Source organism: Cetorhinus maximus, chromosome 11 (assembly GCF_964194155.1).
Source record: "Cetorhinus maximus chromosome 11, sCetMax3.hap1.1, whole genome shotgun sequence".
NCBI classification, from domain to species: Eukaryota; Metazoa; Chordata; class Chondrichthyes; order Lamniformes; family Cetorhinidae; genus Cetorhinus; species Cetorhinus maximus.
Window position 1 is genome coordinate 91,376,208 of NC_135889.1, and position 1,052,851 is coordinate 92,429,058.

The 1,052,851-nt window shown below is 41.7% G+C and overlaps 9 protein-coding genes, 1 long non-coding RNA gene and 2 other non-coding genes across 52 annotated transcripts; 6 read left to right on the top strand and 6 right to left on the bottom strand.

The window, feature by feature from the left end:
- Positions 1-2,428: 2,428 nt before the first annotated feature.
- On the bottom strand, positions 2,429-4,757 carry LOC144686769 (uncharacterized). Its single transcript, XR_013577986.1, has 3 exons — positions 4,622-4,757; positions 3,852-3,952; positions 2,429-3,411 (listed from the first exon to the last, which is right to left on the bottom strand). It is a non-coding gene; the product is annotated as an uncharacterized LOC144686769 (long non-coding RNA).
- Positions 4,758-4,887: 130 nt separating this feature from the next.
- ccnt2a (cyclin T2a) lies at positions 4,888-19,087 on the top strand. 3 transcript variants are annotated; one of them, XM_078552413.1, is made up of 10 exons: positions 4,888-5,094; positions 7,480-7,561; positions 8,906-9,034; positions 9,324-9,384; positions 13,411-13,473; positions 13,654-13,699; positions 15,157-15,320; positions 16,176-16,246; positions 16,339-17,491; positions 17,614-19,087. In XM_078552413.1, the coding sequence occupies exons 1-10, from the start codon at positions 4,940-4,942 to the stop codon at positions 17,652-17,654; spliced, it is 1,965 nt and encodes a 654-aa protein (XP_078408539.1). In that variant the 5' UTR covers positions 4,888-4,939; the 3' UTR covers positions 17,655-19,087. The 3 variants fall into 3 exon arrangements, 2 of the variants coding, with proteins under 2 accessions (XP_078408539.1, XP_078408538.1); XM_078552412.1 differs by having other exon boundaries at positions 16,339-19,087; XR_013577985.1 differs by lacking the exons at positions 16,176-16,246; positions 16,339-17,491; positions 17,614-19,087 and having other exon boundaries at positions 13,654-14,025; positions 15,157-15,295.
- A 137,517-nt stretch (positions 19,088-156,604) lies between these two features.
- Positions 156,605-233,191, top strand: rab3gap1 (RAB3 GTPase activating protein subunit 1). 8 transcript variants are annotated; one of them, XM_078552462.1, is made up of 25 exons: positions 156,605-156,657; positions 156,766-156,821; positions 159,680-159,755; positions 160,182-160,317; positions 160,669-160,747; positions 162,969-163,088; positions 171,212-171,377; positions 181,289-181,388; positions 190,832-190,913; positions 194,904-194,972; positions 195,635-195,708; positions 195,822-195,914; positions 196,029-196,204; positions 198,651-198,746; positions 201,007-201,179; positions 201,521-201,575; positions 207,007-207,384; positions 216,490-216,627; positions 217,410-217,637; positions 224,117-224,213; positions 224,455-224,558; positions 224,654-224,769; positions 227,616-227,718; positions 231,145-231,165; positions 232,418-233,191. In XM_078552462.1, exons 1-25 carry the CDS (start codon positions 156,640-156,642, stop codon positions 232,658-232,660), a joined length of 2,997 nt encoding a protein of 998 aa, XP_078408588.1. In that variant the 5' UTR covers positions 156,605-156,639; the 3' UTR covers positions 232,661-233,191. The 8 variants fall into 8 exon arrangements, with proteins under 8 accessions (XP_078408588.1, XP_078408589.1, XP_078408590.1 ...); XM_078552463.1 differs by having other exon boundaries at positions 196,032-196,204; XM_078552464.1 differs by lacking the exon at positions 231,145-231,165.
- A 1,567-nt stretch (positions 233,192-234,758) lies between these two features.
- Positions 234,759-353,700, bottom strand: zranb3 (zinc finger, RAN-binding domain containing 3). 2 transcript variants are annotated; one of them, XM_078552430.1, is made up of 21 exons: positions 353,539-353,700; positions 325,676-325,858; positions 312,266-312,284; positions 306,041-306,219; positions 299,003-299,234; positions 294,465-294,550; positions 293,330-293,501; positions 290,368-290,502; positions 288,410-288,529; positions 278,495-278,614; positions 277,057-277,236; positions 270,022-270,174; positions 264,188-264,707; positions 263,678-263,956; positions 261,266-261,363; positions 253,259-253,360; positions 248,203-248,345; positions 247,632-247,781; positions 246,322-246,727; positions 240,140-240,271; positions 234,759-234,993 (listed from the first exon to the last, which is right to left on the bottom strand). In XM_078552430.1, exons 1-21 carry the CDS (start codon positions 353,541-353,543, stop codon positions 234,895-234,897), a joined length of 3,513 nt encoding a protein of 1,170 aa, XP_078408556.1. In that variant the 5' UTR covers positions 353,544-353,700; the 3' UTR covers positions 234,759-234,894. The 2 variants fall into 2 exon arrangements, with proteins under 2 accessions (XP_078408556.1, XP_078408557.1); XM_078552431.1 differs by lacking the exons at positions 306,041-306,219; positions 353,539-353,700 and having other exon boundaries at positions 325,676-325,757.
- r3hdm1 (R3H domain containing 1) lies at positions 353,681-491,390 on the top strand. 31 transcript variants are annotated; one of them, XM_078552436.1, is made up of 30 exons: positions 354,800-354,949; positions 378,308-378,506; positions 379,673-379,862; positions 383,467-383,580; positions 384,553-384,762; positions 397,239-397,280; positions 399,074-399,163; positions 403,738-403,861; positions 403,961-404,039; positions 406,587-406,646; positions 406,729-406,869; positions 409,112-409,220; positions 410,609-410,704; positions 412,489-412,526; positions 412,615-412,668; positions 412,819-413,045; positions 414,426-414,677; positions 420,094-420,239; positions 422,547-422,648; positions 425,082-425,324; positions 432,324-432,447; positions 435,309-435,463; positions 436,819-436,970; positions 441,521-441,624; positions 471,513-471,682; positions 475,005-475,149; positions 481,044-481,157; positions 482,917-483,011; positions 484,054-484,138; positions 490,128-491,390. In XM_078552436.1, exons 5-30 carry the CDS (start codon positions 384,592-384,594, stop codon positions 490,463-490,465), a joined length of 3,456 nt encoding a protein of 1,151 aa, XP_078408562.1. In that variant the 5' UTR covers positions 354,800-354,949; positions 378,308-378,506; positions 379,673-379,862; positions 383,467-383,580; positions 384,553-384,591; the 3' UTR covers positions 490,466-491,390. The 31 variants fall into 31 exon arrangements, 27 of the variants coding, with proteins under 27 accessions (XP_078408559.1, XP_078408574.1, XP_078408569.1 ...); XM_078552451.1 differs by lacking the exon at positions 383,467-383,580 and adding an exon at positions 489,529-489,572 and having other exon boundaries at positions 490,128-490,278; XM_078552433.1 differs by lacking the exons at positions 354,800-354,949; positions 383,467-383,580 and adding an exon at positions 353,681-353,817.
- Positions 491,391-498,765: 7,375 nt separating this feature from the next.
- On the top strand, positions 498,766-534,508 carry ubxn4 (UBX domain protein 4). Its single transcript, XM_078552476.1, has 13 exons — positions 498,766-498,991; positions 505,100-505,202; positions 505,331-505,359; positions 507,932-508,050; positions 512,633-512,807; positions 516,207-516,333; positions 517,365-517,419; positions 523,111-523,275; positions 524,025-524,143; positions 526,220-526,322; positions 529,852-529,983; positions 532,478-532,692; positions 533,985-534,508. Exons 1-13 carry the CDS (start codon positions 498,910-498,912, stop codon positions 534,121-534,123), a joined length of 1,563 nt encoding a protein of 520 aa, XP_078408602.1. The 5' UTR covers positions 498,766-498,909; the 3' UTR covers positions 534,124-534,508.
- A 4,543-nt stretch (positions 534,509-539,051) lies between these two features.
- On the bottom strand, positions 539,052-589,728 carry LOC144686214 (lactase/phlorizin hydrolase-like). Its single transcript, XM_078551308.1, has 17 exons — positions 589,663-589,728; positions 588,713-588,769; positions 588,098-588,169; positions 583,647-583,761; positions 583,147-583,246; positions 573,751-575,123; positions 570,358-571,914; positions 569,578-569,846; positions 560,516-560,806; positions 559,263-559,461; positions 558,191-558,393; positions 555,964-556,073; positions 554,783-554,917; positions 552,786-553,009; positions 543,447-543,677; positions 543,017-543,072; positions 539,052-539,120 (listed from the first exon to the last, which is right to left on the bottom strand). The coding sequence occupies exons 1-17, from the start codon at positions 589,726-589,728 to the stop codon at positions 539,052-539,054; spliced, it is 5,127 nt and encodes a 1,708-aa protein (XP_078407434.1).
- A 29,672-nt stretch (positions 589,729-619,400) lies between these two features.
- LOC144686778 (DNA replication licensing factor MCM6-like) lies at positions 619,401-664,601 on the bottom strand. The gene is made up of 17 exons (XM_078552475.1): positions 664,428-664,601; positions 662,722-662,868; positions 662,257-662,367; positions 661,421-661,670; positions 660,183-660,348; positions 653,874-654,019; positions 648,419-648,569; positions 647,974-648,115; positions 640,502-640,643; positions 639,540-639,647; positions 632,931-633,086; positions 632,708-632,836; positions 632,450-632,611; positions 631,617-631,755; positions 626,691-626,843; positions 621,594-621,733; positions 619,401-620,919 (listed from the first exon to the last, which is right to left on the bottom strand). Exons 1-17 carry the CDS (start codon positions 664,523-664,525, stop codon positions 620,800-620,802), a joined length of 2,460 nt encoding a protein of 819 aa, XP_078408601.1. The 5' UTR covers positions 664,526-664,601; the 3' UTR covers positions 619,401-620,799.
- A 10,875-nt stretch (positions 664,602-675,476) lies between these two features.
- On the bottom strand, positions 675,477-741,018 carry dars1 (aspartyl-tRNA synthetase 1). Its single transcript, XM_078552477.1, has 18 exons — positions 740,871-741,018; positions 729,818-729,914; positions 728,761-728,790; positions 722,324-722,381; positions 721,348-721,440; positions 719,137-719,239; positions 709,306-709,408; positions 708,689-708,766; positions 704,976-705,035; positions 696,191-696,302; positions 687,729-687,863; positions 686,831-686,978; positions 679,046-679,192; positions 678,518-678,560; positions 677,008-677,088; positions 676,789-676,900; positions 676,173-676,244; positions 675,477-676,074 (listed from the first exon to the last, which is right to left on the bottom strand). Exons 1-18 carry the CDS (start codon positions 740,891-740,893, stop codon positions 675,983-675,985), a joined length of 1,587 nt encoding a protein of 528 aa, XP_078408603.1. The 5' UTR covers positions 740,894-741,018; the 3' UTR covers positions 675,477-675,982.
- A 52,514-nt stretch (positions 741,019-793,532) lies between these two features.
- On the bottom strand, positions 793,533-795,274 carry LOC144686782 (C-X-C chemokine receptor type 4-like). The gene has a single exon (XM_078552478.1). The coding sequence runs from the start codon at positions 794,893-794,895 to the stop codon at positions 794,005-794,007; it is 891 nt and encodes a 296-aa protein (XP_078408604.1). The 5' UTR covers positions 794,896-795,274; the 3' UTR covers positions 793,533-794,004.
- Positions 795,275-1,004,553: 209,279 nt separating this feature from the next.
- Positions 1,004,554-1,004,626, top strand: trnam-cau (transfer RNA methionine (anticodon CAU)). Its single transcript has one exon. It is a non-coding gene; the product is annotated as a tRNA-Met (tRNA).
- A 25-nt stretch (positions 1,004,627-1,004,651) lies between these two features.
- On the top strand, positions 1,004,652-1,004,723 carry trnaw-cca (transfer RNA tryptophan (anticodon CCA)). Its single transcript has one exon. It is a non-coding gene; the product is annotated as a tRNA-Trp (tRNA).
- The last annotated feature ends 48,128 nt before the right edge of the window (positions 1,004,724-1,052,851 follow it).

Genomic DNA, 1,052,851 nt, shown 5'->3' on the forward strand with positions numbered 1-1,052,851 from the left:
TGATTATTTACTGTGGACCAAGCCTCTAAACTTAAACCTCAACAAAGATCGCTAAGGTACTGCTACCTGGATGATGATGATGATGACAATGAGGAAGAGAATGTTGAGGATAATGTTGCACAGGAATCCTAGAAGCAAGATTTTGTCTCACATTCCTTTGCCATGACCTCCTTGATCTCACCCCATGCCACTTGCTTTCTAATTCCCATGTACCAGCTCAGATAGTTTCACCCCGTGGAACTTTGATCATGTAAGTGAGGGTTAGTTGATTCACAGAGCATGAGGAAGCCAGAGATCAGCAGCTTTAAGGATGTGCCATATTTCCAGAGGAGACCAAGGAGAATGCTGCTCAGGGCTTCAGAGCAGAGTGACCTAGGCTTTGTCTCAGAAATGTATTTACTTCTTCATAGTCATTTGGTAGTGCAGAGCTTGAGTATTGCCGATAAAAGATACATGCTGTTGAAGCTTTTCATCTTTCACTCATCAGGACAGACACACGAATATCAATTGTAAAGGGAAGAACAATTTATACTGCGTGAGAAGAGTGCTAAGTGGTAGGCAAGTGGACTCTGATTGGTAGAGGCATTGCCATGGAGAATGTACAAGGGAACAGTTAACTGCCAAGCTTTTGTTTAAATTCAAACCAGGCAGGTCAAATCTAATTGGTCAAGACATTGCCATGGAGAATGAACCAGAGGATGGCTGTCCCCAAGCTTTTGTTTAGTTGAAAAGGGCTCAATGCTCCTCCTGTCTGCAAAGGACAGGGCCCTGTGCTTGAATGTACGTAGCTTCTAGCATGCACGTGAGCCACACTGGAAGCCCAGTTGGTGATGCTAAATTGATTTTCAGTGTAATTCCTAGCACAATCAGAATTGTTTAGCAAGTATTGTCCAATCGCGGAATCACATCTAACGTTGGACTCTATGTTTTGAGTTTTGCAAGCACAGGCTGGTTGGGTACGCTGAGTTCCTTGCCTATTGCGAACAGCCAGAGGGACATGCTGTTTGATATAATTCACCAGTCACTGTGACATTCTGCCTATCACACAAATGAGTAATGTGGTATCTGAATTTCAGTGCTAGTGTGATGCCAGGTATGTAGGCCGTATGTCCCAATGACTGGCAGATCATATCAAACAGCATATCCCTTCAGCTGTTCGCAATAGGAAAAGTACTGACTGTACCCAACCAGCCCATGCTTGCAAAACTCAAAGCATAGGGTCCAACGTTAGATACGATTCTGCAATTGGACAACACTTGCTAAACAATTCTGATTGTGCTAAGAATTACATTGAAAATCAATTTAAGATCACCAATCTGGCTTGAAGTGTGATTTACTTATGAGATCTATAAGCTACATATATTCACACACAGGCCCTGTCCTTTCCAGACAGAAGGAGCATGTCCCTACATTGTGCCTTTTTCAACTAAACAAAAGCTTGGGGGACAGCCATTCCTTGGTTCATTCCCCATGGCAATGCTTTGACCAGTCAGAGCTGACCTGCTTGGTTTGAATTTAAAAAGCTTGGCAGTTAATGGTTCCCTGGTGCATTGTCCATGACAATGCCTCTACCAGGGCCCACTTGCCAACCAATCAGCACTCTCTTCTCATGCAGTATAAATTGTTGTTCCCTTTCCAATTGGTATTTGTGTGTCTGTCCTGATGAGTGCAAGGCGAAAAGCTTTGATACCATGTCCCTTTTTTCAGCAATGTACTTCCTTCCTTTTCCAATAGATTTTTCCCAAGATGAGGTCAGGGCAAGCAGCAACACAGGTCCTGGCATATCACAACAGCTGTCTAGATTGCACAGCAACATTTTGCTTGAACAGTCCAAACAAGCTGACCATTGCTTTAGCATCTCATGGTGTGCTCAACAGGAACTCAGGTGGTGGTATGGGCTTCATTGTGTTTCTGCATCACTTGTTGGGGTTGAGCTTTCTAACTTCAGCTGTGATGCATGGCTGTAAAGAACATCAGCCATCCATTCCCTGGACAACAACAAGATGTATACAGTTCTGCCTATCATACAAATCAGTAATGTGGTATCTGAATTTCAGTGCTGGTGTGATGCCAGGTATGTAGGCCGTCCATCCCAATGACTGGCGGATTGTATCAAACAGCATATCCCTTCAGCTGTACGCAACAGGAAAAGTACTGACTGTACCCAACCAGCCCATGCTTGCAAAACTCAAAGCATAGGGTCCGACGTTAAATGTGATTCCGCAATTGGACAACACTTGCTAAACAATTCTGATTGTGCTTGGAATTACACTGAAAATCAATTTAAGATCACCAGTCGGGCTTGCAGTGTGACTTACGAGATCTAAAAGCTATATATATTCACACACAGGGCCCTGTCCTTTCCAGGCAGAAGGGGCATATCCCTACATTGTGCCTTTTTCAACTAAGCAAAAGCTTTAATGTGGAACACCATCTCAAGATGATTCACAAAGACATAAGAATACCCTCATGGGTCATCCTTGAATAAATGACATTAACAGTTGCAGACATGAACCACTTGAGTATTTATAGAGTGGTATGCATTGGGGTTGACATGTGGAGCTCTGTTGACTAGCTCAATTCCATCTATAAAACCGTGGACTCTTGGTAAGTCTGCCAGTTTATATTTTTTTATTGACCTCTCAAGTTGATAAAGCTATTTGATATGGCTTTATTAGTCACTTGCTCTATACAGACATTAAGTATAAATTTGGCTTATCTGGCAGATGACACCTGCGATAGCCTGGAAGGATTCTGTTGCACTGAAGCTTAATATCTGTTATCCAGGTGGGACATAAGATGCTTTTTCCAAATATAGCTTGCATTATTTGAAGAAATAAATGAATGAAATTGAAAGAATGAATGAATAGCGCTTGGGAGATTGTGGTTTAAAGCTAATATCACTGGAGTAGTAATCCAGAGGCCCAGGCTAATGCTCTTGGGAGATGGGTTCAAATCCCACCTTGGCAGATGGTGGAATTTGAATCAATTAGTAAATCCACAACAAGGTGGTTGACACTTAACTGCTCTCTGAAATGGCCTAGCAAGCCGTTCAGTTCAAGGTCAATTAGGGATGGGCAACAAATGCCAGCCTTGCCACTGATGCCCACATCCCATGAAAGAATTAAAAAGACCTGGGACCAGGCACATGCCCAGCAGCACAAAAATGGCCCACCAAGGGGTTAGGCCTAATATATAACCTGTACCAATGAACACATGCTTTTATTGTGTGAATTTTCTCAATTGCTTTATAAAGAGGGACAAATGTCACACTGTAGAATATTTTCAGAGGCGGACCCTGGCATCCTCTGCCTCCGTCCCCATCGCACCACTCCCTCAATTGCAGCAACCTCGGTCTCATTTTGTGGTCTCTAGAAGTCATCCAAGATGCGCCCATTGTAGTGCAGACACCTGCCAAGATTATTAAATGAGAAACTTCCCCTTGACCCAAGAGTGAATAGCAATGAAGGTTCCTGTGGGGAAATTCTGGCACTTATGCTGGGATAAACGGCCCACAAATTGCTGCACATTGAAATGTGTGTGCCTTTGTTCATATCCATCACTATCAAAGAAATTAATTCAAAACTCAATAAACTGTCCCATGAGAAGAATTGCATTATATTTAAAATTAGGATACTTCACCATAATTTTAATGCTGGATTTCATATTTGAGTTCAGCTGACAACATTTGGTAGATTATGGTGTATCATCCTGAATCTTTCAAATAGACTGAAATCCTGTAATCATTGAATGGCCAGAAGCTGTTGGGAAGGCAGTTAGAGTTTTAGTAATATGATAATATAATATTAAAAGGAGTTTTATGAGAAGCAATATAAATAAAGTGGTACAACTTTAAAGGTATAGCAGTAACAGAGGGAGCTGGGGGTTCTCATACACAAATCTTTGAACATATGCAGATCTCTGAAGGTGGAAGGAAAAGCTGATAAGGCTGCTAAAAAAAGAAAATAGGATTCTTGCGTTATAATTATAGGCATGGAGTACAAAAGCAAAGAAGTTATAGTGAACCTAGTATATAACCTGTACCAATGAACACATGCTTTTATTGTGTGAATTTTCTCAATTGCTTTATAAAGAGGGACAAATGTCACACTGTAGAATGTTTTCAGAGAGGGACCCTGGAATCCTCTGCTTAGAATCCTTTTCCTCAGCTAGAGTATTGTGTCTAATGCTGGGCACCACACTTTAAGAAGGATGTCAAGCTCTTAGAAAAGATGCAGACAAGATTACTTGCCACTTATCAGCCCATGCCTGAATATTGTCGTCTTCGTACGTATGGACATAGACTGCTTCAGTATCTGAGTCACCGTGAATGGTGCAGAACATTATGCAATCATCAGCGAACATCCCCACTTCTGACCTTATGATGGAGGGAAGGTCATTGAGGAAGCAGCTGAAGATGGTTGGGCCTAGGACACTACTCTGAGGAACTCCTGCAGCTATGTCTCAGGACTGAGATGATTGACCTCCAACAACCACAACCATCTTCCTCCGTGCTAGGTATGACTACAAACAGCAGGGAGTTTTCCCCCTGATTCCAATGACTCTAGCTTTGCTAGGACTCCTTGATGCCACACTCGGCCTAAGGCAGTCAGTCACTCACCTCACCTCCTCTTTTGTCCATGTTTGGACTAAGGCTGTAACGAGGTCAGGAGCTGAGTGGCGCTGGCGGAATCCAAACAAAGCGTCAGTGAGCGTTTTGAAGATAATGGGGCAAAGGAAGTAATATTGAGCGATATCTTTATTTTACGCTGAGTCATTTATTTGCCTTCCGGACTACAGATCCCAGCATGCATTGCACCCGGTCTCTCGGTGACGTATCAACGGGCCGCTACCGTCATTTCCGGTGATTGTGTACGCACACGCTGGCGGGACGCATGCGCCTTGTGCGACGCTGGGAGTTGGTCGCGGTGTCGGCTCAATGGCAGCTTCAGCCGCATCGTCGAAATGGTATTTCACCCGGGAACAGCTGGAGAGTACGCCATCCCGGCGGTGCGGGATCGACACCGACAAGGAGCTGTCGTACCGGCAGCAGGCCGCCAACCTAGTCCAGGACATGGGTCAGCGGCTCAACGTGTATCCTTCCCGTGCGGGAGATGAAACAGTTTCTAGGAATGTCCGGGGAGAGGGAGCGGGAGGCCTACCCGGCTCGGCCCGGCCTGGCCTGACATGGCGGTGCCGGGCCGCGCCGGCCGGCCTGCGGGCGGGCGGGCGGGGAGGGTAGGCCTAAGGGAAGGCGGCCGCCTAAGCAGGAGCAGTCCCTTTGCTGTGTATTTAAAGATGTTAGCGATGCGCTGAGAAGCGGCTCCGGAGCCCCGAGTCCGGCCGCTTGTCTTTTGTAGTCGGCGTTTTGGCGGCGCCGCGTTTGTTGCAGTTTCCCGCTGAGAAAGCGGGACGTTTCCTGGACCCCGGGGGCCTGTGGGACTCGAATTTAGGGAAGGTGGGGTGGGGGGAGGGAATCGCCTCCCGTATGAAAAAACGGTCCGTTTTCTCGCATTTTCAGCTCGGCAATTGGAACAAACGCGTGGAGAGGCCCGCAGGATGGATCTGGAACAGGCGGTGCAACAGGGCACAAAAGACAACATGGCTGCCGGGAGCAGACCGGCAATCCTGTTAATGGCGCCACGCTTTAAAGTCACACGACCCTGATCGATAAGAAAACAAAATCCCACACGGTTTCTCACCCGTAGTTTTATCTTTGCAGGCTCGTTCATAATGCCAAATGTAAAGCGGAGATCCGTTTTGAATTGCGCCGTAAGGATTGTAGTCATATCTGATGAGGGAGGGAAATAATTATTTTCTGGGGCGTTTAGATGTGAAATGCAAGCTATCCAAGCTAATGAGTTGCCGATTCAACTGCGTCGTTCGACATAGTTTATGCTTAGCTATTTCCGAGTTGCTGACTAATCCGCCAATCGGTTTGATTTTTTTTTGTTGTTGTAATGTTCTGTGTAACTTGGAACATGAAGAAACACTGGGGTTGTAAAAAGGCCCGAAGGCCTTAGCATTAGTGACATGCAGTATTCGATTATTTTTAAATTAATTAGAATAGCGTTTAGCAGAGTAGAAAAATACTGTTCTAATCATTGTGAAAAATCTTACCTCTAGCTCTTGTATTACTAAAACCCATCTGTCCTTTTTTTTAAAAAAAAAAGTGACACTGTCTTTGCCACAGACATAGTATGAGATGGCTTAGAACCAAAGGATGATACAGCCTGTGCTAGCTCTTTGGTAGAGCTATCTAATTAATCCTGCTTCTTGCTGTTTCCCCATTGTTAGGAAAGGAATGAACCATGTTGCTGTTCATAATGTAGCCTATGACAAATGAGATTCCTATATGTTAATCTGAGTAATGTTTCATGATATTGGGTGAAGCAATCTGTGGGTAAGTAGAGAGGTGACTGGCTGGTTCTTTTGTTTTTGTTGAAAGTGACATATCTAAAAACATTAATTTTGAGTAAATTTAAATATATATATATAGTAAGGATTTTAGTGACATAGTTATGAACAGTCAGTATGATCCAAGTCATCAGGGATTGGAAATCATAATGTAATTCCTGCCAAGTTTTGATGAGGACAAGGCTGTTTTGTGTTCAGATGGCCCTTTACTTTCATAATGGGGCTAGAATTTATATACGCAAAATATCTTTTGCTTAAATTGACTTTTGAACCTTTGAGCTGACTTGCCTATTTCGCAAGACTGAACACTTAAATTAATTTCCTATTCCTGCCTTCACTCAATCCTACAGGAGTAAATTGTGAGGGTCTCCTTTATCGTAGTGCATTCTTATTGCTACACAACTGCATGTATTTTATTTAAATTTGGTGTATTCCAATTCCATAATGACGAAGATTATGAAGCAGTATCGTACAGACCCAGCTACTTTTTGATTTCTTTCTCTTTCTGTAAAAGATTTCCATCCAATCCAAAGACCTAGATCGTTTCATATCAAGACTTAATTAACACCAGTGTCTTGCTGAACGCTCCGCAGATAAGATTGAATTGTCATGTTCCATGTAGCAGTCAGTTTCCACCAGAGCTTATTTTAGTGCTGCTGAACTAACCAATTATATGTTAGAATCTTGGATGGGGGCGTGGTGCCTTAGTTGATCTATTGCAAAAACTATCGAAAAAGCTAATTTATAACGGTACTGTGGGTTGGAAACCAAGGCCTCCCAGAGTAAATTTATTGATTGCAAATATTTCTGAGGCTACCACAACTGTTTCCTTTAGGACTGGAAACAGTGCAATTCAGAATGGTGTCAATTCAAGTTCAAGAGTTAAAGAAAGACTTATTTTCTGTTGCTTTCTATGATGAAATTGATTTTTTTTCTGGTCTATAATTATTTTCCAATGAATTATATTTCATCAATACCTCATTTTGGTTATGTTTTAAGCAAAAAATTTTAACATGCTTTCTTAATGTCCGTAGGGTATACTTTCCTTGACATACATTTTAGCTCCCAATTGACCATCAACACTGCAATTGTTTATATGCACAGATTTTATATGCAACATTCTTTCACAAGGTTTCATAGAAATGTAAGTGTTTTTATTTTTTTTTGCTGTTGGCAGAATTTGGTAGCGCAATTGATTAATTGATTGTAGGCCTGATATTGGAAGAACAAGTGAAGACTATGGAAATTTGAGATTAATTGCAGTTTTAGTTTTGCAACAAGTACTTTGATTTTATAACAAAAATAGCTGGAAAAACTCAGCAGGTCTGACAGCAGCTGCGGAGAGGAATGCAGTTAACATTTCGAGTCCGTATGACTCTTCACCAGAACTAAGGAAAAATAGAGAAGAGGTGGTTTAAGGGGGGATGGGACAGGTAGATCTGTATAGAGGGCCAGTGATAAGTGGAGATTGCCAAAAGATGTCATAGACAAAAGGAAAAAGAGGTGTTAACGGTGGTGATTATTAGCTAAGAAATGTGCTAATGGTGACATTAAGCAGGACGAGCAAGTGACAGATAGCCCTCGTGGGGGTGGGTGGGGGGGAAGGGACTGAAATAGGCTAAAAGGTAGAGCTAAAACAATGGATTACATTGAAATTTAAAAATAATGGAAATAGGTCTGTCTGCAAGCATGGCCCAGACCCCCCTGTCGCTTGCCATTTCAATACACCGCCCTGCTCTGATGCCCACATTAGCTAAAGAATGTCTGTTGATGGTGGCTATATTAGCTAAGGAATGTCAACATTAGCATATTCATTAGCTATTATCACCACCATCAACACCCCTTTGTCCTTTTGTCTATGACATCTTTGGCAATCTCTTCTTTGCCTCCACCTATCACTGGCCCACTATCCAGCTCTACCTGTCCCACCCCCTCAACCAGCTTATATTTCACCTCATTTTTATATTTCCATAGTTCTGATGGAGTCATACGGACACGAAACATTAACTGTATTCCTCTCCGCAGATGCTGTCAGACCTGCTGAGTTTTTCCAGCTGTTTTTGTTTTAGATTTCCAGCATCTGCAATATTTTGCTTTTATTGAAGTTATTAGTTTGATTATTGAGACTAAATTATAATGTAATCCACAAAAGCGTGGGAATTGAAACACCTTTGCCTGTAATTCAATGGTGTTTAAAATTCATGCTCCAAAGGCAAAATGGCTTATTTTCTTTTAAATAGCACTAAGTGCTGCATAGCCAAATATAAGCTGAAAAATTGCACCACGTGAAAACAAACTACCATGTTATGTTATCTGGAATTTGGGAGCAATGCTAGTGGTATTGATTTAAGAGCAGTAACATTTTAATTAAAGTGCACAGTAATGTTTAGGTAGTTAACGTAATGAGGCTGAATCAAAATTTTGTATATGTTTTTTGTTAGGTACTAATTTTTTATTCAAGCATTTAACATTTGAAAATTCTTAACAGGTAATTTCCCCTGCTGCTTTGTTCTTGGCTGCAAAAGTAGAGGAACAGCCGCGTAAACTTGAACATGTCATAAAGGTGGTACATGCCTGCTTGAACCCTCAAGAACAGCCACTAGATGTTAAGAGTGATGTAAGTTGTAAATATGGCAACATGACATTTAGGATACATAAACCCAATTTGATTTGCAAATTTTACCTTGAGTGTAAAAGTAATTTTGCTAGTTATTCCTGAGTACAAATACAAATTTTCATTGCTATAGCTAAATGAAATCTAACACAAACTTTGCAAAACTATATTTTCGCTACTACTTGTACAAAAGGGTTGACACTTGAGGGATAATGTTTATAAAGGGATGAGATTGTTTGCTTTAGATTCCACTGTACAAATTAGTTTCTAATATATATTCTTTAAACTGCAGGCATATCTTCAACAGGCCCAAGACCTGGTCATACTTGAAAGTATAATACTGCAAACCTTGGGTAAGTTGGAATAGGGGCAAGATTACAATGACATACTGTGTTTTGAAGGGAAAAGCATTTAACTACACAGATGCTAGAGCAATGTATTCTAGACTGTCGAAATGCTTTACACAGTGCACACACATTCTCAGTCTTTGAATTTTGCATGTTGTTTCCTGTTCTCTGGTGAATTATGTCATTTCAAGTTAGGCTTCATTCAGTAATGGTTTCTACACTGAGGTTTTCTTTTTTGTTCTTGGTTTGTGGATAACTCTTAGGGCTGCATGTTTTTTGCCTATCCGTCCGGAACAGGAGTAGTCAGTGATATTAAAGATGGAGGGAAACAAGTGCTCGAAATTTCAGGAGGTCTGGCAGCACCTGGAGAGCGAAACAGTTAACTGTTCTGAAGAAGAATCATGTTTAATGCTGTTAGTCTCTCCAGAGATGCTGCCAGATCTGCTGAGTTTATCCAGCATTTGTAGTGTTTTGCTTCTGTTATAGGGATGGATGGAAATTTATTATTCTATTGGTAGCAGGTTTTTGTGATGTTCACTTAACAGGAAGTGGAATAATGTACTGTTCTACAAAAGGAGTGTCACACCATGCAGTGCTCTAATTTCTGGTAAAGTGCATTTGTGCTTATTGAGCTTTCATTATCTCAGTAAGGCTATTCAGTTTAGTTAGTGATCCTTAAACCAACTAGAGATTATTTGGTGATGGAAATTTGAAAATTTTCAGATACTTTTAATTTTCTTGCCACAAGCTGGAAGATACCAGCATGAATTGGAAAGTGTCTTTTTTCCTTTAATATTTCTGCCACTTGAAAGTGTCCTCATCTCTACCTCTTTTTCTTAATTTCTTCCTTGCTTTTGTTAGTGTTGTTGGGAAGATGATTCTCGGCTAGGTAGAGGGTGCAAATACAGCCTTGTTTGCTTCCAACCCTTCATGTTGTCTTGCCTTCCATGAAGCTTGTTGCAACCTGTAGTAATTTTCTATTATGCCACTAGCCCCTAAACCTACCACCCCATTGCTGTACGGGCTTCCTTTTAAACAGGTAGTTCAAATCCATGTATGTTGGAAGCTGTCTCCCATCCCACTTTTTGCTGAGGGTGGAAGGCAAAAGATGAAAGATACTTGACTGCCACTCTATTACTGTGAAATCCCTATTGCCTGTGCTCCCCTTCATCCTTCAGCATATTCACTCTGGTACCCTTCATTACTGGATTTCCTACAATTTGAGTATCTCCTCCCATTGCCCTGAGCCAACTATCACTGCTCCTCAGTTAGCTCCAATTTACTCCTGTAATACCCTCATCCATTGCTACTCTTCTGGTTTGAGTCCTACAAAGAATTAAAGTTTTTTTAAAAATAAATTGCAGGATATTATCCATAATGTATTTCTGGAAAAAACTTATTCAAGAAACATTGAAGTCTGTTGAACAAAGTTTGACAAGTTGACTAGTCATTGGCGTGTAGCAGCTTATAAATGATCATAACTTACTGCTGCCAGAAGTTGGCTAGGGTTACTTGAGTGAAAATATTACATATCCACTTTTGGAAAGTAAGTTATTTTCTATTTCTACTGTTGACTTTAATGAAAATTTTTACTGCTTCAATCCTCCTATTTTCCATTTTCTCATTTTGACTGCTGTCTATTTTTCTGGATCCTGTCAGTTTAGACCACAGCGCCCATTCACCCACACTATTTGCATGGAATTGATGACTTGTGGTGAATCCTTGTGCTCGTGAAGGTGTTTTGAGATCTTTCAACAGAATTTTTGGGTCGAACTAAAATTACAGTTTTTCTCTTTATAAGTTGTATTTTCCCTGCTAATCTGATCCTTCTAATACTTTTGAAAACCTTCAGTGATTTTTGCTTTGTTGCTGCTTCCAGTTTTGTAGGCAGTGATTGTATCCATTGTTATTCATGGGGTCTTTGTGTAAAATGGCTACTGTATTTCTCTGCATAAGCCAGTGTATTTTTTTTTTAAAAAACAATTCGTTGTACTTGGTGTTTATTCAATGATACAGCGTTGTATCAATGCAAAGTGCTTTCTTTCTCAGTTAACAACAGTATTGACACTCATACACAGAGGACAGCAATTTACTTAATGGTTCTGATTTTCTACACTACCATCATTGCCGCTTGTAGTATTTTCTGGATCAATCGGTTTTGAAGCTTGCAAGTACTGCCCTACTTCCAGCAGAATGGTTCTGCTAGTCTAGATTCTGGCTTCAAATATTTATGGATCCTTCTGAGTGACAGATGCCTGCATTGTCTTCACTGCACAACTTTTAGATGTACAAATTTTGTCCTGAACTCTACAAAGGGGCATACCTTTCTTTTATTTTTCTGTACTCTTCTGTCAAATGAATTGACTACTTTTGTGGGTAGCCTGCACTGACATTGATCACCAAGCAGTAATTTCCCAAGTCGCCATTATTCACAATGAGTTTCTAGCTATTCTGTTGCATTGCATGGGACATGAGTCAAATCTATTGCCCTTTTCTCATCTGAAGTTAATAAATTTTTATTATGCGTAGCTAGGTAGTGTCCAGGAACCTATCTAATCAAGGGAGCATTAAGGCCAGTTGTATCGTAGCAAGGCACCGGTCTTAAACCATTCTATTGAAAGCATGTTGGTTCATCTGGAGTTGAAATATGTATCTTGTCACTTGTACAAATGTGAAAGTGTCAGTTTCAACTTAAAAGTCACAATGTCTCTACTTATGCTGACAGGAAAGTATTCCACACTTATACAACTGATTTGCAGGTAACTGCACAATATTATGCAGATGAATATCTGTTTCTATAGGAGCTTCCACAAGGAGTTCCCAGCACTGTAACCTAGAATAGCGAAGTATTTTCTGGCAGATCAAGGCCAATCTTTGCAGTTATGGCTGATGACATCCTGGTTTATCTAAAAGCACTATAGTAAGGCTCTCATTGGAAGAATAATTGAACACAATATTGGTGTGTTGCTGGTGTTTGGAGAAGCCTGAGGGTGTACAGTGTAGATCCTAGCTCGTGTCTTGTGGATTATGGCTGCAGGCAGCATAACTTTGCCTGAAAAAGAGGCCTCATCATGAACCCTTGATGTTCATGGCTTCCCTGTCACCAAGGTAATTAGCAAAGGAAACACCAGCAGCCTGAAATGAATATGAGAAACAACCTGCTCTGGGTTATAAGAATTGTTCTTGCCACTTCTGTATATCTCTCTGCATCAACATCTGGCCAGAGTATTAATACACCTGACTACATCTTAACCACCCTTACAGAAGCAAATATGTTGTGATCTATCAATCTTTATCTCTACTCAACTTGAGTTCATATGCATGCAACTTGATGAAAGCAAGTTCCAAGACTTTGGACAAATGTCTTTGTTTCAATGATTGTTTTAATGTTAAATCATATTAAGTATTCACCTAGTACCTAGTACCCCTCACCATGGTGTTTCTGCAGTGTGTGGGGGATTACATGCCTGGTGGAGTCTTCATCCTTCAGATGCCCATTCTATGCCTATCATATTTTTCATAAATGGGATGTGTACATCTCTTGCAAGACTGGTATTTTATTGCCCATCTTTAGTTACCCTTGAGTAGTTAGTGGGCTGCCTTGAACTGCTGCAGTGGTGAAGATACACCCACCTAATAGCATTGTGGGACTATCATCCATAAACTCAATCTGGGTATAGTCGGGGAGAAAGGTCAGTGTTCAGTAGCTTTGAATGAGAATGAGCTGGTGCATTGTTGCAAGTCTTAGACAGTGCTTGAGTGGGCCTATATGCAAAATTGCCTATCTGCAAAATCTTGCTATTTTCATGTATATAGTATGTTCTCACCTAGTGCCCAACTTGGTCTGCTTTTTTCTAATTAGTTTTATTTTAATATCCTTTAACTGTAAATGTTTGAATTTAATCACTGTCTACTTTTCAGTTGAGGGCTGGTGATTTTTATTCCATACCTCTTTTAAAAGTGTATATATTCCTATTGTGATATTGTCTTTGTAAATGAATTGGGACTAATTTAACTGATTTAATTTTGCAGGTTTTGAGATTACTATAGAGCACCCTCATACTGATGTGGTGAAATGTACCCAGTTAGTGAGAGGTGAGTCTTTTGTGTTTAATAGTAAATATACATTGGACACAACTAAAGTTCTGTATAATTATTCAATGAAGCACAGTGAATAATGATTACAACCACTAAATTTGGTGAATGATGTCCAAAGATATTAAACTTTTGTCTTTGGTTTTTCCTTCAGCTAATTCTTGTTTATTTTTGTTACAGCAAGCAAGGATTTGGCACAGACATCCTATTTCATGGCTACCAACAGGTTGTTATCCTGACCCTCTTTGTTGCACAGTTTCAGGCACACTATTGCTTCCCTTACTGCAGGGCCCCCTAACAAGTGTCTCAAGCCCTTGTTGCAACAGAGAAATGTCCTTTCATCTGCAGTGATGGTATCTCTCTGTTTGCAGTGCGGTGTACTGTACAAGGGTGTTTTGGGCACTAAGGGGTTAAATGCACAATGAGAAGTGTAGTGGTGCTCTCTGGTTACATTAACTCGATTCTGAGTGCATAACTCTAAAAATTGGTAGCCTGAATAGCAACTAAAGATTACAAAGAGATAAACTTAACCTAGAATTCACAAGCATTATGGTAAGTATAAAAGCATTTAACATTTTTACACTTCTCGTTGAATTGCAAAATTTAATTTTTTCAACATTAATTTGACTTTTGCTAACAACATTTTGATGATTTCAGATTAAAACATTACAGCACATTTTAAGAACTGCAAGTTGTTGGGTTGTACTTCCAGTTTCAATGGAAATTATTCAGTGGCCTCCTAAAACTAACTGGAGGCACCAAATGTGGGTAATAGAAATGTTGATGTTGGAATTCTGTAGCCAAAATTTAATCAAATATCATTTTAATTAGTTTATAGGGTATAGCACTCAAAACATTTTGTTCAATTTGGTAATTAAGTTATTAGCTAAATTGAGATTATTGTTGATATCAAGCACACCCATATCACCAGATAGCTGCTCATTGATAGTAACAACTTATATAACATACTGAAGTTGCATAAAATATGGTTTGGAATGGAAAGAATGTAAAAACTAGAACAGATCCTGTATTTTGCTGCTGTTGTAGGGTCTGGATTTTATGCAAACCCACATTCAAAGAAAAGTATAAACAACCAATGCACATTGATTTAATTATAATTATATCTCTGTTGAATTAATGCCTGAACTTCCAAAAATATTTGACCATAACGATTTTCCTTACTAGATAGCTATTCCAAACTTCAGTGGGGATGCAGGTTGAGTGCAAGGAATTGGCACTTTTTTGCCAGGACAAACTTGCTAAAGATCACTTTATACTTCTTGAACATTGCTACTAAGAATAATATAATTTACCACCACTGTTAAATGTTGAGTTGTTCATGACCAGATTTTTTTTTTGCCTTGCAAACATTTTGAAAAGGATTTCTTAAAGCTTAAACTACCTAGTAAGGAACATGGTGGATAGTAGCTTGACAAAAATTTTCATTAAGCCAATGTACAATGGTATATATACTACCTCCATTGGGCGTGTATTTGCAACATGTTCGTCCATATGCTATCTGGAGTAAACCCATTTTCAGCTTTGTGCTGGAAGTCTGACCCACCTTCTGCAGATATTGATGTCTTATCTTTTCACTCAACAACTAAATAAGCTTCCTGTTTTTGTCTCTTTTTTTGTATTTTTTTTTCATGATCCATCGATCATCAATATTCTCCACTGCAGTTTGCACCTGACAACATTTTGCTTGCAGTACAAACCTACTGTGATAGCATGCGTGTGTATTCATCTGGCTTGCAAGTGGTCCAACTGGGAAATACCTGTATCCACAGATGGCAAACATTGGTGGGAATATGTGGATCCATCTGTAACTCTGGAATTACTTGATGGTTAGTTGTAAATTTGTAGATAAAACTAGATTTACAGTCTTTATGTTGTAAAACAAAGCTATGTAGTGAAACAGTAATGTTTTGCACTAGAAAAAGTGCAGTGAAGTAATTTTATGCTGTTATGGAAAGTGTGCTGAGCTATCACAGCCCTTGATAATGCACACTACATGTCTCCCTTTCTCACCCTAATCATTCTTAACAGTGATGAGGAAAATCTGTAACATATGTTACCAGAGTGGCTTAGGAAGAAGATCCAAAATGGCACACTTGTGGTGGAGCACAGAAAGTCTCTCCTTAGAAGTTTTGTTTTATTTTAGAGAATATAGAGTATTTTGTACAGAAAATTTACATTTCTCTAAATTATGCATTTTACTTATTTTCTAGCACTTCCACACGGGTGAAATTCATAAAGCAACCTTGTGGAATATTTCCCAGAATTGCACAAATCACGTGGTAGTCTGAGAATAGTATATTGCCTTCTTATATGTCTCCTACTAGATATTCCATAAGGATTTGATGATTAATGGCAAACTTGTAAAATGGGACAAGTTGAATCTCCTTTCAAAATTAGTCTTCAAAAATTAACATTGGATTCTGTTACTGGTATAATACTAAGTCCCCATTTAAAAGATGCAGTGGCATGTCTAATTTCCTGTTGTGTAGTCCTTATAGCTGGAAACTCTTGAAATTGTGAACATCAGTCAGTAAGCTTTTCCAAAAATAATTGTACCTAACGTAATTTACCACAATCACATTCTTAGTTTTTTTTAAAAGTATTTTATGTCTAAAGGAATATGAATTGTTGTCAGAACCATCTTTTTATGGCTTAACTTTTACTTTGAATTTTATTTGCAGAGTTAACACATGAATTTCTGCAAATACTAGAGAAAACTCCAAGCAGATTGAAGAGGATACGAAACTGGCGGGTAAAGCTTTTAATTTGTAATGTTGACTTAATTTGTATCATTTTGTTTACTGTTGTAAGTATTAGCTTCATTTTGGTTTCCTTCCTTCATAGGCTAATCAGGCTGCAAAGAAACCAAAAATAGATGGCCAGATAGCTGATAATGTTCTTCCTGGTTCGTCTGGGCCCCATGAATCTACGTGTTCTGTTGGTGGTGATCCTGCTTCAAGTGCAAATTTTCCTAAATCCAATTCCACAACTGCCCTACCTGCATCATTGAACTCTAGTAATATTTCAATTCCAGCGCATGCCCCTGAAATGATGGCTACTACATCATTCAGTTCTACCTCCCAACAAGAGTGGCCTCAGCATCCACACCAGAACATGGAACAAGCTCATTCTCACAAACAAGATTTATCAGTACCTGTCAACAAAAATGACATGATCTGCATTCAGCAGTCAACTTCTGGACAGTTAGCTCAAAGCCATCATCGATCTGAAAAAGGTTCAGGGCATTCATCAAGTAAACATGAGCATCTTAAATCTGGTAATGGCAAACATCATGGATTCCCCCTTCCATCTGTACCAGCTCCTCAAAAATTAGCTTTGGACAGATATAGAGAGAAATTTGCTGCAGAGCTTGCAGTACAGAAACGCAAACTAGAAACACTGGAGTCTGATGTGAAAGAACAATATGCCTCTGCTGCTCAAGCCCTGGTAGAACAACAGAAGAAACGTGTACCAGCACAGCAGCAAATTCAGCATAATAGTAATGCTGTGGCTTCACCAATTAAGATGAAAATCCCGATTTCATCAGAAAAATTAGAGAGACATACAGCAGATAAAAAGGAAAAGGGTTTGCTTAAATTAAGGATACCCATACCACCCACAGAAAAGGCTTCTAAGGATGAGCTAAAAATGAAAATTAAAGTTCCCTCCTCTGAAAGACATAGCTCCTCAGATGAGGGCAGTGGTAAGAGCAAGCACACAAGTCCACATGCAGGGAAGGAACATAAGGAGAAACGCAAGGACCATTCTTCTCACCATCATCATCATAGTAGCAGCCACAAGTATTCGCATAGCAGCAGCAGTAGTGGGAGTAGTAAACACGGTATTGATGGATCGAAAGGAGGAACTTTGCGGAGTCCCGTAGGTCTGAGCAGTGATGGCACTTCCACTGGCTCCAGCTCTTCACGCAAGAGGGCGCACGCCAGTGATACCTCTCACAACCACCATCCCAAAATGAGCAAAACCTCCAAGACAGCAGGTACTTCATCTAGCTCTTCTTCCTCTTCCTCTTCTTCTTCCTCCTCTGTGAAGCAGTATATATACCCTTACAACTTAATTCTTAACCTTCCCTCCTCCCCTCCTCCCACTGTCACATACCAGGTGGGCTATGGACAACTCAGCACCCTCATGAAACTGGATAGGAAACCTACAGAGGCCAACGGTCACAACACCAATCCAGAATACAATGCAAACAGCCAGCACATGGACTACAAAGATACTTACGATATGCTGGAGTCACTCTTAAGTGCCCAAGGAGTGAACATGTAGCCGTAATTCGCAGCCTGTGTTTGAAGTTGGAATTCTACTCCCTCTTAATCCAGCTGTGACAAAGGTCATTGCTGCCACTGCTTCCATCAGATCTGAACGCTGCTTCCCCATTCTCCACTTTGAAAAGGAGATTAGCGTAAGCATAATCAGAGGTGAATGTTGAAAGGGTTGTGCTCTACATAATACATATAGTATTATTGCATACTGTAACTTCTAGCATGAAATGTGCATATTTAATTTTGCCGATATTTCAGCAATTGAAAATTAAAGATGGCAGACTGCTGCTTGTGAAGGTTTAATGCCTAATGTGTTGTGCACACTGATGATGTGGCAGTTTATGTTGGTTTTGCAATCTGTCAAAGCCCATGTTCATATTGCCACATGTTCCAAAAGAGTGCAATTTTTTTCAAATTTCATTTTTGTCCTTTTATTGTATGGTGATTTTGCATGTTTCTAGGACAAAAGGGATGTAAAATGGACATTAGAGACAACTGTATTAGTTTACCAGAAAGTGGAGAAAAATGTACATACATTTTTGTATGTTTAGATGTACTATGAATACTCAGGTTTGGAGCTGCTTGTAAGTATAAAAAGTTTAAAAAAAGAGAGAGAGGTTTACATATGACTGACTTTGCTATAAAGTGCATTTAACAATTTTCATGGCTTGTTGAAGTAATTTACCCAGGCACCGTGCTGTTTCTTGATTACATTGGGTTATTAATGTAACATTTAAAAAAAATTGTCGAGACTCATGTAGGAGAGAAGTTAAGTCACAAGTATAATAGCTGTATTTTTTTAGGTTAGCTCTTTAAGTATTACTTTAAATACATCTTAATCTACAGGGATCAAAGTGTCAATCAGAATCTTAACTTTCCAGCTTCTGTATGCTTGGATTATAAAGTAAAAGGAACAAGTTACTGTTAATGATGTAATTTTTTTTCCCCAGGCATATATATAGGTTTGCAGTCAACTACACAAGTAAGGACATCTTAAAAAGGTATTATCTGACCTTTATGGCTGATAGAAGCACCAAAATAGTACTGTTGAAAATTATACCATACATCTTAATTATTGTAGTTACAGAAAACACTAACTATTTTGTGTGTGGGGACAACGCAAGAATAACCTGCGAGGCAGCCTAGTCTTAAGAACTGCACAGTGTAATTTTGGTCTTAAGTATTTGAGACTAAAGCATTCTTCGAGCCATAATAGTAATGTGAAAAATTGCTGTCACTGGTCAGATATTACCTTCTTAACATTGAAAATTTCTTAGTTGAATTCATCAATAAATGTGATAGCTATTCAAGTTGTTTCTTGGAGTCTTTTTTTTGCTCTGTCGCGATTAATGCTGCATCATTCAAATAAAACTGTATAAGCTTTGAAAAGTATTTTGAGCCTAATGTAGCAGTTAATGAAACATTAGCTTGAAATGAAGACTGCTGTTTAGCTACAAATTTTCTAATATATAACTGAAACATTTTGCTCTTATCACCATACTGCATTGAATTATTTCTAAACCAACAATTCAGGTTGGTATCTGCTCATACTGCACTTTAGATACTTGCTAATAGAAGCATAGACTGTTTGGCTGAAACATTCCTTGTGTTTTAGAGTTTCCAACTTTTATCGCATTCTATTTTTTGATATTGAAAGCCAATATCCCCCTTTCAATTTCAACTACTTTGCTGTATATTTCTCCTAATGGAATATTAACCGTTAACTGAGTATTCCATTAGTACCTGATACCAAGGATCTTACTGTACTTTTCCAAATATAATACTCGCTACAATTTTCATGAAGTCAAATTTTCTGAACGGCAAGCCCTCAAACCCATGCAAAATTTACAATGCTCGGGTCAATTGAATGAGCCAACAGTATTTATTGATCAATTGAACGTAGTATGTGACATGCAGACAAGTTTCTCAGGGCAGCAATAAATCATCTGACAGGTCCTCCATAGTTTGCTCATAGGCTTCCCTTGGGAGTATGCTTAAAATTGGAACAGTTTCCTTCCAGGAGCAAACGCATTAACGTGCAAAGTGTAGCACCTATCAAATCAGTCAGCTTAGCTGAGATTGCTTACTAAGTGTACTTTCATTAATAACAATTGCCTATCATGAACCACCTTGTATAAGACTAATAATTTGAGTTTAAAATTTTAACCGTTAACATGGCGGAGAAAGGAGAGAGCTACACAGCAGCCTTCAAACTTAAGGTGAAAGAAGTTGCTGAAAACCATGGTAACACAGCAGCAGCTATACATGCATTATTACTCACATACATCCAGAAAATATATTCTTAACTAGCTGCAAGACAACTCCTTTAGATTTGTTAACTATAATATGCACCCTAAGGAAAAATATGTATTCAGAAAGTTAGTCGTTATAACTTTTATGACTTCACAAACCATGTTACAACAAGATTTTGTTATTTTTTATTTTATTTTATTTTCCTTCCTCGTATGGGCACGTGTGAATGCTTTAGCCTGTATTGATGTATTATATTTTCAGATAGTTATGTATGGACTTCAAAACCCTGGACAAACGTGCACAAAAGCTGTTAACTGTCTTCAAACTAGAATAATATCTAAACATTACTTTTTAAATTGTTTCATATTAAATTTTACTGGCTTTGCCCTATTTATAGTCAAATAAACTTACACTTGCATTCAGGTGTTCACTTAAGATAGATTTTGTTTCTTCCTGGTTTTGACGGCAACTGATGCTTCCCAGTATTCAAACTTCTTGCCAATTTAAGATCTTTGATTGAAAGCAAATATCTTTCAACAAGAAGATGAACATTAGTGTGAAAAATACCTCTGAATATTATAGATTTGCCATCTAATCGTGAATACGCATACATACCTACAACATCCCATGGGATATTTAATACATTAATCCCTCACCTGTACAAATATCTATTCAAAGTTGTAACAAAAAGATCTTTGTCGCATGCTGCCAATTTATTTGTAATTCAGTTGGATAAAATCTTAGGTTTATAGCAGTCTACTTTCAGTTATTTGCTGCTTTAAGTTCCACTTTAATTTTGTAGATTTTTTTTGTGGTACCTAATTTAGATTATATAATCTCCAAAGTTGGTTCCTCAGTAGTGATGCAGGCAGTCGATATAGCAGAGCCCTACTTCTAAATTTGCTGTTTTGTTGCATTTGGTTCATGTTAGGTGTATCATTGTTTAAGCCAACAATAAATGCAAACGAATGGGTTCACACTGACAATATAGGTTTGTGCTGGTGGGGAAGGGTTTGTTTAAAAGCATCTTCCAATGATGACCTATTATGACATCAGAGGATTAGTGGTTACTTAGGCTGTTAATAATAGTGAGATTTGTATCTGTGAAGTTGCAAGTTTATTGCCTTCTCCAAGTGGTCTAAAGCACTTCCTATAGTGACTACATGGGACCCAGAAAATACATGGTTCAATGTGTTACTTTGTACTTAGTACTTTGCAATTCTTGTTTCTTTCCTGGATGCACAAAATACAGGTAACTGCCAGTGCTAGAATGCCAGTAATTGTCAGGCCATTTGTGTGTTTTTACACATTAGCCATCCGTAGAACATTCCATCTTATACAGCTAAATGGACTGCCATGCAGCAACACAAGTATGGCTTGTCACTCTTAGAATATTTGCTGAGCTGGCATGCTTTTTATTTAAAGATTATATCTATATATGGATTTTAGGCTGCCTTGTTTTAGATTTTCTTTTCCTTTTTAAAGTGTAAAAAATGTACTGAATCCCACTCCAAAAAAAATCTTTTGGATCAAAAATAAACCACAACCTGCAAAACAATTCTGGAAGGAGTCAATAATTTCATAATAACAGCTGCCTTTGCAAAGTATAGTACTAAAAGGAGTTGGGTGCATCATGGTTTTATGCTTGATATCACCAGTTCACTGAAGCTTTCTGCACCTCTGATGCAGGCAACTGGAGGTGAGCTTTATCAATGCTGTTGGCATGGAGAATAATGAAGTGTTTCCTTTCCCAAATCTAAATGACTGCATGGCCACACTGGATCTACACTACACTGAAATATTTTACAGTTCATCTTTTGGGGAGTAATTTTTGAGTTTAGCCTTATAAAGAAAAAGTAACATATGTTTAAATGTCAAAACAGTTGAAGCTAAGAATTGAGAATTTTCAGTTTTGTGATTATAGTGGGAAGAAAAGATGTTTTCAGGAAGCAAGGATGTTTGAGTGAGTCAGATATTTGGCATCGCCGTGGGATGATTTAGCTAGACGTCTTTTAATAATGGTTCAACAATTGACTAATTCTCATCTCAATGCAGTTGATAACCTGGTGCAGCATGCAGTCTGATTCTATCTTTGCTTAAAAGATAAAATAAGACCAGAATGCCTGAGTCTTAGAATTGCTTTCTTACTAATTTGCTGCATAGATGGTAAGGTGTGAAACTTCTGGTGAACATTTGTAACAGTGGTTTCTGCTACCATAATTTCTCACTCTGCCATTTTGTCCCAGGATCATCCTTAATTGAGCCATGAAGGAGGCAGCTCACTTGTTTCAAGATCTGGTTTTACAATAATTCATTAATTGTTCTTGCACAGAAACAATAGATTCTATTTGTAGCCTGCAAGAGGTAAATTTGGCAGTTAAAGTATCTAGTTACAGAATGAACTTTGTAACACATCCATTTTATAACAAAGAAAATGTAGTCAAAACTAAGCATTTGGAATAGCATGCCCATAACGTAACACATTTTCATTCTGCAAACATAAAACCAGTGGTCTGTCTCCCTAGAAATGAAGTGCCTTGATTTGCATTTGTAGATGTACTAATGGTTTGACCCTACAGGTAGAAACGGATCTATTATATGGTGCTTTCCGTGTAGATGTATGCATGAGTCTAAAATATCTTCAAAGCATCAGATACGTACAACAGTTTTACTGTATGATAATACAAATAAATTGTTTTGTGCAGTGTCACACTTAAGCATTTCTCTATCTAATCATTTTACTTAACCATGTTTCCCTAATTTTTTAATGCTACTCTGATTTCAATTCTGGCAACCATAGTGAGAGATCTTTTAATAATTTTGGTTTGAGATGCTTATTTTTGTCCCTTTGGAAAGAAGATGCCTCTTGTACAACCATTTTTGTTACAATTAGCCAGGCCTTGCACATCATTGTCTTAAGTGAAAAGAAAACACAAAGCTGATGAACCTTGCTCCATATATGTCTTTGAACATGTGTACATCAGTGATCAATGTGATTCACTATTGCTTAGTACATGAATTGCAATGCACTCTTTTCCATTGTCAAATGCCAAATAAAGATAAAATATTGCTCTCAACAAACCAAAGACCACCATATCTTTGCTATTTTTAGATCTTTGCTTTTGGGTGGATAAAACAGACAGCTAAAAACGGGCCTAAAACTAATTCAGTGTAAAATTGATTCAGGTACTCTATGTAGCATTAAATTCCAAATAAGATTCTGAATCATACTATTCCTAAGGGAGTAATGTTTCCAAAGGTGAATTGTGTTAAAAGAACAATCTGTAAGATTAGGATTTTTCTCAACCTTATGTCAACATCTAAAATTTGTAGCCTTCAGTGACTCAATCTCAGATCAGATGCAAGTAGCATTATGGTAAATTTGTCTATTTAACAATTTTTAAATTCGCCCATGGGTTGTGAGCGTCGCTGGCTAGGCTAGCATTTATTACCCATCCCTAATTGCCCATTTAAGTGCTGTTGGTCTGGAATCACGTGTAGGCCGATATGAATACATGAATCAGCACATTGTCAAAATCAGTCGTGCTTGCAATCTTGGAGCATCCTATCTGCCTTTAGATACTTGCATGCAATATATATTTAAAGTAGTTGAATCATTTTTGAAAAAAATCAGCATATAATCCTTGTATTTTTTAAGATATCCCCTGATCATTGTTCTAGGATTTTACCCTGTTTGTGTTCCAGAACTTAAGTTCCCTGTATAGTTACTAATCTTTTCCAAAGTGGCCCATGCTATTAGGAAAAACTAAGCAGTCTTAAATTGAGTATAACTCCTGTACATGTCTAAAATTCCTCCCAATCTCTCTTGTTCAATGACTTCTTAACTGGAAATTTTAAATAATCTTGTCAAGTTTGGGGCAGGGGATAGAAATAATCTTTGGGCATTTTTGTTCCTTTAGACTTGAGATTCAGGTGTGTACTTTAGACTATCAAGATAGATGCAGCTAGTGCCTCCTTCAGTGCTGCTCTGCAGTGTTTTTTTATGGGGGCGAGGTGGGATACTGTGCTGAAGTGCAACCAAAGGTAAAAGCACAGTTTGCAGAGCAGGACTAAGTCAAAGTTAGGAGTGGCAAAAGAAAAAATGAGAATGGAGAAGGCTGCATGCATGTTATGACTTTTTCTAGAATTTTTATATCCTGTATGTGCAGAGAAAAGTGGCAAATGTTTTCATTAGTTTTATCATATAAATGATCACTTTATTTGCAACTTAAACATCAGAATCTTAGATTTTAAAATGTGCTGGTGAAACCTATAGTTTCCCTGCATGACCAAATAAATTCTTATATCCAATGCTTGTAACGTTGCATTGGTTGTTATATAAGCAAGCAGAAGTTTGGATGGAATATAACCACTAAGTCGCTTGTCTAGACACTGAAAATTCAAAGGAAATTTTGAATTTATGCAGACTATTTTGTAAAATTACAAAAATCTTGGCTTCATTCTTAGAATTCGAGTTTTGATAAACCAACTTTCTATGAAGATCTGTAATGCCCTTGACATGCTTTGATCAAAATTGCATAGTAAGCAAATTCTCAGCCATCCGTTGAACTGCCAACAACTAGTTTGGAAAGGGGATGGTGATGGTGGCTGGAGTTTGCAAATGGTAATGCTGAACTGTGCAGACCAAATGGGCAGAAACAAGTGGTATGATTGGAAGCAAGAGGAAACTTCCAGCTTCTTCTGTCAAGAGTGCCACAAGGCACTAACTTCATTGTAGATAGTTATAATTATTAGATGCATTTTTAAAAAGAAAAATTAATGTGATTTAAGGTGTGTTGGATTCCCCTTCAATATAGTGAGAAAAGTCATTCTGAATTTAAATAAAATGTATGCTACCACTATATCAGATAATTAGATTTCATTATGTCATTGATTTTTCTCATGGTGAACTTAGTGGTCTGTATCCTCCTTCAGTCACCCCTGAGGCTATCTGTAGAAATGTATAGTTTTGTTTCATTTGTCTTCCTAATCAAATAATTGGGGATTATTTTGAGGGGTATACAAAATCTAGTGTATTAATTACATCCTGAGAAACTTTATTTCCTGAAGTTGTAGCGTATCTTAATGGATTTGGGGGAGCTTCATAAACTTACTCCTGCAATGTCGATGCTAAATTTAAGCTTAAGTGATGTTGGAGCTGTACTCGTCCAGGTAAGTGGAGAGTATTCTATCACACTCCTGACTTGTGCCTTGTAAAGGGTGAATAGAATTTGGAGAGACAGATGGTGAATCTTTTTCAGCCTCTGACCTTTGCAGCCACAGTATTTATATGGCTGATCCACTTCAGTTTCTGGTAAATGGTCAATGGAGAAAAGGTCATTGATGAAGCAGTTAAAAGATTGGGCCCAGGACACTACTATGAGGAATTCCTGCAGCAAAGCCCTGGGACTGAGATGATTGACCTCCAACAACCACAGCCATCTTCCTTTGTGCCAGGTATGATTCCAACCAGTGGAGAGTTTTCCCCCGATTCCAATTTTGCTAGGGCTCCATGATGCCACACCTAGTCGAGTGCTCTCTTGATATCAAGGGCAGTCACTCACTTCACCTCTTGAGCTCAGCTCTTTTGTGCATGTTTGTACCATTGCTACAATGAGGTCAGGAGTGGAATAAGCCAAACTGAGCATCAGTGAGCAGGTCACTGCTGAGTAAGTGTGACTTGATAGCACAGTCAACATCTTTCATCACTTTGACTGAATAGACTGCGCAGTAATTTGGATTGGATTTTTCCTGCTGCTTTGAATAGGACAAAGCTGGACAATTTTCCACGTTGTAGTTTTGTTCAATATACCCACAGCTGTACTGTTCTGCTTCTCAACCATGCCATTGCAATGTATTCACTCTGACTACCACAGAAGTCAAGTGGCTATGCCAGCCATTTCCTATTTCAAATAATCAAGACCATTTTTGTTTTTTAAATGCAGTCTTTTTGTGCTATGATGCAAACAGTAACTTGTAAGCTTTGCTCAAGAGCAGAAGCAGACAGAATCTTTGTTTTTATAAATGTGGGTGGGTGCTTGTGTTTTCAAAGGTAATATTGCCAAAAGAATATTTCCCTAATTGACCAATGGAAACAACTTAGTGCACTTTTTGTAATGAAATTTACATGAAATGTAATATACACAATCTGTATAAAATAGCTTTTCACATACAGCATATATTTATAAACTTTTTAGAATTTGTAAATATGATCCTCCATATAAAATACATAATTTAATGTATATCATTTGCTTTTCCTTGTTGCTGAAAATTTTTCTGCTGTCCAGTGGTGACACTTCATTATTGCTGCTTGAAATGGTTTCTGCTAATAATTTTGCCTTCCCGTAAAGACTGTTTTTGTTTCTTTGCAATGAATGGATGTTGAAGGAGCTGTTTTGCTGAAGGGCGTTCATGCTGGTCACTGGATTCAAGAGGATTTTTAATTAAAATTATTGATATGCCATTACACTACTTTATCAGACAAGGTATAATATTCATACTGACCATTCCATTAGCAACTTGACCAAGCAATGAAATTGTTTTACAGGGCAAGAATGACCAATTAATTGAGAAATTTGTTTCTTAATTTTAACATTTACCATAGTCACAAGATCATATTACTAAAGTTTTGTTTAAAATTTGCAGCATCAAATACTGTCAGAAGTTTGCTTACCCTGCTTTGTACAATGGACATTATTGTAATGTGCCACCCACTGACTTATTCATATTACTGCAAGAATCCATCACTTTGCATTTGAATTCAAACAGATTTTTAAAAGTTTTGTGTTTAATGTATTTCAAAATTTTCAAAACTGCAATTTGCTTTTGACATGGTTGAATCTCCTTCAGGGAGGATTACTGTCTGCCACTTGTCTCAAGTGATTTTTTTCTGATATTGTCTCTTCAGGTGTTAAACTTTGCAGGGATGTCCAGTTTTCTTAGGCAGCAGTGCAGCCTGGATATTGGGCATGACTCCACCCTGGGCTACAATGACCCCTCCCAGTAGCTTGTTGAACTCCTCATCATTGTGGATGGTGAGCTGCAGGTGGCGGGGATGATGCAGGTCTGCTTGTTGTCTCGGGGACCTTATTGTCCACTTGCTCCTGGATCTCGGCAGTCAGGTACTCGACAGTGGCCAAGCCCAACGTGCTCAGCACAGTCACCCTTGCATGACAGCCAGCGGATGTTGAGAACTGGAGACCAGCTCTAAAGGAGCAGATCTTAACGCGACCCTTTCCTCTGGTTTTACCATGACCTGACGTTTAGTTGTTGCTGGGACTGTTGAGACTCCACCAATCTCATGTTACCTGCCATTTATCAGCCCAAGCCTGTCCAAGGCCTGCTGCATCACTATCAGTGAAATGAGTGGAACTGAATCCTTCACAATCAGCAAACAACCCTAATTCCTGTTTCAAAAATGGAAGACTCTTGAAGAAGCAGTTGCAAATAGTTGGGCTGCGAATACTACCCTGAGGAACCCTTGCAATGATGTCCTGGGGCTACGCTGATTAGCCTCTAACAATAAGCTGCTGCTTCTGGTATAATGCTAGCCACTGGAAAGTTTTCCTTTTGATCATCTTTGACCATAATTTTGCTAGAGCCTTTCATGCCATACAGATTAGAATGTTGTCTTGCTATCAAGGGCATTTACTTTCTGGAATTCAGCCCTTGTGCTCACGTTTGGATCAGGGCTCTAATGACATCCATGTTCATTACCTGTCCACACTTGGCATACCTCTATGGATGTGCAAATATTTTGCTGATGTTAAATGTTTATAAATAACAGACAAAACAAACTTCAAACTGAAGTCACAATTTATCCAATACACAAAGCAATGCTTTTTTTAAAAACTGCTTTGACAGTAATCCTAATTCTGTTATGAACAAGGCACCAATTTAAAAGAAAATAAATATAACCAATAGTTTTTCTTTAAAACAATTTCATCTGCCAATTTTCCTTCAAAAGCTGGAATGTCTAGGGTTCAATATAAGCTTTCAAACCTAAGAAACGTAGCAAAATCGTGCATCACCTCAGTAGCTTAAACTTACCTATAGCATTTTCATATTTCTAAATACATTTATAATGGCTTAGATTTTGCAGTTAATGGGGGAACAAATGGCGCTTGCCATTTGTTGAATTTACAGCTGTTGCCTCTTGAGCCACAACCGAGGGTCATCATATATCTGAAACAACGCAGCGCCCTCCACAGTGTACATGGGAACAGTGAACATGGCAAGCCGCAGCTTTTTACAGCCAATTATATTTGATCCTTACTGGGGCACAAAGTACAAACCAGGAGCTGTAAGTTAAAATGTGAAATTCAATGTGAAGTCAGGTGTGGAAATCGAAATAGAGGGAAAGAAAGAGTTAGAAACAAAATCTACAACAAGTGATATCTGAGGCAGCGTGACTCCACACTTGTAGAAGTAAATTTTCAGTGTTGGCTTGGGTTGTTTAACAGTAATGAAGACTTCTCATGCCATTAAATATCCACTTACACTTGAATTGACATACAAAGAGACCCAGTGAGTTCAAAATAGTGTGAGGGGGAGCGAGAGCATGGCAGACCCAATAAATTCAAATGAGGCGTGAGGAGTAGTGAGAGTGGCAAACCCAGCGAGAAAAGAGGCTAACCAGTCTGTGGACCAACTTCTGAAAATAATGAGTGATGTCATAGGGAAGCAGTTGGTGGTTGGTGAGTATTTTGCTTGTTTGTCCTTACAGTTACTAATAAATTACATATGTTTAAGGTTTCATTAGTAATAAGGTTTGCTAGCAGTAGTAAAGCTTATTAGGAGTAGTAGGGTTTATTATAAATAAAGAAGAATAATTAGGGCAGGTGATGGTGTTGTGACTGCAGAACGTGGGAGCTCCTAGACACCAGTGTGATCCAGGTCAAACAGGTCTGCGGCTTGAGAAGATTCAGCTCTGAGGCATTGAGCTGGAAGTTGAGTTGCGGACACTGAAAATGTGACTGCAGATAGTTGTGGTTGTTGGAGATCAGTCATCTCAGTTCCAGGACGTCACTGCAGGAGTTCCTCAGTAGTGTCCTCAGCCCAACCACCTTCAACTTCTTCATCAACGACCTCCCTTCCATCGTAAGGTCAGAAGTGGGGATGTTCACTGATGATTGCACAATGTTCAGCACCATTCACGACTTATCAGATACTGAAGCAGTCCATGTCCAAATGCAGCAAGATCTGGACAATATCCAGACTTAGGCTGACAAGTGGCAAGTAACATTCACACCACACAAGTGTCAGGCAATGACCGTCTCCAACAAGAGAGAATCCAACCATCGCCCCGTGATGTTCAATGGCATTACCATCAATGAATCCCCCACTATCAACATCCTGGGGGGTTACCATTGACCAGAAACAGAACTCAACTAGCTATATAAATACTGTGGCTACAAGAGCAGGTCAGAGGCTCGGAATAGTGTGACGAGTAACTCACCTCCTGACTCAGGAGTATAATGGAATACTCCCCATTTGCCTGGATGAGTGCAGCTCCCACAACACTCAAGAAGCTTGACACTGTCCAGGACAAAGCAGCCCACTTGATTGGCATCACATCCACAAACATTCATTCCCTCCACCACTGACACACAGTAGCAGCAGTGTGTACCATCTACAAGATGCACTGCAGGAGTTCACCAAGGCTCCTTAGACAGCACCTTCCAAACCCACGACCACTACTATCTAGAAGGACAAGGCTAGCAGATAGATGGGAACGCCCCCACCTGGAAATTCTCCTCCAAGTCCTTCACTGTCGCCGGGTCAAAATTATGGAACTTCCTTACAGTGCTGTGGGTGTACCTACACCACATGGACTGCAGCGGTTCAAGAAGGCAGCTCACCACCACCTTCTCAAGGGCAACTTGGGATGGGCAATAAATGCTGGCCCAGCCAGCAAAGCCCACATCCCCTAAATGATTTTTTTTTAAAAACATTCCTTAGGATAGGAGGTGGTCACGCCCCTTAAAATAAGGTTTTCCGATTTGGTCAGGGACAGGAGGGTGTGACTGAAAATGAGGCAGGTAAGAGGATTTAGAAGGTAGAAGGGAAGGAGCCTGAGTCCATGCAATTGTCCCACAGGTGCAAGGTACTTGCAGCCTGTATGGATGAAAGTGGGTGCAACAGGATGGATGAGCAAACTGACCATGGCACTGTGGTACAGGAAGCCATTCAAGTGGAGGGGGGGAGAAAAGAGGAGTTAATAGTCTACGTTGGAGTGCCACTTTGGGCTGCATTAGAGTGTTTAAGTTGGAGCTTGGTGAGTGGGGAGTTTGGTGAAGAGGGAAGCAGGGATCCTTTCATTTTCTATCTTTCCTCAGAGGAGAGCGGTGGCCTTGGTAACTAGGACCTGGTGAGTATTTCTTCTGTCCTTAATCTCTAAACTAGAGGAAACAAAAGAAAAGGGAGTAATTTAAGTGTAAATCATGGCAGGACAGCTAAGCCAAGTGGAATGCTCCTCTTGTGTGACGTGTGAAGTCAGGGACACTTCCAGGATCCAGGGTGATCACGTGTGCAGGAAGTGTCTTCAGCCGCAGCTACTCAAAATCTGCATTTCGGAGCTGGAGCTGCTGCTGGAGTCACTGGAGCATCCACAAGGATGAGATCTTTATGGGTAGCACATAGCGAGGTGATCACATTGCAGGTAAAGGGTAAAAAGGCAGAAAGGGAATGGGTGACTGCCAGACAGAGTAAAAGCACTAGGCAGGTAGTGCAGGAGTCCCCTGGGTCCCTGTCCCTCTTTAACAGAATTTCTATTTTGGATACTGCTGGGGGAGAAGATTTCTCGGGAATGCAGCAAGAGCCAAGTCTGTGGCACCATGAGTGGCTCAGTTGCACTGGGGTGGGGGGAAGAAGAAAGAGTGGGAGGGCAACAATGATGGGGAATTCTATTGTAAGGGCAACACAGATATTTCTGCGCCCACAGACTGAACACCAGGATGATGTCTTGCCTCCCTGGTGCCAGGGTCAAGGATGTCACTGAGCGGCTGCAGGACATTCTGAAGGAGCAGGGTGAACAACCAGAGGTCATGGTCCATATCATTACCAACGACAAAGGTAAAAACAGGGATGAGGTCCTGAAAGCAGAATATAGGGAGCTGGGAAATAAAAAGCAGGACTTCAAAGGTAGTAATCTCAGGATTACTCCCAGTGCCATATGGTAGCACGATCAGGAATAGGAGAATAGACCAGATGAATGTGTGGCTGGAGAGATGGTGTATTAGGGAGAAATTTAGATTCCTGGAGCATTGGGACTGATTCTGGGGAAGATGGGACCTGTACAAGCTAGACAGATTGTACCCCAGCAGGACCAGGACCAGTATCCTTGCAGGGGTATTCACTAGTGAAGGGGGAAGTGAAAGGGGTAAAGACTGGAACAAGAGACAAAGATAAGCTTTGGTATCCACATGCAGCTCTGAGACAAGGTCAGGGCTCATGTGTACGTGCCTTGATCCTGATTGGATGGTAGCATCATGAATATGTGCCTTGAATGTAATTGGATAGCCTAATCATGTGTATGAGAGTTCAATTAGGTAGAGATATTAAAGTAAGAAGTGTGTCAATTACTGATTTGGTGCATTCAAATGTACTGTGATAAGAAAATAGTACAAAAGTAGTGGAATGTAATCAATTGGGGAGCTCTGCGCCATTTTGTTGAATGGATGCAGCTCCCCTGCATATGCTTGAATAAAGCTGGTGAAAAGAAGCTGGAGTCTGGTGTGGTAGCTGCGGGATCGGAGGGTGCTTGAACTCCCTTTCAGCTAGTATTGTGGGGGAGGGTTTAAACTAGATTGGTAGAGGGATGGGAACCTGAGCGGGGAGACATGAGATGGAAACAAAGATAGGAATGAAAGACAGAATCGTAAAAAGCAAAAGTGGAAGGCAGCGGAAACGAGGGTTAGCAACAAATAGGGCCAGAGCACAAAAAAGATGTGTAAAAATATTAAAAAGACAAGTCTAAAGGCACTATATCTGAATGCACAGAGCATTTGTGATAAGGTAGGGGAATTAACATTGCAAATAGATGTAAATTGGTACAATATGATAGTGATTATGGAGACATGGCTGCAGGGTGACCAAGGCTGGAAACTAAATATCCAAGGGTGTGTGATATTTAGGAAGGACAGGCAAAAAAGAAAAGCAGGTGGGGTGGCATTGTTAATTAAGGATGAAATCAGTGCAATAGTGAGAGAGGATATTGGCTCAGAAAATCTAGATTTAGAAACAGTCCGAGTGGAGGTAAGAAGGAAGAAGGGGCAGAAAACATTAGTGGGAGTTGTATATAGGCCTTTAAGCAGTAATGATAAAGTAGGGGATGACATTAAACAGGAAATTAGAGATACATGTAACAAGGGTGCTACAATAATCATGGGTGACTTTAATCTACATATAGACTGGGCAAACCAAATTAGCACTAATACTATGGCGGATGAATTCCTGGAGTGTGTACAAGATATTTTTTTAGACCAGTACATCAAGGAACCAATTAGGGAACCAGCTATCCTAAATTTGGTATTGTGCAATGAGAAGGGATTAATTTATAATCTTATGTGGGGTCCTTTAGGGAAGAGTGACCATAACATGATAGAATTCTTCATTAGGATGGAAAGTGAAGTAGTCCAATCTGAAACTAGGGTCCTAAATCTAAACAAAGGAAACTATGAAGGTACGAGGTGAGAGCTGGCTAAGGTAATTGAGGAACATCATTAAAAGGCATGATGGTGGATCGACGATGGCTAATATTTAAGGAACGAATGTATGCATTGCGACAGTTATACATTCCTTTCAGGTGCAAAGACACCAGGAAAAGCGGCCCAGCCATGGCAAGCAAAAGAAATTTAAGGATAGTATTAGATCCGAATGGGAATCATATAAAGTTGCTAGAAAAAGTAGCAAGCCTGGGGATTGGGAGCAGTTTAGAATTCAGCAAAGGTGGACCGAGAGATTGATTCAGGAGGGAAAAATAGAGTATGAGAGTAAATTTCCAAGGAACATAAAAGCAGACTGTAAAAGCTTCAATAAAAATGTAAAACGCAAAAGACTAGTGAAGACAAATGTAGGTCCCTTTCAATTGAAATGGGAGAATTTATAAGAGAACAAGGAAATGGCAGAGCAATTAAACAACTACTTTAGTTCTTTCTTCACGGAGGAAGACACCAATAACTTCCCAGAAGGGAACCAAGGGTCCAGTGAGAAGGAGAAATTGAAGGAAATCACTATTGCTAAAAAAAAAGTGCTGGAGAAATTAATGGGACTGAAAGCTGATAAATCCCCAGGGCCTGATCTACATCCCAGGGTATTAATGGAGGTGGCCATGGAAATAGTGGATGTATTGGTTGTCATCTTCCAAAATTCTGTAGATTCTGGAATAGCCCTGGGAAAATTGGAGGGTGGCAATGTAACCTCACTATTTAAAAGAGGAAGGAGGAGAAAAAAGGGAATTATAGACTAGTTAGCCCAACATCAGTAGTAGGGAAAATACTAGAGTCTATGAGGAAAGTATAATCATTTTCACAATATTTTTCTGTTTTATTGTCGTGAAGTAGGTTTATGGGGGTCAGTATAGTTGGGTCTGTGTGATATGTAATTACATTTGGCGTCAAGTAGATTGCAAGTTTGAAATCAAAAGAAGCTAGGTGCTTGACATGCTAAGGAGTAAACATGGATGCTGGCTTCGCATGTAAGGTGTGAAGGGGATTTGCATTTTTAGATAAATGAAAGGATATTTGGATTTCAAAGGGATCTTAGTCTGTTTAAAACTAGCCAGATAAGCAAGGCTAAGGAATGTGTTTATTTTTCCCAAAGGTTACTGACAATATATTGGCAACATGAAAGTTTTATTTAATGAGGAAGATGCAGTTTCAAAGACATAATGAACAATGGAATTTACATATTAAAAAGAGAGAAACATATATAAAGGAGAATGAAAGGCTATGTGTCAGAAGGCCATGTAAATCTAACAGGAATGTGTGCAATAGCCCTAATGAAGCCTCCAGCGTTTGTGCATAAGTCTGCTATATAACAAAACTGAAGTTGGGGAAAAGCTATTGACCCACTGTCAAGTGGGTATTGTGTTAACTTACTGATTCTGTTTAAATCTAAAATCTATTTTGGACCGCTGCCTTAAAGGGAGTGTAACTGGGAATCAGATTAATTAGGAATTTTAGGAGTTATTATCGTAGTAAGTAATTGTGGTCTTATGTATGTGCTTGAAATCTTTCATATTTTGTTAATAAATATTTTAATTTAATTTTTAAAATCTCTAAAAATCATGGTGGATTTATTACTTCTGAATTCATTGCACACATCTCGTAATAAATACAAATTGCAAAACCATCGTGATAGCGTCACCAAGTTTCCCTCGTGGATTTGGTCCACTCAGCACATACCATCTGCCACTTCATACGTCTATTAAATGATGTGATAACTGGACACTTAGAAAACATCAGTGGTATTAGACAAAATCATCATGGATATATGAAAGGGAAATCAAATTTGGCAAACCTACTGGAGCTTTTTGAGAATGTAGCTAGCAGAATAGATAAGAGAGAACCAGTGCATGTGGTGTATTTGTATTTTCAGAAAGCTTTTGTTAAAGTCCCACAGAAGAGGTTAGTGTGCAAAATTAAAGCACATGGAATTGGGGGTAATATATTGGCATGGATTAAGAATTGGTTAGCAGACAGGAAACAGTAGGAATAAATGGGTATTTTTTGGTGTAGCAGATGGTGAGTAGTGGGGTACCGCAGGGATCACTGCCTGGGCCCCAGCTATTTACAATATATATCAATGATTTGGATGAGGGAACCAAATGCAATATTTCCAAGTTTGCTGATTACACAAAACTTACTGGGAATGTGAGTGGTGAGGAGGATATTAAGAGGCTTCAAGGCAATTTAGACGGTGAGCGAGTGGGCAAATATATGGCAGATGCAGTATAACGTGGATAAGTATGAAGTTATCCACTTCGGTAGGAAAAACAGAATGGCAGAATATTATTTAAATGCTGATAAATTGTGCATCAACATTTCCGAAAGGAACTTGGGCATCCTTGTACACCAATCACTGAAAGCAAGCATGCAGGTGCAGCAAGCAGTTAAGAAGGCAAATGGTATGTTCATTGCGAGAGGACTTGAGTAGAAGAGTAAGGACGTTACGCAGCTGTACAGGGCCTTTTTGAGACCACACCTGGAGTATTGTATGCAGTTTTGGTCTCTTTACCTAAGAAAGGATATACTTGCCATACAGGGAGTGCAGCGAAGGTTCACCAGACTGATTCCTGGGATAGCAGGATGAGGAGAGATTGGGTCGACTAGGCCTGTATTCACTGAAGTTCCAAAGAATGAGAGGGGATCTCATTGAAACATATAAAATTATGACCGGGCTGGACAGACTGGATACAGCAATGATATTTCCTCTGGCTGGGGGGTGTCTAGAACAGAGGGTCACAGCCTCAGGATACGGGGTAAGCCATTTAGGACTGAGATGAGGAGAAACGTCTTCACTCAGAAGGTGGTGAACCTGTGGAATTCTCTACCCAAGAAGGCTGTGGAGGCCAAGACACTTAATATATTTAAGAAGGAAGTAGATTTTTAGACTCTAAAGGCATTAAGGAGGAGAGAGCGGGAGCATGGCATTGAGATAGAGGATCAGCCATGAAGGCGTGAAGGGCCGAGTGACCTAACCCTGCTATTTTCTATGTTTCTATGAATGTGGTAGCGGGAGGAGACAGTATAGCCAGGGGGTAGACATGGTTCTCTGCAGCTGAAAGTGAGAATCCAGAAGACTGTGTTGCCTGCCTACTGCCAGGATTTGGGACATCATCTCAGGACTGGAAAGGAACTTGCAGTGGGAGGGGGAGGATCCAGTGGCCATGGTACCAACAAAATAGTAGGAGTATTCTGCTTAGGGAATATGAGTGATGGGGGCTAAATTAAAAAGCAGGACCTCAAAGGTAATAATCTTGGATTATTATTTGAGCCACGAGCAAATTGGCGTACGGTAAATAAGATTAGAGAGATGAATGCGTGGCTCAAAGACTGGTGTGGGAGAAACAGTTTCGATTCATGGGACACAGGCACCAGTACTGGGGAAAGCGGGAGCTGTAGCGTTGGGACTGTCTTCACTTGAACCGTGCTGGGACCAATGTTCTGGTAGAGAGGATTTTAAATTAAATAGTGGGGGTAAGGGATCAAGTGTGGGAAGATGTGATAAATTAAAGAAGGCAAGAGAGCAAGATAGCAATAAGGCAAATTATAGTTAAGCATGGCAGAGAGACAGAGTGTACAAATTTGAGTAAACCAGCAGATAAGGCTAAAGGTTGCAAAAATAGTAAAAGGACAGAACTAAAGGCTCTTTATCAAAATGCCCATAGCATCCATAAAAAAACTGATGAATTGAGAGTGCAAACAGAAACAAATATCATGATCCAATAGCCATAACAGAGACATGGCTACAAGATGATAATGACTGGGACTTGAATGTTCAAGGATACATTTTGGAAGTATAGGAAGCTAGGAAAAGGTGGAGGGGTAGCTCTGTTAATTAAGGATGACATTAGTACAATAGTGAGAGATTACCTTAGTTCTAAAGATCAAGATGTAGAATCAGTTTTGTTAGCAACAAGTAATATTAAAGATAGGAAGTCACTTGTGGGAATAGTTTATAGAGCACCTAACAGTAACGACACTGTAGGATTGAGTATACAAGAAGAAATAATAGGGGCTTGTGACAAAAGAGTGGTGATAGTGGTGGTTGATTTTAATCTACATATTGACTGGATGAATCAAATTGGCATGGTTGACCTAGAAGATGAGTTCATGGAGTGTTTTCAGGATGGTTTCTTAGAGCAGCACATTCTACAGCTAACCAGAGAGCAGGCTATCCTTAATCTGGTGATGTGCAACAAGACAGGATTAATTAATGATCTCATAGTAAAGGAGTCCCTAGGTAGCAGTGATCGTAACATGCTTGAATTTTGCATTCAGTTTGAAGGAGCGAAGAGTTTGTCTAAGACTAGTGTTTTAAACTTAAATAAGGGCAATTATAAGGGCATGAGGACTGAGCTGGCTAAAGTGAAGTGGGAAACTATGTTAAAAGATAGGTCAGTAGAGATGCAGTGGCAGACATTTAAAGAGATATTTCATTGTACTCAGCAAAGACACATTCCAGTGAGAAAAAGAGACTCATTGAGAGGGATGCACCATCCATGATTGATTAAGGAAGTTAAAGATGGTATCAGACTGAAAGTAAAAGCGCACAATTCCGTGAAGCTTAGTGGCAGGTCAGAAGATTGGACAGCATATTTTTTAAAAAAAAGCAAAGTGACTAAAAAATTAATAAGGAGGGAGAAATCAGGGTATAAGAGAAAGCTGGCTAAAAATATAAAAACAGATGGTAAGAGTTTCTACAGGTATTTAACAAGAAAAAGAGTAACTCAAGTGAGCATAGGTCCTCCAGAGACTGAGTTGGAGGAATTAATAATGAAGAATATGGAGGATGAATTGAACAGATATTTTGCATTTGTCTTCACTGTAGGGGGTACAAATAACCTCCTAGAAATAATTGTGAATCAAGGTGAAAGGGAGGGAGGAACTTAAAACAATGACAATCACCCAAGGAACTGAGAAAATTATTAGAACTAAAAGCTGACAAGTCCCCAGGTTCTGATGGACTTCAATCTGGGGTCATAAAAGAAGTGGCTACTGAGATAGTAGATGTGATGGTTTTAATTTTCCAAAATTCTGTAGATTCTGGAAAGATCCAATCAGATTGGAAAATAGCAAGTTGACTCCTCTATTCAAGAAAGGAGGAAATCAGAAAGGAGGAAGTCAGAAAGCAGAAAACCACAGTCCAGTTAGCTTAACATCTGTCATAGGGAAAATGCTGCAATCTATTAAGGAAGTTATAGCTGGGCACTTAGAAACTCTCAGTGCAATCAGGATGGTGAAAGAACACTCGTGTTTGACTAATTTACTAGAGTTCTTTGAGGAAGTAAGTAGCAACATGGATAAAGGGGAACCTGTGGATGTGGTGTACTTAGATTTCCAGAAGGCATTTAACAAAATGCTACATCAAATCTTACTGTATAAAGTAAAAGCTAATGGTGTAGGGGTGGCATATTAGCACAGAGATAATTGGTTAGATAATAGGAAACAAAGTAAGCATAAATTAGTCATTTTCAGATTGTCAAGATGTTAGCAGTAGAGTGCCACAGGGATCAGTGCTGGGGCTTCAAATATTTACAATCTATTTCAATGATTTGGATATAGGGACTGAATACATAGTTGCAAGTTTGCTGATGACACAATGATAGATAGGAAAGTAAGTTGTGAAGAGAACAGAAGAGGTCTGCAAAGAGATATAGATAGGTTAAGTGATTGGGCAAAAATTTGGCAGATGGAGTATAATGTGAGAAAATGTGAACTTGTCTGCCTTGGCAGGAAGAATAGAAAAGCAGCATATTACCTAAATGGAGGGAAATTGCAGAACTCTGCAGTACAGAGGGATCTGGGTGTCCTGGCCCGTGAATCTCAAAAAGTTAGTACACAGGTACAGTAAGTGATTAGGAAGGGAAACGGAATGTTGCTGTTTATTGCAAGGAGAATGGAATATAAAGTAGGGATGTTTTGCTACAGTTATACAGGGCATTGGTGAGACCATATCTAGAGTACTGTGTACAGTTTTGGTCTCCTTATTTAAGAAAAAGGACATTTCATTAGAAGCAGTTGAAAGAAGGTTCACATGATTGATTCCTGGGATGAGGGGGTTATCTTATGAGGAGAGGTTGGACAGGTTGGGGCAGTATCCATTGATAATGTAAGGTGAACTTATTGAAACATAAGATCCTGAGGGGACTTGACAGAGTGGACGCTGAAATGATACGAACATATGAAATAGGAGCAGAAGTAGGCCATTAGGCTCCTTGAGCCTGCTCCACCATTCAATAAAATCATGGCTGACCTGTTTGTATTTCAAATTCCACATTCCCATCTACCCCCTTGTGGGAGAGATCAGAACTGAGGGACACAAAATGTCTCCCACTGAAGACAGAGATGAGGAGAATTTTTTTCTCAGCAGGTCGTGAGTCTGCTGAACTCTTCCCCAGAGACTAGTAGAGACAGGGTCATTGAATATTGTTAAGGCAGAGGTAGAAAGATTCTTGACTAACAAAGGAATCAAAGGGTAGTAGAGACAGGCAGCATTGAGGCCACAATTGAATCAATCATGATCTTATTGAATGGTGGAGCAGGCTCGAAGGGCTGAATGGGCTGCTCCTCCTAATTCATATGTTCATATGTACACCAGAAAAAGTTAGTGCAAGTACCATAACAGCAAACTCTCCTTCAGGTGTTTGAATGTTGAATCTCCTAGATATGGTGTAACAAAACCTTTGGAGAAGCAGGACAAATTGGACAGTAACTTACTGATTTTTACTTTAAAGTATGTGTGCACATTGGAAGTTGCAGTGCAATTTGCCCCTTAATACTGGTGAACAATGGTAGCTCTTGGGCCAATGAAAATTGACCGTGTAAACATGCCAGGTTGAAATTATGCCCTCTCACCAAAGGTGAAGCTCAAATCTGTTTTGCATCTCCCAGCTCTTCAAACTGTATTGCAAAAGGCGCCTCTGTGCTTCAACCAGTTCCACTTCTCTGCTTACCAAATTGTTGTAGATTTGCTATTCCATTCAACTATAATAAGTAAGCGCAGCAATATATGTTGATTCGTGAAATGGAGAATGAATTATATACGCACTCTGGCTGGGCAGGCCCCCCAACCCCATTCCAAGGAATAAAAATTTCTTCACCCAAAAGCTGATAAGAATGTGGAACGCTCTACCACAGGAAATGGTTGAAGCATATAGTATACATGCATTTAAAGGGAAACCAGCCAAGCATGAGGGTGAAGGGAATAGATGGTACATTTGGGTGAGGAAAGATGGGAGGAGGCTTCTTTATTCTTTCATGGGATGTGGGTATTGCTGGCAAAGCCAGCATTTGTTGCCCATCCCTAAATGCTCTTGAACTGAGTGGCTTGCTATGCTATTTCAGAGGGTAGTTAAGAGTCAACTCTGGAGTCACATGTAGGCTTTACCAAGTAAAGATGGCAGATTTACTTCCCTTAAAGACATTAGTGCAGAACATGGATTTTAGCCAATTTTATGGATTAATCAAAGACAGCATAGAATTGTTAAAGGAAGGACTTGTTTTGATTGATTATAATTGATTGAATTTTACAATCAATGATAGTTTCATGGTCACCATTACTGAGACTAGCTTTCAAGTCCATATTTTTTCATGGAATTTAACCCATGTCCTCAGGGCATTAGCCTGGGCTTCTGGATTACTAGTCCAGTGGCATCTCCACTATCCACTATCCACTATGCCATCATCTCCCCATAAGGCTGGAGTGGAGCATGGACTGGTTGGGCCGAATGGCCTGTTTCGGTGCTGTATGTCCTAAGCATGTAAAATTGGATAAATTCTATAATGGGCGGGCAATCCACTCTGCACATTATTGCCCAGGTGTTGAATTTATAAATTACTTCCCAATTTGTAACATCACATGAGATTGATTATTTAAAAATACACTTACCTTGTTAGACAAATCTGTACAAAATCTCTTGCATTCTCAGAGAACTCCTCAGGCAGGGTAGGCATCAGACCTCGATGTGCTCCAATATAAAACATGGCTGCCATTTTGTCCATATGAGCCAAAGGTGGTTTCCCTGATGCCATTTCAAACACGGTACAGCCTAAACTCCAAATGTCAGATTTTTTGCCATGTCCAGTCTCATTAATCACTTCAGGTGCCATCCAGTAAGGAGTTCCATGCATTGATTTTAACATTACACTGTGTGTATCACTCATATTCACACAAGTCATGCGTTTGGCACATCCAAAGTCAATAAGTTTTATCACACCATTAGGCATAAGCATGACATTGTTTCCTTTTATATCTCTGTGAATCACCCTGTTATCATGTAAATAGCCCACTCCTTTTAAAATTTGTTTAGTATATGTATAAAAAACAGGCTCTGGTAATGGCCCAAATCGACTGATGACACCAGCAATGGAACCACCAGGAACAAACTCCATGAAAATGCTGACAACATTGGCTTCTAGGTTTGTACCTAGAAAACTCACAATGTTGACATGTTTTAGGTTTTTAAGTAACTCTATTTCCTCTTCTAATTTATGATATTCCTTTTCTGCTGCAATTTGATTTGTTGCATCCAAGGAAACCTGCTTAACAGCAATTAAATGACCTTGACTGGTTAGACCACAGTACACCTAAAATTGAAAATGAAAATGTTTAGAAATACACAGAACTTATGTACTCTTGCAAGAACAGAATTGAAATAAATTTGTGTACTAAACCAACTTTATCCTAAGTAAATTCTTTAAGTTGAAGAGTAAGCATAAATGATTAAAACTGTATTTTGGTTACCAGTAGGTATCTCAAATGAGCTAAACGATTTATACATTCAAGGTGATTGAGTGGTTGTACTGCATTTTTCTTCCCTAATCATTTCTGATTTTTCATGCAAAAAGGAATAGCCTTAGTAATTACAAGCCAGTCAGCCTAGCTTCAATGGTGGAAAAATTATTGAAAGAAAAATTGACACTGTATAAAACTTAATTTAGAGACAAGGATTAATCAAAGTCAGAGCATGGAATTGTTAAAGGAAGGTGTTGTCTTGATTGGTTGTAATTGAATTTTTTGAGGAGGTAACAAGGAGGGCTGATGAGGGTAGGTTGTGGATTTTAGTGAGACTTTTGAGAAGATCCAACATGGCAAGTTGGGCAGAAAATTTAAAAGCTCATGGGATTCAAGGGAAAGGGAGAAGTTGGATCCAACATTGACTCAGAGGAAAGATGCAAAATGTTATGGTTTACAGGTGTTTCAGTGACGGGTTATTTCCAGTGGGGTTCTGCAAGGCTCAGTTCTGAGTCACTTTCTGTTTTTGTATATACTATATATCAATGATTTAGACTTAACATGCAGGGGACATGAGTAAGAAATTTGCAGATGATGCGAAAAGTGGTCATGCGGTTGATGGGACAAAAGCTGTAGACTGCAAGAAGATATCAATGGATTGGTTAGATGGGCAGAAAAGTGGCAAATGGAATTCAAATTAGAGAAGTGTGAGACATGCATTTGGGAAGGACAACAAGGGAAGGGGATGCACAATAAAAGGAAGAATTTTTAGACGTGTAGAGGAATAGAGGAACTTTGGAGTGTATATCTACAAATCCCTGAAGTTAGCAGGACAGGTAGATGAAGTGGTCAAGATACTTTATTAACAGAGGCCTAGATATAAGAGTAAGGTGGTTATGTGTATAAAACATTAGTTATACCGCTGGCGTACTGCTTACGGTTCTGTTCACTGTTACAGGAAGGATATGCTCACACTAGAGAAGGTACAAAAGACATTTACGAGGAAGTTGCCAGGAAAGGAGAATTTAAGCAATGAGTAAAATTGGATAGGCTGGCTTTTCTTTGGAACAGAGGAGGCCGACGGAGGATTTAATTGAGGTGTATTGATGGCCTAAAAGTGGATAGGAAGGACCTATTTCTGTTAGCAGAGAGGTCAATAACCAGGGGACATAAATTTAAAGTAATTAGTAGAAAGATTAGAGGAAAGTTGAAGTTTTTTTTTGCTTAGAGAGTGATGAGTGGCTGGAACTCACTGCCTGAAAGGGTTGTAGAGCTAAAAACCCTCATTGCATTTAAAAAAACACTTACAGATATGCGATGGATATGTACTTGGCATGGATAAACTACAGGGCTACAGACCAAATGCTGGAAGATGGGATTGGACTGAATAGCACTTTTCTGGCTGGGTCTGTCACAATGGACTGAATGGCCGCTTTATGTGCTGTAAATATTTCTATGTTTCTAAATAAAATACTGGAATCCCTATAGACAAGAGAGCATTTTAATGTTATAATCTCCACAGAGACTGTTAATGTTTAAAGAGAAATTCAAACACCCAGTGATTAGTTATAAGAACTATGCCATAAGATTTCACATTTTTAAACAAAATCAAAATTTACTGTATATTAAAAGAAATTAAAGTAAGCACTACCAACTTAACACCATAGTTTGTCAAGACTTGAGAGTATAAATCCACTTCTCCTTTTGCTTCCTAATTCCACCCAAGAGTTCCTTTACACATTAGGAGATCTTGAGGGTTCTTTCACTTCTCTTTTTGGAACCAAAGCAAGTATGCCACAGCTCTCCAGAATTCACTTTGATTTATCCTCAGTGTTCCATCTATTCTGAGGTATGAGATTTCATGAGGATCCTTCCATTAACTTTTGGCTAAGAACCCTCCAACTTTTCAAAAACCTCACGACTATGGACTCTCAGTTTGAGCTTGGCCCACTGCATTTGTGCTCAGTGATTTAATAAGCAGGAACACCCCGGTTCTTAATGGCCTCTATGCTCCTTGTCCTGACTTTGGACAGACACAATCTGTCTCCCAATCTATTCCCACAGTTGCTTTATGGCTCCTGGCCAAGCTGACTGCTGACTACCTTTCATTAAAAGGGCTACTGTAGATTTCTTCTTCTAGCTCCAAGCTAGGCAAATCTTCCAGCCTCTTTTTTTCCCCCCCTCATGAACTCTCTCCAAACTGAGCGCAAGCTCCCATGGCACAACCTGTGTAGTGAGCGATATAGTATTTGCTCTGCTTAAGTCGCAGGCCTAACTAACATTTATCTCTTGTTCCCTTTACTCTGTGAGATGCAAACTACTCAACTGCAACTGTCTATGTCCATGATATTCCTGGGTTTATAGGAAAGCCTGTATCTTGATCCCAAAAATGGGTTCCCCTATCCCCTTCCCATGGCAATGGGAAACCCCTTAGTCCTGTCACCAAGTTAAAATGTCAATTAGCTGAATCTGACCACAACAACCTTTCATGTTAGAAATAAAGGGACAGATTTCAGCATGACTATTTACAATCTTAATACCAATAGCATCTTTATGGGTTTCAGGAGGCTTAGTCTTTTGATCGCAGACATAGTAACAACTGTGATTGTCCTCAAATGCAAATATCGGTCACCTTCCCTTCAGTAACACAATTTTAATCTTCCCTTTGGTCCTTACAAATTACCACCCAGCTCTTACAGTCAGGTATATGCCAGCACAGATCACATGATCCTTCTCACTGACCCTAAATTTAAAGACACGGCCCCAAACTATAACCCTCTTACAAATCAAAAGATACAGTCCTAAAAATAATAATTATATAAATTTCACTGTTGTAATAACAACAAGAACATAGGAATAGACCATTTGCCATTCAATAAGATTGTGGCTGACCTGTGACCTAACTCCATATAACTGTCCCTTGATACCAACTTCTTTCTCCTGCCTGAAGGCTGGTCCTTGGTGATTATTTGCTGAACCATGACAAAGTACTGTGGGTTTTTTTACTGTCTCAGCTGGAACAGGGATCAAACCCTGTGCTGTTGGAATGAAAGTGATCCACATACTAGTCATCTAGCCAACTGAACTAGCTGCTCACTTAACTGCCAGCCTGGTTAACAAAAATCTATCACTTGGTTTTAAATTAACGATTGATTTAGCATCAGTTGCTGTTAATGGAAGTGTGCGTCAAACTTCTACCTGCCTTTGTGTAAAGAACTGTTTCCTAATTTCACTCCTGAAAGGCCTGGCTCTAGCATTTTGACTCTGCTCCCAGTTCATGAACTTCCCAAATAATGAAAATAGGGTAGATTGGGAGAAACTATCTGTTTCACCCTGAACACAGCCTTCCTAAGGTATGGTGCCCAGAATTGCTCTCAGTACTCCAGGTGTGGCCTAACGAGGACTTGATTATTTTCTGTACATTTTAATGATCTACGTACATGGACCTCCTGGTCTCTTTGGATCTCTACTGTTTCTAGCTTTTCACCATTTAGAAATTATTATTTTATCCTTTTTAGGTATCAAGTGGATGACCTCAAATTTGTTTACACCGAAATCCACTTGCTTCAGTTTTGCCCATCCACTTAATCTATTAATAACTCAATCAATTTTTGTAACAAAGATGGGGAAAATATTACAATTTACTATCTTACTGACTGTTAACATTTGATCTTTGAAATCAAAGGCAATTTACAGATACTCACTGTGCCATAGGCTCCTTTGCCAAGCACATTGCCTTTGGTCCATATAATGGCATCCTCACAACTGGAGCTACATTCAGACCTTATGGAGTTACAAAGTGAACTGTTCGGCCTGCTGGAAGTCTTGAGTAGTTTTGTAACAGTATATTCAGCACTCTGTTGGAACAAAATAACCATGCCTATGAGATTTCCTAAAAATTTTTTTCTTGATTTCCAACAGTGCAATTTAGTGCCTTGTAAGCTTGTTACTGCCATCAGCTAAAGGTCAGTGTAAAATTTTTAAAATTAAGTTACCTGAAGGTTTTTTTCATTTATCATCTTTCCATTTCTGTTTCGAAACAAACTGTCCTTACTATCATAATCTTCCTTATGTAGGATGTGTTTGGTGACTTCTATATTGTTAGCACAAGTATTTTTTTCTTCTAGCAACAATGCTGATGCTAGACAACTAAGCAACTCATCTGTAACACTGTCTTGATGATCACATTCTAAACAAGGTGCTAGGCACATTTTTTCTGTTGTCCATCTGTTAATCAGTGGTTGAACTGGAAGGCTTGTATGATTCAAATCTGGGCTTGAAGTTGTTTTTACTATAGGAGAAGTGGCGTTATCTTGGTCTTCCTCAGTAAGTAAGGCAATAGATTCTGCTTCATCCTCTATAACATCCCAGTTAAATTTATTTGACAAAGCAGTTGTAGACTCATGTGCATCAATAGTCCCTTGGCATTCTAAAAATTCACTTCTTTCACCCATATCTACATCATCTTTACTCAGATGCTGTTGCAACTCACATAAATCAGTGGCAATACAATCTGTGCTCTTAGCTTTTGAGAGCATTGAGGACTTAGACTGATCAGTTGTATGATCTTGTACATCTCCAGTAATAGAAGTACTAGATGACTCCTTACAGTTACCTTCATCACCCTCTGAAATGTCAGATTTGTCTGAAGTTTGCTTAAGTGAAACCTCCATAATGGTTGACAAATATTGGTTATCTAGGTGAGCTTCATAATCTAGTAATGAATGAAGGGATTCGGCACCACCTGAGAGATGACCGCCATCTTCCTGGCTATTTAATTCATGGAATAATTCCTCATTCCTGGAAGTTTTTATGTGCCAATCATGGTCAGAAATTATCACTACATTTTCTTGTCCTTCATCACTGTTGAACAAAGGGGGGTTTTTCTCTCCATCTTGGAATGCATCTACATTCTTTTTTTTCACATTTGTGTGACTTCTCTTATGTTTAGAATTCAGATTGTTTTTTGTCTTCTTTGCATTATTTTTTATAATTATGTGATTTGATTTTGAATTCTTGCATATTAATCGTCCTTTAGGTGGTGCAGAATGAATAACTGGATCATTAGTTTCAGATGTTGTGGACTTTCGCATGATGCAATACACTGGAGTGCCAAACATTTCATATATTCCTGGGCCTTTCTCAGTTGGATTTATTTCCTGAAACATATCACTATACTTTAATGCTGAGAAATCATTAGTGGAATTTGGTCTTGAAACCTTTAGATTTGGTGATTTGTTGAGACCATTTGAAATTCTGTTGATATGTGGAAGATCTTGTGCATTAGAAAGTGATTGATTTTTCAAGAGGTATTTAGTTCCACCTTGTACTTTTGATGAAACTTGGTGTAGATCAAGATTCTCCAGTGAAGGAAGGCCTGGACCTTTTTTGTATTTTAGTAAATGAGCGGTTGATGGCACAGGTGTGCTTTTCCTCATCCAACTTTCTATTGGAATGGAGTGGCACTGTAATGACTTGGAACTAGATTTGTTTCTTTCTGGAGCAGAGATATTCCTTTGATTGACACAATTGATATTGCTCATTTTCATTTTCTCTTCTCTTTCTTTCCATGCTAAAATATTGAAGCTGTGGTTGGCATTGTAAGACATACGAGAGCTGGTGTTTTTCATTTTAACAGGAGTCTTTTTTGGAAAATGGTATGCTTTGGTAGGTGATTGTTTTGCCACTATGGCATGCATGACAGAATTATTTTTTAAGTCAGTTTTCATATCCTTATGTACTATGTTTGTTTCTTTTATATAAGTGGTATATTTTGTCCTGACAATCTGTTTTGGTGCAGCTACACTACGTCCAAAAATCTCTGCTAAATTTTGAGTTGTATCATCATGGCTTATACTTTCTCTTGCTTCTTCTCCTTGAAGCAGATTATCACTTGGTTTGATCTCCTGTCTGCTTGGAAGAACCTCATTAGCTGATATTTTCATGTTGGGTGCATTCTGCAAATTTGTGTTTTGAATTGGTCCCACGCCTACAGAATTAAGAGTACGCGCATTCATATTTTCTTCAACAAGGGGTTTGCTAGTTGCTAAATTCAGCTTGCTGCACAGAATTGTATTCAATAATACAATATCATCATTGCAATAACTAACATTAAACATTTTGTCATTTGTTAAGTTTGTTCCTACAATTTCAGGTTTTTCGTATCTGCGTTTTTTATCTGATCCAGCAGAAGTGCACTTCATATTATTTTCTGAAGATATTATATGAGTGACATCCTCTGGACACAAACATTTAGCCATTTCTTGACCTACAAGCTCTTCTTTGTTGATTTTCGTACTAGCAGCTACACAGTCCACGTAATTATCGAGAGGCATAGGAAGAAGTAAACTTAACAATTTGTCATTATTCTCACTGTCAAATCCTGTTTCTGATGGCTGTACATCCAAGTACTGTGGTTCATGGCTCTGTGTTTTTTCAGGACCTTCATCCATATTGAAGGACCTTTGGTTGCTGGGTGTACTGGCACTAGAGAATTCATTTGAAGTTTTTTGTCTGCGAGACAATGCTAAGGATTGCCTGTTCACTCCTCCTTCCCTTGTGGTTGATTCATGTGGCAATAAAGAATAATGTGCGTATCGTTTTGAAGGCAATGTTATAGCAGTGCTATTAGAGATATCACTTTCATTTTGTTTAACTGTCACTCTTTTACCCTCTATTGGAAGAAGTCGCACAGGAACTGGAGGTCTTGCATTGCTGGTGCTTGGCTGCGGTAAAGAAATCTGCAGCTTGCAAAAGTATAAGATTTAGATTTCATCTGAAGTCATATACATTGTTTAGAGTCACAATTTATCCTGTTTTTCTTCTGCTTAAAGCAGAAGTGGCATCACATATTCAATGCTTTGTTAATGCTCTTTTAAGTTATAAAGGATCAACCAATAAAATCACATATAAAAGAATTGTTAGAATAGTTGTGTGGCGCTGTGCTTTTGTCATGGAACACTTCAATGAAAATAATAGATAAATCATAGGAATGCTAAAAGCCAAAGAAATCAGAGATTATTGCTCATGATTTTTACCATGTCTTGTGGATTGTTCTTGCTGGTGATACTTGTACAGTAGTCTTAGGGCATTGTATCTGGGTCTAAAAGGACACATGATTTTTTTTTCTAGGGTTTGTGTTCTTCACTGGATACTACATTTAAGCTTTGGCAGGCTGAGTGAATGAAGATAAAAGTAGAAAGTACTGGAAATGCTCAGCAGGCCTGGCAGCATCTGTGGAGAGAGAAACACTCCTCTTCAGAACTTCCACAGTAATTTGCTTTTATTTGAGCATATGGAGATTCTGCTGTGTGTTGGTTGATGGCAGAGAGAGTGGGTGTTGAGCCAAGAAGCTGTCCCAGTATGTAGTCTTTCAAAAAGAATTAGCATCTCTAGTTCAGCAGTCTTCTGTGAATCTTGGAGGACTGTTTTAAATGAGGAGGGGAGTAAATTACTGCTGAGGGCAAGGTCAGCAATTTTCCTGGGGTCCCAGATAGCAGTGAGTTTCAAGAATCAGAATCTCAAGGTCTACCTGCTGCCCAAAAAAAGTAAAATGGAATAAAATGAGTACGAGAAGTATGAGTGAAAACTTATGTTATCTGACTTCCTTGATGACAATAACAAAATTTAGTTGCAATAATTTACAATAACAAAACTTAGTTATGTGCAGATGATATTAAAGAAGAAAATAAATTTGGAATCTCACAGTACCTTGAGAGTGTCGCTGCTACTTTCTGAATTTGTAGACACTTGTTTTTTTAACTCTTTTAATAACAATGAAAAACAAAATTGGAAATTTAGTATCAAGTTCTGTAGTTCAAATAAGCTTCAATTTAAAAGATTTTGTAAGTAAAATTGCAAAATTGTAAATCTATTTGAATTGCCTTTGCAATTAAAAACTAGCTAGAAAAACTCTCAAGATTTTAGATCTTTATAGCTATATCACTTGTTAAGATTAGTTGCATTTTAATTCTATCAAATACGATAAACATTTTTAAAAAGCTGATAGAATATTGAATACCCATATAGTGAACACAATCTATTTTGCAGTAATTGCTTATTAATTATCACCTCAAAAATTCAATGATTACAACTGTGAATCCTGCAGTGAGTGTCATTGCACACTAATATCTCACTGATACCAAAACTGTACAAAAACATCCAAAAAAATCTTTCCAGTATACCTATCTATCCACAAGATATTGAAGTTCACATGTAGGTTTGCAGACCTTTTGAACACTCCAATAAGAACATTCAAATTGTCCATGCAGGGTACGTTTGCCTGTAACATTTCCTTGTATTACCACAAGATGGTGGTCTAACAGAATTTCTAATGCTAATGTGATTGAGGATCTGTGACAGCTCCTTGTTACACCTCCAGCTCACTTTGACTGTCCCTGTCCTTCAGCCACATTCTGTCTTGCTGATTGTTTCTGTTGTAGTATGTTGGATACCGTTCAGTAGGTCTTAATAAGGTCTTTGGAGTCTTAAGTAGGTTAAGTGTGTGTACTTATTAACTACAAGAACTAAGTACATATATAAAGAGTTCCAGGGGTGTCAGCTGTGGCTCAGTTCATAGCACCCTCGCCTCTGAATCAGAGGGTTGTGGGTTCATGTCCCACTCCCGGAAACCAAGAACTGTGATTGTACTCAAAAGAGTTGCAATCTGTGACTGTTGATAACTCTAAAGAGTTCCAGGGGTGTCAGCTGTGGCTCAGTTCATAGCACCCTCGCCTTTGAATCAGAGGGTTGTGGGTTCATGTCCCACTCCTGGAAACCAAGAACTGTGATTGTACTCGAAAGAGTTGCAATCTGTGACTGTTGATAACTCAAAAGAATTTTTTTATAAAGAGCTCCAGGGGTGTCAGCTGTGGCTCAGTTCATAGCACCCTCACCTTTGAATCAGAGGGTTGTGGGTTCATGTCCCACTCCCGGAAACCAAGAACTGTGATTGTACTCGAAAAGAGTTGCAATCTGTGACTGTTGATAACTCGAAAGAGTATAAAGAGTTCCAGGGTGTCAGCTGTGGCTCAGTTCATAGCACCCTCGCCTTTGAATCAGAGGGTTGTGGGTTCATGTCCCACTCCCGGAAACCAAGAACTGTGATTGTACTTAAAAGAGTTGCAATCTGTGACTGTTGATAACTCGAAAGAGTATAAAGAGTTCAAGCTAGGAGCTGTCTGCATGCTTGCTTGTGCACAAGGCTCTGTCTAACACTAGACTGACCCCTAGGTGTGGGTCAGGATATAGAAGCAACTTGGATAGAGATGTGGAATGATAAAGCCAAGAAGTCACTTGTGGAAGTGGTGTACAGGCACCCTAACATTAACCATAAGGTAGGATAGGTTATCAAAGAAGAAATAATGGGATAAAAGCAAAAAACTGCAGATGCTGGAAATCCAAAATAAAACTAAAAATACCTGGAAAAACTCAGCAGGTCTGGCAGCATCTGCGGAGAGGAACACAGTTAACGTTTCGAGTCCGTATGGCTCTTCAACAGAACTAAGGGAAAATAGAAGTGAGGTGAAATATAAGCTGGTTTGGTGGGGTGAGTGGGGGACAAGTAGAGCTGGATAGATGGCCAGTGATAAGTGGAGATAACCAAAATATTATCTAAGGAATGTGCTAATAGGTGACATTAAGGGTAGAAAGCAGGACGAGCAAGGTACAGATAGCCCTAGTGGAGTGGGCTGGGCTGGGCTGGGCTGGGTGGGGTGGGGGAAGGGATCGAAATAGGCTAAAAGGTAGAGATAAAACAATAGATGGAAATACATTTAAAAATAATGGAAATAGGTGGGTAAAGAAAAATCTATATAAATTATTGTAAAAAAGGGGGATCGGAAAGGGGGTGGGGATGGAGGAGAGAGTTCATGATCTAAAATTGTTGAACTCAATATTCAGTCCAGAAGGCTCTAAAGTGCCTAGTCGGAAGATGACATGCTGTTCCTCCAGTTTGCATTGAGCTTCACTGGAACATTGCAGCAGGCCAAGGACGGACATGTGGGCATGAGAGCAGGGTGGTGTGTTGAAATGGCAAGCGACAGGGAGGTCTGGGTCATGCTTGCGGACAGACCGAAGGTTTGGTCTCTCCAATGCAGAGGAAACCGCATTTGGAGCAGCAAATGCAGTAGACTAAATTGAGGGAAGTGCAAGTGAAATGCTGCTTCACTTGAAAGGAGTGTTTGGGCCCTTGGACGGTGAGGAGAGGGAAAGTAAAGGGGCAGGTGTTGCATCTTCTGCGGTTGCATGGGAAGGTGCCGTGGGAGGAGGTTGAAGTGTAGGGGATGATGGAGGAGTGGACCAAGGTGTCCCGGAGGGAACGATCCCTGCGGAATGCCGCCGGGGGGTGGGGGGGGGGGTGGGGGTGAAGGGAAGATGTGTTTGGTGGTGGCATCATGCTGGAGTTGGCGGAAATGGCGGAGGATGATCCTTTGAATGCGGAGGCTGGTGGGGTGACAAGTGAGGACAAGGGGGACCCTATCATGGTTCTGGGAGGGAGAGGAAGGTGTGAGAGCAGATGCGCGAGAGATGGGCCGGACACGGTTGAGGGCCCTGTCAACCACCGTGGGTGGAAAACCTTGGTTAAGGAAGACATGTCAGAGGAACTGTTTTTGAAAGTGGCATCATTAGAACAGATGCGATGGAGGCGAAGGAACTGAGAGAATGGGATGGAGTCCTTACAGGAAGCTGGGTGTGAGGAGCTGTAGCCGAGGTAGCTGTGGGAGTCGGTAGGCTTGTAATGAATATTGGTGGACAGTCTATCACCAGAAATTGAGACAGAGAGGTCAAGGAAGGGAAGGGAAGTGTCAGAGATGGACCATGTGAAAATGATGGAGGGGTGGAAATTGGAAGCAAAATTAATAAATTTTTACCAGGTCCAGACGAGAAATAATGGGAGCTTGTCAGAAAGGTGAGGCAATTATTATGGGGGATTTTAATCTGTGTAAAGACTGGAAAAATCAGATGGGCAAAAGTAGCCTAGATGAGGAACTCAGAATGTTTTTGGGATAGTTTCTTAAAACAGTACGTTCAGGAGCCAACCAGAGATCAGGCTCTACTAGACCTGGGACGGAGGATGAATGATCTCATCCGAGCACCCAGGGTATGGCAACCATCTCATCACCATAAACTCACACACTCAAGCCCAACACACATTCACTGACATCTCACTCACCCCCAGCTCAAGTTACATCACCACCCATTCTCAAACACACACCCTCACATGTCCATCTGGCCTCATCTCCTCTGGAGACTGCTTCCTCAGCCCTCACCATCTTGTGGCCACTTGCACAAATCAACACATGCCCCCACGCACACCCTGGGATACCCTCCTTCCCCAATACAGCCCTCGTCCTGCAGCCTCTTCCCTTGCCTGAGGCCACTTCTCCCCCTTCCCCAAGTAAGACCCTTCCCTGCAGCCATTGAAAAGTCAACCACATATGGCTGATCTGGTAGGTAGAGACCCGCCCATGAGCCCCCTAAAAATGATGTGGTGCTGTCTGTGAAGCCAACTGCTGATGCCTGCGAGTGCTGACCAAAGCAAGGTAGGCAAACAAACCTTTAAGTCCCGAGCAAAGAGCAGCCCGACAAGTGCACGCCTTATATATGCTGTTGTAAAAAACATCGGCATGTTTTCCCACCAATGTGGGTGGCGATCTAGTGAGGGGGGGGTGGGGGGACGGACAGGGGTGGAATGAGTTCGGCGGGTTGGCTTATAATAATATGCTGATGTATTGCAATGAGGTTCCCGACATCTGATGGTGGGGAATACACCCCGACATCGGCAAGTGGAGCGGATGCTTGCAAACTGGCTTCACGACATCATGAAACCAATTTTTGGCTTTCTTGCCATTTTGTCCGCTCACGCCACTGAACACACTGACGTTGGCAGGCATGGAACATCCCAGCCCTGGTATTGTGCAACAAGATATGAGGCATTAATTAATCCTAGTGAGACTCTTTCGAGTTATCAACAGTCACAGATTGCAACTCTTTCGAGTACAATCACAGTTCTTGGTTTCCGGGAGTGGGACATGAACCCACAACCCTCTGATTCAAAGGTGAGGGTGCTATGAACTGAGCCACAGCTGACACCCCTTAATCCTAGTGAAGGTGCCCCTAGATGGCAGCAATCATAGTATGATTGAAATCAGATGGGCAATGGGATAGTTTCTCAGAACAGCACATGTTACTTCCTCAAAGAAGTCCAATAAATTGATTAAACATGATTTCCCTTTTACAAAACCATGTTGACTCTGCCCAATTACCTTAAATTTATTTAAGTGCCTTGCTATAACGTCTTTAATAATAGCTTCTAATATTTTCCCTATGACAGATGTTAAGAAAATCTGTAGCTTCCTGTTTTCTGTCTCCCTCCATTTTTGAGTAAAGGAGTTACATTAGCTCTTTTCCAATCTAATGGAACCTTCCCCGAATCTAGAGAATTTTGGAAAATTAAAGCTAACGCATCAACCATCTCCCTAGCCACTTCTTTTAAGACCCTATTTCAGGAAGACCTATTTCAGAATCCTTAATTCCTACCTCTGTTTCCTTACTCACAACTACCAGTACCTCCTCCTGTTTATCCTCTCTGTTGAAGTATTTTTTGAGCTAATTTACATGGCACACTCACTGACTCTTCCTTCTATCTGGGGTACTTACTATGTAGTGTACTCAGTCTCTTTTCAATCTGGTAAGGTCCACTAAACTTTGCCTGACACTGGCAACAATAGTAACACTTTTTCCCCAGCTTCAAAACTACAAGCCTTTGCCCTCTTGACTGTATTTACCTTCATCACTTGTTGAGCTTTCTTTAAATGTTTCTTAGCTAGTTCACACACCGTACTTAATCTCTCTCTGAAGTTTGTCACATAAACCATGAGGGTTGTTTCAGAACTGTGATTCACTAATTTCTCCTGAATCAGTTTGTGTGGTCCCCTTACTTCATGACCATAAATTAACTCAAAAGGACTGAACCCTGTTGACTCATTAGGGGCATCCCTAATAGCAAACAATAAGAATGGAATCTTTTGATCCCAGTTATATGGATAATCTTGACTATATGCTCTAATAATAGTCTTTAAAGTCTGATGCCACCTCTCTAAGCACCTTGTGATTCAGGATGATAGGCTGACAACTTAAATTGCTTTACTCCTAGGCTGCTCATCACTTCCTTAAACAGTTGTGACATGAAAGTTGATCCCTGATCTGACTGTATTTCTTTTGGTAACCCCCATATCTTGTAAAGAATCTAGTTAACTCCTCTATAGTCACCTTTGTTGTAATTTTCCTTAAAGGAATTGCTTCTGGAAATCTCGTGGACACATCCATGATTGTCAGTAAGTACTGATTTTCACTTTTAGTCTTTGGGAGGGGTCCTACACAATCAATTAGGACCCAGTTAAAAGGTTCCTCAAATGGTGGAATTGGAATTAAAGGTGCAGGCTTAATCACTGCCTGAAGTTTTCCGATCACCTGACATGTGCGACGAGTTTGACAGAATTTGACTACGTCTTTACGTAGTCTAGGCCAATAGAAATGTTTTTCTATCTTAGCTTGAATTTTCCTAATTCCCAAATGTCCAGCCATTGGAATTTCATGAGCCACTTTCAAAATTTCATTCCGGTACCCAGATGGTATTGCTACTTCGTGCACTATCGCCCACTTCTCATCTGCTGGAACATGAGACAGTCTCCATTTCCTCATTAACACATTATTCTTAATGTAATAACACTCTAGAATGTATTCTGTTCTATTTCAGAATAAGTTGTCTGATACAATTTCTTCAAATCTAAATCCTTCTGCTGCAATTCCACTAACTGCACTGAACTAAACACCTCAACCTCATCCTCTTTAATCTCCTCCTAAGTCATCTTTTCAAAGACTGATCCAGCCAACTGAATTTCAATATCCTCCTGTCTTTTAGCTTCCCCCCCTTACTGTTTAAACTTGTGCGTTTGTGACCTTGTCACCACACAATCTAGAAACAATCCAGGATGCTTTCTCTGTAACACCTCTGTTCATTGTGTCTTAACTGGCTGCTCTACTACAGTAGGCATAGCCAATAGCTGTGATCCAGCAATATCATTCCCTAGAATAAATTGAACTCCTGCAATGGGCAATTTCTCTACTGCGCCAACAATCACCTCTCCAGTTTTCAAATCACTTTTTAAATTTATCTTACACAATGAAATAGGTTTGACTTTGCCAAGGATTCCTTTAATTAATATTTTGTCCTGCAATAACCCTTCTGGATAGCAGATAGCACTATCCCATAATATTAAGGACTGGCTAGCCCCAGTATCCCTTAAAATTTTGACATCCTTTCCTGCTCTTCCCTGTACACATGGATATATATTTCTCTTCGTATATAAAATCTTTAAACATCTCTGCCACCTGCCCTTCAGAACTCCCTTGGGTAAGCCATGAACACATTCCCACTTCTCTGGCTACCACTGATTCATCCTGTTCCACCTGCACAAAAACCATTGTTTTTTTTTACCTCTGATCTCATAGTCCACAATACTCTTAATTACAGAACTTTTCTGAGTCTCAATTACCTCAATCGGTTTCCTGTTTAACCTCCAACAACTTGATCTCGTGTGCCCAGCTTTACTACAATGGTAGCATATCAGATTCCTTCTTTCAACTCTACTTTCCACCTTTCCATTTTTAATAGACTGGTGTCCTTCAGCTTGATCCTAATTACTAACATTTTTACCATCACTAAGTTTTCTAAATCTCCAACTTCCTCGCTGATTTTCATATGACCCTTTTCCTATACTTAACTGTGGGAAATATCCTATGTGTCAGCTAAAACAGCAGCTATCCTGATCTTTTTGCTTTGTCTTTCATCTAAATATGTCTTAATGTTTACTGGAATGCTATTTCTAAATTCTTCCGTAATCATAACCTCTCTTACATTTTCAAAAGTCTTATCTAATTTTAATGCCCTGATGTTGATTCCAGATAAGTTCTTTTTCTCTTGCAAACTCCACATAAGTCTGATAAAGTCTTTTCAATCGAGTTCTAAATTTCAACTGATAATCTTCAGGGAGAAGCTCATAAGCATTTAATGTTGCCGCCTTTACTGGTTTGTAATCTGCAGGCTGCTCCTCTGATAAGCCTGCATACACATCCATTGCTGTACCTGAAAAAAAACATTCTGTAACATGATAGCTCAAGCATGTCTTGGCCAATTCAACTTCATATCTATCTTTTCAAATGAGGTAAAATATCTTTCAACTCCATCCTCTGTAAATTCGGACACAAACTGAAAATTTTTAGTTAAATCAATTCCTCAAAGGAATCAGATTCACCATCAGAATCACCATCTCTCCCTTCTTCCTTCATTCTAAGTTTCACTTTAGACAATTCATATTGTCTCGCTTCTTTCTCTCTCTGAAGCCCTCTATCTCTTTTGCTTTCTCTTTCCTCAATTGTCTGAAGTTCAAACTTTCATATTTCTCTCATCTTTTCCTTTTCCTGCTCCTTGCTTTCCCATTGAAGTTTTTTTTTCCTTTCTAGTTCTAAACAATCTTTCCTTTTCTTTTTCCTTCTCTTTTCTTTCTAACTCAAGTTTTTTCATTTCTCTTTCTTCCAGTTCAAGTTTTTGCCTTTCTCTATCTCTTTCTATTGCTCCATTTGCAACTGAAGTCTCACTACTTCCAGCTGTGACACACTAGTTTCAGGTATCCCTTCCCCCAACTTTAAATGCTGAGTAAGTACTTTAACCATATCAGCCTTATAAAGTTCCACTTTTTTCTCTGTCTGCACTCATTTGCTAATTCTTTCAACTGAATTTTAGTCAGAGATTTCAAATACTCCAGTTACATTTTCCACTCCCAGAAAATATACGAACAAGGAGCAGGAGTAGACCATTCAGCCCCTCGAGCCTGCTCCTCCATTTAATAAGATCATGGCTGATCTGATAGTAACCTGAAATCTGCATCCCAACTACCCCCGATTAGCTATCACCCCTTTGCTTACCAAGAAAGTATCCACCACTTCCTTAAAAATATTCAAAGACTCTGCTTCCACCACCTTTTCAGGAAGAGAGCTCCAAAGACTCACGACCCTCTGGGTGAAAAAATTTCACCTCATCTCTGTTTTAAATGAGCAACCCCTTATTTTTAAACAGTGACCCCTAGTTCTAAATTTTTCCACAAGAGGAAACATCCTCTCCACGTCCATCCTGTCAAAGCCCCTCAGTAGCTTATATGTTTCAATCAAGTCACCTCTCACTCTTCTAAACTTCAGCAGATACAAGCCTAGTCTGTCCAACCTTTCCTCATAAGACAACCTGGGAAGAGTGCCCGCAGTCAGTTCTTGTTTAAAATAACAAGAGTGACATCACAAGGCAGTGCGAGAGAGCAGCGGAGAGATCAGAACCAGCGCGAGTGCAGGGAAGTTTCAAAAAGTGACGTCAGCACAAAGGTGAGAGCTGATTGGTGAGTAGTGGGCAAGTGTTTTTCTCTAGTTTTTTTCTCCAGTTTAAAATAGATTAAGCTAAGGAAAGGTAAGGGTTCTAGTTTTTATTTAAAGTACATACATAATTTAACGTTTTTTTACTGTATTTAACTTAAAGTAAGGTTTTTTTTCAACTAGAGGCATAGCAAGGCAGCTCAGTCCCGCCTGCAACATGTGGGGAGTCCTAGATGTTCCTTGTGCTCTGACCGACTACGTGTGCAGGAACTACCACCAGCTGCAGCTACTTGTGCTCCGAGTTTTGGAGCTTGACCGGCAGCTGGAGGCACTGAGGTGTATCCGCGAGGCTGAGAGATTTGTGGATAGTACATTTTTAGACGTGGTCACCCCACAGCTTACGGAAGTGCAAATAGAGAGGGAATGGGTGACCATCAGTCAGAAGAAAGGTGTCAGGCAGGTAGTCAGGAATCCCCAGGGTGCATCTCGCTCGAGAACCATTTTTCTGTGGTGGAAAACAGTAAGAGTGACGGTTCCTCTGGACAGTGCAGCCACGCTCATGGCCCTGTGAGCAGCTCAGCTGCACGGGGGGAGGAAAAAGAGCGGAAGAGCAATAGTGGTCGGAGACTCGATAGTAAGGGGAACAGACAGGCTTTTCTGCGGCCATAGACGTGACTCCAGGATGGTATGTTGCCTCCCTGGTACCAGGGTCAAGGGTGTGACTGAATGGCTGCAGGACATTCTAAAGGGGGAGGGCAAACAGACAGAGATCGTGATACATATTGGTACCAATGACATTGGTAGAAAGAGGGATGAGCTCCTGCAAGCAGAATTTAGGGAGCTAGGAAACAGATTAACAAACTGGACCTCAAAGGTAGTAATCTTTGGATTACTTCCAGTGCCACGCGCTAGTGAGTACAGAAGCAGGAGGTTAGTTCAGATGAATGTGTGGCTGGAGAGATGGTGCAGGAGGGAAGGGTTTAGATTTCTGGGACATTGGGACTGTTTCTGGGGGCGGTGGGACCTGTACAAGGGGGACAGGTTGCACCTGAACCAGAATGGGACCAACATCCTTGCGGGAAGGTTTGCCTTTGGGGAGGGTTGAAACTAACTTGGCGGGGGATGGGATCCTGAGAGGAGGTTCAGCAGGGGGAGATGCACAGCCAAAATTAGAAGAGAGAGCAAGTGAGCCTGGAAGGCATAGAAATTATAGGCCAGTTAAGGCACAGGGGAGTTTGGCAAGGTTGGATGGTATTTACTTTAATGCAAGGAGTCTGACGATTAAGGCAGATGAGTTGAGGGCACAAATTAACACATGGAAGTATGAGGTCATTGCTGTCATGGTTGAGAGAGGGGCAAGATTGAAAGCTCAATTCCAGGATATAGGGTCTTCAGGTGAGACAGGGAAGGAGGTAAAAGAGGAGGGGGTATCGCAATATTGATTAAGGAATCAATTACAGCACTAAGGAAGGATGACATCTTAGAAGGCTCCTCAAATGAAGCCATATGGGTAGAACTGAGAAACAAAAAAGGAGCAATCACATTGCTGGGAGTGCACTATAGGCCCCCAAACAGTCAGAGAGAAATAGAAGAGCAGATATGTAGGCAAATTTCAGAGGTGTAAAAATAATAGGGCAGTAATAGTGGGGGATTTCAACTTCCCCAACATTAACTGGGTTGGTCATAGTGTGATAGGTTTAGAGGGAGTGGAATTCTTAAAATGCATCCAGGAGAGCTTTTTAAGCCAGTACGTAAAAGGTCCTACAAGGGGCGCACCTGGACTTAATTTTAGGGAATGAAGCTGGGCAAGTGGTAGAGGGATCAGTCGGGGAGCATTTTGCAGATAGTGGTCAGAGCTCTGTTAGATTCAAGATTGTTATGGAAAAGGATAAGGATGGGCCAGAAATCAGAATTCTAAATTGGGGGAAGGCTGATTTTAATAAGATCAGATATGATTTGGCCAGAGTGGACTGGGAGCGGCTACTTTTAGGTAAATCTGCGTCAGAGCAGCGGGACTCATTCAAGAAGGAAATAGGGAGTACAGGGCCAACATATTCCAGTAAAGACAAAGGGTGGGACCAATAAATCCAGGGATATACAGGATTGGATAAAGAGAAAAAGGGAGGCTTATGGCAGATACCAAAACAGTGGAAGCCCTAGAATGTGTAGGGGGAACTTAAAAAGGAAATTAAGAGAGCAAAAAAGGGCATGAAAAAACATTGGCAGGTAAAATAAAGGAAAATCCAAAGTTATTTTACAAGCAAATTAAGAGTAAGAGGATAGCTAGGAAAGAGTAGGGCCCATTAAGGACCATAGTGGCAATTTGTGTGTGGAGCCGGAAGATGTAGGTAGGGTTCTAAATGAATACTTTGTGTCAGTGTTCACAAGTGAGAGGGACAACGTGGGTGTGGGAATCAGGACTGTGATATAATTAAAGAAATTAGCATAGAAAGGGAGAAGGTTCTAAGTGGTCTGGCAGGCTTAACAGTAGATAAGTCTCTAGGCCCGGATGAAATGTATCCCAGGCTGTTGAATGAGGCAAGGGAGGAGATAGCAGGGGCGCTGGCAATAATTTACAATACCTCTCTGGCCACAGGAGAGGTGCCAGAGGACTGGAGGACAGCCAACATGTACCATTATTCAAGAAGGGAGGAAGGGATAAACCAGGGAACTACAGGCCAGTCAGTCTAACCTCAGTGGTGGGGAAACTGTTGGAAGCAATTCTGAGGGACAGAATTAATCTACACTTGGAGAGGCAGGGATTAATCAAGAACAGTCAGCATGGTTTTATTAAGGGGACGTCATGTCTGACCAATTTGATTGAATTTTTCAAAGAGGTGACCAGGTGTGTAGATGAGGGCAATGCATTTGACATAGCCTACTTGGATTTCAGCAAGGTTTTTGATAAGATCCCGCATGGGAGACTGATAACAAAGGTAAGAGCCCATGGGACCCAAGGCAATTTGGCAAATTGGATCCAGAATTGGCTAAGTGGCAAGAAGCAGAGGGTGATGGTCGAGGGGTGTTTTTGTGACTGGATGCCTGTGTCCAGTGTGTTCTACAGGGATCGGTGTTGGGTCCATTGCTGTTTGTGGTATATATAAACGATTTAGATTTGAAGGTAGGAGGGTTGATCAGTAAGTTCGCAGATGACACAAAAATTGGTGGGGTGGTAAATAGTGAGGAGGATAGCCTTAGATTACAGGAGGACATAGACGGGCTGGTCAGATGGACTGATGAGTGACAAATGGAATTTAATCCGGATAAGTGTGAGGTGATGCACTTGGGAAGGACAACCAAGACACGGTAATACACGATGAATGGTAGGTCCCTGGAAAGTACCGAGGATCGGAGGGACCTTGGTGTGCATGTCCACCAGTTCCTTAAGGCAGCAGGACAGGTAGATAAGGTGGTTAAGAAGGCATATGGCATACTTGCCTTTATTAGCCGAGGCATAGAATATAAAGCAGAGGGGTTATGCTGGAACTGTATAAAACGCTGGTTAGGCCATAGCTAGAGTATTGCATGCAGTTCTGGAATCCGTATTATAGGAAAGATGTGATTGCACTAGAGAGAATGAGGGAGATTTACCAGGATGTTGCCTGGGCTGGAGAGTTTTAGTTATGAGGGCAGATTGGATAAACTGGGGTTATTTTCCCTGGAGCAGGGGAGATTGAGGTGGTGTATAAAATTATGAGGGGCATAGATAGGGTAGACAGGAAGGAACTGTCCCCTTGGTGGAGGGATCAATAACCAGCGGGTATAGATTTAAGGTAAGGGGCAGGAGGTTTAGAGGAAATGTGAGGAAACATTTTTTCATCCAGAGGGTGGTGGGAATCTGGACCTGACTGCCTGAAAGGGTGGTAGAGGCAGAAACCCCTGTAACACTTAAGAAGTATTTGGAGGTGCACATGCAATGCTATGGCATACAAGGCTTTGGACATAGTGCTGGAAAATGGGATTAGAATAGTTAGGTACTTGTTTGACCGGTGCAGACTCAATGGTCCAAAGGGCCTTTTTCTGTGCTGTAGACTTCTATGACTCTGACTCTACTAGTCTGCTTCCCTTTAAATGGTTGCTCCAACTCATTAAACAGCTGCATTTGCACTCAGAATTTCTGAATATGTACAAGTGAGCTTCCAGAAGCAGCCCACTGAGTGGCTGAGTGGGTAGGAGATTACATTGCAAAGCAGAAATTGAAGTAGGTATTGTCATGTGCAGCAAGTTGACAGATATTCAACTGATGACAGATATTCGACTGATCATTATTCCTGCTCTGGAATTGCAAGAATCAATTTCGATAGTACAGTGATTTTTTTTTAACTTTAGGAATGGTTGGACGGTCACAATGGTACTTTCCAGCTTTGTATGTTCTCAAAATAATTACAAGTTATTCCAGCTTTGTACTCACAACTTAGACCTGTGTGGAACATTTGGAGATTAGTGCCTTATAATCACTTCCAGAGATCCATTATTCTCTACATATTTTCTAACATCTGTGCAAAATAGTACTGTACCAAGATAGAAAGAGCAAAAACATGGAAGTCTGCTTACTTTGCTGAATATGAGTTTGACAGTCTTGTGAGGAATCCAGATGTACTTCAGTATTACTGATATTTGGTTCAGATTGTGAGCCCTGCATTCCAGTGATATCTTCAATATTGAGCACATTTTTAACCTTTTTCATTCTGGTAAATAAATTTAACGAAGGTGTCTTCCTTAGCTTCATAGAATCCAGCAGCGTTTCATCTGGAAGTGATGAATGACGTAATTTTTCTCTAAGTGCTTTCCAAGGATTTGCCAATGTAGTAGCTGTGCTGTCGATGATATTATAAATTACATTACCTTTCTTGAATCTATTATCTGTGTACCTGTGTTAACTTCACACTCAGCTTTTAAATGTACCTTACGTGACTACACTAAAGCTGCAAGGAAAGCACTGATCAAAAGTATATGAACACAAGACTCATTTGTTCACTAATAATTTGTTCTTGTTTTCCACTGCATGAGTTTAACTTTTGAGCTTTTCTATGCATCATTGTGAACTTGAGATGAAAAAGATTGTTTTTTTAATAAAACTTGCAAATAACAGCATTGTGCATTTGTTTTTTAAAATTTATTTTACAGGAATTGGGCATTGCTGGCTAGGCCAGCATTTATTGCCCATCCCTAACCACTCTTGAGAAGGTGATGGTAAGCTGCCTTCTTGAACCACTGCTGTTAAGGAGGGAGTTCCAGGATTTTGACCCAGCAACAGTGAAGGAATGGCGATATATTTCCAAGTCAGGATACATATGGAACTTCAATAATATTTCAGCTCCATTAACAGTGAGAAATGAAGTTTAATTCTGTGCTATATCAGCAATTTGTAATGGCAGAGAGACAGGAAAGGTATGGGATTTGAGTAAAATCAGGGCTAACTTGTTTTGTATTGCTGCACAAACCTGATTGATGAGCCTTTATAAAGGGTAGAAATTTGTCTATACCTGTATAGCATTCAGAATTAATAAAATCAAGAAAAATATTGGGTTATGTTTTCGCTGTCATGAACAGAACAAATTTGAGATGTTTATGGTTTCAAATGAAACCTAAGCCATTTCCTTTCTATTAAAGAAAGAACTTGCACCTATATAATGCCCTGCATGACCTCAAGATTTTCCAAAGTGCTTTTCAGCCAATTAAGCACTTTTTAATGTGTAGTTACTGTTGTAAAGTGGGAAACAGAGTCTAATTTGCACACAACAAACTCCTACAAATAGCAATGTGAAAATGACCATATACAGTGTCTCAAAACTGGCAATCTCAGGACTGAGTCTGTGCAGGGTTTTGGGTCAGGCGGTTCAGGTTAGGTCAAGGGTTGCTCGGACCATTTTGCGTGTGGGAAAAGACTGGGGCGCGAAGCTGGTTGGCATGCCACTGCACCAATGCAGCACCTAACCCAACAAGCTGGTAAGTTATTTTACACACCTAATCATAAAAATTAATGCATAGCAGCTGGTTTTCAGATAGCCAGATTTGAGACACTATACCTGTAATTTATTTTAATGATGCTAATTGAAGGATAAACATTGGTCAGGACACCAGCAACAACTCCCATGCTCTGAATTCAAGATGATCTTTTACATCCAACTGAGGGGGCAGATCAGGCTTCAGATTAATGACTCATCTGAAAGACAGCTCCACCAACATTGCAGCATCCCTCAGCACTGCACTAGAATTTCAGCATAGATTTTTGTGTTCAAGTCTTTGAAATGGCTTGAAGCCACAACCTTCCGACCCAGAAGCAAAAGTACTATCAACTGAGCCCAACTGCCATTCTACATAAAAGATGACCTGCCTGTCAGTTTCTGCTGAAGTGATCTGATAAGAGAATAAGGATTGAGGGTGAACAGCCCTCACCAATATAACCTGGAAATTAAGTTCCCGTTTGTAACCACAAACCAAGTGGAACAAAATGCCTTTTTTTAAAAAAAGGGCAACAAATTAATTTGGGTATATAGTTATTTTACCATAGGTAAGCTCTTATAATTTGTTTATCATTGATTTCAACGTTACGAATATCAATACAAAATTTGTGACCATAAAACATGGAATTTCTCTGTGCGATATTAACTAATACATTAACACATTTAACCACAAATACTTGGAATTTTAACATACAAGATCATGATGGGCTAACTCTATAATTCTGTTACAGAATTACAGTACAGAAGAGGCCTTTCGGCCCATCGAGTCTGCACTGACACGTGAGAAACACCTGACCTACCTACCTAATCCCATTTACCAGCACTTGGCCCATAGCCTTGAATGTTATGACGTGCCAAGTGCTCATCCAGGTACTTTTTAAAGGATGTGAGGCAACCCGCCTCCACCACCCTCCCAGGCAGTGCATTCCAAACTGTCACCACCCTCTGGGTAAAAACGTTTTTCCTCACATCCCCCCTAAACTTCCTGCCCCTCACCTTGAACTTACGCCCCCTTGTGACTGACCCTTCAACTAAGGAGAAGAGCTGCTCCCTATCCACCCTGTCCATGCCCCTCATAATCTTGTACACCTCGATCAGGTCACCCCTCAGTCTTCTCTACTCCAACGAAAACAACCCAAGTCTATCCAAACTCTCTTGATAACTTAAATGTTTCATCCCAGGCAACATCCTGGTGAATCTCCTCTGCACCCCCTCCAGTGCAATCACATCCTTCCTATAATATGGCTACCAGAACTGCACACAGTACTCCAGCTGTGGCCTCACCAAGGTTCAATACAACTCCAACATGGCCTCCCTACTTTTGTATTCTATGCCTCGATTGATAAAGGCTAGTGTCCCATATGCCTTTTTCACCACCCCACTAACATGCCCCTCTGCCTTCAGAGATCTATGGACACACACGCCAAGGTCCCTTTATTCCTCAGAACTTCCTAGTGACATGCCGTTCATTGAATACTTCCTTGTCAAATTACTCCTTCCAAAGTGTATCACCTCACACTTTTCAGGGTAAAATTCCATCTGCCATTTATCTGCCCATTTGACCATCCCGTCCATATCTTCCTGTAGCCCAAGACACTCAACCTCACTGTTAACCACCCGGCCACTCTTTGTGTCATCCGCAAACTTACTAATCCTACCCCCCACACAGTCATCTATGTCGTTTGTATAAATGACAAATAATAGGGGACCGAGCACAGATCCCTGTGGTACACCACTGGACACTGGCTTCCAGTCACTAAAGCATCCTTCCGTCATCACCCTCTGCCTCCTACAACTAAGCCAATTTTGAATCCACCTTATCAAATTACCCTGTATCCCATGTGCCTTTGCCTTCTTTATAAGTCTCCCATGTGGGACCTTGTCAAAGGCTTTGCTGAAATCCATATAAACTATATCAACTGCACTACCCTCATCTACACACCTGGTCACCTCCTCAAAAAATTCAATCAAATTTGTTAGGCATGGCCTCCCTCTGATGAAGCCATGCTGACTATCCCTGATCAAACCTTGCCTCTTCAAGTGGAGATAGATACTCTCCTTCAGAACTTTCTCCAATAGTTTCCCTACCACTGATGTGAGACTCACTGGCCTGTAGTTCCCTGGCTTATCTCTACAACCCTTCTTAAATAGCGGAACCACATTAGCTGTTCTCCAGTCCTCTGGCACCTCCCCTGTGGCCAGAGAGGAATTAAAAATTTGGGTCAGAGCCCCTGTGATCTCCTCCCTTGCCTCCTTCAGCAGTCTGGAACACAAATCATCCGGACCTGGAGATTTGTTCACTTTTAAACCTGCCAACACCTCCAATACCTTGTCACTCCCTATATCAATTTGCTTAAAAACCTCGCAGTCTCTCTCCCCGAGTTCGATACCTTCATCCTCATTCTCTTGGGTGAAGATGGACGTGAAGTATTCATTCAACACTCTAGTGATGCCCTCTGGCTCCACCCATAGATTGCCCCCTTGGTCCTTTATGGGCCCTACTCTTTCCCTGGTTATCCTCTTCCTATTGATATACTTATAGAATATCTTGGAATTTTCCCTACTTTTACCAGCCAGAGCTTTCTCATATCCCTCTTTGCTCTCCTAATTGCTTTCTTAAGCTCCACCCTGCACTGTTTGTACTCCACTAATGCCTCTGCTGATTTGCTTCCCTTGTACCTACTAAAAGCCTCTCTTTTCCTTCTCATCGTAACCTGAATATCTCTGGTCATCCATGGTTCTCTGGGCTTGTTACTCCTTCCTATCACCCTAGAGGGAACATGTTGAGCCTGTACCCTCTCCATTTCCTTTTTGAACACCCCCACTGTTCCTCTGTAGATTTCCCCACAAGTAACTGTTCCCAGTCTACCTTGGCCAGATCCTGCCTTATTTTACAAAAATCCACTCTCCCCCAATCTAAAACATTTTTTTGCAACTTGTTGATTTGTTTGTCCATAACAAACTTAAATTGTACCATGTTGTGGTCGCTATCACTAAAATGCTTGCCCACCACCACCTCAGCCACCTGTCCGGCTTCATTCCCCAGAATTAAGTCCAGCAATGCACCACCATCCCTTGTTGGACCCTCTACATATTGACCTAAAAAGTTCTCCTGTACATATTTCAAGAAATCCACTCCATCCAAGCCCTTAACACTATGTCTAGTGTTTTTTTAGATTTATAAAGGGTAAGAGAGAGGCAAAAGTGGACATTGGGCCGCTGGAAAATGACGCTGGAGAAGTAGTGGTGGGAACAAAGAAATGGCGGAGGATCTGAATAGGTACTTTGCATCAGTCTTCACAGTGGAAGATACGAGTAACATCCCCAAAGTTCAAGAGAGTCGGGGGGCAGAGGTGAGTATGGTGGCCATTACCAAGGAGAAGGTGCTAGGAAAACTGAAAGGTCTGAACGTGGATAAATCACCTGGACCAGATGGATTACACCCCAGAGTTCTGAAGGAGATAGCTGAAGAGATAGTGGAAGCGTTAGTGGTGATCTTTCAGGAATCACTGGAGTCAGAGAGGGTCCCAGAGGACTGGAAAATCACTAATGTAACCCCCCTGTTTAAGAAGGGAGTGAGGCAAAAGACGGGAAATTACAGGCCAATTAGCCTGACCTCGGTCGTTGGTGAGATTTTAGAGTCCATTAGTAAGGATGAGATTTCAGAATACTTGGAAGTGCATGATAAAATAGGACAAAGTCAGCATGGTTTCATCAAGGGGAGGTCATGCCTGACAAATCTGTTAGAATTCTTTGAGGAGGTAATGAGTAGGTTAGACAAAGGAGAGCCAATGGATGTTATCTACTTGGACTTCCAGAAGGCCTTTGACAAGGTGCTGCACAGGAGGCTGCTCAGTAAGATAAGTGCCCATGGTGTTAGAGGCAAGGTACTAGCATGGATAGAAGATTGGCTGTCTGGCAGGAGGCAGAGAGTCAGGTTAAGGGGGTCCTTCTCAGGATGGCGGCCGGTGATTAGTGGAGTTCCGCAGGGGTCAGTGTTGGGACCACAAATTTTTTAATTTATACATTAATGATCTAGATGAAGGAACTGAGGGTATCCTGGCTAAGTTTGCAGATGATACAAAGATAGGTGGAGGGTCAGGTCGTATTGAGGAGGTGGGGAGGCTGCAGAAGGATTTGGACAGGTTAGGAGAATGGGCAAAGAAGTGGCAGATGGAATACAACGTGGGCAAGTGTGTGGTCATGCACTTTGGTAGGAAGAATAGAGTCATAGACTATTTTCTAAATGGGGAGAGAATTCAGAAATCTGGAGTGCAAAGGGACTTGGGAGTCCTAGTCCAGGATTCTCTTAAGGTTAACTTGCAAGTTGAGTCGGTAGTTAGGAAGGCAAATGCAATGTTGGCACTTATTTCGAGAGGACTAGAATATAAAAGCAGGGATGTGCTGCTGAGGCTTTATAAGGCTCTGGTCAGGCCACATTTAGAATATTGTGAGCAATTTTGGGCCCCGTATCTCAGGAAGGATGTGCTGGCCCTGGGGAGGGTCCAGAGGAGGTTCACGAGAATGATCCCAGGAATGAAAGGCTTAACATATGAGGAACGTTTGAGGACCCTGGTTCTATACTCGATGGAGTTTAGAAGGATGAGGGGGGATCTGATTGAAACTTACAGAATACTGAAAGGCCCGGATAGAGTGGACGTGGGGAAGATGTTTCCATTAGTAGGAGAGACTAGGACCCGAGGGCACAGTCTCAGAGTAAAGGGAAGACCTTTCAGAACAGAGATGAGGAGAAACTTCTTTAGCCAGAGTGTGGTGAATCTATGGAATTCATTGCCACAGAAGGCTGTGGAGGCCAGGTCATTGAGTGTATTTAAGACCGAGATAGATAGGTTCTTGATTGGTAAGGGGATCAAAGGTTACGGGGAGAAGGCGGGAGAATGGGTTTGAGAAACTTATCATTACCAAGCCAATGGCGGAGCAAACTCGATGGGCCGAATGGCCTAATTTCTGCTCCTATGTCTTATGGTCTTATAGTCTATCCCAATTAATGTTGGGAAAGTTGAAATCACCCAACATAATTACCCTATTGTTATTGTTTTTACACACCTCCACAAATTGTACATATATTTGCTCCTCAATTTCCCACTGACTATCTGGGGGTCTATAATACACACCTAATAATGTGGTTGCCCCTTTTTTATTCCTAAGCTCTACCCACAAAGCTTCATTCGATGTCCCCTCCAAGATCTCATCTCTCCTTACTGTAGTAACTGACTCCTTAACTAATAATGCAACGCCTCCTCCTCTTTTACCCCCTCTCCTGTCTCGCCTGAAGATTCTATATCCTGGAATGTTGAGCTGCCAATCCTGCCCTTCCCTCAACCACATCTCAGTGATGGCTACTATATCACAATTCCACATGTCAATCCTCACCCTTAACTCATCCGTTTTACCTGTAATACTCCTGGCATTAAAGTAGAGGCCATCCAGCCTTGCCTTACTCCCTTGAAGCTTATTGCAGCTGTACTCCCTCTGACTTGATCGTTTTACTGTATTATGATGTGTCCTTATTCTGCTAACATTAGGAGTAAACAGTGCTCTTTAGGAGTGTAAGCCCACATCTCTAGCCCTTGACCCCTCTGAGCCTGGCTCCCTCACTAAATTAGCCTATCATTGTTTTGTTATGCACAAGATTATATAATTTAAGAGCATTGGGGTAGATTATTGTCTTTGACTGGATAGTAATTTAACAGAACAGATTTTCCACCCTTTAAAGAAACATTCAATTTTCATTCCACTGCTTTTAAAGAAAATTTGTCTGTTGATATCTATTTGTCCTGTACACAAAAAGCAGGACAAATCCAACCAAGACAATTACCTCCCCATCAGTCTACTCTCCACCATCAGTAAAGTGACGGAAGGAGTCTGCAACAGTGCTATCAAGCGGCACTTGCTTAGCAATAACCTGCTCACTGAGGTAAGAGTGCCTTCCCTTGACATCAAGGCATTATTTGACCAAGTGTGGCATTAAGGAACTCAAGCAAAACTGGAGTCAATGGGAATCAGAGGTAAAACGCTCCACTGGTTGGAGTCATACCTAGCACAAAGAAAGATGGCTGTGGTTGTTGGAGGTCAATCATCTCAGTTCCAGGATATCACTGCAGGAGTTCCTCAGGGTTGTGTCCTAGGCCCAAACATCTTCAGCGGCTTCATCAATGACCTTCCTTCCATCATAAGATCAGAAGTGGGGATGTTCGTTGATGATTGCACAATGTTCACCACCATTCGCGATGACTCATACTGAAGCAGTCCATGTCCAAATGCAGCCAGACTTGGACAGTGTCCAGGCTTGGACTGAGAATTGGCAAGTAACATTCACGCCACACAAGTGTCAGGCAATAACCACCTCCAACAAGAGAGAATCTAACAATAACACCTTGATATTCAATGGCACTACAATCGCTGAATCCCCTCACTATCAACATTCTGGGGGCTACCATTGATAAGAAACTGAACTGGACTAGCCATATAAATACTGTGGCTACAAGAACAGATCAGAGGCTAGGAATCCTGTGGTGAGCAACTCACCTCCTGACTCCCCAAAGCCTGTCCACCATCTACAAAGCACATGTCAGGGGTGTGATGGAATGCTCTCCACTTACCTGGATGAGTGCAGCTCCCACAACACTCAAGAAGCTTGACACCATCCAGGACAAAGCAGCCCGCTTGATTAGCATCGCATCCATAAATATTCACTCCCTCCACCACCGATGCACAGTAGCAGTGTGTACCATCTACAAGATGCACTGCAGGAACTCATCAAGGCTCCTTAGACAGCAATTTCCAAACCATGACCACCACCATCTAGAAGGACAAGGGCAGCAGACACATGGGAACACCAGCACCTGGAAGTTCCCCTCCAAGCCACTCACCATCCTGACCTGGAAATACATTGTCGTTCCTTCACTGTTGCCGGGTCAAAATCCTGTGGTGAGCAACTCACCTCCTGACTCCCCAAAGCCTGTCCACCATCCCTAACAGCACCTTGGGTGTACCTACACCACGTGGACTGCAGTGGTTCAAGAAGGCAGCTCACTACCATCTTCTCAAGGGCAGTTAGGGATGGGCAATAAATGCTGGCCTAGCCAGCGACACCCACATCCCATAAATAAATAAGAAAAGAAAAAAATGGTGTTTCCCATGATATCTGACTCAAAAATGTCTTAATATAAGATACAGAAGACATTTTCCATTTTTTTCTACTAACTGCATGCCATTTTTCTGGCAAAGAATATGATTTCCCACAGGCTGGATTGTGAAACCTCCTCATTTATTGGGTAAAAACCATGACTATGAACTAAAGATCACGCCTGTCCAGTTGTTTTGTTTTGTTCTGGTTGCTGTGGAGTCTGTTTCACAATGTAAGCAGGGACAGATTTCACAGCACCAGAAACAGATTAGAGAGCTATGTATAATAGAAGTGGTTTGTAATAAAAGAGGGTGTTAGTTACCATGAGGCTGACAATCAAATTTCTCTATTTTCTGAGAGCCAACTATTCATTCCTGCAGCTACCAAGCAATAAAGAATCTTTTTGAATCATGTTTCAGCAGAAATTTTCCTAACTCTTTTTGGTTCCATTGCAGCTATCTCCATTATATTTTTATCAATTCAAATGAATCATATTTTTGCTTCAAGCTACAAATACACTTTAAAGACTCAAATTTTTAAAATCTACAGCATGTTTACTAAAATCATTGGTGGTATTGTACTTACCGACTTGTTTCTAACTCATTGTAAAAATAAGTCATATCTTCTAATATATTTTTTCCAGTCTTCAAATCAAGGAGAATCTGCTGACCTATTAAAGATATTTTAAAACAAGATTATCCAAAATGATATTCTAGTACAACTCAATCTACTTTCTATATAATAGGCAGTATAAGTGTCATGAAATGTTATTATTGGGCAAGCCAATAGGCCATGATTTGAATATTAATGATTAGCTATTCAATGGACTGGAGTTGCTCTCAGTGACAAACAAATGGCACCAGACTTTCTATGGGGCCTTGCATTGGAATTTACTTTAAATTACGGGTAGTATATGAGTCAAAAGGTTGTGAAATGAGCACTAAAATCTAGGCCAACTCTTCACTACAGCACTGAGGGAGGGTGCTGTACTGTCAGAGGTGCTGTCTTTTGATGAGAAGTTAAACAAAAGCTTTCTGCTTTCTCAGGTGCATGTAAAAAAATCCCATCACACTATTTTGAAGAAGAGCCGGGGAGTTTTCTCCTAGTGTCCTGGCCAATATTGATCCCTCAATCAATTCATGAAAACAGATTACTTGACCACATTGCTGTGTGCAAATTGATAGTTGCGTTTCTTATGTTGCAACAGTGGCTGCACTTCAAAAGTATTTAATTGGCTATAAAGCACTCTGGGACATCCTGAGCTTATGGACGGCACCACATAAATGCAACCTTTGCCTTTTGAAAAAGCGCACCACCCTCCACAATGTATCTGGGACCTTTGTGAACAAAATAAGCTCCAGCCTATTTCCTTACCCAATAGATTAAAAATCATCAATGAGCAATGCAAAGTCTGAACTAGGAAGTGTCACCTAGAATATTGAATAAAATGTATATCAGTTACAGAAAACCAAAAAGAAAAAGATTGGATAAAGGAAGAGAGAAAAAAAGGAGACAAAGTAGTAAACAATAACATTTTATTAAAATCTCTTGACAATAATTAAAATCTGAAAGAATGAGACTGTAATTGTAAAAGTTAATTGTAATTGTAAAAGTTAATTTTCAGTACCAGACGTTCATTGGCAAATTGTGGCACTAATTAAGATTTACCACACCATTAAAAGGGCACTAACACTGGGATGGGCAAGCCCTAACATTCTCTGGTGATTTTACTATATATTCTACAAATACAAACTTCATGCTGAACAATGTGAATGGTGATTCAAACAGCAAGATGCCATCGTTTCTGGAGACATAAGGCATTTCAGACAGCAACTTCTTGATTTCTGTGTTTAACTGTGTGTGTGAGATCATCAGATTTCTATTGTCCGATTTCCATGTAAATAACATCAATTGTTGGTCTCACTCTTACCTGTACTGCAAAGCAAATTTTTAATATTCATTTAAGTAAAGGTACCATGGGTACACAACACTTTCTAGTAATCTAGCAATTTTCTACATTTTGGGATGCCTCGAGTCATAATTCTGTTATTGTGACAAGATCTCTTCTGGAATAAATGGTCTTTCATTCAAAATACCTTTATTGACATCACTTTTGCAAGATCACAGAACATCATAGAACATCAGGACATAGTTCCAACTCCTCTCTAAGGTGTTTCATTCATCTTCTCTGTGTGACCCCTCACTATGACGCTATTGTTAGAGTTAACCCTTTACTCTTCATCTCCAAGTCTTTATCCATATATTATCCTCCTACATCTCCCCTAAAGTCTCGGCTTTTAAAGGGAAAGTCCCCTTGGTGGTTTCTCCAGTCTTCTTGAATGAGTGCAGAGTTCCTTCTGAGGTAGTTGGGAATCCATTCACTCCAAAGTCAGTTCCTGGGGGTTGTCACACCTGGTTTCCCTCATTTGTGGTTCTGTAGGTGTGCTGTTCTCTTGAGGCTCACAATATGCAGCCCATCCTGCTAATGGTTTTCTGTCCATTGAAATCAGGGCAGTGCTGTTCCTTCGAATGATGCCTGACTGTATCTGGACCAGATATGATCTTGATTGCTGTAGCTTCTCTATTATAGTACTTTCTCGCTACTGGTCTCTAGTCCATACCATGTCTCCCCTTTTGAGAGTAGGAAGGTTGCAAGTCCTGTGTCTGGTTAAAAGTACAGGCTTGACTTGCTCTGTAAGTTTCTTCCCTTTTCTAGCCCAACCATAGTCTTCCACCTTGACATTTGGTATCAATGTGTGGGGAAGGAAAGGAAGTTAGGTTCTTAGGCTGCATCCCATCAGAAGCTCACGTGGGGTGGAACCATTCTGCAAACATGTAGAGTGATAACTGAGCAGGGCAAGCTCAAAGTCGTCATTCTCCCTTAGTAGATCTTTCATAGTGTGTACCCCTCTCTCAGCCTCTCCATGAGACTGAGGGCATTTCAGCAAACTCGTGACGTGGATAAATCCATATGATACTATGAAGCATTGGAAATGTTCATTGGCAGATTGTGGCCCATTGTCAGAGGTGACAATGTCTGGAACACTGTGTTTAGAGAACATCCCCTTTGAGGAGGTAATAACAGCTTCAGCCATGTAGCTTTTTCACCTCTATCCAGTGGCAATAACGCTCTACTACTATGAGAAATACTTTCCTTTTGAATTCAAACAATTCTATCCCAAGACATTTCTGAGGCCTGGATGGGATAAAGGAGGGCAGAAGTGGCTCTTTCTGCTACTTTTTGTGAATGGCATGTGTGACGCAGTTGGAGACCATGGCGGAATCTTCCAGTCCCACCAGCAGCGGAAAGCTTTGCAGGCAGGGGAACTTAATTTGGTGTGAGGCCAAAAATCAGTTTCCCAATTGTTTCCCAAACAATGTTGGGAAACTCTGTTGCGTGCATTAGCATGTCATGCATGCTCATTAAAAGGCAACCTCGTCGGACTTAAGTTTCGCTGCCAAATTAAGTTCCCTGCCAGTCAAAAATTAGAATGTTCACATTTATGTCTGTATATAAGTGATGTGCACCTGGCAAGCTTGACTTCTTCCTCGACTTTGAGGTGAATAGATGCTGCTTTGCCTTCTTGTGGACCGCTCACAAATCTTGACTCATATCACACGCTGGTACGTGTGTGCAAAGGCTGGATATGGGAGGCAGGCTAAGGGTGGTAAGGTGGAAGGGGGGGCTAAGGTCGAAGGGTGGAGTGAAGGGTGGACAGGGAGGCAATCGAGGGGAGGGGGAAAGGGAGGGAAGGGGGAGGCAAGTAAGGAGAGGGGAAGAGTGGGGGGAGGCAAACAAGGGTGGGGGGAGAAGAAAGGGAGGGAGGCTGTCAGGGGAAGGGAGACAGACTGTCTAGGTGAGGGAAAGAGGTAACGATGTGGGAAGGGCCTTTCTTGTTGGGTCTGGGTGTCCTGTGGCTAGTGAGGAGTGGAGGTTTCCGTGGAAGGATAGTGGGAAAGATCCTAGACGGCGGGGTCGATGCTGTCGATGGTGGGGTCCTGGGGTGGAACTGAGGGTATTAGGCAGCAGAGGGAACAGTCACGGTGAGAGGGGGAAGTGGAATGTGGTAGGCTGTAGGTCTAGGGTGACAGTTGGGTAGGTTTCATTGGGAGGGGGTCACTGAAATGTATGAAACAGATGGTTAGATAACGGGAATGGTCAGGGCGGGCATAAGACAGTAATGGATGTAGGCTCAGAGGGGAGAGAAGGCATGTGGAGGGTAATAGTTAAAAGCTCAAGGGTAATGGGGGTGGGGTTCAAGGGTAACAGAGGGGACAGGAATGGTTATATCCGGTGGGTCAAGGGTGATGGGGAGAATTGGTGTGTGACAGGTAGAAGGTTGTGCAGAGAGTCTCCAATGTAGTGCGCACCATTTTTCAATTCTCATCTAGTCAACCTAGTCAATGTAAAACTGCGAGATCTCAAATTAGGGGGAGGATCATTTTGGCTGGGGGTAGAAGTTCAAGGTCAGCACAGTTAGCTGACTAAAGGGATACCCTAATAATCATGAGGCAACTGGATGAGAACCATGCTCAGTTATATTCTCCTCTCTATGGTGAAGCCCGCATGGTAGCAGGTTTGTTTCCGACTCATGGGTCCTATAACATCGAGATCCCAGCAAGATCTGGAGGTGCTGTTCATTCTGTGCCATTTGCCATTGGCTGCAGTCAGTGGCAGGGATGAAGGAAGGGAGGGAGGTGGATGCTTCCAAGGGGCACAGCTGGTGGATGGCAGAGTGAATGGTCATGCTGACAAGGGCTCATATGGTTACTCCTGCTATGCTGCCAAGGCAATGGTCTCTCTATAGGGTCTCGAGGGTACTGGAGGCAAGATGAACAGTGTCAGAGGGAAGGTTCTCATGAAGAACTGGTGGGATGGGGCAGCCAGCCAGAGGGCTTAGCACTAGCATAGTGGCCAAGATGGAGAAAAACCTGTAAAGAATATGCTCCCCACATTTATTACATCAACTCATTCACAGATCCATTGAGGCCTAGATGATGCAAGCTCCAGGCAACCCTACCTTCCTACTGACTCTCATCCAGATGAGGAAGAGAAGGCCCATCTCTCTCTCTCTCTCTCTCTCACACGCATGCACACACACACTCTCTCTCTCTCTCATGCACTCTCTCCTGTACGCATGTGCATGCACACTCTCACGCACCCAGGTTGGCACAGGCCCAGGAGGAGCCATGGTCTGAGCAGCAAGAGGCAGTTAGGCAGGGAGATGGAGGGGCGGTGGGCAGAGACTGGCTGCTGGGCGGGGGAGGTTCTGGCTACCAGACAGCAGGGGCGGGGGAGGATGGGTGGCTGCTGGGTGGTTGGGGGGTGCGGGTGGTGGGGAAGGTGGTGAGGAGCACCAGGGGGAGGCTGCCGGGCTGGGGGAGCTGTGGGGGGGGGGGGGGGGGGGGGGGGGATGTTGGGGAGGGCGGGGAAGAGGCTGGGCCTGCTGGGGGTTGCATCCGTGTGAGAGAGAGAGAGTGCATGCTTGTGAGAAAGAGAGTGTGCATGTGTGTGCGCAAAAGAGAGAGTACACATTTGTGTGCATGGCTGAGTGTGCGCATGCATGCACGTGTGAGAGAGAGAGTGCACGTGTGCGCGTATGTGCGAGATTACACATGCATACAAGACTGTGCTTGGAAGTGCATGGTAAAATCGGGCAAAGTCAGCATAGTTTCATCAAGGGGAGGTCATGCCTGACAAATCTGTTAGAATTCTTTGAGGAGGTAATGAGTAGGTTAGACAAAGGAGAGCCAATGGATGTTATCTACTTGGACTTCCAGAAGGCCTTTGACAAGGTGCCGCACAGGAGGCTGCTCAGTAAGATAAGAGCCCATGGTGTTAGAGGCAAGGTACTAGCATGGATAGAATATTGGCTGTCTGGCAGGAGGTAGAGAGTGGGGATAAGGGGGTCCTTCTCAGGATGGCGACCGGTGACTAATGGAGTTCCGCAGGGGTCAGTGTTGGGACCACAACTTTTCACTTTATACATTGATGATCTAGATGAAGGAACTGAGGGCATCCTGGCTAAGTTTGCAGATGATACAAAGATAGGTGGAGGGTCAGGTCGTATTGAGGAGGTGGGGAGGCTGCAGAAGGATTTGGACAGGTTAGGAGAATGGGCAAAGAAGTGGCAGATGGAATACAACACGGGCAAGTGTGAGGTCATGCACTTTGGTAGGAAGAATAGAGGCATAGGCTATTTTCTAAATGGGGAGAGAATTCAGAAATCTGGAGTGCAAAGAGACTTGGGAGTCCTAGTCCAGGATTCTCTTAAGGTTAACTGGCAGGTTGAGTCGGTAGTTAGGAAGGCAAATGCAATGTTGGCACTTATTTCGAGAGGACTAGAATATAAAAGCAGGGATGTGCTGCTGAGGCTTTATAAGGCTCTGGTCAGGCCACATTTAGAATATTGTGAGCAATTTTGGGCCCCATATCTCAGGAAGGATGTGCTGGCCCTGGAGAGGGTCCAGAGGAGGTTCACGAGAACGATCCCAGGAATGAAAGGCTTAACATACGAGGAATGTTTGAGGACTCTGGGTCTATACTCGATGGAGTTTAGAAGGATGAGAGGGGATCTGATTGAAACTTACAGAATACTGAAAGGCCTGGATAGAGTGGATGTGGGGAAGATGTTTCCATTAGGAAGAGAGACTAGGACCCGAGGGCACAGCCTCAGAGTATAGGGAAGACCTTTTAGAACAGAGATGAGGAGAAACTTCTTTAGCCAGAGAGTGGTGAATCTATGGAATTCATTGCCACAGAAGGCCGTGGAGGCCAGGTCATTGAGTGTATTTAAGACCTAGACAGATAGATTCTTGATTGGTAAGGGAATCAAAGGTTACGGGGAGAAAGCGGGAGAATGGGGTTGAGAAACTTATCAGCCATGATTGAATGGCGGAGCAGACTCGATGGGCCGAATGGCCTAATTTCTGCTCCTATGTCTTATAGTCCTATGGTCTTATGTGCGTGTGTGCACATGCATGCGAGGGAGAGTGTGCGAATGCGCGAGAGAGTGCGAATGCGCGTGCTTGCAAGAGAGAGTGTGCATGCACATGTGTACATGAGAGAGAGTATGCACGTGCACGAGAGTGAGTGTGGGTGCGCATGCGTGCAATAGAGTATGCATGTGCATGCGTGCATGAGAGAGAGAGAGTGTGCGTGCAAACAAGAGTATGTGCGCACCCACGTGCAAGAGAATATAGGTGCGTGCATGAGAGAAGGTGTGCATGCACATGCGTGCTTGAGAGTGTGCATGCGCATGCATGCACGAGAGAATGTGCATGCGAGACAGTGTGTGTGCATGTGTGAAAGAGTGTGCATGCGTGAGAGAGAGAGTGTGCATGCGTTTGAGAGAGAGTGTGCATGCGTTTGAGAGAGAGTGTGCGTGCAAGAGAGGGTGCGTGCGAGAGAAAGTATGCATGCGGGTGAATGAGTGAGAGTGTGCGAGTGAGTGTGAGCGAGCTTGTGAGCAAGAGTGTAGTGTGTGAGTGTGGTGGAACACAGGAGGGAAGGGGGAGGGTGGAGGCAGAAGTGGCGGGGGGGTGGTCAGGGACAAAGAACAGAGTGGTGTAGTGAAAGACTTTCCTGGCGCAAGAGTCAGAAAACTTTCCAAGGAGGAGTCAGTGAATGTCCTGGGGTTGAGGCCACGTTGTTGTGGTTGTATTGAGGAAAATAATTGCCCAGGGAGGGGTCTCAGGGCTTGTGAGAGGAGTTCAGCACAGTAAATCTTGGCTGATTGAAGGGGCACCTTATAACTGTATAACTGAAATTCTGGTGGGGGGGCAGGGCTCAGCTGAGTGCTGCACTAGAGAGTCTCATTCACAATGAATGAGCTTGGCTCCATTACTAATGGTACACATTCAGGCGAGAATCCATTAAGTTTAGGTACTGTGGTGCATATGCTCTTAATTGGCATCTGATCCTTTCAGAGGCATATCAGAATGGATGCAGTGACCAAGAATCACTAGCCATGTCTGCTGCACAGAGGTAGCATATGCCCTTCAAGCCTCCATTTGCCCATTGGTCATGGCATTCAAGGCACCATGCTTGCAGTCAGGACATATGAGCAAGGGCTGGGTAGCCATAGTTGTTGGAAAGGCCACTGGAGGACAGCCAACAAGGCTGAATGTGGCTCCTAAGACTTGGGTCTTTTGACCCTAATTAAGGCTCTCATTGTGAATGCGCAGTCATGCCTAACTGGAAAAATCAGCCACTTGTTGTCCTCTAGGATGATATCATCTTACAAGCGATGGCCTTGGTATGCGATGTACAGACAGAAGGTAAGTCTATGGTTGGCGAGTGCATTCATGCCTTGTATATATATGGAGGGAGACCAGTCAAGGAGTGCGACCATTGATTGCACGATTGTTCACAGATAGAATCCAGAGTGGAAAATGCAGGCTGCAGGCAATGCTGCCTTCCTGACTGGCTTGATTAGAATGAGGAGAAGAAGGGCCCATCGCTGATAGGCAGAGATCAGGAAGATCATTGCCCTGAAGAACAAGAGCCAGTTTGGCCCCAGGATGTCCAGATGCTGATGAAAAGGGGCTAAATCCAAATCCACGAAGATGTTTGGAGCCATCAAGGGTCTACAGAAGTCACACCTCATGCAGATGAGCAAAAGACAGTGCCGCAGGCGCCTTCACTTGTCTAAGGATGTGGTGACTCATATTTGCCACATTCTCCATGAGAAACTCACGCCACACAGACTTGGAGGGCATCGAATGCTGGTTGCTCTGAAGACTACCGCCACCCTGAACTTTTTTGCAAGCTGATCCTTTCATGGCTCCACTGGAAACCTTTGTGGAATCTTGCAATCAGCAACATACAAATGTATAAGGGAGGTGACAGATGCTGTTTTCACTATTACATGAATGAAGCAAGCCAGGCTGCCAAAGCTGTAAGTTTTGCTGCAATCTCCAGCTTCCCACAAGTGCAGGGCGAGCGCCGTTGACTGCATTCATGTGGCCTTGAGAGCTCGCTGGCAGCAGACAGTCTGATCCATTGATAGAAAAGGATTTCACTCTCTGAATGTACAGATAATCTGTCATCATAGAAAGCAGATTTAGCACATTTCTTCCAGTTTGGTGATGGCCTCTGACAACTTTACTTGATGTTTCCCTGCCTGTCTTTGCATCTCCAACATGTCTCTTGGGGCCAATTGCAGAGGCTCATCATCGGACTTGGACTCAGCAGGGGCCTGGTCTCCAGCAGTCCTCCAAGTGTCAGAGACTTTGGCTATCACTGCCTCCTCCAACTGCGGACTCATGTCTGTGAGGTGCTCACCACATAGCGAACCCAAACCTCCTCGAGAACTAGGTCCCACCGAGGTACTTGTATCTGTGCTGGCGGAGGGTGAAGATGAATGCAGTGATGATTCTTCATTAGACAGATCCTCAGAATCCTCATCGGAGGTGATGTGGGGGCTGGGGCTGAGGTGCTTGCTGGAGGTCATCCTCCGCCTTTTCTTGCTGGTACCTGGAATAGAGAGATGAGAGAATTAGTCATTGACTAGGCAAGCTCCTACAATATAGATCACTCACAGTCATGTTGTTGATGTATACAGGATGTATCCTCACTGGTTTGTTGATCTCGCCTTCCACCCAGCAATGATCTCTATCCTCAACAGCCAACTCAGTGGCCTCCTGTTCAAAGGGGGAGTGGTTCAGCAACTCTGGGGTCCTCGCTCTGGTCTTGGATCTCTCCCTTTTGTTATGGGCAAGCTTCTCCTGCATACGGACAGATGGATTGATTGTGAGCACTACGGATGAAAGAGCAGTTCAGAAGCATGCATACCTGCTGTGTATGCTGAGCCTTCCCCAGTAAGGGCTGAGGGTGCCTTTTGTGCAGGATCTTACATGCGATGGTAATCTTCAAGTGGCTGGCAGGCATGCAGTGCTGAAGACCCATCTGCTGGTAGTGTGTGACATCCCTGTGGACTCTAACCCTTAGACTGCCTGATGATGTTATAAGAGCATGAGTTTGGAGTTAGTAGAAGGCTCATTTACCCTGGTGGAGTGGAGCAGAGCATTCATTCTATTCCTGCAGTGCAGGACAGTCCTTTTCATGTTTAGCACAGGCCCTGACTTCCCTGGCAACCACCTCCCAAGCTGCCGAGGTCAGGTTGGAGGACCTCCTAATCCTATCCCAAGGAAAGAGGACCTCTTGCTTTTCTTGGACAGCCTAGAGGAGAATCTCCAGGAGGCCTTGCCGAACTGTGGGGCAGATAGTTTGCTTCATTTAGTTGCCATGGTTTGGCTCACCAGCACACATCTGGCCTGCAGTGAGTCAATATGTGTGTGACTGCTGTTTAAATATGATGCCAGGACCATTGGCTCCATGAGGTAACGGAGGGGCTGACAAATCACTGCCGCTCCACCACGAGATTCAATGAGCCCCTCCCTGATGCGTAATTAATGAGCTTAAAAGCGGAAGATTGGGTGCAAATACCCGCCCTGCTGCCCAGCGGGAATCACGTCGATTTTCCTATCCGCCACCACACTTAAGTCTCCAAAATGGAAAATTCCATCCAGTAACTCTGTTTCTCTCTCCACAGATGCTATCTGAACTAAGTATTTTCAACATTTTCTATTTTTGTTCAGGAGTAGATATTAGTATTAGTTTAGCAGAGAAAACTTGTGAAGTTGCACTTCACTTTATGTTACCAGCTTCAACTCTCAGCTGACAATTTACTCATAGAATCATTGAGTCCGGCCTGTCCTGTCCATGCTGGCTCTCTGCAAGAGAAGGGGTGATGGTGGCATAATGGTATTGTCACTTGGTTGGTAGTCCGGTGGCCCAGGCTAATGCTCTGTGGACAGGGGTTCAAATCCTACCAAAACAGCTGATGGAATTCAAATTCAATTAATTAAAAAAATCTGGAATTGAAAGCTTGACTCAGTAATGGTAACCATGAAACTATCATCAATTGTCATTAAAAACCCAATTTGTTCCTTTAGGGAACCTTACTTGGTCTGGCCTACATGTGACTCCAGACCCACAGCAATGTGGTTGACTCTTAAATGGCCTAGCAAGCCACTCAGTTCAAGGGCAATTAGGGATAGGCAACAAATTCTGGCCTTGCTAGTGATACCCACATCCCATGAAAGAATAAATTAAAAAAAGAGCAACTCAGCTGGTCCCACTCTGCCACCTTTTCTCCAAGGCCCTGCAATTTTTTTCTATTCAGATAATTATCCAATTCCCCTTTGAAAGCCACAATTAAATCTACCTCCACCACACTCTCAGGCAGTTTTTCCTCATGTCACCTTTGGTTCCTTTGGCAATCGGGTTAAATTGATGTCCTCTGGTTCTCGACCCTTAGGCGAATGGGAACACTTTCTCCCTATCTACTCCGTTTAGAACCGTCATGATTTTGAACACCTCTTTCAAATCTCCCCTCAACCTTCTCTTCTCTAAGGAGAACTACTCCAGCTTCTACAATCTATTCTTGGAACTGAAAACCATCCTCCCTGGAACCATTCTCATAAACCTTTTCTTCATCCTTTCTAAGGCTTACACATCCATCCTAAAGTTTAGTGCCCAGAATTGAACATTAACATAGTATTGCAGTTGAGGCCGAACCAGTTCACAGAATCACAGTGCAGAAGAGGCCCTTCAGCCCATCGAGTCTGCACAGGCACATGAGAAACACCTAACCTACCTACCTAGTCCCATTTACCAGCACTTGGCCCATAGCCTTGAATGTTATGACATGCCAAGTGTTCATCCAGGTACTTTTTAAAGGATGTGAGGCAACCTACCTCCACCACCCTCCCAGGCAGTGCATTCCAGACCATCACCACCCTCTGGGTAAAAAAGTTTTTCCTCACATCCCCCCTAAGCCTCCTGCCACTCACTTTGAACTTATGCCCCCTTGTGACTGACCCTTCAACTAAGGGGAAGAGCTGCTCCCTATCCACCCTGTCCATGCCCCTCATAATCTTGTACACCTCGATCAGGTCACCCCTCAGTCTTCTCTACTCCAACGAAAACAACCCAAGTCTATCCAACCTCTCTTCATAACTTAAATGTTTCATCCCAGACAACATCCTGGTGAATCTCCTCTGCACCCCCTCCAGTGCAATCACATCCTTCCTATAATGTGGCTACCAGAACTGCACACAGTACTCCAGCTGTGGCCTCACCAAGGTTCAATACAATTCCAACATGACCTCTCTACTTTTGTAATCTATGCCTCGATTGATAAAGGCAAGTGTCCCATATGCCTTTTTCACCACCCCACTAGCATGCCCCTCTGCCTTCAGAGATCTATGGACACACACCCCAAGGTCCCTTTGTTCCTCAGAACTTCCTAGTGTAATGTAATGCCGTTCATTGAATACTTCCTTGTCAAATTGCTCCTTCCAAAGTGTATCACCTCACACTTTTCAGGGTTAAATTCCATCTGCCATTTATCTGCCCATTTGACCATCCCATCTATATCTTCCTGTAGCCCAAGACATTCAACCTCACTGTAAACACCCGGCCAATCTTTGTAAAGGTGTTATAAAGGTTCACCATAATTTCCTTGCTTTTGTCTGTTTATAAAGCCCAGGATTTTGTATGCTTTATTAACCAATTTCTCAACCTTCCCTGCAACCCTCAACGGTTTGTGCATATATACATTAGGTTCCACTGTTCCTGCATCCCCTTTAGAATTGTATTCTTTATTTTATATTGCATTCCCTCATCCTTCCCACCAAAATGCATCACTTCTCTGCATTAAATTTCAGCCCATTCCACTAGCTTGTCTGTGTCTTCTTGAAGTGCATCATTATCCTCCTCACAGTTCACAATAGTTCCAAGTTCTGTATCATCCGAAAATTTTGAAATTGTTCCCTGCACACCATGGCTAGGTCATTAATATAGATCAAAAAAATTGTGTTCCTAATATCAATTCCTGGAAGCCCCACTGTATACCATGCTCCCATGCAAAAAACAGCCGTCCACAACTATAAGGCGTAGGAACAGAAGTAGACCATTCGGCCCATCGTGTCTGCTCTGCCATTCAATGAGATCATGGCTGATCTGATAATTCTCAACTCCACTTTCCTGCCTTTTGATTCCTTTACTGATAAAAAATCTGTCTGTCTATCTCAGCCTTGAATATACTTAACGACCCAGCCTCTACAGCCCCTATGGTAAAGAATTCCACAGATTAACTACCCTCAGAAAAGAAATTCCTCCTCATCTCTCTTATTCTGAGATTATGCCCTCTGGCCCTAGACTCTTCAACAAGGCAAAACAACCTCTCAGCATCTACCCTGTCAAGCCCCCTAAGAATCTTATATGTTTCAATAAGGTCACCTCTCACTTTTCTAAACTCCAATGAGTACAGGCCTCCTCATAAGAAAATCCCTCCATACCCGGGATCAACCTAGTGAACCTTCTCTGGACTGCCTCCAACGCCAGTACATCTCTCCTTAGATAAAAGGAACAAAAACCTGTTCACGGTATTCTAGATGTGGTTTAATTATTACCTTCTATAGTTTTAGCAAGACTTCCCTATTTTTATACTCCATTCCTTTTGAAATAAAGGCCAACATTTCATTTGCTTTATCTATTACCTGTTGAACTTGCATGTTAGCTTTTTGGGATTCATGTATGAGGACCCCCAAATCCCTCTGTGCTGCAGCTTTCTGCAGTCTTTCTCAATTTAAATAACATTCAGCTCTTCTATTCCTTCTGCCAAAGTGCATAACCTCACATTTTCCCACATTATATTCCATCTGCCAAATTTTTGCCCATTCACTTAATCTGTTTACATCCCTCTATTGACTTTTTGTGTCATCCTCACCACTTGCCTTCCCACCAATTTCTGTGTCATCTGCAAACTTGGCGATAGTACATTCATTTCCCTCATCCAAGTCATAAATATATATTGTAAATAATTGTGGCCCCAGCACCGCTCCCTGTGGCACTCCACTAGTTACAGGTTGCCATCCTGAAAATTCCCCCCCATCCCAACTCTCTGTCTTCTATTAGTTAGTCAATCCTCTATCCATGCTGATATACTACCCCCAACACCATGGGCTCTCATCTTATTAAGTAGCCTTATGTGCGGTACCTTATTGAACCCCTTTTGGAAATCCAAATATATTACATCTACTGGTTCCCCTTTATCTATCTTGCCTGTTACCTCCTCAAAGAATTCTAATAAATTTGTCAGGCATGATTTTCCCCTTCATGAAGCCATGCTGACTCTGCTTGATTATATTATGCATTTCTAAATGCTCTGCTATTACATCCTTTATAATAGACTCTAACATTTTCCCAATGATGGATGTCAAGCTAACTGGCCTTTAGTTACCTGTTTTTTTTCTCCCTCCCTTTTTGAATAAAGATGTTACATTGGCAACTTTCCAATCCTCTGGGACTTTTCCAGAATCTAAGGATTCTTGGAAAATTATTACCAGTGCATCCACTATCTCTGCAGCTACTTCCTTTAATATCTTAGGATGCAGCCCATCAGGTCCAGGAGACTTATTGGCCTTTAGTCCCATTAGTTTCCCTAGTACTTTTTCTCTAGTGATAGTTATTATACTTATTTCCTCCTCCACTTTTGCCCCTTGAGTATTTAGTATTTTTGGAATGCTATTAGTGTCTTCTATCGTGAAGACTGATGCAAAGTATTTATTCACCAAATCTGCCATCTCCTTGTTCCCCATTATTATTTCCCCAGCCTCATTCTATAAGGGGCCTATGTTCACTTTGGCCTCTCTCTTCATTTATTATATATTTAAAGAAGCTTTTACTGTCCATTTTTATATTACTTGCTAATTTACCTTCAAAATTTATTTTCTCCCTCTTAATTATTTTTTTGGTTATCTTCTGTTGGCTTTTAAACTTTCTCAATCCTCTGGCTGAGCACTAATCTTTGCCATGTTATTTGTTTTTTCTTTCAATTTGATACTATCCTTAACTTCCTTGGTTAACCATGGTTGGTTTATCCCCTTCCTAGAATCCTTCTTTCCTTCTTCCTCATTGAATATATCTTTGTTGTGAGTCATGAACTATCTTCTTAAATGTCTGCCATTGTTCATCAACCATCGTTTCTGCTAAACTGCTTTCCCAGTCCATTCCAGCCAACTCTGCCCTCATTCCATTATCTTTTTTTAAGTTCAGCACAGTTGTTTCTGACCCGAGTTTCTCACTCCCAAACTGAATGCTAAATTCTACAATGTTATGGTCACTGTTTTCTAGGGGATCTTTTACTCTGAGTTCATTTATTAAACCTGCCTTATTACACATTACCAGATCCAAAACAGCCTGATCCCTGGTTGGATCTACAACATATTGTTCTAGGAAACTGTCCCGAGTACACTCTATGAATTCTTGCTCATGGCTACCTCTGCCGATTTGACTTTCCCAATCTACATGAGGATTAAAGTCACCCATGATTAATGTACTGCCTTTGTAACGTGCCTTCATTATGTCCTGGTTTATTCTCTGTCCTACAGCATAGCTACTGTTAGGGGGCCTATAGGCCACTCCTGCCAGTGTCTTCCTCCTCTGTTATTACTCACCTCCACCCATATGGATTCTACATCCTCTGATCCAAGATCATTTCTTGCTATCGTACTTATTCCATCTCATACTAACAAGGCTACCCCACCACCCCTTCCTTCCTGCCTGTCCTTTCGAAAAATCACATACCCTTGAATATTTAGTTCCCAGCTTTGATCTCCTTGTAACCATGTCTCCATAATGGCTATAAGATTATACCCATTAACCTCTATTTGTGCTGTTAATTAATTTATATTGTTCTGAATACTAGTACATTTAAGTAAAGAGTCATTAATTTTGCCTCTTAATCATTTTTTCCCACTTTGACCTTATTTGCTGCTGTTTTTTTATGTTCGGACACTCTGACCATTCCTGTCACACTCTGGGTATCATTGCCTAAATAGCTACCCTGCAATGCTGCCATATCCTTTTGCTTTGTAAGCCTACGTATCCCCTCTCCAGAACCCCCCACCCCCCACCCCCCCACTGCTTTATTTAGTTTAAAGCCCTCTCTACTGTTTCCTGTAATTCATCCAACTTTGTATCCATGCTGCCACTGTCCCACCACTGAGTTTAACCTGTCTGGTCTGTAATTGCTGGACTTAATATTCACTAGTACTCTATACTAGTGCTCAAAAACTATTTTTTCATAAAAATAATTTTTCACCACTGAACTAAGAAATTTAAATTAAATATTGATTTAATGTTGTACAACAGTTTTAATAAACCTGAGGTACTCTACAGAGCCAGACAGATATAATTGGAATTATTGAGAAGAGTTGATATTGCTTTTGCAAATAAACAAAGCTTTCAGAGATAAAAAATATGGCAATCAAAAATAACAAGAATTCAAACAAATAAGATCACATTTCCTCAAACAGGTCGCTGATTTCTTGCAAACCGCTTTGTACTTTGCGAACACTGTCCGCTTAACTGGGGGCAAAAACCAGCAGCAGTTATGGTTCTTCCTCTCATCATCACTATTGGATTCTACCTCCTGCTGCACCTCCAAGAGGCTGTGAACAAGAGCTCTCATCAGATCAGGAATTGCAGCTGCAAGAATGCAATGGCATTCAATTCCCTGAAACAACAGCAGAATGTAGGAGTCGAGAGTAAAGCTGATTGGGGAACAAGGCTAGGGTTAGAAATGGAGCGCCAATGTTAATTAGATGGATGGGTTGGAGGGTGATTAAGATACCAGGTTGAACTGGACAGAAGAGGAAAAGTTCCAGTCTGAATTGGAAGGAGAAAAAGAGTATTTCTATGAACTGGGGAGAGACAAATGTCATTGTATTACTGTTGCAACTACATAAGCATTTTAGAACAATTTAAATATCCAACTTCACAAAGGTTCACAATAAAATAAGGAAATTCTCCAAAATATTTGCCATAACGTTATAGAAATGCATAAATTGTGACTACTGAACTGCAATAAACTTAAACACTTACATGAAATTGTGCAGTCTTTGCAAAGGCCTGTTGTGCACATAAAAATTATGTCGACAATGCTTGTTCAGAAACTGTGGGCACTTCAGTCTGACTAATATTGTAGAGTGGGGGTGTTCCCATTCAGACGCTCAAGTTCAAATTCTCTCTCAATGGTCATTCAAGCTCAATTTATCTCAACAGACAAGTTTCATTAACTCCTGTCTAAGCTTTAAAAGAGATCATTTAAACATAAATTTTCCCTAACATAGCATTTCTGCTATTAGCTAATAAAGGAGCAATATTTATGTTTGGGGAAAATGCTCTGGTCCAGATTACTTAACCTTCCCTGTAACAGAGGCAGTGTGAAAAGTTACAGCAAGTAGGAATCTAACAGAAATAAGAAATAAGAGTCACAAAAAGTTATTATGCAGGTACAGCAAGTGATTAGGAAGGCAAATGGAATGTTGGTGTTTATTGCAAGAGGAATGGAATAGAAAGCCTTGGTGGGACCACATCTGGAGTACTGTACACAGTTTTGAAAAAAGATATAACTATATTAGAAGCAGTTCAGCAAAGGTTCACTTGAGTCATTCCTTGGATGAGGGCTTATCTTATAGAGAAAGACTAAACAGGTTGGACCTTTACCCATTGAAGTTTAGAAGAATGAGAGCTGATTTTATTGAAACATATAAAGTCTTGAGGGAACTTGACAGGGCGGATACTGGGAGGATGTTTCCTCTTGTGGGGAAGACGAGAACTAGGGGACATAGTTTAAGAATAAGAGGTCTCCCTTTTAAAACAGAGATGAGGAGAATTTTTTTCTCTCAGAGAGTCGTTAGTATGTGGAATTCTCTTCCCTAGAAAGCAGTGGAGGCTGGGGTCATTGAATTTATTCAAGGCTAAGTTAGATAGGTTTTTGACAGACAAGGGAGTCAAGGGTTATGGGGGGCAGACAGGAAAGTGGAGTTGAAACCACAAACAGATCAGCCATGATCTTATTGAATGGCAGAGCAGGCTCAAAGGGCCAAATGGTCTACTTCTGTTCCTAAGTCCTATGTTTCTAAGGGGGAAACTTTTTAAAGATGTTCTATAAAAAATGAAAAGTTTCAATTTTCCTTAATGTTTCTTATTCTCTCCCCAGCTCACTCCAGGAAGAACTCTCACAAGAGAAGATATATTTTCTGTCCCATAAGTAACAAACTACATCTTTCTTCAGTGGGCAGTGGGAATTGCTTGTTCTGCACTTCTGCTTCTAATAAGGCACATTCATACTAAATCATAGGATCTTCATAAGAAACATGTTTGCAATAGCAAGCTTTTTCTACAGTTTGAACAGAAAACCATTTTCGTGACAAAGGAATTGGCAAACCTTTGTTTATAACACACAATGTACGACAGATTATATTTCAGCACATCACTTCACCACTTGAATATGATTTTAGCATGGATAAAATGAATTAACTCTTCTTCTTACCAAAATTTGCTGAATAACCTTCACCAAGAAAACAGTACCCCTTTAAATTCAAATAGAAAAAGATATTTATGGTCTTAAACAAGTTGTAAATTAACACCTTAAGCAATAGCAGAGTATACCTGTATTGGTCGGTGGCACCTGAATGAGGTTTGTATACTTGAGACTGGAAAGAAATTTCTTATTCTTTGCCTCTGTATATAATCTGCAGCACTGTGCTGTTTACAGCTTCTCACAAAGCTTGCACGTTAAGCAACCCTGTTCTTTATTGTGCAATCAGGCCCCCTGCAGCATAACTAGTCTGTATATACAGATATAACAGATCACAGAGTTGCTTACATGTCCAAAGCATGCTTGCCCAGATGTTATCTTGCATCTTTAGGAAGAGAACAATAATGCCCTATTCTAAAGAAGGAAATATGATATTAAGAGTGCACTATCCATTCATTCAAAGCTATTAAAATTACAGTAGCATTAGACAAAGAACCTATTATTGGGGTGCTGAAATATTTGTAAGAAGTCATTGAATGGGGGATCTTTTGTAATGAAACTCTATATCCTCTATCATCCTGGTCAAAATAATTACAATCCAAGGTATTATATAACAGTACCTTGTGTTAGTCTTTGAAATTCTGTGTTTGTTCTATCAGATTGTTTGACCAAAGTGCTTTTCTTGGAAGCTAAAGTTGTATTTCTGCTCATCAAACGGTTTGTGTTTTCTGAATTCTCAGTCGACACCTGAAGGCCAGAAAATCACATGAACATTATAAGTCTCTCAGTGTACCAGATACTGAGAGGGCTAAATTTGATAGCTCCCAAAAATAAGCTTGAGAACTGTGATGTGTGATTAACCTGGAGTATTGATTGCAATGAAGGCAACAGACTAACTTTATGCTGCCTGCTTATTTCAATAATTTTAGCCTACAGCCGGAACCAATTTATGTTAATTGGCTGGACGCATCAGCAGGGGCCCAATATCATGAATGACTAGCACCACTTAAAGCTCACCTGCTCCACTTAAAGTTAGCCTGTACCTCTTAAAGGGGGGATGCAATGTGGCAGCTGAGGTGTGAAAAATCTTGCTTCAGATACCATGAAGTAGGCTTCCAATCTGGAGTATGTTAATGCAAGTTTTTATTAACAACTCTTTACTATGTGCATACTTACAGTGGAAGCTTCATTTATGGAGCGTACACCATTCTAGGTCTTAACCCAATTGTATCCATCTCCAAACTGACCCTGGCTCTGGGTCAGGTGTCCTCTTACATCACTGCAGTTTACTGTACTCAGTCCCACATTAACCCTTTATGTACCTGTTATGACACAGCAGATAGTAAATGCTGAGCTGTTCAAATCTCAGAGGGAAACTTGAAACAACTGTCACAACTAATTTTCAATTTGTACATTTTGAGATGCATGTCTTGAATTCAGTAGTAATAGACCACCAAGTCTTATAGGTTTTTACAAAACTAAATTAAACATTTATTAATAAGAGAAACGATTTTAAATACATACATAGATCTACAAATTACCACTAAGATAACTTCTAAATCCCCTAATCAATCTAACTCCCAGCTACACTTTCATTAAGGCAACAGTAAGACACATAGATTTTAAAAGACCCAGGCAAAGAAACATGATACCCTGAACGAGTCGAATTCAAAGTGAGTTCTCTTTCAAAGTAGGCTTCCAATCTGGAGTATGTTAACTGCAAGTCTTTATTAACAACTCTTAACTATGTACATATTTACAGTAGAAGGTACAGGTATGGAGCTGACTCCATTCTACGTCTTAACCCAACTGTGTCCATCTCTAGACTAACCCAGGCTATATTTTAAAAATCTTCTCCTCCAAAGATTCCAATTGTGTGATTGATCTGGGCCATAGGTGAATCCCGGTGAAGCTGGAAGTGTGGAATTGCAATCAATTTTTGAAGATTTTAAAAAGTGTGGATACAGCTTTAAGAGATTACAGGCTTCCAAGATGGTGTCGTCAGTTGCTGCTGAACAAAGGATCTTCCTGTGCTTTCCAGTTTTTGGTGGGCTTTGCAAAATGGCCGTGGCACACTTCTGCCTGAAGAAAAAGGGACCGCAAGCGTGATGGAGGTCAGCTGTTTGCCAGCTTAAGTAATTTGGCAGTATCATGTTATGAGTCAGGGCTCTTGGAAAAGAACGATGGGCTTGCTGTTTCTGAACCTGGATGGCCATGATGTACCTGGAGCAGACAAAATTAATTATTAATAATGATTCTTTTTTTCCCCTGTCCGACTTGGAAGCCACACACCAAGACTCGGAGTTTGGAATCGGATTTAGCAACAAGTTGCTTCCAAACAACACTTCTGACTGAACAAATTAAAAGGGGTTTCTTAGAACTAGCTGGTGGGAAATTTAAAAAATTTTAGCTCACCCTTGCAGGCTGTGAGTGCTGCTTGCTGAAGCTGGATTTACAAGGGGAAGGCAATGGAGCCTTCTGCTTGAGTAAAACTTCTACCTTTCTTGTCTGCTTCCAGGCTCTTGTGTTTCTGGAGCTTTTTCTTTCTGGTCACTTTTTCTCAGTGTATGTAGCTTCAGTTGGTACTTAGGTTCCATGACGAATCCATTGAAGGTGTCCTTTTTCTTAGTTCCTCAGCATTTTTGTGACGATGGGTGTAGTAATTTAGTTTTGTTAAACGTAGGACTGGAGCTTTCAGAATAATCCAGTGTTGGAAGATCACATGATCTGTGTAAAGCAATCAGTTTGTGGCACGGGGAACCTCTAGGAGGGAGCTCTTCTTTAGTTATAGAGCTTGATGCAAGCATGTAGTTGCGGCTATTGTCTTCTAAATAAAGTTCAATGCTTCCACCAAGAAAAGTTGCCTGGAAAATCAATTCTATAACAAACTGGCAACGAGGATAAATCAGATCCAGAGCTCTCCCTCACCCAGCGATGGTGAGTATCTAAGATAATTAAAAAGAAAGGAAGATATATTCATCCGAGATGCCACAGTTTGGCAGAATCGATCCCTTTGTGCCAGCCACAGACAACTAGTCTCAATATATAGAATGTCTTGGTTTCTACTTTCAAGCCAGTGAAATCACAGCGGAGGAAAAGAGGAGAACAATTCTCTGAAGTATTTGTGGGAGCAAGACCTACAATCTAATTCGAAGCCTGAAGGCCCCAGTGCCCCAATTCAAAGACCTTCAGTGAATTAATAGACCTCTTTAAGGGACATTTTCAACCAAAACCCAGTCACAATGCAGAGGTTCAGGTTCAATTCACAGAATAGAGCCCCAGGGGAGACCATTGCTACACATGTGGCGAAATTAAAGCAACTAACGGAATATTGTAATTTCAGTGAAACTCTGAAAAAAATGCTCAGGGATCATTTGGCTTGTGGTGTACAAGATAATTCTATTCAGCCAAGATTGTTGGCTGAAGTGGATCTTGATTTTAAGAAAGTGTGAGGAATAGCGCTTGTGATGGAAAGTGCTGAAAGGGATTCACATGTGACTCAAGGTGTACCAAATGGCACCGTTTTCCTAGTGGGGTGGGAAAGGTCAGCCAAAAGTGGTGCAAAAAGCCTGGAGTCCACCGCAAAGCGGGCAACAGTCCCCACTAACCGGAAATTTAGAGGAAACAGCTCAGCAGTAAATTTGAAAACTAAGTGTTATTGATGTCAAAATAATCATACTCCTAACGATTGCCAATATAAAGAGGTGGAGTGCTATTTTTGTCACAAAAGAGGGCACATACTGAAACATTGCAAAGCAATATTAAAACAGGCTTCCGGGCAACAAACAAAGTCAAATGAAGTATATAATGTGGAAGAACCAGAAACAACCAATTCTGACATTTATTCCTTATTCAACATGAAAGTAGGGAAGACAGAGCCAATCAGTGTCACTTTACAGGTGAATGGGAAACCCTTAAAAATGGAAGTGGACACTGATGTTTCTACCACTATAGTAGGAGAACACACTTTCAGCTATTTAAATAAAGGTGCTCAACAATTAAATTTGGAACAAACTTCTGCCAAGTTGAAAAAGTATACAGATGAAGAAATCCAAGTAAAGTATTACCAGTGTACCTGTTTATTATAAACACCAAACAGCACAACTACCAGTGATGGTGGTAGAAGACAAAGGATCAAGCCTTCTAGGTCGAAATTGGTTGCGGGAAATTAACCTTGGTTGGTGGGATTTCAAAAGGAAGCAGGAAGAGTTCCTGAGTTGAAAAAGAAACAAGGTAAGGTGCTTCAGAAAGAGCCTGGAGAGTCTAAGGACACCACAGGATGAAAAAGGAGTGTGTAGTCATTCAACAACCTGAAGAAATGGAGACGGTCTTAAACAGCAACATGGAAGAACAGCAGAAGAAACCCAAGGAGACTCTGCTGAATCACAGAATTCAAGACGAAGTGAGTGAGTTTCACAAAGAAAAGGAAAACCTGTTTGTCACTCTGAACAAACTGAAGAACCAGTTGACAGAGAAGATGCAGCAATATTCAAGGTTCCAGGAGGAAACCGATACAAGAAGGAGACAGAACAGCTGAAGAATCAGCTGAATGAAGCTAAAGAGGCCTTGAAAGGAAAAGTCGTCGAACTTCCCAAGATGCGAGTCGATAATGAAGTCATGGGTAGCTCAATTACTGAACTAAGACAAGTTGAGATTTCACCTGAGAGAAGTCTGGCTGACAGTAAAGTCAAAATGAAGGACGGGACTAAACTCTGTGGTAGAAAGGAGACAAAAAGGAGGAAGAAGGTTCGGAAAAGACAATGAAAACATAAACAGGTGAATCATTGGAAACTAAACTTGCTCGTTTCCTATTTCACTACAGAACAACCCCGCCACACTACTATAGTGTAACACCTGCAGAGTTACTGATGAGGCATTGTCTTTGAACAAGACTAAGCCTGATAATTCCCAATTTGGAGGGGAAGGTGGAGAAAAATCAAGGGAACCAAAAAGCGACTCATGATTTGCATTGTCATAAGTGAGAATTTACTGTTGGTGAAACAGTCTTTGTAAGGAATTTTGGCAGAGGACCAAAGTGGTTAACTGGTAAAGTAAGCTCTGTGACGGGACCATTGTCTTACCACGTAGAAGTGGAGGGCCAGATCACCTGCAAGCACATGGATCATTAAGAAGAAGGGAGATACTCCAACAAAATGATTGTTCCACCTGTAACCATTGTTGAACCTGTGGTTCCTGTTGAAGTTGTTCAACCAAGGATGGACATGCCAGGTGTCTCTATCGGAGTGGAAGACACTGAACTGCCTGTGCCTAATGAGGTACCGATGTTAATGTGGTTCCAGAGAATGTGGTTCCTGCAAAAGTTTCAGAAGTCATAGAGCTACGATGTTCCACATGAATCAGGAAACCACCTGAAAGACTGAGCTTATAATTTCAAGACCTGTGTAAATATTGTAATGTCATGAGATAAAAATCCTTGTAACTACAAAATGTGTAGAAAAGTTAAAGGGGAAAGAATGTAATAATTATAGTTTTCATAAATGTAGGACTGTAGCTTTAAGAATAATCCAGTGTTGTAAGATCACATGATCTGTGTAAACCAATCAGTTTGTAGCATGGGGAACCTCTAGGAGAGAGTGCTTCTTTAGTTATAGAGCTTGTTGCACATGTAGTTGTTGCTGTTGTCTTATAAATAAAGTTCAATGTTTCCACCAAATTGCCTGGAAAATCAACTCTGTAACAATGGGGGGTTTTAATCCCGAGGCTGCCATCATGAAGAATCCTGCTTCAGACCCAATCAAGTAGGCTTCCAGTCTGGAGTATGTTAACAGCAAGTCTATATTAACAACTCTTACTATGTATATATTTACAGTACAAGGTACAGGTATGGAGCTGACCCCATTTTAGGTCTTAACCTAACTGTGACCATCTCCAAACTGACCCAGGCTCTGGGTCAGGTGTCTTCTTTTTTCACTGTGGGCGGTACTGTACTCATTCCCGCATTAACCCTTTATGTATCAAACCCTTCTACTACAAGGTGCTGGCAGTCATGCAGGGAGTAACTTTGACCTGGAAAACATTGAAGAATGACACAAATGGGAAACAGCATACTCTAACGTTTTCAGATGTTGCATTGGAAACCTTGGTGGAGGAGGTAGAAAGGAGGAGTGATGTCCTATAGCCGCATGGACCATGAGGTCATCCAGACACACTCAAAAGGGAATGGACAGCAGATGGCCATGGAGGTCAATGTCAGGACTCAGGTCCTGAGGGCGTATATGCAATGCCTCAGAAGTTCAATGACCTCACACGAATGGTTACAGTCAGTGAAAGCATCCTCAAATACCATATCCTACCAATTACGGCATTAGTTTCAGATATGGCTCAATTCACCACACCCATATCACTCATCTACCTACGATCTCTATCAATCAGGACTCACACCTGTCGTTCATAAACTCCATTGCAAATAGCACTGAATAAAGCCTCACATCCACATCTCACAGCTTGCACTCACTGCCAGCTAATCAAACATTACAGCCTCAACGTCTAAACAGATTGCATGACACTGATTAACACATTTCCCTCTCTCTTAGGACTAAATAACGCATAGAGGTTGGCAGGAGCTAACCAAATGAGGACTAGAGCACCTGCATGTTCTAATCTCCATGGAGGAGATGGCATTAGCCATTATTGGGATGGCCATTGCTGAGACAATGGCTAGCGACAGGACTGAATCTATCAAAGATGATGGTGTCCTCATAGTTATTCCTCCTTTTCACATCCTATCACCTCCCTTAACGAGCCCTCTCTTCCCATTTACAAGTTGCAGATAATATAGGCTTGCACCTCTTATTTTCTCTCCTCCACTTTGCACACCAGAAGCTTACTTTTGTGCTTTGCTCCTTTCAAATTCCCAGAACTACAACCTGGCCAGACAGTGGAGAAACAGCTGGAAGACGGTGTAGATGAAAAAGCACTGTCACTTTATTTCACACTTGCAACCACCAGCTCAGGTACTGACAGTGCTAGAAGATAGCATAGAGTTGGGATCTGCACGTGGTGAGATACTGGGCACAAGTGGCCTGCAGCCAGTGCAGGGATTAAGGACTGCACTGGCACCAGCTCACAGGAGAGTGAGGTCACACCCGAATTCACAGAATCACGGAATTGTAGAAGGGGTCCATTTGGCCCATCATGTCTGCACCAATTCTCGTAATGAGCAACTCACCTAGTGCCATTTCCCTACCTTTTCCTTGTAACCTTGCACATTCTTCCTTTTCAAATAACAGTCTAATTCCCTTTTGAATGCTTCAATTGAACCTTCCCCACCACACTCTCAGGTAATGCATTCCAAGCACTTGCAGTGTGAAAAGGTTCTTCGTCATATCACTTTTGCTTCTTTTAGTAATTACTTTAAATCTGTGCCCTCTTATTCTCGATCCTTTCATGTGTGGGAACAGTTTCTCCTTATCTGCTCTGCCCAGGATGGTATGTTGCCTTCCTGGTGCCAGGGTCAAGAATGTTACTGAGCGGCTGCAGGACATTCTGAAGGCAGAGGGTGAACAGCCAGAGGTTGTGGTCCATATCATTACCAACGACATAGGTAAAAAGAGGGAAGAGGTCCTGAAAGCAGAATATGGGGAGCTAGGAAATAAATTAAAAAGCAGGACCTCAAAGGGAGGAATCTCAGGATTACTCCCTGTGCCACGTGCTAGCGAGATCAGGAATAGGAGAATAGAGCAGATGAATGCGTGGCTGGAGAAATGGTGTGGGAGGGAGGGTTTTAGATTCCTGAGGCATTAGGACCAATTCAGGTGAAGATGGGACCTGTACAAGCTGGATGGGTTGCACCCCAGAGGGACCAGGACCAATATCCTCACAGGGGTATTTGCTAGTACTGTGGGGTAGGGTTTAAACTAGAGTAGCAGGGGGATGGGAACCTGAACAGGGAGACACGAGAGGGAAACAATGATAGGAATAAAAGACATAAAAGTAGAAAGCAATAGTGAAAGGCAGAGGAAACAAGGGCTAGCAACAAATAGGGCCACAGTACAACAAAAAGTGTAAAAACGTTAAAAAGACAAGTCTAAAGGCACTGTATCTGAATGCACAGAGCATTCACATTAAGGTAGACGAATAGATGTAAACGGGTACGATATGATTGTGATTACAGAGACATGGCTGCAGGGCGACAAAGGCTGGGAACTGAGTATCCAAGGGTACTCGACGTTTAGGACGGACAGGCAAAAAGGAAAAGGAGGTGGCAAGGCATTGTTAGTGAAGGATGAAATCAGTGCGATAGTGAGAGAGGATATTGGCTTAGAAAATCTAGATGTAGAATCAGTCAGGGTGGAGCTAAGAAGCAACAAGGGGCAGAAAACATTAGTGGGAGTTGTCTATAGGCCTCTAAACAGTAGTGATAATGTAGGGGACAGCATTAAATAGGAAATTAGAAATGCATGTAACAAAGGTGCTGCAGTAATCATGGGTGGCTTTAATCTACATATAAACTGGGCAAACCAAATTAGCAATAATACTGTGGCAGATGAATTCCTGCAGTATGTATGAGATGGTTTTTTAGACCAGTATGTCGAGGAACCAACTAGGGAACAGACTATCCTAAATTTGGTATTGTGCAATGAGAAGGACTTAATTAATAATTTTGATGTGTGGGGTCCTTTAGGGAATATGAGCAATGAGGAGGATGTTAAAAGGCTTCAAGGCGATTTAGACAGGTTGAGTGAGTGGGCAAATACATAGCAGATGCAGTATAATGTGGATAAGTGTGAAGTTATCCACTTTGGTAGGAAGAACAGAATGGCAGAGTATTATTTAAATAGTGACAGATGGGAAATGTTGATGTACAAAGGGTCCTGGGTGTCCTTGCACCCAATCACTGAAAGCAAGCATGCAGGTGCAGCAAGCAGTTAAGAAGGCAAATGGTATGTTGGCCTTCATTGCAAGAGGGTTTGAGTACAGGAGCAAGGATGTCTTACTGCAGTTGTACAGGATCTTGGTGAGACCACACCTGGAGTATTATGTTCAGTTTTTGTCTCCTTGCCTATGAAAGGATATACTTGCCATAGAGTGAACACAGCAAAGGTTCACCAGACTGATTCCTGGGATGGCAGGATTGTCATATGAGGAAACATTGGGCCAACTAGGCCTGTATTCACTGGAGTTCAGAAGAATGAGAGATCTCATTGAAACATATAAAATTCTGACAGGGATGGACAGACTGGATGCAGTCTAGACCTCTCTGGCTGGGGGCTCTAGAACAAGAGGTCACAGTCTCAAGATATGGGGTAGACCATTTAGGACTGAGATGAGGAGAAACTTCTTCACTCGGAGGGTGCTGAACCTATGGAATTCTCTACCACAGAGGCCAAGTCACTGAATATATTTAAGAAGGAAATAGACAGATTTCTGGACTCTAAAGGCATCAAGGGCTATGGGGAGAGCACAGGAGTACAGCATTGAGATAGATGATCAGCCATGATCATACTGAATGATGGAGTAGGCTCGAAGGGCCGAGTGACCTTTTCCTGTTTTCTATGTTTCCAGGCCCCTCATGATTTTGAATACCCCTATCAAATCTCTTCTCATCCTTCTTTTCTCTAAGGAAAACAGTCCTAGCTTCTCCAATCTATCTTCATAACTGAAACTCCTCATCCCCAGAACCATTCTTGCGAATCCTTTCTGCACCCTCACTTATGCCTTCACATCCTTCCTAAAGTGTGGTGTCCAGAACTGAACGCAAAACTCCAGCTGAGGCCGAACTAGCGACTTATACAAGTTCAACATAACCTCTTTGTTCTTGTACTCTATGCCCCTATAATAAAGCCCAGGATACTGTATGCTTTATTAACTGCTCTCGCATCCTGTCTTGCCACCTTTAATGATTTATGCATATATACCCTCAGGTCCCCTTGCTCCTGCACTCCCTTTAGAGTTGTACCCTTATTTTATCTTGTCTCTTCATGTTCTTCCTACCAAAATGAATCACTTCATATTTCTTTGCGCTGAACTTCATCTGCCACCTGTCTGCCCACTCCACTAACTTGTCTATGGCCTTTTGAAATTCTACACTATCCTCCTCACAGTTCACAATACTTCCAAGTTTTGTATCATCCGCCAACTTTGAAATTGTGCCCTGTACACCAAAGGTCTAGGTCATTAATATATGTATCAGGAAAAGCAAGGGTCCCAACACTGAGCCCTGATGTACTCCACTACAAACCTTCCTCCAGCACAAAAAACATCCATTAACCACGACTCTCTGTTTGCTGCCACACAGCCAATTCCATATCCATGTTGCTACCTTCTCTTTATTCCATGAGCTATAACTTTGCTCATAAATCTGTTGTGCGCCACTGTGTGAAATGCCTTTTGGAAGATCATGTGTAGACACAGCAACAGCACTGCCCTCATGAACCTTCTCCGTTACCTCTTCAAAAAGCTCCAGCAAGTTAGTTAAACATGATTTTCCCTTAAGAAATCCATACTGGCTTTCCTTAATGACTATTAATGTTGTCCCAATTTATTCTAGAAGTTTTCCCACCACCAAAGTTAAACTGACTGGCCTGTAGTTGCAGGACTTATCTTTACACCCTTTTTTGAACAAGGGTGTAACATTTTCAATTCTCCAGTCATCCAGGACCACCCCTGAGTCTGAGAAAAATTGAAAAATTATGGCCAGTGCCTCTGCAATTTCAATTCTCACTTCCCTCAGTGTCCTTGCATGCATCTTATTCAGTCCCGGTGCCTTATCAACTTTAAGCACAGATAACCTATCCAATACCTCTTCCTTTTCAATTTTAAACCCATCTAGTGTCTGAATTACCTCATCTTTCACCCCGGCCTGAGTAGCATCTTCTTCCATGGTAAAGACAGGTGCAAAGTATTAATTTAGTGCCTCAGCTATGTCCTCTGCCTCCATGTGTAAATCCCCTTTTTGGTCCCGAATCAACTTACTCCTCCTTATACCAACCTTTTAGGCAATCTTATAGAAATACTCAAGGTTTTAGAAGGTTTTTTTCACCAAGTCTACCATGCAGACTCCCAGATATTCATGATATTTTCAAACTTAAATGCTGTACTATACTGCCATGATTTGAACTGCAGTAAAATCAGGTTGTACTTCATTGGTAGAAGGTATCAATAGGCTATCAACTAATATTCATTATAAGCCCACTGACTCCCACATCTATGTTCACTACACTTCCTCACGCTCTGCTTCCTGTAAGGACTCAATTCTGTTCTTCCAGTTTCTCCATCACATCTGTTCTGATGATGCGATCTCCCACTCGATGCCAGCAGTTTAGCTGTGGAAATGTCCACTTGGGATGGAGTGATAGTGACTCCCACAGAGAAAGCTTACGAGAAGCCACTTGAAAAGGAGGGTGAGGAAGAGGCTACAAAAGAGGAGGAAGAAAATATGGAGCCAACAGAGGGAAGGGCTCTGCTGTGACATTAGTTAGTGGTCAGTGCCCTGTGACTGAGCAACATTCTGACACCATATACTTCAGCCTTACCACTGGATCAAACAACAGTCTGACGCTCTGAAGTTTTTGCCGTGTTTACTGTGTTTCTTTTTGTAGTTGATTCGAGTTGCAATAACGTTTTTTTTGTAAAAATAGTACTTCTGTTATGCCTTCCTTTTCCTCAACTGAAGATTCTCCCCCACTGTGGTTAAAAGGGCTCTCAACCATGTCCAACCTGTTTCCCGCACTTGTGCTCTCACCCCTTCCCCTCAATCCCAGAATTGCGAGAGGGTTCCCCTTACCCTCACCTTCCGCCCCACCAGCTTCCACACCCAACGATTATCCTCCGCTATTCCTATCACCTCCAGCACAATGCCACCAGCAACATATCTTCCCCTCCCATCCTCTGTCAGCATTCTGATGGGGCTGTTCCCTCCGTGACACTCTGGCCCACTCCCAAATCCCCCCCACCCCCAACACCTCATTCCTCTCCCACAGCACCTTCCCATGCAAATGTAGGAGACGTAATACCTGTCCTTTTACTGCCTCTCCTCACCGTCTTCCAGGTGAAGCAGCAGTGTACCTCTTTCAATATAGTCTACTGTATTCGCTGCTCACAATGTGGTCTCCTCTACATTAGGGAGACCAAATGCAGACTGGATGGCCACTTTGTGGAACACCTCCGCTCAATCTGCAAGCATGACCCTGAGCTTCCAATTGCTTGCCATTTTAAATCTCCACCCTGTTGTCAACGCCATCCTCAGCCTGCTGCACAAGTTCAAGTGAAGTTCAATGCAAACTTGAGGAACAGCACCTCATCTTTTGATTAGGCATTTTATAGCTTCTGGACTCAGCACTGAGTTCAACAATTTTAGACTGTAAACTGTGTTCTCCATCTTGTTTTTCATGTTTTGCTTTTGGATACAGCTGTTTATTATTCTGCTGTCCACACCCACTCTGGGCAAATCTTTTGTTTTTTCACTATAACCATTCCCTTTGCCTTTCCACCCTCAACCTTATTACAGACCTTTGATTTTCTTCTTTGTCCACATCTCTCCTTTCACTTGCTTAAAACCTATCACATTTCTAGCTCCCTTCAGTTCTGAAGAAGGTCCTTGACCTGAAACATTAGCTCTGTTTCTCTCACCACAGATACTACCAGACCTGCTGTGTATTTCCAGTATTTTCTGTTTATTTGTACTTCATTGCATGTTGTAGAGAAGTACCTGCACATTATAATGTTTGATATGCTCATCAAACCCTCTATTATATCTTTGTTTGCATTACCAGAAAAAATGTCCCAAAATGTTTATTTATAGGACAATTATAAATTCCAGGTAATCAACATCACTGAAGATTAGAAGAAACCCCTTATGTGAAGTAAAATGTGTTTTTGTTTCTTTTACTCAAAATTGATTCCTGTTTCAACAGGAAGATGAAACACATCCTGTTACCTGCAAACTACAGATGTTCAGATCAACGTTTATCCCGATCTTTTCTCCATATGCAAGGAAGCTGTCCACAAAAGGTGATTCTGTATTAGGAGAGCAGTCAAAAATATCCTCTGTTTGCATGGCTACAAAATCAAAGGACAATTGTTTTAAAATTGCAAATTAAAAATAAACTGAATTTGGATCTCCTTAAAATAATTTTGTTTTTATCTAAGAGCAGTGGTCCTAGTTTAATTTTTGGTAGCACCTGCAGAATTTGCTAGATGCTGCTGGTATTATTTGTTCATGGGATGTGGGCATCACTGGCTAGGCCAGCATTTGTTACCCATCCCTAATTGCCCTTGTTCAGAGGGCAATTTTAAGAGTCAACTGTGGATCTGGAGTCACATGTAGGCCAGAGCAGATAAGGATGGCAGATAAAGAACATTAGTGAACCAGATGGGTTTTTATGACAATTGTTTCACGGTCATCATCAGACTTTTAATTCCAGGTATTCATTGGTTCAAATTTCACCATTTGCCGTGGCAGGATTCAAACCCGGGGCATTCCCTGGGTCTCTGGAATACTAGTCTGCTAGTACCACGACGCCACCGCCTACCTGGTGTTAAAGCTACAAAGAATTTGCATTCAGCTATACACCTCTCAAAATATAACATTTTATTTCTGCCATTTAAGAGTCCTTATAAATTTTAAATCCGTTGTAACTGTGGTTACAACCATTGCCTGGTGAACACATAATATAGAGAAGGCCATACACAGATATGCAACCAATTTTCAGCCGTGACGATCATTATGATACTGAAATGGATATGATCTTTTGCTCAATTAGGGTATTTAGGTTGGATCCTTAACTGACTCTCAGGCCTTCTTGATTGGGCTTGAGCACTGGATTGACTATCCATGAACAGAAAAAATACAGATCCTTATTCACTTAAATAACAAGCAACAAAAAATGAATGCAGAAAATGCTGGAAAAACTCAGCAGGTCTGACAGCATCAGTGGAGGGAGAAACAGAGTTGATGTTTCGAGTTCGTATGACCCTCCTTCAGAGCTCTAAAGAAGGGTCATACGGACTTGAAACATTGGGCGGGATTTTCCACACTGCCCTCCGCCGGGATCTTCCGGTCCCGCTGCAAGTCAATGGACCTCTGGCTGGGGCACCACCTCACCTGCGGCAGGTCCAGCCCTCAATGAGGGACGGAAAATCCCGGCCATTAACTCTGTTTCTCGCTCCACAGATGCTGTCAGACCTGTTGAATTTTTCCAGCGTTTTCTGTTTTTATTTTAGGTTTCCAGCATCTGCAGTATTTTGCTTTTAACAAAAAATGAATGGTTGGACATTGCATCCAAAGTTACTCACAGCCAGCTTTTAGGATATGACAGATCATGATAAACCCTCTTTCAGATTAAAATAAATTAGAATAATCTACCACAAAGATAAAATATTTTGATTATATTGATTATTAATTATGAATTATAATTGATTGATATAAACATATTAATTATATTAAGTAAAATATATATTTTTTGTATATTCTTTATAAAGGAAGCATTGCACATCGAGTGGCATTTCTGCTTAAATTTAAACCCACTACAAATACCAGAATAAAACAATAACAGTAATCAAAATTAAAATTCTTAGAAACTGCTTATTTTCCCAAAAATTACAGAATAGTGTTATAGACATTTCTAGTTTAAATGAATTTTTGAATTAGGAGCAGGAGTAGGCCACTTGGCCCTTCGATCATTTAATAAGACTATGGCTGATCTGATTGCAATCTCAACTCCACATTCCCACCTACCCCCTATATCTTTCACCCCCTTGCTTATCAAGTATCTATACAACTCTGCCTTAAAAATATTCAAGGACTCATAGCAGGAATTTTAGGTCAGCGCGCAGGCGCGATCGGCAGGCCCATGAGTGGCTATGGAACGGAACGTCGTGTGTGATCAGTGCCCAACCACGATTTCTTGCTGGCTGGTCAATTAACAGCCAGCTAGCATGAAATGCGCTTTGAAATGCTCAGCGCCTCCATGGTGGGGGCAGGAGAAGGCCGGGCACTGACATAAGCGCAGGCGCGGGCGAGCGCTGAATGAAAGCTCCCTGAAGGCAGAGAGCTGCGTCAGGGAGCTGAAGACTTCAAAACAATTAAATAAAGATTTTGAAATCCAGAAAAAAATGTCCACACATCAGAATCAGTCACCTGAACATATGAATGATGAAAACTGTCCATACATTTTTATTTTAAAAAATTTAATAACAGAAACCTCACCCGCCTTGGATGAGGTTTCATCAAAAATGCAAAGTCCACCTGGCAGATTCGCCCGTCTGCCAACCGTAAGGTTGGATGGACCATGAAAAATTGGGGACAATTGGAACTTTAACAACTTTAATTGTCTTCCTAATTTTCGGCGGTGTGCTTCCAACACTCGCATGTGCCCGCCGACCGAAATATCATGCCAGTGCAGGATGACATCAAGACACTCGTCCAATGTCATCTCGCGTGATTTTGTGTCCAATCAGGTCGGGCACCCACGCCGACCTAAAAATTCTGCCCTCTGCTTCCACCACTTTTCAGGAAGAGAGTTCCAAAGACTCACAACCCTTTGAGAGAAAAGAAACTCTCCTCATCTCTGTCTTAAATGGACAACCCCTTATTTTTAAACAGTGACCCCTAATTCTAGATTCATCCACAAGAGGAAACATCCTCTTCACCTCCACCTTGTCAAGACCCCTCAGGGTCTTATATGTTTCAATTACTCTTCTAAATTCCAGCGGATACAAGCCTAGCCTGTCTAACCTTTCCTCATAAGACAACCCAGCCATTCCAGGTATTAATCTAGTAAACCTTCTCTGAGCCGTTTCCAATGCATTTACATCCTTCCTTAAATCAGGAGACCATTACTATACACAGAACTCCAGATGTGATCTCACCAATGCCCTATATAACTGAAGCATAATCTCTCTACTCTTGTATTCAATTCCCCTCACAATAAACAATAACATTCTATTAGCTTTCCTAATTACTTGCTGTACCTGCATCCTAACCTTTTGAGATTTATGCACTAGGGGACCAAGATCTCTCTGCATCTCAGAGCTCTGCAATCTCTCACCATTTAGATAATATGCTCTTTTTTTTTATTTTTCCTGCCAAAATGGACAATTTCACATTTTTTTCACATTATATTCTATTTGTCCGCTCACTTAACATATCTATATCACTTTGTAGCCTCCTTATGTCCTCTTCACATCTTACTTTCCTACCTATCTTTGTGTCATCAGCAAATTTAGCAACCATACCTTTGCTCCTTTCATCCAAGACATTTATATAAATTGTAAAAAGTTGAGGCCCCAGCACTGATCCCCGAGGCACACCAGTCGTTACATCTTGCCAACCTTTCATGCCTACCCCCTGTTTCCTGTTAGCTAGTCAATCTTCTATCCATGCCAATATGTTACACCCTACACCACAAGCTTTTATTTTTTACAATGACCTTTAATGTGGCACCTTATCAAATGCCTTCTGCAAATTTAAGTACAGTACAATCACCAGTTCCCCTTTATCCACAGAATATGTTACTTCTTCAAAGAACTCATGGCTTATCAGCCATGATTAAATGGCGGAGCAGACTCGATGGGCCGAATGGCCTAATTTCTGCTCCTATGTCTTATGGTCTTAACTCCAATAAATTGGTTAAACATGACTTCCTTCTCACAAAACCATGTTGACTCTGCCTGATTACCTTGAATTTTTCCAAGTGCCCTGCTATAACATTTTTAATAATAGCTTTTAGCATTTTCCCTATAACAGATGTTAAGCTAACATAGTAGTTTCTTGCTTTCCTGTAGTTTCCTGCTTTCTGTCTTCCTCCCTTTTTGAATAATGGAGTTATATTAGCTCTTTTTCAAACTAATGGAACCTTCCCTGAATCTAGGGAATTTTGGAAAATTAAAACCAATGCATCAACCATCTCACTAGCCACTTCTTTTAAGACCCTAGGATGAAGAACGTCAGGATCCGGGAACTTGTCAGCCTGCATCTCCAACAATTTGCTCAGTACCACCTCCCTGGTGATTGTAATTTTCTTTGTGTTCCTCCCTCCCTTCCATTTCCTGATTTATAGTTATTTCTGGTATGTTACTTGTATCCTCTATAGTGAAGACTGATGCAAAATACCTATTCAATTCATCTGCCATCTCCTTATTTTCCATCATTAGTTCCCCAGACTCACTTTCTATAGGGCCAAAGCTCATTTTATTAACTCTTTTCTTTTTTTAAATATCTATAGAAACTGTTCCTATCTGTCTTTATATTTTTGGCCAGCTTTCTCTCATACTTTAATTTTTCCACCTTTTAATCATTCTTTGCTTCTTTTTCTCTCATTGGAATGTATCTATTTTGTGTATTCTGAAATATCCCCTTAAATGTCTGCCACTGCATCTCTATGGACCTATCCCTTAACCTAATTTGCCAGTTCACTTTAGCTAGCTCTTCTTTCATGCCCTCATAATTTCTCATTTATATTTAAAATACTAGTCTTAGACCCACTCTTTTCTCCCTCAAACTGAATGTAAAACTCAATCATATTACGATCGCTGTTACCTGGGGGGGTGTATTCATTATGAGGTCATTAGTTATTTATTGCACAATACCAGGTGTAGTATAGCCTGTTTTCTAGTTGGCACCAGAACGTGCTATTCTAAGAAACCATCCCGTCGCCCATCTGATTTTCCCAGTCTATGGGCTGAATTTTCCGTCGGCGAGCTGGGGGCGGGGCCCGCTTGCCAACGCGAAAGTAACACGGGATGACATTGGGCGGAAGCCCCAATATCATCCCGCCCCATTTAAATATTCAGGAAGGCGGGGGGACAGCACGATCAGCTGTCCGCCTGCCGACCTGTCAATAGCCAACTGAGGCCATTGACAGGGTAGATAAAACAATTAAAGGCCCTGCCCGTCCAACCATAAGGCTGGTGGGCAGGCCAGGAGCCCCGGCGGGCTTCTAAAAAAACATGAAACCTCATCCACTGGCAGGATGAGGTTTCATGTCGGTTTTTAAAAAGTTTAATAAAGTTTCTGTGCTTTTATTAACATGTCCCATCTCGTGTGACATTGTCACATGACAGGGACATGTTAATGATTTTTTTATTTTTCTAGTTTTAAACTTTGACAACCTTTCAGTGATCTCCCCGAGGCACCACTTAGCCTCAGGGAGATGTGTGCTTTTTCGAGCGCATGCACGAAAGAGCGCACTCTCGCATTTGGGGAATCCCCCCACACCCGCACAGGAAGGCTTCCCATCAGGCGTCACGCTGGGCGGGCCTTAATTGACCCGCCCACTTAAAATGGCGGTGGGGTCTGTTTCGGCGGCGACGATTGGTTGCTGGCCGGCCACTGAGTCGGTCAGGCCCGCCTGCCTGTCAAGGGCAAAATTCAGGTTAAAATCCCCTTGGGCAGGATTTTGCCCGTGGCGGGGGTGCTCGGTGGGGGTGGTCGGAAAGCCGACCGCCGCCCCAATCAGCTCCGCGCCGCGATTTCACACGGTGAAATGTCATGTACCCTTCAATATTCAGGTGCCAATCTATGTCATCCTGTGACCATGGGGAGAATTTTCCCCCTGTTGGGGGCAGGCACAGACCCGATCGGTGTTCCGATCGGGTCCACGCCGCCATTTTACGTGGGCAGGCCAAGTAAGGCCCGCCCAGCGTGACGTGTACCCGGAAGCACTGAGCGCTCCCTGTGCAGGCGGGGGTTCCCTGAGTTGGGAGTGTGCTCTTTCGCACATGTGTGCGAAAGAGCGCAGAAATCTCCCTGAGGCACTTCTGTGCCTCAGGGAGATAAGTTTTAAGTTTGAAAAATTTCAGTAAAGAAAAAACTTTTTTAAGACATGCCCCCTCATGTGACAGTGTCACATGAGCTGGGACATGTCAATGAACTTTAATGAAAAACTTTATTTAATTTATACACCCTTCATGAAACCTCATCCTGCCTGTGGATGAGGTTCCATGAAAAATGCGAAGGCTGCCTGGGCTCTTCGCCTGCCCGCCAACCTTAAGGTTGGATAGGCAGCTTTCTCAATAGGTTTAATTAGTTAATTAATGGCCTTAACAGGCCTTTGACAGTTCGGCAGGCACACAGCCTACTGCGTGCCCGCCAAACTGAAAATCTAGATTAAGCGCGGTGACATCGGGACGTATTCCCGACGTCACCCCGCGTCATTTTACGCCTCTGCGAGCGGGCCCCACCCCGACTCGCCGAGCCACAAATTCCTCCCCATGTCTCTGTATTGGCTATCAGATCATAATTTCAATTAAGGCCTGCCCTGCGTGGATCGCAAGCAGCAGCGCTGAGCTCTGCCTGTGCGGGCGGGGGAGGTGGGAGAGCCAGGCCTAGCGCACAGTTTGCGCATGCATGAGAAAGAGTGCTTCAATCTCCCTGGGCTGCCTCAGGGAGATTGAAGCACTATGTAAAAAAAAATGAAGAGAATAAAAACTTAACAAAATATGTCCCCTCATGAGCTGGGACATGTTTTTAATTCAAAAATTAAGTTTTTATTTAATGTTTATTTGCATTAGGAAACCTCATCCTGCTCATGGATGAGGTTTCCTAAAAAATGTAAAGGCCGCTTCACCTTTCCTCTTGCCCACCAACCGTTAGGTTGGACGGACAGCGTAAATTTGAATTTAATTAATGTTAATGGCCTTAATAGGCCTTTTAATTATCAGCAGGAATGCAACCGACTCCAGCACGCGCCCGCCGAATGAAATATTGCGAGACTGTGTGATGATGTTGGGTTGCACGCTCGATGTCATCGCACATCATTTTATGCTCAGGTACGTGCCCACACGCCGAGCATAATATTCTGCCCCATGATTATCACTGTTCTTTTCTGATAAGCTCTCATTATTTCCTCCTTTATACCCTGTCCTACGGTATGGTTATTATTATGGGGCCTGGACATCACTCCCACAAGTGGCTCCTTGCCTTTTTCATTTCTCATCTCTACCCAAACCGCTTCTACATCCTGGTTTACTGAACTTAGGTCATCCCTCTCTATTGTGCTAATACCATCATTATTTAACAGAGTCACCCCTCCACCTTCTCCTAGCTTATTCCTAAATGTCATGTACCCTTCAATATTCAGGTCCCAATCTATGTCATCCTGCAACCATGTCTCTGTATTGGCTATCAGATCATAATTATTTATTTCTATTTGAGCTATCAGTTCATCTACATGCATTCCAATACAGAGCCTTTACTTTTGTCCTTTTATTATTTTTGTAACCTCTGGCATTATCCACTGATTTACTCTCAGATTTGCACACTCTGACCCTTCCTGTCATGGTCTGTTTGTCATTTCCCACATTAATAACTTTGTCTCTTGCCTTGTCTCTGCTCTTTGGTTTATCACATCTTCCCAAATTTGATCCCTTGCTCCCACTATTTCAGCCCTCTATACTTCCCTACTTAAGCAGCTCACTAGAACACCATTTTCCTAGCACGGGTTCAGGTATAGACTGTCCCAGCGGTAAAGCTCCCACTTTCCCTAGTACTGGTGCCAGTGCCCCATGAACCGGAACCCACTTCCACACGCCAGTCTTTAATGCACGCATTCATTTCTCTAATCTTATTTCCCCTATGCCAATTTGCACATGGCTCAGGTAATAATTCAGAGATTATTATTTTTGAGGTTTTGCTTTCTAATTTAGTGCCTAGCTCCTCATACTGGCTGTGCAGAATCTCTTTTCTAGTTCTACCTATGTCGTTGGTATTTATATGGACCACGAGGACTGCATCCTCCCCCTCCCACTGGAAATTCCTCTCCAGCCCTAAGCAGATGTCCCGACCCTTGGCACCAGGCAGGCAACACAGCTGTCTGGACTCTTGCTCTTTGCTGCAGAGAACAGTGTCAATCCCCCTCACCATATTGTTCCCTATTACCATTACATTCCTTTTGGCTCCCCCCAATTGAATGGCTTCCTGTACCACAGTGCCACAATCAGTCAGCTCATCCACCCTGCAGCCTCACTCTCATTCAAACAAGCTGAGAGAACCTAAAACCTATTGGACAATTGCAAAGGCCGAGGCTACTGCACCCCTGCCCTCTGGGTCCCCTTGCCTCACTCACAGTCACGCCCTCCTGTCCCTGACCACTGACCAAACCAGAAAAATCTAAACCCAGGGGTTTGACTGCCTCCTGGTACAAAGCATCCAGATAACTTTTCCCCTCCCTTATGTGTCACAGCGTCTGCAGCTCAGCTCCAGCTCAATGACCCTGAGCCAAAGCTCCTCGGTCCGCAAACATTTACTGTGGACGTGTTTGCCCTGGACCACACTGGCATCCAGGAGCTCCCACATGCTGCAGCCATGACGCATCACCTGTCCTACCATCTTAACGTGTTTTAATTAACTACTTAATTATATTATTCAATTATTTATTTTCCTTTTCTTATACATTTTATTGAACTTATCACCAGTTCCTATACTATTTTAAGCCTTAGGAATGGAAAAGATCTTAACTACTTACCAGATACTCACCAAAGAGCTAGCTTCTTTCCCTGTAGTAGAGAAAGAGCCAATTCCTACAGGGTGGCAAAATTAGAAAAAGAAAAAGCAAAAGGAGCCCCTCCTTCACCTCCTCACCTACTCCCCACTCACCAAACTTTCAGGGATACACTCAGTTCCAAACTGCACTCGTTTGCCTCTGTCTTTTTTTAATAGATTTGAAAGTTTTGCTGGTTCAGGCACTTAACTTGAAATATTCCCAGATGTAGGACCTTATATGCAATGGCTGGTTATCATTGTCTAAATTATTTCACCTTACACTCCTGTTATATATTAGAAGAAAGCAATTATGTCACATAAAATCTTTGAAAGCCATAATTCAAATGGAAGCAAGCAAGTTTACCTTGTAGTGGTAGTTGCTTTGTTATTACTTCAGCCTGATGTTTTCGTACTGTGTTTTTCACTTGGGCTGCATACTGAGTAACCGATTTCCTGTTTGAATCACAAAAATTCAAATCTCTGTAAAGCACAACATAATATTGTACTCTGTTCAATAGAAATATTGTAGGAACTTAGTTTTTTATGCATATTTATAAAAGTGGAGGAGCTTATAGATATTATAAATGTGGAGGCGGTTAAAAGGAAAATATATATTTTTAAAAGCATTATATTTTTGGGAAAAGCTTTTAAGTGCATTCATGATGTAGTGTGTTAAACTGCTGGTGTGGCAGCAGCCCCTCTTTCATCTTGCTTTACCTGCAAACTTGTTTAGTTGTCTCAATTGAAATAAGGCCCAAGGCCCAAGGCCCAATGTCAAGTTCACCTCAGGCCTCAGCATTCAGGGGCAGGGATCTATCTCTGTTCTCCCAAAAGTCAACGCGCCTGACTTTCATGTCTGGATTTCGGGCAAATACATAAGTCAATTCCAACCACTCAGTCCCATAAACCTGGACAAAAATAAACTTAGCCATGTCAATGGGTAACCCTATCCAAAATGAAAAAGCAAATAACTGTACAAGATGCTTCATGTATGAATTTGCTAATACCAAGTAATAGCATGTTTTGTGTTGTACCAGGAACTGTGTAAACATTTGTAAAACATTAAAATTAAAAACAAGTCAATTCTTGTGTGCAATAAAACTGCAAAAGCCGATAACCTGACATAAAAGTGAACTGAATTCTGACAAAATGTCTCACCATGAAACAAGAATCCATCCTTTCTCTTTTCAAATGCTGATGAACTTGTTATGTGTTTCCAGCATTTTTTAAAACACTCAATCTTTTTTTTAAACTTGTGATGATCGACTATTATGCAAGTCTTGTTAAAGTACAATTAAACAATTTAAAATGCTGATGAAGTCAATGTTGATAATGTGAGGGTGATAGAAAAAAGCTGATACAATTGGAGATGTAAATGCCTGTGGGGACTGAAAATCAATAGAAGCAAGAGGAGGAAAAATTGAAAACACGAATGCTGAGCATCTGAATTGGGATTCAATTTGCTGAGGCTTATCACTGATGGAGGAATTTGGAAGGGTACTTACTCCTAGGCTGTCAGTGACAGTGGGTCTAACAGCATGTGTGTGCTGCTTTTTCGGTCCTGGCCTTTTAGTAGAGTTGAATGCATTATTTTTAGCATATTTCAATTAATTAATTTATCTGTTGTGTAAAATTTCTCTTCCCCACTCCAACCGACTTGAAACAGTAAATATGCCACTAATTTAAATAATTAAGTTGTTAAGATCTTTCCAAACAATTACAGACGTTATGTACGTATGTTAATGTTCATATTTTGCAACTTTAATCACAGTTTTCTTTACAAAGACAACATTTGTAAAAAGAACTGAAAATGGTTATAATATCGCCCAGTTGTAGTTTTTAATGTTCCTCTAAAGATAATAAAGGCCAGTAGATTATTTTAAGTTTTTATGCATCCAACTATTCTAAAACCATAAGTAAAACAATAAAACAATATGTAACACCAAAATTTAATAAACAATACAAAAACAAATGATCAAATGCTGTAAAATGAAATAAATAAATGAATTGCTACCTAAGCAATAATTTGGTAATCAAGGTCATAATGATCAAGAATCCATTTTTTTCTCACCCTCATGTATTTAATAATTTATTTTTAGTCTGTGATAATCAATTTGGGGTTTTAAAAGGGCTGCCATATAATTGTTTTATTCAATTTGCCTTTGATGTGGCTACAGTTCATTAACTGGCAATCTGGCTTCATTGAACATTCAAAGCAATTAGTAATTTTGGCTTACTCTTAACACCTGCATGAAAGTCATCAGCAGTTTATAAGGAATTCAAGTTGATCTGGACCCAATACCAAACCAAAATAGGTTAATTTAGATGTCCCACAGTTTGAAGACAATACATTTTCCATTGCATTAAATTTAAACATACTCATTATGTCTGAGAAGTTCTTGAACAATCTCCACTGGTCTGTATTCTGCTGATGTAAGATCCCTCAGTTTTTCCAACATGTCCACATCTTGTACAGTTAACACAGGGAGAGTCAGGCCATCGAGTTTGTTGCAATTTACATCCAATGACTCTTCTCCTGACTGGAAGAAAATAAGAAAATATTACCATATATTAAAGAACTTGTTTACCCAAGGATTTTAATTGTTAGAATTATAAACAGTTTTGTTTAAACTTTCCATCTCCTGTTACCTGCGATCTTTATAAATCCCATGCTTTCCAAGCTCCCCGTTAAAAAAAAAGAGCTGCAATCGTTTGCTAATGAGCGAACTGTTTCATGTTTGGAGATCAATCACACTGTCACTTCAATATAAGTTTTCTATTTCCACAGAAGAGTAACAGGAAAAAACGGGCTGGATTTTACATCAGTAAATCGGGTGACTGCTGCCCTGTGCAAACGTAAAATAGGGCGTGATGACATTGGGTTGGCAATACGGCATCTTCACGCCAGTCTTCGAAATTATGGTCAGCAGCCTGCCTGCCATTTTGAACTTACTAATTAGCTGAGCTCGTTAACAACCCTATCGTCGGCAATTTTTCATTGCCCACTGCATTTTTTAGGCACTGGGTATGAAAATGTTTGGGAGTGTTTTACAGCAGCTATGATGAGGTGGCACAAGGGGGAAAGGAAGGGGGCCAATGGGACCATGGTAGCAGCAGATTCTGTTGGGGAAGATGGCAACATCTTTATGTTTTTTTTAAAATCTCATTTTGTATCTTTTTGAGCCTTCAATAAAAAAAAGACTGATTCTGAGAGCAGGAGGCCTTTAAACTTGTAGCCGTGACCGACTTCCGGTTCTCAGCATTACCTCTCTGCCACATGATGTCCCGGCCTACAGTGCCAAATTAGCGTGGAGCTCCCCTTTGCAACTCAAATTGGCCTCCTTCCCACCGGACGGCCACTAATTGGTCATCCAACATTGATTAGACTAGCTGAGATGTGGGGCAGGAGAGAGCAGACCACTCAGTTTCCATTCTGCCCCCTTCAATCTGCCAAAAAAAGTAGGGCGGAATTTTCCATGCCCGCTGGCGTCGGGCGTGTTAGGTGGCCTGAGCGGACAATATGGTGAGTAGGCCAAAAATCGGTTTCATGACGTCGTGAAACCAGTTTGCAATTGTCCTCTCTGCCTGTCAATGGCGGGCAGCGTTTCCCACGGTCGGACTTCGGGAAACTCATTGTAATATATCTGCAAATCATTATAAGGCCAGCCTGCCGGAATCATTCCCGCCACGCTGAATCACAACAGCATATATAAGGTGTGAACTTGGCAGGCTACACTTTGAGGGAAACTCAGAGGTGAGTGCATAGTAATGTTGCGCAGCACTCGTAAGGGTCGCCTGTTGGACTTCAAGGTTGAGGCGAGTGGGGGGTGGGTGGGCAAGGGCTGCCTGTGGTTGATGCGAGTTTGGGGGGGGGCAAGGATTACACTGAGGTTAAGGCAAGTTTGGGAGGGGGGAGCAAGGGCTGCCCTGCGGTTCAGGTGAGTTTGGTGGAGGGGCAAGAGTTACCCTGCAGTTGATGGTAGTGCACAAGCATGTGCGGGGTTGGGGGAGAAGGGGAGCGGACATGCATCAGGGAAACCTTGTATGAAGTGACCATTCCTCCACAGCTGAGACACTTTAGCCATAGCCACATTTACATGTGTGGAGTTGGGCCTCTAGTTTATCTGCCCACTCAGACAACGCAGAGGAATGAAGGTGCCATCAAGTGCTCCAGAGCTTTTTACCCCTCGGGCACAGACTGCAAACTAATGAGCATTTTAGAGGACTGCACAACAGTTAGATGACTGCTCAAGTTGTACAATCTCCCTGCAAAAGCTGGCCATGGAGCAGTCACTGGTGGAGGCGCACACAGCCTCTTGCAAAGTCATCATTCCGGTTTGGACCAATCTCCCCCATGGTTCAAACTAACAGTGCAGCCTTGCAGTGCAGGTTAGGAGAATGTCTGCGCCTGAGCTGACAGCACAGCATGCAGTCCAATGGGCAAAGCTGTTATCAGGTGGAGTGGGGCAGAGGAGGGTGGGGTTTCGGGCAGCCATGCAACGCAGTAAACTCTAACCATCCAAGTGGTGGCCAGCAATCTCCAGGATACATTAAGGGGCCTTCAGACTTAACCAAGAGAAGTTCTTAGAACACCCAAGCTAACCCACGCATTTCTCTTTTTCATCCTGCAGGAGAAGTACATCAGGAGCACGGAGCCTGGTGAACTAGCTGTATGCCTCCCACACACGCCGCTGAAGAGCCACAGTGAGCTGTCACCTGGTTTGCACATAGCTAGACCCAGGGTCTATAGATGCCGCCTTTCATTCCTGCAGATGACTGACAACCAGTGTCATTAAAGACAGCAGGTTTCTAGGGAATTGGTCAGTCACATCTGCCAGCTGCTACAGGATTTGGCACCACAGGGACATAGAGGGCATCCACTGCCAGTGGTCCTGAAAGTGACCACGGCACTCAATTTTTACGCCAGTGGCTCCTTTCAGGGCTCCACAGGTGGCTTCTGCGGGATATTGCAAGCCTCTACACACAAATGCATCCATGAGGTCATGGATGCCATCTTCGTGAAGGCACACAACTTTGTGCATTTCGCTCAGGACCAGGAGAGCCAGGATGCAAAAGCAATTGGATTTGCCCAGATCTCGGTTTTCCCACAGGTGCAGGGTGTGATGGAATGCACTCATGTGGCGCTCAGATCTCCATCGTAACAAGTGGTCAACTATGTCAACTGCAAGGGCTTCCATTTGCTGAATGTGCAGCTGGTGTGCAAAAACCACAAATGCATCCTGCAGGTCTGCGCACATTTCCAAGGAGTGTCCATGACTCCTACATTCTAGGTAGGTCTCAGATCCCTGACGCCTTCCAAGGTCCACAGAGGCTGCAGGGTTGGCTCCTTGGGGACAAGGGCTACCCGAAGTGAATGTGGCTGATGACACCTGTGCGATGGCCTCAGTCTGCAGCAGAGCGAAGGTATAATGAGGTTCATGCTGCAACTCGCATCTTGATGGAGCAAACCATTGGGATGCTAAAATGAGGCTCCGGTGCCTGGACCGGTCTGTGGAGCCGTGCAATATAGTCCATAGTGGGTGTTATGCATCGTCATCATCTACAGCAACCTTTATAACCTGGCACTGCAACGGGGAGACAAGCTGGTTGAGGAGGAGATGGGAGAGCTGGAGGTCTCCTTTGATGAGGAGAACGTCAATGGGGATGAGGGTGAGGAGACCCTCGAAGGCGACGATGACGGCGATGAGGCCATCACACCGGCCAGACGAGGCGGGCACATTTGGGAGGCCCTCATATTTGCTAGGTTCATGGAGGATGATGATGATGACTTGCAGTGAGGAGACACCATAGATCCTCACATTGCATCTGCGAACATTTGACTCCGGTCTGGCTTATGACAGCACACATGCCCTCTGTGGTAAGGCTCCGATCATGGAGACACAGCAAAGGCCCTAATAGTCACTCAATTCCAGAAGTTTGATGATGACATGCAATAAAGACACTCCATGGATCTTCACATAGCCTCTGTGAATGTCTGACCCCTGTCTGACTGAAGGCAGCTCACTTGCACTGTGGGATCAGGGTCACATCATGGAGACGCAGCAGTGAAATTTTAAATGCACCTGATCCTTTGTCAGCCTTCAGCACCTTACTCCTTCAGTAGCACAGAGTCACTGTTCACGGATGCTGACGAGACGGAGGCCAACCTCACCTTAAAGATGCTGAGAACACACAGAGAGAGAATGATGGAATCCTATGATGCCTGCCCACGACATTCTTGCAGCAGTGACAAGCACCATCCAGTGAAGAGCTGGACCATTCCTGTGCTGATGGTGAGGTCGGCGGTGCTTAAGCAAGTGAGAATCCAGCAGTGCAAAATCCATTGGATAACCATGCTGTGAGTGATGTGTCCTGTTTCATAGGCCACTGTCATGCACTAGTTATCTCTCCTTGCTTTCACAGGCACATCTGGGAAACAGCCGAGGGACTCCACAACACAAGCCCCGCAGACACCTCAGAAGAGGAATCTGCTGAAACCCTCATTGAAGACCCGTCACAGTGCTCACCCACACCCTCCACCAACGCAGAAACAGACACCTCGGTGGGACCGAGCTTTAGAGTAGCCTCGGGGTCACAATCTGGGGAGCACATTGCATTGTCTGATCCACAGCAGGCAGAGGCAGAGAATTCCCAGGTTTCCAGCACTCAGAGGACTGCTGGAGACCAGAAATCTGCTGAGTCCGAGTCAGGTGACGAGCCTCTGTACTCGGTCATAGCTCAGTTTCTGGAGCTGCAAAGGCAAACTCAGGAACATGAGGAAGGGATATCCACTGCACTCCTCAGATTGCAAGGCACAACGGAGGAGTCTGTCTGCCTTCAGTCTGAGATGATAGCACCAGCATGCCCATGCACCGAGGTCAACATTGGTAGGACGGTGGCTGCCATGGAGACCTTGGTCCAGGACATCAGCCCTGCACTGCTGCGCAGCAGAACTCCATTGCTGATGCCATAGGTGGCCTCCAACAGTGTCAATGCGAGAGGGGTGCAAATGGAGTCAGCCAGGGGCCCTGGGGCACCCATAAGGATGAGGATCAGTAAGTGCACACCCCGGGGCCATTCACCCAGGTAACTCTGGGAGTGTCCAGCCCATCCAAGTTCCCTGTTCCTGTGACCCCAGCAAATCCAGCTCCACAGGCCGAGGAGGGTGCCACTGCCACACAGCAGGACCCCAAAAGCAGACCGAGGCCCTCCAGTCTCGGCCCTCCAGAGGATGCCAGTGAAGGTCATCACAGAAAGGGTGTAGCAATCAGCAGGCTGCCTCCACCTCCGCTGTGGGGGAGCAGCAAGACGTAGCCTCAGGGTTAGGAAGGTTAAGGTGGTGTAGTTGCACAGCCTGGGCATGGGTATTAATCACTTGTACATAATGTTCACTATTGTAAATAAACTCCCAAGAATGTCTCCCAGTATATGGCTCCTTGTTCTGATGAGCAGTGTTCGTATCACTCAGATGTGTGTCATGAAAAGATATTAATATCTATAATGTTATTGGAAATTATTTTTAAATTGGACTTGTAGGGTCTGTGTCTATGTGTGTGTCTGTGTGTGTGTCTGAATTGGATTAAAGCCAGCTAGTCTGGGTGCTTTGATGTATAGTAGTTTTGAGATGTTAATTAGATAAATATGAGGAGGAGAAGGTAAAGTGTAAATTTGCATTTGTTGAATAAAGCATTCAAGGGTGGGGGTAAAATCTTGCAGCTAGCCAGGAGTCACCAAGCAATGTGTTTATAGTACTAATAAAATTGGTGGGATGAAAGGATTATTGTTAGGAAAGGTAAAAAGTAAAAGACCTAGGAATACAATGGAAAATGTACATTCAAAGGGGAAGCTAGGTATAAACAGAAAGGAGTTTTGTGTGTGCAGGGCAGAGGCATGTAAGATCTAACCAGCCTGTATGCCTACAACTGTGCAAAGGAACCAGATTGAAAGGAACCTCATTTTGAATTTGTAAGGTCAAATGTGCTTTGCCTGATGTCTGTTTAAAGTCTATGGGTTATTGTTGCCTTGGTGAAGATTTACCTGGGAGTGATTAATTTGGGGATTTGTTTAAAAGTTATTATGGTGACAATTTGTAGACATGTGTATGTGTTTAATTTGCTGTCAAATTAATAAATGTTTAATTTAGTTTTATATAAAAAAATCACTAGAGGCTTGGTGGTCTTATTCCTGAATTCAGAGCTGCATCTCAAACACACCAATTGAAAATATAGGTTATGACAATTGTTCAAGTTTCTCTCTGGGATTTAAACAACTCAGCCTTTAACAACTGTTGCGTCATGACTTGTGAAACCTTGGTTCCTGCATAGGATAAAGGCAGGTTTTTCAGTCCAGGACCTCTTCCCTGTGCTATGTGCAACTTTCCCAGCACACTGATGGTGTACCATCACTGTCACCGGTCATATGATGGGGTTTACCAGAATGTCCTGGGCTGGCAGTACAGAGTTCTGTTATTCTCTCTGTGCTCCTTTGAGGTGCAGCCCCTTCTCATAAAGATCTGTGTCTGTTGACAGTGTGGTCCTGAAGGGTTCAGCTCATGAAGAATGCCATAGGATCAGGAAAAGTTAAAGTTTCCCCGCTGCCTCTCCATGATATGACCCTGTTCTCAGAGCGCAAGCCAGACAGGAGTCAGATGTTCACATAGGCTATGTGAGGATCTATAGAATGTCCCTACTGCATGTCATCATCATCCTCCTGGAATGTAGGAACTACAGGCATCCGATACATCTCCATAACAGGAGCCTTACCACAGAGGGTATGTGCGCTCCCATCAGCCAGACATGAGTCAACTATTCACAGATGCAATGTGAGGATCTATAATGTCTCCTCACTGCATGTCACCATCATCCTCCACAAACCTAGCAGCTATGAGGGCTCCCCAAGTGTGCCTGCCTCGTCTTGCACCAGGTCGTAAAGGGTGCAGCAGGTGATGACGATGTGTGACATTCTCTGTAGGCAGTATTGCAGGGCTCCAACAGACCGGTCCAGACACTGGAACCACATTTTCAACATTCCAAATGTTTGCTCCACCAAGATGTGAGTTGCAGCATGAGCCTTGTTATATCTTCTCTCTGCTGCACCGAGGCCACCGTACGGGTGTCATCAGTCATGCCCTCTGTAGGTAGCCATTGTCCCTGAGGAGCCAATCCTGCAGTCTCTGTAGACCCTGGAAGATGTCAGGGATCTGAGACCTACTGAGAATGTAGGAGTCGTGGACACTCCCTGGGAACCGTGCACAGACCTGCAGGAAGCGTTTGTGGTGGTCACACACTGAGCATTCAGCGAGTAGAAGCCCTTGCGACCGACATAGTTGACCACTTGTTGCCACAGAGATCTGAGCGCCTCCAGTGTGCCTGTGGAAAACCTGAGCTCTGGGCAAATGCTCTTGCATCCTGGCTTTTCTGATCCCGGGTGAATGCACAAAATTGTGTGCCTTCACGAAGATGGCGTCCGTGACCTCATGAATGCATTTGTGTGTGGAGGCTTGTGATATCCCACAGAGATCACCTGTGGAGCCCTGGGAGGAGCCGCTGGCATAAAAATTGAGTGCCGCGGTCACTTTCATGGCCTCTGGCAGTGGATGCCCTCCATGTCCCCGTGGCGCCAAATCCTGCAGCAGGTGGCAGATGTGACCGACCAGATTCCTGGACATGCGCAGTCTTCAGAGACACTAGTTCTTGGTCATGTGCAGAAATGAAATGCGACGTCTAAAGACCCTGGGTCTATATAGGCGCCGACTAATGACGGCTCGCTGTGATTCTTCAGCAGTGTGTGCAGGATCCCCAGCCAGTCTTTCTTCCTGAGAGTGCTGCTCCTCCCTCTGCCCAGCCAGGCGCCTCCGTCGCTCTCTTCTCCTTCGTCTCTGTAAGCCATTAAGCATGATGCCCGATGCCAGTGGGCACAGAAAATTTCACCCTTTGTGTATTCATTGGCACCAGACATTGAGTAGCCTAACCAGCAGTCCTTAAAAGATTTGCTGGAGGCTGCTCAGAAAGCATTGTCAAGCTTCCTGACCTCAAAAAGTCTTCAGGCACGATGTTGACCACTCAGTGGTCCTCTTTCCAAATTACCTCCAACCCTCCACACCCCTTTCTGCCTCGGGGCCTGTCTTCTGGACTGGCTTCATGGAGAAGCTACTAGGTTCTGCTGCACCCACCACTCCACCAGCAAGCTGTATGTGTATGCTTGCTGAACATTAGCTTCCCAAAATACTTAGACCACCAAAGCGTGGGAGCTGCTGATCACTAATGTCAAAGGACTGAATTATGAGGAAAGACTGGAGAAACTTGAACTTTTGAGAGATGATATTATAGTGCTTTATGAGATAGTTAAGGAAACGAAAATGGCAAATTTATATTTTTATATTTGACCTGTATTTGGGAATATAGAAGAATGCATCAGAATTTGCAAATGATGCTAAGTATAAGCATCATGGTCCGTAAATTGCCTTAAATGTGTTCCCAAAATGGACTCAGACTGAGAGGTCAGGGGAGTAAATATACCACATGGCATGTCTGGATTCCACAGTTACCTTCAGGGTCATTAATATGGCTGAGGAGGTGATTGACATCAAAAAGAAGAGAAAGAGGCTCCTAAAATTGGTGGAATCTTTGTTTCTTGTTTTGTTCTAATCCTTTAGTAGTCTTTATCTGGTGCGCATTGAAGAACGTCTGCATGTGCGTTTAATGGTTGGGGCCCGTCTTGACTCATTTTCACCTCACCAGTGTTCTTCTCCTTAGGGTCTTTAAGGGTGAGCGACTTATGAGGCTGGGGGGGAAAAGGGATGAAAGGTTGAAGTGAATGAACGCTAACTGATGCACTGTCCTTGTTGTTAATTTCAGCATCACCACCAGATCAACCCACATGTCCGCACCGCAGCCCCCCTGTAGCACCTAAGTGCCACGTTTGGAAGTTCCAGGCAATGCTGTTCCTGCTGATCCATGTGTGTGGAGCTAGCTGAAGGTTCTTTGGATTAAATTGTCCCGGGTGACCCTGCCTCCTTGGTGTAAACGTGGGTTGTTGTTGTGCCCCTCATCATAGCCCTGTGCTTCCTCATCCTCTGAGGCACTGCTGGATTCATCACGTGCAGCCTCATCCAGGGCGTCAAGGTCTTCATCGTCAATTCCATTTCTCCTTTCCAGCGCAAGATTGTGCAGGGCACAGCAGACTACCACTATCAGAGAGACGCGATCTGGGGGGTACTGGAGCGCGCCCCCTGAGCGGTCAAGGCAACGGAAGTGCATCTTGAGAAGACCGATGGCTCTCTCCACCACAGCCCTTGCAGTGCCCTGGCTCCTATTGTACCACTGCTAAGCTTCTGTTCTTGGACAGCGTAGTGGCGTCATGAGCCACCTTCACAGGCGATAGCCTTTGTCACCCAGTGAGCAGGGAGGTCGAAATGGACCTCACGTCAGCGCAGCAACTGCCTGTCGTCGCTGTGAGCTCCTCTCATGGTGCTCCGGATGAGGGCAGTAGCTCCTCCGCCCCTCTGCCAGTCAACGTTTTTCCGTTGAGGCTGCGACAACTGGGGAGGTGCCAGTTCAGGAATTGGCCACTCCCTCCCAGGCGGGGCCATCATAGGCTCCACGGGCCAGAGGACGCCTGCCAAGGTTATCTAGGCCAACAGGACAGCAGGGTCAGCAGGCTGTCTCACAAGCCACTCTGAGCAATGGGGCGGCACCTAGACGTAGCACCCGGAAACATAAGCATAAGGCACCTTAAGCACTCCCCGATGATTTTGTGTTGGCCTTAGAATAGGGACCCATTTTTCTGTCATTGTGAAATAATCATGCGTGCTTTAATTTTGGACACAATAAAGTCCACATTTGTTACCATGGCTGAAGGTCTTTTCATTGTGGTGCTTTTTTCTTTTTCACATAATTATCATGAGTGCTTGAGTGGACATTGATGTTTCTGTACTAAGGCCTTATTTGTCACCCAGCAGCCAACCATCAAGCCAGGCTGGAGCACTGAAGAGCGCCGGCACCGGGAGTGTCTGAGGACGTAGGTGTCGTGGGAGCTGCCTGGGTACCTTGCACAGACTTGTAGAATCAGCATCCTGTGATCACACACTATCTGCACGTTCATGGAGTGGAAGCCCTTCCTGTTGACGAAGGCACCAGACTCACCTGCTGGCGCCTTGATGGCCACATGTGTACAGTCTATTGCACCCTGGACACGGGGGAAGCCAGCCTCTGGATCGCTGTGCCTGACTTGCCTGGTCACAGCGGAAGTGGATGAAGGTGGATACCTGTCTGAACAGAGTGTCTGTAACCTGCTTGACATAAGTGTGGACAGCTGGTTGGGAGACACCGCAAAGATCACCCACCAAGCCCTGGAAGGAGCCAGAGGCATAGAAGTGGAGGGCAACTGTGAGCTTCAGAGCCGCTGGCAAGGGGTGTCCTCCTACACAGTTAGGGGAGATCTTAGGGCCAATCATCTGACAGATATAGTTGACTGTCTCCCTTGAGAGTCAGAGCCTCCTTCGGCACTGCACCTCAGTCATATTGAGGTAGCTGCTTCACCACCTGTATACCCTGGCAGCAGGATAGTGGCGGCTTCTGCGGTCCCTTGCACCTTGGACAACCTCTTGGCCCTGCGCCCCTTGTTCCTGCGCTTGGACACCCAAAGGTGGCTCCCCTGGAGGTTGATTGTTCAGTCCTGGCCTCCTCCTTATTCTATCCCTCCCTTCCTCCTCAGGGCAGCTGCCTCCACTGGAGAGGACTCGAAACGTCAACTCTTTTCTTCTCCGCCGATGCTGCCAGACCTGCTGAGTTTTTCCAGGTAATTCTGTTTTTGTTTTGGATTTCCAGCATCCGCAGTAGTATTTTGTTTTTATCGAAAAAGAATGCTGTCTGCAAACTGGTTTCAAATTATACAAAAACCTCTTGGACATCGATGAGAACTACTAACAATCACACAGGCAACTTTTAAACACTTTCAACAATTATAACTTAATGTAAAACACGAACAACCCCTCTGAGTCCACATATCCCGACATTGCAAAAGTTTCTTAAATAATCTCCTATCCGCCTGCCCGTTGGGCCCATGCGCCGACCCGAAGTTTGCACGGGCCCCTCAAAATCCTGGACAATTGGCAAGTTAAGGGCCTTAATGAGCTTTTCAATTAATGGCAGGTGAACTGAGCGCGCCCGCCCACGAAATATCGCGATGCCACACGCTGACGTTGGCACACTCGCGCGACGTCAGCGCACAACATTTTACGTGCTGATGTGCAGGCTCCGCCACTCGCCCGTCAGCCTGAAAATTCTGCCCTATATGTAATATTGAGCAACTTCAAATGGATTCTTGCCACAATGTACAATACTTGCTAGCATATTTCTAAAATGCATCTTTGGTTGAAAGCTTTTCATTTCTTTTGTTTCTAAATGTAGTTATCAGGAATTTTAAACTCTAATTTCAAAGAATTTTTAAGTATTCATCTTGCTGTTAAAGATTACATGAATAGGGTTACAGTTTGTATGCATAGATGGTCAGTATGGAAACAATTTGTCAATTGAAACTCAAGCATATTATGCCAGCCCACAATACAATCATTTGGTAGCACTCAGACAGTTGTGGGTTCAAGCTCCTCTCTAGAGACTTGAACACATCGTCCAACTTAAATTTCTGCGTAACATTAAGAGAGTGTTGCTTTCTTGAAGATGCACTCTTTTAGATGACATTTTAAACTGTGGTACTGTCTGGTGTTACAGGTGACTTTAAAAGATCCTATAGTATTAATCGAAAAAGAGCTGGGAGTTCCTCCAGGGTCTTAGCAGCATTAACACCCTATCAATATCTTGGGGGGGTTACCATTGACCAGAAACTGGACTGGACCAGCCATATAAATACTGTGGTTACAAGAGCAGGTCAGAGGCTGGGAATTCTGCAGTGAGTAACTCACCTCCTGATTCCCCAAAGCCTGTCCACCATCTACAAGGCACAAGTCAGGATTGTGATGGAAGTCTCCACTTGCCTGGATGAGTGCAGCTCCAACAACACTCAAGAAGCTCAACACCATCCAGGGCAAAGCAGTCCACTTGATTGGCACCCCATCCATCACTTTAAACATTCACTCCCTCCACCAACGCATAGTGGCAGTTGTGTGTACCATCTACAAGATGCACTACAGCAACTCACCACACCTCCTTCGGCAGCACCTTTCAAACTCATGACCTCTACCACCTAGAAGAACAAGGGCAGCAGATGCAAGTTCCCCTCCAAGCCACTCACCATCTAGACTTGGAACTATATCGTCACTCCTTCACGGTTGCTGGGTCAAAATCCTGGAGCTTCCTTCCCAACAACACTGTGGGTGTACCTACACCACATAGAGTATAGTGGTTCAAGAAGGCGGCTCACCTTCTCTACAACACTTGGGTATGGGCAAGAAATGCTGGCCCAGCCAACGATGCCCCGTGAATGAATAAGGAAAAAAACAATTCCACTACCAACACTACTATAAAACAAATGAACTGGTCATTTGTCTCATTGCAGTCTGTAAGACCTTACCGTGTGAAAATTGGCTGCTCTATTTGCCAACAAAAGGAAACTCAACTTTGGAACTAATTAATTATCTGTGAAGTACTTAGTGATGCCTTGGAGATGAAAGGCACTTCCTACAAATTATTTTTCTAAATGTGCATGTATTTTTCAAACTTCAATAGATAGGTATGGTGGTTGTTATGTTAGTGGACTCATAATCCAGAGGCCTGGACAAATAATCCAGAGAATGTAAATCATATCCGCACTATGGCAGTTTGAGAGTTTGAATTCAATTTTTAAAACCTGGAGATAGAAAGTTGGCATCAGTAAAAGTGACCATGAAGCTGTTGGATTCACTAATATACTTAAAGGAAGGAAACCTGTTGTTCTGACCCAGTATGCCAATACGTAACTCCTGTGTTACACCATTGTGACCAGAAGAAGGCTGTTCAAGAAACAGGACCACCACCTTCTTCTCGGGGCAGCTAGGGATTTACATTAGCAGCTCACGTCCCAAGAAGCAAATTTTAAAAAACTGCAATAGACATGCAGTATTCACTCGATGTACTCACGCAAACTAAGAAGGAAGTGAATACAAAGCAACAAGCTCAACCCAAAATTGACGCTAAACTTAATTATTCCTTAATCTAATGCAGCAATCAGCAGATGGCGCTTGAGTTATGTTTATTCCACTCAAACCCCCATGACCATTTCGTCTGCCTCTTTCTAATTAAATTAACTGCAACTGGACAAGATTGTTTGCTCCCTTCACTTTCTTTCACTAACAAGCCTACCATAATACTATTATTCATCAGATTACAACACCTACCAGCAGCTGTTGGAGTTGATGAGAATGCCCAGGCAGGAAGCCTATATAGACACCTGTTGGAAAAGCTGGTTTTGGTTACAGAGGACAGCAGGTTTCCCTGGACAACAGAATTAGCCACATGTATGGCTGTCTCACCGTTGTGATTAAAAAGAGTGATGTAAACCCCTTTCTTCAAAAGCAAGCATACAACCTGTAGAACTGTGGTAAAGCTTCTCTGATCACAAAATTATTAAAGCAATCCATCTATCTTAGACCTGAGTGGGGTAAAAGCTTTGCTTTCTGTACCAGTGGAAAATCAATTTAAAGTTTTACAGGTCAATTTAACCCATTGTGAAATTAATACTAACCAACAAGCTGCTGTGATGTCTATTGATTTACTTTTAACTGAATTCTTTCTTTCATTGTGCTTTCTTCCTTTTCCTGACAATACCAGGTCAATTTCACAATATGTATTAATAAAAGAATTGTGTAAATGCATGAGCTATGTACTTGGAAAGGGTAATTTACTTGAGTATTAGAATTCAACTAGAGTTGCTATCACAACAAATACTCTCTGACTGAAGGTTTAGCTTGCATTTTCCTCAGTTGCATGATGTCAGTAAAGTGTGATGGGGTGGGTTCTCCATCAGCCAGATGACAGCAGCACTGTCACAACAATATTTTCTGGGTTCAGTTTAATTTAAATACACAAAGTAAAACCCAGACATTGGCAATGCCTCTCATCGGAAGTTACCCTATTTGTGGATGGGAAATTGCATACTGGCTCAGGGCTACAGCAGCCTCAGGAGTCGAGAATTACTGTCACAACTTTGGCTCCCAAAATTGCAATTCAAAGTATCAGAGAGGACTGTTGCAGGACATAGAATCCTCTGTTTTTTGGGGATACAGGTGTTGAAGTGCTGCCTCGGGAAGTTAGGCTTAGGAGTGAAACACACGTTATAAATAATAGAAGGGGGCTCCAAGGAGGATGCAGCAGATAACTGGAAGAAGGGCCCCAGTGCTGTCGTGCCAATTCACCATTCCGTAAATGGCTACACGATGTCAGAAAATCTGTAACGTGTAATGCATTGGATTTATTTAATCCATTTTCATCTTTCTCTATCAAAATTGTAAAAAGATCAAACTTAAAAATTAACTTGTGTAGGATCGAAATCCCCTCCAACTGGGAAATTTATGGAAGATAATTTCAAATCCACGGACGTGTTTTGACCTCATGACTGGAACAATAAATTTCAAAAGGATAAACTGCAATCAGGGCTGGGCAGCAAGGGGTTAATTCAGACATTTAACAAAAACACAGTGGGCAGAATTTTGCCCTTGATGGGCGGGCGAGCCCCACCGGCTCGGCAGCAGGTGGGCAGCCGATCGCCAGCGCTGAAACAGGCCCTGCCGCCATTTTAAGTGGGCGGGCCAGTTAAGCACTATGCACTTCCTGTGTGGGTGTGGGGGGGGGGACTAAGTGCTGTCTCAGGGAGAGCACTGAAAGTGTTATAAACTTAAAAAATAGAAAAATAAAAAAATTATTAACATGTCCCCCTCATGCGACAATGTCACGTATCACATGTTAATAAATATCACATAAACTTTATTAAAGTTTTTTAAAACCGACATGAAACCTCATCCCGCCAGTGGATGAGGTTTCATGTTTTTTCAGAAGCCCGCTGGGGCTCCTGACCTGCCTCAATTGGCCATTGACAGGTCGGCGGGTGGACAGCTGATTTCACTGTCCGCCTGCCTTCCTGAATATTTAAATGGGGTGGGATGACGTCGGGGGTTTCCCACGATGTCATCCCGCATCATTTTTGCATCGGTGAGTGGGCCCTGCCCCCAACTCGCCAACAGAAAAATTCTGGCCAGTGACTCATTAAAAGGGTTTGGACATTGAATAACACGATCAAAAAGTCTGATTACCCAATACAATGGCCCAAAATTCAAGGAATTATTCAACCACCACAGACAATAGTACTGGAACAGGGTCATTCAAGCCCCATTAACTTTGGGGCCAGGTGCTTTTACTGTGCTGTTACTGTGCCACCTGAAACAGCAGGAGAATTGCTCTACAATGAGAATTGATAATATTCATCTGGAACATCTTCCATGGAAAACCCCATATTGTTTCAACCAGCAGTAGCTGATAATATTTGTCTGGACTTTGCATGGATCAACTAAATGGACATTGGAACAACAGGAAATATGTTTTGACATGTTTGAGTGAAATTATTACAAAAGCAGAGCAGATCTGAGCATCTGGGCTGTAGCTGGAAGTGGGTTGAGTTTGGTCACCTTGACTCAGGCCTACAGTCAACATCAGACAGACCAGCCGTGTTGGGGGATTGTAAGTTTCAGCCAAATCATAGTGATATTGGTCTGAGGGCTTTGTGAACGTTTGGGGTGAAAACTTGTTTTATTTTTGCCGGTACCTTGTAACTTGTTTCAGCCATATCTTGGTGATGTTGGTCTGAGGGTTATTTTCTTAAGGTTTCAGGACAGGATGGGAAGCTTTGCCTGTGTTTTTGAAAGTTTTAACTGAGTGGTGGTGACTTTGTGTAGGGTACTGGGAATAGGTTGTTTTAAATTTTGGGTTTTGTACTGTGGGGTTGTGGGTGATTCAATAAAGCAATTGTGAATTATCAGAAGGAACTTGCCTCTGAGGGAAAAGCGGAACTCCTACACTTGTCTTACCTTGTTATTAAATGGCAATGAAATGCAATTAAACCTCATAAAATAAACCATTTTACTAATCAACTCTGCCACTTGCAATTTCCTCACTCATTGTTCTCACTTGCAAATGTTCCTGCACTCACATCCTTACTTCCGTTGACTCCACAAAAAGCCTCACATGGAATCTCATTGCTTGCTGGGATCATACACCCATTATAATCTGCATGCTGCAGCTTGTCTTTTACTCCATGTTAAGGGGACAAAAAGTTAATTTAACAGAGGGAATTTGAGTTGGCAAAGTGTGAGAGTACGTACCAACTGAAGGTTTGTTATGCCATTCTGCTTCTATTTCTATTGCACCCTATATTGATTATCAGTGAAACAGGTGGCTAAGCTATTTATTAGATAAATTTACTGGAGCTAACTCCACACTCCAGCAGTTGCAATGAGTACATTGTGGGAAATCATGAGTGCACAATTCTTGATTTTATGCCTATTAGAAAAAATATCACAACTCACATCTCAGTGATTTGCTGAAATGTGCTCTATGCAGTGCCACTTTACATAGAAGAATTGGCTCATCTGAGCCATCAAGAGAAACTTCAATCTATGCATTAGTAAGGTGCAATTTTACATAAGTTATATAGAAAGGAAAGGCTAGCTTAGGTCAGAAAAACGTGTTGGTAAAAGTATGGAACAATATGCTTCTTACCTCTGTATAACCCCTCTGAGCTGCTCCAGTGAGAGGTGTGCAGCCTACGTCAGGATGCTGTAAATTGACGTTCGTGATTTCGGTTTCATTAGTCAGCATTTGATTCTGTACTATAGTTTTCAGATTGCCTTCTGATGCAATAACCAAGAAGTCAAGCATTGGATTCATTTCGTCCATTTTCATCTTTCTCTAACAAAATTGTAAAAATATATTTAAAAATCAACTTGGCTTACCTTGTTATTAAATGACAATGAAATGCAATTCAACCTCATAGAATAATCCATTTAAAATGTTTTAGGGGACTTTGTCTATCATTCATTTTTTATTTGAAATACATACAGAAGAAAAAATGTCATTGGTATTTAAAAAACAAAATAACAGTGGCTTTAGGCTGAGGGACAAAGAGAGAGGGAAGGAGTACAGTGATCTTGGGTTGAGAGAGGGAGGGAGGGCAGTGATCTTGGGCTGAGAGAGGGAGGGAGGGCAGTGATCTTGGGCTGAGGGAGGGAGGACAGTGATTTTGGACTGAAGGAGGAAGGGAGGGAGGAATGAAGAAAGTGAAGGAGACAGGGAGGAAGAAATAAAGGGAGGGAGAAAAGTAGGAAGGGAGGGGGAAAGGAAGGAATTTATATAGTGTTTTGCACGACCACCAAATGTCTCAAAGCATTTTACAGCCAATGAAGTAATTTGTAAATGCAATCGTTGTTATAATGTAGGAAATAAGCACAGATAGGAGAACGCCTGTTTAGAATTAATTGCCTGCTAAAAAAATTGCTTATATTTATATAGCGCCTTTAAGGTAATTAAACCTTCATACTTATATTTTTTTCATTCCCAGGATGTGGGCGTCGCTGGCTAGGCCAGTATTTCTTGCCCATCCCTAGTTGCCCTTGAGATGGTGGTGGTGAGCTGCCTTCTTGAACCACTGCAATCCATGTAGAGTAGGTACCCCCACAGTGCTGTTAGGAAGGGAGTTCCAGGATTTTGACCCAGCGACAGTGAAGGAACGATGATATATTTCCAAGTCAGGATGATGACTGGCTTGGAGGTGAACTTCCAGGTGGTGGTGTTCCCATGTATCTGCTGCCCTTGTCCTTCTAGATGGTAGCGATCGTGGGTTTGAATTCCTTATATAACACCTTTAAGGTAATGAAATTTCCCAAAGCACTTCACAGGAGAATTATAAAATGGAGTATGACACCAAGCCACATAAGGACATATTCGGTCATTTGATCAAAAGCTTGGTCAAAGAGATAGGTTTTAGGGACAGTCTTAAAAGAGGAATGCAAAGTAGAGAGGTGGAGAGTTGTACGCAAGGTATTCCAGAGCTTGGGGCCTAGACAACTGAAGGCATGGCCACCAATGGTGGAGCAATTAAAATTGGAGATACACAAGAAGCCAGAATTTGAGGAGCGTAAAAATGTTGGAAGGTTGTGGGGCTGGAAGATATTACAGAGATAGGGAGGGGCAAGGGATGGAGGGATTTGAAAACAAGGATAAGTATTTTAAAATCAAGGCATTGCTTGACTGGGAGCAAATGTAAGTCAGCAAGCACAGGGGTAATAGGGAATGGGACTTGCTACAAGTTAAGACACAGGCAGCAGAGTTTTGTATGACCTCAAGTTTACAGACTAGCATGTGGCAAACCAGCCAGGAGTGTGTTGGAATGGTAGAGGAGGGTAGAGGCGAAGTTAAGCCCTTTTATTAAGCTGGAAATAAGTGGTTTTAATGATGGCACAAATATGATTTGGAAGCTCATTTCAGATTCAAATATGACACCAAGGTTGTGAATAGCCTGGCTTAATATCAGGTTGTTGCTAGTGAGAATGATTGAGTTGTTAGTTGGAAACAGGAATTAGAACGGGGAGTGAAAACAATGGGCCAAATCCTCTGGTTTCTGGATCATCAGAGATCAGACATATTACCAAAGATGCACGTCGAGGCCCTGCGGAAGTCCTAATGCAGTGACTAACGTAGGAATTGCCTGGGAAGTTTGAACTTCCGATGGGCAATTTCTCCGCGAATGTCTCTGACTCTGAGCTAGAATAAGAGACTTCAGACAGTTCTGCGGAAATTACCTGAATAGTTACCCAGGAAATGCTAGACAGGTTAAAACCTAGATTAACTCCTGGGTAACTCCAAAACTGACCCCCCAATCCCACCACCGCGGCCCCCCACCCCCTACTAAGACTCCCCCCAACTACCCTCCCGACCTACAAGAACTTCTGACTACAACCCCAAGACCCCGTGACTACCTCCCTGACCCCCAACTACTCGACTACCCTCCCCACCGACCCAAATACCCCTACCCAACTTGTCCCGCCTAGGCCCCAAACCGCCTTCCCCTCCCGACTACACCTCAACCCACTCTACCCATTTAACTCAACCTACTTCCTCGTCCCCTCCCCCATACCACTCCACCCACTCACTCCACCAACTTACCCCACCCACCCTACCCCCCTACCCATTCACTCATTCATCCACTCACCCATTCGCTCATCCATTTACTGACATTCAAAGACTAGACATTTAAACTTACCATACGGCAGCTAGTGCCATAAAAAGGGGACATGTGTCCTGACTTCCCCCAACACTACTTCGCTTCAACGGAGTTCCCTGATGGATGTTGTGCTCTGCATTTCTGGTAAAGCTGAGTTTGGAAGGTTCCAGAAGAAATGTGGAGCAGTGTTGAGTTGGGGAAATTTTTGAGTGGAGCAGCAATCAAATGATGACTGCTGCTCCTCAGAAGATCTGGGCCCATGGCTATTTAATTGAAGGAAATTTCTTCCTTCAGTATTGGATGTCAGATAAGCAGTCTGATAATTTAGCAGAGTCATGAGTGGTAGTGGTGAGGTAGACCTGTCATCAGCATACATAAGAAAACTAACTCTGTGCCTTTGGATGAAGTTGCCAAGGGGCAACATGCAGATGAGAAATCAGAGGGGGCCAAGGATAGATCCTTGGGGGACACAAGGGGTAATTGTGCAGGAGCAGGAAGAGAAGCCATTGCAAATAATTCTCTGGCTACGATTAGATAAATAAGACTGGAACCAGGTGAGAAACATTCCCACCCTGCTGGATATGTTCAACAGGATGGTGTGGTCAACTGTGTCAAAGACGGCAGGCAGGTCAAGAAGGACGAGGAGGGAAAGTTTACCTTTCTCATGCACACTTAGAATGTAATTTGTGACTTTGTTAAGCAATTAGGTAACGTGGCAGAAACCTGATTGATTGGAAGGAATTAAACATGGAGTTCCGGGAAAGATGGGAACAGATTTAGGAGATGACAACCTCTTCAAGGGCTTTGAAGAGGAATGGGAGACCAGGCATGGAATGATAGTTTGCAAGGATGGTGGGGTCAAGGGTTTATTTTTGAAGAGAGTGGTGATGATGGGCGATTTAAAGGAAAGGGACAAAACCTGAAGAGAGAGAACCATTTAAATTATCGGCTAACATTGGGGCCAGGAGGGAAAGTTGGATAATCAGCAAAATAGGATAAATGGAACAGGAAGTGGGTCTCATAGACAATATGAGAGAGGGCATGAGGGGATATAGGAAAGAAGCTACAGAAAATGAAAGTTTGGGGCTAGGGCAGGGGGAGCTGGAGTGATGTTTGCAATACTGTAAATTGCAGAGATAAAAAAAAATGTTACAATCCCAGCTGCTGTTAATATTGGACAAGTCAGATCCCAGAGTGAAGCCTGGCATGATATATCCTAACTTTTTTTTTCAGAAACCGTGGAGGAAAGCTACTTAACAAATTCACAGGAGTCTGCTGATGAACTTTTGATACAAAGAATAAAATATTTATTAAAACAAGAACAGTGAACCATATTACACCAAACAAAAAGGTTGGAAAGATCTCAATACAAACACAAGAAGACGATTTAAATTCCCACTTTTCCTTTACCCCAGCAATATCTTTACAGACATATGAACCAGTGAAGAGTTACCATTAGCTTGACACAAAGGTTTCTCACTTGGGACTGGCACAGCTGCAAATGGTTTTCTTCTGGTGAGGTCCTGAGCATTCATTTGATGCTTCTCACCGAACTCGTATCTCTCCCTGAGACATCCGAAAACCACACTCTAAATTCACTGTTTTTTCAACTGCAGAGCAAACAAATGAACTGCCTAAACTCAATCTTCCAGTAGCACCTCTGCTAAACTGATCTCTTTACTGAGTCCCATAACTGATTATTCAATTAACTACGGTCTCACTGGCTTTGCAGTTTTTCTTCTCAGAGAGCTTTAAATTCCTGTCTTCTCTCTCTGACACATGTACTACACCACTCCTCTCTCAACTCCTGTCTTTCCTGTGTCTGTGTCCCTGGATCACTGTCCCTAGGCAACAATAAGGCTTTTCTACTTTGTGTTTTGTTTTTCAGAATCACTGAACTTTCAGACCATTTTAACCCATCTTTAACTTAAGGGGTTGTAAAACCTTATTAAAAATGTATATATACAAACAAACCCAAAGGAGCTGAAGCCTTTCAGTCACAAGACTATCTAGACACCCAGGCGCCAACGTTCATAAACAAAACACAAATGAAACTGAAACCATTTTTACCTTTCTTAACACACAAATGTAGGTATACAAATTCAACTTAAAATTATATATTGTTCATAGCAAAAGAGAATTAAAGAAAAACTCTGAACACTGGAAATTGTAAAAGTGTAACAATAAATACGGGGAAATTGTTTGATTCACTAATGTTGAGGATAGAAATCTTAGTGGTGCTAAGATGAAAGGGATCTGGTTTGTTACTTAAAGATCAGTGCTGAGGAAAAAGGGATTTGATCTCTTCCATTTTGACAACAATGGGTTAGGAGTAGACTGGAGGGAAGAGGAGATAGAGATCAAAAGCTGGGGAAGGTATTTGAAACAATAATTAAGGGCAGATTGACTGAGCACTTAGAGAAATTTGAGCTGATTAGAACGAGTCACCATGGATTTCCCCACCTATTTCCATTATTTTTAAATCTAAAACTAAAACCTTTAGTCTTTCCACCCCACCCCCACTAGAGCTGTACTTTGAATATCCTGTTTTCCATTCTTAATTAGCACTTTTCTCAGACAAAGACCACCACCTTCAACACCTCTTTGACCCTTTTGTCTGTGACATCTTTTGATTATTATCTGCTCACACCACACCCTCAATGTGTCTCTTCCACCCCCCCCCACCCACCTTAAACCAATTTATATTTCTCCCTTGTTGAAACTATGCTGCAGTTCTGCCGAAGGGCCATGAAGGCTCGAAACGTTGACTGATTTCTTCTCCGCCGATGCTGCCAGACTTGCTGAGTTTTTCCAGGTAATTCTGTTTTTGTTTTACCATGGATTTGTCTGTTCACTGTATGTTACTTGTATGTAAATTTTATTTAATTGTATGTAGGCATTGACATTAACTGTGAATTCACTTGTGCGCATATAAATAGGGTAGAATTGCCCCAGATTAGTACTAAATGCGGTAGCAAACGGAAAAAAGAACCCTTTACCCGCCGGCAGCAATGGCGACTTTTAACGCCATATTGTCCCACTCCTGCCTCATTAATCATGCAGTCCCAGGAGACACGCAATTTCCCTGGCTGGCTGCATGCAGCCCCCCGATTCAGTGACGCATCCACGGAATGCCTTCTGGACACCGTTGGAACCCACTGCAATGTCCTCTACCCCCACTCTGGCTGCAGAAGACCCATCAGTCTCACCACTCCAGCTTGGGAGGCAGTGGCAATGGTGGTCAGTGCCAATGCTGCACAGAAGAAGTTCACCATTCAATGCAGAAGAGGATGAATGATCTCATCCATGCAGCCAGGGTAAGGCAACCATCTCATCAATCTAAACTCACACACTCACAAGCCCATCACACATTAACTGGCACCTCACTCACTCACACACACTATCACATCTCCATCTGGCCTCATCTCCTCTGGAGACTGCCTCCTCAGCCCTCATCCTCTTGAGGCTACTTGTAAGATCAATATGTATCCCTACACACCCTGGGATACTCTCCCATCCCCAGTAATGCCCTAGCCCTGCAGTCTCAACCCTTGCCTGAGGCCACTTCTTCCCCTTCCCCAAGCAAGCCATAGACTGTAGCCATTGAAAGCCACCCCAGCCTTACAGCTGGTCTCGTAACTAGAAACCCGCCTGTGAGCTCCACTAAAAGTGCTATGGTGCTATCTGCGAAGCCTGCCGCTCATGACTGCAAGTGCTGCCCGAAGCAAGGTTTGGCAAACAAACCTCAAAGTCCCAAGCGAAGTGCAGATCGGCAGGTGCATGTTGCTTATGTGCAGTTGTGAAACACGTCGGCATGCAATCACACCAATGTGCCTGGATGATCTAGCGTGGGAGATTCTATGGAATACAGGCCTAATTTATATAATCCATCCTCATGATCTAACCCTTTGAGCCACGGTAACGTCTTGGTGAATCTGCATTGCATTCCTTTGAAGGCCAATATGTCCTTTCTTAGGTACGATGCCCAAAACATTACACAGTATTCCAGAAGTGATCTAACCAGGGCTTTGTATTGCTGTAGCAAAAGTTCTTCCCCTTTATATTAAAGTCCTCTAGCCTGACTAATTATTTCTTTGAACCTGACTATTATATTTTAGTGACCTGTGTACATGGATCCCTAAATCTCTTTGACCTCTACCGTTCCTAGCTCTTCACTATTTCAAAAATACTTGGATCCCTTTTTGTTCCAAAATAGATAACCTCATACTTACCTGTATTAAAATCTATCTACATTGTTTTGCATAACCTATTACAGCACTGTCTCTTTTCTACTCCCTTCTACACTATGTACCATTTCAGCAATCTTTGCAACATTGGCAAACTTGGACATGTGGCCCTCTATTGCATTGTCTCAGTCATGAATAAATATAGGCCTGGATTTTGCTTTGCCATCAGCAGTGAAGCAAGGGCATTGTCTCTGACCTGGTGATCTCTGTGACGCAAACTTTAACTCTATCGATGTGCAATTGATTGTAGCATTGTTTAATAGGGATTCCTAGTGTTGAACTGCTGTGATCAAGCTGTCCAAGCAGCCAATTACATTAAAGAATTCTCACAAGACAAGTTACCAGGAAATGATAAACACTAATAAACAAATCATTTTTAAAAAATTTAAAGAGAGCAAACTAAAGATTTAGAATACACATGGGTTTAAGGCTGAAGCTGAAATATACTGAACTAACTTTTAAAAAATTTAAAACATCTAACTTTTAAAAGTTAGTAATTAATCATAATGGAAATCTTTAACAACATTCCACAAATATAAAATTAATTTTTCAGGGCCAGATTATTGTTTAGCAGTAATTATTATTCTGATGACCATTAATAGCTATCGCTTAGATCACCATTCAAAAACCCAATTACACCTCATTGAACAAGGCTTAACTTCTAGTGGGGTTTCTATCAAGGATATGAGAGCAGGAAAGAGGAAGTTCTTGCCACTTCAACTGATTTCAATGTTTGCTGGTGGAGTTGGGGGTGGGGGAAGGCAGTCCACTGTACAGCCTGTGGCAAAGCAGTTACAACAACATCAAGATTTCCATTAATATGTGGCCAAAAGAGCTAAAAGACTTTAAGATTACTTTTCCAGTTGTGGGAGAATCCAGTCTAACACCACCCATTCACTCCTCAAAACCCTTAGCAACTAGCCTCGCTTTAGCCTTACAAATCCCCTCAGCAAGGACCTTCTCTGTGCAAATCCACCTATGTGACAAGGCTGGTTGTCTCATCTAGTATCTCAGAATAAACTCCAAACACTTTCTAACCATCGAATTTCCTTTGTTTTTGTCTCCCTTATTAGTTTATCCTCAAGTATATTGGCAGCCACCAAAACTTTACGATTATGAGGACTTGTGCATCAATTCTGTTACAGGATTGTCCTGTGGACTTTTATCGTCATCTAACCTATTCAAGCTGTGGCCTCTACATCCACTTTTCTGACTATAGGTACTGCTACTGCAAGATCTCCCTCTTGTATAATTGGAGGCTCTACCAGTATTAGCACTGCTCTTACTCTCCATTCTTTCACACCATTCTGTCTCTTTTCTCCTTAAAAAATGAGGCTGAGGGGTAACCTAGTAGTGGTCTTTAAAATTATGAAAAGTTTTGATAGAGTGGATACAGAGAGAATGTTTCTACTTATGGGGAACAGCGTAACTAGAGGCCATTGACATAAGATAGTCACCAAGAAATCCAATAGGGAGTTCAGATGAAAAAGAGAATGATAGGAATGTGGAACTTGCTGTTGTAAGCTGTTGGGTATAGTTCAGTAGGTCTTATTAAGGTATTTGTAGTCTTAGGTAGTTCAACAGTAAGTATATATTAACTACTAGAAACTATATACATAGGTACAGTAAAGGTCCAAGCCAGGAGCTGTCTCCATGCTTGCTTCACATGGTCCTGTCCAACACTACACTGATCCCGAGGTGCGGGTCATGTGTTCTCTTACAGCACTGTGTGGCTGTTACTGTACTCAGTCCCATATTAACCCTTTATGTGCCAGACCCTTATACTACACCTCCTCCAAGTCTTGATCCAACATATTTACAAGTTCTCCCAGTTTACCCCATGTATTTACATCATTGCTATTATCCCATCTCCCCTCTTCAAGTCTGTGAGTTCATAGGTTCAGGTGATCTGGAGGCCTTATAACAATTCCATATCTTGTTCTCATTACTGTTGGAGGAGTAATAGACTCTGTCGCTGCAGGCAAACTTTGTTGAAATGGAGGTTGTTCTGGCATCTGGGTGTCTTTTCATCTTTGGCATTGAATCGCCAATTGTAGTGTTAGATGGCAATGGGTTTACACCATCTTTACAGGATGGACAAACTCTGGGCTCATCTCTAGCGTGTGTTTTTTCTCTTCCTCCTTCATGTGGCTTGCCATGATGCATGCGGGGATGGAAGATGGCTCTTCCTGTTGTGAGGGTGTGACTTGATAGTAAGCTCACATTTGCATTTGGCTGTGTGGTGTGCTGTCATCAATAAATGGCTACTACTTGGTTCCAGCATCGTTTGTGGCACTGTCATACTGATTGGGGATTGCAGTGTCCCTCTGTGGTCTCAGGGTTTATCTCTCCATCTGGCATCAGAGCCCAAGGTTGAGGCTCTTCTCATTGCTGATTTCTCTCTTGACTGTCATCTATTCAAGATGTTGTGGTAACCATCTGAGTGGTTGGATGGTCTGGCCAATGAGGGGCTTCTGGCACCTGTAACAAAAGTGGACAAATCTGCTCAGCAAAAAGAGAAGACAATTCAGAGCTGAAGTCCCAGTTGAGAGAATCTTTCTTGTTGGAGCTCTTGGGAACTTGCAGTTCTGTATAATTTACAACAGTGGTTCTCTTGACATCTTCTGCCATTTTGAGGAGATTCAGGGCTACACTGGTAACGCTGCTCGAGAGAGAAAAAGATTGGTTATGGACGACATACGTCAGCTTGAAAATTTGTTTGCCACTGTACCTTAGTGGTTCCAGAATCATGCTTAAGACTGGAAGTCAGATTGCTCCAGGCCCATAAAGTGGCAGTCCTAGCAAATAAAGCAGCATGTTAACTTGGCTTTTTATCCAGAGCTGGAGCAATCATGTTTCTAAGGAATCTCTTTCTCCAAAGTCCCAATTTTGTGATTGATCTGGGCCTTGCATAAATGCAAATTGATCTGGAAGAGTGGATTTCTAATCCATGACTAAATTTTTTAAATTTCAGGTACAGCTTTAAGAGGTTTCCGAAAGTCCAAGATGGCCATAAGACCATAAGACATAGGAGCAGAAATTAGGTCAATAGGCCCATTGAGTCTGCTCCGCCATTCAATCATGGCTGATATGTTTCTCAACCCCATTCTCCTGCCTTCTCCCCGTAACCTTTGATCCCCTTACCAATCAAGAACCTATCTATCTTGGTCTTAAATACACTCAATGACCTGGCCTCCACAGCCTTCTGTGGCAATGAATTCCATAGATTCACCACTCTCTGGCTAAAGAAGTTTCTCCTCATCTCTGTTCTAAAAGGTCTTCCCTTTACTCTGAGGCTGTGCCTTCGGGTCCTCGTCTCTCCTACTAATGGAAACATCTTCCCCATGTCCACTCTATCCAGGCCTTTCAGTATTCTGTAAGTTTCAATCAGATCCCCTCTCATCCTTCTAAACTCCATCGAGTGTAGACCCAGAGTCCTCAAACGTTCCTCATATGTTAAGCCTTTCATTCCTGGGATCATTCTCATGAACCTCCTCTGGACCCTCTCCAGGGCCAGCACATCCTTCCTGAGATACGGAGCCCAAAATTGCTCACAATATTCTAAATGTGATCTGACCAGAGCCTTATAAAGCTTCAGCAGCACATCCCTGCTTTTATATTCTAGTCCTCTCGAAATAAATGCCAACATGGAATTATCTTCCTAACTACCGCATCAACCTGCAAGTTAACCTTAAGACAATCCTGGACTACGACTCCCAAGTCCCTTTGCACTCCAGATTTCTGAATTCTCTCCCCATTTAGAAAATAGTCTATGCCTCTATTCTTCCTACCAAAGTACATGACCTCACACTTCCCTACGTTGTATTCCATCTGCCACTTCTTTGCCCATTCTCCTAACCTGTCAAGATCCTTCTGCAGCCTCCCCGCCTCCTCAATACTACCTGTCCCTCCACCTATCTTTGTATCATCTGCGAACTTAGCCAGGATGCCCTCAGTTCCTTCATCTAGATCATTAATGTATAAAGTGAAAAGTTGTGGTCCCAACACTGACCCCTGCGGAACTCCACTAGTCACCGGCCGCCATCCTGAGAAGGACCACATTATCCCCACTCTCTGCCTCCTGCCAGACAGCCAATCTTCTATCTATGCTAGTACCTTGCCTCTAACACCATGGGCTCTTATCTTACTGAGCAGCCTCCTGTGCGGCACCTTGTCAAAGGCCTTCTGGAAGTCCAAGTAGATAACATCCATTGGCTCTCCTTTGTCTAACCTACTCGTTATCTCCTCAAAGAATTCTAACAGATTTGTCAGGCATGACCTCCCCTTGATGAAACCATGCTGACTTTGCCCGATTTTACCATGCACTTACAAGTATTCTGAAATCTCATCCTTAATAATGGACTCTAAAATCTTACCAACGACAGAAGTCAGGCTAATTGACCTGTAATTTCCCGTCTTTTGCCTCACTCCCTTCTTAAACAGGGGGGTTACATTAGTGATTTTCCAGTCCTCTGGGACCTTCCCTGACTCCAGTGATTCCTGAAAGATCACCACTAACGCCTCCACTATTTCTTCTGCTATCTCCTTCAGAACTCTGGGATGTAATCCATCTGGTCCAGGTGATTTATCCGCCTTCAGACCTTTCAGTTTTCCTAGCACCTTCTCCTTGGTAATGGCCACCATACTCACCTCTGCCCCCCGACTCTCTTGAACTTTGGGGATGTCACTCGTGTCTTCCACTGTGAAGACTAACACAAAGTACCTATTCAGTTCCTCTGCCATTTCTTTGTTCCCCACTACTTCTTCTCCAGCGTCATTTTCCAGCGGCCCAATGTCCACTTTTGCCTCTCTCTTACCCTTTATATATCTAAAAAAACTCTTGCAATCTTCTTTTATATTACTGGCTAGTTTACCCTCATATTTAATCTTCTCCCTCCTTATTTCTTTTTTAGTTGTCCTCTGTTGGTCTTTGTAAGCTTCCCAATCCCCTGGTTTCCCACTGCTCTTCGCCGCCATATGGCACTGCCGTATGCTTCTTCATAAAGGGTTTTCTCACACTTGCCAGTTTTGGTGGGCTCCCGCAGTAATGGCGTTTGCGATATCAGCATTTATATTTTTTCAACAATGGCTGCCTGGATCGACTGGTTAGTCTTCCCCGCTTTAGCGTAATGTTCTCAGGTCTTAGAAATGTTGAATCCCGGCTTTTGCTAGGTTTTTAAAGCTGCCTACTCAGTCACATTTAATTTTTAATTAATTTTTTTTGTTCGGAGTGAGATTGGCCGCCACATGTTCAGGTGCCAACTCGGGAATTCTTTGACTGCGATTTAAATGGCAATTTCTGACCACTGCAGTATTCAACTTTTTTCAGGACTTGTGTTGTCCAGGAATTTTAAATTTTAGCTCAACCCTGCTAGGTCTGCTGACTCTGCAAGCTCTGGGTATTGAATATTGAAGCTGGACTTCCATGGGATTCAACTCAGTCTTTTGCTGCAGTGAGGAATTTTATTTCTGCTTTCAGCTTCCAAGCCTTGCTTTGGAGCTTTCCTCTGGCGATTTCCTTCTGCACCTTCACTTCTTGAGCTTTTCTTCAGGTCAAAATGCTTCTTTGATTTTTCCTTCAGTTTTCCAGGATTTTAATTTTCTTCTGCGGTCTCTGCAAGGTTTTGGTTATTCCATTCATTGCCACCATGTTGTAAGGTGTTGGGCATAGTTCAGAATGTCTTCGCGGTCTTAGGTAAGTGTTTATTAACTACTAGAAACTTAATGCATAGGTACAGGAAAGTATTTATTAATTACTAGAAATTTAATGCATAGGTACAAGAAAGTATTTATTAACTACTAGAAACTTAATGCATAGGTACAGGAAAGGTCCAAGCTAGGACCTGTCTCTATGCTTGCTTCTACACAGGGCTCTGTCCAACACTACACTGTCCTCTAGGTGCAGGTCATGTGTTCTCTTTCACCACTGTGTACTGTACTCAGTCCCACGTTAACCCTCTATGTGCCAGATTACACTTGCTGCTTCAGAGACTGGTTGAACTGAACAGTATAGATTCATTTAAATTAGGTAAGCATATGAGGGAGAAGGGGATAGATGATTAGAATGACAGATTTAAATGAGGAAATTTGGGAGGAGGCTGGAGTTGAGCATGGACTGATAGGGCAGAATGGCCCTGATTCTGTGACGTATATCCTGTGTAATGTAATAGTCACTGCTAAAACTGCCATTATACCACTGACACCTGAATAATAAACTCAGCTACCGAACCTTTACTGAGAGTACCTGCACCCCCAGCTGGTCGGAATTCGCAAGGATTACGGTTTGATCTCGACAATTTAGAATAAGACTTCCAAAGTTAGTATCACCAAAAAAGGAAAAAGCCACAACCATTAAATCTTATGAATCAACCCATATTATTCATAATTATTCATAATTTTCTGCTGTGTAGTCACCTTTGACGATCCTAACGTGTGAAAACCAAAGTGGAAGTCAAGGGATAAATAACCATGTTCTGATTCTTTGAGGAGTCCGACGAGCTCGTAAAGAGATTTAAACTATAACATCAATGACGGTATTTTCTGTACCTTTGATCTTGAGGTAATGCTGCTGAAAAGTGCAAAGGCCGATCTAATTCAGCATCTGGAAGGCGCGCTGCGGCGCTCTGTCCCAGGGACTCGGCGTTGCTCTGTCCGGAGGTTTATCGTTTACAGCTTGGTTGCCAGTAGCAACAGTTGGAGCTGAAACTACGGGTAAGCTTTCACAGAGCAACCGGACAAAAGCTTTCCAGAGAGAAAACAACACCACCAAAAAGATTAAAGAGATTAGTGCCAAAGGTTCAATTTTGGATATTGTGTGAGAATTGACTAAATCACTTACATTTGTTGTCCCTGGATTTTTTTTAAGCGAATTGACAGTATCGACACACATCGCAAGGTTTGGCTGGACTGCAAAAGGCAAATAGATTATTTGTCCCAACCGCAAATGCTGTTATCTCCAGTTTACTTTTAATATATTGGTGATAATTACACAAAATAAGGAACTTGAGTTAACTGTCTTAAAATTCCTGGTATTGCTCCTTAAAATTACCAATGTCCCAGTTGCCAGTCATTGTAAGGTGTAGTATGAAAAAGCAATAAAACGCAAAAGAACAATTCTATAAGTCTGATAAACTTGAGAGGAAATGATTGGCCAATACATGCAAGTTATACTTGTTTATTATTAAACTTCCTATTACCCATAGACAGTCGCTGTTAAATATTTTTGAAGCTGTTGTCACCGTTCAATGGCGACAATTTTCAAAAGTCGGCTGAGTGTAATCACCTGTCCATTATGAATTTGGTTGTTGTGATCAACGTTAGAAAATTTATATCAAGTACACAGTCTTAGAGCCGTTTTGGCTTATTTTCAACCATTCTTGCTCTAAATATTTCAGCTTTCCTATTAAATTATTTTCATGGGTGAGCATTGATAGAACACCTAAAAAAATCTGAACAATTTTCTTTATTTGTCTTTCGCTACTAGACAATTTCTGTGCCTTTCAAGAAGTGGTAGGACAAAGATAAACAAGCAATAAAGAAACATCAAACACTTGCAACTACACAACTCTATTAAGCCTTTAGAATGCTCCAAAGCACACCACAGCAATAAAATACGTTTGAAGTACAGTCACCGTTATTATACAGGAAAACACAGTAGTCAGTTTGGATACAGCAAATAAACAAATAATCAGATAAGCTGATTTTAGTAATGTTCATTGAGGACACTGGGATCCTGAGCAGTCAGATATTGCCTCAGTTCAATGTCTCAGCTGAGAGCCAGTTCCTCCAGTAATACAGCACTCACTCTTACTACACTGAAGTGTCAGCCTAAACTTTGTGCTCAAGTGACATTTGAACCTATAGCCATCTGACTCTCAGGCAAAAATGCTACCAACGAAGCAAAGGTGACATTACAATATAATTGATATAATGGAAGCTAGACAATACCAATTCTTTGGATAAGGAAAGTAATAAATGGTGCAGAATTTCTAGACTAAACTACATAGTTTATAATTAACAAAAACAAAAATACCTGGAAAAACTCAGCAGGTTTGGCAGCATCTGCGGAGAGGAACACAGTTAACGTTTTGAGTCCGTATGACTATTCAACAGAACTAAGTATTTTTACTTAGTTCTGTTGAAGAGTCATACAGACTCAAAACGTTAACTGTGTTCCTCTCCGCAGATGCTGCCAAACCTGCTGAGTTTTTCCAGGTATTTTTGTTTTTGTTTTGGATTTCCAGCATCCGCAGTTTTTTACTTTTATTTTAGTTTATAATTAACTTGTCTACAGTTACTTTTTAATATTCTTACCAACTATGAAGGTTAATTTGTCTTATTGTCTGCAATAGATTCAGACCAATGCTATCTCCAATTTGAATAGTCCAAACTAATTAAATACCCATAAACTGTCCTTTCAAAAAGGAAATCTGCAATCCTCACCTGGTCTGGTCCAAATGTGACTTCAGACCCACAGAAATTTGGCTGACTCTTAAATACCAGGAAATTCTAGCAATCCACTCAGTTGTACCAAATTGTTACAGAAAAGTCAAATAGGAATGAAACCAGATAGACCACCTGGTATCGACCTAAGCACCCGAAACAACAACAGTATACTAAGCCCTGTCGACCCTGCAAGGTCTGCCGTACTAACAACTGGGAGCTTGTGCCAAAATTGGGAGTGCTGTTCCACAGACTAGTTAAGCAACACCCTGGCATAGTCATATTTACGGAATCATATCTTACTGTCAGGACAGATCCACAAGAGGTGGCAACGCAGTGGTATAAAGTTAGGAAGAAATTGCCCTGTGGGTCCTCAACATTGACTCTGGACGCCATGAAGTCGCAGAGCATCAGGTCAAACAGAAACAAGACTTGTGCTGATTACCACCTACCACCTACAATTGCTAAACTCTGCAGCAGGTGGTGAAGCAGCTGACAAGAGGGAAAAACCTACTTGACCTCGTCCTCAACATTCTACCTGTTGCAGATGCATCTGTCCATGATAGTTTTGGTAGGAGTGACCATTGCACAATCCTTGTGGAGATGAAGTTCTGTCTTCACATGAAGGATGCCCTCAATTATGTTGTGTGGCACTACCACCATACTAAATGGAATAGATTTCGAACAGATCTAGCAACTAAAAACTGGAAACCCATGAGGCGCTGTGGGCCCTCAGTAGCAGCAGAATTGTATTCAAACACATTCTGTAACCTCATGGCCCAGCATATCCCCCACTCTAGCATTATCATGAAGCCAGGGGGTCAATCCTAGTTCAATGAAGAGTGCAGGAGAGCATGTGAAGAGCAGCACCAGACATACCTAAAAGTGAGGTGTTCACCTGTTGAAGCTACTTGCACACCAAACAGTGAAAGCAGAATGCGATGGACAGAGCTAATTGATCCCACAACAAACTGATTAGATCAAAGCTCTGCAGTCCTGCCATATCAGGTTGTGAATGGCGGTGGATAATTAAACAAATCACTGGAGGAGGAGGCTCCACAAATAACCCCATCCTCAATGATGGCAGAGCCTAGCACATCAGTGCAAAAAACAATGCTGAAGCATTTGCAACCATCTTCAGCCAGAAGTGCCAAATGGATCCTCCATCTCTGCCTCCTTCTGAAGTCCCTATCATCACAACTGCCAACTCTTCAGCCAATTCAATTCACTCAACATGATATCAAGAAAAGACTGAAGGCGCCGGATACAATGCCCTGACAGCATTCCACCAGTAGTACTGAAAACATGCGCTCCAGAACTATCCATGACGTTGGCCAAGCTGTTCCAGTGCACTGGTTTCTACCCAACAATGTGGAAAATTGCCCCGGTATGTCCTGTCCACAAAAAGCAGGACAAATCAACTTGGCCAATTTCTGCCCCCTCATCGATCATCAGCAAAGGGATGGAAGATGTCATGATAGTGCTATCAAGTGGCACTTACATGCTAATTATCTGCTCACTGATGTTCAGTTTGGGTTCCACCAGGGCCACTCAGCTCCTGATCTCATTAAACCTTGGTCCAAACACGGACAAAAGGGCTGAATGCAAGAGGTGAGGGTGACTGCCCTTGACATCAAGGCAGCACTTGACTGAGTGTGGCATCAAGGTACCCTAGCAAAACTGAAGTCAATGGGAATCAGGGGGAAAGGTCCCACCGGTTGGAGTCATACCTAGCACAAGAAAGATGGTTGTTGGAGGTCAATCACCTCTGTCCCAGGATATAGCTGGAGTTCCTCAGAGTAATATCCTGGCCCAGCCATCTTCAGCTGCTTCATCAATGACCTTCCCTGCATCATAAGGTCAGAAGTGGGGATCTTTGCAGATCATTGCACAATGTTCAGTACCATTTGCAACTCATCTGACACTGAAGCAGTCCATGTCCATATGCAGCAAGATCTGAACAACTTGGGTTGGGTTGGGCTGATAAGTAGCAAATAATATTTGCACCACAGAAGTGCCAACATCTCCAACAACAGAGCATCCAACCATCTTCTGTTGACATTCAATGGCATTACCTTTGCTGAATCCCCCACTATCAATATCCTGGAGATTACCATTGACCAGAAACTAAACTAGACCAGCCATATAAATGCTATAGTTACAAGAGCAGGTCAGAGGTTGGGAATCCTGCAGCAAGTTACATATCTCCTGACTCCCCAAAGCCTGTCCACCATCTCCAACACAAGTCAGGAGTATGATGGAATGCTCTTCACTTGCCTGGATCAATGCAGATCCAACAACACTCAATAAGCTCAGTACCATCCAGGACAAATTAGCCTGCTTAATTGCACCCCAATGACCAACTTAAACATTCACCTCCACCACCGGCACACCAACTGATTAGATGAGCAGTGTGTACCATCTACAAGATGTGCTGCAGCAACTTGTCAAACATCCACTGACATCACCTTCCAAACCCATGACCTCTACCACCTAAGACAAGGATAGCAGATGCATGGGAACACCACCAACTGCAAGTTCCCCTCCAAACCACACACCATCCTGACTTGAAACTATATTGCTGTTCCTTCACTGTTGCCGGGTCAAAATCCTGGAACTCCCTTCGTAACAGTACCGTGGGTGTACCTAAACCACATTGAGTACAGTGGTTCAAGAAGGCCGCTCATCACCACCATCTCAAGGGCAATTAGGGAGGGCAACAATTGCTGGCCTAGCCAGCAACACTCACATCCTGTGAAACAATAAATAAATAAAACAATATGTGGAATTTGAGACCAGGAGGACTATGCAAAGTAAAAAGTTTGCTCATGTGGGATGTGTTCAAATCCCACCTTGTCAACAATGTAGTTTGTGATGTGAGATTAACTAACACTGATGTGGCAGTTATTCCTGGCGGTCTTACGAGTACTGTCCAGCCCTTGGACATGTGCATAAAGAAACCTCTCAAGGATAGTATACAAAAGATATGGAACAATTGGACGTTGGAAAGTGAAAAAGCATTCACTAAGGGCAGAAATATGTGGGCACCCTCACAAGCATCATTGTGCCAATGTGTCACAGAAGCGTGGAATGAACTTGATCCCAATATTGTCAAAATATCATTTCTAAAATGTAGAATATCGAATGCATTCAACTGAACCAAGGACGATTATTTGTGGAATGATGATGCCAATGATGATGATGCCAATGATGACGATGATGATGATGAAGACAAGGAAGATAATGATGTTATACAACCAGTCTATTGGGACAAATTGTTCAATGATGCAGATAATGATCAGAGTGATTTCGAGGGTTCAACCAGAAATATTGTAGTTAATTCATTATAGTACATTTTATATTGTGTTGCATGAAATGTATATAATTTGTAATGTTATAAAATAAATAAATGTTGGAGAATTAATATGAATTCTTGAGTGTTGTTGGTTTTTACTTGATGTGATTTTTTTTGGCCCAAATCAAGCATGCATGTTAATCTCTCAAAAACAGTAACCGTGTAAAAGTCAACCACCTGATTTTTGGCCTAAAAAATTGGTCTCAAATTTTGACTTTTACACAAGTATATATGTTAAATAAATCTTTTGTATTGACTTGTGAACAACTAAAATCATTTTGGCAAATGTGGTTGTGAAACCTTTGCTTATGCAGTTGAATCCTGCATGCTTTTGGTAAAGGCTGGTTTCGATGGCAGTGATATGCACCTTGTGAGTGGGTCCATGGCTACAAATGACTTGAATGTCTGATCGTGGATGCCCTTGGGAACTTTGATGCTGTGCCTTGATGCTCCGATCTCTAGATTATGAACAGGAAAGTTCTTTCTGCTTATTTTTCTCCCCAGTGAGATAAAGCACTCAGCCACTGTAAAGTGCACCATCTTGTGGCCCATTTTAAAAAAAACACTAAAATTCACCTGTGAATTTCTGTTCAGCCTAACATTGAGCCTAAGCCCTCTGAGCAATAATTCAATGTTTGACTGCGAGCTACCAGTGGTCATAGATCTTTATTTTCTAATGATATCGAGAGATAGGGAACATAGTTAGGTAAATTGAGTTGAGGTGCAGATTAGCCATGATCTAATAGCATGGCAGATCAAGCTCGGAAGAAGAATGGTCTACTCTTGCTCCTCCGTTTCTATACGCTACTTAGGGTGGAATTGTCCGTGCCTACTGGCGTTGGGTGTGTTCGGTGGCATGAGTGGACAATATGGCAAGAAAGCCAAAAATCGGTTTCACGACACCGTGAAACCAGTTTGTGATTGTCCGCTCAGTCCATCGATGGCAGGCCACGTTCCCCACCATCGGATGTTGGGAACCCCATTGTAATACTCAGCATATCATTATAAGGCCAACCTGCTGGAATCATTCCCCCCCGCTGGATTGTCCACCCACTGTCAGCAGGAAAATGCACTGGTACAGAACACGTCTTGACAAGTGTGATGTGCAGAAGTCGGGACTTACAGCCAGGGCCTTGCTCATATTGCAGACATCCGAGAAGCAGAAGATGCTGGAGCCCGACACCAATGGCAAACTGGGGGAACGTCCATGGTATACTGGGGGAATTCTCATGGACATGGCTCTGCTGCGAAGCAGTTCACGGAAGTTGGAAAGTCGCCGTTCACGCTCACAATAATGATGGTCGAGGAGCTGGAAAAGGAAGGTCTCGGATCAACCGGGAGAGGAAGAGGTGTCGAGGATGAGGTTGGGAGGGGGGGGAATGAAGGTGCCGGGGGGTTGAGGTTGGGAGAGGGGAATGAAGGTGTTGGGGGGTGAGTTTGGGAGGGGGTAGGGAGTACGGGGACAGGAGAGGATAACGTGGGGAGGAGATGGCAAATGGGGAGATAGGTGTCGGGAGGGAGGAGTGGAAGGTATAAAGGAAGGAGTGTGGAGGGGGAGGGAATCCGGGGAGGAAGGAGTGCGGAGAGGGGAGGGAGTCCATGGGGAGGAAGGGGTGCACAGAGGGGAGGGGGTAAAGGTGGAGGGAGTAAGGGTGGAGAAAGAAGTCAGGAAGGGGGAAGGAGTAAAGCTGGAGGAAGAAGTAAGGGTATCTGAGGGAGTCAGGAATGGGGAAGGAGTAAGGCATGAGGAAGAAGTGAGGCGGGAGGAAAAGGTAAGGCTGGAGGAAGGTCTCGGGAAGGAGGAAGGACTAACAATGGGGGAAGAAGTAAGGGTGGCAGAGGGAGTCAGGAAGGGGGAGGGACTAAGGAGGGGCGGGTGTCTGGGGGGTGGGAGGACTAAGCGGGGAGGGAGTGGAGCAGGTGTCTGGAGGGGGCTCTGGGGGGAAGGGGTCCGGAGTGGGGAGATGTCCAGGTGAACGTGCAAGGGAGGGATCTGATGGGTCCATGAATGTCTCTTGGTGAGCGAACTGAGGGTGGGCATGGTATGAGGGAATGGTGAGAATGACCGAGGGCAGAATGAGGCGGTAGGGTGGGAGGGTGAAGGTTTGACGGTAGCAGTAGAAGGGACGGTGAGGGTGGTTGGTGGGGACTCGGAGGCAGACACAGACCCTCGAGGTGGGAAGGAGGGGGTCAGAGGTGTTAATATGGATGAGGGTGGGTTTTTCAGGAAGGAAGGGAATGTGCATGTTCACAAGGACATCCTTGAAGGAAAAAGGTTGTGGCTGGTAGGTCACGGAGGGGAGGTGGAATGTGATGCCGGAGGGGTCAACTGTGATGGGCGGAAGGAAATGGGTGATTGGGGGAGGTAAAGGACAGGGGAGTGAAAGTAAAACTGAATTAGCATCATGCTGTCCAAATCGAAAGTGAATCAAGAGTTGTGGTGGGCGAGATCAGGTGCTGCATGGGAGTGTGATCAGTGGGTGGGCGGAGATGCAGGTTAGTTCAGATGGACAACTGAAAGCTGGCACCAGCAGGCAGCATTGAAAATACCAGGGCATTGAGGTGAGTGTGAGACGGGAAGGATCCGCATGCGTGGGAGAAAGGCCCTGCCACACACACACTTCTCCCTCCAGAATCACTCGTGGGCTGGTTGCTCCCTCTGCGGTGAGAGAGGATGAGGTTGAGAGGCTCACAGGCAAACGGGACTTGGATGGAATAGACAGCCTCTGAGATTCCTGAGTGGATGACCCAGGGGTGTCCAACTGTCGTTCCTCCTCCCTTCAGGTGCCCGAGGCCCAGGCCTGACTTGTTGGGGGGAAGGAGCACCTAGGAGGGACGTCAATGTTCCCCGTTTCCTTCTCATGTTGCCACTGCAGGACCTCACCCATGGCTCCCAAAATGCAGTGCAGGTCTGCACGCATCTCTGCGTTCTACTGGACCAGGGTCTCCATGGCATCTGCTATCCTCCCCATGAGACCTCCATTGGTGTACATGTGGGTACTACTTCATCAGAGCCCAGGCAGACGCACTCCTCTGATTCGCGAGCCACTCTGTTGAGGGTTTCCAACAGCTCTGCGTGATGTTCCCCTGCATTTAGCTGACTCTCCAGGATGAACTGGAAGGCTGAATCCAGAGGTTCGTCATCTGACTCAGACTCACAGATGCCTCTTCCCCAGCAGTCCTCTGAGTGCCAGGAAGCTCAGCTGAGCAGGCCTCCTCCTGCTCTGGATCTGCGTCCATGCAGTGATCACCTGATTGTGAACCCAAGCCTGCTCTAGATCTAGGTCCCACCGAGGTGTGTGTCTCTGCGCTGGTGGAGGATGTGGGTAAGCATTGTGATGGATCTTCCAGGCTGCTTATTTCCAGCTCTTCAGTGGAGGAGGTGTCCTCTTGTTTGGAGGTGAGCACATGGATGGAGCTGAGGGACTGGCTGTCTGAGGGTGTTGGTCACTTGGCAGAGTTCCCTGTGAACCAAAGTAGAGATAATTAATACATGGCAGCAGAGTCAAAAGCAGGAGAGAGAGCACTCACAGTTGCGTTGAGAGAGGGATGATGTGGTGCAGGATCCTCAGGATCCACAGGCAGGGTCCACGTTCTCACCAGTCAGCGCGATGGCACACTCCTCAAAGTGAGCAAGGGGCCTAATGCTGATGTGAGGAGGCTTCTCCTGCATGGAAACAGGTGGAGAGAGTGTGAGCAGGATGCATGGCACTGCATGGAACGTTTGTGCACTCAGTGGAGTCATGGACAGGGTGAAGACATGAGCTTGAGAGGATATAAGCCTGATGGAGATGTGAGGGTGTGTGTGAGAGTTAGTGGTGCTGTCCCTTGAGGTGTGAGATCCCTGTAGATGTGTGATGGGTTTGTGAATGTGTGAGTTGAGAGTGATGAGAAGAGTGAGTTACCTTGGTGGAACGGATGAGACCATTCATCCTGTAGCGGCACTGAGTGGCTGTCCTCTTTTGCAGGGCATTGGTGTGACCATCACTGCCACCACCTCCTATGCTGGATTAATGATGCTGATGCCCATCCTGTAGACAGAGCCAGGGTAGAGGACATCATGGTTGGCCCCCAAAGCATTCAAAAGGCCCGAGGGATGAGTCACTAAACTTGGGGGCTGCAGTCTTCTTGCCTTTCAGGCCATATCTTCCATGCAGCAGTCGTGGGCTGGAAGCACTGAGAGGTGTGCGTGCAGCTGAACTTTAAATATGACGCCCAACGTGATGAAGCGATGAGATGATGGCATGGTGGGCAAATGAGAGCCCATCTGGCATCGAAACGGCGTGTTTCCTGGGAATGCATAATTAATGCAGCGGGTTTGGGGTGATGCAGGGTAAAAAGCCACCATTGCGGCCAGCAGGTAAAACGTCTTTTTAATGCAAATCTGGGACGATTCTGCCCTTAGATAGAAGATTGAAGTTTTCTTTCTGTTTTGAAATTGCAAACAACTGGTGCCTCTCTGAATTAATGACACCTAAAAGCATAATCTTTAATAATTTGTTAGCAAAATATTCAAAATTTTACATCTCATCAAGGTTGGAACTTGTGACTAAAGGTTGATAAGTATAAACAGATATATAAATATATATACATATATAAAACTTGTAAAAATGTCTTTAAACACAAACTTAACTTCAGCTACAACATAAATTATATGGGATCTTCCAGATTCATTTTAGAAGTTATCAGATAAATAAAACAATCATTTAACTGAAATGAAATTTTAATTGTTCCAGCAATGGATTGATGCCTTAAGGCGTATGCCACAGGATTGAGGAAGAAGATTGATTCTCTACTGAACTGCGCTGCATGGGAATGATGTGTCATTCAGAGACCAAGAAATAACAACACATAAAGAAACAAACTAAGACCATGAATGTATTCTCTCTGCTCTTTAGCTGGCTCGCACACTAGCTGATAAGGCACATTTTACATGCATTTTGTTTCAGTTTGCCAGTGCCTCTGTATATGTAGTTGGAGCATGGCTAGAGTCATTGCCTGCATTATTCTGATTTTTCTTCCCATAGAAACGGTAACTTGCCCATCAGGCACTCATTACGTTTTTGGGCACAGAGTGCAGAAAAGTGGTCAAAGATCATTTGAGTAATTGTCAGCCATAGTTTAGTGGTAGCATTCTTGCTTTTAAGTGAGAAGGTTATGGGTTCAAACCACACAAGAGATTTGAGCATATAATCCAAGCTAACACTTCATTTGGGGTGCAATCTTTTGGATGAGACATTAAACCGTGGTTCTCTCAATTCCATAGAATTATTTGAAGAACAGCAGGGTAATTCTCCTGGTATTCTGGCCAATATTTATCCTTGAACCAACATCACTAAAACGATTATCTTGTTGTGTGCCTCACTGCATTTTTGGAACATTGTTGTGTGCATACTGGCTGCCATCTTTCCCTATGTTAAAACAGTGATTACAATTTAAAAGTACTTCAATGGATAAGAATTTTGAAATGTCCTGTGGCTATGAACGGTGCCATATAAATACAAATTCTTCCCTTCCCTTTCATTGCTTATTTGGAAACAAAAGCTGTTTATCAGGATAAATATTGAAAGGCCAAAGAGGATTAGAGAAAATGTCCAAGCAGATCAGCCAGTCTGCAAGTTGAGCCTTATCAAGAGGCATACTATTTCCAGTAGTTGAGGAATCAAGAACAAGGGGCCATAGATACAAGATTAAACATAATAGATTTGGGGCAGGGGAAACTTTTCTATACAGAATTGTGAGGTGTGGAATTCACACCAGTGTTAATGGTTGAGACAGAAACTATATTAATGTTCAATATTAGATTAGATAGGTGGATAAAGGAAAAGAGGATGGATGGATATAGAACAGGGTGGACAAGTGGGACTAGAACTATTTGCACAAAGTTAAACACAAATACAGATGGGTTAGAGTGTATGTCTTGTTTCCGTGTTGTAACATCTATTTTTTCTACATAATTGTGCATAAATACTCATCAGGTATTGCGTTCTAAATCTATCCATATCCGGACGTATGTCAGAACTATAATTATTTTACTGCTAAAAGTACATGAATTATTTTTGGCCACTAATGCTACAATGGAACAATGCTACAATTAGTTATGTTAATGAACATGTTAATAATTAAAATCCAATGGATCCAATAGCTAACATGCTAATGTACTACTGTACTGTGCCATTGCTGCAGAACTCTGCCCAGAATTTTCCACAAGTTTCTTGCCTTCCCTGGGTTGTCAAGTTGGAAGTCTCAGATGGACACATGGTAGGAGGTGAAATCAAAAGCTTAGTATTTTTTATATGTGAACTAGGAAATTATATATATACCATTGCTCACAATAGGCTAGATGATACATTTTTATAATGGCAGTGTAATTTCACCAAAATAATGCTGGAATGTATAATTCTACTGGTGAATCAATGTGGACTGTGTTAGAACCATATCTTCAAGAACTATTTATTTATATTTTAAATTTGGAAGGACATTGCATTATTTGGGCACTTGAGACATGCCTTTTCCAAGAAATCACATGACTTCAGCTAAATGACCAGCATGGCAACTGAGGAGATCTATTTGTCTATTGGAACTGCAATTACTTTAATGGAATAAAAAACACTTTAAAGGCAAAAGCCCTAGTGATTTAATGGAAATCACCTGACAGAGATGAGTTATGTTTTGAACTTGTTTTTTGAACTCAGTTAGGAGTGAACTGAGAAGGGGAAAAGCTGCCCAATTCATGCTCTCCTTGCCTTTCTGGAAATACAGTGTGGTTATCAATATCCAGTTAGAAATCCTCATCTCCATGGAACTTGTCTGTATTTGGAAACCCGAGAGGCTCAGATGAGAAGAATTGATCTGTCTCTATTCTTCTCCATGCTGAAGATCTGTTGGTGAGAACCTCCAGATATCTATTCGGATAAGCAATCCATCCTTGCATGAGGGAGCACCAGATCGACACTGTCAAAACCATGCAAATTTTATCCATTTAAAAAGTTTTTTCTTTAATTGCCCATTTTTGCAGACCCTTTGTGTGTGTGTGTGTTGAGGAATTTGAAAATGAATAAATAGTACAGGCTCAACATGATAAACCTTTCCTCATAAGACAACCCTTTCATCCCAGGAATAAGCAAAGTGAACCTTCTCTAACGTGCTTCCAATGCAAGTATGTCCTTCCTCAAATAAGGAGACTAAAACTGTGCACAGTACTCCAGGTGTGATCTTACCAATGCCCTGTACAGTTGTGGTAAGACTTCCCTACTTTTATACTCCATTCCCCTTGCTAGTAAGGCCAACATTTCAATTGTCTTTCTAATTATTTCCTGTACCTGCATGCTAACTTTTTGTGATTCATGCTTATTTGGAAATAAAAGCTGTTTATCAGGATAAATATTGTAAGGCCAAAGAAGATTAGAGAAAATGTCCAAGCAGGTCAGTCAGTCTGCAAGTTGGGCCTTATCAAGAAGTATACTATTCCCAGTAGCTGAGGAATCAAGAACAAGGGCCATAGATACAAGATTAAACACCCAGGTTCCAAATGCAGAATTTTGCAGTCTCTTTATTATGATAGTTGACCAAAACCTTGGTCAAAGAGGTGGGTTTTAAGGAAACCTTAAGAGAGAAGAGAGAGGTCAAGAATTTTAAATTAGCTTAAGTTTGCAGAGTGAGAAGGATGTGAGACTAGCAATGAGAACATTGAATAGTTGAGCCTGGGAGCAACAACAGATAAAGGAGAGTTTCAGCAGCAACAGTATGGTTGCAAACAGTAGTCACCTAAGACAGTAGCAGGAATGTAGGATAGAATTGGTGGCAATTGTACAGTTTGTGGCAGGTGCTGAAGACAATGGTTTTCATAGCACTTAACTAAATATAATCTGTAGGGTGGCCAGAAGTCCAGTTTTTTTTACTGGACAGTCTGGATTTCAGCACCCCTGTTGCAGTACTGGATGCCCTTAGGTCCAGTATTTTGAAGCTAGCACTGTCCGTAATACAGCAGTCTAGCCTGAGGAACGGTCCATTTACTCATGGGCACTTGCTGACCAATCAGGTATTCATGGCCTCCACCAGTGACCACCCCAGTGATGTGGCTCATCCAACACAGCTTCATTTGCTGTGGCTGGCTTGCAAGCAGCCTCACTATTTATGTTGATATATCACACGCAGTCCTGTTATTTCAGCACTGGCAGCTGGGCCTTCAGCTGCCGAGGCTCTTAGTTCTGGAATTCCCTCCCTGAACCTCTCCATCCTCATTTAGGACAGCCCACCTCTATGACCAATCAGCAGCCCTATAGAATCTCTTCATCTGGCTAGGTGTCAAATGTTTATTTGCTATTACTCCTGTGAAGTGCCTTGGGACGTTTTATTGCGTTAAAGGCGACATATAAATGCAAGTAGCAATAACTTGTTGTTGTTCTAAGAGGGCCGCATAACCCTCACCATCCTGTCCCAGTGATGGCTGATGCCTCTCCACCAGGAAGTGGGATCCTCTACCCACAATTCACCACAGACAAACAAACAAACAGATCTCAAGATGGCGGCGGACAGTGATGTAAGTGAAGGATCTTCGCTTTCCGTGAAAATATACGGCTTGTCGTTGCAATCGGTCACTTACCGATATTTCTCACACGCTTGTCATTTTTTTTTTAAATTCCCACAGCCGGAGTCGGAAGTGTTTGAAATCACGGACTTTACGACGGCGTCGGAGTGGGAGAGGTAGGTAGGGAGTGAGAGAGGTAGGGAGGGAGGGGAAGCCGGTGCGATATCGAGCCCGTGGCCGTTGGAAGTCGTTGATGTCGCGTGTTGGAACTCGGGCTCGAATTCACCGACGAGCGTCCCTGACACACACACACAAGCACTTTTGGTGTTGACCATATCGTGATAATGTTGTGACAGCTGTCAGGCGTAGACACACACCAATACAAACAGCCGTGAATAACTATCTGTTTACTCGGATTTAAATATTTTGGAGACCCTGTTTAGTGCGCAGCCAGCAAGTTTTTACATCAATTTTAGCATGTTTGGATTCTTTCGGAATCAGAATCATTAATGACAATTTTCGGAGCTATTTGCTACTAAAGGAATCTTCAGGACACTATTTTTGAAGTTGCGAGATCAATATTCAAGGCAACTTAACTGTTGAAGTCATTTAACAATTGTGTGTTGCACATGGAATTATATTTTGCTTAATATGTTGCTATTGCAGTTATGAAGTAGCTCCTCGGACATTATGATACATTTAGAAGTTAAATAACCTATACATCATTTCTGCTACTTAACATTTAGAGGCTAAAATGAGCCTTGTAATGTATCTGTAGAAATGCTTGAAAGCCGGTGTCTGGAATTTTTCCCCTCAGTTTGAAGCAATCTCAGCCAATTCACAGTATAAGATCAGTAATTCCCACCATAATTATGGATAGTTTTGGAGTTTTAATCTTGTAATTTCCATTTTGTAATTTGTTTCTTGTCTAGAATCTATGTAACTACAGGTATGTGCCACATTGCATGGCTTGTTTTCGCCTGACTGAAGTTCAGTGATTGGGTTCCTACATTTGAAGAAACAAAAATCAATTACAATGTTACACAACTTATAAAATAATAAACAATGAATTAATAAGATTGTGCATTCTGTTGCATACTATTTGTAAATTTCATTGCATTTGAGAACTGCAATAGTTTTACAGTACTGATCTTGAGAAAAAATAGAACAGCCCATAATAGCAGAGCATGAAAACATTGAAAAATTGCGATGATATTGATACAACCCAATAACAGTGCTAGTTACAGACCCACCATAAAATCATGGAAAAAGTCAGACAGCATATTTTGTCAAGAATGTTCATTGCTTGGAAACTAGTGTGCCTCCGCCGTGGAGTCAAATTTTGTGTAAAAGCCTAAATATTTAGTTGTCAGACACATAGGCAGAATCTCCCGGTTGGCGTGCGGGGTCGGGCCCTGCTCGCTGATACGTAAAATGATGTGCAGTGACGTCGGGTGTGCATCCCAACGTCACTGCGCATCATTCAGATCTTCAGTTTGGCGGGCGCACAGCGGAGTTGGCTGTGCGCCCACCAAACTGTCAAAGGCCTATTAAGGCCATTTAAAAACTAATTAAAGTACTTAACTGACTGGCTGTCCAACCTTAAGGTTGGCGGGCAGGCAAAGAGCCCAGGCAGCCTTCACATTTATCATGAAACCTCAGGGCAGGATGAGGTTTCATGAAGGTTTTAAAAGTTTAATTAAAACTTTTAGTAAAATTCATTGACATGTCCCAGCTCATGTGACACTGTCACATGAGGGGACATGTCTTAAAAACATTTTTTTTCTTCTTTATTAAAATTTTTCAAAATCAAACTGATATTCCTGAGGCACAGATTTCTGCGCTCTTTCGGGCGCGTACCCCGACTCAGCCTGCTCCCGCCGCCTGCACAGGGAGCGCGTCATGTAAAATGGCTGCGAGCCTGCTCCTGCCCAACCCCCTTAACAGAGAAAATTCTCCCCTTAGAGTCAAAAAATACCCTAATATGGTTTAGCACGGGAGCGGGAGAAAGACAGTCCTCTAATGGCTGGTTCACAGCATCCTTGGGGAGTTGATTGTCTTACTGCCCCTTCAACTTTGGAGAAAAGATAGAGGAATTTGATGTTGTTATTTCCCTCCTCTTGGGTGTCAATCTGACCATTTTTTTTGGGGATTCATTCTTTAATTAGTAGCTCAGTTGAAAGCTAGTTAGATTCAACCCACTGTGATGGGCTAATACAAGTAATCGACCACTTTTGAACTCCAACCTTATAAGTTACTCCTTTATATCTCAGAGTTCTTTTATCAACAAAATAAATTTAAATGATCTTGGAATGCAAATTAAACAAAATATGACAGTAAAGTGGGAAGTTAATATTCAAAAAATGTGCATCATCAGATTGCTCAACTTAAGCAACCTTGAATTGAGCAAATGAGCCATGTAAAATACAGAAGGTTAAGTGCATCTGATAAAGATGAAGCAGTTAAAGGGTTCAGTTTTTTAGTTTACTGAGATGTGTGGAAGGAAGCTGTTTAGTGTAAAAGAATTCTGCTAATTCTGTTTTTATTACTGTGACTAATTGTGTTTGTATTGCAGCTTTTATTATTAGGATTTCCAGTAATATATGCAGATTTAACTTGTGTTAGAAAAGTAATTATGTCTGTGCAATTAAAATTATGCCTTTTGGAAATTATAAGCTAGTTTGTTTGTCTTTTAAGGAATAGTTACATAAATAATTTATTTTGTAAATGAAGGTTCCAAAAGTATAATGTTTCACAAGGGGCAAAAAAACACAGGCAGTGCTACTGCTTTGAATGGATTGGGAGATGCAGGAGCATCCAGTAACTTGGGACAATCTAAGAGAAATTGAAAAATGGCAGTTTCAACCATGAAGAATTGATCCTTATCCTTGGAATACAGTAAAAACACTATTCTTAATTTGTTTCTAGACTGAAATCTATATCTATAAATCATAACATCCTGAAGGCTTTATTTTAGGATTAATAACAATTATTTCAGGTATTTTAACATCATCCTGTATTTTAATATCTTTAGATTTGTGTCAAAAATTGAAGAAGTACTGAACAATTGGAAACTGATTGGAAGCACTGCAAAAAAACCTTTGGAAAAGGTTTGTCTTACTAAATGCACCTTTTATAATTAAGTAACATACAGCATTGCTTGTTCCTTAATCTCTTATCAAAAGAATTGTGTAATAAATAAAATGGCTTGGAATAAAGGCAATATACATATTTTGCAAGAGAGTTGATTGTATTCTCCACAAATATTTATATTGGATTTATTTACGGCAGTTTATAAAATATCTTCCAGCATCATTCGTATAGTGAGAAAGGATGTTTCAACATCGGAATAATTGCCACTGGCCAGTGGCTACATTACCATGTCCATTGGATAATAACTTCAACCTCTGGAATTATGGTCTTTGGCAGGGATCTAGTGTAAACTTGCTTTTAAGTTCATTTGTTTTGTTTCTTCATATAACTATTCATAATTACTGTTCTGTAAAGCTATAGTGTTGTACTTTGTGATTTTACAGGGTGAACTAACTTCTGGCGTGTGGGAGGAGAAGTCCGATGAGATTTCTTTTGCAGACTATAAATTCAGTATAACACATCATTATCTCAAACAAGAATCTTTAACTGATAAAGAAATAAAAGAAGAGTCTGAAGAAGGTATGACTGGTTACCTGTGTTGGCTTTGAGTTTTTAAACTTGCATTAAAGGAGAATTAAAGTATTTGATTGTATAATGTACTTCTGAAGGTTTTGAGTAGGAATAAATTTGATCGATTTTTGATTTTTTTTAATAAATATAAAAGTAGAGCTTTTCAGATCCAAAACTTCTTGAATGTTCATTAGGGGTGGGGTATTGCAAATTGGTCTCCTGCACAATCATATCCAGTTAATTACCAATATTTATGATTGTACATGGTTAATGGAATTAGTTTTTTCTGTTGAGGGATTTCAGTTTCGTTTTTCTTAAGAGACCTATTTTTTCTTAAAAAGGAAATTTATATTTTAACAGATGCTCTTCCTGAAGCTATGCAGGATTTACTGTCCATGAACAATGATTTTCCACCCAGAGCTCATTGTCTTGTCAGATGGTAGGCATGTTCTCAACATTACTTAACTCTTGTTATTTATAATTCATGTGCAGTTGACAATTTTGTATGAAATTGACACTGCACATACTTCAGCCCACACAAGTTTAGAATTTATGCTTCTATGGTGTGTAATAGGAAAGATCTTGTTGGCAGAATTTTACCTTTGGCATGCAGGTGTGCGCCCGACACGCACAATATGATGACGCGCAATATTTTGTTTGGTGGGCGCGCGCCGGAGTCGGCTCCGCATCCGTCGATAATTGAAAGGCCTATTAAGGCCATTAACAAGGTAATTAAGTTGAAGTTTACGCGACCTGTCCAACCTAACGGTTGGTGGGCAGGCAAAAAGGCCAAGCGGCCTTTACATTTTTTAGGAAACCGCATCCACGAGCGGGATGAGGTTTCTTAAAGCTATTACAAATTAAATAAAAACTTTCTTTTGAAATTAAAAACATGTCCCATCTCATGTGTCATTGAATTTTTATTTTATTAATTTTTTTAAAAAGCGCTTCAATCTCCCTGAGGCAGCTCAGGAGATTGAAGTGCTCATTCGCGCGCATGTGCGAACTGCGCACCAGGCCTGCTCTCCCTCCTCCCCCCGCCCGCAAAGGTAGCACTCGCTACTGCTCATGATCCATTCAGGGCAGACCTTAATTGGCTCGCCGGTGTGAAATTGCGGTGTGGAGCTGACCGTGGGCGGCAGTTGGTCCCCCGACCACCCACTCCTGCCAAGCCCCGCCCGACAAATGAAAAATTCAGACCTGTGTGTGTTTGGGAGCTAAACGCAAATACCAACCAGTTTAGAGCTCTGATGCAGTATGACAGCCCATTAATGCAACATAACTGCTGCCAATTTTTTTATCTGGAAGCAGTAGCACTTCTTAGAAATGTGAATACATTTGTGTAAATTATGCTTTTAAAGGGGAAGGGAAGGCTAGAGAATGTGTTTTCATTGTAAGTATTTTCCATCTGTCTAACCATTTAAAAGATAAACTGAATATCCATCCTGGGTGCTGTAGGAAACATCAGCTCAATTAAGTTATCCACACCAATGGAATATTGTCAGTTTGGTAATATAAGTTCTTTCTTTGAATGCCTATGGAGTGCTCACTGCCGGTGAAATTGATGGAACTGCTTTGGGATGACTCTGTCACCATGTCATTGGAGTAGCTTGAGAGCACAATTTTGAAATGATGGACCTTGTAAGGGAGGGGAAACCATGGAAAATTCACATTTGAATGGGTGGAAGATGGAAGATAGTATTGATTTAATGATTTGTTTAACCATTTGAATTGAGTAGATTACATGGAATTTGATGTAAATATTTCCAGAAATGGGTAGATTGAGCTAAGGTACAGATTGACTGCGATCTGGTTGGGTTATGGGGCAGAACCGAGGTGCTGAATGAACAACTCTGTTGCTATCTTTTTATAAAGGAACTGAGGAAAGCCATTTGGCTCAACAGACCTGTTGCTTTTCATGGATAGTCACCACCTATCTGCCTTCCTACATTTTGTTCAGTTCTTTATAGAAACTCATTAATTTTTCATTTGAACCCAATGGCCTTCATTGGTAACCCACTCCACAAGTCTTCACTTTTGGGTGAAAATGTTCTACTGCCCTCCCTTCTTACTTCTGATTTCCTAATTTTGTGTGTCCTGGCCCTTGAACCTTCCACTGTAGTGAGTAATTTTTTTTGTCTGTGAATTACTTTTGTCTGTTTTCTCTTTAATCTTGGAAATTTCAAAATTTAGTACTTTATCATCTTTTTGAAATTAAAACAAGCCCAACTTCTTTAGCATTGCTCATAATCAAGGTTTTTAATAGATATATAATCATTTTTGTTGCTTCCCTGTGTTTCTCCTCAGGGGCAATAATATTCCTACCATTTGGTGAAGAGAACTGCAAACAGTATACCAGATTGAATTTGACTAATGCCTTGTACAGCAAAATTACAACCACTTTTGCTTTACACTCGGTCATCCTGGTAATGCAACCTAGGCAGCATGGGTTTAAGAAAAACATGGCTTTCAAATGCTGCTTGGATAAGTAAGGATTTTTGATTATGAAAGAAGTCCTCTAAGAACTTAAAAGATATATGATATACTTCAGCCAAATCTGAAATGTATAGATTGATGGACTTGCATCTTGCCATTAATGCTGAAATTGATGAATAGCGATCAATAGCAAATTCATCATCTTCAGGTGTTTCTTATCCTAGGTATGGTTTACGGGAGTTTGTGGTAATTTCTCCAGCAGCAAGTAGTGATGCGGTCATCAGTGAATCAAAGTGCAACATTCTGCTCAGCTCCATCTCTATTGCATTGGGAAACACTGGTTGGTAGGTAAATATTTGAAAATGCTATATGGATTGTATCAGACGTTCACACATGGAACACTGAAGGAGAGAAACTTGAACTTGGTGATCAAATAATTTGAATTGTCGTAGACTCGAGCCCATCATTTTATTTTCTCTTTTTCTTCTTCTTTTCTCTTTACCCCCCCTAGATCCCCTCTTTTCTATTGTCACACCTCCTTTCACTTTTCTACTCTCAGGTATTCTGCCCTTCAACATCCTACATTAATACTTCAGTGCTGCTTGACCTCCCTGCTCTCTTGCCACTGTTCCAGTCTTGACTCCCTCTTGGATAAGCCTACAGTTTCCCCTCTGGCATCTTGACAACCCCTGAAGGGCTCATCGAGCCGTTCGTGCTGGCTCATTACAAGCAGCAACTCTATTTGGACCATCCCACTCTCCTGTCGATCTTCCCACCCATTGTGCCCACTGGAGGCTAATCTTGCCAAACTCCTTCCTGTCCAATTCACTTCTCCCATTGCTGACTCTGTGAACTCTTTCAGATCAGTTCTCACTACCCTTCTATATATCTCCTTGGAGAATGTCTGTTCATTTATAAAGAAGGCCCTTGTCACCCATGAAATATTGTGCATAATTGTGTCAACATTATGGCCTTGATGGAAACCTAGCTGAGGGGTGATGACATCTTTCCCCTTAATGAAGCCTCCCCATCTGGCTACATCTTCCACCACTTGTGAAGACTGGCAGTGTGGCACTTATCACTAGATCACACCTTGGCCTGACTCCCTAATCCTCTAGCACTTTCTCCTCCTTTGAGCATCTCGCCTTATTCCACCCCTCTCACCTATCATTCAAAATTTATTTCCTCTACCGCCTTCCCAAGTACGATAAAAATTTTCTCACCAAGGTAACTTCACTGCTTTACTCCCTCAGCCTCTGCACTGAACGCCCTTTCAGCCTCAATGATTTTAAACTCTGTCTCAACTCATTGCCCTCTTATCCTCCCTAAATCTTTCCCTGCATGTAAACTCCCCAATTTATAATCACAGCCACCACCTTGACCTTGCAATTCACATAATCTTGCTAGTCCCATTGTATCAATCTCTGACCACTTCCTTGTGTCACTCTCCACCCACATCTTCATTCCATGTTCCAAAACCTATTACCACCTGTATTCGCCCTTGGAAAAATCCATGCCCTTATTCAAATACAACTGAACCTTCAAATTCCAACTACCTAGCCTTTGACCCTACATTCGCCATAATGGGCTAAATTTTTCAGATGGGAAGGTGGGGAGTGTACTGCTTGCCGCCCTCCAGAAGAAAGGCTTTCATACACAGCTGTTCATGGGCCTCCTTGCAGTTCCAGCAGCACCCACTATTCTCTTCTGGTGCTGCTGGGACTGCATGAGCTGCCGACCAATCAGATTGGCCGGCAGTTCTTGAGGGCAGGGCTTCCTTCCACTAAGGGACAAAAGTCTGACCCTCAGCTTGTTAAGGCCAGCCGCAGCATATTTTGGCTGTAGGAGGTCTTGCATAAAGAAAGTCTTAACAAGCTGAGGTCAGACTTTTGTCCCTTAGTGGAAGGAAGCCCTGCCCTCAAGAACTGCCGGCCAATCTGATTGGTCGGCAGCTCATGCAGTCCCAGCAGCACCAGAAGAGAATAGTGGGTGCTGCTGGAACTGCAAGGAGGCCCATGAAGAGTTGTAATGGACACTGGACAAGGTGATTCTGGGGTTTTCTTGGGCGGGAGGGATTGGACATCGAAACGGGGTGGGTTGGGGTGGGGGGTGGTGGAGGAGGTGGGGTCGGGACCAGTTTTGGAGGCCAGGTGGGGAGGCACAAAGCGGTTTGGGGGAAAGATCCATGGGCCCCCAAAGCGCACAGGGCACCCTCCAAAGGAGATAATCCCACCCCCACCCCCCTTCCTTCCTGCTGTTTCATCAGCTTGGTGGTTAGGGAGGTGGGTGGGAAGGTATTGAGCTTCCCACCTGACCTCTTTTACGTGCTTCCCCCCGCCTAAAACATGTCTGCCGGGGGTTGTTGTACAATTGTCCCCAACATTTCTACAGCTACTGATTTGCTCAACCACACCCAATCTTCCACATTTAATACTGGGATGTCATTTGTGACTTTTATAAGAGCTGTTTTTGTACTGAAAGCAACCACTGAGGACGAAGCAGAAGTAATCTTTTTTTGATTAATGGAGCTGGATTTCCTGAACTGAAGACATGAATAGTTTAATTAAAGGAGCTAACACACCAACCTGTTGTTTCCAGAACACATACATGTACTCAAAGATAAACCCAAAAGGGATTGTGCTAACTTTTGATTGTTAGTATATCGATAAAGGGCATAAATCGTGTTTGCACACAGCATAGTTAAGTCACACCATGGAGCAGTGAAGCATGTTTTGGCATAGATTGGAAAAGTTTCACATGCTTAGCAGCCTGAAACACATCATTCAAAGGCCAGTTCAAGAAACATAGAGCAGAAGGCAAGTCTGAGGCTCTCCTGGGATGTAAGAATTGTTTTAGGTATTTGAAAATCAGAACAATTTTTTGCATTATGTCCCTCTCAGCCTGAATTGATTTTTGTTGGTGTCTTTTTAGAAGGTGTTTATAAATGAGTGGGCAGGGAACCAACATGATTTCTGAATAGACTTTAGAATTTTATTTTCTGTATAATTCAACATAATTGATGTCTGCCTCATGACTAAATAGAAATAAGTTTGTCTTTGATCCAGCTAGTTTGTCATCACTGGAAAATTTGCTTCACCTGAAATTGGAGAGATGCATCTAACTTGCAGCCTGTAAATTTTGCTTTCTCATATGTTATAGACAAGGTCAGGTGCAAAGCCTTTAAAACGCTTGTAGCCAGTAGCTGAGGTGTTTTCCACGTTTGTTTTAGAAAGGATTGCTCGATCTGTAATGCAATGACATATATATGTCTTGAAAAATTGTTGCATTCTGATTTTCATAGAACTGGTATGGATAGTTGTTTAAGATGTTTTTCTTTGAGCTGAGTGGGATAACATATGGAAGTTAGCTGCTTTTGATTGTGCTTTGTTTCTGCCAATTGCTTGCTGAGTTTTTTTTTGTCAAAGCATATAGACATTGTATGTAATATAAGTAATTAGGCTTTAAGACTATTGCAGTGAAATATGTTTTGAATTATGATGGAATGTAAAAGGGGACAAGCCACTTGTTGGGGGTGTGGTTTGGTGGGATATGCAACATTCTATAATACTTTAGAAAATTGAAATACAGCCTTTATTCAGGATGTATACTTTAGAAATCTGACCTCAGGAAGGAAAAATAATAGCAGTCCTACTCCTCTGTGGGCATACACTCGTTCGTTAATAAAGTTAAGGAGTTGTTTTCTGATCAAGAGTGCAAGTTTTAGCTGTTGTTTCGTTCAGTTTGAGCAAATGTCTATATATTACTAATGGTAGGTGTTGATTTCTTGCCCAAAGGTTTTATGCAAAACTCCTGTCAACATTTATACTGAGATAAAAGCAAAAAACTGCGGATGCTGGAAATCCAAAACAAAATCAAAAATACCTGGGAAAAACCCAGCAAGTCCGGCAGCATCTGATGCTGCCGACCATTTATACTGAAATCACCTTCAATCTAGTTAGCTGTGTGAGTTCATACTACAGGGCAATAAACATTAAATTACCCTCATCACGTACATTGGATGCTTCGTTTCTTCTAGCAACACTAGACAAACATAGAGTCAGAGCCTTTACAGCACAGAAGGAGGGCATTCAACCCAGAGTCCATGCAAGCTCTCTGCAAAGCCCTTCAGTCAGCCTCTTTTCTCTTGCTCTATCCTCTTACCCTTTCAAGTTTATTTCTCTCAACTGCCTATTCCATTTCCTTTGGAAATCATTGATCCTCTTTGCTTCCACCACCCTCGCAGGCAGCAAGTTCCCAGATCATTACCACTCGCTGCATAAAAATTGTTCTTCCTCACATCCCCATATCTCTTGCTGAAAACCTTAAAGCTGAGTCCTCTAATCCCTATACCATCAGCTAAAAGGAACAGCTTTCCTTTATCTACCTTATTGAAACTTGTGTTAATCTTGTACATCCCTATTAGATCACCCCTCAATCTCCTTTGTTCCAAGTAGAACAAACCCAACTTCCCCAACCTAACCTTGTAATTAAATTCTTTCATCCCTGGAGCCAATCTGGTAAATGTCCTCTGCACCCTCTCAAGGACTTCCATATCCTTCCTAAAGTGTGGTGACCAGAAGTGGATGCAGCGCTCTAATTGTGAGCTTGATGAAGGTTCATCATAACCTCCCTGCTTTTGTACTCAGTACCTCTATTTATGAAGCCCAAAATCCCTTATGCTAACTGCTCTCTCAATATGTTTTGCTGCTTTCAAAGATCTATGCACATGAACTTCCCCCACCCATACCTCTCTGTCCCTGCATACTTTTTAGAACTGTGCCACAAAGTGTATATACTGCCTCCTCCTATCTATTCTACCAAAATGCAGCACCTCACACTTCTTCTATGTATTAAATTCCACTTGTCACTGTCTAACCATTCAACTAGCCTATTTATGTACCGTTACAGTCAATTTGTATCATCTTCACTGTTTGCAACACATCCAAGTTTGGTTTCATTGTCAAATTTTGAAATTTGACTTTGTATTCCAAGTCATATAAAATCACTGACCCTTGGGGAACACTACCATCTTCTAGTATTAAAAAAACCCATCTGTTACAACTTAAGGCAATTGTTTTATACAACCTGACACAGAACCTCCCTATTCCACAAGCCTCAATTTTGTTGACCAGCCTTTTATGTGATACTTTGTCAAATGGTTTTTTAAAATCCATATGGTGAACGTGCACTGCATGCCCTTCATCAACCTTCTCTGTTACTGCACCATAAAGATCAATTAGATTAGTCAAACGTTATTTGCCATTTACAAATCCGTACCACTTCTTAATTAACTCAAACCTTTCCAAGAATATTGAAATTAGATGGATACCACAGGGAAATGAACTTGCAGGGCTACAGGAATAGAGCAGTGGAATGGGACTGATTAGATTGCTGGACAGAGAGCCAGCCTGGACTTGATGGACTGAATAGCCACCACCTGTGCCATGACTCTCAAGTGTCTGTTAAATTTTTTTCTAATTTATTGTTTCTAAAACCTTACCCCCCACTGATGTTAAACTGACCAGCCTGTAGTTAACTAGGAATGTCCTTGCACCCTTTCTTGAACAAGGGTGTCACATTTGCCACTTCCCAATCCTCTGGCACCTTCCCCTCATCCAGAGAAGATTAGAAGTGATAGCAACCCATCTGCTATCACCACCTACCCGTTCTTCCTTTACAAGCCATATAATCAATGCATAATGCATAAGAATCATGGTAGTGCTTCAAGCTTTGGAAGAATAAGCAGTATGCAGCTTATGACTTTACCTGGCCACTTATTCTTATTCTTTAATGGGATGTGAGTGTGGGCGGCACAAGGCCAGCATTTGTTGCCCATCCCTAATTGCCCTTGAACTGTGTGGCTTGCCGGGCCCTTTCAGAGGGCAGTTCAGAGTGATCCAAATTTCCAAGGCTCTGGAGTCACATGTAGGCCAGACCTGGAAAGGCAGATTTCTTTCCCCCAAAGGGGCATTAGTAAACCAGATCAGTTTTTGCAACAATTGATTCACCATTGCTGAGACTAACTTTTTTCAATTTGAGATTTACTTAATTGAATTTAAATTCCACCAGCTGCCGTGGTGAGATTTGAACCGTGTCCCCAGAGCATTTGCCTAGGCCTCTGGATTATGAGCTAAGTGTCACTTTGCCACCATCACCCCTTAAATGAGGCAGTGCTTTTTTTTTTTCTGACATAGACTACAGCAAGGATATCCATATTGTAGCCCATGTGAACCCTGGCCATCAGTACTTGGCCAGCTAGTTTGTTCTTTTCAGCGTTTATGAAAATTTAGTCAGGCTTGTTGCCTCCTAGTGGATAATTTTGAAATAAGAACACCAAGATGAGTTATCATCATTTTGGGATTTATGCATACTGATGGAAACACAGGTTAGGCCTAATGTCTTCTGACACTTCCCAAAATATAGATATGTGGCCTACGTGGACAAAAAAGCTTGGAGCACCAATGTACCAGACCTATATTAACTTTTCAGCTCTATGCTGATACACATTTAACTGAACCTTGGCTCTCCGTGCATCCTAAGGTCACTCACTATGTTACTGTGAAATCACGCAATTCCAGCTGTAATAATAATTTTCCTGCTGAAGATTTTGTCCAGCAAGATAACGAACGATTTGAGGAAATTGGGGAAAATAAGAATTATGTTTAGTTCAATCTTGCAGGATGCTCTCAAATCATCTTTGAGGGCCTGCTATTAACTGAACTAAATTGAAGGCAATACCCAAACTCAGTCCACTTAGTCAAGTACAAAGCACCATCTAATTAAAAATCATTAAGAGTTGGACAATTCCTATTCGATGCCTTGGTCGAGGACTCTGTTTCTATTATTACTGCCCACTTTGATGCGTAGCTTGTTTCTGACATCATTGGCATTAACAAATGTATTATAATTTTGTTATAGGGCATTGAGAGTAAAATACCAGTTTAGGGATATTGGGCTGAACTTTATTGGAGATGGGAGTGGTGTTGGGGTTGATGGTGAACTGCCAGCATTCACCAGCATACCTGCTGAAACTGACTGTAACTTCAGGATCTCAGGCCTGTGCTAATTTCTGTGAAAATCCTGAAGTTACAGCCAGTTATGCCAGGCTTCAGTACAGGCTGCATGGGCCCCCTTCAGAGCTGGCAATCAGTTTCAACTTTCCTGCTTCCACATTGTTGTTCGAAACTCCACAACATATTGCACCTTGTTCAGTCGGGCATTAATGGGTTTTTAATGACAGTGTGATTAATAACATTTTATGAGCAATGGAATCTGCCCTGAAAAAATAATTTTGTAATCATAGAGTGCTTTAAATTATTAATCAGTAGATTTTATGAGCTAACTTTAAAAAAAAATATATTTTTCAGAATGTTTTAGGTACTACTTCATGTGGATGTCCCAATCTTAAATTTGCTCTATATAAAACATTTGTAAAAGTGATTTTATTTTTTGGTGTTTTTTGTTTCCTGTATGGTGAACTGTGAAAATCCTTTAATGTGATTGGATACTTGGCCAGCTTGATGACATCAGTCCAGCTGCACACTGAGAATGCCTAGTGAAGAATGCTACTAGAGAAGAGGCTAAAAGAATTAGAGGTGCTCAAAACAATATGGGGTTTTTATTGTTGTTTTAGTAAATGGGGAATAAACTAATTCTGCCATCAGCAAGGCCCTAACCAAAATTGTAATGGTCTTTAATAGGAATTCCCAGCGTGGAGTTCCAATGATGTTGTCAAACTGTCCAAATCATATTTAAGGATTCTCACACAGTCATCCAAGAAATGAAAAGCTCTAAAATTAAATCAATTTTTTAAAAAATTGCACTGAAAAAAGGAGAGATTGGGACATACACATTGGGTGAAGGTAGAAGCTAAAATATCATGAACAAACTTATTTAGAAAATTAGTCTAAAAAAATCTCAATTAATCTTAATGGTAACATTTAACAGCAAACCATATATATAAAATTATTTTTCAAGGGCCAAATCTGTTGCTCAGCAGTAGTTATTGCTCAGATCGCCATTAACAACCAAGTTACACTTGATTGAACAAAATATAATTTTGTGTGGGCTTTCTAACAGCAATATGAGGACAGAAAAGAGGACGTTCTCGCCACATCAACTGATTTCAATGATTGCTGGCTTGGGTGAGTGGGGAGTGTAGGGGAGGTGGGCCACAACACAGTCTGTGGCAAAACAGTGAGTAACACCACATTTTCAAAATTTCCATGCTAATCTGCACTTGTGCTAAATCCTGAAGTTATGTTCAGTTTCAGAGGGACAATGATGACGAATGCTGACAGTTTGCCATTAAAAAATCCCCACAAATTCCAGGCCACTAAGCTTGAAAAGAAGAAACTTCAGCAAATGTTTCATTGTTAAATATTGATTTATGTTAGAAGTGGTAACTACATGTAACTTGTCTGTGGAGCATTGTTACTAAATCTTGAATTTGTGTATTTTAAATTAGTCAGGTGACCTTATTTGTGCAAATCCAACAAAAGACAAGAAGGATGTACGTGGGTGCATGTGAAGGCCCTGGTGTTCGAACAGATTTTGAAATGGTTCATCTTCGGAAAGTGCCAAACCAATATAATCATCTGTCTGGTCTACTGGACGTATTTAAATCGAAGATTGTAAGTACTTTTTAGAAATGCATTTTAATTGGCATCTTGAAGTATACTTTACTGAATTTAGCTGCAATCAGTGTTTCTTCTAACTTTTTTATGCTGTGTGTGACTTGCCCATCACTATGGGCGTAAACTTAAAAGGGGCAACTTGTGGGCAGTCTGTGCAATACTTTCCAGGCTACTACACATGCACACACTTTAGAGGGAACATTGATTGGAATCATAGAATTTCACAGCGGAGGAGGTGGCTATTTGGCCCATTTTGCCTGTCCTGGCTCTCAGAAAAGACAATCCGTTTGGTTCCATGCCCCAACCTTTCCACATTTCCTTTTGCCTTTTTCTATTTCCCTTCTAAAGGCTATATGGATTCTGCTTCTACTGATCCAGTTAAGATATTGTTTATACCAACAGCCTTCTGCATTTTTGTTTTTGTATGATTTTAAATATATCTTTTAGTTATACACTCGCTGATAGTTGAATTAGTTTTTCCCCATTTACTACAACAACCATTATAAAAATTCCATATCATTTTGAACACCTCTAATTCTTTTAGCCACTTTTCTAGTAAGAAGCGCTCCACTTTCTCTAGTCTTGTCTTAAATAAAGCTTTTTATTCCTGGATATTGCTAGACCTTTTCTGTGCCTTAACATGGCTTTGAGATCCTTCCTATAGCAATGCATTCAAAAATGAATATAGAAGTGACATTTCTGATTTTAGTGCCTAAAAAAATGTGTACAATGGACAGGAAAAGTGGGTGCTAGTCCTTTGGCCCGATTTGTACGTGAATGTTAATGTGGCTGAATTCCTGCATGGTTTTCCAGGTGGTTCATATGACTGCATCTGAAGAAGGTGAAGCAATATAAATTGCGTACAAGTGAATGTCGGAGATCTGTGCACTCCCATTTCTTGTTCCAATACCAGATGCAGTTAGGGGACAAACATCCCCAGCTGCAACTGGTGCTTTAGCTTCCAGAGCTACCATTTAGGTGTTATCTGCCTTAAAGAGGCAAACTGTTTTTGGATAGAAACATTTTTTTATTTTAGGCCTTTTGAATTAAAAGTTAATTTCTGCATCAGAAATGATAGTGACATTTCACTATTTCATTCAGGGATGCCATGTTTGGTATAATGATTACCTTTTGTTTTGCATGATGGCTTACTGTCACAAGCCCCCATTGATAGCTGCTGAAGATATTTGCCCGGTCCTCTCTGGAGTGACCTATCAACTGGTTCACTAGCAAGGAGAAGGATTCCTCCTATTTTTGCATACAGTAGCCAACCTGCACTTGTTTTCTATTCCCAAGCTTTCAATCAACACACAAACTTTTGATTTATCTGTTGATCTATAGCACAAAAGCATGAATAGAAAAGTGATTTAAGTTCCGGCAGTGATTTGTTATAATATGGTGTTTATGTGAATCAGCACAGTGCTTCCCTTTCCATGGGGCGTTCTGTTTATGTGGTTATCTATCATTGTCCTCTTTTGAAGTGAATCTCCACTGACAGGAGACTAGACGACTGGTCTAACTTGTGTCTTGGTACATAATGCTGGGAGTGAGGTGGCTCTTGAACTCTTCATCCGCAAGTCTTGAATAACCCCTGTAGACTATGAACTATCTACTGGTGCAGGGACAGCCTGACCCAGCCTGCCATCTGACAAGTACTGAGGGAAGGGTGGACAAGTCGTGTGGAAGTGCTGATCTCCTAATAGACAGCAACATCTTCAGCGATCACTTCCATCCCATCAGTTTGTAGTCTCTTCTGATTTATGGATGGAAACCTGTTCCCAGCTTGCACTTTATTTGAACAAGCTTAGCAGTATTCATGCCTAATGATGCGGTAGTAATGCAATTGAAGGCCTGGATAATGACTGATCTGCAGTTGTTGTCTTTCAGGCTAAAAGGCATGTTTCAGATTGTCACAGAATTGTCATTGTTTACAAATCAACTCTCAGCGTCCCATGTATGACTGCTGGATTCCTCTATATCAGCTGCCATTTGGTGGTAGCTTCTTGACCAGTAAATCCAACAATCTGGTTTGAGCAAGCAACATCCTCTCTTAAAACCTCGACCATAGAAGCTTAGTACCCTGACAATTGATGAGGAGGGAGGTGACTTTAATCTCCAGTAGGGACTACCACTTCCTTCACCTGCTCTTGCTCCCTCATGACTCACCATTTGTGCTGACTGCTGTCTCTAAATCTTCTGGAGTGCATGTATTTGAGCTGGTGATTGGATGGGTTAAGTGTGTTAATGGGGCGTACAGTGTGTTGCTGCTTCTGCAGAGGCTGTTTTCTGATGATTTCCGGGAGGAGCCAACTCTGGAAACAAAATTACAAAAAGAACAGAGTGCCAAGGAGGAACTTGGTATGGTAATACTATTGTGGCTTAGGCAAGATTTTACATGTTCTCCATCTCCTAGAAAGATTATATTACTCCTGCTGGTAGAATTTTACATTGCAACATTCTGGAATGATCATTGGGATACTAATTCCTACCTAACACTTACCCACTTCTCCAATTTCCATACCCTTTTAGATTCAATTTCCTTGCATGGAGATGGGCTGCTCCTCAAAGGAGTGGATGTCCTTTATTAAGGTTTATCTTCCTCCCATTGGTGAGCAGTGCCTTCCAATGTTGGTTGCTTTCAAGTAAGAAATAAAACAAAAGATGAAGATTATTAGATATTGAGAAGTTACATTTCCGAAGTACTTCATGCAGATGAGGAGACATTGAAACATGGAGGTTTTACTATTATGCATGTCTGTGCTTTAGCATAAGTGGCAGTGAAGGAAGATTTAGAAGAGAGAAACTGCATCTGTGTATTTTAGTTTAATATTATATCTTGGGGTTTCTCAAGCTGGGGTCCTCACTACCTCTCAGCCGTTAGTTTCAGTTACAGAACTCTGAGCTCCCACGTTCTTCTCACCTTTTGTTTATGCTTTTGCTGCATTATTTTTCATCTTCCTCTCTGACTGTTGATTGTTTCACCTTATCTCTGAAGGCCTCCTCTTCATTCCTTGTTATGATAGTTTTTTTTTCTCTCGTCTCATTCACTCTAATGTAACTAGAAAGGGCCCTTTAGTTTTGCCCGAAACAAAATAATGGTTAAAGTTGGAGGTTGTTGTTTAATTGGGAGCCAGTTGTTTGTATGATCCACTGCCCTACAGGCAACTTTACGGCTTCCTCATAACATACTGTTAGGGAGAGGAACTTTGCACTATTATAGAGACTCAGTATTACCTTTGTTCAAGCAACTACAGACTGGAGTTCATCCAAAATGCTACTGCTTGTATCTTAGCCCCTTTTTCATTCCTGTCTTCGCTGACATATATTGGCAACTGGTCCTCAACACTTTATTTAAAAGTCTCATCCTCATTTTTAAATCACTTTATGGCCTAACAACCGCCCCACCTGCCTATCTGTTTCTTTCCCCATTTGTATGAAGGGTGAGGCAAAGGGAGCAGGGTTGTGCAGAGGCCAGAGTTGGAGAAATGCGATGTAGTGGATTGTAAAGCTGGAGCATGTTACAGAGATGGGGAGGGCTGAGGCTATCAAAGGTTTTACAAAGATGAAAATGCTAAATTTGAGTTGTTAGAAAACTGTTGGCCAATGTAGATCATGGTGATGAGTGAGGAAGATATGATGTGGGATAGGACAGGGGTTCTCAACTGGGGATCTGCAAGAAGTTTCAAAGGATCAGCCAAAAATAACCAGAGAATGAGTGGATTGCAAGCTTTGCTTAATCTGCCTGCGCCCCTCTCAAATGAATTTTTACAGACGAACAACGAGCAGGAGTAGGCCATTTAGCTCCTTGAGCCTGCTTTACCATTCAATAAGATCTTGGCTGATCTGATTGTAACCTCAATTCCACATTCACACCTACCTCAGATAGTTTTTCACCCCCTAGTTTATCTAGAGTCTGTCTAGCTCTGCCTTAACAATATTCAAAGATTCTGCTTCCACCATCTTTTGAGGAAGAGAGTTCCAAAGACACAAAGAAAAAAATTCTCCTCATCTCTGTCTTAAATGGGCAACCCCTTATTTTTAAACAATGTTCTAGATTCTCCCAGAAAAGGAAACATCCTTTCCATATCCACCTTGTCAAGACCCCTCAGGATCTTATGTGTTTCAATCAAGTCACCTTTTACCCTTCTAAACTCCAGCAGATACAAGCCTAGCCTGTCCAACTTCCATCATAAGACAACCCTCCCATACCAGGTATTAGTCTAGTAAACCTTCTCTGAACTGCTTCCAATGCATTTACATCCTCCTTAAATAAGGAGACCAATATTGTACACAGTACTCCAGATGTGGTCTCACCAATGCCCTGTATAACTGAAGCATAATTTCCCCCCTCCCTCCCAACCTACTTTTGTATTCAATTCCCCTCGCAATAAACAATAACATTTTATTAGCTTTCTAATTGCTTGCTATATCTGCATACTAACCTTTTGCGATTCATGCAGTAAGACACCTAGATCCCTCTGCATCTCAGCTCTGCAATCTCTCACCATTTAGATAGTATGTTTTTTAATTTTTCCTGTTAAACTGGACAATTTTACACTTTCCCACATTATACTCCATTTGCCAAGTCTTTGCCTACTTACTTAACCCACCTATTTCCCTTTGTATCCTCCTTACGTTCTTTTCACATCTTATTATCCTACCTGTCTTTGTGTAATCAGCAAATTTAGCCATGCTACCTTCAGTCTCTTCATCCAAGTCATTTATATAAATTGTAAAAAGTTGAGGCCCCAGCACTGATCCCTGTGGCACACCACTTGTTTCATCTTTCCAACCAGAAAATAACCCATTTATGCCTGCTGTTTTCTTTTAGCTAGCCAATCTTCTATCCATGCCAGTATGTTACCCTCTACACCATGAGCTTTTATATTCTGCAGTAACATTTGATGTCTTCTGGAAATCTTAAGTATAGCACATCCACCGGTTCCCCTTCATCCACAGCACATGTTACTTCTCCAAAGAACTCCAATAAATTGGTTAAACATGATTTTCTGCTCTCAAAACCATGTTGACTCTACCTGATTACCTTGAATTTATCTAAGTGCCCTGCTCTAATGTCTTTAATAATAGCTTCTAACATTTTTCCTATGACAGCTTTTAAGCTAACTGGCCTGTAGATTCCTGCTTTCTGTCTCCCTCTCTTTTTAAACAAAGGAGTTACATTTGCTATTTCCAATCTCCGAATCTAGGGAATTTTGGAAAATTAAAACCAACGCATCAACTATCTCACTAGCTACTTCTTTTAAGACCCTAGGATGAAATCCATCAGGACCTGGGGACTTGTCAGTCCACGGCTCCAACAATTTGCTCAGTGCCACTTCCCTGGCGATTGTAATTTTCTTGAGTTCCTCCCTCCCTTCCATTTCCTGATTTACAGCTATTTCTGGAATGTTACTTGTATCCTCTATAGTGAAGACCGATGCAAAATACCTGTTCAATTCATCTACCAACTCCATATTTTCCACTATTAATTCCCCAGACTCACTAGTGCTCACTCTGTTAACTTCTCTTTTTAAATATCTACATAAACTCTTACTCTCTGATTTTTATATTTCTAGCTAGCTTTCTCTTGTACTCTAATTTTTACCTCCTTATTAATCTTCTAGTTGTTTTTTGCTGTTTTTATATTCTGTCCAATCTTCTCTATCCTTGGGCAATTGTATGTTTTTTTTTACGTTTGATACTATCTTTAACTTTTTAAGTTTACATGGATAGTGGATCCTCCCCTTGGAATTTTTCTTTTTCGTTGGAATGTATCTATTCTGTGTATTCTAAAATATCCCTTTAAATGTCTGCTACTGCGTCTCTGTTGATCTATCCCTTAACCGAATTTGCCAGTTCAGTTTAGCGAGCTCTGCTTTCATGCCCTCATAATTGCCCTTATTTAAGCTTAAAATATTAGCCTTGGATCTGCCCTTCTCTCCCTCAAACTGATTGAATTTTACAATCATATTATGATCACTGCTACCTAGGGTCGCCTTGTGGCTCAGTTCATAGCACCCTCGCCTTTGAATCAGAGGGTTGTGGGTTCATGTCCCACTCCCGGAAACCAAGAACTGTGATTGTACTCGAAAAGAGTTGCAATCTGTGACTGTTGATAACTCGAAAGAGTTTCACTGAGGTCATTAATTAATCCTATCTTGTTGCACAATACTAGATCTAGTGTGGCCTGCTCTCTGGTTGGCTCCAGAACGTGCTGTTCTAAGAAACCATCCTGAAAACATTCTGTGAACTCCTCATCTAGGCTACCTTTGCCCATCTGATTTTTCCAGTCCATATGTAGGTTAAAATCCCCCATGATTATTGCCATACCTTTCTGACAAGCACATATTATTTCTTCCTTTTTACTTAGTCCTATGATGTGGCTACTGTTAGAGGGCCTGTACACTATTCCCACAAGTGATTTCTTGTCTTTATCATTTCTCATCTCTACCCAAACCGCTTCCAAGTCTTGGTTACCTAAACTTAGGTCATCCCTCTCTATTGTGCTAATAACATCATTAATTAACAGAGCCACCCTTCCACCTTTTCCTAGTTTCCCTCCCTCCCTAAATGTTATGTACCCTTCAATATTCAGGTCCCAATTAATGTCATCCTGCAGCCATGTCTCTGTAATGGCTATCAGATTGTACTTATTTATTTCTATTTGAGCTGTCAGTTCACCTGTTTTGTTTCGAATGCTATGTGCATTCAGATACAGAATCTTGGGCTGGGATTTTGTGTGTCCGCTGGCATCGGGTGTGTTCGGTGGCATGAATGGACAATATGGTGCGATCAGTTTCATGACAGCGTGAAACCAGTTTGCCCTTGTCTGCTCAGCCTGTTGATGGCGGGCTGCGTTTCCTGCCATTGGACGTCGGGAACCTTGTTGTAGGACATCAGCATATCATTATAAGGCGAGCCTGCTGGACTCATCTGCCCACCGCTCCCAATCCCGCCCAGCTGGATTTCCTGCCAATGTTGGCAGGAAAACATACCAACATGTTTCACAGCAGCACACAAGTGACGTGCACCTGAGGGGGCTGCACTTCGCTTGGGACTTCAAGGTTTGTTTACCTTGCTTCGGTCAGCATTCTCAGTCATCAGCGCCGAGCTTCACAGACAGCACCACATCGCTTTTGGGGGCTCACGGGTAGGTCTCTACCTACAAGATCAGTCATATGTGGGTGGCTTTTCAAGGGCTGCAGGGTAAGGTCTTGCTTGGGGAAGAAGGAGAAGTGGCCTTGGGCAAGGGAAGAGGCTGCAGAACGAGAGCTGTACTGGGGAAGGAAGATATTCCAGGGTGTGTGTGGGGGGCACATGTTGATCTGTGCAAGTGGCCTCAAGATGGTGAGGACTGAGGAGGCAGTCTCCAGAGGAGATGAGGCCAGATGGACATGAGGGTATGTGTGTCAGAATGAGTGGTGTTGTCCCTTGAGCTGGCAGTGAGTGATGTGCCAGTGAATGTGTGATGGGCTTGAGTGTGTGAGTTTAGAGTGATGAGATGGTTGTCATACCCTGGATGCATGGATGAGATCATTTCATCCTCTAGCTACGTTGAACGGCCAGCCTCTGTGCAGCATTGGCACTGATCACCACAGCCATCGCCTGCCATGCTGGATTGGTAATGTCGCTGCCTGTCCTTTGGCCAGAGTGAGGGTAGAGGACATCGCGGCGGGACTCCACGGCGTCCAAATGGCACTTCAGTGACGCATCATTAAACCTGGGGGCTGCAGTCTTTTTGCCTTCTGTGGATATCTTCCCTGCAGTAGTCGTGGGCTGGAAGCACTGAGATGTGTGCACGTGGTTAGACTTTAAACATGGCGCCCAGCATGATGAAGCGGCGAGGTGATGGCGTGGCGGGCGAATGAGAGCCTGCTCCCCCCACCATGGAAACGGTGTGTTTCCTGGGAATGCATAAGTAATGCGGCGGTTTTGGGACGGTACAGCGTGATAACCTGCCATCATGACCGGCAGATAAGATGTTGTTTTGCCCGCCCACTACCGCACAATTCCACCCTTGAGTTTTGTCCTTATTTTTTAACTTCTAGCCTTATCTGCCCTTAGATTTGTACTCTCTGTCTCTTCATGTAATTGTCTGTTTATCCTTTCCTATATTTGTATCTTTCTCTCTTGCCTTGTCTCTACTCTTTGATTTATCGCATCTTTCCAAATTTGATCCCTTACCCCCACTATAGAGTTTAAAATCCTCCCTACTTCCCTAGTTATGCAGCTTACTAGAACACTGGTTCCAGCACAGTTCAGATGCAGACTATGTCCCAATGGGACAGCCCTCCCTTTCCCACGAACTGGAACCCACTTCTACTACACCAGTTTTTGAGCCATGCGTTCATCTCTTTAATTGTATTTGTCCTATGCCAATTTGGTGCCTAGCTCCTCATACTGAATGAACAGAACCTTTTTCCTTGTCCTGCCTACGTTGTTGGTACCTACATGGACATGACAATTGGATCCTCCCTTCCCACTGCAAGTTCCTCTCCTGCCCTGAGCAGATACCCCGAACCCTGGCATCGGGCAGGCTGGACTCTCACGCTTTGCTGCAGAGAACAATGTCAATGACCCTCACTATATTGTCCCATACTACTACTACATTCCTTTTTGCTCCCCCTTGCCCCACTTAAATGGCTTCCTGTACCATGGCGCCATAGCCAGTCAGCTCATCCACCCTGCAGCTCCACTCTCATCCAAACAGGCTGAAAGAACGTCAGACCTGTTGGACAATTGCAAAGGCTGAGGCTGCTGCACTCCTCCCCTCTGGGTCCTCTTACCTGCCTCACTCGCAGTCACACCCTCCTGTCCCAGGTCACTAACCAAATCAGAAGACCCTATTCTAAGGGGTGTGACCGTCTCCTGGTACAATCTGTCCAGGTATCTTGACCCCTCCCTGATGCATCGCAGTGCCTGCAGCTTGGCCTTCAGTTCAGTGACTCTGAGCTGAAGCTCCTCAAGCCGCAAACACTCATTGCAGATGTGTTTGTCCTGGATCAAAGCGCATCCAGAAGCTCCTACATGCTACAGCCATGACACATCACCTGTCTTGCCATCCTTAATGTGTTTTAATTAACTACTTAATTATTTTGTGCAATTAATTATTTTCCTTTTCTTTTATCTATTTTATTAACCTTAACACCAGTTCGTGTACTATTTTAAACCTTAGGAATAGAACAGGCCTTAACCACTTACCAGATACTCACCAAGCAGCTAGCTTCTTCCCCTGTAGTACAGTAAGAACTAATTCCTACAGGGTGAAAAGGTTAAAAAAGCAAATGGGCACCTCCTTCCCCTCTTCACTTAACTCCCTCACTCACCCAACTCCCAGCACTCTTTTAAATCTGCACTTGACCATTCGATTCAACCAACTGCCAGTAACAACTTTATTGCTTACGCAGGTGCAAGAAAGTGTACATCATCAACACAATGCTGTACCTGTCACCAAAACCTTGATCTGGTTCCCATACCCCTCACCCAAGCCTCAATCTGATGCTCATGCCCCTCACTCAAGCATCAATTTGGTGCCCAGCACCAGCAACAAAGTTTCACATTAAGTTTGAATAAAAAGCTTAAAATAAATGTATTCAATTGAGTTTTTATGCAGAAAAATGCTTGTGTTAAAGGGGATCTGTGGAATTTTTATAACACGGGAAGGAGTCTGAGAAGCAGAGGTTGACAACCCCTGTCTTATGTAATTAACATATTATTTGCACTTTATTATTTTTGCATCCGTTTTAATATCTTTTTTAACCAGTGATTTACTTGTCAAATAAAATTGCTAATGTTTTTAAAGCTCAAAGAATGAATTGAGTTCTGAATTGTAAGAAATTTAAGCCTGGTCTTTTATGTTTACTTAGCCCTATTGGAGTTAAAGCTGCTTGTATCTTTTTCTTTTCCAGGGGTGCCCTTTGACACCTTTGCCCCCAATAAATGTAGCTATTCGGTTTACATACGTCCTTCAAGACTGGCAACAGTACTCCTGGCCCCAGCAACCTCCAGGTAGGACATGCTTGGTTGTATTTAATGTTATAAGACTACATCTTTTATTTGTGCAATTTAAAGGCTGTCATTGAGCACCATAAAAATTCAAACAGCAGGCCATAGTTCTGAGTTTAGTTAATTTGTCCGTGCTCATACTTTGCTTTTTTTAAACATATTTTTAAAAAATTATTTCATGGGATGAGGGTGTTGGCAAGACCAGCATTTGTTGCCCATCCCTCATTGCCCTTGAGAAGGTGGTGAGCCATCTTCTTAAACTGCTGCAGTCCATCTGGTGCAGCTATACCCACTGTGCTTTTAGGAAGGGAGTTCCAGGATTTTGATCCAGCGACAGTGAAGGAACAGCAATATAGTTCCAAGTCGGGATGGTGTGTTGCTTGATGGGGAACTTGCAGGTGGTGGTGTTCCCATGCGCCAGCTACCTTTGTCCTAGGTGGTAGAGGTTGTGGCTTTAGATAGTGCTGCTCAAGGAGGCTTGGATGTTGCCACATTGCTGCAGTCCATTTTGTATATGATACACACTGTCACTGTGCTTCAGTGGTGGAGAGACTAAATGTTTAAGGTGGTGGATGGGGTGCCAATCAAGCGGGCTGCTTTTTCCAGGATGATGTTGTGCTTCTTGAGTGTCTTGGGAGTTCCATTCACCCAGGCAAGTGGCGAGGATTCCATCAAATTCCTGACTTGTGCCTTGTAGATGGTGGACAGGCTTTAGGGAGTCAGGAGAAGAGTTACTCGCTGCAGAATTCTCAGCCTCTGACCTGCTCCTGTTGCCACAGTATGTATATGACTGGTCCAGTTCAGTTTCTGATCAATGGTAATCTCCAGGATGTTGATAGTGTGGGATTCACTGATAGTAATGTCATTGAATGTCATGGGGAGGTGGTAAGATTCTCTTTTGTTAGAGTGAGCATTGCTTTGCACTTTTGTGGCACGACTATTACTTGCCACTTATCAGCCCAAGCCCTAAGTGTTGTTCACGTTTTTGCTATATATGGTCATGTACTGCTTCAGTATCTGAGAAGTTGTGAATGGTACTGAATATTGTGCGAACATTTCCACTTCTGACTTATGATGGAGGGAGGGTCATTTATCAAGGAGCTGAAGGTGGTTGGGTCTAGGACAGTACCCTGAGGAACTCCTGCAGCGATGTTCTGGGACTGAGGTGATTGGCCTTCAACAACCACAACAGTCTTCCTTGCTAGATATGAGTCCAACCACTGGCGGGTTCACCCTGATACCCATTGACTTCAATTTTGCCAGGGCACCTCGATGCCACACTTGGTCAAATGCTCCTTTGATGTCAAGGGCAGTCACTCAGTCACACTCACCTCACCTCTTGAGTTCAGCTCTTTTGTCTGTGTTTGGATCATGGCTAGAATGAGATCAAGAGCAGAATGGCCCTGGTGGAACCCAAACTGAGCATCAGTGAGCAGGTTATTACCATGAGTGCTGCGTGATAGCACGGTCAACGACACCTTCCATCACTTTGCTGATAATCAAAGTACAATAATAGGGCAATCATTGGTCAGATTGGCTTTTCCTGTTTTTTGTGGATAGGACAGACCTGGGCAATTTTCCACGTTGTCGGATAGATGTCAATGTTGTAGCTGTCCTGGAACAGCTTGGCTAGGAGCACAGCTAGTTCTGGAGCACAAGTGTTCATTACTACTGTCGGGATGTTGTCAGGGTTCACAGTCTTTGCAGTATCCAGTGCCTTCAACTGTTTCTTGATATCATGTGGAATTGAATTGGCTGAAGACTGGATCTGTGATGCTGTGGACCTCAGGAGACTGAGATGGATTGTCCACTCAGCACTTCTGGCTGCAGATAGTTGCAAATGCTTCAGCCTTGACTTTTGCAGTCACTGATGGGGATATTTTTGGACATACCGGGACAATTTTTCACATTGTTGGATAGATGCCAATGTTATAGCTATAGCTACTGGAACAGCTTGACTAGGGGTGAGGCTAGCTCTGGAGCACAAGTCTTCTGTGCGACTGTCGAGATATTGTCGGTGCTTATAATCTTTGCTGTATCTTCTGGTTAGTTGGTGAATTGTCCACCACCATTCGCAACTGGATGTGGCAGGACTGCAGAGCTTTCATCTGATCCATTGGTTGTGGGATCACTTAGCTCTGTCTATCATATGCTGCTGCTTGTTTGGCAAGTAGTCCAGTGTTATAACTTGACCAAGTTAACACTTCATTTTCATGTATACCTGGTGCTGCTCCTGGCATGCTCTCTTGCACTCTTCATTGAACCAGGGTTGATACCTTGGTTGATGGTAAGGTTAGAGTGAGGGATATGCTAGACCATGAGGTTACAGATTGTGGTTGAATACAATGCTGCTGCTGCTGTTGGCCCACAGCACCTTATGGGTTCCAAGTTTTGAGCTGCTAGATCTGTTCGGAATCTATCCTATTTAGCACGATAGTAGTAGTGCCACACAACACAGTGGATGGTATCCTCAATGTGAAGACTGGACTTTGTTTCTACAAGGACTGTGCAGTGGTCACTCTAACCATTGTGATGGACAGATGCACTTGAGGTCTACTAGGTTTTTCCCTCTTGTTGGTTCCCTTACCACCTGCCAGAAGCCCTGCCCTACAGGACTTGGCCAGCTCGGTAAGCAGTGGTGCTACCAAGTCACTCTTGGTGATGGACATTCTGTGCTCTTGTCACCTTCATAGCTTCTTCCAAGTAGTGTTCAACGTGGAGGAGTACTGAATCATCAGCTGAGGGAGGGCAGTAGGTAGTAATTAGCAGGAGGTTTCCTTACCCATGATGCCATGAGACTTTATGGGATCCAGAGTCGATATTGAGGACTCCCAAGGCAACTCACTCCCAACAGTATACCACTGTGCCACAATCTCTGGTGGTTTTGTTGGGCCAGGATTTTGACGGTGGTATCTGGGACATTGTCAGATAAGATTCGATGAGTATGTCTATGTCAGGCTGTTGCTTGACGAGTCTGTGGGTCAGCTCTCCCAACTTTGGCTCAAGTGCCCACATGTTAGTAATGTGCCTCAGTCGCTTTATTTCTTTTCAGCTTTTCAGTAGCGGTTTGGTACAGCTGAACAGCTTGCTAGGCCATTTCAAAGGGCAGTTAAGCATCAGCCATGTTGCTAAGCGTCTGGGGCCACATGTAGGCCAGACCAGATAAAGATGACAGATTTCCTTCCCTAAAGGAAATTAGTGAACCAGATGGGTTTTGTTGGCCAGGGGCTGCAGCTAAACTGCTGACACAGGCAAAAGCAACTTTTGACCTGAAGTAACCTGAGTCCAGTCACTGGCCTGAGCAACTTTTGAAACCTGAGTTCCAGTCACTGGGCAGAACTGACTAGAACCAGTTTTGAAATAGCTGAGTGTCTTGAAGACAAAGGAAATGTGATGAGTCCTTATTTAGAAAGGAGGAATGAAGTGATACCGCAAGTCTTTGAACAGAGCCAATGAGAATATGCCACAAATCAGGCAAGCAGGCCTAAACCAACGGGAGAGAGACAGCACAACTCGAAGAGAGAAGATTCAGTATAATACTGGAAGGATTTCAGGCGTGGAACAGCGAGACTCCGGAGACCAACCATCGCAGAAACAGAAGAACCTACATCAGCAACATAGAGACAAGAGAGAGAGAACGGAACGCCTGGCCAGCGTCAGCTCTCCTTTTCGGGTATTAGCTTTTATATTCTGTGACCGCTCAGGGAGTGTCAGAAAAACCTAGTGGGTGTGCATTTAGATCCTAGTTTTGGGTATAAAACTGTATAACCTGCTGTAAACTGCATGTCTATATTTAAGCAGACGTATAAGCTATATGTAGATGATCTAACGACGTGAATAAAGCGAATTTAGAGTTAAGAGAGAATTGACTTTTCTCCTCTTTGTACTAAGCCAACAACCGTTACTGGTGAACCTCCGGCAACAGCTTTTATGACAAATGGTAATTTCATGGTCACCTACTGAGATAAGCTATCAATTCCAGATTTATTACTTAAATATAAATTCCACCAGCTGCTGTGGTAGAATTTGAACCTGTGTCCCCAGACCATTACCTTGGACCTGTAGATTACTCGTCCAGTGACATGACCACAATGCCACTATCTCCCCTTTAAATCTGCTTGCATTTCGCCTCCTTCCTTGACTTTGTTGCTCTCCATTTGTTGATAACTTCCGAGATGAGGGAGGAGGAAAGGATGGAGTTACCATTGTATGCTGAGCGACTTTGCTATTTGCTGAGATTCTTGTAATGATCTTTATGTTGGCCCCCCCATAGAACCATAGAAAAGTTACAGCACAGAAGGAGGCCATTTGGCCCATCATGTCCATGCCAGCCCGAGGACACCCAGGCGCCCTTTCTAATCCCACCTTCCTGCACCCGGCCCATAGCCCTGCAGCTTACAGCACTTTAGGTGCAGATCCAGGTACTTTTAAAAGAGTTTAAAGTTTCTGCCTCTACCACTAACTTGGGCAGTGAATTCCAGACACCCACTACCCTCTGCGTAAAAAAAGTTCTTCCTCATGTCTCCCATACACCTCCTGCCACTTATCTTCAATCTATGTCCCCTGGTTCTAGAATTCTCCATCAAGGGAAACAATTTTATCCTGTCCACTCTATCTATTCCCCTCGTAATTTTGTACACCTCAATCAAGTCACCTCTCAGCCTTCTTTGTTCTAAGGAAAATAACCCCAACCTATCCAATCTCTCCACATAGCTACTCTTTTCTAACCCTGGCAACATTCTTGTAAACCTCCTCTGCACTCTCTCCAGAGCTATTACGTCCTTCCTGTAATGTGGTGACCAGAACTGCACACAATACTCCAGTTGTGACCTCACCAGTGTTTTATACAATTCCAACATTATATCCTTACTTTTATATTCTATACCTCTGCCAGTGAAGGAGAGCATTCCATATGCCTTCTTTACAACCTTGTCTACTTGAATTGCTGCCTTCATGGACCTGTGTACTTGTACACCAAGATCTCTCACTTCATCTACCCCTCTTAGTACATTCCCATTTATTTTGTAATCCCTGTTAATGTTTCACCTCCCTAAATGTACGACCTTACACTTCTCTATGTTAAAATCCATCTGCCACTTTACCGCCCACTCCATCAACCCATCTATATCGTTTTGGAGGTTATGGCTATCCTCTACACTATCCACTACTTGGCCAATCTTTGTGTCATCTGCAAATTTCCCAATCATGCCCCCCACGTTCACATCCAAATCGTTAATATATAACACAAACAGCAAGGGTCCCAACACTGAGCCCTGTGGAGCACCACTTGAGACAACTTTCCATTCGCAAGGGCATCCATCAACCATTACCCTTTGTTTCCTGTTACAAAGCCAACCTTTTATCCAGTTTGCTGCATTACCCTGAATCCCATGGGCTTTTACTTTCCTGACCAATCTGCCATGTGGGACCTTGTCAAATGCCTTGATAAAATCCATGTACACAACATCCACTGCACTACCTTCATCAACCCTTCTTGTCACTTCCTCAAAGAATTCAATCAAATTTGTGAGGCAAGACCTTCCTTTAACAAATCCACGCTGACCATCCCTGACTAGTCCATGTCTTTCCACATGACAGTTAATCCTATCTCTCAGGATTGATTCTACTAATTTGCTCACCACCGGTGTATGACTAACTGGCCTATAATTGTTTGGCATTTCCTTTGATCCCTTTTTAAACAATGGAACTACGTTTGCATTTCTCCAGTCCTCCGGTACCTCCCCTGTATCTAGTGAAGATTGGAAAATCTTCATTAATCTCCATTTATGTGCTTATATTCTTTTTTTTAAAATTTCTGCTCATAATACCAGTTTCCTATCAACTTGTCTAATCAACAGAGCTTTTCTTGCCCTCCACGTAATGGGCGTACCGTACCGTTCAAGCACCTGACAGCATATGCTAAGACTTATACCAGCTGTGCAGTGCCAAACCATTGAATTTTCGCTTTTTACCCAGTGAGTACTACAATAGCTCACAGTGCTGAATTTTATTTTATGATTAACTGGTTTACTTAAGTAAACCAAGCAAATGCCAATGAACATGCTACTTGATTAGCCCTTCTGTTGGGTTATGATATATGAAGCAGAAAGACAAAAGAAGGTAGAAAATAGCTTTTTATTACAAAGTAAAAGTGAATTACAAGCTGTGCTTGCAACTTATGCAAACATGAGGGAGCAGAATTAATCTTAGTGGTAGGCCTATGAGCAGTTGCATTTTAAGCACACTGAAATAATAGTTGAAGGCTTCCATTTCAGTAGATTTTGAGTGTATTTGCATGAAACTATTTTTTTTTGGATGGCCTGTAACTGTGGAGGAACTGTCATTGGCTTGGATTCAAAAATGCTTTTAACCCAATAGCTTAATGAAAACTTGATGGATTTCGATTGGATTTTTAAAATTTCAGTTGATTGAGTTCAAGCTTTTAATGAACATGAAACATTCTAATTTAGATAATTAGTCTTGAGTTAGTACGTTTAATTTTACCACATAGCTATATTGTTCAGCGAATGGTATATTGCAGCAATGGTCTTCACAGCACAATGTTCATCCACATATAGGCATAACGGATCAGGCACCATGTTTAAATTTGAGTGCATAAAATATGTTATGATAGATCATAGAAATAGTAATAGATTTGAATGTCTGCCTTGTGTTGCTGCCTTTCACCTCTTCCTAATGCACAATTTAAAATTGTTGCCTTAGTAACAGCTGTTTGCCCTCACATTTAAACAGTGTTAGAATTTAATTGCATCAGTAATAGCTGCATCACAAATGGCTGCTATCCCTCTTTAACTCCTCAGTGTTGGATTTACTGGATTAGAAATGTGCTGCTAGACCGCTTGCACAGTGTTGCAATTTATTGCATCAATAATGAAAGATCCTTCTCCTTAAAAGTTTGGCTTTTTTTTTAAATGCCTTTAAGGTTATGGATAGATGTTATATTTTCTGATCTTAAGGCAAGCATTAAGAAAAGCCAAGGCTGAAAATAATATTTGCTAATGGCTTTTAATTCAGTTTATATAGAACGTGGTTAGAATTTGGAATTCTCCGCCACAAGCTGTTGAAACAATCCATAAATTATTTTACAAGAGATTTAATTGCCTGAAAAAGAGGAATATTAAAGGGAATGCAATGCAAGCAGGGATTAGACTGGGTGGTGATGGATAAAATATTGAGGCGACTTGATGGGCTGAATTGGCTGTTCTTGTGCTTTAGCAACATGCATGATGGTAAAGCTTAATTGCTTCTTAAAACAATATGCTTAAACCTGGTAGCTCTGAACTTAAAATAAAGGCTAATTAAAATTAAATACTGACTATTGGCAAACTTTTATGACAATTTTATATTTCAGCCATTGTGAAGTTGGTATTACTCTTGCCATTGAGTCAGAAGGTTCTGGGTTCATGTCCACTCCAGGGCTGGGATTTTGTTGGGCCAACAAGGTCTCGCCCACTGGTTGGACAACCATCGCAAGATATCATCAGTTTGTGGGGAAGGCCCAATGGAATCAAGTGCCCTTCAGGCACTTAATGGGCCACCGTCAGGTCTTCCCTGCAGTTGAAGCCCCCAGTTGCGGAAGACCCGCACACTGAGAGCTGCCAACTGATAAGCGATGGGTGTCTCCTCACGCCACCAGTACTAAGGGGAGCAGTGGCTGCTGACGGCAATGCACCCACCAGAGGCCCAGGATCATTGTGAGACCCCAAACCAAAGGTGAGTTAGGCAAGAGAGGAATTGAACCACCATTCAGGGATAATGGGTGTTATTTGGCTCATTAATGAGCCTACTTAACATCCCACTGATGGCGAGGAATCCTGCGTCAGCCCTGCTGACTTTATTGAGGAGGTTTTGCTGGCACCGGGAAGCTGAAGCAGGGGCTCCCATGATTAAATGGGCCCGGCCGCTATGTTTCCTGCTGCAACAGGCTGCATTAAAACCAGCCCTAGGGCTTCAGCATAAAAGTCACGGTTCACACTTCAGTGCAATACTGAGGAAGTGGTGTAGGAGGTGCCATCTTTTGACGAAACATTAAATCGAGGCCCCGTCTGGAAGTCCCGGCAGCACCCACTACTGAGCTCTGGCGCTGCTGGGACTGCTAGAGCTGCCAGCCAGTCAGTCTTGTCAGCAACGAGGGTGTGATTTCCTGTCCACTGAGGGGTGGAGGTCCGCCCCTGAACTTGTTCTGCAAGACAGGCATTTTAAAAGTTGTTCATTCGGGACTGACTTTCCCCACCTTCACAGCACCGACGCAGAAGGAGAGCGAGAGCGAGCAGTATGCTGATTAACCCGCCACCCCACCTCCCCCCCACCAATAAAATTCAGGCCTATATTTATCTCTCAATCAACAGCACAAAAACAGATTATCTGGTCATTATTACATTGCTCATTGCTGTTTGTTGGATATTGCTGTGTACAAATTGGCTGCCACATTTCCTACACTACAATGGTGACTATATTTCAAAAATGCTTCATTGGTTCTAAAGCATTTGAAACATCGGATGAAAAGCTCTCTATAAATGTAAGTCTTTCTTTCTTTACAATTAGTAGGTCACAAGGTGATGTTTGTGGATACCAGTCAGGGGGTGGGCAGCAGAAATTTGGACTATGGGGAGCAAAATGATTGTTGTTACAAGGCTTATATTTAGTAATATATCCTCGGGTTACTGACAGATCACCTAGTCCTGGTGTGTAGGCAACTTATAACATGTCTAGGTACATTGAGTTAATTTTAAGTATCTTAATGTTTTGGGGTTACTACCATTTTTGTGAAGTTTGCATTGCTTAGTATATTATACATCTTGTGAAGTCATGTATCCCTGAATGCCTGAAGCTGGCGCTTGTAAGGTGAAGCTACTTAGTAGAACAACTGTACACAGGATTTAAAATTTCATAACAAAGTGGCTTGCACACCTTTATAGCTTCATTCTAGCCATCCAGAAAGGTGCTTAGTCAAATAACTTTGTAAAGTACTTTGCAGCAAGTCACAAAAATTACATTAAAACATATGGTCTGCAAACAACTTTATCAGGATCTCAGTGCTGGTGTGGAGGTTTCACAAGCGTGTTCATGTTATCACATTCACATCATGATTGACATTCATAACATTTTTTATGCTGTGCAATGTTTTGTGATGCAAGCTTTACTCTTAGTTGAGTACTACAGATGTCATAAAAACTGAAGACAGTCAAGAAATTGGTGTATATGGGATAAATCTTATTACTCTTGGGTGCAACAGGAAAAGTCTTGTGTTCCACTCCCTACAAAAGCAGTGGTATATGGTATTACTGTATTTTATTTAATGGCCTGCATAGTTCTAGAATTTAAAGTTAATTTATACATGTTTGTTAGCTATAAGATTTTGATGACAAGTTTCTAACATTTTATGGATGCAAAGTGCCTCATACAGAATTTTCCTTCATATGTAGATTTTGATGCATTGGTTGGAGGAGAAGTGGGTGGTCTAGAATTTGGAAAATTACCATTTGGAGCATGTGAAGACCCTATTAGGTGAGGCTGAGAGATTTCTTAATGCCAGCAGTAACAGAAAACAAGGCTATACATGTGCTTATTTTCATTTGTCTGATCCTGAAATACATCTAAGTAGAAGAAATGTTTTTCAGTTGTAAGGTTACCTGTTATTGGATCTTATTTGCTCATCTGTTACCAGCTGAATAAAGAGTTCTACCACTGGACTACATAGAGACTTAAATATACTTAAATATAAATCTTACTACCAATTACAAACAATACACTGAAACATAAATCATAACTCCATTATAAATAGTACAACCGTAGTGCCTGTGCCCAGGATGCAAAGGTGATCAATCTTTCTCCTATGAATGGCACTGGCATCACAAATCTGCAAGAGAGCTCTGCCTAAACTTGGCCCTCCTTTTATTGAGTTTTTCTATAGGTCCTGCACAAATATGCACATCTCTTGCAACCAAATGGAGCATCCTTCCCTTCCTTGATTTCTCTGTCTCCATTTCTAGCAATAGGCTATCTACTAATAATTATCACAAGCCCACTGACCCCCACAGCTACCTCGACTACACTTCTTCACACCCTACACCCTGTAAGGATTCCATTCCAGTCTCCCAGTTCCTCCATCTTTTGGTTCATCTATTCCAGTGATGCAGCGCTCCGCACCAAAGTTTCTGAGATGTCATCTTTTTTCCTCAACTGAGGATTCCCCCTCCCCACCATGGTTGACGGGGTCCTCGAGCATGTCCACCACATTTCCTGCACTTCTGTCTCACCCCTTCCCCTCCCTCCCAGAGCTACAAAAGGGTTCCCCTTGTCCTCATGTTCCACCCCACCAACTTCTGTATTCAGTGGATCATTTTCTGCCACTGTTAAATGTACCTTCCTTGCACCTCCTTTTTCAGTATTCCAAAGGGATCGTTCCCTCTGTGATACCATGGTCCACTCCTCAGTCACCCCCAACACCCCACCCCTTCCCACAGCACCTTTCCATGCAAAAGCAGGAGATATAACAAATGCCCCTTTACCTCCTGTCTCCTTGCTAACCAAGGTCCCAAACACTCCTCCCTGGTGAAGCAGCAATTTACATATACTTTCAATTTAGTCTACTGTGTTCGCTACTCACAATGTTGTCTCCTCTACACTAGAGAGACCAAACGCAGATTGGGTGACCGCTTTGCAGAACACTGCCGTTCAGTTGCAAGCATGACCTTGAGCTTCCAGTCGCCTGTCACTTTAATTCTCTATTTCGCTCTCACGCTGACATCTCTGTCCTTGACCTGCTGCATTTTCCCAATGAAACTCGAAGTAAGCTTGATCAACAGCACCTCATCTTTCAATTAGACACTTTTAGAGCCTTCTGGACTCAGCATTGAGTTCAACAATTTCAGGCCATAAACTCTGTCCCCCCATTTTGTTTCCTTTGCATTTTTCGGTTTTTCTCTTATTTTCACTTTCAGACAATAGTGCACCTGCCCGAGGCATATATTTTGTTTCTTAGTTTCTTTTCTTGCTCCATAACATTCCCTTTGGCCTTGTAAGACCAACTCTTCTGTCATTCAATCTCTCCTGTCTTCCATCCTATCACAGATCTTCCTTTTTGTCCTTTCCCTTGCTCAAAACCTATCACCACTCTAATTTTTCCCAGTTCTGATGAAAAGTCATTGACCTGAAACGTTGGGCAGAAATTTACGTTTGGCGTGCGGGCACGTGCCCAACACGCCCGAGCGTAATATGACGCATGATATTTCGTTCGGCGGGTGCGCGCCAGAGTTAGCTGCACGCCCGCCGATAATTGAAAGGCCTATTAAGGCCATTAACAAGCTAATTAAAATCAAATTAACACTGCCCGTCCAACCTTACGGATGGCAGACAGGCGAAAAGGCCAAGCGGTCTTTACAGTTTTTTAGGAAACCTCATCCATGAGCAGGATGAGGTTTCCTAAAACAAATAAACCTTAGCTGATAACTTTATTTTTGAATTAAAAACATGTCCCAGCTCATGTGACAGAGGCACATGAGGGGTCATGTTTTATTTTTAAATTTCTACTGTCTTTAATAATTTTTTTAAGAAGCACTTCAATCTCCCTCGCCTCAGGGAGATTGAAGTGCTCTTTAGCGCACATGAGCAACCTGCGCACCAGGCCCACTCTCCCTCCCCCCTGCCCGCACAGGTAGTGCTGAGCGCTGCCGCTTGTGATCTACGCAGGGCAGGCCTTAATTGGCCCGCTCGTGTGAAATCGCAGAGCAGAGCTGATTGTGGGCGGCTTCCCAACCGACGCCGTCCACTCCTGCCGAGACCACCCGACAAGAGAAAAATTCTGGCCATTAATTCTATTTCTCTCTTCACAGATGCTGCCTGACCGGCTGAGTATTTCCAGCATTTCTGTTTTTATTTATAATTGTAATAAATTTGAGTTAACACTGTGTGGCGGAGTTAGGCAATCTGAGTGCTCTCTTTTGGTGTCTTAGGAAATGGTATAGTTGGTTGCACCTCAATTAAAATTAAAATCTTCGGAAATTCCTGACCCATTGTACACCGTGTGCTATTTTAAGTAGGCCCTTAGAATCTTGGAATGTACCAAAGGCGTGCTTCTGCAGCAGTCCCAACTAAATTTGATATGAAAATGTAGATTTTATTTTGGCTCAAGAATGAAAGATATAGCAAAATTATTTTTAAAATGTCATAATGCAATAAATATTAAAATATTTATGAAAGTTCTTCTATTTTTTGGAAAATCTGGGCATTTTAAAGTTATTTAAATGGAATTTATATACTTGGTCTCTGAGCTGCCAATGCAGTTCAGCAGTTTACTCTCCCCACTGCCACTTGGTACGGTACCTGGCCAGGTGAAGTGGCTAACTGCTAAGCTTCAGTTAGATGAAATGATTAATTTTTTAAATTTTTAAATATTTTTAATGTTATTTAAGTAGGTTAATATCTCTATCGACTCCAGTGCTAGAAACCGATACTGGGTGGGCAAATAAGGTTAACCACCCCACAACATGTAACCTTATAAATGAAACACTGATTTCTACTTAGATTTACAGCAGTGTGTTTTATTCAAGAGTTAAGGTCAGTGTAACTAAATCATGCATTCACCCTTTGGTACTTTTTGAAATTATTCTTTCATGGGACATGAGCATTGCTGGTAAGTCAAGCATTTGTTGTTCATCTCTAATCACCCTTGAGAAGGTGTTCGGATGGTAATCATTACCTAGTGCACTAACACAACCTAATACATTGAATACAAATGGTGTTAGATAATGTAGACGATAGTTAGAATAGTATGCAGTTTTAGGCACTCCATTACAGTAATGATATTAACCATGATCCGATGGCCACTATGTAGTACCATTCGCTTTTCTTAAAAAAAAAAGATACGTGTATTCAAATTTCACCCTGTTGTGTAACAAAACTATAGGGCCAGTAGATTATACTAGATGGTGATTAAAAGTGACACTAGTGGTTGATCTTCCACTTCCTCGCCTTGAGATGAGCAAACTCAAAACAAGCTAGTTATTGAACGTAGACCCTTTCTATTCTGAATGAATAACATGTCGGAGCACATTTTATCCACATATTGAATTTACTTTAACATTACTAACTTCAAGCAAGGTGGCAGTTATGTATCAGCCTTGAATAATTTAAAGATGGGGCAGGCAGGAACACATTCTGAGTGACACAATGGTAGTGGTACCATATTAATTTTGCCTTGTCCCTGATCCCACCACCCCTTGGCATGAGGTGAGTTGTCTCTGTCACTGGAGGAGAGGAATAGAATATAATATACTTCATAAATGTGCATGAAAAACAATACAGTTGTATAGCAACAGTTGAATGAATTTGTCTGAGTTTTTTGAGTTGGATCTCAGAACGCCATTCAATTAGATGAATGATCCTTCTTTAACAGAAATATTCTTCCACATTTTCTTTAGAAGTTTAACAGCAGAGCTTTACTGTATTTTAATAACGATGAATAAGATTCTGACTATTACCATATTTCTATTTTAGTGAATTACATTTAGCCACCACTTGGCCTCACCTCACAGAAGGCATTATTGTTGACAATGATGTATACTCGTGAGTACTGGTTAGCTTCAATTTTACCTTTGACATTAAGGTTTTTTTTAATCAAGTTTACAAATATGTTTAAATTAAAGCTCAGAATTGTTGAAATTTCATCCTTTGGCCCTTCTGCAAAACAACAAATTTGCTATTTTGCTATTAAAAGTATTTTTTAAAAATCACATTTATAATCTGTAATATTTTGTTATCCTAAGACATTCTGTTTGTACAGAATTTTTAGGACCTTCAGCCTCTAATCCATTTAACTATTTTTTAGAAAGTATTTAATTAGCTTTTGCTGAGATTTGGGAAAAATACTGAGATAAAATTCAACATGGAAGATTGGTACCTGGTGCGTGGCAATTAATTTCATTGCACTTCAGAAGTAATTGATAATGTGTGAGGGCTTAGAAAAATAGATGTTTGTTCTTAATGAAAATAAGCAGGGAAAGGAAAAGTGAAGGTGTCTAGGAGTACTTCTGAAACTCACCTATTTTAATTCTGTAGCTGTGCGATAGAATAAATAAAGTGCGAGGTTGAGAGAATAGCATTCTTCCAAATGGCAGGGAAATTGATAGCATCTGACAATATTGTAACTATAGTGTGTTGAAGCAGAGCTATTAAACTGCTTATGAAGCTGTAAATACATTTCACAATTATTAACTTATTTTTGCCAGGGACCTTGATGCTCTACAAGCACCCCAGTGGTCTGTCAGAGTGAGGAAAGCTGATAACCCCCAGTGCTTGTTGGGTATGAATTATTCCACTATAATGTAAAAAACTGCAAGTGAAAGTGAACTCAAAAGTTTGTTTTAATAAAATTCTATTAGAAATCCTAAATGGTTTTACAATTTCTACATATAGGAGATTTTCTTACCGAGTTCTTTAAACTTTGTCGCCGGAAAGAATCGACCGATGAACTCCTTGGAAAGTCAGCTTTTGAAGATGAAAGCAAAGGTTAAAACAGCAAATTCTGAAATTCAGATTAACCAATTTTTTAGAACTTGGCTTGCGCACAAAATAGAGTTTCTGTGTACTAAGTAAGTTGATTATAGTAATGCTTCTTTTTAGTAGAGAATGCAGATATCAGCCAAGCACTGCAGAAGCTCACAGAACCAACAGCTGTTCACATGCCTAGACTATCCACGATGTCAAATATGGTTCACAGCGCTCGCAAGAGGATGCATAAACATAGACGCGTGGAAGAATCACCGATTAGCAATGAAGTTCTAAACTCAATTTTATTAGTAAGTTGCTATTTTGTTTGAAAGTACAATCTACTGATAATTTGAAGCAGTTTTTGCACTAAGATTTAATTTTTTATGGGACATGAAAAATTGCCTTCAATGTAATTAACACAACAAAAGGAAAATTTAGGGTTAAAAAGAAGTTTGAATTCTCAAGACAACATAAATTGTAGAAATTTGAATTAAGGGAAGTAGATTGTCGCATTGTAAAAATATTGGAACTTTGATTTGTGGTAGCTACTTTCATTAAGTTTGTAACATTATTTTAAAAAGCTATATTCCTTAGTGTGCTATATGTAATATATATCTTCTAGTGATGAACATTATTGCTTTATATGTAATGTCAGTCACAATTTCTTCATGGAGGCTATCATCACACATCAAGTCCATATAACATCCTTGCTGCCCTTGTGCACCTTGACCTCTGCTGTCTCTGGGTAGAGAGAAGGGGTATAAATGGCATAAAACTGCCCTAATGGTGGCATATTCTGTATTATAAAATATTAAATGATTTGAAGTCCATATACTTTCACATGTTCAAATATTGTTACAAACTGCCTAAGCATTGGTCTTGAAGATTTTAATAACAGAAACTTTGTGTAAATTTGTTTCTTGATGAATTTTGAGAAATATTGAAATTGACACAATTATTTCTAAGCACTGTTAGTTGAGTCTTTTATATTATTACTATAGATTATTTTGGCCCATATATTACATTATTGTAATGGGCAAGCCCCAAATGTTTGATAATGTTTATCTTAGCCTCAAGATTGAGATAAACTTTCAGTAATGCACCTGAGGTAATGAAATCTTGCTTATTGTTCGCTTTTAGTTACTGAACTAATCAAAGGGAAGGCAATTTAGGATGAGAGAACAGAACACTACCTCCAGATGTAACTTTAAGTTTAAATCATTAGGCGCATTCATTTATCAAAAGGCAGACAAATAATTAATGGTCATTTCTATATATTTTCAGTAGAGAATATTGGCCCAGATTTTGTGGTTATAATGACAAATGACAGCAAAACCACCTGCATTCACCATTAGTATCCTGTTGAACTTACAGCAACGTCTGATGTCTGCACATGTGCAGTTAAATGTGGAAATTCAGATGTTGCTGTCAGTGATTCCATGCTCCTCTACAGGGTGCTGTGTTGAAGTCCTGCAAATTAAATCACTGAACTGAGGAGAACTTCCTTTTTCACATTGTAATATTGCTGTTAAAAGCCCAGAAAAAGTTACACCTTGTTGATAAGGTGAAACTGGATGTTTAATGCAATATTGAGGCATTAATAACAATGCTGACTAATCTCTTTGCCTCCGGAGAACTAATTTAATATTTGAGTAATATAAGTTTTTCCATTATGAAAATTCCATAATTTTTAATATTTTAAACTTTGTTTTTTCAGCTTCTAATGTGTATGTCCCATTCTTTAATTCACTCTGTAAGTTCATATAAAAAGTGAAGGATATTCAATGCATTTTGTTTGTCTCTGAGAATTCAATGTGATTGACTGTTTACCCTACTTGATGACATCACTTTTGCTGGATGCCTGGAGATCCCTTCAACTTGGCACCAGATTCAAACTAACATTGAGAAATACACACAACAGAGATCGCTAATTCTTTGTAGGCCGCTTTCTTCGAGATTAGCAGTTTTGTTGCTGATCGCAAAATCCAGGCCATGAAATGTCTCCTTTAGTAGACAAAACAGTAAAAAGATCACAACTCTAAAGACTAAGCTAATTCCTCAAGTCACTTTCAATACAGTGTTTTTTCTTTTTGTCTCGATTGCTATGAGCGCTTTTATTAATCTAAGCTGCTTTTTGGAACTTCAAATTGTGTTTTTCTTTCCTAGAGTTCCAAACCAACTGATTCCAAGACTCCTCATTAAATAAAACATCCCTTTTACATCCAGAAGATGAGTTAGATAACAGTTACTCAATTTTGAATATCTCATTATTAAAATTTACAAAGGAACTGTCAATCAGCTGCAAACTAAACAACGGGCCTAGCATTGTTTAATTTTGTATTACCCTTCCCTCCAGCCTGTAACCGAATCTTTCAGCATTGTATTGGAATAAGCTTGGTAGAGAGATCTGACTGCAGTTGGCTTTTAAATGGCTTATGTATTGTGACTGGATTTAAAGGAGTCAGCATTGACCCAAAACATAAAGTGCCTAATTTTTAACACAAGCAGTTTTTTTTTAAAGTGTAAATATGTTTGAATCTTGAAGAAATAGGGTGTTGAGATCATTTCATTTTGCTATGAATTATTGTCTACATCTTTAGTAAAATGATAATAGAAATATTTTGTTAATTGTGATGGGAATTACACTGGTAACATAAATGTGGGTTCAAGAGTTAAATGACCAATTCAAGCACACACCACTCCATAACAAAGAAGAATTAAATGTAATCTAACTTGTTATTTTGTATGTTGTAGTTTCTGTTCCCAGATGCTGCTGCTGCTGATGCATTTAATGCTAAACGTAGTACCTCAAGAGGAAGCAATATTGCGACTTTCGAAGAAGAGGGTTATGTAGGTTCCAGAATCTTCTACCCAGTTCAACCCTAGAAAGTATTTTTAACTCTTTTAATTGTCAGAGGTTGATTTTTTTTCACCTTCTGCATGTTGCAGCAAAATATTATGTTTCAGTAATGATTGGTATAAACTTTGTTATACCTGTTCCTTTCTGCTGAGCTCAGCAGTTATGATGCTAACATAAGAACATCAAGAGGAAATGGTATGGCGACAATTGAAGATGCCAAATTTGCTGCAGAATTTGATATAGTATGCACAAATTGTTATTCAGTATTCATTATTCAATTCTTGTTCCAAACTAGCATAGTATGAGCTTCAGGCTAATGTTAGTGTTGATGCATGTGCAGTTCCTTTTGATATGCAAGTAAAAATGTTGAATCAAAAGGTCATATGCTCAAGTGCTGCTCGAGAGACTTGAGCGCATAATCTAAGATACGCTTGATAGCAATGTGGAGGGAGCACTGAAGTTTGAGGTGTTCTCATTCAGAGACCTGGGATATCCTCTTGTGTAGATGTAAAAGATCTCACTGCACTATTTGGAGAAGAGCAGGGAAGTTCTCCTGGTATCCTAGTAAACAGTTAAACTCAATCAACACCTAAAGCAGATCTGGTCATTTATTTAATTGCTGCTTGTGGGACCTTGCTGTGTGCAAAACTGGCTGCTGTGTTTCCTGTGGTACAACAGTGACTACACTTCAAAGGTACTTCATGTATAAGATGGTGGCCTGGGACATCCAGGGTCATGAAAGACCTCATATTTTTCAAGTTCTAATTTCTTTTCTAGCATTTAATACTTAAATTACACACAGTTGAGGAACTACAGTTCAGAGGATTAGATTCCATTCAATAGACAGATAATAGGGAAATGTGTGCATGTTTTGTATGTGTGTATTGTGTGTGAAAGCAGGAGAGTAGGGAAGGTCTTGTGTCCAAGAGTAAATTCTAGGAGAAAACTAAATGCGCAAATTCAACCATCTTTAATGAAACACTTGAATGAAACTGTCAGTTTATATTATTGGATATTATTATTTTTATTATTGGATATATTACAAATGTTGCTCTCAGCTATAGCCAAATATCTTTACATAACCCTTCCAGGATAAGGACAATATTTGTGGATCTGAGAAATATACTAACTTAGAATTTTTTTGAGCCATAACAAATAATTTCATACATGTGGGAATGCTCTATACTTTTTTATCTTTCTCTAATCATGATTTTAATAATGGATGCATTGATTGCATACTCAGACTATCATTGGCCAGAATTACAAGCTGATGTCTAAAATAAAATTTTGCAGCATTTTCACAAGCATGCTGAACCTGTCTCCCTCCAAAGTTTATATTATTTCCTGTAAGACTTAAAACTGAAAATGTGCTATTCTTGCTTTGTTTTTCATTCTTTCCCTCATGTTTGTCTCCTGCATTGTCAATAAAATGGACTTTCCTTGTTGATTTCTCCTATTTGATGTGCTCTGTAACCTTTTTTTTGCAATTTTACACTGTATTTCTCATGAGAAAATATTTTTTCCTCCCCATTTGGAGATCTCCATCTGCATTAATCTGCATGGCATTATAAAACTTCAAGCAGTTGGGAATTACATGTTAGTTCAGTATTCCTGATACTTAAGTACATGTAAAACCTATTTAGGCTTGGCAGCATGTTTTGTTGTCTAACACTTTTTTGAAGTTTGGATTTATATAAGTGCTACAGTTTTGTTTTGGTGACTGGCATGCGAATTTCTTTCTAAAAATTCTGTTTTTTTTAAATGTCAGCACAATCTGGCCCAGTGTGCCTGCGCCATTGCTATTTGATTTAATGTTGCAACAATCTACTTTAAACTACTCTGCATGCTTTTTCCTCTTTTGCATGTTCTTTCCCCATGCTATTTAATATTATTAAGCATTTACCAAATTCCCTTTCAGAAGTCATAGAATCATGGCAGTATAGAAATTTATGGCACAGAAGGAGGCCATTTAACCCATCATGACTGTGACTAACCTGGCTTCTGTACCAACTTGTAATTTAATCTATAAATTTATGCAAAAATTTGTTTACTGGTTAAAAGTTTTTTTATCATTTAGGCTGACGCAAGTGAGCTGGTTATTAATTTCCTCAGCCTTAATTGTTGTGCTATACTATCTGTTCAAACTATCTGACCTTTCAGTTTTTAAAATTTAATAACTCCGATATATAAATTTGGTAATCTTGTATGTACTAATCGTTTCCATTATGTTTTATGGTTTCTTTTCATCAGAGCCTTTACAGCCAATTTAAATCTGCTCCCTCAGACAGTCTGACATACAAGCTGGCTTTGTGTCTCTGTATGGTTAACTTTTATCATGGCGGAATGAGGGGTGTGGCCCATTTATGGCAGGAATTTGTGTTGGAAATGCGGTACAGATTGGAAAATAATTATCTTGTACCAGGGTAAGTTTTTTTAAACTAAGACTTCTGCCATGCATTCAAAAGCCTAGGTCAATCTTAGCATTTGTAGTTGTATTCCCAGATTGCAAACAATGCTGGGTCATTTGGTGCAGCATGGAAAATTAAGTTCCACATTCAGCACCCTCTAATGACTGATGGGAGTCTGATCCAGGTTGTGTACCTGTCCAGGTCTTGAAATTTAGGATGTGTTGTTTTGGAGTATATGAAGATTTTTTTTAAATAAAGATTTTAATGATGAATTTGATGAATGCAAGTTTGAATATATGTATTGCTATAAAATGCTATCATAAAGCAACAATCAAATAATTAGTTTTGTTTTACAGGTTAGCTACTGGACCTCCAGATTTAAAATGCTGCCTATTACATCAAAAACTGCAGGTAAGATTGAAAATTCCACCATTCATTTTTATGACGGTAGCCGTTTTAAATGTAATTCTTCAACATGTTTGCAGTTGAATTGACTGAATATCTCAATACAAGGAAAAGGATAGTCTTGCTGAGTGCTTCTCAATTTTAGGTAAGCACTATGAAAAATGGTAATATTAAACATTGGCTATCTCATTAAGCTTTTGATTGCATTGCACTGCTAAAACACCATTTCTTATCTCAGCAGAAAAAATAATTTTTGACTTCATATTCTGAAATAATGGACATCATTCTCCTAAACTGTCCTTAATTGCTAATTATCTTAACTCTTAATTCTAATAAACTGTAGAGGATATGTATTTTTGTATTGAATTTTTGCAGTGTCATTGGTTTTAAAAGTAGTTTTGCTAATAAGTTATGATATTTCACCCACATTTTAAGCATCTGGTACTTATCGGCATCTATTCTCTGAGCAGGAATCATCCCTGGCATTTTAGGTATTTTAGATTGTTAGAGATTGTACATTGAGCTTTTTCAGTTCATGTTGTGCAGTTAATTCTAGTACTTAACTGAGCAAAACATCTTGTTGGCAAATTTGTTTTTTTGGCAGTAACTTTTCATTTCACCTTGCACATCAGCGATTGGAACTACATCCTCTCCTACCTGGTTTGGATTATTGCCCTGTGAAACGTCATTTGAAGTGTACATTTCTCACTGAAAGAGAGCCTCAGCAAGAAAATGGCTGTATCTTGGCTTTAAACTAGTAAGACAGCTAGAGGAATCAACAAAATATGAAACAAGCCTGAATATAGATGAAACAGGAAAAGTGAGCACAGGACAGACTTAGCTAGGAGGGCATAAATAGCCAAGATTAAAAAGATTTATAGAACAGGTGTGTAAAAAGATGGCGAAAAAAGCGAGAAGAAACACACTTTTTTAAAAAATTGTTAAACATGCTGTACAGCAATGCACATACTGTCTGCAATAAAATATGGGAGCTGAAGGCAATAATATGTTTCGAGGAGCCAGCTATAGTAAAGATTACGGTGAAATGGCTATATGAAATGAGGACTTTGAATTAAATATTACAGTATATAACATATTTATGAAAGATAGAGAAAACGGGCAGGTGAAGTAGCTACTTACTAGAGATACCATGGTGATACATCTATCATTAAGAATGAAATAGAATCCATGTGGTTAGAGATAAAATGTAAAAAAAAGGATCAATCTCGCTAATAGGGGTAAGTCTACACACTACTTCATAGTGGAAGGAAGATGGAAGAAGATATGTGAAACAAATTAGGGAAAGAAAACATAGAAGAATAATCAAGGGAGTTTTCAACTACCTCAATTGGCCAGAAGAGATGGGTAAAAGGTATAAGGGAATGACATAAGAAGCCCAACAAGGGAATATTCACTACAGGATCTAGTAACGGGGAAGGAACCAGAGCAGATAAGGGAGGTAAATGTAGGTAAAAGCAAAATACTGTGGATGCTGGAAATCTGAAACAAAAACAAAAATAGCTGGAGAAACTCAGCAGATGATGAAGAATCATACGGACTCAAAACGTTAACTGTCTCCCTCTCCGCAGATGCTGTCAGACCTGCTGAGGTAAATGTAGGGATGTCTAGACAACAGCGATCATAATGTAATTTATTTTAAGATAGTAGTTGACAAGAACCTGAATATGACAAAGACCAGGCTTATACTTTGGGGGAAAAAAAACACTTTTGAGGTACTGCAACTAAAACTTGAGGAAATAAAATGGACTGCAATATTGGCACACTGTTTAAAAAAAAAACAATGAAAAGTATTTAAAATGCTGCTTAACAGAGTCCAGGAAACACATATTCTGCCAAAAAAAAGTAAACACTGATGTAACAGCATGGATCAATAAAGACATAAGGAAAGAAAATGCACATAATGAATGTGGCATACATTAACTACAGGGACAGCAGGGAAAAGCATGACGAGGGAAAATACAAAGGGATTAGGAGAAAAGTCAAAAAACCAATTAGGAAGGCAAAGAGGAACTATGAAATTAAATTGTCAAAGAACATATAGGAAAATGGTAAACTATTCTACAGGTGTGTAAATGAAAGAATGTCTGGAAAGGTATAGGACTACTAAGGGATGGGCAGATAAAGGCACATGTAGCAATAGCGAAATAGCCAGAAATATTCAATAATTACTTTGCTACAGAATTTGAGGGATACTCACCACTTCTCCTTTGACAGCAGCTTCCAAGCCTGCAACCTACCACCAAGAAGGACAAGGGCAGCAGATGCATGGGAACATCACCACCTGCAAGCACCCCTCCAAGCCACACACCATTCTGACTTGGAACTAAATCACCATTCCTTCACTATCGCTGGATTCAAATCCTGAAACTCCCTTCCTAACAGCACTGTGGGTGGACTGCAGCGGTTCAAGAAGGCTGCTCACCACCACCTTCTCAATGGCAATTAAGGTTGGGCAATAAATAGTGGCCTAGCCAGAGACACCCACACCCCGAGAAAGAATGAAAAAAAAAAACAGTTCAATTGGAAATCACATCAGAACATGAAATTAGAAATGGGAGAGCTGCATTTAAAATAAAAAAAGTAACATCAAATAAAATAATCAAACTCAAAGCAGATAAAATCCTTGGTCAGGATGGATTAAATCTGCACTTTTTATAAGAATCTAGGGACAAAATAGCAGAAGCCCTGTTACACATTTTTAATAATTCATTAGAAAAAGAAACAATGCCAGAGAACTGTGGTTAGATGATGTAATACCGACATTTAAGGAGGTCAGAAATGTTCAAGGAACTATTGACCAGTCATAACATTGCTGGTAGGAAAAATAATGGAATCCCTACTAAAGGGTGGGGTGTCAGTTGGCTCATTTGGTTAGATCACTAGAGTGTGATGCAGAATGACATCAGTGGCATGGCTTCAATCCCCATACCGGCTGTGGTAGTTCATGGAGGCCTGCCTCCTCGCCTGGCCCCATGTTTGCGGACTGGTTCCCCTCAAGCTATATATAATCAATTGCCTCTCTCATGGAGGGAGATGCCTATGGTCATTTGTGAACTATGGCTAATTACCTTACCATACCTACTAAAGGAGAAAATAGAAAATCCCTAGAAACCAGAAATATAATAGTGAATAGTGCAGGCCTTTTCAGACTTTAATTTGCAATGATTTGACATGGACCCATAAAGGTGACGGTGATTCAATTTTATTCAGTACAGATGAAACTTAATATATTTTAAGATTTGAGCAACAGTTTTCTGAGTACAATTGGGCCTTATGTTACCCAGTTGTGCCTTGGGTAGAAGTTGCAACTGTAGGTGTTCACATCCTCTGCTTTTTCCTGCTGATCAGGCCTCCTGGATGTCTCCTGTATTTCCCTGAAGTTTTCTACACTGATTGCCCATTGAGACCCCTTATAACTATGCTATAATTCAAAAGCCAGTGAACCTTGTTGCACCAATCACTGCTCACACCCAAATCCCCATTATCCAATTAAACAGATACCACATACACAATGTCCCTGCTTGCTCAGGTTTCAATCTTCTGATTGGCATATTGGCAAATTGTTGTTCACAATTTATATTGACAATTTAGACTTCAGAAAATCTCAATTTGTGGATGCCACCAAATTTTAGAGGGGGCTGGGGGGCAGATAGTCAATACTGTGGAGGACTGGAACAAATTAAAGAAGATATTAATAAACTTGCAGAATGGACATATGATTGACAAATGAATTTCACCACAGACAAGTTTATGGTATTGTATTTTGTTAAGAAGAATAAGGAGGTCACATATTACTTAGGAGTTGGAATCTAAAGGCGGCAGAGGAATAAAAGAATCTTGGAATAAAATTACACAAATCAATAAAAGTAGCAACACAGGCTAATAAGGCCATTTTAAAAAAAAGCAGACCAAGCATTAGGGTTTATTTCTAGAAGAATAGAATTGAAAAGTAGACCAGTCATGCTAAACTTCTTTCGAAACTTAGTTAGACCACAGATGGAGTACTATGTATAATTTTGGTTGCCATATTATTAAAAAAGATATAGAGACATTGGAGAAGATGCAAAAGCGATTTACAAAGATGATTCAACAAGTATGGACATGGACAGAGTAGATAGTCAGAAGCTTTTTCCCAGGGTGGAAGAGTCAATTACTAGGGGACATAGATATAAGGTGAGAGGAGAAAACTATAAAGGAGATGTGCGGGGCAAGTTTTTCACGCAGAGGGTAGTGAGTGTCTGGAATTCGCTGCCAGAGGAGGTGGTGGAAGCAGGTACGATAGTGGTGTTTAAGAGGCAGCTTGACAAATACATGAATAGGATGGGAATAGAGGGATACGGACCCCGGAAGTGCAAAATGTTTTAGTTGAAGGGCAATATGATCGGCGCAGGCTTGGAGGGCCGAAGGGCCTGTTCCTGTGCTGTACTTTTCTTTGTTTTTTTTTTGTTCTTTGCATTCTTCCTTTGTTCTTTGTACTGGTGGGCAAACTTTGAATAAGTTGAGTCTCTTTTCTCTTGAAAACAAAAGGCTGAGAAATGACCTGATAGAGGTCTTTAAAATTATGAAAGGATTTGATAAAACAGACACCGAGGGAATATTGTGAGAGATCATCACTATAAGATAATCACCACCAAGAAATTGAATAGGGAATTCAAAAGAAATATCTTTATCCAGCGAGTGGTGAAATTGTGTTTCATACTAGTACAGGGAATGGTTGAAGTGAATAGTATGGGTGTGTTTAGGGGTGGCTCGACAAGGGAATACGTAGAGAGTTGCCAAAATATATTTAGATGAGAAAAGACAAGAGCCTTAAATGGAACATAAACACTAACATGGACTGGTTGGGCCAAGTGGCCTGTTTCTGTGCTATATATTCTATGTAATTTTATATCTGCCTAGCCCTACACTGCTTAGCAGTCAACTTCCATTAATTCATTAAGCAGTGTTGTCTGTAACATTAATTTATATAAAAGCTCAGCTGGCTTTTGCAGAACAGAATATCATTGAATCTTGCAAATTTAGAGAGAAAGGTGTTGTTGAATGTGCGGTACTCTCAGTTCCCTTCTCTACCCTTCCTCTTCTTGCTCAACTGGCACTATTTGAAATCAGAACACCAGATAGTGTAATTTGAGTCTTTGGAAGCGATTTGATTGGAATCAGAAAACTTGTTTCAAGAAAGGAAATGAGAGGAAAATGCCAAAGAGAAATTGTGTGGCATGTGCTAGAATCAACAGTGGTTTTTGTGACCACAGAATGGTGGAACAGCATGAGCTGTGCTTTGCTAGATGCAGTTTACCTTGTATAGTGTTGTATTGGAGGCTGCATTTGAGCCCTTGAATATAAGGAGAGGGGGAGGAATGAAGTGGACAATGGTATAAACTTTTAACTTGCTGTGAAAACTTTTTTAAATTTTAAGATGCTGAATTGTTGCATTGAGAGGAAAAAAGCAAGAGATGATGGAAGGGAACGAGCAGCTGAAAATGCACTGGGTGGCTCAATGGAGCGGAAGGCGTCAAATAGTAAAGGGACACCAGAGTGTTCTGATAACAAAGGGGAACCATCTCAGCAGAAATCATGGGACTCATGGAGTGACAGCGAGGATGAATTTTTCGAATGTCTGAGTGACACAGAAGAATTGAAAGACAGCGAAGTGAAAGAAGGAACAACGAAAGGAGAGGTGAAAGACGGAGGAAAGAAAGAGAGCCAAAAGTGGAGACCAGAGGCACGTCTGCATCAGCATGGTAAACTGACTCTGCTTCGCACAGGAGATCCACTTTATATTCCAGTTACACAGGTAAGAAATGTTTTGGGTAACAAATATTACTTTCCAACTTCTACTGCATTTTAAAATAAAGTGTCTGACAAGGATACTTCCAAGTTATTTATATGTTGATTATATTAGTAACTTTTTAAAGTCATCTTTCACATGAATAAATTCAAAATATTTAATTACACTTGATGATCAAGTGGATAAATTTGTCACCAAGAAAGCAGAAAGACCGGTATCCGATTCCTGGGCAGAATTTTCTGCTTGATGTGCGGGGGGTGGGCCCCGCACGTGGGCCCCGCACGTGGGCCCCGCACGTCAACGTGTAAAATGATGCACGGTGATGTCAGGCAAGTGTCCCAACATCACCGTGCACCATCGCAATATTTCGCTGGGCGGGGGCGCGATGAAGTCCGATGCGCGCCCGCCAGTAATTAACGGGCTAGTTAAGGCCCTTAAGTCGTCGATCGATGGCGATTTTCAGGCACCTGTGTGATCTTTGGGTCGGCGCACCGGCTCAACAAGCAGGCGGGTAAGAGACTCTTAATCAAACTCATCCGTGGGCGGGATAAGAGGGCTCAGTGGGGTTGTCAATCTGGTCTGAGAGTATTTTTGCAGAAAGTTTTTTAAACTTGCCTGTGTGATCTGTAGCAGTTCAGAACAAATTCCAGCAGCTTTGTGTACTTTGAACCTTCAGGTCAGCACTCTGCAGTCAGTAATCTTTATCAGGCCTGCAGCTTTCCAGAGGCCCCTCTTTAGCCTGGGTATGGGTTCTGACATGTCCACTGGAGGCAGCTCCTCTGAGGAGGAAGCGAGGGCTAGAATAAGGAGGAGGCCGGGAGTGCACAATCAGCCTCCAGGGGAGCCACCTTTGGGAGTACAGGCCAAGAGTAGTCCAAGGTGGAAGGGGCCGCAGAAGATGCCACTATCCTGCTGCCAGGGTATACAGGCAGTGAAGCAGCTACTTCAGTGTGACTGAGGTGCAGTGCCAAAGGAGGCTCCGACTTTCAAGGGAGACAGTCAACTACATCTGTCAAATGAATGGCGCTGAGATCTCTCCTAACTGTGTAGGTGGACACCTTATGCCAGCGGCGCTGAAGGTCACAGTTGCCCTCAACTTCTATGCCTCTTGCTCCTTCCAGGGCTCGGTGGGTGACCTTTGCGGTGTTTCCCAATCAGCTGCCCACACTTGTGTCAAGCAGGTCACAGACGCTCTGTTCAGGTGTGCATTGACCTTCATCCACTTCCGCTGGGACCAGGCAAGCCAGGCACAGTGGCTTTGCGGCCATTGCTGGCTTCCCCCGTGTCCAGTGTGCAATAGACTGTACATATGTGGCCATCAAGGCACCAGCAGGTGAGCCCGGTGCCTTCGTCAACAGGAAGGGCTTCCACTCCATGAACGTGCAGATAGTGTGATCACAGGATGCAGATTCTACAAGTCTGTGCCAGATGCCCAGGCAGCACCCACGATGCTTACATCCTCAGACACTCCCAGGTACCCGGGCTCTTCAGTGCTCCAGCCCGGCTTGATGGATGGCTGTTGGCTGACCAGGGCTATGCCCTCCGAAGGTGAATCATGATGCCTCTCCGCCATCCAAGAACAGAAGCTGAGCAGCGCTACAATAGGAGCCACACCTCCACAAGGGCTGTGGTGGAGAGAGCCATCGGTTTTCTCAAGATGCGCTTCCGGTACCTGGACCGCTCAGGGGGTGCACTCCAGTAGCCCCCCCCCAGATCATGTGTCGGTGATAGTGGTTGCATGCTGCACTCGCCACAATCTTGCGCTGGAAAGGGGGGACGCAATGGACGAAGAAGACGTTGATGTAGTGGATGCGGCTGCACACGATGAGTCCAGCACTGATTCTGAGGATGAAGAAGCACAGGGGAATAATGAGGGGCTAAACGCTGACCCGGGACTACGCCAAGGAGGCAGGGACACCCGGGAGACTTCGATCCAACGAATCTTCAGCTAGCTCCAGACAAATGAATCAGCAGGACCAGCCTTACCTGGCGCATCCATACTCGGCACTTAAGTGCTAAATCTGCCAGGTCATCATCTGCAACTAAGGGCTTTGGATATAAACTTCAATGTCCACTCAAACACTCATAACATGTATGTAAAACATACATAAAACAGAACAAAGGAGCCACCCTCAGCCATGGTAACACATCTGATTTTAGGTTTCACCATCAGAAGTTCACACAAAGTCAAAACAAAAAGTTATTCAAGCAGAAACAAATAATAAGTCCCTAATCTAGGGCCAACACAAAAGCACCAGTGAGAAACCCGTGGTGTGCCTAAGGTGCCTTATGTGTACGTTTACGGGTGCTACGTCTTGGTGCCGCCCCACCGCTCAGAGCGGCAGCCTGCTGACTCTGCTGTCCTGTTGGCCTCGATGACCTTTGCGGTCGTCCTCTGGCCTGTGGAGCCTGTGCTGGGACTGCCTGGGAGGGATCTGCCAGATGCACAGCTGGCATCTCCCCAGTCGTTGCAGCCTCATCCAATGAAGCGGTCACTGGGAGAGGGGCGGAGCAGCTGTTACCTTCATCCGGAGTGCTGTGAGAGGAGCTCACAGATACGACAGGCAACTGCTCCGCCGACGTGAGGTCGCCCCGGACCTCCCTGCTCACTGTCAATGGATGGACAACGAGCTGAGAAGCTTGAAGCCCATGCCATCTGCCACACTGGCAATGACCAGCTGTGGTCACTGGTGCTGTGAGGGCTTGCAGGTCCCAGCGTAACCCCAGGAGAACCTGCTTGTTCTCTTGGAGGCTTCTGCTCATGGAGGAAGCATGACGCTCTGCCATGAGGCTCATTGCATCAGTGATGCTCCGCGTGGACTCCTCCACCATGGACACCAAGTGAAGCATAGTCTCATGCAACATTCCCAGGTGCTCCCGCACACCCAGCCGCATTTCCTGTAGCTGCTACGTTGTGGATGACTCCTGCAGCACATCATCATGCACCGACTGAGCATGTGCCTGATCCCCTGCAGTCCTCCGACTGCTGGCGCCATCAGTGCCCTGTCTCTGCCAGCTCCTCCAGCGATTGTGGTGCCCTCTCCACTGTGCCCCGGGACAGTAGCAGATGTTATAATGCCCACCGAGGTGCTAGTATCTGCGCTGGTGCCTGCCTCTCAGAAATGATGTGACGCAGGTAACACTTCAGGACCCTCAGGTGCGAGAGGGGGCATCTGGAATTCCTCCTGGTGGCCAGGCTCTGATGCTGAAATGAACAACAAGGACAGTGGATCAGTTAGCGTGCACACAGTGACACACTTCACCCCTTCTCCCCCTGGCTCATTATGCGCTCAACCTTCCAGAACCTATGGAGACGAATACTGGTGGGGTGGCAAATAGGAGGATACCCTTACATTACAAGCGGATACAGACGGGCTGGTCAGATGGCTTAAGGAATGCCAAATGGAATGTTATGTAGATAAGTGTGAGGTGATGCACTTGGGCAGGAGAAACAAGGCACGGGAATACATGAGGAATAGTAGGACCGTGGAAAGCAAGGAGGATCAGAGGGACCTTGCTGTGCATGTCGACAGGCCGGTTAAGGTAGTGGGACAGGCACATAAGGTGTTTAAATACGTAAATGCCATACTTGCCTTTATTAGCTGAGGAATAGAATATAGAAACAGGGAGGTCATGTTCCAAGTGCAGAAAACGCTGCCTAGGCCACAGTTATAGTTCTGCGCGCAGTTGTGAAATGCGCTTGACGGGAGGGATGTGATTGGAGTGGAGAGAGTGCAGAGATCATTGCTGGCTGGGCTGGAGAGTTTGACTTATGAGGAGACGTAGCATAGACTGGGGTTATTTCCCCTGGAGCAGAGGAGATTGAGGGGGACATTATTGAGGTTGAGAACATTGAGGGGCATAGATAGGGTCGACAGAAAGGAACTTTTCCTCTTGGTGGAGGGATCAGTAATCAAGTGGCATAGATTTAAGGTAAGGGACATGAGGTTGACAGGTGATGTGATGAACAACTTTTGCACACTGTGTGTTGGGAATGTGGAACGCACTGCCTGAAAGGGTGGTGGATGCAGAAACCCTCCTAACGTGTAATAAGTATTTGGATGTGCAGTTGCGATGCCATGGGGATAGTGGTGGGAAATGGGATAGGGCGATTTTGGAAGGTACTTGACATGCGTATCTTCTAAGGGCCGAGGGATCTTTGTCTATCATCCAAACCTCTGACTCTATCACTCTGTGACCAAGCAATGTTGCAACAATAACAAATCAAAGAATCATCAATGCTACGGATGTTGGGAGGACATAGCGGATCTCACTGCTGGCCTCAAATACCTGGCCGTTCCACCCCAGCCTCACCGACACCAGTTGACGCATGGCGCCTCTCAAGCTCCAGAGCCTCCTGTTCGAAATGGCTTAACATCGTGAGCTGGGCCTGGCCACCTCCAGTCCTCGAATGCTCACACACGTTGTGAGCATTCTTCTCCTGAAAAACAGAGAAGACCATTCATTGTGTAAATTTGCACATGGACTCTACATGCGCCGCTGCACCCCAACCACAGTGGCCCATATCAGGCCTCCAGTGCCTCTTCTCCCCGCTACTGCTGATCAGTCACACAAAAATAGTACGCCTGCTCCCAACACCCCCCGACGGCCACCTTGGACACATTCTCAGTCCATCACTTTAGGAAACACACGGTCTTTGCTCCTATAGCAAGGAGTCGCAACTACATGCAGCGTCGAGGGCAGCAGATGGCTCTTGGCCACGAGACCTTGAGTCTCCCCTTCCACAGTCTCATCATCGTGAACAGGACATGTGTTGGAGTTCTGAGTATGCGCCTAGCTGCATCTCCTGCGGGTTGCCCCCAGACTAGTCATGTGCAACTAAGAACAACGCATAGTTTGGGGGAGAACTCATCTCATGAACTACTCAGGCTGATGTAAGCGTGGGCACATCTCTTTTCCCGCCCAGTGTACGAGAAATGCCCAATGTGACTCAGTGCAGTCACGACAGTAAGACTTGCGGGGGGGGCCCTCAAAGGCTAAGGCTACCTGCAGGGTTAAATGCCCAATGCCAACATGGTACTCACCCTTCCAGAGTGCAACAGATCGTTGAAGCGCTTATGGCACTGGATCCAGGTATGCCGCATCACATCGCGGGAGCTCACCACCTCCGCTACCTCCTCCCAGGCACGTTTGGTCATGTGGAGGGGGACCACCTCCTCCCATCTTGGCAGACCAACACCTCCTGCTGTGCTGCCACCTCCTTGAGGAGGGCAGCAAGGCAGTTATCAGAAAAGCAAGGGGCGCATTGGCCCCCTGCTGGCCTACCCTGCAGCCTGCCCTGCTCCTCTGCCCTTCCCTCCAGTGTGCCCTGCTCAGCCGACCCCCTGCGGTGTGACCTGGAAGTGGCCATTGTGAGCAGTCTACAGGAGGTTACCAGGCCTTTCTTTAAACAGACTGCTGGGTCGCCATTGGACCCGGCGGTCTATGCACGCCCGCCACATCCCACACACTCCCACTATTCACGGGAGTTGGAAATGCGCTAGGCGGGCCTTAATTGGCCTGCCCTCGCAAAATGGTGGCTCGGGTCTGCGCCTGCCCGCGGCCGCTCCTGCTCCGCCCGCCCGATAGGCAGAAAATTCTGTCCTTGGTCCTCATTCAAAGGATTACGTCTGCCATCTCCAGCTTGATGCCACCACCAAACACATCATCTCCTCAACCCCCTGACAGCATTCCGTAGGGACCATTCCCTCTGGGACACCCTGGTCCACTCCTCCATCACCCCCAACACCTCATCCCCTTCCCACGGCACCTTCCCATGCAATTGCAGAAGGTGCAACACCTGTCCCTTTACCTCTTCCTGTCTCACCTTCCAAGGGCCGACACACCCCTTTCAGCTGAAGCAGTGCTTCTCTTGCACCTCCTTCAATTTGGTCTACTGCATTCACTGCTCCCAATGTGGTCTCTTCCACATCGGGGAGACCAAATGCAGACTATGTGACCACTTTGCGGAACACCTCCGGTCTGTTCGCAAGCATGACCCAGATCTTCCAGTCGCTTGCCATTTCAACACACCATCCTGCTATTGTGTCCATCCTTGGCCTGGTGCAATGTTCCAGTGAAGCCCAACGCAAACTGGAGGAACAGCACCTCATCTTCCGATTAGGCATTTTACAGCCTCCTGGAATTAGCATTTGAGTTCAACAATTTCAGACCATGAACTCTCTCCTCCATCCTCACCCCCTTTTTTTTTAAACACCTTTTTTGTTACATTTATTTTTTATCCACTTATTTTTATTTTTATTTCTATTCATTTATCTGTGGTTTTATCCCCCCCTTCTATCCCATTTCCTATCCTTTATTTCCACCCCCCATCCCATCCCCTATTATCACATTCTGCTTTCCTACCTTTATGCCACTACCATTAACACTCCCATTGTTCTTTAGTTCATGACATCTTTGTCAATCCCTCCTTTGTCCCCACCTATTACTGGCCTTCTAACCAGCTTCACCCCCCCGCCTCCAAACAGTATAAATTTCATCACATTTCCACTTCTCTTTAGCTCTGAAGAAGGGTCATACGGACTCGAAACATTAACTCCGTTTCTCTCTCCACAGATGCTGCTAGATCTGCTGAGTTTTTCCAGCATTTTCTGTTTGATTCCTGGTCCCTGCTAAATCTGTTGATCTTAGCTGATTTAATAGTTGGAGCTTTCCAATTAGTCTAAATATCCCTCGTCAAGAAGGAAAACAATTGGGCAGGATTTCGACTCCTAGTTGCTAAATGTGTACACATACCGGTGTTGTTACGACCTCCCCATGGGGGAACCGTAAAACAAAATAAATTTACTAAATGAACCCCAACTGAAGAACTAATGAATAAAATTTCACTTTTTGTACAAAAGATCACTTTAACATGAATCAGAGCCAATGCAAATTAAACATGAATTAACAGGCAAATAATACTTCAAATAAAAAGGTAAATTTCAATTTAAATAGTCAGTACAACAAAGATACATTTCACACAAACACAAGCATTTCCCTTCAGCAAGTATAGCTACATTGTTCCACAGTATGCTGTTCTTTATTCACACAGGTTAGGTCAGGAGTCCTATCTGACAACAGCTTTCACCCCTGAGTTTCACAGGTATGATTATTGTCAGCAAGGCACACCTCTATGAACTCTCTCCCCCTTGAGTCATGGTAGTCCTGATAGTGTAACTTTTCAGAGTTCCTTTTCAACTGACCAACCGGTAACATCCCGGTTCACGGTTGACCACTTCCGGGAAAAGGTCCACCAATGTAACACCTCCTGAGGTATTTGCACAACTTTCCGGGTTTTAGACTTTTTTTAAACCAGCTCATACATTGTCTCCAAGAGCTCCTGTCTCCTTTTCTGCCAAACAGAAAAACTGACCTCTTCCTGAAATTGATTTGCTTTTCTCCTCTCAAGAGTTCGATGTGTTCCTCTCCCTGTCTTCTCTTTGTATCTGCATCTGGTCCATCACCCTCCAACTCCTCTACTTGTAACCCTCCTTTGTGTCTGCAGCTCTCCTTAGTGTTTGCCAGCCACACAGCTTCTTTCTTAACTTCTTCCTGGTGGTACTGCTTCCAGGTCAAGAGCACCAGGTTACATAGACCAGTACATAGACCAGAGAATTGCAATTGACCTCTTTACAATTGAAGCAAACTCCTTTACTTCAATTTTGAAAGGTCTGTGGAATCTGTAATCATTTTTAAGAAATTGCAAATTTCCCTTACTGTACTGACTCCAGGTCAAAGGTCGTCACAGCATGTATGTATGTGTGTACACTCAATGTAGGAACAGGAGTAAGCTATTCGGCAAATCTAGCCTGCTTCACCATTCAATGAGATCATGGCTGATCATATACCTCAGCATCACTTGCTCGCACTATCTCCATGTCTCTTGATGTCATTAGTATCCAGAAATATAGCAATTTCTGTTTTGAACATGCTGAATGATTGAACTTCCACAGCCCTCTGGGGTCAAGTTGAGGAACCCCTAAAGGTTTGGCATAAACAGCTGAAAAGTTACAGTGGAGATCAAGAAACCATTGGCAGAATTTCCAGTCCTAGAATACTTTGGAAAGTAAACATGCAATATTTTACTTTGCGTTAAAACAACTGTGCACTGTAATAAATGTACATCGTAATAAGCAATGTCTTGAAAAGTGGGACTGGTCAACAGCAACCAGTGAAAAATAATCAAATTCATAAACATACACCTGCATGTCACCATCCCTCCAAAAAAAATCTCATTCAGAAAAAGGAGCCAATTGTATTCCTCAAAAGTGTGAGAAAACCTTTTGCTACAATCAGAATATCATATTTTCCATTCCTCCCTCCCATTCACCTCTTCCATACCAACAGTATAGAATGTTAACTTATATTTGATGATGATGGCAGTGTCTTTTTAAAAGTTAGAAATTTATTTTACCAGATGTCTTATATTTGGATAATAATGGAATAACTTTTACTCGAAGTTCACGTAAAGCAGAAGTGTTGAAGAAACCTCTCATTGTGCAAGCTATTGATGCAAGTTATTTTACATCAATGAGATGGAATGATTAAGTAGTTTTTCAGCAAACTGTAGCCACAAACTGCGCTGTGTAAATCTTCAGTCGAAAGAGTAGGAGGATTTCAGTTTTGTGATTAAAATTCCCCACATTCTCCTTTTAAGTTTCAATCTCAGCTGTGCTGTTAGTGAAGTAATCAAGTGGATGCAGTAAACCCTTTGTCATGGGGTGCAAGAAACATTGGATGGAAAAATTGTGAGAGTGCCATCTTTGTGCAAATCACAGAATCTAATCAAACCCTCATGCTTCATTCAGAGCGGCTCTGGTAGAGATTTAGGAGCAGATTATCTGGCTCTGTTGTTGATTCTTGTAACTCATGCCACCACCAGAAGGACAAATTTTGGAAAAGATTCATTGTAAAGCCAGTGGAATGACCTATTAGATTTTTCACAGTCCAGTGTTGTATAATAATCAAATTGTCAATTTAAGGAGGTGTATTTTCTTGCTGTTTCACAGGCTTTCTCCTCCCCACCCTCCCCCATCACACTTACTACAAAGCACAGGAAACAAATCTAACGCAGACATTTTAATTTACTGAAACCTTTCATCCTGTCAGGAGCCAGCACCAATGACAGAAGATTTATTAGAAGAACAGTCGGAGGTATTAGCTAAATTGGGGACATCAGCTGAAGGAGCACATCTACGTGCTAGAATGCAGAGTGCCTGTTTGCTGTCAGACATGGAATCCTTTAAGGTAAAATACATTGTCAGCATTTCAATCTTCCTAATCATCAACTATAGAGGAACACTATCTTATTAAAAATATTATTCCTGTCTTTTGAATGAATGGAAAGGGTTGGTTGTGGTACATTCAGAATTGTACTGCATCACAGAAAGAAGTTGTGCAGCTATGATATAATTCCTACAGAAGTTTGATTGCTTAGTTAAATTCATTATTTTGTGAGCTAGAATTGCGCTGGAACAGAGCTGCAATAACATCACCTGTTCAAAGTGCACTGGAAGATCAAGTGATGTGTATATGATTGGGTAATGTGCACTGTTAAGAGATTTCGTCACAGCAAATTATAGTTGTGTACAGTGGTTATAGAATTTAGTTATGTAAGCTTGAACATATTATTTTTCTAAACAAAATACACAAAATAATATTATACATTTGAGTGTGGGAACTTCAAGCATGTGCATACAATGCAGAGACAACTGTTGAAGTTGCAGAGCAAGAGAGGGACTTGAGGTTCATTGTGAATAAAACACTGAAGGTTCAGAAGCATTGTGAAGTGGCTACTCAAGCAAATTACTGGAGGGCTGATAGTGCACACACAGTTGTACAACAGCTGTGTTAGTAACCCTTTGGAGAGAAGGGCAATGGATATAAGCAAATATATGCTGGGTTTTTTTTATACAGGTTTACATGAAGTAATTTTTCTTCAATTAAAAAAAATTTGAGTGATAACACTACATCTTCAATGAAGTAATGTAACTTTACAACGAAAATAATTTTTTGATTTGTTTTTTTAGGCTGCGAACCCTGGCTGTTGTCTGGAAGATTTTGTGAGGTGGTACTCTCCTCGTGACTATATTGAGGAAGAGTTCACCGATGAAGCAGGTGACAAGGTTCTCAGAAGAGAGTTAAGTGCCAGAATGAAAATCCCTGGCAACATGTGGGTGGAGGCTTGGGAAACGGCAAAGCCAATTCCTGCTCGACGACAGAGACGTCTCTTTGATGACACAAGGGAGGCTGAGAAGGTATAACTGATTTAAATAGTTACATTAATGAGGGGAAGCAAAAAATAAGTTAGAAAGCTGGGGGGAAGGAATGGAAAATGGCTGCAGGGCAGGGAAATAATGAACGGTCTTAGGCACTTGAAAAGCAACAAAATAAAGACTAGAGAGAATTCGAAGTGAGAAAGGAACTTTGTCATGAAGGTAGACTTTGCTTCAGTTTACAGGTGATATGGTATTGGAGATGGAACAATATAAGAGCAGGAACTGCAAGAATTAGGCTAGCAATAGTTATGGAGGTAGTACTGAAAAAGTTGGTGAAATTCAAAGTGAAGAAGGCACTGTGGCCTGTTGTCCTGTATTGTACATTGCTGAGGGAAGTCGGCACAGAAATAATTGACTCTCTCAACAATCAAATATGCTTGGATATGAAAGTTTTTCCACCGGTTTGTAAAGCGGTTTTATACAAGAAAATCAAAAAGGCAATAACTGAGTAACTATAACCTAATACTGGTAGTAGAAAATCTCTGAGAGAGCATTATTGTCCAAGAAGTTAGTCACTAGCAATGTGTAGCTAATTGGGAATCCAGATGTAGTTTATTGCATTTCTGATTAGTAAATAAAAAATGATTAATAGATTCCATTATTGGGCATGTGATCTCAATAATCTCACGTGCATAGTGTGTACCTTAAGTTTTCTGTGTGTGTATTGGTGAAGTGGTAAGACAAAAAGAATAGTGAATGCTTTCTGATTGTGTGTTTTACTTCTTTGTTGACTGGTTGTAGAAGTTTAAGTAAATATATGTGTGAAGCTCATTTACCTGTATTGCTGAATATATGTAAGATGTTTTCTGCTAAAATTGGCATATGTGGCGAAAATAAAGTCCCTGCAGCCACTCTCGTGTCTAGTTAGCAGTTTTTAATTGGACAATACTATTGTAGAGGGCATAAAATTGGCTGAAATTAGGACTTTGTTAGAAAGACTTCAGTTAATTAAGGCAGCCAGTATTGTTTTGGAAAAACACAATTTGTACCTAACAAATTTATTAGAGGCCTTTAAGGAAACGATGGAATGTGTTGATAAAGGAAACACAGTGAATGGTGTATCTATGGATTTTGACTGTTACTTGACAAGTGCTGCATAGGAACTGTGTTGATATAACTGAGGTGGATTATACTAAAGGGAATATACAAAAATGGATACAAAAAATTGACTACAGGACAGAAAAGATAGTGTTGTTTAATCAATGTTTTTCAGATGAAGGAAAGGGATGTAAACAATGGTTTTCCCCAGGTGGGGATTCACAGTATCAAAATATACAGAGAGCAGAAGCAGTAAAGACTAAAATGAAACCAAAATACTGCGGATGCTGGAGATCTGAAATAAAAATAAAGTGCTGGAAAACCTCAGCTGGTCTGGCAGCATTTGTGGAGGGAGAAATGAGTTAACATTTTGTTGTACGGGTGGCCGAATTGCTACTATTGACAGAGTTGATCTGCAGACACTTCTTAGGTGGAAACATTAAGTTTATTTACAATGTACTCAGCAGCAACTATAGGTGTGCTTTCAACTCCAACTCTATCTCTACATGGACTGCCAGAGATAGCCCGTGCTACTGTCCTATTGGTTATTACAGATCATGTGATCTTCCTTAAGTATTATTCTTAAAGGTACATTACATACTAAATAAAACCCTAATTACTACATTCCTCACCCTTTAACTTGGCTATACATATTATATGTACAAATACATATTTTTCAAGACAACATAATATTTACATTGGGTAAGGGATTTACAAGTTCAGTCTATCAGGCGGTTTCCTGATGACGTGTGCAATGTTGCAGCTCCACAACTTCAGATTCTTTGTCAGGAGCCTCCTTTTTTGGAGTTGCCTGAACACTTGCAGTGGGCACTTGCAATTCTGCACCCTCAACTCTTACAGGAACATCAGATATGTCTGTCCTGGGTTGAGTATCCTCAACAGAAAACACAGATCCGGTCATGATCACTGGCGGAACCAAATCTTGGTGATTTGTCTCCCTCTTCCTTAAATGGTCCATATGTTTACAGATGATCCGGCCTTCCATCTCCACGTGGTAAGATAGAGGCCCAGTCACAGCACTTACATTTCACCTGGTGACCACTTTGGTCCTTCTCCGAAGTCCTTCATGTATACCGGCATTCCCATGTTACATTTCCTCTCATGACTATGCCAGCTGTGTCTAGTTTTCTGGCTTCCCTGACTCCTTTCCATCTTCCCCTCTAAATTTGGCATTATTAAGCCCAGTCTCATCCTGAGATGGCGTTTCAACAATAACTCCGCAGGTGTGACACCTGTTATTGTGTGAAGGATAGTCCAGTAATGAAAAAGAAAGCACACTAGCTTGGTTGCCAAGGAATTACCAGTTAGCCTTTTGCCTGCTTTGAACGTTTGAACCGCCCTTTCGGCCAGTCTGTTTGAGGAAGGGTGGTACGGTGCAGCTTTTACATGAGTGATTCCATTGAGGCTGATAAACCGTTGAAACTCAGCACTCAAATGCCATGCGCTATCGGAAACGACTACTTCTGATAGTCCGTGAATGGCAAAACTCTTGATGTAGTTTCTCAGTTATAGCGGCCGACCCTGATGACTTCACCTCATATATGTCCAACTATTTTAAATGGGCATCGACAATGAGCAGAAATATTGTTCCCAGGAAAGGTCCAACATAGTCAACATGTAACCGCACCCAGGGTCTACCTGGCTACTCCCATGAGTGTAATGGAGGTGTCACTGGCAACTTTTGCTGTTGCTGTCATTGCACACAGTGCTTTATTAAACTCTATTTTGCCATCCATACCAGGCCACCATAGGTAGCTGCCTGCTATGGTCTTCATTCGGGGAAATCCCTGGATGGACACTAATTCAATTAAAAGTGGCTCCCTTTCCTTTGGAGGAACTATCACTCGTGCTCCCCACAATAAGATGTCATCCTGGCTGGTTATTTCATGTCTCCTGTTGAAGTACGGTTTTTCATCAGATATGGGCTCCTGTGACTAACCATGCAACACTTGTTTGAGATAGGACTGGGTCCTTAATTGTCCAGTCTCTGATCTGTCGAGCACATACTGGCGAGGAACCTAAGAAATTTAAGAGTAAAACAAGTTCCTGTGAACTGGGACGTGCTGATCGTTTTCTTGTAAAGGCAACTGACTGAGGCCTTTGGAATTTGCGATTTGATTACCAGGCCTATGTATGAAAGTGTATTCGTACACTGCCAGAATTAAAGCCCTACCAGTATTTCTGTATCTTCTTTCTAGTGCAGATTTTAATTTCGGCCTTCTTTTTGACTTCACTATTGGCCAGACTTCTCTCAGATGCCAGCTCAACTTGTCTGAGCTCAGTAGCTGAGTTTCCCAAGATTTAATTATCTGATTGCTTCTTGGAAAATTCTGCGACTTTTGCTTCGAAAGCCTCTTTGGCTTCATTTAGCTGATTCTTCAGCTCCTCCGTCTCTTTGTATTTGTTTGCTGCCTCCTGGAAAATTGAGAATTGTTCTGTCTTCTCTGCCAACTCGTTCTTCAGTTTGTGCAGAGAAGTGTTGAATTCTGTCTGTTTCTCTTCATACTTTTCCAGAGATACAAACTTTGACCTGAGGGAATCTTGCAGTGTGTGAACGTCTTTTAATAGGTTTTCTTTTTTTCTGCGAAGGTTGCTCACCTCATCTCAAACTCTGTCATTAAGCAGGGTCTCTTCGAGTTTCTTCTGGTGTTTTTCCAGATTTTGGCTTAAGACAGCCTGCATTTCTTCAGGCTGTTGAGTCCTTACACACTCCTTTCTCAAAACAGGTGGCCGATCAAGGTTGATTTCCCTTGGCCAATTTCACCCTAGAGGACTTGGTCCTCCTCCTCTCAATACCAACACTGGTAGCTTTGCTGATTGGCTTCCCTAATGGACAGTTACTCTGTTTATGCCTTTTATTTGAATGTCTTCATCCATATATGTTTTGAGTTTGGTGGCTGCTTCTTCTAAACTTAATTGATGTTCACCATTATTCAGATATCTGAAGGTATATTCCCCAATTACTGTAGTGGAAGCTCCTCTGTCCACTTCCATTCTAACAGGTTTGCCATTTACTTTCACTGTGACAAATATTGGTTCTGTCTTTCCAACTTTCAGATTAAGCAATGAGTAAATGTCTGAATTTGTTGTTGTTTCAGGCTCTTCTACATTGTAGGTTTCATTGGGCTTATTCTTTTGTTTACAAGCCTCCTTGAATCTTTCCTTGCGCTGCGTCATTATGTGTCCATTTCTGTGACCATAGTAGCATTCGATTTTTTTTAAATGCCAATCGCTAAAAGACTGCTTGTTTCCACTTCAATTAAAATTATTCTTCGATTTTGCTGCTAAGTTATTTTTCTTTATTCTTTGGCTAGTGGGGGCTGTTTCCCGTTTCTCGGCAGAGTCTTGCATTTTCGTGCCCTTTTCGACTGGGGTTTCCTGCCTGATGTAGAGGACAGTGCCGTCTTGCACACCCTGTATTGCTTTTGAATCTCTTACTGTGCCTTCCATGGCCAGTGCTTTCTCAAGCGCCTTTTTGAAATCCAAATTCACTTCAGACAATAATCTTTTCAGAATAGAATCCTCATTCACACCACACACTAAACAATCTCTGAGCATGTTGTTTAGAGATGTGAATTGTTCCTTCTGAATAAGAGTCAAATTGAACTCAAAATGTGTAATTGGGATTTTATTTAGTGTAATGTACCTTGAAGTAATGCATACTTTTTGAGGAAGATCACATGATCTGTAGTAACCAATAGTAGGATAGCGCAGGCTACCTCTGGCAGTCAGTGTAGAGATAGAGTTGGAGTTGAAAGCACAAGTTGCTACTGAGTACATTGTAAATAAATTTAATGTTTCCACCCAAGAAGTGTCTGCAGATCAACTCTATCAATAGTAACAACTTGGCCACCCTTATAACAAACTGATGATGAGGATAAAACAGGATTGAACAAACGAAATCAAGTTAAAAAGAAATTGGCATTGTACCTCGCCCAGTGATTTTAAGTAGCAAGCTCCATTAGAATCAAAGAAATAATCCCCTCTTAAAATGCCACAATTTGGGAGCTCAGTTGAAAATGACCCTTCACAAAGTCCACCAATTCATCGAAATTCTTCGAATCTGGGGCACTGGGTGCCATCAAACTTCGAATCATACTGTAGGTTTTGCTCCTACAAGTACTCAGAGGATCGCTCGCCTCTTCTCTTTATCCCGTAATCTCGTTCGCTTGAAAAAAGAATGTGAGGCGTTCTATGTAATGAGCCCAATCATCTGTGGCTGGTTCAAAAGGATCAATTCTCCCAAATTGTGACATTTTGAGAGGGGATTATTTATTTGATTCTAATGGAACTTGCTACTTAAAATCACTGGGCAAGGTACAGTGCCAATTTCTTTTTAACTTGATTTCGTTTGTTCAATCCAGTTTTATCCTCATCACCAGTTTGTTGTAAGGATGGCCGAGTTGCTACTTTTGATAGAGTTGATCTGCAGACACTTCTTGGGTGGAAACATTAAGAAACATTAAGTTTGTTTATAATGTACTCAGCAGCAACTTGTGCTTTTAACTCCAACTCTATCTCTACACTGACTGCCAGAGGTAGCCCGTGCTACTCTCCTATTGGTTACTACAGATCATGTGATCTTCCTCAAAAAGTATACATTACTTCAAGGTACATTACACTAAATAAAATCCTAATTACACATTTTGAGTCCAATTTGACTCTTACTCAGAAGGAATAATTCCCAAGAAGAGACATACTGGACTCAAAACTAGAATAGATCCTTTAGTCTGATTGGCTGAATGGTAGCCTCTTGTCTTATAACATTCAGTGATTCGGAGGCAAAGTACTTGTTCTGGCAAGAGAGAGGATTCCAAACAATATCTCCAAATATAAATCAAATACCTCCCATTGTATTTGAGGGGTCAAAAATGAAGGGCCATAGATACAAGATTAAACATAAGCGATTTAGAACAGAGGGCATGAAAATGTCTTCACACACAATTGTAAATCTGTGAAATTTAGTTCCAGCGTTAGTAGTTGAGGCAGAACTAACTCGCCATGCAAAATTGGGTTATAGGTATATGATTAGAACTAATTGTTCAACTAGAGGGCAAATGTGAACACAAACTGGTTTGGTTGAATGATCTGTTTCTTTGTACTTCATGGGGCAGAGAACCACATCAAGGCATACCCAAGTACATGATGACTTGATGTTTATGGTTTTAAATTTTATTGAACTTCTTAAGATATGCAGAGGAAATTGATGTGCTTAAGGTTTTTTGTATGTAGGGTAAGACCGATGTAATTTACAACTCCAGGTTTTGAGCAATAAGGAAGTAATTCAAAATGTAATTTTATTAAGTTTTTACTGATGGATTTTTAGTCATACTTTAAATTGTATGTATCTGCAGATTTAGACCTGTGTACATGACATAATGAGACATGTTTTCTTACAGGTTCTTCACTATTTGGTTGGCTTAAAACCTGCAGATTTGACTAGGCATTTACTACCATGCATTTTGCATGCTGCATTGCTGAAGGTGAAAGAAGAAGGTAAAACAGTTTTGTTAGATAATACAACAGATGTGGTATTAACAGTTTTAAATACTTATAATTGTTTATGATTGAAAAGTTTTAGCATTTCACAATTTATATCTAATGAGTTGACTGATTAAATCTCAAGTTGTTTGTTAGGCTTGTAAAATATCCTAGTTTCTGGTCTAGTTTCTATGTTGCATTATCTTTGTGCTTTCAGTATTAATGGTACTATTAATTTATATACCACCTTTAACAGAATCTATGGAAGATATTCCCTCTGTAAGAAAAATAATTCAGCACATCATTACTCACGCTAGCAAACTTTTAAGATATTCAAACCCTGACATCAAAAAGTTGGAAGTAAGTTTTGCTGGAATTACCTCTCAAAAGATTTACAAATAGACAAAAGAGACTTTAGAAAATAGGAAAACATAACTAAATGGCCTCTTTTCCAGGAAATAATTAGTCAGATAATAGCTTCAGAAGCCATTATTGCAAGATCTCGATCACTTCAAGCCAAATTTGGAATTAAGAAATGTGAAAAGGAAGAGGAACGTGAAGAATTGGAAAGGTAAAAGATGTATTCTGTTGATTTATTAATCTGTAACTTGATCATTTTTTTTGCATTTACTTAGAAACTTTGTCAGTTTGGTAAATCTAAAATGGACAGTGAATAAGTTTGTGCAGTGTTTGGGGCTACACTAGATCGATGGAGTGTAATTTAAATAACATTTTAAGAAAGATTACATAATTCTAAAAACATCGAGAAGCTATTTACTACAGCATAAATGTAGAAAAGATCTATGAGAGGGTTAGAGTCATATCAATATACAGGGCAGAATTCGAGGACAGAATTTGATAAGAGCTGTAGGGTGACCAACATCCACCACCAAAACTGGCAGCACCCCTGCCAACCCAATTTCCAGGAACCCCTAGAGGAATTAAGCTGCTATTTGGCAATGGAAAACCTGTCACCTGGGCTCCTGACTTCATAGGGCATATTTGATTGCAGAACTTACCGCAGGCCAAGCATCTCTCCATTATCAGCAGTGACCCCAGTAACATTGGCTGTTGCTGGTAATTCACTTAGGCCTTTACTACGGATCCCTAGTGAAAGGTAAATGATGGTGGAATAGGGGTCGCCGGCGACGGGGGGATGCCAGGGGCTGGAGGAAAGGACAGGGGTGAGGCTCTCAGTGGGCACCCTACTTCCTGATATCAGGTCCTGCAATTAGGCACTGAGTGCTTTTTGAAGGAGGGACCAATCCTCTGTGCTCAACTAGACTGCAAGCATGCTGGGCAGTCTCCCCACATGGTGACTCCCCTGCCCAATGCTGATTAAATACATGGCACTTTGATGAGGCCCTTAATTGGCTTTAATTGCCAACTTAAGGGCCTCATTTGGTCTCTGGGCAGGAAGACCACTTGCAAGCCTTCCCACCCTGGACTTAATTGGAGCGAGGTGTAAGGTGGCTGGATCTTCGCCCCATACCCTCCTGCCTGATAAAACAGCAACCCTAGCCTCTGATCTAGCCCAGGGAAGGCATTAAATTCCACCCATAGTATATTTCTTGGGTCTATCTGCTTGGCTCAATTGGAGGCTGTATGATCAGCTGCCTCAGCCCCAAGCTCTGGAATTCCCGAAGCTTTTCCGCCACTCTGTCCTCTTTTAAGACACTTCTTAAAACTTACCTCTCTGACCAAGCTTTTGGCCACCTGTTCTAACGTCTCACATGGCTCATCAAATTCCATTTGATAACATTCCTTGGGGCATTTTGCTACATTGAAGACACTATACAAATGGAAGCTGCTGTTCTCCATTTAATATCAAAGCTCCATCCTTAATAGCTTGTTAGTAGTTGTTTTCTAATGCTTAGGTGACTACTCTAATTGCCTTTTGCTCAATTAATGATACTGAGCTATAAATATAATTTTCTGTTAAATGGCAGTAGCCCAAAATATTGGTGTTTTGTGGTGCTTACAAATTTAGAGCCACAGACAAGTTTATAAAACTCCAGCTTTTTTTGTAAACAATAGAAAATATTTTAGTTAACCAATTTGTTAACTTTTTAAACACTGAAGATAGATTTCAACATAAAAATAAAACTGCTTTGTCCTGAGATTGCTCTAAATATTTTTTGATGCAGTTGTTTTTTGCTTTATTATGCTGAACATTAAAGCAGAATTATTAAAAGTAATATTGCGTTTCAAAAAAAATTGCTCCTTTGTATTACATACCAACACACGCAGTAGGAGCCGGAGTATGCCATTTGATCCCTTGAGCCTACTCTGCCATTTGATAAGATCATGGGCTGATCTGATTATGGCCTCAACTCTCTTTCCTGTCTACCCTGTATACCCTTAGACTCTTGATTGACAAGGGGGTCAATCTGACTCAGCCTTAAAAATATTCAATGATCCAGCCTCCAATGCTCTGTGGGGATGAGAATTCTGTAGACCAATGACCCCGAGAGAAAAAAATTCTCATTTCCATCTTAAATGAGAGACCCCTTATTTCTAAACTGTGTCCCCTAGTTCTAATGTCCCATAACGGGGTGGATGCTGAGAGGATGTTTCCCCTTAAGTCCCCTCAGGATCTTACACGCTGGTGGCATTCTCCTTCGTTTTCCCTAGGTTCCTGTGGGCAGGAAAGCAGCTTCTGCTTGAGGTCTTGCTCTGATGGCATTGCAGAAATATGATAGGAACATTCTCGAGGGGAACTGTCACATCAAGCAGGGGCTCTCAATTACATCGGCAAATACCTTGGAGTAATCCAGTTTTACTTGTGTTTTTGTTTAATAGTGGGATTTACAAAAAAACATTGTCAGAGATTTGGATATCATATATTATTAGAATATTGCAATCTTAAGTATGTTTAGCAACAAGGGCAGCAGATACATGGGAGCACCACCGCCTGCAAGTTCCTCTCCAAGTCACTCACCATCCTGACTTGGAAATATATTGCCGTTCCTTCACTGGCGTGGGGTCAAAATCCTGGAAATCCCTTCCTAACAGCACTGTGGGTGTACCTACACCACAGGGACTGCAGCGGTTCAAGGCAACTCACACCACCTTCTCAAGGGCAATTGGGGATGGGCAATAAATGCTGGCCTAATCAGCGACGCCTACATCGCATAAATGGATTTTTAAAAATATATTGTGTAACATTTGTTTTCAGTTCATTGTTTGATTTTTTTTGCTTAGAAGTATGGATTATTAATGCAGCACTAACTAATGATATTTAATGTGCTCCATGTATGATAAAAGCTTAATATTTAATGTTTCTATTAGTCTTACATAAATCTAGCTTTGGAATTTGTTTAAAATTGAACTGAAAAGTTGGGCATGCCCTTAGAGATGCAGAAGGTTGACATGTCAGAAAACTTTGTCATTCACTGACTGATTTATTTTTATTAGGTTTGTGAGCTATCTTTTAGAGCAGCCAGAAGTACCAGTCATTGGAGCAGGACGAGGGCCTACAGGGAGCATTATTTACAAACTGTTTGTGAATGCACAGAGGGTGAGGACAAACTGAAATTAAATCTATCACTACTTGATTCTGAAATACCATTGATGAATGATCTTTGTAAAGTGGGGCAAAACACTTGACAAATGGTATGCAATACAGTTTATTTCTTCACTTAATATTCAGATAATGACATTGTGCAAGGGAATTTGCAAGTGAACACATGGTCAAGTTCTTTCATTAAAGTAAGAAAACCAAGGGTATATGAGGTTATACATTGGGAAGCAAATTACCACAGATTCCAATTCAAACACAAATACAGGCAGGGACTAACATAAATAAGAAGTGAAAGGCAGAGTAGCTAACTGGAGGGGAGAGACACATTTATGTTACAACAGAAATATTTGTTTATTGCTCTTTATACTTTCAGTTAAGTCTGTGCAACGTAATATTGCAGAACCATTCGAGATGCTGTTCCCTTTAAAATATTTCAGCTGGTATCATTTGACTGCCCTATATAGTATGTCAACAGTGAGCTCAAATGGCTTGCCGTCCTGTGTCAGTTCTGTTAGCTATGGCTCAGTTGGTAGCACTGTTACCTCTGAGTCACAAGTTATGGGTTCAAGTCCCAATACAGAGAGTTAAAGAGCACAAAAATTTCTGCTGACACTGAGGCAATACTGCACTGGTCTTTCAGATGAGATTTTAAATCATCTCAGGTGGATGTAAAGGATCCCATAGTGCGATTTTGAATAAGCTGTCCCCAACATTTATCCAGTCATTATCACATTGCTGTTTGTCAGAGCTTGCTGTGTGAAAACCAGCTGTCATAATTTCTACAATACAGCATTGCCTGAACTTAATTGGCTATCAAGTAATTTGGGATGTAATGAGGTTGTGAAAGGTACTACAAAAATGCAAATTTTCATTTAAGCCAAGGAGACAAGCTATTGAAAATATAAATCAGGAATGAATTGCTTGGTTTTGAAATAATTTTTGAACAAGGAATAGACAACTTATTGAGCAACAATCAGCGGTGTGAAGCTGTTAACACTCTATATTAGTGATATAGTTTTGTAAATGTCTATACAGGCAGGTTAAACACAGACATAGCCTATATCAAACTTAAGATAATCATCCTGACATTAAGTATTGTTGGATCTTCTGATCCTAGCTTTCTTACAAAGTCAAGATTCTTAATAGAGAGGAACTCAAGTCACAGCTGCTTTTGGAAAGGGGTGGAGTGCAGTCCATGGGATTAGTCGATCAAGTTACTGCTGTATCTGTCAGTATTATATAGATTAAGAATTAGAGCAAGCATTCTGTATTTGTCCTCAAATATTTAGGGCTGTTGGAACCAATGATGCTATTTCTGTTTTTCATGGGAAAGCTGATTTTCCATTTTCTTTAAGTTTGGATTTCATAACAATATAAAGTAGAGCAGAGCTCAGGAGCTCAAGTTCCAAGGAGCCTCAGGAGCTTTGCGCATGCACAGACTAGGAGCGGGTGGCGCATGCGCAATCCGGCATTTTTATAGTTCTTAGGGCCAAGGACGGGCCCAGTGCATCTGCGTGAAGACTTTTTTTTAAAAGGTGCAAAAACCCTAGTCCTGTGACCTAGAAGTGGGGCACCATCTTCAGGGAAGAGTCCCAGGCAGGGGACAGGGAGAGGTTCCAGTTAAGAAACAGGAGTAGAGAAAGAGGTACCAAGAAGATAAAAGGCTGTGGTTGGCAGTCTTTAAGTGGTGAGGATTCAAGAGAATCACTGGCAATCAAAGGGGGCTTGGGAGAAGTCCTGAAGATCTAAGAAGGCAACAGAAGGTTAGTGACTCCATGCTGCAGGCCGTTGGGGCCATAAGGTACCCCTTTGGAGCGGACAAAGAATGAAGTTGTGCTTGTGAGTTGGTGCTGGAGTGCAGAGACACAGGAATCCAGGGAAATGGAGTCTCCCATGAGAGGTGAGCTGTCATTGAGGCCATCTGAGTTGGAGGGACTTTGGAGAGAATTCCAAGATGAGATCTTCAGAGTGAAGACTGGAATCCCTTGTGAGAGAGACAGTGTTTCAACAAGATTGGTTGACTCAGTGTTTATTGTGTATATGGGTTGTTGAGAAATCCATGGACTCTGTCTTGGTTGGATTTGCCATTTAGGCTGTAGTGTGTGTTTGACCACAGCTTGCCTGTTAATTTATGTGTACCTCCTATTAACCCTGAATGTTAGAGTATAAGATAGATATTTTAAATTATTTTATCTTTCTGACCTTATATAGTAAAGTTTATTTTTGTTTGTTCAAAACCCATGGCTTTATTTGCTTAGCAAGTGTCTTGAATCTCAAACTTTGTTCTACTTTAAACAAAGTACTATTGGTTCCTAACTGGATCTTACCAAAAACTTGGAAGTCTGGTCTAGGATCATAACAATACATTGCAACAATAAATCCAGCTCGTCACCACTAATCACAATTATATAATGACGCTAATATGTACAGAGTATTTGTAGCTACCAACACATTTATAGAGTGGAACATATTTAATTGAATAGATCATTTTAATTGCAAAATGGTGGTAGCAAGTAAGATCCAAGGGCAGCGGTGGTAATAAGCTTGGGATACAATTGAATGATTATCTTTTCAATGAACTGTAACAGTGAAAACTGTCCCACTTTTTTAAAATAGAAAAGCAAAGTGTTAAGTTAAATTAACAAATTTCTTAGGAAAATAAACAGGACAACTATCTTTTTTTGATGATTAGTAGCCTTTTTACTTAAATGTGCTCCACTGTTAATGGCATCTACAGAAAATCTACACGCACAAGTAGTCAATGTTGTTAAAGTTGGCATTCAGAATTAGGTTCACTGCTAGAATATTTTATCATCTTCAGCATTTATTAACAGTGTGAACTATAAAATTTATTTTATGATTGAGATACTTCTAAATTTTAGGGATTTGGCATTTCATTGCTCACTTCCAATGCCTGCCACTGGCACCGCTTCCTGCCCGCGCCCCCCCCCCCCCCCCCCATCACCTCATCAAACTGACAAAACCAGCAAGTAGTACAAAATCTGATCACGTTCAGATTAAGGTACATGATATACTCACATGTAAACTGGTAAGTTCCCAAATGCCCACCCAGTTAACTTAAAATATCATGAGATCATTTTGAACAATATCTTAGTGCTTGGGAAAATTATTGCAGCTTAGTTTTTTTTCCTCGCGGTTTGACCAGCCGAGTCTCTTGATATACCTATTGCTTTAGAACATAGTTCTTAGTTGTTGATTATGTACATGTAATAAATACCAGAAAATAGTCAGTCTAAATTATTGATCATTTTAGTGTTTTATGTCAAAAGGGTATGTTCATGTTCTAAATAGTATATTTAGTTTAACTTTTGTTTAACCCCTTATTAACCATCTGATTTGACTTTCCTTTCTTCATCATTGTGTTTCTCTCCTAATACTACTTCTCTCTCAACCCTTCTCAAGCTGGCTGAATCTACTGAAGAGGTAACAACCAGCCATTCTCCTCCATTACCCTTTGTGTCATGCCTCATGTAGATGCAGTTTTTTTAAGGGCAATGTATAAATGGCAACCGTCTCACATAAAACACATTTTGATTCTCTCTGGCTTCTGTTTCATTGGACCAGAACTTCCGATCTGAGTCAGAAACCCTAATTCTGACCCAGATCAAACAAAAAGTAACCCACTTGCCTTCCTACGATTTTTTGGGCCTATCTTCCAATGGAGGACTCTTCCAAACTTACACAGTGCAGCAATCCTCACAGGGAGCAGTAGAGAGAATCAGCGTAGAAGCCATGCCCCCTTTTTACGGTACTAGCTGCTGTATTCTGGTAAGTAGAGTTTAAAGGTCCCAAAATCACTGAGTAGCTATGGAAAGATGGTAAGTGGGTGAGGTGGTAGGGTGGCAGGTGGGTGGATGAGGGCAGAGGTAGATCGTATATTTACCCATGAGTTAGAACTGGTTTTAATCCTTCTAACTTTTCCTGGGTAATTGTTCAGGTAAGTGAGTTGGAACCATGAAGTCTCCGACTGAGTTAACAGTCGGAGACTTTTTTGGAAGGTTCCAGGTGCAGGGGAATTGCCGATCGGAAGTCCAAACTTTCCAGCAGTTCCTCTTTAGTCAGTGTACGGGACCTCCGAGGGGTCCCGTAGCAAATCTTGGGGGGTATCTCTGGGGTACGACCATATGGAGTTTGGAAGTTCTGGACCAATATGTTTAAATACAAGGTTGTATTTTTATGGTCCACCTGCTTTACCAGACCAGACCATTCACAAAGAAATGTCATTAGTATTATGGAAAGTGTTTCTTTCCAAGTATATTATTTTACATATTTCAAAATATGGAATTGGCATTCATATTGTAATCAAATTGCAAATTCCAATGAAAAACATGCAATGTTCATCCAATGCAAGTTTGTTTTACATCATGAATAGCATTTGAACTTTAAAATATACATTTACATTGCATAAAAATTAATTTGTATTTTTAAAACATTTGTAATTAGCTTGTAATCTATTTGAATAATTTTAAACATAGGGCCAGTTGAATCACTAAATAGTGTATTTGTTGGCAATATCACTTTCAGCATCTACGTTTGGTCAATTTCATTTCCAGCTTCCACATTAAATTCTATACATACAATTAAATAATTGTTTTGTGTCTCATCAGTAACTAGTGAATGAATTCTAACCACTGTTCAGACATAATTGGTGTAAAATAAATCTGTTCTGTTTAAGGCTACTACTCTGACTCCAATTGAAGACGAATCTGGAAAGCCAGGTTCTTCTGATGAGCACAGGTCAAGCTCAGGAGCACTCTCGGAATTTCCCCCTCCAACTGGACGTGAAATAATTCTTCGGACAACTGTGCCACGTCCTGCACCGTACTCCAAATCTTTACCACAACGCATGTACTGTGTTATGCTAAAAGATGAATTTCGTCTAGCTGGAGCATTTTCATCAGACACATCGTTCTTCTAAGATTGGCTGAATTGATAATTAACTCATTTAATTAGTTTATATGGTTATATCTAATGTCATTCCTACATTTTGTCATATTTGAGTTACACTTAATAAAGGAATATGTTTAAGCTGTAGCTGTTAAATATATCAGTGGCCCAATCTGAAATGCTACAAAAATGTTTTTGCATAACAATAATGCATGCAATGTAGAAAACTGGCACTGATTCAGGCAGTATATTCCATGATTGCTAATATTGGGTATAAGTGCAGTTGGTGGTTTGAATGTCAATTTCAGCATTAAAGTTGAAATAAGTGAAAATAGCATAGTTATGACTGTCCAAATGTAAAATATTATGACTACTGTAAAATGATACTAGTTAGTGCATAGTGAATTTTTGATATGGTCATTACTTCAGTTGCTATCTTGCTGAATATAGGGCAGTACTTGGTTTATATAATTGTTATTACAGCCCTGGAAGGATTTTGGAACGGTCTCAAAAAATTGTTTGCCTGTACCATGTACTCCACTTCATAAAGACTTTTCTGGTTGTGGATGCTTTAAGTATTTTATTGCATCAATAAATAGTACAAATCACCTACTTTAATACTTTTAATAACATAAATAGCAGCAGGAGTAGGCCATTCGAGCTTGCTCTTTCATTCGATATCAGGGCTGCTGTACCTTACTGCATTATCCTCATATACCTTAATTCCCAAAAATCTATCGATCTCTGTTTTGAATATACTCAACTGAGTATCATAGCTCTCTGGGATCGAGAATTCCCAAGATTGACAACTCTCTGCATGAAGAAATTTCTCCTCATCTCAGTTCTAAATAGCTAACCACACCCCAGCCAGGGGAAAGATCTTATAAGAACATTAGAAATAGGAACAGGAGTCAGCTCCTCAGGCCTGCTCCACTATTCAATAAGATTGTCAGTGATCTTATCATGGCCCTAACTCCTTTCTGCCAGGTCCTGACGGTGTGTTGCTTCCATTCGATAGTCTTGGCTGGCTGCATGTGATCACTTGGCGGCTGGCCAATTAACTAATTGGAGGCACCGGGGCCTGTACAATTAAAGAGCAGGGGCAGGCAACGAAGTGCCACCTAAAACAAAGGTTGGTGCCATATTTAAAGTGCTCACCCTGCATTCACTGCTGCCTCGTTTTAAACAATTGTCTTGGCAAAATTGCAGAAGAGCCATCCAACAGAACAGACAACCCAAAGAGCCTACTGGGAGTCTGCTGCAACAATGTTGGAAGGAAGACAATGGGAGACCCCACAGTTTAGTGATGTCTTCATGCAGTTTCTCCTCCAGGCTGCAACAGCAAAGTGGGAGGTCCTCATCCCATGGAACGACAAGAGACTGCCCTGCCTGACCAAGCAAGTCTGGACAGAGATCAAAAAGGTCAGTAGCTTTGCAGTCACTCCCCTACCCCAGACCATAGCTGCAGTGCCACAAGTGGGTCAATGATCACTTTCCCTCTGCCAGTGAATTTTCCATGCCACTTTCCTCTTTGGGATTTGCCTGTGGCAACTCTGCCAGTGTGGACAGTGGCTTCTCAGCCCCTCTGCCAGTGAACCCAGCATCTCCAGTAGACGCAGCAACAGAGCTGGAATCCTCCAGACCTCAGGTAGTCAGAATACAGCCAAGATCATCCCAAACCACAGGGCATCCTGATTTGCAGCCTGCCACCACCTCAGCTGTAGGTGCAGGGGTGGCACCTCAAGGTGTGCTTTATATTAAAAAAAATCATTGCCCTCTCACCCTGAGACCCATGTTTGTATCAAGCTCAGTTGTTCTAATCTATGTCCAACATGTATGAAACATAACTGGAATTTCAACAGTTACGTTAATAGCACACTATTATCCAAAAAAATTAAGCTACGGTGTAAAGTAGTGTGACATGTGACATTAAAATTTTCTCACACAGGATACTGATTTCCCAGGGAATGGCTGAATGTTGGTTAGATGCTTTCCATTATAGTGGCCATCTTAGCTGGGTTTACTCCACAGTTCTTTGTGGTAATTATATACAGTTTGGGTCGATATCTGGAAGCCATTTATGGGATACGGAATTAGGCAGTAAGGGGTAAAAATAAATGCACACAAAGTTAAAAGGTTTTGCTGAATTTTATGATTATTACATGAAAAAGAAATCACATAGTGCATACAAAAACAAACTAGGAACCTGTTAACTGTGCTAGTTATATTTTATGTTTGCAAACATTTTATATTTGTACTTATTCTTCATTTCTTTGTAAAAAAACTTCTGATGTCTGACGCATATTTGGAAGTATCTGAAAGTCTCTTTGCCTGGCTTCTTTCTTTAGCTTGTTTTGCTGTTCTCTATAGAAGGAGAAATTTTACAATTCATTGTTACCTTTTGAGTCATTTGGACAATAATATCTCAAGTTTTATAATAAATTACAGTTTACATCATCAGAGGCATATCAAATGCAAGGTGGCAGTGCTTACTGTGAATCATCTATTTGGTTTCCAAAACACTAGCTTTTTAAAACAAAATATATACATTCAATATTGTAGCATTAAGGAAGCAATATCTGGCACCACGGTACATGAAATGGGTTCAAACTATTTGCATGTTACATATTTGCAGCTTTTATACAAGTAGACATAAATATGCATTTATACAGCTATATATATATATATAGCTCACCAACTTGTGTAAATTAATTGTCTAATGAAAAACAAATGAAGAGGACACTCAGTGGAGTGCATACCTCTGCCAGGTTGCATTAACTCAATGTTATTACAACTATGCAGCTCTTCCCGGAGGCTTTTCCCTGGGTGGTTGGTGCTCTGCAACTACAAAGCTAAAAAAAGTTATTTTTCTTAAGAGCTTCCATCTCACTGAGGTGGCTTCAGGCCAATCCACATCCAGCAACCTGCTGAAAACTCTGTTCACATTTTGACAACTATGACAAATTCCACCACAACATTTTAAAACAACACATTCTAAATAAACATAAACATTCTAAAAATAAAGTGAATTTGCCCCATCTCCCAATGTTTAAAAACTTCCAGATCTGGATCTTAGCCAAAAACTAATCACTTCTTCCTTAGATCATACCCTATGTACCACGTTTCATTGAAATCTGTCCATTAGTTTTTGAGATATTGTCTACAGACAGACAAACAAATAGGAGTGAAAACATTACCTCTGCCCACCTTCAATGTTGTCACAATCCCCATAGAGACCAATAACTTTTGAAAAGAAATTCAAACTTCAGTTAACAGCTGAAAGTATTCACATTTTAAAACTTTCACTGTAACAGATAACTAAAAAAGCACTATTGACTAAACATCTTTCTGTATGCAACTTATACTTTAAACAACAGAAAGGAACCGTCCCCTTTTATACTTATCACGCTCTCCACAGAATTAAAGTCCTTATCGCAAACAATCCACAGTTGCTCCCCCTTCCTCGTTTCACCAAGTAGCAACTTTGAATGACTGCCTCAAGCGCTTCCCTAAATCCACCATCTGCAGTAAAATCTGTCCTGATGACTTTTCCCCCTCTGGCCATGCTAGAACAAATCTCCAAGAATACTTAGATAGCTGTGGAATGTATACTTTCGACTAGAGATTGTAAAGCCAAACAGCCTCTTTCCCCTGTTAACCACACAAAACTGTTGTTTGTCTGTGATATTCATAAATTTGTAGGGAAGCCTGTAATCTGATCTCAAAAATGGCTTCCTCTGCGCTCTTCCCCATGGCAACATGAAACACCTTGCATACAATTTGAAATGCTGATTAGCTATCCTTGACCCCCAACTCTCATCTTAGAAGTAAAGAGACAGTTTACAACACAACTGTTTACAACCCGATATTTTAAACATTTTTCTGGGAATCTCTTAGTCTACCAATTCTGAACTCAGACTGCTGCCATTATCGCCAACGTGAACACCTTGCACCTTGCAGTGGGGATAAGGGGGTCCTTCTCAGGATGGCAGCCGCTGACTAGTGGAGTTCCACAGGGATCTGTGTTGGGACCACAACTTTTCACTTTATACATTAATGATCTAGATGAAGGAACTGAGGGCATTCTGGCTAAGTTTGCAGATGATACAAAGATAGGTGGAGGGTCAGGTCGTATTGAGGAGGCGGGGAGGCTGCAGAAGGATTTAGACAGGTTAGGAGAATGGGCATAGAAGTGACAGATGGAATACAACGTGGGCAAATGTGAGGTCATGCACTTTGGTAGGAAGAATAGAGGCATAGCCTATTTTCTAAATGGGGAGAGAATTCAGAAATCTGGAGTGCAAAGGGACTTGGGAGTCCTAGCCCGGGATTCTCTTAAGGTTAACTTGCAGGTTGAGTCGGTAGTTAGGAAGGCAAATACAATGTTGGCATTTATTTCGAGAGGACTAGAATATAAAAGCAGGGATGTGCTGCTGAGGCTTTATAAGGCTCTGGTCAGACCACATTTAGAATATTGTGAGCAATTTTGGGCTCCGTACCTCAGGAAGGATGTGCTGGCCCTGGAGAGGGTCCAGAGGAGGTTCACGAGAATGATCCCAGGAATGAAAGGTTTAACATATGAGGAACGTTTGATGACTCTGGGTCTATACTCGGTGGAGTTTAGAAGGATGAGGGGGGATCTGATTGAAACTTACAGAATACTGAAAGGCATGGATAAAATGGACGTGGGGAAGATGTTTCCATTAGTAGGAGAGACTAGGACCCGAGGGCACAGCCTCAGAGTAAATGGAAGACCTTTTAGAACAGAGATGAGGAGAAACTTCTTTATCCAGAGAGTGGTAAATCTATGGAATTCAATGCCACAGAAGGCTGTGGAGGCCAGGTCATTGAGTGTATTTAAGACCGAGATAGATAGGTTCTTGATTGGTAAGGGGATCAAAGGTTACGGGGAGAAGGCAGGAGAATGTGGTTGAGAAACTTATCAGCCATGATTGAATGGCACAGCAGACTCAATGGGCGAATGGCCTAACTTCTGCTCCTATGTCTTATGGTCAAGATTGGAAGTTTGGCAAGAGTAGGCCGGAGTATTTGGGTTGCTGCTTGTAAGGGACCAGCAAGAAATGACATGATGGACCCTTTGAAGAATGTCAAGAGAGGCATAGAAGAAAGCTGTAGGCTTATCCAAGAGGGTGTCGAGCCTGGGATGGCAGCAGGAGAATAAGAAGGTCGAGCATTGAAGGATTGGGGTATAAATTTGGTAATTTGTGGGCTGGTACCAGATAAAATGCTCACGAAGGCTGCTATATTGTTTTCAAAAGCTAATTCGTTCACTTATGTCCTTTAGGGAGAGGACTTCCCAACCCTACCTGACATGTGACACAGTTCTTAATCAAATTGGGATGGGCAATAAATATTGCCTTGTCAATGCTTTCCACATCCCAAGAATGAATAAAGTCATCATTTTATCCAAATGTAAGATTTCAGATTTTTCATGGGTATTTTAAAATTAAAAATTCTCTATTTTAGCCATATTTGTTATATAAAATCTATGTCCTCATCAGGACCTTCACAGAGTTGGTTAAAATACCAGGCAAAGAAATTGAATATGTACATATTAAATCCATAAGGCAATTTTTAGATCCTACACATGTTTTAATTATTTCACAAGACACACAGTGAACTTAGTTCTTTTTTAAAAAATGCAAGAAAATTAAAAGCACGTTTCAAGTTTACTAAATTCTTTTCATTCCAAAGAAAAGACTAATTAGAAGAGTTTAATCATAATACATTAACAAAATTCTTGCTACCAAGTAGCTTTAGGTCTAAACTGTGCCTCAGTGGACTTAATCTCATAAATCAGATCAATTAGGAGGATCTCTCGGAGGCTTTGGGAATCCTGACTATTGAAAGTGACATCCTGTAGACATTAAACTGAGATCCCAATGAGAGTAATTAAAAAGAGCAAGTGTTACAATTGACATAGCTCTAATTCTCTTCCAAGACTTTAACTCCAGTTTTCCCATTGTTTTTTAAGAGCTCTTACAAAGGAAACCTCTCACTGTGATATGTTGGATAAATATCTTCCCTTTTGATTTGGGAAAGGTTTTTTAAATGTTTTGGTTTATACACCTGCTCAGGAAATTAAAATTATCACTTAGGGTGGGATTTCCTGTGGAGTTTGGAGGGGGGAAGAGTTTGCAATCTGTAAATTACACCTGAAATTATGTTATTAAGCTGTGCCTATTTGCACAGAAATTTCCTGCCAATCTCATTAACGTATGCCATAACACAAATATGGACATTAACAATTGAAAATCAGTGTGAGCAGTCAGGGACCAGGGAATATGCTTAACTCACACCACAAAATATGAAAATTAAAGTTTGAAACCGTACATCGTTTATGCACATTAGTACTGTGCTGTTTTTTCTAGTTTTCAGTCGTTTTAATAGCACAATGAAAGGAGAATTTTAAATACGAGTTGCATCAAGTGTAAATTTTGAACTGTAACGTAACCAGTGCAATTTGTGCCCAATTCCACCCCCCCTGCCAAAAATACACACAAAGCTGAAACTTACCCAGCCCAAAAGCAGAATGATGTTGTTTGACCTGCTGAGTATTTCCAGCATTTTGTTTTTATTTTGGAAACATACCTTGCGTTTAAGAACATGTGATCATGGAAGAATTTCAATTTTTAGTATGACTTATATGGATCTCATAAAAACACATTCCAAAAAATGGAATTCAGAGGTCTCAGTGAGGATAAATAAAAAGAATTGCTCATAACATCCAATAAATCACCAGAAAATTTACTGCTTCTTGCTACACCTAACATTTTGATCTTATTTGAACCAGTGCTGTTGCAGGAAATTAGCCTGTACAGCTCTATAATGTTGTAGGGAGGGTGCTGGGGGAGAACCAGTACAGTGTGTTTCCTAAACTTTATGGCATCAGCAAAGCAATTAGCTTTTCAGTCCAAGAATAAAAAAAATCTTTTGCACAGTCTGTAGCAGGATCATTGATGGCACCTGATATTTCGTATTTTTATTATGTTTACTTTGGTGCCCAGAGGATAGAAATAGCAAATGTTGAGTTTTGAGTGCAGCATGGTACTGTAAACTTGTGACTTATATTACATAGCTCTCTCATGATGATATTAAGTGTAAGGCATCAAAGCCAGCTAAAGCTAATAAGAAACAAAAACAAAAAATGCTGGAAAAACTCAGCAGGTCCAGCAGCATCTGTGGAGAGAGAAACAGAGTTAACGTTTTGAGTCCGTATGACCTTTCTTCAGAGTTTTTCCAGCATTTTCTGCTTTTGTTTCAGATTTCCAGCATCCTCAGTATTTTGCTTTTATCCAAGTTAATAAGACTCTTATTTTTACACCTCAGGTGACAGCAGTACTGCATCTTATTCTTTGACTGACTCGCCCAAGCCTTTTAGTTTTCCCCATCAATTATGAGGAAGACAAAAACATGAGAAAAAATACCATTGTGGAAAAAGAATCATGTCATTTCAACCATTTGATTATAGTAATACCATTTTACTAACCTCTTTATGACAGACAGTACAAAGTGTCTGTAGGTTCTCAAGGGAGCATTGTCCTCCACCACCATATACTGGTCTCACGTGGTCCACTTGCCAGAACTGGCCCTCAGTTGGATCCCAAATAATTTCATTTAACTGAAACCAAGAGAATATAAAAAAAGGACAAATCACAGATTTTAAATAGATCTTAATGATGCCGTAATAAATTATTGAAGAATTCATTTATAAATTGCAAATAAAGCTACCTTACATGAGAGGGAGAGAATTCAATAAAATACAAAATTGCTTTATATGAGATTGTGTTGTGGGAATTTTAATTTATTACTGTAGAAAACATTACCATAGAAACTGGGTCATGATTGCGGTGTAGACTACACAGAGGCTGTGTTCTTTTTTTAGGAAGAAAATATATAAAATAACTTGTAATTATATTGTACTTTTAACATAATAAAACACCCCAAGGTGCTTCACAGGAAATTACATTTTGTTATAAAACAAAATTTGGCACTAATCCATGTAAATAAATATTGAGGCAGATGACCAAAAGCTTAGTCAAAGAGGTAGGTTTTAAAGGAAGAGAGTTGGAGAGGCAGAGAGGCTTAGGGAGTGGATTATAGAACTTAGGACCTTAGCAGCGGCAGGTACAGCCACCAATTGCAGAGTGATTAAAATCAGGATACTCAAGAAGCTAGAATTTGAGGAATACAGATATCTTGGAAGGTTGTGGGGTTAAGGAGCCTACGGAGACAGGGAGGGACAGGGTCATGGAGGGGTTTGAAAGCTAGGGTGAGAATTTTAAAATTGAGGTGTTGCTTAACCAATGCAGCTCAGGGAGCACAAAGGTGATGGATGATTGGGACTTGGTGCCATAAAGACAGTTGTCAGGGAGAAGGATGGTCATGATGGTAAAGGAATGGAGTTTGTGGTGGGGACCGAAGACGATGCTTTTGGTTTTTCCAACATTTAAATGAAGGAAATTTCTGCTCACCCAGTACTGGATGTCAAAAAATTTGTCTAATAGTTAAAAACAATGGAAGAGTCAAGAGGTCAGTGGTGAGGTAGAGCTGGGTGTTGTCAAAATGTGAAAACTGATGCAGTATATTCAGATGATGTCGCTAAGAAGCAGCATGTAGATGGGCCTCAGCCATTTATAATCTATATTAATCACATTACTCTATATCTTCATCTAAGTAAGTTTGCTGACGATACAAAGCTAGGTGGGAATGCAAGAAGTGAGGAGGACACAGAGGCTGCAAAGATATATAGACAGGTTAAGCAAGTGGGCAATTAAGATGGCAGATGGAGTATAATGTGGGGAAGTGTGAGGTTATTCACTTTGATCATTATAAAAAAGCAGAATTTTTTTTGAAAGGTGTGAAACCTGCAAATATTGACATTCAGAGACACTCGGGTGTGCTCTTACAAGGAATGCAGTAAGTTAGCGTGAAGGTATAGCCACCAATTAGGAAGGCAAATTGCATGTTGGCCTTTATTGCAAAAGGTTTGGACTACAGGAATAAAGAAATCTTGCTACCATTGCACAGAGCTTTGATGAGACCACAACTGGATTACTGTGTACAGTTTTTGTCTCCATATTTAAGGAAGAATATACTTGCATTGGAGACAATTTAGCAAAGATTTACTGGATTGGTCCCTGCAATGACAGGGTTGTCCTACGATGAGCAGCTGAGTAAACTGGGCTTATGTTCTCTGGAGTTTAGAAAAATGAGACACAATTGCATTGAAACTTATAAGATTCTGAAGGGGCTTGATAGGCTGAGAGGTTGTTTCCGCTGGTCATGGAATCTAAAACATGGGGGCACTGTCTCAGGATAAGAGGATGATCATTTAGGACTGAGACGAGGAGAAATGTCTTCACTCAAAGGGCTGTGAATTTTTGGAATTCTCTACTTGAGGGTTGTGGATGCTCCAATGTTGGATACATTTAAGGCTGGGATAGATTTTTGGTCTTAGGGAATCAAGGGATATGGGGAGCCAGCAGGAACATGGAGTTGAAGCCAGAGATCTACCACAATTGTATTGAATGATGGAACAGGCTTGATGGGCCATTTGATCAACTCCAGCTCCTATTTCTTGTGCAGATGAGAAATAGGAGGGGACCAAGGATAGATCTATCACCAGGGGGGAAGCTGTAGGAGCAGGAAGCAAAGTCATTGTGGGTGAGTCTCTGGTTATGATTAGATAGATAAGAATGGAGCCAGGTGAGTGCAGTCTCACCCAGTTGGACTACAGCGGACAGGTGTTGAAGAAGGGTGGTGTGGTCAACTGCAGAGAAATTAGTAGCACTGGAATTTACTAAGTTCACAGCTAACATTGCAGAAAATATACTGAACTCATAGAGTCTTAATGGTTTATTCACATCCCTTACTCAAACCAGGTTCACATTTAAATTCTGATGACTGAAGTGTTCTTCCCATCCTCATTGGGTTTTCACTTTCCTCCTCCATGATCTGCTACACTTTCCTGTTTTCCCCAGGCCAGTTATCTGTGCGAGCACACACCATGCTGACTTGGCTATGCATTGCTGTTCCTTCACCACCACACTCATCAAAATCTATAATTCCTGACATAATAACATCATGGAAGGCCGTCACAAGGATAGTAGTGGACAACTACCATCTTTCAAAGGCCACTAAATATCAGCAAGAAATGTGCCTTTGTCAATGTCACTGTGTCACAAGAAATTATTTTTACATAAAGAGAAAGCATGAGCAAGACAAAAAAATAGGATGTCTCAACATTTTGTATACATTGTGTGTGTGACATAATCTATGTTCAGTGGAGGAAGATTTAAACACGGTGCCCTTTTAAGAGACTTATGCCACCAGTATTGATGGACTGTAGGACACTCAGCATAACAATCATCTCATACAACCAATATTCCAAGCAAGTTGGCAAATATATCCAGGTCTCCCACTAGCCTTTCACACTGTGCTATGTAACATACCCTTAAAAGGAGATGCACTCCTTTTTGCACAATAAATGCAGCTTTACTTCTTTTGAGTTTGATTTTAAATGCTATAGAATTACAAAGCAACATCTGAGATTTGTACAATAAGTGAAGGCCACATTGTGAAAAGTAAAAGTTTCTTATCCCTCCCAAACTTTGAAAGAAAGAAAAACTAGTGCATGGAAATCTATTCTGCTGCTCTTTCCATTTGCTCTTTTTCAAATAAACAAACTGGTGAAATGGACAGACAAGGGAGAGATGCAATTTATGAATAAGTGTATAATCTAAATTGTACTTTTGTATGTAGGAATGGGGTGGATGTTAACAAAGCAGAAGGTCCAAGGGGGTGCATCTTCAGAAATCTTTAAAGGTGGCAGGACAAGTTGATAAGGCATATGGGATATTTGGCTAAGTAAATAGGGGCAATGAATACAAAAACAAGATAATCGTGCTGAACCGCCATAAAATCACTGATTAGACATCAGCTGGATTACTGTATATAATTTTGGACACCATACTTTAGACAGGATGTCAAAGCCTAGGAGAGAATACAGAGGAGGTTTACTGGGATGATACTGGGGATGAAGACTTCAGTTAGGTGGAGAGATTGGAGAATCTGGAATTGTTCTCCTTAGAGCAGAGAAGGTTAAGAGGGGAACCAAGAGGTGTTCAAAATTATGAGCGGCTTCAATAGAGAAAGTAGGAGAAACTGTTTCCTCTGGCAAGTGAGTCATTAACCAGAGGTCATAGATTTAAAATAACTGGTAAATAAACCAGGGGGAAATGAGAATTTTTTTTCCCCACACAAATGGTTTTTCACATCTGGAACACACTAGTTGAAAGGGCGGTGGAATCTCATCCAATGGAAACTTTCAAAAGACAAACGGACATGTCCTTGAAGAGAGCTAATTTGCAGAGTTATGGGGAAGATGCTGAAAGGACAAGAAAGATATATACATGAATTTTGAAAAGATTGAAGTAAAATAGAAAGGTAAACAAAAATGGACCAATAGAAAATAAATGTGAAAAAGAAAAAAAAATCAAAAAAATTATTCTTTAAATAATTTGAGTTAGCGGTTGCAGGATAGGTTTACCACAGAATTCGTGAAGGTACTCCCACAGTGCTGTTCATGAGGTAGCTCCAGGACCTTGACCCAGCAACAATGAAAGAATGGCAATACATTCCCAAGTCAGGGTGGTGTGTGACTTGGAGGGGAGTTTGGAGGTGGCGGTGCTTCCTTTTACAGTGCCCTTCTACATGGTAGAGATTAAGGGCTTGGAAGGTGCTGTCGAAGAAGCCTTGGCAAGTTACTGTGGTGCATCTTATTGATGTAACACACTGTAGCCACGGTGTGCCAGCAGTGGAAGAGTGATGGCTTAAGGTGATTGAGGAGGTGTGTCAATTAAGCAGACTGCTTTGTCCTAAATAATGTCGAGCTTGAGTATTGATGGAGTTGTATTCATCCAGTGGGGAGTATTCCATCACACTCCTAACATGTGCCTTGTAGATGTTGAACAGGTTTTGGGGAGTCAGGTGGTGAGTTAGAATTCCCAGCCTCTGACCTGTTCTTATAGCCACAGTATTTATATGGCTGCTCTAGTTAAGTTTCTGGTCAACGGTCACCCACAGAATGTTAATGGTGGGGGATTCAATGACGGTAATGTCATTGAATGTCAAGGGGAGGTGGTAGATGTTGGAGATGGTCATTACCTGGCACTTGCGTGGCCCCAAGTGTTACTTGCCACTTATCAGCCCAAAGCCTGAACGTTTTCCAGGTCTTGCTGTATATGGACATGGACTGCTTTAGCATCTGAGCAGTTGCAAACTGTATTCAACAGCATGCAATCAGCTAACATCCCACTTCTGATGAGCAGCAGGATTACTGGGAGATTTTGCTTTCTCTAGCCCTGGGATGCTAAGGTTAATTGTAGAAGTCATAGCCTAGCCATTTGTTTGAAAACCAATAAGTGATTCTTTAGACCTTGCATAATCTAAAATTCAAGTGCAACAACTGTTTTTTGAAATAACTGGAATGCCTTTGTGTATTTGTTTAAAATCTGCTGCTTAAGGTAGAATTAAATGAATGAAAGTGAAATGAGTACTTATGGTAATAACAATAAGGGTGTAATGTAAGGGTAAAAATAACTTGAAAAAGTTGAATTAAAAAGTATCAGCAATGGATGAATTAAACCATTAATTTATATTTACATAATGTATTTAATAAAGTAAAGCGAACCATAAGAGAGAGATCAGACAATAATGGATACCAAGCCAAAGAAGACATTAAGCATGATGACCAAACGCTTAGTCAAAGGTTTAAAGGGGTGTCATGGAGAGCGAGAGAGGGAGGGAGGTGGAGAGGCAGAGAAGTTATGGAGGGAATTCCAGAGCTTAGTGCCTAAATGGTTAAAGGCATGGCTGCCATGGAAGAAGGGAAAAGTGAGGCCAGGAGGGGCTTTGAAGGTGAGGATGAGAATTTTTGAAAATCGAGGCATTGATAGACCATGAGCCAATATAGATTAGCAAGCACAGCAGTGATGGGTAAATGAGATTAGGTGCAAGTTGTGAGCTCAAGATTATGGAAAATGGAAGCTAAGAGGCTACTCAAGAGAGCATGGGAGCAAATTGGTCTGTGGCTAACAAAAGCTTTGATGAGCCAAGGTTGATGAATCAAGTACAACAATAGAGCCAATAGTATTTGGCTTGTCTATGGTCTGCATCAGTGTGTTGAGTGAGAGATAAAATTACTCATCTCATTGTGGTGAAAGCCTTCTCATTTAATACTAGATCCAACCCTGAGGGAATCACAAGGGGATTATCAACTCAGAGAATGGAAGATCAAAACAGCCCCCAGAGTAAACACTTTTCTGCTCAATTTCAGAGTCCACAAACATTGCCTGGAAAGTAACAAAGCAAGGGCCGGCACTCAGACAGGTGTCATATAAGAGATGTGGGCAGCAGCAGTAACGTTGCCCAAGGATATGCCTCTCACTCTCTATCAGTATTTGGATATAAAGCAGATGAGGAGGGGCAGCTGGCATGATTTTGGCAGGGATAAGAAATGAAACTCAGTGCAGGAACATGATTGGGCCTTATTGCCTCATTTTGTGTTCTCATATATTTTATTTTACAATAAAATGTAATGCAAGTGAACATTGCAAATTCTTCATTTAAGGTTAAGCAAAACATGTTAAAATTAGTTTTTCCACTTACCTGATCCAGTGGAAGCTGCGCCAGCCATGTATTTTCAAGTAGCTCTTTCCGATGGGTCCTCAGCGTATCTCGGACGCGAAGGTACAGCTGCTGAGCATTGAGGCCACACTGCTGGCAGATTCCACGTTCAGCTTCAAAAACTTTTGATCTCATATAGCATCGATTGGACCGCACCAAAAAGTCTTCCTGACATTTTTGGGAGCAATATCGTGTGTCCCAAGCTGTAGATTCATGATGTTTGCTGACCTGGATTGTTGGCTGTTGACAATGAAGGCAAAGTGGGTTTCCTTCTTTGTTCACAGCTTGTACATAGCCAATTTTCAAGGAGATGCCAGCTATTTCATCAGCTAGAGGCAGTTCAGAAGCCCTATTGCAGATTTTATTCTCAATGATTTCACTTGTGTCACTGGAAGTAAGACAAATACAATACACATTTTTAACGATTTAACGACAAGTAGAAAATGTTACATCTTTAAAATGTGTTAGCTCTTTGTAAATATGACTGTTCTACCAAGTGTTAATCTTCTTTGCTCAAATTTAATTCACTTCAAAGCATGCTCTAACATCTATAAAGTGGATGATTATTTAGCAGCCATGGCTACATATAGAGGTCGCTACTCCATTTATACTTAATTATTAACATGGATTGCAGAATAAAAAATGAACACTAAGTTTCAAATGATCAAACATATTTTTTTTTTTTAAATACAGTCACATGATTTTAAATTTGATAATCATATTGGCGATCAGATCATAAACTAAACTAAACTGTATGAAGCATCTTGGCATATTTGTATCTCAAATTTAATAATTACACCTGGTGGATTGCAACAATGTTTAAAATTGAATATTTTCAGAAAACTGGCAGAAAGTTCTTTGCAACAGTAGCATATTTTCAGGCTCAAATACAAGGGAAAAATATTTATGGATCATTAATGCTAAATAAACTTGTAACATAAACCTCTGACAATTAATATTACTCAATTGACACAGTTGTGAAATCGGAATTTCAGACTTTTAAGGTACAAAAAGCCAGATGGTTGAGTGAACAAAAGCTTGATGTAGCACCATTATTTAATGCATGCTTATCATATAAAATTTTACAATTAGCTTTATGACATTAAAGCCACCTTATTCAGTTACTTCACTGACAATGTTAACTGTATCTGAATTGAAAGGTAGCTTTCTGACAAGCTGTTTGATTATTTATTCAGTGGTGAAATGCTATGCAAGAACTGAGCCACACAGAGAATGCATCATTTCTATCTCTCATTGGCATATTGTTTAAAGAGGAAACCATAGAAACGTACTTGTTTAATTTTTTCTCAATTGGTTGGTTGGAAGCTTTGATTTTATTTTTGTCATGAAATGTAGTCCCTCTTGCTATAACTCGTACAGTTCCTCCTTCACAGTGTGTCTTATTCAGAGACACAGCAGCGACATCCTCTTTTGTTATAAATCTAAACGAAAGAAATATTTTATACTGATTTTCAACAGGGCACAATTTTTATTATTGGAAAATAAGAACAAAGAAGCATAGAATTACTAAAGCAGGGATAAATAAAACAAAATAACTAGTCTGTATGCATGGTGCACACCAGTTTTCAAGTTTTATTTTTAAATTTCATTTGAACAATTGGAACAAATAGGAATTCGGGAATAAAAAAAAATGAAAAAATTCCAATGACCAGACTCTCTCTAAAAAATCAGCAATAATCTCTCTCTCCCTTCCAGCATTGACAAAGGACTAACATTTTAATCAAACTTGATCAGAATGTGCTACATAGTGAACAAAGCAAACAAAAGATACCATATTAAGAAAATGGGAAGTCTTAATTAACTGAGGTGGCAAACATTAGGAACATCTCAATAAAGCCTTACCTTTTCGTACAGCTCTGTACACGCTGGGCTTTCGAGATGTTTTCTAGTGCAAGAATAGGACTGCAGAAAACCTGGCCACTCTTCCTAATTATTCTTTGTTTCATAGCAGTTAAGCTGAGCCATTCTCGTACAAATCGCAGAAGCTGTAAATTCATTTTTAAAAATTATCGGAGTTAAAATACAGATTTATACAGAAGAGTAGGTAAAACAAACTGATATAGTGGCAGACCCAGTTGCTTACTTTCCTGCTATTTCTAGAACAGCAAGTGCTTTAAGATAATGTTAAGATTTTCTGGGTATAAGTTAACAATACACTCTCCTTTACTAAATTAACAATGATAATACCAACAGTACTACCAATGGTTTTATGTAGTGAATGGCTATGAATATCCAACATCTCTTGAAATTAATTTTCAAAGAAATACCATGCATTGGAGCCCGGAAGTCATCACTAGTTATTGTTCCAGTTCCCAAAGTGGGGCACGTGAACCTTTTGGAGTTCGCAAAATGTTTCAGGGGGTTCGCAGAAAAAATCCCATAATGGCCAACCTAGAAGAAGTGTCTGGGCTGGAGTAGTAATCTGTCACTGTAGACTAGAAGACCATCCCAATTGACAGACTACTTGGCCAATGATTGCTGCTGTTCTTAACAGAAGCATTCATTAGCCAGTGGAATGTATCTTATCTGGCACCTCGTGGCAGGACTTGCAGTAGGGGAGTCGTTGGTGGTCAGGTGTGCTTCGGAGTTGTTTACCTTCCCCTTGTAACCTCCTGTCTGAAATCCTGAAGGTGAGGTGAGTTTTAGAGTGCCAATGTTTTTAAACTCCCTTTTTTCAGTTATTGGAGCTGCTTCTGATCTCCGACAGCCTCGTGGTTCAAAAAGCTCACCAAAATCCTCGAGGTTCAGGGGTCAGAAACAGCAATTGAATGCACTGGATTGAAGGTTTTTTTTTGCAAGATAAGTAAGTCCCTTAATGACTTGTGGAAGCTGAGGTTTGAAGGGTTGAAGCAAGATTTAGGAGAGGGGGCTGAAAGTGGAGGCAAATACCAGTTACTGGGGGCAGGTGCACTCGCTGTTATTTAACTATCAAAAACCAGCAGCCAGACCTGTCAGGCTTTTAAAAAAAAGCCAGAAGCATTAGCTTCAGAAGCTGACACCAGTTATGTAAGTGAAATCTTGGAAAAGTGCTGGTGTTTTCATATCAAATAGATAACGTAATGATAAATAATGTAATTATTAATATTGTGCAATAGAGTGACATTAAGAAAAACAAATTTTATATTTCCAAGATCACTGCTTTGATAGTTCATACTCAGGTAACAGAGAAAATCACTGGAAAATATTTATTTTTACGAGGGGGTTCACAAGGTTTGACACTTTCATGAAAGGTGTTCACGGGATCTTAAAGTTTGGGAACTACTGTTCTAGCATGATTGAAGCACATATAATTATTAAAATTAATATTGAGACTCTGTCATCCAAAGCACCACTGTGTAAGCATAGGCACATAAACACGGTCCTGACAACTTGCATGTTTTAAAAACAATGCTTATTAAAATTAACTACTGATTCAAAGTGCAACTAGTAGCACCATTTTCAATGGAAAATGCCTTCAATTATTTTCAAATGATGAGCAATAATGAGCCTATGCTCACTGGAAGCATTCATTCCTCTGCGTCTGAAGATTGTGGATTCAAGTCTCAGCCAGACACTTGAACATATAATCCAGGCTGATATTTCAGTACAGTATAAAAAAAGTCCTTTAAATGAGACATTAAGCTGAGGCCCACTCAAAGAGATCCCATGGCACTATTTGAAGATGAAGGGAGTTCTCAATGTTCTAGCTAGTATTTATTCAGCAACTAACAGCTAAAACAGATTACTTGGTCATTATGTTATTGTTGTTTGTGAAATCTTCTTGTATGAAAATTGATTGTCTAAAGTCTACACTTCAAAAAGAACCTCATTGGCTGTAAAGCTCTTTGGACATCTTGACACTTTGAAAGATGCTGTATAATTACCCATATTATTCAGTTGCCATTGTATGAACATTTAAAGTTCTTTAGTAAACTTCTTGTAACTCAATATTTTTAATTCTTTCTTTTATTCATTCATGGGATGTGGGCTTCGCTGGATGGGCCAGCATTTATTGCCCATCCCTAGTTGCCTTTGAGAAGGTGGTAGTGAACTGCATTCTTGAACCGCTGCAGTCCGTGTGGTGTCGGTACACCCAAAGTGCTATTAGGGAGGAAGTTCCAGGATTTTGACCTAGTGACATCGAAGGAACGCCGATATATTTCCAAGTCAAGATGGTGAGTGATTTGGATGGGAACTTCCAGGTGGTGGTATTCCCATCTATCTGCTGCCCTTGTCCTTCTGGATTGTAGTGGTCGTGGGGTTGGAAGGCGCTGCCTAAGAAGTCTTGGTGAATTCCTGCAATGCATCTTGCAGATGGTACACACTGCTGCTACTCTGCGTCGGTGGTGGAGGGAGTGAATGTTTGTGGATGTGGTGCCAAACAAGTGGGCTGCTTTGTCCTAGATGGTGCAAAGCTTCTTGAGTATTGTGGGAGCTGCACTCATCGAGGCAAGTGGGGAGTATTCCATCACATTCCTGAACTGTGCCTTATAGATGATCGACAGACTTTGGGGAGCCAGGAAGTGAGTTACTCGTCGCATGATTCCCAGCCTCTGACCTGTTCTTGTAGCCACAAGTATTTATATGGCTAGTCCAGTTCAGTTTCTGGTCATTGGTGACCCCCAGGATGTTGATAGTGGGGGATTCAGTGATGGTAATGCCATTGAACATCAAGGGGTGATGGTTGGATTCTCTCTTGTTGGAGATGGTCATTGCCTGACACTTGTGTGGCACAAACATTACTTGCCACTTGTCAGCCCAAGCCTGGATATTGTCCTGCATTTGGACATGGACTGCTTCAGTATCTGAGGAGTTGTAAATGGTGCTGAGCATTGTGCAATCATCAACGAACATCTCCACTTCTGACCTTATGAGGGAAGGAAGGTCATTGATGAACTAGCTGAGGATGGTTGGGCCAAGGACACTACCCTGAGGAACGCCTGCAGTGATGTCCAGGAGCTGAGATGACTGACTTCCAACAACCACAACTATCTCCTTCGTGCTAGGTGCGACTCCAACCTGTGGAAAGTTTTCCCCGATTCCCATTGACTCCAGTTTTGCTAGGGTTCCTCGATGCCACATTCGGTCAAATGCTGCCTTGATGTCAACGACAGTCACTCTCACCTCACCTCGGGAGTTCAGCTCTTTTGTCCACGTTTGAGCCAAGGCTGTCATGAGGTCAGGAGCTGAATGGCTCTGGTGGAACCCAAACTGGGCATCAGTGAGCAGGTTATTGCTAAGCAAGTGCTGCTTGATAGCGTGTTGATGACACCTTCCATTATTTTACTGATGATCGAGAGTAGACTGATGGGGCGGTAATTGGCTGGGTTGGATTTGTCCTGCTTTTTGTGTACAGCACATATCTGGGCAATTTTCCACATAGGTGTCACTATTGTAGCTGTACTGAAACAGTTTGGCTAGGGCTGTGGCAAGTTCTGGAGAACAAGTCTTCAGTATTATTGCCGGAATATTGTCAGAGCCCATAGCGTTTGCAGTATCCAGTGCCTTCAGCTGTTTCTTGGTATCATGTGGAGTGAATAAAATTGGCTGGAGACTGGCATTTGTGATGCTGGGGACCTCCAGAGGAGGCCGAGATGGATCATCCACTCGGTACTTTTGACTGAAGATTGTAGCAAATGCTTCAGCCTTATCTTTTGCACTGATGTACTGGGCTCCCCAACATTGTGTGGGAATATTTGTGAAGCCTCCTCCTCCAGTGAGTTGTTTAATTGTCCACCACCATTCACGACTGGATGTGGTAGGATTGCAGAGCTTAGATCTGATCCATTAGTTGTGGGATCGCTTAGCTCTATTACTTGCTGCTTATGCTGTTTAGCATGCAAGTAGTCCTGTGTTATAGCCTCACCAGGTTGACAGCTCATTTTTCGGTATGCCTGGTGCTGCTCCTGGCATGTCCTCCTGCACTCATCATTGAACCAGGGTGGATTCCTTGGCTTGATGGTAATGTTAGAGTGGCGGATATGCTGGGCCATGTGGTTACAGGTTGTGTTCAAGTACAATTCTGCTGCTGCTGATGGCCCACAGCGCCTCATGGATGCCCAGTCTTGAGTTCCTAGATCTGTTCAAAATCTATCCCATTTGGCATGGTGGTAGTGCCACACAACGCGATGGAGGGTATCCTCAATGTGAAGGTGGGACTTCTTCACCACAACAACAGTGTGGTGGTCACTCCTACCGATACTGTCATGGACAGATGCATCTGCAGCAGGTAGGGTGGTGAGGATGAGGTCAAGTATGTTTTCCCCTTTTGTTGGTTCCCTCGCCACCTGCCACAGATCCAGACTAGCAACTATGTTCTTTAGGACTCGACCAGTAGTGGTACTACCGAGCCGCTCTTGGTGATGGACACTGAAGTCCCCCACCCAGAGTACGTTCTGTGCCCTTGCCACCCTCAGTGCTTCCTCCAAGTGGTGTTCAACATGGAGAAGCACTTCATCATGGGATAAATGTGTTGCTAGCAAGGTCAGCATTGACTGCCCATCTCTATTTGCCCTTGGCAAGATGATGGTGAGCTGCCTCCTTGAAACACTGCAGTCCATGTGGTGTAGGTACATCTGTGGTGCTGGTAGGTAGGTGGTTCCAGAATTTTGACTCAGCGACAATTAAGGAACGGTGATATATTTCCCAATCAGTGTGTGGCTTGGAGGGGGAGCTTGTAGGTGGCGTTATTCCCATGTGTCCACCACATACTTCATCATGCTTTAGTTGCTGCACAGTATTTGCGGCAGTTTAAGGAGGTGCATTTTGTCAAACCTAATTTTATACAATGCAAGTAGTGGTATAAGGATTGTTGCAAAATGTCTATTACAGATTAAAGGATTCCAACAATATCTGACATACGAAAGCACACATCTTAAAAATATTCCACTTAAATACACAAAATGTAACTCAAACTTACCGCTGCACGATTTTTTTTCTGATCAAAGAACGTTGGTAAATCCTCCCAGTTCTCTGACTTTATATCGAGAGGAATAAAATTGCAGTTTAAAGGCTCTCCTTCCTAATAATAAACAAATAGTGGTAATCGTTTACTTGAACTCCTCAGTCCTGCACTTCATAAAAATGATCAAGATGATGTCTGGGGTTGTCAAGGGGATCTAACACCAGGGAAAATAACACACTTTCTATTATATATAGTAGAAATAAACAAGTACATTAAGATAGCTGTATTGATAAGACTGTTCGAAATAGCTGTATTGATAAGACTGTACAAAGCAAATTGAATGAAATGTAGTCTACAATCTTAATATTTCAAACTAAAATTTATTCTAATCAATTGTTCAGAATCATCATACAAATATACAAATTAGGAGCAGAATTAGGCCATTTGGCCCTTCGAGGCTGCTCCACCATTCAATAAGATCATGTCTGATCTGACTGTAACCTCAACTCCACATTCCCCCTACCCCTGATAACCTTTCACCTCCTTGCTTATCAAGAATCTATCTAGATCTGCCTTAAAAATATTCAAAGACATTGCTTCCACCACCTTTTGAGGAAGAGAGTTCCAAAGGCTCACAACCCTCAGCGAAAAAAAATTTCCTCATCTGTCTCAAATGGACAACCCTTTATTTTTAAACAGTGGCCTCTAGTACTAGATTCTCCCACAAGAGAAAATATCCCCTCCACATCAAACCTGTTAAGACCCCTCAGGATCTTATATGTTTCAATCAAGTTGCCTCCTACTCTTCTAATTTCCTAATCTCCAGCGGATACAAGCCTAGCCTGTCCAACCTTTCTTCTTAAGATTCACCACCCACTCCATGTATTAGTTTAGTAAACCTTCTCTGAGCTGCTTCCAAAGCGCTTACATCTTTCCTGAAACAAGGAGACCAATACTGTACACAGTACTCCAGATGTGGTCTCACTAGTGCTCTGTATAACTGAAGCACAACCTCCCTATTTATGTATTTCATTTCCCTCACAATGAATGATAATATTCTATTAGCTTTCCTAATTATTTACTGTACCTGTATATTAGCCTGTTGTGATTCATGCACTAGGACACAGGGATCCCTCTGCATCTCAGCTCTGCAATTCCTCACCATTTAGATAATAAGCTTTTTTATTTTTCCTGCCAAATAGACAATTTCACACTTGCCCACATTGTACTCAATGGGTTAGGTCTTTGCCCATTCACTTAACCTACTTATGTCCCTTTGTAGCCTCTTCGTGTCCTTTTCACATTTTACAATCCTACCTATCTTTGTCTCATCAGCAAATTTAACAACCATACCTGCGTTTCCTTCATCCAAGTCATTTATATAAATTGTAAAAAGTTGATCCCCCATCACTGATCCCTGCGGCACACCACTCATTACATCTTGCCAACCAGAAAAAGACCCATTTATACCTACCTTCTGTTTCCTGTTAACTAGCCAATCTCCTATCCATGTCAATATGTTACACCCTACACCATGAGCTTTTATTTTCCTCAATATCTCTTGATGTGGCACCTTATCTTGAAAAGCAAAAAAACCCTGGCACATTTTCAAAGAGGAGTGTAGGAGAGGATGCCAGAACAGCACCTGACATACTAAAAATGAGGTGTTAATCTGGTGAAGCCACAACACAGGATTCCACGCCTCCTTTACACAGAGCTAAGCAATTCCAACCAACGGATCAGATCAAAGCTCTGCAGTCCTACCACATCCAGTCATCAATGGTGGTAGATAATTAAACAACAACTAGAGGAGGTGGCTCCACCAACATTCCCATGTTCATTGATGATGAATCACGGCATGTCAGTGCAAAGGGCAAGGCTAAAGGATTTGCAATGACCTTCAGCCAGAAGTGCCAAGGCAATTCGATGCACTCCACCAAGAAACTGCTAAAGGCACTAGATACAGCAAAGACTATGGGCCCTGACAATATCCCAGCTATTGTACTAAAGGCTTGTGCTCCAGAACTAGCTGCACTCTTAGCCTAGTTGTTCTAGTACAGGTACAAAACTGGCATCTACCAGACAATGTAGAAAATTACCCAGATTAGCCCTTTCCACAAAAAGGACAAGTCCAATCCAGCCACATACTGCCCAATTAACCTACTTTGAATCATCAGCAAAGTGATGGAAGTTGTTATCAACAGTGCTATCAAGTGGCACTTACATAGCAACAACTTGCTCACCCGTGTTCAGTTTGGGTTTCTCCAGGGCCACTTAGCTCAAGGCCTCAGTTCAGCATTAATCCAAACATGGACAAAAGACCTGAACTCAAGAGGCGAGGTGAGAGTTACTACCCTTGACATCAAAGCAGCATTTAATTGAGTGTGGCATCAAGAAGCCCTAGCAAAATTGAAGTCAATAGGAATCAGGTTGGCGTCATCCCCAGTACAAAGGAAGATGCTTGTGGTTTTTGTGAGGTTAATTATCTCAGCCTCTGGACATTGCTGCAAGAGTTCCTCAAGGTAGTATCCTAGGCTCAACCATCTTCAGCAGCTTCATCAATGACCTTCCCTCCAACTAATCAGAAGTGAGGATGTTTGCTGATGATTGCACAGTGCTTATTATGATATAAAACTTGTCAGATACTGAAGCAGTCCGCATCCATAAGCGGCAAGATCTGGGCAACGTTCAGGCTTGGGCTGTTATGTAGCAAATAACATGCGTCCCACCCAAGTGCCAGGCAATGACCATCTCCAACAAGGGAGGATTGAATCATCTTCCCTTGACATTCAATGGTATTACCATTATTGACTAGAAAATTAAATAGATAAAGCCATATAAAAGCCATAAACATACCATGGCTTCAAGAGCAGGCCAGAGGCTGGGAATTCTGCAGTGAGTAACTCACCTCTTGGCTCCTTAAAGCCTATCCACCATCTACAAGGCTCAAGTTAGGAGCGTAATGAAGTGCTCTCCACTTGCCTGGATTCATACAGCTGAATCAACACTCAAGAATCTCAACACCATCCAAGATGAAACAGCCTGCTTGACTGGCACCATATCTACCACCTTAAACATTCAGTCTCTCCACCACTGGCGCACAGTGGTAGTAGTGTACACCATTTACCAGACACACTGCAGCAACTCGCCATGCCTCCTATAACAGCATCTTCCAAATGGGCGACAACCACCATCTAGAAGGACAAGGGCAGCAGCCGCTTGGGAACACCACCACCTACAGGTTTCCCTCCAAGTCACACACCATACTGGCTTGGAACTATATCACTGTTCCTGGGTCAAAATCCTGGAGCTCCTTGCCTAACAACCTGTGGATTTACCTACACCAGATGGACTGCGGCAGTTCAAAAAGGGGGCTCCCCACCACCCTCTCGAGGACAACTGGGGATCAGCAATAAATGTTGGCCTTGCCAGCAATGCTCATATTCGAAGAACCAATGAAAAGGAAAAATACTGTGCAGGATTGTCTGGAGAGCAAAATAACTGCTGCCGTATTTTCTCCCCACTGACATGGCCCTCTGCTGTCTCTGAAAACAAGTGCAATAACTCATGGAATTCTTTTGCTCTAAGGATCTTTAAAATCTGTTCAGCTGTCTTTGTCACATCCTTTATGTTCCCCTGCTCTTCAAACCAAATCCCCCCCAAGATTTGACCTGCACCATTTAGAAAAAAAAATTATTCATGGGATGTGGGCGTCGCCGGCTAGGCCAGCATTTATTGCCAATCCTTAATTGCCCTCGAGAAGGTGGTGGTGAGCTGCCTTCTTGAACCGCACAGTCCACGTGGTGTAGGTACACCCACTGTGCTGTTGGGGTGGGAATTCCAAGACTTTGAACCAACAGCGAAGGAACGGCGATATATTGCGAAGTCAGGATGGTGAGTGGCTCGGAGAGGGGCTTTCAGATGGTGTTGTTCCCATCTGCCTGCTGCACTTGTTCTTCTAGGTGGTAGTGGTCATGGGTTTGGAAGGTGCTGCTAAGGAGCCTTGGTGAGTTCCTCAAGTGCATCTTGTAGATGGTGCACACTGCTGCCACTGTGCGTCGGTAGTGAATGTTTGTGGATGGGGTGCCAATCGAGGAGGCTGCTTCGACCTGGATGGTGTCAAGCTTCTTGAATGTTTTTGGAGCTGCACTCATCCAGGTAAGTGGAAAGTATTCCATCACACTCCTGACTTGTGCATTGTAGACGGTGGACATGCTTTGGGGAGTCAGGTGGTGAGTTACTCACCACAGAATTCTTAGCCTCTGACCTGCTCTTGCAGCCACAGTATTTATATGATTAGTCCAGTTCAATTTCTGGACAATAGTAACCCGCAGGATGTTGATATTATGGGATTCAGCGATGGTAATGCCATTGAATGTCATGAGGTGATGGTTAGATTCTCTCCTGTTGGAGATGGTCATTGCCTGGCACTTGATGGTGCGAACGTTGCTTGCCACTTGTCAGCCCAAGCCTGGATATTGTCCAGGTCTTGCTACATTTGGACATGGACTGTTTGAATACCTGAGGAGTTATGAATGGTGAACATTATGCAATCATCAGCAAACATTCCCACTTCTGACCTTATGTTGGAAGGTCATTGATGAAACAGCTGAAGATGGTTAGGCCTAGGACACTATCCTGAGGAACTCCTGAAGTGATGTCCAGGGACTGAGATGTATGACCTACAACAGCCACAATCATCTTCCTCTGTGGTTGATACCACTCCACCCAGCGGACAGTTTTCATGTGTTCATGTTTGGGCTAAGGCTGTAATGAGGTCAGGAGCCGAGTGGCCCTGGCAGAACCCATACTGAGCATCAGTGAGCAGGTTATTGCTAACCAAGTGCCGCTTGATAGCACTGTTGATGGCCCCTTCCATCACTTTACTGATGATCGACAGTAGAATGATGGGACGGTAATCGGCCGGATTGGATTTGTCCTGCTTTGTGTGTACAGGTCATACCAGAGCAATTTTCCACATTGCCGGGTAGATGCCAGTGTTGTGTGGCTTGGTGATAATGGTAGAGTGGGGGATATGCCAGGCCATGAAGTTACAGATTGTGGTTGAGTACAATTCTGCTGCTGCTGATGGCCCACAGCACCTCATGGTTGCCCAATCCTGAGTTGCTAGATCTGTTCAAAATCTGTCACATTTAGCACAGTGGTGATACCACATAACAGGAAGACAGGACTTTGTTTCCACAAGGACTGTTCAGTGGTCACTCCTACCCACACTGTCATGGACAGATGCATCTGCGGCAGGTAGGTTGGTGGATGTTTCTCCCTCTTGTTGGTTCCCACACCATCTGCCGAGGACCCAGACGAGCAGCTATGTATTTTAGGACCAGGCTAGCTTGGTCTGTACCGGTGCTACCGAGCCACTCTTGGTGATGGACATTAAAGTGCTCCATACAGAGTGCATTCTGCGCCCTTGCTACCCTCAGTGCTTCTTCCAAACGGGGTTCAACATGCAGGAGTACTGATTCAACAGGATGGTACATGGTAATCAGCAGGAGGTTTCCTTGCCCATGTTTAACCTAGTGCCATGAAACCTCACGGGGTCCGGAATTGATGTTGAGAACTCCCAGGACAACTCCCTCCCAACTGTATACCACTGTGCCACCACCTCTGCTGGGTCTATCCTACCAGTGGGACAGGACAGGCCCAGGGATACTGATGGTGGTGTCTGGGACATTATCTATAAGATTTGACTCCATGGGTAAGACTATGTCAGGCTGTGAGTCAACTCTCCCAATTTTGGCACAAGATGTTAGGAGGAATTTGCAGGGTTAACAGAGCTGAGTTTGCCGTTGTCATTTCTGGTACCTCGGTCGATGCTGGGTGATCCGTTTGGTTTCTTTTCTTTGATACAACTGAGTGGCTTGCTAGGGCATTTCAGAGGACATTTAAGAATTTACCACATTGCTGAGGGCCTGAAATCACGTGTCAGCCAGACCAGGTAAGGAAAGCAGATTTCCTTCCCTAAAGGACATCAGTGAACCAGAAGGGTTTTTACGACAAGTTTCATGGTCACCGTCAGTCTTATTAATTCCAGACTTTTTAATGAATTCAAATTTCACCATCTGCCAGGTCCCCAGAGCATTACCCGGCTGGATTACCAGCTCAGTGACAATACCACCGGCCACTGCATCCCCTTATATTGTCCAGCTCAGTGCGACTGCTCTTGCTTGCTTCCATTCTTAATGATCCAAATAGTAATTTAAAAAAGAAATCCATGTTATTTTCTTTAAAAATTGTTTAATTTGAACTGCTAGACAATTCTATTTTTCCTCAAACAAATAAAAACTGACTGAACAGAAGTAGACTATGTGGGCAATTTATTTTTGGTACACAGGCAGCATGTGCCTTCAGTAGAGGGAGATAATAATGTACATTATATTCAATTGCTAATACAATGTACTGCTGTTACATATAGGCCTGATTTTACATAGTTTTTTTTAACACATTTGCTGAAAGTATTCATGGTGAGGATAAACAATTCTGCAGTGCAAAAACTAAGATGCTTGGGAAAGCAACTTTATGTTCAGTGATGAATCAGTTTTTCCTGGGGATTTGCACCATTGCAATGATGCATTTTTGTCATAGGGAACCTTGAACAGTACAAAATAAAAAGGAAATTGCAGACTAAGTTGCATTCATTATGACACTCCATATTTTCTGAGGTGTGTAGCCCTACGCTCGCTATAAATAGTTAGAAGCTATCTTGGCACCACCACCACCCCCCATTAAAATCAGCTACTTTCCTTCATTTAAGCCAGTTTTTATGCTATTGTATTTAGACTTAAAATCAAGGCAGAAGTATCCTAGATTTATTGTTTTCCATATTGATCTTGAAGCAGAGAGCAAAAATCAAATCAAACTGTATTCCACCATGAGATTTATCATTCCTAAGTCTGAACCAGAAGGTTGTAGGTTCAAGTACCAACTTGGGGGATGATTTTAAAGTTCAGTTGCTCAATGTATACCCACTGCCTGCCACGTAACCCATCCGAGGACCAAGCCAATTTGAGGCAAAGGCCTTGCTTGCAACCAATGTACTGGATGCACCAAAATAGTAATGCTGAATAGCAGTTGGAGCCTGAGAGGAGAGGGGAGGGAGCCAATCAGAAGAAACAAATGTTTAAATTAACTAAAAAGTTAACTAAACTGTTTTTTCAGTGGTTTCCAGCTTTACCTTTAAAGACTATTGGTTAGGTTGCTCATTGCCCCTATAAATGAGCTAAGTGTCTGTGACATGGGTTCCACTTACGAATGCCACAAAATAGAAATTATATTCCTATGTATGTTATAGTACCGACTTTCATATTACAGATGGCCCCATAAATAGGGCAATGAGTTACTGACAGTTTTCAGGCTATTACAACTCCACTTTTGACAGGTGCAGACAGTTAAAATCAGCTCTCGGACTGCTGCGCATAATCCAGGCTGACTCTTCAGTGTAGTACTGAGAAAATGCTGTGTTGGTGGAGGTGCTGCCTTCTGACGAGGTGTTAACCCAAGGCTCTGTCTGCTTATCTAGGTGAATGTAAAAGATCTTATGGATTATTCAGGAACTGTGTTCCAGCTAACATTTATCTCTCAACCAGCATCACCCAACAGTTACCTCATCATTTGTCTCAATTATTTTGCTGTGCCATGTTTGCTTCTAAAACAACGGTGCTGATGCTTCAAAAATAACTAATTGGCTGTGAAAAAACATGAAATAACCATAGAATCACAACAGCATGGAAGGTACTGTAAAAATGAAAATTGTTTATTTTCAAGTAGGCAAAAAAATTCTATGCATTTAATGTATACAATATTTGTGGTCAGAAACAGAACCTATATTTTTCTAATTTACTGGTTAAAAAAGTTAGATTTGTTTCTGGTAAGTTTAATTATAAGGTTGCTGATGACCTTTGATTACGCTTATAAGTCAATCAAACAGCAATGTAAGACACATGGATGCACATTGAAACAATAGTATGCATCTATGCATGGAGTTTAAATTACTAACAATACCTTGGTGTAGAGATATATTCGATCAGTATTCTTGCTTGCGCTAAACATGAAGCCATCATAAACTGGAACACTGCTGTCACAAGGTATATCAGATTGGTCTATACCAGAAAATTTTGGAAGAAATGCCACGATTAGTTCCTCTTGAAAAAAAAAATTCTCTTTACACACATTCAAATTTGGGATGCCAGCAAAGTAGACATTTCAAAAATATCAGAAACTGCTGCAAGTAACCATATGGTGTGAAGACGGGTTTGCGATTGTTGTTAAATCTCTTGACACTCATTTGATCAAGGTAACCAGCAAGAATTCAATGCACTCAAGACAAGGAAGGGAAGAAATAGGGGGATGGGGATGGCGGTGGGGGGCAGTGGAAGCAGTGTTGGGATTCATGGGAAAGTTCTATGAAATGCTACACCTTTGAGAAATTAAATTTTTTTCACGACTGTAGAGAAGGCTCGGGAAGACCCAAGTGATGTCTTGAAGAACATAAAGGGTTGGTGAAACCGATAATAAGAGAGCATATATTTCAGATAATCACAAAATGATTAGAAAAAAAGATTCTGCATGCAGAAGTTGATTGGAATTCTTTGCTGCAGACCACCCCTGAAACAGAATATATTGTACATAACAGCAAAGGAAATTAGTTGCTCAAAGGGAGCGCTTGATGGTTGGATTAGACTAGATGGCTTATGGGATGATAATTGCCAACAGAGACTTTAAAAGCTGCAGGGATGACCCCTGTGTAGAGTATTTGATGCTTCTCTGATCTGGTGAACAGTGTGAAGTTTTGAGCTTCAAAAGGCTCAGTGTATTCTCTGAACAGGCAAAGAGGAATCTGGGGCAATTAAAAATTGATGTGAGCAAGACTATAAGGGATAATAAGCAAATGGTAGATACGTTAAATGAGAACTTGGTAACCATTTCATGGTGGAGGAAGAGGATAAAGCATTAAAGGTTTAAGGGAATCTAGAAATAAGTCAAGTTAATGGATTTAGGATATGTAAAGAAAATGGCAATGAGAAAATACCATGACGTAAGATAAACAACCTGAAGATCTGATGGGTGAGGAAATCGCAGATGCATTGGTCATTTTCAAAGCTCTTGAATGCTGGAATTATGCCTTTCATTTGGAAAATTTTAAATGTTACTCAAGAAGGGAAGAACCAAGGGAGAAACCACAGGCTCATCGGTTTAATATCACTTATGGAAAAGTTCTTGGAATTCATCACCAGACAAAACGATTAAGCACTTAGATAAGCATGAACTTAACAAAGAGTGAGCATAAGCATGAGCTTATCAAAGGGTGAACATGGATTTGTGGATGGTAGGTCATGCCTGACTATTCTAGCTGAATTTTTTAAGGAGATCACAAGACATCCACGTATACAGTTCAGTAAATATTAGTACACAGGTACAAAAAGTAATCAAAAAGGCTAATGGAATGTTGGTCATTATCTCAAAGGGATTGAAATTCAAAACCGAAGAATAGATGCTTCAGTTGTGAAGATCACTTAGTCAGACCCCGTCTGGAATACTGCCTTCAGCTTTGGGCAACAAACCTTACAAAAGACATGTATAATGCACATTCATCAGGACTGTACTCAGGTTTAAAGGGCTAATTTTGTGAATGCATTAACTTGATTTGAATTTCCTTATATTTAGAAGGTTGAGGGGTGATCTAATTGAGATGTTTTAAAAAAAAACATATTTGCTATCGTAGAAACAGAGAATCTATACCCTCCAGTGGGCGATATCCAGAACAAGGGGACACAAGCATGGCTTCAGATTTAGGCTATTTAGGAGAAAAATCAGGAAGCACTTTTTGACATATTGGGCAATAGAAATCTGGAACTGTCACCCAGAAAAGGCATTGGATACTGGGCCAATAGCAATTTTAAAGACTGCGGTTGATTTTTTGTTAGTTAAGGGTATCAAGAGATATGGAGCAAAGGTGGGTAAATGGAGTTGAGGTACAGATCATCCATGATCTGATAGAATGTTAGCCCCTGCTTCAAATGGCTAATTCTTGTTCTTACATTCTTTTTTTAAAAAATGTTGGATAAATATCTGGTTAGGAATTGAACTGAAGGTTATTGAATTACATAGACTAATATAATCAACGTACATGAAGATGATCAAATACTGCTTCCTGAGATGCTGTATAAAGTACGGTGGCATGGAAAGCAACTAATGAAAGATGAATAACCTAGGTTTAAAGATTTAGACATACTTTGGAGATTTGCTCCACGATCTCTGGGATGGTTATGAAACAACGTTGCAAAACTCGCTCTTAAGAAACAAACTAAATTGGGTACAGCCCTTACAAGAAATAATTCAAGAATGACTTGTATTTAAACACAATTAAATATATTTAAATAGTTGTAGTAATCGATGAAGGACAAACTGAATTACCTGGTTGCTGTTGATTCGTGTTATACATTCTTCCTTCGGTTATGGAAACGGCATTGCTGCTTTCGTCGATATCAACAGGTACAAAGCTTTCCTCAGATTTCGCTGTACTGTTGTGTATCTGTTCACTATTTATCTGCTCTGTAGGTGCATTTGACTCATCTTTTTCCTCATTCTCCAGGTCAGATAGGACAGTACAGTCAGTCTGAGGTTGGGTTCTCCCTTCACACTCCTTTTCATTTGAATTTGCTTGACAAGACAGATTTTCTCCTTTTTGATCACCTGTGTTAAGAAAAGCTTCAGTCTGAAATATTGCTTGGACAGCTTGAATGTTAACTACTTCTTGATAAAACCTATTTTTTCCAAAGTACCAAAAGTTCCCCCATGATTGGTTCACTGAAATAGCCAGCTATTTTCAGTTGAAGTAAAACACTAATAACTCGAGACTTTTTTCGAAGAAATATTTTTATAATAAATTTATTAATGATGGAAAATTCAAAAAAAGGATCTTACCAATATCTCTGAGGGTTTCACAAATTTCGCAGTAAGACAGTAAGGTATTATTGCTATATGTGCACACCTTGCAGTTCCACGTTTTTTCAGTTATAGGCAGCTTTCTTGAGGTAAGTTGTGTTTCACCCAGGAATCGTTGAGTATTTTGAATTTTGAATGGGGTTGGTGTCGTTCCACCTTTGGCCATTCTCTTTTTTGTACTTGCACAATTTTGGACTGGTGTACTTAAATATTTAAATCGTTTAGTCTGTGGTTCAAAATTAGTTTTTAGCGGCAGCTCATCATTGTATGTTTTGCATTTTTCTTCATTCTCATCTTCACCAGCTTCCCTTGCATTTATTTTATCCAGCTTCTCTTGTGGTTGCTGAGCTAATTTGGGTGAATCTGGAGATTTCTTCAGCTCAATTATATCAGAAAACTGGCTGGTTGGCAAATCTTGAGTGGTTCTCTTGCGCTTCTCTGAAGAGTTGGGTTTTGGCGAGAAGAACGAGCGGATGTCATGTTGTTTCTCCTTCTCAAACTAAAAGGAAAGTATAATTCACTGCTTCAAAATAAGGACAAATACTTGTGCAATCAACATACCCAGGAAATTAGAAATCTGTAAAGCTTAAAGACCCATTAAACTGGGAGCACTTAGTCTTGCATTAATACTTCAGATGAAATTTGCAAAGTTTATGAACTATTAAAGGTGCTTATTAAATTCAACAATTAATGCAAATTTAAATCTAACTTTCTAAAAGCTTTGTTATGCCTAACAAGGCAATGAAAAACTTCATGTTCATGTCACGTTAAGCTCAATAAATCTGTGACTAAAGATTGTTCTACCACTTTTAGTTATGTACAGAAAAGAGAAAAGGGATAATATCACCATGCAAGTTAGCAGCTCTAAATGTCAGTCAGCGTTGTTAACATGAATTAGATTGTAAAGTTCAGAAAAAGATTTAGCTTGCCAATATTCATGTTTGTAAGCAGCTCAATTTTTGCAATGAGGTGTTTAGACCAAGGAGGTTTTCAGGTTGCAATGTTTTGGAAGACAAAATCTAAAATCACAGCATTGACGTCAGTACAATCTGTAAAAACCGGCTGAGAAATCTTCAACCCCCACAGAAAATTTTAAATAGCTTGGAAACAGAATGTGTCACACATATTATTTTCCTTTTAAGACAAACTTTAATTATATTATAAAACTGTCTCAATTTGTGGAACATTTGACATGATTGATACCTTCTCACCACCTCTCGATGGTGCACCTCCTGGCTGATTGTAAACATCACCAACAAACCTGGTAACTGACCCAAGTGGTGAACTCCCAGGTCTCAACTTTCCACAGAAAATCTAGACAACCCTCAAGTTTTTGAAGACGGACCAGGGAAGATGTGGTCACTTGCTCTACAGTGGAACATAAGGAGCAGCTCAAATTGTGACTGTGGCCGTCCAAGTCAGATCATCACCCACATACTGACCTTCTGCCCACAACAATTCAGACCACGTCAGCTGAAGCCACAGAATAGTTTATTTAACTCAACATCGAACTATAACTGCCTTCCCAGCCACACAAAATTATTATACTACTATGTATTTTTGTTTAACTACTTTTAAGGGGTGAAGGACTAGGAATCCAGAGAACCCTCACCCCGCCACCAGGTCATAACCTCACCCACCTCTTCCCCCACCCCTCCAGCTGGGGCCTGCCAGCCAGGCCCTACAGATATTCCAACTTACAGTGTAGCACAGCCTCAATAACCTCCTTCTTTGGGGATTGGCAGTAGTCCCAGCAGTGGACACCACTTGAACCTGGCACTGCTGGGACTATAGAGCTTCCGACCAATCAGGTTGACCGACAGTTCTCTAAGGCGGAACTTCCTCTCCTGATGGGGTAGAAGTCTTGTCCTGAGCCAATTAATGCCTCGCCGAGTGTAAAATGACTGCAAGGCAATTGTCTTTTTTGTGTGTGGATTGCCAACTGACATTTTAGTTGTTGGGGGTGGTGGGGGCGGGGGGGGGGGGGTGGCATGGGGCATTAACAAGCAGTGCTATTTAGAGGGCATATCTCCTCTCATACAGGTTGGTTGCTGGGACTTTTTAAAAGCTGATTTCTTCACTTGACTTAGAGTTCTAGCAACAACTTTGTGCTGATACTTGCAAGAATTTTATTTCATTCATCGGTGGTCCTTAGAGCAGCAGCAAAGAAACACCAGTCAGCATGAGCACCTGGGAGAATGACACTGCAGAGGAGGCCATTCCTACAGCAGGTCTTCGGGGAGCACTTCTCACACTTCAACTTGATAGTGGAGCAACATATAGATACCTGTGCCTCAAATTGGAGGCAGTCATGAGGTAGGATTTACTATTTTGGTCAGGACCCCGATGTCAGGGTCAAATGCAGCTATCAATGTTGCACTGTATCGGGAGTGGTCACTCCACATAGATTTTGCCTGGATTGGCAAAATAGCGGCCGGAAGGCGCACTCACCGTCCAATTAAGGACGGTGGGTGACCTCTTGAAACTAAAGAGACATTAGGAGGCCCGCCCGCACAAAAGGAGCTGCGGCCTGCAGGTAAGGGAGAGAGGAAGAGCGTCTACACAATCTGTAATCTCATGGCCCGGCATATCCCCCACACTACCTTTACCACTAAGCCAGGCGATTAACCCTGGTTCAATGAAGACTGCAGGAGGGCATGCCAGGAGCAGCACCAAGCATACCTAAAAATGGAGGTGTCAACCTGGGGAGGCTACAACATGGGACTAACTCCGTGTCAAACAGCATAAGCAGCAAATGACAGATAGAGCTAAACCGATCCACAATCAACGGATCAAATCTAAGCTCTGCAGTCCTGCCACAACCAGTCGTGAATAGCGGTGGACAATTAAACAACTCACTGGAGGCAGAGGCTCCACAAACGTCCCCATCCTCAATGACGGGAAGCCCAGCACATCAGTGCAAAAGAAAAGGCTGAAGCATTCGCTACAATCTTCAGCCAAAAGTGCCGAGTGGATGATCCATCTCAGCCACCTCTGGAGGTCCCCAGCATCACAAATGCCAATCTCCAATTCGATTCACTCCACATGATACCAAGAAACAGCTGAAGGCACTGGATACTGCAAAAGCTATGAGCTCTTACAATATTTCAGCAATAGTACTGAAGACTTATGCTCCAGAACTTGTCGTGCCCCCAGCCAAGTTGTTCCTGTACAGCTACAACACTGGCATCTACCAGGCTATGTGGAAAATTGCCCAGGTATGTCCTGTATATAAAAAGCAGGACAAATACAACCCGGCCAATTACCGCCCCATCAGTCTACTCTCGATCATCAGTAGAGTGATGGAAGAGACCTTCAACAATGCTATCAAGTGGCACTTGCTAAGCAATAACCTGTTCACTGACGCTCAATTTGGGATCCACCAGGGCCTTTCAGCTCCTGACCTCATTACAGCCTTGGTTCTAGCATAGATAAAGGAGCTGAACTCCAGAGGTGAGGTGAGGGTGACTGCCATTGACATCAAGGCAGCGTTTGACCGAGTCTACCTTCAAGGAGCCCTAGCAAAACCGCAGTCAATGGAAATCAGGTGGAAAATTCTCCGCTGGTTGGAGTCATACCTGGTACAAAGGAAGATGATTGTGGCTGCTGGAGGTCATTCATCTCAGTTCCAAGACATCACTGCAGAGTTCCTAAGCGTATAACCATCTTCAGCTGCTTCGTTGCCATTGCCATTGCCTTCCTTCCATCATAAGGTCAGAAGTGGGAATGTTCACTGATGATTGCACAATGTTCAGCACCATTCACGACTGCACAGATGCTGAAACAGTCCATGTCCAAATGCAGCAAGATCTGGACAGTATCCAGGCTTGGACTGACAATAGCAAGTAACATTTGTGCCACACAGGTGCCAGGCAATGACCATCTCCAACAAGAGAGAATCTAACCATTGCCCCTTGACATTCAATGGCATTACCATCACTGAATCCCCTAGCATCAGCATCCTAGGGGTTACATTGACGAGCAACTGAACTGAACGAGACAATTAATTACTGCGGCTACAAGAACAGGTCAAAGGCTAGGAACCCTGTGGAGTATCTCACCTCCAGACTCCCCAAAGCCTGTCGACCATCTACAAGGCACAAGTCAGGAGTGTAATGGAATATTCTCCACTTACCTGGATGAGTGCAGCTCCAGCAAAACTTGGGAGGAAGGCAGCTGCCGAGCTTCTACTGAAGGCACTTCAGATGGCTGTGGTGATCAACCTTGAGCAGCTCTGGGGCCTTGAGCGCAGAATTGCAGAATGTAGCATCATGGCATATGCTACAGCAGTCTGACCCAGCTGTCTGTATAACTCTAACAAGGGTACTGGCAGAGTGGGTGGTGGGAAAACAGACAAGCTGTCGTCCTGAGACAACAACCCATCTTCCACAGGGCCAAGACTCATCCATCATCATCCCTGGTCATGACCTATCCCACCAGCAGAACAGACTCACCAGGGGTGGCAGCAGAGTGGTGTACAGGCCCTGGAACTCCTCAATATCAATAGTGCAGGGGTGAGAGGAAGGATTTTTACCTTGACAACTCTGGTGATGTCTGCACATTTTGTGGCAATGTAGCCATGTCCCAAGAGCTAAGATCCTTGCATTCAGCTCTTTGGATACATCTTTCTACTATTCTCTTAAGTGTTGCCTTTTGCGAATTCCGTCTGCTTGAAAGGAACAGAATACACGTCTTCCTGCCTGGGCCAGGGCTTCCAAACCTGCATTGGAGAACCTGGGAGCCTTTTCTAGAGCAGTTGCAGACATTTTATCCCTTTCAGAACATTTCGTGCTATCTACAGCCACACTGCACTCCCCTTAAAGAGGTACTGAATGCCTTTAAGTGGCATCAGACACATCAGATTGGCTGTTTGGAAGAGCAGGAAATAAGCAGCATGGATAGCACTGCTTGCACACCTGTCTCATTATAGTGAGGTCCCAGCACCAGTTTTCTGTGTTCTCTGACCACTTGAACATGCGCCTGCAGTCTGTGCCTCCACCCTCTGCATGTCCATTTGGGGCCGAATCCAATTTCTATGTCTAAGACTTTACTGATGCTACTACCATTCTCTCCGCTAGATTACTTCGATCTTTAATTCTGAAAGCACCACACCATCCCAAACAAAAGCTAAAACAGGATAGCTAAATTAAGGGGATATCTGATTTATCCCAAATTTCAGAACAGACTTAAAAATACCCAAATATATCCCATGTGAAGTGTTATGGTCTACCCGGATAACTGAATGAAACTGCTGTTATTTGCAAGCCATCTTCATATTTTTTACTGTGAAGTTCTAAAATCCTGTATTAAAGCTTTTCTCTGCAGAAACCAAAGATCTGAAGGAACACAGCTTGAGGAAATATTTTGCAAATTAAAAATAACATAGATTTATGGCAGTGAGTGCAAACACAAATCAAGTTGTTCGACTGATATCATAAATTACTGGAGATACTCTTGTGGGTTATGATCATTGATGGAACCTGTAATTTGAATTACTGCTTCATTCCTGTTTTGTTCTTTATTGCATACTGCAACTTTGAAGAGAGATTTCTTGATTTTTCTCACTACAATGCAGTAGAGAAATAGGATGTAGCAAAGAAGGTGTGGTAAATTGAAAATGTAGTGGTGGTCGAGGATATGTATAACATTACAACTGGCCCTATTGTATTAATATTAGCAAACAGGTGATATGAGACAGATGTTACTCATCATAATGCTCTATTGCAATACATGTAATCAAACAACATAGTAATTAGCAATTAAGGTTTAAAAAATAGTATTTATATTACACATAGCACAGTTCATGTTCTTACATGGGTGAAAAACGCTCCATCCTCAGTTCCTGATAAATTTTCATTTGGCACCCAGGCCAATGCAGTGTTCAAGAAATCCCATTTTTCTTTATCTCCTTCCTCTACTTCCAAGCGTTGCTTTATTCCATTTAATGTGTTAGTTGTAACACAAGTCTGTAATTGAAAAGTAAAGTAACTTATCTCCACTGACTAATCGATAAACTAATTTGGTATTTCAGCTAAACCCACAAAGCTGAAAATCAACAAACAAAACTTCAAACTCAGAAATATTCTAAATTCATTATGATTTCTGCATTTTAATTGATAATTTTCTTAAACCCAGCAGTACAGCTTCAGGCTAATGCCTCATCATTAAACTGCAATGCCAACTCCAATTTATCTTACACTTAGTTCTTAGCTATCAACTTCATGATGATGGAACACACCAGTTTCAGGAATGAATAATTAGCAAGACCCTATAGTCAACTGAACGTGGAAATACACTGATTGTAACTGTACAGAAATCTATATACCACATTATCTGACAGAGGAATTAAGGGTGAGAATGCTGAAAGTAAGAACATAATGGGAAGCAAAGGGAAATAAATAATTGATACATATACATAGTTTTAATTTCTCTACTCTCTTCCTGCTTAAATATTTCCTTCTCTCTTGAAGGCTATGACAAGCTGGAGTACAGTTCCACAGTGACTTGGCCAAGCGTCCATTCTTTAAGTTTGAGTCAGACAATAAAAGCAAGTTATTCGATTATGAGGCAAGAGGAAGTAAAACAAACAACAATATATTTAATAATTAAACCATCTTGGCTGGATTAGAGTCTTTACTTAAACAGAAATCTGAAGAGATCACAGACTCTGGTATCATTTTCCTTTATTTGTGACAAACACTCAGTATGTTCAAATTAGTTCTGGAGTATCCCAGAGATAACAAGCTTGGATTTATTTGTAAACCCAGTTGTTCTCTTTGAAGATTATGATAAATATATATATAATTTTATTCAAAATTTTGAGCTATTGCTGTCAAGGAGCTATCATAATTTTTCCTAATATTATTGTGGGATATTTTAAAGCAGGCTTGTGTGTGTGTGACTAATTTAATTAAACTAGAGACGGTTAGACTGCAATGTTTAAATTATCAAATAAGTGAGGTGTAAAACAGGTATATGAAATTGAGATGAACAATCTAGGGTAAGGTCAGGAGATATGGTGTGAATGAAATTTGCATTTTTAGATAAGTGGAGGAGTGTTTGATTTTTAAAGGGACATGGAAAATGTTTACAACTGGCAAGATAAATAAGGCAAGATTATTATGTTGATTTTCCCGAAAGTACTGGACATATAACAGAAAGATTGTTATATTCTAGGAAAACTTCTATAAAGACAGAGGGAAATAATGGGAATTACAGAACAAAAAAGAGATGAAATATATTTAAAGATGGATGGAAGGCTCTATGAGTTGTGACAGTGAGAGATCTTGGATGGTGAACCATGAGAAACAGACTTGGGGAAAATGCCTCTAGCCACCCTATAGAAATTGGCTGTTCCAGTAACCAAAGTTGTGTTAAAAGCCTTTGGAAGTCCATTGTCCAGTGGGTACTTGTGGTAATATTGCTGGATGACTTTATAAACTTGGAATCTATTTGGGCTGTTGCCTTAAAGAGTGTGTGTATTGGGAGCCTGGTTAAGTAGAAATTTTAAGAACTGTTAAAACTGTGCTACTTGTGTGTGTGTGTTTAAGTTTGTTCTTCTTTTGTTAATAAATGTTTTTATTTAACCTTTAAAATCTCTAAAGGTGGTAGTAGACTCATTACTTCTGACTTCAGTGCATAGGTCGTATCGTAATAAATACAAAATGCAAAATCGTTGTGTGGCCAAGTTTCCCTTGTGGATTTGGTCAGCCTGGCAAATATCACCTGCCATATCATAACAAAATTGGGGCTCTCTGCAGGATTTTTTATTCTTTATGTAGATTGGGAAAATTAAATTGGCAGAGGTAGCCACGAGCAAGAATTCATAGAGTGTATTAGGGGTAGCTCCCTAGAACAATATGTTGGGTATCCAACCAGGGATAGGCTATTTTGGATCTGGTAATGTTTAATGAAGCAGGTTTAATAAATGATCTCAGGGTAAAAGATCCCTAGGAAACAGTGACTATAACATGGTAGAATTTAGTATTCAGTTTGAGAGTGAGAAACTTGCTAAACTTAAATAAGGGTACTTACAACGGAATGAGGGCAGAGTTGGCTGGAGTGGATTGGGAAGAGAGTTTAGCAGAAAAGACGGCTGATGAACAATGGAAGATAATTCATGACTCGTAACAAAGATATATCCCAGTGAGGAAGAAGAATTCTAGGAAGGGGATAAACCAACCAAGGAAGTTAAGGATAGCATCAAATTGAAAGAAAAAACATACAACATGACAAAGATTAGTGTAAGCCGGAGGATTGAGAAAGTTTTAAAAACCAACAAAAGATGACCAAAATAAAATAAAGAGGGAGAAAATAAACTTTGAGGGTAAATTAGCAAGTAATATAAAAACGGACAGTAACAGCTTCTTTAAATGTATAAAAAAGGAAGGGAGAGGCTGAAGTGAACATAGGCCCCGTAGAGAACAAAGCTGGAGAAATAATAATGGGGAACCAGCAAACAGCAGAGGAGTTGAATAAATATTTTGTATCAGTCTTCATGGTAGAAGGCACTAATAACAGTCCAAAATACTAAATAGTCAACGGGCAAAATAGGGGGAGGAAATAAATACAATAACTCTCACTAGAGAAAAAGTACTAGGGAAACTAATGGGGCTAAAGGCCAATAGGTCCCCTGGACCTGATCGGTTGCATGCTAGGTTATTAAAGAAAGTAGCGACTGGAGATAGTGGGTGCACTGTAGTAATCTTCCTGAGATTCTGGAAAAGTCCCAGAGGATTGGAAAACTGCCAATGTAACACTCTTATTCAAAAAGGTAGGGAGACAAAAAACAGGTAACTATAGGCTAGTTAGCTTAACATCTGTCACTGGGAAAATGTTAGAGTCAATTATAAAGGATGTAATAGCGGAGCATTTAGAAATACATAATATAATCAAGCAGTCAGCATGGCTTCATGCCTGACAAATTCTTTGAGGAGGTAACAAGCAGGATAGATAAAGGGGAACCAGTAGATGTAATATGTTTGGATTTCCAAAAGGCATTCAATAAGGTACCGCACATAAGGTTACTTAATAAGACGAGAGCCCATGGTGTTGGGGGTAGTATATTAGCATGGATAGAGGATTGGCTAACTAATAGAAGACAGAGTTGGGATAAGGGGGGTATTTTCAGGATGGCAACTTGAAACTAGTGGTGTGCCACAGGGATCAGTGCTGGGGCCACAATTATTTACAATATATATATATATAAATGACTTGGATGAGGGAAGTGAATGTACGATCACCAATTTTGCAGATGACACAAAAAAAGGGGGAAGACAAGTGGTGAGGATGACACAGAGTTTACAGAGGGATATAGACAGGTTAAATGAGTGGGCAAAGATTTTACAAATACAAGGTGTGAAAACGTGAGGTTACGCACTTTGGCAGGAAGAATAGAGGAGCTGAATATTATTTGAATGGAGAAAGACTGCAGAAAGCTGCAGCACACAGGGATTTGGGGGTTCTCGTGTACGAATCACAAAAAGCTAGCATACAAGTTCAGCAGATAATAGGGAAGGCAAATGGAATGTTGGCCTTTATTTCAAAGGGGATGGAATATAAAAATAGGGAAGTCTTGCTAAAGCTATACCAAGGCACAAGTTAGACCACACCTAGAATATTGTGAACAGTTTTGGTCCCCTTATCTAAGGAAAGATGTACTGGGATTGGAGGCAGTCCAGAGAAGGTTCACTAGGTTGATCCCTGGGATGGAGGGATTTTCTTATGAGGAGAGGTTAAGTAGGCTGGGCCTGTACTCATTGGAGTTTAGAAGGATGAGAGGCGACCTTATTGAAACATAAAATGTTCTTAGAGGGATTGAAAGGGTAGACGCTGAGAGGTTATATCCCCTTGTGGAAGAGTCTAGGACCAGAGGGCATAATCTCAGACTAAGGGGTCGCACTTTTAAGACAGAGATAAGGAGGAATTTCTTCTCTCAAGAGGCTAGCAAATCTGTGGAATTCTTTACCGCAGAGGCTGTAGATACTGGGTCATTAAGTATATTGAAGGCTGAGATAGAGAGATTTATAATCAGTAAGAGAATCAAGGGTTATGGGGAAAAGGCAGGAAAGTGGAATTGAGGATTATCAGATCAGCCATGATCTCACTGAATGGCAGAGCATACGCAATGGGCCGAATGGCCTAATTCTGCTCCTATGTCTTATGGTCTTGGGGTTGGTGAATCTTAAGGGTATGAGTACGAGAAGAACATTGAACTCAGGAGTTGATGTTGAGGGATTTTAAAGTGGTTAGACTGCAAAAATGGCTTTAACAATTGCTTAGACGTTTCTGGGAGTAGAAGATGTAACCCTGATTGGTTTACAAAAAGTAACTAAGGCACAATTAACAGAATTAGCGGATAAGTTGCAGTTAGGCAAATAAAGCAGGCATAATTGAAGTCATAGTGCAGCATTTGAAATTGTAAGGGATACCTGAAACTAGTGAGTCACAGCTGGAGGTAGTGAGACTTCAGTTACAAATGAAGCAGCTTGAACTCGAACAAGCAATGGAAATAAAAAAACTTGAATTAGAGGAAAAGGAAAAAGAGAGAGCGTTTCAAAGAGAAATGGAAATGAGAACACTTGACCTCCAGAGGAGAAGTTAGCAATGAAGGAAAGAGAGAAGGAGAGAGAATATCAGCTCAAAAGGCTGGAAGTTAAAAAAGAGTCTTCAGATGCTGAGGAAGGTTCTGATGCGGAAACAACCACTTCCAACCCAAAACCCAGTCGGGGGGGTGGGGATGTTTAAAGTTGTGCAGGCTCTTCCGGAGTTTGAAGAAAGGGATGTTTGAGAAGATAGCTGAGCAAATGAAATGGCTATAAGAAATCTGGACATTGCTTTTACAGTCTAGGTTGGGAGGTAGAGCTCATGGGATATATGCATCTTGGTCAGAAGGGGTATCAGTGGATTATGAGGCAGTAAAAAAGGCTATTTTAGCTGCATGAGAGTTGGTCCTGAGGCATACAGGCAGAAATTTTGGAATGTGAGGAAGTAGCCTGGTCAGACTTATATTGAGTTTGAGAGAGTAAAGCAGAGTAATTTTGACTGATGCATACAGGCATTAAAGGTAGAAACAACATATGCAGCTCTTAGAGAAATAATTATTTTGGAAGAATTTAAAGATTCAATTCCTTCGGTAGTTAGAACTCATGTGGAAGATCAGAGGGTTAAAACGGCAAGGCAAGTAGCAGAGATAGCTTATGATAATGAGCTAGTTCATAGATCTAAATTTATTTTTCGTCACTCTCTTAAATCCGAGAAGGATAGAAGGTGGGAAGGTGACAGACAGAAAGGCAGGTAGTCAAGGAAGAGGCAGTTGGAAATTCTCAGGACATTTCTCCTCAGACCAGAAAAGAAGGTGCTGAGGGTAGAAGTGACACTCGAAGACTTAAATGTTTTCACTGTAATAAGGTGGGCACACAAAGTCAATGTGTTGGACGTTACAAGGAAAATCTATTGCAGTAGTTGGAATGCAGATAAGTGTTGGAAATAAGAATACTGTGAGTTCTGAGATCCAGGAGCAAGAAAAATCAGTGGTTTGTGCACAGGTGGAGCAGGAAGAATCAGTGGTAGGTAAAGAAGTGGGAATGCATTCACTTTTTCCTTTGGGGAATACTGGGAAAGTTTTGGATGAATTAGCAGGCTGATTATCAACCTGTTTGAACCTTGTCACAAACATTCCTTTAGTGGCCAACAAGTCCTGGAGTGGGTGGGACTTGAACCCAGAATTTCTGGCTCAGATGCAGGAGTGCTAGCTAATAATGTTGTGATTTGAAATATTAAGATTAAGAGCACAAAAGACCGAGAAGATTTGATTGAGATTCTGAAAATTATGTAGAGTTTGGATGGGGTAAATAGAGGAGAATTTCTTCGAGTTCGAAAAGCATTTGGGATCCCTGGATTTATAAATAGAAGCGTAGAGTACAAAAGCATGAAAATTATGCTAAATCTTCATAAATCACTGTTTAAGCCACAGGTGCCCGATACTGGACACCATACCATACGAAGGATGTCAAGGCCTTCTAGAGAGTGCAGAAAAAATTTATTAGAATGGTATCAGGGATGAGGGACTTCAATTACATTGAAAAATTGGAAAAACAGAGACTGTTGTCCTTGGAGCAGGAAAGGTTGAAGGGAGATTTAATAGAAGTGTTCAAAATGATAAAGGGCTTTGGTAGAATAAGCATGGAAGAAACTGTTTCCACTGGGAAGAGGGTTGGGAGCCAGAGGATGCTGATTTAAGATAACTGGCAAAAGAACCAGTTCGGAGGTGAGAATTCTATTTACGGTGCGAGTTAAGATGATCTAGAACCTGTCAGCTATGATGATGGAAGCAGAATCAATGTAAACTTCCAAAGTGAATTCAGTACATAGTTGAAGAGGAAACATTTTCAGGGATATGGGAAAAGAGTAGGACAGTTGAACTAATTACGAAGGATATACAACAAAGCAATAGGCTAGTCTGCTCAACCAGTCCATGCAGTCATTTCTGCTCCACTCGAGCCTTCTCTCAGCTTTCATCATTTAAATCTACCATTGTAACCCTCTCTTCCCTTCTCCCTCACATGTTTGTCTAGCTTCACCTTAAATGTATCTATACTATTTGCTTCAACCACTCCCTATGGTATTGAGCTCCACATTCTCACCACTCTTTTGCTGAAGAAGCTATTTCAGAATTCCCTACTGGAGTTCTTGGTGACCATCTTATATTGATGGCCTCTGGTTATGCCTTTCCCCACAAGAAGAAACAATCTCTCTGTAATGGGATTGTTCAATGGGTTGAATGGCCTATTTCTGTGCTGTATGACTCTGTTATGTAAATATTCATATAATATTCAGTAAAACTGTACCTTACGCTTTAACATACTCCACATGAGCGAATCCAGCGTTCCTTTGGCGATGAGGTAATGAATGTGAACTGAGCTGCACTGTCCTATACGGTGAGCTCTATCTTCAGCCTGCAACAAGTGACCAGGATCCCAGTACAGCTCAGCAAAGACAACATGTGTAGCAGCTGTAAATGTTAAACCCTATGAGGGATTTGTAAAAGGAAACAGTCACTGTTTTTAGGTTTGCTCTGGTGTAAAAATCACACATCAATATAAAAATTCTGAATTCTAGTATCATAAATATTTAATACAATAAAATTAGGTGGAAGAACATACTAGCTGCTTACATACTTTAAGACCTGCTACTATTCCAATTTGGCATGCCCAGGCTTGAAAGGAATCATTGCAACTAGTTTATAATTTCAAGTCTTAATGCATCAGGTTGCACAAAACATGCAGGATCTTGGTTCTGCACCCAGTTGAATTCTGCAACTCAGAATGCAGGATTATTACAGTGAGAAAATAGCAAATAGCAATCAGGCACATTCCCAGAAGGGAAGGGTAGAAAGGAATCAAAGAGAAAAATCTTGTTTGCGCAACTCATGGCTAGGTCACAGCAACATTGTGATCAGGTCTGTTGACAGTAGCATACAAGTGAAAATATTGCAGTTAGATTTGGGTGACTGATAAACTTGATTGAAATACTCCACGGGGAAAACTTGGGGCTAAAAGGGTTTCTTCTGTTGTAAATAATGCCTACTTCCAAGCCTCTGATAATTCCTCTTTGAAGCCTCAATGATGAGTGTAGAAGCACAGGTTGACTCATTCATGATCTTTTTTTCCCATAATCTGGGAATCAGTCCGACCACTAGATACCAATTCTACAGATAACCCAGCTGAGATAGGGATTTGTGAGCAGGGAACACACATCCTACCATCCTGCAGGACAACGCATTCATATACTAATGTACTAATGAGGCTATCACTGCACCAACAAATTGCCCCAGTCATGTAGATGATTCTGTTGAGCAATAATTAGCTGTTTAAGCAATGCATTTTAGTTTAATAGTTTTATTACTTTGTTCAATACAACAGTAGATAGAAATAAAATGACAAAAAGAGGAAAAAAGTTACTGAAAAACACCAAAAGTGCTGAAAGAGAAACAAGTTAAATATCTAAAAAAAACATGCAAAAATGAAAAACACATGGAAAGAAATAATAGTGCAAAAAAAGGCAACATGGATGAAACTGAAAACATTGCTTCATCTATTCCAATCTTGTCACAAAACAAGAGAAACACAAAAGTAAACTGGAGAAAAAAAATATAGCCTTGAGCATCAAATAACACAAACTTTATAAATAATATCCAACAGCACTTAGCAAATATATTTTCTGCTTCATAAAATTCGATGTATCTCAAACAAACACCTATAGATCTTTTTGTGATAATTACAATACCTGTCCAGCAGCCTTGATGCTGAGGATTGCAACTTGAGTCTCTGGATCGTTTTGAAACTGATGGACAAGATGAATCCTTTCTGAAGATGGAACACTACCATCTATCCTTATGTACCGTGCCTAAACAATAATCCAAGCTGTTAAATGACATTGCATTTGAACATAACGAATACTGAGCAGCAACGTGACTGTCAACAGGATGCTAAAAGATTTGATTCCTGAAATATTAGTTGCCACATTAATTCGGATATCTATAATCATTTCATGTCAACCCAATATTTTAGAGTAGGGAACAGTTTGCATCATAGATTCAGAATGATACATCACAGATTACCAATTGGTCCAACTTGCCTGTACCAGCTCTTTGGTAGAGTAATCCAAATAATCCCAATCCCATGCTCTTCCCCATAATTCTAATTTTTCCCCTTCAATTATTTATCAAATTCTCTTTTGAAAGCTATCCACCAGCTTCCACCATCCTTTCAGGCACTGCTTTTCAGGTCATAACTTGCTGTGTAAAATTGTTTCCTCATGATGCTTCTAGTTCTTTCACTGGTCACCTTAAATCTGTGTCCTCTGATTTCTGACCCTTCTGCCACAGGAAACTGTTTCTATTTACAGTACAAAAAAACATTCATGATTTTAAACACCTCTCATCGTAATCTCCTCTGCTTTAAAGGAGAACAACGCCAATTACTCCAGTCATTCCACATAACTGAAGTTCCTCACCCCGGTACCATTTTCTGGTACCATTTTAGAAAATCTCTTCCCACACCCTGCCCAAGGGCTTAACACCATTCCTAAAGCATGGTGCCCGAACTGAATACAATACTCAAAAATGTTATAAAGGTTTAGCATAACTTCCTTGCTTCAGTGCTAACACCAAGGATGCCATCTGATTTTTTTTCAAAACATCAACCTTTACAATAAAAGCAAAATACTGCGGATGCTGGAAATCTGAAACAAAATCAAAAACAAAAATTGCTGGAAAAACTCAGCAGGTCTGACAGCATCTGTGGAGAGAAAGACAGAGTTAACGTTTCGAGTCCATATGACTTTTCATCAGAACTAAAGAGAAATAGAAATGTGGTGAAATATAAGCTGTTTCAACCTTTACAACTTGTCCTTCCACCTTCAAAAGTTTGTGTGTAATCGCCACCAGGTCTCTTTGTTCCTGCACTCCCTTTAAAATTGTGCTTTTTAGTTCAAACTCTCACACCTAATTTTTCCTACCATAATGCATCACTTCGTACTTCTCTGCATTAAATTTCATGGCCATGTATTTGCCCATTTTGCCAGTTTCTCTATGTCCTCCTGAAGTCTGTTACTATCTATCTCACTGTTTACCACATTTTCGAGTTTCATGGCATCTGCAAATTTTGAAATTATGCCTTGAATACCCAGATCTAGGTCATTAATGTATATCAAAAGGACTCATGGTCCTAATACTGGCCACTGGGGAACACCACAGTATACCTCCCACCAAATTGAAAAACAATCATTCACCACTGTTCTCTGTTTTCTGTCCCTTCACCAATTTCATATCCATGCTATCACTGACCCTTCAATCCCCAATGGGCTTTAATTTTGCTAACAAGTCTATTGTTTGGTGTTTCGTTAAAATGCCTTTGCAAAATCTACATTACACAAGGTCCTCCAAACTCCTCTCATCAACCTTCCGTTACTTCATTATAAAGTTAATCAAGCACATTTGCCTTTAACAAATCTGTGCTGACTTTCATTTATTAGTTCATACTTCCAAACGTAAATTGATTTTGACCCAGAATATTTCTATAAGCTTTTCCCTACCAGCAACTTACATTGAAACATACAAAATCGGAGCAGGAGTAGGCCATTTGGCCCTTCCAGCCTGCTCCGCCATTCGACATGGTCATGGCTGATCCTCTACCTCAACGCCTTACTCTCTCTCCCCATTTCTCTTTTAACCTCTAGAGCCTAGAAATCTATCTATTTCCTTAAATATATTCAGTGACTTAGACTCCACAGCCTTCTATGGCAGAGAACTCCATAGGTTCACCACCCTCTGAGCAAAGAAGTTTCTCCCCACCTCAGTTCCAATTAGTCCATCCTGTGTCCTGAGGCTGTGAACCTTTGTTCTAGACCCCCAGAGCCAGAGGAAACACATCCCCGCATCCAGTCAGTCCATCCCTATCAGAATTTTATACGTTTTTTACGTTTCAATGAGATTCCTCCAGCGAACACAGGCCCAGCTGGCCCAATCTCACCCCCTACACAACAATCCTGCCATCCCAGGAATCGGTCCAGCAAACCCTTGCCGCACCCTCCGCCATGGCAAGTGCATCCCTTCCCAGCTAAGGAGACCAAAAGTGCACACAGGTGCGGTCCCACCAAGGCCCCGCACAGCTGCAGCAAGACATCCCCGCTCCCATACCAAATACCTCCTGCAACGAATGCCAACAAACCATTCGCCTTCCCAACTGCCTGTTTCAACTGCACACTTGCCCCCAGCAACCAGTGCACAAGGACACCCAGGTCCCCCTGCACATCAATATTTCCCAATCTATCACCATCTAAATAATACCCTGCCATTCTACCCCTCCTACCGAAAAGGACAACTCCACACCCACCCACGCCACACTGAAACTGCCATGAATCTGCCCACTCACTCAACCCGTCCAAATCGCCTTGAAGCCCCCAAAACCCTCCCCACTGCTCACGTGCCCACCAAGCTTCGTAATATCAGCAAACTTGGAAATACTACATTTGGTTCCCTCATCCAAATTATTGAAACACATTGCGCATAGTTGGGGTCCAAGCACTGGCCCTTGTGGTACCTCACTAGCCGCCACCTGCCACTTTGAAAAGGACCCATCTATTCCCACTCTCCGTTTCCTGTCCGCCAATCAAGACTCAATCTACGCCAACATATCACCCCCAATCCCATGTGCCCCAACCTTACACATTAACCTCCTATGTGGGACCCTATCCTTCTGAAAATTCAAATATACCACATCCACTGGTTCTCCCCCTCATCCGTTCTGCTAGTCACGTTCTCAAAAAACTCCAGTAGGATTTTCAGAATGCTTTTGATAGGGTGCCATATGTTGCCGTGGATTGAGAATTGGTTGGCGGACAGGAAAAGGAGAGTGAGAACAGGTGGGTCCTTTTCAGGGTGGTGGCTAGTGGGGTACCGCAGGGATCATTGCTTGGGCCCCAACTATTCGCAATGTGTCTCAATAATCTGATACTCTCTAAAAAGTGTCCTGTCAACATATCCCTCATAATAGACCCCAGTACCTCCCCTACCACCAACCCAGGCTAACTGGTCTGCAATTTGCTGCCCTCTCTCTCCCTCCCTTTCCAAACAGTGGGGCCACACTCGCCATCCCCCAATCTGCCGGGGCTGCTCCAGAATCTACATAACCCTGGAAGATGACAAACGCATCCACCGTTTGCATGGCTACATCTTCTAGTGCCCCAGGATATAGACCATCTGGCCCCAGGGGCTTAGCAGTTCTGAGTCCCATCAATTCCTCCAGTACTATTGTTTGAGTAACACGAATTTCCTTCAATTCCTCCTTCTCACTAGACCCTTGGTTCCCTAGCACTTCTGGGAAGTTATTTGTGTCTTCCTCTGTGAAGACAGAACTAAAGTAGTTGTTTAATCACTCTGCCATTTCCTTGTTCTCTATTATAAATTCCCCTGTTTCAGGCTGTAAGGGACCTACACTTATCTTCACTAATCTTTTTCTTGTTACATACTTATAGAAGCTTTTACAGTCCACTTCTATGTTCCTTACAAGTTTACTCTCATTCCTTATTTTTCCCCTGTTAATCAATCTCTTGGTCCTCCTTTGCTGAATGCTAAACTGCTCCCAATCCTCAGCCTTGCCACTTTTCCTAGCAACTTTATATGACTTCTCTTTGGATCTAATACTATCCTTAATTTCTTTTGCCAGCCATGGTTGGGCCGCTTTTCTTGTTGTGTTTTTGTACCAGAAAGGAACGTATAACTATTGCAACGCATACATTCGTTCCCTTAATATTAACCATTGCCTATCCAGCATCATGTCTTTTAATGAAGTTCCCCAATATCTCTTAGCCAACTCACACCTCATACCTTCATAGCTTCCCTTGCTTAGATTCAGAACCCTAGTTTCAGATCGGAATACTTCACTTTCGATCGTAATGAAGAATTCTATCATGTTATGGTCACTGTTCCCCAAAGGGCCCTGCACAACAAGATTACCAATTAACCCCTTCTTAGTGCACAACACCAAATCCAAGACAGCCCACTTCCTAGACGGTTCCTCAACAACACAGGTCCAAAAAAACACACCTTGCACACATGACAGGAATTCATCCGCCACATTATCGTAGCCAACATGGCCAACTGGCCTGTAAATGCCAGGTTTCCCCCTGGTCTTTTTAAACAGGTGTAACATTTGCAATCCTTTGGTCCTCTGGCTCTACCCCACATACAAACAGGATTGAAAAATTATGGCTAGAGCCCTTGCAATTTTCATCGTTACATCCCTCAGCAACACAGGATGCATCCCATTCAGACTGGTTGACCTTTCTACTTTGTGTAATGCTAAACTTTTAAGCACCTCCTCTTTATCTATTTATAGATAAATATATTTAATAGATATCATTACTGCCTATCCAATATCATTATGCCTCCTCCTTTATTATGAAACTGGCAACATTCCAGTGAAGACAGATGCAAAATACTCATTTATTACCTCCACCTCCACAAGAACATCTCCTTTTTGTTTCCTAATCAGTCCCACCCTTCATTTTACTATTTTGTGTTTATAGAAAACTTCGGGGTTCCATTTTGTTAACCGCCAATCTATTTTCATGCTTTCTATATGCCCCGCATACTCTGCTTAAGATATCCTCTGTACTCTATATTTAGTTTAGATCTCTATTGTATTATGAACCACACAATTGGCATGAGCTTGTTTCAATTTGAACTCATATCTTTAGTTATCTGGGAACGGTGGCTTTGGATGCCCTTCATTTATCCATCATGGGAATGTCTAATTTGTAAATAAACCATTTCCTTTTTGAAGGCTTCCCATTGTTCACTTACCTGTTTGCCTTCCAACTTGTGATTCCTATGCACCAGGGCCAGCTTCTTTCTCCTAGTATTTCTTCAAAGATCATTTATTATCTTGTTTCAAAGTATACAAAGTTTCCAGTTTGAAGCTACTGAATAATAAAACTCCATCCATAACGAACTCGAGTCCAAGAGGGGCAACTCTCTCTGTTTACCTCAATTCTGCATGCTCCCATCATTCCTCCCTGCCCTCCAATGTTTCCCACCCATGCAGTCCTTCTCCAACCTGGCCTGTTCTCTCCTGATGTTTCACCTGCTATTGTTACCACTGGACTCTTACTTCGCTTTTTCTAGTGTTCGTACTTTATCAATTTCCGCTTCTTCGAATCAGTCAAAATTATACAAGGCACTAGTTAGACTACGCCTAGAACACTGTGAACAGTTTTGGTCCCCTTATCTAAGGAAACATACACTAGCATTGGAGGCAGTCCAGAGAAGGTCCGCTCGGTTGATCCCGGGAATGGAGGGATTTTCTTTTGAGGAGAGTGAGTAGGTTGGGCCTATACTCATTAGAGTTTAGAAGAATGAGAGGCGACCTTATTGAAATATATAATTCTTAGGGAGCTTAACAGGATAGATACTGAGAGGTTTTTCTGCCTTGTGGGAGAGTCTAGGACCAGGGGGCATAATCTCAGAATAAGGGGTCACCCATTTAAGACAGAGATGAGGAGGAATTTCTTCTCTCAGAGGGTAGTGAATCTGTGGAATTCTTAACCGCAGAGGTGCAGAGGCTGGGTTGTTAAGTATATTCAAGGCTGAGATAGACAGGTTTTTAATCAGTAAGAGAATCAAGGGTTATGGGTAAAAGGCAGGAAAATGGAAATGAGGGTTATCAGATCAGCCATGATCTCATTGAATGGCGGAGCAGGCTCGATCGGCTGAACGGCCTACTTCTGCTCCCACATCTTATGGTCTTATTATAGATGCTGCAACTCCAATTTTCACACGGACAAATTTGTTGGTTCTGTGCTCTGTCCAGATGATTATAAGGACCCTTTGTCAGAGCTATATTTCAAAAGTTGTAATCCTCTTTTACAGAGGGTCCAGCTCTCACACCCATACAGCACACAATGCTCTATACCAGGAATTTTGCAAGTTGCTTTTCCAAGTGCAGGCCGATGTTGGATGCAGTCTGCAAAGAGTAACCACAATTCCTTGTCATTTTGCTTTATAACATACTTTACAATTATGTTGCACAACACTAGAATCTGAAGTCCCTTTGCCTGTCGTGTAACTGAACTGTTCCTCACCTATTTCTGGTATGAAGTATGAGAGCCTTTGATAATTTCAAGGAGCATTTTTGAGCTATGGCTTATCAGGCTAATCGTTATGTGCCTGAACGAGCTGTCTCTTGGGCATCATGAATTTTTGGCAACATCACCAGCCAATCCTTTGGCCAATTTACACTTCTCCACAGCCAGTCAATGATTTCTTTCATGACTTTGAATGCCGTTGCTCCTCCAGCCTTCATAAAGTCAGCAAGTACGACATCTAGGCCTGTTGCTTTGCTGTTCTCCAGCTTCTTAATTACATGTTCAACTTCACTAATCAGCAATTCTGGTTCCATCTTTTGCCAAGGTACAGGCTGTCTATTTGTTGCATTTGGATCTGGTTCATAGAGCTGGGTGAATATTTCTGCCATCTTTCCTTTAAGTGCTCAACCTCATTGATCATATTCCCATCTGCCCCTTCAACACCAATGCCAGCTACTACATTTCATTTCTTTGGCAGAGCTGTGACAACCTTATATACTTTTTGGGCTGCCCTCTACGGCCTGCATCTTCTGCTGCCTGTGCCTTTTCTTTCAGCCAGGTCCTTTTGGCTGCTCTGCAAGCAATTTTAAGACTAGCGACTCTCATTTTCCACACAGGGCACCAGAAATTATAGAACCACATTCTTTGTTCTTAGTGCTCCTTGTGCCAGCTTTTGGCTGATTATTTACACTAATATTACTGAGCTGCTTGTACTTCTGGCAAAAATCCTATTAGAAGGTTTGATATAAGATATTGGAAAGATAGAATTAAAGCAGACACCTCTGCAATGGCCAAAACTTCTCATTCAACTATCCTACAGATAAAGTCCATTCAAATCAATAAATTCCTCGTATTGATCACCACACAACTTATTGCAACAAATTGCTAATAAAAACAGGATTAAATATAGAAAGTGATTATAACAGACTAAACTCAAAACAAGCAATTGATTGGAAATGTGGATTGAGACAAATGCAGTCATTACAATTTCAACGATCAGTCATTGTGGGCACCTCAAAGTGCATCTCAAACATCATTGAGCACATCAAATTGTCAAAAAATGAATTTTCAAAAGCATAATTTTCTCAAAACACTTAAATTATTAAATTTTCATTTCTCCTGTCTCACTTTCAGTCACTCTGCAACACATTTCCCAATCCACTGCAGGAAGAATCTCCGATGAGCTGAATGAGTCGCAGATTCAACTGTTCTAGAGCTCTTCAGAAACGTTGATGGAAGAGACATGAAAGAGGGAAGTTCTCTCAACTTTAAAAATTCCACTGAGTCTTAGAACATACCAATGATGAACAAGCTGTAGATTTCTTGGCTGCTGGCGCACAAGCGGGATCATCAGGCAAGTAGGAAAAATTGGGCGTGGATATGAATGAGGAGAGAGAAACTAGAGAAGGATCTAAACAATTCTCAACCTCAAGTTTGAACACTTAATTCTAAAAATAGATTCTGTAAATAGATTGCCCTGCTAGCGCAGGGAGTTTAGAAAAATGAGAGATGATCTTATTGAAACATATAAGATTCTGTGAAAGCTTGACAGAGTAGATGTTAAGAGAATGTTTCCCCTTGTTAGGGAATCTGGAACTAGGGGACACATTTTCAGAATAAGGAATCTACCTTTTAAGATGTAGATGAGGAGGAATTTTTTCCTTCAAAGGGTTGTTAACCGTTGGAACTCTACACCAGATGGCAAGAAGCTGGGTAATTGAATATATTCAAGGTTGAGTTAGACAGATTTTTGATTGACAAGGGAGTCAGGGGTTATGGGGGGCAGACAGTAAAGTGGAGTCAAGGCCACAATCAAATCAGCCATGATCTTACTGAATGGCAGAGCAGGCTCGAGGGGCCAAATGGCCTACTCCTGCTCCTATTTCTTATGCTTTTATATTCAGTGTTCATGCAAGCAGAATATGGCTCACCATAGCTCTTGTTTGTTATACATTTGGGATATCATTGTTCCTTCCTCAGAATGTTTCTGGTGTTCCTTGTCTCAGAAAATCATGCAGCCATAAGTCCACTTGTAAAATGAATGATAAATACACAGGGCACTGAATTTTATGCAGATAAGACAAAATACTTCAGCTCATGTAAGTTGGTGTCACTCCAGGAAAACCACCAAGTAAACCCAGCTCTCTTATGTAACCCTACAAATAGCTATTGTAACTAATCTCATTCATTGTCTTTCATGAAGCAGAGGTAAATTCTTCACTCTGATGGATAGCACATGTAACAAGGATGATGCTTTACGTGTTGACTGAATTTAGAAAGAAAGCTGGCGACTGATTGGGTGCCTGAGGTGTAGGAGCATTTACAACTGCCCTCTGATACCTCAGCAGTTTATAACCAGATGTAATTCTGATGAAAGGTCATCGACCTGAAACGTTAACTCTGTGTCTCTCCACAGGTGCTGCCTGACCTGCTGAGTATTTCCAGCATTCTCTGTTTTTATCTCAGATTTCCAACATCTGCAGTATTTTGCTTTTGTATAACTGCCTGGATTTTCACAGGGGCAAGTCAAGTTAGCAATGAAGTGTTACTAGATGGCAGATGGAATACAATTTGATGAAGTGTGAAGTTAGCCACTTTGATATGAAAAATAGAACCGCAGAATATTTTTTGAATGGTGAGAGACTGGGAAATGTTTGCATGCAAACGACCTGGATATCCATGCACACAAATCACAAAGTTAACATGCAGAGGCAGCAAGGAATTAGGAAGGCAAATGGTATGTTAAACTCCAACCCCTTTGCAATAAAGGTTAAGTCTTACTACAATTATACAGATATTGGTGAGGCCACATCTCAAGTACTATGTCAAATTTGGTCTCCTCACACGAGGAAGGATATACTTACTCTAGAGGGAGAACAATGGTTTACTAAGCTAGTTTTTGGGATGAGGGAAGAAATTGAGTAGACTAGGCCTATAAACTTCCTGGAGTTTAGAAGAATAAGGTGATCTAATTGAAACATAAAACTAAGAGGTTTGACAGGATGGATGCTGAGACAACATTTCCCTTGGCTAGGGAATCTAGAACAGTATCAGTATAAAGGGCCAGATATTTAGGACTGAGATGAAGAGAAATTTCTGCACTCAAAGTGCTGTGAATCTTTGGAATTCTCTACCCCAAAGAGCTGTGGATGCTCAGTTGTTGTTGACAGAGGTCAACAGATTTTTAGGTACTAAGGGAATTAAGGGATATGGGAAGAGTCCAGGAAGGTGGAGATGAGGTAGAAGATCAGCCATGATCTTAGCAGAGCAGGCTCAAAGGGCTAAATGGCCTATTCCTGCTCCCACTCCAAATTTGAACTGCACCCTAGACTATTCATGAACAACAATGTGTGAGATTTGTAGGTAATTAAGCACTTTGGGACATTCCAAGGTTATGAAAAATACTATATACATTTCAAGTTCTTTCATTCATTTCACCATAAAAGGTTATTAAACTGGATCATGGAGTAAAATGACATCGTTTTGATTAGTAACTGCTTCAACAGTGAATGTAACTTTGGTAAAAAGGTGACAATGGTTCAAAATGTACATTACCTTACTTTCTAACGCAGCCTCTGTGCAAGCTTGCAACATGGTTAAATGATGAGCAAAAACCAAGAACTTCACTTTTGCATCACGTAGCATCATTTTCAGGTAGTCCTTTACTGCTCCTGCCTAAAACAAAATCAACTATGTAAGCTTGCTGCTCAATTGTGTCATATAGACTGATACATGAATAATTAAGTGTTTAGTACTAGGACATACTAACCATACATAAATCTTTGCTGGATCTATATTAGGGCTGGCAACTGTTCACACAATTTGAAGTCAGTTAATGAAACAAACCATTTAGATCAAAGTTTCACACACAAATAGCTGATTCACACTCAGAATTGGGTGGAGATGAATTATATTTAATATTCCACAGCATAAATAAAGAAGAAGCTCAATGGTGCTGCATGTGTGAACCAAATATTTGGTTTGAATCCCTTCTGATTTCATTCAAGATAATGTTCCAAATATTTATGGTAATCCCTAAATAAATGCCTATGACACAGATGCAAGTACCATTTTCATACAACTATAAAAGCTTACATATCACAAAGTAGAACTTAACTCATATCACAAAAATCAGCACAATAAAAGATCCATTTTGAAATGCTTAAAGTATGCATTAAACATTAAAAGCAATAAACAAAGAATAATACATCTGGACATTTATTCAATAATGAATGTACTAATTACGAAGTTTAGAATCTTAATTGAAATGCTTCTGAAATTGCAACAATTTTAAAAGTACTCCATTTTTAAATTGGCAATACTAGTTTGTGATAAAGAACTAAACATTTTGCATTTCTCCCAAAATGATTTTGCGAAATCAATAGGGGTGGTTGGGAGAATTTCTTTTTTTTTTATATAGCAAGTTGTTAAGGTCTGGAATTCACCGTTTGAAAGGATGATAGATAGCATTTAATTGTAGATTTGATAGTAATGTTCAAAAAGGAATTGGATAAATACTTGAAAAAGAAAAATTTACATTGCTATGGGGAAAGAGCAGGCGAGTGGAAGGAATTGGATAAGTCTTTAAAAGAGTCGGCACAGGCACAATGGGCCAAATGTTCCTCTACTGAGTTGTGCGATTCTATGAGGTCTCACTCTAGGACTTGAGCATATAATCTAGGCTGACACTAAGGAAGTGCTAGGTTGCGAGGGACTTTTTTTTAGGTTACATTAATTTGTGCCCCCACCTGCCTGTTCAGATGGACGTAAAGGATCCCAAGGCACTATTTGAAGCATCCTGCTAGTTATCCACAACTAGCACCACCAAAACAGATTATGTGCTCATTTATCTCACTGCTGTTTGTGGGAGCTTGCCATGTGCAAGTTGACAACGTTGGTTACAAAAAAATGACTTCAAAATTTAATTTGCCTACATTTGCTTTAGGACATACTGAGAATGTGAAAGGTGGTATAGAAATGAGAGTTCTTTTTCAACTAAGTGGTAAGAGTTTAAATCTCAGTCTATACTGCCTTTCACAATCATGTTTCCCCTAGAGGGAGATCTGGCAGGTTTAGCTGATTGAAATAGAAAATAAAATTGGTCGAGGCTTTTTTTCTGCACTGCAAAATTACACATTCTAGCATAGTGACAAGTGGCACTAACAGTATCCATGGCAATTAATTTGAATGAACTGTCTTGCCCTCCTGATAGAAGAGCTTATGTAGGAAATGGGCCATGAATATTTTTAAAAACAGTGCAACAATACATTAGGACAATAAAAAAAAATCACTTATTGGATAGTTGAGTAATTTGTGAACATAGCACAATGGACTAAAAGACCATGTTGTAAACAAGCTCAAATGGAAAAAAAGGCTCAAGTATTCAGATTTTTTTTGGAAATTGAGACTACAAATCTAGCACTAGATTGATACTTAACATAGCTTAAATTTATATTTAATTTATATTGAAATTGACAAACTGTTATAGAAAAATTAACCGATAGTGCATCTACCTTTGCAATAGCTGTTTGTTTGTACATGCGAGTGATGAGACCCATGACTTGTACAAAGGGGTTATCTGTCTCCGCAGAACTCAAATGCAGCTCTCTCATTAATTTCTCCCACTCCTCAATGCTGCCATTCATTTCCTACGTGGGCAGAAAGATAAATGTTTTGAACAAAAAAGGGCAGAGCAATTAATGGATCTGTGATGCATGCCCCAGTTTCATCCTGTACAGCAGTAGAGGAACAAGAGCAGGAAAATTCCCAAAGATACAAGATTGTTCCTGCAAAAACGTCAATGCTGGATAGGTCAGTCACATGTTCTGTTCAATTATAGAAGCTTGTGACAAGCTGGGGGTGAAGATGGAAATTCTTTACTCCGGTGCTATAAATCAAGGACCAAGAATGTTTCAAGGGGAAATTATTAAATATTTAGAAAGTCAGAATGCCAGGAATCATAAAGTACTAAATACATTTGTGTCACAGATATGAATTTAGGACAGTCTTTGCCTGATAAAAGTAAATGAACAGGTCTGTGTGTACTCGTAATAACAGTGGAAGATATTTTGGAGAAGAGCTATTTAAACGAGTCATTTGCTGCTACAATTCTTGTCTACATTAACATTATGTTTTCCGTCTTCCCTACTAGACAAATAAATCAAATATTCTACACGTAACAATTGAACGTTACAAGATAGGCAAGTTTCAATGCCAGTGTGCATTATTTTATATAGGTTACAAAATTAATTATTTTATCGTAATGTTGATAAGTCAGAGAAGTAGTAATGTGAAATCTCTTTTGGGTCTGCATATTAGAAGAAATAAAGGCAGCCTACATTAAAATGAGAAGAGACGCATGCTTTTCACAGACTTAAAGTCTTGACATACTGCAAAGTTGTAGAGATTGTGTGACTTAATGCATTTGTAAAACACAATCAAATTTCCTAACTCTTGCATATTTCCAATATGTGAATGATAAGTTTGCTACATTTAAATCCACAACTGCATGTAACAATGTCCTTACATGTCTTAATGGACTCCATCCTGCGCTCAAATTCACCTATGAAATGGAGCAGTCAAATGAACTCCCCTTCCTTGACGTACTAGTTGAGAAATCTGCCAGGGGATTCTCTACCATGGTCTATCACAAGCCTACCTTCACTGGTCAATATACACATTGGAATTCTTACAGCTTTACACACTATAAGGTTGGTCTTGTCAGCAACTTTGTAAATAGGGCCTGAGCATTTGCTCACAATGCAAACTTGATGCTGAAATAGGGCGTATCAAAGGCATCCTGCAGGATAATGGCTACCCTGATCAGAGCATTCCACACTGTATATCACGCAATCTCAAGAACATACCCAAGGCCATCACTTTTGGCCCTGAAAAGTGCCCAGTCTACCTCAGATTACTCAGGAAGGGCAAGGTATCTCAAAAATTTGAGCAACAGGTGAAGTTAGCTGTTTCACGCTGCTACTATGCAGTAGCAGCATGAGCGGTATTCGCCACTAACAGGATGCTGTTGTCAAGCTAAAAAGACGTTCTGCCTATCACTCAAATGAGTAATGTGGTATATGAATTTCAATGCCAGTGATGCCAGACATGTAGGCTGTATGTCCCAAAGACCTGAAAATTGTATCAAACAGCATGCCCCTGCCATTGTTCGCAACAGGCAGAGTAAAGAACTTACCCAACCAGTGCGTGCTTGCAATACTCAAAACACAGTGTCCAAAATTAGATGCATTCCGTGGTTGAACAACATTTGCTAAATCATCCACAATGTGCTAAGAATTACGCTGACAACCAATTTAAGATCGTCAGTCAGGCTCACAGTGTGGCACATTTGCGTGTACTGGAAACTACATATATTAATACACAGCATCAAGTCCTTTGCAGACAGAAAGAACATGTACATACATTGCGCCTGTTTCAGCAAAACAAGTGAGAGTCTTTTTCTGACTCATTCCTCAGGGCAGTGCCTTGACCAATCAGGGTCAAGCTGTCTGGTTTAAATTTCAAACAATGTTTGGTGGTTAACTGTCAGTCACCATCAGTGGTGCATTCTCCATGGCAACGCCACTTGCCAACCAGTCAGCACTCTCTTCACATACAGTATAAATTGTTGATTTCCCCCTTATATTGGTATTCTTCCGAGTGTCCTGATGAGTGCAAGACAAAAAGCTTAGACACGTCTCTTTTATCAGCAACAATCAAGTTTGCTGTCTCTAACTTCAGAAAATGCAAAATCTATTCTACCCATAAAAATGTTGAATCATAATCACGATACACAAATTGATCTGCTGCAGCATAGAGTGTAAGCTGCAGAGTGACGCTGTATGTTGAATGCACCATTTCTTTTTTTCCCTGACCTAGAATTGTCATCTAGGACCTGTAGGCAAAAGCACGGAGAAAGTTTTAACACAAAACATAATTAGGGAGGAGTTGGGATTTGAGAATGAAGTGGGGCGAGGATAGAGGTAAAGCTGGTACAAGCACACAGCAAGATGTTCTTTCTCAAGTTTAACAGAGAAAGCCAAATGTATACAAAGATCTAAAAGTATATGAATATTTTAAAATGTTTTTGACATTAAAAAATTCATTCTTAAAGCATTGAAAAGTGAAACAAATATAAAAAGTCATATTTTCATTCAATGTCTTCAATTTTAAAATTTCTCTTTAATTGAGCACCTACAAATCCATGATTTCAGAAAATACATGAGGTTACTTAGCAACCAAGCACAGCATCAGTCGCAAGAGACCTGGCATACTGGCAGTATTAGATGCTTGGAATCAGAGCAAAAGAAATGTTGGGGCAGAATTTTACAGCCCCGCCAAAGTCAACAGACGGCTCGCCGCTGTGACAGGGCTGTAAAATTCCACCCTTGGACTTTCTAAATGTTAGCTAGAAAAGTTAACAACTTATCCTCAAACCAGAAATTCATACAAGAACGGCATTATATAAACCCTCACCTTAGTAGCTTCCTTTGACAAATCAAATGGAATTTGCTGTCGAATTTTAGGAGGCAGCTGGGTCAAAACTTCATCCTTCATTCGTCGGATCATTATTTTACTCAAATATTGGTGAAGCTCATCTAAATTGGAGGCTCCTTTGCAATCCCACTGAGCTCTTTTGCCAAAATACCTGTTATTGTATGGCAATTGAAACACTAGAAACATTTTCTCATTTTTACAATGCAAACTGAGACATTTCATTTAAAATAAAAACATAAAATAAATATGAATATAAATATAAAGGAAAGTTGGTTGATACATAAATTCAATTTGACCGTATTATATCCTTCCTCCAGTTTGTTTGAGAGTTTAGCGACCAAAACTTTACTTGAACAGTCACTGCGAAGATCATTATGTTGCAGACACATTTTTAGGAAAAAGGCACTTGGATTTAATTGCAACCAACCAAGCTTTGGAACCTAACAAACAACTGATTACTGAAAAATTAAAATAAAGTTATTTTTTTCAAACATATTCGCCCAAGTTCACTTTAGATGACAGATATCAAAGATCATGCAGCTGATTCAGCTAATTAGAAACAGCAATACATTAAACAATCTAATAACAAGGGCAATTTTCTTCATAGTGGGATTTGCATTATAACAATATACTGTATGTGTCTACAGTATTGCATCAGCATACTAATCCATTTACTAACAAGTTAATTATCTACTTTATCATAGAAGTAAAGTCTCAATTCATCCTGACACAAGATCATCAACCTAATCTGTTTCTCTCTCCAATGATGCTTTTTGATCTGCTGAGTATTTCCAGCATTTTCTGTTTTTATCTCTGTTGTCAATAATCAGAAATGAAAATAGAGTATTGGCATAAGATACAAATAAAGATGGACTGATTTTTCAGTAGCCCAAACTGCCAATAAATAAAATGTCATCTGGACAATAAAGAGCAAAACCAATTGGCCAGATTATTCAAAAAGCAAACAGGAAAAAACAGCAGTTGAACAGTGCTTGCCATGAAGTACAATTTTGTTATTTCAGCGTATAACAGTATTAGAGGATCACATTCCATACAAAGGCACAGGGCTTTAAAGAAAAATATGCTGCTAAATATTCCCAATTATTTATCTTACCTAAGATGAGCATTGCAATACTTCTTGGCGTAGTCAGTCCATGTTCCAAATTTTCTTGGAAACAATGCATTAATCTGCATGAAAAGCTGTGCAAATGTGGAAACAAAATCAATGGAAATGAAATGAATATAAGCCTCTGCATTTAAGAGCTTCCAAGTTATCTTGGCCTTATTCTATGCTATACGATTCTATGATAGATTAAAAGCACCTAACACAACTTTTTTTAATTCATTTACAGGGCATGGGCATCGCTGGCTAGACCAGCATTTATTGCCCATCCCTAATTGTCCTTGAGAAGGTGGTGGTGAGCCAACTTCTTGAACCGCTGCAGTTCATGTGGTGTCAGTGCACACACACAGTGTTGCTAGGTAGGGAATGCCAGGATTTTGATCCAGTGACAGTGAAGGAACTAAGAGAGTACAAGAAACAACTGAAGAAAATTGGTCTGCTATTTGATCAGCTAAAAAACTAATGGTCATGAACATTTGTAGAAGCAATGGGAAAAGTTTCCAGTTTTGTGAAGAGTCAGCAAACTGTCAAAGACTCTATTGGGCCATTGAAGGATATTTAAAAACAGGTTGCAAAGGCAGAAACATTAAATACTTTGCACTGGTCTTCACTCTTGAAGATCATGTTTGATGATTAGAATTGAATGGTTTTAACAATAGACTAGTATTAAATTAGATGAACATATTATTTTAGAAAGAGTTAAGAGCTTGAAACTTGATAGAGCAGCTGGGGCAGATGATATCCAGCAGAGGGTCTTCATGGAGATGGAAGATGTATTGTGGAGCCTCTAACTCATTTTTAATAGCTCACTGGACTCTGGGATGCTCCCTGTAGGTTGGAAAAAGTGTAATGTAACTTCCCATCTTTAGAAATGGTGGCAAGTCAAGACCAGGTAACTGGATTTTGACATGAGTAAGATGTTCAAGGGATCATTAGAAATGTAATATATGAGTGCTTGCATAGACAGGTATATATTAGGGACACCCATATGGCTTCATAAAAAGATTATGTCTTACAAATCTAATGGTGCTTTTGAAGGACTGACTAAGCGGCAGACAAGAGAAGCTCAGTAGACGCTGAGACTTAAAAAAAGCTTTTGATAAGGCACCACACGAGAAGCTTCACCATAAAATTGAAGCCTCTGGTATTAGTGGTCATGTACTGAGCTGGATTGAGAGCTGGCTGGCAGGATGTAGGCAAACTGTTGAGAGACCAGATCAGTAGTAGGAATATTCTTCTTTCTGGATGTAGGTGTTGGGGGCATGGTCTAAAATCTAGGTGAGTGTTTGGGCTGTAGATGATGCTTGTCTGCTTCAGATGGATTGTTAATATGTTGAGAGATAGGGCCCATGACTGGAAGGCGGTTGGGGGTGGGGGGGGGGGGGGGTGGATTTGGGCATTTTAGTGTACAGTACATCTCTCAAGGTTGTGACGAATATCTAGCTCACGGTTCATGCTAATATTTTAGAGGTAATGCTTAGTTCCGGGAAGATTGTTGTGAAGATAACTAAAATGCTGAGTTGTAAAGATTTCCAGAACACCTAAAAGAAAATGGAAGTTCATAGGTAGCCCATGTTTGTTTAATAGAGTCGGGGAAAAAGAGATGGAGCCATAAAACATCAGGTGGGCTTACTTGGCTGGAGAACTGCAGACATGATCTGGAGTCAGGAAAGATGTTTTGTCCTGGGGGTTAAAGCTAAATTATTTTAAAAGCATTCAGTGAACCTTGAAAGGCTGTTTTGTCATGGTGACAGGCGAAACTTAAGGTGCTCTGGTTTCAATAGATCTGAGGGTTCTGCAGCAGGGGAAGAGGCTCTGTAATGAAGAAGGGGTTAATTGCAGTTGGGACCTCATGAGGTTTGAAGCTCATGGAGTTATTGAGGCAGTCCAAGCCAGAGCGCTTTTGAGGGAATTCAGAAGCTAGATTTTTGAAAGTGAAGAGCTGAAATCCCTTGTGAGAGAAACAGAGTTTGAAGGAGATTGAGAGGCTCAGTGATCACTGGTGTCTGGGTGGGTTGCTGAGAAATTGGTGGAATCTTGCTTGGCTGCATCCGCCCTTTAATGTGCAGAGTAGTGTTTACAACCACAGTTTGCCTGTTAAATCATATTTACCTCATGTTAATTCTGAATGTTAGAGTATAAGATAGGTATTGTAGATTGTTTTACTTTATTGACTTTGTATAGCAAAGTTTATTTTGTTCGCTTAAAACCATGGAATATTGTGGCTTTATTCTCCTAGTGGGTAACCGGGATTGCAAAATTTGTCTTCTTTAAACAAAAAGTTACTGATCCCTAACCGGATCATAGCAAGGTGCATGAGCAATGCCTTGAACTGATAGTTTGAGAAAATAGTGTGTTGGGGTGCACTCACAGGACAACCTGAGTACAGACAAGACATACTATTTTGTCCTTGTACAAGACCTTGATTCGGCCTGACTTCCAATACCGTGTCCAGTTTTGGGCTTCTCACAGGATGGGTGACATTGAGGCTATGGAAAGGGTGCAGAGAAGGGCCACTAGGCTAAATTTCGGTATAAACCATCTTAGTTATCATGGTGGTCTAAAAGAGTTGGGATTCTGCATTTTAGAGAAGGCTTAGTGATGATATGATTGAGATCTATAAGAAAATGAAGGCAGTATATTGGGTTACAAGTGACAGTTTGTTCCAATTAAATAGGTTAGGGGGGATCAGGGGTCATAATTTCAAGTTGTATAATGCCAAATGTAGTTTAGTTATCAGGAGGAGATTCTTCTTCCACAGAACAGTGAACCTCTGGTACAGGCTGCCAACTCATATGCTGAATGTTGAATCCCTTCAAGCGAGAGCCGAACCTGCATGTAATTGGGCAGCACCACCTCTTATAAAAAAGTAGGTACTTCAGGGAATTCAGAGCAGACTGATCTCGAGGACTAATTTCAATCACCTAGATGGGTCGGACAGGGAATTCCCAGGTTTATTTTCTCCCAAATTGGAAGGGGGGGGGGGGGATGGGGGTGGAATAACAGCAAGGTCTGCAATAGGATAGAAGTATAGAAGTTCTTTGTTTCCCCTCCCACCCTTTCTCTGCCTTTGTACTTGCTTTAAACCTATAAATCTCCAAATTTTCAAAGTTCTGATAAAAGCTCATCAACCAGAAACATTAACTCTGAGCAGAATTTTCTGTTCTCCCTCTAGCTGATTTGTAGGTTGGGTGGGGAGGGCTGCAAAATTTCCCAGTCAGCCTTCCTGCTGCCCTCCCATCCCCCCCTCCGACCTGTGTGTAATTTTACACGAGGCGGGAACTGGCTGCCTGAGGGCTGCCCGCCTGTCCTTGCCCCAAAGGAGGCCCTCAAGTGGCCAAACATTGACCACTCAAGGGCTACATCCATTTTCAGGCTTGTGGGAGAAATTCAGGGGCAGGAGGGAAGCCAGCAGGTCACCCTGCCCTGGCCTTGGGTGGGAAGTTGGATGGGGGGAGGCGGGGGTGGCACAACCCTCAAGAACCCCTTTCCACTCCCAAGGGTGCCTATCCATCCAGATCCCCAACCCCGTCTTCCCACTCCTCCCAGGTCTCACCTCTGCTCCCTACCTTGAGACCTCTCCTCCACACTTAGCTGGTCCTGCACAGTCCTAGTCCTGGCCATTGCTACCACTGGCACTGCTGGAGCTACAGAGCTGCCATCCAATCAGATTAGCCAGCAGATCTCTGAAGCAGAACTTCCACCTGTATGGAGGGGCATACATCCTGCTTCTAGCCAATTAATGCCCCTTGGAGTGTTAAATAGGTTTTAAGATTGACATGTGTGCCATTGAGGGCCTTCCTCAATTTGCCAACTTACCAAATTAATTGATATTCCAGTAGCTACAACTGCTCATTATTGAAGCATGCCAGGCCAATACCAAACTTCTTGTGTAGAAAATCCCTTACTGTCATAATATTGTACCTGTTAAAGAATACAGTGTACAAGAGAGAAATGGTTTGTCCTAGAGTGCTGACACTAAGACCAAACCACTTTAAGGATATGCTCTATGAAGGAATTTGGCCTTGCTAGCTGCAAGGAAAAATTGTTCTGAGCTGCTAATGTCAATTTAGAGATCCTTATGGCATGGTACCTGAAAAAAGAAAGAGAGAGAGAATATGTACTCCTACAACAAAACTGGAGGCTCATGATGAGTACCACTGATTGCAGTTTTCACAGATAATGGAGGGAATCCAAATAAGATCCTAAAAACATCGCTAAAATCACAATAACCATTACATTTAACTAATATTGTCATCATTGGGCTTAAATATAAATACAGAGTCCCCAAAGTGCTGGTATTTGTATAGATATAGTTGCCTAGTGATTAGACGGAGATTTATCAGTAATAAGAAACTGCAAATACAATGCACCAACTATTTTCAACTTTAGTCTTGAATTACACAGAAAAAGTATGTTTTCGATAGGCCTTGATCAATTAGTTGAAATAAAAACAGACAATGCTGGAAATATTCAGTTGATTGATGTACTCCTACAAAGGTTATATAAAAAAATGTTAACAGGCTCACCTCTTCAGGGCGACTAAGTGCCGGAGTTCCAGTCAACAGAATTGCCCTAGCAGCTTTCTGTACAATAGGCACCAAAATTGTGCTTCGTGCTGCATTACGTGATTTTATGTAGTGGGATTCATCAACTATAACAACTTGGAAATTTTGATCGTAAAGAGCATCTACTAAAGTCTGTGCATCAGTTGTTAAAAGGCCATAACCCACGATAGTAACTTTGCTGGTTGGAATTCTCCTGCAAGATACAAACAAAACAAATTGAGATTACTCACTATGGAAATATTTTTTATGGACAGTACTATCTTTACATAAATATGTATATTTGTAATCTGTAAACTATACCAAAATTGTTTATCCAAAAGTAGTACTGTTCTGCATAATCAGGTTTGTCAGTCCAATGTGGTACGTAAGGAAGCCACTTGGATAACAATTTCATTCCTTATTCCATCTATTTCAGAGGTGATTTATTTGTTTCAGTGTTGATCAACCCTATAATCCACATCTTTTTCACAGAATGGTTTTCGCACTTCTTAGCCCCATGAAGGAATATAAAACTATGGTGCTTTAGCTATTTTGCATTTATATCATGCAATAATGATAATGGGTTGTGAATGGCAAGGTTAGGACATTCACCAGGAAGAAATTCTTTTATAAAAGGTAATCAAAAGCTGGAACAAGTTGCTACAAGGAGGTAGTGCAGGCCAGGACACAGTTAGATACTATAATGGAAAGACGTTACTGTTGACATTTTGGAAGGCGGTCATCCACAACTCAAGGGAGGTTCTTTTAACCCATTAATGCAACATAGAAACATGAGTAGGCCATCTAGCCTCTTGGGCCTGTTCCAACTTTCAATTAGATCATGGCTGATCTGTATCAGAGACAATTCATCCTTGAGCATAGGCAATCTTGGTGTTCAAGTTTAGCTATTTTCATGTACATAGATAATTCAAGAAATCTAATTGAAGAATATCACAAGGGGCACCTAAGGCATTTAGAAACATTTCGCCCTGTATTTTACAGCATCCCCTTTTTAACTCCTTTACAGTGCCCTCAAGGAAATTATTGCCAAGTTTTCCAGCCAAGGCAGATTTATTTAATATTCAAAAAGAGTCCTAAACAAAGATTTCTCATTTTGAGTGAAAGTTATTATATCTTTACAAAATCCAAAGTAACAGCAATGAAGATGAATATTTTAATATATTTGAAAAAGTTATGAAATATTTATTCAGAAATGAACATTTAATTGGAAAATATCTTTCAAGTGAAACATTTCATGCAGTACCAAAATACTCAATCTTCCGGCTGGCTAAATGACTTGGATGAAGGGACTGAAGGAATGGTTGCTAAATTTGCTGATGACACAAAGACAAGTAGAAAAGTAAATTGTGAAGAGGACATAAGGAGGCCACAAAAGGACATAGATAGGTTAAGTGAGTGGGCAAAGATCTGGCAAATGGAGTATAATGTGGGCAAATGTGAAATTATCCATTTTGGCAGGAAGAATGAAAAAGCATATTATCTAAATGGTGCCAGATTGCAGGGCTCTGAGATTCAGAGGGATCTGGGTGTCCTAGTGCTTGCATCACAAAAGCTAGTATGCAAGCAGAGCAAGTAATTAGGAAAGCTAATAGAATGTTATCATTTATTGTGAGGGAAATTGATTACAAAAGCAGGAAGGTTATGCTTTGTTCAAGGCACTGGTGAGACCACATCTGGAGTATTGTATACAGTACAGGTCTCCTCATTTAAGGAGGGAGGTAAATGCCTTATAAGCAGTTCAGAGAAGGTTTACTAGACTAATATCAGGCATGGGCGGGTTGTCTTATGAGGAAAGGTTGGTAGGTTAGGCTTGTATCCATTGGAATTTAGAAGAGTAAGAGGTGACTTGATTGAAACCTTTAAGATCCTGAGGGGTCTTGACAGGGTGGATGTGGAGAGAATGTTTCCTTTTGTGGGAAAATCTAGAACTAGGGATCACTGCTTAAAAATAAGGGGTTGCTCATTTAGGATAGAGATGAGGGGAATTTTTCTTTCTCTCAGAGGCTGAGAGTCTTTGGAACTCTCTTCCTCAAAAGGCAGTGGAAGCAGAGGCTTTGAATATTTTTAAGGTAGATCTAGATAGATTCTTGATTAACAAGAGGGTAAAAGTTTATCGGGGAGAGGCAGGAATGTGGGGTTGAGGTTATAATCAGATCAGCCATGATTTTATTGAATGGCAGAGCACACTCTAGGGGCTGAATGGCCTACTCCTGCCACTAATTCGTATGTTCTAATAATGCAAAGTACTTCAAGCAAATTTATTTAAATAAAATCTGTTGTTCATCTCTTTCCCCATAAGAACTTACATAAGACTCCATGCACTGATCGGATAGATTGAAGAGGAAAAAGAACTCCCACCATGTAATTCCCCCCACCCTTACTTCAGGAATGTGACAACTGTAACTATCTTCAAGGGAGGTAAATCATGTTGTGGAAACCATTGAAGTATCACCCTCTTGTCCATAGCAGTGAAAATCCTGACACATATTCCCCTGAATCGCCTATTTCCTGTGTTTGAGGAAATTCTCCCACAGATACAATTTAGCTTTAGACTTTCCAGTGAAACCTCTGACGTGGGATTTGTCTGGCAACAAAGACAAGAAAAATACCGAGAACATCACCAGGAACTCTTCATTGCACTGATCGACCTGACCAAAGCATTTGACTCAGTAAATTGCAAGGTTCTACGGATTGTGTTCCAAAGATTTGGGTGCCAAGAAATTTCATCATCGTCCTGCAAATGTTTCATGACATGACTGAAACTGTCCTGAATGGGAGATCTGAAACAAATGCCTTCAAAATCTGACCAGTGTCAAGCAAGACCATGTGACAGCCCCATTGCTATTTACAATCTATCTGACAGATGCTCTTCACCTAATCAAAGATCAACTGCCATCTGGTGCAAATATTAAATACCACCTTAATAGAAACCTCTTTAACCTCAGTTTTCTCCATGCCAAAACTAAACTGACCACCATAGGCATATATGATCTACAATCTGTAGATGACTGCAGTGTTATCGCCTACTCTGCGCCAGATTTGCAAGCCACTCTCTATCTCTTCAATTCTACTTACAAGAAATTCAGCTTGTCTCTGAATGGACAAAACAAAACTTATATCAGCCCACACCTGGTCAGCCAAACATTCCACCTACTATACATGTGTTGAAGGGGACAATCTGGAAAATGTTGAGCATTTCCCATAACTTGCCAGCCACCTCTCTCAAAAGGCCACCATTGACGAGGAGATCCAACGTCAGATAATTCACAAACGACCGCAGTGAGTGTTTGACAACAAGGAACTCAAGTCAACAAAATTCCTAATGTACAGAGCAGCTGCCCATCCTCATCCTCCTGTACTATAGTGAACCCTGGTCGTGTATCAGCAGCACATAAGAGCGCTAGAGAAATTCCATCAGCAATGCCTCTGCCGCATCCTCCGATTCAATGGGAGAATCGTAACAAATGCTAGTGTCCTTCTTGAAGCCAGCTCCACAAGCACTCAGACAAAACACCTGCAAAACCAACCTTAATCGACTGGGTACTACATCCGGATGGCTGAAAAGCATCTCCCTCACCAGGTCTTGCTTTTTCAACTCTCAAATCACCAGCGTTCCAGGGGAAGACAAAGAAAATGTTTCAAAGACACTCTGCAGCTCTCCCTGAAGTGCAGCAGCATTGACATTAATGAGTGGCGGGGGCGAGCTTACTCCCAATTGTTCAAAATGGCGTCAACTTGTCCATCAAGCTGCATCAGGCTTTGAGTCGCAATGTCTCATGAATAATGAAGGCAGCGCAGCAGCACAGAAGAGAAAAGAAATCAAATCCTGCACTCTGAATCCCACTACATCGTGGGACGTCCTGCCCCACGTGCCCAAAGATCTGTAGGTCCAGAATCGGCCTGTTCAGTCACAAGAAGACCCGTGGCAGAAACTCGCAACTAAGTACGTCATCCTTGAATCAAGGGATAGCTGACGACAATGATACATAGTTTCAGAAGGGGCAGACCATATTTGACCGACCACACTGACAATCTTTGATGATGCAACATCTTAAATGAGTCATTGGAAAGTTCTACAATATATGTGTGCCTAGACTACCAGAAAGCATTTGATAAAATTCAATTTTAACGGCTGAAACTCAAGCTTAATATAGTGAGTATTAAGCCTCTCCAAGGATTTCATGAGGAGGCAAAACTTTTCAGAAGCCAGTTAGATACAATGAATGGCATTGGTGGGGGGAAATGAGGGCACAGGATTGCAGATTTCCATAAAAGAATGAGTTAGGGGAATTTATTGTCCTTCATCATTTGTACTTAGCTTCGTGAATGATGTTATTTTTCCCCAACAAGCTCCAGTCAAAAAATGGATGTTTTCATGTCTCCACAAAGATAACAGAATCACAATTGTAACAATGTGCTTCTAAATAAAAACATATGTAAGCATAAGCATGTGCAAGGCCTAATTTTAAAACATTGTTATAATGTTGGAGGGGAAAGAGATACAAGAATGATAAAAGCAAAATACTGCAGATACTGGAGATCTCAAATGAAAACAGCAAGTGCTGGAAAAACTCAGTAGGTCTAGCAGTGTCTGTGGCGAGAGAAACAGAGTTAAGGTTTCAAGTCCAACATAACTCTTCTTCGTTCCGATTTGTGCACAGCAAGCTCCCATAAACAACATAATGGCCAGATCATATGTTTTTTTTCCATGTTGTTGGAGAGATAAATATCGGCCAAGTCAGTGGGGATTAAATCTCCTGCTCCTCTTCAAAATAGTACCATTGAGTCTTTCACTTCTGCCTTACAGAGCAGACTTGGTTTTACAAGTCATCTGAGAAATGGCACTTCTGGCAGTGCAGCACTAGAATGTCAGCCTAGATTTTTGAGCACAAGTCTCCTGAATGGCGCTTGAACCCACAATCTTCTGATTCAGATAAACCTTCTGACTAAGAGATGAGAATGCTACCCAGCGGGCCACAGCTGACAGAGCTTGGAAGGGAATTCCAGAGTTTAGGGCCTCAGCTGCTGAAGGAATGGTGAAGCAATTAAAATCAGGGATGTGCAAGGGACCAGAATCAGAGATAAACTGTAAACTGAATGGTCGTACAGCTGGTTGAGTTCATTGAGTTAGAGAAGGGCGAGGCCATGGTGTGTTTTCAAAACAACGTTGAGAATTTTAGAAATCGGGCATTGTTCAACCAGGGGCCAGTGTAGGTCAGTGAGCACAGGAGTGATGGGTTGGTTGCAAGTTAGGACACGGAAGGCAGAGTTTTGGATGACCTCAAGTTTATGGAGGGTGAAAGATAAGAGGTCAGTATTGGATTAGTCAAATCTAGGGGTAACAATGGATCAGGGTTTCAGCAGCAGATGGGCTGAGGCAGTGGTGGAGTCAGGTGATGTTCTGGAAATGCAAGCAGGTGGTCTTGGTGATGATATAGATAAGTGATCAGAAGCTGACTTTGGGTCAAATAGGACGCCAAGGTTGTGAAGACAGGTTCAGCCTCACATAGCTGCCAGGAAGAGGGATAGAATCGGTAGCTAGGGAGCGGAGTTTTGTTTTATTTGTTAATGGGCATTGCTGGGAAGGCCAGCATTTATTGCCCATCCCCAATTCTCCTTGAGAAGGCCAAATTGGGGCAAGTAAAAACATTAACAAATCATTTTATTTTTTCTTTTCATTTTATTTCCATATGGTTTGAAAATATTTAACCAAGAATACAGAGATTAATTTTGATGGTAAAGAAATACTGCTACATTTTGGATACATTTGAGTCTTGACTGGCACAATTTATGCAAATGAGAAAAAAAAAGCAAGCAGATTGAGAGCCCCTGCAGTTTTGAGCTGAAAAATATGCAGCACAACTGATAAGATGACCTAGTGCCATTTATCAAACATGATGGAATCATTTTCCCTTAGGAAAGTTTATATAAGCTGCGAAAAGATGTTTGTCTTCAAGATAAGGTGACTCATTGATCAAAAAGGGACTAGTATTGAGGAGAGAGAAGCACTACCTGTGTAAAATATTCACAACAGAAAGACAGAGGGGAAAATAATATCGCATTTATCTCCTGACTGAAACAAGATTATTTTAGTGGTAATACTAAAATTTTAAGTTTGCTTTGAGTGCTGGATCAGCATTCAGAAGTTGACAGGGTGCAAAACCTACTAGGTAAATGATAGCTATGCAGTGATGATCCTATATCATTTTAGTACCTTTTATTCTTCCCAGAAAGCCCAATGTGGTGATCTCTCAAGGCTGTTTTAGAAACCAACAGCTTTAAGATTAAGACAAATGTTGTGCATAATGTGCCCAAAGCTTGCATAAAATGTGTTCCAACTTTTCTTGTTGACTTTTACTTTGCAGGGAATAACATGATGATGAATTTCACCATGATTGATTTAACCTAATGTACTTGCCTATGATCAAACTTTTCACTCTTTAACATCTCAATATCTTTCTTGCTTTTTTCTTCCAGCCACCTTCCTCAACAAAATCTCTTCCTCTCAACCACCCTCAGTTTCAGCACCAGCCGGCACCTGCATTTCAATTTACACTTGAACTCAATCTCACCAGGTCCATTGATGTACTTCTTGATCTCTCCCCAACCTCCACAATGACTCCCTCGCCAACACACAATTATATCCTTTACTGTCACCATACACGAGACCTTTGAAGTCTTCCATCAAAAGGGTTCTAAACTTTCCGATTTTCCTTCGCCAAAACTCAGCTCCTCAAGTCCCTCCATGCGTACAAAAATAAATATAGTCGCCTGGATTTCCAAATTGCTCCAGCTCTATTCAATACAAAGCTAAAACTGTGAGGTACTTCCACGCCAAGAAACAAGATGAAGTGATTCTTGATCCAAGTGAGCTAGTAGTTGTGATGTAATCTTGTTATGAAAGGACATGTTTGCATTAGCATAGCTGTTTGGATTTTACTTACGGAGATATGATTGGATCTTACATAGTGAGAAAATGGACGTTTTTCACAAGCTCACCCAATATCACTTTTAGACTCGATTAAATTGATATCATCTGGATTCAGTTCGATAATCCATTTTTCTATCTCTTCTATCCAAGGGTACTTGAGAGATGATGGGACCACAATCAGCAAGGGCCATTCCTTTTTGTAGAAGTAGGCCACTGCAATTGCTTGAATAGTTTTCCCAAGGCCCATCTGTAAAAAATGAATATCCTTAACTATTCTGTAAACAATTTATATTTTTTCATAAATGCTAAATGTAGAGCATTAGGAAAAGATCAGATTGCTGCATTAGCATGTTAGTGGAACTGCAAGTCAAAGGGCATGATGATCAGGTATACATTATTGAAACTGAGAAGAATGATATACACTTGTTTAATGGAATGGTCATTCAATGCCATCATGCAACAACACAATTCCTTTCAGCATTTAACATTAATTATTAAAAATTCCATAAGTAAAGGTACATTGAAGAGGCACAATTTTATTCAACATGATCATTTTTACAGAGCATGACTTTGATTTGTGTACAAATATTGTTGAAGTGTGAAGTTTTTAAGGATATTAGCTTTTAGTTCAAGATGATTCTTCCAAATAAACTTTCAGATTGTAAAATGATCCCTCATTTGTTAAGCCAATCTTAAAAGATACAGAACAGACTTCTAAAATCCTCTCATTTGAATCTCAAGTTTTGGTCTATGCACCTGTTAGGAAACTAGAGCAAGCATCCATTTCTAGAGTCTTTACTGCAGCACCCAAATATATGTTGAAATAACCAAATTAAAATGAAATCAAGATCTATATTTAAACCATAACATCTCACAAACAAGTTTATTTCTTCAAGTATACATTGCTTCTGGGTATCACTGATTTATTTACTGGCAGCCTGTTGATCTAGGCAAGATGGCGTCAGTCAAGATCCAACTTGGTCTTTGGAGTTAGTTCTTAGCCAATTCAGCTGCACTTTTCTTAAAGAAAGAAACTTGAAAAATAAATGAGAATTACAGTAGGCCAAATTGATTTGAAGCACTTCAAAGTTAGAGTGGAGAGAACGGGAAAGGGGAAATTGAGAGCGAGAGAGAGAGAGCGCGAGAGCTAGAGAGAACAAAAAGGTGGTGCCAGACTTGATAGATTTAGCTGATTCCATAGTAGTTACTCCAATGAACATGTTTACATTTGAAACACTTAATAACTCTCCTCATAATCAGAAGTCTACACTTAATGACTATTTTGATTCCTGCTATAGATGGAGGGAAAAGAGGTCGATAGAGATTTGGGCTCCAATGTGACTTTTAAAAAATTAAAAACTGAATGGCCATTTAATCTATTTTACAGCATATATAGCAGATGCTTTACTTGCTCATTCCTTAATTTCATTTACAAACAATGACTTTTTTATACAACTTCATTCTGTGTAATAGTTTGCATTTTGGTAGCATGGGACTGCATAAAAATGAACATCATAAAACAGGCCTAGCCAAGGAATGCAGAGTTGGCCATGCTGCACTAGCCAGCACTTTAAAGGCTGCTTGGCACCGGTATATGTAGTTGAGCTGATACGCCTGTTTCTGTGCTGTAAATACTACGTAATTTATATTGAACCTTGGTTAGATTATACTTGGGAGTGTGTTGCGCAGTTCTGGTCCCTATACTACTGAAAGAAACATTGAAGCTTGGGAAAAAGTGAATAAAATATTTACAACCACGTTGCTAGAATTGAGAGGATGAAACTATTAGGAAAGATCATGCAGGCTGCATGTATTTTCCTGGAAAAGTGAAGACCAAGAAGTAATGGGAGTTTTTAAAATTATGAAGGGGTTTGATAGGGTGAAAGTGAAGAAACTGTGCCCACTTGTGGATGATTCCAATACAATATATATCTTTAAGGGGAAGTTTGATGCAGAGGGAGAAGGGAATAGAGGAATATGGGAACAGGGTACAATGAGGTAATTAGACTAGTCAAAGCCACGTATGGAGCATAAACACATGCATAGACTGATGGGGTGATTCCATGTCCTGGATTCTGTACAATTTCATGCAGTACTTTTTGTTTTGCTCCATTATTGCCAATACTAGCAGTTCAAAGTAGATACTGCTTACTTGTGTAAAAAGTGTTGCTGAATCCCTTGCTCAGTGTGAATATTGAGTCAAGAGCATTGAATGAAATGAAACAGCATTACAGTTTGAAAGATTAGGATTGTGTAACTATGTTGGCATCTGTAGCACTGTCTGGTTCCAAGAGCTACCTCCATACAATACTCTTGCCCCTTTTATATTCTACTTTGGGAACTGATCTCGAAGTTATACTGGGTTTGCTCCATCAGCAGAATTACAAACCCACACACACAAACACATAAGCTGCAATGCTGTGAATTCCTAGAATGACGAGGGGTGGGAGGAAGCTTGTGTGCAGCATGAGAAAAAACTTCTTCACACAGCAAGTAGTTAGGGTTTAGAATGCACTGCTTGGAAGTATAGTGGAGGCAGGTTCAATTGACGCATTCAAGAGGGCATTGGATGATTATTTAAATAGAAACAATGTGCAGGGTACGGGGAAAGGGCAGGAGATAGCCACTAAGTTAAAATGCTCAGTGAGCCATTGTAGGCACAATGGGCTGAATGGCGTCCTTCTACACCGTACAATTCGGTGATTCTGTGAACACCGGCATTGCCTGGTTGGGCCCAAAGACCTGTTTCTGATTCTCATATAATTCCTATCGAGTAACTTGTTCATTTTGAATTCATTTTGGGGAAATGAAACAAAAATGACAACAGTTAATGCGAGAAATATTATCAATGGAAACAGGAGCTGTGGGATGAGAAGAATAGTTCTTACCAGGACCTCTTGGGATGCTTACTAACTAAATAGCAACACTGGAAAATATTACCCCTTTAACCATGCCATTAAATGCTGCTTTGTTACAGAGTTACCCATATTATAGGTTACTGTAGATCGTGGCGTAGAAGTTGACCTTTGAAGCCTCGGAAAACACTTCCAAAAATGGGAGTCAGCTTACACACAGTATAAAAATGTGAACCACCGGTATTGGTCTGGGTGTAGGTGGATGCCACATTGGAATGCGAATAAAACATAACACTGGCAATTCATATTAAATCAATGTGACACGTTTAATTGAATGAATTATATCTACAAGGATTCCTTTAAACAATTAAAATGCTTGAAAAATAGCCAAATTCATCATCCTCAACATCCAGTGCAAAGAGTTCATCAAAGTCATTCCGAGTCACACTGGCTATGACATTATTGTAAGGATCTCACTCTGGCTCAGATTTGTGCTTTCAGTATCAGAATTATCCTTTCACAATATATCACCTTCCTTGCCATCCTCTGAATTGGATATTCTGCATTTTTCAAACGATCAGTTAACAGTTTGTACATTAATGGCATCCCATGATTTGATGATGATACCACAAACATCAAGTAGGCAGTATACAAACTTCCACATTTTTGAAGGTTTTTTTCTTGATCAACCATCCGTTGAATAGCTTGTTGAGGTACACATCCAAAGGCTGAACTATGGACATTAGATCCCTGTTTTAACTGCAATATGAGTGTTATTTTTTCACAGGTGCCGCTTGATCTCATCGATTATATGGGATCTGAACATGCCCCACAAAAATAAGCTGCGTTCTTTGCATAGGCCGCCGGGACACCTATTCCACACATTATTGATCCAGAATTATCAGCTTCCTGCGGTTTACCATTGACCAGAAACTGAACTGGACTAGCCATGTAAATACTGTAGCTGCGAAAGGTTGGAGGCTCAGGATCCTGCAGCAAGTAACTCTTCTCCTGACTCCCCAAAGCTTGTCCACCATCTACAAGGCACAAGTCAGGAGTGTGATGGAATACTCTCCACTTGTCTGGATGATTACAGCTCCAACAACGCTCAAGAGTCTCGACATCATCGAGGACAAAACAGCCCGCTTGATTGGCAACCCATCTACAAACATTCACTCCTTCCATCACTGATGAAGAGTGGCAGCAGCGTGTGCCATCTACAAGATGCACTAACCTCATGAAACTCACCAAGGCTCCTTAGGCAGCATCTTCCAAACCCAAGACATGTACCACCGAGAAGGACAAGGGCAGCAGACACATGGGAACAGCACCACCTACAAGTTTCCCTTCAAGCTACACACCATCCTGTCATGGAAATATATTGCCATTCCTGTATCACTGTAGCTGGATCAAAATCCTGGAACTTCCTCCCTACTAGCACTGTGGGTGTACCGACACCACATGGGACTGCAGCGGTTCAAGAAGGCAGCTCACCACCACATTCTCCAGGGCAATTAGGGACGGACACTAAATGCTTGCCTAACCAATGACACTCAGCCCATCCATCCAACCATTGTCATGGACATGCACAAAAGCTCCTGCAGGGAACTTGATTTTCGGCATGGCTTTACACTTGAAAATTACCATAGGCTTTAATTTTGTCCCATCAACCATGCAGGCTAGTACCACCATCAATCTTGTCTTCTCATGTCCTGTGGTTTCCACTAAAACTGTTTTCAAACCTTTCCACTCCACAATTCAGCTGCTGGGACATATTGAAATGCATGGCCATTTCACCCATGTTGCCGATGTGACATAATCGGTACTCATGATTTTGCCAATGTCTGATGTTGAATCATTGGAAACTGGTCATTTTGGCATCAAGGTCTTTTGGTAGTTCCTCAGGTGATCTTCAACTTCTTTTGAAAAACTAGACACTTTTGTTCCATAAAGCGGCAACACCAACTAGCTATTGCTCTGAAGTCTTTGCTGGACTCAGGGTTTGATTTGGCCAACTTAATTGCATACATACTTATGCACTTATTGCATTTCTGGCGATGATATAACCATTCTGACGATTTCCAAGGACCCAGTCCTGATCTCAAGATCAGGCCCGTGGCTGGTCCCTGTTCTGACGCTGCATTTGGTCTCAGGCATCTTCTTCAGTGCAGATTCCTCCTTCTTCCATTCACACATCAGTTTTTCACTTGCACTTAATTGCCTCGCTGCAGCACAGTTATTTGATGAATTAGCAAATGCCATGACTTTTAGTTCAAAATCAGCTTCGGACTTCAATCTTTTTGCTGGAGGACCTGTTTCTTTTCACTGTCCACCATGTGGTCTGCTCTGTTTGGGCATGTCTTATAACTCCCATGCATCTTCACGGGTCCCAGGCAACCCGTGTTGCCTGCTTGATCCCAAGTGCCAATTCCCATGCTGCTTGGAAAATAATACTCCAGTCAAAACTCCTGGTAACCCAAGCTTTTAGTTGCAGAATATGCATTTGTACTTTGTGCTGTCTCAATTCAGCTTGCCAGCAAATGGCCTGACAAAACCCTGGAGGGAGAAGCAAAAGTCCAGAATTGGTAGGCATGTTTACACGCTTAAATAATCAGGGAAGGGAAAGGAAGAGAGGCAATGGGCTGTAAAACCCAGGAAAGGATTGAGCTATTCACATGGCAAACTACAGCCAAGGCTTCTGGCAGATGACCAGGCCTTTGGGGGAAGAGGATAAAAATGGAAATAGGGCATTAAAGAGAACAGCTTGGGACATTGAGTTCTAACGCAAAATTTTTTTAACATTATTTTGGCTATTTGAAATTTCAATTACTGACAAAAATGATTGCCAAAAAGACTTGGATTTTTTTGAGCAATTTCATTGTTAAAAAGTAAGCTAGCCAAGCAAATCAAATTTGTATTAAGAGTGAATCCAAATGAGTAAACTGGCACATCAGCAAGAAGAAATTTTCTGGTGGAGGTGTAAATTTTGTGTTTGATAATTATGTGCAAAGAGCCTTGAATAAATTTATAAAATTAACGGATCACTGTACTGCAGGAAATGTGATAACATATTGCACTATTATTCTTATTACCATATTTTAGTGCATCTTCCATGGTGGTGTTCACAGTGAATTGCAGGATGCATTTCCATAACAATAGGGTGTTGTGCCCTGCAATGCACAACTATTATCGGGATTACTAATGATAGTGACTGAATGTTTTATTGTATAGGGTTTTGGATTAATAATCAATACTTAGATAATTTAATTCCATTACTCTGACCATTTTTCTGTATGTTCTTTACCTGTGTATTTAATTCTTTCCTTTTTCAAAATGCTGGAGCATAGACAACGTGGAGCAAACTGGAAGCAGGTATGTGATATTCATTTACAGCATTACAATTCTGCCTAAGGACTAAAGCTTAATGAATATTCTTACCTCATCAGCAATCATGCACCTAAAAAAAGAACAAAAAACAAACAGTAACAAGTGAAAGACCAATGCAGAGAACAGCTGTGTAAATATTCACAGGTCTCAATTTAGTACTGAATTTTTGATTTAGTTATCTTAAATAATTATCTTTTTTCCTAATTAACATTTAAAACAGTTACTTTTAGACCTAAATCATATTACAAGTCATTCTGTTAGAATATGTGAATCATTTTTCTCATATAGCAAAAAAACACACAATGTAATCCAGGCAGACATACTGTACTAGACCTAATTGACTTCAGCCAAAGCAACAGAGGGGACCACAAGACCCAACTATAACATGATTCTTTGAATGATACAAAATCTCCTGTAACTGCAAAATATCCAGGCTACACCAAATTATTAGAAATACATAGCTCAAAGCAAAAAAAACAAGTAAATTGTAAGGGCCGTAGTTAACTACTACTGACATAACGTCACTAAAGGAATCAGGAATATAGCGAGAAAATATTTCTCCAATCTCAGAATTAATTAACTTACTGAAAATATCAGTTTAGAATTTTTCTTTTCAATGCTCAACATCTGCAATGTTTTAACCAATCATTCTGAACATAACAAAAGCTCATAATAATGCAATATCTCCACTGAAATAGAAACAAACATTCTAAAGGAATATTGCTACCAACATAAATTTTGGAAAGGGAAGAATAAAAGAGGTAAATAAAAGCTTTGTCAAAGAGACAGGTCTTGATGAGGTTTTTAACAAAAGATGAAGGGCGAGGTGGAGAGGTTTAGGAAGAGAATTCTGAAACAACTGGGGAAGCAGGGGTGGAGGAGACTGCAGTGGAAGCATGAGGTAAGGCCATGGAAGGATTTACAGGTGAGGGCTAGGATTTTGAATTTCGTGTTTTGGGGGCCTGGAGCCAGTGAAGAATACCAACAACAGCGTTCATAGATAAGTGAGATTCCATGTGGTACAGATTTGAGCAAGTTGGAGTTTATAGGATATGGCGGTGGATGGCAGTCAAGACAAGCACAATAAAGCTCCTGTCTCGAGGCAAAACTCCAAGAACTGATGCTATCCCAACTGTAATCTACAAGGCTGAAGGTCAATGCCTGGTCAATAACTCTTTCAGTCTATGTGGGAGTAAGGAGCCATACTGCAAGAATACAAAGATGCCTTCATTGTCCACCTGTAGAACTGGGAATAAAAACACCAGACTTACGACAATCATAGAGGAATATCACTCCTCCCCATTTCTAGCAAAATCTTCACCAGAATCCTTCTGAACTGCTTAGTGCAACATCTCAATCAAGATCTGCTACCAGAGAGTCAGTGGGGTTTCAGAAAAAGTTGAGGAACCACTGATATGGTGATTGCATTAGACACCTCCAGGAGAAATGCCAAGAACAGAACATGGACCACTACACCATGTTTACTGACCTGACAAGGCCTTTGATGCTGTCAGCCATGAAGGCATTTAAAGGGAATGGAAAAATTTGGCTGCCATGAGAAATTTATCACAATTCAACAGTACCATAATGGCGTGCTTGCACATGTCCTAGATGGTGGCGAGTCTTGTGGCCCATTCTCAGTACTAATGGAGTTAAAACAGGGCTGTATGCTGGTGCCAACCCTCTTGAACACGTTTTTTTTTCTCCGCCATAATCTCCAACATCTTCCATAATGGTGATCCTGGTATCGAAATCAGATCTCGCATGGACAGGAACCTGCTAAATTTGAGCTAGATCTAGGCAAAGATCACTGTCTCCAAGGACATTGCTCACAATCTCCTGTTTGCTGATGAATGTGCACTAGCTGCTGATTCAGAGCTGGAAGGGATGGGATTAATTAATGATCTCATAGTGAAGGTGTCCCTAGGTAGCAGTGACCATAATACGATTGAACTTTACATTCAGTTTGAGGAGCAGAGTGGGTCCAAGACCATGTTTTTAAACTTAAATAAGGGCAATTATGAGGGCATGAAAGCAGAACTGGCTAAAGTGAAATGGCAAATTAGGTTAAGGGATAGGTCTATAGAGATGCAGTGGCAAACATTTAAGGGGATATTTCAGAATACACAGGATACAGTCCAACTAATAAGAAAAAAAGTCCAAGGAACAGACACACATCCGTGGTTAACTAAAAAGGTTAATGATAGTATCAAACTTAAAGAAAAAGCATATAATTGTGCAAAAGATAGGTGGAAGATCAGAAAATTGGATAGAATATAAGTAACAGCAAAGGATGACCAAAAGATTAATAAGGAGGGAAAAATTAGAGTACGAGAGAAAGCTAGCCAGAAACATAAAGACAGGTAGTAAGAGTTTATATAAATAATTTAAAAGGAAACTAGTTATCAAAGTGGGAATTGGTCCTATGGACAGTGAGGCTGGAGAATTGATAATGGAAAACAGAGAGATGGCAGATGAATTGAACAGGTATTTTACATCAGTCTTCACTATAGAGGATACAAGTAACATCCCAAGAGCAGCTATAAATCAGGAAATGGAAGAGGGGAAACTCAGGAAAATTACAATCACCAGAGAAGTGGTACTGAGTAAATTGCTGGAGCTGCAGGCTGACAAGTGCCCAAGTTCTGATGGACTTCATCCTAGGGTCTTAAAATAAGTGGCTAGGAGATAGTTGATGTATTGGTTTTAATTCTCCAAACCTGCCTAGATTCAGGGAAGGTCTCAATAGATTGGAAGATAGCAAATGTAACTCCACTATTCAAAGAGAGAGGGAGACAGAAAGCAGGAAACTACAGGCCAGTTAGCTTAACATCTGCCACAGAGAAAATGTTAGAAGCTATTATTAAATAAGTTATAGCAGAGCATTTAGCTAAGTTTAAGGTAATCAGGCAGAGTCAACATGGTTTTGTGAAAGGGAAATCATGTTCAACCAACCTATTGGAGTTCTTTGAGGAAGTAACCTATGCTGTGGATAAAGGGGAACCAGTGGATACTTAAGATTTCCAGAAGGCATTTGATAAAGTGCCACATCAGAGGTTATTGTGCAAAATAAAAGCTCATGGTATAGGGGGTAACGTATTGGCATGGTTAGAAGATTGGCTGGCTAACAGGACGCAGAGAGTAGGCATAAATGGGTCTTTTTCAGGTTGGCAAGATGTAATGAATGGTGTGCCACAGCGATCAGTGCTGGGACCTCAACAGTTTAAATTTTATATAAATGATTTGGATGAAGGGATGGATGGGATGGTTGCCAAATCTGCTGATGACACAAAGATAGGTAGGAAAGTAAATTGTGAAGAGGACATAAGGAGGCTATAAAAAGATATAGATAGGTTAAGTGAATGGGCAAAGACCTGGCAAATGGAGTCTAATGTGGGAAATGTGAAATTGTCCATTTCGGCAAGAAGAATAAAAGAGAAGCATATTATCTAAATGGTGAGAGATTGCAGAGCTCTGAGGTGCAGAGGGGTGTGAGTGTCTTGGTGCATGAATCGCAGAAGGCTAGTATGCAGACACAGCAAGTAATTAGGAAAACTAACAGAATGTTATCATTTATTGCGAGTGAGGTTGAATACAAAAGTAGAGAGATTATGCTTCAGTTACACAGAGCACTAGTGAGACCACATTTGGAGTACTGTGTACAGTACTGGCCACCTTATTTAAGGAAGGATGTAAAATATGTTGGAAGCAGTTCACAGAAGGTTTACTAGACTAATACCTGGGGTGGGTGGGTTGTCTTATGAGGAAAAGTTGAACAGGCTGGGCTTGTATCCACTGGGGTTTAGAAGAGTAAGAGGCAACCTTGACTGAAACATCTAAGATCCTGAGGGATCATGACAGGGTGGATGTGGAGAGAATGTTTCCTCGTGGGAGAATCTAGGACTCGGGGTCACTGTTTAAAAATAAGGGGTCGCCCATTTAAAACAGAGATGAGGTGAAATGTTTTCTCTCAGAGTCTTGAGTCTTTGGAACTCTCTTCCTGAAAAGGCAGTGGAAGCAGAGTATTTCAATATTTTTAAGGCAGAGCTTTATAGACACTTGATAAGCAAGGGGTGATAGGTTACTGGGGGGTAGGCTAGATACAGATTTGAGGTTGCTATCAGATCAGCCATGATCTTATTGAATGGCGATGCAAGCTCGAGGGGCCAAATGGCCTGCTCCTGCTCCTTATTCGTATGGACATACAATGTAGCATGGACTTGTTTCTGATGCATGTGTCAACTTTGGCTTTACGATCAGTGAGAAGAAAACTGAAGTAATGAACCAGCCTGCTCCAGGAGAACGCTCTCTTGAGCCCAAGGTTTCAGTCCATGGCCAGAAGCTGTCAGTAGTGGATAAATTCACTTATCTCAGTAACACATTCTCTTGCTGTCTATATTGATGACAAGACACATATAAGTATTGCCAAAGCAAGTGCAGCTTTCAACAGACTTCAAACATCAGTCTGGGAACAAAGGGGAGTAAGTCTGCCTACCAATATGAAAATCTGTACAGCAACAGATCTGCCAACTCCGCTCTACGCATGCGAGACTTGGACTGTGTACCAGCATCATGCTAAGAAGCTCAACCACTTTCACTTGAGCTGCTTTTGGAAGCTTCTGAAGATTAGATGGTAGGACAAAATACTCATTCGAGCTAGCATGCCAAGCATCCACACCATATTGAGATAATCATAACTGAGTTGGGCAGAAAAGGCAGTGACTTAGTGGTATTGTCACTGGACTAGCATTCTGGAGACTCAAGGTAATGCTCCGGGGACCAAGGTTTGAATCCCACCAACGCAGATAGTGAAATGTGAATTCAATAAAAATCTGGAATTAAAAATCTGATGATGACCATGAAACCATTGCCGATTGTTGTAAAAACCCATCTGGTTCACTCATGTCCTTTAGGGAAGGAAATCTGCTGTCCTTATCTGGTCTGGCCTACATGTGACTCCAGACCCTCAGCAATGCAGTTGACTCTTAAATGCCCTCTAAACAAGGGCAATTAGGGATGGGCAACAACTGTTGTCTTAGCTAGCGATGCCCACTGCTGCTCTATTTCTACGTTTGATAGCAAAACATTCCAGTTTATTTCCCCTAGTTCCATTTTCATCTCCTTAAAATCCTGCCTCTGAAATACCCTCTAAAGTGACCAGCCATGTATTTGCCTATATTCTATCAAGGAGAGACATTTGAGGCTTGTTATGAATACAACATGCTCCTTATTTGATGAAAAGTCTTATTTGAAAAAACCTGAAAAGTTAACTCTCACTCGCCACAGATGCTGCCTTAACCGGCTGAGTAGTTCCAGCATTTTGTTTTTATTTTATGCTCTCTATTTGGCCTGGCTTCACTCGCTATTGCTGTTAATTCCAACGGTTTCTAATCCATTTAGATTCCCTTTACAAAGGCATGGAGGTCTATATCTGAATGTCAATCATCCAACTGTAAAACATTGACTGAACTTTGTTTGATAATGTCATGTATGCAGGGATGCAAAACATGAGAATTAAATTTTTAGAAAAATCATATTTTAAATATTTAAAATTAAAACATCATTACTGTCTTCAAAGAAATTTTCAAACAATATCACACAAGTTCAGCATTAATTATTTTAAATATGTAATGCTTGCTGCTGACTTAAAGTTTGTTCAAGAAAATAGAGAAAGCCCAATCAGTGCTTAATTTTACTCTCCTGAAGTTGCTATTCTCTCCATCTATGCAAATTGTGGGACGAATGCCTGTGTTCTACTATAAGATGTACAAATTCAATTTAAACCCAAATCCAAAGGGTTCATATAGAATTACTTTCAATAATAATACATTATTTGCTGATGGCTGTAACCTCTTTGAGTATTGTTCTTTTCCTTAAGCAAAATCAAAATAACCTAGGACCAATGACAAGATGATGAAGCTAGGATTCAAATACATTCATTGTGAACTTTCAGTTAAAATTATTATGGTGATTGGAATGCTAACCAGTGATATTTGAAATATTAATTGTAATTTTGATTGGCAGCTGATGCTATATTCAGACCACAATAACAGTACATTCAGTACATGTTCTCAATGGAACATGCTGTGTAAAATAACACTTCAAATACTTTAACTGGAAGTATATCCTAGCTTGAGCCTCCTAATTTTCAAACTACTGTGAAGACTTGGTTTTGGTTGCTGTGGTAACCTATTTTTGCAACAGCACACAAAGGATGAGTTGGGCCTAAAATTACTCTTGGGTTGGCCCACAAAAGACTAAAGATATTGTGTCAGTATTTCTCTCAATCTTTGATTTTATTTTGTGGCTATGATAATTTAAAATGCAAAATAAAGTTATTTAATGAGATCAGAATTAATTGCAAACTAATCTTGCACTTCAAGCAAAAGAAGAAGGGTTTTGATTCTGTTGAAGTGCCATTGCTATGTTATGCTTGATGGCAATGGCAGTAACTTCTCCCATCCTACAATCTTAAATACGGTACAAATTAGCCAGTGTTGAATTCTTTGAATTGTCTGAAAGCTATATTGATAGTGGATTGAAAGAAGATCTATACAATCTATCTACATCAAAAATCTCGAACTCGCATGCACTTTCTATAATTTTCTATGTCCAAATTTTAACAGTTTTGCCTGTGTAAACTTGCAATACTGTAGTTTCATTCCCTGCCCATGGCGGCATTGTGATCCTTCTGTTTCCCATTGGCATGTGCAGGTTTCAGTAATGACACTAGATGTTAAATTTTTCTGTCCTCAAAAGCTGAATTCCTAGTTTCCCTGGTGGACTTGCTGGCCTTATCTTGTCTCCAATTCACTGGTTTTCAGACCCTGCTGCAAGGAAAGCCATTTTCTTGAAAAGGCAATCTTGCTTTTGAGATTCTTGTCTGTTCTAGCCAAATTCCTTTGCAGTTTGCTGGCATTCACACATTGCAACATGGAAACACTTTGACATTTTTAACAATAAATGTGCAGACACTTATAATCTAAATAAAATTCAAAATTATAGTCAGACAACTATTCAGTTGTTAAGCATTCAAACCATTTTTAGTACATATTAAAAATGAAATTGATCAATAAAATTAGGCTAGTACTAAATATATGGTGCTCATATTTGTAATTGTGCTTGCAAATTGACAAGAGGGTATGCAAAATTCTATGAAACAAGAAAACAGCTATTATCTATTTTCTATCATAGAACACCTTTTTTTTATTTGCTCATGGGATGTAGACATTGTTGGCAAGGCCAACATTTGTTGCACATCCCTAATTGCCTTGAGAAGGTGGTGGTGAGCCACCTTACTGAACCGCTGCAGTCCATCTGGTGCAGGTACCTTTAGTGCTACTGGGAAGCAAGTTCCAGGATTTTGATCCTGCACCAGTAAAGGAACAGAAATAAAGTTCTAAGGCAGGATGATGTGTTGCTTGGAGGGGAACTTTCAGGTGGTGGTGTTCCCATGTGCCTGCAGCCCTTGTCCTTCTAGGTGGTAGAGGTCACAGGTTTGGAAGATGCTGTCAAAGGAGCTTCGGTGAGTTGCTTCAGTGCATCTTGTATACACTGCTGCAACTGTCCATCGATGACTGAGGTAGTGGATGCTGAAGTTGGTGGATGGATGCCAATCAAGTGGGCTGCTTTGTCCTGGATGGTGTCAAGCCTTTTGAGTGCTGTTGGACCTGCACTCATCCAGGCAACTGGACAGTATTCCATCATACTCCTGAATTGCACCTTCTAGATGATGGATATTAAGGCCATCTGCCTTAAATGTCTTAGTTCCCAGGAAATTAATCCTAGTCCTACCTTTATCACTTGCAAGCTGCAGCTCCACATCTTTGCTCCAGCAAGTCAGAAGAATCCACATTTGAATACTTCTAAGCTCATGATTGACTTAGTCATCAATTGCAAAATCTGGCTCGGCCATATAAAACAATACTATGCCTGACTCATTTCATCCAAAATAGCCTATTAATCAAGGATCATGCTGGAAGACAAGAACAGCGGTTCTACATGATCAACTGCCCCCTGTCTGCTCATCTCAAATACTAAAGGAAAAGTGTTCATGCACCTCTTCATCTCAGCGATCAAGGCCAGCATGCAAATGCTTTCACTGTTTCCATCCTTTCCTCTGGTCCGCTGCTGCCTGTCTCTCAACCACTCCAGCCTTGGGCCCCGATCTTTTTGCAGTTTCTCGCCCAACGTCCTCCCTCCCCAGCCCTCTCAATGCACATTTTGTTCAGCAACCCACCTCCTAGTTGTTCAGTTCTCACTTCATTTCAAAGAGCTACTCAGCTCTTTATCTCAGCTGGTACATTTCCAATAATAGCTGGCTGGCATACAGTGGTATCCTTATCTCTAGCTCTGTCATTCTCTTCGAAAGTGCCATTATCAATTCCTCAAGGAAAAATCTATTCCCACAAAATACCACTCTTCTCCAACCTCCTTTTTATTTTCTAAAGCCCTTGAATGTTTCCAACATCATGTTCATTTATCCCAGATTTTCCTGTTCAAATCAAGCCAGGCGGGCTTCTTAAAACATCAGAAACACCCTGGCCAAAGCCATGAATGATATTCTATGTTACTGTGACTATGGTGCTTTATCTTTCCTGAGTCTTTGCTCAGCATTTGATCTGTCAAACCTTCTCCAATGTCTCTTCTATGCCATCAAGAGACTGCTCTTGCTTCATTCCATTTCTACTTAATGCAGCCAATGCATCATCAACATTCGGTTTCTCTTCCCTGCTACACACAAACCAAGTCCACCCAGGATCTATCCTCTGTTCCCTTTACAAACATTTTGCAATTCCAAACAGAAAGTGCAGCCAAAATTGATGTTTCTTCTAGACCAGATGTGGCTACCTTCAAAGAGGGAACCAAGCCAAGCTGAACTTTAAACACCATATCTTATTCTTTGTCAAGACTACATGTTTCTACCTCACAACAGTGCCTATCTCCAGCTCTATCTAGATTTGTTTCAGAAATCATTTTACATAGCTTTATCACTTTTCTTGTTCATTCTTCAAGGTGAAGATAGCCATATTCATCAAACAATTGCAGACTCCACAGGCATTTTAAAACTATTACAAATTTTCCTTACTGTATTGCTTCTGGGTCAAAGGTCGTCACAACAGAAGATAAACGGATCACTGAAAATAAAGCAGCCTAAAATACCAGAGAAGATAGTTGAGACAGGGTGATCGTAATTGTAGCAAACTCTGCTCAAGAAGGTAGATAGCCTTTCAGAGGGCATGTTGTTTACCTGAATTAGAGCATTGCACATTGAAGAAAAGCTGAAGGCTAGAAATACATACAGAAGGGGGAGAGCCACACGCAACAATATACAAAGTAAGAAATGTTAGTAGAATTCCTGCTAATCTTACTTAACTCTTTCATTTGCAATTTCAGTTAATTGGGACTTGAATGAATATATGTTGATGAAAAGGGTAAGAAGAGATACTGAAAAGAAAAAAAAGCAAGAGACACTTATGTAGATAATTTGCATTTCAGAATCAGCAATATTCTATTGGGAAAAAGACTAGGTGGCTTTAAAGTGTATGCAAGTAATACAAATTAAATATATTAAATTGTAAATAGTGCAGTTCAATTTTACCAAGTCCAAGTTAATAAAATCCAAATGTCAAACAGAAGTCAAAAAACATCACAATCTTATTGCTTCTTGATACTCCTGAGATATCCCCCACTGCTGTGAGTCAGCTTTCTAGCACATCCACAATATTTCATTTCCCCACCTACATACAAAGCCCTAACACTGCAGATCAAGGATTCCTTAGTCTCCACTTCAAAATGGATCTAGTTTTTTTCTTTTGGTCATAGCTCTTAAAAATAAATTACATGTCGATACATAAAGGTGTAGGATAGAGATCATTGTCTGCAAATATATAAATATTGCAAATCATAACCAGCTGTTGACATTTACTACACTATAGTGAAACACGAAAAATATTATTTTAGAGCATAAGTATGAACTCTGCACACATCGATTTATCTTTAAAACAACTTGCATTCATATATCATTTTAAATGCAAACTGAGTCCCAAGAGGCCCCACAAATATAGCAGGCATAATGAAAATAGATGCTGAGTCTGGAAGAAATATCCAAAGACTGGGCCTAACACATGGGTTTTGAGGAAGTTTAACAAAGTGGAGAGAAGGGAAGAGAGAAGTTTACGGAGCGAGATGCAAGCAGTAGAACCAAGTTTGCTGAATGCTGTACATCCACTGGTGGGAGGATACTCAGAAGGCCAAATTTGAAGGGCTGGAGGATTCAAAAGGGAATATAGTGAAGGAAAGCACAGGGCTGCTATCAAGCAATGCCTTTGAGTTATTTATAGGTAAGAATAATGATTTGAATTTAATGCATTATAGAGCAGAGAGTAAAGGATTGATTGAAATGCAAGGCAGGGTATGTGCAGCAGAATACTGAAAAGCAGACTATTCTTTTTAGATAATTAGTGTAAAAGTATACAACGACCAAGAGTTTCTTCTTTGGGCACAACAGGCGACCCAGGCACAAATTGCACTCAAACCTTCGTTAATTTTAACAAGCTTCGTTTGCTCAAGATTCCATTCAAACTCATTTGCATATTGCTGAACATAAAATCTTCCATGAACCAGCCCGATTGTGCAGCTCTACAGAATAAAGTTTAAAAAAAGGTTTGCATTAAAAATATTCCTCGACTACACTGAAGGTGGGTAATGTGCTGTTAGCTGAAAATTAATTTATCACAAAAAAAAGAGTTTTTATTCAGACTTTCTTGTTTACCACCCGTGACTAACCAGATTTTATGTGGCAGGTAGGAAATGTGCACGAGAAGATATTGCCTAGAGACCGACAGTTCATTTTTCAGGACCAAAGATTATTTCCCAAACCAAAATCATGGAAACTTAGATTCAAGAACAATGACCAACTTGAACTGCAAATGTTTGTCTTCCCCCCCCTCCCCAAGTGCTAACTCCTTCGCCTTGTTGCACGATGTAATCTTAGTTAATGGGTTTAAGACATGATTTCTGCCACCTCATATAGCCTTTTACCACCACGCAACTCTGCTCCTACATACATCTCGTGGTTATTGCCTCAGGCTCCCTGGGAAGCACTCTCAGGTCTGTCAAAAATACACTGGTATAGCTAATATACGAAAATATATTTTTCATAACCTTTATAATGCCTTACAAAAGATCATTTCCAAGAGTGCAAGAGCTTTTGGGAGTACGAAATGCAGCAAAAGATATTATATACTTACACATTAATTGCCTGAAAAGAACAGTTTGCTCCTCTCTATATGCCCACTCGAACGCAAACATTCTCAAATGAAATCACACTATTCTGTATTATTGCTAAACCCCATTTTTACCAATGAAAATTACTGCACGCTACACAAAATTGACTTATGGCAGGAATTTGCAATTTATTTTCCACGGGTACAAAGGGTTTCAAATTGATCTTTGGGTGTCTACAGTGCAAAAAAAAAAATTAAAGGAGATGCTGGTGTAGTGGTAATGTCACTGGACTAGTAATCCAGCCCAAGCTAATGCTCTGGGGAGATGGGTTCAACTAGGAGCTGGTGGAATTTAAATTCAACTAATAAATCTGGAATTGAAAACTATACTCAGTAGTGGTGACCACGAAACTACTGATTGTCATAAAAGCCCATCTGGTTCACTAATGTCCTTTAGGGAAGGAAATCTGCTGTCCGTACCTGGTCTGGCCTACATGTAACTCCAAACCCACAGCACTGTGGTTGACTCTTAAATGCCCTCTGAAACGGCCTAGTAAGTCACTCAGTTCAAGGGCAATTAGGGGCGGCCAATAAATGCTGGCATTGCTTGTGACACCCACATCCCATGAAACAGTAAGAAAAAAACAGCGGAATTTTAGACTGGTTCTAGCATTTGCAATGTTAGCTTACAAATCAGACGGTAGTTCACCTGTGGAATTCCCTTGTTAAACACTCCACCTCCTTTAAGGCCCTGCTTAAAACCCACCTCTCCAACCCCTCCTAAAATCTTCTTTTTGGCTGAAAATGCATTTTTTCCTTGTGATTCTGCAGTGCCTGGGATCTGTTTCTCTATGTTAAATGCAAGTTGCTGCTGTGGCATAATTGTGCCTCCATTCAGATGAAGTTGTGAATTGTCAGCTATATAACGCTGTGGGCTGGGATTCTGCCATTGTAATGACAGCGAGACTGTCAGTGTTCAGCATCATTACAATTGTGAAACTGGCAGCAACTTCTGGTATCTGGGCATGCACAGTTTAATGTGGAAATCCAGAACTTACTGTCAGTGATACCCTGTTCCTCCACATGGTGCACTGTTGATGTCCCTGCAGACAGCAGTCTTTAGAGGTCACTGAATTGATGAGAGTTTCCTTTAGTGGGCATATTAAAAATTTGCAAAAAGGTTCCACCCTGGTAATGAGGTGGAACTGCATTTTTACCAGCATACAAAGTCTTAATGACTGAACAATCTCTCTGGCCCTGGAAGACTAATTTTCTGTCAATTTTTCCATTCTGATAAAAGTTCCATATTTAATACAATTATTTTTTAAGCTTATGATATTTCAGCTTTTAATGAGTATGTCCCAATTTTATTTCATAAAATTTACAAAGCAAAATACTGAAAAAATAACCAGTGCATTTTATTTCTGGTTTGCCATCCGTGAGAATTCTTTATGTGATTGGCTGCTAACCCTGCTTGATGACATCACTATTGCTGAAGACCCCCTTGACTTGGCGCCAGATTCAAATTAATGTTGGGAAATGTGAAATTCACGCCAAAGACCATAGATGTTTGTGGGCAGTTTTCTTCCTGGTCAGTGGCAAGCACTGTCGCTTTGTCGCTGACCACAAAATCTTGGCTATTAAGTAACTTCAGCTAAGAGGAAGAAAATAACATCTGGATGCCCTGGCTCCTGGCAGTTTCAGACACATGGAATTGAAAAGTATAAACTGACATGCACTCGTAGGATAGTGACCTGGAACCAAATAGCCTTGTTGGGAGTCATGTGCACTTTTCCTTCATCAACAATATTTAGAATCAATTAAACATTGTTTTGACACAATCTAGAAGAAGTCTATAATTAATTATGCAGTACTTTCAGGGTTGCCAGGTTTAAAGACGTCATCTTCCAGTATTCTCTGCCCCAGTAAAAGCAAGTGTCCTACATCTGTCACACATCAGATTCACACTTGGCTATAAAAGTGAAACAAGCTTTAAAGAATACACTCCCACTGACCTAGGGCTTTAAATTTACAAGCAAATTCCTCACCTCCATTCAATCCCAGCTATTATTACCTGAATTTCTAAAGAATGTATAAGGCATGGCCTTTAAGCGGCAGGTAACATTAGCTGATAAACATCAAGTATGATCCAAACCCCTATGTACAATACCATGGGAGATCAGCAATTAAAAGGCTTATGATCACAATTCCAAAATGAGAACGGTTTGCTTACCTGCCATTTCTCTCAATGGCAAACTTGATTCCTTCTTTTTGGAAAGGAAGCAATCTCTGATTAAGCTTTTCAGGCAGTGTCAACAGCATGGTATCAAATTCATCTTCCGAGCATTTGTCCTCAGAGAATAAAGAGGGAAGGCGTTGCTGGATCTGCTGGACTTTTTTCATGGCTTCTTCAACTCTATTTAAAAATTTTTAGAATATAGGTTAAGCCTTGCAATTGACATTTTGCTTAAAAAAAATTAATTACAGATTACAAAGAGAACTTTAACTCTTCTCATGCTGAAGATTAAACTTACTACCAAATAAAGCAGTTAGTGCAAACAAACATTAACTTCCAGAAAGTAAATTTTTAATTTATTTGCAGGACCAGATTGTAATCTCAGAACTCAAAATTAATTCAAATACTGATATTTGCCACAGTCTGACTTTTGGTATGATCCTTTTGGGCGGATCATGGCACCTTTGATTATTTTTCTGGGGAACAAAGAAACAGTTGTAAAATAAATAAAACAGAGAAAGCTGTTTTAATCTGACCTAAAAACAATAGAATATTATTCAACCCTACCTGATTACATGATATAGATAATTCAAACAGCTTTTGACTTACAGCACCATGAAGCATTTGATCATCCATTACTATACTTAGCACGAGTCCTTCACTTGCTTTCATATGAAAAAGTTAATTGATACATCAGGTGAAGATATCTGCTATGCAAAATCATAGATGCTTATTACATAAACATATTCACAATATATAATGTTTCCCTAATAAAGAGTAAATCTTCCATTGGTATCTTATAACTTTCACACAAATCTATTCCTTACTCACCAGTTTTGACAGATTTCCAGTCTACGACATTTTCCAAATAACTGGGAGATGGTGGCGTAATGGTAATGTCATTAGGCTATTAACCCAGGTGCCTATGCTAATGCTGTGGGGACATGGGTTCAAATCCCACCACGGCAGCTGGTGGAATTTAAATTAAATTAATAGAAAAACCTGGAACTGAAAACTCATCTCAGTAGTGGTATCATTGATTGTTGTAAAAACCTATCTGGTTCATTAATGTCCTTTAGAAGGAAAGCTGCCATCCATATCTGGTCTATGATGTGACTCAAACCCACACAATGTGGTTGATTCTTATCTATCCTCTGAAATGGCCTAGCAAACCACTCAGTTCAAGGGCAATTAGGGATGGGCAACAAGTGCTGACTGCATTAATGATTTGTTGATTGTTTGAGATTCAGGGTGTTAGACTCCATAGGAATTGGGAGAAATAAAGGGGGAAAGAAATGATGATGATTGTGGCTTCTCGAGAACTGGGCAGGGAGTGGGAAAAAGGGGCAGGTAATTAAATTTTCTTCCCAGCATGTTTTAAGTAAAACTGAATTGGAGATAAATTACATTACATTAAAAGCAATTCCCCCACACTTAGCTTCCCCTTTATTTAAAAATTAATTTATTTCAAATAATTATAATTCCTTTTAGGATTTTGTTCCTGTCTATAGGTCTGTTGAATATTTTTGATTAAACAGAGGTTACAAACATTTTCAATATCAAGGGAACTAGATTGGAAGACAAAATGAATGTTAAATTGCACAGGAACACAAGTTTATTTTTGCAGCGGAGAGGTCTAATAAGTTGGAAAAAAAGAACCACTTCAGTGAATCTAAACTAAAAGCCTAACAAGGATAGTGAGTAAGCTTCTATAGAACATAATGTAGACATTAATACTCATCTAGATTGATCAAGGACGGCTGGCACAGACATATACGAGTTAAATCATATCTGTTCTAGACAATGATTTTATTTATGAGATGTTCGATCTGTTCCTCAAAATCAATAGGATTCTTGAAACATTGAGGAGAAGCTTTCATAGATTTATTAAGTATAATGGTATGTACAATAGTGCTTAAGTATACACATAATTATGTAGTACTTACAGCCACACACTAGGCAATATAGTTTGAAGACTCAAACATTTTACAGTTCTAAGCTCAGAATTTAGACTGATCGGACCCTTTGAATCTGAAGTTGTGTACAATGGGATACTCAAGCTTGACAAAAGTGCTGGTTTAAGATTTAAAAGTGCTTGCAGTAAAAGGTATCACTAGTATTCCTAGTAAGAAATGTAACCTTTTGGTTAGGCTAGTATAAGTGGATGACTGAATGGAAAAGCTGATGCCTGACTTCAGGGTCAGGCTAAGATAAGTGGATGACTGGATGATGTATTAAGGCTAGATAAAGCAAGTTTGTGTTTTTGAACAAACTACTGGTGTCATTTGTGTGAAAGGTCAGGTCATTCCGTGACTCAGTCTGTAATTGCAGAATTACAGAACTAGACGTGTGAGATATGAACAATGTAAGTCAATGATGAAGTATCGTGAGGATGGTATAGATATATAGAAGAAACTGTAACCTTAGAGCAATCTGCTATCCCTGTATACATACTTATATAGAATAAACTTTCACCAGCAGCTGACTGCGTCTCATGTCTTTAGATATCCCACAACAAATCTAAATTCTTCTTGCAATTGCCACTTTCATACATTCCTCTCACCTCTAATACATGACAATCAACATGTTTTCTCATTATATGATTATACCAGAGTTAAATTATAAGGAAAAGCTAATGTGGATCAATAACTCAGTTTGCACATTTTTTTTTTCACCAAAGAGCTTATTTTGCATTGAACAATGTTATGACACAGTAGCTGGTAAAGGCTGAGTTGTTTAAATCCCAGAGGGAAACTTGAACAACTGTCATAACCTATATTTTCAATTGGTATGTTTGAGATGCAGCTCTGAATTCAGGAATAAGACCACCAAGCCTCTGGAGGTTTTTTAAATTAATTAATGTTTAATTAAGTTTTATATAAAAACAAATTAAACACATACATGTCTACAAAAAATACACTGCCATAATGACTTTAAACAAATCCCCAAATTTATCACTCCCAGATAAATCTTCAACAAGGCAACAAAAACTCATAGGCTTTAAACAGGCAAAGCACATTTGACTGCACAAATTCAAAATGAGGTCCCTTGCAATTTGGTTCCTTTCAGACAGCTGTCGGCTTACAAGCTGGTTAGATCTTAAATGCCTCTCCCTGGCTTGTACACACAAGCTCCTTTCTGTTTATACCTAGCTTCCCCTTTGAATGTAAATTTTCCATTGTAATGCTAGCTTTTTAAAAATTTTTTACCTCTCCTGACAATAATCCTTTCATTCCACCAATTTTATCAGTAATATAAACATATTGCTTGGTGTCTCCCAGCTGGGTGCAAGATTTTACCCATTCTTTTGAATGGTTTATTCAACAAATGCAAATTTACTCTTTACCTTCTACTCCTTATGTTTATCTAATTAACATCTCAAACTACTATACATCAAAGCACCCAGACTAGCTGGCTTTAATGCAATTAAGACACACACATAGACACAGACTCTACTACAATTCCAATTTAAAAATAATTTCCAACAACATTATAGACATTAATATCTCTTCATGACAACTAACATATCAGTGTGACTGACCATGCTTGGATATCTTGGCATAAAATCTCTTTTTGTTCCATTTAGTTGCTGTTTGACATGTAACTCTATGAGCTTTTCTTTGATTTTGTACCTCTAAACTAGTCTGATTCTAAACTGTAATTGAAAAAGGTAAATGGCCCAGAGTTTTCAGTTGTAAGGATGTCAACATTTTCAGCGTTGTCATTACAACATTGAAATGACAGCAAATTTTGTGAGTCCACACATGCACAGTTAAACATGGAAATCCAGAAGTTCCCATCAGGGATTCTCTTCTCTACCACACGGTACACTGCTCAAGTCCCCACAGATGGATCTATAGAAATCACTTGTGTTGTAACCAGGCGAGGAAGGATAAGCTGGTTTTCCTCTTTTCCCATTACCCGTTAGGTTGGAGCAGAGGTTTTGGATTTTAAAAAGGGTGCTGTATTGCCAATTCATAATGCACTCGACTGTGTGAAGTTTGTAAGATTTAAGCCAGACAGATATTCTTCAGTTAAACACGCACAGCATTGGTTTTATTGTACTAAAACCCATCCAGGTAAAAATATTAATGTTAAAAATGTACAAATATATCCTACTTCCCGCGAATGCACACAAACACACACTCAAATCCCAAGCATGCAGAAAAAATACAACTTTACAGAGAATCAGATGTTAAACTTGGCCAAGTTAAAGTGCAGATGGAAAAAAAAGGAGTCAATAAAGATTTACTGATTGTATCCAGAGGCATAGGCTCTTCAGCTGAGGCAGTTAGTTTAAAGTTGTGGCTGGTATGTCCCTATTCTCCAGGAAACACTGTTGTAGAAATCCAATGACTATTAGTAGAGTCTGTCTGTTGTAGGAATGTAGATACACCTTTAACTCAGCAAAACAGGGTTCAAAGCTTCGATGGAATATTGTGTAGAGAGAGAGACACAGAAGAGAGACAGCAGCTCCAGCAGCTAGAATATCTCCGCCAAATCCCAAATTCAAGCATCCACACAAAAGATCGTCTCACAATACCGCTCTCCATGGAAGCTTTATACAGTAAAGTCCCACAGTTTGTGACTTCCTGACTCGCATTTTCACTCACCTGCGCTTTGCGCACACAATCGCGCATCGCATGAGCAGTGTTTGCTCATCTGCAGTTTCTTCTCCCTCTCTCTTCTTACCCTAGGGAGGCAACAGCCATAACAGAGCAGAGACCGGAATGGTTGCAACTGAAGTGCAGCCCGAATGAAAGGATTAACACGGAAATAGCCGTCATTGCAGCGCAATTCGGACATGTTCCTTTTGAAATCTCCACCGATGTATTGCTCAGAGGCTCCCCCGTCTGTCGAATACAGATACTGCACCACAATTTAGAGCAGAGTAACCGCCCAAACCAATGTTCCCCTCACATGGCTGGAACCTATCTAATTCAGTAACATGGAAAAGCACGCTCGTTGTTTGCGATTTCGCCGTTTGCGAAGTTTTGCAGGAACGTAACCCCATGAACGGCGGGACTTAACTGTATTCTAAAAGGAAGCCGATCAGCTCATGTCTTAACCATTGTGATAGCGGAGGTGATTAATTTTTAATTTTCCTGCAATTAACTCCTGAATGGTTCATACTTCCATTTGGAGGAGATAGGAAGGAAGCTTTTCACATCTCCAGGAAGGTAACTGTCTGTTGTTGCCTCCATAGATCCTATATCTCCATGAAATGAACTACGGCTACACAGATGCAAATTGGCAGCCATTCTGTGTCAATGCCTTTATTTTTCAGTGAAATGGCCCTTTTTTAAAAGTTTAATGTGTGAAACCAGTCGATGACATATCAAATTAATTCCATATAGTATATCTTTGTGATACTTGATTTGGTGTGAACTTTAACTTTTTGCTATTAGTCACTGAAAAAACTTGAGAAAGTTCTGCCTTGTTGAAAAAGGTATAACTCGGGTTTTAACAGTGTACGAAGTAGGAATTATAAATGAACAACCTCTCTGGCCCTGAAAAACTAATGTTACATTTGTCAAATGTCAAAATTCTCCATTATGATAAAAATTCCATAGGCTTTTAATAGAATTTCTTTTAAATTACTTCATAATATTTCAAATTAAAAATTAGTGCATTCGGAAAGAATGACTGAGAAGTAGAAGATAATATGCGCATTTTATTCCTTGGTTTTCTGTCTGTAAGAATTCTTCAATGACTGCTTAGCCTACCAGGTGAGATCACTGTTGCTGATCACCTACAATTAAAACCATAATCAAGTTAACGTTGAGTATTTGTGGGCATCTTCATTCGAGGTCAGAGGTGAGGACGGTCGCTTCATTATTAACTACAAAATCCAAAAGGCCAATGTTTTATTTGTTAACAGGATACACGCCAGTTGGTGAAGTCAAAACTAAGACACAGAGCTTTCCTTGTTGAGAGAGTTTATTGACTTTGTTCAGAGTCAACACTCCTCACCTCCACCCAGTGTACCAGCTATCCCTGATTTATAGATGATCAAATGGCCATCATCTGTTCCTGTTAACAATGTAAATGGCATTAACAAACCTTAACAATATAATTGATAAGACTTTGGCTCTTTTCTTTAAATTAAGACTGTTGAAAATATATGAACAATGTCTCAAACTAATGCAAAAGAAACAAAATCATATTTTTTCATCTACTATGTCGCACATTATAGTACAACCATTAATAGATCCCATTTTTCACCTTTTTTAAACAAAAATATTTTTTCTTCTTTGCCTTATATAAATAATTACAAAACAATCTAAGAAAATATTGGTCTTCCATATTCTCCTTATAACACAGCGCATCTCTCTTCCAGTATATCTAATGCTTTCTTAGAGCAAGCACCTCTCTTTGTGAAAGAGTCTGACAATTGGTGACTTGCATCCACCCATTTTATTTTGGAATTCTCTCTTCTTTCCAACGTTTCCTTTACACTACAGCAAGGTCACTCCTCAATCTTTTTTCAGTGACACCCTTTGTCAAATGAACACTGTCCCAAAGAAAATAGTTAACCACATTGCATTTTATGGGCAAACTTTTCTCAGTATGCACCTTACATAGGATTTCCTTCAGTATATCAGATAAGTACATACCCATATCTATTACTTCTACTAACACCACTGGTTCAGCAGCTAGGTGCTAGAAACTACCCTTTTTATTTTCTTCGCTTCCCAGGCAATGGACAACATTTATTAGAATTTTTTTTTTTATTTTTAGCAGAAGTGGCCCTTCGGCCCATCAAGTCTGCATCGAGACGTGAGAAACACCTGACCTACCTACCTAATCCCATTTACCAGCACTTGGCCCATAGCCTTGAATGTTATGACGAGCCAAGTGCTCACCCAGGTACTTTTTAAAGGATGTGAGGCAACCTGCCTCCACCACCCTCCCAGGCAGCGCATTCCAGACTGTCACCACCCTCTGGGTAAAAAGGTTTTTCCTCACATCCCCCCACTAAACCTCCTGACCCTCACCTTGAACTTATGTCCCCTCGTGGCTTACCCTTCAACTAAGGGGACCAGTTGCTCCCTATCCAGCTATCCATGCCCCTCATAATCTTGTACACCTCGATCAGGTTGCCCCTCAGTCTTCTCTGCTCCAACGAAAACAACCCAAGTCAATCCAAACTCTCTACATAACTTAAATGTTTCATCCCAGGCAACATCCTGGTGAATCTCCTCTGCACCCCCTCCGGTGCAATCCTTCCTATAATGTGACGACCAGAACCGCACACTGTACTCCAGCTGTGGCCTCACCAAGGTTCTATACAACTTCAACATGACCTCCCTACTTTTGTAATCTGTGCCTCGATTGATAAAGGCAAGGGTCCCATATGCCTTTTTCATCAGCCCACTAACATGCCCCTCCGCCTTCAGAGATCTATGGAAACACACGCCAAGGTCCCTTTGTTCCTCAGAATTTCCTACTGTCATTCCGATCATTGAATACTTCCTTGTCAAATTACTCCTTCCAAAGTGTATCACCTCACACTTTTCAGGGTTAGATTCCATCTGCCACTTATCTGCTCATTTGACCATCCCATCTATATCTTCCTGTAGCCCAAGACACTCAACCTCATTGTTAACCACTCGGCCAATCTTTGTGTCATCCGCAAACTTACTAATCCTACCCCCCACATAGTCATCTATGTCGTTTATATAAATGGTGAATGATAGGGGTCCCAGCACAGATTCCTGTGGTATGCCACTGGACACTGGCTTCCAGACACTAAAGCAGCCTTCTGTCATCACCCTGTGTCTCCCACAACTAAGCCAATTTTAAATTACTCTGTAGCCCATGTATATTTGCCTTCTTTATAAGTCTCCCAGTGGGACCTTGTCAAAGGCTTTGCTGAAATCCAAATAAACTACATCAACTGCACTACCCTCATCTACACACCTGGTCACCTCCTCAAAAAATTCAATCAAATTTGTTAGGCATAACCTCTCTCTGACAAAGCCATGCTGACTATCCCTGATCAATCCTTGCCTCTCCAAGCGGAGATAGATTCTCTCCTTCAAAACTTTCTCCAATAATTTCCCTGCCACTGATGTGAGACTCACTGGTCTGTAGTTCCCTGGCTTATCTCTACAACCCTTCTTAAATAGCGGAACCACATTAGCTGCTCTCCAGTCCTCTGGCACCTCCCCCGTGGCCAGAGAGGAATTGAAAATTTGGGTCAGAGCCCCTGCGATCTCCTTCCTTCCCTCCCTCAGCAGTCTGGGACACAAATCATCCGGACCTGGAGATTTGTCCACTTTTAAGCCTGCCAATACCTCCAATACCTTGTCACTACCTATATCAATTTGCTCAGGAGCCTCGCAGTCTCTCTCCCCGAGTTCCATACCTTCATCCTCATTCTCTTGGGTAAAGACAGATGTGAAGTATTCGTTCTATGCTCTACCGATGTCCTCTGGCTCCACCCATAGATTGGTCCCTAATGGGGGGCCCTACTCTTTCCCTGGTTATCCTCTTCCCATTGATATACTTATAGAATATCTTGGGATTTTCCCTACTTTTACCAGCCAGAGCTCTCTCATATCCCCTCTTTGCTCTCCTAATTGCTTTCTTAAGCTCCACTCTGCACTTTCTGTACTCCACTAATGCCTTCGCTGATTTGCTCCCCTTGTACCTGCTAAACGCATCGCTTTTCCTTCTCTTCGTATCCTGAATATCTCTGGTCATCCATCTGGTTCTCTAGGCTTGTTACTCCTTCCTATCACTCTAGAGGGAATATGTTGAGCCTCTACCCTCCCCATTTCCTTTTTGAATGCCCCCCCACTGCTCTTCTGTAGATTTCCCCACAAGTAGCTGTTCCCAGTCTACTTTGGCCAGATCCTGCCTTGTTTTAGTAAAATCCACTCTCCCCCAATCTAAAACATTTTTTGCAACTTGTCTAATTCTTTGTCCATAACAAGCTTAAATTGTACCATGTTGTGGTCGCTATCACTAATATGCTCCCCCACCGCCACCCGAGCCACCTGTCCAGCTTCATTCCCCAGAATTAGGTCCAGCACTGCGCCGTCCCTTGTTGGACCCTCTACATATTGACCTAAAAAGTTCTCCTGCACACATTTCAGGAAATCCACTCCATCCAAGCCCTTAACACTATGTCTATCCCAATTAATGTTGGGAAAGTTGAAATCACCTAATATAATTACCCTATTGTTATTGTTTTTACACATCTCTGCAAATTGTGCACATATGTACTCCTCAATTTCCCGCTGACTCTCTGGGAGTCTATAATAAACACCTAACAATGTGGGTGCCCCTTTTTTATTCCTAAACTCTACCCACAAAGCTTCATTCGATGTCCCCTCAAGATATCATCTCTCCTTACTGCAGTAACTGACTCCTTAATTAATAATGCAACTCCTCCTCCTCTTTTACCCCCTCCCCTGTCTCGCCTGAAGACTCTATATCCCAGAATGTTGAGCTGCCAATCCTGCCCCTCCCTCAACCACATCTCAGTGATGGATACTATATCACAATTCCACGTGTCAATCCTCATTCTTAACTCATCCGTTTTAACTGTAATACTCCTGGCATTAAAGTAGAGGCCATCCAGCCTTACCTTACTCCCTTGAAACAATACAGCTGTACTCCCTCTGACTTGATTGTTTTACTGTATTATGACGTGTCCCTATTCTGCTAACATTCTGTGTCCCCTCCCCCTGCTGAATTAGTTTAAGCTCCTCCCAACAGCACAATAAACCCGCCTGTAAGGATGCTAGTCCCGATCTGGTTCAGATGTAGACCATCCCGCTTGTACAGGTCCCACCTTCCCCAGGAACGGTCCCAGTGATCCAGGAATCTAAAACCCTCCCTCCTGCACCAACTCTTAAGCCACATATTCATCTGCGCTATTCTCCTATTTCTGAGCTCATTTGCACGTGGCACTGGAAGTAATTCAGAGATTACAACCCGAGAGGTCTTGTTTTTTAGTCTACTGCCTAACTCCCTGAATTCTTGATTCAAGACCTCACCCCTCTTTCTACCTATATCATTGGTGCCAACATGTACCATGACCTCTGCCTCATCACCCTCCCCCTTCAGGATGCCCTGTGACATCTCAGACCCTGGCACCAGGGAGGCAACACGCCATCCTGGAGTCACGTTGACGGCCACAGTAACGCCTATCTGTTCCCCTGACTATAGAATCCCCAATTACTATTGCTCTTCCTCCCCTCCTGTACAGACAGGCTGCTTGTGGTACCAGAAGCTTGGCTCTGTCTGCACTCCATGGAGGAACCAGTGCCCTCATCAGCCTCCAAAATGGAATACCGATTTGCGAGCGGGACCCCAGGGGACTCCTGAGCTACCTGCCTGTTTCTCTTGGACTGCCTGGTGGTCACCCATTCCCTTCCTCCCTCGTCCCTTCATCTGCGGTGTGACCACCTCTCTAAATGTACTTTCCATGATGCTCTCAGACTCATGGATGCTCCACAGTGTCCCCAGCCGCCATTCCAGCTCTGAAACCCGAGCTTCCAGGAGCTGCAGCTGGACACACTTCCTGCACACATGCTGGTCCCCAGCACTGGAAATGTCCCCGGCTTCCGGAAATGTCCCCGGCTTCCCACATGGAGCACGAGGAGCACACCATGGCTTTGGGCTCTCCTGCCATGACTTATCCCTTTAAATTAAATCTTTTAAATCAATTATTCTAGGGTGCTTCTTTCCTGATCCTCGTTACTACAGAATATACAATTATAAACTACAAAAAGACCTTAAACTATAAGCAATAACCACCAAGAACATGATAAACTCTGCTGTACTAGAATATCCATCTGAAAGATTGGCATATGAAGCACTGCTAAAAACGATTAACCTCATATTTTCTGGAACACCCAAGATTGGAAACTTGAGTGTGCGTTTCTCTGGATGTAATTTCTTTTATGTTTTATTCGATCTCAGAACTTCCTCAACTGTAGCATGTTTCATCATAGTACTCAGTTCCAATACATCATAACTGACATCAGGGCAAGTCGGAGTGCACAACAAGTTCAACTGTCCAAACAAACTTCTTAATTGGTCTGTTTCTTCCTTGGATGCAAGATCCTCTTTCTGTGAGGACCTGCCGATTTATTGGGATGCGATTGACATTTTCTAAGATTGTTGATTCAAGGTCAATCCTGACTTATTCTGTTTAATGTTTAACCCTATATATTTAAAGGCCCTCAAAGCCTGACTTCCAATCTTAAACTCCTTTATATTATCTATCACCCATTGCTCAAATTCTGCAGAACCTCCTCACTGAAAATCATCAATATGCATTATAAAGATGCCTGCTAGTTTCTCTTTGTGATATAAAAACATTGCTGGGTCTGCCTTTGGCTGAATACAACCCATTTTCAGCAGGACCAACCTAACTGAGAAATATCATACCCTTGATACATCATTCAACCCATAAACACGTTTGTTTAACTTCCACTGTATCCCTTCTATTTCGCCAGTTTCTTTAGATCATTTCAAAAACATTTCCCTTTGAAATCTCTCACCCTGCAAAAATGCAGTTTTTAGATAAATCAATTTATATTTCCAGGAATATTTTGCTAAAAGAGCTAAGAAAATCTTCAAACTCACTTTTCCTGCAGTAGGGGAATTCACCCTGACACTTTGATCACAAAGTATTTCTTCAAAACGCAGAGCCACTATTCTAGCTTTAGCCTTATACGTGCCATCCAGAAGTACCTTTTCTATGCGCATCCACCTGAGTGATAAAGCTGGCTGTCCCCTGTCTGATATTTCAGTGTATACACCAAATACTTTCCAACTTTTTGTTTGACATCCTTTGTCAACTTATCTTCTAATTTGTTAGTAGCCACTAAAGCTTCTCGATCATAAGGGCTTCTATTTCTAGTGGCATTCCTAGCCTGTTCTATGATCCCTGTTCTTGTCAAACTATGACCTCTACTTGCCTTGTCACCTTCCAGACTACTGCTTCATGATCTCTCCCTCCTATGATCAGAGTGCTTTTTCCAAGCCCGTGGTCGCTTCCCAGTCCATTTTCAGAACTCTCATTGCGTTTTCTGGCCTTCCACATTTCTACCTCATTTTGCCACTCCTTCTTACCTTCTGTCCCACATCTTGTGCATTCAGCCAATGTTTGTATTTACCAGTGGCTTTTCCTGCTCTCTCTATAATGGTGGAACCCCTCCATTCGCTGGCCCCTACTGGCATATGTGTTACTCCAGTGGCAATTTTGAGTAGTTGTCCTTTGAAATAAATAGCCTTATCGTGTGCTTCAGTCTCACTTTGTTGACATTAATCATCCCTTGAACTGACATAATCCACACCTGGTAATTACCCAACATATGTGTAAGTAAAGTGCATAGTGCCTCTTCACTTTGTTACCCGTTCAGATTCTGTAAATGTATAATCAGTACCAATTAGCCTCAAGGAATTAACCCAAACAATTTGACTGCCATGTTATAAAATTATTGTTTTTTCCATCACTGCCCATCACTTTACCCATGCCTTTTCATTCTTTCTGCCCTTCTCTTCTGTAATATACTAGATCCCTTGGATTAAAATTTATTTCTGATGGCCTTACACAGTGCTGTAAGGCTTGCCGAATCTTCTCTGAAACCTCAGCCTTCATAAATGCCTTTCTCTCTGCATACAGGGCATTCAAGCGCTCAGAAAAAATTGAACTAATCGCACTCCCTTCTAAGGCCGGGGGATGATTGCACATCACCAAAGGTATTTTTGGATTTCCCCCATAAACTAATTGATAAGGACTGTAGCCCCCAACCATTTGAATTGAATTCTTCACATACTCTGCCCACACCAGGGCAAAGGTCAGTTTACAGCTTGGTTTGTCAGCTAAGATTTTGTGAAGTATCTCAAAAATTACTCCGTGATTTTTTCACAAACCCATTATTAAAGGGACTTTCCACTGCTGTGTTCATTTCTATATTGTTCATATTTTCACACATACTTTTAAATTCACCATTGGCAAACTTCCCCCCCACCATTGTCAGTCAGGGATTTAGCCAGTGCTTCCAGTCCAATTCCTATTCATTTTTCCATTATCTTGTCCACAATTACTTTTGTCTTTACTATATATTACTGTTGACAGACTGAACCTAGTTGCCATGTCTATGAAGTGTAAGAGAAGAATGTTTTTGCCCTTATCCCATACCTTCATGTCCATTGACCATAAGACATAGGAGCAGAAATTAGGCCATTCGGCCCATCGAGTCTGCTCCACCATTCAATCATGGCTGATAAGTTTCTCAAACCCATTCTCCCGCCTTCTCCCCGTAACCTTTGATCCCCTTACCAATCAAGAACCTATCTATCTCGGTCTTAAATATACTCAATGACCTGGCCTCCACAGCCTTCTGTGGCAATGAATTAAAATTGCTACAATTTCATTAAAGTCTCTAGCTCATGGGAGACTCACGATGGGCAGTGATTGTGTCCTCTTTTTTTTTTACATATAATTGCATTTCTCACTGATCTCTTCTATAAGTTTAGTAAAATCATCATCCATTACCCTGCAACCTTTAGCAGAATTTTTAACCTATGATGAATATAAGATGAAGGGACAAACAGCCGATGTAGTTTTAAAACAACTTGCCTTTTTTTCCTTTAAACTCCCACTCCCTGATGTCATCAGCACTTGTTTAACATCGTGATCAGAAACGTTTGCTCTTGTTAAGGGAATACAATAATGTCCCGATTGGGAAATGTGTAGTTTTACAGTTTATTCAAAAACAATTGCCTTACTGTGTTCCACATCTAATTTCATTTGAGCCTTTTTCATAGATGGCTTACTGAACAGTAAGGGTATTTCACTGGATACTACATCTGTACTAATAAAATGGTTTACCACTCTCTTTTGTGACTTTAACATGTTATCGCCCCCAAACCTGAAGTAAGTAGAATTTTCATATTCCTTAACCTTACTTCAGTCTTTACTATTTAGTTAATCCAGATCTTTTAACCAATCCACTTCACATACTGGGGGTATGCACCCACTGTCTAACAGCACAACTGAATGAGTCTGCAATTGAAACACCCATTACCAGAATAAAGCTTCTGGTGACCAGTACAGTTCCTTCTGACTGATCAGTTTTGTCAATCCTTCCTTGAATGTGTTATTTCAAAATCCTGTTATTCCGTTTTGGACAATTCATCGCATAAATGATATCCTGAGTCAGATGTGAAGCACCAGGTTACCATTCCTTAGTTATTCCCGGGGTTCATTCTCCTGCCGTAGTTACCCAAATCCTGTCATCTGTTGAAGCTACCATAAGGGTCTCTATCCATATTTCTTTTGTTCATGGTTCTTCTTTCGCATTGACGCCTGCACCCCATATCTAAATGATCTTGAAATGCTGCCAGCATCGAATCCTTCATTTTTGTGTTACCACTAAATGTTCCATTGGTGCCATTAAAGTGGTTGGAAATGAATGTTTCCCCAATGTTTTTTAAAAAAGCTTCATGCATCTGTTCCAAAAACGTACCTCTTTTTGAGAATCTAATTCCAGTCAAGACCAGGAACCTATCCATGTTCGATATTTTAGCACAATCCAACAATTTGAAAACAAGCACTGAATTAGGGATATCCAAATAGAACTTCTGCAATCTGTTTTATAACCTGTCAAATTCCATGATATATTCTTCTATGGAATAACCGTCCACTCTTTTAAATTTATCAAAATCTGACCATGCCTCGTATGCATTTAACAGGTCAATCTTTCTTATAAATTTTGTCCATAAATTTTAAGAGATTATCTAAACCTTCCTCAGGTGTCCAAATGATGAGCCTCTAGCTCCAAAAATACTTTACACCTAATCCTGCTTCTGGTGGGAAGCGAAAGTGCCAAGGCCTTACCTTGCTTTTTCTTTGGTCAGCACATAACCCATGCCCATATATCCACTTCATTCTTCCATTGGTCGTAAGGTTCAGCTTCACAGAACAATGGTGGAAAATCATACCTTAATACTTCATACTTGGTTTCAGTCATTCCTCTCCAAAATAACTCCAATTTCAATCTGTCTGAAAAGGTATCTTAGCTTCCAGTCTTCAACTTTAGGCCAACCACCCTCTGCTACCAATGTTAACAGGATCTGTACTAGTTGGTGAAGTCAAAACTAAGACACAGTGGCTTTCCTTGCTGATATAGATTATTGATTTTGTTCAGTGTTAACACTCTACCTCCACCCAATGTCCCAGCTATCCCCTAATTATATGTGTTCAAATATCCATCAGCTGTTTCCCTCAACAGTGTAATTGACATTAACAAACCATAACAATGTATTTGATAAGACATTGACATTACTGAATTGGGAACAGTGAATTGTCAGGACTAACTGTTGTTCTTACACCTATGTTCGTAATTACAACTCACTGAAACATGGGAATTAGTGTACAGTAATACATCCGCTCCTGCTTTGTATGCTCGTATCTCCAATTAACTTATTCCATTAAAGAGGTAATTACAGCACTGGTAAGTTCTAATATGAAATAAGTGTTAGTTGCTGTTTCAAAGTTCAGTGGCCACCATCTTAGTACACTTGCAACAATTTTAAAGGTATTACAATTTAAAAATCATACTTCACTGCTTAAGAAACAAAGCCTACGAGCTAACAATATAGCATCATATGATGCAGCACAGAAGGAGGCCATTCAGGCTATCATGTTTACACTGGAACTTTGAAGGAGCTATCCAAGTTTCCAGCCAACCCGCCCTTTCCACAAAACATTGCAAATTCTCCTCCTTTAGGTTGTTATTCAATTCTTTTTCAAAAGGTTTTATTGAATCTGTTTCCACCGCCCTTTCAGGTTCTGCATTTCAGATCATAACTCAGAGTTTTAAAAAAAATACAATTTCCCCATCAATTTCTTTGATAATGTCCTGTGTGAATCTGTGCCCAGATTTCTTTGTTAATGTCCTGTATGAATCTGTGCCCGTCAGTTACCTACTTTTCTCCCAGTTGAAAGTTTATCCTAATGTGCTCTAACAAAAACATTCATAATTTTAAGCACCTCTATTTAATCTCTCCTTAACCCTCTCTGCTCTAAAGAGAACAACCTTATCTTGTCTAATCTCTCCACATAACTGACATCCTGTAACCTTGGTACCTTTCTCGTTAATTACCTGTGCACCCCCTCTAAAGACTCAACATCCTTCCTAAAATGTCGTGCCCAAAATTGACACAGTACTCAAGCTGGGGCCTAACCAGTGTTTTACCCAAGGTTTAGCAAAAGGTCCTGGGTTTTGTAAATCCAAAGTTCAATGCAGAGTGCAGGAGATCATGCCAGGAGCAGCAGCAGGCATAACCAAAAATGAGATATCAACCTGATGACGCTAGGACACAAGACTGCTTGCATGTCAAACAGAAGAAGCATCATGCTATAAGAGAGCTAAGCATCCCACAACGCATAGATCAGATGTAAGCTCTGCAGTCCTCCCACATCCAGTCGTGAATGATGGTGGACAATTAAACAACGAACAGGAGAAGCTGGCTCCACAAATATCCCAATACTCAATGATGGGGGAGCCCAGCGTATCAGTGTAAAACACAAGCCTGAAGCATTTGTAGCCATCTTCAGCCACAAGTGCTGAGTGGATGACCCAGCTCAGCCACTTCCTGAGATGCCCAGCATCACAGATGCGAGTCTTCAGCTGATTTGATTGGTTCTACTTGATATCGAGAGATGGTTGAAGGCACTGGATACTGAAAAGGCTACGGGCCCTTACAACATTCCAGTAATATTACTGAAGATTTGTTCCCCAGGACTAGCCATGCCCTTAGCCAAGCTGTTCCAGTACAACTACAATACTGGCATCTATCTGACAATGTGGAAAATTGTATAGGTATGTCCTGATCACAAAAAGTAGGACAAGTCCCACCCAGCCAATTCTCAATCATCAAAGTGATGGAATGGGTCGTTGACACCACTAACTCAGCATTAATCTACTCACTGACGCCCAGTTTGGGTTTTGCCAGGGCAATTCGGCTCCTGATCTCATTACAGCCTTGGTCCAGACATGGACAAAAGAGCTGAACTCTTGATGGAAGGAGAGAGTAATTGTGCTTGACATCAAGGCTGCATTTGACCGAGTCTGACATCAAGGAGCCTGAGCAAAACTGAAATCATTGGGAATCAGGAAAAACTCTCCACTGGTTGGAGTCATATCAAAGGAAGATGGTTGTGGGAGGCCAAACAGCTCTGCCCCAGGACATTATTGCAGGACTTCTTCGGGGCAGTACCCTAGGCTCAACCTAAGCTTCAGCTGTTTCATCAATTACCTTCTTTCCAAGGTCAGAAATGGGGATGTTCACTGATGATTGCACAATATTCAGTACAATTCGCAACTCCACAGATATTGAAGCAGTCTGCACCTGTATGTGGCAAAATCTGCACATCATTCAGGTTTAGGCTGATGTGTGGCCTGAATGTTGCTTGCCACTTGAGTGCCAGGGAATGACCATCCCCTCCAATATCTCCATCTTCCCATTACATTCAATGCCATTACCATATCTGAATCTTCCACTATCAATATTCCAGGGGTTACCATTGACTAGAAACTTCACTGGACCAGCCATATAAATACTGTGTCTACAAGAACAGGTCAGAGGCTGGGAATTCTGAGGCAGGTACCCAAAGCCTGTCCACCATCTAAAAGGCACAAGTCAGGAGTCTGATGGAATACTATCCGCTTGTTTGGATGAGTGCAGGTCTAAAAACATTCAAGAAGTTTGACACCATCCCATCCAGGACAAAGCAACCCGCTTGATTGGCACCCCTTCCACTCCTTAAACATGCATTCCCTCCACCACTAACACACAGTGGCAGCAGTGTGTACCATCTACAAGATGCAGTGCAGTAACTCATCAAGCTTCCTTTGACAGCATCTTTCAAACCCATGACCTCTACCAACTAGAAGGACAAGAACAGCAGATGCATGGGAACATCACCACTTGCAAGTTCCCCTCCAAGCCACACACCATCCTGACTTGGAACTATATTCTTTCACTGTCACTGGGTCAAAATCCTGGAATTCCTTTCCTAACAGCGCTGTGGGTGTAGCTGCACCAGATGGACTGCAGTGGTTGAAGAAGTGGCTCACTTTCTAAGGGGTAATTAGGGACGTGATTCTCACATCCCATGAAAGAATAAATAAAAAAATAAGCATTTATAGGTACTTTCTCAACCTTTTCTACTGTCTTCAAAGATTTGTGTCCATCCACCCTCAGTATCACCCTGTTCCTGATGGTACCATTTCATTCATATCAGCTCTCCCCATTCTTCCTACCATGATGGATCACTTCACATTACTGTACTTTCATTTCATTTCATCAAATTTCACGCACCCATTTCACTGGTCAGTTTATGTCCACCTGAATTACCTTACTATTCTCCTTGCTGCTTTGCTACTTTATGTGTTTCATATCAATTGCAGACTTTGAAATTATGCTCTGTATCACCCAGGTCCATGTCACTAGCAAAGGAACATAGGAACAGGAGTAGGCCATTTTGCCCTTTGAACTGGTTCAATGAGACCATGGTTGGTCTGTATCCTAAGTCCATTCATCCATTTTGGCTCCATATCCCACGACCTTCTTTCAAGAAGAGTATCAGATTTCTACCACCCTTTGCACGAAAAATATTTCCTAATATCTTGTCTTAATGATCTGGCTCTTCCTACCATGCTGTAATTATCATTACACTTATTGCTACCTTGCTCTCTTGCCTCATCCTTTTCCTTTAATTTACCACATCTTCCCTCGCAGTAGCCCATGAATCAAAACCCACTCTTCCCGCACCAATCTTTGAGCCGCACATTCAACTCCCTAATCTTATTTACCCTTCAACAATTTGCTCGTGGCCAGGAAATAATACAGAGGTCATTGCCTTTGAGGTTCTGTTTTTTTTTAAATTTAACCCCTAGCTACTCATACTCCCAATGCAGAACCTCTTTCCTAATCCAATCTATGTCATTGGTGCCTATGCAGGCTACGACAACTAGATGCTCCCATTCCAAGTTCCTCTCCAGCTCCGAGCAGATGTCCCAAACCCTGGCACTGGGCAGGCAACACAGCCATCTGGACTCTTGCTCTTGGCTGAACAATGAGAAGAAATATGGGGGCTTCTAAGAAATGCACTGCAATTATATATGTTGGACAAATTAAATCGGCAAAGGTAGCCTGGAAAATGAGTTCAGAATGCTTTCAGGTCAGTTTCTTATTGTGTTAGCTAAGCCATTTATAGGCATAGTAAATAGTTGCGGTCCCAGCACAAATCTATTTTGATTTAAGTGACCCCACAAGTCACTTAATTCCAATTTGCACACATACCCATTATCACTATTACCTGTCTTCTATTGCCAAAACAACCTCCTATCCAGGTCAATTATTTTCCTTCAATTCATGAGCTTTAACATATTCTTATGTGGAACATTACAGATTGATTTCAGGAGGTTCATATAAACTACATGAATATACATTCCCATGTCTATTACTTTAGTTACTTTCTCAAAAAATTCAATTGGATTCATTATGACCTGCCCTTTACAAATCCATGATGACTCTCTCTAATCAGCTCAAATTCCCCTAAGTGCTCAGTCACTCTACTGTTAATTATAGATTCCAATAATTTCCCCACAGCAGGCATTAGACCAACAGGTCCATCATTTCCTAGTTTCTCTCATCTGTCTTAAATAATGGTGTTACATTTCCAATTCTCCAATCTAAAAAGGGACAATTCCTGAAATGAGCGCACTTTGGAAATTATAGCTAAAGCATCTTCAATTTCCTCACCTACTTGCTTTAAAACCCTGGCGTGGAAACCATCAGGCCCTAGGAGAAGGTCAGTCTTTAATACTGTGCCATTATTTTCTTTCTAAACTGTTGTCTTACTTACATTAAACTTAGTCCTTTGTTAATGATTAATTTCCTTATACTATCAGGTATATTAACCTTCTCCTCCACTGTGAAGACTGACAAAAAGTAATTATTCAACAAGTCTGCCATTTCACTATTTTCATTTGCAAAATTACCCATTTCTATTTTTGAAGGGCCCACATTTCCACTGACTATCCCTTTCCTCTAAAATAAGAGTGAAATCTGTGTGTCATATTCCCTTTTTGCAGCTCTCTTCCTTTGCTGATCTTTAAATCTCTTCCAGTCCCCATTGATCTGGGGCTCAGGTTCAAATCCCACCAACGCAAATGGTGAAATCTGAATTCAATAAAATCTGGAAAATAAGTCTGATGACCACAAAACCATTGCCGATTGTCGTAAAAACCCATCTGGTTCACTAATGTCCTTTAGGGAAGGAAATCTGCCATTCTTATCTGGTCTGGCCTACATATGACACCAGACCCACAGCAATGTGGTTGACTCTTACATGCCCTCTGAACAAGGGCAATTAGGGATGGACAATAAATGCTGGGCTAGCCAGCGACGCTCACATCCCATGAACAAATAACAAAAACCTACACTGCTCTTTGCATTTTTGCATGCTCTCTATTTTATTTTCATATTATCTCTCACCTTTTGTCAACAATGGCTGTTTTATTTGCTAAGCGGAGCTCTTGCCACTTAAGGGTACAAATTCATCCTGAATTAAGTTCAATGCTTGTTTGAATGCTTCTCACTGAACAGTTTTAATGAGCTTCAAAAACAGCAGTGGTCCTAATACGCAGACCCAGTGGTGGACACCACTGTATTCTCCTCAGCCTGAAAAACAACCATTCACCACTACTTTCTGCCCCTTAGTCAATTTTCTATCCACACTGCCACTGGCTCATGAATCCCATTGGCCTCAATTTTGCCAATAGGTTTACTATGTAATACTACTGTAGAAAGATAGTGTATCTGAATAAATGTTCATCACTATAACAAAATAAATGTTGTTATAAATCTAACATAAGTTTATCTTTAATGCTACTGACACATCTGGGAAACCACACACTTTGCAACCGCTCAGGCTGCATGACCTTCAACAAATGGTAATTTTGTACAGGGCGATGATCAAGTCGGTATCGAGGTTTTTGGAAGATTCTGTAGCTTTTGAATTAAAAATTTCAGTTAAAGCATTACAAGAATTTGAATAAAGTTAATCATGTTTTGTGAAAATGTGATTATTAAATTTTTATTATTACCTTATTGTAGGCATTATAAATTTCAGACACAGAGGGAATTGTGGAAAACTTGGGATGTATGGATGCCATATTGAAGTTTGCAGGTACAAATGGAGACCGTAATCAACAACAAAGACAAGCTTGTTCATGAGGATGTAAAAGAGATAGTAGATTCTGCAAATCGGCGTTGAATAAAAGTCAATGCGCATAAAATAAGTGAAGAATACACAGAACGTACACAAAAAATGCTGAAAATTTTGACTTTATGTTTCAAATCCATACATTTTGAAAAATGGGATGACAAACAAATCACAGATACCAGTCTGCAGCCAATTCAATTCACCCTACGTGATATCAGGAAACAGCTGAAGGCACTAGATACTGCAAAGCCTGTAGGCCCTGACAACATTCTAGCAATAGTACTGAAGACTTGTGCTCTAGAACTAGCAGCACCCCTAGCCGAGCTGTTCCAGTACAGCTACAACACTGGCACTTACCTGGCAATGTGGAAAACTGCCCAGGTAGGTCCTGTCCACAAAAAGCAGGACAAATCCAACCCGGTCAATTATCACTCCATTAATCCACTCTTGATCATCAGCAAACTGATAGACGTCGTCAACAATGCTATCAAGTGGCACTTACTCAGCAAAACCTGCTCAGTTTGGGTTCTGCCAGAGCCACCTGGCTCCTGACCTCATAACAATTGTGGTCCAAACATGGACGAAAGAGCTGAGGTGAGAGTGGCTGCCCTTGAAATCAAGGCAGCATTTCCAACTGAGAATGGCATCAAGGTGCCCTAGCAAAACTGAAGTCAATGGAAATCAGAGGGAAAACGCTCCACTGGTTGGAGTCACACCAAGCACAAAGGAAGATGGCTGTGGTTGTTGGAGGTCAATCATCTCAGTCCTAGGTCATTGCTGTAGGAGATCCTCAGGGTAGCGTCCTAAACCTAACCATCTTCAGCTGCTTCATCAATGACCTTCTCTCCAGCATAAGGACAGAGGTGGGGACGTTTGGTGGTGTTTGCACAGTGTTCAATATAGTTTTCAACTCCTCAGATACTGAAGCAGTCCGTGACCTGGACAAAATTCACGCTTCGGCTGATAAGTGGCAAGTAACATTGACACCACACAAGTGCCAGGCAATGACTATCGCCAACATGAGATAATCTAACCACGTCTCCTTAGCATTCAATGGCATTACGCTGAATCCTCCACTATCAGCATCCTGTGGGGGGGGACCATTGACCAGAAGCTGAACTGGGCCAACCATATAAATACAGTAACTACAAGAGCAGGTCAGAGGCTGAAAAGTCTCTGGCGAGTAGCTCACCTCCCTGACTCCCCGAAGCCTGTCCATCGTCTACAATGCACAAGTCAGGAGTGCGATGAATACTCTCCACTTGCATGGGCGAGTACAACTCCAACAACATTCAAGAAACTCGGCACCATCCAGGACAACGCACCCTGCTCAACTGGCACCCCATCCACCACCTTAAACATTCACTCCCTCCACCACCAACGCACAGTGGCAACGGTATGTACCATCATCAAGATGCACTGCGGAAACTCACCAAAGTTTCTTTGACGCATCTTTCAAACCCACAACCTCTACCATCAAGAAGGACAAGGCTGCAGATGCATGGGAACATAACCACCTGCAAGTTCCCCTCCAAGCCACTCACCCTCCTGCGGAGTTACTCTAAAGCCACTTGCCCTCCATGGAACTATATCGCCATTCTTTACTGATGCTGGGTCAAAAGCTTGGAACTTTCTCCATAACAGCACCGTGGGTGTACCTACAAGAATGGACTGCAGCAGCTCACCATCTTCTTCTCAAGGGCAATGGGGGATGGGCAAAAAATGCTGGCCTAGCCAATGAAAGAATATAAAAAACAAGGGATCTAGAGCCCTAGAGGTCATAAATCCAGGTATAGAGTACACGAGGAAAGGTACAATACTAAATCTATACAAATCATTGTTTAGGCTGCAACTGTAAGATTGCCTATAGTTTTGGGCAGCTGACACGAAGGATATCAATGCCACAAAAAAATACTGAAGGTATTTACAAAGATGACAACAGGAATTTGAGGCCTTCCTTATCGTGAGGTGAGAGAAACTGGAGGATTTTAAATCACACCTGAGAAGCACATGTGATATACGAGCTTCTCCTAATTTACTCAATCAAAACTATTCTTATTGATCTGTGAATTGTTAATTTGAGGCTATAAATTTAATAGCACCACAAAAAGTAGGAAAGGTTCGAAGTTATTAAACAACAGAGCTGTTTAGATATGGAATGCCCCACCATATACAGCAGTGGAAGCAGAATTTGTAACAGCTTTGAAAATGGAAGCAGGTGAAATTTTTGAAAAAATAGACAATTAAAAAAGCTTATGGGGAAAAAGACAAATTGAGTTTAGAGGTTACAATCTAATCTTAATAATTCAACATCAATAACACATATTTGTGAGAAATAAGAGAGTCTGGATTAACACAAGTAGGAATTTAGAGCTGAAAGTTCGTTATCAGATCATTTAAATTCAGCAACTTTGAAGTAAGAGTATACTGTAGCCCAGAGGTTCACCACTGGGGGTTTGTGGGCCACTCAGAGTCACAGAACTGTTACAGTGTAGGAGGAGGCCATTCGGCCCATCGTGTCTGCACCAGCTCTCTGAGCATTTTAAGTTAGTGCCAAACTCCTGCCTTTTCCCCACAATCCTGCACATTGTTTCTATTTAAATAATCAGCCAATGTCCCCTCAGTTGAACCTGCCTCCACCACTCTTCCAGGGTTTTCCACCCACGGTCGTTGACAGGGCCCTCAACCGTGTCCGGCCCATCTTCCGCGCATCTGCCCTCACGCCTTCTCCTCCCTCCCAGAAACATGATAGGGTCCCCCTTGTCCTCACTTATCACCCCACCAGCCTCCGCATTCAAAGGATCATCCTCCGCCATTTCCGCCAACTCCAGCATGATGCCACCACCAAACACATCTTCCCTTCACCCCCCCCTGGCGGCATTCCGTAGGGATCGTTCCCTCCGGGACACCCTGTTCCACTCCTCCATCACCCCCTACTCCTCAACCCCCACCTATAGCACCTCCCCATGCCCACGCAGAAGATGCAACACCTGCCCCTTCACTTCCTCTCTCCTCACCGTCCAAGGGCCCAAACACTCCTTTCAAGTGAAGCAGCATTTCACTTGCATTTCCCCTAACTTAGTCTACTGCATTCGTTGCTCCCAATGCGGTCTCCTCTACATTGGAGAGACTAAACGCAAACTGGGCGAACGCTTTGCAGAACACCTGCGGTCTGTCCGCAAGAAAGACCCAAACCTCCCTGTCGCTTGCCATTTTAACACTCCACCCTGCTCTCTTGCCCACATGTCTGTCCTTGGCTTGCTGCATTGTTCCAGTGAAGCCCAACGCAAACTGGAGGAACAGCACCTCACCTTCCGACTAGGCACTTTACAGCCTTCCGGGCTGAATATTGAATTCAACAACCTTAGATCTTAAACTCCCTCCCCCCATCCCCACCCCGTTTCTTCCCCCTCCCTTTTGTTTTTTTCAATAATTTATATAGATTTTTCTTTTCCCACCTATTTCCATTATTTTTAAATCTACAACTAATACCTTGTCAGTCTTTCCACCCCACCCCCACTAGAGCTGTACTTTGAGTGCCCTGCCATCCATTCTTAATTAGCACATTCTTTTAGATAATATCACCACCTTCAACACCTCTTTGATCCTTTTGTCTGTGACATCTTTTGATTATCTGCTCCTATCACTGCTTGCTTGTCCCTACAACCACCCCACCCTCAACTTCTCTCCCCCCCCGCCGCCCCCCACCTTAAACCAGCTTATATTTCACCCCTCTCCTAACTATACTCGGTTCTGTTGAAGGGTCATGTGGACTCGAAACGTCGACTTTTTTCTTCTCCGCCGATGCTGCCAGACCTGCTGAGTTTTTCCAGGTAATTCTGTTTTTGTTTTGGATTTCCAGCATCCGCAGTAGTTTTTTGTTTTTAACACTTCCAGGCAATGCATTCCAAACCCTAGCTACTCGCTGTGTGAAAAAGTATTTTCTCACCTTGTATTTGCTTCTTTTGCAAAACATTTTAAAACTGTGCCCTTTGGTTCTCGATCTGTTTATGTGTGGGAACAGTTTCTCCCCATCTACTCAGTCCAGACCCTTCATGATTTTGAAAACTTCTATCAAGACTCCTCTTAGCCTTCTCCTCTCAAAGAAAACAGTCCCAACTTCTCCAATCTTTCCTCATAACTGAAGAGTCTCATCCCTGGAACCAATCTCATAAACCTCTTCTGCACGCTCTGCAATGCATTCACATCCTTCCTATAGTGTGGCACCCAGAACACAATTCCCCAGCTGAGGTCTAACTAATATCTTATAAGTTCATCATAATCTCTCTGCTCTGGTACTCTATGCCCCTATTAACGAAGCCTAGAATACTGTGTGCTTTCGAAACAGTTCTCTCTACCTGTCCTGCCACCTTTAGTGACTTATGTACATATACACCCAGGTCTCTCTGCTCCTGCACACCCTTTAAAATAGTACCCTTTATGTTATACTGTCTCTCCACGTTCTTTGTACCAAACTGCATCACCTCACACACCTCTGCATTGAACTTCATCTGCCACCTATCTGTCCACTCCACCAATGTGTCAATGTCCTTTTGAAGTTCTACACTATCCTCCTCGCAATTTACAATTCTCAAGTTTTTTATCGTCCGCAAACTTTGAAATTGTCCTCTGCACACCAAGATCTAGATCATTTAAATATATTAGGAAAAGCAAGGGTCCCAATTCCGGCCCCTGGGGAATACAAATCTTCTTCCAGCCTGAAAAAGTACCCATTAACCATTACTCTGTTTCCTATCCCTCAGCCAATTTTGTATCCACGTTGCTACTGTTCCTTTTATTCCATGACCTATAACTTTCCTCACAAGTCTGTTGTGTGGCCTTTTGGAAGGCCATATACACCACATCAACGGCCTTGCCCTCATCAACCATCTGCTACTTCTTCAAAAAACTCCAGCAAATTTGTTAGACATGATTTTCCTTTAACAAATCCATGCTGACTCTTCCGAATCAATCCACATTTTTCCACGTGACTATTAATTCTATCCCAAATAATTGTTTCTAGAAGTTTCCCCACCACCAAAGCTAAACTGACTGGTCGGTAATTGCAGGGCAGATCTTTACAACCTTTTTTGAACAAGGGTGCAATTCTCCAGTCCTCTGGCACCTCCCCGAATCCAGGGAACATTGAAACATTATTGCCAATGCCTCTGCAATTTCCACCCTCACTTCCTTCAATATTCTTGGATGCATCTCATCCGGTCCTGGTGCCTTATCAACTTTAAGTACCAAGTTCGCCAGGTTTCAAGGTATCCACTAAGAATTGCGTACACGTCTCTCAAGAATTTTTAAACCCATGCTTAAGCACCATAATTTTTGACTCAGCAATAGCCAGTGACTTGAGCTTCAGCGCTCAAGCAGGCGCAAGAAAGCTTGCAGCCACAGCACATGACCACAGCTTTCATCTGAGCCACAATGACAGCATCTGCGGAGAGGAATACAGTTAATGTTTCGCGACCGTATGACTCTTCATCAGAACTTTAAGAACTTCCCTTGTTTACCAGAGGCATTTCAACCTTCCTTTGATCTGGGGAATTACAAGAATAATTTACATCTCTAACAAAGACAGAGCAATCCTTCTCAGCTTTCCTGCCTTCCAGTCCCCAGTTGCTGTTTTATGGCTCTCAGCCTTCTAACTCGGACCTTGTAAGTACACATAAATCTTCCTCTCAATAGTAATTATTTGAAGTTTGTTTACCAACCTCTCAAGCTCAGGTGTTCTTTCCCATTACATTTAACACTTAAATCCCCAATCTAAAAGTTATATTCCTAAAACACATGAATCATGATTTTAGACATTTTCATAATAACAGTTAACAAAGCAAAAAATTGACTTAATTGTCTAACTAGTTTTACATAGAAAAAATACTTGTGTTACAAGGGGTCCCTGGAATTTTTATAGCACTGGAGTTCTCCAAGTACTGTGATTGCTTTTGCAGTTTATTTTGTCAAATATGAACAGAAACAAAAATATTCTTTCCCAGCAAAAACAAATCGAATTTTAACTAAAGATAACCAGGTGGGATATCCCAATAATTTTTTTGAAGTAAACTTCCACAGTAAGCCTGTCTGGAAAATTTCACCAACACAGCAACAACATTGCAACAGGAAGAGGCATTTTGCAGCATCACATGGTTAAAGGAGCATCGCTACCTGTTTGAGTTGTTCGATGGAATAGGTTAGTGTCAGTTCTATTATCACTTCATGTGTAAGGATATTTTCCAGTGCAAAAGGCGCGATTAGTAGAATTTCCTAATAATGTAAAAACTGTATTACTATCCATATATCTTTTCAATGCATTACGAACTTAACAGCTCTCTACTACGACGTATCTCTCTCATCCCCTCCCCCGATCAGAGAAGTATAGTTTCTATACAATACCGTCTTTCAACAAATCATTTTGGTAAATGATTTAAGCAAACGTCAAAATGAAATTTAAAATACTTTACAAACAAAAAATACTGTGTAAACAGTTTTACTAAGAATCATAAAATAAAATAAAACCACTTTAAAGCACCAAATTTAAAATAAGCACACTATCTCTTATTTCGCAGACATAAAAACCCAAACTTACTGCATACAGGAACAAGTTTCCCCAAGTGAAGAACTGTTACATTGTCACATTGGTCCCTAGAACCGCGCTCAGACCCAGCCAGCAACGTCATCGCGCCGGCGTGCTCCGCCCGCCATTACGGAGTGACGCATGGCGTGATGACGCAGGGCACTGGGCGGTGATGCCGGGTCAGCGTCTGGTTGGGGGTGGGGGGTTTTTTCTATAGATTTCGGGGGGTTTAGGTTTTATTCGCGCCGGTTTCCTGTTTGGCCGCTCGATGAGTTCGCACACGGATGGTGGGTAAGGCTGACGCGTTCTTGTCTTGTTCAGTGGGAGGTTTTATTTGGGGTTCTGGTTTTTTTTTAAATGGACGAGCAGCCTTGAGAGAAGCTCCGCCGTGCGCGGACGCCGGAGCTCGAGCGAAGCGCCCGCTGCCTTAATCTGACGTGATGGCGGATTAGCCCCGCCCTCTAGCGGCGCTCATTGGCTCAGGGTCACCATTGTGTCCTGATGATTGGCAGCTGCCGGGGGGAGGGGGAAGAATAGCAGAAAGCAAGAAAAATTGTTGCTGAGCCCCCCCCCCCCCCCAAAAATAACTGCTTCAGAATCTCCTTAATAATTTAAATAAATAAGCAAATCTGATATTTAGCTGCAGAAAATTGATCCATTTGGCGTGCAAATGACATGATTTAGTGGGGTGGGGCTGCAAATAAAATTGTTGTCAGGACAACCTGTTGACATCTATCATGTGTTACAGCCCAGCATAATTGTAGATCAGTGCAAAATATAAGCGACGAAATTTCTGAACATCAGTGCCTCTGGGCAGTGTTTGTCGAAGGCACCAGCCCAGTGCCTGGTTACCATGGATAGGGGTGCTGGACAATTGGGAGCCATGGGAAGAGAAAAATCAACAGTCCAAAGAACGGGGGATCAAAGCTTAGTGCAATCTGCCATATTCCAATTTATCATATGTTTACCCGGACAGAGATGTTTCTCTACATTATAACCGACCACACGCCCATGCTCCTTAGTTGGTGTTGCAGTTCAGATGGGTGTTTTGTTCAACACCACATGTACATGTGCCATTTAATTTATTTGCACTTTACTGTCCAGTGTGTCGAACGAACGCAGAGTGACTTGTGAGCAGTGCTAACGGGAAGCTCTGGTTTTGGGTGTAGCCTCCTGAGCCTTTTAAACGTTTATATTTAGAGTAACTCCGGGTTCGGCGGCTGCTGCTGCTGCGGCCTCTATTGGTCCTTGCCAGTGTCAGTCGGCGAGCGTCACCGCTTCCTCCATTAGGCTTGGTTGGAGCTGGCTGAAGGGAAAGACAGAGAGAGAGAGAGAAAGAGGGGGGCCGTTGGGGTAAGGGGGAGGGAGCTGGGTTCAGCCATGCTCCCGACTCGATGCAACAAATTCTCTCGGTGGAAGGCTGGTAAGTTTTTTTTAAAAAAAATTAAATCCGTTTCTCCCATGGCTGATCCCTTAGTTTGAATCAGGGGTTGGTATTTCTGCTTTCACTGCAAGAAGAGAGCGAGAGAGAGAGAGAGAGGGGAGAAAAAAACCCCCCGGTGGTAAATGAGCGCCACGCACAGTGAGAAGGTCATCACCGTTTCTTGTGTCGGACGGATAAAGGGTTCGCGGAAGCGACGTATGGAAAGGTTTGACTGGGTAAAATTAGCTCGGCGGCCTAGGCCCCCACCCCCTCCCCCCTTCTAATAGGCCGAAATACTGGCCGTGTGCTGGGGGAGATGCAGTAACCACCGGGCAGCGGGGGGGGGGGGGGGGGGGGGGAAATGATTTCAAACAGACAGTACGTGTGCGTTAGTATTAGCCTGGATGTTACCCTAGCTCGTTATATCTGCTGTGTATTCAGAGATTTTTGTATGTACATTCACGCGTGTGGATAGCTATCGAGAGAGTGTACGACATGTTGTAACCAGGTGAGAGTTCGGCATGGTTCATTATTCAGCCACTGTAGTCAGACCTAAACCCGGCATTTTTTTTTTCTCTCTCTGGAGGCTGCATTTTATAGTATGGAATTGATGGGAGAGTAGCTTGTTTGAATCTGGGTAATAGATAAAACAAGGTCCAGTCATGCTACTAAAATAGCCCAGTATAAATATAGGACTTGAGTACATCAGACATAAAATCTTACCGCCTTTATACTAAAATACATTGCGATTTGTGTTTTCGACTCACCGAATAGAAAGCGATGATGAGTAATGAAATAGAATTGTGATTTTGCTAATGCGGGTATCATATTGCACCCCTAACATTAACCTCATTTTAGTCGGTAGCGATCTTGATTATTGTGTTTTTTAGAATTTGACAAGCTCTCTGATCTTGTTATCTTGTAGTTAAGTTCCTCTGTAACTGGAATTGCCCATCTTTGAATTCTGTCTTTTTTATGATTAGCTCACTGACCATTGGAATAGATGAGTTGTGGTCGGAAGACGAGCAGGAGGCGTGCCATTTTTCCCCTTAATTTTTGATACATTGTGTTGTAGCTCAATCGTTTTACTTATTGGCTTTTATAAAATAAAACAATTTAAATTTAATATGCTGGATCCTGTTAGGGCGGTATGCAATGAAACTTAATTTTCATTAGTGCATGTCATGGATATTGCCAAACACTTCATGAGAGGGATGTAAAACACTCAGACAATGGAACTGCAAAATATGTCTGAATATAGAAAGCTCTTTCAAAAAAATTGCAATAACATTTTTCAGGGTAACTGGAAATATCTGATCGGATGCGGTACAATCAAGGAGATGGTATGACCATGTAATTCGTGAGAATGAAGCAAGCGTGAGAGCTTTACAGCAATTGAAGTTGCACGAATACTAGAACATTACATTATACTGCATTGTAGAAGCTATTACAGAAAATTAAAATGTGTCGGCCTCCCAAAGTAATAGCAAATGTTTTACTGAAAGGTGATTTCCTTTTCATGGATTATGATAGTTACTCTTTGTAACTATCTCAAATACTTTTAAGTAATTGTGCATATTGGTCTTTTTTTCTCCCTGAGTATATTTTATTCATAAAGAGTCCTATTTTTCGGCATAATAACTGACAAAAATAAAATCATTTTGCATGAAGTACACCAGCTTTATTATGTAGGCTTTGTAATAATCCATTTTAGCAAGTACAGTATTCCTAAATACCTATGCTATCTTGTAGCATTTCACAAAAAGCAATCAAAGTTAGGAGCTGAGGAAATAACTGGAAAATAATGGAATGTAGCATTTGAACAAAAAAAACTTTCACACAACGATTCTTGGAATAATGTGCTAATGCAAGTAAGTTAAATTAGGAAAAAATGTATTCAAAAATTATTAGCTATCATGATGTAATAAAGAGCATGAATTCATTGTTATTTTATGTTCTATTATGTGTGAAGGTACTGCTGTATGCATTTCCTCATTTAGAAAATATTTCAGTTGCATCACGTTTTGTTCTGGTGTGCAAGTGTGATTGCATTGGGCCTGGTTTTCTGTCTGTCAATGGAACTGTTGAGAAGGGCATGAAAAAGTCTATGACAGCCACCTAACGTAACCTTCTTGCACCTTATTTTTCTGTTTAAACTCTCTTTTTGTATCCCTGGAGAAGTGATGTGGCAGAGGCCTGGCTGAGGTTAGGGATACCCCTATGTGAAGGATAATGGGTGAAAACCGATATTGAATTGTTTGGTGCAAAAATATTAGTAGAGCAATAAAGTTTTTTTTCAACATTGTATAGTCCTTGAAGACCATAGAAACAAAGAAAAATAGAAGCAGGAGTAAGTCATTCAGGCCTTTGAGCCTGCTCTGCCATTCACTATGATCATGGCTGATCCTCTATCTCAACGCCATACTCCTGCTCTCTCCCCGTACCCCTTGATGCCTTTAGGGTCTAGAAATCAATTTCCTTCTTAAATACATTCAGTGACTTGGCCTCCACAGCCTTCTGTGGTAAAGAATTCCACAGGATCACCCTCTGAGTGAAGTAATTTTTCCTCATCTCAGTCCTAAATGGCCAGCCAGAGGAAACATCATCCCTGCATCCAGCCTGTCCATCCCTGTCAGAATTTTATACGTTTCAATGAGATGCCCTCTCATTCTTCTAAATTACAGTGACTACAGGCCTAGTCAGCCCAATCTCTCCTCATATAACAGTCCTGCCATCCCAGGAATAAGTCTGGTCAACCTTCGCTGCACTCCCTCTATGGTAAGTATATCCTTTCTTGGTAAGGAGAGCAAAACTGCACACACTACTCCAGATGTGGTCTTAACAAGACCCTGTATAGCTGCATTAAGACATCCTTGCTTCTTTACTCAAGTCCCCCTCACAACGAAGGCCAACATACCATTTACCTTCTTAATTACTTGCTGCACCTGCATGCTTGCTTCCAGTGATTGGTGTACAAGGACACCCAGATCCCTTTGTACATCAACATTTCCCAATCTAGCACCATTTAAACAGTACTATGCCACTCTGTTTTTCCTACCAAAGTGGATAACTTCACACATACCCACGTTGTACTGCATCTGCCATGTATTTGCCCACTCACTCAACCTGTCTAAATTGTCTTGAAGCCTCTTAACATCCTCCTCACCACTCTCATTCCCACCTAGTTTTGTGTCATCAGCAAGCTTGGAAATATTATATTTAATTCCCTCATCTAAATCATTGATATATATTGTGAATAGCTGGGACCCAAGCACTGACCCCTGCAGTAGCCCACTAGTCACCGCCTGCCATTCCGAAAAAGACCCATTTATTCTTACGGTTTCCTGTCTGCTAACCAATTCTCAATCCATGCCAATATATTACCCCCAATCCCATGTGCTTTAATTTTGCACACTAACCTCTTATGTGGGACTTTATCAAAAGCTTTCTGAAAATCCAGATACATCACATCCACTGCTTTTCCCTTATTTATTCTGCTAGTTACATTCTCCAAAACTCCAGAAGGTTTGTCAAACATGATTTCCCTACCATGTTGACTTTGTCCAATCCCGTTGATATCTTCTAAGTGTCCTGTAACCACATCCTTTATAATAGACACTAGCATTTTCCCTGCCTCTGATGTTAGGATAACCGATCTGTAATTCCCTGTTTTTTTTTTTCCCCTCCTTTTTTAAATATTGGGGTTACATTTGCTACCCTCCAATCTGCTAGGACTGTTCCAGAATCTTCAGAATTTTGGAAGATGATGACAGCGCATTCACTATTTCCATGGCCACCTTCTTTGGTACCCTGGGATGTAGATTATCAGGCCCTGGGGATTTATTAGTTTTCAGTCCCATTAATTTCTCTAGGACTTTTTTTTAGTAATACTAATTTCCTTCAATTCCTCCTTCTCACTAAACCTTTGGTCCCCTAGTGTTTCTGGGAAGTTATTTGTGCCGCCTTCCATGAACACAGAACTAAAATAGCTGTTTAATTGCTCTGCCACATCCTTGGCCTCTATTATAAATTCTCCTGTTTCGGACTGTAAGGGACCTACGTTTGTCTTCACTAATCTTTTTCTTCTTACATACTTATAGAAGCTTTTACAGTGCGCTTCTATGTTCCTTACAAGTTTACTCTCATGCTTTATTTTTCCCCTGTTAATCAATCTCTTGGTCCTCCTTTGCTGAATGCTAAACTGCTCCCAATCCTCGGGCTTGCTACTTTTTCTAGCAACTTTATATGACTTCTCTTTGGATCTAATACTATCCTTAATTTTTTTTGTTAGCCATGGTTGGGCCACTTTTCCCATTGCGTTTTTGCACCAGAAAGAAATATATAACTGTTGTCATGCATACATTAGTTCCTTAAATATTAGCGATTGCCTAACCACTGGCATGTCTTTTCATGAAGTTCCCCAATCTATCTTAGCCAACTTATGTCACATACCTTCATAGTTTCCTTTGTTTAGATTTTAGACCCTAGTTTCGGGTTGGACTACTTCACTTTCCAACCTAATGAAGAATTCTAACATGTTATGGTCACTGTTCCCTAAAGGACCTCACACAACAAGATTATTAATTAACCCCTTCTCATTGCACATAACCAAATCTAGGAAAGCCTGTTCCCTAGCCGGTTCCTTGACGTACTTATCTAAAAAATCATCTCGTACACACTCCAGGAATTCATCCGCCACTGTATTATTGCTAATTTGGTTTGCCCAGTCTATATGTCGATTAAAGTCACCCATGATTATTGTAGCATCCTTGTTACATGCATCTCTAATTTCCTGTTTAATACTGTCCCCTACCTTACCACTACTATTTGGAGGCCTATTTACAACTCCCACTAATGTTTTCTGCCCCTTCTTTCTTCTTAGCTCCACCCAGACTGATTCTACATCTAGATTTTCTGATCCACTATCCTCTCTCCCTATTGCATTGATTTCACCCTTGACTAACAATGCTACACCATCTCCTTTTCCTTTTTGCCTGTCCTTCCTACATATCGAGTACCCTTCTTTGGTCACCCTGCTGTCTCTAATCGCAATCATATCGTACCCGTTTACATCTATTTGTTAATTCGTCTACCTTATTGCCAATGCTTTGTGCATTCAGATACAGTGCCTTTAGACTTGTCTTTTTACACATCTTTTTTGTACTATGGCCCTATCTGCTGCCATCCACTTTTGCTTTTTACTTCTCTGCCTTTCATTTCTATCTTTGTTTCCCTCTCTTGTGTCTCCCCACTCAAGTTCCCATTCCCGCCACTCTAGTTTAAACCCTCCCCCACAGCACTAGTGAATACCCCTGCAAGGATATTGGCCCTGCTGGGGTGCAACCCATCCAGCTTGTACAGGTCACATCTTCCTCAGAATTGGTCCCAATGCCTCAGGAACCTAAATCCCTCCCTCCTACACCATCTCTCCAGCCACGCATTCATGTGTTCGATTCTCCTGTTCCTAATCTCACTAGTACGTGACACTGGGAGTAATCCTGAGATTACTACTTTTGAGGTACTGCTTTTTAATTTATTTCCTAGCCCCCTATATTCTGCTTGCAGGACTTCATCCCTCTTTTTACCTATGTCGTTGGTACCGATATGGACCATGACCTCTGGTCGTGGCTGCTCACCCTCCCACTTCAGAATGTCCTGCAGCCGCTCAGTGACATCCTTGACCCTAGCACCAGGGAGGTAACATAACATCCTGGTGTCGCGTCTGCAGCCGCAGAAACGTCTGTCTTGTCCCCTTTACGATAGACTCCCCTGTCACCATCTCCCCTAGGGGGAGGCGATGATGTAGTGGTATTGTCGCTGGACTAGTAATCCAGAGACCCAGGGTAATGTTGGGGATCCGGATTCAAATTCTGCCATTGCAGATGGTGGAATTTGAATTCAATAGAAATCTGGAATTAAAAGTCTAATGATGACCATGAAACCATTGTCGATTATCGTAAAAACCCATCTGGTTCACTAATGTCCTCACAAATGATCTTACCTGGTCTGGCCTACATGTGACTCCAGACCCACCGCAATGTGGATGACTTTACATTAGTTGCCCCCTGAACTAGGGATAGGTAATAAATGCTGGCCTGGCCAGCGATGCCCATATCCCACAAAAACAAATTTTTAAAAAATTGCTCTCTCACTTTTTTTTCTCTTCTCCTCTGTGCAGCTGAGCCACTCGTGGTGCCATGGACTTGGCTCCTGCTGCATTCCCCTGAGAAACCATCTCCCCCATCAGAATCCAAAATGGAAAATCTGTTGGAGAGGGAGCTGGACCCAGTGGACTCCTGCACTACCTGTCTTGTCATCATCTATTCACTTTCTGCCTGTGCACATTTTACCTGTGGTGTGACCACCTCAATGTACGTGCTATCCACAAAGCCCTCAGCCCTGCGGATGCTCCACAGTGACTCCAGCCACTGCTCCAGATCCGAAATGTAGATTTCAAGTTGCTGCAGCTAGAGACGCTTCCTGCATATGTGGTCACTGTGGACACTGGAAGTGTCCATGACTTCCCACATCACACAGGAGGAGCATTCCACGTGACCAGGTTGCCTTGCCATGGCTTGCCCTTAAATTACGCCCTTCAATTTTACTTCCTCTAGTTTAGAGAAATTTAAGGACAGTAGAAATACTCACCTTGTCCCACTTAACAAGGCTGCTGCTCTTCTTTCTGAGGAAAGGTAGAAAATGAAAGGATCACCTCCTTCCCTCTTCACCAAACTCCCTCACTCACCAAACTCCAACTGAAGCACTCAAATGCAGCCCAAATCAGCACTCCATTCTTGACCACATAAACAATGTGACCTGGGATGTGATGCTGTCTATTGCATCAACTTACAGTTAGAACTACTTCAGACATTTGCAAAAGAGGATCAAATTTGATTGGCCGTCTGCTGGGATTTTTTCTTGCGTACTGTTTATTCATTTTGGTGACCTCCAAGGTGGTGACAAGACATTGGTATCGAGCTCTGCACTTCCACAGCTTAACATCCAAGGTCTTCAATTAAAGCTGTATTGTTGCATTCTAGTTTCCTGTCAAATTGTTTTCTCTTTGCTGTAGTATTGTCTGCGTCAATCTTTTTGTATCACTTCAATGGTTCTGTGGGTCAGTCCCTGTCTCTCTCCCCTCTATATCAATAATTACTCTCACTCATTCAACCCGCTGAACTGTTGTTACTGATTCCACTTTATATTCATTAACTTCCTTCAGACTGCCACCAACTGTTTCCAACCTTCTTGTTGTGCAGCCATTGATTTTTTTTAAATTCTTTAATGTTTTGCGAGTGTCACAGTGAAGGCCAGCATTTGTTGCCCATCCCTAACAGCCCATGAGAAGGGGAGTTGCCGCCTTGAACCACTGCAGTCCCATCTGGTAAGGGTCCCCCCCACACTGCTGTTAGGCAGGGAGTTCCAGCTGTTTGACTCAGCAACAGTGAAGGAACAATGATATTGATCCAAGTCAAGGTGGCTTGTGGCTTGGAGGGACACTTTCAGGTGATGATGTTCACATGCAACTGCTGCCCTTGTCCTCCTAAGTGGTGGAGGTTGTGTGTTTGGATGGTGGTACAAAGGGGCCTTGGTAAGTTGCTGCATGGTGTAGATGGTATGTGTGCTCGTGGTGGAAGGAGTGAATGTTGATGGTGGTCGATGGGGTGGTGATCAAGCTTTGTCCTGGATGGTGTTGAATTTCTTGTGTTATTGGAGCTGGGCTCATGCAGTCAAGTGCAGAGTATTTCATCACACTCCTGACTTGTTATATCGTAACCTGTGCCCTTCAGTGGGGCACTAAAATGTCTTTTTCAATTCGTCATAGTTTATTTGTCACCTTTCAGAAGCCTAATCAGTAACTATCATCTCTCACCTTTGACAGCTCGTCCCTGAGTCATTCTTCACCTACTGGTATTCTTAGCATTGCTTTCTAAAAAGAAAAAAAAGACTTGCATTTATAAAGCAACTTTCATGACCATTGGACGTCCCAATTCGCTTTACAGCCAATGAAGTACCTTTTGAAGTGTAATCACTGTTGTAGTTTAGGAAATGTGGCAGACAATATGTGCTCAGCAATCTCCCATGACTGCAATGTGATAATGACCAGATAATCTGTTTATGATGTTGATTGAGGAGTAAATATGGCCAGGACACCGGGATAATGCCCAGACCTCCCTGTTGCTTGCCATTTCAACATACCACCCTGCTCTCAAGCTCTCATGTCCGTCCTTGGCCTGCTGCAATGTTCCAGTGAAGCTCAACGCAAACTGGAGTAACAGCACCTCATCTTCCGACTAGGCACTCTACAGCCTCCCGGACTTATCATTGAGTTCAACAACTTCAGATCATGAACACTCTCCTCCATCCCCACCTCCTTTCTGATCCCCCTTTTTCCAATAATTTATCATTTTTAACTATATTTTTCTTTTCCCACCTATTTTTAAATCTATCGTTTTATCTCCACCTTTTAGCCCATTTCGATCCCTTCCCCCCCCCACCCCACTCCTATTAGAGCCATCTGTCACTTGTTTGTCCTGCTTTCTACCCTTAATGTCATCATTAGCACATTCCTTAGATAATATCACCACCATCAACACCCCTTTGTCCTTTTGTCTACGACATCTTTGGCAATCTCTCCTTTGCCTCCACCTATCACTGGCTCTCTATCCAGCACTACCTGTCCACTCCCCTCTACCAGCTTATATTTCACCACATTTCTATATTTCTTTAGTTCTGAAGAAGAGTCATACGGACTCGAAACGGTAACTGTATTCCTCTCCACAAATGCTGTCAGACTTGCTGAGTGTTTCCAGCTATTTTTGTTTTTGTTTCAGATTTCCAGCATCTGCAGTATTTTGCTTTTACCAGGATAACTCCCCAGCTCTTCTAAATAGTGCTATGGGATCTTTTACCCAAGCAGACAGATGGGTTCTTGGTTTAACATCTCAAATGAAAGATGGCACCTCTGACAGTGCAGTGCTTACTCAGTACTGCAATGAAATATCTCAAGTAGAACAGCTGAATTGTCAAAGCCCCCTCCTTTCCTCTTTAATAGTGTTTCCAATTCGAGGGAGGCTGTTCGGACATCTTGCTTGTAATTCAAGTCAGAATACAAGGAAAGATTTGACCTACAACCTGTGGCATTTTATGTCTCTTATTTTTAAGTGGTCATTTGCTGCTATGACCCTTTCACTTTTGTTCCTCCTAAGCTGAAATGGTTCACCCCTTCTCCTTGCATCTTTGCTAGTGTGAAAACAAGATTCATTTTTTTCTACTCACAACACATTCATTCTCATAGCCCAAACCATATTAACTCTGCTTAATTATATTATGATTTTCTCAGTGCCCTATTATTGCTTCCTTTCACTTCCTGATGACTGATGCCAGACTAACTGAAATGTAGTACCCTTTTTTTCCCTCCCCCTCTTTTTTGAATAACATTTGCCACCTATCAATCCTCAGAGCGCTCCAGAATCCAGGAAATTTTGGAAGGTGGTGGCATAGTAGTATGGTCATTGAACTAGTATTTGAGAGACCCAGAGTAATGCTCTGGGGACCCAGGTTTGAATCCCACCATGACAGATGGTGAAATTGAATCCAATAAAAATGTGGAATTTAAAAAGTCTGATGATGACCACAAAGCTATTGCCAGCTGTTGTAAAAACCCATCTGGTTCACTAATGTCCTTTAGGGAAGGAAGTCTGCTGTCCTTGCCTGGCTTGGCCTACATGTGACTACTCCAGACTCACAGCAATGTGGTTGATTCTTAACTGCCCTCTGAACAAGGGCAATTAGGCACAGGCAATAAATGCTGGCCCAGCCAGAGACGCCCATATCCCATAATCTAATTTAAAAAATCAATACATCGACTATCCCTGCAACCATCTTTTTTTAGAACCCTAGGGTGTGGGCCATCAGGTTCAAGTGTTTTGTCAGTTTTTAGTCCCATTAATTTCTATGGTGCTTTTATTAAGTAGTTTTAAGTTTCTCACTCTCCTTTGACCCTTGGTTCCCCACTGTTTTTTATATACTTATTGTGTTTTGTGCTATTATGGGCACAAAATGTTTGTTTAACATCTGTGCTATTTCCTTATACCCCATTATAATTTCTTCTGTCTCAGCCTCTCGGACTCATGTTTACTTTTAATGCTCTGGTCTTTTCTACACACTTGTAAAAGCTCTTGCGGTCTGCTTTAATATTTCTTTCTGATTTACTCGTTCTGTTTTTCTATATCCTCAGGGTGGGGAGTCAGTGCCAAGGAGCCAGCAATTTAAGTTTGTGTCTAAGAGCGAGGTCAAGAGAAATTTCTTTACACAGGATTGTTGGAACATGGAATGCTTTCCCATGGGGAGTGGTTGAGGCAGAAACTATTGCATCTTTTAGAGGACAATTGGTTCAGTCTTTGAAGTTGAGAAAGATATTAAAAATTGGGAAGAAAGCGAGGAAGTGGAATTAGATTTGGATTACCCTAGTAAAGAGCCAGCACAGACGTGCTGTCAGGTTCTGTGGTCTTGCACGAATTCTTGGATTTTCGTCTTAACTTTTCAATTTTAAAATGCTATAGCTCCAGCCTTCATTGTGGCATTCAACTAAGCACTCAAATGTTTCAGCTTCCTGATTGTGTAATATGTTGTGCAGTGGTTAACTTGGGAGTTTGAGGAGTCTCCTCTCATTTCTTCACCACCTCTCCCCCCACCCTCCCTGAAAATCCAGGTTGCATTTATTTGTATTTGCCTCTGGGTTGGAGTGCCTTCCAACTTGTTGCCACCAGCTCCTCTGTTTCTGTTGTCTGAACTAACCTGTTCATTGACATCGATGCTTTCTATTCCCTGTGATAGCAGCAAGTAAGGAAATATTATTATGATTATAGATTATTTCAGATTTCATTTTAGGAAGGTTAACTTTCCAAGGAAACGCCCAAATAATTAATAGATATGATTGGAAGGACAGATCTCAGCTTCCAACTTCAGAATTCATGATATCAAAGGTTTATATATGATGATGATAACAACTGGCCTCCAGAACGAACCTAATGTTTTCTGGATCATCGCTGCATTACCCACACCAGTGTAAATGTCAGAAAAAGTATAGAAACCAAAATAAAAACAGAAAATGCTGGAAAAACTCAGCAGGTCTGGCAGCATCTGTGGAGAGAGAAGCAGAGTTAACGTTTTGAGTCCACATGACTCTTCAGAGCAGAAAAACCAAGATTTTGGCTCCCTTTTCCTTCCTCACCTGTTAACAGATAAACAGCTTTCTTATGAAAAATACAGTAGAACATATGATGTGGTTCCCTTTTAAATAAAATATATATATTTGTAAGGTAATTTTTTTTTCAGATCTTTAGGGTACAACTTTGTTTCCTCCCCTTTGTGTGTTGTCTTAGGCAACACGCCACCTATAACTAAGGTTAATAAAGTAGCTTGCTTCCATATGTAGCCAGTATATTCCAGTTTAAATGCTGGGAAGCATGGTGATTCCTGTGACAGTGGGCATTCGTGCTCTTATTAAGTCAGCCACTGTGGACGTGGATGAGGCAAGAACATTGGTGTGATGAGATAGGAGTGTCATTCTTCAAAGTTCTCATCTTTGCTCAGTTAGTAACACTCTTACCTCTTAGAAGGAATTTGATGTAAGCCCCACTCTAGGACTTGAGAACAAAATCAAGTCTGACTCTTTAATATAACACTGAAAGAATGCTGCTTTGCTGGAAGTGACTTTCTTGCAGAAAGATCTGTTTGTTCTGGTGGATATAAAGGTGCTGTCGTTTTATTCAGAGAGGGAATTATCCTGACCAGCATTCGCCCCTTGACCAGTACTAATAAAAAGTAATAGTCATCCATTGTGTTTGTTATCTACAGAATCTTGTCATGTTTATCCACATGATAACAGTGACTGCATTTCATGAAAAAGCTAATGTGGATGTGAAGCACTGGGGTACGCTCAGAGATGAAATAAAGCACTATATAAGTGCAAATACTTTCTTCTCTATGATGCTGTTCATTGGCACTACAGCATGTGGCGTTAGACTGTCTTTTCTCTTCGGCATGGAATTTTTGTTCTCGTTCACATGCAAATGTTGGTATTGAGAAATGGAGCACCATATGTTTTAGGTGAAGGTATGAATATCAAACATTCCCAGATGAGGTGTTCACAGATCAAAGTTCCTTGTGCCCCATTGTGACAATATGCTTAAGCTTAACCTCAACCCCATTGGCAAAAGAGCACCCATTACTCCACGGTAATGTCACCTTTCTGTCTTCTGTTTTGAATGTTGCACTCTTAGGTTTTCCATCGCTGTTGATAATATGGTTGCAAAGATGTGTGCTTTTCCAGTGAATGTGTATTTGATGAGTTGTTTATTATCCGTTGTCTGAATTGCTGAACACTAAAACCACATTTAGTTCACAATATAAAAACAGGAATAGATCATTTAGCCCCTTGCACTTTTATCGCCATTCAGTAAGATCGTCACTGATTTGTGTCCTGACTCCAAATCCCCACTCTTTCTCCACATCCCTTAATACCTTTGGATAACAAAAATCTCAAATTTAATATTTGCTGTTGATCTACTATCAAGTGCCTTTTGTTGAAGTGAGTTTCTACCTTTGTAGGTAGACGTGTTTCCTTATTTCACTCCTGAAAGATCTGACTAAATTTTTTGTCTACGTTTCTTAGTTCTCATCAATCAGCAAAAATTGTTTTTCTGTATCTACCCTATTTGTTCCCCTTAATGTCTGGAAAGCTTCAATCATGTCACCCCTTAACCTTCTAAATTCCAGGCAATACAACCCCAGTTTGTATAATCTCTCAATATAACCCATGTGTTTCAGGTAATATTCTGGTAAACCTGCGCTGCTTACCTTCCAGGGCCAGTGTATCCTTGTTAAGGTGTGATGCCCAGATCTGCTCTCAGTATTGCAGGCGTAGATGAACTGGGGCTTTAGGTAGCCAAAGCATGACTTCATCCCTTTTTGTAGCTCTCTGTTTTGTCACCTTTTGCTGTTCTTTGTATCTTTTCATTTTACCAGGATCTTTCGTTTTTCAATGTTTGTAGACTTTTTCTTTCAGATTTATGTTGTTCCTTAGCAAGTAGAGCTGTTACCTCTATCAGGGTATAAGCTGCTTCTGTATCATATCAAATTTTTTTTTTTGAAAAGTATACTTTATTCATAAAAGATCTAGAAGAACATTACAAAACATTGCAAAATCGCCATCACAAAAAGTACAATCAGATTCAACTTTTACACATGGATCACAAGGTGCATCAATACAATCAGTGAATATTACAATCATTTCAATATGGTCATTAGAGATAGTCAGACAATGGTATTGGAGTTATCAACATACATCATGTTGCACTCTGAGGTGCTTCAATACAGTTATAATACAATTAGTATTCAATGCATACATTCATTGTGAGCTGTACAGCCTGAAGGGCTCTAAACAGTTCCCAGCCCTTCGGTGCATTATGGCAGACAGTCTTAGACAGCGACCTTTCCCCATTGCGCCTTTGCGGCGGCTGCCCCAAGCTTTAGGGCGTCCCTTAGCACATAGTCCTGGACCTTGGAATGTGCCAGTCTGCAACACTCGGTCGGGGACAACTCTTTGCGCTGGAAGACCAACAAGTTTCGGGCAGACCAAAGAGCGTCTTTCACTGAGTTGATGATCCTCCAGCTGCAGTTGATGTTTGTCTTGGTGTGTGTCCCTGGGAAAAGTCCGTAGAGCACAGAATCCTGTGTCACAGAACTACTAGGGATGAACCTCGACAGAAACCACTGCATCTCTCTCCAGACCTTCTTTGCAAAGGCACAATCCACAAGGAGATGAACAACGGTCTCGTCCCCACCACAGCCACCTCGAAGGCAACGTGCACAGGGGCTGAGACTCCTGGCGTGTTGGAAGGATCTGACGGGGAGGGCCTTTCTCACCACCAGCCAAGCTACATCTTGGTGCTTATTGGAAAGTTCTGGCAATGAGGCATTCTGCCAGATGACTTTGACAGTCTGCTTGGGGAACCATCCCAAAGGATCCACCCTCTCCTTTTCCCGCAGGGCCTCTTAAGACGTTACATGCCGTCCACTGCCTGATGGACTTGTGGTCAAAGGTGTTTCTCTGCATAAATTTTTCCACGAGGGACAGGTGGTACGGCACGGTCCAACTACTTGGAGCGTTCCGCAGCAGCGTGGCCAGACCCATCCTTCGCAACACCAGGGGCAAGTAGAACCTCAGCACGTAGTGACACTTGGTGTTTGCGTACCGAGGACCGACACACAGCTTGATGCAGCCGCACACAAAGATGGTCATCAGGATGAATAGATGGCCATCAGGATGAATATCAAATTCTTTTTGAACTCATCCCACTGAACTTGTCATGTTTCCGTTAGCAGACTTGTCCAGTTTACTGTGGACAGTGTGTGTCTCATATTGAAGTCAACTTTACCCAAACCTAGAATCTTAGCAGCTGTTTATTGAACTTGATCATATTGTGATCGCTATTGATAAATGTGGCTTATTAATTCTAATATGGCATTCCCCCTTGTTGGTTGTCGGACATTTTTGCAGAAAACTATCCTGGACATACTCAAGAAATTCTGGCATGCACAATCTGCTTATCCCAAACTATATGAAAAGTTAAAACCCACTGTGACTTCATTGCATGCCTTCCTAATCCCTACATTTATGCAATTGACCACTTCACAGCTGCTATCAGGAGGCTGATACATCTTTCCCGCCATAGTGTTAATTTTCTTTCTATTTCTTAATTCTAATCATAAAATCTCTACTCATGCATATGTCACATTATATTTTCTGTCCTCTTATCATTAAAGGTATTTTATTGCTAATCATTAAGGGTACTGTTTTCCCCCTTATCATTTTCCCTATCTTTCCTGTCAACCTTATATTCTGGTATAAAAACAAAAATAGCTGGAAAAACTCAGCAGGACTGACAGCATCTGCGGAGAGGAATACAGTTGACGTTTCGACTCTTGATCTGAACTAAGGGAATATGGAAATGAGGTGAAATATAAGCTATTTGAGGGGGGTGGGACAGATAGAGCTAGATAGAGGGCCAGTGATAGGTGGAGGCAAAGAAGAGATTGCCAAAGATGTCATAGACAAAAGGACAAAGGGATGTTGACGGTGGTGATATTAGCTAAGGAATGTGCTATTGGTGACATTAAGGGTAGAAAGCAGGACGAGCAAGTGACAGATGGCCCTCGTGGGGATGGGTTGGGGGAAGGGATTGAAATAGGCTAAAAGGTGGAGATAAAACAATGGATGGAAATAAATTTAAAAATAATGGAAATAGGTCTGTCCGCAAGCATGGCCCAGACCCCCTGTCGCTTGCCATTTCAACACACCGCCCTCCTCTCACGCCCACATGTCCGTCCTTGGCCTGCTGCAATGTTCCAGTGAAGCTCAACGCAAACTGGAGGAACAGCACCTCATCTTCTGACTAGGCACTTTACAGCCTTCCAGACTTAACATTGAGTTCAACAACTTTAGATCATGAACTCTCTCCTCCATTCCCACCCCCTTTCTGATCCCCCTTTTTTGCCCAATAATTTATAATTTTTTAAAATATATTTTTCTTTCCCCACCTATTTCCATTATTTAAAAATTTATTTCCATCCATTGTTTTATCTCCACCTTTTAGCCTATTTTGATCCCTTCCCCCCACCCCATCCCCACTAGGGCTATCTGTACCTTGCTTGTCCTGCTTTCGACCCTTAATGTCACCATTAGCACATTTCTTAGCTAATATCACCACCGTCAACACCCCTTTGTCCTTTTGTCTATGACAGCTTTGGCAATCTCTTCTTTGCCTCCACCTATCGCTCTCTATCCAGCTCTACCTGTCCCAGCCCCCTCAGCCAGCTTATATTTCACCTCATTTCTATATTTCCTTAGTTCTGATGAAGAGTCATACGGACTTGAAACGTTAACTGTATTCCTCTCCGCAGATGTTGTCAGACCTGCTGAGTTTTTCCAGCTATTTTTGTTTTTGTTTCAGATTTCCAACATCTGCAGTATTTTGCTTTTATATTCTGGTATATTTGGCCCCCAGTCTTGATCATCTTAAAGCCATGTCTCAGTAATGGCTACCATGTCATGCCCTCCAAGCTGAATTTACACCTGCAATTTGTTCATTTTGTTCCTTTTATACTCTGTCCCTTTTATATAAGGAATGTTTGTTCAGGCCGCACACCCAACCTGTCCTTCAGCTCTAATTTTACTCACGTGTTTCTTACATCTTTGAGTTTTCCTTTTACCTGTATGACCGAAAGCACAATTTCTGACCGTTGCTCTACTCTCATGATTTTTGTTTGGTTTGAACTATTATTGTTAGCTCCTCTTACACCTAAGCCCCCCACATCCATTTACTAGCTTAAAGTTCTTCTGACCGTCCTGTTTGTCCTTTCCATTAGGACCCTAGTCCCAGCCTAGTTCAAGTGGAGCCCGTCCCAGTGGTACAGTTCCTTCCTGTCCCAGTGAAATGGAAAACCCCCTTTCCCGTGCTACCCCTTCAGCTGTAATTTCATATTCTTAACCTGCTGAGCCCTATACCAATTTGCATGTGGCTTAGTTAATAACCTGGAGGTTATAATCCTTGAGGTCATGTTCTTTAATTTAGCTCCTTGTTTCTGGTGCTCTCCAAACTTGACCTCTTACCTACTCTTCGCTATGTTGTTGGTCCCAACATAGATCACAACAACTGGATCACTCTCCAATATCCTTTCAAGCTACTTCAAATATCCTTTACCCTTGCAGGAAACATACCATGTGCCACCCTCGATCATGCTTACAAAGGATGCTATCTGACCCCCTAATTATTGATGCCCCTGCAGCTACCAAATTAAACTTCCCCTCCTCCTTCTCCCCACTCCTTTGGACAATTTCCTGCTACCAGTTGCCATGGTCCACATTCTGGCTATCCTTCTCACAGTCCTCCTCCTTATCCTAACAGGGAGCAAGTACATTATGCCTGTTGAATAGAATCCATTTCTGAGGATCCTCATTTTCTATCTCACCTGGTTTTCTCCTTACTCTGCACATGATTGGCCAGGACTAACCCTGTTCTGAACCTGCTCTTCTCTGAGGTGACTGAAGTCTAGAGCAAGCTGCCCAGATGCTGCTCCCCCTCCTTTATGTCGGAGTGTCTCCAACCCTCACCCCAGCTCAATGGTTCTGAACTGGAGTGATTGGGAACAGAGACAGATATGTCCATCCTAGATAGTCTCACTGTCCACAAACACCCACATATTACAGCTCAGACACAAAATCTGCTCTGCCATATCTTAGTCCATATTATTTGTATCTATTTTTAGTTTGTACGTTTTTTTTCTTTTTTAAACACTAATTTTCAAGAAGCATTAAAACACTGAGCAAAAATTTTGAAAAGTTACTGTCTCAAGTTTACATGACCACTAAGTATTGGAAACAAAAAAGCAACACCACCTTCCTTGTCTGCACTGATTTCTCACTTGCACCAAATTCCCAACTTTTACACACTGCTTAGGATGCACTTTATCCTGCGACCACTCTGCATCAGCAGCTACTGTCTACTTTTCAACACTTTGTTTGGCTCGCATCCAAGTTACTACTGCTAACTCAGCTTCCTACTCGCAGTAATTAGCACCTACTCAGGCATACACCTACAGTTGATTGACAGATAACTGCCACTCACAGTTTTTGTTAAGTACCGACTTTCTTTTACGGTTTTTACAGTTTCAAGTTAAATTCAAAACGTTAAAGTAAATTTCAGTTGCACACTACTCATCGAGTAGAAACACAGTTGCATCAAGTTTCCAACTTTTGCACTCTGCTTATGATGCTCTCTGTTCTGCAACCATTCGACACCAGTTGATACTGTGAACGAAAACTGGATATTCAGGCTGTCAGATCTACAATTCTGATCAGCCCTCAATCCAACTTTAGCAGTGCCCTTATTGTAAGTATGATAATCAATGACATCCGTATTTGATCAGTTACATAAATTTGGAGAGTGATGCTCTATTCAGGTTTCTGAGTTTGATTTTTTTTAACCATTTGCCATGCCTTGAATTTGGTTCTCATTGTTCTGGTTTGTTTTGGTAATGCCTATGTATTTTTGAGTTACCCACCTCCAAAATTGTTATCTGCTTCCGACTGGCTTGGTTGTCACTCCCCTGTGACATTCCATTTAACAATGAAATTTAATTTTTGAAGACTAATTGTACTGATGTAAATTCATTAACTTTGAACAATACTGATAACTTTTCTTTAAGTCATGAAATGTTAACAACTGCATTGGCAATATATAGCCCATATACATGCAACTAAATATTTTTACTTTTGGCTACCACCATTTATTGCCCACTCCAAGTTTCCCTGGAGAAGGTGGCAGCGAGCCTTCCTCTTGATCCATTGCAATCCATGCTCTATATGTATTCCCACATTGCTAAGCCAGGGAGTTTCAGGCTTTTGGCCCAGCAACGATCAAGGAACAGTGATTATATGTCTACATGGGAATGGTGTGTAACTTGGAAGGGAATCACTGGGTGATGGCATTTCCATGGACCTTCTGGTTGGTGGGAGGTCATGGGTTTCAGAGATGCTGTTGAAGAAGCCTTGGTAATTGATGCAGTGCAGCGTGTAGATAATGCACACTGCAGCCCACAGTGGTAGAACAACTGAATGTTTGATGTAGTGAATGGGCTGCTAATCAAGTGGACTGCTTTGTCCTTGGATGGTGTCAAACTTCATGACTGTTGTTACGGCTGCACCCATCCAGGGAAGTGGAGAGCATTCTGTCATGCTACTGACTTGTGCATTGTTGGTGGTGGAGTAGTTTTGGGGATGAAGTGAGCCAGTTGCCGGAAAATACCCAGCCTCTTACCTGCTGTCTTTGCTACAACATGTAGGTAGCAAGTTCCATGTTCTAAACACTCCAGGTAAAGAAGCTTCACCTGAATTACATCTTGGATTTGTTTGTGATTATCTTGTAGTTTCCTCTAGTTTTGGAGTCCACCACAAATGGAAGCATCTTCTATATGTCTATCCTATCAAACCCCTTCACACTTTTAGAAACTCTTACGTCATCCCTTAGCCTTTGCTAGATGAAAAAGCTTCAACCTGTCCAGTCTTTCCTGATAGTTATAATGTCTCTGTTTTGATATCATCCTTGTACCTTCTCCAGTACCTCTATATTCTGTTTATAATCTAGAGGCAACAATTGTGCACAGTATTCTTGAGTATGAGCTAAGTTTCTATATATGTTTAACATAACCACTCTGCTTTTCAATTCTATTCCTTATGATTGGCCTCCCAACAGTCGCAACCACATACCTTTGTGCCAGATGTGACTCCAACTATTGGTGCATTTCACCTGCATCCATTGGCTATATCAAGGGCTTAATGTTTGGCAGTAAAATATTGACTCCTTCAATATTTAGATGCAAGCATTTCACATGAGCTATACAGTTGTTATTTATTGAACCAACTGTTCCAACTTGCAATGTAGTACTTTGAGAACTGGCTTCAGCATTCTAACTAAAGAACACAAGAGTACATCCTTTATATTGTGCCTACAGGTTTTAGATTAAGTTGATATTTGGCATTATTTGCATTTTCCATTACCTGACATGTTTTTACGCATTGGTGCTTGTGCATCTCATGATGGTAATTCATGGTAAACCACAGAGTAGTTCCAAATTCTCCAGTGAGAATTCTCTTGCCTTTTTTACTAAGAGGACATTGGATTGCCCAGGGAAGTTGTATTGGCTGCAAAAATGCTGCTGGAAATCAGCAGTTGTTAAATTTCTATATCACAAACTTTCTTTGTTTCTCAGTTATCATCCACATATTTGATCAGGATTTTTTTCCTCTGTGATAGAAGTCTTTTTCTAAGTGGCTCCTCGTCTCTAGTTCAACGATGTACTGCACTAAAATAGGGAGTGCTGCTACTGCTAGGCTGATTTATAAATTTTATTTTTATATTCCGTTTTTAAAAATATTTATATTTGCTCTTCACTAAGGACCCTTTCAAATTGGAAACCTGAATTAATCAATAATTCAGATTAAGCAAGCTTTCATTTGAGATGGCTTTTGCACAATTCGAATTTAAATTAATGGATAATTCAAATAAGCAATTGCGAAGCATGGTGTAGACTGTATATTACTGTAGCAGACCACATACTACAAAAGTCTTACTCTCCAGTGTTTTATAAACACACCACTGGACTGTCCATTCAATCAATAAAAATGTTGGCTTTAAGAGCAGTACTTTATCTGATTTGGTAATGGTACTTCACTGCAGTTTCATAATTGCTTACTCTTAGCAGCAAATCTGTTGGTCTAAAATTTATATCATGAACCACCATCAACTAGCATTTTTTTCTTCATAGGCATTTGACTCAGTGTTTTATTCTGTATGTATATTTTACAATACATTAAGTACCTAGAAGTAATTTACAAATAATTTGATTTTAAAAAAGAAACATGACTAAACCTTATGTCAAAACTCTCCACAATTTCTATGATCTCTACACCAGATACAGTACCATTGTTGGCCGGGGAGGGGCAGAAGGAACCACAGTCAAGTATGGAAAGTTCAGTTTTGTGTGCAAGGTGTTGGGGGAATAAAAGTCTCAATAGTATGTTTGTTGGGGAAAACGATGGTTTGCTGGGTAATTTACTATTTTGCAACATTATAACATATCATACCTTGGTCTTTATTTAAAAAGTGTTCAAACTGATTTATCTTTCTCACAGCCCTATCTGAAATTTGTTGTATTTAACATAGGAAATCAAATTATGATGTTTACCTCTTTATCATTAGTACTTTATAGTGATATGCTAATCAGTTAAACTGTTAATCAATTGGGCAAATATTTGTGATACACTGTTTTATGAAATTGAAACATATCCTGTTTCATCCCAGTTCCTCATTCTTGCTGATCTTTCCCCTGAATCCAATATTTTCAATACTTTTAACCTGGAACCTTTCAAAACAGTCAGGGCAAGAATGATCCTTTTTTTTTCAGTTTTTATGATCCCTTTTAGTTTTATTTCCAAATTGTGTTTTTTCTAAACAATTTTTTGTGGCCTTTTTAAGACTCCTTCATCTTGCGCCTCCTGACCTAGTACATTAATTCTGTACTGATAATCTAACTAAGATCAATAGCATGGAGAGAAATGTTACCTAGAGGGAGAACAATGACGACAGCTATGCAGTTAAAATGTAAATTAAAAAGTGACCGTAACAAAACTTAAGGATCTCACCTGTTTTCTCACCTCCCACGATAGAATTTCAATTTTCCGCTGGAAAAATGGAGTGCTCCACAGCGTCACCTTGTGAACAGAACCTTCAACTGTATGCAGCTCCAAAGCAGATCTTTAAATACTCTATAGTCGCTGGCAGGTTAATAGGAACACCCTATAAAAGCATGAGAATCGAGTGTTATCAGATAAAACATAGGCGTAAACACAATTAACATTGAAGACAATATATCTTTTGGCAGAAGGATTTACAAGGACTTTGTTTGCTCTGTCATCTTTCAAATCAATTTTAATAATTGAGATATTCAAATGTGACCAGTCCCTGGAAGGTTTCCCAAGCTAGAATTGTGCTACCACTTAAATGTGGGGACAAAGGCTTTAAACACCACATTATTCCATTCCCTGTGTGCTCTGCCTGAAGGCTGATGCTTCATCCTAAACCATTTTCCTTGGCTTTTTTTGTCGGTGGTGGATTGCCATTACCTTCCACTCTCGGGCAGAGAAAGGAGGCAGGCCCCAAATCTACCTCCGCCAGAACGGGAATTGAATCCATGCCATTGGCATGAATCTGAACTACACGCCAGCCATGTAGCTGACCATGAGCTAACCTATTCCTGTTCCCATGTTCGTACAATGGTCTAGTGAGCAATAAGCCCCTTCAACAGAGAGATTTCTTTAGCTTTTAAGTAATATTGGTAAAGCCATGCAACAAATTAGCTGATTGGTTAATAATTGGTTTGTTAGTTTGCATGCTACTTTTTCACAGTTGATTGTAACTTAGGCTGTTATTAGTAAAGTTGGAGATAACTTGTGATAATCATTGTTTCTAAACAAGTGTTTGCCTAATATTTGATTATTATCACTAACTTCTTTGAAAGAGCTGGCATAGACTTGATGGGCTGAGTGATCTTTCCCTGTCTTGTGTAATGCTATGACTCTACTTGTCAGTCAATTTCATTGACGGATAGAAAATGACCAGTTTTCTATTGGAGAGAATGAAACAGTTTTAAATTGTTGGATGTTGAGATATGTATGATGGTGACCTTTTGCATACCAACAAAATACCATTGTTCCTATCATGAAAAATCCTAGATGAACAAAAAGAGTAAAGGGAATCAAATCTTGTATATAAATGTTATCCAAAAGGAGGCTATAAAGGAAATTTGCAATTCCAGGAAAAGAATTGTGGATTTTGAACTACGGAGTATAATAGTTAAGACTGCTGACTGATTTGATGATGCCTAGCTTATGAAATTACCTATAAGCTTGTAACACAATTGCATTGTAACAAAGGACATCTGTAACTGTCTCATTCAGAGTGTATTTAACTTTTTTTTATGGCAGCATTTATCACTATATTTAAGTTGAGTCCAATATAACTGCACAAAAAGATTTGAATTGTATCACACAAGAGATTGTTTACCTTGTTGAAGATTGAAATAATGTTTACAACAAATCATAGATTAAGGTGGGATGGAACAAATTACTTCACTTGGAGAGATGACTAGTACATGTTCCAGGCTATCATGAGTTTAATTGATGAATTTCATCTACTTAATGTTATATCCAACAACTAAAAATGAAATACTGTACTCATTCTCATTTCTGTTCATTTACACTTTGTGTTAGCATTTTTACATGCATATTCTAATTGCTTGTGAAGATAGTCAACATGTTTTGAGGATCCATACATACTTTTATCTTTGTGTTCTAAAAAAGGTTAAGCATATCAGCTGTTCCCAGATGGAAAATTATTTTGAGGTTAAAATGTACTTGCGTGCTGAAGTGCTGATCAGACTACATCCCTTTTTTATTGTTGACTTGCTTATTTTCTTGTTCAGGGATTCATTGATTTAAGTTGAAGCATCTTTTTGATCTCAATGAGCAAATACTGTGGTACGTCAGAGTGTGTAGGCTTCATTTAACTGCATGTGTGGGCAGAGAAAAGAAAGGTCGATTCTGGAAGGAACATTATGTGGGTGGCTTTGAAGGGATCCAGGCTTAATATTTTATATTGAACTTGAACATTTTGAGTTGATAAGATACAGTCTTTCGGATTGTTGTTTTTAAGTTAAATATTTGTCTTCGTTCAGGTGTTTGGGAATGATTTACCTCATCAGTGGAAGGAGTATTCAGACCAGCACTCCACACTGGTGATAAGGACATGGGACTCCTCTTGTCAGCTTCCAGCAGGTTCAGTACAATTGACATCCTAATCAGCAGCACTAAGGAGGAACCTTGGTTTTGTTTATTACCTCATTACCACAGAAACATCACTGTCAAAAGCTGAAGGTAAATCCTCAACTTTGATTCAAAATGTAAATTAGTGTATTAATGCAGAACAGCAAAAATCTGAATTACTAAAGGTGAATTTTTAAACATTAGAGGATGAATCAAAAAATAAGGCACTTGCTAAAATAGTAACTAAATACCACCTCGAATGGATTATAATGCTCATTATATTGTCTGTTTCATACATTGGGATGGAAGAAAGACAAGTAGACCCATGCATGCTCACTTCTGCACAAGTTTGCCTTCATAAACTGACACATAATGACCCCACCTGGGAAAAGCAAAAAAAGCAGACCCTGTGCCAGTTGAGGAGTCCTTTGTCAGAAATCCCTCTCCAACCACTTGTGGGTTCCAGTAGGACTCAAACTCAGTCATTAATATGTAGAATGCTTTACTGTTCTTAAATATGCTGTGATCACCGCTTTTTGCAGAAGCTCATCTATCACCTTAAAGGAATCAATCCATCCTCTGGAATCCTGTTTCACAGTTTAATCATTGTCTAGATTTGGTAAAAGTGTGGATATTCAACCTAATTTCAGTCTCCGCAATTCATGTGGATCATCCTTTGTTCTGTCTATCTGCGTCACCTCGCACATTCTGTATTTTTTTGTTGCCTTTGCCCTGAGGGAATCTGATCCAGTTATTTTTGTCACAATGCTTCTAATAAATACAAACTCAAGACACCAAGGCTGTCTCCATCTTTGGTGTACACAAGCCAGGGGTCATCTTTGTTGTGTTGTTCTTTTCTCCACCTTGTCTTTCCTGAGGTGGGGAACTAAAACTGGCACACAACCACAAATGAGCTTTTATCAAAGCTTTAGATAATGCTGTTATTTGCAGTCCTATTTTTGTAATGGGTGCTTTGGGCAATAAACCCAGGACTTTGTTTGCCCTGGTTCTGGCATTGCAATGCAAATTGCACTAAGTAGTGTGTTTTTATTCACAAGTCTTTTTCCACACTTAATTTAAGTTATTTTTCATCTATATATTTCATGTTATTTTTAAGTGGGCCTAAGTTCATGACCACACTTATATCTAGCTTAAAACAAATGTTGCAATATGTTTGTGTGCTGATATGTTATGCTATGGAGCGGTAGTGTATATGTTCTCCCACATGATAGCTCATATGATAATTTCCAGATTTAAGCTATTGTCTTTCTGTTCAGGTGGACATAAACGATCACATTGCACTATTGAAAGAGCAGGGAGTTCTCTTGGTATCCTGGCCAACGTTGTTCCCTCCTCAAACATCACCAAAAACAGATTAACCGGCCATTCATCACATTTGCTGATTGTGCACAGCAACACTCCACAATGTGGATGTCACATTTGCTCTTTAGAAGTCCCGAGCGCATGGTAAGATGGAATCAACCAGTATAAATCTTGTGTATTGCAAAGCAATCAACTATAATGATCATGGAAATAATGGAAGGGAGGAAAAGGGCACAGTTAGTCGAACGAGGAAAAGCAAAACAAAGAGATAGGGAAATGGGCAAAGTTTAAAGGTGCAAGTTTAGATTTAACCAAGTGGAGCAAAGCTAGTATGACACTAGAGAATAATTCTATCAAGTGCAATTTCTGCATTTTGTTCATTTTCTCCATGTGCAAAAATAATCATTGTGAATGTTTCTTCTGTGGTGGTCGGAATTTCAATTCCGTTGACTTCAAACTAAAATTTAACTGATATATTTTGGGTTTTTAGAAAAAAGCTTTATATAGCACAGAATTAATTGATTACCTCATTATAGTGTTTGTAGTAGTGTAACAGCTCTAGCACCTTGTAAATTATATGTCTTGAGCTTTTGTAACGTAAATTCAATATTGCAATAGTGTGTAGGAACAAGAGTAAGCCCATTCAGTTGTTCAGGGCTGCTCTACCATTCAGTTAGATCTGTGCCTTGACTTATTTACCTGCGTTTTCTCAGCATCTCTTCATACCTTTACCCAACAAAAACCTATCAATCTTAGACTTAAAATTTTTAATTGACCAGCATCCACAGCTTTTTGGATGAAAGATTTACAAATTGGCACTATTATCTGTGGGGGTGGGGAGTGAGGGGGGGATTGCTTCCTGATGCTATTGTTAAATTTTAAGAATTATCATCCATGTTCTGGATTTCCACACCAAAGGAAATAGCTTACTTGCACCTGCCTTATCAAATCCCATTATCATGTAAAAGACCTTGATTAGATCACCCCTCGCCTTCTAAAGTTTATGCAAGTTGTTCCTATAATTTGAGCCCTGGTAACATTCTGGTGAATCTGTTGTACTCCCTCTAAGGCCAATGTATCTTTCCTAAGGTTTGGTGTCCAAAATTGAAGGCAGTACTACCAAATGGGGCTGCTTTAAGGCTCTGTCTAACTGAAGCATCAATTCTTTTTTTTATTCCAACCCCTGAGTTGATGATTCATTCAGCAGCAACCTCTACCATCCAAAAGAACAAAGGGAGCAGATACATGGAAACGCCATCATCTGCAAGTTCCTACCCAAGTCGCACACAATCTCGACTTGGAAATCTATTGCTACTCCTTCATTGTCATTTAGTCAAAATTCTGGAACTTCCTCCCTGACAATACTGTATACCTGCACCACATGGACCTCAGCTGTTCAAGAAGATGGCTCACCACCAACTTGTCAAGGGATGGGCAATAAATGCTGGCCTTGCCAGTGACAGCCACATGCCATGAATGAATAGATGAAATTCCATTGGTCTCCTCTTATTGTATAGCTGTACCCTAGTTTTTAGTAGTTTGTGTCCACTGTCACCTAAACCCTTTTGCTTTTTTACAGGTCCAATTTTTTGAACCCCACCCCCCCATCAAAAAAAAACTTATTCTTCTCCACATTGAAATCCATCTGCCATAATTTTTCCCGTTCATTCACTCTATTTCTATACCCCTTTGTAATTTTCTGCTTCCATAAATGCAACATAATGTGCTTCCTAATCATCTGCATACTTGAATACACATTTTTTTCCCTCTCTGGGCCATTAATATATATGGTGAGAAGCTGAGAACCCAGTGCAGATACCCTGGAGAAGACCACTTGTCAACCTCTCTCATTGACAGAATACTCCCTTTTGTCTTTTTGTCTCGTGCCTCCCATAATTACCAACCAAAGTCACGCGGTTGCCTTCGGCGAGTCCATGTACTTTTATTTTTATTCATAATCTCTTCGTTGAAACCTCATCAAATGCGTTCTGGAAGTTCATATAGTTGACATCTTTAGGCACTCCCCTATCCAGATGCTGGTGACATCAAAAAATTCATCTGGATTATCTGACCAATCACAGACCCATGCTGACGCTCTTTGGGTTATACTTTTATAAGTGTTTATTCTGTCTGGCTTTTATGAAGGATTCTCTTCCTCCATTAGCTGAGCAGATCATCTATCTCTTTTTTCTTGAATCCTCCAAAAAGCTGTAACTAGAAAAGCCACCACTAGAAAACAATACTTTCCTCCTTTTCACAGTAATTATTACAGGAAAGTGTGTAAAGTTACCTGCTCCTTATCATTCATGCAGAAAGAACTGTCAAGTATATAGAAACAGGTAACAATAAATGTGTATAACATAAGATGGTTTGATTGTCAATGGCTAAAATGGCAAATCATTTACTATGACCTGAAAACATCTGATCAATGTAAAGCATTTACCATTAAGGCAAATTTGATATTGGGATATGTATGTAATAAGTGGGATTGATGACATTTATCGGCACTTTTACATCCTCAGGACATCTCAAAACATTCAATAACCAATTAAGAATTTTTGCAGTAGTAGTATTTTTTGTATGTAAGAAGAGAATAACTTGGTATACCTTAAAACTGAGGATCAAGATGTTTAAGAATAATCATGCACAATCAGGGTAGAAAACAAGTGGTCAAAATGCCTCTTTAACTCTCTCCACCCCCCATTATGAGCATAATGAGCTAAGTCCTCTCTACTTGTATTAGAGTAGGGCTGCTGACACAGTTTCTGTGTGTGAGCACATGAATTCTTTGGTCATCAGCTCTGAAGCTAGACTGTGGTTGTAACTTTTTTTTCCATTCTGAAGATCATATTTCAGCTTGTGCAATGGAGAATGTTATTGCTAACACAGTTGAGTTTTTCCTGGGTCATGGCTGGTGTTGCAGGTGGGCATGCTAGGAAATTGAGAGTTAACAGAGCAGTTGATTTATTAGTTGCTGGTGTACTTAATACTCACCTCTTTGCATGTGAAAACTGGAGTATTGTGCTAGCTTCCTCTTGGTACATGGGTTCAATAACTGAATACTCAACATGGATGTCTGTGTGGGGAGCAAGTTCAGAGGGAGCAACAGTTTCTGCATTGAAGTTTTTTTTTCTCATGCCATTTGTATGATACAGCAGTGACTTCATTTCTTGCCATTTTTCTTTAAATTCTATAGGGGAATAATATTGTAAATGTCAACTTGATGATGAAGAGCTCCCTGATTAGGTCATGATGTCATCCAAGATCTTGTAATAAATTTTGCAACCCTCTTAAGTAGGCGTACATATGGAATTTCAATCAAATAACTTCTGAAAATCCAAGTTAATTATATCCATTAGGTAGCCTTAAAACTGCTAACTTGCAGGAAGTAATTCTCAAAGAATTCCTGCAGATGAATAAGCATTTGCTTTTTTCCCAATTTTTCCTTTCATACTTAATTCTTTTTTGATACAGTAGCTGGTGTAGAAAAGGACCCACTAATGTTACAGAAAGCTTAAATCAAATAATTAATTTTCTAAATTTTATGTTTATTTTCTCTTGTATAATCTCTCCTTTCCCAATCTGCGCTCACCTCAAGTTGGGAAGGTTCTGGAAATTATACTGAGCTTAAGTTCCATAGTCTAATCAATGAGTGTCTGCAAGCCATGTCACCATGGAGGGATCAAGTGAGCCTCATCCTGTCCTCCTCATAATATTTCTAACGATCAGGAACTGTCTGCTATTTTAGGGATACTGTCACCAATTGCACTGCCCCTCTGCGGCCATGGTTGTCATTGACTAATTCATCAGGATCAAACCTGGGATCATCCTGAGTTGTATGACTTGTCAATTCAGGCAGAAGGTAAAATGTAAAGTAACATTTGCTGTAGACCTCATAGTTTAATACATCTTTTCCATGCCCTATTTTAATTTTTATTTTGCTAGTGGAAATAAAAGCCTCCGCTTCTCTAGTCCCTCCACATATAAAGCCTCTCGTCCTTGATTTTATCTTGGCAAATCTTTCTGTACTCTCTTGATGTTCTCAGCCTTTTTCCTAAAACAGCGTATCCAAAGCTGGATATATTATCAAATGTGATGTTACCAATAATTTGCATAGTTTGTCTTCTATGCTTCCTATTTAAAAAACCTGGTGCCAAACCACTTTTCTAGCTTCATTCAGTTTCAGGCTATTTATATGAGCACCTGTGTCTCCCTGCTCTTGTACTGCTTCTAAAGTTTTGCCATTTGGGGTATGGCTTCTCATTACTCTTCCTCGCATTTCTCAACACTAAATTCCATCTGACATCCAAATGTTCAATTTACTAACCCATCTGTAGCTTCCTGAATTCCTTTGCAGTCACCTTCATGTTTAACGTAACTACATATAAATTTGCAAACCACACATGAATTACTGTGCTCTCTCCATCTAAGTACATATGCATGCTGTGTGAAGAGCAGTAGTTTACACTCTACTAGTTTGAAAAGTATCTATCATCTACACGTCAACTTCTTATCCATTCTGCCAATGTCCCTTCAATACCATCTTCATTGATCTTGTTAACAAAGCTCCATTGGCGTGGCACCTTATCAAATGCCTTTGAAAATCCTAATACACAATAGGCAATATATTTCTTGTATTGATGTGTTCTGTTGCTTCTCCAAAGAATTATATTGAGGCTCCAGATCTAAACCTAGAATGGAACACTAAATAGTAATTTTGCCATATCGGAAGCGTCTGTATCTATTTGAACAGTTAGAGAAAAATGCTGTTGTTTTAATGTATGAAGTAAGTTTGCTCTGTAATTCAAAGCTTGTATTGTGTATCTTGCTACAGGTTCCATGTTTTTGGTAGAATGCAGAGTAAACTTGTTTAATGAGGATGTCTGATACTAGTATTATAAAAGAAGAAGCTGAAGCAATGAGGGCTAAAGAGAAATCCCTTAAGCAGTCAACATTAACAGAAAGCCTGGTAAAATCAGAAAGCCATGAACCAAAGGCGGTAGAAAAGGATGAAAGCTGTATGGATAACAGAATTGACTCTCAGGTAAGAGCTGTTAAGCTTATCCACATCTTCTAGAATTTATATAGGTCTACTATTTCCTCTGTTACTATTGTGAATATGAAATAGTTTCATGTTGACATGCAATATATATTTGAAAAATCATTTTTTAATTAATTACATTTTTAAAAATTATTTGGGTGGAGTCTGTTAGCAATTTATCAATTTTGAGTAGAGTCTTAAAATTTAAATTTGGTTTCCTATCTGGCTTTCAATTACTTCAAAACAATCGGCTTCTGCTTGTGGGTAACTTATTGACGCATGCATCCAAATTTAATTTTACAATATACATATACTTGATATATTACCAAATATGAAGTTACCAACAATTTGCATATATTTTAAATTATCTCTGTTTTTGTTTTCTATACTCTGATTTGCTGTAATTAATAAAGCAGTGAAGCTACTGCATTAAGAACAGTTGGACATTTAAATTTGGAGATAACTTATTTACCACATTTACTTTACTTTCTAAGGTAGGATTTACCGTTAGTTGCACATTTAAAACACACAAATTTTTGTCATAGCCTGATTTAAAAAAAAAACAAGACACATACACGAACTTAAATGTAAGAGATTTAGAACAGAGACCAAGAGAAACTTCTTTTAAGCTTGTAGAGTTCATTTCTAAGTAGTGGTTAAGACAGATGCTTTTCAACATTCAGGATTCAATTCACAAGGCAGATGAAGGAAAGAAGTTGAAGGGATTTAAAAACAGGGCATGTAAATGTGATTGGGACTATTTGCCCATTTGGAGCATTATTCCTTTCTTTAAATGTTGACCCAGGCTGGTTGGGCCAAGTGGCTTATTTTTTTGTGTTGTACATGTAACTATGTTACATCAGAAGATGCCATTACCTGCACAATCTCTTGTTCAAAATGTGCAAGGCTTAAAATCTAACCATGAAAATTTTTCGGCTAACATTTTAAATTAAACCAGTAGCAAGTGGTATTATGTGTCCAGTAGCATCGCATGTCTGAATCATTTGAGTACTGATTTTACTACACTGCCCCTTAGTGTTTAATTCTTTATGCTTAAGATTTCAAATGTGTTTGAAAAGTTCATGTAACCTTGTGCTGTAGGTTGTTTAGTTGAGTGAGTAACATATGCAATAACATTGGTAATAATATATTGAAGTACCTTGATTATTCTAGTAAAATGTCATGAGATACTTTAAAGGAGTATAATCGGACACAAATTGATACTGAGCTAAAGAAGAAGACGCTAGGATGCATCTGAAAGTTTAATCAAAGAGATGGCTTTTAAGGAACGTCTTCAAGGAGGAGAGGTGGAAAAGTTTGAGCTGTGAATTCCAGAGCTTAGAACCTAGACAACTGAAGGCACGACAGCCTGTGGCGGGGTGAAGGGAGTGAGAGTGACACAAGAGGCCACAATTGGAAGAGTGCAGAGTTCTTAAAGGGTTTTAGGGCTGGAAGAGGTTACATAGATGGGTTGAGGCAAGACCATGAGTGATTTGAATTCATGAATGAGAATTTTAAAATTTCTTTTGGACTGGGATCCAATGCAGGTCAGCAAGCACACGAGTGATAATATAAGAACATAAGAAATAGGAGCATGAGTGGACCACATGTCCCATTGAGCCTGCTCCACCATTCAGTACAATCATGGCTGATCTTGGGCTTCAACTCCAATTTCCTTTCTGCTCCCCAAATCTCTTAATTCCCTGAGAGATCAAAAATCAGTCTGTCCCAGCCTTATATGTATTCAATCATGGAGCATCCACAGCTCTCTGGGTGAGAAAATTCCAAAGATTCACAACCCTTTGTATGAAGAAATTTCTCCTCATCACAGTTCTAAATAATCAGCCCCTTATCCTGAAACTGTACCCCCGTGTTTTAGATTCCCCGACCAATGGAAACAATCTCTCAGCATCCACCCTATCAAGCCCCTTCAGAATTTTGTAGGTTTTAATGAGATCACCTCTCATTCTTCTGAACTCCAGAGAATATAAGCCTAATTTACTCAGCCTCTCATCTTAAGACAACCCCCTCATCCCAGGGACCAATTTAGTGAACCTTTGCCATACCAGCTCCAATATCCTTTCTTAAATGTGGAGACCAAAACAGCACACAGTACTCCAGATGCAGCCTCCCCAAAACCCTGTACAACTGTAGTAAGACTTAATTATTCTTGCACTCCAACCCCTTTGCAATAAAGGCCAACATGCCATTTACCTTACTAATTGCTTGCTGCACCTGCATGCTAACTTTCTGTATTCCTTGTACCAGCATGCCCAAGTCTCTTTGAACATCAACACTTAAAAGTTTCTCACCTTTTAAAAAAATATTCTGCTTTTCTATTCTTACCACCAAAGTAAGTAACTTTACACTTCCCTATATTATACTCCTTCTGCCATTTTGTTCCCCACTCACCTAAGCTGTCTATGCCTCTTTGCAGCTTCTCTGTCCTCCCCACAGCTTACCTTTTCACCTAGTTTGGCATTATCAGCAAACTTAGACACATCATTCTCTGTCTCTTCATCTAAGTCCTCATTAATATAGATTGTAAATAGCTGACGCCCGAGCACAGATCCTTGCAGCACTCCACTATTCACAGCCTGCCAACTTGAAAAAAGCCCCGTTTATGCTCTCTCTCTTCTATCCGTTAACCAATCCTCTATCCATGCTAATATATTACCCCCAACTCCATGAGCCCTTATTTTGCCTATTAACCTTTTATACAGCACCTTTATCAAATGATTTTTGGAAATGCAGGTATGCTATATCCACTGGTTCCCCTTTATCTATCCTACTAGTTACAACCTCAAAAAAACTCTAATAACTTTGTCAAACAGCATTTCCCTTCAGTTGCCTTGTTCTAATCATACTATGCTTTTCTAAGTGCATTGTTAAGATTTCCTTAATTGTAGATTCTAACATTTTCCCAACAACTAATGTTGGACTAACTAGCCTGCAGTTCACTACTTTCTCCCTCCTTTCTTGAAAAGCAGTGTAACATTGGTCAACTTCCAATCTTGTGGGACCATTCCTTAATCTAAGGCATTTGGGAAAATCGTAGCTAGCAGTTCCACTATCTCTGCAGCTATCTCTTTTAGAACCCTAGGGTATAGGCCTGGGAATTTGTAGGATTTTAGTCCCTTAAATTTCTCCAATACTTTTTCTCTGCGGATATTAATTTCCCTAATTCCCTCACTTGTTTTTAGCCCCGAGGCTGTTGCCTATTTTTGGTATGGAACTTGTGTCTTCTACTGTGAAGACGGACACAAATATTTGTTCAATGCCTCCGCCATTTCCTTCTTCCCTGTGATAATTTCTCTTGTCTCTACTTCTAAGGGGCCAACATTTACATTAGCTACTCTCTTCCTTTTAATATACTTATAAAAGCTCTTGCAATCTGTTTTTATGTTCCCGGCTAATTTATTTCCATTCTATTTTTTCCCTTTTAATCAACTTTTTGGTGGCCCTTTGTTGGTTTCTAAAACACCCAAGTCCTCAGACTTACTAGTGTTTTTTGCAACATTGTAAGCCTCTTCTTTTAATCTAATACTATCCTTAACTTTGTGCGTGAGCCACAAATGGGTCCTACTTGCTGAGTTTTTGTTCTTCAATGGAATGTATTTTTTTTGAAGATTTTGAATTGTTTCTTTAAATGTTTCCCATTGTCCATTTACCTTCATACCTTGTAGTCTATTTACCCAATTAACCTTAGCCAGTTCCCCCCCTCATAGCTACGTAATTGGCTTTGTTTTAAGTTTAAGATTTATGCTTGCGATTGGAATATGTCACTTTCAAACTTAACATGGAATTCAATGCTACTATGATCACGATTTCCAAGTGGATCTTTTACAATGACATTACCAATTAACCCTACTTCATTACACGATATTAGATCTAAGATACCTTTATCCCTAGTTGGTTCCACGATGTACTGCTCCACGAAACTGTCATGAAAACATTCTGCAAACTCATCATCTAGACCATTCCTGCCAATTTGACTGTCTCAGTCTGTATGAAGATTAACAACCCTGCAATTATTATATTTCCTTTGTTACAGGCTCCAATAATTTCTTGTTTAATGATCTGCTTAACTTAGATCTAATGTTGTCATTGCTGTCACAGACATGGTTCAGAGAGGGGCAGAATTGGAAGTTCAATATTCCAGGATATAGGGTCTTCAGGCGAGACAGGGAAGGAGGTAAAAGAGGAGGGGGCATTGCAATATTGATCAAGGAATCAATTACAGCAATAAGGAGGAATGGCATCTTAGAAGGCTCCTCAAATGAAGACATATGGGTAAAACTGAAAAAACAAAAAAGGAGCAATCACATTGCTGGGAGTTTACTATAGGCCCCCAAACAGTCAGAGAGAAATAAAATAGCAGATATGTGGGCAAATTTCAGAGGAGTGTAAACATAATAGGGTAGTAATAGTGGGGGATTTCAACTTCCCCAACAGTTAACTGGGTTAGTCATTGTGTGATAGGCTTAGAGGGAGCAGAATTCTTAAAATGCATCCAGGAGAGCTTTTAAGCCAGTATGTAGAAGGTTCTACAGAGAGGGGGCGGTCCTGGACTTAATTTTAGGGAATGAAGCTGGGCAAGCGGTAGAGGTATCAGTGGGAGAGCATTTTGCAGATAGTGAATATAACTCCATTAGATTCAAGATTGTTATGGAAAAGGACAAGGATGGGCCAGAAAGCAGAGTTCTAATTTGGGGGAAGGCTGATTTTAATAAGATCAGATATGATTTGGCCAGAGTGGACTGGGAGCAGCTACTTTTAGGTAAATCTGTGTCAGAGCAGTGGGACTGATTCAAGAAGGAAATAGGGAGAGTATAGGGCCAACATATTCCAGTAAAGACAAAGGGTGGGACCAACAAATCCAGCGAACTCTGGATGTCAAGGAATATACAGGATTGGATAAAGAGAAAAAGGGAGGCTTATGGCAGACACCGAGGGCTCAAAACAGTGGAAGCCCTAGAAGAGTATAGAATGTGTAGGGGGGAACTTAAAAAGGAAATTAAGAGAGCAGAAAGGGAGCATGAAAATACATTGGCAGGTAAAATAAAGGAAAATCCAAAGTTATTTTACAAGTACATTAAGAGTAAGAGGTTAACTAGGGAAAGAGTAGGGCCCATTAAGGACCGTAGTGGTAATTTGTGTGTGGAGCCAGAAGACATAGGTAGGTTCTAAATGAATACTTTGTGTCGGTGTTCACAAGTGAGAGGGACGACGTGGGTATGGAAATCAGGCAGAGGAACTGTGATATAATTTTAAAAATTAGCATAGAAAGGGAGGAGGTTCTAAGTGGTCTGGCAGGCTTAAAAGTAGATAAATCTCCAGGCCCGGATGAAATGTATTCCAGGATGTTGCGTGAGGCAAGGGAGGAGATAGCAGGGGAGCTGGCAATAATTTTCAATACCTCTCTGGCCAAGGGAGAGGTACCAGAGGACTGGAGGACATCCAATGTGGTACCGTTATTCAAGAAGGGAGGAAGGGATAAACCAAGGAACTACAGGCCAGTCAGTCTAACCTCAGTGGTGGGGAAACTATTGGAAGCAATTCTGAGGGACAGAATTAATCTACACCTGGAGAGGCAGTGATTAATCAAGGACAGTCAACATGGTTTTATTAAGGGGACGTCATGTCTGACCAATTTGATTGAATTTTTCAAAGAGGTGACCAGGTGTGTAGATGAGGGCAATGCATTTGGCTTGGTCTACTTGGACTCCAGCAAGGCTTTTGATAAGGTCCCGCATGGGAGACTAATAATGAAGGGAAGAGCCCATGGGATCCAAGGCAATTTGGCAAATTGAATCCAGAATTGGATGAGTGGCAGGAAGCAGCGGGTGATGGTCGAGGGGTATTTTTGTGACTGGATGCCTGTGTCCAGTGGGGTTCCACACGGATCGGTGTTGGGTCCCTTGCTGTTTGTGGTATATATAAACGATTTGGACTTGAATGTAGGAGGGCTGGTCAGTAAGTTCACGGATGACACGAAAATTGGTGGGGTGGTAAATAGTGAGGAGGATAGCCTTAGATTACAGGAGGATATCGATATCAGTGGCAAATTGAATTTAATCCGGATAAGTATGAGGTGATGCCCTTGGGCAGGACAAACAAGGCACGAGAATATACGATGAATGGTAGGACCCTGAGAAGTACCGAGGATCAGAGGGACCTTGATGTGCATGTCCACCGGTCCCTTAAGGCTGCGGGACAGGTAGATAAGATGGTTAAGAAGGCATATGGGATACTTGCCTTTATTAGTCGAGACATAGAATATAAGAGCAGGGAGGTTATGCTGGAACTGTATAAAACGCTGGTTAGGCCACAGCCTGCGTATTGCGTGCAGTTCTGGAATCTGCATTATAGGAAGGATGTGATTGCACTAGAGAGAGTGCAGAGGAGATTTACCAAGATGTTGTCTGGGTTGGAGAGTTTTAGTTACGAGGAGAGATTGGATAGCCTGGGGTTATTTTCCCTGGAGCAGAGGAGATTGAGGGGGGACATGATTGAGGTGTATAAAATTATGAGGGGCATAGATAGGGTAGACAGGAAGGAACTTTTCCCCCTTGTTGGAGGGATCAATAACCAGGGGGCATAGATTTAAGGTAAGAGGCGGGAGGTTTAGAGGGGATGTGAGGAAGAATTTTTTCATCCAGAGGGTGGTGGGAATCTGACCTCACTGCCTGAAAGGGTGGTAGAGGCAGAAATCCTCATAACATTTAAGAAGTATTTGGATGTGCACTTGCGATGCCATGGCATACAAGGCTATGGGCCTAGTGCTGGAAAATGGGATTAGAATAATTAGGTACTTGTTTGACCAGCACAGACTCGATAGGCCGAAGGGCCTTTTTGTGTGCTGTAGACCTCTATGACTACTGTTCGGGGGCCAGTGTTTTCTGACTCTTGCTATTCCTAAATTCCACCCAGACTGATCCTACTTCATGATCTTCAGAGGCCAGATCCTTTCTCTCAATTTTCTTTGTGTCCCCCTTTACAATAAGGGCTACCCCACTTCCTTTGCCATTCTATCTGTCTTTGTGAAATATTGTGTACCCTGGAACACTTACTTCCCAACCTTGATCACCTTGTAACCATGTTTCCGTAATAGTGATTAGATCTAAATCATTTAGCTCAATTTGTGTCACGAATTCATCTATCTTATTGCAGAGTCTTAATGTATGCAGAAAATGATCCTTTAATTTCATTTTTTTACTTCCATACCCTGCAATGATGTTATTCGCTGATGTACATTTTTTGTTAAATTCCCTGTCCCTTTCTGTCCCACTCTGCTTGCCTTTACCCACATCATCATCCTGTTCCAATATATTGGCCTTTCTCGTTGGATTTCTTAGGCTCCCTTTACCCAACACCCCCCCAACCCCTCTTAGTTTAAAACCCTGTCCACAGCCCTACTTTACAATTGACCGGGACATTGGTCCCAGCCTGGTTCAAACGCAGCCCATCCCAATGGACTTGCGCACTCTTCCCTGAGTACTGATGCCAGTGCTCCATGAATCCAAACCCCTTTTTCCCGCCACTCTTTGAGCCACGCGTTTAATTCTCTAATCTGTTTAACCACATACCAATTTGCACATGGCTCAGGTAACAGTCCAGAGGTGATTACCTTTGATGTTTTACCTGTTAAACAAAGCCAGAGGCTGAGGCTCCTCCATCACTACATTCTGTGTCCCGATAGCTGTCGTCACACCCTCCTGTCCCTGACCATTGACCAGCTCTAAAGTTCTGCCTATCCTAAGGGATGTGACCGCCTCTTGGAATAAAGTGTCCAGGTAACTTTCTTCCACCCTGATGCATCACAGTGTCCACAGCTCTGCCTCCAGCTCAATGACTGAGCCAAGGTTCCTCAAGCCACAGACACTTACTGCAGTTGTGTTTTCCCTGGATTACACTGGTGTCCAGGAGCTCCCGCATTCCACAGTCATGGCACAGCACCTGCCCTGCCATCTTTATTGTGTGTTAATTGATTATTTTTCCTTAATTAATTTATAATTAAAAACCCTACTACTCCCAATAACCTTTTACTACTGCTAGTAGATCTCATTACTACCAACAAAAACCTTACAATTATGAATGAATTGCACACTTTTGAAAGATGAAGTAGCAAAATACTCACCAACCAGTCACTTACCTGTTTCCCTGTGACCTCACACTTTGATTATTACTCTCTCTTGTCGCACTGTTTTCAGAATCCTCTCACTGTTAATGGCCCTGTTCCCCTCATACCCTCTCCCTGTTAATGGCCCAGCTGCTCCTCTCACTGTATAATGGCCCCACACTAGACTTGGCCACAGGACTTGGTGCGAGTTAGGATACAGGCAGCAGTTTTAAATAAGCTTAGGTTTATGAAGGGTGATGATTTGAATAGTCGTGTATAGAGGTAACTAAAACATATATTAAGGTTTCAACACTTGAGGCAGAGGCAGAGACATGCAATGGCATGGGGTGGAAGTGAATAGTCTTTCTAGTGGAGAGAATGAGGTCTAGCTCCGCTCATGGTCAGCCAGGATGCGGTTGCCATGTCTAGTTCAGGCTGGCACAGAGGACTGGAAAGGGGGTGGAATCAGTGGTGAGAGAATAAGGTTGTAGAGGGGCCAAAGAAATTGGCTTTGGCCTGCACAATGTTTAATTGGAGGAAATTGGACTGAATGTGGGACAAGTGGTCTGCTAACAACAATGTTGATGGCGGGTCAAGATGTGATCAAAGTGATGTATGCCAAGAACACCCAGCTCTACCGCACCATGTGGAACCTGACACGTGTCTTTGAATAATGTCTGTAGCATGTAGGAAGCAGCCAAGGATTGGGAACTTCTCAAGTACTGGTGGTCGGGGGAGGAGGGGGTGTGGAAGAGAAGCCAACTGAGGAACTTCTCTGGTTATGGCTGGATAGGTAAGAGTGGAACTAAATGCAGATAGTCCCATTCAGTTGAATGAAAGGGGAAAGGAGTGGGAGGAAGATGGTGAGGTCAGTCATATCAAAAGCCACAGGCAGGCTGAGATTGATGACTCGAGATAATGCACCACTGTCGCAACCAAGAGGATGTAATTTGTCACTTTAGTTAGGAGTTAGCAACAGTAAGTTTTCTGAGCTCAAGGTGAGGGTGCCATTTCCATTTTCAGTTGAAAATGTTGTCTGAACAACTGTGTGTAAAAGTTTGCACTTCAAGCCTTTTGAAAACAAGACTTTGGCTGTTCCACATGTGGTTAATTGGGACTACTGTATTTTTCATGGCAGAGCTTAAAGAATAAGCATTTGTAATATCTGGCTTTGTTGACTGTTATATGCTCCTGAATACTGCATTCTTAAATGATGTGGGAAAAGTTACAACTTGCATAAAGCATAGTTTAGTAACATTGCTTGGTGTGGACATCAGCACCAATATATTGCAGTGCTGCCACATCTACAGTATCTTCACTGACTTAAGTGGTATGAAACCAAATGACAGCTTTAGCTTTTTGTATTTCCAGATTTTCATTTTTTTAAGATTTGCACCAAAAGTAAAAAGGATCCACATTTCTTCACTAACCTTAAAATTCTGCTATATTTAGCAGCTTACTACCCCACATTCCTCTTCACATAAAATGCGATTGCCTTTGTTACTGTAAACTGGCTGATTTCTTTTTACCCTCTTAAGCTAGTGACTTGATTGGAAAAGATATTGTATTATGCAAGTATATATTTGTAACTCAAACAACTTGTAATTTATAACTGCTAACAATGCATCATACTGAGATTGGTATCTATTGTACAATGTGACCCTTGTTTTCAGATTTTAAAAAAATTATTCAAAATTATTGAGCTATAGTAGCTTATGAAACGAGAAGTTTTTGAATGCCTTATCAATTGCTTTCAGTGAGATATTTGGTACAACTGAATTTTCTATGGTTTAACGATTGCATCTTTTCCACATGAAAAGTACGTTAACCTTACAGAAAAATAAACTCTGAACCAATAAATAATGCACTATAACATTGTGTATCATTTAGCAATAAAGGGGAAAAATAAATGTGACAGAATTGTACTATATGAAGAAGGTAATACAGGAGAGGAAAACTGGAATGATTAGACCTGAGGTCATTAATTCAATCATTTTCAAGCAATGAAAGCATCTGTATAATGACTGAAAGCAGTCAATTAGTACACAGCTATAAATTTCTTATGAATATTCAAGTTTTTAAAATTTTAATTCATATTAATATGTACAACTCTCCGGTACTTCGAATTAGAGATAAATTGTTATCCCCAGTTTCTGAAAACCGCCAATGGCAAGAGCGCAGACTTTAAAAACAATGCCAGTTTGATCGTAAGAAATAGGAGGTGGAGTAGGACATTCGGCCCATCAAACGTGCTCTGCCATTTGATAAGATCATGGCTAATCTGATTGTGGCCTTAATTCTACTTTCCTGAATCAGAAACTTGTCTAATTCAGCCTTAAATATATTCAATAACCTAGCCTCCACTACTCTCTGAGAAACAGCATTCCAAAGATTACTGTCAGTAAGTACTTGTTTATCCAAAGAGTGACCAATGTGTAGAGCAGCCACCTGGGTGAGTAGTGGGGGCAAAGCTCTGGAATCATTGAAAAGCAACAACAATTTTGTATTTATATAGTGCTTTTAACATAATAAAATGTCCCAAGACTCCTCATAGAGGCATTATCAAACAAAATCTGACACCAAGCCACAGAAGGAGATATTAGGGCAGTTGAGCAAAAGCTTGCTTAAAGAGTTAGATTTTAAGGAGTGTTTTAAAGGAAGGAAGCAAAGTGTAGATGCAGAGAAGTTTAGGGAAGTATCAGAGCTTGGGGCTTAAGCCATGGTGGAGTGATTAAAATTGGGGATGCTGAAAAGCTGGAATTGGAGGAGCGCAGATATCTGAGGGTGGTTGGGCTGGAACTACTGAAATGGGGAGGGGACAAGCCATGTAGCAATTTGGAAACAACGATGTGAACTTTAAAATCAAGGTGTCCCTTAACTGGGAGGCAGTCTTGGTCAGCAAGAACAGGGTTTCTGAGTGAATAGGATTTGGTGCGAGTTATGATATGAGAAGCAGAGTTTTCGATGGTCTCAGAAGGTAGAATACAGGAAGCCGGAGAGAAGTGCATTGGAATAGTCAAGTCTGGAGGCACTAAAGGTATGAATGAGAGTTTTGGCAGCAGAAGAGCTAAAGCAGAGACGGAGTTAGGCAGTGTTGCGGAGGTAGAAATAGGCTGCCTTGGTGACAGCATGGATATGTAGCTAAAAGTTCTCCTTGTAGCTTAAACATGACAGAGTTTACAAACAGTCTGGTTCAGTCAGTAGAGGCAGTTAGATGCTGTGATGGAGAATAAGGGAGGTTTCTGTTGTGCTAGATGTAATGAATGACTTTCTTTGTGTATTTATGCCAATAAAAATCAACTTTTATGAGCTGGGCCTGTTGGCATCATTACATTTGTTGGCATCCTTGGCTAGGATGGAAGATGTATACATCAAAGAAAAATACTGATACTTGGGAACTCATGAAGAGTGGTATCTACCTGTTAAGTCTGCTTGAGCTAAATTATGCTTAGAATTTCATGTTGAATGAATTGTAGATCAACATGGTTGTATACAAAGTATTTCTGAATATTCTTGTTAATATAATGTAAAAAATCTTCAGATTACAGCCGTAGGTTAGAGGGTATCTAACTATTGTTTAATTGAAGATGACAAATGCAAATTTATCCATCATGCCATTCAAAATTACAAATTTTAGTTGAACAAATTTTAGGAAATTGAGCAATTCCTTATGATATGTTAATAAAAATAAGATTCATCAAGCAAATTTTGTTAAATTGCTTTCCTTGTAGTTGCCCAGTTACCAAAAATAACATTAATCATACCTACTGAATTTTGCATATGAGACAGTTAATTACCTTAAACATTTTAGGTGTTAAACAGCAGCATTAATGCCAGATCTGAAGATAAGTTATGTTGAACCCAGAAGGCTATGCTTTTGTTTGTGACACCATGTGTATCAATGATAACCCTAGAACAGTAATATTTGTGGTCACTTGTAGTTGAAAAGAGAACTCTCAGCAGTGGATGCATTTATAATGAGGATGTTTTCTGCTAATTTTCTTTGTGTGTGCTGGATAGTGGACCTCTACTTAGTAAACAGCTCAGTTTTATATTTTTTGGTTTAGTTAGCCTGCTATTCTAGTCTAACACATTTATGAAAATCCAATTCTGCATTCTCATAATGGAAGGGAAGAGAAAATAGGAAATTTGGCTGAGTTACCTCATAACACAGCCCATCAAGTTGAGCTGAAGATTTCTGATTGTTGAATCACATTGCTTGGTTTGTAATTGAATATATTGATTCTGGGTTAGATGCCATTTGGCTCAGGTGGATATTGAAAGTTCAGTCCTTTGGAAATTTATTGTCATATGCATTCAATTATTTTACTGTAATGATCTCTTGTCCACCGTGCAGAGACAAATACAAAGTCTTGGACAGGCGGGGAAAAGGTCAAAGGTATAGTAGAAGTGTGTTATAGCATGCGAGAGGAAATCATTTACGCCTTGATGACTCTATTATGACTATTGTTTGCAAGAAATGTATTTTATTTAAATCGTTTTCTTTATTGCGGCACTTTATCCTCAAAGATTTGTATCCTCATGCATGTATACTTTCCCCAATTTGGGTTTTGCTGTACAAATTTTTTGCAGTGCTTTTTATAGTGCTTCACTTAGTAAAGTTCTCTATGTTCAGTTGAAAATGAATTAGGTGCTTTTAGATGTATCCATATTTTGTGATTGCTCAACTGTGTGTAGTTTTTCATTCTGCTTTTGTGAAAGCATTTTTGGACCAATAGCAATTGTGCATGGTGGTGTGCTTAGTGCTTATAGCTCAAAGCAAACTTTTCTTTGCTTTTTGGGAATTTATTGTCAAAGAGTATATATTTAATGTTTGCTCTGGGTATTATCATTGCCAGTTTTATTAGAACTTGGAAAAAGGTGCATCTCTAAGATGCTTAAAAAAAACTGTCTGGGATGAAAGACTTTATCATAAGATAGTCACCAAAAGATCAAATCACCAAAAGATCAAATCACCATTTTTTAAGAGAATGCATTTTCATTGGTTCCTAATGCATGGAAATAACTGACAACATGCCACATTATGCAAAATGTTCACCATATTGAAATGAGTCAGCTGGCTTATGGAAAAATAAATAGTATCCAGTCTGTTTCTCAAGTGTGCATGGAATTGTGCAAATTATGCACTTCTCTGTTGTGAGGTGCTTAATGACACCTTGAGATTTATGTAATGTCAAAGGTCAAATTTAACACTAGAATGCTCTGTTTATGTATTTTCATGTACTTTCCCATAATTTTTAGGTTGTATTAAATTTATATTAAACTGTCAAACATAATTTTTAATTGTGTTTTCTGAGGGTCCAAGATGTTGAGAAGCCTAGTTGACAAACATATGGGTACCTGGTGCAACATAATTTGTAATTTTCATCTGAGTTTCCATAACTTCACAACAGAACTAACTTCAACATTCCTATTCCCATGATTTTGGCAACATTGTCTAGTTCAGCCCTAATTATAGAGTATTGGTAAATGCATCTTCACATAAATATGAGACAATAAACCTATACGTACTATACCTAGCCAAGTGTACACTTCTATATTTATGGCAGGATCAGATTGAAGGAAATTGTATAACAATTGTTTTGGGTTCTGAATTTTGTATACTTAAGTGAAGTAGATAGACTATTTAGGCAATTGCTGTAGGAAAGTATATTGAAGACTATACCCTGTAACAACATAATATGGCAGTACAGGTTATTGTCATCCAGTTTCATCAAATAGTTTAGATTTAAATGGAGGGGGGCCAGTTAGCTCAGTTGGCTAGATGGCTAGCATGTGGTTGAGAATGCCAACAGCGCGGGTTTGATTCCCGTTCCGGCTGAGGTTATCTTGGGACCTACCTCCTCGCCCTGTCCCTGAAAGCAGAAGGCAATGCCAAACAACCACTGACAAAACTGCCAAGAAAATTGGCTGAGGATGAAGCATCAGCAGACAATGAGCCAAGGACTTGTCTTTGGGCAGAGTGCACATTAAGGAAGAAAGATTTGAATATCCAAACAAACAAATTAAAAATCTTATTGGATATTTTGAAACTAAAAATTAGCTTTCAAACCTCATTTTAAGCTGTTGCAGGGTATATGGTTGGAATGAGCTAACGTTTGATGAAATAAATGTAGCTAAATATATTTCTGCGTCACTGCATTTGCCCTAACAATGAATGTTTTCCTTTAGTCAAATGCAAAGTTAAAGCTAGTAAGGAGCCTGGCTGTGTGTGAAGAGTCTTCTCCTCCGCCCACAGCTGATGTTCCACGGGATAATCAGGTAAAATGCAACAGTACATGGAATAAGTAAAAACTCTAGTCCGATGGTGTAGCATTTTATTTCTTTAAATAAAGGCTTTATTTCAGAGAGAAATAATTGTCTTGTTAAGTTCTCATCATGCATTTAATGCACATTGGTTACATTGCACCAAAGTTACTTGAACTTAAATTTGGAAGAACAGGAGCTGAATTGTGGTAATGTGCGAAGAAGCACACAAGTGTACAAAACTTCTGTGATTTACGTACAAAAACAAATACTTCAGTAATAAGTCTACCAAATTTAATCCCATTTGCCATTTTTACTGCATCTTCTGGAACTCAATGGTTGCAATAAGTTATATAGTTTTACTTTTCATAATTTTAGTTTGCTTCTGTGTCAGTATTTGCACTCTTGAAGATCATGCAGTGCTAAAAAGATAGTGTGTGGCTTTCGGGCTTAATATTCACTTAAGACCATTTTCAAGTATGTCTGTTTAGAAGTGATGAACTGTACTAAGCTAGATATTTTAATATGCTGGTGAGATAACTAAAATAAATTAATTCTACCTTCATAGCTTGCATTTGTACTCAAAATAATTTGAGAATATTAACTTGTTATGGATGTTACATAGTAGAAAGTTCGTTGCTTGTACCAGAAGACTAAATTGTTAGATTTGAGCTCCTAATTACACTTTTGTTTTCCCTTCTCCATAAGTACTTTTGAATGTAGGTATGCCACATTAAATGTTTGTACATTTGTGAAATTCAATGAATTTTATATAAAAATAAATCACTTAAAAGACAAATGTAGCTAGTTTCGTAGTTGTGAATGAATAACATCATACATGTAAAACTTCAGGGCCGGGAACAAGAGAGCAGACACTGGGGGGGAAATTCCAGAATTGTGATCTTTCCTGAAATGAAGGAACATAATGAAGCTTGGTGGGTTAGCAAAAAAGTAATGATATTGGACTGCATAACTTAAAGCTCAGTTGTACAAACAGAGCAGTTGAGGTTTAACTTGAGTTTTAGGAAATTGCCTGTTGTCCAAAAAATTGGGAGCAGATGTTATGATCTAAAATTGCTGAATTCAGTCTTGATTCTACAAGGTGTTAAATGCTTAATTGAAAGATGAGATGCTGTTCCTCAAGCTTCCATTGAGTTTCATTGAAAGTATGTAGGAGGCCGAGGACAGAGAGGTCAGAGTGGGAATGGAGCAGGTACTTAAAAGTAACTTGTCATTTATCCATGGTAATAATTCACTGAGTCTGAAATGTAGTACCTTTTTATATGCCGCATAACTTTAAATCTTTTTAAATTAATTAAGTAAAATTCCTTTGGTCTTGATTAGTTGCGGATATGTAAATTTGTACACCAAGATTGTACAAATCTCATGCACCTGGTTGTTAGCTTGTGTTCATTTTTTTTTGTTATTTGAGCGTGTATGTGTGTGAGAGAGAGAGAAAGGAGTAGTCATTTGAGTATATGGTGAAGATTGCTACTTTTAAGGATGTTGTATGATTGTTAAGAGATTTTTAAAAAGCTGGGTTCAACGTCTGCAGTGTAGGTGAGACAATTAGGACCTGGAAGGAGCTGTGTATTCCTGACAAATCTTGGAGTTAACCATTGAGTCAGTAATGTGATCTATGTAGATTGAAACTGAAATAACTTGGCGATTTATTCTGTGTTGTGATTTCAAGAGTGATGAGCCATGTTTATTTTTCCCTCTTATTTTCATGTGTAAAGGCTACATAATTTAATCCAACATCTTTGAAACGATTTATATTCAGGAACATAAGGGGTTTGTGACAATTTGTGCGTTGGTTGACACAGTAGAGTAATTTAAAATGTATCTAGAATAACCAGTTGCTCAAGTATTTAATTCATATATGTAGGATATTAAATTTTGTATAATTGTGTACACAGCCTGTGTCACACTTCTATGATTTTCTCCAGACTTAAAATGCTTGATGATGCCTGGGATGTAATGCCTAAGGTAACAATCTAACTTTCAATTTTAAAACGATGATTGATTAACTTGCAAATTCAATATCCTAACCATAGGTCGCACTGTAGCTCCCTTATCTGTATTTCCCAGCGGGTTGAACACATGAAATACTAATCATCCACCCCATCTCACTTCTGTTCCTGCATTGCCATTTATATACTTCTTTGCTTGGCTATCCCTTAGTTGCCTATTTCTTTGACTGAAATGATTGTTTAAGCTGCCCAAACTTGGGTCACCTTCAAATCTTGGCTGTCTTCAGTCCCTTAAGGCCTTCTGAATTGGCTGTTTAACCTTTACAGCTTTAGCCACATCAAAAAGCCTACTTCTGTTGCCTAATTTTTGCACAATCAGCTGTTTCAAAAGTAAACTACCAGTTTTGCAGACATGTTGAAAATAATGCAGCAGAAACAAAAGCAAATTCAGGGGTGCTTGGCAACCATGGGAATAGTTAGACCTTGCCTGACAGGTGGCCTAACGAAGGATAGTCAGCAGAACCAGGCCAACACTTGCTCATCTTGTGAAGAAAGATTGAACAGGTTAGGCCATAGCACAATGAAGTTTAGAAGAATGAGAGCTGATCTTATTGAAATGCATACGACCTTGACGTGACTTGATAGGGTGGATATTGGGAAGATGTTTCCTCTTGTGTGGGAGACCAGAACTAGGGGGCACAGTTTAAGAATAAGAGATCTCCCTTTTAAGACAGAGATGAGGAGAATTTTTTTCTCTCAGTGAGTCATTTGTATGTGAAATTCTCTTCCCTAGAAAGCAGTGGAGGCTGGGCTATTGAATTTATTCAGAGCTGAGTTAAATTTTTGATAGACAAGGGCCTCTAGGGTTATAGGGGGCAGACAGGAAAGTTGAATTGAGCCCACAATCAGATCAGCCATGATCTTATTGAATGGCGGAGCAGGCTTGAAGGGCTGAATGGCCTACTCCTACTCCTGCTCTTATGTTACCGAGTCAAAATCTCTGTTGTGGTGTTCTGACCATGGAGGCAAATGTAAATTTACTGTAAAAATAATTTGCTATGGCAAAAGTGAGGCAATACCTTGAGGCTGAGGACAAAATGATGAGGGAGAATGGGAGGGAAAAGGTTGGTAACCAAGGAGGTCCAAAGGTATGTTGGGGTAAAGGGGCAACCAGTGCAAGACAAACAGTGGGGAACTGTGAGGGGTTCATGGGAGATTAAGGAGGAATGAGCCTGCAAGAAATCTGCAACAACATTGTGAATTACATAGTGCCTCAGCATGCAAATCTTAAAAGCTTTTGCACAAGACCACAAGGACCTGAAATGGGTACAAGCATGATGGGGAAATGCTGAGTAGGTGACTTTGTAAGCCAGCAAGACGAGGAACAAGAAGCATACAGGGATAAAGTAATTGACAGGTCAGGGGAAAAAAGTAAAGCAAAATCAGAGACAAGCAGTGACAGCATCAATATAGATAAGTAACAGATCAAAGAGCCTAAGAGCAAGAGGCAATACGTCTCCACCAATAATTAAAAACAGGGGAAAGACTGAGAAACATATAACAATACAGAAGATTAACACAGCCAAACACCACACAGACAATCGCACAGAAACTTGAACTGAGAGGAAACGGCAATACTACAAAGGACACAAAGTCAATACAGGCAGATAAAGCAGAGAACATACCTTGTAACTGATCAATGGCAAAGCCATGGGATTTTCAATTTGACACATCAGATGTCTTTGTTGATATGCATTTCCTCTAAGTTTTTCAAATGCTCGTCACCCTTTGTTCATGGGCTCAAAGTAAAATAAAGTAAAATTGAAGGTATAGGCAATGTATGAATCAGAAGTAAGGAAAGCAGCTAGAAACCTGCCAATAAGTTACAAGTAAGAACAGACATTCCTGAATGGTATCCTACGACTTCCTTCAGCATTGATGATAAATCCTAGCCCAATCTTTGGGCTATTCTCTGGTTTGATATCAACAGATATCAAGTTACCAGAGGTTCCTGGTACAGCTATGTTTTGTACATATGCATAAAAGCACAGGGGCTCTGATCTCCTTGCAACATGAGTTATAGTGCATGGTGAAATAATATTCTATCGTGTGCGTGTGAGGCTATTTTCTGATGACTTGGAACTGTTTGTATGCAAACTGATCTTTGAAAGGAGGCTTTACGCACTAAAATTAATAGCCTTCAAAGACCTGTAGCTTCACAATTTCATACTTCCTCTGTGACCCTTGCTTTCTGCAAATGCCTGTTCCTCTTTGTACAGTTATAATTTATTTGCTTGACAGAGGAGTGTATCTCATGGTTATACCACCTGACTTACTCAGCATTATATTTTTACTGTTCACTTAACTTTGAATAATGAGAAACAGAAAATCACCGTTCTGTAGTCTTTTGTGCAGTCTGCTGAGTGGATCAGTAGCACACTGTCCAAGACATTTGCCAAAGAAATCAGTTAGGGAAAAATTGTGTAAGTATTTTGAAAGAAACAGTATGTGAACTGCAGTAACCATTTTTGTTAAACACCCCACTCAACTATAAATATGTTAAAACTGTTCGTCACATTGAATATTGTTCTGACAATTTACCTTGTGTTTACACAGGATAAAATTCAGCTCCAGTTAACACAAGCATTTGATAAAGAAGAGCAGACCACAAAAGATGAAGCTGAAAAGGAAGAATGCACGGACAAACCAGATAAACTGCATAAAAAAATGTTATCAAGAGGTTTACACTACATTTCTTCACTAAAATACTTTCAGATTTTGGATGCTTGCCAAGTTGCTTGTAAAATGAATGGAACTTCTCAATCTCTCTCTTAACCAGATTCCAGCCAAGAGTACACAGATTCCACTGGAATAGATCTTCATGAATTTTTAGTAAATACTTTGAAAAATAATCCCAGGTATTTTTGAAATGAATTTTTGATTATATGAAGAAGATGCAACATGTTCAATTATGCAATGCTTATGATAGTGTTGTACACATTTGGAATTTATTCGTTGTACTTGAGATCAAAGATCAAACCAGCCATCATTATGAACCAAAATGACAGTTAAATGGTTAAATAGCTGAGCACTCACCTTCCTATCAGCAACTGTAACCATGGTTGCCATAACTATTTTAAGAATTCTGGACCACTACCAGCAGTTTAAAAAAAAATGCACATTCCGACCATGTGTTCATAAACATACACACACGTGCAAATATTTCAAAGGTAGGAGCAGAGAAACTACTACCAAAGGAAGCTGAAGAACTAAACCTAATATGAGAACCTCCATAACACCATTCTGCAGAACTACTATATGAATATGCAATGCACAAAAAGTTATACTGAGTCAAATTCTGCTTTTTTTTACTGTAAGCAAGCAAATTCAAACTTGCACATTGTCTAAATAAAGAATAAGAATACAGCATACATTTATGCGCAAGGCGATCTATATATTAACCACCCATCCACTCCATTCAAATAATGTTGTAAAAGTACACAGCAAATAATTTTAATGATGAGGGAATGAGCAAGGCAGTATGATTAAAATAAATGCAGTTGGAACACTAACACCCTGTAGAACTGAATAATCACATCATGTGCTATGATTTCAATGAGAAATGCTACTATTATGCATATAATAGAATCCTTCCATGTCAGCCTACAATGGAAATGGCTGAATAATGAATTAGCCTTGGTTAAATTTAACAATACTTTTATCCCCCAAAATTGTAACCTTCATGTTAGCATAGAGAATTATGTTTTCTGTATTCCTGTTGTTCAACTTTGAACGACTGTGATATTCCTCCTCACTTCAACCCAGGTTCCTGCTGGCTTTAGTTGGGACTGAAATTGAGAGGTTAAATTACCATTAATATACATTAAATGCTGGAAGTGCAACAGTAGATAGGAATACACTCATATGCTACTGCTGGATCTACCATCATTGGTGTAATGGCCAGTGGCAGTCACCATTCTCAACAGAAACCATAAGTTAAAAGAGAAACCTGAGCGGAGGTATGGCCTTTATATAAGGGTACATTTAGTAGCAACCTGACAGCAGAATGAAGAAGACAAAGGCTCCCTAGAGGAGAAGGTCTAGCTCTGTGTGCTTAAGAGGACGTTTGGGCCTTTAAACCTGATGTATGTGTTCAAATCTAGCACATCCAAAATCACTGCATAGATACTAAACATTTGTGATTGTGCTTTGGGGCAAGCATTGTACTTTGAGAACGAAATAGCAAAATAAATGCTTCTACTTGTACATAAGTATATACAGCATTGCGCATGATGATGAACATGGTATTTAGTTCTCCCCAAAGGTTTCTTTCTCTTACTGAAGGGCATGGGACAGGACTTCATACTTCATTTGAGCAATGGCAGTGAGTCTTAGAAGCACTTCAACTACTACTTCAAAGGCTACTGCAGTTATTCAGGTTCCTGTTTTGTCTTGATGTATGCACGTGCACTTTGCAGCAGTGATTGGAAGAAATATTGCAGATTGTTAGTCTTATGATTAGTGTCATCTTAGCACATGTTGGAACTCTCTGAGTCAAGCGACACCTCCAAAGCAAAACTTAACTCATCATTCATCTCAATGGAGTTTGGAGGCCCTTGTGAGCAGATGGGCTGCATGTCGCATTGCCCACAAAACAGCAATGACTGCACTTGAGCAATTCATTGCATATGGAGTGTTTTGGTTACGAAAGGCAAGTTAATATCATTTGTTGATTAAGAGGCTCCTAGCTCCTGAAAAATCCACACAGGCGAAACTTCTGTTTGTCTCAAATTGCACTCCCACAGGATACATTACACTTGCTTGAGTCAAGCAAGTTTGGGTGACAAGTTGTAAGCACGGATGCTGAGGGCATTTAACCAGATAAACCAGCACCAATTCACTGATTATATAGCCAAAACTTTTGTCGCCACAAGGACATTGGTTTGCTGGGTTTCCTGTAGCCTAATGGGAAGAATCTCTCAGGTTTCTTGAATATCGGATTCCGAGTCTGCCACAAAGGGTTAACTTTGTTCTACACTTTCGTCGCCAGAACTGACAGAGGAACAACTTGACCACCCAGAGTCCCCCACTTGTATTCCCAAAATGACAATAGACACAACTCTAATGCATTCTTTGCATGCAACTTTCTTAGTCTGCGAGCCTGGAGATGAATGTAATGCTCTAAGTTGATTTAGCTTTTATTAATTTGTAGCCTTTTTAAGAAACTTAATGTAGATCAGTTGACTGTTGCATAAATAGACAAATGCATAAATCCCTCTGTGTTTTAATTAACTGGACGTGCATACTGGGCAAAGCAATCACCATTTTGTCAATTAGCGATAGGTTCATCATTTGATTGTTGGAAGGAATTTAAAAATACATAGTTTCTGGTTGGTTTAAAGTGTTTGAACGACATGACGTATTTGGCAAATGAACACAACTGAAGATTGTTTTTTGTTCTCCAGGGATAGAATGATGTTGCTGAAGTTAGAACAAGAAATTCTGGATTTTATCAGTAATAACAAGTAAGAGCTGATATTCACACATAGGCCAAATATATTTTCACAGCTTGTGTGTTGTCACCAGTGGTTTCTCTTTCTTCTTCAGTATTCAATATAGGAAGTTTCCTCCAATGACCTCCTACCACAGGATGTTGTTGCACAGAGTAGCTGCATACTTTGGCTTGGATCACAATGTTGACCAAACAGGAAAAGCTGTGATTATAAACAAAACTAGCAACACAAGAATGTAAGTGATTTAACTTCTGAAATGTTTTGTTTATAGTCAAGTTAATAATTTGATTGTGTTTTAAATATTTGTTTGAATATTGGATTTGGTGGTGGGTATGAAGGGACGGGGGAAAAGAAACCATTTTGACTTACTAATTATAATTGCAACAGCCTGCATTTTTAAAGGACTTTGAATGCAAAGAAGTACCCTAAGGCACTTCACAGAGGCAAACTCAAAAAAAAAATTAAAGGACACTGAACCAAAGAGGGGCATATTGGGAAGAGTGACCAAAGATGCATTTTAAGGAAGATCATAAGATAGAAGAAAGGAGTTTAAAATCCGATGAGTTTTGAACGAGAATTCGAAAGCATGCAGCCTACATGACTGCAAGCCTTGTTGCCAGTAAAGGAGCCAAGGGAGAGGTGGGATACATGAGACCAGAGTCACAGCAGCAGAGACTGCGTGAAGGTAGAATTGTTGGACTGGTGAAGGTTACAGATATAAGAATAGATTTTAAATCCAAGGTAGCGAGGGTCTGAAACCAGTGTAGATCAGCAAGGACATGGGGTAATGGGTAGGTGGAAATAAAGACATGGACGCAACTGGTCTTTGTAATGAAAAGGGTTATGGGATCAGAGCGCAGCTCGGCTATTGTACCAAAGTTGCAAACAGCCTGGTTAGATATGAGACGGCAGCCACGTTACCAGATGAAATTGGTTTCCAAAGTGCACAGTTGTGACAGGGACTTCAAAGCTTTGATCTTTATAATGTTTTGACAGAGTAACTCGTGGCTTATGCAAGACTAGATGTCAGACAAGTCGTCTGAAAACCAAGGCAGTAGATAGGTTAAGAAAGGTGGCACTGGGAACCGCCTGTGTACTTATGAAAGGTTATCCCATGTCTTTGTATGATGCCACCAAGGAATAGCATATAGATAAGAAGAGGATAGGATGAGGATGGATCTCTTGGGGATTCCAGAGGTAATGGTTTGTGAACAGCAAGTTGCTATGACAATGATTAGATATGTAGAAGTGATACCAACCAAAGGCAGATCTCCTGGAGTTGGACAATGGATGACAAGCATTGGAGGAGTGTGGTGCAGTTGACCATGCCAGGCTGCAGAGTGGTAAAGCGGGGACAGTGCTCCATGGTTAAAGAGGATGTTGTTGGCTTTGGTTGGGTACATTTCAGTGTTGTGACATTAGGAAACTGATTTGATAGATTAAGACAGGAAGTTGCAGGTAAAATGGTAAAGGATTTGAAGTGACATTATTTGATGGCATTAACTGTAACAAATACTAAATGTTAACAGCATTGAAAATTTTTCAAGCAGTCAAATTATACTCAGTTTAATATTAAGCATGGTTTCCACTACTCTTGTATAAATATGTATGTAAAACTTTTCATTTATGTTTATAAACCTGGTTCTTGTGGTTTGTCAACACTTTCATTGTATATCTTTCTTGTGCAGTTACAAACATGCATAGGTCAGTATATCTGGTGTGAAATGGGTTTAAAACTTCTTTAACAAAGATTTCTTTATTCAATTCTATAGCCAAAAAAATTTCTTTGATTCTTAAATGCAAATAGAGAATAATTCTAAAATTCTTCCCTGTTTAAAGGAAGGAATCCCAAAATTTTATTTTTTGAAAGTGTACTTAAAATCTAGCCATAGTACCTATTTCAGAGGAGTAAATTGCTACACTGAAAACAAGTGCAACACAAATTAATTAAAAAAAAATAAGATCAGACAGCCACCTGCTTTTAGTTCCCTTCCAGTACTAAAAACCATAAAGAAACTCTAAATGTGAGCAGCAATTGAATCTGAGCAGTCTAAATATTGCCTAAATGCTAAAAACGGTGTTAGCAGATTGTTGCAAATATGTTTCAGAATAGACTTTTGGACTACCCCATGGGCTATCCTTAAAGGACCCAGGATTGAATCTAGCCCTAATGATAGGGTGAAAGCCTCCTTCCTCTCAAAATAAGTTGAGACATTCAGTTTAGTTCCACAGTGAGAGATTGGACATCAAATTGATGCTTTGCCCACAAAACTCACCAGGATGATTGAAGCAAGAAATGTAAAATTCACTGTGGTGAACTATGAGATAATCTCCTAAAGTTTGTGCAAAATGTTGATGTTGAATTCCAAGAATAGGAACACATTATATTCTTTGGATTTGATATCTCTTACCTTCAATCACTTGGAAATATAGAATTTGTATAATTCTGTATTAGTCATTGTTCAATTTTCTTGCAGACCTGATCAGAAGTTTTGTGAACATATAAAAGAAGATACAACTGATGATTTTCAGAAGAGGTATATCCTTAAACGAGATAACTCGAGCAATGACAAAGATGATAACCAAGTAAGTGCTCAGTTTGTCTGCAGTCTTGGATTCCACCTCTGTGTTAAAATACAAGCTGTTTTATGACTATCTAAGTTAAATAAAATTGTAAATTTCTCTGGGGCAAAGATTACATTCGAGTTTTATATTCTTGAAATACCTAATTTTTGTATCCCAAGTTTGAATGCTCTATTATAGTACAAAATGGTTGTATTAAAAAATGCCAGAGTACTGCATATAGAATTGCCATGCAGCAGGAGTAGGAATGTTTTTAATCAATTACCTGATCATAATTAGCATTTTTAAAAATATATTTTTGTGCTATCTGTACAGGCACTGCTTCTGTGGAGGTGAGGGGATGGTGGTCACAAAACAGTTGGAGGGACCCAGTTAGATTCAGATTATTGCTCTGGAATCTAGCTTAGTTCAGGTCACTTATTTATTGGGTGGTATGCAATAAGTTCTGGATTCAACTTTCATAGTATAATTCAGTTGTTGGAAGTTGGCAAACCATAATCTTTTTGTCTACATCCATTATATTTAAAAGTTCAATGGAATCATTTTAGCCAAGAGTTTATATTCCATTTTTACTCAGATAGCTAATTTTACATTGCTCACAATGCTTGTATATGTGTCTATATATGTACCACATGTCCTGTGCATCAAGTCCTATATGGTCGCTGCAGTAAGCATTATTTGACACTCTGATAAAGATAAGAACAGCAAAAGCATTTGAAGGATATTGCTGTTTGTACTGGAAAAAGTTGGGTTTAACGTGGTGGCAAATATTTGTCGATGAAACTTATTCACCTGTTTTTCATGGAGGATTCCTCATAAATGAACATATAACTTGTTTTTTTAATGATTAAGAGTGCCCAAGTTGTTCTAGGTTGTGTTTTTCATATGAGGATTTTTTTAAAGTGATTCCTAACCATTAGATTGATCAGTTTAAAATTTGGGTGCACAGTTTACTTTCAGTTCAACCCACGAATAATCACTCAAATTGTAATCATTTCTTCTAACCAAGAGATTGTTCACAGGTGTTAATGGAATATTTCATAGTAATGAAGTGTAAGAGATTATACATTAAACAGGTTATTTGTTTTGAATGAATCAGTTACAACCGCTGAATAGAAATATAAGGCAAAATCAGGAAAATATCTGGAATTAAGTCAAGGCAGTTGTGATGGAAGCATGAACTGCCTTGGGAGAATGAAAATTACATTACAGAAAACACTATTTTTTAAAGGAGAGTAGACATACTAATACAGACAAATTAAAGTCCAAAAAGCACTTTTGGAATTTGTTTTCAAAAAAAAAATATATTTTTGCTATTGTTAAAGCTTCAATTTTTTTTTACTTTGAAATATTTCAATCTCCTAAGAAGACGATGTGTTCAAAATTTCCAGATACGTATCAGATTGCGGGATGATAGAAGAAGCAAATCAATAGAGGAGAGGGAAGAGGAATATCAGCGGGTCAGAGATAGGATATTTTCTCAAGATGTAAGTATAGGGTGGGAAAGGAGAAAAGTAAATAAATGGTTTTAAATTGGATGTGCAACTTAGACTTGCTAGCTTTGTATGAGTAGTTGAAAATCTGGAAGGTATTGGATTTGACTGATTTGGTTGTGGAGAGTTCAGAGTATATGATACATTAGTAAACTGAAAGTTGGATGGTAGCCACAATCTGGAAATCTTTGTGAAGTCTGGCTGATTCATATGGAATGCTGTTCCATATACTGTTTTGGGGCAATTCTTGTAAGAAAATTGAAAACTTGCTTTCTGCGTGAGCAGGTAGTACATAAAAGAGCAGCCTGGGGTGTATTTTATCTGCAGCTAATTTATTTATCAGCATAACATTATACATTAGTTCCTGACTATTATATGGCCACAAATCGAAAATTCTCTGCAGAGCAGATTAGTGATCATGTTGAGGTTCCCCTGCAAGAGTGTTTGGCAGAGCTTTGAACTACTAGTTCAATTTGGGGTGGGTGTTTTTGAGTCGCAGCCACAATCAGGTGTTGTGCAGTGCATGCAATGATGTGTTTTGCCACCATAGCATAGGAAAAATAGTTATCAAGATCTGTTACATGATAGAAAGCTGTTGTCCTATAGCAGTGTGTTTGAATATGAAGTACAAGAAATGGGAAAGTAAATAATGCTTCTGATAGATGGCATATAGGACTGAAGCACTTCAAGCTCCTTTTAAAGATGAATTTTCCCTACATCACACTTGCATCAAAACACTTTCAGAGCACTAAACATCTTCAAGAAAGCAGTCTAAATTAAAAACAACAGAGACTTTTATAATGGTGAGAATATAATGTAGCCCAGTGCTGGTCATCAGTGCTCATTAGGAGCATCTTTACTGTTCGTGACCTTATACTGTTAAAAATTTTCACAGAACAAGAAAGTAAATGAGTTTTTTAACAAGTATTAAAATGTTTTAAGATGTGTAAGCTATTAAAAACTGGATCATTTTTCCAAGATGCTCTGCTCAGGCATTGGCAGATTTAATTTTTTCTATTTTCTGAGCTTAGTGCAGCGTATTATAGGCAGATGATTCGTCTGAGAGGGGTGGGAAGCCAACAAGTTAACAGCAGCTATAGCATGATTTTAATGCAGGTTTGTGACTATGTAGCAATGCTACTTCTGCAGTTTTAAAAAATTGCATTCTTCATTATAGCTTCTATATGAAAGTTCAGATGCTTCAAAATAGTGTTGAAGCCTTGAGATGCATTCAAACAGTGTTCTTGTACCAGATACCACTGTGTTGGATGTCTAGCCAGCAGATTTTTTATTGTATGCCAAGAATTATTGACCTGTTCAAAGAAGAATCTTTCAAAAGTTGTCTTCCAAGCACTCTAATTGCTATTATAAAATTGTAAACATTCAGTAAAGTTGCTCGCCCTATGATCATTTATAACAAAATAAAAACTTTTTTTTGTATCAACAGCTTGCATATTGTTGTTGTGGTATTAGTTGTTGATTTTGTTTAAGCCACTGCATCACTTCAAATTTTTTTTGAGGGTGGAATAAAACTAGCATAAAAGAGACTACATGATTTGCTCAAAACATTGGCTTGTGCTTCAAGGACCGTTTTTAACTTTAAATGGTCTTTCACATGCGGAAAATGGTGAAGAGTATACAGTATTTTTTATAGCATTGGCACCAAAGAATAATGTTAGCTTTAGTTTATGGTGGGGTAAAAATATAATGGATGTTTATTATTGGGTTAATTTTTTGATAGTTTTATCAGTGTAATTAAAAATTTGTTTTTGTTTCAGTTATCATTCTCCCAGGATAATTACTTTACAGATAAAAGGTAAGCGCTGATTCAAAAAAAAACTTAATTGATTAGTTTTTTATGGTATTTTGTACTAAATTCTGAAATCTCCTGTTGACACCAACAGAATTCAAGAAGAAGAAACTGCTACTAGCACACAACAAAGGCGACAAATATTTAGGTACAAGAGAGCTTTCTGTTAAATAATTTTCTGTTCAAGTCAGAAAATCTGTTTGCATGACTATATGCATCCTGCCAATTTCATTCATTATTTACTTTTTGAATTGTTGGAAAATTAAGATAACTGTTAAGTTTGTTTTGTACCTCACAGAGGAAATAAGGATGGAACGGGGAGATCCTCCAATAGTCGTCAGAGCAGTACTGAAAATGAGCTAAAGTGGTCAGAGCCACGCCCTTGGAGCAGTACAGACTCGGATAGCTCAAACCGCAACCTGAAACCAGCAATGACAAAAGCTAGCAGCTTCAGTGGAATTTCTGTACTGGCAAGAGGTGATAGCTCTGGTAGCAGCAAAAGTACAGGCAGGCTTTCAAAAACAGGTACATTCTCCTTATATGCAGCAATGCACTATCACAGTAAAGTACTAGTTTGGCAAATGCTGGCTTTCAGAGGGCCAAACCAACTTTTCTATTTCTTACCATTTTTTATGACTGATTAGCTATTGTAAGGGGTTTTTTTTGTTTCTCCTTTCCCAAAGGTGAGGGCTGTGACTGTGGGCACGATTCTTCAGATGCCAGCAGCCCTCCAGTACCTCACCAAATTGGCCATTATTCACATTTGAGCTGACACATTGAGTGGTTGCACACTAATCGACTAAGGAGAGTGCTGCAGCTGAGCCCAGTCTTGCCCTCGATGGACATCTGCATATGTACTTCGCAACCCTGGTCACTGCACAGTGATCTGTAGCAGGAATCTGATTTTTGCTTTTTTGAGCTCAGGGTTGCTAAAACCAATAGTAGTATCTCAGTGCTTTCCTGACTGAGACGAGCTCGTTCCATACTGATCAGTGGTCAAACCTGGAGCCTTCTTGTCCATGTGGCTTAGGAGTGCACCAGGCAATGTACTTAAATGCTAAATTATTGGGGAGCCAGTAAGTCATTTCTAAATAATTACTCTTTCTGACTTTTTTTGACTAATTAGTGCTATACTGTTTTAGGTTTCTTTGGTTAGCCAAAGTAATGTGGGCTGCAATTGTTTTTAGAAAAATCCCAAAAAAAGTGCACATCCCAATTTGATACTGCTGAAACAATCCAGGAATATCCGGTTCATTGAATATATCTGTAATCTACACTTTAGTTCATCCACTCACTTCTCTGAAGTTCTTTTATGCTGTTCTGCACTCAAATTTAATAATTTTTATCTTTGTCTGAGGATATATACTGGCCTACATTAATTTGAGTTAACCCTATTTTTTTTTGTATTCAAAAAAAATGTCTGCTGTTATTGCATTTTGGCCTGTGCTATGAGCTTGCTTTCTCTTTCTTACACCTGAATTGCTAATTTCATTGTAATGCTCTGAAACTTTTGCCTTATTTTGGATTTTCTTAAAACTATTTTCATTCTGTGATGTTTGCAACTAGATACAGAAACAAAATCAAGGAAAAAATGTTAGCTGCTTAACGTCTTGATCTTTCAATAGGAGCTGCTTTTGTTATTATTTGTGAAGCTTATGCTTTCATCTCTTGCTTCGTTTGCATGTTGTAGCTATACAGTTATATCGGAGATAAGAATTTGCTCTGTTAAATGGTTGTTAGTTTGTGCTTTAATACTTTAACATGTTACAGTCAATAGGGGATTTGCTGATTTTCCTAATATTGTGCATGTTTGAACTCTTAAGACAATTCATCTTAATGCATAGAAAGGAAAAAGGCATGATGTTTCTGTCTCTAGATAAAGATTTTTCATTACTCCTTTCCCAGGTTCAGAGTCTTCTAGTAGTGTAGGGTCATCCACGGGTTCCCTCTCTCGCACCCATCAACCTCTTCCAGTCACAGCTATGAGCCAGACTCATGGTGTGCCAGCCGTCTATTCAGCTGTCAACACTAGTAATTCTCTTTCCTTTGATGGTGGCATGAGTGGGCAAGTGATTCCTACTAGCACTAGCTTCTTTTTGCTTCCCTTGGAAGCTGCAGGCATACCACCTGGCAGTATTCTCGTGAACCCTCAAACAGGTTGGTATCTACTGCTGGGATTTATATGCAATATATTTGTAGATTGGAATTTACAATGAAAATCTGCACTATTTTAATATAAATGTTGTTCAGGTCATTAAATGTTCCTTGGTGCCTATGTGTTAAATGTAGCTATTTTCCTCAAATATGCATTGTAACTTAATTTTCATTTATAAATAATACAATTGTCTGTGTCATGTATGTTTTTAAAAATTGTACAATTTAAATCTTTCAAATAAGTTTTTATTTTCCTATTTAATGTTTTTCCTAAATATAATTCTTTTTAGAATATTAAATAGTTGTCATGGTTTGCACTTTGATGCTTCTACAATTCAGGGATAGCTGCTCTGCTCATTGGCTGTGATGCCCCACCACCACCACCTCTTCAATCCTGCACTATCTCTAAATCATCAGACTGCATGAACAGAAATTCCCTCCAAATATATATGTTGGGAAGACCCAAGCCATTGATTTCAGCCCCCGCCACAAACTATTTTCCCTAGCTACCAACTCCATCCCCTCTGGCAACTGCCCGAGGCTGAACCAGACTTCACAATCGTATTTGACCCCAAGATGAGCTTCCAATTATATATCGTGCCATCACTAACACTGCCTATTTCTATCTGTAATGTCGTCTGAGTCTGCCCTTGCCTCAGCTTATCTACTGCTGAAACCATCATCCATGCCCTTGTGTATCTAAACTTACACTCCCATATGGGAGGCTGGCCTCCCATATTCTACTCTCTGTAAACTTAAGGTCATCTGAAACTCTGCTACCTGTATCCTAACTTAGACTAATTCCTGTAAATCATTGCTATTGATCCTGGGTAAGCAATGCCCTAATTTTAAAATTCTTATCCTTGTTTTCAAATCCTTCCATGGTCCAACGCTCCCTATTGCTGTAGTCTCCTCTGGCCCTATGACCCTCCAAACCAAACCTAGCCTCTTGAGAATTCCTGATTTTAATAACTCCACCATTGTCGCCTGTAACTTCAGTTGCCAGGGCCCAAAGCTCTGTAATTCCCCCACTAAATCTCGCCACCTCTTTTTCTCTCCTTCCTCCTGTCAGACAGTTCTTAAAGCTTGCCTCTTTGACCAAGCTTTTTGTTATCTCCATATCTCCTTATGTGACTTGGTGACATTTTTGTTTGATAAGGCTTCTCTGACCTGCCTTGAGCTGTTTTACTACATTAAAGGCACTATATAAATACAAGTTGTTGTTGGCTTTATGCATAGATGGAACATCTGGTTATCAGAGTAATACCGAATTAAGTAACCATCAACTGTAATAATGGAACTGTTTTTGAACCATGACTGGGACAGGCCAATTGGAAGGCTAACACATAATGACAAATTAGATTCCAACCTCATTTGACATAAAATTAAAATTATTGTCTTTTGGGAAAAATGTGACTTCCCCCTCTTCTCTCCCCCCGCCCCACCATCCCACTACTTTCCATGACTGAAAGAATTAGTAGGTGCGCATCTACAATCTCAAACTATGTGCTATAACCATCCCTGCTTAGATAGCAAAAGGTACACGACTTAAGAGTCACAGGATGACCTCTTATTGGGTATGAATTAGGAAAATACAGAAAGCACAATGTTTAATTGAAAAGATAACATGACATATGCGATACAACGCTGCCTTTAAAAAAAATCAGAGGGATACTTATCAGATACTTTTAAAAGGCATAGCTGCATTGACTGTATTCTGATGCCTAGGGGGAGTTGATATTTGTCACTTACATTTTTGCTATTTAATATTGTCAATTAGTTATTGTAATTGGATATGTTCTCCTTTTTATCCATTGATTTCCAATGCACTATTTTTGTTGCCAACTTAATGATGGATCTAAAGCCCATTTACATCACATGGCAAAACTATTCAAATGGTTTCTGTTTTAGTGAAGGAAAACAATTAATTATCTAAACTGGAAAGTTTCCTGATATCTTTCCATGATTGGTATTCCAATGATTCTCTTATTAAAAGATATCAATTAAGAGACTGAAGTTTAAATTCCAGATTTCCTTTTGAGCTTCATTCTTTTCCATGGGCAAATATTAACCATCAACCTGAGTCTGCTGACATGAGTTCTTTGTGGTACCAAGAATGTCACCACGAGAAGTAAAACCTTGCAAGCAAGTTCTGCCCTTGAAAAACATATTACTCTCATCTTTTTCAGCATTGGCATTGATTATGATTGTGGAAAAGTCCTTTCTTGCCAAAAGAGAAAGAGTGGAAATATTGAAAAATTACACTGAGAAAAATGGTGAACAATGCAGTTATTCTAATATTTCTGTGAATGAACTGAAATCTTGTTTTTGTGAAGTTTTCCAGCTTTAGGTGATGTCTTATAACTGAGAATAAAGTACCAAAACCTAGCATGTTGATTTAGAGTCTTCCAAATACACATTAGCCAGACTATCAGGACGCCCTGGTGAAATATGATGCATATCAAAATGAAAATTGGTTTACTGCCTTTCTTTCACTCACCAACCAAGGACTGAGTTCAAAATGTTTGTTTTTTATCCACAATCCACTACTTGCTGAAAACATTATTAATTTCTAACTGAAATGTGTGAACACTTTTAGGTAAATTTGCAATAATTAGAGGTAAGCAAAGCGATCTACCATTTGCACTCATCAGGTATTTACAAAGTAAATGCTTCAGGAAAAAAATACTTTTGGATGCATGGATAAAATTCTCCCTTTTTAATGTAGGATATTGGGTGCAATGAATTGTAATTTAAAAGTTAGATTGTCAAAAATCACATTATTGGTTATAAAATTAATGTGTAGTAAATTGAAGGAATATCTGGATGCTTAGTTCTACATGCTACTCGGATTGCAGGAGTGGTTTGATGATTTATAAAGTTACTTTTCAAAGGACATATGGGCATCTTTCTGTTTAAAGTAAGCGAGTTTTAACTTTTACAAATATAGATGCTGACTATTCATTGAATGTTTTGTCTAATTTCACAGTTTTTTTTTAAGAGGCTTGCACAGGCCGAGTTCATGAATATAATTTTAATAAATGTTTATAATTAATAAATATTAGAAACAAACATTATGAGTCATTCTATCCATTCATGGCCCCCTGAGATGCTAAGAGTTTTAAATTATATTTGATGTAGTGACTGGTGACCTGGCTAAATCACTATCTACAAGATTCACTTTAGTTAAAATGCAAATGTAGGATGATATCAACAGATGCTTTTCGCATCAGTGATCTTGCATAGTGCATATGTGTTGGGTGTTCCGTCAAATAGTCCTTTCATGATTTTATGGTAAATTTACTTGTTTTTCATTATTTACTGTATTGAGGATATTGCAATTACTGGAAATAATTTTGATATCGAGAATTAAAATTTTTAGCTCTTTTTGAATTTTAAAATGTTATGACTTTTACATTTTGAAATATGTTTAATAGACACACATTGTGTGCTGTGATACCTTTAATCTCTTAGCTCTTATTGAATATTGACTTATGAAAGGATTTTTCCCCCAAAAAATCTTGGTCAATGTACACCAAGGTAATATTGCTGAGCAATGCCTTTTGCTTTGCCCTTTAGCTGGTAATCATGCATGTACTTTTAACATATGTGCATATTATGTATTCTGAGATAAAAGACAGTTGCTGATTTTGAATAGTCAAGACTGAAATATGTCTAATTCACTCCTGGCCTGTCTCTCACACATACTCAGGTCTTCACTTTGCCTCCATGTCTAGCCTTTTGCCTAGAGATGAGTTTTATTTCATATGATCACTGATACAACAAAGATGGCTTAATGCTAACCATCCCAGAATAATATACTGAGCAGTGTTGAAAATCAATTGCTCCAAGGAATTGTGAAAATGACCATTTTGAAATGATAGGGATTAAACGGGGCAGAACTGCCAACAACAACTTGCGTTTATATAGAACCTTTAACATAGAAAAATGTACAGCGGCATTTTACAGAAGTCTAATCAGATAGAAATATATGTCACGGCATAGGAGATAGTCAGCGGTGCCAAAGGATTAGACAAAGAGGTGGGTTTTAAGGAGGAGAGGCAGAGTATGGGTCCTGTGCAGGTGAAGGCACAGCTGACAGTGTTGAGGCTGAAGTGATGGAGGATGCACATAAGTCAGAGGAACAGGTATTTGGTAGAAGAGTGGTTGTAGGGCTGGTAGAAGTTGGAGACGGGGAATTGCAGGGCCATGGGTTTAAACACAGGGATGAAAATTGAAAATTTGAGGCATTGAAAGACTGGGAACCAGTGGAGGTTAGCAAGAGCAGTGATTAAATAGAAGTGGGATTTGTTGTGGAATTGGATGGATACAGCAGTTTTGGATGAGTTGCAGTTCATGGAGCATGTAGAGAAATAGGAATATTCGGAGTAGTATTTGGCATGCCTGAGGCTGGAATGGAAAATGGCAATATTTCAAAGAAGGAAGTAGGCGGTCTTTGAAATGGAGAGCTTATAATGTCAGAAACTCAAATGTAGGTTTCAGTGGAACGATAGATTGAGATCAGCCTTGAGACAATGGCCAGGAAGGACGGGGTGACATTAATAACAAGAATGTGGAGGTTCTGACAGGGATGCAGATGATGGTTGACAACACTGGAAATAGGGGGCTTGAAAGGGCATAGATGAGTGGAGGAGCTGGGTGAGTTGAGTGTATATGTGGAAGCTGACCCCATGTCTGTAAATTATATTGCCAAGGAACAGAATGCAAATAAAGAGGAGGTGGGCAAAGGACAAATCCCTCAGATCTCCAGAGCAATTGGCACAAGGGTGGGAAAAGAAGCCAGTGCTGGAGATGTTCTGACTACGATGGCAAAAGCGGAACCAAGCAAAGGCAGTCCCGCTGAACTGCACTAAAGAAATTGTATTAAAGCCGTTGGCTGTGTCAGGCATCAGGGAGGTTGATCAGATGAGCGGGGATGATGCACCATGATCATAATAACAGAGGATAGGTTTGGTTTGGTAGGAAAGGGTAAGTGGGGAAGGCAGCTGAACAGATTATCTCCATCTTAAAGATGAAGCAGCCCATGAATTTCTTCCACTTCTCGGTGAGAGCTGAGGGCAGTGTAGAAAGGTTAAAGGAGACAGTTGGTATTGAAGGAAGTTACGTGGGTGTTATTTTTGCTCTTCAGTATGATCCTTGAGTAGTGAGTTTGCTATTTTGACAGGAGAATGTGTTTTCTAGCCCTTGTATTCCTTGCTTACACAGAACCAAGATCTGCCGTATACTTAAAGGCATTTTCCTCGGGTTCTCTGAAGCTAAAGTATTCCTCCTTTGCTTTCCAATTTTCCTTTACTCTTCAACCTGATCACTTGAATATAGTTTAAAAATGCTTTTTTAAAATTTATTTTCTAAAACAATTTAATTGCAATTGACACATGAATCAATTTTTCCCACCCAGGGCAGCCATTCATGAATCCAGATGGTACGGCAGTAGTGTATAATCCGCCTCCAGCCCAGCAGACTGTGAGGAACCCTTTGGCTGGCCCTGCACAGCAACCACCTGTTCCACAACAGCAGCAAGTAGTAAATCACATCCTTTCTCAGGTTAGCTGATCATGGTTTAAAAGCTGAATTGTACAACAGGCAATTAAATTCCAGTGATAATTAGTCATTAGTAATGTTGAGCGGAATCTTAATCTAGTTCTTCACCTGTTGACTTTAGTTGGTAATGTTTAAGTTGAATGTTACAAATTAATATTTGAATAGAACTTTTGGAAAAATAAAAATATTAATTTATGCAGTCAGCAAAAACCAAGAAGTAATTTTGCATTTATAGATCAGAATTACACAAGGAAGATATTTAACAATAGGGAATAGACAATTAAATTGAATCCACCGCCTCTATGTGTAGCATGGCTATCACTAGCTGTGTGATAAGAAAGTGCATTGGATGCGTAAAAGAAAATTCAGCAGCACAATTGGTTCTTGTTCTCCGCTGTGTTCTATTTTAAATATTTTTTTCACTGGGGTGGTTTATCTTCAGGACAATATATTTTATTCTGTCACATCACATTTGAAAGCTGAAATTTGGCACTTTTTAATTTTGATCGAGTAGTTCTATATGTTTGAGTATATCTGGAATTAAAAATGGCACATAACCATCTGCCATAATCAGCCATGGGAGTTAGAAAATGAGCTGTATTAATTGTGAAATGAGGTAAAAAATTGACATTTGGAAAGCATAAATTAGATGAGTATGATTAAAGTGATAGGTATGTATAAAGCAGGCTGGAATTGAGGATTGACAATAAAACAAAATATCTCAATTTATATATGTCCTTCAATTGGAAACATAGAAATAAGATTGGAACATTCAGCCTGTCCCACCATTCAGTTAAATCATCACTGATCTGTATTTTAACATAGTTCCATATTGTCTACTACCCTTACCTATCAAAAATCTATTAGTCTCAGTATTGAAATTTTCAATCGAGTTAGTCTCAACACCTCTTCAAGGGAGAGTTTCAGATTGCCGCTACACTTTGTGTGAATGGCCTAGCTCTAAATTTAAGGTATGCCCCCTTGTATTGGACCTTCCCGCCAGAGAAAATATTTCCTCCACCTATCCTTTCAACTCCTTTTAATAACCTCAATTAGTTCACCCCTTAATCTTCTATACTCAAAGCAAGACAGATCTTATCAATATAACCTAGAACTCGGGGACATAGATTCAAGATAAGTGGCAGAAGGTGTAGGGGGGAACATGAGGAAGAACTTTTTTATGCAGAGGGTAGTGGTGTCTGGAATTCGCTGCCCAAGTTGCTGTTAGAAGCAGAAACTCTAAACTCTTTTAAAAAGTACCTGGATCTGCACCTTAAGTGCTGTAAGCTGCAGGGCTATGGGCTGGGTGCAGGAAGTTAGGATTAGAAAGGGCAGCTGGGTGTCCTCAGGCTGGCATGGACAAGATGGGCTGAATGGCCTCCTTCTGTGCTGTAACTTTTTTCTATGGTTCTAACCTGTACTCATAATTTAACCCTTTTTAAGCCATTACTTTGGTGAATCTGCATTGCACCCCCTCAAAGGCCAATATATCCTCCCCATGGTGCGCTGCCTCAAACTGGACACAACACCAAATGGAGTTTAACCAAAGCTTTATAGAGTTGTAAAATTAATTATATTTTGTGCATGTCCATTAGATTTTCATGATTTCTGTATTTGGACACCTAAATCTCTTTTCTCGTCCACAATTCCTAGCTTCTCGCAATCTATCCTTGGGATCAAAGTGAATGAATTCATACTTCCCCACATTGAACTTTATCTGTCATAGTTTTGCCTGATCATTTAATCTATCAGTGTTTAATTCTATCTACAATACGTGCTGAGCCACCTAATTTGGTGTTGTCAGCAAACCTGGGTGTACAGCTTTGTATTCCTTTATCTAAGTCATTTATAAATAGAATAAAAAGCTGAAGCCTTACTACAGGTCCCAGTGGGACACTACTAGTCACATGCTGCTAATTGTAGTACATACCATTATCTTCTCTCTTAGCTCCTAGCCAGTTCTCTACCAGTTGTTTGCCTAGCCTCAGTTGCAACCTACTTTCCTGTGTAAGTTAAGATGCTGTTTTCAGTACACTGAAAGTAATTACAGGAATGCATTTTATGAACCAGGTGAGCCATATCAGACAGTGTACTTAAAGGAATCATTTTAAAGTTCAAGTATTTGCTGATTTGTGGCATAGAGATTTTTGCAATAACTATAAGGATATCAAATGATGTTTCTTGACAGCTTTGTAAATTAAAGAAAATTGGAATAGTAACATCTTGATGCTTTTTTGTAATACTGCAACCTTTTTGGGTTTTATGAGGCTAACATTGCTAAATTAACTGTGCAAACTATTGCTTCTTCAGCCAATTCGGGCTCTGCAGTCTTCTTCACAGCCTATCCAGTACTCTGCGGTCTCTTACCCACCTCAACTCCTGCCAGTATCACCCACCCAGCAATACACTGTGGTATTGACACTCAATATTCTCTTCTCATCTTTCTGAAGATCTTTAGTTTGTAAACGTTTAAGTCTTTCTTTTCATTACTGCTTATTATTAATGTACTTGCTATAAGTTGCTCTTGATAGTTGGCGGATCTCCTTTCTAAATATCAACATTTATCTTTAAAACGGTAAAATCTGTGTCTGCTACTAAAATATGGTTGTGCCTAAAATGCTTAGAACAAAAACAAAGCCTTTTCTGGCCTTTTTCTAAAGAACCAATTTTGATTTACAGATAAAACTGTAGAGATCTACATTTTAATAGCAGGGTAAACATTATTTATCTTTCGTTCACTATACTACATTTGAAGACAGACGTTTAATTGCTGGATTCCATCGACATTGACATTATTTACCCTCATAATAATTTTGTCATAATATTGGATTAAACACATGGGGAGGAACACTTTTTCAAGAGCAAACTAGAAGTACCTTTTTTAAAAAAAAAATGCACCAGACATCTAGGGAAGTGATGTTAGAGGAATAATACATGCCAAAGTTCAGCATCTGGTTCAATAGTGCCTTTTAGAGCATTGATAATATTTCTATATTATTGATTTTCAATATTTTCTTAATATTCTTGTGGAAATCTATAGCTGTAGCCCCTTGATTCTGCAAGAGAGTAAGATGGGCATATTTATCAATTGTAAAGAATATACCTGAAAGTTTACAGCTTGTAAATTAGGTTAAACAGGAAGGAAAATATTGGGAAATTGCATTTTGTTCAAAGTTTACCTTTGATTATCGAGCAATGCCCTTAAATTAGGATAGTAGAATGGAAGGCAGCCCAAGGGCTTACATGCTAAAGTTGATTTTTTTTTAATGTAAAAACTCTGGTAACAGTGTCAGTATCTGTTAGAAGGGAGAATACTTTGAACAAAAGGTACTGCCCCAAAAATCTCCTTATGCCTTTTTATTACTTTTGAAAAGTACCTATAGCTATATGACAGCAGAAGCTGTTCGTTAATTCTAAATGTTTACGCTTAGAATGAGAATGTTAAAAACGTTGCCCTTGACTTACTTAATTTGCAGTAGCAATAAAGCATAGTTTGAGTATAATTCACTTAAACTCACACAAAGTAATTTATTAAAAATACTTCTGTTTGGATTTAAGCTAAAACCAACTTATATTTTTAAATTAACAAGAAGTGCGCATACACATGCATAATGTATGTAAAAAAAATTATTTGATTTCATAGATTTATTTTTTGCCTGTCTTTGCTATATTTAATATCACAACACTTAATTAAAGGGGATAATATTTATTTCAAATGCAAATTACTAGCTCTTTATGTATAATTTCAACAAAAATGAAGTAATACATTCAACTTTGTAGAAACTATCGCCTTTTGAAGAATCATTCTTCCATTGGAGCATTGTTCTATTAATGTAAATTACAGACATGTCCAAGAGTGCCTCCACAGACTAAGCGAGAAACCCGTGCTTTAAAACAACCTTGGTGCAGATCCTTGATTTCATATTTTTAACTTCAACCATTGTGCGAGCACTCTGAACATACATTTGATCCCATTCCCTTCCATTTCCTTTTGTTGTTGTTTAAATGTGAATATTAATGGAAAGACATCAAATATGAAGTGCGAAGTACAAAGAAATCTACTTTACTGACTTAGTTGTTATACAGACAACCAACAGGTTGTAATGTAAACATGCCATGTAAAATTTACATTCTTGACAAGATGTTGTTTTAATAAAAACACGATCATGATGTTTGTCAGAAAACAGGCTTGGTAAATATCTATGTCATGTGACATTATATTCAAAATCTAGTAAGTCAGTTCTATAGAATGCTGATGTTTCTTCAATAATATATGTTTCTCGGCAACGATTCCTCACTTGGTCCAGAGGTCTAGATTAATAATCTGCAGACATGAGTTCAAATTCTAGTACAGCTACTTTGAAATTTAAATTCAGTCACTTAAATAGATTGGGTAACAGCAGTAATGGTGATCAGGACACTACTAGATTGTCATTAAAATGCATCTAGTTCACTAAGTAACTAGGGAAGGAAAATCCACCATCTTTTTTCAGTCCCACAGCGATGTGGTCAACTCTTAACTACCCTTTAGATGGCCTAGCAAGCTGTTCAGTTGCCAAGAAGGTGGCTTACCACCAGCAACACTTCAAGGGCAATTAAGTGCCAACTGTAACTGCTGGCCTTGCCAGTGACACTAATGTCTTATGAATAATTTTTTTTTAAAAGTGTTTTCTCAATCTTAATTACTTTAAATGAAAAGGGTAGATGCTTTCACTACCATTGAATTAGACCTTTTTCAGAAAGGCTTCATAAACATCTGCATGCCTTTTGGTATATAGAATGAGAGGAAAAGCCCTAATTATTCATACAGTTCTATTTTAATCACAACTTTTATTTTCCATGCAGCAAGAAAGCCTTGGGGCCCAGTTTAGCCAGATGAGCCTTGGCCGTCAGCCATCTGCTGAAGCTCCAGATACCCACACTGCCATATTCCCATCATCTGTGGTACTTCAGCCACAACAGCAACCTGGATTTATCATGGCATCTCCAGGACAGCCACTCCCTACTTCTAACTATTCTGCCTCTGGTCCTTCGGTTAATCAACAGGTGCTTCAACAACAGGGATATATGCAGCAGCCTATTCAGCAGGTAAAAATAACAAAGCACAGGATATCAGTTTCTCAGTTAACATTAAAATGAGAAAAAAGGGTAATTTCTCAACTATGTTAAAAAACTTTCATACACATCTCAAAATTCATTATCGGCTTCTTGGGCATCTCTCCCAGTTCCCACTCCCTCCACCTACATAACCTTAATTGATGTCCCAACTCCTTTCTTGTTCATTTCCTCATCTCTTGCTTCAGCTCATTATACATCTATTAGCTAGTTACCTCACATATCAAGCTTGAGGATTACCAAAAGCACTTTTGAAAGCGTAAAAAACACCTTTCTCGGGGAGGAGCTCATCATTCTGCATTTCCTCAAATAATCCAACTAAAATACAGAACTGATGCTGCATGCAAGCTTTTCATCATACTGACTCGAGGTCAGATAATATTTTTATGGAAGACAGATTTTATGTTCAAGTTAAAGGATATTAGTGTCAGAGAACAGAACTTAATGTTAACATTTAAGCACTGGTATGTAAATTAAAGTACATAGTACATACAGGATAAAGTTTTTACATCACCCTGATAATGGTCCTCAGTACCATCTTATGTTGCACCCATGGAACATTTATACTCAATATATCAGCTGTTCGCCCTGTCTGTCAGCTGCTAGGTTTGTGTCAAGTTCTGATTTGTTTTGTGCAGCAACCTTGTGTACACCAGATATGAGCAAGCTCTCTTCACTTCTAAATGCATTCAGGTATCAAGGAAAGAAATTCCATTCTTTCTGCCCCATCAAATATGTTATTAACTCAGGTCCATTTCATTTTTCTTCTGTTGTTCCATTAAGCATCTAGATGAAAATGGAATTGATTTTTTTAGGCAAAATTTCTTAGAATGCTTTGTTGTTTATTGTCCACTTGATTGGGATTAAATTTGTACAATTATCGACTTAATTGAGGTCAAACTATATGTTATGGCATGGTGGATGGTAAATGCTGAGCTGCCCAAATCCCAGAGGGAAACTTGAAACAGATGCCAAAACGGTTTTTGCAATATGTGCAGTATGAGGAGCGGTTCTGAAATCAGGAAACGATTTCCTTGACTGCTTATGATGATTTTATAAAGTAAACATTTATTAAAAGAATAAAGGGGAAAAATAAAACACAATTACATTTGAACACATTTTAAAACAGTTCCACAAAACTTGACTACCCTCAAGAGCTAACCTTTCCCTTTTCTGTTCAGCAACTACCCTTATAGATTTTAAAATCTAAAGAAGTCTAGTAATTTTACCACACAGTGCTTTTTCCTTGGGGTGTCTTCTGAAGATGACAGCAATTGGGTCTTCAGGTCTGGCCTTGGTTACACTGTCTTCTGGGAGTTCTGACCAGCTACTCTCTTGGCTTCTGGGAGATCTAAGCAGCTATCCCCTCACATAGGCTTCAGTATTTCCTTAAATAGGTTCCTTCCCTTTGAGATCTCCCATTGTTTCAACCAGTCTCTTCAGAAATGCTTTCTTTACTTTAGCTCTTAGGCTTGTAAAAACAAACTTACCCTATATTGTAAAAACAAACTTACCCTATCTTTACCTCACTTCCTTATGCCTTTTTACAACCTGCATATATCCCCCTTTGAACTAAAACAACCTGATTCAAACCATTCCTGTTATTTCTTTATGTAAAACTCTGATTGAAGTTCCTCTTCATTCATTAACATATCAAAACCACTTCTTACTGTTTACTTTAGACCCTTGCCATCATTCTAGATCTCAATCCAATTACAGCCTGACTTCCAGTACATAAGAAAATATGCCATGGTTATTACCAGAAGAAAAATACCACAATTTCTTGTTTTCTTGACATAGAGCAGAGGCGGCACTTAAGGGCAGCGTGAACTTCTTGATCAGTGAGCCCATAATCATCAAACATATCTATTGCATACCATTGCCATTAATTGCTGTCAATGTCTTTGCAGCTGAAGCAGCCTCTATCTGATGCTTGTATGAAACCCGCTAATGTCAGCTTTTACATGATGAGATTTTTGAGATGCATAATTATTGTAAGAAAAGGTAGCTCTAGACTTTAAGGTCCTAATTTATTATTAAAGCTAATGGATACAAGCATTTCTGGTTTTGAGTTACTGATTTCACCATTAGCTTACTGAAGTGCTTAAACCAGTTTTTTTTTTACCATTTGTAGCCGAAATAAAATTCTAAGTCTCTAGAAACTTACTTGTGTGGCACTTGACACAGTGATCAACACTTTAATACAATCTATATTCAAGTTTGTCAATAATAGCTGTTATTATGGTTGTGCTGTTTGGTTGGCATGTATGGAAACCTGTAACCATGCTTAAGAGTCTCCAAGCTATTTAGAAATCCATATTAATTTCAGCCTTTGCCTTATAGCACATATATACTCTGTGTAGGAATGCATGCCACTCACTTAAACTCAGCAACATGAGTTCAGGTAGGCCACAACTTAGGTGGTCTTAGTGATCATAAGAGTACCATTGGAGTTCAACTCACTGAAACTGTAGTTTAGCAGCACATCAACCTGGTAAGCTGCTTGTCTACATAGGCCCACTCTCTAACAGTACTCTGAATTACAGGATTATCGAGAGATGAGTGAGAAAACATGTTCTCCTGACCCCCACCCCTCTCCCAGATTGATCTGTTCTCCTTCATGCCATGAATGAACTGGTTTGTCCAGTAAATCATTGCCAGAATAGTGGAATATTGGAGACTTGTCTGTTTAAGGTTTTGTGTTGAAGAATCTGCCACAGGAGATTGATGTGGTTCCAACCTCACATGTCAACTTGGAGCCAATTCCATCCAAAAGAATCCACGCTATCCCAAGACAAAAATTAAATATTAATTTTTGCTAGTATGCAAAATTGTAGATCTTTCTCCATTTTCTTCATAAGGCATAAACCAATATTTTTAGATCTTAAAATATTACAGTTATGTGTAGTTTTTTTTTATAATGCTGTTTGATGAATAACAACAGTCTATATTCCTGTGGACATGGATGCTATGGGATGCCCTGCATTGAACATTATAAATATTAAAATTAATAGCGCTATCAGTTTCAATAGAATAGGAAATCTCAAAATAGATAATTACTGCACGTCCAGATGGCATTCACCCAAGAGCAATTAAAGAGACAGGTTGGGTGCTCTGAGGCCTCTGCCCATAGCTTCAATAGCTCAGTAAAGTCAGGGGTAGTTCCCTTAGATTGGACGGTAGCTCATGCAATTCCAATTTTCAGAAAAGGGGATAAATCAGAGCCAGAGAACTGTAGTACCAATATGCTATTTTACGATCATTCTCACCTGATATAACCTTTTTGAGGTTCACTTTCCTGGAATAAGAAGATCAAGGGGTGATTTGATCTCACTTTTCACGATATTAAGGAGAGCAGTGAGTGTAGATTGAAAGAAACTATTTCCACTGGTTGGGTACTCACTAAGATTAGGGAGCATAATTCAAAAATTAGAGCCAACCTTTCAAGAATGAAATTAGGGAAACCCTTCTCCACACAAAGGATGGTAGAACTTTGGATCTCTCTTCTGCCAACAATAGTTGATGGTAGGCTAATTGTTAATATTAAATATGAAACTGATAGATTTTTGTTAACCGAAATTAAGGGATATGAGGAAAAGGCAGGTAGATGGAGTTAGGTCACAGATCAATGAATAGTGAAATGGGTTTGAGGGACAGAATGGCTTACTTTATGGTGTCTGTAAGTTGGGTTTTACAGGGCACTCTGGTCCCTATCCCTGGCTAAAATGTTGGGGCTAGATGGGAGGGCCCATGAACCCGATGGCTGCCCCACAGCACTTTAATGCTGGGAGCAGTGTTAATTATTTTAAGACGAGGCAATCAGATTGGCCCCAGCTCTGTAGTCCCTGCAGCACCAGCTGGAAACGATGGCCACAGCTGGGACTATAGGTAGTCCCACCAAGCTGAAGAGTCCAGGCAAGTGCAGAGTTGGGTGTCTCAGTTAGAAGGGTAGGGGAACATGGCTCAAGAGGCCAGTGGGAAAGAGGGTTCAAGGTGGGAGTGGGGGGAGCAACCCAGGACATCTGCAAATACTGGTGATGATGGGATGAGGCCTATGAATTGGCCACAAGGGCCTCAATAGACCCAAGGCCCGACATCTCTTTTCCAACAACACCCCCCCCACAACCCCCAAGGCCCAGTAAAATTTCAGGCAGGTTCTTTAAATCTGCTGACGGGAGCACATGAAATCCAGCCCTATGTTAATTCAGCAGGGCGGAAGATAGAAAATTGGTCAAAAAAAGAATCCACGATTTAAAGGGGAATGGTCGAAATGCTACTCTTGTACTGAAGTTACACAGACAACCAGTTTGAAAAGAATTTCACAACCAAATTCCATTTTGTGTTACAACAACTAGTGTAAAATGGCTTCCGGGTAATGAAAACTGGATAGAACAAGTATCCTCGTTCATTATATTGGAGAGGGACAAGTGATAGTACTTCGTAATATCATCTCTGGAGCATAGTTGCTATTTTAATCATATCAGGCAGTTTAAAATGGAGAGCTAACAATATCAGCTTAAATACCAGCCTCTGTTAAGGGTCTTGTTGCTGTGAGGCATGCTCCTTGAAGAAGTTTAAGAGCTTGGCTTTATTTCTATCTGGTTCACCGATGTTGCCAGGAGTAAAATGCTAAAAGTTCAGGATGAAATGAGTAAAGACTAAAGGAATATATTGGGAATAATTAAAAATACTAATCCGATCAATTCCTGGGGAACTGGAGTGACTCAGTGGGTACCTGTCCTGCCTCTGAGCTAGAAGGTCCCAGCAAGTCCCACTCCAGGACTTGTTGGCTACGAAAGAACCCAGCCACTGGTGCAGTGTGTACTGCTACCAGTCCCCAGCCAAGACGAATCACAGGGTTATTGGCTGGAAGGGCATCTAGCTGTAAAACTACCCAAAAAAATGTTTGATTGGAAGAAGTGATCAGTCATTATTGTGGTGACCGCACCACCCCTACACGTTACATGGGAAAAACCAACAGAGAAAGAGAAGACTGGTCAGTCATTACTGCAAGTGACAGTTTCAGATCTATCCAAGGTAGCTCTTGATGGAATAGCATGGAGCATTGCAGAGTAAGTCATGACAATAAGACAAGAGTATGGGCATTTGTTAGAAAAATTACGTTTAACATGGCAGGATATGCAAGGAACATTTTATTAGCTGTTACATCCAATGCCCTACTAAACCCAACAATAGCACTGACTTATACCCACCCCCAAATATTGGAAGACATGACAAGATAATGAGCTATTTAAAAAGATGATTGTCTCAAAATTATCCCTGCTGACATCTGAATATATAGAAACACTTTAATTTCCAGAAGCTTAATGCATGCTGCAGCAAGTGTTTAGCATGGGAAAGCCAGCTCTGTATTTAAATTTCAGACACCATCTCTCGCCCCCCCTTTCAAAACCACTGTCATCACCATATTCAAAAAAAAACTAAAACTTGCTGTCTCTGCCTTCTCCAGCTGCCACTTATCCCGAAGCTCCCTTTCCCTTTTGAAGTCCTTAAAAATGCCATCATCCTGCAGCTTTATGCTCATCTCCTACAACTGCTTGTTCGAAACCTTTCACTTCAGCTTATACCCTCTACACAGCACTAAACCAGCCCTAGGCATCTCCTGACATTAATTCTCGTTGGAGCAAAGTGTGAATCTTGTAAATGTGGATCTCTATATACTGGTGGTATTATAGATGGTGCACAATGTTCCCTCTAATTTTTCTTTGTAATGGGCAAGCTACAAACTTCTTTGAGCACTATAATCTTGTCCATGGGCAGTTTACATTTTAAAAGTAACAGAATTTTTACAAATTGCTGTTTATTCAATGCACGGTACGTTCCAGATTTCTGCATCACCGTGCACACATGAAATTGCTCTCCTCCCACTTGTCCAATTCTACCTACCCTCAAAGGCCCCATTCCACTCCCACCTTCCCTGGCCCCCAACACACTTTTCCCCTAACAGGTCACATTGTACTTCTATTCTCACACGTTCCAACCCACCTTTCTTCTCACTGTTTCCATTGGCCCTCTTCTCTCTCACATCCCATTCGCCCTCCTACCTTCTGAAGCTCAGTCTGCCATGACACACTCTGATCTTGTCAGACTCCTCACTTCCCGTTGATCTCCCTGCATGTTCCACAAGGCAGGGGACACCTCGCACTCCCCCCAGCTCAAGCTCACTACTCCTCCAATCATAGCTGCACTTTTTTCAGCACTCTCCAGGCGCTCACACTATTACTGTTGGGGTTTAATATCCCACTCAATCTTGCTGTTGTGCGCAACATGTTTATTTCAATGTGTGGTACATCACAGATAGCTGCGTAGCCATGCATGTGCCCACCTTATAGGGATCATTCATGATGTCTTATAATGACCAAATATACAATTATTGCACAATGGATTGAAGTAGAATAGTTTTTATGTTGGCCTAACCCTTCAGAGTTCTACTCTACTATTGTTTGTTTAGAAAACTGCACATTGGAATTTGCTCATCAAATTCAATTCAGGAATACCATTCTAAGATTGCTTTGCATCTATAACATTGTGATTTGTGCAGTACAGAAAAGGATCTTGCAGAGGAGATCGAGTAAAATGGATTGAAAAAAGCAAATCCTATGTTGTATCAATGAGTAACAAGCATTAATCTTGGATCATGGTAACTTTTTTGCTATATATTGATGCTTCTTAATGGTATAAGAAAAAGCCCCATGTACAAAATGATTATACCAATGTATAATCTTTTGGGGTCCTTAAAGGGGATTGATACTGTTATACAGGGTGGGTGCTTAAATACAACATTCATGATATATATGATGTGATGGTGGTGTATTTAATTGATCAGAGTTACACTGACAGCTTATTGTGCAAACTAGATCATCGTCCATTGTGTTTATTCAAAAAAAATCTTTAGCTAATGTTTCATGGCAACAATCCTCTTTAAGAACTGTTTTTCTTTTCCTTTTACAGCTGTCTAGTTGTTACTGTGCTCCAGGTCAGTATCCCCATTCCAATCAGCAGTATCGACCTGTAGCCCCTATCCATTACAACACTCAGCAGAACCAGCCATTGTCACAAACTGCCCAGCAAACAGGTTGGTTTCTGTTTGTGCACGTTTTCTTTCATATGATGGTTTCTAACCTTTGTAAAATGTGTTTTTGTATCTAAGCACTTGGTTTTCATTTAAATTATCATCTTCAAGTGCTTGGAATAATGTCTCCTTAGAGATGAGGAAGTTAAAGAATTATGATGCTCACATTTTAAATATTTTACTGAAAAGATAATCCAGGCTCATACATTTTGTGAAAATAGGAGGTGCTGAATGAACAGACCTGGAGTTTCTTTCTGTGGACTTCTCAATCTTCTGTCAATCTCAGTTCTTGCATATGTTTCAAGGATGTTGACTGTGAATTGATAATCAGCATTTCTATGAGCTGTTGAATACGGGGCCGGAGCACTGTCCGAGAGTGCTAGATTTCTCACAGTGAACCGGTCTCTTTTTCAGCTGCTTCTTAAACTACGGGGCAAAATGTCTAGATAGATGACTCATAATATCGAGATGAAATATGATGGACTGAATCTTGTAACCTATATTTATTTTAAGTGCCAGGATGGGATATGCTTAGTAGTAATACCTGAAATTCTGTGAATATGAAGATTAACAACATTTTCATTTTTATGAAGATGAGTAGGGAACTTTTCATTTGTAATAGTATTCTGATTTAGTTCATTACTGTAAAATGCATGAAATTAACCATATTTTCTGCTTAAAGTGGGATTGTGGAAAATTTCTTTCACTCCTCCTGAATTGTCTTTGGTACCAAGTACTGTGTTTGTTTCTCCATTTTTGTGACAGTAAGGTGACTAAAAACATCTAAAAATGGAATGGTGCCTGCAGCCCTGAGGATAGGTTCTGAACCATCAATTTATTTTGCCCTACTTTCCTCTCTTCAGGGGAAATTGACCGCAGTTTGCTCTGCAGTGCTGAAATAATTGAAATATATTCACAGTAGTGCTGCAGTCTCCTGCCGTTTTCAGTGAGAACTTTAGATGGTTGTCATGGATAACATCTATCATGTAATCTGGCCATTGAGTATTTTGCTAAAAATAGAGTATTCTTCTAAGGGAAGTATTTTCTCAGCATGTGGTATGGTAGGTGTTCCTGTTTAATAGAGAACATTGTGCTGTTTATCTAATACCTATTACTTTAGGATTTCACTTCATTTAAAATGCAGGCACAATTATTTGGTATTTCATCTTTCGTAACATAGTATGTAAATTTAGCCACATTAATTCATTAGTACAAGTGGTCATTTGAGTTTGTTAGATGAAATTACAATATCACCCCAAAATAGTGACATATTTATTTTTGTATAATATATAAGATAGTTTTCATAAATTACAATATACTGACGAATTATGAAACAGTAGTTCTGGAACAAACGGTCAGCTTTTAGATTAACTGTTTCATTATTGGGCACCAATAAATGTTGACTTTGTACTTTGGAGCTCACGTGACAATAAAAGATTAGAAATATCAAATTTTACACCACATAAGGAGGCAATTCAGCCCATCACACTGTGCTAGGTCCCCTGCCTCCCTTTTTAAGTTTGTTTCAAACATTTTATCCATTTCCCCTTTTAAAAACTCTTCTGGGTTCTACTTTCAGTATTGTTTCTGGTTATATATTTCAGATTCTATAAACATTCAACATTTTTTTAAAAAGCAGATTTCTTGACCTCTCGCTGCAAATTTAAATTTATGCCCTCTAGTTACTGAATATCCCTGCACCTTTATCTCCGGAGTCCCCTAAGGATCTATCCTTGAACAACCTCCTCTTCATGTTGTCCTTATACCATATGATCAGATATGGGTTCAGCTTCCATGTTTACACTGACAACATCCAAGTCTACTTCTCCACTATCTTTCCACCCATCTGTGTTGTAAGACTGCTTGTCTGATATCCAGTTTCAGATGAACCACAATTTCCTTCACTGAAATACTGGGACAGCTGAAGCCATCATTTCCAACCCAACCATAAAAGCCTTCAAAAAACAAAACTTGCATTTGCATTATATCTTTTAACAAAGAAAAATGTCCTCAGAAGCACAGGGGAGGCATAATTAGCAAGAATGGGCATCGAATCAGGGAGGAGATACTAGGGCAGGTGACCAAAAGCTCGTTCAAAGAAGCTACAATCCTGTTTAGTTACTCTAAATCCTGCTGAAACCCACAAGAATTGAGGGAAGCTTTAAACGATCAAAATTGATATTTTTACTAAAATGGCAAATTTCTTCTGTACCATATTATTTTCTAATATAAAAGTGGACAAGTTATTTTCAACAAAATGTACTCACTGAATGTAATTTGAAAAAAATGTAATTTGAAGGTGCTACTTGTAATGCAGAATCAGCTACAAAGACCCATCATTTTGAAAGCTTTTTATTATTAAGTAAGATGCTTTTCTTGAAGTGCCTTTTTTTATTTGTTCATGGGATGTGGATATCACTGGCTAGGCCAGCACTTATTGCCCATCCCTAATTGCCCTTGTTCAGAGGGAATTTAAGAATCAACTACATTGCTGTGGACCTGGAGTGACATGTAGGCACTCTATAGTCATAGGTAAGGACAGCAGATTAAAGGACGTTAGTGAACCAAATGGGTTTTTACAACAATCAGCAACGGTTTCATGGTCATCATTAGACTTCTAATTCCAGATTTTTATTGAATTCAAATTCCATCATCTGCTGTGGTGGGATTAGAACCCAGCTCCCAGAACATTACCCTGGGTGTCTCGATTACAAGTCCAGTGTGAATACCACAATGCTACTGCCATTTTACCAATGCTAATGTTCCAAGGCATTACAAGTCCTTCAAATTATTGGCCATTGCACCAATTTAGTGTTTTGAGGGGAAATAAACTAAATTATAAATCTGGAATTATTTTGTTGTAGGTTTTCAAACTGTGATGTCAAGTCAGCAGCAGAGCTATCAGGGCTTGGTTAGTGTTCAGCCTCAAAATCAAAATGTTGTGAGTGGCCAACATAACAGTATGGGCAATCAGATGCAAGGCATGATGGTCCAGTATCCTTCAATGCAGTCCTATCAGGTATGTCATCTTCAATGATTTTTTTCTTGCCTGTTTTGCCATCTAATTTGAGAAATAGTCTATATGAGTATCTATTGTTAAAAGTACCATGCCATTCTCCACACCCTGCAAATCCACCCCTGAATTTTTATATAGAAGAAAGTTAATCTTGACATTTTTTTAAATTATCAACTGTGTTACTAACATGTAGCTTCTCAGACTCTATTCCAGCTGCTCCAGTAACATGCTAGCTTAGTTCAATTGTAAATATCAGGGGCCATAACTTTGTAACAACCTGAGAGCTACTCCAGAGTTACTGCACCCTGGATAACCACATTATAGGCTGGAGAGTCTGAGTCCGCACTTCTCCTCCCCATGTCTGTATTATGTCTTCCTGGGTTTGGGTTATTCCAAAACAGTTTACTGTATACTTTGCAATCAAGCTGTTCGATACACCCTGAAATTGAAGGTTTTAAAAATTCATCCTCAGTATGCAAGTGTCACTGGCAATGCGAGCTTTTATTGCACAACCCTTGGTACCCTTGAGAAAGGTGGTAGTCAGCTGTCATTTTGAACTGCTGTGGTACATGTTGTGAAGGTGTTATCACAGTACCAGTAGGTAGAGTGCGCCAGGAATTTGAGCTGGGAATGTACATCTAAGTCAGAACGGTGTGTGACTTGGAGGTGATAGACCTTTTCTAGGAAAGTGCTGCCAAAGGTGCACTTGCAAGTTGCTGCAATACACCCTGTAGACAGTGCACATTGCAGCCATGGTACGCTGAGGTTGGAGGAAATGGATTTTTAAACAATGAAATGGAGTGCGGATCAAGCAGATTATTTTGTCCTCAAATAGTGTCAAGCTCCTTGGGTGTTGTTGAAACTACAGACATCGAACCAAGAGCATTCTATCACACTGCTGCTTTGTCTTGGTGGTGGTACGATGTCTTTAGGGAGTCAAGAGATGAGCCACTTATCACAGAATACCCAACTTCTGACCTGCACTAGTTGCCAATATATTTATGTGGCTGTTTTAGTACATTTTATGATCAATTGTGACCTTCTAGGATGTTGATTATAGCAGGCTCAGCAATGGTAACACTGCTGAATGTCATGGCGAGGTGGTTATGCTGTTCATTGTTGGAGATGGTTATTGCCTGACACTTGGTAAAATAGTATTTGCCACTTCTTGGCCCAGTCCTGGATGTTATCCAGTAGATTGTTGGCTAACATTTGAAAAGCTATAAATACTTTAATAATTCATTGCTACTCTTTAATATCTTATTTCATAATTTATTTTGGCCTTTTGGGTGTAACACAGCCTGCAAAGTGATTGGAAAGCTACATGTTATCTTTCTTTTTACGTGTTTAAAATTCAGATATCATTGACTCCAGGCTCCCAAGGAATGGGTCAGCAGTCCTATCAACAGCCAATTCTAATTCCAAGTCATTCAAACCAAGGGCCTTTACCTTCTGCAGGAATGCCAGTCTATTACAGTGTTATCCCACCAACTCAACAGAATAATATGAGGTCAGTGTCTTTGGTAAAATGTTTTAAGCTGCCCATTTTGCTCACTTCACAAAATAGGTATATTTTTCATTTCATTCCTGCTTCCATCTGACTTTGTGTTTCACCATACAGTAGTCAAGCTTCTAATCTTCACGTATTTTAGGAAAGGTCCTGTTCAATTCTCTTGATGCTTGTGTTGTCTTTGGAGGGGATGGTGGAGACATGTTGAAAATTCAATTTGATCAATTATTATATTTGATCAATCTTCTGTTCTCTTGTCGATACCCACAAATCTAAGTTTACTGTTTTCCAGACCGTAGAAAAGTTAAATTGGTGTTTGTTGGCTGTATTAGCCGGTAAGAAAATATTATCTTCCTGCTTTCATTCTATGGGCATGCAGAAGAGATGACTTTTTAAAGTTTTGCAGTCTCATTGAGTTCTTCTTTTAGTTTATTCTTTTTTTAAAATGTCACACGACTGTTTCACCATCCTTGATTATTGCCTACTCCCATCTGCCTCTAGTGATCTCAATCTTGCTGCTCCTGAATAATGCTAGAAAATTTGAATTGCATTCTGTGGATCTTTCCCAATGACATAAAAGACCTTTTTAGTTTGCTTTCACAAGGATTCATTCATATATTAAAATACGCAGCTGATTAACTTGTGCAAAATCTATTTAGAATTTGGATTGATAACCTCTCCATTGAATGCATGAGTACCAAATTTAAGTATTATACCTACTGGTTCCACTGCTTTCATTATAATTTTCTAAGGGTTTATGTGCCAGTGATTATTTCAAGCCTGTTGATAGGTGGAGAAAGGACCTTCCAGTGTGAGTCCAAGTTGCTGCTATTTCTTCCAATTACAGATAAAATGGGGAAAAAGGAGAAAAAAATGTGTTCCAACTTATCAGAACTTGGATAATGCCTTATTTTGTCCCTCATGTTTTTCCATAGATTGAAAGTTGATTTTGAGCAAGGTGTTTCTGAACTTTAAATCACTGTTATTAAAACTTCCTATTAGAACTCCTTAAGTCCCACATCCTTACTTCGCAGAGTCACAGTATTTCAATGGCACAGAAGGAAGCCATTTGGCCCATCATGTCTGCATCGGCTCTCCAAATGAGCATTATGACCTAGTGCTATTGCCCTGCCTTTTCCCCGTACCCTCTGTTGAGATAATCATCTAATGCCCTCCTTAATTCCTCGATTGAACCTGCCACCACCACACTTTCAGGCAATGCAGACCCAAACTACTTGTCATGTGAAGACTTTTTTTTCTCACGTCACATTTGCTTCTTTTGCAAATCACTTAGACATCTGCCCTCTCGTTCTTGATGCCTTTACAAGCAGTAACAGCTTCTCCCTACCTACTCTGTCCAGCCCCCTTACGAGCTTGAACATCTCTATCAAATCTTCTCTCAGCCTCTTTCTCTCCAAGGAGAACAGTCCCAACCTTTCCAATCTATCTTCGTAACTGAAGTTTCTCATCCCTGGAACCATTCTTGTAAACCTCTTCTGCACTCTCTCTAACGTGTTCACATCCCTTCCTATAATGTGCCACCCAGAACTGTACAGAATACTCCAGCTGAGGTCTAACAAGTGTCTTGTATAAATTCAGCATAACCTCCTTGCTCTTGTACTCTGTGCCCCTATTAATAAAGCCCAGGATTACTATATGCTTTATTAACTGCTCTGTCCACCTGTCCTGCCACCTTCAATAATCTATGCACATATACACCTAGGTCTTTCTGCTCCTACACCCCCTTCAAAATTTCACCCCTTATTTTATATTGTCTGTCCATGTTTTTCCTATCAAAATGCATCACCTCACACTTCTCGGAATTGAACTTCATCTGCTACCTATCTGCGCACTCCACCAGCTTGCCTGTGTCCTTCTGAAGTTCTATACTGTCCTCCTCGCAGTTTATAACACTCCCGAGCTTTGCATCATCTGCAGACTTTGAAATTTTCCCCTGCACACCAAGATCTAAATCATTAACATATATCAGGAAAAGCAAGGGTCCCAATACCAACCCCTGGGGAACCTCACTACAAACCTTCCTCCAGCCCAAAAAATATCCATTGACCATTATTCTCTGCTTCCTATTTTTCAGCCAATTTTGTATCCACATTGCTACTGTCCCTTTTATCCTATGAGCAATAACTTTTCTCACAAGTCTGTTCCGTGGCACTGTATCAAATGCCTTTTGAAAATCCATGTACACCACATCAACAGCAATACCCTCATCGACCTTTTCTGTTACCTCTTCAAAAAAAACTCCAAGTTAGTTAACCACGATTTCTCCTTTAGAAATCCATGCTGCCTTTTCCTTATCAACCCGTATTTTTCCATGTGACTACTAATTCTATCCAGAATAATTGTTTCTAGAATCTTGCCCGCCACTGCAGTTGAACTGACTGGTTTATAATTACTGGGCTTATCCTTACAACCTTTTTCGAACAAGGGCGTCGTGTTTGCAATTCTCCAGTCCTCTGGCACCTCCCCTGAGTCTAGGGAAGACTGAAAAATTATGGCCAGTGCCCCTGCAATTTTTAGTCACACTTCCTCCAATATTCTTGGATGCATTTTGTCCGGTCCTGGTGCTTTGTCAACTTTAAGTACCAACAGTCTATTCAACACTTCCTCCTTATCAATTTTAAGCCCTTCGAGTGACAGCTTCTTCATCTGTCACCATGGCCTGGGTAACATCTACCTCCTTGGTAAAGACAGATGAAAAGTATTCATCTAATATCTCAGCTATAGCTCCTTCGTCCATGTGTAAATTCCCTTTTAGGTACCTAATCGGCCCTGCTCCTCCTTATACTTCCCTTTTACTATTTATATGCCTATAGAAGACTTTGGGATTCCCCTTTATGTTGGCTGCCAGTCTTTTCTCATAATCGTTCTTCGCTTCTCTAATACGCATTTTCACCTCCCCCCTCAACCTTCTATATTTCTCTTGGTTCTCAATTGTATTTTCTACCTTACACCTGTCTTAAGCACACTTTTTCTTCTTTATTTTAATTTCTATCTCCTTTTTTCAACCAGGGCACTCTGGATTTTTTTACCCTACCTTTCCCTTTTGATGGAATATACCTTGACTACCCGAACCAATTCTTTTTTGAAGGTAGCCCATTGTTCAGCTCCAGTTTTTCCCATCAATCTTTCATTCCAGCCTACTGGCCAGCTCCTTTCTTGCCCCATTGAAGTCGGCTCTCGTCTAGTTAATTATTCTTACTTTGGATTCCCTATCGTCCTTTTCTATCATCATTCTAAAACGTACAATACAATGATCACTGCCTCCTAAGACACTTGATCTACTAGCCCACCTCATTTCCAAGAAGCAGGTCCAACAGTGTGCCTTCTCTTGGATTGGACACATACTGCAGTAGAAAATTTGGCTGAACACAATCTAGGAACTTTTGCCTTTCTGCACCCTTTACACTGCGACTGTCCCAGTCTACATTCAGGTAGTTAAAATCACCTATTATAACTACTCTATAATGCTTGCATCTCTGCAATTTCACTGCAGAATTGTTCTACATCCTTCTCACTAGTTGGCGATCTGTAGACTACACCAAGCAATGTAATTGTACCCTTTTTGTTCCTTAGCTCGAACCAAATTGATTCTGTCCTTGAACCCTCTGGGACATCCTCTTTCTCCAGCACTGCACTTCTCTCCTTAACCAATACCACCGCCCCTCCTCCTTTCCTTCCTTTCCTATCTTTTCTGAACACCTTGCATCCAGGAATATTTAACATCAGTTCTGCCCTTCCTTGAGCCAGGTCTCTGTTATCGCCACAGCATCATATTTCCACATGGTAATCTGCACCTGCAACTCCAAAGTCTTATTTACTATACTGCATGCATTCACATACATGCATAGTAAACCTGATTCAGATTTCGTGACTTTCACCCTCACCCCAACTTCACCTATTAATTTGCTATTCTCTATACTAGTGCTATCTATCCCTCCCATTATTTTGTGCACCCTGGTATTCCTCTCTAATATTTTCTCTTGGTTCCCACACCCCTGCCGAGTTAGTTTGACAAATCTTTCCAAGTGCAGTGAGATGATTTCACTAGTATGATTTCTGATTGTTTGTATAATGGATAGAATCACTTTCATGTTGCTATTTGTATAAACGTTTAGATTTGCAATGTAATGCCATACTTTGGGATTGCCTGTTAGCATCACCAAGTTTGTATTCAACTAAGTTCTTAGCAACAAGTCCCTACACATTTCTGTTGCTGTGTTGTTTTGATGCCTCTTATTTTCACTTTATCCCAGCTGCTTTTCACAGCTATGTCAATCCCAAGACCTCTATTGGCATGTCTTGTTGGCTACAATTCTAGCTTCAAGATGCTGTCTGTCTGAATATTTCATTTTATTCCTGTTAGAATAGATTGCAGCTGGTAGGAATGGTAAAAGATTAAATTGGACATTAAAAGACCAGCAGAGTGTAACAAAAAAAGATTAATTTGCTTTTGTAATAGCACAGAGTGGACTTGTCTGACCCGGATCCAGATAGTTTTGACACATAATAAGCGTTGTCTCTTTCCAAAGTTCATCAGTAGGTTATCTGCAGCCTCCAGGAACGGACCAGATGCAGTTTCCTCGGCCATCTTCCCCATGCAACTCTCAACAGCTACCAAGCCAGCAGTGTGCAGGTGAGCAAATGAACTTTGTATCTCAAATTATGCTGCTTTGTTTGGTAAATTAAATCCAGTAGTATTGAACGTTTTCACAGAATTTTCATTTAAATGCGACTAGTGGGGTACTGCAAGGATCAATGCTTGGGCCCCAAACTATTCACAATCTATATCAATGATTTGGATTTGGGGATTAAATGTAATATTTCCAAATTTGCAGATGACATAAAAATTAGGTGAAGTGTGAGTTGTGTGGAGGATGCAAAGTCGCTTCAAGGAGATTGGAGAGTTTAAGCCAGTGGGTAAAAATTTGGCAGGTGGAATACAATGTGGATACAATGGTGAAATGAGGTTATCCACTTCGGTAGAAAAAACAGAAATGCAGAGTATTTCTTAAGTGGTGAGAGGCTGGGAAGTGTTGAACTTCAAAGGGACTTGGGTGAAGTAGTTCATGAGTCACTGAATGCTAACCTGTAGATTTGTAGGTACCACAAGCAATTTAGAAGGCAAATGGTATGATGGCCTTTATTACAAGAGGATTTAAGCATAAGACTAAGAATGTCTTACTGCAGTTATATAGAGACCGCACCTGAAGTATTGTGTGCAGTTTTGCTTTCCCTACCTAAGGAAAGATATTCTTGCCATAGAGGGAGTGCAGCGAAGGTTCACTAAATTAATTCCTGGGATGGAGCGATTGTCCTATGAGGAAAGATTAAATAGACTGGGCCTTTAGTCTTTGGCATTTAGAAGAATAAGAGGTGATCTCATTCAAACATACAAAATTCTTACAGGTCTTGGCAGGGTAGTTGCAGGAAGGATGTTTCCCTTGCCTGCAAGGTCTAGAACCCGGGGGATAGCCTCAGAATAAGGGGCAGGCCGTTTAGGACTGAGATGAGGAGGAATTTCTTCACTGAGGGTGGTGAATTGTTGGAATTCTGTGTCGAGGGCTATGGGGGTTCAGTTGTTGAGTATGTTCAAGACTGAAATCTATAGATTTCTACCTATTAAAAACACCAAGGGGTGTGGGAATAGTACAGGAAAATGGTGTTGAAGTAGAAGATCTGTCATGATCTCAGTTAATGGCGGAGCGGGCTCAAGGAGCTGAATGGCCAACTCCTTTTGGTATTTCTTATGAACTTAAATCATATAAGAATGATGAATGCCTGTCTTGGACTCGAGCTCCTAGCCCCTGCTAAAATTACAAGACAAGGGCAATTAACTAGAAAATGTACTATGCCTATAGAATGTATAGAATATTTCAGAATTCACCTTTTCTTTATATGCTGTGTCTGTGTGTGTTTTGTTTTTTCAAATGCATAATACATTCAATCGGGCAAAGTCAACATGGTCATATAAGACAATCAGGCAGTCAACGTGGTTTTGTGAAAAGGAAGTAATGTGTGACAAATTTATTAGAGTTCTTTGAGGATGTAATAAGCGGAGTGGACAAATGGGAACTAGTAGATCTAGTGTATTTGGATTTCCAAAAGGCATTCAATAAGGTACCACATAAAAGGTTACCTCACAAGATCATGTTGGGAGTGATACATTATCATGGATAGAGGATTGGCTAAGTAACAGGAAACAGGAAATCAGGATAATTTAAAAACAGAATTACCTGGAAAAACTCAGCAAGTCTGGCAGCATCGGTGGAGAAGAAATCAGTCAACGTTTCGAGCCCTCATGGCCCTTCAGCAGAACTGAAGCATAGTTTCAACAAGGGAGAAATATAAATTGGTTTAAGGTGGGTGGGGGGGAAGAGACACATTGAGGGTGTGGTGTGAGCAGATAATCAAAAGATGTCAGAGACAAAAGGGTCAAAGAGGTGTTGAAGGTGGTGGTCTTTGTCTGAGAAAAGTGCTAATTAAGAATGCAAGACAGGATATTCAAAGTACAGCTCTAGTGGGGGTGGGGTGGAAAGACTAAAGGTTTTAGTTTTAGATTTAAAAATAATGGAAATAGGTGGGGAAAGAAGAATCTATATAAATTATTGAAAAAAAAGGCGGGTGGGGGGGGGAAAAGAAACGGGGTGGGGATGGGGGGAGGGGGAGTTTAAGATCTAAAGTTGTTGAATTCAATATTCAGCCCAGAAGGCTGTAAAGTGCCTAGTCGGAAGATGAGGTGCTGTTCCTCCAGTTTGCGTTGGGCTTCACTGGAACAATGCAGCAAGCCAAGGACAGACATGTGGGCAAGAGAACAGGGTGGAGTGTTAAAATGGCAAGCGACAGGGAGGTTTGGGTCTTTCTTGCGGACAGACCGCAGGTGTTCCGCAAAACGGTCGCCCAGTTTGCGTTTGGTCTCTCCAATGTAGAGGAGACCGCATTGGGAGCAACGAATGCAGTAGACTAAGTTAGGGGAAATGCAAGTGAAATGCTGCTTCACTTGAAAGGAGTGTTTGGGCCCTTGGACGGTGAGGAGAGAGGAAGTGAAGGGGCAGGTGTTGCATCTTCTGCGTGGGCATGGGGAGGTGCCATAAGTGGGGGTTGAGGAGTAGGGGGTGATGGAGGAGTGGACCAGGGTGTCCCGGAGGGAACGATCCCTACGGAATGCCGTCAAGGGGGGTGAAGGGAAGATGTGTTTGGTGGTGGCATCATGCTGGAGTTGGTGGAAATGGCGGAGGATGATCCTTTGAATGCGGAGGCTGGTGGGGTGATAAGTGAGGACAAGGGGGACCCTATCATGTTTCTGGGAAGGAGGAGAAGGCGTGAGGGAGGATGCGCGGGATATGGGCCGGACACGGTTGAGGGCCCTGTCAACGACTGTGGATGGAAAACCTCGGTTAAGGAAGAAGGAGGACATGTCAGAGGAGCTGTTTTTGAAGGTAGCGTCATCAGAACAGATGCGACGGAGGCGAAGGAACTGAGAGAATGGGATGGAGTCTTTACAGGAAGCGGGGTGTGAGGAGCTGTAGTCGAGGTAGCTGTGGGAGTCGGTAGGCTTGTAATGGATATTGGTGGACAGTCTATCATCAGAAATTGAGACAGAGAGGTCAAGGAAGGGAAGAGAAGTGTCAGAGATGGACCATGTGAAGATGATGGAGGGGTGGAGATTGGAAGCAAAATTAATAAATTTTTCCAGGTCCCGACGAGAGCATGAAGCAGCACCGAAGTAATCATCGATGTACCGGAGAAAGAGTTGTGGGAGGGGGCCGGAGTAGGACTGGAACAAGGAATGTTCCACATACCCCATAAAGAGACAGGCATAGCTGGGGCCCATGCGGGTACCCATAGCCACACCTTTTATTTGGAGGAAGTGAGAGGAGTTAAAGGAGAAATTGTTCAGTGTGAGAACAAGTTCAGCCAGACGGAGGAGAGTAGTGGTGGATGGGGATTGTTGGGGCCTCTGTTCAAGGAAGAAGCTAAGGGCCCTCAGACCATCCTGGTGGGGGATGGAGGTGTAGAGGGATTGGACATCCATGGTGAAGAGGAAGCGGTTGGGGCCAGGGAACTGGAAATTGTTGATGTGACGTAAGGTGTCAGAGGAATCACGGATGTAGGTGGGAAGGGACTGGACAAGGGGAGAGAGAAGGGAGTCAAGATAACGAGAAATGAGTTCCGTGGGGCAGGAACAGGCTGACACGATCGGTCTGCCAGGACAGTTCTGTTTGTGGATTTTGGGTAGGAGATAGAAGCGGGCCGTCCGAGATAGAGAGGCCCCAACAATCCCCATCCACCACTACTCTCCTCCGTCTGGCTGAACTTGTTCTCACACTGAACAATTTCTCCTTTAACTCCTCTCACTTCCTCCAAATAAAAGGTGTGGCTATGGGTACCCGCATGGGCCCCAGCTATGCCTGTCTCTTTATGGGGTATGTGGAACATTCCTTGTTCCAGTCCTACTCCGGCCCCCTCCCACAACTCTTTCTCCGGTACATCGATGATTACTTCGGTGCTGCTTCATGCTCTCGTCGGGACCTGGAAAAATTTATTAATTTTGCTTCCAATCTCCACCCCTCCATCATCTTCACATGGTCCATCTCTGACACTTCTCTTCCCTTCCTTGACCTCTCTGTCTCAATTTCTGATGATAGACTGTCCACCAATATCCATTACAAGCCTACCGACTCCCACAGCTACCTCGACTACAGCTCCTCACACCCCGCTTCCTGTAAAGACTCCGTCCCATTCTCTCAGTTCCTTCGCCTCCGTCGCATCTGTTCTGATGACGCTACCTTCAAAAACAGCTCCTCTGACATGTCCTCCTTCTTCCTTAACCGAGGTTTTCCATCCACAGTCGTTGACAGGGCCCTCAACCGTGTCCGGCCCATATCCCGCGCATCCTCCCTCACGCCTTCTCCTCCTTCCCAGAAACATGATAGGGTCCCCCTTGTCCTCACTTATCACCCCACCAGCCTCCGCATTCAAAGGATCATCCTCCGCCATTTCCACCAACTCCAGCATGATGCCACCACCAAACACATCTTCCCTTCACCCCCCTTGACGGCATTCCGTAGGGATCGTTCCCTCCGGGACACCCTGGTCCACTCCTCCATCACCCCCTACTCCTCAACCCCCACTTATGGCACCTCCCCATGCCCACGCAGAAGATGCAACACCTGCCCCTTCACTTCCTCTCTCCTCACCGTCCAAGGGCCCAAACACTCCTTTCAAGTGAAGCAGCATTTCACTTGCATTTCCCCTAACTTAGTCTACTGCATTCGTTGCTCCCAATGCGGTCTCCTCTACATTGGAGAGACCAAACGCAAACTGGGCGACCGTTTTGCGGAACACCTGCGGTCTGTCCGCAAGAAAGACCCAAACCTCCCTGTCGCTTGCCATTTTAACACTCCACCCTGTTCTCTTGCCCACATGTCTGTCCTTGGCTTGCTGCATTGTTCCAGTGAAGCCCAACGCAAACTGGAGGAACAGCACCTCATCTTCCGACTAGGCACTTTACAGCCTTCTGGGCTGAATATTGAATTCAACAACTTTAGATCTTAAACTCCCCCTCCCCCCATCCCCACCCCGTTTCTTTTCCCCCCCCCACCCGCCTTTTTTTTCAATAATTTATATAGATTCTTCTTTCCCCACCTATTTCCATTATTTTTAAATCTAAAACTAAAACCTTTAGTCTTTCCACCCCACCCCCACTAGAGCTGTACTTTGAATATCCTGTCTTGCATTCTTAATTAGCACTTTTCTCAGACAAAGACCACCACCTTCAACACCTCTTTGACCCTTTTGTCTCTGACATCTTTTGATTATCTGCTCACACCACACCCTCAATGTGTCTCTTCCCCCCCACCCACCTTAAACCAATTTATATTTCTCCCTTGTTGAAACTATGCTTCAGTTCTGCTGAAGGGCCATGAGGGCTCGAAACGTTGACTGATTTCTTCTCCACCGATGCTGCCAGACTTGCTGAGTTTTTCCAGGTAATTCTGTTTTTATTTTGTTTTGGATTTCCAGCATCCGCAGTAGCTTTTAGCTTTTTGTTTTAATCAGGATAATTTGGTCATTTTCAAATCCGCAAACAGTAATTAGTGGAGCATCGCAGAGATTAATGCTGGTGCCTCAACTATTTACGACCTATATTAATGATTCAGATGAAGGGACAGACTATATTGTAAGACTGTATAGTGGCCAGATTTGCTGATGATGTAAAGATGGGCAGGAAAGCAAATTTTGAGCATGGTACAAAGGGCCTGCAAAGGAATATAGGTTAGTTGAATAGGCAGAATTTAGCAGATGAAGTATGATGCAGGAAAGTGTGAGGTTGTCCATTTTCGCAGGAAGAATAGAAATGTAGAATATTATTTAAATAGAGAGAGACTGCAGAATGCTGCTTTATAGAGGGACCTGGGTGTTCTTGTACATGAATCACAAAAAGTTAGCATGCAGGTGCCTCAAGTAATTATGAAAGCAAATGGGATGTTGGCCTTTATTGCAAGCAGGTTGACATAAAAGTGGGGAAACCCTGCTACAACTGTAGAGGGCATTGGTGACAACTGGAGTACTGTGTACAGTTTTGGTCTCATTACTTAAGGAAGGATATATTTTTGTTGGAAGCAGTTCAGAGAAGGTTCAGTAGGCTAAATCCTGAGATGAAGGGGTTGTCATATGAGGAAAGGTTGAGCAAGTTGGGCTTATACTCATTGGAGTTTAGAAGAATGAGAGGTGGTCTCATAAGATTATAAGGGGGCTTGACGGGGTAGATGCCTGGAAGATGTTTCCTCTCGTGGGGGAATCTAGAACTAAGGGGCATAGTTAAAAATAAGGGGATCGACACAGTAGTTCGAGGTTAAAGGGAACAGGCAGCAAAAGTGGTGTTAAGGCCACAATCAGATCTTGATCTTATTGAACGACATAGCAAGCTTGATTGGCAGAATAGCCTACTCCTATTTCTTATGATCTTTTATAATCTCCACTGGCAAAAAAGTGTAATTACAGGCTTTCCTGGGCAGTTACGTTATAAATGTAACACATTCAAATTTATAACTTTATTGTGGTAATATAAAAAAAGGACAGATGTATGACTTTCACATGGGAACTGAATTACTTCTGTGTGCCTTGCTACAAACTTCTCCTCCCTACCACCACCAACAGCCCTCCATCCTGCCTACCTTTTCACCTGAAAATTGCACTTGATCTTAGCTCCCAGTATACAGTTCTATGGGAGATCAGTTAGATATATACACTTCATTATATTAATGAAGTTCACCCAGTCACCAACTAAATAAAAAAAAAACTGCAACTATGTGAACAAACTGCAACATTTATCTCTTGCCAGTGGTCATGCAAGGAATGGTGATACAAATCTGTATCTCTAACAATGTTTCCAAACTGTAAACAAGCAAAGCTAGTGTGGTTATCAGAATAATCACCATTAATAGTTCAGCAGCTTGGTTTCAAAACTACAGCAGTACCACAGTGGCTAAATTGAACTTCAGATGCTGTAATACAGTCAGCATTGCAGCTGTCCATCCTTAACTGAATTCGGTTTAGTGTAACATAGGTAACTCGGTTTCAGAACAGCAGTTTTAAGATTACACTGCATGTAGCCTCTTATAGGTGTATAAGTTTATCAGATGGTTTCCATATTTAAGTTCAAGACATTAGTAAAGGCGCTTGCACCCTCCTTGCAGTGCTTGCATGCTGGGTAGAATCATCTCTTACACTGTTCCAGTTGTTTATTGTTATCAGGTGCTGTCTTTTCTTATTCGTACCAAGATGATTATGTATGATTACATTGTAGTTCTTGAGAACTTAAATAATGAAATTGACAGTCAATGCCACATTGTCTCTCTCTCTGAACTGAGTTCTCTAAGCTTTTATTCACTTATTATTCTGATAACCTTTACCTGAGCCTCTACCGTTGTGTAGTTTGATCCTCAATCTATCTTCGTCTCTAACTTTTCTCTAATTAATTTAAGTGTTAAGTCACACCTTGTTATATCTGAACATCGAAGCTATCCAAAAGGATTTTCTCTATTTCACAAACTCATTTAAAAAATAGAATAAAACACACTTACAGACCTGACCTGGCTTTTACAAGTAAATCACAAAGACACTTTTTGGGCCTTGATGTACTGTTGAGTTTGACAGGAACACAAGGTTTGTGCTTCTGCTGTTAACATTGCACTTTTAAAGGCACTTGTCCAAATCTTACCAAAGACTTCTCTTACTCTCTTTGGTCTACCTGGCAGATATGAAGCCACTTGTTTTTCACTTTCCGGTCATAAACTATTAGAAACACAGGTGAAGTCAATCCTTTTGGCTCTTTCATTGATCTGGCTTGCACTTTGTAATTCACTGAAGCATCTTTTAAGAATTTCCTGGGCTCAAGCAAAGTGCAATTTAAATCCTGTCCTATTTTGTTGCTTTTGTTCCTGTTTGTCCTACTGTTCTTGGCTATACAGTGCATTTTCTTGGAGAGGTCGCAATCAACACTTTCAAGTATCCTCAGTCACACTTCAGTTAATCTGTATAAGTTTTTGATGTTTTAGAAAGAATAGTTCATCATTAATAGTTTGCCAAACTGTGAATAAAGCATAACATTAGTCCTGGGAACACCACACACTTAGCATGCAGTGAAAAGAAAGTTGGGATGAGATTGGAGATGATGCCAGGTGCAGTCTTCTACTCCTGTGTCGTATAAAGCCATAACACTTCCACCACTGAACCAGTTTATTTTCCCACAACTAAAAAGGTGTGTTCTCTGTTGCTTCAATTGCACCTTTTTAATTGAGGAGTTGAGTAAGATTCCAGTTTCTCTTTAACGTTAGTTTATACGAGGTGGTCTTTGCAGTTATAAAACTTTGTACTTTATTGCCAATATGCTAGTCTGCTGCTTTTTCAAAGATTTTCCTGGAAAATTAAGCATTGGTATCAGTTTTTGTTGGCCAACAAACAGTCCATTATGGACATCAACAAAAACGCTCATCCCCAGTAGGACAAACAAATAACATAAGAATTCTTTAATTGTTTCACAGGCCTTTAGTGTGCTGAGTGATACTGTATTCAGGACATGTGGCAACAAACCTTGACCAACCCTATTTTCTCTATACAGCTATTTTAAAGAAATTTATAAAGCATACAGAACTTAAACCAACAAACCAAAGACAAACAGAGCTCAGAATAGAGATTGTGCCCTCGCTTCTCCATTGACACTATGTCTACACTAATCTTTGCAAAAAGCTTTGAATGCTGAGCGAAATGTACTTCATCCCAATTTAACCTTGGAAACTCCCAACATTGGGCTCAATTCCAGGTTGGGAGCCTGGAAGTGGCTGTGGCAGACGTCGGTCACAATGTTCCCAGAAGTGGCCATTTAAGAAGTTGCCTCCAGCAGGCCCAATAAAAGGGCCCTCAAGATGGAGGGACCCTCTGAAGAACTAGAAGTGTGGCCACAGCTGCAAGCCATCAGGTGGAGGGGTACCACTCCACAGGATGGCCCACTGTCACAGCTGCAGGCCTTTGGCACCCAGGGCTCTAAAAGTGGGATTTCAAGGAGGCCTCGCTGAGTGTCACTCAGCAGGGGCAGGGGTTTCCTGTCTGTTGTCATCAATTTGACCCCAAGTGGGGACTGAAGTGAGCATAATTAACCACCTGCTGCTACAAGGCGGATAGCTGTTGCCAGTCAGACCCCGCCTCCAGCAAGATTGCTCGGAGGCAGGATTCTGCTGGGGAGCCGTGCTGACGTGAAAGTTTCTAGTTTTCCCCAACCCAATTTTTATGGGATTAGGAAAATTCAGTCCATTGCCTCTTCCTTATTCATTGCATAAAACTATGACATGTCTGTCTGAATTTTTTCCAAGTCTGTTTACTTTCTCCTGTGCCCATTTTGGCTGTTGCTTCTGATCGTAGCCCACTATATCTCTCTTCCTTCTGGGCCTTTTTATCCTCTGGGCCCTTCAGTCATGTCTCCTTGCCTTCCCCCAGGAACATCCTAGAAAACAAATAAAACTCATTGCTTCTTTTCTCCACCACAAGCCATTTCTTAAAACCCTCTCCCTTGCCCTTTTCCACATCATTTCCTATTAATGCACGGAGCTTCTGGATATGGACCATCTGCCTCTATTGACTCCTCCCATTCCTTCAACAAGTTCACCTTGTCTATGATATCCACCTCCTGATCTCTTGATTTTATTCCCACAGTTTATATGCCACAACATCAAAATGACCTTAATGACATTCCCCGTAACTATGATACACTATTCTTCTGCATCTCTCTCTCCCTCTCTGCAGCTTTTGACATGGTTGACCACACAATCCTCTCCCAAAGCTTTTCCTCCTTTGTCCATCTAAGTGATACTGTACTCACCTTGTTGCCATTCTTAACCTATCCACTCATAGCCAGAGAATTTTCTGCAATAACTGTTCTTCTTGTCCCCACAACATCACTTCCAAAGTCCCTCAAGGGTTTATCATTGGTCCCATCTTATTTCTCATCTCTATGTTGGTCCTTGGTGACATCAGCCAGAGACATGACATTTAGCATCATGTGTATACTGACAACACCCAGCTCTACCTCACCATCTTGTCAAATCCTCCACTGCATGTGTTGTCAGAATGCTTGTCTGATATTCACTTCTGGATGAACTGCAATTTTCTCCAATTACACATTCCTCCATTATCTTTGACCCCCAACAACAAATTCTATTCCCTCACCACCAATTCTATCCCTTCTCTGACTACTCCCTCAGGCTGAAATAAACTGTTTCAACATTCTCCTTGACCTTAATCTGAGCTTGTGACCCCCATATCTTCTCTATCACCAAGACCACCTCATTGCACCCCCATAATATTTCCCATTTTCACCTCTCCCTCAGCTTACCTGGTTCTGAAATCCTTATCAATGCTTTTATTACCTCCGATGCTCTTCTCACCCTCCTCCCCTATTCCACCCTCCATAAACTTAAGCTCATCCCAAGCTGTTATCTGCCTGCTCACCTACGCCACGTACAGGTCAGCCATAATCCCTGTACTCATTGACCTACATTTGCTTCCAGTGCATCAATGCCTCAATTTAAAAATTCTCATTGTTGCTTTCAAATCCCTCCATGCCTCCCCCCCGCCCCCCCCACCGCTTTCTTATCTCTGCAACTTCCCCCAGCCCTACAAACCTTCTAGAACTCCACACTCTTTCAACTCTGGCCTCTTGTGCATCCCTGTTCTCTTTTAAAACTGTGCCTTCATTTGTCTAGGTCCTGTTTCTGCATCTTACTCCTTTTGCCAGATCTTTCAAATTTACTTATTTAGCCAAGCCCTCTTTGGCTCAGTATCATATTTTGTCAGAGTACGTTCCTGTAAAGCGCCTTGGGATGTCATCCTCTGTTAAAGGCATTGTATAAATGCGAGTTATTGTTGTTGCCCATCAACAGCTGCTGATGGCCATAATCAATGCATTAGATATTTGTTATCAGAACATGTCAAAAGCTGCTGTATCATTATTTTTCGATTGTCCCAATTAACCAGTGAAAGAACATCTGTGCCAAATATGAGAACTAAATCTAAAATGGCAAAAAAGGTGGCCATTCTAAGATGGGAACCACCAATGTTAAAGTATCTGGCCTCTCTAAGTCAGACATTTCTGGGCATGCACTATTGCCAAATAGAACACTGTTTGGCATCAGGAATTCTCCAGCTCCAGTGAGTGCAATGAGCACTTCTTCAATCTGTATAGATGTACTACTTAAACCAAAGATAAAACACGATTGATCCTGCCAAGGAGGAAGCACTGATCAGCAATACTGAATTGCCTAATTTCAGCCAGACCAACTAAAGAGTAACAGAGTACCTTGCGCAAAGGATTTGATTCTGTAAGCAATTTCATTCATGCTGCAGCCTATTTAATGAACGGCCATGCCATTTCCACAAGGAGGCAGACTTAACCTCCACAACCAAGTAATGCAAAAGGAACCATTTAACTTGCCCCATCAGCTCAGATTGATTGGAACAAGGCTTATTGGAAGAGAAGGAGAAAAAAGATGGGCTTTGCAATCAATTGCATTCAGTACAGGTGAAGCAACCAGGTCCTGTGGCTGTATACAGTGGGAGTAGGAGACCAACTGCAGCATTGCCTATCTGCAACATCATGACAACGTTTTTTGTGTGCATGCTAGGCAGGTGATTTTCCACAGAACCACTCAAGCTAGGCTTTACTCCCATGGTGTCTGGAGGATGCAGATCATTCAAAGAATGAAAACTCTACAAGGTAGGAAATCAATTAAAATCTGGTGTATGAGTAATTGTTTAGCAAAATTTCTGTGTTCAATTTTGCAAATAGACTCAGCCAAAAAAGAGTTTTGATTCAAGCCAACTGACAAGTTCAGTGAATTAAATAGAAAAGAGTAGAACTATTTAAATTGCTATTTATATATTTTATACACTTCTTTTTATCCCTCATCCATTGATTCTCCTCTTTCGTTTTCCTGAAAGGCTGGAATGTGCTTCATGGGTGCCAGTTACATAGAATGTGCATCACAGATACAGGGCGTTCGGCCGACCTGGTCCGCGCTGGTTTTTATGCTCCGTAAAAGGCTGCTTACACCCTTCTTCATCTGACCCTCCCAGTATAACCTTCTTCCTTTCTCCCTTGTGTATTTATCTAGTTTCACCTTAAATGCATCTGCTTGCCTCAACTACTCCTTGTAGTGAGTTCCACATTCTTTGGGTGAAGGAAGTTTCCCATAATTTCTCCATTGGACTTATAAATGACTGTTTTAAAGGCCCTTGTTTTGGTCTGCCATAAAATTGAAAATATCTTCTCTATTTCTAGCCTATCAAACGCTTTTGTAATTTTAAAAACTTATTTCAGGTCATCCCTCAGTCTTCTCTTTCCTGATAAGCATAACATTTTGGTTGTGGTATACTTGTAATAATCCCGTACTCCAGTGGCCATTCTTCACCTGTGACTGAGCCAGTAAACTTTAGTAGGCTACTCAACTGAGAGGTATCACTTCTGGTCAGGATGGCGGGCTAATGATGAAGATTTGATCATTTTCCCTTTGTTACCTGAGAGGCCCTATTGAGAACTGTAGCACTTCATCCACCAAGGCTCTTAGAGCATGAACCAACCCCAGACTATTAATTTCTTATTGAGATTGTAATATTTAGTGTAATCGTGGCTGTTGTTAAAGTGTAAGCATAGTCTAAACTATTACAACATTGTAGAAATGGTGGGAAATATTTGTCCACTATTTACACAGATAATTGTTTCCGTTTTGGGATGCCTTGTAACATACTATCAATTACAGGTGTAATCATCTGACAAATTACATTATTACAATTGTCAACAACAAAAGTTGCTATTGCTGCAGATTTCTACAAATATTTATGCAACTAAACCTCAGTAGCTCTCCATGGTTAGTATGCTGCTCAGTATGATTTTTGGAATTCCTGGTACCTGCTGCTTGCCTCGCAAGGGTTCATACTGATGCTTGTCAGTTGTCTAGTGACCAACTGGTGACCATCTTCCTGATAGGATGGTAAGCAAAATGTTTTTGAAGTCCAGTTTGTTTCAAGATCATGGCTACCTTTAGAAGTTTGAAATCAACTTGTATCTCCAAATCATGAATGGAAGTTGGAAGGCAGATCTGTTCCTGAGGGCTGAGATCTTTCCCATTTGGTTTTGTTTAATCTTGAAAGTTTATGCCTATGGAGAAAGATTGTGCACTTTATAATAGGCCAGAGGGAAATTATTTTTAATTTTCATTTTTCAGTAGCTTAGATTGGAAATTGCGTGTGATGATGAACCACCTGATCCAAAAAAGCTGTTAAGTTTTATCTTAACAAACATCAGCTTCTGTTTCCAATTGTGTACCAGTAATTTGCCAATTATGTTATGGGGATTTGTTACTGTTTTCAGGGTATAAAATGTATAAAATATTAAGTATTTTTCTGTTGGATACTTGTCCATAGTGTGTCAAAGGTTCACATTTTAATTGATTTCCAAAATACTTCTGCCATTAAAGCTTAAACTGAACCCCATTTGTGTGCCTTTCTTGCTCTTTGTGTTGCATAAAATATTTGAATTCTAGCTTGGTAAAAGGAAAGGAATCACATGCAAAGGAACAAAAATTCGGAGGATAATACTCCTGGTAGTGTGGAAGCTAATGCTGCTTCTTGGCTGAATTGAATGTAACATCTTGAAATTGTATCATTCAGCCACTAAAGGCCAGGTCTCCTTTGTGAAAAGCCTTTTAGCCTCGATCGTATTTGCTTGCTGTTTTGTAAGGGAATCTCAGTTAAAAGGGTGATTGAATTGTGCAGCACAGAGTACAATACTGCATTTCAATGTAAATAGGAAACTGATTCAGAAAACAGTTTTTATAATGTAACAGTTAGTAGAAATAACATCTGCTGCAAAAATATTGTCTATGGTGTGCATTATATGAACATACGAACAATGAGTAGGAGTAGGCCTGGGAGTACTTTTTTGGACCCGAGAACACTAAATTCAAAAGAGAGAAATTAATTTTAAAGAGGGAAGTGTAGATTTGCAGCTTAAAACTTAATGAAGGAAAATGTACTGCCAACACCTCTCCAAAGTGGAAATATATTCAGTTGAAGTGCCCCATGATAACTAAATGTGACTTAGCACCTCCTTGTTTCAAAGTGTTATGCTTTAGGACTGTTGGTTACATGGATCTTGGGAGTGGCAATTTTGTGTGGAGGTCATCTGAAGTGACAGCATGGTGTCATTGAGTGGAACCCATAATCACAGATACCTCAGTTTCATCAATCGATTTTGGTGAAAAGTATGCGTTCCCAAGCTCCATTAAAGAAACCTGTTTTATTTTGGTAAATATTTGAATGGAAAGACTGCAAAATATTAAGTTTGCTTAAAGAAAAATTGTGAAGACACTTTATTTTTCTCATTTCCCTTAATCAAGTTCTGTGGTGTAGGCACAAATTATGAGTTAGAAGACGTGGCCCAAGCAATTACTCATTGTTAACCAGGAATTGCACAGGAGTTGCTCAGTCATGACTCCCTTGCTGTGTACTCCTACATCCCTCTTTGCTGCCTCTTCGGGCAACAAGCCTGATGAAAAGTCTGGTTTTGCTGGGGCTGCCACCATCATAGAGGTAGGGAACTCAATATGGTGATTGAGCCTGCATGCCTAGAGTGCTGCATTTTGAGGCTCTCGTGCTGAGGCCGTTTGGCCTCAGTTGTGCCTGTATACATTTAAAGATTAGGAAGCAGTTCAGTAGTTCAGTCAAATATACTTCCTCTTCGACCTTGTGCAAATGGCTTTCATTGATCTGTTATCAGTGTGCTTGACTACAAATATAACACTTGTTGATCTTTATCCTCTCCTCTCCTGATATTCTGGCCCTTCTTCTTTTCCCAGTAAGACAGCGGCACCAAGACCAGTTGTAACTCCTTAATCACTCTCCTAGTTGAGATCAACTATTCGGTCAGCTCATATGTTAATCCTTCAAATATCTGATTCTTTTCAGAAAGTCCATGTTGAAATATTTTTGCAACTCTTAGAAAAGATTTTCGCTTAATTAGTTTTATATGATTGTTTTTTTTTAAACTTTGTAGAAAGTAGCATTGTGTTTTCAGTTTGCAGCTTCTAACTCTAAGCGTTTCTTGATATTACCATAGTTATTGATACTTAAATTTGTGATCCTCTGTGAGGTTATTGAATCTACAGATTCCGATTCAAGTGTTCATAATTACAGTAACTACATTGATGGTGAACCTTAGTGCAAAATTAACATTACATTAAGTGTTAGACGCCTGATGAAAGATATTTTGCGCTTTGAATTCAACTGACAGCTTCCAGGTCACATGGTTTATTAATTCTGAAATTAAGTAGCATTTACAGATTATTTTTCAATATTAATAATCTGATTTTTAGTTCTCTAGTCTACAATTAACACCAGAATTGGGACCACTATTTTTTACTCAGCTATAGCCATTGTCAACATCACCATAAACACTATCTAAATCACAACAGGACCATACAATTCTGCAATCCAGCATGGCTTATCCGTCCACATCACCTAAAATGCCTGTAATATCATCCTGTATTAGTAATTCACCTAATCATTTTTAATGCAAAAGAAATGGAAAGGCATTTTTAATTGGTGATTTTATATTTGAAAAAATAATCTCCAACAGATGGTATATAATGAGCATAACTGATGCAGGTGGTGGCAATAAAAGCACAGCATCAACTACAGGGTAAATTTGTATAAAATGGTGAAAGTAGATGCACAGCATTGCTCAAAATACTTTCTGGTCATAGTTGGTTGCTACTACAGGTACAGCGGCTCAAGTCTGGCTATCCGAAAACCAGAGATGTCTGAATCTGAAAATCAGACATAGTTATGAGCTACCATCCATGAATTTTAATTTTATCAGATTAGTAAAATAATTTCTTAGCTTGTCGGGCTAGGTGCTGCATTAGCGCAGTGGCACACCGGACTAGTTATCAGCTTCACATGCCTGTCTTTTTCCGCATTCTTGAGCGGCCCAAGCAGCCCTGACCCCACCCAACTCGGCCTGATCTGACCCGGCCCAAACCCCCATTACGAAAACCAGCAAGATCCAAAATCTGGCATGGCCTCTGTCCTGAAGTTGCCAGTTTTGAGACACTGTACCTGCATTTGAAAGGAGCGAGTATTGGATTCCTTGAGTACTGTTCAACGCAACTGTAATAAAGTGCGGAGGCTGTTGTTGCATGGAGATTAGAAAGTGTCCCTTTTAAGAATTAAATCATTAATACAAATTTTTCATTTGTTGAATCTCTGAACTTCTGAATATTTCTGTTTTAAACAGTGCTGATGGCATTTGACTGGGACGAGTTTTTGAACATGAACATAAAAAGAAGCTAAAGGAACTCGAGTTTATTTTCAGGAGTGCTGATATATTAAGACTTTTGCTTTTTCCATTTTAAATCTGTCTTCTGTTATTAAAGAATGATGACTGGTGCACGATTATGCAGTCAGTTACCTATGTTTTTCTTTCTGAAACATAATTATAGGGTGGAGGACTATAGGAAAAATGAAGCATTTACTTAAGCGCAGAGGATTAAAAAATCTAATATCTGATCCCCAGTGGTCTCAGGTCATCTCCAATGGCTTCATTTATAAAATTGAAGTATTAAGAAATGAAGCACTCCAATTAGGTGCAGGCAGTTTTGATTTCAACACATTTTCTCTTGGGAATGCAATTGATTATATGTAGTTTTGCTAATGTTATAGCAAACGGAACACCATTTTATATAATTTGAAACATACTGTGGCATAGTGGTTATGTTACCAGAATAGTTTTACTGGACATGAATCCAAAATCCTGGGCCAACGATCTGGAAACATGAGTTCAAATCCAATAATGGCATCTGGGGCATTTAAATTCAATTAATTAAATAAATCTGGAATTTTTTAAAAATGTTTCTTCAGTAATGATGACCATGAAACTACTGAACTGTCATTAAAAACTCACCATGTTCACTAGTGTCCTTTTAGAAAAAGAAATCTGCTGTGTTTACCTAGCCTGGTCTATAAGTGACTCCAGACCCACAGGAGAGGTTGACTCTTAGTTATCCTCAGAAATGGCTTACCAAACCACTCAGTTGTATTTACCATCCTCTTAAGGGAATGGGCAATAATTGTCCTTGCTGGTGACACCCACATCCCATGGATGAATAAAATTTTCTCTTAAAGTTCCTTAGAGCACTGAAAAATTCTGAATTAGGTGTCCTTTGCGCTACAAGACCTGTTTCTTTCAACCTACTTTGCATTTAAGTGAAAGCACCCCCCCCCCGCCCCAACCGCACTGCATTTGTCGAGTTATTATTGCTTTTAGAAATAAATATCTGGCGAGTAATTTTGCTCAGTTTCTGACATTTTAACAAAAGATTTTTATAATTTGGTAGATAACCATTTCTGTGAAGCTTGGCACAACCTGGCTCACTTGTGTGTTGCTATGCTAGTTGCATTTCTTTTTATGGAATGTAAACTACCATATAAGGTGAAACAGTAAAAGAAGGCAAATTCCACCATGTTAGATTCTGCAGAAAGGTCCATGAGGAATGAAGTGTCACAGAGGTCAGTGACTTTGGGATGGAGTTATCTTTACTGAAAGCAGGGCTTAAGCTAAAGAGAACACACAGCTAGAGGTAATGGCATGTTGAAGGTTATAAGCACAGTCTTAGGCTATTTAACTTCTTGAGATTATTCCACCATTCAGTGAGAATAAAACATATACAGAGAAAGCCTTTATCAATGTGGCCAGGTGTTGAGTCCAGGAAGAAGATCGAGGAATGGGTGGATTGGGAATCAAGGGATCAGGAAGCATCCTCTAGGGAAGAGTTCAACTTGGAGAGGGAGGGAGAAATGGGAGAGAAGATGCAAAGTGACAAGGTTAAGATAAGTGATGGGTTTTACACACATTACAAATCTTTACAGAAATAGGCCATTTGGCCCACCGAATGTTTATTCTCCAAACGAGTTTCCTCTCACTCTTTTTCATATAACCCAACCAACATATTCTTCTATTCAAAAACAGAAATACCTGGAAAAACTCAGCAGTCTGGCAGCATCGGCGGAGAAGAACAAAGTTGACATTTCGAGTCCTCATGACCCTTCAACAGAACTAAGTAAAAATAGGAGAGGGGTGAAATATAAGCTGGTTTAAGGTGGGGGGGGGGGGGGGGGCACCCATATTTCACCCCTCTCCTATTTTTGCTTAGTTCTGTTGAAGGGTCATGAGGACTCGAAACGTCAACTTTGTTCTTCTCCGCTGATGCTGCCAGACCTGCTGAGTTTTCCCAGGTATTTATGTTTTTGTTTTGGATTTCCAGCATCCAGTTTTTTGTTTTTATATTCTTCTATTCCTTTCTCCCTTGTGTTCATCTAGTTTCCCCTTTTATGCATCTATATTTTTTGCTCAACTACTACTTGTTGTAGTAGTTTCCACATTCTAACCACTCTGAGTAAAGAAGCTGCTTCTAAATCCTCTATTGGATTTACTAATGACTGTTAAATTTATGGCCCCTAGTTATAGTCTCCCATGCAAGCAGCAACATCTCTGTATGCCTACCTCATCAAATCCTTTTATAACCATAAGGATCTCTATCAGGTCAAACCTCAGTCTTTCTCCTAGACAAAGAGCCTCAACCTGTTCAATCTTTCATGAAAGGTATGGCCTTTTAAGTTCTAGTATCATCCTTGTAATTTTTTTTGCATTCTTCTTCAGTGCCTGTGTATCATTATATGATATGGAGATCAGAACTGTTCACAGTTTTCCAAGTGTGGTCTAACCAAGCTTCTATGCAAGTTTATTATGTTACAATCAGGTGAAGAGAAGTAGAATGGCTCCCCTCTTTTTCCCACTCCTCGTTTGACCGCAACAAGGGTTTTTTTTTTAAAAAGGATGTATTAGCCAATTCAGTGAGTGTTTAAGTGCTGTAACTGTAAAAGACACACACAGGCAGGTTTTCTTGGGTTTTTAAAAAGAGAAAAGGATAGTATTTATTGCACTGAAACCAGTCTAAGTAAAATAATAAAAATGCTCCAACTTTCACGCACACAAATGCACCAGTAAGTTACTGAGTGGAAGGATAGATTAAACAGACTTTTTAGAGTCCAATTAAAGTTAAAGATAGAGAAGGGTCGACAGACGATTTATCTTTTCTTTTGGAGTTGCCAGAACACCCTCCCCTGACATGTGGTCCACCATATCAAAGTGTCCCTTAATTTTTTCCCTGAGACCTGGAGACAGCAGCTGCTGGGTTGATTTCTTTGAAAAAATATCTCTGCCTGCGGCACGTGGATAGTCAACAGCCAGGGCTCGGGGAAGAGAGAGGGAGGCACACACAGGGATCTTGCCAGTTCGACATTTTTTCTGCTTCTGTCTGTGGCCTAGAGAAGACAGTCTCTTAAAACACAAATGGGTTTGCTGGCTTATCACATGATTTTCTCTTTCTCTCTTTCTCCAACTGACCAGTAATCCAAATATGGTTATGGCTAGTGGATTCCAGGTGTGGATTATGCTGGGTGAATTCCACTCTCAGCCAGGGTCCTTTGTCTGAAGTGATTACATCTAATGCTTGGTCCCCACCCAGTTGAGTCTGGATGTCCTGCGAATGACTCTGGAGATGTGGCTCATTCACATTCTTCTCAGCTGATTATCTTTGGGTTCCTGCAAACAGGTTGGCTCCACTCAATGGCTTTGGAATTTGCCATGTACTATGATGCAAATGTTCAGCCATCTTGAAACTGCAGTTTCAAGTCACTGGAGTGGTGCCTGAATCTTTTTAAAATTCAATCAGTGGTTTTTGGCCAATAATTACATGAAGTCTTTTTTGATATAAAGCTTGGCTTCGCAGCAATTATTTCCCTGCTCTTCTATTCCATGCCTCAAGAAAGCTGCATTGCCATTTTTAGTGATTTGTGTATTTGTACACCCAGATCTCTGTTCTTCTATCCCCTTTAGTTGCTTATTTTCCAAGGAGTTTATGGCCACCTTATTCTTCCAACGAAAATTTACCAACTCATGCTTGCCTGTATTAATAAGTTAGTTCACCAATTATAGTTTGCCAATTATATGTTAACTATTTTCTGAAAATATATTTCACGCAATGTCCTTTATACAAAATTGGTTGTTGATCCATATTTGCTCCTTATGTAGTCAGTAATATATTTGTGCAACTTATTGTAAATTTAACTTTTTCCAAATAATGTTAGAATAAGAGTAATAATTAGGGGGTGCTCCTCCTATTTATGCTGTCAGAAACTTGAGCTCTCCATAAAAATCGACATTTTGTGTTCTTAAATCACAGAATTTCATCACTCTTGTCAGTCTTGCATGACCTAGTGTAGAGTGTTGTCATGCATCCCTATCCAGTCTAGTCTTGATGTTAATCAAAGGTGGCAGAGCTGGGAAAAGTTGTCATTGGCTGATTACCCAGTGCAATATATTGAAGAAGTGTTATGTCATAATTCAAATTGGAAATTTAAATATCTGTCCATAAGGTTGTGCTAATCATTTCTTATGATATTTTAAATTTATTACTGTAAGCTGGATTGAAGTAGAATGCCCACTTTGTGGATCTGGCTATAAGTTATTGTGAGGGAAAACTAAACCTATGGATGGTGGGGTTAGGTGTAGCATTGAGGTACGTCTTTTTTGTTGTTAACTTCTTAGTAGCAAACATATTGGTGTTGATCTCATCAGAAGCACTTCCTGAGAACTATCCACATTGTTACCAGGTGTTCTATATAGCTGGTTATTACTTACCAAGGTAAGCTGAAAATAGTGATCGGAGACCAACTGCATGTCCTCAAATCAACTATGAGGGATAACTGCATTTGTTTAAAGTACTTTTTGATTTATTTTGCTTCAGTTAAGTATAAACAAAGGTGATAAAAGTTTTGAAACATGTTTCCAAGGGGTAGAGCCCTGATGCTTCAAGTCCAATTGGTAGAATTATTTTGATAGTTGATAAACTGTCATGCCTTTTGTTTTTGTATATCTGTGGAAATACAAGTTAAGTGTTCTCTAATCGTGGGATATTTGTCCTGTGAGTGTAACTTCCAACTTGGCGGAGCCGTAATAAAAGGTGACAATGGATTGGCCACATGCCCAATTCTCATTTCTATTGAAGTCAGGAAAATCTGGAAGCATGTAATAGATCTTTATTTATGTTAAAACATGTTGAAATGTTTACCTGAAGTAAACCATGATTATAATTAACAGCAACACTAACCATTAACAAACCCTGTGCCACACCTACTTCACTGATGATGCAAAATTTTCTAGTTGAAAGTCAAACAAACTGCTATTCAATAAATGTCTTTTTTCTTGTTCCAGAGAGACATAGATCTCAATAGCATGTAATAAAACATAGAATTTGATTTATTCCGTCACTTTCTGTGGCATTACATGACATAACACCACTGTTATAAAATCAGAGATCCACAAATAGTAGATTAAAAATCTTGCATTTGAAATACATTTCTTCCAATTCTCTCTCTTTTTTTCTCTCTTTTTCTCCTGTTCTTGTCTCTCGTTCCTTGTCTCATTCTTGCCACATGCCTCTCTCAATAAATATCTTTCAACTGAGTTGTAGATTTATTAATTGGATTCAGTAATTTACTTTTTGGACAGCAGATTTGCAAGAGGTGAATCAATGATTACCCAGCCAATATTCCTAATTCCTTTCCTCCACTACTTTTCTTCAATTATTGAAATTTCTTATGTCCAAATAAGATTTTAAGCTCCACATAAAAAACATGAAGCATGAAAAATAGCACATTTCACTGTCCAATTAAACTGCTAAATCCTACCTCCAAGATATCCAACTGTTCTTTATTTGTATTGGCTTTGTTACTATAAATAATGGTGTACTTTTCTCAGTTCAAAGCCCTTACCCGTTTGATTTTGGCCTTAAACGTAGTTAAAAATCTTCCTTTTCAATCAAGTAAACACATCATTATCTTTCTTATCCCCAGAAACTGTCAGACTCAAGCCACTTAGTAAATGAGCCTCTGCATTGCTATCAAACCCCATGTTCTACTGTGTTATCAGAGCCCAGCTAACCCCGCCACTATTTCTAAACTCCATACACTAATCTGCCAACTGCATGTCACTGACTAACTGCCTTGCTTTTAAAAATAAAAGTCTGTAAAAAAAAAAAAATCAGGTATAATGGTAAAGGAACATATAATGAACAAGACTACTTATTTACAATTCTTGTGGAAAAAATTCTGAGTTATAAAATTCTACATTCAGGACGCTAGGGAAAAAAAGTCATGCCATACAATTAAAATTGGATTTAACTAATTCAATCACTATATATCAGTGGCTCTGACAATGTATTGCTACTTACATGATATTAAAAACATAATGCTGCTTATCCCCCAACACACCATCAGCACACCACAGAACATCTGCCATAGATTTATTGAAAAGCTACATTTGGAAGTTCAGACATTGCATTTTTCCCAAAAATATAAAATAATTTTAAAATGTTGAATGCTTCTGAGTTCAGTACTATACAATCTGCAAAACTCTTTGACAAAACAGTAATTAACCTCTGATCTGAACCTTGACCTTGGCAATCATTCTTTTTATATAAAAATTGAAAATCCGTCTGACCCGTAATTCACCAGAGCATTGATTTCAAGGTCAATTGATCATTTGATAAAGTAACACATAATAGACATGTTAGCAAAATTGAAGCCTAGGGGATTTAAAGGGGCAATGACAGCATGGAGACGGAACGAACTAAGAGACAAAAAGTAGATGTAAAAGATTGTTTCTCGAACTGGAAGGAAGTATGCAGTGGTGTCCCCCAGGTGTCTGACTACTTTTGATGCATATTGATGATCTAGACTTGAGTATACGGGGTATCATTTCAAAGTTTACAAATGACATGAAATTTGGAAGTATGGTAAACAACGAGGAGGATTGTAATAGACTTCAGGAAGACATAGATGAAATCTGAAAACGTGGCAGATGCAGAGAAGTGTGAGGTGATACATTTTGGTAGGAAGAACAAGGAGAGGCAATATAAACTAAATGATACAATCTTAAGAGGGGTACAAGAACCAAGATCTTGGGATGAATGTATACGAATCTTTGGAGGTGGCAGTACAAGTTGAGATGGTTGTTTTAAAAGCACATGGGATCTTTGGCTTTATAAACTGAGGGATAGAGTACAAAAGCCAAGAAATTATGCTAAACCTTTATAAATCACTGGTTAGGCCCCAGCTTGGGTATTGTGTGCAATTACAGATGTGACTTTGATGGGGAGCCTCCTAGAGGCACAATAGAACAGTGCTACCCAAAATGGAGAACATGACATATACAGCAAATTTAAAAATTGTCAACGTAAGAACAGAAATTTGATGAGGATATTTACTTCCAGTGCAAATCCTGACCTCTGATATGAGTGTCAAATTTTTATGATCCCAGTATTCAGCCTTTCTGTGCCCACTCAACTTTAACGGTAATGGAGAATGGTATGTTAGCCTTTATTACAAAAACATTAGATTATAAAAGTAAAAAGTCTTGCAATTGTATAGAGCCTTGGTGAAACCACACATGAAGTACTGTGTGCAGTTTTGGTCTCCTTAGCGAAGAAAGGATACACTTCCCTTAGAAGGGAATGCACCAAAGGTACACTATACTGATTCCTGGGATGAAGGGCTTGTCATATGAGGATAGATTGAGTAGACTCAGCTGTTCAACCCCTCAAGTCTATTCCGCCATTCAATTACATCATGCCTGATCTGTGTTCTAAGTCCATTTATCATTCTTGGCTTCATATCCCTCCACCTGACTCGTGGAGCCCTGGTAACCCATCTGGAGAATCTGTGCTACACTCCTTCCAGGTATCCTTTTGAAGGTGCAGTGCCTAGGATGTTTTGCAGTACTCTAACCAGGTGATCTAACCAGGGCTTTGTGTAGCTGCAGAAGAGCTAACTTTCCATTAGCCTTTTTGATTTTTTTTTTGCCTGATCACTGCATTTTAGTGATCTATGCACATGAACCCCTAAATCCCTTTGGACCTCTTCTGTTCTTAGCAGAAAATACTCAGATCTATTCTTTTTTGGCCCTGAATGGACCTCACATTTGCCTGCATTGAAATGCATCTGCCACATTTTTGCCCACTCAATCAGTCGGCATCTCTTTACAATAAAATTATTCTTATGCTATTTATCTTTGTGTTATCAGAAAACTTGAATATATGGCTCTCTTAGATTATCTAAGTCATTAATAAATATAACGAATAGTTGAGACGTCAGCGTAGATCCTTGTGGGACGCTGTTAGCCACTTCATTCCAACTGGAGTACGCACTCATTATCCTATTCTGTCTTCTGCCACTAATATCCTAACCAGGTCAATAATTTGCCTTCAATCCCATGAGCTTTAATTTGAGCGAACAGTCTCTTTCTGAAGTCCATATAAACTATATCCAAAGCCACTTGTCCGCTATTATAGTGACTTCCTAAAAAAAATTCAAATAGGTTTGTTAGATATGACCTGCCCGTTACAAATCCATATTGGTGCCCTCTCAGCTGAAATTACTTTAAGTTTTCAAAAACCTTGCCCTTCATTATATATTCCAGTAATTTTTTCAAAACAGATTTTAGACCAACAAGTGCACAATTCCTTAGTTTCAGTTGCTGTTTCTCACCTTTCCTAAATAATGGAGGTACATTTGCAATTTTCCAATCTTGAAGGAACAATTGCTGAATCAAAAGAGCTTTGAAGCATTCTGGATGCACCTACTTCCTTTGAAACCCTGGGGTGGAAACCATCAGGACATGTGCATTTGTCAGTGTTTAGTGCCATTATTTTTTTCTAATATTGTTTTCTTATGTTAACTTTCCAGTCTTTTGATACTTTTATTACTTGTCCTGAGATTTCAGGTATAATATTCTTTCTCTTCTGTGAAGACTAACAAAGTAATTCTTCAACTGGCCCTACCATTTCTGTACTTTTGTTTGCAATGTTACCCATATCTGTTTAAAGGGCTCATATTATTTTGACTATCCATTTTCTAAAACCATTTTGTGTTAGTCTTGATATCCCCTGCTGCTTTCTATCTTTTCTCTCTCTTCCATTGCTGTTCTTTAGAACTCCCCCAGTTTCCTGGATCTTCTCTGTTCTTTGAAGGAGATATCTCAGGAGATATTGTCTTTGATCTGCAGATGGAGTAGATTGAACAGTTCCTTTACTCCGAGCATCAGAGTGTTGTAATATATGTTTGGTTACATAGGACAAATGTGTGGATTAGATGTACCAAGATGTGCTTGTCTTTGATGTATTTTCTTTGCCCTAATGATTAGAAGAGATAACAATTCACTTACCTACACTTGTCAGTCAAAATTATTTCTTCACACGCTCCCCTGCTGTCTTAAGACTGTCTCTTAAAACTGTGAAGTCTTTCTCTTGATTGTCTTCTAACCTAGCTCAATATGATATTCTATATAATGCTTAATGTATGTAATAATTTATATGTGTCTATTCTTGTACAGTATGTTTTTGACTCTGCAGTTGTGTTGTTCATCCTTCTCCAGGGTAATCAGTGTTAATGTGATCAAAAGATTGGATTTTTCGTCACAAGGTTTAAACCAATTCCAGCATGGATTTTCCTTTTGGTAGCTAAGGAATGGCTTTTGCTGTTTATCTTACGTAAGCCTTTTCATGGGCAATCATCTGGCATCTGTTTTGGTACAATGCCCTTTATGGTGGACCTGTGATGCCTTTGTACAGGGCAAGTAACAGCGAGGCTCTTCAACCAATCAGATTGAAGAATCCTCATTGAACTTTGCAGTGCCTAAACCAGGAAGTAAGAAACAGGAAATGGAAATCATGCACAAGGAGGTATAATAAAAATTAGGAAATACAGATGGGATTAAGGGAGAGAGATAAGAGACACAGAAAAACTTGGGGTGGGGTAATAATTTTTGTTTTTTTAAGATCCCCATTAATTTCCTCTTAAGGGAAATGAAATTCAAACTTGCAAAATTAATTTTTTCAGCACCAGAGAGGATTGTTTAGTAGTAATTTATCACTTATTACACTGCTTTAAACTTAGTTACTCCTGAGTGCACTAGCCCTCACTTTTTCAGCTGGTTTAGCGTGGGACTCATGGGTAATTATCCCCATTTGACACCATTATAGTGATTTCAGTGCCGGTGAGGATTGCAACAATGCAACCTGTGGAGGAGCAGGGTGTCTCTGACAATAGCTTCTAGATTTTGTGTTAACTGTGCATGTGCAGGTAAAATAAGTTAATGTCAGAGCGCTGATAGCCTCACTGTCACTACATCAAATTGCAGGCTATAAAACATGTCAGTGTTCTTAAAAGCTATCCAAAGGAAAATAATGCAGACATTGAGATTTTCTTTTAAAAATGGCAGGTAGCAATTGAAATCAACTACCAGTAAACAATCACATTAAGGAAAAGCAGAATACTACGGATGTTGGAAATTTGAAATAAAAACAGAAAATGCTGGAAATGCTCAGCAAGTCGGGCAGCATCTGTGGAGAGAAACAGAGTTAATGTTTCAAGTCGATGACCTTTCATCAGACTTGGGGAAAGTTTGAGATGTAATTGGATTTGAGCAAGGGGTGGGTTGGATAAGGACAAAGGAAGGTCTGTGACAGGGTGGAAGACAGGAGAAATTGAATGACAGAAGAGTTAGTCTTACAGGGCCAAAGGGAATGGTGAGAGAACAAGAAAAGAAACAAAAGATCTGCCTGGAGCAGGTATGCTTCTGTCTGAAAGTGAAAATAAGAGAACAAGCAAAACATGCAAAGAGAAGGAAACAAAATGGTGGGACAGAGTTTATGGTCTGAAATTATTGTTGTAATATGGGTTCGTTAGATGTTGCAGCGATAAAATCTTGAGACTTGTATATTTAAACATGAACCATTTATTGTTAATCTTTAACTATTTACAGATTGCAGGTTACTGTCATACTGTACTGTCACGGTGCTGTCACCTCCGTGCAGGCTGGTTCCAGAGTGTGTTCTCTAGACTGTGTTCTCTCAGTCTATTACCATATGCCTCTATACATGATACCGTGAGCGATGCTATTCTCCAGTTCCACATTAACCCTTGCACTGCAAGCACCATTTCATTACAGTGGCATGCAGGCACATTATACAACAATTGTTGAACTCATGTTGAAGCTGGAAGACTGTACAATGCCTATTTGAAAGTTGAGGTGCTGTTCCTCAAGCTTTCATTGAGCTTCACTGGAACAGTGCAGCAGGCCAAGAACAAGAGATATTAGCATGAGAGCAAGGTGGAGAATTAAAATGACAGGCCACCAGAAGCTTGGGTCATGCTCGTGGGTTGAACGGAGGTGTTCTGCAGAGTGGTCACCCAATCTGCGTTTGGTCTCCCCAGTGCAAAGGAGATCACATTGTGAGCAGCTAATACAGTAGATTAAATTGAAATAAGTACACATAACTCACTGCTTCAATTGGGAGGAGTGCTTGGGACCTTGAACAGAGAGGAGTAAAAGGGCAGTTGATATATCTCCTGTATTTGCATGGAGAGGTGCCGGGGAAAGGGGATCGGTGGTTAGGGGTGACTGAGGAGTGCGCCAGGGTATCACAGAGGGAGCAGTCCCTTCAGAACCTGATCTTGGCAAAACTTCCCCTCCCACCCTGCCATCTTGGTTGATAGGACATTCGATCATGTCCACCACCATCATGATCTCACCCCTTCCTCTCCCTCCCAGACCACGATAGTGTTCCCCTTGTCCTTACCCCCCACCCCACCAGCCTTTGTATTTGGTGGATTATTTTCCACCAGCATGATGCCACCACCAAACACATCCTCCCCTCCCTTTAAGCATTCCTAAGCGACCATTCACTCCATGATAACCTTGTCCACACCTCAGTCACCCCCAACACCCCGTCCCATTCCCATGGCACCTTGCCATCCAAACACAGAAGATATAATACCTGTTTTATCTTTCCTCTCCTCACTTCCAATCCCCCAAATATTCCTCCTAAGTGAAGCAGCAATTTACTTGCACTTCTTTCAATTTAGTATACTGTATTCGCTGCTCACAATGTGGTGGTCTCTACACTGGGGAGACCAAACACAGATCGGGTGTTGCAGAACACTTCCGCTCAGTCACAAGCATGATCCCAAGCTTCTGGTTGCCTGTCACTTGAATTCTCCATTTTCCTCTCGTGCTGACATCTCTGTCCTTGGCCTGCCGCACTGTTCCAGTGAAGCTTAAGGAATGCTGTTCCTCAAGCTTTCAATCTTTCGATTCAGCACAATACAGCCTCTCAACACTGAGTTCAACAATTTCAGACCTTAAACTTTGTTCCCCCTGTTTTGTTTCCTTTTCTTTGCATGTTTCGGTTTTTCTCTTAATTTTGCTTGCTGTCAGCTGCACACCTGCTCTCGGCACATCTTCTGTTTCTTTGTTTCTTTTCATGCCTCATCACCATACACTTTGGCTGCTCAAATCCTATTACATCTCTAACTTTTTCCCAGCTCTAATGAAAGGTCATTGACTTGAAATGTTAACTCTGTTTCTCCACAGATGCTACCTGACCTGCTGGGTATTTCCAGTCAAATTTAGGAATCTGATGTCCTCCAAGCATTTCTCTTACGGAGGCCAGTTTGAAAACCTGTACTTCACAGGAGCGAAAAGTAGATTTTAGCCACATGCTCTGCAAAATAACAGGAATTCATGTGGATTATATCACATTCTAATCATTTTTCCTGACTCTCCCTATTGATCTGTTGAAGATGAGTTTTATGTTTGACAACAGGTTCCCTGCAATATTCAATTGCATTATTTTCTGACAATCAATACAGTATTTTTGTGCAGTACAAGCAATAACCCTAACCCAATAATGTTCGTACCTTTTTCACCTGACTTTAATTGCCACCGATCCTAGTTGTTGCCTTTATACCCCTAAATTGATTTGGGAGAGATTAAACCTACCTCGGGAAATTAATCTTTGTGTTTGATTTATTAGATATAATTTTTGGGATTTCATAAAAGCTATTTATGATTCTGTTTTTTAAAGCTAAGAAGCTCACATGAAACTTCTAGCTAGTGGCACTAAGCCATCGCATTGCAGCAGCTGATGAACAATGTAGTTCTAGTGTTGCCAGTTTATGATTGATAAAAGTATTTAGATGATTTAAATATTGTGCTGCTTTGTTTTGCAGTTTTTAGAACTGTTTTGATATTACAAACAGTAAATTTATGAAGATGGGATTTACTTTGATACAAGCTGTAATAAATTATCAATCTCAATTGTAAGAAATATTAGAATATCTTATGAAATGCATCATCATGTGGAATATGAAAAAACAAAAGGAAGTTTAATAAACTTTCAAGTATTTAATCTGAATATGGTTTTCTAGCACATCAAAACAATTTTATTTTAGATTTTGATCCTTTTGGCTCCTTTTTATTTCTGTCCACGTCCCATTATTTTTCAAGTCCCTCAAGAATCCATCCTTGCCCCCTCTTATTTTTCATCTCCATGCTATCGTTTGACTGCAACGCCCAAAGACAGTGTCAATTCCATATGTATCCTGATAACACTCGTTCTATTTCACCACCAGTCCCTCTCTTGAGCCCTCTGATGTGTCTAGTCGTCAGACACTTGTTCAACATACAGCCTTGGATGAACAGCAATTTCCTTCAATTTAAACATCAAGAAGACCAAGGCCGTTGTTTTCAGCCCCTGCCACAAGCTTTATTCTGAATGCTTACAGCTTTTTGTTTCTATCTAATGCAACTTACATGTTTGGTCCCAAAGTTTTTTTAATTGCACAGATCTGTAAACTTTGAAGTTATACTGGTGTAATTACTATCTATGATGTGTAGTGATAGGGAAAATGTAATCAAGGGCAAGATTTAATAACAGTACCTTTGTTTTTATTTTCACCATGTATGCATTCAAAGTAACACTGATGTATATTCTGTGTATTTTTTCTCAGCTGTTGTGTCACCACATGGTAGTGGAATGCTTATGATGCAGCTTAGCATACCTAACAACCCTCATCCACGGGCTCATTCTCCACCTCAGTGGAAGCAAAATAAATATTTCACCGTCGACCAGAGAGGACTCAAATCTGCAGAATTTAACAATCCAGAGATTACCACACAGGTATGCAACTCTTTCAGTTTAAAGGATATATAATGTTTAGTGATATCCTGTAACTTGTATTCATTTATTCATGTTATATACAACAGAAGGGAGAAATGTTGTGGATATCTTCTTTGTTATGATTCCCTTAGAGACCAATAACTTTTAAAAAAGAAATTCGAACTTCCGGTTTAATAGCTGAACAGATGACATGACAAGATTTCGCATTTTAAGATGTTTACTATAACAAACAGAAAAAGCACAATTGACTAAATACTGTTTTTGTTGTCAACTTATACTTCAAACTACAGAACAGAACTTTTAACACAACCAAAAACAACCATCAAGTATATGTTACACTGTTCGTTAAGTAGACATTCAATTCTCTCAGAACCAATCCAAAATGTTTCTTGGCGCCTGAGGGCTTGCTTCCAATCTTTTCCTTTCCTATTCTGGAAAGTTTTTTAACGCTAGAAATGTCTTTCACGGTGCAAGTTTTCCTGGAGACTTCTCTCTAGCTAAAGCAAGGCAAACCCTTCAGCCTTATTTTAAATCTTTACAAATTTGGTCTTTGTAATCCAAGCATGAGCTCCCACCTGCATTCCTACATGGTCTTGCTGCCTATAGCTGCTCTCCCTCATCCAGATCCTGGCAGACCTCTTAGATATTCAGTGATATTGCGTTACAGGCTTTCCTTAAATATCACAATGGGTTCCTCTGTAGCTTCCCGTCTCAGGCCACAACTGTGGCGAGGTGAATCACATGGACCTTGTGTCCAGATAGAAATGCTGACTAGCTTTCCTCGCGACCCCAACTCTCTTTTCTCTTGGAAGTAAATGGACAGTTTAAAGCAGAATTGTTTACAATCCTCAACACTTTCCTGGGACTTTGGAGACTCTAAGTCTTTCCATTGTTAGCACACAGGCTGCTGCCATTGTCTCCAAACATGTCCCCATTGCACCTCTTCCCAGTAAAACAATCTGGGCCACCTTCAATCTCTAACAATTAAACCACCCAGGCTTGCTGTCAGATAGAACAGGTCGCATGACTCCTTTCATTTTACCTTAAGCTAAAGACACAATCCCAAAACATAACTTTATAAACCTCATAATTGTAACATCTTGGACAGGTTTTGTATATCTTGATAATGTGGCATTAACCAAATAGGTGATTGCATTCTGATCCTTCAAAGGCAATTAAATCATTTAGGCCAGGATATTGAGGTCGATGAGCGGGGGACGGGGCCTGTGGGATGACATCGGGTGGCACTCCCAACATCACCCCGCGTCATTTCAATTTTCAGGTCGGCGGGGGCGCAGCCAGATCAGCTGTGCGCCCACCAACCTATCAATGGTCAATTGAGGCCATTTACAAAGTAATTCAAGTAGTTAATGGACCTGCCCGTCCAACCTTAAGGTTGGCGGGCAGGCCAGGAGCCCTAGCGGGCTTCAGAAAAAGCATGAAACCTCATCCACGGGTGGGATGAGGTTTCATGAAGGTTTTTAAAAATTTAATAAAAGTTTGAATAAAAGTGATGGACATGACCCAAACTCATGTTTGTGCATTGACCATTTTTGAATTTGGTGCCGATCTCCCTAAGGCAGCACTTAGCCTTAGCATACACGAAAGAGCACACTCCCGGCTTAGGGAATCCAATCTCCCCACTCTCTCAGGGAGTGCATAGCACTTCCTGGTGGACATAGCGCTGGGCAGGCCTTAATTGGCCCGCCCACATAAAATGGCGGCATGCCCCTGATTGGGGCCGCCGATCGGAGGCGCGCCTGCACGCACCCGCTGCTGAACTTCCTCCCCGACAGGGGGAAAATTCTTCCCTTAAAAATTGCATTAAGTTTATCACTCACTTTAAGATTATCTATTTGAAATCTTTTATCTGAATCTAAATTCCAAGCATTATCTAAATTTATTGTCCTAATCCATGTTTTTCCAAAGTTCTCCTTACATGCCAGTTCAAATTCTGACACTTAACTTGGGATCAGTGGAGATATAGAGCTCCATATCCATACATATGACTTATCAAGAAAGAGCAGTGCTATGATTTTTAAATGGGTAATTTTTTAAACATGCATTAGTAAGTCAAATGGTGTAAACCATATGACAATTTAGTCAAATAAGACAGCACGCTACCATTGGATATCTCTTTCTCAGGCAGTCCTTTGGGATCGTGGATGACTTGCTTCCACTCCTCTGGTTCAATAGGTTCTGAGATGGCTAAGTCCATGCATGATTGGCAGACTCTGCCGTATGCTGGGCAGATGATGCTTGAAGGGTCAGGCAGGTGAGGTGTTTGGAGGTTTGTGCACTCTCTCCGTGCCTCAACTTCCTCTACATGCTCCCAACAAAGTCTCTTGATGTGTTTGTTACCTTCTCGAATAAACCTCTCCATTTTGGTCAATCACAAGTCGGGGGACTCTGAGTCAGTGGGGATGTTTGATCTCTTCAGGAATGCTTTGAGGACATCCCTCAAATGTTTCCACTGTCCTCCTGGGGTGTCTCCTGCTGCAACCAAGTTCCAAGTAGAACAGTTGCTTCAGGAATCTGATGTCAGGCATACGAGTGACATGTCCCGCCCAGTGGAGCTGGTTCCAAGTGAGCACGCACAGGATCTTCCACTCGTCAAAATAAAATTTGCAACCTGGAACGTTCAGGACTTACATGGACAATCCCGATGGTGATAGACCTGAGCGCCACACCACCATTGTAACTCGGGAACTTAAGCACTTCAACATTGACATTGCCACCCTTGGTGAGACATGAAGTGCTAGAAAGGCCAACTGAAGGAACAAGGCAGTAGGTGCAGCTTTTTCTGGAAGGGTGAAGATGTTTCCATGGGTGGGCTTCGCCATCAAAAATAAGCTCGTATGACGCCTCAGCGCCTCGCCCTGTGTGATAAGCAAGCGCTTCATGACTGCCCAGTTTACCTTAATGCAGAATCAGCATGCCACTGTCATCAGCACATATGCTGCTACACTTGAGGCAACAGATGAGGGCAAGGAGGGATTCTGCACCGACCTTGAGCAATCCCTAGCTTGAGTCCCAGGCAGCAAAAAGTCCAAACAGTGCTCCTCCTCACGAAATATCTAGAACATGACCTTGTCATTTAATATATTATGATTAGAGGTTGAATGCTTGCCCCAACAACTAACTGATTTGATTTTCAATTTATGCCCATTACTTTAGCCAGGATTTAATGTTTCTTCTGTACATTGGACTTTAAATCACTTATTTTTTTGTAAATTAAGATTAAGTTCATGAAGTAAGAGAGCTAACTTTACTTTGGAGTTCATTTGATTGAATTTGATATTGACTCTTTTTTTTAAAACAGAGCAGTCCACAGATAGGTAGTCCTGCTGTATCTCCAGCCCAATCTCCAGCACCACAACCAATGACGACTATAAAAAATGTCCGCACTGGATTAGGACCCCTTCCATTATTGGCACAGTTTCCTCGACCTATGGTCCCTGGACAAGGTACTTGTTTCAGATACAAATCACTATGTACTTGACCATCTTTGATTTTAATTAAGATGCATAATGTTCCTTTGCTGTTGTGACAAAAATATAGCCTTCATTCTGTGTCAGCCACAGAAATTTCTGAGCTTGCAGATGATGGAGGTATACTAAAGCTGTATAGATGGGAGCAGGAGGTTACAAAGATTGACTGTGGCAGATGTTTGTGTTGTGATGAGGTCATCCTCTTTAGATCCAAGAGAGGTAAATCAAAATACTTAGTGGCAAGAAACCAGGGATTGTCTAGGATAAAGGGATTTTGGCATCCAGGTAAACAAATTACTAAAAGTTAGTGCACAGGTGAAAAAATAATCAAGAAGCCTAATGGAATGTTGGACTTCATTTCAAAAGGGCTAGGAGTGTTCCCTTGAGTTTCAAATGTTAGGAGGTGATCCATTTGAGGTTATTAAAATGCTATGGGCATTTGATCAGTTATACAGAATGAAACATTCCTCTGGTAAGGAATCATGACAAGGGAGAACAATCTTAAAACTGGAACCTGGACAATCAGTCGTGAAATCAGGAAGCACCTTTTACCATTAAGGCTTGAAATTTTAAAGACCAAAATCAGCAGATTTTTCTTAGGTAAGGATCAAAGGTGGGTAAATGGAGTTGATATAAAGCTCATCCATGATCTAATAAAGGCAGGAGAGGCTCAAGGTGCTGAATGGTCGACTCCGGTTCTTATGTTCGGCAGTGTGTCATCTATTTTTGTTATGGCGGTGAGTTTAAAATTGGCTTCAGATAGAGTTGTAAAAATATATAACATCTTCATTCATTCATAGTCCCAGTGCGAGTTAACTGCCTTCCTTTTCATTGTTGCAGTCTATTCAGAAATTAATTGGGTCATAATGTATTTGATATTATTTCTTTGAAATGTTAATGCATGCAATTTTGTAGGTGGGAAAGGAAACAATATTATTTGTAAAGAAAAACCCATCTGAGACACCTGCAAAGGAAGATTAATGTTCTTGAGCCAAAAGTGTTTTGCGTAAAGTTAGTACCATAGCCACTTCTCTCAGTTTAGTGTTAAGAAATTGCTGCACAAGAGAGAGCTGACAGGCTCAGGGAAATAGCAATACAATGCAAGCTTCTTAAACTAACCAAACTGAGAGGATAAAACCCCTGGTCCGAATGGATAGCAAAGGCGCTATTACATATAAAATAATTGCTTGGTAGTACAGAACTGAGTATTGCTGAAAAAAGAGACATGCTGTCGAAGCTTTTGTCTTGCACTCATCAGGACAGATGCAAGAATAACAAATCTCAAAGGGAACACAATTTATACTGCATGAGAAAAGGGTGCTGATTGGTTGGCACTTAGGCTCTGATTGGTAGAAGCATTGCAATGGAGAATGGACCAGGGAACAGTTAACTGCCATGCTTTTGTTTAAATTCAAACCAGGCAACTCAACCGATTGGTCAAGGCATTGCCATGGGGAATGAACCAGGGAATGGCAGTCCCCAAGCTTTTGTTTAGTTGAAAAAGGCACAATGTGTGGACATGTTATTTTTGTTTGCAAAGGACAGGGCCTTGTGTGTGAATATATGTAGCTTCTAGCACGTGCAAATGGGCTACACTACAAGCCTGACAATCTTAAATTGGTTGTTAGTGTAACTTTTAGCACAATCTGGATTATTTAGTAAGTGTTGTCCAATCGTGGAATCGCATCTAATGTTGGATACCATTTTTGAGCTTTGCAAGCATGGCTGCTTGAATTCAGTTACTACTTTGCCTGTTGCAAACAGCTGAAGGAGTATGATGTTTGATACAATCCACCAGTCATTGGGACATATGGCCTACATACCTTGCATCATCACTGAGATTCATATTCTACATTACTCATTTGTGTGGTAGGCAGAACATCTTTTTGGTTTGATGGCAGCATCCCATTGGTGGAGAGTACCACTCGTGTTGCTGCTGCATAGTAGCAAATCTTTGAGGCACCTTGCCCTTGGTAATCTGAGGTAGACTGGGCACTTTACAGGCCTGAAAGTGGAGGCCTTGGGTCCATTCATGAGTTTGCACAATACACAGCAAATAATCATTTAATCGGGGTAGTCATTATCCCACAGGATAGTTTTGATGCGTCCTATTTCGGCATCAAGCTTGCACAGTGAGTAAATGGTTTGGGCTCTATTTACAACCAGTTGTGAGTAATGCCCTTTAGGGAAGGAAATCTGCCATCCTTACCTGGTCTGGTCTACATATGACTCCAGGCCCATAGGAATGTGAAACAAAAACAAAAATAAAAATACCTAGAAAAACTCAGCAGGTCTAACAGCATCTGCGGAGAGGAATACAGTTAACGTTTCGAGTCTGTATGACTCTTCAACAGAACTAAGGAAAAATAGAAGAGAGGTGAAATATAAGCTGGTTTAAGGGGGGGTGGGACAGGTAGAGCTGGATAGAGGGCCAGTGATAGGTGGAGATTGCCAAAGGATGTCATAGACAAAAGGACAAAGAGGTGTTGACGGTGGTGACAGGAATGTTGTTGACTTGTAACTGCCTCTGAAATGGCCTAGCAAGTCACTCAGTTCAAGGACAATTAGGGATGGGCAACAAATATTGGCCTTGCCAGTGACCCCCACATCCCATGAAAGAATAAATCAAATAAAAAAATCAAGAGTCGACTTGCCTGGTGTGAATTTAAACAAAATTGTGTCAATTAACTGTTCCCTGGTGCATTCTCCATAACAACACCTCCATCAATCAGGGTCCACTTGCCAACTAGTTAGCACCCTGTTCTCGTACAGTATAAATTGCTGTTCCCTTTGAGATTTGGTATCCTTGCATCTGTCCTGATAGGTGCAAAAAGAAAAACTTTGACAGCGTGTCTCTCCTTTCAGCAGTATTACATCTAACAAATGTGTTAGAAAAGGGAATAGTGCCAGAAAATTAATGGTTATTTCTGTATTTAAAAAGGGAGATAGGTTATGGAACTATAGACCAGTTTGCTTAATATCGATGGTAGAAAAGATAATGGAATCTTTACTCAGATGTAATAGAACATCTAGAAATCAAAAATCTAATAAAGTGTAGTCGACACGAATTTCAAAAGGGAGGAGCTTGCTTGCCCAACCTTATTGAATTTTCTGAAGAACGAACCTCAAGAACAGACAACGTTAATGCAGCAGATATAACATATTTGGATTTTCCAGAGGTCTTTGATAAGTTATCACATTAGTGGACTTGCATTTAATGTTAGAACATGTGTTGGTCAGGAGCAGAAAAGATAGCTAGCTGGCTACACAAGGGAGCGTAGGCGTTAAAGGTGGCTACTCAGATGACAAAAGGTAAATGGTGTTCCAAAGGGTGGGGTGCTGAGACTACTGTCATTCACAATTTATATTAATGATTTAGCCAAAATTCAGTAGTACAGTTTCTAAATTTACAGACAACCCCAAATTGGGTAGTGTAGTTAAAACATGGGAACAATGCAACAAAATATGAGATATTAATAAACTTGCAGAATGGATGTTTAATTGGCAAATTAATTTCAATATAGATAAGTGATGTGATGCATTTTGACATTAAGAATGAGGAGAACACCTACTGCTTGGATAATATAAGTCTAAATGGGATAGAGGAGAAAATTAAACTAGGGTTACAGATACAAAAATCATGGAAATTAGTGATGCAGGTTATTAAGGCCATTAAAAAGCAAACCAAGGGCAAGGGTTCATTTTGAGAAGGACGGTATTGAAAAGCAGGGGAAATGTGTTAAAATTGTATAGTACCTTAGACCACACACACAATACTGTGCATGGTTTTGGTCTCCATATTATAAAAAGGAGGTAAAGGCATTGGAGAAGATGCAAAAAAGATTCACAAGGTTGGCATCAGAACTCAGAGGTTATAAACAATCAGGAAAAACTGAAAAGGTGGGGCTCCTTTCTCCAGAAAATTAAGTTAAGAAGTGGCCCGTTAGAGGCCTTTAAGATTACAAAATAGTTTGATAGATGTATGTGGAGAAGATATTTCCATTTGTGAGGGAAACCAAAACTAGTGGCCATAACTATAACATAGTCACTAATAAATCCAATAGGAATTCAGGAGAAACTTATGGATCTGAAAAATGGAAAAAAATATCGAATACATTACCCAAGGAATAGTTGAGGCAAATAGGTGCAATTAATGGAAGCTAGATAAGCACATGTGGGAGAAAAGAATAGAGGGTATGTTGGTAGAATTAGATAAAGAGGAGCAGGAGAAGACTTGTGTGAATCATAAATACCGATATATAATATATATCTATAAAGGAAGAAAGCTTCAGAGGCTCTACAGACCTTCATGTAGGCCATGCATTGGGCCTATTGATTCAACTTCTTATTCCAGCATCAATCTTTGTTGAATCAAACAGCTAATTTAGTTGCTGGAACTCTGGCAATTTGATCACCCCTATCTGCAACATCCATAAACAGTCACATCAGATGTGCTGTTGTCGATCTAGAATACTCTTCAAAACCACCTACAAGAGAATATGGCACAAACTATGGAACCAGCCAGCTCTTATTTATAATTTACTTCTCAAATCAATATGGTATTGCATATTGAATATCTGATAAAACAGATTTTTTTTTTCGGTACAAATCAGATGTAATAGTCCTTATACATTTAAAAATAATGTTTATAAACAGGCCAAATGATGATTGGTCCACTCACATTTTACAATTCTGAGCTCAGTATCTTAAGCATTTACAAATCCAAAGAGTAATTACAAACATCCCCAATTTTGCACATTTCTCTTACTCTTTCATGTGACAATCTACACAATCCTACATTGCATAATTATATAGAAGTTAAAATGGAACTCCATATAAGATAAATCTAACTGACATGCCTTTTTATCAGTAACTTTAGTTTTCCTCACTTAGTGAACTCGTTTTTTTAGATCAGTACCACTTCCTTACTTTATCGTGGCCATAGTTTCATTCTTGTTACTTTTTTTATTCATTCACTTGTCGCTGGCAAGGCCAGCATTTGTTGCCCATCCCTAATTGCCTTTGAGAAAGTGGCGGTGAGCCACCACCTTGAACCCTTGCAGTCCATATATACCCACAGTGCTGTTCGGAAGTGAGTTTCAGGTTTTTGACCCAGCGACAATGAAGGAACAGCAATAACATTCCAAGTCAGGATGGTGTGTGGCTTGGAAGGGGAACTTTCAGGTGGTGGTGTCCCCATGCATTTGCTGCCCTTGTCCTTCTAGGTGATAGAGGCTGCAGATTTAGAAGTTGCTGTTGAAGGTTTGGCAAGTTGCTGCAGTACAGGTTGCTATTCCACCAAGTGAAAATTTTAATTCTCAGTCAACTGATTCAGTACCAGTCAATCTCCTGCTTCCACATAAACTCCAATTAAAAAGGATGACATATACCCAATGTTTTCATTTCATTGCAGAACTAATTATTTTTCCTGTATTTCTTATCAACATTGAAATTCCCTGAAATATGTGAATCAGTATGCACTGGCATGCATTTTAATTAGGTTTACTGAGGCTTCTAAACAGACCAGTTTTAAGGTCAGCAGTGACTCAGATGAACAATACTTGTTAGCTTAAACTTCCTGCTTGACAGGCAAAGGCTGAAATTTACTACTGCTACATTATAAAGAGAAATTGGTAGTTGTATAACATCACCTGACTTCAGGAATAGTCTGATTAAGCCTTAAGCCACTAGTACAAGCATTCTTGCAACTGAGCAACAAGGCATCAGCTGAAGGGCCATCACCCAAATCTATTTTAAGGATTATTTTCAGTATTTTCATTCAAAAGCTGCCCTATTATAGCCCATCTCACTACCAAGAAGAGTAATCCCTGTAAAAATGAGCATTATCCCATCTTCTGTACCTTTTCCAGATGCTGCCCATCACCATCCTAGTTCCAGGACCTCCACAAGCATCATCCTAGATTCCTTTGAGCAGGGAAGTGGCCATGGATATGACTGGAGTGGCTTCACCTCACCACCAAGAGGCAGGCTATTTTTTTTATAATTTCATACATTTTTAATAGGCACCACAACTCCATGGAATCATTGCCTAGAACAGTTTCCCTGCAGAGATCTCTACTAGTGATGCACACACACGTACAAGAGGTTTTATTTTATAGCATTCCCTTCCCTATCCCAGATACAAGCCTGTGGAAATCTAAGAACATCCTTGAGTTACAAATGTTAGGGGCCTAGAGAGAAACTTCCATTGTTTTGCTATTTCCCGATCTGTCTCATGCAGCAATCTCTGAGGCTCTTTACCCATCTGATCAAGCCACGCCTTGAGTATTATGTTTGTTATTGGTGAACAAAACAAAGAAATATCCAAATCCTAGAGGCAGTGCAAAGAAAGTGAATAAGGCTGATCCCAGTATGAGAAGGCAGAGTCATATGGATAGCCTATTAAAAACTCAGATTCGTGAGTTCTGAAAGAAATCTTTAGGATGGAAGATCGATATCTATTTATATCACCCTCTCGCATGCTGTATCTTCCACTCCAACCCTTCACCTCCTTGTCATACTTTTTTTTTCTCTTTATCACCTCAAAAATGTTCAGGGGCTGTAAACTGTCACGTGACATCATTATTTTTACGTAATATGATATAGCTATGTCTATCTATCACTTTGTGTGTGTTTAGCGCTTTAATTTATTCTCTCCTTTTCCCTCCACCCCTTGCACCTTGTGCTATCTCTTGTCTTTCCCTCCTGGGTCGCTGTCTTCTCATGCATCTGTCTTTTTTACATCATCTTTCTTCTTTGACATGTCATTTTGACTGCTTCCAGTAGCAAACACTTCACTACTACAGTACTCCAAGTTAATTTGAGGATGTAAGGGCTCTACAAACCAACAAAAGTCTACATTACTTTAGTGCACCAATTGTCTACAGAGCTTAGAACAATATATTGCATTTCAAGTGATTTTTTTTGTACTCATTTTTTTTTAAGTTTCCCTCACCTGCTATGTTGCAGGTGCTGGCTCATGCTGGGATACCAGTTAATTTTGATTTACAAATTTAATACAATAGGTAACAAGAAAATGATAATTGTAAAATACAAGGATAATGTAAATATTACATTTGTAAGCACATCCCCAAAATGACAACCGTTGTTTGGGAGGGGGAGAAGAAATGGGCTTAACTTGCTCGCTGATCATTGCAGAACCAGATCGTATTACTCTCCTAAAATTATGTTGCTCTTTTACATTTAAAGATGTCAAGCATGGCAATGTGACTTGGACTACAGGATGCAGTGAAGTATGATGTAAACTACCCCAAATTTGTCATAGGTTTAATTGATGCACAACTAGCTGTAAGTTTTTTATTTGAAGAAGTGTATTAATTTTTGCTACCCATTTGGTCATGCCATGACATTAAGGAAAGTTTTAGGAAGAAGAACCCCTCTCACATCACTTGACCTGTAGTCTCTCTTACCCAGCCTGTCTCCTGCTCACACCAATTATTTATTCTCTGGTATATGGTACTTGGAAACAGTCAGTGGTCCTATTTATTATTAGTGATTGATGGCCTAATTGCTTTAAAAGTAGTTGTTATTAACACTTGGAAGCACCTCCAATAACTAACGAGAACTTTAGCCTCATTGATTTGAATTGATTTGACTTGGTATTTTGTCATAGATGCCTTGAGTTTTCTTTAAATATGCATGAGTAAAGCACTGATTTATGTAGATTGTAAATTGAAATTTTATACCAGAGTAAGTATTTTACAAACTTATTTCCTTCTAAAGGAGATGGGCGTTATCCTTTGCTTGGCCAGCCTTTGCAATACAATGCTCCAATCCGTCCTCTTCTACATGGGCCGCATATAGTCTCAACACAACAGGTTGGTTTGAGTATCACCAAAGCTATTATGTCCTGAACCAAATTGCTTTTCAAAAATTGTTGGGATTTCTGTTAACATTTTTGGGAAAAGTCATATCTGACATCATTTGGAAGTGAAATTTCTACTTTGTGTTCAATCAACAAACCTGATATAAAAACGGCTCAAAATTTTGCTACTTCTCTGAGTTGAGTATTTTGGCTCAAGTTTCCACTCAAATTTATTTGCATATCACTTAACAAAATCTCCTATGAACCAGTCCAATTGGGCAGCATTTTTAAATAGAAAAAAATTACATTTTAATATTTCTTGACATATTTAATAGCGGTAAACTGGTACCATTTTATTAATAGCTGAAAATGGGTTTATCACAAAAAATAAGTATATTTGATAGTGTCTCATACACCACCTGTGAGTGATCTGGTTTTAAATAACTAAAAATGACTTCAAAAATGCTAAAAATAACTTTTAACAGAGATTCAGAACCCATTTACCAGATCCATTGCTCTACAATAGTCAGTTTTTTGGTAATTCTTTTTAAGCTTAGAAGCATTTAAAACTATTAGTGCCCTTTCTCCTAAAATAAAAGCTTAATTTAAAGAGCCTTCTTAGAGGCCCACAACAGGTGTGTGGAAACTTGCCACGGTGGTTAATTTGATTTGGGAACCTGAGCGGTTTTCTAGGCAGGACCGGTTTCCAGGATGATTTTTTTTTTAAATCAGCACATAAGATTGCAGAAACTCAGTTTGTGCAGAGCTTAATTGCACTTGAAATTCTTCAATATTTTAAAGAAAGATCTTTTATTGATCTTTTGTGCTGGTTAGGCTGATTGTGGGCATATCTAATGGAAACTCTACCCCATGTAACTATTCTATGATGTTTTGTTATCCAGTTGTTTTGGTTACATTTGGTATTTGCTTTGCTCAGCACGTATTCTCCTTGATAATACACTATTGTACCTTTTTGTTTTGAAAGAACTATTTAGATATTTTTGGTTTAGTGTTTTGTTGAAATTTTAGGTTTAGTGTCTGTGTTGAAATTTTAGGGTCAGAATTTAAGTAGGCATGGAGGAAGAGGAAAGAAACAGACAAGGAAAGCAGCGTCAACAGACCTTGGCGCAGGAGAACCTGGTACGTAAATAAATGCAAAATCTCTACATGGAGTCAAAATGTGCTGTATTCCACGTTCATTTTACATAGTGTTGGCTAGTATTTACAGCACAGAAGGAGGTCATTTGACTCAACAGGTCCATGCCAGTGTTTATACTCCACATGAACCCCCTCCCACCCTTCTTCATCTAACCCCATCAACATATCCTTAGATCCTTTCTCTCTCGTATTTATCTATCTTCCCTTTCAGTGCATGTGTGCTAGGCGCCTCAACTACTACTTGTATTAGAAAGTTCCGCATGCTAACCACTCTCTTGCTGAAGAAGTTTCTCCTGAATTCCTGATTGGATTTATCAGTGACTAGACCTCAAGTTCTAGACTCCACTGCAAGTAGAACATCTCTACATCTACCCTATTAAACCCCTTCATAATCTTCAAGACATCTTTCAGATCATCCATCAAATCTTTTCTTTTCTAAAGAAAAAGTCCCGAGCCTGATCAATCTTCCCTAATTGGTATGACCTCTCAATTCTTGTATCATTCTAGCATATCTTTTTGTGCCTTCTCCGGTGCCTCAATCTCCTTTTTTATGATATGGAAACCAGAACTGTTCACAGTACTCCTAAGTGTGGACTAACCTGGGTTCTATTCAAGTTCTCATAACTTCTCTGCTTTTCAGTTCTATCCCCTTAGAAATGAAGGCCAGTGCTTTTCTTTGCATATGGCATTATTGACCTGTGTTGCTATTTTTAATAATCCCTCTATTCCTCTACCCCATTTAGATACTTATTTTCCAAGGAATTTTGTGGCCTCCTTATTCGCCCTTTCAAAATGTACCACCTCAAACTTATCTATATTGAAGTTCATTTGCCAATAACATGCTCATTCTGCAAACTTATTAAATGTTTTCCCAAATGTTGTCACAATCCTACTCTGTATTAACTACATCCCCATAATTTGGTGTCATGCATACATTTTAAAATTGTGCTTCTGATTCCCAGTTCCAAATCATTTTATTAAATTGGTGAACTACACTGCTCCAAGCAACGATCCTTATGGAATACTTCTTACCACCTTTTTCTTTTTTGTACTCAGCTTGGTATCTATTCTGATTCTTGTCCTCTGACTCCACATGTTCTGACCTTTAGTCATGAGTTGACTATGTGGTACCTTACTGAAAGCCTTTTGGAAATTCAAGTATATAATAGCTCCTGCATTAACCTTATCTACCCTTTCTGGTCTTCAAATGATACAATAAGGTTCATTAAGCATGACTTTCCCATTTGGAATCAATGTTGAGTACTCTTTTCAGTTTCTGGAAGTTTTTCTATTACATCTTTTGAGTAAAGAATCGCTATGTCTCCCCCCCATGATGTCAAGCTAATTGGTCTATATTTTGCAAGGATCTGCTGCAATGACATTATGAATGAAGTTGTACCTCCCAAGTTCCATCAACAACTGATTAAATAAATTTTAATATATACTATTGTGACCTATTTATTCACCAATGGAAGTCCTAACTCTCAGGTGAAGCCAGTCTCAAACCAAAAACAAGTTAACATCATACATAAGCATAAAATTATCTTATCTAAGCATTGTTCTAGTGCTTAGATACTGGCAACTTTCCAGTACCTTATGTAAGTGTTCAATCTTTACTCGCAAGCCTCAGTCCTGTATGTGAGTAGACTATTCAACTACAGCAAGCATCACAGTGGATTTAATTTTGTTGTCCTTCCTAGTCCAAGAGCATTGAAGGCAATTGCCATAACTGTTACTCAGTTATAAAAATCAGTGCTGAGAAGGAATGCTATTCAACCTATGTAGCTCTTCCCGTTTTGCTTTACCCCATTCCCTTTCCCCTTAACTATCTACAAGTGTCACAGAGGTCAGAGATAAAACTGACATTAAAAACAAAGTGTTGGAAAAACTCAGCTGGTCTGGCAGCATTTGTGGAGAGAGAATCAGTTAACGTTTTGGTCCAATATGACTGTTCTTTGGAACTGAAGAAGGGGAGTCATATTTGACTCGAAATGTTAACTCTCCTGCCAGACCAGCTGAGTTTTTCCAGCACTTTGTTTTTATTTCAGATCTCCAGCATCCACAGTATTTGGTTTTTATTTCAGAGATAAGCTAACTGAGCACAGACCCAAAATCAAGGCTAGGACTCTCTTGACAATGGCTTTATATCACTATGCAGTGCTTTTTACCAGTGTACAATGCATTTATCCTCTAAATGCCATGTGGCTAAATATTGCTTTTAAAGAAAGCATAGTAATATTTCAGAACTCTGCATTATGGCCTTTCTGAGCCAAGTGCTTATTATTTCAATCAAAATCCAAATGCTTTGCAAAGCAAAGGGTGAAAGAAAATGCAAGAGGTATATAAGTAAGTCCTGGTATCAGAGATAACGTGTCAAAGTTCTGGTTAAGTTAGCACTTGTGAGCTAACAAGTGACTCACGTTGCAGGCAAAAAGGGAGACCACAATTTCAGATTTTTTTCCCTAATTTAAGGTAATATAGAAGCAGTTGCTCGTCCCCTAGATTACAGATTGTGATCCTAATCATTGTTGTTACTTCCATTTAAATTCCTCCTTTAAGAGATCAAGTGACATTCCACTCACTATAGATAGAGCCATTACAAATTTGAATCTTGCTTTCAGTGTGCAAATCTTGCATCAAAAACTCCCTTGTGTAGTTTTTATTTCCCTTCCTCATTTTCCAAAGAGTAAAGTTTGGGGGTACTGTTGCCTTGGAGCGAAGACAGGGCACAAACCATGAACATCGAGAGTTTAGTGTAACCATTGACAAAATAGCAGCTGTACTCAAGCCCCGGTGGGGTGTCTTTGAGAATATGCCTAGTAAGTTGTAGGTGGAAGGCGGTGTGTGTGTGTGCGCGTGCGTGCACGTCAGTCACCTGGCTAGTGATACTAGGAACTTGCTAAAGGTGACCCAAGATTTGCTGTTAACTTTCTCGAAACAAAATAGATCTTCTACGATTTGCACCAACTTCAGCCTTTGGAACTTACTTTCCAGAGAGCAGTGGAGGCAGGGTCATTGAATATTTTTAAGGCAGAAATACATAGATCCTTAACTAACAAGGGGGTGAAAGGTTATCGGGGTAGATGGAATGGGAGTTGAGGCCGCAATCAGATCAGCAATGATGTTATTGATTGGCGGAGCAGACTTGAGGGGCTAAATGGCCTACTCCTAGTTCATATGTTCTATTTAAATATTTCTTAATCTATCACTTTTTTTCTGCTGATATATCTGACAGGTTGCATCAAGGAAATCACATTTTGGTAAACTGGCAGTTCACAATAAATGTTAAACCGGTTCTAATACTTAGAAAACGAAGCTGGACAACATTTTAACATGTAAATACTTTTATCACTCTTAAGAACTAGCAACATTGGAAATATTTTCCATTGTTCTGCAGATACTACAATATGATTCCTTAGTGTCACTACCTGGAATTGTCAGTTGGGCTTCTTAGCTTTGAAAAACTGAACCATCAATACCTTTTTTGAAACTCCAAAAATTGAATCTGATAAACCAAATAATTAAGGATTAATTTCCACTGGAAAGTTTTCTCTCAATCGGAATCAGGGTGGGGTGCAGTGCACGGGAGAAGGATACAGCTGGGGAGGGGCGTAAGGGGCGCTGGATGTGGTGTTGGCTGGCGGCATAGCAGCTGGGGGAGCAGGGTAGGAGTAGGCTTGGAACCCAATTGGGGGAGATGGTTCAGAAACTTGTGGGGGGGCATGGAGAGAAGAGAAGAATGGGGAGCAGCAACGTAATGCAGCCTTAACTAGTTGCAAGAGATACCACTTTCCGTCCTGTAACTCTGCAAGCCTGAGTTTGTTCCACAACATGGAAGGGCTTCTCCTCACTCCCTTCCACAGCCCCTTGTGGACGCACTGGGGCCCATGCAAGTCTCCAAACTGGCTGAAGCCCTACCGGCATGTCAAGCAGCAGAAGGAAGGGCTTCTCACCCAGGTGGATGCACTGGTGGATGATGGAAGACCTTGCCAAATGACCAAGACCAGGTCATGCTCACTGCAATGATACATCCTTGCTGCACCAGGTTGTTGAATTTTATTCTTTTTGTTTTAAAGTTGAAGCCTTGATCCTGGTCCCTTTATTCTGAATTAATGAATTGTTGTCACTTTCAGAAGAAGATAAAAGCATAAAGAAGTAACTAATCCATTCATTAGAGTATAAAATATTTTACTTTGCCAGCCAAAATTGCAGAACACTGGATAAGATGACCTTCATAAAGCTGTCTGACCCTGGATCAGATTATACATTGTGAAGTCCTTGGATTACTGTATATCAGACTGGATCAAATTACACATTCCAGAAACTGTTGGCTGTGCCTCATCCTCCAAATCAGAAATCTGGTCCAACCTACTTGAGTTGCAAATAAATGCACCCTAAACTTTAGCCTTGTCTGCCTGTTCCAGTCATTCAGCTGAATATTTAATGATCCCATGCCACTATTTGAAGAAAAGCGAGGAATTTTCCTCCAGCTGTGTACAAGTTCGCTACACCTTTTGCCTACACAGCCAGGTGCCATGTTTTGGATACCTAAAACATTTTGTTTTACAGCATCCTGTTTAGTAATCAGACATTTTCAGAATAATTCCAGTTATCTGAAACTCCAAATGCACGCTAAGCTCAACTCCATGCTCTTTTCCATTTTAAGTAACTGGAAAACTAAAAAGCAATAGTTGTTCAGGTGCTACTTCTCCAAAGGAAGGTCTGGCGCAGACAAATAAGATCAAAAAATGTTTCCACTAGATTTTCAGTATTAAGCTACTGTCTATTAAAGTACAACAAACAACTGAAACAATTGTCTCTATTCGTTGCTTACTTTTTTTGTTTTCATATACTCTTCAAAATCTCGTGATATGTTCTTCAGTGTATATTATCAATGAATAATAAAAATTATATTGTGATCTGTTCAATGTGAATATTGTACTTTCAGAAAATGTATAGATTTGATCCTGTCATGATCCCTACTTATTGTTTCACTCAAACTGCACATACTGTTGTGGGTTCCTGCTGAAAATTTCTGGGGGAAGGCTTTTTTAAATTTAAAACTGATTTGGTCATGATGTCATTGTCATTTGATGATTGAAAGGCTTACAATCAGTGATTGTGACCATAACACACTCTGTGTTACTCGTAGATCGGGCACTCTCAGTGGAGTGCCCAATTGAGAATTATCCATATTATCTTAATCCTGTTCAGAATTTGTCGTCTCAGTAACCTTAACATATTAGCACCATTACATTGTAGGAATAATTTCATTTAAGTCTAAACATGAATAATGTGACCGTGTACTTTTGTGTGATTCTTTTTAATTCATCATCACAAATTGCTTCCACCATTTTCATTACATGTCGCAGATTACAACCACCAGTACTTCATCCTAGCTTCACAAGTTTTCCAGGTACAAATAAAGTTTTGAAGTTTTTACTTTAGATCCCAACCGTAGTGTTCGGTGTTTGACACAGTTTTTGTGGACATAATGTTAAAATCTCCCTAACAACATCAAAATTGCAGTGGTGGAATAAAACCTACAACAAAGTTTCACATGCACTTCACTATAATCCTGGTGACCATGCTGTTGCATTATTGATTCTTATGGCAAGCTTTACTGGTGAATGATTAATATGTTAAATATTTTGTATTTGTTTTCTCTTCATTTAAAAAGAGAAAATGCATTGTATGCAGATATTCAAATTCAGATCTAACCATTATATGGTATGCCAAAGCTGAGCTTGCATCAGGATGTGACTTAACTCCAACTCAATTCCTGCAAATCTTTGTGCTCTCAGCAGGATTGAAGTTGTTGGCATCTGTCCTTGTTGCAGTCACCTCTGGATGTAGCCTGTTACATTTATATAACCTCATACACAGAAAATAAAGTTTTAACAAATACGATTTAAACTGTTAATGTTGCTAGTTTTCAATTTGCATAACTTGTCTTCTCTCTGTCTTTCAGTTGTCAGCAGAGTCCTGGAGGTGACTGACCTGCCAGAGGGAATTAGTCGTACAGAAGCTGATAAACTTTTAAGTGAACTCTTTAAAGCTGGTGCCAAGATTCGATGGTTGCGAGACACTCAACCACATTGTGGTGGTAGTGGCGATAGTAACACAAATACAGAACACTCAAAACCTTCCAGTGACTTGGCATCCATGTACACAATCATAGCGATATTTCCTTCAAAACCAGCTGCTCAGAATGCATTGTTGAAACAAAGTAACTCCAGCAAATTCAAACTGAGAACAAGCAAGAAGCACTACGATTTTCACATTATGGAAAGGGCTAGTTCTCAGTAGTAAATGCTGCACTGGACTTGCAGTCTCTTCCACTGTTTTTCCCTCTTCGATTGGGCTTGTATAATGGTTTCTGTTGACGTATAGACTCCTGGAACGTTGGTGTTTTATGACCTAACAATTGAAGAAAACCAGTGATCCAGCAAAAAAGGCGATGAGTTTCCTAATTTATGTTCACCGTTGTCACAACAAAGTATCTGAGCATATCACAAAGCAGCATCTTTATATGGAGAATGCTGTAGAACCACAGTACAAATTTTATAGCCTTTTTGTTTTATATTTGTGAATCTTGTATCCAATCCAGAGCTCCATTGTACAGCAACTCATGTCGATACCATCAGCCAATAATTACTCGCCTTAACAGGTTTTTACCCAGCACAACCAGCAAAATATGAATTTGCCTAAAAAATCAAATAAACTAATTTGGAGAAGCCCGAAGTAGTGGGAATGAAGTGTTTCATTATCTTTCTTGGCTGGTCACTAGTGATCTACAAAGAAGAATGTGTGAAAATAATGCCTTTAGATGAAGCCTGAAGATTTTGCAGTTTGACACCTTGGATACAATGAGTTTGAAAATTTGTCCGCAGTCCCTATTTTAAGTCAACTTCAGACTCAATAATTGGGCTCGTAAATTTATTTGTGTGGACGTTTTTTTTGTTGTTTTGAAGCCCCCCCGATTGCAATGTTTTTGTGTTATTTCTTAAATGCTGGACATTTGTTAGAAAGTTTAAGTGTTTTAAGTTCACCCAATATTGAGGATCACTGGACATCAATATAATTGTTACATTATTGACATACAAACCTATGATTTCTTTTCGGTTGTGTGTAAATCCTGCCAGGCTGTACAATGTGTGCTGATGCAAGTTTTTTTTTTCCCCCCCCTTTTTCAGTTCAAGGAAAAAAATAAATGTTTACAAATATATAAAAATACTCTTTGTACTTTATTTGGGTCAGGCAAACTTAATTACCATTTTTGGGTGCTGACCAGGGACCTCAACTACTTGGCTGCTGAGTGACTCAAATATTTGTAGATTCAATCTTTCAATTAAGTTGCCAACTTTGCTTACAGAACTGAACTGAAATTTGTAAATATTTCTTCTTTTGCTTTAAATGATGCAAAAGTACTTGTTAGGATAATGGGTCCATTTTTTTCTATTTTATAGTACATTGAAAAGCTGGCAATCTGACCTCATCTAAGAAGATTAGCATCCATCCTTTTTTGCATTTGGTATGGTTTGGGTGCCACTTGCAACACTGCATTTTCTAGTCTTTGTTCTTATTTGGTCATACTGTGGGTTGGTGAGGATAGACACGATACGGGATTGAGACTCGCATGCAAACACTTAATCGAGTTTAAACTTGCTAGCACAGAGCTTGGGGCAACTAATTACACTGCGGTGTTATTGACGTTCCTATAAATTCAAACTCCCGTCTAGCAAAGCTCTGCTTCAAAGGACAGCATTGTTGAATCAGTCATTTTTTGCTGAATGGTATGCTAAATTTAGGATGAATTGTAGTTTATGCAGGATGGTGATTGGAAGACCTGTGTGAGGGCACCATTGGAAAAGTCATGCTTGGAAGGGACTATAACCTGGATGTAGGTTTCATCAACAAAATGATGGTTTGGGATGGTGAGAAAAGGGTGGAGGCAGGTTATGTTGCAAAGATGGGGGAACATGGCCTTTGTGGTAGATAAGATTTGGGCCTTGAAGCTCAGTTTGGAATTAATCAGAGCACTGGAACTGCATAAATTCAATTGGGAGGGATAGAATTGAGCGTATGGTTTGGAGGATTTGATAGGAGTTGAATGAGATGACACTTGGACTAGAAATAGGGGACCAAGGATGAAACTGATATTCTGAGGTAACCATGTGGGACACAAGGAGATGCTATGTTGGGGTGAAAAAATGAATTGAACTAAGTGTAGCATGTGCCACAGATGATGAGGGAGAGACTGGAAGAGGATGACTAGTTGACTATGTTGAATATAGTAGTTTGAGAAAGACCAGTGATAACACACCATTGTTCCAAACACTATACTGCCATCTTGTCACAGAACAGAGCCTTTGGTATAGTGATTTACCAACATGTTGAAGATTTTAAAATATTCAACAAAATAATTAAAATTAGAATTTGAAGATTATAAGGCAAAAACTGAAAAGTTTAACTTCAACAGTGTCAGTTGAGTGCCCTGCTAATCTGTGTTTTTCTAATTTGTTTTAAATCTGCATTACAGGATGCACTTCTGGATTAAGATTTTCATACATCAACTATGAAGTCCACTGGCTACTTGCTTGCACCATGACACTTGACACTGACTGAAAGTCAGATAGAATTGCTCTGTAAATTTCCAACTAGAGTAAATTTTGTTAAGCCCTATACAGAGTGAAAGTATCATGGATGATTTTCTCAGAGTTCTTTTGTATTTATTAGATTAGGTTTTTCTCCTGAATTTATATAATTTTATGAATCTTTCACTCTGCTCACTGCCGATTAATCATTCACTGCACTTGAACAGTTGATATGTTGGTCATGGATAAGGTGACTGCTTTGCTTTCAGCATGGGTTTTCTCTTTTGCAGAATAAATGTGGTAAACATAATGAATTATAATTTAAAGGGGAGTTCAAACCATTAACAAATAATGTCAGTAGCTGATTAATAGAACTCTGCTGGCATTCAGGACAATGAGCAGTATTTTAGAGAAACTAGCTTTTAGCACTGGATTGTTTTATTACCTTTCACATACTTTAATAAATAATTCAATAGAAAAAATTGCAGGGGCATCCTTGTAAAAAGATTTTTTGTCATGTTTTTCATGTTTTGATACATTTTCTAATTTCACAGTTCATAATATTGTAATATCAGCAATGCACAGCACCCCAAAGGTTATTTGGGTATTATTCTTGAGTTGGTATGGTAAGGCTAGAGAAGTCCCATATATAAACTACAAGAACAAGTCTGAAAATGTCCAAGGAAGTAAAGTGCAGTGGGGGAACAAAATGTGGAAGTCAAGAATTTACGGAGTATCACCAAGAAGCAAGTCTTTCTTAGCTGTTATTTTTTGAAGTGATAACAAATTGTTACAAAAGTCACCTCAGACTGAAATTCACTTCCCTGACATTTAAAAACAAAAGATTTGGAATGATGAGAGTAAAGCACACTTGGCATCAAATTGGAAGGGAAAACAATATAGCAGGAGAACATAGTATATAAGGATGTATAGCCATTGAAGTAATGGTTGAATCTGGTAACATTAATTTTGTCCACTAAAACATTAGATGGAGGATATGTGTTTGTTGAGGATTGTGTTACTTGGATTCATGTAAGAAGCCAAGCCTGATGTAGGAGATTTTTTTTATTGGAAAACTCTATGTTGGGTTTTGTTTTTGGCAATAGTATGAATGTGTGCATTTTTATGTTCCAAATTGCTTTCTAACTGCCCTATGCTAAACACATCAATCTTGACAACAATTGGATTTGAGAATCCCATTCCACAAGAAATTCAGAAAGCAGGTATTGTATTTTTACATCAAAACTAAAACTTAAGTTGCAATAGCTAACTACTTAAAGTTTAAGTATGTTAAAGTAACAAAATATTTAACCATTCAGCTGCAATTACTCCTGGACAAGCCTGATCCCAGGGTGGTACCCAGCTTGATAGATCCTAACTTTTATTTGTTTGTTTAGATATGTGGAGAGTGACCACTGAACAGAGTCCAAGGAGTCAGCTGATGAACTTTTAACAAAAGTATAAAACATTTATTCAACAAGAAAAGATGAACTATATTACAATACTCCTTCACCCACAACTATATGTTTAAAGATATATACAGATTTGTAAGGATAACATAAGTTACAAAAGCTATCTTATACTTTAATGACCATAGTAAGTACACAGTCCATGTACCAATAGGCACCCTGTGGTCAGACATACCACACTCTGAAACCAAATGACAGATGCCATCTCAACCAGATGCTATGGATCTTTCCTCAGCTCCCCCCAAACGCATGTTACACCATGAGTCAACCGGTCTCACTACACTCCATCTTTCACACAAGGATTTCCAATCTCTACTCTCCATGGCCTCTCCTTGGAATCTTCTCCCAAGCCAACGCTTTCTCTCAGATGCCTTCCGCAAGGGTTCATCTCCAGGGTTTCAAATTCTCCTTCCGATGTTCCTCTCCCGGGGTCACCACGTGCATTCAAACTGTCTTCCATGCACTCGATCTCACCAACTCAGCTGTCAACAGTACACCACTGTTTCATATGCCCATAGCAAAGAGTTACAGACCGTCAGTTGTCTCTTTGGACCTTCTTGCCACTTCTCAAGCCCTTACCTCTTTAAACTTGAAGTTTGGAGCTTTTCTCTGCCCAGCATTCTTAATTTCACTTAACAGGACCTTTTCCAGGTCCCTGTCCTTCCTTTGACTAGAAGGTCTGCTTGGGGCTTTCTCCTGTTTCCATCTCACTCCTTTAGCCTTGGGACCTTTTGGTTCTTTTGGGAAATCTGCAGCTCCCTCTCCTCCTGTCCAGTCTCTCTCGAGTCCTGGCTTCAAACTGCTTAAAACTGCTGTTTCTTTAGTTTTTCTGTGTGTGTCTGTGGAAGGGATCTGCCTCATAAAAACCTCATTAGAAATGCAAACACCCTTTTAAAGTAAAACTAAAACTCAATTTGACTTTTAACCCAGATAAATACAAATCAAACTTAAACATTAAAGCTAAAACTCATTCCTAACACCCACAAATACAAATATAACTTACTTAAACTATCTCTATTTCCTAACAATGTTAAGACTGCTTTTTGTGGACAGGACATAGCTGAGCACTTTTCCACTTTGTTGCGTAGACACAAGTAACTGTACTGGTTAGGATTTGTATGGACCTCAGAGGGAGGTCAAGTTGGATCATTCACTCAGCATTCCTGGCTGAAGATGTTTGCAAGTGCTTCAGCCTTTTTTCACTCACTGGGATTTGCTATTGTTGAAGATGGGAATGTTCATGGAACCTCTAGATGTAGCAAGACTGCAGACCTTTGCAATTTCACAAGCAACGATCAGATCATTGTTCTATCTGTAGCATGTTGCTTTTGCTGTTTAGTCACAGATCACCTGGTCCAGGTGTGAGACATCTATTGCTGAGAAGCTAGGATGGAGATAAGTTATGTTCTGACCACAATCTTGAACCCTCCTTGATTAATGGAGAGATGCCAGAGCAATGAAGGATTGCAAATACATTTAAAAAAAGAGATAAACCTGGTAACAACAGGCCAGGCAGTATAACATCATTGGTGGGGAAACTAGTGAAGACCGTTGTCAAGGGCAAAATTAATTCTCACCTGGAGAAACATAGGTTAGTAAGGGGCAGCCAACACAGAATTGTCGAAAGCAAATCCTGTCTGACTGAGTTATTTGATGAAGTAATATAGAGAGCTGATGATGACACTAATGTATCTTGTATGTTGACATTCAAAAAACAGAGATTTGACAGAGGAGGTTGTGGGAAACTAATTTCTCTGGCAACTGGGTTGGTAACCAGAGGTCATAGAGTTAAAATAATTGGTAAAATAATTTGAGTGGAAATGAGAAGAAATGTCTTTATGCAAAGGATTGTTCATGTCTGGAACACATGACTTGAAAGGATGTTGGATCTTATCTGAAAGATTTCAAAAGACAATTTGACATGCACTTGAAGAGGACTATTCTGCATGGTTGTATGGAAAAGCCTGGGATGTGGGTCTTAGACAGTTCTTTTAACGAGTCAGCACATGTGTGATGGGGCCAATGGTCTCCTGTACTTTAAGATTCAGCATATATGTTGTCCTGTGTTATAGCATCACCAAGTTGACAGCTCATTTTCAGGTACACCTGGTGCTGCTACTCTTTTACCTAGATTTTATTGCAGATGGAATATAATGTGGGGAAGTGTGCAATTATCCACTTTTGCACAAAAAATAAAAAACAAAACATTTTTTAAATGATGAGAGACTGGGAAATGTTGGTACTCAGAGGGACCTGGATGTCCTTGTACACAAATCATGGAAAGTTAACAGGCATGTACAGCAAGCATTCGGAAGGCAAATTTTATGTTAACTTTTATTACAAAAGAATTAAACTGTAAGACTAAATAAATCCTATTATATAGGGCCTTGGTAAGATCATACCTGGAGTAAAGTGCATAGTTTTTATCTCCTTACCTAAAGAAGGATGTACTTGCCTTAGAGAGAGTGCAATGAATGTTCACCAGACTGATTCCTGGGATGAGAGTATTGCCCTGAGAACAAACTGAGTTTCTCTCATCTCCCCACATAGCTAAAGTCTTTGATCCATGGTACAATTCTAATAAATCTCCTCTGCACCTTCTCTAAGTCCTTAGTATCATTCCAAAAGTGTGCCTAAATTAGCGATAATACTCCAGCTGGGCCCTAACCAGTGTTATGCAAAAGTTTAGCAAAACTTGCTTCGTTTTGAACTCTATGCCTCTGTTTAGGAAGTCATGGCTCCCGAAAGCCTGTTTAACAGCCTTCTCAACTTCTCCCACCTTCAAAGGCTGGTAGGAGGTGTCAGCTGTGGCTCAGTTCATAGCACCCTCACCTTTGAATCAGAGGGTTGTGGGTTCATGTCCCACTCCCGGAAACCAAGAACTGTGATTGTACTCGAAAGAGTTGAAATCTGTGACTGTTGATAACTCGAAAGAGTTTCAAAGGCTGGTATGCACACACCTCAAGCTCACTCTGTTTGTGCACCCACTTTAAAAGTGGTCCATATAATTTATATTATCTCCTTATTCTTCCTACCAAAACTAATCTCTTCAAACTTCCTCTGTTAAATTTCACCTGTTATGAATCTGCCCATCTCACCAATCCACGTCTTCCTGGGGTCTGATAACATCCTTCTCACTGGGTACTACATTTCTGAATTTTGCATCATCAGCAAACTTTTGAGATTATGCCTTTTACACTCCAGTCCAGTTTATAAATATATGTAAAAAAAATTAGCAATGGTCCAAAAATTGACCCTTGGGAACATTTCTCTTATTCGGTCCTATCTGCCATGCAGTACCATCTTGTCCTTGTTGAATTTTAATTATTAGCCCATCCCTCATCCCAATTAATTGAAACACTTCCCCATCACCAACATTAGGTTGACTGGCCTATAGTTAATGAGTATGTCATCTCTTTTAAAATAGTGGATGATTATATTTCCAATGGTTTACTCCACACGAACGTGACCCCCATACTCTGTTTCTTTTTGCAAGATCAGGCTGAATTTGAGAAATCTCCAGCATTGGTGGTTTCACCTAATTGGAAGCTGCAAGGTTGGTTTATTGATGACAAGCAAGGGGTGTGACGTTAATGGTTGGCAATGACGACATCGGGATTGGCCGGAGCATGCGCGCGATGACGTCAGACCAGAAACCGGAAATCCGCACTTTGTCGCCGGTCGCCATCAAACTGAGGGAGCGCATGCGCGACAGGGGATTTAAATGCTTTGATCAGAGTACCCAGCAAAATTGTTCACATTATTGTTTGTAGACCTTAGCCTTTGTCAACCTAGGTAGGCATGGTTTGGTAAATGTACGCTCCCTGCTCTTTGAATATTCGCCACAAGATCTGAGAGGGCACAAAGGCAAATCTTAAAGGCCGCCTCGGGGTCTCGTTGCATGGACCAAATGCAACGGCCTCGGCTTTAATCCTGCGCTGAACATGGACCTTCTCGCTTTCCTTTCTGACAGTGACAGAGCGGGCTTTGTCTGCGGTAACAGCTGCCGCCGGATGATTGACAGCCACAAGGCCCGCCTCCCCGGGGTGATTGACGGACACAGGACCCGCCTCCCTGTGATGATTGACAATCACAGGGCCCGCCTCCCCGGGTGATTAACAGAGGGCCCGCTTCACTGGTTATTGACGGACACAGCGCCCGCTTCCCTGGGGTGATTGATGGACACAGGGCCCGCTTCCCCGGGGTGATTGATGGACACAGGGCCCGCCTCTCCGGGGTGATTGACGGACACAGGGCCCGCTTCCCCGGGGTGATTGACGGACACAGGGCCCGCCTTCCGGGGGGTGATTGACAGAGAGGGCCCGCCTTCCCGGGGTGATTGACAGAGAGGGCTCGCCTTCCCGGGGTGATTAACAGTCACAGGGCCCGCCTCCCCGGGGTGATTAACGGTCACAGGGCCCGCCTCCAAGGTGTGATTGACAGTCACATGGCCCGCCTCCTCAGGTGATTGACAGTCACAGGGCACGCCTCTCCGGGTGATTGACAGTCTCATGGCCCGCCTCCCCGGGTGATTGACGGCGCTAAGGCGAGTGTGACTGGTGCAAGGTGGGCAGTGCGTCATTGCCCTAGTGAACGGGAGAGGGACCGGCGGCGGCGGAGGAGGAGGAGGAAGAAAGCTGAGTGGCGCTGGTTCGGGCTGGGTGAAGAGAGCGAGAGTGTTAGCACAATGCGCTGGTTCAACGGCAGCATTCCCGACGCCATCGCCTTCGCTAAGCAACACAACGCGGTTTTTATAGTTTTTATTCGAGGTATGGAAGGCGGGGGGGCGGGGAGGGGGATGGTTGGAGGTGGGCTCGGCCTAGCCGGAAAGAAGCCTTGTCATTCCTGCTTCACCCTGCCCTTGGAGCCGGAGCCAGGCCGGACACGTCATCTCTAGCTTCCCCGTTTAAATTTTTAACCAGATTATAAATACTAAAAGGGTTTCCGGTTTTTATTTATAAACAAATGCGCTGCAGCAATGGTTCCTGCTGCTGTGTAAATAACGCACTGGATATTTGGAGGCAACCGTACTCCAAATTTTCAGACATTTCACATGGTTCGTGAAACTGATTGTTATTTTGACTAAAATATTGTTGTGGGCTATGTATCTGATATCCCCAAATCACAGTGGCCAGAAAGGATTTAAAAGGCAGTCTTCACAGTGTTTGATAAACTTCAGAAAACAACTTGATGGATGGAAGGGCTATGTATGTCGGTGTCCCTCATTGTTTTGCTGTGCACAAATAACACGATGTGCACCTTTCTGTGCATCACTGTGTAATGGTGCAAATAAACATTAAAGTTGTAAAGTTTCTTTCTCATGTGACTCTTTGAAGGTGTTATTATCCAACCTCACCTGTCACACATATCTCTCCCTGAATCTATATATGCACACCAAACTGTCAAAGTCAATATTTTGTTGAGTCAGTTTGTAGGCATATGTACATTAAACGTTCTTCTGTAAACCTGGAGATAAAGGACCACGTTGTACAATGTTGACCACTCTGAGCTGCTTAGTTAAAATCAAAAGTATTTTTTGAAAAAGGTGATCTTAGAACTGTAGGTAGGATTTTTGAGGATTCACTCTTGAAGCCTTCAGCTTATACAAATGCAAAATTTTCACTTTCTCATGTTGTTATGCATCCCATGGTCTCTGAAGCCTATCTTGACCCTTAATCTGGTATTTTTTTCAGTCAAAAAGGACAAATATAGCAAAGGGAGTAATATTGTTTAATGATGATAAATATTAAATATAAACATTCTGCAATGTCTGTGCAAAATGTAGATGATACTTGTTGCTTCCTGGAAGATTGTTATTTGCATTAATATTTGCATTTATAATGTTGACTTAGTAATTTTGTAAATAAGTACATTGTGTACAGTTAGAGATGATGCTAACAATCTTAAGGGATAAGAAATTTTAAAGTGGTGCACCAACATAAATAAATACTAAACTCGTGCCACAGGTTTACTCTTTATTTGCAGCTGCTCTCTCTTGTTAGCTTGTGGGGTTTTTGGAGTTTGGAAAATTAAGAAATTTCACAACATTTTTAAAAAACACTAAAGATAAACCAAGCATTCAGTGCTTCCTGGCATAATTTGAACATGTAAAAAAAAAGTCTTGAAACCAACAGAGAATATTGACAGCATCAGTCCAACGCTCTTCAAGCAAGCATATCTCTCGTCCTGATTGTCACCACAATGAGAGAGAACTAACATCCAGTCGATTAATTACACAAATAAGGAACTGAGATGTCAATAGTTTTTCTTCAACCTTTTGTACGAATTATAAGGGAGTCAATTTTTTTATCATTCTCACAAATTGATAAGGCAAATAACATGCTGTATCCCACAGAGCAATATTTAACAATTTAAGCAAAATAATCAGATTTATGTTTTGAGTGTAAGTATAGGATATTTAATGTGCACCTCAACCCTGGAAATTCAAATTTTGGACTCAAAGCATAGGGATAAATTTGCTGCACAATTGCAATGTCTACAGCTGATGTTGAAAATGTATCTAAATTTGACCTTTGAATGTTCATGATTGAAAACATGCTGTCCTATTTAACTTGCTTAATTTGTTATGCATTAAGATAAACAGATTAACAATTAAAAAATATCCGCCAATAGCTTGAGCAAAGAAAGCCATTTCACTTATGCCTCACCAGAGATCAAGAAATGAACTGTAACATAAAGTTTTATCTTTAACACAACTTAATTTTCCTAACTTGAAGCATATAAAAGGTAGCATAGTTATGAGAGTAATCACCACAGTTAATATAACTTTTCTCCAGAGTCAGCACAGCAGGTACAAGGCTTCACCTTGATATTCAACTCTCAAATTGATATTACAGTCTTAGCTGTATATCGTTAGTAATTGTACACTGTCATCTATGTTATTATTCGAAAAATGACTTGCAAATTTTGGCTCCAGAAATTGCAATACTATCAAAGTAAACTTAATCCATAATTTGGTTCTTCTTCCTACCTCCTATACCTTCTCTCATATGTGAACAACACTAACCTTTTGTTGCTGGTTCATTATGTGTCTTTGTTTTCTTCTGATTTGTCCCATGTGTGTATTTATAAATATTTGCACCTTATTTGTCATAGAGTCATTCGGTCCATCGCATGTATGCCAGCTTTCTGTAGAGCAATCCAGTCAGCCCCATTCTCCTGCACCTTCCCCATAGACCTGCAAGTTATTTCCTTCAAGTGCCCATCCAATTTGCTTTTGAAATCATTCATCGCCTCTGCTTCCATCAACCTTGTAATGGCATCCTGGCCTTTACCGCTTGCTGCGTAAAAAAAATGATTCCTCTGTACCCTCACATCCTTCCTAAAGAGTGCTGACCAGAAATGGACGCATTACTCTAGATGTGGCCGAACCAGAGCTTTATAAAGGTCCAGCATAAGCTCAATGGTCCCATATGCTTTGCTTGCCACTCTCACATTGTGTACTCTCACCTTCAAGGATCTATGCACATACACCCCAAGGTCCCTCTTCCCCTCACATTCTTTAGAACTGTGTGTTATGTCTATACTGCCTTCCCTATCCCCTCTGCCAGAAAATCTGTTTTCCTCTTGCCTACCCACTCTGCAAGCCTATCTGTGTCTGACACAGTCAATTTGTATCATCCTCATTGTTTGCCACTCCTCGAACTTTGGTATCATTGGCAAATTTTGAAATTTCACACCCTATGCCAATATCCAAGTCATTGATATGTATCAAAAAGAAGCAGAGCTTCTAACACTGATCCTTGGGGAATACCAATGTCACACTCTGCCAGTGTGAAAAATAACCACTTTCCGCGACTCCCCGCTTTCTGTCCTGAAGCTAAATTTTTTAGCCAAACTGATGCTGACTCTCCTGTTTCACGTACCTCAATTTTATTAACCAGCATTTTTGTGCTATTTTGTCGGACAACATCCATTGTATTTCCTTCATCAACCTTCTCAGTTACTTCAGCAAAAAGATCAAGCAGATCATGCTTGACTAATCTAAATTTTACAAATACATGCTGGATCTCCTTAACTCAAACCTCTCCAAGTGCCTGTTGTTTTTTTTCCCTGTGAATTTTTTAAAGATTAATTCACGGGATGTGGGCTTCGCTGGCTTGGGCCAGCACTTATTTCCCATCCCTATTTGCCCCTGAGAAGGTGGTGGTGAGCTGCCTTCTTGAACCCCTGCAGTGCATGTGGTGTAGGTACAACCATAGTGCTGTTAGGAAGGGAGTTCCAGGATTTTAACCCAGCAACAGTGAAGGGACGGCAATAATTACCAAGTCAGGATGGTGAGTGGCTTGGAGGGGAACTTCCAGGTGTTCCCATCTATCTGCTGCCCTTGTCCTTCTAGATGGTAGAGGTTGTGGTTTTGAAGGGTGCTGTCGAAGGAGCCTTGGTGAATTCCTGCAGTGGATCTTGTAGATGGTACACACTGCTGCTACCGTGCGTCGATGGTGGAGGGAATGAATGTTTGTGGATGTGGTGCCAATCAAGCAAACTGCTTTGTCCTGGATGGTGTCAAGCTCCTTGAGTGTTGATCATTGGTTCTAAAACCTTACCCACCAATAATGTTTAGAAAATTTTCAGATTAACTGCTTTTAATACTTCAGAGCTTCCTTTGAACTTAACAAAAAATGAAATTGAACTTAACAAAAAATGAAATAACACAGTTCTGAATTGTTTTAGGTGTCTTTCTTGGTGTTTTCCCAGTCTCTGTCAGATCTCCTTTAGTGTTAATCCCATTCGCCATCAATCCTGTACACACAGATCTACCTGGCTCCTGGTCCACCAGCAACTCAAATTTATAATTCTCATTCTTATTTTCAAATTTCCCCATGGCTTCACAGTTGCCAACCTCTGTAACTTCCTCCAGCCCTACAAATTTCTTAAGAACTGTGTTCCTCCTCTCTGACCTTTACACCATTAGTGGTTGTACTTTTAGCTCTTTCTAAACATCTCTGCCTCTCTCCATCCTTTAAAACTCATTAAAGTCCACTTCTTTGATCAGACTTTTACTTTCCTTTCCAACTACCATCTTCTTTGGCTCAGTGTCATTTTTCTTTGTTTAAATTCCTCTGAAGCACCTTGAGATGTATTCCTAAATTAACAGTGCTTTATAAATACAATTTCTCCTTGAGTAATACTAGTTTGGCTAGGTCTTTCACTTTTGGTTACTACTTTTTCAGCAAGTCTGGGGCAGGGGGATGGAGAAAGCAAACTAATTTGTTACATGCCCCTTTCCTGGCTACTTTCTGCCAACCAAATCCAACAGCAGACTTTTTGTACACCCATAAGATAAACTAATGAGGGAAGCACATCTTTGCAATGTTTCCCACCATTTGCTGCTAGAAAAAGGAGCCGTCTAATAGAACTTAATGACCATGTTTGAGGGGCCTGTGTAAGCACTCTTGAATATTACTATGCGCTGTTCTTCTTCTTGAGTTCTCTGCCCAAAGGCAGGTCCAACCAACATGGATACATCAAGGAGGTAGGTCTCGAACCCACCCCAGCTGGAACAGGGATCGAACCATGTGCTGTTGACAGCACTCTGATCCCACACCAGCCGTCCAGCCAACTGGACTCCCAAGTTGCTTTGGCAACATACACGTTTACATGTATGTTATAGCCTGGGGCTATGGATAGTGATGGTAGCCTCCAATTTCTTTCCATCCCATGGCAGACCAGGAATCTCTCCCACACTTGGCACCTGCGATTGGCAAGCATTAGAAAGATTTACAAATTGATACTCAACCCGTTTGGCCTTGTTATGAATGCAGCTTCCTTGGCCATCAAGTCCTGGAGTGGGACTTGAACCTGGAGCTTCTGGCTCAGAGGCAGTGCACCACAAGACCTCTGCAATGCACTGTGCCAAGTGCTTTTTAAAAATTTTTTGACAAGTCGTGGACTGACTCCCACATTCTCTAGGTCCCCAGCACGTTTCCACACCCAGACCCTGGAATATATATGAGATCAAGAGGGTTTCACTGAGACAAACAAAAATGCTAGCCAATTACAAATCCCAGGTCTGTTTCCCCTTAGATCAGAACATCAGAGTGATCTAGTGGAGCCCTATTTCAGGCTGTTAGCTATGCTTTTATTATAATTAATAAATACACTTTTTGGGGCCATCAGTATGTTTATGATAATAGTGTGTTGGTACCTCATCATTATTTGAAGGCGGCCTCTAGTTTGAGCATCTATTATCAAGATACTTGAGGTATTTAGTTTGTGTTGCCATTAATGGTATTTGGCTTCAGGATTTCTGTGTCTCTTTTAAGTTGAAAATCATAATAAGCAAGGAACGATAGCTTTTTTTTATCACTAAATAAAAACAGAAAATTCTGTAAATACTTGGGCAGCATTTTAACAAAGACAAATGTTTACATTTCAAGTATTTTTCCTTTCTTTATAGATAATTGTTCCAGCATTTTATGCTTTGTATCAGCTTTCCAGTACCTGGAGTATTTTGTTTTAAACTTTTTTTTTGTTGTTTCCATTTATCTTTAATACAATTGTTTTTCTCAGACTTTCAAACTAAAGAAATCCTGTCTTTGAAAGCATTCCCAAGTACCAAATGAAAGGATATATTGGCACTGTTCTATTTTGGATTCCCTCTTAGTTTTCCTGCAGGAGATTGTAGGCATTTTAAGTATAACTTTGAAGTAATTTTACATTTCACATCTACAGAATATATTGAAATTGATCTGATGCATCGTTCAGATATGCTGTAAATGGATAGGTGTATAAGAGCACATTAAGCATGATCAAGAGTATATATTGATCTGATTTGAAAGTGGACATGAACTGCACGTGTTGTTCAGAAAAGGCATCTCTGGTATGTTCTGAATGCTGATTATTTTTATTTTTAGGGGATGATGAACAATCAACACGGATGGCTGCAAGTTGGGAGGCTGAAGAAGTAGCAGAAGCAACTGTAAACTCTTTTGTTGCTATTAAAATAGATGCTAAAAGGCAAGTGTCTCAAATGTAGATAGTTTGCCTAATGTTGCTTTTGTTTGGATTTACTGTCATTGTGATGTTTTAAAATAAATATATAACATAATATTTGATAAAGGTGTTTATTACTTTTTTTTCTACAGTGAAACATGTGTGCAGTTTTCTCAAATCTGTATCCTTTCAATATTGTTTAATCAATCTCTTCTTGAAAGTAGAAGTGTAATATGCATAAAAGTACATTTTTTTTGAGGTACTGTAATTCAGGGATCTCCAGCTCTTTGGAGCTGAATGCCAGAACTACATGCCAAATCTAGTAAGTGGGCTGCATATGATAAGTAGAAATGCCAACTGCCTCTACACAGTGAGATACCCTCGGATTGAGAGACTCCTGTATATACAAAACAACGAGCTCCAAAAAGTGCCATCCCCTCCCACCACACACACACGCACACAAAATATGAGGCCCCCCCCACTCCATGCATGCTTTTCCCTAGAGCTTGCACAATTTTCTCTGTCACTGCTGGGCTGCTTCCCTGAAACTTAAACCTTGGAAGCTTGAAGTCTTTTAAATCCCTAGGCTCGAAGAACTGGTACAAAAAGGATGCTCCATCATTGGTCAAAGTCCATCAGTTGGGAGGCAACCTTTACCAGTCCTCTAAATCCAGGAAGTTTAAAAAAAATCAGTTTATGCATAAGCCAGAAAGAAGAACTCAGCAGCAGGTTTGCAGGCCAGAGCAAAGGATTAACAAACTGAATTTGCCTCAAAAGCCTTGTCTTGAACAGCCCTGCTGTAATTGAACCCCAAAAAACTTTGCATTTGATTGAGGAAATTTTTTGTCTGGTGCCAATATACAATTTACCAGATTTATTGATTCCACAACTTATGATGGGATTTTAACTCGAGTACAAGTTACTAGTCCAGTACCATAGCCACATATCTATTGTGCCCTAATAAATATCAGTGAAAGAAGCCTGCAATCTGAATAACAATATAGTTTTCGCTTAATTTTTTTATAAAATGATCATTTTTGTTTTAATTATCAAAGTATGGTATAAATATTGAGGAACTGTGGTGTACAGTTTCTGCCTAACTAATGGCTGTGATTGCTGTTTACATGCATTGATCATTTCAGCCCACTTGATAAATGTAAATTATGCCTTGTAATTTCTCATCATGAATCCTCTTAAGAATTTGTGTAAATAAGGAAACTGGGGAAACTTACACACTGTAATCATGTACCTCAATGTAATGCTTTCAGCCTTTGGTATTAAATCATTTATATGCCATTATTCGTAAATGGGTCTAAATTGGGCTTGTTTTAGAAATGGACACTGGGAATTTCCTTGGGCCATTGTAAAACTGACATAAACTCGCCTCCGGGATTTTCACCAAAGTTACAGCCTCCAGTCAGGAGAGGGCCTGTTGAAACTTTCATTGGTTATCAAAATACTAGGAAAAGTAACATTTTGTTTTTTTTAAAAAGGTTGAAACCACTATAATATGAACAATCTTCTGTAATAAAAAGCTTCATGGTGGAAGGAATATAGGTGTGACTAGATCATACAATGGAAGAGAAATAATGATTTCCATTCTGATCTGACAAGTTTCAAGCTTCCAAGGTTTAAGTTTCAGAGAAGCAGCCCGACGGTGACAGAGAAAATAGTGCAAGATCTAGGGAAAAGGGTGCATAGGCGGCCTCATATTTTGTGCTCGTGCATGTGTGTGTGTGGTGGGAGGGGATGGCACTTTTTGGAGCTCGTTTTGTATATATTGGAGCCTTTAGCTATTTTAGCGGAGAGGAACTTGTCCGTGGGAAAATAACACTTGGAAAAAAAAATGTTAATGCAGTAAGTTGTGGTTAATTTTTTTTTTACTGTTTAGTCTGTGGAATTTTGTGAATGCCATACCTTTTCAACAATTATGAGCAAGAAGCAGAGGACTGAATTCTAAACTGATTTACCAGATGACTAAGTTAATTCATGTAAATCACTGAATTAAAGCTGGGAAATGAAGGATGAGTCAGAATTTTATTGAGTTCTTGGGATAAGTGAAAGAGAAAAAGACAAAGGCAGGATGGTGGAAGAAGAAGAGACTAAAAAGTACAAGAAGTTAAGAGGTTTTTAAAAGAAAATGAATGATCAAATGTCAGGAATTAAAGGAAAAGGAGCAAGGAAAAATAAATTTTTAATTAAGAAATTCATTACAGGAAATGTCTTCCTGTTTTCCTCTTTGAGATGGACTTCTATGAACTAGTATTAGACCATCTTGTTTCATTGTTATAAAAGGGATCCTTGTACATTGATGATAAATAAGTAATACTTTTTCTACCATTTAAATAATTTTATTTTTCTGAGTTGTTCAAGAATTAGATAACAGATTTTTACGGAAGCTAGAATTAATTAGTAGAATTAATTCCACCAAAGGACATTTCAGGTTTGCCTTACAGCTGTCACAAAATGGCTTTTACATTCAGCTGTCTGCTTTATAAAAGCATTACGATTTACATTGCGGAGAAAATATTTGCTTTATTGGGGTCAAAATACTCAGCAGCTGTCCACCAGTAATACATCTTGATGTAAGTAATTCAGTGCAAGTACTATAATTTTGCAAACCTTTAGAATCTGAAATTTGAGTTGTTACCTTGTACTATAGACAAAATCACAAGAATAAGATCTGTAACAGCATTGTTCAACTTGTCATTACAAACTTTCTCAGTATAGTACCCTAAATTAATAACATCCAGATCCTGTGGTGTGCATTCCATCAAGTTTTTTTATAGGAGACAATGGAATCCCTTTGGAAGTTGTTGCTGGAAGTGTGACTGCATTGGAACTAGTAACTCGAATTCAGAAAGTTAAGGACGTAAGAAATTTGAAATTATCATTTTATCTAGCAATGAAGTTTATTGATACTGTATTTGTGTTTCATGTTTGAATCTTGAAGCTTAAAATAACCAAAACATTGGTAGACTACCAACCAGTCATCTAATATGTAAACGGGAGGCGATAGCGTAGTGGTATTGTTGCTGGACTGGTCAAAGAAGCCTTGATGAATTCCTGCAATGCATCTTGTAGATGGTACACACTGATACTACTGTGTATCGGTGGGGGAGGGAGTGAATATTTGTGGATGTGGTGCCAATCAAGCAGGCTGCTTTGTCCTGGATGGTGTCAAGCTTCTTGAGTGTTGTGGGAGCTGCACTCATCCAGGCGAATGGGGAGTATTCCATCACACTCCTGACATGTGCCTCGTCACACAATTCCTAGGCTCTCACCTGCTCTTGTAGTATTTATATGGCTAATCCAGTTCAGTTTCTGTCAATAGTAACCCCAGGATGTTGATAGTGGGGGATTCAGTGATGGTAATGCCATTGAACATCAAGAAGCAATGGTTGGATTCTCTCTTGTTGGAGAAGGTCATTGCCTGACACTTGTATGGTGTGAATGTTAGTTACCACTTCCCAGCCCCAGCCTGGATATTGTCCAGGTCTTGCTGCATTTGGACATGGACTGGTCAGTATCTGAGGAGTCATGAATGGCGCTGAACATTGTACAATCATCAGCAAACGTCCCCACTTCTGGCCTTATGATGGAAGTAATGTCATTGATGAAGCAGCCGAAGATGGTTGGACTGAGGACACTACCCTGAGGAGCTCCTGCAGTGATGTCCTGGAGCTGAGATGATTGACCTCCAAAAACCCCAATCATCTTTCTTTGTGCTAGATATGACTCCAACCAGCAGAGAGAGTTTTCCCCCTGATTCCCATTGACTCCAGTTTTGCTCCTTGATGCCGCACTCGGTCAAGGGCAGTCACTCACCTAACCTCGGAAGTTCTGCTCTTTGGCCCATGTTTGAACCAAAGCTGTAATGAGGTCAGGAGCTGAGTGGCCCTGGCGGAACCCAACTGGGTGTCAGTGAGCAGGTTATTGTTAAGCAAGTGCTGCTTGATAGCACTGTTGATGACCCCTTCCATTACTTTGCTGATGATCGAGAGTAGACTGATGGGGCGGTAATTGGCCAGGTTGTATTTGTCCTGCTTTTTGTGTGCAGGACACACCTGGGCAATTTTCCACATAGCTGGGTAGTTGCCAGTGTTGTAGCTGTACTGGAGCAGCTTGGCTAGGGGTGCGGCAAGTTCTGGAGCACAAGTCTTCGGTTCTGTTGCTGGAATGTTGTCAGGGCCCCATTGCCTTTGTAGTATTCAGTCCCTTCATCCATTTCTTGATATTACGTGGAGTGAATCGAATTGGCTGAAGACTGGCACCTTTGATGTTGGGCACCTCCGGAGGAGGCGGAGATGGATCACGCACTCGGCACTTCTGGCTGAAGATTGTAGCAAATGCTTCAGCCTCATCTTTTGCTCTAATACGCTGGACTCCTCCATCATTGAGGATGGGAATATTTGTGGAGCCCCCTCCTCCAGTGAGTTGTTTAATTGTCCAACAACGATCACAACTGGAGATGGCAGTACTGCAGAGCTTAGATTTGATCCATTGGATGTGGAATCACTTAGCTCTTGTCTATCATGCTGCTTATGCTGTTTGACATGCAAATAGCCCTGTATTGTAGCTTCACCAGGTTGACACCTCATTTTTAGTTATGCCTAATGCTGCTCCTGGCATGCCCTCCTGCGCTCTTCATTGAACCAGGTTTGATCCCCTGGCTTGATGGTAATGGTACAGTGTGGGATATGCCGGACCACGAGGTTACAGATTGTGTTTGAGTAGAATTCTGCTGCTGCTGATGGCCCACAGTGCCTCATGGTGACCCAGTCTTGAGTTGCTATATCTGTTCGAAATCTATCCCATTTAGCATGGTGGTAGTGCCATACAATACGATGAACGGTATCCTCAATGTGAAGGCGGGACTTTGCCTCCACAATGACTGTGCGGTGGTCACTGTTACTGATACTGTCATGGAAAGATGCATCTGTGGCAGGCAGGTTGGTGATGATGAGGTCAAGTATGTTTTTCCCTTTTGTTGGTTCCCTCACCACCTGCCGCAGGTGTAGCAGATATGGTATTTAGAACTCGGCCAGCTCAGTCAGTAGTGGTGCTATTGAGCCATTCTTGGTGATGGATATTTAAGTCCCCCACCCAGAGTACATTCTGCACCCTTGCCACCCTCGGTGCTTATTCCAAATAGTGTTCAACATGGAGGAGCACTGATTCATCAGCTGAGGGAGGGCAGTACATGGTAACCAGGAGGTTTCCTTGCCCATGTTTGACCTGATGCCATGAGACTTCATGGGGTCCGGAGTCGATGTTGAGGACTCCCAGGGCAACTCCCTCCCAACTGTATACCACTGTGCCAACACCTCTGCAGGTTTTGTCCTGCCAGTGGGACAGGACATACCTAGGAATGGTGATGGTGGTGTCTGGGATATTAACTGTAAGGTATGATTCCGTGAGAATGACTGTGTCAGGTTGTTGCATAGGAAATCTGTGGTCCTTACCTGGTCTGGCCTACATGTGACTCCAGACCAGGAATTGACTCTTAAATGCTCTCTGAAATGGCCTAGCAAGCCACTCAGTTGTAACGAACTGCTACAAAGTCACAAAAATAAATGAAATCGGATGGACCACCCCGCATCGACCTAGGCACCAGAAATGACAACAGCATTCTCAGCCCTGTCGACCCTGCAAAGTCCTCCTTACTAACATCTGGGGGCTTCTGCCAAAATCAGAAGAGCTGTCTCAGTTGTCTCAACAGCTTGAGTAGCATGTGTGTGTACCATCTACAAGATACACTGCAGGAATTCACCAAGGCTTCTTCGACAGCACCTTCCAAACCCATGACCACTTCCGTCTGGAAGGACGGGGCAGCAGATAGATGGGAACACCACCAGCTAGAAGTTCCCCTCCAAGTCACTCACCATCCTAACTTGGAAACATATCGCCATTCCTTCACTGTCACTGGGTCAAAATCCTGGAACTCCCTTCCTAACAGCATTGTGGGTGTACCTACACCACACAGACTTCAGCAGTTCAAGAAGGCAGCTCACCACCGACTTCTCAAGGGCAACTAAGGGTGGGCAATAAATGCTGGCCCAGCCAGCGAAGCCCACATCCCGTGAATGAATTAAACTAAAATGGAGTTTCAGCTATTAAGTGCTTCTTTTGCTCCATTTTAGCAATTCTCTTGGCTTTCCCAAATTTATGCTATTCTAGATTGAAGCATTTTGGATAGTTAAGTGTGTGGATGTTTTATCAAAGGCTATGTATTTCTTCCCTCGCTTAAACTGTCAGAAAATGGGCTTTGAGCATAATTATTTAGTCACTAAGCCAGCATACTAATGAAGCCCTCTCATCCCAAATGTGGCTATTTTGAAACCAAAATTTCCTTCCTGAAAATACAGCGCAGTCATTAAAAGAACTGAATTACTGACAATATGGAATGCACCATTATCTTTATTTGCTACTGCTTTGAACCATTGGATATGCATTGTTTTTGTAATGCCATTTATCAGAGCATAACTATTTGTAATTCGCCTTGTAGTAACTCACAAAACTCATAATGAATGCTCATTTATTATATGTCTAGCTGAAAGCTTGCCTGAATGTGCAAGTGATTTGTTAATTAGTTATGCTATTCCATTCATGGCTGCCTTTGGGTAGACTCTTGCCCCTTCACCCAGCAGTGTTTGCTGTGATACTATAGCTCAAATACACCACATCAGCGTGCTTATATGTGGAAAGTTAACTTGTGGTCATTTATCTTTTTGTTGCTTGTGGGACCTTGCTTCCTCCAGACACTGAAATGTGTTTAGATTTGTAATTCTTTAATGTAGTTTTACAGCAGTGAGAGTTCATTTTAGGAAAGAAGTAACTTACATTTTATATAGTGCCTTGACCTCAAAATGCCCCAAAGCACTTCGCAGCCAATGAATTATTTTTGAAAAGTGGGTCACTGTTGTAATGTAGGGAAAACGGCAGTCAATTTGTGCTCAGCAGGGTCCCACAAACAAAAAAAAGATAAATGACCAGATAATCTGATGTAATATAGGTTGCGGGCCAAATGCTTGCCAGCTTCCCTGCTTTCTTTGAAATGGAATCTTTCATGTCTGCCCGAGAGGGTAGACAGGGCCTCTTGCAAATGTCAACACCTATAACGCTGCAGCATTCTCTCAGTACAGCCCTGAATTATCAACCCAGATTATGATTCAGATTTAGGAATGTGGGTTGAACCTTCTGACTCAGATGAGTGTGACACCTACGTTATTTATAATTTATGTATTAGAAGAGGTGTACTTCATTTCTCCCAAGATGCAAAAGCATCTAACTTTACTGATTCAAATTTCACCGTTTGGGAGCTACTGAATGAAATGTACCTAATCTAGTCCATTTTTGATTGGTTTAATATGTTTCACAAGTTCCGTATCTGTTTAGGATCTCTATGGATTTGTCCCAAATTGAGTGTGTGTATTTCCCTTGCTTTTTGTTAGATGCATAGACAAAAGAATATAGCAGCGGCAGGTGACAACCAGGAAAACCATATAGGCCAAAGCCAGGCTTCAGCAAGTGAATTTCCAGAAACTGCTCAAGCTAATGAGCCACAAGTTTGTGATACTAAAACAGCAGAGACAATGGCTTCAGCAACACTTCAAGTAAGAGCCAAAGGTAAATGAATTGTACAAACCAGTAACAATAACTACAGTGTATAGGCTTTGACACTCAGTGGTAAAAAAAGCGTGCATTACAGTAGGAAAAAATTGCAAGTATTGGGATTTGAAAAATTCAACCAGCAACATGTATTGCAAAAGAATGCCTGTGGGCTGTCTGTTTATTAGTGAGACTTCCTGATCATTTTCAGGAAATGGTTTGATTGTTTTTGAGTGCTCAAGTTGAACTTAAGGAGTTGGCACCTCGATAAAAGTTTTTTTATAATTTGTCTGGAAAGCCTTTCTTGATATTTTCAGCAATTTATTTTGATAGGCTCTACTGTTTGTCAACCGTGGCTCAGTGCTAAACCACTTGCCTCAGAAATTTCTGGGTTCAAACACCACTGCAAAGATTTGAGTGCAAAATACACTTGCACTCCAGTGGAGTACTAAGGAGGTGCTGCACTGGAGGTGCCATTTCTCAAACGTGACATTAAACCGAAGCCACCTTAGGTGGACATAAAAGATTCCATGACACATCTTTGATAAAGAGTCATACCTGGTGCCCTAGCTAACATTTACCCCTCAACCAATATCACTGAAATAAGTATTACTGTTTGATTAAGGAAGCTGAAATCCTAGCTTTGAGTTTTTAAGGTCCAATGTTGTGATCCTTTCATGAAGCACTGGATTTAGTCATAGAGTTAAACAGCACAGAAACAGGCCCTTCAGCCCATCGTGTCTGCCGGCTATCAAGCACCTACCTATCTATTACCTGCGCAACATGTTCCACTGTTAGTGGAAGAGGGGAGAACATTAGGATGGGGGGACCCTTTCTTTTATTTGCTCTGCCTTTCTAATTTTCAACAAGCACGTGTTGCTTAAGATGAATCTGAGATGATGCTGTGTTGGAAGCATTCTACTTTCACCAGTTAAAGTTGGATGGAAGATTCTGCAGATGAGCAAGCATCTTTTGATTCATTCCCAGAAAATAGATAATTAGTGCTTCCATCACTGCGGCTTAGTAAATATCTAGCACATTTGTACAATGAGTTTATTTTTCAGTAAATTGTTACATGAACATCGATTATTTGAAATCTTAGTATAATGAAGTGCAGGCACTCTAATCACCCCACCCTCCATCTGTCTCATATGTCTAAGCCTGTATTTTTCTCTTTTTTACCAAATAGTTTTCTTGTAGAAATGTTTTTGAAGTAAAGCTTCACAACTCATCTTCCAGCTACTTTTCCAGTCATTTGGGGGGAAAAAATCATATCATATATAAATAATGTTAAGCCTGAGAAAGACACAGTGACTTCTTAAGTGTTTTATATTTTTATTGTTATTGGGACAGTTGACAGCAATTATCCCTAAGCCCATCAGAGTTTAGAGGTGGCTCAGGGATTAAATGCGAGAAGCACAGTTTTCCCATTCCTCCAGAAGGCCATCGGGATCTGGTATTGGCCAGGAGATGACCACTGAAAGCCATCCCCTTGTCTCCAAGCCTCCTGGCCCCCTCTCCCGATCCCCTCACCACAACCTCCATCCCGCGCCCATTTAACTGTGGCCTGGGTCCCCCTAGTGAATCCTAGGCCTCTCCCTTAATGTATTACCGGCAGCAGCCACCACCCCAGTGGCTCTTGGGGTCTGACAGGCACTTAACCCAGTCAGGCCTCCTGTCAGAAATTCCTCTCTTCGAGACATGACACAGGAGGAGGCCATTTGGCCCATTGGGTCCATACTGGAAAATGTAATTAAACTAGAATAATTTTACTTTCTGCCTCTTGCACTTGTCTCCTTTTCTTAGAAATTCAAAATAATCTTAAAATGCTGTGTTTCATCTCCTTCCAAGAACATACAGATTTCACACCATCACAAATTTAGAATATAGCCAGTAGTCATCTCCAATTGGAACGTTAAAAGATGAACTCACTTTTCATGAAGTTGCACTTTCTAGGCTTAAGGGCACATACAATTGCATTCTATTTTGTACATTATGATGTTCTGGTCCTTACAAAATAATGTCTTTTCTGATTTAGTATGGGCTGTACCATAGGAGATTCATTATTTTAAAAGCCGTATTACTGCACATTACCGACCTATTTGTTCATAACACTTCTAGTGTCACATTCATATCCAAATGTACTGTGGTGGATGGTTTAGATTTCATATTAATAAAAGAACGTTAAATCAGAACTCTAACTATGAGCAGTAATGAATCCTAACAAAAACAAACTAAATTGCTCAAAATGTTTTAAAAACTTTTGCCTGCCACTTTTCTTTCTCAAAATCGAAGGCTGCGGCTCAAAATATGATTTTTAACATTAAAATACTGCGTTTTACAGCATTATCCATTAAATACTTAAATACACCTGCACTTGTAATTGCCAGGATGCTACAGTTAAGGCATGTGAAATGTGGAGAATCACCAGAAATGCATCAATACTATTTTGTCAGTGTAATAAGTGAAGTGTGCTTTTATCAGGCTACAACACCACTTATTAACTTGTTGACAGAGAAGTAGTGAATGTGAGAGTGTGTGTGTGTAATGGATGATTGGTGCTTTGTTTGAGTGTCTCACCATTGCTCATGGTGAGTCAGAGATTACAACATGCCGAGGAAGGTGGGAAATCTTGAGATTTGGTGCAGGGAGGAGGGAATCAGATTTTGATATACCATGGAAGGTGAGATTGTGCAGTTTGGCAACATTGTCAAAATATACAACTTCTTACAATGCTGAGAAAGAAAATTCAGGACCGACGTCAGACTAGTTCTTCACACAACTCAAATAGGTTGGTAGGAATGTGGTTGAGGCCTTTGTAGCATAAACAATTAGATGTTTTCATGGGAAATTAGTAATGTTGATATTCTGGTCTATTTATGAAGCTGGAGGGACATCTGCATACAACATATTTTGTAAAATAGACTAGAAAAGCCCGCAGTTTGATCTTTATTTTGTTTGAAATTAGCTGATCTTGGTTGGAGTAGTTCTGGAGGAATTACAGTTGTCTTCCATGTCTTTGGGTTAGAGAAGGGATAACTCATGAATGTTCCTGCAGTTGATCCCTTTCCAGTATCCCTTGCTCAAAATTGCTTTTGAGAGATGTTAGGTGAGGGTAGATCTGGTTTAACAATAATGCCTACTGTTATTTGAATAGCCTGCTAACAGTTGCTATGTGAGTTCGTACATAAATGTCAATTTGTGCTAGGCACCAAAAGCAACTGATGCCCATGGAATCATATTTCAACAAAAAGACATTAACTTCACAAAAGGAAAATATTAGAATCACTTAGTGGAAAAAGTTAAATATCATTTAAAGTCATTCAAATAATGAAATTTGTGCACTTCTGTTCATGTTGTGCAATGTAATTCTGTTTGAAGATAAATTAATGCATTTTGTTTGTGCTGCTCTCTCAGAATCACCTTCTAAAATGCCTGAACATAAAGATCATTCTGATCATGCTGGTCCATCTGATAAATGCTGCGTTGATGAACCTTCTGCTCCTTCTCAAGCTTCAGAAGACCTTAACACCCGAGTTGAAAGGTATTCTCAATTAACCCTTTGTGCCTGTACTGAACAGTTACTCGAATGGTCTGCTAAAATATTTATTCTGTTAATATTTTGTTAATAGGTGCTCATTGTTAATGTTAAATAAGCAATTGGAATATTACTAGTTCCTGGCTTTTTGACTGTACAAAGGGTACTTGTTTTAGTTTGATTTTGTTTTCCATAATTTTAGAATAAATTGAACCTGAAAATTTGAAGCTCATTATTTCTAATAAAACATGTGTTTGTTACATGATGGCCCAGAACTTGTGGTTGTGATGATGGTGAAACTCAGTGTTTGCTGTTGTTAGTGTATAAAACCAACAGCAATTTCTGCCATCCACACAGCACAAATCAATGTGGAATCTGAAAATGGACATCCTGCTCCTCTACAGGTGGTGCAGTTGCAGCCTTCACAGATGGAATCATTAGAAATCACTGATTTGTCATCAACTTCAACTACTTACACACTTTTTTCTTACTGCTAATTCTTGAAAAAAATTATGCCTTGTTGAATGAAGTGTAACTGAGTTTTTAAGGATGTACGAAGTCATAGTCTATGAAAAATGAATTTTACATATGTGGAGTCTCAGTCCCTTAGAAAAACATAAAAACTGCAGATTTTAGTGAAATAATTTTGTTTTTATATTCACATTTCTCCCTTAGCTCCATGTGTGTTGCTAATCTTTATTTTGCGCTCTGTAAAATGATTTAAGTGTGATTTATATTCCTTGCTTGTTACATCGTACTTTGTTGTCTTCCACAATTCTGCGATCTGATTGGCAGATCAGCCTACTTTCTGCCTGCTCTGCTGGATGTCCCAGATCTCCCATAGATGATACCAAATTGAGATTGACATCAAAAATGAGGAAATCTAGAACTCACTAAATCTTTATGGGCAGTTTTTTGTGATCAATGGCAAGTGCCATTCCTTCTCCGCTGATTGCGAAATCCAGGCCATAGTCTGAATGGTGACACAGTTAAAAATAAATTATATATTTGCCTAGCATCTTGTTATTTGTATCTAGGCTCACTAAGAAGCTTGAAGAGCGGAGAGAGCAGAAAAAAGAGGATGAATTAACGGTAGATATTACTTTTTATGATTTTTTTCTTCCATGTGCTTTTAATTGTATGTGAAGTTGTGTTTGGGGATGTAGATGTTTATTAAATAATGTTACTAGACTAGTATTCCAGATGCTCTGACTTAAAATTTGGAAAACATGTGGCAGTTTGAGAATTTGAATTCAGTTTTAAAAAATAAATAATTGATCTAATGAGAGAGAGAGGGAGAGAGATCCTGGGTTTAGCTCTAAAAAAGAGTTGATAATATAATTTTGCTGCAAGAGTCAGGAAAGTTAGCGCTCAATGGCTTTGCTTGTTTCTTATGAATTCACCCAGGATTCCTTTCGGAGGTTTTGGAGTTATAAATTCAATTGTGAATTGCACCACTTTTGAAGCACCTTTTTTTGAATCTGCCAGACAGCAACCTGGAGAAGTTTTCACACTTTCACAAGGGGCCATTGTTTCAATCTGACAGCTCAAAATGGTGAATGCTGCATTGTTACAAGCATCCAGCTGCTTAAAAAAAATGAGACTGCTGTTGATTTTTAGGAAGGTAGTTTTCATCAGGTTATCTACCTGTTTGAAATAAATTCCATAACAGATAAGTTGTCTTGCGTTTTGGATAAATTAATTCTTAAACATTTTGATGCGATACTCATTTAGCAAGTACAGAAATACTGCAACTGAGCAATTTCAGTCTTATGTCATCTGAAACGACAAGAAAAATGTATGTAAAAGAGCTTGAAATAAATCAGTTTCACCAGACAATATAGAGAAGTGTGGTTATTGTTTATTTGCAGTCAAAATAGAATTGTTTTATAACAACCTGAGTGAATTCTACAACACCTGTTGTCATGTCATGGAATGCATAGAAATATAAATTAAACACCACTAGGGCTTGCTGTATCCAACCTAAGCACATAAGAGTATATTTTGTTACTCAACACTAGTGCGTGGTGAATAATTTTGTATTTATTAATCTCCTGTGGCATTGCTGATAGTATTCCTGAAGATGGTCTATTTCACAGAATCTTTACAGTGCAGAAGGAGGCCATTTAGTCCATCAAGTCTGCACTGGCTCGCTGAGCATACTACCTAGTCCCACTCCCCTGTATTATCCCCGTAACTTGGCACATTCTTTCTTTTCACATACAATCCAATTCCCTTTCGAATACTTCAGTCAAACCTGCCTCCACCACTCTCTCAGGAAGTTTGTTCCAGACTGCAACCACCCTCTGGGTGAAAACATTTTTCTTCGCATCACTTTTCCTCCTCTTGCCAATTATTTTGAATCTGTGCCCTCTAGCTCTTGATGTTCCCTTGAGTGGGAATAGTTTCTCACTACTTACCTTGTCCATACCCCTCACGATCTTGAATACCTCTATCATGTCTCCTCTCAGCCGTCTTTTCTCCAAGGAAAACAGTCTCAGCCTCTCCAATCTAAACTCATAGCTACAGTTCTTTATCCCTTAAATCACTGAATCTCCTCTGTTCTCTCTAATGCCTTCATATCCTTCCTCACGTATGGTGCCCAGAACTGGACGCAGTACACCAGATGAGGCCTAACTAAGCTAGTGTTTTATACAAGTTCAGCATGACCTCCTTCCTCTATTAGTAAAACCTAAGATACTTTCTGCTTTATTAACTGCTCTCAACATGCCCTGCCATCTTCGGTGATTTATGTAGATGTACACCAAGGTCCCTCTGTTCCTGCACCCCCTTTAGAGTTTCTCCCTTTATACTGTCTCTCCTTATTCTTCCTGCCAAAATGAATCACCTCACACTTCTCTGCATTGAACTTCATCTGCCACTTGTCTGCCCAATCCACCAACATGTCTATGTTCTTTTGAAGTCCAATACTGTCCTCATCACAGTTGACAACGTTTCCAATCTTTGTATCATCTGCAAATTTTGAAATCATGCTCTTGAACAGTCTTGATCAATAATAATATCAGGAAGAGCAAGGGTCCCAATACTGACCCCTGGGGAACTCCACTACAAACTTTTCTCTAATCTGAAAAACATCCATTAACCACTAGTCTCTGTTTCCTATCACTCAGCCAATTTCTTACCCAAGTGCCAACTTTCCCTTTTATTCCATGAAGTAGAATTTTGCTCACAAGTCTTGTGTGGCACTGTATCAAATGCCTTTTGAAAATCCATATACACCACATCAACAGCACTGCCCTTATCAACCTTCTCTGTCACCTCCTCAAAAAGCTCCAAGTTAGTTGAACATAATTTGCCGTAATGAATCCATGCTGGCTTTTCTTAATTATCCTGCACTTGTCTAAGTGACTACTGATTTTTGTCCTGAACTATACTAAATTCTCCTACCACTGAAGTTAAACTGACTGCTCTGTAGTTGCCGGCTTTATCCTTGCACCCCTTTTAAAACAAGGGTGTAACATTCACAGTTCTCCAATCCTCTAGTACCACCCCTGTGTCTAAGGAAGACTGGAAGATTACCACTTGTGCCTCTGCAATTTCCACTCTCACTTCCCTCAGTACCCTTGGGATGCATCTTATCCAGTTCTGGTACCTTATTGATTTTAAGTAAAGATAGCCTTTCTAACACCACCTCCTCCTCAATTGTAAATTCTTCTAGTGCATCAGTTACCTCCTCTCTCACCTCGGCCCCATCTACTTCCTTTGTAAAGACAGATGCAAAGTACTCGTTTAATACTTATGCTGCTTCTCCTGCCTCCATGTGGAAGTCCCCTTTTTATTCCTAATTGGCCCTACTCTTTCTTTAATCACCCTTTTATTATTTACATGCTTATAGAAGACCTTGCGATTCCCTTAGTTTTTTTCATGCTTTTTCTCCTTGCTTTTCTTATTAAATTTGTCACCTCCCCTCTGGTCCCTCTATATTCAGCCTGATTCTCCATTGTTTTTACTACCTGACATCTGTCATACGTGCACTTCTTCCTTTTCATCTTCACCCCTATCTCTCGTCATTCAGGGCACTCTGGATTTATTTGTCCAACCTTTCCCCTTCAAGGGAATATACCTTGACATTGCCTGCAATACATTTTCTTTGAAGGTAGCCCATTGTTCAGCCTATTTCTTTTCTGCCAGCATTTGATTCTAACTCGCATGACTCAGATGCATTCTCATCCCATCAAAGTTGGCTTTCCCCAGTTAGTTATCCCTGCTCTAGATTGTTCCTTGTTCTTTTCCATGGGCAACCTAAACCTTTTTTTCATTCCTTACTTCTAGCCGGAGGGATTCCACCCTTGACCCCCTCTGGAACATCCTGTCTCTCCAGTACTTTAATCTTTAATAAATACTGCCACTACACCCACCCCACCCCTTTTCCTCCTTTCCTATCTCTCCTAAACACTTTGCACCCAGGAATATATGATGTGCTGTCCTGCCCTCTTTAAGCCAGGTCTCTGCTATAGTAATAATATCATAATTCTATTTGTCAACCTGTGCCAATAGTTCACCAATCTTATTAACCACATTCTGTGCATTCCCATACGTGCACATTAGCCCTGATTTAAGCTTTTTTACTTTCCCCCTTCCTCTGACCCCATCCCTGACTTACTATTGCCTACTCTAATTCTGTCAAACTCTCCAAGTATTCTATCTACCTTGATACTGCTCTGCAATATATCCTCATCAGTTAATACTTCTCTATTTCCCACTGCCAATTCTTCTTCTCCCCACTCTGAATTTCCCCTCAGATTCCCATCCCCCTGCACTAGCAATCCTCCCCATGAGGACCTTAGTGCCAGTCCTGTTAAGGTGTAACCTGTCCTCCTTGTACAGGTCCCATCTGCCCCAGAACTGGTACAAATGCCTCAGAAATCTAAAGTCCTCCCTCCTACTCCATTTCTCCAGCCACGTGTTGAACTGCTCAATCTTTCTATTCTTATGCTCACTAGCACGGGGTACTGGGAGTAATCCTGAGATTACTGCTCTTGAGGTTCAGCTTTTTAATTCCCTTCCTAACTCCCTAAAACCTGCTTTCAGGATCTCGTCCCTTTTCCTACCTATGTCATTGGTCCTAATGTGGACCATGAACTCTGGCTGTTCACCCTCCCACAAAAAAATGCCCTGCTCTTTGACATCCTTGACCCTGGCACCAAGAAGGCAACATACCATCCAAGAGTCACAGAAACGCCTGTCTGCTCCCCTGACTATGGAATCCCCTATCACTATAACACTTCCACTCTTCCTCCTCCCCTCCTGTGCAGCTGAGCCACCATGGTGCCACGAACTTAGCTCTTGCCACAGTCCTCAGGGGAACCATCTCGCTCACCAGTATCCAAAATGGAAAAGCGGTTAGAGGGCGAAAAGTGCAGGAATTCCTTGAGGCTGTTGCTCTTAGATACTCTGGTGGTCACCCATTCCCTGTCTGCCTGTGTACTTCTTAACTGCAGTGTGACCACATCTCTAAACATGTTAACCACGTAACCCTCAGCCTTGCGGATACACCACCATGACTCCAGCTGCCGCTCGAGTTCCGCAACCCAGAGCTCCAGTTTCTGCAGCTGGTGACACTTCCTGCAGATGTTGCTATCATGGGCACTTTGTGCCTACATGACTTCCCACATCCCACAGGATGCACATTCCACATAGCCAAGCTGCACTGACATACCTTAAACTTTATATAGTGTTTACTACAGTATGGTATAATATAATAACTCACCTGTCACTCACCAATCATCATAGATAAGGGCTTGATGACCGGCGTGGACAAGATGCGCCATAGGGCCTCTTTCCATGTTGTAAAACTCTATGACTCTATGACCAATCATCATCTCTGTGCCGAGTCCAGAAAGACCTATATTTACCAACCAGTCAACTTACGGGACTCCTGCGACATCACTTTTAGATTTTATCTGTAAACTCCCGGCTCTCTCTCTCTCTACTGCTTTATGGGCTCTCTTATGTTGTTTAGTTAGCTTAATTTAATTACTTTCTTAATTAAAGTAGAATAATTCTTATATATACCACACCCTTTTCCCATACGCACCAAATTCCCACGAACTTAATTCACTACTCACTCGGTATTTGTCTCACTCCAGCGTAGTCGCCTGTCTCCTTGCGTGCCCCTTACTGATCATGCGGGTTGAAAAACCTGTCTCTTTTATAGACCTTCTAATGATTCACTAGCTTGTTTAACTTTTTGCTACAGTAATTAACACCAATTGAGCCAACTGCTTTCAGTTGATTGACAGTTAACTGCCACTACCAGACAGGTTCCCTGTTTAACAAACTAATCTAACTTACTTGAAGGTCGTCAGTTCTATTGTCAGTGCTTGATTCTTTATCTATACTTAAACCTGAAAAAGACTGACCAGAACTTACCACGTGAACCTAATTCACTATTCACTCGGTCTTTGTCTCACCGATCCAATATACTATGTAATGCACAATATATCATCAGGACTACTTATTTGTGAGGATTGAACAACTGAAGTTGTGATTTTTGTTGTAATGTATATCATGGAAGTGTTTTAGTACTTGCAGCTTCAAATTAGTGATTCCACCTACCATCTTGTGGAAATTGTAAAGCGGTGAGTTAAAAATAAAGCACAGCAGTGGTTATGGAGGAGTGCAACACCTGGCTGGCCTTCTAACCGAGGCAGACTTCATTGACTCTATTTGCCTTATAGAGACAAAAGGTTAAAATATACTAAATTTAAATTGTTAAATGAATTGGTCCTTAAGTGTTTCAAACATTTAACTTTTTTTTAGAATGAAATTAAAGTTGAAGTTGAACGCAGGAAAGTTGGCAAGGAAATGGTGGAATTCAAGAGAAAACAAGAGGAGGACAGAACGAAAAGAATGCTTGAGGAAAGAAGCCGAGATAAAGAAGAAGAGCGCTTAGCACGAGAAAGAATAAGACAGCAGATTGCATTGGTTTGTGCTTTGAGATTAATAATCTTGTTCAATTTCATAGTTTTAATATTTCAACCTGTGTAAAATCAAAACTGGATACTTTAGGAGAGCAGAATCAGTCTCAGTCTGTCATAAAGTTAGCTTCATTGCATCCAAAATCTCCATTTATTTAAGAAAGCAAGACGGTCCAACCAGTGGATGTATCTTAGGACAGCATCATCCCAGTGCCACAATCAGCCTATCTGAAAGTGCATGTAACTGAAGTGAGAAAGCGCTGCTCCAGTTTTCCTCTCTTTTGTAGACAGTTTTATTCATAATTGCAACACTTGCCAGTTGAGACCAGAATTCAAACCAGGAGAGTCCTGTGTTTTAAAACTGCCATATCTGCATAAAGTATACCTTTTGTAATTTATCAACTAACTTAAACTAATCATAAATGCTGTAAGAAAATGCATTTTTAAGAACAGGGCTAATGAGTCCATCCATAAAATCTGCATTTTCAGCTTACTTCTAAATCCCTTTTCCAAAAGTATACCTCGGTTTCTTTTGAAATGATACTAGTTCTTCCTCAAACTAGCCAAGACTAGAGTCAACAGATATAAAGATTAAAGGATGCACTTTTGTCAAAGATTAAATTGTTTAATGTTTAATACTTTGGCATAAAGAAGAGAAAGATCATGAGTGCTCTATTATGGTTTATGTGAACATAGATGAATCAGTGAAATGAACAGCAACATACAGTAATAACTGGCAATAATTTTCCTTATTAGGACCGTGCAGAGAGAGCTGCACGCTATGCAAAGACAAAGGAAGAAGCAGAAGCAGCCAAAAGAGCATCTGAGCTGCAAAGGAAGGCCAATGAAGAATCAAGGAACAAAGAAGAAAGAAGGTATAGTATCTGACAAAACATTTCAAAATATTTACATTTACTATCTGGTATTCATTTTTTCAGTTTCTCTGAATTCAGTCTTTGCGCAAGAGATAGTGTGATATCATTTTAGTTACGAAACTTGCATCCTAAAATGCTTTAAAATCCTTGAAATTCATTTACATACTTAATAGGATTTTTTCCTTGTTGTGCATCGGGGAAATTTATCTGGGACACTTCCTTTAAGTTCTCTTTGCTAGTGGTTAGGTGACCTCTCTTTTTTTCCCTTCTTTGCTCCCACTTCCTGTTTCATTATACAAATGTAATCCTACTCTGGACAGGTTTTCCATTTTGGATCGGGACCCTGATACAGGACTCAATGCAGGTCCCAACCCTGCACCATGTCGCGAACAGTCATCTGACATTGATTTAGGTTGGATTGACCACTTGGTGATTTCGCCCTCTGACCACTATCGATTAAGAGTGGCGGGTGGATTCTCGAAGCTGGAGAGCTGATAGAAGGCCCTCCAGCAGTGAAGGAGCTGCACCCTGCTGCAGCATGTAAGGGAGAGAGAGATGGAGGGTGCCTCCACCTTGAGGTCAATACTTCTTCTAATATTTGAAATAAAAAATGTGCAGTGCTACTGGACCACTACCGTGGAGGTGGAACCCCTCCGCAGCACAACCTGTGATCGCAGCTATGGCCAGATAGGCAGTTGGGGGGCCTCAAAAGTTCCTGCCCCCCTCCCACTGTGCCACCAGGAGGCAACCTCCAGGCTACAGCTATACTCCCAATGCCAACATGTGGGTGGCCGTTCCACACCCAATCCAGCCTTCCCAAAAATAGCTCAGGGTGGGATGGTGCTGGCAAGCTGGCCGCAGAGCGAAATTACGCACCTGCCCGTCTCAGTTCCTGCCTTCATTGGCCTTCAAAATTCCTGTCCTAGAACTCACTTTCAGTCCTTGTCACACACAAAACATTATGATGTAAGAACACAGAAAACATGAAGCATCAGTACCAAGGAAGCTCTAAGTTTTATCAAGTCAGAAGGAAAGGGTAAATGGGTTGAGAGAGGTTAAACTTCAGTGGCAGAATGTATCCATGATCAGTAATTTCATTCTTTTTCAATTATTCAACATACATATACACTTTTAAAAAATCAAATTTGGAAAGATACAAAATTTTAGATGAATTACAGATTTTGGTGCCAAAATTATTGTCATCTTACAACACCAAATCTGAAATCCAAAGAGATAAAATTTGGTATAAAAACAAGAAGTGCTGGAAAAACTCAGCAGGTTTGGCAGCATCTGTGGAGAGAGATGCTGCCAGAAGTGCTGATTCTTTCCAGAACTTTCTGTTTTTATTTCCGATCTTCAGCATCCACAGTATTTTGCATTTATTTCAGTAATAAAATATGGTCCCTGATTAGAAGCCAATTCCTTTGGTCTTTTCTGAGACATTCAGGAAGTAAGCATTATTTAGGTCAAATAGCAACAGGATTCCTGGGAAGTCAAAAGCAGCTCATACATAAAGATCTATGCCACTGTCAATACTAAGAATTAAACTGTTGGTACTGTGAAGTGTTACAGAGCTTGTTCAATGATTACTGTTTTTGAATTTGTTACAAATGAAACATTAAAAATATATTAAAACAACACATAATTGGGGACATTGTAATGGTGCTAAACTAAAATTTTTGATTTATAAATCATCGAAGAAGCTAGTTAGTTGTGTTAATATTAATTGTGTTTAATTAGACGCAGATGGTAGGCATTAACCAGGTATTAACTTGGGCTCCTGTGAAAAATACATGCTTGAATTCGGTTTAGAGTTTCGGAGGTGCACGTTTGTGATGTTTATCTTTATGAATAAATACTTATAAAGTGTGTAAAGATTGGCTCCTGCTTCATCCTTTACCACTGGACTTTCTAGACTCAGGTTCCATTTGTCCCTTTTGTAAAATACTGAGACCCTGATCAAATATGCCAGTCTTCAGATCTTTGCATTCTCAATGCAATGAGGTTGAACTTGGAGTTAGATGAACAAATGCTGTGTTTACTACAAGTTTTTAAATGCTATATTTTGTCTTGTAGTAAAATGTGCCGAATCCAGTTTAGACTCCCTGATGGATCTTCCTTTACAAACCAATTCTCAGCAGATGCCACTTTAACAGAAGCAAGGCAGTTTGCAGAATCGGTAAAAAAAAATCATTTGATCAAATAGACTTTTCGTCCTTTGAGTTGTATGGATCCTCTTTTGAAGCTGTGCCCATGTTTTATCTTAGTTTTCTCATCACACTGGCTCTTCCCACACAAGCTAACTGATAAGGTGGGGAAGTTTAATTACTTCCAAACTATAATTATTGATTTAGTTCCCAGGCACTTTGGAACAAAATAACAGCACCAGTTTTACTTAATGATTGGATAAGATCATAAGAACTAAGGAGTAGGCCATTTGACCCCTCAAGCCTGCCCTGCCATTCGTTAATATCATGGCCGATCTGATTGTGGTCTTAACTCCACTTTCCTGCCTGCCCCCAATAACCTTTTAGTCTCTTGTTTGTCAAAAATCTGTCTAACTCATCTTTGAATATGACTCAGCCTTCACTGCTCACTGGGAAGAAAATTCCAAAGTCTAATGGCCCTCTGAGAGCAAACATTTCCTCCTCATCTCCATCTTAAATGGGAGACCCTTTATTTTTAAATTGAGCCCCCTAGTTCTAGACTCCCCCACAAGGGGGAGTATCTTTCCAGCATCCACCCTAAGTCCCCTCAGAATCGTTTATGTTTTAATGATATCACCTCTCATTCTTCGAAACTACAATGAGTATAGGTCCAACTTGCTCAATCTTTCCTCATAAGACAATCCCTTCATCCCAGGAATCAGCCGAATGAACCTTCTCTGAACTGCTTCCAATGCAGTTATAGCCTTCCTTAAGTAAGAAAACCAAAACTATACACAGTATTCCAGGTGCGATCTCACTAAGGCCCTGTACAGCTGTAGCAACACTTCCCTGCTTTTATACTCACTTCCCCTTGCAATGAAGGCTAACACTCCATTTGCCTTCTTAATCACTTGCTCTCAGAGGGCCATCACTTAATCACTTGTACCTACATGCTAGTTTTTTTGTGATTCATGTACCAGGGCACCCAGATCCCTCATACCACAGATTTCTGCAGGCTCTCTCCATTTAATTAATATTTTCACAGCTTGCTTTCCTACCTATCTTTGTGTCATCAGCAAATTTAGCTACCATACACTCAGTCCTTTCATCCATGATATTGATATAGATGCAAACAGTTGAGGCCCCATCTCTGATCCCTGTGGCACTTTACTAGTTATAATTTGCCAATCCAAGAATGACCCGTTTATCCCAACTCTCTGCTTTTTATCAGCTAACTAACCCTCTATCCATGCCAATATGTTACCTCTGACACTATGGGCTGAATTTTCCCCCCGTCGGGGAAGTTGATGGGCGAGCGTGTGCGGGCGTGCTTCTGATCGGCGCCCCCGATCAGAGGCGCGGCGCCATTTTACATGGGCGGTCCAATTAAGGCCCGCCCAGCATGACATTCGCACGTAAGCACTATACGCTTCCTGTGCGGGCGGGGGGGGATACCTAAAATTGAGAGTGCACTCTTCCGCGCTTGCGCACGAAAGAGCGCACTCATCTCCCTGAGGCTAAGTGCTGCCTCAGGGAGATCGCCTCTACTTTCAAAAATACTAAAAATAGAAAAAAAAAATTCCCTTACATGTCCCTCATGTGACAATGTCACATGAGTTGGGACATGTTCATAATTTCCAAAAAGACTTATTAAAATTTTTAAAACCCTACATGAAACCTCATCCCGCCTGTGGATGAGGCTTCACGTTTTTTCTACTTCCCGCTGGGTCTCATGGCCTGCCCGCCAACCTTAAAGTTGGACGGGCGGGTCCACTAATTACTTTAATTGCTCTGTCAATGGCTTCAATTGGCCATTGACAGGTCGGCGGGCGCGCAGCTGATTTTCCTGCGCCCCCACCTTCCTGAAAATTCAAATGGGGCGCGGTGACGTCGGGAGTTCCGCCCGATGTCACCGCGTGTCATTTTACATGTTGGCGAGCGGGCCCTGCCCCCGCTCGTCGACGGTAAAATCCAGCCCTATGAGCTCTTAGTTTTGTGTAGTAACCTTTTATGAGACACTTTATCGAGCGCCTTTTGGAAATCCAAATATATTACATCTTCTGGTTCTCCATTATCTACCCTGCTTGTTACTTCCTTAAAGAACTATAATAAATTAGTCAAACATGATTTTCTTTTACAAAAACATCTTACCTCTGCCTAATTGTAGTATAATTTTCGAACTGTCCTGCTAATACCTCCTTAATAATGGAGTCAAGCGTTTTCCATATGACGGATGTTAGACTAACTGGCCTATAGTTTCCTACTTTCTGTCTCCCTCTCTTGATTAGAGGGGTTACATTTGCAGTTTTCCAACCTTCTGGGACCTTTCCGGAATCCAGGGAATTTTGGAAGATTACAACCAATGCATCCACTATATCTGCAGCCATTTCTTTTAAGACCCTAGGGTGCAGGCCATCAGGTCCAGGGGACTTATCAGCCTTAGTCCTAATTGTTTTCCCAGTACCTTTTACCTAATGATTGTGATTGTTTTAAGTTCCTTTCTTCATTTTCTGCACTTGATTTTCGGCTATTCTTGACATGCTATTTGTAGTCTTCGGTAGTGAAGACTGATCCAAGGTACCTGCTCAACACTTTCACCATTTCCCTGTTTGCCATTATTAATTCTGCAGGCTCACCCTGTCAGGGACCAACACTCACTTTAGCTACCCTTTTCGTTCTTGTGTGCTTGTAGAAACTCTTACTGTAGATTTTTATATTCCTAGCTAGCTTTTTCTCATGCTCTAATTTCTCCCTCATTTTAGTTACTCCTTGCTGGTTTCTAAAATGTGTCCAATCTTCTGACCTACCACTAACTTTTTTTCAATTTGATGCTATCCTTAACTTCCTTAGCAGCCATGATGGTGCATCCTTCCCCTGATTCTTTCTTTCTCAATGGAATATATCTTTGAGAGCAAAGAAAATACCTCCTTAAATGTCTGCCACTGCCTCTCTACCGTCCCACCTTTTAACCTATTTTCTCAGTCCACTTTACCCAACTCTGTCTTCATATCCTTGTAATCACGTTTATTTAAGCTTAAAACACTAGCCTTAGACCCATATTTCTCAGCCTCAAGCTGAATGTGAAATTCTATCATGTTATGATCATATTGCCTAGAGGCTCCTTTCTGTGTTTTATTTTGTTTTGAATATGTTTTCCCTGGGACCTAGAAGTAAAATTCAATTCCTGTCCTGCTGTCATCAATGATTTGTACACATACGTCCCCGGGTCCCTCAGCTCCTGTACCTTTTTTAAAATTGTACCCGTTACTTTATATACCTCCCCTTGTTCTTTGTACCAAAATTAATCACTTCATAATGCTCCTGTGAAGAGCCTTGGGATGTTTTATTATGTAAAAAACATTATATAAATACAAATTGTTGTAGTGTTTTTGTGATTAATTTAAATATATCTATTGGACTTAGCAAGGAAAGCACTTGTATTTTTGTTTGACTGTTATTTACAATTGATTATCTGTCTGGTGTAATATTTACCTAATTTTTGCACTACTGGGTTATCTTATGCAAAATTATCCATATCTGATTTAACTTGTTTTCTTGCAGCAAGTTGGAGGCATATACGGACACTTTGAATTGGCAATAACTTTTCCAAGGAAGCAATTTACACAGGACGATTACAACAAAACACTGACTGAGCTGGAGTTGGTACCAAGTGCCTCAATCATCCTTGTCCCAGTATGTTTTGCAAAACCTTTTTTCCCCAATTCTTGCTTTCTCCCTCCCTATAGAATGGTTTTTCTGCACCCTGAATGGAGCATGTTAAAACCAACATGGAAAGGAATATAAATACTAAGCAAAAACTCAGGACAAAAATTAAAATTGATTGATTTGGAACCGTGTTGGAAACATAGGCATCCCTTTGCAGCCATCACCAGAATAACCCATTAAATAAAACTTCATAGAAAAAACAAATAGAATTAATCTCATTAAACATAGCAAGAGGTAAGCACATGACATTAACGTTTCTCCTTCTGACCATCTATTGTCACAGTAAGACCTGAAATTTACTGAAAAGAAGTAATTTAATATTTCTGAATTTCAAAAAAGTAGCACTTTATAAATATTTGCAGCTAATGCCCAAGCACAAATGATATCAAATAGCCTTGATCACCAAAACAAAAAAAGTTGTTAATTCATTTTTAGAAGAAAAATCTATATTTTAGTACCTAATTCTACTTCATAACACTTTTGAAACAATAAGCATCTACCTTAAAATATATTTAATATTTAAAGATTTGATATTTGAGATTACTCACAAGCAGTATTTTTGTGGAATTTTGTACTTAGTTGCCTGTTGTGCTTACTGATATGTTATGTACAGGTAAAATATAATTTTGGATACAGTATTCTGCACAGTTCATGTATTTTATACATAGGTCAAATAAATTAGCAAATGGTAGAATAAAAATACTTCTAATGTGACATATCCTGTTTGTTCAATATTGGAAGGGGCAATTAATTACACAAGTAAGCCACTCCAGTGGATATTCTTTTTCAATACTGCCAATATTTATGAAAGTATTATCAATTTGTGTTATTATGAGCAGACTGAAGAATTAATTAAAATTGAATTTGGAAGCCATATTGTCACTGATGTCCATGAAAACTTATGGTAACTGTATGATACAGTACTGTACAAGAATATTGCAGTACAGAATTTGATGTTAGTTAGATCAGAATCTTATTTTTCAAATAAATAGTTGGGAATTTATAATTTAAAAACACAATGCTGGAATCACTCACTAGATCTAGGTTGCATCTGTGGAGAGAGAAACGTTTCAGATTTCAGTTAACGTTTCAGACCATGACCTTTCATCAGAACTGAAAAGTTTGAGATGTCACAGGTTTAAAGCAAGTACAAAGACAGGACAAGGCAGGTTGAAAAGAGCAAAAGGGAAGGTTTGTGATAGAATAAAAAGACTGGAGAGATGAAATGAAAAATGATGGTGCAAAGCAAAAGTGAGTGGTAATGAGATGAATAAAGAAACAAAAAATGGCCCAAAACTTCCAATCTCTGAGGGGCTCGTATACGAGAGGTACACCTGAAGTTGTGCTGGGGCACCCCTCCAGAAGTCCCTATGTAAGGATTGCAAGGCAATTGCATGGGAAGTTTAAACTTCCAATGAGCAATTACCCTGCACTGGGAACCATCCATACTCTGATTTAAATTGGAGACTTGGGTGGTTCTGACTGTCTTAGCAGAATAGCTACCCAGGAAATATTAAAAGAATTAAAACCATTTCTAACTCCTGGGTAACTATAGTACTGACCCCTCCCCAACCACCCTCCCCACCTCTCCGACGACCTTCTTGAACCCTCCGCTGACCACCTGACCCCCTGCATCCTGACTAACTACCCCCCCTCCACCCCCCATCCTACCCACTTAACCTTAAGCACTTACATTCTCCCTGGCTTCTCAAAGTGCTGGGACTTTTAAACTTAACTGCTTTACAGCATAGTGTCGTAAAAAGGGGTTGTGACTTCACTTTCCCTGATGCTGTTGCACTAGGCTGAAGGCCTCGGAAACCCGTTGCACTGCATTATTCTCAACCGGCCTGTGTTGGAAGGTCAGGTGAAAAATGTGCAGCTGCATTCTAGTGTAAGTTAAAAGGAATAGAGTGGCAATTCAACTGTGACTGCCACTCATTGGAAGTTCTGGCCTAGTGTGTCTAGGGAATGTTTAAATGGGAAAATGCAGAATCATTACCAACAGCTGCCATCCAAAAACGGAAACAAAGCAGTGATTATGATCGGAAACTGAACTCTATGTTGGGCCCAGAAAGCTGCAAAGTGCCTGATCAAGAAATGAGGTGCTCTTCCTCGAGCTTACTTTGAGCTTTACTTGAATAGCTTAGGAGGTTTAAGACAGAGAGGTCTGAATGGGAGTGGAAGATAGTTTTAAGATGTCAGGTGACTGGAGTTTAGGGTGGAAGGTAGGAATCTATCCTGGAATGGGGAGGGCTAATTTTTTTTAAGCGACCTGTGTCAATGAAGCATGCTTCCATTTGGCAGTAATTTTGCTTACCACAGCACCTGGAGATGTTTTAAAAGTCAATTCTTTTCATCTGTACAGACCAGCCACTAACTAAAATAGACTTCTAACCCCTGCACAGCTTTAATTTAGATTGATGCGTTCAATAACCCTTTGCTTATTTCTTATTTTTGTTAGGGTGGAAGATCAACTTCATCAATGGTACGATCCTCAGAAGGAGGATTGTGGACTTTCTTGAACACATTATTTTACCCAGTTATTGCAGTTTGGAGGTTTCTCAGCAGTTATTTGTTTGCCAGTAATTCCACACAAAGGTCATCCAGAGGAACTACCTCTTCATCTCAGTCAGGAAGTTCCAGAGTGGCACCTTCCAATGCATCAGATACAGACAGGTACCACAGCAATATAATTTATTTTGAAAAATGTAAAATTTAACTTAAGCTTATGTTCTGAGAATTAATATTGTCTACAAAATATTGTACTGATCTTAGGTATGTTGATTTTCAAAAATTATTATTCATTTCATAGAATGTATGCATTATGTTTAATGATGCACTAAATATATAAGGTAGTTCTAAATGTAGCCAGGGCAAAAATAAATAACTGTACAGTTTAGACCCAATATACATGTACATTTTAAAGGTTCCTTATTTAAGCCCCATTTCCCCTGGCCTATCCACCCTCACTTCCAACAACAGCGAGAAGCTCATGGCGAGGGGCTTTCCTGGTTCATAGCCATCCCAGGATCATTTTGCATTAGAGGAGGATGTCTTGATGTCCTCGCTGGCAGCCTGCACAGGACACAGCGGCTGCTGTGGGGCCGTAATGTCTCACAGATCCTGGCTAAATTTGGCAAGGGCAATGGGAGATTCATTTTCTGCAGATCCTTGTCAGGGACACCCTCCCTCTGTGTGCTGCAACTTCTGATGATTGAAGTGCTTGGACAGGTAGGGAGCACTGTGTACTGTTGGAGCAGGTTGCCAACTCTGGTTGAAGGTATTCCTGGAGGCTTGATCATGTGATGTTCTGAGCATATGGCATTTGATCATTTGACATCAACACATGTATAAATATTATTGCATTTACCTGATAAAGTATGGGTCCCCTATAGTTGAGAATCTGTATTAGTAGTTTCACACTGGCGGCTGTTGTGCAAGAAGTTACGAGAACCAGGGGACCATCTAAGAGCAGGTGAAGGGGAGAAAGTAAGAGCCGTCTCTTTCCCTCCCCCCTGGCTCCATCTCCCCCATTTCTTCAGGCCCCACACCTGCAACTTTGTCTCTCTCACCCAAAATGTCAGCTTCTGCACCCACCTGACCTAGAGTTCTTAGCTTTTGTGAAATGGAGATCTCTTTACCCAGTTTCCATTGTGGCAGAGAAATCCCTCCAGCCCTGTGATGGAGCAGTGCAAGCATTCAATCCCAGAGATAAAGCAGTATCTCTGCAGCTAGGCATGCTGGGTAAATAAATCTCTATTACACAAGAAGTCTTTTCTTTTGTCTGTTGCTGCCTCATACTTCATGTCCAGTGTTTAATGTTCTAAACAAATAAACTTGTAATATGTGAGTGCCTATGGTTTTACGGGTCACTTTGTATCAAAACATAGGCTTTTGGGGACCATCAGCAGGTGTCTATCATTTTGGGTGTCCTTTTGTACAGGTAAAGGATTTTGTTGCATTTCCAGGGAAGTAAGAAGAAGGAGATTGCTTGAAAAACGTGGAGAGGACTTCAAGAGGGAGGGAAGAATTTACAGATTGCGAACAGAGGATGATGCAGATGATGATAACAATACGTGGAATGGAAATTCTACTCAACAAATGTAGCTCATACCTTGTTAAAGTAGAAACAGTTGTACTTTATTTTGCTCTAAAGTTATACAAGTATACTTCCATTTTAAAAAAAAACTGGACAGAAGGTGCATTTTGTACTCTTAATTTCCTGCTCTGCTGCATGGATTTGTATGATTCTACTAATTCTGGGATGGGGGAGCAATAATTACTACAATGCGAATGTGCAGAAAAATCATTTTAGGCAAATTCCAAATTATGTTTTCAAACACCTTTTGCAGTAATATGTATTTGAAATCCTGTCTTTAGGTTTATTCATTCCCTGCCTGTATGACACATTAGCTGACAACTCTGGACACCATCCAGCCTCTGGCCCTATTAATTTAAAGCTGATAATAAAATGTTTAAGGTTTTCAAAAAATATGATCTTTGCATCTTTTGTAATTTCCCAATGTGTTTGTAGCTTGTCTTCCACTAGCGAAACTAAAGATTTTATTTCATTTTTCTTCTAGATCTTTTGTGGTAAACCTCCATGTTTGAATTGTAGAACTTAAATTAGAGTACTGTTGGATGTGCTGTAATTTGAAGATAACAAAGGATGGGATAAGCAAGAGAGGGATAGAGAGAAAATATCTTAGCTCCGAAAATCAAGATATAGAATCAGTTTGCATGGAGTTAAGGAGCAACAAGGGGCAGAAAACACTGGTGGGAGTAATTTATAGAGTCCGGTCCCTAAGAGAAGTTCTGTTGGGCAGAGTATAAATCAGGTAATTGGAGATGCAGGTAACAAGGGTAATATGTAATCATGGGGGACTTTAATTTTCATGTAGATTGTTAAAGCAAATTTGCAGTAATAATGGCGGATGAATTGTTGGAATGTACGTAAGAGTTTTATTGTCAGTATGTCAAGAAATCAACCAGGAATTAGGCTATTTTAGATCTAGTACTGTACAATGAGAAAGGGTTAATTAATAGCCTTGTAGTGAATGGGCCCTAGGAAAAAGTGATCATGCTATAGTAGAATTTTCTACTGAGTTAAGAGTCGTCGTCTTATCGTGTCCACGGGCAGTCTATACATGGTCCAGCCAGAACTGGACACATTTTTGCGCCTTGTTGTTGAATTCGGCAAGATCTGCAACGGTGCAGGGTTCCTCTAGCAATAGGGAGTTAAGAGTGATTTACTTAAATCCAAAAGTAGATCTTAAATCTCAACAAAGCAAACTATGTAAGTATGAGAGGCAAATTGGCATAGGTAGATTGGGAAACTGGATTGAAGGATATGGCAGTAGATGAGCCATGGCAAACATTTAAATAATTCCTAACTTAAAGAATAAAAGCACCATGGAAAAAGTGGCCTAAACATGCGTACCAAAAGAAATTAATTATAGTATTAGTTTGAAAGAGATTTATAATGTTTCCAAAAAGAGCAGTAAGCCCAAAGATTTGGAGGATTTTAGGATTCAGCAAAGGAGGGCCAAAAATTGATAGAGAAAATAGAATGAGAGTTAATTAGCAAGCAACATAAAAGCAGATTGTAACAGCTTTTATGGGTATGTAAAAAGGAACAGATAAGCAAAAGTAAATGTTGGTCTGTTAGAGGTAGACACAGGAGAAATTATAATGGGAAATATGGAAATGACAGACCTTAACAAATACCCTGTATCTGTCTTCACGGCAGAAGGCACAAAAAACATTCTGGAAATAGTGGCAAACCAAAAGTCTGGTAAAAATGAGGGACTTTGGGATATTATTAGTAAAGAAATAGTACTGTAGAAATTAATGGGACTTACAGTCGACAAATCCCCTGGATCTGATGGCCTGTATCCTAAGGTTTTGAGATAGCTACAAGGAAAGTTGAATGCATTGATTTTGAACTTTCAAGATTTCCTGGATTCTAGCAAAGGTTCCATGTATTGGAAGCAAATGTAATTCTGGAAAGGAGGGAGAGAAAACAAGGAACTATAAGTTAGTTGGCCTGACATCTGTATAAGAGGAAAATGCTAGAATCTTCTTATTAGGAATGTGGTAACAGTACACTTGGAAAATCATATTGAGAGAGTCGACGTGAATTTACGAAAGGGAATTTTTTTTCATGGAATTAAGAGTTACTGGTAAGCCCAACATTTATTGCCCATTCCTAATTGCTCTTGGGAAGGTGCTGGAGAGCCTCCTCGAACAGCTGCAGTCCGTGTAGTGCATAGCAGTCTGTTTACTGTTAGGTAGGGGATTCCAGCAGTTTGACCTGGCAAAAATGAAGGAATCGTGACATTTACAAGTCAGGATGGTGTGTGACTTGTGGGGTGGGGGTTGGGGGGCAAACTTGCAGGTAGTGGCGTTCCCACGCACCTTCTGCTTTGTTCTTCTAGGTGGTGGAGGTTGCAGGCATGGAAGATGGTGTTGAAGAAGCCTTCGCAAGTTGCTGCATTGCATCTTGTAGATGGTACACATTGCAGCCACTGCTGGCTGTCAGTGGATAAGGTGCCACTCAAGTGGGCTGCTTTGCAGTGGAAAGTATCTATCTTGGATGTTGTTGAAGCTGTGCTCATTCAGGCAAGTGGGGAGTATTTCCATCATACTTGTGACTTTGCCTGGTAGATGGTGGAACAACTTTGGGACAGTTTTTTGAGGACATAAGGGGGAAAATCATTGGATGTAGAATATTTGGATTTTCAAAGAGCATTCAAAAGGTGCCACAAAAGAAGTTGAGGCACAAAATTGGTGCTCATGGGATTGGTAATGTTAGCAAGAATTGAGGATTACTTAACAGACCGAGATAGGAATAGACAGGTCATTTTCGGAGTTGGTAGGCTGCAACTAGCTGTATGGCAAGAATCAATGCTTGGGCCTCAGCTATTTACAATCTTTATCACAACTTATATTAGGGAACCGAGTGTAATGTATCCAGGTTTGCTGACAATAGAAAGCTATATGGGAAAGTAAGCGGTGACGAGGGCGCAAAGAGGCAATAGCAGAGGGACCAACCATCTACTGAGAGGTAGCAAGCATAATTTTGACAATGTTGGTGGAAGCTCCTCTTCTGCAAGCAGACCTGAACCAGGTTACATGACAATGAGATGTGAATGCCTCTCTAACCTATATTCTGAAGCATTCCTATCACAGTATGTCATGCTTTTCAAGCTATCGAATGGAAGAAGGCATACCCGCGTGATCAGGAACAAGTATTGCTTTTATTTGTCATTTCTGCAGGCCTTGGAAATTCCAACTGCAAAGAATTGTGGGAACCTGCCCTTTCTGAATCTGAATGAGGAGAGAAGATCTGCTATCTGCTCCAAGGATATGAGGTAAATATTCATCAGAGTTTGCAAATGTACATGGACCGTAATGGTCTGCTGTGGCTGCATTGCTAACCTGGTATGGTGCAGTAGAGTGGCACACAACAAACCTCCTGGCAAGCATCTCATGCTGCAACATCTCAAACTTCAACACCCTTCAAGGAGGAAGCTAAGCTAAGCACTGCCCCGTGCTGATGCTCATGTACAGATTCATGTCTGCACCTGTGGGTCCCTTTTTCATCAACCTTTTTACTTGCTAACCCCATATTTGTCCAAGCTTAACAAATGTTATGGATGGATTGAGGTGCCACTTAATTCTCCAGAAGCTTTCTAAATTGTTGTCCCTCTTTGTGGCACTCTCCTTTAGTTGTCACCGTCATTTAATTTGACTTGTGCAAAATTTTCATCTCAGAGCAGTGGTGTCATCCCTAGAATCAGAAGAGTTTGTACCTGAAATTGTGCATCATTCTCTAAATAAAGTTAGCCAAGGAAATTACATACCTATAGCTTTTGTGATTCTGTCAGGGCTTTCAAACAGTGCAAACTAGAACAGAAATACTTTACATAAAGATGAAAATTAAGTTTAAAGTAAAATCTGAGTGTTAAGTTTGCTTGTAAATTTTTTATTAAAACAAATCATATTTCATGGACTACATTATCTAAGGGTTGCCAATCCTAGTCATGCTCCTGGAGGGCTCATCACATGATTCCCTGCTTCTAACCACACTGGCCCACAATCATGCCATTGGTCATCGTACACACCCATACTTAGAATAAGATGGAACCATAGAAACCTACAGCACAGAAGGAGGCCATTTGGTCCATTGGGCCTGTGCTGGCTCTTTGGAAGAGAGTTGTGCTTATTCTCAGATACCTACCTTTTGTCTGTAACCCTGAAAGTTCTTCATTCTCATGTACATGTCTAATTCCTTTTAAAAATTATTTATGGAATTAACTTCCACCACCTCCTCAGAAAGTGTTCCAGATCCTGACAACTGAGTAAAATATTCTCAAATCCTTCCTGATTCTTTTGCTAATGATTTTGAATCTATGACCTCTAGTAATGGACCCATTCACCAAAGGGAATAATTTTTCTGTATCAAAACCTCTCATCATCTTGAAATCCTCTATTAAATCATCTCACTTTTCTCTGTTCCAAGGAAAACAGTTCTAACTTTCTAACCTCTCCTCAGAACTGAAAACCCTCATCCCTGGTAACATCCTGTTGAACATCCTGTGTGTCCTTTCTAAGGCCTTTACATCTTTTCCTGAAGTGCAGTGTCCAGAAATGTCCACAATATTCACAGCTAAGGCTGAATAATATTTATGAAGTTCTAGCTTCATCTCTTTGATTTTCTATTTTGTTTCTTTATTTATAAACCCAAGTAACTCATATTCCTTTTTTAAATCACCAATCACCTGCCAGCTTTAACCATTTGGGTACATGGACAGCATGGTCTCTCTGCTCAGTTGTGGAGCATTACCTTCTCAAGCCACCTGGAAAGCTAATAGACCCTTCATTATATGATTGACTTGATAACCAAGAATCATCCAAACAATCTTTTCTTTATCCATGTCCCATCCATATATTTATAACTCATAAATGAAAGTCTTCACAGAAAATAAAAACAACACAATTTTTAATGGCCCTATGATTTTTTTCCTGGTTGCTCACAGCAGTACCCTGGAGATTAATCTTTTAATTCCTGGAGACTCCAACCCTAAATTGTCGAGTGTTGACTACAATAAAAAAAAACAATAACTTGAAAGTTATTGAAAATTTAGATTACATGAAACTTAACCCTGCCTGAGAGTTGTGTGAGGGTTGTTTCAATCTCCTAACACATTTCAGCAATAGCTCTAGGAAAGCAGCATAAACAACTGTTTCTTTTGGGTTTCTGCAGCTGCTTTGCAGCAAATATGCTGGGAGATTTGGAATCTCCTCCCCTCATCCCCCTTCTCCTGCAGAAGACCTAACTTCAGAAGTTAGTGTTCTGACATATTGATAATTCAGTTGTGTGAGAAGTTGATTTTAGTTGTTTGTTTTGTTTGTTTACTCTTCTCATCTTCCAAGTTTTATATGAAAAGATAGCCAACAAAGCAACAGCAATTATTAAAATAACGAACAAAGTATACAAAGCACTTGTGGCATCCACATTAGATATTTCTAATCCCAGAAAATGAACCCTTCTAGTGTCAGTTGTCGTTGTGGTTGTTTTGATAGTAGATATGGGTTTCACTGTTGTGGGTTTCACGGTGGTAGCTAGAAAATGAAGCAACTTGTAAACATTCGGTGAAAAGCTATCTCGTATACTGTCACTTGTTCATTAATACCAAAAATAATAATTGATGCATTTCTCCAACAATTATTAAAATTAAAAAGACAAAAACATACTTAATCTAATAATTTTAATTACCAGCACCTGAAATTTCCACGGTGGGACGGGTGAGTTAATTTCCTCAAACCTTCTGCTGTAACTTTGGTGGAAATTCCAGAGAAACAGCATAAGCAACTGCTTATGCTGTTTCTCTGTGTTTTCTGCTGATCTTCCATTAAGCTGGGTGACTGAGAGAGCCCTGGTCTTACTCCCAGTTTCAGAAATTCATCAGCATTTAATTCAGTAAGGTAACCAGGGCTCCAACTGAAGTGATATATGCCTCATGACAAACTGATAGAGAGATAACATACTTTATGCAGTATGCATGGGTTTGTACTCTAAAGTTTTCATGAAACATTGAATATATGCATTGCAGATAGTTATGATACCAGTGGCCAATGAAGAAAAGGATAAATATATCTGTAAACCACAAATGAAATATACATTGACTGTATATGGATATATTAATCTAATGGTTATGGTACAGGACTATCAACCCAGCCGAAGTTATCAAATTGAACTCAATATAAGTGCCCTAGCACCAGAAAAATAACTTGGAAATTTTTGGATTGTCATAAAATTCAACTGGTTCACTAATTTGGGCAATACATAACTCCAGTCCCATGCTGTTTAATTAACTTGTAATGATATCGAAATACCTTGACATAGAATGCCATCCTGTTGTAAATAATGGCTACAAAGTTTAAGGAGGACAAAATTATATGGATTTATTGACAATGAAGACCAAGACAATCCTAACCAAATCCATCCTGCAAAATCTTCCTTGTCAACTTCTGGCGTAACTGGTGTCCAAATTCAGAGAGCTGTTCCACAGACTAATCAAGCAACAGCCTGACACTGTCATACTCTCAGAACCATATCAGTCAGTCAACATCCCCCAGATAGAATGGATACACCTGTCACAGTAACCCTAATGGAAGTAATCACTTTTTTTTTAAGACAAAATCTTGTCTTGATCATGACAATGTTGTCCACCACTTAGTGTGAAATTAACACTGCGCTGGGGGACAGATTAAGGACAGATCTAGCTGCCCAAAACTGGGCATTTTTGCGATGCTATGGGCCATTGTCAGGAGCAGAATTATACCCCATCACTATCAAATCAGGAGACTAAATCTGCTTCAATGCAGAGTGAAAAAGAGGATGCCAGAAGCAGCATCTGGCAAGCATTAAAATGATGTAGAAACCCAGTGAAGCTATAACATGTGGCTATGCATATGCTAAACACCAAAATCAGCAAATTATAGACAGAGTTAAGTTGTCCTGCAGTCAACCAATCAGAGCCTTCATTGAGCTGAAGATGATGGTGAAGAATGTGACAAGTAACAGGAGGAAGAGGCTCCGTGAATGTCCTTATCCTCAACCATGGTGGAGTCCAGCAGGTGCAGGTTTCTTCAGTCAAAGTTGACAAGTAAATGATCCTACTCAGTCTCCTGAAGTTTCATTCTTATAACCAGGGTTCAGCCAGTTTGGTTCACTTCATGTGATATTAAGCAGCACTGAGTACATTGGGCATAGCACAGGGTTGTGTGTAAAGGAAATATTTTTTTCCTAATATTACTGTGAGATACTGTAGCAGGCTTATGGGGGCTGTGTGTGTGACTAATTTAATTAAACAGAAAACCGAGAGCAAGGTTTAAATCTTTAAAGGGGTTAAGTGTAAAAGCAGGCATTTTGAAATGGAAATGGACGAGCTAATATTTGCATTTGTAGATAAGTTGAGAGGTTATTTGAATTTCAAAGGGGAATTAGAAGGTGACAAGGAAAATGGTTGCATATTGCTGGAGTTCATAGGTAAACAAGTAGAGAGATATCATGCTTTATTCACCCAAAAGCAAAGGCAAGATGGAAATTTGAAAGATCTTATGTTTGAAACAGCTTGAGTTTCAAAGGAAGTTTGAAACAATGGATTTAAAGAATCAAAAGGGAGAAAATACATTTAAGGAAAGATTAAAAGCTGTATGAGGAGTGACTATGTGAGATCTTGAAAGGTGGACTGTGTGAAGAAAGGCTTGTGAGGGAGCAGCCTCTAGCCACCCCAGAGAAGTGTTTGCTTGTTCCAGAAAGCAAGGTTTTGTTAAAAGCTTTGGATTTCCAGTGTTGAGTGAGAGGGAGAGAGAAGCTTGTGAAATACCTCCCTTATAGCGACAGTGGGTGCCTTGCAGTAATATTACTGGATGTATTATAGATTAAGAATCTATTTGAACTGTTGCCTGGAAAAGGATGTTTATTTGGGAGTATAGCTAGGTAGAAATCTTCTGGAAAACGTTATAAGACTAAATTTAACTGTGTAACTGTGATCTTGTGTGTTTAAGTTTGCTTTTGTTGTTAAATGTTTTAATTTAACCTTTAAAATCTCCAAAAGTGGTAGTGGACTCTCTACTTCTGACTTCAGTGCACATACCATCACATAATAAAAGTACAAATTGCAAATTGTTGTGATAGCTTGGCCAAATTTCCCTTTGGGATTTGGTCATCCTGGCAATTACCACCTGCCCTCTCATAACATATGGGCCATGACAACATTCCAACTGTGGTGCTGATGATCTAGGAACTCCACTAGCCAACCATCATCATCCTGACAATGGGCAAGATTGCCAGGGTATGCTCTTTCTACACAACAGAATCAATCTAATTTGACGAAGGACTGCCTTATCATGTTCTTCCCATTCGTTAGTAAAATGATACACACAGCCATCAACAGTGCCATCAAGCAACACCAATTGACCAATAATCAACCCACCAATGTTTGCTTCAGGTTCTGTAAGAGCTATTAAACTCTTGAATAATAATATTGATCCAGACATGGAGCTTGAGATGAATACCAGAGGAGAGTTGAGAGTATCTGCCCCTGCTATCAAGGCAGCATTCAATTGAGCATGGAGCCAAGAAATCCTAATTAAATTTGTTAGTATAGTTAGGAGGGAAAACCTACTAATGACTGAAGCAAAGGACAATCATTGTTGTTATCAGAAGCAACTCAACACAGGCCCTAGATATCACTGCAGAAGTTCCTTAAGGGAGCATCCTTGGGCCAACCACCTTCAATTGCTTCACCAATAACTTTGCATCTGTCATAGGAGTGGCACTACCAGTGAATGACTCCATAGCAAAATTTACAAATCCTCCAATAAAGAAGCAGCCACTGCCAACCAGGACAACACCCAGGTTTAGTCTGACATGATAATATAATGACCATCATCACTAGAACTGCAGCAGTACAAGGACAAGGCTTACCACCATCTTCTCAGACAATGAAGGGCGAGCAATAAATTTATCCTTACCAGTGTCACCTACACCCCAAGCACAAAAAATAGCACAGAAAAAAGTATATATCATTTGTGTTCATTAAAAAGAATTACAGTGCTGCAAATTAACAATATTTCCTCTACCAGCTTAGGTAAAACCTGGTGCAGTTCACAGTTCTATCATACAACTTTTCCAGAAATGATGTACTCAATTCTAACTTTAGTAGAACAAACCAGTTACAGTTACCATAAGTAAAATGTTTCAGTTGGTACAATAAATACATGCTAAAATAATCTTGAGAAAAGTGTCTAACTGATGACAAAAATTATAACAGCAAAATTAAGAAAAGTCTTTGGTCAAAGCAACTAAGTATGTGCTCTTCAGATATTAACATATATACTTAAATGTGTTTGCTTACTTTCCAATTGGAGACACTTGTGGGGTCCTAAAGCTGGATCAGGGAAGCCATTACAGCGTACAATTGTAGAATAATATTTACTTGAAGCTTTAGAAATGCGAGGTAAAGAGGGGTCAGAATAATTCACGTAAAATAAACCAAATCTGTCAGCATATCCTACAGCCCATTCAAAGTTGTCCATCAATGACCATGCTGTGTAGCCACGGATATCGATTCCATCAAGTTTAATGGCTGTGTACACATACAGAAAAGAAAATAGTTAACCTGAGTTTCATCTCAATGTAAGTATTGTTTAAAAAATTGTAACCAACCGACACAACAACCAAACCTTCCAGTTACAACCATCTGTTATTAGTCACTAATTGGGACAGAGGATGCAAATGGGCATTTTATACTCAAATCAGGGAAGATGTAAAGAGGTAAACATTTGTCTGGGTCTGTTGCAGACTCAGTAAAGGTAGCTTGAGTGTTGCAAATGGCAAAAGTTGACCCACTTGCCTCACCAGCAACGGGTCTAAGCTAAGTCCTGGGAAGGGGATTAGAGAGGGTAAAGGGGGCTTGGTGATGGTGGTGCCGGGGGGGGGGGGGGGGGTGGGATGGTGGGGGGTATTTGCAATGAGTCAAGAGAGCACTCCCATTCCTCCTGTCTCCATGGAAGCTTTGAAAAAAAAATATATCAAAAGACCTGAATTCTTTAGTGTCCACTGCCAATTTTTTGAAAGGGCAGGCAGGTTAGGCACCAGCTTTGCTCACAATGAATTGATTTTACCTAGAGATCCTGCAAAGGAGCTGAGACCCTCTTTGATGTAGGCAAGGGGGCGAATGGCTGTTTTAGGCATCCACCCAGAATACCTGCAATGCTGCCTACACCAATCTAGCAATACGCAATGCACGTGATAGGGTATTTTCTGTCCCTATGTTCTGCCTGAAGAACACTGTAATGGCAACTAATTTCTACTTTAAGGAGTAGAATACAATTGTGATGGGTGGAGTTTGATTTGCTGAAGATTAATTGGGAATATTAGAGTGAATAGGAAAAGTAACTTGGTATTTCAGATCTGCCAAACGACTTAAATGGTCATGGAAACGGGAGGGAACAATACTTGACTTGCTAATACAGAATGGTCAGGAGCAACCTGTGACCAAAAATGTAGAGGAACTTTTGAAAGGCATGAAATCAAGAAATTCCTTGAGACTCTAGCTACAGCAAAGGCTGTGCGCCCCAACAACATGGCTGTAGCACTGAAGACTTCTACTTCAGAACTAGCTGCATCCTAACCAAGCCGTTCCAGTACAGCTGCAACACCGGCATCTACCCGACAATGCGGAAAATTGCTCGGGTATCTCGTCCATAAAAAGCACGTCAAATCCAACCAGCCATTGTCCCATCAGCCTACTGTCAATCATCAGCAAAGTGATGGAACGTGTCATTGACAGCACTTATACAGTTATACAATGCTCAGTTTGGATTCCACCGTGGCTCCAGATGTCATTACAATCTTGGTCCAAACATGGACAAAATAGCTGAATTCCAGAGGTGACAGAGTGACTATCCTTGGTATCAAGGCAGTATTTGACAGAGTGTGGGGCCAAAGAGCGCTAGCAAAATTAAAGTCAATTAGGAATAAGGGGGAAAACTCTCCATTGGCTGGAGTCACAATTAGCACAAAGAAAGATGGCTGTTGGGAGGCTATTCATCTCAGCCCCAGGACATCTCAGCTCCAGGACATCTTAGGCCCAACCATCTTCATCTACTTCATCAATAACCTTCCCTCCATCATAAGGTCAGAAGTAGAGATTTTCGCTGATTGCACAGTGTTCGGTATCATTTGCGATTCTTCAGATACTGAAGTAATAATACTGAAACCTTCCAGAGTCCACACAGGCTGCAGGGTTGGCTCCTTGGGGACAAGGGCTACCCACAGAGGACGTGGCTGATGATGTCAATGCAGCGGCCTCAGTCTGCAGCAGAGAGATAATACAATGAGGCTAATGCTGCAACCCGGACTTTGGTGGAGCACACAACTGGCATCTTAAAAATAAGGTTCCAGTGCCTTGACAGGTCTGGCGGCCACTGCAGTACAATCCGTGGATGGTGCCACGCATCATCATATCTTGCTGCATGATACAAACCTGGCGCTGCAATGGGGGGAGGACCTGGCTGAGGAGGAAATGGGAGAGTTGCACGTCTCCTCCGATGGGGAGGACATCGAAGGGGATGAGGGTGATGTGATCCTGGAAGACGAGGATGCTGGTGATGAGGCCATTGCAGTGGCCCGAAAAGGCAGGCATGCTCGTGAGGCCCTAACAGCTGCAAAATTTGTGGAGGATGATTACATACGGTGAGGACACTCCATAAATCTTCACATTGCCTCTGTGAACATCTGACTCCTGTCTGGCTGCAGGCAGCTCGCTTGCGCTCTGTGAACAGGGTCATATCATGAAGACGCAGCGGTGATACTTTAACAGCACCTGATCCTTTGGCAACCTTCGTCACCTGTCCCTTTCAGGACCACACATCACTGGATACAGATGCTGAAGAGATGGGGTGGTGGGGGGGGCGGGGGGGGGGGGTGTGTGCCAGTCCCATCTCAAAGGTGCTGAGAGCACACAGAGAAAATCACGGAACTCTGTGACGCTTGCCCAAGACATTCTAGAAACAAGCCACATCGAAGTGCAGGTTATCACTAATGTGCCCAGTGAATGTGAAGCTGGACCATCACTTTGCTCTGAAGGTTACACATTGCGCAGAGAAGGGACCCTTGACTGAGACACTTGTGATAAAAGCAAAATACTGCGGATGCTGGAAATCCAAAACAAAAACAGAAATGCTGGAAAAACTCAGCAGGTCTAACAGCATCTGTGGAGAGAAAAACAGAGTTAACGTTTCAAGTCCATCTGACCCTTCTTCAGAGCTCTGAAGAAGAGTCATACAGATTCGAAACGTTAACTCTATTTTTTTCTCCACAGATGCTGTTAGACCTGCTGAGTTTTTCCAGCATTTTCTGTTTTTGTCTGAGACACTTGCCTTCATCATGTGCAGGAGCCAGGGTTTCACATCTGAATGAAATGAACACTGCTCATAACAACAAGGAGCCATAGACAAGGAGACATTTTTGTGAGTTTATTTACAATTGTGAACATTATGCACAAGTGATTAGCACCAGTGTAGCTGCCTACACTGTGCAACTACATCTTATTAACCTCCCTCACCCTGCCACTACGTCTTGGTGCTCTCCCCACAACTCACAACGAAGGTGGAGCAGCCAGCTGACTGCTACCTGTGATGACCTTGATGGGCGTCCTCTGGAGGGCCAACACCTGGAGGGCCCTGGCCGACTTTCAGGGTACTCCGGTGTGGCAGTGGCACCCTCCTCGGCCTGCGGAGCTGCAGCTGTGGGCTCACAGGAAGAGGGAATCGGATGGGCCGGCCACTCCAGGAGTTACCTGGGTGGATAGCCCCGGGGTGTGCACCTGCTGACCCTCCTCCCTTTGGGTGCCTGAGGGCCCCTGGCTGACTCCTTGAGAGGAAGGAGCAGCTGCAATGAGCTTGAGATGCCCCATCCCCCCACCTCGTGTTGACACTGATGGATGCCAGCAAGTGCCTCAGTGATGGAGTGTAGCTCCTGTATTAGTGCAGGACAAATGTCCTGGACCAAGGTCTCCATGGCAGCCCCCATCCTACCAGTGTTTACCTCAGTGCATTGGCATACCAACGCGATCATCTCAGACTGAAGACGCACAGACTCTTCCATCGTGCTGTGCAATCTGAGTGCAGAAGACAGCCTCTCCTAATGTTCCTGAGCTTGTCTTTGCAGCTCCAGCAACTGAGGTAGAACCGAGTCCAGAGGCTCATCAGCTGTCTTGAGTTCACCAGATTCCTGAGCACCAGCACCCTGCCTCAACCTGCTGTGGATCAGACTGTGCAAGATGGCTGTATTTTCAAAGGCCATGAAGATCTTGATGTCGGGCATTCCTCCACCAGTCTGGAACATCTCCCTGTTGTTGTGAGCAAGCTCAACCTACGTGGAGACAGATGGAGAGAGTGTCAGCAAGATGCCTGCCACACCAGGCGAGAAGGATGCCTGGCAAAAACAAAAATACCTGGAAAAACTCAGCAGGTCTGGCAGCACCTGCGGAGAGGAGCACAGTTAACGTTTCGAGTCCGAATGACCCTTCAACAGAACTAAGTAAAAAAGGCTAAAAGGTAGAGGTAAAACAATGGATGGAAATACATTTAAAAATAATGGAAGTAGGTGGGAAAAGAAAAATCTATATAAATTATTGGAAAAAAAGTGGGGGGGGAAATCGGAAAGGGGGTGGGGATGGAGGAGAGAGTTCGTGATCTAAAATAAGCCTTTTTTGATTCCTTCACCCCACCCCACCCCTACTAGGGCTATCTGTACCTTGCTCGTCCTGCTTTCTACCCTTAATTAGCACATTCCTTAGATAAAATCACCACCTTCAACACCTCTTTGTCCTTTTGTCTGTGACATCTTTTGGTTATCTCCACCTATCACTGGCCCTCTATCCAGCTCTACTTGTCCCCCCCCCCCCCCAACTTAAACCAGCTTATATTTCACCTCTTTTCTATTTTTACTTAGTTCTGTTGAAGGGTCATTCGGACTCGAAACATTGACTGTGCTCCTCCCTGCAGATGCTGTCAGACCTGCTGAGTTTTTCCAGGTATTTTTGTTTTTGTTTTGGATTTCCAGCATCCAGCAGTTTTTTGCTTTTATCAAGGATGCCTGGCATGTGTGGAGTGAGCGGTACCATGGATGGCATGAGGAAACGATGGGCAGGGTATTTGTGAGAGAGTGAGCGGTGATGTCCCTTGAGCTTGCAGTGAGTGCCAACCCTGTGCATGTGTGATGGGTTTGTGAGAGTGTGAGTTGAGAGTGATGAGAATGACTTACTCTGGCAGAACGGAGGAGATCATTCATCCCCTTGTGGCATTGGGTGGCTGTCCTCTTTTGGAGGGCTTTACTGCTCACCCTCACCGCCACCACCTCTCAAGCTGGATTGGTGAGCTTGGTGGCTGTTCATTGCCCAAAGCAGTGGTAGGGGAGTTCGCGGCAAGCTTCCATTACTTCCAGCAGGTGCCCCAGAGAGGATTCACTAAATTTGGGGGCTGCCATCTTCTTTGCTCTTGGGGCCATCTGTTGCCTGGAGCAGTCCTCTGGTCTGAAGACACGCAGTAGGCTACGCTCTTGTACGCTTTAAATATGGTGCCCGGAGCAAGGAAGGGCTGAGGTCACGGCATGGCGGGCAATCCAAGCCCGCCTGCTAGCGATCTGGCGTGTTTCCCATACATGCATTATTAATGAGGCAGGACATGCTGGGAAGCGGACAATATGGCGCAAAAACCCGCCATTACGGCCAGCGGATAAAATGCCTTTTTTCACATCCGCTACTGCACATAGTGCAATTCAGGGAAAATTCTGCCCAAAGAGTAGTGGTGAACAGTTGTTTTTTCTGAAGGTTTATAGTGGAGTTCCCCAGGGAATGGTTTATATTATATATATATATCTATATATGACCTTGACCTTGGTTTACAGGGAACAATTTCAAGATTTGAGGATGATAGAAAACTTGGAAGCATTGTGAGCCATGAGGAGGATAATTTAGAATTTGGACAAGTGGGTATCTGAAATTTAATACAGGGAAGTGTGAAGTGATTAATTTTGGTAGGAAGAATGCAGAGAGGCAATATAAAATAAAGGGTACAATTCTAAAGGAGGTGCAGGAGCAGACAGACTTGGGTGTATATGTGCGTAAATCATTGATGGTAGCTGGACAGGTAATAAAGCACATGGCATCCTGGGCTTTATCAATAGGGACATTAAGGAAGTTATGTTAAACCTCAACTGAAGTATTGCATCCAGTTCTGGCCACCACATTTTAGGAAGGAAGTGGAGGCAATGTTGTAGTGATATTGTCGCTGGACTAGTAATCCAGAGACCCAGGGTAATGCTCTGGGGACCCGGGTGCGAATCCCACCATAGCAGATGGTGGATTTTGAATTCAATAAAAATCCGGAATTAAAAGCCTAATGATGACCACGAAACCATTGTTGATTTTTGTTAAAACCCATCTGGTTCACTAATGTCCTTTAGGGGAGGAAATCTGTTGTCCTTACCTGGTCTGGCCGACATGTGACTCCAGACCCACAGCAATGTGGTTGGCTTTTTAATTGCCCTTGTTCAGAGGGCATTTGGGGTGGGCAATAAATGTTGGCCTAGCCAACGATGCCCACATCCCATGAGTGAATAAAAAAAAGTGAAGGCATTAGAGAGAGTGCAGAAAAGATTCATGAGAATGGTTCTAGGTATGAGAAACTTCAGTTACATAGAAAGATTGGAGAAGTTGGGACTGTTCTCCTTGGAGAAAAGGTTGAAAGGAGATATGATAGAGGTATTCAAAATCATGAAGGGTCTTGACAGAGTAAATAGGGAGGAACTGTTCCCATTGGTGGAAGAATCAAGGACTAAAGGGCACAGGTTTAAAGTAATTGGCAAAAGAAGCAATGGTGACATGAAGAAAAACGTTTTACACAGCGAGTGGTTAGGATCATCAATGCATTGCCTGAGAATGTGGTGGATGCAGGGTCAATTGAGGCTTTCACAAGGGAATTGGATCACTATCTGAAAAGGAAAGGTTTGCAGGGCAGTCACACTAAATGAATTCCTCCTTCAGATAGCCAGCATGAAGACAACAGGCCCATTGGCCTCTTTCTGTGCTGTAACCATTCTATGATTCTATGGACTAGATTTTACACTCGCAAATTGGGCGGGCACCCCTCATGCGAATGGAATATATGACGCCATGTTGTTGCGTTGGCAATACAACGTCACCGGGCCAGTCTCAGAAATTACTGAAGGTGAGCAGGCGCCAAAATTGGAAGCCCGCCAGCCTTTTTAGAATTACCAAGAGCACTTATACACACATTTTCAGTGCCCATTGCATTTTTCAGGCATCAAACAGGAAAACATTTGGCAGTGCTTTACAGCAGGTATGACAATGCAGCACACAGGCAGAAGAACAGGTCTGTCGAAGGGACCATGGCTGCATGTAGCAGATTCTGCTGGTGAAGGTGGCAGTGTCTTTATGATTTCTGACTTTATTTATTGACTTTTTTGAGCCTTGCATAATAAGTGAAGGCAGATTCAGAATGTAGTTGGTGGTGGAGGGGGGAGGCCTTTAAATTTGTAGCTGTGACCGACTCCCTGTTCACGGTGTAACCCCTCTGCTGCATGACATCCTGGCCTGGACTGCCAATTGAATGTGAAGCCTCCCTTTGCAACGCTAGTTGGCTGTCTGACACTTGATTCATCAAGCTGAGACGGCGGGTGCGGGAGCAAGCGGACCACTCACTTCCCATTCCGCCTCCCTCACCCCACGGAAAACCGTTAAATCCAACCCCAAGATTCTAGGTGAGAAAAAATGTTTACATGCCAAATATTTAGAATGCAGAATTTGTTGTAAAGCAGAATTATTGGAATTTAGAAGTTCTCTTCCCAAAACTATAAACCGATTATTTTCTCATTTTTGCCACCTCCAGGAGTTCACGTTGCTAAATGTTGGCCAGGGTGTTGCATGAGTGCGAACTATCTAACAGATAGAATGAGATTTGATGGGCTTGATTTTATTTTTCACGGTTTTTAAAAATTTTTGTATAACTGCCTAGTTACTTGTGTGTTTGTGGCTCATAAGGGCCAAAGTTACAAGTGCACAGGGATAAGTGCATTACTTTTTAACAAAACAAGTGATTCAGGCAGAGCCAAAAGTTTATAACATTTATTGTAGATATAAATGGGCTGATCTTAAGAAGGTATGTTACCAGCGGAGAGTCTTCCTCATTAGCCATATATATCGGGAAATCATAGGCACAATAGCCATAATTTTCTATTGATTCAGAAGGGAAAATTGATGGAAATCTCAGACAGCATGTTCACAATTTCCTGATATCGGTGGCTGTGACCAGGTCTCCCTGCCGGAGCACATGTTTGTAACATTGCCCTATCATACCTAAGATACCTTATACTTTTCAATTTACATTCTCTTAGAGGGAAAATATGTTTGCTTTATGCAACCAATAGTAGTATCAAAGAACCAAAAACAAAAATTGCTGGAAAAACTCAGCAGGTCTGACAGCATCTGTGAAGAGAAGGACAGAGTTAACATTTCAAGTCCGTATGACTCAGAATCTGTAGAAGAGTCATACGGACTTGAAACGTTAACTCTGTCCTTCTCTTCACAGATGCTGTCAGACCTGCTGAGTTTTTCCAGTAATTTTTGTTTTTGTTTCAAATTTCCAGCATCCGCAGTATTTTGCTTTTATTGTAGTATCAAAGAAAGCAGCTTGATAATATTCCACCCCTTGTGCTACTCCTGTTGTACAATTTATCTGTAATATATTTGAAGGACAGCCCTCCACCCTTGTTTCAGCATTTCCATTACTTTCACTTGATATTTTCATCATCCATGACATTGATCAAAGTTCCACATTGAAGGATGGCATTATTCAGTAAATTAGTGTGCAATAATATGGTAGGTTTTACCCTTGCAGCACACATCATTTTGAATTGGGAAATTACACATACCCAAGTTTTACCAAGAGGGGGATATTTATGTCATATTCATGGGCGTAAAGTGTTACAGTACTGGGAAATGTAGTATTTTATTCTCTACTCAGTTGGTACTTTCATCTTAGGTGCAGGATGGGTTGCGGGCTAAAGCCTCCTGAATGCTAACCCAACCACGGATTTCCCTTTCCTGCACCAATGAGATCATTCAGGTTCTGCTGCCTACTATTCTTGTGGAAACTCTGCCCAACTTTATTTCACCAGGGTGCTGAGCAGCTGTCAGAAGTAGAATGTAATACCAATTCTGTGGGTTTGTGGATTTAAATCTGGGTCCTTATTTTGAAATTACAATATTCTAACTTACTGCACCAATAGGTTCTCTTAATTAAGAGATAGATGGCATGAATTAATATCCAGGATATTGTCCCTGTAGCCAAAAAAAATTTATTTGCCTGGAACATTGTGTGGGCTTTCATACTAGTTTGGCCAATTTGGGCTAAATTAGCTGAAAAAGAAACAGTGCAATCTGGAGAAATTTGAGGCCTCTGTGTTAGTAACTGTTTACAGTGTTAAATGAGTAAGCACTCTTTGGTTTGATGTAGTACCTGTGTAACAGTGAACCATTAGGTTATTTATTACCTAGGCTTCACTTGAGTATATTGTAGATCTGTTGCTTTTGTTGCCAATATGAACATATAAGGAGTCTACAAAACTAGCAAAAAAATAAGAATGATAGACACAAAATGTACTCTACCTTTTAAAACCTCATTTATATAACTTTTATGATAACTGATTCTCCAGGTATCATTGAGGCCTTGATCCCCATGCTCTGAAACTCCATTTTCTGTTAGGTAAATGGGCGGGTTGTTGAATTCTTTCTTAATCCAGTTAAGAATTCTCCTAAAACCCCATGGAGTTACTTTCAGCCAGAAAGATCCAGATCTAAGCCAGCTGCGGTCTACTGTAGTCCCGGTTCCTCTAGAAATAGAGAATTAATTAGTTTGCGCAACAGCTCTCCTGGGTTTAATTGGAATTGAATACATTAGAAGCAAAATATCTATCTTTCATAGTTTTTTTCACTATATTTATAATTATAGTACCACAAATTAATAGGCCTCAATTTTAACTTTTTCATCCAACTTTTCCCATTACAGGGATAAAGAGGTTGGGCCAGTTATGTCCTCGTGCAGCTTGCTTGATTCAGGCTGGTCAATTCTCAGGGAGTCCAAAGGGAACTGGACTAGCAGCAAACTCAGTACAGGGAGGCATCACAGTTACTGGGGAGAGGGGAGTTGGAGTGATAGAAACTCAGATTATAGAACCCACACAAATTATTTTAAACTTAGCTTTTCATTACTACTTTGACTGCACTGCAAGTGAAACCTGTCAGAAACTGCATGCTTCAACCAGTCTATCCCAAAATGGAAATCAAGCTGCTATGTCCGTCATAAGACCATGATTGCATATTAAAAGGGGCCCACTGCCATAAGCAGGCAGGCATTTTGATAACACTTTGGATAGTGGTTCTAAAATTGTTAGGGTGGCTGATTGCAGCTGTTAATAGGGCTGTAGGTTTGTCAACCCCATTTTGTGGCTATAACTTCCCCATTAATGCTGATTTTAGTAAATTGAAATTGATCCAATATCTTTCTAAATGTTCCTGTATTCTATTCTGAGCAAAATGTAGTAAATATTACTATAATTTGCAAATGAAGCATTATTAATCACATTGTTTCTCAAAGATACTTGCAGTTACAGCAAGAAACTGATAGAACCCCAACCCAAATTGCTGACATGTTTCCCTTATTGCTATCCCAATGGTTTAGTGAATTTATCCAATAACATGCATTTATGTAGTGCCTTTAATATGAAGAATATACTAAGGTGCTTCTTAAATAGGAGCAGGGAAAATTAACATCCAGCGGCCAAGAGGATTAGGAGATCAGTGATCAAAAGCTTGATCAAGGAGGAGTTTTGAGGATGAAAGATAGAGAAATGGAAAATCAGGGAGGTTTAGGAAGGGAGTTAAGAAAATAGATCTGGGGTGTTTGAAGGCTGTCATATAAATGAGGAATGAAGGGACCCGAAGGAGGAAAACACATAAGACCAGAGTCAGATGAATATATAGGATTGGGGAGGGGAAATAAGGCTGGAAGAGGCTGCAGAAATAGGGTGGGGCAAGGCCATAGTAGGCTTTATAGATAAGGACAAAGGTTTTGAATTTAATGCGTTGGGGAGTGGATTCAGTTACCAATGAGGGCCAACAGGACAACAAGATTGTGACTAACTTAGTTGAAGCTAAGAGAATGGCTTAGCAAGGGATGGAATCAGCGAAGTTTGCGATGGTGCTGAAGATGATGATGGTCTTTTTGATGCAGTGTTGTGGTTCATTGAGGACTTAATGTTAGAAAAACAGTCTGACAATGCAGAGATAGTTGAGGGATCAAGGTGAGTGGTGGAGGAGTAGAGGTAAGTGCCATCAGCATACGTGTGACAGCCAACCAACCTGTTGTCAGCAGATGACATGTAAATAGAGAGGAGGTGATGGATAGGGATAGATCACTGAAGCTATTGCTGACAATGCGCTGGATGGATTTGGATATGTAAGAAGGGAACAATGTAAGGAGAGTTTCACAGAGCTGGATGATGGAGGAGAGGCATCAATGAGGGTAACATTTTTCAAAACTCAATGGTCTGACCAACATTTAAGTATGATTTTTTTTCACTATTTTCCATTATTAAAACGCTTACCTGTCAGCATCATACATTGGGATAGCATTTCCAAAATTGGTATTGAATGCTAAGACTGTGGTGTAGTGATTAAATCCCATAAAGTCATATGTTCCCTTGATTCTTTGTTTTTCTGTTTCAGTAAATTCAGGGAGTCTGAAAAGATTATATGAATTGTCAAGTATGTCAAACCTTGTTTCGCTGACCAAACTCTACTAAACATATCTGACATTTGCAGATGCTTTTATTTAAAATTATTTTCGTACAAGATTTTGTAGAGAGGGTACAGTTGGAGAAGAATACATATAAAACTATCTTAGTGAATGCTAAAGGTTTAATTTATGGCCAAAGAAGAGTCCCATGTTGTTATAAGTCCTGTAAAATTTGACAAAATCTGAAAATTTCAGTAGCCCAACCTGGCTTGTAAAATGCTCAGCCTATGGGTGTCCTGACTGGTAAAGTAAACTCCAGTCTTTGTAACTCCTCAATTAATACTCCCTCCTTAACTCTCTCTCAAATAATTCCAAGGAGTAATAGTTGTGGGATTTTTATGACATTACTTGTTTTAATGTTGGCAACTTTGTTATTCCATTGCTGCTTTGATTTTTTTTTGTGAAATATATTGCAATGTATTACAAAGTTCTTAGAGCACAGAAACAGGCCATTGACAGGTCCATGCCAATGTTTATGTGCATCATGAGCCTTCCTGAAAATGTTGGGTCTGTGATACATTGAGGAAGCCCAGGAAATCCCAAGGTAATGCGGTGAGGGTGAGGGTGAGGGTGAGACTGATCGCTCTCCACTCCATTTTCCTCTTATCTGCCAAGCAAACTCAATTCCCCAGGTGCTGTGAAAGTATAGGTATCTTTGTCCTAGCGATTATTTTTTTGGCAACTATCTTTGAAATGTTACTTAGTCTTCCATCTGAACCATTTCAGCAATGTTATTAAATTATTTTATTAGATACTAAATTTTCAAGAATAAATTTAACAGCTATCACAGGTTTGCATCATTTTTCAATATCAGCATTAATTTAAAAGAAAACTCCAATTTATAACAAAAAAAGTAAAACTATGTGCTCGTGAATCAGAGAAAATTTCTATATACTTTTAAGCTAACAGACAAATCAAAGTCATTTGCTAATATCTAGTTTTGCATTGCCACTTTAAATGCTTGAACTATTGAAAAGTTTAATTTCCTACCGTGATTTAGGCAAGCCTTGAGCCAAACTCTTCTCTCTCACACGTGCTTTCATCACCTCGTTGTAGTCACCATTTTTGAAAATTGGATATGCAAACCAACCTCCATAAAACTTAAATAACAAAAAGCATAAAATTACACTTCAACAGTGTCCTGACTCTATAGCTCTTCTTCAGTCATTATACAATCCATGTCAGAAGAAATGAGTGAATATGTCATTGATTACAAATGAAATATGGGAAATCTCACTGTCCAATAATTAAATAAATACACAATGAGTATGACTCAGTATAATCATTTAAAGTGCCCTTGTTTATATTTAAATAGTTGTATAACAGAATAGACAGAGTGGATAGACACTTGAGATGTAGTGGATTCATTCCTTTCAAGCTATGAATTTTGAAGCTGGGCTGAGGAGTCATAAAGGGACCTTGCTCACATTGTGCTAACTCTGATTCTACAATAAAATGGTGGGCGACTGGATTTTATGCTCCCACCCCCACCGGGCGTGTTTTCAGCGGGGAGGACATGTAAAATACCAGGGGTGGCAAGCCCACCACATTGCTGCCCACCCCTTGTTCTGTCCCCCATAATATGGTAGGTGAGCCAGCATCGAAATCCGCAGCCCATCTGCCATTTTAAAATAAATAATTAATGGTCAATTGAACTTGTTACCAAACCAACTGAGCTAAATAACACGCTGTCCACTCTATAATGCAGTTGGCACAGGCAGGCGGGGGTGGGCAGGCCATTTTCTGAAGCAAACTGCTTAAAAGGTAGAAAGAAAGGGGGTGTACTTCCTTTGAGGGGAGCCCTGTGTGCATCAAGGGCACCCCGCCCCAAGATGATACTGCTCTCTTGGTTCCTCTTTGGCCTCCAAAACAAGCACCCCCAGCTCCCTTGCCGCCCTCTCTAGGCTCCCCCAAGTCTTTCCCGTTCAAAACCCAGGTCTTCCCTGTGTGGATCCAGAGTCTATGGCTGTCTTGATCAATGGACTTATTTGCAGTCCCAGCATCACGCACTACTGAGTTCTGGCGCTGACGGAACTGCTAGAGATTTGTCAGCAGCTCTCGAGGGCCGAACTTTCTCCCACTGAAGGGGCAGAAGTCCTAGTCTCACCTCGTTCATGCTGCTCACAGCATGTTATTGCTACGGGACAGCCTGGTCTACTTGGGTAGGTTGGGTCTGACATTTCCTCCAGGGGCACGTGCAATATGCCCCACCTGTAAAATTCAGCCTGGTATTTCTGGAATGATGAACTAAACTCAGAATGGTGTGTTCCATTACTGTTGATTCAGCTATGTGATGAAGGTCTGCAGACCATGAAAATAAGTGGCCAAGTTCTAATCACTAAGTGAATATTTAATTTTTATCAATCAAAATATTTAGTCAGTGAAGAATCTACAGTCCTGCTGATTAATGCATTGAGAGTACTGTGGTGGAAAAATCAGAAGTGTGATCCGAAAGAAAGAAAACCATTACTGTCAACAACTGTTGCAAAGAGTAACACAAAACAATAGAACATTCTTGTTGAGTTCTCAAGTCCCATTTGACCTTTAGCTGAAGTGTCGTGTGAAGCAGGGTGCTATCATACAAAAACGAGGAAACACAGGATAGTCAGCATGTTGAAAGCCTGAAAGCAGAAAGCATGTCCCCTACTTGGTTAATGAATAATAAATGCACAAGGATGAAAATAATGAAGAAATCCTTTATATACCCAAAATGTGTTTCATTAGTTCACAGCAACATAAGTACTGACAGTCATAGCATGGATGCCGGGGGGCCCTCTGTGGGTCACGGAATGCCCATAAAGGACGACACCACCACCCCCCACCAAGAACCCAGCGGGAGGCCACCTGTGAGCCCTCCCAATGCAGGCCAAATGACCATGGGTGTAGGACATGGCCTTTAATTGACCATCTAAGCAGCTCAATTGCCCTCCTTGTTCATAGGTTCCAAATGCTCTGAAGAGGACGCCACACTTTCTGGACAGTTGGCTGACAAGAACTTCCATTACAAAAGCCCATAGAAAGTCGATGAGCAAGTGCAAATGTAATGGTTCGCCAGTGACCACAAATTCTGACTCATTGTCTCGGCTTGGAGGGTGTGTGTGTGAACAATCAACAGTAATCAGGAACAGGAATGGGGATTATTCTTTTCCCGCTTTCTTAACAGAGCCCAGCTTATTTAAATAAATAAGATGTAAACAAATACTAGATTGTTTCTTACCATCAAATGCCTATTTGCAGCGTCAATATCTTCCTGTTTATATGGGTTCCTTGGCTCAACCCAGTCAGAATTGATCGTAATGGAAATCAACCCTCCCTGCTGTGATCTGTAAGTTTCATTGTACAAGTGCCAAACTTCAGCATGAGCTTTGATTAGATTGTGACCAACAATATAAGGAGCACTGCCTAATCTCATGGAAATACCTTAAAACACAAGAGGCAGTGGTTTGTTAAATAAAAAACAGTTCATACTTTTCTAGAATAAAACAGTCAAAATCATAATGTGGTTAAACTTGTGATGCATCAACACCACTTTCATGATAGAGTTCAGAGTTCTTTTGATGTTTTATCAGTATATTACTATAATTAAGGCAGTTGGTAATACCACAAACAGAAAATGAATGTTTTATAAAAGTATACTTATTGGGGATTTTGAAGGCAAATTGATCTAGCTTGCCCATGGCAAAACTTGTGGGATCAGCTACAACAATGGTTTTACGTCACCCTGATTTTACTCTTTATTGAAGTTAATGGAAAGTAGTATTGTATAAGGTGTAAAACTGGCATTCCATCCAACCCTATGAACTCCCACTTGGAGGGTTGGGTTAAATTTGATGTCATTAGTTACATCCCTAATAACCATTACATTTAGATCTTCTTTCAGTGAGATTTTATGCCCAAAATTGCATTATGAGTTTCTGCCTCCCTACAGCACCAGATATGATCGTGATCAACACAAAATAATTAATAGACATTGCATTGGTTGCTGTGTTTCCTACTGGCATCCATTTTCCTTGGAAGTAAACAGTAAAACATTTGGTTAAGTGACATGGGAGTCTGAACTGAAGTGTGATTTCAACATACTGTTAGCTTAAGGCCACTGAAGTCACTTTAGAGAAAAAAAACTGCAAGATGCAAAGAGAATTCATAAAGGAATATCTTGAGAAAATTGTTCATATTATAACCTTTGGAAAGCGTTCAATGCAATATAGGCAGTACTTGCTCCTAAAAGCTTTTACATGCACGATACACATACATGATACTGAAAAAGTACAGCAGTGCATATACAATACCTGGTGCTGCTGTGCCGTAGCCATAACCAAGAAGTGCTGCATTGTAAGGCTCATTCAAGGTTATCCAGAACTTGACCTTGTCACCCAATCTTTGAAAGCAGAAATTAGCATATTCCACAAATCGGTCAATGGTGCTACAATTTTCCCAGCCACCCACATCTTGCAGAGCTTGAGGCAGATCCCAGTGATAAAGTGTAACCTGTAGATAACCAGCAGATGATAAGCATAGAGGATTCGCCATTGTTTTTCACTTTTTTCCCAGAAAAAGTGGCCACAGTATTTTTAAGAGTACATTTGATACCGCAAACTTAATGCTCAAAATACTCCGCCAATCTTTTGACAGCAAGATACTAAAGCAAATGGCAGTCTCAGACTTTGAAAATCAACAAATGTCAAATAAAATATTGCTCCTTGGCTTGTAAAATCAATCATTTTTAATAACCAAAAGGATTGTAGGAGGCCCTACAATCTTTTAAAATTCATTAAAAATAGATTATCCTTGACAAATGCTCTTGTATCATCATGTTAGTCAATACTGGTCCACTTCATTTACTCAAAGTTAATAATCTATTGCAAATGAGAGAAAAAATGCAAAGATGCATTGTTATTTGCTAAATTTAACACCATTTCATCACAGGCTAAAATATGTTTACCTGAGAATTAACTTTTATGTCCCACTATTTTCTGTCAATGTTCTTCCTCCTACCTTCCTGAAGGGGTTTGACCCTGGATCTAAGACATCAATGTCCACTCCTACCCCAAACCAGAACCTTGTCCAATTTCTTGTGTGAGCCTAAATGGTGACAGGTGAGCTATTCCTGCATGCAGTTCATGTCAGCTGATTCTGCTGCTGCCCTTGCATGTTATCCAGACATAGGCACTCTCCAGCAGGGGTACTGATGTGGAACAGCAACCATGTGTAATTCTGCCCTCCCTAAACCACCACTGCACAAGCTTAGTCTATTCAAACTAGACTGAGATTAAACTTGGTGCCTGGTCTGAATGGTTCAATTACTGATTGCCTTAAGAAGTTGAGTCCTTAAGAAAACTCATACTTATCTTTTTTCAACTGAGTAGAAGTCTCCTTTAATATACATTTCAAATGAGAAATGCTAAAATAAAATTACCAACTGAAAATGCATGTGTACTTGTTAATGCTTTGCATGTATGTGGCTGCATTTCATGTTTAGCTCCAGTGATCCATTATGCATTATTGACCAACAAATGTATTTTTGCTAATTCGTGATATGTACCTGAGGTTTAATGTTAGCTGCAAGAAGAGCATCTATAAACTTTATGTAGTAGTTTAATCCAACTTCATTTACAAATCCTGTGGTTCCATCTGGAAGAATGCGAGACCAGGATAGGGAAAAGCGATAATGGTTGACTTTCAGTTGTTTCAGAATAGCCAAATCTTCATCAATCTTGTGATAGCTGTCACACGCTACATCTCCAGTATCATCGTTGCCTACTTTCAAGGGAGTATGAGTAAAGGTGTCCCATATACTAAGTCCTTTTCCATCAGCTCTCCAAGCTCCTTCAATCTATCGTCAATTAGATAACAGTAAATATACAATTTGCTTATGTGCTTAAACATTTTCTTGGCATTGTGACTTCTATAAAATACTGAACATCTTAACATTATTTGCCCTTTATGTGCCCTTCAGAAATATAGAGGGAGACTCATTAACATATGATCTGCCCCTTCTTCATTCTCAAATTGTGCCCTTAATAAATATAGAGGGAGACTTATTAACATATGATCTGCCCCTTCTTCATTGTCAAATTGTTTAGCAACCAGCAAATAACATCTATCAGCCATGAGGGCACAAACACTCTGAATGGTAGATATCTATACATATATTATCAACTGAACTGTATAAAAGGAAGATCCATTCAGTGGGTGAATTTGTCAATAATTGGTTTCTATTAAGAGTATAGGGCAACATTTCTCCCCCTGTTGGGGAGGGGAAGTGTGGGAGCGGGCATGGGTTGGCTTCCGACTGGGGGCACGCTGCCATTTTACATGGGTGGGCCAATTAAGGCATGTGTGTGGAAGAGCGTGCAGATCTTCCTGAGGCAAAATGCTGCCTCAGAGAGATCGGCTCACATTTTAAACTTTAAATAAAGGTGAGAAAAAAATTTCCCTGCCATGTACCCTCATGTGACAATGTCACATGAGTTGGGACATGTCCATAACTTTTATTTTAAAATATTGTGAGATTTTTAAATCCTCATGAAACCTCATCCAGCCTGTGGATGAGGTTTCATGCTTTTTCAGAATCCCACCGGGGCTCCCGGCCTGCCCGCCAACCTTAAGGTCCATTAATGAGTTCAACTACTTTGTTAATGGCCTTAATAGGCTGTTGACAGGTCAGCGGGTGCGCAGCCAACTCTGGTGCGCGCCCGCTGAACTAAAAGTCTGAATGACGTGCCGTGACATCAGGGCGCACGCCCGACATCAGCCCACATCATTTTACGCGTCGGCGAGCGGGCCCCGCCCCCACCCACCGACCGGAAGATACAGCCCATAGTGCACTAGCAACATCTTGTGGTAAATATTAAATACTGCAAACACTGCAACTCAACAGCAAAGCTGGGCACATGTATGAACAGATATTAAATATGGTAAATTTCTGCCCATAATATGTCTTCCTGGTGGGGGTTCTAAATGACACAAGAAGTTCTTACCAGAAAACTAAGGGCTCTCTATCTGAATGTACACTGTCACGAAAGTATAATAATTTTCATAATATTTTTCTGGCTTATTGTGAAGTAGGTTTATGGGGGTAAGTATAGGTGGTCCTGACTGTGTGATTTAATTAGATTTGGAGTCAAGTAGACTGCAAGTGTGAAATTATCAAAGAAGCTAGGTGTAGGAATGTGCTTGACATGCTAATGAGTAAACATGGTTGCTGGCTTAGCATGTAAGGTGTGAAGGGAATTTGCATTTTTAGATAAATGAAGGGATTGTTTGGATTTCAAAGGGATCGTAGTCTGTTTACAACTTGCCAGATAAGCATGGGTGAGGAGTGTGTTTATTTTTCCCAAAGGTTACTGACAATATTGGCAATATGAAAGATTTTATATTATGAGAAAGATACAGTTTCAAAGACATGTAGAACGATAGACTTTACATATTAAAAAGAGAGTAACATAGATAAAGGAGAATGAAAGGCTAGGTGGAGAAGGTCATGTAAGATCTAACAGGAGTGTGTGAAACAGCCTTCAAGAAGTCTCCAACCATTAGCGCTTAAGTCAGCTACATAAAGTAACTGAAGTTGGGGAAGTCTTTTGGAATTCCACTGTCAAGTGGGTACTGTGTTAACTTGATTTCATTTTAAATCTAAAATCTATTTTGGACTGTTGCCTTAAGGGGGGCGTGTAATTGGGAGTCAGGTCAATTAGGAATTTTTAGTCATGAATATGTACTCAAAATCTTTTATTCTGTTAATAAATATTTTAATTTAATTTTTAAATTTCTAAAATCTCTGAAAGTCTTGGTGAACTCATTACTTCTGAATTCAGTGCACACATCTCAAAATAAATATAAATTGTAAAACCGTTGTGATAGTGCGACCAAATTTCCCTTGTGGATTTGGTCTGCCTAGCACATGTCATCTGCCACGTTATAACAATGCAGCAGTTGAAATAAAACAGATGAACTGATAGTTCAAATAGAAATAAATAAGTACGATCTGATAGCCATGACAGAGACATGGTTGCAGGATGACATAGATTTGGGACCTTAATATTGAAGGGTACATGACATTTAGGAAAGACAGGATGCTAGGAAAAGGCGGAGGCATGGTTCTGATAATTAATGATGGTATTAGCACAATAGCATGAGTTCAGGAAACCAGGATGTAGAAGTGATTTGGGTAGAGATGACAAATGATAAAGAAGTGACATGTGGGAGTGGTGTACAGGCCCCCTAACAGTACCAACACATGATGAAGTATAAAGGAAGAAATAATGGAAGCTTGTCAGAAAGGTACAGCGATAACCTAGGGGGATTTTAATGACATATAGACTGGAAAAATCAGATGGGCAAAGGTAGTCTAGATGAGGAGTTCATAGAATGTTTTTGGGATAGCTTCTTAGAACAGCACATTCTGGAACCAACCAGAGAGCAGGCTATACTAGATCTAGTAATGTGCAATGAGATAGGATTAATTAATGACCTTATAGTGAATGCGCCCCAACGAAGCAGCAATCATAATATGATTGAATTTTATATTCAGTTTGAAGGGGTGAGAGTGGGTCTAAGACTAGCATTTTAAACTTAAACAAGGGCAATTATGAGAGTGTGAAAGCAGAGCTAGCTAAAGTGAACTGGCAAATTAGGTTGAGGGATAGGTCAACAGAGATGCAGTGTCAGACATTTAAGGGGCTATTTCAGAATACACAGAATAGATACATTCCAATGAAAAAGAAAAATTTCAAGGGGAGACCCACCATCTAAAAAGTCAAAGATATTATCAAAAGAAAGCATATAATTGTGCTAGGATGGGTAGCAGGTCAAAAGATTTGACAGAATATAAAAAGCAGTGAAGAATGACTAAAAGATTAATAAGGAGGGAAAATTAGAGTACAAGAGAAAACTAGCTAGAAATATAAAGAAAGGTAGTAAGAGTTCCTGTAGATATTTTAAAAAGTTAACAAAGTGAGCATTGGTCCTATAGAAAGTGAGTCTGTGGAATTAATTATAGAAAATAAGGAGATGGCAGATGAATTGAACAGGTATTTTGCTTCCATCTTCACTATAGAGGATACAAGTAACCAGAAATAGCTGTAAATCAGGAACTGGAAGTGGGGGGGGTGGCAGGGAGGAACTCAAGAAAATTACAATCAGCAGAGAAGTGGTACTGAGCAAATTGTTGCAGACTGACAAATCCCTGGGTCCTGATGGACTTCATCCTAGGGTCTTAAAAGAAGTCACTAGTGAGATAGTTGATGCATTGGTTTTAATTTTCCAAAATTCCCTGGATTTGAGAAGGTTCAATTCATTTGGAAAATAGCAAATGTAATTCCTTTATTCAAAAGACAGAAAGTAGGAAACTACAGGCCAATTAGCTGCAGCTTAACGTATGTCATAGGGAAAATATTAGAAGTTATTATTAAAGTCACTATAGCAGGGCACTTATAAAAATGAATGGTAATCAGGCAGAGTCAACATGGTTTGGTGAAAGGGAAGTCATGTTTATCTAACTTAAGGGAGTTCTTTGATGAAGTAACAGGTGCTGTGTATAAGGGGGAACCAGTGGATGTAATGTACTTAGATTTTCAGAAGGCATTTGATAAAGTGCCACATTAAAGGTTATTGTAGAAAATAAAAGTTCATGGTGTAGGGGTTAACATATTGGCATGAAATAAAAGATTGGCTTGCTAAAAGGAAACAAAGAGTAGGCATAAATAGGTAATTTTCTGGCAAGATGTAATGAGTGGTGTGCCACAGGGATCAGTGCTGGGGCCTCGACTTTTTACAATTTATATAATGACTTGGATGAAGGGACTGAAGGTATGGTTGCTAAATTTGCTGATGACACAAAGATTGGTAGGAAAGTAAGTTGTGAAGAGGATATAAGGAGGCTAGAGAGAGATATAGATAGGTTAAATGAGTGGGCAAAGATGTGGCAAATGGAATATAATGTGGAAAAATGTCAAATTGTCCATTTTGGAAGAATAAAAAAACAGCATATTATCTAAATGGTGAGAGATTGCAGAGCTCTGAGATGCAGAGGGATTTGGGTGTCCTAGTGCATGAATTACAAAAGGTTAGTAAGCAGGTAAAGCAAGAAATTAGGAAAGCTATTTATTTATCCTGAAGGGAATTGAATACAAAAGTGGGGAGGCTATGCTTCAGTTATACAGGGCATTGGTGAGACCACATTGGAGTACTGTGTTTAGTATTGGTCTCCTTATTTAGGGAAGGATGTGGATGCATTGGAAGCAGTTCAGAGAAGGTTTACTAGACCAATACCTGGAATGAGTGGGTTGTATTATGAGGAAAGGTTGGACAGGCTAGGCTTGTATCCCCTGGAGTTTAGAAGAGCAAAAAGTGACTTGATTGAAAGTGATAAGATCCTGGGGGGTCTTGACAGGATGGATGTGGAAAGGGTGTTTCTTCTTGTGGGAGAATCTAGAAAGAGGAGTCACAGTTTAAAAGTAAGGGGTCTCCCATTTAGACAGTGATTAGGAGAAATTTTTTCTCTCAGAGGGTCATGAATCTTTGGAACTCTCTTCCTCAAAAGAGGTGGAAGCAGAGGTTTTGAACATTTTTAAGGCAGAAGGAGATAGATTCTTGATAAGCAACGGGTGTAAGGTTACCCAGGAGAAGTTGGGAATGTGGAGTTGAGGTCAATCAGATCAGCCATGATCTTATCGAATGGCGGAGCAGCTCGAGGAGCCGAGTGGTCTATTCCTGCTCTTAATTTGTATGTTCATATGTAAAGTCATGAGGGGTCCAGACAGAATGGATAGAGAGAAACAGTTCCCATTGACAGAAGGGTCAAGAACCAGAGGAGACCAAATAAAGGTGACTGGCAATTTTTTTTTTATGCAGCAAGTGATTAGGATCTGGAGTGCTCTACCTGAGAATGTGGTGGAGACAGATTCTATTGCGTCTTTCAAAACGGAATTGGATTATTATCTGAGGAGAAAAAAAATGTATGTCTACAGAGAAAAGGATTGGGAATGGGACTAGCTGAGTTGGTCTTACAGAGAGCCAGCACAAACACAATGAGCCAAATGGCCTCCTTCTGTGCTGAAATTGTTTTATGACTGTATGATCCATTGAACTTCTGGCTGGCTTTGCACTAACAGAGCCATTCTAAATTGTATTTCAACAGGAACAGAAAATCTAACCTAATGTGTTTTGTCTTGGCACTGAAAACGTATCAAGTTCTGAACTTGTATATCCTTGAAAGTGTATTTCACCATTAATGAAGATAGACTCTAAGGGCAGAATTTTGCCCTTGATGGGTGGGCGGGCCCCACCGGCTCGGCGGCGGGTGGGCAGCTGATCGCCAGCGCTGAAACGGGCCCCGCCGCTATTTTGAGTGGGCGGGCCGCCCGACGGGAAGCGCTATGCGCTTCCTGTGCAGGGGGGTGGGGAGGGATTCCCCCTGCTGCCTCAGGGAGAGCGCTGACAGTTTTTGAAAGTTGAAAAATAAAAAAATTATTAACATGTCCCCCTCATGTGACAATGTCACACAAGATGGGACATGTTAATAAATGTCACAGAAACTTTATTAAAGTTTTTTAAAACAGGCATGAAACCTCATCCCACTGGTGGATGAGGTTTCATGTTTCTTCAGAAGCCCGCTGGGGCTCCTGGCCTGCCCGCCAGCCTTAAGGTTGGACGGGCAGGGCCTTCTATTGGCTTAATTATCCTGTCTACGGCCTCAATTGGCCATTGACAGGTCGGCAGGCGGACAGCTGATCGCGCTGTGCCCGCCTTCCTGAATATTTAAACTGGGGGGGATGACGTCGGGGGTTCCCTCCGACATCATCCCATGTCATTTTCATGTCGGCGAGTGGGCCCTGCCCCCAGCTCACTGATGGAAAAATCCTGCCCTATGAATGGATTTTCTGTTTTTTAAATAGAAACACACTATTGAGTTGTCCCTGGGCTTTAGAAAACTGAAAGGCTATTTCCTAAAATAAATTATGGCAGTAGTTCTGCCCCAGGGTGAGGGGTTATGCTGTAGTTTTTTTTTCCTTATTCTTTCATGGGATGCGGGTGTCATTAGCAAGGCCAGCATTTGTTGCCCATCCCTAATTGTCCTTGAAATTAAGGGCTTGTTATGCCATTTCAGAGGGCAGTTAAGAGTCAACCACACTGTGTGGTCTGGAGTCTCATGTAGGCCAGACCAGGTAAGGACAGCAGATTTTCTCCCCTAAAGGATATTAGTGAACCAGATGGGTTTTTAACAAAAAATCGATGATAGCTGTCATGGTCACCATTACCGAGCTTTATATTTCAGATGTTTTAATTGAAATTATATTCCACCAACTGCTAAAGTGGGATTTGAACCCATATCTCCAGGGCATGAGCCTGGGCCTCTGGATTACTAGTTCAGTGACACCATCTCCCCATTGTAGCACAATGTCAGAGCTGGCAGCCCATTTGAGCAGAGGTTGTGGTGCAGAATAGGGTAGAGTGCAGTAACTACTGTGATGGTTACTTTACCTTCAGTATTATTAAACTATTCCCGAAATCTTCCTTTTGGAAAAGTTATCTGTGCTGTCTATGATATTGGAAAGACTATAAATGTCATAAAGAAACAGTGAAATTAATGACAAGCGAAGATGGCACAAGAAAGACTTTAGATCATGATCTTCTAAAGGAAACTATACAATTATAACAGGCAAGTAGGAACTGGATTGTAGTGATCGATAATAGTATTGATCATACTATATAATAGATAATACTAGGGGCAGAGTTTCAAAATAAGATGGAGATGAAAAATTTCTCCTCTCAGAGGATCAGTTATCTTTGGAATTCTCTACCCCCAATGACTGGGTCATTGAATATATTCAAGGCTGAGTTAGACAGATCTTTGATCTAAAAGGGAGTCAAGGAGGGATTGGCAGGAAAGTAAACTTAAGGCACAATCAGATCAGCCATGATCTTCGTGAATGGTGGAGCGGGCTCAAGGGGCTGAATGGCCTACTCCGACTCATCATTCTAATGATCTTATGAACTTAAAATAACAATGGCGTGATATTTTGGGAGACAGAGCATAGAATAATTTCATATGTTGTGGCCCAGATTTTGCAATGGTAATGACAGTGAAATTGTCAGTGTTCACTGTCATTCCTCCACTGAAACTGACAGCAACTTTGGGAGTCAGCATATGCACAAACTATGCGGAAATCAGATGCTGCTATCATTGATTCTACACTTCTGCAGAGGGTGAGATTCCCACAGTATGAAATCTCAAAGCAATCAGTGAATTGACAAAAACTTCCATTCTTACACTGTTAGTCTCACCATAAAAATCTCTGCAAAAAGTTACACCTTGCTGAATGAGATGTAACTGGGTTTTAACAGCATACTAACTTCACAATTACTACTAAACATCCTTACTGGGCCTGGGAAACTAATTTATTTACTTCTCCATTATGATAAATTCCACATATTTTAAAATTGTTTTTTAAAGTTTGTTCATAACATTTTGGCTTCCATTTTAATCCAATCATAATCATCTGTTGCACTATCTGAAAGTTTCAGTTGGAAGTGGAGGGATTCAGTGCTTTTAATTTCTTGGCTGCTGCCTGTGAAAATGTTTCAATGTGATTGTCAGCAAGCAGGGTAAGCAGCCATCTCTGTTGCTGGATGCCTGGAGATTCCCTGGACATGGCGGCAGATTTAAACTGCATTAAGAAAGGGGAAGCATGCAGCACAAAGAAAGCTAGATCTTTTTTTGAGGTCACCTCTGAGAGCAAAATCCAGTCCATTTCTTTTTCACATAGGCCAGAATTTTTCCTATGGCAGGTGGGCGTGGTGCTGATTGCTGCCTGCGATTGGCTCTGCGCCGCCATTTTATGTGGGTGGGCCAATTTAGGCCCACCCAGCGTAATAAGCGACAGGTCGCTACCTGTGCGGGCAGGGGGAGGAGGGAGAGTCGGGGCCAGTGCTCTTTCACGCATGTGCGCGAAAGAGCGCAGAAATCTCCCTGAGGCAGGGAGATTTAAATAATGATTTAAACATGTCCCCTCATGTAACTGTGTCACATGAGTTGGGACATGTTTTTAAATTTATGAAAATTTATTTATTTGATAAAAATTTCAGGAAAACTCATCCCACTCGTGGATGAGGTTTCCTGAAAAACGCAAAGGCCGCTTGGTCTTTTTGCCTGCCCGCCAACCTTAAGGTTGGACGGGCAGCGTTCGCAAGTTGGCTGTTTACATTTCAGCGGCCACGCAGCCAACTCCGGCACGCGCTCACCGAACGAAATATCACGATGGTGCCCGATGACGTCAGGGCGCATGCCCGACATCATCGTGCGTCATTTTACGGGTCAGTGTGTCGGGCCTGCACCTGCACACCGACGGAAAAATCCTGCTCATAATTTTCTTCGATTTGTAGATTTACCATTGTTTAGATACTTAATTTCATAGTATGGATATACAGAAATTGTGGCCTTTTTCTGATTAAAACTCATGGCAAGCAATAAACAATGGGCATGAAAGTTTACTATTTCTGTATGTAATCACTATGATCATGATAAAACATCAATTCTGTGTTCTGGACTGCATTCTCTACTACCAAAATCTATGTAAGCGTGCACCTGGCTTAAAAGCTAACCTGATAGGCAGCAGTAGCCGCACTCCATGCAAAGTTCTTCGGAAACTCCCCATAAAGAAATTCATCATCTTTCTGAGGTGGGAAGCCATTGTCATGAATTATTTCTGCATAATAATGTGCTGACCGCTTGGGAGTTCTTTGTCTGTTGGGGTCTTTGAAGCTTACATGATGCAGCCCAAATTGCAAACTGTATCCATTGACCCATTCAAAACTGTCCAAGAGGGATGCAGCTGTGTAGCCCTTAAGATTAACATCATCCAACTTGTAAGCTGCAATTTTTTTTAAAGAGAAAAGAATGAATTCCAGGTTATTTGACTCATAATTATGTTACTTTGCATTAACTATTCAATTCTATAATAATATTTTCTTTTACTGGATTTTCAGTACACTATAATGAGGATGCAGCTACTACAGCATATAGCTGAAAACAATATTAATATTCAGAGAAAATTCTTCATGGAGCAGAGACAACTCCTATTTCTACCAATCTATAACAATTGTTTTTTCTGCCCCGACCCTTCTCATTTTTCTCTTGCTTTTCTCTCACTTTATGGTCCCATAATTTCTGTGTGTTGAAAATTCAAGAATTCGAATAACCTTTTAAATAAAATAGAAAAGATCTAAAATTAGCTTAAGCATGAAGAGAAATAACTAGAAGTCACAGCTTCCTAAAGAAATCCAGGTATTTCTATATAATTTTGTTAGACAAGGTCACTTAGATTTTTTATCTCAATAAACGCTCCCAGCACTGTTTGTAGCAGAAAAATAAAAACAAATAACCTTTTAGAGCCTCATTGATATACGTTTTGTAGTAGAATATTCTGTCTGTATCATCCACAGTGGAAGTAGGCTTTGTCGCTACCCCATTTCCAGTTATGTAAATAGGGGGATTGTTGTATTCTTCCTTGATCCAGTTCAGTAGTCTTCTCAAGCCCCAGGCTCCAGCCTTAAATTTCTTAGTAGCTGAAGTTGGCCAACTTGAGTCAAATTCTTCAGCCGTGTCTCGATCATATTTATACGAAAACAGTTTGAGTTTGGCGATATGATGACGTACAATTTTTGTGGTGTATGTACTGAGACAAAAAACATCTGCAGTACCACGGATGAGAGCTTTCTCTTCCTCTGTAAACTGGGGAAGCCTTGAAGCTGATAGACGTTGCAGTTCACTCTTGTTTCCAACCTGCCATTTCATTGCGTCAGGGTAATCCCCATTTTTAAAAATGGGGTGTGCAAACCAACCCAAAATAAACTGCAGGTAGCGATCAGCTGCAGCTATATCTCGGATGTTATTAATTACCTTTGGTTCCACCCAGTCTGCATTAAGGCTGATAGAAATTAAGCCTTTCTGTGTACTTCTGTATTTATCATCATATGTGTGAAAGGCTTTGGCGTGAGCCTTCAGCACCACATGTGCCACGGTGTATGGAAGATTGCCTGGTTTGTTTAAAGCAGGGGGAAAGGAATCTGTGCCATATCCTTCCCAGCTGAATACAGAGGGTTCATTAAATGTTATCCAGAACTTAATTCTATCACCAAAAGTTTTGAAGCAGTAATCAGCATATGCATTAAACAGGTCAACCAGTTCCTCTTTCTCCCAACCTCCAATATTTTGAAGAGCTTGAGGTAAATCCCAGTGGTAAAGTGTTACCATTGGTGTTATATTGCTTGCAAGAAGACCATCAATTAGTTTGTTATAATAATCAACACCTGCAAGATTCAGTGACTCAATTCTTCCGTTGGAGAAAATACGAGACCATGAAATAGAAAAGTGGTAGTTTTTAACTCTCAATGCTCGGAGCATGTAAAGATCTTCATCAATTTTGTTGTAACTATCACATGCAACATCTCCAGTGTCACCATTCTGGACCATATTGGGCGTGTGTGTGAAATTGTCCCAGATACTAAGTCCTTTTCCATCAGCATTCCACCCACCTTCGACTTGATAAGCCGAAGAGGATACACTCCATTCAAATCCTTCTGGGAACGTGTCATAAAAGAACTTGTCCCTTTCCATAACCTCCTGACTTGAAAACTTCTCCCACACAACTTTAGCCTTTGAGGGCACTTCAGATGCTGGCAAATTCCTCAATCTTTTAACATTGTTGTTGGGAATAAGGATCTGAATTAAATTGTTGGAAGAGCTGTTAACAAAACCATTATTCTCGATTATCTGTGTGTAAAAATATGCTGATTCCTTTGGAGTCCTGGGTCTGTTAGAATCTTCAAAATTCACATAATGAAGCCCAAATCTTTGGCTGTATCCTTGCGGTCCTTCAAAATTATCCAATAGTGACCATAGTGTAAATGCCTTCACATCAACATTATCCATAATTGAAGCTGATGGGGGTGGGAGGGGTGGAAATTAAGGCAATGTTAATTAAGTTTTGCAGTAAATATATGTAACTAATCACTGTGAGACTGGCAATCAAATAGTTTAAAAGACAACAGCCAACTTTGCAGCAAGTTTTAAACTCTTCATTAATTTTGCAGAAATAGTCCTTCACAAAATAGATTCATAAGTAAATGTGAAAATACCATCAGCTCTGTATTTCTGTTATGTAACCTATATCTATACCTTCTTTCCAAACTCACAATCTTTGCAGCGCTTGATTCATTTTTGCTAGCAAGGGCTTATGAAACCTCACAGCATTTCTGCAGTATATCTAAGAAAATGTATTGGCTGCAATTTCCCTCAAATTTGATTACAAATAGCAATTTGCCATTTGCTTGAACTTTGTGTGGAAAATATGAATATTTTACTATTTAAAATAGTTTAACGGAATTGTTATCTGGCAGGAATAACAGATTAAGTTTGTAGGAGAATAAACTCCAAATCAGCAAACCAGAATCTGGACTCCTTGAACCATTATTAATATAAAACTGATGATAGAAGCTTAAAATAGTATACTTCAATGTGCCATGTCAGATCTACCATTTTAATTGGGGGTGTGTTGAGAAGTCTGTGGCTGTTTCCTTGGCAATCCATTGCTTTTATTCCTTCATGGGATATGGGCATTGCTGGCTAGGCCAGCATTTATTGCCCTTCCCGAACTGCCCTTGGGAAAGTGAGCCACCTTCTTGAACCGCTGCAGTCCATGTGTGGTAGGTACACCCACAGTGCTCTTAGGAAGTGAGTTCCAGGATTTTGACCCAGCAAGGGTGAAGGAACGGCGACATAGTTCCAAGTCAGGATGGTATGTGGTTTGGAGGGGAACTTGCAGCTGATGGTGTTCCCATGCATCTGCTGCCCTTAACTTCTAGGTGATAGATATCTTGTGCTTGGAAAGTGCTGTCAAAGGAGCCTTGAGTTGCTGCAGTACATCTTGTAGATGGTACACACTGCTGCCACTGTGTGTCGGTGGTGGAAGGAGTGAATGTTGAAGGTGGTTGATAGGGTGCCAATCAAATGAGCTCTTTTGTCCTGTATGGTGCTGAACTTCTTGAGTGTTGTTGGAGCTGCACTCATCCAGACAAGTGGAGAGTATTCCATCACACTCCTGACTTGTGCCTTGTAGATGGTGGACAAGCCTTGGGGAGTCAGGAAATGAGTTACTCTCCACAGAATTCCCAGCCTCTGACCTGCTATTGCAACCACAATATTTATGGGGCTGGCCTAGTTCAGTTTCTGGTCAATGATGACCCCCCAGGATGTTGATAGTGGTGAATTCAGTGATGGTGATGCTATTAAATGGTCATGGGGAGATGGTTTGATATGCCATGGCATTGTGATAAGTGTACTATGATAGTTGTGACCTTGTTTGACCAGGCAACAACATACAAAGCTGGGCAGACTAGATTATAAGGTTGAAATATTGTGATCACCAGAAACAATGCATCTTACAGTGGGGGGATGTAGGTTTAATAGAAAAATAATTGAGGTTTATTGCACTTTTAAAATAAATGAGAACATTCTGTTTTAGTAGTGAATGAATAGATGAATATGTACTAGTAGAGTGTTCATAAATATCATGCATCAATACTAGACCTGTACTTGCAATACAAGGTTCACAGCTATTTGCTATATTATTATTGTTGATATCTTGTGATACAATAATTAACAATACTAAAGCTGAAGAGAGTGGCTTTGTAATCTATGGATAATTATCATTCCCTGTTACTTTCATTTTTATTTTGCCATTTTTATCTATAACTACACAAATAATATAAACTTACCCTTCAGTGCCTCATTAATATAGGCAGCAATATTCTCTATCATTATGGTGTCATTTATTGAATCAGGGCCACCATATTCTGTTGGCACACCATATCCTATTATGTAAATTGGAATGTTGGTACCTGTATATTCCTGGGTGACAAAATTTAATAACCTTCGTAATCCCCAGGGCACAATATATATCCATGGAGATGCAGTCGGGCGCCATGATGCGTCTACCTGTGGAGAAAAATCCCCAATGCGATTGTAGTTTGAAACACACGTTTTATTAGCGGTAGAATTGATTAGTCGAGAGGTGTAGTGACTGAGACCAAAAAAATCTGAAGTTCCATTTATATGTTGTTTTTCCCTTTCTGTAAATGATGGAAGTTGGACAGGAGCAGAAGGACATTCCTGATTATATTTTCTTATCTGAGTTTTTAAGGCCTCTGGATAGTCACCATTAACAAAGATAGGATGAGCAAACCAGCCCAACATAAATTGCAGGTATCGATCAGCTGTTAAAACATCTTCTGGAATATCAGGGGAGCTAGGTTCAGCCCAATCTGAATTTAATGCTATCCCTACTTGGCCACGCTGCTGAGAACGGTACTTTTTGTCATAAATGTGCCAAGCCTCAGCATGGGCCTTGATTATAGAATGGGCCACCTTGTAGGATGCAGTAGTTGGATCACTGATTCCAGGTGCATGTTCTCCTGTGCCATATCCAGCATAACTAACTACCCAAGGCTCATTAAATGTGATCCAGTACTTCACACGGTCTCCAAAGGTAGCAAAACAAAAATCTGCATAGTCACTAAATGCTTTTATTATGTCCTCATTCTGCCATCCACCAATGTCTTGCAGAGCTTGAGGAAGATCCCAGTGGTATAGAGTCACCATTGGCTGAATGTTGGACTCCAGCAGACTGTCAATTAATTTATTATAATAGTTTATTCCAGCTTGGTTCCGTTTGGCCCGATAGCCTGTAGGGAAAATTCTAGGCCATGACAAGGAGAACTTATAAGAGTTAGATTGTAAACCTCTCATTAAATAAACATCATAATCAATTTTATTGAAACTATCACAGGCAACGTCTGCGGTCTGGTTTTTTTCGATTTTTCCCTCATGAGCAAACCTGTCCCAAATACTTTCTCCTTTCCCCTGTTCTGCCCAGCCTCCCTCAATTTTAAATGAGGCGGTAGCTGTGCTCCAAAAGAAAGCACTGTGGAAAGTGCCATACAGGAAAGAGTCCCTATCCACCTCGGATTGTTGAGAAAACTTCTTCCATACAGTTTCATAAGATGAAAGGGGAGATGCTCTATGAAGGTAGATTTCGCTGTTACTTTCTTCAAATTGAAGCTTGCTTCCTTCTTCCACTGGAGAAAAGTTACTGAAAACATTAAATAAAAATGGTTAAAACAATTTAGAAATCCCATTATCTCAAAACACTGAACATAAATATTTTAGGCTGAATGTCAGTGAAGTGCTCAGATAAAATCCCATTACAAAAAAAAGACCCAAACAAGCATATGTTGTGCACTTATTGCTGGAGAATATCTCTGAGTAAAACGAAGATAGTGGTCTATACTGAAGGCACACAAAATTTAGGGACCGAAGTTTCAAGTTTGCTGCTCCTCCTTCAAATACCCGGCCACATACAAGCAGGAAATCACAGTGGGGCTAGGGCGGGATGGTGTCATTTAAATGTCTGGGTGGGCAGCTGATGGCAATACATGTACACCAGATGTCCTGCCCCAACTGCAAGTAGGAAATCAGAGCTACAACCAGCAAATCTCAAGATGGAAGCCGGAGGCCCTTAAAGAATTCTTGAAACAACAACAGCTTTCGTTTATAAATCATCTTTATTGTAGAAAAGGTCCCAAGGTTCTTTTAAAGAGGTATAACAAATAAAATGGATGCCAAGCCATTAGGATGACTAAAAGTTTGGTCAGAGCTGTTTAGAAAGAAGCTATTTAGTACAGGGAGGTAGACAGTTGATGGGGTTTTGTGAGGAAATCCCAGAGCATTGGCTTACGTAACAACGGCAACTTTATATATATATATAAAATAAAATGTCCCAAAGTGCTTCACAGGAGCATAATATGGCAAAATTTGACCTTGAGCCAAAGAGGTAGCTTTTAAAGAGTGTCTTAAAGAAGAAAAGAGAGGTAGAGAGAGGGGAAAGGTTTAGGGACGGAATTCAAGAGCTTCAGACAGCCACCCATGATGGAGTGATTAAAATCAGGGATGCTCAAGAGGCCAGAATTAGAACAAAGATATCTTTGAGAGTTGCAGAGCTGGATGAGATTAGAGTCAAAAGGGGCGTGAGACCATTGAGAGGTTTGGTAACAAGGATGAGAATTTTTAAAATTGAGGAGCTGCTTTACTAGGACCCAATGTAGGTCAGCGAACACAGTGTTGATAGGTGGTCAGGTTTTGGATAATTCAGGGTTATGAAGGTAGAAAGTGGGAAGCCAGCCAGGAGTGCATTGGAATATTCAAGGCTAGAGGTAACAAAGGCATGGATGAGGGTTTCACTAGCAGATGAGCTGAGGCAGGAGCGAAGTTGGACGATGTTATGGAGGTGGAAATAGGTTGTCATGGTGATGGTGTAGATATGTGGTTGGAAGCTCATCTCAGGGTCAAATATAGCATGAAGCTGAAGATATAGCAACCAATAGTGGTGAAGGAGAGGAAAGATATACAAGATGCCAAGATCAGACATTTGGCAGGGTGGTTGTAGGGCTGGAGGGGGCTATTGAGAAGTGAAGAATGAGGGCATGGAGGGGTTTAAACACACGGATGAGAATGTTAAATTTAAAGCACTGGTGTACCAAGGGTCAACCTAGGTCAGAGAGAACAGAGTGATGGGTGAGTGGGACTTGGTACAGTATAGGATATGGACATCATAGTTTTAGATGGGCTGAAGTTTATGGAGGCTGAAGGTTGAGAGGATGACCAGGAGGTACTGGAATGGGTAGTTCTGGAGGTTACATATGTCCTAATGAGACTTTCAGCAGCAAAAAGGCTAAAAAGTAGGGATGAAGGCACCTATTCAAGTACATACCAATTTCTATGCTGTCTGGTTTTTACATAATTTTAAAAATATATAATTTCTTTGCTTAGAATGCTGTGAATCAATCACAGAAATATTTCTCCTAAATAAACTATTTTTATTTTATTCGTTCGCAGGATTTCGGCATTGCTTTGCCCTTCCCCCAATTGCCTTTGAGACGGTGGTGGTGAGCCACCGTCTTGAACCGCTGCAATGCGTGTGGTGTAGGTACACCCACAGTGCTGTTAGGAAGGAGTTCCAAGATTTTGACCCAGCGACAGTGAAGAAATGGTGATATAGTTCCTTGTCAGGATGGTGTGCATCTTGGAGGGGAACTGCAGGTGGTGGTGTTCCCATGCATCTGCTGCCCTTGTCCTTCTAGATGGTAATGGTCGTGAGTTTAGAAGGTGTTGTCTTCAGAGGCTTGGTAAGTTCCTGCAGTGCATCTTGTACGTGGTACACACTGCTGCCATTGTGTGTTGGTGGTGGAGGGAGTGAATGTTTGGGTGGGGTACCAATCAAGCAGGCTGCTTTGACCTGGACGGTGTCAAACTTCTTGAGTGTTGCTGGAGCTGCACTCATCCAGGCAAGTGGAGAGTATTCCATCACACTCCTGACTTGTGCCTTGTAGATGGTGGACAGACTTTGGGGAGTCAGGAGATGAGTTACTCGCCGCAGGATTCCTAGCCTCTGACCTGCTCTTGTACTCACAGTTCGGTTTCTGGTCAATGGTAACCCCAAAGATGTTGATAGTGGGGTATTCAGCGATGATAATGCCGTTGAATGTCAAAGGGAGATAGTTGAATTCTTTCTTGTTGCAGATGGTCATTGCCTGGCATATGTATGGCAGGAATGTTACTTGCCACTTATCATTCCAAGCTTGAATGTTGCCCAGGTCTTGCTGCATAAGGACATGGACTGCTTCAGTATCTGAGGAGTTGCAAATGGTGCTGAACATGGTGCAATCATCAGCGAACATCCCCACTTACGTTAGAGGGAAGGTCATTGTTGAAGCAGCTGAAGATGGTTGGGCATTGGACACTACCCTGAGGAACTCCTGCAGCAATATCCTGGGACTGAGATGATTGACCACAACCATCTTCCTTTGTGCTAAGTATGATTCCAACCAGTGGAGAGTTTTCCCCCGATTCCCATTGACTCCAGTTTTGCTAGGGCCCCTTAATGCCACACTCGGTCAAATGCTGCCTTGGTGTCAAAGGCAGTCACTCTCGTCTCCATGGCTCGTGTCCATGTTCGGGCTAAGGTTGTAATGAGGTCAGGAGCTGAGTGGCCCTGACGAAACCCAAACTGAGCATCACTGAGCATCAGTGCTGAGTAAGTGCTGCTTGTCGACAACCCCTTCTATCACTTTGCTTAGGATCAAGAATAGAATGATGGGGAGTCAATTGGCCAGGTTGGATTTGTCCTAATTTTTGTGGACATGACATACCTGGGCAATTTTCCACAATGCTGGGTAGATAGGAACATTGGAGCAGGAGTAGACCATTTGGCCTTTTGCACCACCATTCAGTAAGATCGTGGCTGATCTGGTTGTGGTCTCAGCTCTACTTTTCTGTCTGCCCCCCCATAACCCTTGACTCCCTTGCCTAGCAAAAATCTGTCTAAATCTGCCTTAAATAAGTTCAAAGACCCGGCCTCCACTGCTTTCTGGGGAAGAGAATTCTACACAGCAATGACCCTTTGGGAGAAAAAGTTTCTCCTTATCTCTGTCTTAAAAGGAAGACCTCTTATTTTTAAACAATGTCCCCTAGTTCTAGTATCCCCACAAGAGGAAACATCCTGCAGGTATCCATCCTATCAAGTACTCTCAGGATCTTATATGTTTCAATAAGATCACCTCTCATTCTTCTAAACTCCAATGGGTATAGGCCCAACCTGTTGCAGACCCAGTCCAGCAGCTGTGTCCTTTAGGAATCGACAAGCTCTCCCAGTAGTGTAGTAGCATGATCTGATACATAACTGTGGGTCTGAGTACAGTACTGCAGACACAATGATGTAAGAAGGCACATGACCCAGAGCCAGGGTCAGTCTAGAGATGTACAGAGAAGGGTAAAGAGTTTGAATGAAGTCAGCTCCATACCTGAGTTGTTAATAAAGACTTAATACAAATCTGGGACAATTCGGCCCTAAGTGCGGTAGAGAGCAGGAAAAAGGACTTTACCCCGCCAGCTGTAATGGAGGCTTTTCACACCATATCGTTCTGTTCCTGCTTGATTAATTTTGCATTCCCGGGGGACATGCTGGCAGGGCATCCTCTGATTCGCCCGCCCCACTGTCATCTCAGGTCTTCAGTAAAGTGAGTGCCATATTTAAAGGGCACCCCTGCACAGAGCTAGCACTCTACAAGGGATAGGAAGCTGCTGGGAACTGATGGCTACCAAATGGAGGAAACGTGCTGCCCCCAGCCTCCCTTGTGCGCCTACTGGATGCAGTGGAGGCGTGTCGCGCAGTCCTCAACCCCCCTGCCTGGGTGAAGACCAGCAAGCAAGGTCACCAATCTAGTATGGAAGGCGGTGGCATTGGTGGTCAGTGCCAATGCCCTGCAAAAGAGGACACCCATTCAGTGCAGGAAGAGGATGAATGGTCTTATCCATTCTGCCAGGGTAAGTCACTCTTCTCATCACTCAACTCTCACTCACAAACCCATCACACATCCACAGGGATCTCACACCTCAAGGGACAACACCACTAACTCACACACACCCCCTCACATCTCCATCAGGCTCATATCCTCTAGAGCTCGTGTCCTCATCCCGTCCATGGCTCCGCTCACCACACAAACATCCCACACAGTGCCATTTGTCCTGCTCACACTCTCTCCATGTGTTTTCATGCAGGTGAAGCTGGCTCACAACAGCAGGGAGAGGTCCCAGACTGGGGGTGCAGTGGCCCACATTAGACCTTTCACTTACTTTGAGGAGCGTGTCATCGTACTGACTGGTGAGGACGTGGACCTTGCCTGCAGTGATGGTGAGGTCGGCAGTGAACACCCACGTGAGGATCCTGCACCACATTATCCCTCCCTCAACGCAACTGTGAGTGCTCTCTCTCTCCTGCTTTTAACTGTGCTGCCATTCACTAATTATCTCTACTTTGGTTCACAAGGAGCTCTGCCAAGCGACCGACGCCCTCAGCCAGCCAGACCCTCAGCTCCATCCAGGTCTGCACCTCCAGCAAAGAGGAATCCTCCACCACTGAAGAGCTGGAAATAAGCAGCCTGGAAGACCAATCACAGCGCTTACCCACACCCTCCACCAGCACAGAGATACTTTCCTTGGTGGGACCTAGATCTAGAGTAGGTTCGTGTTCACTGCACGGACATATGTCAGCAGCAGGAGGAGGCAGGTTCAGCCGAGCTCCCCAGCACTCAGAGGACCGCTGGGGAAGAAGCATCGGTGAGATCCGAGTCAAATGAAAAGCCTCTGGATTGGGCCTTCCAACTCATTGTGGAGAGTCAGCAGAAGGTGGGGGAACATCATGCAGAGCTGTTAGAAGCCCTCAACAGAGTGGTACGCGAGTCGGAGGGGTGCATCCGCCTGCTCTCTGATGCAGTGGTGCCCACATCTGGGCATATGGAGGTCTCCATGGGAAGAGTGGAGGATGCCATGGAGCCGGATCAGGAGTGATTCTGGAGGGAGAAGTGTGTGTGTGGCAGGGCCTTACAGAGCCCCGTGTAAGCACTCTCCCATGCACTTGGAGCCTTCCTTGCGTCAGAGCTGACCTGCATTTCCACCTACCCACTGATCGCACGCCCACGCAGCACTTGCACCTGCCCAACACAAGGCCCGTCTCATTTTCAATTTCAGATCGGTTGTAGTAAGATTTGTTTTCAGCTCTCCCATCCTTTTCCCTTCCCCAGTAACCCATGTCCTTTCCCCCATTACTGTTGACACCCTTAGCATCACTTTCCACCTCCCCACCAACCAGAACCCTTTTCTTTCAGGATGTCTAGGTGAACGTGCAGGTTCCCTATCTTCCCGAGAATTCCACCCCTGACTTCCTCCTTCACACCCCAGGGTCTGTGTCTGCCTCAGAATCTCCACCAACCACCCTTGCCGTCCCTTCTACCACTACCATTGCACCCTCACCCTCCTACCCTATCGGCTTACTCTGCCCTCTCTCATACTCACCATTCCCTCCTACCATGTCCACCCTCAGTTTGTTATCCAGGAAGCAGTCATCTACTCCACAGACCCCTTCCTTGCATGTTCACTTGGACATCGGCCCCACCCCACCTTACTCCCTCCTCTACCCTTATTCCCTGCTCCCCCTGAAGTCCTGCCCCGCTCCAAACTCCTTCCTGTCTCCTTCTTCCCCCCTTACACCTACCTTCCAGGATGCCGCATTCTCTCCTGTTACACCTTCCTCCCCCCATACTCCCTCCCCCGACCTCCCAACCCTTGACACCTTCATTCCCCCACTCCCAACTTCACCCACCCTTGACATCTTTCTTTCCCCCCTCCCAACCTCACCACCACCCCCCCACCCCAGTACACCCTCCTCCCCGTCAATTCTAGACCTTCCTCCCCACCCCCCTATACATCTTCCTCTCCCAGTCAAACCTAGATCTTCCTCTCCACCACCTTGACAATCATCAGCAGCCCATGGCCAAGACCCCGATGTCCCAAAGCAGACTCCTGACATCAACGGTGACCTCCCACCTTCCGTGAGCTGCTTCGCAGCAGAGCCATGACCATGAGAATCCACCCAGCACGCAATGCAGTGTTCCTCCAGGGTCCGGTAGCTGTAGGGCTCCAGCATCTTCTGCTGCTCAAATGTCCACAATGTGAGCAAGGTGCTAACGGTAAGTCCCGACTTCTGCACATCACACCTGTCAAGACGTGCTCTGGGCTGGCATGTTTGCCCGCCGATGTGCCCAGATGATCCGGTGAGCAGGGTTTATAATTATATCCAGATGTATTAAAATGATGTTCCCAGCGTGCAGCGGCCAGAAAGGTGGACCGCCATTGACAGGCAGAGCAGACGATCACAAACTGGTTTCACGACGCCATGAAACCGATTTTTGGCCTTCTCGCCATATTGTCCGCTCACGCCCACCATGACACCTGATGCCAATGGGGACAGAAAATTCTTCCCTCACTGTTAACATACTCAAGGCTACGAAGCCTACTTCATGGTATCCGAAGCAGGTTCTTCAAGTGGTGGTGCTACCAGGCCACTCTTGGTGATGGACATTGAAGTCCCCCCGACAAAGTACATTCTGTGCCCTTGCCACCCTCAGTGCCTCAGTGCTTCTTCCAATTGTTGTTCAACATGGAGGAGTACTGATCCATTAGCTAAGGAGTGGAGATAGGTGGCAATCAGCAGGAGGTTTCCTTGCCCATGTTTGACCTGATGGGATCCGGAGTCAATTTTGAGAACTCCCAGGGTAACACTCTCCTGACTGTATACCACTCTGCTACCACCTCTGGTGGGTCTGTCCTGGCAGTGAGACAGGACATACTCAGGATGGTGATGATGGTGCCTGGGACATTGTCTGCATAATATGATTTGGTGAGTATGACTTTGTCAGGCTAGTTTGTGGGGCAGCTCCCCAAATTATGGCCCAAATCCCTAGTCCTTCCAGTAAGCAGGACTCTGCAGGGTCGACAGGGCTGGGTTTGCCATTGTCATTTCCGGTTCCTAGGTTGATGCTGGGTGGTCCGTCCGGTTTCATTCCTTTTAAGCTTTGTAGCAGTTTGATACAACTGAGTAACTTGCTCGGGCATTTTAGAGGACTGTGGGTCCAGAATCATATATCTAAATCCACACCAGGTGAGGACAGCAGATTTCCTTCCCTAAAGGACATTAGTGAGCCAGATTGGTTTTTACGACAATCGACAATGGTTTCATGGTCACCATTACTGAAACTAACTTTTAATTCCAGATTTATCCATTGAGTTTAAATTCCACCAGCTGCTGTGGTGGGATATGAAACTATGTCCCCAGAGCATTAAACTGGGCCTCTGGATTACTAGTTGAGTGACAGTACTTCCATTACTGCCACCGTCTCCCCTTATATTAAGGTATGATGCACACTTAGGCTGGGATAGACAGATTCTCGGTCTCTCAGGGAACCAAGAGACATGGGGAGCAGGCAGGAAAATGGAGTTGAAGCCCAAGATCAGCCATGATTATATTGAATGGTGGAGCAGGCTCAATGGGCCATGGGGTCTAGACCTGCTCCTCTTTCTTATGTTCTTATGCTCTTAAAGATGTTTTCACTTGGCTTTTACTAGGGTACAATATCTTTCAAATTTTCATGAACTCATTTCTTAATTACAAATAAATTGCAACATGGTCATGAAGATTTTAAAATATTTTATAATTTAATTACCTGTCATTATCCGAGTTGCTTGTTTGATAATACAGTGGCAAACTGTCCAGGAAGTGACTGGCATCACAGCCAATAATGGGCACCTTATTGTTATTTACAGCTGCCAAAGAAAAAAAATAATTGTTACAAAGTGAGCACTCAACCACTATGAGCAATGAAATAAGCAATTCCTACTAACGATGTTAAGAAACAAATAAAACTCATTTGTTTAGGAGGTTTACTGTTTATTGGATTCTCGCTTGTACTAAAAAGGTTAAATTGCCCACACCAAGGGGCCCCAGTCAACTATTGTGACCTCAGTAAAACTCACCAGAATGCAGAAAACTGCATACAACCTTTTCCTAGTCCATTGTGATACAATTTGCTTTCTTACTAAAGCGATGTGTAAATGTTCTATGGATGGATTGGGGTAGTGGGGTTGGTGGTGGTCGGGTGTAGGGATTGTGCAGGGTTGCAGAGGAGACCTTTGGTGCCTGGGAAGTTGAAGAATCTTCACATACCTTTTATAATTCCAGCGAGTGCCGTTCGGTAAAGCTCTGAACTGCCTACAGCTGAAACAGTACATTGTGAAAAGTCTAAGCTAAAGATCAAAATCTGTAAAAATTTGCTGATGCTCTGCAAAGTAAAAAAAAAAACACCATTATTTTCTTTTCCATTGCTTAGCAAACTGATTGATTTTAACTTAAATTCCCAAATGTTTCCTCAGATGCCATTGGAGTAGTAATAGCGCTGTTCTTCACTCAGCATATCTGTGACACCTCAGTCTATCCATAATTCCAGTTCACAGGGTAGAAAGAAGTTTATTATTGTATACAGCAAATCCTATGCTAAGAGCTTGTGTCAAGATAAATACTTCTGACCAGACTTCGTCACAAGATATAAAGGCCTCAAAATTCGGGGGGCCTGAAGTTTATGTTATCTGGGATGTCAGGGCAGACTGTGGGATGGGACAGCAATTGCAGGCACTTACTCCTTTTTCTGCCCATTACAATTTCCATTTGAAATGAGAGTGCATTCTGCTCCTATCCACATTTGGATGGATGTATTATGGCAAAATGAACAAGGGAAATACATCCTGTGTTTTATATCCTGTCATCTATGTTGCAGCAGTGCTGGGTGCCTGGGCACCTCCCAGTCCCCAACCACCAGCACTGTTAAATGCCTTGTGTAGGGGAGTAAGGTTAAATATTAAATGGGTGATTTCCCTTCTGCAACCTATTGCAGAGTGATTGATTGCAATAGGGAAATTGCAAAATTCAGAATTGACAGTACTTTTAATTCTTTAAAAATCTTTGACTGACACAGCTGGCCAACCGATGCTGCAGCATAGGGTTAAGTTTAACTTCCCCTGGCTGAAGCAGATGTCCCAGCTGCACCATAAATAGCATGGGAACCTACCCAAAATATCCTCATCTCCCTCATCGTGTAAAGTGGGCCAGGGTCAGGGTCAGGGGTGCAAACAACAGGTGGGAGCAACCCCTGCACCACCACCACCACACTTCCACTAGCAGGCGAGGCCATAGGAAATTCAACCTTACAGATGTTTAAAAAGCAACCACAGCCAGAAATTGTCCCCAGATTTATTCTGCACAAATGTTACACAGTTTTGCCAGTGGCTGCCAAAGCTTGGGGGTGGAGCCAAGCCCTTTTGAAACACTAGTGTGCTGCTGGCTCAGTTAGGTGTTCAGATTTCTGAATAAGGCAGAGTTATTCAGATTCAAAAAGCCCCAATAACTGGTTGTGTTGAGCGAAGTTGGTTAGAACCTTCAGATCGGTGAAATTACCTGGTTCCTTGTGATGGAAAGATTATGTGAAGAAAACTACATTATTTCTATAGTTTAGAATGTAGATTGCAACCATTACTTGGTAGGTATTCTTTGTTTTACATTTGTACATTTAGAATACCTAGAGCCAGTTTTATCAAATTCCACCAATAAATTGATTTTCTTTAAGTGACGAAAAACATACTCTCCCCAATTTCAGAAGAAAGCTGCCAAAGTTTCTCTCATTTTCTGAACCAAAAGTCAGATCTGAAGATGTGTGTGCACTGTACCCATGATATGACCCATAAAATGATGAATGATGAACCTGGACCCAAATTTTGTCAAGAAAAGAATTGAAGGCGACATTACCTTTGATGCTGTGTTCCTGAAATTTATCAACAAGCGCCTTTGCAGAACCTTTAGCAAACACCTTTTGAAAATTCAAGCGTACAATATATATAGCATGTCCTTTATCAATACACACTGCCATTCGCTCAAAGTGTTGCATTAAAATTGTCAAATACAAATTTTTTTAGTTAGTCGTTCTTAATTAACCCATGGGAAAAGTTTTTACCCCGGCAGGCAGGCACGCGCCCGACCCGCTTGAGCATGAAATGACGCGCATTGACATCGGGTGAGTGTCCCATATCACATTTGCTTCTTCCGCAAATCATTTTAAATCTGTGCCCTCTCATTCTCGATCCTTTTACAAGTGAGAACAGTTTCTCCCTATCTACTGCATCCAGTCCCCTCATGATTTTGAACACCTCTATCAAATCTCCTCTTAGCCTTCTGCTCCCCAAGAAGAACAGTCCCAACCTCTCCAATATATCTTCATAACTGAAGTTTCTCATGCCTGGAACTATTCTTGTAAACCTCTCCTGTATTCTGTCCAATCCGTTCACATCCTTCCTATACTGTGGCGCCCGAACCGTACAGAATACTCCAGCTGAGGTCTAATGAGTATCTTATAAATTCAGCATAACCTCCTTGCTCTTGTACTCTATGCCCTTATTAATAAAGCCCAGGATACTATATGCTTTAATGTTTGCAATTGTCCAGCCCTCTGGCACCTCCCTTGAGTCTAGGGAAAACTGAAAGATTATGGCCAGTGCCCCTGCAATTTCCTCTCTTACATCATTTAATATTATTGGATGCATCTCATTGGGTGCCAGTGCCTTGTCAACTTTAAGTGCCAACAGTTTATCCAGCACTTCCTCGTTATCAATTTTGAACCCTTCTAGTGACAGAGTTTCCTCCTCTGTCACCGTGCCCTCAGTAGCATCTGCTTCCTTGATAAAGACAGATGCAAAGTATTCATTAACACCTCAGCTGTGGCCCCTGCCTCCATGTGTAAATTCCCTTTTTGGTCTCTAATCGGCCCCACTCCTCCTTTTACCACCCTCTTACTATATGTGTGCCAACAGAAGACATTGGGATTCCCCTTTATGTTAGCTGCCAGTCTTTTCTCATAACCCCTCTTTACTTCTCTTAGTTGCATTTTAACTTCCCCTTTGAACCTTCTGTATTCCGCTTGGTTCTCAATTGTATTTTCTACCTGACACCTGTCATAAGCAGCATTTTCTTCTTTATGTTAATTTCTATCTCCTTTTTCATCCAGGGAACTCTGGATTTGTTTCCCCTACCTTTCTCTTTTGAGGGAATATACCTTGACTGTGCCTGAACTATTTCTCCTTTGAAGGTAGCCCATTATTCAGCTACAATTTTTCCCACCAACCTTTGGTTCCAATCTATCTGGCCCAGCTCCGTTCGTGCCTCATTGAAGTCAGCTTTCCCCCAGTTAATTATTCTTACTCTGGATTGCGCATTGTTCTTTTCTACCGCCATCTTAAACCATACGCTACAATGATCACTATCTCCTAAATGTTCCCCCACTGACACTTGATTTACTTGGCCCACCTCATTTCCAAGAACCAGGTTCAACAGTGCATCCTTTCTTGTTGGACTGGACACATACTGCTGTAGAAAATTCCCCTGCCTACAATATAGGTACTCTTCCCCCTCTCTGCCCTTTACATTACCACTGTCCCAGCCTACATTCGGGTAATTAAAGTTCCCCATTGTAACTACTCTATAATGTCTGCATCTCTGTAATTTCCCTGCAGATTTGTTCCTCTACATTCTTCCCTCTAGTTGGCAGCCTATAGACAACACTGAGCAATGTAATTACACCCTTTTTGTTCCTTAGATCTAGCCAAATTGATTCTGACCTTGAATCGCCTGGGACATCCTCTTTTTCCAGCACTACAATGGTCTCCTTAACCAATACTGCCATCCCTCATCCTTTTCTTCCTCTCCTATCTTTTCTGAACACTTTGTACCCTTTGATGGGTATACAAAGGCAGGACATGGGGATGCACATTCACAAATCCTTGAAGGAGGAAGGGCAAGTTGATAAGGCAGTTAAAGTGAATGGGATACTTGGCTTTGTAAATAGGGGCACTGAATACAAAAACAAAGAAGTCATGTTAATTTTTTACAAATCACTGGTTAGATTTAGAGTATTTCATACAATTCTGGGCGCCACTGTTTGGTAAGACGTTCTTGGAGAGGGTGCAGAGGAAATTTATCAGGATGATACCAGGGATAAAGGACTTCAAATACATGGAAAGATTTGAAAGTCTGGGATTGCTGTGCCTAGAGCAGACAGAGTTAAGAGGAGACCTAATAGAGGTATTCAAAATTATGCGTGGTTTTGATAGAGCAGGAGAGAGAAACTGTTTCTCCTAGCAATTAGGTTGATAGTTGATAACCAAAGGTTATATTATTTAAAATAATTGACATGAGATCTAGGGGGGGAATGAGAAATTATTTCACACAAAGGGTTATTATGATCTGGAACATACTACCTGAAAAAATGATGGGAAAAGATTCAGTGGAACTTTCAAATGACAATTGTTTTGAAGAGAACTAATTTGCAGAGTTATGGGAAGAAAGCTGGGCTGTGGGACTAAATTGGACAACTCTTTCATAGAGCCAGCACAGGCAGGTAGGCTGAGTGCCCCCTTCTTTGCTATAAGATTCTAATAATAACCTATAATGCTCCAAGCAAATGAACAATTCAATATGAAAAATTGCAGTGTTTCTGCTGATTTCAATACCTAAAAATTGAAGAATATTTGCATTTCTTTGTACATGGGGAATAATATATTTTACTTCACTTGTACCTTGATTTTTGTCAGCTTTTCCTCTAAAGAATCTTCATTTGCTTTTGAGATTTCATTTCCTAAGGGGTCAATCTGAAAGAACAAAGATTCCTAATCAGCATGGGCCCAGAGATCTGATACAAACTCACCAATTGCTAAGGATGTATGTGATCCATGCACTGAAAATATTCTACCAATTGTGATTTGCCGTTTTTTTTTGTAGTTTTATTGACTTGAATCTCACCAGTCTTTGGCTAGGTCACTGTCAGAGGATTGAGAGAAATGCTCATCTGATTGAGCTTCATTTTGAAGAATAGAAAAACTAACAAGGCCAATGCCATCCACAGAAGCACACAATCAGTTAATTGGGGTAGTGGAACAACACTGATGACGGCCGTGACTGCCAACAATATGGGGCACCCTACATATTTAACCAAAGGAGGAAGCGTGTCATCCTGAGAAATAAAGGTAAAAGGAAATGTTATCATACTTTATATCTTGGTGAACATCCAATTATTTGTGTGTAGAAATATGTACTCGTTGAGGTTTACCTAAGAAGGTTATTGTACTTATAAGTAAATATTCAAGTATAAGTATGAATTAAGTTTTAGTACGGTATTACACTCTACATCTCACCTTACAATTTGGTGCACAATCATATGGTACAGTTACAGCAATCAAGTCCACCATTCCCTGTAAACAGAAAACAGGATTTTATAAAATAAAGAATTATCCAATTTCTAAATGTACTTAATTCTTTCGGCAGCTCCCAACTACATTTTTAATTCTTCTTCTAAATGGTTATAATGCAACAATCTTAATAAACGCCAGAGCAAGCAAAGGTCGTTTGGTTGAACTAGCTGCACCATTCACAGTCCATGTATGATTATTCTATTATAGACTTTCCCCTCTTCACCAGTGGACTTAACGATTTTCAAGATGCAAGGAAGGAGGTTCCGCTGAGCTGTACTATTTTTTTCAAGTGCAAGTTGTTTGGAATCAGCCAAATCAGCACGAAATATCAAAGAATTTTTTTAATGAAAACTACATTTAGGGCATATCAAGTTTCTGCAACATTTTGCGATAGTTTAAAGAGCATCACACTGGAAGTTGGCCCATCCACAAAATTTACCCTGGCCCCAAATCAGATTAATCACCTTGCAAATTTCTGCTAATTGCACTTGCGGGTCTTCAAGGAGGCTCTTACAATTCAGCTTTCTTTTAGGCACAAGAGTACAGATTGCAAGTTGTTGATTTTTTTTCAACATATTTTAATATTTATACTCGACATGAGTCTCCTGCCACATCTAACACCATCAATATTTCCTTTTATTTCTTTGCCCGTCATGTGTTTGTCTAGCTTTCTGTTAAATATATCTATGCCATCCGTCTCAACAACTCTTTGGGTGGCATATTCATTTTTAACAGGTACTTTTATCAAAGCCAACACTACAAACATTGGGGTTGCTCACTGAATAAAGACTAAGGTCTATTCTGTTCACCTTCTAGCAATAACTTAATCACATGATATAACAATAATGGGAATTTCTGACTAATCTCCCAATCGCAGCACTGTCATGACTCACCTTAATGAACACAGATACAAGAACAGGATTTTGCAGGTGACGGGTTAATGCATTCCCACTGATCATAGCAGCCCTACAACCACTTAATACTCACTTGGATGGAAATTCCACCTTAAAGGGCTGCTGGCCAATCTGATTGTGGCCAGGACAAAAATAAGTCTTGGAATCCAGGACTAGTTAAGTGTGGGGGCTCTCATGTTGGGGAGAGGAGGTGAAGCCTGTGGGGGGTTGATTGGGAATGTGGGCTAGGGGTCTTGATGGAGAGGCTGGGAGTAGGGAGCAACCGTGCAATGCATACCTTATGGAGGGACGCCTGATGTGGAAAGGAGGTTCTTGAGGAGGTACCCCCTTCCCACCCAAGGCCCAGGTATGGTGATCTGCTGGGCTGTCCCCACTGACACTTAACCCCTCCAGCCAGCCTCAAAATTGAGGCCTGACAGGAAGCGGCTCTTACATTTGGACACTTGAGATCCTCAATTGGGTTGAGTATGGACAGGCCACCCTAGGCCTTGCCTGTCCTCCCCTAAAATTGCAGACAGATCAGGGGTGGGTGGGAGGGTGACGGAAAGGCCACCCAGAATTTTGCGGGCGCTCCCGCCTGCAAACCTGCCAGCAGGGGACCATAAAATTCTGCCCAAATGATGCTATAGTACCCAAAAATTTCTGATGAACTGTAAAGGAAGGCAAAACCCTTTTGCTTAACTTTTAAAACTGTTCCCACCTCGATGTAGCTGTTGTAAAACCCAACAGCTGCTGAACCCTGGCCACTTTGCTGAAAATCGGAAAACTTTTCAGAGTCTGGGCTCTTAATGAGCCTGCCCCAATATAAATGTGGTTGTTATTAAGAGCGGGACTGTTTGGGGCCCACTCCCACTCCCAGCTTCGGGAAAACGGCGGGGTGGAGGAGCAGAAATGGAGGCGGGATTTCCGGATGTGCCAGCTGTCTCACCTCTGTTCCCACCCGATTCAGGGCGGGAAAATTCCAGCCAGGGTGTGTGATAATCCGGTGAACCAGCAAGCAGTTTAATGTCAGCTGTATTACTATAAACAGCTCAGTAACATTATGGGATGACAGAAAACGTTTTCAATCATTTTTTTAAACAGAATTCACTGATCAGCACAGTTTACACACAGTAAGGGAGAAGCAACATGGAAAGGCACTCCCATTCACCCAGCCCTCTGCTCACTGAACCACATTAGCTTCCAGTTAAGCAACGTCTCGTTTTGAACATTCCCATCCTTGTATTTAGATCTCTCCATGGCCTCACCCTCTTCCTATTTCTGTTCCAACTCTGCAACTGTAGTAACTGTAGATTTAAGGAATGTAGTGGCTATAGCTTTAAGACTTATTGTATTGTGTAGTATCACATGACAATATGAACGAATCAGCCCTAAGTGCGGGGAACCTTAGGGGTGGAGTTTTATGTCTAGTTGTGGATCTTAATGGAATCATCTAACTGCTGCTGAGGCCCTGTAAATAAAGTTCACTGTTTCTTATGAGAAACCTGTCTGGAAAATCAAGTCTATAACGGCAACCCTCTGAGATATCTGCGCTCCCCCAATTCTAGCCTCTTCAGCATCCCCAATTTTAACTGGTTCACCATAGGTGCCTTTGTCTTCAGCTGCCTGGGCCCTCAGCTTTTGAGTTCCCTCCCTAAACCTCTCTGCATATCTTCCTCTCTTTCTTCCTTTAGAATGTTCCTTAAAACCTACCTCTTGAACCAAGTATTTGGTCATCTGCCCTAATAGCTCCTTATGTGGCTCAGTGTCAAATTTTATTTGATATCACTGTGAAGTGCCTTGGGATGTTTTACTATTTTAAAGGCACTTTCTTCATATTGACCAGTTACTTTGACTTCTATCAAATGATTACTCTCAAACCCTGGCTCTATGTTTGTTTTGTCAGCCAGTTATTTTTTCTCCTTTACAGTTTTTGGAAAGGCTGAAATATACTTTTTAAATATCTATTGCTTCCGTAAAGTTGTTGGCTATTAAGTGCTCATATTCCTTTAAACTGCTGGCAGTACTCTTTAAGGGCTGCTGACACATGTTATTTGCCTCTCACCCCTTGAAATACCCTCGGCAGCACCAGTTGAGCCAGGTCTCTTTGTAAATTAGTCATCTGGAACATCCCATCCCGGAAGCTTAATTGGGCCAGTGAATAGTTGGCAAGCCTTATATGTGCTGTGCACTTCAGCACCATGACCAGGAAATACATCCCACCATCTTAACTCTGCTATTGTGGGGAGCTGTCAAACAGAGATGAGGTGTTTCTCAATAGTGGGCGAGGAAGCCTTAGGACGGACCTTCAATGGTTACTCTTGTTCATCTCCTGGTAGATAGCGTAAGAGCACTTTAGGCCTAGAAACCATTCAACTGTCAACCAAATTTGCCCACATTTTGTGCACTGCCTACAAAAAACAAGAAAGGAGAGAATAATTTGAGAAGGGGGGAGAAGTACTGAGAACAAGAAATAAAAACCTGCTATTTTGGGGTTTTAAAAGCTGGATTAGTTTTTTTAATATTAAAATTACCCAAATAATCCAGATTGACAGTTCATGTAGATTTGAGGGAGTGCTACACTGGCAGAGGTGCCATCTTTTAGATGAGACATTAAACCAAGGCTGCATCTGTCCTCTCAGGTAGACCGAAAAGATCCCAGGGCACTATTGAAAGAAGAGCAGGGCAGTTGATCTCAAGCCTTGGTCAACATCTATTCCTTGACCAACTCTTAAAACTAATTTATCTAGTTATTTATCCCATTGCTACTTGAGGACCTTGCTGTGTGCAAATTGGCTTTAAGGTAATCTACATTACATCTGTGGCTACATTACATAAGTGCTTAATTGGCTATGAAGTGCTTTGAGGTATTCCATGGTCATGAAAGGCATTTTCTTTTTTAATATAAGATTCTGTTGAAAAGAAGGCTGTACACATTCAGATGTTCTAGGTTAATTAAAAGATAATTTTGTTTATAATCACCTTAACTGTAACTCTTTTGGAGTTAAAATAATTAAACTAAATTAACAAAATAAGGGTCACCTTAACTGTAGGGGTACTGAGAATTTGATGTCACAAATTGTGAAAACTTATCATACTCTTATTCACTGATGAAATCATGATACAATTAATTATCTTAGTTCTTGTTATCTTTCTGTCCCATGCTTGTGTCCATCAACAAAGAATGTGCATGTTGCTGCTATATTTTGTGCTTTTTTCAATATTGGCTGTGAAATTATACCATGTGAAAAATTAACATTCTTGGACTAATCCTCACACAGTGTAATTTCAAGCCCGCTATTATTCGTTGGGAATAGGAAGGCATTGACAAATGGATGGTAATGCGGATAGTTTTTGGGATGTGCAGCTTGTAAGTGACCAGGTTTTCAAGTCTGTCAATTCACCTCATTGATAACTTGTTGAAATGGCCGGAACATAACATCTGTAGAAATCATGTCATTAATGTTCAAAACAATAGACAATCTTCCTCCTGTAAACAAAAATAACAACAGTTAACCTGGATTGAATTTTGTGAAAGATTTTACATTAGCTTATACTTTAGCATTCAGAAATTTCCACCAGATTTCCTAGGATTTACCTAGATCAAGAACTTTGAAATCATCTTTAATCATGAATTGACAATGTTAGGAATTATTGCATGGAGCTCATGTCATCTGCTTTCTCAGTACCTGTTAATGTTTTGACCATATATAATTTAAATCACATCCCGATCAAAGGCCTTGAGCAGAAGTTTCCCAAAAACATCAGTGTCCCCACAGCTGCCGGAAATGTGTGTCAGCAACACGCATAGCTAGCTGGCAGGACACCCCCTTGATTTTACGGGTGGCGGCTCAGGCATAAGCTGCTGCCGGGGTTGCTTTACCCCTAGAACTGCCGGCCCAATCAGATCCCGCCAGTTTTCAAGCCTCAGCAATGCCATCGGGGACATTGGTCACTGCTGAGGAAGGCAGGGGCCCTGCCGCCTACACCAGGTAGGTCGAAGAAAATTTTAGAAGAAATACAAATTACACTGATGGAAGAGAAATTTCTTAATCCCTGGGGCCTCAGGAACTGCCTTCCCTCCCTGCAGCCCGCCCCTTTGAATAAAAATAAAACATCCCTCTGGGCAGTCTCTGGAAGGCCGTCTGCATCTAGCTGGAATTTTAATATTTAAATTTGCTTCCTGCCTCCTTGTGGTGGGAAGCCTGTCTGAAGTTAGCCCCGCCATCAGTAAAATTCCCTGGCACGGCTCCCCCAATTTTACTGCCTCCCCCTGCCCGCCCCCGCCACCCTTGCCACCAACCACCATGATCCCACCTCATGTAGTCTGGCAAAATTCTTCCCTTTGTGTCCTGACCTATGTTCAACCTGGCCTGTTCCCATTGTTAACTTATTTCTAGGTCTTCAAGTTGAAAAATGGGGAAGGGAAAAAATTACATTTTAGCTGCAGCTTTTTCAAACCTATATGGATTTCATTTGCTAGAATAAAATATTGTTGAATCACAGGAGCTACACTGAAGTTTCATTTGATCTATTTATTAGATTATGTACTTTTAACCACTGTGAACTAAGGTGAAAGGGTTGTAACCAAGTATTATAGTGCTTACATTGCAGACACTGGAAAGGTCTTTTTGAAAATGTGTCCAAAGTTATAACCATGCTACTTGAAGCTGGAAATTTAATATAATTGGACAAATTGCAAATTGTAAGACATTATAATCTTTTGCTGACCATAATTTTGTGTTCAATCATGATGACGCATCCTAGAATAGCCTTGGAAAGAATTGTGTGTGAAGATGCATTTAGTACCAGTTGCAGCTTTTGAACAATGTGACATTGCTACTTTAGTCTCTATTTAGTAAATCATGCTACTCCCCTCTTCTACTGTCATTTGAATTTGAATGCTGTGACTTGTATTGCTGGCATTTAGATATTAATAAATTACAAATATTAAATCAAGGCAAAATTTTACAACATATAAATATCACTGTAGCTGATCATAGACACCTCTTGAGCAAAAAAAAATCAGAAATCTTGTTGGCTAGAATTGTGCAATTGATGTACTTGAAATAGCTAAATGACAACATGACTACACTTCCGAAAAAAGTACTTAACTGGTATAAAGCGCTTTGAGATGTATGGTGGTCATGAAAAGCAAATCACTCTTCAGGTCAATGACTGTTCATCGACCCGAAATGTTACCTCTGTTGCTCTCTCCACAAGTGTTGCTTGATCCACTGAGTGTTTCCAGAACTTTCTGCTTTTATTTCAGAATTCCAACATCCACATTATTCTGCTTTTTAACCAATAAACTTTTGTTGTTTCAATTCTTTTCCCTTACATGATTCAAGTTTTCAGTTGCACGACTCAAAATTTCATTCACACATTGATCATTCTTTGTGAAGTTTCTTGACATTGTAGTGTTAGCTTGGTTCAGTTGGTAGCTGTAGTAATTGAGGGCATAGTCTTTCCTACTGCCAATCAGGGGCCACAAGATTGTCCTTGGAGCTTCCGACCAATGAGCCCTAAGCTCGGGTATTCCAGGGAGGTGGGGATGAGGGGGCATGGCTTTTCTAGTCGAGGACCTGGTTCAAGCATACAACTTCTGAAAAGCTCCCTGAAATAAAGTTATCTGTTTCAAGTAGAAACCTGTCCGGTACATCAAGTCATTACATTTGGCAATGAGGGTAAAATATCTCCGAAGCTGCACCTTGCCATGTGAATGTTAGTACATCACCAGTCATGCCACTCTTCGGCAGAATTGATCCTTACGACGTGACTATGGAAGACTGAAGACAGTATGTAGAGCCCCTTGGTTTTTATTTTGTGGCAAACAAAATTACCATGGAGGAGAAGCAGAAAGCAACCCTTTTGAGTGTATATGGTAACAAGACATACAATCTCATCTGCAGTCTGATGGCCCCAAATGCGTCCAATTCTAAGTTCTTCAGTGAACTAGTAAACCTCGTGAAGATGCATTTTCAGCCGAAGCCATCCGTAATAATGCAGAGGTTTAAGTTTAACTCCAGAGTAAGGGCCCGGGAGAGTCCATCGCAACCTATATAATGAAGCTGAAGCAGTTGACTGAGCACTGCGACTTTGGAGACACACTCAATGATATTTTGCGGGACCGATTAGTTTGTGGACTTCACAAGGATGCCATTCAGCGTCGCTGACTCACAGAAGTCAAGATTGATTTGAAGCGCGCCATGGAAATAGCGCTAGCCATGAAAAGTGCCACGAGAGACTCATAGGCTTTACAGTACGTACAATATGGCGCTGTTCTTCATGTGGGGTGGGAATCTACCTCTGGGCATGGAGTAAAAACCAGAGACACAGCAGCGAAGCGAGAGACAATCTCTGCTGCTAGAAAAATGAAAAGGCCTAGTGGAAGCATTCCAGCAGTGACTCTGAGGTTAATCTGTTATAGATGTGGGGGTAACCACATACCGGACACTTGCAGATTCAAAGAGGCAGAATGCCATTACTGCTATTAGAAAGGTCACGTAATAAAGCAATGCATTGAAACAGCCCATGACGGAATTGAATAATACAGCAGAACCTGAAGCTGCCAATGCCAGTATCTATTCGCTGTACAATGTCACATAAATAAAAACTGAACCTATTACCGTCACATCCAAGGGAATGGGAAGCCACTAATAATGGAGGTAGCCTCAACCACAGCAATGGGAGATCACACATTTAAATACCTAAATGAAGGTACCGATTCGCTGAATCTGGAGTGAACAGCAGCTCAATTGAAGACATACACTGGAGAATCCATACAGGTAAAGGACATCGCCACAGTACCTGTGACTTATAAGCAACAAACAGCCCAGCTTCCAGTGATCATAGTGACAAGTGAAGGGCCTAGTCTTCTAGGCTGAGACTGGTTACAAAGAGTTAAGCTCAATTGGTCTGAAATATTTCACTTGAGGACATGAGGAGTTCCTAAACTGTTAAGGAAATATGAGTGTATTTTGGGATGAATTAGGAAAGTTAAAAGGCTTGCAAGCAAAAATATATATAGATTAGAGTCATAGAGGTCTACAGCACAGAAAAAGTCCCTTCAGCCCATCGAGTCTGCGCCGATCAAACAAGTACCTAATTATTCTAATCCCATTTTCCAGCACTAGGCCCATAGCCTTGTATGCCATAGCATCACAAGTGCACATCCAAATACTCCTTAAATGTTAAGAGGGTTTCTGCCTCTATTTCAGGCAGTGAGTTCCAGATTCCCACCACCCTCTGGGTGAAAAAATTCTTCCTCACATCCCCTCTAAACCTCCTGCCCCTTACCTTAAATCTATGACCCCTGGTTATTGATCCCTCCACTAAGGGGAAAAGTTCCTTCCTGTCTACCCTAACTTTTCCCCTCATAACTTTATACACCTCAATCATGCACCCCTCAATCTCTTCTGCTCCAGGGAAAATAACCCCAGTCAATCCAATTTCTCCTCATAACTAAAACTCTCCAGCCCAGGCAACATCCTGGTAAATCTCCTCTGCACTCTCTCTAGTGCAATCACATCCTTCCTATAATGCAGATTCCAGAACTGCACGCAATACTCTAGCTGTGGCCTAACCAGCGTTTTATACAGTTCCAGCATAACCTCCCTGCTCTTATATTCTATGCCTTGGCTAATAAAGGCAAGTATCCCATATGCCTTTTTAACCACCTTATCTACCTGCCCTGCTACCTTAAGGGACTGGTGGACATGCACACCAAGGTCCCTCTGATCCTCGGTACTTCCCAGGGTCCTGCCATTCATCATGTATTCCTGTGCCTTGTTTGTCCTGCCCCAGTGCATCATCTCATTCTCAGGCGACACCCCGTTTCTTTAAGGCCAGACCTGTGCCTTATGCCCTAAAGGAGAAGGTGGATGCAGAACTGTGCCAGTTAAAAAAGCTGGGCATCATCCAACCAGTCCAATTTTCAGAATGGGCAGTGCCTGTAGTCCCAGTGGTGAAACCTGACCAAACTATATGCATTTGTGGGGACTATAAATTGACCGTGAGCAAGGCAGTCAAACTAGATAAATATCCTATCCCGAGGATGGACGACTTATATGCAAAGCTAGCTGGAGGCAAATCCTATAACAAACTGGACATGAGTCATACATACCAACAGTTAGAGCTGGATAGCACACCTAGAGGGTGTGTAACCATCAACACGCACAAGGGCCTATGTCAATATACTTGCCTTTGGAGTATCGTCTGCATGTGCAATCTTCCCAAGAGCAATGGAGAGTCTTTTGCAAGGACTTCCCCTGGTATTAGTATACCTAGATGATGTCCTGATCACAGGGTCAACTGAAACTGAACATTTGGCCAACCTGGAAGAGGTGTTAAGAAGATTCTTGGAAGCCGGTGTATGATTAAAGAAAGAGAAATGGACATTCCAAGTGCCAGAAGTCACCTACCTGAGTCTGAGGGTGGATGACATGGGGTTGCATCCAGTAGAAGAGAAAATTAGGGCAATCAAAGAGGTGCTCTCTCCGTCCAATGTAACTGAACTCAAGGGCAGAATTTTGCCCTTGGTGGGCGTGCGGGCCCCACCGGCTCGGCGGCGGGCGGATAGCCGACCCCTGCCACCGAAACGGGGACCGCCGCCATTTTGAGTGGGCGGGCCTTAATTGGCCTGCCCGAGGGGGGGTGGGAGGGGGAATCCCCAGCTGTCAAAGTGCGCTCTTTCACGCATGCACGCGAAAGAGCGCACATCTCTCTGAGACCAAGTGCTGTCTCAGGGAGATTACTGACAGGTAAAAAATCACCAAAAATAGAGAAATATTAAAATTAACATGTCCCCCTCATGTGACAATGTCACACGAGATGGGACATGTTAATAAGAAACACGTTAACTTTATGAAACTTTTTAAAAACGGTTATGAAACCTCATCCCGCCAGTGGATGAGGTTTCATGTATTATCAGAAGCCCGCTGGGGCTCCCGGCCTGCCCACCAGCCTTAAGGTTGGACGGGCAGATCTTTAACAATCTTAATTAGCCTGTCAGTGGCCTTAATTGGCCATTGACAGGTCGGCGGGCGGACAGCTGATTTCGCTGTCCGCCTGCCTTCCTGAAAATTTAAAGGGACCGGGATCATGTCAGGGGTTCCTCCCAACGTCAGCCCGCATCACTTTCCCGTCGGCGAGCGGGCCCCGCCCCCAAATCGCCGACGGGAAAATCCTGGCCCAAGTCTTTTCTGAGCACGATCAATTATTATAGCCACTTCTTGCCAAACTTGTCAGCAGTGTTAGCACCATTACACTTGTTATTAAAAAGGAATCATCGTTGATCTTGGAATTCGCAACAAGAAGAAGCCTTTGTGAAAGTTAAGAAGCTATTACATTCATCATGTTTACTGGTACATTATGACCCATCGAAAGAATTGGTATTAACATGTGATGAGTTTCCTTATGGTGTGGGAGCTGTGTTATCACATAGGATGGAAGATGGCTCAGAAAGGCCAATTGGCTATGTCTCCAGAACTCTCTCTGCAACTGTGGAGGGTTATTCCCAACTAGAAAAGGAAGGTTTATCAGTGATATTTGGAGTGAAGAAATTCCACCGGTATCTGCATGGATGACATTTCACCATTGTGTTGGACCATAAACCATTAATGGGTTTATTCAGCAAGGATAAAGCTGTTCTGCCAATAGCCTCAGCAAGAATTCAACCTTGGGCTTTGATATTATCTGCATATGAGTATACCTTTATGCACCGTCCTGGCTTGCACATTGCAAATGCGGACGTACTCAGTCGTCTCCCATTACCAGATAGCATTGTACATGTTCCGGTGCCATAAGAAGTTGTGCTTGCACTGAATTTCTTGGATTCTTTGCCTGTGTGTGTGATGCAAATAAGGAATTGAACAGAGATCCAATTTTGTCGAAAGTCCAAGACCTTGTATTGCAAGCGTGGTTGAATTCACCAGTGTCAGAAGAATTGAGACCATTCCATGCCCGATAAACAGAGTTAAGTTGTCAAGATGGAATTTTGTTGTGGGGATCAAGAGTCGTCGTCCCTTCGCAAGGCAGAGAACCACTCTTGACAGAGCTTCAGAGTATGCATCCAGGCATATCAAAGATGAAAATGCTTGCATGAAGCTATATCTGGTGGCCAGGCTTAGACAGTGGCATTGAAAGCATGGTCAAGCACTGTCACCAGTGTCAGCAACAGCAGGAGTTCCCTGTTTCAGCTCCACTGCATCCGTGGGAGTGGCCTGTTCGACCCTGGGTTAGACTACATATAGACTATGTAGGACCATTCTAAGGTACCGTGTTTTTATTGATTGTAGATGTGCATTCTAAATGGATGAATGTGTATGAAGTCAGATCACCAACATCTAGCGCAATTATTGAAACGCTGTATCAATGTTTTAGTATACATGGCCTACTGGAAGTCATTGTTTCAGGTAACAGTACAGTCTTTACCAGTGCAGAGTTTCAGAGATTCATGAGTTTAAATTGAATCAGACATATTAAAACAGCATCTCTCATCAAATGGTTTAGCTGAAAGAGCTGCGCAAACTTTTAAATCTGGAATGAAGAGGTTATCTGAAGGCACTTTAGATCCTCAACTTCCCCGCTTTCTTCTCAATTATTGTGCGATGTCCCATTCAACTACAGGTTCAATGCCGTCTGAATTATTGATGAAACTCTGCTTGCGTACAAGATTAAGTCTGGTATTTCCAAACTTAGAGGGAAAGTTAGAGAAGAATCAGAGTAATCAAAAATTGAATCATGATATTATTAGCAAAGCTCGAAGATTTACTTTAGGAGATATCTGTTTTCTTGCGGAATTTTGGAGGTGGACCTTGTTGAGTTCCTGGTACAATTGTCTCAGGAACTGGTCCCTTGCCCTTCCAAGTGGAAGTGGAAGACTGAATTGTTTGAAAATATCTGGTTCATCTTAGGAATAGAGAGACATTGCAACAACCTATTCTGCCTGTGATTAATGTCAAACCATTATTCCCTGAGGTGAACAATTGACCTAGAATAGACATATCCGATGTCTCTGTAGAGTTGCCTAACCCTAAACTGCCACTTTCTAATGATGTATCTGATGCTGCAGTTCCTGATCATTTTGATCCAGTGGAAGAACCTCAAAAGGTAGAGCTAGGCCATTCTAACCGAATAAGGAAACCACCTCAGAGACTGAGCCCTTAACCACCTGACTTGTATATATGTGTATGTTGAGGCTTATTCAAATGTTCTCTGTAAATAGGAAGTGTAAAAAAAACTAAAGGGGGAAGAAATGTAGTAACTAAGGTATAGTCTTTCCTACTGCCTATCAGGGGTCACGTGATTGTTCTTGGAGATTCCGACCAATAGGCCCTAAGTGCGGGCATGGCTTTTCTAGTCGAGGACCTGGTTCAAGCATACAGCTTCTGAGAAGCTCTCTGTAATAAAGTTATCTGTTTCAAGTAGAAACCTGTCTAGTATGTTAAATTATTACAGTAGCACTCTCGTCTGAGTCAAAATTTTGAGGGTTCCAGCCCTACTCCAGGGACTGAATTGTACTAGCCACTAGGCCAAGAGGCGGGAAGGCTGACAAAATGGCATGGGGAGGTGTCAGGAGGTGCCGAGGTCCTCTTGGCCCCCCCAAAGCCAGTCCACCATCTACAATGCACAAGTCAGGAAGTGTGATGGAATATTGTCTGGATGAGTGCAGCTCCAACAACGTTCCAGAAGCTTGATGCCATCCAGGACAAAGCAGCCAGCTTGATCGGTATCTTACCCACCACGTTAAACATTCACTCCCTCCATCAGCGCGCAGTGACAGCAGTATGTACCACCTACAAGATGAGCTGCAACAACTCATCAAGTCTCATTCAACAGCACCTTCCAAACCCATGACCTCACTAGCTGGAAGGACAAGGACAGCAGACACATGGGAACACCACCACCTCCAATTTTCCCTCCAGGTCACGCACCATCCTGATTGGGAAGCATATCATTTGTCACTGGGTCAAAATCCTGGAATCCCCTCCCTAACTGCACTTGGGCATAACTACACCATGTGGACTGCAGTGGTTCAAGAATGCAGCTAATCTCAAGCCCATATCCCATGAATGAGTATTAAAAAACTGTAAAATTTAGCTATGGTATTTTTGAACTGCTGCAGTCCATGTGGTGTAGGTACCCACAGTGCTGTTAGGAAGGGAGTTCCAGGATTTTGAACCAGTGACATTGAAGGAACGGCGATATATTTCCAAGTCAGGATGGTGAGTGACTTGGAGGGGAACTTCCAGGTGGTGGTATTCCCATTTATCTGCTGCCCTTGTCCTTCTAGATGGTGGTGGTCATGGGTTTGGAAGGTGCTGGATAAGGAGCCTTATGTGAATTCCTGCAGTACATCTTGTAGATGGTACACACTGCTGCTACTGTGCGTTGGTGGTGGAGGGAGTGAGTCTTTGTGGATGTGGTGCCAATTAAGTGGGCTGATTCTTGAGTGTTGTGGGAGTTGCACTCATCCAGGCAAATGGGGAATATTCCATTACACTCCTGACTTGTAGATGGTGAACAGGCTTTGGGGAGGCAGGAGGAGAGTTACTCATTGCAGGATTCCTAGCCTCTGACCTGCTCTTGTAGCCACAGTACTTATATGGCTTTTCCAGTTTAGTTTCTGGTCAATGGTAACCCCCAGGATGTTGATAGTGGGGGATTCAGTGACGATAATGCCATTGAATGTTAAAGGGTGATGGTTAGATTCTCTCCTGTTGGAGATGGTCATTACCTTGCACTTGTGTGGCACGAATGTTACTTGCCACTTGTCAGCCCAAGCCTGGATATTGTCCAGGTCTTGTTGCATTTGGACATGGACTGCTTCAGTATCTGAGGAGTCACGAATTGTGCTGACCATTGTGCAATCATCAGTGAACATCCCCACTTCTGACCTTATGATGGATGGAAGATCACTGATGAAGCTGAAGATGGCTGGGCTGAGGACACTACCCTGAGGAGCTCCTGCAGTGATGTCTTGGAGCTGAGATGACTGAGCTCCAATAACCGCAACCATCTCCCTTTATGCTTGGCATGACTCCAACCAGTGGAGAGTGTTCCCCCTGATTACCATTGACTCCAGTTTTGCTAGGGCTCCTTGGTGCCACATTTGGTCAAATGCGGCCTTGATGTCAAGGGCAGTCACTCTCACCTCACCTCAGGAGTTCAGCTCTTTTGTCCATGTTTGAACCAAAGCTGTAGTAAAGTTAGGAGCTGAGCGGCCCTGGGGAACAGAAACTGAGCATCAGTGAGCAGGCTATTGCTAAGGGAGTGCCGCTTAATAGCACTGTTGATGACCCCTTCCATGACTTTTCTGATGATCGAGAGTAGACTGATTGGGCAGTAATTGGTCGGGTTGGATTTGTCCTGCTTTTCATCATCAGTAGATGTTGAGAGGTTGTTTCCCATGGTGGGAGAGTCTAGGACCAGAGGGCATAGTTTCAGGGTAAGGGGTCGTCTGTTTAAGCCAGAGTTGAGGAGAATTTCTTCTCTCAGAGGGTGGTGAAGCTGTGGTATTCTCCACCACAGAGTGCTGCAGAGGTTGGGTCGTTAAGTATATTCAAGACTGAGAGAGAGATATTTGTAATCAGTAAGGGGATCAACGGTTATGGGGAAAAGGCAGGGAAGTGGAGTTTAGGATTATCAGATCGGCCATGATATCATTGAATAGCGGAGCAGATTCGATGGGCCGAATGGCCTACTTCTGCTGCTACACCATGTGGTCTATTTATGGCCTTATGGTCTTTTTGTGTACTGGACATAGGTGGGCAATTTTCCATATAGGCTGGGTAAATGCCAGTGTTGTAGCTGTACTGGAACAGCTTGGCTAGGTGCGTGGCAAGTTCTGGAGCACAAGCCTTTAGTACTAATGCTGGAATATTGTCAGGGCCCATAGCCTTTGCAATTTCCAGTGCCTTAAGCCATTTCTTGATATCACATGGAGTGAATCAAATTGGCTGAAGACTGCCTTCTGCGATGCTGGGCACTTCCAGAGGAGGCCGAGATGGGTCATCCATTTGGCACTTCTGGTTGAAGACTGTAGCAAATGCTTCAGCCTTATCTTTTGACTGATACGCTGTGCTCCCCCATTATTGACGATGGGGATATTTGTGAAGCCTCCTCCTCCAGTGAGTTGTTTAATTGTCCACCACCATTCACGGCTGGATGTAGCAGGACAGCAGAGCACAGATCTGATTCGTTGGTTGTGGGATCGCTTAGCTCTGTCTATCACTTGCCGCTTATGCCGTTTGGGATGCAAGTAGTCTTGTGTTATAGCTTCAACAGGTTGACACCTCATTTTTAGGTATGCCTGGTGCTGCTCCTGACATGCCCTCCTGCACTCTTCATTGAACCAGGGTTAATCCCCTGGCTTGGTGGTAATGGTGGAGTGAGGGATATGCCAGGCCACGAGGGTACAGATTGTGTTCGAGTACAATTCTGCTGCTGCTAATGGCCCACATTGGCCATTAATGGATGCCCAGTCTTGAGTTGTTAGATCTGTTCGAAATCTATCCCATTTAGCACATTGGTAGTGCCACACAACACGATGGAGGGTATCCTCAGTGTGAAGGTGGGACTTTGTCTCCACAACGACTGTGCAGTGGTCACTCCTACCGATACTGTCATGGCTAGATGCATCGGCGGTAGGCAGGTTGGTGGGGATGAGGTCAGGTATGTTTTTCCCTTTTGTTGGTTCCCTCAGCACCTGCTGCAGACCCAGTCTAGCAGCTATGTCCTTTAGGACTCGGCCAATTCGGTCAGTAGTGGTGCTACTGAGCCACTCTTGGTGATGACATTGAAGTCCCCCACCCAGAGTACATTCTGCACCCTTGCCACCCTCAGTGCTTGCTCTAAGTGATGTTCAACATGGAGGAGTATTGATTCATCAGTTGAGGGAGGGCAGTACGTGGTAATCAGCAGGAAGTTTCCTTGCCCATGTTTGACCTGATGCCATGAGACTTCATGGGGTCCGGAGTCGATGTTGAGGACTCCCAGGGCGACTCCCTCCTGACTATATACCACTGTGCTCTTCTGGGTCTGTCCTACTGGTGGGACAGGACATACCCAGGGATGGTGATGGTGGTGTCTGGGACATTACTGCTGGGTGTTTGATGCCTGAACGCTCAGATATAAGCCGCCCTGATGTAAGATCTCTCGATATTCCTATTACATGTGAGAGGGAAAGAAGGCAACTTGGAAGCCAGGTGAAAGAGTTCATGCAATGGATTCCACCTAACGACTATTTTGTGCACTGCTGTCTTAGATTTCTTTTAATATATCCCTAGCCTGACACTGCTCAGAAATTCATACATCATCTATTTTTCTCACACTTGTCTATATAAAGCTTCATCTGGAAGCGCTTTTCTCACTTACATACTTTGTTCAACACAGTTTGCACTTTGATCTGCCTTCTCAGCCTTAATTGCCTCGCCTAACTTTATATCAATTTACACTGTTTTTCTAAGTCCAAGTGGTTGATGTAAATGCGAAACAGCAGTGGGTGTCGTGTACTGATTCCTGAGGCACCCAAGATGTTTAAAACACTTTAGAATTGTTTCATATAAAAAGAAGATGCCAGTTTTTTTTAATATATTCATTCTTAGGATCCTTCTTGTTAAGACCAGCATTTATTACCCATTGCTAGATCCCCATAGAATATGCTGGTGGCTCCTTTAATTGCTGCAGTCTGTGTGGTGAAAGTGCTACCACCGTACTGTTAGGTCTGGAATTCTAGGATATTGACCCAGTAACAATAAATTATATATTAAATCCTGAATGGTCTTGACAAGGTGGATGTGGAAAGAATGTTTCCTCTTGTGCATGAGTCCAGGACTAGGGGGCACTGTTTTAAAATTAGGCATCACCTTTATAGGACAGAGATGAGGAGAATTTTTTTCTGTCAGAAGGTAGTGCAACTTTAGACCTCTGTGCCTCTGAAGGCAGTGGAAGCGGGGCAGATAGATTCTTGTTAAGCAAGGGAATCAAAGGTTATTGGGTAGATGGAAATGTAGAACTCGAAACACAAGCAGATCAGTCACAATCTTATTGAATGGCGGATCGGGCTCGACAGGCCGAATGGCCTACTTCTGCCCCTATTTCGTATGTTCGAATGCTCGTGTATGCCCAAGTCAGGGTATTTGAGGTGAACTTTAAAGGTGATGGTTTTTTTCATGCACCTGTTGTCCTTGTCCACCTTGGTGATGGAGGTAACAGGTTTGAGAGGTATGAACAAAGAAGTTTTGGCAGATTACGAAGCGCATCCTGTGGATAGTACACACTGCAGCTAAGGTGCACTGTTTGGAGTAGAGGGTGGATGTCTATGTTGATGGACGTAGGGCTGATTAAGTAGAATCCTTTCTCCCGGATGAAATTCAGTATTTACAAGCTGGCAAAATGATTAATTGAAAACTTTCATTCTATGCATTATCTATTTCATGCAGAAAGCAGAAGAATATTATTTTTCTAATACTTACTTTAGAAAACCTTACCTTTGTATTGCACCTCATTGTGATAAATTTGGTAAGCCTTTTCATGGGCATGGATTATGTTCTTGATTGATGAAGATCCATTGTGCTGTAGCTTATGTTCAGATTTTATTATCTCTAAAGGATCATCAAATGTTATCCAAGTTTCAACTTTTTCTCCAAAGGCTATAAAAGCAAACCGTGCATAGTTGACAAATGAATCAACAAGTGCCTCATTCTCCCAGTCACCGTACTTTGCAATCAGTCCTCGGGGGATGTCATTATCATGTAGAACTAGCAAAGGCTTGAGATTTGCAATTATTATTTCATTTAGAAGATTTGAATAGCATTTTATTTGGTTATGATCTACCTTCTCAGGTGTACCCTCAGGCAGAATACTAGTCCAAGGAAGGACTACTTTGTAATGGGAAACTCCTTTCCTATGTAAAGTAGAAAGATGATCTTTTAGATGCCTTGGAAGAGGGTCCTGGCAAAAGTATCATATCTCTTCTTCTAGACGGAAATTGATCTTCTGTTCTTTATCTTCATCCTCTGCTAAAGTCTTCACCAGGACATTTGTTAATGGACCAGCAATTACCATAAACTCAGATGGTAATTTTAGTTCTGCAACAGACAACCCTGTGAAAAATATAAAGAAGAAAATACTGTTGCGCAGCTCCATTTTACAGATCTAGTGTGGTGAACAAGGGTAAAGTCTTTATATAATAAATAGCTGTATCTAAGTTAGTTATTTTGTGAATGCTCAACCATTAAGGGACTGCCAATTTAAATTATATAGTTTACAACACTCATCATGTAATAAAATTCCAGATCATAAATGTTACTTAACAGAAAAATAATGAACAAATGTTTATTTTTCCCAATACATTCTCTTTCTCTGCAGAAGGCATTGATTCATAATGGGCCATCGCCCTATGGATGTTTGTTCATCTCCAATACTTCACAATAGTGGCTATTTTTCTTGTCCACCTTGACAATGATTAACAACAGGCCATTTAAGTGTGGAAAGAGATATAATCAAACACAACGTGATATTGTACTTGTACTTTGCATCTTGGATTGCTGCAGTGGTCAGAAACGGAACGCAAGTGTGATTGATTTTCTCCTTGCTAAAATACAGAGAGTTCCTATTGTCACCTTGATTGATTTCAATTAATTGGCCATAGAGAGAAAATTAAACCTGGGACATTCATACAATGTAATTGAATCAATTTACCAATAACTCAAAAATGTGGCTGAGAAAATTGTGAGGGGGTTAAGACTTCACCCTGTATATTTTTTCATAAAATAGATATAGATATCCTCATGACTATTTATAAAATTTTGAAAACTAGACAAAAACCATTAAAGGGACAAAAGGAGCTATCTGGTAGTTTCGAGGAAACTTACACCTCGTTATCTCTGAAGAGACACTAACGACATATTGTGGGCTGCAAAGACCAAATTCAAAGAGAACTATACAAAGGCCATCTGCATTTTATAAGCCAGGCTGACCAACTGGAGTCTATCATCTGCTAGGACAAAGGACACCGCAACCTTCCTTTTAATTCTTAATGGTTGAAACAATTAGCTATCACAGGACCCGAATGAGGGATACATATCCCTTGTCAAAGACAATGTGGAGAGGTAGAAGTCATGTGACATGAACCTCTAGCTGGTGGAATCAGTTATATTGCCTTGCTATACTGCAAACTCAGTCTGCCATTTTTCCATCTAACTAACAGCAGCACAGAAAAGGGACTCTGCCCAAACTCAATACCTGGTCCCTTCTACACTGTTTCTGCTGGAACTTCTGTACCACCGCCTACAAGACTGATTCATCTCCGCAGGCCTGTCTCATTGTGTGAAGTCAACTCCGCTGGCAAAGTGAATTATACAGCATTGGTTTTCAGCTTGTCAACCCCCGTGAAGGAATTCCCCATTGGACTTTGATTCTGGACTCTGGCCCCATGTGAAGCAATAATTCTTTTCTCTGTAAATCTTTTTTTTCTCTCCATCTCTCCCTTACTGTATGAGTGTGCAAGTGGCTACATTGCGAGCCCCCTCCTGCCTTTTGAGTGTATGCAAATAAACTTAACGCTTTGAGTTCATCCTATCAGGATTTGCTGTGGAATTATTAATAGAAATTGGATCACACCAAAGCAAGGGTTTGGGAAATATGCCACCACTTATAAAGGGGTAAACAAATCAAACTGCCTTTCTGTTTATGGACAGGTGGTGTGAGAGGAGAAATTAGTGTTGTTTAAATTAATCCCACCCGCCCGCACTTCTGTCCATAACATAATATTGGTGAGAAAAAGTGAAGCTGCAGGAGGTCTGGATAAAAATAACAGGTGAATGCAAGTTATGGAGAGATTAATTGAAAGGTGCCAAGGGTAGTTTCAAGTCCCAATCTTCTCAACCCTCATCCTCCCTCTCCATTACATTAAAATCTCACAGCACTTAACCCTCCCATATGTTCCCCGCCCTTATTCATGGATGTAGTAATTATGGTTTTATTTAGTGTGTAATGTACTTTTAAGAATAATACTTATTAAGGAAAATCACATGATCTGTCGTAACCAATAGGAGAGTAGCACGGGCTACCTCAGCAGTCAGTATAGAAATGGAATTGGAGTTGAAAGCACACATGTAGTTGCTGCTGAGTATATTGTAAATAAACTTAATGTTTCCACCCAAGAAGTGTCTGCAGATCAACTCTATCATTAATAGCACAACTCAGCCACCCTACAACAAACAGGTGATGAGGATAACACAGGACTGAACAAAAGAAATAAAGTTAAAAATAATTGGCACTCTACTTCACCCAGTGATTGTAAGTAGCAAGCTCCGTTAGAATTGAAGAAGCTATCCCCTCTCAAAATGCCACAAATTGGGAGAATTGATCTTTTGAACCACCCACAGATGATTGGTCTCAATACATAGAACACCTTATGTTCTTTTTTCAAGCAAATGAGATTACGGGGGAAGTGAAGAGGCGAGCGATCCTCTCGAGTACTTGTGTGAGAAAAGCCTACAGCTTGATTCGAAGTTTGACGGCACCTACAGCCCCATATTCAAAGAAATTTGATGAGTTGGTGCACCTTGTGAAGGGTCACTTTCAACTAAAGCCCTCAGTCACGATGCAGAGGTTTAGGTTTAATTTGTGAAATAGAGTCCCAAGTGAGACAGTTGCATGCTATGTGCCATATTTGAAGCAGCTATGGAACATTGTGAGTTTGGTATGACTCTGAACAACATGCTCAGAGCTGTTTAGTGTATGGTGTGAAAGAGGACACTATTCAGAAAAGCAATACAGGGTAGGTAAAATGGTGCTGTCCTCCACATCGGTAGGGAAACCTCAGCCAAAAGAGGTGCGAAAAAGCAAGACTTCGCCGAGAAGCGGCAAACAGCCCCTACTAGCCGAAGAATGAAGAAAAATAACTTGATAGCGAAATCAAAGAATAATTTTAATAGAGGTAAAAACAATCAGTCCTTCAGCGATTGGCAGTTAAAAAAAATTGACTGCTGCTATTGTCATAGAAATGGAAATATAATGAGGCAATGCAGGGAAAGATTCAAGGAGGCTTGTAAATAAAAGAATAAGCCCAATGAAATTTACAATGTAGAAGAGCCTGAAACAACAAATTTAGACATTTACTCATTGTTTAATCTGAAAGTTGGAAAGACAGAACCAACCTTTGTCACGGTGAAAATAAAAGCAAACTTGTTGGAATGGAAGTGGACATGGGAGCTTCCACTACAGTAACTGGGGAACATACCTTTGGATATTTGAATAATGGTGAACATCAATTAAATTTAGAAGAAACAGATGCCAAACTCAAAACATATACGGGTGAAGACATTCAAGTAAAAGGTATAAGCAGAGTAACTGTCCATTATGGAAGCCAATTGGCAAAGCTACCCTTGATGGTGGTAGCAGGTGAAGGACCAAACCTCCTGGGGCAAAACTGGTTAAACGAGCTGAAATTAGAATGGTATGAAATTTTCTAGTTGAGAGCGAGTGGGCTACAAGAGCTACTTAGAAAGTACATCACCATCTTCAAGGATGAACTAGAGAAAATCCAGGGCCCCCAGGCCAAGATTCATGTGGATCCGGAAGCAACCCCTCACTTCATGAAGGCGAGACCGGTACCATATGCTTCGCGAGAAAAAAGCGACATTGAACTGAACAGCTTAGAGAAACCTGTTCAACCTGTTCAGTTCTCAGGATGGGCAGCACCCATAGCCCCCGTCCTTAAACCCAACCAAAGCGTCCGAATTTGTGGAGACTACAAACTGATGGTTGACATGAGTCATGCTTATTAACAACTAGAGTTGGATAATGCCTCCCGGGAATTTGTCATAATTAATACCCACAAAGGGTTGTACCAATATACACGATTGCCTTTCAGTGTCTCCTCCACTTGTGCCACCTTTCAGAGAACAGTGGAAATCTTACTGCAGGGACTGCCCCAGGTTGTAGTCTATTTAGGTGATTTATTGGTGACAGGATTCACTGAAAAAGAGAATTTGGCAAACTTAGACGTCTTAAAATGTTTCTTGCAAGCTGGAGTGTGTTTAAAAAAAGAGAAGTGCATGTTCCAAGCGAGGAAGGTAACCTATTCGGGTCACCGGGTAGATTCACAGGGCCTCCACCTGGTTGAGCAAAAAGTGAGAGCCATAAGAGAGGCACCTGCGCCAATGAACGCATCAGAGCTCAAATCATTCCTAGGAATGATCAACTATTATGGGCGGTTCTTACCCAATTTGTCTACAGTGCTGGCCCCCTCCTGCATTCTCTATTCAAAAAGAACCAACGTTGGTCTTGGGAGGCACCCCAGAAAGAAGCTTTCATAAAGCTGAAACAATTGTTGCACTCGTCCAACCTATTAGTGCATTATGACCAGATAAAAGAATTGGTGCTGACATGTATCGCATCTCCCCCCGGAGTGGGAGAAGTGCACTCTCGTCAGATGGACGACAGCATGGAATAGCCAATAGGTTACGTCTCAAGAACGCTCACCACAGTGGAAAATGGATACTCGCAGATAGGTAAAACAGGCCTGTCCATCATCTTTGGTGTCAAGGAATTTCACCAGTATGTTCATGGCCGTCATTTTACAATTGTTTCAGATCACAAACCATTGCTAGGATTGTTTAGTGAGGACAAAGTTATATCACCCACAGCCTCAGCAAGAATACAACGATGGGCTTTTATTCTGGCAGCATATGAATACACTTTCATACATAGGCCTGGCAATCAAATCACAAACGCCGATGACCTTAGTCGTTTGCCTTTACACGAAAACGATGAGCACGTCTCAGTTCCACAGGAATTTATTTTCTTGTTAAATTTCTTAGATTCCTCGCCAGTATGTGCTCGACAGGTCAGAGGCTGGACAAGTCAGGACCCAGTCCTATCTCAAGTACGAGAACAAGTGCTATGTGGTTGGTCACAGGAGCCCGTATCTGACGAAATGAAACCGTACTTCAACAAGAGACATGAAATAATCAGCCAGGATAGCACGTTAATGTGGGGAGCATGAATGATAGCTCCTCCAAAGGGTAGGGAGCCACTTTTAATTGAACTACACAGTGCCCATCCAGGAATTTCCTGAATGAAGACCATGTCATGTAGCTATCTATGGTGGCCTGGAATGGATAGCGAAATAGGGAGTTTAGTAAAGCACTATGTTCAATGTCAGCAACTGCAAAAGTTGCCAGCGACTGCTCTGTTACACCCATGGGCATGGCCAGGTTAGACCTCGGGTGCGGTCACACATTGACTATGTTGGACCTTTTCTGGGAACAATGGTTCTGTTCATTGTTGATGCCCATTCAAAATGGTTGGACGTACATGAGGTGACGTCACCAATATTGGCCGCTACAATTAAGAAACTACATCAGAGTTTTGCCATTCATGGACTACCAGAAGTAGTCGTTTCCGATAATGGCACGGCATTTACGAGTTTACCACCGTTCCTCAAACAGGCTGGCTGAAAGGGCAGTTCAACATTCAAGGCAGGCATGAAAAAACTAACTGATGTTTCCTTGGCAGCCAAGCTAGCACACTTTCTTTTTCATTACGGGACTACCCCTCACACAACAATAGGTGTCATACCTGCAGAGTTATTGTTGAAATGCCATTTCAGGAGGATGAATTTAGAGGGGAAGGTGGAAAGGAGTTAGGGAAGCCAGAACACTAGACACGACTGGCATAGTCGCCAGAGGAATTTTACTGTGGAGAGCCGGTATACATGAAAAATTCCGGGGAAGGACCAAAGTGGTTACCGGGTGAAATAAGTGCGGTGACTGGACCTCTATCTTACCACGTGGAGATGGAAGGCCAGATCATCCATAAACATGTGGACCGTTTAAGGAAGAGAGAGACAAATCATCAAGATATGGTTCTACCAGTGATTATGACCGAGTCTGCATTCCCTGTTGAGGATATTCAACCCAGGACTGACATGTCTGATGCTCCTGTAAGAGTTGAGGATACAGAACTGCAAGTGCCCACCGAAGCACCTGATGTTCAGGCAATTCTGGAAAAGGAGGTTCCTGACAAAGAATCTGAAGTTGTGGAGCTGTGACGTTCCACACGTTCCAGGAAACCACCTGAAAGACTGAATTTGTGAATTCCTTACCCAGTGTAAATATTATGTTATCTTGAAAAATATGTACTTGTAAGTATATGTATAGTCGAGTTAAAGGGGGAGAAATGTAGTAATTATGATTTTATTTAGTATGTAATGTACCTTTAAGAATAATACTTGTTAAGGAAGATCACATGATCTGTAGTAACCAATAAGAGAGTAGCACGGGCTACCTCGGCAGCCAGTGTAGCGATGGAGTTGGAGTTGAGAGCACACATGTAGTTGCTGCTGAGTATATTGTAAATAAACTTAATGCTTCCATCCAAGAGGCGTCTGCAGATCAACTCTATCACTAATAGTATAACTCGGCCACTCTCCAACAAAGGGCTGCTCATGATGCTGATATTTGGCACATTCTTGTTCTGATAAAAACTTTAACACCGTGAAGAGTATCACAGGCAATCTACCATAACAAACATAATTAAAAAGAAACATTGTATTGCAATCGGCAAATCTGGAAGAAAATAGCAAGGACATCAGAGGGGATTACTAAAACTTTGATACCTAGAGGGTGACATTGATTGGAAAAATCTATTAAGTGTCCCACATTAGCAAATGTTTGAATTTACCCCCAAGGTAACTAACAAACACAATGAATATAAATTTTGTATGTTGCAGTTATGGCATTAATTCCACATTCCAAGGGTTCTCTTGAAATCGTCTTTTTGCCACAATGCCTAAACAGACAAAAATAGCAAGAACAAAGTTCAAGCACTTTATATCTCTTCAAATTATAGATTAGATTATTTATGCACCATTCTTATTTATATGGCAGTTGTCCATTTCTGGTTTTGTGCTGATCAAGCCTCTAAAACATCTTGATGTAGCTCTGTGAATTTAAAGTTAAGCGACTGCCCGATTTATTGCAAGCTTTTTGAAACCAATATCTCATTTTGCTTACTTGGCAATTCCAGTATAGTGTAAAATAACCAATTGGAGTGAACATAAAAAGCAATAATGCAATTCTGTAAGCCTGCACATGTCAAAAAACACCCCAAGCTATTTCACTGGTGAACAATCCAATAAAAATGGGAACTGAAACAAGCCAGGTATTTAGGTGAAACCTATTATGGTTGCTTGTTGTACTACCCAGCAATGCTCCCGCTAAGTTTTTCTTGTAAAGGGGGGCTACAATCCCCACTGAGCATTACTTTCTTGTCCATGGACAAACTACATTTTAACTTCCACAAAGTTGAGAGTGTCCTGTTTATTTCAATGCACAGTACATTTCAGATTGCTGTGTGGCTAGTCATGTGGGCACCTTTGGGGCAATATTGCTACCCTTCAGTGGTCCTGTTCTCTCTCTTCTCGCAGGCTCAATTCAATCTGTACTGATTTCAGTGGTCCCAATCCATCTCACCTCTAACAGGTCACATTACATTCGACTGTTACACATCCCAATCCACCTTTTGTCTCCCTTTCCTCACAGGCATTCCCATTGTGCCTTCCCTCATGTCTCAATAAACCCATCTCCTAAAAGGCCCAATTATACTTGTTTCTCATGTTCCGTAGGGGTTCCTCTTTTCCCTCAGAGACCCTCCCCATACTCAAGTTCGTGACACCAGATTCACAAGTGTATGGCTTGAACAGAATGACAAGTAAGACAAGTTTCTTCTGATAATTCACGTTTGCTTTATTGAATCGCCCATTACCACACAGTACAAAACCCATAATGTAAAACAACCTATTCCCAGTACCCGACACAAAGTCACCACGACTCTGTTAAAACTTGCAAAAACACAGGCAAAACACCACATCCTCCCCTGAAACCTTAAGAAAAAAAACCCCTCAGACCAATATCACCAAGATTTGGCTGAAACAAGTTACAAGGTACCAGCATAAAAAGATCACGTTTTCACCCCAAACCTTCAAAAAACCCTCAGACCAATAGCACTACGATTTGGATGAAACTTACAATCCCCAACACAGCTGGTCTGTCCGGTGTTGACTGTAGGCCTGAGTCAAGGTGACCAAACTCGACCCTTCTTCCGACTGCAGCCCAAAACCTTCAGGCCAGCATCACCACGATATGGCTGAAAACACTTACAATCCCTAACACGGTTGGTCCTTCCAGTGAGAACTGTAGGTCCACAAGCCAGGTTGACCCTTCCTGACCCTCCTTCTTGACTACAGCCCAGATCTGCCCTGCTTTTATAATAATTTAACTCAGGCATGTCAAAACATATTTCCTGTTGTTCCAATGTCCATTAGTTGATTCCATGCAAAGTCCAGACAAATGTCATCAGCTCCTGCTGGTTGAAATAATACAGTATTTTTCATGGAAGATGTATGCAGACAAATATGATCAGTTCTCATTGTATGAGCACTTCTGCTGTTTGTGGTACAGTAACAGCACCTGGCTCCAAAGATAATGAGGGTTTGAGTGACCCTGTTCCAGTACTGTTGTCTGTGGTGGTTGAATAATTCCTTGAGTATTGATGATATGTCCTTTGTGCCATTGTATTGGGTAATCAGGCTTCTTGGTTGCATCAGTTGATGGCAGGTAATGGCATTTACCTGGTACCATTGTTCCCTGAAAGCAGTCAACGTCCAAACCCTTTTGATGAGTCACTATGTTTTCACTAAGTGTCTGAATTAACCCCTTGCTGCCCAGCCCTGTACTGCTGACTGCAGCTTATCTTTTTGAAATTTATAGTTCCATAAATTTCCCAGTTGGAAGGGATTTTGATCCTACAAAAACCACATCACCGCCTACTGGTCCCATTTTAACTTTCCCCTCTCTGGTCTGAATCTACCTCTCCCTTCTCCTGCCTCCCATCACCCCACCCCTTGCATGCCCTGCATCTCCTTTTGCCTCTCACGCCTGCCATTCCCCCTCCTCTCACACCCTGCATTCCGCTTTCCCTCTCATGCCTCCCATCATCTCTCTCCTCACATGTCCCATTTTACTTCTCCTTAAGCATTCCATTCTACCTCTACTCACATTGGCAAGCACAGGGATGATAGGTGAATGGGACTTAGTGTGAGTTAAGACACAGGCAGTAGTTTTGGATGACTTCTAGTTTACGGAGGGTGGAACGTGGGTGACTAGCCAGAAGTGCCCTGGAATAGTCGAGCCTAGAAGTAACGAAAGAATGAATGAGGGTTTCAACAGATGAGCTGAGGCAGCAGCAAAGTCAGCCAATGTTACTAAGGTGGAAATAAGTGAATATGAGGCACAAATATGAGGTTGGAAGCTCATTTCGGGGTCAAATATGACAAAAGTTTTGAACAGGCTACTTTAATCTCAAACTGTTGTCAGAGAGAGCGCTGGAGTTGGTAGCTAGGGAATAGAGTTTAGAAGATTATGAACAGGATTGAAAATAATAGTTCTGGCCTTCCCAATATTTAATTTTGCAGGAAATTTCTGTTCATCCGGTGCTGGATGTCAGATAAGCAGTATGATAATTTAGCAACAGCGGAGGAGTCGGGAAACATAGTGATAAGCTAGAGCTGGATGTCATCAGCATACATGTGGAAACTAATGCTGTATCTTCAGGTGATGTCACCGAGAAGAAACAGGAAGGGGCCAAGGATAGATCCTTGGGGGACACCAAAGGTAATGGTGCAGGAGAAGGAAGAAAAGCCATTGTAAGTGATTCTCTAGCTACAATTAAATGAGTAAGAATGCAACCAGGTTTCCGTCTTCTTCAGCAGTATGCAGCTCTTTTGGTGGGATTGCTGCCAGGCAATCCTGCACATCTGTATGTGTCCCTGTTCCACCCATTGTTCTTAATGACACAGTAAATGTGGAGGTGGCCAATCAATAGGTTACCTCCTATAAACATGCGGTGAGGGGCACGCTGCCACGAAGTGCAGGCTTGGGATCCCTAAATAGTGTTGGCATGGCGCTCCCAACGCTCATGAGAAAATACTACCATGCATGTTTATCCAGCCAAGATGGTGTGCGCCAACTGGATTTGTGATCTACAGTTGTGAGCCTTTCAGCTCCAGATTGAGTCCTGTGCCACTGAGTGGAATTGGGAGCACACCCAAGTCTTGCTCTAATTCAGGGCTGGCAGGCACCATCACTTTTAGTCAGATCAGTGGCTGAGAATTTTCCCAAAATTTCCCCATTCACTGCTCCTCCAAGCACAGCTGCACTTTTCCCACTCTCTCCAGCTGTTCATATTATTGCCACTGGGGTTAAAGCTCAGCACTGCTGCCACTCAGTCGCTGTTTTGAGCAGCCTGTTCATTACAGCTGCATGACATTTGGGATTGCTGCACATCTACACACGTGTAGCTTAGAAGGAATGTTAATCAGTACTTTAATCTTCATTAAAAAAAGTTTCTCTTGCACTTACAAATTAAGAACAACGAAAATAAATAGTATCTTGACACCTTGTGTCAAATTTCTGTACAAAGCTGTCCGATTCTGTCAAAAGTAAAATACGTATGTGGGTACCTGGCTGCATGCTTGGCCCTTTGAAAAGCAGCACAGAAGATATGATCGACCTGTAGAGCATGGCTCCTATATCAGATTGGGTCTGATGTACATGACTCTTTGGTTTCAATGTTATCAGGTCGTTCGTTCCTTTAAGCAGTTTGTCTTTGAGTTGATTCACACTGCATCATGTGCAATTATACAAGGGCATAACAATAGTATTCCCACGTGAACTGGACATTCATGCCTTTTAGGTGTATATTTCTTCAATGTTCTCAAAGACTGAGCAAACAATTGAGGTAAGGCTCAATTAATTGGTGAGCTCAATTTCACAACAAACGGACACAGAGCAGTTGTGAGAAAACTAATTCTCACAGTATAAGTGCACAACACTTCCTCAGTGGCCTATTTTCAAATGATAACTTGATTAGTCTCTCCTGCATTCCAATTTTCTTGCAGCCTTTGCTACCTGACTGCATCATAGAATTCAGTTTCAAAAATCATGACTGCAGTGCAGACTTTTCTGGACCTCATTGCCAGTGTTCAAGATCTGTTTTATACCTTACTGTTCACAGTTAGAAAGGGAACGCCTTCTAGAAGCACCAATGAGAAACAAAAAAAATGTGAAATGTATTATTTAGCTAATGAATTATGCATAATTTTAGTTTAAGGGAAAGATTAAAGTCAGCTCAATATTATCATAGTTACTATTATTTCAGACCCTTTTAAAATAAAGCTTTGTACAGAAATTTGATACAATGTGTCAGATACAAATTCCTAAGATCAACCATCTTCGGGAAGAGCAGTTGGAGAGGCAGACCTGTGGGAGATAATAAATACAGTCTGGGGAGCCTGGCCTACATCACTCGCTTTCAGGAAGTGCAGTCAGAGAGGTGGACCTGTCAGCTGCTGGGAACCAGCCCACGCTAAGTTCGAAAAGAGTCCAAAAACAACAAATTGTGACATTACAGGAAAGAAGCAATTTAATTGGTTGGAGAAGCTAGCTAGCTGTTTGGTGAGTATCTAGTAAGTGTTTAAGGTTTATTCTATTCCTAAGTTTTAAAATAAAATAGGAACTGTACTTTTGGTAAGATTTAATAAATAGGGCCAAGTAATATTGTTAATTTTACTTTGGTCTACTTCTATTAAGTAAACATAAAAGTAGTAAATTGAAGACATTGCAGGACAGCTCGGTCGTGTGCAATGCATGTCCTGTAATATGTGGGAAATTGTGGATGCTCCCTATGTCCCAGACGCCAACATGTGTGGCAAGTGTCACCTGCTGCAGAGGTGAGCTGGCGAGAGTGGATTGGATACAGTTATTAGAAGGGAAAAGTGTGTCAAAAGCGAGATTCTACTGCCACAGTGTAGACATGTCCCTACAAAAAAAAAGGGTGGTGCTGCGAAACCTAGAGTCCCTGGTTGTCCAAATGCTTACAGGCCAAGATAAAGTGGAAAAAGAAAGCTTATGACAGTCACAAAAGACTTAATACTATAGAAAGCCTAGAGGAGTATAGAAAGTACAGGGGTGAAGTAAAAATGGAAATTAGGAAAGCAAAGAGAGGGTACGAAAAAATATTGGCAGGTAAAATCAAAGAAAGCCCAAAGATGTTTTACCAGTACATTAAGAGCAAGAGAATAACTAAGGAAAGAGTAGGGCCCATCACAGATGTACATGGTAACTTGTGCTTTGATGAAGATGTGGGCAGGGTTCTCAATGAGTATTTTGTCTCCATCTTCACTAAGGAGAGGGATGATGCAGACATCCTAGTTAAAGAGGAGTGTGAAATATTAGATACAATAAGCACAGTGAGAGTGGAAGTACTGGAGTGACTGACATCCTTGAAGGTGGATAAGTCACCAAGGCCCAGGCTGTTAAAGGAAGCCAGGGAGAAAATAGCAGATGCACTGAGGATCATTTTCCAATCCTCACTAGATACAGCTGAGGTACTAGAGGATTAGAGGTCTGCAAATATTGTACCATTATATAAAAAGGATGCAAGGGATAGGTCAGAAAATAATACAGCCAATCTGACTTAAGTAGGGAGTTCCCTCCCTAATGTCAATGCCTCGCCTTTTTTAGAAACCTTCTGAAATCTTAACTCTTCAACTAAGCTTTTGATGATGCTTTCTAATCTCTCCTTCCATATGCTCATTGCTGAAGCTTCTTTCACATTGGTAAGTTTTTTACTATTACTCAACAGGAAATCAGTAGTCTTTAACAAAGATTTCTTGCCTTTTATTAAAAAAGCATGGCATAGATTTCATATGTAACATTTTGAACTATAATGGGTGTATGCTAAATTCAACACTTATACCTTAATCTGCAGGGTGGATTACATTTATACAATAAATTGCAAAGAACAGGTGAAGATATTCATTCAACACACTTTCAATTTCAAACCTGTCCTGGAACAGATCTCTGGGGAAAGTCAAGTAATACGATTTCCACAATCTCAATTACATCAAATCTGACAAGAGGTCATCACCCCATAAAATAATTTATTATATCAGTCAAAACAACAGTTTGTACCAGGTTTGTGCCTGGTATAATCTAATTGACCTCAAGTCAGATATCTCAAGATTTATCATCTTCTCTGATCTGCACAATATAAACCTACATTACTGTTGGTGTCCAATCTCTCTCTTCTCTTACAAAGAGATTTTATAGGCAATATTCTTCTCCCCACTATTCTCACACTTGCAATAATAGTTAAGGCCTATACAAGAGTACAACTGGTTAAATACCCCATTTCACTGTTCAGCAATATCACACGTGTGTGTGTGTGTGTGTGTGTTAGGATTAAACAACAGGAGGTGACAGCTAAAATGGAAATTGAAATATAGATAGAAGCTCAAAATTAGTAGGATGACAACACTGGGCAAATATATTTTGCTTTATATTTAATAAAGCCATCACACAATTTCAGGGCAGCTTTCTACATGAAATATATTTACAACAATTGCCTCAGATGCACAGCTAGCTTTAAATTAGCCTCATGGGTAAATTAAATTTCAAATTCCACCAAAACAAGATTTCATAAAATCTTAAACTTGCGTTGGGATCAAAATTCAACTTCATCTAGGTTGTGGCCTTTTTAAAAAACATAATGCAATCGTTGTAATCTAGTTTTAATATAAATGCAGGTTATCCAGTCATACTATCCAAAATAACATTCTTATACTTTTCCTTTTTTTTCCTCTTTAAATTCATCTTAAATCAGTAAATTGTAACTGGCAAAACGTAACAAGCAATGTGAAAGGAAACATGTCTGCATTTTAAACTATTTTATCAGCAAAAGTTGTGAATACAATTTTAAAGTACATACTATAATCTCCTTTCACCATTCAATCCAAAATGCCACTGAACTTCAAAAATAAGCATAAAAGCTCCCAAAATTAAACAGATTTAAACAAATGTGCTAGGCATCATTGGTTTTATCCTTGATGAGCATTTCAATATCTTGTTCAGAGCCAAAACCCAAAGTAATTCTGCACTGGATGAGAGCATTAGGTGATATCAAATCTTGTTTCATGCCTACAGTTAGAGAGATTTCGGTGTTTCAGTGATATTCTTAGAAGAAACTATAGATTCCAAGATGATCCAGTGTAACATTTGGCACTTAATCTTCCAAAGTATAATTGGGGTTAACCACTAGGTAGGGATCCTGCTCCAAAACTTCATCACCCTCTCCTTTTCGGCTTTTCAGACCAGTCTGTTTCAGTTCAATCAAGATGTGGTCCTATTAGAAATTCAAACACAAAGTTAAGACTCATATCTCTGAAGAACACCCCACTGTATATGAATTGATTGATTTTCTACAGCTGTCTTATTTATGGGTTGGATTCATTGTCTCCATAATTTTCAGCACCAAATTGCAATACTCTTGCTGATAAATATTTTAAAAGCAAAAAACTGCAGATGCTGGAAATCCAAAACAAAAACACCTGGAAAAACTCAGGTCTGGCAGCATCTGCGGATAGGAGCACAGTTAACGTTTCGAGTCCGAATGACCCTTTTATTATTTTATATTGTATGGAAATTTATGAAGTTATTTGGTCCCACATTGCTGTCTTGCAGTCTCCCATGACCAATGATCTGTTGATCATTCATTTTGCAGGAGTTTACTTGTTGCTATTCAACTGCCAAACTGTGCCTTCACTACACACGACAGTTGAAGGAAGTGCAAGACAAGGTATTCTGGTACAACAAACTAACCAGAAAGCATATGAGCATCTTGCACGAATTGTACCCCAGAAACCATAAAACAAATTCAACTGAGTAATACTTGTAAAGCAAGTTCAGTCATAACTTTGTAGCCATTTTTAATTTGAGTAGCAGTTATCATTTGTAGAAACCAGAATTTAATATTTATGTGATCAAACAGGTCAGACTATGTGCAAGTATTGTACTTACATAATGAATAAGTCTGTAAATAACTTTCTCAATTAATTTCTTTTTGTTAATTAGTTCTTCTTCCGATTCAATTTCAGATTCAATTTCTTTCAAATACCAGTTAATGAGTTCACTCTTCTTTGGCGAAGCATCTTCATCTTCTGCTGACAGAATGAAACAAATCAGCTTCATGACATATGAATATAATTTTTGAGTTATTTCTCATTTACTCATCATCCAAGCTGAACTAAAGTCAATGCACTGTAAAGTACAAATGAGGGAGATACTTCAGCTCACTTGACTCATTTTCCATTGAATACCACAAATCTCCCCATCACAGCATCAAATTGGCTTTTGAATGATTCGCATGTAAGTCTACCCACGCTACAATAGCATAGTCTGAGGGCTTCTGCAACCCAGACAGCAGTAGCATTTGTTCCTTTTGTGTGCTTTATCCACAAAGACTCGAGTGGCTTAAATTCTTGGGCGATTACAAAAACTGGTTCCTAACTGGTACACTTAGATCGGACAGCAGCTCCAGGCTGGAAAATTTATGAGTAAAAACATGTAGGACAGCAAAAAAAAAAAACTAGTGGAACAGGCCAATCAACTGGGAAGTCAAGTATAGTACAGAATTCCTTTTCTTCACTCACTTTGGGTATATTTTTATTCCATAGCTGGACTCGCATTTTTTTTGAATTGAGATCAAGTTGGTTTTTTTTGCACAAGGGCTTGAATTTATTTGAATGGGGGGGACTGTGTGTGTGGTTGTGTAGATTGTTATTTGTTGGTGGGATGCAAGTATCACAAGCAAGGCCAGCATCTATTGCTCCAATTGCCTTCAAGAAGGTAGTGGTGAGCCACCTTCTTGAATCGCTGCAGTCCAAGTGGTGTAAGTACACACAGTGCTTTTAAGGAAGGAGTTCCATGTTTCTCACCCAGCAACAGTAAAGGAATGGTGATATTGTTCCAAGTTATGATGATGTGTAGTTGGAGATGAGTTTGGGAAGTGCTGTCGAAAAGGGTTGGCAAGTTGTTGTAGTTCACCTTCCAGATTTTGCCACCGTGCGCCAGTGGTGGAGAGCTAGTTTTTTTTTAATATGATGGACTGGGAACTTATCAAGCGAGCTGCTTTGTCCTGGATGGTGTCGAGCTTCTCAAAATGTTATTGGAGTTGCACTCATCCAGGCAAGTGGAGTGCATTGTAGATGGTGGACAGGCTTTAGGAGGCAAGTTTTTTTAAAATTCTTTTTATGAGATGTGATCATTGCTGGCTAGGCCAGAATGTGTTGTCCATCAGATGGTGATGGTGAGCCCCCTTCTTAAATCACTACAACAAAAACAGAAAACACCAGAAAAACTCAGCAGGTCTAACTGCATCTGTGGAAAGAAAGGCAAAGACAGAGTTAATGTTTCGAGTTCATATGACTCTTTTTCAGAGCTAAAGAGAAGTAAAAATGTGATGAAATTTAAACTGTTTAAGGGGGGTGGAGCAGGTGGATAGAAAGCCAGCGACAGGTGGAGGCAAAGGAGAGATTGCCAGAAATGTCATGAACAAAAGGACAAAGGGGTGTTAATGCTAGTGGTGCTGGCTAAAGGAAGTGCTGATGGTGACATTAAGTCAGAAAGCAGAATGTGATAATAGCAGGACAAGGGTAAGCACTCTGGAAAGAACAAGTGACAGATGGCCCTTGTGGGGGTGGGAAAAAAGATCAAAAATAGGATATAAGGTCAGGATAAAACAATGAATAAAAATGAAAATAAATAAAAATAAAAATAAGTGGATAAAAAATAAAAATGAAAAAATGAAAATGAATATTGAAAAAAGGGGATAAAAAAAAGGGGTAACTCATGGTCTGAAGTTGTTGAACTCAGTGTTAAGTCCTGAAGACTTTTAAGTGCCTAATTGGAAGATGAGGTGCTGTTCCTCCAGTTTACGTTGGGCTTCACTGGAACATTGCAGCAGGCCAAGGATGGACATGTGGGCATGGGAGCAGGATGGTGTGATGAAATGGCAAGCGACAGGAAGGTCTGGGTCATGCTTGCAGACAGATCGAATGTGTTCCGCAAAGTGGTCACCTAGTCTGCGTTTGGTCTCTCCAATGTTGGGGAGATCGCATTGGGAGCAGCGAATGCAGTAGACCAAATTGAAGGAGGTACACGTGAAGCGCTGCTTCACCTGAGTGTTTGGGCCCTTGGACGGTGAAGAGGGAGGAGGTAAAGGGGCAGGTGTTGCACCTTCTGCAATTGCATGGGTAGGTGCTGTGGGAACACGGCATCTTCCCATGTAATCGCAGAAAACCCACGGCACCTTCCCATGCCTCTACCAATCACTGGCCTTCTACCCAGCTTCACCCCCTCACCTCACCCCTTCGAATTCAGCTCTTTTGTCTATGTTTGAATCATAGCTGTAATGAGATTTGGAGCCAAGTGGTCCTTGCAAAACCCAAACTGAGCATCAGTGAGCAGTTTGTCACTGATTTAAGTGCTGCTTGATAACACTGTCAATGACATCTTCCATCACTTTGCTGATTGAGAGCAAACTGATGGGAATTGGCCAGATTGGATTTGTCCTGCTTTTGGTAGTCAAGACTGCAACTGTAGATTGGTTGCCTCACCATCTACCGCAGGCCCAGTCTGGCAGATATGTCCTTCAGGACTCAGCCAGCTCAGTCAATAGCGGTACTACCAAGCCACTCGGTGATGGACATTGGTCTCCCACCCAGTATACATTCTATGTCCTTGCCACCTTCAGTGCTTCTTCCAAGTAGTGCTTATCATGGAGCTGGGGGAGAGTGACAGGTGGTAATCAACAAGAGGTTTCCTTCCCAGTGTTTGACCTGATGCCTTGATATTTCATGGGAGTCAATGTTGAGGGCTTCCAAAGAAACTCTCTCCATTCCTATATCACTTTTTTAAAAAAAAGTTTGTTCATGGGGTGTGAGCATCAGTGGTTAGACCAGCATTTAATTGCCCATCCCTAATTGCCCTTGAGGTGGTGGTGAACTGCCTTCTTGAACCACTGCTGCCCATGCTCAAGGATGGAATGTGGGACATAGGCTGTGAGGTATGAATATGGCTGTGAATATGACTGTCTGGCTGTTGCTTGACTAGTCTGTAGAACAGTTCTCCCAATTTTGGCACAAGTCCCCAGAGGTTAGTGACTGGGCAGGGTGTGCCTTATCCATTTTTAAAAATATTCTTCAACTTTTCTGTAGCAGTTTGATACAACCAAGTGACTTGCTAGACCATTGCAGAGGGCAGTTAAGAATCAATCACATTTCTGTCATACGTATGAAAGACTGGGTAAGGATGGCAGATTTCCTTCCCTGCAGGATACAGTGAACCAGGTGGGTTTTTACAACAATCCTGTAGCTTCATGGTCACTTTTACTGAGACTAACTTTTTAATTCCAGATTTATTAATTCACTGAATTTAATTTCCACAAGCTGCTGTGATGGGATTTTAACTTGTGCCTCCAGAGCTTTAAATCAAGAGTCTGAACCACTAATTCAGTAACATTACCACTATGCTACCGTTCCTGAACTGAGGTGCTGGACAGCAGAGAAGATAAAAGAGTGTGCATGGGCGCTCGGATTTATAGTTTAAGGCAGTCTTGATTTTTGAATTATCTGCTGGCCACTTAAAGGTTGCAACCATGTACAAAGAAAATTCAAAAAAGCAGTTGATCAGATAGGTTCTAGCCATTATTTTGTTTGTTACTATGCAAAACTAAAAGCAAAAATCAACTGAAAACAAACAATAATTTCTTTTGCAGATTCGCAAGTTATTCTCAGCTAGTAGAAAATATTCTTTGTCCCAAATGAAGTTCTTTATTTTATTATGCAGTTGCAAATGGATGGAAGCACAGTACTTCAGTAAAATTTTAGTAGTGTACAAACATATAGGAACAAAGAAAGGCAATGCAGCCCATTTAGGCTCATCCCTGAATACATTAGCTTTCTATGTTATATTATCTAATTCTATTTTGTTTAACTCTAATCGTGTAACCATTCTATAATTTTGTGTGTCATTACCCTGCTTGATGTATTATTACAAAATCATTTGAACTAAGAAATTCTCCATTCTAAATGCCCTGCTCATTAATTTCCACTAATGCCTAATGGTACTTCCTAGATGTTGTTAAACTGGCTTAACCTTATTCATTTAATATTTATCCCCCAGTGGGGTGTTTTCCTCTTAACTGGCTTTCTTCTAGACTTCACGGTTCACTAATATTTTGTTATAACTAGTTTTCTTCACACCTGATCAATACTTACTGCTCTTATCTGTAATCTGTCAAGGAAGAATGACTTAAAAAAAAATGTCATGGTGGCTACAAGCTAGCGGAGGATTTTAACTGTGGTCTTGTCAAAAATTTGTTGTATTTTATCATCCTAGAGGATTGTTTAATTGCTCGGAGACAAGTGTTTCTAAGACTTTCTCTTAAACCAATTCTATTCATTGTGTATTTGTGTCCCATTTTTTCACCTATGCGTAATAATTTACTCATGCTAAAATTAGCTGCTTGGTTATGTGCTCAATTGCATAGCATTGCATCTAAATCCTTCTGTTTTTGTGCCACCACAATTGTGGATATCTTATGGCTGATTTTAATGCTGGGGTAACTAATGTAAATTAGTTTTAGATCCTTGTCACTTCTAACTCCTGGGAGCACTCCACTCAATGCTTCCCACCAATGAATATACACCTATCAGCTTTTTCAAAACATCGTTTAAAGTATCAGATGTTTCAAGAACAAGCTTTTGATGTGGTATTTAATTCAAGATTGGGAGCATAGTTGCTTTTTCTTACATCCATCTCTACACAGGACTGGTTCACAGTACAATATATGAATTTTCACAACTGCCCAACTGCAAAGCAAGGCATTTGTTCTAGGTTCTAAGAATTGCTCTAAGCTGGTCAAACTTTAAAAAAAAACCTAAGGGACTTCTATGAGGCGTTTGACTTTGGTCAGTTATTTAAGAATCAAATATTTTAGCACAACAACTGTCAGAACATATTATATACCTGATAAAAGATTTGGGCACCATTTTTCCAAAGCACTATATTAAACTGTATTATGCAATGAAGCTATTGAGTAATCCGCATTCTTACCTTCTTCTAGTTTCCGGAGATGGATAACAATAAGGTTGGAAATCTTGCGATACTCCACAAAAGACAGTCTCATTGTGGATTTTGGCACTTCTTTGGTACTGTCTTCAGAATGGCCATTGACACCATTAATTCCATTTGGAATTTCAGAATGTCCTGTCGGAATTACCATTTGTTAGAACGACTGAATCCATTACTAAGCTAAGTATATATGAACTTTCAGTACACAATGGTAGAATAAAACAAAACAAAATCACCAGTACCTTTGGCATGCCCATTATTATCTAAACCATTATTTAGGGTCCATGCAATTCATCAGACCTCAGCCATGACACAATGTGAGAAAAAGGACTTCACAGCTTGTGCCTGCACAAGGATAGCTGAGAGAGATTAACAGTTCTGTTTGGCACATTTCTCACTTAAAACAACTGAATTAGGTTATTTTCTCCTTGGGTTCCCCAGTAGGAAAGGTCTGATTCTTTGCTACAAAGAATACCAACATTTGCTAAAGCAATCAACTGATGGGTTGGTGGAGTGGGCGGTAAAGTGGCAGATGGATTTTAACATAGAGAAGTGTGAGGTCATACATTTAGGGATGTCAAACAGTTACAGGGAGCATCTGTGGAAAGGAGCACAGTTAACGTTTCGAGTCCGCATGACTCTTCAACAGAACTAAGGAAAAATAGAAAAGGGGTGAAATATAAGCTGGTTTAAGGGGGGTGGTTTGGGACAAGAGCAGCTGGATAGAGGGCCAGTGATAGGTGGAGATAACTAAAAGATGTCACAGACAAAAGGACAAAGAGGTGTTGAAGGTGGTGATATTATCTAAAGGAATGTGCTAATTAAGGGTAGAAAGCAGGACAAGCAAGGTACAGACAGATAGCCCTATTGGGGGTGGGGTGAAGGAATCGAAAAAGGCTAAAAGGTAGAGATAAAACAATGGATGGAAATACATTTAAAAATAATGGAAATAGGTGGGAAAAGAAAAATCTATATAAATTATTGGAAAAAACAAAAAGGAGGGGGAAAATTCAGAAAGGGGGCAGGGATGGAGGAGAGAGTTCATGATCTAAAATTGTTGAACTCAATATTCAGTCCGGAAGGCTGTAAAGTGCCGAGTCGGAAGATGAGGTGCTTTTGCTCTGGTTTGCGTTGAGCTTCACTGGAACAATGCAGCAAGCCAAGGACGGACATGTGGGCATGAGAGCAGGGTGGTGTGTTGAAATGACAAGCGACAGGGAGGTCTGGGTAATGCTTGCGGACAGAACGAAGGTGTTCTGCATTACCCAGACCTCCCTGTCACTTGCCATTTCGACACACCACCCTGCTCTCATGCCCACATATCCGTCCTTGGCTTGCTGCATTGTTCCAGTGAAGCTCAACGCAAACCAGAGCAAAAGCACCTCATCTTCCGACTCGGCACTTTACAGCCTTCCGGACTGAATATTGAGTTCAACAATTTTAGATCATGAACTCTCTCCTCCATCCCCACCCTCTTTCTGATTTTCCCCCCATTTTTTTTGTTTTTTCCAATAATTTATATAGATTTTTCTTTTCCCATCTATTTCCATTATTTTTAAATGTATTTCCATCCATTGTTTTATCTCTACCTTTTAGCCTTTTTCGATTCCTTCACCCCACCCCACCCTACCAGGGCTGTCTGCCTGGACCTTGCTTGTCCTGCTTTCTACCCTTAATTAGCACATTCCTTTAGATAATATCACCACCTTCAACACCTCTTTGTCCTTTTGTCTGTGACATCTTCTGGCTATCTCCACCTATCACTGGACCTCTATCCAGCTCTTCTTGTCCCAAATGCCCCCCCGCCTTAAACCAGCTTTTATTTCACCCCTTTTCTATTTTTCTTTAGTTCTGTTGAAGTCATGCGGACTCGAAACGTTAACTGTGCTCCTTCCCACAGATGCTGCCAGACCTGCTGAGTTTTTCCAGGGATTTTTGTTTTTGTTTTCGATTTCCAGCATCCGCAGTTTTTTGCTTTTATCTTAGTGATATAACGTTGGAATTGTATAAAACACTGGTGAGGCCACAACTGGAGTATTGTGTGCAGTTCTGGTCACCGCATTACAGGAAGGACGTAATAGCTCTGGAGAGAGTGCAGAGGAAGTTTACAAGAATGTTGCCAGGGTTAAAAAAAGTGTAGCTATGAGGAGAGATTGATTAGGTTGAGGTTATTTTCCTTAGAACAAAGAAGACTGAGAGGTGACTTGATTGAGGTGTACAAAATTATGAGGGGAATTGATAGAGTGGACTGAATAAAATTGTTTCCCTTGATGGAGAATTCTAGAACCAGGGGATATAGATTTAAGATAAGTGGCAGAAGGTGTAGGGGGGACATGAGGAAGAACCTTTTTTACGCAGAGGGTAGTAGGTGTCTGGAATTCGTTGCCCAAGTTGGTGGTAGAGGCAGAAACTTTAAACTCTTTTAAAAAATACCTGGATCTGCACCTAAAGTGCTGTAAGCTGCAGGGCTATGGGCCAGGTGCAGGAAGGTGGGATTAGAAAGGGTGCCTGGGTGTCCTTGGGCTGGCATGACAAAATGGGCCTAATGGCCTCCTGTGCTGTAACTTTTCTATGGTTCTATGATGCTCCTCCTGCAAATTATATTTTTGTCAAATTTGAATGCCAGTAAAGTTGTTACAACTAACTCTCTTCAATTCCACAGCCAGACAACATCTCGAAGCAAACTCAAATCAATGTCACCATGATTACCAACATCCTCCATCCTTTCTAGGAAGTCAGCCACCACGTGGACAATAGCTTTGCAGTAACTGCAGGTCCAAATCTCAGAATGGGTTCCTCAATATGTGAGGATTCTGCTGGATGCCTGTTTTCTTTTGAACACACTTCAATTGCTGAAATAATGACATTTTCTTCTCTGGATGTCACTTATTAAAGATTTATTTTTGCTCTTGCTTTTTCAAGTACCTCTTCAGTGGTCTTTGGTCTGTATCTGAAATGTTTTAGCATATGTCTCAGCGTCCACAGATCTTTATTTATTGTCCAGATTTCTGAGGCATACAGGGAATTGGATAGAATGTAGCACCTTTTGTTTCTTTGCCTTGTTCCAAGCCAGAGTTTTCTTGTTGATAACATCCTTCATCTTCATAAAATGACTTCTGGCCATCTCTATCCTTCCAATTTCTGCATCACATCTGCCATCTTGTTATCATTTGTACTCAATACACAAACTTATCAATTTGTTCCACTGCCACACCATCCACTTAACCTTCATTCTAGTTTCTTCTAATGTATTCCTTCTAACTATCATTGTTTTTTGTCTTTTTGGTGTTATTACTCAATCCATATTCTAAACTTCCAGATTTTACTTGATCAATGATATTTTGTAGGGCCTCTTCTGATTCTGCAAGTTGTGCTGTCATCAGCATACAGCAAATTTGTTATGTTCAATTTTTACCTGTATAAGTCCATCTCTAATTCTGAATATTTGTGCACAGGCTGAATAATTTTAGCAACAGTGCAGAGCCTTCTCATACTCTTCTCTTCACTTAAAACATATCTGGTTGCCCCTGTTCTAGCCTGATGCTCACTATTTGGCCCCAATATGGGCTCTGGATAAATCTCACACCTTTACTGTCACATTTCAGCAACACATCTATTAACTTTTGGTGATAAACATGGTCGAATGCTTTTTCATAGTCTATGAAGCATATGTAAATGGTCTTGTTTACATCTAGATATTTATCAAAGATCTGTTCTTAGGTTAAATACTCCCTCTCGTTCTAACTCTGTCTAAATTCAGACTGTGTTTTGCCAATTTCTACTTCAAATGTATTGTTTTTATTATGATTTTCAAGATCACTTTAATGAGATGACTCATTAAGCTTAGTTCTAAAATGATTGCACTCCATTGCTTTAGGTTTTTTAGGTAGTTTAACGAATAACGAATGTCTCAAGTAATTTGGAATGTAGCCGTTGGTATATATTTGATCACAAATTTCTGTAACCACTTCTAATTCTGTTTCTCCAAGGAGTTTTAGATGTTCTGTTGTTATTTCATCTATGCCTGGAGCTTTTCCTGTACTCAATTTCAAAGCATACTTTACCTCTGATATCATAATGTTTGGTCCTTCATTTACCTCTATATCATGAGGACTCCCTCAATTTGGATCATCACATAATACAACTTAAAAGATTCTGACCATTTTTTTGCTACTGCAATCCTGTCTCTGTCTTTTATACAACCACTGTGTGTCAAAGATTTCAACTTTTGGTACATAACTCATTTTGTGATTTCTTTCCAGCTCTAATACTTCATCACGCATTCCATTGTATCATTTCTCTTTAGCCTGCCTACATGCATTCTTCATTTTCTTTTCAATTTTATCATACTCAGGTATGTTTCTTTCCTTTCCTTTTTGTATCGTCATTGTTATTACCTCATCTGTCAGCAACTTCTTGTCTCTTTCTCTTTTCTGCTTTTATAATATTTCCTCTGCAGCATGTTGTATACTCACTTTAATGTTTTTCCACTTGCTTTCTATTTCTTGTTCTGGGACCTGCTTGTCCTGAGAAACAGGATTGTTTCTCAATCCTGAGGCATTCATACTGTTTTTTTTCTTTTTAGAGTCAATGTCTAAGGAGAGAGAATTCAATCCCCAAACCACCCATTACAAAAAAGATGGAATTCCACAGCAGCAAATTTGAACGAGTGTGAAAGGATAAACTTTAAGGGGGGAGGAGGATCAAATCAATATTGTATTTAACCTAGTTACAAATAAGGGCCATCATAAAAGGCCACATACCATTCTAAAATTTAAAAAGTAAAAGCACATCAATTAATATATTCTTAGAAACTAGGGTGGAGGAAGGAACAACATCCATAGTCAGTCTAAAAACTTTACTTGTTTACAGATTTATTCCTTTCTGGTGCAATTAAAATTAGTTTACCATTGATCCCTTCATGGACCTCCTGCTCCATTTCCTCTCCTCCTTCATCATCTTGGTCAAAGTTTACATCTGGTGTCTCCACTCTAATGATTGATTTGTTCAGCAACCGGAAAGCTTCCTTGACATGCTTAGGTTGTACCTATAAAGCCACAGCAAAGATTCAGCACAGGCTTCATTTTGGTAGAGCTTTCTGTTTAAGTTACTACATACTGTATGCCATCATCACCCCCAAGCTTCTTTATTGATTTTTAGATAGTTAAATTTAATGTATTATGAAAAACATAGAATAATTCCTTGGATTTGGGGATAACAGAGCAAACTATTAGTATGGAAAATTCTACGAGTCATCCAACAGCAGCAGCAAACTGCCAAATGCAGCACCACAGGAAGTTTTCCCAGGTCTCAGCTGGACTAGTAGTTAGAAAGGCTGGGTAACAGAGCGATCCATTTCTCATAAAACTGGCAGTTCCAAGAAATTATGAAATGCAGCTTTACATCAATTGTGCAGAATTACAATCGTTTTGGTCTTGAAGTTGAAGAAGGAAAAAGGATTCCTCCAGAAAGAAATATTCAACCAGGGTATCTTTCCAGCTCTATCAATATAGCTTTGTAGAGAACTTGAGCCCTTGGTCTAAGTGTTAATTAAAAAACATAAAAAAAGGCAACTGTAGAACAGGATTGCTGGAGGATATAGATGGAGTGACAGGCATACCTCTCCAGTATGATGAAATAATGATAACACACGAGAGTTGCAAAGTAGGGACAGCACAATAAGCAACAATGCATACACTCTTAAAACAAGAGAACAAACCTCTTTAATGCTTAACAGTTACCTCATCACAGCAATGCATTCTAGCCATGGATTCAGAAAGTCGAATCATACTCTCCAGCTGACGCACTGTGATTCGCCATGCTGATTTGGTTACTCCAGATCCATCCCTCTGACGAAGTCGTCTGTACTGTTCCACTATGAAGTCTTCAGATTCCTTTGATATCTAGAAAATTAAATCCTCAGAAGTGATCTTGATTAGTAAAAGTTACACAAAAAGACCGTCCAATAAATGTCACATTGCATTCATTAAGTGACTGACCTTTGGCTTGAACTGCCTTGCAAATAACAGGTACCTCCTGATATCATCCAAGGAGTAGATCCGCTCGATGGATTCTTGAATTCGAGAATGCAAGTCCACGATACGCCTAGCAATGGCATAATCTGTTACCTAGTTTATAACAATTATATTACATTAATTTCTTCTACAAGTTGTTTAAAAATTGAAACACTATAAATGGGATATGAAAAAATGATATTCCCACCTCATTACATTCATCAACTAGAATGAAGAACAAATCAAATCGAGACATGATCGGGGCTGTGAGATTTACATTTTGTTTGAGAGATTTTGAACGATCATACCGTCCACCAACTGGGTTTGCTGCAGCCAAAATAGAAGTCCTGGCATTCAAGGTAGCCTATATCAAAACAAAGATTTTAGAGGAGTGGAATTTAGCTTTTAATCCATTTAGGGTAAAACACAATCTATACACATTTTACACACAGCATACTTTCCCATTATTTTCAGCAGCTTAACTGTTCACTTCCAAAGCATTAATAAATCAACAGAAACTAACTCGCATTTCCTTATTTAAAAAGGCAAACTTCCTAACAATTAAAAGAAAGAAAACAGGATTTCCCCAACAATGGGTGAATTTGGAATTCTTATCTTCTGCACTGAAATTTAGACATTTTTTATTAACTGAGTTTAGAAAAATCTTTCATTCTCTGCTTTTGATAAATTTTTATTGCACATACAATTTTAGTAATGCATGCTGGTTCCCCATTTTGCTTGAGCTTGAGTGCACAATATCTCCAATTCTCATTTTTGAGGAAAAAACAGATATGAGGTCTCCAGAGTTTAAAAAAAATGACAAATTGAGATTTTGCATCCAAGTGTGGGGAAGGCTCAATGACAATGGCCAGGTGCAAGAAGTGCTTAAAAAAATGATTTGGACTGGAGAAAGACAGCATAAATTGAGTTCAACAGGTACAAAAAAAAAAGCAACGGGCAGGATATTGTTGAGTTCAGCGAGCGGGGGCGGGGCCCACTTGCCGAAGTGTAAAATGACGCGGGATGACGTCGGGCAGAACTCCCGACGTTACCCCACGTCATTTCAATTTTCAGGTCGGCAGGGGCGCAGTCAAATCAGCTGTGCGCCCGCCGACCTGTCAATGGCCAATTGAGGCCATTTAAAAACTAATTGAAATAATTAAAGGGCCTGCCCGTCCAACCTTAAGGTTGGTGGGCAGGCCAGGAGCCTTGGCGGGGTTTAGAAAAAGCATGAAACCTCATCCACAGGCGGGATAAGGTTTTATGTAGGTTTTTAAACATTTAATAAAAGTTTAATTAAAAGTAATGGACATGTCCCAACTCATGTGACTGTGTCACGAGGGGACATGTCAGGGAAATTTTATTTTTCTATGTTTCACATTTTTGAATTTAGCGCCAATCTCCCCGAGGCAGCACTTAGCCTCAGGCAGATGCACGAAAGAGCGCATCCTCGGCTTAGGGAATCCCCCCCCCTGCACACGGAGTGCATAGCACATAGGACATCATGCTGGACGGGCCTTAATTGGCCCGCCCACATAAAATGGTGACACGCCCCGGATTGGGGGCGCAGATCGGAGGTGCACCCGCTCCTGAACCTCCCCCCCGACAGGGGGAAAATTCTTCCCAATGATTCATAAAGATAGTATTGAAATAAATTGAATGCAATCTGTGAACCAAGAATCAAAAACCAAGGTGAATAAAGTTCAAATTTACTGGAATGGAAACTAGAAGTACCGAAAGCAGATGAAAATTAAAACACAACAACAGATCCAGTGACAATAGTAGCAAAAGAAATTCATGGGATGGATTTGGAACTTGTGTGAAAGATCATCCAGCGGTTCTTAGGACAGAGAGTTGTATCAGTAAAATAAATTGATAGGGAAAACATTAGAACAACAAGCTGGTAAAAGTTTAATGGAAAGTGAATATGTGTCAGTAGAAAGTTGAATTTATTCCAAAAATACTTTACAGTGTTGCGCAGTGAAGAATATGGAGTAAACTAAAAGCATAATACCAAAATGTCTACAATGGGTTATATCTTCAAACTATAAATAAGTTCAAAAGCCACTCGGGTAACATACTGGAAAATGCCTGGTATGCATGAAATTCAGTTGGGGGGGGGTAAAAGGCTTAACGAGGTTCTCTGAGAAATTGGGAAGAAATTAAAACATGAGACAAATTTTTTACTTAAGGAGCCATTCATTAAATATATTCTTAAAAAGTGTGGCCAATGCATACATGTAGAATTCCCTCCTCAAAGTAAACTGGTTTTAGGGTCTTTAACTTGCTTTCACACTCCCCACCACACCACTGCCAGCCACAGGTTAATTTGAAAACTATATGCATCATAAATTGCTCCAAACCATGCTTTGGTAAGAATTTTTAATTTCCCTCCCATTCCCAGGTGTATATATTTCAAAATTAACAAAAGGTTACTGTATAATTGTGGTTCTATCTATGGGCTAGCATCCTGGAGCTAGAGTTCAAATCCCACCCAGCAAGTCATGAATAGACTGAACAGAGCTGGTAATTAGTGGGCCATTATCGGGAAATTTTGCTATGAAAGCTACTGGGTTGTTGCAAAGTCAACCAGATCACGAATATTCTGCTATCCCACATTCAATCTGGTTTACAGAGGCTTCCATGGGTCATTTGAATCAACGACAGAGTGTGGGTCAAACTTGACCAAGCAAATTACTCAGTTCTGCGCAGTTTTTGTGCCAGTCGATCAGATCAGTTCTTGAGATTGGGTCAATGGAGGAAGTTGCTAAGGCAACAGACAGTAGGCCCGGTGGTGCCAAAGACTCTGAGGTGGTAGATAGGCAGCAGGGAGTGAGGAAGGTCTCCGTTCTCCCCCATGTCAGTCTCATACTGGTGCAGGGCCAGGGGAGGGAGATGCTTGAAATACCTGCAAGGGACTCTGGTGTTCAAGAATAAAGGAGTCTTGCTACAATTGTACAGGGCTTTGATGAGATAACACCTAGAGTACTATGCATTTTTGGTCTCCATATTTAAGGAAGTATATACTTGCATTGGAGACAGTACAGGTGAAGATTCACTAGATTAGTTCTTGGAGTGAGAAAATTGACCTATCATGAAAGGTGGAGGACCTTTAAATTGGCCTTCTACTCTCTGGAGCAGTGCTTCCTCTAAGCCTGTGCAGCCACACAACAGTCCATCAAGATTATTCCAGCTGTACACATCCTGATGGTTAAATGAGGTTTACTGCCACTCTAGCCCAAGACAGAAAAATAATGGGCCAGAGTCAAGCCTGACATGGTGGAATTAACAGCAGAAATTCCCTCGTGTCAGTTCCTGGAACCTGAAGCTATCGCTCAGCACTTGTCTTCCCTGCATCCCGCTAGTTACCTCTCCACCTCCTTGACTCTCCCCTGGCCACTTCCCTCCCTGACCTTCCTGCTCACTGCTTCCCTCTTCTAGAGTGATGATTCAGGAGAGGGGGGCAGCGAGCAGGAGGGGCGGCAAGCAGGAAGGTCAGCAAGTCAGGAGGCTGGAAATGGAGAGCAGGAGGCAAGTTGAAAGAGTTTAAGAGGATTTTTGAGTCAGTTAATACCACTGATCTAGTCATTCTGCCACAGCTAGATTTGTAAAATTATTAAAGGGAGATTGACACATTAAAAACTTAAAGGTACTTCTAGGGAGTTGGTGAAAAGTTTTGGATTCCTAGACCAGAACTCCAAATAATAATGCAAAGATTCTTGTGAGGTTCTTTCATGGGACTATTTAAAATGTGCATATTCCCAAATACTACCTCTCTCCAATTTACTCTTGTATGCATTGAGATACAGCTTACTACAAAAATGGTGAATCAATTTATTACCTCACAATTCACAGGTTTTTAAACTAAAAACTGTAGGTGGAATAAATGTCATTACTTGCCTAAAAACTACTTCAACAGTCATTCTCCCTCCTAGGATTCCATTCTCTCTTCCCCACTTTCCAGATGCAGATTCCCCTTCAATATTCACTTAATTTACAGGGACACTGTCTCTCTCAGGCCTTCAGTTCGCAAGAGCCAATCTCTCCAGATTCAGAGAGACAATACCTCTGCTTCATTATGCTGGTTGATGTGACAAAATTACTGAGTTATCTTGCTCACTATTCACAGCAGTTTTTAGTAAAGAAAACATTAAGTTGAAGAAAAAAATAGCCTTTTCCATAAATTCAAAAAGCAAGCCTCCTTAGCTCTATTTTGACCTTATCAAATTGAAACAAAATATCCTCGCCTTGAGCCATCACTACCAAGTTAACTTTTCTTTTGTCATATGAATAAAATACAAACTACAATATAAAAACCAACCAAGCTTGCTGATGGTACCAAGCTAGGTGGAAAGGTAAGCTGTGGGGAGGAAACAGAGGCTGCAAAGAGATATGGACAGATGGACAATAATATAGGGAAGTGTGAAGTCATTTATTCACTTTGGTCCTAAGAATAAAAAAAGCAGAATATTTTTTGAAAGGCGAGAAACTTGTAAGTGTTGATGTTCAAAGAGACTTGGTGTGCTTGTACAAGGAAAGCAGAAAGTTAGCATGCACATGCAGCAAGCATTTAGGAAGGCAAATGGCATGTTGGTCTTTATTATAAAGGAATTGGAGTATAAGAAAAAAGAAGACTTTCTTGTATAGGATTTTGGTGAGACCACACCTGGAATGCTGTGTGCAGTTTTGGTCTCCATATTTAAGAAAGGATATGCTTGCACTGAAGGCAGTACAGCAAAGATTCATTAAATTGGTACCTGGGATGAGGGGGCTGTCCTATGATGAGAGGCTGAGTAAATTGGATTATATTCTCTACAGTTTAGAAGGATGAGAGGCTATCTCACTGCAACCAACAAAATTCTGAAAGGGCTTAATAGGGTGGACTCATATTATTTCCACTGGTTGGGGAGTCTAAAACATGGGGGCACAGTCTCCGGATAAGGGGCCAATCATTTAGGACTGAGAATGAGGAGAAATTTCTTCACTTAAAAAGGTGTGAATCTTTGGAAGTCTCTACCTGAGACAGTTGCGGATGCTCCACTGTTAAATACATCTAAGGCTAGGATAGATAGATTTTTGGTCTCTCAGGGAATTAAGGGATATGGGGAGCAGGCAGGAAAATGGAGTTGAAGCCCAAGATCAGTCACGATTGTACTGTATGGTGGTGCAGGCTCGAGGGGCCATATTTTACGTTATGTTCTTACAAGTATTATTGACATAGCTTTGCAGCCACATCCCACAAAGATAGTTAAGAAAACAGAAAAATTAAAGGTATAAAAAAATTAAGTGAAAAAATAGACAAATGGAAAAGACAGCAATGTGGAAAATTGCCCAGGTATGTTCTGTACACAAAAAGCAGGACAAGTCCAATGCAGCCAATTACCACCCCATCAGTCTACTCTCGATTATCAGTAAAGTAATGGAGGGGTCATTAACAGTGCTATCAAGTGGCATTTGCTTAGCAATAACCTGCTCACTTACGCTCAAGTTTGGGTTCCACCGGGGCCACTCAGCTCCTGACTTCATTGCAGCCTTGGTCCAAACATGGACAAAAGAGCTGAACTCCAGAGATGAGGTAAGTGTGAAAGCCCTTGACATCATGGCAGCATTTGACCAAGTATGGCATCAAGAAGCCCTAACAAAACTAAATTAGGGAAAAAAAACTGTTGGTTGGAGTCATACCTAGCACAAAGGAAGATGGTTGTGGTTGTTGGAGGTCAATCATCTCAGTTCCAGGACATCAATGCAGGAGGTCATCTTCAGCTGCTTCAATTACCTCCGTCCCATAAAGGTCAGAAGTGGGAATGTTTGCTGATGATTGCACAACGCTCAGCATAATTCATGACTCCTCAGATACTGAAGCAGTCCATGTTCAAATGCAGCAAGACCTGGACAATATCCAGGCTTGGGCTAACAAGTAACATTTGCACCACACAAACGTCAGGAAGCAGGTCAGAGGCTAGGAATCCTGCAGCGAGTAACTCACCTCCCGACTCCCTCAAAGCCTGGCACAAGGCAGGGTGTGACGGAATGCTCTCCACTTGTTTGGATGAGTGCAGCTTCAACAACATTCAAGAAGCTTGAAATTATCCAGGACAAAGCAGCCTTCTTGATTGGTACCCCATCCAAATATTCACTCCTTCCAACACCGACACAGTGGCAGCAGTGTGTATCACCTACAAGATGCACTGCAGGAATTCACCAAGCCTCCTATGACAGCACCTTCTAATCCCACGACCACTACCATTTAAAGGACAAGGGCAGCAGGCACATGGGAACACCAACACCACCTGGAAGTTCCCCTCCAAGCCATTCACCATCCTGACTTGGAAATATATTGCTATTCCTTCACTGTTGCTCGGTCAAAATCCTAGAACTCCTTCCCTAACAGCACTGAGTGTACCTAAACCACACGGACTGCAGTGGTTCAAGAAGGCAGCTCATCACCACCTTCTCAAGGGCAATTAGGGATGGGCAATAAATGCTGGCCTAGTCAGCAAAGTCCACATCCCATGAATGAAGCAAAAACTTGTAAGGAAGATAATCTGGAATCATTCATTTAGAAGGTAAGGAGGATAAGAAACACTAAGCAAAAATTAAAGAAACAAGTTGAGAAAATTGCAATTAGCAGGCACCATCCATCAGAGAATACTTGAAATGATGAAAATAAATCTTTACTCATGCTTAAGTTTCACAAGATCGCACTATGCCATCTAGTTACTACTGCCTACCGAAGGCATCAACTATAATTCATCCTTTTAGGATTCAGTTCACAGTAAACACCCAAAGAAGGTTCTGTATTATGTAAACAAATTACTTTGACTCCAGCTTTAGTGATGGAAATGGTTTGCTGTTCCATGGCTTCATGGATAGCGACTTGATCTCTTGTTTCCATTTTATCAAATTCGTCAATACAGCAAACACCCTATAAAAAGAATGGAAAATGTAGTTAAAAATTTCTAGAGTTTCTCTCAGTATAGAAATTTCCACAAATTTTTGTAATTTATGATCAGCAAATTATTTCTGACATCTATGAACACAGATGCAAATAAAAAGAAAATTCTACAGTCCAAAGCTCAGGACATGCAACAAAGTACCAGGGCCTGTTGAATGCACTGACTTATGGCGTTAACCACTTTATGCTGGTTATACCAATTAGACAACTTTTGGACAGTCTCTAGTGACTCATGGTCAACACTGTAGAGTGCCTAATGAATGACAGATGAGGTTTCCCCAATCCAGAGGCTAGAACATATATACATTATGACTTAAGTATTCTTAGCATTCAAAATCCAAAGAATTATACACTTTTACATTAGATCACAGAAATCTTAAAACTAAATGTCAAATGAACATACATACGGACAGGAGTAGACCATTTAGCTCTGAACCTGCCCTGCCAATCAACAAAATCATGGCTTATGTGCATCCCAGCTCCATACAATACCCACCCCTGACCCATATCCCTTAACAAAATTCTTATCAATCTCAAATTAAAAAGTGAATTATGTAGTAGCAATTACGATTTGCAGAAGCAATTTTTAAACCTCTACCACCATTACGTAGAGGTGTTTCCTAATTTCGCTCCTGAAAAATTTGGCTCTAATTTTTGGACCATGCCCAGTCCTAGACTCCCCAACAAACAGAAAGTGTTTCTCTTCGCCTACTCTATTCCCCTTAGAAATATCTTGAAGATTTCAATCAAATCACCTCTTAACCGTTGAAATTTCAGGGGATACAATCCTATAACAAAGAATAAATTGTGCGGAATGCCCTTACGTTATCAGCAAGCATCAATGCTCCAGCTTCAATGACAAATTCATGTGACTCTTCATCTCTCACAACTGCAGCCGTCAGACCTGCAGCAGTGCTGGCTTTGCCACTTGTGTACACAGCCCGAGGACTGAACTCCTCCACATGCCTGTTTTACACAGAAAACAAGAATTTTTAATTAAAAAAGTGTGAAACAAAATGAATAGTTATTACGCAACCGTTAACGTACCAAATGTTTAACAATTTTTTTTTACTCTCCCTGTCTTTGTGCTGGCGGAGAGGTTAGGCAGATAATCTACTCAGAGCTAGGTTTATGCCACTAGAAAAATATGCAAAGATAGGTGAATCTAAAGATGGTAAAGCTTTCAGCTCCACTCTGTACTAGCTGTGGATAAAATTAATAATATTGGATAAAGAATCAAAGCTCAAAACGATGTCACACTATGCTACTATGCAGCACTGAACCCTCAACATTTAATTTTAAAAAAGCCAAGGGTTATTAAAAACTCACTAAATCATTGCTCTCTCCTTTCCCTTACTCTCTTTAATCAAATTATGAAAACAATTATTTAATCATAACAGGGTGGAGGTGCAAGGCAAGAATTCTTCATTATAACATGCTTACATATTTTGGGACAAGGGTAAGAACATCTAATTATATTTCAAATTAACAGTACTACTATAATAATAGTTGGGTCACAGGTGGTTAAAAAAATACTGGCTTTTGCGAGTATGTGTGCTGTCAAAGATCTCATATCTCATCTTTGGTATTGGTGTGGGGCAACTATGGGTCAATAAATGATTTGTTGATTTTACAATTGTTAAAGGGCTAATTGCAATTGATTGAATTTTACAGTCCTTAATTGGGTTAGTTGAAATTATATGGTTACACTAGGGGGAAATAAATATGGCTACAGTAACCATTGATTCTTGGAGAAGGACTTAGTCCACAAAATATTTCTCTCTGCACATGCTCGAATAAATTTCAATATTCTACACATCTATGCCTCCTGCGCTTGAAATTCTCCACAACAATTGGCATAGTTGGCAGGATCTTCGGGATTGGAACAAGTACTTGTGTCTAAAAGTAGACAGGTGAGTACATTCATATACCACACTCTAAATAGGACTGTTGGAGTGACGGGCCACTCCTCCGGCCTGACGGGCATCCAAACCAAAGCAAGGTGGGCAGATCTAGAATATCGAAGTTGGTGCAGTGTGATGTTCCTTGGGTAAACAGGGGTGGGTGCAGTTCATGGGTAAACACAGACATTCTTGGCGTAAATGGAGGAGGGTGGCACTGGATAAATGTGCAAGGACCACTGGGCATACAGAAGGGAAAAGGAGGATGTCCAAACACTAAGGATAAAAGGAGGGTTCATGTGAACGAACCGTTCCTAGAGTAAACGGGGGTACACCGTTCCTTGGCTAAGTGGAGGGCACACATGTGACAGTATCTACAAGAGTAAATGGGGGACATCAGTGTCAAGACGGGTCAGACAGACTTGACCTAGAGTACTTTAGACATGATGGAGAATGGTGGTAGGTTGGGACCAAAGGGGTCACTTTAACAGAAAAGCACAAGAAAATACTACTATCTGAGATGAAAAAGGAGAGAGAGATTTTCTTTGTTTAAGAAACAGTTTTTGCACCACCCTCTTTCAGACTAGCAGAGTTAACTCTTCCTACAGCAGCTTGAGCTTCTAGATTGCTTAATGCATTCCACCTCAAGCACAATGGACCTTTGTGTTTTTATTTACAGGTAACCACAAACGTAACAAGATTTCTAGCAGCTTCAAGAATCTGAGAATTTATCAATGCCGTGGCATAGACATGGTCTAAAGGCTTTACTTTACCTTTTAAAAATGGTTTAACCCATTCAAGCCAATTGTTATCATTTGCTTGAGAACAGGAGATCTGATGTAAACAGACTGACCAATGAGTATCAGATTTTTCAAAACCACCATTTAAAACCATCAAGCCTGGGCATAACTGTTTCTGAAATTGGAATTGATGAAATAATTTGACAGGAGTTGCTATTTCAAGCATTCAACGGGAAACTTACCTGACGTTTAAGGGGATCAACAAATTCTAACTTTCAGAAAAAAAGCTAATGGAAAAACAGTCTAAGTGGCTTCTTGGAATCAAAAACAAACGTTTGTTTTGTGGAAGAAATAAACTGAACACCATGGAAACGTTTTTAAAATGATTAAGGCACATACCCCATAGACAAACTGACTTTTAAGGCAATTCAGGTGATGATGGTCAGAGGGAGTAAAATTAAAAAGTGCAAGGAATTTTGGGTTGAGACAATTGAAGGGCAAGGAGAAATAATACTTGATAAGAATTATTCACAAGATGGAAACAGGTAAAGGGAGAGCGGGGAAAGGATGGGTGGATGTATTACCAATCATGTTAATGCACCTGCGAGCTACACCCAATATGACCACAGTGTTAACATCATGGGCAGGTGGAGCTGCCAACATGAGTGAAGATACTGGCCATTGAAATATAGGATATGAAGATACATTGTAGAGTTGTGTAAACAGTTTAAGTAACTGCCAGATAAGACAGCAGCAGGCAGCAGTGGACCTGGAAAGAAGTGAGGGGGAACAGCTCCCCCGGGACATGTCAGAAGTAGGGGATAAGGTAATGATTTTGGGGGAAGGCAGGGGGGGCACCATAATGAATGAGATTTGCTCCACGATGGCAGTGACCTTACCAGATAATAATGTGTATGCTTCAACATGGCCGGTCACAGGTGAGACTGTATGATTCACAAATCTGTTTCTACCAAAAGGAAGGCCACAAGCTGATGTCTTCATTATATCATTGCAGGTATCCCAGCTAAAGAGAAGTCACACCTGAGGGTCATACATGTGCTTCTCCTGGCCACCCTGATGGGACAGTCAAGGAATCAAAGATTTTTTCCTAAGTACAACATGAAGGGGTCCTCCCAGATGGAGGTGATCAGGTTAAAAGCAAAATACTGTAGATGCTGGAAATCTGAAATAAAAACTGAAAACGCTGGAAAAGCAGGTCTGACAGCATCTGTGGAGAAACAGAGTGAAAGCTTCAAGTCTGTATGGCTCTTCTTCAGGTTCACCAGGAATGGACATGGGAGTGGAAACACAGGTCAGGAGGCAGTGGAGGTTTCTACTGGGGGGGGGGAAAACAGGTGGGAGATGGATTGACAATTTGGGACCCAACTGCAACAGTAAAATGTCTTGGGCAATGCTGGAGGGGACAAGATATCATGGAAGGTTGGGATGATAGTAATGATATAATATGGAAGCCAGGGTTTCATTCTCAGGAAATCGGGGAGTACAGGTGTTGGACCACGTGGTTTTTTATGAATAGCATTGCAAGTCCAGGAAACACTGCACATGAGCGCAAAATCAACCGAAAGCCTGCATTAAGAGTAATAGCCTTCGTGAGACAGGTTTCACCCCAGTCGAAGCGATCCGTCACCCTACTCCTCCAAGCCCAAGACTTGGCACTGCCACCCGTATGTGAAGGGCCAAGGAATGGCTTAGCGTTGACCACAACTGGAAATATATTGTATGACAATGTATGCCATGAATTGGCACCTGTAATGTTGAACCATACCAGGAAAGATCTACCAGAATGATGATCGGTAAAAACATAAAAGCTGTACCAGACTCATCCAAAGGGTAATTATGTAGGGTATAAAGGGTAGTGGGAGGCTCGTCAGTAAGCCCTGGAGGAGTAGAACACAGAGGGGCCTGGTAAATGATGTGGCTACAATATTTAATACAGACGCCTCTGTGGCCAACACTACAGACCTGGACACACTGGACAACAAGGTCAGGGATTTGAGAAATAGGATTAAGAACATTTTTAAAAAAAATAACCAGAACCAAGATGCCCAATTATCAGAGGATCACAACCTGACAGTTCGCCAGCAAGGCACTGCTACCATTTTAGAAGCTCATGCTATAAATAAATCAATCCAGGGAGATCAGAACACCTCAGAAAAGGCAGAAAGAAATCTTTGATGGGATGAGAATGCATCTGAGTCAAGTGAGTTGAAATCAAATGTTGGCAGAAAAGACAGTGGCTGAACAATGGGCCTCCTTCAAAGAAAAAGTATTAGAGGCAATATCAAGCTATATCCCCTTAAAGGAGAAAGGTTGGACAAATAAATCCAGAGCGCCCTGGATGACGAGAGAGATAGAGGTAAAGATTAAAAGGAAGAAGTGCACGTATGACAGACGTCAGGTAGAAAATACAATGGAGAATCAGGCTGAATGTAGAAGGACCAGAGAAGTGAAGAAACTAATAAGAAAAGCAAAGACAGAGCATGAAAAGAGGCTGGCAGCGAACATAAAAGGGAATCCCAAGGTCTTCCAAAAGCATGTAAATGATAAAAAGGTGGTAAAAGGAAGAGTAGAGCCGATTAGGGACAAAGAAAGGGGACTTGCATGTGGAGGCTGGAGAAATAGCAGAGGTGTTGAATGAGTACTTTGCATCTGACTTTACAAGGGAGAACTTGCTACCCAGGTCGAGGTGAGAGAGGGCATAACTAGTACACTAGAAGAGCTTACAATCGAGAGGAACAAGGCATTGGAAAGGCTATCTTTCCTTAAAATAGATAAGGTATCAGGACCAGATGAAATACATCTAAAGGTATTGAGGGAAGTGAGAGTGGAAATTGCAGAGGCACTAGTGATAATCTTCCAGTCTTCCTTAGATAGAGGGGAGGTGCCAGAGGACTGCGAATGTTCCATCCTTGTTCAAAAAATGGGTAGAAGGATAAAGCTGGCAACTACAGGCCAGTTTGACCTCAAGCCGTAGGGAAACTTTCGGAAACTATCGCACAGGATAAAATCAATAATCATTTAGACAAGTGCAGGATAATTAAGAAAAGCCAGCATGGATTCATCAAGGGAAAATCATGTTTCACTTACTTCGAGTTTTTTGAGGAAATAACTGAGAGGGTTGATAAAGGAAACACGATGTGCTGTATCTGGATTTTCAAAGGCATATCATACTGTGCCACATAGCAGACTTGTGAACAAAATTCTAGGTCATGTAATAAAAGGGAAAGTGGGCACTTGAATAAGAAGTTGGCTGAGTGACAGGGAACAGAGTAGTGATAAATGGATGTTTTTCAGATTGGAGGAAGGTTTGCAGTGGAGCTCCTCAGGTGTCAATGTTAGAACCCTTGCTGTTCCTGGTATATATTAATGACCTAGACCGTGGTGTACAGGGCATCATTTCAAAATTTGCAGCTGATACAAAGATTGGAAATGTTGTCAACTGTGATGGGGGATAGTCCTGAACTTCAAAAAAGACATAGACATGTTGCTGACAGACAAGTGCAGATAAAGTTCAAGAGTGAGGAGGTCATGTTGAACTTGTATAAGACACCAGGTAGGCCTCATCTGGAGTACTGCGTCCAGTTCTGGGCGCCATACTTGAGGAAGGATGTGAAGGCATTGGAGAGAGTCCAGAGGAGATTCACAAGAATGATTCCCAACATGAAGAATTGTAGCTATAGGATAGATTGGAGGGGTTGAGATGGTTTTCTTTGGAGAAAAGAAGGCTGAGAGCACACTTGATAGAGGTATTCAAGATCCTGAGGGGTATGGACAGGGTAAATAGTGAGAAACTGCTCCCACTCAAGAGACCACCTAGAACTAGAGGGCACAGATTCAAAATAATTGGCTAAAGGAGTAAACGTGATGTGAGCAAAATTTTTTCCACCCAGAGGGTGGTCGGAGTCTAGAACAGACTTCCTAAAAGGGTGATGGAGGCAGGTTCGATCAAGGTATTCAAAAGGGGATTGGATTACTACCTGAAAAGAGAAAATGTGCAAGGTTAAAGGGATAAGGCAGGAGAGTGGGACTAGGTGGAATGCTCTTTTAGAGAGCCAGTGCAGACTTAGATGAGTTGAATGGCCTCCTTCTGCACCTTAAAGATGCTATGAAACAACATATCTAGTTGTTACTGGATTGTTGAACAGACCAGGGAAAATATGAGGCAAATTCATAATGGGTAAGTCCCGCTCTGGGGGAGTTATGAACAGTTAACAGGATGCCAGCTCAGTGGAATGCTGCAGGTATATCCCATCTAAACAAACGGTAAAGTCACTTCTCGGGCCTTGGTGGGATTGGTGCTGGGCATACCTGTAATACCACCAGGGACCCAAGCTATACTCTTTACCAAGTTGAAAACTTCAGAATGACAAAAGGATCTGATTATGTTGCATACTATGACATACTACCATATGCAGTCCCAGGAGGAGATAGTTTAGTGGTGACTAAATTGGAGGGGTGCAACACCCACCAAGGTGTAACTTGTGGGTTTCACACAACCAAAGCAGAGGCCAATTGTAACATGGAAGTAATTGATGACAGCTACAAACTAACACTTATGCTGGTGAAGGAGAGTACTGTCTAATTACTAATCAAAGGTCTTTTAGTTACGCAGATAAAATCTGAGAGATACCCTACCCCACCTGTTGCTTCACCCCAGAAATCACAGTGCAGATTGGACACAAGCAACTGATCAACACATACAGACGAAACTTCACAGAGACACAGGTGCAGGATGAGCTTAAAAAGTGACCTAAGGGACTACGTCAACATGTTTGGTTATCAGGTACCATCTCTGCCACGGCACCTGACTGAACGCCAAACCTCAAGAAGTTTACTACAACCTGTGGAGAAGAATCGGGTCAGTAAGAAGGACATTGAGGAAATTAAAACCACCACTTGATGGCAGGACTTGTCGAACTGGGGACTTAATGTACAAATCCATCCTTGGATATGATCACCTCACGTACAATTGGCAATCGTTTTATACCTGCTTTTCAAAGCCTATAGTGGAAGGCGGCAAAGGCAGGCTGAGAGGCTGACAAAGCAGTGGCCAAGGAACAAGGAAGGGGGAGAGCATACCCCTCTGTCCACAGATCCAACCAAATGTCTACTGATGCAAATGAGAGATGCTGCTTATGGAGGGTGGAGGTGCACTTAAAGAGACTTAGCTATAGGCATCAGAAAACCCAAGCCCCACTCTATCGTTAGGATACAGGTAGAGCCATAAGAGGTGCAAGCTCAAAGCTTAGGGGTGCAACAACCACAGAGTCCAGTAGGATCCCTGGACATCCCTCGGGTAGAGTAACCAGGTGGGTGGCCTATCTAGCCCAGAAGGTTCTGGCCACAGCCAACAGGAGGGGCTGGTGTGGGGCATCTATGGGTCCATAAATTGTTTATTGACGTTACAATTGTTAAATAGGCTAATTGTAATTGATTGAATTTTACTGTTGTTAAATGAGCTAGCTGGAATAATATGGCCACAGTAGGAAATAGTATAAATATGGCTAATGTAACCGTTGATTCTTGGAGAAGGACTTTCTCCCCTGCACATGCTTGAATAAACTTTGATATTCTACATAGCTCTGCCTCTGCAGTGATGCTTGAAATTCTCCACAACAGTGCGATATTACTTACTTAAGGAATTGGCTTTTAGCTGTGCTTGGATCTCCAACAATACAAACATTAATATCACCACGTAGAGAAGTACCCTCCATTGTAGTTTTAGGAACTCCTCCAAAAAGCATCAGTAAGACTCCACGTTTTACTTCATCATTACCTATAAAATAAAGTTGCATTTGTGGTTTCTATGTACTACACCACAAAAATAACTGGGCAAAAATACTAATGAAACATCTTAAAATACACCAGTAGCAATATTTAAATTCAGCTCTAGAATGCTTATTTGATGTCAATTAGTATTATTGAGCTATGACACCACCAACTGACTTTGGCCCTTTCTGAGATCACGAACCACAGATCAGTACTCAGGACCAAAGATCTGGATCATACTAACACCAAAGGAAAAATGTATTTTTTTAAAGAAAAGACACAAATACATATTCAAGATGTTGCTTCTTACCATGAATGGTAGGGAAAAGACTTGTACAAAGATTATGGTACAAGTTCTTATCCTGACTCATTTCAAACACCTTCTCCCATTCCTGAGCGGTCATCTGATTTTTAATACTTTCTGCTGTCTGTTCTTCTTCTCTTATTTCTTTACCGCCAAACTGTTATATTTTAAAAAGAAAACAAGTAGTTACAATGCGAGACAACTACATCTCCAGAGATTTAGACAGATAAATCGACAACACTACATGAAACCATGATACAAATACAATTTAAGATACCTTTCAGAACACAGAAACAAATTCTATGAGAAGTGAACAACCAAAAAAAACAATGACCTTTGACCAAGCCAATTTTTTTGGTAAGATCTGGTTTGGGGGCCAACAGCTTTTTATTTATAGTAGACAAGGTTTGAAACTCAAGGCACGAAGTGAATAAAGCCACAGGACTCCATGGGTTTTAAACAAACAAAAATAAACTTTAATTATAAAAGGTCAGAAAAATAAAACAATTTACAATATCTCTGATAATGACATTCAGGGTAAGTATGAGATACATGTGAATTAACAAGCCAACTGTGGTTGGACATGCCACACTAAATAAATGGCAGATGCAACCAAGAGAGAGTCCAATAATCTCTCAACACCCCACCCAACAGTCAGCCAATCTCAGTGAAACTCTGCCTCTCTCGAGGGATTCCAATGTTCACACCTTTGATGATCTCGTCTTGGAATTCTCCCTAAAAGCTGCTCCCTAAAGCTGCTCCAACTCAGATAGCTTCAATAACAGCCCACCGTGCAGGGTTTAAATCTCACCTCTTGAGATTCTGTTCTCTTGGATTCCCGAGCGTGCGCTCAAACATCAACTCAAAAAGCACAACTTCAGATCTTCGGCCGCACCCACCAGGATACAACTGTTCCAAAGGGATAGCTTTGTCCAACAGTCTGCAGCACTGAGTCAACTACGGCCAGCTGCCCACTTGGAGCTTCAGGGCTTCGTCTGAGCCCTCTTCAATTGCCAGGGCTTTCATTTAGCCCTCTTCACTTAAATCTGCTACCTGCAGCATTTTTCTTATTCGCAGCCTTTCTTCTGCTCCTCTCTTTTCCTTAACTGGTACCTGTCTCTGTCCTTTACCTGGGACTTCCATTTGGTACCTCCATGTTCCCTCTCCCCTTTTTGGGACCTCTCCCTGCCCCATGCCTGGGACACTTGCTGGCAATGACGTTCCACTCCTGGTCAGCTGACCCGGGTTTTCACACCATTTTTCTTCTCTGCACCATGTTGGACCCACCCTCAGCCTGAAGGGCTTACACTGCCGAACTGCGAACATGCAGCACGCCCCCAGCCTGCGCTTGTACTGAATGTCCAAAGTCTGTCAAGAGTTAATGTTCCTGATCTGTGCTCTCAACTCCAAAGTATAGTTTTCATAACAATTTGCAATGATTCTATGTATAAAGTCAGAATTTGTAATGGAGCACGTGACATGGGCAGGCGATGGCATAGCAGTATTGTCACTGGACTAGTAATCAAGCAACCAAGGGTAATGCTCTGGGGACTTGGGTTCGAGTCCCGCCACGGCATTAAATTGAATTCAATAAGAACCTGGAATTACAAGTCTACTGATGACCATGAAACCATTGTTGATTGTTGTAAAAACTTACCTAGCTCACCAATGTCCTTTAGGGAAGGAAATCTGCTGTCCTTACCTGGTCTGGCCTGCCTGTGACTCCAGACCCACAGGAATGTGGCCGACTCTTAAATGCGCTCTGAAAACCACTCAGTTGTATCAAACTGCTACAAAGTCTCAAAAAAAGGAATGAAACAAGACCGACCACCCAGCATCAACCTAGGCACTGGAAACGACTACGGCAAACTCAGCCCTGTTGACCCTGCAAAGTCCTCTTTACTAACAACTGGGGGCTAGTGTCAAAATTGGGACAGCTATCTCAGACTAGTCAAACAATAGACTAACATATCATACTCAGGGAATCATATCTTACAGATAATGTCCCAGACATCACCATCACCTTTCCTGGGTATGTCCTGTCCCACCAGCAGGATAGACCCAGCAGGGGTGGCAGCACAGTGGTATACAGTAAGGTGGGAGTTGCCCTGGGAGTCCTCAACATCTACTCCGGACTCCATGAAATCTCATGGCATCAAGTCAAACATGGGTGAGGAAACCTCCTCTCCTTTAGCTGATGAATCAGTGCTCCTCCATGTTGAACACCATTTGGAGGAAGCACTGAGGACAGCAAGGGTGCAGAATGTACTCTGGGTGCGGGACTTCAGTGTTCATCACCAAGAGTGGCTCAGTTGCGCCACTACTGACCGAGCTGGCCGAGTCCTAAATGACAAAGCTGCTAGTCTGGGTCTGCAGCAGGTGGTGAGGGAACCAACAAGAGGGAAAAACATACTTGACCTCATCCTCACCAACCTGCCTGCCGCAGATGCATCTATCCATGACAGTATTGGTAGGAGTGACCACCCTACAGTCATTGTGGAGACCAAGTCCCACCTTCACATTGAGGATACCCTCCATTGTGTTGTGTGGCATTACCACCATGCTAAACGGGATAAATTTCGAACAGATCTAGCAACTCAAGACTAGTATTCCATGAGGCGCTGTGGGCCCTAAGCAGCAGCAGAATTGTACTCAAACACAATCTGTAACCTCATGGCCCAGCAAAACCCCCACTCTACCATTACGATGAAGCCAGGGGATCAACCCTGGTTCAATGAAGAGTGCAGGAAAGCATGCCAAGAACAGAACCAGGCATACCTAAAAATGAGGTGTCAACCTGGTGAAGCTATAACACAGGACTACTTGCATGCCAAACAGCATAAGCAACAAGTGATAGACACAGCTAAGCGATCCCACAACCAACGGATCAGATCTAAGCTCTGCAGTCCTGCCACATCCAGTCATCCAGCTTAATGGTGGTGGACAATTAAGCAACTCATTGGAGGCGGCGGCTCCACAAATATCCCCACCCTCAATGATGGGGGAGCCCAGCAAATCATTGCGCAAGATAAGGCTGAAGCATTTGCAACAATTTTCAGCCAGAAGTGCCGAGTGGATGATCCATTTCGGCCTCCTCTGGAGGTCCCCAGCATCACAGATGCTAGTCTTCAGCCAATTCAATTCACTCCATGTGATATCAAAAAACGGCTGAAGGCACTGAATAGCGCAAAGGTTATGGGCCCTGACAATATTCTGGCAATAGTACTGAGGACTTGTGCTCCAGAACTTGTCACGCCCCTAGCCAAGGTCTTCCAGTACAGCTACAACACTGGCATCTACCAGGCTATGTGGAAAATTTCCCAGGTATGTCCTGTACACAAAAAACATGACAAATCCAACCCAGTCAATTACCGCCCCATCAGTCTACTCTCGATCATCAGCAAAGTAGTGGAAGGTGTCATCAACAATGCTTTCAGCGGCACTTGCTTAGCTGTAACCTGCTCACTGACGCCCAGTTTGGGTTCTGCCAGTTGCCACTCAGCTCCTGACCTCATTACAGCCTTGTTTCAAACATGGACAAAAGAGCTGAGGCTCCCGAGGTGAGGCGAGACTGACTGCCCTTGACATCAAGGCCGCATTTGACTGAGCATAGCATAAAGGAGCCCTAGCAAAACTAGCAACAGGGGGAAAACTCTCCACTGGTTGGAATCATACCTAGCACAAAGGAAGACAGTTGTGGTTTTTGGTGGTCAGTTATCTCAGCTCCAGAACATCACTGCATGAGTTCTCGAGGGTAGTGTCCTCAGCCGCTTCATCAATGACCTTCCTTCCATCATAAGGTCAGAAGTGGAGATGTTCGCTGATGATTGCACAATGTTCAGCACCATTTGCGACTCCTCAGATACTGAAGCAGTCCATGTCCATATGCAGCAAGGCCTGGACACTATGCAGGCTTGGGTTGATAAGTGGCAAGTGCTAGGCAATGACCATCTCCAACAAGAGGGAATCTAATCATCACCCCTTGACGCTCAATGGCATTACCATCATTGAATCCACCACTAACATCATCCTGGGGGTTACCATTGACCAGAAACTGAACTGGACTAGCCATATAAATACTGTGGCTATAAGAGCAGGTCAGAGGCTAGGAATGCTGCGATGAGTAACTCACCTCCTGACTCCCCAATGCCTGTCCACCATCTACAAGGTACAAGTCAGGAGTGTGATGGAATACTCCCCACTTGCCTACAACACTCAAGGAGCTTGACACTGTCCAGAGTAAAGCAGCCTGCTTGATTGGCACCACACCCACATTCATTCGCTTCCTCCACCGCCGATGCAAAGTAGCAGCAGTGTGTACCATCTACAAGATGCACTGCAGGAATTTCACGAAGTTTTCTTAGACAGCACCTTTCAAACCCACAACCACTACCATATAGATGGACAAGGGCAGCAGATAGGTGGGAACACCACCAGCTGGAAGATCGCCTCCAAGCCACTCACCATCCTGACTTGGAAATATATCACTGTTCCTTCACTGTCGCTAGGTCAAAATCCTGTAACAGCACTGTGGGTGTACCGACACAACATGGACTGCAGTGGTTCAAGAAGGCAGCTCACCACCACCTTCTCAAGAGCAACTAGGGGTGGACAATAAACGCTGGCCCAGCCAGTGAAGCCCACATAGCATGAATGAATAAAAAAAACATAACTGGCAGGTTAATTCTTGAAACTTTATTTCTCATTTTTCTTGTTTCCCCGCTCAAAACAAGCCATTTAAGCTTTTATCCAAGCGAATAACTTCTGACTAAAGCATCAGTTTTAGTGTCAATCAGGTGTCAGCAGTGGCTCAGTTGTTAGCACTCTTGTCTTTATTGTAGAAGGTCATGGGTTAAAGTTCCACTCCAGGGCTTGAATACACACACACACAAAAAAATAAAACTGACAGTCCAGTGCAGTACTGAGGAAGTGCTGCACTGTCGGAGGTGCATTTGTTTCATATTAGACATTAAACTGAGGCCCTGCCTCCCGTCTCAGGTGGACGTAAAAGATTCCATGGTACTATGTCAAAGAGCAGGGTCCCCAGCGCCTTGACCAATTTCATGCATCCCAAATCTCATCTCAACCTTGATCCAGACAGATGGTGGCAAAAGCTGAATGTCACCAGAGGAGAGAGTAACAGACTAGACTTGTGGGGCAACATTCAAATGAAGTATTTAGTTTTGACCACCACCACAAATTGGCTATCTGGAAAGTTGAACATTTTTCACAAAGTTAGATTGACAATTCAGAATCATTTTCTACCAGAATATTGCAATCCTGAAAGATTAACAAAACACATGCGATAGATTTTACCAACAGTTAAAATATAGAGAAACTGTGATTTGATGTGGTTAGGTGCTATTGCAACCAGAACTATGCCATAGATACATGGAGAAAAAAAGTGCCTTCAGACCATCTCATGGTCTTCAATGCAACATTTAAAATAAAGTATACACACCCGTGGATTTGTCTGCGCCACATGACATGCCAGGAAGGCCAGTTTGTAGGACAGATCACGTACACCTAAAGCACGAAGACCTCGGACTCCTTCTGTTTCGTATCCAGCAGCACCACTGACACGCGACCCAGTTTCAGCACGGATACCTAAAGAAACACAAAACAACTAATTAATCATGGAGAAAAAAAGACTTTGCTCTTTAACTACAAAATTGACCCTCATTTCTTTCAGGGCACGGTGACAATAAATAACTTTTGTTGAGTGGCCAGAACTGTGGACAACATTGTAGCTGACTTTAAAGACTGATAATGTATTGTTATCCAGTTTGTGGAGAGAGAGAGAGAGAGAGATCGAGAGAGAGCGAAAGATCGATCAATATAAAAAGGTACAAATGAAGATGTCTGATAAAGTGGGGATCAATGTACAATGAACGATTCTATCACAGAAGGAGGCCAAGACCCATTACTGCATGGAAGGAAGCTATTCAGCCTGTCAAGTCCTGCCGACTCCAAGAGCGAATTCAGCTAATCCCATTCCTCGATCCCTTCCCCGTAACCCTGCAGATTTCTTTTCTTCAGGTGCTTTTCCAATTCCCTCTTGAAAGTCACAATCAGATAGCGCATTTCAGATACCAACCATTCATTGCATAAAGCAGTTTTCATTTCGCCACTGGCTCTTTTCGCAATCACTAAATGTGTCCTACGGTTCTCCACCCCTCCAAAGAAAACAGCTTCTCCCTATCTTTGTCTAAACTCATGATTTTGAATAACTTTGTCAAATCTCCTCTCAAACTTCTCCAAGGAGAACTCCCCACTTCTCCAATCTATCTTTGTAACTGAAGTCCCTCATCCCTGAAACCATTTTCATAATTATTTTCTGCACCCTCTCTAATGCCTTCATATCCTTCCTGAATTGTGGAGCCCAGAATTTGGCATGATACTCCAGTTGAGGCTGAACCAATATTTTATGAAGGTTCACTATAACTTCTTTGCTTTTGTATTTTATGCCTTTTATAAAACCCAGGACACCCTATGCTGTATTAAGAGCTTTCTCAACCTCCTCACCAGCTTCAATGATTTGTGCACAAACCACTAGATTTTTGTTCCTGCATTTCATTTAATATTGTAACCTTTAGTTTATATTGCCTCTCCTCATTCTTCTCTGCATTAAATTTCATCTGCCACTTCACAAGCCTGCCTATGTCCTCTTGAACTCTTATCACTACCCTCCACACAGATCACAATACTCTCAAGTTTTGTATCTTCTGCAAACTTCAAAACTGCACTGTGTGCACTCACGTCTAAGCCATTAATATAGAACATCAAAAGCAGTGGTCCTATCACTTGTACGGATTGAAGAACATCAACAATTCACCACTATTCTGCTTCCTGTCACTTAGCCAACTTTGTACCATGCCACCACTGAGCCTTATTATTATGTGGGCTTCAACTCTGCAGACATGTCTGTTGGATATCACTTTATCAAACTGCATTATTACTTCAACAGCACCTTCTGTTACCTCAAAAAACTCAATCAAGCTAATTAAACACAATTCGCCTTCAACACATCTGTGCTTGCTTTCCTTAATTAATTTATATTTGTCCAAGTGACTGTTAATTTTGTCTCTGATTATTGCTTCTAAAAGCTTTCCCACCACTGAGGTTAAACTAACTGGTCTGTAGATGCTGGATTTATCCTTAAATACTTCTTTGAACAAGGATGTAACAATTCCAATTATTCAGTCTTTGCGCACCACCTCCCCTCCCCTATCTAAGAGGGATTAGAAGATTCTGGCCAATACTCCAAAATTTCCACCTGTACTCAGCATCCTTGATGCATCCCATCTGGTCCTGGCGACTTATCGACTTTTAAGTATGGCCAATCTTTCTAATACCCACTCTTTATCAACTTTCAGCCCATCTAGCATCTCAGCTACCTCCTGTTTCACCAATACTTTGGCAGCATCATTTTCCTTGTAAAGACATATGCAAAGTACTCATTTAGTATCTCAGCCAAGTCCTCTGTCCCCATGCATAGATCCCCCTTACTACATTTATTATTTATATGCCCAATTACGACTTTTGGTTCCCCCTTTACATTAGTTGCCAGTCTCTTTGCCTCTCTTATTTCCTTTTGCACTTCCCCTCTGTATTTTCTATATTCAGCCAGGTTCTCATTTGTATCATCAATCTGACACGTGTCATATGCACCCTTTCTTTGCACGATCTTGCTATTTGTTTTGACATCCAGGATGCTCTAGCTTTGGTGCTGCCCCTTTTCCTCTCATGGAAATGTGCTTCGGCTACCAAAACCACCACCTTTTCAAATGCAGCCCATTGCTCTGTTACAGTTTGCCTGCCAATGTTTCATTGCAAATTTACCCAGACAGATTTATTCTCACTCCTGTAATTAGCTCTCCACCAGTTAAGTATTTTTGCTCTAGATTACTCCTTAGCTAATTTAACCTTCGGATAACAGGATCACTGTTCCCTAAATGTTCACCCATGACATATGTTACAAGGTGCAGCAAGGGAACATGCGATGATTCACAAGACCAAAACTAAAATAATTAATCCTGTACAAAAGTTTTTGATTTCTTATTATAATGATAAGCCCTGTAATTACAAACCTTCTTAACTTCTGTGGTGGGGAAACTTCTAGAGAAAATAATTTGGGACAGAATTAGTAGAAAAATACAGGTTGATTAGGAAAAGCCAGCATGGATTTCTAAGGGGGAAATCGTGTTTAACCAACTGAGATTTTTGAAAAGGTAAGAGAGAGGGTTGATGAGGGTAATGCTGTTGATGTGGTGTACATGGACTTTCAAAAAGGTATTTGACACAGTGCCACACAAAAGGCTTGAGAAAAGTTATAGCTCATGGAATAAAAGGGACAGTAGCAGCGTGGATGCAAAATTGGCCAAGTAATAGGGAACAGAGGGTAATGGTCAATGGATATTTTTTGGGCTGCGGGAAGGTTTGTAGTAGAGCTCCCCAGGGGTAGATATTGGGACCTTTGCTTTTCCTGATATATATTAATGATCTAGATCTTGATGTGCGGGGGACAATTTCTAAGCTTGCAGATGATACAGTTTACAATGCTTCCAAGTTTTGTGAGGGCAGTACAGAACTTCAATAGGACATAGACAAGTTGGTGGAGTAGGCAAATAGGTGGTAGATGAAGTTCAATGTGGAGAAGTGAGGGGCAATTCATTTTGGTAGGAAGAACATGAAGACACAATATAAAATAAGGTACCATTCTTTAGGGGTGTACAGGAGCAGAAAGACTTGGGTGTATATGAGCATAGATCATTGAAGGTAGCAGGACAGGTGGAGAGAGCAGTTAATAAGGCATACAGTATCCTGGGCTTTATTAATAGGGGCATAGAGTACAACAGCAGGGAGGTTATGCTGAGCTTCTTTAAGACACTAGTTGGACCTCAGCTGGAGTACTGTGCACAGTTCTGGGTGCCACACTATAAGAAAGATGTGAACACACTGGAGAGAGTGCATAAGAGGTTTACAAGAATGGGTTCAGGGATGAGAAACTTCAGTTGCAAAGGTAGACTGGAAAGGTTGGGACTGTTCTCAAAAAGAAGGCTAAGAGGAGATTTGATAGAGGTGTTCAAAATCATGAGGGGGTTGTATAGAGTAGATAGGGAGAAATTGTTCCCGCTCGTCAAGGGATCGAAAATGAGAGGGCACAGATTTAGTGATTTGCAAAAGAAGCAACTGTGATGTGAGAAATTTTTTTTTGACACAGCAAGTGGTTAGAGTCTGGAATGCGCAGCCTGAAAGTGTGGTGGAAGCAGGTTCAATCGAGGCATTCAAGAGGGCAATAGATAATTATTTGAATAGAAACAATGTGCAACAGTACAGGGAAAAAGCAGGATAATGGCACTAAATTATGATGCTCATCTGGGAGAGCCAGTGCAGACGTGATGCGCCGTAACAATTCAGTGATTCTAACATTACCTTGTTACGATCTCCTGAGTATTTATTTTTTGAAACAAATTACAAGCTAGGGTAAAAATTGGAATGTGTAAATCCAAATGAAGTAATTACAAATCTTATCCTCAGAAAAAAAATTGATTGCTTGTTATCAGCTGCTGCCTGTATATTAGTGATAGAATACAGGCAATACATTAGTAAAAGTTTCAATTCTTTTTTGCATTATTCAAGGGTCTATCAATAACATGCAAGTCAAAATATCAGCAATATTATAGCATTCTTCTAAAAAGCTGAACAGAAATCAGAATGTAGATCCAACATACAAGATACCACTGAGGTTAGAGAGTAAAAAAGATAAGACAAGTTGGATGTTTATTTAAAAGTTGCAATATCAAAATGGGTGGAAGACAACTGTTGAAAGGTGATGGGCTATTCTAGCTTGTTGGTACAGGCTCTTTGTAGACTTCTCTATTTGCCAGGATACATTTTGATCTTCAGTATTATTTGCACTCAAATTACACTAACCTTCATTGGCCTACAAACATTGCATTTTTAAAAAATTCTTTCATAGGACGTGGGCGTTGCTGGTTAGTCCAACATTTTTTTATGGCCCATCCCCAACTGCCCTCAAGGTGCTGCTAAACTGCCATCTTGAACCGCTGCAGTCCATGTGGTGTAGGTACACTCAGTGCTGTTAGGAAGGGAGTTCCAGGATTTTGACCCAGGAACAGTGATATTGTTCCCATGCATTTTCTGCCCTTGAATTTCTAGGTGATAGAGGTTGCGGGTTTGGCAGGTCCAGTCGAAGGAGCCTTGGTGAAGTGCAGCAGTGCATCTTGTAGATGATGCACACTGCTGTCACTGTGCATTGGTGGTGGCGGGAGTGAATGTTTAAGTTGGCAGATGAGGTGACAATCAAGTGAACTGCTTTTTCCTGGATGGTGTTGAGTTTTTTTGAGGATTGTTGGAGCTGCACTCATCCAGGCAAGTAGAGAGTATTCCATTACACTCCTGACTTGAGCTTTGTAGATGGTGGACAGGCTTCGAGGAGTTGGCAAGTGAGTTACTCATCGCAGAATTCCTAGCCTCTGACCTGCTCTTGTAATCAGGAAATTATGAAAGCAAATAGAATATTATCGTTTATTGTGAGGGGAATTGAATATAAAAGTAGAGAGGTTATGCTTCAGTTGTACAGGACACTGGTGAGAACACATGTGGAGTACTGGATACAGTATTGGTCTCTTTATTTAAGAAAGGATGTAAATGTATTAGAAACAGTTCAGAGGTTTACTAGATTAATACCAGGAATGGGCAGGTTGTCTTATGAGGAAAGGTTGGACAGGCTAAGCTTGTATCCATTGGAGTTTAGAAAAGTAAGAGGTGACTTGACTGAAACTTTAAGGTCTCGAGGGGTCTTGACAGGATGGATATGGAGAGAATGTTTCCGCTTGTGGGAGAATCTAGCACCAGGAGTCACTGTTTAAAAATAAGGGGTGGCCTTATGAGGTGAGGAGTAACTTTTTTCCTCACAGGGTAGTGTGTCTTTGGAATTCCCTCCCTCAATAGGCACTGGAAGTAGAGTCTTTGAATATTTTTAAGGCAGAGGTAGATAGATACTTGATAAGCAAGGGGGTGAAAAGTTATCAGGGGTAGGCAAGAGGTTACAATCAGATCAACCATGATCTTATTGAATGGCGGAGCAGGCTCGAGGGGCTGAGTGGCCAAATCCTGCTCCTAATTTGCATGTTCGCAGCAGAATTCCTAGCCTCTGGCCTGCTCTTGTGGCCACATTATTTATATAGCTGGTCCAGTTCATTTTCTAGTCGACAGCAACCCCCAGGATGTTGATCGTGGGGGCCTCAGTGATGGTAATGTTATTGAATGTCATGGGGAGATGGTTAGATTCTCCCTTGTTGGAGATGGTCATTGCCTGGCATTTGTGTAGCATGAATTATACTTGCCACTTATCAGCCCAAGCCTGAAAGTTGTCCAGGTCCTGCTGCATATGAACACGGGCTGCTTTAGTATCTGAGTCATCATGAATGCACAATGTTTAGCATCAATCATCCACGAACTTCCTCACTTCTGGCCCTACAATGGAGAGAAGGTCATTGATGTGGCAGCTGAAGATGGTTAGGACACTATTCTGAGGAACTCCCGCAACAGTGTCTCAGGGCTAAAATGGTCGACATCCAACAAATACAACCATCCTCCTTCGTGGAATTTTCCCTGATTCCCAGTGACTCCAGTTTTTCCAGGGCTTCGGTCAAATCTGCCTCGATGTTAAGGGCGGTTACTTCACCTCATATACTAAAAACAGCACATATTTAGACTCAAATTACTTTACTTTATTGAATACCTGGTGTAGTCAGTTGAGATACATCAGGAACAACGATAAGCATTCCTGTGAAGTCACATTTGTCACCAGCCTGTGCTGATTCCACAGCTTCCGCACGCAAGATAACTTCCACACTGCGGGGAATGCTACCACGAGGTAACTCAGCTTGGGTTTCCTGAATACGAACCTGAAAGATCAAGGCTGTACAACTTAATCAAATGACAGGACAAGAAAAACAGCCATTCTTTGAACAATATTGTTTACATTTGGCTCCTTTAAAGCTCACATGGTTCAGCCACACCTGGGAAATTTGTCTTTAAATGGTTTTAAATCTTCCATTTGAATTTCCAGAGAATACTTGAAGTACATAAGACAAAGTTATATTTTTATTGAATATCACGTATCAATTTTATGTTTTATCTGTGTAACTTCCATAACAGTGGTTCTGCATTTCTTTTAGAACATTTTTATTTTCCCAAAATGAGAACTACAGCTGCACTGTCAGCAGAATTCTGGTGTCACATTATAGACAGGTAAAGTACTGAATTAGAAGTGACTCAACACCCTACACAATTATGTAATCCTTCAAGCACCAGTGTGCTTTAGAATAAGGCAGAAATCTGACAATTGAGCTGAGTGGGACATCCAATGGAACAATATTTTAAAACAAATAATTTTTAAAATGTTGTAGTAAATACAAGGTTTTTTAAAAAAAATTGCTGCAATTATTTCTGTATTCACCAAGTATTTATCTTCTCCTACCACCTGAAATGCAATATTATTTCAGTTGTATCATTGATTAGTTAGCAAGGAAATGGGAATTTGCTCCCCTTTCTTTAGCTTAATGGTGATTAAACCACAAAGAGCTGAATTAGGGTATCCAAGATAGCTAGTCCATTATTTTCCCCCCTCACCCTGTTTGGGGAGTGGGGCGATGGAAGAGAAAACAAAGATTCTGCTCCCCCTCCCCCACTTGGTGCTTTTGCTACCATTTTGATATTTACAAGATCTTTATTGAGCAAGTCAGTTTGAAATATGGCAGATTTAACCCATATAAATTTAATTATAAAACTAATGGAAGTTTTGCTTTGAAACCTACACAACACCATCCTAAAAAAAGACCTAATGAAAAATAAATTGAAAAATTTATTAGGCATTTCTATACCAGAAAATCAAGATTTTTTCCAGAATAAAATTCCCAAGCATTTTATCATAACACAAGAGCAGAGAAAAACTTCAAATTCCAGCTGTACTCTCACCTTCTGAAAGTCAACAAATCGTGACTTGTTAGTGTCCAGCATAAATCGCCTCCTGTTGGCACACACTGGATTCCGGCAAATGTTTGGCTGTGTGTATTTGAACTGCTGCTCTACATCCTTAACCACTGTTTGGCAATCGAGGCACATAAACGTTCCACTGACCAATTCTGGGTGAACAGGGTGGGTCCGAACAACCTGTCCACTGATGCGTAGCAAGGTTCCAATCCTCGCTGCTGTTAGTTCTCGGATTCTATTTGATAATGAGAAGTCAGCTGGTTTAGCATTGGTCGTTTTGTGGCTAATTATGAATCACTAATTCCAACTGGAACTAAATCAATTATATATTACTTTTCCATCACCTTGTATTAATTTGATAATAATACAGTAAAAAAAACTTCTGGAAAAGTATTGAATTTGCAAGATTTTGAAACAGTGCTCCGTTGAATCTGTATTCCCAATTAGAAGCTGGGCATGTAATCATAAACTGGAAATCATAATGATTCAATACTTGGCAGTGTGACAGTTAGCACAGTTTAAATTCAAATCTATAGTTGGTGAACTGTCAAATATCACTCCTCTTCTGTAATTGACTGTAAACTGGATAGTTAAATCTAGCCTCAAACAAATGTCTGTCCAAAGCTAGTAAGGAAAACTGATGTGAACTGAATGGGGCACTCTTAACACATTGTTTAAAATGGTCCACAAGAGCTGGATAAGGTGTCATTGTTCTTTTGACCTAAATGTAACAGCCATCTTAAAAGAAACAAACTCATAATTCATACAATTCTAATTTCACTTTACTTGAAACAGGCAAAACCCATCAATTTATCTCTTACTTGTGTCTGGCTGGCAAATCCTGGATTGCTACATAAAATTCTTTGTTTGGCGGAATATTTCCATGGTCTCGGGCAAAATTCCTAACGGCACGGCAAAGATGCGGGTAAACTCTGGGGAAAAAAAAATCGAGTAACAAACAGAAATAGATCAGATCCTCAGGTGTTAGTATTAATATTTAACATACAGTATTAGTATTTGACATAAGTTTGCTTTAACTGAGAATTTTAAAGTTGAATTTAAAATTTATCTCCTCCACAACTAAAGGATTTAGTCAACTGATGCTTCCTCCTCCAGGCAAAGCAAACTTGTTTCCTCTTAAAAGCTTAATTTTGTAAACATTATTTTAATACAGGGTACCCACTAGTTATTTCTCATACACAAAATGTCAAAGCCTGTAACCATAAACATATTTATTGGAAGTTTCAATATAGATTAGCAGCTAAAGTTAAATATGTTTATTTCACCTATAATATTCCTCTTGAACAGTGGTAGCCAGCTGCTGGTTGTACTGCTCCAGATCCACAAAGCTTACAGCAAGTGTGTTCCTTTCAGGGCGGATCAGCTCTTCAGCATCATGTAAATATTTAACTTCACCATCACTGTTCTGGAATCTGGAAGAAAGAACAAGCGTAAAATAGATGTTTCTACAGTCAGGCCTACTGGTGATAGGAATGGCATTTCTTTGTTGCAGCACATCATTCTTAATATCTCCTGTGCCATTAATCACAGGCATTATAGAACAAAAACTAATCACAATAGGTTTAGAAAGATTTGCTATACTTGAATTATATGGAATAACATGACTCTTGCACGCATAATACCACCAAAATAAAAAGTGACAATGGTGCAAGGCCTCCTTTAAACAAAGCAATCTAGTATATAACTTTTAACTAATGTCTACAAAAAAAATCCAGATTACAATCCATTTTGGTGTCATTGGAACTTTGAGCTAAACCATATGCCCTTCCACACAGTATACAATAGTGCCACTTGAAGTTAACTATATTAAAAGTGCAAATAGTTGAAACGAAAGTAGAATTCATCCCATATATACAAACTTAATGATTTTTTTTCTGACCACTACTCCTGGACAACACCCAATTCCATTGAAACAAATTTCAGGAGAAAAAGATTTCCCTCTCCATAACATCACTTCTGGGAGGGGCGAGAGCGGAGTCTACGGTAAGCAGTAATGCAAACAAAGTGGATTGGTGGTGGGGCAGGGAGGAGTGACAGGTTCGGTTTCTAGACCCCTGCCTCAGTTTTCTGGGGCACACTTTTCCGAGAGGACCACCGGGGACCCTCAGGGCAGGAGAGCAGGCTGAGACAAAAAACAAAGGTAGGTTTCAACAATTCAGTACGGATTCTATCCTTTAAGCTGGAGGCACTGCCCACCTGTTCAGGTGGACACAGAAGAACCTGTAAGCACCACAGGAAGGGGAGTTGGGAGTTCTGCCCCTACTAACAGTTATCCCTCAGTCTAGATCACAAACAGATCAGCCACTTGTTTACTGATTAATGGTATAGAGATACCTAATGGAAAAGAAAATGAAACTTTATGAGGTGTTTTTCATGATTGTTAAACTTTTATATATAGGTTTCAAATCAAAACTTCAATGACATGACTTTATTATATATGATTATAATTACAATTCGCCGGGGCCTCTGCGATTCAGCCACTGGCACCAAGTTTAAAAAGTTGCTTCAAGAGAAAATAAACTTTTGAAACTTCATTCTGATTTCAGTAGAAGTTGGGACAGGCGCAGCCGGCACCGCTGAGGGCTCATTGTAAATGAAGCGGTTTCAGATGGCGGGCAGGCGGAGGCAATCCGCAGTATCATTCGGGGCTGTCCTCAGTGATGTTGCTGAGCGGGTACCGGGAGCCCCAGGAGGGCCACGAGTGCAACGCAGCGGCCCAGACGCCGAACATACCGGCAGCGGCTCACTGCGGGCGGGCGGTCCGAGGTTTGGAAGGAAACCTTGCCCCGAGTGTGTGAGAGGGCCTCGGGCTCCTGAGTGCAGACCCTCTCCCGGGGGAGGGGGTGAGGGGCTCGGAGCGAAGCCGCCTGCCGGTGCGCCGACAGTCCATCCCCGGGGCCTCCTCCTCCCGCCCGCTGCGCGCCCGGCCCCCGCCGCCGCCTCCCGCTCGGTCCCCGCAAACTCCACTCACTCCTCTAGGAAATCCTGGAACAGTTTCTGACATTTCTCCGCCAGCTCATCCTTGACCTGCTGCCCGGCGGCTCCTAGCGCGGCCTCCCCAACATCCATCCCGAGAAAGATTCAAACAACAACCGGCTCAGCGCGCGCACCAACGCCGGGATTTCGCGCCACTCCGGGTCACGTGCCTGGGTTCCCGCCAGGGCAGAGCCAATTCGCGAGCCGCCGGCTGGTCATGTGACCTGCCTGCAAGGGGCCGCCGGCTCTTGGGAGGAGGAGCAAAGGATCTTCGATCAGCCCGGGACTGATTGACATGCACTGTCTGATGCCCTCCTCGAAACTGTGTACAGTACAAGCCCTTGGGCTGTATAGTTCACCTTAAGCATAACCAGTAATTGTAAATATAGTGAGGCACCTGACAGTGACTATTACTATATGGAACAAAAACAATTACTATATGGAAAGTAACTTATCTATTTTGGTTTCATGTAACCTTAATGTTTAACTGGAAAAATTTATTAATTTTGCTTCCAATTTCCACCCCTCCATCATTTTCACATGGTCCATCTCCGACACTTCCCTTCCCTTCCTTGACCTCTCTGTCTCTATTTCTGGTGATAGACTGTCCACCAATATTCATTACAAACCTACCGACTCCCACAGCTACCTCGACTACAGCTCCTCACACCCCGCTTCCTGTAACGACTCCATCCCATTCTCTCAGTTTCTTTGCCTCTGTCGCATCTGTTATGATGATGCCACTTTCAAAAACAGTTCCTCTGACATGTCTTCCTTAACCGAGGTTTTCCACCCACGGTGGTTGACAGGGCCCTCAATCGTGTCCGGCCCATCTCCCGCGCATCCGCCCTCACACCTTCCTCTTCCTCCCAGAACAATGATAGGGTCCCCCTTGTCCTCACTTATCACCCCACCAGCCTCCGCATTCAAAGGATCATCCTCCGCCATTTCCGCCAACTCCAGCATGATGCCACCACCAAACACATCTTCCCTTCACCCCCCCCTTGCGGCATTCCGCAGGGATCGTTCCCTCCAGGACACCCTGGTCCACTCCTCCATCACCCCCTACACCTCAACCCCCACCCATGGCACCTTCCCATGCAACCGCAGAAGGTGCAACACCTGCCCCTTTACTTCCCCTCTCCTCACCGTCCAAGGGCCCAAACACTCCTTTCAAGTGAAGCAGCATTTCACTTGCACTTCCCTCAATTTAGACTACTGCAGTCGCTGTTCCCAATGCGGTTTCCTCTACATTGGAGAGACCAAACGCAGACTGGGTGACCGCTTTGCGGAACACCTTCGGTCTGTCCACAAGCATGACCCAGACCTCCCTGCCGCTTGCCATTTCAACACTCCACCCTGCTCTCAAGCCCACGTGTCTGTCCTTGGCCTGCTGCAATGTTCCAGTGAAGCTCAACGCAAACTGGAGGAACAGCACCTCATCTTCCAACTAGGCACTTTACAGTCTTCTGGACTGAATGAGTTCAACAATTTTAGATGATGAACCGTCTCCTCCATCCCCACCCCTTTCCGATCCCCTTTTTTCCAATAATTTATACAGATTTCTCTTTTCTCACCTATTTCCATTATTTTAAAATGTATTTCCATCCATTGTTTTATCTCTACCTTTTAGCCTATTTCAATCCCTTCCCCCCACCCCACCCCCACTAGGGCTATCTGTACCTTGCTCGTCCTGCTTTCTACCCTTAATGTCACCTATTAGCACATTCCTTAGATAATATCACCACCTTCAACACCTCTTTGTCCTTTTGTCTATGACATCTTTTGGCTATCTCTACCTATCACTGGCCCTCTATCTAGCACTACTTCTCCCACCCCCCTTAAACCAGCTTATATTTCACCTCTTTTTTACTTTTCCTTAGTTCTGTTGAAGAGTCATACGGACTCGAAATGTTAACTGTGTTCTTCTCCGCAGATGCTGTCAGACCTGCTGAGTTTTTCCAGATATTTTTATTTTTGTTTTGTAATGTTTAATTGGTTTTTTTGAATTGTTATACAGTATAAAAGTTTATGAATTTTTTTGGGAAAAAAAAACAAGCCATTCTAGTCTAGGAGTTGACAGCCACTGTTTCACTTTGTAGTCAGGCTATTGACTCTGGCTAGTTTCCTCCTCATTTGCATGCTAGGGTTGGCAACTGTGATTAAATGTATTCTTGAAGGTTTCATCACATGACTTCCCTCACGCTCCAGCCATTCGTCGACCAACACATCCATCTGTCTGACGTTCTGCCTTCCGACGCTAATTGGAAAGCAAAAAGACTCATTACCCAATTGGATTGACTGTCATCCAAACAGCGTTTTTTTCCCCATTTTCAGTTATTTTACATCTGGTAAAGACTAATGTTCAAAGGAAATGACAAAAATAACAATCTTTTTGAATGCCCTGATAATTTTTCTCCAGGCATGCACACAGCAGTGTCTTGGAGATTGATCTTCAATTCAAGGAGCCTCCAGGACGGTTGGCAACTCAATTGCACGCACCAGCATGAATTCAGTAGTTAATCTGCTGACCGGAAGGTATTTCAAGCTACAGGCCTGCCCTGATGCTGCAGAAATCATCCAATGTGTTATAAAAGATTGAAGAAAGACTCATCCCTGCTACGCTGGAGGATGAGGAACCGGACAGTAAGAGAAATGAGGCTCAAAGAATTATGTGCCACAGGAATAGACTGCGGTTAACCTGCTCACAGGGTGTATATCCTTATAAGCTACGTGAAGATGTCAGAGGAGCTGGTTATGTGCCACCTGTGCCTCACTCAGTAAGGGTACATTTGGTTGACTGATCTGGCGCCAGAAGACTTAAAGCCTGAAATCTGACATGCTGCAGGACCATCATGGTGCTACCGACAAATTGCCATCCCATTTCAAACCTCTTTTTCAACAGAAAAATTCTTGAACGTGTTGGTGTTTTCTAAATTTGTACCCATCTTTCCCACATTTTCACGTTTGAATCCCTCCAATCAGGTTTTTCACCTGGCTTCAGTATTGAAACAGCCGTTGTTAAAATCACATAACATTCTTCGTGATTGGGACCATGATAAAATATTCCTTCTTGACCTATACACAGCTTTCCACAAAGTTGACTACACCATCATCCTCCAAAGCTTCTCTGTCATTCCATTGAACTGCCCCAGCTTGATTCTGTTCTTACCTAACTAATTGTAGCCAGAGAATCTCCTCCAATGGCTTCTCTTCCCACACTTTGTTCTTCTGTTGTTCCCCAAGGATCTATTCTTTGCCTTCTTCTATTTCTCATCTACATGCTATCCCTTGGCGGTATCATCCAAAAACACATCACGTCTCAAATGTATGCTGATGACAATAGCTCTATCGCGTCACCATTTCCTTGGAACTTTTACTGTCTAATTTGCCACACTACTTGTCTGACATCCAATATTGGAGACCAAAAATTTCCTCCAACTAAATGTTGGGAAGACTGAAGCCATCGTCTTTGGTGCCTGTCAGAAACTTTGTTTCCTCTCCACTGTTTCCATTTCAGGTTACTGCCTTCAGCTGAGCAAGACCATTCACAACCTTATCATTGTGTTTGACCTTGATAAGTTTCCAACTACATATCTGCACTAAGACTCCCTACTTCCACCAATATATAATTGCACGCCTCGTCCCTTCCTTAACTCAGCTGCTGCTAAAACCCTTTGTTTCCTCTATTTCAATGATCTCTTGGCTGCTCTTCCATCTTCCACCACAGAAGCTAGTGCTCATCTAAAACTCTGCTGGTTTTATCTTAAATCCTTAGAATCCTGTTCACTTATCTCTCCTTTACTGGCTCCTTGTGCAACAATGACTCAATTTGAAAATTCATTTCTCCCCATCTGTGTAAGCTCTTCCAGCTGTACAAGCCTTTGAAATGTCCATGTTCCTTCAATTTTGGCATCTTGTGAAGTTCTGATTTTAATCATTCCATCATTAGTGGGCGTGCTTTCAACTGCCTTGGGCCTAAGTCCTGGAATTCACTCCCATATTCTCCCTACCTCTCTGCTATTTTGAGATGTTTCTTAAAACCTACATCTTTGATTAAGCTTTGGTCATCTGTCTTGATTTCTCCTGTGGCTCGGTATCTAAAATATCACTAATGTTTATCTTGCTGTCGTTAAACGCCTAGAATCATAGTCATAAAGTCAGAGTTATACAGCACAGAAACAGGCCCTTCGGCCCATCGTGTCCATGCCGGCCATCAAGCACCTATCAATTCTAATCCCATTTTCCAGCACTTGGCCCATAGCCCTGTATGCTATATCCTAAGAATATTTTACTGTGTTAAATACCCCATATAATGTTGCTATCATGAAATGAAGGTCACCACAGCCCTGAACTTCTATTGATGAGGCTATTCCAGGCATCCATGGAGTACCAGTGCAGCATATAAAGCAGCATCTGCCACATGATCAATACTCAGTGTTCACGAGTTCATTATATTTGATTAGTTACTGGCAAAAAGCACAGGCCTTCTATCATATATCTGGCTTCCCCAATGTGCTTTGAGACCTTAAAGGGATGCATATGGCACTGAAGGCACCCCTTGAAAGCCTACAGAGCTACATGAACAGGAAGGGATGCAAGACACTCAACTGCATATCATGAGAAACCAATCTGCACATCCTGTACACTAAAATAAAAGCAAAATACTGCAGATGCTGGAAATCTGAAATAAAAACAGGAAATGCTGGAAAAACTCAGCAGGTCTGGCAGCTGCTAGGCCTACTGACTTTTTCCAACATTTTCTGTTTTTATTGCACATCCTGTGTGTTAATGCTGAGCACACAGTGCATGTCTTAATGCATTAGTCATGCAGAATTCTGTAATAGCTCTCATGTCCAGTGAATGTAAAACACCCACACATGACTTATTGACAATAAAGCATACCCCCTGCTGCAATGGCGTATGAGACTGTTTTAGATGGTGCAGACCAAGGTGGAAAAGAGATACAATGAGACACATGTGCACCAGGCAGGCTACCATTATTGCAATTTGGGTGCTGAAGGGCCACTTCAGGTGTTTGGATTGATCTGCAGCTGCAGCAAGACCTGGACGATATCCAGACTTGGGCTGACAAGTGGCAAGTAACATTCGCACCACACAAGTGCCAGGCAGTGACCATTTCCAATAAGAGAGAATCTAACCATCGCCCCATGACATTCAATGGCATTACCATCGTTGAATCCCCCACTATCAACATCCTTGGAGTTACCAATGACCAGAAACTGAACTGGACTAGCCATATAAATACCGTGGCTACAAGAGCAGGTCAGAGGCTAGGAATCCTGCAACGAGTAACTCACCTCCTGACTCCTATCCATCATCTACAAGGCACAAGTCAGGAGTTTGATGGGATACTCTCCACTTGCCTGGATGAGTGCTGCTCCCACAACACTCAAGAAGCTTAACACCATCCAGGACAAAGCAGCCCGCTTGATTAGCACCCCATGCACAAACATTCACTCCCTCCACCACTGACGCACAACAGCAGCAGTGTGTAGCATCTACAAGATGCACAGCAGCGACTCACCAAGTCACCTTTGATGGTACCTTCCAAACCCATGACCACTACCATCTAGGACAAGGGCAGTAGACACATGGGAACACAACCATCTGCAAGTTCCCTCCAAACCACACACCATCCTGACTCGGAAATATATCATCCCTCCTTCACTGTCACTGGGCTAAAATCCTGGAACTCCCTCCTTAACAGCACTGTGGGTGTACCTAACACCACATGCACTGCAACAGTTCAAAAAGGCAGCTCACCACCACCTTCTCAAGGGCAGTTAGGCATGGGCAATAAATGCTGGCCTAGACAACAACGCCCATAAACTCCAGCATTTCCGCAGAGAGTACACGTTGATGTGCTAAACCCTGCACAAATTCATACTGGCAGAAGATCTTGACCTTAATATCTTGGAAGAGAAGATAAAGTCAGAAGAGGCAGAGGAGAGGGGTGCTGAACCAGAGCAGAAGACAAGCGCCGACAGGGCATTGCTCTCTAAACACAGTGTATGCAGTAGGCTTTCACCCATTGACCCCTTGCTGGACGATAAGTAGAAGAATATTTAGTCAATGATCAGTTCAAATCCAAAACAGATTTTTATTACAAGAAATTTAGATTGCCTACTGTTACCAACAAATAGAGTATGGATAGAAAATAAAGCTTTTTTTGCTGTTCTAATATTTGGTTTTAATGTTTATTTCAATTTATAAGACCAAGTGATGCAAATAACTTCTGCCAAATGTGTACTAAACTTTAATTTAAAAAATGCAAAGATTTATCAAGTTTCCAAGATTGTGCTAAAAGCTAGTTGAAGAAAATAATTTCCAGAAGTTCGAGTATTTTTGGAACAATATTTATGAAACGATATATTAAAATTACAAAAGTTACATAACCTGGCAGCTTCATCCCCTCCCCAAATTGGACGTCAAGAAGAAAGTGGAGGTACTAGAGACAGAAATTAAATTCCCCACTCTCAAGATACCTGCGGCTGTTCTACTTACAGAAGAGAAGGTTGAGAGGAGATTTGAAAGAGGTGTTCAACATCATGAGGGGTCTGGACAGCGTAGATCAGGAGAAACTGTCCCTATTGATGACAAGGTTGAGAACCAGGGGACGCTGATTTAAGGTGAATGGCAAAAGAACCATGCAGTAAGTGGTTAGCATATGGAATGTACTGCCTGGAAATGTGGTGAAGACAGATTCAACTGTGAAATTCAAAAAGGAATTGGATAATTATCTGAAGAGAAAAAAAAAATGCAGAATCACAAGGAAAAAGAGGTGTGGCGCCCACTGAGTTGCTCTTGCAGAGAGAGGGCAGGGACACGGCAGACCAAATGGCCCCATTCTTTGCTGTAACCATTCTATGGTTCTATAATTAATTCATGGTATAAAGTAGTAGGTGTAATGCTCAGATATCCTACCTTAAACCAGTACTAATCCTATAACCAGCAGATATCCATCCTAAACTGTAGTCAGAATTCCTCTACATTGGACAAGGTCTAGTTAGGCTCCCCAGTCAATGTCACTTTTGATAGGCTCCATCTCCTTGGACTCAGATTGTGTATGCAGGTGACAACTCTGAATTTGGAGCCTCAGTCAAAGCTGATCTGTACTTGGACTTCACACACAAAAAACAGCCTGCACAGACCAACCTGAACCAAACTGAAATATTGCACAAATAGAAAGTTCAGTGTTTTACATACAATATCCTAAATATAGCTCAGCACCAAAACCACTCCCAGGCCTTTGATTCAATAAAGGAGCAGTTATTGATAGTCTCCTGTAACTCCATTTGCCTCAGATTCTTTTATATTCCTCTTTCCCAAATATTTATCCCATTGCCTTTTAAATGTTCTAGTCTCCACTTAAATAGCCACTTGTGGTGAAGCATCCTAAGGTCTATTTGCTCTCTGTTCAAGAACAATCCTTTTTCTCCTTTGTTCTTCCTCAGTCTCCGTTCGTTTGTTCCTCATTCACTCACCAGTGTTCTCCCACAGGTTTCAGTCTCCCCCCAGTGGCAGCTCTTCTCACTCACCATGTTGGGCCTCTGCCCACCCCCATTCCCAATCTCTCACTCACTCTCTCCATCTCCCAACTCCTGAGCAAGCTTCTGTTTATACAAGAAACACAGTTTTTCACAACATTCATGCCAGAATTGGGTTAGACGTGTTAAAATAAAAACAAGGTTGTGGATATCACAGACTCTGTAGTGGTACTTACCTCATTTAAAAAGAAACTGAATATCCCACTAAGTATTTTGCATTATCCTGTTTTAGTTGCAAAGATTTTAGGCAACTGTGAGAATGTTATTCTTAAAATGTTTTTTTTCCCACAAGCCAGTTGGGAGCTGAGACAAAGTCTGCAATGTTCCTTGTCTTGCTACTGTATGAATCAATATAATCAGCTCTCATGCTAAGTAACCTCTCAGGTCGCAAGATTAAATAAATGATTGATCAATAAAATTTGTATGATCATCTTCCTATGGATTCGGATATGAAACCTAGAGAGCATGCATATAAAATATATAGGCAAAAGTTAGGATATGTATTACAAGTTCTTTGTTCCACCCACGTCAGAGAAAATCAGTGGTTCCTGGAACAGACTACAGAATTGTGCAGAGAGTATGAATTTCCTGCATGGAAACAGACTTGCAATTATATAGCATCTTTAATGGTCATTGGACATCCCAAAGTGCTTTAGAACCGATGAAGTAGTTTGAAGGGTAGTAGCTGTTGTAACGTAGGAAATGCGACAGCTAACTTGCACACAGCATGCTTCCATAAACACCAATGTGATAATGGCTAGATAATCTATTTTTGTGATGTTGATTGAGGCCAGTACAGTAGGGGTAACTCCCCTGCTCTTTGTAATAGTGTCTTGGGAACTAAAATTTGAAATATCCATTAATTTGTAAGTGAATAACAGTGAAGTTGTAAATTAATGCAAAAAATTATCAGATTGTTTAAAGAGCGCTTTGTAGTCTAATTCCCATGCTTCAGTAATAGCATTCCTTGGTATCAGCAGCAAATATTAATTTTTGTTCACTAGTAGAAAAATGATGAATCCTGTTTGCTAAAGTTAAATCTTTTCAATTTTTATATTTGTGTATACAAATGTGTATATATCAACACATATTTGCTGCCATCTCCTATGTCATGATTGCTTCAATTTAGATCTCACTAAACTTTGTGCTAAACTGTATAACTGATGTGGCCCCAGCTTTCTGTCTCACACAAGTCTACTCCTTCCAGATTCAACATACGAGTCTCTCTGCATCCATTTCATTTTTTTTAAAGGCAGCCGATGGCGATGTCACTGTTTTACTCATTTATACTTTCTCTGGACCCACCCTTTGTTTCTTTACTTGTCCCATTACCATCATCTTGTGCCTTGCACCAACATTCTTTTTATCATTTAATCTCTCATACTGTCCACCTAATCAAGCCTTCCCTCTTGTTCTACCCCCAATGCCTTTTCCTGCCTTTGTACCCGCATAAAACCTATTACATCTCTAACTTTTTACAGTTCTGACGAAAGGTTATTGACCTGAAACATTAATCCTGTTTCTCTCTCCACAGATGCTGCCTGACCGGAGTATTTCCAACATTTTCTGTTTTTACTTCAGGTTTCCAGCATCTACAGTATCTTGCTTTTGAATTTATCTTGCCGTTAATTTTCAAAAAGCTATATTTGCATCAATACTATTTTTAAAAAAGAAATGAATCAAAGTAGCACGAAGAACATACAAAAGGATGGAAATTTTCCTTCCATGAAACTGATCAGATTAGACTGTGTCAAAGGACGTTCCATTGAAAAATTTTCTATTGAGGATGTCCTGTTTCAAGATTTTTGCCAGTTGGCTGGAAGGGATTTTGGTTTAAAGTTACAATGGGCCTGAACTTTGAAGTGGCAATCAGTGTCGGACTGCCACTCTGATCCCAGTTGCTTACCCGAAATCCAGTCTTGCCCGACCTTCTGACTCAGGCTGAATGAGATGCAAGCAGTGTAGAGCATTCCCAGGGCCCAGCGTCGAGTGCAGTTCTGTCAAAGGGAAGTTTAAAGGTCCATGACAGGCCAGGGAGAAGGTAAATGTATAAGGTTAAGTGGGTTTGGGGGATGGGAGGTGTCAGGCCTCGAGAGGGGCAGTGTTGGGCTTCGGGGGCTTGTTGTGGTTGGTCCTTGGAGGAGGGGTGTCAGGCCTCAGGGGAAAGGGTTTCGGGGAGGGGGACGTGGGGTCAAGTCGGGTCTCAGGGAAGTGGGGCCTGTGGGCATGGGGGTCAGTCCTTGGGGAGCTGTCCAGTCTCGGGGGCGGGTTGGGTCGACATCTCTGGGAGGCGGCTCAAGGAGGGGGGAGTACACCCTGTGGGGGGAGTCCTGTGGGGTGGGGTGATGTGAGGAGACCGCTGGGGGGTCGGAGTGGTTGGGGAGTCCCATGGGGGGGGGGGAGAAAAAAGGGCTGGGGAGAGTCTCCTGGGGTTTACGAGGAGTCCTGTGGGGGTGGTCGGTGTGGGTCTGTGCAGCAGTTACCCAGAAGTTAGAAGAGGTTTTAATTGTTCTAACTTTTTCTGGGTAACTCTTGGTGTAACTCAGTCAGAACCATCCAAAGTTTGCGATTTAAATTGCATTTTTTGGATGGCTCCCAGTGCAGGGCAATTGTCCAGGGGAAGTTTGCACTTCCAGGCAATTGCTGTGCAAACCTTGCCTTGGAACCTCCGAAGGGGATACCCTAGTGTGTCTTTGGGGTACTGTGTTGCAGAGTCACCGACCCGAGACATTAATGGTTTTGCTCTCCACAGAAGTTGCCAGCTAATGAATATTTCCAGCACTTTCTGAAACAAATGGTCATTAGCAAATTTAGTTTTGCTTGAAGGAAGTGCAATAGCCATTAAAACTGTTCTGATTGAGACATGGGCCATTAACACATTCTAACACCTCTCCAGATATTTGCACGTGCTGTTGGAATGGTCACTAGTATTAGGTGCGTCTTGTCCTCCAATTGTACCAACATGCAGTATAAATACATGCAGCCTCAAATTTGCATGATCTATTTTTTGGTTACAAGGATCAGTAAAGATTAGATAAAATGTAACTTTGAAAACATTAACCTGGTCATGGATTTCTTGTTAAATAACTTACTTTACAGTTGGTCTTGTTGGAACCTCAGGATTCTACTTTTATAGCATTGGGTCAAGCCGTTATAGAACTAGATGTTGGGGACCACAAGGTCTTGCTTACAGGATGACCAGTATTGTTGAACTCAAGAAAATGCTAATGCAGATCCAAAATTTGTGCCAGTGCATTCAGTAGGGCAAATAAAATGCAGCAGTAAATGTTGAGCCCACCCTCACCCTAAGAAATTCTTCAGCGGTATTAGGCAGGCTGTTCATTTAACAGAGGGGTTATGGCAAGAATAGCAAGGGTGAAAAGCACTGGCATCTGTTCATAAATCCTGGAAATGTATCAGTTGTTAATTAGCGAATTAATACACAATAGAGTAAGATAGAAAATCACTTCACATTTTTAAGTAATTAATCAATTTATTGCAATTTGTTGAGTCTAGAAATTTATTTAAAAGTGAAAATTTGCTACCACACTAAGTTACTATCTCACCACCAACACCCTGTAATTTTCTTACTTTGATCTATCACTTCAATTTAAGGCTACTATTGCAAGCCATCCTGTAAATTCTCACATGCAAACTATAACATAATGCAGCCTGTATACAGAACTCTATGAATTACAATAAGCTCTCTATGGTCTTCAAACATTAACTTGTAAATTGTTGTTACATTAGAAATGGTCAAGTGGTGCTGTTCTTTACAGCATCTCAATGTTCAGTCTAATAAGATTTTTTAAAATTTTAAAACTGCATTATTGAATGTGAACTTAGCAACCTATCAGTGCAATGGAAAGTGTGTTATTTTGGCACTTATTAGTATTAATTACTGTTCATTTTTGGAAAAAAAAAACATACACCAGTTTATAATGATAGATCAACAGGTCTTCTTATCCTTTGGACATGTTCAAGGAGTTAGCCGCTTGGGGTCACGAGGGAACATAGATGTCTGACGTATATTATGCAAACCTAGGTACAGCATGGTGACCCGTTCCAAACCTAAATGTCAAGAAAAGGAAAAAAGGATGAATAGAATTACATGTTTAAACCTATTGGTAACCATCTGTAATTTGCCAGGAGCAGAAACAATACATTACCTATTCCGCCACCTGCATGTGGAGGAGCACCAAAACGGAAGGAATCAATGTATGATTTTATCTTTTCTACATCTGTATAAAAGTGTACAAAAAAGTTTAAATATTAAATATCAAAGATTTACTTATCTCAATTACATTACTGCACAAGATATTACGTAAAATGGCAACAGTAATACTTGTTCTATAAGTTATCAAATTTAGACTGTCAACAAGTCCAAGAAGGGAAAAATTTCCCATCTCCCAGATCAACTAGTCTCATTTGTTTTCAGTTCCCAGGAACCTCAGCCGGTGCCAAAGCCAGTCAATTTTGCTGTGCCCCTCCTCACCCACCCTTCCAAATATCCCCTTCTCCCGCATCCAGCAACCAACCCCCAATCCCAATGACTGGCCAACTGTCTCTGGGGCCACAATTGATAACTGCAGCTATCCGTTAATAAAAAAAAATCAGGCTGGAGGACGAGTAATCTACAGTCCTGCCGCTGACCTCATGAAGCACAATCTAATTTCTAGGTCATTGTGTCATGTTTACATTTTTGATCCAGTGATCCAGACAAGGAATACAAAAACCTGAAATCTTGTAAATGTTTCGATTTTTAGATAAACTGTATACACATACCTATCCCAAGTTGGAGAGCTCGGTCAGTCAGAAGCTGAGGGTCATGGATTCTCTGCGCGCCAGACAAAATCTCCTCTCCTCTCATAAACATGTCATATGAGTTTGAGTATTTCTGGATTATATGAAAAATTGTCATTAAAATATATAAATAATATTGTTTTTGCCTGAATTATGTTATATCATATGATTTCAGTTAATTCAAAATAAAGTTTTACTTACAGGGTCATGTGGATCTGGCATGGTATAGAAAGGCCTCACAGCGAGAGGATATTTGTCAAGGATATAGAAGTCTGTATCATACTGTGACAATAAAAATAGTAAAATTGATCCTATTACACCTGCATAGCAACTCAGATTTTTTGTATGCACAAATTGTTCTTTAATTAAAGCATAAAATATAACTCAAGAGCTAAACATTATTTTCATTTGGGAACCCTGACACACGAAAACGAATACATGCCAACAGTGCCCTAAGACATGCATTAAGGCAGCCGAATTTCATTATCAGAATGATTCTGTTAGTTCAAAAGTAAAAATGAGACTCACCGCCAACTCATTTCTGCAGTGTACTCAGGACACAAAGTCACCCACAATTAATTAACACAATGCAAAGTATATGGCAAAGATTTATAGGGAACGCTGGTTAAAGAGCAAAATCAGAGACCTATCCTCAATACTGCGCTACTGTACAATCATAGCTACAGTAGTTCAAACTTTCGTGGCAATATTTATTTATTGCATCACCCGCAGGGATACCTAAAACAAAAAAGCCTTCATACATTTTCCTTCTCATGGGCAATTAGGGGATTAGCAATAAATGCTGGCCTCACCAGCAATGCTCACATCCCATGAAAAACAAATTGTGGTATACACTGGCTCCACTCTGCATCTAGTTAGGAGATATTTCTGTATTATAACTGTTCATATGAAATTCAAACAGGGCAAAGTAAGGTAAATTTAAACTAATTTTTGTTAACTTCTTTCTGTTAGGGATGTGACACACAAGTACTTGTGTGCATAAAACATAACATATACATGGGTCTTTTGGATAAGACTTTAAACTGAGGCTCCATTTTCCCCCTCAATAGGGATGCAAAAGATTCCATGGCAATATTTCGAAGAGAAGCAGCGGTGTTATTCCTAATGTCCTGGCCAATATTTATGCCTCAATCATCATCAGAAAAGCAGATGATCATCACATTGCTATTCGTAGGAGCTTGCAGTATGAAATTAGCTCCCAGGTTTCCTACATTACATTACAACAGTGACTACACTTCAAAGGTACTTCATTGACCGTAAAGTAGTTTGGGATGCCTGGTGGTCATGAAAGGTGCTATATAAATGCAAGTCTGTCTTTCTTTGACATGATTATATCTGAAATTACAACATGTTAAATTGGAACAGAAATTGTTTCAATAATAGTGGGAATATACTTTCTTTTTAAAATAACAAAAACTCTTAACAAGTACATCTGAAGATTAATAGCATAATCAACTGGCGAAAATATGGATTTAATAAATCAAGGGCAACCTCACATTAATGCTACAACAATTTCTTCTGACTGTCTCACTGATTTGAGGTAACCTAGTGACCAATCAGATCATAGTGCTAAGTATAGTTGTAGCACTCAGATAATATCAAAATACCTTGATTTGGCAGAATATTTAACAATATTTGAATATAGTGCATTAATTTCATTGAAGAATAAAATGATAATCATATCTGTTACCTTTTCCTTCACCAGGCGACCCAAGAGTTTTTCATTTGGGGTGCTGAAAGGTAAATGTAATAATGTGCTCACAATCTTAATTTGCCATTGTCACTCTGTAACCAGTAGTGAAGCTAAATCAATATTTAACATCTCGTGCCAATTCTAATATCAGCTACCTTTAAGATTGTATTATTCTAGGAATTGAATTGGAAAATTTATCATGTTAACTCATGACTAACATCACCAATATCTTGTTCTCCCAATAATTTCTTGATAGATGTAATTGGGTTTTGATAGATGTAATTGGCTTATCTTTGAACTGATGGATTAACTTGGTAGTTTGCTGTCATATTGAAAAGACAGTGCCTGATCATGCTGAGTCAATTATTCATTGACTGATATGCAAAAAATTAAGTAATTGTTTTAGTTTCTGAGGTTACAAATTTTTCAGTTAAAACATTCCCCACAGCGCCACTAATACAGAATAACATGTTAAGCTTCTTCTATGAATCAAATTAAATGGCACAGTTTACTTTTTATCATTACCTCAAATCCTCTTCATCACCCATCTCCACACCAGCTTCCTTCAGCATGGCCACAGCTTCAGGAAATTCCAGCCTCAAAGTTGGTTCCAAGAATTTAAAAGGTTCACTGGGGTATTGTTTGCATATTGTTTGAATCTCAGTCTGATACCTGTTCAGTTTTAACAATACAATGCATTAATGTTTTAGATGACAATTAAAATTTATTTTTTCAATGAATTATTAGCTTTCAGTTATTGCTTCTAGTTTTATCTGCAAGACGAAGCAAAGCATAAGCTAAAAAAATTGCACGTCATATTTTATGTACTTTTAACTAATGACTGGTCAAATATCGAAAACAAACCTAGTGCAATAAAATGTCCCAATTTATTTTAGTCTAATTTTTGCTGAGCTTTGTACTTGTGTAAATTTTACATGGATCATCTGAACAATTTGTATTATCGGCATCCAGTGACAGTATCAATTACTCGCAGACCAAGTACAGCATTGATTAGTTTCAAGTTAGAGATCCTTTATAAGTAGGTACTTGTAAAGGGGACAACATTCCGGTACAAACAGGTTGTGCAAATACAGTAAGATAAAGGCAAAATACTGAAAATCTGAAACAAAAACAAAAAATGCTGGAAAAATTCAGCAGGTCTGACATAGCATCTGTGGAGAGAAAGACAGAGTTACCGTTTCGAGTCCATATGGCTCTTCTTCAGAGCCTTACGTATGAAGAAGAGTCATACGGACTTGAAACAGTAACTCTGTCTTTCTCTCCACAGATGCTGTCAGGCCTGCTGAGTTTTTCCAGCATTTTTTGTTCTTGTGCAAATACAGTATTTCAAACCATTTTTATGTCTGGCATCTAAACAAAAAAGGGGGAAGTTTTAAAATTTTATGTAACTGAATTTCTTTACAATTAAAAAAATGCCATTATTATTGTGCAAATTGGCCAGCAACTTGCAGCAAGGAAGAAATATACCACAAGTTAATGGCCGATTTGTGTTGTTCTGTTGTTCCCATTGTGAACACGGCATCTCAGTGTAAACCTTCAGTGATTTTCCGGATGTTTCTGCATTTGCACATTAATTGCCCATTAAACTTGCTGCAGAAAGTCAAATTGAGTAATGAGCAGCATAACGGTGTGATAATTATTTATAACTGTCAATCAATATTTTCCCAGAAACTGAACAATTATAAATTATGGTATCACTGTCACTCGGGTTCTCAGTTGCTTTAAGGAGATTTTAAGAATGTCAAATTTTACATTTTTTCTTATTTTTCCTTTCTGAATCTTTTTTTAATTTCTCTCCATCTTCTTTCCTTCTCTCTATTTCTTTCTCTTTCTGTACTTGATCTGACATTGAATTCAACCTCCTTCTCAGTCCTGCCTCTGTTTATTTCTCAATCTTTGGTCAAGGAAATACATTGTTCATCCCATTGTTCGTTCACCAAGATCTCAGACTTCCAGTTGCCTTCACTGAGCTATTATCAGCAATGACGTGGGCAAAAATTTCTTAAAACCTAAACATGTATAAGCAAGCCTAGTTAATGGGGCATGCCAGGAGATCCATTCTTCCAGCAAAATCTGGGCCATTACGCTGAATAATAGCAAACATAAAAGATGTCACTTCTATCCCTTGGGTTGTATTTGCAACACAATTCTAGCCATAGTAAAGAAAGTGCAAACCTGGAAGTTATATAGCACCACTCACGCCTGTAGGACACCTCGAAGTACATGCTTTAATAATTCTCTATTTCATAGCTAAAAGCAACAAAGACTAGCCTCTATATAGCACATTTCATGACCAGTGGATGTCTCAAAGTGCATCATAGCCAATGAAGTACTTTTTGAAGTGTAGTCACTGTTGTAATGTAGGAGATGTGACAACCAATTTATGTTCAGCAAACTTCCACAAGCAGCAACGTGATACTGACCACATAATCTGTTTTCTGTGAAGTTGATTGAGGGATAAATATTGGCCAGGGCACTGGGGATGACTCCCCTGCTCTTCTTCAAAATAGTGCTATGGGGTGTTTTACATCCACTAGAGCAGGCTGATGGGATCTTGGTTTAATGCCTTATGCAAAAAACAGCACCTCCAACAGTGCAATGCTCCCTCAGTAATGCACTGGGGTGTCAGCCTTGGTTTTTTTGCTTAAATCCTGGAGTAGAACTTGAATGCAGAACCTAATGAATTTTGAAACTCAGTCACTGGTTTTTTTAATAGGCAAATATGGCAACCAATTTACACATAGCGAGGTTTCACAAAAAACAATGCATGATTAATTAATCTATTTTCCAAAACATCTGTCTCTGCCTCTACCTCAGCTCAACTGCTGATGAAATCCTCATCCATGCCTTTTATTCTCTCTAGGCTTGAATATTTCAATGCTCTCCTGGCCAGCCACACATCTTACACCTAACACAAACTTGTTCTTATCCAGGATTCTGCTGTACATCTCCAAACATGCACCTAGTCCAGTACACCTATCACTGCTATGCTTCCTACTCGGCTCCCAGTTCCACAATGCCTTAATTTTAAAATCCTCATGCTTGTTTTTAAACTCATCAAATACGTTGCTCCTCCCTACGCTGAAACTTCCTCCAGTCCTTCAACCCTCAAAATATCAGTGCTTCTCCAATTGTGACCTCTTGTGCATCCTTGATATTCATTGCTCCACCATTGGTGGACATGCTCTCTGTAACCTAAGCCCTAAGAGCACTCTCCCTAAACCGCTGTTCCTCTACCTCTCTTCCCACCTTTAAGACGCTCCTTTAAACCTACTAAAGTCCTCATATCTTTTTTAGCTTGGTGTCCAATTTTGTTTGGATGTGTTGTGATATGCATTGGAACTGAGAATGGCATCAGCGATTGAGCGGCGGGGAGAAAAGTAGAGGGAGAATGGAGAGTAGAGGGAGGATAGAGAGTAGAGAGAGAGAGGCAGGGAGGGAGAACAAAAGAAATAGGAGCATGAGTAAACCACATGGCCCATAGAGCCTGCTTCGCCATTCAATATGATCATGACTGATCTTGGGCTTCAACTCCATTTTCCTGCCCGTTCCCCAAATCCCTTAATTCCCTGAGACACCAAAAAATCCATCTATCCCAGCCTTAATGTATTCAATGATGGAGCATCCACTGCCCTCTGGGATAGAAAATTCTAAAGATTCACAACCCTTGAGCAAAGAAATTTCTCCTCGTCTCAGTCCTAAATGATCAGCCCCTTATCCCAAGACTGTGCCTCCATGTTTTAGATTCCCTGACCAATGGAAACAATCTCTCAGCATCTACCCTTCAAGCCCTTTCAGTATTTTGTAGGTTTCAATGAGATTGCCTCTCATTCTTCTAAACTCCAGAAAATATAAGCCCAATTTTTTCAGCCTCTCGTTATAGGACAACTCTCTCATCCGGGGTACCAATTTAGTGAACCTACATTGCCTCCAATGCAAGAATATCCTTTCTTAAATGTAGATATCTAAACAACACACAGTACTCCAGATGTAGTCTCACCAAAACCCTGTACAACTGTAGCAAGACTCTTTATTCTTGAACTCCAATCCCCTTGCAATAAAGGCCAACATGAAATTTGCCTTCCTAATTGCTTTTTTAAAATTCATTCATAGGATGTGGGCTTCCCTGGCTAGGCCAGCAATTTATTGCCCATCCCTAGTTGCCCTTGATTGCTTGCTGTACCTGCATGCTAACTTTCTGCATTCCTTGTACAAGCACACCCAAATCTCTTTGAACATCAACAAGTTTCTCACCTTTTAAAAAATATTCTGCTTTTTTATTCTTAAGACCAAAGTGAATAACTTCACACTTCCCTATATTATAGCCCATCTGCCATCTTGTTGCCCACTCATCTAACCTGTCTATATCTCTGTGCAGCCTGTGTCCTCCCCACAGCTTATCTTTCCAACTAGCTTGGTATCATCAGCAAAATTTGATACATTACTCTCTGTCCCTTCATCTAAGTCCTGAAAATAGATTGTAAATAGTTGAGGCCCCAGCGCTGATCCTTGCGGCACTCCACTTTTCACTGCCTGCAAACTTGAGACAACCCTGTTTATGCTCACTCTCTGTTTTTTCTCCGTTAATCAATCCTCTATCCATGCTAATATATTAACCTCAACACCATGAGCCCTTATTTTGCCTAATAGCCTTTTGTGTGGCACCTTATCAAATGCCTTTTGGAAATCTAGGTATACTACATGTACTGGTTCCCTTTTATCAACCCTACTAATTGTATCCTCAAAAAACTTTAATAAATTTGTCAAAACAGGGTCTCCCTTTAGTAAAACCATGTTGACCTGTTCTAATAGAGATAGAGAGAGACCACGAGGGCAAAAGATTATAAAGGAGTAACATCACAGGTTTGGTTGGTGAGTATTACTTTCTTTGCTCTTTACGTTATGGCAGTGGTTTAAACATAGAGCTGGGAAACTGTAACTATTATTTTAATCAATAACTTAAACTAGATAAACTAAGTAGTTAATAAAATGAAAAATACTAACTGAATAAAAATCTTAACTATTAACTATATAGAAGGTTAGGCAGGAGGCAGGGCAGGCGACATGTTGCAACTGCAGCACGTGGAAGTTGGTGGAGACTAGTGAAATCCTGAGTACCCAAATCCACTAACTGCAATTCCAGGAATTTCGGATCAGAGCTGTTGAGTTGGGAGTCCAAGCAGCAAGTTTTGCGGGGCATCTGGAAGAAAGTTATCTGGACACTTTGATCCAGGAGGCGGTTAGGTTAGGTAGCAGTTTAGATTTGGTCAGTGATCAGGGACAAAGGCTGTGAGACCACAGGTCAGACAAGTATGGAGACTAGGGTGCAGTGATGGAGAAGCCTCAGTCTTTGGTCTTGTCCTACAGGTACGAGGTATTTGCTACCTGTATGGATGAGAACAAAGACTTCAGGAAAGATGGGCAACTTGGCAACAGCACTATTGCACAGAAGGTCATTTAAGTGGAGGGAATAAAAAGGGATCCGTCAGTGGTAGGATATAGTAGAGTCAGACGGATAGACACCGTTCTCCGGAGTCACAATTGGGGGTCCTGAAGACTGCGTTGCCTGCCTGTTGCCAGGGTTAAGGATCTCTCCTCACTACTGGAAAAGAACTCGGAGCATGGAGGGAAGGAAGCAGTTGTCGTGGTCCATGTGAGAACCAACGACATAGGTAGAACCACAGATGAGGTTCTGTTGAGGGAGACTATAGAACTGTTGTAGCAAAGGTAATCCAATAGTCATGGGGAGCTTTAATCTTCATTTACACTGGATATTGACTTAAGTAATTTGAAGGATGAGTTCATGGAATGCATTTGAGACAGTTCCCTTGAACAATATATCTTGGAACCAAACAAGGAACAGTTTATTTTAGGTCTCTTGTAATGAGACAGAGTTAATTAATAATAGCAAAAGATCATCCAGGGAAGAGTAATCATAAAATCATAGAATTTCAAATTGAATTCAAGAGTGACATACTAAAGTTTGTAACCCGACTATTAAACATAAATAAAGCCAATTACGTAGGTATGTGGGATGAGTTGGCTAAGATAGATTGGGAAATTAGATTAAAAGGTATTACAGTAAATAAGCAATGACAAACATTTGAAGAAATATTTCATAATTCTCTTGAATATACATTCCATTGAGAAATAAACCAGAATTCAGAGCAAAAATGATCCATTCATGGCTAGCTAAAGAGATTAAAATAGTATTAAATTAAAAGAAGAGGCTTACAATGTTGCCAAGAGTGGTAAGCCTAAGAATTGGGTGAGTTTTGGAAACTGACAAAGGTGCACCAAAAAATGATAATGTAGGAGAAAATGTACTGAAGAAATTAAAGCTGACAAATCCCCTGGGCTTGATAGCCTATATCCAAGGTTTCTAAAAAAAAAAGTGGCTGCATAGGTTGTGTGCTTCCAAAATTTCCTAGATTCTAGATGATCACAGTGCATTGAAAGATAAAAAAATGTAACATCCTTATTCAACAAAGGAGGGAAAGAGACACAGAGAGCCGCAGGCCAGTTAGCGTGATATGAGTCATCAGGAAAATGTTGGAATTTATTATTAAGTGGTAACATTTAGAAAATCATAACATAATTAGGCAATGTCAAAATTGTGTAAGGGAAATCATGTTTAACAAATTAGAATTTTTTGAGGGTGTAACTAGCAGGATAGATGAAAGGGCAACAGTGGATGTAGTATATTTGGATTTTCCAAAAAGACTCAATAAGGTGCCACACAAAAGGCTGTTTAGGGTAATATATTAGCATAGATAGGGGATTGGTTAAAGGACAGAAAAAAAGAGTAGAAATAAATAATTAATTTTCATATTGGCAGGCTGTTATTAATGGGATGGTGCAAGGATCACTCTTGGGGCCTCAGTTATTTCTAATCTATGTTAATGACTTAAATGAAGGGATCGAGTGTAATGCATCCAGGTTTGTTGACAATTCAAAGCTGTTAGGAAAAAAGCAGTGAGGAGGACACAAACAGTCTTCAAACAGACATAGAAAGGCTACGAGAGTGGGCAAGAAAGTGGCAGATGGAGCAAAATGCGGAAATTTGAGGTTATTCACTTTGGCAGTAAGGAAAGAAAACAGAAAATTGTTAAAATGATGAGAGACAATTAAATGTTGGTGTTCAAATAGATTTGGGTGTCCTTGTACATGAAACACAAAGTTAACATGCAAGTACAGCATGCAATTAGGAAAGCAAATGCTATGTTGGGTTATTGCAAGGCAGAGGGAATAGAAAATTAAGGAAGCTTTGCTGCAATTATATCAGGCTTTGGTGAGATCACATTTGGAGTACTGTGTACAGTTCTGGTCTCCTTAACCAAAAGAGGACATACTTGTCTTAGAGGGGCTGCAATGAAGAAGCTCTAGATTGGGTGAGAGGGTTGTCCTAAAAGGAAAGATTGAGTAGAATGGGCCTATTCTCTTTGAAGTTTAAAGCAATGAGGGATGATCTAATTGAAACATCTAAGATTCTTAGAGGGCTAGGGGACAGGGTAGATGCTAAGAGGTTGTTTCCCTAGCTGGAGTCTAGAACTAGGGGCATGGTCTCAGGATAAGGGGCCAGTCATTTAGCACTGAAATGAGGAGAAATTACATCACTCAGACAATTGTGAATCTTTGAAATTCTCTACCCCAGAACCCTGTTAGTGCTGAATCATTGAGTATATGCCAGGCAGAGATCAACAGACCTTTGGACTCGAAGGGAAAAATGAAGATCTGGTGGCAAAGTGGAGTTTAGGTCAACAATCAGTCATGTTTTTTTGGCTGGTGGATCGGGCTTGAGGAACTGCACGGTCCACGTCTACTCTTATCTTTATGTTCTTAAGGGGTTAAATGCAAGCTGTTGTTGATTGAGCGAAATGTTGAGCAATGATATTCCCTTGTGGTTTCTCAAATAGTGCCACCCTGAACAGGCAGCTGAGACCTTGATTTAATATCTCATCTTCAAGACAGCAGCACCTCTGACAATGTAGGACTCCCTCAGGACTGGAGAAAAGTTTTAGGATAGATTATGTGCATTGATCCTTGACATGGGCTTGAAGTGACTCAGAGACAAGGCTGCTACCGCTGAGTAATTCAATAAGATAGAATGTAACATTATTTTCAAGTATAATGCACCATGTAAGAGCATCACCAAACATTCTGACACACATTTTTCCTTGCAAACATTCAAATTATTCATTCTCCCAGGCAATAACATTAAGAAAGGCAAAATATAATGAAACCATGTGAAGAAGTAAACTAACTGAATATAGACAGAAGCTATTTTACCTATCTCTCAAACCCTTGAAAATCTGTACCAGAGTTGCGGCAATTTCTGTCACCACCTCGTGATAATGGTAATTGAATGCCATCTCAATATCCAGCCCAACAAACTCAGTCAGGTGGCGATGTGTGTTGGAGTCCTCAGCTCGGAACACTGTAAAACATGGTAAACTTAAGATTTATGTTCATTTTCTAAAGTTCAAAACTAATTGTGATATAATATCCTATATATGTAAATAAATAGTGTTACAACATAATGGACAGTTAAGCTTTGTCTAAAAAAAAGAAATTTGAACGCTGTTGTAAAATGTTAACATTAAAAGTGGGAGGCTGACAAGGATGGTGAGAATATGCTACTTCTGCATGCCTTTAAAAGATTGGGGCATTCCAATAATTTGTATCAGAACTACTGCTATGAAACATCAGTTATTTATATAATGTAAAATGAATAAGATCCTAGTTTGTAAACAGGTGTTCTTTATAACGTGTATACAATCTGAAAGTGCTGAATCAATGGATAATATATAAAGATAGCAGCCATTTTTTGACAGTGAAATGGCTCGGTTTTTAACTATTTTAATGCCATCTGGCTAGACCGTGGTGCAGAATGGTAACACCAGTATGGGTTCAATCTCAGTACCAGCCGTGGTAGTTTATGGAGGCCTCCCTCATGCCTTGCCCCAAGCTAGAGGTGGGGTGGTGTCCCTCAAGTTATTTAACCAATTGTCTCTTTCTAAGAGTGATGCCGATGGTCCTTCATGGACTACAGCAGCTAATTACCTTCATTACCCTCAATGTCATCTATAAATATATAGCACCAGTGATAAGACTCTCCTACCCAAGTTAAGTCCTCTAATAATCATAGCGTTGAAAGGATAGGAAGTTCAGAATGACAAAGACTTACCGGGTCCAATGCAAAACACTTTGTCAAAGTCAGCGCAAATACACATTTGCTTGTAAAGCTGTGGTGATTGAGCCAGGTAAGCACTGGTTTTAAAGTAGGACACAGTAAATACATTGGCCCCTCCTTCACTGGCAGCTGCAAGAAAATCCGTACTTTTTCAATTACCACAATTGATTATTTACATCTCTAAAAATATGATTAATTACTTTTTAACAAATAAAGATTTCTAACAAGTTTTGATCCTGACACATCTCCTTGGGAAGTCACTGCAGGTTCTATTTGGAAGGGCATGTCATCCAACATTGACAGAGCCACCTTCAGACGTGGTTTCTTTGGAATTCATGACTACTCACTGTTTCTAATACATTGGAGATTTTTATACATAAATAGGGAGATATTTAGATAACTCATACATACTACATAATTAAATACATTTGACTATATTGAAATAAAGAAACAGATCATGGCTCATGTTAAAGACTTAAGAGATGATTTTTATGGTGATTAACAAACAACATTAGCACTTAGAGGAAGTGGGGGTGGGAGAAGGGGTTTGTGTGAGAAGTCTTCAAGCCAATTTTGCAGACTTGTGTTGCCTGTTATCTTCTGGTCAGGCTGTTCTTCTGGTGTGATAAGGTTTCAAAAAGGGTTTAAAAATAATGCAAATGAGGCAGACCTTGCCTTTTGCACAAATTCTGAAAGGCATAAGTCATTGCTGAATGTACATTTTAAAGAGGTGCATTGCAACCTCACTTTCTGCCAAATTACACAAGTGAATAGAGTCCACAAGTATTTCAGTGGCTGCAAAAAGATAACATAGATGCATGTTTATTCTTATTTCTTTAAAAGTTTTTTTTAAAAGTTATATTCAACGGATTTAAGAGACTGTGAGCTGGTACTTGTTTTTACTTTGCGTTTGTTAATTTTCTTGTCATGTCTTTCTTGGGGTGATTTTTGCTCTTTAATTTGACATTTTCAGTTTTGTTTGAATTACTTTCATTTTACATCATCCCAACACTGAAGGGAGTTATATTCTCAATTCAAACAAACCATACTGATAAGGAGCACACTTGCACTCAAGGAGAGTGAGGATTTTCGTGGGTTCATAGAGGTGGGTGCATGTGCATCAGGGATCTTCTGATTTCTTGCCTTGACCCTGCCTTTCGGATGCGATATTAAACCTAAGTCGTATCTGCTTCGCAGGTGGATGTAAACGATCACAAGGCATTATTTTACAGAAGAAAATCAGGGGAGTTATACCTGGTGCCCTGACCAGTATTTATTCCTCAATCAAAATGACACAAACAGATTATCTAGTCATTATCACACTGTTGTTCGTGGGAGCTTGCTATGCACAATTTGGCTGCTAAGTTTCCTACATTATTATAGCGACCAAACTTCAGCAAGTATTTCATTGACGGTAAAGCGCTTAGTGATGTCATGTAGTCATGAAATGTGCTATATAAATGCAGGTCTGTCCTTTTTTTTTAAAAAGGAGATGGATCAATACGCCCATCGCACATTTACTTGGGTATGTCTGAGGAACTCTGCTTGCTCTTCATGAGGGAGCTTTGTCATCTCCTGTAAACCAACTTGCAATCTTCGTATATGACTGGAAGAGCCTGTAATGGCAAACACTGCCACAAACCTTAACACAACTGCCTTCTTTCAAAATGCTTCAGGTAATATCAGTTAATCTGCAACACACTGCTGCATAAACCAGGTATTTAAGCCCTGTCTGCCAGACCTATTGACCAGCAGTTTTCCAAAGAAAAGCAGCCAGCAACAGAAGTCTCTTCACTTGCATGCTGAGCAGAAAACTGACCCTCAAAAGAGATTTCATGTTTGAGGGGAATTGTTTACAAAAGTAGGGAGGTTATGCTTCAGTTATGCCAGACACTGGTGAGACCACAGCTGTAGTACTATATACAGTATTGGTCTCCTTATTTAAGGGAAGGTGTAAATGCGTATTAAGCAGTTCAGAAAAGGTTTATTGGACTAATAACAGGAATGGGCAGATTGTCTTCAGAGGAAAGGTTGGAGAGGTTAGGCTTGTATCCACTGAGTTTAGAAGAGTAATAATAGGTGGCTTGATTGAAACCTTTAAGATCCTGAGGGGTCTTCACAGAGTGGATGTGGAGAGGCTGTTTCCTCTTGTGGGAGAATCCAGAATGAGGGGTCATGGTTTATTGAATGGTGGAGCAGGTTCGAGAGGCCTACTCCTGCTCCTAATTCATTTGTTCATCTAGGACATATATACAGGACTGTATTCGTATATACAGGACTGGACAAAAGGGGGCAGTGTTGTACTAGCCAAAATAAACCACTGAGCAGCACTGAAGCGTGACACTAAATGCAAGCAACAAATAGGTTACTGAAACCAAGTGACATGACAAATTTGTTTTCTTTTGGCAAAGATGTTATATGATTCATATTGGATAAAAATATTCATAATAATATAATAATTTTAAATATTAGTAATGGTTATGACCTCTATAAGTTTAACATGTCAGCAATAGCCAGGTGGAAAATAAAACTGCAAGTGTGCCACTGGCAGACATCGTAACATTGATTTGGTCATATGATCATCGAGGCCAATCTTCAAATGCAGGGCTTTTTTTATACCTTATTTATTACAGATTTAGAAAAGTTAGTTTGCTTAAGTAAACCTAAGCATTAAACTGAGTGTTTGTTAAATTACAAATAATTTTGCAGGATTGATAATTGTACAGGTTTATATAATAAACGCAACAAATGGTGTCACTTGTAATCATACTGGATTAAAAGTTTCAAGGGCTACCATCTTATAACGTCACCATCATTTTTGTCAATACAGCATTTTTTATTTACTATTTTTCAATTGAAACATAGGGCAGAATTTTGCTGTCGGCGAGCGGGGGGGGCGGAACCCCCGACGTCACCCCACCCCACTTAAATTTTCAGGAAGGCGGGGCTCAGCAAAATCAGCTGCAGGCCTGCCAACCTGTCAATGGCCACTTGAGGCCATTGACAGGATCAATTAATCAATTAAAGGAAGGTTGGCGGGCAGGTCAGGAGCCCCAGGGGCAAATAGAGAAAACATGAAACCTCATCCAGCGGTGGAATGAGGTTTCATGTAGGGTTTTAAAAATTGTAATAAAGTTGTTCTGTAAATTATGAACATGTCCCAACTCATGTGACATTCTCACATGAGGGGACATGTAAGGGATTTTTCTTTTCTCTATTTTTAATAGTTTTAAAAGTCGAGGCGATCTTCCCGAGGCTGCACTTAGCCTCAGGGGAATGAGTGCGCTCTTTCGTGCGAATGTGTGAAAGAACGCACTCTCGATTTTAGGGATTCCCCCCCCGCCGCCCGCACAGGAAGCGCATAGCGGTTCCCAGCAGATGTCACGCTGGGCGGGCCTTAATTAGCCCGCCCACGTAAAATGGCGGCGATCGGCTCCGTGCCTGCCTGCGATTGGGTCAGGCCCGCACGCCCGACAGGCAGAAAATTCTGCCCATAGGTTATATTGCATACATTTTAATTTTCCTCAGTCAAAAATATAACCATAATGAACATTTTACACTGAAACCAACAGCCTTGCCATTGCTGGCAACCCATGAACAATTAAAAAGTAATGGAAAGAGATACACTTTTCACCATCTCATTATGTCCTCCATGTCACAAACCATTCACTGCCAAGAGCGCAGCCAAACAACCCAATTTGCCGCATTCTCAACATGAATTTTGTGAAAGCTTGTACTATGCTTTGTTCCCTAAAATGTATATTGGCCTAACAGGACATCCTGGATAATATCTGATTGTAAATTTTTGCATATTATTTTTTGCACAGTAGTTTGCAATCTCTCATTTCCTCACTGCAAGATAACTTTTTAAAATTATATAAATTGTTTTTTCCGAATGGCAGTTTCAATTTTGCAAATTTATGAATAACCTTTTTCAAAATCTCCAGATAAATAATGCCAGTGAGTGCCATTTGAGATTAATACTGTTGTAAAGTTGTACTAGATATACAGGCTAAAAACCTACCTCATACCTTTTAAGGGTCCTGATAATACTTTAGGCAAGCAGCTAAAAATGGTTAGTGTTACAAGCTGACTACAGCTAATACAATGAGAAAAGTACATTTTTGCATGGTGTTTTAAGCTTTATAACAATATTCCATCAGCACAGTTTTCAAATGTGTATCAAACTTTCCATACATATGTGCGTTCAAAAGGCTGATGTGACATGACTAGTGTGTGGGTGAAGAGAATTAGCATGCTTTCTGATTTTGGGTACTAGTTTGATTCTGATTTCAGCCCACACTGCTGACTATCAGCAATGCAAAAGTGAAAGTCTCTCCCTGTAAGTACATAGCCTTTCCATTGGCAAGTCCTCAGCTGTGCCTCCTCATCATGACACATGGAAACTGGGTCTCTCACGACCTGAGGCTAAAGCTTCAGAGGAACTCTGAGGTGGCTTGGCTCCCAGACATGCATTATGCAGGCCTATTAGCATGTGGGCACACCCTGGCACTCATGAGCCAATCTTGCAGCTATGGGCAAGCAGCTCCGCAGCCTCATAGCTACCTTGGGAGAGCTGAAGGCCAAGGGAGCAAACTCTGACAAAAAAATCTGTAGTGGAGCTCAAAGTAGGACTGTTACCCTTTTGGCAACTGCTGCCGGCAAGCCAATGTCAAACATAGTGCTTTGCATTCCTTTGGACTCAACCAGGAAGGTTTAGAGGGGGGAATTCCTGACATTTGTGCAGCCCAGAATCTCCATAAATTTTGCCTAGGCTTGCACCCTGGAGAGGTCACTCTAGTTTTGCCGTAGAGCATTAACACAACGTGAGAGACAGCAGTTGAGTGATAATCCCAACTTGAATGGTATAGAAAACTGGATGTCTCTGACGGTGGGAGAGACAATCGTGCACCACTGGTCAGCCACCTCAAGTTGGGCAGCATCCAACTGGTAAGGTGCTGACGCATTACAGTCCATCTGCTTCAATATGTGCTTGGAGCTCTGAGTCTAGAGGCAACAAATGGACGGAATCTATCGCACCAAGCAAACAAACGAAACAAACAAAAAGATGTTCCAACTCTTTGATTGGTAAGTTGGAATATCAGGACCACGTGCACGGGACTGACAGATGAATTGCAGCTGGTTGATAGCATGTACTAGACAGTTGCGGTCAACATGGAACTTGATGGGCTGAACATAGCATTCCTACAAGAGTCCAGGCTTGTTGAGAGCGGATCACTGAAAGAAAAACATTACATGTTTGTCTGGCAGAGTAATGCTTAGAGGAAGTGCATGAGCAAAGTGTAAGTTTCGCTGTCAGCAACTCGCTACTCTCAATGATAGAACCCCCCCTCCCATAAATGGTTCAGGACATGTTCTCTCTCTCTGCCTTTCAACTCAAAGAGCCAGTTAACCTCATGCATATCTATGCTCAAATGTCAGAACATCTTTACCTACTGAGGGATTTCAAGAATGGGCAAGACCATGAGGCATGGCCCTCCTGCGTCGAATATCATGGGCTAGGAAAGATAAATGAGAACAGATAGAGACTACTTGAGCTTAGCTGTTAACACAAGCTTTGTGTAACTAACACCTTCTTTCAGAACAAACTATGATACAAGATGTCCTAGTGATATCCAAGATCAGGTGACTGGCACCAGCTGGATCTGATCATCACCAGATGTGACTCTCTGAACAGCATTCTCAACACATGCAGTTACCGCAGCCCTGACTGTGATACAGATCACTTCCCGATGTGCACTAGGGTGAGGATACAACCACTGAAGCTTTTTCATTCAAAGCTGAAATGCCATCCTCATATCAACATCAGCCATACTGCCTCAGGTAAAAACCAACAGTTCTGAGACTCGATTAAACAGGTGCAGTGATTCCCACACAGAATGCAGAAGTGAAATGGAATATACTTTGAGGTACCATCTACGACATTGTACTCTTAACATATGGTAAGAGTGGAACAATACTGGCTGGTTCAAGGTTAACGTTACTGCGACGGAACTGTCATTGAAGGCAAGCAGTCGCTCTCATAAATTACAAGAAAGATCTGAGTGAGAAAACTCTGAATGCACCAAGAGCCACTTGAAGTAAAGTCCAACAGTGGTGCACCAATAGTTACTGGTTACAACTCTGCCAGAATATCCAGATGTCTTTCCATACAGGGCATGTCAGGGACATGCATGAACAGATCAAAGTGGCAACAAGGTCCATTAGCAAAGAAAAGGGCTCCATTGAAAACAACGGCAGGGGAGCCATCACCGATTGCAATAAACAGTTGGGAGAGATGGGTGGAACACTACCTTAAATTGTACTCTAGGAAAAACACTATCACTGAGGAAGCACTAGACACCATAGAAAGCCTGCCTGTCCCAGCAGAGCTAGATATGGTATCCACAGTAGAAGAGCTTAGCAAAGCTATTGACTCACTTGCCTTAGGCAAAGGTCCATGTACTGATGTTACACCACCTGAGCTTATCAAGCACAGGAATCTTGCAGGTTCTGCACAAATTTCTCTGTTTCTGCTGGAGGTAGGTGCCAGTGCCCGAGGATTTGGGTGATGCAAAGATAGTAACACTGTAGAAGAATAAGGTTGACCACAACAATTGCAACAACCATAAAGGCATCTTTCTGCTGAGCATCATTAGAAAAGTATTTGTCCATGATGCCCTTGTGAGAGTGTAGATCCTGGTTGAATGCATTTATCCTGAATCCCAGTGTGGTTTCAGAACTGGAAGATCTACAATTGACATGGTCTTCTCAGTCCAGCAGTTGCGAGAGAAATGTTGTGAACAATGCAGACCTCTATATATTGCCATCATCGATCTCACCAAGGCATTCGACCATGTGAGCAGAGGTAGTCTATTTAAGCTGCTGGAGAAAATTGGCTGTCCACCAAAGCTGCTCAATGTGATCTCCTCTTTCCATGACAACACAATGGGTATGGTCAGCGATGATGGGGCAACATTGGAACCCAGAGTGGGATCAAACAGGATTCTTGCTCTGACACTCTTTTGCATATTCTTGTCTTTACTGCTGTCATATGCCTTCAGGTCATATACAGCGGCTATCTACTTACATTCCAGAACTGATAGAAGGCTGTTTAGCCTTGCCCAATTAAGATCCAAGACAAAGCTATGCCAGGTTCTGATCAGAGAATTGCTCTATATTGATGATGCCGCACTAATGTTCCATACTGAGGAACACTGCAGCATCAAACGGACACACACACTCACACCTGTAAAGAGTTGACCATCACATCAGGAAGCCAATTGTCATGGTCCAGGATGTTGCCATACTGCCATTCATCATCATTTACAATGTGACACTTGAGATTGTTGATAGCTTCACATATCCCGGCTCCACAATCACCAGCAATCTGTCATTTGATGCTAAAATCAACACATGCGTTACAAAAGTTGCAGCTGTTTTGCCCAAGCCAAGTAAGTGTGTATGGAACAATAACAACCTCACGGAATATCAAACTGTGAGCCTACCAAGCCTGCATACTCAGCAGTCTCTTCTACAGTGGTGAGACCTGGACAACAGATGTCCAGAAGAAAAATAGGCTGAACAGTTTCCAACTTCCCTGCCTCAGATGTATCCTCAACATCTCTTGCCAGGGCAAGGTCACCAACTCAGAGGTCCTGAAGCATTCCAACAGCATCAACATAAACTTATTGCTAAGCCTACATCGTCTGCGCTGCCTTGGCCACGTTTATCGGATGGATGACAGCCATATACCCAAAGATTTTCTTTTAAGATTAGCTACAGGGTCACAACCTCCTGGGTGTTCTATACCATTGCTACAAGGACACCTGCAAGTGAGAAATAAAGATGGTGAACCTTGATACTAACAACTGGTGGACAGTCGCTGATGATTGTGACCTCTGGAGGCTGATTGTTTGGAAGGGCATTGGAAGGGGTAAGCAGAAACAAAAAGCTCAGCTGGTCGAGAAGAGAGCCCAGAGAAAACAAAGGCCAGCGAATCATGCACTTTCTCAGCCCACTGTTTACCTCTGCCTCATTTGTTGCATAGGCTGCCATCCAGAATGAGGCTCCTGAGCCACACCAGGCGATGCGTAACACACAGCGCAAACCATCATCTTATGTGACAGATGGCTGCCACAGATCATCGTATACATAGGGGGAAGTTAAGCTAAACATACTAAAAAGGGCTAGTAGTATATGGCAAAGAGTCTGTTTTTAATTATTACTAGATCAGGGTGTTTACTGGTATTTTGGGATTACATTCCACATATCTATCCATTCTTTTGTAAAAAGCAAATACCTCATCAATAAATTACTGACAATGCATAAACATGGTGTGTTTGCAGTTATTCTTATCCTTATATCTTTAAAGTGTAGCATGTTCTAAACTTCGAAACATATGCAGCTGAAACATTTATGACCAGATCAAAAAAGAAAAATAAAAGTTGATGTACCTGAAATAATTTTGGGAGTCTGGATTTCAACAAATTCCTTTTTGATTAGTGTTTCTCGGAACAGTTGGCATACACCAGCTTGCAGACAAAAAATAGACTGACTGGTCATCGTCTGCAATAAAGTCATTCAAGGAGGTAAGTTTGTTGTATGGGTGCTGATTATAATAATTATCACTGAGATTTAAAAAATAAATATATTAACCAAAACAGTTAGATTCATAAACAAGTTTATTTTCAATAGACTCTAATATAACTATGATCAAATATTTTATCATAACAGTTTTACTACATTAGTCAGTGTAATATTTTATCATCTGTAAGCTTGCAACCTGGTAGTTTGTCTAAAATTTGTTGACTTTTTTTTTGAAAATTAAAAGTAGCTAGTCTATTAATGCAACAGATTCTGGCCATTTAGGAAGCTACATTAAAAAGGCTCTTTAAAAAACCTTAGTTCCAACTACAACTGAAATGATAAGTTAGTCTGAGAAATGTCTTGCAAAGTTGATCATTTTTTTCACCCCATTTTTGTACCTACCATCCCTCTTCAGCCATATAAGCTAATCCCTATTCCCAATCAAAGGGTTAGCCAGGCAGTCTTACTTTCCTCTCGGCACTGACCAGTTAGGTTTGTGACACCAGAACAGTTTGAGTCAGCCATAGTTTCCCTTCCCTCCAATTCAGGTGGCAAAAACTTGGCTGCGCTCACTGCATTCCCAAAGCACCAAAAGATGTGTCATGTTTCATCTGATCACCCTCATGACATGGAGAACATTAGCTGCTGACTTAATGAGAGGTGTCTGAATGAAAAATATAATTATATTAAACATAACATTCAAATATTGGTATAAAATCATGAAAGATTCACATGTCTAATCATTGACGTACACGGTTAATATGCATGGTTTCCTTTTGTAACCACACAAACCTCAACTGTCACTGAGCTCGTGACAACACACAATTTCACTGTTCAACAATTAAGCAGAACAAATGAACACAACGAATGCCATATGATCCTGGTACAACCTATCCTACCTATATATAGACACACAATATATTTTGATTTAGTCAAGTCATACAGTGACAGTATCATCATGTACTTAATGTTAGCTATTCATTCATGTGAAGTGTCTTTTAATCCCCCTTTATTTTCTTTTGGAAAAGAATAAACCTCAGGGAGGGAGGGAGTGGTCCCAAGTTAACTGGGTAGAGGAGTCAGCAAACAAACAAATTCCTAATAGGCAAAAAAGTACAATGGAGAGAGTTCCATGGATAAATAAAACTTAAAATTTAATAAAACCAGGTAAGCGACACTAAAGAAAATTGTGATTAGAAAAAGTGTAGTGTAGAGATGAAAAGGGTTAAAAGCAATTATAAAAGGGAATGATAAGTTTGTATCTGACCATTTCAAAATTAAACACTGTTACAAATAGAGGCAGGACTACTCAGTGATGACAGAGGGAGGGTGAGATATTTTACAACAGGTTTATAAATGGTAATGGAGGTGTACTAGAGAAAAATATGGAACATTGTTAGTAATACCACTGAAAAGGAACTGATTCCAAAAAAATTAATACAACAGATTGTGGATACAGCACTTATGGTGTGCATGCCAGGCTATTGAAGGAGATCGGAGAGGAAAGTGCAAATGTACTGACCACAAATTTGCAACGCTCTTGAAACATGCAAATTATAATGAGGGGCTCAAGGGTAGCCATCATAACACCTTTCAGGAAGGAAGGGAAGAATAATCAAGGTAACCATAGACTGTTTCATCTAATATCAGTTGCGGGCAAATTATTAGACCCACAAATTTGATATTAAGTTGTTCAACAGTTGGGGATGCACTGAACAATGAAAAAACACTCAGTGCATATTTATTAAAAGCTAGAGTTAATGTTTCGAGTCGTATGACTCTTCTTCTGAAGTGTCATACGGACTCGAAACGTTAATTCTGTCTTTCTCTCCACAGATGCTGTCAGACCTGCTGAGTTTTTCCAGCAATTTTTGATTTTGTTTCAGATTTCCAGCATCCGCAATATTTTACTTTTATTAAAAGCTAGATGCATCAGGCAAATTTAATAGAATTATTTTGAAAAGGAGCTCCATTAGAGCCTACAGAGCATATGGATTTTGATAAGGTATCTCACAGGTGACTTGGTACAAAAATTCCAGTACACTATATGTAAGAAAAATGTGGGCAGAAAGTTGGTTCGCAGACAGAAAACAAAAGGTTAGAGACATTGGGGGTTGTAAGTAATATCCTTCAACTGTTATCTCCTTCCAACCTCAGCTTTACCAAGTGCAAAGAGTTCATAAAATTTACCAGTAGGAGAGGGAAGATCCATTCAGCTGCCTCTACAACTTTCCCCATCATTTTGCTCACTAAGCTAACATTAGTCCCTTCCACCCTCTAGTTTAACAAGTGTTAAGAGTTCATAAAATTTATCAGTACGAAGGGAACCATCTATTCAGTTGCTTCTGTAACTTTCCCCATCCTTTTGCTCATTAAACTCATTCCCCTCACTCCAGACTTAAAACCCCCAACCTATTTAGTCTCTCAATAATCTGTCTCCGCTCTCCTGGTTCCCCCTGGCTCCTGAGACTCTATTCCCAATAAGCACCTAACCATCCAACTTCATTACCTGGCTTCTGTGCTAGCTAAAATTGTAGATGGTTTCCTCTCCTCAGGTATTGATTGTTTCCATTTCAAAATCACTGCCATCCTCCCACTTCCAAAAAATGCAACCTCAATCAGCATTTTGAACTTCTACAGTTCTAAAGTCTGCTTCAGTGATAACCCTCCACACTTTGGGGGAAACACCTTGTTGCTGCTTGCTCTTATAAATAACCAGTTGTGATTTCAGTTCATTTACTGTTTGTTGAGTCTTTTTTCATTGAGGGAGGGGTGTTGTGATCCTGGGATCTGCGACATTGGCAGACTGCATATGGCTGCTGTAGGACCAGAGTGCACAGCAGATTCTAGCCAAATTAGGGGGATTTGTCTACAAAGTCCTGTTTAGGGACTCCTCCCTCTCATCATACTGCATGATATCAGATCACATGATTTCTACAAACTTTGCTAGATTTGCTTTATAAAAGTAGGGCAGAGCCTTCTGTAGTTGAGAAACTTTATGAGCTTATGCCAGCAGCTATTGTATGAGAAGTTGCAAGAACTAGGAGGTCACCCCTGAGCAGCTGGAGAGGGGAATCAGAGGGCGGGGAAGAGGGGAAACCATGGTACTATTCGAAGAAGAACAGGGGAATTCAACTTGGTGTCCTTGCCCATGTTTATTCTAAAACAAATTATCTAGTCATTATCTCATTGTTGTTTATGAGATCGTTTTGTGTGCAAATTGGTTGCCATGTGTCCCTACACCACAACAGTGACTACATCACAAAAAATATAGGTGATCAGTTGTAAACTGTGGTCAGCTGTGGAGCTACCAAGGTGTTAGACTAGGTTTTAATCTGTCTAATGTTGCTCGGATAACTATCCTGGTAAGTATTGCGGAACTGTCCCAAGTCTCCAACTCTAGCTCAAAGTCAGGTGACATTCGCCAAGGGTCTTGGGGAGCAGGGGAATTGCCCATTGGAAGTTTAAACTTCCTGGGCAATTCCCACATAGGTCCATGTGTCAGGGCTTCCACAGGGTCCCAATGCACATACTCAGTCATATGTCCGGTTTCCAGCAATCCAGAGGCCAAAAGGTTTGGCCCTTAATGTCTGGGGAACTGCTGCAACAAGCGTGTCAATGCCTTGATTCCTTGAATCCTATACTGAATTCCAGGAAAACAAAACAGGCAAAAATCAGATTCCAGACAGTAAGTATTTGAAATTTAAACAGCAAACAGCAATTGCAACCTGGTGCCATTGAACACTCAAATTCAGTCCACTTTGGCTAACAGCACCAGACTTAAAGTCTGACAACTCTTCTTTCCATAGGCAGCAGTCAGTTAACTTGGGGATATTTATTTATAAGCATGCTATCAAGTTAAATATTCACTAAAACTCATCAATTGATTGCAGCTGAGGAAATTGAGTGCAAACCTGAGAGTTTGGGGAGTGGTGGAGTTCGGTGAAGGGGGGGAAGGAGGTGCTCATTTATTTTGCTTCTTCTGCCTTTCTCACCCTGTACGAATTGGTTCTTACTCTACTACAGGGAAAGGAGTTAGCTGTTTGGTGAGTATCTGGTAAGTGATTAAGGTCTATTATATTCTTAATGTTTAAAATAGTATACTAACTGGTGGTAAAGTTAATAAAATATACAGAAAGAAAAATAAATAAGTGAATAATATAATTAAGTAATTAATTAAAACACACTAAGGATGGCAGGACAGATGATGTGTCAAGCCTGCAGCATGTGATAGCTCCTGGATACCATTGTGATTTAGGGCAAACACATCTGCAGTAAGTGTTTGCGGCTCAAGGAACTTCGGCTCAGTCACTGAGCTGGAGGCTGAGCTGTAGACTCTATGGCACATGAAGGAAGCAGAAAGTTACCTGGATGCTTTGCACCATAAGGCAGTCACACTACTTAGGATAGTGCCTTGTGATTTGGTCAGTGGTCAGGGACAGGAGGGTGTGACTGCGAGTGAGGCAGGTAAGGGGACCCGGAGGGCAGGAGTGTCAGCCTCTGCAATTGTCCAATAGGTTTGAGGTACGGTCAGCTTGTTTGGAAGAGAGTGGGGCTGCAGGGTGGATGAGCAAACAGATCATGGCGCCGTGGTACAGGAAGCCAAAAGGAATGTAGTGGTAGTAGGGGACAATTTGCGAGGGGGATTGACACTCTTCTCTGCAGCAAAAGACAAGAGACCAGACGGCTCTGTTGCCTGTCCGGTGCCAGGGTCCGGGACAACTGCTCAGGGCTGGAGGGGAACTTGCAGTGGTAGGGGGAAGGATCCAACTGTTGTGGTCAATGTAGGTACCAACGACATAGGTAGAAATAGGAAGGAGGTTCTGCACAGAGAGTATGAGGAGCTAGGCACTAAATTAAAAAGCAGAACTTCAAAGGTTATATTACCTATATAGGTAATAGGATTATTACCAATAATCCAGGTAATAATCTCTGGATTATTATCCAAGATGCGTGCAAATTGGCATAGGGTACATAAAATTAGAGAGATGAATACGTGGCTCAAAGACTGGCCTGGGGGAAGTGGGTTCCGGTTTGTGGGGCACTGGCACCGATACTGGGGAAAGTGGGGGCTGCATTGTTGGGACGGTCTACAGCGGAACCATGCTGGGACCAATGTTCTTGCAAACCGTATAACTGGGAAGTAGAGAGGATTCTAAACTAAATAGTGGGCACAAAGGATCAAATGTGGAAAGATGTGGTATATCAAAGAGTAGAAACAAGGTAAGAGAGGGAAATAGTAATATGGGAAATGAGGGTCAGGAACAGAGAGAAGAAAACCTAAGTATGCACCAACAATCAAGACTAGATGTTACAAAGGTAAAAAAAGAAAAAGCTAAAGGCTCTGTATCTGAATGCATGTAGCATTCATAAAGTAGACAAATTGATAGTGCACATTGAAGTAAATAAATATGATCTGGTAGCCGTTACGGAGACATGGCTGCAAGATGACAAGGATTGGGTCCTGAATATTGAGGGGTACATGACATTCAAGAAGAATAGGAAGCTATGTAAAGGTGGAGAGGTAGCACTGTTAATCAAGGATGGCGTTTGTGCAATAGTTACAGATGGCCTTGGTTCAGGAGGTCAGGATGTAAATCGGTTTGGGTGAAGATGAAGAACAGTAGAGGAAAGAAATCATTAGTGGGAGTGGTCTACAGGCCCTCTAACAGTAACCACAATGTAGGACACAGTAGACAAGAAGAAATATTACGTTCTTGTGATAAAGTGACGGCAATAAGCATCGGTGATTTTAATCTACATATAAGCTGGAAAAATCAGATTGGCAGTAGTAGCCTGGATGAGGCGTGTATAGAATGCTTTCGAGATAGTTTCTTAGAGCAGCACATTCTGGAACCAAACACAGAGCAAGTTATATTAGACTTGGTATTGTGTAATGCGACAGGATTAATTAATGAACTCAGAGTAAAGGCACCCCTAGGTAGCAGCGACCACAATGTGATTGAATTTTAAATCCAGTTTGAAAGGGAGAAGAATGGGTCTAAGACCAGTATTTAAACTTAAATAAGGGCAACTATGTGGGCATGAAAGCTGAGCTAGCTGAAATAAACTAGGATACTAGGCTAGAAGATAGATCAATAGAAAAGAAGTGGCAGACATTTAAGGGGATATTTCAGAATACTCAGAATAAGCGTATTCATACTATAAAGAAAAATTCTAGGACGACGACCACCATCCATGGTTAACCAAAGAAGTTAGGGAAAGCATCAAACTTAAGAAAAAGCATATAACTGCACAAAGATGACTGGCAGGTCAGATGATTGGTCAGAATATAAAGAATGGCAGAGAATGACAAAAAGGTTAATCAGGAGAAAGAAATTAAGAGTATGAGAGGAAGCTAGCCAGAAATGTAAAAACAGATAAGAGGTTCTACAGGAATTTAAAAAGGAAAAGAGTAAGTAAAGTGAGTATTGGTCATCTATAGAGCGAGAATGGGAAGTTAATAGTGGCTAATAAGGAAATGGCAGATGAAATTAACAAATATTTTGCTTCTGTCTTCACTATAGAGGATATAAAAAACATTCCAGTAATAGCTGTAAATCAGGAGGTGGTAGGGAATGAGGAAATTACAATCACTAGGGAAGCGGTACTGAGCAAACTGATGGAGCTGTGGGCTGACAAGTTCCTAGGTCCAGATAGACTTCATCTTACGGTCTTAAAAGAGGTGGCTAATGAGGTAGTAGATGTGTTGGTATTAATTTTCCAAAATTCCCTAGATTCTAGAAAGGTCCCATCAGATTGGAAAGTAGCAAATATAACCCCTCTATTCAAGAAGGGAGGGAGGCAGAAAACAGGAAATTATAGACCAGTTAGTTTGATGTCTGCCGTGGGGAAGGTGTTAGAATCGATCATTAAAGAGGTTATATAGCTGGGCACTTAGAAAAACTCACGGTAATTGGGAAGAGTCAGCGTGGTTTTGTGAAAGGGGAATCATGTTTAGCCAATTTATTAGAGCTCTTTGAAGGAGCAACATGTGCTGTGGATCAAGAAGAACCTGTAGACATACTCTCTTTGGGTTTCCAGAAGGCATTTGATAAGGTGCCTCATCGCAGGTTGTTGCAGATAATAAAAGCTCATAGTGTAGAGGATAATATATTAGCATGGACAGAAGATTGGCTAGCTGGCAGAAAGCAGAGAGTATGCATAAATGGGTCTTTTTCTGATTGGCAGGATGTGACAAGTGGAGTCCCACAGGGGTCTGTGCTGGGGCCTCAACTTTTTACAATTTACATCAATGACTTAGATGAGGGGAGCGAAGGCATGGTAGCTAAATTTGCAGACGACACAAAGATAGGTTGAGTGAGTAGGCAAAAATCTGGCAGATGGAATATAATGTGGGAAAATGTGAAGTTGTTTACTTTGGTAGGAAGAATAAAAAAGCAGAGTATTATTTAAACAGATAATAACTGCAGAATTCTAAGGTGCAGAGGGACCTAGGCGTTCTAATGCATGAATCACAAAAAGTTAGTATGCAGATACAGCACGTAATCAAGAAGGCTCATGGAATGCTATCTTTTATTATGAGAAGAATTGAACATAAAAGTAAGGATGTTATGCTTCAGTTATACAGAGTATTGGTAAGACTGCATCTCGAAACTGTGCGCTGTTTTGGTCTCCTTATTTAAGGAAAGATGTAGATGCGTTGGGGGCAGTTCAGAGGAGTTTACTAGATTGATACTTGGAATGAATGGGTTGTCTTATGAGGGTAGGTTGGACAGGCTGGGCTTGAAATATATAAGATCTTGAATGGTCTTGACAAGGTGGTCGTGGAAAGGATGTTTCCTCTTGTGGGTGAGTGCAGAACTAGGGGGCACTGTTTTAAAATTAAGAGATCATCCTCAGAGTGCAGGGATGGAGGAGAAATTTTTTCTCAGAGGGTTGTGTGATTTTGGAACTCTCTGCCTCAGAAAGTGTTGGAGATGGGGTCATTGCATATTTTTAAGGCAGAGGTAGATAAAATCTTGTTAGGCAAGTGAATTAAAGGTTATTGGGGGTAGATGGGACTGTGGAATTCGAAACGCAAACAGATCAGCCATGATCTTATTGAATGGCGGAGCAGGCTTGAGGGGCCGAATGGCCTACTTCTGCTCCTATTTCATATATTCATAAGTAATAGTATAGAACATCTCTACACCAAAAACATTAGTTTCCAATTAAGCTTACTGGATTGTTTCAGGACTGACTAAGTAAAATAGGAACAAAGTGAGTAGCTTCTGTTAAGGTGAAACAACCAAATATATATGTAGAAAACTGATAGTAATGCTGGTAACTTTCTAAGAGTGAAAATTATAAACTCTGGACATTTTGTGACAGCACAAGCGAGATAAGCTCAACTCAATTACAAGATCAAGGCAGTGATGGAGAAGAAGCCTGACAGTCAACTTCAGTCAAGTAGACAATTCAATATTAGATACATTAGTGAAGAGTATCCATGATTACTGTTACTAGCAGGTAGTACAAGGGATGTCAAACCGTATACAAGTTAGACAAGAGCATAGTACTGCAGATGGTGGAAATCTGAAATAAGAATCGAAAATGGAAGAAATACTTGGCACGTCTGGAGAGAAAGAGAGTTAACATTTCAGGTCAACGATGATCCATTGTCAGAACACCATATTTGATTTAGCTTACCCTTAGGTCAATTATTCGATTATCAAGTCTTGTATCTTGGTTGACAGTCGCCCTTCCTTCCTAGATATGAAAAGTGTAATATGTAAGAATATGATCATGAGGTTAAATAATTATAGTCACTGAATCTTGTTTGCAAGTTACTGTACCAGTAGCCTATTGGTATTTTGGTGGAAGGGCATACTCTGAGCAGAAATTCTAAATTGCAGGGAATTTCTCTGCTTCCTCCCCTTCCAAAATCCCAAGTGCTTGTCCTAAATCAGCAAATTAACCAATACAAAAGAAGTGTGAAAAATTGGCTTGTGATAATTGGTCAAATTACACTGGAAGGTATTGGCCTAGACTTTCCAATGGTAACCTATGAATAGTTGCCCATAAGATGAATGAGTAGTCATTAGTGCTATGATCAGTAAACCTACTCTATTATCTTGAGGTGCATTAGAAGGATAACAATGATGGCTGAGGAACCACAATGGGAGGAAGCAGCTACTATGACAAAAACAACACAATGCACTGATATGTTAAAAAATGTACAACTCTAACATTAACTGCAATGAAATACTATTTTTAGGTTTTTTGTTGTTGATCTCACAAGGCTGCAACCATCTGCTTCTAACAGTTTAACTGAGCGCCCCCCCTCTCCACTTCAGACACCTGCACCCTGTCAGACATGTTGTCCCAAAGGATTTTATTTTTGTCCTCTGTAATACGTCATGTCATTAAGCTGTCAAAAACAGTAGAACAAAGTCTTAAAAGTGCACCATTTTTGATTGTTTATGGACTGTAATATTATTTATTTTCATTATTTCTAGGCATAGAACATTCCCATGTTTTATAATCAAGGTATACTTAAAAATAACTCAAAAATTACAATTTGAAGTATTGCTAATTAAAATAGCTTTACATTCATTAATTTCAGTTGGAGCTCAAATTAATTTTCATTCATCAAGCTCTCAACGTGAAGCACTGGTACAATATTGATACAATGCTGCTGCATTTGTCCATGATAACATCCAACATCATCAGAAATTTCACAAAATCAAAGCTAACATGCCATTAGATCAGTAATCATACTCATAAATCATTATGACTGAAGTTCACAGCAAATTTAGTGGTAAGATACAGGCCGCTTCAAATAGCCAATTGTGGATACTACATATTTTAATTTGTTTCAAGTGGATCTGTCATTAGAAAACCACAGAGTTAATATAGCTGTTAATCTGAGTGAGAACAGGCAGTTAAACTGTCAGGGTGCAAGCTTCAAATGTAATTCTTGCGTTAAATAACTTGTTGGATGTAGGTTGCAAATTTACTATCAGATTATGTAATTTATAGCTGTCGGCAGATATATAATTTTTGGTCAGGGTTGAAAAGGAACATAACAGTTACGCCAACTGTCTCACATATAGCTTCTTTTATGGACTCGTGATCAATGATTAAGAAATGGCTATTAGTTAGATAATAATGTGCTTCAATTACTACATACACAATGGAAGAAACTATCTACTGCAACTTTCAATCAATCTTTACATTTGTAGATTATGAAATAAAGATTATATTACACAAAAAACACAACGGTTAGTGAAATGTATTGTGCAAAGTACTTTCCCTACTGTGATTTATTCGTAGATTATCAAGGATCTCTTCCCTATTAAGAAGAAATTATGGTTTACATTTCTACAGTGCTGCCACAGGAGATTTGACATTTTAGGCAGACTGGAATCTGATACATGTTCAGCTGAACATGGGCTCATGTCAACAAGATCCCATGCTGCAAAAATTGGGTAGGGTATGGGGAAAATCAAACTCCTTTTCATGACAAGATATCTAATTAAATCCCTAATTCAGTACTACTTGAATATTGCTTTATACTAGTTTGCAGAATAATTGCAGCTCCACTAATCCAGCTGTTCGCAGGCTGACCTCAATTAATCCCATTTCAGAACCTGTACCAGATCTGACATATTGCATTTCCTGCAAATGGGAAGAGAAGAGGATGGAACACTTCTTGTGTCAGATCATTTGAAACAGGATAAAATTTTACTCGCAAGAAGATTTGAGTACAGGAGTAGTGAAGTCTTAGTTCAATTGTATAGAATCTTGGTTAGACCGCACCTGGAGTACTGTGTGCAGTTTTGTTCCCCTTACCTTAGAAAGAATATTATTCTCATAGGAGCACAACCAAGGTTCACCAGACTTGTTGTCGGGATGTCCTATTAAAAGAGATTGGGGAATCTGGGCCTGTGTTCTTTACAGTTTCAAAGAATGGGAGGGGATCTCCTTGAAACCTAGACAGGGTAGGTGCAGGTATGATGTTTCCCCTGGTTGGGGAGTCTAGAACCAGGGGGACACAATTTCAAAATAAGGGGGAAGCCACTTAGGACTGAGGTGTGGAGAAATTTCTTTACTCAGAGGGTTGTGAATCTTTGGAATTCTCTACCCCAGAGGGCTATGGAAGCTCAATCATTGAGTATGTTTAAAGTAGAGACTGACGGATTTCTAAATACCAATGACATAAAGGGATATGGGGATAGTGTGGGAAAAAGCCATTGAAGTGGATGATCAGCTATGGTCGTATTGAACGGTGGATTAGGCTTGACGGGCTGAATGGCCTATTTCTGTTCCTATGAGTGCACTCTGTCAATACTGGGCTTGGTTGTTAGATTGATTATTATTAGAAATGACGCTGTTTGCTTCTACAAGGGTACCAAATACACCAAGGTTTTTGTATATGTAGAATCAATTATAACATATGATTCTGTTGTGTTTAAAATGAAGTATGTCTGTGAATGTTTAGAAAAGAAAGGAATCATTTACATACAGCTTGTTTGTAGGTAGGATTGCATTGAAACATTTCTTCAATTGATAACATTCTTAATTCATGAACACATGGTGGCAAAATTATTTCTGTCCATTCATTACAACATTTGAAATAGTAATGCTCTAGATAGCAAGGCATAATACTGGTGAATTTCACTGCACCTCTAATGAATTTACCAATTGTCAGTCTGCTGAGCGAAAGGATACACTTTGGGATATGAACAACTGACAAAGTTAAAACTGCAATATGATGTCAGGCAATTACAAGAGCATAATTTAAAGTTTCCCTGCCAGAATGTAGAACCAGTTCCAGTTAGGGAAAGGCCAAGCGGAAGTCAAATCTGAGATGGTAGGACTATTTACAGGGAGAAATGAATAGATGAATGAAAGTGGGGAAAACAGTCACCTTGGATGGCACTGGAGAGGAGCATGCTGCAAAGCTCTTGTAACATCAATGGCCAACCAGGTCATGAACGACTGTTCGACTGGCCATGGGTATAAACAGAATTACATAGAAATGCATATGAAATTTAGGTCAGTAAATAGTAATTTGTCTGTCAAGAGAAGGCGATGACAACACATCCTTCCATGATTTTGACATGAGTGACACTTTTACATCTATTTATTAGAAGTTCATTTGTATAGGTGTTCTACTCCACTTATTTGATCAAATCTTGCTTGTGTAGGGGTTAATTGAGTTCAAATATGTTTTGGAGTGCCAAGTAACAACCCAGTAGATACAGAAATTATTTGGTAACTTTTAGCCAAGCAGTATCCAAACAAGGCAAAGGAAAAGAAAAATTAAGTTTGGAGAATCAAGTGAAATTTAGTGCATGCTAAATGTAAGTAAAATAGAGTACTGGAATGCTCAATAAGATTTGCATTGTATTATTTACCTCATCACCTGTTTCAGGACGCATTGCATCCTCTAGCTGCAAAGGCAGGCGTGGCTCAGCTGCACTGATAACATAGATCTGAAAACAAATGATGGCATAAATAGTCAGATCGTAACAAAACAACAGTAAGCACCAAAATAACTGTAGGGACACAGTTTCCATCTAAAAACATTTCCTCAAGTACAACAGAAACTGAATTTGCATAGTAAATATGCATGTTGGCCTCTAATTGCATATTGCAGAAACCAACTGGCTTAATGTTAAGCTGTGCTGACGTTTTCTTTTAAAGCAGCACAGAAAACCAACTGGGATTGTTGGCTCTATGTAAAGCATGCTAATTAAAAGGCACCACTAACGTTTTGTGTTAAAACTTTATATGTAAAAAGTATAATGGGCACTGAAATGTAATACAGTAACTCATGATTTCAGGTAACTAGCTTGCAAAATGAGTCTTAATACACAGCTGAAAAGTCCACAAACGACTGTAATTTGAAATAGGATTCCCCACAACCACAATTGTATTTTATACTTTTTCAGGTTATACCCACGCTGAACTAATCTATTAGATTTCATTCTACTTTTAGTGCATATTTCCCAATTTAAATGGATAGACTTACTTTTTCAATGTGTAGCTCAACATCTTGTTGGGAACAGCTCTCTATTTTTTGCTCCACTTTCCTTACAATACCTTCCACATCCACTATACTCTCTTTGCTGATGCTATGTAAAAGAAAAAAAGATCAGTATTTATAATCTATAATTCCACTGCATATATTGTTGTTGCATTACATACCACCTCACTGTGCAATAGAAAAATGTTGCAAATCTTATTTTGCCAGATTAAGTTTGATCAGGCTCAACATGTAACACAAGAAATCTAACAAAATGGTGCACAATTATTTGTCATTTATGGTGCACTCACAGAATAGAAAATGAACCAAATGAATCACTCCAGAGTTTGCTTTGATTTTAGACAGCCAATCTGTGGTGGCTCCTACAAACCAAGATCTCACTTTGGCTATGAAGTTGTTGAGTCTATTACATGACCTACAAACACTAATGCCATAGTACATGCATACTGAAGAGATAGCTATGTTACCAAAGAATTGGAAAGCTTTTTTTGTATTATCCCAGCACTGACAAACAATTCCTCAGTTTTCTTTCTCTTGGAGTCTATTTCTTTCTTTGCCTTGCTGACAAAGTTCCAGATATACCTTTGCTTGATTTAGCAATTTGGATTCAGAAATGCAAAGATCAAACTTGCACTGCATCCGCCATCTTAAATTCAGGATCTGAAGTTTTATTTCCATTGTGATCCACTGTGTGATTACTGAACGTACTTTGAATTTGCACATCAACTTCAGTGTCATAATGCAGTGAAATAGGCATAAGAGTGAGTTAATCCTTAGAATGTCCACAAAAATATGCTTTGAGTCATGCAGATGACTGATAAAGACTCCTTTGATCAAATAATACAAAACTTAAAAGGTTACAAAATAAGTGATTTGTTTCTCATTGGTAAATAGGAAATAGAAACTATAAATTGAGGCAGGAATGTCCAAATTTTCTATTAATCTGGGCTAATTAACTGCATATCTCTAAACTTCTTGGAGCAAACTGCCAATGTTAGCAGTTATTGGTGTTCTGATTTACGGCATATCTCACCAATGGGGTAACAATGTCAAGGACAGCCCTTTCCAAACCTTCAGGTCCACAAAATTCAAACAGTATAAACAAACAAATAAGAAATCAAAATAGAAAAAATAGTTGCCTGGATTTGATTCCATTGTCTTGCATTCTACGGTTTTACCACAAGTAGTAACAATCAGAATTACATTTTTAGTTTGGGATGCAGGTCTTATGCTTCAGATAATAATGGAAAATAATATTTTATTGTGATTTTGTAACATTTTGAAAACAGATTATCTCTGAAGCCTACTTATCTTAGAATGTGCACACTTTGCAATAACTTATAAAATTACAAAAGAACAAGTGAAGAGGGCACTTAGAAGAGTGCATATCTCCACGATGCTGTGTTAACTCAATATTATTACAACTATGCAGCTCTTCCTTGAGGCTTTTCCCTGACTGATACTACAGAGCTGGGGAAAAAAAATTATTAAGAGCTACTAACTCTGAGGAAGCTTCAGGTCAATCCATCTCCAACAACCTGCTCTGCTCACATTTTGACAGCTGTAACAAATTCCACCAGAGAAAATGAAATAATCCATATCATTCTAAACAATCAACATTCTAAATAAAACAACCCATATCATTCTAAAAAAGTTAATTTGCCCTATCTCCAAATGTTAAAAGATCCTTTTAAAAATTCTAGGGTCTGGATCTTTGCCAAAACTAATCAGTTCTTCTATGGACAATATCCCATCTATGTACCCAATGCTGCTGAAATTTGTCCATTAATTTTTGAAATATATTGTAACAGACTAATGGGTGAAAACATTGTCTCTGCCCACCTTCAGTGTGATCATTTGGCCCATTATGCCAATGCCAGCTCTTTGGTGGAACTACACACTGAATCACGCTCCCCTGTGCTTTCCCATAGCCCTGCAATTTTTTTCCCTTCCAAATTTTTCATCATCCAATGCCATTTTGAAAACTACAATTGAATCTGCTGCCACTGCCCTTAAGGTAGCACAGATCACAACTCACTGTATAAAAATAATTTCCTATTATCACCTCTGTTACCAGGTGGCTGAAAGGCTACTGTTCACATTTACAAGATTAATAGAAATAATATTCCTCACCATCTGACTATTGAGGAATAACCGGTTTGACTTTTAATGTTGAAACATGTTACTGGGTGTCCAAGAAAACTGTTTAGAACTGCGAGTTTTGTGTGAAGATTTTAGTTCCCTACTTTGCATTGTGAAGATGACCAAGATTGGCAGGGGACCTTCATGGGGGTTCCTTACCCATGTATTGTTTCGTCTGAAGTTCAATTAATAAAACACAAAACAAACTACAATTTTGAAAATTGATTTTGGAACAGTTTAAGTATTGTTTGCTATGCTTTTCTGCCTCCGTATATTTATCCTAATGTAAATAAATATTACCATTCGCTTAACCTGAATATTGTATTCTGACCCATTTGCTGGTCTTTAGAGTGGCCAGGAGAACAAGACTCACATGAATTCATGCATAATGCCGAGGTAAAAGGAAAACTGTTACTTCAATACAATGCTATAGCATTCATAACACACACAAAGGAGCAAATTTCAGATCATAGAGACTATGGGGCACTTATTGAAAGTGCCCTTTTGTTTTGAATGAGTTAAAATTATTGGGAGGGAACACAAATAATAATCTCAATTATCACATGGAATGTGTGCATTTTGCAACAGTTGCCAAGTTAAATTAAATCATATCTAAAATAGGGCACAATTATTTGGCAGATGTTTGATTTCTATTTTATTTCAAATGGCTTGTACGCACTTCATACATTGTGACTAAAATCAGAGTATTCCTTAATAACTATTTGGAAATCCTGCCCATGTCTAGAAAATAAAACACATAAAATAAAAAATAATTTTTCTCCAGTACTGTGATTTTATTTTCTCTCTCCTTTCCTCATTCTGGTTATGGCCAAACGAGTTTTCTAATATATTACTAAAGTGATACTTTCCTTCAAGAGAAACATTTTATTTTGAAATGATTCATTAAATAGGTAAAGCTTTAGTAATTTGAAAATATTGAGAATTTTCACATCTAACACACACAAAAATTCCCGCAGCATTCACAAAATAGAATTAATGGTTCTTCAAGGCATTGTTCAGTCCATAGGCTGGGGCGGTCGCCTGGTGTTAAGCAGGGAGAATGTGTGCAGTGTCCAGAACTGTGGGGTTGTGGGGGTTGGGCTGGGGTTGGGGGAGAATGGGATAAGCAAGGGAAAGAGTGCAAGACAGGGAGACTGAGAACACAAGCAGGCTTCAATAGCAGACGTCATTCACTCTTGGGACATTAATTTATAAATGAGATTTGTTCACTTTGGTGTATAATTGATAGGTAGTGATGAAATTAAGGTGTTAAGTAATGTTCTATCGATTTAATAGCGGCAGCGTTGCAAGAATTCTCATGGTGACCATAAGAAAGAATTGTTTTTAGAAGCATATAATTGATCCTATTTCAGTTACTCTCACAGAAAAAGCTGAAGACAGCAGTTCCCATTCTTGCTCATCTATAAAGAAAATATAGCTTTCAATTACTCAAGTACAAGGATAGGTCTAATGTGAGTTTTGTACATGTATGATTTTGTCTTTTAAAAATAAGATAATTCATTAATGAAAAGTTTCATAATCACACAATCCGTTTTAGCAGAATACAGCACTATAAGGAAATGTATCTAGGCATGAAGCTAACTGCTGTTAAAAACTTCCTCTATCCCCAAACTAGCCAAGTGTTGTGGAGACTCAGACATGCACTATCCAATAAGCTTCTTTATGGACAACTCCTGAGTGTGAACTGACTTGAGGTCCAAATAAAAGTGAGTTTAACACAAGGGAGGGGGTTAAAAAAAATAAAAATAATAAATAGCTGAGTGACACTACTATTTCACATCATTTTTGTTATAAACATTGGAAAAACCAATGGGAAAATATTAGAGGAGAATTACAACCATCTCTACCCATTTATACTTTAGTATATTAAAAGTCTTGTGTATCATGCATCTTTTCTCTAAGTATACTTACTCATCATGCTTAAAACTTTTTATTATTATAGTTATAGTTTTATTATAGTTACTTTTCATTGAGTCTCTTAGCTGTGTCTCCAGTATAGGTGCGTTCTTCTCCATATTCCTCATTAAATCTACTCCTAGTGCCAAGTTTCTAACACTTGTCATCTCTCACTACCAACTCGCCCAGAGAAAAGCTCAATAATCAGGTTCCTATTCATATTTCTTGAAAAGCTTACTGCATGTTTACTAAGACCGTAAAAGTACAGTAAAAAGTTCCCTGAAAAATGGAAAACATGATACTGCTTTGTTACCGAAGAGTGGGCACACAAATTGCTTTCCCCAGCATTGAGCTTGGGACTATGTGCTCCTAATTTAAAGCAAGCAGTGTTTGAAAAATCTCACCACTAACAGACCGAGGCTAACTATAGTATTAGCACACTAAATGCTTTAAATAAAGAAATAATTTTCATTTATATAACATCTTTCAAGGCCCCACAATACCCTAAAAAAACTTTATAGTCAAATTAAGCACTTCTGAAATGTAGTCACTTTTGTAATCCAGGAAACTGAGTAGTTGAAGCTCAATGCTGGGAAACCACTCTCCTAATACTTTTTTAGTGCTAAGAGGCAAGGATTAGGACAAGTAATCTAGATAGTTTACAGCCTTCATTTTTCTTCATTCCCAAAATACTATCAGGCAACGCCTTTCTAAGGCAAACGAGGAAAAACTTTCCACTGGCTGATGATTGGATGTCTAGAAGACATAAATTATCAATGAAACAGCACATGTCCTAGTAGCAACAGTGGTGGTAGCAGAATCTATGCTTTTAAAATTACAGTGATAAATAAATGTTTTAAAATAAAACATTTAAAAGGGTGTGGGGAAAAGCTGTGGGATGGGACCACGTGGACAGCTCTTTCAGAGAGCCGCCTGAATTCAAAAACTGTCTACAGTAAAGTTCAATCACATGGGCAACCAATGGGAGAGAAGTCGCCCCTGAATGTGGCAGAGACAGATTCTGTCTCTCCCATTCTCACTGCTCCAGCTCCTCCAATCACATGTTCCCTTTCTCCCACTTTTGCTGCTCAAGAGGCAAGATCTTTGATTAGAGGAGCAGTGGAGGGGAGGGGGGTTGGTGTGGAAAGAGAGAGGGATATAGTGATTGGAGGAGCTAATCTGGCTGGTCCCGCCCCATGCAGGAGGTCTTTGGCTGTGCCATCATCAATTGTTTCTCATCGTCCTCCAGAGGCCATGGGGAAGAAACGGAAAATGAAGGAAAAGGTGAGTGTTTCTGCCCGGCAGGGGGGGGGGGGGGGGGCTGCTTGCTGGCTCCAATTCTTGGCCGGGATGTGCTGGCTGGCTTTGAGCTTTGACTGGAATGTGTTGGCTGGGTCCGAGTCTTGACTGGGAAATGGCTGGGCCTTGGGACCATGTCTCAACTGGTGGTGTGCAAGCTGGGCCTGAGTCTCATCTGAAGTTCTGCTGGTGGGGCCTGGTTCTTGACCTGGGTGTGCAGCTTTGGCCCAAGTCTTGACTCAGGGTGTGCTGGCTGGGCCCAAATCTTGATTGGGGCTATGCTGGCTGAGCCCCGAGACTTGACGCGAATGTGCTGGTTAGGTGCCAGTCTTGGCCGGGAGGGGGAGGGGCTGCTGAGTGAGTTGGTGGGGGGAGTTGGGAAGAGGAGCATGTGTCCATGCACAGTGGTGGGGGGAGCGAAGAGAGGTTGATTACAATTTGTGTGGCTGTGAAGTTGAAGAAATAATGCTTACGTGTTATTGTACATGAAAAAGTGCTCAGATTTTCAATTGTAAACCCTTGTCCTAGTTCATCATCTACTAAACTTGAATCATTCCACGTCAGCCGTCTCAGTTCAGGTCCTCAACATCTAACTCGGTCTCCTAAAATGCCAATTCTAAAATGGATCATTAGGACTCTCTGACAACAGTAGCATATTACGAAGAAAAATCCCAAGAACATGGCTCATTTTTAATACGGGTACAAAGAACCACAATTAATGCTCCTTTGGTCCATTCAATCTACGACTCATCAAAGTGCAGATGATCATGCGAAGAGATGCATTCGCTTGGAAAAATCACTGAAATATGAAGTATATGCAAATAAAACAATTTGTTATCTGATGCTTAGGCTGGGTGCTGCAGAACTAATTTGTATGTATTCCCCTTGTTGCACATTTGGACTTTTGGAAGTCAGAATCCTGACATGTTTGTCAGCAGTCTCTTTAAACAGAGTATCGAAGAGAAAGAAACTTGAAATTAGCAGAACAAAACCAAAGAAAGCTAGAGATTGCTAATAGCTTGCAATTAATCTCTAAAAGGCGCTGCAGATATGAAACCCATTCCCAATAAGTAGTTAGAACTTCATTTTGGAAACAGCATATGGGAGATTTATTCATAATAAATTAACAAAACAACTTAGTAATAGATTCCAAGTTAAAATATTCAATAATATATACACACACATATATATATGTATACAATCTTTGGTATTTGTGCTATCTTATCTAAAGAAGAAAACCCTAAAACAAATTCGACACAAATACATAAGGTAATGTTACATTACTACATCACCTAATTAATGAGTTAGGAGAATGAAAAAGGAGCCTGAGAACCAAAAAGTGTCCCTGAAGAAAATTCAAAAAGAGCCCTGGGGTAAAAAATAATTTGACCGTTGCCCGGATCTCTCTCCATTTAAATAATATTTTGTTATTCTATTTTTCCCACCAAAGTGGACAAGCTTACATCTCCCCACATTATACTCCATCTGCCAAATTTATGCCCACTCACTTAACCTATCTATATCCCTTTGCAGACACTTTGTGCCTTCCTCACAAGTGCCTTTCCTACCTATCTTTGCATTATCAGCATATTTGGGTACAATACACTCTGCCCCTTCATCCAAATCATTAATTAGATTGTAAGTAGTTGATGTCCCAGCACTGATCCCTGTGGCACCCCACTCGTTACAGTTTGCCAACCTGAAAATAAGCCATTTATCATAACCCTCTGGTTCCTGTCAGTTAGCCAATCCTCTATCCATGCTAATATACAACCCCCAACACCATGAGCTCTTAACTTGTGTAGTAACCTTATATGTTGCACCTTGTCGAATGCCTTTTCAAAATCCAAATACACTACATATAATGGTTCCCCTTTATCCATCCATCCTGTTTGCTACACTCTCAAAGAACTCTTAAATTTGTCAAACGCAATTTCCCTTTCACAAAACCATATCGATTCTGCTCGATTATATTATGATTCCCTAAATGTCCTGCTATTACTTCCTTAATAATGAGCTCCAGCATTTTCCCACTTGTGTAAACTTTTCTGCTTTCTGTCTCCCTCCTTTTGTGAGGAGAGGTGTTACGTTTGCGGTTTGCCAATCCACTAGGTCCGAAATCCAGGGAATTTTGAAAAGTCACAACCAATGCACCTTTGCAGCCACTCCTTTTAAGACCCTATTATGCAGGCCATCAGATCCAGGGGACTAGTCAAAATCACGGGAGAGCCAATAAAATATATACATACCAGCGAATAAACTTAAAATTAAGAGGCACAACTGAGAAAATACAAATTCAGATGTTTCCGTTTTTTCTCTTAAATAGTATGTTTTTTGTATGAGCAATTAATTCATATATTATGTGCACACACAGACACAATATGCATATACACCCCCCATTTGAAGCTGCAATCAGATACCCGTACAATAAAAATGCTGCATAGGCTAGCAGGGAACACTATGAACTGAAACAGGTGCAAATAAATTTCCTGTCTCAGTCTGTTAAGCCAGACTTATCAGTTTAACACAAACAAACAGAGCCATCTGTGAAAAAAGCTGCCAAAGAACTGCAGTAAGATAATCACACACACAACTATAGGTTCACAATGCCCTTTAATGACGTGACCTATAAACCCTTACAAAAACATCCGACAGGATATCTAATTAAAACTCCACAACTATACAATTACACAATGGCTGTTGGTTTTTAAGGAGAAATCCTCTAAAATTTTCTAGGAAAATTGTAAAACCACTAACAAGGGTAATTAAACTTCAAGAATTTTACTTAAAAGTAATTTGGAAAGTTTTTTGGATTGCAATATGTGGCGAAAATAGTTATATTAAAAAAGTCTGAGAATGTTGCACAGAAACAGATTATTTGATTAATCAAATTAGATACCAGTACTTTTCTCCATGAGCCACCTAACCTAATCCCATTCTCCCAAAACATTTTCAAATTCCCTTTATCAAGCAACAAGTTACCTTAAGGAATCATCAAAAATTGCAACAAAGAAGGGAACATTCGGACTGTCAAGCCTGTGGCAGTTCTTTGAAGTTGTCCATTTTAGTCCCATTACCAAGCTTTTTTCCTACAACCCTGCAGATTAACCTTCTTCAAATATATGTTCAATTGCCTTTTGAAGTTCCTACTGAATCCGATTCCATTATCCTATTAGATAGTGCGTTCTTTGAGAAGAAATTTCTCCTTATGGCATATGCAATTTAATGCAGCTAAGTGTGAAGTGATGCATGCTGGAAGAAACAACATGGAGAGGCAATCGCAAGCTGGGGTTGCATTTCAATAAATTCTTGAAGGTGGCAGGGCAAGTTGATAAAGTGCTTAAGAAAATGAATGGGATACGTTGCTTTGTAAATAGGGGTATTGAATACAAAAACAAGGAAATCATGTTAAACTTTTACAAATCACTGGTTAGGTCTCAGCTGGAATCTTGTGTACAATTTTGGGTGCTACACTTCAGGAAGGATATCAAGACATTGCAGAGGGTATAGAGGGGGTTTACCAGGATGATACCAGGGATGAAGGATTTCAAATTATGTGAAAAGATTTGGGATGTTGAGATTGTTCTCCTTAGGGCAGAAAAGGTTAAGAGGAGAACTAATAGAAGTATTCAAACTCATGAGAGGTTTTAATAGTTTCTCCCCACTTGTTCTGTTTCATTTGGCATGTGATTCAGTAACTAGGAGTTCACAGATTTAAAGTAATTGGCAAAAAATCTAGTGGGCAAATAAACTTTTCAAAATTATAAACAGAGCCTGATATTTCTTCCTATTTTCCCTGAGAATCCTTGGATGTGAACCATGATGGTTTCTCTACATTACATCTGAGTGACTTCCTTTATCTGACTACTAACCACTAATCACAATTCTGCTGTTTCTAAAATCCTGATATTCACCTCAGGTATGCAAACTAAAGCAATATACTTCATTGCTTTTTTGTTATTCTCTCACATGGTACCACAAACTTCCTCTACCACTTAGCTGGTCCAGCCTTAAGTCGCTTCTTACAAAGCATATGCTGATTGAAAGTGTTTTTGGTGCACTTAGTTAAGTTTCTCACATATTCACAATTAGCCTTTCCAATCATGTTACTTCTCATAATTCAGCCCAACTCTCATTTTTATTAACTGCAATGTAAGTAACAAATATTTTTCTAAGTTTCAAATTTGACACCCTCTCTTGTTCATCCAATGAATCCTAGCCTTGGACACAATTTTATTTATTGAAATGTATTCTATTAGATTTAGATTGAACAGACTTCCAAAACAGACAAGGTTTTGATATTTACCTGCTAACATAACAAAACACACTACATAATTTAAGTAAAGGATACTAAACAATGATACATATCTGAACTATGGCTTGAAAAGGAGCCCTGGTGTAAAGCATCGACTTTCTCATAATTGTATTTCAGACAACAGGATGTAATTCCGAACTTACTTAGCAGCAAATCTGACCATCTGCTTGCTCACATGATCTCCTACAGCCACCAGTCCTTGGACATTAAACTGCCGCTGACGCAGGACTAAAAAACACTGCTTCCCTGTAGAGATAAAAATAGTGCACATTGAGTGCTATATACGTCAGATCCCCTGATGCACTGTTTTGCTTCTTACAACTTAGTCACACTTTTTGTTATTCATACACTTTTCCTTTAGATCTATTGGAAGTTTGTGTAAATTAGAAAAACACTTCAATCCATAGATTAAAGAGAAATATTAACCCACAAAAATTCAGCCTGAAATAACTATTTAAAAAATACTTTCATCAATTTTGTATCTTGTTTTTCCTGAGAAGTTATTTCTTGCCTTTTAGGTTGCCACAATCATTTAAACAAAAATCCACTGCCAGAGAGGAATTAGCCATTTCCTTAACATACGCCATCAACCATATAAAGAGGAGGATTTCATTTACTAAATATGTTTACTTGAAACTTAAAGCACTCATTGTCTATAATTCTCTACTTGATGAGGCTGTGGATACCCAATGACTATATTCAAGACTGAGATTGATAGATTTTTGGGTAGGTACAGAATCAAAGGATATGGAGATAGTGGGAAAGCAGAGTTAATGTAGAAGTTTAGCCATGATCTTATTGAATGACGGAACAGCTTGAGGGCCCATTTGGCCTACACCTGCTCTTCCTACTTTTGTTCTTAATTGTAATATGCAAGGAGCATATAGTAAAAGTGACTGATAGCAGATTCACAATCATGCTGCAAAACCTCATGGCTGACAGGTGCCATTTTATATATACAGCACTGGACTGACTACCATACTTCAAATGCAACCAGCAGGCCTCAGTTTAAACTCTTACCAAAAGTCATCAGCTCCAGCAATGGAGCATAGCCACGGTACTGCACTGAAGTGTCAGCATGGTTCATGTCTCTGCAATGCGCCTTGATTAATTATGGACTAATTGCTTATTTCAAATATTTCCTCACCAGCTAACACTATACCATCTTTCTAAGATAAAGGCAAAATACTGTGGATGCTGGAAATCTGAAACAAAAACAAAAAGTGCTGGAAAAACTCAGCAGGTCTGACAGCATCTGTGGACAGAAAGACAGAGTTAACGTTTCGAGTCCGTATGATTCTTCTTCAGAACTAAAGAGAAGTAAAACTATGATGAAATATATACTGTTTAAGGGGGGGTGGGACAGGTGACGCTGGATAGAAGGCCAGTAATAGGTGGAGGCAAATGAGAGATTACAATTAATAAAAATGGAAACAAATTTTAAAAATAATAATAATAGGTGGGGAAAATTTCTTCTTCTAACATCTGGGTATCTATTGTAAAGAACCAGACCAACCCCACAGGACTCCTGCCTCCTCTCCCACAACCCCCCCCAGCACCGCCCACCACCACTGACAACGGCAACCCCCCTGACGCCCCGCCACAACCGACCTCGGACCCTCGCCCTCAGAAAAACCAAACCTCTCCCCTCACCCCCATCCACCTACCCAACCCGGGGGCGGCTCCCTCCTCCACCCAGCCCGGCCCCCTCCTCCACCCGGCCCCGGGGCGACCCCCTCCTCCACCTGACCTCGGGACAACTCCCCCCACACAACCTCGGGACTTCCCCAGCCCCCAAATCCTATCTACTTACTTAGACACTCACCTTCCCCTGGCCTGTCAATTTCCCTGGCTCTTTAAACTTACCTGCTTTATGGCAGCAAGTAGTGTAAAAAAAGGGGGCATGGCCTCTTTGACAACACCGGATCTACACTTTGCTGGGGCCTGCAAGGATTCTTTCGATGCAGGCCCCAAGCAGCTCCGGCGAATGGAAGTGGCAATGCAATGTTCAAAACCAGGTAAGCATGCACTTATTTCTTCTAATTGCTGCGGGCCAGTACTTTCCGATGCTGGTCGGAAGTTACGGCCCATTAACTCTGTTTCTCTCTCCACAGAGGTCTTCTTCTTAAAGAAATTGTTGGTTTTCTCAAAAAAAGTTGAAGCTTATGATACAGTTTGTTAAGAACTATATTCCCTTCTTTACTGTGCAGTCAGCACTTAATTAAGCCTTAATCTTTGGAAGGAACATTCAGTGGAAACATTTACCATGAGAAATTTCTGCCTCCAAAAAGCTGTTTCCTGTTGACCAAATATAAAGTGAAAGATGACTGAGCTCTGTAATGTGCTGTTCTTACCTTTGGCTCTGCTGGTATGGACTCTGGACCTGAGCCAGACCACCTGGTCAGCTTTTTCTTCCGTCAGATTTTTCACATGAACCAACACACGGTCTTTAAATAAAGAAGATACCTCTGTTCAGGGTTAGCTCATAAAATACAATATCATTACAACAATCAAAATATCTAGCTATTCAAATGATCAATCAAAATATCTAACACATTTTCAATACAAGGACTTCAGGTTGGATCTCCTCGTTCCAATAAAAGGAGGCCAAACTTCTACCACTTATATCAGCAAATTAGTAAGTGGGCACTTTCTTATTTTCCCTCTTCCAGGCACACACTGGTCAACTGCAGCATTCTCTGATACACCAACTAATATCAGTGCAGCAAGATAAGGAAACAATCAAGGGAGCTTTTTGCTCTGAATGGCTCAGTACCACATTAGAGCTTGATTATTTGTTCTTTTTCCTGACATTTTAACTAACAAAATAGTATCCACTTGCTTGAATGAAGCACTGGAATGTGAACTCTCTTTGGAAGATATTTAACCAGGCTTTTCCTTGCATAAGGATCATCAGGGCCTCCATGAAAGGGACCTTCTAGCTTTTTACTTTGCATAATTTGCATGTTATTTTTGATTTGCTGTCTCTTCCAAGGAAATCATAGCAACATTTACCAAGCACAATATCATAATTAGTGAGAGACACTGGGAACATGGTGCGTTTATTGGCAGAAAAGAAACATATCCTGCGGCTCATGCAACATCGATGGAAATGGAAGTTTTCACTAAGTGAAAAAGTATGAGTACTGTCTTTTTGCAATCTTACTTCACATGATGGGATGCTATGCTTGAATCTAATAGGATTGAGATTTAAAATAGACCACAACAGACTGTGTTAAAAGACACGCAGCAGCTGTTGCAACAGATCAATAGACCATCACTTTTCAGGGGGCTGAGAGGAAAGAAAATGTTATTCATAACTAAACTCACCCAGTTTTTCCTGTGATTGAATCATTGGAAGAATTCCATATCTGTCTTTAGCGAAGTCCTAAAAGGGAAACCACATTTTGTACACTGGAGATTTACATATGACCAACAAGCTTTATTACAAGGATGGAAATATGATGCCAAAAGTTCATGCTCTACAACTATAAAAATCACATTGGTGACTCTGGGATAATAATGGTCATTATAAATCCAAAATAATTAATTGAGAGACATATTCTGAAATTCTTTTTTGTGATAAACTTTATAAATGCAAGTAGTGTTTCCTCAACAGAATTTTCTGCAAAGCCATAAGTTCGTACAATCAACAGAACAAACCTACTTCTTAAAATGAAAAGAGCAACACTGTATCTATCTTATATCACTACTGTAAACATTAACTAGAAAGTTTATTGCAAAACCGATTAAAGGCTTGCCAACAATAGAATCATAAAAATCATGCAATCTCCTGGCTAAAAAAAACATTTATGGTCTTGCACACCAACTTGCTCACATATTTTTCAGCTACACTTAGGTCAACTATTGATTATAATACTGCACTAAAATACATCCTAATGCTTATTCTGTCACTGCAATATCATGAGTCTTAAAGACCAAGACTAACTCAATCTGTGATTAAAAATAGATCATAAACTATTAATAGGCACAACCCCACAACAGATGTGCTATCTCAAAATAAAACATTTAAACTCTTAGCCCCCGACCACCACCACTACCTTAATTTAGGTTTGCTACTGTTGGCATTCTGGCAGATTCTGGGCAGCTACAGTCTGAAAAGTGCTTGGGGGCATTCTTCACTACATTTCCATCTCCCTTCCCTTCTCCCTGCTGATAGATGTGTCTGCTGTTTTCTAGACTGGCATGTACAAAGCAGAAGGAAATAAGGAGAACACATTTTGCCATTTGAATTCTAGATGTCAAGGTGGTTTAGGGTTATCTCTTTAGACATACACACAAACAGAATTATAAACTTTGAAGTTACATTGAAACTAAAGACAATAGACAGCTGCATCACTTTAATTATTTAGAGATACTTCACACCTTGGAAACATTTTTCTATATTTCTAAAGGGACTGAGAGAGGTCTTTTAAAAATCTGAATAGAGGCACCAGAGGGGGAAATTAAACAGAAGGCGGCTGAGAAAGAAGTGAACCTTTCAAAGTCCGCTATGTAAGAAAGGTGAGAGAGGGAAACGATGGAATTGTAGACCAGTTCGCCTAACATCTGTTGTCAGGAAATTAAAGAATCCATAATTCACTGAATAAGTGGTAACTGAGCACCCTGAAAATATTCAGCTGATTAGAGACAGCCACCATGGATAAGTCATGCCTGATAAGCTTGGTGTAGCTTTTCGAAAAAGTGATTTAAATAACAGGAGAATGTCTATGGATTTTATTTATATGAACTTCCAGAAGGTATCTGATAAGGAATTGCTAGCTAAAATTCATGGAATTGAAGGAAATTATTGATTTGATTAAGAAATTGGCCGAGAGATAGGAAACAGAATAGGGAAAATGGACAGATATTCTAATTGGCAGGATGTGCCAGGTGGTATCCCACAGGGATCTCAGTTGGGACCTCGAGCTATTCACTGTATTCATAAGCAACTTAGATGATGGGATAGACAGCCACATATCCAAATTTGTCGATGACACGAAGAAAGGTGTCAATTCAAGCAAGTATAGATAGAAACATAACATTACAAAGAGATAGTAAGAAATTAATTGAATGGTCAAAGCTATGGTAAATGCATTTCAATGTAAGCAAGTTATAATTCATCTACTTTGGACCTAAAAAGGAAAGGTCAGAATATCTTTCAAATGGTAAAAATTCTAGAAAAAGATGGGCAAAGAGACTTTGAGCTTCATGTACATAGATTATTAAAATAGCACTAAGAGAGATAAATGTTTTGGCACAGAGATATACAGTTTGGAACTGATCACCATTACAAGAGACATGGCTACAAGGTGATAAGACTGGAAATAAATATTCCAGTGTGCACACCATTTTGAAAAGAAAGGCAGAATGGAAAAGGAGAACAATAAAGGATAACATAAAGAGATAAGTGAGGAAAGATCTTGACTCAGAAATCAGGAAGTTTAGCAATAGCAAGGATCAGAAACACTGGTGGGAGTAGTTTATGCACCCCATAATAGTAGGTGTACCGCGGGACAGAGCATTAAACAAGAAAGCATTGAAGCTCGTAACAAAGGCATTGTAATAGTTGTGGGGGACTTTAATCTTCACATAGACTGGGCCAATCAAACTGGCAAAGGTGGTCTGGAAGAATTGTAGAATGCTTTCATGACAGTTTCCTGGAGCAATATGTTGTGGAGCCACCTAGGGACAAAGCTATTTTAGATCTAGTGTTGTGCAATTATGCAGGGTTAATTAGTAATGTCATAGCAAAAGATCCACTGGGAAATACTGATCATAGTACAACTGCATTCCACATTAAGTTTGAAAACAACACACTCCAATCGGAGACAAGAATCTTAAACTTAAACAAAGGCAATTATATAGGAATGAGGGGAGAACTGCCTAAGCTTGATTAGATAAATAGACTAAAAGTATGGCAGTAAACAAACAGTTGGACACATTTAAAGAAGCAATTCAAAAAGCTCAACAAAAATACATCACATTGAAAAACAAAAACTCAGCAAGAAAGACTGATCCATGGCTTACTGAGAAGGTTAAGGTTAGAATTAGATTAAAAGAAGAGGTTTAAAATGTTGCAATAGCAGTAAATCTGAGGATTGGGAGTGTTTTAGAAACCAGCAAAGGGCACCAAAAAGTTGATAAAAAAAAGAAAAAATAGAACATGAGAGTAAACTAGCCAGGAATATAAAAACAGATTCTAAGAGCTTTTACAGGTTCATAGAAAGGGAGAGAGTAACTAAAGTAAATGTTGGTCCCTTAGAAGTAGAGACAGGATAAATTATCATGGGTAATGAGGAAATAGCAGAGACATTGAACAAGTATTGTGTCTGCCTTCACAGTAAAAGGCACAAGCTACATACCAGAAATAAGGGGTAACCAAGGGACTAATAAGAGTGAAGAAGTTAAAGTAATTAATATCAGCAGAGAGGTAGTACAGGAGAAACTGAAGGAATTAAAATCCAACAAAGCCCCAGGACCTGATGGCCTACATCCTAGGGGTCTAAAAGAGATGGCTGCCGATAAAGTGGATGTGCTGGCTCTGATTTTCTGAATTTCCCTAGATTCTGGAACGGTCCCAGCAGATTGGAAGTTAGCAAATATAACTCCACTATTCAAGAAAAGAGGGAGAGAAAAAAACGGAATGACAAGCCAGCTGGCCTGATATCTGTCATCGAGAAAGTGCTGGAATCTATTATAAAGGAAGTCTTAACAATGCACTTTGAAAAGCATAGCATGATTAGAACAAGTCAACAAGTCAAACTCCTGTTTGACAAATCTATTAGTGTCTTTTGAGGATGTAACTAGTAGGGTAGATAAAGGGGAACCTGCAGATGTAGCATACTTGGATTTCCAAAAGGCATTTAGTAAGGTGCTACACAAATGATTAATACACAAGATAAGGGCGCATAGAGTTATGAGTGATATATCAACATGAATAGAGGATTGGTTAACGGATAAGAAGCAATGAGCAGGGATAAATGGGGCATTTTCAAACTGGCAGGCTGTGACTAGTGGAATGCCACATGGATCAGTCCTAGGGCTTCAGCTATTGATTATCTATATTACTGATTTAGACAAAGAGACAGAAAGTAATGTATCTAAGTTTGTTGACAGTACAAATCTAGGCGGGAATGCAAGCTCTGAGGAGGACATAAAGAGGCTGCAAAAAGATTATAGACAGGTTAAGCGAGTGGGTCAGATGGAGTATAATGTGGGGAAATGTGAGGTTATTCACTTTGGTCATAAGATTAGAAAAGCAGAATATTTTTTAAAGTGTGTGAAACTGGTAAATGTTGATGTTCAGGGAGGTTTGGGTGAACTCGTACAAGGAATGTAGAAAGTTAGCATGCAGATATAGCAAGCAATTAGGAAAGCAAATGGCACTTTGGCCTTTATTGCAAGGGGGCAGAAGTACAAGAATAAAGAAGTCTTGCTACAATTCTGTGGGGCTTTGGTGAGACCACATCTGGAATACTGCATGCAATTTTGGTCTCCATATTTCAGAAAGGATATACGTACATTGGAGGCAGTACAATGAAGGTATGAAAGCTCACTAGACTGGTCCCTGGGAAGAAAGGCTGAGTAAAGTGGGTCTATATTCTCTGCAGTTTGGAAGAATGAGAGGCAATCTCATTGAAATATTCAAGGTTATGAAGGGGCTTGATGGGGTAGATACTGGAGCGTTGTTTCCCCCAGCTGGGGAATCTAGAACAATGGGGCACAGTTTCAGGGTAAGGTGCCAATCATTTAGGGCTGAGATGAGGAGAAATTTCTTCAGTCAAAGGGGTGTGAATCTTTGAAATTCTCTACCCTAGATGGTTATGAATGCACCATTGTTGAATAAATTTAAGTCTGAGATAGAGAGGTCTTCAGTCTCTCAGGGAATCAAAGGATATGGTCAGCGGGCAGGAAAGTGGAGTTGAAGCCCAAGATCAACGGGCTGTATGGTCTTCTCCTGCTCCTATTTCTTATGTTCATATCATGGACAGGTACAGAGATAATTAACAGACTGATGGAATACTGGCCTTTATATCTAGAGAATTAGATTACAAGAAATTAGAAGTCATGCTACAGTTATACAAAGCCTTGGTTAGACCATACCAGGATATTAATAAAATAAATCATATCACACTTGTATACTTAAATGAAATTGTCTCTAGACAGGGCACCCGTAGGCCAATGCCGTTATCTGCCGCATTTGTGATACTCACTTTATCACCCAGTCAAATTTAAGCTGGCTTCCTAACCCATCTGAGAGATGCATCATATAATCAATAGTTAAAATCCACACTAAAGGACTGCGCTAATACAATTGCAATAATATAGAATCATAGAATGGTTACAGCACAGAAAGAGGGCATTTGGCCCTACATGTCCGTGGCAGTTCTCTGCAAGAGTGGCTCAGCTAGTTCCACTTTCCTACCCTTTCCCTGTTGCGATGTAAATTTTCTCTTCAGATAATGGATCCAATTCCCCTTTGCTTTTGCACTCTATGGCTCTATTTATAAAGCCCACAATCTGTAAATTTTATTTACCACTATTTCAACCTGCCCCATCACTTTCAACATGTTGCCCACATACATTCACAGGTCTCTCTGTTCCTGCACTGCTTTTAGAACTGTATCCCATTTATGATGTCTCTCCTCGTTTTTCTTTTCAAAATGTATCACTTCACATTTCTCTGCATTAAATGTGTCTGCCCATTTAACCAGCACGCTTATGTCCTCTTGAAGTCTATCACTATCCTCCTCAAAGTCCACCATACTTCCAAGTTTTGTCATCTGTAAATTTTGAAATTGTGCCCTGTGTACACACATCTAGTCATTAATATAGATCAAGAAAAAGAGTGGTCTTGGTATCGACCCTGGGAAACCCGCTGTATACCTTCCATCGGTTGGGAAATACTTAAAAGTAAAATGAATGCCCAATTCTTAAAAATATCATTATATATCAAGTTCTACTATATACAAAAAAGATCTCTAAAGATTTATTTGTCTAAATGCCAAATGTAGAAATTAGACAACATACTTACGAACATGACATTTTAAAACAACAACTTATGTACTTCTGAAATGTAGTGTAGTGTAATAGGAAACTGGCAGCCATTTTGCTCACAGTAATCCATTGTTGTTTATGGGAGTTTAATAGCCAGATAACATACAAGCAAAATACTGTAGATGCTGGAAATCTGAAATAAAAACAGAAAAGTGCTAGAAATACTCAGCAGGTTTGGCAGCTTCTGTGGAGAATGCTCTGAGAAAAAGTCATTGATTTGAAATGCTAACTCTGTTTCTCTACCTACAGATGCTGCCAGGCCTACTGAATATTTCCAATAATTTGTTTGATTTTATATGAGAATTTAAAAATGGAGGCGTTGCTTAACCAGGAATGAATGTAGATCAGTGAGTACAATTGTGACTGAGAATTTGTACGAGTTAAGGCAAGTATTGTACATTTTTAAATGGCAGCCAATATTGCCAAATAGATAGGCAGGTGGATTTTAGAAAAACCTAACTCGCCATCCTACGCATAGCAGGAAATGAGACAAAAAGGTCACGTAGAACACATGGAAGAGTCAGTTTATAAGGAAACATATCTGAAGACTGCACATTTCATGGGGCATTCTCAAAGGAATCCTGGCAGAATCAATGTAAATCTGAACTAGAAATTGCAGGCAATTATTTTAGGTATCGTCAGGGTTAGAGTAGTTTTATCAAAGTTTATTTTAAAAATTCAAAACTTTCAATTTGACCAACACCTACCTCTTCATCGCCTACTTGATTTTCTGCTGCCTATAGGAAATAACAATAAATCAGGAGGAAAGTTAACAATTTTACAGGTAAAATAAAATTTATATCATTTGAAAATGCTGGAAACACACCAGTATTTTAAAAATATATTTCTTTTGTCACTATATCAAACATCTGAATCAACATCAGATCTAGTGTATCATTATTCATGATTGCCATAAACCCAAATCAATTTCTGCTAATTATCTCATTTAAAAATCAGAACAAATAGCATCCCCAAAATTCTTTTGTATAAAATATATCTGTTAAGGCAATTTTGTCAAAATATAGTCAAAAAAAAGTCTGATAACTTAGTAGACAAAAGCTGAGCCAAATAGACTAACCAGTCCCAAGTTCAATCTGAAATCTGTAATATGTTAGCTGATCTCAACCATTGTAGCATTTTAATGCTGCAATTCGGGCCTATGGGCCCTTGGTTAAAGATAGGAGGAGAAGCACAAGATGTGGTGAAGAAAAAGGAGACACAAACACAAATTCTTAGTCATCATCCAGTGACATGCTAGAAATTGTCTATTTGTGTGAACTTCAGACTGAGTTGCAATACTTCCCAAGGTCAAAAAGCCTGCAGGCACTCACTTATGAAAAATGTTTATTGAGCAGGACAGCAGAAGGGTACTGACAACCATGAGCATGAATATGCAACATTAACCACTTCTGGAAAGGAATAGAAAAAAACCGGAGAACAACAAATGGAAATATATTTCTTACAAATTAACATACAAATATGTTTCCTGCCCTTACTGATAAAATCTTATAATCCACAATGTAACTCCCACCTCACATGTGAACGGAAGACTGTAGTTTACAACAAAGGTTAGTGTTCCTGTAACTCTCTTGATGTTGAATGACAGGTTAAAGGCATGCCAATTGGCAAAGCCTTTGGGTTTCATTCTGTAAGTTGATTTTATTTAAGAACTGCAAAATTGACATCGATAAATCTAAATATTCTTGCCACCCATCTATCAAATTTTGAAAGAACTGTATGCATCTGAAAATGTTTCAAACTGACCAATTTGGCCTGTTTCTCTGCCTTCTTGGCAGCCTTTTCTGCTTCTTTTTGCAGTTTCTTTGCTGCCTTCTTTGACTGTGCATGGTCCTCTTGGACACTGTAATGGATAAAATAGTAACAGTCATTGATGTATTTGTCAAGTGGCAAAATTTATTAAAATCAGTTTGTTATTTCCATCTATTGCACATTTCTTACACGTCCTTGAGGATGTTAAAGGATTATTAGAAATGAGAAAATTTTATTAAATGTAAAAATGGTTTCGTAATTTCTAGATAAACTGTTTTTGTTTAAGTTTCCCATTCAGATGCTGCATTTTACAATATTGAGAATTACTGATGCTTTATTTTACATTCTCCTCGATCAAAACAGGTATACTAAATTACAGTAGACAAATGTGATTACATTCAATTGCTAAACTACTTGTTCAGGAAACAAACACATATGAAAATGTTTGTCATGGGATGCCAGCTGCAAGGAAAACAGACAAAGGGAGCAGGTGGTTAAATTTAAAATTGCTTCGTTCTTGTTAGTCATCTTTTAACTTCCACCAAATGAACTGGCTGAAATTAGAACGCCCAGTGCAGGATAACCAAACACAATGTTATTGTATTGGCCTCAGTAGGGCTTGGAGTGAAATCTCAATAGAGGGGGGTAAAGATGGCTACTTATTGACAACTGATTTTCACACACAAAAGCCTGTGCAATCAGAAAGCTGTTCTGCAATTCCATCAATGCAACACATTTACAAGGAACACAATGCTGCATAGAGAAAAGCAACAGATCCAATATCATGGTTCAACTCATTGTTGATTCAATCATTGGATAAACTTTTTTTTATATTGAAATAGAAGTGCTTCCATGGACTATCATGCTGACAAGTGACATAATTCCAGAACAATCTCTCAACCCACTCCAAAACTATAATTCTAACCTCTATTTCTAGGGGCAGTACTATTTTTTGCTGGCCAGGAACTAGAGGTGCCCACACCCTCTACCTCTACAAAACCCAACATTATTTCCCAGCCTTCCAAAATGGCATGTCAGCAGGAAAACAAGTCAATCAAGATTTTCAAACAACTGCTCATTGGTAATCCTGAGACAAAATTTATTTCAAAATAAAAAACTAGCTGCTCTGTGCAGTGCCAGCAACCAAATCCATGACAGAACCACTTCTATTTGGTATTCCCTAATATGAGGCAACATATACTATCTTTTTCACTGATAGTCAAACCTTCCAACTACAGTTCCTCAATGTATACATTGATTTAAAAGCAGCTGTTTTCTTACTTCAAATATATTTCATTACAAGTCATTATATATCGTAGATTTAAAAAAATGTTACCAATATTCTGCCTTATCCAATACCTTACATAGGATTAATGTCCATTTGGGTAGGCCTTGACAGTGAAGGTCATGTAAACAAGGAATTCCCAGGCTAGAAAAGGTCTGCATCCCTTAAATTATTCTCAACAAATGCTTGTCCAACTTTCTCTTAAAATTACTGCCTCCCTGCATAGCCCATCCTTAACATTCACTACCAAGTGTGAAATTTCTGACTTGATCCATTTATCATCCTTCTTCTGACCTTTAACCCATGTCCCTTATTGTTCTCAGGCACATGGTAAAGCTTCTCAGGTTCAACATTCTGATTCCCTTACAAAATTTAAGCACCTCAATAAGTTGTCCTTTCAGTCTTCTCTATTATAAACAAACACAGATTTCTGACTCTCCATCTAGCTCAGGTGAATGATGTGAGGTACCAGACAGGTAGCCCCTTACTGCACCACCTCCTCCCTGGAATGTAGCAAACAGAGTTGCACATGGTACTCCAGATGAACCAAACGCTCAGTATAACATCCAATGATTTGTGATCTGTGCAACCAAATGTCCTATTTATCTTATTTGCTGCTGTACAGACTGCAGTTTCAACAAACTGTCCATCAATAGCACAAATTGGGATCCTGTGCTCCATTTTGTAAATCGACAATTATTTTCTAATTCCAATTTTATTCTCCTTCCCTAGACTTATTACACTGAACTTGTTACTAATACATTTAATTTACTTTTTCTGAACCCAATTTCTCAGTTTTTCAAGGGCTGCAGCAGTTCAGGAAAGCAATTCAACATCACTTGTTCAAGCCAGCAAAGGATATGGCAATGTTGGTGTCACCCACATCATATCATCAGCAAATTTTGACAGTTTTTGTTTCTGATTCTGTGGACATTCCACTAATCACTCCTTCCACGCTCCCCTCCTGCCCCCAACTCGAGAGCAGTTCTATGCATATCTAAGCTGTATCGTTTGATGCAGTCAGTTGTCAAAGCATTTCAATAACTGTCCATCTATTTCACGTTTTTCTACATTATGGACCAACCTCCTATGTAGTATCATATCAAAAGCATTCTTGAAGTCTACATTAATATCCATGAAGTATCTTTATCCATAACCTCCCAATCGTTCCTCAAATAATTCTAACAGCTTTTTCAAGCATCACCATCTCCCTATAAGTCCTTGCAGTCTCTTCAACCAGGGAGGGGGAAACAGCGTAACTGGGCAGTGGTTCAGAGCAAGAATCTTGGTTGATTTTCTGTGAGGCAATGAGGCCAACTGTTGTGTACCGACTTTCACCCTAACTCAAATCAATTGACAGAGATTGTTTATTGAATCCCGTGCCCCGACTTGGTCCAATGATGAGGTTAAGCATAGGGGGTGGGGCTACGCAATATGTCAGAGCCAAAGGAACATTATCGGGGGTAGGGGGCTTGAATTGTAAAGCTGGAGGTGGTTACATAGATAGACGAGGTTGTGGCTATGAAAGCCAATGTAGGTCTGGAGGGGGGTGCGTGATGGGTGAACAGGATCTAGTGCAAAGTAGAATAGCAGCAGCAGTTTTAGATGAGCAGACATTTATGGAGAGTGGAGTATGGGAGGTTAGCGAAGAGAGCATTGAAAGAGCCAAGTTGGAGGCAACAAAGGCCTGGATGAAGGTTTCAGTAGTGGATGTCCTGAGGGAGGGGCAATGTTACGGAAATGAAAAATCTATGTGCTGAGAAGGAATTGTGTTGTGAAGTTCAGCTGAGGTTCAAGTAAGATGCTGAGGTTGCAAGTGGTCTAGTCAGAGTGGGAGATGAAATTCATGGCAATGGTACAGAATTTGTGGCAGGGCTGAAGCGAATAGATGGCTTCACACTTCCTAATGTCTAACTATAGGAAATTGTGCCTCATCGATAATCCAAGACCAACAAACAGTCTAACAACAGAAGCAATGGAGGGATCAAGAGAGATGCAGAGAGGTAAAGCTCGATTTAGAAGTTCACCGCACATCTATATATGATTTTTAAAATATTCGTTCATGGGGTGTGAGCGTTACTGGCTAGGTCAGCATTTATTGCTCATCCCTAATTGCCCTTGAGAAGGTGGTGGTGAGCTGTCTTCTTGAACCCCTGCAGTCCATGTGGTGTAGGTACACCCACAGTTGGGGAGGGAGTTCCAGGACTTTGACCCTGCGACAGTGAAGTCCAAGTCAGGATGGTGAGTGGCTTGAAGGGGAACTTCCAGGTGGTGGTGTTCCCATCTGTCTGCTCCCCTTGTCCTTCTAGATGGTAGCGTGGTCAGTTGCTGCAGTACATTTTGTAGATGCCACTATGCATTGGTGGTGGAGGGAGTGAATGTTTAAGGTTGTGGACGGAGTACCGATCAAGTGGGCTGCTTAGGACAATGCCGGGTGGTCGCTCCAGTTTCATTCCTTTTAGATTTTTTTGAGACAACCGAGTGGCTTGCTAGTCCATTTCAAAGGTCACTTAAGAGTCAGCCACATTGCTGTAGGTCTGGAGCCACATGTAGACCAGACCAGGTAAGGATGGCAGATTTCCTTCCCTAATGGACATCAGTGAACTAGATGTGTGTTTTTTAACAGTAATTAACAATAGTTTCATGGTCATCATCAGACTTTTAATTCTATTTTTTTTATTTCGAACCCAGGTCACCAGAGCACTACCCTGGGTCTCTGGATTACTAGTCCAGCCCACTATGCCATCACCTCCAAGATCTACACATGATGCCCTAAGGGTCATCATGTACATAAGGAAGAGAAGGAGGTCAAGGGTATATCCTTAGGGGTTCCAGGGCTAAGTGTGTGTGGCAGAAGTTCTGGCTACCATTTGATAGCAAAAAATGTAAGTAAGCGAGGGCAGTTCCACTGAGTTGGATGAGGCCTGTAGTAGGATGATGTTGTCAACGGTGTCAAGGACTGCAGGGTTGAGGAGGTAGTGAAAAAATGCACCCCTCTTTTACGCAAAATCTAGTTTTTTCTTCTACATCACACTAAACTATTTTTCCAAATTTTAGGAATAAACACAATTGCTATGAATTAGTTAATAGCTTAAAGGGACAGGAGTAGGCCATTTAGCCCCACAAGTCTGTTCATTCAATGAGATCATGGCTGAACTGCGACCTAACTATATATCCATTTTTTATTGCATATCCCTTTCTACCCTTAGTTAACAAAAATCTATCAATCTCACTTTAAAGATTTAACAATTGATCTAGCATCAATTGTCCTTTGTGGAAGAGAGTTCCAAACTCCTCCCACTCATTGCATGAAGAAGTGTTTCCTCATTTCACTCCTAAAAGGTCTGTCTCTCATTTTTAGACTATATCCTCCAGTCTTAAACAGTGAAAAGTTTATCTAGCCGATCTGTTCTCCTTAATATCCTGAAAACTTCCATCAAAGCATGCATTAATTGATTAAATTTAAGGAATTCAACCCTAGTGTGATTGATCTCTTCTCATAGAATAACCCTTACGAGTCCAGATATCATTCTAGTAAATCTATGCCGCACTCCTTCCAAGGTCAATATATCCTTCCTAAAGTCTAATCAAGCAGCACTTGCTAGCAATAACCTGCTCATTGATGCCCAGATTGGGTTCCGCCAGGGCCGCTCAGCTCCTGACCTCGTTACAGCCTTGGTTCAAGCATGGATAAAAGAGCTGAACTCCCGAGGTGAGAGTGACTGCCCTTGGCATCAAGCTTTTGACCGAGTGTGGCATCAGGGTGCCCTAGCAAAACTGGAGTCAATGGGAATCAGGGGGAAAACTCTCCGCTGGTTGGAGTCATACCTAGCACAAAAGAAGATGGTTGTGGTTGTTGGAGGTCAGTCATCTCAGCTCCAGGACAACACTGCAGGAGTTCCTCAGGGTAGTGTCTTCGGCCCAACCATCTTCAGCTGCTTCATCAATGATCTTCCTTCTGTCATAAGGTCAGAAGTAGGGACGTTCGCTGATGATTGCACAATGCTCAGCACCATTTGTGACTCCTCAGATATTGAAGCAGTCCATGTCCAAATGTAGCAAGGGCCTGGACAATATCTAGGCTTGGGCTGACAGGTAGCAAGTAACATTCGTACCACAAAAGTGTCAGGCAATGAGCATCTCCAACAACAGAGAATCCAACCATCGGCCCTTGATCTTCAATGGCATTACCATCACTGAATCCCCCACTATCCTGGGGGTTACCGTTGGCCAGAAATTGAACTGGACTAGCCATGTAAATACTGTGGCTACAAGAGCAGGTCAGAGGCTAGGAATCGTGAATGCGAATAACTCGTCTCCTGACTCCCCAAAGCCTGTCCTCCATCTACAAGGCACAAGTCAGGAGTGCGATGGAATACTCCCCACTTGCCTGGATGAGTGCAGTTCCTACAACACTGGAGAAGCTGGACACCATCCAGGACAAAGCAGTCCACTTGATTGGCACCACATCCACTCCCTCCACCACCGACACAGAGTAGCAGCAGTGTGTACCACCTACAAGATGCACTGCAGGAATTCACCAAGGCTCCTTAGACAGCACCTTCCAAACCCACAACCACTATCACCTAGAAGGACAAGGGCAGCAGATAGATGGGAACACCACCACCTGGAAGTTCCCTTCCAAGTCACTGACCATCCTGACTTGGAAATATATTGCCATTCCTTCACTGTCGCTGGGCCAAAATCCTGGAACTCCCTTCCTAACAGCACTATGGATGTACCTATACCACATGGACTGCAGCGGTTCAAGAAGGCAGCTCACCACCACCTTCTCAAGGGCAACTAGGGATGGGCAATAAATGCTGGCCCAGCCAGCGAAGCCCACATCCCGTGAATGAATAAAAAAATACCCAAAACTGCTCAAAGTACTCCAGGTGTGGTCTAACCAGGCTCTGTATAGAAGCATGGCTTCTACCCCCTTGCATTCCAGTTGTCCAGTATAAATGCCAGCATTCCATTAGCCTTTGTGATTATTTTCTGTACCTGTTTTCAACAGGTTTTAATGATCTGAAACATTACTGCCTTCACAAATGGACCACAAAGCATTGAAAAGAAACCAATTTAATATGAAGTCACACTAAAGTTATTCCATTAAAAGTTAGCGTGGGCATTTACTGGGATTTCATTCAGTATTAGACCACAATATCTGACCAAGAGAAGCTGGGTTTATTAGCTTTGACTCAATCCTGGTCTAATCAATGAGAATGCATAACAATTGACTGTTTTATTTAAAATCCAGCTGTCCAAAGCTGTAAATTGCTACACCTGCAATTTTTATGAATGGTGAGACTATAACAGAAATTTCAGTTTCAAACATTTCCTCTGGTAAACAGGAAAACCTTAGCAGTGATTTCCTTCACGTAACACTTACAGTAATGCCTGAAAAAAATCCTTTTAACAATAAAACCCAGTATTGGAAGTTGGTAAAATGCCAATAAGGGCTCCTCTCCAAAATGGATATGAGCTATATTCAGTTCTGGTGTTTATAACATTAATCTCTCACACTCTCCAAAAAAAAAATCACCTGTGAACCATATACACCTTTCAATCAAGGACGGCACAATTTGGACAACCGTCTTCTCCATGATAAGTCAGGAGATTGTGCCAGATGAAGCAAGAGTATGAGAGTTTTACTCCCTTTACCTGATTCAAATATTTCAGCTATTTCTACTATTCCATCAATCAATTTTGGTAACTTGCACATCTCTGCCAAACAAGGCAAATGAGTTGAACAGGAGATCCAAAGACTCAAATGCAAAATTGCAGCTCTGAATCAAGTGCAACAGTTTTAAAATTTCAAATACTGGACCGCCACTGTCTTATTTAAATCTAATCACATGTCTAGTGGGAAATGTATTTAACGTACAGATCATCATTCTGATTCTATTGTAAATAGATGTGGCGTTTCTTTTTGAAGATAAACAGATATTTTATGATTAAACATTTTAGGCTCGGCTTTAAACAAACTATGGACTATATGTACAACTTAAGACAGAAATAACATAAGTTGTACAGATGAGATAAACCCAGTATATCTGAGTCCCTTCATACCCTTACGCCCTCACCTCAATGAATCTCAGGCTCGGCACGATGCTGAGCTCTTCTTCCGCCGCCTTCGTCTCCATGCTCACTTCTTTGGGCAGGAGTCCTCTCCCCTTTCAACGGATCCTTTTACCCACCTCCAATATTCTCCCTCCACCTGGACCCCTCCCTCTGGATTCTTACCTTCTCTTGATCTTTTCATTAAGAATTGTTGGCGTGACATCAGTCGTCTCAATTTCTTTGCTCCTCTCACCCACTCTAACCTGTCTCTCTCAGAACTTGCTGCACTCCGTTCTCTCAGTCCAACCCTGGCATTGTCAACAAACCTGCTGACAAGAGTGATGCTGTTGTTGTCTGGCACACTGACCTCTACCTCGCAGAGGCTGAGCATCAACTCGCAGACACTTCCTCCTACCTCCGCCTGGACCATGACCCCCCCAACTGAACATCAAGCCATTGTTTCCAGGACTGTTACTGACCTCATCTCCTCTGGAGATCTTCCTTCCACAGCTTCCAACGTCATAGCCTCCCAACCTCGGACGGCCCGCTTCTACCTCCTACCCAAAATCCACAAACAGGATTGTCCCAGCAGACCGATCATGTCCGCCTGTTCCAGCCCCACGGAACTCATTTCTTGCTGTCTTGACTCCATTCTCTCTCCCCTTGTCCAGTCCCTTCCCAACTACATCATATCAACAATTTCCAGTTCCCTGGCCCCGACTGCCTCCTCTTCACCGTGGACGTCCAATCCCTCTACACCTCCATCCCCCACCGGGATGGTCTGAGGGCTCTCCGCTTCTTCCTCGAACAGAGGCCCGAACAATCCCCATCCACCACTACTCTCCACCGTCTGGCTAAACTTGTTCTCTCACTGAATAATTTCTCCTTAAACTCCTCTCACATGCTCCAAATAAAAGGTGTGGCTATGGGTACCCGCATGGGCCCCAGTTATGCCTGTCTCTTTATGGGGTATGTGGAACATTCCTTGTTCCAGTCCTACTCCGGCCCCCTCCCACAACTCTTTCTCCGGTACATCGATGACTGCTTCGGTGCTGCTTCATGCTCTCCTCTGGACCTGGAAAAATTTATTAATTTTGCTTCCAATTTCCACCCCTCCAACATTTTCACATGGTTCATCTCTGACACTTCCCTTCCCTTCCTGTCTCAATTTCTGGTGATAGACTGTCCACCAATATTCATTACAAGCCTACCGATTCCCACAGCTACCTTCACTACAGTTCCTCACGCCCCGCTTCCTGTAAGGACTCCATCCCATTCTATCAGTTCCTTCACCTCCGTCGCATCTGTTCTGATGATGCCACTTTCAAAAACAGTTCCTCTGACATGTCTTCCTTCTTCCTTAACCGAGGTTTTCCACCCACGCTGGTTGACAGGGCCCTCAACCGTGTCCGGCCCATCTCCCGTGCATCCGCCCTCACACCTTCCTCTCCCTCCCAGAACCATGATACGGTCCCCCTTGTCCTCACTTATCACCCCACCAGCCTCCTCGTTCAAAGGATCATCCTCCGCCATTTCCGCCAACTCCAGCATGATGCCACCACCAAAGACATCTTCACTTCACCCCCCCCGGTGGCATTCCGCAGGGATCGTTCCCTCCAGGGCACCCTGGTCCACTCCTCCATCACCTGCTACACCTCAACCCCCTCCTCACCGTCCAAGGGCCCAAACACTCCTTTCAAGTGAAGCAGCATTTCACTTGCACTTCCCTTAATTTAGTCTACTGCATTCACTGCTCCCAATGCGGTTTCCTCTACACTGGAGAGACCAAACGCAGACTGGGTGACCGCTTTGCAGAACACCTTTGGTCTGTCCGCAAGCATGAACCAGACCTCCCTGTCGCTTGCCATTTCAACACACCACCCTGCTCTCATGCCCACATGTCCGTCCTTATCCTGCTGCAATGTTCCAGTGAAGCTCAACGCAAACTGGAGGAACAGCACCTCATCTTCCGACTAAGCACTATACAGCCTTCCGGACTGAATATTGAGTTCAACAACTTTAGATCATGAACTCTCTCCTCCATCCCCACCCCTTTCCGATCCCCCTTTTTTCCAATAATTTATATATATTTTTCTTTTCCCACCTATTTCCATTATTTTTAAATGTATTTCCATCCATTGTTTTATCTCTACCATTTAGCCTATTTCGATCCCTTCCCCCCACCTCACCCCCACTAGTGCTATCTGTACTTTGTTCATCCTGCTTTCTACCCTTATTGTCACCTATTAGCACATTTCTTAGCTAATATCACCAGCGTCAACACCTATTTGTCCTTTTGTCTATGACATATTTTGGCAATCTCCACCTATCATTGGCCCTCTATTCAGCTCTACCTGTCCCAACCACCCCCCACCCCCACTTAAACCAGCTTATATTTCACCTCTCTTCTATTTTTCCTTAGTTCTGTTGAAGAGTCATATGGACTCGAAATGTTAACTGTATTCCTCTCTGCAGATGCTGTCAGACCTGCTGAGTTTTTCCAGGTTTTTTTTTATTGTTTTGGATCTCCAGCATCCGCAGTTTTTTGCTTTTATGTTTTTTTGAACAATACTTTTTTTTTAAACCATTTTCTCAATCTGCCCTGCCAACTGCAATGATTTATGCATATGTACCCCAAGGTCCCTGTCCCTGCAACCCCTTAGGAATTGTACCCTTTAGATTATATTGCCTCTGCTCTTTCTTCCTATGAAAACATCACTTTTCACGTGTGTGTGTGTTAAATTTCATCTGCCATGTTTCCATCCCTTCCACCAGCCTACGTCTTCATGTGGTCAATCACAATCCCCTTCACAGTTCAGAATACTTCCAAGTTTTATCATGAAAAAATTTTGAAATTGTGTGCTGTACACCCAAGTCATTAATATCTCTCAAGAAATGCAATGTTCCAAACCGAGTCATGGAGACTCTCACTCTGTATCCTCTAGTCCATAAAACAACCATTCATTACTACTTTAGCTCTGAAGAAGTCATATGGACTCAAAACGTTATCTCTGTTTCTCGCTCCACAGATGCTGCCAGGCCTGCTGAATTTTACCAGCATTTTCTGTTTTTATTTCATTCATTGCTACTTTCCGTTTCTAATCCATTCGCCGATTCTGTATTCATGCTACCCTTTTATTCCACAGGCTTCAACTGTGCTGGCAAGTTTATTATGTGGCACTTTATCAAACGCCTTTTGGAAGTCTAAATCTCTTGCTTCCTTTAAGACACATCTTAAAACCTAACTATTTCACAATTTCATCCTATGCCCTAATACATGGCACAGTGTCAAATGTTTTTTTAACGACAAGCTTGTGAAGCGGTTTAGGGCGGTTTGCTGCGTTAAGGGCGTTTTGTAAATGCCAGTTATTGTTGTTGGTAGGATGAAGTTGGAGGGAAGCCCCACGGTTCAAGAATAGCTGGGGTGGGTACCAGGGTGAATTCCCATGTTCCGGTAGTGGGGTTGGGCAGAGGGCACTCGGCCGGGGGGGAATCCCAGTGGTTCTGAAGTTGGAGAGGAGGGGGTGTCCAGAGGAAATCCCCCTGGTCCTGCAGCAGGTTGAGGGTCGGGTCACTGGGAAGGCCTGAGGTTGGTTGGGGGAGGTGGATGATGCAACATCGGTGACAGCGCAATCTCACTAATACTTTCAACCGCTCGCTTCCCTTCATCCTGACCACGAATCCAGCGCCAGCTCTTACCCTTCGGTCTCTCCCTTTGTCATCGTCTCGACTTCTGTTTCAATCAAACCAGCGTGTTAAATAAAAAAAATGTTAAACTCGTTCGCCTCTCACACCGGCCTCAGCGTCCGGCGAGCACAAACCGGAAGTGAACGCCAACCAGCGCTCCGAGTGCAACCGAAGCCCCCAGCCTTCGTTCCGGCGTCGGCCAGTTTCCCAGTCAGACTGACAGGAACAATGGGGAATTGATAGGAGTGAGCCTGAGAATTCAGCAAAGTTTCAGCAGCCGAGCCTGAATTTGTGGAATGGAGAAGAAATCAATCTTTGGAAGGGGATTCCATAACCCACTGCAAAGTAAAGTCCATCTCAGGACAAAACAGAAAGTTGTGGTTAAAAGTGTGCATTTACACTGTATGTCAAATGTTGGTGTGATGATAGATACTTAATACCCATTAAAACTGCTAATGTAAGTCCACATTGTAGGCCCAAACTCAATTTTCAGCAAAGCAGAGAGAGAGAGAGAGATGCCAGTATAAAAGCAAAATACTGTGGATGCTGGAAATCCGAAATAAAAACAGAAAATGCTGGCAAAACTCAGCAGGTCTAACAGCATCTGTGGAGAGAAAAACAGAGTTAACGTTTTGAGTCCTTATGACTCTCCTTCAGAGCTAAAGAGAAGTAAAAATATAATGAAATTTATACTGTTTAAGGGGGTGGAGCAGGAGAAGCTGGATAGAGGGCCAGTGATGTGTGGAGGCAAAGAAGAGATTGCCAGAGATGACATGGACAAAAGGACTTACTGATAGTAGTATTGGCTAAAGGAGGTGCTGATGGTGGCATTAAGGTCAGAAAGCAGATTGTGATAATAGCAGGACATGGGTAAGCACCCTGGAAAGAACAACATGAACAAGTGACAGAAGGCCCTTGTGGGGGTGGGGGGAGGGGATGGTGGTGGGAAAAAGATTGAAAATAGGATAAAGTGGGGGGGGGATAAAACAATGAATAAAAATGAAAATAAATAAAAACAAGTAGACAAAAAATGAAAATTTAAAAATTAAAATTAATATTGAAAAAAGGGGGTGAGGATGGAGGTGAGAGTTCATGATCTGAAGTTGTTGAACTCAATGTTAAGTCTGGAAGGCTGTAAAGTGCCTAATCGGAAGATGAGGTGCTGTTCCTCCAGTTTGCGTTGAGCTTCACTGGAACATTGCAGCAGGCCAAGGACAGATATGTGGGCATGAGAGTAGGATGGAATGTTGAAATGGCAAGCGACAGGAAGGTCTGGGTCATGCTTGTGGACAGACCGAAGATGTTCCGCAAAGCAGTCACTCAGTCTGCGTTTGGTCCCTCCAATGTAGAGGAGACCGCATTGGGAGCAGCGAATAGAGTAGACCAAATTGAAGGAGGTGCAAGTGAAATGCTGCTTCACCTGAAAGGAGTGTTTGGGCCCTTGGATGGTGAGGAGGGAGGAGGTAAAGGGACAGGTGTTGCACCTTCTGCGTTTGCATGGGAAGGTGCCATGGGAGGGAGATGAGGTGTTGGGGATGATGGAGGAGAGGACCAGGGTGTCCTCAAGGGAATGGGCCCTACGGAATGCTGACAGGGGGGGGGTGAAAGGAAGATGTGTTTGGTGGTGGCATCATGTTGGAGTTGGCAGAAATGGCAGAGGATGATCCTTTGAATGCGGAGGCTGATGTGGTGAAAAGTGAGGACAAGGGGGACCCTACCATGGTTCTGGGAGGGAGAGGAAGGTGTAAGGGCAGAGGCATGGGAGATGGGTCGGACACGGTTGAGGGCCCCGTCAACCACAGTGGGTGGGAAACCTCGGTTAAGGAAGAAGGAAATCATGTCAGAAGCGCCGTTTTGGAAAGTGGCATTATCGGAACAGATGCGACGGAGGCGAAGGAACTGAGAGAATGGAATGGAGTCCTTACAGGAAGCGGGGTGTGAGGAGCTGTGGGAGACGGTGGGCTTGTAGTGAATATTGGTGGACAGTCTATCACCAGAGAGGTCAAGGAAGGGAAGGGAAGTGACAGAGATGGACCATGTGAATGTGATGGAGGGGTGGAAATTGGAAGCAAAATTAATAAATTTTTCCAGGTCCAGACGAGAGCCTGAAGTGACACCGAAACAGTCATCGATGTACCGAAAAAAGAGTTGTGGGAAGGGGCCTGAATAGGACTGGAACAAGGAATATTCCACATACCCCATAAAGAGACAGGCATAACTGGGGCCCATGCGGGTACCCATAGCCACACCTTTTATTTGGAGGAAGGGGGGGTGAGATGCCAGTGACAGTTGCCTTGCTTTGATGCCTCATGCGGCGTACATGTCAAACCTCGTTCAGAAAATGCTTAGGGATTCTCTCTGAGTCCAACTCGGTAATTCGTAAACCGTCCTAACTTAAATGTGGTTGTTACAGGACTGTGGATTATCTACTTCCTGCTTTTCAATTATTTATATTTTTAACTGGTTAGAGGTAGCTGACACCGACATCAACCCATGCATCCAGGTTTCATGCACATATAACACAAGCCTCCTACAAATTCAGCCAAACAGGAGGAAGACAATATAAACATTTTGTAGCTGTTACTCAAAATGCAATTACTGACCTCAGCCATTTAGTGTGGTGTAAATGTAGCCTTGGTTCCAGCATAACTGGATGTGAAATATCCATGGATTGTTTGTGGGTTATTTGCCTATTAAATTACAGACAGTATGGTGAAAAACAGTTGAAGTAGGAGAAAATTATTGCCCGGGAAGTGGGGCCAGGGAATGATGACTGTATTGATGGCTATTTGTTTGGTGCCAGGAGGTTAATAAATCAAATTCAGATATGTAACCAGATTGTCATGGCACCAGGTCTCATGAACCATGAAAAGAAAAAAAACATTGAAAAAGTTGGAAATCTGAAAATGCTGCGAATACTCAGTAGGTTTTTTTCATTCATCGGCTGTAAGCATGCCAGCATTTATTGTCCATGCCTAATTGCCCTTGAGAAGGTGATGGTGAGCTACCTTCTTGAACCTCTGTGATCCTTGCAGTGTTGGTACTCCCAGATTGTCATTAAAAAGAGAGTTGCAGGACACTGATCTAGTGATGACAAAGGAACCGTGATATACCCAAGTCAATATGGTGTGTGACTTGGAGGGGAAATAGCGGGGGGTGGTGTTCCCATGTATCTACTGCCCTTATCCTTCTCGGCAGTAGAGGTCATAGATTAGGGAGATGCTGTTGAAGAAGCTGTGGTGAGTTGCTGCAGTACATCTTGTAGAAGGTACAAACTGCAGCCACAGTGCGCTGGTTACTGAAGGAATTAATGTATAATGTGGTGGAGGGGGTGCCAATTGAAAAATGTTGTGACCTGGTGAGGAGGAGTGAGTTGGCTCCCTTTCTATTCAGCCCCCTTGACTGGTTGCAACAAAGGTTTTAATATTTCTTTTCCCCGTGAATATCTTTTTCAATCTGAATGTATTTATCTGTTAATAAGGATCTAATGAATTCCTTTTAAATTCTCTATAACGCCCAATAAATTCAGCCAAACTATAGGCCAGTCAGCCTAACATCTGTTGTTGGGAAAATGCTAGAATCCATCATTAAGGAAGAAATAGCAGGACATAGAAATAGCAGAAAAGCTTAACACAGTCAAACAGAGTCAACATGGTTTTGCGAAAGGGAAATCATGTTTGACAAATTTGCTAGAGTTCTTTGGGGATATAACAAGCAGAATTGATAAAGTGGAACTGGTGAATGTAGTGTATTTGGATTTCCAGAAGGCATTTGACAAGGTGTCACATAAAAGGTTATTGCACATGATGGGAGCTCAATGTATTAGCATAGATTGAGGTTTGGTTAGGATACACAAGACAGAGACCAGAATCTTCGGGTCGGCGTAAAATGACGTGTGGTGATGTCGGGCGTGCGTCCCGACATCACCGCGCGTCATTCCAATTTTCAGTTCGGCGGGCTGAGTTGGCTGTGTGCCCGCCGAGCTGTCAAAGGCCTATTAAGGCCATTTAAAAACTAATTAAAATACTTAACGGAGCTGCCTGTCCAAACTTAGGGTTGGCAGCAGGCAAAGAGCCCAGGCGGCCTTAGCTTTTATCATGAAACCTCATCCAGGGGTGGGATGAGGTTTCATGAAGTGTTTATAAAATGAATAAAAATTTTTATTAAAGTTCATTGACATGTCCCAGCTCATGTGACACTGTCACATGAGGGGAACGTCTTAAAATTTTTTTTTCTTTATTAAAATTTTTGATAATCAAACTAATCTCCCTGAGGCAACTTTGTTCCTCAGGGAAATTTCTGCACTCTTTCACGCGTATGCCCCGACTCAGCCTACTCCCCCTGCCTGCACAGGGAGTGCTCAGTGCTTCTGGGTGCGTGTCACGCTGGGCGGGCCTTAATTGGCCTGCCCACATAAAATGGCGGCGCACAGCCGATTGCGGGCGGCGATTGGCTGCACGCCTGCTCCTGCTTAGCCCCCCCCAACGGGGAGAAAATTCTCCCCAGAGAGTCGGGATTAATGGGTCTTTTTCAGATTGGCAAGATATAACTAGTGGAGTGCCACAAGGATCAGTCCTAGGGCCTCAATTATTTACTATCTATATTAATGACTTGGAGGAGGGGGCAGAGTGTAATGTATCCAGATTTGCTGATGAAACAAAAATAGGTGGGAGGGCACGTTGTGATGAGGACATAAGGAACGTGCAAGGGGATATAGATAGGTTGAGTGTGTGGGCGAAAACTTGGCAGATGGAGTTTAATGTAGGAAAGTGTGAGGTCATGCACTTTGGTAGGAAGAATCAAAAGGCAGACTATTATTTAAATGGAGAGAGACTCCAAAAAAGTGCAGCACAGAGGGATCTGGGTGTTCTTGGGCATGAAACACAAAAAGTTAGCATGCAAGTGCAGCACGTAATCAAGAAGGCAAATGGAATTTTGGCCTGTATTGCTAGGGGTTGGAGTTTAAAAATAGGGAAGTCTTGTTACAACTGTACAGGGTGTTGGTGAGGCCGTACCTGGAGTACTGTGTACAGTTTTGGTCCCCATACATAAGAAAGGATATATTGGCATTGTAGGCAGTTCAAAAGAGATTCACTCGACTGATTCCTGGGATGAAGGGATTAACTGATCAAGAACGGCTAAACAGGTTAGGCCTTTATTCATTAGAGTTTAGAGGAATGAGGGGTGATCTTATTGAAGCGTACAAGATTCTGAGGGGGCTTGACAGGGTAGATGTTGAGAAGTTTCCACTAGTGGGGGAATCTTGAACTAGGGGACATAGTTACAGAATAAGGGGACACTCATTTAAAACTGAGATATGAAGGAATTTCTTCTCTGAGTGTAGTGAATGTCTGGAATTCTCTACCTCAGAGAGTTGTAAAGGCTTGATTACTGAAAGTATTTAAAGAGGAGGTGGATAGATTTTTGAAATGTCGGGGAGTTGAGGGCTATGAGGAGCTGACATGAAAGAGGAGTTGAAGCCTGGGGCTGATCAGCCATGATCTTATTGAATGGTGGGGTAGGCTTGAGGGGCCAAATAGCCTATTCTTGCTCCTATTTCTTATGTTCTTATGTTCAATCAAACCAGGTTTTCTAAAGTCAAAGAAAGAGTAAGTTTATTAATTATTAAACCCAGGAAAAAATAATAAAGATGCAATGACACACAGATATCAGAAGTAAGAAAGTTGGAGGCCAATAAAAAGTTAAAGAACTTGAAAAGTTACGTGATTAAGTCCTTGGCTTGTCTTTGAGGTGTAGATTGTTGAACGTTGTAGTGTGCGAAATTAGTTGGTTTCCTGTAGAATTCTGGAGTTGACTTGGTTCAAATCTGCACTTTGTTGAAGACACTCTTTTAGCTTCACAGAGAAAGAGAGAGAGAGAGCGAGAGAAAGAGAGAGATCTTTCCTGCTCGCTTCCAGCAGTGTTTTTAGATGACTATCATGTTTCTTTTTCCTCCTCCTTCCCCTTTCTCCTGTGTGTATACTCTGTAAGAGAATTCATTCGCATGTCTTACATTCATTGTTGGAGACCAAATAATCCCATTTTTTGATCTTTGCATCTCAGAAATTTTTGATGCATTTCAAGATATAAATCAACAGGAGATGGGGGTTATTTTGCCCTCCACAGGGGTTTTAAATTTTTGTGTGAATGATAGTATGGGTGAGTCGAATGAGGAGATGTCTTTTTTTTAACCCTTTGGGGGAAGTGTGTGATAATAAATAGCCTTCTTTATTTTTAATTTCACAAAAGGCTGCTGCTAGAATTATTTAAGTTGCAACAATCCCTGTGAGGATAGGAAAATACACACACCTCACAGAAAAAGATACATTGAACATGGACTAAGAAAACACACAAATTTACGTCTGTGACAGATGGTAGTGCTGTTGAATGCTGGGGAGGTGGTTCTACTTTTTCTTGTTGGAAATGGTCACTGATTGGTACTTGTGTGGTGTGAATGTTACTTGCCAATTATAGAATCATAGAATAGTTACAGCATAGAAGGAGGCCATCTGGCTTGCCTATCTGTGCTGGTTTTCTGCAACGGCAACTCACCTAGTTCCACTCCCCCATGCTTTCTCCTTGTTATGAGATCACAAACTTAACTTATCAGCGAGCGGGGGCCAGGAACTCCAATCCCGGATAGGCCTCGGGCGCTTTGCACATGCGCAGACCAGGAGTGGGTGGTGCATGCGCAATCTGGCATTTTAAAGTTCTTCAGGCCAAGAACAGGGCCAATGTGACTGTGCGCAAAAAGGTGCAAAGCCTGCATCATGTAACCGGGGAGTGGAGCACCATAATCAAGAAGAATCCCAATCAGGGAACAGGGAGAGGTCCGAAAAGAGGAGTCACAGATAGGGGGCAGGGAGAGGTTCCAGTTCGCCTCTCATTCTTCTAAACTCCAATGAGTACAGGCCCAACTGACTCAACCTCTCCTCATAAGAAAATTTCTCCATCCCCTGGATCAACCTAGTGAACCTCCTCTGGACTGCCTCCAATGCTGGTATATCTTTCCTTAGATAAGGGGACCAAAACTGTTCACAGTATTCTAGGTGTGGTCTAACTAGTGCCTTGTATAGTTTTAGCAAGCCATCCCTATTTTTATACTCCATTCCCTTTGAAATAAAGGCCAACATTCCATTTGCCTTCCCTATTACCTGCTGAACTTGTATACTAGCTTTTTGGGATTCTTGCACGAGGACCCCCAAATCCCTCTGTTCTGCAGCTTCCTTCAGTCTTTCTCCATTTAAATAATATTCAGCTCCTCTATTCTTCCTGTCAAAGTGCATAACCTCACCCTTTCCCACATTATATTCCATCTGCCACATTTTTGCCCACTCACTTAACCTGTCTATATCCCTCTGTAGACTCTTTGCGTCACCCTCACCACTTGCCTTCCTGTCTATTTTTCTGTCATCTGCAAACTTGGCGATAGTACACTCATTTCCCTGATCCAAGTCATTAATATATATTGTAAATAATTGTAAATAATCACACTCCTGACTTGTGCCTTGTAGGTGGTGCTGGTTATCAATCAGATATACACAGTTTCCATAGCAAACTTAAATGACCCATTGAAGGCATGCTTCCGTCAACAGAGGAGAAGAGTAAGAAAAACCCCATTTTCTTCTGTATTAAAGTTGAAAAACCTATGTGAAAGTCATCTGGATCACACAGTGTGATTAATATACATGCATATGTGAAGATGGAAGGACTGCCAGAGTATTGGTTTGTTAGTTACACCATGGTACAAAATAGAAATACAAGCTGGTCAAGATGTTTCTACAGAAAACTTTAATGTATCTTCATTACCTTTGGTTGTGCATGAATTGATTGGGGGAAACAACCATGTGATTGTTACTATTCTGTTCAGAGATTAAAGAAAGGGTGTGGGAGGAAAGGCAGGTTCTGAGTTATGATAATTCTGTGATGTTTAATTCTGGATATCTTACTTGTTACGTGTATTGGCTTTAGTTTTGGTTAAGCCTTCGTAACTTTCGAATAAGATATGTGCAATTGCGGAATAAAATTAAATGTTTATCTGTACAGTATGTGATAAGCCATTGGATAGAAGCTTATAATGTTAAGTACTTGTTGTAAAGAAATTGTAAAGCCATTATAAAGAAATCTTCACTATGGTGAAGCTTTCTTTCTATCAGGGGAATGGTGTTCGGAGATCCCAAACTTACCTTATTGATGAGCGGGGGCTGGGAACTCCAAGTCCTGACAGGCCTTGGGAGTTTTGCACATGCAAGGACTGGGAGCAGGCAGCACAAGGGCTGAGGATGGGCCTATTGTGCCTGTGTAAAAAAAGCTGTGAAACCTGGGTCGTGTGATCAGGAGCGGAGCGCCATTATCAGGAAGAGTCTCAGGCAACGGACAGGGAGAGTTCCCAGTTAAGAAGAAAGAGAGTGGATCCTCCAAGAGGCTCTAAACAGAAAAAGAGCTGCAGTTGGCAGACTTTAAGTAATGAGGGCTCGAGAGAAACCCTGGAGATTTGAGAAGGCAACAGAATGTTGATGATTCTGTGCTGCGGGCCACTAGAGCAAAGGTAACCCAACTCGGCATAGCCGAAGAGCTGAAGTTGTGTTTGTGAGTTGGTACTGGAGTGTAGACTCGGGAATCCAAGGGAAGAGTCTCAGGAGACAAGATTGAAACCCTGTGAGGTGGGCCATCATTGAGGCCCTCCAAGTTGCAGTGTCTTTTTGGACAGAATTCCAAGGTGAAGAGTTGAATCCCTCATAGGAAAGACAGAATTCCAATGACATTGGTTGACTCAATGTTTACTGACGTCTGGGTGGGTTGCTGAGAAATTTGTGGGATCTGTCTTTGTTGTATTTGCTATTTAGTGTGCAGTGTGATGTGTTCGACCACAGCTTGCCTGTTAATTCACGTGAACCTCATTTTAACCCTGAATGTTAGAGTGTAAGATAGATCTTGCAAATTATTTTATCTTTCTGACCTTGTGCAGTAAAGTTTATTTTGTTTGTTCAAAATTTGTGGAATTTTGTGGCTTTATTCTCTTAGCAGGTATCTTGAACCTCAACCAAAACAAAAATTGCTGGAAAAACTCAGCAGGTCTGACAGCATCTGTGGAGAGGAAGACAGAGTTAACGTTTTGAGTCTTTATGACTCTTCATCCTCTCCACAGATGCTGTCAGACCTGCTGAGTTTTTCCAGCAATTTTTGTTTTTGTTTCAGATTTCGAGTATCCGCAGTATTTTGCTTTTATCTTGAATCTCAAAATTTGTCTACTTTAAACAAAAAGTTTTTGTTCCCTAACCAAGAACTTGAGAACGTGATACTCCAGTATCATAACAGCAAAAGCACTGTAAATCTTTCTCTTCAGATAAAAATGTTTTCACTTCAGATAATTATCCAATTCTCTTTCAAAGGCCTTGATTGTATCTGTCTGCACCACACTTCCAGGCAATGGATTCCAGATCCTAACCATTCGCTGCATAAAAAGATTGCCCTCATGTCACTGTTTCTTTTTTTTTCCAATCACCTTAAATTGGTGTCCTTTGGTTCGCAAACCTTCCATCAACAGAAACATTTTCTTCCTATCTACGCTTTCCAAATCCCTCATGATTTTGAACACCTCTATCAAATCTCCTCTTAATTTTCTCTTCTCCAAGGAGAACCACCCTAGCTTCTCCAATCTATCCACGTAATTGAAGTTCCTCATCCATGGAACCATTCTCATGAACCTTTTCTGCTCCCTCTTTAAAGCCTTCACATCCTTCCTAAAGTGTGGTGCTCCAAACTGGACGGAATACTCCAGATGAGGTCGAATCAGTGTTTTGTACAGATTTTTCATAACTTTCTTGGTTTTGTATTCTGAGATTCTATTTATAAAGCCCAGGATCTCGTTTCCTTTATTAACTGCTTTCTTAACCTGCCTTGTCATCTTCAACAATTTGTGCACATATACTAAAGGTCAGTGATCCTAAACCCATTAACAATTGTGCCCTTTATTTTACATTGCCTCTCCTTGTTCTTCCTACCAAAATGAAACACTTTGCACTTCTTTGCATTAAATTTCATCTGCCACTTGTTCGCCCATTCTGCCAGCCTGTCCATGTCTTTTGAAGTTTAATATCATCTTCCTCATAATTCGCCCAAGTTTTGCGTCATCCACAAATTTTGAAATTGTGCCCTGCACACCCAAATCTAGGTTATTAATAAGCTGGGCTCCTCACACTGACCCCTGGGGAACCCCATTGTATACTTTCCTCCAGTCCGAAAATAACTGTCACTACTCAGCCAATTTCATTTCCCATCCTACTATTGTTCCTTTTATTTCATGATCTCTAACTTTGCTGACAAGCCTGTACAGCGGCACTTTATCAAAAGCCTTTTGGAAGTCCATGTACACCATATCAACCACATTGCCCTCATCAATGCTCTCTGTTACCTCATTAAAACTCAAGAAAGGTAGTTAAACATGATTTGTCCTTATCAAATCCATGCTAGCTCTGCTTAATTAATACACATTTGGCCAAATAACAGTTAATTTTGTCCCGAATTAACGTTTCTGAAAACTTACCCAGCACTGAGGTTAAACTGACTGGTCTGTGTTGCTGGACTTATCCTTGCACCTGTTTTTGAATAAGGATGTAACATTTGTAATTCTCCAGTCCTCTGACACCACCCCTGTATCAAAGGAGAATTGAAAAATTATGGCAAGCGCCTCTCTAAATTCCAGCCCTACTTCCCTCAGTATCCTTGGTTGCGTATCATCCAGACCTGTGACAAATCAACTTTAAGTATAACCAGCCTATCCAATACCTCCTCTGTCAAATTTTAGTCCATCCAGTGTCTCAGCTATCTCCTCTTTCACTGTGACTTGGCAGCATCTTTCTTGGTAATGAAGGATGCAAAGTACGGAGTTAGTATCTCAGTCAGTCTCCCTGCGTCCATCTGTAAATCTCATTCTAGGTTCCTAATCGACTCGAGTCCTCCTTTTACTATTACTATGTGTATAGAAGACTTTTGGATTCCTTTTTATGATGGCTTGACAGCCTTTTCTCATATACTCTAACTTTCAGTACCAGCTGAATATTGACCAGAACCTGCTGGCATAAACTGCATCATTATCTGAGGAATTGTGAATGGATCTGAACACTGTGCAATCATTAGCGAACATTCCAAATTCTGACCTTCTGATGGAGAGAATAACATTGATGAAGCAGCTAAGATAGTTAGGCTGAGAATACTGTCCTGAGCAACTCCTGCTAGGACTGAGATGATTGGCCTCCAACATCCAACACCATCTTTCTTTGTGCTAGTTATGACTCAAACTAGTAGAAAGATTTCCCCTTGATTCCCATTGACTTAATTTTACTTGAACTCCTTGATGCCACACTCGGTCAAACTCTGCCTTGATGTCAAGGGCAGTCACTTTCACCTCACCTCTTGAATTTTGCTCATGTTTGGACCAAGGCTGTATCCTGACAGAATCCAAACTGAGCATCGGTGAATATCTTATTGGTGGGAGAATGCTGCTTGATAGCGTGCAATTCTGGTCGCCACATTACCAGAAGGATATGGAGGCGTTGGAGAGGGTGCAGAGGAGGTTTACCAGGATGCTGCCTGGTCTGGAGATTATTAGCTATGAGGAGAGGTTGGAGAAACTCGGATTGTTCTCACTAGAGCGACGGAGATTGAGGGGCAACTTGATAGAAGTTTACAAAATTATGAGTGGCATGGACAGAGTAGATAGAAGCTTTTTCCAGAGTGGAAGAGTCAATTACTAGGGGACATAGATTTAAGGTGAGAGGAGAAAACTATAGAGGAGATGTGCGGGGCAAGCTTTTTACGCAGAGGGTAGTGAGTGTTTGGAATTCACTGCCAGAGGAGGTGGTGGAAGCAAGTACGATAGTGGTGTTTAAAAGGCAGCTAGACAAATACATGAATAGGATGGGAATAGAGGGATATGGATCCCAGAAGTGCAAAATGTTTTAGTTGATGGGCAATATGATCGGTGCAGGCTTGGAGGGCCGATCGGCCTGTTCCTGTGCTGTACTTTTCTTTGTTCTTTGTTCTTTGTTCTAGCAGTGTCAACAACAACTCACTGGTGAATGAGAGTAGACTGATGGGATAGTAATCGTCTGAATTGGTTTTGTCATACATTTTGTGGACAGGGCTTACCTGGGCAATATTCCATTTTGTTAGGTTGATTCCTTTATCGTGACTATACTGAAACAGCTTGGCTAGAGGTGCGATTAGTTCTGGAACACCAGCTTTCAGCACTACTGCAAGAACGTTCTTGGGGTCCATAGCAATTGCCATATCCAGTGCCCTCAGCCATTTCTTGATATCACATGGAGTGAATTGAATTGGCTGAAGATTGGCATCCAAGGTGATGGGGACCTCAGGAAGAGGCCAGGATGGATCATCCATTCACCACTTCAGGCTGAAGATAGTTTCAAATGCTTCAGCCTTATCTTTTGTACTGATGTGCTGGTCTCCCCCATTGTTGAGGATGAGGATGTTCATGGAGCCTCATGGTGACTTCATGGGGTCTTGAGTCAACGTTGAGGATTCTAGGATCACTTGCTCTTAACTGTATACCACTATACTTCATCCCCAACGGGCCTGTCCTGCTGGTAGGGCAGGACATACCCAAAGATGGTGATGGAGGTTTATGGGTTGTAGATTGAAACGTATGATTCTGTGTGTATGACTGTGTCAAGCTTTGCTTGACCAGTCTGTGGGTCTGCTCTCCCAATTTTTCCAAAGGACTCCAGATATTGGTCAGGAGAACTTTGTAGGGTAGACTGGGCTGGGTGTGCATTTACGTGTCAGGTTCTTAGGTCAATGCTGGGGGTCTATCTGGTTTTATTCTTACTGTTTTTCATAGTGGTTTGCTACAACTGGGTGACTTGCTAAGTAATTTTAGAAGGTCAATAAGTTTAAAACTACATTTCTGTGTGTTTGGAGTCACATGTAGGCCAGACTGGGTCAGGATGGAAGATTTCTTTTCCTAAAGGCCATTGGTGAACCAGATCGATTTTTACAACAATCCAACACTTTCATGGTCACTGCTTCTGATACCAGTTTTTTATTTTATCTGGATATATTTTATTTCCTGAACTTAAATTTGCCAGTTACCATAGTGGGATTTGAATTTATGTCTCATAGTCATTAGTTCAGTAAAATAATCATTTCGCTGTTGTTCCTGGCTGGCTGTTTGATAAAATGCCTACTTATGTATCATCAGCAAATTTTAAGATTGTGTTTCCTATACTTACGTACAAATCATCTACATATACAGGCGGACCCAGCATTAGATTCTGAGGGACACTACTTCCAACCCTTCTCCAATTTTATCCATTCATCCTAACTCTTTTTTCCTATTCATCAGCCAATTTTCTATCCATTCAACTTCCTTTCCTCTTAACAAATGCTTGAATTTTTGTAAAAGCTGCTTGTAATACACAAAATCTAATATCTTCTGAATATCCATGTACATTACATCTACTGCATTCCCTCTAACTATCCAATGAATCACCTCAAAATAATCTTAAATTTGTCAAACATTTCAAATTCATGCTGACTATAAATATATCTTATATCTTTATGTGTTATACATAAATAACCACGTACTTCTAAATATTCATGAATTGTACATTCTAAGAATGAATTTTAATTGACATTGAACTAACCAATCTATTGTTATCATTTTATCCTTCTCTCCCTTCTTCAACTGAAGTGTTACACTGCCCAGAGTCCAGTTGAATGGTCCATTTGTATCTGTTATGCCACCATCCTCCAGAACTACATGTCCTTCTTCATTGCTGAGTAGTCCTAGCTTCTATGCTTTTACTTTTTATATGTTAATCAAGCCCTTAATAATTTATTTTATATCTGCTAGCCATATTTCCTTCTAGTCATTATGACCTCCATTTTCATTTTGCCATTACGTTTTCTGTGATCCTCATGATTATTGGTCATATTGTTAGCTCTCATTTTATCATATTCCTTCCTTTTTAGTTTAGTTTAGTTTTAATTTCCCTCTCTCCACAAAACTCCATCCTTTTCACCTTCTAGGAATGTATTTATTTTGTACTGTATCCAGCTATTATATCTGAAATTTTCCCACTGTTAATGCACCAACCTCTGTGATAACTTTTCTGTCCAATTAATTTAATCAAAATCTCTTATTTCTGTGAAAATTGGGCGGAATGGTCCCAGATTTGCACTAAGCGCGGTACTGGGTGGGTAAAACAACATTTTACCTGCCGGCTGCAATGGCTGCTTCTCACGCCGTATCATCCCAAACTTGCTGCATTAATTATGCATTCCCGGGAAACACGCCGTTTCGATGGCAGGCAGGCTCTCATTCGCCCACCATGCCATCACCTCACCGCTTCATCACGCCAGATGCCATATTTCAATTCCAGCCGTGCGCACACCACTTAGTGCTTCCAGCCCATGACTGCTGCATGGAAGACTTGGCCCTGAAAGGCAAGAAGACTGTAGCCCCCAGGTTTAACAATGCGTCCCTCGAGCACCTTTTGAACACTATGGAGGCCTGACGTGATGGCCTCTACCCCCGTTCTGGCCGCAGGATGGGCAGTTGCATCACTAACCCAGCATGGGAGGCGGTGGCAGTGGTGGTCAGTGCCAATGCCTTGCAAAAGAGGACAGCCACCCAGTGCTGCTACAGGATGAATGGCCTCATCCATTCCACCAAGGTAACTCACTCTTCTCATCAGTTTCAACTCACACACTCACAAACCCATCACACATTCACAGGGATCTCACACCTCAAGGGACAACACCACTAACTCTCAAACACACCTTCACATCTCCAACAGGCTCATACCCTCTCGAGCTCACGTCCGCATCTCATCCGTGTCTCCACTCACCGCACAAACATTCTATACAGTGCCATGTATCCTGCTCACACTCTCTCCATCTGTTTCCATGGAGGAGAAACCTGCTCACATCAGCAGAGAGAAGTCCCAGACCGGGAGTAGAGTGGCCCATATTAGGCTCGTCACTCAATTTGAGTGTATCGTGCTGGCTGGTGAGGACATGAACCCTGCCTGTGGTGACGGTGAAGTTGGTGGTGATCACCCACGTGAGGATCCTGCACCACATCATCCCGCTCTCAACGCAACTGTGAGTGCTCTCCCTCATGCTTCTGACTCTGCTGCCATGCACTAATTATCTCCACTTCAGTTCACAGGGAGCTCTGCCAAGCAACTGACACCCTCAGCCAGCCAGTCCCTCAGCTACATCCACATCCTCACCTCCAGCCAAGAGGGCACCTCCTCCATTGAAGAGCTAGAAATAAGCAGCATGGTAGACCCGTCACAGCGCTTACCCATACCCTCCACCAGTGCAGAGGCACGTACCTCGGTAGGACCTAGATCTAGAGCAAGCTTGGGTTTACAATCTGGTGGTCACCGCATGGACATACTTCCACAGTAGGAGGAGGCAGGTTCAGCTGAGCTCCCCGGCATTCAGAGGACTGCTGGGGAAGAGGCATCTGTGAGGTCAGAGTCAGATGACGAGCCTCTGGATTTGGCCTTCCAACTCATCCTGGAGGATCAGCAGAAGGCGGGGGAACATTACGCAGAGCTGTGGAAGCCCTCAACAGAGTGGCTCGTGAGTTGGAGGAGTGCGTCCGCCTGCTCTCTGATGAAGTGATGCCCACATATGCATGTATGGAGGTCTTACGGGGAGGATGGCAGATGCCATGGAGACCCTGGTCCAGCAGATGTGTGCAGACCTGCACTCCATCGCGGGAGCCATGGGTGAGTTCCTGCAGTGGTAACGGGAGAGGGAAACAGGGCAGCTCAGCATCCCTCTGGGTGCTCCTTCCCCTCAACGAGTCAAGCTGGGGCCCTCGCGCAACCAAATGGGGGAGGAGCGGCAGCTGGACACCCCTGGGTCATCCACTCAGGAATCTCAGAGGCTGTTCACTCCTTCCGAGTTCCCTTTGCCTGTGAGCCCCTCACCCTTGTCCTCTGTCACCGCAGAGGGAGCAGCCGGCCCACGAGTGATTCTGGAGGGAGAAGTGCTTGTGTGTAGGGCAGGGCCTTTCGGAGCCTCGTGCTAGCACTCTCCCACGCACACGGATCCTTCCTGAATCACACTTATCTCAATGTCCTGAATGTTTTCAATGCTGCCTGCTGGGGTTTGCTTTCATTTGTCCATGTGAGCTGACCTGCATCTTTGCCCACTGATCACACTCCCACACAGCACCTGATCTCGCCCAACACAAGTCTCGTTTCATTTTCGATTTGGACAGCATGGCGCTAATTTGGTTTTACTTTTGCTCCTCATCCTTTACCCTCCCCCAGGCATCTTTCCTTTTCCCTCTACACAGATGACCCCCGCTGGCATCACCTTCTACCTTCCCTCCGTGACCTACCAACCACAACCCTTTTCCTTCAGGGATTTCCTGGTAAACGTGCACCTTCCCTTCCTTCCTGAAAATCCCAACTCCATCAATATTAACCTCCCTGACTTCTTCCTTTGCACCCCCAGTGTCCTTTTCTGCCTCTGAGTCCCCATCAACCATCTTTGCTGTCCCTTCTACAGCTACCATTGAACCCTCACCCTCTCACCCTACCACCTTACTCTGCCCTCGGTCATTCTCACCATTCCCTCATACTACGCCCACCTTGAGTTTGCTTCCCTGGAAGCAGTCATGTACCCATCAGATCTCTCCCTTGCACATTCACCTGGACATTCTCCCACTCCAGACCCCTTCCCCCACCCCCATCCCCTGGAACCCCTTCTCCCCTCCAGACCCCCTCCCCCCAAGAACCCCCTTCCCCCCAGAACCCCTAACCCCCCTTAGTCCTCCCAACCCCCCAGACTCTCCCACACTTAGTCCCTCCCCCTTCCTGACTCCCTCAGACACCCTTACTTCTTCCTCCAGCTTTACTCCTTCCTGCTTCCTGACTCCTTCCTTCCCCTGCACCACCTCCCCTCTCTGCACTTCTTCCTCCCCTTTCCACACTCCTTCTCACCTCCAAATTCCTTCCATTACACCTTCCACTCCGCTTACACCCACCTCCCTAGTTGCCATCTTCTTCCCTGGTACCCCCTCCTCCTGCCGTACTCCCTCCCCCCATCCCACAACCTCAAGCCCTCTGACACCTTCATTCCCACCAACTTCACCCCCCAACACCTTCATTTCCCCCTCCCAATTTCACCCTCCCCGACACCTTCATTCCCCTACCTCCCAACTTCACGCCCCCAACAAATTCATTCTCCCCTCTCAGCCTCACCCCCCAACACTTTCATGCTTTCATTCCCCCCTCCCAACCCCATCCCACCCTCCACCCCCCACACCAACACCTTTTCCTCTCCTGGTCGATCTTAGACATTCCTCTCCCACCCCCTCAGCTATCTTCCGTTGTGAGCATCAACGGTGACTTTCCAACGTCCATGAGCTGTTTCACAGCAGAGCCATGTCCATGAGAATTTACCCAGCATGCCATGGCCATTCCTCCAGTGTGACATTGCTGTCGGGCTCTAGCATCTTCTGCTCCTCGGATGTCTGCAATGTGAGGAAAACCCTGGTGGTAAGTCCTCCGACTTCTGCATGTCACACCTGTCAAGATGTGTTCTGCACTGGCGTGTTTTCCCACTGACGTGAGCGAACTTCTTTTCAACATCCAACCTTTGGCTTTTCATTATCCTTTTCTATTCTTACATTGAACCTATCTATGTTGTGATCAGCATTTCCCTGTTGTTTTTACAGCCTCACATGAATTATTTGCCCAACTTATTCCCCAGAACTAAATTAGATAATATTTTGTTCTTAATATTGGGCAGAGTGAAGCTATTGCCTTCGGTCCCTGCCACAAACTCTGTTTCCTGGGCACCAACTTCAGCATATCCCTGGCCACTGTGTGAGGCTGAATCAGACTGTTTGCACCCTTGCCATCCTATTTGACCCTGAGCTGAGCATCTGATCTCATATCCACTCCATCACCAAGACCTCCTACTTCCACCTCCACAATATCGGCTGACTCTGCCTCTGTCTCAGATCATTTGCTGCTGAAACCCTCATTCTCTAGACTCAACTATTCTAATAGTTTCCTGACCCGATTCCCAACTTGCACTCTATGTAAACTTGGGCTCATTCAAAACTTTGCTGCCCATAATCCTCACTTGCACCAAATCCCATTCATTCATCACCTCTGTGCTTGCTGATGTACATTGGCTTCCGGTCCGGCAACTCCTCACTTTTGAAATTCTGATTCCTGTTTCTCAAATCCCGCTATGGAATTGTCCCTCCAAACTCTGCCATCTTCACCAGCCCTACAACCCTCTGAGATCTCTGTGCTCCTCCAATTCTTATCCATTGTGGATCCCTGATTTTAATCGTTCCACAATTGGTGGACATGTCTGGGCCCGAGGGTATTCCCTTCCTAACTTTCTCCTCTCTACCTCTCTCTCCTCCTTTAAAATGCTCCTTGAAACCTACCTGCCTGTCCAAGCTTGATGTCACATTTTGTTTGTGAATGCCCTGGGTCATTTTACTATGTTAAAGTTGCTATATCAATACAAGTTGTTGTTACATTTATTGTTGAACCAGGAACATACGAAATTAAGAAGCAGTTTTGGATGTATTCTAAAAAATATCCCCCTCTTTGACCATATACCTTACTTTTATTCCAGTCTCTCTTGGGATAGTTAACAATCACTCAATCTTATTGTCCTGCTATCCTTGGATAGTTCTCTGAACTGCAGTAGGCTTTCACCTTTATCTAATCTCCACTATTTGCTGGCCTATGATGCATACTGAGAATTGTACCATTTGTCTACCTACTCCTATTGTACCTATCGGAGTTCTGTCTTAATGCAATCCTCCAGGACATCCTTACATTCCAGCAATGAGTGGTCAAGGATACTCCTTGTCCCCAAGTAGCCAACCTGACAACCAATGTTATATATTCATATATTGCTCATCCCCTGAGTGGTTGCTTTGCCACTTCAGAGGACAGTTAAGAGTTAACCATGTTAACATGGGACTAGAGTCGCATATAGTCCAGCTCAGGCAGGGAGAGTTAATTTTTTCTTTTCTGAAGGAATAACTTGGCAGGAATGCTTTTTTGGCTTCTGCTCAGCCGCCTCTCAATCACTTTCTCCCTTCTCCCAGGACCTACCCAAGGGCCATTGTCAACAACACAGCAATTTGAAAATGAAATTTCTTCACCAGTGAGCTTCCTGGGACATTCAATAGGCACCTACAATTCACAGGTCTCATATAACTGAAGCCTGAGGCCTAACAGCTGTGCTTCATGTGTACCCATTCAGGGATTAAGCAAAATACTGCAGATGTTATGGAGATCTGAATAAAAACAAAAAGTGTAGAAAAAGTCAGCAAGTCTGGCGGCATGTGTGGAGAGGGAAACGGAGTTAATGCTTTGAGTCCAATTTGACTCATCTTCAGAGTGTTTACTGCAGTGCAGGGTTTGTTTCCTGTATCCGATTTGTGGCCCCAATTTCAAGTCTGTTATCTGGAGCCTGTTTCACTTGGGACTTGCTTGTAGGAGCACCCCTGGTGGTGCACATGCAGCTTCAAACATTGTTCCAAACTATGCCATTAAAAAAAACTGTTCAACTTTCACAGGTTAATATGGTAACATTAATGTAACACAATTAAACATTTCATAACACAAATGTTCAAGAGAATCAGTGCTGAACTATTCCCGGCTTTAACTAGATTTCAAGAAAACTACAGTTCACTATGTAAAAAATAGAAAAATGAGGATCTTAGGTAATGCAACATTCTAACGCATTAATTGAGAAAGCATGGTAGTGATAGTTGAAGGTTATTCTATTTCTTTAAGAGGTAATGCATTTGTCATTCAGATGTATTATTGTCTTTGTCCCCAGCCTAATACGGTTTTCTATTTCACAAATGTACCACTTGCAATAGAAGAATTCCAGCTATATCCTGCTGCTGTGGCACCATCTATATATCTGCTGATCTATGATGCAATAACTGATTGGAGAAACACATTTTGAAAAGACAATGCTGCAATAGTCTTATGAAACATAACATTTCTTCATTTAATGTTTGCTTAATGCACAATATGTCATAACTTTTGCAAAATAAAAATCTCATAAATCTCCCATGATGTTGCTCACAGAAAGTCTAAGACAGGGAATTTTGCATTCTTTATCTGTTATCCATATTGATCTGATGTCTGCTGTTTCAGTTCATATTGAATTATTTTAATTGTCTCTTGAGAGGTTTGTTTATTCATTAAGTGGAGATTGCAAACATTCAAAGGTGAGCAATGGGCTGGATTTCATATCTCCATCTTGGAAGTGCTGGTATGCATAGCCATGTCAATAGTTATGTTGCCTTCTAGGAAGAGGTGCTCTGTGGGCCCCATTTGTGCTACTAATTTTCTCAGGTGTTTTGTTCTCTCTTTTCACTCTTACTGTATCTGTTATTGCTGTTTCTCTCAAATCTCTTGCCCGTTGCCTTTTTCCTGTGTCTCTTCCTCTCTGTGTGTATTTTCCACTGTCTCACTTTCTTTCAGTGTTTACCTCTGTTACGTTTTCACTGTTGTTGGTGCTATCTCAGTAATCTCTTCGAATTCTGATCCACAGTAGCCACAAAATTGTTGCTAAATTCCACACATGCAGGCACTGAACTCCTTCACCCAAGACACCATATGCAACACATTGTCTGATACAGCTGACAGTGCCTACACCAATGCTTGATGCATTATTCTTTTAAACACAGGACCACATATAATGACTAGTTTCTCCTGTTCACTCGTGCTCTGTGTATCATACAATGCATTGCCCTCTAGCATACTCTCTAGTGCCCTAGATGGATTTTCTCGAAGTGGTGCTTGAAAAAGATAGAATGAATAACAGTGCATGTATGCTGACATTGCCAGATGCTGAAGTCCCTGTGCCTTCTTGCCAGATTATCTATAGAGGAGGAAAGGAAACAGCGAGATTAGAATGGTTTCCTGAGGAGGGAAGCTCGCATGTTACTTTTAGGAGAAGGTTTGATGTGAGAGATTCAGAGGTGGCTAATGGAAAATTAATGTAGGCTACAATAGAAAGAGAAGAAACTGAAGCAGAATTTCACAATAAACCTTCCATTGGCACAATCCCTTCAACTACCCCATTTCTGACACCCAGGAGGAAATGTAGTGGCATGTATATACACAGCCTTCACCTGGATGTGTGTTTTCACCCAAGCTCTTACCTTAGAAATCTCACTTCGGTATTGTTGCAGATCACAGTAACAAAAGGTAATTCTCACATTTTGGATTATTTCTCGATGGAAAAACAGCCCATAATAATTAAAACCATATTGCAAAGACTGAAGGTCTCCAAACCTTGGACTTCTAATTCCCCAATGAGGATGAAGCTTCACAAATCCTGCCATTTTTAGATTTTAAAATGAAATTAAATTTAAAAATCCAATTGGAACATCAGGAACTAGTGTGTTGATGTCTGCTCAGTGCTTAGAAATCTGCAGCAGCATACTTCATGTTTTCCTCCCCCATTTCCCAACAGGAGAGCTCCCAAGGTGAGGTATTTATCATGCTGAGAGTTTGCAGCTAACCCTGACTATTACGTGCCTTTTCAGAAAATATTGGCAGGTACATTCTATGGCTTACCTTGAACAACACAATTGATGATTTTCTAGTTTACAGCAGTTTTTTCATAAATGTACCATGGAATACATTCATTTAAAAAGTTAATTCAAATCCCTTTGATATGGTTTGTTACTAGCTCATCAAACAAGATGGAGTAACTTTAACATTATCAGAGGTAAGGTACAACATTGGCAGCATGATCAGAGGGAATCATCAGCTGCACCAAGTCCAGTGAGACGGCTTCAATTGTATGGTATTATGGCTGATATGGTAAGAAGGCATGATAGTATTATAAAATATATCAGCCCCATAACAGATTTCCTGACCCCTTTCCTCAACAAATCTCTTTAGTATAAAGCCTCTCTATTGAAATAACCTCACTTCAACAGAATAAAACTACCGCCAAAATAAATTCACGCTAACCCTGAACTTAAATCTGAGGCAAAGCCCATCTTTAACTCTGACACTCCAACCTCACCTTAAAGCCAAAGCCAAGCTTTTCCAACCCGAAAATCTAAAAAAATTTTATTCCAGGGACAGATTACAATGTTGTCAAAAGTGGTAACAGAGCAAAAGAATAGCAGCAAGTCTGCCTAGAATGTAACAAAGTGGAGAGCAGCAGAGTAATGCAGGTGGGAGTGGCAACAAGGCTGCCAGGCATGGAAGCATCAGCAAGATCTCCAGATCAGTGGTAAAGTGGGAAGTAGCAGGGGCAAGATGGGAGGGAATGGCAACAAGGTGAGCTGACTCAGCAACAAGATTAATGGAATAAAAAGAAACTAAATAAAAGGTGAATCTATGGGCAAGTAACAGGCTGATCTAGGTGCATGTGGCAATTAGAATGCATAACAAATGCAAAAAGTATTCTCATAATCTTATGATATCTAATGATTAATAAAAATGATCAACTTTGGAAATCTTTGCAGAAATGAAAAGAACGTATTGTAAAGTGGAACATGGGGCTTGGAAGTAAATGTAGTGTCTGTGCCACCTGTGCTTTTTTTCAGATTTCTACCTTATTTCCAGATGATGGGCAACTTGTCAGTGTCAACATATATTGGCTATTGGCAGCTCAAATGGCAGCTGAACCTCTTAAAGGGGAAATATACTTTGCTTCTGTTGTGTTCTTCAGATTTCAGAATTGGAACAGACAGCAGCACATGTGATTTCTGCAAGGCCCCCTTGATTGGAAGTTAGTATTAAGAGCTCAGCAGAAGATGGATGTCCTGGATAATTAATGCGTACCCTACTCAAAATGGCATTAGGAGCACTTCTGGTGATTCCCTAGCACCCATTCATCAATGCTAAATGGACAACTAGGTGTCTAAAATCCCCATGACATTTTGCTGTCTACAAATTCTATGTATCCAAAAATCCAAACAACATTGCAGACTCTGAATCAGTTCTTATTGATGTAAATGTACAAATATCTCGAGAACAACATAACGAAAGAAGCAGATATACGCAAGTTATGAACTTGATAAGTAATCAATGACGCAAGTACAATAAGTGACATCTTCTAAACCACAATATAAGTTGTCTAAACTAAATAATGAAAGTACAATACAAAAACACATTGACACTGATTTTAACAACTTCTTGTCCACCGTGTGTAATTATGGGAGGGGTTAAGATCAGACAGAGTTCAATCATCGGTCTGATGCTGCACTGCTTCTACACGGCAACATCTTAATCTCATCAGCTTTGAAGTCAGCCAAGGCTCCCACTGTCGGCAAGCGTGGGCCGAAATATTGAGCCATTAGAGGGAAGTTGAACTCCCCTAAAACAGGCGTGTTTGGGTTGTTTGGAAATAAAAATATAAAGGAACTCAAACCTGAGCCCAACTTGTCTTAAATGCAAGCACTTCTGGTTTTAATGGATGCAAACAACGTCCTCCCAAAATGCGGGTCTTTTAAATGTTTTAATGAGTCTGTGTGCCTCATTTTCTCTCTTGCAGCTTTAATGCCAGTTGGCCAGGATTCCCAAGCTGTGGGAAACTCAGGAGCTAACCGATGCTTCTTGGTTTCCCAATTGCTGAGCAGGACACCAATTCCCTGATCTGATGAATTGTCACAGAACTAAAACGTTAACTCTGTTTATCTCATCAGAGATACTACCAGACCTCCTGAGTATTTTCAGCATGTTCTGCTTTTATTACTCCTGCTCTCTTCCCATCTTTGCTGGAACAGTGGCCCTGCTATTAACTCAGGAATACTTACAGTAAGAAGTTAAAAAGAGAAGTAAAGCGACGGAGATACATGACTGGGTAATCAGCGCCTGTACGAGAAATATAGGTTACTGTTTCTGCATGACCATTCATTAAATTCAATATGGTCTAGCTGGAGAGTATCTTTTATTGAACAAAAAGGAAGTCAGAATTTTCCCAAAACCCATAGAAGTTTAGAACACAGAAGAGAGCTATTCAACTCATTGTAAGTGCTGATTCTTTCCTAAAGCAATCTAAATCTATGCCAAGATAAAAGCAAAATACTGCGGATGCTGGAAATCTGAAACAAAAACAGAAAATGCTGGAAAAACTCAGCAAGTATAGCAGCATCTGTGGACAGAGAAACAGAGTAAACATTTTGAGTCTGTATGACTCTTCTTCAGAGCTCTGAGGAAGGGTTATACAAACTTGAAACCTAAACTCTGTTTCTAAATCTATGTCTGCTGCCCAAGTTTTCCCTATTTTCCACTACTTCAAAAATTTATCTTATTTTCCTTTAAAAGATGCAATCTTTGCTTCAATCAATTCCTACGATAAATATTCCATGCTCCAACACCCTTTTGTTTAAAGAAATTTCTCCATATTCTCTCTTCGCTCACAGTGTTAATCACAAAGTCCATCTATTTAGACCTTGTTGCCCACCTACATCTCTACTTCAGTCCATTTGTTGTTGAAACTCTCATCTGTGCCTTTGTCAACTCCAGAATTAATTACTCCATCCTCCCATCCTCCACTGTCTATAAACTTTAGTTCATCCAAAGCTCTGCTGCATGTATCTTATCTGCACCAGGTTCTGCTCACTCATCACCCCTGTCATATCTGATCTACAGTGGCTCCCAGTCCACTAATGTCTCAAATTTAAAATTCTCATCCTTGTACTTATAGCCCTCCATGAGCTCACCATTCCTATCTCTGTAACCTTCTTCAGCTGTCACTGCCCTCTGACTCCTGTCTGATATGCATTTCCCCTCCCATGCCCTTATCCCACCATTTTTTAATGGCTTTATCTACTTGAGCTAGTACTTTCAACGTATTATGAAGGCAATAAGGAGACTGGCGAGCAAGCCTCAATGTTGTATGCTTACTACTTTCAGATCTACACTACTTATCAAAAGCTTTCTGAAAATCCAAATATATCACACCCACTGGTTCTCCCTTATCTATTCTGCTAGTTACATCCTCAAAAAACTCCAGTAGGTTTGTCAAACGTGATTTCCCTTTCATAAATCCATGTTGACTTTGTCTAATCCGGTTGATATTTTCTAATTTCCTGTTATCACATCCTTTATAATAGACATCTCATTGTTACTTTCCCTTAAAAGTTTTCATTGCTTCTTGCCCTAAAGAGCCCAATATAAGTTTCTTTTTGAAATCTTCTCCCGACTGGTTACTCAGTCTTTGCACCAAGAGAGTCTTCATCCCCTGCAGCTGTAACCCATACCTGTATTTCCATGTTTCTGGATTATAAATCCATTTACATAACCACTATGCAACCATACTATTGATAAAAGCTGAACAGGATTTTGTAGATGTAAACTACAGAAGATTCAAGTCCAACAGACAAACAGTCCAATACTACAACACAACTGAGTATTAAGGGTGGTAGTAGGGAATTGGCACTGTTGACCTGGATATGAGAACTGACTGAATGTGTAAGCATAGGGGCAATATGTGGATGAAAAAAGGGATGTGTTAAAGATAGAACCTTGGAGCATATCTAAGTAACATTAAAAAAAAAATTCATTCATGGGAAGAGGGCGTCGCTGGTTAGGCCAACAGTTATTGCCCTAATTGCCGTTATTCAGAGGGCAATAAGAGTCAACCATAGTCAGGATACAGAAATGTTAATGGTGCTTATATAAATGCAAGTTATTATTTTTGCTGTTGTTGGAAGGTAAAGTAATTGCAGGAGATATATTCCAACATTAGGAAAGATAGGAGTGAACCAGGAGAAGGTAATCCAATGGAGAGAGATGGAAGTTAGAGCGAATGCTGGAAAGGATTCATATAGTACCATTCATATAGTACTTTTCATAACCAGCAAATGCCCCAAAGTGCTTCAGCCTATGAAATACTTTTGAAATCTAATCACTGTTGTTGTTGGAAGGATAAAGTAATTGCAGTAGATACCTGGACTGGTACAGTAATCCAGCTCCAATATCACCTCCCTCCCTGTTCAAACTGAACCTGTACAACCTTGGTGCTCTGCTTGACACTGAGCTTAGCTTCAAAAATACATCTATACATCTAGTTTATCAACAAAATTGCCTGCTGCCAACTCTGCCTACCTCACTCTCACTACCATTGAAACTCTTATCAATGTATTTGTCATCTCCAAACTCAACCTTTCCAAAGCCTTTCACATTGAACTCTTTAACTCCAGCTGCCCACATCCTATCCAGTTCAGCTATCAGCCTAATCAATGCTGGTCTCTGTAGGTTTTGTATCGCCAAATTTAAATCACTCCACAGCTTCATGCTTCAACATTTTTGTAACTTCCTTAAGCCTGAAGTTACTGTTGCATCCTTTGATCTTCTAGTCTTTGTCTATTGTGCACTGTGCTCCTGCCATCTACTCTAACATTGGTGTCAGAGCCTTGCAATATCTTGTTCCCACACTTTGAACTCATTTGCTAAATCCCTTTGCCCTTTTTCATCTTTCCCCAGCTTTAAATTTTCCTTTAAAACCTCACTTCCTTTAGTTCCCTTCCTGTACAGGTCTGATCCAAAAGTGTGACACCCCTTAGGGAATTGTGTTAAATTAATTGCACTATATCATGGAATGTTACAGCACAGAAGAGGCCATTCAGTCCATTGTGCCTGTTCTGGCTCTTTGAAAGTGCTATCCAATTTAATCCATATCCCAATGTTTTTCTCCATAACCCTGCAAATTAGTCCTTTTCAAGTACATTTTCAGTTTTCTTCTGAAAGTTCCAATGGAATTTGCTTTCATTGCCCTTTCAGATTGTATGTTCCAGATCATAAAAAATCTCCATGTGAAAAAAATTCTCCTCATTTCCCTACTAGTTCTCTTTGCCAATTATTTTAAATATGCAATCTCTGGTTAATAATCCAGTTGCCAGAGGAAACATTTTCTCCCTACCAGTTCTATCAAACCCCCTCATAAAATTTTGAATATTTTAAATTGATTTTTCCTTTAACTTTCTCTGTTCTAAAGGCAAACATTCCCAGAATTTGCAATTTTTTTGCATAACTGAAGGCCCTTGTGCCTGGTAATATCCTGATGCACCTTATCTGTACCCTATCCAAAACCTTGACTTGTTTCCTAAAAGGTGGTGCCCAGAATTAAGGCCTAAGCAGTGATTTGTAAAGATTTTTTTTCATCCTTCATGGGACATGGGTATCGCTGCCTACACCAGCCTTTTTATTGCCTATCTCTAATTGCCTTTGAGAAGGTGGTGATGAGCTATCTTCTTGAATCACTGCAGTCCATGTGGTGTAGCTACTCCCACAGTGCTGTTAGGGAGGGGTTTCCAGGATTTTGACGGTGAAGGACATAGTTCCAAGTCAGGATGGTTTGTGGCTTGGAGGGGAACTTGCAGGTGCTGGTTGTTCCCATATATTGGCCCTTGTCCTTCTAGGCAATAGAGGTCATGGGTTTTGGAAGGTGCTGTCAAAGAAGCCTTGGTGAGTTGCTGCAGTGCAGCTTGTGGATGATATGTACTGCTGCTACTGTGCGTCAGTGGTGCAGGAGTGGAGGTTCAAAGTGGTGGATGGGGTGCCAATCAAGTAGACTGCTTTGTTCTAGATGATGTCGAGCTTCTTGAACGTTGTTGGAGCTGCACTCATCCAGGTAAGAGGAGAGTATTCCATCATAATCCTAATTTATGTTTTGTAGATAGTAGACAGGCTTTGGGGAGTCAGGAAGTGAGTTGCTTGCCACAGAATTCCCAACCTTTTCCATGCTTTTGTAGCCACAGTATTTATATGGCTGGTCCAGTTCAGTTTCTGGTCAATGGTAACCCCCAGGAAGTTGATAGTTGGGGGATTCAATGATGGTAATGCCATTGAATGCCAAGGAGAGAAGGTTGGAGATGGTCATTGCCTGATACTTGTGTGGCGTGAATGTTAGTTGCCAATTATCAGCCCAATCTTGAATGTTGTCTAGGTCTTGCTGCATGTGGGCACGGTCTGCTTTAGTACCTGAGGAGTCGTGAATGGTGTTGAACTTTGTGCATTGATCAGCGAACATCCCCACTTCTGATGTTATGATAGAGGAAAGGTCATTGATGAAGCAGCTGAAGATGGCTGGGCCTGGTGTAACTAATTCTGGGTACTATATTTTAGTGTAACACAATCATTTTCAGGTTAATTTAAGTTATATTCATTGTAATAAGCTGACAATGTTAAACGCCATTTTGTGCTAACACTGAGATAAGAAACCATTTTGATGGTGTTAACCTTTTACAACAAACTAACCGTATTATGAAACAGTATTATGAAGCTGCCATTGTGTAGCAATAGATGATTTGATTAGGAAGAAGTACCTCAATTACTCAGGTAATTGAAGGATAAGTAATTAATAATCAGTAGTTAATTAGAAGTCACTTTATGTTATTTCTGTATTTCTCCATTAGCATTTCTTATGAAAGAATTAAAAGTGTTCTAACAGCTGGGAAAGAAATGGGATAAGCCTTGGATTCCCTCCTTATCAGGGACACACACTGACCTTGATTGCCGAGCCTGTCTTAATGAATGGGACTCCTGTGAAAACATCAAGATAAGCTTAAAGTTTAAGACAATGTGCGTAATTAGCTAGAACCAATGGAGTTAACTCTTATCATATTATTTACAAATTATAGACCAATTAACCATTTCCAACAACTTGGCTAAGGTGGGCCAACAACATCTTTTGAGTATAAAAAAAGGGGCTGCAGGAACCCCATCTTTGTGTACGTCAAGTGTGGAAGAACTGGTTTAATCTTCAGGTTAGTTGAATATTTAGTACTGGGACTGGTTCAGTGACGGATTCCCTGCCAATAGAAATTCCAGGAAGGTGTAGTCAGTTTCTCTGTCGGCATGAGGAGTTCAAGTTGTTGCCCACTTCTCTTGGATTGATCACCCATTTGAAAGCGTGGAGTTAGTAGTTTCATTGATAATTATACTTTACCTATATTTTGCCTCTGTTAGTTGATAAGTTTCTAAAACTTGTTTATAATCAACAAACTTCGATACTATCTACTGATGTGGTGTCTGAGTCTTTGCCTGATGGTTATATCTCCGTCGAATTCAAATAGTTTAAAAGAGCAATTTGGGTTCCAGTGTTAGGCAGTGCAGTTAAACTGGAACAGTTTGAAATAACAAACACCCGCCTTTTATATATGTAACTTTAGGTCATTACCCCAAAGAACTCCTGCAGTTGAGACATAGTATGTATGTATTGTCCCTACCTACAAAGCTAAGCATGCCATATGCCTTCTTAACTGCCTTATCATCTTGCCCTAAAGTTTTCACTAAAATTTCAATAGTGCAATGATGAGATTGTTACAAGACACACAAACTTAAAAAATAGGAGCAGGTGTAGACCATTTGACTTCTCAAGCCTGCTCCACCATTCAGTAAAATCATGGCTGATCAGATTGTGGCCTTAACTCCACTTTCCTGCCTGCCCCCCATAATCCTTGACTCCCTTGTCAATCAAAATCTGCCTAACTCAATTTTGAATATATTCAATGGCCTCCATTGCTTGCTGGGGAAGAGAATTCAAAATGCTAATGACACTTTGCGAGGAGAAATTCCTCCTCGACTCCATCTTAAATGGGAGACCCCTTATTTTTATTTGTGCCCTCTAGTTCTAGATTCCCCCATGAGGGAAAACAACCTCTCAACATCTACCCTGACAACCCCCGTCAGGATCTTATATGTTTCAAGATCACCTTCCATTCTTCTAAACTTCAATGAGTATAGGCCCAACCTGCTCAATCTTTCCTCATAAAACAAACCCTTCATCCCAGGAATCAGCTTAGTGAACCTTTTCTGAATTGCTTCCAATGTAAGTATATCCCTCCTGAAGTAAGGTGACCAAAAACTGTACACAGTACTCTAGGTGTGAACTCACAATGCCCTATACAGTTGTAGCAAGGCATCCCTACTGTTATACTCCATCCCCCTTGCATTCCATCACAGGGACATTACTTCCTGTACCTACATGTTGACTTTTTGTGATTCATGTGCAAGGACACCCACATCCCTCAGTACTGCAGCATTCTGTGATTTCTCTCCTTTTAAATAATACTCTGCTCTTCTATTCTTCCTGCCAAAGTGGACAGGTTCACATTTTCCCACATCCCACTCTATCTGCCAATGTTTAGCCCACTCTTTTAACCCACCTATATATGCCTTTACAGTCTCCTCACAACTTGAGGCCTGAGAACTGGACTAAGTGGCACTCCACTAGTTAGAGTTTGCCAAACTGAAAATAACCCATTTATCCTGACCCTCTGTTTCCTGTTTGTTAGCCAGCCCTGTTGGTGGTGGGCGTCATGGCAGGAGGGGGCGGGGTGGGGGGGTGGTTACAATTCGGTGTGAAGGGCAGGAATCAGTTCCAAGCCAGCATGAAAGCGTAGTGAGATCATCCGACGGTGTCTGCCATGGTGGAACACTAGCGACCGGCGTGAACCCGATTTGCGTTCCGGTCATGGGATGCAAAGTAAGGCCTGACCACCAAGCCCGATTTACTGTTATGCTGATGGGAAAGCACGCCGGCCCACAACACGTCTGGACAAGCAAGATGTGTAGAAGTTGGGACTCACCTTTAGGGCCTTGCTCAGTTCGCAGACATCCGAGGGGAAGAAGATGCTGGAGCCCTTCAGGTACCGGACCCTGGAGGAACATGTGCATCGCATGTTGGTGGATTCTCATGGACATGGCTCCACTGTGAAGCGGCTCTCAGAAGGTGGAAGGTCTCTGTTGTTGCTTCGGACCATCATGGTCTTGGCCATGGGCTGCTATGGATGATTGGCAAGAGAGGGGAGAGGAAGGTCTAACTGTGACTGGGAGAGGAAGGTGTACCGGGGAGGTGGGGTGTTGGGAGTGGAAGGTATAGATGTGACTGGGAGAAGAAGGTGCACTGGAGAGGGGTGAGATTGGGAGGGGGCCACAAAGGTACTGGGGAGGGGATGTGAGGTTGGGAGGTGGAGATAAAAGTGTTGTGGGGGGGTGAGGTTGGGAGGCAGAGGAAGGAATACGGGGGGGGGGAGGAAGGTGTAATGGGGGAGAATGCAGCAACTGGGGAGATAGGTGCAAGGAGGGAAGAAGGTGTAGTGGGGGGGGGGAGTTCAGAGGGGGCAAGATGTCCGGAGGAGGAAAGAGTTTGCAGGGGGGAAGATGTCTGGGGGGTGAGAGGAGGGAGTAAGGGTGAGAGGAGGGAGTAAGGGTGAGAGGAGGGAGTGAGGGGGATGTCCAGGTGAACTTGGATTGGGGGGACTCTGTGGAGTCAATGACTGCCTCCTGCGGAACAAACTGAGGGTGGACATGGTAGGAGGGGATGTGTAGGAGTGTGAGAGGGGGCAGAGGGAACCGTTAGGGCAGGAGGGTGCAGGTACATCGGTAGCGGTAGAAGGGGCGTCGAGGGTGGTTGCTGGGGATTTGGAGGCAGACATGGTCCCTGGGGTTGGGAAGGAGGTTGGGGAGATCAATGTGGATGGGGGTGGGATTATCAGGAAGATAGGGAACATGCATGTTCACCTGGACATCCTGGAATGACAAGGGTTCGGGTTGGTAGGTGATGGTGGGGAGGTGGAAGGTGATGCCGGGACAGTCGACAGTGATGGGGGAAAGGACATGGGTGACTGGGGGAGGGGAAAGGACAGGGGAGCTGACCCAAAACTTCACTACTACCATCGTTGTCAAAATCGAAAGTGAGCAGAGGCTTGTGTTGGATGGGCACAGTTGCTTCCTGGGAGTGCGATCAGTGGGTGGGTGGAGATGCAGATCAGCTCAGATGGACAACTGAAAGAGAACCCCAGCAGGCAGCATTGGAAATGCTCGGGACAGTAAGATGAGTGGGATGGATGAAGGCTCCGGGTGCGTGTGAGTATGCTCGCACAAGGCTCCAAAAGGCCCTGCCACACACACACTTCTCCCTCCAGAATCGCTTGTGGTCTGGCTGCGTGGAGGTGAACTGTTAGTGGGGGGGCGGTGGGAGGATGCAGGGGGAGGACTCGTGAAGCCCGTCAATGAATCTGAAAGACAACATTACACATTATTCAGTGAAAGTGAATATATTTTCAGATTATAAAGTGACAAAATGTGTTCACCCGAGCAACCACTTGTGATCAGAATTTTTGAACTTTTCTAGGCCCACCACTTTTTGTAGGTGCTGCCCGGAAATCTGCAGCAGGGGTGGAGACATCCTCTGAAATGGTTGGCCCTGCTGCCTCTGACTTCGGCATGTGTTCTCTGGGGAACCAAAGCCTTGAGGTCCCTGATTTGTTTTGGCTGTCCTCCTGTGGGCCGGCTGCTCCCTCTGTAGTGACAGAGGACGAGGTTGAGGGGGTCACAGGCAAAGGGGACTTGGATGCAGTGGACAGCCTCAGAAATGACCCAGGGGTCATCCATTCGTGGTCCAGCTGCTGCATCCAAGCTGCTCTTGGGACGCCCGAGGCCCCAGCCTGACTCATTGAGGGGAAGGAGTGCCTGGAGGGACATCGAGGCACCCCTTTTCCTTCTTGTGTTGCCACTGCAGGAAACCATCCAAGATTACCGTGATGGAATGCAGGTCTGCGCGCATTTCCATGTTCTGCTGGACTAGGGTCTCATGGAGACCTCCATGTGAGCACATGTGGGCACCACTTCATCAGAGAGCAGGCGGATGCAATCCTTTGATTCACGTGCCACTCCGCTGAGGGCTTCAACAGCTCTGTGTGATGTGTGACCTTCTGCTGACTCTCCACGATGAGTTGGAAGGCCAAATTCAGATGCTTGTCATCTGACTCGGACCCCACAGGTGCCTCTTCCCCAGCAGTCCTCCAAGTGCTGGGGAGCTCGGCTGAACCTGCCTCCTCCTGCTGCGGACACGTGTTCACGCGGTGACCACCAGATTGTGAACCTGAGCCTGAGCCTGTTCTAGATCTAGGTTCCACCGAGGTGTGTGTTTCTGTGTTGGTGCAGCATGTGAGTAGGCGCTGTGATGGGTCTTACAGGCTGCTGATTTCCAGCTCTTCAATGGAGGAGGTGTCCTCTTGGCTGGAGGTGAGGACGTGGATGGAGCTGAGGGACTGGCTGGCTGAGGGCATCGGTCGCTTGGCAGAGCTCCCTGTGAACCAAAGTAGAGATAATTAGTGCATGTCAGCAGAGTCAAAAGAAGGAGAGAGAGCACTCACAGTTGCTTTGAGAGAAGGATGATGTGGTGCAGGATCCTCACGTGGGTGTTCAACGCCGACCTCACTGTTGCTGCAGGCACAGACCACATATTCACCAGTCAGTATGATGGCACGCTCCTCAAAGTGAGTGAGGGGCCTAATGTGGGCCACTCCACCCCTGGCCTGGGACCTGCCCCTGCTGTTGTCAGCTAGCTTCTCCTGCATGAAAACAGATGGAGAGAGTGTGAGCAGGACGTATGGCACTATGTGGAATGTTTGTGTGTTGAGCGGAGCCATGGACGGGATGAGGACACGAGCTCCAGAGGATATGAGCCTGATGGAGATGCGAGGGTGTCTGTGAGAGCTAGTGGTGTTGTCCCTTGAGATGCGAGATCCCTGTGGATGTGGGATAGGTTTGGGAGTGTGTTGGTTCAGAGTGATGAGTTGGTTGGCTTACATTGGTGGAACAAACGAGAGCATTCGTCATCTTCTTGCACTGGATGGCTAACCTCCTCTGTGCTCTGGTGGTGCTGACCGCCTCCCAGGTCGGATTGGTGCTTCTGGTGGACCTCCTGGGGCCAGTGCGGGGATAGAGGACATCGTGGCGGCTTTTCCACTGCATCCAGCAGCTGCTCCAGGGAGGCACCATTAAATTTGGAGGCTTCCGTCACCTTTGCTTTCAGGGACATCTATCGCCTGGAGCTGTCCTGATCTGTAGACATGAAGTAGGCTGCGCTCTGGTGCGATTTAAATATGGCGCCTGGAGCAAGGAAGCACTGGGGTCATCCAGAGTGTTTCCCGTGAATGCATTATTAATGAAGCGGGACGTGCCGGGATGGGATGACGCTATGGTGCGAAAATGCGCCATTGTGGCTGGCAGGTAAAATGACTTTTTTCACGCCCGTTACTGCACTTAGTGTAAATTTTGGACGATTCCATCCATAATCTTTTATGTGGTACATTATTGAATGCCTTTTGAAAACCTGGAAACACTTCATCCAAAGTAAATTACTGGCTATAAAAATTTTAAATTACAATATCAGGGAACGTACAAAGTTTAAAAAAAAATCAGAGGACTTGAGCATATAATCAAGCCTCACATTCCAATGCACTACTGAGGGAGTGCTAGATGGTCAGAGATGCTATTGGTGAGATATTAAACTGAGATCCCATCTGCCTGGTTAAGTGGATATAATGATCCCTGACATAATGCTTGATGTTAAAAGCAAGAATATATTTTCTTTACCTTTCTCTTTCTTATTTTCTCACATGGAGTGTGACAAGATTTACGTTGACTTTATTTAAGTAAGCAAATTCTGGTTTGCAAAATAGAAATGTAATCTTGAAGATGTAACTAAAAAGTAATAAGAGAATGTTTCTGTTGAATTAAAGTAGTGAAACACAGCAGCCAGCCCTAACTATCAAAATAATCCCTGAATTGAAACACTTTTTTCCTACATTAGAACAGTGACTACAATTCATAAGTATTTAATTGGCTATAAAGTGCATTGGTATGTCCTTACATGGTGAAAAGGTGCTACATAAATGCAACTCTCCTTTTTTCCTTATCCCTGGATCACATTATGTTCTGGTTAATAACCTGAGGTTAAGACAAATTTAAAATGGCAGCACAGTGTTGTGTCAGATTGCAATTCCCGATATTATGTGTTCAGGCAGGTGCAAAGCATCTCGTTTGTAACAATTATAAACAGAAACAAATTTTGCAATTAGATTGACAAGTGAAAGGAAGTACATCATGTTCTGAATGGATGATGATTATCTGAAAAGTTCAGTATGTCACCATTATTCAGGAAGTAGTGGCAGGACATTTAGAAAATCAGAATATTATCAGACAGAGTCAACATGGTTCTGTGAAAGGGAAATTGTATTTGACAAAAATATTGGAGTTCTTTGTGGATGTAAGAAACAGGATGGATAAAGGGGAACTAGTAGATGCAGTGTAATTTGCACAATTGGCAAGCTCCCACATACAGCTATGTGCTTTCATGCTGTATCGTTCCAAACCCGCCGCATTAATTATGCATTGCGGGAAACACGCTGTTTCCATGGCGGGCAGGCTGTCAAATGCCCGCCATGCCATCACCTCGCCACTTCACTCTAGGTGCCACATTTAAAGCCCAGCCGCACGCACACATCTCAGTACTTCCAGCCCACAACTGCTGCAAAGAAGATATGGCCTTGAAAGGCAAAAAGACTGCAGCCCCCAGGTTCAATGATGCATCTCTTGAGTGCCTTTTGGATGCAGTGGGTGCTCGCTGTGATGCCCTCCACCCCCGCTCTGGCCCCAGGATGGGCAGCAACCTCACTAATCTGGCTTGGGAGGCGGTGGCAGCAGTGGTCAGCGACAATGACCTTCAAAAGAGGACAGCCACCCAGTGCCACAAGAAGATGAATGATCTCCTCCGTTCCGCTCAGGTAAATCAGTCTTCTCATCACTCTCAACTCACAAACCCATCCCATATCCACAGGGCTATCACTGACTGCCGTTCAAGGGGCATCACCATTCACTCTCTCACACACACCTTCGTTGTCCTCATCCCATCCATGGGACCACTCACCACCCACACATGCCTGGCATACTTATCATCAGGCCTGGCAGGGCATTCTGCTTACACTTTCTGCATCTCTATTTATGCAGATAAGGTGGCACACAGGAGGGAGAGGCCGCAGATCGGTGCAGGAATGCCTGAAATCAAGGTCCTCATGGACTTTGAAAACAGAGCCATCCAGCTGGCCAGCAAAGATCTGGACTGTTCCTGTGTTGTTGGTGTGATCAGCGCTGCTCTACCAAGTGATGATCCAGCAGTGCAACATCCATCAGACAACCATGCTGTGAGTGATGTGTCCTGTTTCACAGGCCACTGCCATGCTAACTATCTCCCCTTGCTTCCGCAGGCACATCTGGGAAACAGCCAATAGAGTCCATGACCTAGGGCCTCCAATCACGCCCCGAAGAAACCTGTGAAGAAGAATCTGGAGGCACCCTCCCTGAAGTCCCGTCACAGCGCTCACCCACACCCTCCACCAGCGCAGAGACACACACCTCAGTGGGACCTAGCTTTACTGTAGCCTTGGGATCACAATCTGATGAGCACATCGTGCTCTTGGTGGCGGCAGGGCCTCCCCAGGTGTCCGGCACTCGGAGGACTGCTGGAGGCCAGGACGATGCTGAGTCCGAGTCAGATGACGAGCCTCTGGAGTCAGGCATTCTCAGAGGCTATGTGACGATCTATGGAGTGTCCTCACTGCATGTCGTCATCATCCTCCTGCAATCAAGTGACTATTAGGGTCTCCACTGCATCTCCATGACAGGAGCATTATCAGATATGGTATGTGCACTACCATAAGCCATACTGGAGTCAAACATTAATAGATGCGATGTGAGGATCTATGGTGTCTCCTCACTGCATGTTATCATCATCCTCTACAAATCTAGCAGCTATGAGGGCCTCCTGAGTGCTTGTCTCATCTGGCCAGTGCAAGGGCCTCATCCCCGTCATTGTCACCCTTGAGGATCTCCTCACGTTCATCCCCGTCGGCTTCTTCCTCATCAGAGGAGAGCTCCATCTCGTCCTCAACCAGCTCCTCTCCCCATTGCAGTGTGAGATTGTAAAGGGCGCAGCAGGTGACGATGATACGTGACACCCTCTGTGGATTATATTGCACGGCTCCACCAGACCGGTCCAGGCACCGGAACCCCATTTTCAGCATCCCGATGGTTTGATTCAGCAAGTTATGAGTTGCAGCTTGAGCCTCATTATACCTTCACTCCACTGCAGTCTGAGGCCACTTCACAGGTGTCATCAGCCACGTCCTCTGCAGGTAGCCCTTGTCCCCGAGGAGCCAGCCTGCAGTTTCTGTGGACCCTGGAAGATGTCAGCGAACTGTGACTAACTGAAAACGTAGGAGTTGTGGACACTGGGAACCGTGCGCAGACCTGCAGGTTGCGTTTGTGGCAGTCCCACACCAGCTGCACATTCTGCGAATGGGATCTCTTGCTGTTGACATAGTTGACCGCGTGTTGCGATGGAGATCTGAACGCCACGTGAGTGCAGTCGATGGCACCCTGCATTTGTGGAAAACCCGAGATCTTGCATCCTGGCTGTCCTGGTCCTGGGCGAAATGCACAAAGTTGTGTGCCCATGTGAAGATGGCACCTGTGACCTCATGGATGCATCTGTGGGTGGAGGTTTGTGATATCCCACAGAGGTCACCTGAAAAGAGCCACTGGCATATAAATTGAGCATCGCGGTCACTTTCATGGCCACTGGCAGTGGATGCCCTCCATGTCCCTGTGACACCAAATTCTGCAGTAGCTGACAGATGTGCCCGACCAGTTTCCTAGACATGTGCAGCGTTTGGTAACATTGGTTGTTGGTCATCTGCAGGAATGAAAGGCGGCGTCTAGACCCTGGGTCTAGCTAGGCACTGACCAGCGATGGCTCGCTGTGGCTCTTCAGCATTGTGCGGGATCCCCAGCCACCCCTTTTTCCAGAGGGTGCTGTTCCTCCCTCTGTGCAGCCAGGCACCTCAGTTGCTCTCTTCTCAGTCATCTTTGTTCTCTGTATGCCATGAGGCATGCAGCTCATTCACCAGGCTCCATGATCCTGAATTACTCCTATACCTTGGGTATACTAAGAACATTTCTTGGTTAAGTGTGAAGGTCCCTTAACACATCCTGGAGAGTTTTGGCCACCACTTGGATGGCCAGAGATTAGTGCGCTGCATGGCTGCCCAAAACCCTACCTTCCTCTGCCCCACTCCCCCTGACCGATTGGCAGCAGCTTTGCCCATTGGACTGCATGCTGTGCTCTCAGCTCAGGCACAGACATTCTCCTAACCCGCACTGCAAGGCTGCACTGTTAGCTTGAACCATGGGAGAGACTGGTCCAAACAGGGATGATGACTTTGCAAGGGGCTGTAAGTGCCTCCACCAGTGACTGCTCCACGGCCAGCTTTAGCAAAGAGATTGTACAATGTGCCCATTCATCCAGCTGTTCTGCAGTCCATTAAAATGCTCATTACTTTGCAATCTGTGCCCGAGGGGTGAAAAAGCACTTGGTGGCACTTTGATGCCTCTGCATTGCTTGAGTGGGCAGAGAAGCTAGAGGCCCGACTCCAGTCATATCAATGGGGCTGCGCTGAACTGTCTCAGCTGCAGATGAATTGTCACTTTTTACAAGGTTTGCCTAATACGTGGCCACTGCCCTTGCCCACCCCGCACCCCCACCCCACACCCCCACCCCACACTACCTTCCAGAGTCCTTCACCCCCCCGCCAATGCACCTCAACTGCAGAGCAGCCCTTGCCCCCCCCCAACACGCCTCAACCACAGGGCAGCCCTTGCCCTCCCTCCACCCCCCAATGCACCTCAACCTTGAAGTCCAACAGGTGACCTTGGTGAGCGCTCCGCAACGTTACTCTGTAATCATCTCTAAGTTCCCCTCAAAGTGCAGCCCGCCAAGCGTGCGCCTTTTATATGCTGTTATAAAACATGTCAGCATGCAATCATGCCGACGTGGGTTGACGATACAGTGGGACGGTGGAGGGGTTGATTCCTATGGCCTGGGCTTATAATGATATGCGGATGTATTACAATGAGGTTTCCAATGTCTGATGGTGGAAAATGTGGCCTGCCATTGACTGCTGGAGCGGACGATCGCACACTGGGTTCACAATGTCATGAAACCGATTTTTGGCCTCCTCGCAATATTGTCCGCTGAGGCCACCGAACACGCCCAACACCAACAGGCATGGACGATTCCACCCATTGTCTTGATTGAGGGATAAATATTGACCTAAATGCCAAGGATAACTTGCATGCTCTTCTTCAGAATTATGCCAAGGGATCTTTTATGTCCACCTGAGAGAGCTGATCAGGACTTGGCTTAACGTCTCATCTAAAATAGAACACATTCAATTGTACAGCACTCCCTCAATACTGCACCAGAGTGTTAATTTAGCATTCTGCACTCTGGAGGGAGACTTAAACCCACAATATTCTATCTCAGTGGCAAGAGTGCTACCCACTGAGCCACAGATGACACATAGCTTGTAAGGTGCAAGCCGTCTAGCAGACAAGAAACATCACTTTAAGCCCAAAGTCAGATAATATCTCTAATCTCACTATGTTTTTGTAGTTTTTAAAAATCCATGTCCTGAGGCATTTCTTTATGGTGTTATCTCTGTACTTATTGTATTGTTTACAGGAAGTACATCATGTTCTTAATGGATGGTGATTTTCAAAAAAAAAGTCTTGTGACAATTTCATCATTGCAAGGTTAAAGTTTTATTGCAGCTTTTTAAAAGTTGTATGCAAACTGAAATCTTGATATAAAGCATAAGTTTTGAGAGCTTTGAAATCTGAACTAAAACAAAGATAGATGGAAAGAATATGTTCCATAATCAAGCACATTGCAAATTGTCATCCACAAACAGGTTTCAAAAACACAGAGAGACATCTGACAAGATACTAACCATGCAGTCAACAACCTTTCAAGGTATGGAAAACTATGTGAGCCTTTTTTGTAGGACCCCCCCCCCCCCCCACCCAAGACCCCATGCAGTTTCTCTTCTCTCTCTCAGCCCCTGTTTAAACAAAATATCCCACCTGTGATGGATCAGGACATTTCCCTAACCTGGCTCCTTAGTAGGACACAAGTTTTTGCCCTTCTGGAGGCAAACGTGCCTCATTTCATTTGATGCAATGCCCTCCAATCTTACATAGGGCAAGTAGGAACTCGCAGTCTAGGGATCTGACTACTGGCCCTGCTCCCTTTGATATGGTTGATCCGGTTAAGTCGCCATCTGAATGACACATAGCATTCTCACTTTGTCTTCAAGCTACTCGAGGAAAGGAAATATTGTACAATTTATAAAGGATGAAACAAATAATCCAAGCTCTTGTCATGTAAAGCTGAATCACAGAAGTAAAATATTTGGTATTTCTTGATATTGTGTGAAGTTCCAATACAAACTAATCCTACCTCCTATGTCGTGAATTCTGAGTAATTCTTTTTATGACAATATGTCCATGGTATCAACATTTTTGATACCCTTTCAATGTTATTCTGTATACTAATATTTGGCTGTTACACTGTAACATGCAACCTTAGCCATGTCAGTTGTGTCTCTGTTGGTAACACTTTTGCCTCTGACTTGTAAGGTTCTGTGTTCAAGTCCTACTCCAGCTTGAGCAGAAATATCAAGGCTAACACTCCGTGTGACACTGTGGGAATGCTGCACTGTTTTAGGTGATGTCTTTTGGATGAGGCATTGAGCCAAGCCCACATCTGCCTGCTTGGGTGGATGTGAAAGGTCCCATGGCATTTTTTCGAAGAAGAGCAATGTCCTGGCCAATGTTTATCCCTGAATCAACATCAGAAAAGCAGATTATTACATTGTTGTTTGTGGATGTTTGATGTGCGCAAAAGTTGTTGCTGTGCTTCCTAGTTTACAACAGTGACTGCACTTCAAAAAATGTACTTCATTGGCTTCAAAACATTTTGAGACATCCAGTGATTGTGAGAAGTACAAATTCTTTAAATGCAAGTCTTTATTCGAGGTGACTAGAAATTAGGTGATGCAGTTCTATCACCCAGATTTGCCTGTCATTGTCTTTTTAAATTTGATTTTCAGGTTTTTCAACTCTCCTCTGACTGATTTTGTTTTTTGGGTTTCACTATAGGGCAGCTAAGTTTCACTCCTCTTCTAACCCATTGTGGCTGCCAAATTTAAACTTCAGGCCATGACCTCAGTACTGCCCGCCTATGTAATTTCCTTTCTTCAGTATAATCACTATCCATCTAACACATTTGCAGCTGGTTGATATTAATTTCAAACTTGTTCCACCACCCCGCCCCCTCCCTTCTAGTTTTAGGTCCTCAGGAGAGGTTGGACCTTGTGACTAATGACATGAGTTTCAAACTTTTGACCATATGACTCTGTGACCAAAGATTTCCAGGTCCCCTGAACTACTTTGCAGTACGATGTACCCTCACTCCTTTTTGGCCATTTAACCTCTAGACTAATTGCCCCCTTTCGCGTGCTGCATTTCTAATACTGAACTGACAACAACAACTCTTTACAAGCACTTAAAGTGATCATGATATACTAATATTTTACATTAATTCTTTAAGTACCTTTGTAAATTAAAAACCTGTCTCTCGATAGTGTTTTGTGTAATAGAAAAGTGTTTGCTATAGCAAGGGCTAAGGCGGGACTGGGGAAACAGTACCACCCACATTATGATGCAGAGAGTCATATGATAGTGCTCTGAGTATGGAGAGAGTCTAGTAGTAAAGTCGGCATGAAGTTAGTTCCTAGTCTGGTCTATACTTTGTACATGTGTATATAGTTATTGTTACCAATAAGCATTTAACGTTCAACTGTACAAGCCTCTGAACCTCTTCATCTACTAACAACTCTTAAAACATGGTCACAGGTGGAGAAGGACTCTGAAATCTCAAGGGGAAGGCCTAAAGAAACTGCAGCCTGACTTGAGCTGAAGATACAGCTGGAGATTAGCTAAAAAAGCTCCATAGCAGATGTGGAGGCTGAAGGGCAGAAAGAAGATCCACTGTGTAGCTGGAAAGGACTCCACCAGAGCACGTGGAGGTCCATTGTGAGTCCTGATCAAATGCAGAATCAAAGGACCCAGCCACATTTGCAAGGGTGAGCAAAAGATTCAATAAAAGTGCTGAACTTTTAAAAAATAATCAGGGCTCTGGTCAGGCACAGCAAACTGATTCTTTAACCAGCATGGTGAGGAGGATGCTGCAGCCCGGGCCCAGAGTTTTAACATGGCAGCAGAGCTGAAAATTGCTTTCCAATTAAGCTTCTATGCTTAGAAACCCAAACTGCTGAATTTTATAATTTCCTGCAGAACCAATCAGTTTAAAATTGGCTCCATGATCGCAGCAGAAGCCCACCAAAACCCAGCAAGTGCAGGAAGAAGAAAAATAAATGGTTACTGCAGTGCCATTTTTAGAATAGAAACAAGATTTAAATCTGTACTCCCACTGACAAACAGCCATGGATAGTAAAGCAACTCTACCAGATCAATTTGGGCTGATGCAAGGGCGAGATCAGGTGCAGAATTGGGCACTTTGGTGAAAAAGATTTTTAACATACATGATAGTTTCAGGATTAGATCAGAAAATAGAGGCTGAACAAATGAGCACATTACTGTACTCAGTAGGTCCAATAGCCAACGACATCATTGCAAAGCAAGGAATAAATGAATCCTCAGATAAGCTTGAAGAGGTTCTGAAGTCCTTTGCAACCTATTTTAATTTAAGGAGTAATAAAATTTTGGGGCAAGCAAAATTTAACAAGCAAGTCCAAAGGCCCGGATAACCCATTGACTCTTTCATTAATGAGTTATACAGATTGGCTAATGGCTGCAACTATGGCGAACTTAAGTGACAGCTCATAAGAGACTGAACAGTAGTCAGAGTGGCCAATGATTCCCTTTCAGGCATACTACAGTCAAAGGAAAATCTGACTCTGGAAAAAAACATCCAAATAGTCAGGCAGTCTGACATTCACCAGTTAAGCTGTGGTACAGTGTTCTTCTACAGCTCATAAAGCAGCAAAAGGACAAGGAAACTCCAGGGCTAGGAAGACAATACCCAGGCAAACCACAAAATGGTGGTAGACCATGTCAATGCTGTGGTGCCAAAAGACCTCACAGGCGAGAGCAATGTCCAACCATCTCTGCACAGTACTTCCGCTGAAACCAGCTGGGGAACTTTGGAAAGCTTTGAAAGGCTAATCCCTCAAGGCATGTGGAGGATTCCAAAACAGTCCCGAGATTGAGGTACCACACCAAAAAGAATCCAACCGTGTTTCTTGGGTGAAATCAATGATCCTAGATTCTTCTTTTGGAATGCTGACAGCTCTGTAAACGGTCCCTTCACCAATTTCAAGTTACACACTGAAGCCAGTGTGATGGTCTTCTCAGATAAGGAACCATGGCTGAAAGACCTCTGGCTATGACTGACAGACACATCACTCCATGGCCTTGGAGGAATCTAACTTTCGGTCATAGGCATGATCCTGGAATCACCCCATTTGGGCAACAGACAACTATTCAAGATTTTGTACATCATCTGAAACCAATCCTTTTTTCTCTTGAGCAGGGATGCCTGTGTTGCCCTTAACCTCCTCAAAATGGAGGAAGACATCAAAACGACCTTTGTCATCAGCTACATGGAATTTGAGGCTCCCGGAAGGTCCACCAATACAATCTTGACTGGGACTGCAACTCTGAATTGTCTTCACTCTTTGCAGAGGTGGTTTGTGTAACTCCTTTGCAGATGGCAGCAGCAGTTCCTCTTCAGTCAGACCAGCCAAACTTTCAGGTGAGTGCCAACATGCTTTGAGCAGAAGATGCACAGGAGAACAATGAGCCCCAACCTCAGAGTCCAATGGTTTCCAGCTGAAATGCACAGAAGCAAGTCCATACTGCAGCAGGAGAGCAGCGACCATCAACTCACCAAAGCACGCCTCAGTAAGGCGCAATGGCACAAACAAACAGAGTGTGCATTGGAAGCCAAACTGCAGGTTGAGCTCATGCATGAGGAAGATACAAACATGAGGGAGGTATACCTTTAACCTTCAAGAACACACAGTGGACGCCATGGAAAAAGAAAACCCAAGTTCACTCTGTCTATGAATGGAGTGAACATTACCTCCAGATGGAACGAGTCAAACCAATGGTGTCCAAACAATCCAGATGGATTATTGACAAAGAAAAACATAATGTTATGATCCCAGCTGATGTTACTACTGGACAAGCCAGATCCCAGGGTGGAACCCGACTTGATAGACCCTAACTTTTATTTTTTGTTTAGAAACATGGAGGGCAGCTACTGAACAGAGTCACAGGGGTCAGCTGATGAACTTTTAACAAAAGAATAACAGCACTTATTAGACAAGAAAAGATGAACGATATTACAATACTCCTTAACCTACAACTATGCCTTTACAGATACATGTACATTCGTAAGGATAACACAAGCTAGAAAAGCTATCTTATACTTTCATGTTCACAGCAAGTACAGTCCATGTAAACCAATAGGTGACCTGCGGTCAGGCACACCACACTCTGAAACCAAATGACAGATGCCACCCCAAATAGTTGCTATTGATTTCTCATCAAATCCCCCCAGATGCTTGTCACACCATGAGCCAACTGGTCTCACTGAACTCTGTCTTTCACACGAGGATTTCCAATCTCTGCTTTCGAAGAAACTGCTTTGGAATCTTCTCCCAAATGATTCTTTTTCTTGGACGCTTTCCACAAGGCTGAAACACCAAATACCGCAATTTCAACTCCAAACCAATGAACTCTGCCCAAAGCAAATGAGATTACCACTCCTCCAAATGTGACAAGAACCAGATCTGGAAGGATCGTCAAGCCTCCAGACCGTCTGTATTTATAAAGTCAGAAACTTATGGGCGGGAGGGAGAAGGCAGCATGTAAAGAAAGATTGTGTTGGAAATATGTTGGGTAAAGACTTGGGGGGGAGGTGTAGTATACGGCTGTTCAGCATAGCAAGGATTAAGGTGGGACTGAAGAAACAGTACTGCCCTGATTATGATGTAGAGAGTTACATGATAGTGGATTGAGTATAGAGAGAGTCTAGTAGAATTTGGCATGAATCTGGCTCCTAGTCTGGGCTATACTTTGTATGTTTGTACAGAATTTTGTGTTACCAATAAACACTTAATGTTCAACCTTACAAGCCTCTGAACCTCTTCATAAGACCTACTAACAACCCTTACAACACTTTGAATTAGGATTTTTTTTCAAACTTAACCCTGATGCTAATTTGTACTGCAAAATGCTTTGCAGGGATGCTCTGCATGGATAAGGCAAGGAACTAAACATTGACTCACCTGGGTGGCCATCACCAAAATTATAAATCAGCAACAAGTCACAACCAAACAGTTAGACAACCTGCCAACATGCAAGTAGCAAGGAGAAATGTAAACTACTAATCAAGAATCAGCAAATAGCAATCAAGAAGACAACTAGCAAAGAAGAGAAACAAATGAAATCATTCAAAATATTTCTTTGATGAGCCGTGTGGTGTCATTATATTTACTCAGCCAACTAACGTTACAAAGATAACAGATACAATTGAAGAAAGAAATAACTTGCATTCATATAATGCCTTTCATTATTTCAGGGTGTCTCAAAGTGCCTTTTGAAATGCAGTCAATGTAATGTAAGAAATGTGGTAGCCAATGTGCACACAACAAACACCCACAAACATCCCGACTCAAAACGTTAACTCTGTTCTTCTACAGATGCTGCCAGACCTGATGAGTTTTTTTCCAGCATTTTCTGTTCTTACCCGACAAACATCGATGTGATAATGACCAGGTAATCTGTTTTTGATTATATTGTTTTGAGGGATACATATAGGTCAGGACTCTGGGGAAAACTCCCTTGCTCTTCTTTCAATATCATCACGGGATCTTTTACATCCACCTGAGAATGGTGGGGGGAGGGGTGGGGGGCAGGTGGTGGGCTGAAGTAGGACCTTTCTTTAATGTCCCTTCTGAAAGGCAGCACTTCCAACAGTGCAGCTCAGCATTTGAAATAAAATTAATCACAGCATAATATTTAACATTATGGAATGCCAAATACATTTAGGTGGCTAAAGTAGTTTGCCATTTATGCACTTCATTTATCCTCAGCATTATCCATATCTATTTTAAGAAGTTTTTAATACTGAGGAATTCCTCCATTTTTATCTGTTGTTCTCCTGAAAGACCTTTACTTCACCAGAGCAATATTTATATCATGTAACCTAGTGGCCGTCCCTTCTGTCCTCCTCTAATACAGAATTTTCTAGCGTGCAATCGGTATATCATTGGGAGTTGAAGGGTAGAAGGATATGTTCCCACATGCCGTGAGATTTGAGAGTTTTGTTTTGTTCCTAGAGACTTGTAAGGAAACTTGTGAATGTATTCTCAAAGTCTGATTTCAGATGAATTCTGAATTACATTGATTTTTATTTATTCATTCATGGGATCTGGCAGCATTTGTTGACCATCCCAAATTGCTCTTGAGAGGGTGGTGGTGAGCCACCTTCTTGAACCACTCCAATCTTTGTGGTGTAAGTATACTCAAAGTGCTGTTAGGAAGGGAGGTCCAGGTTTTTGACTCAGTGACAGTGAAGGAATGGCAATATAGTTCCTCATTAGGATGGTGCATGGCTTGGGGGAGAACTCGCAGGTGATGATGTTCCCCTGCATCTACTGCCCTTGTCCCTCTAGACAGTAATAGTTGTGGATTTAGAAGATGCTGTCGAAGGAGGTTGATGATTTGCTGCAGTGCACCTTGTAGATGGCACACATTGCTGCCACTGTGAGTCGGTGGTTGAAGGATTGAATGTTTAAGGTGGTGGATCGGGTGCTCATCAAATCAACTGCTTTGTCCTGGAAGGTGTTGAGCTTCTCGAGTGTGGTTGGAGTTGCATTCATTCAGGAAAATGGATATTGTTCTGTCACACTCCTAATCTGTGCTTTGAAGATGGTGGACAGGCTTTGGGATGTCAGGAGGTGAGTTATTCGATGCAGAATTCCTAGCCTTTTACCTGCTCTTGTAGCCACAGTATTTATATAGCTGGTCTAGTTCAGTTTCTGGTCAATGGTAACACCCAGGATGTTGATAATGGAGATTTTGTGATAGTAATGCCATTGAATATCAAGGGGAGATGGTTAGGTTCTCTCTTGTTGGAGATGGTCATTGCTTGGGACTTGTGTGGCACAAATATTACTTGCCACTTATCAGCCCAAGCCTGAATATTGTCCAGGTCTTGTTGTGTATGGACACGGAACGCTTCAGTTTCTGAGGAGTCACAAATGGTGCTGAACATCGTACAATCTTCAGCGAACATCCCCACTTCTGACCATATGATGGAGGAAAGGATATTGTTAAAGCAGCTGAAGATGATTGGGCATAGAACAGTACCATCAGGAACTCTTACAGTGAGGTCCTGGTACTGAGATGATTGACTGCCAACAACCAGAATCATCTTCCTTTGTGTTAGGTATGACTCCAACAGTGAAGAGTTTTCTCCCTGATTCCCATTGACCAGTTTTGCTAGGGCTTCTTGATGCCACAATCACTCAAATGTTCCCTTCATGTCAAGGGCAGCCATTCCCACATCACTTCTGGAGTTCAGCTCTTCTTTCCATGTTTAGACAAGGCTGCAATGAGGTCAGGAGCTAATTGGCCCTGGTGGAATCCAAGCTGAGCATCAGTGAGGTCATTGCTGAGTAAGTACCACTTGATAGCACTACCGACAACACCTTCCATAATTTCGCTGATGATTCAGAGTAGACTTATGTGTTGGTAATTGGTCGAATTGGATTTGTCCTGTTTTTTGTGGACAGGACATACATGGGCAATTTTCCACATTGATGGGTAGGTGCCAGTGTTGTAGCTGTACGGGAACAACTTGGCTGGGGTCGTGACTAGTTCTGAAGCACAAGTCTTCAGTACTACTGCCGTGATGTTGTCATGGCCCATAACCTTTTCAGCATCCAGCACCTTCTGCTGTTTCTTGATATCACATCGATATCACATTGATTCAGATGTATTAACAATAATGTTATGAACTCCTTGCAAAAAAAATAACATCTGTGAATATATGCAAATGGTTTTTGCCATTTATTTTTATGGTTAATAAAGAAACCTAAGAGATTGTTTATGGAGAATATATTTTTGTTTATTGATGCAGATGACTAAGGTAAAAAAATCCTTCTCTTTTGAAGCTTATATTTTTATGTGCACAAAGTTTGCAATAACATATATGTTAAACTACTGAGTTTTAATGATATTTTTATTTGTCTATAAAGGTTAATGGTTAGGTCTACAAAATCACTGAATAGGGCTAAATCAGGAGCTTGTGAACCCCAGCCCATATTTATTTTGTCCATTCATTTTATGAAGCAGGAAGTGTTTCAACACAGGAGCATAAAAACAGGAACTAGCTGACAATGGGTAAAGCGATATTGGAGTTTCTAAGGGTGCAAAATTGCAAAGAAAATCTGGAAAATTCCTCTCTGCCCCTGTTAGATGATTGAAGCTAGTCCTGGGAACCACTCTGGCCCTGATTAAAGTTATGTGATACTTACCTCTTGCTCAAGATGATTTGCACCAAAAACAGATACTTGAACGAATTCAGTGAATCAGCATTCACTGCATGGACTGAGCGACTGTGCCACGGGGTCACTGTTTGGCGAGTAAAGAACCACCTCCTGACATCTAACTAGTTCTTCCCTTACATAACTTTAGATTGAGATCCCCATGGTCCTCCTTAATCTGCTCAGTTATGAGAATCCATCTAAAGAAACACAATTTAATTTAATTTTATAATTTTATAAACCTTGGCCAAATCACCCCTAAGTCTTTGCCTCTCTAAAGTGCAAAGATCCAGTGCTTTTGCCAGTGCGCTTAACCTATCTTAGTAACGAAGATCCTTTCTGGAAATTAATCTTGTGACTCTCCTCTGCACCCTTTCCAAATCCTTAATATTGTGCACCATACAAAGAGAGAAAACTGTATACAGCATTCTAAGACTAAACAATGTATTGTACAAGGGCAAAATAGTATACTTTGTTTTATTGTGCATTGTCTTGTTGTTCTATTTGCTCTAGGCTATTGACTCATGGTGTTGGTTAAGAACCTTTAGAGATCTATGTACTAGAATGTCCAGATACCTTTCTTTCTCCACCAGCTTTAATTATTTTCCCTGAAGTGTGTATATATATTCAGTATTCACCTTTCCCACATGCATAACACTGCACTTAAATATGTTTTGCATTCATGAGCTCAATCCCCCACCTCATTTAGATCTGCTTGTAGTAGTCAAGCATTGTGTTCAGTCCTGAAGAAATAAATATATAATAGTTTTATTATGAAGCCATACTTTATAAAAATGGTTTTGTGAATTTACTGGCTGGAAACCAGGAAATGAAATTTTGAAAAGAATGAAACCACGTTCCAATGACTTGAAATCACAGTCAAATATTGCTAAACAATTGCATCGCTGTACCTTTTACTTTCCAAAGCAATTGAAATGAAGACAAACTGTCTGCAACGCTTCAGCAGGAACAATTGCCTTGAAGGAATATGAATTGGGGCAAGACCCCGAGTGGTTCTCTCTCTTTCCATCCAACTTGCAAGTTTTGAATCCTGTCTGCTGATTTTGACTATCAATGTGCTGCAGGCAGAGGTCTTTTTCATAAACTCAACCCAGAAGCTGCTGATTCTAGAAGAACAGATAAATCATCTGTCACTGCCTCAACACCAAACCCAGAAGGACCACCAAGAGCCATATACTGTTTTAACTTTACTGGAATTTAACTTGCTTAATCTATCCTCCCAGTCTAATCTATGTGTGTATGAAAGTTGGAGTGTTTTTATTATTTTCCTTAGAGTGGCTTAAGTATATTAAATACTATTCGCTTTCTTTAAAAAAAATCAAGTAATCTGTCAGTTTGTGTCTTTAATGGTTACAGCAGGTAAATAGTTATACACTCATTGAATTGGCAAGCACATCCTTTTTAACAAAAAAATAACCTGCTTGTGGTCAAATGAGAAGTGGGAAAAGAGGAAAGCTATCCTACCTTTCCTCATCTGGTTGTAACATTTTAAAGACGCTATTAAATATTAAGAGTTAAGGGACGTTACTGATTAAAAAGAAATTGAACCATATCGTGGACAGTCACAAGGGTGTCAAGGATGGTAATTTGACTTCATGCGATAGTGTAAAATGGGTGATGGCAAGTCAGCAGTTTGTTTTACTTCCATGGAAATAAAAATTGGGAGGATGTAAAATTACTGTTAACTCACTATCACCTGTTTTACACTATTACACAAAGTCAAGATCTACTCCACTGTTTCCAGCAATTGAGGGGTCTAGAACAAGAGGACGTAAATATAAAATTAAATGGTAAAGATTTAGGACGGAGAGCCTCAGATTTGTTTTACATGGAGGAATATAAGGCTGTGGACTGCAAAAGAAAGACTTGCATTTATATAAAGCTTTTCACAACCACTGGACACCTCAACACACTTTACAGCCAATTGAGTACTTTTGTAGTGTAATCACTGTTGTAATGTAGAAAACACAGCAAACAATATGCACACAGCAAAATCTCACAAACAGCAATGCGTTGTTGATTGAGGGATAAATATTGACCAGGACACTGGGGTAACTCCCCTACTCGTCTTTGAAATAGTGCCATGGGATTTTTTACCCAAGCAGGCAGATGGGGCCTTAGTTTAATGTCTCATCTGGAAGATGGCACACTTACTAGTGCAATGCTTCCTCTGTACTGTAGTGGAGTGTTAAATTTGATTTTTATGCTTAAGACCTGGAGTGGGACTTGAACCCAGAGTTTTGTGACACAGAGGCAAGAGTGCTATGGGCATCAGATTTAATGATTTAAGCAAAGACAGTGTAAACATTTAAGAATAGCTTAGGTAGCTGTTGGAAGGAAATGATAAACAAGGATGTGGGAGCAGAGAGGGCACATTGGATTAGGACAATTGCTCATGTGGAGGATAAACCAACTGGTTGTGTCAGAAGTCCTGTTTCCATGTTGCAATGTTTTTGCATTTCTATGTAAAAGTTGCTGCACAGACTCAAGCTCTTGGCTATCACCCTGGTGTTCCAGCGGAAGTAGATCATAGTGTTATTGAGAATATTTGGTCAGTGTGTTCCATAGTTATTTTTGAATCTTCATCTCAATTTTAACGGAATTAATCAATTTAACTTTATTTACTGAATAATTAGACTTACCTTTGTGTTCTGAGGGAAAGCGTGATTATAATGAACTGCTAAAGATCTTTAACCAAATCTAATAAATGTATAAATCAGTTTTCTCTGGGTACAGTTGAGGTGTGGTAAGCAGCAAAGATAAACTAATATAAGTCAGTACAAAACTACCAACAGATGGAATACACTTCTAGATATAGTAATGCAGGTCACAAGAAAGATGGAAAATAAAGTGGAATTTTCTGATTCTGTGAAAAATGGTGGACTTTAGATTTCTCCTGGAAATGTCATCATCTATATCACCTTGAAATCTAGAAACTTGAGCAACATGCTAGTTTCTGGAGAGAAGTAAAGACTGGTTTTACATTGGTGCGAAGCAATTTTGACTTCCAATCAACACAAACTGAGCTCTGTAGCTCAGGTGTGAAGTTGTTCAAAGAACATTTAGGCCTGATATCACCCACAGAAGGCACTTGTGCACTGCTTCCATTTGTACTTGCTGCAATATACTTCCAACTGCATGAAACAAAGCTCCCAGTTGGACCATTTGACTACTTGAGATTGTTCAACATTTATTTGGAAACATTTGAATACATTTAGAGGACCAACTTTCCTGTTGGTCTTTAATATTAGCGGTCAACCAACATTTGGACTCTGGTGATCAGGACTTAATTTTGCCAGCCCAGAGGTTGACACGGAATGAGCAGAATAATTTAAATTTGCCAGCCCCCATTATATCTATAGTACATCACCATTAATCTCTAGCCGTTTGTTACCCCTGGATATTACATTTAAAAATTGTGTGCTGTAATTATCATTTTGCTTGCAATGTATGGATATTTTGCAAATTCTACTGGTTGATTATATTGGGGGGAAATGCCAGAAACATTTTATGCAAATTCCTAAGTTAACAACCAAGTTATGAAGAAAGTTGTCCTTTATTGACTTTTTTGACAAATTTAATTTTGTGAGCAGCTGTGAAACCATAGTTTATTGTCAAGTGAAAAGAAAAAGAAAATAAAGATGTGCATTGTGGTCATTCATGACCTCAAAAGCATTTTACAGCCAATGAAGTGCTTTTGTTGTAGGGAAATTCACAGCCAAATTGCCCATAACAAGCACCCACAAACAGCAATGTAATAATATCCAGATAACCTGTTTTTTAATTATGTTGATTGAGGGATATATATTGGCCAGGATATGGGGGAAAGCTATCCTGCTCTTCCTTGAAAAATAGTCATGGGGTCCTTTCCAGAAGGAATGAGATTCTAGCAGATTCCACTATCATCTTATTTGTGTAGTTAGTTTGGTTTGTTCTTAGATGTTAGAGACATGTCTTCTCCCCAGTGGGGAGAAGACATGACTCTTTCTAACATCTAAGAACAGACCAAACTAACTACACAAATAAGGTGATAGTCAGAATCTGCTAGACTCTCATTCCTTCTGGACCAGGTTATCAAGACTTTTCTCTACTGGATGATTATCAATGAAACATTTCCCTCTGATTCTTGAACATTAATGGGAGTAGTACACCGGACAGTTGGAAATGAAAAGCTGCAGCTCCTGTCAGTCTTTTGTCAGTCCCGTTAAACATAAAACTAAAGGTGGATATTTTGACATTTTTGTGTTTATGTGGAGGTAACTCCAAGTTGTCAGACATGAAGTTGTGGAAAGAAATACACCATAAAATTTCATATGAGAAATAATGCATTTATTTACATAATTCGCGGAAATACATGTGCACTCGGATTCGCCTCTAGGAAACTCTGATACAAACTCAATCCTGTTATATTGATATGTTTATGCAAAGTAAAAATTAATGATATTATTCAATGACACGCTTTATTTACATCATTGTAAATGACAAAGAAATGCGTTCTTCAAAAACTTAACGAAGCTCAGCTACATTTATTTCCTTGCCGCTGTTCTCTCGTTATCTTGTTATCCTATCCACCATTTACAGAACAAAAACGTAATGATACATAGTATAAAATGTGTTTATAAGGTTACAAAGATTTAGAGACATAAATAACCCATTGTATAAATAGCAACTGCAACATTAAAACAACACAAAGTCTTAGAATTGGACGCCTGTAGTGAAAATACGAAAGCAACACTCCAATTAATGCAGATTTTACACAAAGTGGGTCTGGGGAATAGGTTAGCAACTTGACTGGAGACTGGAAGACTCTGACTCGGTAGAAACTGATGGGTGGGCCCCTCGCCTGTCCTTGCTTTTGAGTTTCTTAAGAGAAGAACACCTGGTTTCAGAGTGACTGAAGACTTTTCGGGTGTAACTTTTGAAGTTAACCCCGACAAAGGCGTACAAAATGGGATTAAGGCAACAGTGAAAGAAGGCAATGGCTTCAGTGATTGCCATCGAGGTGATGACAATTTGCTCCAATTCGCAAGGATAGTCGCTCCCCATCATGAGCATCACAGTGTCAATGGAGATGACGATGTAATAGGGCAGCCAGCAGAAGAAAAAAGTGACGATGAGGATGATGGTGATTTTCAAGGCTTTGCGCTTCTGAAAGCCAGTGGAGCGGGACAGTTTGGAAATGATGATGCAATAACAAATCAGGATGACCATCCCGGGCAGGGCGAATCCCACCGCAATCCCTTGGATCCGGAAAGCAATCAGCCAAGACTGGTAAGTTTCTGCTGGGTAAATGCGCTCGCACACCACCCTATCAACCAGATTTCTGGTTTTAGCAAAGACGATGTCGGGCACGGTCAGGAGCACTGCTGGTAACCAGACGCCCACATAGACTAACCGATCAGCCAGAAGCTTCCGCGGTCCGGCACTGTTGGTTGCACGCACGACCGCATAATAGCGATCCATGCTAATGAAAGCCAGAATCAGAACGCTGCTGTACAAATTCACCGTGTAGATGATGTGCACGATCTTGCACATGGCTTCTCCAAAATACCAGTTGTGACTGGCATCGATGGACCAGAATGGGAGGGTCAGCACGAAGAGCAAATCCGCCGCGGACAGATGCAGCCTGTATTTATCAGTCATGGTGCGAACTCTTCCGTGGTAGCCCATGATGACCACCACCAGGCCATTGCCGACGACCCCCAGTACAAACACCAGCGAGTAGACACAGGGGAAGAAGATATTTTTGAAGTTTAGGTTTTCCCTATCGCACAAGACGCCCTCTGGATATGTGTAGTTAAAAGCGTCCGTGTCATTGTGATAATTTGCATCACAAACCAGTTGCGTACACTGTAACAATAAACAAGAAAAGCTTTGTTAACAAACCGCCAAAGCTGTTAGCTTGATTTATTTGTCTAAAGCTGCAGCTTTCCCTTTCCAAACTGGCGAGGTTTCCGGGATGGCTGACACCCCGCGCTCTAACGGGCCGAATAGGAAGCAGATCTTCCGTTAGCTTTCAAATTTCTGACGTTCACGATAACTTTGCGTTGAAACGTTGTTAAGGGGTTAAAAAAAAAGTTAAGAGGGGCAGTGTTTTGCTGTCATTGCAGGGTTGGGTTACACTTGCTTTGCCACCGGTCAAGTTAAACTCTGGGCAATAAGCGGACGAGAAGAGAGAGGGTCGGATTTTATCCCTGTGCCATAAAAAGCTCCGCTTAAAGGGCGCCGAGTTACACAGACTGGGTTTCAGAGGCAGTGTCGCCCCGAGCTGATCAGTGTATAACACCTGTTTCCTTTTTAATAGTTATAGCAGGGGATTTTTGGAAGCGAAATCACAGTGAATACCTGCAGTTATATCGCGGCACTCATACCCAGTTGCTTCGCTGTGTGTACATCTCAGTGCAGCGACTGAAGTTGCAGTCACTCCGTCCAATAAATGATCAACACCATGGCATGTAATTCCGTTCTTTGCTACTCGACGCCGGCCCTGCACCGTTTCTTACAAACATCTTCACGCTTTCATTACTTAGATCGGCCACTGCTAGGTCATCCCACCCCTTCTAAAGTTTCAGTTTTGGTGTTTACCCCTCTGTGAGTAATAAGCAAAGTGCAAGGACATTCCGGGGAGATTTTGTTATTATTAGGCTAACCGTTCTACATGTTTGGCAGTTGATGCGTTAATGATATTTTTTTTTAAAAATAGTAACATGCACTAATTCGACATCTCATTAAATATACCTGCAAAGTCATGCAGGTATAGGTGCAGTATGTAATATAAATAGAATAGGTTCATTGGCATCAACGAGTCTGCCTTTTAACTTAAAATGCTAATAAAATTGCGGTTGAACACTGTCATTTGTAACTTTCGGCCTTCTATGATTTCTTTGGTCCAAAGCGAATGAATCTTAACCGCGCCGGTTTCAAAAGGCAAATCGTAACAAAACGCGGTAAATTAAAATTCGGAGCCAGAACAGCGCGGCGAAAGGATCGGATCAATATTGCAAAAAGCCTTTTCAAAACCTCATGCTCATGCAACCAGTAAACGTAAATAATCACACATTGGAGAGGTTAACCAAGTTCTGTAAATATAAAAATCCTCAAAACTCTGATTTCTCACAGGCATCTTCAATAATTTAAGAACATAATGTCTTGCCTTGTGCTAAAGTGATTCCTATCATCCTCACTTTGCACAGAACAGCCACAGATAAATTCTTACTTTGCACAGTATATACTGCACGCAAGTGCATTAAAAAATATTAAAAAGGATACTTTGTAAATAGAAGTCATAATTGTAACAAAAACCATTTTGGTGCACAATTTAGTTATTTGCAGACATAATAAAAGTAGAAAAAGTGCATCTTGATAGTAATTAAAGTTTCTTTTACCATGTCATAGAATTCTGAACTCTCAGTCATACTGTACGGTTCTTAATAACACTGGCTGTTACTCTGGCGGAAGTTCAGTCTTTGCTGAGTTCTGAATGTATGAAGATCTCCTGTGAAGTCTTTAAACTTAACCAAATGCCCGCTTGGGTTCACGCATGCGCAAAACGGGAGCCAAGCCCACAGCGTCGAGCCGAAGTTTAAGCATCAACTGACGAAGTAAAGTAGCTGGAATAATTAATTAAAAAAACCCAATTAACAAGGGACATGTGAAACCGCAATTTATCTGCTGCCGATGCACTGAAAGCACCTATTGTTCTATAGCATCCGATACACAAATTACACATTGGGGAATAATACTTAATTTAATGTGTATTTAATGAAAACTTGCTTTTGAAGAAGTATTGCAATTACGTGTGTACCTGACCTTAGTAATGCTTTTCGTGAGGTACCCGAACTCGGTGTCCGTGAAACGGAGTCTGTTCTCGGAGAGAGAAAATTGGGGAAAATCACTTCCGCTAATATCGTTCGTTCCCTCATTTATTCCTTTTTCATGTTTTGTTTCTGCATTCTTTTGGTAATTTTATATTCAATTTTTCTATTCGTTAAATGTGTTTTTAATCTTTTCCCTTTATCTTCTATCATTCCTTCATCATTGCTTGGTGAAAACCCAAGAAACATCTCAGCACTTCAGGAACCCCACCACCACTTTCTCAGGGTAACTAAGGATGGACGATGAAAGTGGAGGTCGCCAGCAACACTCTCATCCCAAGAAACATAGAATTGTGCTAAATTTTTGCTTCAGCCCGGCATCTAATAGTGTCCGCGGTTTTAGATTGCCGTTGCATGTTTAGACTTTTACATTTTTTGCATGCAAGTTGCTAAAAGCGCAAGTTGACAACACCGCAGAAAGGGAAGCCACATTTTGGAACCCTGTCCAATTGTGAAATGGCCAGTGCGAGGACTGTGAAGGAAGTATAAATTAGAGTTGGTGAGTTCAATGTCAAACCAGGGGAAAGGAAGATTGGATTAAGGGAGAAAAAACATAAAAATGTTTTCTTTTGAAATTTGATGTTTATAACATCTCCAACAACAATTAAAATCTGAATAAACTACACCCAGGTTATAGTTAATTTTTGGTGCCAGAGAGGTTGGTTTTTTATTATTTCACAGGGTGTGGGCATCACTGGCTAGACCATCATTTATTGTCCCACCTTAATTGCCCTTGAGAAGGTGGTGGTGAGCTTCCTTCTTGAACCTCTGCAGCCCATGTAGTGTAGGTACACTCAGAGTGCTGTTAGAGAGGGAGTTCCAGGGTTTGGACCCAGTGACAGTGAAGGAACAGTGATATAGTTTCAAGTCAGGATGGTGTGTGGCTTGGAGGGGAACTTTCAGGTCCTGGTGTTCCCAGGCACCTGATACCCTTGTCCTTCGAGGTGGTAGGGGTTGTGGGTTTGGAAGGTGCTGTTGAAGACTCAGTGAGTTCCTGCAGTGCATCTTGTAGGTGGTACACACTGGCCAGAATTTTGCCCTTTATGGGCAGGCGGGCCCGACCGACTCGATGGCGTGCAGGCAGCCGATTGCCATCGCCGAAACGGGCCGCGCTGCTATTTCCCGCGGGCGGGCTGATTAAGGCCTGCCCAGCGGGTTAGCGACTCCCGTGGAGAACGGGAAAATAGTCACAGAGGCAGGTGGCTTCAGATCGCTGGTTCCAATGGGGAGCCGGCAGTCTGTATAAAGAGAGGCCAGGCAGCCTCGTTGAGGCAGTGCACCATGGCCACTCGAAGAGAGAGAGAGGCAGCTGTCACAGGACAGGAGCAAGAGCAGGATGAGGGGGGCAGGCTGCAGGAGAGGCCAGCGGGGGGCGAAGAGAGAGAGAGGCAGCTGTCACAGGACAGGAGCATGAGCAGGAGGAGGGGGGCAGGCTGCAGGAGAGGCCAGCGGGGGGCCAGTGTGCCCCTTGCTTCTCCGATGCATGCCTTGCTGTCCTCCTCCAAGAGATGTCCAGCCGTCGGGATATGTTGTATCTGGGTGATGGGAGGAGGAGGGCCCCCCATGTCACCAAGCAGGTGTGGGAGGAGGTTGGTGACACTGTAAGTGCCCATGATGATGTGCAGCGCACAAGCACGCACTGCCAGAAGAGATTCAATGATTTTCTGCGCTCTGGAAGGGTGAGTACCATGTCGGCCTTGGCTATTTGACCCAGAAGGTAGCCTTAGCCTTTGAGCCCCCACCTGCCCCACTTCTTAGTGTTGTTGGGCATTTGGTGAATGCTGGGTGGGCAAACAGGTACTGACCATGCTTACACCAGCCTTAGTGGTTGAGGAGAAGATGGGTTCTCCCCGCAGCATTTGTTGGTGTTTGACACATTTGAGTAGTTTGGGGGCAACCTGCAGGGGAGGCAGCTAGACACATACTCAGAACTCCAACACATGTCTTATTGATGGTGATGAGATGGTGGAAGGGGAGCCTCAAGGTGTCGTGGCCAAGTGCCATCTGCTGGCCTCGGCGCCGCACCTAGTTGTGCCTCCTTGCCATGGGCGCTAAGACCCGTGTGCTATCCGAAGCGATGGATGCCGAATGTTTCCAATGTGGCCGTTGGGGCAGGGGGTTGGGACCAGACGTACTATCTTCTGGGGACTGATCACCAGTTGGGTGGACAGGAGCCGCTGCAGGCCTCAGATGGGCCACTGTGGTTGGGGTGCGGCGTGCGCGTGCAGAGTACATGAGCGATCAGCTCCAATAAATCCTCTTCTCTGTTCTGCAGGCAAAAACTGAACACAATCAGCGGGAGCGCCAGAGGACTGGAGGTAGGCACACCCTGCTCCAATGCCTCACGACCTTTGAGGAGCAGGCCATGGAGCTGGGGAGGAGGCAGGCGGCCAGGGCGGCAGGTGGCAGTGAGGCTGGGGTCCAGTGGCCAGGCTTTTGAGGTCCACAGTCCCATCCACTCTGTCTGCCCACCATCCAAACCACTGATGGCTGCTGCAATCATTAATGCTGCAACACTGCTCATTCACAGACTGAGACACTCTGACATGTGGGTCATACACAAAGGTCCCTCATCCCCTTGAGGAATTGTGTCTCCACCATCTTCCAAAGTCACCTTATCCCATTTGTGACCACTATCCCTATGGCCGAACACGCCATGGCATCGCTGCTGCACAGCCAAAGACTTATTGCATCTTAGGGGGGTTGGAACCTCCACCACCCTTTCGGCCAGTGCGCCCCACATTACTCTGTCCAAAAGGTCCTCAGCACCTCAGCTGTGAACCTCATGGCAGTCAACTTAAATAAATGCCCCCACTTTACTCATCCTTGCGCCAAGGGGAAATGTTGGGCCTTCTGCCCATCCGGTCTATGCCCCTCATAACGGTATGAAGGTCAATAATGTGACCTGTCAATCTCCTGTGATCCACGGCAAATGTCGCAAGTGTTTGTGGTGTTTCCTCAGCACCGCAACTATCCAGGACAGCATGCATCCAGGTCAGGTACCTCTGCACTCTCCCCACTCCAATGGTACATAACATGCCATGTGATTGGCATTCCTGAGGCCATGTGACCAGCATGAGTGTCTAATGTTTGGGCCTCCTCTTGACTCTTTTCCACCCCACCAATGTTCGTCTCCTTAGGGTCTTGAAGGGTGAGCGACTTATGAGGCTGGGGGGGAAAGGGATGAAAGGTTTAACTGACTGTACGCTAACTGATGCACTGTCCTTGCTAATTTCAGCATCACCACCACATGGCTGCACCCAGAGACACCGCAGCCTCCCCTCCACACCTGAGGCCCAAAACGTGCAACATCATTTCAGCTAGCCAGGCACCAGCGCAGACACAAACACCTCAGTGGGGAAGTTACCGTCGGCTAGTGTCCTGGGTCACAGTGGAGAGGGCACTTCACAATCGCTGGAGGAGATGGTACGGACAGAGAGTGCTGATGGCGCCAGCAGCCAGAGGGCTGCAGGGGACCAGGCACATGCTGAGTCCGGCACTGATGACGTGCCTCTGGAGTTTTCACCAATGCAGCAGCTGCAGGACAAGCAGCAGGAATCGCGTTTGTATCTGGCAGGGTTGCATGAGGGTGTGCTTCAGTTGGTCTCTGCGATGGAGGAGTCCAGGCAGAGTGCACTTGAAGGCATGAACCTCAGGGCAGAGCTTCAGGCTTCCTCCACGGAGAGATTGGCGACTCTCATTGAGAGGGGCTTCGATCGGATGGAGAATCTTCTGATTGGGTTACACTCTGACCTGCAAGCCCTCACAGCGGTACTGGCCATGGGTGGTCATTCCCAATGTGGGAGATGTTGTGGGCACCAAGCGTCGGCACCCGGTACCCATGCATCTGCGGTGAGCAGGGAGGTCCAATGGGACCTCACATTGGCACAGCAGCTGCCTGTCGTCACTGCGAGCTCCTCTCAGGGCGCTCCGGGTGAGGGCAGTAGCTCCTCTGCCCCTCTGCCAATCAATGTTGCTTCCATTGAGGCTGCGACAGCTGGGGAGGTGCCAGTTCTGGAACTAGGCACTCCCTCCCAGGTGGGGCCATCACAGGCTCAATGGGCCAGAGGACGGCTGCCAAGGTCACCGATGCCAACAGGACAGCAGAGTCAGCAGGCTGTCTCACAAGCCACTCCGAGCGATGGGGCGGCACCTAGACGTACCATCTGCAAACGAAAGCATAAGGCACGTTAGGCACTCAATGGGTATGTCACTGGTGATTTTGTGTTGGCCTTAGAATAAAGAAAAATATACTTATGTTTGCAATGGAGATGTTTCTGTTATATTTTGGACATCATAAAGTCCATTTTTCTCACCATTGCTGAGGGTGTTTCCTTTGTGCTGCATTTGTCTTTTTCACTGGCATCTCATGAGTGTTTGAATGGACATTGATGTTTCTGTACTAAACCCTTAGTTGCAGCTGATAAGGTGGAAGATGTAGTACCTAAGTGCCACGTGTGGAAGCGCCAGGCAATGCTGGTCCAGCTGATCCATGTGTGTGGAGCTAGCTGAAGGTTCTTTGGATTAAATTGTCCCGGATGTCCCTGCCTCCTTGGTGTAGTAGCGGGTCGGCGTGCTGCCCCTCATCATCGCCCTGTGCTTCTTCATCCTCTGAGCCACTGCTGGATTCATCATGTGCAGCCTCATCCAGGGCGTCAAGGTCTTCATCGTCAACTACATCCCCCCTTTCCAGCGCAAGATTGTGCAGAGTGCAGCATGCAACCACCATCAGAGAGACATGATCTGGGGGGTACTGGAGTGCGCCCCCTGAGCGGTCCAGGCAATGGAAGTGCATCTTGAGAAGACTGATGGCTCTCTCCACCACAGGCCTTGTGGTGCCGTGGCTCCTATTGTACTGCTGCTCAGCTTCTGTTCCTGGATGGCGGAGAGGCGTCATGAGCCACCTTTGGAGGGGATAGCCCTTGTCACCCAGCAGCCAACCATCCAGCCGAGCCAGAGCACTGAAGAGCCCCAGCACCTGGGAATGTCTGAGGATGTAGGCGTCATGGGAGCTGCCTGGGTACCTTGCACAAACTTGCATAATCTGTATCCTGTGATCACACACTATCTGCACGTTCATGGAGTGGAAGCCCTTCCTGTTGATGAAGGCACCGGGCTCACCTGCTGGCACCTTGATGGCCACATATGTACAGTCTATTGCACCCTGGACACGGGGGAAGCCAGCAATGGCCACGAAGCCTCTGGCTCGCTGTGCCTGACTTGCCTGGTCGCAGCGGAAATGGATGAAGGTCAATGCACGCCTGAACAGAGTGTCTGTGACCTGCTTGACACAAGTCTGGACAGCTGATTGAGAGACACCACAAAACCCTGGAAGGAGCCAGAGACATAGAAGTGGAGGGCAACATGAACTTCAGAGCCGCTGGCATGGGGTGTCCACCCACACAGTTAGGAGATATCTCAGGGCCAATCATCTGGCAGATATAGTTGACTATCTCCCTTGAGAGTTGTAGCCTCCTTCAGCACTGCACCTCAGTCATATTGAGGTAGATGCTTCGCCGCCTGTAAACCCTGGCAGCAGGATAGTGGCATCTTCTGCGGCCCCTTCCACCTTGGACAACCTTTTGGTTCTGTGCCCCTTGTGCCTGCGCCTGGCCTCCCAAAGGTAGCTCCCCTGGAGGCTGATTGTCCTGTCCTGGCCGCCTCCTTATTCTATCCCTCCCTTCCTCCTTAGGGGAGCTGCCTCCAGTGGAGAAGTCAGAACCCATACCCACAGGCTAAATGGAGGCCTCCGGAAAGCTGCAGGCCCGGGAAAGATTACTGTCTGCAGACTGGTTTCAAAGTACACAAAAAGCTCTTGGAAATCGATGTGAACTGTTAACAATCACACAGGCAACTTTAAAACACTTTCTGCAATTAAAACTTCGTGGAAAACATGAACAACCCCTCTGAGTCCACATATCCCGACATTGCATGAGTTTTATTAAAAAATCTCCTACCCGCCTGCCCGTTGGGCCCATGCACCAACCCAAAGTTCGCACAGGCCCCTCAAAATCCTGGACAATTGGCAAGTTAAGGGCCTTAACGAGGCCTTTAATTAATGGCCGGCACGCATCCCACTGCTGTGCGCGCCTGCCGACCGAAATATCGCGATGCCGCGCGCTGATGTCGGGACGCTCGCGTGACATCAGCGCGCGACATTCTAAGCGCTGACGTGTGGGATCTGCCACCCGCATGTTCGCCAGAAAATTCTGCTCTAGGTTGCCAATGTGCATCGATGGCAGAGGGAGTGAATGTTTAAGTTGATGGATGGGGTGCTAATCAAGTGGGCTGCTTTGTCCTGGATGGTGTCAGTAATTAGCAGTAATTAACACTCATCACATTATTTAAAGGTACTGAGACTGGAACGGATAAGATTTACATTTCTGTGGTGAGTATAGTTCATGTACCATGCAAATGCATCAACATCATGCCATTCAATGTATCTCAATGGTGAGGCAGACAGTGAGATGCCATTTTTGTAAAGCCAATGGTGGAGCAGAGCAACAGATAGTAGCTATTGGATATTTGAGTTTAACCATGCCTACGCTCCTTGCCTGATATTGCTGTGCCATTTGCACATAACTAACGGTGAGTGCCATTAGTCTCAATGTTACCTTGAGAGGAAAATCTGGGCCATTATGTTTTCATTGCTCCTTTTAGTTTTTTCCTCTCAAGCTATTAAATGGAACATTACTCTGGGTAAATACTGCAAGCCCCTTTACATTTAGTCTCTTTCCTGCCTTTATTTTAGAAAACAGGCCTATTGACAGGACTGTATGCATTGAATTCAAGAATATTAGTTAGAAATGCTTCAAGGTAAGCTTTTGGGAAGTAGGTTGGTGGGCTAGATGGACCTTTGCTCTATTCCTGACTCAAAAGGTCACCATGTTACTATGTGACACAATGGGATCTTCCAACAGTGCATCCATTCAGAATCATCAGCAATCGTGCATTTGTTCTCTATCCAGAGCAATTGCTGAGCAGTCACTGGTTTTAGACTATATATGTTTTAAAAATATTATTTACAAGTCTCTTCCATAAAGCTCTGCACGCATTCATTGGAGTTTTCTGCACATCCCTTGTTTATACTGATTTTAAATCACTGGTAGCTACTTTCAGTTTCTTTGGCTGTATTTTTTCAATTTCTACTGATTGATACTTATCATTGATAGCACTTACTCATAATTACTTTCTTTGTATCTTTAACAAATTTTAGTTCATTTTACTTTTATTGCTTTCCATTCTTCTTAAAGCATAATTTATGACTATGAATAATTCTTTGAACTCTGAACTTGCCTGAATACAATCTAGCCACTAACCCTATTATATACTATAATCCTTACTTTGTTCTTTCAATGCAGCTGTCTGTGATCCTTATTGTTTGTTTTTTGCCGTAAATTATATTTATCAATTTTCAAATAGTGTAATCATATGTTACTTTGATAATTTCTTGTATAATATGATTTTGTCTCCTGTAATATCACTGGCCCCTTTGACAACCTTCTCTTATTTGTACTTGATCTCCTGTTTAGAGGTCAAGCAGATGTTCTGATCCTAAATGGCAACCACAGTTAATATATACATAATTAAAAGTGCTCCATGCATATCATGGCAAGATCTTGTCATTACCCAATCATGCCGGTAGGGGACTCATTCTTGGGCAAAGGTAGTCTGAAATAATTGTGTTATGACTCCATAATAAGTATGTTGTAACCAAAATGATGATTGTAATCAGGCAAACATTTGAATTGAAACTTTAAAGGCAGTGTTTTCATTATTATTTTAACATGTTTCAAACTTTTTAACAGCTGCTAATTACAGAATAGAGGAAGGCAACTTTTTTTTTAGCTTTCTTGTTGCACTCTGTCAGAAGCTAATGTAAATTTATTTCTTCCATCTTTATATTTAAACATACCATAATATCCAACCAAAAGTCAATATTATACAACAACAGTGGCTTGCATTTATGAAGCACCTTTAACACAGTAAAACACTCCAAGTTAACATAATTTAGACGAAAAACACAGAAAGCAACTGAAATGCACAACAGATTGATCAGTATCTGAAAGATTGAAAACTTTCTTTCTGGAACTTCTCTAACTTTAAAGTGCTAGTCAGGATGAAGGAACACGCCTGACATGAGAACCTTTTTTCGTCTTTCAGATGCTATGATATTCAGTTTGCCTTTTTATTTCAGATTTTCAGCATTAGTGATTTTTCTCTTTATCTCACCATCGAGCTGGTGCTAGGGGCCATAACCTCAGGATTATCACCAAACTAAAGGTGAAGTTAGAAAACATTTTTTAAACAGAGGGTTATTTGAACATAGATTGTTATACCACAAGTGATTACTAAGGCTGAGGTTTTAACATAGTTTAAAAATGAATTGGGTAAGTATTTGAAAATGAAAAATAAATTTTTTTTTTTAAAAAGGATTGCTGTTGCAGCTCCAACTGAAGATCTACCATTGATACAGGTGGGAATGGTTAAATTTCTATGTACTTATTATATAGATGCTGTATACATTGGCTCCAAAATTCCTGGTGCTGGAGACAGCATAAGTCCCATTTCCGCTAGCTGGGAGTAAGGCCTAGAATGTGATCAGAATCCCAGATCTGCCAGAATACTATCCCTTTTGACCAAGACATTAAATTCTGATGATGGATCTTGAGAACAGATCTTCATCTCACTGTCAGCCACATCAAGTGGGTGTGTCAGAGATAGTTCCCAGGCTTCCACAGGTCCTTCCACATTTGAGACCAGATGTGAGTCTCCTTAAGGCATTCTGAAAAACCCAAGCTTTTAAGGCCTTTGGGGGTCTTTTTCTTTCTCTATTCAGAGTAGCCTTTGGACTTTGGGGGTTGATTTTAATTTGCCACAATCAGTTAATGAAGGGGTAACAACCTTAAAAATGAATTTATTAATGCTGATGATCAGCCCACCGCCATTTTCACAGAGCCCTACAACTGGATGTCCAAAGCTGCTGCTTGTTTCAGGTGGTAAGCTCCTTTCAATAAGCAGGCAGTCACTTTCATGAGCATATGGTCAAAGGAAGACTTGTGAGGGGAGAAATGGGAGGTGGCGATCACATACCGTTCAGTGGAGGATAAGTGAGTTAATTTTGACTAAACTCACCAGGCAAGACGCCCACAGGAGCCGATGGAATGCTGGTTTTAGGTCCCGGCCGATAATAGTCTCCATTGACTTGAATGGAGAGTAAAATCAGGCAGGTGGTAAAACCAGCACTGCACCTGATCAGTTTCCCATTGGGCAGTTTAGGTTAAAATCCTGAAAGAAAATCAATACGCATCAAATGCCTATTCTGCTCATCCAGCTTCTCAATGATTTTACTGCAATTGACTTTTGTAAATTCCCAATAATGCTCAGAAGAAAATAGGTCACTGCCACCTTTTTTAATTTGCGCTCTTTTCAAGGGACAATGTCAAATATATGCAAGTATACGTTAGTGTATGCAGCTACGTAGGTGCATACAATCCCCCCCCCACCCCCAATACATAATATGTATTGGATAGACCGCAGTGCATAAAGAGATGACATGCATGCTCACGCAAAGCAGCGCCGCAAACAGTTTACAGGACAGGGAACAGATGTTACAAACGGGCAACGCCTTTTTTTTAAAAAAGTACATTTCCTGTCAAAACAAGAAGCCGTTAATTTGCTTTAAGCACTGTCTGATGACATATCTCCTTTGACGTCTTTCAGCGACTGTTAAGAACTGAAACCGCAATTTTTTTGCTGGATGGGTGGGGGGTACCGGGGAGGGCTGACAACCACACTGGCATGCGAAACGGATTGGCGTCTGAGTTCACCAACAAACTCGCAATTTAAGCAACATCAGATAAACTGGGGCCCTGCCAATGTCTGAGAACGCGCTCCAGACAGACGTCCTGCAGTGAGCAAACAGCATCAAGTTAAATTTTGTAACACTGCGGTTTTAATACTTAACAGTTTATTTGTCGAATCGAGATATATACGGAGAGAGAAAAACAAGTTGCACTGAATTAAGGGTAACTACAAAGCCTTTGAAATTAAACTTCTTTAGTCGTTTGGTATTAAGCAAAAATCACTGATCTTCAGTGTAATGCAATCTGTCGGACAGGTGGGCAACATTCCTTTAACATCAACAGCTGAGAGCATACAGAAAACCGACTGTATGGTTGTGTTGATTCGGAACAATTCCCTGTTAAAAGTTACTTCCATGGATATTTTGAACAGTCCCTGACATTAAAATAGCACGCTTTTCCCGTACTGCACTCTCAATAAATCTGTATTATCCAGACGATAGGTTTGTTGAGCATAAAGTCTTACATTGATACAATGTCTTTCACAACATCAAAACATCCAAGGCACTTTGCAGCTCATGAAGTACTTTTGAAGTGTAGATTACAGCAACCAATCTGCATCTAAGCTTCCACAAACAGCAAGATGATAATGACCAGATAATCTTTTTTAGTGATATTGATTGAGGGATAAACAACAGCCAGGACACTAAGGATAACTTCCCTGCTCTTTTTATATATTCATTCACGGGATGTGGACGACACTGGCTGGGCCAGCATTTATTGCCCATCCATGGTTGCCCCTGAGAAGGTGCTGGTGAACTGCCTTCTTGAACTGCAGCATTCCATGTGGTCTAGGTACACACACAGTGCTGTTAGGAAGGAAGTTCCAGGATTTTGACCCAGCGACAGTGAAGGAACGGTGATATATTTCCAAGTCAGGATGGTGAATGGCTTGGAGGGGAACTGCTAGGTGGTGGTGTTCCCATCTATTTGCTGCCCTTGTCCTTCTAGATGGTAGTGGTCGTGGGTTTGGAAAGTGCTGTCGATGGAGCCTTGGTGAATTCCTGCAGTGCATCTTGTAGATGGTACACACTGCTGCTACTGTTCGTTGGTGGAGGAGGGAGTGAATGTTTGTAGATGTCGTGCCAATCAAACAGGCTGATTTGACCTGAACAGTGTCAAGCTTCTTGAGTGTTGTGGGAGCTTCACTCATCCAGGTAAGTTGGGAGTATTCCACCACACTCCTGACTTGTGCCTTGTAGATGGTGGACAGGCTTTGGGGAGTCAGGAGGTGAGTTACCAGTCGCATGATTCCTAGCCTCTGATCTGCTCTTGTAGCCACAGTATTTATATGGCTAGTCCAGTTCAGTTTCTGGTCAATGGTAACCCCCAGCATGTTATTAGTGGGGGATTCAGTGATGGTAATGCCATTGAACATCAAGGGGCGATGATTGGATTCTCTCTTGTTGGAGATCGTCATTGCATGACACTTGTATGGTGCGAATGTTACTTGCCACTTGTCAGCCCAAGCCTAGATATTGTCCAGGTCATGTTGCAATTGGACATGGACTGCCTCAGTATCTGAGGAGTTGCGAATGGTGCTGAACATTGCGTAATCATCAGCGAACATCCCCAATTCTGACCTTATGATGGAAGGAAGGTCATTGGTAAAGCAGCTGAAGATGGTTGGGCCAAGGACACTACCCTGAAGACCTCCTGCAATGATGTCCTGGAGCTGAGATGACTGACCTCCAACAATCACAATCATTTCCCTTTGTGCTAGGTATGACTCCAACCAGTGGAGAGTTTTCCCCCTGATTCCCATTGACTCCAGTTTTGCTAGGGCTCCTTGATGCCGCACTCAGTCAAATGCTGCCTTGATGTCAAGGGCAGTCACTCTCACCTCACCTTGGGGGTTCAGCTCTTTTGCCCATGTTTAAACCAAGGCTGTAACGAGGTCAGGAACTGCGTGGCCCTGGCAGAACCCAAACTGGGCATCAATGAGCAGGTAATGGCTAAGCAAGTGCCGCTTGATAGCACTGTTGATGACCCCTTCCATTACTTTACTGATGATCAAGAATAGGCTGGTGGGGCGGTAATTGGCTGGGTTGGATTTGTCCTGCTTTTTGTGTACAGGACATACCTGGGCAAATTTCCACATAGCTGGGTAGATGCCAGTGTTGTAGCTGTACTGGAACAGCTTGGCTAGGGGCGCGGCAAGTTCTGGAGCATAAGTCTTCAGTACTATTTCCGGAATATTGTCAGGCCCATAGCCTTTGCAGTATCCAGTGCCTTCAGCCGTTTCTTGATATAATGTGGAGTGAATCGAATTGGCTGAAGACTGGCATCTATGTAGCTGGGGACCTCCGGAGGAGGCCGAGATGGATCACCCACTCGGCACTTCTGGCTGAAGATTGTAGCTTCAGCCTTATCTTTTGCACTGCTGTGCTGGGCTCCTCCATCATTGAGGATGGGGATATTTGTGGAGCCTCCTCCTTCAGTGAGTTGTTTAATTGTTCACCACCAGTCAGGGCTGGATGTGGCAGGACTGCAGAGCTTAGATCTGATCTGTTGGTTGTGGGATCGCTTAGCTCTGTCTACGACTTGCTCCTTGTGCTGTTTGGCATGCAAGTAGTCCTGTGTTATAGCTTCACCAGGTTGACACCTCATTTTTAGGTGTGCCTGGTACTACTCCTGACATGCCCTCCTGAACTCTTCATTGAACCAGGGTTGATCCCCTGGCTTGATGGTAATGGTAGAGTGAGGGATATGCCAGGCTATGAGATTACAGATTGTGTTCAAGTACAATTCTGCTGCTGCTGATGACCCACAGCACCTCCTGGGTGCCCAGTCTTGAGTTGCTAGATCTGTTTGAAATCTATCCCATTTAGCACAGTGGTAGTTCCCCACAACACCATGGAGGGTATCCTCAACATGATGGCGGGACCTCGTCTCCACAATGACTGTAATCATTCCTACCGATACTGCCATGGACAGATGCATCTGCAGCAGGCAGGTTGGTGAGGATGAGGTCAAGTATGTTTTTCTCTCTTGTTGCTCCCCTCACCACCTGCCGCAGACCCAGTCTAGCAGCTATTTCCTTTAGGACTCGGCCAGCTTGATCATTAGTGGCACTTTTGGTGATGGACATTGAAGTCCCCCACCCAGAGTATACCCTTGCCACCCTCAGTGCTTCCTCCAAGCGGTGTTCAACATGGAGGAGCACTGATTCACCAGCTGAGGGAGGGCATTATGTGGTAATCAGCAGGAGGTTTCCTTGTCTGTGTCTGACCTGATGCCGTGAGACTCCATGGGAACTGAGAGTTGATGTTGAGGACAACTCCCTCCCGACTGCATTACACTGTGCTGCCTCCCTTGCTGGGTCTGTCCTGCTAGTGGGACAGGACTTACCCAGGGATGGTGATGGTGGTGTCTGGGACATTATCTGTAAGGTATGATCCCGTGAGTATGACTATGTCAGGCTGTTGCTTGACTAGTCTGTGAGACAGCTCTCCCCATTTTGGCAGTCGTCCCCAGATGTTAGTAAGGAGGACTTTGCAGGGCCAACAGGGCTGAGATTGCCATTGTCATTTATGGTGCCTAGGTCGATTCCGGATGGTCCATCTGGTTTCATTCCTTTTTTGTGACTTAATAGCAGTTTGTTACAGCTGAGTGGCTTGCTACGCCATTTCAACCACATTGCTGTGGGTCTAGATTCACATGTAGGCCAGACCAGGTAAGGGTGACAGATTTCCTTCTCTGAAGGACATTAGTGAACCAGATGGGTTTTTACAACAATTGACAATGGTTCCATGGTCATCATTAGACTTTTAATTCCAGATTTTTATTGAATTCAAATCCCACCATCTGGTGTGACAGGATTCAAACCCGAGCCCTCAGAGCATTACCCTGGATCTCTGGATTACTAGTCTAATGACAATACCACTATGCCATCGCCTCCCCTCAGTATAGTGTCATAGGATCTTTTACACTCAGCCGTGAGAGTAGATGGGGTCTTAGTTTAATATTTCATCCAAAAGATAGCAGCTCCAACTGTTTCAGTACTGCACTGAAATGCCAGACTAGATTTTTGTATTCAAGTCTCTGAACTAGTACTTGAACCCACAACTTTTGACTCAGAGATAAAGGAAATTGTAAAATCTGAAAACAAGTCAACTACTTAGATAGTTTATGTGCCCCTATCAAATAAATTAACTGGACACTAGGAAAGTCTTTAGTTGCTAAGAAAACATTAACAAAATCTTATTGCTTATTCTACATATGCTTGGACTCAATATCACTAACATATTGAGCAAGAAGTGACATAACGTGCTGAGTTTCGTCATTGGGCGAATTACCAAATAAACTGCTACATAATTAGTGATCAGTTATAGAGTGACATATTTCTATGTTCTAAAGGTGTATTCAATTACAACTTTGGTAAATTGGGGCTATATCGGAAATCAGGGCTAATCTGACGCCAGAATGAAGTAGAATGAGATACTCAAGAGAAAGCAATCTCACGTTGCTTCACTTCAGGATCAGTTCTCAATTTCAGAACTTGCTTTGTACCAATGCTAAATTCATGGTGCAAATGTAGCCTAAGGTTGTCATGACATAGATTTAATGCCATGGTTGGTTGCACATGGCATTCTATTCCACACTGATGTGTGGTCATCTTCATTTTGGGTCAGGACTCTGATTAAGGGAGTGGCATGCCTGCCTGAAATCAGCAGGCACCTATTTAAATGAGGGTCCCACTCCGGTTTCTGAATCCAAATAAAATTTCAAATGACTTTGGTGAGGTATTCACCAGTTCTAAAGTAGATCCACAAATCATAGTCAGGAACAGTCAGGAAGGCACCAATTTCCACAGTATTTAAATGGATCCCCAGCTTCTGTCAAGCAGTTCAGCTGACAGTGTGCTGCTGCATTCACTATTGTAGCTAATAGTAATGTTTGCAAAAGGATATCTGGTTGAGACTTCTTTTGGACTTCAGCAAAACTTCTGGTTGGCATTATGGATTTGGTGTTTGGAATATTATTGTGGCTGGAAGAGAAGGTGAGGGAGGAACAGCAGACAAGACCTGCAGCTGCAGAGAGAAGAAGCAGGCTTGCAAGAGGCCTTAGTGCATTAGAGTGTACAGGCCATGAACATCATACCTGCAGCTCAGTGATGAGCAGTGTGTGAGGGGGCTCTGCTGTACCATGAGAGTTCATCACAGTTAAGTATCATCTCATGCAGCACCAAGTGCAGCCCAAGACCAGGTCACACTCAACTTTGCCTGTGGCTCTGAAAGTGACTGTAGCCCTGAATTTATATGCCTCAATCTCATTCCAGGGTGCAGCAGGTGGCAGTAGCAACATTTAGTCAGTCTATTGTGCATACCTGCATTGCGTAGGTTGCAGATGTGCTCTTTGCCAGAGCCTACAGCTTGATCATCTTCTTTATAGAGGCTATGAAACAGGAAGTCAGAGAGAACAAGGCCTGCCAACCTTGTTAGTTGCAAAAGCTCTTTGACAATTGATCATCCCAGAGCACTTTAACTAATCACCCCATTCACCGTCACTGAGGCCCCCACCCAGCACCAATACCAGTCCCTCCACTTCAGCATGGGAGACGGAAGCTGTTTGATCCTCCATTAAGGCATTTGAGATGAACTTGAGAAACTTGGATCTAAGAAGGTCTGGCTGCAGATTACATCCCCTTGGCTGGCGCTAGGGCAGTTTGACTCACTTCGTAGCACCAGGATGGTTGGTTGAGAAGTTGGTGGAGAGGCAAGAGTGCTGTAATTCTGAGAGAGGGCAGCATATACCCCTCTCAGGACATCACTTGCACTTGCATAGTGATGGGCTTCATCATTCACACTAATCTATAGGACATCTAATCCACCAAACAATTGCTGGAGCACACCTATCAGTCTAACAATGAAGTCTGGGCAGTGAAAGTCCTTCATTAGTTCCTGGTCTCCAGCTTGATATTAAAGCTCTCATGTTTAAGTCCCTCTTTGGCCTTGTCCTCCCTATTTCTGTAATCTTCTCTAGCCCAACAACCCTCCGAGAAGCCTTCTTCTTCTAACTTTGACCTCCTGTTTATCCCCCACATCCTTTACCTCACCATTGGTGGTCCTGCCTTTTTAGCTGTCTCGGCCATAAGCTCTGAAATTCCACATCAAAACATCTCTGCCTCGCCACTTCACTCCCTTCTCCTTTAACACCTTTCTAACAACCTATCTCTTTGACCATGCCTTTGTTCACCTGTGCTAATATCTCCTTCTTTGACTTGCTGATAATTTTTGTTTCATTATGTTCATTATGTGAAGTGCTTTGTGATGTTTTACTGCATTAAAGGAGCTATATATGTGCAAATTGTTACCATTGTGAGAACAGAAAGCAATTTCTCACTTGGTAAGAAAGCTGAAAATACACTCAAAAAGAACCAATGTGATTTCTAAACATGAATCTAAATAACTTCTGAGGGAAACATATACAGTTAGGTTTCTCTTATTGTCATCGGTTAGAACAGACCAAAGCTATTCAAAGTATTAGTCATCCAACTGTGCTGGTATGTTTGAGTGAACCACCCATTTACCTGTTTTTATAACAGCAATTGGATGCCACATTGCACTTGCAAAGTGCTGAAACTAACTTCTGACTGCCAGCATAAACATTTCTGTGAATTATGTTTATCAAATCAATTCTGACTGAAGCTTAAACCTAACTTATCTCTTAGGTAGGTTTCATGTTGGGATAAATTTGTGAAGTTTGGATTTATGTTAGCATGTTTAGTATCTTCCTTCCTAACATCACATATGGACTGGTTCATTTGCTGTGCATGTCTTATAGTGATACTGTGAGGAAGAAATTGGGCTCATTAATGCCTGTTTTCTGGGTGCTTCAAGTGCCCTTAGAGCTCCAAAATAGTGACCACTGTATGGACTTGTGGGGCGAATTGTGCCAAACACCATACTGGTGCAGGGATAAGCACGTGTGCATTCAACATGCAATGCTGATTTGACACCCGTGATGCTATTTTGAAGTTCAATGCTCCAGCTAAGGCCCTCTCTTAACCTTGTATAGCTCAATACATGGTCAACAGCATGAGATAGCTCCCCACCAGCACCATTTAAAAAGATGATCAGCTGCTAACAGGTCAGCTGCTGGTTTATTTCTTATGGCTGTTGACACTTGTCAACAGCATTTCTAGCCCTGTTTAAAGTTTCAAAAGTCCACAGGGAATAGCATAGCAAGTGCTGAAGGACTTTTTGCTGACTTCAAGGCTTCTGCACAAACCAGTGTTGCTTCCAGATGTGGTGGACCAGTAGACATTCACCTTAGAACACAGTGGCCTGTAACTTCCATGGAGTGGCAATCAGAGTCAGATTGCCACTCCACTCCTCGTTATTTACTTTGAAATCCAGCTGCTACTTTCGCGCCCGGCCTTCTGAGTCAGGCCAGGTGAGAACTGTGTAGTGCAGTGCTTGCTCAATGCCTTGTGTTGAGGGCAGGAGAGTTGAAGGTAAGGAAGCCGCGCCCCCTTTTTATGACATTAGCCGTTGGAAAGCCTGTAAGCTTAAAGGTCCCAGCCTCTTTGAGAAGCCAGGGAGAAGGTAAGTTTGTAAGGCAAGTGGGTAGGATTGGGGGCTGGGAGGTTTCTGGAAAGTCAGTTTGTTTGGGGGTGGGAGGGTGGGGGGGGAGGGTGGGGGGGCATGCGAATGGTCAGGGGGTGTTTGGTTGGTTGGGTGGAGCCATTTGGTTGGGGGTCCGAGTAGTTAGAGGGATGATGGTTGGGTGGTCAGTAGGGGCGTGGGGATTGGGTGGTCAGTGGGGGGTAGGTTGTGTGGTCAGTAGGGGGTGGTCAGTGTGGGCGGTCACGTGGTCAATGGTCTGGTCAGTGTGGGGTAAGGAGAGGGAAGTTGGGGGATCCCGAGGGGAGTGGGGATACTGTAGGGGGTCACGGGTGTGGGGGGATCCTGTGGGGGGTCAGGGAGTGGGGGGAGTCCCTTGTGGGGGTTGGGGAGGTAGTTGGGGAGGTTCCCGTGGCGGGTTGTGGCGTGGAGGAGATGAATGAGGGATTGAGGATTTTGTCGAGGAGGTGAGGGTTAGTGGGAGAGGGGGTGGGGGGCTAGTCAGGGTAGCTCCCATTGGGGGTGTTGGCAAGTCCCCTTCCAAGCCACACACTATCCTGACTTGGAACAATATTGTTGCTCCTTCACTGTCTAAATGCTGAAAACCCCTTTCTAACAGCACTGTGGGTATACCCACACCACATGTCCTGCAGTGATTCAAGAAGGTGACTCATTACCACCTTCTCCAGGCAATTAGTGATGGACAATAAATGCTGACATGGCCAGCGATGCTCACATCCTGTGAATGAATAGAAACACGTATACTTAGCCTCCTAGTTTACATTATTTATACATAGTCTTATCTTTAAGTAAAGAACCCATATTATTGTTTCACCAATCCTTGTTGAATGATTGGTACATTTACATATAATAGAAGAATGTAACATGGGGCAGCATGGTTTTTGACGATTTAACTGAGAGGTATACAAGCCTCAACTCTTTCACATACAGCAAGAAACATAGAAACATAGAAACTAAGAACAGGAGTAGGTCATTCGGCCCTTTGAGCCTGCTCTGCCATTCATTATGATCATGGTTGATCATCCAACTCAATAGCCTGCTCCCACTTTCTCCCCATACCCTTTGATCCCTTTCACCCCAAGAGCTATATCTAACTTCTTCTTGAAAGCATTCAATGTTTTGGTCTCAACTACTTCCTGTGGTAACGAATTCCACAGGCTCACCACTCTCTGGGTGAAGAAATTTCTCCTCATCTCAGTCCTAAATGGTCTACCAGACTGTGACCCCTGGTTCTGGACTCCCCCCCCATTGGGAACATCCTCCCTGCATCTACCCTGTCTAGTCCTGTTAGAATTTTATAGGTTTCTATGAGATCCCCTCTCATTCTTCTGAACTGCACCGAATATAATATATCTCGAAACGTCAACTTTGCTCTTCTCCGCCGATGCTGCCAGACCTGCTGAGTTTTTCCAGGTATTTCTATTTTTGTTTTGCACCGAATATAATCCTAATCGACTCAATTTCTCCTCATATCTCAGTCCCCCCACCCCAGGAATCAGTCGGGTAAACCTTCGCTGCACTCCCTCTATAGCAAGTACATCCTTCCTCAGATAAGGAGACCAAAACTGCACACAATATTCCAGGTGTGGTCTCACCAAGGCCCTGTACAATTGCAGCAAGATATCCCTGTTCCTGCACTCGAATCCTCTGGCTATGAAGGCCAACATACCATTTGCCTTCTTTACCGTCTGCTGCACCTGCATGCTTACCTTCAGCAACTGGTGTACAAGGACACCCAGGTCTTGTTGCACATTCCCCTCTCTCAATTTATAGCCATTCAGATAATAATCTGCCTTCCTGTTTTTGCTACCAAAGTGGATAACCTCACATTTAACCACATTATATTGCATCTGTCATGCATTTGCCCACTCACTCAGCTTGTCCAAACCACACTGAAGCATCTCTGCATCCTCCTCACAGCTCACCCTCCCACCCAGCTTTGTGTCATCTGCTAATTTGGAGATATTACATTTAATTCCCTCATCTAAATCATTAATATATATTGTGAATAACTGGGCTCCCAGCACCGATCCCTGCGGTACCCCACTAGTCACTGCTTGCCATTCGGAAAAAGACCCGTTTATTCCTACTCTTTGTTTCCTGTCTGCCAACCAGTTTTCTATCCATCTCAATACACTACCCCCAATCCCATGCGCTTTAATTTTACATGCCAATCTCTTATGTGGGACTTTGTCGAAAGCCTTCTGAAAGTCCAAATAAACCACATCCACTGGCTCTCCCTCATCAACTGTACTAGTTACATCCTCGAAAAATTCCAGTAGATTTTTCATGCATGATTTCCCTTTCTTAAATCCATGCTGACTCTGTCCGATTCTGCCCTGTTTTCCAAGTGCTCAGCTATTAAATCTTTTATAATGGACTCTAGAATTTTCCCCACTACTGACGTCAGGCTGACTGGTCTATAATTCCCTATTTCCTCTCTGCCTCCCTTTTTAAATAGTGGGGTTACATTATCTACCCTCCAGTCTGTATGAACTGTTCCAGAGTCTATAGAATCTCGAAAGATGACCACCAATGCATCCACTATTTCTAGGGCCATTTCCTTAAGTACTCTGGGATGTAGATTATCAGGCCCCAGGGATTTATCGGCCTTCAATCCCATCAATTTCCCCAACACCATTTCCCTACTAATATTGATTTATTTCTGTTCCTCCCTCTCACTAAACCCTGTGTTCCCCAACATTTCTGCTATGTTATTAACGTCTTCCTTTGTGAAGACAGAACCAAAGTATGTATTTAGTTGGGCCATTTCTTTGTTCCCCATTATAAATTCCCCTGTTTCTGACTGTAAGAACTGGTCTGGAAGTGAAACAACTATCACGTACTAACTCACCATGTGTAAGTGATTATGCAGCTCTGTATGGTTCCTATACACCATCCCTTCATTCTGGGATCACACCTCCCTCTACCTAGCAGGCATCAGGTCCTGGTAAGATTGTTCAAATTTGGGAGAGCTTAAATAGTATAAGTCTACTTACTGCAAAGTTTGTGCAGGAACAGAGATTAAACAGCAGACGCCAAGTAGTCTAGCTTTAAGCAGAAATCCACAGACAGAGGAATACATTACTGCTGCTTGCTGCCCCTAAAACAGGTCAGCAGGAGATCAAAATACCGAAGGCTGGGTTGGGAAGAAAAAGTCCATTCAGTTAGGAGGAACATCTCATAACAGCTAAAAGAAGCCCGTGAAAAAGCCCTTTTTTCCTGTTTAATTGTACCTTTGAAGCAGACGCTTCATTTTCACGCTTAATTTACTGCTTTGTGGGCGGAGCTTCAGTAAATCTATAGGAAAACACGAAAAAGCTCAACAGCGCTACCATTGGATTCAGCCTGTAACTTAAGACAAGCTAGGGCAATGGCCACTATAGGGACTGCAACCCAGGGAGCCAAACAGTCTGAATAGCTGTCAAAAGTTCCAGATGGCATTACAAATCCAGCAAAAAGCCACAAGGCAACCACAAAATTTCCAACACTCAGTTGGAAGGCAGCGGAATTCCTATCTGAGTTTACTTTGTTCCAACAACACATTGATCTGCGTTTTCTGAACCCCAATATTTCCAAACTTGATAAACAAGCCATTAAAATTAAAACTGTTATAGACAATGAAGGCCTGCACAGACTGAACACATTCAGGTCTGTCCCATGATCATCTTAAAAATCTAGATCAAATATGGTCAACACTCAAAGTGAAGCTAAACTTCCAAATACACCATCTGGAATTCATGTTCTTTAGGCAATAACCAACTTAGACCATTGGCCAATTCATAAGATGCAGAAACAAAGGGCATGATTGTGACCTTATGATGTCAGATCTAGCTGACAGAATAATCAAGCCCGTGATAGCATTTAGCCCAATTCCAAAGACCTCTTGGACCAACTCAAAGGTTGTAACATGGAAGCAATACTACAAAACACACACAAGCACACAGCTATGCTGTCCTCCTGCATAATTCATCCACCTTTAGCACAATAGCCAATATAGGAAAACAATGCAGGTGATTCAGCCTCATAACATGCACCCAGAAATTGCCCTGCTTTTAACACTGTATGCAAGGCATGTGGCACCAGAGGACATTGGAAATGCCAATGCAGAAAGCAAAAGCCAACACAAGTGGTTCAACAGCATGAGAAGCCACAACCAGATGCCAGATAGGTATAGCATTCCAATCAACAAAGAGCACATACCAAACAGCATCAAACAAGATCCACAAAATGTCCAGCCACGCTACATGATCAGATGATAAGGATGACCAGCACATGTGAGCTGACATTCAGCACACTGAATATCAAAGAATGTATTGGCACAGTGGTACCAGCAGAAGCCTTTGCCACCACCCAGATTATATTCCCACAGATGCAGAGTCAGTTTAGCCTATGTGCAAAAGTGTTTACCAGTGCAGGTGCAAACATCCTTCCACTTTGTACATTGAAATGTATGTACCCACAGAAGTAGCAAGCAATGATTCAACCAACCACTGGCAAATGCATATGATGAGATTCAATCCCTGGGATCTATTGCACTCAAGTGTCACTACAAAAACTCATCCTGGTCACCCCAGATATTTTATATAGCTGACACCACAGGTCCAGTGATCGCAGGCCTACCAGCGTGCAAGGACCTGTCCTTGGTCACTATCCATGGCATCATCAAAACAATGATGAGGGCCACAGATTGCATGGAGTGCAATTGGAAATCCTGTGCTTAGACTGGGGAATAGACCACCTGACTCTGCAACACAGATCATCTGGCCTCAGACTGAGCAACACAATTTGAAATGAATATGTATACCCATTCTGAACTAGCAAACCTCATGGCACTGCAAAACCAATATGGAATTGTAATTCAGCAGACAAGTGCAGACAAACGTCCCCAATCATCATTCGTCGATACTGCCAGGGGTATATGATGCACTACTTGAAAAACAGGGGAAGACGAAAGATGCCCATGACTGGCATGCAGGTAACGAATTACCCAACCTGAACATCAGACAGAAAGTTTGAGTACAACACCCAACTGATGACATCTGGAATCCAGCAGAAATTATCAGCATATGCCCAGAACCAAGACCAAGTATGAACACCAAATGGCATGATAGTGCGACAAAACAGATGTCAAATCAGAACAATACAACAACCAAAAACACAGAGAAACACTGCAAACAGAACATGATCTAAGATGCAACACAAACAAAGCACTCCTAACCAGCATTCTGAAAACATGCAGCAGCCTTTAGCAAAGATCAGCATAAATAAGTCTGGATGGATAAGCAAACCATCGATACATTTCAGAGATCAGTAAAGTTATTGCTCTGTATTAAAGTGCATTCAGGCACAATGTTATTTTCTTTTGCAGCCATGTAAATAGTTTGGTTGTTTAAGGGTGAGCATTTAGTTAGAAAAAGGGGGATATTGTGAGATGATGTATTGATGAATGTGTCTCCTTCTAGGCTGGAGCTTAAGATATTTGCAACATCTCACAGTCTGCCATCCAATGTTGCTTAAGGGAAATCACTGAGGCTCTCCATTCAAAGGGAGTTAACTCCACTTAATTTTCTCTTGTCAGAATTAAGCAGGCAGAGCAGGCATGTGGGATTGCTAGGATTGCCGGCTTTCCCGTAATGCCATATACCACTGACTGGATGTTCATTGCATTGTGGGCACCGTGTCAACTTTGCCCCCCTGTGCTGGAATCTACTCCCTCAACATCCAGCTGGTGTGTAATCATAGGAAGTGAATCATGCAGACCAATGCACACTATCCTGGCAGTAGTTATGATGCCTTAATTATGTGGCAGTCTACTGTGCCAGCTGCATTTAAGCCACTATGGCAAACCAAAGGGTGGCTATTGAGATTAAGGCCTATTTGCTGACCACATAGCTGATGATTCCAGTCTGGAACCCATGCAAGTGTGTACAGCCTGCACACAGTGAAAGCCATGTTGCCACACTTAATGTGATAGAGCAGACCATTAGTGTGCAGAAACAAAGCTTCTATGGCCTAGACTTCTCAAGGTGAATGCTGCAGTACTCAGCAGAGCGGGTATCAAGACTCGTGGTAATCTGCTGCATGCTGGACAATTTGCCATCATGAAGGGACAGCCCTTGCTACAACTAAATGGCAAACAGCTTAAGAGCAGGTGCATGAGGAGGTTGAGGAGGAAGAGGAAGAGGAGGAAGGGGAAAGGAGCAGGCAACCTCGATAGCCTCTTTTTACCTGGACTGTCTGTGGTTAACTAATGTGATTACTATGCCAATAACTACACCCCCAATTCCCTATTCACCAACAGCCCCACATCTTACCTTCCCTCTATCACTGACTGTTTGGTCTCCTTACTATACTTGCCTTAGAGGTAGTACAACAAAGCTTCATTAGGCTGGTTCCTGGGATCAGGGGATTGTCCTGTGATAAGAGATTCAGCAAACTAGGTCTTTATTCCTTAGAGTTTAGAAGAGTCAGAAGTGATCGAATTGAAACGTATGAAATTCTTAAGGGGCTTGATATTTGATGCTGAGAAAATCTTTCCTCTGTCTGGGGAATATGCGGGGTCACAATCTCAGAATAACCATTTAGGACTGAGATGAAGTGAAACATTTTTACTCAAAGGTTTGTGAGCCTTTGGAATTCTCCATCTCCTGAGAGCTTTGGATGCTCAGTTATTGAGTATATTCAAGACAGAGGTCAATGTATTTTTGAGCACTTAGAGAATTAAGGGCTATGGGGATAGTACTGGATGGTGGAGCTGATGTAGAAGATCATCCATGATCTTGTTGAATGGCAGAGCAGGCTCGAATTGCCAAATAGCCTATTCCTACTCCTATTTATGTTATATTCTTATGTTCTGACCATCACACCATTGTTTGGGCACAATGCAAAAATAAAAGCTACCACATAATAAACATTCCAAACCAAATTTATAAGTGAAATCATGCCATATTGCATACAAAAGTCAACTAATTAACTATATGCATTCCCTTTATGCCTTTCTTCTGAGTGCCTTCACCTGTACTGGTACTCCTACATTGTGCTACCCCCAGTGGCTGCAGGATGTTTGGTGGAAGGCCGTTGACATTCAGTGGAAGACTTTGGCTTTTCAGGATGACTTTGAACAGTTCTGTTTGGCTGTAACAATCATGGTTGACTAGCTGGCAGTATGTGTAACCGGTTAAATATGCTTGTGAAGCTGTCAGCAATGCTAGGCCTGTGAATTTGGGATGTGGTATATGAATGTTATGTACAAAGCCTGATTGATAGAGATTATTGGAAGGTGAGTGATGGGGATATGGTGACTTGAACAGTGGCTGAGCTATTGGTGCAATTGGTAGGCTATGGCATTTGAAGATGCAATCACTGACCATAACCATTTGTGAGGTCCTTGTACTTAATTGTGCTAGTTTATGGGGGCAATCCAATTTAACTCCTCTCTTCCAAAAGTATGCACATGCAGAATCCAATGTCTGCATATTTTATTTGTATGTGCCCATGCATGTGCACAAAGATTTTCTTGACAGTGTGGAACTACTTCTTGACAGACAGTTGTACAAATGGGATTATTCTTTCAATCCATTGTAGTAGTTTCATGTACAATATTGGGAGTCATTATAAAAATGACAGTAGTCAATTGGCACAAACTTAGCAATGATTAAATTTCAGCAAAAAAATAGAAGAATTTAGACAGTTGAAAACATCTGCTAGGCAGAGATAAGAGGAGGGAGATATTTTCCTTTTCTAAAATGAATCACCTAATTTTGAAAAAGACATCTTCAAAGACAGTGGCTACCGTTTTTCCCCACCACTAACAATTTTTCAGTGGAACTAGGACAGACAGGAATGGGAAATCAGATGAGAACTGTTCACTAGGTCCCCATTTTTATGTCTGAGTCATTCTCTGCCAGAAGTGATGGAGGACGTACAACATGTCTGTTTGTTTATTCTAATGATGGATAATAACCAACCTATGTAATTTCTGTCAATTGCACCATAACGATGCTAGGTGCAAGGGATATCTATTCTCCCTAGCATCTTGTGTTGCTATGGTTGGTGTACAGACTGCTTAAGGTTTAAATGACCAAAAAGAAGCTATGTAATCAATCACATGGCAATCAATTCTATATCCCTAAGTACCTTTAAAACAAAGTGATCTATTTTTCAACCAGTAGCACAGAAGCTGCCAATCATGTATGGCATGTCTTAAAGGCCTGCTAACCTGAATTTGTCCCTGCTTCCCTCCACCGATGGGCTCCCCTGAAGAGGTTGGTAAACTCATCAGAATTATTCAAATAATGCTAGCCTCAGGAAATTGGCCAGAGTCATTGGTGCTCCTTTCTGGAAGCCCTGCTTCATCGCAGAACAGAGGCCTTTGAGGAAGGTTAGAAGCTACCCAATCAGTCAAAATAAATGGGCAGGAAATCTATCCCAAAATCTGATAATAACAAACTATCATAAGCTCGACAATAGGATGCTCATCCTTAATTTTTAAAAGCTTTCAGCAAGAACTGATAGGTTTTATTTCTTTCCGTATGATGAAGCAGTCTTTTAATGCTGTTAGAAACTTTGTTATCTTTAAAAACAAATCTAGAACATCAACTATTGACTCATCATTCTGCCGTTAGAAAAGTTGAGTCACACAAAGCTTTGGTTTCCTTGTCAGTTTGGTGTTGTTTATTCTGTTACATAAGGCACCCAGTAATACTAACAGCAAAAGTAGAGGTTGATAGTTGGAGCCCAATCTGGTTAAAATCCTGCTTTCAGTTCTCTGCTCCACCCTTTTCATAATGAGAATCCAGGATGTTATCAAGGTTTACAGCTCAAACTCATGAGGGTGGTTTGAGTAGATTTGCCCTGTTTGCACTGCTGGCTCTCATCAGGTTTAGTTCACTTTTAGAGCTTACTAAATGTTCATATTTATGTATCAATGAGGTACATGTCAAGTTGCTGAACCCATAATTTTATCTGCAAGCTGCACATTAGCAACTTAGGAACATCAGAGCAGGAGTAGACCATTCAGCCCATTGAGCCTGCTCTGCTATTCAATATGATCATGGCTGATCACCCACTTCAATTCCTTTTTCCCACATTATCCCTAAATCCCTTTCTGTCATTGGTATTTAGAAATCTGCCAATCTCTATTATTATGGAACAATGTTGATCTGACCAGCACAAAAGTGTAACAACTCAATTATTTTTTAATGTTAGAGTGCATGCTGGAGCCCCTGTTGTTAAAAATATTCTATAATAAGCTTTAATATTTCCAAGACAGTCTATTTTTAAAATGAAGCTCTGTATGATATGAGTTATATTACAGCTTGTCACGTGACTTGCTTTTTGGACTGAAGTCTTTCCTTGCTTAGTTGAGTACAGCTGAGCTGAGGTCAAGATTAGATACTTGAGTTAAACCAGCAGTTTTCATGTTGACTATTACCCCAAAACTACTTTGTCATCAACACAAATGTACAATGTGATTATAGTCTCAATTATTTGCAGCAGACTCTAAGAGCAGAATTTTCGATTTCTGAGAGAAAGTGGCAGGCAGGTTTTGCGACGCGTTTCCTGCTGGGTGATGTGGCGGGATTTCATGCTCAATTTTGCACTCAGAAGCTCATTAATTACGCATAGACGAGTTTCTCTCCGAATCACGTGGCGGGTCGGGAATTGATTCTTCCGCTCTGCCATCACCTCATGGGCTCGAAGGTCGGGCCGCCATACTTAAATGCCACCCAGACTCTCGCCAGCCCAGCTTTCAGAAGAAGACGTCTCAAAATGGCTGCGGTAAAGAAGAGCGCTGCTATGAAGTTTAACAATGACTCCCTGTAGGCACTCATCAATGGTGTTCGGCAACACCAGGATATCTTCTACCTCAGGGATGGCTCGAGGAAGCCTACCAACCTCACCTCACCAGCCTGGGAGGCCATTGCAAGGGTGGTCAGTGCATCGAGAAGATGCCCTAGAAACACAATCCAGTGTAGGGAGAGGATGAATGATATCATCCGCTCCGCCAGGGTAAGTCACCTTCAGCTCACTCCAATCTCATACTCTCATCATGGCATCATGCACTAAAAGGGTTACACTGCTCAGAGATCTCACACAATTTTAGTGGAGGACATGTCACCACTGATTGACTCACGGGCACTTCAACATCACCAGCATCTCATCTATCAAGCTGCACAAACTCCATCCTCACCCCTTACTGGGGAGGGCTTAGCACACACAGCAGGCATGCATGCTTCCCAACCTTCCCTCCATCTCTTCTCATCACATTCCATCTACTTGTCTTCATCCAGGCCAAGCTTGCCGAGAACAACAAGAGTGAGAGTGGATTGCTCCTGTGGGGAAGGTGAGATTGGTCTCTTCCTGCACCCCAGTTTGGATGAACCCTCCATGAGTTGATCACATCCTGAAAATTCTCAGTGAGTGACATGCAATGTTGTATTCAATCTGTTCTTGAACTAAATCTATCTGCTCCCTTTTATAGGCACCAGCAGGTCCAGACACACTTCCAGACCCAACGTAAGCCCCAGCCTCCAGCCACCTCAGGCAAGGAAGCTGAGGAGCCATTAGAAGAAGACCCGTCACTGCATTTGCCTGCACCCTCCACCAGCTCAGAGACACACACCTCAGTGGGGGGGGGTCCTAGTAATAGAGAAGGCTCATGATCACATTCTGGGGAACAACTCACGGACACATCTCCACAGCAGCCAGAGGCAGTAACAACCCAGTTCTCTGGCACTCAGAGGACTGCTGGAGAACAGGCACCCACTGAGTCCGAGTCAGATGATGAGCCTCTGGAAATGACCATGTCAAACATGCTGGAGGTGCAACGACAGGAAATGGAAAATCAGGTAGAATTGTGACAGGTAGTCAACAGACTAGAGCGAAGGATGGAGGAGTCCACCCGCGTTCTGTCTGATGTCGTGGCTCTGACATGGGAGCATCTCGAGGTCTCCATGGGAAGGGTGGCGACTGCCTTGGAGACCTTGGTCCAGCAGATTCTGCCGGATTTGCGCTCAGACCAGCACTCCATCGATATAGGCATTGGTGATCCACCAGTGGGTAGGCGAGAGGGGGGGCTTGAAACCTTGACCTCCCTCCCTCTCCTTTTCCTCATGGAGTGAGGCAGGGGCCCTTGGGCACCCACAGAGAGGAGGACAAGCAGCTGGACACCGTGGGGCAATCCAACCAGGTGACTCCGAGAGAGTCCACTCCATCCCAATCGCCCCAGCCTGCGATGCCATCACTTCAAGCTGTACAGGCCGAGGAGGGTGCACCTGCCTCACAGCAGCACACGCAAAGCAGGCCAGAGCCCTCCAGCTCCTGACCCCTAGAGGACACCCGCCAAAGTCATTAAGACAACAGAGCATAACAGTCAGGAGGCTGCCTCCACCTCTGCTGCGGATGTTGGGGATGCACTTCGACGTAGACATAGGGTTAGAAAAATTAAAAAGCTTTGAAATCACTTCTGGGTCACGGGTGTTCAATCACTGTAAATATAATGCACCTTTGTAAATACATTTGCTGTTCATGAGAATGGTGTAGTCATTTGAAAGGGTCTTGCATATGCATCTATGTGTCCTCTTATTGCAGGGGTGATCCATGCTCCCACTCAGTGTTCACCTCCCTTTGTGAGCCTCACATTCATGTGATGTGTAGCTGACTCATGAGACTTATTCTACCCTTGTGTTATGTCAGAGATGTGTCCAACTCTTGAAGTGTTTGCAAAATGCACTAGCAACCATACTCCTTACAAGCAAGACAGGATGGAGTTAGGCATCCTCACTAGCCTTGGAGGGGTAGCTGTAATTGTCTCTAAAAATGAGAAGGCTCCCTTCATTGGTAGTGCCAAAGCACAAGACCTGCAGTCATGACGCTCTCTCCAACCAGGTGCTCATCTCAGTGTCTGCAAAAAGCTTCTCATGAAGGTGGAGACCACTGCATCAAGTCTTTTTGGTCAGCGTCAGTGCTGTTGTGGTGACTATCACTTCCTGAGCATAATAATGGAGGGTTCGCTGCTGACCTTTCCAACGAATAGGGCCAAGTGAATCATGAGGGTTGAAGGTGAAAGGCTGAATGCTGAGATTGCTCTTGATATCACTGGCCTTTGTAAAGGCATTTCAGTCCACAGGCATGTCAGTAGGGGATGGAAGGAATGTGGCTGTGTCTCATTTCTGGTGCCTTAATCATCCTGGAATCTTGTGGCTATCAATGTTTCCCGGGCACATCTTATACATTGTGCTTCTTCAAGGGCATCCTCACGTGGAAGCACAATGTGGAAATAGACGCTCATCTCCCAGTTCAGGTTCCTGCCCTTTCTGCTCTTCATTGTCCTAGGAGCTCTCAGCCTCCTCCATGTTTCTCTAGCAAGGGACCCCCCTTTGAAGTGCTAGGTAGTGAAGGGTGCAACACGCTATGATGATTGTACTGCAGAGACTCAACTGAGCAGTCCAAGCATTGGAAGCACATCTTCAGGATGCCAATGTTCTGCTCAATGATGGATTGGGTTGTCTTATGCACCTCATTGTATCTCTCCTCCGAGTGACTCAGAGGATGATGCGCTGGTTTCATCAGCCATCATTTGACCAGGTACCCTTTATCCCCAAGCAGCCAATCCTGTATTCGCTGAGGCCCTTCGAATATGTGAGTCACTTGGGAGTGCCTCAGGATCTAATAGTCATGGCAACCTCCAGGGTGCCTGGCACAAATGTGCATGATGTGCTTCTGATGATCACACACCAGTTGAACTTGATGGAGTGGAACCCTTTCCTGTTAGTGAACATCAGGGGCTGGTGCCATGGGGCTCTCAATGCCACACGTGTGTAGTCGATTGCAGCCTGTACTCTAGGGAAGCCTGAGATATCTGTGATCCCCTGAAATCTAACAACCTGGCTAACTTCATCGAATGTGAAGTTCACATAATGATGAGCCTTACAGTAGAGGGTATCTGTCACCTTCTTGATACGTTTATGTGCTGAAGACCGTGAGATGCGGCATAGGTCCCTTGTGGATCCCTGGAACGATCCACAGGGAAAAAAAATTGAGTGTGGTGGTGATCTCCAGGGGCACTGGCAGGTGATGTCCTCCCAGTCCATGGGGTGTTAGATCCTCCCACAGAAAGTGGCAGATGTGATCCACCACATCCCTTGATGAGCACAGATAGGCACTGCATTGTCTGTCGCTCACCTCCAGATAGGAGAATCTTCTTCAGTACACCCTTAGTTGTGTGAGTCGCCTCCTTGGGATGGGTCTAGCCTCCTCATCCTCTGGTTGTTGCTTGGGCTCCCCTGGACAATGGACCTCAGGCCAGGCCTCCTCTCAAAGCTGGGCTAGGCAGCGTCTGGCCCTCTTCCTCCACTTCAGTATGATCAGTGCTATCAAAAAGGCAGCATTGACCTCAGGCTCCATTATTCAATTCTCCTTTTCCCTGAGGAATGATGCAAGAAATCAATGAACATTGGGCAGGTATAGTGGACTCAGATACAGAAAGACAGTGTCATGCCCCAGGGCTGCTACTGTGCTAATAGCTTTTCGCTGAGGTGCGCACTCACATATCCAGGTGCCCACAATGCCAATCCTGGCACTTTATATCTCAACCCCACAGAAGTTGTGAGAGCTTTGGACACATTATCAGATGTGCAACTTTACCAAAGGAACTTTGCAATTTATTATCTTTTATGCTGATCAACCTTAGCCAGCACTTTAGCAATGGATGCCCTTTGGCCCGTGATCCATGCCAATTGGAAGAAGCACATTACAGGTTTTCATTGATGATCTGGCACATATGCAGCAGCTGTGCTTCCTATATGCTTGCCCTCATTTACATTCTCACATACCTCTTTGTTGAAGCTCAAATGGAGCGATTGCATTGTGAAGCCAGTGATTCCTGCTGTCTCTCATTAAAACACAAAAAAAGGCAATGGCTCCAATGAACCATTCTCAAAGAAATCTTTCTCTTTTCTATCAGCTCTGACTCCGTTTCAACGTTTTGAGTGCAAGCAGCTTGAGGCTGCAGCCTGAAATGGGTCCCTGTGTGGAGTCCTGGGCACCCACCACACTGACTCTGACCCCTCCCATCCAGATTCTTTCCCACTTTCGATTTATTTCTGTGCCATCACTTTGTGTTGGCAAGATGGTGGTTTTATTATTTGAGATTTTATTATGAGACCAATTTCAACCTTCTCCATGTGAGTGTTACTGTCCCTCCAATTTTCCTGGAACACCAAGATGTGCATGTAGAGCTCCCTCCAGCCTCCCCCAGTAATCCTTTATCCCATTGCAATTGTGCTCGACATTCCAACCCTCCCACCTGAACCTATAACAGCTGATGTCCCCATGCTCACTGTGGACCTCAGCCCTCCCCATCTCGAGGCTATGTACACGAGACACCCAACCCCACCCCCCAGGAAAGTTTTGAATACCCCCTCTGTATTACGTTTTCCCCTTTTACAGCTGCGAATGCCTTCCCTAACCTTCACCATCCCACCTGCAGCCCAGTACCAAACGAGACAAGACCATGGCCAGCGATAGTAAGACCATGACCACGCCCTGCACTCCAAACTGTGCCTTATTCCAATTAAACACACAGCCCTTGCCCCTTCCTGGAGTGGGACCACGATGTGTGTGCCATGCATAGCTCTGTAGCATGGCCCTCAAAGCCCTAGGACTGCCTTTAATCTCTCACCCTGATTATGAGGTCCACTCAGCCCCAGGACTGCCTTTATGCTCGCACCTTTACTATGAGGTCCCAGACCAGGGAATATGACTACCTTTCAAAGATCTCCCCCATTTCTTCTTTACTGCTGACAACAGTGTCCTTCCTGCGCCCCTCCTCCCACGTCCCTGTGCAACCCATCCCTCATGTACAAGCCTTTCCCCTCCCCACCTCCATGAGTCTCTGTGGAAGCCTTACCCTCTTGTGCCACACTAACACAAACGTCTCCGCCTCGGATTCCGGAGCCTGCGTGCATCCCTCCAAATCATGTTGTTCCGTTCCCATTCCAGCCTCTACAGTGTCTGTGCTCCAGTCTTTACTGTTGGCCTCCAGCTTCCCCACCCTCGGTCTCCCCTCTGCCTGCCATCATCTCCCTCCCCCACCAACCCTAACATTGCCCATTGACTCTCATGTCTCTGTCTTCCTTCCCCACTACCTCTCCAACCCACCATTGTCCTTTGCCACCCATGTCTCTGTCAGGCACAGTTAAGGTATATTCCATCAAAATGGAAAGGTAGGGCAAACAAATCCAGAGCTCCCGGGATGAAAAGATAGGAATTAAGATAAAGGAGAAAAAGTGTGCTTATGACAGGTGTCAGGTTGAAAATACAATTGAGAACCAAGAGGAATAAAGAAGATTCAGAGGGGAGGTGAAAAAGCATCTTAGAAAAGCAAGGAGGGATTATGAGAAAAGACTGGCAGCCAACAAAAAGAGGAACCCCAAAGTCTTCTATAGGCATATAAATAGTAAAAGGGTGGTATAAGGAGGAGTAGGGGCAATTAGGTACCAAAAGGGGATTTACGCATGGACGAAGGGGCCATTGCTGAGATATTAAATTAATACTTTGCATTCATGTTTACCAAGATGCTACTTAGGCCATGGTGACAGACAAGGAAACTCTGTCACTAGAAGGGTTCAAAATTGATAAGAGGGAAGTGTTGAATAGACTGTCGGTACTTAAAGTTGACAGGGCAGCGGGACTGGATGAGATGCATCCAAGGATATTGAAGGAAATAAGAGTATAAATTGCAGGAGCACAGGCCATAATTTTTTGGTCATCCCTAGACTCTGGGGACGTGCCAGAAATCTGGAGAATTGCAAACATTATGCCCTTGTTCAAAGAAGGTTGTAAGGATAAGCCCAGTAATTACAGACCAGTCAGTTTAACTTCAGTGGTAGACAACATTCTAGAAACAATTATTCAGGGGGGAATTAGTAGACACATGGAAAAATATGGGTTAAGAAAGAAGAGCCAGCATGGATTTCTAAAGGGGAAATCATGTTTAACTAACTTACTTGAGTTCTCTGAAGCTGTAACAGAAAAAGTCGATGAGGGTAATGCTTTTGATGTGGTGTACATGGATTTTCAAAAGGCACTTGATACAGTGCCACACAACAGACTTGTAAGAAAAGTTATTGCTCATGGAATAAAAGGGACAGTAGCAACACGGATACAAAATTGGCTGAAAAATAGGAAGCAGAGAGTAATAGTCAATGGATATTTTTTGGGCTGGAGGAAGGTTTGTAGTGGAGTTTCCCAGGGGTCGATATTGGGACCCTTGCTTTTCCTGATATACATTAATGATCTAGATCTTGGTGTGCAGGGGGCAATTTCAAAGTTTGCGGATGATATGAAGCTTGGGAGCATTGTAAACTGTGAGGAGGACAGTGCAGAACTTCAAAAGGACATAGACAAGTTGGTGTAGTGGGCAGATAGGTGGCAGATGAAGTTCAATGCAGAGAAGTGTGGGGCAATTCACTTTGGTAGGAAGAACATTGACAGACAATACAAAATAAGGGATGAAATTTTGAAGAGGGAGCAGAAAGACCTGGGTGTATATGTGCATAGATTATTGAAGGTGGCAAGACAGGTGGAGAGAGCAGTTAATAAAGCATATAGTATCCTGGGCTTTATTAATAAGGGCATAGAGTACAAGAGCAAGGAGGTTATGCTGAATTTATAAGATACTCATTAGACCTCAACTGGAGTATTATGTACAGTTCTGGGCACCACATTATAGGAAGGATGTGAAAACGTTAGAGAGAGTGCAAAAGAGGTTTACAGGAATGGTTCCTGGGATGGGAAACTTCAGCTATGAGGATAGGTTGGACAGGTTGGGACTGTTCTCCTTGGAGAGAAGAAGGTTAAGAGGAGATTTGATAGAGATGTTCAAAATCATGAGGGGTCTGGACAGAGTAGATAGGGAGAAACTGTTCTCGCTTGTCAAAGGATCAAGAACGAGAGTGTACAGATTTAAAGTGATTTGCAAAAGAAGCAAATGGGACGTGAGAAAAAACTTTTTCACACAACGAGTGGTTCAAGTCTGGAATGCACTGTCTGGAAGTGTGGTGGAGGCAGGCTTAATCGAAGCATTCAAGAGGGCATTAGATGATTATTTGAATAGAAACAATGTGCTGGGGTACAGGGAAAAGACAGGGCAATGGCACTAGGTCATAATGCTCATTTGGAGAACCAGTGCAGATATGATGGTCTGTTTGGCCTCCTTCTGTGCTGTTAAAATTCTGTGATTCTGTGACTCTGTGTTCTTTCTCCCACTGATTCCCCCTGCCCCAGTCGCAATGCTGACCTGTGTCTCATATGCAGTCTTGTCTGAGCCCTGCGGAAGACACTCTCCCGGAGAATGGAGCAGAGCCATCCTACACCCCACCAGTGGAGCGTCTCACTGGCACTGGTGAGATCTCACAGCGGCGCTGTTACAGGTAGGCTTTGCATGTTGCATTCATTTCAAAGTGATGAGCGAAGTGAAAGCCACTTATTTCCAAATGTGTTTTGAGCTGCTCTAATTTCCTGCATGCAAATTGTGCCCCTGCCATGGATCAGCGGGAAACCAACCCGCCGTCAGCCCGCCATGAGGGGAAAATTCCAAACTCTATTCCCGCTGGTGGGTTTCCAATTTTTAGCCTCTGAAATTTCTGGTCCTGCTCACTACCAAACCTGCCGCAGGCTGGAGGCGAAAATTCTGTCCCAAGTGTGTGCAAATGAGGCACCACAAACATGCCTGTGTCTAAACATTGGCATAAGCTGTACTCATTTTGTGGGTGCAAAATGAAGGCAATGCTGACAAATTTAGCCTATGTCTAATCTGTGTGTGCATTCAGGCCAGTGCTAAATTTGACAATTTCTTAGACAATCTGGGCAGCCAATGTTAGACCCTTTATATATGTTAATTAAGGATTGACACCTGTTTAAGGACCCCATGCAAAAATTATTTAAGATGAGAGTTGCAGGTGCTTGGCCTGTTCTTCAGTGGCCCCTGCAACTGCCAATGTAAACATGCTGCAAATCAAGTGAACAAGATCATTAACCTGTTTTCACAACCTGAACTCACCACTTGCATGGCTATGTGCCTCAAGCACAGCCTCATAAATTAACTCGCCTGTATGCTTCTTTACTTATTTAAGGAATATGATTACCCTCAGTCATGGTGTATAAGATGACCCATTTCTCGGGGCCAAAAATCATGTTTTGCATATGCTCGAATATTCCTGGCTGACTGGGAATCCCTCCTGCTCTGACTGTCTGCCATTGGCATGTGTTCAAAGGATTTGCAGTTGATACTCAACCTCTTTGGCCATGTTATGAATCCCTCCTTGGCCATCAAGTCCAATGTTGGGGCTGAAACCAGAGCTCAGAGGCAAAGACGCTATCCATTGCACCATAAGACCTCCATGGTTAAAGTCATCTTTGTACAATTAATTCATTCAATAATACATGCCTCCTGCTGACCACACCTATATTGCACTGTTTGAAAAGGACTTTTTAAAGACAAGAAAAGGCACTGACCAAAGATGGCTGCCGCAAGTCACCTGATATTATAAGTTGACCACTTTTCTGGAAAGTTTCTATATGGATTGCGCTGCAGAAATGCCATGGCATGTTGTTCATGGAATTTTGCACCTGAGAGTGTCAAGGCCCACTTCAAAAATGAACTATTGAAAGGAATGGGACATAGAATTTGCATCTTTATGAGACTACCTCTTCAGTGGAGACTGAAAGTCTACCAGGGCAATAGCTACCTGGAAAGGGGTCATCCAAATGGATAATGCCTCCTCCAGAAGCTAATGACTGGGACATTATAAGCATAGAACAAAAGCCAGATTCGGACACTAGATAAACCGACCCTTTCTGAAATCATTGTGGGGAAAGAAAGTCATGTGACTAACCATTTTTGAAATCTCTATATACCGCTACTAAATTCAGAAACAAGAGTAGTCTGGAGAAACTGGCACTGGAGCAGTAAAGGAGTGCTCTTCTCGCTTGCTACTCAAGTTAAGGCTCTTTCTCTTGCATTTTAAAAATCCAGCACAAATAATTTCATTCTGAGGTTATGAATGGTTGCCTCAAAATTAGCTTCATCTAGAACTGAGGATTCTGTAAGTGTTCAAGGTAAGGTTTCCTTTTATTCTACAACATAGATTAATGTCTGAAAATATGCACAGCTAAATTAATTTGCTGCTACAACAGGCACTCCTTTAGTACTGTGACTGAAAGGAGAAAGCAGTTTTGTAAATAATGCCTTGGGCAACTGCTGTTTGCAACAATGATAGGCCAACTTCCTCCTAATGCATACATGTATACTGTTAGAGGTTTTCCACGTGCAAAATGCCAATAGGGCACTGTTAAAAATGAAGTAATTATTATTATAATAGGAGAGATTTCCCTGGTTCTGCACCAAGGTGCTCGGGGTCCCTGGAGATAGTTAGGCAGGTAAGAGGACAAAAGAAACCTGCTGAATTTTCCTTCTGGCAGCTTTTATTGTCCTTTTATCTCAAACTAGGCCACAAATGACCAGATTTGTTAAATCCAATTTCACAATTTGCTGCAGAATCACAGAATCACAGAATCACACAGTGCAGAAGAGGCCCTTCGCCCCATCGAGTCTGCACCGACACGTGAGAAATACCTGACCTACCTACCTAATCCCATTTACCAGCACTTGGCCCATAGCCTTGAATGTTATGATGTGCCAAGTGCTCATCCAGTTACTTTTTAAAGGATGTGAGGCAACCCGCCTCCATCAGCCTCCCAGGCAGCGCATTCCAGCCCAAGACACTCAATCTCATTCCCTCTAAACCTCCTGCCCCTCACCTTAAACTTGGGTACCCTCATGACTGACTCTTCAACTAAGGGGAACAGCTGCTCCCTATCCACCCTGTCCATGCCCCTCATAATCTTGTACACCTCGATCAGGTTGCCTCTCAGTCTTCTCTGCTACAATGAAAACAACTCAAGTCTATCCAACCTCTCTTCATAACTTAAATGTTTCATACCAGGCAACACCCTGGTGAATCTGCTCTGCACCCCCTCCAGTGCAACCACATCCTTCTTATAATGCGACGACCAGAACTGCACACAGTACTCCAGCTGTGGCCTCACCAAGGTCCTATACAACCCCAACATGACCTCCCTACTTTTGTAATCTATGCCTTGATTGATAAAGGCAAGTGTCCCATATGCCTTTTTCACCAGCTCACTAACATGCTCCTCTGCCTTCAGAGATCTATGGACACACACACCAAGGTCCTTTTGTTCCTCAGAACTTCCTAGTGTTATGCCATTCATTGAATACTTTCTTGTCAAATTACTCCTTCCAAAGTGTATCACCTCACACTTTTCAGGGTTAAATTCCTTCTGCCACTTATCTGCCCATTTGACCATCCCGTCTATATCTTCCTGTAGCCCAGGACACTCAACCTCATTGTTAACCACCCAGCCAATCTTTGTGTCAACTGCAAACTTACTACCCCCCACATGATCATCTATGTTGTTTATCTAAATGACGAATAATAGGGGACCCAGCACAGATCCCTGTGGTACGCCACAGGGCACTGGCTTCCAGTCACTAAAGCACCCTTCTGTCATCACCCTCTGTCTCCTACAGCTAAGCCAATTTTGAGTCCACCTTATTAAATTACCCTGTATCCCATGTGCATTTGCCTTCTTTATAAGTCTCCCATGTGGGACCTTGTCAAAGGCTTTGCTGAAATCCATATAAACTACATCAACTGCACTACCCTCATCTACATACCTGGCCACCTCCTCAAAAAATTCAATCAAATTTGTTAGGCATGACCTCCCTCTGACAAAGCCATGCTGACTATCCCTGATCAAACCTTGCCTCTCCAAGTGGAGATAGATTCTCTCCTTCAGAATTTTTTCCAATAGTTTCCCTACCACTGGCGTGAGACTCACTGGCCTGTAGTTCACTGGCTTATCTCTACAACCCTTCTTAAATAGCGGAACCACATTAGCTGTTCTCCAATCCTCTGGCACCTTCCCCGTGGCCAGAGAGGAATTAAAGATTTGGGTCAGAGCCCCTGCGATCTCCTCCCTTGCCTCCCTCAGCGGTCTGGGACACAAATCATCTGGACCTGAAGATTTGTCCACTTTTAAGCCTGTCAACACCTCCAATACCTTGTCACTCCCTATTTCAATTTGTTCAAGAACCTCACAATCTCTCTCCCTGAGTTCCATAACTTCATCCTCATTCTCTTGGGTGAAGACGGATGTGAAGTATTCGTTCAACACTCTAGCGATGTCCCCTGGCTCCACCCATAGATTTCCCCCTTGGTCCCTAATGGGCCCTACTCTTTCCCTGGTTATCCTCTTCCCATTGATATACTTATAGAATATCTTGGGATTTTCCCTACTTTTACCAGCCAGAGCTTTCTCATATCCCCTCATTGCTCTCCTAATTGCTTTCTTATGCTCCACCCTGCACTTTCTGTACTCCACTAATGCCTCCGCTGATTTGCTCCCCTTGTACCTGCTAAAAGCCTCTCTTTTCCTTCTCATCGTATCCTGAATATCTCTGGTCATCCATGGTTCTCTGGGCTTGTTACTCCTTCCTATCACCCTAGAGAGAACATGTTGAGCCTGTACCCTCCCCATTTCCTTTTTGAATGCCCCCACGGCTCTTCTGCAGATTTCCCCAAAAGTAGCTGTTCACAGTCTACCTTGGCCAGATCCTGCCTTATTTTACTAAAATCCGCTCTCCCCCAGTCCAAAACATTGATCTTTCAGATCAAATCTTGAACTGAGGTCCTGTTCTTCTTCAGGTGGCACTACTTCGAAGAAGAGCATGGGAGTTATTCTTGCTGTCCTGGCCAATATTTATTAGTCACTCACTGCAGTGGAAGTTAAACACAATACTTCGGTACTAGTTGTCTAGGGCCATGACCACCATGTCCATTGGTAAATTTACCCTAGCATTCCATCCTTGTGATCGTTGAAATGGCATGTAGAAGATAAGCTTGGCTTCACATTACCATGGAGATTTGGTAAGTATAGTGCCAGATTGGCTTAACTATTGTCTCTAAATCAGAAGGTTGTGTGTTGGAAGTTCCACTCCAGAACTTAAGCAGATATCTAGGTCTACACATCAATGTAGTATTGAGGGAGTGCTGCATTGAATGGGTGTGCTGTTCAGATGAACTGTTGTGGCTTGGATGATCAGTTAAATTGAGGCCCTATTCAGGTGGATGTAAAGTTCTCATGGCACTTTTTGAAGAACAGTGGAGTTTTCCTGGCCAACATTTATTCTTTTACCAGCACAGCCAAAATAGATTAGCTCATTATTCATCTCATTATTGTTTGTAGGGCCTAGCTGTGCACAACTAGTCATGTTTTCCTACAAAAAACAAGCACTGAGATGGTAGTAATTTGTGGACTGTAAAGGTAGGTTGTTGGGTTGATAGTTGAAAGTTGTAGACTGCAAGAAGGTATCAATGGGCTGGAGGTCGGGATGGGGGCGGGGGAGGTGGGGAGAGGTGCAGGAGCTTAGATTTAAAATAATTGATGGAAGGATTAGAGGGGTGTTGACGATAAAGCCTTTTACCCAGAGGATGGTGGAGGTCTGGAACTCACTGCCTGAAAAGGTGCTTTAGGCAGAAACCCTCATTACATTTAAAAAGTACTTGGATATGCACTTGAAGTGCCGTAGCCTGCAAGGCTATGGATCAAAACCTGGAAAGTGGGATTCGGCTGGGCAGCACTTTTTGGCAGTCAGAAACAAGTTAGGATCAATGGCCTCCTTCTGTGATGTAAGTTTCTATGATTCTGCAAAGCACTTTGTGATCTGCTGAAGATATGTATAAATACAAGTCTTTGATTCAAATATCACTTCCAGCTGAAAGGAATTGAACGGCGTCCTAAGAACAGATGAAAATTGTTGGAGAGCAATCTCCTGTAGAACTTTAATCTTACTATAAAAGTTACCAGGACTTACAAAAATATTAAATTATCTTTACTTCAGCTTTGTTCAAGTTATTGAAATATTTAAACCAATCTGTCTATTTGTAATGATTATTTAAATAGCTTACTAACAAAGCCTGAAATCAACACTGTGAAAAATGACTGTGCTGATGAGAGTTTTGAAATATATTAATTTTTAATAGATTGTTTTATTTTATTAATGAAGAAACAGCTTTGGTAGGGATGTTAGGTTTTACTTTGACAACTCTGCAATTCATAAGATCATAAGACATAGGAGCAGAAATTAGGCCATTCAGCCCATCGAGTCTGCTCCGCCATTCAATCATGGCTGATAAGTTTCTCAATCCCATTCTCCCGCCTTCTCCTCGTAACCTTTGATCCCCTTACCAATCAAGAACCTATCTATCTCCGTCTTAAATACACTCAATGACTTGGCCTCCATAGCCTTCTGTGGCAATGAATTCCATAGATTTACCACTCTCTGGCTAAAGAAGTTTCTCCTCATCTCTGTTCTAAAAAGTCTTCCCTTTACTCTGAGGCTGTGCCCTCAGGTCCTATTCTCTCCTACTAATGGAAACATCTTCCCCACGTCCACTCTATCCAGGCCTTTCAGTATTCTGTAAGTTTCACTCAGATCCCCCCTCATCCTTCTAAACTCCATCGAGTATAGACCCAGAGTCCTCAAACGTTCCTCATATGTTAAGCCTTTCATTCCTGGGATCATTCTCGTGAACCTCCTCTGGACCCTCTCCAGGGCCAGCACTTCCTTCCTGAGATACGGGGCCCAAAATTGCTCACAATATTCTAAATGTGGTCTGACCAGAGCCTTATAAAGCCTCAGCAGCACATCCCTGCTTTTATATTCTAGTCCTCTCGAAATAAATGCCAACATTGTATTTGCCTTCCTAACTACTGTGTCAACCTGCAAGTTAACCTTAAGAGAATCCTTAAGAAGACTTCCAAGTCCCTTTGCACTCCAGATTTCTGAATTCTCTCCCCATTTAGAAAATAATCTATGCCTCTATTCTTCCTATCAAAGTGCATGACCTCACACTTCCCCATGTTGTATTCCATTGTGTCTGTATTTGGGGGAAAACATTCAGTTTTATCATGAGGTACCCCCTACACCGCGCCCCCCCCCCACACCCCCCCCACCACCCCCCGCCAGCCCCAACCCTCAACCCCCTGTGATGCAACAGAGAAGCTTTAATGCATTCTGTAACAAATAATTTTATTATGGGCAATACTATTTTTAGCTGATTAAGAATTGAGTTAAAAGAAATTGTGTGGAAATGCAAGTGCTAAACATGGCAGGACCTAAGCCAGCCGATTGCTAAATATATGGAATAGCCTCATCATCAAAAAGGACATATTGTAAATTCTGTCTGATCAGTCCTTGAACAGTAATACTAGTTAAGTAACATGGCTGTATTGTGTGTCCAGCAGACATGTGAATATTTATTTTTTAGCGCAACTGGCGCAAGGGGAAGATATAAATTTTAACTAGTGGCAGTAACATCTGTTATTACGACAGGTGATAATAGGCCCATAATGTAGTCTTTGCACAGTGATGCTGGGGCTGCTGCTACTTGAGTATTGTGCATGCCTGTGCCAAGAGCCAACGTTGCGATGTAATGCAGCAGTCACCTCATTTGCACGTTGCATTGTGAGAACATCAGTGTCAAGGGCCCCAATATTTCATGGAGAGGAATTTCCAAGAGAGGAGAGCAGGGAACCTGAAATTTCAGGTTTCCCTGAACACTGTGGAGTTTAGCCAGCATGCTCTTTTCTTCAACAGGATCTCTACCCAGAAGCCGGCCAACAGATTTGGCTGCTTGCTGGACTCGGAATGCTCTGGCAGGGGCTGCAGCCCAGGAATAGGTGGGGTTCCTGCTGCTCGGAAACTTGAAGTGTGGGAACTGTGACTTGGAGGATGAGGAGGGTGGGGTGATTGGGAGCAGGGTCATAAACACATGTGGGGGTGGGGGGGTGACTACGAGTGATTGTGGGGTTGGTGGTTGGGGGGGGGGGGTATTGGCATTCATGCTGTGGGGGGTTGTCAGTGATACTGTAGTGGGGTCCAGTTGAAGGATGGTCCAATGGCAGAGAGGAAAGCAAGTTAGCTTGGAATGCTGCGAGGAAGCACTGCTGCTCCTCCTGGCCCACAAGCAGTGCTGGAAAGGCATTTACCCCTTCCATGTAGCAGTCCTCACCTCCCTTTAGCTGTCAGGATTCCCAAATCCTGGGAAACATGGTGAGCCAGGGTTAAGTTTAAAATGGAGCTAAAATGTGAGGCACACAACTTCATTAAAATATTTCAATGAGCAACCTGCCATTCAGGAATGGGTTAGGTTCCTGCCTCCATTATGCCTCTGCTGAAACCATAAGTTGATGGGTTCAAGGTCTGTTGGTTTGTGTTTGAGATTTAAAGAAGCTTTTGCATCCCATCTGACCTGTAAACAGCCATTTTTGGGAGTTATAATTCCACTCAATGGGAGGGTTATCAATAGCCAGCAGTTCTTAAAAGGTTGTTGATTGCTCTCAATGTTGTCCTGGTCCAGTAGAGAGTGAGAGAAATCTGTAGCAAGTGCGCATAGCAAAATGACAACTTTTGAAGCAGTTGTCTGTAAGCACCAAGGTATGAACTAGGTAAGGCAGGACTTAATCGATTTTCTAGCTGCCTAGCAATTTGCTCTGACAGCAAGCCCTTGCTATTGCTTTGAACCAGTACAAAGGGGTTCATCTCTATCTCAAGGGAGAGGCAGATACTGATGCCCAGGAGTCATCCACTTCATATTCTCCTCTCCCTGAAGAAACGCTTAGAAGGTGCTAAGGTTGGGGTGTACAAGATACCCACTCTTCACTTTGACATATAGGAAGGGCCAAGACAAAATACTCTGAACATACTTGTACCATAAATAAAAATTGAGATAGCCGATGTTGCAACTTGTCCTGTTGTAATTTGGCAGATTAAGATAGAGTAAAGGAAAACTGTTGCCTTCATGGATCCTGATGTACTGCTGGGATCAGCAGAAGCAATGCTTTATTTGGCAAGAGTCTTTGGCATGTCTGTAGATTACTGAACCGAATTTTGATTTCCCACGGGGAATGCTAATTCTTGGGTGTGAAGTGCAAGAAATAGGGGCATTTGGTTTCTGCCGATTTTAAGTTGCCCCAGGATTTTTGTGATTTCCCCCAAAGGATCTTAAGATCTATGCGCATGACAGCTGAAAACAAAAATCGGTTCAGTCATCTTCCCATTTAAGTAAGATGGAAGGAAAGTTCTTGGCCCCTACCTTATTTATTTACATTTTGCCAGAAAGGCATCAAAGAAATTGGTGTTATGCCTTGGACGCAGAAAAAGTAAGTTCTACCTTTCTCTTTCAGCATCTCTGGTGACCTTTGAGCCTGGATGCATTCTAGTTGCTGTTTTCTAACATGTGACAGAAAATTCCAAGGCAGTTGTACTGACCACAGCTGCGCCTTGTTTTTATGTGTGAGGCATGTCAGGGAGAATGTCTGTGTAGGGGATGAGATCATGCAACTGAGATCATTTGACCTACCAAAATCATGTGTGGTCAGGTCAGGAAGTCATGATGCACTTCTGATGCCCGGTCCCCATCCAGCATCTGGGCAAAGGAAGTGGGGAAAAGAATGGGCACTGATGTTTCACGTGACACGTATTTGAGCTTTCCTTGTGACTTATGTTGTGTGATCAATTGCTTGTGCAATCAATTCTTCTAACTCCTGATCAGGTTCAACTTCTACCACTGGTAATTGCTGCTTGAATTTTCCTGCCTGTTTCATTGTAAGGCTATTTTTCAGTACAATGCTATGGATACAGCAGGCAACAACACTTTGGAGACTTTGGCCTGCATGTATTGCAGCATTCTACCTGACAGTCCAGGCATCTGAACTCTTTATGCAGGACCTGATGGTCTGCTCCAACAATACCTCTTATCCTCTTCAGGTCTTTTTCTTGGCTGCCTAAATGGCGTAAATAGCTATGGCTCCACTGGATCCTCTAGCAGGTATACATTGAGTCTCCTTGGCTTTTTAAATAGTGGTGACACTAATGCAAAAGAAGTAAACTCAGCTGCTATGTAACTGCAATTAACCCGCATAATTTAGCACCTATGGCCACACACTAACTACATGTTTGTAGAGTGGAAACTTTTTTTTCTGAAGGGGACAGTTTCTGCTGTAAAGGGTCTATGACCACTTGTATGCTAAAAGTGTACATCAGGTTGGAAAAGTTAGTTCATATATCTCCTGCTGTTGTTTGGAAACACTCAGTAACATAAAGATTCAGAGCTGTGGTGACATTGACAGTCACTGACAGAGCCAACTCTGCTTTGGAAGTGATTTTTGGGTCTGGCAGCACGGTTTGATCCAGCCTCCTTGGGGAATTGTATCTCTATTTGCAGTTTCCTTCAGACTTAGCGAGATACATAAAGACAGATGCTTCTTGACTGCTTATGGTGTAAATGTCTCTGTCTACCAGGCCTTCACTGACCCTGAATTTCTTCCTCCAGAACTGCAAATAGAGAACGATTTGCGAGAATACCCATGGTTTCTGTATAGGTTGCACACAATGACGGTTCCCTAGAGAAATACATACATGGAAAACAGATGGAGTGCAGCTTTTGAAAGTTTTCAGTAGGATTGGTTCTGATTGAACAACCCAAAGGATCTAGAAACAAATCCAGCAGATACTGACAAGATGCTCAAAAAATGAATCAACTTTAAGAACAAAGACCAAACATGAGGGATGGGGTCCCCCAAGCACATTTAGGAAACTTGTGAAGGCTTTTATATGAGCACCATGCCTATTAAGTGCTGTTCATGTGCTCGGACAGCATTATAGAATTCAGCCTAAATTTATGTGCTTTTTGGGGCCTTAGTGTATAGGTTCTTAGTGTATAAAGATACTTTTAGGTTGCATTATGGAATGCCATTTTCCCCAAGTCCTAATCAGTACCCTATAATGCAGGTTGCTGACGTCTGTTACACAACTACACCATTGGCACCGAATATCATTTTATTGGCCCCTAATTTTGTGCCACTTCAGTCGTGCCTCAGTTTGGTAGCATTCTTGCCTCTGACTCGGAAAGATATGGTTGAAGTCTCACTCCAGGCCTTGAGCATAAAAATTGAAAAAACATACAGTCCAGTGCTGTGATGAGGGAATGTTGCAGTGATGGAGGTTCTGTCTTTCAGATAAAATCTTGAACTGAGGCCCTGTCTTTCCTCAGGTGGCACTACTTTGAAGAACAGCAGGGGAGTTATCCTTGGTGTCCTGGCCAATACTTATTCGTCACTCACTGAATTGTTACAGTGCAGAAGGAGGTCATTTGGCCCATCATGTCTGCACCAGCTCTCCAAAAGAGCAATTCACTTAGTGCTGTTCCCCCACTTCTCCCCATAACTCTGCACATTCTTCCTGTTCAGATAAGAGTCTAATTCCTTTTTGAAAGCCTCGATTGAACCTGCATCCAGCGCACTCTCAGGCAGTGCATTCCAAACCTTAACCACTTAGTGTGTGAAAAAGTTTTTCCTCATGTCATTTTTGCTTCATTTGTTAATTACTTTAAACTTGTTCCCTCTCATTCCCAATACTTTCATGAGTGGAAACAGTTTTTCTATATCTGCTTTGTCCAGACCCCTCATGATTTTGAATACCTTTATTGAGTTTCCTCTCAACTTTCCTGTTGCAAGGAAACAGTTCCAACTTCTGCAGTCTATCTTCATAACTGAAGTTCCTCATCACTGGAACCATTCTTGTGAATCTTTTCTGCACTCAATGCCTTCACATGTTTCCTAAAGTGCAGTGCCCAGAACTGAACACAATACTCCAGCTGAGGCCGAACTAATGTCTCATACAAGTTCAACATAATCTCCTTGCTTTTGTACTCTATGCCCCTATTAATAAAGCCACAAGAACAGATTATCTGTTTATTATCATATTCCAGATTGTTTGCTACATTTCCTACATTACAACAGTGGCTACATTTCAAAAGAACTTCACTGGCTGTAAAATGCTTTTGAAGGTGGTTCTGAAGGGTGCTATGCCAATGCAAAGTTTTCTTTTTCACACTGTATTTGGGTAGGGGGGGGGACTAAAAGTGCGTTTTAACAGCATTTATTCATAGGAGGAATAGTAAGGAATTTATTAGAAAATTACTTCCAGAGGTCATTCAAGTCCATTGTGGATTGTATTCATAACTAATGGAGTATTGCATTTTGTTCTTATAATTATTTTCAGCGTTGTGTTGAAAGAACATATAGAATTCAAATTAAATTCACTACTACTGTGTATCTTCAATTCAGTTACAATGAAAGTAGTTTTAGTATGGCCAGTACTTTTGGTATAATTCTTCACAATTTCCCCCAATTTGATAGTTTTAATGTAAAATGTACTGGGATAAAAGATTTCACTTTGGGACTGGCATGGTTCAAGAACATTTTGATTTCAGCCTGCACTTTTCTTATAAGCCACTAGGGGACACTTGTGGCTATTTGTAAGACAGTGCCATTTGTTTACTGATACTTGTTCTGTATGGATTCAAACTATATAGTATTATATGTAATACTTATACTTAGTATTATATGTAATTTAACTATAGTCATGTGACAATTTCCCTTCATATTTTTATTGCCCATGCTATCCCATTGGGTAGAGTGTTCTTGAAAACCAAAACCTGTACAAAACCAACATTTTGAATTAATACATTAATTTTATTGGGATTTCATGCTTAGCATCATTTTTCTTTGAATGTATAGATAACTTTGCACTTTCATATATTGTTTACTCAAACTGGGTTTCAAAATATGTAAAGTAATTTCCTGTAGAATCCTTAAAGGCATGGAGAAAGGGGAACTTCTTCAAGGGTAAAACTATCAGTCACCTAAAATTGAGAGCAGCCACTTGATTATAGAAGTTGAAGCTCAGAGCAATTAGTCTGATTCTCTAACTGGGATAGATGCTGCAAGTGCCTTAGAGCCATTAAAGTTTGACAACAATTTTGATATTAGTGGCATGGTAACCTGGCAAGCATTTAGACTGTGCAGGTTGTTTACTTCAATGCCCATCATTCAAGCATGGAATTTTACACAGTAATCTCCATCAGCAATAAGTCAAAACCTCTTGGGCTGGTTTTAACCCAGTTCACCAGCTGGAACAGGCAGACAATTAAAATTGTGGGAGCTCCCTGCATTGTTCCCAATCCCCACCATTTTTAGTCACCAGTTTCTGTCATTGGGTCAGGCACTCACACCAGGAAAGTGCGGTCCTAATTTAAAGGTCAACACTGCATTCCAATGATGTCATGCCCGCAATTCGCATTTTAACTCCATCCGTGGAGTGACCACCTGGTCTGTAATCTGCCAGCAAAACCTAGCGGGATTGTTGTCTCATAGCTCCTGAAGCAAAGGGGTTTCTTAGCTACAGTTTATTAAACCTAAAGACCTTTTGCTATTTGGCTTGCAAGGACAGTTCCAAACTTTCAGATTGCTCCTGCTACCCTTTTGTTCCCTTACAACCCTTTAGTCAACTTTCTTTACTTACAATGGGCAGAATTCTTCCTTCTTTATTTTGGATGGAGCAAGACCCATAGGAGAAGGAGCTGTAACCTCAGTTCCTGTGCTTCACAGAAGATGGCAGGTGAGTGGTGACACATGCAGGAGGTCATACTCAGCAGACTACAGGCTTGGACCTTTCTGAGAAGTAGTGTAGGAGAAGGTTGCGCTTCTCTAGGCTGGCTCATGTGGACCTCTGCAACCTTATGCAACAGGTCCTGCTATCTACAGGACAATGTGGGAACTGTCCATATCAGAGGTCCTCAAACCCAATACAATGCTGATTGCTTTTGCCACTGGATCCTTTCAGACTGCTGTATGGGGCATCAGCTGCATCTTCCAGTCTGCAGTTGATAGTTGTAATAAGCAGATACCAATGCCCTTTTTGCCAAGGCTGATCAGTGAACAGGATAGAACAAAAAGCCTGGCTTCACAGCATTGGCTGGCTTTCCTCACACTCAGGACATGATTGACCGCATGAACATTAGGGTGCTAGAACATTCTAGCAACATTCACAAATGGAAAAGAATGTGTGCAAGGTACCTCGGGAACTGTGTTGTTGTTATACACAGATAATCTACCATCGCCTACTATACAACCCTGTGAGGTATATGCGGCACGCGAGGAGACAGGCGACTATGCTGGAGTGTGATGGAAACTGGGTGAGTAGTGAATTAGGTGCACGTGGGAATTTGGTGCCTAGGGGAAAGAGGCCTGGTATACATAGGAACTATTCTAAGTTAATTAAGTGAGTAATTAAATTAAATTAACTAAATAACATAAGTAACGATGGGAGGACAGGTGTTATGTTGCAGCTGTGGAATGTGGGAGCTTTTGGATGCCAAGGCGGTCCAGGACAAACACATCTGCGGGAAGTGTAAGCAGCTAGAGAAATTCCAGATCAAGATTATTGATCTGGAAGCTGAACTGCAGACACAGCATGGCATAAGGGCAGGGGAGAAATACCTAGACACTTTGTTTCAGAAGACAATTATGCCTCTTAGAATAGTGTTTTGGTCAGCAGTGAGGGAGAGGAGGATGTGACTGTCAGTGAGGCAGGTAATGGGACCGAGCAGACAGTAGTGGAGGCGCCTCAGACTTTGCAATTATCAAACAGATTTGAGGTGCTCACAAACTGTGTGGACGAAAGCAAGGTCTACAACGTGGATGAGCTGGCTGCCCATGGCACCATGGTACAGGAAGCCGTTCAAGTGGGGGGAGCAAGCAGGAATGTGATGATAGTAGGAGACAGTATAATGAGAGGGATTGACATTGTTCTCTACAGCAAAGAGCGAGAGTCCAGACAGCTGTGTTGCCTGCCCGGTGCCAGAGTTCGGGACATCTGCTCAGGGCTGGAGAGGAACTTACAGTGGGAGGGGGAGGATCCAGTTGTTGTGGTTCATATAAGTACCAATGACATAGGCAGGACAAGGAAGGAGAGTCAGTATGAGAAGCTAGGTACCAAATTAAGATGCAGAAACTCAAAGATTATAATCTCTGGATTATTACCTGAGCCATGTGCAAATTTGTTTAGGGCAAATAAGATTAGAGAGAAGAATGTGTGGCTCAAAGACTCATGTAGGAGAAGTGGGTTCTGGTTTGTGGGGCACTGGCACCAGTATTGGGGAAAGCAGGTTCTGCACTGTTGGGACAGTCTACACCTGAACCGTGCTGGGACAAGTATTCTTGTGAATTGCATAACTAGGGAAGTGGGAGGGCTTTAAACTAAATAATGGGGGTGGGGGGGGCAGGGTTTGGGATCAAGCTTGGGTAGATGTGACAAATCAAGGGGTAGATTCAAAGCAGGAGACCATCATAGTAATATGGGAAATGAGGGTCATAGAATAGCAGGAAGGGGTAGAGAAATAAAACCTAAGAATACACCATAGTCAAGATTAGATGTTGCAAAGATAACAAAAATACAAAACACCAATAGTCAAGACTAGATGTTGCAAAGATAACAAAAATATAAAACTAAAGGTTCTGTATCTGAATGTGAATTCATAACAAAGTAAATGAATTGATAGCGCACATTGAAGTAAATAAATATGATCTGATAGCCTTTACAGTGACAAGGCTGCAGAATGACAAGGATTGGGTCCCGAATGTTGAGGGGTATATGATATTCAAGAAGAATAGGAAGCCAGGGAAAGGTGGAGGGGTAGCACTGTTGATCAAGAATGGGATTGGTGCAATAGTTAGAGATAACCTTGGTTCATCAGAGCAGGTTTGGGTGGAGATGAGAAATAGTCAGGGAAAGAAGTCACTAGTGGGAGTGGTCTACAGCCCCCTAACAGTAACCACAATGTAGAACAAAGTATACAAAAAGAAATATTTGGTACTTATGATAAAGGGACAGCAATAACTGATTTTAATCTACATATAAACTGGAAAAATCAGATTGGCAGTCGTAGCCCATTCGAGGAGTTCACAGAATGCCCTAAGATAGTTTCTTAGAACAGCACATGCTGGAACCAACCAGAGAGCAGGTTATATTAGACTTGGCATTGTGTAATGTGACAGGATTAATTAATGACCTCAGGGTGAAGGCACCCCTAGGTAGCAGCGGCCACAATATGATTGAATTTTACACCCAGTTTGAAAGGGAGAAGAGTGGGTCTAAGGCTAGTATTTTAAACTTAAATAAGAGCAACTATGTGGGCATGAAAGCTGAGCTAGCTGAAATTAACTGGGATACTAGGCTAGGGGGATAGATCAATAGAGAAACAGTGGCAGACATTTAAGGGGATATTTCAGAATATTCAGAATAAGTATATTCCTACTATAAGAAACATTCTGAAGGAAGGACACACCATCTGTGGTTAATTAAAGAAGTTAAGGAAAGCATCAAACTTAAGGAAAAAGCATATAACTGCGCAAAGGTGAGTGACAGGTCAGATGATTGGTCAGAATATAAAGACCAAGATTTTCCCCTCGGCGATTTGGGGGTGGGGCCCGCTCACCGAGGGGAAAATGACGCGGGATGATGTTGGGAGGAACCCCTGACATCATCCCGGTCCCTTTAAATATTCACGAAGGCGGGTGGACAGCGAAATCAGCTGTCCACCCGCTGACCTGTCAATGGCCAATTAAGGCCATTGACAGCCTAATTAACCTTATTAAACACCCTGCCCGGCCAAGCTTAAGGCTGGCGGGCAGGCCAGGAGCCCCAGCGGGCTGCAGATTATTAATGAAACTTCATCCACTAGTGGGATGAAGTTTCATGTCCGTTTTTAAAAAATTTAACACGTTTTATGTGTTTATTATTAACATGTCCCATCTCGTGTGACATTGTCACATGAGGGGGACATGTTAATAATTTTAATATTTATTTATTCTTAGAGTTTACTTACCTCTCACGAATCTCCCTGAGACAGGACTTTGCCTCAGGGAGCAGTGCGCTCTTTTGTACGCATGCACGAAAGAGTGCACTTTGACAGATGTGGATTCTGGAGGTGGAAGGGTGAGGGGAACCTGGTGAAATTACAATCACTAGAGCAGCTGTACTGACCAAACTGATGGAGCTGTGGGCTGACAAGTCTCCAGGTTTGGATGGACTTTATCCTATGGTCTTAAAAGAGGTGGCTAATGAGGTAGTAGATGCGTTGGTGTTAATTTTCCAAAATTCCCTAGGGCAGGATTTTCCCTTTGTTGGGTGGGCCTGGGAGCGGCCACAATCGGGCCCTGACTGTGATTTCCCGCTTTTCCAGTTAACAGCCAGCCAGCATGAAAGGCATGCTGAAAGGCTCAGTGCTGCTGAGGTGGGAGCGGGATGAGGGCGAGCGTTGAAGTCTGCGCATGTGCGGGGGAGCGCGCGTTGACAGCTCCCTGAAGGCACAGAGCTACCTTAGGGAGCTGAAGAGTTGGGCAAAGTAAATAAAGTCACATGAAGAAGGACATGTTTAAAATGAATTGGAAATATACATTTGCGTTTTTTATTTAACGTTGGAAACCTCATCCTGCTCCTGGCTGAGGTTTCGTAAAAAATTCAAAGGCCACCTGGCCTATTCGCCCACCTGCCAACCAAACGGTTGAGCAGACAGTGAAAAGTACAACTTAATTAATTGCTTAAGGGCCTGAATGGGCCTCTTAATTATCGGTGGGTGTGTTGCCGACTCTCGCGTGCGCCCGTCGACCGAAAGATCACAAGAACGCGTGATGACGTCGGGACGGTCATGGTGTAGGGACGTATTAGCATGGACAAAAGATCGGTTGGCTGGCTGAAAACAGAGAGTATGCAAAAATGGGACTTTTTGTGATTGGCAGGATGTGATGAGTGGCGTCCCGCAGGGGTCTGTGCTGGGGCCTCAACCTTTTACAATTTATACCAATGACTTAGATGAGGGGAGTGAAGGCATGGTAGCTAAATTTTCAGATGACACAAATATAGGTAGGAAAGTATGCTGTGAAGAGGGCACAAGGAGGTTGCAGATGAATATTGATAGGTTGAATGAATGGGCAAAAATCTGGCGGATGGCATATAATGTAGGAAAATGTGAAGTTGTTCTCTTTGGCAGGAAGAATAAATAAGCAGAGTATTACTTAAATGGAGAAAGGCTGCAGAATTTGAGCCACGGAGGGATCTAGGGATGGGATTTACTGGCCCTGCCTGCCGATGGACTCGCCCGGACCTGCCGAAATTCAATGGACTTTTGGCTGGTCCGCCACATTGCCTGCGGCAGGTCCCCAATGCTGGCCCAGGTGTTTTAGTGCATGAGTCACGAAAAGTTAGTATGCAGGTACAACGTGTAATGAAGAAGGCTAAAGAAATGATATCCTTTATCATGAGAGGAATTGACCATAAAAGTAAGGATGTTATGCTTCAGTTATACAGGACATTGGTGAGACCACTTCCCGAATATTGTGTGCAGTTTTGGTATTCTTATTTAAGGAAGGATGTAAATGCATTGGAGGCAGTTCAGTGGAGGTTTAATAGATTGATACCTGGAATGAGCGGGTTGTCCCATGAGGTACAGTTGGACAGACTGGGCTTGTTTCTACTGGAGTTTAGAAGAGTGAGGGGCGACTTGATTGAAGTATATAAGGTGAGGTGAGAGCGACTGCCCTTAACATCAAGGCAGCATTTGACCGAGCGTGGCATCAAGGGGCCCTAGCAAAACTGGAGTCAATGGAAATCAGGGGATAACTCTCCATTGGTTGGAGTCATACCTAGCACAAAGAAAGATGTTTGGGGTTGTTGGAGGTCAATCATCTTAGTTCCAGGACATCACTGCAGGAGTTCTTCAGGGTAGAGTCCTAGGCCCAACCATCTTCAGCTGCTTCATCAATGACCTTCCTTCCATCATAAGGTCAGAAGTGGATTTGTTCGCTGATGATTGCACAATGTTCAGCTCCATTCATGACTCCTCAGAGACTGAAGCAGTCCATGTCCAAATGCAACAAGACTTGGACAATATCCAGGCTTGGGCTGACAAATGGAAGTAACATTCGTGCCATACAAGTGCCAGGCAATGACCATCTCCAACAAGATAGAATCTAACCATCACTGTTGACATTCAATGGCATTACCATTGCTGAATTCCCACAATCAACATCCTGGGGGTTACCATTGACCAGAAACTGAACTGGACTAGCCACATATATACCGTGGCTACAAAAGCAGGTCAGAGGCTTGGAATCTTGTGGCGATTGACTCACCTCCTGACTCCCCAAAGCCTGTCCACCATCTAGAAGTCACAAGTCAGGAGTGTGATGGAATATTCTCCGCTTTGCTGGATGAGTGCAACTCCAACAACACCCAAGAAGCTTGACACCATCCAGGACAATGCAGCCCGCTTGATTGGCACCCCATCCACAAACATTCACTCCCTCCACCACCAATGAACAGTGGCAGCATTGTGTACCATCTACAAGATGCACTGCAGAAACTCACCAAGGGTCCTTAGGCAGCACCTTCCAAACCCTATGACTGCTACCATCTAGAAGGACAAGGGACAAGCAGACACATGGGAACGCCACCACTTGGAAGTTCCCCTCCAACCACTCACCATCCTGACTTGGAAATATATCGCCATTCCTTCACTGTCACTTGGTCAAAATCCTGGAACGGCCTCCCTAACAGCACTGTGGGTGTACCTTTATGTCAGGGACTGCAGCGCTTCAAGAAGGGAGCTCACCGCCACCTTCTCAAGGGCAGTTAGGGATGGGCAACAAATGCTGGCCTCGCCAGTGACGCCCACACCCTGTAAATGAATAAAAAAAGTCCTGAACGGTATTGACAAGGTGGACATGGAAAGGATGTTTCCTCTTGTGGGTGAGTCCAGAACTCGGGGCACTGTTTTAAAATTAGGGGTTGCAGTTTTAGGACAGAGGTGAGGAGAATTTTTTCTCTCAGAGGGTTGAGTGACTTTGGAACTCTGCCTCAGAAGGCGGTGGAGGCGGGGTCATTGTATATTTTTAAGGCAGAGGTAGATAGTTAGATAAGGGAATCCAAGATTATCAGGGGTAGATGTGGAATTCAAAACACAAACAGATCAGCCATGATCTTAATGATGTCAGAGCAGGCTTGAGGGGCTGCCTGCTTCTGCTCCTATTTTGTATGTACGTACGTATGTATAACATGGTTGCTGAAGGACAAGTGATTCCTATGCAGACCTGGCTGAAGACAGTCCTATGCAATTCCACAATAGCAAGACAGCACTGATATGGTTGAAGGTGTAAGGGCATCTCCTGCAATATTTCCAACAGAGTGTGGCACTTTGTTGTGCTCTGTTGCATATTGCCCAACATTGCATTGTAGAGGGGTCTGCACATGGAGCAAGAAGAGCATCAGCAGCAGTCCTCATCAGACAAGGGAGATTCCCTAAAACAGCATTGAAACAATTGTAACAACTACTATATCAATGACATTGTGTCAGTGCAGACTGTGAGGCTGCTATAAAACCCCTTTGCAGAACAAAATGCCATGTATGATAAAATTATTAATTTAATGCCAAATATAATAAAAGTATTTTATTTTTCAACCTACAGTGCTTTTCTTTAAAGAGTTTCCAACTCTATGAGGTGCTCTCTTAGTGAACAAGAGTTCTCACGATTTCTTGCTGTAAGTTCTAGAGATGGTGTCAAGGAAATGGGCAGTTAGTTCAGCTTGGAATTGCACACAATGTCCTTTTTCTGAACAGTATGGCTCAACTTGAGACATTGATTCGGGTGGAGAGAGAATGGATTTGGTGTCAAGTTTGGAGTTTGTAGCAGCCAGTGATCAGTGATAACCGTGAGCAGTGAGGGGAACCAGGGATGGGAAGTAGCATATCTATGACGTTCTTCAGCGCCACAGAATGACAGGGAGCCTTCTGTGGCAAAATATTGTTATTCAACCTCAGACTCTGCCATATAAGAGTGTATTGATCCCTACACCATCCCCTCAGAACAAAATAATCTTCACAGCTGGACGAGCCACTTCCAGTTGTCATAAAACATCAAGAAAGGGAGCATAAAGTGCACATGTACAAGTACATACCAATGGGGTGTAAATGAATATTCACGAAGCCTTACAAAGAAAGTCCAGCTGCCCTTAATCTGGCACACCCTTCCCTTCCTCAAGATCCCTGTGAAGCCACTATCTCAAAGTTGCTTCCCTGGCCACCTATGACATATCTGCTTGCTGGTGACTCATGACTGCTTGAACGTCCAATCCCGCCTGCTGGGCCACTGCTGCTTTCTATTCATTTAAGGTAAACAGCTGACTGGTGGCATTCAGGAGAGGCACGGGAGTTAAAAATACCCTGGGCCGGAAATCTAAAATGTGGCCTTTCAAGCCTGGTTTACGCTTGCTCTCTACCCACCCAAAATTGCTGGGACTTAATTAGAACCCTCGATCATTACATCTACAATGGCAATTAATAATAGCATATCATAGCTACATTAATTAACTTCATAAACTAGTGAATCAATGTGAATAATCATTTTTTTGCGAATCGCTTGTAACTTCTACCTTTAGAAACTTTAAATTCCACAGCTTTTCTTGTGTGCTTACATTGATATTTAATCTTTTAGAATGTTAACATCATACCACAAGTTGAGGGAGGGAGGTTTGGGGTAGTAGGCTCAATAGTAAGGAAAGCTTAATTACTGCATAATTTTTGGTGGAACACAGAATTTCCCTTACCATGCCATTATCCTGTTAGTTGTGATTGGCACAAACAAAAACGTTTTATTATTTTGTTCTGAGGGCATGGTGTAGAGATCAACAGCTCTTATATGACAGACTCTGAGCTGGAAGAACAATATTTTGCCAAACAGGGGCTCCGTGCTATCCTGTGGTTTCGAAAACGTACTCATTTATTTATTTTGCAGATTCAAAGTTAGATTTTACGAATTGCCCCTTGCACTGAAAATGATTTTATAGCTGTGGCATAAAGCCCATCATGTACATTAAGTGATTGGTAAAGAAGCAAGTGCATCAGTCCTGGAATGATTGTCTGAATAGCGGAGCATGTGACAAAGATAATAAATCTGTAAACTGTAACTAAATTGTGATTGGTAAAAAAGCTTTAATGACACAGTGTCGGCATCAGCCAGAAGAGATCAGCAGCAGGAGTTTAGTAAACGGAGACATCACAGCTGTGAGATGAGCATTTGACAGCCTGCTGGTGTACAGCTGCAGTGGCAATTTTTAACTGTTCTCATTTTATCTTTCTTTCCTAAATTTTCCTCCTACTTAGATTTAATTATTTCTAAGTCAAAAGCAAGCACTTATAATACAGGGGTGGGGTGGTGGTGTTGGTGGATGAGAGATGGGCATCTACTGCAAAAATTAAATCAGAATGATTAACTTCCATTCAAGCACTTCAGCCTCCAGTGTAATTTAGTGGTGCAATACAAGGACAAACAAATGAGTAACAGAGTGCTTTGTGTCTTATTAAATGAAAACCTGCTTTCTTTATGGGCAAGTGATAATTATCTGTGTTTTTAAATCATTTTCATATTTGCATAACATACCATATTTTACCAAATGAAGCTTTTTTAAAAGTTTGTTCATGGAATGTGAGCATCGCTGGCAAAGGTCACCAGTTGTTGTCCATCCCTAATTACCCTTGAGAAGATGGTAGCCACCTTCCTGAACTGTTGCAGTCCATGTGCTGTATGTACACCCACAATGCTGTAAGGAATGACTTCCAGGATTTTGACAACAACAGCGAAGGAATGGTATGTCCTACCTCATCAGTTTGCTGTAAGGCTTGGAGAGGAACTTGCTGGTGGTGGTGTTTCCATAAGTCTGCTGCCCTTGTCCAGCTGGGTGTTTGAGATCATGGATTTGAATGTGCTGTTAAATCATCCTTGGTGAGTTGCTGCAGTGCATCTTGCAGATGGTATGCAATGTTGCCACGGTGTGCTGGTGCTGGTGCGAGTGAATGTTTAAGTGATGGATGGGGTGCCAATTAAACAGGCTGTTTTTTCCTGACTTGTGTCTTGTAGATCGTGGACGGGCTTTGGGTAGTCAGCAATTGAGTTACTCACCCCAGAATTCCCAGCCTCTGACTTGCTCTTGTAGCTATAGTATTTATATGGGAGTTCCAGTTCAGCTTCTGGTCAATGGTAACCCTGGGATGTTCATTATGGGGAATTCAGTAATGGTTATGCCTTTGAATGTCAAAATTAGATTCTCTCTTGTTGGAGGTGGTCATTGCCTGGCACTTGTATGGTACAAATTTCACTTGCCACTTATCAGCCAAAGCCTGAATGTTGTCCGGGTCTTACTGCACGCCAGCACAGACTACTTCAATATCTGAGGAGTTGCAAAAGGTACGGAGCACTGTGTGGTCATTGGCAAACATCCCCACTTCTGGCCTTATGATGGAGAGAAGCTCATTGATGAAGCAGCTGAAAATGGTTGGGCCTATCCTGAGGAATTCCAACAACAAAGGATGGAATTTTCCATGCCCGCTGGCAGCAGGTGTGATAGGTGGCGTGCGCAGACAATATGGTGCGATCGGTTCCACGATGGCGGGAAGGCAGATCGCGATCGTCCGCTCAGCCTGCCAACGGCGGGCCACGTTTCCCGCTAATGGTCATCTGGGAGCTCATTGTAATACATCATCATATCATTAAAAGGCCATCCTGCCAGGCTCTTGCACGTCCGCGGGATTGTCCTTCCACATCGGCAGGAAAATACGCCGACGTGTTTCACAATAGCAGACGGGCGACATGAAGTTGATGGCCTTCACTTTGAGGGAACTGGAGGTGAGTGAATGGCATCATTCTGCAGAGTCGCCTGTTGCTTTACAGGCTTCAGGGGTGCCCGGGGGGGCCGGGGTGAAGTGACGCACTGTCACGGAGGCAACTGTTGTCGGGTGGGGTGTCTGGGGACAACTGCTGCCCAGCCTCGGAGGTGACTGTTGTAGGGGGGAGGCGGGGTGTCCAGGGGCAACTGCTGCCCAGCCTCGGAGGCAACTGTTATCAGGGGGTAACTGCTTGGATCCTGCGCATAAAAAATTGAGGTGGGGAGCAGGGTGGGTGAGGGAAGTGGCCATGCAGTAGGGACACCTGTATAAACTGACCATTCCTCTGCAACTGAGAAAGATCAGGCGCAGCCACAGTGATATGATTTAGGTCGGGCTCCTAGACTGTCCATCCATGCAAGCAACGCAGAGGCACCAAAGTGCCACCAAGTGCTCTGGACCTTACCAACGCCCCCAGCTCCACCCACCCTGGCACAGGCTGCGAGTCCGCTGGACCGTGGAGCAGTTGGAATGCAGACATTATGTAATCTCCTTGCCATGTAGCAGTCACTGCTGGAGGTGCTCACAGCGTGTGCAATCTCAGCATCCCGGTTAGGAGCAGTCCCCACCATGTTGCAGGCTGACAGAGCAGTCACGCAGCGCACTCATCTCTAGCCATCTGAGGGGTGACCAGTGCTCTCTAGGAAGCGTTAAGGGGTCGTCACACAGGGTCAGGAAAGGTGCTAAGTTCACCCATGCTAACCATGTCTCTCTCTCTTCCATATTGCAGGAGCATGGAGCCTGGTGACCCTTTTGTATGCCTGATGGCCTACAGAGAGGGGAGAAGATGGAGGAGAGAGCGACTGAGGTTCCTGGCCATGCAAAGGCAGGAGCAGCAACCATAGGTAGAAGGGGCTGCTGGGGCTCCTGCACACGCTGCCCAGGAGCGACAGTGAGCCGTGGCTGGACGGCGTCTAGCGACACCCAGGGTCTATAGACGCAGCCTGTCATTTCTGCAAATGTCCAAGAACCAATGTCGCCGACGACTGCTCATATCTAGGGACCTGGTCACTCACATCTGCCACTTACTGCAGGACTCGGTGCCAAGGGGACATGGAGGGCATCCACTGCCAGTGTCTGTGAAAGTCACCGCGGCGCTCAATTTCTATGCCAGTGGCTCCTTTCAGGGCTTCACAGGTGACCTCTGTGGGATATCACAAGCTGCCACCCACAAATGCATCCATGAGGTCACAGATGCCATCTTCCCGAGGGCACACAATTTTGTGTATTTTTCCCAGGACTGGGACAACCAGGATGCAAGGGCCATTGGATTCACCCTAATCTCGGGATTCCCACAGGTGCAGGGTGCAATTGACTGCACTCATGTGGCGCTTAGGTCTCCATCGCTGCACACAGTGGACTACATCAACCGCAAGGGATTCCACTCACTGAATGTGCAGCTGGTATGCAACCACCAGAAACGCATCCTGCAGGTGTGCGCACGGTTTCCAGGGAATGTGCACGATGCCTACATCCTCAGTCGGTCACAGACCCCTGGAGTCTTCCAGGGTCCACAGAAGCTGCAGCGATGGCTCCTTGAGGACAAGGGCTGCATGCAGAGGCTATGGCTGATGTCACCAGTGCGGCGGCCTCAGGCTTCAGCAGAGCGACTTGATGGAGCTGACCATCGGGATGTTGAAGATGAGGTTCCGGTGCCTGGACTGGTCTGGTGGAGCCCAGCAATACAGTCCACAGAGGGCGTCACACATCATCGTCATCTGCTGCTACAAAATGATACTGCAATGGGGAGAGGAGCTGGCTGAGGAGGAGTTGGAGGTCTCCTCCGATGATGAGGACGCCGACGGGGTTGAGGGTGAAGAGGTCCCCAGAAGCGATGATGATGGGGATGAGGCCCTCGCATTGGCTAGACGAGGCAGGCGCACTTGGGAGGCCCTAATAGCTGCTAGATTTGTGGAGAATGATTATGACATGCAGTGAGGTGGCCCCTTTGTTCCTCACATCGTTCGACTCCAGTCTGGCTTATGGCAGTGCAAATATCCTCTGTGAGAATGCTCCTGTCATGGAGATGCAGTGGAGGCCCTAATAGTCATTGATTGCAGGAGGATGATGATGACATGCAGTGAGGGCACTCCATAAATCTTCAAATAGCCTCTGAGAATGTCTGACTCCTATCTAGCCTGTCTAGTCGAGCTTGCGCTTCGTGATCAGGGTCATATCATAGAGATGCAGCCATGAAACTTTAGAAGCATCTGATGTTTTGTCTGCCTTCAGCACCTGAGCCCTTCAGGAACTGCAGCACAGCATCTGTGGTCACAGATGCTGAAGATATGGAGTCCAGCCCCTCCTTAAAGGTGCTGAGAGCACATCAAGAGAATGAGAGAACACTGTGGCACCTGCCCACTACATTCTGGCAGCAGTGACAAGCACCGCCAAGGTGCAGGCATCAGTAATGTTTCCAGGGAATGTGAGGCCGGATCATCACTTTGGTCTGAAGGCTGCACAGAGCACAGGGAAGAGGCCCTGGACTGAGACACTTGCCTTTATCTTGTGCAGCAAGGTTTCACATCTGAGTGACACAAGTGACTGCTCATCAGAGCAAGGAGCCATAGGCAGGGAAACATTCTTGGCAGTTTATTGACAATAGTGAACAGAATGCACAAGTGATTAATACCTGTGCCCTTAACTTTCCTAACCCTACCGCTATGTCTTGTAGCTCCCCGGACATCCACAGTAGAGGTGGAGGCAGCTGCTGACTGCTACGCCCTGTCTGTGATGACTTTGGTGGGTGTCCTTTGGAGGGCCAAGACTTGGAGGGCCCCGGCCTGCTTTTGGGGTCATGCTGTGTGGCAGTGGCACCCTCCTCAGCCTGTGGAACTTGAGCTGCTGAGGTCACAGGAAGAGGGGACTTGGATTGGCCAGACGCTCTCAGAGTCACCTGGATGGATGGGCCCGGAGTGTGCATCTGCTGACCCTCCTCCCTATGGGTGCCCGGGGGCCCCAGGCTGACTCCTTGAGGAAGAGGGGTAGCTGGAGTGAGATCGAGCTGCCCGGCACCCCTCTCATGTAAACAGTGTTGGAGGCCAGCTATGGCATCATTGATGGAGTTGAGCCCGCACAGCAGGGCAGGAGCGAAGTTCTGGACCAAGGTCTCCATGGCGACTGCCATCCTGCCAGTGTTGACCTCAGTGCGTTGGCATGCCAGCGCTATCACCTCAGCCTGAAGGCAGACGGATTCCTCCATCATGCCTTACAATTTGAGGAGTGCAGTGGACATCCCTTCCTGATGTTCCTGAGCTTGCCTTTGCAGCTCCAGCAACTGTGACATGACCAATTCCAGAGTCTCATCATCTGACTCGGACTCGGCAATGTTCTGGCCTCCAGCAGTCCTCCGAGCGTCGGACACCTGGGAAGTCCCTGCCACCACCTGCTGTGGATCAGACAGTGCGATGTGCTCACCAGATTTTGATCCTGGGGCTATTCTAAAGCTTGGTCCCACCGAGGTGTGTGTCTCTGCATTGGTGGAGGGTGTAAGTGAGTGCTGTGATAGCGCGTGCAGATGCCTCCTCAGAGGTTCCTTCGGGGCTTGACTGGAGGCCCTGGGTCATGGATTCTATCGGCTGTTTCCCAGATGTGCCTGCAAAAGCAAGGAGAGATAATTAGTGCATGGCAATGGCCTGTGAAACAGGTCACATCACTCACTGTATGGTTGAATGATGGATGTTGCGCTGCTGGATCCTCACTTGGTAGAGAAGCGCTGACCTCACCATCAGCACAGGGTCGGTCCAGATTGTGGCCAGCCAGCTAGATGGCTCTGTTTTCAAAGTCCGTGAGGACCTTGATTCCAGGCATTCCTCCATCGGTCTGCAACCTCTCTCCCTTGTGTGCCAGCTTGCCCTGCATGGATAGAAATGGGGAAAGTGTAAGCAGGATGCCTGCCCGGCCAGATGATAAGTATGCCTTGGTCTGTGTGGGTGGTGACTAGTCCCATGGACGGGATGAAGACAATGACGGTGAGTGTGAGAGAGTGAATGGTGATGTCCCCTGCACTGGCAGTGAGTGAGGGCCCTGTGGATGTGTGATGGGTTTGTGAGTGTGTGATTGAGAGTGATGAGAAGAGTGACTTACCCTGGTGGAACGGAGGAGATCATTCATCCGTTTGCGGCACTGGGTGGCAGTCCTCTTCTGAAGGGCGTTGGTGCTGACCACCGCTGCCACCACCTCCCAAGCTGGATTAGTCATGTTGCTGCCCATCCTGCGGCCAGAGTGGGCGTACAGGACATCCTGGCGGGCCTCCACGGCATCCAGCAGTCGCTCAAGGGACCCGTCATTGAAGTGGGGGGCTGCAGTCTTTTTTCTTTTGCTGACCATGTCTTCCATGCAACAGTGGTGAGCTGGAAGCAATGAGCATTGTGTTTGTGGCTGGACTTTAAACATGGCACCCGACGTGATGCAGCAGCAGGGTGATTGCGGGCGGATGAATGAGAGTCCACTCGCCATAGAAACAGCATGTTTCTCAGGAGTGCATAAATAATGAGATGGGTTTGGGATGATACGGCGTGAAAACCTGCCATCCGAAATGTCGTTTTACCCGCCCGCTACCGCACTTAGTGGAAATTTGGGAAAATTCCACCCAATGTGATAATTGGCCTCCAACAACCATAACCATCTTCCTTTGTGTCAGATATGACTCCATACAGTTGAGAATTTTGCCCCTGATTCCCGCTGACTTAAATTTTACTAGGGCTCCTTGATGCCACACTCGATCAAATGCTGTCTCGACGCCAGGGGCAATCTCTCTCGCTTCACTTCTCATTTCAGCTCTTTTGCCCATGTTTGGTCCAAGTCCTTATTGAGATCTGGAGCTCAGTGATTTTGGCTGGAGATAAATCAGCTGCCCCAATGCCTCAATAGATGAATGTACTGCTTGGTATTGCAATGAAATATTCCAGCTCAGGAAAGTCTTGGCCGTTACCTAATTATAGCCAGTGTATTAGAATGGTATATTGCAATTGACCTCAGAGATTCTAGGATTGGGCGTGGAAGGACTCGTCCATTACCTTATGACTCTTACTGGAAAATGTACGCATATGTATGCACGCGTGTGTATGTCAGGTAAGGACTAGGTCATAGATGGTACTACTGCGTTGATTGAATGTCCTTTTAGCATTACAAAAGCAAAATACTGCGGATGCTGGAAGTCTGAAAACATAAAATGCTGGAAATACTCAGCAGGTCAAGTAGCATCGATGGAGAGGGAAACAGAGTTAAAGGGCAGGATTTTACCAAACCTATTGAGGTCCCGACATTGGTCGGAAATGCGTGTCAGCACTCGAATGGCTGACGGGACTTCCCTGCTAATGTTACTGCCAGCTGCGAATTAAGTAGTTTCTACCAGAGTTGCCATCTTATTCAGGATGGCTGCCTGCCTCCGAGAGCTGTTGGCCCAATCAGAGTGCTGGCAGCCCAGCAGCCTCAGCAGCACCACCAGGTGTGGTTGCCACTACTGAGGCGGGCAGTGGCCCTGTTACATTCAGGAGGTAGGTCGAAAAAAATGGATAAAAATATAAATGTTCAAGTGATGGTGAGAAATCCCCTCCAAGGAAGTCGCTGGGGCCCCAGGGACTCCCTTCCCTGCCTGCGGCCCTCTCAATGCTTCAAAAAACCGCTGGGAAGCCACCTCCATTCAACTGATGCCCTCCTCACATGGCAGGAAGTCAGGGGTCGATCCACTATTGGCAAGATGCTGTCAACCTTATAAAATAGCTCTTAATAGGGCCTTTGCTTAGTTACATTGGCTTCCTGCTTCCTTGCGGCAGGCTGCCATTGCTGCCATTGGTAAAATTTCCCCTTTGCGGGACTTGGTCAGGGAACCAATCAGCTACAGCTCTCCATGATTTTAGCGGTGTCCTCGTTTTGTTCCTGCCTCATGTGGGCCGGTAAAATTCTGCCCAAAGTTTCAGGCCAATGACCTTTCATCAGAACTGGAAAAAGTTAGAGGTGTAACAGGTCTTTAAGTAAGTAGGGGAAAAGAACAAAAGAGAAAATCTGTGAGAAAGTGGAAGGCAGGAGAGACTAAATGACAAAAGGATGATAGAGCAAGGCAAAAGGAGATGGTGATGGAACATAAGTAAAGATGAATGGAGGTCTGATCCCAGGGAAAGTAGTTAAGGTGGGGGCTGGGGGATGCTCTCCTACTCTTCCTGGTCCATAAGCAGAGGACTTAATTAACTTTTCCCTGAAGTTGTCCACACCTCCCTTCAATTGTCAGGTTTTCTGAGGCCTGGAAAACCTGCTGGTATGTAAGTGAAGTTAACTGTGAGGCACTTACCCTCATTATAAGATATGAATGGCCCACTGCCTCCTGCCACTGTTAAACAGCAAGTCAGCAGCTTACAGGCTGTTTGGGGGGTTCAATTTTTAAATTCCCTCTTGACCCCCTTCTGCCCATTTTTTTGTGGGTTAAAATACACCCCTAAACTTCCCCAATCAAATTTGGTTTGAATAAAATAATAAGTTGGGTAAACTCCAGAGGATCCTCTGTGTGGTTCATGTCTATGAAAAGCTCACAATACTAGAACATATACCCTGATATAACACACGAAATGGGGTCTCATTTGACTTTGGAGTGGGATCAGCCATCGTGTCCAGAGCTAAAATTGCCCCCTGTGATTTTGAGACCCAGCCTCATTTACATTGGCTTGGTAACCTGTGGGCTGACAAATAGGCATCCCGATGCAGCTTACCAGACTTGGTAAAAGAAACCGGGTTGGAGCTATCACCAGGGTAAGTCATGGATAAGAATTGTGATTATGGATCGTAGAGATCTTGTTGTAGCAATTCCTGTGGTTCCCGGAGGTATAATCTTACTCCTCTGAGGCCCACGTAAATAATTCAAGACTTACCTTTGATGGGCATCTTCTCCTCTCGTGGAACTGATGGAAGCCTGAACTGCTTGGGCTCTGATCTCTTTGTGTCTAAAATGACAATCGGAGTCCTATTTACAACATAGGACACTGAGACCCATACTAAAAAGGGCCTATTATCTGAATCAAGCAAATTCAATCAAGCAGATGCTTTGGACACCCAGATGTAGGCCACATCATTGGTGTTAACAGGTTAGTAAGGTTACCTTTTCTATTTTAAGACCATTACTGTCCCATTAATGGCAGGTGGAGGGAATCAAAATCAACCCCAATGAATACAAAAAAAAAAATCAGAGTATTGGGAGAATGTGTAGGACCAGGGTATGATGACTGCCACTTTAAGATCAGTTGGACTGAGTAGGGGTCACATTATTTGTTCAACCAATGTGTAGCTAGCGCAAGGGAATAAATTCTAGGGGAGGAGTTCCCCAGAAAATGGTTGTATGAGGGTCTGGCTAGATACGAGCAGCCACAGGAGCTCTCGTGTAAGTAAAGTTAATTTTGTTTGACTAAGAAGCCTCCCAGAGCGTGTTTCTACACAGGGACTGACCATTTAGGACTGCAATGAGGAGAAATTTCTTCACTCATTTGTGAATGTTGGGAATTCTCTATCCCCTAAGGGCTGTGAATGATTAGTCATTGAGTATATTCATGACTGAGATAGATAGATTTTTAGTTACTAAGGCATTCATGAGAAATGGGGATTGGGCAGCAAGTTGAGGTAGACGATTGGCCATATCTTATTGATAGCTGTGTGGCACACTCTTGGGGCAGAATTTTGCCCTTGGTGGGTGGGCTCTGCGGGGGTGGGTGGGGATGGTCGGGAAGCCGATCACCGCGTACGATTGGCACCGGATCGCCATTTCACGCTGGCGGGCCAATTAAGGCCCACTCAGTGTGAATCACGAGCGGCAGAGCTGAGTTGCTGCCTGTGCGGGGGAGGAGGGCGAGTGGGCCGGGCGCGAACTTTGCACACGCTGGCAAGTGAGCATAATGGGAAAAAAAAAATGTAATGAAATATGTCTCCTCGTGTGACTGTCACATGAGCAGGGACATGTTACTAATGAAAAATTAAAGTTTTTATTGTATTTTTATTTGCTTTTGGAAACCTCATCCCACCCATGGATGAAGTTTTCAAAAAAATGCAAAGGCCACTTGGCCTTTTTGCCTGCCCGCCAACTGTAAGGTTGGATGGGCAGTGAAAAATTTAAGTTAATTGATTACTTAATGGCCTTAACAGGCCTTTGAATTGTCAGCGGGCGTGCTGCTGGCTCCAGCACGTGCGCACCGACTGAACTATTGCAGGACTGCTTCAAACGAGGCTGCACCCCTTTTTTATTTGGTTGCACCTGCTGTAGTGAGCCTGGACGAGCTTCTCCCAGGGCTCGGGGTTGATTTCAAATCTCCGAAGCAAAGCCTTCAGAGTGTCCTTGTAGCGCTTCCTTTGACCACCATGAGAGTGCACGCCAGAGTTGAGCTCTCCATACAAGATTCACTTTGTAATCGAGTGTCAGGTATTCTGGCTACATGACCAGCCCAACTCTGTTGTGATTGTCGCAATATGGTGTGGATGCTTGACATGCTAGCTCAGGTGAGCACTTCAATGTCTGGTATTTTGTCCTGCCATCTGATCTTCAGGTGCTTTGGAAAGCAGATAAAGAGAAAGTGGTTGAGAAAAATGTGCAGCAAGGACTGCATAGTGACTTTTCAGAATCATAAACTCAACGGTGCAAATGCACTATTTGGGTAAAAAATTGCTAATGGCAAGAAGCTGAATGGAGGGCTGCTACCGCCATTGGGAGAATGTATGGTGAAGAAAGGACAAATGCTTTAAATGATAGGAGTTACGGGAAACAAGCTCAGTTACAGCAGGCTGCTAGAAAATAATACAACCAAGAGCACAAATGTACAGTTTTCAAAAATAAAAGAATGGAATCCCAAAATTTAATTTCTAAAACATCAGTAAACATCCCAGTAAATATCCAAAACGCTCTCACTCACTCTTCCAGAACCGCTTTATCCATTCCAGGGTCACGGGGAGTCAGAGCCTATCCCAACAGGCAATGGGCGCTTGGCAGGGTACACAGGGCACACGCTCATACACAGACACAGGGATAATTTACTGTAGCCAATCCACCTAACCAACATGTCCTTGGACAGTGAGAGGAAATAAGGGAAAACCCACACAGACACAGGGAGAACATGCAAATTCCACACAGACAGACACCCAAGGTCAGGATCAAACCCAGGCCCTGGAGCAGTGAAGCAGCCGCGCTAACCACTGCGCCATCATACCGCTCACATACTCAAAACAAATTTGACCTTTCAATTGTAATAACTCAATGAGCTGAACTACAAAACAGACAGAATTCTAGATATAATTCCCAAAACACTTCTAAAAATTCCTGAATCTCACTGTAATAAAAATGGAATGTGAATTACTCAGTCACCATAAAACAACTTGGATATGATCTTCCAATTATTTATATTGTGAGAAGCTGCTTTAAACTTTGATATCAACATATCCAGGTAATAATTCACCAGGTAAAGGTGGCAAGATGTTAAGGCGGTGAAAGAACTTTCATCTTTTAATTAAGTCACATATGAACATACATGTGATGCACCCGATGATCAATACTATGTGAAGTTCAATGTTGATGTTATATATATCACAGCAACATATAATCTGCATCTATATAATATACAAATTGTACATTACATACATTTATATTCATATAAATTGTTAGTGACAATAACCATGTAGACAAGAAGTAATAGAGCAATAGAGATTGATGTTTTAAAAAACTTTCAGAATTCTTTAAGCTGAAAATACACAGGCTCTTGTAAAACTGTTGTTTCATTAACCAGAGCATTGGTATATCATTCCATAATGTTACATATAAATAATAGATTATTTTTGATTTGTTTAAGCATACTTTTGAAGGATAGTAAAGGGCCATTTTAACACCTATTTCCATTATTGCTCGTTCCATTCACGTAGTCCTCTGTCATCCATTTACAGATACTGACTGAGTGGCTAAGCAGATGCATTAATACGATAAAGCACTATTGAATTAAAGATAAGAATTTTTCATTTTCTTCAGTCTTCTAAATAGAAATATGTTTCTTTGGTACATCCATATTTTGTCAATACTGTGTTCACAAATATTTAGCATTATGTTTTTGGAGAATAGAATTTTTACAATCTGCAAGAGCAAACATGTTTGCATTTTAGAAACAGATGGTCGATTTTAACCAAGCCTGTCTTGTGGGAATGGCATGTATATAAAATATGGATATAAAACATGTCTGGTATTTCCATGCACCCTTCCTGTACTGTTCCAGCCCAGCAATATTTTAGCTGCCTAATCTTTGACTATGTGTCAGGTGCTTGCCCTGGTAAGTGGGGTGATAATTAACAGGTCAAAGTCATGCTCAGGTGACATTGAACCCACCCCACTTCATTTTAACCTGGACCCAAAAATAATATCATGCATATAACTCCACATTCTCAGCATAGTGGTGAGACTCTTTGGGATGCCTTCCAATACCTCTGACAGCTGTTTGTACAAGGCTAACAATTTTCTTCTTATGACTGGGTCCCTGATGCCCCTTATCATGGCCCTCCTTGGCACAGCCAGGAGAGCACAGCACCTTGCAATGAAGTTTCTCCTGGTCTGTCCTTGCCACCAGTAGCTGGTGCTGCCTGCTGGTGCTGGGTGTTTCACCAAGTGCAGACCTTTCTAGATAACTATCCAGCTTATCCTGAGTGTCAGTGTCTGAACTGATGCTTGGGAGAGATGGACCATTAAATGGTGCAACTACCGAGCGATTGTCCTCCTAGGAAGCCTCTTGGTTTTCGGAAGGCTCTAGAAGAAAGAAAAAAGGAAGAAGAGCTAGGATGGGAGAAAGAAGCTGTATATGTCATGTGACATCTTGAAAATGCAGGTAGAACTTATGATCGCTGCATCTATGCTGAGTTTAATAAAGGAATACGAATAATATGTAGACAATGTGTTTGGGTGCACCACTAACCTTCCTTCCCTGATGTTCATGACCCTGCCTGAATAAAATGATGCTCAGAGCTTCTGTCTTTGTCTCTGTAAGGGCAATTATTTAGGGGACTTCTCCACTAATCTTGTTCCTCTCATTGATTTTATGTGTGGTCTTGTCCTACAGAAAGAGAGGCTATGAATTAGTGAGCATGCCTTGAGAAGGTGAATGGAAACATGCGGGGCTTGTGCATATAATGGATTTAGTGAGAGGTGTTATGGACAGGACAAGGTTTAATTTAAACAGCCTTGATTTCTCCTCTCACCACCCGGTCATAAACAGAAAGATGTTTTGATTTTGATTTCCCTTTTATATGCGGTGGTGTAATTCCCAACCACCCAGTTTTGATGTGATCCTATTTTTATTAACCCCATAGCAAACTCAAGCTAGGGTAATCTCAGAGGGTTAGTTTATTCACATATACTCAAAATGTAGGCGGGGAGTGTCACTATGTAGCCTCTATGCATTCATACAATAAAAGAGGAATAGAGAAAAAAAGATTTACAGGGCAAAGACCACAGAGCAAAGAATTATTGTTTCACATGAGTCCAGAGTCCAGAATCAAAGGCCAATGGTGTATTCCTTCACCGAGGTTGGCAGGCTCAAACCTGATGCTGGATAATTTACTTTTCCAGTAGCGATGACTTCCACAATGAGATAGGCACGCAGAGATGAATTAGTCCTGTAGGTGATGGTATAGAAGTTCAGAAGTCCCAGCAGAAACAGTGTAGATGGGGACAAGCATTTAAACCTGGATGGAGCCTCTTTTCTGTTGCTGTTTGCCAGATGGAAGATGGCAGACTGAGTTTTGCAGCTCCACAAGGCAATATTACAGATTCTTCCAGCTAAGTGGGGTCATGTCACATGATTCCCACCTCTCCACTTGGGCAATTGCCCTCATTCAGAGGGCATTTAAGAGTCAACCACGTTGCTGGGTATATATTCTTTTTTCTGGGTTCTTGAGACTGTTAATTTTCCAACCATTAATAATTACAAAGGAAGGTTGCAGAGCTCTTTGTCCTAGCAGACTAGTGGACCCCAGTGGCCAGGGCTGGCTTATGAAATGTAGATGACCTTTGTATAATTCCCTTTGAATTTGGCCTCTGCAGTTCACAGGGCCATTAGAGTCTCTTCAGAGGTAACAAGGCACAAATTTCTTCGATACTGCTAGATTAGCTCCTATTGTTTGAAGGTCACAATGGTTTCAGTCACTTTTAAGACATCATTGTCCAGTTTTAACATTTTAGAAAGTAACATGATGATATATATATTTTTCATAAAAATGTAGTGTGAGGTCTTAGCTCCATTACACCAGTGTAGAGAACATATAATGATAATAGGAAAGTCATAAATGTGAAGGGAATTGTGTATGATGTGAAGTGAGGAAATAGTGGTGTGAATAGTGGTTGGGTAAGTGGTTGTTTGTGAGGTAAGAAAGGTGCTGGTGTGAAGAGAGGAAAGGAAGAGCTGAAATGAGCAAGAATTTTGTTTTAGTGAGCTAATTTGTGTTGAAGGATTAGCTGGAGGAGTGGTAATAGTTGACAGTAAAATAAGGATGGCAAGAGTGTTGTGAGGTGTTGTTGAGGGAGATGGGGAGCTTAAGAGGTGTACTCACCCCTACTGCTTTTTTAAACCTTTTTCCATATTGAACCCAGATCCCAGGGGTGATTCTGTTGGTGCTGACCCTATGAGCCATCACATTGTAGATCTAGCTGGCCTTGAAGGTGCTCCTTCAGTTGCTGGGGAAATGAACGCCCCCTCGCCTCCTCGCCCCCACTTTCTCCACTTGGCCTTCCGGGGGCAAGACTTTTACTCCTCTATATTATCACAATTTTTTCCAACATTCTCCCATCAAAAATGAATGGAAACCTAATTTTAAGAGATGCATCCCTCACTTGATGTAGTCAGGAAACACACTGGAGATGGTAGCAGCCATTTGTGGGGGGGAGGGTTGGGGGTGGGGGTTGTGGGGGGTGCTGTAGGCAATCAGAAGGGCTGGCTGTCCTTCAAATTTTCATGATGCCTAGCCACTTCCCCATCAGTCAGATTCACTTTCAAGTTAAAATCGAGTTTATTGATTCCTTTATCTTTTTAGGTGTTAATGGTGATTTCTGGCATTATTAAGGTTCTAGATATGCTATTTTGCTGCAAATAGTGCAAATCTACTAAAATCTTGTAGGCTTGTTGATTCCAGGACACCTCTGCTCATTCAATTAAAATCATTATTTAGACTTGAATGTAGGAGGGTTGATCAGTAAGTTCGCGGATGACACAGAAATTGGTGGGGTGGTAAATAATGAGGAGGATAGCCTTAGTTTATAGGAGGATATAGACGGGCTGGTCAGATGGGCTGATAGTGGCAAATGGAATTTAATCCGGTTAAGTGTGAGGTTATGCACTTGAGCAGGACAAACAAGGCACGAGAATACACAATGAATGTTAGGAACCCTGGGAAGTACCAAGGAGCAGAGGGAACTTGGTGTGCATGTCCACCGGTCCCTTAAGATAGTGGGACAGGTAGATAAGGTGGTTAAGAAGGCATATGGCGTACTTGCCTTTATTAGCCGAGGCATAGAATATAAGAGCAGGGAGGTTATGCTGGAACTGTATAAAATGCTGGTTAGGCCACAGCTGGTGTATTGCGTGCAGTTCTGGAATTTGCATTATAGGAAGGATGTGATTGCACTGGAGAGAGTGCAGAGGAGATTTACCAGGATGTTGCCTGGGCTGGGGATTTTAAGTTATGAGGAGAGATTGGATAGACTCAAGTTATTTTCCCTGGAGCAGAGGAGATTGAGGGGGGATATGATTGAGGTGTATAAAATTATGAGGGGCATAGATAGGGTAGACAGGAAGGAACTTTTCCCCTTGGTGGAGGGATCAATAACCGAGGGGCATAGATTTAAGGTAAGGGGCAGGAGGTTTAGAGGGGATTTGAGGAATAATTTTTTCACCCAGAGGGTGGTGGGAATCTGGAACTCACTGCCTGAAAGGGTGGTAGAGGCAGAAATCCTCACAACATTTAAGAAATATTTGGATGCGCACTTGCGATGCCATGGCATACATGGCTATGGGCCTAGTGCTGGAAAATGGTATTAGAATAGTTAGGTACTTATTGGAATGGCGCAGACTCGATGGGCCAAAGGGCCTTTTTCTGTGCTGTAGACCTCTATGACTCTAACATTATAGTTCCTGTAAGTGATACAATGGGTGAGATTTTTCCAAAACGTCTCGAGGTCATGTCATCAGAGCAGTTTCTGGGTTGGAGGTCTGAACAGGTGTGGGTTGAGACTTAGCATGTAATATTGTCAGGAGGAGGCAATTAAGAGCCGGCAGGTGAGGGTGGCTGTCAATTAACAATGGGTGGGAGTGTCTTTCTCACTGCCAGCCCAATCAGAGGGCTGGCAGCTCTGGAGCCTCAGCAGGACGATAGAGGGAGGTGGCTGCTGCTGAGACAGCAAGGAGCATGTGCAGGCACCTCAAAATGGAGGTGCCCTCAGAGGGGTGAGCATGACTTTATATTTTTGGTGGGTCAAGCAAGCAGGCCCCAGCGATTGGAGGGGAAACACCCCCAGTGGCAGAGTTGGGGCTGCAGGATTGTCGTTTCCTGCTGGCAGCCTTGTTCCTGTGCCTTGGAGTCTTCAGCTCCAATGCCTCCCCTGCCCCCAAGAAGCTGCAGGAAGGATGCCTCCATGCAGCTGGTGGCCTCCCCACTGGCAAAAGCCAGCAGCCTGGGAAAATTGCCATTAATTGAGCCTTTAATTATTCAAATTGCTAATTTAAATTTGAATGGACACGCTCAGCCGGTCACATTGCAGGGAAACTTTCCCAGCAGCAGAACTGAATCAGAGAGTTGTTCCAACAGGTGTCTCCCTCCCCTTGCTATTTTCCCAACCCGTTGCCCCCAGGCAAGTAAAATTCTGCCCGATGTTATGTCCAGCGAAGACTTTTCTAGTTACATTGAAATGTGTTCAATAACTATGTGAATCTTCGGTGATGTGGTGGGTGAATGAATGAAAGTAATGATATAAGGAGGCAATATAAGGACAAACAGCTTTGCTGTTTGGTTGCACGAATAACAAGGATTTTAGATGCAAGAAGGAGTTCTATCAACCAATGGTTATTTTTAAAGATCTTTTAAAATTGATTTTTCTCTCTTCCCCTTCTCTGATTAGGATATTGGCTAATTGGTCTAATATGATTCCATGTTGTCAATTGTCCTCCATTATTCATGTGTGCAGCTTAATATGAATAACAACCACTTGGACAAGCTACTTGATCATAATAAGAAGTGAACACATTGTAGTTAAGGACAAACCTGATATTCAATATCCACACACTTGCTTTAATCACATTTTGGTTTAATGTTTGTTAGGTTCCTTTAAAGTTTTTCCTTGATTTTACAGCTGACCTGACTTAGGGGCTGTGCTTGATTTCTCCCTTGTTATTGTTAATTTAGTTAATTGTTTTAACTCTAAAAGAAGCACACACTTGCAGCAGACATCATCAAGTGTTAATTAGGAACAAGAGCCCCAGCCTATTGTTTCCTCCTGTTGACAGGAACTGAGACAAATATAGAAAACCCAACTAACTCAGCACCTATTCTGGAATTGAACATTAGATTTTCCAGATCTGAATGACTGAGTTGCCTGCTGGATGACCTTGTTAAGTTACCATTGGGCAGTGTTTATTTTTTGGTAATTCTCCAGTGGCCTTTTATGCATTTGCTTTGGGTCATACTTCTCACAGATGATGTTTAATAGAAGAAAAAGGTGGAACATTTCCCATTCCAATCTTATTTAAAGTATTCCAACTTTACAGGATTATCCATATTTTAGTTTGCCAAAGTGGAGTTACAGTAGTAGCATTTAGGACCCGTAACCATGGATGTCATAAGCCATTGTTGGTACTTCTGTTAATCAATTTGGTTTGAAGGACAAGCAAATGTGAAGCTTGGGAAGTAACTAAACATTTTGAGACCTGTAAAACTTTTCCAGATTTGTAGAATTGGAATATTGTCCGAAAATGACATTCTGGAACACTGTTTGCTAATCAGTAGACTGAACGAATGAAACGTCTAGTTCTTATGTTCATTGCTGCACTAAAAGTGTATTAATTTTCTGAAGCATGATACTATTTGAAGAAGAACAGGCGAGTTTTCCTGGTCAGTATTTATCCCAGAACTAACACCACCTAACAGATTATCTCATTATTTATTGAATTACTGTTTGTGGGGTTTAACTGTTTTATTCTCTATATGATAACAGTGACGACACTTCAAAAGAAATTCAATGGTTGGGAATGGCTTTGGGATCCTAAGGGCATGAGAGGTGCTACATAATTGCAAGTACTTATTATTCATTGAACTGTAATTGGCTCCGCAGTTGATGTTCCAATCAGTGACAACACTGATTGGTTTGAGTAATGGTGTTGCTTTTCCACCATAGAGCCACAGTTAAGTGCTTCCCATGATTAGCCAAAATGAGGTTCACTTTTTTGGGATAGGAGTGGCCACACAGGATTTTTCTATCTTCCCTTCCTGCCTGAAGAAAGCCTATTCAATGACACCTCTGGGCATTGACAAATTCACCCAATCAAGGGAAGTAGCCTTGAAAGTAGGTCAGAGCTAAGACTGAAAGGCAGTTCTTTATGTCTCAAACTACTCAATTGTCAACACTAATCATTGTTAAAGCTCCAAGTATCCAATCTTGCATGGTTTTCTTCAGAAATAATTAAGAATTGAGCTTTACTCTTAATTTATGACCTTAAGTTCTACTTTCATTTAAGCATACAGCTTTACCAATAGTAATGTACACTGTCTATTAACTTTTTGTTCAGGACACAACTTCAAAATTTGCAGTTTGGCACAAAACTCAGTTGTGAAGTATACAGTGAGGAGGATAGTAACAGACTTCTGGAGGACACAGACAGACTGGGAAAATGGCTGGACACATGGCAGATGAAATTTAATACCGAGAAGTGTGAGGTGATTAACTAAGAAGAATGAGGAAAGGTGATGTAAACTAGATGGTAGAATTTTAAAAGGAGTGCAGAAACAGAAAGACATGGGGGAGAATTTTCTCCCCGTCTCGGGTGGTGGGGGGGTTGGGTGGGAGCAGGCACGGGTGGGCGTGCAGCAGATCGCCGCCTGCGATTGGCTGCAACCTGCCATTTTATGTGGGCGGGCCAATTAAGTGCTGAGTGCTCCCTGTGCAGGCGGGGAGAGTGGGCTGAGTCGCATGCACGTGAAAAATTGCAGGAATCTCCCTGAGGCACAGAGCTGCCTCAGGGAGACTAGTTTGATTGTTAAAAATGTTAATAAAGAAAAAAAGTTTTAAGACATGTCCCCTCATGTGACAGTGTCACATGAGCTGGGACTTGTCAATGAATTTTATTAAAAGTTTTTATTAAACTTTAAAAACCTTCATGAAACCTCATCCCGCCTGTGGATGAGTTTTCATGATAAATGTGAAGGCTGCCTGGGTGCTTCGCCTGCCCGCCAACTATAAGGTTGGACAGGCAGCTCAGTTAATTATTTCAATTGATATTTAAATGGCCTTAATAGGCTTTTGATAGTTTGGCGGGCGCGCAACCGACTCTGGTGCGTGTCTGCCGAACTGAGGATCTGAATGACGTCACCGCGCACCATCTTACTTGTCGGTGAGCAGGGCCCGTCCCCACTCGCCGGCCCGAAGATTCTGGCCATGGGTGTGTAGGTACTCTAGTCCTTGAAAGTTGCAGGACAAATTGAAAAGGTAGTTAAAAAGTCATATTGGATTTATAATTAAAGGTGTAGCTTACAAAAGCAAGGAAATTAGGACAAACCTTTATAAAAGACTGATTAGGCACCAGCTGGAGTATTGTAACCAATTATGGGCACCAAACTTTAGGAAGGATGTCAAGACCTTAGAGAGGGTGCAGAGGATATTTGTTAGAATGGTATCAGGTGTGATTGACTTCAGTTACATGAAGAAACCAGAAAAAGTGGGATGCAAATTTAAGGTAATTGGCAAACAGAGGTGACAGGAGGATTTTTGTTTGCATAGTGAGTTGCTATGATCTGGATTGCACTGCCTGAAATGTGGAGCCTGGAGGAGCAACGGTGTTTCCTCCTGACCCTATATTTAACAAACATTCACTATTGTTCCCAGCTCCCTCCAATCGCTGCTGTTTCAGATTACTCAATCACTGCTGCCTGACTAGACAACATCCTTCACCCCCGTCACCCCACCACCACAATTGGCACCGCTTCCGACCCCTTCCTTTTGGTGACCATGAAGTATGACCATTGGCACTGTATAAATGCCAGCTGTTGTTGTTGTCCACTGGTGTGATTGAAGCCATTTGAAACCAAAGAGACCAACATGACTTTGATTGTTTCATCCAATTTCCAAATTTTCACTAAAATTTACTGTTATGTATTTCATAGAATCATAGAATAGTACAACAGAGAAGGAGGCTATTTGGCCCAGTGTTTCTTTGTTGCCTCTTTGAAAGAGCTCTCCAATTTGTCCCACGCTGCTACTCTTCCCCATAGAACTGCAATGTTTTCCTTTCAGGCATTTATCCAATTCCCTTTTGAAAATTATTAATGAATCTTCTTGCAGTTCACTCCAGATCATAACAATGTGCTGCATAATTTTTTTCCTCATGTCACCTCTTTGCTACTTATCCTAAATTTGAGTCCTTTGGTGACTGACCCTTCAATTGCTGGAAACAGTTTCTCCTTATTTACTGTTTACGTTTCAAGATCATCTCTTTAACCTTCTCCGCTCTGAGGAGAATGACCTCAGTTTCTCCAGTCTCACCATGTAACTGAAGTCTTTCTAGTAAACCCCGTGAAGGCCTTGACATGCTTTTTAAAGTACAGAGTTGGCTATGATACTCCAACCGGGGCCTAACCTGCATTTAGCATAACTATCTTGCTTTTGTATTTTCTGCCTCTAATTATAAAACCAAGGATCCCAAATACCGTTTTAACAGCCATCTCAACTTGTACTACCACTTTTAAAGACATATATACGTAACCCGCCAGGTCTCTTAGTTGTTGCATCCCCTTGAAAATTGTAAATTTTGGACTTGAGTTTACCAGCCCTCTGGAGTTAGGCTGGGGGTTGAGATGGCTGGTATGACGGTAGAAGAGGAGCACAGATGTCTTCTGCCACTTGACATATTATCTGCGGCAGGACCTGCAGCAGTGCTGCTTCCTGTTGGGTGGACAATTGTGCCAATTGGTGCCCAAGTAAGGGCCACCTCCCACAACCACTGACATTTTACCAGTGTTGGGAAGGCCTGCTGTCATGTTGAAAGACCACCAGGCAAACCCTGGCAGCATCCCTGGGGCGGGGGTGTTCCTCATTTAAGGCTGCTCCTTGCCCCACAAATGGTCCCCCATTGGATGCCCTCACAGCAATGGAGCACCACTGGAAGATACACTCTCTCATAAAGAGACAGGCATAGCTCAAACAGAGGCCCAAACAATCCCCATCCACCACTACTCTCCTCCTTCCGGCTGAACTTCTTCGCACACTGAACAATTTCTCCTTTAACTCCTCTCACTTCCTCCAAATTAAAGGTGTGGCTATGGGTACCCACATGAGCCCCAGCCTGTCTCTTTATGGGGTATGTGGAACATTCCTTGTTCCAATCCTACTCCGGCCCCCTCCCACAACTCTTTCTCCGGTACATCGATGATTACTTCGGTGCTGCTTCGTGCTCTCGTCGGGACCTGGAAAAATTTATTAATTTTGCTTCCAATTTCCACCCCTCCATCATTTTCACATGGTCCATCTCTGACATTTCCCTTCCCTTCCTTGACCTCTCTGTCTCAATTTCTGGTGATAGACTGTCCGCCAATATCTATTACAAGCCTACCGACTCCCACAGCTACCTCGACTACAGCTCCTCACACCCCGCTTCCTGTAAGGACTTCATTCCATTCTCTCAGTTCCTTCGCCTCCGTTGCATCTGTTCTGATGATGCCACTTTCAAAAACAGTTCCTCTGACATGTCCTCATTCTTCCTTAACCGAGGTTTTACACCCACGGTAGTTGACAGGGCCCTCAACCGTGTCCGGCCCATCTCCCGCACATCCGCCCTTATGCCTTCTCCTCCCTCCCAGAAACATGATAGGGTCCCCCTTGTCCTCACTTATCACTCCACCAGCCTCCGCATTCAAAGGATCATCCTCCGCCATTTCCGCCAACTCAAGCATGATGCCACCACCAAACACATCTTCCCTTCACCCCCCCTGATGGCATTCCGTAGGGATCATTCCCTCCGTGACACCCTGGTCCACTCCTCCATCACCCCCTACTCCTCAACCCCCTCCCACGGCACCTTCCCATGCAACCGCAGAAGATGCAATGCCTGCCCCTTCACTTCCTCTCTCCTCACCATCCAAGGGCCCAAACACTCCTTTTAAGTGAAGCAGCATTTCACTTGCACTTCCCTCAACTTAGTCTACTGCATTCGTTGCTCCCAATGCGGTTTCCTCTACATTGGAGAGACCAAATGCAGATGGGTGACCGCTTTGCAGAATGCCTTCGGTCTGTCCGCAAGCATTAACCAGACCTCCCTGTTGCTTGCCATTTCAACACTCCACCATGTTCTCATGCCCACATATCTGTCCTTGGCTTGCTGCATTGTTTCAGTGAAGCTCAACCCAAACTGGAGGAACATCACCTCATCTTCCGACTAGGCTCTTTACAGCCTTCTGGACTGAATATTGAGTTCAACAATTTTAGATCATGAACTCTCTCCTCCATCCCCACCCCCTTTCCGATTTTCCCCCTCCTTTTTGTTTTTTCCAATAATTTATATAGATTTTTCTTTTCCCACCTATTTCCATTATTTTTAAATGTATTTCCACCCATTGTTTTATCTCTACCGTTTAGCCTTTTTGTATTCCTTCACCCCACCCCTCCCCCACTAGGGTATCTGTACCTTGTTTGTCCTGCTTTCTACCCTTAATTAGCACATTCCTTTAGATAATATCACCACCTTCAACACCTCTTTGTCCTTTTGTCTGTGACATCTTTTGGTTATCTCCACCTATTATTGGCTTCTTGTCCCAACAAACCCCACCCCCCCGCTTAAACCAGCTTATATTTCACCCTTTTCCTATTTTTACTTAGTTCTGTTGAAGGGTCATGAGGACTCGAAACGTCAACTGTGCTCTTCTCCGCTGATGCTGCCAGACCTGCTGAGTTTTTCCAGGTATTTCTGTTTCTGTTTACGTTTTGGATTTCCAGCATCCGCAGTTCTTTGCTTTCATCTTCATGATTATATAATTTGATTTTAAAATATTGCACTCAGTCAAGACATTAATGAAGTGACACATACTTCAAACCTTGTACTTCTGATCAATTTTTGTATGTGACAGCAAGTAAATGTAAACTTTACCGTGGTAACCAACTGTTTAGCAGCTTCCTTCTCCCCAAATCAATATAGACTAGTTTAATGATACATGAAGATTGGAGCATGAAACTCCTGGTTTTGTTTGTTCTGTAATACTGGAGATAAATTAGTCGTCAAGCTGTGTGATTTCTACTTTAGTTTGTGGTACATAGCATTTAGTGACCTCTGTGGCAGTCTATTTATCAAAAAGTTGTTGTGGCATTCCAGATCACTATGTGCTTTACTAATCATTAAAACAAGCTGGATGTACTCTCACACTACTCGTACATCATTTCATTGTGGTAGGAGAAAAAGAATTAATGGAGGCATGTGTAATTTCCTCATGTTCCTCTGCATAAATTATATCTTCAATGGTTGAGTGAACAACTTATTTGCTTACCTTCATCCCATAGCCTGAATTTTACAAGGAAACAATTATTTTCTCAGGTGTATAAGCACCATTTTTCAATAAGCAGTAGCTGTGTTGTAAGAATATTTGTCTATCCTTGGTCATTTCCTCAACAATGGTCATTGCAGCACTACAGGTTGCACAGTCACTTTTTTAGACCACTAAATACACATGGAGCGATGCGCATTCAACTTGTTTTTTAAAAAAAACATACCGCTGCATGTTTTTAACAAGTGACTTGATGTTGTTCTTGAGTAAAATACCTCCACATTAGCCATTAACGTTATCTGTTTTATTAACTGGAAATTTCATGGTGTGTTTTTTTTTACTGTAAACTTCATTATCAGGTTTAAGTTTGGATACATTTATTGTTGTGTGGCTTGCTCAGTGTCCAGCTGATGTTCCTTTTCATATATGTCAAAGTTTTTTTTTATCTAGAACTATATAGAAATGCAAATGAGATTTAGCAAATGTTGAAACTACCATACAGCCATTTGTTTTGTCCTTACATTTAAAAATATAAATGTTTGCACTGATATGAAGAATATCCAGCTTCCAGGACATTATTGTTTCCCAGTAAATTGTGAAGCCTTTAGTAAATGACGAACTAAATTGAAACATGCAGTGCTTTATAAGATGTATCACCCACAGCAATTTCTATTTACAACCTTACAGTGCAAGAGCAAGTTGTTGAGTATGACTGATAGGCAATTGGGGAAAGAATCAAAAGTACAAAATGCATGATGTTGAAGAGTACAATTTTTCCTACATAGAGTGTCTAATTGCAAACTGTTTTCAGGAGAAAGCTACAAGAGGTAGTAGAGCTGGAAGCAATAATGCAGTAGGGAATAGAAAGAAATTGATGAAGTTGACAGTCTACTGTTTTCATAGACACTTTTCTGAGTCCTTAGATCCTTTTGGAGTTCATTATGTCAGCACCAGAAAAGATAACCTTTTGGCTGCAGAGAAAAAGGCTTTTGAATTGAACTTTAAAAAGGAAACCAAAACATTCAAAATTAATTTGTTATCACTTGAACATCATGATGTATCGGAAAATTGGAATATGGGACAGGATACTTGATGACACTGGAGTCATGTATGACTGTGTGATATTTCTAAAATTACCTGGATATTTTGCCTTCAGCATTTGGGATAAAGCATGAATTTATAATTTTATTTTTAACTAGGTCCAATGCAGTGATGGAATTAATGAAACAGAGAAGGGCGGGATATGCTACTATCTATGGACCATACTTCTTTAATTGGAGTTAAAAGCCTAGTGATATTAATGAATAAAGATTCTTCACTGCCTCATTGTTAAATTGGGCTAGGTAACATGAGAAGTGGGAACTTTAATGCCTAGTACAAATGAAACACAGCACAAGAAAGGTCATTAATGTACCTTTACATTGATGCGTATTGTGAGCAAAATTAGAGCTCATGGAATAAAAGGACCAGTAGCAACATGAAAAAGATATTGGCTGAGTGACAGGAAACAGAGAGTAGTGGTAAGGGTGTTTTTCAGACTGGAGGATGCTTTTTAATAGGGTTCCCCAGGGTTTGGTGTTAGGTCCACTGCTTTTCTTGATCTATATTAATAACCTAGACTTTGGTGTACAGGGCACAATTTCAAAATTTACAGATGACATGAAACTTGGATGTATTGTGAACTATGAGCAGGATAGTGTTAAACTTCAAACGGACCTAGACAGGCTGATGGAATGGGTGGATGAGTGGCAAATGAAATTTAATGCAGAGAAGTGTGAAGTGATTCATTTTGGTAGAAAGAACATGGCAAGGCAATATAAAATCAAGGGTAAAATTCTAAAGGGGGCACAGGGGCAGACCGACCTAGGTGTATTTGTGCACAAATAATTGAAGGTGGCAGGACAGATTGAGAGCATAGTTAAAAAGGCATATGGGATCCTGGGTTTTATAAATTGGGGCATAGAGTACAAAAGCATGGAAGTTATGATAAATCTATATAAAACACTGGTTCGGTCTTAACTGGAGTATTTGAGTCCAGTAACTGGAGTATTTGAGTCCAGTTCTGGGCACTACACTTTGGAAGGCATTAGAAAGGGTGCAGAAAGATTCACTAGAATGATTCCAACGATGAGGAATTTCAATTACATAGATTGGAGAAGCTGGTGCTGTTCTCCTTGGAGAAGGGAAGATTAAGAAGAAATTTGATAGAGGTGTTCAAAATCATGAGGGGTCCAGGCAGAGTAGATAGGGAGAAACTGTTCCCATTAGCAGAAGAGTTGAGAACCAGAGGACATTGATTTAAGGTGATTGGCAAAAGGAGCAATGGCAACCTGAGGAAAAGCTTTTTTGTGCAACAAGTGGTTTGGATCTGGCACTGCCTGAAAGTGTGGTGGAGGCAGATTCAATCATGGCTTTCAGAAGAGAACTGGATCATTATATGAAGAGGAAAAAGTTGCAGGGCTACAGGGAAAAGGTAGAGGAGTGACACTTGGTAAACTGCTCTTGCAGAGAGCCGGCACAGACACAGTGGGCCGAATGGCCTTCTTTTATGCTGTAACCATTCTATGATTCCATGATATGATATTAACAAGATCACACAAGGTAACTGAAAAAGAAGGCCATTCAACCAATCATAGCTCACTGTTCAGAAATATAAACCAAAGGGAGAAATTCATCTGTACCCATTTTTGGTTGCCAAATCAGCATGTGGGTGCCATAGAGTTAAGAAATTGGTCCCCATGACTATAATTAACATGTAATAAGTGGCCTGCCTGTACTATTCGTACCGCTCATTTGTAATTTGCCTAATGGCAGTGGGAGAATGACTGCTGGGCAGTGACAGAGGATGCTGGAATATCAAGCATCCCTGATGCGATTTAAAAAAGAAAGAAAAGAAAGGCTTGCATTTCTATATTGCTTTTCATGACCACTGGACATTTGAAAGTGCTTTGCAGCTAATGAAGTACTTTTTGAAGTGTAGTAGAAGCATAGGAACATAAGAGCAGGATTAGGCCATATGGCCCTTCGAGGCTGCTCCACCATTCAATAAGATCATGGCTGATCTGCTTGTGGTCTCAGCTCCACATTCTGTCTGCCCCCCATAACCCTTGACTCCCTTGCCTAACAAAAATCTGTCTAATTCTACCTTGAATAAATTCAAAGATCCGGCCTCCACCGCTTTCTGGGGAAGAGAATTCCACACACCAACGACCCTTTCGGAGAAAAAGTTCCTCCTCATCTCTGTCTTAAAAGGGAGACCTCTTACTTTTAAACTAGTTTTAGTCCCCTAGTTTTAGTCCCCCCACAAGACGAAGCGTCCTTTGAGTATCCATCCTATCAAGCTCCCGCAGGATCTTACATGTTTCAATAAGATCACCTCTCATTCTCCTAAACTCAAATGGGTAGAGGTCTAACCTGTTCAACCTTTCTTCATAAGACAACCCCTTCATCTCATGAATGAGTCCAGTAAACATTGTCTGAACAGCTTCTGAAGCAAACAGAACTTCTTTTAAGATAAAGAAACCAAGGCCAGAATTTTATGTCCCGCGGGCGGGCGCATACAGCAGTCGAAAGCGCGCCCACCGACAATTAAGTGGGCGATTAAGCCCATTAAGGAGGCAATTGAAAGTGGTTTTTCATGGTCCATCCACTTTTACAGTTGATGACCTTTACAGTTTTGCTCAAACCTCGATTCAGGGCAGGATGAAATCTCCGTGGGGAAATAAAATAAAAAGAGATATCTGGGAACTGGTTTTTTATGAGGTATGCTTTCAGGTCCTTGATTATGCTGCATGGACATATTTTGCAGCATTTTTGTTGTTTCGTTTATTCTGTGGAGGTCTGCAGCTCCAAAGCCATTGCGTGCTTTCAGGGAGCTCACTGGAAGCACCTGCGGTGACATCGGCGCCTGCCCTTTACCCGCTCCCACCAGCAATGCTGAGCCTTTCTCAGCGCGCGTTTCACGCTGGGTGTGAAATTGTGGTTGGGGGTCGATCGTGGTCAGGGGCCTGTTTGTCATCCACTCCCGGGCCCCCCAATTGTGGGCGCCCAACGAACGAAAAATTCAGGCCCAAAACTGCAGACAGCACTCCAGATGTGGTCTCACCGAGTTGTAGTAAAACTTCCCTACTTTTATATTCCATTCTTCTTGCAATAAATGCCAACATTCTGTTTGCTTTCCTAATCACTTGCTGCACCTGATTTCTAACTATGTAATTCATGTACCAGGACACTTAGATCCCTCTGTACCACTGAGTTCTGCAATCTCTCTCCATTTAAATAGTATAATGCTTTTTTATTCTTCCTGCCAAAGTGGACAAATTCGCATTTATCCATAATATACTCCATCTGCTCACTTAACCTGTCTATATCCCATTGCAAACTTTCTACCTTCTCTTGACAACTTATTTCCCTATCTATCTTGGTGTCATTGGCAAATTTAGTTACCATACATTTGCTCCCTTCATCCAAGCCATTGATATAGTTTGTAAATAGTTGAGCACCCAGCACTGATCCCTGTGGCACCCCGCTAGTTACACCTTGCTAACCTGACAAATGCCCATTTATTCCTAATCTCTGCTTACTGTTAGCTAACCAATCCTTTATCCATGCTAATATGTCACCCCATACACCATATGCTCTTATCTTGTACAGTATCCTTTGACATGGTATCTTATCAAATGCCTTTTGGAAATCCTAGTACACCACATCTGCCAGTTCCCCTTTACTCACCTTGAATGTTACTTTATCAAAAATCTCTGACAGATTAGTTAGAAACATAGAAAATAGGAGCAGGAGTAGGCCATTTGGCCCTTCGCGCCTGTTCTACCGTTCATCATGATCATCCAATTCAATAGCCTGCTCCCGCTTTCTCCCCATATCCTTTGATCCCTTTCACCCCAAGAGCTATATCTAACTCCTTCTTGAAAACATACAATGTTTTGGCCTCAACTACTTTCTGTGGTAGCGAATTCCACAGGCTCACCACTCTCTGGGTGAAGAAATTTAGTTAAACATGATTTCCCTTTCACAAAGCCACGTTACTTTGCCTGATCACCATTTGTGACTCCTCAGGTACTGAAGTATTCCATGTCCAAATGCAGCAAGACCTGGGCAATATCCAGGCTTAGGCTGACAAGTGGCAAGCAGCATTCTTGCCAAACAAGTGTCAGGCAATGGCCATCTCCAACAAGAGAGAATCCAATCATTGCCCATTGATATTCAATGGCATTACCATCACTACTATCCCCACTATCAACATCCTGGGGGTTACCATTGACCAGAAAATTGAACTGGACTAGCCATATAAATACTGAGGCTACAAGAGCAGGTCAGAGGCTAGGAATTGTGCGATGAGTAACCCATCTCCTGACTCCCCAAAGCCTGTCCACCATCTACAAGGAGAAGTCAGGAGTGTGATGGAATACTCCCCACTTGTCTGGATGAGTGCAGCTCCCGCGACACTCAAGAAGCTTCACACCATCCAGGAGAAAGCAGCCCGCTCGATTGGCACCACCTCCACAAACATTCACTCCATCCACCACCGATGTACAGTAGCAGCAGTGTTTACCATCTACAAGATGCATTGCAGGAATTCACCAAGGCTCCTTTGACAGCACCTTCCAAACCCACGACCACTACCATCTAGAAGGACAAGGGCAGCAGATAGATGGGAACATCACCATCTGGAAGATCCCCTCCAAGTCTCTTGCCATCCCGACTTGTAAATATATCACCGATCCTTCACGCTCACTGCAACAAAATCCTGGAACTCCCTTTCGAACAGCACTATGGGTGTACCTACACCACATGGACTGCAGCGGTTCAAGAAGGCAGCTCACCACCACCTTCTCAAGGGAAATTTGAATAAAACTGATCAATTGTGATTATCTAAGCATCCTTCTATAACCGCCACATTAATTATGCATTCCCGGGAAGCACACTGGTTCCATGGAGGGCGGGCTCTCATTTGCCCGCACCCCATCACCTCGCCGCTTCAGCACGCCGGGCGCCATATTTAAAGTCCAGCCGCATGCACACATCTCAGTGCTTCCAGCCCACGACTACAACAAAGAAGACATGGCCCTGAAAGGCAAAAAGACTGCAGCCCCCAGGTTCAATGACGCGTCCCTTGAGTGCCTTTTGGATGCAATGGAGGTTTGCCATGAAGTCCTATATCTCTGCTCTGGCCGCAGGATGGGCAGCAACCTCACTGAGCCGGCTTAGGAGCAAGTGGTCAGCGCCAACGCCCTTCAAAACAGGACAACCACCCAGTGCTGCAAGAGGATGAATGATCTCCTTCATTCTGCCAAGGTAAGTCACTCTTCTCATCACTTTCAGCTCACACACTCACAAACCCATCACACATCCACAGGGCCCTCACTCGCTGCTGGTTCAAGGGACATTACCATTCACTCTCTCGCACTCACCTTCATTGCCTTCATCCCGTCCATGGGACCACTCACCACCCACACATGCCAGGCATACTTAACATCTGGCCTGGCAGGCGTCCTGCTTACACTCTATTCAAGCAGGACAAGCTGGCACACAAGAGGGAGTGGTCAAGGACCGGTGGAGGAATGCATGAAAGAAAGGTCCTCACGGACTTTGAAAACAGAGCCATCCAGCTGGCCAGTGAGGATCTGGACTGGCCCTGTGCTGACGGTGAGATCGGTGGTGTTCTACCACGTGAGGATCCAGCAGTGCAACATCCATCAGACAACCATACTGTGAGTGATGTGTCCTGTTTCACAGGCCACTGCCATACACTAATTATCTCCCCTTGTTTCTGCAGGCACATCTGGGAACCAGCCGACAGAGCCCATGACCCAGGGCCTCCAATGCTGCACTTCTGCGCGGGCTCAACTCCATCGCTGACACCATAGTTGGCCCCAAAATAGTGTGTATGTGAGAGGGGTGCGGGCCAGCTCGATGTCACCCCAGTACGCCTTCAAGGAGTCAGCCAGGGGCCTTTGGGAACCCATAGAGAGGAGGATCAGCAGGTGTACCTCCCCCTTGGCCATCCATCCAGGTGACTCCGGGAGTGTCCGGCCCATCCGGAATCCCTTCTTCTTGTGACCTCAGCAGCTCCAGCTTCATAGGTCGAGGAGGGTGCCACTGCCACAGAACAGGACCCCTAAAGCAGGCTGGCGCCCTCCAGGTCTCGGCCCTCCAGAGGACGCCCGCCGAGGTCATCGTAGACAGGGTGTAGCAGTCAGCAGGCTGTGAATGTTCGGGGAGCACCAAGACATAACGGCAGGATTAGGAAAGTTAAGAAGATGTAGTTGCACAGCCTGGGCATGGGTGTTCATCACTTGTACATACTGTTCATTATTGCCAATAAACTCCCAAGAATGTCTCCCTGCCTATGGCTCCTTGTTCTGATGAGCAGTGCTCGTGTCACTCAGATATGAAACATTTCTAGACAAGATAAAGGCAGGTGTCTCAGTCGAGGGCCCTTTCCCTGTGCTTTGTGCAGCCTTCAGACCAAAGTGATGGTCCGGGCCTCACTGGTGGAGGGACATAGCCCCTTGCAATGTCATCATTCCGGTTTGGACTAGTCTCCCCCCACGGTTCAAGCTAACAGTGCAGCCTTGCAGTGCGGGTTAGGAGAATGTCTGCGCCTGAGCTGGGAGCACAGCATGCAGTCCAATGGGCAAAGCGGCCGCCAATCGGTCAGGTGGAGTGGGGTGGAGGAAGGTGCAGTTCCGGGCAGCCATGCAGCGCACTAACTCTAGCCATCCAAGTGGTGGCCAGCACTCTCTGGAATGCTTTAAGGGGCCTTCAGACTTAACCAAAACAGATTCTTAGTACACCCAAGCTAACCACGCATCTTTCTTTCATCCTGCAGGAGGAATACATCAGGATCAAGGAGCTTGGTGACCTAGCTGTATGCCTCGTGGCTTACAAAAAGCGAAGATGACTGAAAATTAGAGGTGCCTGCTGCACAGAGGGAGGAGTAGCACCCTCTGGAAGAAGGGGCAGCTGGGGCTCCCGCACACGCTGCCAAAGAGCCACAGCGAGCCATCGCTAGTTGGCACCTAGCTAGACCCAGGGTCTATAGACGCCACCTTTCATTCCTGCAGATGACCAAGAACCAGTGGCACCCAAGACTGTGCACGTCTAGGGAGCTGGTTGGTCACATCTGCCAGCTACTGCAGGATCTGGCGCCATGGGGACTTGGAGGGCTTGGAGTGGCCGTGAAAGTGACCGTGGCACTCAATTTCTACGCCAGTGGCTCCTTTCAAGACTCCACAGGTGACCTCTATGGAATATCACAAGTCTCCACCCACGAATGCATCCATGTGGTCACGGATACCAACTTCGCAAGGGCACACGACTTTGTGCATTTTGCCTGCAACCAGGACAGCCAGGATGCAAGAGCGATTGGATTTGCCCAGATCTCAGGTTTCCCACAGGTGCAGGGTGCAATCGACTGCACTCACATGGCGCTCAGATCTCCGTCGCAACCTTTGTCAACCGCAAGGGATTCCATTCGCTGAATGTGCAGCTGGTGTGCGACCACCACAAACCGATCCTGCAGGTCTGTGCATGGTTTCCAGGGACTGTGCATGACTCCTACATCCTCATTCGGTCACAGATCCCTGAAGTCTTCCAGGGTCCAAAGAAGCTGTAGGGATGGCTCCTTGGGGACAAGGGCTACCCGCAGAGGATGTGGCTGATGACACCCGTGTGGTGGCCTCAAACTGCAGCAGAGCGAAGGTATAATAAGGCTTATGATGCAACTCGCAATTTGGTGGAGCAAACCATCGGGATGCTGAAGATGAGGCTCCTGTGACTGGATCGGTCTGGTGGAGCCCTGCAATACAGTCCACAGAGGGTGCCACACATTGCTGTCATCTGCTGCACCCTTTACAACCTGGCAATGGGGAGAGGAGCTGGCTGAGGAGGAGATGGAGGAGCTGGAGCTCCTGGAGACATCATAGATCCTCAGAGTGTATCTATGAAAGTTTGACTCTAGTCTGGCTTACGGAAATGCACATACCCTCTGTGATAATGCTCATGTCATGGAGACAGAGTAGAGGCCCAAATAGTCACTTGATTGCAGGAGGATGATGACGACATGCAGTGAGGACACTCCATTGACCTTCGCATAAGCCTCTGAGAATGTCTGACTCCTGTCTGGGCGAGGGCAGCTCTCTTGCGCTCTGTGATCAGGGTCATATCATAGTTGTGAAACTTTAGAAGCACCTGATCCTTTGTCCGCCTTCAGCACCTGACCCCTTTAGGAGCACAGTGTCACTGATCACAGATGCTGAAAAGATGGGGGCCAGCCCGATCTTAAAGGTGCTGAGAGCACATAGAGAGAATGATGGAACTCTGTGACGCCTGCCCACAAAATTCTGGCCGCAACGACAAGCACCGTCAAGGTGCAGGCATCAGTAATGATCTCACATGCATCATTGTCATCTGCTGCGCCCTTTACAACCTGGCGCTACAACAGGGATTGGAGGTGCCTGAGGGGGAGATGGAGGAGCTGGACCTCTCCTCCGATGAGGAGAATGCTGATAGGGATGAGGGTGAGGAGGTCCACGAAGGCGACGATGACAGGGATAAGGCCCTAGCACTGGCCAGATGAGGCAGGCGCACTTGGGAGGCCCTCATATCTGCTAGGTTTGTGGAGGATGATGACGACATGCAGTGAGGAGACATCATAGATCCTCTATGAATGTTTGACTCCAGTCTGGCTTATGGAAACACTGCTCCAGGGCCAGCTTTAGCAAGGAGATTGTACAACGTGCCCAGTCATCCAACTGTTCTGCAGTCCACTAAAATCCTCATTACTTTGCAATCTGTGCCCGAGGGGTGAAAAGCTCTAGAGCACTTGGTGGCACTTTGATGTCTCTGCATTGCTTGAGTGGGCAGAGAAGCTAGAGGCCCGACTCCAATCATTTCAATGTGGCTGTGCCGAACTGTCTCAGCTGCAGAGGAATGGTCACTCAATACAAGGCTTCCCTAATGTGTGGCCGTTTCCCTTGCCCGCCCTCCCCCCCCGACCCCACACATGCTTGTGCGCTACCTTCAACCGCAGGGCAGCCCTTGCCCTCCCCCCCACAACATGCCTCGACCTCAGGGCAGCCATTGCCCTCCTCCCCAATGCATCTCGACTGCAGGGCAGCCCTTGCCACCCCACCAACATGCCTCAACTGCAGGGCAGCCCTTGGCCCCCCACAACGTGCCTCAATTACAGGGCAGCCCTTGCCCCCACCCCCCAATGCGTCTCAACCTTGAGGTCCAACAGGAGACCTGGGCGAGCACTCCGCAACGTTACTGTGTACGCACCCCTGAGTTCCCCTAAAAGTGCAGCCCACCAAGTGCATGCCTTTTATATGCTGTTGTGAAACACATTGGCATGCAATCACGCTGACGTGGGCAGACGATCCAGAGGGCGTGCGGGGTCGAATCTGGCGGGCTGGCCTTATATTGATATTGTTTTTTATTTTTATTCATTCATGGGATGTGGGCCTCGCTGGCCAGGCCAGCATTTGTTATCCATCCCTAGTTTCCCTAGTTCAGAGGGCATTTAAAAGTCAACCAAATTGTGGGTCTGGAGTCACATGTAGCTAGACCAGGTAAGGGTGGCAGATTTCCTTCCCTAAAGGACATTAGTGAACCAGATGGGTTTTTACAACAATCGACAATGGCTTCATGGTCATCCTCAGACTTCTTAATTCCATCTGCCATGGTGGGATTCATATTCTATTCTCCCTTTCTTTACTAGTTTCTTGGTCTTCCCTTGCTGTATTCTAAAAATCTCCCAATCCTCAGGTTTACTACTAATTCTGGCAACTTTATAAGCCTTTCCTTTTAATCTTATGCAATCCTTAACTTCCTTTGGCAGCCACCGTTGACTGACTTTTGTTTTGGGGTTTTACACCTTGAAGGAACGTATAGGTGCTGTAAGCTATGGAATAGTTCTTTGAAGACTATCCATTGCCTACGTACAGTCATACCTTTTAATGTATTTTTTCAATCCACCTCAGCCAATTTGTCCCTCGTGCCTTCATAATTTTCTTTATTCAACTGTAACACCCTTGCTTCAAAGTGAACTCCCTCACTTTCAAACATAATGTAAAATTCTATAGTATTGTGGTCACCCATCCCAAATGGTCCTTTTACAACAAGATTAATAATCAGCCCTTTCTCATTACATAATACTAGATCTAAAATAGCCTGTCCTCTAGTCGGCGATTTAGAGATCCAAGTTAGTATAAGAAGGTTGTATTGGAGAAATTAATGGGACTGAAAGTTGCTAAGTCCCTGGAACCTCATGTTCTGCAGCCCAGAGTGTTGAAAGAGGTTGCAATAGAGATGGTGGATGCATTGGTGATCATTTTCCAAAACTCTATAGATTCTGGATGGTTCCTGAAGATTGGAAGGTAGCAAATGTCACTCCGCTATTTAAGAAGTGATGGAAAGAGAAAACAGGGAACTACAGACCTGCTAGCCTTACATCAGTAGTAAGGAAAATACTAGAATCTATTAAAAGGATGTGATAAGTGATTGGATAAGGGATTGGATAACCATGATCTGATTGGGCACAGTCAACATGGATTTGTGAATGGGAAATCATGTTTGATGAACTTGTTGGAGTTTTTTTGAGAATGTTACTAACAAAATTGATAAAGGAGAGTCGATGGACGTGGTATCCTTGGATTTTCAGAAGGCTATTGATAAAGCCCTACACAGGAGGTTGATTAGCAAAATAAAAGCACATGGAATAGGAGGCAATATAATGGCATGGATTAAGGATTGGCTAACAAGCAGAAAATAGAGAGTAGGAACAGCCAGGTCATTCTCATGCTGGCAGGCTGTGACTAGTGGGGCACCGCAAGGATCAGTACTTGGGCCCCAGCTGTTCATAATATATATCAATATTTGGATGTGGAGACCAAATGTAATATTTCTTAGTTCGCAGATGCTTCAAAACTAGACGGGAATGTGTGTTGTGGGGAAGATGTCAAGCGGCTACAGGAGGACTTGGAAAGACTTAATGAGTGAGCAAGAACATGGCAGATGGAGTATAATGTGGAGAAATGTGAGGTTATCCACTTTGGTAGAAAGAACAGATGTGTAGAGTATTTCCTAAATGGCAAGAGATTAGAAAGTAGAGATGTACAAAGGGACCTGGGTGTCTTTGCCCATAAGTCACTGAAGGCTAACATGCAGGTGGAGCAAGCTATTAGGAAGGCTAATGGAATGTTAGCCTTTATTGCAAGAGGATTTGAGTACAGGAGTAGTGAAGTCTTGCTTCAATTGTATAGAAACTTGGTTAGACCGCATCTGGAGTATTGTGTGCAGTTTTGATCCCCTTACCTCAGAAAGGATATTATTGCCATTGAGGGAGTGCAACAAAAGTTCATCAGACTTGTTCCAGGGATGGTGGGACTGTCTTATGAAGAGAGGTTGGGCAAGCTGGGCCTCTATTCTCTAGTGTTTTGAAGAATGAGAGATGATCTCATTGAAACCTACAAAATACTTAAAGGAATAGACAGGGTAGATGCAGGTAAGATGTTTCCCCTGGTTGGGGAGTCTAGAATCAGGGGACACAATTTCAAAATAACGGGGAAGCCACTTAGGACCGAGATGAGGAGAAATTTCTTTACTCAGAGGGTTGTGAATCTTTGGAATTCTCTATCCTGGAGGGCTGTGGAAGATCAGTCATTGAGTATGTTTAAGGTAGAGATTGATCGATTTCTGATTAACAATAGCATAAAGGGTTATGATGTGAGTAAAAGGCATTGAAGTGTTCAATCAGCCATGATTGTATTGAATGGCGGAGCAGGCTTGACGGGCTGAATGGCCTTCTTATGTTCCTATGCTCCTAATGTCTTTGTAATGCCGATCAGGTCATACATATTTATCTCTATCTGTGCTAACAATTCATTCCTTTTGTTACAAATGCTATGTGCATTCAGATACAGGGTCTTACACTCTGTTTATTTTTTGCCATTTTCAGCTCTATCTTCTGGTGGACTCTTACAATTGGATGTTCTGTCCCTTCCTGTCACATTCTGGAACTCATTACTCAAATTGCTGCCCTTCTCCATTACTTTGTAGTTTTCCTTTACTTCACTATACCTTCTCTCACATGATCCCCCCCCGCCCCCGCCAAACCCACTATTTAGTTTAAAGTTTTCTCTATCGTCCTAGTTATACAATTCGCCAGGACAATGGTCCCTGCATGGTTCAGGTGTAGACTGTCCCAATGGTACAGCTCTCACTTGCCCCTGTGCTCGTGCCAGTGCCCCATGAATCGAGAAATCTTGTAGAAAATGTGGCGGCCAATATTTACACAGCGAACCCCACAAGCAACAATATGATAATAACCAGGTAATTTGCATTTGTGATGTTAGTTGGGGATAAATATTGGCCAGGGCACTAGGGATAACCCTCCTGCTCTTTGATGTAGTGCTATGGAATCTTTTACATCCACCTGAGCAGGCAGATGGGGCCTTGGTTTAATGTCTCATCCAAAAGCAGCACCACCAACTGCGCATTGGTCCCTCAGTACTGATTTTTGTACCCAAGCTCTGGTATGGCACTTGAGCCTAGAACCTGTGTAGCTTGAAAAATGCAAAAAAACAGTTGCCTAAAGGGCTTGTGGGGCTTTAATTCAAATGGAAAGAGCCACAGTATGAAAGTGAAATTGCAACTATTGAGAAGGTAGAGAAAAGGACAATCAGAATGAATGAAGGGATGGAGGGATTGGATTGTAAGAAGCATTTATGTAGATTGGACACGTTCTTTGTGGAAAAGAGAAAGTTGAGAAGTAATTTCATTGCTTTTTTTTTTAGGATTCTAACAGGACTATATAATGAGAAGCTGTTTCATTTTGTCTATATCAGTAGAATCAGAGGACAGATCTTGAAGGGGGTAAATTTAAAACTAATCTATGGGAGTATTATTTCAGTGAGTGATTGATTAATCTATGAAACAGACTCTTCCAGGAGAAGGAAGCAGAAAAAGTGATTCATTCAAATGCAAATTAGATAGACTTATTTCAGAAAGTAATATTTAGGGAAATGGCACATAAGTAATTTGAGAAATGATGTGTTAAGTGCAGCAGGCTCGAGAGAAAAAGGTGATTAGACCTCTGGTTTCCAAAGCTTTCCACCATTGATGGGTTTATCTTGCATCACCAAAGGGTAGCAGATGCATGGGAACAGAATGATCCGCAAATTCCCCTCCAATCACCATTCTGACTTGGAACTATATCACCTCTCCTTGAAAAAACTCAGCAGGTCTGGCAGCATCGGTGGAGAAGAAAAGAGTTGACGTTTCGAGTCCAATGACTCTTCAACAGAACTGAGTGTAGTTAGGAGAGGGGTGAAATATAAGCTGGTTTAAGATGGGGGGAGAGAAGTTGAGGGTGGGGTGGTTGTAGGGACAAGCAAGCAGTGATAGGAGCAGAGAATCAAAAGATGTCACAGACAAAAGGATCAAAGAGGTGTTGAAGGTGGTGATATTAGCTAAGAGAATGTGCTAATGAAGAATGGATGGCAGGACACTCAAAGTACAGCTCTAGTGGGGGTGGGGTGGAAAGATTGACAAGGTATTAGTTGTAGATTTTAAAATAATGAAAATAGGTGGGACAAGAAAAATCTATATAAATTATTGAAAAAAACAAAAGGGAGGGGGAAGAAACGGGGTGGGGATGGGGGGAGGGAGTTTAAGATCTAAAGTTGTTGAATTCAATATTCAGCCCGGAAGGCTGTAAAGTGCCTAGTCGGAAGATGAGGTGCTGTTCCTCCAGTTTGCGTTGGGCTTCACTGGAACAATGCAGCAAGCCAAGGACAGACATGTGGGTAAGAGAACAGGGTGGAGTGTTAAAATGGCAAGCGACAGGGAGGTTTGGGTCTTTCTTGCGGACAGACCGCAGGTGTTCTGCAAAGCGGTCGCCCAGTTTGCGTTTGGTCTCTCCAATGTAGAGGAGACCGCATTGGGAGCAACGAATGCAGTAGACTAAGTTAGGGGAAATGCAAATGAAATGCTGCTTCACTTGAAAGGAGTGTTTGGGCCCTTGGACGGTGAGGAGAGAGGAAGTGAAGGGGCAGGTGTTGCATCTTCTGCGTGCGCATGGGGAGGTGCCATAGGTGGGGGTTGAGGAGTAGGGGGTGATGGAGGAGTGGACCAGGGTGTCCCGGAGGGAACGATCCCTACGGAATGCCGCCAGGGGGGTGAAGGGAAGATGTGTTTGGTGGTGGCATCATGCTGGAGTTGGCGGAAATGGCGGAGGATGATCCTTTGAATGCGGAGGCTGGTGGGGTGATAATGAGGACAAGGGGGACCCTATCATGTATCTGGGAGGGAGGAGAAGGCATGAGGGCGGATGCGCGGGAGATGGGCTGGATACGGTTGAGGGCCCTGTCAACGACCGTGGGTGGAAAACCTCGGTTAAGGAAGAAGGAGGACATGTCAGAGGAGCTGTTTTTGAAGGTAGCGTCATCAGAACAGATGCGGTGGAGGCGAAGGAACTGAGAGAATGGGATGGAGTCCTTACAGGAAGCGGGGTGTGAGGAGTTGTAGTCGAGGTAGCTGTGGGAGTCGGTAGGCTTGTAATGGATATTGGTGGACAGTCTATCATCAGAAATTGAGACAGAGAGGTCAAGGAAGGGAAGAGAAGTGTCAGAGATGGACCATGTGAAAATGATGGAGGGGTGGAGATTGGAAGCAAAATTAATAAATTTTTCCAGGTCCCGACGAGAGCATGAAGCAGCACCGAAGTAATCATCAATGTACCGGAGAAAGAGTTGTGGGAGGTGGCCGGAGTAGGACTGGAACAAGGAATGTTCCACATACCCCATAAAGAGACAGGCATAGCTAGGGCCCATGCGGGTACCCATAGCCACACCTTTTATTTGGAGGAAGTGAGAGGAGTTAAAGGAGAAATTGTTCAGTGTGAGAACAAGTTCAGCCAGACGGAGGAGAGTAGTGGTGGATGGGGATTGTTCGGGCCTCTGTTCAAGGAAGAAGCTAAGGGCCCTCAGACCATCCTGGTCGGGGATGGAGGTGTAGAGGGATTGGACATCCATGGTGAAGAGGAAGCGGTTGGGGCCAGGGAACTGGAAATTGTTGATGTGACGTAAGGTGTCAGAGGAATCATGGATGTAGGTGGGAAGGGACTGGACAAGGGGAGAGAGAAGGGAGTCAAGATAACGAGAAATGAGTTCCGTGGGGCAGGAACAGGCTGACACGATCGGTCTGCCGGGACAGTTCTGTTTGTGGATTTTGGGTAGGAGGTAGAAGCGGGCCGTCCGAGGTTGGGCGACTATCAGGTTGGAAGCTGTGGGAGGAAGATCTCCAGAGGAGATGAGGTCAGTGACAGTCCTGGAAACAATGGCTTGATGTTCCGTGGTGGGGTCATGGTCCAGGGAGAGGTAGGAGGAAGTGTCTGCGAGTTGACGCTCAGCCTCCGCGAGGTAGAGGTCAGTGCGCCAGACAACAATAGCACCACCCTTGTCAGCGGGTTTGATGACAATGTTGGGGTTGGACCTGAGAGAATGGAGTGCAGTAAGTTCAGAGAGAGACAGATTAGAATGGGTGAGAGGAGCAGAGAAATTGAGATGGCTAATGTCATGCCGACAGTTCTCAATGAAAAGATCAAAAGAAGGTAAGAAACCAGAGGGAGGGGTCCAGGTGGAGGGAGAATATTGGAGGTGGGTAAAAGGATCCGTTGAACGGGGAGAGGACTCCTGCCCAAAGAAGTGAGCACGGAGACGAAGACGGCGGAAGAAGAGTTCAGCATCATGCCGAGCCCGAAATTCATTGAGATGAGGGCGTAAGCGTATGAAACTAAGTCCTTTGCTGAGCACTGAACGTTCAGCATCGGAGAGGGGAAGGTCAGGGGGTATTGTGAATACGCGGCTGGGGCTGGGATTGGAAGATGGGGTGGGGACGGAGGGACAAGTAGGGGTGGAGGGTCCCAGATGGGTGTTGGTGTCGATGAGTTGTTGGAGCTTGCGTTCCTTAGCACTTGAGAGAAAGAGAAAAAGTTTCTTGTTGAGGCGTCGGATGAGGCAAAGAATAAAATGAAACTGGGGGCACGCGCAGCTTTGAAAAAGGGTGCGGCGGTGCTGCTGGAGGGAGAGGTTGAGTTGCCCACATGTCTGTCTTTGGCTTGCTGCATTGTTCCAGTGAAGCCCAACGCAAACTGGAGGAACATCACCTCATCTTCCGACTAGGCACTTTACAGCCTTCTGGGCTGAACATTGAATTCAACAACTTTAGATCTTAAACTCCCTCCCCCCATCCCCACCCCGTTTCTTGCCCCTCCCTTTTGTTTTTTTCAATAATTTATATAGATTTTTCTTGTCCCACCTATTTTCATTATTTTAAAATCTACAACTAATACCTTGTCAATCTTTCCACCCCACCCCCACTAGAGCTGTACCTTGAGTGTCCTGCCAGCCATTCTTAATTAGCACATTCTCTTAGATAATATCACCACCTTCAACACCTCTTTGATCCTTTTGTCTGTGACATCTTTTGATTCTCTGCTCCTATCACTGCTTGCTTGTCCCTACAACCACCCCACCCTCAACTTCTCTCCCCCCACCCCACCCCCCACCTTAAACCAGCTTATATTTCACCCCTCTCCTAACTACACTCAGTTCTGTTGAAGGGTCATTGGACTCGAAACGTCAACTCTTTTCTTCTCCACTGATGCTGCCAGACCTGCTGAGTTTTTCCAGGTAATTCTGTTTTTGTTTTTGTTTTGGATTTCCAGCATCCGCAGTAGTTTTTTGTTTTTATCACCTCTCCTTCACTGTTGCTGGGTCAAAATCCCTCAATTGCATTCCTAACAGCACTGTGCGTGTACCTCGACATTATGGACTGCAGCGGTTCAAGAAGGTGACTCACCATCACCTTCTCAAGGGTAATTAGAAATAGGCAACAAATGCTGGCCCTGCCATCGATGCTTGCATCCCATGAACGCATAAAACGAAATCATATCTGGGTCTGTTGTAGACTAAATGATAGGATTCATTGCTATGATTAGTCAATAATTCTATTAAGGTTGCATCTTTCACTATTAGGAAGGTATAAGGTGATCGATATGCTCTTTTCATTTAGCAATCTCTGTGTTCCAATGCACTTAATAAATGGTTTCAAATTTTCTAGGGGAAAGGTCAAAAGAGATGTCAGGGTGGTAGTAAACACAATGTCGACTATGATCTGCTACTGTGACATGGCGATCAACAAACTAGACAGAATGCAGAGCTATTTTGCTAAACGGCTGCCCCGGCCATTCCCAAGGGTGCAATGGAGCTAAGGGGGTAGCTTTTGTGTACCTGCTGGCATTGAAGACAACTTTTGAGTAGGGTTTCGATGTCCGCGTCCATCCCTGGCCACCACAAGTAGCTGCGCATCAACATCTTCATCCTACTAGTGCCAGGGTGAGCGCTATGTAATTCAGCAAGTAATGACCCTCACCCTCTCGGGGGCATGATAACCCTTGCTCCGCAGAGCAACATGCCATCCTGGCAGGTGAGCTCATATCTGCGATTGAAAAAGGGCTTCATGCCATCAGACTTTGGCTCGCCTGACCTTCCATTCAAGACATGCACCCTGGATGTGAGATAAAATTGGATCTCGGCTTGTCCACTCTCGGACTTTTTTTGGCCTGTTCAGGGGAGGAATCCAAAAAATTTAGTACTAAGACAAGTTCCTGGGGAATTGGAACATTCACATCGTTATCTGGTGGGAGATGGCTCAGCACGTCAACATGTGCAATCTGGCTTCCCGATCGGTGAATAAAAGCGTATTCATAAGCAGCCAATATCAGTGCCCACCTCTGGATGTGAGCAGATGCGATGGGACGTATCTCCAAATAATCCCAGCAGTGGCCGTATATAATGTGAAAATGGCGACCGTGGAGGTATTGATGGAATTTCTGAACACCAAATACAATAGACAAGCCCTTCTTCTCAATTTGAGAATATTGTCGCTCTGCAGCACTGAGCATGCGAGACGTATTACCAATGGGTCGCTCGGAGTCATCCGCCATCTGATGTGAAAGTACAGCCTCCACTCCATAAAGGGGTGCGTCGCAAGTTAAAATCAATTCTTTCTTTGGGTCAAAGTGGAGCAGTAGGGCTGATGACCTTAACAATTGCTTTACCTTCAGAAACGTATCCTGGTGCGGAGCTTGCCAAATCCATTTATGGTTTTTCTTAAGCAATGTGTATAACAGAGCCAGTATGGTCGAGAGATTTGGGAGAAATCGCCCATAGTAGTTTATCATGTCTAAGAAACCCTTTAGTTCCATAGCGTTTCTCAGTGCAGGTGCCTCGCGAATAGCCTTGGCCTTTTCTGTCACGGGATGCAAGCTCTGTGCGTCGACCTGATGGCCCTCTTTGGGTTGGAAAATACATTTTTCTCACTTCAAGCGCACCCTCCTCCAAATTAGCTAAGTGTTCTTCATCAGTTCGTCCAGTGACTAAGATATCATGCAGATAAACAATGACCTGGGGCAGTCCCTGAAGCAGATTTTCTATAGCACGCTGGAAAATAGCACACACTGATGAGACCCCAAAGGGTGGTCAAGTATATTGATACAACCCTCGATGTGTATTGATGGTCATGAATTCCCTAGAGCTTTTTTCCAACTCTACCTGCTGGTAGGTGTGGCTCATGTCGAGTTTTGAATATGTGATGCCTCCTGCCAATTTCGAATATAATTCGTCAATCTTTGGTATCGGGTGTCTATCAAGTTTGGCCACTCTGTTTGCAGTTAATTTATAGTCACTGCATAAGCGAACACTTTGGTCTGGCTTCAGTATGGGTACTATGGGTGCCGCCCACTAGGAAAATTGCACTGGTTGTAAGAAACCCAACTTTTTCAGCCTGTTTATCTTGGTGTCAACCATGTCCCATAGAGCATAAGGGACTGGTCTGGCTCTGATAAATCTGGGGGTTGCATTAGGGTCTACGTGGATTTTGGCTTGTAGCCCATGCTAGCTCGTCACTGAAAATGGACGCTTACTTTTGTAACAATTCCTGTAAGTTTCTCATTCTGATTTGAAAAATCTCGGCCCATTTCAATTGAATCTTTTTGAGCCAGTTGCGACCAATTAAACTGGGGTCCACCCCAGTTACTACTATAAGGGGTAAATTTGCAAACTGATCCCCATACTGCACCAGGACTTGACATATCTCTTTCACTCTTATTTCTTCGCCCGTATATGTATTTAATTTAGTGTCAGATTCTTTCAAACTTAACAGATGGACTCCTTTATTCAAATGTCTAAACACGCGTTCTCCTATGACAGACATTGATGCCCCAGTATCGACTTCCATCTTGATGGGTTGTTCATTGACTCTAACGATTACCTGGATTGGCTCAGCTCTATCCACTTTCAGGTTGTTTATTGAATAGATGTCAGATTCTGCTTCCTCTGGTTCTTCAAAGTGACAGCGTTCGTGATTTCTACCTTTGTTTTAAAAATGCTGCCACAGCCTATCGTGACAGCGTCGCATTATGTGACCATTGCGGTGGCAGAAAAAAACATTCGATATTTCTGAACTGTAGGCTGCCTGGATGCATTTCTCTCATTAATGTCATGGGTTTTCACTATAGTGCTATAGTTCTTCAATGGTCTGTACATAGTGGGCGTTCCCCGCCTTTCTGTGGAGTCCGACGTTCTCGTGCCTTTTGTTACTGGCCCTTCCCGCCCCACAAGATGGATGGTGCCATTTTGTGTATCTTTAAACGGGGTCGAATGGTTCAAAATGCCCAAACTGCAGCATACTCAATGACTAAGGAGACTGCGCTTTCAAACGGCTTTCAAGGTAGTGGCGAAGTAATGTAGCTGGCTTCCTGCGGGCTTTCTTGATTGCCGTCAATTGACCTGGTTTGTCCACGTCGCCAGTTTTATGTTTTTGCTTTTCAGGTTCGCATTGTCTGGCGAATGCTAGCTGTGCCCTTGATATTAACACATTAGTTGGTGCATGAAACAATATAGGCAGAGAGGGACTGATTAACTGAACAAGCACTGGTGGTTTATTGGAACTAAGAACAGAACACTAATACCATGTGTGCTTTTTCAATCACCTCCAGCTCTAGACTTACTGTTACCCAAGAAGCCCATGCTGTGTAGCGATTGGTCAATACAGTCACATGGTCAACTAACTACATTCTCTTAAAGGTACATAGCACTTCACTTTACCACACTGTGGAATTCTCCAGTCAGGCCATACTTTGAATACTGGACTCAGTCCGGGTCATTGAGGCACAGAAGAAACATTCAATGCTGGGTGTGCTGTAGAAAGGGGCCATGATGCTGAACTCTAGTTTCAAAGGGCTGAGATACAGGAAAGGTTGGAATAACTTGGGAGTGAATTTTTAGGTCGGCAAGCGGGGGCGGGGCCCATTTGCCAACGCGTAAAATGACGCGAGCTGACGTCGGGTGTGCATTCTGACATCACCTCGCGTCATTTACATTTTCAGGTCGGCGGGCACGGAGCTGAGTCGGCTGCGTGCCTGCCGACCTGTCAATGGCCACTTAAGGCCCTTAAAGAAGTAATTGAAGTAATCAATGGACTGCCCATCCAACCTTAAGGTTGGCAGGCAGGCTGGGAGCCCAGGAGGGCTACCAAAAAAACATGAAACCACATTCACGGGTGGGATGAGGTTTCATGAGTGATTTAAAATGGTCCAGAAATTTTTAAATAAATGTAATGGACATGTCCCAGCTCATGTGACAGTGTCACATAAGGGTACATGTCAATAATTTTGTTCTCATCTTTATTCAATGCTTAAAACCTGAGCTGATCTCCCTGAGGCAGTACTTTGCCTTAGGGAGATCTGTGCGCTCTTTGGTGCGCACGCGTGAAAGAGCGCACTCCTGGCTGAGGGAAGTCCCCCCCCCCCCCGCCCACACAGGGAGCACCTAGCGTTTCCTGGTGCACGTCACCCTGGGCGGGCCTTAATTGACCTGCCCACGTAAAATGGCGGCACGCCCCCAAATGGGGGCGCCGATCAGGAACCTGCCCACTCGCGCCAGCTCCCACATAACCCCCCCACAACGGGGGGAGGATCCTGCCCTCGGACTCTTCAAAAAGTACAAGACTTGTCCCCTTACCAGAAGGTCCCAAATCTGATATGCTACTTTGATTTGACAGGCTCATGTGATTGAGTTTCATCAGTTCTTGAATGGGCTGCCAAATGGAGCTCTGTGAGGCTTGTTATCCAAACAGAGAAAAACTGACATTCATTGCCTTGCTCCACTTTAACTCATGTAGAAATCAACAAAGCATGTGTTCAGAAGGCAACCAAGATACTGTTTCCTGAATATTGGCTACTAACTTACTTTAGACAGATATTCAGTAAGATATTTGCATGCTTACCACCAAGATAATTATGCTCTTATATTTGCTCCATCAGGCTTTAACTTACTTGTGATAAATTAAGACATAACATTTAGATATTTGTTGACACTATTCAAGATTGCCACATTTATCAAGAGAAATAGTTATTTAACTTGTGCAAGTGATGTGAATTATTTTGGAGTTAGCATTAAAGTTTTTTTTTATTCATTCACTGGATGTGGGCTTCGCTGGCTAGGCCAGCATTTATTGCCCATCCCTAGTTGCCCTTGAGAAGGTGGTGGTAAGCTGCCTTCTTGAACCGCTGTAGTCCAATTGTGTAAGTACATCCACAGTGCTGTTAGGAAGGGAGTTCCAGAATTTTAACCCAGTGACAGTGAAGGAACGGCAATATATTTCCAAGTCAGGGTGGTGAGTGACTTGGAGGGGAACTTGGAGGCGAAGAAAATGGTAGCTGAAGCTAAATACAGAAGGCCATCTTTCTTCAAATTGGAACTTTTTAAAATTGTACTAAGTGCAAAAATATTATAAATTCAAATGTATCCATGACAGTGCATCGTTGAAATGAATTGTCCATCATTTTGAACAGATCATTCAATATTCAACTATATACAGCACTGTGGAGAACTGCCATATGAAATAGTGCAACGTTTTAAAGTGTGCATATTTTAGCTACCTAGGCATTATGTACCTCTAAATAACTACATTGTTTTAATTTGCCAAGCAGCCCTTTAATGCCTGCGATTCTCCACCGTTTTCCTTTCACCTTCTTTGGTAAGCTCTTGGCTTCAGGTGCAAACTAGGTCAAGATGTCACACACATATAAATTAACTGACCAAGCGTTCTCCAAACAAGCTAAAGCATGAGCTTTAAATACGCGGAAGTAAGGTTTCACAAGAAATGATTGAGAAGTGCATATTTTTACTTCAGAAAGTGAGGGTGAGAGGGGTCTGAATTTTCCAGTGAAAATCTAGGCCATTTACCTTGTTTTCCAAAACAATAGAAAAATCACTTCATTGTATCTCACAAACTTGCTTCCAAATCTTTGTAGCAGAGTTATGACGACTATCCTCTCTTGCAATAGCATAATTTCTGGCTCACCATAAGCAATGCTTCAGGAGTTCTGCTAGTATATTAAAAAGGTGCTAGTCACACTAAATAGCAGAAAATCAATATTTAAAAAAAAATTGTTAACCTACGTTTGATGATAAGTCCTGATGAAGGAAATTATTTTCTGGTAAATTAAAATTCACCTACATAGCGCTTTATACACAATATAATCACTTCTAATATTGAACAGCTGAATACATTATTCGCATTTTTACATGCCTGCCTTGTTTTAAATTTTAACAGGTTAATATACGTACGAGATATGTTATATGCCAACTGTTATGAAAAATGTATTTAATCATACTGCCTTTTGCAATGAAATAAGAAAGAGGCATAACAAACCTGGGTTTTAATAGCCAATAGTTCAATTGTATTATCAGACCATTTTCCTTTTGTAAAATGAGTTAATTAGGCACAGTAGCTTGGTTATCCTTTATTTGCTTTTGCTTTATTTGCAGTGAGAAGTAATAATTTAGCTGATAACTTCTGGCGATGATTCATCCTTTTGCAGTAACTGCATATAAATGAAGCACATATGAGCAAAGAGGAAGGTATAATCTTTGCAGTTGTCTCCTTTCTCCCCTGCAACTAATGGACTGGCTTTGTTTACGATTTGTTTATGCAAATAAAATAGCTTAATAAAAATAGATCATATTAGAAGAATATAGGCTGCCAGCTTTAGTAATAAAGGGGATAGATGCACATTTTAAAAATCTGTGGAGATAAAAAAGAGGCAAACACTTAAGAGGCAGAAATATATTTTTATTATTCAAGTAAAATCCCCACCTTCATACAATTCCTCCCTCAGGCAAGAACCTAAAGTGAAATTATATTGAAGCAGAGTTCTGTGGACAAGACAATCACCATTTCTCCCAGATTCAGTCAGTCAGCGACAACATTTATTAGGTGGTGGTTTGACACTCAAGAATGAACCTGGAATTATGGTTATGTAAGAATGGACTTGGAATGACTTGGCCCAGAGAATGATACCTTAACAGTGATCAAGTTTATCATATTGCTGCTCACGGCACATATAATATGTGCAAGTTTTTAAACCTGATCTATAGTTTAGAGTGATGTGAGATGAACTGAACAGATGAAGTTTAACTAAATAGGCTATATCACTGGACCATCTGTAAAAGTTCCTGTGAAAGCCCTTGTACCCAAAAATAAACCAATAGTTTGGAAACATGCCTTAAATGTGTCTTATGCATTTTAGCACTGGGAAGCAGAATCTTGTCAATGGTATTCACAAAGATCTGTCCATGCAATATAAACAGAAACAGCAGAATAGTGATATGTGATGTTTACTACTTGGGATCAGCAGTAAATTCTCATGACCTGACTGAAGAATTTGTAAATAATGTTTTTAATCAAAGACTGGAGTGATTCAGAGTCAAGGTGATTCAAAGCCAACAGTGTGGTCATTTAATTATGACCTAGAATGGATCAGGGGCTGGAGTATTGTTATATAACATGTACCTGAAGGACTGTGATTCAGTCCATATTATGAGCATTGTTATTTCAGTCCAACTTTGGAGTACTGCTAACAAATTTATTGCAGTGGCGTAAGAAAGTATTTTACAATAATAGCTATTTTAGCTGTTCACAAGCTGAGTGAGGCCACTCAACTCACATTAGCTTATTTACCCAGATAAAGAAAACATAAAATAAAAACAGAAAATGCTGGAAAAACTCAGCAGGTCTGGCAGCATCTGTGGAGAGAGAAACAGAGTTAACATTTCGAGTCCGTATGACACTTCTTCAGAGCTGGAGAGGGGTAGAAATGTGATGGATTTTATACTGTTTAAGAGGGGGTGGAGCAGGTGGAGCAAAATAGAAGGTCAGAGATAGGTGGGAGTTAGGGAAAAATTTGACAAAGATGTCATGGACACAGTACAAAAGGAATGTTCATTTTATTATTAATATATATAGTCAGGGAGGGGAGTGGGGTGAGGGGGAGCCAGGGAGAATGGGGAGGGGTGGGTGGGGGAGAAATTGGCAACGTCTGTCAGGCAAAACAGGCTAATAGCAAATTGTCAGCCTATTGTGCATCACACTCAATTTTCTTTTCCATTGTCTTCAAAAGCTCTCATGAATACTTATGTCAAAGTGCATAAATGTAATGCATATCTCCATTAAGTTGATTTATCCATATAAATGTATGTAATTGTTTCAAGGACATGCAGCTGTTTATGGATACAATTAAGAGACTTCCACTCTGTGAAGTTGAAAGTTATAACAATAAGTGAAGGGGATGGCGAAGAAGCATATGGAAAACAGTAAGATACAGTAAATACTGTGGCTGCAAGAGCAGGTCAGAGGCTAGGAATAGTGCGAAGATTAACCCACCTCCTGACTCTCCAAAGCCTGTCCACAAGTCAGGAGTGTGATGGAATATTCCCCACTTGCCTGGGTGAGTGCAGCTCCCACGACACTCAAGAAGCTTGACACCATCCAGGACAAATCAGCCTGCTTGATTGGCACAACAACCACAAACATTCACTCCCTCCACCACCAACGCACAGTAGCAACAGTGTGTACCATCTACAAGATGCACTGTAGGAATTTACCAAGGCTCCTTCGACAACACCTTCCAAACCCATGACCACTACCATCTAGAAGGACAAGGGCAGCAGATAGAGGGGAAAACCACCACCTAGAAGTTCCCCTCCAAGTCACTCACCATTCTGACTTGTAAATATATCACTGTCACTGGGTCAAAATCCTGGAACGCCCTTCCTAACAGCACTGTGGGTGTACCCACACCACATGGACTACAGCGGTTCAAGAAGGCAGCTCACCACCACCTTCTCAAGGGCAATTAGGGATGGGCAATAAATGCTGGCCCAGCCAGTGAAGCCCACATTCCCTGAATGAATAAGAAAAAAAGTAAGATGTGCAAGTAGCAGCTACTGATCTGTTCAACCACATCTTCATTTCCATGATATCCTTATCCCTAATAAAATCTTTAGGTTCTTCTCTAGATATGGCACTCACCTTCACTCCCTTAAATTCAAGGGATACAGATTTGAACCTTTTTTGACACACAGCCTTTGAAAGAGTGGCCAATCTTGAGAAGAACCATAAGTAGCATCATGCTGAATGGAACATGGCACTGACATGCACAGAACGTATTGCAGTCATTGAACAGTCAGTTGTACTGATGACGCAAAGATGGGTTATCACATGCTGGTAACCTCCAATATCCATGTGTGCCATGAAAGGGCTGTGGCAAACAGAGATGATGACAAGGGGGCCACCCCTCACTGGGCACCTTCGTCATCAGCTGCCCTCTTGGGCACTCTCACTGAGACCCCTGTGATGCCCCTGCATCAACGCAGGTGGGAGAGCCTGGCGTGGTGTACCACCTGGCATTGCGGCACCAAGCATCTCAGCCGCATGCAGACACGAGTGAGCAGCCTGTCTTTACTCTGCTTCAGTCATAAGGCGAGCACGGTGCCTTTAGGAGCAGATGGTGCCTTGTCAGTAGCTTCACTTTGTGGTTTACTTGGGTGACTTTTGTAATGCTTCTGTTCACTGATTAACCCTCAATGTAATGAATCGGTGGTTTAATTGCACCCTGATTTGTGTGATCCCATTATTTTGAGGGTATCATGGCACCAGTATGATGAAATGAGTGTGCAATGCAGAGGTGAGTGGTAGGGGATACTATGGGTGGAATCGTCCCAGATTTGCATTGAGTGTGGTAGCAGGCAGGAGAAAAGACATTTTACCCGCCGGCTGCAATGGCGGCTTTTCATGCTGTATCGTCCCCTTCCCAATGTGTCCGGCCTCATAAATTATGCATTCCCGGGAAACATGCTGGGCCGCTGTCAGGGAGTCCTCTGATTTGCCCACTACGCTTCACCTCAAGCCTTCAGTAAACCATGCGCCATGTTTAAAGGCCGCCCCTGCACATAGGAAGCTGCTGGGAACTGATGTCTGCCATAGGGAGGAAACATGCTGCTGCAAAAAGCGCCTACTGGACGCCGTGGAGGCCCGCTGCTAAGTCCTCTACCCCCCGCCCTGGGCGAAGACCAGTAAACAAGGTCACAAATCCAGAACAAACCCAGCATGGTGGCAATGGTGGTCAGCGCCAACGCCCTGCAAACAGGACAGCTACCTTGTATCAAAAAGGATCTCCTGTGTTCCACCAGGGTAAGTCACTCTTCTCATCACTCTTAGCTCACACAATCACAAGTCCATCACACATCAGCAGGGATCTCACTCACTGCTAGTTCAAGGTACATCAACATTCACTCTCCCACACACACCTTCATCTGCACTGTGGATTGTGTCCTCATCCTGTCCCTGGCACCACTCACTACCCACACATGTCAGGCATCTTTCTTATTTGGCCTGGCAGGCATCCTGCTTACATTGTCTCCATGCAGGACAAGCTGACACACAACAAAAGGGAGAGGTCGCAGACTGGTGGAGGAATGCCTGACATCAAGAACATCACAGACTTTGAAAATAGAGTCATCCAGCTGGCCAGCAACAATCTGGACTGCTCCTGTGCTGACAGTAAGGTCAGCTATGCTCAATCAAGTGAGGATACAGCAGTGCAACATCTATCAGACCACCATGCAATGAGTCAGTTACCCTGTTCCTCAGTCCCCAGCCAGGCACTAATTACCTCTCCTTGCTTTTTCAGGCACATCTGGGAAACAGCTGAGGGGGTCCATGACCCAGGTCCTTGACTCAAGCCCCGAAGACACCTTGAAAGAAGAATCTTTTGACACCCTAATTGAAGACCCGTCGCAGTGCTCACCCACACCCTCCACCAGTGCAGAGACACACCTTGGTAGGACCTAGCTCTTGGGTAGCGTTGGGGTCACAATCAGGTGAGTACATCGCACTGTTTGATCCCCAGCAGGCAGTGTCAGGGACTTCCCAGGTTTCTGGCAATCGGAGGACTGCTGGAGGCCAGAAATCTGCTGAGTCCGAATCAGTTGATGAGCCTCTGGACTCAGTTCTACCTCAGTTGCTGGACCTGCAAAGGTAAGCTCAGGAATATCAGGAAGGGATGTCCACTGCACCCCTCACAATGCAAGACACGATGGAGGAGCCTGTCTGCTTTCAGTCTGAGGTGATAGCGCTGGCATGCCAACGTACCAAGGTCAACACTGGTAGGATGCTAATGTGCGCTGCTTCCCTCCCCCACCGCATGGGCTTGTGCCTTACCATCAGATCATGCTGCCTCGCCCCCCCCTAACCTCCACAACCTCAATCGCAGCGCCATCCTTGCCCTGGCATCACACTGTCAGCCAGCCGGGAGAAAGCCACTTGCCTGTGCCCTCACCTGAATGCGCAGCGCATTCCTTCCTTGAAGTTGAGCAGGTGACCCTCGCAAGTGCTGCGCAATGTGAGTGTGCACTCACCTCCAAGCTCCCCTCAAAGTTCAGCTCCCTAGGTGCATGCCTTTTAAATGCTGTTGTGAAAACATCGGCGTGCAATCACGCTGATGTACCCGGATGATCCAGTCTGGGGGGATGATTCCAGCGGGCAGCAAGATGATGAGATGCAAATACATTGAAATTAGGTTCTCAATGTAGGACGGCAGGAAAGGCGGCCAGCCATTGGTGGGCGAAGCAGGCAATTGCAAACTGATTTCATGACGACGTAAAACCGATTTTTGGCCTTCTTGCCATATTGTCCGCTCACGCCTGCCATGACACTCAACGCCAACAGGAGTGGAAAATCCAAGCCTATGTCAGTGGCGAGGTGTCTTTTAGGCGTTGTGAGGAAACAGAGACAGATCTGTCATGGCATGCAAACATCTTGCAAGTGGCCGCTCCTTGTGGGAAAGGTACTGGGCCAAATGCAATCCAGGATGTGCCATCCCCAGGAGAAACATGCCTGGATAAGTGCAGCCCAAAAATTCCTGCTATCCTAGCCTCTTGAAGGCCTTCCTCCTACGAAGACATGTGCTGCTCCTCCTCATTTACTTCCTTAAGGTCCATGTTGAGCAAAATACAGCAAACTACGACAGTGCGAGAAAGTCTTGATGGAATGTACTGGAGGGCTCCCTTCCCACTGTAAGCACTGGAATTGCATCTTCAGGAGTCCAATAGTCTGCTCTATGGTGGGCCTTGTGCTGAGATGGCATCAGTTGTAGCACCTCTATACCTCCTTTGAAGGGTGGCATATAGGTGTTGGCAGCCACCTCTTCAACGGATAGTCTTGTCCCCAGCAACCATTCACGTATAGACACTCTGTTGGCATGAACAGCTGCAACACCTACAATTGTCTCAGGATGAAGGTGTCATGACTACTGCCAGGAAAGCTTGACACATCTGCAGAAAATGCTGGACATTGCTCTCCTGCTGGACATTGAGGGAGTGAAAACCCTTCCTATTTATGAATGCTGCTAGCTGCCCTGCTGAGGCCTTGATGGCCACACTGGTGCAGTTGATCATACCTATGGACACAAAGCCCACGGCCTTCTGTGTTTGTGCGGCCCGATTAGTCTGAAACTCAGTGTACTCTGACGCTTTCTTATACAGGACATCCATCACCTGCCTGATGCTAATAGATTTGTCATTTTCCTTTCATAAAACCATGTTGACTCTGCCTATATTATGATTTTCATGATATTCTGTTATCACTTCCTTACTACTGGATTTCAATATTTTCCTGATTAATTTGCAGTTTACTTTGTGATGCTTAGACTAATACTGAAACTGCCACAGGATGGCAGGATATCCATTATTTAGGCCAGCAAATGGATACACATGAGTTAAAGCAATGATCTATACGCTGGGATAGCACTGAAAGAGAGAAAGAAGTAAAATAAAGAGCAGTGCTTGCAATTAAATGGAATTTTTAAACTGTTAGTCACACCCCACTTCAAATGGTTGACGTTTACTGAGGGTTGTGCATGAATGCTTTTTGAGATTGCAAAATATCTTCAGTATCCATGATCACTGGAAGACTCCTGCAAGTAGTGCTTCAAATGTCTTTATTTTCAGGTCTGACAGGTGTACTTTTGCACAGAACTTAAAAAAAGCATCAATGCTTAGTAAAGGTTATTCGTTATGATGGCAGATATTTTATTAATGGCTATAACCAGGCAAGATGTTCTCTGGAACTGGTGGCCATGTAATTTGAGTTGACTAATGAGAGTGCCTGCTTTCAGTTTCTCTCTGAAGGCAAGAAAGAAATCAATTTATTTTTCATCTTCATATGAATGAACTTGCAAAAGCAAATGCCCTGCTTTCTGAATCGTAGAAAAGATCTGACTTTACCCTTTGTGCTGTTGGAAACCTCATTTAATACCCAACACTGTTATAGAAAGCATTTACCAATCCATGTGGAGGGTATTAAAGTTTTAGTGGCAGTATAGCAAATGTGATCGAGTGCTTGAGGAGGGCTGATTGGGTGTTTCAGAGTATTTTAGGAAGATTGAAATTTGAGTGTTTTTCACTGCATATTCATATAGTGTTTTACCTGTCACAAAAATGGTTTGTAATGGTTATAAGATGACATTTTTGGTGATGGTACTTCACAAAGTCAATGTAATATTTTCTCCCAATAACAAATTGGTTCTTTGAAGGATACTGTGGAAGTATTGGACTTGGTGTTGTGTGAAGCAGTTCCCTCCTTCCTGTTACTTCAGCTTCATAACTAAAGGGATGGTGGGGAGATTGACAGATTCTCCAATTATTTATTTATTTATTAAACCACATGATACACAGTGGGTAGCATCTCTGCCTCTGAGCCAGAAGCCCTGGGTTCAAGTACCATCCCAGGACTTGATGGCCAAGGAAGGTGTGTTCATAACGTGGCCAAACAGATTGAGTATCAATGTGTAAATCCTTCCAACATTTGCCAGTGGCAGGTGGTAAGAGCAGGAGTCATTCCTGGTTAGCCATGTGATGGAAAAGAACATTGGAGCCTCTGCCATCGCTGTTTATAGCTCTGGACTGTAACATGCATGTAAAAGTGTGTTGCCACAGCAACTCTGATACATTGGCGTGGATCAGATTGGTACCAACAGCACAGGGTTTGATCCCTGTTCTGGCTGGGGTGGGTTCGAGACCTGCCTCCCTGTCCTAGCTGTGGTGGAGTTTGCGTGATGTCGGTTGGGCCTGTCTTTGGGCAGAGAACTGAAGTAGAAGAAGATACACAGTGAAGACCCATAATATATACTTTGTGTCCCTAAGTGGGCTGACCTGATGAATCAAAAGTTAGAAGTGAGTTGTGGCAAATATTCATTTTAAATGCAAATAATACTGATATGCAGATTATAAAATGATTAATTGATATAAGAAATATTTTGAAAACTCTCAACTGACCTCAAATGTGACATAATTTGAAACGATGTCACAAATATATTTTGAGGAGATTCATTCATTATATGTGGCATAAATAAAGCTACTTACCAGCGTGATGCAACTCATTAATTGCCTCCTCTGATATGTTATAGTGTCTGAACTAAATGCACTTTTAGAACAATAACTTAGAATAAATGGACTTGGATGAAAATATTGCACTTTTATTCTTTTATAACAATTCAAATTAAGTCTGAATTAATTTTAGATAAAATAAACTATCTTTAAAACTTTTCAGTAGTCTCTTGCCAGTATGTGATTTGATAATACTTAATCGGAAAAAGACATAATTTTTATTAAGAAAGAAATTTTGGAAAATTTTCTGTTTTGAAGGAACCTGTTGCAACTTCAGGTCTGCTGTAAATACATTCCTGTGTTTAATGGTATCGGGTGCCCTTGAAAGCATCCTGATCGTTTTATTTTTATAGTGATTGGCTCACAGTAATCTATGTATACTTCCATGAAACCCCACGATGTAACAATAGTAGCCTGTGAACCAGATATTTGTATCTTTAGCAAGCATTTTTGTCCATTCTTTATAAAGGGGGACTGAGCAAGCACTTGTGAGCTGAGGCTTGATAGAAATTTTTAAGTTTTATTTCAAATCAGGTGAACGTGCCAAACAACAGTTAAGTTTAAAATGACTGAAACCAATCAATAAAAATTCTTTTCATGCAACATAAAATAATGATCACATCAGTGCGGCATTTCACTTAACCTAAACAGAGTAAGTCCTCTGTAGTCTGGCCTACGGTCCAGGGCAAAAAGCTTCTTTTCCGAGCAATTTCTTGAATCTTTTTAAACCTGGCTTTTCTCAATCTCGCTACCTCAGCAGCTTTCCTACTCATCATTCATCTTTCTCTACACGGACAAGGATCACAGGGTTTTCCAAAGGGATGTGAGGCATTTTTTCAATACTAACTAATGAGATAATGTTGAGTGAAAGTAGCTTCCGTTTAGCCTGTTGACATGACCACCTTTTATCTCGTAGCCTTTTGTAAACTTTTACTTAAAAACATTGGAGTAGCTCATGTATTCAAATGCTTCCTGTAGAAAAGTGATCATTATGTTCTCAAAGATTCTATGATCAGTGTTACAGCTTGTGACTGAAAGCAGGAAGTTTTGATTAACATTGTTACTAGGCCAGGCTAGAGCTGTGCAACAGCTCTTAATGGTCTGCTGCTCCTACAGGGCTATTGTATTCTTTTAATTGGAGCCTTAACTGCTGTGCCCAAGCAGGTAGGATTGGTTTAAGGAATACAGATACTACGGCCTGAATTTTTAGCATGTCAGGCGAGTGTGATCAGCTGGACCGGAAGCAGATGCGAAATCCATACCCAGCCTCAATTGGCTCCTGATAACGATTTCACACTGGCTGACCAATTAGCTGCCAGCCAGCATGGAATGCGCGCTGAGAGAGGCTCAGTGCTGTCGGCAGGGGCGGGTATAGGACGGGCGCCGGGATCAGAAAGGGTGCAGGCAGGGAATTTATAAAGAGTTCCCTGAATGCTAGAAGTCTGTGCTCAGAGTCTCAGGGAGCTGCTGTGGAATTCTCATTTATTTGACACTTTGCTTGATTGAAAGTGCTGCTACTGTCTCCGGAAAGTCATTGTTGCCTGGAGCCCATGCCAGGCGTGATGGAAATACCTGGAACCAGTCCACCCCACCCATCCCCATTTTCAGATGAGTGTCTTAGGGTCTTGCTGGGAGCAGTAAGTGACCGTCGCAAAATCCTGCGGCTGTGGGATGGCATGAGGAGGCCCCCTCATGTGACGAAGAAGGCCTGGACGGAGGTGGCAGGCCTGGTCAGTGGCCATGATGTTATTCGCAGAACCTGGATCCAGTAAAGGGAAAGGTCAGAGTCAGTACTGATTCCAGTTGGAACTGTGGATACATATCTTTGTGAGTGGCAGCACTTGTTGCTGCTCATGGGTATGAAATGCAGAGCCCAATGTGGCACATAATCATGTGTCTTGATAGACCATGGCTGGCATGTATGTCAGGGTGATGTGTGACAATGTGACGAGCAAGTGAACTAACATTTTGGGTGAGGGGGGGTGTTGTGGGGGTGGCTGGAATGTCCTGGCATGTTGAGGCAGACTAATGAAAGCATTTTTGTCTTTACAGGAGAAGAGGAGTTACAATGCGCAGGAGCGAGGACGAACGGATGGCGGGATACCCAACCTTCTTATACTAAGTTAGGAGGAGGAGCAAGCACTGGAAATGTCCTGCGAATGTGGAGCCAGGACCTCTGGTCATGGAGAGGCGGGGATGTCAGATGAGGGTGAGAGTCCAGTGGGAAGGGAAGAGATTGGTAGAGGGTATGAGAGATGTAGGGCAGAGGTTCTAAGACGGACATGTGAAATCCAGTTATTCCATTCAGAAGTCTTTGCTCAACCAGATGTCCATTCTGAGTAGCAACCAGACCGCATGCACTCTGACTTCGTTACGATGTTCGATACTGACATTTTTGCTCCCCCCTGCAGATAGCACATGTTCATGACCCCAAAAGAACCCTAAGGACCCTCCCTTGACCTCCAAGGATGATGTGCTTCCAGATGCACCCGCGCCACATCAGCCCTCTGCACCATGCACCAGTGCAGATACAGGCACATCCGTGGGCATAAGTGTCTCGGCTCAGATGGTAGTGCACAATGGTGAAGGCACATCACATTCGCCCTGAGGAGCTGGCAGACTCAGAGAGTCCACAGGGTGCTGGCAGTTGGAGTTTTGCTGGAGGCAAGGACGATGCTGAGCCCGAGGCAGATTATGAGCCTCTGGAGTCATCCATCAGGCGGCAGATGCTGGATGTCCAGCAGGATGCATGGGAAGATCTGGCAGAGATCCCTTAGGGTTTGCATGCTATGGTCTCAGTGTTGGAGGAGTCCATGCAAAGTGCGACCACAGCATTGGCCCAGAGCTCAGAATTCACAGCTTTCTCCATAGAGAGAGTGACGACTCTCATGGAGAGGCAGCTCCAAGAAATCAGTCAGGGCTTCCTAGGGTTGCGTTCAGATCTGCGAGCCCACACACCTGCAGTGACCTCAGATGAGGCACCTAGTGACTCTGCTAGCTGCCTGTCTATCACTGGTGAGCAAGGAGGTTCAAACTAACCTCATGTTGGCGGACGAGCTTTAACTCGCATATGGGGCTCCTCTCAGGGCGCTCTTGATGATGGCAGCAGCTCCTCTGTCCCTCTGCCAGTGACCATGGCATTCGAGGAGGTTGCAACGACTGACAAGTGCTCAGCCATGGCGCTGGACTCTCCCGCCTAGACAGGGCCTACATTGCCTCTGGCAACCAGAGAACGGCTACCAAGGTCACCAAGGCCCATGGGACATCAGAGTCAGCACCCTTCCTCCAATCCAGCTGCCAGGAAGTGGTACCACCAAGAAGTAGCACTTGCAAGCGGAAATTTAAGTTACGGTAATGACATTAGGGGGTCTCACAGGTGTTTAATGTTTCCTTGGCACACGTGTATTGGTGCATATGTATCTTTGCCTTGATTATTAAAATGTAACATTATTTTCAATGTGATTGATAATGAAGGGGCCTGGGAGCTTTGTGTCATTCATATGAAGCTTTGCAGAGTTTATTTCTTGACTTAAGGGTGACAGGAATGCCTCATCAGTATCGATCAGTGAGGTGGCTTTTCCCTTGCCATCACCTAAACTCCTTGCTTTGGATTCCTAACTGAAGGCCCTGCTCTCCTAAACATCCTCACATCAGGGTCATGCTCCTAACCCTGGGGCTCCTCAGCCTCCTCCTCAGACTCAGCACTTGAATCGCCCTCTGCGGCCTGTGGAGCAGGATCACTCTCTTCAGCCTCCAATGGGCCCTCCCTCAACAGAGCCAGATTGCACAGTGCACAGCAGACAACAACAATAAGCGATAGGTGCTCAGGAGGATATTGAAGTGACCCACCCTAAACGGTCCAGGCAGCGAAACCGCATCTTGAGTAGGCCTATGGTCCTTTCAATGTGGAGGCATGACTCTGGTTGTAGCTCTCCTTGGCTGCAGCTCTTGGGTATCTCAGTGGCATCATTAGCCACCGTTTACATGGATAGCCTTTCTCCTCCAGAAGCCAGCCATCCAAGCGTGCTGGAGCAATGAAGAGCCTTGGCACTGGGAATGAAGGAAATATTCGCAACACATGGAATCCCAGACCTTGTAATCTTGGACAATGGATCACAATTTGCCAATGAATAAAGAGTTCATGGCATTGTATGGATTTGTCCATACTATCAGCTCACCAAGATAATCTCAAGTCAATGGTGAAGCTGAAAGAGGAGTGTGTACAGTGAAAACATTGCTGATAAAGAACAATGGCATCCAATTTGCAATTCTGAGCTATTGTTCAACTCCACTCCAAAATGGTTTAGCACCATGTGGGAAACTCCTAATGGGAAGAAGGCTGAGAACTCAACTTCCTACTCTCCTTCACACATTCATGCCGCAAGTACAAGCTGATGACTAGGAAACTGTAGGGGTGAAAGAGGATGAGTATCATTCCAGCCAGATTTAGAACTATGACAAATATCATAAAGCATGCAAGCTACCATACCTTCAATCAGGTGAGCCAGTTTTGATCCAAGACCAAGCTTATTATGGACAAGTGGTTGAACAAACACCACACCCATGGCCCTACCTCATTCAAGCTGAAAATGGTACCATGAGATGGAACAGATGTGCACTAGTTGGCATACAGAAAAAGCCTTCTATACATTCAGAGTAGTCACCCATCTAATCGAACAGACCAGAGATGCTGCATTCATCTACCAATCCAGATAATGACCTGACTGGTTCATTAATTCTTCTGCTCAGCAGAGCCTGAGAAATCACGTGCTGGACTCAAATCCCCAATCTCCTTGAATGGTGCAGAGGACCCACTCTGTGGATTTGGGAAACCGCCACTGTGGTTGTCTCTATAAAAAATGGTAATGTAAGTTAGAGACATGGGTGGAGATGTAGTATAATGGGGAGAATCAGAGACTTGGGGTGGAGATGTAGTATAAGGGGTTAATTCTAACTTTGTGATATGCTCATGATACGCGTGATGCAGCATCAGAGAAAGTGATGCACTGTAACATGATCTTGCTCTCTTTTGTGGACCTCATGGCAAGATGAAGCCACCGTAAGACGTTTCTTAATAAAGTTAATGTTTTCTTTACTTCAGCAGACTCTAGATATCCTGTGTTAGCACAAGACCAAGAATATTATATTTACTTGTAAGGCCAATGAAGGATTTTGTTTTAATTCATTCTATGCTATTTCTATAAAACTAATTAAGCTTACAAAGGAATTCTCATGGATATACAGTATTATTTCTAATTTAATATTCAAAGCCAGTTATTATGAAATTATAGTGTGATTTGACATAATAAGCTTCCCAAGGTGAGATGAGATAACCAACAGATTCTTTCCTTTTGTATATTACTTTTGCTTCTAAATATGGGAAATTTTACAAAGGTCAAACAATGAACATTATTACCTAATTGGTTTTGGTGGCTAACATAGATGGACTCCTTTGTTTTCAGTTGCAGTGGCTGGAAGACCAATTAAACCAGTAAAGGTTTTGTGTCCATGCACATACTCAGGTAAGAGAGAAATTCATCTTTTTAGTCAGAGTCAAGGAGATCGCAGTCTGGCATATGGATGGCACAGCCTATAACAGAGGATAATATGACCAGTTAGCTTAATATTTACCAGCTTAAAAAGTGAATTTCTATTGGGAACAGAGGCAGAATTTGTTTTTAAATATTTATCTTTTATGAAATAGGTGCATGTTGCTGTGGAAACTGTACTCAGTTCTTTCATGTGTTTTGTGTAGGATAAACCAATTTGTTGGTTTATAATCATGCTACCCCTTCCATAATGACAGGAGAATGTACGTGGCAGAACTTCTGAGTGGTCGGTATACACAAAAAGAGTTCCATCCTGTAATATTACTGTATAACTAGATATTGGACAGTGAATTGTCAACTGAGGTTGACAGCTGGTGACAGCTAAAATACTTCTTGCAAAATGCAGCAGTGAACAATAGAAATAATCTCGTAAACGATAATGTGGACATAAAAGGCAGCAAGCGTAAAAAGCCGCAGGAAGTAAACTTCCAAAGACTAGGCAGTCCTAGCCTAAATAAGTTTGAGAGAAATGGCCGACATGTCACTCCAGACCCACAACAATGTGGTTGACTCTTAACTACTCTCTGAAATGGCCAAGCGAGCCACTCAGCTGAAGGGTAATTAGGGATGGGAAACAAATGCTGGCCTTGCCAGTGATGCCCACATCCCAGGAAAGAATAAATTTAAAAAATGGTTAAAGATGTGGCAGATGCTTTGCATCAGATTTTACTTTTGAAAACAGTGTCATGGGTCCCAGTGTTCCTTGACAGATGTGTAGATAAAACTTTTTTTTAGAAGCAACAATAGAACTGATATTAGCTAATTTTAATAATAATTGTTAATAATAATAAGATTAATAGTGTTGCAGGCACTGATGCCATTTAGGTAGAGTGGTCAAGAGAATGGCATGATTGTATGTGAGCCACCCCCTCATAAATTTAATTGCATAATATGGTGTTATTTGGTTCCTTTGGCTTGGAGAGAAACTCTTGTTGTTGCATTATTTTTTAAAAAGGGGAGAAATTGGACACGCAAAAATATTTTAAAAATTTTAAATTCTCATCTGTGGCTTTGTCAAGAAACAGTTAAACTTTATTATAGAGACATTTTTAGTGCTTGCATGCTCGACCAGGTCTCTTATTGGAAAAACCCCGCCCCGCAGATTGCCCGCACTAAGAGCTCATTGGTCGGAGCCCCCACCATACATCACATGACCCTTGATTGGCAGGAGGGAGTGACTATACATTTATTATCACATTTCCTTCCCCTTTAATTTTTTTACAATTACTCTTTGCAGAAAAAAAACATTTCATCAATCCAACGAACATATATACAATTTCAGGTGATTATAAATCAAGTTTTTGAGGTGCTCTTCTTATACAACTAGAGCAGCTTAGCTCTACCACTAGAAGTTCCTGAACAGGATCGACAGGATCTGGAGCTGCACTATGAGACACATCATCGGAAGCAGGCAGTTCAGGATTTGGCAATTCTTTTGAAACACCTGGAATGTCTAGGTCATCTTTGATATGCCTGGATGCGCATTGTATTCTAGGTCGACCACACCTCAGAAGTTGATACTTCAACGTTAATCACAGGTGGATCAGTTAATTGTTGGAATGCCTCTCTAGCACGGATGTGATCTACATTCTTATGGACGATTCTATCTCCCACTTGGACTTGGAGAGGTAATGGACCAGTCTGAAACAATGGCTCCCGGAGCCCAGCAGGGTCCACTGCCAAAATTTTGCATGTAAGCCATGTCACCTACACTGAATATGCAAGCTTTACTGTGTATGTTAAATTTCTGATTACTCTAGCTCTGCACTATCTTCCCCTCTAAAGCTGGAAGCACCAAGTGCAAACGTGTACACGGATGCCGTTTCATTAATAACTCCGACGGTTTTGAACCGGTAGTCGAATATGGCGTTGTACGATGACTGAAGAGAAACTGGGAAGGTCAAGATTCCAGAATGCCTTACAATAATTTTTCCATACCAGACTTAAAAGCTTGTACTGCCCTCTCAGCTAGATCATTCGATGAAGGATGCCAAGGGGCTGTTTTAATATGCCGGATTCTATTCATTTTCATATATTTCTGAAACTTGGTGCTGGTAAAGGCTGCACCATTATCAGGAACGACAATTTCAGGTAGTCCATGAATGCTTAAACAGTGACGTAGCTTCTCAATAGTTGTGTTTGACGTTGGCGATTTGACTTTGTACATATCCATTCATTCTTAATGTGCATCTACAATTAACAAGAACAAGGTACCCAAGAATGGACCTACTTAAATGATATGTAGTCGAACCCAGGGTTGACCAGCCGCTCCCAAGAACGCAGAGGAACTAAAACAGGCAACTTCTGTTATTTCTGACAGCGGAGACAGTGCCTAACCATACTTTCAACATCACTGTCAATGCCTGGCCACCATACATAGCTTCGTGCAAGCATTTTCATCTTTGATATTCCTGGATGCGCACTGTGGATCTCTGTCAAGAGTGGCTCTCTACCTTGTGATGGTACAACAACTCTTGAACCCCACAACACAATTCCATCTTGACAGCTTAATTCCGTGTTTCTGACATGGAATAGTCTTAATTCTTCAAATACAGGCAAGTTTGGCCATCCTTGCAAAACAAAGTCTCTTTTGACAATATTGGATCTCTGTTCATCCAATTTCTAATTTGTTTTGCACACACAGGCGAAGAATCTAAGAAATTCAATAATAGCACTAATTCTTGCGGAATGGGAGTATTTACAATACTGTCTGATAACGGGAGACGACTGAGTGCATCTGCATTTGCAATGTGTAGGCCAGGGCGGTACATAAAAGTATACTTATACACAGATAATGTCAGAGCCCTCGTTGTATTCTTGCTGATGCTATTGGCAGAATGGCCATATCCTCACTGAATAATCCTGTTAATGGTTTATGGTCTGACACAATGATAAAATGTCATTCATGTAGGGACTGGGAAACATTTTTATGCGGAATACTACTGACAATCCTTTTTCTAACTGAGATTAGCTCTTCTCGGCTTGGGAAAGGGTTCTTGAGACATAGCCAATTGGCCCTTCTGATCCATTTTCCATTGTATGTGATAACACGGCTCCTACACTGTAAGGAGAGGCATCACATGTTAATGCCAGCTCTTTTGATGGGTTGTAATGTACCAATAAACATGATGAACATGACGAATGCAGCAATTTCTTTGTTTTCACAAAGGCTTCTTCCTGTTGTGACCCCCATGACCAATGGTGGTCCTTCTTTTAAACAACGAGTGTAATGGCGCCAAAACAGTTGACAAGTTGGGTAAGAAGTGGCTATAGTAGTTGATCAGAACCAGGAAGGACTTCTGTTCTGTTACATTGGATGGTGATGGTGCATCTTTTATTGCCTGAACTTTATCTTCTACCAGATGCAAACCCTATGACTTAGCTAAGTGACTTCTGGTGCTTGAAATGTGCATTTTTCCTTCTTTAACCATACACTGGCTTCCATGAACCTTCTTGGTACCTCCTCTAAGCTGGCCAAGGGTTTAGTCTTGGTTGACCCAATGATGAGAACATTATCCAAATATACTACCACTCGTGGGAGTCCTTGCAAAAGACTCTCCATTGTTCTCTGGAAAATGGCACATACTGACGAGAATCCAAAGTCTCAAGTACGAGTGTACTGATAGAGACCCTTGTGTGTGTTAATAGTCACGTATTCTCTCAGTGTGCTATCCAGTTCTAATTTTTGGTAGGCATGGCTCATATCCAACTTCGTACAGGACTTGCCTCTAGCCAGCTTGGCATACAAGTTGTCTATCCTTGGAATGGGGTACTTACTAGTTTTGCTGCCTTATTTACAGTCAATTTATAGTCTCCACAGATGTGTGTGATGTGGCCAGGCTTAACCACTGGAAATATGGGTGCAGCCCACTCCAAGTATTGGACAGGTTGGATGATTGCCCAGCTTTTCCAACCTGCACCGCTCCACATCCATCTTTTCTTTCAATGTATAAGGTATAGGACTGGCCTTAAAGAAATGTGGTGTCACCTGAGGATCAACATGCATCTTGGTATGCATGCCTTTTAACTTACCTAAATCATCCCAAAAAGCCATATTGTATTTCCTTAGAAGTTCTGGGATTCCATCTGATTTTGGATGAAATATCTCAGATCAGTCAAGTTTGATCTTCTGTGGCCAATCCTGACCTAAAAGACTGGGTCCCTCTCCTTTCACTATTATTACAGGCAGTTGGGCTGTCTGTGGCATGTAAGAAACTGGGACGGTGGCGATGCCCTTTACTTGAATAGATTCACCTGTGTAAGTTCTTAATTTAGCAATTGTCTGCTCCAAGTTTATTGGCTGTCTTCCTTCATTAAGGTACCTGAAAGTGTGCTCTCCTACCACTATAGTTGAGGCATCAGTATCAACTTCCATTGTCAGTGGCTTCTCATTCACTTGTACTATCACCGTAATAGGTTTAGCAGTCACATTATATAAAGAGTAAACTTCAGGAGCAGCAGCTTCAGCCTTTGCTGTACCCCTTACTTCTATCATGTTTGTTTGCTGTTTTGCAGACTGCTTCAACTTTGTCCAGCATTGCCTAACCACATGACCCTTCTTATGACAGTGATGACTGTGTAGAGCAGGCTGGTTTCAAGAAACAGTTTACAGAGACATTTTTAGTGCTTGCACGCTTGACCAGATCTCTCATCGGAAAAGCCCTGCCCAAGAAATTCCCCCGCTAAGAGCTCACTGGTCAGTGCCCCCACAGTATATCACATGACCCGTGATTGACAGGAGGGACTGACTATATATCCAGTCACCACATCATCCTATTATCTAAGTCCTTTCATATTTGCACCCCTCCCTGTCTCTGTAACCTTTCCAGCCCTACAATCCGCTGGGAAAACTACATCTCTCTCTAGCTTCTTGTGCACCTCCCACTCCCATTGCCCCATCATGGGTGGCTATGCCTTCAGCTATCTGGCATTACACTCTGAAAACACTTCCCAACCCTCTGAACCTCAGTTATAAGACTCTATTTAAATGTATCTCTTTGACAAGCTCTCTTAATTTTTTTAAAATTAATTTACGAAATGTGGGCTTCGCTGGCTGGGCCAGCATTTGTTGCCCATCCCTAATTGCCCTTGAGAAGGTGGTGGTGACCTGCCTTCTTGAACTGCTGCAGTCCATGTGGTGTGGGCACCCCCACAGTGCTATTAGGAAGGGAGTGCCAGGATTTCAACCCAGCGAGAGAAGGAACGGTGATATATTTCCAAGTCAGGATGGTGAGTGACTTGGAGGGGAACTTCTAGGTGGTGATGTTCCCATCTATCTGCTGCCCTTGTCCTTCTAGTTGGTAGTGGTCATGGGTTTGGAAGGTGCTGTGGAAGGATCCTTTCTTTAGTGCAGCATTGGTTTCTATCTGATGCTGCTTCTGTGAAGTGCCTTGGGATATTTTTCTACCTTAAAAGCAAGATATAAATGCAAGTATTGCTGAAAAAAGAGACATGCTTTCAAAGCTTTTTGCTTGGCAAACATCATGACAGAATGTCTCCTGTTGCATTCTCCATGGCAATGCTTCAATCAGTCAGAGTCCACTTGCAAACCAATCAGCAGCCTTTTCTCATGCAGCATAAATTATTGTTCCCTTTGATATTTGGTATTCTTGCATCTTTCCTGATGAGTGCAGGATAAAAAGCTTCAACAGCATTTCTCTTTTTTCAGCAATTCAAGTTCTGTACTACCAAGTGGCTATAAATGTAAGTGTTGCTATTGATGATGAGTTTGATTTAGATAATGGAGAAATTGTTAGAAAACATCATACAGAATATAACATGATCACATGGAGTATTTGGTGGTTAGCATGACTTTAGGAAATGTAGGTTGTATTGTACCAACATGAAACATTTTGCGGTGGAAATAACCAGAATTGTAAATTAATACAGTCTCTCGTGTTGTGCATCTTCACTTCTAAAATGTATTTACAATACAGTACAGTGGAAGGTTTACTGCTCCACTATCCTTATTACATGAAGAGGGACTAAATATACTTTCAAAAGACTTAGATCTTAAGCTCAGAGATAAAAACAAAAAACTAAAAACAAAAAACTACTGCGGATGCTGGAAATCCAAAACAAAAACAGAATTACCTGGAAAAACTCAGCAGGTCTGGCAGCATCGGCGGAGAAGAAAAGAGTTGACGTTTCGAGTCTTCATGACCCTTCAGCAGAACAAGGCAGAAGAGACAGGCGGAAATCCTGTTGGAGAGCAGAGCAGTACTTCTTCAAGGTAGGCATTTCTTGAAGAGGAGTGGCAGTCAATTAAACACAGAGATAAAAACAAAAAACTACTGCGGATTCTGGAAATCCAAAACAAAAACAGATCTTAAGCTATTTATGTTGATTGGCATAAAGTTTTAGAACACTGAAAACCTTTAGGCTGTTGACTGAAACTGGCTGGACTTACTCATGATGCCCAAATAATTCTGTAATAGGAGACCTCTGGCCACCTGAGCCATCTGTCAAAGAGAACAATAGCCAATCAGCAACACTATCTTCTTGACAGGTTCAATCAAATCCATCACCCTAGGCTGAGTATTTTTTTCTTCTCTGTTAAGGTAGCATAGAATCACCTCTGCAGCAGTATTGAAACAAAAAGTAGTCAACAATTAGATTACTCATGATTACTTTACAGAAAACAGTGATTTATCACCATGGAATGAATAGCCAACATTTGATAATGGCCAAAGATGTTTCTGATTGATTCAAAGTTAACATTTCAGACAATCTATTGTATAGTGGTCATAGAAACTCATAATCTGTGGAGCCTTTGCTAAGTGTGACCAGAGGGGTCCTTCATTGCAGCCTTGTAATTCCTACCAATTCCTATCAACTGCTCCTGCATCTAGTCTGCTTCATTCCCTGACACATTAATATAAATGAACTTAAACTGTTTCTATTACTTTCCTCCATATAGTAGAAACCTGGGGCATTTGTCTGTTGAATAGGTTTTATAATTATTTTTGAATAAAATTATATTTTTAAAATAAATTTAATTACACTTCTATGTATTTATCAACCTTTTAGGGAATTGTGCATAACTGACAAAAACTGAAATCCAGATTGTATAATCAAGTATGCAGCAGTTCAAGAAGGCAGCTCACCACCATCTTCTCAATGGCAATTAGGGATGGGCAATAAATGCTGGTCTAGCCAGCGACGCCCACCGGTTAAATAAAAAAGAGTCACGTTCGCTTGATTTCCTACTTTGCCCTGTTTGGATTAAAGAGCTCACCCTTTTAATAGTGGTGAATCCAACAGAAAATGTTCTGATGAAGAGTCATACGGACTCGAAACGTTAACTGTATTCCTTTCCGCAGATGCTGTCAGATCTGCTAAGTTTTTCCAGCTATTTTTGTTTTTGTTTCAGATTTCCAGCATCCGCAGCATTTTGCTTTTAACAAAATATTCTTTGTTGATAGCAAAATGGGATGTAGAAACAAGGTAAAAAAAAGAGTTATGTTTCCCACTTTGACACAAAAAGAAATTGGTAGATTGTCTAAGCCCCCAATTCGCTTGAGTTTAAGTTCTAACCATTGAAATAAAATATAGATGTGATTAATAATATAAGTGAAAATTTAAAATGTCATTTCTCTACTGCTCTATATGGCATAGCTCAGCTGGGTTCAATGTGAAAGGTTCATTCTCAGAAGAAGGACAGAGATTTATTAAGATCATCAGAGAATGCTTTGGGCAAGAGCATAGGAGGAACTTGAATCATATAAATAAATCTTGGCAGGATGTTCATCTTTATTTACGTTACTAAACAACACAAGGAGAACAGGATCAGGAAAAATCATTTTCATTTTCAGTGATTAATTTGAGGTAAGTTGTATCAAAACTCTCATTTGGAGAACTGGCACAGACATGATGGGCTTAATGGCCTCCTTCTGCACTGTAACAATTCTGTGATCGTACTGAGTGACCAGTGCAGTGAAAGTAGATTTTAATCAATCATTGGGAATGGGGAGGTGGAATTGATCTTCAACATATGGCTGAATGATTATAAGTACATTTCACACATAGACGTGGACAAACTAATTTCTTCCCCATTATGGACTGAATTTTACGGCCTCCTGAAGGTGGAATGACAGTTGGGGGTGGGGGGTGCGGGTGGCGTAAGATTGGGCCCAATGGCAGTGGCGCAATATTCATCTCATACCCGCTCCCACCTACCTCATGGTTATTTAAATAACCACTTAAGGGCCTCTTCCTGCTGCTGCTGGGGTTTGCTCGTGGTGTGGGAGGCCCACATCATGTGTCCATGTTGCCTAGTAACAACTAGTGACCTAGTGGATGGACCTGTGAGGGTACTTCCAGTTTGACAATTGTATGACCATTGGAGGCACCCCTCCAAGGCTACCCAACCCCTCCCTGTCTGCCTCAGCTCCACAACTCCCTCACTGGTGGCATAGTGGTATTGTCATGAGACTGATAATCCAGAGACCCAGGGTAATGCTCTGGTAAGCTAGGGTTCAAATCCTGCCATGGTAGATGGTGGAATTTGAATTCAATAAATATCTGGAAATAAAGTCTAACAATGACCATGAAACCATTGTCGATTGTCGTAAAAACCCAAAAACCCATCTGGTTCACTAATGTCCTTTAGGGAAAGAAATCTGCTGTCCTTACCTGGTCTGGCCTACACATGACTCCAGAAACACAGCAATGTGGTTGACTCTTAAATGCCTTCTGAAGTGGCCTAGCAAGCCATTCAGTTGTATCTAACTGTTAAAAAATCAATAAAAAGGAATTAAACCAGATGGATCACCTGCATCGACCTAGGCACTGAAATGACAATGGCAAATCCAGCCCTGTCGTTACTGCAAAGACCTCCTTACTAACATCTGGGGGCTAGTGCCAAAATTGGGAGAGCTATCTCATTGACATAGTCATCCTCACAGAATCATATCTTACAGATAATTTCGCAGACACCACCATCACCATCCCTGGGTATGTCCTGTCCCACCGGCAGGACAGACCCAGCAGAGGTGGCGGCACAGTGGTATACAGTCAGGAGGGAGTTGCCCTGGGAGTCCTCAACATCGACTCTGGACCCCATGAAGGCTCATGGCATCAGGCCAAACATGGGCAAGGAAACCTCCCATTGATTACCAGTTACCCCTCCCCCAACCTCCCCAACTGATGAATCAGTACTCCTCTGTGTTGAATACCACTTGGAGGAAGCAATGAGAATGGCAAAGGCATAGAATGTACTCTGGGTGGGGGAGTTCAATATCCATCATCAAGAATGGCTCGGTAGCACCACCACAGACCAAGCTGGATGAGTCCTAAAGGACATAGCTGCTAGACTGGGTCTGTGGCAGGTGGTGAGGGAAAAACATACTTGACCTCATTCTCACCAACCTACCTGCTGCAGATGCATCTGTGCATGACAATTTCGGTAGGAGTCACGACCGCATAGTCCTCATGTAGGCAAAGTCCTGTCTTCACATTGAGGATACTATCGTGTTGTGTGGCACTACTAACGTGCTAAATGGGATAGATTTCGAACAGATCTAGGAACTCAAGACTGGGCACCCATGAGGCACTGTGGGCCATCAGCAGCAGCAGAATTGTACTCAAACACAATCTGTGTAACCTCATGTTCTGGCATATCCCACACTCTACCATTACCAGCAAACCAGGGCATCAAGCCAGGGGATCAACCCTAGTTCAATGAAGAATGCAGGAGGGCATGCCAGGAGCAGCACCAGGCGTACCTAAGAATGAGGTGTCAACCTGGTGAAGCTACAACAGAGGACTACTTGTGTGACAAACAGCATAAGCAGCAAGTGATAGACAGAACTAAGCAAATCCACAACCAGATCTAAGCTCTGCAGTCCTGCCACATCCAGTCATGAATGGTGGTGGACAATTAAACAACTCACTGGAGGAGGAGGCTTTACAAATATCCCCACCCTCAATGATGAAGGTGCCCAGCACATCAATGCAAAAGATAAGGCTGAAGCATTCGCAACAATCTTTAGCCATAAGTGCCGAGTGGATGATCCATCTCGGACTTCTCCTGTGGTCCACAGCATCACAGATGCCATTCTTCAGCCAATTCGATTCACTCCGCTTGACATCAAGAAACGGCTGAAGGCACTGGATACTGCAAAGGTTATGGGCCCTGACAATATTCCGCAATAGTACTGAAGACTTGTGCTTCAGGACTTGTCGTGCCCTTAGCCAAGCTGTTCCAGTACAGCTACAACACTGGCATCTACCCGGCAATCTGGAAAACTGCCCAGATATGTAATGTCTAAAAAAAGCAGGACAAATCCAACCTGTCCAATTACCGCTCCATCAGAATACTATCCATCATCAGTAAAGTGATCGATGGGGTCATCAACTGTGCTATTAAGCAGCACTTGCTTAGCAACAACCTACTTACTGATGCTCCACCAGGGTCACTCAGCTCCCGATCTCATTACAGCCATGGTCCAAACATGGACAAGAGAGCAGAGCTCCAGAGGTGAGGTGAGAGTGACTGCCCTTGACATGAAGGCAGCATTTGACTACATGTGGCATCAAGGAGCCCTAGCAAAACTGGAGTCAATGGGAATCAGTGCAAAACCCTCTGCTGGCTGGAGTCATACCTAGCACAAAGGAAGATGGTTGTGGTTGTTGGAGGTCAATCATCTTAGTTCCAGGACATCACTGCAGGAGTCCCTCAGGGTAGTGTCCTAGGCCCAACCATCTTCAGCTGCTTCATCAATGACCTTCCTCCACCATAAGGTCAGAAGTGGGAAGATTCGCTGATGATTGCACAAAGTTCAGAACCATTCGCAACTCCTCAGATACTGAAGCATTCCATGTCCGAATGCAGCAAGACCTGGACAATATCCAGGCTTGGGCCGACAAGTGACCAGTAAAAATTGCACCACATGAGTGCCAGGCAATGACCATCACCAACAAGAGAGAATCTAATCATTGCCCCTCGATATTCAATGGCATTCCCTTTGCTGAATCTCCCACTGTCAACATCCGGGGGATAGCATTGACCAGAAACTGAACTGGACTAGTCATATAAATACTGTGGCTACAAGAGCAGGTCAGAGGCTAGGAATTGTGTGATGAGTAACTCACCTCCTGACTCCCCAAAGCCTGTCCGCCATCTACAAGGCACAAGTCAGGAGTGTGGTGGAATACTCCCAACTTGCCTGGATGAGTGCAGCTCCCGCAACACTCAAGAAGCTTGACACTGTCCAGCTCAATTCAACCTGTTTGATTGGCACCACATCTAGAAACAATCACTCCCTCCTCCACCAAAGAACAGTAGCAGCAGTGTGTACCATCTACAAGATGCTGTTCCTTTGCTGTCACTGGGTCAAAATCCTGGAACTCCCTTCCTAACAGCACTGTGGATGTACCTACATCACATGGATTGCACCAATTCAAGAAGGCAGCTCACCACCTCCACTCACCATTAAGGATGTGCAATAAATGCTGGCCTAGCCAGTGACACCCACATCCCGTAAATGAACAAAAAAAAAGGGGGTTCCCGCCCTTGTTCTGGGGTCCTGGCTCCTCTTCCTCAGGCGTCTTTCTGTAGGCCCAGCAGTGGTCAACGCTCCCCATGGCACCGCTGGGACAATAGTGCTGCTGGCCATTTGAGTAGCTGGCAGCTCCCAGTGACAGGACTTCTATTCCGATGGCAGTCCTGTTTCAAACCAATTAAAGGCCTAATGGCTGTAAAATGTTAAGTTTAACTCTTTGACCCATTTATGGGATCAAAGTTATGGAAGAAAAAGCTGGGAACTGGCGTTAGGTAAATTGCTCCTTTGGAGAGCCAACACAGACATGACGTGCCGAATGGCCTCCTTCTGTGCTGTAACTATTCTGTGATTCTGTGATTAGAGTTTTTTGAAGATGTAGCTAGTAAAGTAGGTAAGGGGAACCAGTAGATTTAGTATATTTGGATTTCTAAAAGGCATTCAATAAGGTGCCACACTAAAGGTTAATTCACAAGATAAGGAGTCATGGGGCAGAATGTTAACCTCGACAGGCGGGCACACGCCTGACCTGGCTGAACGTAAAATGACACGTGATGATGTCGGGTGAGGTCCCGAAGTCATTGTGTAGTCCCGCGATATTCTGTTCGGCGAGCACGTGCCAGAGTTGGCAGTGCGCCTGCTGACAATTAAAAGGCCTAGTAAAGCCATTAAAACGTCATTAGATTCAAATTTATGCTGCCCGTCCAACCTTACGGTTGGCGGGCAGGCGAAAACATCAAGCGGCCTTTGCACTTTGTAGGAAACCTCATCCATGGGCGGGATGAGGTTTCCTAAAGCAAATAAAAATAAAATAAAAATTTTACACTTGAATTAAAAACATGTCCCTGCTCATGTAACAGATTCACATGATATGTTTTATGACATTTTTATTTTCTTCGTTAGTTCTTTTAAACAGCGCTTCATCTCCTTGAGGCATCTCCGAGCCTCAGGGAGATTGAAGCGCACTCTCGTGCGCATGCACGAAGTTCGCACTAGGCCTGATTGCCCTCTGCCCCCTGCCTGCGCAGGCAGTACTCAGCTGCAGCTTGCGTTCCACGCTGGGCGGGCCTTAATTGGCCTGCCAGTGTGAAATCGCGGTGTGGTGACGATTGCGAGTGGAGGTTGCCGATTGTTGATGGAGGTTGGGTGGAGGTTGGAGGTCATCCCCACCCACCCCCGCCGAGCACGCACACCAAGGGCAAAATTCTGCCCATGGAGTTGGGGGTAATATATTAGCTTGGATAGAGGATTAGTTAACAAACAGGAAGCAAAGAGTAGGTATAAATGGAGCATTCTGAAGTTGGCAGGCTGTGACTAGTGGAGTGCTGCAAGGATCAGTGCTGGGGCCCAAGTTTTTATCTTCTTTATTAACGGCTTAAACAAAGAGGCAAAAAGTAATGTATCTAAATTTGCTGACAGTACAAAGCTAGGTGAAAATGTAAGTTGTGAAGAGGACACAGAGAGGCTGCAAAGTCATGTAGACAGGTTAAGTGAGTCGGCAACAAGATAGTCAATGGACTATAATGTGGGCAAGTGTGAGGTTATTCACTTTGGTCATAAAATAGGAAAGCATAATTTTAAAAAATATGTGAAACCTGTAAACGTCGATGTTCAGAGAGACCTGGGTGTACTTGTACAAGGAATGCAGAAAGTTAGCATGCAGATACAGTGAGAAATTAGGAAGGCAAATGGCACACTGGTCTTTATTGCAAGGAGGTTGGTGTACAGGAATAAGAAGTCTTGCTATAGTTGTACAGGGCTTTGTGAGACCACACCTGGACCAGTGTGTAGTTTTGGTTTCCATATTTAAGGAAGGATATACGTGCATTGGAGGCAGTGCAGTGAAGGTTCACTAAATTGGTTCCTGGGATGAGAGGTGAGTAAATTGGGCCTATATTCTCTGGAGTTTAGAAGGATGAGAGATGATCTCAATGAAACATACAAGATTCAGAAGGGACTTGACAGAGTAGACACTGAGAGGTTGTTTCCACTGGCTGGGGACTCAAGAACACAAAGGCACAATTTCAGGATAAGGGGTCAATCATTTAGGACTGAAATGAGGAGAAAGTACTTCACACAAAGAATTGTGAATCTTTGAAATTCTCTATCCCAGAGGGTTGTAGATGTTTCATCATTGCCGATATTTAAGGTCTGGATAGGTTCTGGTGTCTCGGTGAATCAAGGGATATAGGAAGCAGGCAGGAAAATGGAGTTGATGCCCAAGATCAGCCATGATCATATTGAAAGGCAGAGCAGGCTCGACAGGCCATACCCTACTTTTACACCGGGGCAGGGACCCTGTCCGCATGTAAAATCGAGCCCCATTATTATTTAATAGTTATGTGGAAATATCTAAAATATTTTGGATCTCAATAGTAACATGCATTGTCTTGAATTATTCTAAAGGGATTAATGCATGAGAAAATATCATCATGATAGAAAAAAAGGCAGTATTCTTTGCAAGAATATCAGATGTCTGGTTCAAATCTTACCTTCTTGGCTAAAGATTGTACAATATGCAGAAAGGTAAGGTAAAATGAACAGCTTTTACAGGGTTTTTTTCTCAACATCAAGTCTTGGGAAACAATTTTCAGGCAGTGAAAGAACCGAGGTAGACATATCGTAGTTAGACACAAGGAATCCCAACACTGAAGCAAAATAATGCAGATGATGGAAATCTGAAATAAAAACAGAAATACTCGGCAGGTCAGGCAGTCATCAATGGAGAGAGAAATAGACTGAATTAATTTGGTGCAATTTTAACTCTGTGCAAGTGGATGTGTTTTGAATGGATTAAAAGCAGGCCCAATAATTATTCGAAACAAAAACAAAAATACCTGGAAAAACTCAGCAGGTCTGGCAGCATCTATGGAGAGGAGCACAGTTAACGTTTCGAGTCCGCATGACTCTTCAACAGAACTAAGGAAAAATAGAAAAGGAGTGAAATATAAGCTGGTTTAAGGTGGGGGGGCGGGGGGGGGGATGGGGGGTGGTGGGGGGGTGCTGGTGGGACAGGTAGAGCTGGGTAGAGGGCCAGTGATAGGTGGAGATAACCAAAAGATGTCACAGACAAAAGGACAAAGAGGTGTTGAAGGTGGTGATATTATCTAAAGGAATGTGCTAATTAAGGGTAGAAAGCAGGACGAGCAAGGTACAGATAGCCCTAGTGGGGGTGGGGTGAGGTGGAGGAATCGAAAAAGACTAAAAGTTAGAGATAAAACAATGGATGGAAATACATTTAAAAATAATGGAAATAGGTGGGAAAAGAAAAATCTATATAAATTATTGGAAAAAACAAAAAGGAGGGGGAAAATCGGAAAGGGGGTGGGGATGGGGGAGAGAGTTCATGATCTCAAATTGTTGAACTCAATATTCAGTCTGGAAGGCTGTAAAGTGCCGAGTCGGAAGATGAGATGCTGTTCCTCCAGTTTGTGTTGAGCTTCACTGGAACAATGCAGCAAGCCAAGGACGCCAACTCCAGCATGATGCCACCACCAAACACATCTTCCCTTCACCCCCCTGGCGGCATTCCATAGGGATCGTTCCCTCCGTGACACCCTGGTACACTCCTCCATCACCCCCTACACCTCAACCCCCTCCCACAGCACCTTCCCATGCAACAGCAGAAGATGCAACACCTGCCCCTTTACTTCCCCTCTTCTCACCGTCCAAGGGCCCAAACACTCCTTTTAAGTGAAGCAGCATTTTTGTTTTTGTTTTGTATTTCCAGCATCTGCAATTTTTTGCTTTTATCCAATAATTATTCAGTTTGATGACCTTTCATTACACCTTCTATCACCCTACATGACTGGATTGAGACTGCTCTCACATCTCTCACATGGGCACTTACAGTTGGTAAAGAGGGAAGGCTGAGCCTATCAAATTGGATTGGATTCAGATTCAGGTCCCAGGAGTGAAATACAGTTTTCTATGCAACAATTCCACCTAGTTTTCCTCAGGCAAAATATTTGATTATGGTGTCTGTTTTTTTCTTGTGGAACGAAAATAATGATTGACCTTCTAATGAACACCTTTGTACCTCCTTGTTAGATGCAGGTGGACATAGTGGGATCTTTGTTTTTTTATTTGAGTACAGTTTGTTTTTTCTATGATAGAAAGCAGTTGAGGGTTGAGCTGAAAGCTGAAATTCAGCCTGTGTTTCCCAAAACCCACTGGGAGAGAACCTAAAAGAAGAGAAAGCTTCATTGAAGCTTCATTGTTAGAAATAGCAATGTCACTTATTCTACAGTTAATAGTTGAACACAGACTTGTATTAGATGCTTAAAGGGAAAAAAAAACAATCAATTCTGATGTAGTGTGCCTGAGGAGTGGAGTAGAATACATAATCCCTCCCTTGAGGATTCAGGAAATGCCAAATGTCAATAAAACCTGAGTCCTGTCCCTGCATTCTCAATTGTCTGACTATTTTAGTAAGTCTAAAAGGGTCTTGGATTTTAATTTGGAATTTAGATCTACGTGGAGCAAAATCAAGAACATGGTTTATACCTACTTCCATCAACCTAGCCATGGCAAGGAGACAATTTCAGCATACCAGTCTTTGTTTGAGGTATAAATAACCATCATTACTTTATTTGATACAACTAATATGCAATTTAAACAATGCTGGCTGGTTTTACAGACGTAAAGGCAACTTATAATGTATCAAAATCACCACCTCTCTTGTTTCGACCAAGGGCAGAATATCCCATTACATTAAGCTATGACTCACGCAATATCAGAAACCAGAGAATGCTGACTCTTAGCCCTTACAGCATTAATTCTAGCTTATAGTTCACAAAGTATTTTTATTTTTCATTGGCTTTGCTATTTGGTAGAGCTTGTGCTCACTATTTTCTGGAGAGTGTTCTTTAGGCTTGCCCTGGAGAAAAGTACCTTGGGAAAATCAAACCAAAGATTTAAAAATAAAATTTAGTCACTCAGGCAACTTGCTTTTCTGTATTTGCTGTTGTGTGTTTTGTGTAACACGAGTACACCCATACATACAGCATACTGGTTAAATGTGACCCGCTCTGAAGTAGGGTCATACGGACTCGTAACGTTAACTCTATTTCTCTCTCCACAGATGCTGCTGGACCTGCTGAGTTTTTCCAGCATTTTCTGCTTTTGATATTGGGCTAAGTGAATGGATCTCAAATCAAATTATCTTTACATTTCTGACCTGAACTGTTTTGATTATTGAGAAATGTAGCTTTGTGCCAACATTAGCAATTGTTATTCTGTCCCATATTAACACCTGGATTAAATGTATCAAACATAGCATTGTTGTACATATTACAACACGCCAGAAAGCAAGTATTTGCTCCAATATAAAACCCCTAGAAGGCAAAGCGTCACTTGCATAGTTAAACAACCATGGTCAGTAAATGAGGTAAAAGGCAGTGTCAAGTTAAAAATAAGGCCTTACACAAAGACAAGGAAAATTGACCATCCAGCAGACTGGAGGAGTTATAAAAATCAATGAAGGTGTACAAAGAAAGTAATAAGAGATGCAAAAAGGAGTAGAAAAAATAACTTGCAACGCTTACAGCAAAATTTTTAAAAATATATTGAGAAAGATAAACTTAATGACTTGGATTTTGTGATCAGTAGTGAAGTGATGGGTTTAGATTATTTTTAAAATTACTTTTGCATTGAATAGTGATCAGGAGCTGAAACCTCTGTTGGAATCATCTAACTCAGAACAGATTTAGAAATGAACCTGACATCAATTTACTATGATTCTCCTATCTCCTCTACAGATGACACATGAACCATGTTGGCTTTAGAAAATATTTTGGAAACATTACAGTCCCCCTTCACAGAATTTTCAATCTTATTCCTTTTTCTTCTCAATGGAAGCCATGATCTTTGCAATCAGTGACGTATACCACTTATTCATAGTCAATAGGTAGGAAATCTATCCAAGTATGCTCGAGATTCAGGTGAAAGCAAAAATGCGTTGTAGCTTCATCAGATTCCACCTCATTTTCATGTGTACCTGTTGCTACACCCAACGTTCTTGCCTATACTCCTCATTGAACCAGGCCTGGTCATCTGATATGATGGTGATGGAGGAGTGAAGGAGTGCAAACCATGGGCTGGATTTTATGGGCCACCTGCGTGTGGGAAAGCAGAGCTCTGTGCCATCGTGAATTTATGAACAGCAAGCAAGGTATTGGGTGAGATCCCCACCTGTGACCCAATTGAGGCCCCTAAATGGGTAATCAATGGCTATTTAAGGGCCTCATTCCATTGCCACTAAGATTTAATGGACAGCAGGAGAGGCCAACGCCCAATGTGAAACCCAGCAGGTTTGACCCTGTGGGCTGCTGACCAGTGAAAAGTGGGGTTCCTCCTTTCTGGGTCCTTGGTGCCAATTGGAGGCCACCCCCCCAATGATAGTTTTCCCTTCCAGTAGCCATCCCCCCCTTTGCCCTGTCCAACATGGCCCCCACCCATCTTGCTAGCGCCTGCCAACCTGGCCCTGGAGAGATCCCTGGCTTACCTGAAGGTCTTGTGAAGTCCATCGCTGAACATCTCCTCAATGTTCTTGGTGCAGTTCCGGCAGTGGCCACTGCTGCCAGTGACACTGCCGGTACTGCAGAGCCCGCCCTTAATTTACAATTCAGCCCAATGAGTTTACAATTTATGGTGATGTACGCTTTATTGGCACTCCATCCACCACCTTAAATATTCAATCCCTTCACCACTGACAGTGCAGCAGTGTGTACCATCTAAAAGGTGCACTGCAGCAACTTACCTAGGCTCCTTCAAAAGCACCTTCTAAACCCCCAATGTGTACCACCTGGAAGGACAAGGGCAGCAGATGCATGGGAACACCACAACCTGCAAGTTTGCCTCCATGCACATCATCCTGATTTGGAACTATATTGCCATTTCTTCATTGTCGGTGGGTCGAAATCCTGGAACTCCCTCCCTTAGAGTATTATGGGTGTACCTACACCACGTGGACTGCAGCAGTTCAAGGTGGTGATGAGCCACCACCTTATCAAGGGCAACGAGGGATGAGCCTCTCGGGGAATCAAGGGATATGGGGAGCAGGTGGGAAAGTGGAGTTGAAGCCCAAGATTAGCCGTGATCATATTGAATGGTGGAGCAGGCTCGACAGGCCGCATGGTCTACACCCGCTCCTATTTCTTATGTTCTTAATCTAGAAGTAGTTGATGATCCCTTAAATAGCATGAGAGGAGGGTACTTCCTGCTACTAAGTGCATGTTCAGCTGTGCGAGGATAAGAGAAGATATTAGCTGGAGCGTGGAAGTCCAAAATGGCATTGGGCGGAAATGCCTCAGATTTGCACAAAGTGTGGTAGCCGGCAGGAAAAATGATGTTTTACCCGTTGGGTTTTCGTGCCTTATTGTCTGCTTCTCACCTCATTAATTATGCAGCAACAGGAAACACGCTGTCTGGCTGGCGGGCGGCCGCTGAATCGGCTGCCATGCCTTTACCTCACGGTTTCCTCACTCCGGGTGCCATATCTAAACTGCGCACAGAGTTCTCAATGTTTGTAGCCCAGGACTGCTCCAGTGAAAACATGGCCATGAAAGCCAATAATAGTTGTGACCCATCACTGGAATGCCTTTTGGGGGCCCGCCATGATGTTGTCTATCCCGCTCTGGCCGCAGGAGGTCCAGCAATCTCACCACTCCGGTTTGGGAGGTGTTGGCAATCATGATCAGTGCCAATGCTGCACAGGAGAGGTTGGCCATCCAATGCACAAAGAAGATGAATGATCTCATCTGTGCTGCTAGGGTAAGGCAACCAGCTCATCACTCAAAATTCACACACTCAAGGACACCACACAGTCACTGGCATCTCACTCACTGCCAGCTCAAGGGAGGTCACCACTCACTCTCTCACACACAACTTCACATCTCCATCTGGTCTCATCTCCTCTGGAGATTGTCTCCTCAGCCCTCACTATCTTGAGGCCACTTGCGCAGATCAACATGTGCCCCAGACAAACTCTGGGATACCCTCCTTCCCCAATACAGCCCTCACCCTGCAGCTTCTTCCCTTGCCTGAGGCCAATTCTCCCTCTTACCCAAGCAAATCCGAGCCCTGCAGCCTTTGAAAAGCCACCCCTGCCTTACAGCTGGCCTGGTAGTTAAAAGACCTGCCTGTGAGCTCATCTAAAGTGAAGCAGTGCTGACTGGAACAAGATAGGCAAGCAAACCTCAAAGACCCGAGGGACGTGCAGCTCGCCAGGTGCACGTCACTTATGTATAGTTGTGAGACATGTTGACGTGTAATCACAGTGAGACACCCAGATGATCCAGCTTGGGCGGATGATTCCGATGAGCAGGGTTTTTGATGAGATGCTGAAGTTTTGAAATTAGGTTCCCAACATGTGGCGGTGGGAAATGCGACCCACCGTTGACAAGTGGAGCAGACGATCACCATATTATCCCCCTCACCCTCCATGACGCCCAACGCCAACAGGGCCGGAAAATCCCGGCTATTGTCAGCATCAAATCAGCATTACAACACTGACTGATGTCATGATCTGTCTGTTTTACATACTTCCAGTGGACATACACTGCACATGCACTAATCAATATAGCGTTTGGTACCCCACAGCATGTGTGTGCCAGGGACATTTTGGAGGTCGAAGGTCACTTGTGGTGTCCAAAAAATGGCTATTAATGAGCCCAATTTCTCAAAGTTTCATACTTTACATTGGAATAAAAGAGATGTAAGTGAGCTTGCCTTTTTCTTCAGCAGTGATGTTAACACCAGGTAAAAGAGCTGTTATTTAATACTGGACAATGCACAAAATGCTAAGTGTAATTAACGGTAAGTAATGTGGCTGAACTGGGTGGTACATATTATAACAACTTGCATTTCGAGTGCCTTTAATATAGAAAAATGTTGCAACGCTTTTCACAGGAGTGTAATCAGACAAAAATTGAGCATGAGCCAAAGAGGGAGATAATAGGAGGGGTGACAAACAGCTTGGTGAAAGCAATAGATTTTTAAGGTGGATTTTCAAGGAGGAAACGGAAGTGGAGAGATATGTAAGAATACGGATTTATGTGTGTATTTTGAGGGATTCGGCATTACAAGAGTTAAACAACCCTGAGTTTCTACCTAAAGCTACGGTTCTGCAAAACTACACTGCTTTGGGTTGCCTGCTGACTTCTGGCAGGTGCAAGGCCACAAGTGGCCTTGTTATTGTAAAAACTGATTATTATTACTTCAATAGAGAGTGGAAAATATAGTATGAGATTGCAAGCTGTCTGCAGACATACCTCTATTAAGTCTGCGGAAATGCACTGAGACATTTAGTTATTTGTTGAATCATTGCCCAATATATATATATATTTTACTATTTTTCAAGATTATGCTTTGCTAAGTTGCAGTTTAATATTGGGGTTTCTAGTCTATAGGTTCATAGATTTATTACTTTGGTTTATTTTTCATTGTTAAAAGTAGGGAAAAGTATGTTAAAATGTAATTTTATATAGTTAGAACTCTTGTTGTCTTCCAGGTCCCAGGTTGCATCATCAACCATGAGAACAGAAAACAAGCACAGAAGAAGCTTGAACTAAAACTAAGAGCAGATTAGGAGATGCAACATCTGTGGTTTACCACCGAGCTTGCTGTGCATATGATTGAATGGATTCTCTGCAATTCCATTTTTGGGATACAATCCAGGAGGTTTGGGCCATTCCCTTCGATGTCTTCCTCATCAGAGGAGACGTGCAGCTCTTCCATCTCCTCCTCAGCCAGGTCCTCCCACTGTTGCAGCGCCAAGTTGTGTAGTGCGTAGCAAGCCTCGATGATGCACGACACCCTCGGTGGACTGTACTGCAGTGCTCCATTGGACCTGTTGAGGCACTGGAGCCTCATTTTCAAGATGCCTATCATTTGCTTCACCAGAGCCTGGGTCGCAACTTGAGCCTCATTATACCGTCGCTCTGCTGCAACCTGAGGCCGCTGCACGGGCGTCATCAGCCACATCTCAGTGGGTAGCTCTTGTCCCCAAGGGGTCAATCCTGCAGACTCGGGCATTTTCACGGCCACTGGCAGTGGATGCCCTCAATGTCCCCTTGGCACCAAATCCTGCAGCAGGTGGCATATTTGACTGACCAGTTCCCTAGATCTGCGTAGTCTTTGACGATACTGGTTTTCAGTCACCCGCAGGAATGACAAATGCCGTCTATAGACCCTCGGTCTAGCGAAGAAGCTAAGAGCGTCAGCTCTCTGTGGATCTTCAGCTGCGAGTGCAGCAGATCCTGCTGCCCCTTCATCTTGAAGGAGGTGTTCTTCCCTTTGCCGAATCAGGCACCTCTGCTGCACTCTTCTTCTTCTTCTCCGCTCCCTGTAAGTCATGAGGCATACCACTAAATGACCAGGCTCCATGGTCCTGATGTTCTCCCCCTGCAGGATTAAAGAGAGAGATGCATGGGTTAGCATATGTGTCCTAAGAACCTCTCTTGGTTAAGTCTGAAGGCCCCTTAGCGCATGCAGGAGAGTGCTGCCCACCACTTGGATGGCCAGTGTGTAGTGTGCTTCATGGCTGTACAAAACCCCCCTACCTCTGCCCCACTCCGCTTGACCATTTGGTGGCAACTTCGACCACTGTACTGCATGTTGTGCTCTCAGCTCCTAACCTGCATTGCAAGGCTGCGCTGTTAGCTTGAACCATGAGGGATACTGGTCCAAACCTTTTCCAAGCGCGTGGTCACTTCCGTCACCCCTCCACCCCCGGCCTTGCCACCTCAGCATGTGCTTGTGTTCTTCCTCCAGTCTCTGCTGCCTTGGCCCATGACTGGACTGGGTGTGCATATAGGTCAGTGAACACAGGAGAGTTGGGTAGGTGAGATTTGATGCTGATTAGGATATGGGCAGCAGAGTTTTGGATGAACTCAAATTTATGAAGAGTGGGAGGTGGGAGGGCAGCTAGAAAAGCACTGGAATAGTGAAGTCTTGAAGTAACAGCAGCATTGATGAAGGCATCAGCAACAGGTAGGCTGAGGCAGGAGTAGAGATGGGTGATCTTACAGGGGTGGAAGTGGGTGGTCCTTTTTGGAGAGGGTATTGTGTTGGGAGCTCAGCTCAGGATTAAATGGGACACTGGGGTTATGAATAGCTTGGTTCAGGCTGAGACTGGTCAGGGAGGGAGATGGAATCAGTGGGGTGGAAACGAAACTTGTGGTGATGGTTGAAGATGATGGTTTCCCAATGTTTACTTTGAGGAAATTGTGGCTCATCCAGGACTGAATGTCTGATGAGCAGGCTGACAACACAGCAGCAATGCAGGTATCAAAGAACAAGTAGTAGTGAGGTAGAGCTGGAAGTTACATGTGTACGAATGGAACTTTACATGATGTCTTTGGATAATGTCGTTGAGGGGTAGTATGTAGATGAGAAAAAGGGGGGGCCAAGGCTAGAGTTTTGGGGAACTTGAGGGGACAGGAAGAGAAACCATTCCAGGGGATTCTCTAGCTACAACTGGATAGGTATGGGTGCAACCTGGTGAAGGCAATTCCCCTCAATGGAGATTGGAGGAGGAGAATGTGGTAATGGTGACAAAGGTTGCAGACATGAGGAGGATGAGGAAGGGTAGTCACAGATTATGTAATTTATGACTTTGATGAGGGTTGTTACTATGCTGTAATCTTTACATTTTTTTTGTTGTACATAGTCTGTTCGTTTGGAAGTGTGAAACCTTTAGTTATTTTGCACAGTCATGACCGCGGACACATGGTATCTTAGAAGGGAAAACTTGTGAGCAGCCTGCGTGGTACCTTCATCGCTGCATCGTCATGTGTCTGTGCAGCTTACAGGGAACATTGGGTGGAACATGGTTACGGAAATTTAAGGATGTAATTGCGGAGACAGATTTGAGAGACGACAGCATGTTCAATGAGAAGTTAGAAATGAGGTGGTATTTTGCAAGGACTGTAAAATGCATCACATTTATTTGATTTTGCCATAATGAAAATGGCTTTTTTTTTGCTTCTTTCTTAAACATAAAGAGGCCTTGTTGTACCCCAAAGTAGGGAATCAGCAGGTGGTACACTGGGCAGTGGTTGGGTGGCCTTTTTTTATATAGAATCTTAAAAATGAGAGCAGAGAAGTAGGCCATTTAGCCTGACATGTCTGCATTACTTCTAGCTCTGTTACTGACACTACTCATTCTAATCCCATTTCCCCATCCTTTTCTTTCAATTATATTATAGCCTTTTCCTCCACAGTATCTCGTAATAAACAATTCCAATTTTCAATTACCCTCTTGTTGAAATGATTTACTCCGACTTTTCCCTTTGTTTCTTTCTCAGTGTTTTCTTATAGGCTTATGTCTATATTTACAGGTTTAAATGCTGTGAAAGATGGAATACACCGATTATGATGAAGTCAATCAGCAGTCAAAAGGATGATACATCCTGCAAACAGTTGCCTCCATTTATCTCATTCTTGAGTATGCCAGTGTACGGTCTCTGGGGAGAGTTTAAGTTATTAAATGTTTGCGAAGTAAAGACGTCTTGAATTCAGCCCTCAGACTTGTCAGATGCTAAGATAAAGATTTGCAAGTATTCATTTGTTTCTACGCAAAAGGCCCAAAATCACCTTTCTGTCTTGATTTTAATTTATTTTGACTGGTGTCACGACTCACTGGGGATAATGCACTGTAATATCAAGCTCCACTGTTCCCTGAGCTGTCACAAATGTGAAAGGTTTGACCAAACCACCAGATTGCCTCAATTCTACCTAACGGTTTAATTTAGGTTAACAGAATATGAGCACCAGGTTTGTAAACTTAATAAGCAAATAAGCGTTTATTGAACAAACTGTCATTAACCAGTGGCAAAAGAAATGTGAACTGCTAATTTCTAACTGTATAACCTAAACTCTACGCCTTCTGAATCCCTATATACACACATACAAGACATCTAAGACAGACAAAAACATGGATTTTAAGGGTGGGATAAAACAGTTCAATAGCACCAATTCCAGAGTACAGGATTCGATGGGTTGATTTTGATCGATGTCTTCCAAATTACTTTCAGTTCTTGATGATGACACGAGGTGGTCTTCCAGCACTTTCAGTATTTAGTTCACTTGTTGAGCACTTGCCTTTCAATGTCCCTAACAGTAATTTTCCCCTCTGCCTCTTGACAGGAGTTTTCAGAGAGAATGCAGGTTATAGAGATATGAGGAGAAAAACCAGCTAGCTATTATTGTGGAATTACTGTAATCTTCCACACATAGGAGAAAGAGGTTTTAGGTCTTGTCCCTTTCAGGCTAGGAGCTATTCAGCTGCACTGCCCTCACACAAAACCTGGTCACCTAGTCAGGAGCCAATTAAAATGCTGTTGTCAGGCAGCTCCCTTGCTCCAGGACTCCTTTCTGGCACATCTTGCCTTTCATGGCACACTCTATTCCAGGACTGCAACATTGTATATATCTCTCATCTTATTCCAGTGGACATGTCTTTCAAACTGCAGCCATTGTGATTTTTCCACAGCCCAACAGAAAATAACAAGGTATGTTCTTTACAACAGTCCAACAAAAATAAAAAGATATGTTCCTTACACCGGCCAAAACTAGGTAGGGGTGAAGTTAAAATGGAACAAGAATCTCACCCACTCCTTTCCCACATGATCTGGCTGTCTTCAATTTCGAGTTGATTGCCGCAAGGAAATTCAGCCCAAGCTGGCATGGTGTCCCCCTTAAGTATGCAGATTGGGGTCCAATGACATCAATGAGGCCTGATTGCCATTCTAAACTGACCCCTGAGCAGGAGAGTAGTGATGTCTTATCTGTTCGTCCAATCCCACCAGAAACAGCAGCCAGGTCCTGAAGAGGCTCAGTGCAGCAACCTTTAAAACATTATTTTTTGGTTTCCTTGTGGGCCAAGAGAAGCAGACATGTGACACTGGGCCCTATCAGGGCACCTTGTGTCGATACTATCCCAGGTTCCCACCTTTCCCCCCAATGAGGATTCAGCTACTGGAACCCTCCAAAGGATTTACTTTGTGCTGAGAGAGTCCTCATATGCCCCCAGTAGGAACTTTCTGCTGCCTGAATTCCCACTACTACTCCCGCCCGCTACAGCTACTCTGTATTTTAGTCAAGACAAAATTGCTGCAAAATTTGGCTCAATGTTTCTGTGCTATGAGTACTCTTTTGCCTCTGAAATGTCACCTGTGGTGTGTGCACACACTTGCGGCGCTAGCTATGCTGAATGCCATTTTGGTCAGGATTTCAGCATGCACATAGGGAACATGTGCCAGAAGTATATAGTTTGGCAGGTCATGATATCAATCAGCACGTAATCCTGATTTAATGCCAATGCTGCCATTTTCAAGCTCAACACTCCAGTTTATGCCACCTTTTAAACATTCACAGCTGAATACATGTTCAGCAGCAGGAAGGAAGCTTCACCGACACCATTTGAATGGATAATCAACTACTTTCAGGTTAGTTGCTGATTGATTTCTTACTGCAATTGTAGAAGTGTTTGGTGGTTTTCAGAGTTACTAAATTATACAGGAATGGCATGTCATGTGCTAAAGGACTTTGTCCTAAATTCAGTGATTCTGCACAAACCAGATGCTTCCATACATGAGTGCAATAGTGCACATAAACTTGGCCTACAACATAATAGGGAGAATGAGCAGAGGCAACACAGAGCAGGACAAACTGCTGGAAGTGGGAATAGGGGGAGGGAGGCTCTCAGCAGGAGATCATATTGGCCCAGGGTTTTCAGAGAGCAGTTCTCCTTCCTGAACCTCAGTGACGAACAGTGCATCAGATCTCTTTGCTGCTCTAAAGACGTCCTTACTGAAATATGTCATCTTCTGCAACCACAACAGCAACCACAGAGCAGGGCAGAGATGGCATTGGCTGTGAAGGTGACTGTGGCCATGAGCTTTAATGCATTTGGCTCCTTCCAGGATGGAGCAGGCGATATGTGCAACATACCACAGTCTGCCATTTACTGTTGCAGTGGTAAGGTCACTGAGGCTGTGTAACCCATGAGAGCTAAATACATTACATTCTCTTTTTCCAGAGAGAAGTAAGTGGAATGAGCATGTGGCTTCATGAGGATTCAGGATTCCTTAGGGTCCAGAGTGCCAGTTACTGCACACATCACCTTCTTGAAACCAGATGTCAACTCTGAATTGTATTGTTACTGAAACGATTCCACTCCCTTAATGTCCAATTGGAGTGTGACCATACACAATGTGTTCCAAATATCTAGTTCATGGTTCATGTTAATATTTTAAAGGTAATGTTTAGTTCTAGGAAGGTGATTGTTGTGAAGGCAAGGTAACTAAAACGCTGGGCTTTAGAGATTGCCAGAACACCTAAAAGAAGTTCAGAAGGTTACCTGGGTTTGTTTAATGGTGTCAGAGTAGGAGAGGTTGGGGCCATGTTGAGATTAATGTAGAATAATGGGTTAATAGTTATGATAGTGAGTTAGTGATGTATATTGTGATGCAACAGTGACATCAGCAGTCATGTGCTACATACTAAGAAAAAAGATGGAATAGTCTGTACATGTGAGAGATGTATTCACCTCAAAGCTTAAAATGTATTATTGTGTAAATAAAAGAGTTTTCAGGATGAAACCTACCTGAATTAGATCTAAGTTATGCACAAGTAGTGGGAAATGTTCCCAATCCAGGTTAGGCAATTATTTACCTGAAGAGAGATGCAAATACAATTCATAATGGAAATCAAACCACAAACCTTGGTAGCAGTGGTAGCGATGTCAGCGCCAGTTCAGCAGTCACTGCCCCTTTCACAGCTGTTGGAAAATCTTGACAGTTCACAGAGAGGCTAGCGTTGGGAGTTGTGGAAAAAGCACTCCCTGAAGTGTCGACCAGCGTCGGGCTTGCACTCCCAAGAGCAGAAGCACCAGGTTAGTCTGTTCTTGTACACAGTGGGGCTCATGGCCCATCACGTCCTCCTGAGACAGGGAGTAAAGAGACCTCCTCCAATTTTGAAACTGTCTTGAAAGCACTCGATACATACTTCAGCCAAAAACAGAACCTTGTAATCGTGCGAGTGCGATTCAATCAGAGATCCTAAAGGCCAGGGGAATCCATCAAATTGTTCCTGACAGACCTGTATAGGCCAGCCGGTTGTTGTGGGTGTGGTGCTTTGAAAGGTGAACTTATTCGTGACCGCATTGTTGTCAGAGTCTGCAACGAAAGGCTGCCAGATTTTTTGCAGGCATAAGGCCACCTATCAGTCAAACAAGCAGTTCAATATGCTAGGCTGGCTGAAGTTAGGGAGCAAGATTAGGCCATAATCTGAGGAAATATCGAGGTTTTGGATGGGTCTGTTGATGGGTAGGTCCAAAGGTGGCAGCCCCACCCTTTCGAAAGTTCACCAAAATGGGGGAAAGGGTGGGAAACCTGGCAGCAGCCACTTTAAAGTGCCTATGCTGTGGAGCTAAAAAGACAGCGCAGAAGGCAAGATTGCCCAGCAGGGGATGTAGATTATTTCCAATGTGGAAAGACAGGACACTTCAATCAGTTCTGTAAATCTAAATACACGAATAAAGATAAGAAAGCAAGAGAATATCTATGAAAAGCAGACAATCCTGGAAATTGGGAATAAGGAATGAAATGAGAATACAGATTGAAGTAAAAGGTCAAGAACAAGAATTTTAGTCAGTTGCTTTAGAAGTTAAAGGTTTTACAACAGAATTCAAACTTGATAGTGAAGCTGGTGTTAAGTACTTGCTGACCATTTTGAATTCAAAGCAGGAGATATCCACCAATGAGAATTAAATCGCCAGAACATGGTGGTATGGATCTTCAAGCAATAGGTCAGATAACCACACCCTTCACCACAAAGGGGAAGAGATCACCAAGGCCCTCTAGCTTGCACAATCAAAGAGCATCTCAACTGAATGGAAATGTGTGTGTAAACTGGACATTCTGGAAATAGCAGACAAAGTCCTACAGCAGGACAGCCAGGTACCAGTTAGGGAGGATAGTCCAAGGTTGAATGACAAACCAATGGATTTCGATTCAGCAGCAGCTGGTGAGGATTATTTATTGAGCAGTGAGTCATTCTTTATTACAGAATCACCATCCATTGGACTCCTGGAGGAGATTGTCGATCTTTCAGTTCTTGTCGAAGACAGGCTGGTAGACGCAGAAATACAAAGCACTGAAGGAGATGGTAACCATCTGCAAGAGGAGCTTTTAGACCTAGGTTGGCTCTTTCCTGAAGAAGGTTCTGAGAAAGATGCCATTCTAACAGTGAGTGATCCATTGGAAGATGAGGTCCTAGAGATTGGTACGCTCTTTGAATCTACTGCCAAAGCATATGACATCTCTGTTGTCTTATTTGAGGAATCACCTGTGTTTGCTGTTGAAGAGCAGAATTTGTCCCAGTGAACTGACAAATGAGATGCATTGTATATTGTTGGCTGGCCATGGTGAGCTGTCCGGGGAGAACAAAATGCTTGATTCCATGTTGGATCAAACTGCCAGTGCGATAGAAGAGCTTAATAGTTTGTGTGAAAGTAAGCCCAGATTTTTGCTACGATGGGGAGGCTCTCCGTTGTGACGAAAATCCCAGAAATGGCTGAAATTTCTAAGGCCTGCCCCCGAATCTGGCATTTCTCATCTCCACGGTGGTTGGGATTGGATTCGGGCCAGGGATTGCGCATGCACAGTTTGTGGAGGCAGCAGGCCATTTAAATCACCAGCTGCCACCACTGATGTGGGATTTTGTAAGAGTGTGGAATCCAGAGTGTGCAGATTAGAACAGGTAAGAGCACATCTGAACTTGATGGATGTGTTTGGATAACCTTTGGAGAGGTAAGGTACCCCTTTGGATAGGGTCCATGGACATCTTTGGGAGGGGTAAAGTAACCTTTGGAAGTGTTAAAAGTGAACATGATTGTGGATCTTTTACTCACAAAATCATTGGAACTGTCCAGCTGTCAAGGAACTGTTAAAGAGCTGTCCAGCTGTCAAATGTGTCAAAGCTAACCAGGAAGTGTCAATGCTATCAAATCTGTCAAAACTACTCAGGAAGCATCAAGCTTATCAAAGCTGTCAAAACTATCCAGGAAGTGTTAAACCTGTCCAGGAGGTGTCAAAGTTGTCAAGGAACTATCCAAGGATACTAGGTGAGTTGGCATGGAGGGGCTAAGGACAAAGGGTTGTGGGCAAGGGCATGGATTGGCATGAGTAGGCACTAAGTTGGCCTAGGAAGTATGAGGGAAATGGGAGTGGGTGTAGGGGCACTAAGTTGACATAAAGGGTATGGGGATACGGGAGGCGTGTGGGGGTCATGGATTGAAATAGGGGGTTTGGGAACATGAGGGGTTGGTGGGGGCATGAGTTGGCATGGATAGGACATAGGGAGTGTGAGGAGGGTGAGGGGTGAGGGCTGGAGGTATATTTTTTGTTGTATTATTAGTTTTGATTTATTTAAACACAGTGCTGGGGCACAGAGGCAGGCATTGGGCACAGAGGCAGGCCTTGCACCTAGCCTGCCTCTGCACCTGACAGTCTGTGCATTTGCTTGCCCTGACTGAAAATCCGACCTGCGAGTAGGCATTTTTAAAGATCGGGTTCACCGAGCCAGGCAACCTCCCGTCTCAGCGAACACAACCCAGTTACAACAATCTGGGCCTAAGCAGACACCCATACTTCAATCTCATCTGCCAATCATTCTTCCACTAAAGTTGTCTTTCAGTGCAGAACCAGAGGCCACAACTACAGAGCTTCTACACTTGAAGAGTCCTATCCAGAAGTTTCCTCTCCATTCAGTCCTGGAGATTTGTTCCATTGTTAAGAATGGTGAGTCTTATCTTATACTATCACTGTCACCCCATTGCCTACAGCAGAACAGCCTCACGCTGAAGAAATCATGGCAATGTTACCGCTACCTACAGAAAGTGAAAGTAGCACATTAAGTGTAGTGGGGAAGTCGTATTTCCTTCATATTCTTCAATGTCTACAAGATTTTCAACACTATTCTTCCTGTCACCCAGATTTATTCAAATCCCAGGTATTGAATACCTTTTTAATCCTCAATGCAGCAGGGAATGATACAGCTGTGCAATTCTTTGTTGGAAGTTGAAGACACTCCATCTTCTCAGGCTTTTTTCCGGTGTGCTAAAAGGAAGCAGAAGATTCCAGAGGGAATGCTAGTTTGTCCTCTTCCCATTCAAGGGAGTGTGAATGTCCATGTCCTGAGACCTCTCTTGAATCAGTCCTTCATTTGAAAAGGTTTCACGACCCTTACAATTCATTTGCCAGCAGTCATGGAAAGCTGCTAACCCACTCCACCCATATGTTTGTTTCTAGGGAAAAGACGAGCGACCGCATATGTCCACGACATCATCCAAGAGAGCTGAGTACACTGTGGAAGATTGAAGTCCTTTATGACAGTAACTTGGAGGGGGGGGTGTGGGTAGGAGCTGGTTAAAGTCTGTAACAGTACAGGAGGGTTACAGAAGTTTGAAAAAGAAAGGAAGATAGTTTAAGTTTGTAATTTAAGAAGCTGAGATTATACTTGAGTGGAGATGTAGAATAATGGGTTAATAGTTATTATAATGAGTTAGTGATGTATATCATGATGACATCAGTAGTCATGTGCAAGAGACTAAGAAGAAAACTGGAATAGTCTGTACAAGAGAGAGATGTACTTACCTCAAATTCTAGAATGTACTTTAATGTAAATAAAAATGAGTTTTTGAAGAAATCTACTTGAGTTAGACCTCAGTTGCTCATAAGTAGTGGCAAACCTTCCCAATCCAGATCAGGCCATTAGTTGCCTGAAGAGAGATCTAAATACTATTCAGACTGGAAACCAAACCACAAACCAGTTAACAGTTAGAAAAGTAAGACCCTAAAACAGCAGATGGGCTTACTTAGCTGGAGAGCTGGAGGTGTGATTTCTACACTGTTTGCAAAGAAGTGTGGGAAAAGTAGGTTCCAGTTTGTGGAACACTGGCACCAGTGGGGAAAGTAGGGGCTGCACCGTTTGGACTGTCAACACCTGAACTGTGCTGGGACCAGTGTTCCTGTGAGCTGCATAACTAGGGAAGTAGAGAGAGTTTTAAACTAAATAGTGGAGACATGGGGTCAAATGTGAAAAGATGTGGTAAATCAAAGAGTAGAGACAAGGTAAGAGAGGAAAATAGTAATCTGAGAAATGAGGGTCAAAGAATGGCAGGAAGGTATAGAGAGAAAAAATTTAAGAATGTACCAAGAATCAAGACTAGATGTCACAAAGATAACAAAAAGACAAAACTAAAGGCTCTGTATCTGAATGTGTGTAGCATTCATAACAATGTAAACGAATTGATAGCGCACATTGAAGTAGATAAATATGATCTGATAATCATTATGGAGATGTGGCTGCAGGATGAGAAGGATTGGTTCATGAATATGAGGGATATATGATCTTCAAAAAGAATAGGAGGCTAGGTAAAGGTGGAGGGGTAGCACTGTTAATTAAGGATGGCATTGGTGCAATAGTTTCAGATGACCTTGATTCAGGAAATCAGGATGTACAATCGGTTTAGGTGGAGATGAGGAATAGTAGGGGAAAGGAGTCACTAATGGGAGAGGTCTACAAGCACCCCCCCCCACAACAGTAACCACAATGTATAACAAAGTATACAAGAAGAAATATTTGGTGCTTGTGATAAAGGGACAGCAATAATCAAGGGTGATGTTAATCTACATATAAACTGGAAAAATCAGATTGGCAGTAGTAGCCCAGATAATGGGTTCATAGAATGCTTTCGAGATAATTTCTTAGTGCAGCACATTGTGGAACCAACCAGAGAACAGGTTATATTAGACTTGGGATTGGGTAATGTGGCAGGATTAATTAATAACCTCAGGGTAAAGGCACCCAAGGTAGCAGCAACCACAATATGATTTAATTTTACATCCAGCATGAAAGGGAGAAGAGTGGATCTAAGACTAGTATTTTAAACTTAAATAAGGGCAACTATGTGGGAATGCAAGCTGAGCTAGCTGAAGTGAACTGGGATACTAGGGTAGAGGATAGATCAATAGAGAAGCAGTGGCAGACATTTAAGGGGATATTTTAGAATACTTAGAATAAGTATATTCCTACTTTAAAGAAAAATTCTAATGGGAGGACCCACCTTCCGTGGTTAACTAAAGAAGTTAGGGAAAGCATCAAACTTAAGAAAAAAACATATAACTGCGCAAAGATGAGTGGCAGGTCAGATGATTGGTCAGAATTTAAAGAATGGCAAGAATGACTAAAAAAGTTAACCAGGAGAAACCAGTATGAGAGGAAGCTAGCTAGAAATGTAAAGATATATAACAAGAGTTTCAACAGGTCTTTAAGCTGGAAAAGAATAGGTAACATAAGTGTTGATTGTCTCGAGAGTGAGAATGGGGTGTTAATAGTGGATAATAAGGAGATGATGGATGAAATGAACGAATACTTTTCTTACGTCTTCACTATAGGGGATACAAAAGATATTCCAGTAATAGATATAAATCGGAAGTGGAGGGGAGAGATTATAATCACTAGGGCCAGAATTATAGGGTCGGGGCCCACTCGCTGACACTTAAAATGACGTGTGGTGACATTGGACGTGCGTGCCAACGTCACCGCGCGTCATTCAGGTTTTCAGTTCGGCAGGTACACAGCGGAGTTGGCTGTGCACCCGCCAAACTGTCAAAAGCCCACTAAGGCCATTTAAATATCAATTAAAACAATAAACTGAGCAGCCCGTCCAACCTTAAGGTTGGTGGGCAGGCAAAGAGCCCAGGCGGCCTTTACATTTATCATGGAACCTCATCCACGGGCGGGATGAGGTTTCATGAAGGTATTTAAAGTTTTATAAAATTTTTAATAACATTCATAGAAATGCCCCAGCTCATGTGACACTTTCACATGAGGGGACATGTCTTAATTTTTTTTTCTTCTTCATTAAAATTGTCAGAACTTAAACTAATCTCCCTGAGGCAGCTCTGTGCCTCAGGGAGATTTCTGTGCAGAACGCACTCCCCGACTCAGGCAACGCCCCCACCCCCCGCCCGTACAGATAGTGCTCAGCACTTTCGGGTGTGTGTCATGCTGGATGGGCCTTAATTGGCCCACCCACGTAAAATGGCGGTGCCCAGCTGATCGCAGACGGTGATCGACTGTGCACCCAACTGCCCATGGCCGTTCCAGCCCAACCACACACCCCCCCGCCCACCCAAGGGAGAAAATTCTCCCCTAGAGAAGCAGTACTGAGCAAACTGATGGAACTGCGGGCTGACAAGTCTCCAGGTCCAGATGGACTACATTGTAGGGTCTTAAAGAGATGGCTAATGAGGTAGTAGATGCGTTGGTGTAATTTTTCCAAAAATCCCTGGATTCTGGAAAGGTTCCATCAGACTGGAAAGTAACAAATATAACCCCTCTATTCAAGAAGGGAGGAAGGCAGAAAACAGGGAACTATAGGCCAGTTAGGTTGACATCTGTCACGGGGAAGATGTTAGAGTTGATCATTGAAGTGCTTATAGCTGGGCACTTAGAAAAGATCAAGGTAATTGGAAAAAATCAGCATGGATTTGTGAAAGGGAAATCATGTTTAACCAATTTATTAGGGTTCTTTGAAAGAATAACATGTGCTATAGATAAAGGGAAGCCTATAGATGTACTGTAATTGGATTTCCAAAAAGCATTTGATAAGGTACCGCATAAAAGGTTATTGCGGAAAATAAAAGCTCATGGTGTAGGGGGTAACATATTAGACTGGATAGAAGACTAGCTGGCTGGTAAAAAACAGAGAGTATGCATAAATAGGTCTTTGTCTGATTGACAAAATGTGATGAGTGGCATACCGCAGGGATCTGTGCTGGGGTCTCAACTTTCTACAATTTATATCAATGACTTAGATGAGGGGAACGAAGGCATGGTAGCTAAATTCGCAGACAACATAAGATGGAGATGGGTGAAGCTTAAGAGGGTTTTCTGGTTTAAATTCATCAGCGTGTTTGTTGCAAGACGGGCTGTTAGTTGCATTTTGGACCTTGTATGCTTTCCAGCTCACAGAGAAGCCCTGGCACCCACTTATATCTCGTTGCAGCCACCAGACTAGGATTTGGACAAACTCAGGCAGTACCATCTTAGCGAAGCTAGTGAAGCTAATCTTAGCAAAAGATTTGGAAGTGCGGCAGAAATTAGAGGTGTGGTGCAGCTTTGTGAATCCCGTGGAATGCAGTCTGAGGAGAAGAGATTGAACCATTGGGAGGTGAGCAGTAGTTGAGGCAGCCCGAGTTGGAGCAGCTTTTGAGGGAATTCAGAAGTTAGATCTTTGAAAGTGAAGAATTGAAATCCCCCATGAGGGAGATAAAGTTTTACCGAGAATTTTTGACACACAATGGTCACTGGGTGGGTTGCTGAGAAATCCATGGGCTCTGGCTTGGTCGTATCTGCCACGTAATGTGCAGTGTGGTGTGTTGACCATAGTTTACCTGTTAAATTCATATTTACTTCATTATTTCTGAGTGTTAGAGTAAAAGATATATATTGTAGATTGTTTTACTTTTCTGACTTTGTACTTTAAAGTGAAGTTTATTGTGTTTGTTTAAAACCGTGGAAACTTATGGCTTTATTCTTCTAATTTATTCTCCTAAAACTGTGGAATCTTATGGCTTTATTCTCCTAATGGGTAATTGGAATTTCAAACTTTGTCTACTTTAAACAAAAAGTTACCGTTCTCTAACCGGTAATAAGTATCACATGCAGGTCCGTGCCTAGTATTCCGGCAGCAGTCATGATGCCTTCATTCTGCAGCAGTCTTCTGCACCATCTGAATTTGAGACACCAAGATAAACCAGTGGGTGGTTACTGGGTTGAAATGCCATTGTTAGATTATGTGGCTTATGAACCCAGTGTACAAATGTGCAGCCAAAGTGTGCTTTGGTGCTGACTGTCAGCTACAAGCATTCAATTTATCAGGCTTGAAGTTTACATGCTTTCTACACTGGAAGCAACAAGCGCAGGTTAATTACACATTGGGATTGTCCTGCTCATTTTTGGCGCCACTGCTAATTAATTAATCATCTCCCTAGCATAGAATTTGGTGACCAGTGGAGTGAAGGATTAAAGGAGTACACTATTGACAGGAGCTATTAGTTTGCAAACCAGATTATCTGTTTTGAGACTGAAACCTGACGGCAGAATGCAAGGTTTATAATAAAAATGTTTTTGAACAATTTCAAAAGTACGATCACTTTGGAAAGTGCTTGAATGAAGACTGGACCTTTAAAAAATTGAAACATTTATTGTCAAAATTGCAGCAGTTAATGGCTATCTATGATTCTTTAAATTGACAGCCTGTGCAGAGGGCCTTCAGGTAATCAAGCAAGATTTCTGTGAAAAGTGCATCACTAAGAACAAACCCACTGCAATTTAACATTTATTGCTTTTAAGATTGACTGGAGACTCATATGAATTGATGAAGCTTTATTTTTTTAACTATCTTTTTGGATTGGTTTAATACATTAATTTACAATCTTATATAACATTTGCGCAAAATTCAAATGTGTAGCACCTGTAAAAATAATAGCCAACACAAAATAAACGTTCCAAACCAAATATATACATCCAAGCATGCCATAGTTCATACAAAGGTCAACAAATCACCCTTATGTGTTCTCTTATTGCCTGCCCTCAATGTACTTTTGCCTCTTGTGGTTCTTCTGTGCGATGCTGCTCCAGTGGTTGCAGCATGGCTGGTGGAAGGCTGCTGACTTTCAGTGGAGGAGATGGCCTCGGAGAACAATATTGAGCAGTTCTAGATGTAGAAGGCCTGGTGTCAGAGTGCATCATCTTGGCCTGGCTGGCAGCAGTCTGGGTTGGCTGGCTGACAGGCAACAGCAAGATCACTGGCAAAGTGACGGTGGTGAGAGGATGAATGCTGTCAGTCTGAGAGAGGACTGTTGGTATGAGCACCATGGAGCAACTGCCACTCCTATTCCACTGGGGTGCCACCTCAGCATTCGTAGTAATCTGTTTGTGTACTAATTGCTGGACTGCTGTGACACCCTGACAAGCTCCTTTGAACACTAGTATCAACAGCCACAGTAGGAGCAGTCTGGGCTTGCACGGCAGCTATCTGCACTTGCAAGAGAGCATTTTGAGTTTGCATGGCAGCAAGCTGACCTTGCATGACTGAAGTCTGAGTTTCCACCGCAGCACTTAGACTTTAGGTAGCTTCTGCTTGTCCTGCATTGGTAACTGAGACATCAGCTATCAGATATTACATCACGGTTAGGTCCACAACCATGCTAATGGAGTTGGGCACCACTTGCATGCTGGGCAGGATGAGGTCCTAGTTCTGTGTGAAACACTCTGCAAAATTGGTGCTGGACTCCTCTATGCTCCATGACATTGCACGCAGGGTATCCGGCAGAGCTGCCAATGCACCAAGTACATGCCCATCAGCCTTCTTCTGTAATTCTCTCCATTCAAGTGTTTATTTGAGTCTTCTGCAACAGAAGTCATGCAGAACTTGTCTTTTGGGGAGCTGGCACCTGTACCACCCTCGCCTCCTGCTCTTGCCACAATCAGTGTCAGGGTAGGGAGTAGCATATTAAGAGCTCATGGTGTAGGAGATAACATATTCAGAGCTCATGGTGTAGGAGATAACATATGAAGAGCTCATGGTGCACGAGATAACATATTAAGAGCTCATGCTGTAGGAAGATAACATATTGAGAGCTCATGATGCAGGAGATAACGTGTTAAGAGCTCATGGTGTAGGGGGTAGCATATTAGTATGGAAAGAGGATTGGTTAGCTAAGAGCAAACAGAGAGTAGGTATAAATGGATCATTTTCAGGTTGGCAAGATGTGATGAGTAGAGTGCTGCAGGGATCATTGCTGGGGCTTCAACTATTTACAATCTCTATCAATGACTTGGATGAAGGGACTGAATGAATGGTTGCTAAATTTGCTGATGACACAAAGATAGATAGGAAAGTTTTTCTGATGATTGCACAATGTTCAGCATCTTTTGCAACTCCTCAGATACTGAAGCAGTCCATGTCCAAATGCAACAAGAGCTGGGTAATATCCAGGCTTGGGCTGACAAGTGACAAGTAACATTTGTGCCACACAAGTGCCAGGCAATGAACATTTCCTACAAGAGAGAATCTAACCATCGCCCCTTGACATTCAATGGCATCACCATTACTGAATCCCCCACTATCAAGATCCTGGGGGTTACCATTGACCAGAAACTGAATTGGACTAGCCATGTAAATACTGTGGCTACAAGAGCAGGTCAGAGGCTAGGAATCGTGTGATGAGTAACTCACCTCCTGACTCCCCAAAGCCTGACCACCATCTGCAAGGCACAAGTCAGGAGATCGATGGCGTACTCTCCACTTGCCTGGATGAGTTCTGCTCCAACAACACTCAAGAAACTTGACACCATCCAGGACAAAGCACCCCATCCATAAACATTCACTCCCTTCACCACCGACGCATAGTGGCAGCAGTGTGTACCATCTACAAGATGCACTGCAGGAACTCAGTAAGCCTCCTTAGACAGCACCTTCCAAACCCACGACCACTACCATCTAAAAGGACAAGGGCAGCAGACACATGGGAACACCACCAGCTGGAAGTTCCCCTCCAAGCCACTCACCATCCTGACTTGGAAATATATCGCCGTTCCTTCACTGGCGCTGGGTCAGAATTCTGGAACTCCCTCCCAGACAGCACTGTGAATGTGCCTACACTATATGGACTGCAGCGGTTCAAGGAGGCAGCTCACCACCACCTTCTCAAGAGCAATTAAGGATGGGAAATAAATGCTGGCCTAGCCAGTGATACCCACATTCCATAAATAAATTTTAAAAATGAATAATCTACAAAGGAATATAGATAGGTTAAGTAAGTGGGCAAAAATTTGGGAGCTGGAGTAGAATGTGGGAAAATGTAAACTTGGGGGAGAATTTTCCCCATGTCAGGCGGGGCGTGCGGGAGTGGGAGCGGGTGGTCGCGGGCAGCGATCAGGACCGCGCATCCATTTTATGTGGGCGGGCCAATTAAGGCCCGCCCAGTGTGTTTGGTGACTCCCAGGGATGGCGGGAGTGGGCGGGCGGAGGAGGAACAGCAATCACCGCCGGGTCCAATGGCGACCTGCCGGCCTGTTTAAAGGCCAAGCTATAGCCTCTCCAAGGCTGCTGTACTTGGCGAGAGGTCAGGGTCAAGGCACATCGAGGCTAGCCATGCAGGAGGGTAGGCGGGTGGTCAATGTGCACCCAGATTTTCATATGAGTGTCTTGCTGCCCTCCTCGAGGAGGTGGCAGCACGGCGGGAAGTGCTCATCCCCAAGGATGGGAGGAGGAGGCCACCCTGCTTGACCCAGCGTGCATGAGTGGCAGTAGCAGAGGCCATGAGCTCCCACAACATGGTGCAGTGCTCATGGACCCAGCACCGCAAGTGCTTCAACGACCTGTTGTGCACGGGAAGGGTGAGTAGCATGTTGGCATCGTTCAGTTCACCCATTATGTAACCTTCTCCGCCACTGGTGCCCCACCCGTGTCTAAGTGGCCTGAGTGCAATGAGTCATTGACGGCATGTGTCCTTAGCTGGGCGGCCCAGCAGATATTCCCTATGCGTTCGTCAGCCTGAGAGGGTTATGATGAGATGGGTTCTATACCCGCAGTATGTGGTGGACTGACATCCACATGGCTGTGGTGGGGGCAACTCGGGGGATCTGCACCCAGGCGCAGTGCTCGAACTCCAGGACATGTCGAAGTCAGGGTGATGACATGGTGGGAGGGGATGTTCAAGGTGGCGTGGCACAGATGGATCTGCTGCCCTCTGCGCTCCGTGTCATTGTGCTTCCTTGCAACGGCCGGTATAACTGTGTGCTCCCAACTGTGATGAAGGCAGCATTTGGCCAAGGGGGTGAGGGGGGGAAGGACACACCTGGCATTTTTGTGTGAGTACTGGCCAGCAGCAGGGGAAGTATGCACTGCACCCCTGCAATGGGCAACTGGGCTTGGGGTGGGCCGGCCGCCAGGAAATTGACGGTACAAGTATCACTTATCAATGCTATCTTTTCATTTCCAGGAGAAGAATTCTCATAACAACGCCAAGCAGCTGAGGACTGGCGGTGAACCAGGCCAGATTTTGCTGCTTAGCTGTTTTGAGCAGAAGGCCCTCGACCTGGAGAGGCGCCACACGCCCAGGTCCACTGGAGCCGGAGAGGCTGGGGTTCCACGAGCAGGTATGTATGGCCAGCACTCACATCACCAGTAGCCTACCAACATCCATGGCAGTGCTAATTGTTGAGTGAGTGACGTAACCAACATGGCTTGCCCAGTGCGTGTGGAATGATGAGTGCATGATGATCCAGGAGACAGGCATGTACATTGACATTGCCCACAGGCTAACTGATCGAATGTCCTTACTCTTCCTTTCAGCTTCATCGGCGCAGGGGCCGAGACCCAGAGCAGCAGGGGCCCCCTCTGACACCTGAGGGCCATGAAGCTGCACCATCAGAAACGTCACACCACCTCTGCCAGGCAGGCACCAGTGCAGATACTGACACCTCAGCGGGCGTCATATCTTCCGCTAGTGTCCCAGGTCACAGCGGTGAGGGCATTTCACAGTCGCTGGAGGAGCTGGCGGAGACAGAGAGTGCCCATGGCGCCAGCAGTCGGAACACTGCAGAGGCCCAGGCACATGCTCAGTCTGTCGCTGATGATGGGCCTCTGGAGTCTTTGGTGATGCAGCCAACTGATGAGATGCGGCTGGGTGTGTGGGACCATCAGGTGGAGATACATGAGGCTGTGCTTGGCTTGGTGTCAGCGGTGGAGGAGTCTATGCGGACCATAGGCATTGAGCCTCATGGCTGAGCGCCAAGCTTCCTCCATGGAGAGAGTGGCGACTTTCATGGAGAGGCAGCTCCAGGGACAGGATCAGGTGTTCCAGGGGTTGCACTTGGACCTGCAATCCCTCACAGAGGCATTGACCTCATGTGGTCAGTGCCTGTGTGGGTGGTGGTTTGGGCACCAGGTATCTTCCCTCGGTGCCCATCCATCTATGGTGAGCAGGGGGGTGCCGAACAGACCTCACGTCATCAGAGCAGCTGCCTGTCGCCTCTGCTGGCACCTCTCAGGACACTCCGGATGAGGGCGGCAGCTTCTCCGCCCCTTTGCCAGTGACCATGGCACCCAATGAGGCTGTGACGACTGGGGAGATACCAGCTGTGGAGCTGGCAGCTCCCTCCCAGGCAAGGCCAGCACAGGCTCGATGGGCCAGAGGACGTTGGCCAAGGTCATCGAGGCCAACAGGACATCAGAGAGAGCTGGCAGTCTCAGATGCCACTGCCAGCGAGGAGGCACCACAAAGATGTAGCACCCGCAAATGTAAAATGAAGGCACACCTCAGGTTCATCACTGGTGGTTTTTTGTTGGCCCCCAATGAGTTCCTTCTGATTGTGTGTGAAGTGCAACACCATTTTATTTCTGTTATGTCAAGAGACTTTTGTTACAGCATTAAATTTATTTCGTCTAAAATGGCTGGGGGTGCCTCCTTTCTTGGGCAGGTGTGTGGATTCTTGCGATTTGATGAGTGATTTGTGTGTCATTTACATTTATTGACCGGGCCCATCGTCAATGTTCCTATCCAGACAGATTTTGCACTAAGGTCTCCAGGATGGAGGCTACAGGCCAGGCTTGTGTTGGAGATCCATATGTGCTGTGCTAGCTAAAGGTTCCTTGGATTAGAGCATCCCTGCCTCCCTGGAGTATGCCCAGGTCAGCGTTTGGCCGTCATCATTTCCCTGTGCGTTCTCAACCTCGGGCTCACTGCTGGACTTATCGTGTTCAGCCACAGCCATTCCGTCTACATCTTCTTCGTCCATAGCGTCCCCCCTTTCCAGCGCAAGATTGTGAAGAGTGCAGCATGCAACGACTATCAGCGACACTCGATCTGGGGGGTACCGCAGTGCACCCCCGAAATGGTCCAGGCGTCTGAAACGCATTTTGAGAAGGCCGATGGCTCTCTCCACTTCAGCCCTTGTGGAGGCGTGACTTCTATTATACCGTTGCTCAGCTTCTGTTCTTGGATGGTGGAGAGGCATCATGAGCCACGTTCTGAGGGGATAGCCCTTGTCGCCCAGCAGCCATCCATCAAGCCTGGCTGGAGCACTGAAGAACCCTGGAACCTGCGAGTGTCTGAGGATGTAGGCTTCATGGGAGCTGCCTGGGTATCTTGCACAGACTTGCAGGATCTGCATCCTGTGATCACACACTATCTGCACGTTCATGGAGTGGAAGCCCTTCCTGTTGACAAAGGCACCGGGCTCACCTGCTGGTGCCTTGATGGCCACATGTGTACAGTCTATTGCACACTGGATGCGGGGGAAGCCAGCAATGGCTGCGAAGCCTCTGGCTCACTGCGCCTGTCTTTCCTGGTCCCAACAATAATGGATGAAAGTTAATGCACACCTCAACAGAGCGTCTGTGACCTGCTTGACACAAGTGTGGACAGCTGATTGCGAGACATCGCAAAGATCACCCACCAAGCACTGGAAAGTGCCGGAGGCATAGAAGTTGAGGGCAGCTGTGACCTTTAAAGCCACGGGCATGGGGTGTCCACCTACACAGTTAGCTGAGATCTCTGGACCAGTCATCTGACAGATACTGTTGACTGTCTCCCTTGACAGACGGAGCCTCCTTCAGCACTGCACCTCAGACATATTGAGGTAGGTGCTTCGCCGCCTGTATACCCTGGCAGCAGGATAGAGACATCTTCTGCGGCCCCTTGCACCTTGGTTACCTCTTGGCCCTGCACCCCTTGTGCCTGTGCCTGTCCTCCCAAAGGTGGCTCCCCTGCAGGCTGAATGCACACTCCTCGCCTCCTCCCCCCCTAGCCCTCCCTTCCTCCTCAGGTGAGGCGCCTCCAGTGGAGAGATCACCTCCCATCCCCAGGTTCAGGGAGGCTTCCTGAAACCCATAGGCTCCAAAACAAATCCTCACTGAAAAGTGCTGACCTGAAGGTTATGAGTTCAGTCCCAGCAGCTGCTATGCGTTTGCAACTTTTCCACCTCACACAGGCAAGTTTCACTAACTTGTGTGCAGTAACTTTTAAATGTATGGATTCGTGAACCCACTGAACCCTCTTCTCCCGCCTGTGGATGAGCTTAATGCAAATTTCTGATATCTGCCTGCCCGTTGCACCCATGCGACAAGCCTTAAAATCCAGGTCATTTGGAACCTCTTGGTGGCCCATTAATTAATGGCCATCGCACAATGGACATCGTCACGCCCCCACCCACTGAAATATCGCGATGGCGCGCGGTGATGTCGGGACGCGTGCCTGACGTCACCGCATGTCATTTTATGCGTCGTGTGTGTGGGTCCCGCCCCCCGCTCGCCGATGGAAAAATTCTGCCCTTGGCCTACTTTGGCAGGAAGAACAGAAAAGCCGCATATTATTTAAAAGCTCGGCCTGCATCCATTGGAATTTAGAAGAATGAGAGATGATCTTATTGGAACACATAAGATCTTGAAGGGAATTGAGAGAGTGGATGCTGAAAGGATGTTTTCCTTGTGGGAGAGACTTGAACTAGGGGCACAGTATAAAAATAGGGGTCTCCCATTCAAGACAGAGATGAGAACAATTTTTTTTTCTCTCAGAGGGTCATTGGTCTGTGGAATTCTCTTCTATTTCTCTGAGTTAGTTAGATTCTTGACTGACTTGGGAGTCAAAGGTCATAGTGGATAGACAGAAAAGTAGAGGCCACAATCTGCTCAGTCATGATCTTATCAAATGCCAGAGCAGGCTCGAGGGGCTCCTATGTATGTATAAAAGAAAGGAAGAAAAACAACTTTATTATAGAATGAATGGTAACCCCAAATTAGCCTGTCCAAGACAGTTCCCCAAAAATGGTAAAACAACCCCAAATTGGTCTGTTCAAGACAGTTCCCTAAAATGATATAGTTCACCTTTAAGTAGTTTCATCTGATTAACATGAAACCAAATAGTCATTTGGTAGTAAAGACGACCCTCCCATAATTTTGCACCATAATCTATTGAACTATATCGAACTCTTGTGATTTGGCCGGTTATAGGAGTAGTCTATTAGCATGATGAGTCCTCCCTACTTGACCTGCAACCTCATGGTGGAGGTCCTACAAGCTTGGCAGGAGGCTTGCCACAAACTGTTTCTTAGTAACCTCCTTGATCTTGCAGTTAGGGTAGGAAATCACAGGTGCGTGGGTGTTCTCATAGGCCTTTCTGTGACAAACGCATGGGGAGAGTGTCTGGTTCCCTTAGACTTTCCTGCCCTGATATTCATAAGTACCAGAGGTTGAATTTCTCCCCTTGGGCCATTTACTCTTTCTTCAGTGCTGTTTTAATAGTGCGATTTATGTGCACACTATCCTGGATGATTGTGGGGTTGTAAGGCACATGTTCACTTCCCCTCAATTCTTAGCAGTTCCAGAGAGTGTTGCATTACCTGACTGGTAAACTGACTTCCTTTGTTGGATTCCACAATTTGAAGTAAACCCTACCTTGTAAACACTTCCCATACCAGTGTCTTATCTGTCCAAAGCACAGCTGCAGACTTAGAGTGGAATGCCTCTACACATTTGCTGAAGTCATCCACCAACACCAAGCAATACTTGCTCCCTTTTTTGAGGCAAGGGTCCTATAAAATCAATTTTGATCCCTTGCCATGGACTCCCATCTATCCCATAGGTGCCTTCCTCTTTTGTGGGTCAGGATTATTAACAGCACAGATCAAACATTGCTGACAAATATCCTGCTCATCCTTTCTCATCCCAGGCCACCATCCAACATGCCATAATCTTTCCCAAGTGATTTCCGGTCCCAGGTGTTCTGCTCCCGGATCTCTGTGAACCAATTATACCATTTCCCAATGATATGCTTCTGGTACTATCCATCTATCACCCTTGAATAACATACCCTGCTTTATGTTGATTTTGGGCTTCCCAATGGTCCTTCTATGGGCTCCCCTTTATTCATAACCTCAATGGCTAGCTTCAATATTGGATCTTGACTCTGGGCTTTGGTTAGATTGAGTGGTTTCCCTCAATTCTACATCCCATAATTCCTTGTGCCCTTCCCCCTGCAAAGGGACCCCATGGTATCTCCAGTTTAGCTCCTTTCTTTTCTCTAGAGAGTTTTGCCAATTTCTCATCTTTCTCTATCAATTTAGCTTCTTTAATCGGCCAGTTTAGTTTGATACTCATGCTCCTGATCGCTATGCCTCTCTTCTATTGCCATTAGTTGGCTCTCCAAACTCATGCATTTCTCCCATAGTGCCAACAACCAGACTGCTTTAACAGTCCTAATTTACGCGTGGATCCCTCCATCTAGAGTTCTGCCTCAAAGACTGGATTGTTTGACTTCTTCATGAGTCGAACCCACCCTAATTTCAGAGATAACTTATCCCTAAGATACTTCTCTATCACCTCATCCATGTTTGTCTTTGGGCTCCTGCCTGGCTTGCCAGGAATCTGTAGGGTGTGAGAGTTTCACTTAGGCTCAGAGCTGTACTCTGGACGTAACAGGAATGAGTAACTTAATACCAAATAATGTGTGAAAACAATGATTTTTATTAAACAATTATTAACGATAAAAAGAGAGAAAGATAACTTTAGAAAAAAGAAAGGAAGAGAAAAAACATTTTGTATGTATAAGTATGTATATGTATATTTTAAAAGAAAGGAAGGAAGACAATTTTATAGCAGCACAAATTGTAGTAACCCAAATTGGTCTGTTCAAGACATTTCCCCAAATGGTAAAACAACCCCAAATTAGTCTGTTCAAGACAGTTCCCTAAAATGGTAGAGTTTTCCACAGTACATACATCACCGAGTCTCCGAATAAACTTGCGCAGGGGTGGACTCTCCGGTCAGTCGCTCTTTCGATGTCCCTTCCTCCGTAGTCTTCAGTAGTTGACTAATCCACTTCAGCTGCAGCCCCGAGTGCTGGATGCTATGCCCCTTTAATTCCAATTTCTGACTCCATTCTAGCCTTCTGAGGCCTCCATCTAGACTTTCTCCAAACAAGAGTCTGACAACCATGAGTTCTTATCAAATTCTTCTCACAGGCATTGTGAGGCTTGCAGGATGCAGGCTGTTTACGTATCTTTTTGATAGTGTCTCCCAACTGCCATCAATCAAGTTATACCGTCCATCAATCAAACTCCATCTCCTGATTCCACAGCGTGGCTGACCATCCATTTGCAAGCTTATCCATTGTCCTAGCTTGTAGTTCAAGGGTCATTGAGTGCAGTAAGAACTGGCTCCTGTTAAGTCTGGGTAGCGAATCTACCCAGAAGGGGAAAAAAAACGTTTAGGCAAAACAACAGCTACAAACATGGCCTGCATTGACTAGTATGAAAACAAGCCAAGGAGTCTTTAGGGAAAAAAAAACAAGTCCATAGTTAATAATATCACTACTGATTACTATTGATCATATAATTGATTAATTACTTGACTTAATCAAAGCACAATCACACTTTGTTTTCTATCAAAGTCTACAAAGTAACTTTTAAAAATTCAATACAGGCTTCAATCTGCACTGGAGTGCTGCTTTGGGCTGCATAAGATTTTCTAATCAAAAATGATGGTGGGATTAGGGAAGTGGGATGTGAGGAGGAAGATTAGACATGAGGATAGCATCATCTTTTTATCATTTCAACTCCATGTTGGTCACAGCCTCAGCAATGGCAGTTCCAATAATTACATATCTCTTCCGTGAGGTTAAGGGCATGTAGCTATGCCTTTCCCTGCCAGTTACCTCCTGCTGCCTCTGGTTGTGTGCCATCTTGTCTTGCAAGAAGTGTGTCAGTGAGTGTGGTGCAATCTACTTGGGTGATATATTTGCCACAGTTAAATAGCTGGCAATGTGAGCAAGCTGTGAGATGTGGGTGTGAGGCTTGCAGCAGTGCTAAGCGAGAGGGAAACTCTTTCGAGTTATCAACAGTCACAGATTGCAACTCTTTCGAGTACAATCACAGTTCTTGGTTTCCGGGAGTGGGACATGAACCCGCAACCCTCTGATTCAAAGGCGAGGGTGCTATGAACTGAGCCACAGCTGACACCTCCCCTAAGTGAGAGGGAGGTGAAGCTATGAATGTTAGGTCTAAATTATGATTGAAAGAGATTGTTGGCAGCTGAGTGATGCGTTGTGGTGCACTGAGCTGTGTCTGAGGCTGATGGTGCAGTTGGTGGGACATGGCACATGAAGATGCATTCTCTGGCCTTGACCACTCCTGTGAGCTCATTGAACTTTCAATGGCATTGTATCCTAGGGGCTTAACTCCTGGCATTGACCACCACAGCTAACTGTTCTCAGTGCCTTCTGAAAGAAGGACTGGCGGGCCACTTGTATGGGTCACTTTTCTCCTCCTATCCATTTCTTGCATCAAGGCTGCCAGTACAGCATCAGATAATCTTGGAGCCCCTTCTCTGCTATGTTGTGCCTTATTTCATATTTTTTGAATTAGAATGACTTCCAGCACCTGCTGCAGCCACAATGCATCTCTCTTTACCAACATGTACCTGGAGGCTGGCTTTAAGCAGGCAACCTAGCTTCACTGGTGCAACCTCTCACAATTTTGGGCCCTGTGCCTAGGCATGTAGCTACTCAGCAGCATATTTAGTGCTGGCTGCACGCTGCAATCATATCAATTAACAGGCAGCATAGCATTGGCATGTTGCCTGCATTGGAAACAATGGGCGGGAGTTAATCCTCCATCACAAACTCCGTGCTGGTTTCGAGGCTCTATGTCTTGTGTAATTTTATGTATCTTTTACATTCTTACAATTAAAGGTTTTGTATTTGAAAGTTTGAAAATAGAATGAAATCAATTCCTGGTATTTCACAACTGCAACAATTGAGGAATTCATAATGAAATATTAGTAAGACTTTACTGCTGTATGGTTTTGTTTTATATGATGGAAAATGGTCTAGAATGCTGTAAGGTGTGCCATTCTGATATAATTTGTAATGGTTTAAAATGGCTCCTAATTGTAACAAAGGTATGTGAAATATTGTAACCCAATGAGAATGGAAACCTGCTGAAATCTAGTCAAAAATGGAGCACCATTGTAGAATCAATTGGAAGCTTTTCAATGGAGTAATTAATTTCATTCCCTGCTTCTTTCAAGGAGTCCAAGCATACCAGCAAATGGTTTATCTTAGGATAGTAATTATGATGATTGAAAATCTAATGTTAAGAGGTGCCTAATTAAATGGAATAATCTTTTAAGAATTCTGATCATAATGGTTGGAGGGGTTTGACTGTAGTTCTAGGTAAAGCCTTTTGGGAGAGAAGAATGATTATAAAATGCATGAGTCTCATCCTCTTTCCTTTATCTCTTGTTCTGTCTTCTCAACAGAGCTGTCGTCTATTCAGGCTCTGAAGCTTAGACCTTGAGCACAAGCGTGCGTTAATGTGTCAGACCAAATCCAGTTTATCACACATATTGGATTAGCTCACTAAATGTTCATATATTTGAGAAACATCTATTATCTGTTAGTTGAACTGTTCCTTTTTTTCATTTCATCAATGCTGTATGTTTTGGCAAATGCTTTTGGCATACAAAGATTTTTTGAAATTGTTCCTGTATTGAACTCGTTGCACAGGAAATCCAACAACTGAGGAAGTGAGCTTAGAGCTCGAATAAAATGACAGCACTTAATATACTTAGGTTATTCACTTATTAGACATGTATTTATTAAATGAAATTTATATGTCTGAAAACACTGAGTTGAAGAGTGATAAGAATTTAATTTAATAAATATATATTTAATAAATGAATACTTTTTATCCAGTTGAAAGCAGTTGTTATATGGTTAGCTAGTAACTAATTTTTCCACAGTCCCAAGATTCAGAATTTCTAACCATTTTGCTTCCTAATTTTTTTTGGATTCTGAATGATCTTTGGTTTTATTGACAATCCCTGTTGGAGAAACAAAAACAGAATTACCTGGAAAAACTCAGCAGGTCTGGCAGCATCGGCGGAGAAGAAATCAGTTAACGTTTCGAGCTTTCATGGCCCTTCGGCAGAACTGAAGCATAGTTAGAAGAAGGGAGAAATATAAATTGGTTTAAGGTGGGGGGTTGGGGGGCGGGGGTGGGGGAGACATTGAGGGTGTGGTGATTGTGGAGATGAGCAGATAATCAAAAGATGTCACAGACAAAAGGGTCAAAGAGGTGTTTTGTCTGAGAAAAGTGCTAATTAAGAATGGAGGACAGGATATTCAAAGTACAGCTCGAGTGGGGGTGGGGTGGAAAGGCTAACAAGGTTTTAGTTTTAGATTTAAAAATAATGGAAATAGGTGGGGAAAGAAGAATCTATATAAATTATTGAAAAAAAAGCGGGGGGGTGGGTAAGAAACGGGGTGGGGATGGGGGGAGGGGGAGTTTAAGATCTAAAGTTGTTGAATTCACTATTCAGCCCGGAAGGCTGTAAAGTGCCTAGTCGGAAGATGAGGTGCTGTTCCTCCAGTTTGCGTTGGGCTTCACTGGAACAATGCAGCAAGCCAAGGACAGACATGTGGGCAAGAGAACAGGGTGGAGTGTTAAAATGGCAAGCGACAGGGAGGTTTGGGTCTCTTTGACCCTTTTGTCTGTGACATCTTTTGATTATCTGCTCATCTCCACAATCACCACACCCTCAATGTCTCTCTCCACCCCCCCCCGCCCCAACCTTAAACCAATTTATATTTCTCCCTTCTTCTAACTATGCTTCAGTTCTGCCGAAGGGCCATGAAGGCTCGAAACGTTAACTGATTTCTTCTCCGCCGATGCTGCCAGACCTGCTGAGTTTTTCCAGGTAATTCTGTTTTTGTTTTGGATTTCCAGCATCCGCAGTAGCTTTTAGCTTTTTGTTTTTACCTGTTGGAGAAACCTAGTTAAAATAACATTATGCTACATGCAAGTAAATGCTATTTATCTTGAACACTTGACTCAGTGGTGAGAGTGGTAGCACTGAGCCAAAGCCAACATCTTGATTCAGAATGGTATGAACCTGGTTAAGCTGTATAATAAGTAAGGGAGTAGAGATAATGGGTATGTACTCAAATTGGAAGAAAGTAACCACTGGTGGCCCACAAAAATCTTTATGGGGCCAAAACTATTCACTCTCTTTATAAATGACTTAGATAGTCCAATAGCAAGCAATATATCTATAAGGATAGCTCTGAGTATTTTTACATGGTGAAAAACCAGGAACATTGGAGCTACTAGTTTTAGAGATCCATTACACAGATCACTGAAATGTTGTGGTCAGATACAAAAATAATCAACAAGGCTAATGGAATGATAACCTTTATATCTAGAGAGCTAGAATGCCAAAGGGAGGAAGTTTAGCTGCAGCCATACAAAGCCCAGGTTAGGCCACATCTGGAGTATTGTGGGCAGTTCTGGACACTGCACCTTAGAAAGGATATGCCAGCTTTGAAAAGAGGGTAGCTCAAAATAGTTAGAATGTTACCAGAGCACCAAGGAGAGATTACGTAAACTAGGTTCGTATTCTCTGGAATATAAAAAGTTGAGGGGTGGAAATTTTCTTGGCTGATTTCTGGTCAGAGATTTGGAATTTCCATTTCCCAGTGATTTTCTCCAAAATGCTGTAGAGGCTGGAAATCTGAAATAAGAATAGAAAATGCTGGAAATACTCATCAGGTCTGGCGGCATCTGTGGAGAGAGAAACAGAGTTAACGTTTCAGGTCGTGACCTTTGTTCCAATGAAACAAGGAGGCCAAGGCTGAGGGGAGGGAGAAATGCCCGAGATCCGGGAGCAGGAACGCTGGGCAGGGAGTCTGACCCAGAGGCTCAGCTGGGACAGTTACCACTACTCAGAGAGGTGCCATGGCAGCTCAGGGTGGTAAGCTGCTGACCAGGCGGTGAAATTTGAGTAACCAGTAGCCCCCCACCGCCCAGCTCAATCCATGGCCCCCTCCCCAACCCCTACTCCCAGCTCAATCCGCAGACTGCCTGCCTCAGTCCACAGCTCCCTCCCCCAACCCGACTCCCAACTCAATCCACGACACCTGGCTCAATCTGCAGCTCCCCCCACCATCTCTTGGCTCAATCTGTGCCACTCTCCTCCCAGCCCCACCCCTACCCCACCGGCTGAACCCGCAGCTCCCACGCCTGGCTCATCCCGATTCAATCAATAACACCCCCTAACCCCCCCACCAGCTCAATCCACGCACCGCCCCCCCTCCCCAACCCACTCCACCAGTCAATCCACAGACTGATCCCACCATCGGCTCAATCAACAGCCCGGGACATGGGCTCGACCCCTGAAGACTGTCAGGAGGGATGCAGGCTCCAAAGAGTGAGACAGAGAAAGAGACAGAGTGAGAAAGGGGAAAGAGAGTCAGACGGTGTGGGAAAGGAAAGCAAGCAAAAAGTTGAGCTGAGTTTCAGGCACATTGTGGGTAAGTCACAGAAGCTGTGCTATTCAGGGCTTGTTTGGATGATTTAGTGTTGTCTAATTTGAATTTATACAGTATTTCCATTATAGTCAGTGATTTATTTTATTTTTCAAGTTATTCCAGCTTGGAATGCACACTGTTCCATATGTACGGTACAGTATTTCAACTTGTACATTGGTTTTTCGAACCAAAAAATGTCTGAAGGAACCTAATTCTGGCTTTAAAATTGATTCCTAAGGGAACCATGATTCACTTGAAGTTATTTTACTTAAAATCATGATTTTCAGGAACTCAACCACAACTAGAAGTGAGGGCTTACAGTATTTCCCTTGTTACGTCTTTATCAGCTTGCACTTTCAGCAACTTGCCATGCATAACACTTAAAAAGCATGGTAGTGCAAGGGCAAGTCTAGCTTACAGCAGGTGCTGTTAAAACAGAGACTTCCTAACTCTACTTATTGCATACCCCCTTCCAGATCTATGTGCTGCCAGCATACCCCTACCCGCATACATGTTTAATATTTTAACCCTTTTTAGCCCACACATTGTACGAAATGTACATAATGCATGTATACAAATTAAACAACGCCTTAATTGTACTACTCGACATTGTAATGGATAAGGCTTTTTGAGCATAGGTACAAAATGTTCGGAGTGATAGGTGTTATTTTCAGTCATAAGTTGTTTTCTACACAAAGGTGCTGATAATACTTTGATTACCTGTCGTTAGCTATCTGCCCATTTGTCACCATTACATCCCAGAAGATACAGTTATACCGTGACATATAGAATAGAGAAAAACCCAATTTAATTCTGAGCTCAGTTAGACTGGACAGTTGCTGGGCAACTGAAACCATGCTGTAGTGTGTACAGTGATTGGAGGTAAGGGCACTGTCATTGTATCTGTGTATCAGTGTTCTCATTGGTACATCTTGAAGTAAATTATCTACTTTATGTAACGATTTTCCAGAGCTCTAAAGCTTCACCTGAGTAGCCTATTATTAAAATGCAATAAAAATATATAGTAAATAATTAAGAAATAAAATTCACTATTCAGCTATTTCTCCTGTATACACCCCATAGATGCCTTGCCTACCTCAGAGTTGTGTATACAGCAGTTTGGTAACTCCTGTGTTGGAAAAGAAGAACATATGAATTAAGAGCTGGAGTAGGCCATGTGGCCCTTCAAGGTTGTTCTACCATTCAATAAGATCATGGCTGATCTTCCCCCTCAACACTTTCCCACCTTTAACTCATATTTCTTGATTCCCTTAGGTGTCCCGTGACAGCAAAATTTGGCTCAGCATCTCTTAAAAATATGTTTAATGATGAATCAGCATATTTAAGTGACTATCGCCAGATATTGCTGCAAATGATCTCTTAGAGTGGATACTTACCTAACTTTAGCAATTCCTGCTTTGTAAAGTGTTGATCTCCAGACTTGACTGTCTGACCCAGCACCTGGTGATTTCAGACATAAACTGTGAATCATAGACTGATGTTTCAATGGGGTCTTCTGTGGTTCACATTATTTATTGGTGCTAATAAGAAACCAATTGTTAACCTTGAAAAAAATTATTCCCTGTGAGCTGTTCCTCATAGTTTGAAGTTCGAAGTGTTTTTAAGATGAAAAGAAAAGTAAACCATTTTTTGTGGCAAGCCCTGTGACACCATGGTTACGATTTTAGATTTGCAAATCAGATCTGCTTGCCATCTCGCACATACATGAAATGCGACGTGATTACGTTGGTCACAAATCCCAAGTCAACATGCTGGTTTCCCATAATACGGTAGGCTGGCGGGCACCGAAATTGGCAGCCTGCCCACCATTTTAGAAAAATCAGTTAAGCTTGTTACAAGCTGATTGACTTGAACATTACAGTGCCCATGCTGTAATGTGGCTGGCATGGGCAAGTGGGAGAGAATGGGAAATCCTCTTTTTCACCATCTGAAGTAAACAGTGAGAAGGAAAGGGGCACCATTTCTTGGGGGGTGCCCTGTGTACTCTGGGGACCTTTTTGCACCCCCCCTCACTGTAAGCATCTAATAGGGTCTGTTGATGGATGTTAAATATGTAGTAGTTTAAGGTAATAAGGTGAAGAGGTGTTTGGTAGTGATTAGTTAATTATACTCAGATGTGACATGAAGAAGAGTGAGCCAGCACTGAGTGTCTGGTGTTAGAGTGGAGACATAAGCTCTGTGGCGAGCAATAAACAGTCTCTACCAAAGCATCCCAGTCTCAGTGTCTTCTTGACAAGCAGGTTTGGGATATTCTCTGACATTGGTAGCAGAGGATGGTTGCCTGAAAATGCAAATTGGAGACTAAGATTTACCTCCAGACAGAAGGTTAGAATTGGAGTTTTTTTTGAGAGAAGATTGTAATTGGAGACTCTTTGAAGAAAGATGACTAAAACCAGATATAAAGTGGCAGGCTATGCTTTCCACCACTCTTTTGTGAAACAGAACCTTAAGATCAATGGAAAAATGCAATCGAGGCATGAACACGGGTTACGTCTCTACTGAGAAGAAAGCACAGGATAGCTCTGCCACTTTTGCTTCCTGCCAGGAACAAGATCCGCTGCAAAGTATTTTCAGAGATAAACACTCAAGAACTAGACGTTGAAGAAGGTTTAGACATTATCTTAAAATTCATGGATGAAATTTATATGAAAGAGAACTTATCAAATGCCTATGAGGCTTGGCTGGACTTGGAAAATTTGGAAAAATTGATAATTTCTCCATGGAAGAACGCATCATGGAGTTTAACCGACTATATACGAAATTGCAGTGATTCCATTTGGAAATTCCCAAATCAGTACTTGACTTTAATTTATCGGACTGTGCTAGGATATCAAACATGGATGGGCTCTTGGTTCTAATTAGTGTTAGATTCAAAGAGAGAGATAAATTTTAGGATTAAATGTCCGCAGTCTTAAAATACCTTTTGGGAAAGCATTCATTTCTGGTCACTTTTATGGCGCAAATAGGTTCCTCAGCAGTGGCACCAAAGATGGAGGGTACGATACCAGCAGCATTTCAAGACCGTTTGAATATAGGGCTCAAACATCTGTATGAAAGAAGGACTACAAACAAAAAGTATGAGGACAGAGACCCTTTTGAGAGCTATAACAGGTGGTGGAGTTGGGCAATTATGGAAGGAAGGTGAACCCCAGGAATAACTAAAGGGTGGGCAACAGGTGGTTCAAATGCGACTCTCAGTATCATTGTGTGTGGAATTGCCCAAAAATGTAAAAAAAGGGATTGATATACAACACATGACATGGAAGGTGAGAAGGATGACACTGACCAATCAGGAGGAATCGTATTGGTCACCAGAAGCTTCAGTCCGGTAATGAGTATCCTAGTCGCAGATTCATTCAATTGTGCAGTTCTGGATAGTGGGTGTAGATCCATGCTATGTGGAGTGGACCAGCTAAAATGTTACATGGATTCTTTAAGTAAGGAATACTGAAGTAAAGTTAAAGCATATGACAAAAAAACAGAAAATGCTGGAAAAACTCAGCAGGTCAGGTAGCATCTGTGGAGAGAGAAACAGAGTTAATGTTTTGAGTCCACATGACTTCTTCAGAGCTAAAGAGAAGTAGAAATGTGATGGATTTTATACTGTATAAGAGGGGGTGGAGTAATTGGAGCAAAAGAGAAGGTCAAGGATAGGTGGGAGCTAAGGAAAAATTTGACAAAAATGTCATGGATACAGGACAAAGGGAGTGTTAATGGTAGTATTAAAGACTAGATAGCAGAATGTGTTAACAGCAGAACAATGGACAGCGCTCTGTGAAAGCATAAAGACATAAAAACAAGTGACAGGTGGCTTTGTGTGTGTGTATGGGCGGGAGGGTGGGTGGGTGAGGGGTTGGGGAGAAAGTATAGAAGAATAAATTTAACAAAGTTATATATAAAAATAAATAAGTAAAAATTTAAAAATGGATAAAAATGGAGGAAAGAGTTCATGGTCAGAAATTGTTGAACTCAATGTTAAGTCTGGAAGGCTGTAAAGTGCAAATCGGAAGATGAGGTGCTGTTCCTCCAATTTGCGTTGGGCTTCACTAGAACATTGCAGCAGACCAAGGACAGACATGCGGGCATGAGAGCTGGATGGTGTGTTGAAATGACAAGCAACAGGAGGGTCTAGGCCATGCTTGCGGACTGAGCAAACATGTTCTGCAAAGTGTTTAGCCTTCCCAATGTAGAGGAGACCACATTGGGAGCAGCGAATTCAGTAGACCAAATTGAAGGAGGTGCATGTGAAATGCTGCTTCACCTGAAAGGAGTGTTTGGGGCCTTGGACAGTGAGGAGGGAGGAGGAAAAGGGGCAGGTGTTGCACCTTCAGTGATTGCATGGGAAGGTGCTATGAGGAGTTGGTGGCGATGGAGGAGTGGACCAGGGTGTCATGAGGGAACAGCCCCTATGGAATACTGATGGCAGGGTGAGGGGGGTGGTGGGATGTGGGTATGAGAGGAAGATGTGTTTGGTAGTGGCATCATGCTAGAGTTGACGGAAATGGCGGAGGATAATCCTTTGAATGCGGAGGCTGGTGGGGTGAAAAATGAAGGCAAGGGGCCTCTATCATGGTTCTGGGAGGGAGGGGAAAGGGTGAGAGCAGAGGCATGGGAGATGGGTCGGACACGGTTGAGGACCCTAACAACAGTGGGGGGAACCCTCAGTTAATGAAAAAGGAAGAAATGTCTGAAGCGCCGTTTTGGAAGGTAGCATCATTGGAACACCTTTGCTTAGTCCACAAGCATGATACAGACCTTCCTGTGGCTTGCCATTTCAACACATCATCTTGCTCTCATGCCCACAAGTCTGTCCTTGGCCTATTGCAAAATGTTCCAGTGAAGCCCAACGCAAACTGGAGGAACAGCACCTCATCTTTCGATTCATCACTTTACAGCCTTCCGGACTTAACATCGAGCTCAACAGCTTCAGACCGCGAACTCTCTCTCCATTTTTATCCAATTTTTAAATTTATTTTTTTAATGTAATTTTTAAAATTTATTTCTCTATCCTTTTTCCCCCAACACCCCCGCACACAAGGCCACCTGTCACTTGACTTTATGTTCTGCTTTCACAGAGCACTGACCCTTGTTCTGCTTTTAAAGCATTTTGCTATCTTACCTTGATACACCTTCTTTTAGTCTTTAACAGTACCGTTAACACTCCCTTTGTCCTTTCTCCATGACATCTTTGTCAAATTTCTCCTTAGCTCCCACCTATCCCTGTCCTTCTATTCTGCTCCACCTGCCTCACCCCCTCTTAAACAGTATAAAATGCATCAAATTTCTACTTCTCTTAAGCTGTGAAGAAGAGTTGTACAGACTCGAAACTTTAAGTTTGCTTTTCCCTCCACAGATGCTGCCAGACCTACTGCGTTTTTCCAGCATTTTCTGTTTTTATTTCAGATTTCCAGCATCAGCAGTATTTTGCTTTTATCAAAGAATATGACAGTTCTTCTTGTTTCAGGTTCGGTGATAGTAACACGTTGAAATCACTAAAAAAGAATTGTAATTCCATGCAAAACAGCAGGGGTAAATCATTTTATCAGTACTTATGTGGTATGAGTGAAATACCCTTACTATTCAGTAAGCCTTCAATGAAAATGGTCCAAATGAAATTGGACAAGGAGCATGACAAAGCGATTGTTTGTGGTAAATCTGTAGATTTGCAATTTATACAGTCGGGACATTATTGTATTCCTTTAAGACCTATCATCTGTTGACTGAATGCTAAAGAGGTATTAATGATAGCTGGGAATAGGGATTTAAAGGAGAAGAAACAATTTATTACCAAACTACGTCAGCAATTTGCACATCCCTCTGGCCCTAGGTTCAAGATTGTGTTAAAGGATGCAGGGGTACTGGATAAAGAATACACTAGACTTGCCAGGGATATTAGTGAAAAACGTGATATTTGTAAGAAGTACAGGCAAATGCTATCGTGACCAGTGGTAAGCCTTCCATTGGTCAGCGACTATAATGAAACCATAGCGATGGTCCTCAAAGTATGTTTTGTAGACATAGTGACTCGATTTAGTCTGTCAACGGTAATTTTTAGTAAAGATAAAAAGGTAATTATCGATAAATAATGAAAAGATGGATGGGAATGGGCCTGGGAGCACTAGCCAAACTCTTAATGAACAATGGATACGAATTTGCCAGTGATGAATTCAGAAGCATGTGTGAACATTTGAATATTGTAGAAAAGTGCCCAGCAGCAGAAAGTTTTTTTTAGCAATGGGATATGTGAGAGAAATCATGTCGTGATTGATGAAATGCTCTGGAAAATTTCAGCTGACCAACCGAATTGTAAATTGACAACTACTCTAATGTGGGCAGTACATGCACAACATGCTCCAGGTGATTGGGGGCTATTAGCCCCCAATAGCCCCTATCAATTAGTTTATGGCAGGAATCCGAAGATGCCTTCAATAATGTTGGACCATCCTCCGGCTTTGGAGGGGACTACCATTAATTCAATTTTTGCAGAAAAATTGAATGCCATGCATGCAGGGAGAGCATTTATTAAGGCGGAGGTTTCAGAAAGTCAGGATAGCCCTGAGGTATTGAATTATGCCATCAGAAATTAATTTTAAGCCCAGGAGCATGGCATATTTTAAAAGAGAAGGGCAGAAAGAATGGAGACACCCAGGAAAAGTTATAGGCATTGTTGACAAAACAATAATCTTGCAACCAGTAACCAAACTGTTAGAGTACATTCCATGCGGCTTACGGTCACTGATTACACATTGACGGAACCTGAACAGAGAATGGGAACTGAAGATGCACCAAGCACTTCGCACACATATATGCCAGACGTGTAGAACAGATTATGGCTAACTGAGAGTAGACCGAGTGATAATGAAGATCGGGATAGAGCCATTTGTCATAAAGGTCAACTACCAAAGGTTGGAGCTAGGGTGGCATATATGCCGGAAGGGGCTAGTGAGTGAAGGGAAGCCATAGGATGGACAGGAAAGGCCACAGGTAAATACAAAAACTGGCTAAATGGCCAAGTCAAGGTGCAGAATATCAGATCTATGGATTGGCAGAAGAAAGAAAAATGTGGAAAGCCAGGAAACTTAGTGTAATTCAGACAGTGGGTCTTCTGATGAACGCAGCCCAAGGAAAAGATCAAGAACTTGTGAAAGGAAGTCTAGTTGCAGGAGGGACAGGTTGAGTAGTAGTAGTCCAGTTAGGGGCAAGAGACCTAGTAGGGGATGTAGTTCAACAACGGCAAGGACCAAAGAACAGTCGAGGAACGATACAAGAAGTAGGAACACCTGCAATAGAGAAACTCTATTGGTTATGAACAAGTTAGATAGAAAAATTGTAAAGGAGACAAAACGAAAAGATCTTAAAAGTTGGAGAGAGTTTGGCTTTTATACGGAGGTGCCAAAAAACAACCAGCGTTGCCCCATCAATGGATATGTACGGAGAAAGTACTTCCTGATGGTACATATAAAGCCTAAGCAGCATTCTCACAAGGAGAACAATTTCAAAGAGATGCATTGTTAAGATCTCCAAAAGAAGCTGGAGATATAGAGGGGAAATTATGCAGGCTGAATAAGCTTGTTTGTGGGCTAAACAATGCATTCAGTGTATGGTATTTTTCAGTTAGGTCCATCCTATCAAAAGGTGGTTGTCATCAGCTAAAAGCAGATCCAGCAATGTTTTATTGGAATGATGAAGGAAAACTAACAAGCATTTCTTAATGCATGTGGATGATTTCCTGTGGGGGGCATCTACGACATTTGAGAAATTTATGATAGATAAAATTATAAAGCAGTTCAAAAATGGAAGTTCGGCTTCCGGAGTTTTTAATTATATAGAGTTAGACATTAGGCAGACTTAGTTGGGAATATTCCTAACTCAACATTCTTCCCTGGAGAATGTTAATAGGATCCAATAAATCGGGCCAGAAAGATTCTACAACCAAGGAAGATGCAGATCAACTAAGAAGCTTAATTGGGCAATTAAACTGGTTATGCACAGAAACTAGACCAGATGCGTGCTATGATGTATTAGAATTGAGTACCATGCTGAAATATGCTACTGTTGGGGAAGTGCTAAAAGCAAATAAGCTTGAAGAATGTACGCACAGATTTCCAGACCTGGGTGATCAAAAAGGGATGAAATTAATCATTTTTAGTGACACCCCACATGCTAACCTTCCTGATGGTTATTCAAGTACAGCAGGATTCATTATATTTTTAGTGGGAAGAAACTATTAATGTTGTACATGTTCTTTCTGTCTTCAAAGAACAGGGCCTTGTGTATTAATATATGTAGCTTCCAGTACACGCAAATGTGCCACATTGCGAGCCCAACTAACAATCTTAAATTGGTTGGCAGCGTATTATTAGCATATTGAGGATTATTTAGCAAACGTTGTCCAACTGCAGAATCAAATCTAATGTTGGACACTGTGTTTTGAGTTTTGTAAGCATGGGCTGGTTGGGTATAATTTGTACCTTTCCCGTTGCAGTGTGCCATATTTGCGTGTACTAGAAGCTACATATATTAGTACACAAGACCCTGTTCTTTGCGGACAGGAATAACACGTACATACATTGCACCTGTTTCAGCTAAACAAAATAAGTGATAGCCATTTGCTGGTACATTCCTCAGGGCAATGCCTTGACCAATCAGAATCAAGCTGCCTGGTTTAAATTTTAAACACTGCTTGGCAGTTAACTGTCAATCACCACTGATGTTCTCCATTGCAATGTCTCTAGCAATCAGACCCCACTTGCCAACCAATCAGCACTCTCTTCTCATAAAGTATAAAGTTGTTGCTTCCCCTAACATTGGTATTCTTGCAATTGACCTGCTGAGCACAAGATGAAAAGCTTCAACAAAATGTCTTTTATCAGCAATAGTCAATTCCTTTTACAATTATCATTATATTGTGTCAAAGTGAAAAATGATGTGGGATTTCACAGAAATGTTGGTTTGCTGGTCATCATTACAAAGGTGTTCAGCATTCCTCATGTAAATAGAGTCATAATGGGCAATGAACAAAAGCATCAGGTTTTGATATAAAAATTAACTAAAAGCCCATAAAAAATATTTATTTTAAATGTTAAGATAACACTTTTTGGTTAAGTGGTCTGGCAGTACAGCCCACCAACATTCATTGTTTACGAGGGCACTTGACAAAGTTTTGAGTAATGTTTAACATCTCTGGATCTGTATCCTAGCAAGGAGTCAATATCTCAATGAGAGGAGGGGAGGAGTAAAATGGGGTGCAAAAAGCAACAGGAAAGAGAAGAAAACAGCGTCCATGCTCTGTGTTTCAAAAGTAAGTACACATCATGGTATATCTCCTATCGATCAAACAAAAGTTTTCACATTTCCAGTAAAATGACATATGGCCTTTGCTTCATCTATCAGCCTATTATCTATCTACATGGACTCAGTCCAAATGGATAGTTTATTTGAATTGGATAGTATTATGATCTCCATAGAGACTGATAACTTTTAAAAAAAGAAATTCGAACTTCCAGTTAATACCTGAAAGGATAACATAACAAGATTTCATGTTTAAATACTTTTACTATAGTAACTATAGTAACACAAGACAGAGCACTATTGATCAAACACTATTTTTGTAGGCAGCTTATACTTTAAACTTGTTATGATCTGGATAGGGACCAGTAACATTTTGTTTAACGTAGTCAAAGCTGGAAATCCTAGTTACCCACTAAGTGAATAAAGCCAGAAGATTCCACAGTTTTAAACAAACACATTAAACTTTACTATACAAAGTCAGAAAAGTTAAACAATTTACAATATCTATCTTATATCCTAACACTCAGAATTAACACAAGGTAAATATGAATTAACAGGCAAACTGTGGTTGAATACACCACACTGCACATTACATGGCAGATGTGACCAAGGCAAATCCCACAGATTTCTCAAGGACCTGCCCAGATGTCAGTGACCACTGACAGTCACAATCTCATTAAAACTCTGTCTCCCTCACAAGGGATGTCAACTCATCACTTTTGAAGAGCTAGCCTCTGAATTCTCTCAAAAGCCGCTCCAATCCAGGCCACCTCAACAACTGTTCCCCTCCCAATGGTTCAATCACTTCTCCTGACACTGTGTTCCACAGGATTCATAAAGCTGCGCTACCACCTTTAATTACCAGCTCATTTCCAACTCTTTTGTAGTCCTTTAGTTTCATTAAGCTGGCACTACCCCTGCCTTTCTCTGAATTCCAATTTCCTGGATGCAACAAGCTATAAATGGCTCGCAGGCCTTCTGGGAGGCCTAACTGCCTGGCATGGAACCAGTGACCTTCTTCCACTGTCTCAGCTCCCCAGGATGTACCTCAGCTCTAGCTTCCTGGAGTCTGCTAACAGCTCACAGGGTTTCTCTGTATGCTGCGAGCCACATGAGGTCCAAACTGCAACCAACCACCTGCCCCAGCAAATTGAAACCAGAGTACCTCCTTAAACACCACCCATCTTCATGACAATGTGATCTTTCAGATTTCTCTGAATGCTTTTAAACTAATTTAGCTTTAACTCCCAAAATAAAATATCTCTCTGGACTGCATTTTTTTTCAAGCAGTACAGACATCGCATATCCAGTTAAGTAAGCCCACCTGCTGTTTTATGGCTCCATCTCTTTTATTCTGACTCTATTAAATGAACATGGGTAACCTTCTGAACTGCCATTTTCTTTTAGGTGTTCTGGCAATCTCTAAAGCACAGCATTTTAGTTATCTTATCTGCACAACAATAACCTTTCCAGAACTAAACATTCCCTCTAAAACATTAACTTGAACCATGAACTAGATATTTGTCATAGACTATAGAACAGAACTTTTAACACAACTGAAATGACCCACCACCAGGTATACATTGCACCATCCTTTAAGTAGATATTCAATTCTCCTGGAACCAGTCCAAAATGATTCTAAGCTTCCGAGGGTTTACTTCTGGTCTTTTCCTTTCCTAGCCTGGAAACTTTTAACTCTAGAACTATCTTTCACGGTGTGCATTTTCATGGAGACTTCTCCCTCTAGCTAAAGCTAGGCAAATCGTCAAGCCTTGTTTTAACTTGTTTTAATTGTTTTAACAATTTGGTCTTTCCAATCCTTGTGCAAGGTCCCATCTATATTCCTGCGCAGTGATACACAGCATCTTGCTGCCTATAGCTGCTCTCTCTCCCCCAGATCCTAGCAGACTAATTGTGTCTATGAGTTTATCAGGGTAGCTTAGAAACCTTACCCCTTTTAAAGCCCATCTTCATGGCAATGTGAATCACATGGGCCTTGCATCTAGCTAGGAATGCTGATTAGTTATTTCTGAGACCTCAACTCTTTTTTTAACTTGTAAGTAACTCTTTCGAGTTATCAACAGTCACAGATTGTAACTCTTTCGAGTACATTCACAGTTCTTGGTTTCTGGGAGTGGGACATGAACCCACAACCTTCTGATTCAAAGGCGAGGGTGCTGTGAACTGAGCCACAGCTGACACCTCTTTTAACTTGTAAGTAAATGGATAGCTAAAGCACATCTGTTTACAACCTGACATTCTCAAGACTTTTCTGGGATTTTGGGGACTCATGGTCTATCTACCGTTAGGACACAGCCTGCTGTCATTGTCTTCAAGTGTAAACACCTTACACCTTCTTCCCAGTAAAACAATCTGGGACCCTTTAATCTCCAACAATCAAACCACCCAGGCTTGCTGTCAGGCAAACTCAGGACAGTCTCAGGCCCCTTGATTTCACCTTAAACTGAAGACAGTATCAAAACATAACAATGTTATAATCCTCATAATTGTAACAATAGTGGTAATCAAACTAGAGGACATTCAAATAAAATAAGTAGGCAGAGAATCGTATTAGAAGCTAGGAAGCATTTCTTTTTTTTTAAGATGCTAACAAGTTAAATAAGCATGTGGTGGATATGAATATACCACAATCCCCAGGAAGTAGAATCAATTGGAATTTCTTCATGGGCTCTCTGATTGACTGGTGTAACCAGTAGAAATGCCGATAGACAGGTAAGCAAAGTTATTGAGGTTGATTGGGAGAAACTCAATCAATATTTCCAGCAAATGTTTCCACTTACAAAAGATAAGTTGGTAGTTAGTTGTGATTGTGAAGAGTTATGGTCTGCAGTAGTCTCTTGGAGCTTGGTAGCAGGGGTCAGAGAGGAATTTGACAGAATTGGCTGCAGGTTTTTTGCCCACTGTCACGAAACTACATAATTGGGTCAGTGGTGTACATGATTGCACCATATCTCCATAAAGTTGGCTTATGGGCTTGATAGTCTTGTCCTGTCCTGTCCCTTTTCCATATGCTCATACTGATCGATCTGTAAGTTTTGGAGTTGTTACAGATGCAAAAAAAACAAATGAAAAAGAAAAACAATTATTCCCTGCTGCTTCCAATCCATTAAGAAACAATTATGCTTTAATTTGGAGCTCAGGGTGTACAGACGAGGAACTGGCCCCTTATTGACAGTAAAATATGTTATTTGCACCAGCGAGACCTTGTGGTTTTAAACATTCATGATAGGTTATGTACAGTTTCACCTTAGCAATCCAATAATACATTGGTCATTACGTGTACAATGCTCCTTTCCTTATAGAAGAGCATGTCATACTACTTAGTGTGAGCAATCCTCAAGTGTATTTATAACAACAGCAAGTGAACATTCACTTAGCAGAGATTGTTATTGCAGTACCACAAAGTTTCAGATAGTGGCCTCTGAGTATTTTACTCCTTAAAACATTTTTAAGTTGTCTTTTGTGGTATTTGTTCTTGATTGATGATAATGTTGCACGAATAGTTCTTAATACTATAATTAGTTGACTCAATGCACAGAGATGCTTGTTAATTACCTATTAAATGCCAAATACAGCTTATTTTAAGATTATGTTTGCTGAGAAGGCAGCACAGAATTTATTTTCTAGGAATGAGCTTCAAAAAGGACGTAATGTATAAAGCTGAAGTACATATTTTCTGGGAAAATTTAAATACTAATTATAGAACTGGGCTACTGAAATTAATATAAACTCTAGACGATGTCATTATTTTATGCTCATTTTCATAATAAGAAAGGCAATAAGTCTGCTTATATTCCCATATCCAGAGGTCCAAAAGTGACATTCTGCTGTTGATTTAGGAACAGAATGGGACAGTGGGTTTCTAAATACTGAAACACAAGACACTTGTTGATAAAATTAAACTTCTCATGCTTATTTAGGGACAGCAGAAATAAAAACTCACAGAATTTACTCATCCTTGCATACTTGGAGAAATTATGCTGAATTCTCCCATGCTCTTGATTTAAAATAATTGAAATCAGACTTACTGGTCTCAAAATACAGGAATTTATTTACATGCTCCTTGAACCTTGGACAAGGTCACAGAACCATTCTTTTGCAATAAGAAGGGGCAGTTTGTACAACTAGCCACACTTAGAAAATGGCAGTCAGTGCAGGTGTACATGCAAAATGTTTGTAATTTATTAATTGTGGAACAATCTTGCACTTGCCAACGAATATTTTCATTATTTCCCCCAAGTTTTATACAAAGTTTAAATGCTGCACCTTTAGCAATCCACATTTTATTGAAATAGAAATGTGGGTTTCACATCACATTGGAAAATCCTGTGTTGACATTCCTCTTGACAGTCTCATAGTAAGATGTCCACAGGCAGTTCTTGCTCATTACCTGCAAATATTCCCTGTAATACTAGTAAATAGCACTCTAATAGGATTTGCTCTGCTAATCTGAGCATTTACCTGTAATTTTCCTTGTAATATGCCAGCTGAAACAGTGCTGAGTCTTAAGTAGGCAGTTGCAGCCCTCCCACCACTACATGTGCTATAGGAACAATCATTTCAGTGCAACTTTTTCTTGGCCTCCTTTCATCTTTCCCTTTAGCTGAACCTTATATCTCTCATTTGCAGCCATCTGTGTCTTCTAACTGCCTGCCATCTGCATTTTCCACCTACTATCTCACATGGAAGTCTGCTGCTCTTACCTAAATTTTTTAGGCCAGTTGCCCACTTTTCCTCCAGCCTCTACAAACTTTTCTTTGCTGCTTCTTGTGGCTGCCAGCTTACTTCCCAGGAAGGTAACATTCCACAGTCAAAATCAAAGCTGGAGGAAGCTTAGTACAGTCTGGGGCCCATACTTAAATTGCTCAGTGAATATCAACCACCATAATGATGGCAGCCACAAAGGTAGCAGACTACTTTACTCCTGTCAATTTTGCACCAACAAGGGATAAAGAAAATTTAAGTAAAGGGTAAGCAATAATGGTTAGATTTTATGGGGAAAATCTGAGGCTATGAGGACAAGTCTGCAGGTCAGCCTGAATCTGGCACCGACAATATATTAATTCTATAGACCTTATTATGTGCAATGCAACCATTGGGCATGAGAAGCCAAGAGTTATACCACAGCACATAGCACTATGGATAACCTTTGAGAAAGTGTACACCGCAAAAACCTTTGCACAACGATGCAAAAACCCACAGGGAATTGCAATAATAAGGATCATCGTGGGTAATACCACATACCTCACTTGCCCACAACAATGCAAAATAAGAAAAGACACAGCAAAAAAAGACAAAGAAAAACATAACTAAATGAAAACACTATAAACACTAAACAAGACAGACAGAGAATCATTAGAGGACACAGTAACACATGAAAAATATCTATCCAGCTAAGACGTAGAACATATCCTGATATTATGGATAGCAGAAGTGTATAAAGCAAATGGCAGCTGTTACAGGAAAGACCGTCAGTCCAGGATTTTCTTTAGTTCAATCACCATTATTTTTCTATTTTGTATTGATTTCCAGTGTTGTCAAAACACACCGTAATAATATGAAACAGGAAAAACCATATAAACAAAGAAAAATGTTGTTTCTAAAGAAAAGGAAATTTAAGAAATGAACCCATTTGGAAATAAGCACTGCGACACACAAAACAGCCATCAGAGCTTTCTGTAAAAATCTTTTACTTTGTTATATTTGCCTCATCTCATCATTTATTTCTTTTTCTTCTTGCTTTAGGTCACCTTTACAGGATCCATCATTCTTTAGCCAAAATGGGAAATCACAAAGATGACCTGCTCATAGGGTTCTACTAATGGTAATATGTAACCCTCCACTGTGTGGCCTGGGAGAATAGCTTCAGATCTCATCTTCATCCTTGTTGGATAATGGATTGTTTACTATTCTTGCACTTTTATGGCAGCCTTACTGACTGAGATAGGGAATATACTGCATGGGAAGCTAATCTGTAACTACTGTGGTATGGTACAGTATACTGGCATGCAGGGCACTGCACATCCTCATTACATCCTCTGTAGTGGCTCTGGTTTGTTGATTTCAGCAGATTCCCTTCACAATACATCAGAAGTGATTGTGGGATGAGGGAGGCAAGTGGAATATGTGAAAGAGGATTAGGGTTATGATCTTCAATTGTTTCAGCCCCAGCACTGGCTATATCCTCAGTCATGGTCACTGCAATGATGGAAAACATAGTCTCACACCCTGGTACTAAGGATAAGCAGCTTTGAACCTCGCTCGCCGATTAGGTACTGCTACCTTCAGTTCTGCAGCACCTTATCCTACTCATGAGATGGAAGTATGTCAGCGATTGTCAATAAATCCATTTAGCTGATCTGCCTGTCTTTGTTGAATAAGCTGGTAATGTGTGGAAACTGTGAGATGTGGGTGTAAGGCTTGCAGCAGTGCTATGTGTGTGGGGCTGAGGTGCAGCTTTGATTGTTAGTTATGAATCATGATTGATAGAGATTGTTAGTGAGTGAGTCAAAGGGATGGTGGTAAGTGGGCAGTGCCTGACGCTAATCCCTCAGTTCTAAGGATATGGAATTTGAAGGTGAATTCACTGATCTTTATCACTTGTCATTTACCACTTTACCATTTAAACTTCTTGAGGCATTGCATTCTGGTAGTTGGTTCTACATTGTTTGCATTGATTGCAATGGCTATCTGCTCCCATTGCCTTCTCAAAGATTGTCCTGAGGGCTCCCAGGTTCCCTTCAGTTAGAGGTTCTCACTCTCTCCTGCCGGTCCCAAGGTCTCCAGTGTTGTGCCTGAGTGCCTGGGAGCTCGCTCTCTGCCCTGTTGTGCCACTTGTCCAGTCCTTGCAGGTCAGAATGTCTTCCCCAGCCACTTCTAACACTTGCTGCAGCTAGAATGCACTTCCCCTTTAAGATGTGAGGCAGGGTTTAAGTGGTGCCAGTTTCGCATGAACTGGGGCCCGTGAGCCATTCAAGTCACTGTACATTGTGTTTAACACTGGGCTGCATGCTACAACCGTTTAAATTAGCAGGCAGCGCAAAATCTGCATGATAAGGAACAGGCGCGGGTTAACCGCATTTTGTGATCCCTGTGCCTATTTTTGGGGCTGTCAAAGTTTACATCCAGTGTTTCCCCAGTGGTTTTTGTAGTAAAGGTTCATTCGATGTCTCACTGAGAGGGTCTCTGTTTTCTAGTGGTGAATCTGTATCTATTTTTTCTAGGGATGTATTGGAAACTGTGATTGTGTCTGTGTTCCCTGGTGGTTTGAGGATGAAACCAGCTAGCATGATCACTATCCGAGCTTTGGCTTTGTGAATACCTCAATTTGTGCTCTGTGAAACCAAAGTTGACGCTTGTAGTAACTCAAATATTCGCCCTATTCTTGTTTGTTTAAAGCTCCTCTGTCTGCTTACAACGCTGCTTTTTGTGTTCTGGGCATTCTAAGTGGGAGGGGGTTAATATGTTCAGCATTATGGAATGTATTACCAAAGCAAGAAAGCACAAATATAAGCCATTTTTATGCTAAGTAGAAGGCAAAGTATACGAGATAATTAGTGTCCAGACAGCCCTGGTTGTCATGGCTGACTTAGGCAGTTTAGTTTGATATGCCAGGTGCAGCTGAAGAACAGAGGCAAGCTGTTTTTGCAAACTGACACCTCTAAAGTCTGACGGGGATGCAAAAAATAAAGTCTGAATTAGTGGAGCATCCATAAACCTTTTGCTTTTTTCCATATGACATCATTAATGGGCGTATTGCCATTTGACCCTGTGTGATGTTCCGAAGAATATTTAATGTTGCATTTCCTGCAGACGGGATAGGTCAATGCTCTCAGTCTGGCATCTTCAGTATTGATTGTTGTGAGACCAGCTTCCCTAGTGAGGCTATTGAGTGGTAATTCCACACTGTAAACACATTGTGGACTGAAGGAAGCCAGAGGTTTGTTCTGAGGTATTGCATGCATATATAAAGTAAGTATTCATTTTAGATGGTTGTAGTGTCTTAGCTTTCTGCTTTTACTTTGATAAAGGATGAACCAGATCTTGGAATACCTGAACCGGTTTATGATCGATTTATATTCAAAGCACAAACCTATGATCCATATAATTCTTTTACTTGGCAGGATTACTTGCTAGACTGGAATTTGCATTGGGATATTTTAATTGTATATATTCCATGGTGTAAGTTTAATACAAAGACAAAGCAACTGTGCAGTATTTTGTGTTGTTACCTTATTTTTTGTAAACTCAAACAACCCAGCAGCAACAATTCATAACAGTATGTGGACTACAACTTCAAATAACCTAATGGAATGTGAGTAGATAGCTCTAATGTGGAACCAGTACAGGCACAGGCACAATGGATTGAATGGCCTTCTTCTGTTTGAAATTTCTCTGAATGTTTGATTCTAATCAAGATAAACATGGCTTGCTTGAATATGAAAAGATTGACTTAACGATCACAGATATTTGGTTAAAGCTGAATAATTATCAGTGGAAAATGCTCTGAGTTTCATTTATTCTACAGGTCTACTAACTTAACAGGCTTACAGGGAAGCCTATGATTAATCTTTTGTTGAAATCTGGTTCTTGCACTTAGTCAGTTGTCACAATATACGAAGGAAAGTACTTTTGATTATGTTGAAATAATATGTAGGTACTTTCAAATCTGATGTGTTTTTATTGACATACAGTAAGGCACTAAAAAGGGCGTTTAAAGTTGATATGATTAAGTCTTCTATTACATTTTGGAGTCTGATAACAGTGTGAAGTATAATAGGCATTCACAGGCTTATTCTGTAGCAAGTTTCAAAAGACAGAATGATTTTCTTTGGGTGGAAAATATTGCCTTAGAAACAATATTGCTATTAGAAGTGATCCAGGCCTGAGAAAACAGCTCATATAGATAACTTTGAGGTTTCCTTAAAAGGTATCTGAGGAGCTCACTCACCTTTTTCAAACTGAAGCTGCTTCATTTTGTGTAGTGTTAATACACAATCAGTGTGCCTCAATTGTAGTCACAAGTGCTGAGATAATTCATGTCACTTTTAAATAGTTGCTGTATTGGTGGTGCATTGCAGTTTCAGCACATTAACTATATTTACTACCTAAGTTAAAGAAAGGACATTATCTTCCACGAGGAGGGAGCATTCTGTAAATTTAATTATTCAATGCTTAGTTTCTGTGCTACCTCATTTTTGCTAGGTTCCTGTGGAATTGTGTGTAATATGAAGTACCTTTCAAACATATGCTCTCTACCAAATGATTTATATAAAAACAAATGTGCATTATGAAATTGGACTTTATTCTGTAACACAGAAAAATCTCAAGGCCTCAACTGCCATTCTGTGAGTTTACATCTAAACCTGACAAAGAAAAATTAACACCAGGTCTAACCCCAAACAAAAGCAAAATATGGCAGATACTGAAAATGAGAAAGAAGGACAGGAATTATTGGAAACACTCAGCAGGTCAGGCAGCATTTGTAAAAGTGTTAATGGGCTAGATTTTCATTACTGAGGTGGGTAGTTGGGGTCAGGAAAATTCCCGGCTTGGCCCAGCCACCTTGGGAGAAAGGGCCCACAAAGCAGGATCTTCATTGCTGTTTGGTGGGTACGGGCTGATATCAGGCCCGCTGACCCCGGAAAGAGGTCAGAAGCAGTCACAGTGTTACGAAACTCACACATTTGATGGGAAACCTAAAATGTTAAAATGTTAATTGCTAATGGCCAATATGTTTAGCGTAAACAAGATGTCCTTCAAACCTTGTAAGTTGGGAAGCAGCCAAATTCGCCCCCTGCCTTTCCAGACATTAGAAGATGGTCCGAGGTCACTCTCAGACTCCTCTAAGGGGCCGTGAACCACAAGTCATTAAAAACCTGGCCTGACTCCATGAAAATTGCAGAGGAGTAAGAGATGCCTATCTCCGCAATGGAGTAACTGGCTTACTCCTGGCGTCAGGAGTGTCAGATGCGGGCTTCTGACAGGAAGCAGCCCGCACTCTTTAAAGGCACTCCCAAAAACTGCACAGCCTGGGAATGGGGTTGGAAATCCTGGCAGTGATTTGGGGACAACTAAACAGTTATTTATACAACCCTCTTACTGCTACTATTGCAACTAGCCAGATTTCCTGGGGACATTATTCATGATGGTATTAAGCAGGTAGGGATCTTACAAACAAACGTTGTTGGTGAATTTTCCTCCTTAATAATAATACAGTATCTGATCAAAGCTACCCACAATATGCCAGATAAAGTCTATTTTCATAAACAAAGGAATGGTGCTTAGATGTTGGTGGCAAGATTTGCTGTTATTCATGTTTAGCAGTTCACATTTTTCAGTTTCAGTCTTGTTATGGATCAGTGCAAATAAGGCTATGCAAATCAGCATAGCAGAACAGCTCTAATGTTACTGCTGCCCAGCTGTTCAATCTTGTTTTAAATGTTAAATATGTACCTTTGTACAGCAACAATAGTATTCTCACTCTTTCTCCCTTTACATTTTAGTCTAGAAAAAATTGAAGCAGCATGGTGAACAATACCATAATGCAAAGCAAAGAGAGCAGAAAAAAAAACACTTAAAGAACACGGTGGGCTGGATTTCGTGGTCAGCAGCAAAGTAGTTATGCTTGCAGCTGACCTCAAAGAAAGCGACCACAAAGATCTAGTGAAACCTGTTGCATGGTATTCCCCTTTGCAGTTTAAATCTGACGCAAAGTCAAGGGGATCTCCAGGCATGCAGTAGTAGTTATGCCAGTAAACAAGGGAAGCAGTCAATCACATTGAAGTATTCTCACAGGCAGAAAACCAGGAAGCTAGAAGCACTAAACGCCTTCACTTTTAATTTAAAGTTTCAGCTTGTGAAATAAACCATTATGATTAGATTTAGATTTAAGGTAAAATACCAATGCAAACAAACTTTAAAAATCAACATTATTATTTTAAATATATGTGGAATGTTTTTATCATAATAGAGAAATTTGACATTCCATAAATATAAAATTAGCTTTTCAGGCTAATGAGTGTTTAGCAGTAGTTATGACACTCGTATACCGTTAAATATCCAATTGCACCTCATTCAAAAAGGTGTCACTTTTTCGAGTGAGTCTAACAGTGTAAATATGAATGCTTAGAGACTGCACTCTGGGGGACCTCAACTGTGCACACAGAATCACTGATAGCAACTGAAGATTTCCATGCTATTCTGTACATGTGTGGACACCTGAAGTTTTTTCTTATTCATTCGTGGGACGTGGATGTCACTGGCTATGCCAGCATTTATTGCCCATCCTTAATTGCCCTTGAGAAGATGATGATTATCTTCTTGAACCACTGCAGTCCATGTGCTGTAGGTACATGCACAGTGCTGTTAGGGAGGGAGCTTTGGTAGGGTTCCTTGATGTCACACTCGGTCAATGTTGTCTTGATGTCAAGGGCAGTGAGTCTCCCCTCACCGTTGGAGTTTAGCTATTTTCTCCCATGTTTGAACTAAGGCTGTAATGAGGTTAGGAGCTGAGTGGCCCTGGCGGAACCCAAACTGAGCATCAGTGAACAGGTTATTGCAAAGCAAGTGCCTCTTGATAGCGATGTTGTTGACCCCTTCCATCATTTTGCCAATGATCGAGAGTAGACTGATGGGGCGATAATTGTCCGAGTTGGGTTTGCCCTGCTTTTTGTGTACAGGACATACCTGGGCAATTTTCCACATTGCTGGACAGATGCCAGTGTTGTAGCTGTACTGGAACAGCTTGGTTAGGGGCACGGGAAGTCCTGGAGCATAAGTCTTCAGTGCTATTGCCAGAATATTGTCAGGGTCCATAGCCTTTGAGTGTCCAGTGCTGTTTCTTGATATCACGTGAAGTGAATCAAATTGGCTGAAGACTGGCATCTGTGATGCTGAGGACCTTTGGAGGAGGCCATGATGGAACATTCAATCGGCACTTCTGACTGAAGATTGTTGCAAATGCTTCAAGCCTTTTCTTTTACACTGATGTGCTGTGCTCCCTCATCATAGGGGATGGGAGATATTTGTGGAGCCTCCTCCTCCAGTGTTTTGTTTAATTGTCCACCACCATTCACGACTGGATGTAGCAGGATTTCAGAGCTTAGATCTGATACGTTAGTTGCGGGGTCACTTAGCTCTGTCTATCACTTGTTGCTTATGCAAGTAGTCCTGTGTTGTAGCTTTAACAGGTTGACACCTCATTTTTAGGTATGCCTGGTGCTGCTCCTGTTATGCCCTCCTGCACTCTTCATTGAACCAGGGTTGATCCATGGCTTGGTGGTAATGGTAGAGTGGAGGATATGCCAGGCCATGAAGTTACAGATTGTGTTTGAGTACAATTCTGCTGCTCCTGATGGCCAACAGCACCTCATGGTTGCCCGGTCTTGAGTTGCTAGATCTGTTCGAAATCTATACCATTTAGCATAGTCGTAGGGCCACACAACACGATGGAGGGTATCCTCAATGTGAAGACAGGATTTTGTCTGCACAAGGACTGTGCGATGGTCACTCCTACTGATACTGTCATGGACAGATGCATCTGCGGCAGGTAGGTTGGTGAGGATGAGGTCAAGTATGTTTTTCCCTCTTTTTGGTTCCCTCACCACCTGTGGCAGACCCAGTCTAGCAAATATGTCCTATAGGACCCGGCCAGCTCGGTCAGTAGTTGTGCTACGGAGCCACTGTTGGTGATGGACATTGAAGTCCCCCACCCAGAGTACATTCTGCATCCTTGCCACCCTCAGTGCCTCCTCCAAGCGGTGTTCAATTTGGAGGAGCACTGAATCATCATCCGAGGGAGGGTGGTACATGGTAATCAGCAGGAGGTTTCATTGTCCATGTTTGACTTGATGCCATGAGACTTCATCTGATCTGGAGTCGATGTTGAAGACTCCCAGGACAACTCCCTCCCTGCATACCTCTGTGCTGCCACCTTTGCTGGGTCTTTCCTGGCGGTGAGACAGGACATACCCAAGGATGGTGATGGTGGTGTCAGGGACATTGCCTGTAAGGTATGATTCCGGGAGTGTGACTATGTCAGGCTGTTGCTTGACTAGTTTATGAGACAGTTCTCCCAAGTTTGGCTCAAGCCCCCAGTTGCTGTTAGTTTCAGTGAAGTAATAACAGCAAATGCTGACAGTTCTGCCATCATTACCACTAAAAAATCCTGGCCATTTCACTTATATATGTGGGAATCATTGGTTGGACTTTATGCTCCCCTGTCGGTTTGAAGGCTGGGGGGTATGTAAAATCCAGCAGATGGCCTTCCCGTGTTTACCTGCCCTCCCCCTACCTGTCTGAAATTTTACCGGGGCTAAGGAGGCATTGGGTGGCCCACCTGCCATTGGGCCTTTTGAGGCCTTTAAGTGGCCAATTAATGACCACTTCAGGCCCCCAACTCTCCACTGTCAGTATTTTACCTGCAGTGGGGTAGGCTCATGCCATGCCGGAATCTCGGCAGCTTTAGATGAGCAGGCTGGTGTCGGGAAGGGGGTTGGGGATGGTGGTGGTGCTGTGTGGTGGAGAATCCCTCCTTTGGGGCCCCTGGTTCCAAACACCAATTAAACGATGATAAACCACAGACCATGGCCCAGATTTTCACTCTCGGTTTCGGTGTGCAGAGGCATGGAAATTCCCCGTTCTGCAAACCTAACCTTTAAAAATAGCAGCCTGGATGTCAGATTTTCATCCCGGGCGGTGGGGGTGGGCTGGATTAGGAACCTCGATAGGCAACCTGCGAAAAACTGAGGAGGCTGCCGGGTGAAGAGCTGAGCTGAGCAGAAGGCCTACCTTGGGGCTCTGGCACAGTGTCCATGGTTTAAAAATAAAGATTAAAACATGAAACATCCTTCCAGCCCTCACCTCCCCCTTCCCCCGCACACCCCCACAAGCCATATCCATGCCAACCTGCACCCTCCATGGCATCTCATATGCTCCATGCCAACCTATGCCCCTCCACGCACTCCGCCATGGCCCTTCATAGCCTAGATGCCAACTTTGTGCCAACTCATGCCAACCCATGCCCCCTACCTACCACCATTTTTCCCTATATAATCCACGCAACACACCTAGTATCAAGCACGGGCAGACTTCAGGCAGAGATGAGATAAAATTAAGTTCTATTAAATAAAACTCTAGGAGCGGAATTTTGCCCTTGATGGGCGGGTGGGCCTGACCGACTTGGCGGCGGGCGGGCAGTCGATCGCGGTGGGCGGGCAGTCGATCGCCGCTGCCGAAGCGGGCCCTGCCGCCATTTTACGTGGGTGGGCCAATTAAGACCCGCCCAGCGTGGCGTCCGGCGGGAAGCGCTATGCACTTCCTGTGTGGGCTGGGGTGGGGATTCCCTAACTGCGAGACTGTGCTATTTCACGCATGCGCTCGAAAGAGCGCACATCTCCCTGAAGCTAAGTGCTGCCTCAGGGAGATGGCTGAAAGTCTGTGAAATATTAAAAATAGAAAAATAAAAAAATCATTAACATGTCCCCCTCATGTGAAAATGTCACACGAGATGGGACATGTTAATGAAATACACAAAAACTTGATTGAACTTTTTTAATTCTGCTATCAAACCTCATCCCGCCACTGGATGAGGTTTGATAAAAAAATCACTTACCTGCCTACCCTTTGGGCCCGTGCGCTGAGCCAAAGTTCGCACGGCCTCCTCAAAATCCTCGTCGATTGGTAACTTCATGGCCTTAACAAGGCCTTTAATTAATGGCGGGCACGCGTCTCACTGCATAGCGTGCCTGCCGACCGAAATATCGTGATGCCGCACGCTGGCGTCGGGATGCTCGCATGACATCAGCGCGCGACATTTTAAGCGCTGGCGTGTGGGCTCCACCACCCGCATGTCAGCCAGAAGATTAAGCCCTAACTGTCTATTGCAGACTTCACTATATTGAAAAAACACACTCATTAATAAAAATCCATTTACTATATTTACATTCCCTGAATTACATAAAGCCCTGCAACAACAACACATTTTATTCAAGTGCATAGTCCATTATAACAACAAGCATTGGAATTCATAGTCCCAGTAAGAGTCTAAATACTTATATCTGTCTATCAAATGTGAAATGACAAGCACCCTACTGTGATAATGGATGGCTGTGAAATTTGTCATGCAGCACTAATGCAATAATGGAAACCCTCAGACTTACCTCAACAGATAGAGTGAAATAGGAGCAATTTTTTTTAACACTCCAGACATTTACTTTTCAAAAATTTAAAAGGCTGGACTTTTTAAATGCTTTGATAGATCAGCAGGATTGTCACTGGACTAGTATTCCAGAGACCTAAGGTAATGCTCTGGAGAACTGGATTTGAATCCCACCACAGCAGGTGGTGAAATTTGAATTCAATAAAAGTATGGAAATAAAAGTCTGATGACGACCATGAAACCATGCCAATTGTTGTAAAGACCCATCTGGTTCACTAATGTCCTTTAGAGAAAAAAATCTGCTGTCCTTATCTGGTCTGACCTACATGTGACTCCAGACCCACAGCAATATGGTTGACTCTTAAGAAGCCCTCTGAACAAAGGCAAATAGGGATGGGCAATAAATGCTGGCCTATCAAATGACGCCCACATCCCATGAATGAATAAAACAAAAGCTCCCTTTGACAGGTGCTTCTGACAGTTGATTTTGACAGGTCAGTTGACAGTTCCAATGAGCTTGACAGTAATGAGTTTATTCACTTGTTACACACACATGCCCATTTTTAACAATTCCAAAGGGCACCTAACCCATCCTAAAGGGCACTTGACCTTCTCCAAAGGTGTCCCGGAACCAGATCCAAAGGGGTACCTTATCTCTCCAAAGGTATCCCGGCTATCCAAATGAATCCACAAAGTTCAGACCTGCTCCAACTTGATCTAATCTGCTAAGTTCAGGTTTCACAGACCTGGCTTACCAAAATCCAATTTTAGGGGAGGCAGCTGATGATTAAAATGGCCAGCTGCCTCCGTAAGCCACACAGGCGTGAAATGTGCCCGCCCCCATTCCCATCCCATGAAAATGGGAAGTGCCGTGTTTGGGGGCAGGACCATGATTTTCAGTCATTTCTACCATTTTTGCCATGATGGAGGCGCTCTCCATTTACTTACATCAATTAGACAACAAAGCCTTAAAGAAACGGGCCTGCTAAATCAATGCTCCACCTCACCACAGAATGTTGCTTTGCCAATTATGTGGTCCTGTCGTTATAGAGCAGTATATTATAAAGTCTCCTGTGGGAAATGATACAGGAGGTACACTAGAATGTTTTAAAATAAAATTGAACAGATAGAAATGTTGGGCAGAATCTTGTGATCTTGCTGGTGGTGAACTTTGAGGTGGGAAGCGCATGCCCTGAGGTGGGAAACACATGTACTTAGGTGGGGTATGGTGGCATAGCTGAACCCTGCTACCTTCCCGCCTCCGGCCAAATTAAATTCTGGGTGAGAAGGCTCATGGTCAACCTTGCTGCCCCTCTGCCAATTGGGGCCCTTAAGTGGCCAATTAAAGATCCCTTAAGGGCCTCATCCTGCCACTGCTGGGATTAACCCAGCTGCAGACGGGCCTGTCGCCATGCACATGCTGGCATGCGCGACACTTGCTACCCTGTGGCACCTTGTTGGGGGGCTCTCAATCAAATGCAGTCAGTGCCTGATCAAGAGGCTGGACATTGGGAAGGGGGTTGGCCCGCTGGGAGCCACCCCCTCGGCCCTTGCTTCTGACCCCCCACCTTGGCCCCTCTCCCCACGACCACCGTGTCGCAAAACTCCCACCATCATAGCATTACCTTTGTTCAGGGTCAAACTGTGACCCTGGGATTCTGGGGCGTTTTTCCTGTCAGCAGCCACAGCCTCCCCAGTGGCTGTACTGAGCACAAGAGCTGCTGGTCTCTGATTGGCCAGCAGGTCTTGCTAGGTGAGACTTCTGCCCCTGGGGACCTGATTCCAGAGGAAGACCTGCTGCTGGCCTCACCACTGCCTGATTGGCATGAGCAGGTTTCCAGAAAAGAGGCGCAGGGTAGGTCTCTTGGCAGCTTTCCAGCTGGCTGACGAGACTCCTGACACTTCAACAAGATTCTGCCCATTGCTTCAAAAATACTTCAGAAATAAACTTATAAACTGACATTGTTATACTATATTCAGATCCATTGCTCCCAATTCCCAGTGCCGCAGATTGTACTTCCGAGTAAGCTTTCCATGAAACTAAAATTTACTCTCAGCAGAAACAGTGAAACAAAAGAGCCAGACTTTAGGTGCATACTCATGATAACCAATCGGAAAATCCGCATGCCATAAAAGCACCATCTTAAATGCTAGGACATTAACCAAATCCTTCTAGGATCCATAGTATACAGCTGCAATTCTGCAAATATCAAGTAATCCTAAAGTTACTTGGATTATATAATTTTTATGTTATCGACTTCAAATAGTTACATTCTGATGTTTAAGATATATCTACAACTTTTGGACCTCCTGAACATAACACAAATTATTTTATGTTGCTGGCTTCGCCATTTTCCAATCACCACATCTGACCAGAGAGCTCTATTTAACTAGCCATTAATTATTTAACAGACCATTATAATGTGTGTGCATCCTGGTTTCAGGTGCAAGTTACTCCTGGTTCAATCTAATGAATGGGCATAGCTTGAAATCACAGAAATTTCTTTTTGGCCCTTTGCAGCAAGATGATTTTCTTCTACAGTTTCCACTTGCAATGCTGAAACAGTGGAACTCATTGATTTTATTGACTGTGCTAAATTTTCAGGTTGTTGGGTTGGTGCAGTTGTTCCCTTGACTGCCATTAACAATGATAATTTGATGCATGCTTCTCTAGTAACCAGCAATTGTCTTAGGTAACTATCTATCCTGTCTAACTGTGAGGGGAGGAGCCAGTTGTCTACAAGTAAACAACTATACCCTCCCTGTACATGTGCCATGTTTTTCACACAATGAATACTGTGATTGTAATTAATGTCTACTTTCTGTTGGATTGGCAATCACAGTTTGAAATGTAATGTTAAAAGCCCCTTATTCAAAAAATACAACATTCTCTGTCCTCTTTTTGTCCTACCTTTGTAACAAACTCTCCTATAGCAAATATTGTATATATGTGACACATTTTTGACTTCAAGGTGCAATTTTAGAAATATTATGCTGCTGAAATCTGAAGCAAAAATATGACCTTTCGGGTTAAAGTGAATTAAAGTCAAATGTGTTGATTGAAACTGTTGAAATATTTGTTCGGTTGCAAACAATTCATACATACGAGCAAAGCATTTTCATCAGCTTCTAAGGGAATTCAACTCAGTCTCTTTACTTCCTGTCAAACCATAGCCCAGATTTTCTCTCCGAAGGAGAGGCTCTCCGTCAGGGCGAATATCCTGAAAATGGCTGGAAGTCCAAGGTCGTGTCCCCGAGCATGGCATGTTCCATTTTCAGGGGGGCAGGAGTGAAGTCGGGCTGGGATTCGCACATGCCTGATTTGTGGAGGCAGCTGGCCAATAAGGTCACCAGCTGCCTCCAGTAAAGTGGGATCTTGGTTGGGAAGGGAAGGTGAAACCCAGAGTGTGTGTAAGAGGAGGCCTGAACTTGGTGCATTTGTTTGGATAGAAAGGGTAACCGTTTGGAGAGGTACGATACCGCTATCGATCTGGTACTGGGACACCTTTGGGAGAGGTAAGGCACCCTTTGGGGTTGTTAAAAGTAAGCATGATTGTGCATAAAAAGTGCATAAACTCATTGGAACTGTCAATGAACTGTCAAGCTGTCTCTGAACTTTCCCTAAATGGTCAAGCTGTCAAAAAACTGTCAAAGGACTGTAAATCTATCAAGGAATTGTCAAGTTATCAAAGTACTTTCAAGCTGTCAAAGAACTGTCAGGCTGTTGTTACAGATAGGAGGTGGGTTAATTTAAACAGCCCTGATTTCTCCCTTCGCCACCCGTCCGTAAACAAAGGTGTTTTGAATTGCTTCCCCCTTTCTAAGTGGTGGCATGTTTCCCAACCCCTCAGTTCTTTTGTGATCCAATTTTCTTTTAGGGGAGGATTTTTCCCTAGTTGGATGCGGTGGGTAGGTCCAGCGGCCACAAAATGGTCCGTTGCCTGCGATCAGGCCCCAACTGCGATTTCGTGCTGGCTGGCCAAATAATGGCCAGTCAGCGTGAAGCGTATGTTGATAACCTCAGCCCTGCCTGGTGGGGGCAGGAGGAGTGTGAGTGCTGAAGTTTAAGCGTGTGCAGGGTTATGCTCAGTGAAAGCTCCCTGAAGGCACAGAGCCTTCAGAGAGCTGAAGATTTTTAGCATGAGAAATAAATACTTTAAAAATAAGGAAAACATGTCCCCACACATGATTCTGTCACATGAACAGGGACATGTGAAATATGAGTTTTAAAAATTTTAATTTTTTTTTGACTTTGTTCAAAACCTTATTCTGCCTGTGGATATGGTTTCGCAAAAAATGCAAAGGTCGCCAAGCCTATTTGCCCACCCGCCAACTGTAAAGTTGGACAAGCAGCGAAAAATTCAATTAATTGATTAAGGGGCTTAATAGCCCTCTTAATTGTCGGCGGGCACACTGCAGACTCTCATGCACGCTCGCCAACCGACATATCGCGCGAGTACGCGATGTTATTAGGACACTCACTGACGCTCGTGCATGTCGGGTACGCGCTTGCATGCCAAGCTGAAAATTCTGCCCTTAATAACCCCACAGCAAACTCAAGATTGTATAAACTCAGAGGGTTAGTGTATTTGCACACACTCAAAAGCCTGGGGTGGGGGTGGGGGCGGTTGCTATGTAACCCTCTGGGCACTCATACAGTAAAATAGGGGTAGAAAAAGAAATATTTACAGGGCAAAGACCACAGAGAAAAGATTTATTATTTCATGTATGTTCAGAGTCCAGATTCAAAGTCCAATGGTCTATTCCTTTACAGAGGTCGGCAGGCTGAACTGATGCTGGATAATTCACTGTTCCAGTAGGGCTGACTTCCATGATGAGGGATAGGCATGCAGAGATGAATCAGTCTTGTAGGCAATGGTTCAGAATATCCAGTCAAAACAGTGTAGATGGGGCCAGGCATTCAAACCTGGGCAGAGCCCTCTTCTGTTTTGCTGCTCAGTAGATGGAAAGATGGCAGACTAGGCTTTGGAGTATAGCAAGACAATTTAACTGGATCCCCCAGCTAGAGGTTCATGTCACATGACTTTTCAATCTGGCTTTGACAAAGGGAGTGTATCCCTTTTTCTGGGCCCATGAGATTGTTAATGTTCCAATATTTAAAGGGAGGTTGTGGGGTTCTTTGTCCTAGCAGACAAATAGGTGCCGGTTAGCCAAGCCTGGCTTATGAAATGTAAGTGGCCTTGGTATAGCTCCTTTTGAATTTGTTCTCTACAACCAAGGGAGTTGTTAGGGTCTCTTCAGAGATAACAAGGTGTAAGCTTCTTCGAATCTGTCAAATAGCTCCTTTTGTTCAAGGTCACAGACAGATATAGCTTCAATGATTTTAAAAGGGTCTTTGTGCAGTTTTTAACATTTTAGAAATTGGCCATGCGGAGATATATATATATTATAAAATATATAGTGTGAGTTCGTAGCCTCCTGAAACTGTCAAAGGATTGTCAAGGAACTGTCATAGCTGTAAAGGAACTGTCAATGAATACTAGGTGAGTTAGCATGGCGGCGATAAGGGCAAAGTGAGGTGGGTGTGGGAGGCATGGGTTGGCATGGTTTGGCATAGCAGCTATAATGGGCTATGGGAATGTGGGGGACAAAGGTGGTATGAGGGGCCATGAGGCTGGTTGGGGCGGCATGGGTTGGAATGGGAGTATGAGAAGTCATGAAGGGTGGATGGGGGGCATGAAGTGGCATACTGTTGGCATGAATGGGGCACAGGTAATGTGTGGGGTGAGGGGTGTGGGCTGGAGGGCTATTTTTTATTTTATTCTTTTTTTAAATTTAATTCAACACAGTGCCAGAGCACAGAGTCAGGCCTTCCACACAGAGGCAGAGGCCTTCCGCCTCTGCATCTGGCAGCCTCCGCATTCATTCCAGGGGTTGTGGACCTTCCTTCCAATCCTGCCTGCCCATCCCAAAACGAAAATCTGACTGACGGTTGGTCATTTTTAAAGGTTGGGTTCACAGAGCGGGGAATTCTCTTGTCTCTGCGCACCCAACCCAGGAGTAAAAATCTAGGCACATGGCTTTAAAATAGAAGCAATAATGCACTTCTGCACTGTTTCCAAGATCTTGTCCCGACGTCACCATGCATCATTCCGATCTTCAGTTTGGCGGGCGCGCACTGGACTCGGCTGTGCACCCGCCGAACTGTCAAAGGCCTGTTAAGGCCGTTAATAGTCTAATTGAACTAATTGTCAGGGCTGCCTGTCCAACCTTAAGGTTGGCGGGCAGGCGAAGAGCCCAGGCGGCCTTCGCACTTTTCATGGAACCTCATCCATGGGCAGGATGAGGTTTCATGAAGGGTTTATAAATTCAATAAAATGTTTCAACAAAATTCATAAACATGTCCCAGCTCATGTGACAATGTCACATGAGGGGACATGTCTGAATAATTTTATTTATTCTTTCTTTCAATTCTTGATGATGAAATTAATCTCCCGGAGGCATGGAGCTGCATCAGGGAAATTTCTGCGCTTTTTCACGCACATGCGCAAAAGAGCGCAGGCCCTGACTCTCCCTCCTCCCCTCGCCTGCACAGGTAGTGCTGAGTGCTTCCGGGTGCATGTCATGCTGAGGGGGCCTTAATTGGCCCGCCCACATAAAATGGCAATGTGCAAGGGATCGTGGGCAGCGATCGGCCCCATGCCCGTTCCTTACCGGCCCGCCCGATGGGGAGAAAATTCTCCCCCTTGAGTAGTAGGAATTTTTATCACTTTTGTGAGGTAGTACGGAATGTAGAACAAAGCTATAAGGCAAAATAAATTCCTGAAACCAAATCGATTGTCAAAATAAGTTTAATCAAGTGGATTTAGTATTTTTGACTTTTAGAAAAACATTCTCAACAGATAAGGAAAGCGAGACAACAAATGCTGTGGTTTAAGTCTAAATTAATTTCATATAAACTGTTACAATCCCAGCAGATGTTACTACTGGACAAGTCAGATCCCAGATGAAACCTGGCTTGATAGATCCTAACTTATTTTTAGAAACTGTGGAGGTTACTTACTGTACAAATTCACAGGAGTCTTCTGTTGAACTTCTAACACAAAGAATAAAACATTTATTAAGCAAGAGAAATGAACTATATTACCACCAGACAAAAAGGTTGGAAAATCTAAATACAAACACAGGAAACTGATTCAAATATTCATGATTCTTTCACCCCAGCTATACCTTTATAGACGCATACAAGTTCAGAAAGATAAAACAATTTACCATATCTATCTTATACTTTAACATTCAGGGTAAGTATGCAGTACATGTGAACCAACTGGTGAATTGTGGCCAAGCACACCACACTCCAAAGTAAATATCAGATGTGACCAAAGCAGATCCTACGGATTTCTCACCAACCCACCCAGACACTTGTCAAACTGTGAGCCAATTCATTACACTGAAACTCTCTCTCTCTCTCTCACGGATTTCCAATCACCACATTTGAAGAACTCGCCTTGGAATTTTCTCCAAAAGCTGCTCCCAATTGGACGGCTTCAACAAGAATCTACCCCCAGGGTTTCAATCTCACCTTCCGAGATTCCTTTCCCTTGGATCTCCGAGTAGACGCAAGATTCATCTTCCAAGCACAGATTCAGATCTCTTTCTGTGCCAAACAGAACACCACTGCTCCAAAGGGTACCTTTGCCCTTATGGCCTGCAGCATGGAGTTGCCAACCTTCAGCTGTCCTCTCACACCTTCAGGGCTTCTCTCGAGCCCTCTTCAAGTCTGCTTATCACAGCCCTTTCTTTAACTTGGAGCTCTTTACTCTGCTTCTGTCATTTATCTTGTCTCAATGGGATTGATCTCTGATCCTTGTCTTTGTCCGTGCCTGGGACTTTCTCCTGTGTCCCCTTTCTGTCCCACCCCCTGCTTGGGAACTTCTTCTTGGTTTGGGACCTTCTCCCTGTCCCCTTCCCTGTGTCCTGCTCCCTGGGACACCTTCTCTCCAAATGGTGCTCTGGTTCCAGGTCACCTGACCTGATTTTCACTAAGTTTCACTTTTCTCCCTCCTTTTCTTTGGTTTATATGTGCAGGGCCAGTTCCCAGCCTAAAGAACGTAAAAAGACTAACTGGGCATGTGGGGCCCTTTTCCGGCTAGCGCATGCGCAAAAGGCCTGATGCCCACTGGGAACTGTAGCTCCTGAACTGCTATTTCTTCTGACTTAGGTAAGTATTGGAGTTTGTTAAAAACCTTTTTAGCCAGCAAACAGTCAAGATAGATTTGACATTGAAAACAGAAAATGTTGGAAATACCCTATAGGTTTGGCAGCATCTGCACATGGATTTCATGTTTCACGTTGATAACTATTTGTTAGAACTAGTTTTCATGCAGGGACATCAGCCTAAACATGGGTGGATTTTGCCAGCCCTTCAGGGATGGACTGGGAGGAGGAAGGCTGGCAAGGAGGAAGGCCAAGGTGGTATGTAGAATTTCTGTCATCTTCTTGCAACCATGCCATCTTGTCAGTGGTGGGAAACATGGCGGGCTGCTTTCACACCCAGAGCCTAACTGAGCCACTATGGGATTAAAGGAGAAACTTAAATAGAAAACATAAAACTTGAAGAATGATATAATTTTAACATTTTTCAAAATTGACAACATTTACATTTTTTGTGAGGCAATGAGAGTCACATTTGTAAAATTATTTTTTCACAGCCAGAGAGGTTATTCATCTATAATTATGACTTAGTGCACCAGTAAAAAGTCAGTTACTCCAGATTGAACAAGGTTTAACTTTTTCATAGATCTTTGCAGTGATAATTTGTTTCAGTTGACACCAAATAAATGATTTGTATGTTGATTCCATCTGTAAGGACAGTGCCAGCACTCCATTTGTAGAAGTAGGGTATCTCTGACAGCAAATACTAGATTTCCATATTTAATTATGCATGTGCAGGTACCAGAAGTTACTGTCAGTTTTACCCAGTAACACACCGTTATTCCTAACCAAAATTCAGGGCCCTTAATTTGTTTGAGGACAGTGTTTGAACAGGATAAGTATTTCCCTACTACAAAGTTGTACACCTTCTGGAAGACAACCATTGAATGATATTATCACAGCCCTGGGAGAAGGTTCCCGTCTTCTCTACTGGGACACAGTTTACAGGTTGTTTTCTGAAGCCTTCCATGATGGTGGTCCTGGCATCGAAATCAAATATTGCATGGATGGGAAGCTGATCAATCTGAGATGATTTCAGGCAAAGACCAAGGTCTCCAAGGATATATTTTGTGATTTCCTGTTTGCACTAGCTTCCGGTTCAGAGCTGGACATGCATGGCCTTGTTCTCTAATGCATGTGACAACTTTGGCCTTACGATTAGTATGAAGAAAAATGAAACAATGTACCAATCTGCTCCAGGAGGGTTCTATCTCAAACCCAAGGTTTCTGTCCATGATCAGGACCTGTTAGCAGGAGATAAGTTTACTTATCTCAGCAGCACACTCTCTCAAGCTGTCTATATTGACGACTTGACACATACAAGGATTGTCAAAGCAAGTGTAGCCTTTGGCAGGCTTCGAACATCAGCCTGGGAATGAAGAGGAGTAAGTCTGCCTATCAAGCTGAAAATCTATACAGCAATTGTCCTACCCAAAACAAAAACAAAAACAGAATTACCTGGAAAAACTCAGCAGGTCTGGCAGCATCGGTGGAGAAGAAAAGAGTTGACGTTTCGAGTCCAATGACCCTTCAACAGAATTGTCCTACCCACTCTGCTCTACACATTTGAGACTTGGACTGTGTACCAGCGTTATGCCAGGAAGCTCAACCACTTTCACTTGAGCTGCCTTTGCAAGCTTCTGAAAATCAGATGGTATTGGGGGGTTCACTTGAGCTGGCATGCCAAACATCCACACCATATTGAGACAGTCATAACAGAGTTGGCTGGTCATGTAGCCTGAATGCCTGACACTCACTTACCAAAGTGAACATTCTATGAATATGAAGTGCATTCTCATGGCGGTCAAAGGAAGTGCTACAAGAACACTCTGAAGGCTTCACTTAGGAGTTTTGAGTCCTGGAAGAAGCTCACCCAGGCTAACTGCACCTGGCATCACTAAATAAAAAAAGTGTGGCCTCCTTTGAAATCAAGCGCATCTTAGAGGCAGAGAGAAAAGGCAAGCAGGGGAAAACTTGAGCCAGCAACTCATCCAAAACTCAATTGTCCGCAGTATCCTGTCCTGTTTGCAGCAGAACCTTCTGATGCAGATCCACCTTAGCAGCCATCTCCGTGCCCACCAGAACCCTACCTAACACCACAGATAGTGAACATGATCATCTTTGCCTTGAAGGATGAACAAGAGCAAGAAAGACAGGCTGGGGAAACCATGGGTAATATTTAATGGAGCTGACGGGTCTCACCCACTAGCTGGAGAGCCGGTGAGAGCCCCATGTCTGCTTTTTGGGAAAGCCTGTCAAATTAAGTGCCACTCAGGACAGCAGCAAGCCTTCCCTGGGATCAAGGACCCCAGGCACAGAGATCCTACCTGCTGAGAACTGCTGGCCAATCAAAGGCCGGCAACTCTCTTGAGCGGCATAACCAGAGGGGAGGTGGTGGCTGCTGTTGGTACAGCACCTACCTGAGGCCTGGTATTGTCGCTGGATCCCAGGCCATAGGGGAGTGATGGTGGGAGAGGGGGTCGCAGGGGAAGGGTGCGGGGGGGTGGACAGCAAGGGAATGGGGTGGCTCTCAGCAGTGGAGTTCGTCGATCAGGCACTGAATGCCGTTGAGTGAGGGAGCACCCCTCACTCCAGAAACTTACAAAGAATCCTGCATGGGTTTGCTTGTCATGCTCGTCGCATGGTCACTCCCCCACCTGCTGTTGAGTTAATACCAGCGGCAGTGGGATGAGGCCCTCAAGTGTACACTAATTGGCAACTTAAGGGCCTCAATTGGTGGTGGGGCATCCATGGCCCTTCCTGTTATGGGCTGAATCGAGGTGGAGGAGAGAGGTGGTCAGGTCCTCACCTGCCACCCGATTAAATGCACCCCCGCCATCAAGCTCGCCTCGGGGATGGGGATTAAATTCTGCCCTGTGATTGCCACTTTATGTGATTGTTTTTCAGCTTCTCCTCATTCATTTCATGATTCTAATAATAATTATATAAACTTTAAAAATATAATCTACTTGCCTCTGTAGCTTATTTCAGTTCTAAGAAGGTCAAGCCATTATTCCTGGCACATGACTATCAGTTGGCTGTTAATCCATGATGCATATTTTCCAATAATATGTACGGAAAGGTAGATTTCAGGATCATGTCTTAAGAATTTCAGAAGCAATGTGAGAAATACCAGAGATGTGTTTGAGCATCTGTGGTATGTTGAAATGTTTAGAAAATTGGAGTTTGTCTCAGTATTAATTTTAAACTGTGCATCAATTTAGATCTCACTGACTGTAAGTATATGAACAAAGATTGGGATCTTACCAATTTCAGGTCCCTGAATCCATTAGTTTTGAAGTAGATTTTTTTCACTGTAGAGTTGTGGCAGGCAGAATGGGAGTCTTGAAAGCAGAACTGGCTTGAATGATATTATTTGGAACATCCTTTGCCCTTTGTCTTTGTTTGAATTTTCTCCTCTCCAGAAAGTGCTAACAGTTACTGGGTACAATTCCATGGCTGTCAGCTACTCCTGGTAACTTGGCCCACTTCTTGGGTGAACCTTGATATTGAATACCACTCGGCCAATCATGTTCTTAACTGACAGTCATATGCGCACTTTCCGGTATCAATCACTGGATAATGATGAGGTCTGGACAAGGTTCAACATATATTCCTTCCTAGTCCAGCAGTATTATGGCCAATTAGGGTGCCCTTTTATTGCTCTAACTATGATCAACTGGCACAGCACAGACCGGGCTCAAACCCTCTACCTTCCTGGTTTGTATAGCTCAATATCACCTATTGTTTTTGCTGTCCCTTACTGATTTGTTTTAATTATTTTTGTACAAATTGTATGTGGTAATTACATACTGTCACTGAGCTTGAACATGTTAGGGAACTGAATTAATTTCAGAGTAAAGATTATGGATACTGATTCTGTTCCTTTACAGTATTTTGCAATGCATTTTACCAGAGCACAATGCATCTTTAAGCTCAGGATTCTTTCACTATGTACTCCATCTTCTCAAAGACTTTTAAATCTGCGTCATGTATTTCAGAAGGATATTCTGTTCCAATGGAACAAGTAGGCATTGCTGATGATCAGCACTTCATAGTTATTCGAACTTTTCTATGTATCCAATTGTTCAATAAAGCTTCAGTCTTGAGCTGTACGAAGAAACAAACATTGTTGATTTGGCTGTAGAATGGTGAATGCAGCAGGAACACTGAGCATAGTCAGTTATTTATTTCTGTCCTTCTTCGTAGATGTTTATGAAGAACAATTGCTGCTGCTATAGCTGGAATTTCAGCATTTTATTCTTTTGAGAGCCAGCATATGGCCCACAAATGGTATACATCTGACTAAATCCAATGTAAAAATATAAGCATAATGGATCACTATTAATGGATGTTTCTAGAGATTTGTACAGCATAGAATCTTTTATGTCACTTAAGAATATCAGACTTAAGAAAAACAAGCGCTTTCACCCATTTCTTAATCAGCTTACCTTCTGATCCCATTCAATTTCTCATGTACATCTCAAGCCAACTACAGATGTCAGAAACAAAAACAGAAGATATTGGAAAACCTCAGGTCTAGCAGCATCTATGGAGAGAGAAACAGAGTTAACGTTTCGAGTCCGTATGACCCTTCTTCACAGTTCTGAAGGAAGGTCATATGGACTCGAAACATTAACTCTGTTTCTCTCTCCACAGATGCTGTTTGACCTGCTGAGGTTTTCCAGCATTTTCTGTTTTTGTTTCAGATTTCCAGCATCCACAGTATTTTGCTTTTATACAGTTGTCAGGATCTTTTTCCTTTGCTAGTCTAGTTATTACCTCAAGGGTAGATGCAGCCTAGGCAAGAAGGAAGGAGCTGTTCTCTTAACTTGGGGTTACTCACTTGGTCACAAGATATTAATTAAAGCTGGAACCCAGTGACCCTGAGGTAATGGGCGGAATGGTCCCAGATTTGCACTAAGTGCGGTAGTGGGTTGGAAAAACGACGTTTCACCCGCCGGCCGCTCACAGTCAAATAGGATTCTGAGGATGCAAATATTCTGGATCAAAACTGAACCAGTAGCCATGAAGGCAAATGGAATCGGTGACAAGGGTATAGTGATTTGGTGATGGTGAAGACATTGGATGGAATGTTCCGCTCTCATTGGCGGCGGGCATGTTTGTTGGCGTGAGTGGACAATATGGCGAGAAGGCCAAAAATCGGTTTTAAACCGACGTGAAACCAGTTTGCGATTGTCTGCTTCACGCATTAATAGCGGGCCGTGTTTCCCGCCACTACATGTCAGGAACCTAATTTCAATACTTTAGCATTTCATTATAAGCCCTGTTCGCCAGAGTCATCCCCCCCCTGCTGGATCATCCGGGCACATCAGACTCCCAGTCATCAGCGCCAGGCTTCACAGGCAGCACCACATCACTTTTAGGGGGACTCACGGGCAGGTCTCTACCTACCAGGCCAGCTAAAAGGCAGGGGTGTTTTTCAACAGCTGCAGGGGTAGGGCTTGCTTGGGGAAGGGGGAGAAGTGGCCTCAGGCAAGGGAAGAGGCTGCAGGGTGAGGGCTGTACTGTCGAAGTGGGGTATCCCAGGGTGTGGGGGCACATGTTAATCTTACAAGTGGCCTCAAGATGGTGAGGGCTGAGGAGGCAGTCTCCAGAGGAGATGAGGCCAGATGGAGATGTGAGGGTTTGTGTGTGAGAGAGTGAGTGAGTTGGCAGCGAGTGAGATGCCAGTGAATGTGTGATGGGCTTGTGAGTGTGTGAGTTTAGAGTGATGAGATGGTTACCTTACCCTGGCGGCACGGATGAGATCATTCATCCTCTTTCTGCACTGGATGGCCAACCTCTTCTGTGCAGTGTTGGCACTGATCACCACTGGCACCGCCTACCAAGCTGGAGTGATGAGATCACCGGACCTCCTGCGGCCAGAGAGGGGATGGAGGACATCTCTATGGGACTCCAAAAGGCATTCCAGTGATGGGTCACTGAACTCTTCTTGGCTTTCAGAGCTATGTCTTCACTGGAGCAGTCCTAGGCTGCAAGCATTGAGAACTGTGTGCACAGCTGCAGTTTAGATATGGTAACTGGAGTGATGGAACGGTGAGGTAATAGCGTGGTGGCCGATTCAGAGACCACCCAATAACGAGACAGCATGTTTCTTATGGCTGCATAATTAATGAGGTAGGAAACGGATGATGTGGCGTGAAAACCGGGAAAAAATCTCCTTTAGGGAAGGGAATCTGCTGTCCTCACCTGGCCTGGCCTACATCTCGAGTCACATGTAGGCCAGACCAGGTGAGGACAGCAGATTTCCTACACTCAGTAAAAAGGAATGAAACTGGATGGACTACCCAGCATCGACTGGAAACGATAACGGCAAACTCGGCCCTGTCAACCCTTACTAACATCTGGTGGTCAGCTGTGGCTCAGTCAGTGTGCCTTCTTAGCGCAGTAGGCAGTGTGTCAGTCTCATAATCTGAAGGTCCTGAGTTCAATTCTCAGAGAGGGCAATGTGCTTGGTGTCTTCTTTAGGATGGGCTTGTGGCGCAACGGTAGCGCGTCTGACTCCAGATCAGAAGGTTGCGTGTTCAAATCATGTCAGGCTCAAAAAGCTTTACTGCTCAAGTGGCAAAATGATTACAGATATAAAAACGGTCAGCTGTGGCTCAGTTCATAGCACCCTCGCCTTTGAATCAGAAGGTTGTGGGTTCATGTCCCACTCCTGGAAACCAAGAACTGTGAATGTACTTGAAAGAGTTACAATCTGTGACTGTTGATAACTTGAAAGAGTTTCAATCTGTAGGGAGATTACAGATTTACTTTGAAAGGTGCCAAAATTGAGAACTGTCTCACATACTAGTCAAGCAACAGCCTGACATAGTCATACTCACGGAAGCATGCCTTCTGCTTAGGCAGCACCATCCAAACCCATGACCGCTACCATCTAGAAGGACAAGGGCAGCAGATACATGGGAACACCACCACCTGGAAGTTCCCCTCTAAGCCACTCACCATCCTGACTTGGAAATATATCGCCGATCCTTCACTGGGTCAAAATCCTGGAATTCCCTCCCTAACAGCACTGTGGGTGTACCTACAACACATGGTTTGCAACGGTTCAAGAAGACAACTCACCACCACCTTCTCAAGGGATGAAACAAGCAATGAGGGATGGGCAATAAATGCTGGCCTAGCCAGCGACACCTACACGTGAATGAGTTTTTAAAAATTGCAAAAATGTGTAGGTGTATTGACTAGACTATGACTAAAACCAATGTCCATGCAATACCATGTTACCATGTCATATCCTTTCTTACTGCCTCAATGGCAAGTCAATTTAATTGATTATTTAAATTGACATTGATTGCATGTTGTAATCTAATTATGATTAATTTTCATGTTTCTGATGTACATTTGCATTGTTCCGTTTATAGGTTGTCACATTATCCCATTTTTACTTTTTGCTTTCTGTACATTAACTCTACAAAAATAAATAAGAGCAAGTCTTCCTCTCCTGTCTGAGAGCAATTAGTGCTGAGCACTGGAATATACCTCATGGGACCCAAGGGCTTCGTGTCCCCAACTTCCTCCACGTCCTCATTTGAGTACAATATGTGCACATGAGCACTGTTGGTGTGTGCTGCTGATCAACAATTAGGTATGGGCAATGCTGGAGCCTTAGAGGCCGTAGGAACATTAAGGGGCAGGCATAGTTGAAGCCTCAGGAAAGGGGTATAAAGGCATGTAAATTAAATATTACAAGTGGTAGCTGTAGATGAAGTTTGAAGAGTGCTGAAATTTACTATAGTTGGCAAAATTTTCTCTTTTGAGTTCTGTGGTCTTATCTTTTAGTGAAATTGAATACCATGTCAAAATCTGTATGCTGATGTGTATTGGAAGTGTTGGTAGCAACAACCTAAGCTGGTTCTCTAACAATTGGAGGTACTGATGAAATGCATAGCAAAGATACACGCACATGCTTAAGTTTATAAGTTGAACACCTGTTGCATTTGTTTTTATGCTAGATCTTGTGAATATGGAGAGACAGAGAAAACAGAAAGAAGGATCCAAAAAAGAATAGTGTTGTGATAGAAAGAAAGTGATGTAATTTCATTAAAAGCGAGATTTACTATTTGGTATAAAAGTATAATACTGCAGATGCTGGAAAACTGAAATCAAAACACAAAATTCTAGACATACACAACAAGACAGGCAACACCTGGAGAGAAACAGAGTTGACATTTCAGGTCGATGACCCTTCACTCTGCCCTGCTTTCCAGCATTTTCTGTTTTTATTTGCGATTTCATGGTTGGCTTGATGAAAATAATTTTTATTCAGAGAGGTATATAGTTAACTTGTCAAAGGGAGGAAAATTTGTGATAACAGGTTTTGGAAGTGCTCACATCTCAGGAGAAGATGTTTTGATTCAGGGCAGACGGATGCCGCTCACAGCTCCCAAGGCCCCTTGTGGTTTCTGCTAATTCTCTGGTTCTGATTCTTGATCTTCCTCTTTCAACTCCTTCACATGATTTTCTTTTTGCTCTTCTTTTTGTTGGACTTCTCTGTTGATTCCCAAGTTATGGAGACGGCAATGGACTTGGCTACAGAGGACAGCACTTCACCCTTGGAAAAGTTGAGACAATGGGCCTGTTGTTGTAAGATTCCAATTGAATGTTGAAGGATGACTGGTGTAGAATAAGTATCATAGTGGCAATGTACACTTGCAGTGTGCACATTCCTTGGTTGGTGGTGGGGGTGGGGTGGTGAATAGGCAGTGTTCGGGGTCGTCAGCTAGGATGTTAAAGGGTTCCCAAAAAGTTAATTCTTTGTAGTTGAGGGATCCTTAAATATAGCAAGAAGTGTGGAGTACCGCAAGTAAGTGTGGTGGCGCAGTGGTTAGCACTGCTGCCTCACAGCTCCAGGGACCTGGGTTCGATCCTGACCTCAGCTGTCTGTCTGTGTGGTGTTTGCACATTCTCCCCGTGTCTGCGTGGGTTTCTGCCGGGTGCTCCGGTTTCCTATCACCATCCAAAGATGTGCTGGTTAGGTGGATTGGCTATGGTAAATTGTACCCCAGTGTTTGTGCCTGTGTGTGCTCTGTGATGGACTGATGTCCGTTCCTGGGTGTACCCTGCCTAGTGCCTGTTGTCTGTCGGGATAGGCTCTGACTCCCTGCGACCCTGAATTGGATGAAGCGGTTCTAGAAAAGTGGATGAGTGTGGAGTACCTCATAATGAATGAAGCATTCACTGACCTGGGATGACTCGCACTGACCTGCCCAATGTCATGGCAATGTTTTCAATCTGATGGAATACAACCTCATGAAATCCATATATGGAAAATATCTGGAGGAAATCCAAGAGCTGTATTGACTGGTTCCATCCACAACCCCCTGTTCTCTAGGGAAACCTACAATGCAGAAGATGCAAGGTGTGGGGCGGTGGTGGGGCCTGGTCTTGATAGGACATTGATTTAAGCTGATTGGCAAAAGAATCAACGGTGAAATGAAGGAAAACCTATTCACCGAGTGGTCTGGATTTGGAATGCAGTACCTGAGAGTGTGGTGGAGGCAGATTCGATCGTGGCTTTCAGAAGGACATTGGATAAGTGCCTGAAGAGAGAGAATTTGCAGTGCTATGGGGAAAGGACGTGGGAATGGGACTAACTGAGTTGCACTTGCAGAGAGGTGGCATGGACTGGATGGGCCTAATGGCCTCCTGTACTGTAACCATTCTATGATTATCTTTGATGTTCAACCCTCTTCAAAATTGAATTTGTGGCCAGTTTTGTACAACTATGAAAATCAGATTGGCTCAGATTGGTTTGGATAACCTGGAAAAAGCCAGCTGCAAATATATTGAGGGCAAAGGCAGCCTTGGGCGGAATCGTTGCCTCCTGCCATCAGCAGGATTGGTAGAGATTGGGGTGGACGATATGGTGGGATGAAAAAATTTGCTTTCCAACGTTGGAAAATGAGATTGGGATCTTCCTCTCCTGATGTTCATGGGGGTTGATGGCCGGTCGACTTTCCCAATGAAGTTCGGCAGGAAACCATTTTGCATCTCATGCATGATCATTAAAACCCCAGCAGACTGGAGTCATGTGCCCCTGTCAAATCTTCCGCTCAGCCAGTAGGAATATCCCGTTCCACTACCTGATTGCACATACCCGGCGAGGGAGAATTTTAGAGCATTTACTTTACAGTCGGAGTTGACTGCACCACTGGAGCTGACCGCAGGTATGGTGCGCGCGAAGGCACAAAGTGCGGGAGATCCAGAAGAGATGAAGGGCGTGTGGGTGGAAGACATGAAGGGGCGGGGTCCAGAGGAGATGAAGGTGGCGGGTGCTGGTATGGGAGGGATCGGTGGAATGAAGGGGGGGAGGAAGGCATGCAGGAGAAAGTGGCGAGTGAGGGAGTGAGCGGGGAATGGGGGTGGGAACCGAGTGTTTCAAAGGGAGGGTCCGTCGAGTCAATGTTGAATCCTGGGGGGAGAACTGAGGGTGCTGATGGTAGGAAGGGTTGGTGACTGAGAGGGGCAAGTGGGATGTGGTAGGGTGGTAGGGTCAGGGTTTGGGTATGGAGAGTGTAGTTTTCAACCAGAGGGTCATTGAGGGGACAAGGATGGTGGCACACAGATTACGTGAGTGGGGAGGATCCGGGTGGGCATAGGAATGGTGACTGGGGTGGGTTCAGTGGGGAGGGAAGGATGTCCAAATTCACCATGGTAGGGTCCAGAGTGATGGGGGGAGGCTCAAGGGTTATCGAGGAGAGAGTGAAGGTCACATTTGGGGAGTGGATGGTGATGGGGGGATGTTGATGGGTGACAGGAGGAGGGTAAAAAGTGGTGGAGATAGTATGATATGTGACACTCACCATCCTTTGACAGAGGCAGCTCAACACCAAGGCAGCACCCTCGATGCCAAACTCCAAAACATTGAGGTGGGGGGAAGGTCTCTTGGGTGGGTTTAGCTGAAGGTCATCACAACTGGAGCACTAAAGGGAAACCCTAATAATCATGTGGAGACTGTATAAGAGCATTTTGCTTTGCAAATCCTCACTGTCTGGTCAAGGTCACACAGTAGCAGGTTTGGTCCAAGGGTTCTCATTATGAGATCCCAGCAAGGTGTAGAGCTGCCATTCACTCTGATCCATTTGCTATCAGCTCCAGTCAGAGTTAAGGAAGAAGGGAGGAAAGGTGGTGGATGCCTACAAAGGGTACGCAGGTCAATGACAGCCAACTTGCAACTGCAAACCTCCATCCTCCCAGGAAATGGATTTTTAGAAATTTATTCATGGGATGTGGGCTTCACTGGCTGGGCCAGAATTTATTGCCCACTCCTAGTTGCCCTTGAGAAGGTGGTGGTGAGCTGCCTTCTTGAACCACTGCAGCCCATGTGGTGTAGGTACACCCACTGTGCTGTTAGGAAGGGAGTTCCAGGATTTTGATCCAGCGACAGTGAAGGAACAGCAATATATTTCCAAGTCAGGACGGTAAGTGACTTGGAGGGGAACTTCCAGGTAGTGGTGTTCCCATCTATCTGCTACTGTTATCCTTGTAGATGGCACTGGTCTGCCTGACTCACGTGGTTAATCTTTCCATTGTGACAAGGTCTCTCTATGGAGTCTCGAGGGCAGTGGTGGCAGGCGTACTCGTGTGTGTGGGAGGCCTCTCGCACATGGCAGGCATCACCTTTGTTAAAGAGCGATGTCTCCATGCGCAACCATGTATTAGGGGGAGGAAGACCCATCCTTGGCCCCGCCTGGAAGGGGTGGAGGGCACGTGACTGTTATGGCACAGCGGATGGTAAATGCTGAACTGCTCAAATCCCAGAGGGAAACTTGAAACATTTGGCACAACTGTTTTTGCAATTTGTATTTTTATTTCGAGATGCATGCCTTGAATTCAGTAGTAATAAGTCCACCAAGCCTTAGAGGCTTTTTACAAAACTAAATTAAACATTTATTAATAAAATAAATGATTTTAAGCACATACATATGTCTATAAATTACTACTTTGATAACTCCTAGCTCCCCTAATTAATCTAACTCCCAGTTACACCTCCGTTAAGGCAACAGTAAAAACAAATACATTTCAACAGACCCAGGCAAAGTACACACTGCCCTGGACAGTGAGTTTTCTTAGTTTCAATTCCTGTAGACAGCAACTTGATACCTTGAGGCTGAAGGCTTTTCACACTTAGTAGATCTTAGAATGCCTTCCCCTTACACATAACCTCATCCCCTTTATACAGGTCTCTCCCTTTTTTAATGTAAACCCCATTGTCCCAATATGTCTTTGCAACTTTACTTTTTCCATAATATAAATCTTTCATAGCACTCATATTATCAGTAATCTTTGGGAAATATAAACACACTGTTTGGCTTAGCCTCTGTTGGCTAGGCGTAACACCTTACCATTTCTTTGAAATTCACTATTCTGGTTTATCTAAAAATGCAAATGTTCTTCACACCTCACATTCTAAAACTTCAGCCATGTTTACATATTTAGCATTTCAAACTAAGCTTCTCTTTTGATAGCTCAAATGCTCCAGACTAGCTGTCTGCAATTCAATTAAAACCCCTCACACACAACCTCACACAGAGAAATTAATCCAAACCCCACTATTAACCTACCTTTATAATAAATCACAATAATATTATGAAAATTATTATATTTTCACGGCATGACCATTAAAACAACTATCGGCAAGAATGAATCCGGGAGACTTCCAATCTCTGCAAGCTAACATATATTTAGGAGTGTCAAATATATCATTATTGTACACCCATGCCACCAGTGTTAATTCAAAACTACTTAATTTCCTAACTCTACCACTACGTCTAGGTGCATCCCTGACGTCTGCAGCAGAGGTGGAGACAGCCTTCTGACTACTACACCCTCTTGCCTGTGATGACCTTGGCAGACGTACTCTGGAGGTCCGAGGCCTGCAAGGCCCCAGCCTGCTTTGAGTCTCTTGCTCAGCAGCAGCTGCACCCTTTTTAGCCTGAGCAGCTGGAGCTGATGGGAGTCACAGGCTGGCGGGATTGTGAATGCCTGGACACCCTTGGCTGTCACTGCCTCCTCCTGCCGTGAATATGTGTCTCTGAGGTGAGCACCAGAGTGTGAGCCTGAGCCTAACCTAGATATATGAGCCACCGAGGTGTGTGCCTCTGGTGAACGCTGTGGGGGCTGTACAGGTGGGAAGTTATCCTCATCCTCCTCCAAGGTGTCTTGGGGACTTTGGCTTACTTCTAGGGTGGAGACCGGCCTCATCCTCTTGCTGCTGGTATCTAGAATGGAGAGAAGAGTGAATGAGTAACTGGCTCAAACTTGGCACTCATTAATCACCTTGATTTTCCAGATTATTGGGATTATGTATGCTACCTCACCGAATGCTTGGGGGAGGCTGATCTCACTGTGAGCACAGGCGCTGACATAATCATCCCCTGCCAGCTTGGCAGCCTGCTGCTTGAATTGAATTGAGTGAGGAGCCTGTGCTCAGGCATTCCCCCCCCCCCCCCCCCCCCCCCCCCCCCCACCACCCACCTCCCTCCGCTCTTTCCCCCCTGTTGTGGGCTGTCTTCTCCTGCATAAAGATATAAAGGTGGATTGTGAGCATGTATGATGAAAGAGCGGGTTGTAGGCTGCCAATTCTGTGACTAATAACTGACCTCGTGACTCCTGAGAACCCAACTACCTTGTGCATGGCACAAGTGAGGACTGAGATGGAATACTGTCCACTTGCCTGGATGAGGGCAGCTCCAACAATACTCAGGAAGCTGGATACCATCCAGGACAAAGCAGCCTGCTTGACTGACAGCCCATCCAGCACCCTTAACATTCACTCCCTCCACTGCCGACACACAATAGCAGCAGTATGTACCATGTACAAGATACACTGCAGCAAGTCACCAAGGCTTCCTTCAACAGCAAGACGAACAGCTAGAAGGACCAGGGCAGCAGACGAATGGGAACAGCTGCACCTGCAAGTTGCCCTCTTCTCCACCCCATGGCCGTGCCTTCATTGTGGTTGGGTGAAAATCCTGGAGTTGTGTTGCCAACAGCACAGCACATGGACTGTAGCAGTTCAGTAAGGCAGCAGCCCCTCCACCCTCTCGGGGCAGTTAGGGAAGGGCAACAGAAATGCTGGCCTTGCCAGCGACACCCACATTTATGACAGAAACACAAAGTGAGTGGGGTGATGTGAGTTTGGAGAGTAGAGGATTCACTTACCCTAGTGGTGTGGATGAGATCATTTATCTATTTCCTGCACTGCAGGGTGGCCTTCCTCTGGACTTGACCAACCTGGTGACCTGCTCCCAGGCCGGCGTGGTCAGTTGGGTGGGCCTTCTGCGGCCATCCCTGGGGAAGAGGACATCCTGCCTCCCCCATGTGGCCAGGGACGCATCACCGAAGCGGGGAGCTGCAACTTATTGCCTTCTCCTGCTCATCCTTCTTCCAGCATCCTGACGTCATCAGTGAAGGCCTGTCTGGGTGCCTTTTAAATATGGCACCTGGACATGATGGCGGGACAGTCGACTTCCTGCCCCACCCCATCATGAGACTCGATGTGAACCGTGCACATGCATAACGAATGAGGTGGGGAGCACACAATTGCACGTAATGGCCAGCCCCATTGCATGGTGTGAGTCCCTCTGACTTTCTGCTCTTGCTATGGAATTTAGGGTGGGAAGGGACGATTCCGCCGCTTGACTTCCACAAATAGATGGTACCTATCTGTGAACCTTGCTGATTGTCTTAATGTAGCCAGTCAAATATTCCCTCACCAATACTTTGGGGAATCTTAGGCAATTCAGCCACTCCTCCTGGCTTAGGTCCTCAAATCTTCTCTGCCACCTGTACAGTTGTTTTTTGGGAGCGAGGAAGTTTGGATGAATTTTAAAACTCTGCTTTCTTACCCTATCACCTATCTATTCTGTTTCTTCCTTCACCAAGTGTGCTAAGTATAGTGCAAGATGTAATGGTACATTCATTCATTTCTACTGGGAAGAAGGGTGGGGGGTGTTGCAGAATACATTAAACTGCCTCTCTCTTTATGGGCGCTTTTAGGTACAGCAACATAAATTGTAAATCAATTTGCTAAAGTTTTGGCACTTACGAGAGTCTAGAGGTCTGTCTCTTTAATACATAAAGCATCAAAAGGCCAGTAATAATGCCCGGTTTTCATGCAGGGGATGTGCATTTAATGTCATTCATGGAAAACTGTGTGCAAAACCCTCTGATATTATTTCAAGTCACACACCAGAAAAAAACGATAAATACCTATTATGTGTAGTGCAAATCAAGTAGAAATTATAGCAAAAGAATTAGCACCCGTTTTACTTCTACCTTGCACCAATTTTTTTTGGTGCTATTTGAGAGCAAGATGGATTTTTAGAAAATTAATAGCAGCCAGAGATTTGTGGTTTTCCATACATTAGATTAAGGAAAGCCAAGCACCCCAAAGAAACTCAATATAAGCCCTTCACCCTGAAAGCACACATATGTTTTAATTTCAATCATTTAAAAAAAGTGCTGTTGTTTTATAATATAATCATTTTTCATTTTCATTGCTATTTCAAAGAAGAAAAAAAAGACTTGCAATTATAAAATGCTTTTCACTGCCACCAGATATCTCAGAGAGCTTTACAGCCAATGAAGTACTTTTGAAGTGTAGTCACTATTGTAATGTAGGAATGATTATGTAATGTAGTAATTTTGTAATAATTTTTGTAGTGTTTTTTGAAATGTAGTAATGATTTCAAAATAGTGTTCCATTGTAATAATAGAAAAATGTGTTGAGGAAACTTGTCGTGGTTATGTTCTTCACAGGAATAGTCTGGTGTTAGACCTGGGTACAACATATTAGCAAATGTACATAGGAAAGGTCTGAATGCCCAAGTCACCTCTTCAAATATACTAGGATGATTAATTGATAAAATGAATGAAAGCAAGAAGCTAAATATATTTGTCAAACAAGTACTTGCATTAAATATTTTAATGAATTAAGGAGTCACAATTGTAGATAAAGAATTAATTTATTAACTATGAAAAACAATTGATTGCACTAAATTGTTCTTGTTAACTGGTGTAAACATAATGGAGATGAGTAAGGTAGGAAGAAACTTTATCAGATTTAATAGTACTGTCCAGTAGCTGCTGCTTTCGATTACAGAAGCATTCTTTTATTCAGTCATGTGTCTGCAAGCACAGCTACCTTGGTATGGAACGGAGTACGGAAACACTAATTTTAGAATGCAGAATAGCACTCAGAAGGGTGCAGAGAAACTGCAGCTCCTTTGAGAAACGAAGTGACAGATTGGTACATTTGTGTCACAATTGAAAGTAATTAGTTAAGGTTTGAGGAAAGACTTCATTCCCAGGGCTTGCGTCGATCATCAAATTCAGCCAATTGGGTTGCTTTGTGTAGCAGCTGTTCTTAGACAGTGCAATTCCACCTCTAGAGCACAGTCCTAGTATTGTATATAAAATGGGTGGTAGTATCACACATGCAGCTTTACAGTGCTGGTAAGCAGTTCAAATACGATTCAGGTCTTTCATCTTGGTAAGTGATGTTGCTCTCTGTACTTGCATGATTTCTATTTTGCAGAAACAATATCAATATCAATGATGCTTCATCATTGGAGTTATTTTCCTAAGAAAGAATTGTATGCATTCAAGTGTATTTTCTAAGTTCAAATGCATCTTTTAGAGCATTATAACTAATAAACTGTTCTCATAGTATGCCCATTGTCAGGGAATTATGTATTTTTAATTTAAGCATGCTTTAAGTGAGTACAGTGACATTTTAGATTACAAATATTTAAAGTCAAAGACTTGCTTTTTTGTTATTTATCTTCTCATTTTTGTGTTGGCTGCAAAAATCTGAGTTCATGGCTGGTTGTATTAGTGAGAGTATCCCAACAGATCAAAAAGGAATTTAATTCATGGATCATTTTATTGCAGTTTATAGTAAAACATTTATATCCACTTTTGGTGGTTTCTTCTATTGTGTAGAAGACAGTAAAATTTATATCTGTGTTCGATCAAAACAAGAGTGCTATGGGACTGTTAAGTCAGCTGAATGGAAAGCTACCTTTAGAGAGCCTTGTTTTTTTTGTAACGTAACAACATTTATTAAGTGTTTTTCTTCATTGAAAGCAGAAATAAATCCTTTGGTGGAAGACAATTGCAGTTTTTATGTACAGTCCTGTTGTGGCTTACTGAATATTCACTTTTTCCATAACTAAATTAATGAAACATTGGATTACACAGGTGAATTAGTTATAGCATCTCTAGTTGCTAGACATTTGCTAGGAATGACCCTCCCCCATCCCCTCCACACAGAATTTTATCTAGTGTTTTTATGTATAGACTGCAAGTACTACCACTAAGAGGCAACAGAAGTCTTTCTGATTAAGACCTTTTCAACATGTCCACTGAAAAAGTGATGAATTCGACGAGCTGCCTGTGTGAAACAGAGAGTACATTTACAAGCACACTCAAGCAGGCATGCTGTGCAAGAGAAGAAACAGCACTTTCCCCTTTAACAAACAATGTCAAGCGTATTGTTGATGAAATAATTCTTAATGGTTTACTTTTGTGCATACGTATTAGGTTAAACAGCATCTCCAGCTCATCAGTTGCTGTCCATTGTATCCTGGATCACTGAATGCTATGAGTAACATTCTCAGCCTTGTAAAGGGTTGCTTCTGAGATTAATTATCATAATACACAAAATATGTGACACTAGAAATCAGCATTTTCATATTCTCTGGGTCAAAACAGATTATATATTACAGTACTTGATAAAGGATCTGTTTAATTGTTTTGCTTATAAATGATTTCAAGACAATGAGGAAGGTCTGCCTGGAGGAGAGAACATGATTAACATTCATTTCATTTTGATTATACTACTACAGATTCATTTCAGCATAACAACATGTTTGTGACAAATAGCAACACTTCCAACAAAAACTTGGATTTTAAATTATCATGCAGGCAGTCTCAGTGAAAAGATCATGGAGACTTCTGATAGCTGACTACTATTCCAGGGATAAAAGGTTAAATTTAGGCTGTTCCTTTTGAGGAAGGGAAGGAGTCACCTGTTTGTAAAATGAGTTTAGAAAATTAGCCACAAGATTTTTATTTTCCCAGTACACCAAATGCATTTTGTATTATCATATTGTCAGGTTTCCTAATAAATTCAACAACATAGCCTGATAATTATTCATACACCTAGTGCAAAAGGGTGATGTGTGTTATTTTCTAAGGTGTGAAAATGAGCCTCTGATATAGCAAAGCAAGTTTTCCTCTATTATATAGTTTATAATAAAAAGTAATGGGCCAGTTTTGAACTTGCATTGGCTTAATTCTAAAGCATGATTTTTGACAATCCACTGCACATGCACCAGTAACATATGTTGATGTTTAATATGTTTCCATTTTGTGTTTACTGCATGTAAATAAGGCCCTGAAAGGAACCACAGTACTAACTGAGCCAGAAAATTGTGTAAAATCTATGATGAGCAGCAGACAATTATAGCAGCCATATAAAAGATCATTCCTCCCCATATGTCAATTGTTAATTTTTAGGCATCAGTTTAAATATTGGTGTCATTCATAATTAATATTTACTGTCTTCCCAAGTACAGCCATGGAGATAGTGTTTAATGTAAGCTTGTTGTACAAAGTTTATAAAACTTCTTAATATATTTTAAGGAGTTATATATGGTGACAGTGAAACTCTTTTAATGTTAACTTAAAAATATAAAATATTGAGATTCGCAATAACAAGCCCCACAAGTCAAGAAATACATTGCTATATTAAATTGTGACAAAACAAGCCCTACCAATATGGACCACCCCCCCAAAAAAATCATGAGGCTGAAATTGATCTGAGACTTCCCTTGAAGTTGATGCAAAAGTAAAACAGGCTTTTTTGTGCCACTGACCAAGATCAATTTCACCCCAATATAATGGCACACAATCCAATTACATAAAGCAGGAAATAAACTGTGAAGCAAACCTGGGCTCTGTATTGATTCATGTTGTATTTTTCAACTTTCTCCATATTCAGTTTAACATTTATTGCTAAAATCACCATCTAACATTTGAAAACAAGCATTCGAAAGACACTCAGTCTTTACAGAAGCATTGGAAACATATTGGCAAAATGTAGGAGTTCCCACATGCACTATTATTTCTTATAAATCATTAACACATGAAGATTCAGCAGCTACCCAGGCACTGCTTGACACTAGCTCTAAACAATAACTTTTACAGTGGTATACGTATCAATCCGTGTCCTTTGACAACACTTATCAGCAGCATAGGTATTGTAATACAAGTTATTAACTCTGTAGGGGCTCAGTTTTCTTAGCTTTTTATATCATATAATGTATTTTGCCTTGATTGCACATTCAAATTTTGTATTTTTATTTTTAACATCACTTTTGATTCAGTAATTATGAAACGTTATGCTACAGGACATGATATAAAATACTACCATAGAGCATTTTGCAAGGAGTTAACATTAGCAAATGTTTCCCAACAGATTATAGCCACAATATTGATATAACGCAGTGTGCAGGAAGACCTTAATCTGCAGTGTACGTTTCTTAAGAATCTGTAGCTGATTGAACATACCATACAAAATATTATTATGTTGCAAGTTGAAGTAGATGTCCTGCCCTCTTTGGTGGAATCAGGGTGTTTCCGCAGTGTTAATGTTATGTGACCTTCCTCTTTGTTCATGGATATTTTCCTAAAACGTTGAAAGGTGACGAGATTGGAAACTGCTGCCTACAATCATGCTTTGGTGCTGGAGATGCATACAAACTCCTCTGCACTGCAGCTGATTTCCTGCCTATTGAATTATGCAGTCGGAGCTGGTCAAATAACAGTGCTGCCTTCACACTGTTACCTATTAGCAGCAGAGTGAGGCAGCTCATCTGTTCCAGAAAGAAAAATAATAGCCAAATGTGGCCAAACTGATCTCTTGATTTTTTTAATATATATATATCTATATAGTATATTTAGTTAGTGTACAATATTATCTACAATCTATTTTAGTTTATATGAATGAAATCTCAAATTGACAAATGCAGCTTGAAGTACAGTGCAACTAAAAGCAATCTGAAGGGGAGCTATTGGCTTAGTATTCAAAATATCCAGATTCACGATCCTAGCATGTTGCCTGAGTAAATACATGTCTAATGATATTCAGGTCAGAACAGAATAGCGAAATGCAGACATCCAATTAGAGGCCAGGCTAATAAAATGCAAACCCATTGGGAGAGTACTTACAATTTGAGAGCAACGTGAAGCTGAATTGCTCACTTTTGTTTGCAGTTTCTGCTCTCTGTTTGCATGAGAACTAATGACATTTAAAATGCTTTTTTTCTGACTTCAAATTATGTGCTGTACCAGCACTGTGCTTAATTCATCTTCCATGGAAAGCAACAGACTAAAGATGGTCCTGTGTGGATATTGCTGTAAGTAGTGTATTGATATTATTGGTACCTTTTCGTTGAAAAACAGCAGTTTCACAATTATTTTTACCACGGAGGGTTTTATATCTCTTGAGAAACATTTTCGTTACTTCGGAGTAACAAAGTATTGATTTCCTTCTCTATCTTCTCTCCTTCTGTTGTCATAACACTTAAGCCTTATTACAATACTATTTGCTTAAAACTCTGGGGATAAGTATTGTTAAAGTGGTGCAGGATGAGGCTCATTAAACAGTATTTTCTTCAGTATAATACATTATGGCTGGCTTAAATAAGTTTCAGACTGATAATTATTGCTTATTAGGTGTTGTGGCTAGATGTCTAATGTGTCTGAAATGAACTTCTAATTTCTTCCGGTCATAGTCTAGTCTGTAAACTGAGGATATTTTAATTCCTTTGGGGCAAGGACCTGATGGGCTGATTCCACTTTATTCTTCCTGTGGGCCGTCATTACTGAATTATTGCTAGTTGGTGCAACAGATGCTCTGTAGGATTCCACTGTTGATTGAACTGTAATGGCCATGACAGCAGGGAAGGTCGGTATGACAGGGATCAATGGATGAACCAGATGAAATATGTGCAGTTACTTGATATCTGTACTGCATGATGATTTATGTAACATTGCAGCTGCAAATGTTAATTTTTCCTTAAGCTCCAGTAACGTTTCTGTATCTAATCTCTTCCATTTCTGTAATCTGGGGAAAATACATATTATCAAGTGCGGTTTTAACTCTGTCAAGGAAACTAGTTAATTACTCTGAGGTTTATCTTAGTTCTGTGGCAAGTCAATTTGGATCAGTTGCTTGTCATCAACTTTTTAGATGACCTGAAATCAGATATTAAACGAAATTTCATTACTTATGTGTACATACAATTTTGCCACAAATATGTTCAAATCTAATCAAACATATGGAAATAACTTGTCCACAATAAAACCGTATTAATATCCTAAACTTATATCATAGATGGCGCACTACTGACATATAATAGTTACGAATATACAACTTTCAGTGGAAATGTTTTGATTTCATGCTTGGGCAAATGTGTTCAGCATTTCATCTCAGTATTCCACTTGGTACAGTAGTGTTAATCCTGGACTAATAATAGAGAATATGGGAATAATTTTGACTTTGTTTGATTGTCTAAAATGAGCAATAGCAAATTGACTGAGTATAAAATTTTGAAAAAATGTAGAACGAGTTGTTAATTCTCTAACACACATCAAAATGACCCCTTAAGAGTTTGAACCTGACAATTAACAGTTTGAGCATTTTCAATCTTTTAAAAAAAAAACTGATAGCATTAATAAGTTACAGTGAAGCTGTCGGATTGTTGTAAAGACCCAATTATTGCTCTTGCGCAACTTGACCTCAGTTCCACACTAACATGATTAACTCTTGACTGCCCTCTGAAGTAGCCTAGTAAGCCAATCAGTTGTTTCAAAACCACAATACCTATTCAAGCAACCAGGGATGAACAATAAATGTCAGGCTTCCCAATGACAGCCACATCCCAAGAAATAATTTTTAAAAAATCAGTGGACTATAGAAGGTGTCTCCCCGAACAACTAGTAATGACACCACCATCAATGAGAATAAGGCATTTGATGTCATAAAATTGCTTGCATTGCGCTGAGTCACTTCAGTCTACGTCATTTTGGTTTCTGGCACTTTCTGATTTATTCTGAAATTGAACTTTTAAAATTATTTATTCCTGCTTATACCCAGGGTGTAAACAACCATATCAAGGAACAACTGGATGTAATATTTAATTAACCAATGATTTTTTTCACCTATAGTTACTCAGTCAGGATTTATTCTTTCTTTAAAAAAAACAGCCAAACAGAAACAAATTAATATATTTTGTCATTGCAAGGATGAGCACCTTCTCCACCTAGAATATAAACCAACTTTTCCATTTTAATGATGATGTTGGTCAGGAGGTATACATTACAGCTGCTTGCCATTCTCCTGTTCTCAATTCTTGCACCTACTCCTGTTGTACTCAAATGTACAATCTGTGTGTCTCAATTATAAAAAATACATCTTATCCAAAGTTTTTATTTTCATCATGCCAGTACCATGCAAACCATGAGCCAAATTAAATGGAGCAAGTTAATTCCCATTATTTATGATTGCTGGAGTAAAAGGGAATTCAGCAGTGTTAATTATTACTAGATTACAAGATAATTATGAAGGAAGGAAGTCATTCAGCCTATTAATTCACAACCAGGAGCACCCTAATGTCCCTCCATTGTAGTAGACAGTTGGTTTTCAAATGATTGTTGTGTTTTTACTTCAACTGCTCTATCTGAAAATCCATTCCATGCACTAATCATTCTTTCTGTGTAAAACTTTCTGATATCACTCCTAAATCTGCCTTTGCTTCCTTACACATTTTAATCTAAAAGTAATTTTTTGCAGTGATCTTTTTTCATGCCATTGACTATTTTCTACACTTGTTCACCAGGGATCAAGCTATTGCCTCTTCAATCCCAAGGTGTGAATGTCCCCCTTGCATCTCAATGACCAAAGTAGAACACCAGTGCTTAAGGTGTAGTCTGATTAGAATATTATGCATTTTGCTTATGATTTTTACCTGACTTATTCCACTGTTTATTCTATGCAATTCAATGTTCTACAGGCTTCTCATCATTGGATGCTCATGTGTAGTATAAAGTCTACTAAAACACCTAGATCTTGTTCAACATTAGCTGTAACTATTTCAACACCATTCATGGAGTACACATTTATTTCTTTCTTCCTGCATGTAGCGCCTTGTACTTGTCTGCATTAAACTAAATCTGCCAATCTAATGTTCCAAAATACATTGGGCAGGAAGTTCATCCTAGAGGCGGGTAGTGGGAGTCAGGAAATTGCCTGGCTTGGCCTATCTGCCTCAGGGGAAAGTTCCAGCAAACACAGGATTTTTGTTCCCGGGGGTGCTGGTGTTGGGGTGGGTGGGGTTAGGTGATAACAGAAATGATGAGAGGCACATGGGGGTGGTGGAGGAGCATAGATAGGCATGGAGAATATGAAAGACCATGGGGGATTGGGATGGGTGGGGTGGCCAAGGTTGCCAAGGCAGCATGGGTAAGACCTTTTGAACCTATCTTTCAAAAGATCCCTTCATCCAGACTATGGTTCATGACACCTTTGGGGGGGCGTGGGGGTTGTGAACCATGAGTCCTTGAAAAGTTGGCCCGACTCTATGAAAATTATGGAGAGCTAGGAGATGCCCATTCCCACAGTGTAGCTGGCCTGACTCTGCGAAAATCCAGCCCATTGTGCCCAAAGCTTTCAGGAGAACTTTGCCAAATGTCTTTGGAAGAATAGGAATAACAATATTTTATTGTGGACTTGTCATCAGAGAGGTTAAGGCGATTGGTCAGGAAGGATCTTTTCCTCCTTTATTCATATTGGTTTCTATTTATTGTGATGTTGCTGTTGTTGTACAGATAATGCTCAGATTTGCTCCTAATAATTGAATCCCATTTTTAGTTACAGGATTAAAGTTAGACTTGTGCGTCTGTAATTGCCTGGGCCTGTTTTGTTGCCTTTTTTAAAAAATGGAAACAGGCCAAAGTGATGTAAAATCTCCTGGCATCTTGCTTGTGCCTCCTGACTCTCTCAATGATCAATGCTTTGCAAATCTCCTCTCAAGTTTCTCTTCGCATTCTGGAGTAAGTGCTATCTATTCCTGGAAACCTACTGGTTTTGAGCCCATTTAGCCCGTCTAGAACTTCAATCCTGCATATCCCCAAGTCATTCTAGGTTGTTTCTGTTTGGAAGGGTATATTGCCTTCCCTTATATCTTCCCCTGTGAATACTTGAAGGAAGTAATTATTTGGAATATTTAGTATCCATGCTGTTTTGTTTCCAACCTATTTGCAACTTTTATGGTTTTCACCTCTTTCCTCGCTCCTCTCTTATTGTTTTAGTGCTGAAACACTGGGATTAACTTGCACCTAACCTGCCCAGTGGGTAACAGATGGGATCAGATCAGCCATCTGTTTTATGCTGCCGGATATTTTTTTACTTTCTATTGAAGTTAATACAATACTGAGGGAGTGCTACACCATTGAAGGTACCATCTTTCTTTTGACAGTGAATTCAAACCTCGGGTGGATGTGAAAGATCCCATGGCACTATTCAAAGAAGAACAGCGGAGCTATCCCTTTCATTTCGCCCAATATTTATTCATCAACACTAAAACAGATTTATCTGGTCATTATTTCGTTGCTGCTTGCAGGAATTTTCTGTATGCGAGTTGGCTGTTGCGTTTTTACATTACAGAAGTGGCGATGCATCAAAAGTACTTAATTAGCTGTGAAGTGCTTTGGGCATCCTAATATCGTGAAAGCTGCTATATAAAAAAACAAGTCCTTTCTTTCTAACTGCACTTCTAAGAAAAGAGAGAATTCACAGCATAGAGTGAACACCTGAGAAAAATAAACAGGTACTCACTGAGAGAAGTAAACTTAAAAGGCAGTAACCAAAAGAATTAGAATTAATATTGAGGCTTTAAAAGTGTATGCATGTGTAGCGGGCCCAACTTTTCCTTTAAGATTTTTCAATCAACCATCTTTTTATTTTTTGGGTGGAATGGTCCGAGATTTGCAATAAGTGCAGTAGTGGGCGGGTAACCCGCCGGTCGCGATGGTGGGTTTTCACGCCGCATCGACCCAAACCCACCACATTACTTATGCATTCCTGGAGAACACGCCATTTCCATGGCTGGCGGGCTCTCACTTGCCTGCCTCGCCATCCCCTCGCTGCTTCAACACGCCAGGCACCATATTTAAAATCTAGCCGTGCACACACATCTCAGTGCTTCCAGCCCACGACTACTGCAGGGAGAATGTTCACAAAAGGCAAAAAGGCTGCAGCTCCCAGGTTTAATGATGCATCACTGGAATGCCATTTGGATGATGTGGAGGCCTGCCGTGATGTCTTCTACCCTCTCCCTGGCTGCAGGGCAGCCAGCGGCATCACCAATCCAGTACGGCAGGCGGTGGCAGTGGTGGTCAATGCCAATGCTGCACAGAAGAGGTTGGCCATCCAATGCAGTTGGAGGATGAATGATCTCAGCTGTGCAGCCAGGGTATGGCAACCATCTTATCATTCTAAACTCACACACTCAAGCCCATCACACATTCACTCACTGCCAGCTAAAGGGACATCACCTCCCATTCTCACACATACCCTCACATGTCCATCTGGCCTCATCTCCTCTGGAGACTGCCTCCTCAGCCCTCACCATCTTGAGGCCACTTGCACAGATCAAGATGTGCCCCCCCGACACACACCCTGGGATAGCCCCCTTCCCCAGTACAGCTCTCGTCCTGCAGCCTCTTCCCTTGCCCGAGGCCACTTCTCCCCCTTCCGCAAGCAAACCCGAGCCCTGCAGCCATTGAAAAGCCACTCATATATGGCTGATCTGGCAGGTAGAGACCTGCCCATGAGCCCCCCTAAAAGGGAGGTGGTGTCGTCTGTGAAGCCTGGCGCTGATGACTGAGAGCGCTGACCGAAGCAAGGTAGGCAAACAAACCTTGAAGAGTCCAGCGAAATGCAGCCCGCTAGGTGCATGTTGCTTATGTGCTGTTGTGAAACACATTGGTGTGTTTTCCCACTGATGTGGGCAGACAACCTGGCGGGGGGGCAGGGGTGGTGGGGGGGCTGGTGGCGGGTTGACGAGTTCGGTGGGCTGGCCTTATAATGGTATGCTGATGTATTACAATGAGGTTGCTGACGTCTGAGGGCTGAACGGACAATTGCAAACTGGTTTCATGCTGTTGTGAAACCAATGGCGCTATATTGTCCATTCACGCCATTGAACACGCCCGATGCGGGCAGGCACTGAGAATCCTGGCCTTTGGCTATATTGATGTTTGCAAACAGCCCACTACATATGCATACACCTTTAAAGACTCAATATTAATTCTAATTCTTTTGGTTGCTGCCTTCTAAGTTTACTTGTCTCAGTGAATACCTGTTTATTTTTCTCAGGTGTTCACTCAAAGCTGTGAATTCTCCCTTTTAACTATATTTTCATGTGTGCTCCTACACTGATTTTTATATTTCATTTGTGTCTTCTCACTTTCAGTTATAACATGTCTATGTCTTCTTCCATATTTTACTCCATTTGAGTTTTTTTTTGAGTGCTACCCTTATAGTTTTTAAATTCTTCCCAGTGTTATCTTTTTAAACCGACTTCTGTTTAATATTATTTTTAAAAATTTCAGCTGAGGATCTATTATGTTTGATGATTTTGATATATAATATTTTCTGCAGTGCTGATCTTCGCTATTGTCACTTTTTTTTTACCAGTGACCTTACTTCCACTGCTCACTGATCTTGATTGAACTGAGCGACCAATATTTCTAGTTTTGCTGGGAGTTGGATCTTCTTCAGCTGCACCTCATGTTTCTGGATGTATTTGCAGGATCACCGAAGCCCTTCCAAGCGCCTGTCATTATAGCCAGAATATAGAGAATCAAACTGTTGTAGTAGAGCTACGGCAATGTTCATGATCATCACTCAAAGCTTGTGTTTTATGATCTTGAATTGTGATTGTTGGGTTTTTTCTGTGGGTGCAGGTCCGTGTCACTGTTAACAGCTGCTCTCTGACACTGTGGGAGTAAGGATGCAGTAATATACGTTTTTAAAAATATGGAAGTTTATTGATTTTTATCAATAGAAAAATCAAAGAACTTTTAAAACTCCACATCCTTTTAATCTGTTTACACATTACAATATTCTGACCTCCTGTGATAACATTCCTTTGTCCACAAATCTTAGCAAAATACGTAGACAAACGTGAAAGAAGTGTGGTCAGATGTCCAAGAAAGTGACAGTATTTTACAATAAGATGGTTAATTTGATCCTTCATGCTTTATAATGACTTAATTTTAAAGTTTGAACTTGAAAGCTTCAGCTGCCCCAAAACCTTTAGACTTGATATTCTTGTCCAGTGCTATGATGCTATCATTGTGCAGTCTAAGCATGTGCAATGTATTCAGAGAGAGCCATGTATAACAGAAAGGTGAAAAGATGTGAAATTTGTTGATCAGAAAGCTTAAGGAAGGGGTTATGACTTTAGACTATAAGGTACAAGAATTTACAAGAAGAAGTAAATGTGAAGGACATTCAAGGTTGAGTGCACATTACTAACATCAATAAATAAATCAGTGATATGCTCCATTTGGCAATCTACAATGATTTATCAAGGATTGAAACTGAAAATATAACCAGGGACAAGGTGGCCAGTTAATAGTTAATATTTAAGAGACTTTAAAGAAATGGGGATGCTAGATGAATTAAAATTGCTAAAAGTAGAAAGAAGGGTATAAAGCTTGTTGGTTGTAGCAATTATTTTTGTTTCCTGTTAAAAGTTCATTAAAGTTTGAATGGCTAGACGACAAATTTAGACTTCTTTTAATGAAGTAAAATTTATTTTTTAAACAGATGCTTTGTGTTGCTTTTAAACTGTGTGCATGTGTGTGTGTAAAAGTGTGAAGAAGGCTAGCAGTCATTGCATGCCTGTTGTCCATTTTGTTTTATGTTCTATAAACATCAATAAGTGTGTTAAACTAGGGACGGTGTCGTCTTTTATTGCAATTGAGTTCAAACAAAGAAGCAAACAACTTCTAATAATTTTACTTATCATTTGTATTGTGTTTTACAGAAACTGTCTTATGTTGATTAAACAACATTCAAAAAGAAGAATTTAATTTTGAAAGATCTAATTATTTTCCTACTTTTGTCAATTGTAAATCATTAGAATGTTTACATGTTTTTCTTGCTGTATGTGAGACAGTGGACAGAATTTTAACAAACCTGACCCACTCCCATTGGGATGGGAACTCAACTCAATTGCTGCTGGACTGGGCTTTGCCATGGCTGTTTGATTTGGCCACAGCATTAGCATCCCACTTCCAGGTTTCTCAATCAATTACAGAGTGAGGGCGTGATGATGGTCCACACATTCCAATGGAAGGATCTCTATTTAAAGGGACCTGGCACTAGTCAAAATGACTCTATTGAAAACTAATTCTTGAGGCTTCAGCAACCCCAAGAATGGAAGAACACTGTGGCAGCTGTCGCTCTCCCCAAACCCCCATCGCCCCCGCCACTGCAGTTTTCTAACTCTTCCTTGGAGATCCTACTATGATGGCTGACAGAGAAGAATTGTTTCTCACAGAGAAAAGAAAGTTTCTAGCTTCTCAAACCGAACAGGTTGAAAGTGGAAGATGCAGTGAGCTGTAGGAATGTGGTCCCTCACACACTTGGATTCAGTGCCTCAAGAGGTCCAGTGATCTCCTGAGGGCAGAAAAGGTGAGTGGTGTCTCACGTTCAGATGCCAAGCCCAACACTCTGACTTCCTCAGCAGTCTCCTGCTCAGCACTCCTCAGAACAACACACCATGCAGCTTCATTCATTTCTTTCTCTCTCTCAGCACCTTCAGACATCCCTATCTGAACAGCTAACACTGACACCCTCCCTCATCTTATTGCCATCTTAATCCCATCCCTCACAATCACCCTCCACAAATGTTGTCATCCCACCCTCTCCCCACTATACATTTCTTACACTCAACTCCCTCCTTGCAATGGAAGCGAGCTCTCAACTCCAGGAGGAGGCAGAGAAGCAGAGGTAGCCTTCCACTGATAACCACCCTAACCTCTGTGTTTGATGAGGCCCTGGAAACTGGCAGCATGGTGAAGTGCACGGCCATTAGCAATGGTGGCCTCCCAGATGCCTGTTGAAAAAATTGGGTATTTCACAACTGCATGGTGCATAAACAATCACTAATGTTGCTTTGCTGTCATTGCTAACTGAAATGTGAACATCTGCGCACTAATGACTTGTAACCTTTTTCTTCATCAGTTCCTGTTTGAGGGTGCAAGACACTTGCAATTTTCAATCAAACTTAACTTTTCAAGGACTGCACTTATTTCCCAATAGTACCTGTACACTATCACATAGCATATGAGCTAGAGAACTGGCAATTAATATTTAAATGAGTTGATCCAGCAAATTTTAGCAGATTCAGATCTATAGGGCATTAACAAGTCCAACTCTAGGCTCATTGGATCAAATTGGGTGCATCTGGAGCCAATCCACGTGGAATTTTCATATCTTCTCGGACTGGTGAGTTTTGCATACCATCTTGCTATGATTCTTGGCTCCAAAGGTGGTAAGGGATTAAAATTAAATAATGTCTATAATTCAATAATTGATAGTTTCATAGAGTAATGAGTAGAGCCATGAAATTGATTTCCTAAAGCACCATTGAAAGTCTGTGGATCTATTTTAATAAAAATTGAATTTGACTTATTCATTCAGTCAGTGACCCTGATGTTCCACAAGGCATAAATGCCTTATTGGCAGAAAACAATAAACCTTCTGACTCATAAGCAATGCCATTGGAGAACTACTAGCAGAATAGATGGTTTAATATGATATAAAATATAAACTTTGATCCCTCATGTGAAACAAGTTCCTTAAGGCCTCCAACTCATGTCAATTTTGCCTTTAGACACAAGAGCAGGTGGGTTTGAGACACGGTGGCTGGGATTTTCCAGTCCCAACAGTGGCAGGTGTAATGGTGGGCAGGGGGATGGTGGGATGGGGGGGACAATGTGGTGGGAGCTGAAAAATTGGCGTGAAATGATGGTGGGACCGTGCACTCCCACCTATCATGGCGGATCGCCATTCCTGCCAGAGGCCACGTGAAGCCATTTTACATTCCGTTAGTGGGACGCACATGAAGCCCCGATCAGAATTATCCAGCCTTGTCCAATTATCCACGCCACCAGTGGGACATCGCGTCAGTCCAAACACGTCTGGACCAGCGTGGTGTAGACATGTCAGGACTCACCTGGGGCAGCTTGTGGAGAGTGAAGGTGGGGGCCAGCAGCAACTGTGGACCCTGGAACACCATATGCCACAGTGAGCGGGTGGAGCATCAACCACGCGGATCTTCGGCTGCCCCCAAGATGTGGATCTTCAGGCTGCAGGAGCTTCCTGGATGTGGATCCTTGCACTGCAGGAGCTTCTAGGACGTGGAGCTTCTCGCTGTAGGAGCCCCAAGGACATGGATCTTCATGCTGAGGGAACTTCCAGGACGCGGATCTTCGCGTTGCCGGAGCCCTCAGGATGTGGATCTTCACACTGCAGGAGCTTCCAGGATGTGGATCTTCACACTGCAGGAGCTTCTAGGATGTGGATCTTCACACTGCAGGAGGTACTGTTGGGTAGCGATGGTCTGTGTTGGGGGCTTAGATGGGGAAGAGAGGAATGAAGAGGTGGGGCAGGTGTGGCGGCCTGGGGGGTGGAGGTGGGGGGAGGGTGCGGGAGAGGTAGGGCTTGGTAGAGGAAAGAGATAGATGCTGTGGGGTTCATGGAATGGGTGAGCTGGAATGGAGTGCGAGGGTAGAAACAGCCTTGGTGGAATGCGGGCGGGGAGGCAGGGTATGCAGGTGTGAACAGGCGTGGGGGTGCTGTGCAGGTGTGAATGGGCATGGAGAAGAGGGGAAAGGGGTTCAGAGAGCGAGGTCTATGGTGATGAGTCCTAGAGGGCATACTGAGGGAATTGTTGATTGGAAGGGATGGCAAGGGTTATAGGAGGCAGTGGGAGCCAGTAGGGTTGGAGGGCAATGGCGGGTGAAGAAATGCTGATGGTTGTTATAGGGGACATTGGTGTAAAACTGGATTCTGGGAGTTGGCAGGGTGAAGGGGCTGGGGCATGTCAGTTGTCATGGGGGTGGGAAGGTAGGGGACGTGGAAATTCACCTGCATGGGCTGGAGGGCAATGGGGGAGAGTTGTAGAGTGAATGTGTGGAAGTCTAAGGTCACCACCAGGAGGGTCAATGGTTATGGGGGCAGAGGGTGTGGGTCATGGGGGGAAGGTTGGAAGGTGTTGGACTCAACCTGAAAAGTCTCACGTACCATGGCCACTTGCAACTATCTAGAGCCTCAAGATGAAGATCATGAGATACTGCATGGGAGTTCGTTCATTGGGGGTGAGCAGAGCAGCAGATCAGCTCAACTGGACGACTGAAGGGGAACCCCAGCACAAAGTACTGACAATGCTAAGGCATTTCAACAGATGAGCGTGTGAAGGGCAAAGGCTCTGCGTGCGCGAAAGGCTTCTTGCACACAGCTCGCAAGGGCCCTGGCAAAGATCCTTGCCTTCCTACACATGCATGATTCCGGTTTACATAGAGCCAGCCTGAGGGTGTCCCTCTGAATATGGGAGTGGGTTGTTCGGCACACAGGCTTAACGACTATGAATCGCAATTAAACCACATCAGATCTCATTAGAGTGCACGTGTAGTCTATTTACATATGTGTAAGAACATTAACAATTATAGTGCACCCGTGCAACCACACGTGAAATATAACTACTTAATCCCTCATTCCCTACCACTCCTTCTAGGTGCTCCCCCAACATCTGCAACAGAGTCGAGGCAGCCTGCTGACCAGTTTGCCCTGTTGTCTCGGGTGAACTTGGCAGGCCTCCTTCTCCTTCCAGGGTGAGTTTGCGACAAAGAAGTTGATGTCTGAGTGCCTTTTAAATATGGCACCCGGATACGACGGCAGGATGCATGTCATCCAGCCTGCCCTGCCACGCATAATGTTGGGAAACCTCCGACTGCATAATTAATAAGCCCAGCATTGTGCAATTCGGACCGAATTCCCACCGGGCTTCGTGGCAGGAAACCGGGACTCCTGATTCCTGTCCACGCCACAGGACATAGGCCTGGAATGGGAAATCTCAGCAAGTGATTTGTACAATGGGGAATTTCCTTCTTGCAAGGCATTGGCCTGGATTTTCCTTGTTGGAACTTGATCACAAAGTCAGCCTCAATGCCAGCTTGGGAACCCAAAAGCGGCTGTGGAGGGACATCACTCATGACCTTTCTGGAGGCAGTCAATTAAGAAGCTGCCCCTGGGAGCCCTGTCAAGTTAAACACTGCAGGCAGTTCAGTGAAGCGGAAAGCTCAATAGGGAGTGGTGGGTCTTGCTGAGGCAAGGAGGAGACCATGAGGATCCTCAAAATGGAGGCAGGCTCCATTTGTTAAAAGATCCCTTGTAGCTACAGCTGTCAGGCCATTCTTGTGGGGGGGATCCCCTCCATAGGATCACTTGTGGCCTTGGCAGTGACCCTCACATCCCAGTGGGTCCATCCTGGGCTAATAGCAAGGAGGCATTACTAGCCCCCTGCCCTGTCAGTTAAATGCCAGGCCCTGGCCTCAGTGTGAGGCCTAGCTGCTGTTGAGAAGATGGGTCTAATTGGTTACTCATTGCTGCCGGGCAGGTAGCCTCTGCTGCATTCACCTTACCTCTGGCAAGATTGATAGGAGGAGGGAACAAGCCGGGCAGCTGACCCAATGTGCCCTTTGCTGATTTTGCTCCCCGTCCCGTATCTATGGGACCAGGAAAATTCTCATCATGACTTTACTTCTAATACTTTGTTACATCCTTGCTAATATTGCTGCTTTCTCAATTCTCCTGTTATTATTACTCTCCCTCATCTGCATATATGTCACGCGTTGCTATTTGGCAGCAACAATCATGCCTTCCCTTGGCGCTGTTCTCTACATCGCGCTTCTTTCCAACGTCCTTACAGAGTATTATGTCTACTCTATAATAACTTGCCATGGTTTATGGCTTCTCTGGATGCTGGGGAACTATTCTCAAAAATGTGCTTGCATTTACCTATACTGGCAGTCCATTTTCTTGACTGGCCTTTGACGCTTTTCACCTCAGGTACCACAATGAAGCTGCATTATCAAATTCTCCCAAAGTTATTGTGCTAAAGTGCTGCTTGAGGATTGTTAAAGGCTCATTACTGTTGATAACAAAATCCAGTTCTCTCAACTGCATGTGTAAATGCACGTTTCCTTGATTTCATTAATGCTGACAAAGGACATGCTTTTCCCATCTTTGTTTGTGAAAACAGGAATTCCCACCACCCAGGTCAGGAGAGTTCACTTGTATTCATGCTCTGAGATTTTCTCGCATAGCAAGCACCCTGGTATCAGGTTAAAAGCTATAAAGTCTTCTCTGCCATGTGCTTCTCATTAAAAGTATGGGGATTATTTAATAGTCCAGCTAAGTATCTTGCGCACTGCAAATTAGATAAAACAAATTACTGACACAGAAATATTTTAAATGGAGCCTCTGTTTACCTATCTTTTTGTCTGAATTTCATCAATATTTGACCTGAAGTAAACTCAAGTTCAACTAATTTGAAAATCTAGTGCTGTAATTGAATATTCAGGTAATTAGAATGAGGTAAGTTATGGTAAGATAATGCCAGGAGAAAACTTTTAATATGATAGTGAGTTTGTACTATACAATCACAGCCAGTACCAGCTGAACATCCAGATTAGGCCTCTAGCCTACATTACAACAGCACTACATTTCAAAAGTACTTCCTTTAGCTGTAAAGCACAGAGGGACATCCTGATTTTGTGAAATGTGCTATATAAAAGCAAGACCCTCCTTTTTTTTCCTTGAAGGAAATCCAGCAATCAAAGGGGAAGAATAGTTTGGATGTGTATTGTTTCCAAATCTGTGCAGACCTGAAAAGGGTGACTTTAACATTGATGGATATTTGTATTGTTATTGTTTGAATAAATTCAGAGTATCTCCAGATTTTTAAAGAAGAGTTCATTTTTCATTATAAATTGTCCGGAGTGATTGTATCCCACTATCTGTTAGTTTTTCCAAGTTTCAAGAATCATCCTTCACACTATTAACAGAGTTAGAACAAAAAAAGGTTTACAGGTGAACACAGACTAAATAGCTTTCTTAAGATATATCCACCAAACAAGCTGTGTGGAATCATGCTAAACAGACAGAAATAGCTAGTGATTATAAATCAGAATGTGTCTTGGGACATCCATGAATAAGCTTGAAATTGAAGGGCTGTTGCCATTGCTCCTGTGTTTGCAATCATCGAGCTACAGCAAAGACTCTGGGCCCCAACAACATTCTGGCTGTACTACTGAAAAACTTGTGCTCCAGAACTAGCCGCTGCTTGAGCCAAGCTGTTGCAGTATAGCTCCAACATTGTCATCCACCCACAAAATGAAAAATTGCCCTGGTATGGCTTGTCAGAAAAAGCAGAACATATTTAATCTAGTCAATTACTATGTCACCCATTTATTCTCAATCATCAGCAAAGTGATGGAAGGTTTCATCAATAGTGCTATCAAGTGGTTCTTGCTCACTGGTGCTTAGTTTGGATTTCACAAAGGCCATTCAGCTCCAGGCCACATTACAGCCATGGTCCAAACATGAACAAAAATGCTGAACTCAAGAGGGGAGGTGAGAATGACTATGCTTGACACCAAAGCAGCAGTTGACAATGGATGGCATCAAGGAGGCCTAGTGAAATTGAAGTTAATTGGAAATCACTGGCTGGAATCATAACTAACACGAAGGAAGATGGTTGTCATTTTTAGAGGCCAATTGGCTCAGCCCTAGGATATTGCTGCAGGAGTTTCTCAGGACATTGTCTTAGACCCAACCACCTTAAGTTGCTTCATCAATGACCTTCCCTCCTTCATAAAGTCAGAAATAGCAATGTTCACTAATTATAATAGTGTTCAGTTTCATTTGTAATTCCACAGAAGCAATCCATGTCCGCATATGGAAGACCTGGACAACATTGTGACTTGTTGATAAGTCAGGTTAACACGTATCATTCACACCACACACGTGCCAGGCATTGACCACAGTAATGCCAATCCCATCATCTCATAAGTCAGGGACAAACTCTTAAAAATCAAGAGATTTGGTATAAAAAATCATAAATTGCAATTTTATTTCAAACATAAGGCAATATAGATTGACAGCAGTTTATAAACTTCATTAGCTTGTTTGATTTCTTAATACATCAGAGTTATTTTACAAACAATATAGGCTGAAATTTATGCTGGGGCAGATTTCACGTGCCCACCTCTCCACACCTCCGCCCCTAACTGTGAATGTCAGGGACGAGTTTGGCCCGCAGCCATTTAATAGCCATTAGGCACCCCACTGATGTCCTAGGTGACCAAACCCTTTAACTGCAAAAATAAAGAAAAAAATAGAATGAAGTGTGTGCAGCCTGTTACCCTGCCATACTCCGCGCATGCATCAGAACTCTAGGGCCTGCCGGGAAATGGAATCCTCGGCCTCCATCCAGAACAAGGTGAGTTCACGTTTCATAACAGGCAGGCTAGGCACTTGACACTGGCCTTCCCCGCCACAGGTAAAATCCCAGTGGTGGTGGGATAAGATCCTTATATGGCCACTAGTTGGCCACTTCAGGGCCTCAATTGGCCCATGGGCGGGCAGTCCTCCCATGCCTCTTTAGCCTGCTGGTAAAATTTTGGCAGGGACATGCAGGTATGTGCTGGGAATGGCCCTGGCATGGTGCCTAATATTATGGCTCTGCCCCCTGCCATCTGCCTGGGTTGTGGGGGGTGGGGGGGTGGAATGGGGCATAAAATTCAGTCCTCCACCCCCACGGGCAGAATTTTGCCCTTGATGGGTGGGCGGGCCCCACCGGCTCGGCGGCGGGCGGACAGCTGACCCCAGCCACCGAAACGGAGCCCGCCGCCATTTTGAGTGGGCGGGCCAATTAAGGCTCGCCCAGCGGCCTGCCCGACAGGAAGTGCTATGCGCTTCCTGTGATGGGGGGGGAGGGAATCCCCAGTTGTCAAAGTGCGCTCTTTTGCGCATGCATGCAAAAGAGCGCACTGCTCCCTGAGACAAAGTGCTGTCTCAGGGAGATTAGTGACAGTGTACAAAAGTTTAAAAAATAGAGAAATAAAAATATTATTAACATGTCCCCCACATGTGACAATGTCACACGAGATGGGACATGTTAATAAATATCACATTACATTTATTAAAGGTTTAAAAAGGAACATGAAACCTCATCCCCCAGTGGATGAGGTTTCATGCTTTATCAGAAGCCCACTGGGGCTCCTGGCCTGACCTTAAGGTTGGACGGGCAGGGCCTTTAATTACTTTAATTACCCTGTCAATGGCCTCAATTGACCATTGACAGGTCGGCGGGCGGACAGCTGATTTCGCTGTCCACCCGCCTTCCTGAAAATTTAAAGGGAACAGGATGACGTTAGGGGTTCCTCCCGATGTCATCCCGTGTCATTTTCCCGTCGGCGAGCAGGCCCCGCCCCCAAATCGCCGACGGGGAAATTCTGGCCCATGTTACTGTCATGTTTGGGTGCACAGAGGCCTAATTTTAAGGATCAATATCATGCATCCCAAAGGATGTCTGAAGAAAGTTTGACCCGAGTTTACGTCAGGCTATTTCTTGGGCATCTAGAGTAACTGCCTAAGATCGACATTTAACCTCTTGTATAGACTAATGAAGGGCTTAACAACTGATTTAGGACCTCTTGATATGGTCAGCTGTCAGGCCTCCTCTCAACATGGGGGTCTATCCTTCTTTCACCCTCTCCCAATCTCCCCCTTTTCTTTCTCCACTTCCACTTCATGGAAGTCCATGGAGTCCTCTCTTGAAAGGTTCATTAATCTCCTTCCCCATTATCACCTTTAGAGGTCTTTCTTTCTCACTTTTCCCACACCCAACCACCAAACCCAGCCTCTGGGAGAGGCAGCTGGCCATTCAGTACTTGGGTTTCCCCAGCACTTTGTGCGAACGAATCCAGGACTCCGAGCAGCTCCTCTCCTCAAGGCCTCTTGTCTGTTCCATGTGGCGGGCCAAGTATTTTGAATATTTCAACTCGAGTTTGAGCACCAACTTTGGAATCACAGGCTATGTCACCTTGTAACTCTTGCATATACTGTAGTATGTAATGCAAAGTACGTGATAGTGCATAATTGCTGCAATCTTGGCAAAGCAACATGCTTTGTCAGGCCACACATATGGCTTTCTTCCTATTCGGTTAAATGGAGCCTAGGCACAGGCCTTGGTGCGGCCAATTGGGTGCACATGCACAGCCCTAAACGGAGTGTCGATATGAAGAAGGACCATTAAAACTTCAAGTCTTCTCACAAAATCACAAGAGGCTGAATTTAACTGAGAAAATCTACCTCTTGCAATTAATTCACGATAATTAACATGTCAGTGACCAGCTCCAACATCCTCATAATGGGGCAGTAGCACAGAGGTGATGTTAATGGGCTAGTAATCCAAGCCTGGCCTAATGTGAATTCAAATCCTGTCTTGGCAGCCGGGGAAGTTCAAACACAATTAATAAATATGGAATAAAATGCTAGTCTCATGAATAATGACCATGAAACTAATGGATTGTTGTAAAAAACCTATCTGGTTCACTAATACTTTTCAGGGCAGGAATTCTGCTGTCCTTACCTGATCTGGCCTACATATGATTCCAGACCCACAAAAATGTGATTGACTCTTAACTGCATTCTGAAATGGCCTAGCGAGCTTCCAGTTGTAGGTCAGGCACCAGCACCTACTCAGCTGAAAGAAACTAATTTTTAATGTGCCTGCCCAGAGTGTGCCTTGTCAGGGCTCTGTTTAAACCTGTGTTTTACTGTTGCCTTAATGGAGGTGCAACTGAGAGTCAGTTTAATTAGGGGATTTTTTTAGAGGTTATTATTGTAGTAATTTGTAGACATATGTATGTGCTTACAATCTTTTAGTTAATAAATGTTTAATATAGTTTTATAAAAACCTCTTGAGACTCAGTGGTCTTATTATAACTAAATTTAAAGCCTGCATCTAGAAATATACAAAATGCAAAAACTGGTTATGACAGTTGTTTCATGTTTCTCTCTGGGATTTGAACAACTCAGCATCGGCTGTGTCATAATGCTAGGTATTTTGTGGCAAGTAACTCACCTTCTCACTTCCAAAGCTTTCCCATCTCCTCCAAGGCCCAAGTCAGGAGTGTGATGGAAGGCTCTCCTTTTGCCTGGGTGGATTCAGCTCCAACAATGCTCAAGAAGCTCAACACCATCCTGGATAAAGCAGTCTGCCTGATCTGACAGTCCAATCACCATCTTGAACACCCATTCCCTCTGCCACCAGTGTAACATGGCAGCAATATGTAGCATCTTGCAGATGCATTGTAGCAGCTCACCAAAGCTTTATCGACCCAAGCATCCACCATCCAAACCCATAACTTCCTACAACCTAGGAGGGGTGGGGCAGCAGACGCATGGAAACACCGTCACTCACAAGTTCCCCTCCAAGTCACACACTTGGAAATATGTCACCGTTCTTTCACTGTCGCTGGATCAAAATCCTGGAACTCCATACCTAATGCCACTGTGGGACTACCTTCATTACATGAACTGCAACAGTTCAAGAAGGTGGCTCACCACCATTTTTTCAAAGGCAACTAGGGACGAACAGTAAAGGCTGACCTTGCTAGTGACACTCACAACTCGAGAATGAATGTTTTATACATTCACATTTTTAAATTAAAAGAATTCCAGATTAAAACTTGCAGAATATGCTATTCCAAAAGTGCTAGGTGAAATGAACAGGACAAGTTGGCTTGTTACTTGTCTTCAGTTGGCCGTTTTAATAAGATTGTAACGTAAACAGGAGTTGCTCTGCTATTATTTCAAATCAATTTTTTTGTTGTAACATAAAACCTTTGTTTTCATCTGTCAACAAAATAGGATGTAGGCAGATACAGGTTAATCTATGTTGATTTTTGTAGTTTTGTTTTGAAATGTTTTTAAGGATGCTGTTTCCAAATTTAAACTTTCCAATAATAAATGCTGCTTTCCATGTCCGCATACTGTTTTGATCCTGGACCAGACCTCCAAGTTCTTGTTACAATGCAGTTAGGGACCAATAGCATTTTGTTTAAAGGAGACAAAGTTTGAGATTCAAGACACTTGCTAAAAGAATAAAGCCACAAGATTCCACAGGTTTTGAACAAAGAAAAGTAAACTTTACAAGGTCAGAAAAATAAAACAATTTACAATATCTATCTTATACTCTATCATTCAGGGTTAATATGAGGTACAAGTGAATTAACAGGAAAACTGTGTTCAAACACATCACACTGCACAATAAATAGCAGATGCGACCAAGATAGATTCCATGGATTTCTCAACAACCCACCCAGATGTCATCACCCAGATGATTGTGCGTCAACCAGTCTGGTTGAAACTCTCCGATGAGGATTCTAGTCTTCACTTTTGAAGAGCTTGCCTTGGAATTCTCTCCAAAGGTTGTTCCAACTTGGATGGCCTCAATGATGGCCCACCTTGCCGGGTTTCAATCTCTGCTCCTGAGACTCCGTTCCCCTGGATTCCTAAATCTGCATTCCAGCACCAATTCACAAGCACAATTTCAGCTCTTCGGCTATGCTGAGCAGAATACTACAATTCCAAAGAGGTACCTTCACCCCAACAGCCCGGAGCATGGAGTCACCAACCTTCTGCTGCCTTCTTAGATCTTCAAGGCTTCTCCTAAGCCCCCATTATTTAAAGTTAGCTAACTACAGCCCTTTTTTGCCTGGAGCCTCTTTCTGTGCTCCCCTCTCTTAATTGGGACCTCTTCCTCTTGCCTGTCTGAGACTTCCTTCGGGACGTTCCTCTTCCCCCTCTTTCTGTTACCTGCCTGGGACCATTTCCCATTATGGTCACATGACTGGGGTTTTTCACAGTGTTTCTTTTTTTTTCTCTCTTCACACAGGTGCCCTGAGAACTTCAACACTGTGCTGCACATGAGCAGCCTGTTCCAGTCCACACATACACGGAAACTCCCAAGGCATGCTGGGAGTTGTAGTTCCTAGCCTCCCAACGACAAAAGAAGCCTGGGTTTCTTTACAATGCCCCAACCATATCTTAAAAATCTGTACTTAATTTATATTATAAGAATATTTGGAGAATTGCACTGAGAATAATAAACTAGAATCTCTCTTTTGTTCCCATTTAATCTTTCACCATTTACAAATGTAACATGCTGACCCGATGTATAAAGGCACCTTTTATCAAATTATAGAATCTTCCAGTGCACAGGAGGTCATTTGGCCCATCGTGCCTATGTCAGCTACTAAAAAGAGCTATCCAATTAGTCCCATTCCCTCAATGCTTCCCCCTTAATGCTGAAAACATTTTTCCTTTTCAAGTATATGTCCAATTCTCCTTTGAAAGTTGTGATTGAATCTACTTTCACCACATTTATCAGGCAGTCCATTCCAGATCATCATAATTCATTGCATTAAAAAATTTCCATGTTACCTCTGGTTCTTTTGGTAAATATCATCAAACTCTATCCTCGTCTTAGCAACCCACCAGTGGAAACAGTTTCTCCTCATTCACTCCATTAAAACCACTATTAATATTGGACACGTCTATTAAATCTCCCCGTAAAGTTCTATACCCTAATGGAGACAATCCTTTCTTCTCAGCATAACTGAAATATCTTATTTAGAAGCTCTTCATATTACAAACCAGGCTATCTCCCAATTCTATTTAGGTTTTCAAGCATATCTGGAAGACCATGAGCCCTCTCCTCCATCTTCACACCTTTTTAAAATCCAATTATTTTTTATTTTTATTTATTTATTCATTAATTTTTTTTCTTTTATTTATTTTTATCCTTTTCCTCCAACCACCCCCTCTCCCCTCTCCAACAGGGCCATCTGTCACTGTTTTAATGTTTTGCTTTCACAGAGCAGTGACCCTTGTTCTGCTATTAACACATTCTGCTATTTTACCTTTATGGCACTATCAGCATCTTCTTAAGTTTCTAACACTACCATTAACACTCCCTTTGTCCCTGACATCTTTGTCAAATTTCTCCTTGGTTCCAACTTATCTCTGACCTATTTTGCTCCACCCCCCCTCTTAAACAGTATAAATCCTATCACGTTTCTACTTCTCTTTAGCTCTGAAGAAGAGTCATATGGACTCAAAACATTAACTCTGTTTCTCTCTCCACAGATGCTGCCAGACCTGCTGAGTTTTCCCAGCATTTTCTGTTTTATGTCTGGAAGCAACCTTGTACCCCCTATGATCAGAACCCTGGTCTGCATGTTAACAATCCCATGACTGGCAAGAGAAGGTCATGGAGGGTGATTGAAGGCTTAAATAGGCATCCTCAATTCACCATGCATGCCAATGTTTCTTTTTTACAGTGGCAGCTATCGGGCTGCCAGACTGTCCTGACGTGAAAAGGTGAAAAATAATTCATATACTTAAATTAAGCTCCTACACTGTAATTGGGAGTCTGATTTTAAACTACACCATTGCTGCAAGTGTTTTCCAGTTGAATGGATAGCCAACAATGAGAAGGAGATGGAAGCTGCCTGCTCCACAAGGTAATGCCTTTTTCAACACTCCTTGTGGGTCAGGAGGGGCATAAATGCTCCCCCTACACTCCTGAACCCTCAAGAAAACCTTCAGCTTCCCCCTGACGATTGCAGCCTCTCTCCTGACTTCCTGCGTTTGCCACCTTTTCACACCACTCCCACCCCTGATTTGCTGGGACCATATTTAGGGTTCATCACTCTGGTTTCCTGACACTGGAGTGCCCACCTAGTCATTGGCACACTCTCAATTTGGGTGGCTGCCATTTGGGAGACAAAACAAAATGATTCAGGTTTTTCCATTAAGTTGGCAGGACTGCCAAACTTGCCAGATACTTCAGCCATTTTGGCTTGCCCCACACATTCTCTGTCTCTCTGTAAATATTTGGGTCATACAGTCAGATGTGTGAAACACATGCAATGCCCTTATTGAAATGTGCAGAATAATGTGAAAATCCAGATATTGAAGTCAGTGAGTCTATGCTTCTCTACTGGGTGCAATATAGAGTTTCCCACAGACTGCAACCTCCTTTACAATCATGAATGACAAATACTTCCACTTCTACACTGTTAGTCTTGCTATAAAAATTCGGGAAAAAGTTACACCTTGTTGAATGATGTTTAACTCAATTGTTAATCACGTACTAATTTCCGAATTAATGCTAAACACCCTTTACTGGCCTTGAGAAGCCGATTTTAAATTTGTGGATTGCATAATTTCTCCATCATGAATGAATCAACATTTTTAATTAAAAAAAAATGTTGTTTATCTTTATTTTAACTTTTATCTTAATCTAATCCCAATCATTTATTTTATTATCTAAAATTTTAAATTAAATTTGAAGGATATTAAGTGGTTTTAGCTTCCTGGTTTGCTGTGTGAATACTTCAATGTGATTGGTTCCTTACCCATTTGCTGATATTACTGCCGTTGCACGTCAAGACGTCCCTTGCCTTGGGACAAGATTTAAAGTGACAGCGAGAAATCGCACCAAAGATACCTCTAAATACCTGATGGCAGCTTCTTTGAGGTGGTGGCAAAATCTGGGCCAATGTGCATAATTTGAAAAAAAATTACACTCCCTTAGTTAAACATTTATAATTGACAAGAACATTATTGGCAACTTTGTACGAGCCCATCGGAAGGTGAAAAGAGATGAAAAATATAGTAATTATGGTTTTATTTAGTGTGTAATATACTTTAAAGAATAATTCTTGTCAAGGAAGATCACATGATCACATAACCAATAGGAGAGCAGTGTGGGCTACCCCAGCAGTCAGTGAAGAGATAGAGTTGGAGTTGAAAGCACACGTGTAGTTGCTGCTGAGTATATTGCAAATAAGCTTAATGTTTCCACCCAAGACGTGTCTGCAGATCAACTTTATCATTAATAGTATAACTCGGCTACCCTATAACAAACTGGCAATGAGGATAAAACAGGATTGAACAGAAGAAATCAAGTTAAAAAGAAATCAGCACTGTACCTTGCCCAGTGATTGTAAGTAGCAAACTCCATTAGAATTGAAGAAGTTATCCCCTGTCAAAATGCCACAATTTGGGAGAATGACCCTTTTGAAGCTGCCACAGATGATTGGGCCTAATACATAGAGCGCCTCACGTTCTTTTTTCAAGCAAATGAGATTACTGGGGAAGAGAAGAGGCGAGCGATCCTCTTGAGCAAACCCTACATCTTTATTTGAAGGTTGATGGCACCCAGTGCCCCAGATTCAAAACATTTTGATGAATTGGTGGACCTTATGAAGGGTCACTTTCAACCAAAGCCCCCAGTCATGATGCAGAGGTTCAGGTTTAATTCATGAAATGGAGCCCTGGGTGAGACAATTGCATGCTATGTGGCAAACTTGAAGCAGCTAAAGGAACATTGTGAGTTCAGTGTGTTCTGAACAACATGCTCAGAGATTGTTTAGTGTGTGGTGTGAAAGAGGGCTCTATTCAGAAGAGATTATTGTCCAAAGTGAATCTGGGTTTCAAGGAGGCGCTAGAGATAGTGCTGGTCATGGAAAGCACAGTAAGAGATTCAAAAGCAACACAGGGTGTGCAAAATGGCGCCATCCTCCACATCGGGAGGTAAACTTCAGCTGAAAGAGACATGAAAAAGTGTGACTCCGCTGAGAAACAGGAAACAGCCCCCGCTAGCCAAAGAATAAAGTAAAATAACTTAGCAGCAAAATCAAAAAATAATTTTAACAGAGATGGAAACAATCAGTCTTTTAGCGATTGGCAGTTTATAAAATTGAATGCTACTATTGTCATAGAAATGGACATGTGATGAGGCAATGCAAGGAAAGATTCAAGCAGGCTTGTAAACAAAAGAAGAAGCCCAATGAAATCTATAATGTAGAAGAGCCTGAAACAACAAATTCAGACATTAATTCGTTCTTTAATCTGAAAGCTGGAAAGACAGAACCAATATTTGCCACAGTGAAAGTAAATGGCAAACCTGTTAGAATGGAAGTAGACACGAGAACTTCCACTACAGTAATTGGGGAACACCTTCAGATATTTGAATAATGGTAAACATCAATTAAGTTTAGAAGAAACAGATGCCAAGCTAAAAACATATATGGGTGAAGACATTCAAGTAAATGGCATAAGCAGAGTAATTGTCCATTATGGAAGCCAATTGGCAAAGCTACCCTTGATGGTGGTAGCAGGTGAAGGACAAAGCCTCCTGGGGCGAAACTGGTTAAACAAGATTAAGTTAGAATGGTATGAAATTTTCCACTTGAGAGCAAATGGGCTACTAGAGCTACTTAGAAAGTATGCCAAAGATGAAATGGGGAAAATCCAGGGCCTCCAGGCCAAGATTCATGTGGACCCGGAAGCAACCCCTCGCTTCATGAAGGCGAGACAGGTACCATGTGCCCTGCGAGAAAAAGTTGACATTGAACTGAACAGACTAGAGAAACTTGGCATTATACAACCTGTTCAGTTCTCAGAATGGGTATCACCCATAGCTCCAGTCCTTAAACCCAACCAAAGTGTCCGGAATTGTGGAGACTACAAACAGAAGGCTAATAAAGTTGCTAAGCTAGACAGACACCCTATTCCAAAAATCGAAGACCTGTATGCCAAGCTGGCAGGAGGGACAACGTACACAAAGCTTGGCATGAGTCATGCTTATCAACAACTAGAGTTGGATAATGCTTCCAGGGAATTTGTCACAATTAATACCCACAAAGGGTTGTACCAATATACAGGATGGCTTTTCGGTGTCTCCTCCGCCTGTGCCATCCTGTGCCAAGGGAAAGCTTACTGCAGGGACTGCCCTAGTTTGTAGTCTGTTTAGACGATGTATTGGTGACAGGATTCAGTGAAAAAGAGCATTTGGCAAACTTAGAAGTCTTAAAACGTTTCTTGCAAGCTTTTAAAAAAAGAAAATTGCACATTCCAAGCAAGGGAGGTAGACTTAAACAAAAACAAAAATTGCTGGAAAAACTCAGCAGGTCTGACAGCATCTGTGGAGAGAAAGACAGAGTTAACGTTTTGAGTCCGTATGACTCTTCCTCAGAACTCTGTCTTTTCAGAACTTTCGAGTCATGTGCACTCGAAACGTTAACTCTGTCTTTCTCTCCACAGATGCTGTCAGACCTGCTGAGTTTTTCCAGCAATTTTTGCTTTTGTTTCAGATATCCAGCATCTGCAGTATTTTGCTTTTATCAAGAGAGGTAGTCTATTCGGGTCACCGGGTAGATTCACAGGGCCTCCACCAGGTTGAGGAAAAAGTGAGAGCCATAAGAGAGGCACCTGCGCCAAAGAACGCATCAGAGCTCAAATCATTCCTAGGAACGATCAACTATTATGGACAGTTCTTACCCAATTTGTCTACAGTGCTGGCCCCCCCCCCTGCATTCTCTACTCAAAAAGAACCAACGTTGGTCTTGGGAGGCGCCCCAGAAAGTAGCTTTCATAAAGGTGAAACAATTGTTGCACTCGTCCAATCTATTAGTGCATTATGACCAGACAAAAGAATTGTTGCTGACATTTGACACATCTCCCTACGGAGTGGGAGCAGTGATGGCACGGAACTGCCAATAGGTTATGTATCAAGAACGCTTACCACAGCGGAAAAGAGATACTTGCAAATAAAAAAAGAGGGCCTGTCCATCATCTTTGGTGTCAAGAAATTTCACCAGTACATAAACGGCCTCCATTTTACAATCATTTCAGACCACAAACCATTGCTAGGATTGTTTAGCGAGGACAGGGCTATACCACCCATAGCCTCAGCAAGAATACAATGATGGGCTTTAATTCTGGCAGCATACGAATACACTTTCATACATAGGCCTGGCAATCAAATCGCAAACGCCGATGCCCTTAGTCGTTTGCCTTTACAAGACAATGATGAGCACGTCTCAGTTCCACAGGAACTTGTTTTATTGTTAAATTTCTTAGATTTCTCGCCGGTATGCATTCAATAGATCAGAGACTGGACAAGTCGGGACCCAGTCCTATCTCAAATATGAGGACAAGTGCTGCACGTTTGGTCACAGGAGCCCGTATCTGATGAAATGAAACCATACTTCAACAGAAGGCACAAAATAACCAGCCAGGATAGCATCTTATTGTGGGGAGGATGAGTGATAGTTCCTCCAAAGGAAAGGGAACCACTTTTAATTGAACTAAACAGTGCCCATCCAGGAATTTCCCAAATGAAGATCATAGCATGCAGCTATCTATGGTGACCTGGGATGGATGGCGAAATAGAGAGTTTAGTAAAGCACTGTGTGCAATGTCAGCAACTGCAGAAGTTGCCAGTGACAGCTCCATTACACCCATGGACGAGGCCAGGTAGACCCTGGGTGCGGTTACACATTGACTACGTTGGACCTTTCCTGGGAACAATGTCTCTGCTCATTGTCGAAGCCCATTCAAAATGTTTGGACTTATATGAGGTGAAGTCACCAACGTCGTCCGCTACAATTGAGAAATTACGTCAGAGTTTTGCCATTCACGGACTACCAGAATTAGTAGTTTCTGATAACGGCATGGCATTTACGTTTCAACACTCAGCCTCAACATAATCACTCATGCATCGTACTATCCTTCCTCAAACGGACTGGCTGAAAGGGCGGTTCAAACGTTCAAGGCAGGGATGAAAAAGCTAACTGGCGATTCCTTGGCAACCAAGCTAGGATGCTTTCTTTTTCATTACAGGACTGCCCCTCACACAACCACAGGTGTTACACCTGCAGAGTTATTATTGAAACACCGTCTCAGGATGAGATTGAGTTTGACAATGCCGAATTTAGAGGGAAAGGTGGAAAGGAAGGTAGACACAACTGGCACAATCACGAGAGGAAATTTACCATGGGAGAGCTGGTATACGTGAAAAATTTTAGAGAAGGAGCAAAGTGGTTATCGGGTGAAATATGTGCAGTGAATGGACCTCTATCTTACCCCGTGGAGGTGAAAGTCTGGATCATCCTTAAACATGTGGACCATTTAAGGAAAAGAGAGAAAAATCATCAAGATATGGTTCCACCAGTGATCATGCCTGGGTCTGCGTTTCCTGTTGAGGATACTCAACCCAGGATTGACATGTCTGACATTCCTTTAAGAGTTGAGGATACAGAACTGCAAGTGTCCACTGAAGCACCTGATGCTCAGGCAACTCTGGAAAATGAGTTCCGCACAAAGAATTTGAAGTTGTGGAACTGCACCAGGAAACATACCAGGAAACCACCTGACTGAACTTGTAAATTCCTTACCCAGTGTAAATGTTATGTTGTCTTGAAAAATATGTACTCGTAAATGTATGTATAGCTGAGTTAAAGGGGGAGGAATGTAGTAATTGATGTTTTATTTAGCGTGTAATGTACCTTTAAGAATAATACTTGTTAAGGAAGATCACATGATCTGTAGTAACCAATAGGAGAGTAGCGTGGTCTACCTCAGCAGTCAGTGTAGAGATAGAGTTAGAGTTGAAGTGCAGTTTCTGCTGAGTATATTACAAATAAACTTAATATTTCCACCTAAAAAGTGTCTGCAGATCAACTCTATCATTAATTGTTCAACTTGGTCACCCAACAACAAAAAATACAGCCTATCCCAGTAATTGCTAAATAATATATTTCTTTAGTTCTCCTCCCAACCTGTCAAAATCCATAGAGAAAAGCCTTAATATTATAAATTATATAATTTTGGGGGAAAAAAAAATCAGCATTTTTAGATATATGGGTATGAATTGTATGGTTACTTTAGAACCTTCCCTCATTAACAGGCCACTTTCAAACCTTCTTTGATTTGGGAAAACCACATGAATAATTTAAATCTCTCCAGTTTCTCTGGTCTTCTGCGCCGCCTTGAGACAAACTCTCTCCTCAGGAGAGATCCAAAGAGACCATTATAATCCTAGGTGTGAACACTTTACACCACCATCCCAGCAACACAATAGGGCTTTCCCTTTGATTTGCAATTACTCCAGGCCTGTTGATAAGCTCAAAACAAAAACAGAATTACCTGGAAAAACTCAGCAGGTCTGGCAGCATCGGTGGAGAACAAATCAGTTGACGTTTCGAGTCCTCACGACCCTTCGGCAGAACTGAGTATAGTTAGGAGAGAGGTGAAATATAAGCTGGTCTAAGGTGGGGGGGCGGGGGGAGAGAGAAGTTGAGGGTGGGGTGATTGTGGGGATAAGCAAGCAGTGATAGGAGCAGATAATCAAAAGATGTCACAGACAAAAGGATCAAAGAGGTGTTGAAGGTGGTGATATTGTCTAAGAAAAGTGCTAAGTAAGAATGGAAGGCAGGATACTCAAGGTACAGCTCTAGTGGGGGTGGGGTGGAAAGACTAACAAAGTTTTAGTTTTAGATTTAAAAATAATGGAAATAGGTGGGAAAAGAAGAATCTATATAAATTATTGAGAAAAAAAAGGGGGAGGGGGGAGAAACGGGGTGGGGGTGGGGATGGGGGGGAGGGGGAGTTTAAGATCTAAAGTTGTTGAATTCAATATTCAGCCTGGAAGGCTGTAAAGTGCCTAGTCGGAAGATGAGGTGCTGTTCCTCCAGTTTGCGTTGGGCTTCACTGGAACAATGCAGCAAGCCAAGGACAGACATGTGGGCAAGAGAACAGGGTGGAGTGTTAAAATGGCAAGCGACAGGGAGGTTTGGGTCTTTCTTGCGGACAGACATCAGGTGTTCTGCAAAGCGGTCGCCCAGTTTGCGTTTGGTCTCTCCAATGTAGAGGAGACCGCATTGGGAGCAACGAATGCAATAGACTAAGTTAGGGGAAATGCAAGTGAAATGCTGCTTCACTTGAAAGGAGTGTTTGGGCCCTTGGACGGTGAGGAGAGAGGAAGTGAAGGGGCAGGTGTTGCATCTTCTGTGTGGGCATGAGGAGGTGCCATAGGTGGGGGTTGAGGAGTAGGGGGTGATGGAGGAGTGGACCGGGTGTCCCAGAGGGAACGATCCCTACGGAATGCCGCCAGGGGGGGTGAAGGGAAGATGTGTTTGGTGGTGGCATCATGCTGGAGTTGGCGGAAATGGCGGAGGATGATCCTTTGAATGCGGAGGTTGGTGGGGTGATAAGTGAGGACAAGGGGGACCCTATCATGTTTCTGGGAAGGAGGAGAAGGCGTGAGGGCGGATGCGCGGGATATGGGCCGGACACGGTTGAGGGCCCTGTCAACGACCGTGGGTGGAAAACCTCGGTTAAGGAAGAAGGAGGACATGTCAGAGGAGCTATTTTTGAAGGTAGCGTCATCAGAACAGATGCGACGGAGGCGAAGGAAATGAGAGAATGGGATGGAGTCCTTACAGGAAGCGGGGTGTGAGGAGCTGTAGTCGAGGTAGCTGTGGGAGTCGGTAGGCTTGTAATGGATATTGGTGGACAGTCTATCATCAGAAATTGAGACAGAGAGGTCAAGGAAGGGAAGAGAAGTGTCAGAGATGGACCATGTGAAAATGATGGAGGGGTGGAGATTGGAAGCAAACTTAATAAATTTTTCCAGGTCCCGACGAGAGCATGAAGCAGCACCGAAGTAATCATCGATGTACCGGAGAAAGAGTTGTGGGAGGGGGCCGGAGTAGGACTGGAACAAGGAATGTTCCACATACCATGTGGAACATGGCAGGCCCATATCCCACGCATCCGCCCTCACGCCTTCTCCTCCTTCCCAGAAACATGATAGGGTCCCCCTTGTCCTCACTTATCACCCCACCAACCTCCGCATTCAAAGGATCATCCTCCGCCATTTCCGCCAACTCCAGCATGGTGCCACCACCAAACACATCTTCCCTTCACCCCCCCCGGCGGCATTCCGTAGGGATCGTTCCCTCCAGGACACCCTGGTCCACTCCTCCATCACCCCCTATTCCTCAACCCCCACTTATGGCACCTCCCCATGCCCACGCAGAAGATGCAACACCTGCCCCTTCACTTCCTCTCTCCTCACCGTCCAAGGGCCCAAACACTCCTTTCAAGTGAAGCAGCATTTCACTTGCATTTCCCCTAACTTAGTCTATTGCATTCGTTGCTCCCAATGCGGTCTCCTCTACATTGGAGAGACCAAACGCAAACTGGGCGACCGCTTTGCAGAACACCTACGGTCTGTCCGCAAGAAAGACCCAAACCTCCCTGTCGCTTGCCATTTTAACACTCCACCCTGTTCTCTTGCCCACATGTCTGTCCTTGGCTTGCTGCATTGTTCCAGTGAAGCCCAACGCAAACTGGAGGAACAGCACCTCATCTTCCGACTAGGCACTTTACAGCCTTCCAGGCTGAATATTGAATTCAACAACTTTAGATCTTAAACTCCCCCTCCCCCCATCCCCACCCCCACCCCGTTTCTCCCCCCTCCCCCCATCCCCAGCCCCACCCCGTTTCTCCCCCTCCCCCTTTTTTTTTCTCAATAATTTATATAGATTCTTCTTTTCCCGCCTATTTCCATTATTTTTAAATCTAAAACTAAAACTTTGTTAGTCTTTCCACCCCACCCCCACTAGAGCTGTACCTTGAGTGTCCTGCCTTCCATTCTTAATTAGCACTTTTCTTAGACAATATCACCACCTTCAACACCTCTTTGATCCTTTTGTCTGTGACATCTTTTGATTATCTGCTCCTATCACTGCTTGCTTATCCCCACAATCACCCCACCCTCAACTTCTCTCTCCCCCCACCCCCCACCTTAGACCAGCTTATATTTCACCTCTCTCCTAACTATACTCAGTTCTGCCGAAGGGTCGTGAGGACTCGAAACGTCAACTGATTTCTTCTCCACCGATGCTGCCAGACCTGCTGAGTTTTTCCAGGTAATTCTGTTTTTGTTTTGGATTTCCAGCATCTGCAGTAGCTTTTAGCTTTTTGTTTTTATCTCTGTTGATGAGCTCCTCTAATTGAGGTGTTCTTTCATTAATACTACATTTAAAAATTACAATTTACAAAGCATTTGTAACACGTTCATAGGTAAAACATTATACTCAATTAGATTTCATTTCTTTTACTTTTCAGTGGACCCATAATTAATGACATGCCATGCCATATTGCTTATTCCTTAAAATAATACCTTAGTTAAGATGCGAGAGCGAACAATTAAAGGGACATAAACATTTTGGAGTTTAATTTCTTTGGGGGCTTCTGATTGTGCATTGTAAGAAGTACAAGTAGTGCTTAGTAGAGGGTTAGTGGAAATTGAGGAGAAATGTCATAAATAACAACATTTAAGTTGTTACTCCTGTGCTTCCAGCTGCCTTCCTCTGAAGTTGTAGTTGATAATCAGGAAAAGTCAAGTACAAATTACTTGATTTTTGTTTAAAATGTCACAATTTACCTGATATAGAAAACATACAAGGTTTTTGCTTTTGGCATCAGACAATATAACCAGCGACGGTGACAGTCAAACACTTTGGGAACTGTATTTTGCTCCTTTGACACATTCCTATACATTAATTATTTATAATGTTTGTGCGTGGTCATATAAAATATGTTCCTATTACTGAACTTTCCCTAATTGAGACTTACTGTGGCAGTTTATATCAACTGCAAATGCTGCTAGCTTTTCCTAGCGACCAATATCAAAGCTGATTTCTGTCTAACAGATTTGTAAGTTCTGACTGTCTTTTTAAAATTAAACCTGAATACTTTTGAAGCAATTTTTTCATTTACCAGCAAGCGAGTTTTCCATTGAAGAAAATTGCAATTTTTCAAAAGCAATACCATACCTTGTAAAATGTACATTGTAGTGAATAATGCTGAGTGGAGCATGCTGATTTAAAAAAATACAAAACGCTTCACCTTCTTAAAGCATGAAGTGGCCTCACTGCCTGGGGACTCAACTAGTAAAAACATGGCAGGAGCTAAACCAAACACAAACAGAAAGACTTGCCTTCACAGCAGTAGTAGATGACACTGACCTCAAGGGGGAAAAGTCCAATTATATTTTAAAGAGATTATTATATCTGATCTGGCTAGTGCACCGCAACCTTAGGGTATATATAATTTTGTAGTAATTTTCCACCTTGTTTATTCTAAAGCTATAAAACACATTCTAACCACCTATTACATTATTAATTCAGTACAATAAGCTCATTCAGTCTGTTTGACATTAATAGGAATGCTTCCAAGAGTTAAAGGATCCTTTGAAATGGTGTCACTTCAAACTGCAATAGTAATGTTAATATTCAGATATCAAATGTGAATGCACATTTGATGAATCACAGAAAACATGCCATTATTTTTCATTGAAAGAACAAAACTGAAAGCACCATGTAAAATTGCCATCCTCTTGGAGAAACTGGCAAGCAGCCTAGAATTTCATTGGTAGAATCACGATATTAGAATCTGTAGAAAAGGTTGCACTTTTAATAGAAGTTATTGGTATGTATCTTTATATCCAGGCCTTTCATTGGACAGTCCTTGTAGGTTGGTAACTGTATATGTTCAGTTTCTCGCATTCTAGACTTTCAGATGGATTCAGCATCTGGCAGGCTGAAATATACTGATCAGTTCAGTCATACCTTCCTGATCACTGACAACTGTGGTGGTTGCTTGGGATTGTAGTCCCTTGTAGATTTGGGAGGGCAATTTATTTTCTGTGAATATTCAAAGAAGTCTCCTTACAAAAAGGGAACATCTACAATGTCTTTCCAGGATGAGGGCGATCCAATTTAATTTATTGGATGTTCTCGATGTGCTCCCTGTATAGTGAGGGTGCCCATCATCAACACACAAAGTAGGTAACTTCCACTGACCTCGGAATGTCCAACAGGATCACTGTCCTACCGAGTTGGGAGATTGTGGCTTCACAGGCACAAGTTTGGCAGACACCCAAGTGTCACACTGAACGTGTGCTGCAGCACTGGAAGCTCTCTCTTTCAGATGAGTTGGTAAAGCAGTGCCAAGTCAGCCAGTTCAGTTGGATGTAAATAATTCTATGGTACTATATAAAGATGTGCAGAGGATATCTTCAGATAGCCCAGCCAACATATATCCAACAATTAACACTCGCAAAAATAGGTTAACCTAGGTCATTTACCTAATTGTTATTTGTGGAATTAGGTTGTGTGCAAATTACTTGCCATATTTATGAATGAAACACTTCAAAAGCTCCATTAGCTTTTAATTGAAAAGAAATTGTATAAATGCAAGTTTTCCTTTCCTGTAAGAAATGCTCATATATGTACAAGCCAGAATACCATTTGCCCTTTTTATGGCTTTTTTAACCTGCAAGCTTGCTTTTAAATATCTGTATACTCGTACTCGTGGATCTTCCTGCTCTTTTACTCAATTGACCATCTTACAATTTGGGATATCTTTACAATCTCACTCATTTAGTTTTTTGAAAATGTACTATTTTGTGTTTGTCCTTCTTGAAATGCGTTTCTACATGACCACCCAATTCTCTGTCTATTCGTAGTCTTCTGCATGCTTCCCTTATAATTTCCCAAGTTCCTAATTTGAAATAAGCAACAATTCTTGATATTAATCCCTCTTTTTCCCTGCCCAAAAGGGTAAAATTGATTCCCCTATCGTACCACTCCGAGTCTGACTGTACAGAGTTTTCTTCGTGAATTTAGAAGGATGAAGGATGTCTGTGCTTAACCATTTATGTGCTGATTGCAAAGAAACTAGTCTGATAGGCTTTCTTCAGTTTAAAATAAAAAGGGGTTAGTTTTTATTGAGTTAAAAATCCATCCAGGTAAATTTATTAAAAATATTTAAAAGGTAAACCCGGGTTTCAACCTTCGCAACCCACATTCACACACATAAGCATGCAAAATTTAAAGTTATATTGTAGTAGTTACTTTCATAGCCAAATTAAAGTTCAACGCTGAAAGATTAAAAAAAGAGAGTTCACTGTTTATGAGACCTTTGCTGGCATCTGTGGCTGAAGCAGAAATTTTTCATGGTGGTCTTGAATTTCCAGCAGTGGAGCTGAAGCCCATGTAAAACTGTAATTGTCAGAGGCAATTTACTTTTAAAATTTAATCCATCTTTTCCAAAAAGTCGATGAGTTTGCACCCAAGGTTCCTTTCAATGAAAAATTCTCTATCTCTGGGCTGGATTTTAACTTTAATAGAGATAGGGACTTAACTTGAGGAAGAAGGGAAGGGGGAGAATATTACTCTGGCAGGTTTATCCAGACTCCTGTATCAGCAGCTTCCATGCTGTATTAAAGAGATTTCAGAAATTGTTACTTCAGTCACATGACCTCTCTCCCGATAATGATTTCAGAAGGTGTTCATTTTGCTGATAGCTGGAAGACCATGCCTTTTGTTTCTTGGCTGGGGTGATTAGATTCTGTAATGTCCCAGTCATTAACTCCTGAATATCCATTATCCATATTGATAAGATAGGAAGGACACCTTTCCATGTAGCTATTGTCCTAGTAGGCTTTCTGTCTCTGCTAGAGAGGTAGCCTTATGGAAATGCAAATGTGAGGTCCAGTGCCATTTTCAATAAATCT

Coding starts and splice junctions, on each gene's coding strand:
- ccnt2a (XM_078552412.1), top strand. CDS start 4,940: ATGGCAGCTTCAGCCGCATCGTCGAAATGGTATTTCACCCGGGAACAG. Junction 5,095..7,479: donor ATGGGTCAGCGGCTCAACGT/GTATCCTTCCCG, acceptor CATACATTTTAG/CTCCCAATTGACCATCAACA. Junction 13,474..13,653: donor ATGTACCCAGTTAGTGAGAG/GTGAGTCTTTTG, acceptor TTTTTGTTACAG/CAAGCAAGGATTTGGCACAG.
- rab3gap1 (XM_078552462.1), top strand. Junction 194,973..195,634: donor GTTGACAATGATGTATACTC/GTGAGTACTGGT, acceptor TATTTTTGCCAG/GGACCTTGATGCTCTACAAG. Junction 231,166..232,417: donor TGGCTGAATCTACTGAAGAG/GTAACAACCAGC, acceptor GTTCTGTTTAAG/GCTACTACTCTGACTCCAAT.
- zranb3 (XM_078552430.1), bottom strand. Junction 278,615..288,409: donor AGGCTGCGTTAGAAAGTAAG/GTAATGTACATT, acceptor ATTATTGTTTAG/GCACGGTACATAAGGATAGA. Junction 263,957..264,187: donor TGAAACCCTCAGAGATATTG/GTAAGATCCTTT, acceptor TTCTTAACACAG/GTGATCAAAAAGGAGAAAAT.
- r3hdm1 (XM_078552433.1), top strand. CDS start 384,592: ATGAGGATGTCTGATACTAGTATTATAAAAGAAGAAGCTGAAGCAATG. Junction 404,040..406,586: donor ACTTTGAAAAATAATCCCAG/GTATTTTTGAAA, acceptor TTTGTTCTCCAG/GGATAGAATGATGTTGCTGA. Junction 435,464..436,818: donor CTTCAATGCAGTCCTATCAG/GTATGTCATCTT, acceptor TTTAAAATTCAG/ATATCATTGACTCCAGGCTC.
- ubxn4 (XM_078552476.1), top strand. CDS start 498,910: ATGCGCTGGTTCAACGGCAGCATTCCCGACGCCATCGCCTTCGCTAAG. Junction 524,144..526,219: donor AGGAACAAAGAAGAAAGAAG/GTATAGTATCTG, acceptor TTTGTCTTGTAG/TAAAATGTGCCGAATCCAGT. Junction 532,693..533,984: donor AATGCATCAGATACAGACAG/GTACCACAGCAA, acceptor TTGCATTTCCAG/GGAAGTAAGAAGAAGGAGAT.
- LOC144686214 (XM_078551308.1), bottom strand. CDS start 589,728: ATGATCAGTGGGAATGCATTAACCCGTCACCTGCAAAATCCTGTTCTT. Junction 575,124..583,146: donor AGCAACTCGGATAATGACAG/GTAATTAAATTA, acceptor TAATGTTTTCAG/TAACTTTTCTCCAGTGGAAG. Junction 539,121..543,016: donor CATTGTCTGAGAAGATGGTG/GTAAGCCTTGTC, acceptor TTTTTATTGTAG/TCAACACTCGACAATTTAGG.
- LOC144686778 (XM_078552475.1), bottom strand. CDS start 664,525: ATGGATGTTGGGGAGGCCGCGCTAGGAGCCGCCGGGCAGCAGGTCAAG. Junction 632,612..632,707: donor CAAGGCAGTTCAAGCCAAAG/GTCAGTCACTTA, acceptor TTAATTTTCTAG/ATATCAAAGGAATCTGAAGA. Junction 620,920..621,593: donor TTTACAGACTTATTCATTAT/GTAAGTACAATA, acceptor AATTTCTAATAG/GACCACATCTTGATTGAACT.
- dars1 (XM_078552477.1), bottom strand. CDS start 740,893: ATGACAAAGGGAGAGACCGAAGG. Junction 709,409..719,136: donor ATGGTCAGATTTGCTGCTAA/GTAAGTTCGGAA, acceptor TCTTTTACATAG/CATCAGCAAAGAGAGTATAG. Junction 679,193..686,830: donor TTCAAGGGTTTGAGAGATAG/GTAAAATAGCTT, acceptor AAAACTGAACAG/GTATCAGACTGAGATTCAAA.
- LOC144686782 (XM_078552478.1), bottom strand. CDS start 794,895: ATGGGCTACCACGGAAGAGTTCGCACCATGACTGATAAATACAGGCTG.